The sequence below is a fragment of the Schistocerca americana genome, chromosome X (genome assembly GCF_021461395.2).
Source record: "Schistocerca americana isolate TAMUIC-IGC-003095 chromosome X, iqSchAmer2.1, whole genome shotgun sequence".
Taxonomy (NCBI): Eukaryota; Metazoa; Arthropoda; class Insecta; order Orthoptera; family Acrididae; genus Schistocerca; species Schistocerca americana.
In genome coordinates, this window is record NC_060130.1 from 297,819,432 (window position 1) to 298,972,864 (window position 1,153,433).

The following is a 1,153,433-nucleotide window of genomic DNA, read 5'->3' on the forward strand; positions in this document are numbered from 1 at the left end:
GGGCGTAATATTACAGCAGCGTTTCAACGCCAAGGGAGAATGTCTTTTTTCAGTTTCAGTTTCGTTACTATGTTGTGTACGTATCTGTGTAATCCATTACCATGTATTCATGTCACATATGTCGTGTCCTCACTGTCGTCTGCTAGTAGGAATGTGTGGTTTGTATGTAGATGGAACTTCGGGTTTTCTTAGTCGCCAGGAGGTTTCCTTGAGTGTTAAGGGTATTTCAGCCAATTTTTGAATACGGCTACATTCGATCAGAGAGGCATTAGTGACCACTGGTCAGCGAGCCCTGGCGGGTTTCTGTGTAGACACCGCCGCCGGAACATGTTAGTTTTATTCTTCTCTAGGACGCCGGTGAGTAAGGATGCTCTCAATAATATCTCTAGGTGCTAAGTTTAAATGTGTAAGAGTTACCTTTGTTTGAGTTTTCGGCGGTCACTCCGGGTGTGACACTCATAAACATACCGCACCATGTATTTCAGTTAGAGAACGATGTTAAATTCATTAGTGTTCAGTTTATTCGATGAGATATTTTGTGCGACTGGAACTTGGCGTAGACGAGTGGTTCCGCCACGCGATGTAAGGCTTTAACTACTTTCGTGTATCATGTACGAATGTGTCATGTACTTTGTGGAGGGCTTGCGATAAATCTTATTTAATTTACCTTCTAATATGTGTTTGATTCCCACGGAATTAGTAGCCCGTACCCTGCTACACCACGTGCGATTTTTTGCAAACCGTGAGGCTCCAATTCGACATAAACACCTCTCGTTTTCGAATTGAATACTCAGTTTCATCGCGGAATAGATGTTCTCATGTTTGGTAAATTATTTACAAAGTTACTGAGTTGGACGGAATTTCGGACATGGGCTTTGTTCTCTGAAACTGATCATTAAAGCCAGTCACACTCTGACCCAGCGAGGATACATGTGGAGTATGGAAGGTTTCTTCTAAATTGTCTCTTATGTGGTGTGATCAATATGAAAGTGGTATGTGTCATCTTGATAATTTGAAACCAGTAATTTAGCAGACTTGACCCACTACGTATCGCTTCAGTTGTTGCTTTATATAATGTATCATGTGTTGAGATTCAGGCATCAGCATTCCAAGTAACTGTGTCTGAACTTAACATCTGTGTTTTTAATGAGGAAATAAATGTTAATTATTTCTAAATACATTGCTATTACATCTCACAGCGCCATTCCACTTCCTAGTCAGGATCCTTAAAATAAGTTAGTTTGCACCTCTCCTTAATAATGTTTCATTGAAATTTATCATGGTTATTGTATATCCAATGTGTGGATTGGTATTTTATTGAATCATAAAAAGATATGTGTGGTGGCGCCTTTTTATCACTTTAATTAATTTATACTTAAATAAATTTGGACCACTAATCAGAAATTTTGTGTTTGGTGCTTGTTCGAGGAAAGCGCTGGTAGGTATTTCGTTCTTGGAAATCAGGAAAGAGATATTTCTCGAACCTGATACTACCAGTACCTTGCAGTAGTACAAGGCGACGGGTATCATTCACAATGGCGACCCTCTGTTACAATATCGGTTACGCTGAATGGGGATGCGGCGCTTTTGTTTCAGGCGGAAGAAGGAATTTGTTTCCACCTTGAAAATGGTTCAAATGGCTCTGAGCACTATGGGACTTAACATCTGTGGTCATCAGTCCCCTAGAACTTAGAACTACTTAAACCTAACTAACCTAAGGACATCACACACATCCAAGCCCGAGGCAGGATTCGAACCTGCGACCGTAGTGGTCACGCGGTTGCAGACTGAAGCGCCTAGAACCGCACGGCCACACCGGCCGGCTTCCACCTTGAGAACTATATCATTTGCTAGTCGTGTTCTATCTCGCACTGAGATAAACTAGTCTGTGACGGAACTCGAATGTCATGCGATAGTCTGGGAATTTACCAGAATCAGTTACTGCATGTATGATCGCAATACTAAGGTATTCATGATCGACCGTGTTCTGCAGTTTTTTACGTCGACGAAGCTAAGTCTTGGGAGACTGGCTTGCAGGGATCTATATTTACAAGAATATCAAAGTACGATCCAGTATATTCCGGATGAAAAGAACACAATTTCCGATGCACTTTGACGGGCATTTGTAGTGCTGCTGCACGGGGAAGATGATCTGGGGGGGGGGGGGGGGGGCAGGGGGGGGAGGGGCGAAACTTCAGCATGCTCTATCTTAAGAACGTAGCTTTCGAGAATTTTATTATCATGTCCTTGTGAAATGTTAGTGGGGAACAAGAGAAGGACCCGATACTGAGAGGGGTGAAGGAAAGGTGGAGATAGGAACCAAGCGGTTATTCTACAATGTCATTTGGTGAAAGACAATATTATTTTCAGAAGGCGGAGTCTAGAGGACTGGAGGTGGTTATTGGTGATACCAGACGAACTAGTGAATAAGTTAGTTTGGTATACTCACGTAAGTTACGGTCACTTTGGAGCGAGAAAGTGGTTCCAAAACCTGCGTGACACATCCTATTCCAAAAACTCGTTGAAGAGGATACGGCGTATGTTAGTGTGTGCTAACCTTATCAAAAGATCAAACAACCCAGTGTGTCATCTGCCGCCTTGTCCAGTCATTCCGAGTAAATTGCGAGACTTCGCTGCGGTTGACCTATTCGGGCCAATAACGCGTACCAAGTCTGATTACTCATATACTTCTGTGGCAGTGGAACTGACGTCAGAATTTGTATGTCTCACTCCATTGCGAAGGACAACAGGGAAATCTCCTGCTGCGGCACCCGCTAAGAACTTCTTGCATGAGGTCGGTCCGGTGAAGCAAGTTATCTCCGATAATGGGCTGCAGTAACGGTCACAACGTTGGTTTAGAAAGCTGAGAAGGAGAAGGATAAAATCGACCTTCATCTAATTGTGGGTACGCTATGTAGGTTGTACTGCCTTCGAAAACAACACGTGGGATGTGTATCTCCAGTCTTTCTAAAAATCGTGAATGAAATGCGAATGCGTCTACGATGTTACTTCCTGTCTTCATATCGAAAAATGAGGGGCCAGCCAGTAGGATAAAAGAGGCTGTACCTTGTCCAACAGAACGAAGACTCTGGCACAAGGCTGTCATTGAAGTGGTGGAGCCTTGGTGATGTGTGGTCGACATGAGCCACATCCAGATGGAGGACAGACGGCAGATTTAAGAATGTATCTTACGTTGCAGATGAACAGCCAACAGTCGCTGACAACTGCACATAGTGTCCTCGCACTGTCTCCCAAGCATCTCACATGGAAGTCAACCCACATACCCCCCATCCCATCAGTTTTCCAAAGTGCTATGATCATAGAATGAATCTCGTGTTTTTTCTTTCAACATGAGTGAAAATTGTCTAATGAAATTTTGTATAGTGTTTTTTTTTATCATGTGATGAATTAACTTTAATCTACATTATTAACTGAGATGTAAAGTTCGTAGAACGCTCTCCTTAAAAATTCTGTGTGCATGACAGCACGACTAATCAAAGATCGTCAGTGATTTACTTGTCTAATGTTCCGCTTTTAAAACTCACGAACTTCAATCTATTTGGCCAATTCACGTGACCACATTTTTAGCACTATTAACCCATAACTAGATGTCCCATTCTGAAAATATTAATTCATCTCAGACTGAATGAGTTAAGGTTCTGGGGTAACTCAAAGACAGCACTTTAATAAACATAACTCCCGGAATGTGAGGAAAGATGTACTTTATGTCCTGCACACAAATATGTTATGACATAATGTGATGAGGGGATACATCGGCGTCTCATTAAAAATATCAATCATAATGAAAATATTTACCAAATGAGTGGTTACTAGATATCTGAAGAGGCACAAGTTCGTGCTTTAGACAGTAATCCTGATACAGATACAATCAGTAAAAGCCACACACTAGGATTAAATAACAGTTCTCTGAACAGCTTGTCGTTTAGAGATTACCAGTTACACATCGGACGGCAGCAGTCGCTTTACGCTAATGCAGCTTTCATGGGATTATTGTACCATGATTAATAGTAGCATGATAGGGAACAATCGGTACACATCAAACGGTGGAAGCCAATTCACGTTAATGCAAAGTTCGTGGGATTACAGTAATGCGATTAATATATAATGTTTTTGGAAGGTGATTTCCAACAGCCGTTAAGAAATGTACAAAATGTATATTTGAACCATCAGCTGTTTTTATTTTAAAACCAAAGTCTACCAGTTTCGGTCCTGGGCCATATTCACGGATGAAGGGTTAAAATGGTTTAAGCCATCATATTGCATTAGTCATCACTTAAAATGTGTAGTGCATGCCATGAATGTAAATATATGACTCAGGACTCTTAAAGTAAAATGTGTCACACATTTATTCGCATGAAAGTACTGCTCTGTATACGTTTAGTATTCCGAAGTTCGTTTTTTAAGTCCTCTGTCATATATTTACATTCATCACATGCACTATACAGTTCAAGTAATGATTAATGCAATATGGTGGCTTAAACCATTTTAACCCTTTATCCGTGAAGATGGTCTAAGACCGAAACCGGTAGAATTTGGGTTTAAAACAAAAACAGCTGATGGTTCAAAAATGCATTTTATTACTACAATACAATACTTCGGTGTTAAGTATCTCGAGAACTGACTGAAGACAAACTTAACAGTGACAAATCGACTTACAGACACTAAAAGACACGCTTGCCAAATGCATTCGTGGCTCACTAAGTAGAATAAGCAACTTTAAACATATAAGTCTTACATCTTAAGCACAATTTAGATAACGCCTCAAAACGACAGGCAATAATTACATATGCAAAGATTCTTTTTAAGTTTGAAAACCTAGGACCAGTAAACAACACTTATCTTATAAATATATCTGAGCTCCAGGCGCCAGGTACAGACACGAACGTCGTACACAGCAGGCAGTATGGACAACAGCCAGATATACCGCTCCATCATCAACTGTCGGTCCGACCCATAGTGCGAGGTATATAAGTCTCAGATCGACTTTGTCTCGCATACATTCCTTCAAAGAGTATTAACTTTAAAACAGACAACTGTTATTTGGTGTACCTGGAGAATAAACGGAACATTTGAGTCAGTAGTAGGGAGTTGGTGGCAAGGGTACAATTTTGATATTAAATTGATATGTAAATTAATTAAATTGATAAATTAATCACCGCCATCCCCGCCCCCAACCACGCCCACCCCCGCCCCCCTGATGATATCACGTCTTTTTTTCAGCCTGCACGTGGGGCCCAGCCCCATACCCTCCACCACCCCTCCCCAAATCTACCCTATTCGCAGATATTTCGAGTTTTGGCGACAATTCGGAATTTTCGCTGCACAAATCAATTGTCAGTTCAGAGGACATAATATTAATGGAAACTGTTGATGGAAATTGTTTATAAAACGGGAATAAGTGGTAGTAATCGGAAAAAAAGAACAATTCAGAGAACGAAAGGTCGGAGAATTATGCTCTGAGAAGGACATAATTTGCGTTTTGGAGGACAGCGATACTCCTGTTTAGCTTCCGATTGCTTCATTGCTTCGTATATTGCGCTCGCAAAGTCATTAAGACGCGCTGAGGTGCTCTGCAGGTCTCGAGTGCAATACTGGCGTGGGTGGCTCTGTGCAGCCGCCAGACACCCCACCCCCGCACCGCGCATCGGGTAGCTCTTCCTGGCTGGTCCGTGAGGCGGCCTCTGACGCCCGAACCCAGCCCAGCTGTGGGCCTTTTGACATGAATGGCGCCACGCCACGTGAGCTCGTAACTCTCAGGCGGCCTAAAGACACAACGGCGGCACATGCACCGCTCGGCCACCATGTCCGGCTGCCTACTGATGACCACTTGTCTGCCTCCGCCAGGGAGGCAGCAGCCAGCAGTTGGAATCGGTGTACAATGCTTTACCACCAGCGACAGAGTTGTTTTCGAAGGTTAGCGTCTTCCCCTACAGCTCTGTTCTAAGGAAAACAGCAACATATATTTCAACGGATGAAACTGGTATTGGGTATGTCAGACTATCCACCGGTCTCAGACTGAACAAAGAGTGTTTCTCTAAAGCTAGCAGCTGCATCCCATTTTCCATCCACTTACTGGCAAACACAGGATGTTTTCAGAAAGGGACCTCTGCTTGTTTCACAGATTTTTTTTTGTCTCCTACAGCAACTGCCTGCACCAAGAAGAAAAAGAATGCAAGGTTAGTGTCTTCCCCCACAGCTCTGTTCTGAGGAAAACAGGAACATATCTTTCGAGGGAGGCACCTGGCATTGGGCATGTCAGATTATACATCTGTCAGAGAATGAACAAAGAATGTTTTTCTAAAGCTTGCAGCTGCATCCAATATTACAGCCATTTGCCGGAAAATACAGCTTGTTTGTTTCAGATCTTTCTTCCCTCCCCCCCCCCCCCCCCCCCCCCACACACACAGATCTAATATTGTCGAAATAAATCTCGGGTGAACAGCCTGGTATGAGGGAACGGTGATGGACCTTAGGTACAGAAGAGACTGGAACAGCACATTACGTCCACATGCTAACACCTTTTTATTGGTCTTTTTCACTGACGCACATGTACATTACCATTAGGGGTGAGGTACACGTACACACGTGGTTTCCGCTTTCAATTACGGAGTGGAATAGAGTGTGTCCCGACATGTCAGGCCAATAGATGTTCAATATGGTGGCCATCATTTGCTGCACACAATTGCAATCTCTGGCGTAATGAATGTCGTACACGCCGCACTACATCTGGTGTAATGTCGCCGCAGGATGCCACAATACGTTGTGTCATATCCTCTGGGGTTGTAGGCACATCACGGTACACATTCTCTTTTAACGTACCCCACAGAAAGAAGTCCAGATGTGTAAGATGAGGAGAATGAGCTGGCCAATTTATGCGTCCTCCACGTCCTATGAAACGCCCGTCGAACATCCTGTCAAGGGTCAGCCTAGTGTTAATTGCGGAATGTGCAGGTGCACCATCATGCTGATACCACATACGTCGACGCGTTTCCAGTGGGACATTTTCGAGCAACGTTGGCAGATCATTCTGTAGAAATGCGATGTATGTTGCAGTGCTCTCAGATACACACGATCGAACAGCGGAGGAGTGGTACTCAAGCGTCAACTTTAGGTTACAATATCTCCGGATGTAATTAACATTTTACAATGCAACAAACGGCTCTGATTACGTATTTGTTTATATGTTCAGATGTGCTAACAAAACTACCGTGGTTCCATTTTAAAAAAAACTTAGGTTTGTCTTAAAAAACATACTTCCGTGAATTTTTGTATGGTTTGTACTAAACTATTACACTAGCCCCTCTCCTCACGTTCGGTCTGTGGAATCGATTCGTCAGTATTTGATGTGGTTTACGAAATATATCCAGCGGTAAGGTTAGGTGACTCACCCTGCATAAAGCCCAACCGCCGGCCATTGTGGCCGATCGGTTCGAGGCGCTTCAGTCTGGAACCGCGCGACCGCTCCGGTCGCAGGTTCGAATCCTGCCTCGGGCATGGACGTGTGTGATGTCCTTAGGGTTAGTTAGATTTAAGTAGTTCTAAGTTCTAGGGGACTGATGACCTCAGATGTTAAGTCCCATAGTGCTCAGAGCCATTTGAACCATTTTAAAGCCCAACCCCCACCACAATCATGATCACTCTTTGACAGTGCATACTTATAGCAGTGTGATTCCAGCCAGCAGTAACGCCAGGCGCAGTGGGGGTGGGAAATGGCTAAACTTGCCTCAATCGCCATTTAAGTGCTTATCAAGAAATTTATGAGTTCAAATTGCGACAGTTATAAAATTTATTAGCGAAGTATTCAAAATTTTTCGAGATTGTGATACAAGTTCGTAACAAGTGGTTATAAAAGTTCTTTTTTGTTACTTTTACAGCATTCATTTCCGAAATGTTGATGGAATTAGAACGCCAGATGATAGCTGAAAGTCTCCAGCAAGCAGAAGAGGTGTGCTACCATCATATAAGTACATCTCAAAATTCTGTGTGTGATGGTGATATGTTCAGAAAACGTCTCTTAAAGTGTTCAAATAGTAACAAGTGCTTGCAACATTTCTACTGTTGTTCTAGCATTACGGCAGCAGCAGCGGGAAGCTGAAAGTCCCCATCAAGTGGAAGACCTTGTGCTACCATCAGAAACATCTCCAAATTCTGTGTGGTAGTTTACATGTTCAGAAAACATCTCTTGATGCATTCAGATCGTAAAAAGTGTTTATAAAATTTTTGATCTCGCTGTTGCAGCATCAGAGCAGCAGCTGATGGACTTAGAGCTGTTGCTGCTGGAATCTGAAATGCAGCAAGAAAGTAAGTACAGTTCTAATCTATTGACGACAGACTTTGTTTTCGTCATATACAGTTGCGTGAGGTATATAATTCATTGTTGTTCATGTTGCTACTGCTCAAGAGGAAAACGAGATTTTGGTAGGGGTATGCGGCAAGAATGATGACCAGGAGTCACCACTGCCATCTGGTATGAACTTTTTTACTTACTTATTTAACTTTTTTGTAGCTATAATCAACATTTCGCTGTAGTCAAATCCAAAAAAAAAATTGTTGTTGTTGTTTCTAATAATCAATATCTTGTTGTAGACGACTTACGTGAGATGGATCGATGACGATGGCGATGGTGATATGCTGCAGTGGGAACGTGAGATGGTGGCTACTGAAAGGCTGTGCGATCTCTCCCTTCTCGAACAGGGGATGGAGATATTTGGTTGGGTGGGAGAACTACCAAAAAGATCGACTGATCTGCTCAATCCTGGGGCCCAGAATGTAAAAGGTGATTATAATGTGACCGTCATCGTTAAAGCATGTACCTATTATTCAGGGATGGTGATTTGCTTAATTGTCGTTGTAGGTTTACAGCATGTCTTAAAAATTCTTGAGCATTTTGCTTAATTTTTTCCCATTTTTTTGCATGTTACAGAGGTGACACCAACACTGCCATGACAAGAGCTTGCTGTGCCAAGTTCACCTAGAGTGATGGTTGTGGGGGGGTCAAACATACACCCAAGTGGTGTGCACCACCGTGCAAGGCGCCGCTCTTTGCCGCGCGGGACTGGGCTGCGGCTGCTGCAGTGTCCGTCCCTGAACCAGTGCATATCATCTGGTATCCGTGGGTGGTTCAGTCAGAGCAACGATCTCCCACCACCCAGGCTGGCGACGATGAAGGCTCAAATATGCAAGAGCATCAAGGAGTGCCCTGGCCGCAGCCTGCGTGCTCCCACAGTAAGTCACCGCCTCCCACTACTCACTTTTGGCTGCCCCCCCTCACCGGCGCCCTCATCCAGCAGCTGGACACAGTCGTCACATAGCTGTAGTATTAATGATAATGAACCTGTGGCTAGCAGTAGGCCTTTATCCCATCCTGATAGTGAAGGGCATCAGATTAGCGGCGTCATGACCCCTTTAGAATACCCGTCGGTTGGAAGGGCCTTTGAGGGATGTATCTCATTTATTACAATTGAGAATCCGGCTGGGGGGTATCGTGACCCAGGCAGGTTTCTAGAAGCGTGTCCCTGGTGTTAGAGGCGGAGCTCCTGAAGGCCCTAGAGAATTCTAGATACACTCCTGGAAATGGAAAAAAGAACACATTGACACCGGTGTGTCAGACCCACCATACTTGCTCCGGACACTGCGAGAGGGCTGTACAAGCAATGATCACACGCACAGCACAGCGGACACACCAGGAACCGCGGTGTTGGGCGTCGAATGGCGCTAGCTGCGCAGCATTTGTGCACCGCCGCCGTCAGTGTCAGCCAGTTTGCCGTGGCATACGGAGCTCCATCGCAATCTTTAACACTGGTAGCATGCCGCGACAGCGTGGACGTGAACCGTATGTGCAGTTGACGGACTTTGAGCGAGGGCGTATAGTGGGCATGCGGGAGGCCGGGTGGACGTACCGCCGAATTGCTCAACACGTGGGGCGTGAGGTCTCCACAGCACATCGATGTTGTCGCCAGTGGTCGGCGGAAGGTGCACGTGCCCGTCGACCTGGGACCGGACCGCAGCGACGCACGGATGCACGCCAAGACCGTAGGATCCTACGCAGTGCCGTAGGGGACCGCACCGCCACTTCCCAGCAAATTAGGGACACTGTTGCTCCTGGGGTATCGGCGAGGACCATTCGCAACCGTCTCCATGAAGCTGGGCTACGGTCCCGCACACCGTTAGGCAGTCTTCCGCTCACGCCCCAACATCGTGCAGCCCGCCTCCAGTGGTGTCGCGACAGGCGTGAATGGAGGGACGAATGGAGACGTGTCGTCTTCAGCGATGAGAGTCGCTTCTGCCTTGGTGCCAATGATGGTCGTATGCGTGTTTGGCGCCGTGCAGGTGAGCGCCACAATCAGGACTGCATACGACCGAGGCACACAGGGCCAACACCCGGCATCATGGTGTGGGGAGCGATCTCCTACACTGGCCGTACACCACTGGTGATCGTCGAGGGGACACTGAATAGTGCACGGTACATCCAAACCGTCATCGAACCCATCGTTCTACCATTCCTAGACCGGCAAGGGAACTTGCTGTTCCAACAGGACAATGCATGTCCGCATGTATCCCGTGCCACCCAACGTGCTCTAGAAGGTGTAAGTCAACTACCCTGTCCAGCAAGATCTCCGGATCTGTCCCCCATTGAGCATGTTTGGGACTGGATGTAGCGTCGTCTCACGCGGTCTGCACGTCCAGCACGAACGCTGGTCCAACTGAGGCGCCAGGTGGAAATGGCATGGCAAGCCGTTCCACAGGACTACATCCAGCATCTCTACGATCGTCTCCGTGGGAGAATAGCAGCCTGCATTGCTGCGAAAGGTGGATATACACTGTACTAGTGCCGACATTGTGCATGCTCTGTTGCCTGTGTCTATGTGCCTGTGGTTCTGTCAGTGTGATCATGTGATGTATCTGACCCCAGGAATGTGTCAATAAAGTTTCTCCTTCCTGGGGCAATGAATTCACGGTGTTCTTATTTCCAGGAGTGTATATTGCGATGAAATGTAATACAGTGTTCTGGTTCGAGCTGACTCACCCGCCCAAACAGCAGGGTGCTGAGGAGAAAACCTTGCACTACATCTGAGGTGATAATGGCGTTGTACCTCAGCGTACATCAATCGCCGTGAGGTATCGTGAATCCTCCTTGGGTGCTATACTGGCCCGATTTTCTGAGACGGAAGCACGAGGTTGACTGAAAAGTAATGCGTCCACCTTCGTAACTCTTCAACAGTTGGCAGCATTGGTATGCGGCAGGTACTGGCTTGTTCCGTAGCCTCTTCTCTACAGCTCCAGTTGGCGGGAAGCCTTAGCATTGAACGGTTGTGTTGTTATAGTGTAAAGTTTGGAAACCTGTGCAGACAGTCGGCCAGTGCGCTTTAATCAATGTGCAGTCTTTTAATTCTAGACAGCAGAAGGTGTCACCCCAAAGGACATTCATCAGAGAATGAAAGCAGTTTATGGTGATTGTGTTGATGTGAAAAGAAAAGTGAAATGTTTACCTGCAGCATGACAATGCCAAACCACACACTTCATGTGCCACCACAGCGAACTTCAGAGACTGAATGTCACCACTGTACGGCATCCTCCATACAATCCAGATTTGGCACCGTTTGACTTCCATCTGTTCCCGATAATGAAAAACGATCTGTGTGGACATCGTTATGCTTCTGATGAAGGCGTTGGGAGAACTGTGAGACTTTGGTTGCCGAAACAGAGTGTCGACCTCTCCCGTGACGGCTTCAGAAAACTTGTTCCTCTTTGGCAGAGATGTGTCCAATTGGCTGGTGATTATGTGGAAAAGTGGTTATTGGTAATTAGAGATCACATTCTAAGGATTATTTTTACCTTTTATGTACCAAAATATTCCTATCCAAACCCAATTAACGAAGGTGGAGGCATTAATTTTCATTCAACCCTCGTAAGAGGGTCAGCTAATGCACTCAGCCAAATATCACACCTCGACATTTATATTCATGTCTGTGATCCGTTAAATGGGGGGTCCAGTTATATTAAACTCCCTGAGGATGTTAAGAAGAAGCAGGCTCGCATTAACGTTAAAAATGTAGAAGATAACACTTGTTTTGCGTGGTCAATGCTGGTTTGTGAAAAAAAATTAAACAAAAACCAGAGCGCACATCTCGATCTGGAATAGGTCTTAACATTTGTGGATGTTATAACTTTGAAGGTATCGAGTTCCCTGTAAAGATTCAGGACATACCAAAATCTGAGACACAAAATACCAGAATATCGGTTCATGTTTGTGGCCTGAAGAAGAAGCAAGAAAGCAAGCCAGATGACAAGCATTCTATAGTAGCACCATTCCATTTTTCGAAATATGAAGTTGAGCGTGATCTTCATTTAAACCTGCTGCTATTCTCTGAAGGTGTTAATCAGCATTACGTGTGGCTCAAAGACATGTCCCACCTCCTTCACAGCCAATTGTCGAAATATGAACATAAAAAACACATTTGCTTTAGGTGTATAAATACCGTTTCAGGAGAAAAGTATTTAAAAGACACCTGACGGACTGTGAATCCAAGAACCGGTACGTGTTGTTATGCCTACAGAAAAAAAAAACAAGTTCATCAAAATCAAGAACGCTCACCACCTGGAACGATGTCCGTTTGCTGTATATGCTGACTTTGAATATCTCCTTGCCCCTCTCACCCACTGTGAATGGAACCCCCTAGCCTCACATACCACCTTCATGCAAAAGCACATGTCGTATATGGCGGCGTACCAAATTTCATGTTCATATGATTCAATTCTTAACCGCTATGAATCTTATGTCGTGGATAATCCTGCAGTTTGGTTGCTCACTGAACTTGAAAAACTCTCATTGGATATTGATAGGAGCTGGCCGGTGTGGTCGTGCGGTTCTAGGCGATTTAGTCTGGAACCGCGTGACCGCTACGGTCGCAGGTTCGAATCCTGCCTCGGGCATGGATGTGTGTGATGCCTTTAGGTTAGTTAGGTTTAAGTAGTTAAGTTCTAGGGGACTGATGACCTCAGATGTTAAGTCCCACAGTGCTCAGAGCCATTTGAACCACTTTTTTTTATATTGATAGGCTTTACGGAACCAACATCCCCATGACCGAGTTGGAGGAGGATAAAAAATTATTCAATGATGTGGTCTACTGCCATATTTGTAGGCTTCCGTTTGTTTAATTTCGGTAGTGAGAAAAATCAGGTCAGTGTTCTACCTGAGAGTGTTGAGAAGTACGTATATTTCATTCTCCAAAGAATGACGCCAAAAATTACGCTCTGCTTCCTTGACATGCTACGTTTTACGTAGGCGCCACTCCAGAAACTCGTTGGAACTCTACCTTGAGAGAGTATCACCCGATCTGCTTACCCTGACGAGGAAAAGTTTCAGCTTGTGACTAGGAAAGGAGTTTACCCTTATGAGTATCTAGATAGTAAGGCGAAACCAGGCTACCCGACATACCTGCAATTAGCAGTACTCTCACAAGAAATGCCATAACGAGTGCAGATTGTGAGAATCCCGAGAATGTCTGGAGGGAATACAACATTACAAATTTGGGTGAATACGCAACACTATACATGGACACTGTTGTACGCTTACTTGTGGACACTTTTGAAAAGTTCTGGAGTGTATGTATGGCCACACACTCTGTGGACCCCGCCTTTTATTACAGGGCACCTTCTAACATTCTGCGTGGTGTCTGTTTGTTCTAAGTCATGTCTCCCTACCACTTTCGCGCAACGACGCTCTGAGCGTGTTTTTTTAGGAAATTGAATAGTTTGAACCTGGGACCTGTTGCTGGCAAGGAGACGCCAGACCACACATGACATGTAGAGTTCAGAAGAGTTCAGTGAGACTAGCGATGATATAACCAAATACTTAATGATTTCAGCGTCAGCTCCACTGCACTCCCTGTAAAAGAACCTTAACACTAACTAAATTTAGTGGAAAGGGTTCAAGGCTTTCCTAGTTTTAGTTAGCTGGTAAAATAACGTCGAAAAAGCAGTTAAGTTTACCATTGGAAATTTTATTCTACTCACAAAACATTGTTTATAAATTGCACTATTGATAAAAGGAAATGTTTTAATACAGGATGGTAAAAACCAACTGCGTTCAACAAAAATGTGAACGAATATTCCCTGAATGGGTTTCCAAGTTCTACAATGGATCGAAGGATGACCTATGCCATATCACATCTATAATCTAGATTTATGTTAAGTTTCATAAAAGAGAAAACTATCAAAATTGTTTACAGTGACCCTCAATTATCTTTAATTATTTATCTAACTTGTCGTAAATTACAGTGGCTGATGTGGCTTCTCAATAACTACGTATATAACAGAAAAACCATCGCGTTTCAGATTTTTACTTCAAGTGGCAAATGTGAACACCATGAGCTTTAATTGACGATCTACACCAGTATTACGCACAAAGGGGGTGTAACAGATGAGACTTCTGCAGTTCTGAGTGAAGCTTTATGCGCTGTTATGCGGCATCACGTGCGTTCATTACCTTGTCGGTGTTCGTCAGGGGGCGACGGGCAGCACAGCTCCGCTCACCTCGCCGTCTCGGAAGCAACTCTCTCCTAACTTCTCCTTACTACAATTTACCGAAGTTGGTTTAACAAAACTGTCTGGCTGTGTTTTCATCTGACTAATCAGGGTCTCTATGTTAACCATAAGCTCTGCCTACAAAAATTCTTCCTATCCAATGAGAAACGTTATACTTTTCATGGTGGGGCAATGTTTTTAAAGTTTGCAACCTAACAGAGACGTGAAAAAGTCTCACGCTAAAACTTGCAGCTGGTGTGGTCCTTTTAGTGTTATCATAAGATCTATACTGTTCTTTTAACATGGGCTGGGGGGGTGGTCCTGACGTAACACAGACGCGAAAAAGTCTCCCGCTAAAACTTGCACCTGGTGTGGTCCTTATAGTGTTATCGTAAGATCTATACTATTCTTCTGGAGAGCTCTAGCTTTTAACATGGGCTGGGGGTGGTCCTAGCGGTTAGCTGGCTACGTGGGTGTCCGTCCCTTATCGTAGGGCCTTCTCGCTTAACACGGTTCTGCTCTCGGCTTCTGTTCTCGTTTCTCCCCTCGGAACTGCGTCTGTCTCACGGTATGGAAATGGAAATGAGCGTTTGGCGTCAGTGGCCGGGAGGCCCCTCGCGGGGCAGGTCCGGCCGCCATATCGCAGGTCTTATTACATTCGGCGCCACATTGGGCGACCTGCACGCCGGATGGGGATGAAATGATGATGAACACAACACAACACCCAGTCCCTGAGCGGAGAAAATCTCCGACCCAGCCGGGAATCGAACCCGGGCCCAGAGGACGGCAATCCGTCACGCTGACCACTCAGCTACTGGGGCGGACTGTCTCACGGTGGGAAGGTATGACATGCATTAAGGCATTCTTGTGTTAGTCTGTGGTATTCCATTTGCTCACTCGTTACTCGTATTACTTTGGTTAATTTAATGTCACGATTTATTCGGAGCTATGTGACATACTACTGGATTTGCTTATCATGTCAGGGTTTTCATGGAAGGTGTTGGATTTGCCTGACACCTTACATATCACCACCTTTCGAACTTAATTTTTGTAGTGAAGTTAGGCACTGATTGAATCGTTGTCTAAGCCAGTCAAAAATTATTCTATTATTTAAATTTTGTTGCCTACTGTTCAGCCACGTTATTCTGTTCTATGCTAGTTTGTATTACTAATTTATATTTTTATATTCTTCCACATTATTATCAAAAATATGTTTATATTGACAATGGAAGAATATTTGTATTCTATTATAATTATTATTTTTTAATTATTTTCTTTCTTTACTTAATTGTGAAGTTTGTTTTTTAAGAAGTTTGTTATCGAAAGTGAGGAGTTTTTCACATCGATTTTCTTACAAAATATCATGTGCAATTAAAATGATTTTGTTTCTTGACACTCATTTCAACATTGTTACACTAACAAATAAGAACTATTTCCAAGAATTGCTTTGACAAAGAAATATACATACACAAGTATTGAGATATTATTCTAACAAATGGTACAAATGTTTAAAAAAAAAAAAAAAAAAAAGAAAACATCCAACAAGATAATTTCTTATTCTTTGTTTTTATAAGGAGTAAAATATAGTTATTCTTTTATTTTTATGAGGAGAAAATAAGTGGTATATAGTTTCAGTGTTTATTATGCCTTACTTTTGTTCTTTATATACTGTCCATTTCAGAACTAATGACTTATTTTTATCGATAGTCTATTTTTTAATTAAGTCCATAGTCAATGATTGTTATTTTGTAGTTTATTAGCTGTCTGGTGTGCTGAACTTATTTAGTTTTTCACATGTTTCTTTTGCACAATTCCTACATCACATAATTTGATTTCACACATTCACACAATCCTATAAATGTTTAAGCATGAGGTTGGCGAATGTTTTTTTGCACGAAGGTGATGGACTTGACCAAGATGGATGTGGGCAAGTATTTGATGTACAGCTTCGTTTGTCATTCCTTGTTGGCTTTGCAAGTGTGTGTTGCTGTTGTGGAGGTCCCATAATGGAATGGAGCTGTGAATGCAGAATCTCGTAGTTTACTGGCTTTGTATGCGTGAAAGTCATCGTTAAGTGTCGCTGAAAGCGGTCGTTTTTCATAGTAATACTTCGAAGACGACTAGTTTACAATAGGATAGGGATTTGGGAAGGTATGTCGTCTATTCTTCACCCTTGTTATTTCTTCGTCTCAATCTTGCGAATCTTCAACTTCTGTTCTTCCTGCTTTTTCTCTGCTTCTTACTTGCTTCTTTGTTCGTCTCTGGGCAGGATATGGAAATATTTATTGATAACTAGTCGCTTTGAAGTTCTCCTCTTAGTAACAGTTCGATAAATTGTTTGAGCATGTCATTTTTACTTTGTGGAAGTTTTCTTCAGTTTCGTGCATCAGCGTGCTGTTTAATAGCAGTAGTGTGACTTTTACACATATTTTTTGCCAGTGGTGGTTTGCCCAAGCCGTCTTCTCGTCGGGCCGTTTTTTGCTCGCTCCGCTGAGTCGGGGCGTCCCAGGGTTTACGAGCGGTGAAAGTCCAGTGTTTGCTTGTCAGTCCCTGTACTGGTCCCTTCGGCAGTAGATTTACAAGTGGCCTTTGTTGATCCCACTGTCCTTTCCCTTCTCTTGACACTTCTGCCTTGTAGGAATCGTGTCTTGCTAATTACGTCCTTTTCTTTCTTGATACTTCTCTCATTGCAACTTGTGGGTCGTTGCATCTCGCCCTTGCTGGAGATTTTTGCAATGGTTCTTACAAAAAGTTTTACTTATAATCATCTAACATATGTCTAGTACCTACATTAGTGAGTACCGGGTGTGAGACGTGCTTCGGTAGCTCAGATGGTAGAGCACTTGCCCTCGAAAGGCAAAGGTCCCGAGTACGAGTCTCGACAGGCACACAGTTTTAATCTGCCAGGAAGTTTCATAGTACCTACATTGTTTTCCGCCTTCTTAAAAAGCTTTACAAATTTCGGCGCCCTTTCCATGTTACAATTCTAAGATATTTTGAGTTTTAACTTCTAGAAGAATCCTCAAATTCGTTTTATATTTTTGTGTAGTGTTGTGGTGTATAGCATTTTAGTATTTCATGCTGTTAGACTATCTACGCTTTATCAAAAAAATGGTTCAAATGGCTCTGAGCACTATGGGACTCAACTGCTGTGGTCATAAGTCCCCTAGAACTGAGAACTACTTAAACCTAACTAACCTAAGGACAGCACACAACACCCAGCCACCACGAGGCAGAGAAAATCCCTGACCCCGCCAGGAATCAAACCCGGGAACCCGGGCGTGGGAAGCGAGAACGCTACCGCACGACCACGAGATGCGGGCTACGCTTTATCCCCTCACCTTAATCTTTGGTGCTATTGGTGTTATTTTTGTTTTTGTTTTTATTGAAACTACTTTCTTTTTCCCACCTTCCTCTCTCTTCATTCTTCTTTCTCCTGACGATCTTATCTGCAACATAATCTTGAAATATTGTGCTGATTATTTACCAGTAATAAAAATTAATCTTCAAACTTGTACTGAAAGTGTTTAATACTGCCAGTCTTAGGTAAAAATACCTCTGCTTTATCTCGTAAAATACCCTCTAATTCTCTTTTACTGTGTTCTGAAATACCTTGAACTTCTTGCAACTTTTCGTCGATTTCTTTATGGACTTCTAACATGAGTTGAGGCGATTCCCCCCTTTTGTGCATACCATTCTAACTCTTCATCATCTTTATCTCACGTCATTCTTAATTGTTTGTTTATAACTGGTATTTCTTCTAATTTGGCTTTTGCTCAAGGAGAAGTGTGACATTCTCGAATGTTACGCTACCTTTCCCCATATCTATTATCGCTCGTCTCTCATTTAAAAAATCTGCACCTATAATCAAATCTACAGTTAGTTTAGGTATAATCACGAAGTTGGCTTCGATCTTTTGACCTTGACACGAAAGAGTTAACCTTGTTTGTCTCGTAACTTCCGCAGCATTGTTTCTAATAGGACCTCTTACTTTAATCTTACGCGTTTTCAGAACTGGCAATTCCTCATTGGCATTACACTGCATGAATAAATTTTCTGAGATCGCAGTCAGTTCACTTCTGCTATCAATTACAATATTGACTGGGATATGCTTTACCATGGCCTTCACAATTGGTTGAATTTGAAAGGGTTGGTTGTGTTCTTCTTCTTCTTGCATCAACGAATCCTCCACTGAATCATACATGAGTCGTTTTAGGAATTTCCCTTGTGAATTCGAACTTTCTGTAGGATAAGCTTCGAGTGCTACTTCTCTCTGTTTTATTTCCTCTTCTCTATTTCTTCCTTCATTTACGCTTCCTTCAACATCCTCTACTGTTTCCTCATCCTCGTCTATCTTCTCCTTCTTCGTCGCTACTTCCACATAATCGTATCTAAATGCTCTAATTATCGCTTCATAACTTTCTTCATTATATACGTTGGGTTGTGTGCCCCCTCGTAACTTATTTTCAACTTCTGTCGACTGCGCATTATCCTCATTGAATTCGCTTTCCCTGGTTTCCATCTCAAATACCTCTGCAACACTGATTACTTCGTCCTTTCCTCCTACATTCGTTGTGCATGCCTCTGGTAATTCATCTTCCTCGTCAGTATTCTCCCAATTAATTTCATCCCAACACGATATTGTAATTTTCTTGTCTTCGTTTTCATCTGGTTCCTGCGGATTTGTTTCTTCCTTCCTCTCTTCTCGTGATAAGATTTTTACTTCTCTGTTCAAGGTGCTGCAATTGTCCTGGGTCGGTGCGTCATTCTCTTTGGCATGGGCGCTTAGCTATCAATTCGAACGTTTATCGGGGTTTGGTGGTCTTACCTCCACCTCTTCTATCTGTATTTTCTTTTCTTGTTCAGCTTGTTGATAGTGATTTGTTTGTTGATAATTTGTCGGTCTATTGGTTCTCCAGTACCCGTTCCGGTTTTCGTTATTCCCTCTGTAATAGTTGTTGCCGTTCCTGGGTGAATTATAGTTATTGCCATATTCTCTTCTAAATCCATAACCGGTTCTTTGTTGAAAATGTGGTGTCACCGCCAGACACCACACTTGCTAGGTGGTAGCTTTAAATCGGCCGCGGTCCATTAGTACATGTCGGACCCGCTTGTCGCCACTGTTAGTGATCGCAGACCGAGCGCCACCACACGGCAGGTCTCGAGAGACGGACTAGCACTCGCCCCAGTTGTACGGACGACGTAGCTAGCGATGCACACTGACGAAGCCTCGCTCATTTGCAGAGCAGATAGTTAGAATAGCCTTCAGCTAAGTCAATGGCTACGACCTAGCAAGGCGCCATTAGTAGTTTATTGCCTGAATCTACAGAGTCTCACTTGTATCGTCAATAGCGATGTACAACAAGGATGGATTAAAGTTAAGTATTCCAGCAGCTACGTACTTTTCTTTATAGCATTCATTACGTATCCTGTTTCAGACCTATCTCTAGCCTGCGTGAGTTAACGCGTGCCGTTCGGCTACTTCCGAGTGGCGTAGCTGTTAACCTACGCCACAACAGAAATCTATTGTCGTTTCTTGGTGCGAAGTTATCACATGGTTCGTAATTACTGTTTCTTCGTACTGTGTCTTGTGGATTCCACTGATTTTTGCTTTCGTTTTCACATGCGCTTCGTCTTTTTCTTGCGTCATCTTCCGAAAATATGAACTCAGGTTCCCTTAGAATACCTTTAAATGCTTCGACGTCATTGCCTCCGCGACCTACTAATGATTGCTGGTATTTCAATGGTAGCTTCATTGCGCATAATTTAATCAACTCTCCATCACTGTATGGTACATCTAAGCATTGATTTTTCTTTGCCATTAATTCGAAAAATTTCACGGGCCTCTTCTCTCCTTTTTCAAAATATGGGTTCTGTAATAATTCGTACTTTACTCTGTTCTGTGCTTCGCTGGACCAATATCGTGAGAGAAACGTCTCTCTGAAATATACCTACGATCGGCATGTCGCTGCAACATTATGCACGGCTTCTGCGACTGTTCCTGACATGTGTGCGCATATAAAGTCTAATTTGTGTGCTAGCGTCTCGGAGCTATGTGACATACTACTGGATTTGCTTATCATGTCAGGGTTTTCATGGAAGGTGTTCGATTTGCCTGACACCTTACAACCTGGGTTGTCCTGCGACACAATGCTCAAGAAAACGAGGCGCAGCATCGAACTTTTGCCTGATGCCGATATGCTTCTTTTCTTTAAGTGTGCGATCCGTGGAGGACTTTGCCATTTTGTCCATAGACATGCCAAGGCAAATAATCCACATATGGGTGCAGGGTTCAATGCATTCCTCGATTCAAGTTATATTCTGCATTTGGATGTGAATAACTTATACAGGCATGCCGTGGTGCAGCCACTGCCAGTTGGTGGGTTTCAATGGGTGCCTGAAAACGAATTAGAGGGATTAGGTGGAAAAATATTGGATCTGGCGGCTGATTCTGATGTTGTGTATGTGGTGGAGGTAGACCTCATGTACCATGTTAGTTTACATGAAATGACAAGCGACTTGCCGTTATGTCCAGAGCAACAATTTCCACGAGGAAGCACAATCCCTAAACTGATGACCACTGTTGGAACAAGCAGAGGTAGGTAATTCATTATCGTAATCTCCAGCAGTGTCTCAGCTTCAGGATGGTGCTAGGTAGAATCACCCAGGCTATCTCCTCCAATCAGTTCCCCTGGATGAAGGAGTAGATTGAATTAAATACCGAAAAGAGGGCGGGCGCGACTAGTGATTTCGACAAACAATTTTACAAATTGATGAATAATTCCATTTTCGGTAAAACCATGCAGAATGTGAATGTGATAATTTGATTAAGACCGAATGGGATGGGCCGTGGTTCATAAGGAAGTGCATTGCCAGACGAAATTTTAAACAGGTCACAATTTTCAATGAGAACTTTGCTGCTGTGGGGATGCTGAAGGTTTCAGTAGAGTTTACGAAACCATTCTGTTTGTGTATGTGTATACTGGACACCTCCAGACTCCACATGCACCATTTCCACTATGAGTTTGCTAAAACTCATTTCGCGGAACCAAAGTTACTTTGCATGGGTGCAGATAGATTCATCTGTTGGGTGAAGAACTGCGAAGTAATTAGGTGTCACGGTAATGAATTCGACACATCGAGATACGCAGCCGATAATCCTCATGGTATTGTTCCTCATAACAAGAAGGTTGTCAGCTTAATGAAAGATGAGGTGGGTGAATTGCCAATTGTGGAGTTTGTGGGTCTAAGATCCAAAATGTATGCGTATCGTACAATAGTTGGAGCCACCCAGAGGGGGCTAAGGTTGTGTGGCGTACGTCACCACGCGTCCTCACGGTCGAAGAGTACTAGCAATGACTTTATGATGGTGTTCGTGGTACTTCGCCACAACCGCCGCATTTGGTACAGCAAGCAAGTATTCGATCGCGAGGTCACGAGGTGTACACTGTGCTGCAATCTAAAGTCGGATTGTCACCTCATGAAGACGTAAGAGCCATTTGCGATGACAAGATCGAAACCCTCCCGTACTCCTACTATTTACTTGAAGTGCGAGAGTGGGTGGAGGGCTCCGACAGTCAGTGTGAATAGAGCGAGTGAGTGAGTGAGTGAGTGAGTTAGTGACTGGCTGAGTGAGGGTTCAAATGGTTCAAACGGCTCTGAGCACTATGGGACTTAACTTCTGAGGTCAACAGTCCCCTAGAACTTAGAACTACTTAAACCTAAGTAACCTAAGTACATCACACACATCCATGCCCAAGGCAGGGTTCGAACCTGCGACCGTATCGGTGTCGCGGTTCCAGACGCCGAGTGAGATCTTGTACCTAATAGTATGGCTGTTTTATGATAGTTTAAATATTGTGTGTATGATATATGGTGTGCCTGCATGTGTAAGCGCTTACGTACGTCTGTGTGTATGCTTGTGAGTGCATTTGAATGTGGATGTCCATGTCAATATGTATGCCTATGAGTAAATATATTCTGTTATCTCTTAAATAAGTACCATAATATTTAGGCACGACTATATAAGTAGTATCTGCTGGGGAAAACATTACAAAAATTATTACAAAATAAATAAGTATTTGTAATGTATATATGTACATAAAAGATTAAAAACTGAACCAAAATCATCAAAAAAAAGTTGAAAAAATGTAAATGAAGGAAAAAAATAATTTACCACATTTCTCCCTTTTGCACTTCATATGCTTGTGTGAGTGTATAAGTGCATGTGTGAGTAGATTAGTTTTTAAGTTTCACCTACCACTAGTTATCCAAGTCATACATTTTAATACAGTTATTTGGGATGAACATTTTAGGACCATCTGCTTCATTGTATTATTGAATTATTTCAGCTGTTTGAGGTGGAAAATGTTTATAGCCACCCAGTTCAAAGTATAAATAAAGTCTTCTGTTTGGCTGGAATTTCACTAGAAATAGCATTAGTGTAAGAGGAGCTATACTTCTGAAATATCTGTAAACAGTAGTGCAATGTGAAGAACAAATTTTTTCAGTCATTAATATTATTTTTAAAAACTATGAAGTGTAAATAACAAAATTTCAAACAGTTACAAGAACTGTGAATTTAAAAGCAGTATTACCTCGTGGATTACAAAAAAATAAGATTTGTGGAGGCGGTGCGTGATAGTGTCTGCTTCCAAAGACATATAGCAAACATGGCTGAAATTATATCTCCTGTGGTTGAACAAATCCACACACATAGGATTTGGGCAAAGATACGTACTATCTAAGTAGAAGCTTCTTAGAAACAAAGAAAAAAACAGAATGTAAGGTAAAAAATTCAATTATTTTCATTAATCCAACTTAAAAGTAATATTACATTTCTATAAGCAGATGCAACACTATTTTCACACATCTTCTTCTTCTTGAGCTGATGGATAGCAGGACACCCATAGAATTCCAGGTCTTGAATAGATGCAAACTTGAAGATCCGCTGCATCCATGTGATCTTCTCCTCGTCTTTGACATAGATGGTGGTCTCAGGATGATCAAATGTTGGAAGTGACGTCATTATTTCTTTATAAGGTATGCCACGATCATCCCAGTGGAGTCCATGAAAGAAACGTGTCAGCCACTTTGCACCCCTCCGTGTTTTAGCACAGTTCACATCCTTGAAAGGCCTCAGTGATGCAATCCTTTCTGAGAATGTCTCTATTATACTAACATCTTCTGTGTGTGCTATGAGTGCAACATCTTTAAGTACGAATTGTCTGCACTCATCATCATAGAAACCTTGAATTTCGGCAACGACGCTCACCTTTTAAGCCGCGCGGTGTGGCCGCGTGGTTAGAGGCGCCATGTCATGGATTGCGCGGCCCCTCCGGCTGGAAGTTCGAGTCCTCCCTCGGGCATGGATGTGTGGGTTGTTCTTAGCATTAGTTAGTTTAAGTTAGTCTGAGTAGTGTGCAAGCAGTTTGGTCCCTTAGGAATTCACATACATCACACTGCAAGTTGTCACTGTGAAATGTTCTGTGCATGCGACAGCACTTGGTCATTTATACAGCACGCTGCACAACACTAGTAAGTGGGCAACAGATAATCACACTGTACTGTAGAACTAGAGCATACGCTGGAGTGTGTCCTGGGGAATTTGATGAAGATTCAAATTCGATTCGAACATCTGTTGAGTCTGATTTAATTATCTCACTCTGCTTAGAAACAGTCTATCACTATGATTGGTGACTGAGTAGGCATCCTTCCTCTTCAACACCTTCGTAGTAAGAAGGACGGAACCTCGTATACACGCCAAATGCTAGACTGTATACATTCTATATAGAATTCGGAATTCAAGTAGACTTTGGCATTAGTTAAATTGCAGTTGAATTATAGTTGTCAAATACTGTGGAATCATTTGCTAAATTCCCCTTCTATTAGCCTAGAATGCAAGTATGATGAATCTTGGTGTTTCCGGCTACACTGAGGTCTTAATAACCCATGTTTGTCTGCACACTGTCGGTAGCACCGCGTACCCAAAAATCTCCCATGAGCGGAAAGTTAATGGCAGATATGTACCGGTATTCAGAACTTTTAAAAGCTTCAAACGCTCGTCGTCTGCCACAGTGATCTGCGGTATTTTCCATGCAATTTTACTGATGAGGATTTGAGTCTCCTTTTGATCTCGTTGAATGTATGAGTTGCTATCTGTAGCGCTCCGTACCAGAATAAGCTCCTGTTTAAAATTCGTAATAATTCGCTGTATGTCCTCAAAGTACCTCATAAGCATTTTAAGAGGTATGCATGGAGTAAATTGGCGGTAGTCTTCTGCTGTTTTGCCCACAGGCTCGTTTATGAATCATCCCGCATTTTCTAAGCCTTTCAAATCAAAGGGTGATAATGAGACATAAGTTTTAAGGGTTGACGCTATGCCAACATTACGTGTACAACCAATCTCTACCCCATTAAGGTCATAACGTATTTCCTGGAACAGGAATGCCAAAACATTACGTGTAAGACTTGATCCGACTGTATGAATTCCATCCTTTTTCTTAAAGGATCCATCCCAATATATGAAACGCCTGCATGGAAGAGTTGAAGTTTCTTGATGCTGGATGACAATCCTAATTTCATGGTTCTTGTTAACTGTCGTTGAAGCATAAGGTTTATGCGTGAAGTATTCATGAGGTATGATTCGCTCATCATATTCTGATGCGATATACTGAGCGATGACGTCATTACGAGGTTTCAAGCCTACTGATTTAAGAAAGTCGTAGTTCGCACGTGTTATCACCTTGCGGTTCTGCTGCAAAGTGCTATGCTGTGGGCTGTGCGCGCTGGTTTTATACCTCACGCCCATCATGTCTGAACTGTCCCTGGAAGGTATATAGCGGTGGTAGGAGTTGATGCCAATCTTATACCCTGTTCCAACTAATGGGAAGAATCCGTAAATTGAATGAACCAATCTTCGTTGACGTATGAGTTCGTTGCAATTATACACTCAACACAGATTGTACCGACAGGAAGAATATCCACTGTCTGTTCAGATTTGTAAAATTTATTGGGATCCGCATTCAAAACCTGTCCCTTTGTGAAAGTCTGTAGTGGTCCTGTTGAAACTTTCTGCTTAAAATCGATCGAAGCATTCACCGTCCTTATTTCAGATTTAAACACGGTGCTCAATCCATTTTCCAGACTGTTTTAAAACTTCGTTTAAATCGGCAATATCGTATGCAGCAGGTTGTTTCTACAGTTTCTTCTTTACCATTAATTTCCAGATGCAGCTTATTGTTAGCATCTGTGGTATTTGGGATGGTGTTGTATGTCTCCAGCCCAATCAGCGCGATGGTCCAATTTTCAACGCTTAAATCAATTGGTGGGAAGTAATTCACACGTAGTAAAGACGATCGTTCTTTTAATATCAGAGTGTACGACATTGCATCTATAACATCGACAGGTGAATGGGTATTGTATACTATTCGTAACAACCAGGAGAACATGACGCATAGAGGACTTCACAGTAATGTACTAAAGTCTTGGTAGCGTCGACAGTTGTAGAACACATGCCTTCTGCCTGTGATCTGTCGTAATTCTTCTGGGGGGTTGCAGGTCGCCGAATGAGTCGAATTAGTAGACATTATTTGTATTTCCTCTTTTTAACATATGCTACCCACTGAGTTCCAGGTCCTCCTTCTATATCCAAATTCACAATTCCGTATTCTCCTCATTTACACATAGTCTTCGGTAATGTATTCCGCATAAACACACCTCGGAATCTCGGAATGTTGAATTTCTTCGTAACAACCTTAAGCAGATCTGTATTTCTAATCGCCTTATGTGGTAGATCTGCTAAGGTGCTTTTTCTCTTTGTTTATGAAGAGACCTAGTCCTCTCTTGTATGGTTTCAAGCACAGATACTTTCCGATGGCTGCTGCCTTCATCATACGGTAATGTCTTCTTGCCTCCTGCAGTTGCTGCTGAGAGCTTTGTGCATTCTTTACTGTCCTGGCAATAACTGCAGCTACCCCAGCCAGTGAACCCACCGCTGAGAGACCGGTTAAGGCAGGAATGAGGAAGGGAATCATTCCACCCGACGTCTTGGGTATTGGTAGAACCCTGGGCAGCCGGTCTATTAGCTCATTGGGGTCGTCGTAATATATATACTGCTAGAGTCAATTGGCTCTGAGCACTATGGGGCTTAACATCTGAGGACATCAGTCCCCCAGAACTTAGAACTACTTAAACCTAACTAACCTAAGGACATCACACACATCCATGCCGGAGGCAGGATTCGAACCTGCGACCGTAGCGGTCGCGCGGTTCCAGACTGTAGCGCCTAGAACCGCTCGGCCACATCGGCCGGCTGGAGTCAATTGCTCACTCTTTTACGCGGAATGCCAATACCATCACCACCGCTTTTTTTTCACGATCGAAAACAGGTTTTATAATGGATTTATATATCACATTGCCTGGAATTTTTGAATTCTTATGCAGATCAGCTGAAAGCAATATTTTACGACACATTATCAGGTCTTTAGGCGAATAATTATCAGTTTTTGTGGGTCTCAGGAAAATAAGGTGCAATAGACCAGGTGTTCTTTGAAATTGTTTACCCCCGATCGGTATTGCTTTTTCATTTAAAGTTACAGGCTGTGTGCCCAACGTATATGGTTTCTTACCACTGACACCGAATGTTTTGTCTATCCTAGCGTCGCTGTGACGGTTAATGAAATCTTCAATATCGTCATCAGCGTCTTGCGGAATTTCGCTGAGAGTTCATTGAGTGATTCAGTAACTTTTTTAAATATCCCTCTCAGTGTCTGCTTCCGCTTAAAATGCCCTAACCTCATCAACCTTAACTTCTCGCGAACGGCCTTCCGTGCGTCGATGACTTTGTACTTAGTCGACATCTCGGTGTATACTAATCGGACTTCTGTGCAGCGTGGTATTTTCCCTTCAGTTAAGTTGCATGTTTTCTTTTCAATTACGTTAACCCGCTCGTACAATGTCCCGTTCTCAATGACAGCTATTCCCCCTTCAGTGAAGCCGTTTACGTTCTTCTCTATTGCATTAACCCGATCATTCAGTGTATTGTTAAGTCTCAGAAGGATTTGACCACACGTCACTAGTTCCTTGCTTATGCCACAAACTTTATGCTCGGGAGTTTAAATTTTCGCGTCCACAAACAAGCGAATGTTTCGTTTATGCACACCCATCCTCTCAAACTGAGCTCCCTGCATGCATGCGAATTTATCCATGGTGACGCGTATACTGATGTACTCACCTCTTTGCATCGCTATATATATATATATATATATATATATATATATATATATATATATATATATATATATATATATAGGAACTCCTGGAAGTCCCGTCTGTACCTGCCATTTCCATATCTTTACAAAATCATTGAACGACATGTCAGTTCCTACATGAGCCCAGCAAACGAATTTTAAGTTCTGATTGTCCTGTTTGAATGCTGTAATTAGGTTTGCTTTATCCCTCACCAGCTGTTTTGGGATACTGGAATATGTCTGACTCTGATAAAATACATCAACATCCATATGACGACCGAAACAGAAATATCGCCTAATTTCATCTTGATTTTCCACAGGAACATCGTCAAATATGAACACTGTGTATGGCTTTACTTTTTCCGGTGGAGGGATATCATTCCTCTCACTGAATGTCGTGTATGTCACACCATCTACACCCTGCAGAATCTCCTGTAATAGTTGGTATTTGGGCTGAAACAGTGTTTTTGAAAATACACATACATGCTCAAAGCGGAATCCATCCCGATGTGTTAGCAGCAACATGAGAACATTTGCCTTGCCGCAGTTGGATGGACGTACAATTACTGCACGTATGTTGTCGGGAAGGAGTACGCCATTCTTCTTCTTATGATCTTCTTGAGCACTGTCACAGCCCCAGTAGCTTACAACAAAGTCTTGATGCTTCACCTACCTTGCCATGATAAGCACTACGTCAGGTACTGGTGCGCAATGGGTTTTTATAGAAAATAATGAACACTATGCCCTTTCCATGATACCGACCATTTGAGGTACTGACGTGCAATGGGATTTTACGGAGAATTTATATAAATGACATAATTTTCTGCTGTCGCGTGTTTCCTGTGCAAATACTGGGGCAGCAGCTTTAGTACTTGCAATATAATAAGAGGTAAGAAATACAAAACACTTACATGCTTATATACATTTTTTCTTCAATAATCATATACAGGATGCAGTACATCAACCGGTTCTTTCTTTATATTAACGCCAGTACAGACTATAGAAAATAAAGCCTTCTTGTAAGCACAGAATTCAGTATGTATTTCTCTCAAACTTATTGGTAGTACATTAGTTTTCGCCGGCACCATACTGGCCCACTGTTAGAAGTCGTCTACATGTATACTGTCCCTACTTAGATAATTTGCAATGTCTCTATACACAGCTTTAATACAAGGCAGCCATCCGTTCTGTCTTTCCAACACAATAGACAGCACAATCTGTAGCTCGAAAAAGGTTTGAACGGTGGAGTGCCGTAGATAAATGGGTGTGTTACCTGATTTCACACGGAGTGCAGAGTCATTGTACACTGTTGTAACGGATAGAATTGGAGCAGCAAGGTAAATGTCCGGACTATGACGGCTCGGATGATACTCGGCTGTCAACAGCTGCTTGATATACGCTTTTGCACGACAAAGTTCATCCCATTCCACCTTCGTAAATCGCACTTTAATTAGCTGCATTCTCGATCTCTATCACAATACGCCACTATGTGCATGTGGTTGCTTCTACACCAATATGTAAACGTTTAGAACCACTAGCGGTTAAATTATACACTGAAGAGTAGTGGTGCACAGGGCTTAACTGGTATCTTCTCATCCACTACATCCTCACTTTGCCCATGCAGTATCACTGGAATATTCTGCGATGGCGCGTACGATGGAGGCCAGTACCGACCTGCGTCATGCTGATTAGGAGCCCCGGTCCACTTCAGCGAGTCAGGAACTGGCTGGGTATCTTAAACCGACAATAACAGCTGATTGTCCTGCTCCATCAAGCTGACCAGATGCGCGACAGGATCCCAGGATACTACCGCTGCTGCGGTTCCCGACAGGCTGGTTCACGTCGCTGTTGCAGACCCCAACAGGCTGGAGGACATCGCATCCGCTGATGAGCGAAGAAGAAAAACCGGTACAAGAGATGATAGAGGCACAAAGACCCTCACACGGCAGTAAAGTCCGGCCCCGTTAGCTGAGTGGTCAGCGCTACAGAATGTCAACCTTCAGGGCCCGGGTTCGATTCCCGGCTGGGTCGGAGATTTTCTCGCCTCAGGGACAGGATGTTGTGTTGTACAATTATCATCATTTCATCCACATCGACGGGCAAGTCGCCGAAGTTTCGTCTAATCGAAACGCTTGCACCCGACGAACGGTCTACCAAACAGGAGGCCCTAGTCACACGACATTTACATTTACGACAGTAAACACAGACAATAAGCAGGGGCCACTTACTTTTCCGCGGCTTTTTCGTATTCTATTATTCTGTTACTGCTGTGGCTGGACGGTGCTGGACGATCTCAACTGGCGCTTCATTCTAGGTGAATGCAACTGAGGCTGCAGCTCTCATTTGCTATTCTCGCCTTATTTCCACGTTGTGACCGGATGCTGCATTCCTATTGGCTTCTACCAATTTCAAGCGCCTCTGGTGGTGTAGTTGTGTTATGGGGGGTGCACTTGGGCAAGTCAGGGTTCGAGTCCCGGAAACGGCACCACCATTTTTAATTTCCCGTCAATTCCAAGTGGTTTAATTGTCTTATGGGGGAGCATGTGGGCTTTCCGTCCAGAAGGACCAGGGTTCGAGTCCCGGAAAGGGTACCGCCAATTTTAATTTCCCGCCAATTTCTTGGTGGGGTGGGACAAAGAACTTCCCCCAAAAATTCGAAATTACCTCCAATTGGGTTAGTCCAGTGAAACTGTCAGAAAAAAGCCTGTACTTTGCAAAAGGTGGGTTAGAAGATTTTATTTTTTTAACTCGTTCGTATTGTTGGAAAGGTTAGAAAACCAAGTTTTGCCAACAAAATTTCTCTTGGGAAAACTTTCTGCAGTCAAAAAACTTCGAAAATTTCGGACTTTTTTCAGTTTTTTCAAAATATCTCAGTTTCATTTGCACCTATCGCTTTGACGTCTATTTTCTTTTTTAAAGAGCACAAAGTTCTCTACAAATTTGACTTTTACCATTTTTTCTACTCCCAATATCTAAGGCGCTACAGCGCGTCAAAAAATACCAATTTTTCAAATTTCGAGCAAAGTGGCAAATTACCTAATTTTGGAACACTGTTAGTTCAGTTTCTGTTAGTGTGGTATAAACATATTACTCTTCATGTTATTCATTGGAATTTACCATCTCACTCTGCTGCAGGGCCAGTACAAACAGCATCATATTCAGTAACTACGAACACATTCACGTCGGCTTGCGTGAAGTTTATTTGTGTTACAATATGTAATACGATTGGATGCAGGTGCAGTACATTTTCTACAGTTGATTGACGTTAATGATCAGTTATAAGAAAAAGTATGTAGGAATTGTTCTTTAGCGGACAAAAGCGAATTTATTCTTTGGCGGGCGGAAGGCAATTATCTCTAGTGATTGTTCTCAGCGCGCTGACAGCTATTAGCACACAACAATAAGGGTCTTACAGTTTGGAGTCGCTTCCATTCAGTATATATTGTGGTGCTGAAAATGAGTATGTCTGACATGAATTTGTGTTTCATTTGCGAAAAAACTGTGGTGAGTGGTGGATGCAATGTGAAAATGAAAGGACTGAGCACACTTATCGATTGTAGTACTAAACGCAGGGAGTCTGCTCACTCCCGTTTGTTGGAAACGCTCGGTGAAGTGATGGTGCATGAAGCATGCTACAAGAAGTACATTAATGAGAGAATGATAGCAGCTAGCCTTCGACATCCTCAGGAACCAAGAGGCGTGCTACGTCGGTCGCAGGAAAATGTCAGTTCAAGTTCAAAGAGAAATGCTTCTTATGTGCAAAAGGGAATTCTGATGACTTTTTAACCAAGCAGTTAGGACTGCCAAATGCCAAACGAAATTTTGATGGAGGGTACCTTATCCACAAAGTGACTTGGACACGAAATGTTTGCTTCAAGTCAATAGCCCAAAGCTATGTTTCTTACCTGCAACATCAATTTGGATCTCAATTTGCTATTGTATTTGATGAGTATCCATGTGAGGGAGCCAACTGTAGCACAAAGAGTGCTGAGAGGATTCGTAGGTCCGAAAAACATTCTTCGGTTGACGTTGTGGTTGAATAAGAGATGGTGAACCAAGTCCCTCAGGACAAGTTCTTGTACAACGAACGAAACAAGATGCGTTTGATCACACTTCTTAAAAAGGAATTTCTGGAGTGTAGCGTTGAAGTGCACCAGCCACAAGAAGATGCTGACGTTATGATTGTAACATCTGTCATTTCAAGAACAAAAGATTTTGGAAGTGTTGTCATTGTAGGAGAAGATGTTGACCTGCTTGTGCTGATGACCGGTTTGGGGCAAGGCATTGAAAACTTATTTTTCTTTAAGCCAGGAAGAGGAAATGCAGAAGACAAGTGGTTTTCCACTGCATCTTACAAGTTTGACAGTGAATATATTCTGTTCACTCACGCCTTTAGCGAATGTGATACAACATCCGCTTTTTTTGGTCAAGGAAAAATTAAGTGCTGCAATATTGTTGCGATAAATGAACACCTAACCTCAGCGCTTTGCACGTTCAATAAACCACATGCTACCCGTGAAGAAATAATAACAGCAACAAAACAGATTACTATCGAATTGTATAGTGGAGGTGTCAGCAGTTCCCATACACTAGATCATTTGCGGTACCAGCTATTCGCCAAGTCTGCCACAAAGAGCAAACTGAATCTTGCACGGTTGCCACCTACACTAGATGCTGCACAACATCATTCGTTGCGGATTTACCAACAAGTCCAAAGTTGGATGGGAAACTGGAAACCTCCTGATAAATGGGGCTGGAATCACAGTGACCACGGTCCAATACCCGTTATAATGAGCCAAGATCCAGCACCTGAAGCACTTCTTCACATTGTTTCATGCTCATGCAAGCTGAACTGTGGCGGAGCGTGCTCCTGCAGAAAAGCGGGTTTGAAATGTTCTTCAATTTGCAAGAAATGTATTGGGGTCAACTGTGAAAACGTGCCAAAATTTTTATATGAAGACAGTGAGGAAGATTTTATGGAGGATGTTGAGGAAACCGCTGACGAAATCAACGAACTTGCTGCGGCTGACTCGCTGTTTAAAGAAGAGGTCAATCTGGGATCGATTCTAGGTACAGACCCTGAATCCGTAACTCAAGGTATTTCTGGTGACACTGAGGAACCTGGCCCATCAAAACGTTGGAAGTGATGCTCATATCTGTCTCAAGTTCACTAATGTGCGATATTACAAGTATTACACACCCAGAACTGTCAACATTTTTTAGTAACTGACAATGCATTTTAATTGTAATAAAGCTACTTATTTTTAATGTCAACTGTGTGGCTTTTATACACAAGAATAATTACCTACCTAATTAGGTTGCCTGTTGCAGCTAATAATAGTTCAGTTTCCTGAGACAACTTATTTTTTTTTGTGTGTGTGTGTGTGTGTGTGTGTGTGTGTGTGTGTGTGTGTGTGTGTGTCTGTCTATTAATGATGTATTTTTATATTTATAGTTTTACAAATACCAGGGCTGAGGTGGCCAATAGTGAACTTCAGGTAGTGATGTAAGTTTCACAATAGTTGGTTGCCCAGCAATCCTCATGTTGCATACAGAGAAATTGAATACTTGAAAGTGAGGTGGTAAATTCCAACATATAATATGATGTATAATGTATTTATACTACACAAACAGAAACTGAAAAAATAGTGTTCAAAAATAAGGTATCTTGCCACTTTGCTCAAAATTTGAAAAATTGGTATTTTTTGAGGTGCTATAGCGCCTTAGATATTGGGAGTAGAAAAAAATGGCAAGAATCAAATTTGTAGAGAATTTTGTGCTCTTTAAAAAAGAATATAGACGTTAAAGCGATAGGAGCAAACGAAACTGAGATATTTTGAAAAAACGGAAAAAAGGCCGAAATTTTCCAAGTTTTTTGACTGCAGAAAGTTTTCCCAAGCGAAATTTTGTTGGCAAAACTCGGTTTTCTAATATTTCCAACCATATGAACGAGTTGAAAGAAATAAACTCTTCTACCCCACCTTTTGCAAGGTATTTCAGCAATTTGACTGGACTAGGTAGGTTGGGGGAGGAGGAAGGTGGGAACGGGGCGCAAAAAGGACGGAAGGGTGCACGTGCAGGCTGAGAAAAACACGTGGCCTTATCTGGGTGTCGGGGGTGGGTGTGGTCGGGGTCGGGGTGGGGGAGGGGGTAATTAATTGATCAGTTTAATTAATTTGCTTATAAGTTTGATGCCAACGGCCTTGCCGCAATGGTAACACCGGTTCCCGTCATATCTCCGATGTTAAGCGCTGTCGGGCTGGGCTAGCACTTGTATGGGTGACCATCCGGTCTGCCGAGCGCTGTTGGCAAGCGGGGTGCACTCTGCCCTTGTGAGGCAAACTGAGGAGCTACTTGATTGAGAAGTAGCGGCTCCGGTCTCGGAAACTGACATACAGCCGGGAGAGCGGTATGCTGACCACATGCCCCTTCATATCCGCATCCAGCGACGCCTGTGGGCTGAGCATGACACGGCGGCCTGTCGGTACCGTTGAGTCTTCATGGCCTGTTCGGTAGGAGTTTAGTTTATAAGTTTGATATCAAAATCGCACCCGTGCTGCCAGCTCTCCACTACTAGTGTATACTAGATAATAAAGATACGCAAGGTTCCGAAGGCGTAGATATAACCCCCAACCCAGGCTCGGATACACAATAAGTCGTAAGAAATTATGATCCAATAAATCGCGCGCCCCAATACAACGAACACGCTACAACTTAAACACCTCAAACAAGCAGTTCAAATCACAGTAGCATAGGATTACCTCAACAAAAGCCGTAAAAATATAGATTAGCCTTACAATAATTACACGTCCTAGATGGGTCCAAACATTCAAGACTCCGCAGAAAGATCTGGCGGAATTACCATACTTTGGTGCATGGGTTTGTTCAATGATACACAATGCTTTATGAAACAGACTGAACACTAAGATTAACAAATAATACACAGTAGGCACCAAGGTTTAAATAGTAAACTAGAATATCGTCCTAATCAGACGCCTACACGAATTACTAGTCAGAGAGGCACAAAAAGTTCGTAGCGGCGAACCACAAGTCAATTGTACACAGAGTTTCGTGACTGAGAATCAACTAGTAATCTGTCTCAGGTTCATTATACTTTAAACAGGGAAGGCAGAAACTCTGTCTTCAGTTAATGACGTAAATATAGTGGTATTACCTTATTAAGTCGGTTAATGTCCGTGTCCAACAGCATCGGAAAGATGGGTCACGAATCAGGACCCGCAACCAACATATAATCGGCTAACGACCGCCAAACTTCTTCGTTACGCAGTCCATCCCAAAAAGCGCCCAATTCAGCCGGCGCCGACCCGAATGGCAGTTTTCATAGCGACAGTATTCGCCGCCAAGGTTGCCTCTCGTGTCCACTACCACCCACACGTCGTTACTAACTGCCCCTCACTCCGCACGTTCGCTCGATCGATTATCTCTCCCCGTGCGTGCCACTTTGCGACCGTATCACGAGCGCCGAAAGAGTACGATCTCTACCGAAGAATCGATAGGTTCAAAGCCGGAACGGCTCATCATGGTTGTCCTTGTTTTATCTGTTGGTTTCATGGTACTTCATCTTGTCAACTTCGTATATTTATTTCCCTGTAAGTTGGATTTTATCGTTATTTTCTGTCTATGATGATTTTGTACATTTCAGTGTTCTTTGGCTTGTACTTGTTTCTAGATGAGACTTATTTTTTATTGATGCCCTTAAGTGACTTTGTCTTGTAATTTTATACATTTGACTCATTTGCTTTTTAGCAAAGACTGAGTGCTCTATGATAACTTTGCAAATGGTTATGGACATGAGTTCACTGAAAGTCTACATTTTGCACTCACTTGTCTTACAGTCTGCATAAGACAAAATGTTTAGTTTATCATAAGATTCACACTGAGACGCTTGGCACAAAAATTGGTTTCTGATTGACACATGTCATTCTTATCTCTATATTGTGAAAATTTTCATTTTCACAAAAGAATGAATAGAAATTCCCTACTATATAAGGTCACTCCCTGTTCATATTTTTTCCTCCAGAAGGATAAGGTTACGGAACGTCTCCATGTAAGCTGTTCCACTGACTTGGAAAGCATCCTTCGGTTTTGTTACAGTTCTTAACGACTCAAATGTTCAGGATGACTATGCCTGGAGAGAAAATGGACGAGAGAGAGCGTGTTATTACTGCAGCATTTCTCAGCGGCCAAAGGAGAATACCTGTCTCAATTTCTAATTCGTAACTGTGTTCTGGATGTATCAGCTGCACCACGCGCGTTTCTTTGTAAACCATGGGGCTCCAATTCAACGTAAACATCTCTCGTTTTCGAACTGAATTCTCAGTTTGATGGTAGAATACATGTGCTCACGTTTGCTAAATTATTTACAAATTTACGGAATTTCGGACGTAGGCTTTCTTCTCTGAAATTGACCGTTAAAGCCAGTCGCGCTCTGACCCAGTGAGTTTACATATGGAGTATCGAAGCGTTCTTCTAAATTCTATCTTACGCTGTGCGAGTGATCAGTGCGGACGTCGTGCATGTCATCTTGATCAATTGCAACGAGTAATTTAGCAGACTTGTTTCCACACGTGTCGGTTCAGTTGTACCACGTGTCGAGATTCACGCTCCAGCGTACCAAGCAACTGTGTTTTAACTTAACATCTGTGTGTATGTCACTTTTAATGAAGAAATAACCGTTGATTATAGCTAACTTCATTGCTATTACATCCCACAGGGCCGTTCTACTTTTTAGTCTGGATCCTTAAAATCAGTCGCTTTGCACTTCCCCTTAATGTTTAAGTCAAACTTATCATGATTATTCTATGTCCAATATGTGGATTAGTATTTTATTAAATCATCAAATGATCTATGAGGTGGTGTTTTTTTATAAGTTTAATTAATTAATATTTAAATAAATGTGTGTCACTAATCAGAAATTTTGTGTTTGGTACTTGTCTGAGGCAAGCGAATGTAGGCTTTAGTTACTCCTACATGGTCATTGTTGGAATTTAGGAAATCAGAAAAGAGATACTTCTCGAAGATCATCCTACCAGTACCTTGCAATAGTAAAAGGTATCACTCAGTAGTTCAAGAAAAAAAGTAAAAATGGACGTAGTTTGCACTAAACGATACACACTCACAGCACAGTCTCTCTCTAGTAGCTAACTTAGTTTTCACTCAGACCTGATAAAGAAATAACCTCACTTTTCATGAGTTGTTGAATGATACGTAAAGACACACGTTGTTTAAGGGGTAACATCACTGTAGAATTTTCAGATCATCATTTGATTTTGTTGGCTTAAAAGATGCTTTGAACCATCTGGAACATGAGGCAATAAATCTAATCCTTGAAAAAAAAAATGTTTATTCTATTGAATTCCGAGCTCCTCATCGAATTATCTGAAACGGCCTCCCTGCACCAACTCGATATCCCTTCTAGCGTCTGGATATAGGTAGAAGCATTTCAAAACAATAATACTTTAACCTGGCGCCAGAAAACGTCAGTATGCATCCGAAAAAGATAATTCTTTCGCTTCGAATCTTGATTTTTTGTGTCCAGTTCTTTTTCATAATTTTTTTTCCCATCAACTTTTGATGGTTTATTTGAGATCTTATAGTATACAATTTTGTCTGTCAAGTAAGAATGAGCGGTAAGGAAGTGTACTCGTGCAGAAAAGGTACGAAAAATTCGTATTCAGCGCAGCTTCGAAGCAGTGTGTCATCAAAGCACCCAAAGAGTAGATACGAGAGGCTGAGAGCTGTTCTGGAGGAGTCAGTGCCCCTGGTAAGTAATTCAATATCATTGACCAGGATTTTCATGTGAATTACGGTTTCACCTATGGGATTATAAATGTCCTCTTCGTTTTCTCTGTTATTTCTCAACCGTGAAATGCGAAACGTGCAACGCAGACGTCATGTTGCATGAAGTAAATCCTGGAGGCTTAGGCTTCACAATACTTATTGCTTGTAGAAACTGCCCAGAAGTTGTTATACGAGTTGTGTAACACAGAACGGGTATGAAATTAATAGTCGAATCGTCCTAGAAATGCGCCTGCTTGGAGTAGGGCTAAGCGGAACAGTAAGGCATTGCCACGACCCATATTTCAGCCATTCTGTTATAAACCAGTGTATATGATTTCGATCGAAACGGCGATAGTACGAAAGGCCAGTATTGGGATCGCAGCTTAATGGTAAGAGTTTTCTAAAAGTAGGATATTTTCATTTGTCCATGTCTGTGATACATTCCAAAACTTCGAACGCGTTTTTCTTGGAATATAATTTTTCTAAACGACAGGCAGCAGAGCTCTAACAATTTTCAGTCTTTCTATTTGAAAATATAACATCTTTCAAATGACATTTCAAAGTGAACCACAGGAGATTTTCGATTAGTTACTCAAAAAAATATTTATTAAAGGAAGACTGTCCTTTTGTTTGGTAAAAATTAAACGACTTCACTCAAACAATCAACAGTTACACAAAAATCAAGATTTCTAAGATATCGTACGTGTTTCACTAGCTACACTCATCAACACAGTTTTTTTTCTTTTTTCCAGACTCAAATTGGCACCTTTTATGTGCCCCCCGCTGATGCCCACAAATTCAACATGCCTTGGGAGAATTCCTGCAGTTTCACCATTTTGTAATATTTTCCGACAAAAGTTTTCTGTAATGCATTTAAATATGTACTAAATAACAACCCAAAGTATTATTCCTATCATTTTCCATCCACCCAAAGAAATTGTCAATGAAACTGAAACATGTAAGTTTGAAATAAGTGAAAAATCTACGTTTGAAACACAACAGAAATTACGTAACTGGCAGTAGTCTGAAACACAACTGTTAGAACGGGAATGGCATGTGAACGAGTATTTTATCTCGTCGCTTATGCGCTTTGCCCTGCACTGTAATGTTCTGACTGTGAGAATGTTAATTTAACTTAGCTGCGAGAATATAAACTGTCAATAACTTTAAACCAAACCAAAACTGCATGAATTTACGTAATACAAAAACTGAGTGAGCTCCCTGCCACCGTTGGATAAGCAGCTGCCAGCAGCAAGTCATATACTCTTAGCTCACTTATTTGTTACATAGTTTAATTCTTAATTTCTTTGCGTGTTTTTGGGTACTTGCGTTGTTTAATTCATAAATTTCGGGCGTATTATAGCATTTGAGAGTTGTAGCATCGCGTTTTAGTACCTGAATAGTGTAAAATCGCGTAGTCTCCTTCCGCCGCCGAGCAGTGTGTCAGCAGTGCGCAAGTAGCAGCATTATTGCATTTACTAGGCAATCTTGTATTTTAATAACCGTTTAAATTTTGTGTCGAATTGTTTGTGCTCTCTGTAGATTAGTTCAGACGTTCTTTGCACAACAGATTTTAGGATGGATAGGGACTGCAACTGCTGTGTTCGGATGCGGGATGAGTTGGCATCCCTTCGCTCCCAGCTTCAGGCAGTGTTGGCTTCGGTCACACAGCTTGAGGCTGTTGCCAATGGGCATCACTGTGGGGGTTTGTTGGGGACGGCCAGCTCGTCCCACGCATCCCCCGATCGGACTAAGGCTGTGGCTGCCCGGGATACTGCCCACATTGAGGCTGACTCCTCATCCGTGGTAGAGTGGGAGGTCGTCTCGAGGTGCGGCAGGGGGCGAAAGACATTCTGGAGGGACGAACGGAAGGCCTCTCCAGTTTGTATGACCAACCGGTTTCAGGCTCTGTCTCTGGCTGATACTGATCTTCGGCCGGACATGGCTGCTTGTCCTGTTCCAAAGGTTGCCCCTCAGTCTGCAAGATCCGGGAGGTCGCAGAGGGTGGGCTTTCTGGTAGTTGGGAGCTCCAACGTCAGGCGCGTAATGGGGTCCCTTAGGGATATGGCTGCAACGGAAGGAGGGGGGGGGAGGGGAAGAAAACCAATGTGCACTCCGTGTGCATACCGTGGGAGTCATTCCAGGTGTGGAAAGGGTCCTTCCGGATGCCATGAAGGGTACAGGGTGCACCCATCTGCAGGTGGTCGCTCATGTCGGCATCAATGATGTGTGTCCCTATGGATCGGAAGAAATCCTCTCTGGCTTCCGGCGGCTATCTGATTTGGTGAAGACTGCCAGTCTCGCTAGCAGGATGAAAGCAGAGCTCACCATCTGCAGCATCGTCGACAGGACTGACTGCGGACCTTTGGTACAGAGCTGAGTGGAGGGTCTGAATCAGAGGCTGAGACGGTTCTGAGACCGTGTGGGCTGCAGATTCCTCGACTTGCGCCCGAGCGTGGTGGGGTTGCGGGTTCTGCTGGATAGGTCAGGAGTCCACTACACGCAGCAGGCGGCTACACGGGTAGCAGGGGTTGTGTGGCGTGGAGTGGGCGGTTTTTTAGGTTAGATGGCCTCGGGCAAGTACAGAAAGGGCAACAGCCTCAAAGGGTGCGGGGAAAAGTCAGGACATGCGGGGACCAAGCAGCAATCGGTATTGTAATTGTAAACTGTCGAAGCTGCGTTGGTAAAGTACCGGAACTTCAAGCGCTGATAGAAAGCACCGAAGTTGAAATCGTTATAGGTACGGAAAGCTGGCTGAAGCCAGAGATAAATTCTGTAGAAATTTTTACAAAGGCACAGAAGGTGTTTAGAAGGATAGGATGCAACCGGTGGTGGCGTGTTTGTCGCTTTTAGTAGTAGTTTATCCTGTAGTGAAGTAGAAGTGGATAGTACATGTGAATTATTATGGATGGAGGTTACACTCAACAACCGAGCTACGTTAATAATTGGTTCCTTTTACCGACCTCCCGGCTCAGCAGCATTAGTGGCAGAACAACTGAGAGAAAATCTGGAATACATTTCACATACGTTTTCTCAGCATGTTATAGTCTTAGGTGGAGATTTAAGTTTACCAGGTATAGATTGGGACACTCAGATGTTTAGGACGGGTGGTAGGGACGGTGCATCGAGTGACATTATACTAAGTGCACTATCCGAAAATTACCTCGAGCAATTAAACAGAGAACCGGCTCGTGGAGATAACATCTTGCACCTACTGATAACAAACAGACCCGAACTTTTCGACTCTGTAAGCGCAGAACAGGGAATCAGTGATCATAAGGCCGTTGCAGCATCCCTAAATATGGAAGTAAATAGGAATATAAAAAAAGGGAGGAAGGTCTATCTGTTTAGCAAGAGTAATAGAAGGCAGATTTCAGACTACCTAACAGATCAAAACGAAAATTTCTGTCCCGACACTGACAATGTTGAGTGTTTGTGGAAAAAGTTCAAGGCAATCGTAAAATGCGTTTTAGACAGGTACGTGCCGAGTAAAACTGTGAGGGACGGGAAAAACCCACCGTGGTTCAACAACAAAGTTAGGAAACTACAGCGAAAGCAAATAGAGCTTCACTGCAAGTTTAAACGCAGGCAAAACCTCTCAGACAAACAGAAGCTAAACGATATCAAAGTTAGCGTAAGGAGGGGTATGCGTGAAGCGTTCAGTGAATTCGAAAGTAAAATTCAATGTACCGACTTGACAGAAAATCTAGGAAGTTCTGGTCTTACGTTAAATCAGTAAGTGGCTCGAAACAGCATATCCAGACACTCCAGGATGATGATGGCATTGGAACAGAGGATGACACGCGTAAAGCTGAAATACTAAACACCTTTTTCCAAAGCTGTTTCACAGAGGAAGACCGCGCTCCAGTTCCTTCTCTAAATCCTCGCACAAACGAAAAAATGGCTGACATCGAAATAAGTGTCCAAGGAATAGAAAAGCAAGTGGAATTACTCAACAGAGGAAAGTCCACTAGACCTGACGGGATACCAGTTCGATTCTACACAGAGTACGCGAAAGAACTTGCCCCCCTTCTAACAGGACGTGTACCGCAAGTCTCTAGAGGAACGGAGGGTTCCAAATGATTGGAAAAGAGCACAGGTAGTCCCAGTCTTCAAGTAGGGTCGTCGAGCAGATGCGCAAAACTGTAGCCCCATATCTCTGACGTCGATCTGTTGTAGAATTTTAGAACATGTTTTTTGCTCGAGTATCATGTCGTTTCTGGAAACCCAGAATCTACTCTGTAGGAGTCAACATGGATTCCGGAAACAGCGATCGTGTGAGACCCAACTCGCTTTATTTGTTCATGAGACCAGAAAATATTAGATATAGGCTCCCAGGTAGCTGCTGTTTTCCTTGACTTCCGGAAGGCGTTCGATACAGTTCCGCACTGTCGCCTGATATACAGAGTAAGAGCCTACGGAATATCAGACCAGCTGTGTGGCTGGATTGAAGAGTTTTTAGCAAACAGAACACAGCATGTTGTTCTCAATGGAGAGACGTCTACAGACGTTAAAGTAGCCTCTGGCGTGCCACAGGGTAGTGTTGTGGGACCATTGCTTTTCACGATATATATAAATGGCCTAGTAGATAGTGTCGGAAGTTCCATGCGGCTTTTCGCGGATGATGCTGTAGTATACAGAGAAGTTGCAGCATTAGAAAATTGTAGCGAAATGCAGGAAGATCTTCAGCGGATAGGCACTTGGTGCAGGGAGTGGACACTGACCCTTAATATAGACAAATGTAACGTATTGCGAATACGTAGAAAGAAGGATCCTCTATTGTATGATTATATGATAGCTGAACAAACACTGGTAGCAGTTACTTCCGTAAAATATCTGGAAGTATGCGTGCGCGACGATTTGAAGTGGAATCATCATATAAAATTAATTGTTGGTAACGCGGGTACCAGGTTGAGATTCATTGGGAGAGTCCTTAGAAAATGTAGTTCATCAACAAAGGAGGTGGCTTACAAAACACTCGTTCGACCTATACTTGAGTATTGCTCATCAGTGTGGGATCCGTACCACATCGGTTTGAAGCCGGCCGGTGTGGGCGTGCGGTTAAAGGCGCTTCAGTCTGGAACCGCGCGAGCGCTACGGTCGCAGGTTGGAATCCTGCCTCGGGAATGGATGTGTGTGATGTCCTTAGGTTAGTTAGGTTTAAGTAGTTCTAAGTTCTAGGGGACTGATGACCACAGAAGTTGAGTCCCATGGTGCTAGGAGCCATTTGATCCAAGATCGGGTTGACGGAGGAGATAGAGAAGATCCAAAGAAGAGCCGCGCGTTTCGTCACAGGGTTATTTGGTAAGCGTGATAGCGTTACGGAGATGTTTAGCAAACTCAAGTGGCAGACTCTGCAAGAGAGGCGCTCTGCATCAAAAAAATGGTTCAAATGGCTCTGAGCACTATGGGACTTAACATCTGTGGTCATCAGTCCCCTAGAACTTAGAACTACTTAAACCTCACTAACCTAAGGACATGACACACATCCATGCCCGAGGCAGGATTCGAACCTGCGACCGTAGCAGTCGCGCGGTTCCGGCCTGAGCGCCTAGAACCGCTAGACCACCGCGGCCGGCGCTCTGCATCGCGGTGTAGCTGGCTGTCCAGGTTTCGAGAGGGTGCGTTTCTGGATGAGGTATCGAATATATTGCTTCACCCTACTTATACCTCCCGAGGAGGTCACGAATGTAAAATTAGAGAGATTCGAGCGCGCATGGAGGCTTTCCGGCAGTCGTTCATCCCGCGAACCGTACGCGACTGGAACAGGAAAGGGAGGTAATGACAGTAGCACATGAAGTGCCCTCGGCCACACACCGTTGGGTGGCTTGCAGAGTATAAATGTAGATGTAGATGTAGATGTAGAATATGATGCAACACTATTGATCTGAAATTGGCCCTGGTAATAAACAAAACTGGATTAGTTTGAGAATAATGGTCCCTGTGCTTAATGAATCCTATCCCTGAAATAATAAAATTTCTTACCTTTATCTGCACAATGGTAACGCTCTTTGCACTGCTTTCTGATAGTACTTTAAATTGCACAGTTAACAAACAGTTATTCTGAAAGGCTGTTGGTTAGCATACATTTTAATTAAATCGAATATGACTGAGACAATGATTTCTTGAGCAAAATATTTAATAAAAACGACATCGATCTGGTAAGCTGTATCGACTTGGGGTAAGCCACAGAATGGCACCAATTTTAGAACTTGTATTTTGACTCTTTGAAAATTAATAATGCTCACATTAACACACTCAGTAAATCGATTATCCAATAACAATTAGCTTTATAGAATCATTCGATGTTAGTGCTATACATTGTCTCAGTATGAATACGCGTCTTGCATTGGTAACAAAACAGATCTCTTTACCTTAATTATTTCCAACTTTCGTTGAGATTGCTTTTACAGTTAGCAAACGTCATTGTATCTTGCAAATAAAAAAATCATTACTGCTCGTAGCTAGTAAGTATATATCCAGCACATATGAGATACAACACATCTTTACACTTGCGAGTCCTCCATATATCTCTCGATCTAAAGTTATTCTAACCATTACCCATACCACCTTGAATCAGCGATCGCTGTTGAGCACCGACGCTACTGCACAATCGAAACTACATTTGACCATCTCTGGTTCAATATAATATTTTATTACAAAAATTTAATTAATTTACCCTGTGTATATAACTTTCAAACGCTTTCTATTGGGACATTACAGTGGTGTTACCGCTTAACATTGTTTATGAATGCTCCATCAAACATTATGCAAATCATCTCTTTTCGACCACAAAGTTCACAGTTGCGACTGCACAGCACGCCACACGGTATTTTTGCACTCTGGAAGAAAGTTTCAGTTCTTACAGAAAAATTTCGATATTTCCGCGAACTGAATGTACGTTTGGCCTTAAACATGTTCCGTTAAATCACAATCTCCCAAAATTCCCTATTGCTTGTCCTTAACAAAATTGTGTTGAACTCGGGGCTACGTCACAACAACTGGCCACTGACCTTTTTCTACTCACATACAAAATCCCTCTCTCAGTAGTAAAGCGCGAAAGACCTCTTCTCTGCCGAATATCACAGTAACCAATCATATTCCTACTTCCATTCATATGACCTAATAATTCTCCCTCGTAAGACTAATCCCCGTTCCGAAATGAATTTCGATCCAAATACATAATAGTAAATTCACAAATCCGAATAAATATAAATTAATCCCATATTTAATTGACTGAAGGACTAACTGAAATTTTATGTTTCTATAAGCCAAACACTGACTGCTTTACGCGTTTCATGTCCCTCAGGCAAGTTCCTCACATCAGAGCCGCACAGTCAGACACCAACATTCACTCAAATTTACTTATTCACAATTTCAGCGATTCACACTTCATTCCCTCATTCGTTCCCTTATTCCTTCAGGAAACAAAACAGATGCGTACATGTATGTCTGAAGGACACTGCATTGTAGACCATTAAAAACAGACACTGTCCGTTTTATAATTGAAACTAATTTTTCCCTGTGGACCCATGTGAAAACTCTAGCTCTTGCTTAATGTGCATTTCAATGTACGCTTTTGAGAAGAATGTCTAACACAGTATCTCTGAGTTTGTATCACGCCGTTGCAAACTGTCTTCGGCCAGCGCCTTATAGTGGTCATACCCCCCTTTTTTTTAAGTTGAGTCTCTGAGGGGAGTAATTCTCTCACCCCAGCCAGGAATCGAATCAGGACCCACGTGCTTTATATATATATATATATATATATATATATATATATATATATATATATATATATATATATATATGAGACGATGACCTTCATAAAATAAGTATTTATGGGAAACGTAAATAAGTAAACTTTTCTCTTTACATAATGGTGTAACAATTTAAAAAAAACATAAACTGCTTCTGTCAGTACAAAACAATAACGGATCATGTCCCTCTTCTTGGGCACGTTCCTCGCTAATCCAGTTGTACCTCGGGTTGGGGCCGGGTACGTCTTCAGGTGTGGTGGTGGATCCTCTCCACTGTCCTGGTCCTTTCTTGTTCTCAATACTTATAGGCAATCGTTACATTCTCCTACCCGGGACACACCAACTGGGTGGGAGATCAAGCAAGGCACTCCCTAAACAATTAGCGTCATATCTTCGATATCTCGGATGTCTCATAAGCTGTGAGTGATGTTCTTGAAGTAAGGCCCAAAAGTCAAGCACATTCTTACTGCCGTCTCGGAAAAGGTAAAGAACAGTCAAACCCCGAATCCAAGTCACTGCGTTTGTCTTTGTTCGGGGATAATACGTGATATCTGGGATAAGTAGTATCCGTGGTTGTATTGCTTGCGGCAACACCCGAAGGAGGAAGGCGATCATTTTTTGGACCAAACACCACACGTCCGCCGAATGCCCGCATTTCAGGCGATGTTCCTCTGTGTCTATAACATTGCACTGCGGACAGAGTGGCTCATCCGCCATATGAATTGTACGCAACCTGGAACAGGTGACGTACTTCCCATTTACCACTTGATAGCACAGTGCGCGCGTCACCGTATCAAGATGTGGGTGGTGCACTGTACGCCATACCACTGACCACGTAACCGTTGGTTGTCAGCGCTCGACGGCATTATTCGGCCGTCGTCGAGTCAAGACGCGATACATATTACGTGCCGTTGCCGTCCTGGTAGTCGGTAGTTCCATATGTTCATAACTGTGTTCCACAAAAAAGGTTCGCATATGTGTAAGCGATGGAGAGATATGAGCCACCGCTACCGGTGCCAAGCGAGAAGGTGGAGCTAGTTCGTCTATCAAGGTGCCCGTCAGGCTTGTCCGTTGTCGTGTTCACATCTTTATCATCGTGCTTACGTAAATAGCCACTGCTCGGTCGCGTACGTGGAATAGTCCAAGACCTCCGACCTCCACGACTACTAGGAAGGGTGAGGGTTTCGTATCCGACCTTAGAAAGCAGACCTGTGCTCACAAAATATTCTAAAGCCGCCAGTATTCGACGCGCCAACACCACCGGCATAGGAAGAACTTGTGCCAGGTGAGGGATGCGAGAAGCTAGATAAGTGTTGGCAAAGGTGACCCGTTGTATCATGTCCAGGGTCCTTAACCTATGACTTCGGACACTCGCACGAATTGTTTGCGGAAGATGTCTGTAGCTCAAGCCGTCGTGCGTCGAACGTCCGTAGTGAAGATAATTCCGACGCATTTCATCTTGTTGAACGGTTGTAATGGTACTACACTTCCCGCCGGGAGTCCTCCCCCGATGTTCATCGCTCCCGACTTTGCCATGTTCATACGACTTCCCGTAGTCATACCATACAAATTAATCCAATGCAAGGCTGCTCTTGCCTCGTCGCCCGACCGTGCTAAAAACACTAGGGCATCCGTGTATGTTCTGCATATAAACTTGTTGTGCCTTACCGTCATTCCTTGGATTCGATTCCGGAGCCCGCAGAGCAGCGGCTCGACAGCGATGGCATACAATATCGTCGACAGCGGGCACCCTTGCCTGACCGATCGTGAGATGGTGATGGGCCCCACCAAGCGTCTGTTAATGAGCACTCTGGATGAGGAGCCCTGGTGTAGTCTTACAACGACGGTGACAAAACTTTCTGGAAACTTCATTTGCGCCCGCATCTCGTGGTCGTGCGGTAGCGTTCTCGCTTCCCACGCCCGGGTTCCCGGGTTCGATTCCCGGCGGGGTCAGGGATTTTCTCTGCCTCGTGATGGCTGGGTGTTGTGTGCTGTCCTTAGGTTAGTTAGGTTTAAGTAGTTCTAAGTTCTAGGGGACTTATGACCACGGCAGTTGAGTCCCATAGTGCTCAGAGCCATTTATTAGCCACTTCATTTGCGTCATCACTTCCGTGAGATAGGCATGGCTCACCCCGTCAAAGGCGCGATCGAAGTCTATCGATACCAGTGCACCCCAGAGACGACATATTGTTGCCAGCGCGATAACATCGTGATAGTCGCTGAGTGGCGTTTGTATATTGCTACCCTCTCCTAGCTGGGTTTGGTCGAGTGATATCACTTGGCGTAGTACGCGTTTGAAGCGTGCTGCAAGTATCATGGTGTAGATCTTGCAATTAAGAATAACCAGTGGCTGGTAGTCCTGTATCCCTGTGCCGCCAGATGGTTTGTGGATAGGGATGATCATTCCTTCCACGAAGGAGGGTGGAAGAGGCACATTGGGAGACATCAATTCGCAGTACATGGCAGTCCATCGCGGAGTCATGAGATCTTTAAATGTACGATAAAACTCTAACGGAAACCCGTCGGGCCCCGGCGATTTGTGCGACGCTCCCTTATCAAGCGCTTCCATTACGTCATCAACTGTGACTTCCCCTGTTTACTTCCGCTTGACCCTCTCGTCGAGGCGCTCGGATAGCGTTCGTCGGACCTCATGAAAGGCTGCCTGATCGTGTTCCGCTTCTTCATACAGTTGACCATATTGTTCCACAAAGGCGTTGGCAATGTCTTTTCGCGTTGTCATACCGCGACCATCCGGCAGTATGACCGTCTGTATTAAGGTTCTGCAGCTACGTTGGTTTTCTCTGACAACGTGATACATCGACGGTGATTCTCCACGGACTTGGCCCTTGAGCGGATTGCGACACGCTCCAGATGGCGGGGCGTTATGGAAATTGTTTGGGCGTGAGCTCGGTTTATGGCAGCAATCCGATCCTGTGAATGCGCTTGTACAGAAAGTTGACGGAGCATCGGGAAATAAAATTCCGTCGTGTGGCGCCTCCACATCATCTGCTCTCTTCCGTATGCAATTAATGCTCAACGTAATGAAGGCTTAACGCATTCCAGCCACCACTTCAACGTCGTCGGATATTTCGGGAGGCGTCGTTCACACATGTGCCAAGTGTCTTCGATTAAGCGTCTGCACTCAGGTTCCATGAGGTGTGCTGTATTCACTTTTCAAACACTGCGACTCCTCCACACTCGTTGACGTCTTAGGGAGACCGTGCATATATATATGCTATGTGATCTGAAAAGGCGACGGACTACAGTTCCGCATCGAGGATCGCAGATTCGAGACGACGTGTTACGTAAATTCGATCGAGGCGACTTGCTGAGTGACTTGTGACGTAGGTATATCCACGTCTGTCGCCATGTATCGTCTCCCATGTATCGATGAGATTCATGTCCTGTATCAGTTGCCGCAGCTCTGGGCATGAATTATAGCGTGGCTGTTGATCTTTTAGTGCGAGTACGCAGCTGAAGTCACCTCCAAGTAAGACATGTTCATACCGGCCTGGGAATAGTGGCGCAATCTCTTCCGCGCATAATCGGGATCGATCGCACCGTCTGTCAGACCCTGCAGAAGGACGATGTCGACGTCTGACGCATGCAGCATGTCTCGTAATAATTGTAATTTGACCAGCGCTCTAATTGTATTAATGTTAATTGAGACTTTTCGATACGCCTCTCGCTGTTCCTCAGTGCGTAAAGCCCACATGGACACTTATGTTAACTTGTGTGCTGTTGCTCGTCGACATGCTGTCTGTGCGGCAGTCTTCTGCGTGGTTAACATCCGGTGGACGCCGTACTCGCCATTGCGAATGCATCGTCGGTCTGTGGATCAGTATCGGATTCATCGGGCCAGTTCCTGTGCTGGAGGTCCATCTCTCGTCCGGTTTCTCCAGCCGGGCTGACCGAAGGCGGAGGTGTTGCTGCGGTTGGTGGAGGGACTTCTTCCCCCTGTCTCCTGTGATTCTCGTCGCACTGCTGTGTGGGAGGTAGAACCTCCCCTTGCGCATACGGATTCACTGTATCGTCGTTACACGGAAGTCCGTCTGGCATGGAATGCATTAAGCAGATGTCCGACGGCGCTAGCCGACATTTCTTGTGGCACTTCGGCGATCGTTGTTTGCGCGTGTGCGCCTCCGTGTCCAAGTACGGAAGTGATTCCCGGTGCTCAGGGACGAAAGCAGCTGTCGGCACAACCGTAGGATCAGTTTCGATACCCCCTACCGATCCTTTCAGGTCGGTTAACGGCGTCGTCGGTGCCGGAATGGCAGAAGTGTACGTCGTTTCGTCACAGGTGGCGGTCTCTGCTGCAGTCGGTTGCCGTAAACTGTCAGGATGTTGGACCTGGTCATTCTTCCGGATGGGATCTGTTCGAAACGCGCCCGCATACGTTAGTGTCAGCGGCGTCAACGTGGACGTAGGCACAGGTTCGCCAATTGGAACTTTCTCTACCTCTGCATACATTCGGAACGGACGTGACCCTCTTTTCTGCATCCAGAGCATGTTTTGGGTTGTCCATCGTAAATAGCTATTGCTCTGCATTCGCTGATGAACAAGTATGATGGTACATGTTGTGTCAGTTCTATTCTGATTTGACGCACCCTATTGAGAATGTGGTAGGTCGTGAAGTTGGACCATTTTTCCTCAACGTGGCTAAGCACTCTTCCATATGGGCGTAGGGCGTCAATCACCAAGTCAGACGGAACGTCTAAGGGAAGTTCGAAAATCCGTATGCTGCTTAAGCCCAGTCCTGCGTGATCAATAGTTACTTCTTCAACATGTCCATCAGAGTGACGAAATGTGAGTCCATGTTTAATATCTCGAATGATTCAGTTACACACTGCATCGTTAATCAGTTTGACATAAACGACACTGCTCACTATGGAGAGGTGTATTCAAATAAGTTCGTTGTAGTCAAGTTTAGCTTCGTCTCGTAGGAACCATTCAATTTCATAGGCTTCCGGTCTCGCATATTCATTCGAAAAACTAATCTAGAGAGTCGACTTTCGGTATGCATGTGCCATACTATATGGAGTCGTCGAAACGTGCGAGTACGCCAAATAGGTAAACAACCGCTTGCGCCCCGAGCTTCCATGGCAGGGACTTAAACAGACGTCCGTACCGCAGCACCGGCAAAGGCAGACTGCCTCAGCTGTTCATACTGGAGTTGTAAGCCTGCGACAACCCGACATTGCGGGTCATAAGTCTTTATCATTTTAATGCGATTTTACTAAATGTGACGGTGCTATTCGTTTGCTTATTCTGTTAACTCCATGAAGACAGGTATGTTTACTAACCTTTAATCCGAAGAAATAGAATCGAAAGCAATGGAGAGATTTATATAACGTGAATTAATGGTAGACTGAACAGACCCCTTGCCACCCGTCCCCCTCCCTCTAACCTGTGGCACAAAAAACAAGTCGAAGCACTTTGCGGAGCATGCGCTTTCAGCTTTAGTGCGAACTTCAATGCTGGTTGCCTTCAATAGCTTCCACAACGAAATTCTGTCTCAAAATTAACCAGAAAATACGAAGAGAATCTGGTCGCATGTCAAGTACGTACCACCAGCACGACATAAGCAGTATCTTGACTACGTGATAGTGGAGGTAATGTTACTGATGGCAGCGATATTAAAGTGGTCGTCCGGTGTGGCCGAACGGTTCTAGGCGCTTCAGTCTGGAACTGCGTGATCGCTACGGTCGTAGGTTCGAATTCTGCCTTGGGCATGGATGTGTATGATGTCCTTAGGTTAGTTAGGTTTCAAAATGGTTTAGTAGTGTTTACATATAATGCTATTGCATCGAAAGCTAACGCATTGGCACATGACTCAAACTGCAGTAAGCGAGAATTTTGTAGTAAAATTTTACCTGGTCGATTCTGCAGTACGTTCAACGTTCGAAATTTGGGAAAAACTACAAGTGTGGAACGAGCAGCGACAGATGAGTTTCTAACATGAGAATAACATTGTTTTCCCCTATCGACAAATGCAATTTTATCTGCATCTTTGATCATCAATAGCACTCTTGTATGTTTTGTAGTGCACCATGTGTATTATAGTGCGCCGACTCGATGTCAGCAAGTCAGAAGTGTTGGAACAAGCAAAACGCTCAACCGATGAGTTCCATCTTGCCAACGTCTGCCTTTCTGCTTTATGGCACATGATACCCATCATACGAGGGAGTGTAAGAATTTAATGCCTCCAAATTTCTTACGTGAATACTATTAAAGCTTCTTAAATAAAACTAACCTCATTAACATTCTAGATCTTTATTCTTAATTTCTGCATATTTATTTCTCAACATAGTGACCCTTGCCACGAATACATTTCTACCTACGAGAGACCAGTTTGTTGGTACCGTCACTGTAAAATGTTTGACTTTGTTGACGGCGCCACAACCTCATCTCTGTTTGCACCTTTTCATCACTATCAAAGTGAGGTCCTCAAAAGTGTTCTTCAAGTTTTGGAAAAATTTGAAAATCTGATGTGACCAAGCCGGGACTTAATGGAAGATGATCGATGACAACGAACTAAAAGCGTCAGATTATTGCAAATCTCGCAGCGCACGTGTATGGTCTGTTGTTACCATGCAGAAGGAGACATTCGAAACTCGTGGGCGGCACTTTTTTTCTCGCACACCAACACAGTTACACTACACTCCACCATATTAGATGTCCTCTAGCAGCAGAAGGTTGCAACTTACTCACGTGACCAAACTGTTGTCAGAGATCACTAGAAACAATTTTTACTCTCTTATTAAGATTTTGTTTCACGTCGTCAAAATTTGGTACACTTCACGATGACTGTTTTTCGTGGTACGAGCACTGCGGCCTAGCATACATTTTCTGCGTGCTTTGTAGTTTACTTTTTCCATAAGCTATTTCATGTTTTTTCCCCTGAACAGGAAGCAGACTAAATGTGGCATATGCGTTAATTTTTTACCGTTCGTTCACTTTCTAATGGATATGTACTAATTTACCATTTAACTCCAAGAAGTTTCTTTAAATTTCCTTTTATATTTTCATAAATTTATTTAATTTTTGCTTAATTTATTTCATGTAATTTTCAAATAACATCCAATGGTTCAGCGTTTTTTCTGTATTAACAGAAATAGTTTGCCAGTATGTCAAAGAATATAATACTGTCAAAAGTGATGAGTGTATGAGACAGGCGAAATACCCTCAGACTTCAAGAAGAATATAATAATTTCAATTCCAAAGAAAGCAGGCGTTGCCAGATGTGAAAATTACCGAACTATCAGTTTAATAAGTCACGGCTGCAAAATACTAACACTAATTTTTATAGACGAATGGAAAAACTGAAAGAAGCCGACCTCGGAGAAGATCAGTTTGGATTCCGTAGAAATATGGGAACACGTGAGGCAATACTGACCCTACGACTAATTTTAGAAGCTAGATTAAGAAAAGGTAAACCTACGTATCTAGCATTTGTAGATTTAGAGAAAGCTTTTGACAATGTTGACTGGAATACTCTCTTTCAAATTCTGAAGGTGGCAGGGGTAAAATACAGGGAGCGAAAGGCTATTTACAATTTGTACAGAAACCAGATAGCAGTTATACGAGTCGAGGGACATGAAAGGGAAGCAGTGGTTGGGAAGGGAGCGAGACGGGGTTGTAGCCTTTCCCCGATGTTATTCAATCTGTATATTGAGCAAGGAGTAAAGGAAACAAAAGAAAAATTCGGAGTAGGTATTAAAATCCATGAAGAGTAAATAAAAACTTTAAGGCTCGCCGATGACATTGTAATTCTGTCAGAGACAGCAAAGGACTTGGAAGAACAGTTGAACGGAATGGATATAAGATGAACATCAACAAAAGCAGAACGAGGATAATGGAATGTAGTCGAATTAAGTCGGGTGATGCTGAGGGAATTAGATTAGGAAATGAGACACCTAAAGTAGTAAAGGAGTTTTGCTATTTGGGGAGAAAAATGACTGATGATGGTCGAAGTGGAGAGGATATAAAATGTAGACTGGCAATGGCAAGGAAAGCGTTTCTGAAGAAGAGAAATTTGTTAACATCGAGTATAGATTTAAGTGCCAGGAAGTCGTTACTGAAAGTATTGTATGGAGTGTAGCCATGTATGGAAGTGAAACATGGATGATAAATAGTTTGGACAAGAAGAGAATAGAAGCTTTCGAAATATGGTGCTGCAGAAGAATGCTGAAGATTAGATGGATAGATCACATAACTAATGAGGAGGTACTGAATAGGATTGGGGAGGAGTTTGTGGCACAACCTGACTAGAAGAAGGGATCGGTTGGTAGGACGTGTTCTGAGGCATCAAGGGATCACCAGTTTAGTATTGGAGGGCAGAGTGGAGGGTAAAAATCGTAGAGGGAGACCAAGAGATAAATACACTAAGTAGATTCAGAAGGATGTAGGCTGTAGTACGTACTGGGAGATGAAGAAGCTTGCACAGGATAGAGTAGCATGGAGAGCTGCATCAAACGAGTCTCAGGACTGAAGACCACAACAACAACAACTTCACCCTGAATGATACCCAGTATGATGAGTCTCTGACGTAGGAAAGCACTCAGGCAGTGGAAAGCGTGAAAACGTAGTGCACGCGCCAGAGCTTACAGAGACAGAGACAAAGTGAAAGTCTGTAGTGTACCGTCACTGAGGTAACATCTAATGAGTAGTCGTAACACAAAATTAGAACTGTGAGCAGTCTCACCGCAGTTAATGTAATATGCAGTATCTCAGTAAGAGACTGAGCTGTGCTCTGTGAATTTATTTTCTGCATAAGGCTAACTTTTACTGGAGAAATGTACTGTGGCGTGTCCTGTCGCAAAAAGTGGCAAGTCTCCAATACGAGGCAAGAAGAATATTACAGCGGAGGCGTTATGGCGGGTTTTCTGCTTTAAATATCAATTACCAGCATCCAACATATGGTTTACGCAGGGTGTCCAGCGAAGGAGTCATCGTAAAATATCTCAAAAACTAATATCGATAGACGAATGCAACAACAGGGTTTGTTTACTGGGAGAGCTGCAAGAATTTTATACAAATGATTCGAAACAATTCCATAAGCTGCTAACGGATGGCGCTGTAATCGTAACACGTAGCGCTTATAAATAGTCGCCCGCAGCTGATCCCACCCCTGCCCTGGCGTACGGGACTACAAGTCCCACCGCCACACCTTCACCTGCCCATGTTAGGCAAAATTTTTCTGCCTGACTCATGTAGTACTATCACCGTCAGAGGGTGGTACGGGACTACAAGTCCCACCGCCACACCTCCAAAGCGAATTGCCCTGTGGAAATTTACTGCCTCACCAACACAGTTAGACCGCAATAGACCGGTGACGCTGTATTGTAACATATCACCCCGGACTACAAGTCCATTTAAAAAAAAAAAAAAAAGAAAAAGAAAAAAAAAAAAGAGCTATAAGAGAATGCGAAGCGCCCTACTACAATGTGGACGCCCTCCGTGACACTTTAAACTGCTTGCAGTACACTGGCACCGCCACACTATTCTTCTTACCACCCTCGAAGACTCGGATTCGGACCATGGACAACGATAACCCAGGAGCGGCCATTCATAATGTGACAGTTTTTGATGCGGCCACTCACTATGTGCAAGCGTTGCTACGGCCACCGCTGTAACTACCAATGTAGTTGTGTCTCGTCTTACCGACAGGACTGATTTCCCTCCGTGAACTACAATGATGTCATTGTAACGATGTGATTGTAAGGTAGGAAGACTGTACTCCCGCACCAAAACAGTTAGTCCGCTCTTGAGCAGTGACAGTGTACTGCAAACTACCATAAAAAAGTACGATCAGTCCCACCATTGAAACGTAAGAGGAGGTTAGCGTAGCTAAGGAAGAGGTTGAAATCATGTATTTCATTGAACATCGTGTGTTTTCTGTACTGGAATGCCACAGGCGACTACGCGCAGTTTTCAGACATGATTTAATGTTCCAAAAGAGTCGATGCGTAAACCATTCGCAAACTCTCCGGCAAATTCCAGCGTGTATGTTGATCAAGCTGTGAATGTTGGGCCCAGAACTGTAGTTTCTCCTGAAAATTCACCAATGTTTCTAGAATTATTAAACAAAATCTAAGGAAACCCGTCCACCAAGGAACTGCAGCAAAGACTAGTCTGAACCGTTGCAGCACACAGAAAATACTGATGAACCACTCTTCCACTTGAATGTAATCGTGAATAAACATAAAGCGGTTTTTGGGTCCCGAAAATAGCAGTTTCAGTGAGCGAAAGCACCGTATTTTATCAAAGTTAATGTTTGGGCTGCGATGTGCAGGAGAGTCATCATTGTCCCATTTTTCATGCCACAAACGATTTCTAGTAAACGTTACATTGCAATTTTGGAACAATTTGTCGCCACACAGCTAGCTTTGTAGGACCGACCAGACAGGAAGCGGTTCGTGCAAGATGGGTCCAAATCACATCCCGCTAAACAGGTGTCTCGCTTTCTTGATAATACTTAGGGAACTGATTCATTGTGCTGCATCACTGCAAATTCATTGGTGCAAGGATGGATTGGCCTACATAGTCGCCGGACCTGACATATTGTGACTACTTTTTGTGGTGCACAATGAAAGACACAGTCTACTGGAGCCATTCCACCTCGCTGGATGAGCTTGAACCGACTATCTGTGTGGTATCTGAACCAATTTCCGCTGAGACACTGTAGGATATGATGGCAAATTTCATTGTTCATTTTCGCAGCCTCCATAAAGCCCTGGATGAGGTTGAACCGACGATCTGTGCGGTATCTAAATCCATTTCCGCTGAGACACTGTAGGATGTGATGGAAAATTTCGTTGTTCATTTGCGGAGCCTCCATACAGCGAGCGGCGGACATTTCGAAAAGGCTGTGATGTGATTGCAAAGACTGCTAGCAATGGACGTATTTAACTGTGCACGCTGATGCTGTACGAGTTGCATGACGAGCAGTGTCATCTGTTAGCTGCTTTTCGAACTATTTCGAAACTTATGTGTAAACATACCTTTTGTTGCAGTCGTGCAGCTATCTCAGTTTTCTAGATATTTAATTTCGAAATCAGGGACTCCTTCGTTGGACACCGTGTGTGACTTACATTAAGAGAAATTTGAAGCGCGTATTAGTACTTCAAAAAGATAATGTGATCCATGTCAAATGGATCAATTTGATTACTCAACTAGTCGGTAATGACCATCGCAAGGAAAGATGTATGTCTAGTAATGTTACAGGATGAATTCAAGAGATTATGAGCATATTCGAACAATGTAATACTTAATCCCTGGAGTTTGCCTTTTAATGGAAACAATCTTGTTAAGCCTTTCAAGTCAAGTAACCTCTATTTACGTTAATAACGAAGTAAATTTCTGAGTGATTATCAGTGTATACTTATACAACTGATTCAAACCCCAAAGTTCTTCAGTCATTCAGCATAATAACACCTATTAAAGTTCATTAAAATAAATAGTAATTAGTTTTACACAACTACTTTCTCAGGGTTCGATTCCCGGCGGGGTCAGGGATTTTCTCTGCCTCGTGATGGCTGGGTGTTGTGTGCTGTCCTTAGGTTAGTTAAGTTTAAGTGGTTCTAAGTTCTAGGGGACTGATGACCATAGATGTTAAGTACCATAGTGCTCAGAGCCATTTGAACCATTTTTTACTTTCTCAGGCCGCAAGTCAAGTAGTAACTATTTTGCTGAAAGTATCTTCCTGAAAAAAAATTTTCAAATGCATCACTGCTTTTATGGTACAGTACAGTGCAGGACAGTGCCTTAGTATACATTCTAGAAGATGGGAATTAAGATAGATACACAGTTAACTAAATAACATGCAATATCTGCTACGTTTGAAAGTGCACACCACACAGAGGGAATCGATTGGTTTTCAGCTATCCTATATAGGTTAACAGTTAATATGAATATACATTTCAAAGTTAGCGTACATACCCATATTACAGTAAATATGGGACTGTAGCTGAGATTACAGTTGACAAATTACAGTAAATCTCTGTCAGACTACAAAGTTTAAATGTTTTTCTACTTTCGTATTGTTCACATAGCCAATAACAGCATAGTGTAAGTGGTTTATTAAATTAATGCTGAAAAACAACTGTAAAGTATGCACACTGTTTCGTTTGACATATTGTTGAACTTCATGTAAACAACAGCAACACGGGTTTAACACGTTATAAGTAAACATGGCAGTTCTCGAAAGTTGTCAAAGCATATGCTTGTTTACACAAGCTTCTGGAACAATTACTCCTTTCAAATCAGGAAATTTCACAGTATCTTTAGTTTAATCGAGCTTCCATGTGTGGGGATGCGGGTTAATAATAAGAAAGAAGAGATATTGTTCGACATCTTCTACGAGCTCCTGAAAACTGTTTTTTTGGTCAGCCAGAAAGCGATGGAGAACATACTGACCATAGTTCCAATCTGCAAGTTCACATTCTTCTTTTGTTAACTGAAGGAAATGTTTCTACTTTCTATTTACACAGCGGGATCAGGAACTATAATTATACACAAAAATTTTGAGTTCTAACTGATTCAATAATATTTAAGAAAATTTCACCTGCACAACACAGTAATATTCCTGTTAATAATAGTAATAATAATAATAATAATAATAATAATAATAATAATAATCGGCTGGTCCCGGCGGAGGTTCGAGTCCTCCCTCGGGCATGGATGTGCGTGTTTGCCCATAGGATAATTTATGTTAAGAGGTGTGTAAGCTTAGGGACTGATGACCTTAGCAGTTAAGGCCCATAAGATTTCACACACATAATAATAATATCTCTATCATAAACAGCGCTATGAGCAGTTCACAGGCGACCTCTACGGTAAGTTCCGAATAAATGGTCTTTCGCCCTGACTTCTAATAATCTAAGTTAACTGCACGCCACAAAAGTGGAAAATAATCTCACTACTTGCCACATGGTTTTGTTAACATTACGGGCGGCACACCAACAGTTACTTCCGCGAAATCTAAGCGATCCTGGACTGTGTACAGTTTTCACGATTTCGCTTCATATTTGTGTCAAAAACATACGTTTAGTTGTAGCCTGGCTGTGACGTTACAAGAGGCAGCGCGTAAGCCGGCGTTTGATTGACGCAGACCGTCCTCTCAGGCCGTATTTATACACTCCTGGAAATTGAAATAAGAACACCGTGAATTCATTGTCCCAGGAAGGGGAAACTTTATTGACACATTCCTGGGGTCAGATACATCACATGATCACATTGACAGAACCACAGGCACATAGACACAGGCAACAGAGCATGCACAATGTCGGCACTAGTACAGTGTATATCCACCTTTCGCAGCAATGCAGGCTGCTATTCTCCCATGGAGACGATCGTAGAGCTGCTGGATGCAGTCCTGTGGAACGGCTTGCCATGCCATTTCCACCTGGCGCCTCAGTTGGACCAGCGTTCGTGCTGGACGTGCAGACCGCGTGAGACGACGCTTCATCCAGTCCCAAACATGCTCAATGGGGGACAGATCCGGAGATCTTGCTGGCCAGGGTAGTTGACTTAACCTTCTAGAGCACGTTGGGTGGCACGGGATACATGCGGACGTGCATTGTCCTGTTGGAACAGCAAGTTCCCTTGCCGGTCTAGGAATGGTAGAACGATGGGTTCGATGACGGTTTGGATGTACCGTGCACTATTCAGTGTCCCCTCGACGATCACCAGTGGTGTACGGCCAGTGTAGGAGATCGCTCCCCACACCATGATGCCGGGTGTTGGCCCTGTGTGCCCCGGTCGTATGCAGTCCTGATTGTGGCGCTCACCTGCACGGCGCCAAACACGCATACGACCATCATTGGCACCAAGGCAGAAGCGACTCTCATCGCTGAAGACGACACGTCTCCATTCGTCCCTCCATTCACGCCTGTCGCGACACCACTGGAGGCGGGCTGCACGATGTTGGGGCGTGAGCGGAAGACGGCCTAACGGTGTGCGGGACCGTAGCCCAGCTTCATGGAGACGGTTGCGAATGGTCCTCGCCGATACCCCAGGAGCAACAGTGTCCCTAATTTGCTGGGAAGTGGCGGTGCGGTCCCCTACGGCACTGTGTAGGGTCCTACGGTCTTGGCGTGCATCCGTGCGTCGCTGCGGTCCGGTCCCAGGTCGACGGGCACGTGCACCTTCCGCCGACCACTGGCGACAACATCGATGTACTGTGGAGACCTCACGCCCCACGTGTTGAGCAATTCGGCGGTACGTCCACCCGGCCTCCAGCATGCCCACTATACGCCCTCGCTCAAAGTCCGTCAACTGCACATACGGTTCACGTCCACGCTGTCGCGCCATGCTACCAGTGTTAAAGACTGCGATGGAGCTCCGTATGCCACGGCAAACTGGCTGACACTGACGGCGGCGGTGCACAAATGCTGCGCAGCTAGCGCCATTCGACGGCCAATACCGCGGTTCCTGGTGTGTCCGCTGTGCCGTGCGTGTGATCATTGCTTGTACAGCCCTCTCGCAGTGTCCGGAGCAAGTATGGTGGGTCTGACACACCGGTGTCAATGTGTTCTTTTTTCCATTTCCAGGAGTGTATATGGACGCAGCGAACGGCCGAAGGGAACAACTGCCGTCAACCGCTCTATCCCCAAGTAGCAGCATCTAAATAGCCGCTTTCTCGGACACATATCATTTTATAACACTGATGTGTACCAATTCACAATCTTCGTAATTTTTGTATGAATGGAGTTAAGTTGGCTTTTATTACAGAAATAGTTTTACCTCGACTGCATTCAAATTTTGCCGTCTAGATTTTTTTGAACAGAACTCACAACGGAACTAGAACTTTAAGAGACCTTGTACTGATTGTTATTTAAATCAAGGCCTTCAAACTTGGTATAGCTTAATTATCATCAGGTGCTGTAATCAAAACTTTCTATCATTAATATAAATGAAACTTAACGTACTACAAACAACGACTTAGTGTTCGAAATTTAGTTCTCAGTAAAAAACTCGAAACCTATTACAAGCAGCTAAATAGAGTCCCATAGTTAATGTTTTACTATCGAACTGAAGTTCCATACGAATTTTCATCCTTCTAAGTCTAATTTTTGTTGTTGTATGCCGTGCGGTTCTAGGCGCTACAGTCTGGAGCCGAGCGACCGCTACGGTCGCAGGTTCGAATCCTGCCTCGGGCATGGATGTGTGTGATGTCCTTAGGTTAGTTAGGTTTAATTAGTTCTAAGTTATAGGCGACTGATGACCTCAGAAGTTAAGTCGCATAGTGCTCAGAGCCATTTGTTGTTGCAAAAGGGCTATTTTTAACAAAGTAATTTTCCGATCAAGTTGAAACTTGTAACAGTTAATGTCGACGTACATTTGCGCATTCTGACCTATTTTTGGCTTCCTAGCTTTATTATTTAGCGCCATTTAATTTTTCTTAAAACAATATAATTAGAGAAACATATTCATCTGCTCACTCTGAGAGTTAACAATTTGAACATTAATATATTGAAACATACGTTGACAAAGTTTGGAAAAGCTACTATAATTTTTAGTCTCATCCTTGAATCATGGTGCAATACTTGTATGCTACGCACAGACGCGTTATGATGACGTAGCGTTGTAGCAGTGAACTGGATTAACTTCCGGCACACTCGCTCGCCTCTGTATCTCTCAAACGATACAGCGCTTGTTTCGCCACACAGGTAGTAGTTTTAGTGGTAAATACTGGCTTCTGGCGTAACACTGTGTACTGCACTGCCACAATTTGTTATACAGAAGAAGAAAGTAAGGTACGTAGGAAGTGATGATTTTTAATAATAGCCATTTTGAAGCGTGTTTGATGTCCTTGGAAACTGATTGCCTACGCTTTAACTAGATCACGCTCTAGGCACAGTGTAATTATTTCCATAGTTATCTTGTTAGCTATTGTGTACCGAAAGAGCAACTCTCATCCGTTATTCATTTCGTAACCAGAGATAATTAATTACGTTACATGTCTATTACCAACAAAGTGTTTGTACCATACTACTTCGTAAAGGAGACCGCGTATTTAAAATAAATGAAGTAATTAATTAAGTACACAAGATAATTAGTTAACTGCAGCGATGAAACATTAAAGTCAGTTCCATGATTAACATAAAGGAGTGAGTAAGGGCTGTTATACTCGTCTTCTGAGTAGCGAAGCTTATCATAGTTCACATAAAACTTTTCAATTATGAATTTGCATCGTAGTATTGTGAATTAGGAAAGAAAATGTAAGGCTCTCAGAGCTTCGTCTTGATCATTAGAAATCGAATTAAAGTAATTCAAATTATTCAACCGACTACTGTCAAATCTGAAACTACGTCCCTCCTACTGTTGCATTCGTTGTGTAACGCCCCAACGACCACCTTAAAGTCAATTAAGAAAGAACATGAAGTAGGGAAAGTTATCTTGGCAGTTACGACATCTTTGCCGGTAAGCTAACACGAAAGAGTTTTGTCAACAACTACATTGTACACCACTGAGCATATTTGTTAGCGAAAGAGAGAGAAGAAACATCGTATTTCAGCAATGGACAAATATCCATGTGACAAATGCGAAATTAATATCTCAAAAGTTAAGTCCAAAGTAATGTCATCAGAAATAACTTTTATGTGGAAGAGAGTTATAAGCGCAACGAAGAAATTCAATGCGCCTACAATGCTCTTCCACCGAAGAAGTTGCTTGCTAGAATTCATCCAGTGCAGACGTACGAGAGCAGTTCTGATCTGAATTATTGAGATTGCGAATCGTGACGAGATTGTTTTCGAGTTTAGAAGTGTTTGTTGCGTGACGGGATTCAAGGCTTAAGAAACTGATTTTATGAACTGAGACAGGAACAGATAGACTCATTTAACCGTGCAACACGGGTTAATTGAAATATATTAACGGAATTAGTGAACATTGGACTTGAATTTAAATTAGTTAGATCTTAAGGAGAAGTGAACATTCTATGAAAGAATACACGCAATTAGTCTTGAGTAGGACCCAAGTACACGACATCATGAAGATAAAACAATTACGCTAAAGTGTTGAGTTGTGGTAATTGCCAAGAAACTATAACTCAATCGGACTGACTTAACTTAAACTATTCCGTGTGCGTGTGTTGCGGGAGTTATAAGTATTTAGTGACAAAATAACAATAAACTGTTCGTTACCAGTTAAATATCCGGTGTGGACTACATAATTAAATAGTTTGATAAATGACTGAATCAACGACTACTCATGAAAGGCTATTTCATCGAAGTGCAAATATTCACGTCATTAGTTGAGAAGTGAACTTTAAAATATTTTCGGATTACGACGCAATCTTACAAAGACTGAATCAAAGAGTTTCTCTGGATCTCGCTGCATACCAGCACAACAATTCCATAGCAACGAGACAACAGCATAATAAAAAACTGTTAACTTAAATGTTTCCTCGCAATTAGTGGAGTGTGCTATGCGAACGAAAGAAGAATTGATAACTACTGCAAATCCGGGCAATTAACAATACAATATTAATAATAAAAAAGCATCAATTAAACGAGTTCGCATAAGTGGAAACGCTGCGGACTTGTAATTGAGATACAACGACTACGCAAGGAACTCCTTTTCGGAAGTTTTTCAGGTTTTTTTCTCCCGTTAATCTACGGGGACTGACGTTATGTCGCATCGTGTCTCTACTCTGCCGCGAGAGCTGTGGCAGTAGCAGCTCTACGGCGTCGACTACATCAGCACTCGGTTGGAGTCCGGGGGCACGCGCCACACAGTTGATGAACTATGTTTTAAGTTTTTCCCCAAAAATCCCTGAGAGTTGCTTTATATTTTGAGTAAGAAACGTGTTGCTTTATATTTTATCTCCCTGTCTTTGTCATGGAATGCTGGCTTGACCTCTACGCAAGCCGAAATATACGACACTACATTCGTTGACTGCCAAAAAATTGTCGCTCGCTTTTGTACCGTCAAGTCTTTCAACGCCAGCAAACAGCAGACGAAATAAATTGAACATTTCCTTCGTTGTCTGTGGCAGACACGCCGTGTTGCCACTGCGGCTCCGAACGGCGCACGCAGCGACAATAGTATCCGATCCGCCTATGCCACCTCTCACGTAAGCTGTCAACTTTCCCTCCAGTCACACGTGCTGATTCGACGTTCCATCCTCCGTCTTGTGACTGAGACCTGACAGCCGCATCACGTCGTTGCGAACAAATTTCACCACGTTGTTATTTTTTTATTGTTATTTGCTCTGTGTACTTTACTCTCATTCGTCGACAAGGCTGTCGCGGCGGCCGCCGTCGTTGTCGTTCCTACGCCCCCATACGTTCTTTGACGTGAGTTTCATCCCTCGGGTCTGACAGGCCCGATCGCATGACATCCTTGACTTTTCAATCATTTCGTGGCACCTGTCGATTGAGCGTTGACCTTCTGAAACCGGTAGTCCAATAAAAAAAAAAAAAAAGGATCCAGCCAAAGCCAAGCATTACAGGCCGATATGTCTGCTGGACGTGTTAGGGAACTGCTTGAAAAATTTCTGGCTGACAGACTGGCAGCACACGAAGTGACATGCGGGAGGAGAGACAGGCAATTAGGTTTTCGGCCGGGACGATAGGGCTGTGACCCAGTATTTGGCTCAGTCCCGCACAGGCACCTAGTTGGCGTTATGGCGGACATTAGTGACGCCTTTGACCACCTCTGGTGGCCTTTGTTCTTTAACTACTTACGGGAGATGGAGTGCCTAGGGACGCTTTATGGTTGTCTCAGGGGCTACTGTCAGGGAAGGGACGTCTAGCTATCATCCCCTAGCGTAAGCATCAGTGAAAGGATTACAAAGGGGTGTCCACAGGGCTCTGTCCTGGAGCCACTGTTTTGAAATCTTGACATGGGCCGTTGCTGAAGAACCTGCAGCATAGTGATACCGTGCTAGCGGTGATAGCTTATTCTGACGACCTCCTGTTGGTCGGCGACCTTAGCCACGAGGATTTTGAGCCTACAGTATAGAGGGGAATGCCCCTAGTAGTTGAATCGGGTCGAAAAACCACATGAACATTAATTCAAATAAGTCGACATACTTGCTAATAAAAGGTCCGCTGGTAAGGAATCCAATGGACAGAATCGAGGGCTCGCCAGTTCTTCTGCGTCATGAGGCCCAATACCTGGGCATCGTTGTTGACGAGCATTGGAACTTTGCAGCCTACATAGACACAGTAACTCAGAGATAGCTCGGGGTATTACGTAATCCGATTGGAATTGGACATAGAGGTTCCATCTACCGCCAGGCTTAATTAAACTATACCGTAACAGACTGAAGTCTGTTGAGGATTACAGTTTTGTCGTCTGGGTACATAGGCTCACGGGTGTCATGCCTGCCATGGCTGTGAGGAGAGTGAAAAGACTGTCTTACACTCTGTGTGGCATACAGAACGTCTCTGGTTGGAGATTTATTAATGCTAATGGGGTTCTACCCCTTATGATCAAAATAAGGGAACAGGCTGCATGATACTGGGACAAGAAGGGAAAAATTCAGTAGACGCCTGAAAATCTGGGGATTCAACTAGGGGATAAGATAACGATTAAGAGGCGGGGGGAAGAGCTTTGGCACGTATCTTGGGCAGCAGAGGAATTTGGGAGGACGACCTTTGATTGCTGCCAAATACTATGGAATGTATGGAATTAAAATACTCCCAACCAAGTAAGGGATTGTTGAAGTTCTGTATAGGACATGGAGCGTACCTGGCATATTTATGCCGATTCGAAAAGCAGGCTACACCTGCCTGTGTTTGATGAGCGATAGAGAGCACTGACGACAATGTGGTCCATGAGTGTCCCTCATATAATGACGTAGCAGCCGAACTTAGACAACGATATCCTGAGCATTACAAGTATCACCTACATAGACGAGAGGTAACTTTTCATATATAAAGATATTGGCTAATGAAACCTCTCAGAAGATCTTGAGGGAATTCCTACGGGAAAACGACCACTAATAGAAGACAGGAGATGTAGCTAGGTCGCACCTGTACGTTGGAGCTTGGACTGGCCGTCATTAATGACGGAATCCGCCACGTCTCGGAAGAGAGGGAGATGCGACGATTCTCATGAATTTGACAATAGCTCTTGGTTTAATAGTAGTGTAGAATTAGATTTAGAGTAAGAAGGACATTTTCTGTAAAGTTATTTTTTCAGACGGCTACAGCGAGTAATAAAGTTTTTAGGGCCAGCCCAGTGCCATGGGCACGTCCACAGGGATTAGCTCGGTGGGCATCGGCCGATAGACTGTGATAGGTTTGTGCACTTACTGGCATAACCTGTAACACTGCAGGCAGTAGATTGTAGATCTTGGTAATAAACAAAATAGTAATATTAGTAGTGGTACTAGTAGCAGAATATTCTGTTTGTTTGTTTGTCAATGTAACTGAGAATTTTGCTGCTTGTAGTATTGCTGAAACTGTATGTATAATAATAGGACCTACCAATTAGTTCACGTAGTGGCTTTATTGTAGGTCTGAACAGTATAGAGATTTAAAAAAATATATTACTAAACGCTGAAGCAGATTTTATTCCATTAGTTCTGGAAGAAAATTTATGTTCTCACAGAAAGATTTCTAAATTTTCGTAAAGGTCATTTGCATTTGATCTTAAGTCTTTATTTTTTTTTTTTTTTTTTTTTTTTTTTTTTTTTTTACTGCCAGAGATGAAATTGTACATGTACAGAATGTGAAACTTATTTGATGTTTCTTATTTGCAATACAGATTAATAATATTGTAGCTTGAAATACTTTTAGACGTAAAAGTAATTGAGAAATGAAAATGATAAATTCATGAAGGAAGACAGATAACAGTTTATGATATATATCTTCATGTCACATTACGAATTTGAAAAAAATTATAAAGTAACAAACTTCTTCAGGAATAAATGATAAACGGAAAGCACATAGTTTTGTATTAGAGATCGCACCATGTAACTATCTTGGGAGTGAGGTCTCAGCAAATCATCGTGGCTGTAACATTCGAAGTAGCGCACAAAATATATCTTTAATATTCATTTGATAAATTTATGTGTATGACGCGTATTTGTATTACTCTTATATTACGTTGTTACGGTCATATCTGCTTTACACGGGGTATAATCTCTACATTATTTGTACATCTTGGACTTCTTATTTCAGCGCGTTGTGTGCAAGGTATCTCTGTTGTCTGTAACATTAAAACTTATCTAAGCTTAACAACCAGTTACAATATTTTCATTACATGTATTGCTGTGCCTAAGCTTAATAAACAGTTATATCATTTAAATTACACGTATTACTCAAAAAAATTTCTACATACATCAAAACAGTTTATAAAGCTGATCCATCTCTGTATCCAAGATATTTTATGACAGCTGATCCATCTCTAGGTCCAAGAATTCAGTCTTATCTTAAACCTAGGTCTGTATAAAAATTTCATTATGTACGTCTACATCTACCTGGACACTCTGCAAATCACATTTAAGTGCCTGGCAGAGGATTCATCGAATCACCTTCAAAATTCTCTATTATTCCAATTTCGTAGAGCACGCGGAAAGAACGAACACCTATATATTTCCGTACGAGATCTGATTTCCCTTATTTTATCATGGTGATCTTATCTCACTATGTAGGTAGGTGCCAACAAAATATTTTCGCATTCGGAGGAGAAAGTTGGTGATTGGAATTTCGTGAGAAGATTCCGTCGCAACGAAAAACGCCTTTCTTTTAATGATGTCCAGCACAAATCCTGTATCATTTCTGTGACACTCTCTCCCATATTTCGCGATAATACAAAACGTGCTGCCCTTCTTTGAAGTTTTTCGATGTTCTCCGTCAGTCCTGTCTGGTAACGATCCCACACCGCGCAGCAGTATTCTAAAAGAGAACGGACAAGCGCAGTGTAGGCAGTCACCATAGTAGATCTGTTACATTTTCCAAGTGTCCTGTCAACAAAACGCAGTCATTGGTTAGCCTTCCCCACAACATTTTCTATCTGTTCCTTCCAATTTAAGTTGTAGGTAATTGTAATACCCAGGTATTTAGTTGAATTCAGGGCTTTTCGATTAGACTGATTTATCGTGTAACCGAAGTTTAACGAATTCCTTTTAGCACTCATGTGGATGACCTCATATTTTTCGTTAGTTTTGGTCAACTGCCAATTTTCACACCATTCAGATATCTTTTCTAAATCGTTTTTCAATTTGTTTTGATCTTCTGATGACTTTATTAGTCGATAAACGACAGCGTCATCTCCAAACAACCTGAGACGGCTGCTCAGATTGTCTCCTAAATCATTTATATAGATAGTGAACATCAGACGGCCTATAACACTACCTTCAGGAATGCTAGAAATCACTCCTGTTTTACTCGATAACTTTCGGTCAGTGATTACGAACTGCGACCTCTCTGACAAGAAATCACGCATGCAGCCACATAATTGAGACGATATTCCGTAAGCACGTAATTTCACTAAAAGCCGCTTGTGTGGTACAGTGGCAAAAGGCTTCCGGAAATCTAGTTATATGGAATCAGTTTGAAATCCCTTTTCAACAGCACTCAGCACTTCGTGTGTGTAAAGAGCTAGTTGTGTTTCACAAGAACGATGTTTCCTAAATCCGTGTTCAGTGTGTGTCAATAGACCGTTCTCTTCAAAGTAATTCGTTCTGTTCGAACACAAAATATGCTCCAAAATCCTGCTGCACATCGACTTTAATGATACGGGCCTGTAATTTAGTGGATTACTCCTACTACCTTTCTTGAATATTGGTGTGGCCTGTGCAACTTTCCAACCTCTAGATACGGATCTTTCGTGGATCGAACGATTGTATATGGAAAATGGAAATGAGCGTTTGGAGTCATTGGAAGTGAGGCCCCTTGGGGGGCAGGTCCGGCCGCCTAGGTGCAGGACTTATTACAATTGACGCTACATTGGGCGAGCTGCGCGCCGAATAGGGATGAAATGATGATGAAGGTAGCACAAGCGGGGAATTTATCCCAGGCCCATAGGACGGCAATCCGTCACGCTGACCACTCAGCTATTGGGCGGACAACGGTTGTATATGGTTGTTAAGTATGGAGCTAATGCATCAGCAGACTCCGAAAGGAACCTAACTGGTATACAGTCTGGACCAGAAGACTTGCTTTATTAAGTGATTTGAGTTGCTTCAGTACTCCGAGGATATTAACTTCTACGTTACTCATGTTGGCAGCTGTTCTCGATTCGAATTCTGGAATATTTACTTCGTCTTCTTTTGTGAAGACATTTCGGAAGGCTGTGTTTAGTAACTCTGTTTTGGCAGCACTGTCTTCCATAGTATCTCCATTGTTATGGCGCAGAGAAGGCATTGATTGTGTCTTACCGCTAGTATACTTCACTTACGACCAGAATCTCTATGGATTTTCTGCCAGGTTCGAGACAAAGTTTCGTTGTGGAAACAGTTACAAGCATCTTGCATTGAAGTCCACGCTAAATTTCGAGCTTATGTAAAAGATCACCAATCTTGGGAATTCTGCGACTGTTTAAATTTAGCATGTTTGTTTCGTTGTTTCTGCAACAGTGCTCTAACCCGTTATGTGTACCAAGGAGGATCAGCTCCGTCGTTTGTTAATTTATTTGGTATAAATCTCTCAATTGCTGCCGATAATATTTCTTTGAATTCAAGCTACATCTGATCTACACTTATATTATTAATTTGGAATGAGTGGAGATTATCTCTCAGGAAGGCGTCAAGTGAATTTTTATCTGCTTTTTTGAACAGGTAAATTTTTCGCTTATTTTTGGATGATTTGCGGATTACAATATTCAATCTCGCTACGACAAAACACTCAGAAGATGGAAATGAAATGATCGTATGCCATTGTTGGCACTGCCGGGAATCGAACCTAGGCCCCCTGCGTGGTAGGCGCTAACGCTACGAAGGTGGAGTCAAAAGAAGAAGGGATTAGTAAGACGAAATGCACACATCATCTTGTTTTCAAGAACTTGGTAAATTTTTTTTTTGTAGAATAAGTTATTGTGGAGTACAATGATGATGATGTTTGCTTTATGGGGCGCTCAACTGCGCGGTTATCAGCGCCCATACAAATTCCCAACCTTTGGTCAGTCCAATCTAGCCACTTTCATGAATGATGGTGAAACGATGAGGACAACACAAACATCCAGTCATCTCGAGGCAGGTGAAAATCCCTGATCCCGCCAGGAATCGAACCTGGGACCACATGCTCGGGAAGCGAGAACGCGACCGCAAGACCGCGAGCTGCGGATGAGACTGTTTGTATCTGTTTCGGCATCTGAATTTCTGTGTGTGTGTGTGTGTGTGTGTGTGTGTGTGTGTGTGTGTGCGTGTGTGCGCGCGACTCATTCCAAGTATCCTGTAGTTATCTGTGTTTGTGTGTCTGCTCTTAATTGTGTGTGTGATTGTTCTTGGTGTATAGCTCGTGTAATGTTGAGAGAAGAAAAGTTAGAGTATGAGAGAGTAACTTTTGCTATCACCTATCTTTTCGTGTACAGAAAATTATGAAAAATTTTGTCACAACCTGACGCACCTTGGACCAGACTCTAGAAAGTTAATGGCTTGAGCAGACGTTGATGGAGCCTGGTAGGGCACTAAGAGTGTAAGGCATTTTTATGATCCTTAGCTCGTAGAAACAGCATGTTGGGAGCTGAAAGCAATTGGTGGCGATCTGATCCCTTTGTAAATCTTGCTGGACAGGTCCACAGCTGTACAGGGCAGACAGGGCAGCCCCTCATTGAGACAGGTCTCCAGTAGAACAATGCTGTGCTACCTGCCATGGCGCCAACAGAAGCTGGGGCTGGGGCGATGGTCTAAAGGAACATGTCTACACAGTGGAGTCATAAATCCGGCATCATGTGCAGTCACATGTAATAAAAATTCACAAATTTTGGTGTTCCTTAAGAGTGCAAATAGGCCAGTGAACCACTTCCCCCAGCCACCTCAGCTATATAAGAAAAATCCGGCGTCTGAGAAACGTTAGGAGACAGAATCATTATTACACTTCATAGCTAGGACTAACAGGCTCCAAGGCACAGGCGATTTAGATAAAGATCTTTGAGATTGTATCTGTTCGCTTGTTGCCACAGGGAGAGACGCCACTTGAGAGAGAAGCATCTCTTCCCCCTCCACGAAAACTTAAAAAAAAGTTATTAATTTGCGGCTTCCTTGTTTTCATAGACCCAAGTATCTTAACTCTTGCCCTGGATTGACATGAGTTTGTGCTGTCACGTAGGAGGGGAGATTTAGCGCCTCTAGAGCCCTATGATTGGCTCAAGATCGTGTGAAGGCAGTGTCATTCGTGCACTTTGTGGGAAAACGAAATTTTTTTCTGGAGAGTTGCGAAGCACTCGGGTGCAGGACTTTGGTTTGGCAAGCACTTCTGGTCGAAGCTCTGGCATGTGTGGTTGGTACTTGGGACCTGTCCTGAGACAGTCTGTGTGGTGTCACCGCCAGTCACCACACTTGCTAGGTGGTAGCCTTCAAATCGGCCGCGGTGCGTTAGTATACGTGTCGCCACTATCAGTGATTGTAGACCGAGCGCCGCCACACGGCAGGTCTAGAGAGACTTCCTAGCACTCGCCCCAGTTGTACAACCAACTTTGCTAGCGATGGTTCACTGACAAAATACGCTCTCATTTGCCGAGACGATAGTTAGTATTGACTTCAGCTACGTCATTTGCTACGACCCAGCAAGGCGCCAGTACCAGTTACTATTGATACTGTAATCACGTACCGTCAAGAGCGACGCTCATCATTAATGGATTAAAGTTAAGTATTCCACCAGCTACGTCCGTTCTTCTAAAGTCTAATTTCCTTGTCCTGTTCCAGATTGGTTCAAATGGCTCTGAGCACTATGGGACTCAACTGCTGAGGTCATTAGTCCCCTAGACCTTAGAACTAGTTAAACCTAACTAACCTAAGGACATCACAAACATCCATGCCCGAGGCAGGATTCGAACCTGCGACCGTAGCGGTCTTGCGGTTCCAGACTGCAGCGCCTTTAACCGCACGGCCACTTCGGCCGGCCCTGTTCCAGACCTCACGCCAGCCTGCGTGAGCTAAAACGCGTGCCTTTCGGCTTCCTGTAGTACCCGGTGTTGACTCTCCTGCCAACCCACAACAGTCTGCACTTGCGAGTAACTTAGAGTGGGGAGACTGTGGTGAAGTTCTTACTGTACCGATAGTGTCTTCAAACGTCTCGGCCTACTTGTTTGCTGAGGGCTCACTTATTCGTTTTTGGTTTACCAGTTTTGACGTTTGGTATCCTTGTGCACTCTGTCGTATTAGTGAGCCAAATTGGTCGTTGGTTTGACCAGTGAATGGGTGTGTCACACTCAAATCTACCATGATTTCAGGGCTCTGGTAGAGAGTAAATTGCGATCCGTCTGCCTGATCGCTCGACGTGAGATTTTTGCATTTCTTTCGTGGCCGCGATCGATTCACGGGTAACGCCTCCATATCTCATCTCCACCGCACACATATCGCCAGCTGCAAGTTACATCGCCGCACAAAGTAAACAGGGTAACGTACTGCCGCTCCGGCATTGTCAGGGCTTACAGATTTCAATCGCCACTTGCTCTCAGCTGCACCTATCTAGAGAAACTTCAGCAGATTTGATCAATAAAAGTCTGCTCAGCGTCACATCAATTGAGCTTGTGTTATCCACATTTTTAGGGCCAGAGTACTTGACTCACTGATCACCTAGTTAAACTGTCTCTGCCACCCAGGATCCTTGTCCAGTGTAGTCTTAAATCACCTGTTAGTTGTTTACGGTATTCAATCAATAACTTGTTTAGCATAAATTATGTCTATTTTGGGAAAATAAATGTTCTTAGTACACTAAATTTTGGCTACATTCTCAGTCAATTATATGGTCCCACCAGGGTTACCTTTCAAAGTACGTGTTGTACTATCGGTTATGCCATTCAGTAAGCATCAATTCTCATGCTGTCATAGAATTCGTCCTATACTAGGGTTACAAAAGTCATCGAATATCTCCTAATATCCTGTCGGATCTCCTTTTGCTTGGGTAGTGCAGCAACTCGAGGTGGGATGTAATCAACAAGTTGCTGTAAGTCCCCTGCAGAATTCCCCTGCTTCTATAACGATCCATAACGCTGAAAGTGTTGCCGTTACAGGATTTTATGCTCGAACCGACCTGTCGATTGTGTCCCATAGATGTTCGATTGGTGGCCAAATCATTCACTCGAACTGTCCACAACATTCATCAAGGCAGTCGCGAGCAGTTGTGGCCCAGAGAAATGACGCGTTGTCATCCACAGAAATTCCATCATTGTTTGGAGACATGAACTCAGTTATTAGCTTCAAATGGTCAGCAAGTAGCCGAACATACGCATTTCTAGTCAATGATCGTTTCAGTGGGACCAGAACATCCAGTCAATTTCATTAAAACACAGCCTACGCCATTATGGAGCCAACATAAGCTTGCACAGTGCCTCGTTGACAGTCTGGGTCCATGGCTTCGTTGGGTTTGCGCCACACTCGAACTCTACCATCAGCTCTCACCAACTCAGATCGGGACTCGTCTGACCAGGCTACGGTTTTCTAGTCGTCTGGGGTCCAGCCGATGTGGTCATGAACCCTGGAGAGGCGTTGCAGGCGATATCGTACTGTTAGCAAAGTCTTTCAGCGTCGGTCGTCTGCTGGTATAGCCCATTAACGTCGAGTTTCTCAGCACTATCCTAACGCATACGTTCGCCGTGTCCCGCATTGCTTTCTACCGCTATTTCACGAAGTGTGTGCTTGTGTGTTAGCACTGACAACTCTATGCAAAGGCCGCTGCTCTCGGTCGTTAAGTGAAGGCCGTCGGCGACTGTGTTGTCTGTGGAGAAAGGTAATGGTTGATGTTTGGCATTCTCGGCACACGACACGGTGAATCTCGGAATATTGAATTCCCTAATAATTTCCGAAACAGAAAGTACCATGCGCCTAGCTCCAACTACCATCCCGTGTTCAAGTCTTTTAATTCCCTTCGTGCGGCCATAATCATGTCGGAAATCATTTCACATGACTCACCTGAGTCCATATGACAGTGCTGCCAATGCACTGCCCTTTCATACCTTGTGTAAGCGATAGTACTCCACCGCCCCTTTGCAACTCGCTTGCGAAATCGCCCTCTCAACACAAAATCGCATTTAAAATCTCTTCTCAGACTGATCGAATACCACACTGGCAATTCAACTTCCTATTTAGTTTCATAAAACCCAGAATTCTCTCATAATTGACCTGTCCCCTTTCCGAAACCAGTTTTGATGAAAGTACATAATAATACATTCTCAAAAAGCAAATAATAACAAATTAACCTTATGTATGATTGCCAAAACTGTGTGATCCCATTTATCAAGTTTGTACGTACTGTCACGTGATTTATATAAATTAATGAGCTGCAGGGGATCGGCACGTGTCTGATTTATACGGTGCTTAACTTTTTTATTTTTAAGCCGGGGAAAAGTATCCGCTTTTCTGGTGTTTGTAGTTGATGTTACCTCTGTAACAGTTGAATTATAACTGGCAATGACCGACTTCGAAGCAAGGTATGACAAGAACTGGGAATCACCTCACGAAACTGACAGATTTCATTGCCGAATGGTAATCACTGCTGTTTTTCTTAGAAGAAAATACAAGATGATTCTCAGAAATAAAACCAGAAGAAGAGTCAGCATGCAGTAATTTATCCGAGAACCCAGACCTGTGAGAACTTTAAAACCGCTAGTACCATCACTCATTTTGCAGCAGATCTGGGAATGATTCTAATTGACCCATGTTTCATCAAGGTAATACACTGTTGAACTACCTCCTTCTCTTGTATCGTGAATCTTTATATGCAAAATATAGTTCATGCTGCACCTATGTCACTTCTGCGAACTAAAAACTCTCTTCCTAACATATTTAGAACCAATGTCTTTTAAAATTCTTTACCTTGATGAAGCACTTACCATTGAAGCCTGCATAACTGTAACAAGTTTTTGTTGCGTAAGGCATTTATCATTCAATGAAGAACTTTAAAACATCGTTGTTAAAACCATACATTTGTGTTACAGGTTCTTGCGATTTCGATACTTTCCAGGCTATACGAAACCAGCTGATTCTACGGTTCCTACATATCTGACACTTTCGTTTACAATTCTGGCTGGTTTGGTTGGTTGGGAAGGAGACCAGACAGCGTGGTCATCGGTCTCATCGGATTAGGAAGGATGGGGAAGGAAGTCGGTCGTGCCCTTTCAGAGGCCCATCCCGGCATTTGCCTGTAGTGATTTAGGGAAATCACGGAAAACCTAAATCAGGATGGCCGGACGCGGGATTGAACCGTCGTCCTCCCGAATGCGAGTCCAGTGTGCTAGCCACTGCGCCACCTCGCTCGGTTATTTACAATTCTGTTTAGAGTTCTCTTGCCGACACCACATGGTTCTGGAGTTCTTTCTTGTATTTTCCAATGTCAACAGTAGAAGACCTGCTTTTAAATTCACGTTTGAAAAAGTTATAAATGCGGCAAATAATCCGCCTAACCTGCTTGTGAAGCACTTCACATTTATTGCCGTCCCCTGAATTTTCTTTGAATCACACTTAAACATTTACAAGATACACATTCACAGCTACACTGCAGCAAAAAAAGAAATGGAAACAAATAAATTGATAGCAGAATTAATAATTCGGTTGTCGCGAAGTACGTAGAAGCGAGATTCTCGCTCTCTCTGCAAGCCGCTCGGACAGAGAATGCTAGTATTATTGGCCACCAGTGGCTAGTGGAAGGGATTGCGCAGAATGGCTGAAAATTGGGCCGCCTTTTCACATGACACGAACTTTTATCTGATGGTAAAGGGTGGAAAATAGAGGCTAAATAAGAAATTTCAAACATATGAACTAATTTAGCTATGGTGCTCTAAATGTATTGCATCTGTGAATATTATCGAAGAGAATGGCTCAAATGGCTCTGAGTACTATGGGACTCAACTGCTGTGGTCATAAGTCCCCTAGAACTTAGAACTACTTAAACCTAACTAACCTAAGGACAGCACACAACACCCAGCCATCACGAGGCAGAGAAAATCCCTGACCCCGCCGGGAATCGAACCCGGGAACCCGGGCGTGGGAAGCGAGAACGCTACCGCACGACCACGAGATGCGGGCGAAGAGAATGAATCACGTACATGTCCTTTTACAAACAAGGTACCAGATAATGGCCTATAGGACGTAATGCAAGCGAATGCCCAATACGTGCCGCAACTGGATTACAACGAAAGAATACGATGTGTGAAAGGATAAGCATTTACGAGAATGAAAAAAAATCTCTTGCGATCAGAGTGTGCACTAGGTGTAGGACTGATTGATGGTTCAGAATGGAGTACACTATGGTTTGAAATTCAAGTTTTTTTTTTTTGCTGACTCTAGTACACTAGGACGATGAGCAAAGACGTTGAAAGACAGCCTAATGGATTTTGTGCACTGTTGGCCATTTAAATTGCAACCACAAACGTAATACACCTTTAGATATGAATATTATAGAATCGCTGAGAGAGAATAAGAAAGAACTGATCAATGTTGAATTAAGTATTTTAATTTGATTAAATAGCAAAGCACAAGATGACAAATTATAATTAGTTTTTAATAGAGAAAAAAATGGTTCAAATGGCTCTGAGCTCTATTGGACAACTGCTGAGGTCATCAGACCTCTATAACTTAGAACTACTTAAACCTAACTAACCTAAGGACGTCACACACATCCATGCCCGAGGCAGGATTCGAACCTGCGACCGTAGCGGTCGTGCGGTTCGAGACCGTAGCGTCTAGAACCGCTCGGCCACCTCGGCCGGCTTTTAATAGACACTGTTGCTCTTTGATAGTAAGACGCGATTGTGACTAATTGTGCCTACTTTTATAACTATTACAGGGTGGCGCATGAAATGTGTAATCATTTTGTTTTTGAATATAAACTTTATTGTCAATACAATCTGGAAGGAACATATACTACAATGAAGAGCCGTCCATATAGAAATGTTCTAACTCAGCACGTGCTCAATATGTCAACCATTTCGTTTCCTAACTTCCTTCCAACGAGCACTGAAGTTAGTGATTACCCTACGGCATATGTCTTCCGTAATTTCACTGCAAGCTTGAAGAATAAGTCTTCTGAGCTCCATTAAATTCCACAGCTTCTTGCTACTGCCTTCCCTTCAACACGCAGTGGTTCATGCAAGATGGAACCAGGCCACATACTGCAAACACTGGGTTGGAGTTTTTACATGAGCATTTCGACATGCGGATCATTTCACTCAGGTTTCCAGGTCCCTTCAATGACGGACAAAATTGGCCCCCCAATAGTCCAGACCTCAATCCATGTGACTTTTTTCTTTGGGGGTACCTAAAGGGAAAAAAATTTCCCGAAACGTCCACGTGATTTAATGGAGCTCAGAAGACTTATTCTTACCTATAACAGAGTTTTAGAATTTTTATCACGTAACTGTAATTGCTCATTGAGGATTAAATGGTCGTTACGGGAAAAATGTTTGAAAATTTCCAAATGTTCAAGAATATCAAGTCCGAAGCCTTTCTTTTCAGTATGTGAGATACTAATATCATGAACATCTTTAGGTTTGTGTCCTGTGATAAGAAGGTGGTCAGCGAATGACGAATTATGTACGTTCGTACCATTTTTTCCTAATACAATTACGTGATAAAAATTTCTTTGATGGTGTAAAGCCCTTGCTTAAAATCACTTAACGCGGAATATTGCTATTATGCTTCCCGTACTGTAGCCTTAAATATTGTTCTCTCTCTCCCTGTTTTACAGTATAATATTTTGTTCAACCTTCGATCTTTTATATACTATCTGACATAATGTAATCAGCACATTACGTGCACTCCTGTTCCAATGCTTCTGACAGGTGTTGTCACTGTAAATTACAAGCATTCAATACTAGATGGCGCGATCCAAGGTGCCGACTTGCTAACATCGACGGCGCGCGCGCCTGTCAGTCTGATGCTGCTTACAGTGCCGGCCGCACACGCAACCCTTAGCGGCGCGTCTTATTCAAGTTGTGCATTCCTAGGAAAATTTTATAATGTACAAATATATTTTGTCTTTAACGTGAGCACTGTTGCTCTAAACCATTTCAAAACTATTTACTCTATGTAAGTATGCTTTCTTTGTCTACTGTACCGTAGCAGTTAGCTATGATGTAATTTTATTACATATGTTTAATTTAATAATTTTTATATTATTCTAAAACTCTGTTTTAGGTAATGTAAAATTTTTTTACTTCTGATGAAGGCTGCCTTAGAGCAGTTGAAACCTAGGTAAAGTTGAAAATTTTTTACCTGTGCAACCGAAGAGCTGTATTTTCAAGTAATATTATAAATGTTTTTTCTCCTGTTTAATGAGCGACGCAGAAAGGTGCTGGAGATAACGGCAGCCTCGGCCTCCCAGTCAGCCATACCAGCTATTGGACATGTTCGCCTCATCGTCGACGGCCATAGGACAAAGAAGATTGAAGGGAGCATCGCCGGCCGGGGTGGCCGAGCGGTTCTAGGCGCTACAGTCTGGAACCGCGCGACCGCTACGGTCGCAGGTTCGAATCCTGCCTCAGGCATGGATGTGTGTGATGTCCTTGGGTTAGTTAGGTTTAAGTAGTTCTAAGCTCTAGAGGACTGATGACCACAGCAGCTAAGTCCCATAGTGCTCAGAGCCATTTGAACCATTTTTGAAGGGAGCATCAAATTCTCGCTGTGCCGATTTTTGGGAAACAAAAAATGAAATAATACATTTGGAACTTGCTTTTTATTCAATCAGTCTCGTTGATTCTGTATCACGAACTGGAACTGTACAGTCGGATAGCGTGTATGATGTACTTATACGCTGCATGGCATTATCTCGAAGTTACGTGAGAAATATTTGTACAGCAAGATGTAAATAAAATGTTGTGAAGTGTTTTAAAATATATCTAACGATTTTCACTTGCGTTTGTAGGAAGTGTGTGAACTGAATACCTGTCTGAATTTTCTGGGAGCGTCTTATTATCTTCGAGCTTGGATGTTTGACTGAAAAGTTTACTATGTTTCAAGCAGCTGGTAAAAATTCTCCTAAGTTTAATTTCACGCAATGAGGCAACTCAGGCGCCCCCCCCCCCTTCTCCCCCATCAGGAGATTGATTTTGTGTGACTTAACTTCTACTAGTAAGGAATTACTAACTTCAAATACGTTTCTGAACTAAGCTTGAAATGTGCACTTATTTTAATATCTTGAAGTGAATAATTTAATTTCGAAGCAGATTCTAATATACTCGGTGAGGTCCAGCATTGTGACTCAGAGATGCAATCACACTGAGTTACAGATCAGTTGTAGACTCTCTGGTGAGTTATTACTACTTTAATTTACCCGCAAGCCGGGATTAAAATATTTCATATAGTTCTCAGGATCCAAACTGACGTCAGTGCTTACAAATTAAAAGAGGGAGTGATATATTTCTTCGTTTCCATCTAGAGACAACTTGACACGAGAAGGTATTAAGTTTTGTAGTGAATGTGGCACATTAAGATACGGAAGTTAAGAGCTTGCAGACAGCAATGGTAACACCGATAAACAATATTACTAAGATAGGGAAATGAACTGAAATTGAACACTGATTTACCTTTTTGGTCCCACAGACTACTGATGGCCCACGTCCGCTCCCGGTAGCTGAATGGTCAGCGTGCCGCATTGTCAATCTTCTGGGTCCGGGTTCGATTCCCGGCTGGGTCGGGGAATTTTCTCCGCCCAGGGACTGGGTGCTGTTCTGTCCTCATCATCATCCTATCATCCTCATCGACTACAGGTCGCCGAAGTGGCGTCAAATTGAAAGAACGGCACCCGGCGAACGGCCCGCCCGACGGGGGGCCCTAGCCATAAATAAAATAAACTAACTGCCCACAATTAAATTGCGAAGCAATAAGAACCTATATACATTGATGGATATCTTCAGATGCAAGTGTCTTACAATCTACGTAGGTGTATCAAATGACTATTACGAGAGGCAGCACGCTACATGAATTCGTGATACTGGTCTGACAACGCAGTTATCATAACGAGTAAGATCGTATCACTCCGTACATGGTGACCGTTGAGAAGGGACATACAGCGTTGGAAAAGTGAGGACCAAAATACAAAATTTAAAACGTAAAGTAAAATTTTTCATTCAGAAGGAATAGTTTGAGGAGAATGCGGTACAATCGGCCGAGGTGGCCGAGCGGCTCTAGGCGCTTCAGTCTGGAACCGCGCGACCGCTACGGTCGCAGGTTCGAGTCCTGCCTCTGGCATGGATGTGTGTAATGTCCTTAGGTTAGTTACGTTTAAGTAGTTCTAAGTTCTAGGGGACTGATGAACTCAGATGTTAAGTCCCATAGTGCTCAGAGCCATTTGAGCCAGAAGGAAGATGACGACCGGAAGAGACAGGAGGCAACAGAGGGGCTGAAACATAAGACTTACTCGAAGACTTGAGAACGGGGGAAGAGGCCTTGGGTGATGAACCAGAGTATTAAATTTGTACAGATAAAGATTCGATAGCTCCTGGGGGTTGGTTCGAGTTGGCAAGTATCTGTCAACGCTAGGAGTCAGCGCAGTAGTAGTTCGCGGATCCTTATTCATTGGATCGAGCAGCTAACTGAAACAGTGGCAGTCATCAGAGAACACACTACAAATTATTAACAGTCCAGATGAGATCGAGGTGTTGCTGGGCAATGAGTTTCCATGACCGTTTAAAGTGTCTATATGAGGATAGATAAACACACTAACTATCTGATACATACACTAAATCTGCAATCACTTATTGGAATGAGACAGTAGTTTTCGTATGGGTTGAATGTAGCTGGTAATCATGGCAACTAAAGGGCAAACGACGGAGTATGTTTGCGTTATGAATGACTAAAGGACATGCTTGAAACGTGTCTGACACTAATGAATGACATCCTGGTTATCAATAATGGTAAACTGGATACTGGTTTAAAAGAACTTAATGGTACATTTAACTCTTAATAATAATAGGATGGGTACTGATTTGAAAGAACATAGTGACAGTTTAGCTCTTAGTAACGCTAAAATGGAAAGCGGATTAAAAGATGTGATAGACAACTGAAGCAGAGGACAGGATATTAAGGAACAATTTACCAAAAACCTAACCAACACACACCAGCAATCAGACGTGCATATTCAGAAAAAGAGGCAATGAATCTGAAAATCGATAAATTAATTGTAAAGCTTAGCGATTTCAAACTCAATTCTAAGAGCGATCTGCAGATGAAGATTACAGAAATATTAAGAATGAAGTCCAAAATATAAGTACGATATCAGCACGGGTTTGGAGACTTTTAAGACTGAGAAGTTTCAGTTACAGCTGGATAACTTAGAGAAATTAAGTGAAACATTAGAGACATAACAGGAACATTTAAAATAATATAAAGTTGCCAAAAGTAAGTGGTCGAATCAATTCTAAGTGCGTTAGAAATTAAATGAAGGGATAATATTTGTCTGTATCGGACGGAAACTGTCACCTGGAGGAGCAAAGTCATATCCACTGAAGTGCCAAAGAAACTGATATAAGCATGCGTATTTGAATACAGAGATATGTGAACATGCATAATACGGCGATACGGCCGGCAATGCCTATGTAAGACAACAAGTGTCTGACGCAGTTGTTAGATCGGTTACTGCTGCTGCAGTGGCAGATTATCAAGATTTAAGTGAGTTTGAACGTGGTGTTACAGTCAGCGAACGAGCGATTGTACACAGCATCTCCGAGGTAGCAACGTAGTGGGTATTTTCCCGTGCGACCATTACACGAGTGTACCGTGAATATCAGGAATCTTGTAAAACATCAAATCTCCGACATCACTGCCGCCGGAAAAGGACCCTGCAAGAACGGGACTAACGACGACTGAAGAGAGTAGTCCAATGTCGCAGAAGTGCATCCCTTCTGCAAATTTCTGCAGGTTTCAATGCTGGACCATCAATAAGTGTCGGCGTGCGAACCATTCAACAAAACATCATCGATATGGGCTTCCGGAGCCGAAAGCCCACTCGTGTACCCTTGATGACTGCACGACACAAATATTTACGCCTCGCACCGACATTGGACTGTTGATGACTGGGAACGTGTTGCTTGGTTGTACGAGTCTCTTTCCAAATTGTATCAAGCGGATAGACATGTACGGGTATGGAGACGACCTCATGAATCCATGGACCCTGCATGTTGGCAAGTGACGTTTCAAGCTGGAGGAGGCTCTGTGATGTCGAGGGGCGTGTGAAGTTGGAGTGATATAGGACCCCTGACACGTCTAAATACGACTCTGGTAGGTGACACGCACGTAAGAATCCTGTCTGGTCACCTGCAGCCATTCATGTCCATTGTGCATTCCAATGGTCTTGGACAATTATAGCCTGACACTGAGACACTCCACACGTCCAGAATTGCTACAGAGTGGCTCCAGTAACGCTCTTCTGAGTTGAAACACTTCCGCTGGCCACCAAACTCCCCAGACATGAACATTATTGAGCATATCTTGGATGCCTTGCAGCACACTGTTCAGAAGAGATCTACACCTACTCGTACTTTTACGGATTATTAGACAGCCCAGCAGAATTCATGGTGTCAAGTCCCTCCAGCATTACTTCAGGCATTAGTTAAGTCCATGCCACGTTGTGTTGCTGCACTTCTGCGTGCCTTCGGGGCCCTACACAATATCAGGCGGGTGTACCAGTACCATTGGCTCTTCAGTATAGAAAGAAGGGGAACTTTGTTGCAGCAGTCCAAGTCACAAATAAATAGGTCGCTGGTACAGGGGTCAGATGAAAATATCAAAAATAGCAATTAAAGTACTATAAGTAGCTTCAAGGAGATGTTCCAAAAGGATGATGTGTTGTTGTTGTTGTTGTTGTTGTGGTCTTCAGTCCAGAGACTGGTTTGATGCAGCTCTCCATCCTACTCTATCCTGTGCAAGCTTCTTCATCTCCCAGTGCCTACTGCAACCTACATCCTTCTGAATCTGTTTAGTGTATTTATCTCTTGGTCTCCCTCTACGATTTTTACCCTCCGCGCTGCCCTCCAATACTAAATTGGTGATCCCTTGATGCCTCAGAATATGTCCATCAAGCGATCCCTTCTTCTAGTCAAGTTGTGCCACAAATTTCTTTTCTCCCCAATTCTATTCAATACCTCCTCATTAGTTATGTGATCTACCCATCTAACTTTCAGAATTCTTCTGTAACACCACATTTCGAAAGCTTCTATTCTCTGCTTGTCCAAACCATTTATCGTCCAGTTTTCACTTCCATGCATCGATACAAGAAGAAAAGAAAAACCGGTTGGGTGAGTGAAGCAAGTTATGGAAGTGTGGGAATTTGACAGTGGAACTGGCTGGCCGTAGAAGAGCCCTTATTTTAAACCGATAGGGTACATTCAGTTCTATTCGTAAAATTTTTCGTAGGGGGATTACCTTCCTAGTAGAGTGACATTAACATGATCGACTTTGCTATTGGTAAATCAGAAGATGAAGCCCCAGAGTGAGAAATCTTAAATAGGAATAAGTTTAGAAGTCCGAGATCAAAGAGGCATGCTGAAACACTGGGGATCAGGAGAAGCATGCCGTGAAATTTTCAGATCCTAAACAGTATTGCAAAAATGGGAAGGTTATAAAGATTACTTTCAATGACATTTAGACAGGTCTAAATTTTTAGATAAAGACATGGATGAACAACAGCTGATTCCTTTACTAACTAATCGTCTACCTTTTACGATAGAATCAATGTTACTTGTCAAGTTGTGCAATAAAATAACCGAATTATTGCATTATCTTAGGCAACTAAATACTGTACATGAGAAGCAAGAGTAAGAATGGGCGAGGAGAAATCGAAAATGCTGCTCCAATTAACAGAAGAAATTCAAACAACAATGCAGATACTGTAAAAGCCAGTTCCGTGAAACAAAATGAACTAAACTTAATAATAATCGTGGAACTAGGAATCACAATAATTACTACTACCAAGGGCAACCAGCTATTAGTTCATCTAATAATCAACAGCGTGTAATAACCTGAGTGGACGAAATCGTGGGAAACGAAGTAGATACTACAGTAGAGGACATGTTGTATGACCAAGAATAATGAATTATCGTCCCAGGGGCTGGGTTTACAATCTTAGAGACGGGAATGACAGCTAAGAGAGGAATTTTTGGAAGAATGGGTAAGTGGCAATGAAAAAGAAAATACGAAACTTTCAACGGTCAGAATAGAGTGGGAACATGCAGTAAGTATGACTCTGGACTCAGGAACTGATTACAACGTTTTGATTAAAGAATTTGTTGAACTAACTTGGTGTAACAGAAAATAACTGACCTATCATATAATAGATGTCCACATTGTTCCAGTCACTGAAGTTCGAGGGGAACCGACAGAGAAGAGGTATTATTACCAATATCAATAGGTCCTTTGAAGTGTGACTGTATCTTCCTAGTAGTGCCACAATTAAACGTGGCAGTATTGTTCTGACTAGATTGACTCGAAAAGTATGATGCTATTTTGGATTTTTCAGGTGAGCAGTTGATTTTCCAAACGGAAGGGCGTAAATAAGCTTGTGGACCATCATACTGAGGAAGGAGAAAAAGAAAAACAATTTATATTTCCTTGTACTCTTGTGAGGGTAACTAATAAAAAGTAATTATGAATATGAAATCAGAGATACTAGTGACATTGAACTTCAAAGGAAGTTAGTGGAGAAGGTAAAAAGCACTAATGTTTGAAGTACCCTGCAAAAGGATGACCTGTTAAAATTATTAAGAAGGTGTAAAATTGTGTTTTCAGATCAACTGGGCAGTATAAAAGGTTACAAATGTCAATTACAGTTTAAAGAAGGGAAGCCTTTCCTTGTGAAGCTGAATTCAATACTGATGGCATTAAAAGAACCTGCTAGCAAAGAAATTAATAGAAGCATATGTAATTGAGCAATCGAATAGTTCTTGCAATAATGTGCTTCTTGTGGTGAGGAAACTGCGTGGAAACATCAGAGACGTTCACAATGTTCGGACACTTAATTAATATGTAAAAATGCAAAGGGACAGACCATTTGTTTCGAAGAAATGTTAGTAAGATTATATGGGGTGAAATACGTTAGCTGTATGGATCTGACCTGGAGCTGTTGGCAAATTAGGTTATACAACAGATCTAGGCCATTCACTGCTTTTTTGTTCAGAGGATGGTCATATCAGTTTACAGTTTTACTGTTATGACTAAATGTCTCAGTAAGTATCTTCATGCAGACGATGGACCAGGTTGCGGGTACATTTTTATTGCTAAGCATTGTGGTGTATGTAGATGATGTGTTCATTATTGCAAGTTCTTGGGTAGAAGATAATGAAGCATCGGAAGAGGTATTGGAAAAGTTTTTGGAAAAGGGTATCACAATAAAACCAATTAAATCGTTGTTTGCAGTCCAAGAAGTGAAATATTTATGTTATATCGTCAGAAGGAATGGAATAAGGCCTGACTGACAAACAATTGAGTGAATTGCTAGTTGTCTGTATCCTTCATGAAAAAAGCAATTAAAATAATTCATTGGAATTATCCATTTTTATAGAAGCTATATATCTGACTTTAGTGTGGTGAGCCCAGATAGCTTAAATTTATTAAAGGAAAATCATAAGTGGATGTGGGGTCCAAAGAAGAAATATTTTTATTAATCTAAAAAATGCGTCAGTATACACTAATCTATTGCGCTATGTTAGATTTAATTAGGTGTTTAAGATGGCTTTTGATGCATCGGAAGTTCTGAATCTCTTGTGAAACCTTTCAAGGAGATTTTGATAAGCCTGAAAACCATACCAGTATTGCATATTCAAGGAGAGAATTTAAATAAACATAAGCTGAATTATTCAGTAACAAAGAAGGAAGCTCATGGTGTTATTCGGAATTTTCAATGGTTCCGGTGTTTCCTAGAGGGAAAGAGGGCTATTATCTGTACAGATCATAAAGCTTTGTCATTGTTAATGAACAGTATGTTGATGCAATAAAGATTGAAGCGCTTGGTATTATTTATTCAAGAATCTGAATGTGGAAGGAGAACGGAATGTTATTGCTGACACATTATCACATCGACCTATAGGAGTGAACAGTGTACAACGAAGGAAGGCTATTCCACATATACACTCCTGGAAATGGAAAAAAGAACACATTGACACCGGTGTGTCAGACCCACCATACTTGCTCCGGACACTGCGAGAGGGCTGTACAAGCAATGATCACACGCACGGAAGAGCGGACACACCAGGAACCGCGGTGTTGGCCGCCGAATGGCGCTAGCTGCGCAGCATTTGTGCACCGCCGCCGTCAGTGTCAGCCAGTTTGCCGTGGCATACGGAGCTCCATCGCAGTCTTTAACACTGGTAGCATGCCGCGACAGCGTGGACGTGAACCGTATGTGCAGTTGACGGACTTTGAGCGAGGGCGTATAGTGGGCATGCGGGAGGCCGGGTGGACGTACCGCCGAATTGCTCAACAGGTGGGGCGTGAGGTCTCCACAGTACATCGATGTTGTCGCCAGTGGTCGGCGGAAGGTGCACGTGCCCGTCGACCTGGGACCGGACCGCAGCGACGCACGGATGCACGCCAAGACCGTAGGATCCTACGCAGTGCCGTAGGGGACCGCACCGCCACTTCCCAGCAAATTAGGGACACTGTTGCTCCTGGGGTATCGGCGAGGACCATTCGCAACCGTCTCCATGAAGCTGGGCTACGGTCCCGCACACCGTTAGGCCGTCTTCCGCTCACGCCCCAACATCGTGCAGCCCGCCTCCAGTGGTGTCGCGACAGGCGTGAATGGAGGGACGAATGGGGACGTGTCGTCTTCAGCGATGAGAGTCGCTTCTACTTTGGTGCCAATGATGGTCGTATGCGTGTTTGGCGCCGTGCAGGTGAGCGCCACAATCAGGACTGCATACGACCGAGGCACACAGGGCCAACACCCGGCATCATGGTGTGGGGAGCGATTTCCTACACTGGCCGTACACCACTGGTGATCGTCGAGGGGACTCTGAAAAGTGCATGGTACATCCAAACCGTCATCGAACCCATCGTTCTACCATTCATAGACCGGCAAGGGAACTTGCTGTTCCAACAGGACAATGCACGTCCGCATGTATCCCGTGCCACCCAACGTGCTCTAGACGGTGTAAGTCAACTACCCTGTCCAGCAAGATCTCCGGATCTGTCCCCCATTGAGCATGTTTGGGACTGGATGAAGCGTCGTCTCACGCGGTCTGCACGTCCAGCACGAACGCTGGTCCAACTGAGGCGCCAGGTGGAAAAAGCATGGCAAGCCGTTCCACAGGACTACATCCAGCATCTCTACGATCGTCTCCATGGGAGAATAGCAGCCTGCATTGCTGCGAAAGGTGGATATACACTGTACTAGTGCCGACATTGTGCATGCTCTGTTGCCTGTGTCTATGTGCCTGTGGTTCTGTCAGTGTGATCATGTGATGTATCTGACCCCAGGAATGTGTCAATAAAGTTTCCCCTTCCTGGGACAATGAATTCACGGTGTTCTTATTTCAATTTCCAGGAGTGTATTTCATAAAACACAGTGTGAAAGAGAGTAATGGAAGAACATGAGTGCAAGCTATAATGCAGGAGCAGCGATTGGATAACTATTTAAGCCGAATATGGGCCTCCACTGGTTAGTGTTTCAGGATGTTTTGTACAGCAGAAACGTTGTAGATGAACTGATTTAGTGTTTCAGGATGTTGCAAGCAATACTGCGAGAGCAACGGTTGGATAATTATTTTTTAAAAGCCAAGTATGGCTGTCTGTGGAGAATGATAGTACATCAACTGAGAAAAGAGCCCACTGGTTAGTATTTCAGGATGTTTTGCACTGCAGAAACGTTGTAGATGAACTGATCTCATATATATACTTGTGGTGTGGTCATTTTGGCATTAAAATGTTTAGCTCACATTAATAATTTCTATTGTTGGAAAGCTACGGCAGACTAGTAAAGAAAAACTTTCGGCAATGTGTTACGTCTCAAGAAGCCTAAGTCATAAAGCAACGTGGTAAAATAAGTTTTCATCCCATAATCAACAAGGGATTTGTGTGCAATAGATTTTTTGAACAACTACCAATAGGACGAGGTGGCGTTAAATACGCATTAATTGTACCAGAATGCTGCTCAAAGAGTAGTATGTCTGTGTGATTTAAAAACAGCCACAGCATCGATTGTGAGCAAATGTTTGAGAGATGATTATTTCGTACAACACTGCAACAGGTTGATTTTGTGTGAATTAAATTGCACTAGTAAGAAGTGCCGAACATTTAAATACGTTTGTGAACTAAGGTTGAATTGTTCACCCATTAAATATCTTGAAATGAATAATTAAATTTTGAAGCAGACTTTAATATACTGTGTGAAGTCCAACACTGCGACTCAGAGACGCAACTACAATGACTTACCGTTCGGCGAAATTCTTGTTATTTGAATTTAACGCAAGCTGGGTTTAAAATATTGCATATAGATCTCAGGATCCAAACTCATGTTAGTACCTACGAATTAAAAGAGGGAGTGAGTTATTTTTTCAGTTGCATCTAGAGATAACTTGTGACATTCAAAGGTGTTAAGTTTTCTCGTGAAGGCTATATATTACGATATGGAAGTTAAAAGTGATCGCAGGTAGTGACGCCAACAAGGATAATCGTTATTACTATGACAGCGAACTGAGCTGAAATGGAAGTCTTATTTATCTCTCTGGTCCTCATATACTATTGCTGCCCATAATTCAATTGCGAAGCACCAAGAACCCGGTTACACCTCTAAATATTCTCGGATGCAAGTGTCTTAGCTACCTACGTAGCTGTATCGAGTGTATATTACGAGAAATAGTCACGTTACCGGAATCACTACTACCGATCTCACAACGCAATTATCTTAGTGAGAAAGCTCATACCACTGCAGACTGAATATAAAATCATGAATATTGAAGAATAATACGTGGCAATTATCTTTTTAAACACACGAGTTTTATTGTTCTAGATACGAGTCACATTTCCCTACATCTGTTTGTAATACATATACACAATCTTGTCCACAGTTCGGACAATAAGTTCAGAATTACGAAGTTGCTCTAATGGCGTCTCTTAAAAAATTCAAATCATCTGTACAGACCACTATCCCAACAGAACCTCCCAGAAGAATCCTTTTTTCCCGTTAACTTTCCAGGATTGAAGCCTCATTGCAATGCATATAGCTTCAATACTACTGTTTCTCACTGGTGGTGGTGGATAAATACAACCTCTGGCGCGCAGCTTTTGTGCACTCGTAAATTATTCAAACTGTACATTATCTTTACACGATATACTACAAGATGACTAGCGGCCGAGAGGACAGACATACAGCCGGCCGCGGTGGTCTCGCGGTTCTAGGCGCGCAGTCCGGAACCGTGCGACTGCTACGGTCGCAGGTTCGAATCCTGCCTCGGGCATGGATGTTTGTGATGTCCTTAGGTTAGTTAGGTTTAAGTAGTTCTAAGTTCTAGGGGACTAATGACCACAGCAGTTGAGTCCCATAGTGCTCAGAGCCATTTGAACCATTTTTTGACAGACATACAATGATCAGCCAGAATATTATGACCACCTGTTTAATAATCCGTCTGTCCACCTTTGGCACGCACAACAGCGGGGAAGCATCGTGGAATGAAAGCAATGAGGCCTTGTTAGGTTGCTGGAGGGATCGTCACCACATCTGCACAAAATTTCGGGGACGGGGAGATGAGGTGTCGAGGCACGTTCAATCGCATCCCAAATGTGTTAGATCTGGTTCAGATCTGGGCACTTGAGAGGTCAGCACGTCAACTGGAACTCGCCATTGTGTTCCTCGAACCACTCCATCACACTCGAGGCCTTGTGACATAGTGAATTATCTTTATGAAAAATGCCACTGCCGTCGTGAAGCATGATCATCATGAACGGGTGTACGTGATCCGCAATCGGTGTACGATACTCCTTTGACGTCATGGTGCCTTGTACGAGCTCCACTGGACCCGTGGATGTCCACGTCGATTTTCCCCAGAGCGAAACCGCCACCAGCTTCTCTCAATCCCGCAGTACGGGCGTCATGGAGCTGTTTCCCTGGAAGACGATTTTTTGGGCCCTCCCATCGGTATGATGAAGAAGATGTCTGGATTCATCACACAATTCAACGCTCTGCCACTGCGCCAAAGTCCAGTGCTTACGATCACGTGCCCATTAAGGTCATAGTTTCGACGTCGCGGTGTTAACATTGGCACACGCCTGCGTAGTCGACTGCGGAGGTTCATCGTTAGGATTGTTTGGTGCATTGTGTGTTCAGACACACTTGTACTCCGACCAGCATTAAAGTCTGATTTTGGTTCCGCCAGAGTTCGCCGCCTGTCCTGTTTTACCAGTCTGCCCAACCTACGACGTCCGATATCTGTAATGAGGGGTGGTCGGTTAACCCCACGACATCTGGACATGGTTTCACTCTGATTTCGCCACGTCCTGAAGACACTTACCACAGCGCTCGTCGAAGACCCAACAAGTCGTGCAGTTTCCGAAATGATCGTGCCAAGGCCCTGGTCCATAACAATTTGTCCTCGGATCAAACTTAGGTAGATCGCGCACCATCCACATTCTACATGCGGACAGGACGCTCACTGATACTGCATACACCATGTGTGTGTGTGTGTGTGTGTCTGACTAGCAGTCGTTCCTCGCCACGTGACGCTGCTATCACCTGGACGGGTTTATATCGACAGTAGGTCGCTGATTACAATTTTGTGGGTTATCTGCATATTGTTCGCTGGATTGTACATCTACGCCGGCCGTTGTGACCGAGCGGTTCTAGGAGCTTCAGTCCGGAACCGCGCTGTTACTATGGTCGCAGGTTCGAATCCTGCCTCGGGCATGGATTTGTGTGATGTCCTTAGGTTAGTTAGGTTTAAGTAGTTGTAAGTCTAGGGGACTGATGATCTCAGATGTTAAGTCTCATAGTGCTCAGAGCCATTTGAACCATTTTTTTTTTTTGTATATCTACGTTATGTACCTTCAGTCAGGAAATGGACTTCTTTACGGCAAGGCAAGTGTGTCGACGTGTGGAACACCACTGATTCTCTGCACGACAACCATTGTAGCAGCTCTACTTCACGCGACAGCAAAGATAGGTACAACAACCGTGCTGCGCCCAGCAACAACAGTAGCCACAGGAGTGACCCCACGTCGTCTTTTCGGATGTGTCGTGTTTCGACCTGCAGTATGGCAGTAGACGTACACGGTCGTCACATTAATATGACCCCCATCTATGTTCGACTTCAACGTACAATATCAACTCATAGACAGTTGGTGGCAGCATTAGCAGTTTAGGCTATATAAAACGTGTCCATTATAATTATTCGGGCTGTTAGGCCGTGGTCGGTTGATGAAGTCTGTGTCGATTCCCAACGTTTCGTCTCCGACTGCGGGAGACATCTTCAAGGGGGTCCGTAGTTCAATGGAAGGTCCAACACACCCACTGGCTCGCAGTCAGTAGCGAGCCAGTGGGTGTGTTGGACCTTCCATTGAGCTACGGACCCCCTTGAAGATGTCTCCCGCAGTCGGAGACGAATCGTTGGGAATCGACACAGAATTCATCAACCGACCACAGCATAACAGCCCGGTTCAAATGGCTCTGAGCACTATGTGACTCAACCGCTGTGGTCATTAGTCCCCTAGAACTTAGAACTACTTAAACCTAACTAACCTAAGGACATCACACACATCCATGCCCGAGGCAGGATTCGAACCTGCGACCGTAGCAGTCGCACGGTTCCGGACTGCGCGCCTAGAACCGCAAGACCACCGCGGCCGGCATATAACAGCCCGGATAATTATAATGGACATGATATTTCCGGCCGTGAAAGTCTACATTGTAGTATATAAAACGTGTCGGGGAGACGTGAAAAACAGTGCAGTCGCTGTCGTAATGCAGAAACAGAGCGATTTACCTGACGTCCGAAAGGGCATGATCATTGACTTTCAGGCAATGGCTGAGACTGTAAACTGTTCGCGTGTCGTCGTGGGCAAAATTGCGCTATTCAAAATCGGCGCCCAATTAACTGGGGCGCACCACGGTCCATAGGTGAGAGGGCTGCATGACATTGGGGAGATGTGTGTGGCGAATATATGTGCAACTGTTGAGCAATTTCCCATCCAGATGAATCAAGAGAATACCAACAGTGTCTCCTAAACGACCGTTACGCGAAAGTTGCTGTGTACGGGCCTCTGCAGCAGATGCCTGCTTCTTGCAGCCCTGCTGACTAGTGTTCATTGGTGACGACGGCTGGAAATTGCAGGCCCGTACTTCACCTGGACGTCCACTGAGTGGCGACAGGTGGCCTTCTCTGATGCATCACGTTCTATGGTCCATCGGACAGATGGCTTTTGTCGTGCACTGCCCTGAAACAAACACCGTAATGGTTCTGGCAAGAGGGAGCGTTATGGTCTGTGGAAACTAATCGTGGCAATCCCCTGGGTGATCTCATCATACCGGAAGGAACAATGGATCAACATAAATACGCACCTATCATTTTGGGCCATGTCCACACCTACTGCAGTTTGTTGTTTCCTCGGCACTATGGCATCTGCGAGCAGGACATTGCAACGGGTCACACAGCCCCCAGTGTGGCTGCTTGTTTCAAAGAGCATCAGGATGAGTTTACCGTACTCACCCGGCCACCCAACTTCCCGGATTGAAATCCAGTCGAGAATTTGTGGGTAAACTCTCATCGGGTTATTGGTGCTATAGATCCTCAACCGAGAGACAGCGCAGCTGTCTATGGCACTGGTGTCGACATAGCCCTTGTCAGTACCTTCCGGAATCTCACTCTTCTTGAACGCCCACATTACAAACGGTGGTTATTCAGGCTTTTGACAGGTGATCACGTTAATGTGACTGAGTGTATCAATCCGTGGAGGCTTCGAGGAGAACGAACGTTGCCGAATTTCTCTTGTCAGCGTCATATGGGCCCTCCACCTGGCGGGATAGAGAAGGGATAGAGAAGATCCAACGGAGAGCAGTGCGCTTCGTTACAGGATCATTTAGTAATCGCGAAAGCGTTACGGGGATGATAGATAAACTCCACTGGAAGACTGCAGGAGAGACGCTCAGTAGCTCGGTACGGGCTTTTGTTGACGTTTCGAGAACATACTTTCACCGAGGAGTCAAGCAGTATAGTGCTCCCTCCTACGTATATCTCGCGAAGAGACCATGAGGATAAAATCAGAGAGATTAGAGCCCACACAGAGGCATACCGACAATCCTTTCCACGAACAATGCGAGACTGGAATAGGAGGGAGAACCGATAGAGGTACTCAAGGTACCCTCTGCCACACACCGTCAGGTGGCTTGCGGAGTATGGATGTAGATGTAGATGTAGATAGTATGGAGTGCCATTTGGTACATCACACGGTCAGCAGTAGTTCAAACAAACATGTAATTTGTACAGCAGCTGTTACATTTCTGATTTGGTAACGTCGGTGGCTATATTCTCTTTCGAGATCTCAGTCAACAAGATGACGCAAGACAGAATGTTGACTATGCTGGCCTGATGTATATTGATACAAAGGGTGTTCGACTTTTCCCCTAGTCAGTACATTGTCCACATATCTCGCCCACTGAAAATATCTGGTCATCGTTTATCGAGAGACTGGCACACGACGACTCGCCAGCCACTACGATTCAAGAACTCTGGCACAGAGCTGAGACAGCTTGAGGTGACGTAATTGTCGTGGAAGCTCAGTTCGATTCGATGCCCAGCCGGATTTTAATAATTTTTGCTGCCAGATATGGCAGCTCTGTGTACTAAATTTTACATTGTTAGTACCCCCAAATATACCTCAATTTAATGATGTTTTCTTCCTGTATACTGACTTAGCAAATGCCATGAGATAGTGAGGCACGGGAGACACATGTGTGTTGTATGCCCACCATATGCCTCTGCGTCAGCTGCAATTGTATGGGAGACCTTCTGGGGGGTGGTTGTGCTAGTGATTTATGCTCCGACGTAACGTCAAGCGCCGGCACGACGATCAAGAACAGAAGAGCAGAAAAGGCTGCGAGACGACGTCAGCCCATACTACGCTGACAGACCCCTCTCTAGGGTGACACCGAGACAGGAGTGGCAGCTAGGCCAACAGAATATAAGCGCCGCTCCGCCTGACCCTGGCCCAAGTTGAAGACGAGCCGTCCTACGAACGCTACAGCAGTGACTTACAAACTTTATTCTTTTGCTTGTATTGGAACTGTATTACTGAAAGACATTGATTATTTGCATGTCGCCATTTGCTTCAATCACACCTTTGTGAGTACGCAAAGTTAAGTATTGTCATTTATCTTACTGTAATAAACTTCATTAAAGCGATTTGCTTGAATTGTTGTCTAGCGTTCCAAAAATGTAAATTTGTGGTCATCGGTCCATAGGCTTACACCCTACTTGATCTAACTTAAACTAACTTATGCTAAGGACAACACACACACCTATGCCCAAGGGAGGACTCGAACCTCCTACTGGGCCAGCTGCGCGAACCGTGGCAAGGCGCCCAAGACCGCACGGCTATCTAGCGTTCCGAGAAAGCAGGTTTCCAAGGCACCCAGTAGTAGACGAGTGGACAAAATGCTACAATTCGTGTGACATGAAACGTCGGCGTGAGCTGACGCCGATCGAATGGGGTATGGTGCACGGTGCCCGACGGTTGGGAATTGCGATTTTGGCAATCGTACAGGAATTCGGCTTTACATGTTCAACCGTGTCTAGGGCGTATCGTGAAAGTTTGAATGAGGGTGTCTCAGACCACAATAGACCAGGCGTCCAGTCAACCTCAAAGACTGTGATCGGGAACATTTGAGACGTATCTTCAACAGTGACAGAAAGGCAACAGTGCAAAAATTTACGGCTCAGTTCAACACAGAACGTGCTAGACCAGTCTCCCATGGACAATCCGTAGGAACATGGGTTCCATTGCGAGTATGAGGCGACGCCGCACGCGTGTGCCACAGTTAACCCAATGACATCGGGTACAACGGCTTCCATTTATCGTCAGTCACCAGGGACGGACAGTGGAACAATGGCGTAACGTGATATGATCTGACGAATCACGATTTCAACTGCACCATACCGATGGGAAGCGTCGTGTGTGTGCATCCCACAAGAATCTGTGGATCCCGCCTGCCAAGGAGGTTTGGCCGTATGTGGTGGACCTTTGTTTGGTGTGGGTTGCATTTTCCTGGCATCGAATAGGTTCTCTAATCGTTCTGGGGCGGACTTAGAATGTTTCGTGGTATGTTGAGCTTTTCAGGGACCTTCTTCACCCATTTCTGGTCTTCCAAGGCCCTGACGGGTCTGAGGAGCCTCAAGATGATAACGCACCTCCACATCGCTCCCGCGTCATTCCGGAATGGTGTTAGGAACATACAGAGAAAGTCCAAAGACTGAGCTGGCCACCTAGCCCCATCGAGCATACTTGGAATGTTGTAGAACGCAGGCTTCGTGCCATGTATGTTTCACCCACGAAGAGACCAAAATTGGCTGCTTTTCTGCAAACATTTTGGCGTCAGTTGCTTCCAGAGGAGTACCGGAGACTTCCACGGAACCTCACTGCAGTCTACAGGGCTAGGGGAGGCCCCACGTGATATTAGGTGCCTATCCAATGGCATATGCTAAGTCAGTTTATACACAAAAAAGTAAAATTGCGTTTTTTGCTGTCTTTCTTGATGTTGCTATTTTAATGGCAAGCAGTGTAGCATATTACCTTCAGGTCGTTCATTGATTGCAATCTATTGAATGAAGAACATATGGACATTTTTTGACGTTATGGCTCTCCAATCGATATTTACGGGTCAACTGTAAGGACGATGAACATTTCAAAAATGGTTCAAATGGCTCTGAGCACTATGGGACTTAACTACTGTGGTCATCAGTCCCCTAGAACTTAGAACTACTTAAACCTAACTAACCTAAGGACGTCACACACATCCATGCCCGAGGCAGGATTCGAACCTGCGACCGTAGCAGTCGCGCGGTTCCGGACTGCGCGCCTAGAACCGCTAGACCACCGCGGTCGGCGATGAACATTTCCTCTGAAGAGAATTTTTGTTGTTGTAAGATTTGGTTTAAAGGCCTTTTGATGAGCATTTGTTTTCCTTCATTTGGTTTGAATTTCGGAATCTGAAAATACTGGAAACGCTAAATAATTTTCCGCTATGCTGGCCTTCTCATTCAACAACATGATAGGCCGAGAGGTGCGCGGAACTGAAGTGAATGAAAGAATGGCGTTCCATATTAAAAGACACTTTATTTGTTACCATAACTCACGGTGCACCATTTGACTCATTATTACTCTTGCAGGTATGTACTACGTCGGTCTAACATAGCTGGCAGGATGATCAAAAGTGTAAACCCTGCACACTACAGTCCATTTTCCCAACTGCTGTCATTACGTGAGCGGACAATATGGAGTGTGATCATCAAGGAAGGATGGTGTAAACACGACCGATACTCATAGGCGACTGGTGACAATGTGTGGAAAGAAGACAACGTCGCGAAAACGGCTCTTGCAACACGACAACGCTCGTGCCCATATGAATCGGAAAACAACAGCTGTCGTCGCTGAAATTGGGTTCCAGGTGTTGGCACGTCCATAGTACTCTCCTTGGCGCCTTCCGATTACCACCTGTTTGTTGCTATGAAGCAACTGCGCAGACGTCATTTAGCAGACTTCCAGGAAGTGCGAGCAGCTGTCCTACGGTGGGTGCGACAGCCTCCAAAAAAGTGGTTCCAGTGCCTAAGTAAAAGGGACCGAGTCAGTAGAATAGGCAGGTGTGGCAGTACCTCGAACCACAGTTCAACGATGCAGCCATCGTTTTCCGACTCTTACAGGCACGAGCGTTGTCGTGTTACAACAGCACGTTTTGTGACAGTGCACACTCCCTATACACTGCCACCAAGCGCCTGTTACGTCACGGTATTTACGCTCTTCTTCTACAGAGATCGTGTTGTCTAGTGTTCTCCTTGATGATCACTCTCCATGTTGTCTGCTCACGTAATGACAGCAGTTGGTAAAATGGGCTGTACTGTGCAGGGATTACACTTCTAGCGACCGTCTTGCCAACTACGGTAATATGAAATATGATGGGTCAAATGGCGCACCAAGACTGATTGGAACAAATAAAATGTGAATCAGTATGGGACGCTCCTCCTAATTTAATGTCCAGTTGCATTCATGTGTTCTTAGTCGAGCGTGTCTGTGATCACTAGGCCAGTTGGCAATCAGTCCAGGTTTCCCCAAGCGTGTCTTCACAAACGTTCTCCACTGCCTATGTCCGAAGAAAGTAATTTAGATACACAGCAAGTTAGTGCTATGTTATTTCTACGGTAACGTACGTTGAAACAGCAATAGCCGGTGGACATGAACTATACCGAAACGGTGACTTCTCATGAAAAAAATACTACATATGTCTGGTCATAAATGGCAACATAGAAAGTTGGCTTCGACCTACAAAGACAGCATGAGTTAATCTGAGATTACCTTGATCTATATGGGTGAGAAACTTTATAAATGGTATTAAGTTCTACGAACAGGATAATACTCACATGTACTGTTCTCTGCAGGTAACAGTGTTTCAAAATCTTTCTGAGAACGATACCACGGACCAGTAGCAATTTCTTTTCCGTAAGATCGACAATAACGTATGAAGCCTGAATAGGGCACTGCTCGATTTGTACCGTAAGCACCAAACTTTCTTGAAAGTGTAATGTTTCTTGCTTTTAATTTGGCTGCTTTGTACTGCAGAGAATCAATTTAGTATAATTCCATGAGTATAAGGGAGCACTGCTGTAAGACGCAATAAGAGAAACTCTAAAGGACGAAGCTGAGTTGTCATACTCTTATTATCAATTACTTCCCAGTCTATACACGAATAATACAACGTATCACTGAAAATGTGAAGGCTACTGAGTAATTAAAGGTGAGATGGGTGTTGGGATTGTGAGAAATTAGAAGGAAGAATGTATCATGGAAGAAACTGAAGAGTAAGACGCAATTATGATACTAAATAAAAAGACATCGAGATGGGCAGAGCATGTAGCCATGCGAACGGCTGGTAGCGAACCAAAGAATTTCAATGTTAGATACCGAGGGATGAGAAAAGACCAATGCGATTGACACATGGAAGGAAAGCAGATCAAAGTAATGCATGAGTCAACTCCATATGTAATTAATTGATAAATGTGATCATGAGACGATACTCTCTTCGTCATTCCACTGCTCGTCGTGTATGGCAGCTCCTCACAGGCAAGGGTTCACCGCCTGCCCTCGAAGGTCTCCAGTCCTGACTATTATCTACACTACTGGCCATTAAAATTTCTACACCGAGAAGAAATACAGATGAAAAAGGGTATTCATTGGACAAATATATTATACTAGAACTGACATGAGATTACATTTTCACGCAATTTGGGTGCATAGATCCTGAGAAATCAGTACCCAGAACAACCACCTCTGGCCCTAATAACGGCCTTGATACGCCTTGGCATTGAGTCAAACAGAGCGTGGATGGAGTGTACAGGTACAGCTGCCCATTCAGATTCAACACGATACCACAGTTCATCAAGAGTAGTGACTGGCGTATTGTGAAGAGCCAGTTGCTCGGCCACCATTGACCAAACGATTTCAATTGGTGAGAGATCTGAAGAATGTGCTGGCCAGGGCAGCAGTCGAACATTTACTGTATCCAGAAAGGCCCGTAGAGGACCTGCAACATGCGGTCGTGCATTATCCTGCTGAAATGTAGGGTTTCGCAGGGATCGAATGAAGGGTAGAGCCACGGATCGTAACACGTCTGAAATGTAACGTCCACTGTTCAAAGTACCGTCAATGCGAACAAGAGGTAACAGAGACGTGTAACCAGTGGCACCCCATACCATCACGCTGGGTGATACGCCAGTATGGCGATGACGAATACACGCTTCCAACTTGCGTTCACCGCGATGTCGCCAAACAAGGATGCGACCATCATGATGCTGTAAACAGAACCTGGATTCACATCCGAAAAAAGGACGTTTTGCCGTTCGTGCACCTACGTTCATCGTTGAGTACACCATCGCAGACGCTCTAGCCTGTGATGCAGCCTCAAGGGTAACCGTAGCCATGGTCTCATAGCTGATAGTCCATGCTGCTGCAAACGTCGTCGAACTGTTCGTGAAGATGGTTGTTGTCTTGGAAACGTCCCCATCTGTTGACTCAGGGATAGAGACGTGGCTGCACGATCCGTTACAGCTATGCAGATAAGATGCCTCTCATCTCGACTGCTAGTGATACGAGGCCGTTGGGATCCAGCACGGCGTTCCGTATTACCCTCCTGAACCCACCGATTCCATATTCTGCTAACAGTCATTGGATCTCGACCAACGCGAGCAGCAATGTCGCGATACGATAAACCGCAATCCCGATAGTCTAAAATCCGACCTTTATCAAAGCCGGAAACGTGATGGTACGAATTTCTCCTCCTTACACGAGGCATCACAACAACGTTTCACCAGTAAACGCCGGTCAACTGCTGTTTGTATATGAGAAATCGGTTGGAAACTTTCCTCGTGTCAGCACGTTATAGGTGTCGCCACCGGCGCCAACCTTGTGTGAATGCTCAGAAAAGCTAATCATTTGCATATCACAGCATCTTCTTGCTGTCGGTTAAATTTCGGGTCTGTAGCACGCCATCTTCGTGGTGTGGCAATTTTAATGGCCAGTAGTGTATGTTACATTACACATTCCATGGTCTCAAAAAAAAAAAAAAATTCCGACCTGTGATTGACGGGCCACAAACTGCGTGAAACTACGATCCGTGCTTCTGGTGTGTGATATTGCTTTCGTGTTTTTATGTGTTATTATACGATGGGGCTTCTAGAAACAAGTTACTCATTTTTATGGTAGATCAAGTGTAACTGTTATTGAATGTTTCACTGCGCTTGAAAACGACAGACGTACGTTGTAATATTTTCCAGCATATTCAAGCCTCTGTCAACAGTGGTAGGAATGTTATACTAATTGTTTAATTCCTCAACTGTAGAAATCCGTTATTTGGTCATGGAGCCATTCGACAGCCGTTGTGAAAAAGTCCCCAGCTTGTAAAGTCGGCGATTGCTGCGAATCAGTTAGTCGACTGCCTGGACGTTGCCATCTATGCTCGATGTCGATGGGCTTCCTAACCGATAGGAACAGCCCACGTCTATGCGGCCTCGGACAAATTGTTGATACCACTTCACTCTGGCTGTATGCGAAATTTCATTTGGTCCGCATACCCCTGACATTTCACGGTTAATCTGTGTACGTTTTCGACGTTTCACCGACAGTAATCATATTGCCCCACGTGCATCAGCTTTGGAGTACATTTATAGATGCCGCGCCATTTCACTCACACACTGTGACGCATCTGTTAACCGTATTGCAGCAGAACTATGTCTGCGGGACACATGGAACATTCATTCTCTTCTGAAAAATCACCACTCTTGTTGCGCAATGTTTTTAACGTGAGATAACATGTGTAACTAACTTTTTGAAGTCCACTCGTAGAAAAATAACTGCTGGAGATCTGGGTGAAGCAATAGGGATCACGTCGTGCACCCAAGTTAACATAGGGAATATTTCATGTTGTCACATCGCAAGCCAATAAGAAAGAGCTTACGAAACCAGTTCATGACTCTTGCACACTATCCGACGATCTGTTCTCCGTCAAATTTTTGTAGATGGTAACCGCCTGCGGGGTTGATCATTAATTACTCTCATCAATAAGAATTTATTGTTTTAGAAGCATCAGATGTGAGTCTGGCCTCACTCAACATTATTTTGCCGGCCGCTGGTGGCCGAGCGGTTCTGGCGCTACAGTCTGGAACCGCGCGACCGCTACGGTCGCAGGTTCGAATCCTGCCTCGGGCATGGATGTGTGTGTTGTCCTAGGTTAGTTAGGTTTAAATAGTTCTACGTTCTAGGGGACTTATGACCTCAGCAGTTGAGTCCCATAGTGTTCAGAGCCATTTGAACCATTTTTTTTTTTGAACATTATTTTAGCAAATGTAGGATTCCAGCAACGGTGTGTTCCGGAAGACATTTTTTGGCTTGTTACCCCGTATTAGAGCCAGAGTAACCAACTTCATGATTTTAATAATGAAAAAAACTGCACCAGTTGCTTATTTTTTCGTCCTTAGCGTAACAAGTTTCAAAGATTTATTCTAATTTTCCAGTGTATATGTTTAAATAAATATCTTTTGTAACATTTGCATGCGTGAATTTCTGCATCACTTACGTTAGAACAGGCTTTTTGAGATTATACTGCAGTCGGAAAATCGGAGAGAATGATTGTTGGCATGTTTTTATATGCTACTATTAGAGACGCTATTTTAGTTTGTCTGCTTATAAGCATTGTGCCTCCTCCATTACACATACTGTTACACACAGGCAAATCGTCACACACACTGTTTTTGAAATCAAAACACGAGACAGAGGCATCACAATACTACGGTTCCACAAAAAGTTTGTACACATTCAGAAAAAAAACGAGCAAACACCACCCATACAGGCCTAGATGGTCCAACGGTACAGACTGGCCTCCATGTCATGCTCAGCCATTAGGTGCCACTGAAACTTCCTGGCAGGTTAAAACTGTGTGCCGGACCGAGACTCGAACTCGGGACCTCTGCCTTTCGCGGGCAAGTGCTCTACCAACTGAGCTACCCAAGCACGACTCACGCCCCGTCCCCACAGCTTTACTTCTGTCAGTACCTCGTCTCCTACCTTTCAGACTTTACAGAAGCTCTCCTGCGAAACTTGCAGAACTAGCACTCCTGAAAGAAAGGATGTTGCGGAGACATGGCTTAGCCACAGCCTGGGGGATGTTTCCAGAAAGAGATTTTCACTCTGTAGCGGAGTGTGCGCTGATATGAAACTTCCTGGCAGATTAAAACTGTGTGCCGGACCGAGACTCGAAATCGGGACCTTTGCCTTTCGCGGGCAAGTGCTCTTAACGCGGCGGGTCATATACCTTTTCATTGGTTTATATGCAGGAAAGCTGTTGCTTTCACATTTTCCATTTTGATATCTCCTGTCAATTTCTTTGCTTCCGATGGTGAAACACGCTAGATGAGGGACCATATCTGAACACAGAGTAGTATTCGAATTCACGTACCGACAGACAGAAGGACAAGAAGGCTCCACGAAAATACTGTTAACTGTTTTGATGGATCCTTAAAAATCTGACCGTTTATTGATACGTTATATACTTTAAAATAATTTCATTGAACCTGTACTTTGCTGATGAAAGATATCATTGTTTGTACCTCCCTTTCAACTGTGTGTAGCTTTTCAAATTCTTGATTTATATGATTCATTAAGAGAAATCTTATCGTTGAAGTTCAATTTTGTTTCCTTCAAGAAAGGATGAGCTCCATGCTGACAAGTTTGTTTCGACTTGTCGGCATGTCGCTTAAAATACTCACTGTAAAAAAGTTGCTACAAATTCGTGTACACACAATAACGTTGGCTTTATAAGCGTAGCGGAATATCAAGACTGAATGAGTGAACGACACGCAGTTGTTTCAATCGGCAGAGCAGGGTACTCCCTGAATGAAATCTGACATCTGCGCGGCACTTATTTAATGATGCAAAAGTCGACGTAAGATTTTCATTGCCTCCCACCTTCCCTCTAAACGAGAGTGGGTTAGTTTTTGCGAGATCCTCTCTCCCCTCGTTCTGAGCGCATGGGTGTCCTGTTTCTTATGTGCGGTGGACGCCATGTGTCCTCGCGCCACAAGTCGTAGCCTCTGGACCTCCCATCGCGATGCTGGCAGCCTTCGAAAATGTTGTAGTCGTCTATTGTACCACCGTAGCACTCGTACACAGCGCCGTTTGCGTAGGTGGGACGCTAATACCTGGCCGTGGGCAGCAGCATATGGGGCGCATTCATCAATATCCACCCGCTGGCCGCCAACCCTCATCGCTCCCCACGCGCCGAACACTCCACTGATTGAGAAGAGACGTTACCGCCACATCGCGACGTCACTGTTTAGCTCCATCGGTTGTAATAAAGTGATTGAATTGTTAATCATGTTTTATCAAGTTGCCAAAGTGCATCCTCACCTCGACCCTCCGCTGCTCTGTAGTCATGGGAAGAAGTGGCCCGTCGCCTCTGGGTCGATATACACTACTGGCCATTAAAATTGCTACACCAAGAAGAAATGTAGATGATAAACGGGTATTCATTGGACAAATATATTATACTAGAACTGACATGTGGTTACATTTTCACGCAATTTGGGTGCATAGATCCTGAGAAACCAATACCCAGAACAACCACCTCTGGCCGTAATAACGGCCTTGATGAGCCTGGCCATTGAGTCAAACAGAGCTTGGATGGCGTGTACAGGTACAGCTGCCCATGCAGCATCAACACGATACCACAGTTCATCAAGAGTAGTGACTGGCGTATTGTGACGAGCCAGCTGCTCGGCCACCATTGACCAGACATTTTCAGTTGGTGAGAGATCTGGAGAATATGCTGGCCAGGGCAGCAGTCGAACATTTTCTGTACCCAGAAAGATCCGTCCAGGACCTGCAACATGCGGTCGTGCATTTTTCTGCAGACATGTAGGGTTTCGCAGTGATCGAATGAAGGGTAGAGCCACGGATCGCAACACATCTGAAATGTAACGTCCATTGTTCAAAGTGCAGTCGTAACATTCAGCGTGGTGTCTGTTGTTCTAAGTCGTGTCTCCCTACCACTTTCGCGCAACGACGCTCTGAGGATGTTTTTTAGGGAATTGACTAGTTTGAACCTGGGACCTGTTGCTGGTAAGGAGACGCCAGACCACATATAACATGCAGAGTTCAGAAGAGTTCAGTGAGACTAGCGATGATATAATCAAATACTTAATGATTTCAGCGTCAGCTCCACTGCACTCCCTGTAAAAGAATCTTAATACTAACTAAATTTTGTGGAAGCGGTTCAAGGCTTTCCTATTTTTAGTTAGCTGGTAAAATAACGTCGAAAAAGCAGTTAAGTTTACCATTGGAAATTTTATTCTACTCACAAAGCATTTTTTATAAATTGCACTATTGATAAAAGGAAATATTTTAATACAGGATGATAAAAACCAACTGCGTTGAACAAAAATGTGAACGAATATTCCCTGAATGGGTTTCCAAGTTCTATAATGGATTGAAGGATGACCTATGCCATATCATATCTATAATCTAGATTTATGTTAAGTTTCATAAAAGAGAAAACTATCAAAATGGTCTACAGTGACCCTCAATTATCTTTAATTACTTATTTAACTTGTCGTAAATTACAGTGGCTGATGTGGCTTCTCAATAATTATATAACAGAAAAATCATGGCGTTTAAGATTTTAACTTACATAGCAAATGTGAATACCATGAGCTTTAATTGACGATCGACACTAGTATTACGCAAAAAAGGGGGTGTAACAGATGAGACTTCTGCAGTTCTGAGTGAAGCTTTATGCGCTGTTACGCAGCATCGCGTGCGTTCATTACCTTGTCGTTGGTTAGGCAGTGTCAGGGGGCGGCGGGCAGCACAGCTCCGCTCACCTCGCCGTCTCGGAAGCAACTCTTTCCTAACTTCTCCTTACTACAATTTACCGAAGTTGGTTTAAAAAAAAAAACTATCTGGCTGTGTTTACATCTGACCAATCAGGGTCTCAATGTTAACCTTAAGCTCCGCCTACAAAAATTCTGTCCATCCAATGAGAAATGTCATACTTTTCGTGGTGGGGCAATGTTTTTAACGTTTGCAAAGTAACAGACACGCGAAAAAGTCTCACGCTAAAACTTGCAGCTGGTGTGGCCCTTTTAGTGTTATCGTAAGATCTGTACTGTTCTTCTGGAGGGCTCTATCTTTTACCATGGGCTGGGGGGGGGTGATACTGGTGGTCGGCAGGCGACGTGGGTGTCTGTCCCTTCTAGCTTAACACGGTTCTGCTCTCGGCTTCTGTTCTCCTTTCTTCCCTCGGAACTGGTTCTGTTTCACGGTGGGAAGGTATGACATGCATTTAGGCATTCTTGTGTTAGTCTTTGGTATTCCATTTGATCACTAGTTACTCGTATTACTTTGGTTAATTTAATGTCACGATTTATTCGGAGCTATGTGACATAGTGCTGGATTTGCTTATCATGTCAGGGTTTTCATGGAAGGTGTTGGATTTGACTGACACCTTACACCGTCAATGCCAACAAGAGGAGACCGAGACGTGTAACCAATGGCACCCCATACCACCACGCCGGTTGTTCTCTTGCAAACGTCCCCATCTGTTGACTCAGGGATCGAGACATGGCTGCACGATCCGTTACAGCTATGCGGATAAGATGCCTGTAATCTCGACTGTTAGTGATACGGGGTCGTTGGGATCCAGCATGGCGTTCCGTATTACCCTTCTGAACCCACCGATTCCATATTCTGCTAACAGTCATTGGATCTCGACCAACGCGAGCAACAATGTCGCGATACGGTAAACCGCAATCGCGCTAGGCTTCAATCCGACCTTTATCAAAGTCGCAAACGTGATGGTACGCATTTCTCCACCTTACACGAGGCATCACAGCAACGTTTCACCAGGAAACGCCGGTCAACTGCTGCTTGTGTATGAGAAATCGGTTGGCAACTTTCCTCATGTCAGCACGTTTTAGGTGTCGCCACCGGCGCCAACCTTGTGTGAATGCTCTGAAAAGCTGATCATTTGCACATCACAGCATCTTCTTCCTGTCGGTTAAATATCGTGTCTGTAGCACATCATCTTCGTGGTGTAGAAATTTTAATGGCCAGTGCTGTAAATAACGAGAACGCATCATAATGCTATGCTAACTACAATCGTGGGCTATTCACCAACATCCACATCTACATCTGCCCCGCCGGCGGTTCTAGGCGCTACAGTCTGGGACCGAGCAACCGCTAAGGTCGCAGGTTCGAATCCTGCCTCTGCCATGGATGTGTGTGATGTCCTTAGATTAGTTAGGTTTAATTAGTTCTAAGTTCTAGGTGGCTGATGACCTCAGAAGTTAAGTCGCATAGTGCTCAGAGCCATTTGAACCATTTACATCTGCCCCTACATGATTATATTGCAATTCACAGTTAAGTGTCTCTCAGAGGTTTTATCGAACCACCTTCAACCTATCTCTACCGTTCTGCTCTCGCACAGTGTGCTGGAAAAACGAGCACTTAAATCTTTCTGTGCGGGCTGTGATTTCTTCCTAGGTAGGTGGAAGTCAACAAAATATTTTCGTAATCATATGAGAAAGTTGGTGATTGAAATTTTCCTACAAGATCCTGCCTCAATGAAAAAAAACGCATTTGTTATAATTATTTCCACCCCAGCTCACGAATCATTTCTGTTACACGCTTTCCTCTAGGTCGAGATAATCTAAAACGAGTTGCACTTCTTTGAACTTTCGCGATGTCCCCCGTCATTCCTTTGCAGCCTTATCGTGGTGGTAACAGAAGTTTGTGTCTGATCACAGAAGTTAGGTGCTGTCGGGCTGGGCTAGCACTTGGCTGGGTGATCATCCGGTCTGCCGAGCGCTGTTCCCAAGCTAGGTGCACTCAGCACTTGTGAGGCAAAATGAGGAGCTGGGGCTGCTTGAATCAGAGGTAGCGGTTCCGGTCTCGTAATCTGACATATGGCCGGGAGAGCGGTGTGCTGACCACATGCCCCTCCATATCCGCATACAGTGACGCTTGTGGGCTGAGGGTGACACGGCGACCGGCCGGTACCGTTGGGCCTTCATGGCCCGTTAGGCCAGAATTAGTTATTCCCATCAGTACCATCTGATGCGTACCCCACACCGCACAGCAATACTGCAGAAGAGGGCGGACAGTCGTGGTGTAAGCAGTCTCTTTATATGCCTGTTGTACTTCGTAAGTGTTCTGCCAATAAACCGCAATCGTTTGTTTTACACACAACATTATCTACGTGACCGTTACAGTTCAAGTTATTCGTTACTGCAATCCCTAAATATTAATTTCACTTCATAGCCTTTAGATATGTGCCATTTTTCGTATATCCGAAATTTAGCAGATTTCTTTTAGTGCTCATGTAGATGACTTCATACATTTTATTATCTAGAGTCAATCGACACTTATCACACAGATATCGTATCTAAATCATTTTGAAATTGATTTTGATTACAAGACGGTAAATGACTGCATCATCTGCAAACAATCTAAGAGGGCTTCTCAGATTGTCTTCCATGTCGTTTATGTAGGTCAGGAACACCAGATGGTCTATAATACTTCCTACGGGAACGCCAAATATTACTGCTTTTTTACTCGATAACTTTCCGTCAGTTACTACAAACTGTGGTCTTCCTGACAGGAAATCACGAGTCCAGTCATACAACTGAGGCGATACTTCATAGGCAAGCAATTTCATTAGAAGTCACTTTTGAGGAACGGTGTCAAAAGCGTTCTGGAAATCTAAAATTGTGTAATGAATTCTACATGTCCTGTCGATATCACTCATTACTTCGATAGAATAAAAAGCTAGTTGCGTTCAGCAAGAGCAATATTTTCTGAATCCGATGGTGACTGTTCGTCAGTGCTTCCTTTTCTCATAATGTTCGAACACCGTTTATATTCCAAAATCCAACTGCAAATCGACCTTAGTGATATGGGTCTGTATTTCAGCGGATTAATCCAGTTTCCTTTCTTACAAGGGAACCTCCCCATCGCACCCCCCTCAGATTTAGTTATAAGTTGGCACAGTGGATAGACCTTGAAAAACTGAACACAGATCAATCGAGAAAACAGGAAGAAGTTATATGAAATTATGAAAAAAATTGGTAAAATATACAAACTGAGTAGTCCATGCGAAGGTAGGCAACATCAAGGACATTTGGAGTCTAGGTGCGTCGTGGTCCCGTGGTTAGCGAGAGCAGTTACAAAAGTAGAGGTCCTAGGTTCAGGTCTTTCTCTCAGTGAAAAATTTAATTTTTTATTTTCAGTTTATGTGACAAACTCTTATGTTTTCATCACTATTTTGGGAGTGATTATCACATCCACAAGAAAACCTAAATCGGGCGAGGTAGAAGAATCTTTTTACCCATTCGCTAAGTGTACAAGTTAGGTGGGTCGACAACATTTTCCTGTCATGTGACGCACATGCCGTCACCAGTGTCGTATAGAATATGTCAGACGTGTTTTCCCGTGGAGGAATCGGTTGACCTACGACCTTGCGATCAAATGTTTTCGGTTCCCATTGGAGAGGCACGTCTTTTCGTCTACTAATCGCACGGTTTTGCGGTGCGGTCGCAAAACACAGACACTAAACTTATTGCAGTGAACAGAAACGTCAATGAACGAACGGACAGATCATAACTTTGCGAAAATAAAGAAAGTAAAATTTTCAGTCGAGTGGAGACCTGAACCAAGGACCTCTCGTTCTACGGCTACTCACGCTAACCACGGGACCACGGCGCTGCTGAGCTCGCATCTTCCTTGATGTTGCTTATCTTGCGTATGGACTACTCAGTTTGTATATTTCACTAATTTTTTTCACGGTACCACACAACTTCTTCCTGTTTTCTCGATTGATCTGTGTTCAGTTTTTCAAGGCCTATCCACTGCGCCAACTTATAACTACATCTGAGGGGGGTGCGATGGGGAGGTTCCCTTGTTAGGTATTGGTGTGATGGGAACAACTTTCCTGTCTTTACGTACGGATCTTTCAAATAACGAGAGGTTGTATATCACTGCTACATACTGAGCTATTTTCATCAGCATACTCTGAAAGGAACCTGACTAGTATACGGTATGGACCAGAGGACTTGCCTTTATTAAGAGATTTAAGCTGCTTTGCGACACCGAGGAGATCTACTTCCATATTTCTCATCTTTGCAGTTGTTCTTCATTGGAATTCAGGAATATTTACTTCGTCTTCTTTGGTGAAGGAGTTTCGGAAAGTCTTTTTAGCAACTCTGCTCTAGTGGCACTGTCATCAGTGACATCACCAGTGCTATCGCGCTGTGAGAGTATTGACTGAGTCTTGCCGCTGGTGTGCTTTACGTATGACGAGAATCTCTTTGAGTTTTTGGCGAGATTTCGAGAAACTATTAAAAGCATCTCGCATTGAAATTCGATCTAAATTTCGAGCTTCTGTAAAACTTCGCCAGTCTTGGGGATTTTGCGTTCTGTTTTAATTTGTCCTTATTTTTCGTTACTTCAGCAACTGTTTTTTGACACGTTTTGTGCACTACGGGGGATCAGCACTATCTCTTCTCAATTTGTGTGGCATATATCTCTCAACTGCTGTCGATACTATTTCTCTGAATTCAAACCATAGCTCGACTAAGTTTACATAGTCATATCGGAAGGAATGGAAGCTTTCTCTTAGAAAGGCATCAAGCGAATTTTTACCTACTTTTTAAATAGATGCCGGCCGCGGTGGTCTAGCGGTTCTAGGCGCTCAGTCCGGAGCCGCGCGGCTGCTACCGTTGCAGGTTCGAATCCTGCCTCGGGCCTGGATGTGTGTGATGTCCTTAGGTTAGTTAGGTTTAAGTAGTTCTAAGTTCTAGGGGACTGATGACCACAGATGTTAAGTCCCATAGTGCTCAGAGCCATTTGAACCATTTTTTTAAATAGATGTATTTCATGTTTATTTTTGGTGGGTTTGGATCTCATGCTATTTAGTCTGACTCCAACTGCCTTGTGGTCACTAATCCCTGTAGCCCTCATGATGCTCCTATTTGCTCAGGATTACATGTTGGTAAGAGGTCAAGCATGTTTCCGCAACTAACCATTCGAAATAATTTTTTGAGAAAACATGCAATACAATTTCGGATGGCGTTTAATGCCTGCCTCCAGCCTTAAACATGTATTTTTGTCAGCATATCGAGAGCAGATTAAAGTCACCACCAACTATAATCCCACGAGTGGGATACTTACAGGGTGTTTCAAAAATGACCGGTATATTTGAAACGGCAATAAAAACTAAACGAGCAGCGATAGAAATACACCGTTTGTTGCAATATGCTTGGGACAACAGTACATTTTCAGGCAGACAAACTTTCGAAATTACAGTAGTTACAATTTTCAACAACAGATGGCGCTGCGGTCTGGGAAACTCTATAGTACGATATTTTCCACATATCCACCATGCGTAGCAATAATATGGCGCAGTCTCTGAATGAAATTACCCGAAACCTTTGACAACGTGTCTGGCGGAATGGCTTCACATGCAGATGAGATGTACTGCTTCAGCTGTTCAATTGTTTCTGGATTCTGGCGGTACACCTGGTCTTTCAAGTGTCCCCACAGAAAGAAGTCACAGGGGTTCATATCTGGTGAATAGGGAGGCCAATCCACGCCGCCTCCTGTATGTTTCGGATAGCCCAAAGCAATCACACGATCATCGAAATATTCATTCAGGAAATTAAAGACGTCGGCCGTGCGATGTCGCCGGGCACCATCTTGCATAAACCACGAGGTGTTCGCAGTGTCGTCTAAGGCAGTTTGTACCGCCACAAATTCACGAAGAATGTCCAGATAGCTTGATGCAATAATCGTTTCGGATCTGATAAATGGGCCAATGATCCCTTTGGAAGAAATGGCGGCCCAGACCAGTACTTTTTGAGGATGCAGGGACGATGGGACTGCAACATGGGGCTTTTCGGTTCCCCATATGCGCCAGTTCTGTTTATTGACGAAGCCGTCCAGGTAAAAATAAGCTTCGTCAGTAAACCAAATGCTGCCCACATGCATATCGCCGTCATCAATCCTGTGCACTATATCGTTAGCGAATGTCTCTCGTGCAGCAATGGTAGCGGCGCTGAGGGGTTGCCACGTTTGAATTTTGTATGGATAGAGGTGTAATCTCTGGCGCATGAGACGATACGTGGACGTTGGCGTCATTTGGACCGCAGCTGCAACACGTCGAACGGAAACCCGAGGCCGCTGTTGGATCACCTGCTGCACTAGCTGCGCGTTGCCCTCTGTGGTTGCCGTACGCGGTCGCCCTACCTTTCCAGCACGTTCATCCGTCACGTTCCCAGTCCGTTGAAATTTTTCAAACAGATCCTTTATTGTATCGCTTTTCGGTCCTTTGGTTACATTAAACCTCCGTTGAAAACTTCGTCTTGTTGCAACAACACTGTGTTCTGGGCGGTGGAATTCCAACACCAGACAAATCCTCTGTTCTAAGGAATAAACCGTGTTGTCTACAGCACACTTGCACGTTGTGAACAGCACACGCTTACAGCAGAAAGACGACGTACAGAATGGCGCACCCACAGACTGCGTTGTCTTCTATATCTTTCACATCACTTGCAGCGCCATCTGTTGTTGAAAATTGTAACTACTGTAATTTCGAAAGTTTGTCCGCCTGAAAATGTACTGTTGTCCCAAGCATATTGCAACAAACGGTGTATTTCTATCGCTGCTCTTTTAGTTTTTATTGCCGTTTCAAATATACCGGTCATTTTTGAAACACCCTGTATTTAAATAAGACTCAAGTTTTCTTTGAACTGTTTAGCAGCTGTATTACTTGAATAATTTACTAATGTATTCTGTATGTCAAGTATGATCTCTTCCCATACTAACTCCAGGAACTAACGACTCAGATTTCACTACAATGTAAACTAAATATGGTTCAAATGGCTCTGAGCACTATGGGACTCAACTGCTGTGGTAATTAGTCCCCTAGAACTTAGAACTAGTTAGACCTAACTAACCTAAGGACATCACACACATCCATGCCAGAGGCAGGATTCGAACCTGCGACCGTAGCGGTCTCGCGGTTCCAGACTGCAGCGCCAGAACCGCGCGGCCACTTCGGCCGGCAATGTAAACTACTCCACCACCAACTGCATTTAATCTATCCTTTTCGACCAAAGTTAGGTCCTTTGAAAATATTTCGGCTGAACTTATTTCCGGCTTTAGCCATCTTTCTGTACCTATAACGATTTGAGCTTCAGTACTTTCTATTATGGGTTGGACCTCTGGTTCTTTCCCATCGAAGCTACGACATTTTACAACTACAGTACAGATTGTTGCTCGGTTTACTTACCTGTGATTGCCATGAAGCCTTTTAGACTGACGCACTTCCTGTAGTTTCCCGATATCCTCTAACCTAAAAAACCTCCCAGCCATTCCACACAGCCCTCGCTACAAGTGCAGCAGCTTCCTGCTTGTAGTGGCCCCCTGACCTATAAAGTGGAATCCGGAAACCCACCACCCGATGGCGCAAGTCCAGGAAACTGCAGCCTACACGGTAGCAGAATCACATTAGCCTCTGATTCAGACTTTGCACTCGGCTATGTACCAAAGGACCACAGTTAGTTCTCTCTGCGATGCTACAGATACTGAGCTCCGCCTTCATCTCACAAGCAAGACTGGCAGTCTTTACTAGCTAGCTGCCTGGCACCGGAGAGAATCTCTTCCGACCCGAAATGGCACATATCGTTGGTACTGACATGACCACCAGTTGCCGTTGGCTGCACCCGGTGCTCTTCATAGCATCCTGAAGCACCCTTTCCACACCTGGAATGAATCATCCCGGTATGCGCACAGAAAGCGCATTGGTTTATTTCCCTGCTTGGCAGCAATTTCCCTAAGGAGCCCCATTACGCGCCTCATGTTGGAGCTCTCAACCCCGCCTTGGCGATTGCTTTGGATTACAGACTTGTGCTAATAACACCGGCACTGGCAGTTAACAGGGTGCAACGTGGACTACATATGCGGTTGACGGGAGCTTATGGCAGTGTGTTAGATGAGGTATTGCTAGTAATATTTGAAATATATCCACTCGATCTGCAGATGCGAAAAAAAACCGGAGACGTATTTGCTGAAATAAGAACTACATCATGAGATGGAGAATTTAATAGGAATACAGGCCACAATCCGGCAACAAATTCACAGCCAGATCCTCCACTTTAGGCAGAAACGACGTGATGTCGCCCAAATAGCGAGGTGCATCTATGCTTTACTCTCAAATATAAAAGAGAGACTGAGAATGGGGTACCTGAATGCTTCAAACAGCCTGACACACTTCTTGATGGGTCACGGGCCTTATGCCATCTACTGGCATTGAATTGATCGAAGACAAACGTGTGAATGTGGCTGTGGTGAAGAAGGCACGTACTACCTCGGAATGTCTGTCGTATGTCGATGTTGCTGATACTGATCGGCAGCAGCTGAATCTGCATGCAAGACCCGCTCTCAAGGAGATACTGCGTTGTGAAACTGAATGGCATTTTCTGGACAAAACTGCTGACCCTACTTCAAGAAAGGCTTCGGTGGCATGTTACCTTATCAGCCAACTCCCGTCTTCTGCACTACAGGATGTTGCGAAAGAAGTTCGAGAAGAAACTGAGCGAAGACAGCCGAGGCCAACATTTGCGGCAGACGAACAGCCAACTCGGCGTGTATGGCTATCGTAACATCAGAATGGAAAAGCATTTGTGATCCATGTCTCGCCACACAAGTAATATATCAGGAGTGACGTGAGGAGCATGTGGCTGCACTTCCCACCGGCAGCAACGATGCCCCTAACACCTGTGAAGCCCTCGTTTCCAACCAGGGAGCCGACAGACAATGGAAGAGGCAGATAAACCAAAACGCCGTCCGCAGTTCCCAAGGAACCGGCACGTTATGCCTACGGACACGGGAACGATGGAGTGCATCGTGGAATGTGCTAGACAAAAACTGAGCCATTGACAGCTTTAGCTGTGGGTAATAAAGATCATCTTTCGCTGAAGTGTTGTAGTTACGGACATTATCTTTCCTCTCAAATTGTGATGGATTATTTATGACGAATATCGTTATCAAATATGTGTATTCTGACGACGCAGTTAAAATGCCTGGATCCTCGAAGAAGTACCCACATGACGTCCGTGGGTGAACACCACATATTAGTCTTACTGCACGCTTTTGAGAAACAATACTTTCTTTCTAAGTGATGAGTTACCCCAGAAAATTATTCCTTACGACATTACTGAGTGGAAATGTGACAAATATGTCAGGCGTTGATAGGTTTGTTTCCAAGATTAGCAATTGTACGGAGAGAAAAAGTAGCTGAACTTAACTGTTGGAGAATCTCAGTAATATGGTCCTTCCAGTTCAACTTGTCATCAATATGTGCACCCAAAAATTTGGACAATTCTATCCTGCTTGCCGACTACTATTCGTGTGTTACGTCAGTTGTTGGTACCACTCTATTTGTTGTACATAACTGAATGTTGGAGTTCTTTCTAGATTTAGGGAGAGTCAATTTTCAAAGAGGCACTTAATAATTCTATGAAAATGTCATTTACCAATTCTTTTGTTGCTTTCTCTCTAATGTGTTTTATTACAAGGCTAGTATTGTCCCAAAAAACTACACGTTTTGCTTGTTAAATCTTAAGTGGAAGGTCATTCACTGAAGAGCAAAAGAAATTTGGTATAGGCATGTGTATTCAAATACAGAGATACACTGTGTGACCAAAGGTATCCTGACAGTAGGCTGAAAATGACTTACAAGTTCGTGGCGCCCTCCATCGGTAATGCTGGATTCAATACGGTGTTGGCCCACTCTTAGCCTTGATGACAGCTTCCACTCTCGCAGGCATACGTTCTATCAGGTGCTGGAAGGTTTCTTGGGTAATGGCAGCCCATTCTTCACGGAGTGGTGCACTGAGGAGAGGTATCGATGTCGGTCGGTGAGGCCTGGCACCAAGTCGGCGTTCCAAAACAACCCAAAGGTATTTTACCGGATTCAGGTCAAGACTCTGTGCAGGCCAGTCCTTTACAGGGATGTAATTGTCTTGTAACCTCTCCACCAGAGGCCGTGCGTTGATCGTGTTGAAAGATGCAATCGCCATCCCCGAATTGCTCTTCAACAGTGGGAAGCAAGAAGGTGCTTAAAACATCAATGTAGGCCTGTGATGTAATAGTATCACGCAAAACAACAAGGGGTGCAAGCCCCCTCCATGAAAAACTCGACCACACCTAACACCACCGCCTCCGAATTTTACTGTTGGCACTACACTCGTTGGCAGATGACGTTCACCAGTCATTCGCCATACCCACACACTGTCAACGGATCGCCACGTTGTATACCGTGATTCGTCATTCCACACAATGTTTTTCCACTGTTCAATCGTCCAATGCTTACGCTCCTTACTCAAAAACGAGGCGTCGATTGGCATTTACCGGCGTGATGTGTGTCTTACGAGCAACCGCTCGACCATGAATTCCATGTTTTCTCACCTCCCGCCTAACTATCATAATACTTGCAGTGGATCCTGAAGCAATTTAGAATACCTGTGTGATGGTCTGGCGGCGGTCTGTCAGTCAACAGACGAGGTCGGCCTGTACGCTTTCGTTCTGTACGTGTTCCTTCACGTTTGCACTTCACAATCGCATCGGAAACAGTGGATCTAGGAATGTTTAGTAGTTTGAAAATCTCGCGTACAGACGTATGACACAAGTGACACCCAATCACGTGACCACGTTCGAAGTCCGTGAGTTCGGCGGAGCGCCCCATTCTGCTCTCTCACGATGTGTAATGACTACTGGGGTCTCTGATATGGAGTACCTGGCAGCAGGAGGCAGCACAATGCACCCTTAAGAAAAACGTATGTTTTTGTGGGTGTCCGGATACTTTTGATCACACAGTGTATGTCAACAGCGCTGCGGTCGGAAACGCCCATATAAGACAAGTATCTGGCGCAGTTGTTTGATCGGTTACTCCTGCTACAATGGCAGGTTATCAAGATTAAAAATTTTTGTTTTCATTGTAGTGGTACAGCCAAGCTAATGTTCTTTGAAAGCTAGTAATCTTGTTCAATTATGATTTAAATTTGTAAGGAGTTCAGATACATATTCTGTTTGTATCATTATGTGACATAACTGTATTTGATAAAATGAACTTTGCCTGAAATCAGTAAAAGAACAGAAAGAAAATAACTTATGGCACGTCTTTAGACGCGTACACAGCAAAGCAGCGCAACGCAAGCGGGTGCAACACTGTCCAGTCACATTAACGTGACCACATGTCAAAAGCCTAAATAACACCTTTCGCAGCGTGGATCTCTGCAATACGTGACGGACGAGAGTCAACGAGATTCTAGTAGATACTGACAGGGATGTGGAGCCATGCCAACTACCACCTCCGCGGACAGTTGTGCTAGATTTCACCATTATCCGAATAACCGGATTGGGATGGTCCCACAGATTCTCGATTGAGTTTAAATCTTGGGTGTTTAGTGGTCAGGGGAGTACGGTAAACTCATCCTGGCGATCTTCAAACCACGCACACACTCTGCACCCTGTCTGATACGTTTCGTTGTTCTGCTGGTAGATGCCATCGTGCAGCGGAAAAATAACCTGCATGTAGGGGTGGAGATAGTCCCCAAGGAGATATGCACACTAGTGTTGATCCATCGTGACTTCCAGAATGACGGGATCACCCAAAAAAGGACACGATAACATTCCCTATACCGTAGCGCTCTCCCCTTCGGCCTGAACCCTCCGAACGATTGTTGCAGGGTGTTTGCTTCCAGACGTTTCACACCGATAGCATACACTGTATTCAAACATTATGAACCACCTCGAAGGGAACGATCTATTGATACGTAATCAGCATGGTTTCAGAAAACATCGTTCTTGTGCAACGCATCTAGCTCTTTATTCGCACGATGTAATGGCCGCAATCGACAGGGGATCTCAAGTTGATTCCGTATTTCTAGATTTCCGGAAAGCTTTTGACACCGTTCCTCACAAGCGACTTCTAATCAAGCTGCGGGCCTATGGGGTATCGTCTCAGTTGTGCGACTGGATTCGTGATTTCCTGTCAGGAAGGTCGCAATTCGTAGTAATAGACGGCAAATCATCGAGTAAAACCGAAGTGATATCAGGTGTTCCCCAGGCAAGCGTCCTGGGACCTCTGCTGTTCCTGATCTATATAAATGACCTGGGTGACAATCTGAGCAGTTCTCTTAGGTTGTTCGCAGATGATGCTGTAATTTACCGTCTAGTAAGGTCATCCGAAGACCAGCATCAGTTGCAAAGCGATATAGAAAAGATTGCTGTGTGGTGTGGCAGGTGGCAGTTGACGCTAAATAACGAAAAGTGTGAGGTGATCCACATGAGTTCCAAAAGAAATCCGTTGGAATTCGATTACTCGATAAATAATACAATTCTCAAGGCTGTCATTTCAACTAAGTACCTGGGTGTTAAAATTACGAACAACTTCAGTTGGAAAGACCACATAGATAATATTGTGGGGAAGGCGAGGCAAAGGTTGCGTTTCATTGGCAGGACACTTAGAAGATGCAACAAGTCCACTAAAGAGACAGCTTACACTACACTCGTTCGTCCTCCGTTAGAATATTGCTGCACGGTGTGGGATCCTTACCAGGTGGGATTGACGGAGGACATCGAAAGGGTGCAAAAAAGGGCAGCTCGTTTTGTATTATCACGTAATAGGGGAGACAGTGTGGCAGATATGATACGCGAGTTGGGATGGAAGTCATTAAAGCAATTTCGTCGCGGCGAGATCTATTTACGAAATTTCAGTCACTAACTTTCTCTTCCGAATGCGAAAATATTTTGTTGAGCCCCACCTACATAGGTAACAATGATCGTCAAAATAAAATAAGAGAAATCAGAGCTCTAACAGAAAGGTTTAGGTGTTCGTTTTTCCCGCGCGCTGTTCGGGAGTGGAATGGCAGGGAGATAGTATGATTGTGGTTCGACGAACCCTCTGCCAAGCACTTAAATGTGAATTGCAGAGTAATCATGTAGATGTAGATGTAGATGTAGATAGGACGTAAAACGTGCTTCCTCTGGAGAGGCCATATGTCGCCACTCAGTGGACGTCAAGTTGCAGTACTGGCGTACTAATTCCAGCCACCGTTGATGATGAACAGCAGTCGTCATGGGCGTGTGAACAAGGCGCCTGCTGAGGAGGCCCATATTCATCAACGTTGGCTGATCAGTCGTTCGAGTTACTCTGTTGGTAGCCTCTTGGTTCAAATGGCTCTGAGCACTATGGGACTTAACATCATTGGTCATCAGTCACCTAGAACTTAGAACTACTTAAACCTAACTAACATAAGGACATCACACAACACCCAGTCATCACGAGGCAGAGAAAATCCCTGACCCCGCCGGGAATCGAACCCGGGAACCCGGGCGCGGGAAGCGGGAAGCGAGAACGCTACCGCACGACCACGAGCTGCGGACCCTCTGGGCGTTCAGTTGCTCAACAGTTGCACGTGTATTCGCCGTTACACATCTCCGCATCCGTCGTGCAGACCTGTCATATAGCCCATGGTGCATCACAGTTACTTCGGGCCGGTTTTGGATAGCGCCATTTTACCCAGACGCCACGCGATTTATTCATTCCAGAAATGATTCCACCTTTGCCCTGAAATCCAATGGTCATGCTCTTCCGGACGTAAGATAAATCGCTCTTTTTCTGCATTACGACAACGACTGCATTTTTTTACGCGTCTCTCTGACACGTTTTGTATATCCTCCACTGCTAATGCTGCCACTTAATGTCTGTGCGTTGTTATTGTACTTTGACGTCGAACATAGGCGGTGGCTTCATTAATGTGACTGGACCGTGTAGTACATCAAGTTGAGAGTATTATGTGTTCGTTTACGTTTCGTGAAGCACACCTTTTTCGGAAGTACCGATACTGTTAGTTTGCTGTATAGTAATTCCAAGTGCCACATATCGATAGATGGAACAGATACGAAAAAAATTTTGTTGCAGCTTTACTGGCATGCATCGTGCAACAACACGCGTCATGTGTTAACTAGCCATGCGGGATAGTTTTGGGTATACGAGATTTTAAAGAAGTCATACTTCACGTGTTTCTTTGAAACAGCCGAACTGCAGTATAGAGCGTTTGTCACCAACGGCGCTTTTTTTAAAATTTATACCAGACACAACAAAATCATTATACATCACAATTAACTATCTGAGCTAATTAGTGGGACTTATAATTGATGCATCAGCAGTTACAGCTACACACTTTCATAAGTGGCTGTTACTATGGACAAGGTTAGTAAGTTTACTATTCTACTGTACAAGTATACAAAACGTTGAAGTTTCTGCGGCGTTACAGGTGCGCCAGAAGATGTTATGAACCTACTGTTACTGGCCTGCCCACCGAGCTAATCGCAGTGGGCGTGCCCCTGGCACCGGACTGGCCCAAATTACTTGAACTCGATGCAGTCCCTATCGTGTTAGTGGTTGCTAACTGGTTGTTGTTGTGGTCTTCAGTCCTGAGACAGGTTTGATGCAGCTCTCCATGCTACTCTATCCTGTGCAAGCTTCTTCAGCTCCCAGTACCTACTGCAGCCTACATCCTTCTGAATCTGTTTAGTGTATTCATCTCTTGGTCTCCCTCTACGATTTTTACCCTCCACGCTGCCCTCCAACACTAAATTGGTGATCCCTTGATGCCTCAGAACATGTCCTACCAACCGATCCCTTCTTCTAGTTAAGTTGTGCCACAAACTTCTCTTCTCCCCAATCCTATTCAATAGCTCCTCATTAGTTATATGATCTACCCATCTAATCCTCAGCATTCTTCTTTAGAATCACATTTCGAAAGCTTCTGTTCTCTTCTTATCCAAACTAGTTGTCGTCCATGTTTCTCTTCCATATGTGGCTACACTCCATACAAATACTTTCAGAAACGACTTACTGACACTTAAATCAATACTCGATGTTAACAAATTCCTCTTCTTCAGAAACGCTTTCCTTGCCATTGCCAGTCTACATTTTATATCCTCTCTACTTCGACCATCATCAGTTATTTTGCTCCCCAAATAGTAAAACTCCTTTACTACTTTAAGTGTCTCATTTCCTAATCTAATTGGTATCTACATTGTATTCTAAAATTACTAGTACCTAATAACTACTATATAAGCACTGTTGTCAGATCGATGTTGGTGACACACCTGCCTCCCTAATCCAGGAGCGAGTCGGATATCCACCGAAACGGTGATTGGCCATTCCACAGCCGGCGGTACTGGGAAGGTGCATTTCAGTCTTAGTTGGTTCTTTCATTCAGGTATCATTGTGGTCCCTTATAAACTCCCTGAGATTCTTTCGTGATACCTCGTTTGCCAATGGTGTTAAGTATCTGAAAGATACCGTCGTGTCTTAGTAAGGAAAAGGTGTCACTGTTGGGTAGTTGTCGTAATCCGGTTGCAACATCGTTGTATATCAGGCACTCATAGATCACGTGATAAGGGGTGCCTTCTTCAGCGCCACAGTGAGACGCGGCTGTAGCCCGTTTTTCAAAACGACATAAATATTTCCAATATGGTCCTTGCCCCGTAAGGAAGTGCAGCAGGCCCCTACTCGACTTAAACTGATCCATCTGTAGCCTTTCCATAAAGTCAGGTGACAGTTGAATAACCCTCCACCCAGTTTTCTCATTTTCCTTTGACTCTTGCCATAACTCCTACCCTCTTCTTCTAATTGCAAATTTATCTCCCTGCCGTATCCACATAATCTTCATAGTCTTTTCGATTTTTGCCTTGGTTACCCAATACCATGCTGCCTGTTCGCGGATTCTAATGTCTGGGACTACATAGCCCCTTTAACACCAGAAAAGCCTCCCCCCCTCCCCCCAGGGGTTCGTATGTACGCCCCAACGGAGCGCGTAACACCATACTCCACTACACCCTCCTCACAGCGAGGGCATGCATCACCCTCATGGCCTGTGCGCCCAAACTCCTAAAGTCTGATTGGGTCGGGTGGCAAATGGAATCTTTTACTCCCAATGTTAATTATATTATTTAAAACTTCTAAAGATCGTTGGGGTACGGCATCTATATGGGCTGTATAGTTACATTTTTCGTCGATTATTACCTCTAAACATCGAGCCTCGCGGTGCACTGGTTTTCCCTCTATCCTCACAGTGGGATTCCTAACTAGGCTATCTTTCAGCAGCAAATATGTTGACTTACTTTGCGCAATCTTGATTTTGGATTTGTGGCACCATTCAGCAAATGATGTCAAGGCCCTTTTCACTTTAGGTTCTAAGTCCTCGGGGCTACAGCCACTGACCAGCAGGAGGAGGTCGTCTCGTAGGCTATCACATCTAGCATGTCCTCACTATTCTGTAGTTTTTCCAGTAAGCGCTCCATATTTATATCCCAAAAGAGTGGCCCCAATACAGAGCCCTATGGGCACCCCTTGGTGATCGTTTTAAATATTTTTCCGCTAGTCTATGAAAACCAGACCTCCCTTTCGTCACAATAGCTCCTCAGACAGCCATAGAGCGGCCCTGGAACTCCTTCTCCCGCAAGTAGGAGAAGAGCGAAAGCCACCACGGGTTGTCAAAGGAGCCACTGATATCCACCATGATACCCACCACATGCGCATGCGGTGCTGAGCTGCAGACCTCGGCTGCCAGGGCGATTGCGTCATACGCCGATCGCCCCGGGCGCAAGCCAAACCACCTGTCGCTCATTCCACACAACATCCTGTGTGCCGCCAGTCTGTCAGCTAATAGCCTCTTAAACAGTTTCCCCAAAACATCTAGAAGACATATTGACCTATACGACTTGGCTTCCATTGGATCTTTATCTTTTACCTTCTTTATGATGACTATATTTGCCTTATTACGGATCTTTGGAAACTTGCCAAGTCTAAGGCATTCATTATAGAGCCTAGTAAGACGTGCAATTAGATGAGGGGCGAGGAACTGCAGCACCTCCGCTACAATGCTGTCTGGCACGGTATCCTTCCCCCTTTTTATGGGTTTAACGTGTGCTACCACTCCTTCCCCAAAGAAGGGGTTCACCATGGTGTTGTTGGTGTACACAGCAAAATCATCCCTGCTGATCTGACGCTGCATTTCCGTGTCCTCACGCTTTTCATCATCTGGCAGCAGAGTCCGACGGAGGACCTCAGCAGTCTCCTACCAGGACTCAGTCACCCAGCCGCCATCCCTGATGTTCGACACAACCGTCGGAGATACACTCCTGGAAATTGAAATAAGAACACCATGAATTCATTGTCCCAGGAAGGGGAAACTTTATTGACACACTCCTGGGGTCAGATACATCACATGATCACACTGACAGAACCACAGGCACATAGCCACAGGCAACAGTGCATGCACAATGTCGGCGCTAGTACAGTGTATATCCACCTTTCGCAGCAATGCAGGCTGCTATTCTCCCATGGAGACGATCGTAGAGATGCTGGATGTAGTCCTGTGGAACGGCTTGCCATTCCATTTCCACCTGGCGCCTCAGTTGGACCAGCGTTCGTGCTGGACGTGCAGACCGCGTGAGACGACGCTTCATCCAGTCCCAAACATGCTCAATGGGGGACAGATCCGGAGATCTTGCTGGCCAGGGTAGTTGACTTACACCTTCTAGAGCACGTTGGGTGGCACGGGATACATGCGGACGTGCATTGTCCTGTTGGAACAGCAAGTTCCCTTGCCGGTCTAGGAATGGTAGAACGATGGGTTCGATGACGGTTTGGATGTACCGTGCACTATTCAGTGTCCCCTCGACGATCACCAGTGGTGTACGGCCAGTGTAGGAGATCGCTCCCCACACCATGACGCCGGGTGTTGGCCCTGTGTGCCTCGGTCGTATGCAGTCCTGATTGTGGCGCTCACCTGCACGGCGCCAAACACGCATACGACCATCATTAGCACCGAGGCAGAAGCGACTCTCATCGCTGAAGAAGTGTCTCCATTCGTCCCTCCATTCACGCCTGTCGCGACACCACTGGAGGCGGGCTGCACGATGTTGGGGCGTGAGCGGAAGACGGCCTAACGGTGTGCGGGACCGTAGCCCAGCTTCATGGAGACGGTTGCGAATGGTCCTCGCCGATACCCCAGGAGCAACAGTGTCCCTAATTTGCTGGGAAGTGGCGGTGCGGTCCCCTACTTCACTGCGTAGGATCCTACGGTCTTGGCGTGCATCCGTGCGTCGCTGCGGTCCGGTCCCAGGTCGACGGGCACGTGCACCTTCCGCCGACCACTGGCGACAACATCGATGTACTGTGGAGACCTCACGCCCCACGTGTTGAGCAATTCGGCGGTACGTCCACCCGGCCTCCCGCATGCCCACTATACGCCCTCGCTCAAAGTCCGTCAACTGCACATACGGTTCACGTCCACGCTGTCGCGGCATGCTACCAGTGTTAAAGACTGCGATGGAGCTCCGTATGCCACGGCAAACTGGCTGACACTGACGGCGACGGTGCACAAATGCTGCGCAGCTAGCGCCATTCGACGGCCAACACCGCGGTTCCTGGTGTGTCCGCTGTGCCGTGCGTGTGATCATTGCTTGTACAGCCCTCTCGCAGTGTCCGGAGCAAGTATGGTGGGTCTGACACACCGGTGTCAATGTGTTCTTTTTTCCATTTCCAGGAGTGTATTTTTTTCCCTGACCAGCTGTTAGGAGACTCCCTAAGGGTCAGTAGCAAACTGGTGCGGCACATATCTTTCCCAGCACTTGATTCTTATTTCCTTTGGTTCATTCTGGAACAACTCTTTGGCGTCACGATACCTTTGTAGCCTGAACTGCATTTCCTGACAGACGACACTCCGCTAGTAGTACGTCCTCGCTCTTCTTACAGACTGACGCATGCGTCCAAGGTCGGCAGACCATGGGGATTTGGATGCTGCAATGGCTCTCCTCCTGGTTGGTACAACAGCGTTCACGGCGCTAACTACTGATCCCACCAGCACCTCGGCGTATCTATCCACATTTTCGTAACCTTCTGGCAATGAAAGAACTTCACACTCCCGAGCTAGGAGTTCCCAATCGGTTTTATTTAATTCAAATTGAACCTCCTACCCAATGTCCCAGCAGCACTCCTCATCACTTACGGTGAACACAATCTGGTTCTGTTCGCTTGTTGTAACCTGATCAAGGACTATCCACTTCCTAATATTGTCAATGACACTAGGCGTCGATGGAGTTACATCTATGTTGGTTTCAGCTCCACCTCCACCCCTATAGATTGCGGGATTCCCGGTTCTATTTGCTACAACTAGTTGTGAGGCCATTATTAGTTCTTTAACTCTCACCATTTGCATCTTGAATGCCACTGAACCGTAAGGGGGGATTCAGCAGACATATCAGATGTTATAATAAACTTGCGCTCCCGCAACGTCGTGCTGACTTGTGTGAGGGATCTAGGTGATCTTCAAAATTACCTCCACATTGGAAGTACGTATTTACGATGTAGACGAGTGAGGCAGGTGACTTAAGATCCACGACGTTGCAGTGGCTATCTGACAACTGCGACAGGACTGTGGCACGTAATGCCTTATTAACTACAATTAGCGCTGCTTTTGGCTCATCCCTGATGCTTATTACCTGCCTAGTAGCAGCCATAAAGGAAATTTGCCAACTTGGGAGTATGGCTCCTGCAGGAAGATTGCATCCGCCTCCACTCCTCCACCACCCATCGCTGCTCCTACAGATCAAATGGCTATTGTAAGTTTTCATTTGTCAAGTGTTCATTACGGGATGCATTATGGGGAATAAGTGTGTATATTGCACTCAGGCCGGTTCTATTTCCAGTCTAGCGTTAATGCGCCCATTACCCAATAGGGACTGTATATAAATTTTGTCTAAGTCGTATCTTTTGCCTCTTCTTTCAAAACTTTTTTTAACAAGGTCACATAGAGCTCCGAAGTAAGTGGGGAGATTCATCGACTTTAACTGTATTCTGTCCACAGCTTCCATTGTCGAGGAGATGACTTTTCTTCCGTACTTATGTCCTACGCCAACGACATGTCTTAAGGCAGTTGTCAGGACGGCCGGCTGCTCCAAACGCGACAACTGCATGGCATGCTCTAAGTTGAGGTATACCCTTCTTGGGTCTGCACCTGCAGCTCTCCCTTCAATCACTTCCTGCATTTGCATCGTGCTGGTTACAGTGCTATCATGAATTCGTTGCTGTGGATGTTCCATGTGTGCAGGTAAGGTACTGTTGATTGTACCTGCTCGCGATCGCTTGTCTAATATTTCACTGCCCTGAATTACCACAGGCCGTCCAACTACCACTGACCGCCCCCACATGTCTCTCATCTTCCTCTGCCTGTTTGTGCCCCCGGTTGAGGGAGGAGGAGACTCCAGGAGGAGCCTGAGCCACTGAATGCAAGCATCCACCATTATTGCTCTTAGAGCTCTCTCTTCTGACAGTAACTTCAGAAAATCTTTAAACTTGCGTGCCCTCTCAGCATCTCTCCTAGTTTTACTCAGGGACTTCCTCTTCTTTACTGTCCTGTTCTTGATGATGGTCTCAGCCATAATCAATTGGGGATATTAGGCGTTGTTCCAGCATTTTATATGTAGCGCAGGTTCTTCCAGTGGCACCGCAGGCCTTTTTGCCCCTGCACGTACATGGATTGCAGATACTGTACTTGATATCTTGCACTCCTTTCTTATTTGATCCTCAGCGCCGCACGTGGAACAAGCCGACCACCTATTGCAGTGCTTATGAACGTGGTCAACGTCCCAACAGTTGTGGCAACGAGGTATCATAAGGTGCTCTCTCAAGTTTATTGCATGGAAGCCACAGTCGTAAGTTTTTTCCACAGAGTACTCGAACCTCAGCATCGTGACGAACAACATGGGCCCAGTTCTGAACCCTTCTCGATAGTGTCAGTTTCCATATCACCTAAGTTCTGTTGATACAAAGTCTCATACAAATTCTCTCCCTTTCAAAACGTTGGGACGTCATACAGTATTACTAATGGGTTACTCTTTTGAGGGGGGGGGGGGTCACATTTGACGACCTTACACAATTTATTTTTGATTACTTGTCATCTTCAAAAAATTGTTCAAATGGCTCTGAGCACTATGGGGCCTAACTGCTGTGGACATCAGTCCCCTATAACTTAGAACTACTTAAACCTAACTAGCATAAAGACATCACACTCATCCATGGCCGAGGCAGTATTCGAACCTGCGACCGTAGCGGTCACGCGGTTCTAGACTGTAGCGTCTAGAACCGCACCGCCATCCCCGCCGGCACTTGTCATCTTTGGTGGCAACATCAACTATGACCACATTCTTAGTTGCCTTTACTATGTTAAGTTTAATCGTTTCTCGCGCAGGGTTGATTGTGGTTGGAAATATTTCCTGAACCTTTTGATGTCTTGGCCGGGCATGGGACTCAGAAAGACACTCGTGTCAGGCCGTTTAGAAACCTTAGCTATCGTTTCTCTACTTGTTTGGGCCTTTGGTGCCGCTTGTGCTGCCACGCCAGCTTTATGCTAAGTTGACCAAATCTTTCTATTCAGGCCACTCCTTCATTTTCAACAGTTAAGAAATGAATGGCAGAATTCCTAAACAGTCGTGGAACTTTTGGAGATGATCCACGTTAACAACGCCAAAAACAGAAAACTACAGACAAAAGCATCGATAAAATAAATACAATATAGTATAGAACAATTGGCGGTTAAAGACGTCCGAAATAGACACATATGTCTGAATAAAGAGTGTGGCTCCTTTTACATGAAGATTTAACTGAGATGGTATCTTCAGTGTCGCATAGTAGCCAAAAAATGGGGAAAGGGCTTTCTCAGTAATGTTGGGACTATTAAAAAATTATTGCTTGTCTTATTTGGCGATGTGTTACTGTGTATTTTCATGGGTTCAGCACTTCACACCAACAACGAAACAGCAGTAAAATCGATGTGTGAAAGCCAGCTTGGTACAAAAAGTTTCATCGGCCGGAAAATGAATGACTATTGCTTTCTAGGACGTCAAATGAAATCTTAATGAAAGTGGTTCGTTATTTTCGCACACTCTTCCACAACGTTTCCTTTCCGTGACTTACTTCTGCTATTCAATATTTCCGTCAGGTACATTTTTCTCTGTCACATGTCGACGTCTGGAGAATGATATTCTGTTGGACATTTGATTGTATTTTATTTGTTCTATTTTGTTATGGAAATCAGCAGCTCCTGTTCATATGTCAGGTGCCAGTGTAGTGACCCGCATGAGGTGATAACATGGCGACGTATTTTCAAGTTAGAAGCAGTTGCTTTCCTTCTTGCTTCTGAGGAACCAGAGGAAAGTTCGTTGGTTTCCTTTATGCCTGCCTGGCGGGAAGAATTCACAACCACAGAAGCCAGCCGTCCCGCCGTTTTAAACATCAGGTCCTTTGATTGGCCCTGTCGCATCCCACGCAATTCCTTCTAGAACATTCTGGAACTTTTCTCTGTGTAGAAAGAGCCTGGGGGTAACGATCATCCGTGCTTTTACAGCCTCCCTCCTCCCCCCCCCCTCCCCCATAATTAGCCTAGCAGTCCACGCTTTTCAACAGGCACTGGGGATTGGTCAGTTGTCGCTCCTCCATAAACAACTAGCTCTAGACACTGCGTCCGAGCACAATGCGGAATTTTTTATCAAGAGGCACTCGGATACAGGCAGATGGTGAGTACGCATGTTTCTGTTGGAATTTGATTGTTGGTATGAAGTCGAGTCGAAATTTTATAAGTTAGGTAGTGTTTAAACATGGTCGTATCAGCACTCTGCGGTGTAGGGAATGATTCATTTTACTTGTTTCTACTTTATGTGTGAATTTTAATTCTTTAGTGTGAAATATGAAATGATGAATTCGAGTTGTTGCGTGGTCTTGCAATAAGTGGTCGTTATGCAGCCAGTGCTTAAGATGGCACTAGTTTTCTTTCGCGATCGTCAGATGCTGTTAGGGGGCCATAGTACAAACTGTTTGCTCTGAATTTAGTGCTGAGCGAATTTTATGATTTTCCTCTCGCCATTGTGCCGGACCATCCGCTATTCCAACATTGACTGTAATCTCCATAGCTGGAAGAATATCAGGTCTGCGAGTTTATCGATCCCCAGCGCTCATAGTATCCGCGGCTCCCTAGAATTTATTGTAGTTTGGGACGATGAGCCGCTCTCCGTCGTTAATTTCTTTCTCTCTGAAATCCCCGTTTGAGTGTATGATTATAGATTCATTCCAAATTAAATCATTGCCCGAAAGGTATGAAGAGGCTATTGGTGCTGAATTATGCTAATTTGACGTGATCAGGCCTTCCTTTTTGTGTATGTAAGGGACTAAAGTAGGATAATTTTCAATATCAATAAAATTTGCTAAGGACTATATACTTTAAGATATTTTATTTTATTCTCAAAGCAACCAGTTTCGGCATTTCATTTTGCCATCTTCAGGAGTCATACGCTCCTATCAAAATAAACGAACTTGACGTATCGCATCATAAATCACTGGATATCATGAATTCCAATCGTTGTACAATTCTTCAGCAATTGTATAGGAAATATTTCATGGAACTTAAGATAGGCAACCTAAATTACATCATCCACCCCATGGAGCAGATAATGTAAGCTAGGTTGCCTATCTTAAGGCTCATGAAATACGTAGGAACTTCAGGTCGAAAGCTACACATATTGTCTCACATAAGAGCACTGCGCTACAGGAGTGGCACGTTGTCAGACAAGAATTTATGTTTTGGGTTTCCTGCAGACACAGTATGCTGATGACTACTACCAGGTGTATTACAATGTGGGAGTGAAATGGCATGGCAACTGGAGACCTACTCCAAAGATTTACATTTAAACTCTGATGGTGTGTGGACCAACTCCAATGTTGCATTCAACTATAGTGAAATGTTGGCAGCGAAAATTTCACCAAGGCTACGTAGACTTGCGTGATGTCTATCCGCCATACTGACCAGATGTTACACATGTGATTTCCACCTTTTCGGCAAGTAGAAACAACATTTGGGGCAAGGGATTTTTCAACACTGAGGACATCAGTGGCGGGAACATGAAGAGAACGAGCAAGAACTTCGGTGACATCAGCATCGTCACTCCTGGAATTGGTGCAATCAGCATCAGCATTCCCGAAATCGCCGAAGCCAGCATCAGCATTCGCTTCCCTTCAACGTCGTCACCACCCCTGTGGCCAATGACGTTACACATTGAAAAACGCTGAGGCCTCAGAGCGCCAATGACGTGTAAGCTTGGCCCCCACCCTCCGATCAGTTTTAATTTTTATAATTCCATTGCGCAAGTGCTTTTATTTCTTCATTGTCTGTATGTTCGTCTACGCCGCACGTGTTCAACTGACGAGATGATTGCACTAAGAAAAGAAGTCTTCAGAGTCTCTTTGTTGTAAACACATGTCCAAGAAATGTGTTCTCAGCTTTCTGCATCATGAATGAAAAATGATGGTAAGGGAAGAGCGTATGACTGGAGAAAAGAGGAATATTGTTCGACAATTAATGGCAATGCAACAGAATGGCATGAAGGTGCGTTACCCAATTGGGTCCATGTTGCATTCACTGGAATTGTCTACCTTTCTTAAAATGTATATCCAGTCTCCCTCTATGAAAGACGCGGCTGGGAGATGTGCTCGAAATACACACATCAAAAGAAGTTTAGCACGACCTCGGTTCCAAGGGTTCCGGAACCTGTACAGAAAATTGGAATAGAGATCAACATAAACATCATTTCCGACCTTTTTATTACTCATGAAAACCACACATTGCGTGTTGTACCACCATACAGCAAAACCTTTAGAGTTTAGAGATTCGGAGTACATCCCTCAGAGTGGTTGGTGGGTCATGTCGTTCATAAACAGCCCTTTTCAATCTATCACAGGCATGTCCGATAGGGTTCATGTCAAGTGAACAAGCTGGCCACTCTAGTCGAGCATGTCGTTATTCTGAAGGAAGTCACTCACAAGATGTGTTCGATGGGGACGCGAATTGTCGTCCATGAAGACGAGTGCCTCGCCAGTATGTTGCAAATATGGTAGCACTATCGGTCGGAGGATGGAATTCAAGTAACGTACAGCTGTTATGGCGCCTTCCATGACCACCAGCGGCGTATGCCGGCCCCTCATAATGCCACCCCAAAACACCAGGGAAACTCCACCTTGCTGCACTCGCTGGACAGTGTGTCTACGTCGTTCAGCCTGACCAGGTTGCCTCCAAACACGTCTCCAACGATTGTCTGGTTGAAGGCATATGCGACACTCATAGGGGAAGAAAAGTGATGCCAATCCTGAGCGCCAGCCGGTGTGGCCGAGTGGTTCTAGGAGCTTCAGTCTGGAACCGCACGACTGCTGTGGTCGCAGGTTCGAATCCTGCCTGCGGCATGGATGCGTGTGATGTCCTTAGGTTAGTTAGGTTTAAGTAGTTCTAAGTTCTAGGGGACTGACGACCTCAGTCCCATAGTGCTCAGAGCCATTAGAATCATTTTTTAACCAATCCTGAGCGGTCCATTCGGCATGTTGTTGGGCCCATCTCTATCACGCTGCATTGTACCGTAGCTACAAAGATGGACTTCGCCATGGACGTCGGGTGTGAAGTTGCGGATCATGCAGGTTATTGTGCACATTTTGAGTCGTAATATGACGTCATGTGGCTGCACGAAAAGCATTATTCAACATGGTGGTGCCGCTGTCAGAGTTCCTTTGAGCCATAATCCGTAGGTAGCGGTCATCCACTGCAGTAGTAGCCCTTGTGCGGTGTGAGCGAGACATACCATCGACAGCTTTTGTCTCTCTGTATGTCCTACATGTCCGAACAACATCGTTTTGGTTCACTCCGAGACGCCTGGACACTTTCCTTGTTGAAAGCCCTTCATAGCACAAAGTAACAATGCGGACGCGATCGAACAGCGGTATTGACCGTCTAGGCATTGTTGAACTACAGACAACATGAGCCGTGTACCTCCTTCCTGGTGCAATGACTGGAACTGATCGGTTGTCGGACCCCTCCGTCTAATATGCACTGCTCATGCATGTTTGTTTACATCTTTGGGCGGGTTTGGCCGATGTGACCGAGAGGTTCTAGGCCCTTTAGTACGGAACCGCGCTGCTGCTATGGTTGCAGATTCGAATCCTACCTCAGGCATGGATGTGTGTGATGTCCTTAGGTTAGTTAGGTTTAAATAGTTCTAAGTCGAGGGTACTGATGACCTTTGATGTTAAGTCCCATAGTGCTTAGAGCCATGTGAACAATTTTTTTGGAGCGGGTTTAGTGACATCTCTGAACAGTCAGAGGGACTGTGTCTGTGATACAATATCCACAGTCAACGTTATTGCAGCATATATGCTGCAGTAATACCAACATTATTCAGGCATAACATGTTATGCTCTCTTATATACCCCAATTACGCCTCAGTTATGCTGTTGCTCACAGTACTGACTGAGTAAAAATGCAATCCCCATGTTGTGTGGACTTTGTATCTATTTGTCGAATTGGATCATAGATCTTGTGGAAAAGAACAAATGTATCAAACGCAAACTATGATCTACCTGTCGATAGTTTTAATTATTTAATGAGCAAGTCGAGACATTTTTGTGTAACGTCTTTCGGCGTGTGGTTGATCTATTTTGTATGTTAAACCTTGATGTGTAATTACAGTATAATGCACATGTACACTGTTGGTGCACCAAAAAATAAAAGATGTTAGCATCTCTACACACAGCCCTTGTCAGGTGCGACGAGTTCTAAAGAGAGAGAAACTAGACCAAAATGTAGGCTGAAAGAAATTGATAGAATTAGTTGCCCTAACCTTGAGCCAACACACATACCTTTAGGCAATTGCATGGCTGTCTTTAATACGAGGGTTGGTACTTTAATAGTGGGAACTATTTATTTACAGCTCTTACAAAATAGATACGTGTTTCAAAGATTTACTGACCTTCAAAGTAGTCACAAGCATTGCGTAGAACCCGTTGCCAGCGATGTGGAAGTCGTAGGATACTCTTAGCAGTGCCAGTTGTGTTGACAGTTCGAGTGGCGCGGTCTATTGCCCGAATAATTTGTTGCAGTTCTGAAGCGAATGCCGTGAAATGTTTCCTTCAGTTTAGAAATCGAGTTGAGCTCACGAGGGCTTAAGTCAGGGGAGTGCAGTAGGTGGGGAGTGCAGCCCCATCAGTCAAACAAATCAGTAACAGCTTGCGCTATACTGTTCATTTTCGGAACGCAGCCTACGACCAGCTTAGAGACAGAAGTGATGACACTTTCTGCGGGACCTGATCATAATTTTGCAGGACAATGCTCGAGCACATACAGTGCAAGCTGTTACTGATTTGTTTGACTGATGGGGTTGCTAAGTGCTATACTACCTACTGAACTTCTAAAGTGACAGAAACATGGCATTCACTTCAGAACTGCTACAGTCTCGTCGGCCAACAGACCACACCGCTCGACCTGTCAACACAACTGGCACTGCTAAGTGTATCCTACAACTTCCACATCGCTGGCAACGGGTTAAACACAATGCTGGTGACTACGCTGAAGGTCAGTAAAACTTTGATATATGTATCTATTTTGTATGAGCTGTAAATAAATAGTTGCCGCTATCAAAGTTACAAACCTTGTATAAATGCCAGTCCAGGTATGCATAGATTAAAAGATACAAAAGAAATTTTTTGTGAGCCAGAACTACAGATAACAAAATTTCTGGATATGTATCTTGTAGAAAAAGTTATAAAAACGCAGGTTAATAATGTTTACGCTAAATAGCATGGTTTTAATAATTCTGGTCAAAAAGTAATGTTATAATAAAATAATAATTCAAATTGATTTTAGAAAGTGAATAGTAGTAAAATTAAACGTTTTGAAACTGAATAATATTAGAATTAAGGGTGAATATAATAAAGGAATCGTTTTACAGTATCATGAATAAGCTGTTCTGTTGTATGGAGGTATTACAATAATTCTGATGATATTCAGTTCTTAATTTTCTATAAATCTCTCATATAAATGAGTTAAATTGGGATAATAAGCAAATCTTCATATTTCTTCACTATTAGAGTGCTTATTTGTAATTTCCATTATTGTATTTCTAGTCATTTTGTTGGTATTACAGTAACACAGTAATTACATCTATAGTTATCATGATACAAGATTAAAAATACGAATCTTGTTATTAATTCTTTATCATTTGTTTGGGAAATTGTGTGAGACAATATTCTATTTATGTGATCATCTTTTTCATCAATTATTCCTTAACAATATTGACTGTTTCTCTTAGAAATTCTATTTCCTTCTCACCCAAAAATTGCAGATCTGAAAAAGTGATTTGTAATTTTACTTCGCAGAAATCTACAAAAGATGGATATGAGCAATGTGCACAGCTTCTTATGGGTGTGAAAAATATCTTTCCAAATATTATTAAAAAGAAAGTATTCAACATATTCTGATTGACAAACACTCAAATATATTATTTTCTATTAAAAATGCTGTAAACATACATTCAAAAACAGAAGAAAATATAATTTAAAAATGTATAAATTTTCAAGGAATTAAAGATTAAAATTTTTTTTATAAGAAGCCTATATCTAATAACATATGCTCATTCAAATGTAAAAAAGTATTCTATAATATAACGAAAGTAACAAAATTTGTAATAATTCTTAGTTCTACCTCTCATTAAAAATTTAAATATGAATTTTTGTCAGTGACTAATTACTAATTATATGACGAAAATTCTGAAATGTATCCATTATATTACCTAAAACATTTCTTTTATTATAATAAGGATGCATAGATTTTTTATTAATACACAGGTATTAACTTTCATGTTGAATGCTTCTATTGAATTCATCATCCTATATCGATCTTTGTTGTTAAACAAACAATCTTTTCCTACTGTAGCTCATATAAATTTTTTGGTGCTTTATATTTCCTTCCAAAATATAGCCTATTTTAGAAGTGAGTGAAATTTCTCTTTTTTTTTATCAAAGGAATTTGGTTCAACCCTTTTGAAAACTCCATTCAGAAAATACTCACTCGTAGCATAACCATATAAATCATTTGCAGCTGAATATACTAAAAGTTAGATATCATACTTGTATCATTATGTTTCATAAATTTATTATTTTCTTTAACATATCGTTTGCAACATTCTGAAATACCACATTTTATACATTTTTCAAATATTAAAATCATTTCATGTAATAATTCAAGTAATCAACATGCACTTCCAACATCAAATCAAAGACGAACCTGCTGAAGTAAGATACCTAGAATGATTTACACCATAAGATGTAGCAAAAGTTTTTCTTATATTTTCAGAAACAAAAAATATTAATAAAAGTTTATTTGAGTAAAAGGAGTTTATTGTGTAAACTTACAATTTTTATTGCTTATAAATAAGAATTTTTCTGGTAGTTTGACTTTTAATAGTTTATTAATTCAACAAGTTATTCAGTGATTATCTAATTTTTCGTTATTATAAAGATGTAATGAACACAAATGACAAATAAATTTTGCTTCTTTATGTTTCATTATTGGAGTTGAAACAAATCTAGATATATCACTTTTCCAACAGTAGTGTGAACTAATTTTTTCTTTAAAACACAATAGTTAATATGTTTCTCCTTTTTAGATTTTGTTACTTTTGATGAAAAGTATTGATACTTTTCATCAACAGAGTAAACATTACTAGATATATTAGTTATAGACTCAAGTTCTGAAATATTATGAACTATAATTGGGTGTTCAAAATTTTCAGTTTTTTTTCACTCCTGAGACCACTATTTTAAGGTTTACTGTTTGTTGATGTTTATTTACATGATAGAATGCTGATTTCATTGACCTCAAAAAAAGTTAGCCCATTTCTTAACTTTAATGCAAGCTTGTTCTTAAATTTTTTTCTAGTATTCAGTACATGATGATCCTCTTAATAGATTATATTTATTGATTGCCAACTGTATTCCAATAATTCTATTTATTGTCCATCCTGATCCATGTCTTTGAAAATTAGACAATTGAATTTTTTTTTCGAAGTAATACTGAGTGGGTTGGCACAGTAGTTAGCACACTGGACTCAGTGTTCAGCTATCCTCATTTAGGTTTTCTACAGTTTCCCTAAACTGCTTAAGGGAAATGCTGTGATGGTTCCCTCGAAAGGGCATGGCTACTTTCCCTCTCCATCCTTCAGTAATCCAAGTTAGTGTTATGACTCTAATGACCTTATTGTCAATGGGTCCTTAAAAACTAATCTCCTCCTTTAGATATATATTTTTTTCTGAAGTAATCATATAATTTTGAGTTTTCTTCAAAAGTCCATAACTTTTTTAGCGATCTGCTATCTGTACTCGGAATAAAATATGACATTTGTTTCCAAGTCAATATATAATATTAAATTTTCTTTAACTATTTTCATAATTTTTGGTTTTGATGTATTCAAGAAATGCAGTCCCTGCAGGCACACTATCCTCTGTGCCCTCCGTGGCTCACATGGATTCAGCATCTGCCATGGAAGCAGGAGATCCCAGGTTTGTGTCCTGGATGGAGTACACATTTTCATTATGTTCCCAATGATATATAATAACGCCTGTTTGCAGCTAGGATGTCGATTTAATTATCATGTTATTAAAAAAATGATTAGGCTCAACTCAGTTTATATTATTTTCCAAAATTGTAGTCCATTATCATTTATAAATCCGTTATTAACAAAGTAATGATTAAATATTCTCCAATTCCTTTTGTTTTCTGAAACACATATTAGTAGAAAAAGTAATATTTATTGTAATTCCTTAGCTTCATCACATTTAAATACTTCATCACTATTTTCAGATTTTTTCTTTTAATTCTTCTCTGATTTATGATGATATGATTCATTATAAAATTAAGTAATTTGTCTTTCTTTATTTTATAATATACCTTAAATTATTTCTTTTACAATAGTCATGATCTAGAGCTAGAGTGAAATTGTTCTATTGCTCACTCTTTAGAATTGAAAAAGAATCAATATATTTTTTTTTAAAATGAAGAATCTAGCCACTTCCATGAGGATGATGAAATGATGAGGACAACACAAACACTCAGTCCCCAGGCAGAGAAAAGCCCCAACCTGGCTGGGAATTGAACCTGGGACCCCATTTTCTAGAGACAGCAACACTAGCTACTAGACCATGATCTGTGGACAGATGGCACAGACCATTGTCATAAAGGAAGGATATTAGTCGCAAATGGGGAAAGAGTAAGATACTGCAAATGTATGGTTCAGGTTTACATATTGCTTTAAACATAAGAGAGTATTCGGATTCACTGTAAATAGCGATCATGAGCACATTGGAACACAGGTCTGAAAATGTGCCTGAATCAAACCCATTTAGAGTGTCAAGGGACACACGAAAAAATATGTGTTTATAAAGCTTCAGTCACATCTGGATATGCTAATATGTTGTGTATCTTGCACTGTAGCAATCATTGGCAGAGTGTAAAACAGATGGAATAACAGCTTTTAATGGTAATTCGTTTGAAACAGAAATTGCCAACTTTAAGCTCAACGCAGCTATATGACATTGTAACATAAGCATTCCACAGCAGCCTGCTGTCATATTACTCCGTGTATACAGGGTTGTGTTTAGCCATGTCGTGCAGTTTGTGTGCTAGGCCAATAAGCCAGCAAGCTTGTTTAATGTGCTATGTATCCGAAAAAAGGAAACCATGAATGGTGGCAGGCTGGTTGTTTCCATACCACAAAGTACCATGATAAAGCAATTCTTCTCTTTTTTTTTCCCTTGTGGATCCAGCCTGCCACTGTGGCAGTTGGGCGTAATGTCAGAAACTCGATCACATTACGCAGTTCTCAGAAACCTCAATCTGCATTCTCACAACTTTAGCACTGTCACGCATGGAAGTGTGGGCCTGGGGCACGTTCTACCATCATCGTACATGCTAACCACATCACATGTGCACGAACCCACCAGCACAGAGCATCTTCTGCATTATGGTATTCTTTAAACGGTCTCCAACTGCCTGGATATAGCCTACTGGATCTTCTATTCCATATTATTGCAGAATTTTTGTTAATAACTTAGGTTAATGAGTTTTGTAAGCGAATTATAATAATAGGTTTTCTTGCATCAGTTTTAAACTCTGCAAAAACGGTTGTTATAATATTAAGAATACAACATATAGTCCATGAGATTTACAAACATATGTATGTGTGTATCCATTAACGCAGTAGACGGTCTCAATACTAGCATTTTTAGCCAGTTCTCCCCCATATGCGTACTAACCATTCCTATTCATAGTAGATGTAGTTACACATCTCTATGCTGTCGTGGCAGCAAAAGTGTAGATACTTAAAGAGTCGATATGCTGAGCACAGGTAAAGTATCACCTATTAAGACATAGAGCTCTAATGCTGCAACACATATATTTATTCGTGTAAATCTTCTACTGCTATGACAAGCTGCACTAATGTAAATATGTATTCATAAAGATTCCCATGATTACCTGTCATTTTCAATCCAATCTGTAATTATTTGTTTATGAACTGCATAACATTTTCAGATTTTTATTGTGAATTATGAGCGAAATACGGGATTTGTTCATCAGCCTGGGTCTCTTACCAGATTTAATTAATAGGTGTGCGGTATAATCTTCGTGTTTTAAGTGGATTATGAGGCGATACCATCACAAAGAACATACTAGGAACTGCTGTCTTGCGCATTGGATGTGTACTGAGAGTTTTCTAATTTGAGCATTAAATTTAGTTGTCATATACATGGCGTGACGCTTATAGTTTACGTCCTTTATGAATCACTAATTTAGAATGAGAGTACACTACGTCAGTAAGTATGCCAGCTACACATGGGAACTGATACTCATTGTTGAGACTAGTGATGCCTCTGTGTGAGTCTGGCAAGTTGCGAGACATGTGGAAGTTGCAGCACCTCTCAAAAGCATTCATTGTAAAGCTGGCTGACTGCGAGACATCCTTATGCCATGCACTCTCGGTCTATGTTAATTTTGTGGGTATGCATTAAGAACCGATGCTGCTGTGGTATCACTTCACTGTGCGAGAATGTAAAAATGGTTGGTGGTTCAACTCTTTGACAGGTGGTAAAGTTTGTCTTCCTTTCTTTTGGATGTAGTGTCTCTAATCATGTTAAAGGCAGCCACGCAATTACTCAAAAATAGATGTGATGCGTTGTGACTGACAATTCGCAATTTTTCACAGACACAACTTTTATTGATGTAAGTTCACAAAGTTGATGACTGAACAAAAAACTAAAGGTGACAGTAACGATGCCAGTAAAAGTCTCCTAATTGAGGCAAACAAAAGTTCACTTCTAATTTTCCACAAAGGTTCGCGGTAACACACACACACACACACACTAGTAACAGTCCAATTCAGAGACAAAGACATAATCTTCAACGGTAGCAGTACGCGAAGTCGGCACCTGGCGTGAACTGAACTTGGGGGCTGGTTGTAGCCCCTAAATAGCTGTCTCCAGCCAATCAGGTTTTGGTGTAGTGATACTTCCTGCAGACCGTGGCTCGAGCTCCCCCTGCAGGAAGTAGTGCTCGAATGTCTGTTTCCACTATCTTGTATGTAAATAGCTGGTGTTTACCATGGTTTTTTGGTACGCCTTGGGCATAGACAACCTCGTCCTCTGTGGTGTAATATGGGTTGCCGGCCCTCAGGGGCTACCTTTGCTCCGGTATAACATGATGTCTTAACTTCAGGTAGCTAATTATACCTTCGTTTTATGCTTGCATGTTGGACGTTTTCCCTCACTTTTTACAGCTGGATACACATGAAAAATGTGACATGTGCACCTGCTAACATCGTTTTCAGCTCCTCCAAAGGGGAATATTATAATATCTTCTTTGTTGTATGTGTTGTATCCCGCCTTGTGGCATATAGTTGACCTATTGTGTGTGTTACGCCTCGGTTTATAACTACTACGGTGTGGCTGCAACGAAATAAAATGACATTATCATGTCAACATGTCGGCCTTTTGAAATGTGTACAGTAGTTATGCATCAAATTTGAGCCACAAAATAGATCAACCAGATGCAGCAAGATGAGAGACATCCCATCCACTCTTTGGTAGGTTGTAAAAATTGATTCATCTCTACATTGCAGGCAGTGCCAATAATCTTGTTAAAGACAGCCATGCAGTTACTCAAAAGGATATGTGTTATCTTAATGTCAAGCAGCTAAATACACCAATATTTTGCGCCTCACTTTGGTCTATTCCCGTCTTTTTATGGCTGGTCGCACTTGACAAGAAGACATGCTACAGTCATTTCTTCTGCATGCACCCACATTGCAGTTGTACAACATATTGTAGTTATAAATCAAGGTTAAACACACACAACATGTCAGCAATATACCATAAGGTGTGATATAACAGTGTCTCGATCTTCTCATTAAATTATTGAAACTATGGACAGCTGGATAACATTTTGCGTCTAATACATTGGTTATTTTCATGAAATTCTACAATCTGATTCGACCAACAGATGAACTTCCTGGCAAGCTGCAGCTTGCAAAAGTACGTAGTCAATACGACTTGGTAGAACCGCATATGCTTGGCGACGTGCTGAAATATGCAGAAATGTACTCTAGTGCAAGATGTGTTTCCTTCTAGCAATGGTTTTGATCTCGTACTTAGAATGATTATTTATTTAAGAAAGGAACAGGTAAAATTACAGTGAATTACAGAATACAGCCAATACTGTTGTTAATTGTGTAGAACGAGATATAAACCTGAAGGCAGCCATTATCTATTGTAGTATTGGCCAGAATTTCTAGGTGGGATACAGCCATGTCACACACAGTTCACCTAGAAAACAAATATTTTTGTAGAGATTACCATGATGCCATACACAATGATGTAAAATCAACCTACGTCAATATTTACCAGTATTTTTTAGAATACGAGTATGCAATGGCATCATACGCACTATAGTGTTCAAGTATTTCACATTACCATTTTTTAACTGTGCTGCTTATGGTCTTCTCACAAGACTGAATGACAAAAATGCATGTTTCTGGGATAATAATAAAACAATAATTTCTTGTAACACACACCCTAATTCTCTCACTGCAGCTTACAAACATAGAGCTGAGAGAAAATTCAATAACAGCAGTGAAGCCCTACAGTTATCGACTGAAAACGACAGTCATGATTTCCGGAAGGTGGATGATAGTTTGCGCCTGATACAATGTGTTTTTCCCCCTTAAGAACTACGAGACAACATTGCTTGACAGTAGTATGGTGCAATTTAGTCAATAATTTTACCAATGGTGTACTTGAGGCATAATTTTGATGTATTGGCTGGCATAACATGTTACATCAGTGTAATACTGGTGTTACTCCAGTGTATAAGCCACAATTACATCAAGTGTGTGTGTGTGTGTGTGTGTGTGTGTGTGTGTGTGTGTGTGCTGATGCTGTTATTGTTTGACAGGGATGAAAATAAAGTAGTTTTTTGTAAGACATGTTCACTTATAAGCAGCAGTTACAGTAATAAGCAGTCTTTGCCTTGCTATGTATTTCTCCTGGTTGCTTGATTATACAAATAAACTTGATGTACAAGGCAGATGTGATGTTTGGGGGAGTAGTAGTCCTGCCATAATAATAATAATAACAATAATAACGAAGTCCTAAATACACTGAAACATGCACATAATAATAATAATAATATTTAGAAAAGATACTTAATGTTATGTATTTCCAGCCCAATTCACAACAGTTTTTTGCATGATGGGAGACAAAATATGCAGTGCATTTGAAAATGGGTGTATGAATTTTAGCAAATGACCCAGTCAGTTAATGCATCTTCTTGCCTTTCTGTTTCATCTCCATTATTTGTTGAACAATACTCCTATTGTCTACAGTCATATACTCCTCATTTATTAAGCCTTTCCATTCTTGATGTGAAAGCTGTGAGCACATTCTTCTGATAGATGTTTACAACAGAAAGAATTGTTAAAGTCTTCTTTGGTCAGTGCAAGTGTCTCTTCCATTGAACACATGAGGCCTAGTCAGTGAAGTAAGGATCGTACTCGCACAGTCGAATTAGAAAAATTACAGTGCTTGCACGCCATTGGCGCCCCGGGGCTCTAGACGTTTTGCAAACTTTTAACCCCATTGGCCACAGGGCAAGGAGAGGAGTGTGAAGGAGAGGGGATGCTGATGCTGTCGTCGGCGATTATGGGAATGCTGATGCTGATGTCATCAAGTCCAGGAATATTGATACTTATGTCAGCGAAATTCTAGTTCGTTCGCTCTTTTATCACCTGCTGATGCCCACAGTCGAGTTCTTCAATAGCTCCACCTCCAAGGAGTTTACTTCTATTGTAGAGGAACTGATCCATTTTTGGAGCATCATGGCAGTTGTTAATACATTTTGTGTCATGTACATGCGCCACTTTGAAGCATGCTTCACTTTGAAGCAGAGGGTAACGTTCAGTAAAAGTTACTTGGCGTAACTCAATAGTGTGTAGCTTACTTTTGAAGTCCCCTTGCAATTTTATGTCCATTTTTGTCTAACCCTACTCTGTGTTTATTATGTTGACTCCTTATTGGGAGTTGTGTGAGCCGTACTGTGCGTCAACAGCTGAGCTTCCTACTTTGTCTCTAACTATACCTCTGAAGCTGGCATAGTGCATGGGTAGCCAAAGAATTACGTGGTAGACAATATTCTGCCAGGATATTATATATAGAAGATTCAAAAACAATTTATGGGAAATTTATTGTACTAAAATTTTTAGTTATTTAATCGATGACCAGTGTTAAGTGCTACACATTGCGTATGTTCGGCGACGTGGACTGCTCAATTTGCAATATCGTTGATTCAAGCGTGCAGTATTATTATTTTGTCAAACATGTCTACGGCGCATAAGGAATGATTGCAGTTGGGTTTCCAATTTTATACAAGATGACAGCTTGGCCAGAAGCTCACTTTCGTTTGAACGTACTTTCCGCATCGAATTTGTGTTGAACTTCCTCTTGGCGAACTTACCCAGTACTGGAGATCTCGTTTTAACATCAAGCATAATGCCCACTCAATTCCCCCGTACGTTACTTTAAAACACCCCATATACAAAGATTCGAAATGGGTAGTCACTAATGTATATCCTGTCTTGGATTTGAATTAATGTGGTATACCAGTCCCAGCGATAGTTTCGTATTGATTAGCTGGTGTATTTATGTACTATGTCCTACCTATATGACTTACGTGTAATTTTGTTATTTCTGTTTCATCATATAAATACTATTAACAAACAATTAAAATTAGGATAACACTACAATGACAGCAAATTAGTTTCCTGTAAACGCACCATTAGAGGGACGTTAGAACAGTTCATTGTGTTTATCACTTAGTTAAATTAACGATTTCCAATGAATAATTTATTTATTAACACTTTTTACGCCACTGTCCGGCAAGTAAACTGGCCACTAGCGTACGAAATGGTCTTCAAGTAGCTGAAAATAACCATTTCCAGTCAATGATTGGTTCATGTGGACGATAGGACCCAGTAAACTCCACATAAACACAGCCCACTTCATTAAGGTGTCACCACTAGTTCGTACAGGGCCTTGTTGACAAATGGTTCAAATGGCTCTGAGCACTGTGGGACTTAACATCTGAGGTCATCAGTCCCCTAGAACTTAGAACTACTTAAACCTAACTAACCTAAGAACATCGCACACATCCATGCCCGAGGCAGGATTCGAACCTGCGACCGTAGCGGTCGCGCGGTTCCAGACTGAAGCGCCTAGAACCGCTCGGCCACAACGGCCGGCCCTTGTTGACAACTGGGGTCCTTGGCTTCATGGGGTCTGACCCACACTCGAACCTTACCATCAGCTCTTACCAACTGAAATCCAGACTCATCTGACCAGGCGACTGAATTCCGGTATTCTATGGTCTAACTGATATGGTCACGAGCGCAGGAGGCGAGCTACAGTCAATGACGTGCTGTTAGCAAGACCACTCGCATCGGTCGTTTGCTGCCATGGCACGTTAACGCCACAGTTCGCACCACTGTCCTGATGGTTACGTTCGTCGTACGTCCCACATTGATTTCTGTGGCTATTTCATGCAGTATTGGTTGCCTGTTGGCACTGACAACTCTATGCAAACGCCGAGACTCTCAGTCGTTAAATGAAGACTGTCGCCCAATTGGTTCTCCTTGGTGAGAGGTAATACCTTAAATTAGGTATTCTCGGCAGAGTCTTGACACTGCAGATCTCGGGATATTCAGTTCACTAATGATTTCCGAAATGGAATATCCCTTGCGTATAGCTCCAATCACCATTCCGCGTTCAGAATCTGTTAATTCCCGAAGTGTGGCTGTAATCGTTTCGCAAACCTTTTCACATGAATCACCTGAGTGCAAATGACAGCTCCGACAATGCATAGCCCTTTTATACCTTCTGTACGCGATTCGACCGCCATCTATATATGTGCATGTTGCTATCCCATGACGTTTGTCACCTCAGTGCATAGCGTTACATTACGATGAGCCCGACAGAGATATTACAACTGTCGCACGCTGATGCGCGTTGAAGAACGTAACAGCTACGTAAAGATTAACATTAATTGACTGATGACTACGACTGTACTGAACTTTTGACTTCAGACGTGTCTGTGTACATGCTTAACGCTGTAGCTTCGTGACAAGTCTCCCGTTTAGCCTGGATATGAAAATATAAATAAGTTACTGAATCTGGTAATCCAGTGTTGGAGGCAGAAATCGATACTAACTTGTAAAGTATTAATAAATCTGAAAGTTCCCATTTTCCTTTTAGGAAAGAACATTGCAAAATATTATTCTACATGTCAATACTCTTCGACGCGAAGGAAAAATAGCGTGCATATCAGAAGCTGTACCCCATACTGATGTCGCTAGACGCAACATAATTTCGTATCTGAACATCAACAGAGGTTGGAAAACCGATGGGAAAGCTCTTAGTGCAGTAAAGAATAATGGACACTGTGTGTAGTTGCGATGGAAACAAGCCACTTTGGAAAATATGTGGTGTAGTTCACGCGAGATTACAATGAAGTTTTGAGTAGAATAAAATAAGGTGTAGCTTCAATTTAGGCGAGACTAATCATGTAGTCTCAGAGAATAAATAGTATAGTTTGACCATATTCTTGCTGTCTACGGTACATTATGTTCCCCGCAATAACTGATGATAAAAGATATTGTGGCAATCTGATTAATAGCGAGCTGATACACCCCTTGCACGCAGTACAGCGGCATCTCCGAAATTATGGGGCATCAGATGTCTACGTACAAGTCACGCGATTCCTGTCAATTATGAGCCGATGGATTGTGGTCCTGGGGCTAGCGCTCGATAGTGTCACAGACGCCCTCTGACGGTTTCAGATAAACCGAATTTGATAGCCAAGTTATCAATTTTAGATCATTATCATGCTCCGAAAGCCACATTATCGCGTTTCTAGATGTGTGACGGTCATGTTTTTGTCTTAATGTGGTACACAGCACAGAATACGAGAAGAGATGGCTTCTACTTGAGCTTTTATTGTCAATAACCTATTCTTAGTCTAGCAGTCAGTGTAACGCAGGGCGAGAGAAAAGCTGCGATATCAAACACAGTCCCTTTCCTTTCTGTTGTAAGCCATAAATCATTTGTCTCAAAATCATCAGACTGACAGAAGGACAAAGGCAGTTTCGTTCATTTTATAACCAGCCAGTAATAGAAGAGTCTTGCAGCAATTTGAAGTACCGTATGGCTACTTCATAAGGAGGAAATAGTTGGTAAGCCATAACAAACATTATCTCAAACAATGGCCTCTATACGTCCAAAACATATTTTGTTATTGATATACATATGCTGGCACAAAGAAGGTGTCTTGTGCTACGAACTGTTCAAGGAGCATGAGTCCTTCGTAGATATCAGCAAATGTGATTACTTGCCGTTGCAAAGTAATAAATGCAACCTGGAAGGCAGCACAAGGGAACTTGGTTGGCAAGCAAACTTACCGCTCGTCTTCTAATCTGGCACTCACATGTGTTTTTGTTTCTCGCCATTTATCGATCAACCACCAACCAAGTTTTTTTTTCTTCTGTTTTTTTTTTGGCTGTTATACTTTAAATGTCGCTTAACTCAGAATCAGCAAGTGGCTTCATACGTGGGATCGAAAAACTACCGGCACGTCTCAAACGGTTTTCGATAACGACGTGGAATATACTGTTGACAGTTTCTGTGATATGTGAGTCTATTTCGTTCAATAATCTACTGAGAAACGCTGTTGATGTGTACTGCACTAATATATCTGGTGCCCCATCATAGTACATTTCAATGATTGGGTATCTTAATTAAACGTGAAGACTTTTGTCATATTCAAGTAGCTTTACCGGACTACAACGCAAACACGACAATGTGGCTGCCAGAGTAGCTGCTGAATGAAACACATTTAACAGAGCATTCAGTGATATGATTTCATTAACAGATTTCTGTTTTTTCAGCGGGAGTATTTTATCGTTCATACCTCTAGATCTACTGGTTGCTGAAATTAGTGAGACATCTTTCGATGGCAAAGTTTCTAAAGATGTTGCTCTGAGTTCACTACACTGCTGTTTGTAGCTGTGTCTCCTAGGAAGTAGAATGTTACTCTTGCGGCAATTTGGAACTGAGAACTACTGCCTCTTATTCCTTAGAATGGGTCGACATTTTCATGGAGCAAGCGACCAGCTGCGGTGTTCATCGCCTCCTCATTGCCCTTGTGATGGTTGATAGAGACAATTTACAATTTAGACAACGAGACTACTTGTGGTTCCCGCTTGAATGTAATCTCCCCTGTCTGCAAACATATATTTGATAAGTCGATGACACACCATAGTGGAATTCATTGAAAATCTTTGATTGGTGTGCCACGAATATATCAAGTGAATCTTGCAATATAAGCCCCTGTCATTCCAGGGAGTAACGAAACTATGACATCGTCACCAGATATGTTCCACTAAGTTGTTATGACCCTATCATAGTCGTTGCAGGACGATTGTGTTTCTACAGGCCATGTCTTCCCTGAGTGGGCTAACAATTTAGGAGTCGATCTTGTGTATCAACGATGGAGCGGCTTAATTAATTATCCTACGTCGTCATGAGGGGAATTCTAGTATTTATAGTGAGGGAGACGAAAGGAAAGTTCCAGAGACCACCGCAACACACGCACTAAAGAAAATAAACGTAATCCATTGAGTTACAGATCCATCTCATTGACATCGACGTGTGGCAGAACGTGTGAATAAACACTTTGTTCCAATGTTGTAAAATACCTCAAATATATTACGCATTGACATCAAGTTAGCATAGATCTGGGAAGCATCACTCTTGCACAACTTTTTGCGTACAGGTGCTGTGCAATTGATTCCGTACTTATACAGTTCCCAAAAATGCTTCTGATATCTTTCGTCATAAGCGGCTTCCAACCACATTGACTTCCTGTGGACACTTGTGCTACTGGGTTCGTGATTTCCTGCGTGAGAGGTCACAGTTCGCAGTAACTGTCGGGACGTCATGTAGTGAACGGGAAGTGATGAATGTGATTCTGCAACTAAAATAATGTGGACCTTCTGCTGTTTGTAATATATATAAACTATTTAGCCGATAATCAGAGAGTTTCTTTTAGATTTGTGGCACGTAATGCTCTTGTCTAGTAACTTCTTCAGAAGAGCAATGCGAACTACAAAACTATACTGAAAATTTATCTTTGCGGTACTAAAGATGAGAATTGACCCTAAACAATAAATGTATGAGGTTCTCCACACGTTTGATAAGAAGGTTTGATCAAGCTTCCAGAAATCCAAAAGCAAAAGAAAATTGGGAGTATAGATCAAACGGAGGCTCTATGGGTTAGAAATATAAACAACGTAACTGGGAAACGTTGCACGTTGTGGCGAAGATGCAAATGCTGCATTATTGACGCAATCCTTAGAGACCCAAGAAGTCTGCTAAGAAGACTGCTAGCACTACAGCTGTTTTCCTCTTCTGGAATATTGCTAAGCACTGTGCGATCATTATCTGATGGGATCGATGGAGGACTCGAAAAACAGGCTACTGAAAGAAGGCAACTAATTTTGTAGTATATCAAATTAGGGGAGAGAGTCTCGTGGATGTTTTTGTTATTTTTTATTGGGGTTAGAACGGGGAGGAGGCAGGGGGACGAGTTGGGACACGGTATTAAAACCAACGCTGTTTCACTGCAGCATGTTTATTTCCACAACATTTCAACCAACATGTTTCTCCTCCGAATGCAAGCAATTTTGGTTGCCACCATGTACAAACGATGATGTTTCAACTGTAATAACATAAGACAAATTAGAACTGTCACATAAAGATTTTGGTGTTTGTTTTTCTCGAGCTTCATATGTGAGCATAACGGTTGAGAACTTGAATCGATTCTGTGAACCCTTGACGAAACACTTAACTGTGAATTGCAGAGTAATCTTGTGTCATTGCGATGTAAATGAAGTGCCTCAGCAGAATGTAATTTCCGTCTTGCAGCATTTAATGTTTCAGAAACATTGAATACACTTTGTAAGCTCTTAAAATATGAATGATATACTATGTATACACTATTATTTTGCAAGGTTGCCCCTAAAAATATTTACTTTTAAAATCCGAACAGTTAACTTGGCAGAATATACATTTCCCTAAGGCGATATCTATCGCAGAGCGCTTGCAAGAAAGAATAGTTCCCTGCTCTGTGCGATTGTCAGCTAGAGAAATATTTTGTGGTAGCTGCGTGTGTCATTAGTGAATTCTTTAGCTCATTTTTCCTTAAGTATTTGAATGAAACGTGAAAAGTAGAGGTGTCTGCTCATGTTATAGCAAAATAGCTCTAACTGCATTATTTTACACTACAGGTTTGGTTGGGGTAGATGAAATGTTTTATCCTACAAAGGTGAGCATGGCTTTGCTGCCTGGATCTGTACTAGCAGCGGCTCGTTAAGTTACGACGAGCTTGGCTGGGTGGCTGAGGGGCTGGCTGGCCAGCTACAGCGTGGTGCCGAGACGAGACCAAAGCGAGCGAGGCGGCAGGTGGGCCAACTCCCGCCTGATACGAGCCAACACGGCCGCACCGCAGGGCTTTACCTTCGCCACTCCTTTTGACGTACATATGTTAACTTCGTCTCCTGGCATCAGTATAAGAGCCGCAAGCAGAAATACATATCAGGTCGTCTGTTGAAATGGCTCACTGGGAGAGATCAACTCGAGATAGAGTAGTCGCTCTTACTGAAGACGGTGAATGGTCCACCAGAGAAGCTGGCAGTTGGCAGCTGCAGCGAGATGGTTGAGGCACTACCTTGGAAGAGGCACTACCAACAGACATCCTGGCTGAGAAACGAAGACAGTGAGCTCACAGCAGGAGGAAAGGGAGCCTGTGTCTGAAAGCAGAGAACATCCCTTTCCGAATGTGAAGCAGTTGCGGTGAGAGAGCGACTTCCCCAGCTCCAGTGACATGATTCACCGAAGGCTGAGGGACGTTGTGAAAGAAGAGCTCAGCGAAGACACTGTTTTATACCGCCTGGAATTTGCAGAGCTCCATGTGAATGCGTCGTGGATGAACGTCATTTTCACTGACAAGAAGGTATTTTCCACCAGTAACGACGGTCCAAGAGCCGTTTACAGGCCACAAGGGACTCCTCATCGACGCGCGTATGTAACCACGACGAGAAGAAGTTGGCAGCTATCAGTTTGCTGCTGGAGATGGATTTCTGTGAGAGGAGCGTAAATTCTTCACACGGTAGAAGGAACTGTCGACAGCGAGCAGTATGCCTACATATTTGGATGTGAGATGCTTCTGTCAGTGCGGATGCTGTACGGTGAAGTGGACTTCACATTGCAGAAGGACAGTTCTCCCATTCCCTCAGCATTCCTTCAGCAGCTGCTCTCCACCACTGGCATCAACGTGTGCACTGGCTACCAAGAGCTGGTGATATGAATCCTATGGATAATATGGAATATGTGATGCTTCTGCCAGTGCGAATGCTGAGGTCGCCAGAACGTTAACAAAGAGCTGGTCACGAAATCAACCAGCTACAGCTGGCTCTCTTCGGGACTCACAAAAAGTAAATCCTTTTTGGCAAATACTGCAAGTTTCTGAATTTTCATAACTGATTGCATCTTCTTTAGTCATTTTCATTGGAATATTTTGTTCATTTACTATAGCAATTTCTCTGGACTCTTCTTTTAAGATTTCAACGAATCTTTTGCTGCATCTTCACCTCGATATGTGACAGGTTCAAATGGCTCTGAGCACTATGGGAATCAACTGCTGAGGTCATTAGTCCCCTAGAACTTAGAACTAGTTAAACCTAACTAACCTAAGGACATCGCAAACATCCATGCCCGAGGCAGGATTCGAACCAGCGACCGTAGCGGTCGTGCGGTTCCAGACTGCAGCGCCTTTAACCGCACAGTCACTTCGGCCGGCTATGTAACAGGGATTTTGTAATTTCTATTACAATATTTAACACAATATCGAAATGAAATTGGTACATGGTTTACATATTTGTTAATATAAGATTTATCAGGATTTGGTTGACAAGTTTGAATACATTTTAATAAACTTTCAAAATCTGCATAAATTTCAAAAGGAACTATGAGGAATTATTATAATTTTTAAATTCAATTTCTTGACCTTAAGAAGGTACGTGTATTTTTGCGTCTTTATGTTCTTTAGAATTGTTTTCATGAACAGTTAATTTTACTTGTGAAACAAAATATCATAAACATCTGTCACAAAGATATATTTTTCCATTCTGTTTGGTTGTTTGCATGCTGTTTAATCTAGAAAGATTTTTTGCAACAAGAATGTGAATTATTTTCATATTGAATTAGAAAAAGATTAACATGATTTTCTTGTTTATGTTCTTTGTGGTAAAGGGCATATTCAATATATCTTTTCTTCTTCTTTGATTTCATATGAATAAAAATTAAATGAATATTTGATTTCTTTTCAAATTTAGCATATCTGTTAACTGAACAAGAAAATTAATTTTCTCTTTTTCAAAAATTTCATAAAAATTCTATTCTAATATTTTCATATTAACTAACTCTTTCTGCATCACATTCTACAGGATATAATGCTGATTTTATTGGAAAAAGAAAACATTCTTACCCTAATTTTACTTTAATTATTGTTTTTTAATCTTTTATTACTTTTAATAACTCGATAAAAGAAGAACCAAACTTGGATTGTCTTTACTAATATTAAATTCTAAACTATCTGTAGAAAATTGAGACCTATCAGATTCTTTTCCTTTGCATTTCTTCCATTTCAGTTAATAATTTATTCATTGATTTTTGATAATAATCTTGTAAATCAGTTTTTCTTAATTAAACTTGGTTAGTTGTTTTAAAATTAAATTCATGTATTACATCTTGTCTTTTGCAATTACAATAAAATTTCATAAATTAAATTCTTGTAATACATCTTCTCTTTTGTAATTACAATAAAATTTCATATTAATTTTCATTTCTCCTCTGTGAAAGAATATATTCTTTATTTGGATATTATTTCTTCTTTAATTTGATTAAAAATTGCTTGTGGTTAAACAATATTACCATTTTAGTTAATTCCATAAGTTATTATTCTTGATTTAAAAGCAGAAACTGTTCCATAGATTCGTTTACGTGATTTGTGAAAATTCTCATCATGTAGTAAATTGAAACCTGGTAAATTTTTTTTAATTTATTGATATTTATCTACTAGAAGATTTTGAAAATAATTCTCTGTATCATTCTTTAAATGTTACTCTCACCATCGTTATTATTAATACTGTTCTCACATCTATTGATAATATTGATTAACTGCTGTTTATTAAATGTAGAACAATTTTTGAAATTTTTCATTTTACAAATTTTATGAAGATCACTTAAAGATTTTTTACTTAAATGTTTTTATTCCATTAGATATCATTATAATTGATACTAATACTGTCAATAGGATTTATAATAAGATTGATTAATTTTTTATTTTGTTGGGAATAATTATTGAAATGTTCAGTTTTAGCAATTGGTCGACGGACTTTCAAAGTTTTACATTTTTGTTCTATCTTCTTTACTTCTTCATTCATTTACTATAATATAATGAATAAATTTCAGCAGATCTTCTCTAGTTACATTTGAATAACGATTTTCTTTACAATAATTTTCTAAATGTGTATTAATCAATCCATACATTCCTTTACTATAATGTTCTAAGTTTTCAAATAATTCAGGTTTGTTGATCATTTTTGTTTTCATTATGTTTACATGGAATGTTATTTGATTTTCTCTTTATTAAAACCTTTTCTGGCAAAATATACCTTTGAGGTTTTATGTTTGATAATTCTTTTTTAAAAAAATAAAATTTGTTAAATTTGAGAATTTTTAAAGAGAAAATGAGAATTTTTTTTTCAACATATTCAACTGAGTTTTCACGGTTCTTATTTATAACGAAAAAATTTCTTAGACTTTTAGTGAGAAAATGAGATTTTTTTTCAGTATAGGAAAATGAGTTTTGACAGTTCTTAATTATAACGAAAAAATTTCTTAGATTTGCAAAATACTTAAGTGAGAAAATGAGAATTTTTGCTTGGACGAGGGAAATGAGACTATTTTGGTTGGTGATAGCTGTGAAATTAGAATCTTGGTTTGCAGCCCAGAATTTTTACTCGAAAATGCTCTTTGCCTCAGAATTCTCATATATATACTACTGTTGTTCATCTTACTTCTTCTAGTTTGGGGGCTTATGTCGGTGATTATTGGAGGATAATGGGACTTTGTCGACTGACACCATGTACAGTAAATCTTTCGGATAGTTTTTCTTTCACGGCTTTGCGAGTTTCATTTTGGCACGCATTTATTAATTCATGTAAGCCTCTCGTCTGTTTATATGGTTCACGGTCAGATTTTACGAAACAAAATCAGGTTTGCACACTGTTTAACATGAAGCGTTAAACACAAGGAATAATGATTCCGTTTTGTCTCTATCGTTAACACTTACGCAGCTACAAAAGCAACTGAAAATTATTGCGGATATTAAATGAGTTGGAAATTTGAGTGAACGATAACTGTGCATAATTGTTTCAGAGAAACTACCAGCGAAAACTGATTCGCTTTACCAATTACGATCGCGCTGAGTAATGTTATCTGTTTATCAGTGCCACGTCAACCAAGAACGTTGCGCGTGTGCAGTCTGCTACAGCTCCGATAGGGGTGTAGAACAGTTCAGCAGCCCAAAGAGCTACAAATTTGGCAGTTTTCAGCATATGTTCTTAAATACTTGCAGTGCGTCTCAGCAGCAAAAATTTTTACGCCGTGTATTCTTGTTGTATAAAAAGTTTCAGTGCGTGTTTTGTCATGTCGGATTGGCCCATTCGTTTGTTAGTTACACTGATAGGCGAAAACGTTATGTAGGACAGTGGAACTACCACTAGGCGCCAAATGGTTGAACTCCACGACTCTTCACAGCACATGGGGATCGGAGGCCTGTCTCCTCTGCAAAGTAGGATAGAAGGTTATCTGCGGCATCTCTACCGAAAGAGCACAATGCTGGCGCACGCATAAGTGTTTCAGAACACATCATTCATCGTACGTTGTTGAAAATGGAGGTCTGCAACATATCTCCTTTACGTGTTCACATGTTGTCCCAACAGCATTGTCAATTTCGACAGCAGTGGGTACGGTACCATCGGGATTCAACCGTCGGGCAATGGAAACGTGTCGGCTCTTCGGGTGAATCACATTTTGCTACAAAAGATCGATGGTCGTCTCCATAAACATCGTCATCGAGGTGAACGACGGCTCGAAATGTGCAACACCCCACGGATGCGGACTGGTTAGAGCAGTACTATGCTATGGGAGACATTCTCCTGCACCTGAATTTGACCTGTGGTATTAATCAAAGGCACGCTTGGCTGCTGCAAACCATCGGCATCCCTTCGTGCAGGATGTCTTCCCCGTCGGCGATGTCATTTTTCAGCAGTGTGATGGACCATACCTCTGAGCCAGAACCATAATACAGTGATTTGAGGAGCATTATAGTGAACTCACGTTGACGTCTCGAGGATCAAATGCGTCTAATGTAAATGCTATGGAACACATCTGGGTCGCTATCGGGCACCATCTCCGCATACGCAAATCAGCGGCCCATTATCTACGCGGATTACATGATGACCTGTTCTTAGGCGTCTAATGCCACATAACGCCACAAACCTACCAACGAATTGTCAGATCAACGATACCCAGAATCAGTGATGTATTTCGTTCCTAAGACAGACAAACAAGCTGTTAAACAGATGGTCGTAATGTTTCGGTTCATCAGCGTTTGTAGTGCAGGGGTTCACAAAGATTTTCCGTCGCGTCTCGATTCTGAAACTTAAATAATCTATCTCTGTCTTTTCTCTGAACTTCTCATACTTGGTATAAAAACGGCCCACAATATCCACAATGGCACTTCGTTGTCAGGCCACAGGTGGCCCATCGGGACCATCCGACCGCCGTGTCATCCTCAGGTGAGGATGCGGATAGGAGGGACGTGTGGTCAGCACACCGCTCTCCAGGTCGTTACGATGGTTTTCTTTGACCGGAGCAGCTACTATTCGGCCGAGTAGCTCCTCAATTGGCATCACGAGGCACGATATCCACAAAGTTCTGTCTAATTATTGTAACGATTAGTTACAACAGTAAAAATGATTAGAAAGTGTCCTTAGGTCATACCAGAGCTATTTTTTATCATCATACATTTCCATTATTCGAAGGTGTTGAAAGTTAACAATTACAACTAGTATATGAATAACCAGCTGCGTGTGCAGTTGTTGCAACTCAGCAAATATGTATATTTCATTACACAGTTTTTTCATAAATTATTTCCATTTATATCGCTTTTAACTGGGCTGTAATGTTTTAATACGTGAAATATCACGACCCACAAATGACGATAGGACAGTAGTCAAGATTTAAATGTTTAAAAACTGTTGCCTTCAAAATGATCTTCCAAGAAAAAGTAAGCAACAGCAAAAAGGCACACGATTAACAATTCTGAAAATTTCTGACATTTGAATCTGAGAAGAAAGCAAATCCAATCTTGAATGGATATTGAAATGGTGACGCCGGCTGGTGTGGCCGAGCGGTTCTAGGCGCTACAGTCTGGAACCGCGTGACCGCTACGGTCGCGGGATCGAATCCTGCCTCGGGCATAGATGTGTGTGATGTCCTTAGGTTTAAGTAGTTCTAAGTTCTAGGGGACTGATGACCTCAGAAGTTAAGTCCCATAGTGCTCAGAGTCATTTGAACCATTTTTTGAAATGGTGACTTGTAGATCCCTTTCCAGTTATAGTCAAGACAGACTTCACTAAGTGTCATTAATGGACGTTAAATATTTGGTAAGTAGTTTACACTGCTGGAGGTCGGTGACAGGAGCTGTGTGATGAAGTATTACTCGCGACTTCTCTCAGCATTCCGGCTGGCAGAATCTGTGGTCACTTCTTGTGGAATAAGGCAGCAAATTAACGATGGGGGAACTTCCTAAATTGCTTCATGGAAATCTGTGTCTGACGTTAGCAATTTGTTCATCGGAAATTCTTTCCTTACACTATATGAAACATACATCTTTCAGTGTAAGTCCGCGCCCCCTCTGTTACCGGCGGTGTTTCCCTCCCCAGGAGATCGCGCGTCCCACTTTGAGGACGGCTGATGTAGTGAAACGTCAGCGCAATTAAATGAATGTATAACATGAAACGACAGAGTTTGTTTGCCGTTAGGACTGCTGTCTGGGGGCGATTGACAATTACACTGTATCGTAACAATTCGTATCGGTGAGTATGCCAGGGAAATGCTTCTACCGCACACTGCGAAGGGTCGCACGGCTGAGGTGAAATCTAAGAAGGCATACGAATAGCACTTTCTCGGAACGTATATCCGCCTCACCCGGGATTTCACTATGGGCACAGTAGGTGTCCATAGTGTTTAATGTTTGACCGGCTGATGCCTTGGGAGCGCAGGTACGCGGCCGAGAGGCGCAGGGCGTCGTCCTGAGCCTTGTGTTGAGATGCAGGACGTATTGTGCGGCACGGTCGACGCTTGCTATTTGCGAGATTAGGGTGTCGTATGCGACACGCTGGCACCTATTTAGGGGAGAAGAGCGTTGTCTGTCGCGTGGAGATATTGGTTTAGAACTCACTGGCGCCAGGCTAGCGTTGGAGCCCTAAACACGAAGACGAATGTCATGAGTGACGATATCTAAGCGCGGAGTAAAATATTGCAACACAATAGGAGGACCGCCGTTGATGTAAGACCACGTTTTGTGGGGTGTCATAGTTTTTGGTGGCAAGAGAGAGAAATGGATTATGTTTGGTCAAGGAGCTAGCTACTAAGAATAAGCAGAAGAACAAGAAAGAGAACTCAAGATGGTAGAAAATGAGATATAAACACAAACTCACACAAAATCACCAACATTTTCAAAAGATATGGTATAAACATAGCAAACACAACAGACAGTTCTATACAAAAATACACCCCAAAGCTGAAGAAAAACAGAAACATATACCACATAGCAGATACATATCAACTACCGTATAGCTGATACATAGGACAAACAGGCATTTGATGTACATTTGATGTCAGATACAAAGAACACATGAGAGCCTGGAAGTATGGGACAAATCACTCCACATTTGCAGAACACCTAAAAGAACATAATCACAAACCAACCGCTAGAGAAGAAGACACGAAAATATTAGAATTAACAATAAAATGCACCTCCTAACCCTACAAGAAAAGAGAAGAGAAAATCTTGTTGAATTATGAAGCACACATTTCAAATAATCCATTGTTTACACTAATAGATAATATAATACAATTACACTCCAGAAAAGGATTATTATTATAATAATAATAATACCACGGAACACCTTTTCACTCACTTGTCCATGAACCCTTCCACAATAAACTAAAACTAAAAACAGTTCATCACCAAAGCTCTTAACCACTATCTAACGGCTATTACATTCACATTCAACACACTTTAACTCAAACCACCAACACCCTTCCCCCACACAGAACACACACACACACACACACACACACACACACACACACACACACGCAAGTATAATGAACTCACATTCTTTACGTCTTTCAAAGCGCAGTTTTCGAAGAAATATCCATATCCCTGGCAAAAGAGTAATAGTGCACCACAAAAATAAAGGTAAACATCGTGAAAAACGTGAAGAAAAGTTCGGAATATAAAAATGTGCTTATGTTTCGGAAATGAAGTGGTAGTTCGACCTTCAAGCCAGATGAGAGGAAACACTGATGCCATAAAACTATAAGTAATAACTTCTTTACCTAAAAAACGCGACGTGAACTGTTCAATCATCTAAAAATAACTCATATCAAAACAAAACTGTATCGTTCTAGACCCCACGGAAGATGCCTTAGAGTAATAAAGGCGAAACACGTTTGTGAGAAATAAATTAGAGTGGAGCAAGAAAGGACGGTTTTATTTGCAAAACAAATATTTCTTTGCTTGCTGCGAAGGATGGCCACGCAAACAAACTTGCATGTTGATTGTAGTTTCCGTCCTGTTCTGAGACGCTCGTCTGACATCTGAATTTTAACAGGAAGTAGGTTGAGAGTTGCTAAGGCAAAACGTGAAATTATGAGCTCTGTTAACGTGGGGAGAGATAACATTACACTCTGACGCCTCAAAGAAACTGGTACATGCATGTGTATTTAAATACAGAGAAGTGTGAACAGGCAGAGTACGACGCTGTTGTCTGCAACGCCTATATAAGACGACAGGCGTCGGGCGCAGTTGTTAGATCGGTTACTGCTACTACAATGGTAGGTTATCAAAATTTAAGTGAATTTGAACGTGACGTGATATTTTGAATGACACACTAAAGAGGGTGTGGAGACTGTTAAGGATTGGTAGGGTGTAGACCTCCCGTTACCATCCCCAGTGGAACGGAACATTGGAAAGATCTCACCGAAATAGAAAAGAATTCTTGTGACACTATACAAACAGGGCTCAATCAAATTGGGACGAATGCCTTCCATTCGTGATATTCGTGTACAATACCACGCCCCATAGAGCCACGAATTTTACACCACATGAGTTATTATTCGCTAGAGCATGCAACAAGCTAGGTATATTGTAGAGGGATCCCGTAAGTGTGACTTATAATTACGAAAACTATGTACTCGAATTAAAAGAGAAAATGAGACAGATGCACCAGTGTGTCCGAGAATATAGTAAAGTGTAAGGAGAAGAACAAAGAGTACTATGATAGAGTCAGGATCCGAAAGATTTTAAAACAGGTGATGAAGTCCTGTTGTACGACTAGAACGTTAGAAGGGGCACAAGCCGTAAGCTAGACACACAGTGGCGTGGTCCATATACTGTAGTAAGGACAAAGGGTCAAATTTTGTCACTCATTTAAATAGAAAAAAAATTGACGGTGCATGCTAATATGTTAAAGGAGTGTTACAGAAATAGAACTTTGCACATCGGAAACGAGGTGCCTTAAATTTTGTTGGTGATATTAGTAAAACATTGTTTGGGACGCTGGATGAACAGGATGCCTTTTATTTCAAAACAAAGGTTAATTTAATTGAAAATGAACATAGGAAATTGTTTAAGTTGACTAAAGAGCAAGTAACAGTAGTAAAAGCAACATTGATGAGTTTCAATCATACAGTAGCTGGCCTTGCACGAAACGAAGAAATGATTCTTAAAAAGAAGTGCATGAAGGCTTATGCTAACAGTACTTATCAAAAGATACAGCATTTAGCTGTGATCCCTACTGTTAATGAACAGTTAATCAGTTGGTATCGATTTACACTGAGTTAGAAAGAGAATATGAGATGCTAATTTCTGCCGTAGTAAATGCTCAGAAACTAACACTTAATTAATCCATTACAAATAGTGAGGACGATAGATATCCCTACCTAACCACCAGGAGTAGGGAAGGAATCTAAGCGTGGTTGGCCACAGGCTCCCAGGAACTGCAGAATGACTCGCCAGATAGGGCGAGGGTTGTTAAGTGCCGCAAAATTTGTGGGTCGACTACAAGAAGAGAGAAACGGAGCGCCGCCACCTTTCCTTAAAAACCCGCGGTTCTGTATTCAGAGGAAGTTATCAGTTAGATCGCTGGGGCGCCGACCCCGTGTCACTCGTGGCCAATCTCGGTAAGCTCCGATATGTCTGTTCCTCTCACTTGGAATGCTGCTCTCAAGTTTGTACTTAACGTGCAGCTAGTGTTCACTACATCTGTTAGCACCTGCCCCCGTGGCTTCAGGTGCTGACTTCCGTTGTGCAACCAAATGCCTCCTTTTCTTTTTCTAATGTTTAAGGTTAGCCTACTGTGTAGTAGTTAGTCTTGTCTCAAATAAACAGTGTTAACCAGACCCCTGAATTCCATGAGTCTGCTTCTGCAAGTATCCTGTCGAGTCCGAAAATCCCCGTCTCTCGCAGATGCACTGTGACAGTGTTTGGCGCAGCTCCAAGTCGTCAACCTGCCGTCATGGGAATTTGTCTTCCTGCATTTACTCCTCACCGCTCGGAAATTACAGATAGACCTTAAAACCCCTGTCTTCTCTATGCCCTGTGTTTGAACACGACAGATTGCAGGATGAAGACTACTTACAGTAACATCTGTAGTTTATTGTTCCATAACCCTACTCCTAAGGCATACAGTGATAGGAATTACTATGGAAACAGTTAAGTACCACAGGCAAACTGAGAGTCATCAAGGCCGGCCGGAGTGGCCGAGCGGTTCTAGGCGCTACAGTCTGGAACCGCGCGACCGCTACGGTGGCAGGTTCGATTCCTGCCTCGGGCATGGATGTGTGTGATGTCCTTAGGTTAGTTAGGTTTAAGTAGTTCTAACTTCTAGGAGACTGATGACCTCAGAAGTTAAGTGCCATAGTGCTCAGAACCATTTCAACCAAGAGTCATCATGGAGGAACTGGAAAACGCCTTTGTTTGGTAGCAGACTTGCTAGGCAAGATAGAGCTCCAAGAATACTGACGATTCCTTGTCGACCCACTCGGCAACCCCATGTGATTGTTTCTCTCGTTTGTCGGTTGCGTGTATTTTCGTGCCCGTCTCCGTGTCAGCAGTACCGGCAATAGTGTCCCGTTAGCGGTACCAACGTGAGGAGCTCCGTACATCATTTGTGCCTAGTTGTTACGTAAACTGTAACATTCGGTGTTGTACCAGCTCTAGCCTAGCTACTGTTCTGTAGCAGGGAGCTGCACTTTAATACACTCCTGGAAATTGAAATAAGAACACCGTGAATTCATTGTCCCAGGAAGGGGAAACTTTATTGACACATTCCTGGGGTCAGATACATCACATTATCACACTGACAGAACCACAGGCACATAGACACAGGCAACAGAGCATGCACAATGTCGGCACTAGTACAGTGTATATCCACCTTTCGCAGCAATGCAGGCTGCTATTCTCCCATGGAGACGATCGTAGAGATGCTGGATGTAGTCCTGTGGAACGGCTTGCCATGCCATTTCCACCTGGCGCCTCAGTTGGACCAGCGTTCGTGCTGGACGTGCAGACCGCGTGAGACGACGCTTCATCCTGTCCCAAACATGCTCAATGGGGAACAGATCCGGAGATCTTGCTGGCCAGGGTAGTTGACTTACACCTTCTAGAGCACGTTGGGTGGCACGGGATACATACGGACGTGCATTGTCCTGTTGGAACAGCAAGTTCCCTTGCCGGTCTAGGAATGGTAGAACGATGGGTTCGATGACGGTTTGGATGTACCGTGCACTATTCAGTGTCCCCTCGACGATCACCAGTGGTGTACGGCCAGTGTAGGAGATCGCTCCCCACACCATGATGCCGGGTGTTGGCCCTGTGTGCCTCGGTCGTATGCAGTCCTGATTGTGGCGCTCACCTGCACGGCGCCAAACACGCATACGACCATCATTGGCACCAAGGCAGAAGCGACTCTCATCGCTGAAGACGACACGTCTCCATTCGTCCCTCCATTCACGCCTGTCGCGACACCATTGGAGGCGGGCTGCACGATGTTGGGGCGTGAGCGGAAGACGGCCTAACGGTGTGCGGGACCGTAGCCCAGCTTCATGGAGACGGTTGCGAATGGTCCTCGCCGATACCCCAGGAGCAACAGTGTCCCTAATTTGCTGGGAAGTGGCGGTGCGGTCCCCCATGGCACTGCGTAGGATCCTACGGTCTTGGCGTGCATCCGTGCGTCGCTGCGGTCCGGTCCCAGGTGGACGGGCACGTGCACCTTCCGCCGACCACTGGCGACAACATCGATGTACTGTGGAGACCTGACGCCCCACGTGTTGAGCAATTCGGCGGTACGTCCACCCGGCCTCCCGCATGCCCACTATACGCCCTCGCTCAAAGTCCGTCAACTGCACATACGGTTCACGTCCACGCTGTCGCGGCATGCTACCAGTGTTAAAGACTGCGATGGAGCTCCGTATGCCACGGCAATCTGGCTGACACTGACGGCGGCGGTGCACAAATGCTGCGCAGCTAGCGCCATTCGACGGCCAACACCGCGGTTCCTGGTGTGTCCGCTGTGCCGTGCGCGTGATCATTGCTTGTACAGCCCTCTCGCAGTGTCCGGAGCAAGTATGGTGGGTCTGACACACCGGTGTCAATGTGTTCTTTTTTCCATTTCCAGGAGTGTACATTCGAACAAATTAAGAAACAGAAAGTCGGGATAAAAGTTTGAAAAAGTAACTCTCTACCCTCTCAATTTTAACTGTTAACCACGCACGTCCCCTCTCCCCTCAGTTGGAGCCGTTTTACGGATCTTTGATTGATAACTGTTTACCATTTACAGAAAGTAGGATAAGTGACTTTCCAGGAAGGTCTTGGTGACATTTAAAAGAATATAGGGGTCTGAATCGATTGAAGGATGAAAATAAAACTGAAAGAATCATTTTTTCACACAAGTTAGGGGGTTTAGTTGCAATATTTATCAGTAATTTTTTTCATAAAGCATTAATAAGTGAATTTCATACCAAAATACACTCACGCTCATGAATTAGGGATGATTACAGAATGTGGCGCCACACAACGTGACACTAAACAAAACTGGCGCTAATAGCATAGGCACATAGGGAACACACACGGCACAAATCTGTAAGTCCACAGTATTGGTGATATGTTTAGGAAACAATCCCAAAACACATGTGTTACAAAACGCCACTGTTCCCTGTGCATGTACCCCGACATTAATATGGGATATGATCACCATGCACACGAACACAGGCTGCACAGCGGGTTGGCATACTCTGGATCAGGTGGTCAAGCAGCTCCTGGGGTATAACCTCCCATTCTTGCACCAGTGCCCGTCGGAGCTCCTGAAGTGTCGTAGGTGTTTGAAGACGTGCAGCGATACGTCGACAGAGATCATCCCAGACGTGCTCGATAGGGTTTAGATCTGGAGAACAGGAAGGCCACTCCACTCGCCTGGTATCTTCTGTTTCAAGGTACTCCTCCACGATGACAGCTCGGTGGGGCCGTTCGTTATCATCAATCAGGAGGATGGTGGGACCCACTGCACCACTGAAAAGGTGAACATACTGGTGCAAAACTTCCCCCTATGAAGGGTCTTGCCGTTGGTGAGGAGGCTTGCGTGCCTCAACGATACAGATAGCCGTACCGTAGGTGCAACCACAACGGAGGGGTAGCTGTTGAGAGGCAAGACAAACCTGTGGTTCCTGAAGAGGGGCAGCAGCCTTTTCAGTAGTTGCAGGGGCAACAGTCTGGATAATTGACTGATCTGGCCTTGTAACGCTAACCAAAACGGCCTTGCTGTGCTGGTACTGCGAACGGCTGAAAGCAAGGGAAAACTACAGGTGCAATTTTTCCCGAGGGCATGCAGCTTTACTGTATGATTAATTGATGATGGCGTCCTCTTGGGTAAAATATTCCGGAGGTAAAATAGTCCCCCATACGGATCTCCGGGTGGGGACTACTCAAGAGGACGTCGTTATGAGGAGAAAGAAAACTGGCGTTCTACGGATAGGAGCGTGGAATGTCAGATCCCTTAATCGGGCACGTAGGTTAGAAAATTTAAAAAGGTAAATGAATAGCTTAAAGTTAGATATAGTGGGAATTAGTGAAGCTCGGTGGCAGGAGGAACAAGACTTTTGGTCAGGTGAATACAGGGTTATAAATACAAAATCAAATATGGGTAATGCAGGAGTAGGTTTAATAATGAATAAAAAAATAGGAGTGCGGGTAAGCTACTACAAACAGCATAGTGAACGCACTATTTTGGACAAGATACACATGAAACCCACGCCTACTACAGTAGTACAAGTTCATATGCCAACTAACTCTGCAGATAATGAAGAAATTAATGAAATGTATGATGAGATAAAAGAAATTATTCAGGTAGTGAAGGGAGACGAAAATTTAATAGTCACGGGTGACTAGAATTCGAGAGTAGGAAAAGGAAGAGAGAGAACCGTAGTAGGTGAATATGGATTAGGGCTAAGGAATGAAAGAGGAAGTCGCCTGGTAGAATTTTGCACAGAGCATAACTTAATCATAGTTAACACTTGGTTCAAGAATCATGAAAGAAGGTTGTATACATGGAAGAACCCTGGAGATACTAAAAGGTTTCAGAGAGATTATATAATGGTAAGACAGACATTTAGGAACCAGGTTTTAAATTGTAAGACATTTCCAGGGCCAGATGTGGACTCTGACCACAATCTATTGGTTATGAACTATAGATTAAAACTGAAGAAACTGCAAAAAGGTGGGAATTTAAGAAAATGGAACCTGGATAAACTGACTAAACAAGAGGTCGTAGAGTGTTTCAGGGAGAGCGTAAGGGAACAATTGACAGGAATGGGGGAAAGAAATACAGTAGAAGAAGAATGGGTAGCTTTGAGGGAGGACATAGTGAAGGTAGCAGAGGATCAGGTATGTAAAAAGACGAGGGCTAGTAGAAATCCTTGGGTAACAGAAGAGATACTGAATATAATTTATGAAAGCAGACAATTAAAAAATGCAGTAAACGGAATACAAACGTCTCAAAAATGAGATCGACAGGAAGTGCAAAATGGCTAAGCAGGGATGGCTAGAGGACAAATGCAAGAGGGTAGAGGCTTATCTCATGAGGGGTAAGATAGATACTGCCCGCCGGAAAATTACAGGGACCTTTGGAGAAAAGAGAAGCACTTGTATGAATATCAAGAACTCATATGGAAACCCAGTTCTAAGCAAAGGAGGGAAAGCAGAAAGGTGGAAGGAGTATATAGAGTGTCTATACAAGGGCGATGTACTTGAGGACAATATTATGGAAACGGAAGAGGATGTAGATGAAGATGAAATAGGACATATGATACTGCGTGAGGAGTTTGACAGAGCACTGAAAGACCTGAGTCGAAACAAGGCCCCGGGAATAGACAACATTCCATCAGAACTACTGACGGCCTTGGGAGAGCCATTCCTGACAAAACTATACCATCTGGTGAGCAAGATGTATGAGACAGACAAAATTCTCTCAGACTTCAAGAAGAATATAATAATTCCAATCTCAAAGAAAGCAGGTGTTGACAGATGTGAAAATTACCGAACTATCAGTTGAATACGTCACAACTGCAAAATACTAACGCGAATTCTTTACAGGCGAATAGAAAAACTGGTAGAAGCCGACCTCGGGGAAGATCAATTTGGATTCCGCAGAAATGTTGGAACACGTGAGGCAATACTGACCCTACGACTTATCTTAGAAGCTAGGTTAAGGAAAGGCAAACCTACGTTTCTAGCATTTGTAGACTTAGAGAAAGCTTTTGACAATGTTGACTGGAATAGTCTATTTCAAATTCTGAAGGTGGCAGGGGTAAAATACAGGGAGCGAAAGGCTATTTACAATTTCTATAGAAAGCAGATGACAGTTATAAGAGTCGAGGGACATGAAAGGGGAGCAGTGGTTGGGGAGGGAGTGAGACAGGGTTGTAGCCTCTCCTCGATGCTATTCAATCTGTATATTGAGCAAGCAGTAAAGGACCAAGTACAAGACGGGAAAAAGTGGCGTGATTTGGTTCATGGGGTCACGAAGAGTCGGAACCGACTAAACGAGTAGAGAGAGAGAGAAAAGGAAACAAAAGAAAAGTTCGGAGTAGGCATTAAAATCCATGGAGACGAAATAAAAACTTTGAGGTTCGCCGATGACAATGTAATTCTGTCAGAGACTTCAAAGGACTTGGAAGAGCAGTTGAACGGATTGGACAGTGTCTTGAAAGGAGGGTATAAGATGAACATCATCAACAGCAAAACGAGGATAATGGAATGTAGTAGAACTAAATCGGGCGATGCTGAGGGAATTAGATTAGGAAATGAGACACTTAAAGTAGTAAATGAGTTTTTCTATTTGGAGAGCAAAATAACTGATGATGGTCGAAGTAGAGAGGATATCAAATGTAAACTGGCAATGGCAAGGAAAGCGTTTCTGAAGAAGAGGAACTTGTTAACATCGAGTATTGATTTAAGTGTCAGGAAGTCGTTTCTGAAAGTATTTGTATGGTGTGTAGCCATATATGGAAGTGAAACGTGGACAATTAAGTTTAGACAAGAAGAGAATAGAAGCTTTCGAAATGTGGTGCTACAGAAGAATGCTGAAGATTAGATGGGTAGATCACATAACTAATTAGGAGGTATTGAATGGAATTGGGGAGAAGAGGAATTTGTGGCACAACTAGACTAGAGGAAGGGATCGGTTGGTATGAAATATTCTGAGGCATCAAGGTATCACCAATTTAGTACTGGAGGGCAGCGTGGAGGGTAAAAATCGTAGAGGGAGACCAAGAGATGAATACACTAAGCAGATTCAGAAGGCTGTAGGCTGCAGTAGGTGCTGGGAGATAAAGAAGCTTGCACAGGATAGAGAAGCATGGAGAGCTGCATCAAACCAGTCTCAGGACTGAAGACCGGAACAACAACAACAACTGGTGCAAAATGACGTCCCGATACACCTGACCTGTTATAGTTCCTCTGTCAAAGACATGCAGAGAAGTACATGCACCAATCTTAATCCCAACACACACCATCAAACCACGATCTCCATACAGGTCCCTTTCAAGGACATTAAGGGGTTGGTATCTGGTTCCTGGTTCACGCCAGATAACAACCCTGAGAGAATCACTGTTCAGACCATACCTGGACTCGTTGCCAACATAACCTGGGACCACTGTTCAATGACCATGTACTGTTTTCTTGACACCAGGCTTAACGGGCTCTCCTGTGACCAGGGGTCAGTGGATCTTGTGACCAGGGGTCAGTGGAAGAATGCATCTTGCAGGTCTCCAAGCGAATAAATCATGTCTATTCAGTCGTATGTAGATTGTGTGTCTGGAGACAACTGTTCCAGTGGTTGCGGTAAGGTCGCGAGCAAGGCTACTTGCAGTACTCCGTGTTCGTCTGCGGGCACTGATGGTGAGATATCGGTCTTCTTGTGATGCTGTACACTGTGGACGTCCCGTACTGTAGCGCCTGGTCACGTTTCCTGTCTGCTGCAATCATTGCCTTAATCTTGAGATCACACTTTGTGGCACACCTGCTGTGTTTGACCAGCCTCCAGTCGCACTAGTATTCTACCCCTCATTACAGCATGAATATGCGTTTTTTGGGCCATTTTCAACACACAGTCACCATAAGCACGTTTGAAAACGTCTGCACACTTACTCGCTGCACCGTACCCTGACATGCACCAACACACCTCTGCGTATGTGGACTGCTGCCAGCGTCATCGCGCAACACCCGCAGGTCAAATGCACCGCATGAACATCCCCGAGGTGATTTAAACGCGCAAACGGCCCACCAGAGCGTTGTTTCACCCTGTATCAGCATTATCCTTATTTTATGAGCGTAACTCTAGTTTGGCCACATGAATTCAATAAAATGGAAAGGGAGTGGTCGTTTTGTTTTGTTATGTTGTGTGTCCACTGATGTGATGTCTTTAAAGTGGAGATGACGTCAGGGCGGCGCTGTGGTAGGAGCCGGTGGGGGCAACACGATGGTGACCGGATGTTATCAGTCGGGCTACGTGGCAAGACCCGTTCGCAGCCACAGTGATCTTCGGTCTAAACCGGCAAAACTGTTTCTGAAGAAGAGGTGTCGTCAGGGGAGTTGAGAAGGTTCAAAATGGTTCAAATGGCTCTGAGCACTATGGGACTTAACTTCTGAGGTCATCAGTCTCCTAGAACTTAGAACTACTTAAACCTAAGTAACCTAAAGATATCACACACATCCATGCCCGGGGCAGGATTCGAACCTGCGACCGTTGCGGTCGCGCGCTTCCAGACTAGCGCCTAGAACCGCTCGGCGCTGAGCAGGCCTTGAGGACTATATGGGGCAGCAACAGTCAAATACGGGGTGCGCATCAGACTAGGTTTGAGGGGGCGTGTGAGTACAGCGTGGGATTATAAGTAATACTAACAGTGACACAGACACTTGAGTTAGTACTATCAAATAAACTTCGTGTAATAAGTACGAAATGTGAAAATTAATTGTGACTCATTTTTATTGATTGTGTAACAATCTATATTTTCTCTTAGTACCTCAGTAGTATAAATTATTGGAATTAATAATTAACTCTTTACTCCTGATCGACAGAGTTACTCAGTCAGAAAGTTAGTGAATACACAAGTAGCATTCTACATAGTGAACTCATTACAATAGGTTAAACATTCCTGTAATACAAATTACAAAAATCTGAATACTCCTAGTAGAAGGACACAATGAACTGTTGCAAACACCTAATTCCTAAATCTTATTTTGTAAAGGAAGAACCATGCATGAATTACACTATTTACAGAATATCTTAAGCATGAACTGTCCCAGAAACAACAGTGAATAAAAAATTGTTCAAATGGCTCTGAGCACTATGGGACTTAATATCTGACGTCATCAGTCCCCTAGAACTTAGAACTGCTTTATCCTAACTAACCTAACGACATCACACACATCCATGCCCGAGGCAGGATTCGAACCTGCGACCGTAGCAGTTGCGCGTTTCCGGACTGAAGCACCTAGAACCGCTCGGCCACCGTGGCTGGCTAACAGTGAATGTCATTTGTACTTACATTATATACGCATCGTACACGAGCATATACCTGACTGCGTGGCGATTACATCACAACAAAAATGCTAAAGTGTCGCAAACGTAGCAAATGTGAATCCGTAAAGAAATAGACAATATGAAAACGGTTTAGTTAAGAGTACACGTTATCTAGCTCTAGGTACTTTATCGACTGAAAGACAAGGTGTTCCACTGTAGCTCCCGAGGTAAGTAATGTGCTTAAGTTGGCATAGGCTGTACTTTCTTGGCTACCCCCTAAAGGAAATTCTAAATTTTATTTTTAAGAGGAATAACAATTTGTCAAGAGTATTGCTCAGCAAAAATTCTAAGTATCAGCCGCATAAGAAATGGTGCGTGCATCTCGTATACCATTATCCTATACTTTTCCATTTAACAACTATCGTGATCGTCAGAGAATATTATTTCCTAAGCTTTGTAGCTATCTTCTTCATACCTCATGACCACCATGAGCTTACCTTACTACATCTTAGTAGCTTCAACCGAACTTTAAACTCTCATCCATTCCTCTTTTGTGAGTTTCAATGGTACTACTACTCCTAACTTACTATGTTGGTTTAGCAGATAGAAAAGAACTGTTCGCGCTTTTGTCCAATACACACACAATCCAGTACAGGGAAGGCATCACGTGAACACAGCAAATAGCAATCAATCATACAGAAATGGAAATGGAGGACCTCGGCAATTCTTAAACCAACAATGTAAAATACATAAACATTATATAATATACATTTTCAATAGCCAGAGCAGCATTGGGATTGTTATTCCATCATTATTAAAGTCGGATTAATCACGTATTCATCTCTTACCTTTCTAACGGAGAGAAGGTAGCGCAAGCATTTTACTCTCGCGTACGGTGACTTGTGGTTCAGTGTCACGTAAATTGGTGTGGAAATTAACACTACTACTCGCATCTTACTTTTCAGAAGCTTTTATAAGTTTTAGTGAGTCTCTCAATTCCTTTGCAACGCTCAAATCTCTCTTACTCATAACCGATGGAGTTTCTGGTGTTACAGAAGTAGTGTGTAACTGTTATGGATTGGCAAGAGAGCCAACCCACTATGAGAGGAAGCCGAAAGGCACGTGTTTTAGCTCACGCAGGCTGGCGTGAGGTCTGGAACAGGTCAAGGAAATTAAACTAGCAAAAAAAAGACGTAGCTGGGGAATACTTAACTTTAATCCATAAATGGTGAACATCGCTCTTGACAGTACATGTTTTACAGCATCAATAGTAACTGGTAATGGCGCCTTGCTAGGTCGTAGCAAATGACGTAGCTGAAGGCTATGCTAACTATCGTCTCGGCAAATGATAGCGTAATTTGTCAGTGAACCATCGCTAGCAAAGTCGGCTGTACAACTGGGCGAGTGCTAGGAAGTCTCTCTAGACCTGCCGTGTGGCGGCGCTCGGTCTGCAATCACTGATAGTGGCGACATGCGGGTCCGACGTATACTACGGACCGCGGCCGATTTAAAGGCTACCACCTAGCAAGTGTGGTGTCTGGCGGTGACACCACAGTAACCAATCTCTCCTTTAAATAGTTTACGTCTTGCGTGTCAGTCCTTAATTGTGTACTTTATTGACTGTCTGCTCATGTGCTTTTGATCGACGATCTCTGGGTATACAGTGACAATCTTCTAGCGGTGAACTCATCTCGATTGTTCGTTTCCATGTGTGATATCTCACATGAAAACTTAAGAAAGCATATTTCGTGGTAAATTATCTTAGCAAAAATGTAAATCATTTTATGTTCAGTATTTGGTAAAAGGTGTGAAGCAGTTTTATTTTGTCGTAGAATGTGTAATTGTTTTCAGTGACCATATAACTGAATGGAAAGGTTTTCTCAAATGCCTGGGTCTGTTCATGTTGGTGTTAACTACGCCTGTTAGTATGTTGTGCAAGCAAGAGGCGACGCCTCTCCTGCGCGTTTTGCTAGGTCATCGGGACAAAACCACAGCATAGACGGCTACACCCTGAGACCGGAGCAGTTCGGCTTCAGGAATCACCACTTCACAACATAAAAACTCCTCGGCGTAGTTGAATACATAACAGACGGATACAATTCAAGCAGAGTTACAGGGGCTGCGTATCTAGACTTCGCAATAGCCTTCGATAGTCTCTGGCACATCTGCCAGCTGAACTCATAAGGCCAATCACATGGCTAAAACGGGAAGTGGTACACACAAGACACAAACGAACCCCGCAAAAATCCATTCAACAAAAAGCCAATTTTTTAACCAAACTCACCATTCAGATGACGACATGATATCTTACGCCGCGCTGAGTAGTCACTTGGTTAGAGGCGCCATGTCATGGACTGCGCGGCCCCTCCCGCCGGAGATTCGAGTCCTCCCTCAGCAACAGGTGTGTGTGTGTGTTGTTCTTAGGATAAGTTAGTTTAAGTAGTGTGTAAGTCTAGCGACCGATGACTTCAGCAGTTTGGTCCCTTAGAAATTCACACAAATTTGAACATTTTGATATGTTACAAGTACGGTGACGTTACAGCTGGCCTCGGAAATTTCGTCGCAGTCCAACTACAATGGTAATATCTTTCCACTAACATATCCTAAGACCCAAGCATGAACTGTCGCAACTGGTACAAATCCGCCAGGAGCCTTATTACCCACCCGCACTACCACAGAGGTTTTTTCTCCCATGGCCTTTATCATAGGTCTTTTTTCTCCCCACCCTTAAAACCACTACCCTTCAAACGCCTTCTGTCAACTACCTCCTAGACGGGTCCTTATTAGTGGGTGATTGCTCCCAGATGTATGGGCGACACCGTAGAACCGCATCCTGCAGAGGTGGCAGTATAACGTTTCGTGATGGTCACCATGATAGTGCGGACGTGGAGAGCTCCAGTTCCCGGTTAGAAATAGAGGAACAAAGTACGCTACCAACACTGCCAGGTCGAGGTGTACCAGCGGCAGCGAGCACACGTGTGTCGCGTGCGTGGATAAACAGTGTTCCGTTCAGGGGTACCCGTAGGTGTTTATGTCAGTAGGCGCAAAACATGTTCCCCACACATGTGACTTAGGACATTTTTATCTGCTCATCATTTTCTCTCGTTATATTATAAACAAGATAATATTGTAAATATAAACAAGCTAACACTACAATATTATAATAAAATCAATTTTACGGCCTCAGCCTTCGCGCCATTTACGCTGTTTTCTATTGCTCTTTTCGTAAGTCCTACTCCTCTATTAGGTTTTTCAAGCATTACATATTTTATGTGAACAACATTTGTTACATTTTTCCGTTTTGAACCATTACTACAAACATAGAGACCGATTTATGTGGAAACAATATTTTGTTCACGTTCATATACAACATGTAGGGTACTGCATAACATAGAACTCTACAGTTTATTTCAGAATCCATATCATTTTACCTTCTATGGGAAATAAAGCTGGAATTCTTAGGGGCGCCTTCAAAATGATTCTGCAAGTTCTCTCACCTGACTCTGCTGAAAACTGAGATGAGTCATCCAAAACTTCGCTAGAATTTTCTTTTATCTTTAAGGTCAAGTCTTGTAACGCATCATGCAATACGTAAGAACGATCTGCTTCAAGTCAGTACGAATAGGTTATATGAGTTTTGCAAATTCTCACTGATGTGTTGTTTGGCATTCTTAGGTTTGTTTGTCATACTTTTAAAAAAAAATTATTGGCTTTTCAGCTGCACCTGTAAGCCATTTGGAATTCGTATACATTGTTGCAAATTCGTGAAACTTTTGGGAATTGGTGGATACAACTTTTTTAATATTCGTCGTATAAAAAATATTGTTATTTCTTAGGTAAAGAGGATGTAAAATCAATACTCGATTATTACTGTCATGTTTTATACTGAGTGTTTCACAATTCATTTTTCACAATTCAAGAGGCTGTAGAAAGGAGTTCGTAAATAAAGTTTTACCTAGGAGTCCATGTCCGGAAACGTCATCCAACGACGCTTCAGAGCGTCAAAGTTCCAGGCGATAACGCCTCTAAATGTATGTATCTACAGAGTGATTCTGTAACGATGCTACAAACTTTCAACGATAAATATATTAATTTGAGAAAGGTTCTTTCTACCGGCAACGAACGAGCAGAAAGTTATAAGCGAAAACTGTTCTGATACCTCAGACAGTGGAATACATGTATCAATACTGTTATTACTAGGATTGTAGAGTAGGCAACTTTCAGAGGTGGTAGTATGGACCAAAACAAGGAAAATGTCTAGCAAGCATGGGCTCTAAAAGGCATACCTTAAGAGCTATGAGAATTTGTTCAATACAGCACGTGTATTTCACACTAGCGAAGATGAAGAAGTTCTCATAACTCTTCAGGTATGCCTTTTAGAGGCCATGTTTACTATATATGTCTTCTTGTCTTCGTCCCATGGAAGTTGTATACCACCACTTTACGCAACAACGGTACTGGTACACGTATTCCACTGTCGGAAGTATCAGAATGATTTTCGCGTGTAACTTTCGACTCGCTCATTTCTCGTACATTGACTCTTAACTCAAATTGATATATTTATCCTTCTCCACCATTGGTGAAAGTTAGTAACATCATCACCGGATCGCCATGCACATACATACATTTACAGGCGCTGGCGCCCATAACTGTGACGTTCCGTAGCGTCGTTGGACGACATTCGGGACATGGGTTCCAATGTAAAACTTGATCTACAAAGTCCCCTCAACAATTCCGTAAAGGAAACACTCTGTACATGACCAGGAGAGCAAACACTACTTGTAAAACACCCTTAACTGATTTAGAATAAATCAACCATAGATATAATGAAAGCTATTCCAATGAAAATGTTTTGCTTATGCCATGTAAGTTATTTTTAATAGCATTTCTTGTCATTTTACAGTCGATTCAACGGTATCTTATAGTTTATTTAATTTATTTTTATTCGAATATTTATTTAACCTGGTTGAATTAGGACGTTCCGGCCCTTTCTGAAATCGGACCAGGATTTTACACATGCAGTATGTCACAGTCGCCAAATAAATAACAATAAGTTTTGTATGACGAACTGTAATAAAATATAATTAATATAATTATAAATAACTGGAATTTATGGAGACGCAATGTGAAAAAATGATAATGTCGACGAACTAATGAAATTAACACTGGCAGTACTTCTACTACACCTACTACTACTACTACTACTACAGCAGCTGTCACTAATAATAATAATAGTGACAGATACGGAAAATATTAATTACTGCTTTTTAAAGTGACGTTTCTGATATATCGCGTTCTGAGGAAGATAAATAGAGCGTACCAGAATGAGATTTTCACTCTGCAGCCGAGTGTGCGCTGATATGAAATTTCCTGGCAGATTAAAACTATGTGCCGGACCGAGACTCGAACTCGGGACCTTTGCCTTTCGCGGGCAAGTGCTCTACCAACTGAGCTACCCAAGCAAGACTCACGCTCCGTCCTTACAGCACTTGCCCGTGAGAGGCAAAGGTCCCGAGTTCGAGTCTCGGTCCGGCACACAGTTTTAATCTGCCAGGAAGTTTCTAGAGTGTATCAGTTAACAGTACTGGGAAATGAGGAAGAAACTGTGATAAAGCAAACATTAAAGGGGTAACCATTGCGTACAAAGAGAGAAGTAGACATTATTGTTGCTTTGGCAGGTATATCATTTATAGTTTTTTGACACCGTAGGTACTGTTCAGTACACGAATGTAATCATCTTCTTTATCTTCTGCCTTTGGCATGCATCGGCACAGTGTAGGCACGGTTATTAACGGATTGAAGGAGTGGCCGGTTGACCTACGTATCGCCACCCCGTTACCCCCCTTTCCATCGCCCCTAGAAGGAATATACACTGACGGGAAAAAATCACAACACCAATAAGGAGATGTGCGACATAAACAAACTTTGGTAGGCGTACTACATCTGAAAGATGATGTCTGGTCAGATTTCCCGCCGGTCACATATGAGTGACTCTACCAACGCCACTATGAGGATGAAAAGAAGGTTTGCTTTAAATACGTGTTGTAACGTTTGTGAGCATTTTCTACCTTTGAGACGGGACATGGTGAGTTGATGTTAGTGAAAATTGCCTTTAAGGCCTCAACGACAGCATTACCATCACCTCAGTGAGTTTGAATGAGATCGTGCAATTGGACTACGAGAAGCTGGACATGTGCGAAGTTGCTGAAAGACTTGGCAGAAATATAGCGCTATGCGTACTTGCTGGCAGCGGTGCTTAGGAGAGTGTACAGTCGCAAGAAGACCGGGCTCCGGATAGCCACGTGGTGCAGCCGAGAGGGAAGTCCATCGTTTTCGGCGTATGCCTCTGGCGAATCGCATTGCATCTGCAGCAGCAATTAGAGCAGCAGTTCCCACCACCGACCATTACAAATCAGTTAACTCAAGCACAGCTCCGCGCCAGAAGCTCTGTATCGTTCATTGCATTCACAGCAAACCACCACCATTTTGCGACTTCGGCGGTGGCAAGTGAGAACTCATTGGAGTTCATGGTGCAGGTCTGTTGTGTTTGCTAATGAAAACCAGTTCTTCCTCTGTGCCAGCGATGGCCGTGTGTCGGTTAGAAGGAGGCCAGTTGAGGGTCTGCAACCAACCTGTCTGTGTCCTGCATCTACATCTACATCTATATAGTTACTCTGCAAATCATACTTAAGTGTTTGGTAGAGGGCTCATTGAACCACTTTCACACTTATTTTCCATTATTCCACTGTGAAACAGGGTGTGGAAAAAACGAAAAACTGTATCTTTCCGCGCGAGCTGTAATTTCCCTTACGTTTCTCCATATGTGGGTCGGCGTCAGCTAAATATTTTCGCATTTGGAGATAGTTGGTGATTTAAATTTCATGAGAAGATCCCACCACTACATAAACGCCTTTGTTTTAACCATTTTGCACCCCAAATGCCGTACGATGTCTGTGACACTCTCTCCCGTATTTCTCGTTAACGCAAAACGTGCTGCCCTTTTTTTGAATTTCCTGTATGTATTCCTTTAACCCTATCTGGTAAGGATCCTGCACCTTGCAACAGCACTCCAAGAGAGGACGGATATGCGTAGTGGTGGCGGTCTCTTTAGTAGATGTGTTTCATCTTCTAAGTGTTAAGCCAACAAAACTCAATCTTTGGTTCACCTTCCACATATCATTTCCAATTTAAAATGTTTGTAATTGTAATTCTAGTTATTTAGTTGAATTTACGGCCTTTAGATTTGATTGATTTATTGTGTAATTGAAGTATAACGGCATCTTTTTAGCGCTCATGTGGATGACCTCACACTTTTCATAATTTAGGGCCAACTACAAATATTCACACCATACACATACCTTATATAAATAATTCAGCTACTGGTTTTGAACGTCTTTTGACTTTGCTAGAGGATAAACGACACAATCACTCTAGACACACTGGACAGACACCTGGATTTACGGTCAGGGCCAGCAGCACTATAGAGGCAATCCCACGCTCCCGGACTGCAAAATTGTACTGACGACATGTTGCCTTGGCCTGCTCGATCACCAAATCTTTCCCCAATCGAGCACATATGCTACATTACTGGATGACAACTCTAGCATCGTCCACAAACAGCATTACACGTCTGTTTATTGACCGACCAAGTGCAAGAGGCATGGCACTGTATTCCAAAAATTGACATCCGGCACCTTCTAATGTTACTCATTTTAATATGTTACCTAGTCAAATGTGTTCCCGAAATTTCATCACTCTTCATTAATTATTTTTAACGTTAAGTTTTTCTTCCCGTCAGTGTATGTATCCGAACTGTGCACCTTTAGTCGTATGAAAGTAAGCGTAAGTCTTCTAAATGTTTGCGAGTCGTGTAACAGAAGTGCGACTTGGGTACCAGCCCGTTATTCACGTCGTGGGATGTGGGAAATCGGCTAAAAATCACACCCAGGCCAGCCAGGCTGGCCATGTCTGCGTCCCGAAAGTGGCGTTTTAACACGCACCGCTATCCGGGCGGGTATTAAGTTTTCTGATGTAGTGGGGAAGATTATTGTAGACTCTGGTTCCTGCTACTTAAAAGGGCTTCCAGAGTGATGGAGTGGGACAGAAATAACTGTGCTCCGACTGGTACGAGTGTTTCTACATACTGTTCACACAAGAGAGTATGGTCGAGGAGGATCAAAGATATATCGAACACGGGTGTTTGTAACCAGTTCAAGGCGCCGCACAGTGGGCAAACTCGCTTCAAAACCTGGAGGGAATTAAAAACAAAAAACAAAGGAAATTACGCACTATTTGACTTTCGTCACGTGAAATGATGTAGGATTGTACCAGTGCATGCTTGCCCATTGCTATTGCATCATTCCAGTCTCAATTCGACACGAAACTTAAACTCATTTTGAAAGTTGACTGTAAACTACAAATCGGGAAACGACGTATTTTGCAGATAGTGTGTATGGGGCCCGTTTAATATATCACAGCGATCCCTCCCAGCTTTTCAGGATAAAATAAATTGGTTAGCACTCCAGAAGATGTTTTTGATATTTTTGACGTTTTAACCCGTGTAATGACGTATAGCGACTAAAAACTAAACTACTACTGATATTATCTGAAGTCAATGGCTACAGAATTTCGTTCGTGTGGCTCCACTTTCTAAACGACTCTGCTACTATTTTAATAGTATAGTTAATCAGTTCGTATGTATTTGCTTGCAAATCTTCTCACGTTTCTAGTGGCCGGTCATATTTCTACTGCATGGCAGTGTCCCACAATTAAAATGGTTCATTCATTATTGCAGTTATCTCACAAACCTTTATCTTCACAAAAAAGTCGTAAGGATTTTCTATAAAGGTCTTGAGGGGGTATTCGACATTGTGATCATAATCATTTTCCTAAATAGGTAAACAATTTATTTACAAGATTAAAATTTCCCTGAGTAATAGTTTTTGTTACTCTATGCTGCAACATGGACGATAAATAGTTTGGACAAGAAGAGAATACACTCCTGAGCAATACTCAAGTATAAGTCGAACGAGTGTTTTGTAAGCCACCTCCTTTGTTGATGGACTACATTTTCTAAGGACTCTCCCAATGAATCTCAACCTGGCACCCGCCTTACCAACAATTAATTTTATATGATCATTCCACTTCAAATCGTTCCGCACGCATACTCCCAGATATTTTACAGAAGTAACTGCTACCAGTGTTTTTTCCGCTATCATATAGTCATACAATAAAGGAGCATTCTTTCTATGTATTCGCAATACATTACATTTGTCTATGTTGAGGGTCAGTTGGCACTCCCTGCACCAAGTGCCTATCCGCTGCAGATCTTCCTGCATTTCGCTACAATTTTCTAATGCTGCAACATTTCTGTAAACTACAGCATCATCCGCGAAATGCCGCATGGAACCTCCGACGCTATCTACTAGGTCATTTATATATATGTTGTGAAAAGAAATGGTCCCATAACACTCCCCTGTGGCACGCCACAGGTTACTTTAACGTCTGTATACGTCTCTCCATTGAGAACAACATGCTGTGTTCTGTTTGCTAAAAACTCTTCAATCCAGCCACACAGCTGGTCTGATATTCTGTAGGCTCTTACTTTGGTTATCAGGCGACAGTGCGGAACTGTATCGAACGCCTTCCGGAAGTCATGGAAAATAGCATCTACCTGAGATCCTGTATCTAATATTTTCTGGGTCTCATGAACAAATAAAGCGAGTTGGGTCTCACACGATCGCTGTTTCCGGAATTCATGTTGATTCCTACAGAGTAGGTTCTGGGTTTCCAGAAATGACATGATACGCGAGCAAAAAACATGTTCTAAAATTCTACAACAGATCGACGTCAACTGCGCATCTGCTCGACGACCCTTCTTGAAGACTGGGACTACCTGTGCTCTTTTCCAATCATTTGGAACCTTCCTTTCCTCTAGAGACTTGCGGTACACGGCTGTTAGAAGGTGGGCAAGTTCTTTCGCGTATTCTGTGTGGAATCGAATTGGTATCCCGTCAGGTCCAGTGGACTTTCCTCTGCTGAGTGATTCCAGTTGCTTTTCTATTCCTTGGACACTTATTTCGATGTCAGCAATTTTTTCGTTTGTGCGAGAATTTAGAGAAGGAATTGGAGTGCGGTCTTCCTCTGTGAAACAGCTTTGGAAAAAGGTGTTTAGTATTTCAGCTTTACGCGTGTCATCCTCTGTTTCAATGCCATCATCATCCTGGAGTGTCTGGATATGCTGATTCGAGCCACTTACTGATTTAACGTAAGACCAGAACTTCCTAGGATTTTCTGTCAATTCGGTACATGGAATTGTACTTTCGAATTCACTGAACGCTTCACGCATAGCCCTCCTTACGCTAACTTTGACATCGTTTAGCTTCTGTTTGTCTGAGAGGTTTTGCCTGCGTTTAAACTTGCAGTGAAGCTCTCTTTGCTTTCGCAGTGGTTTCCGAACTTTGTTGTTGAACCACGGTGGGTTTTTCCCGTCCCTCACAGTTTTACTCGGCACGTATCTGTCTAAAACGCATTTTACGATTGCCTTGAACTTTTTCCAAAAACACTCAACATTGTCAGTGTCGGAACATAAATTTTCGTTTTGATCTGTTAGGTAGTCTGAAATCTGCCTTCTATTACTCTTGCTAAACAGATAAACCTTCCTCCCTTTTTTTATATTCCTATTTACTTCCATATTCAGGGATGCTGCAACGACCTTATGATCACTGATTCCCTGTTCTGCGCTTACAGAGTCGAAAAGTGCGGGTCTGTTTGTTATCAGTTGGTCCAAGAGTCGGTTCTCTGTTTAATTGCTCGAGGTAATTTTCGGATAGTGCACTCAGTATCTTGTCACTCGATGCTCTGTCCCTACCACCCGTCCTAAACATCTGAGTGTCCCAATCTATATCTGGTAAATTGAAATCTCCACCTAAGACTATAACATGCTGAGAAAATTTATGTGAAATGCATTCCAGATTTTCTCTCAGTTGTTCTGCCACTAATGCTGCTGAGTAGGGAGGTCGGTAAAAGGAGCCAATTATTAACCTAGCTCGGTTGTTGATTGTAACCTCCACCCATAATAATTCACAGGAACTATCCACTTCTACTTCACTACACGATAAAATACTACTAACAGCGACAAACATGCCACCACCGGTTGCGTGCAATCTATCCTTTCTAAACACTGTCTGTGCCTATGTAAAAAGTTCGGCAGAATTTATCTGTGTCTTCAGCCAGCTTTCCGTACCTATAACGATTTCAGCTGCGGTGCTTTCTATCAGCGCTTGAAGTTCCGGTACTTTACCAATGCAGCTTGGACAGTTTACAATTACAATATCGATTGCTGCTTGGTCCCCGCATGTCCTGACTTTGCCCCGCACCCTTTGAGGCTGTTGCCCTTTCTGTACTTGCCCGAGGCCATCTAACCTAAAAAACCGCCCAGTCCACGCCACACAACCCCTAATACCCGTGTAGCCGCCTGCTGCGTGTAGTGGACTCCTGTCCTATCCAGCGGAACCCGAAACCTCACCACCCTATGGCGCAAGTCGAGGAATCTGCAGCTATAATTCTTTTCCGCGTCAACAAGGAAAAGTTTTTTATATTTTAACAGGATATGAGGAGATTCTGATGCTCTTTTGCAAAACTAACCTAAGGACATCACACACACACATCCATGCCCGAGGCAGGATTCGAACCCGCGACCGTTGCGGGCTCGCGGTTCAAGTCTGTAGCGCCTAGAACCGCACGGCCACACCGGCCGGCGCCCTTTTGCTAACTGCAGCTATGCTCTCATATTGTCATCTACTATTACTCCGAGGCTCTTTGCAAACGGATAGGTTGGTTGGTTGTTCTGGGGAAGGAGACCAGACAGCGAGGTCATCGGTCTCATTGGATTAGGGAAGGACGGGGAAGGAAGTCGGCCGTGCCCTTTGAAAGGAACCATCCCGGCATTTGCCTGGAGCGATTTAGGGAAATCACGGAAAACCTAAATCAGGATTGCCGGACGCGGGATTGAACCGTCGTCCTCTCGAATGCGAGTCCAGCTAACGGATAGAATTTGACATACAGTATGTGATCAAAAGTATCCGGACACCTATCTGAGGAGGACTTACAAGTTCGCGGCGCCCTCCATCGGTAATACTGCAATTCATTATGGTGTTGGGCCACCCTTAGCTTCCACTCTCGCAGGCATACGTTCAATCAGGAGCTGGAAGGTTTATTGGGGAATAGCAACCCATTCTTCACGGAGTGCTGCGCTGAGGAGAGGTATCGATGTAGGTGCGTGAGGCCTGGTATGAAGTCGGCGTTCCTAAACATCCCAAAGGTGTTCCATAGGATTCAGATCAGAACTATGTGCAGGCCAGTCCATTACAAGGATGTTATTGTCGTGTAACCACTCCGCCATAGGCCATGCATGTTGATCGTGTCGGAAGATGTGCCCGAATTGCAATTCAACAGTGGCAAGCAAGAAGGTGCTTAAAACATCAATGTAAGCCTGTGCAGTGATTGTACCACGCAAAACAACAAGGGGCGCAACACCCTCCTCGAAAAACAAGACCACACCATAACACCGTCGCTTCAGAATTTTACTGTTGGCGCTACACACTCAGGCAGATGACTTTCACCGGGCATTCACCATACCCACACCCAGCCATCGGATCGCCACATTGTGTACCGTTTTTTGTCACCCCACACGACGTTCTTCCACTGTTTAATCGTCCAGTGTTAACGCTTCTTACACCAAGCGAGGCGTCGTTTAGCATTTACTGGCTTTATGTGTGGCTTACGATCAGCCGCTCGACCTTGATACCCAAGTTTATTACCTCCCGCCTAACTCTCATAGTACTTGCAGTGGATCCTGATGCATTGTGGAATTCCTGTGTGATGGTCTGGATAGATGTCTGCCTATTACACATTACGATCCTCTTTGTCAGTCAACAGACGAGGCCGACCTGTACACATTTGTGATGTACGTGTCCCTTCAGTTTTCCACTTCACTATCACATCGGAAACAGTTGACCTAGGGAATTTTAGGAGTGTGAAAATCTCTGGTACAGACGTATGACGCAAGTGATACCCAATCACCTGAAGTCCGTGTGTTCCGCGGAACGCCGCATTCTGCTCTGTCTCGATGTCTAATGACTATTGATGTCGCTGATATGGAGTAACTGGCAGTAGATGGCAGCACAGTGCACGTAATATGAGAAACTTATGTTTTTGGGGGTGTCCGGGTACTTTTGAACACATAGTGTATGTCTTACGAATTTTCTATACAAGGGTCCAGACACCTGCTGCTGGTCCACACTCAAAACGACGTAAAGCTATATCTTCGACATTGCACTTGAGGCACAGGGGTGAGTCCACCAGCGCGACGCGATGTAGTTTCTGTCTTGTAGTTTATTAGCTGTCGACGAGAAGGTACCACGTCGTGGTGATGTCAGTGGTGTCGTATGGTTGTTGGATTGTTTTCCAAACTGAAGGCCATGAAACCTGGGGGGGGGGGGGGGGGGGGGTGACGTACTTCGACGAGGTTTCGGGTTGGCGACTTTCGGAGATGGCAGTATATATCACGGGTGCTTGTCTTCCTGGTCCTGGGAAGCTCGGTGCACATGTAACTACACTCCTGGAAATTGAAATAAGAACACCGTGAATTCATTGTCCCAGGAAGGGGAAACTTTATTGACACATTCCTGGGGTCAGATACATCACATGATCACACTGACAGAACCATAGGCACATAGACACAGGCAACAGAGCATGCACAATGTCGGCACTAGTACAGTGTATATCCACCTTTCGCAGCAATGCAGGCTGCTATTCTCCCATGGAGACGATCGTAGAGATGCTGGATGTAGTCCTGTGGAACGGCTTGCCATGCCATTTCCACCTGGCGCCTCAGTTGGACCAGCGTTCGTGCTGGACGTGCAGACCGCGTGAGACGACGCTTCATCCAGTCCCAAACATGCTCAATGGGGGACAGATCCGGAGATCTTGCTGGCCAGGGTAGTTGACTTACACCTTCTAGAGCACGTTGGGTGGCACGGGATACATGCGGACGTGCATTGTCCTGTTGGAACAGCAAGTTCCCTTGCCGGTCTAGGAATGGTAGAACGATGGGTTCGATGACGGTTTGGATATACCGTCCACTATTCAGTGTCCCCTCGACGATCACCAGTGGTGTACGGCCAGTGTAGGAGATCGCTCCCCACACCATGATGCCGGGTGTTGGCCCTGTGTGCCTCGGTCGTATGCAGTCCTGATTGTGGCGCTCACCTGCACGGCGCCAAACACGCATACGACCATCATTGGCACCAAGGCAGAAGCGACTCTCATCGCTGAAGACGACACGTCTCCATTCGTCCCTCCATTCACGCCTGTCGCGACACCACTGGAGGCGGGCTGCACGATGTTGGGGCGTGAGCGGAAGACGGCCTAACGGTGTGCGGGACCGTAGCCCAGCTTCATGGAGACGGTTGCGAATGGTCCTCGCCGATACCCCAGGAGCAACAGTGTCCCTAATTTGCTGGGAAGTGGCGGTGCGGTCCCCTACGGCACTGCGTAGGATCCTACGGTCTTGGCGTGCATCCGTGCGTCGCTGCGGTCCGGTCCCAGGTCGACGGGCACGTGCACCTTCCGCCGACCACTGGCGACAACATCGATGTACTGTGGAGACCTGACGCCCCACGTGTTGAGCAATTCGGCGGTACGTCCACCTGGCCTCCCGCATGCCTACTAGACGCCCTCGCTCAAAGTCCGTCAACTGCACATACGGTTCACGTCCACGCTGTCGCGGCATGCTACCAGTGTTAAAGACTGCGATGGAGCTCCGTATGCCACGGCAAACTGGCTGACACTGACGGCGGCGGTGCACAAATGCTGCGCAGCTAGCGCCATTCGACGGCCAACACCGCGGTTCCTGGTGTGTCCGCTGTGCCGTGCGTGTGATCATTGCTTGTACAGCCCTCTCGCAGTGTCCGGAGCAAGTATGGTGGGTCTGACACACCGGTGTCAATGTGTTCTTTTTTCCATTTCCAGGAGTGTATATTCCAAAAAGAAACGGCCGATGTGCGTCATCGTAGGTTGGATGTGTGCCAAAGACGTCGGTGGGCGTCTCGAAACAGGTGCGAGCTCGATGATCAACTTTCCAGTAAAACTATCATTTTGGCTTTTCCACAATCGGAGCGTAGTATTGGTGTAAAGTGCCGTAGTCCTGACTTTCACATTAACCAGATCGAGGCCGCCATACCGCTTCGTTAAGGTGAGAGCTTCATGTTGGACTTTGAAGATATGTCCAGAACATATAAAATACCCGAAAGGCGCCTGTAGTCTGGCTGCCATTGCCGCAGTGATAGGCAGAATCTGCGCGATGTGGGGTATCCGGGCTGCCAGATGGGTACTGACGAAGGTGACTCTCTGGAACATATTCACCGGGCGTAGTAGGTGATTTTGCATGTTGGCCCGGATGTGTTGCAGTAGCGCCCGAAAATTGATCGCCGAGTCGCGGCCAATCTCGCGTGTACACCAACCTGAGACAGCAAAAGGTGTCCACCTGTTGAAAGGAGACTGCGTTGTCTGCGGGAATGCCGCGGCCGATCTTCATGGCGCATAATTTTGCGACGTTCATAGCACTCCCTGCCCCAGCACTGTAGCGGGTAATCCACTGCATCGCAGCTTGCACGTCAGCCGCTGAACGTACGGCGAGGGCCAAGACGTCCGCGTGGGCTCGGCAGCGGAACACATGATCCCGGAGTGGAATACCTGTCAAACGTCTCCGTAATCCGCAAATAAGTGGTTCCATCGCAATGGCATAAAGCACAGTCGACAGTGGGCAATCCTGCCGTACTGAACGTTCAATCCGTATAGCTTCTGTAAGTCTGCCGCTGACGAGAAGCCAGGAAGTTGCCCCACGAAGGAGCCCCGTAATCACTTGCGTGAATGTCGGAGGAATCGCCACCCGATCCATCACTGCGATGAGGAATGCATGATTGACGCGGTCAAACGCTTGTTTGATTTCGATGAAGATTAAAGCGCCTAGCAGTCGCGAGTGTGTTGCCACGGCGATCACATCTCGATATTCGCTGAGGACTATCTGTATATTACGATCGCCGAATATAGTTGTATGTTTGTGGGAAACAATGTCTTATAAGACATGTTTGAGTCTGGAGTGAGATCGGCCGTTTGACGATGCGGTTGGTGGGCCCTGTCCGTTGGCGGCGCGCCGTAAGGCACGGAGGCTCGCACTAGGGCGTATCGCTTCTAGTCGAGCGTGCCGCGACAGTCCTCACAAGGGGAAGTGATACGTCTCCTATAGCCTCTCCTTCCAAAGTGGCTCTTTCCGCCTTCCCGTTGTGCCAGACGTCAAGTTCGGCATTTCTCGGGTTCGCCCGAACGCTGCCTTGCGACAGAAGGGAGAGCTGCGACCCAACACGATGCGAAAGCGAAGGGTGCGTGGCACAGGGGGAGCTGTGTCTGAAGGACCGACGATCTGTCGCTCTCTCTTTTCGCGGGGCACAGACCAGCAAATGCTCTGCATGCCGGCGACCTCGTTTGTCGGCGTGGGATCACGGCGCGAGTAGGCAAGGACGCTTCGCCGCGCCCCTGGGTAACCGGGGCGTGTTCTGCCAAACCCAGGAGGTGGTGACATCGCCTGGGTCAGGTTAGCTGGGTCCAGACTGCTGAACGACTGGGTGACCGGCCCACCACCTGAGTAGGAGTGGGTCCTTGGCCGAGAGGTGGAAGCTCGGGCTAGTAAGCGGCGAAGGGCGAGAGGTGCATCCGCCTCTCCAGAGTGCGGAGTGCACCTGCCAAGGAGCGTCGGGTGAAATCGGAGCCACCGATGGGGACCAGTGCGCTGGCGACAGCGCGTTTGAATCCTGTAGCTCGAGAGTGCCCTTGGCCTTGGGGCGAGGCCGGTGGGTGAGCTGCGTTCTTTGTCCCCCCCCCCCACCCCCCACCCCTCCATGCCAGAGGAGCCGGTCTGGGGCAAGAGACAGGCTCCCACCTTTTTATCACTCGTAATTAAAGATGGCTGGAACTGAGACAAGTGATACGAGTGCGCCCAAGCGTGCATCCATGATGCTTGATCCCTCTCCACAGGACGAGCTGGGACAGGCAGACAACGAAACCGTGACTCAGAAGCATGCGCGAATTACGTTGCTCTTGGACCAAGCATCAAAAACGGGAAAATTAGTCGGGCGGCACTGTCAATCATCAAAAACGAGTTAGCTGTATGGGCTATTGCCAACGCCAAACTCGGAGGCCACGTAGAAGAATCAGAAAAGGAGAATGACAGACTAAGGAGGCAACTGACCAAGACCTGGGCGGGAGTGGTTGCGCAAGCGTCTCCACAAAAGATACGATCGCCAAGGTTACCAAGCGGCCAGACACGGCGGTCTTTCTCAGGACCCTGCCTGGCCAAGACACTAGTGTAAAAAAGATTCAAGAATTACTGACTACAAACACTGACTCAGTAAAAGACAAGATCAAAATAAACAAAGTCAAACCAAGTAGGAACTTGGTGATTGTTGAGGTTGCCACCGAGGAAGATAAGGAAAAATTATTAAACAACCCCAAGCTGAACTCTGTGGTCAAGTGTGAACCAACAAGAAAAAGAAACCCCCTGATCATACTATACGATGTTCCCACAACAATGACAAATGAGGAACTCTATGAAACAATTAAAGAACAGAACTTTTAGCAAATGAATGATGAGGAATTCAAAAACTCCTTGAAGTTGAGATTTAAAACGGGGACTCGGGATCGTGATGTTGTATATCACGTTGCCGAGGTTACCGCGCTCATGTGGAGAAAGGTGATGACAATAGGCAGACTATATGTTGGCTTTCATGCGGTCAACGCCAGGGACTATCTCGTGGTACCTCGCTGCCACAATTGCGGAGACTTGTACCACATTCTAAGGCACTGCACCAGGGAGTCGGCGTGCTCCAAGTGCGGTGAAGGCGGTCACACCCGAAAAGATTGTAGGGCTGTGGGTGTCTGTATCCCGTGCAAGAGACGTGGTAAAAGATCTTGTGGAGCCACAGGTCGGAACTCCCCTACCTACCGGATGTTGGAACAAAGATTGATTTCCAGGATCGATTATGGTTGAGTACGTTAAACAGAACAGGATGCCAAAGCGGAAATCCCAGAGCAAAAGGAGGAGGGAGTTTAAAGAATTCTTGGGGTTTCTTTCGAGCGACTCGAAAATTGAGACAGTCGATAAAGGTGTTCAAACTGAGCTCCCAACGATGAACAAAGACATTCAGACTGAGCCCACCCTCATGGTCACAACTCTCTCCTCTCAGAGACGGGGAACGAGGCCAATTAAAGACCAGCAGCGGCAAGGGCATCCTGTGGTAGTGGCAATCCCGAAAGATTAAATGAGTCAAAAAGAACAGAAACTAGTCCAAGAAAGTACAGTAACGAGCTCACAAGATACCCCTGTAGTAAGGCTACCGCCAGTGGACCCGATCAGAGTATATCCTAACACTGAATATATAATGCAGTTGGCGAGGATGGAGCGGCCGGCTACACTGACCACTGCCTTACGACATGTGGTTCGTGTGGGACACGTAAACGGCAGAAAAGTCACCTTCGCGGTAACCGAGGCTGTGGACAAAATGCAGCTAAAGTCAGTGAATCTCCCCACCAACTTCGGAGCTCTGCGCGACCTACTAAAGAAAGTTTTTGAAAGACGAGGAGAGAAATTCGACTTCAGTGACATCTTTGAACAATCTGTGTTGGCAAATGGACGAATTACGTATGACTGGACTAAGACATGGCCTAACGATCACATATATACATACTTTCCTTAAAGACCAAAAGTACCATTGGCCAACTTAACACTCATAACAACAGACTAGTGATGCAGGAGCTGCGTAAGGAGATGGAAGAGAGGAGGTGGGATGTGCTCTGTCTACGGGAGCCGTACTCCCAAGCTGGAAAACTAGCATTTACAGCCGCGACATGGCACTTTATCAGCCGAGGTGAGGACCCGAAAGCGGCGATAATAATTACAAACAAAGCCCTGAGAGCTACGATACTCTCACAATACACGACTAATCACTACAATAATTAACATGTATTTTCAATACGGTGACAACATTGAAAGACATCTTGACCACCTGACCACAGTAACCACGGCATCGCAGGGACGAAAAGTCATAATTACTGCTAACATCAATGCAAAATCCCCCCTATGGTACAGCGGTACAAGGGACACAAACGGATAAGAGGTTGCAGATTGCATCATGGCCTCCCAAGTAGTGGTGGCAAACAAGCCCGGCAACCCTCCAACCTACGCTGCGGGATGAGGACCAGGCACAAGCATTGATGTGACCCTAGTAACACCAAACGTAGTTAACATCATCCGATAATGGAATGTTGAAGAAAATGCCACTACTAGCGGCCAAGATCTTATAACTATCACTCTAGGTGATAGGGAGTGCCACTGGGCCATGGGGTGAGAGGTGCAATTAAACTATAAAAGAGCTGACTGGGAACGCCTAGCGAGGGAGTGCGACATTCCTGCCTTGCCAGAGGGTGACACACACTTGGACATAGACGTAAACGAGAGAGCAAGGGACTGGTGAGCGCAATAACTAGAGCAGTGAAAGCAACCGTACCAACTAGAAGGAAGGCCATGGATGTCTCTCCGTCACCATGGTCGGCCGAACTCGAGGACATGCGCCGGTCTGTCAGAAGGTTGAGGAGGCATTACCAGCGCAGTGTCGCCTGGCTGGAACGGCAAAGGTGGCTGCTGCAGTATTGGGAGGCCAAACTCAGGTTCCAAAATGAACTAAAAGCCATAAGGACGAAAAGCTGGGAGAGATTTGTTCACAATCAATTAGCATTAGACCCCTGGGGCATACCATATAAATTAGTCAGAGAAAATATCCGCTCTCCTATGGAATTGTCAACAGTCAGGTATGGGGACAGGATGATGGAATCCTGGCAGGAGCCTGCTGAGGTCCTCCTCTAGTTCCTGCTGCCTGACGATAGCGCGGATGGGGAATCTGAAGGACAGAGGCAGCTACGACATGATGACCTCGAAGAATACAACAATAACACAGCAGTCTTCCCTTTCTCAGAAGACGAGGTGGCTGCCCACATAAGATCACTAAAGAGTAGTAAAGCTCCCAGGCCAGAAGGCATTGTCGTAGAGGTGGTGCAGTTCTTAGCTCCCCAGCTAACTGCACCACTCACTCACCTGTATAACGAATGCCTCAGACATTGGAAATTCCCCAAGGTCTGGAAGACAGCGAATGTTGTGATCATCAGAAAAGGACCCGATAAAGACCCAACAGAAACATAATCATATAGACCCCTATGTTTACTGGACATACTTGGGAAGATATTAGAAAAACCACTGGCTGACAGACTGGCTGCACACCGAGTGCTGTGTAGGATGAGCAGCAGGCAGTTTGGCTTCAGGCCTGGGCAATCGGCATCTGATGCAATCGCCCTGGCGGCTGAGGTCTGTGGCTCTACCCCACATAAGTACGTAGTTGGCATCATGGTAGACATCAGTGGCGCCTTCGACAACCTGTGGTGGCCTTCGCTCTTCTACTTACGGGAGAAAGAGTGTCCAGGGCCGCTATATGGCTGCCTGAGGAGTTATTGTGAGGATCGGGAGGTCTGGCTATCATCACCCAGCGGGAGAGTTGGAAGATCAATAACAAAGGGATGGCCCCATGGTTCCATATTACGACCTCTGTTTTGGGACATCCTCATGGAGCCGCTATTAGATACTTACTTTACAACAAAGTGAAGAGATGCTAGAGGTGACAGCCTACGCAGATGACCTCCTGTTGGTTGGCGGCTGTAGCCGTGAGGACATAGAGCCCAAAATAGAAAGGGCCATGAATGTATTACATCTATGGTGCCAAAACACCAAAATGAAAATATCACCAAGTAAGTTAACATACCTATTACTAAAAGGACAGTTTATTAGAAACCCAATTGTAAGAATCGAGGGCTCACCAGTTCTTCGGCGACGTGAGACACGATACTTGGCAATCATCATTGACGATAGGTGGAACTTCGGGAAACACATTGACACCGTAACCCAGAAAGCCCTCCAAACATTAAACAATCTCCTCTCCATTGGACATAAATGATTTCATCTTCCCCCTCATCTCATAAAACTATATCACAATAGTATCCTAACATCAATAGTGGGTTACGGCTCGGGAGTCTGGGCGCACAGGCTCACGAGGGTTGTGCCCGCCATGACAGTGAGAAGGGTTCAGAGAAACATGATACTGAGATCTGTGGGGGCCTACATAACATCCCCAGGGGGAGCCCTATTAGTCATAATAGGGCTCTGCCCCTGGACATCAAAATTCGAGAACAGGCTGCGTAGTTCCGGGCTACAAAATGGAATACTGCGAAGATAGAAGAGATATTAGGCATTGGGGTTGAGGATAAGGATGAGATAAGGCGAAGAAGTGAGCTATTGTGGCAAGAATTATGGGAAGCAGAAGAAACAGGTCGCAGAACATTTGAACTTCTTCCTAACGTCAAGGAACGACAGGGCATGAGATACTTTGAATCTACCCGAGGATCTCACTGGTCATGGGCCATACCCGACATATTTATGTCGGTTCGGGAAAAGGGCCACACCCGCGTGTGAATGTGGTGCAGCAGAGGGTACTCCAGATCATGTGGTCTACGAGTGCCCCCTTTTCAATGATGTAGCATCCACGTTACGTGACCAATTACCTGACCATGACACATACCACCTACTTAGACAAGAAGACACTTTTCAAACTCTTAACCAATTGGCGGACGAGATATCACGAAAAGCGTTAAAAGAATACCTGAGGGACATAAAGTAATTACAATTTGAGACACACCAAACACTGAATCTAGCGCCCTATTCCCATACCGCCTGTGCGTGGACAGGCCGACTTTCCTCATAGTCTAGAATCCGCCGCGTACAGGACTAGGGGGAGTGGGTACGACACAACCGATACAGGACAAAGCACCGGACTTGACGTAGATTAGAACTAGTTAGTAGGACTTAGATTAGGAAATTAGCTATTTTAGGAACCTGCAGCGAATAACATCCTTGGCCTGCCCAGTGTCAGGGGCGCGCTCATTGGGATTAGCTCGGTGAATAAGACTCTAAAAAGTAGGTTTATAAATTAATGACACAACTGTGACGCTGCAGGCAGTAGGGTTTAGTTAAGCGGAGGTCATATAAAGTTAATATTTATAATAATAACAAATTAGCTGCTCATTGTTATCTAGTTATAGCTGTAACTCACTAATAAATTAAAATTGCATCTAGCTGCAATTATTGATGGATAAAATCGGGACCCACTACTCATTTAAGGAATGGGTTAAAATTGTATAATTATTATAAATTTGTAATAAAGAATTTTTTTTTAAAAAAAGAAGAAGACATGTTTGAGTCGCACTGCTAGAAGGCGTGTGAAAATCTTGAAGTCGGAATTGAGTAACGTGATCGGATGATAACTTTCGAGTCATGTTCCTCCTGCAGGTTTCGGGACTGGTACGAGGAAACTTTCTATGAACACTGGCGGCGGGATCGCCGCACCGGACAAAAGTTCCCAGTAATGTCTCTCCATCGTGGCAACATCAAATCTTGGAAGGTTCTGTAAAAATCGAGAGGTAAGCCATCCGGGCCGGGGGAGCGATTCAGTGATCCTTTGGCCAAAGCGCCATGGACGTCGTCGGTAGTCACTTGCGCAATCAGGAGGGTTGTAGCCGCGGCAACCTCAGAAATTGCCTCTGCACCGGCAGGTACTTCTTGACAGAAAAGTCTATAGTGCGCTGTGAAGGCATCCGCAATTGTAGCTAGTGAAGTCAGCCGTCGTCCATCAGGTACGCCTAAAGTTGTCAGTGAAGGCTGTCGGCGTCGACGAACATTTTGAACAACATGATGCATAGAAGGTTCTTCACCGTTAATCCTATCTTGGTGCGTGCTCGTACAATGGCTGCATCTAGACGGCACCTGGTCAAGGTTAAAATCTTTGACTTGATGCGTTGACCTTCTTTTAGACGATCCGGGGATGGAGGGTGATCCATGAGCTCGCGTAGAGCGCTATAGTAGACATTTGTTGTTTGGTGATTCCACCTGGCTTTGGCTCTGCCATAGTGTGTCAAGGTGCTTCGGGTGGCTGGTTTGCTGCACATTAACCACCATTGCAGTCTGGTCTCGTAACGCACACAAGTGTGCCACGTGTCGGTGACCTGCTGTCGACATTCAGGGTCCCGCAGTAGCGTGACGTTGAGTTTCCAAGGTCCCGCTCTGCACCATATAGATTGCCTACGTAGGTTCATGGTACAGATGTAGATGTCATGAGCCGAAAAGGCAGACGGCCAACATTCTGCGTCGAGGAGAATGGATTTAGAGCGTCAGAGATGTTATACTATCGAGTCGGCTGGCGGAGTGGCTCGTGGTGTGTGCATACCCCGGGCGGTCGCCGTGTACTACTCTCCAATTGACGAAGAGACGAAGGCAGCGGACGAGGAAGCTAAGTTCCGGACATGTGGTGAAATGAGAACACAGTTGAAATCTCCACCTACGATGAGATGATCGTATCTGCCGAGGAATAAAGGCGTGATATCTTCTGCACAGAACTGGGAGCGATCCCTCTGTTTATCAGTGCCCGGTGGGGCGTAGAGATTTATGATTTTGATTCCTTCAACTGCTATGGCCACCCCTCGCACCGTTGGGAGGTATGCGACATCGGAAACTGCAATCCCTTCTCGGAGGAGGATGGCTGCGCCTGTGTGTTCCATAGCTGCCGGGGCGGCGTACGTCTCGTATCCATAGCACTGTCCTCAGTTTTTGTAACAGGGCGATGTCGATGTCCGCTGCTCTTAGCGAGTCACGGAGCAGTTGAACTTTAACGTAGGAGCCGATATTAATAGTACTGATAGTAGCTATTCGGCATGCCTGATGGGGGATCCGTGCTGTCGATAGGTTCGTAGCTGGTGAAGATTGTCGTGGTGGTTTCAGGAAGTCCTTAGAAGTCGTAGGAGTCCTCGTAGAAACATCCCCCATTTTAGTGTTGGTCTAACTGTGGAACAGATCTCATTTCTGCATCAGATGGAGGTGGTAAATCCGTGTAATCCGCCCATGAAAAATCTCCGTCAGTTCTAACATCGGTGAGAGGTGGCAGCGCTGGCCGAGTCGGCTCAATTGCGTCGGTGACGACGGGCGTGCTATGTTCCATGGCTTCTGGACGCGGGGCTTGCTCACGATCTCTGTTGGACGGCTCACCGTCTTGTGGCTGACGCGTTTCCGTGACAGAGGAGAAAGAGTTATCGTGTACTCCGTCAGAGTTATGTGCCATCTTTTCGTCCTGCAGAGGGGGCTCAGTGGTCGATTCTGATGTCTTGCGGCGTTTTTTCGTCGTTTGGGCGACTTTTGCTTCCGGTACAAACGCCGCGGATGCTGTGATGCGGTCTCCATAAAACTGTCGCTGGTATCCTTGTGATCTTCTAGCGTGGGTGTGTCCGGCTGTAAGTCATGTACGCGGGCGGCACTGCCGGAGGCAACGTGCTGGGACGCCTCCGGGTATATCGGTCCAGAGAGACGCTCATGAGCTGCGTCTTCTGAGGGCTGGGCGTGCAGTATTGCCGCATAGGCTATTGGAAGGGCGGTTGTGGTTCGGTCGGTGTTCGTATCGTCGTACCGTAATGGTGTGATGCGGCGTTGCCGGTATTCATTACGAACAAGGCCTTCTTTGCCACAACCGGAACATGTTCGAGGTTGTCCGTTGTAAATGACCACCGCACGGCAGCCGCCGATAGAAATGTACGACGGGACGTGCCGTTTGAGATCTATTCGGACTTGTCTCACACCATTAAGCACCGGATACGTCCAAAACTGTGCCCATGTCTCGGCTACGTGACTCTGGACTTTTCCGTACGGGCTTAGCGCCGCGATGACTTCATCTAGATTCACCTCGAAAGGCAGTTCGAATACACTGATCGTTCGAGGGCCAAGTCCTGCATGGTCGGCATCCACAGGCCTGACGTTAGCGTCGGAGTGTCGAAATTTTAGTCCATGTCGCGTCCGTTGAATAATCTCGTTGCAGGCAGAGCTGGAAGTCATCTTAATATAAACGACGCAGCTAATGATCGCTAGGTGTATTCCGATGAGACCATCACGGGCATCTTCACATCTTCGGGTAGGAAGCGTTCGACGGCCAGTGCTTTAGGTCGTGCGTATTCATTTGAGAAAGTGAACTTAAGAGTGTTCTTCCTGTAAGAGTTGGCCATTATAGCTTGTTCGACTGAGAAGCGCGGTGACGGGGCAGTAAACAAACACTTCGCGCGCCCAGCAGCGTGGATGGCCGAGCGCGGTTCGCACTGCTGCCCTGCCGAAGGCAGACTGCAACTGGGCTACCCATGCGTAACTAACGAGCTGTCTTCACAGCCTTAGTCCCTCCAGTAGCTCCTCTCCTACCTTCCAAACTTCACAGAAGCTCTCCTGCGAAACGTTACAAAACTAACACTCCTGGCGGAAGTAAAACTGTGAAGATACGTCACGAGTCATGCATGGGTAGTTCAGTTAGCAGAGCACTAGCCCGCGAAAGGCAAAGGTCCCGAGTTCGAGTCTCAGTCTGGCACACAGTTTTAATCTGCCAGGAAGTTTCATAACAGCACACACTCCGCTGTAGGGTGAAAATTTCCTTCTGGAAACATCCCCTGGGCTGTGGCTAGGCCATGCCACCGAAATATCCTTCCTTCCTGTAGTGTTAGTTCTGCAAGGTTTCGGAGGAGAGCTTCTGTGAAGTTTGGAAGGTAGGATACGAGGTACTGGTGGAAGTAAAGGTGTGAGGATAGGTCCCGAGTCATGCATCGGTAGCTCAGTTAGTAGAGCACTAGCCCGCGAAAGGCAAAGGTCCCGAGTTCGAGTCTCAGTCTGGCACACGGTTTCAGTCTGCCAGGAAGTTTCATATCAGCGCACAATCCGCTGAAGTGTGAAAATTCCGTTCTGGAGGCGTAGCAGGCGTAATTAGTGGAGAGCTATATACACTCCTGGAAATGGAAAAAAGAACACATTGACACCGGTGTGCTAGACCCACCATACTTGCTCCGGACACTGCGAGAGGGCTGTACAAGCAATGATCACACGCACGGCACAGCGGACACACCAGGAACCGCGGTGTTGGCCGTCTAATGGCGCTAGCTGCGCAGCATTTGTGCACCGCCGCCGTCAGTGTCAGCCAGTTTGCCGTGGCATACGGAGCTCCATCGCAGTCTTTAACACTGGTAGCATGCCGCGACAGCGTGGACGTGAACCGTATGTGCAGTTGACGGACTTTGAGCGAGGGCGTATAGTGGGCATGCGGGAGGCCGGGTGGACGTACCGCCGAATTGCTCAACACGTGGGGCGTGAGGTCTCCACAGTACATCGATGTTGTCGCCAGTGGTCGGCGGAAGGTGCACGTGCCCGTCGACCTGGGACCGGACCGCAGCGACGCACGGATGCACGCCAAGACCGTAGGATCCTACGCAGTGCCGTAGGGGACCGCACCGCCACTTCCCAGCAAATTAGGGACACTGTTGCTCCTGGGGTATCGGCGAGGACCATTCGCAACCGTCTCCATGAAGCTGGGCTACGGTCCCGCACACCGTTAGGCCGTCTTCCGCTCACGCCCCAACATCGTGCAGCCCGCCTCCAGTGGTGTCGCGACAGGCGTGAATGGAGGGACGAATGGAGACGTGTCGTCTTCAGCGATGAGAGTCGCTTCTGCCTTGGTGCCAATGATGGTCGTATGCGTGTTTGGCGCCGTGCAGGTGAGCGCCACAATCAGGACTGCATACGACCGAGGCACACAGGGCCAACACCCGGCATCATGGTGTGGGGAGCGATCTCCTACACTGGCCGTACACCACTGGTGATCGTCGAGGGGACACTGAATAGTGCACGGTACATCCAAACCGTCATCGAACCCATCGTTCTACCATTCCTAGACCGGCAAGGGAACTTGCTGTTCCAACAGGACAATGCACGTCCGCATGTATCCCGTGCCACCCAACGTGCTCTAGAAGGTGTAAGTCAACTACCCTGGCCAGCAAGATCTCCGGATCTGTCCTCCATTGAGCATGTTTGGGACTGGATGAAGCGTCGTCTCACGCGGTCTGCACGTCCAGCACGAACGCTGGTCCAACTGAGGCGCCAGGTGGAAATGGCATGGCAAGCCGTTCCACAGGACTACATCCAGCATCTCTACGATCGTCTCCATGGGAGAATAGCAGCCTGAATTGCTACGAAAGGTGGATATACACTGTACTAGTGCCGACATTGTGCATGCTCTGTTGCCTGTGTCTATGTGCCTGTGGTTCTGTCAGTGTGATCATGTGATGTATCTGACCCCAGGAATGTGTCAATAAAGTTTCCCCTTCCTGGGACAATGAATTCACGGTGTTCTTATTTCAATTTCCAGGAGTGTATTAGGGAAGCAGGCTGCTACTGTATATCTCTTCACGAATATTTACCTCTTATTCATGAAGAAAGACCAACTTCTGGATTTTAAGGGGAGATGTCGACGCTAGCGAATTTGATAAATAAAATATGTGATTGTACCTAAATTCTTTCCGTGTCTACAGTTGTACTGAATCTCATATTGTACTTGCAGTCGAATACTATTCGGTAATTTGCATCTGATTTTTTAATTTAGAGAAAGGCCATGGTAAGGTGTGTCGCTTACCTCTCATCCTCAAATTAAACATCCGGGATTTCGATAGAAGTATTTCAGCAAGTGAACACTATGAATTTAAACTACTTGTTTTAGATATCACCTTAATGAGCATTGGAAAAACAGAACAAAATTTCGATAAGCCCTACCCTGATTCCCTGTTGGTTGTTATCTGTTACTTCCTTGCTGTTAACTAATGTTGATTTCGTACGCTTGTACAACTGTGTATGAAAATTCGGTAATCGATTTTTGCCTGTTATCACGCGCCAGTGTGATTCCTGATAACACAGAAACGAGTGCAGAATTATTCGATATCTACGTGGTTATAAACATTTTAGTTAGGTTAGGTTAGTGGTGTTCAACGTCCCTTCGACAACGAGGTCATTAGAGACGGAGCACAAGCTCGGGTTAGGGAAGGATGGGGAAGGAAATCGTCCGTGCCCTTTCAGAGGAACCATCCCGACATTTGCCTGAAACGATTTAGGGAAATCACGTAAAACCTAAATCAGGATGGCTGGAGACGGGATTGAACCGTCGTCCTCCCGAATGCGAGTCCAGTGTGTAAACATTTTAGTGGGAGTCAGTGAACAGCAGACACGGCTGCTTGACGTGAGTTTATCGTCAGTAGTCATCTGAGCTAAGCTGGCGTGGCGTCTTGTTACGCCTGTCTCCGTACCGACAACATTCACTCTTAGCCCAGATGCACTGTATGTGACTACAAAGACCAATGGCGCCCGCAGGAGTTCCGACGCCATTTATAAACCTCAAATGGTTAGTAATGTAATATGGCTTAGTTATTCATGTAGCGCCACTCTACATATCTTATTAAAATTTTTATGATCTAATAGTACTACACAGTTATATTAACATAATTTCATAATTCGTATTACTACTTGCAGAATGGATATGTAATGCCACATGTTACCTACGGGCAAGGTAGGAAATGAATTAGTTGTTCACTTCGATTTGCAGGAAGCTGCATTTTTCCTCTCCTAGCTGAAAGGGACGGGGGAGGGATGCAAGAATTCGAGCATCGCCACAGCCGTAAACGTGTAGCTGTTAGAGGCCTTCAGTGCCGGCCGATGCAACCTCCACCCTGGTGCTTCCGCTGACTCATGGCTGGCCATGTGAACGTGATGAGAAGTAATGCGCCAGGCGGCTAGAAAGCGCTCGTGCTAGGGTGCGTGACGCCTACATCTAGGAATGTCTCCCTTACATAAAGAAAGTGGCGGTTGGAAGTTTTCCTCGGGATTCGCAAGACACAGCTTCTCAACGGCTTCTGTGGAATGTGGCTAGAAAAACGATTAGCTTCGGCCGGGGCCCCAGCTCACAAAATAAACAAAAGTCCCATCCTTACTGGCTCTCTGATGAAATGATGAAATATGATTGGGGTGGTGGTCGCAATCACGGTAAAACTTAGGTAGTGATTGGATGGCGCTTGCAATCATTACCGTCATTGGTGGATGACTTGGAGCGTTTCCAAAAGTGGAGACAGGAGTTAGAGTTTCATTTTGGACACACTCTGCCTTCCGTCTCCACGAATGACGGTCTTGCTGGTAGCCTCGCGGTCTGCACACCCAAAGACGGGCCGAGTACGATATTAACTGCTACTCATAGCCGGCGCATACAGCCGAGTACTGGAAGTTATTTGGTGAGATTCGGCCAGCAATACTTTTCCACAGAATAATTCAGGGGGCACGGCATTTGTTAACTTTCAGAGTTAGTCGTTTCGGTAACTGATGGCTAGACTAAGTTGTTTGATTTACAGGCTGCACTTTCCATCTGTGAATGGTTTCTGTCCTTCCGAGTTCAGTTTCCTTTGGCAGTTTCTGATATGCTCTTCACTTGATCATTGGCAATATTCGTTATGCTATACTACAATTGGTACCAAGATCAGAATTAGACATAAACTTCTCTTTAACTTTTCATTCACTGTTATCCTGTAGGAGTTTTTCCTATTTGAACACACGTTAAGGGAAATAAATAGCATCTTTTATAAATGTGCATATTTATTCAAAAATTAGATGTCTCCATTACGTGCAATGTGGTGTCGTGTGGTGGTTGACTTGTGTATTTCATGCATGACTATTGACTTTTAACGTTGGACAATGGATAAGACATTATCCATTGCGCGATTTCTTTCAGTTACCTTTTGAAGGTAAATTCGCATGTTTGCATAGGTAGCTTCACTCCGTTTTTCGATAACGAGGACTTTATTTCTGCATCTCAGCGGTATGCACTACTACAGCCACCACCAACCCACCACACAATGGACAAAAAACAGGTGCACGACGAAACGAACTCCAAAGAACCTCATTTTTTCAAAATTCTAATAATGGTCCACAACTGTCAGGCCCTGATTTAAAGCTGCACATTGCGTTATACTTCTTTTCGTCTGCTGGAGAGGCGTTCATTGTACCGCGTGGCCGCTGATCGGTGCTCGTCGGTAGAAGTACAAAGTTATCGTCACTGAACTACTATCAAACTATGTGAGGTAACAGAGGGTACTCAAATTGAGTAACTGCTCGACAACACCTTTCGTTTAATTAGTTTTATAATTAGTAATGCAAATAAGCATCAAATTCAAACATGAACGTCATTATAATCCGCTGTCATGAAACTTAGCTGATCGGCAGGATGTGAAAGTTGTATGAATGTTGTTAACTTAGAATTTGGTGCATTGTAAGGTGATAAATGATAGTGAAAACTAAAGCGTATTGATTGAAAATCCCAGTAATTGTACTAATGGAGGAAATATAGATATAGCCAGTACCTCTACTGGCGTCAAATACTTTGATGAAAAGGATAATACTCTCTCGATTATTATCTCCGAAATCGGAAATTACGTTGGAGAAAAGCAAACGAAACAGGCTCTTATTGATTACTTGATGTAGATAAACGACAGCAGCGACAAAAAATTCAGTCTAAAGCATGTTACATGCATTACGATCAAAAAACGAATATACATACGAGACCAGAACTCAGTGGACAGGATGTTATCACTATCGAAATGATGAAGATTATTAGTAACCCACTCCTGCCCACTACAACTAATGAACTCAACCACCCTTAATCACGAATGTTTTAGTGAGGTTCGGAAATAGAAACTAGTTAAGCCACTACCTAAAAAGTACGTTGACACAGCACCATATAACTAGGGCCTATATTAATTCTTCCGACACTGCCCGAGACTTTATAATATACAGTCCAGATCCAACTAACAAAATAGAAAAATGTCTGTCAGGTTTCCGTAAACATCGCTGCACATCATCTGCCATAGCAAAGGTAACATATGACCTGAATCTTGCTGTTGATAGACAAGAGGTGATTATCATGAGTTCATTAGACTACAGCAAAACCTTTCACACTGTCGACTTTCACATTTTACGTACCATACATAGCAGCCCCATTTCCACGCCAGATGTAGTGAAGTGGTTTCAGTCATACTTGATGTCTCCCCAGCAATGCGTCATGTCCTGCACCGTATCACTATGTGATCAAAAGTATCCGGACAACGCCAAAAACATACGTTTTTCATATTAGGTGCATTATGTTGCCATCTATTGCTAGTTACTTTGTATCAGCGACCTCAGTAACCATTAGACAACGTGGGAAAGCAGAATGGGGCGCTCCGCCGAACTCACGGACTTCGAACGTGGTCAGGTGATTGGGTGTCACACGTCTGAACGTGAGATTTTCGCATTCCTAAACATCCTTAGGTCCACTGTTTCCGATATGATTGTGAAGTGGAAACGTGAAGGGACACGTACAGCACAGAAGTGTACAGCTGGCCTCGTCTGTTGATTGACAGAGACCGCCGACAGTTGAAGGGGGTCATAGTGTGTAATAGGCACACATCTATCCAGACCATCACACAGGAATTCCAAACAGCATCAGGATCCACTGAAAGTACTATGACAGTTACGCGAGACTGGATAAAACGTGGATATCATGGTCCAGCGGCTGCTCATACGCCACACATCACGCCAGTAAATGATAAACGACGCCTCGCTTGGTGTAAGGAAGGTAAACACTGGACGATTGAAGAGTGGAAAAACCTTGCGTGGTGTGACGACTTACTGTACGCAGTGTGGCGATCCCATGACAGGGGGTGGGTGTGGCGATTGTCTGGTGAACGTCATCTGGCAGAGTGTGTAGCGCCAACAGTAAAACTCGGAGGCGGTGGTGTGATGGTGTGGTCGTGTTTTTCGTGGAGGGGGCTTGCAACCCTTGTTGTTTTGTGTGGCGCTATTACATTACAGGCCTATATTGATGTTTCAAGCACCTTCTTGCTTCCCTCAGTTGAAGAGCAATTCGGGTATGGCGATTCCATCTTTCGACACGATCGAGCTCCTGTTCGTAATGGTCTGAATCCCATGGAACATCTTCAGGATGTTTCGGAACTCCGACTTGGTGCCAGGCCTCACCGACTGACATAGATACCTCTTCTCAGTGCAGCACTCCGTAAAGAATGGGCTGCCATTCCCCAAGAAACCTTCCAGCACCTGACTGAACGTATGCCTGCGAGAGTGGAAGCTGTCATCAAGGCTAAGTTTGGCGTAACACCATATTGATTTCCAGCATTACCGCTGGAGGGCGCCACGAACTTGTAAGTCGTTTTCATCCAGGTGTCGGGATACTCCTATCACATAATGAATGTCAAATTCTCTCCCTTAACAAATAGCGTACGAGTAATAATAGATGAAAATATGAGAGCATAGTTGCAGTGTGCAAGTGGGCATCGGCATCTTCCCATGTCGTACTAAAATACAAAAAACCTTTCCTTGTTACCGCGGAAAAGAAACTTGCGTGAACGCTTATATTTGAAATTTATTACAGCGATATTAAAATGTAAAAAACCTTTCCTTGTTGAAGAGGAAAAGAAACTTGTATAAACGCTTGCACTTGCAATTAATTACTGCTATATTATCCTGGTGGGTTTTTCACAGAAAGCTCGCGGCTTATAGTGGCTCAACTCGCTTCAAAATCTGAACATAACAGTAAAAGGGATATAAAACATTACAAAACTGTGTTCTTGAAGTTTCTTTGGGTCACTGATTAGGAGTTCGATGCCAGAATCACACAACTGAAAATGGTGGCTCCAATATGTGTGACACTGCCATGAGGGAGAAAAATGACGGTCCACTAAAAACGTGAGAAAATTTGCACTCAGTTACGTATGAACTCGTTAACTATACTATTAAAAAGGTAGCAGAGCCGTTTAGAAAGTGGAGCCACACGAACGAAATTCTGTAGCCATTGACTTCAGATAATATGAGTAGTAGTTGGATGTTTAGTCTCTACACGTCACTACACGGATTAAAATGTCAAAAATATATAAACCATATCCTCTGGGGTGCTATCAAACTTATTTTATCCTGAACAGCTGGGTAGCACTGCTGTGATACATTAAACAGGCCCCACAGACAATATGTGCAAAATAGGACGTTGCACGATTTAAAGTTAACTATCACAACACGTTTCGTATCAATTTGAGACTGGAATGATGCAATAGCACTGGGAAAGCATGAAAAATTACAATCCTACATGATTTCACGTTATGAAAGTCAAAAAGTGAGTCTTTTTTTTTAATTCTCTCCATGTTTTGAAGCGAGTTGGCCCACTGTGCGACGCCTGGAAATGGTTACGTTTCCTGTATAATGATATTCGACTATCACATGCACAACTATCCTGGCTGCGTGAAGACAAATAGAGATATTTCCATAACTCCGTTTCCTCTCCTGTCTTATCAACGTACGCTTTCGCTGGCAATTCTCCTCGACCATACTCTCTTGTGTGAACAGTATGTAGAAACACTCTACCCTTTACAGCAAAATCATTTCTGTCCCACTCCATCACACAGCCACTTTCTCGAAGCCCTTTTAAGCAGCAGAAACCCGACTCTAGAATAATCTTCACAACTACACCAGAAAACTTAATACCCGCCCGAATAGCCGTGTGTATTAAAACGCCACTTCCGGGACGCAGACATGACCAGCCCGGGTAGCCTGGGTGTGATTTTTAGCCATTTCCCACATCCCACGACGTGAATAACGGCCTGGTACCCAAATCGCACTTCTGTTACGCCATTCGCAAACACTTAGAAGACTTACGTCTACTTTCATATGACTGAAGGTACACATTTCGGATACATACACTGAAAGGAAAAAAACTTAACATTAAAAAATAATTAGTGTAGAGTAATCACATTTCGGGAATACATTTGAGTGGCTAACATATTAAAATCAGTAAAATTGCAAGGTGTCGGATGTCAGTTTTAGGTATGGAGTACCATGCCTGTTGCACTTGGTCGGTCAATAAAGGGACGGTTAATGGTGTTTGTGGACGATGATGGAGTTGTCGTAAAATGATGTATCACATAAGAATTTATTTCATCTGCAGACAAGTAATTATAGCTTGGTTGTAGAAAGATTTGGTGATCGAGCAGGCCAAGGCATGTTAGGTTACAACATCTGTATCTGGAATGTTGTTCATTAATGACAATACCAAAAGTCCAATCACCAACCAACATACAATTTACCAGTCAGGGAGCGTCGGATAACCACGAGAGTGCTGCTGGCCCTGTCAGTAAATCCAGGTGTCTGTCCAGAGCGTCTGAAGTGTTTGCAGATGATGCTGTCGTTTATCGTCTAGCAAAGTCAAACGAAGTTGCTGAATTATTTATATGAGGTATGTGTATGGTGAAAATTTGTAGTTGGCCCTAAATTTTGAAAAGTATGAGGTCGTCCACATGAGCGCTAAAAGGAAGCCTTTATACTTCAGTTACACAATAAATCAAATTTAAAGGCCGTAAATTCAACCAAATAACTAGAAATTACAGTTACAAAGAACTTAAATTGGAAATGATATGGGAAAGGTGAACCAAAGACAGCGTATTATTGGTAGGACACTTAGAAGATGCAACACATCTACTAAAGAGGCTGCCACCACAACTCTTATGCGACCTCTTTTGGAGTAATTCTGGCATTGTGAGACCCTAACCGGATAAGGGTAACGGAATACATACAGGAAGTTCAAGAAAGGGGAGCACGTTTTGTATTAACGGGAAATAGGGGAGAGTGTGTCAGAGACACGGTATGGGATTCGGGGTGACAATCATTAAAACAAAGGCGTGTTTCGTTGTGGCGGGATCTTCTCACGAAATTTAAATCACCAACTTTCTTCTTCAAATGCGAAAATATTTGGTTGATGCCGACGTTCATATGGAGAAACGATCACCATAATAATATAAGGGAAATCACAGCTCGTGCGGAAAGATATAGTTTTTCGTTTTTCCCGCACGCTGTTCTAGAGTGGAATAATGGAGAATAAGTGTGAAGGTGGTTCAATGAACCCTCTACCAAACACTTAAGTATGATTTGCAGAGTAACTATGTAGATGTAGATGTAGATGCAGGACACAAACAGGTTGGTTGCAGGCCCTCAATTGGCTTCGTTCTAACCAACACAAAGCCATCACTGGCACCGAGACAGAACCAGCTTTCTTCAGAAAACCCAACAGACCTGCATGATGCAGTCCAATGAGCTCTCACGTGCCACCGCCGAAGTCGCGAAATGGCGTGAGTTTGCTGTGAGTGCAATGAACGATACATGGCGTCTGGCGCGGAGCTGTGCTTGAAGTTGCCGATTTGTAATGGTTCGGTGGTGAGAACTGCTGCTCTAATTGCTGCTGCGTAATGCGATTCGCCAGCGACACACGCCGAACACGATGGACTTCCCTCTCGGCTATCCGGAGCCCGGTCTTCTTGCGACTATACAATCTCGTAACCACCGCTGCCATCAAGTATGAACAGCGCTATATTTCTGCCAAGTCTTTCTGCAATATCGCAGAAGAATGTCTAGCTCCTCGTAACCCAATTGCACCATCTAATTCAAACTCACTGAGTTGTTGATAATGGCGTCGTTGGGGCCTTAATGGCATTCTTCACTAACATCAACTCACAACGTCCAGTCTCAAACGTAGCAAACGCTCACAACCGTAACAAGACTTATTTAAAGTAAACCTCCTTTGTATCTTCATATTGCGCTGGCAGCGTTACTCATATGCGACTGACGGCAAATCGGAACAAACATCATCTTTCAGATGTGGAGGTACGCCTACCAGAGTTTGTTTATGTTGCACACCTCCTTCTTGGTTTTGTGATTTTTATCCTTCAAAGGCTATTCCTTCTAAGGGGGATGGGGAGGGGGAAACAGGGCGGCGATAAAAATGACATCCAGCCACCCCCTGAATCCGTTATTAACCGTGCTGACACTGCGCCGATACAGGGCGAAGGCAGAAGAGAAAGAAAATGATTACATTCGAGTACTGAACAGCACCTCCGGTTCCAAAAAACTGTTAATGATATACCTACCAAAGCAACAATAATGTGTACGCCTGTCCTATACACAATCATTACCCCTTTACAGTTTGCTTTCTAACAATATCTTCATCATTTACCAATGCTGTTAACTGGTGCTCTTTACTTATCTCCCTCAGAAAGCGATATATCAGAAAGCATCACTTTCATAAACCTATAACTAATATTTTCGGTATCTGTCACTATTATTATTATGTCTTTCCTTTCTCAGACGTTATGTCTGGTTAAAAATGGAAAGTGACACGGACCTTGATCAAGCGTGACTTCCTTTTAACTGTACGGTATATGTTACATTGCATTTAGGAACTTTCGGGTAATTAAACATGTATCAATAATTACAGATTTCTGTAGTTGTATATATATGTTTGAATGCAGCTGTATTGCGTAGATGTACTGGTGGATATTGTGTGGTATGACTCCTGAAGTTGATAGTATAATTGGTATAATGTCAACTTTATCCTGATGCCACATGTCCTTGACTTCCTAAGCCAGATAGATGTATTTTTCAATTTTTTCTCCTGTTTTCTTCTGTATATTTGTTGTATTGGGTATGGATATTTCGATTAGTTGTGTTAATTTCTTCTTTTTATTGGTGAGTATGATGTCAGGTTTGATATGTGGTGTTGTTTTATCTGTTATAATGGATCTGTTCCAGTATTATTTGTATTCATCATTCTCCAGTACATTTTGTGGTGCGTACTTGTATGTGGGAACGTGTTGTTTTATTAGTTTATGTTGTATGGCAAGTTGTTGATGTATTATTTTTGCTACATTGTCATGGCTTCTGGGGTATTCTGTTATTACTAGTATTGTACATCCGCTTGTGATGTGATCTGCTGTTTCTATTTGTTGTTTGCAAAGTCTGCATTTATCTGTTGTGGTATTGGGATCTTTAATAATATGCTTGCTGTAATATCTGGTGTTTATTGTTTGATCCTGTATTGCAATCATGAATCCTTCCGTCTCACTGTATATATTGCGTTTTCTTAGCCATGTGTTGGATGCGTCTTGATCGATGTGTGGCTGTGTTAGATGATACGGGTGCTTGCCATGTAGTGTTTTCTTTTTCCAATTTACTTTCTTCGTATCTGTTGATGTTAAGTTATCTAAAGGGTTGTAGAAGTGGTTATGAAATAGCAATGGTGTAGCCGATGTATTTACATGAGTGATTGCTTTGTGTATTTTGCTACTTTCTGCTCGTTCTATAAAGAATTTTCTTAAATTGTCTACCTGTCCATAATGTAGGTTTTTTATGTCGATAAATCCCCTTCCTCCTTCCTTTCTGCTTAATGTCAATCTTTCTGTAGCTGAATGTATGTGATGTATTCTATATTTGTGGCATTGTGATCGTGTAAGTGTATTGAGTGCTTCTAGGTCTGTGTTACTCCATTTCACTACTCCAAATGAGTAGGTCAATATTGGTATAGCATAAGTATTTATAGCTTTTGTCTTGTTTCTTGCTGTCAATTCTGTTTTCAGTATTTTTGTTAGTCTTTGTCTGTATTTTTCTTTTATTTTTTCTTTAATATTTGTATTATCTATTCCTATTTTTTGTCTGTATCCTAGATATTTATAGGCATCTGTTTTTTCCATCGCTTCTATGCAGTCGTTGTGGTTATCCAATATGTAATCTTCTTGTTTAGTGTGTTTTCCCTTGACTATGCTATTTTTCTTACATTTGTCTGTTCCAAAAGTCATATTTATATCATAGCTGAATACTTCTGTTATCTTTAGTAATTGGTTGTGTTGTTGATTTGTTGCTGCCAGTAGTTTTAGATCATCCATGTATAGCAAATGTGTTATTTTGTGTGGGTATGTTCCAGTAATATTATATCCATAATTTGTATTATTTAGCATGTTGGATAGTGGGTTCAGAGCAAGGCAGAACCAGAAAGGACTTAGTCAGGCTCCTTGGTATATTCAACGTTTAATCTGTATTGGCTGTGATGTGATATTATTTGAATTTGTTTGGATATTAAGTGTGGTTTTCCAATTTTTCATTACTATGTTTAAGAACTGTATTAATTTAGGATCTACTTTGTATATTTCCAATATCTGTAGTAACCATGAGTGGGGTACACTACCAGAAGCTTTTTGGTAATCAATGCATGCGTAGTGCATCGACCTTTGTTTAGTTTTAGCTTGATATGTCACCTCTGTATCTATTACCAGTTGCTCTTTACATCCTCGTGCTCCTTTGCAGCAGCCTTTTTGTTCTTCATTTATAATTTTGTTCTGTGTTGTATGTGTCATTAATTTATGTGTAATGACTGAAGTTAATATTTTGTATATTGTTGGTAGGCATGTTATGGGGCGATATTTTGCTGGGTTTGCTGTGTCTGCTTGATCTTTAGGTTTCAGATAAGTTATTCCCTGTGTAAGTGTATCAGGGACTGTGTATGGGTCTGCAATGTAATTGTTAAATAATTTAGTTAGATGTGAATGTGCTGAGGTGAACTTCTTTAGCCAGAAATTTGCTCTTTTATCATTTTCAGGGGCTTTCCAATTGTGCGTAGAATTAATTGCTCGGGTGACTTCATGTTGCAAAATTATCACTTCAGGCATTTGTGGTATCATCTTGTATGAGTCTGTTTCTGCTTGTATCCACCGTGTGTGTCTGTTATGTTGTACCGGGTTTGACCATATGTTGCTCCAGAAGTGTTCCATGTCTGTTATATTTGGTGGATTTTCTATTTTAATGTGTGTGTTATGTATTGTCTGGCAAAATTTCTTTTGGTTTGTGTTGAATGTTTGGTTTTGTTTCCTTCTATTTTCACTTTTTTTGTATCTTCTAAGTCGTTTGGCCAATGCTTGTAATTTCTGCTTCTTTTCATCTAATTGCTCTATCACTTCTTGTTGTGAGATTTTACCTAACCTTTTTCGTTTTTTGTCTGTTATCTCATTTCTTATAAATTGTGTTGGCTGTCCGATGTCTTTTCTCAGTTTTTCTATTCTGATCTGGAGCCTGTGTTGCCATGCTGGTTTTGTGGGTTTCTTTTGTGCGTTGGTTGGTTCTGATCTCTGCCTAGTGTTTATATTTAGTGTAGTGAGTGCTCCTATATAAACCAGTAGTTGTAACTCTTCCATAGTTGTATTTTCATTTATTTTGTTGTGTATGATTGTGTTGATAGTTGTTGTTCGACTTGTGGGTTATTTGGTGGTCTATGCAAGAATGGTCTAATGTCTGTATTTGCGTCTTTGTATTCTATACATGTCAACCGAAATTTTTCTTCTATATCTAACATGTGTGTGACTTCATGTTCTATTTGTGCTTGTTCTGGTGGCTGTCTTAAAATTTCGTTTTCCCCTGATTGTTTAATTGATGCGTGTTGTTCTTTGTTTGTTTGCTCTGGGATGTTTGAGTCCATTACTGTATTTTCTTCTTCTTCTGATTGCACATTATTTTGTTCCAGTATTTGTTGTACTTGTTGTTTGATGTTTTCTAATTCTGACTGGGGTACCCTGTTATTTTTGATTATTACACGAATCTGATCAGCTAGTCGTTGTTCTGTTAAAAATTTTAATTCTGGGTATCTGGTAATAAATGTTGTGTATACTTGTGATCTGTATCCAGTTGTGTTGGTTCCTAAGTTTGTTGCTTGGTAATAACAGAACATGAGGTATCGGTTAACTTCATCTGACCATCTCATCCTCTGTATTTGTTTTCCTTCTAGAGTGGTTGGAGGAAGCATGTCCTGCAAAACACCTCTATTTGGATTTAAATCCTTTTCCATGTGGCCAGCAGTGTCGTTACCATTGTGGACGGGTATAGGGTTCAAGCGTCGTTCCCGACCATGACAGCGCTTGTCCGAGGCTTTATTAGTTCTGTCCTGAATCAACTAACCACACTAAAAGGGGGGTTAGCCCTATTAGTGGTTTGTTCTTTTCGTCGCCTTTTACAACTGGAAGAACATACCGAAGGCCTATTCTTTTCCCGAGCCGCCAGGGGTTATATTATTATTATTATTATTACTATTATTATTATTATTACTGACAGCTGCAGTAGTAGTAGCAATAGTAGAAGTACTGCCAGTATTAGCTTCATTAGTTCATCGACATTATCATGTCTTCACATTACGTCTACATACATTCAAATAATTTATAATTATATTAATGCTATTTTATTAAAATTCGTCGTACAAAAATTAATGGTATTTTTGAGGCAACTGTGATGTAAAATACAAAAAAAAAAACGTATTGCACGTGTGAAAACCTTGTCCGATTTCAGAAAGGGCCTGAATGTACTAATTTAAGCAGGTTAAATAAATATTCAGATAAAAAAAATAAAAGAAATCTAAGATGCCGTTGAATAACCTGACTAAAAATATTTTCAAAAAATAACGTACATAGCATAAGCAAACGTTTTCATTGGTCTGACTATCATTATGTTGATGGTTGATTTTTTCTAAATCAGTTAAGGGTGTTTTACAAGTTGTGTTTGCTTTCCTGGCCATGTACAGGGTGTTTCATTTAGAAAGATTGTAGAGGGGACTTTGTAGATCAAGTTTCACATTTGAACCCATGTACTGAAACGTCGTCCAACGACGCTACGGAACGTCAAAGTTATAGGCGTCGGCGCCTGTAAACGTATGTATGTGCATGGCGATCCGGTGGTGATGTTACGAAATTTCACGAATGGCGGAGAAGAATAAATGTATCAATTGGAGCTAAGGAGCCCTGCTCGAGAAATGAGTGAGTCGAAAGTTACGCGCGAAAATCATTTTGATTCTTCTGACAGTGGAATAAATGTACCCGTACCGTTGTTGTTGAGAGTGTATGGTATCCAACTTTGAGAGGTGGGACCAGGACAAGAAGGCATATCTAGTAAACATGGGCTGTAAAATGCATACCTGAGGAGTTGTGAGCACTTCTTCACCTTCGCTAGGGTCAAATACACGTGCTCTTTTGAACAACTTCTCATAGATCTTAAGTTATGCATTTTAGAGCCCATGCTTGCTAGACATGTATTCTTGCTTTGGTCGATATTACCACCTCTGAAAGTTGGCTACCCTAAAATTCTAGCAATAACAGTACTGATACATGGATTCCACTTTCAGAGATATCAGAACGGTTTTCGCTTATAACTTTCGACTCGTTCATTTCCTGTAGAAGCAACCTTTCTCAAATTGATACATTTATTCTTGAAAATTTGTAGTGTCGTCACAGAATCACACAGTAGATGCATACATTTAGAGGAGTAGGCGACTGGAATTTTGACGCTCTGAATCGTCGTTGGATGACGTTTCTCGTCATTGACTCCTAGCTAAAACTTTATTTACGAACTCCCTTCTACAGCCTCTGGAAGTGTGTGAGATGAATTGTGAAACACCCAATATAAAACATGGCAGTAATCATCGAGTATTCATTTTACATCCTCTTTACCTAAGAAATAACAATAATTTTTATACGACGAATATTGAAAGAGTAGTATCTAAAAATTCCCAAAAGTTTCATGAATCTGCAACCATGCATATCAGTTCCAAATGGCTTAAAGGTGCAGCTGAAAAGCCGAGAAATTTATTCAGTAGTATGACAAACAAACCTAAGAATGTCAAATAACACATCAGTGAGAATTCGCAAAATTCATACAACCTAATCGTGCTGACTCGAAGCAGATGTTTCTTACGTATTGTATCGTGCGTTACATAACCTTCCTTTAAAAATAAAAGCTAATTTTAGTCCATTTTTGGATGATTCATCGCAGTTTTGAGTAGTCAGGTGACAGAACATGAGGAAACATTTAGAAGGCGCCCCTAGGAATTTCACCTATATTTCCCATAGAAGCGAAAATAATATAGATTCTGAAATAAACTATATAGTTCTATGTTATGCATCACCCTTCATATTGTATAGGAGCGTGAACACGATGTTATTTCCACATAAATCAGTTTGAAAATAGGTGATGAAGTTTGTAGCAATGATTCAAAAGGGAAAAATGTGGCAAATGTTGTTCACCTGTAATGTGTGGAAAAACTAATAGAGGATCATGGCATACGAAAGGAACAATAGAAAACAGCGTGAATGGCGCGAAGCCGTCTAATCTGAGACTGTAAGGATAGATTTTACTATAATATCAAACTATTAGCTTGTTTATGTTTATAACATTATCTTGTTCATAATATAAGAGGAGATAATGATGAGCAGATAAAAAGTCCTCAAAATTTATGTCATGAGTGTGGGGAAAATGTTTTGCCCCTACTGACGTAAAAACCTGACGGGAACCCCTGAATGGGACACTTTATCCACTCACGCGACACACGTGTGCTCGATGCCGCTGGTACACCTAGGCCTAGCAGTATTGGTAGAGTACTTCGTTCCTCTCTTTTTAACCGAGAACTGGAGCCCTCCACGTCCGCACTGTCATGGTGACAATCACAAAAGGTTATACTGCCACCTCTGCAGAATGCGGTTCTATGATGTCGTCCATACATCTGGGAGCAATCACCCACTGATACCAGCCCGTCTAGGAGATAGACGGCTGAAAGTGTTTGAAGCGTAGCGGTTTTGCGGTTTTAAGGGAAGGGGGGGGGGTTGCTATGATAAAGGCCATGAGGAAAAAGAACCTCTGAGATAGTGCGGGTAGGATTTGTACCAGTTGCGACAGTTCGAGCTTGGGTCTTAGGATATGTTAGTGGAAAGATATTACCACTGTGACGATATTTCCGGGGTCAGCTGTACCGTCACCGTACTCGTAACAAATCGTGTCGTCAACTGAGTGGTCCGTAGATTATGAAATTGGCCTTTCGTTGTGTGGACTTTGCGGGGTTCGTTTGTGTCTTGCGTGTACCACATCCATTTTGAAGCCATGTCATTGGCCTTACGAGTTCAGCTGGCAGTTGTGCCAGAGACGATCGAAGGCTTTTGCGAAGTCTAGATACGCAGCCCCTGTAACTGTGCTCGAATTTTATCCGTCTGTTATCTATTCAACTACGCCGAGGAATGTTTATGTTGTGAAGTTGTGATTCCTGAATCCGGACTGCTCCGGTCTCAGGGTGAAACTGTCTATGCAGTTCGAAAATGGTTCAAATGACTCTGAGCACTATGGAACTTATCATCTCAGGTCATCAGTCCCCTAGACATAGAACTACTTAAACCTAACTAACCTAAAGACATCACAAACATCCATGCCCGAGGCAGGATTTTAGCCTGAAGCGCCTAGAACCGCTCGGCCACGTCTTTGCAGTTATTTTGACCCAATGACCTAGCAAAACCCGCAGGAGAGGCGTCGTCTCTTGTTTGCAGGACACATTAACAGGTGTAGTTATCTCCAACCTAAACACACCCAGGCATTTGAGACAACATTTCCATTCCCTTATATGGTCACTGAAAATACCACACATTCTACGACAAAATAAAGCAGCTACATCACTTTTAGCAGAAACTGAAAAGAACATGACTTACATCTTTGCGAGGAAAATTTTGGAAAAAGTATGCTTTATAAGTTTTCATTTGAGATATCACACGCGAATGAGAACAATTAAGATACGTTCACCGCTAGAAGATTTTCATTGTATACCCAGAGATCGTCGATGCATTGCGACTGAAAATGGAACCAGAAGTTATGTCAAAAACACATGAGCAGACAGTCAAGAAATTACACAGTTAAGGAGTGACACACATGAGGTAAACTATATTCAGAAGAGATCAGTTACAAGCTACTTAGGTTACACCAGAAACTCCGTCAGTTATTATGAAGAGAGATTTGAGCGTTGCAAAAGAACTGAATCACTGAAACTTATAAAAAGCTGAAAACAGCTTCTGAAAAGTAAGATGCGAGGAGCAGCGTTGATTTCCGCACCAGTTTACGTGACACTGAACCACAAGTCATAGGTCGCGAGAGTAAAATGTTTGCGGTACCGTAACTCTGTTAGAAAGGTAAGAGGCAAATACGTGATTAATCTGACGTTAATAATGGTGGAATAACCATCCCAATGCTTCTCTGGCTATCGACTGTGTATATTACATTATGTTTAAGTATCGCACTGTGTTGGTCTAAGAATTGCTGAGCTCGTACTTTTCCATTTTTGTATTATTGATCGTTATTTGGTGTGTTCATGTGATGTATTCGCTGTACTGGATTGTGTGTGTATTGGACAAAAGAACAGACAGTTCTTTCCCATATGCTAAACTAACTTAGTAAGTTAGGAGTAGTGGTACTACTGAAACTTACAAATGAGGGATTGGTGAGAGTTTGAAGTTCTGTAGAAGCTACTAAGATGTAGCAAGATAAGCTCATGGTGGTCATGAGGTATGAAGAAGATAGCTAAAAAAGTTTAGGAAAAAAATATTCTCTGACGTCCATGATAGTTGTTAAATTGAAAAGTATAGGATAATGATATACGAGTTGCACGCTCCATTTCTTATGCGGTTGATATTGAGAATTTTTGCTGAGCAATACTCTTGTCGAAACGTTATTCCTCTTAGAAATAAAATTTAGGTTTTTCTTTAGTGGGTAGCCAAGAAAGTACAGCCTATACCTACTTAAGCACATTACTTACCTGCAAGTATCCAACATAACAGAAAACAAAATTACCAGTCCACACAATTTTAGGAATATACAAAAGAAATGTTAAAATCGCGATATATTTTACACAAGACAAACAGAAAGAAACTTACGAATTAGGTATCGGGAAAACAGCAGATATAGCGATACATATATATCCACTTTCAATCGTCACATGACAACAGAAAATAGCAAAGTAGACCAGACAGAACGAGCAGTGGTAATATTACACATAATAAGAAAGGGCATAATCATGATTATCATGGAAACGGAAATTAGTGTGCATGCATGTAACTACCCTCAAAGCATGTTAAATGAACAAACTGATACTAAATACAAACACTACCCTATAATGAAAATTTTATTGACAACCTAATCGTTCATAACGGATGATCACACGCAGGTAAAACATTTTACAAGCAATGGTAAAATTAACAACAAAGTTCAAAACAGTAATACACAAAAACTCATAGATTAATAATCTAAAACAATATTCTAGCCTTGTGACATATCCGGGGTCCTATCAAAGCTATGAAAAGTAAAAAAAAAAAAAAACTAATAAACAGAACATAAACGCCACAGAAAGCAAAAAATCTCACAATAACAATAATGACGGAGATTGGCCTTGTATCCGCCATAATCATACAATCACGCCCACTGTAAGATGTTGTTGTTGAGTGGTCTTCAGTCCAGAGACTTGTTTGATGCAGTCCTCCTTGCTACTCTATCCTGTGGAGGCTTCTTCATCTCCGAGTTACTACTGCAACCTACATATTTCTGAATCTGTTTAGTGTATTCATGCCTTGGTCTCCCTCTAGGAATTTTACCCACCTCGCTTCCCTCCAATACTAAATTGATGAGCCCTTGATGCCTCAGAACGTGTCCTAGCAACCGATCCCTTCTTCTAGTCAAGTTGTGCCACAAACTCCTCTTCTCCCCAATTCTATTCAATACCTCCTCATTAGTTATGTGATCTACTCAACTAATCCTCAGCATTCTTCTGTAGAATCACATTTCGAAAGCTTCTGTTCGCTTCTTGTCCAAACTATTCATCGTCCACGTTTCACTTCCATACATGGCTACACTCCATACAAATACTTTCAGAAACGACTTCCTGACACTTAAATCTATACTCGATGTTAACAAATTCCTCTTCTTCAGAAACGCTTTCCTTGCCATTACCAGTCTACATTTGATATCCTCTCTACTTCGACCATCATCAGTTATGTTGCTCCCCAAATAGAAAAACTCATTTACTACTTTAAGTGTCTCATTTCCTAATCTAATTCCCTCAGCATCGCCCGTATTAGTTCTACTACATTCCATTATCCTCGTTTTGCTTTTGTTGATGTTCACCTTATATCCTCCTTTCAAGACACTGTCCATTCCGTTGTCTGTCTCTGACAGAATTACGATGTCATCGGCGAACCTCAAAGTTTTTATTTCTTCTCCATGGATTTTAATACCTACTCCGAATTTTTCTTTTGTTTTCTTCACTGCTTGCTCAATATACATATACAATAACATCGGGGAGAGGCTACATCCCCGTCTCACTCTCTTCCCAATAACTCCTTCTCTTTCATGTCCCTCGACTCTTATAACTGCCATCTGGTTTCTGTACAAATTGTAAATAGCCTTTCGCTCCCTGTGCTTTACCTCTTCCACCTTCAGAATTTGATAGAGAGTATCCCAGTCAGCATTGTTAAAAGCTTTATCGAAATCTACAAATGCTAAAAACGTAGGTTTGCCTTTCCTTAATCTATTTTAAAGATAAGTCGTAGGGTCAGTACTGCTTCACGTGTTCCAACATTTCTGCGGAATCCAAACTGATCTTCCCCGAGGTTGGCTTCTACCAGTTTTTCCATTCGTCTGTAAAGAATTCGTGTTAGTATTTTGCAGCCTCGGCTTATTAAACTGATAGTTAGGTAATTTTCACATCTGTCAACACCTGCTTTCTTTGGGTTTGGAATTATTACATTCTTCTTGAAATCTGAGGGTATTTTGCCTGTCTCATACATCTTCCACACCAGATGGTAGAGCTTTGTCAGAGCTGGCTCTCCCAAGGCTATCAGTAGTTCTAATGGAATGTTGTCTATTCCCGGGGATTGTTTCGGCTTAGGTCTTTCAGTGCTTTGTCAAACTCTTCACGCAGTATCATATATCCTATTTCATCTTCATCTACATCCTCTTCCGTTTCCATAATATTGTCCTCAAGTACATCGCCCTTGTATAGACACTCTACATACTCCTTCCACCTACCTTTCTGCTTTCCCTCCTTTGCTTAGAACTGGGTTTCCATCTGAGTTCTTGATATTCATACAAGTGGTTCTCTTTTCTCCAAAGGTCCCTTTAATTTTCCTGTGGGCAGTATCTATCTTACCCCTAGTGAGATAAGCCTCTATATCCTAACATTTGTCCTCTAGCCATCCCTGCTTAGCCATTTTGCACTTCCTGTCGATCTCATTTTTGAGACGTTTGTATTCCTTTTTGCCTTCCTCATTTACTGCATTTTTATATTTTCTCCTTTCATCAATTAAATTGAATATTTCTTCTGTTACCCAAGGATTTCTACTAGCCCTCGTCTTTTTACCTACTTGATCCTCCGCTGCCTTTACTACTTCATCCCTGAAAGCTATCCATTCTTCTTCTGCTGTATTTATTTCCCCCATTCCTGTCATTTGTTCCCTTATTCTCGTTCTGAAATTCTGTACAATCTCTGGTTTAGTCAGATTATCCAGGTCCCATCTCTATAAATTCCCACCTTTTTGCAGTTTCTTCAGTTTTAATCTACAGTTCATAACCAATAGATTGTGGTCAGAGTCAACATCTGCCTCTGGAAATGTCTTACTATTTAAAATCTGGTTCCTAAATCTCTGTCTTACCATTATATAATCTATCTGAGACCTTCCAGTATCTCCAGGCTTCTTCCATGTATACAACCTTCTTTTATGATTCTTGAACCAATTGTTAGCCATGATTAAGATATGCCCTATGCAAAATTCTACCAGGCTGCTTCCTCTTTCATTCCTTACTCCCATTCCATACTCACCTACTACGTTTCCTTCTCTTCCTTTTCCTGCTACCGAATACCAGTCACCAATGACTATCAAATTTTCGTCTCCCTTCACTATCTGTATAATTTCTTTTATCTCATCATACATTTCATCAACCTCTTCATCATCTGCGTAGGTAGCTGGCACGTAAAGTTCTACTGCTGTGGTAGGCGTGAGCTTCGTGTCTATCTTGGCCAAAATAATGTGTTCACTACGGTGTTTGTAGTAGCTTACCCGCACTCCTGTATTTTTTATTCATTATTAAACATACTTCTGCATTATCCCTATTTGATTTTGTGTTTACAACCATGTATTCACCTGACCAAAGGTCTTGTTTCTCCTGCTACCGATCTTCACTAATTCCCACTATATCTAACTTTAACCTATCCATTTCCCTTTTTAAATTTTCTAACCTACCTGCCGGATTAAGGGATCTGACATTCCACGCTCCGATCAGTAGAACGCCAGTTTTCTTTCTCCTTAAAACGACGTCCTCTTGAGTAGTCCCCGCCCGGAGATCCGAATGGGGGAATATATTACCTCCGGAATATTTTACCCAAAAATGGTTGAAATGGCTCTGAGCACTATGGGACTCAACTGCTGAGGTCATTAGTCCCCTAGAACTTAGAACTAGTTAAACCTAACTAACCTAAGGACATCATACACATCCATGCCCGAGGCAGGATTCGAACCTGCGACCGTAGCGGTCTCGCGGTTCCAGACTGCAGCGCCAGAACCGCGCGGCCACTTCGGCCGGCAATGTTTTACCCAAGAAGACGCCATCATCATTTAACCATACCGTAAATCAGAGTGCCCTCGGCAGAAATGACGGCTGTAGTTTCCCTTTGCTTTCAGCCGTTAGCAGTACCAGCACGGCAAGGCCGTTTTGTTAGTGTTACAAGGCCAGATCAGTCAATCATCCAGACTTTAGCCCCTGCAACTACTGAAAAGGCTGCTGCCCCTCTTCAGAAACCACACGTTTGTCTGGCCTCTCAACACATACCCCTCCGTTGTGGTTGCACCTACGGTACGGCTATCTGTATCGCTGAGGCGCGCAGGCCTCCCCACCAACGGCAAGGTCCATGGTTCATGTGGGAGCCACTGTAAGATATAACAACCTAACTGTTACACAATGTCAGCACCAATCGACGTTTTATGGACGTCAGAAACAGCTAGACCCAAGTACTATTGTACAATCACCAAATAATGTCAACATAAGAATAGAAACAAAGGTTGACGAAATCATGGATTATTTGCAGTCACCTAAAAAAGGCACTGCAGCCAAAAAGTATGTATCACAAACGATGCAATAGAGCACTAAATAAACAAATTCCTTAAGATCGAGTGTGGCCATGTAAAATGAGTGTGTCATAATAGTGACACAGGTACTTTGATGCACAACAATTAGCAATAATTTACATCAAACAGAAAAAAACCTAGGCAAAATACCAACAGATTATAATGTAACTGTCATGAAATTATGAACAAGATTCGCAAAAGAAAGAACATGGTTCCATAATAATTAATACACCCTTTCCTAAAACATAAACAAGCCAATGACAATTGTGTCATAAACAGTAGTCAGATCATGGCCCTATGTATCAAGAATCAAAGTTGCTCTCAACCAAGTTTATATTACTCATTCACGTGTCACTTTTGCACTTCAGTCCTTTCAATTTCTCTGGAGAAGTTGTGTCAGAGTTTGGTGTCTCGTGTAGAGTGCGGGTCTCATGGGCAGAAGCACAGATTATCAGCGGTTATATCTCAGACTATGATACAGGCGTAACAGGTACCTGACATCCTTCAATTTGTCGTGGTAGGTGGCTAGACGGGATCGGGTGGTTCTCGTCGTCGACTTAGCAGTACATGACGTCAGTGAGAAGCGAGGCTACAATTGGGAAGGTAACATGCAAGGCTCAGTGTATGGGCTCATTGACTACATATCACATGACTAAGGGCTCGTTAAGACAAGGAAATAGGTGTTTCTGTCAGCTGTCATATGACAGTGAGAAAAATATCTCTTGTATGAGCAAATAGGAAGCGTATGGATGGAATAGACCAGAAGGTGTTAGGATGCTGTCCATATATTTTGATGGGTGAGTAGATACTGTTGATCAAAACAACCATTTTCGGTGATAGCAAAAAGTTGTTCAACCAAGGACCAAAAAATGCTTTATATGGAAATTATGTCCCTTAGTACAGATCAGCATAACATGCACAGACTGGCTGAATGATCAACTGCAACAACTCGAAGTGCAGTACGGTTTAGTTGTGGGTTTCTTTGCCTCATTCTAGCTGCTGTTCCTGCAGTGGTCCCTTAGTGGAAATACATACCTCATTAGCCCTAAGCCTTGCCGCTGCTTCCAGCTCGTTTCCGTGGAGAAAGGGGTGGCGCTTAACACGTGAACCTAGCAGTCTCCCGACATCTCTCTTGCACATTAATATCGTCCAGAAAGCCGGTTCAGAACACGTTCTTGTGGCGTCTCTCAGGAAGCCCAGCCAGGAAGCACAGAGGTGCGTGCTCAGTCGCCTGATACCTCTTGTTCTGGAGGCCGACATCATTCGCCTCGACTGTTGATCACCAACCCTGTCTCAGCTGGCTAGTACGTGGAACCTGACCCACTGTCGCTGAGATGCACAACCTACTCCACTCTCGAGTAATTCGGATGGGTGTTGAGTTCTCGTGGCACCAATCTCCAGGGCTCTGTCTGAACAAATCTTTCGCATACCACATAAGCAATTGGCCTGTACAGTTCATATGGATGTCCTATGTAATACTCGTAAGAAGTAAACGTTACACACTAAGTTATAATGAACAGTCTCCTGATGGGAGAAATGAAATACGTACTCCTATGATCTTTTCTAATATTCATAAATACATATTACTGAGCAAATCTGGTATAAAAGATGTTTCACACATCATAGAAATAAACTTATTATGCGGAAGTAATTGCATGTGGTGTTAGAGTCCGTTAGTAGGTTAGTCCTAACTATTTTATCTTCAAGCCGAATCTGAGACAAAATGATTCCTTCCTTACATATCATTAGCATACCAATCAACACTGAAGCATTAGTACCATCACCATAAGCGAAAGAAAATTAATCTTTTTCTCTGAGTATTACACAACAGCTTAGCCTATCATACACGAAACTAATGCAAGCGTTATTGAGGCAGATTACCAAGTTTAGGTTTGGTAGCCTGCTTATGATCGTCCCTCGTACTAACTCATCGTTCCTAGCAGTGGATATCCTTGTATGATTTATCTGGTCGACATGCAAACAATACAGAGTACACAACCGCAGAATGATATATCAAGCAGAGAAGTACAAATACTGGATGATCGGAATTATGCGAATTCTCGTGCCGTAACAGGCCTCAATGTGTATTCAACATTCTACCCTTAGTATTTATGATGCAGTGCATAGTTACCAAATAATGTGGAAGTATAACGAGCCGTGTGGTTTGACTGACTTGTGGCTACATCGTAGATGTGTCCATTAGTAACGTTAGGTCTCCCTCTCTCATTTCTTCAGATTATCTCTCCCCCTCTCTCTTCTTTCTTCGTACATAAGGCGAAATCAGAGCTTATCACGTCGTACACCGAGTGTGCAATAAATCACATCTACACATCTATAGCAAGAGGGAGAGAAAGTGAGCGTTCGCCTCGCACACTTACTGAAGTGTAGGGGTTCCACAAATGTACTGCACGTCAGCAAAAGTACAGCTCGACTGCTATCCTTGCCTGGACACAACCCTTTTGGCTCAATGAAAATAGTACATGCATCCAAAATATCCTCGAAATTGAAAGGCGCAGTACCTCAGTGGCATGGTCAAACACAGCGATAAAAAAAAGAACACAAACATATCTCCCCTCGAACAAAACTCCCTTCATTAACAATTAATACTAGTGGATATTTGCTTGTTTCTAGTCTTTACACTTTCGTTCCATTCTGAGCAACACAGGGACTCTGTCCTGCTCCATCATAATAGATTCCACGTTATTGATTACATGGTTCACAAATGCATCTTTCCACAAATAGGATAGGCTACAATGGCCTCCCTCTACGTCATCACTGACATTTTCGACATGGATAACACATGAACGAGGGAGAACATACGAAATTAAGGTGCTATTGCTGGGTACACGTGAAATCATGACACCCAAATCGTGCATCTGGCGAACATTCCATGAGTCAGTTCTGCATTAAGGATAAATTTCACCACCTTTTTATCGGTGTTTATTATGGTTTTTCTGCCAAATGAAAGAAATCTAAATTACTGAAAACCCCATACAATGGCTAGCACTTTCAGTTCAGTAACCGAGCAGTTCTGCTCTGCTTTGGTCAAAATTCTGCTACCAAATAAAATCGTTTTCTGTACAACAGTCTGTTCTGTTATTCGAATATCGTTACTCCTACAACGGTGCAGCTACTACCCGTGGCCATATTGAGTTCACAGGAAAACTCATGGTGTGCAAGAATTGGTGCATTATCTAGTGTTACTTCGAGTGACCAAAACTCTCCTTGCATGTCATTATCTGAGATCCAAGTGGTTTTCTAGCCCATGGGTTCATACAAGGGGTGAGACGCTAAAGTGTAATTACTGATGAACTATTATACAAATTTATAGTTCCTATAAATCGTCTTAACTGATTCTTGGTGGAGATGGGTTCAAATTCAGCAATGTCCTCAGTTTTCTCCTGATTTGGCTCCAAAACAGCTCTATTTTTGCCATCACATCGTGCTTTTGGCTAGTTTGCAAAACATGCTGAAAGACATTGTTGTGTCCCCCCCCCCCAAAAAAAAAATCTTTCAGCTATTAATACATCAATCTCATTTGATTCTTTGATAAAATCCATCAGTCAGAAGACCAAATAAACCATGAGTGCAATGAGTCACTGGAGATGAAGATACATTTAATCCAAATGGGAAAGGCTTAAACTGGTAACAACGTCCAAATGCTATAAAAACGGTGTACTGGCTGCTCTCACGTTTAAGTTAGATCTGCCAAAAGCTGGACCATAAGTCTACTGATGAAAAAACTGGCACTCGATGGAAATTTTGCAATAACTCCTGCAGTTTCTCACGCCCAGTTGCCTCTGGTTGAATGACTGTATTTATTTGATTGGAGTCCAATACCAGTTGAATGGTGCCAGTCTTCTTTTCAACAAAGGGCTTATGTGCTGACCTTGCAGGCCCTATAAGTCCATCTCCCAATATTCTCTTAATACTTAAAAATGCCTATTATCTGTTTGCAGGCCATACAGTGTACAGAATCTCACTCCATGAGCATCTTTCAAATGTCGATTGCAATAATGTGCTAATAGTGCTTCCACTGTCCAAAAGCCCTGAAGCAATTTTTCCCCAATTGCAACATCAAGTAATGGATGTACATCTCACTCTATGATCTCTTTCTGCTACAACAACAATCTTCCTATAAACTCATATCCTAGCAAGTTAATCTTGCTCAGGCCAATCTTTTGCATGGATAAATTTTGAGCCATACCAATGCTTCATCAGTCATCACATGTATTATCACTTTGGTCCCCGTTCCGTTGATTTGGAGTCCTAGTTTCGACAACCACTGCTGGAGTGTTAATCCCGTTCTGCTCATGCCAGTTTCTAACATTGTTTTTGTTACTGTTATTATGCCCACCACTAAAATCGTAGCATTTTGCCTGTCTTTCTGGTGCAGACCCAAAGTGACTTTTTCGACCAGATGGGCCATTTCAAATGCCTCTGCAGTCATCGTTTCTCCTTGAAGACTCTCCCATTCTACTTTCCATAACGCACCTTTCCTCACTTACATAACAGGAGTTGCAGGTATTCTGCAGCTCTCAGAGTGCAATTTTAAATGCTTTGATGACGCTGCTCCATACACCCCTTGGAACTTGTTGGTAATGGATGGGAAATTTCATGTCACTTGAGGTCCATTGTGAATCCAGTGACTAACTCTTTTTAACGTTTGATTCAAAATTTTTCGCCTTAATTTGGAATACCAATTACTCTAACCCCTCTCACATCATTATCTCTTCCTCAATCCTATCCTGCGTCTGTTTTGAGCAGTATATTTCTAGGAATGTCTCTCTGAATTCGTCAGGTGAGCGACCGGTGATCGTAATATTTTGCATACTCACTGCCACAGAACTCTCTGTGTGTCTGCAAATAATCTCCAGTTTGTAACGTAATGAAGCAAGAGTCAAGGATTTGTCAAGTGAAGCTGTCTCAGCCTTGGGATGTAGAGTGTTTCGACCAGACCAAGAGTTTCAAAAATATTTCGACGAAATGGAAAGTTTACTGTCTAAACCAAAGTCTACAGCTGCATGTTCACTGATTCCTGTGACTCTTATGTGTTCGTTATTGTATGGAACTACGTCCCCCGACTATTATAGTGGTGCTACACACAGCTCCCGTCATTCATTTTTGTCGAATCTTCTAATCGGTTTCCAATTATGAGATGGTTCCGCTCCTGTGTCATACCTTGCTCCTTGATGTGTGCACACTCATGGTGGACAAACTTAAGTAGATCTCTGCTGTGGGGATTCGACGACGTTTACTGGCTCACTACTATCTGGGCGAGTGCCAGTATTGCTCGTTTCTTGTTATGTTAAAAAAAAATGGTTCAAATGGCTCTGAGCACTATGGGACTCAACTGCTGTGGTCATAAGTCCCCTAGAACTTAGAACTACTTAAACCTAACTAACCTAAGGACATCACACACATCCATGCCCGAGGCAGGATTCGAACCTGCGACCGTAGCGGTCGTGCGGTTCCAGACTGTAGCGCCTTTAACCGCTCGGCCACTCCCGCCGGCTGTTATGTTCACGTTCGATGTTCCTCGTCCCACAGTTGTCTATTAGCAAACTGAACCTCCACTTTTTTACGCATTTGTTGCTGTAAGCAACTTCCTTCTGAATCTCAACTTGCTGCCTGGGGACCCGGTATAGATTTAGCTCCACGTGTGACAAATTTGTCTGTTGTTCTTCCAGTTTCTTAGTTTTCGTGGTGTGCTCCAAAATCTTTTCTTGAGTTTCCTGTGATATCTCGCATCACTGTACCCGAATTGTGGTAAGAACTTTCCAAGTTTTATAGACGACACCTTTGGATGTCCTAGCATACATTTTGGTGACCTATATGTACTTCTGGCCAACAGTTGCCATCTCTATTATCACTAGCCTCTTTTTGTTTTGCTTCTGATGCAATCTCCTTCGCTTCGTCTGCAAGCACCTGCCAGTAGCTTCATCCCGTAATACATCCCAGGTACTTTGCATAAACTTATGTTCTAATTCTGCAGACGCTCTTCTTCTTTCTTCTGTATCCGTTTCCTAAATCCATTCTGCTGTGTGTAGTCACCAGTTAAAAGTTGGAGGCTAGAGAATTTCTTTTTCCAAATTTTTACCCAAACTTTCTGTTTCTCAATTTCTTTGTATGAATTTTGTTGCCGTTCACTGCTATGGAAAAGTGGCTGGGCCAGAGCTGATACAACGCAGAATGTTATAATTTATGTAGCAACAACGAATAGTTCACGCAAGCAGCTTCTCATGTCGGTATCCCTCACGAGAGATGCTACTGTCAGTACTGCTGACATGGAGATATGCTTCAGTATACACGCAACCCATCAACAAGAGAACAAGGAACGGTCACGTGGGGGTTGCCCAGCGGGCCAACTAGGAAACACCAGTACGCTGGCCACTCTTTCTTGCCTACCAGATCTGCTACCAAATAGGTGTGTGCGAAAGTTCCTCTGCTACTAGGCGCGATGCCTCTCAGTTTGGCTGCAGCAGCCTGCTTTTTCCACAACAATTCCTACCACAGTATCCCTCAAGAATAGGGATCTGGAGAAATAAACTCCAGATGTGACTGTAAGCAGTATTTCGTTTACATTTGCAAATTCATGATAACAAGCCCGTACGCCCACTCCCTGTCCCACTGTTTCAAAGCCAAACCATGCAAGCTGGCCGAAGTGGCCGTGCGGTTAAATGCGCTGCAGTCTGGAACCGCAAGACAGCTACGGTCGCAGGTTCGAATCCTGCCTCGGGAATGGATGTTTGTGATGTCCTTAGGTTAGTTAGGTTTAACTAGTTCTAAGTTCTAGGGGACTAATGACCTCAGCAGTTGAGTCCCATGGTGCTCAGAGCCATTTGAACCATTTGAACCAAACCATGCAAATAAAACGGGTATAAGAAGCGGGACTAAAGCCGCCATTAGGACCAGTCTGGCCACGAGGAAATGCATGCGGAGCGTACCACCATTGAACCAAGCCACAGTGGGTTCCACTTGCTGCGTAAGCGTGCTCTCTACTTCGCCACGTGCTGAGCTGCCTTCACGGGCGCAGCGCGCTCCAGTCTGACATACGCAGCCGGTTTCTCGCCGCCCTGAGGCCGCGACTGAGTAGTTCCTGCGCCGTGCCGTCGAGCGCCCACGCCGGCTCTCCCACCACATCTGCCTCCTCCCCCGCGGCCGTACCATAACGCTGCCACCTCCGACGTCGCGACGCCACGCGCCGAGCTGCTGAGGCACCAACGCCGCCCCTGCCTGATCTCTCCAGCCAACGCTGGAAAGACTGCAAGATTTTCGTATGTTTTCTACCTTTGTAAATAATTCACCTTTAGTGTACTGGCACAAGGATGAACGAGCGCGCTGCACGAGTAGTGAATACAGGATGTGGCGCTTAAATCCGGAAAAACGAAACGTCTTTTAAAATGCAAATTTATTAAAACACTATATGTAACTCCCTTCAGCAGCAGCGACCGCCTAGAATAATATTCTGAAGCGAACGCTCGCACTCTTTAAAACAGCGCTGTCCTTATTCGCGAATGCTGCTTCGATAGCTGTGCTTGGAGATGCGACATTAGGGTGCCACGTCTTATTGGTAACATTTTCGACTACGCTCTTAACATCGTAGTCGAGGGGATCAGAACTTCTTTGACCAGAACATGTCAGCGTTATCCGAGAGACAGATTTGCACTAAATTGGACGTAGGAGGTCATCCTCTGCCATGCAACACATTGTTCCCTCGGCGATATTTCTTCTGCGATTGTTCCGAGTCTTCCGAAATCAGCACCTGAGCCTCTTTCCTGATAGTCGCAGTTCACGGCAAATGTTTCCTCGAATGAGGTTTCCTTACTACGTTAGCGGAATCTTTCCCAGACCTTTCCAAAGCGTTATACTGGGCCACAATATCGTAACGATTTCATCTCGGGTACAGGGAGAATCGAACTGTTCCAGTTACAGGTTGACAAATGCTTCAAATGGCTCTGAGCACTATGCGACTTAACTTATAAGGTCATCAGTCGCCTAGAACTTAGAACTAATTAAACCTAACTAACCTAAGGACATCACACATATCCATGCCCGAAACAGGATTCGAACCTGCGACCGTAGCGGCCGCTCGGTTCCAGACTGTAGCGCCTAGAACCGTACGGCCACTCCGGCTGGCACAGGTCACAGATTGAGAGCCATTAACCACAGGGTAGAAGAAAGGGTTAGAAGAATTTTGGAAGAAAACAGAAAACTTGAAATTAAAGAAATAAATGTGACATTTGACGAATTTGAGATTGTAAGTAGAGAACTACAAAAGAAACTTTAGCAACTGCAGCAGCAGTTATCGACTCCGGAAAGCGTACATACCAGAGTACGGACCCTGTCTAAAGTGGAATTTACTAACACTCCCGATATGGACACCAGTCTAAGAGACTTACTAGATAAGATAACTGAGTTTGTGAGGGATAGAAGGAAGTAGAGTGACAGTTGCCCCCGCCTGCCCTGCATGTTGTCAGCACTCTGCCTGCAATGGATCCCTCTGTGTCTGTACCAAATCTTAAAAGCAATGGCTGCCCTCAAAAACAAAAGCGTAGCTATTCACAACGCAATGGTTCGTAAGGTGGTAGGCGAAATGAGAGGTTGCTGAATAAAGAAAAAAACCGATGGCCAGGGGCAGCTGCATCCGATTCACTTCAGGAAACGCCTCGTCAAGGTGCGGGTAAAAGGTGGGATAACTGTACAGAAAATGAAACTGCAACCCTCCCCACCCCCTGACCTCCGCATGTCAAACGACAATCTAAAGGGTTACAAGAGAAACGCCTCACCATCACTTGCATGGTGTACGAATCCATGGAATAGTCCAAGACCATAAAGAAAAGCAAATGTCTTCCCACCGTCCGCTGAGAAAGGAAATGGTAAAACAGGAAATCAACCTCGTTACTGTCTACCTTAGAAACGAGGGGTAATATGGCGCAGGAGAAAGAAGATGAAATAAAAATTATAGAATCCAATTATGGTTGTACAAAGTAGAGATTTAAGGTTTAGTCAATCGGGTGATACGAGGATGAGAAACGCCCTAACATTAAGTCAAACGAGAAATGGAACTTACACCCATAGCGCACTAGGTGCTGTGCATATACCTATGTAAATGAGAGGAAATGTGTCTGTTGCGTGTGACGTAAAGTCAACTGTAAACATTTAAATGCCCCCACCGTTCCCTCCTTGCCTCTCCACAGTGATGTCAAAACCCGCGTCTCACCTGCTGACGTTCCGGATTATCCAGAGTGACCAGCGATAGTTCTTTTTATATAAGAAAAAGGTGCTGACTTAGTTGTCACGACGAAGCTCATCACAAAATGGTACAAATGGATCTGAGCACTATGGGACTTAACATCTTAGGTCATCAGTGCCCTGGAACTTAGAACTACTTAAATCTAAGTAAGCTACGGACATCACACATCCATGCCCGAGGCAGTATTCAAACCTGCGACCGTAGCGGTCGCGTGGTTCCCGACTGAAGCGCCTAGAACCGCTCGGCCACCATCGGCCGGCCCGAAAGCCTCTGCCAAGGGTTATAAGGACATCAACCGTGGGATTGTGTGCTAGCCTCTAAACCACTCTTGATCTACGTGCAGTTTGTAAGTATGGTAATCGGGATATCCGACAGCTTCCAGAGCAGGAGGTTCAAAATAACAGAGTAATTCAGTTTACACTTGTGTGCTACAGTGTGTTAGGGTCCACTCCGTCGAGTCATGTAATTGAGCAATACTTGTGTATTTGTATTTCCAAACAATCGATAACTACTGTCAGTAGTTGGGTCGCTATTTTACTTAGCGAGGCTATAAACGAAGGCAGACACAATGCCTTTAAGGCAACAAAGACATCGTTATCAACACCTCACTGGGTTTGAACGTGGCTACGTAAGATGGTTACGAGAAGCTAAATGTTCCTTCTTAGATACTGTCATCGGGTGACAACGCCAGTATTATCAGCAACCAGCAATAACCGTCCCTGTATTGACTGACCAAGTGCAACAGTCACGGAACTTTGTTCCACAAACTGACATCCGTCACCTGTACAACACAATGCATGCACGTATGCATGCTTCCATTCAACATTCTGACGAGCCAGTTGCTCGGCCACCATTGACAAGACGTTTTCAGCTGGTGAGAAACCTGGAGAATGTGGTGGCCGGGGCAGCAGTCGAACATTTTCTGTATCCAGAAAGGCCCCTACAGGACCTGCAACATGCGGTCGTGCATTATCCTGCTGAAATGTAGGGTTTCGCAGGGATCGAAAGAAGGATGGAGCCACGGGTCGTATCAAATCTGAAATGTAACGTCCACTGTTCAAAATGCCGTTAATGCGAACAAGAGGTGACCGAGACGTGTAACCAATGGCACCCAATACCATCACGCCGGGTCATACGCCAGTATGGCGATGACGAATACACGCTTCCAGTGTGAGTTCACCGCGATGTCGCCAGACACGGATGAGACCATCATGATGCTCTAAACAGAAGCTGGATTCATCCAAAAAAAATGACGTTTTGCCATTCGTGCTCCCAGGTTCGTCGTTGAGTACACCATCGCAGGCGCTCCTGTCTGTGATTCAGCGTCAAGGGTAACCGCAGCCATGGTCCCCGAGCTGATAGTCATGCTGCTCCAAACGTCGGCGAACTGTTCGTGCAGATGGTTGTTGTCTTGCAAACTTCCCCATCTGTTGACTCAGGGATCGAGACGTGGCTGGACGATCCGTTACAGCCATGCGAATGAGATGCCTGTCATCTCGACTGCTAGTGATACGAGGCCGTTGGGATCCAGCACGGCGTTCCGTATTACCCTCCTGAACCCACCGATTCCTTATTCTGGTAACAGTCATTGGATCAAGACCAACGCGAGCAGCAGTGTCGCGATACGGTAAACCGCAATCGTGATAGGCTACAATCCAACTTTTATCAAAGTCGGAAACGTGATGGTAACCCTTTCTCCTCCTCACACGACGCAGCACAACAACGTTTCACCAGGCAACGCCGGTCAACTGCTGTTTGTGTATGAGAAATCGGTTGGAAACTTTCCTCATGTCAGCACGTTGTAGGTGTCGCCACCGGCGCCAGCCTTGTGTGAATGCTCTGAAAAGCTAATCATTTGCATATCATAGCATCTTCTTCCTGTCGGTAAAATTTCGCGTCTGTAGCACGTCATCTTCGTGGTGTAGCAATTTTAATGGCCAGTAGTGTACATAACGACATAACGGAGGCAGCTACCTACTGAACATAAATACGGACTGAGACAGCGGCTGATTTTCAAGACTTATATTTAGTGAACTTATGTGGATAGGACGTCAGTTTTTAAATAACTTTCTGAAGACGGTGTGAAAAAGGACACTATTCGTCATGCAAGCCGAAATTTAGCAATTTATCCAGCTTACCGTGTCATACTTCCTGCACCAGTTGTTAGTTCGAAATCAATCGTAACAGGTGATTTCACGGTTATCCAGCGTCAAAATCGCATCTGTTAGTAACTAACGTTCACAGTCGTGTGGATGTTAGCATCTGTGTCTGCCAAGTGTGTAACTGCAAACCCTAAGCCGTCAGCGGGGCTGTCTTTTTCGCGAGCTAATGGACAAAATAAATAGCAACACCAAAAATTATTAATGTAGTGAAATGAAATTTCGGGAATTCATTTGTCAAGGTAACACATTTAAGTGGTTAGCATGGTAACATAACAAGTTAGGCGCGAGGTAAACCATCGCAATTGTGAAATGCTGGTATATTCATAACCGGTGTGTTCACCAGAGTGTTGAATGTAAGCACGCAAACGTACGTGCATCGTGTCGTACAGGTGCCGGATGTCAGTTTGTGGAACAAAGTTCCGTGAATGTTGCATTTGGTTAGTCAATACAAGGACGGTTATTGCTGGTTGCTGATAACGCTGGAGTTGTCATCCGATGACAGTATCTAAGAAGGAACATTTAGCTTCTCGTAGCCCTTACATAGCCACGTTCAAACCCAGTGAGGTGTTGATAATGATGTCTTTGTCGCCTTAAAGGCATTCTTCGGTAACATCAACTCACCACGTACTATCTCAAAGATAACTAATGTTCACTACCGTTACATGGTGTATTTATATCAAACCTGACTTGCATCCTTATAGTGGCGCTGCTACCGCCACTCTTATGTGGCTGGCGGGAAATTTGAATAGACATTATGTTTCAGATGTAGAAACACGCCTACCATCTTCAGTTTATCTATTTATGTCGCACAACTCGTTCTTGGTGTTTCGATTTCTTTTTACGTCGGTGTATTTCAGCAGGTGTATTTGCAAAATGTGTCTGCCTTAATTTATAGCCTCGCGAAGTTCACATGGTTCAATTGGCTCTGAGCACTATGGGACGTAACTTCTGAGGTCATCAGTCACCTAGAACTTAGAAATACTTAAACCTAACCAACCTAACGACATCACACACACCCATGCCCGAGGCAGGATTCGGACATCGCGAAGTAAAATAGCGACCCAACTGCTGACAGTAGTTAGCGATGTTTGAAAACAACAAACTGGTATTGCTCCATTACATGACTCGATGGTGTGGACATTATCACACTTAAGCACACGAGTGTAAACTGAATTACTCTGTTATTTTGAACCTCCTGCTCTGGAAGCTGTCGGACATCCCTTATACCATACCTACGAACTGCACGTAGATCAGGAGTGGTTTAGTGGTTAACACACTGTCCCGTAGTTGATTTCCTAATAATCCGTGGCAGAGACTTTCGGGGCTAGCGATGAACTTCGTCTCGACAGCTAAGTCAGTGCCTTTTTCTTATATATAAAGAAATATCGCTGGTCACTCTGGATAACACGGAACGTTAACAGGTGAGACGCGCGGTTTGACATCACTGCGGCTCACCTGGAGAGGCAAGGAGGGAACGGTGAGGGCATTTTAATGTTTACAGTTGAGTTTATGTCACACGCAACAGACACTTTTCCTCTCATATACATAGGCATATGAACAGCATCTAGTGCGATATGGGTGTAAGTTCCATTTCCGGTTTGACTTAATGTTAGGGGGTTATTCATCCGCATATGACCCGATTAACTAAACCTTAAATCTGTACCTTGCACAACCATCAATAGATTCTATAATTTCTATCGTCTTCTTTCTCCAGCTCCCTATTACCCCCCTTTTCTAGGATAGACAGTAACGGGGTTGATTTCCTGTTTTACCAATTCCTTGCTCAGCGGACGGTGGGAAGACATTTGCCTTTCTTTATGGTCTTGGACTATTCCATGGATTCGTACACCAAGCAAATGATGGTGAGGCGTTTCTCTTGTAACCCTTTAGATTGTCGTTTGACGCTCGGAGGGCAGGGAGTGGGGAGGGTTGCAGTTTCATTTTCTGTGCGGTTACCCGCACCCTGACGAGGCTTTTCCTGAAGTGAATCGGATGCAACTGCGCCTTGCCATCGGTTTTTTTTCTTTATTTAGCAATCTCTCATATTGTCTACCACCTTACGAACCATTCAGTTGTGAATAACTACGCTTTTGTTTTTGAGTACAGCCACTGCTTCCAACATTTGGTACATACACAGAAGGATCCATTGCAGACAGAGTGCTGAGAAAGTGTAGTGCTGGCGGCGGCAATTCTGACTCTGCTGTCTTCTATCCTACCACAAGCTCAGTTATCTTTTCTAGCAATTCTCCTAGGCCGGCTGAAGTGGCCGTGCGGTTAAAGGCGCTGCAGTCTGGAACCGCAAGACCGCTACGGTCGCAGGTTCGAATCCTGCCTCGGGCATGGCTGTTTGTGATGTTCTTAGGTTAGTTAGGTTTAACTAGTCCTAAGTTCTAGGGGACTAATGACCTCAGCAGTTGAGTCCCATAGTGCTCAGAGCCATTTGAACCATTTGAATTCTCCTAGACTGATGTCCATATCGGAAGTGTTAGTAATTTCCACTATGGAGTGGGTTTGTACTCCAGTATCTTCCCTTTCAGGTGCCGATAACTGCGACTGCAGTTGCTCAAATTTTTTTTGTATTTTCCTACTTATAATCTCAAATTCATCAAATGTTACATTTATTTCACTAATTTCAAGTTTTCTGTTTTCTTCCAACATTATTCTAACCATTTCTTTAGTCCTGTGGATCTTGGTTCTCAGTCTATCAACCTGTGACTGAAACAGTTCGGTTCTTCATTTACCCGAGGTCAATTCGTTACGATATTGTGGGCAAGTATAACGCTATGGAGAGGTCTGGGAAAGGTTCCGCTAACCCGGCGAGGAAACTTCATTCGAGGAACCGTTTGTCGCGAACTGCGACAGTCAACAAAGAGGCTCAGGCGCTGATTTCGGGGGTCCCGGGGCAATAGCTGCAGAAATGTCGCCAAGGGAACACTGCGTTGGATGGCATTTAGTGCAAAATTGCCTCTCGGATAACGCTGAGATGTTCTGGTCAAAGAAGTTCTCGCCGCTTCGACTACGATGTTTGGAGCGTAATCGAGAGTGTTACCAACAAGACGAGGCACACCAATCTCCCATCACCACGCACCGCCATCGAAGCAGCTTTCGCAAATATGGACGGCGCTGTTTTAGACAGTGCGTGCGATCTCTTCAGGACAATATTGCAGGCGGTCACTGCTGCTGAAGGGAGTTACATATAGTGTTGTAATAAATTTGCGTTTATAAAAAAAGTTGTCTTTTTTCGGATTTAAGCACCGCTCCCTGTGTTGAATACTCGTGAAGCGCGCTCATTCGTCCTTGTCCCAGTACACTAAAGGTGAATTATTTACAAAGGCAGAAAACATACGAAAATCTTAGTCTTTCCAGCGGTGGCTGGAGAGATGAGGCGGGGGCGGCGTTGGTGGGTCAGCAGCACGGCGCGTGGCTTCGCGACGACGGAGACGGCAGCATTGAGGTTTCGTCGTGGTGGAGGAGGCGGTGGTGGGGGGAGGGCTGGCGTGGGCGCTCGACGGCACGACGCAGGACCTGCTCCGCCGCGGCTGCAGTGCGGCGGAGACAGGCTCCGTATGTCAGACTGGAGCGCGCCTCACCCAGGAAGGAAGCTCAGCACGTGGCGAAGTAAAGAGCGAGCTTACGCAGCAAGTGCAAACAGCTGTGGCCTGGTTCAGTGGTGGCACGCTCCGCACGTATTTCCGCGTGGCCACACTGAACCCAATGGTGGTTTTAGTCCCGCTTCTGATACATCTACATCTACATCTACATGACTACTCTGCAATTCACATTTAAGTGCTTGGCAGAGGGTTCGTCGAACCACAATCATACTATCTCTCTACCATTCCACTCCCGAACAGCGCGCGGGAAAAACAAACACCTAAACCTTTCTCTTCGAGCTCTGATTTCTCTTATTTTATTTTTATGATCATTCCTACCTATGTAGGTTGGGCTCAACAAAATATTTTCGCATTCGGAAGAGAAAGTCGGTGACTGAAATTTCGTAAATACTGTAGATCTCGCCGCGACGAAAAACGTCTTTGCTGTAATGACTTGCATCCCAATTCGCGTATCATATCTGCCACACTCTCTCTCCTACTACGTGATAATACAGAACGAGCTGCCCTTTTTTGCACGCTTTCGATGTCCTTTTTATGTGGATGGTTTGGCTTTGAAAGAGTGGGACCGGGAAGTGGGCGATCGGGATTGTTGTCATGAATTTGTAAATATAAACGAAAGACTGCTTACAGTCACATCTGGAGTTTATTTATCCAGATTCCTATTCTTGAGGGATACAGTGGTAGGAATTACTGTTGGAGAAGCAGTCTGCTCCAACCAAACTGAGAGGCATCGCGCCTAGTAGCAGAGGAACTTTTGCACACACGTATTTGGTAGTAGATCTGGTAGGCAAGAAAGAGTGGCCAGCGTACCGGAGTTTCTCAGCTGACCCGCTGGGCAACCCCAACGCGACCGTTACTTGTTCTCTCGTTGATGGGTTGCATGTGTACTAAAGCACATCTTCATATCAGCAGTACTGACAATAGCATCTCTAGTGAGGGATACCGACATGAGAAGATGCTTGCGTGAACTATTCGATGTTACTAAATAAAATTATGCGTTGTTTCTGCTCAGCGCCAGCCGCTATTCCATAACAGGAAACGGTAACATATTTCATACGAGCAAATTGAAAACAGTTGGGGTAAAAAATTTGGTAAAAAAAAATTCTCTAGTCTCCAACTTTTAACTGCTGACCCCGCACAGCAGAAAGGAAGGAGGAAGCGGATACATAAGGAAGAAGAAGAGCTACTTCAGAATTAGAAGATAAGGTTATGCACGGTACCAGGGATGTATTACAGGATGAAGCTACAGGCAAGGTGCTATCAGACGAAGCGAAGGAGACTGCATCAGAAGCAAAACAAAAAGAGGCTCATGATGATAGAGAGATGGCAATCGTTGGCCAGAAGTACATACAGGTCACCAAAATGTATGCTAGGACATCCAAAGTGTGGTAATTGACAACAGTAGGACGAGGAGCGTCGAACGTAAACCAAACAAGAAAAGAGCAATACTGGCACTCGCTCTGATACTACTGAACATCGCTGAATCCCCACAGCAGAGATCTACTTAAGTTTGTCCACCATGAGTGTGCACACATCAAGCAGCAGGGCATGACACAGCAGTGGAAAAATCTCATAATTGCATACCGATTAGAAGATTCGACACACAAATGTATGACCGGGGCTGTGTGGAGCAGTACTATAATGATCGGTTGACGAAGTTCCATAGTTCCATAGGATGTCGAACACATAAGGGTCACAGGAATCAGTGAACATGCAGCTGTAGACTTTCGTTTCGACAGTGAACATTCCATTTCCTTGAAAATTTTTCGAAATTGTTAAATGGAGGAAACACGGTTTGTCCCAAGGCTCAGACAGCTAGATTTGACAAATCCTTGACTCCTACTTCATTACGTTATAAACTGGAGTTTACTTACACACACTGAGAGTTGTGTGGCAGTGAATATGAGAAATATTACGCTCACCTGTCGCTCACATGATGAATTCAGAGACACAATCATAGCAACAAACCGGTCAATAAAGATGCAGGATAGGATTGAAGAAGAGATAATGATGTTTGGGGCCCTCTAGAGTCATGGAAATTCCTAATTCCGGCGAAAAATTTTGAATCAAACGTTGAAAAGTGTTAGTCACTGGATTCACCATGGACCTCAAGTGACACGAAATTACCCACCCTTTACCAACAAGTTCCAAGCGTTGTATGTAACAGCGTCATTAAAGCATTTAAAAATATACTCTGAGAGCTGCAGAATACATACAACTCCTTTTATGTAAGTGAGTAAAGGTGCGTCATTGAAAGTAGTACCGGAGAGTCTTCAAGGAGGAACGATGACTGCCGAGACGTTTGAAATAGTCCATCTGGTCGACTAAGTCACTTTGGACCTGCACCAGAAAGACAGGAAAAATGCAACGATTTTAGTGGTGGACATAATAACAATAAAAAAAGCAATGTTAGAAACTGGCATGAGCAGAACAGGAGTAACTCTCCAGCAGTGGTTGACGAAACTAGACCTCCAAATCCATGGAACGAGGACCAAAGTGATAATACATGTGATGACTGCCTAAGTATTGGAGTGGGTAGGGCTAAAAAATTATATATGCAAAACATTGGCCTGAGCAAGGTTAACTTGCTTGGATATGACTTTATAGGAAGATTGTTGTTGTAGGAGAAAGAGGAGATAATAGAGAGAGATATACATCCATTAATTGGTTTTGCAAATGGAAAAAATCTGCTTAAGGGCATTTTTGACAGCAGAAGCCATATTAGCACATTATTGCAATCGACATTTGAAAGACGCTCATGCAATGAGCCCCTGTACACTTTCTGACCTGCACACAGATAACAGATACTTTTAAATATTAAGAGAATATTGGGAGATGGACTCATAGGGCCTGTAAGGTCAACATATAAGCCCTCTGCATGTTGTTCAAAAGAAGATTGGCTTCATTCAACCGGTACTGGACCCCCATGAAATCAATACAGTCATTCACCCAGAGACATATGGGCATGAGAAACTGTAGGAGTTATTGCAAATTTTCCATTGAGTGTCCGTTTTTTCATCAATAGACTTATGCTCCAGCTTCTGGCAGACCTAACCTCATCCTAGGAGCAGGCAGTACACCGCCTTTCTAGCACATGGATGTTGTTACCAGTTTCAGCCTTTCCCATTTCGGTTAAATGTATCTTCATCTCCAGTGATCCATGGCTTAGATGGTGTCTTCTAAGTGACGCACTTTATCGAAGAATCACTAGCTATGTGGCTGATGTATTAATAGCTGAAATATTTTGGGGAGGGGGGACACAACTGTGTCTTTCAGGATGTTTTGCAAACTATCCAAAATCATGGTGTGATGGCGAAAATAGAGAAGAGCTGTTTTGGAGCCAGTAAGTGCGGTTTTTCAGGAACAGCTTTTCCACAGAAGAAAATGTTCCAAATCTGGAAAAAATTGAGGACATTGCTCAATTTGCACCGATCTCCACCAAGAACCAGATCAGACGATTTCTAGGAACTATAAATTTGTATAAAAGTTCATCAAAATTTACACTCTAGCGCTTCACCCCCTGTATCAACCCATGGGGAAAAAAACCACTTCGATCCCAGATAATGATATGGAAGGAGAGTTTTGGTCACTGGAAGTAACACTAAGTAATGCACCAATTCTTGCTCACCCTGAACTTTCCAGTGAATTTAATATGGCCACAGGTAGCAGGTGCACCGTTATATAAGTAGCGATATTCGAAAAATATGCAGAATAGACTGTTTACAGAAAACGATTGCATTCGCTAGTAGAATTTTGACCAAAGCAGAACACAACTGCTCGGTTACTGAACTGAAAGTGCTAGCCATTGTATGGGGATTTCAGAAATTTAGATATCTTTCATTTGGCAGAAACATAATAATAAACACCAATAAAAACGAGGTGGAATTTATCCTCAATACAGAACTGACTCATGGAAAGTTCGCCAGATGGATATCCGTCCTCCAGGAATTCGATATCATGATTACACGTGTACCCAGCAATAGCAACTTAAGTTTTTACGTGCTATCTCTTTCACGTGTTATCCTTGTCGAAAATGTCAGTGTTGATGTTGAAGGAGACAAGTTTATTCTATACTATTCATGGAAAGGTGTATTTCAGAACCATGTATTCAATAGCGCGGAATCTATTGAGAAGGAGCAGGACAGAGACCCTGTGTTGCTCACAATGGATCGAAAGTATAAAGTAACTATCCAATAGCATTAACTGTTAAGGAAGGGAGTTTTGTTCCGGGGGAGATACGTTTGTGTTCTTTTTGGTATCGCTGTGTTTGACCATGACGCTGAGCTACTGCGCCTTTCATTTTCGAGGATATTCTGGATTGTGTCCACGCCCTGGATGCATGTACTATTTCCATTGAGCCTAAAGGGTTGTATCCACGCAAGGATAGCAGTCGAGCTGTACTTTTGCTGATGTGCAATAGATTTGCGGATGCCTTACACTTCAGTATGTGTACGAGCCGAAGGCTCCCTCTCTCTCTCCCTCTCGCTATAGATGACATTTATTGCACACTCAGTGTACAACGTGATGAGCTCTGATTTCGCCTAATGAACGAAGAAAGAAGAGAGAGAGAGAGGGAGAAAAATTCTGAGGATATGAAACAGGGATATCTTACGTTACTTATGGACATTTCTACGATGTAGCCACAAGACAGTCAAACCACAGGACTGATGATACTTCCACATTATTTGGTAACTGTATACTGCATCGTAAATCGTAAGGGTAGAATGTTGATTACACCTATTGAGACCTGTTATGGCACGAGAATTCGCATAATTCCGATCATCCAGTAGTTGTACTTGACTTCTTGATAAATGATTCTGCGGTTGTGTACTCTGTACTCTTTGCCTGTCGAGCAGATAAATCATACGAGAATATCCACTGTCAGAAACGATGAGTGTGTAAGAGAAACGTTCATAAGCAGGCTACCAACCTAAACTTGGTAATCTGCCTTAATAACGCTTACATTAGTTTCGTGTACAATAGGCTAAGCTGTTCTGTAATACTTAAAGGAAAAGATTAATTTTCTGTAGCTTATGGTGATGGTACTAATGCTTCAGTCTTGATTGGTATGCTAATGACATGTAAGGATGGAGTCATTTTGTCTCATATTGGACTATAAGATACAGTAGGACTAACCTGCTAACGAACTCTGACACCACACGCAATTACTTCCACGCTATGATGTGTGAAACATTTTTTATACCTGCTTAGTTCAGTAACATGTATTTATGAATATTAGAAAAGATCATAGGAGTACGAATTTCATTTCTCCCATCGGGGGACTATTCATTACAGTTCAGTGTGTAACGTTTACTGCTTTCGAGTATTACATATGACATTCATATGAACTGTACACAGCAGTTGCTTATGTGGCATGCGAAAGATTTGTTCAGACAGAGCCCTGGAGATTGGTGCCACGAGAACTCAACACCCATCCGTATTACTCGAGAGTGGAAAAGGTTGTGTATCTCAGCGACAGTGGGTCAGGTGCCACGCAGTTGCCAGCTGAGACAGGGTTGGTGATCAACAGTCGAGGTGAATGATGACAGCCTCCACAACAAGAGGCATCAGGGGACTGAGCACACACCTCTGTGCTTCCTGAATGGGCTTCCTGAGAGACACCACATGAACGTGTTATTAACCGGCTTTCTGGACTATATTTATTTGCGAGCTAGATGGTTGACTGCTAGGTTCACGTGCCATGCGCCACCCCTTTCTCCACAGAAACGAGCTGGAAGCAGCCGCAGGGCTTGGCGCTAATTAGGCTTGTAGTACCACTAAGGGGCCACTGCATGAAGAGCAGCTAGAATGAGGCAAAGAAACCCACAATAAAAACCCTACTGCGCTTCGAGTTTTTGCAGTTGATCGTTCAGCCAGTCTGTGCATGTTATGTTGATTTGTACTAAGGGACATAAGTCCCATTTAAAGCAATTTTTTGCTTCTTGGTTGAACCACGTATTGCTATCAGCCAAAATGCTGATTTTGATCAACATTATCTACTCATCCATCAAAATATATGAACAGCATCCTAACACCTTCTGGTCTATTCCATCCATCCGCTCCTTATTTGCTCATACAAGAGATATTTTTCTCTCTGTCATATGACAGCTGACAGAAACACTTGTTTCCTTGTCTTAATGAGCCCTTAGTCATATGATATGTAGTCAATGAACCCATAAACTGAGCCTTCCCTGTTACCATCCCAATTGTTGCCTCGCTTCTCAAAAAATGTTCAAATGTATGTGAAATCTAATGAGACTTAACTGCTAAGGTCATCAGTCCCTATGCTTACACACCACTTAACCTAAATTATCCTAAGGACAAAGACACACACCCATGCCTGAGGGAGGACTCGAACCTCCGCCGGGACCAGCCGCACAGTTCATGACTGCAGCGCCTGAGACCGCTCGGCTAATCCCACGCGGCCCTCGCTTCTCACTGACGTCATGTACTGCCACGTCGACGACGAGAACAAGTCGGTCCTGTCTAGCCACCTTCCACGTACCTCTTACGCGTGTATCATAGTCTGAGATATAACCGCTGATAATCTGTGCTTCTGTCATGAGACCCGAACTCTGTACGAGACACCGAACTCTGACAACTTCTCCAGAGAAATGAAAAGGATAAAAGTGCAGAAGTGACACGTGTCGTGTGAGTGAGTAATACAAACTTAGTTGAGGGTTACTTTGATTCTTGATACCTAGGGCCATGATATTTCTGCTGTTTATGCCACAATTGTCACTGGCTCGTTTACGTTCTAGGAAAGGGTGCGTTAATTATTATGCATTCATGTTGTTTTGTTTTGAAAATCTTGTTTATAATTTCATATCAGTTACATTATAATCTGTTGGTATGTTTCCTATGTTTTTTCTGCTTGTTGTTAATTATTGTTAATTGCTGTACATTATGATACCTCTGTCACTAATGTGACACACATATTTTACATGGCCACACTCGATCTTAAGGAATTTGTTTATTTACTGCTCTGTTGTATCCTTTGTGATACGTACATTTCGGCTACAATGGCGTTTTCTACCTGACTGCAAATAATACGTGAATTTGTGTGGACTGGTAATTTTGTTTTCTGTTATGTTGGATACTTGCAGTATTATTGATTTCTGGTGCCTTATTAGCAATTCCGCTTTATCAATTGCTATTGTTATTGTTGGTATGAGGCTTTTTATTGTTATGGTATGTGGTTTAGACTGTATATTATATTTTATGCCTGTCTAATAGTTTTCATTCGTTACCTGTGAATATAGCGTTCGTTAACTTCTTTGTTCTCATACAGAACTTAAATAGGGGAGTGTATTCTTCTACTGGTTTCATTGTGGAGTGTTATCTTATGATATCGGGTTTGGTAGTCTCATGTTAGTCCTGTGTTTTTCAGTAATGCATGTAATTTATCAGATGTATTTCCTACATGTGTTGAAGGCATGTATAAGATTTTGTTGAACTTGTGATTCTTTAAGTAGTTTTATGTCCTGCTGTATGTTACCGTGTGCTGATTTGGTATGTTTTTTATAGAGTTGAGTGATTATGTTTCGGTTCTGGCCATTTTTTGTACTGTTGATTGTACAATTCCTAGTTTCTTTTGTATTGTGTGTTCTTCTAGTAGATTCTCTGAATATTTCTAAGTTGCATGTGTTGTTAAGATTTTTCATTAATATGTCAGGGAAATTTATTGCTTTCTTAGTATTTATTTTTTCAGATGTAGTCTGATCAATGCTTTCTTTATTTGTTGAATTTCTGTGGTGATTGAGTCTGTTAAGAGCAAAGTAACCTGAACGTTTCTACAGTGGTATACAATTATTTTGTCTAACGGGCTGGTGGGTCTGAAAAACATTTCTTATAAGGCGTTTAAAATTATGTATGCTATAGTGCTCTGTAACCCATGGCCATCCCATTCTCCTCTGTATAGTTTTCATTACCGAAGATGAAATAACTTTGTGTTAATATTAATTTTAGCAAATCGAAGCGGTCGTATACACCGGTAATAGACCTTTTCTTGCATTGGGGTATGTTGTACTCTATAGTTCTTATGGCTTCCAGGACCGGTATATTTATGTAGAGGTTGGTGATGTCAAATTAAACAAATTTCACATTTTTGTATTTTTTATTTTGTTCTCCAGCTTTCGTGAACTTACGTTATGTATTTTTGATTATATCTGTAATACTTAGTATCCAAGTTGTTCAACTTATTACTAATGAGGTAGGTGGGACTGTCTAGTTTTGGACATACAGGAATATTTTATTGTTGGGTCTTGGGTTGGACATATACTTTCGATGTATTTGGCTTCTTAACTATATTTGTTCTTTTCCCATAAAATGTAAGTATTGTGTTGCAAGAATTTGTGACATTTATAGTCTGTGCTGAAAAATTTATTTTAGGTTGCCTATTGGTTTTTGTGATACTGTTAGCTGTAACGAAGTTGTTTACTTCGGTTATGTAATCATTCTCGTTTATTACAACCAAACTATTACTTTTATCTGCCTTTATGACTATAGCATTGTTGGTGATGAGTTCGTGGATTATGCGATTTAGTACAATGTTGCCTGTTTTCTCTTGTTTGACTTACATATAGATGTATTTTCCTGTCATGTTGGATGCTTGCACTGTTACTGAATTATGATGCCGTCTTGGCAATTCCGCTGTATCAACTGCTACTTATAATGTTGCTATGAGGTTTTTCTTGTTACAATGTGTGGTTCAAATGCCTCTAAGCACTATGGGACTTAACATCTGAAGTCATCAGTCCCCTAGACTTAGAACTACTTAAACCTAACTAACCTGAGGACATCACAAACATCCATGCCCAAGGCAGGATTCGAACCTGCGACGGTAGCAGTAGCGCGGTTCCGGACAGAAGCGCCTAGAACCGCTCAGCCACAGCGGCCGGCATAATGTGTGGTTCCGGTGTATATAATATTTTACGCCTTTGTCTAATAGTTTATGCTCGTGTTGCAAGCAGTTGCTGGGCGTTATAAACTACATATTGGTCTGTGAATCTAGCTAAGTAGCCCTACATTTACTGCTAAATTTTAACTGAACTACATACTTACTTCGCTTTAGCTGTTTATTGTGATAAGATTTGTCCTAGATTTCTTCCTGCATCCGTAATATTGGTTCAAAATTCTTAATTCTTGTCACAAGTATTGAGGCCACTTTGATTTTGATGTATACGTAGGTTCAAATGACTTTTTGATGCATAAATTATTTGCTGAATTGTACACTTCGTTAGTTTAGCCATTTTCACTTTCATGTGTGTGAAACACGGGATCGTCCCCTTGGTGTGGTCTGACGTGAACATCAATAATTAGTGTTCTTGAGGGCCCGGAGCACGGTATGTCTGTTACAGAGAAATTATAAGTAGAGAAACCCAAATCGCTGATATTTTAAAATATCTATATTTCCACTGTCTGGTTTGCGATAGGCCTATTTATGCTAAAGTGTCATTTTATTTCTGCTTGCAAATAGTACATGAATTCGTTAACGTTCGTTTCTATTCTTATGTATAACTGTTAACAATATTTGGTGAGTAGATAATAGTGCTTCCGTGTAGTAGCCTTTGACGTCCATAGAACTCTGCCGGTGCTGTCACCGTCTAACGATTTGGCTGTTATACTTTACAGGGGGCGTGATTATATGATTTTGGCAGCGATGCTGCGATACTGCCATATATCGAACAGCAATGTTGTTGTGGACGAGATTCTTTTTTTTTTTTAAACTGTGCCCGTTTTGTTCTGTTTACTGTGTTTTGTACTTTTCGTAGTTTTATATGACAGAACACCAGCGACGTTATATGACTACAATTTTGCTTTAATTTATTGATCTTTGAGTTGCTAGGTATTAGTGAGTAAACTTCTGTTGTTAATTTTGTCATTGCTCCTATAATGTTTTGGTTATGAATATTTACCCCTTATTTAAATTTATAATGTCAATAAAAGTTTAAGAATACGGTATGTTTTTGTTTATGATCAGTTTCTTCGTTTAATGTACTTTTTTGGTAGTTATGTGAATGCGTATAAATTTCTGTTGTCCAAGATATTCACGGTTAATGTCTTCGTAATTATGTATGATATTTGCATTGGTCATTCCGTCTGGTCTTTGTGGTTTTCTATTTTCATGTGTTTGAGGAATGTGGATGAATCTGTAATAGCGTTTCTGGTGTGTTTTCGGTATCTAATTCCGAAATTTCTTTCTGTTTATCCTGTATAAGGTTTATCGCAATCTCGATGCTTATTTTGCATATGCCTGAATTGTGTGGACTAGCAATTTTGTCTTCCGTGAGTGAACTTGTGTTATTATATTTTATTTTGTTTGGTAGGTTAATCTTACTCCTGTAGCTTTTGGTAACGCATTTAATTTGGGCTATAGTAATTTTCTGTGCTATATATTGCAGAACTGCTAGATCCTTTTGTGTTACGCATTCTTCTAGCGATAGGTTGGTCAGACTGTTGATCATTGTATGGAATTATTCGTGTTTATGTGCTTTGGGATGACGTGATTTTGTACGTATGATGTCTATCATTGTGTATGGTTGTAACAGCACTACTAAATGGACTGTGTCTGTCAGTACAGCCTAACGGTCTTGCATCCACACCGTGAATTTGTAGATTTAATGGTTGGCAAAGATTTCTCCCATTTTCCCCTGATTAGTCAGAACGATCAAGGATGATGATACGTCATTTATTTTTTTTCATGTCACACTGCTGTAACCTAAGTGTAAAAAAATGTCTGCCAGTTGGGGAGGGGGATGGAAGGTACTGAAACTTACCTAAGGCTTTGGGTTCGTTTCCTTTCATTTTTCTTATTTAAATAATGTGTATGGAAGTATTATCGCCTCAGTAATGTAGTGAACCATCAGTGCAATTAAATGAATGGGTGACATAGAATGACAGTGTTTGTTTGTGACTAGTTTTATAGTTGGGTGCAAATAATAATTTCAATGTAAATCTTTATTCATATAACCGAGTATGCGTGGGAGATGTTTACATTAGACTGCGCGAAAGGACGTACGTCCGAGATGAAAGCGGAGGGGCCCGTGACAGTATTTTCTCGGAGGGTACGTCCAGCTCGACCCGTGAGTCACAGAAGCACACGGCGGCGTCCGGCGCCTTTCATGTTTGACTGACTGAAATCTTGGGAGACCAGGTTAGCGGCCGGCTGGCCACAGGGTATCGTCTTGAGCCTTTCGTCAAACTGCGGGAAGTATTGCACGGCTCGGGCGGTGCCGGCCATTTACGAGTTCAAGATGTCGCGTTCGACTCTGTGGCGTCCACTTAATATATCGTGCTGGGGAGAAGAGCATTGTCTGTTTCGTGGAGAATTTTTTGCCAGACATGCTGGCGTCGGACTAGCGTGGAGAATAAAGCTTCCCAAAACATTTCTGACACGGGACGATCTCCTCGAGCACGACAAAATATTGCAGCACAACAGGTGGACCGCCATTGACACCAGAGCACGTTGTGTGGGTGTGCATAGTTTTTGGGGGCAAGCTTCCTTATTTGGAGATATCTGGTGTGGTGTTATAATTACGCCATTGACGTGATTTAGGCGCTTCACTTGACAACTGGAGACTATAATTTTTTTGCGACGCTCCTCGTGTAGCGATGGCCTTGAGAAGAGAAGCAGGAGAGGATATTTCTTGGCATTGGGGAATATCCGTGCGAGAGTACGGTCTTGCTTATCAGCGGACGCCAGCTGGGATTCTCACCTCAAGTGATTGGAAGAGTACACGGTAGCAGTTTTAACACTTACAAATGTACGAGCAGGCTTCTTATCACACATTCAACAATACATTGATAACTATATCTGCTGTAAACGCACATTAGGGGATGTTCCTTGAGAAGTTATGCTTCACTTAACCATGTACATCCGATCTGAAGTACTTATATTTCAGGCAGGATATGTCGTACCGAATTGTCATCTAGAGATTCACATTTACCGTCAGTTCAAGGTATTACCGTCAGGTAGCGTTTACGTTACGATTAATTTGTGGGAGGCGTCGTGTTAACTTGACCGGCCACTGCCAATAACTTTTCCAGCGGCCCGTTTCCATCCGCGACAGTCAATTTTGATTTGTTTTATATATCATTTTAACCAGTTTCAGTTCTGTGTTTTCATGTTTCATATCGTGATAAAGTAGGTCTGACGAGAGAAATTACTCATTTCAGTACCTAATTCTACCTGATCATTTATGAATTTATTAATTTTCTTGTGAGCTGAGGAGACTTTAAGAGAGCAGTTACACTGAAATTCCCAACTTAAGGCCACTCCTGGGTGCCATAGTTTGATCATTAGCGATGTGAAGTGTGTTAAGCGAATTTTATTAGTGATAAACCTTAAGGATTGTTCCCTCATGAGAAGGAGATTCTGAGAGAGGTATTCCAGTAATGTAAATTGAACTTTACCTTTCACTACTTTCAAACTACCATGGGGATTTTGTAGGGTACCTGTCACTTGCATTAGCTTTGATTCGTTGAGACAGGTAGCACTTACGGACTGCCTTCTCCAACTCTGCATGGGCCTCATTGGACACTGATTTAAATGTAAAACAGTAAATTTCTCAGGAACTGCAGCGGCCAGAAAGGATCTCTCAATCTCGCTGGGTGTACACAACAGTGTACCAGTCATAGCTTCGTAAAATCATAGGGAGAAGGAACCCACATACGGTATGTGGCCTTGCATCTGGCTGAAATGATCAGTTACGCCAAGATGAGCTTGTGAAATGTGTCAAATGAAGAGGAAATATGAAAATATGAAAAAAAGTGGCAGCACTTCTCTTCGACGCCAAATAGTGCATTATCAGTACTAAGTGACTTCCATTGTCAAATAATGATCGAAGAGCAGGTAACTTCGTTTGTCATAACGTGACATTTCACTTCGTACAGAGCATGTAGCTATGAAAGAAATGTGTATGTACGTGTGCGAGTGTGTTAAATCTGTGGGTAGAAGTCGGTCATATGCAGCCCAGAAGCTGTTACTGGGCATAACGAGGTAGTGTTGATTCGAAGCTGGAACACTGCAGTCGGTGTTGAACTGTCTTTGTAGAGCGTTCGATGATATCTTCTGTGGATTGCACTGATTGTACATATTTCATTGCATCGACTAAACACCAAAATCTGCAATCGATACGTTGAACGCTGTCATCAGCTTGCTGTGAAGAAAAGGTATGCTTTTCGGAGGAATCCTGCTTCAACGTGATGTGTAGTGATGCATGCAGACGAGTTAGACCCTATTCCTATGACCACTATCCGGCAGCCTGCAACATAGCGCGCAAACTCCAAAGTAATGGTTTGGAGTGACACTGGTCTCGTCATGAGATGTAAATTCATCTGAACATCAGTAGCTACATCAGATTGGTGTAGGAGATGGAGATACTGCCCCTCCTTCAAACAAACAGCAGCAAAAAACTTTTGACATAAAACAGAGTAGACTATATAAATGTCAGACGAATTTAATATTTAATATGTCTTTATACTTTAAGCTTGATTTCCTGTATCTTCCGTAATGAAGTGAGAGATGTACTTCTAAATCTCTTGGGTTCTCGCCTATTTTTTGGCGTACCTACAACTGGGATATCATTCTGGAAATCGAAAGTTATAATTTTACTACAGTGACATAGCGGACGAATGCTATAATTAACCCACTTTCTGAGATGTCATAAAAAACAACGAATGGCCAGTGGCACCTGCATTCCGCTGAACAATTTGTTTAAAGGTCACCTGTTATATACATTCCCATGTGGAACTTCGAACTTCGTACTTCCATCAAGTTTTTATCATTTTCGAACCAACAGTCCTCTAGAACGATATTAGAAAGATTTATGTGCAAATTTGTGTCTCAGTTTAAACGCACAGCTATCAGGTTCGAGACTAAAGTGTGACTCGTCAGAGAGCCAGTATAACTCCATTCAGTGTGATCACATTGACCTTACTCGGACGACGCAAAGTTAAGGGGATGCACAAAATGTGTTTAGGTAGAAGCTTAAAGATAGCCTCCACGAAACAATTTATGATTGTTCTGGTTGACATAAGTCGCCTTAGTACTGTATGCGATGCTCACTGTCGTGAAATTCCATTCTACCATCGACCCTAATTGATTGTACTTGTTTATAAGAATTCTCTCCTTATCTTCTTCGAATACTATCCATTGACTCAATACAATTGGCGTCACTCAGATTTAAGTTTTAGGACCATCCAACAGAAATTCATGGCCCATACTGCGAGTGAGGAGCTTCTACCTTACGAATGACCAGCCATATCACAGATATAGTGGATTGTATTGCTGAGCCATTGAACCAGCTCCACCTTTATGCTCCACTCCTATGGAATTATTCACTAGCACCAAAGAATCTGGGAACCCCAATAATTCATCATTTCACCCTATTCTTAGTCGTGTTTCAGGGAAATCAACTGCCTTTTTACTTCTCTTGTAGTAATATTGAATTATTTCTCTTTAACTAGTCCCAGTAAAAATATTTTCTTCTGCATGTATCAGGATGTGGTGACTGAGGTGATAATTAATTAAACAAAAATACGTAGTTAATACTCGGAATGTCTTCTGTCATACGTGATGAACACAAGAAAGAATACAGACACATAGAATATGTGATATTGTTTTCTTGTAGGAAATGGGTGTTGATTTAAAAATAGACATTTAAGCAGAAGTTACTGTTCAGGGTAAAACATACACCACTTACTAATCAATGACTGATTGCAGAGTGTAAAATTGTCACTTCGTAAAACTGATTTATTGCTACTGAAAAATACGCTTACAGCTTTTACAAAACTGATATAGAAACATTTTGTACTAATGTGTATGCCATATGTAATAAGTTTCAGTGTGTAATTCGACTCTTTTGTGAAGGAATAAACAGAATGTGCTACACAGGGAATCAAAGCACGTCTGTTGCTGATTGTAACTGCTGACATTTATTCTACACCTGCCATACTTATAAATTGAGTGGTATGATATGAATAAGCCGCTGTCAGAGCTACAGAGAGAATAAAGGAAATAAGTTGCTTTAAAATTGAAATGAAGCATAGAAATTTAAAGCTCTTTATTCAGATTTCACGACATACATACATACATATATTCTGCTGGCTAAAATACATTATACAACGTTTACATATACCCATTTAATTAAAAGGTAACATCTCTATGATTCTCAAATATTATATAAGTGTCACATATAATTCTTTCTTTTGAAGATAACATCTATATATTTTTGAAACAATGACATTCATAACATGCAAATATTACACATAGATAATAATTATTACATAGCGATGCCTTCAGAACACCTGAAATCATTACAATGGTGATTTTACTCACAAAAAACAAAGAAAATAATAATAAAGGATGAAATACCGGTAGGCCTCGTTTAAATTCTGTTTAGAACGTAGCGTTCGTTTACAGATAGGACATTTTAGTTAACTTTATAATATCCTTTTTAATATCCTGCAATAGGAGAGATGAGTGTTTTCATATAGAAAGCTGTAACAGAATAGATGAGTAGATATTATCTGCTTCGCCGACATGCTTCGTATTAATGCATTCAAATAATTCTAAAAATGTACAAATATATACCGATATTTATAACAGACAATAAAAATAAGACATTTATAATTAACGAAAAGTATTTATGCTTGCAAAACTACTCAATGTTCTTACTGAATTATTGTATCAAAAAAATGACATGAGTGAAGACGGTGTAAGTCAGTTCTTTTTTGTATATGACTTATAAATAATCTGTCATAGATTCGTTAATTACATAATACGGGATCAGATGTTTGTAATTAGGCTTCAGCAAAAATTAGCATCCAGAAATAAATATTTGCATGGCATTATCTGACGAAATACAGTAGTTTTTCTTAGTTCTCTTGAAACATTCCATCTGAATTATACATGTACAAAAATAAAAAGTGGATTAATACTGTATGCTCTTTCTCAATCCTACACTTCTTCTCGCTATTCAATTTGCGCTACATTTCTCATAGAATTCTTTCATTGTGCGTTAGGACAAGGTCATGGTCCTTCCTCTGAGGTAATAACTTCACAATCCTGGAGGAAACTGTACTCATATCCAAACATGGCATACAGATCGATCTTATTTCTACAAAGATATTGTCGTTTGCACCAAATATACGCCTACAGTATAATTACTGCAAAATTCCTCATGATAATATATATATACATATACATATGTTAGTTTTATGCACCATTGTTACAGGATTAAATGGCATCTTCGCACATTTATATTGCGAGTCACATCTACAGATATACATAAATAGAATATTTAATACTATTTTAAAAGCATTACAAAATATTTCAGAACCGCAAGCCAATAACTTAATTCAGTCATCTACGACATATACGAAATTTTTTTTCAATTCTAGTCTACGTCTAAATATCTTTATTACTATGAGACTATCATAATATATGTATTTTTCTTACACATAAAATCTATATGCATATGTAAACAGAATATTAAATCCTGTATGATATATATGTATATTTGGATAACAAACCATAAAATATTTCAAACATAATTTCCATTTATGGAATCCCATCAGTTAATAAATAGATTTATTCAGAGAACTTTTCTACTTCTACACATTCATTTTGTTTTTATTTATTTATTTGTTTCTGGGATTGTCCATAATAATATATAGATTAATATGCATGACACCTTAGCTATACATGGGTTCTGGGACATATAAATAGAACATTCAGCTATGTGATATACTTTTCTACTGTGTGGCTTTACCACATCATAAACATTTCCTAACTTTAACCACTTACAATAATAGATCAGTTAAACAGATATCTTTGTGTAATATTTTTGTTATGTACATATGTACGTTATGTAGCAGCTCTCTTAACGAATAAAAGAAACGTAACTTGCGTTACGATACAAATAGCTTCAGTGAGAATCAGGTTATCACTGAAGAACACAGAGAAAAAGAAAATTTCAAAAGTTCAGTATTTACTTTCAATGGGTGACACTAATGTTATCTGCGCATGACACTGGAAATGGGAAAAAAATGATGTGTTATGTGTCGACCACATATTAACTTGTAGAATACGTGGAAACAGCAAATGGAGGTGATGTCGATTGGCACTTAAGGATGATAGTGCCATCACATTCGGTTACTTTCTCTTGGTTTAAAGTTGTTCACTGTTATATTTACAGTACTTTGATGCAAACATTTACTTGAAAGGTCATGATTCTGAGAGGCGTACAAAAGGTGTAAGAGGCCGCCTTTTATTCTTGATAGGACAAATCTTAGTCGGTAGACGCCGCTGGCTACAGCCACCTTACGGATGAGAGGACAGCATGCCCACGTTCGAAGGTGACCGGTGGCATTCACTGAAACAGATAATGCCAGAGGTTAGGTTCGCAGTTATTCACAAAAATTCACTATAAAATTAGCCCAGAAAATATTCCGTGTCCTCAAAGACAGACAATTCAACTTACATCATTCAAAACTGCGACAGATGAAATTGTTGCTACTGTTAAGGTGCTTGAAATACTTTCCAGGCCAATTTTATTTTGTCCATTCTATATAAAGACTTACGAACGTAACATCAGACTTAATATAAAATATCGTACAATTCGTAATGCCTTTTACCGTGGGCTGGATCGTCTTGTAACCACTGAATAGGTAATGCTTCGAATGTACACACAAATTAACAAATAAACTGTGCAGGATGATTTCGTGATGATGGTACAAATTGTCATGGATGGTAGATTAGGGTAAATGTATCAATTTGGGGCAAGAGATCCTGGTCCGGAAATGACCGAGTCTGAAGTTGTAAGCGAAAATCGTTCTGTTGCCTCCGACAGTGGATCTCTTCTACTGCAAGCTTACTGCTTTCCATATTTTTGGAGAGGGCAGTACGGACTAGAACAATAAAACCTGTCTACAAAAACAGGCTATAAAACAGACATCTTAAGAGCCATGAGCACTTCTTTAGTAAAAGAGATGTGTTTCACAATAGCAAAGGTGAACGAGTGTTCATAGCTTTTCTGGTCATGTTTACTGGACTTTTTCGCTTGTTTTGATGCGTACCACCACCTCCAAAATATGTAAGCAAAGGGCTTCCAGCGGAGTATGTCCACACTCGGATGTAGCGGAACGATTTTCGCTTATAACGTTCGACTCGATCGTTTCCTGAGCAGGGTCCCAGACCTCAGATTGATACATTTACTCTACAAGTTTTTAACATCGTAACTGAATCCTTACGCAAAATTTGCAATCAAATAAGTCTAAAAATGCATAAATACGTATCGATATTTATAACAGGCAATAAAAATAAGTCATGTATAATTAATGAAAAGTATTTATGCCTGAAAAACTACTCAATGTTCGCTACTTTAAAGTTATAAAAGAACTGAGTGGGAGAGTACTTTGGTGACCAACAAAAGTGCTTCAGACATGGTGCTTGGCGTCTATATTTTTCGGGTGAAGATAAGCAGTCGGTGCCCACACAACTACCGAGATCTGAGCATTGAGCATCTTAAAAGACTATAAGATAGCTACTATGGACTCGCTGATAAAACAAAGTAAGCATCATACGTGATGGAGCTAATTCCGACTGATGTTATTCAACGTCGCAGATATGGTAAACATGAAACTTCAGATAAAATCAGGCGTCAGGGCAGTGGACACTATCGTTTGCCTGACGGAAAGGGTAAGCACTTAAAGGTATGTAGAGGAAATTTATACAATAGCTTTCCACATTTCTCACAAAGCGGTTAAAGTTCTCACTGAGTAAAGAAAATAGCAGACATGACCCATGTTGTAGCACGAGGAGGTAACAAACCTTTTAAACTGAGTGAAGAATTAAGGTTATCTAGTAAAGAGAACATCGAATTATTTCCATTGGTAGGAGTTCATCACAGCCGAAAAAGGTGCAGTAAGAAGTTTTTGAGCCCTAATTTGAGCATAAACAGAATGTTGATGGTTACAAGGAGAAAAACGTTGGTACTGGCATCACCTGCAGGGATTACTAGAGCATATTCACAAAAGAATATTCTCATCTACGCCTTGGGAGGCCAAGAACAAATATTTGTTCACGTTGTGAGCAGTTAAGCTCTCAGATGAAAACTACTTCAAATTCCGACAAAGGAATATTTAAAACACAACTGATACTTCATCATCGTCGAGAATAACAGGCACAAGAACACATGAGAAACGACATACTTGAATGTTAGATACCGTGAAATAACAAACTTGTTATTGCAGTGAACATACAGCAAATAATATTTCTACAACAATGACGCATTCACAGACGTTTTATTCTAGGCAGCTGTCCATCTATAACATTTGCCTCCATGAGTGTAGTACAGTCAATAGCTACATTTGTCTTTGGACTGAGACTACTGTTGGTAGAGAAGGAAATGAAATGGGTTCGGTATTGTTACCATTATTAAGCAACTACTTTGGAGAACAGACTCATTTGAAGCTTTGGCGCGACAACTGCGTCGGTCAAAATAAGAGTCTGACGACCCTAATGACAACTATATTTCTCGTAGCAACTCACAAAATTCAGACTCTTTAGTTCGTTTGGGTTTGCTGTTTTGGAGAAAATGAAGGCAGTCATGAAGACTTACGTACCAGAAGACGTCAAGAAGATGACAGAAATTTCAACGTCATAAACATATTGAGACTGCAACAATCGACAGGACTGATATCAAGGACATCCCTTCAGTGAGTCCACAGATGCTCAGTATCACTAAAATGAAGATCAGTGATATACCCCAGATCTATGTTGAGGATGGACTTCAAGAACGTAACTTGATAAAATTAAAGGAATCTCACAATCACCTCAGACCTTGGGAAGACGTTCGTGTTTTTGTAAAGGTGTTAAATGTACATATTACTGCAGCAATGGTATATCTGAAATTCAGAGAAGCAGGGAAAATAATCTTGAAAAACTGGAAAAACTTGAAAATATTGTATGCCCCCATACATTCCAGAAGAAGCATAAGGCTTTTCTCTGGACGTTATTAATAACGCAAGCTAATGCTAAAGACTATTGTTTAAGTAGAATATGATCAAAAGTATCCGGAGACCCCCAAAAACATACGTTTTTCATATTAGGTGCAATATGCTGCCTCCTGCTGCCAGGTACTCCATATCAGAGACCCCAGTAGTCATTAGACATCGTGAAAGAGCAGAATGGGGCGCTCCACAGAACTCACGGATTTCGAACTTGGTCAGGTGATTGGATGTCACTTGTGTCATATGTCTGCACGCGAGATTTTCACACTCCTAAACATCCCTAGGTTCCCTGTTTCCGATGTGGTAGTGAAGTGAAAACATGAAGGGACACGTACAGCACAGAAGCGTACATGCCGACCTCGTCTGTTGACTGACACAGACCGCCAACAGTTGACGAGGGTCGTAATGTGCAATAGGCAGACATGTACAAAGGATTTCCACACTGCATCAGGATCGACTGCAAGTATTATGACAGTTAGGTGGGAGATGAGAAAACTTGGATTTCATGGTCGAGCGTCTGCTCATAAGCCACACATCACGCCAGTAAATGCTAAACGACGTCTTGCTTGGTGTAAGGAGCGTAAACATTGGACGATTGAACAGTGTAAAAACCTTGTGTGGAGTGACGAAGTACAGTACACAATGTGGCGATCTGATGGCAGGGTGTGGGTATGGCGAATGCCAGGTGAACGTCATCTTCCAGCATATGTAGTGCCAACAGTAAAATTCGGAGGCGGTGGTGTTAGGTGTGGTCGTGTTTTTCATGGATGGGGCTTGCACACTTTGTTGTTTTGCGTGGTACAATCACTGCACAGGCTTACATTGATGTTTTAAGCATCTTCTTGCTTCTCCCTGTTGAAGAGCAATTCGGGGATGGTGATTGCATCTTTAAACACGATCGAGCACCTGTTCATAATGCACGGCCTGTGGTGGAGTGGTTATACGACAATAACATCCCTGTAATGGACTGACCTGTACAAAGTCCTGACCTGAATCCTATAGAACACCTTCGGGATGTTTAGGAACGCTGAATTTGTGCCAGGCCTCACCGACCGACATCGATACCTTTCCTCAGTGCAGCACTCCGTAAAGAATGGGCTGCCATTTCCCAAGAAACCTTCCAGCACCTGATTGAACATATGCCTACGAGATTGGAGGCTGTCATCAAGGTTAAGGGTGCGCCAAGACCATGTTGAATTCCAGCATTACTGAGCGAGGGCACCACAAACTTGTAAGTCGTTTTCAGCCAGGTGTCCGAATACTTTTGATCAGGCAGTGTACGTTGAAACACAGAATATGAGTGGAAGGGGGTACAGTACACGAAACTGAAGAGAAATTAAATAATACTGTCACAACTTCAGAACCTTATGCTCACCACACATATGATATACAAATCTGGCATATCCTGCTGGTGCGTGAATGGTGTTATCACTTCACAATCCGGTTGGAAAAACTTATCCACAAAATTCAACCGTATTTAGTCATTAGCATTAATAGTCAGTTCTGGATACACCACAAGTTTGGCAATATTGTGACTCTCATTCAACAAAACTTCCCAAACATCATATATGTGACAGTAAAAGAAAGAGTACTGCGGAGCTCTAATAGGAAAGAAATCCACAGACATCTCCAGAATCCCATAGTCACGAAGCACGTCACTGCTGGTTAGTATACATGTGAATAGTCATAAGACGCCTGAAGGGAACTAATCTTGGTAGCAGTTAACCAACTAAACGCGAGAATGATAAGAATTCACATACAATAAATCAAAATTTCCGGTGAAGCTACGTAATACACATACGAAGTCTCCGGATTTGGCTAAATGGTGTAGATTCCTGCAAGGGTAAGTACTCTAAAGGCTACAGATATCTTAAAAATTGAGTCTAGATGATCAGTTACAAACAAGCGTTACCCTATCAGTCAATTTTCAGGAAAGATTTTCTGATAACAAAACTGTCTCAGAAATTTCAGTGAGAACAATAGTGCTTTAGCAAACGTAATGGGATATTCACCAAAAATTTTCTCAATGAAACGGAGAATAAGTTTTAACCTCGAATAAGTTTGTGTTAATGAATATGCCTGTAATCAGCCTCATCTATTAGACGGAGCTCGTGCAAGACAACTTTACTTGGAAGTCGCTTGACCAGTGTCGGCGAATAAATACGGTATTCCAGTGCCTGTGTTGTTCCGAGTTACGATGCAGTGTTCCCTCGGACACGCATTATAAATAACACAGGCCCTGTAATACCGTATTTTTGGGATATAATGTTATATTGATGATCTTCAGACCCGTTTGTAACTTTCAGAAGTGGTATTTTAATAATATACCCTACATGAATGTCTCACATCTACTTTTCAGTACCTTTTTCTTATTTTCTACAAATCATGATTTGGGCACTTGGACCCGTATAAAACTAAAAGCATCATTTATTAAATGCCATAGACAGTTGAAAGAATTCAACACATAAATAAATACCGGAGGAGAGAGATCTTCAGACCCGTTTGTAACTTTCAGAAGTGGTATTTTAATAATATACCCTACATGAATGTCTCTCATCTACTTTTCAGTACCTTTTTCTTATTTTCTACAAATCATGATTTGGGCACTTGGACCCGTATAAAACTAAAAGCATCATTTATTAAATGCCATAGACAGTTGAAAGAATTCAACACATAAATAAATACCGGAGGAGAGAGAAATATGTCTACTTTTATTTGATGATACTTCAACTCTCTCTGAGCAAAAACCAGAAAATGTGCAATTATATAATCATACACGTTTCGTCTTTTTAGTAAAAATAGTCGCCGGTGCTGGTACTCTGTTTTCGATTTCAGGAAGTGTCGTCTGCTTGCACGTTGCTGAGGTATTCCTCCATTTTGCACTGACGTTTTCCGCCGAGTCTCATATTGGTTTAAGCCCTACACATTTCTTTATGTGAAACTGACGCAGCAGGGAACCACAACTATTTTTTGCGACCTCCGGACATCATCATAGTGATCCTGGTCAATCGTGTGACAAATTTAGTTAACTAAAAGTACACGACCTCAGAGTTTGCCAGTAACTACTGTTACTGCTGTAGTCAGTCACGCGTATTATCAAGAAATGTGTAACGCTGCAAAACAACGTGAGAGTAGGCAAGAAACGTCAGTGCCAAAATTGTGCAAATATGAAATACGACACAATACAGCACAAATGATGTTCGTTTGCATACTCCTGACTAAACGTGTCTCTGAACAACAGAATGGCTCTATATTTTGTCGTATTTCACGTCAAGAAATGTGTAGTGCTGCGAACAAACCTGAGCGTGGTCAAAACACATCAGTTCCAAACGAAGGAGTGCCCCAAAAATATGCAAACAAACAACATTTCCTGATGCAACTCAAAATCTGTTTTAAAATACCACCATTGGCCTTGTTTTACAAAGCGCACATTTTATTGTTGTTGCAAAGATGGAATTTAAATACCAGTAATAACCGTAAATGCAACTACGGAGGCTATTTACACTTTTCATTACAGAGACTTACACAAAGTGAAACAGAAATATGAAGATAATGTCAGGGGAATTGTGGATATCGATAAAAGAAAAAATTCTTAGTCAAACAGCCTATATATTCTGGAGCTACGAGCATGTGTGTCTTATGCATCATGTTAGATAAGCTACATTATGCTACAAATAAATACAGTTATTTATTTCAGTAAGCCAAACAAATAGACTGCTGCTAATTTGTACACCATGGGTCTCCAGATAAATTTTTGCTACATTCATAATGACGTCGATGATGACGAAACGCTAAATTCAAAAGTTACATCCTGCTCTTTAAAGGACAGCTTAGAAACTGTTCAAAGTGTCTACCTCGACTCTAATTACGTTCATTATATCATCACGTTTGTGACATCACATAGAGGTATGCATTTAATTTACTCTAAAGTAACGATTATTAGCATGACCTTTATCTCTGAGTAATGAACAGGGATGGAACGTATTGCTCGCTATACTCCTCATCGTGTGAACAAAATCAGGAATCACCGTAACAGATGCTTGCTCGAAACGGCCTCTGCAAGCTCAATGTACTACCGTTGTTTCTCGTTTATATGCACAGATAGGGCAGACGGAAAGGCATCGCCACTTTTCTCAGATACGTAAACAAAAAAAAGTCAGATTTAAGGTGTGTTATGAAAGTTACTGATGTACTGCCTGTCTACAATATCTTTACAGGCGACACACACTAGAACTAACTGCGTGTGATCTGAAGTGTCCGGTGTGGCCGAGCGGTTCTAGACGCTACAGTCTGGAATCGCGCGACCGCTACCGTCACAGGTTCGAATCCTGCTTCGGGCATGGATGTGTGTGATGTCCTTGGGTTAGTTAGGTTTTAGTAGTTCTTGTATCTCTTTGATATACATTGAAGCGCCAAAGAAACTGGTATAAGCATGCGTATTCAAATACAGAGATAAGTAAACAGGTAGAATACGGCGTTGCGGTCGGCAACCCCTGTATAACACAGCAAATGTCTGATGCAGTTGTTGGATCGGTTACTGCTGCTACAATGGCAGGTTATCAAGCTTTATGTGACTTTGAACGTGGTGTTATAGTCGGAACACTAGCGATAGGACACAGCATCTCCGAGGTAGCGATGAAGTGGCGATTTTCCCGTACGACCATTTGACGAGTGTACCGTGAATATCAGGAATCCGGTAAAACATCAGATCTCCTACATCGCTGCGGCAGGAAAAAGGTCCTGCAAGAACGGGACCAACGACGACCTAAGAGAATCGTTTAACGTGACAGAAGGGCAACCCTTCTGCACATTGCTCCAGATTTCAATAATGAGCCATCAGCAAGTGTCAGCATGCGAACCATTTATCGATATGAGTTTCGGAGCCGAAGGCCCACTCGTGTACCCTTCATGACTGCACGACACAAAGTTTTACACCCCGCCTAGGCCCGTCAACACTGACATTGGACTGTTGATGACTGGAAAAATGTGGCCTGGTCGGACGAGTTTTATTTCAAATTGTATCGAGCGGACGGACGTGTACGGGTATAGAGACAACCTCATGAATCCATCGATCCTGCTTGCAAGCAAGGGACTGTTCAAGCTGGTGGAGGCTCTGTGATGGTGTGGGTCGTGTGCAATTGGAGAGATATGGGACCCCTGATACGTCTAGATACGACTCTGACAGGTGGCACAGACGAAAGCAACCTGTCTGATCACCTGCATCCATTCATGTCCATTGTGTATTCCGACTGACTTGGGCAATTCCGGCAGGACAATGAGACACCGCACACGCCCAAAATCGCTACAGAGTGGCTCCAGTCACACTCTTCTGAGTTTAGACGCTTCCACTGGTCACCAGACTTCTCAGACGTGAACATTATTGAGCATATCTGGGATGCCTTACAACGTGCTGTTCAGAAGACATCTCTACCCCTTCGTAAACTTACGGATTTAAGGACAGCCGTGCAGGATTTTTGGTGTCAGATCCCTCCAGCGCTATTTCAGACATTAGTCGAGTGCATGCCACGCCGTGTTGCGACACTTCTGCGTGGTCGCGGGGGTCCTGCACGATATCAGGCAAGTGTACCAGCTTTTTGGCTCCTCAGTGTAACTTGGTAATCTAACGTGATACAGACCCAACACGCCTTATAGTTATATTAGTAGACTGTCAGTTTCGTGAATCCGAACTGAATTTATTCAAAGAACTGCATTACGGAAGCCCCCAAAGCAGTTGTCATTACAACAGCTCCTAGGTTTTCTGTAATATCGTTCTTCAGATAGATTGAAACTTGGCAGCACTGACTGCTGAAAATGAATTTATATCATTAGGATTTATTTTAGCCTCCAACATTTTTAAATGTTTCAAATGGCTCTGATCACTGTGAAACTTAACTTCTGAGGTCATAAGTCCCGTAGAACTTAGAACTACTTAAACCTAACTAACTTAAGGACATGACACACATCCATGCCCGAGACAGGTTTCGAACCTGCGACCGTAGTGGTAGCGCGGTTCCAGACTGTAGCGCCTATAACAGCTCGGCCACCCCAGCCGGCCAACATTTTTACTTCCATATGTTTGAGATAACGGACTCCACATATGATCATCAATACTACTGTCACAGCTAAGTCATTAGGCTATTGTTGTAAAATACACCTTTGAACCTCCTCATAAAGCGAGTTTCTTATCTTTAAAATTAATTGAAATGTTTGCGTTTTTGCCAAATATTTGCGTATTTTTCAACTACACCTTGTCAAAGGTAATAGCGTAGTCTTTGAACAGTTATAGGTTAGTGTTAATATAACCACCAAGCAATCAATATACCGAATAGCATGAGCAGTATTGGTAATATCACGCTTTCTTACATGGTAAATTGATGGTTCTGTGCCCTCTTCTTTCGTCGCACCCTTATTTGATAGCCAGGCGTTCTTTATTGGCTTGGAATTCTATGTCATTTCTGGCTGCCAGCATATCACGTGGAAGATCTCTTGATTGCTTCATTTATTACTTACAATGATGTATGGTGTTAGGGAATGCCTTCGTGTCGGGGAAGGTGGAGACTGCGTTGTGTGACAGTGCTGCGCCTAGCAGAAATGTTCGTCAAACTGTGATAGAGAAGAATCTACTAGCTTATTGGCTTCATCGAGGAATTCCGGAAGTTTCTCAGTGACTGTGATGGTTGAGAATGTGAGTATGTCTGCATGTGCCTTGAACGTATCAGTTCGTTGCACTTAAATTGAATTCATCGTGTTTTTACCACAGTCAGATCAATATAAATAAAGATTTTTTACGTTCGTTTCGTCAGTGATGCAGACCATAAAGTAGTTAATAAATTCCATTAATTTCTTCCGTGACTGTCGAAAGAAATAACTAGATTAGTAAACAAAATCTCAGAGGCATTGGCCCTAATATCAATAGCACATATAACTTACGATCTTCCCGGTGGTCACCGAATCGAAAGCCTGTCATAGATTTTAGTACTGAAATAGAAACTCGAACTGTGTAGCACAGAGTATTTCCATTTTGGTCTTTTAGTGCATCATCTTGCTTTAGCGATACAATTACAGACGCCCGTGTTCATATTAGTCATTTTTAACGATACTTTAAAATCCAAATTACTCGTACTTATGTTACCTTATTACATGAGTACAAAAGCTGGTATTTTGCTTGCATTTCGCAGGTAGATTCTTCAGTAATATGAGGTCAAACAAAACCTTGCGCCACCTTTCATACATGGTTATAAAAGACTTTTCCAGACTTCGGGGCGTATCACAATATTCAGCATGAAGCATCCAAGTTTGCTCCTTCTGATCTTCTGCCTACCTTATAATACACAGGACATTTCTTTCTTTAATGCGTCTGCCTCTCCTCCCCCCTATACCACCCTTGAAAACTTTAGTCAAATTCAGTAAGAGTGACTGTGACAGAATCTGTTCGTGTCTTCTCTTTTGGCCGCCTATTTGTCTTACTGTTTCTTTTCTTTACTCACAGCATGCTTCACTCTGTATCATGAAACTTTTAATTTATCGTGTATGAAACGTTAATTCTTTACTGCTGCACAATGCAATTAGCAGGGTATTCGTATTGCAGGCTTACTGTTGTATTCGTATCGCGAATTAATTTTTTAACGACATTAATTTTTGCAAAATAAATCAAACAATTCTTACTGTATTATTTTTGGCTTCCATGGTCGTCGTTTCCTGCCACATTTAATAGATTTACAAAAGGATTGTAAATTATTTTCTGTAAATTTTGTCACTTTTAAGTTACGTACTATTACTACACCTAATATCCGCCTCAAGAGCCAAGATCGCTAACGTATGCCTGTGCTCTGGCGCTCGACTCAGAAGTAAGCTGGTTCGAATACTGGAGTGCATGAAATTTTCTACGCCAGTATTTGGCCAGCAATGGGAGGAGAGGTGGTGGCATAAGATTCCCGACCACCAGTATTTGCACCATTGTCCTGGATTAAAGTCCTACCTCTCCGCAGTGCCTCATGAAGTGAGAGCATGTGACACAGTTGATGGTCTCTCGTGATTGGGATGGGGACTTTAAGCTCGGGGCCCCTTTGGTGCTATTCGAGAAAAGTAGGCAATGTGCTGGCATCGGGTTTCATCTTCTCAGTTCTCATATCATCATCATCGCGTGACACTACAGTACACACGCATCGATTGCATTCTTCTACACTCAATAAATACACATACAAAGTAATTCTCATATATTCAAGAGACCAATGTGCAAGGAGGAAGAATAGCATTTCAGACAGGCAGTTGAACCACGGCCTGGGATATCCTAGCCAGCAATGTCATGCAACATTTACACTTTTACTTCATCTAATGAAGTTTTATGTTCTTTGCTTGATTTCTTCTCCACTTGTAAAAAAAATAAATAAGAAGCCCTCATCAAAAGGAGCTTGGTTCAGATTACATCCTTTGATGCACATTCCTTGCAGGGCTACAGAAAATACAAATATGAAAACCCGACGTGCCAAGAAGAAATTATCCGAACGGAATGGAAATCGGTAGCTATAATGTACATATACAGACAAACAAATTATTACTATTTTACACAAAATGGTTAATTTATTCAAGACAAAGATCTTCACAAATTGAGCAAGTCAATAAGGCATTGGTCCACATCTGGCCCTTAGGTCTTGGCATTAAGTGACAGAGTTACTGGATAACCTCCTGAGGGATATCGTGGAAAGTTCTGTCCAATTGAAGCGTTATATCTTCAAAATCCCGAACTGGTTGAAGGGCCCTGCTATAACGCTGCAAACGTTCTCAATTAGAGAGCGACACGGGGAGAATGATCATCAAGGTAGGGATTGGCAAGCACGACGACAAGCGTCAGAAACTCTCGCTCTGTGCGGGTGAACATTATCACGCTGGCCAGGATGGCATGCCAAGAAGGAAAGCAAAACAGGGCGTAAAATATCGTCGAAGTACCGATGTGCCGTAAGAGTGCCGCGCATGACAGCCACCGGAGGCCTGCCATAAAAAGAAATAGCACCCTCTGCCAAGCACTTAAATGTGAATTGCAGAGTAATCATGTAGATGTAGATCATTCTTGGTTGTTAGGCCGTGTGGCGGATGACAGTCATCTGGTATCTCACCGCTGTTCGGGGCGTCTCCAGACACGTCTACGGTCTGGAATTCCATTGACTTCAGCGATGACTCTCATTTCAAACTGGGCCCCGGAGAACCAGCTAATGCGTTGTAAATTAGGAAAATGAAACTGGGTTTTGAAACCCGCATCTCCAGAATACATTCCCACAAGTAAACTAAACGCATGTATTAGCCTAACAGTAAGACCATTGTCCTCTTTGTAGTCAAAGGATTGCACTAAAGAAAAGAAGAATTGCCTTGGAAAATCAGAAATTGTATATAAATCTCGCTGTTGCCATTTGTTCTTATTACACAGCTGGGCAGTATTATAGCAGTTCCATGTACGAGTCACAATAGAACATGAAAACAGTGCCACTGATAGTGATATAAGAAAACTATAAAAGTTTCAGATCAGTACGATTAAATAACGTAGTTGTCATATTCTGCTCCAGCTGCAATACTATACTTTCAGCGACCAGTTTTGGCTGTCGACTAATCGATGATCACTTTGTATGAAAATCCTTTCCTCCATGAGGGATACAGTAATCACAATTTCTGTTAATATTTAACAAAAAGTTTAACAGAATGTATATGAAGAACACACTTTATACATAAGGTCTCCAAATAATGACTGGTTTGACGCTGTTGCGAAAACCATTACATGTTGCTGTGAATAGACAAAACTGTTCACAATAGGAGTGACGATTACTTACATTACTCCAAAACCACTGATGGTTCTGTGGAATAGAAGGGGTAGGAAGTGATGCCCATTCACTTGTCATAAAGTAAAAGTATTTTTCTTCATTTATGTGGCCATAGTGGCTTAGTTGCTTTATAATTCTTGAAGGTGTTTTTGGTTCTGTCGATGCAAAACCACTAATGATTTTGTGGAACAGAATGCGTAGCAGGTGTTGTCCATTCACTTGTCATAAAGTAAAGTATTTTTCTTCATTTGTGTGGCAATGGTGGCGTAGTTGCTTTATAATTCTTGAAGGTACTTTTGGTTCTGTCGATGCAACTACAAAAATGTGTGATTTTTTTCACCAGGTGAGTTTCGCGATTGTTGACGTAAAGCATCATCAATGGTGGTGATTTTCGGTTGTTTTCTGGCTTACATCTGGAAATTCCGTCTGCTAGCACATCGTTGTTTTTATGCGTTAGACACTCATAATTTTGATTTTTAGTTGTTCTGCAGCACTATGTATTTTTGTGTTTTTTCACAACATACTTTTATGCGGACCACTGTATTCTGTTTCTTTTTGTGCTTCTAAGAAGCTTGTGCTTAGAAACACAAAAACAAAGAGATGTGCTATCAGACGGCATTCCCGATGTAAGTGAGAAATCAACCGAAAATCACCACCACTGATGATGCTTTATCTCAATAAAGCGAAACGCGTCTGGTGAAAAAAAAATCACGCATTTTTGTAGTTTCAACGACAGAACAAAAATACCCTCAAGAAAAACATTTTTAGCTACAAATAATAAAGAAACAGATGTTACCTTAACTGAGTCATTGCAGAAACAGTAGTTCTTTTGAACAATTCTGTGTCGGCGTATGAGTACCTAAGAATGTACCAGTGGGTAACGTTGAATTTATAACAGATACTCCGAGTTATTGGATCATGGAAGAAATATTTATGTAAAACAAATCTCAATACGTGCCGGGTCATTCAGGAAGAGGTGAGAAGGTAACGAGACTGGCTGGTCCAAACAGGTTGTGGAAATGAATGAAAATGCAACTGCAGGAGGAGGGGGGAGGAGAAGATTAGTATTTAAACCTCCCGTCGACAACGAGGTCATTAGTGACGGAGCACAAGCTCGGATTGGGGAAGGATGGGGAGGTAAATCGGCCGTGCCCTTTCAAAGGAACCATCTCGCCATTGGCCTGAAGCGATTTAGGGGAATCGTGGAAAATCTAAGTCAGGTTGGTCGGATGTGGATTTGAAAATGTAATTGGAGTCGCTGTTTGATTATAATACACTTATGCAGTTCGCTACGGTCGCAGGTTCGAATACTGCCTCGGGCATGGATGTGTGTGATGTTCTTAGGTTAGTTATGTTTAAGTAGTTCTAAGTTCTAGGGGACTGATGACCAGAGATGTTAAGTCCCATAGTGCTCAGAGCCATTTTTTTTAACTTATGCAGTTGCTGCACACCGCTGAGTATTACAATAAACGTAGACGAAAGAAATTAGAGTATTTCATTAGTAGGATATCGAAGTAGACAGGTTTGTTAGATAATTTTGTATTACCTGCGAGACTACGTCTATCCAAGTAGATAGTTGTTTGGTGCGTAACACCGGACTCAAAACAAACTTCAAAGATGCTGACAGGATTATAAAACGTATTCACATAGCATGCAGTGTCATGCTAGGTGGCAGAAGCAAATAGATATTGTTAACTTCACGACTGGAGTGTTATCTTGTTGGATAGTAATATTAGGAATGAGCGGAACGTATGCTATGGTTTAGGTCTGTACGTCATCCTTGTGCTACTGAAAACCCCTGAACTTCGTAAAAGACTTGATCACCTGTCATCAGCCAAGGTGACCACATGAAATCACGAGCAAGAAAGTTGAAACAGTGGACACTGGAATTTTAAAAACGAGGGCAGGTTTCATGTTCCTGTTTAGGTTTCCGTGGTTTTCTTGTTTTAAATTCTTGCAACGAAGACACGGTCGGTTCTTTCCCATGTTTGTTTAATCCGAGCTTATGATTGATCTCCAGTGACCTAGACGATGACAATACGTTAGCTTCTAAATGCATATGTAAACCCAGATGCGTATTTCGTACAGAATTTTTTCGAAATTACTCAATTAGCTTGTTGTAACATAATAAAGGCACGCGCATTAGGTGTACACTATGCTCCAGCATACATTTGGGTTTGTAGTACCGGACACAACGCTCTGCCTAAGCAAAATAATAATTAAGTAAAAATTACTGAAATCCAGTAATAGCAACAATAACTGTAATTCTAAATATTGAAGTAATATGTGCCTGTGTTGGTAAAGATTAGCAGTGCACGTAACAGAAACTTTCGCATAGAAACAGATGAAACCTGAATGGATTTCCCCTAATAAATAGCACATGAAGCAAGAAACGAAGCTCGGAAACGGAAGGAAGACACGCTTAATAAATTATTCCGGAATTGTAGAAATTGTATACAATTGTAGAATTGTGGAAATTGTAGAAAACTTTTAGGAAAAACAGATACCATGCAACAGCCTTTTGCGCCACAGAAGATAAGAAGGAAAAGAGAATATAAGTAAAAACGCAACAAAGCGAAAGTCTTATAGGGTACAGATATCTCTATAAAGAATGTAGAGAATGTGTGAGTTCGAAATGTTACTGGAAGAAGCCAGTGTGAAGGGCAAAACAAAACCTATAGACTGACGCAAAACAAAAGATGTGGCACCTTAATATAACATGCAGTTATAATGCTTAGTACTGGGAGGGACGACACGGCCTTCTGGACTACAGTGAAAGTTCTATCTCTTGCAGGTAAAAGCATGGTTACTTTTGAGAGCTTATGGTGGCCAATGGTATAATCTTTCTTCAGTGGAAACGACAGCACCACATCACTTCTGCGTGGAAACAAACTGAAGTCTTCTTTCTAGCAAAGAGCTGGCCATCGAGCTGGCGTTGTACGTTTCAGATTAATAACTCGACACTGGAGTACCAAAATCGCTGAACATGAACAAATTATTTGCGGAAGGTGACATCTGAGAAACAAAGCGTTCCTATGACTACCCTGCTGCCTTCACGTTAAGAACTCTTTTTTCAGTTGAGGTGGCAATACTAAGTGCCATATTTTTGTGGTTACACGAGACTGAAACTTCAATCATTTGTGAGAAATAGTTGTGAAAACTTCAACATAAAAAGAATTGCTCGAATGAATCCGATAGCAGAGGATGCATAGAGAAATGATTAAGATGGTAAAGAAACGGAGTACCGATAAGACTAGCTGTAATCGTACTTGTGTGACACGAAAAGTCATCGTTTACCCAATCACAATCAATAAATATCCATTAAACAAAAAGAAGAACGAAATGATGTGCCACTGTGATTTGTCGACGTCGAATAAATGCGTTTGTCACCTTTCGGCTTTTACAGCGCATGCTGATAAGACAGCGAGCATGGTCAGAAACGAGAATTGTTTTTGGCTTATCTCAGTGTACTGTTATGAGGGCACTAATGTTTCCGATGTATCTAAATTATTTGTTGGATAACATTTATAGCTCTATGAAGCTGTTCGCGGACGACTTACTTTATTTGGTCTAAAGTGGACGAAAATTGGAGTACGAATTGAAGTTCAGGGAAAACAAATGAAAACTTCGAGGCTTGGCTGACAAGAGAAATTTGTTAACATCGAATATAGATTTTAGTGTTATTAAGTCTTTTCTGAAAGTATTTGCATGGAGTATAGCTATGCATGGAAGTGAAAAACGGACGATAAACAGTTTAGAGAAGAAGATAATAGAAGATTTTGAAATGTGGTGCTACAAGATAGTGCTAAAGATCTGATGGGTAGATCACGTAATGAATGAGGAGGTACCGAATAGAACTGGGGAGAAAAGAAGTTTGTGGCACAGCCTGACTAGAAGAAAGGATCGGTTGACAGGACACAATCTCAGACACCGGGGGAACACCAATTTAGAATAGGAGGGAAGTGCGGGGGGTAAAAATCGTAGAATGAGACCGAGAGATGAATGCAGTACACAAATTCAGAACGATGTAAGTTCGAGTTGTTATTCGGAGATGAAGAGGCTTGCGCAGGGTAGAGTAGCATGGAGAACTGCATCAGACTACTCTTCGGACTGAATACCACAACGACAGTGTAGTTGTGTTCGAACCTTCGTACGAAGTCCTGAGAGACTTGCAGACAATGATCACGTGGTGCAGCGATTGACAGCCGAATTTGCATGTAAATAAAAGCATTGTAATGTGTGTAAATAGATGAATAGATCCGTTTTCGTTGGATTACGCGATCCGTAATCAGTCAAAACCTTAAATTATCTAGGATTTCTTTCCTGATTAATTTAAATGAATTTATCTATGAGAAATTGAGATGCTAAGCTCAGATTTTTCGGAAGATTCCCGAGGACGTATAGTCCAAGTAAGAAAAGATCACCCACAAGACCCTAACACATTCAACTATTGAGTATTGATCGGCAGTCTAGGCACCTTACCAAGATTTGTTTTGTCAGCTAGCGACTGTCTAGGGAATGATCAATGCAGCCATCGCAGATTTTGCAAGAGAGAAGAGGCATCGCAGAGAGCTATATTCACAACATTGCAACAGGCCACGTTCCAAAATAAGTGGAGACACATATTGATTCCTACAACATACACTTTCGTAATAAACACGACCATCTAATAAAACAGCCTATACAGAGGGATATCCACAGTATTTCTCCCCGTTACCACTCTTGAATGAGACTGAGAAAGAGAAAACTTTTAGTAGTACTGGGTATAGTTTCCAGAGTGTACACTGGGTGGTGGCTTGGAGCGTACAGATGTAGATTTACACTGTAGGCCATCAGAACTGCAACACCATGAAGGTGGCATACAACAAAAGTTAAAGTGATGTAAAGTGTACCACATGTTTGGCTATGCATATGATCAACATTTCAGTGAAACCGTACTAACGCCATATACACTTCGTACGTAATGAAAGATTACGGGGGGGTTTCTCATTCAGAAATGGCATTTAAATGTTGTTAGTTTGTGAGAAAATGGTGTTATGCCTAGTACAACAAAGAAATCGTCGAACAGCAGGTGACTGAATTTTACAAAATCGTGGTCTGTCGAGAGTGCAGTTTATTGTTCGGAGGTTCGGTGTGATACGACCGTTATTTTCTATATACATAAATGATCTGGCTGACATGGTAAACAGCAGTCTGTGGCTGTTTGATCATGATGCTGGATCACAACGTTGCAAAGCGATATGAAATGGAAAGAACATGTGAGGACTGTGGTAAGAAAGGTCAATGGTCGACTTCGGTTTATTGAGACAATTTTGGAAAAATGTGGTTCACCTGTAAAGGAGACCGCATATAGGACGGTAGATCGAGTTATTCTTGAGTACTGCTCGAGTGTTTGGGATCCGTACCAGTTCAGGTTAAACGAAAACAGTGAAGCAATTCAGAGACGTACCGTCAGGTTTGTTACTGGTAGGTTCGAACAACACAGGAACGCTATTGAGAAAATTTAGGGAATCGGCTTTTGAAGCTGACTTCAAAGTGATCCTACTGCCGCCACCATACATTTCGTGTAAGGACCACGAATATAAGAGATAAGAAATAGGGCTGAAACGGAGGCATATAGACAGTCTTTCCCCTCACTCTGTTTGCGAATGATACTGGAGAGGAAATGACTAGTAACGGTAGAGAGCACCCTCCGCCACGCACTGTATGTTATCTTGCGGAGTACGCATGTAGATGTAGGCGTAGAGTAGGTCATTTGATGCAGTATGGAAGGGTGTGGTGTCAGCAAACCACTCTCCCGGTCGTTAACAGTTTGCGTGACATAGACTAGCTACTTCTCGGCCAAGTAGCTCGTCAGCTGGCATTGGGAGACTAAGTGTACCTCGTTCCTGTCCTCCTAGCAACGAAAAATCCCCAGCTATTCCGGGAACCGAACCCGGGTCCTCCGCATGGCAGTCAGCAGCGCTGACCACTTAGCCACGGAGGCGTTCTCATCCAGACCATCCTCGACTCCATGCCTCGACTACAGGCACTCACTACAGCACGTTGAGGCCTCAAGTGCATTCTCATACTAAACCTTGTTTTAACTATAGCGATGTACACAATCTGTGCTGCAATTTTTACTAACCTTTCTGCGCATTACCCAAATATTTCACGAACTTTGTACTTTTTGAGACTTATTTTGACTGTTGCAACTTCATCCGTGAAGGTTTCCTCAGGATTATCACATAACCTAGATAGTATGCCAGTTTTTTTCCTTATTTCAATTTTTGCATACGACAGCAAAAACTTTGGGAATTTTGACATGTATAACATATGCTCGACGAAAGAAATGTTTTCTGATTTTGACTTATGATAGCGAAAGTGCACTAACACCGCGAACTACAAACATTAAAATGAAAACAGAATAGTAGTGTTTAGTCTCAATGCGCCCCTCTCAAGCGAAATTCGCTCGGCGTCTGAGAATGACCACAATCTCCTAGTTAATACTCGTGAGCTGTTGCGCACGTCAGCGAAAGTGGTTGTTAGCTTGTTTTTATCGGCTATTAACGTCCCATCGACAGCGAGGTCGTTAGAGGGTCGAGTGCTGAATCAGATTTAACAAGGTCGCTGCGCCAGCCGCCTCGTAGAATCTACTGAGCCACGTCACTTCGATTACAGTCCACTACACGCTGTGACAGAATATCAAAATGTTATTGTATTTTTCTCATTATACTTGTCACACTGTAATTCGTACGCCAAAGTTTTCTCTATATACTTTACACGCGCTGCTCTCTTAGTCGGTAACTGCTACACTTCGCTACTTAGACAGTTTACAACAGTGCACAGCATGATTACTTTCATCAGAGCTACGTTTGTTCATTTGAAATGTGCAGAACTTGCTACATCAACGTAAAAGTGTACCATCCATGATAGGTTTTGGTTAATGGGGTCTTAGTCGTAAGTAGGTCCACGACACTGTTACTCTCAGTATCCGAACCACACAAATTCTAGTGAAAGACTTTTCTGAGGTGAGAGCAGGATGTTAAAACAGTTCACCATTAATTAAGTTGTGATAAGCGCTCTCAGTGTTTCATCATAATAGAGAAAACATTAGCCGCCATATACAAGAATATCTAAGTATGTTATTTTTCTTTGAAATCAAACACAGGGAGTAAATGGCGCTTAACTATTCCGTTAATGAAGGAAACAACGTCTCAAATATAATCGGAGAAAGTGTATGTAATCATACGGTTCAAAAATGGTTCAAATGCGTCTGAGCCCTATGGGACTTAACTGCTGAGGTCATCAGTCCCCTAGAACTTAGAACTACTTAAACATAACTAACCTAAGGACATCACACTCATCCATGCCCGAGGCAGGATTCGAACCTGCGACCGTAGCGGTCGCGCGGTTCCAGACTGTAGCGACTAGAACGGCATGGCCAACAAGGCCGGCGTAATCATACGGTCTTCATTGATATGCTTCGATGATTTTCCCATTGAACGTTGAAAATATAACACTCTGTTCAGTGGTTGTTAGGATAATATCGACATGTCTCAGGAACTACTGTCAGTAACATAAAAATGACTTATGTTATGACAGTTTGACAAAAAGGTGGAGGACTGTCTCGTGAGGAACTCATTTGGCCAGAAAAGTCTGATAATGGTCCAGAACTTGTATCAGATCGATTCAAAGCATGTTTGGAGAATACAAGAATTCGACACATAAAAATCTCGGCGTATTTTCCTCAAGAAAATATGAGCGACAGGATTATGCGTGAATCAGATGGATTATGTCAACCCTATTTTGCAAGAAAGCGTCCTACATCGGCCGATTATATCGAAAACTTTTAATATTTCATCAACAGCCTCAAGCATGGAGCAACAGAGTTAGCTCCTTGCAAACCGATGTTCAGTCAGGAACAACATAATTTTGTTTCAAGTGTGGTTGATTTTTCATTTCTGACTAAAATCTCCCTAGATTATAAAAAAAAAAAATACAGGACAGAAAAAGACGTCGTCATGGTGGTGGCAAGTTCCTATTGAACCAAACTGAAGAGGACTTCGGTCCCTAGGCTGACATACTACTCAATCTAACTTAACGCTAAGGGCAACACACACAACCATGCCCGAGGGAGGACTCGAACCTCCGACGGGGGGAGCCGCGCGAAAGGGGCAAGGCGCTACCCCGAGCCGCGACGCCGTCATGCAAATGCTGATGAGGACGTACAAATACATTCTGGAAAATAGACGCTAAGATACAGCCGATTGAACAAACTTCCTGTAAGCAAAAGGCAGAACCAAGAGCAGTGTTAACCAAACATTTCAGTATTCAAGAAAGGTAGTAGGAGTAATCCACTTAATTACAGGCCCATATCATTAACGTCGATATGCTTCAGGATTCTAGAACATATATTGTGTTCGAACATTATGAATTACCTCGAAGAAAACGCACTATTGAAACACAGTAAACATGGGTTTACAAAACATCGTTCTTGTGATACACAACTATCTCTTGATTCGCAAGAAGTGTTGAGTGCTACTGACAAGAGATTTCAGATCGATTCTGGATTTCCAGAAGCCTTTTGACACTGTACGGCACAAACGGCTTATAGTAACATTTCGTGCTTATGGAATATCATCTTTGTTATGTGACTGGATTTGTGACTTCCTGTCAGTGAGATCATAGTTCGTAGTAATGGACGAAAGGTCATTGAATAAAACAGAAGTGATTTCTGCCGTTCCCAAGGGTAGTGTTATAGGCACTTTGCTGTTCCTTATCTACATAAACGATTTGGGAGACAATCCGAGTAGCCGTCTTAGGTTGTTTGCAGATGACACAGTCGTTTATCGACTAATATAGTCATCAGAAGATCAAAACAAGTTGCAAAATGATTTAGAAAAGATATGTGAATGGTGTGAAAATTGGTAGTTGATCCTAAATAATGAAAAGTGTGAGGTCATCCACATGAGCGCTAAAAGGAATCCGTTAAACATGGGTTACACGATAAATCAGTCAAATATAAATGCCGTTAATTCAACTAAATATCTAGGAATTACAATTACGAACAACTTAAATTGGAAGGAACACATAGAAAATGTTGTGGGGAAGGCTAACCAAAGACTGCGTTTTATTGGCAGGACACTTAGAAAATGTAACAGACCTACTAAGGAGACTGCGTACACTACGCTTGTCCGTCCTCTTTTAGAATACTGCTGCGCGGTGTGGAATCCTTACCAGATAGGACTAACGGAGTACATCGAAAAAGTTCAAAAGTTCAGCACGTTTTGTATTATTGCAAAATATGGGAGAGAGTGTCACAGAAATGATACAGGATTTGGGCTGGACATCATAAAAAGAAAGGCGTTTTTCGTTGCGACGGAATCTTCTCACGAAATTCCAATCACCAACTAGTATCTCCTCCGAATGCGGAAATATTTTGTTGACTCCGACCTACATTGGGAGAAACGATCACCACGATAAAATAAGGGACATCGGAGATCGTAGGGAAAGATACAGGCGGTCGTTCTTTCCGCGCGCTATACGAGACTGGAGTAATAGATAATTGTGGAGGTAGTTAGATGAACCCTCTGTCAGTCACGCAAATGTGATTTGCAGAGTATCCATGTAGATAAAGAATGTATTTTACAGTAAGCCAGGTACCGTAAAAAGTTATGAGTGTCATTTAAGTGTAAGACTTGGGCAAGTCTTGTTCAAAATACCTTACCATGCACATGTTGCTAGGAAGGAAATAGTCAAGAAAGAAGTTCAACTTATGTTGCATTGGGAATTACTGAACAAGCATTTAGTGAATTTATTAATCCCTTTGTTCTGGTACGGAAGTGTCACATTAGTGATGGACGCCCACTGGTAAAATGAAACAGTAGTGCGAGAGAGTGACCGCCCCAAAATATGCCCGAGTTACTGAGAAAATTCCGAGGCAGCAACTATCCTCACCTGATATAACGTGTGGATACTGGAATTTGCCTCTGGCAAAATAATCTCGTAAATATACGGAATTTTTATACGTGGGGGTATTCTATCAATACACAGTAGACCCATTTGGATTAAATAATTCTATATGTGCTTTTGTAAGAGTAATGGCTCATTTATTGGGGAAAGAAATGTTAGAGCAGATGACAGTTTAGGTAGACGATACACTGTTGGCCAATCCCACATTAGAAGAAAAGGTTAGTCTATGAAAGAAAGTGTTGTAAGAAATAGAAAAATGACTCATGAAGTTTAAGTTAGAGCATACCGAATGCGTTAAAGGTAAATTAAATTTCTTGGGCCATGAAATTTGCAGAGAGGGAATTTTACTTGATCCTTCCAAAGACTGCAGATTGAAGTACCTAAGAAAAAAAAGAAACTCATATCTATCTTTGTATTATTCTGTTCTACCGACATTTTGAGGGTGGTCAATCATTTGACGCACTGTGCCTACGTCTATTACTGAAAAATGATACGTGTTGGGTTTAGACAAAAGAATGCCAGTCCGTCTCTGGAGAACTGAAAACAGGCCAATAGATCATCTTCCACAGATTGGGAAGCCCATTTCTGTGTTTGTTGCCCGTATATGGAAGTCATTCGTTGCAATGAGCAGGGCATAATTATAGTATCTTGAAATTAGGGATCTAGCTATCGTATTTATTGTATAGAAGTTTGATCATTACCTGTTAGGTCACTAGCTATAATATACAAGCTTGCAAATGAAGTGGTGCAAAACTCATCAGGTGGGCGCTATATTTTCAGCTGCACAACCTTGGAATTAAACATATACAAGATAAGAACAGTCTTTTAAGACATGGGTTATCCATAAGTGACGAATTGCGCAAAGACTCAAGAATTCCTTTAACAAAGAGGGATGAAATACGTAATACTGCAATGCATGTAGTCAAAGAGGAAAGCTCCTTGAAGGAAGTCTGTAAGAATTCAAGGAGATAATACAATGATAGTAGAAAGCCATTTAGAGAAACCCAGTTAATCTAAGGTAGCCAAGTACTGTACACAACGGAATTTCATTCTGAAGGCAAAAGTTGAATTCACAAGGATGGAAGCTATGCTTCTCATCTCAGCATGTGGACTTGCTGATAGATTATGTGCAATTACGATATAGTCAATACCGAGATAAAAAATGCATCGCCAAGTTAAGTCAAAAAGTTGTTTTCAGGAATATGCATCGTAGAATAGCAAAGAGGCTGATTTCCCGTGTTGTATATAAGAAGATACATGCAGTAAATATATTGCAGGGGAATATGCATATTGCAGAACGAAGTGAACCCTTAGAGTTCCTGATCCCTTTTCCCCTCTAGAAGAGGGTGACTCATATTTTTATGTTAGTTGGTGCTTTTAATAAACAGTTTCAATCAACATACAAAATTTTGCCCAATAGAAAGTTCAAATGCCAAAGATATGGCAGACAACTGAAAGCAGACTAAAATGAGATTTTCACTCTGCAGCGGAGTGTGCGCTGATATGAAACTTCCTGGCAGATTAAAACTGTGGCGTGGCTCTACAACGCGGTGCGAACACTCACCAGCGCCAGTCACCCGCCCTGCACCGCGCTTCTGCAGTAGGCGACACCCGTCACCATCGCAGCCGCTGTAGCTGCACTGCTGCCCGCATTACCATGCGACGCGTCGCAGTGTGATTCTTGTTACACCCGCTGGCAACACTCGTCGAGTTTAAGAGTACTTAAAATATTTGTTAACTGCTGCTAACCAATTGTCAAAGATGGAGCTTACTGGAAAGGGACGTGTAAAAAAGTGAAACAGAAGCACTGCCTGATGACAATGGGGCAGAAGCAGATATTAAATGTAAGTTAGAATCTATTTTGGGTGATGAGTTATCGGAAAAAGAGAGGCAAGTTACCGTAATGATCGAAACCACTTCTGATGACGATATACTTGAAGCTCAAGTTCAGAAATATGTAGCAGAGTAGATGAAAGTGTCAGACAGTGACACAGAGTTACAGCCAAGTCAGATAATGCGAGAGAGTCCTTAGAAACCAGTTGTAACGCAAAGTTGAAAGTTAGGAAAGCCAGACTGAATCCCTTCGCTGTTTGCTAAAATAGAGTCCCAACAAATTGCAAAGTACAATTGATTCCGGCACTGTTGGTTTGAAAAATAAAAAGGAATCTACTCATAACGCACTAAGTGATGAATTAAAAATTAAATTTAAACACGGATTCTAGGATTTGAAAATAAAAGTTAGGCAACAGGTAACAAAATTGCTTAATGTTTATAAAAACGATGTTGATGAAGTTCGCAGTGGATTCAGAAGAGAGAATAAACAGCTAGAAAACACTATTTTTATAGGCAAGAAATCAGAACTTTGCTCTAGTCATTTGAAGAAATAGATACTAAAGTAAGCATTTCTCAAACAGAGTTCAGGTAAGTAAAATCTGATTTTCTTAATATATGTGACTAAACTGTAGGAAAGGTTTCTAAAAAAAGTATAAACAATAGATCTTCAAGGAGAGGATTTAAAGTAGAATAATGTCTGTACAACATTTTGCTTCTGTTGACGCAGCTTTTATCGGACGCCGACAATTTCTACGTTTAGGTCCAAATAAGCAAATACACCCATCACAGCTCTAGAATTATTCTGAAGGTGTGTTGTGAAATGTGTGGTTCAAACAAGAGAAAATCTCTCGAGTTGGAAGTCATTTGTCTGGAAATGTTTTGCGTTGATCAGCTGATGTCAGGATAAGATGCAAAAAACTATCTGAATTCAGATATGCTTTCCTGAGTGGGTACTGGTCACACAATAAAAGAAACGATGTACTGAGGGAATTTTGGTGTGGTAAAAAGTACATTCCAAGTAATGAAACTATTAAAGAATTCTCTACAAATTTGGTTTCTCTTCTGTCACAACTGACAGAAAAGATGAAACCGGAAATGATAATTATGGAGTCAGCAGGTAAACTGCCTTGCTATTCGAAGAAAAGGGTCATTCTTGCATCTATGGACAGTGTAGATAGACCCACTGAATTCTAGGAACGAGTAAAGAGAATGACAGCTAATGAAGAACAGGTACACACTAATAAAAGAGTTGCTGACACCAGTGTAAAAACAGAAATGGTCACGGGGGAAACGTAAACATATGGACCATACATGTTCGAAATATGAACTCAGACCCAAATTATCATGTCCGAGACAGAGGAAGAGAAGGAAGACGGACTCCACATTTTCACAGTTTTGACGAAAACAGAGAGAAAATGTACTGTTGAGACAAAATGGAAAGCAAAGTGCTTTCCTATCTGAAAACGTAAGTAATGAGGAAACCTAATTCCCGTCTATGAGGAAACTGGCTTTCACCAGGTGGAGACACTAGCACAGCTAGTATTTGACGAACAGACCAAAGTAAATCTGTATACACAAACTGATGACAGGGATGATGATTTAGTAGCAAATAACAGTGATGATAATTTGTTCAAACGTACTGTTTATCTAATAGAAAGCGTTTTGGACACACTAGAAAAGTGGGATACGCTTGAAAAGTCAAACAGTACCAATGAGAAGGAGCAGCAAATTAATTCATTCGCAGGAGGAAGTAACGAGGATGAGGTTAGACTTTATTTTTATGACAATGGTGGAAATCGGCAGGCTAAAATTCCTCTGAAGGAAGTAGATTGGAGTAGTTATTAGATGAAGGGCGTAGCAATTATAATGAGGTCGAGGTACCTATGAGCCGTGATAACTTGCAAAAGAATTAGAAGCAGACGATGATATATAAAAAAAATATGTGCAGGAATGCATTTGCTCAAAACTTTTAACTGACGTGCAGCAAACGTAAGTAGAAGAGATCATCAAGTGGTTTGATTTGAAACTGGTGGTTAGGCTAGAATCAGCAGCTAAAAATGTGTTTTGTGATGAACCTGTTAATCTTAGGGTAAATGTAATTGCAATTGGAGGTTATTTTAGCTGGAGGCAAATTATAAGAGATTTGCTTGCAAATGTCATGAGACACCTGTCCAAAGGGAAATACGTCACCCTATTATAGAATTAAATATATGAGCAATAATAGTGTGCTGTCTACTGGACAGTGGTAGTGAATCTACTGCATTCGCGCAAGCTTTCTTTGATTCAGTTCCCAACAGGAATAAGTTAACAGTAATAAGAGTATCTGACTTAGTAATAGTGGATGCCAGTAGAAAAATATCAGGTTAGTGAAGCAAAAGGCACTGATATCAATCGGTATAAGAGAAGTTGTTATAGACCATAGCTGTTCTATTGTATTGGGTTTAAGTATGGTTATGTTGAATGGCACTGATTTCCTATTAAAGTTCCGGGGAAAGATTGAGTTTGATGAAAGCCAAGCAGGAATGACTTTGCCAAATTATGTTTTAATTACTGTGTCATTCCTTGGAAAGCACGATATCAATAATAATGAGATGTGGGCGCTGCGAATTAGAATAACGAAATATAAGAGGTACTTAGAAAAAGATACTGGACGCAGTGAAAATATGCAGAATGCTGTACAGGACCTAAAACTATGTCCTGGAAGAAACACAGGCTAAGATACAGTCGACTGAGCGAATTTCCTTTGAGCGAAGGGCAGCATTAAGAAATGTATTTTTCTATAAGCCAGGTGTTGCAACAGGTTATGGGTGTCATTTAAATGTAAAAAATAGGGAAGTCTAGTTCAAAAAGCCTTAACAGATACATGTTGCTAGGAAGGAAGCAGTCAAGAAGGAAATTCAGCGTGTATTTATTTGGTGTCCGCCAGCTTAGCTGGGTAGTAACGTGCTCGCCTCCCATGCAAGCGGGCCCGGGTTCGATTCCCGGCCGGGTTGGAAATTTTCTCAGCTCGGGGACTGGGTGTTGTGTTATCTTCATCATCATTTCATCCTTATCACCGGCGCGGAAGCCGCGAAATGTGATGTCGACTGAAATAAGACTTGCGCTTGACGGCCGAAATTCCCTGTATGGGGCCTACCGGCCAAAGATACCATACGCTCATTTCCATTTTTTTTCTTTGGTGGGGTTTTATTGTACAAGCAGTTAGTGAATTTAATTACCCCTTTGTTATGGTACTTAAAAATTATGGAAATATCTTATTGGTGCTGGACACTCATTGGTTAAATGAAATAGAAAAGATAGGGAGTTTTCGCCCCAAAATATGGTCGATTTACTACAAAAATTCCGAGGTGATAAATATTTTACTTTAATGGATATAATGTCTGGATACTGTACTTCGCCTCTGGCAAAATAATCTCGTAAATATACGACCTCCTTATAGTGGGAGTATGCTATCAATATACAGTATTGCGGTTTAGATTAAATATTTATCAGTGTGTTTTTGTAAGACTAACTGCTCATGTGCTGAGGAAAGAATTGTTAGCGCTGGTGACAGTTTATATAGACGATATACTCTTGGCCAGTCCCACATGGTAAGAGCACATTAGTCTATTAGACACGTTGTTTTAAGCAATAGGAAAAGGATGCATGAAGATAAAGTTAGGGAAGACCAGAAGTGTAAAAGGTAAATTAAATTCCCTGGTATATGAAATTAGCACAGAAGATGTTTGCCAGATGCTTCAAAACCTGCAGTCAGTGAGAAGGTTGAGGCACCTAAGACCAAAAAGCCACACTTATGAGTGGTCAGTCATGTAATACACCGTGCCTGCACCAATTGTTGTGAAAGATGCCACTTGGGTTTGGATAAACAATGCTAGATCGCTTTTGAAGAACTGAAAAACTACGGATTAAGAAGTCCAATATTCCATTATCAATATTCTGTAAAGTCGTATCGTATGTGAGTTGATCCAAGTGAGTACATAATAGCAGATGGATACAGGAGGTGTTGAAGTGTATAAAATTTTCGCACTGAAGGTGAAGCTTTGTTATCTGTTTCTCAGGCACATGGAGGCACCCTGTATTAGCAGCCTTGTATCTGCATGGAGAGAGTGGCGAAAAAGACGCCAACGAAAATCACTCCTCCCGTTTCTCTTGCATAGAAACGGAGCGGCGAGAATTCCCTCTTCTACTGAAAGTGTGTAGTAATTGGTTAATCTATAGTGCACCGACCATTGTGTCTACGATCTGTAAATTGATGAATGAATATCCATATTTCGTGTTTGTAGTGTTTACTGATTCTTTTCCTTCATGTGAATTAAACAACAGAGTAAAAAATTTTCAAATCTGATATCTTCTGAACGCAAAGAATTACTAAACAGTAAAAGTACCTACAATTTTCTCACAAGTGTCTGTACATGTACGTAATGATACGTTGTTTTGTGTCTTGATATGTACATGTAACTTCCTTTTGGTATGTATACTATCATATAAGAAAATTCCTGGTAAAAAGTTTCCATAGGGATACAAGGTCTTTAGTATGTTCTTGATTCCAATATTTGATTTTGTTCCAAAGACGTATTTTCACGAAATTACGTTCGGGATGATATGGGAAAGGAAGAAAACCACAGAGAGGACATGAAGACCTGATTTTTCCTCAACACTCGGCCAAGGTCGAGACATCATAGCCTAGCATAATGTTATGAGCCAATAACGAAGAAGTAACACCACAAACGTATACAAAATTAAATGTTTAAATATGGTTTCAATACTTGGACAGATTATGTAAGACTGTAGGAAGGTTAAATGTTTAGAATTCAATATGGCTAGTTAAATAGTTACTCCGAAAATTCACCTTTCGTAAAATTTTAGCAGGCACATAATCATAAAGCTATGAAGTTCCACTTTTGGAATTGGTATCAATTTGTGATTAGAAAAAAAAAAACTTGGCAAAAGTTTTCAGGAAGCTATCTCTTTCACTTTTTCAATCACTCTGCTTTTTTCGAAATTTTGGAAGCACATAAAATCAAAGTTAGAGAGTTCTATTGCAGGAATCTGGCTTACTTAATCATAAAAACGTATGTTAGAGGTTCCCATGAAGATATATTTTGAATTATTAAGAAAATTAATTGTTTTAGCTAAAAAGATGAGCTATCCTTTGTTATTAAGCTACAAAGCCAAAATGAGAGTGCTATATTTAGTATATGTAATATCAAGCTGTACCATGTGTCAAGTTAGTATAGTGACTTTACATAGGACAGAAATTACAACAGAGACAATTCAGAGGCCACAATCTAGCATCAATTCCGTTGGAAAAATTGCAGAGTTGAAAATGTAAGTCTCAAATGCGCATGCATCCACAGCTAACTTGAACTTGACTAGAGGAAGAAAGACCTCGCTGTGCACAGCCACAAGTGGCGCTGAGTACGGAGAGAGGTGTTGCATTATCGCGGGACAAGGCGCTGCGTGCACTCACCGGTGCCAGGCTCCCATAGCGCTGCTGCAGTAGGCCTCACACACCGCCATCACAATGCTGCTACGTGCGTTACATCGCTACGTGTCCCAACACGATGGCTAGTACACCGTGCTGGCGTCGCTCATTGAGTGCAAGCAGCTACCTTAAGTCAAGAGTACTTAAAATATTTATTAACTGCTGCTAACCAAAGATGGTGGCTACTGAATAGGGAGATGTAAACATTTAAACGGAACCACTTTCAGATGATGATGAGGTAGAAACAGATAGTAAATCAAAGATAGAACCTAATGTTGAGGGAAATCTTAAAGTAAAATTAGAACCGAATTCAGGTGATGAGTTATCGAAATAAGTTACAGTGAAGATACAACAGACATCAGATAATGATACAATAGGAGCTGAAGTCAAGAAAGAAGTAGAGTTTTTGGAAGTGTCAGACAGTGAGTCGGAGTTTAACATGTGTGAAATTCAGCCAAGTCAGATAATGCGAGTGACTCCTTTGAAACCTGCTGTATTGCAGGGTGGAAAGATGGGAATTCCAGAATGGATCCAGCTGCTGTTTGCTAAGAGTCTGGTAATAATGAATGAAACAGTAGCTTAAGGCAGTAACTGGAATCTAGTTAGAATAAACTGCAGATTAAAATTGTTTCTGGTACTGTCGACTTGAAAATCAAATGAAATCCATAACGTAATGATGGATGGATTAAAATCTAACACACAGAGATTAAATTTTAAAACTGACTCTAATCATAATGATGTGAAAATAAAAGTAAGGCAACAGGTAACAAAATTGTGTAATATTTTAAAACCGACGTCGGTGAAGTTTGCAGTGGTTTCAGAAGAGAGTAAAGGGCTAGAAAAGAGTTTAACAAAAAAAAAAAGGTAAGGAATCCGAACTTTGCTCTAGTCATTTGAAGAAATACATATCAAAGTAAGCAATTCACAAACAGAGTTCAGATAAGTAAAATGCGATTTTGATAATATATGTGATCAGACTCACAGACAGACATCTAAATACACAGAACAGTGTAACTCCAAGTAGAGAATTTAAGTTCTAGTGCTGTAACATAGAAAGTAGAGTAATCTCCGGTAGTTTGTGTAACACCACTGTACAAAATATTGCTTCTGTTGACTCAGCTTTCATCTGGTGCCGAAAGTTTCTGCATTTTGGTCCACATAAGCAAATAGACCCATTACAGTTCTGGAATAATTTTGATGATATGTTACGAAATGGGTTGTCTGAATGCGAGAAAATATCTCTTATTATCGTGGAGGGAGACCAAGATAAGATATGAGTACAGTGAGCCGATTCAGAAGGATGTAGGTTACAGTAGTTATTCAGTGATGAAGAAACCCAGCAATGGATAGAGTAGCATGGAGAGCTGCGTCAAACCAGTCTTCGGACTGAAGACCACAACAACAACAATATCGTACGCTTCGATCTATATTAATTTTCGCTGTTCATTATGGTAGTCCACTGATACTCAGTCAGAAGAAAATAACTTTCTTCTAGTAGTTTGCCGGAGCGTCTTTCTGAAGCAACAACCCTACGAGAAATTTAGTACAGGTTGTTTAGATATTTGTTGTGTACTGAGACAGCACACAAGAAAAGTTTGCGACAGTTGGTACCAGAAGTACAGTGGACGTCCGTTCGCAGCAGGAACGTCGCTGCGCTCAAACCGATCACATTGACCGCGAGAAAGACGCCTCCGAAGCGGAAGCGCCACCAGGAAGAGAGACGGACGCTCAAGAAACAGCGCACCAGCAGAAGATTTCAGTTGCGAGTTGTAAGTCAATCTGAATCTTGCTAGGAAGTTCCTGCAGAACGTTCGTCAAGTAATCAAGTCGTCGAGTGAGACGGAAACTGTGGCCGACAGACAGACCGTGGTTAGTCTTCAGTAGAAGCAGAACAGTGACTAGAATTTGCGCATATGGACCGCCTGCCAAGACGTCTAATTTAATGCTGTTAGTTTGAAACTGTTCTCCGAATAGTACATCAAGACAGAAGATTACCTTTCTTTCATAGAACATTATGTAGTTTGTGTTCATGGAACAGTAGTCAACGCAGGACAGATAGGCTAAACCTGCGTTCTACGACTGGTGTAACGAGCGTTACCGAAGTTGAATAACATATTTACTATTCCCTACTCTGCTTTACTTGTGTGTGTGCTGCCCTGGAACCGACGCATCCGTCCTCTCAGGACGCCTGTATTAATCTTTTTCAGCGGCAGCGAGATTTTCATCAAAGTGGACACCCCCAGTCCACAATAATATTTAGCATGATGCACGTTCACTCCTCAAATTAACAGAGAGAAGCTTCTAATCTCAGTCAACAACGTAGTGGTAGCAATCAGTTTTCGTTGTTAATTACATACCCTATAAATGTATCTTCTCGATCAGCTGAATTTCTGCTACTTTTTGCAGTAATCTCAGTGTATACCTGTCCTACAGCAAACGGTTTTGCAGCAATACTCTGCTTAGAGTAAACGGGTTAATTACCAGCAGAAAACTTGATCCTGTGGGTAAGTCAAATTTCCCGCTATGTTCTCATTTTCTGAGGTGCTTGTTTCACTCATTCGGTTTCGGCAGTCGTACCTGCGTGATAATGACTCCAAATGTTGGAACAGTACACCAGAATAGGTCCAACTAAAGTTTACTTAACGGTTATCTGCACAAGTGCGCTGGGCTTCAACAGATGTGTTCCACTCGCCTTCCTTACATATGGTTTTGCGTATTTCTTCTATTCCAAACCGGTTTCAGTATTTTCCCTAAGTATTTAACGCAGCGCTGTGCTCCAGAAAGTTGCCACTAATCTTGTAATGGGCGAGGTTCTTTCTCTCTATTATATCTATTTCCTTCCATTTATTTACACTTTCCGCAACAGAATTACAGACTCACTTTCTAGAAACGCCGTAATTGTCTGCCATTGCAAAGGCATGAGTTTGAAATTTCGCTCAAAGGCGCCTAAAACCCTCCTCTGTAATGGTGCAAAAGCGTGGCGCCCTGCGACGTCACCCCGAGGCTAGACGACGCTTGAAACAGCACGGTGTCGACACATAAGAAAAGAAAGGCCACAGCTCAGAAGGTCATGTGATGTGTGTTACGCCTGCCACAGACGGCCCCAGCTATGCAGACTACACTCAAGACACTCCTGTGTACCATATAACATACGCAAGCACTTGCAGGCGCAACCAAGATGAAAACTATTCTTCAAAACAGACAGAACTCGATAGAGACTAATGCGAACCTTTTTCTGCAGAGGTCACCTCACAGATACAGGGAATGTTGGAGTACTCCGCCGGCTTTATAAGGCCAGCGCAGCAGCAGTACAGCCAGTTCCTTGCCGAGCTAGGACCAGTTCCGACGGACGTCACCGACGCTCTTGATGAATGTGTAAGGCGAATGATGTGACATTGGCGCCAAATTTCATCACAATTTTGTCCAGTCCCACCGTTGACCTATCACACGATGGTACGCTCGTCACACCACCTCTTAGCCACATTTCACCCTCTTCGGTAGAGATCAAAACCGCGACGCCCAGCGTTGAAATCACGCTGTTTTCTTATGGTTGTCCTAGGAAACCACGTCAGAATAGGCACGAAAAGGCTTCAGGAGGTGGCATGAAGGGCGACAATGAAATTGTCCCTTTTCTTGAGGCATTAATTCCTACACTTCTCACGGTTCAAAACAACGATTCGCGTTGTGATGAACAGCAGAACGACTTTTTAGACAACCTCTGACACTGCTGATACCCTTGAACGTTACAGACGTTCTCTGAGAACATTGTGGGGCTGCATTCCCACTGAACGAGATCGCACGCATTAGGATTGCAACGCGACCCAATTTTTTCTCTGATGTACAGTATAGAACCATTAGGGGTCGGTGAGAACCAATTGACCAAACGCGATTCAAAGCAGCAAAAGGTGGTTATGCATTTTTAGTCGTCCTGCTTCGCGCCCTACAGTGTTGTGATCACGGATGTGTTGGATGTGGGTGCGACATTGATGCATGTCAATAAAAGTGCAAAGGGTCCCTCTAAGACCCCTCATTTCGTCAAAAGCCTCGCTGACATCCATCCACATATACTGATAAGAAAAGAACTCAACACGTCGCTATGAACGGAACTAAATCGACAGATGTGAGGGTAATATCCAGAGTACCACAGGGAAGTGTGACAGGATCGTTGTTGCTTACAATATATATAAATGATCTAGTAGAAAGCGCCGGATGCTCTTTAAGGCTATTCACAGATGATGCAGTTATCTATACCAAAGTAGCAACGCCAGAAGGTGGTAAGAATTTGCAGAACGAGCTGCAAAGAATCGGTGAATGGTGCAGGCTCTGGCAGTTTACCCTAAACGTAAATAAGTGTAACATATTTCGCATACATAGGAAAAGAAATCCACCACTGTACAGCTACACTATTGATGACAAACAGCTGGAGACAGTGTCTGCCGTAAAATATCTAGGCGTAACTATCCAGAGAGACCTTAAGTGGAATGACCACATAAAACAGATAGTGAGAAAAGCAGACACCATGCTCAGACTCGTCGGAAGAATCTTAAGGACATGTAACTCATCCACAAAAGAAGTGGCTTATAAGGCGCTTGTTCGCCCGATTCTTGAGTGTTGTTTATCTATCTGTGACCTCTATAAGGTAGGACTTATAGAAGAGATAGAGAAGATCCAACGAAGAGCGACGCGTTTCGTCACGGGATCGTTTAGCTAGCGAGAGAGCGTTACGAAGATGCTAAACAAACTCCACTGCCAGACATTACAAGAGAGGCGTTGTGCAGGAGAGATATACGATTGAAATTTCGGGACAGCACTTTTCAGGAAGAGTCGGATTACATATTACTTCCCCTACATACATCTCGCCTTTTGACCACGAGGAGAAATTTCGAGAAATTACAGCCAACACAGAGGCTTACCGACAATCATTCTTCCCACGCGCTATTCGCAAGTGGAACCGGGTTGAAGGGATCAGATAGTGGTACCGAAGTACCCTCCGCCACGTGAGATAATTTTAAAAATCTGCTTTTACAGAGAAAATTTGCGAAGTAACCCTACACGTCTGCAGGTACGCAACCACTTGACACCCATCCGATGGCTAGGACTACTTCGCAGATGTGCTCTATAAAGGCACATTTTAAAATTCCCTATGAATGTGGACGGGTGCCACCGAATTCCCTATGAATGTGGACGGGTGCCACCGAGGCTGTTATCGAAATGAGGGTCTTAGAGCACCTATCTGTGGTCACACCACAGGAGAGCATGAAACAGGAATGCTAAATACCCTAAGCACCTTTGCTGCTTCGGATCGTGTTCAGATTTCGTCGAATGGTTTTGAAAGGTCCTTAGTGGTCCCACATTGTACAACAGAGCAGAAGTTGCGGCCGCATTGAACTCCAAAGAGGTGCGATCACGTTCAGTGGGGCTGCAGGGCCACAAAGTCCTTAGCCACTGGTTGGCGTGTCAGTATGGAGTGATAAGTGTCAAAGATTGTCAAGAACGTCGTCCTGTTACGTACTGCCGTCTTCGACCGCGAAATGTGTCAGAATCGACGCCTCAAGGGAAAGTGTAGTTTCATTGACTCCCCTGAGGCCTTTTCGTATCGATACTGAGCGGTGGTGTATCTCAAATGTTTTCGTCGTCCACTAATAAAGAAATCGCACAATTTCAGCGCCGATAATCGAGTTTCTGGCCTCTATCGCAGAGGCGTCAAAATAAGGGGGTGACATGTGGATAAGATGGGGTGTGACCACCTTCCCATCGTGACATGCCCACGGCGGCCTTGGACAGAATTGTGTGTAATTTAGCGTCAATGTGACATCATTAACACACGGTAAACAGCACACGAACTTCTGACCTGTGGCCTTAATTTAGCATGTGTCGACACCTTGCTGTTTGCAGAGGCGTCGATCCCGGGGTTGACGTCGCTGGGCACCACGTTTGTACTCCATTACAAAAAAAAAATGGCTCTGAGCACTATGGGACTTAACTTTTGAGGTCATCAGTCCCATAGAACTTAGAACTACTTAAACCTAACTAACCTAAGGACATCACACACACCCATGCCCGAGGCAGGATTCGAACCTGCGACCGTAGCGGTTGCGCGGTTCCAGACTGTAGCGCCTAGCACCGCTCGGCCACTCCGGCCGGCGTATTCCATTACAGAAGAAGGTTTTAGGCACCTTTGAGCCATATTACAAAGTTATGCGTTGCAATGGGGCACAGTTACTGCGCTTCGAAAAACTGATCCTTTAACTGTACTGCGCAGAGTGTTTCTACAGCGCTGTCTTCATTACACCACTACAGATATTGCCTTTGTAACTTCTAGCCGATGTCAGATTTGATTGATTTACAGCTTCGCACCTACATGCTTATCCCAGTGCAAAGTTAGGTATTCACATTGTGTATTCAAGTTAATATTGTTGTGATATAGTAAAACCATTTCTAAGAGCAGTACCGAGAGATTTTTACCTCCCCTGCTGCTACTCGCTTCCTACATTCGGCCTACCCTTCAGTTTACAGGAGCAGAGCCACACGCCGCCTACCAGGCGGGATACAAAACTAGCATAGCATTAAATGTTTCCTTATATGAAATGTTTAAAAAACCCTCTTCGTTACGCCTGGATATACTGTACAATAAGTTGTAAATCTTGGGTTCACGCCAGTGTTTATTGTTTCACTGGAACGAAGATAATGTTGACATGTGACTCACTTCACTGCTTGTGTTAACATGTGACTAACTTCATTGCTCTACTAACATCAATCATGTAGCATCAACCATCTCATCTCAATGTTAATGTTCGTAGGCTTATAAATAACAGATTCTGTGTCGGATGGATAAGGAGAGGTGAACAACTTGCTTGGTCTTCACACTCTCCGGCCCTAAGCCCAAAAGACTTTTATTTCTGGACGCGTTTGAAAGCTGTTGTTTACGGAACCCCGGTACAAGACGTACGGAGTCTTCGTGAGCGTGTCGTGGAAGGCTGTGAAGCAAAACACAACTCTGCAGGTATATTTCAGTGCATCAGAGATTCAATGCGACGGCGGGTTCATGCATTTATCCTTGCTAAGGGAGGTTTTCGGAACATTTAATTTAGAAAAGTGTTTCATACCGTACTGATACGTTCTATTTCTATGTTTCTCATGGTTACTATGCTTATGAAGATAAGTAGAAAATGAGCTCTAACGATATTCGGACCCGTGTCCAAATAACATACAATGACAGAAAACAAAAACAAACACCAAGAAGGAGTTATGTTAGATAAACGAAATTTGGTAGGGTTGTTTCTACATCTGAAAAATGACGTCTATTCAGATTTCGCACTAGTCGCTTAAGAGTGGCGCTAGTAGCTCCTTTGTAAATATACAAATCGGGTTTGGCTTAAATACGCGCTGTAACAGTTGTGAGCGTTAGTTTCTTTGAGATTAGTCGTAGAAGATTGATGTTGGTCTGACATGCCTTTAAGACGACGAAGGTGCCATTACCAACAGCTCACTTAGTTTGAAAATGGTCGTGTAACAGGGCTACGAGATGCTGGACGTTCTTTCTACGATATTGTAGGAAGACTTCGCAGGAATGTAGCCAGCGTACATGACGGTTGGCAGCGGTGGTCACGGGAATGTACGGAAGCAGGAAGACGTGTGTGGCGTACGACTGTTGCAAGTCTACTGCGTCAGCAGCAGCAATTTGAACAACAGATGCACCACATCGACACAACGAACTGTTACCAATCGGATACTTCAAGGACAGCTCCGAGCCAGACGTCCCGTAGAATGCACTCAATTGACCTCAAACCACCGCAGTTTTGTATTTCATTTGTGTCAAGTGAGAGCTCACTGAAGATCTAAAAGGAGAAGATCTGTTGTGTTTCCAGATGAAACCCGGTTTTGCCTCGGTGGCAGTGATGGTGGTGTGTTGGTTCGGAAGAGGCCAGATGAGATCCTGGGACCATCCTGTCTGTGGTCTAGACACACTAGAGCTACACCGGGAGTTATGGTCTGGGGTGCGATTTCGTATGATAGCGTGAGTGCTGTCGTGGTTATCCCATGCACCCTGAATGCAAATTTGTACTTCAGTCTGGTGATTCAACCTGTTGTGCTGCCATTATGAATATTATTTGAGAGATGGGAGGGATTTCCAACAGGATAACGCTCGCCCACATACCGTTATTGTAGCGTAACGTGGTGTACAAAGGGTTGACGTGTTGCCTTAGCCTGCTCGATCACCAGATCTGTTTACAGTCTTGCACGTATGGGAAATAATCACTTCAACGTCATCCAAACCCAACATTTACCACCCCTGTAAAGACGAAACAAATGCCACAGGCATGGAGCTCCGTTCCACGAGCGAACATCGGGCACCTTTATGACACAATGCATGTACATTAGCATGCTTGCATTCCATATCCTGGCGGTTACACCGATTATTAATATACCATCATTTCACATTTGCAATCGATTTTCTCAGGCCTAAATTTAACGTGTGAACTTGCAATGTTAATCACTTAAATACGTTACCTAGAAAAATGTATTCCCCAAATTTCATTACTCTACGTTAATTATTTCTTGATGTTAAGATTTTTTTCCGTCATTGCATTTTCTTCCTCTACGTGTGAGGAATGTTTCATGGAAGTTTGGCCATACATTTTTGTCACACCCATTATACTGTGAATATTAGCTGTTGCTTTTATTGGGAAAATTATAAGACCAAATACTTGTGTATGGGACAATCTCTGTGTTACTTTTGTCTCTTTTGAACATTCGGTGTGCAGTATAGCGTACTGAGTGCTATGAATCAAAACTCAATTGTGCCAGCTACACACTGCGTGGCTCAGAGAAAAAGCGAAACATGAAGTTGACTTTGACAGCCCTGCAGTGGTAGCAGAAGTATGAAAATCGTTTGGAACTGTGTATCTGTAGCGGACATTTAGTTACCAAGGAGCAGTGGAGCGATTCACGACCGTCGGTTGTTGTAAGTGCGTTTTACCGACATGGTAACCGTTCGACGAGAGTTTCGGAGTGACTCTCAGACCTTCAGGGTCGACTTCCATCGCTACACGCTATAAACGTTGGTCTGGTATTGTGGAGAGACTGGCTAAGATTTGAAGCAAAATCCTAGTGAGCTGAATGGTCTGTACGTACCTCACATTGATGCCATGTGAGCTGCCATCGAAAGGAGTCCTCGTCGTCTGGTGGAGAAATGTGCCTCATCATTGGACCTCGGACTTCGAAGCATTCAATGAATGATCCACCAGCTTCAGTTTCATCCATAGAAACTACTGGTTGTGCAACAACTGAACCCTAAAGACTATCCTACGCCTGAAAATCTGTGAACTACAGCTGGTTAACGTCGGTGACGATACAAACTTAATTCAAAATCTTCGGATGTCCGATGAGGCCCATCTTCACTTAAATGGTTACACGAATAAGCAGAAATTCCGTACTATGCTCAACCTGCTCGACCTCACAAGCGTCGATTAAACAGTTCCAAAGTTACAGAGTGGTGTGAACTTTTCTGTAATGGAATGATAGAACCTTTTCTTTTAATTCCGAGTTTTGTATTACATATTTTGAGTTTCAAATAATTTTTTGTAACATTCATTCATTTCTTCCTAGTTATTTAAAATTTTCCGTTTCTCTGCGCCACTCCTTGTGGTATCACGTATCGATACCACCCCACAGATGTCCTAAACTTGGCAATGAAATAGCAAGTTTCTATTTCTTTTTTCCTTTTTTCAAGATGAACAAGGCGCTGCTGTCATGGTAACATCTGAACGTTTCTTCAATATGATAGAGACGTTTCTGACTCAAAGACTATATACATTTCCAAATACTGACGTACAACACACGTAATTTCAACATTGTGCAGTCACTTCGCACACGGCCAGATAGTCTAAGAATGCTTGCGTCACTTGACAGTCCCAGTCTCCAGACATTTCAGTCTGTGACTTCTATTCATGAGGATTTCTGAGGAGCGTCATGTACTGGACTATACCAAGAACTCTAGCTCAGCTATAGACGCCGATTGTGGAGGGAATCGTCAACATACCAGATGACAAGTTGCGCCATGCTATGCCAAACTCATAGCAATGACTTACTGAATGCGTGCATTTAAATGGGCCTAACGTAATTTTTTTAAAAACAGTTTGCATAATGCAATTTCGAGTTTTGTATAACATATTTTGATCTTCAAATGAGCTTTTGTAACGTTCTTCCATTTTTTCCTAATTATTCCAAATTTTCCAGTTTTTCTGCGCCACTCCTTGTTGTATCATGTATCGATAGTACCCCACAGACGTCATAAACTTGGCAATGGAACTGAAAGTTTCTATCAGATGACGTTAGCGGTCGTGCAGGATCCGACGGACCCAATGGTGTACGCGTGCTGAGCCACTTCTCCAGTGGCTGTGACCTATGAGCGCCCTTCGCCGCCGCAATAGAGGACGGCCTGCGGCAGCCACACAGCCCAGTTGTGCTCGGAGCCACCTCCCTAAGTGGCGCTATGCAGACGCTACCTAGTCACGGCTCTGACACCGTCGTTCATGCTTTAGTTCAGAGAGCCTCATCCTTGTTGCTATTGTATCAGTTGAACTCTATTTCTTGCTGCATTATTTGTAATGAGTCTTCGTATGCTTGGAGAAATGCAAGTCAATTAAAACTCCTGTTCACTAAGTTAACTTGTTCGCTAATCATTTCTGCTCCTGTCCACCTTTCCTATAACGACAGTTATCACACCACTCTGTAACCCAACTCCCGTTAACATTGTGTACGAAATCGTACACAATACTCCCTGCTTGCGAAAATACAGTACTTTGCTTGTGAGCCGAAAATGTGATACAATATACAATATCTTTATGATGCTTAGGAAGACGAATCTAGTTCTTAGCATGTTTCTTCCTTTTCCAACTTATCGTGTATCAATAAAGACAATTGTATTTCAAAAGACTGAATTTTCTCGGATCAATATTATTTCTTTGGGAGAAGCTTCTCTTCCTTCAAGAACATCATAACGCTCGAGGTAAGAATACACTTTAGGATACTGAAACAGACGTACGTATGCGATATTGCTGTGAAATTCTGTGCATCCGATCTTCTGTCATGTTGTGAACAGAAGAACACGCAAACTTTTCCAGTAATTCGTATTATTCGCTGTATGAGATGGTTTGAGCAAAGAAATGATTTAATTATACAGAACTTTCTTTCTAAAATATGACTAGTTTACCTTCAGGGCATGGTGTAAGACTCACACTGAATAGTCTTAATTGTTTCCAACTTCGAATTTCTTATTTCCGTAACTGTCACTTGTGAGTGTGTGTAACGCTCGAACTCAAATACCGTATTACGAACATAAGTGAATACATTTTTAGTTATGGAATACTGTATCTCCACTTTCTTTGGTCTGTCTTTCCGTTCATCTGATCAAAATGAGTTCTTATCTGATCGTTAACAGTATAAGGAATCAAATCTTCTTAGTGCTTTCTGATTGGTTTTCCACTCAAATCTGGCAGAAAACTGCTCTAGGCTTCACGTATTGGCCTTCTTAGAGATGCAAGAATTTCTATTAAGTTTTGTCTAAAATTACCATTCTTTTCTTACTTTGCTGCGATCTACGAGTCCTATAGAAAAATAAACACTCTCCTTATTTCTTAATGCATTTCGCGGTTTCGGGGAACATTATTCCTGTAATATTAAGATGATTTCCTTTTTCCTTGAAGGCAGTACAAAAAGAGTTTTTATAGCCACGAAGTATAAACTATTTCCTTAGAGTGAAGACTACTTGTTCGATGCAGTTATCTGATAATATGTTCGATATTACAGTACAAGATTGTTTTGTATTTACCACCGAACGTATGCGAAATTTTTGCAATCGATGCGCCGAAAATTACAGTTAGTCCATGCTACTACCATATGCTCGTGGTATTAATAGCTTATCGAATATATATTATATTCGAAAGACTCTGTCAACGATATCTGTGAATGTGGTAGCCGACAGAAACATCGAAGTCCAACGACACTGGACATTCTTTTTAGCCTGTTCCTATGAGCAATGGACAAGAATAAGTATTTCCATCGACTGTACTTCTCATGAACAACTTTGGCGGTATCTTGTAATACTTTCCGCTGATTGAAAGTGAGTTCTCAGTCGTGATGTATCAGTTATAGATCCCACAATAATATTTTCTGTATCAAGCTTTCATTGACCAGCGTCTGTCTACCAATGCATTGCCAAATTTCTTGGTAAAATTCATTCCTGGGACATCGAACGATCTTTACTCACATCGAAGTTAACACTATGGCCAAACCACGATGGCATTTGCAGCTTCTATAATTTATTAATACTCCCTTACCAGGACCGTGTATAGGTAAACGGGGTGAAACGTTTCTTCTTACTATAGCAGTTATGTTTCCTGTGTATTTGTTATCATAGCAATTACGTTTCCAGAGTAATCAAATAGTCATTTTGAACTCTATATTTAAGCCAAAAGAAAAATTTATCTGCCCCAGGGATTTGGAAAAGTTCATTCTTGAAAATTATCTGGAGAAGTCACCACATCCACTTCAGCTCTTTTACCGACACGGATTTTTATCCTGTTCAAATATCATTTTTAGCAGCCTAATCATTATTTAGAACGCAGTGGACAGGTACACCATTTCATTACTTCTACACAGAACATTTATCGAAGCCTCTGTTATCATCACAACAATTTCTTCTCAGTCGAGCATATCACTGCAACTACAGTAAAATGAAACAAGTAATTAGCGCTCGAAATTCATAACTTTGGCCTCCGCAATATTTAGGTTCCTAAAATTTCGTCTGCAATGCAGTGGACATCCTCAAAGTCAACCGGTGACCTCCGAAATAACCTCTTCGGATGCAAATAGGAAACTACGATCATTAGGCTTGATTACAGCGCATCTATCTAGTGGCTCACGTTGACTATTACCATCGAACTGCCATGCATCGGCTTTGATGTCCGTACTTTGTCTAGTGCTTCTCATTTTTCTTTCACGTCATAATTTCTGGAGATCAGAAATAAGATTTGTTTTACTCACGGTAACCAGATGGCTTCAGCTCTTACCCTGATATTTATCTTTACCTCTTGATTACCCTAGCTTAGATGGATACTTCTTGGCTTTAAGATAACTGTTAGAGCTCTCATTAAAATCTGTATGGAAGTATTCTAACCATTTAGCTCAATCGTAATACATCCAGTTTGCTGAAAGCACTCTTGAATAAGAGAGGAAGGGGCGGTGTGGAGATGTGTGTAGCTCTCCGTATACACCTGGTTTTCGTAAGCTAGATGTGAAACGTGGTTGAAACAAATAGAGAGCAAATCCGGCCACTTAGTCAACACTGTCTTCAAGAAGGCGTTTATAAGTCTGCAAATCCTGTCCTCTGCACAACAGGGTCTCTGAGTGTTTCAGTGAGCAACATCGGGCTATATTACTCTTACATTTAAGTGCAGTCGATGACAGAATTTGCGAGACCCCTCACCTTATCGTTATGCTGAAATGCACAGATTTACTGTCTGTTAAAACAGCGTAACATGCAACGATACGAAGTTCTATCACCGTATTAGCTATAGACTCGTAGTTGAAAAACCATCCGAACACTGTCAGACTCTTTCAGATAATGAGGGGGACTACACCGTTCACAATTTATTTATTTCATATGTTTATCTGTTGTGTTCAGTCTAGTAACGAAATAATGCTATTTAGTATGGGCTGCACTGATACAAATGAATTGTAACTAACAAAACAAGTCTTTTTTAATAAAAAAGTGTCCCAATTTGTCATGAATTAGGAGGATTATACGCACTTTCGGCTTCGAAACGGTCTGTCTCTAAGTTCTGTCCACAGTCATACTGATTGTCGATCTGCCTGATAGTGGCAGAAGAAGTAAAAATATTGTCTCTGTGGAGATTATAACCAAAAATTAACATACTATTGGGCTTGAAAGGCGAACACTTTACCGCTAAGATAGCATAGAACTGCGTCAGAGAGCACTGCCTTGTTGTCCCAAGGATGGCCACGACTGAGACTTCGCAATGTGAACGGCGAAGTAAGCTACAGGTTCTCTTGCAGCGAGATTCCTGGAAGCCAAACCATAAATTTACTACCTCTGTGTCATCTCTTAAGTGAGAATAGTTCAGAAAATATGATGTAAATGACAACAAAATATTGAGTGAATTTAACGGGATCTTTCTGAAGCGACACAGGATGTAAATCGATGGTCACAGATTTGCCAAACGTATCCTACAATGTTGGAAATTCTCCATTAGGTTAACGACAGGCAGGCTACGTTAGCTCGGGCAATGTGAATCTTAAGCTGGTGAAGCCCGCACTTCATAGACGCGATGTTGCTAGCTGCCACTGCATTGAGTGGGAGGAGAAGTACCCAGTATAGACCAATGAGTTTGAATCGCATTTCTGTAACCATGATTTGAGTGTAAAGCGTAGTTACGCAAAATATTCAGATGCACCTGATGTAACTCGAACATCGTAAATAAAGAGCAGGGAACACTATTTCTGCGGTTCTACTCTTCGATGGTGTCGTAGGTATATTTGTTTTTCAGCCTTAAGTGAATTGCAAACTAAAGATCTTATTCACTGGAAGCGATTAGCTTTTTAGCACCACCAGATGCTATTAACAATATCAGTAAGTAACATTCATGTTAATATTATATACTTCAAAACAGTTTTTCTTATGAATGCTAGCACTGGTTCCAATTCTAATAAATAATAACACAAATGAGAAGACAACATCACACTTTTTATGGATGTTCGCGTTTTGTAATCAAATTTCATATGCTGCGAAAAACATATACTCATAGTTACGAATCACAAAAGTAAATCACGCAAGCGAATTTTTCACAATGACCGACAAACGGGACCCAATAGCCCCGAAGATAATTCAACAAGAGAATCCTTCCTGTCCAAGTTCGACTCCAACTTCTGATAACATGAAAGGCGGAGCAGTAGTGATAATAGTGCGAGCGAAGGAACAAAAAATTCGAACAGTGAAGTGTCAAATACAGGATGGGTGTACTTATAGTTCCACTACTTCAGAGGTCAATGATCAATGGACAATGAAGCTTTGTGGAGATATTTGTAGGAACACGCGGAAGCGAAATAGCGAATGAACCAGTTTAAGAAACACATTTTAATTTCCACATGCGAGGGTAACATATGGTGATTTTATACCATGTTTGCGTTCCAGGTTACAAACGTTGCACAATCTGACAACCATCAGAACCCAGGACAGCCTGGAACTGCACTAGAGATTGCTTTACTGCTACTCGAAACATCTCAAGTGCGACTGTTCTCTACATCCCTCGCTATGCTCATCTTCACTTCCAACGTTTGTTACCATCCTGTTGATAAATACCGTCCTTCAGGCCACCCCACAGCCAAACATGAGTTCAAATCTGGTGATCTAGATGGCCCCGCTGTTTGGAACGATCGGCCAAATGATTCGGTTCTCTCCAAATGTGTTACGGAGAAACAGAATGGTCTCACGAGCAGTATGAGGGTGAGCTCCAACATGCATCAAAAGCACTTTTCTGCCATTCAGTAGGTAGCACATGTTCGCGAAGCACTCAGAGCGCATCTGAGTGACATTTGCTGCTCACACTGCACGTCCTTCGTCCTCGGGGATCAGAAATTTCTTCCCGGTACTGGCGTCTAACGGCAAGTCTTGATACTAACACTGCTAACAACGCGAATACTGCTGCACACAGTCCGCACTTCATACCTATAACAGTGGGCACCCCAATACAGCAAAAAATTTTCTGTTTACAAAGGCTCAAGTAGGGAAAGGGGAATTTTTACCACTCTGTACGCCATTCTTAAGCAAAACCATGGTTCATTCCATAAAAACCAGAGAGACATAAAATGTCGTCTAACAGTAATGATTACAATATAACAGCTGGTGATGCTTCGTGAATAACAGCGATAAGCCCCTAATGAAAGAGCTTTTCAGTTTTGAGACAGTTTAAGACAGAGAGCAGACAAAGTAAAAAGAAGAGGTTTCTCTAGGTAGGCGTGGGACGGAGTTACTGTGCAGTATCTCGCAGTTTGCTCGTAGTATATTTCTCCTTTGTTTCATATTGACAACACCTATAACCTGCCACAACGCTCATATGTTATTTATAGAGATGTAATTGTTAAAACGGAATGCTTTAAAATATTACAGCACTTATGGCCCGATCTGACTCAGTGGCTAACGTTAATTGTAATTTCATCTCAGATTACAGACTATTCAAAATGTTCAAATGTATGAGAAATCTTATGGGACTTATCTGCTAAGGTCATCAGTCCCTAAGCTTACACACTACTTAACCTAAATTATCCTAAGGACAAACACACACACACCCATGCCCGAAGGAGGACTCGAACCTCCGCCGGGACCAGCCGCACAGTCCATGACTGCAGCGCCTTAGACCGCTCGACTAATCCTGCGTGGCTGCAGACTATTGGAATGGCGTAATAATGCCTTCAATATACTCATTGTGCACAACAACCTGTCTCCTGAGACAGTTACACATCGACTCTTGTTTTATGAAAAAGTTGAGGGTTACATAAATACGGTAAAATCAGGAGGACAAATAGGCGTAGAGACTAGACACCCCACTCCTTTCATCACTGTGGAATAACTTTAAGAAGTTTAAGTAGTGATAAGGCAACGAATTTAGGAGAATGAAATAAATTAAACATTTCGAGATGATACCAAAATTATTTCTTCCGTAAGTATTTCCGTTTTGAAATCGTCCCTATACATCCAACGAACGCAAAATACGTGAAACTGAAGATCTCTTGGAGTCGTTTTAACACTTCGGTAATTTCAGGTCACAGCTCAGCAACGATGTAGTTTCAGGAAGAGAGTCTAAAGGACGGCCGGCCGTGGTGGCCGAGCGGTTCTAGGCGCTACGGTCTGGAACCGCGCAACCGCCACGGTCGCAGGTTCGAATCCTGCCTCGGGCATGGATGTGTGTGATGTCCTTAGGTTAGTTAGGTTTAAGTAGTTCTAAGTTATATGGGACTGATGACCTTAAAAGCTAAGTCCCATAGTGCTCAGAGCCACTTGGACCATTTTTTTCAAAAGGAGGGATTAAAACAACTCCATAAATTGCAGGAAATGAAACATTAGCTTGCACGGAATCATTACTGTTTGACCTGGTGATTAATTTCGATAGTGTCTTAGTTTCTCAAACACACATGGCCCAGCTATGTTTCCGGTACTGAAATGTTCTAAGAACTCAATGCTCCCAGCTTGGGCATGGAGTTACATAAGCAATTTTCCGAAACGGTGTTCTACAAGGATGAACAGCAACGGGTCTCTCTCTGATATAATCGCAACTTCGCTTGGTGGTGGAACGGCGTAGTTAAATGGACATTTATTTCGTTTTAGACAGACAGACGATGACACAACTGGAGGTGATGTTCATATGTGTCCGTTGATCCTCTACCTTGGTACCGGTGCCTCATCACAAATTTTTCCTTGGTGACTTGATACCACGCGGTGGTGGGCAGGAAGTGTTGGTGTACCATTTTCGACGCTTGTGTCCAACGGGTAGTTGGGTACTTGGTTTCTACCACTGGTACACGGAACAACCACCAGTGGGGTAGTGTAAAAATATTTTACCTTCAGTGGGCATGTTACGTGGAGGTAGGAAACACGTACCTGTATTCGAGAATTAATGTCGATATGTGTGGGAATTGTTTCGTGACTTGGGCCACCGACATTGGCGGGATGCGGGAGACCGGCATCAAAACCTCCAATAAACGACCTGTGACTGAGACATGTTGAATGGTCCATCGTTTCCACATACTGTCCATATAGAGGACAGCTATCCGCCCCTGAACGTTAACAAGTGTCAGCCCTCCATCATGTGGGGGGATGGAGAAAGTATTGTAACGTACTTTGAGTATGTGTCCTGTGGGCCAGTAATAACAGGAGGCTACTTGAAGTCTGAGACCTATCACCTCTGTTAAGAGGACGATCTGTGCCACGTGACTGAGTTTTGACGCCATTTGGACGTTCAGGTATACCACTGCATCGCTCGATCCAGTGTAGTACTCTGCGAACATCATCAGTGGCACGAACCAGTTGTAGGACGACATTGGCGTACACCCTATAGCGCAAGGTGATATCCCGCAGGGTGATGCCAGATAACCAGCGGTTGAGACCACCGAGGAGTGGCTCAAGTGCGACTGCATAAAGGTAAGTAGAAAAGGGGCAACCCTATCGTAGAGACCTCTTAATGAGTATTGGGCTTACTGTCCGTCCGTCGACACATGACTGCTGCCGAAAGGTGCCGCAGTGTGCCGATGAGGCTCGAGGAAATTCAAAATGGTCCATCACTTGAGGCCATTATGGTGCACGCTATTGAATGTTCGATCGAAATCGATGGAGACGATAGCCACTCTCAGATGTAACGCTCAGGTGATCGCTGTTATGCCATACAGTCGCCCGTGACCATTTGTATCTTGGAATCACCCCCCTACGACATATGTTCTGGGGCGAGAATCATCGGTAGTGTCGTCTTAATGCCCTAATGCGACATGCCAAAAGCCTGGCGAGTTTTTTACAGTCGGAATTCAACATCGAAGTGATCGATAGTCGTTGAACGCACTCCCACTGGGTTCTGTACTGGTGCAAGAAGTCCTTCGACAAATGCACGCATTACAGTGCAGTCTGGGGACATGGGTTCATGGAACACTGAACCCAGTATGGCATTATGAAATCATGGAAGTTCTGGTAAAAATCGATTGGTAACCCGTAGGGTCCTGGTGACTTATTCTATATCTGTATCTACATCCACATCCACATCTACATCTACATACATACTCCGAAAGCCAACATACGGTGTGTGGCGGGGGTATCCTGTACAACAATTAGTCGTTTCCTTTCCTGTTCAAACCACAGATAGAGCGAGGGAAAAAACAGTCTATATGCCTCCGTATGGGCGCTAATTTCGCTTATATCACCTTTGGGCTGCCTACACGAAATGTATGTTGGCGGCAGTGGGATCGTTCTGCAGTCAGCTTCAGATGCCGATTCTCTAAACTTTCTCAGTAGTCTTCCTCCAAATGAATGTTTTCTTCCCTCCAGAGACGCCCACTTGAGCTCCTGAAGTATATCCGTAACACTTGCAGGGTGATCGAACCTACCGGAAACATATCTAGTACCTCGCTTCTGGACTGTTTCGATGTCTTTTTTGCAATCCGATCTGGTGTGGATCCGAAACACTCTAACAGTATTCAAGAATATGTCGCACTACCGTCCTATATAGTATCTTCTTTACAGTTGAACTACACTTTCTTTAAATTCTCACAATAAACAGAAGTCGACCATTCGCCTTCCCTACTACAGTCCTCCACTCCCATGAACCATGGAGCTTGCCGTTGGTGGGGAGGCTTGCGTGCCTCAGCGATACAGATAGCCCTACCCTTCCCTATCACAGTCCTCCCCTCCCATGAACACATTGCCGTACCGTAGGTGCAGCCACAACGGAGGGGTATCTGTTGAGAGGCCAGACAAACGTGTGGTTCCTGAAGAGGGGCAGCAGCCTTTTCAGTAGTTGCAGGGGCAACAGTCTGGATAATTGACTAATCTGGCCTTGTAACACTAACCAAAACGGCCTTGCTGTGCTGGTACTGCGAAAGGCTGAAGGCAAGGGGAAACTACAGCAGTAATTTTTCCCGAGGGCATGCAGCTTTACTGTATGGTTAAATGATGATGGCGTCCTCGTGGGTAAAATAACGGAGGTAAAATAGTCCCCCATTAGGATCTCTGGGCGGGGACTACTCAGGAGGACGTTGTTACCAGGAGAAAGAAAACTGGTGTACTACGGATCGGAACGCGGAATGACAGATCCCTTAATCGGGCAGGTAAGTTCGACAATTTAAAAAGGGAAATTGATAGGTTAAAGTTAGATATAGTGGGAATTAGTGAAGTTCGGTGGCAGGAGAAACAAGACTTCTGGTCAGGTGAATACATGGTTATAAATACAATATCAAATAGGGGTAATGCAGGAGTATGTTTAATAATAAATAGGAAAATAGGAATGCGGGTAAGCTACTACAAGCATTATTTTGGCCAAGATAGACACGAAGCCCACGCCTACCACAGCAGTAGAACTTTGCATGCCAACTACCTACGCAGATGACGAAGAGTTTGATGATATGTATGATGGGATAAAAGAAAGTATTCAGATAGTGAAGGGAGACGAAAATTTAATAGTCCTGGGTGACTGGATTTCGGTAGCAGGAAAGGGAAGAGAAGGAAACGCAGTAGGTGAGTATGGAATGGGAGTAAGGAATGAAAGAGGAAGCAGCCTGGTAGAATTTTGCATAGAGCATATCTTAATCATGGCTAACACTTGGTTCAAGAATCATAAAAGAAGTTTTAATATAATCCATTATGGATTCGAGGTAGCAGTTGTCGTTATACTAGTTATCACTGTTAGCATTCAACCGCGATTTTTATACATATATTTTAACAACGCGTTTCAAGAGACAATGCTCTCATCATCAGGTTGTAAAGTCTATGTCATGAAATTAAACGGACTAAAAAGACAAAATACCATCAAAAATAGTTGGGAAGTCCTTAGAGTAAAACAGAATTAAAAGTATATTCGACTGTGGGTCCTCGTCTTACATTGAAGTTGTTGACACAAATCGATGGCCGTCCCATAGCTACCAAATATGGTGTCGCAGTGTGCCGGCTCGGGAGCTATTGTGGACTGACGTGCCTAGGTGTTGTGGCGTGGTTACAGCCGTGTGCTTGACGGTAACGCTATGCTATTGGGCTCCTTATTTCCTTATTGCATTGGTCTGCCATCGTTAGCCTCTCATAACTCCGTCAGTGACATGCTACAAGTTTAAAGTCGCATACCTACCCTAAAAATCAGCTGTTGCGAACCATACGTATGAAACAGGCCATCCCCTTAATAGCATAGAAGACAACGTAGAAATATTGCATGTAGAAAGGAAAGGGAGGAAACTTGATTTACTAGAGGAATTCGAGATAGGTATCCATGAAAAGAAACAAAGCAATATTCTAAATGCACAAGATAATTTTAAAGAAATGAGATTTTTTAGCGGGTTTTTAGAATTATTTTAGGGTAGGTATGCGACTTTAAACTTGTAGCATGTCACTGACGGAGTTGCGAGAGGCTAACGATGGCAGACCAATGCAATAAGGAAATAAGGAGCCCAATAGCATAGCGTTACCGTCAAGCACACGGCTGTAACCACGCCACAACACCTAGGCACGTCAGTCCACAACAGCCCCCGAGCCGGCACAGTGCGACTGCATATTTGGTAGCTATGGGACGGCCATCGACTTGTGTCAACAACTTCAATGTAAGACGAGGACCCACAGTCCAATATACTTTTAATTCTGTTTTACTCTATGGACTTCCCAACAATTTGTGATGGTATTTTGTCTTTTTAGTCCGTTTAATTTCATGACATAGACTTTACAACCTGATGATGAGAGCATTGTCTCTTGAAACGCGTTGTTAAAATATATGTATGAGAATCGCGGTTGAATGTTAACAGTGATAACTAAACTCATAAAAGAAGGTTGTATACATGGAAGAAGCCTGGAGATACTGGAGGGTCTCACACAGATTATATAATGGTAAGACAGAGATTCAGGAACCAGATTTTACATTGTAAGACATTTCCAAGGGCAGATGTGGACTCTGACCACAATCTACTGGTTATGAACTGTAGATTAAAACTGAAGAAACTGCAAAAAGGTGGGAATTTGAGGAGATGGGACCTGGATAAACTGAAAGAACCAGAGGTTGTAGAGAGCTTCAGGGAACGATTGACAAGAATGGGGGAAAGAAATACGATAGAAGAAGAATGGGTAGCTTTGAGAGATGAAATAGTGAAGGTAGCAGAGGATCCAGTATGTAAAAAGACGAGGGCTAACAGAAATCCTCGGGTAACAGAAGAGATATTGAATTTAAATGATGAAACGAGAAAATATAAAAATGCAGTAACTGAAGCAGGCAAAAAGGAATACAAACGTCTCAAAAATGAGATCGACAGGAAGTGAAAAATGGCTAAGGGGTGAGGGCCATAGAACAAATGTAAAGATGTAGAGTCGCATATCACTTGGGGTAAGATAGATATTTCCCAGAGGAAAATTAAAGAGACCTTTGAAGAAAAGAGAACCACTTGCATGAATATCAAGAAAAGAAGGGAAAGCAGAAAGGGGGAAGGAGTATATAGAAGGTCTATACAAGGTCGATGTTCTTGAGGTCAATATTATGGAAATGGAGAAGAATGTAGATGAAATAGGAAATATAATACTGCGTGAAGAGTTTCACAGAGCACTGAAAGACCTAAGTCGAAACAAGGCCCCGGGAGTAGGCAAGATTCCATTAGAACCACTGACAGCCTTGGGAGAGCCAGGCCTAACAAAACTCTACCATCTAGTGCGCAAGATATATGATACAGGCGAAATATCCTCAGACTTCAAGAAGAATATAATAATTCCAATCCCAAAGAAAGCAGGTGTTGACAGATGTGAAAATTACCGAACTATCAGTTTAATAAGCCCCGGCTGCAAAATACTAACACGAATTCTTTACAGACGAATGGAAAAATTGGTAGTAACCGACCTCGGGGAAGATCAGTTTGGATTCCGTAGAAATGTTGGAACACGTGGGGCAATACTGACCCTACGACTTAACTTAGATAATAGATTAAGGAAAGGCAAACCTACTTTTCTCGCATTTGTAGACTTAGAGAAAGCTTTTGACAATGTTGACTGGAATACTCTCTTTCAAATTCTGAAGGTGGCAGGTGTAAAATACAGGAAGCGAAAGGCTATTTACAGTTTGTACAGAAACCAGATGGGAGTTATAAGAGTCGAGGGGCGTGAAAGGGAAGCAGTGGTTGGGAAGGGAGTGAGACAGGGTTGTAGCCTATCCCTGATGTTATTCTATCTGTATATTGAGCAAGCAATAAAGGAAACAAAAGAAAAAATCGGAGTAGGAATTAAAATCCATGGAGAATAAATAAAAACTTTGAGGTTTTCCGATGACGTTGTAATTCTGTCAGGGACAGCAAAGGACTTGGAAGAGCAGCTGAACGGAATGGACAGTGTCTTGAAAGGAAGATATAAGATGAACATCAACAAAAGCAAAACGAGGATAATGGAATGTAGTCGAATTAAATCGGGTGATGCTGCAGGAACTAGATTAGGAAATGAGACGCTTAAAGTAGTAAATGAGTTTTGCTCTTTGGGGAGCAAACTAACTTATGATGGTCGAAGTAGAGAGGATATAAAATGTAGACGGGCAATGGCAAGGAAAGCGTTTCTGAAGAAGAGAAATTTGTCAACATCGAGTATAGCTGTAAGTGTCAGGAAGTCGTTTCTGAAAGTATTTGTATGCGGTGTAGCCATGTATGGAAGTGAAACGTGGACGATAAAGTTTAGACAAGAAGAGAACAGAAGCTTTCGAAATGTGGTGCTACAGAAGAATGCTGAAGATTAGATGGGTAGATCACATAACTAATGAGGAGGTATTGAATAGAACTGGATAGAAGAGAAAACTGTGGCACAACTTGATTAGAAGAAGGGATCGGTTGGTAGGGAATATTCTGAGGCATCAAGGGATCACCAATTTAGTATTGGAGGGCAGCGTGGAGGGTATAAATCGTAGAGGTAGACCAAGAGATGCATACACTAAACAGATTCAGAAGGATGTAGGTCGCAGTAGGTACTGGGAGATAAAGAAGCTTGTGCAGGATAGAGTAACATGGAGAGCTGCATCAAACCAATCTCTGTACTGATGACCACAACAACAACAACCACAGTCCTCACATTCTCATTCTGTTTAATATTTCTCGAAGGTACGCTACCATATTTAAACGATGTGACTGTGTCAAGCAGGACACTACTAATGCTGTACTCGAAAATTACGAGTTTGTTTTTCCTGTTCGTCCACATTAACTTAAATGTTTGCATATTAAGAGCCAGCTGCCATTCGTCACACCAACTAGAAATTTTGTCTAGGAGATCTTTTATCAATCTACAGTCACTTATCTTCGACACATTCCTGTGCACCACAACATCATCAGCGAACAACTGCAGTGTGCTGCACACCCTGTCTGCCAGATCATTTACGTAAATAGCAAATAGCAACGGCACTATCACATTCGTCGTCTCTTCGGTGAACACTCGCCGTCGAGGACAACATAATCGATTCTATTGCTTAAGAAATCTTCGAGTCACTCACATGTCTATGAACTTATTCCATATGCTCATACCTTCGTTAACACCCTGCAATGGGCAATGTGTAAAATGCTTTTTGAAAATCTATAAATATGGAACCTGCCTGTTGCCATTCATCCACAGTTCGCAGTATATCAAGTGAGAAAAGAGCAAGCTGGGTTTCGGAAGAGCGATGCTTTCTAAACCTGTGCTGATTAGCGGACATGAGTTTTCCATCTCTGTGAAATTTATTGTATTCGAACTCAGAATATGCTCTAGAATTCTACAGAAAACCGATGGTAAGGATGTTAGTCTGTACTTTTGCGGGTCCGTTCTTTTACGTTTCTTATACACGCTAGTACAAGAGTCACCTGAGCTTTCTTCCAGTCCCTTGGAACTTTGCGGTGGTCGAGAGGTTCGTGATAAATGTAAATAAATGTAAACTAAGTAAGGGGCCGACGACGTAGAGTACTCTTTGTAAAACCGAATTCGGATTCCATCCGGACCTGGTGACTTATTTGCTTCAACTCTTTCAGTTGTTTCTCTACGCCAGCAATGCTTATTACTATGTCATCCATACGTGACTCTGTGCGATGGTTAAAATACGTTACGTTTGTATGACTCTCCTGCGTGAAAGATTAATTTAAAACTTTGGACATTCTTTTGCTGTCTTCTACTTCCAAACCAGACTGGTCAAAGACTGACTGGATGGAAGCCTTAGACCCGCTCAGCGATTATAAAAAGGACCAGAATATTTTTGGCTTCTCCACCAGATCTTTAGCTAACGTATGACGGTGGTAGCTGTTGTATGCTTCAGCATGGATCTTTTCATCGACGCACAAATCCCTACTAATGTCTGCCTGCCGTCATTTGGGCTTCCTCTTTTGAACCGAGGGTGCAGCAGCCTTTGCTTCCTCAGCGTTTTCCGAATTTTGTTATTAAACCATGGTGGGTCTTTTCTGTCCTCAATCCCCTTACCAAGTACATAATTTTCCAGAGCACGATTTGCAGTCTCTTTCTGTGTCCATCATTCTGGAGCTAAATAATTGCAGATCATTGTCTAAGTGAGATGCTACCAACTGCTTATCTGCTCTTCCTCGCAGGAACACTCTCCTAGCCTTATGGACTGGCCACATCGTTATCCTAAGAGTGCCCCACATCTTCAGGCAAGACATCCTCCATTAATGTCATCAATGATGTCATGTCGATAGCGTGCATCATCTATTGTAATGCTTCCCCAGTGGCTTCGTGATATACGGTTCTGTTCTGGTACAGGTAACGAAAATGATCCTCCGTGGCTGTCAGTATGGTTGCTTGGGTTGAGTAGGCAGACTGTCTCTCATCATAAAGCCAGTGGTTTACCATCAGCGATATCGTCACATGCCCGTCACAACGTGGTGCATGGCGGGTACATCTGCTGCCGTTCGGTAATGTCGTGAGCGGACTATGGTACTTTCTAATCGGTGCTTCGTCAGTGATAGTGTATGAGCGTTGGTTTTGTGTTGTTCTCGTTATCTGTCTGGCGATGGGGGTTGAGAATCGAGGTCCCTGATTGCTGCGCAATAAAATTCCAGGGTCTGCCAGTGACACGCATCTGCGTCCCTGCGAAACTACTTAAGTGTGTTGTGGAGTGCCGGTTTAGCGTAGAACAGCCACCATGCTAAAGTGAGGGGTTACAGGAGTGATGTTGTGCTCAGCTGGTCCATTTTGGAGTGACTTGTTGAGGATGTTCCGAGCCCTGGGGGTGAGTTACGTTCGTATTCAAAAAGCAGTTACTGCACGAGACTTGTTCGGGTGGAGATCCATCATGCAAATGTAGACGGTATGATTGCAGAAGGCCAGAGGCCATCGTTTAGCGGCCACCACTTCCTGTGTAAGACCTTGTGACACACGCAAGCGATCCAGTCAGCTCGCCGACTGACTGGTAAGAAGCACGCGTCCAGATCTGTCGCCGTGTACATTTCTCCATGTGCCGCGCAAGTAAAGATCTTGAATCACCATACCCAGAGCTGGACAAGGCATGTATTGGGGGATTTGGCCCTTGGAATGAAGTATGCAACTAAAGTTGCTGACAAAAATGCTGCTTTATTACCGTCCTAAAAAAGAGAGGCATTGTCCCAAGAGTAGAACCTGGCCCAGTGATGTTTGGCAGTGCCCAATGGTGCATAAACATTAATGAATCTAATCCTTGATGAGAGTGTCACGAGCTTCAATAGCGTCACACACTAAAATAGCCACATGAGTGACTACAGGACCACAAGGCGTCACATGCGCTACGTAACCATAAAAGCCTGGGAGTACATTCGTTCACACTTCTTTCAGGAATGCAAATTCGACACCTGTGATTCCCATTGTTTCTCTCAGGAGTTCGATCTTGGTGAGGGAGTTAACCGTGTTGATATTAATCGTGGCCATGGTCAAGCATGGCTATGCAGTGGTTGGGCTGGCTTATCCATAGTGATGGTGGACCGAAGAAGACATGGCAAATGACGTCACACCTTGCCGACCGCGGCCCTCGAGGGCCGTTTGAAAAGTCTTTGCAAGGTCCGAGAGATGGCACCACCGGTGCGTATCAAGGTCATATTTAGTTAGCAGCATCTTTGGAAAGAATGCACACTAAGTTTCAGCCATATTGGTGTATTTATTTGTGTCTGGCATTCGTGTGAATGAAGGAAGTCGAGTGACTGCCAAGAAATGGACGAAAAAGAATATCGTGTGGTGATTAAACACTACTTTATGAAAGGCAAAACGCCTCAGGAGACTAAAGAGAAGCTTGATAAACATGCCGGTGACTCTGGACCTTCGATTAGAACAGTTTATTAGTGGTTTCAAAATTTTAGGAGTGGCCAGATGGGCACAATTGATGCTGAACGTTCTGGACGCCCTGTGGAGGTTACGACTCCAGAAATCATTGATAAAATCCATGATATGGTGATGGATGACAGAAGAGGTAAGGTGCGTGAGATTGCTAGTGCTGTGGGCATCTCGAATGAACGGGTACATAGTATTTTGCATACACAATTGGACATGAGAAAGCTATCCGCAAGATGGGTTCCGCGATTGCTCACGCTTGACCAAAAACGGAATCGTGTGAAGTGTTGCAAGGATGGTTTGCAGCTGCTCAGGAATAATCTGCAGGAATTTAAGTGTAGTTTTGTCACTGTGGATGAAATATAGATACATTACTATACTGCTGAGACCATAGAAAATATGAACAATGGGTTACCAAGGGAGAATCTTCACCAAAAAAGGCGAAGACCATTCCTTCGGCCGGAAAGGTTATGACGACTGTCTTTTGAGATTCGCAAGGGATAATCCTCATCGACTATCTGGAAAAGGGTAAAACTATTGCAGGTGCATATTATTCATCGTTATTGGACAGTTTGAAAACCGAGCTGCAAGAAAAACGCCGGCGATTGGACCGCAAAAAGCTCCTTTTCCATCACGACAGTGCTCCAGCACACACTTCAGCAGTTGTGATTGCAAAATTAATAGAAATAGGATTCCAACTCATTTCACATCCCCCCCAACCTCCAGACTTGGCTCCCTCGGACTGCTATTTGTTCCCAAATTTGAAGAAATGGCTGGTGGGACAAATATTTTATTCAAACGAGGAGGTGATTGCAGCAACTAATAGCTATTTTTCAGACTTGGACAATTCCTATTATTCGGGAGGGATCAACAAATTAGAAAAGAGTTGGACCAAGTGTATAAGTCTAAAAGGAGACTATGTCAAAAAATTGCACGGACTTATTAAACGCCGCTCGTACTAGACACCGTTCTCCACAAAGGTTCTACAGGTATGAAGTTGACGGCAATGGTGTCACCCTTATCCTTATGGAGGGTGGGGGGAGGGATCAGTTCTTCTTTCTCAAGCGAAAGGGGGAGCTGCTAGGTTCCAACACGATCGACGCTTTCGACGTTTTGGTGAACGCTGCTTCGTGCGTGGTCTTCCATGTCACATGGTGGTGCCTCTCTGTACATTACAGACTTGTTTGGTGTGAAAAGCTATACCTCCTCATGCGATGGTCTAGTTGTCAATGAACCCGGAATATAGACGCGATCATTAAAGCAAATTCTCCACAGTGTACGCCGTTCTGTCAAATTTACGACGTATACTCACAGGTAAAACTTAGATTCACCCGTTACAAAACCGTTCTATTCTCATGGCACAGCAAACAGAAATCACAACCAGAAAATTTGGTTTCCCGCGAATTTATCACCAAATCGCGAGGCATTTAGAACGATAATGAAGGTGTTTTTGCTAATGATATTCACATTAAAGAATGTGACTCCGGACATTGCTGGTGGTGCTTTGTACGCTTTTATGATATACACTCCTGGAAATGGAAAAAAGAACACATTGACACCGGTGTGTCAGACCCACCATACTTGCTCCGGACACTGCGAGAGGGCTGTACAAGCAATGATCACACGCACGGCACAGCGGACACACCAGGAACCGCGGTGTTGGCCGTCGAATAGCGCTAGCTGCGCAGCATTTGTGCACCGCCACCGTCAGTGTCAGCCAGTTTGCCGTGGCATACGGAGCTCCATCGCAGTCTTTAACACTGGTAGCATGCCGCGACAGCGTGGACGTGAACCGTATGTGCAGTTGACGGACTTTGAGCGAGGGCGTATAGTGTGCATGCGGGAGGCCGGGTGGACGTACCGCCGAATTGCTCAACACGTGGGGCGTGAGGTCTCCACAGTACATCGATGTTGTCGCCAGTGGTCGGCGGAAGGTGCACGTGCCCGTCGACCTGGGACCGGACCGCAGCGACGCACGGATGCACGCCAAGACCGTAGGATCCTACGCAGTGCCGTAGGGGGCCGCACCGCCACTTCCCAGCAAATTAGGGACACTGTTGCTCCTGGGGTATCGGCGAGGACCATTCGCAACCGTCTCCATGAAGCTGGGCTACGGTCCCGCACACCGTTAGGCCGTCTTCCGCTCACGCCCCAACATCGTGCAGCCCGCCTCCAGTGGTGTCGCGACAGGCGTGAATGGAGGGACGAATGGAGACGTGTCGTCTTCAGGGATGAGAGTCGCTTCTGTCTTGGTGCCAATGATGGTCGTATGCGTGTTTGGCGCCGTGCAGGTGAGCGCCACAATCAGGACTGCATACGACCGAGGCACACAGGGCCAACACCCGGCATCATGGTGTGGGGAGCGATCTCCTACACTGGCCGTACACCACTGGTGATCGTCGAGGGGACACTGAATAGTGCACGGTACATCCAAACCGTCATCGAACCCATCGTTCTACCATTCCTAGACCGGCAAGGGAACTTGCTGTTCCAACAGGACAATGCACGTCCGCATGTATCCCGTGCCACCCAACGTGCTCTAGAAGGTGTAAGTCAACTACCCTGGCCAGCAAGATCTCCGGATCTGTCCCCCATTGAGCATGTTTGGGACTGGATGAAGCGTCGTCTCACGCGGTCTGCACGTCCAGCACGAACGCTGGTCCAACTGAGGCGCCAGGTGGAAATGGCATGGCAAGCCGTTCCACAGGACTACATCCAGCATCTCTACGATCGTCTCCATGGGAGAATAGCAGCCTGCATTGCTGCGAAAGGTGGATATACACTGTACTAGTGCCAACATTGTGCATGCTCTGTTGCCTGTGTCTATGTGCCTGTGGTTCTGTCAGTGTGATCATGTGATGTATCTGACCCCAGGAATGTGTCAATAAAGTTTCCCCTTCCTGGGACAATGAATTCACGGTGTTCTTATTTCAATTTCCAGGAGTGTATATCAGCCTTCGAAATAAACTCGTTCTCTTGTTGTATAAAAGCAAACGTAAAAGCAAATATTGATATATCAGAATTGATATGTTTTCATTTTCGGTTACTGTTAGTAACGCAAGTATATAAAGATTTGTGATGGTAAACCTAATTTAAATAAGGTTTGAAATACTTATTTCGTAAGTAATTCCACTGTATTTATCGATATCATAAAAATACATATGTCACTGATCTCACATACTATGAGACAGCAGAATGAAAAAATAATATCATAAGGCTGAATTTGAACATGGAGCAAGAATTTTCGAAATTGTGCTTCTAGCCACTACGCTACCAATTCGCTTGGTATAACACCATGTGTGTGCAATAGCATCAAAACTTAGTCACTTTTTCCGAAACCATTGAGTATTGGCTCTCAACACAAAGTAAGTGTTCATTTATTTTCGACCTTCTTCCACAAAGCGAGGCTGCGACTGTGTCAGAGAGCTATCTATTGTAGCTCCACCTGGGAAGATATAGTTTCAGAAAACTGCAGAAGTAACTCCACGTCTGCGCTGGGAGCTTTGAATTCTTGGAGCATTTCAGCCCCATAAACATAGCTCGGCCGTGTCAGTTTGAGAAACTAATATATTATCGAAATTAATCACCAGGTTCTCCATCCCTCAGGAATACTACAGTCTTATTTGGCATCTTAAAGTAAGATTAAGCCATAATGATTCCGTGGAAGCTGTCGTATCATTTCCTCATTTCCTGCAAGTCGTTGAGTTTTTTTAATCTGTTTTTTTATTCTTTTCCTGAAACTATATCATTGTTGAGGTGTCCGATAAAACTGTCGGATGATAGTTGAGGTTGCATTGTCGCACTAGGACTAGCATGACGAAATTGTTGGGTGGCACATATGCCCTGCTCCGACCTCGGATTACCAAATTGTTTAAAACCACTCGAAGAGATCTTCAATTACACGTATCTGGCGTTCGTTACCAGTGTAGGGCGATTTCAAGACGGAAATTCTTACAGAAGAAATGATTTTGGTGTCATCTGAGCAAGTTTAATTAATTTCATTTCACCTACATCCGTTGTCTTATAGATGCTTAACATGTTAAACTTATTCCACATTGATGTAAAGGATGGGATGTCTAGTCTCCACGCATATTTGTCCTTTTCGTTTTACCGTATTTATGAGTCACCCAATTTTTTCGTAAAACAGGAGCCAATGAGCAATTGTCACAGGAGATAAGCTGTTGTGCCCAGTGAGTATCTTGATAGTATTATTACGCCATTCCAATAGTCATCAGGACCAGATGAAATTTCAGTTTCCGTTGCCGGCTGAGTCATACCCGCTTTAACAATTACACCTCACTAAATAATATATGAATGTTGTGATAACCTACAGGGGCCGTTAGTGTGAAAGAAAAGAGAAATAAACTTCCAGCAAACTGCGAGATACGACATAGAAATTATGTTCCACGTCTAACACTGCTTTTTACTTTATCAGTCCTCTGTCTTAAGCTGTCTGAAAATTAAAAAGTTCTTCCAATAGGCTCATTTCTCTGTTACTGACAAAGCATCACTAGCAGTTATATCGTAATCATTGCGGCTAGACGGCACTCTTTGGTTTTTGTGAAATGAACGAAAGCTTTGCTTGAGAATGACATATTTGACACATTACTGTCGGCACGGTTTGTTCCTTGTCTCATATTTTCATCCCAACTGCTCCTGTTTTCATGTTATGGAAATCTGGGTTCGAACTTTCCCTGCAGTTATTCACTTCTTTAATTGTCTTCGTAGCTCTTGAGTCCAGTTTTTCGTTCACTGCGAAAAATTCCCTTGCACAGTTGGTTTTTGTGATCTGAAAATATGAGCAAATGTTTCTCGCAGCATATGAAATTTGATTACAAAACGGGTACAACCACAAACAGTGCTTTTTTTTTTACTTGTGTTATTACGTATCAGAAGTGGTGCCAGTGCAAGTATTTATAAGAAAAACTCTTTTGAAGTATATAATATAAACATGAATTTAATTTACTGTTAATGTAGATAGCAAGTGGTGATGCCAAAACGCGAATCTCTCTCAGTGAATGAGATTTTTAGTTCACAGTTTGCTTAAAGTTGGAAAAAAGTATTTCCACGACACCCATCGAAGAGGAGAACCGCAGAAACAATTTTCTTTGCCCTTTATTTATGATGTTTGAATTACAGCACGTGCATCCGAATATTTTTCGTAACTGCGCTTTAGTCTCAAGTCATCAAATGCGAATGAAACTCATTGGCCTATACTGGGCATTTCTCCTCCCACTCAATGCAGTGGCACCAGCGACACTGTCTTCGAAGTGCGGGTTTCACCAGCTGAAGATTCACATCACCCGAACAAACTTAGTCTGCCTGTCGTTAATCTACCGGAGAATTTCCAACATTGTAGAATACTTTTGGCAAATCTGCGACCATCGATTTATATCCTGTGTCGCTTCAGAATGATCCCGTTAAATTCACTCAGTATGTTGTTGTCGTTTACATCATATTTTCTGAACTATTCTTACTTAAGGGATGACATAGAGGTAGCAAATTTATGGTTCGGCCTCCAGGAAGCTCGTTCCTAGAGAAACTGTAGCTGACTTCACCGTTTACGTTACGTCACGAATTCTCAGTCCTGGCTATGATTGGGACAACAAAGAAGCGCTGCTTGACGCAGTTCTATATTATTTTTGCGCCAAAGTGTTCGCCTTCCAACCCGAAGAGTGGGTTAATTTTTGGTCTCATCTCCGCGGAGACAATATTTTTACCTCTTCTGCGAAAGAGCCACTATCAGGCAGATCGACAATCAGTAAAGAAATCCTAAGACTTCTTCTCTCCCATAAGTTTTGTCGCTACATTGATTCTGTATCTTGTGGATCTAAAGGAGGAAATGTGCTTAACTCCACACTTGTCACTGCTTGTTTTTTCTGCCTCTGTCAGTTGAACTGTCACCACTGTCGCACTGAATAATTTGTTAACTGGATTCCATTATGTATCTTCCCCTACTGGTACGTTTGCATGCCTTCGTTGTAGTCGGGTAACTGAACTTGAGTACGAGTGTGGACCGAACGTAGAGACAGACCGTTTCGAAGCCGAAAGTACGTATAATCATGCTAATTCTTGACTGCTTGGGAGACTTTGTTTTATTAGAAAAGACTAGCTTCGTAGCGTTATCATTATAAGTAGCAGTCCATTTTTATTAGTACAGCGTTATTATCTTAGTTTATTAAGCACAGCAGATAAACATAAGAGATAAATGAATCGGGAACAGTAAAGTCTCCCAAATTATCGAAAACTCTGGCAGTGCTCGCATAGTTTTCCGACTTCACATCTATAGGCAGTATGTTGGTTGCCCTTCATCTCCTTGCATCTTAGGCTGTGTTAAAAGACAGTATAGCTGAGCAGTTGAGCATAATGATGAGACGAGGGGTCCCACACATTCTTTCACCGACTGTACGTATACTTTCTGTTCAATATACTACATGTGAAGAAACATCCCAGAATACAGAAAATATCATAAAGCCACAATTCAAAATACTTATTTTGAAAAAGCCTTATGTTAATATTGCTTCTACAGGCCCTAAATGAAATACTGGTCATAGATGTGAAAAAACGTAAAACATATGTTTATTTTGGCACGTTATGCGTTGCGGAGAGCGGTTGGCTTCTTTGCATGCACGTCAAGAGAAAATTTATAGCATGCGTAAGATAAAGACATTCACGTATCATGTATCGGAAGTGAAGTTCGAAGACAGTAATGACCACTCTGTATATGTCTTCAGAAGGCAATTTTTTACTTCTTATTAATTCCACAGAAACAATATTTAAGAAACGCATTTGTGTGTCTACAATGCATACATACCCCTCTTCGCCAATGTGCCAAATCTCAACACTTCGAGGTGTCACTGTTGGAGTTAAAACATTACTACCCACAAGTATGTGCTATGGGTATCTGCCACTGATTCCTTAGACAGTCAAGCTCTCTCCACAGTTGCCCAGCCATTCGATCTTTTACGTAAAATATTTGAATAGAAAACTATCTGATTTGATTAGGTACAGGGTATTTGCATTCCTACTGCAATATGGTCAATGGATTAACATTCTGAAAAATCTTTATCACTTCACTTCGTTGTTTAAGCGAAGAGTGCATTCCTTCTTTAGAATGGATCTCGTCATTAAATAATTTACTTATAACGTTGGTACTGTGTCTTTATTCTCAGCGAAGAGTATGGTGCACAAGTGAAATGTTATTCATAGCAGTTTTGAATGCAGCTGGAATACTCTCTGAGTAGTTTTTAACAACATTTAGTCTAGATTTGAACGGTATAGCCATATCAATATCCATTCTGACGTAGTATCCACCTAATATTTGCTACTTTAAAAATACTAATAGGATTGTATTGCACAGTACTGTTGAGTTTACATGCACTTCGAAGTGAATGTCGTTAGTTTAACAACTGAACGCAGCTGAACCGCAATTTCAGCACGAGTATGTAACTGATGCGCAGTATCCTATATGGCTACAGTAAAAATACTTTATAGAACCGAATCAATTTTCTACATTGATGATTTCCACTAGGCAAGACATTATGTTTAATGAAGGGACATTTACAGAGAAATCTCTTCCAGTCACTGCGTCTAGGCGATTCCAGACTGTCTGCGCATTCGAATAACTGTGTTTTACAGAAACGGAGCCAATAGTCTGAGAGTTTTCGTACATTAATGACATTCTGCCGAGCAGAATTAATCTACTCAGAGAGTGAGCTTCGTAGTTACAGATTAGTTACACCACTATCCTTGCCTGATCCGCCAACGTCATTCAAACATCTCTGCACAGTAAGGAATTTTTGAACAGTCGAGTTATATCACTCAGCCAGGTTGCATCATCGGTTCAAGCTAATACATTCATTGCAACTACTCTGTTCGAAGTTTAATGTTCTAATTTTTGTATGCGAAGAGTCAAACTTAGTACGTCCTCAGCGTCACATATACCAATAGCCTTTACAAAATATTCTGAACAGCTGTGCTCCAGTGACCGCTTGAGCTGCAACATACACCAGAGGAAATTCTATAAGATCTCGATGCACTTAGTTTTCCGTGGGTGTCTGCCAATAAATTCCAAGCAGTGTTAACGCAATATCTCAATGCGACGTACGTGGACAGACACTACAAATCCTTCCATTCAAATGCCTTTACACACTCGACCTTTTTCACATTGAAACGTATTGTCCAGCACTATTGCAGTGTTCATAAAATCTGCTGCGTTGTCTTGACACACACTTCCTGATCTCAGCAGTCGAATTTCTGGGTTATTACTTCCGATAATCTATGCTTGTAATGCTTCACATTAATATTACTTACATGTGGTATATTTTTTAAGAAAAAATTCACTAAATCTTGATTTACAAATTATATGCACAGTTTCCTGGACGAGATGTAAGTTGAATTGCAGTAATTACTATCGTTCAGGATCACATTGCTATCAGTATAAAGATCTGTTTTACTCACAGTTGTTCCCAGAATTTTTCTTGTCTATGATACGTTTCAGTTACTTTTGAAGACTCTAAGATGTTAAGTAATTAAGATACTCGACTGGAATTTGAGAGGAGAGCAGCTCAACGCTCCATCTAACCATCCAGATGAATGTTTCCTATGCCTTCCGTGAATCAGCTGAGGCCCGTACCAGGTTGGTTGCTTTGAACAGGCCACAGAGGAATTTATTCCCCGTCATTGTTTAACTCAGGAATTGTTATGTTTCTACTGGCCACACTACTAACTGACCGGTAAACGCTAAAACTGCTTGTTTTCTTTTTGCCATAAAACTCACTTTGGTCGTGGTATTTTGATGACTGAGTTTTGTCAAGTACTATGATGAGTCAGAAACAGTGTCTTGCATTTAGAAGATGCGACGTTCATGCCATAGGTTTTCTTTGTAAGATAAGAAAGTTCGCAGAACACGTCACCGAATTAAACAAAAATTGGTATTAACATGAGATAAATATTTTATGCTCTCATAAATTTCACACCTCATCCACAGTTAGAATGATGTACTCATTTTCTTGTTAACAGTTTTCGTCATCTGGGTATTGCTCATTGCATAAACGAAAAGAACTTTGGAAGGCACCGCAATTGTACAGTTGGTCGCACTCTCTTACTGTTGCACTTCGTTGGATATGGCGAGCTCTGTGAATTTATACATTTTGTTGTTTTGTAGTAGGTTCGTAATGAAACACCAAGACTTGTCACACGTGACAATTTTTTTCAGGAAATATTTTTCCGCGTTTTATAATTCAGTCAAGTCGCCTCAGACGTCCACGTGTCGTTGCTTTTGTTCTTGAGTCAAGATGTACGGTACAAACTTTGCACACTCTTCTTTCCTTCAAAACTTTCTGGAGAATGTCTTCAACATTTAAGTTAGAGATTTTGTTCCATTGCGATCTGTGGCACAACAACGTTGACACACTACGGTCTCACGTCCATTACTTGACACTGCCTGCTCACAACTGAGACGTGGAATGCACATCTGTAGTTTACAGTTTTTAGTTCAAGCTGCAATTGTAGTTACTGCGCCGACGTCGCTTATATGCCAGCAATAAAACACTCATAGAACACTTCGGACGGAGGTGTGTCAGCCTAGAAAGACGGTGTGAGAGGACAGAATGAAACAACATAAACGGAAATTCTGTCAGCTCGGCGTTATTTTAACTGTTTGGAACTGTTGTCCTTATAGATCAAAAAATCACTGTTAAGGCCACCGCTATTGTAAAGTTCACAAAATGTTTATTCTATGTCTTAATGTTCTGAGATTGAAACAAATAAAGAAATGCTAAATTTAATGTCCGATTGATCACATAATCATTAGAGATTGGCCAAAAGCTCGAGAGCATAAGAATGGTTGAGGGATTTCCCCACGTCGCCTGATTGAATTTCAGATACCAGGACGCCCTGTCATGGATTTAATCCAATTTCATTTTGAATGCATCATTCATCCTCGTTCAGTCTTGATGTACAACCCAGCAAAGGTGGCTAATGATTATTATGAATCTTCCGTGCAAATTCGATAGTCAGTTTGCTTCTGTGCTTCAGTGTCCATAAATTGACGGCAACACGTGGACCGTACTTTACTGCGCAAAGAAACGCTAGTTGGATTTTATATACTGTGTTCAATGATGCAGCTATGGTCGCAGAAATCTACGACAATCATTGACATTCCTTTCTCTTGAGCCACAAGATATTAACATTACTGAGCTTTCTCTTTTTGTGAATTCGTGCTTGACAGATGGAACGTAAGGGTGCAGATTGCATCTTAGACCACTTCCCTGCGATCCTCTATTATTTCATTTTATTTTTCTGTTATTTGTACATATAACATAGTAAAATATGACGGCATACTGCGTGGGAGTTAAATTAATAACAGATGTAATTTAATATTCATGTTCCGTTTACTTGATAAGCTTGATTTGGCCATGAAACATGGGAACTATAATCGTTCTTCATATTCGAAGATTAATTCACTGAAGTGGTGTAACAGATGTTATTTACAATACTTTGGATTTCATTGCTTCTTTTGGTTGAATTAGGTAAAATAATTTAGCCATACATTAATACATTCATTAAAAATGCTTCTCTTTCTCCATTTTAGAGACGAACGCTACATGCGAAATGATATCTTCTCAAGATATTGATCACAAATTCATTGGCACTTGTTGCTAGTAAAAAGATAGATGCTGAGTTCCACAATATTTACTCGTGGCCACGAGTGCTCCTTATGTATCCTGTCGCCATTGTCACTGTGGAGGTTAAATTCCCAGACGAGTATATCTTGCGAAACATGTCATCTAGAATATGTGCAGTGCTTAGTACTTGCCACATATAACAAGACGATAGTAGAACGCCTGTTGAAGAATATTTTTTGTCTACTTGTGCTTCTGCAGGTACGACCTCTCTGAATATTGGAGTTTTTCAGTCATTTCTGTTTCACTTAGGCTTTGATTCCGTGAATGTTTGATCTGGTAATTTGAAACTCTGAAAGTTAATTCTAAGATGAAGAGAGGAATTTGAGTTACTCATGATAATGTGCATCGAGGCGACTTTTAGTCACGAAAACCAGTCCTGGATTTTCGACTATAAGTCTCATGTGAATTCCTTTAAGATCGGTGTTTTCATTTTTCTTTTGGAAAGAAAGTTTTTTTAGTTCGTGGAATGAAAATTAACAAATCTCAGTTTCACCTGGGCTGATATTTTCTAGCAGTCAGTAAGAAGATCGTAAGCGATGGCGTTATTCATCCAACACTTGCGGCACTGAAATCCTCTCTTCATTTTTCAGATTATTCACAAACGTCTCTGTGGAAAGTAAGGATGGCTTGTTTTCTAATTGTTTCGAGTTTGACATCAGCTGGCAGCAAAATCATTTCAAACATGTTATCTCAACTTAAAGAACAGACGTTTCTGAGAGTTACCCTCTTTAAGCACTTAATAAATTACTGATTCTTCGTCATGGCACGTACTTTAGGGTTGCAGTAATTCTTGTCAACATCTTCTGACAATGATTATCACTCTGTAAGATTTCTTTTCGCGCTTAAATACACTACTGGAGAGCAGAACTCCGACACCAGGATCGACAGTCGTTAACGCAGTTTTCCTTTTTCTTATTCTTCTTAATACACTTTATAAGGTTGTTTATAAGTACCAGCGGGGTTTCAGAAGATATATGCGTGAAAACTGCAAGACATACAGCAAAATGACATTTAGCCTATAGGACTCAACTTTCGATTCGTTATACACGCCGTGACTAGGAAAAAGGCATTTCAGGGCGTGTATTATCCACACTGTATTGTCGCATCCGATTAGTTCGCGCCTGCAGACAGGCAACCCAGCGAACATATTTCCTAAGCGGGCTGCTGCTATTGCACCTTCCTGTGCAGCTGTGGCAGCGTGAATGGCAGGCACGGTTTTAATTTTGCTGCATCACGAGCGGTGCCCATATTGTCAACCTGTAATATGAGAACTGCTGTATCCACAGACATGTGTGTTTTCAGTACGCCTTGTAGTTTTCATGCAGTTATCTCCTGAAAACACGGAAGAAGCATGATATATACAGGCATATTATTCCATTCTGTTTCAACTCTATGCCAGTGTTAGTAGTAGTAGATTGCGATTGGTGTCTTCCCATGCTCTTGGCAACACGTGACCAGATGTTTTCAATGGGAGAAAGATCTGTAGAACTTGCTGACCAGAACACGATTTCAACTCCTACATCCGTGTGGTTCAGGACAGTACTGGCAACCTGCGGTCCTGCTTTATCTTGTTGAAAGATAACATGACAGTGACCTCGAAGATACGGAATCGTCACTGGACTTGACACGTCAGTAACGTATCGCCTCTTGCCCAAGTCATCGACTGTGCGAGATGTAGGTGATCGTTTTGTGTACCGTATGGCAACCCAAACCATCACACTTTGTGCTGGGTCCGCATGAGGATGACGCAGGCTATCTGGTAACGTCTGTCCTCCACTAACACTTCACATGTGAACACTTCCATCGTGATATTGTGTGCTGAACCTGGACTCGCAAGATAATGCGTCGTGGAGACCGTCCTGCGTTCAGTGTTGTCTATGGTCGCAACACTGTCATTGTGACTACCTGCTGCTACGTCAAAGGGTGCAGTAACAATAGCTGCTGTGCTGCCTGTTTGTGGTGTCTCAAGCGCTGTCGCATTGTCCATGCTTATACTTGTCTTGCTTCAAACTATTTCATTTTCTGACACATAGTTCTTAATGTGACTAAGTGTTCCTACGCGGCTGAGCGAACAATATATATGTCCTCTCGAGTGCTACTCCCGTGGGGCCATGGAGAACTTGCATGGCACCGAGCATGAATCCTCTGAAACTATCGATTCCATATTCGTATGACATTGCGTGATCCCGACGAATGCGTGCAGAAATACCGTGGAACGATAAATCACAGTCTTAATAAGCCACGGTCCTGCCACTGTCGAGCTCTGCCATGTGCTGGTAGACGTTTCTGCTACATACCAGGGACATAACATGATCTGTTCACAAACAACCAACATCCAAATGCGAGTTCTGAATGAGAAAACCGCAGCGTAATCTTTGCTGATATACGGAATGTGAATAGCGTTATTCCTACCAATATTTCTGTAGTTGCGCTGAAATGCTGATCATTTGAATACTCAAGCACTGAGTACACTTACTGCAAATTTACCACTTCATTCATACTGCCTTCGTGGTGTTACAATTTTATTCCTTACAGGCGATGGCTATCTGCGCCAAATTCTTTCATATGTGCCCAAGCGCTGCACTTGCCAACTTTGCGTTAGCTTCCAAAATATAGTAGTTCTGAAGACTGTACTGCTTGACTGTGTGTGCCATTTAATTCTGTGTAACCGCAAATAGGGTGTCTTTTGGCGCTCAGGGACTTTCGACTGCAGGAGCCAAACAAGTGCTTGCCTCGAAAGTTTCTGCTTTATACAATGTGGTCACAACAGGAAGCCACTCTGCGCTCGGCTTTTGAGTTATATGGATACTCTCATTCTAGTTTTTGGAGTGAAAACTTCAACTTCTACATGCTTTCTCATAAAATTGGGTGAGGTCGCGATATGCTCTTGACTTAATCTATGTATTCCACATATTTCTTTTTATTGTAAATTGTGTTGTTTTGCAGTCATGTTTGTAAATAATAAATGCTCATGTCAAATATTTGCACAAATTATAATGAAAATCAGCATTTCGCTATGATCAGCTCGCATCCATGTTCCCAAGTCGAAGGCAATACTTAGCTGTGAATAAATAACCGTGAATGCCATTCGAACTTTCTCTTCCCTTCAATCTCTCTCTCTCTCTCTCTCTCTCTCTCTCTCTCTCTCTCTCTCTCTCTCGCCCTCCCTTTCTCTCTCTTTCTCTACTAAATATTCGGAGAACAGCTATTTTTTATTTTTTAGTCTTGTTAAATAACTATAGTGATGATCATTATTTTGCAGTATTTGAGACGAATCGTAATCCTCTACATGGGGTTGTCTGCCGCCTAAATAGCGTATCGGAATATTACAATATCTTTCTACAATAATTTTGGTTGGGTTTTTTCGTTGCATCAGGATGTATGCTTTGATTGAACCTAAAAACACATGGCATTTTATCTGTGCAACGTCACTAAATTTCCTTATGCTACCTGGGCTTCTTTAACAGTTTTGTTTCAATAACAAAAGCACCTGTTTTATTTCACGGCACAGTTTCCGCTGTCCTTTATATTAGTTACAGTTATCAGGTGAGTCAACGTCTTGCTGTCTCCTGATGCAAGCAGCTCTGAGCAGCGACGTCTTAAGATCAGTCTTCTCAACATAAATTTCGTCATTATCGTTAGGACTGGAAAACTTCTTTGCTGGGTGCTTAGTTTCACATTCTAAAGATGGGAAGTAAGTTGTCTTGCACGAGTTCTGTCTAATAAATGAGGCTGGTTACACATATATTCATTTATTCGAGATTAAAACTTGTTACTCTGTTTGACTGAGAAAATTTTTAGTGAATTTCCCACTACGCTTGCTAAAGCACAACTGTTCACATTGAAATTTGTGACATAGTTTGTGTTATCACAAAATCTTACCTGAAAATTGACTGAAAGTCTGGGTAACACTTGTTTCGGAATTTTAACTGAGCATGTAGCATAAATTTTTAAGATATCTGTAGGCTTTAAATTACTTACCCTTCCAGGATTCTACACCATTTAGCCACATTCGGATACTTCATATGTATATTACGTATCTTCACGGGAAATTTTGATTTATTGTATGTGAAATCTTATCATTCTCGCTTTTAGTTGGTGAACAGCTGCCAAGGCTAGTTCCTTTCAGGCGTCTTCTGACTATTTACATGTATACTAACCATGAGAAATATGCTAGGTGACTATGGGGTTCTGGAGCTGTCTGTGGATTTCTTTTCTCTTAGTGTTCTGCAGTTCTCTTTCTTTTACTGTTATATACCGGATGGTCCATTGATCGTGACCGGGCCAAATATCTCACGAAATAAGCGTCAAACGAAAAAACAACAAAGAACGAAACTTGTCTAGCTTGAAGGGGGAAACCAGATGGCGCTGTCGTTGGCCCGCTAGATGGCGCTGCTATAGGTCAAACAGATATCAACTGCGTTTTTTTAAATAGGAACCCCCATTTTTTATTACATATTCGTGTATTACGTAAAGAAATATGAATGTTTTAGTTGGACCACTTTTTTCGCTTTGTGACAGATGGCGCTGTAATAGTCACAAACATATGGCTCACAATTTTAGACGAACAGATGGTTGCAGGTAGGTTTTTTAAATTAAAATACAGAACGTAGGTACGTCTGAACATTTTATTTTGGTTGTTCCAATGCGATACGTGTACCTTTATGAACTTATCATTTCTGAGAACGCATGCTGTTACAGCGTGATTACCTGTAAATACTACATTAATGCAATAAATGCTTAAAATGATGTCCGTCAACCTCAATGCATTTGGCATTCCTCTCAACAGCGAGTAGTTCGCCTTCCGTAATGTTCGCACATGCATTGACAATGCGCTGACGCATGTTGTCAGGCGTTGTCGGTGGATCACGATAGCAAATATCCTTCAACTTTCCCCACAGAAAGAAATCCGGGGACATCAGATCCGGTGAACGTGCGGGCCATGGTATGGTGCTTCGACGACCAATCTTCCTGTCATGAAATATGCTATTTCAGTACTACCAGTACTACTTAAACTGCACGCGAGCTATATGCCGGACATCCATCATGTTGGAAGTACATTGCCAGTCTGTCATGCAGTGAAACATCTTGTAGTAACATCGGTAGAACATTACGTAGGAAATCAGCATACATTGCACCATTTAGATTGCCATCGACAAAATGGGGGCCAATTATACTCCCTCCCATAATGCCGCACCATACATTAACCCGCCAAGGTCGCTGATGTTCCACTTGTCGCAGCCATCGTGATTTTCCGTTGCCCAGTAGTGCATATTAGGCTGGTTTAGGTTACTGCTGTTGGTGAATGACGCTTCGTTACTAAATAGAACAAGTGCAAAAAATCTGCCATCGTCCCGTAATTTCTCTTGTACCCAGTGTCAGAACTGAACACGACGTTCAAACTCGTCGCCATGCAATTACTGGTGCATATAAATATGGCACGGGTGCAATCGATGTTGATGTAGCATTCTCAACAGCGACGTTTTTGAGAGTCCCGATTTTCGCGCAATTTGTCTGCTACTGATGTGCGAATTAGCCCCGACAGCAGCTAAAACACCACCTGCTTGGGCATCATCATTTGTTGCAGGTCGTGGTCGACGTTTCACATGTGGCTGAACACTTTCCGTTTCCTTAAATAACGTAGCTATACGGCGAATGGTCCGGACACTTGGATGATGTCGTCCAGGATACCGAGCAGCATACATAGCACACGCCCGTTGGACATTTTGATCACAATAGCCATACATCAACACGATATCGACTTTTTCTGCAATTGGTAAACGGTCCATTTTAACACGGGTAATGTATCATGAAGCAAATACCGCCCGCACTGACGGAATGTTACGTGATACCACGTACTTATACGTTTGTGACTATTGCAGCGCCATCTATCACAAAGCGAAAATAGTGATCCAACTAAAACAATCATATTTCTTTACGTAATACACGAATATGTCATAAAAATGGGGGTTCCTGTTTAAAAAAACGCAGTTGGTGTCCGTTTGACCTATGGCAGCGCCATCTAGCGGGCCAACGATAGCGCCATCCGGTTTCCCCCTTCAAGCTAGACCAGTTTCGTTCTTTGTAGTTTTTTCGTTTGATGCTTATTTCGTGAGATATTTGGCCCGGTCACTATCAATGGACTACCCTGTGTATGATGTCTGGGAAGTTTTGTTGAAGGAGAGTCACAGTCTTGTCTAATTTGTTGTGAAACCAGTACTGGCTATTAATGCTAATGATTAAACGTGATTAAATTTTGTGGATGAATTTTTGCAACCGGATTCTGAGGTGATAATGCCATTTAAGCACCAGGAGGATTTACCGAATTTGTATATCACGTGTGTGGTGAGCTTAAGGTTCTCAAGTTGTGACTGTATTATTTCATTTTTCTTCAATTTTCTGTACTGTACCCCCTCTACACCTATTTTTAGTCTCAGCGTAGGTGTTTTACTGCCGTATCTTTTAACTGAAAAAATTGGAAATTTTAGGTCTTTTGGGAAAATTTGGTATGTCAAAGATAAGCTTAAAATGATGAAGAAAGTTGATTATGATTCACGTTGTTCAGCCTGTTTGATAAATATCAATATATCCTCTGATGCAGGTCTCCAGTGAAGTTTTTTGTGTGGTTCTTTTTGTGAGTAAATTTTCCAGCATGTGGTTCTATTGAGTAGCATTTACTTGTGAAATGGTCAGTGGTAAACTGTGTGGTTTGTTAGTTCCCTCTAGGTGGAGGCAGTGGCTCTGTTTTTGCTAGTTTATTGAGTAATATTTTGCTGTAGGTTGATAGCAAACGAGTCTGTGAAAAGAGTGGTTCTGTTTTTGTTACTGTGTTGAGTAATATTTTGCTGTACATTGATAAGAAACAAATTGCGTCTTATTGGTTCCCTCCAGGCGGAGGCTGCTGCAGGGTGAGTTTGCTTGTTATGGATGTTTCGGATAGAGTGGGGCACTAGTCAGAGATATTATGCAGTGCTTAAACTTATTCCAGAAGTTATTGTGGGTAAAGAGTAACGACCTTAGTGACACGGGGGACTGCTAAACTTTGTTAGAGGAATTTGGTACTTTTACAGCGACCTGAAAGAATGGATTTACACCAATTGTTGACATGTGTTTTGCTGATGTGATGAAGCTTGTATCCGATTAGTGGTAAAAGCGCGAAGTAAGGAAAACACTGTTAACCTAGTAAAGATAAAGCAATCCTTCTTTTCACGTTGCTCTTGACGAAACTTTTAACTCATGTGCCCTCTTGTAGATGGAAGGACATTCATCCAAGTTTTACAGGAACAATACAAGATACCTCGCCATGATTACGATTTTGTGATCTATTGGAATGGAAAGGCTGAGAAATTCAGCCAACCAGTTGCAAAACAAAGGTTCATTAGCCCTTGTCCAAGGTTTCGATATTTCTAAAAATATCTTCTGCAGAAGGAGTGGGCGTTGTTACATCACATGATGGTACATTAGATTAGCCGAAGCCAAGCGGCTCTTTTCATATATGAAATTGACAAAAAACAAGAATTATACTTTATTATTATGATTTAGATAGCAGCCATATTACTTTTAGCGTACTTCAGAATGAATGCCCACTGGTAAATGCTCACTAATAGGGGCTCTTGTCGACATAAACTTATAACAGGAGTCACAAGATAATATAATTTTATGTTGACAAGAGCCTCTACCAGGGGGCATTTACCAGTGGGCATTCATTCTGAAGTACGTCAAATGTGAATTGGCTGCTATCTAAGCCCGTGGCTTGGTATAATTTATGCTTTTGTCAATGTTATGTACGACGAGAGCCGCTCTGCTCCAGGTAATCTAATGTACCATCATGTTATGTACTAAGGCCCACTCCTTCTGAAGAAGATATTTTCAGAAATATCGAAAGCTAGGCCAGGGCTAATAAACCTTTGTTTTGCAACTGGTTGGCTGATATTTTCAATCTCTTCAGGTTTCAACAGTTGCTGATTTGCAGCCATGTTTAAGAGTTTGATATTGAAATGGATGTATTAGCGGTTGGTTCAAATGGCTCTGAGCATTATGGGACTTAACTTCTGAGGTCATCAGTCCCCCTAGAACTTAGAACTACTTAAACCTAACTAACCTAAGGACATCACACATACCCATGCCCGAGGCAGGATTCGAACCTGCGACCGTAGCGGTAGCGCGGTTCCAGACTGTAGTGCCCACAACCGCTCAAACACACCGGAAAGAAGCGGAAAAGAAGTGGTGACCGCTGAGTACATTATGATTAAAGTACAGTTTGCAGACAATAAAATAGATGAACCGAGAACGTGAATAAAAGGTATAGAGGTATTAAGATTCCCACTTCCCTGCGATTGATAAGTTATCAAATCAAAGCGAACAACCATTTTAAAGCAACAGGGTATGGAGAAACGAAAAGATGAACCTGGGTATACAGTTCTGTGATGAGCACTAGGATATATTAACCTGATGACAGGCTTCCTTCTATGTTTTTGATGAGTATTATATTCTGTTAAGTGATTCCATATTTTGTATGATTCTTAGTTTTTGGTGTTAGTCTCCTCCAATACACCAGTGGATTCATGGACCATCTAGTGGTACAACACGTCAGAATGGGTCTTTCTGTTTTTACACCCTTCCAGGAGTGGAAATGTGTTAAAATTTTGTTTAATTGGTTACCGTGATTCCCAAATCATGGAGACAACATGTGTGAAATAAGTTATGATTTGTACAAAATGTTGATTCTTTTTCTGTAAGAAGAGGTAGTGCTCTTACGTTGGATCTTAATGATGCTTATTTTCCGTGTGTGATATTTTAGTGTAAACTGCTTATTCCTGATGCTTATATGGTTCAAATGGCTCTGAACACTATGGGACTTAACATCTGAGGTCATCAGTCTCCGAGAACTTAGAACTACTTAAACCTAACTAACCTAAGGACATCACACACATCCATGCCCGAGGCAGGATTCGAACCTGCGACCGCAGCAGTCTCGCGGTTCCGGACTGAAGCGCCTAGAACCGCACGGCCACCGCGGCCGGCTATGCTTGTATGTTTATTCACTTTGTGTCTGATGTACTGTGAAGAGTTATTGATAGTGGTTATTTTTATAGGCTGGTATCTGGCTGGTGACCCCTGAAAGAGTGACGAGATTTTTTAGTATTTCCTACTTGTGCCAATTTCTCCTACGGACAGGTAGTGGAATGATTTTTTACTTCTGCTGCTTATGTAATGTTAGATACATATTTATATATAGGCCCTGATTATGACGATGACAAAGTTTTATAATGAGTAAGAAAAGTGCCAACATGACCACTGAAGTGTTTTTGTAAATATTCAAATCTTTAGACGGTACAGAATTAGAGTAATTGAAGAATCTTAGAGCACTTGAATTAAAACCCAGTGTGTGAACTGGATCCATTAATGTATATTTTCAAGTAATGAAACTCATGCATGTCTGTTGTAGATGAAAAATATTTTAAAGTCGATGTACTTATGGTTATAAAGTATTCTGTCACTGTCATTGCAAATGGGGCAATAAATTAAGTAAATAACGTGTGGAAAACAAAAGTTTTCTCCCAGGGTACGGGTGTGTGCGCCTAACTACCACACCATCTGTTGCCCTACTTTGGTTTGTACCTAAGAATATCTGATTTGCATTGTTACTTCAGATTCAGGTCTTAGTGTTAGGAATTTATTCTACGGCTACATTATGAACTGTTGTACAGTCCCTAAAACAATGGCATCTTATATCTCTGTATTAGTAGTATCTGCGCTATACCAAATTAAGCATTTTACTTATTTTATTTTGTCCTTTTACCTAGAGTACTTCTAGAAGAGGAGAAAGAATGGTAATCCCATATATTGTGGGAAGCACAGGTAACAAGACAATACGTTGACCCTAACAAGTTGGATGTAATAAATAGCTCAGACAGGCACTTCTTGGGAATACTTCTATACAAGAAAAAGACCGATATCAAACAGATAGGTTCCTAGAGAGATAACAAAAGAGTAGTGTACTCTCTCTTTGGTACCGACGTCATTCACTATTGCGGTGTGTCATAGGAAGGCGAGCTACTCCTGTTCATAGTGGGGATGACGCCATGTCTTGTCATACAAATCTTCCAAAGCCCGTCTTCTGTGTGTGTACCAGAGTCTGTGAAATATAAAAATGCTCTTCCTTGTTTCTCAATAAAAAAGTCTATTCTATTAGACTTCCATACGTCTACCTAACAGACACATGTCGTCTAATATTATAATGTCTTTCAGCAATCCATATTTTCTGAACTGTGCGGAATATGTTGTTCAATCTTGTCTGCTTAACAGACGCAAGTATTTAAAGGTTAATATTTATTTCAATTATTATTTAGCCGGAACTGGACGGAACACGTTATTCCATCTTGTTCACATAAAAGATACAAATTTTAATATTTGTATAATTACAGTTGTATCAATGAATAGCATATAGACAGAAGAAGTCTGTAGCTACATTTGTCTGCTGAACCGACACAAGTATTTTCAAGATACAATTTATTTTGTATCAATTAATATCTTTCTCAACTATACATACCATTTTATTCCATTGTGTTTGTATAACAAACAGGATTATTTTAACGTTGTGATCCTTTTTTGTTACTATCTTACAGTCACATTTACTTCTGCCTTACAGATGTTAAATTCCATTTCATGTTTTGTATATAAGATGATCACAACTGATTGTTTTTGTTGTTAGTCTATATACGAGGCATTGATGTAACTGCCTATGTACTTATTTTAACCAACAGTTTTGTAATGTAAGAAGAGGAGTTATTAATAAAAAAGTTGCTGAAATATCTCCTATCAAATATAAAATGGGAAATATTCTCCGCAATTATTTAAAACTAACTGCACAGACTTCTTACTTAAGTGCAAAAGCGTGATGCCTGCCAGTCGTCTGTTCCCTTCCAAAGTATACTTTTTCAGACAGGCTGCATTGCCTGGTCGTGTGTCAGAGGTTCATTACATATACTTTCATTAACACAGCCGTATTTGAGGTTGAATCTTATTACTGAAAAACTTTTTGACGAATTTCCCATTGTGCTAGCAAAAGCGCTACCATTCTCAATGAAATTTATGAGTCAGTTTTTGTACTGAAGCCAGTATACTTCTATACTATTTCTCAATGTAGGTCTTTTACTCCCATAACTTTTAAGTGAATAAATTTGGGAGATATAGGTCACCTGAGAAAGTTTAGTATGTCAATAATAAGCTTAAAATGATAAAGTACAATTATTATGATTCACTTTGTTTAATATGTTTGATAAATATTAAAGAACAAATAGCCTGTCAATAAGGTCTTGTGATGCAGGTTTCCAGTGAAGTTTATCATCTCCTTGTATCGTTACACGGGTTTCCAGCAGTTGTGTCAGCCCAGTCTGCACATGGAGCCAACAGCATATATTATTGTGATACTGTCATATAGCTTTCGTAACCCGTTACGTGACCCACAGGACATGTGCACGTTTAAAATGAAGGAAGACAGTTACAATTAAAGTAACATTCAAATATACCCCAGGCAAATTAGTAAAAAAAAAAAAAAAAAAAAAAAAAAAAAAAAAAAAAAAAAAAAAAAACGAAACAGCAAATATGGGACATAATCTATAAAGTTCTGAAACTTCGGGAAATTGCCCATATAAGTTATTGTAGTAAGAAACAGAAATTTCTTTTAGTCCCCTCCCCTCCCCACCACCTCCGCAAGGATGGTGCACCCGTCCATTTTTCCCCTGCTCATTTTCTTCATTTTTTTTTAAATTTTAGCACAAAATAGTTCATTTTTAGAAGAACTGTTATCAACAAAAGTATGAGTCTTGAAACTGTACGCAAGGAAGGTCAGACGAATAGTTTCACAGATATAAGGATTGGGAGGATATTCTGCAATGGCATAACTTTTGCAGAATTTGTTGCTTATCAGTTATATAAATGAAAAAGCAATTAAGTAGATGGACATATTTCGTTTCTTCACAACTTGGTGGAATTTCACCTGTGCTCAGTGCTGTTGATATAAGGATTTTGTGCCCACGAATGAAAACAGGAGGTTCTCCATCCCATTCACTCACCATTCCCCTACCATTGTCACTACCGGTTTTCCCTACACGTGACCAGTGTAGCTGAGTTTATGCCGTGAACGTATTAAAGGTGTGCGGGACAGTTTAGTTTGTTGTGTTATGTACTGTTTCTTCTTAATCGCTTTCCTTTTCTGTGGGATGAGAGAAGAATAACGGTGTACTTGTGATAAATCTGTTCAGGAAGTAGAGACGTCAGAAATGACGTCAACATTGGAAACTTTGATACGTGTCAGCATGAAACGGAAGGATGAGGCACATTCTCTTCTTTAAAACGTTTAAATGATTGAAGGGCATAAAGTATATCGACGAGACCACACTAAAGAACGTAACGTGAAGAAACTATTTAACTAGAAGGTTGCACAACTGGACAATAGATCATTAAATCGTCTTCGTCCTACCCATTCAACTAAAAGAAAAAGGGTTTTCTGATTTGTGCTGAAAAACGTGCCGTAAGGCTGAAAAAGAAAAAAACAATCCATAAACGGCATGCAATGTTGAAGTTCGTTCTTTAGCTCTGAAACACGCATTGCTTGAGAAAGCAGAGAAACGTGATCATCATTTCCGTAGAAAGGTAGCCAAATACATCAACAATGTTTCGTGTTTAGTAGACGCAAAAGCCCGTCATCGTCAAGACTGGTATGCCAAATTAGCGTCGAACCTCTCGCCTGTTCGAAAAAGAGGCAACCCTCTCTCGTCTGATCGAAAAAAGATGCAGCCCTCGTTAAAAAAGACTTTGATGCTGCTTCCCAAGAAGTATGCAATTTAGTGGATTCTTCAGAGGAATGTCTATTTTCAGTGCACAATTTATTGTAGATTCTCAATTAATATCTTCCAGAAGGTGATACAACGACCATTTAAACTCAAAAAAGCAGGCTGGCTGAATATTAGGATGATGGAGATCTGTTTGCCACAGAGCCAAAACCTCACCGTTGTTCATTTTCATGGCTGCAACCACAAACTGTTGAACCAGTGGTGGAATAAACGAGATGTCAATGAAAAAAAACTGAGCGAACAAGAGTCGTGGAGGCAGCTGCAGACGTATCCGTGAAGATGTTAGGATGACAATTTACGATATTGCTGAATGTCCAGGTATCAATCACTTCACTGAGAATGCTGAAATTATGGTTCCTGGACTGTAAAAAAAATTGTAATTGTGTGGTTGTGTCAAAGAAGGGAAGTCGAAAACAATTCCGTCGTCAATTACGAGGCCTCGTTCATTCCACCCCCCATTGCCTTTGGTCTTGCTGAAACTGTATCGAAAATTGTTTTCTGCAATTTCTACAAAACTACAGAACTGTGGCTTTATTCGAAGCCTCTACTGCAAATTATTATATATAACAACATATATGTTCGACAGTTATTCTGGTATTTTAGTTGTTTAGGTGTCGTACATGTGACGATTGTAAATGTATTATACAGACAGTAAGCGTTGTTAAATTCTACAGTAACTCTCAATCCTCATGAAAAATGATTCTGATGACAATATAAATATTGAGTTGCATAACAATGAGAAAAAAACTGTATAATAGAATTGTTCTACATCAATAAATGTCGGTTTTAGAAGGACTTTCTCTCTCTCTGTCTCTCTCTGACTCTTTCTCTCTGCCTTATTTTTTTTACCTTCAGATTTTAGTATTAACATTTATGCTCTACATACTTATTTCTTTATAAAAGGCAGTTAGGAGGACCTGCTAAAATGTAATGCTTCCGAATTTTGTTTTTGAAAAATCTTAAAGCTTTCTAAGTAGAACAAACTTCTTTGACATCCTCTGTCTTTATTCTTCATGTCTACATATTTGTTTCTGTATATAGTCACCATGAAGACGAATATGTATCGCCCAACGAGAGATCAGTTTGCATGTACCCTCACTGAAGAACGTTTGATTTTGTTTACGGAGTCACAACCTCACCTCTGCTTCCATCGCTTAATCATTATCAAATGAAATCCTCGAATGTGTTCTTTAAGGTTTGAAAAGAGATGAAAATCAGAGGGGGCAAAGTCTGTACCGTATGGAGGGTGTGTGCGTGTGGTCTGGCATGTCATTGTTGTTTGTTGTTGTTGTGGTCCTCATTCTAGAGACTGGTTTGATGCAGCTCTCCATTCTACCCTGTTCTGTGCACCCTTCTTCATCTCCAACTACCTACTGCAACTGAAAGCCTTCTGAGTCTGCTTAGTGTATTCATCTCTTAGTTTCCCTCTACGATTTTTATTCTCCACGCTGCCCTCAAGTACTAAATTGGTGATCCCTTGATGCCTCAGAAAATGTTCTACTAACCGATCCCTTCTTCTAGTCTAGTTCTGCCACAAATACATCTTCACCCCAATTCTATTCAGTACCTTCACATTAGTTACGTGATATATCCATCTAATCTTCAGCATTCTTCTATAGCGCCACATTTCGAAAGCCTCTATTCTCTTCTTGTCCAAATTATTTACCGTCCATGTTTCACTTCCAAACATGGCTACTTTCCATACAGATTCTTTCAGAAGAGAATTATCACACTTAAATCTATACTCGATGATAACAAATTTCTCTTCTTCAGGAACGCTTTCCTTTCCATTCCAAATCTACATTTTGCATCCTCTCTACTTCGACCATCATCAGTTATTTTGCTCCCCAAATAGCAAAACTGATCTACTAATTTAAATGTCTCATTTCCTAATATAATTCTCTCAGCATCACCTGATTTAATTAGACTACAATCCATTATCCTCGTTTTGCTTTTATTGATGTTCATCTTATATTTCCATTTCAAGAAGCTGTCTAATCCGTTCAGCTGCTGTTCCAGGTCCTCTGCTATCCCTGACAGAATTAAAATGTCGTCGGCAAGCCTCAACGTTTTTATTTCTCCTCCATCGGTTTTAATTCCTACTCCAAATTTTTCTTTTGTTTCCTTTATTGCTTGCTCAGATTTAATAGCATCGTGGATAGGCTACAACCTTCCCAACCACTGCTTCCCTTTCATGTCCCTCGACTCTTGTAACTGCCATCTCATTTCTGTACAAATTCTAAATAGCCTTTCGTTCCCTGTATTTGACCCCCAACACGTTCAGAATTTGAAAGAGTATTCCAGGCAACATTGTCAAAAGCTTTCTCTAAGTCTACAAATGCTAGAAGCGTAGGTTTGCCTTTCGTTAATCTATCTTCTAAGATAAGTCGTAGGGCAAAGAATTCGTGTTAGTATCTTGCAGGGTGATTTATTAAACTGATGGTTCGGTAATTTTCACTCCTGTCAACACCTGCTTTCTTTCGGATTGGACTAATTACATTCTTCTTTATGTCGCAGAGTATTTTGCTTGTCTCATACATCTTGCTCACCAGATGATAGAGTTTTGTCAGGGCTGGCTCCCCCAAGTAGTTCTAATGGAATTTTGTCCACTCCCGGGGCTTTCTTTCGACTCAGGTCTTTCAGCGTTCTGCCAAACTCTTCACGCAGTACTGTATCCCCCATTTCATATTCATCTACGTCCTCTTCCATTTCCACAATATTGCCCTCAAATACATCGCCCTTGTATAGACCCTCTATATACTCCTTCCACCTTTTCTGCTTTCCCTTCTTTGATTAGAACGGATTTTCCATCTGACTTCTTGATATTCATGCAAGTGCTTCTCCTTTCTCCGAAGGTCTCTTTAATTTTCCTGTAGGCAGTATCTATCTTACCCCTAGTGATATATGCATCTACATCCTTACGTTTGTCCTCTAGCCATCCCTGCTTAGCCATTTTGCATTTCCTATCGATCTCATTTTTGAGACAATTGTATTCCTTTTTGCTTGCTTCATTTACTGCTTTTTTTATATTTTCTCCTTTCATCAATGAAATTAAATTTCTCTTCTGTTACCCAAGGATTTTTATTAGCCCTCGTCTTTTTACCTATTTGATCCACAGCTGCCTTCACTATTTCATCTCTCAAAGCTACCCACTGTATTTCTTTCCCCTGCATTTGTCAGTCGTTCCCTAGTCCCCTCTCTCTGAAACTCTCTGCGACCTCTGGTTCTTTCAGTTTATCCAGTTTCCATCTCCTTAAATTCCTACCCTCTTGCAGTTTCTTCGGTTTTAGTCTACAGTTCATAACCAATAAATTGAGGTCAGAGTCCACATCTGCCCCTGGAGATGTCTTACAATTTAAAACTAGCTTTCTAAATCTCTGTCTTACCATTATATAATCAATCTGAAACCTTCCAATGTCTCCAGGCCTCTTCTACGTATACAACCTTCTATCATGATTCTTAAACCAAGTGTTAGCTGTGATTAAGTTATGCTCTGTACAAAATTCTACCACGCTGCTTCCTCTTTCATTTCTTACCCCATTCGATATTCACCCATTAATTCTTCTTCTCTTCCTTTTCCTACTATCGAATTACAGTCCTCCATGACTATTAAACTTTCGTCTCCCCTCACTATCTGAATGATTTCTTTTATCTCATCATAAATTTCTTCAATCTCTTCGTTATCTACGGAGCTAGTTGTCGTATAAACTTGTGCTACTGTGGTAGGCGTGGGCTTCGAGTCTATCATGGCTACAATAATGCGTTCACTCTGCTGTTCGTAGTAGCTTACCCTCACTCCTATTTTTTTTATTCACTATTAAACCTTCTCCCGCACTACCCCTATTTGATTTTGTATTTATAACCCTGTATTCAACTGACCAGAAGTTTTTTTCCTCCTGTCACCGAACTTCACTAATTCCCATTACATCTAACTTTAACCTATCCATCTCCCTTTTTAAATTTTCTAACCTAACTGCCCGATTAAGGGATCTGACAGTCCACGCTCCGATCCGTAGAACGTCAGTTTTGTTTCTCGTGATAACGACGTCCTCCTAGACAGTCCGTGCCCGGAGTTTGGAGTGGGGGACTATTTCACCTTCGGAATATTTTATCCAAGAAAACGCCATCATCATTTAACCATACAGTAAAGCTGCATGCTGTCGGGAAAAATTGCGGCTGTAGTTTCCGCTTGCTTTCAGCCGGTCGCAGTATCAGCACAGGAAGGCCGTTTTGGTTAATGTTGCAAGGTCACACCAGTCAATCATCCAGACTGTCACCCCTGCAACTACTGAAAAGACTGCTGTCTTCAGGAACCACACGTTCGTCTGGCCTCTCGACAGATACGCCCCCGTTTTGGTTGGACCTACAGTACGGCTATCTTATGTATCGCTGGGGCATGCAAGCGCCCCCTCCCTCCCCCCCCTCCCCCCCCCCCCCCCGCCCCACCAACGGCAAGGTTCATGGTTCATTGTTATCTGACGGTTTTCCCTGATGACTTCATCAGTCCGATTCCAATGATTCTCGTCAGTTGCCGTACACGGTCGTCCACTCGAGATCTGTCACACATGTTGAATTCAGCACCAACGTTTCCTTTGTTACGAGCAAGAACAGCCGAACGTTCAATATCACTGATGTCGATAGAATCATCACCGTACGCATCTTTCGTTCTTCTATGGAATTCAATTGGAGACGCGCTTTTCGCGATTAGAAATTCTATTACAGCGGGCTGTTTCAAATGCACCGACATAGTTACGATGCACACCTCATGTCAAACTCTACAATTCGGAGTCACCTAGCTGCAGAGGGTTGTAGCTTGCGTCAGCGAAGCGAAAAAGTCAACCGAGTAACATGCATGGCATGTAATAACTCAACCAGTATTGAGAACAGTATAAAAGATTCGAAGGTCTTACATTTCAGCACACTGTCGTAGTTGTGGCGAAACAGAAGAAAAATTAAACTGAATTAAAATCAAAGTTAAAATATGTCTCCAATTCATACGCTAAAGGGTATTTAATGTTCCAGATGAAATGCCTCGAAAACTGGTTATTTTGGCGAAAACATGCATATGACCTTCTTTACGTAGAATTTAAGTAGAAATATTTTTTTCGTAATAGATGTCTTCGAAAAACAAAACGTTCTTCGTAATAAGTGAAGAAAAGATAAAAAAAGTGAAAAGTATTCAAGTAAGGATTGGTGGAGTGGGATGGTCATCTACTATAGCAGGGAACTTCTCTGTTTCTTACTACTACATCCCCTATGGTTATTTTGGTGAAAACATGCATATGACCTCCTTTAAGTAGAATTACAGTAGAAATATGTTTTTCATAATAGATGTCTTCGAAAAATAAGAAGTTCTTCGTAATAATTGAAGAAAAGATAAAAAAGTATTGAAGCAAGGATTGGTGGAGGGGGATGGTCATCCACTATAGCAGGGAATTTCTCTATTTCTTACTGCTACATCCCCTATGGGCGTTCCCCTAAAGTTGCAAAACTTTAAACACACATCAAACAAAGTTCTGTATCACCTCAGTTCCAAGAGTTGCGGAACCTGTACAGAAAACTGGAATAGAGATCAACATAAACACCATTTCCGCCCTTTTTATTGCTCATGAAAACCACACATTGCATCTTGTTCCACCATACAGTGAGACCTTCAGGTGTGGTGGTCCAGATTGCTGTACACACCGGTACCTCTAATACCCAGTAGCACGTCCTCTTGCATGGATGCATGCCTGTCTTCGTCGTCGCATACTATCCACAAGTTCATCAAGGCACTGTTGGTCCAGATTGTCCCACTCCTCAACAGCGATTAGGTGCACATCCCTCAGAGTGGTTAGTGAGTCAACGTCGTCCATAAACAGGCCTTTTCAGTCTAGCCCAGGCATGTTCGATAAGGTTCGTGTCTGAAGAATATGCTGGCCACTCTAGTCGAGCGATGTCGTTATCCTGAAGGAAGCTATTTACAAGATGAGCACGGTGGGGGCGCGAATTGTCGTACATGAAGACGAATGCCTCGCCGACATGCTGCCGATAAGCTTGCACTACCGGTCGCGGGAAGCAGCGCGGTGTAGCCAGCCGGCCTTAGGCGCCATGACACGGTTCGCGCGGCTGCCCCCGTTAGAGGTTCGAGTCCTCCCTCCGGAATGGGTGCGTGTGTTGTCCTTAGCGTAAGTTAGTTTAAGTTAGATCAAGTGTCTGTCCTGTGGCTGCAAGAAAACCATTATTCAACACGGTGGCCTTGCTGTCAGGTTTCCTCCTAGCCATGTGTGACCGATGAGCTCAGCAGTTTGGTCCCATAGGAACTTGCCATAAATTTCCAAAAATTTCATTCGAAGAATGGCATTCACGTATCGCACAGCCGTTAGGTCGCCTTCCGTGACCTCCAGCGTCGTACGTTGGCCCCACATAATGCCACCCCAGAACACCAGGGAACCTCCATCTTGCTGCGCTCGCTGCACAGTGTGTCTAAGGCGATCAGCCTGACCGGGTTGCCTGCAAGCACGTTTCCGACGATTGTCTGGTTGGAGGCATATGCGACACTCATCGGTGAAGAGAACGTGATGCCAATCCTGAGTGGTCTATTCGGCATGTTGTTGGGCCCATCTGTAAAGCGCTGTGTGGTGTCGTGGTTGCAAAGATGGGCCTCGCCGTGGACGTCCGGAATGAAGTTGCACATCATGCAGCCTACTGCGCACAGTTTGAGTCGTAACACGACGTCCTATAGCTGCAAGAAAAGCATTATTCAACATGGTGGCGTTGCTGTCAGGTTTCTTCCAAGCCATAATCCGTAGGTAGCGGTCATCCACTGCAGTAGTAGCCCTTGGGCGGCGTGAGCGAGGCATGTCAGATACAGTTCCTGTCTCTCTGTATCTCCTCCATGTCCGAACAACATCTTTTTGGTTCACTCCGAGACAGCCTGGACACTTCCCTTGTTAAGAGCTCTTCCTGACGCAAAGTAACAAGGAGGACGCGGTCGAACCGCGGTATTGACCGTCTAGGCATGATTGAACTACAGACAAAACGAGCCATGTACCTCCTTCCTGGTGGAATGATTGGAAATGATCGGTTCCATCTAATAGGCGTTGTTCATTCATGGTTGTTTACATCTTTGGGCGGGTTTAGTGACGTCTCTAAGGAGTCAAAGGGACTGTGTCTGTGATACAATATCCACAGTCAACGTCTGTCTTCAGAACTTCTGAGAACTGGGGTGATGCAAAACTTTTTTTGATGTGTGAGGTACTAGTCGTGTTTTTCAACGCAAAACAAGCTTGTCTGGACGAGGACGAAGAATGAAGAGGTCGCTACCTAATCAAATAAATTTCCCAGCATTTGTTTACAGACTTTTAGGGAACTTAAAAGGAAATTAAATGTGAATGGCCACTCCGACCGATTTTGAATCCAATGCGTTACCCATTGTTATACATCTTGTACTTTTTTAATGCTTCTGATCACTGATATCTTCACCATGTATGAACTATGTATCCACGACCAGTATGGGTATTATGATCAAAATCGCATATTTATACAATTAAATCCAGTTTACAGATTGAAGGAGATACCTTGAGGTCACTAGATTCTGCTGACGGCCTCTGATTGACGAGAAGTGAGCGCGGAAGTGGTTATAAATTCGTTCAAGAAAGAATCCAGTTTTTACCTAAATGACTTATGGAGACCAGGTAAACATATCTGAACATCATTATTCTTTGCTTTTCGATGCTCTTTCAGCAGTCGTGTTTGCAGACTGAGTTATGGGAATTGGGTTCCTCCTTTTTATGCAACCCACAAAATCTTCTAATTCCCGAAATATGTTTCGGAACATTAGGACCATAATCGATAGGTCATATTTTACGAATACTTTCTTTGTGAAAAAGTTGACTTAAAAACATCTTCAGAAATTGGTGTTTTTATCTCAGTCCGTAGGGGATTACGTTTTGTAGGACGTACATTGGATGATCATGTAGCTTATCATCTGTATCAACACGATGCATCTGTGACGTTATTTGGCAAGTTAACAAAATCACCTCTTCCTTCACCGTGTCTAAAGAGATTAGATAAAAGTGTTTTTATACCTAAGGTTTCGATGAATAGTTACTCCGCAAAACATATATTATGAAATCTCCATAAATTATAACCCACTGATGATGGCAAAAATGTGATGAAATATGTTTGCACAATAACAAATCTTGTGGTTTGCATAAACAAGCGAAACACAATCGTCATAGTATCTTCAGACGGGTGATCGTGTGACTAAACCAAATCCTTCCGAGTTCATTTTATTAATCACTGCCACGATTCCGTCCTGCGATATTGTAATTCCGTGTGCCAACATAAATTACTGACTGAAAATACACTTCTCTGAATTTCCAACATGATTGAATGCCATACTTTTAGCCAGATATCGATCACTAATAATTGCCGCGTAACACAAAAAGACTCGACGACGTCCCCTCAACCATTCCAACTTTGTAGACTGATATTTCAAGTGATTTAGAATTCATTTGGTGTATATGACTGCCTATGTATTTTGTCGCAGTAATCTTTTAGTGGCACTAATCATTTAGTGCTCGACTTTTGCGTATATTCAATAAGAACGCACGTTTTTGTTGTGCCTTTGGGCGTTCTATGTGATCGGAAGATGAGAGTGAAAATTGGGCTGAGATACGTTGTTGGACTTTAAACTATGTTTCAGATTTCACAGAGATTCCTCTGACAGGTGCATATACTGAGACACGTAGAAACAATGGCCAAAAATTGAAGGTTGCTAGAAATTATCTGTAAGCACGGAATGCTTATTCTAATTTTGCTTTTGAATTAAAAAGTGAGAAAAAGAGGTACGAATCATTTACTCTAGTAATTTTTCTGTGATAATTTATAAATGTCGTCAACAGTAGACAGTAGAATAGTGCCTTCTTCTTCAGGTGATTTGATCACAAACAGCGATTACGTACGCAGAGAATATATGAATTTCCATTTGACGTTTATTCCAATAAGAAATGCAAATTTTATTTTTCGTCCCAACAGTAGTATGGGTTTGTATGGTTATCTTTTATTCTGTGAAGCTCTCCAGATGGAGAGACGGATAATCATTTGTGATATTTATTTACCAAAGATCAAAATCTCCAATGATCCTCCTCGGGACAGCGCTAGATGCTTCTGGACCAGAATGTCCCCTGTATCGCGCAATTTCTTCCGGGCGCCTGGCACGGTATCTATTGCTTCGGACCACTTGAGGTCTTGGAGTGCCATTCTGGGCCGTTCCTGATCCTACGGACTGCGTCTGCGGGTTCAGGCCTTGTATAATATACAGGAGTGGGTCTGGCTTTTCAGGCTCCACACATTCTTCTCCACCTGCGGTCTTCTTATCTGGTGTAAGAGCTTTTGTCTTATCCCCCTGTTTCGATAAGCGTCTGATATTTTTAGTCACAACCGATGATTCAGGCTGAATTTTCTGTTTTTGGTCACAAGTGATATTTCCAGCCTCTACTGCAGTTTCACGTGGCACGTGAATTTCTGAGGCGATATGCGTAATTTCGTCCAGTTGTGCTGCATCGAGTTGGGTCGTTTGTCTGCGGGCGTGTCTGTTGCTTTGGTTAGATTCCGAAGTATCGCGTCGTCTCTGCGTCGCTGGACCACTTCTGCTGGTACTAGGAACAGGTACAACCTCGGCCTGCACCTGGAAAGTAGTGCTGTTTGGTCCATTTTGTGGTGATTCTGGTGATTCAGGCCGCTTCGGTACTTTTATATCAACTGTAAGTTTTCGTGGCTCCACAGACGCTTTTTGTGGTGATTCTTGCGATTCAGGCCGCTTCTTTATTTTTGGATCAATTGTAAGTTTCCGTGGCTCCACAGAAGTTTTTTCTGGTGATTCTGGCGAATCAGGCCGCTTCTTATCTTTTGGATCATTTATAAGTTTTCGTAGCTCCACAGAAGTTTGGGGCTTCCCGCGACGGTTCTGACTGCCTCTACAGCATCGGGTCGCTTTTAGTACTCGCGACCCGGTCAGATGATCTGAACTCCTCTTGGCATTTCGCTTCGTAAGCGATGTTTCACATTGTGTTTGGTCCTGTGAGTCACATCTTGTGTTCTGGGCGCCACGAGTAGTAGATGGACTTGTGTATTCAGTATGGCCGCCCCTGATGTTTCGGTGTGCCCGTGAAGACTCAGGCGACGGCCACGAGCAACGTCGAGCTTCCGGGGAGTCCGGCGGTGACTCAGGAATTCGCTGGTGTCCACAGTTGGGTAGGAATCTGCTGCACCTGATATAGATGGCAAAGGAAAGCCGCATATTGGTATGACATAAACATACTGCTTTCGATTCACAACATTGTGAAAAATGTGACTTCATTTTGTCTGTAGAAGTGTGGAAGAAGCGCCATGAGGAGAAGTATCACAGCAAAAGAGAAGAAATTCTAGTAGACACGTGGAGAACACGTTTTTAGCAGTCGTGAGAAAGTCGACTGAAGAAATTGCGAACAAAGGTCAGGATTAACAAAACAAAGGAGGTCTCGAGTTCTCCATGTGTGAAAATGGGGTATTTATGAGATTGTTAGAGGCAGGAAAAGAAGAAGACAATAACGTTGTATTATGGGAAACACAGAGAAGGTCTATCTGAAGCAGAGTAAAACTGCTCCCGTGTATTTCGCTGTCCAGAAAATGTAGTTCAGTATACACTCTAAGACATAAAAAAGACGACGCACCACGAAGGAATAATCCGAATGCAGCGAATCGGTATATGTGACGTACATGTACATACAAATAAATTATTACAGTTTCAGAAAAATTGGATGATTTGTTCAAGAGAAAGAGCTTCACAGATTGAGCAAGTCAATAACGCGTTGGTCCACCTCTGGCCCTTATGCAAGCAGGTATTCGGCTTGGCACTTATTGTTAGAGTTGTTAGATGTCCTCCTGAGGGATATCATGCCAGATTCTGTCCAGTTGGCGCGTTAGATCGTCAACGTCTTGTGATGGTTGGACAGCCCCGCCTATTGTGCTCCAAACGTTCTCAATTGTGGAGTGATCCTGTGACCTTGCTGGCCAAGCACGAAGACGCGCGGTAGAAACTCTGGCCGTATGAGGACGGGCATTGTCTTACTGAAATGTAAGGCCAGGATGACTTGCCATGAAGGGCAGCAAAACCGGGCGTAGAACATCGTCGACGTATTGTTGTGCTGTAAATACACCACAGGTGACAACCAAAGGGGTCTATTATGAAAAGAAATGACATCCCAGACCGCCATTGCTGGTTGTCTTGCCGTATCGCGGGTGACAGTCAAGCTGGTATTCCATCTCTGTCCTGGGTGTCATCAGACACGTCTTTGTTGGTCATCGGAGCTTAGATCCAAGCGGGAATCATCACTGAAAACAATTCTACTCCATTCAGTGAGATTCTAGACCGAAGACTTGTAGCTGCGTCTTTTTTTTTGTCTTAGAGTGTACACTAACCATGAGTAGTGGCAAAATAGCAGACATATACATCGCTGATCAACGGCAGTAATAGTTTTCGTTTTGTCGTGTGTAGGGGAATAGTAATATAGTAATTATATTGCTAGAGATAACAATATTACTAGAACAAACACATGTTCTACACTAAGATAACCTAGAATCATTGTATTACATACAATTTAGAAGTGAAGAAGTAATTACTCAGAAACAGTTTGGGTTTACAGCGGAGAATGTTAACTTGCGTATTTGAAAATAGTCTTTGCTCCTATAGCACATGGGAACAATGACTTATGTCATACAAAAGTGGAATAAAAGGGGAGATATCAGTAGGCTAGGGGCGAAGCCTAAAAAATAAATGACTGCTGGTGGTTACTGAGATCCGCGTAACAAACAATACAACCAGTTTCCAGAAAACTTAAGCTTATAGAATTTACCTTGTCTGATGTGAGATGTCAACTACATACTAACATAAAATGGGTGACACAGACAAACAATAATTTTTTTTTACCTAGAGCTACGTTGACTGTTGGATCCTGATATATCTTCCTGGAGAGCCTTGACACAGAACATCAAGACGTGAAATTCTCTCCTTCTGTCATAAAGTCTTTGCATGTTTTCGAAGTGTATTCAGACACAAGACAAAAAAATTGAATATTGTTGTCCGAATACTAGGCTGTGGCCGGCCGCTGTGGCCGAGCGGCTTTAGGGGCTTCAGTCTGGAACCGCGCGACCGCTACGGTCGCAGGTTCGAATCCTGCCTCAGGCATGGATGTGTGTGATGTCCTTAGGTTAGTTAGATTTAAGTAGTTCTAAGTTCTAGGGGACTGATGACCACATATGTTAAGTCCCATAGTGTTCAGAGCCATTTGAACCATTTCAACAATGCTGTGTTTGTGATAGGATTAACTTTGCATTATATTTAGGGATAATGAAAGTATATTACAGTTAAAGCTGAAACAGGAATCGTGGCAGAAAATATGAAAAATTGAAATGAAGGTCATGAAGTGTAGCTCTTTGTATGCAACAGTAAGTTAATTATTATGCTACATAGTTGTCGTTTGTAGAGAAAGCATTAACGAAAAGTCAAATGAGATGTCAGCGTTAGTGACAGATGTACTGCAAATACAATGCGTAAATTAGTGTTTCCCTTTGTCTTTCGTTTGGAGAAAGCAAACTCTGTTCAGTAGCTCCTCTTTAGTTACGTGATGTACCCATTTAATCTTCAGCATTCTTCTGTCGCATCACATTTCAAAAGCTTCTATTCTATTTTCGTCTATACCGTTTATTGTTCATGTTTCACTTCCATACATGGCTAAACTCCATACACACACTTTCAGAAGAGACTCGACGTTAACGAACTTCACTTCTACAGAAACGCTTTTCTTGCCATTGCCAGTCATCTTTTTTTTTTTTTTTTTGTACATACTTCCGCGTGGTCAGCGCGTACACAACTTTCCCAGTAGAGCGCGCCCCGCTAAGCACAACAGCGCAGGAGCAGCGCTCGTCCGTCTCCGCACTACGAGATGGCCCTGTCTTACAGACGGACCAAATTCTTCTTCCACCGATCCGCGTATTAATATGTCGCGCAGCCAATGAGATTGCTGCTAACGTAGAATCTTTTCTCCTCGCGGATCACACTCGCGCCGTGATACCTGAACGCTCGAGGTATTATAACGAGTGTACAGACCTCCGATTAGTCAGTCTGCATTAGTCTGCCTCAGTCTGCATTAGTCTGTAGTCAAGTTTCAGTCTGCGCCTAATAAGATTATCATATTCCTGTACATAGCCATGAAGATAAATGTATAGACACTTTGTCAAGTATCAGAGATATGTGCGAATAAAATTAACGTACCAAGACCAAAGGAACTTCAGAGTGTCAATTTTAAATAGCATCCAGAATCAAGTTAAGTAAGGTTTATGATTTTTATTATTTTAATAAATGTGTGTGAAAATTAATCAAGTTCTGTTTAAAGCTGGTCACCATCAATCTGCTACTCTAAGCGTACAAGTGGCATTTCTATCGTCCAACCTAACGGCAGAACATAAACACGCCATGATAAGACCACGAGACATATTGCTGACACTCACCTACTTCGTTAGTGGGACAAGTCAAATAATCTGATGGTGTGTGTACCGAAGGTGTTACAGTACGCACACCACAAAGTATCAGAACTCATTTACTACTATAAGTGCCTCATTTCCTAATCTAAATCTCTCAGAAATAGATGATTTGATTCGGCTATATTCCATTATTCCCATTTTGATTTTGTTGATGTTCATCTTGTATGCTCCTTTCGAGACACTGTCTATTCCGTTCAACTGGGCTTCCAAGTCCTTTGCTCTCTCCGATAGAATAACAATATCAATAAATAACAATATTCGTGTAAGACATGTTGAAGTACCACAAAGTATTGGTTACTGTGAAAACATTACCACATCAGACTGTTCCCGATGTTAACCACCGTTCTGTTCTTGTGTACACATATTGGCAATGTACTGCGTTAGGCATTGGCATAATAAATCCTACACAGCAACTGAAACGGACACGTTCAACATTTCAATAAATAGAAACAACGCCAAATGAAACAGATAACAAAGTAGGACAGTGTTCTTTGTGATATCTCCGCTGGTGTACACTTTCGCCGACTTGCAGAGCCAACGGTCCAGCATTAGACGGAAGTCGGAGACACGCAGTGTGTGCGTAGCGGATGCCCTAGCCGCACTTAACCTTTGCAGTTCCAACGGGGGAGAATCTCCTCAGATACTTTACATTTTAAAATTTTGTAAAAAATATTTATTGGTTTTAACGAAGTCTTATATTTCGTTTAAGCTTAATCGGAAAATTTAAGTTTAAGGGAGGTGGTCATAAAGTCTTCCACCCCCCCCCCCCCTTTGTAGTAGATGCGACTTCCCACAATAGTTGTCTTACTCCACAAATAATAGCATTATGTGACCTTAGAACACATGGACATTACATTTCTTTGGCATGACAGCAAAAATGGTCTCAACAATAATTCATTTCCCTGTGGTTCTTTATTGTTTCCTGTTAAGTGGCACTTAGTTCAGTGTTAAATACAAATTTAGTTGAAAATGTATCGACAGTCAATTATTGCCAGAGACATAGAGATTTTGGAAGAATCTAAAGGTTTAATATTGAATTTGATGAAACTGACGATGTAGTGACTGAATCTGAAGAGGAATGTGTTGTGCGCGAGGATGTGGACAGTGATAGAGTGCCTAACGATTTTGATGATGAACTCAAGGTACCTGAAACTGATGAAGACGCAGCTTGCGAGATTAGTGACAAGTATATTACAGGCACTGGAAAAATTTATAGCTTCAAACCTCCTCACATTAGCAGACGAGTAGCACAAAACATAATGACAAAAAGAGAAGGCATAAGAGACGAAGGTAAAGCAGGACCAATAAGAGAAGCATCTGAAAAGTTTGTGTCTCCAGAAAGTGTCAACATGATAATAAAGCATACCAATGAAGAGGCATTGAGACAGAAAATACCCAAGACCGACTTGAATTCATGGCTTACATAGAGCTACGTATTATTATGGGGAAGAAAAGCGACAGTAAGTCATCTGTTACAGGTTTATTGTTCTAAAATTCAGGATAGTTTGTTTATATTGCTACCATGAGCCGAACCAGATTCCAGAGGCTTAATAAAATAGTAAAACTTGATGACAGAGAGCCGCGAAGCGATCGCAGGAAATGTGATAAGTCTGCTCCAATACGAGACGTTTTTGATAAAATTAATGAATAGCTGCCAAAAACTATTCTGTAGGAATGCACACTGTTATTGATGAAATGATGTCATCGATCCGTGGCAGGTACCCCTTCAAGCTCTTCAGGAAGGAAATAAGGTTAATAAGGTATATTTGTACACTACTGGCCATTAAAATTGCTACACCAAGAAGAAATGCAGATGATAAACGGGTATTCATTGGACAAATATATTATACTAGAACTGACATGTGATTACATTTTCACGCAATTTGGGTGCATAGATCCTGAGAAATCAGTACCCAGAACAACCACCTCTGGCCGCCATAACAGCCTTGATACGCCTGGCCATTGAGTCAAACACAGCTTGGATGGCGTGTACAGGTACAGCTGCCCATGCAGCTTCAACACGATACCACAGTTCATCAAGAGTAGTGACTGGCGTATTGTGACGAGCCAGTTGCTCGGCCACTATTGACCAGACGTTTTCAATTAGCGAGAGATCTGGAGAATGTGTTGGCCATGGCAGCAGTCGAACATTTCCTGTATCCAGAAAGGCCCGTACAGTACCTCCAAAATGCGGTCGTGCATTATCTTGCTGAAATGTAGGGTTTCGCAGAGATCGAATGAAGGGTAGAGCCACTGGTCGTAACAAATCTGAAATGTAACGTCCACTGTTCAAAGTGCCGTCAATGCGAACGAGAGGTGACCGAGACTTGTAACCAATGGCACCCGATACCATCACGCCGGGTGATACGCCAGTATGGCAATGACGAATACACGCTTCCAATGTGCGTTCACACGGATGTCGCCAAACACGGATGCGACCATCATGATGCTGTAAACAGAACCTGGATTCATCCGAAAAAATGACGTCTTGCCATTTTTGCACCCAGGTTCGTCGCTGAGTACACCATCCTATCTGTGATGCAGCGTCAAGCGTAACCGCAGCCATGGTCTCCGAGCTGATAGTCCATGCTGCTGAAAACGTCGTCGAACTGTTCGTGCAGATGGTTGTTGTCTTGCAAACGTCCTCATGTGTTGACTGAGGGATCGAGACGTGGCTGCACGATCCGTTACAGCCATGCGGATAAGATGCCTATCATCTTGACTGCTAGTGATACGAGGCCGTTGGGATCCAGCACGGCGTTCCGTATCACCCTCCTGAACCACCGATTCCATATTCTGCTAACAGTCATTGGATCTCGACCAACGTGAGCAGCAATGTTGCGATACGATAAACCGCAATCGCGATAGGCTACAATCCGACCTTTATCAAAGTCGGAAACGTGATGGTACGCACTTCTCCTCCTTACACGAGGCATCACAACAAAGTTTCACCAGGCAACGCCGGTCAACTGCTGTTTGTGTATGAGAAATCGGTTGGAAACTTTCCTCGAGTCAGCACGTTGTAGGTGTCGCCACCGGCGCCAAACTTGTGTGAATGCTCTGAAAAGCTAACCATTTGCATATCACAGCATCTACTTCCTGACGGTTAAATTTCGCGTGGTGTAGCAATTTTAATGGCCATACATATGCTCACAGATGCTAAAACCAGGTATGTTATCAACATGAAGCTTTATCCTGGGAAAATAAATGACGATACACAACGATCAAATTCCGCTGCAGCTGTGGTCAAACGCCTGGTGGTTCCTTTACATAATTCAGGGAAAAATGTCACCACACACAGATATTACACTTCAATTGATATGGCCGAAGATCTATGGAGGCATCAAAAGCTAACTCTCCTGAGAACATTAAAAGCTAATGGGAAACATATTCCTCAAGAACTGAAAGATATCTGAAGACGAGAATTATGTTCTGATAAATTGGTTTCAGTCATACTAGTAGTGGAAATACTCCAATCACAATTGTCTCTTATATCCCCCGTGAAGAACTCATAACAAATCAGCTATTTCTATCATCTCAACATTATGACGCTGCAATTGGTTCACCTACTGACACTAAGAAGAAAACAATTGTAAATTTATGTTATAACGAGAGTAAAGGTAGTGTTGACATGATAGATCAAATGGTGAGGAAATATTCAACCAAGAGGGCTACAAGAAGGCGGCTGCTGTCAGTTTTCTATACTCTTGTGGACATAGCAGCGGTAAATAGTTACACACTATTTTTGTTGAACTTCCTGGACTGGAATAAGAAAAAACCTAATAAGCGACGACTTTTTCTTGTATAACTGGGACTACAGCTCACGAAAACATACATTGAAGAAAGGGCTACAAATGCTAAGGACTGCCAAAGCCTGTAGTTTCAAGTATGGAAGGTATTCTTGGACGGAAAATCAAGTAGAACTTCGATGCAAAGAAAGCTCATGGAGGTAAAGGTAGGTGTCATTTGTGTGTTAGCGAAAGCCGTTCAAAAGTAAAAAAGTACAACGAAGTGAACAAAACAACAAAAATCTGTGGAAAGAGATACACCTGTTGCAAACATAGCAAAAAGTCTGTTATCTGTTATATGTTCCAAGTGTGACGTAGATTCCGAAGAAAGTTGTGAATAACTCTTCTCACAAAACTATGTTATGTACCTAAGCTATTTGTATATTGCCTCTAGTTTTTGTAATACTTTTTATTTATAGTAAAGTGCACTTCAGTAGTACTAGGACGACATTTACTACTAATTTTTCTCATGATAATTAGACTTAAAAAAATTAAATGACGAAGTAAGTGAAAGATATGAAATGCATTTTTGAAAACAGTTTCGAAAGAAGTATTCAGGTTCTGGATCATGATTAAGCATCAATAAATCTTTCAAAAGATTGTTATTAATGTAACTGAAGAACATTTAATGAATTTTATATGTTTTTTAAATTTTTTATAGATGGCACAAAGTACAACCCCCCCCCCCCCTTGGTGATACACGTTACTGAAAATGGCTTGGTTTTGCGAGGGTTAAGAAAGAACACCTTGCGAAGAGCCTGACGGACAATGAGGAGCATGCCCCTACTGCCACTGGGATGGAGCATAGACACAAAAGCGTTAAGAATGCATACGTGGGGGCTTCTGAACCTTTTGTCTCGCAACAACCATTTTTACCTGCTTTAGAAAGTATGAACGTATCGATAATTCCAGCACCCCACAGGCTCTGGGAAGGAGCGTAGACAAAGCGCTAAGTACTCGCACAAGTAGGCGTGTGAGACTAAAGAATTACGGAAGAAATTAGCCAGCTTAAAAGAAAAATAAAAAGTTTGCTGGACAGGAAGAGGGTTGCTTATAAATCGTCAACGCCGGCAGATTCTTCGATGAAGCGTGAACGTGAGACTGCCCAGGCCTCACGCAGGGATAGCCATTACAAAGAAGTGTTGTGTGGCCGCTTCCACAGCAACTTAGAAGTGTAGAAACACATCGAAACGATGTGCGTACAACGCTGGTAACATCCTTGACAATGAAAAATGAGAAAGTCGCTAGTTGACGGGTCACATACCAGGTAGAAAATTCCAGCCAGCGCTGGGAGGTGTGGTCACGAAATGTTGATCAGTCATTGGGTGGCATTGTAAATTTAGTCCACCAATGACAACGCCAAGCGGAGGAAAATTTCGAGGAGTCATTGAGCTTAGGTGATGAGAAGGGACTAAGTGAGGTGTGAGACAGTGCGGAAGTAAGAGGACATAGAGGCTCTTCCACCCATCGCCACCACCTGCCTCCCGACATCGCGAAACCGCTGCTTCGGCTGCGGCAGCACACGGCAACCTGACACCGCTCCGGGGTCTCTCTGGACAGCCAGGTGCAGCCAAGGAGAGCAGCCGACTCGACACAACTCCGAGACAACGCTCCGCCCCGACCCGGCGCCTGCCGCCGTCATGACCACAATATAAATGACTATGAAGAATGGTGAGATGATCCATGGCCTCTCAGTCCCCTTAATAACTGAATCGTGTCCATGCCCAGTTAAATCGCCCCTGAGATTTGTAGCTTTTGTGTGTGTGTGTGTGTGTGTGTGTGTGTGTGTGTGTGTGTGTGTGTGTGTGTGTGAGTGTGTAAAAGGTATTGAAATAAACGCAGTCACTTAATATTTCATTCATCTAAATCATCTGTTCGATTCGCTTGTCAATCCCTTAATTTCATAACCTTTTACCCTTATACTTCCTGATTTCACTTAATTATTGATGTCAATTTATGCAAGAGATCAAAGTATTTTCAGTTCACTGCATTTTGGGGCCCAGCATGGGACGATCTCATTATTCATCTACATGTCATTTAACGTCACAGAGGAGAATTTCTCTATTTACTACATCTTATAGTCAATAAGTAACTGTAAAACAGAAAATTCCGTTGATGTCAAGGAGCAGGTAGAGTGCTGGACAAATTATCTAGACACCTTGCTGGGCGTTCAGCTGCCCCTACCGATATTGTTTCATGAAATCCACCATGTTGTATCTGACCTTCAAAATCACGCACGAGATTTTCATGTTCTCTCGTTCGCTATCGCAAACTGTTATACCTACAGAAAAAATGAACAGGGCCTTTCTGTAGGAAATTTAATGTATTTCAATCTTGTAGTCGTAGATGCTTTTGCCGAAGGCTGTAGTTGTCTAATAATTCAAGAAAAACGTAGAAAAGTGACCTTCAGATGCACCTCCACTCCCTCACTCAGGTCCACTGATCAGGATTCCTCGTATGTTAAACTTCCTGGCAGATTAGAATGTGTGTCGGACCGAGACTCGAACACAGGACCTTTGCCTTCCGCCGGCAAATGCTCTACCAACTGAGCTACCCAAACACGACTCACGCTCCGTCCCCACAACTTTACTTCTGCCAGTACCTCGTCTCCTACTTTCCAAACCTTACAAAAGCTCTCCTGCGAACCAAGCAGAACTAGCACTCCTGAAAGAAAGGATATTGCGGAGATATGGCTTAGCCACAGCCTGGGGGGTGTTTCCAGAATGAGATTTTCACTCTGCAGTGGAGTGTGCGCTGATATGAAACTTCCTGGCAGATTAAAACTGTGTGCCTTTGCCTTGGTAGAGCATTTGCCCGCGAAAGGCAAAGGTCCCGAGTTCGAGTCTCGGTCCGGCACACAGTTTTAATCTGCCAGGAAGTTTCATATCAGCGCACACTCCCTTGCAGAGTGAAAATCTCAACCTCGTATGTTGTTCATAGCATTCCCTCCTACCACTGTACAAAATTTTGGGACTGCACGAATTATTTCCCACATTCGAACTCTTTTGGTCTTCATTTTCTGACCTTATTACGCCACCGCCTTAGTCAGCACTTTGAAATAGTAAAATTAACGTTTGTGTAAATTTTACTTAACAGTTCTGTGAATTTTGACAGCATAAAATAAACAATTACGTACTTGTAATCGTCAGGAATTCTGACTATGAAACTACTGTGCTTGTAAGGGTTAAGTTTGGATCGAATTGTCAACGTAATTAATTTTAGCGTAGCGTTTACAAAAGTCGTTTTTCTTTCATTAACTTCACAGGCTCGTCTAAATTAACAATGTTAACGAAATAGCCGACTATACCGGTGATGTAACAGCTCAATCAGTAGCGACCAAAAAAGATCCATTATCGGGAATAGTTTGCGAAGTCGGAAATTTTTGTACAGTGGTAGGAGGGAGTGCCACGAACAGGATACTATAAATCCTGACTAGTGGTAGGTGTGTGTAGGAGTGGAGGTGCGTTTGGTCAGTTTTGTAATTTTTCTTGAATGACTTGAAAACGTGGCTTCCATCTAAAACATATTCCAGTACAAAATTTAAATACACTGAATGTCCTATAAAAGGGCCCTGTTCGTTTTTTCCGAAGGACAGATAGTTAAATAGTTTTCGCGTAGCAAGCGAGAGAATATGAAACTCTCGCCCGTGGATTTTGGTGGGCAGATACATCATTGCGGACTGCATAAAACGACATCGGTATGGGCAGCTGAATCACCTACTGTAGTGAACTAACAGAACTAAGTCCCATTTTCAGTTTCCTAGTAGTTTCGCTTCGGAGAGAGTACTCAAAGGAGCCACGCAGCGTTAAAATTACCAAGGATCAGCGACGCTGGTAATAAAACGAAAAGTCAGGCTTCTTAAGAATATTTGGTTGAAATTTTGGGTTACAGTAAAAAGAAAGAAGGTGTACGTGGATGATTCAGAGTAGCTACGAAGTGTAGCACAGCTATTTTAGTCATATTCCCTGTCGTTTGCTGAGTCCTTAAACTTCGCCTGTCATTAATCAGCTTACCCTCGTGCAGATAATGCGCGTCTACAAGTAGAAATAATTATTGTATGATAGCATAGAGAAATTTCGGAGGTCTAGCACATACATGACGTTGATATAAGTGATTTCTCTGTTGCAGTTTTACACCTTTTGGACACAAGTCAGTTAAGTTTCATCTAATCTGCGGTGTCGTGGTTGTAACGTTTGCTAAAGTACATTTTTCAATATGAGTTTCGCTCAAATGGATTAAATGGGACACCGTCGCCAAAAATATGAACTGCTTTGAATGATTTATTGAAAGTTTAAACGCAAAGAAGTTTATATGAAAGCCACTCATTCATTTTCAACACTTACGAAATGGCGGTATTCAAACAAGAGAGTAATTGAAGATAGCCAACGGGTAGGACGTCCAACATGAGCAAACACATATAAAGAAGTCCTTTGGAGCGCATTGATCAGCCATTCAAGGTGCTTGGAATAACTGACGTCACTGGGGTCATACGAAAAAGTTCAGTATGTCTTACACAGCACCGTAACATATCGCTATAGGTGCCATAACAAATTGGCACAGCCCATTGATAAAGCAGAGTGTTGTGAATCACTTCATTTTCTGAAGGGGAGAAACGCTGCACCAGTCGATGCTCTTATAGATGGAAGTATGCAGTGACAATGCACGATCCTACAACACGATTGTTAGTTGGCACATACATTTCCAGCGGGGCTTCAGTCACAAAGAACGAAGTGGCTGACCATCTGTCTGCGAAGAAGAGGAGAGTGAAGGTCCTAGTGTTCGAAGACTGGACTATGACGAACGAGGCGATAGTGGAAAGAGTGGAAAACTGTCATGTGTCAGATTTCAAAATCTTGTACGATACTTTGAAAGAGACGAAGCTCTCCCCGCTGATTTCTGCGACTGCTCACACGCTTTCAAAATAGCTACCAAATCGAGAAAGCAGCGGAAACGTTGCATCTGTGTCACGTCAATTCAGATGACTTCTTTGACATCCTAATCGCCATGGAGGAGTGGTGGTTGTATCGCAATGACACCGAGGCAAGGGAGCAAAGCTAACAGCGAAAATTTTCGGATTCAACACCGCCGAAAACGGCGAAGAACCAGCCGTCATAAGGCAAGGCAATCTTGAGTATTGTTTGAGACTGTCCTGGCGTCCTGCTAGCAGATCATGCTCGAAAGAGTAAAATCGTGCGGGACCATATTACCGTACCTCCCGATGAGATTGCAAGAAATAAATTAGGCGAAGCGTCGAGGAAAGATGTCCAAGGGGATGGTTTCGCTCAGCGATAACACCCCGGTTGATTCTGCACAGTGCTGATATCCGATTTTCGTGGTAATAACTAAAACTTTGAAAATGACCCTCATAAATGAAAGATGACTGATAAAAAACATTTGTGTGAGATTCATGTGCCATTTGCTGAGCACTGGCCAGAAGCAAATATGAAAACCAATTCCTCAATGACGTTCGGTCTATTTCAAGGGACTTTCTGCCGCAACAAGAAAAAGGCACATTAATTTTTAAACTAGTATTTATGAACTTCCTGCACATAATGGCAACACCGTCGAATGTGTTAGGCTATTATCGATTTTGTGTGGGTCATTTCTTGTTGCCGATGAGACATGAGTGCCCAGCTTCAAATCAGAAACCAAACCATAATCAGAGCAGGGGTGAAAGCATTTCATTCGCCGGTAAAGTTGGGGCAGAATTGATCCGGCTGAAAAAAGATTCTTCTCACTGGTTACCTTGCAACGAATAGAACATTAACTGGCGAATACAACGCAAGACTATTAGACCAGTACGATGAGAAATAAACGGGTTGAGACGTAGGTTTCAACATATCAATTCATCTTTTGTAATAACAGTGCACCTCCTCCAGTAACTGCGTTAGAAGATGTCCATGTCACAAAATATGGAGAAAATCACATGTGGTATCCATAATAAAGGCACGTAAACCATCAACAGATGCTAAAATCTATATGCCAATGCAACCTTTGTGTCGTTTACTTAAGATTTTTGGAGGAATGTTGCTGAATCGCTTATAGAGAGTGATGAAGCAGGCATTAATTCATCAACAAGCAGGTTTCAGTACAAGAAGGAATCGCAGATCTCATATTCTTTATCTACCCAGTATATAGAGGAAGGAATGAAACACACTTGTTACAGGTGTATCTTCCATCTAAATGACATCTTTTAATGATACTGCAAATGATCGTATATTGATAAAAAGGAGCTATGAACATACCAAGCTCTACGGTTTTACTAAACGTATTGAATAGTTATTCCTAAAGAGAACGTTGTCTGTAGACTTTCTTGGAAAGATCAGGAGATAGAGAGATGCGAAAAACGGACTATCACAGGGAAGCTTATTGTTTTCTGCGCTGGCCGTGGTAGCCGACCGGTTCTAGGCGCTTCAGTCCGGAACCGCGTGACTGCTACGGTCGCTGGTTCGAATCCTGCCTCGGGCATGGATGTGTGTGTGATGTTCTTGGGCTGGTTGGGTTTAAGTAGTTCTAAGTTCTAGAGGACTGATGACCTCAGATGTTAAGTCCCATAGTGCTCCGAGCCATTTGAACCATTCGTTTTCTGCTGTTTTAAGCCATTAGAGTGATAACCAGTCACTTCCACAACACACCAGGACGTTTCTTTATGCAGGTTATACGACTTTGGCACTCATGCTTAGGACTTTGAAGAAGTGAAAGCTCACCTGACATTCTTCGAGGAAAATGAGTATTTATGACAATAACAATCCACTTCGATCAGGCCCAGTTAAAAAAGGCATATCGTAAACTCATATCTCGTGGCAAGGAATACAGTTAGATGCTACATCGTATTCAAAGTATTTAGGTGTCGCAGTTGATCGCAGCATGACCTACAACAGTTTTACACAATGCCTAGCTTAGTGCAGTGGATAGAGTTATGCATTAGAACAATCGTGTTCGCGAGTTCGATTCTGGGTCCAACTGAATTCTTTTTTTTTTTTTTTTTTTTTTCTTTTCAGTGCCTAATTTTTGACTGTGTAATACATCATCTTGCTTCTTAATCGTAATAAGTCAATTATAGCAGGTATTATACAAAACGCATATATTACTTACAAGGGAACATCCCCATCGCACCCCCCTCAGATTTAGTTGTAAGTTGCCACAGTGTATAGACCGTGAACACAGATGAATCGAGAAAACAGGAAGAAGTTGTATGGAACTATAAAAAAATTAGTAAAATATACAAACGGAGTAGTCCATGTGCAAGATAAGAAACATCAAGGGCAACCTGAGCTCAGGAGCGCCGTGGTCCCGTGGTTAGCGTGAGCAGCTGCGGAACGACATGTCTTTGGTTCAAGTCTTCCCTCGAGTGAACAGTTTAATTTTTATTTTAAGACAATTATTATCTGTCCGTCCGTCTGTCCGATGCGAGGTAACTGCGCCGTAGTATGGCTACGCTACACCTAAACAAGCATCGAAACACACGACGTCAGTCGAATACAGTACAAGTTAGGTGGGTCGACAACATATTCCTGTCATGTGACGCACAAGCTGTCACCAGTGTCGTATAGAATATATCAGACGTGTTTTCCTGTGGAGGAATCGGTTGACCTATGACCTTGCGATCAAATGTGTTTGGTTCGTCTACTAATCGCACGGTTTTGCGGTGCGGTCGCAAAACACAGACACTAAACTTATTACAGTGAACAGAGACGTCAATGAACGAACGGACAAATCATAACTTTACGACAATAAAGAAAGTAAACTTTTCACTCGAGGGAAGACTTGAGCCAAGGACCTCTCGGTCCACAGTTGCACACGCTAACCACGGGACCACGGCGCTCCTGAGTTCGCATCATCCTTTATGTTGCTTATCTAGCGCATGGGCTCAGTTTGTATATTTTGCTCATTTTTTCCATAGTTCCACACAACTTCTTCCTGTTTTCTCGATTGATCTGTGTTCAGTTTTTCAAAGCCTACCCACTGTGCCAACTTATAACTAAATCTGACGGGGTGCGATGGGGAGGTTCCCTTGTTAGTACCAGCACAGAAATGACAATGCTATCTTTTTAATTGGTTCAAATGGCTCTGAGCACTATGGGACTTAACTTCTAAAGTCATCAGTCCCGTAGAGCTTAGAACTACTTAAACCTAACTAACCTAAGGACATCACACACATCCATGCCCGAGGCAGGATTCGAACCTGCTACCGTAGCGGTCACGCGGTTCTAGACTGTAGCGCCTAAAACCGCTCGGCCACACCGGCCGGCTCTTTTTAATTACTCCATATTTAATGGCTTATTTTGGTTTTAAACGAATACCTTGTTCTATCCCATTTAACACAACGCTTCGACTGCTGTGAATGTCGGTACACTGTATCCGAATGATTGGTCTGTGTCTATTCACAATGCACCTCTCTGTATCCAGCAGAAAGTGGCGATGAATTAGGAAACGCTGTCGTTAACACATTGACCTCAATCCCCGTGCTTCTGACTGATCAAATCGGATGTCACCGGGGGACGCAGAAATTACGGTCTACCGGTGGGAAGTCTGCACTCTAGAGACTTGTCCGCTGAGGTAAACACAAAGATCCGGTGTTTGCTTTGGCCCGTGGGGCAGCGCGATGTAGCGCGGATGTGAGGCACTAGCAGAACCGTGAGGGGTGGGCTGTGTTGGCGGTGGTGGGGGAAGTGCAGGGGAGGGACGGGTGGCACAAGCACTTCATTAGCGGGCGGCGGAGAGCCACCCTCCCGCTGCTAATAAAAGACTGGCCTCAGCGCTAGCGTTATCCGCGATAGCCACCGCGGGTTACGTCTCGCTCGCCGGCTCTGTCCACACCTATTCGCACTTTACTGGTGGAATTCAATACGCTCCTACCTCTGAGGTATAACGCGACAACAAATAAGAGTAGCGCAGGAGATTTTGTAAATAAAATACAACGGAGATAAAAGAGACTTTGTGACTAACTGTAGGACTATAGCAATGTTTCGGAAATACATACGTAGGGAGCGTCGAGGTGTTACAGAGATCTACAATATAGACAAACCTACAGGGGTTGGACCAAAATATGGAAACACCGCGAGAAGTGGATGATTGAACGTAAACGCAGATGCTTGCCGAGGGTGCAGCTAGCACTGTTGTGTTTGACCACCAACGGCACCTCTTCAGTATCCACAATACGTTGCAAGTACCGGCAGTGATCGGAAGAGTGTTCTGTGTAGTAGTGAGTGCATTATACCGGAACTAAAGAACTGAAACGTGGGAACGTTTTTAGTGCTCGTATGGTGGGTGCTTCAGTAATAAAGGGAGACGTTTTGTTTGGTGTTTCAAGAGGCACTGAATTGAAGATTTATACAACATAGAGGGAAAAATGGAAAAACATCATCCGCTAAAATACAACGCGGGCGGAAGTGTGTGTTCAGTGACTGTGACAAACGGTCATCATAAAGCGGTTATTGCATCGATGAATTCAGCCGTAAATAGAAATATTTAAAAAGGTACGAAGATTTTTCTGTTTAGCAAAAGTGACAAAAAGCAGATTTCAGAGTACCTGACGGCTCAACACAAAAGTTTTGTGTCAAGTACAGATAGTGTTGAGGATCAGTGGACAGAGTTCAAAACCATCGTACAATATGCGTTAGATGAGTATGTGCCAAGCAAGATCGTAAGAGATGGAAAAGAACCACCGTGGTACAACAACCGAGTTAGAAAACTGCTGCTGAAGCAAAGGGAACTTCACAGCAAACATAAACATAGCCAAAGCCTTGCAGACAAACAAAAATTACGCGAAGCGAAATGTAGTGTGAGGAGGGCTATGCGAGAGGCGTTCAATGAATTCGAAAGTAAAGTTCTTGGCAGCAAATCCTAAGAAATTTTGGTCTTATGTCAAAGCGGTAGGTGGATCAAAACAAAATGTCCAGACACTCTGTGACCAAAACAGTACTGAAACAGAGGATGACAGACTAAAGGCCGAAATACTAAATGTCTTTTTCCAAAGCTGTTTCACAGAGGAAGACTGCACTGTAGTTCCTTCTCTAGATTGTCGCACAGACGAAAAAATGGTAGATATCAAAATAGACGACAGAGGGATAGAGAAACAATTAAAATCGCTCAAAAGAGGAAAGGCCGCTGGACCTGATGGGATACCAGTTCGATTTTACACAGAGTAAGCGAAGGAACTTGCCCCCCTTCTTGCAGCGGTGTACCGTAGGTCTCTAGAAGAGCGTAACGTTCCAAAAGATTGGAAAAGGGCAGTGTTCATCCCCGTTTTCAAGAAGGGACGTCGAACAGATGTGCAGAACTATAGACCTATATCTCTAACGTCGATCAGTTGTAGAATTTTGGAACACGTATTATGTTCGAGTAAGATGACTTTTCTGGAGACTAGAAATCTACTCTGTAGGAATCAGCATGGGTTTCAAAAAAGACGATCGTGTGAAACTCATCTCGCGCTATTCGTCCACGAGACTCAGAGGGCCATAGACACGGGTTCCCAGGTAGATGCCGTGTTTCTTGACTTCCGCAAGACGTTCGATACAGTTCCCCACAGTCGTTTAATGAACGAAGTAAGAGCATATGGACTATCAGACCAATTGTGTGATTGGATTGAAGAGTTCCTATATAACAGAACGCAGCATGTCATCCTCAAAGGAGAGAAGTCATCCGAAGTAAGAGTGATTTCAGGTGTGCCGCAGGGGAGTATCGCAGGACCGTTGCTATTCACAATATACATAAATGACCTTGTGGATGACATCGAAAGTTCACTGAGGCTTTTTGTGGATGATGCTTTGGTATATCGAGAGGTTGTAACAATGGAAAATTGTACTGAAATGTAGGGAGATCTGCAGCGAATTGACGCATGGTGCAGGGAATTGCAATTGAATCTCAATGTAGACAAGTGTAATGTGCTGCGAATACATAGAAAGAAAGAACCCTTATCATTTAGCTAAACTATAGCAGGTCAACAACTGGAAGCAGTTAATTCCATAAATTATCTGGGAGTACGCATTAGGAGTGATTTAAAATGGAATGACCATATAAAGTTGATGGTCGGTAAGGCAGATGCCAGACTGAGATTCATTGGAAGCATCCTAAGGAAATGCAATCCGATAACAAAGGAAGTAGGATACAGTACGCTTGTTCGCCCACTGCTTGAATACTGCTCAGCAGTGTGGGATCCGTACCAGATAGGGTTGATAGAAGAGATAGAGAAGCTCCAACGGACAGCAGCGCGCTTCTTTAGAGGATCATTTAGTAATCGCGGAAAGCGTTACGGAGATGATAGATAAACTCCAATGGAAGACTCTGCAGGAGAGACGCTCAGTAGCTCGGTACGGGCTCTTTTGAAGTTTCGAGAACATACCTTCACCGAGGAGTCAAGCAGCATATTGCTCCCTCCTACGTATATCTCGCGAAGGGATCACGAGGATAAAATCAGAGAGGTTAGAGCCCACACAGAGGCATACCGACAATCCTTCTTTCCACGAACAATGCAAGACTGGAATAGAAGGGAGAACCGATAGAGGTACTCAAAGTACCCTCCGCCACACACCGTCAGGTGGCTTGCGGAGTATGGATGTAGATGTAGATGTAGAAGAGAGTTGTGACGAAAGATAAGCAGACTACAGCTGTGAAAGTCACTGCAGAACTAAATGTCGCACTCGATAACCCAGTGAGCACAACATGGAAGGAGCTCCATAAGCTGGGAATAGCAGGGTGAGCTGGAATCCCAAAACCACTCATAGTGATGTAAATACCAGTAACAGGAAAACGTGATGCCGAAACCACAGAACCTGGAAAATGAGCAATGGAAGAATGTCATCTTGCGAGTCAGCCTTGTTTCATACTTTTTCGAACTTCTGGCCGAGTTTACAGTGAAATACGACGGGGCATCGGTAATGATTTGGACAGGTATATCCTTGTATTCCATGGGCCCCATGGTTACTTACTAAGTCGCATTACTGCCTAGTATTATGTGACCATTGTAGCTCATCAAATCCATCCCATGGCAGTGCCTTCCTTACGCAATGGAAATGCTGTGTTACAAGACGGCAGGGCCGCTACTCACACAGGTCGCATCGTCCAGGAGTAGTTTTGTGAGCCCGAGGATGAATTATCGCATCTCTCCTGGTCACCACAGTCACCAGGTTTTAATCCTATTAAGCTTGGTTGTAGCCTCTCCCCGATGTCATTCAATCTGTATATTGAGCAAGCAATAAAGGAAACAAAAGAAAAATCCGGAGTAGGTATTAAAATTCATGGAGAAGAAATAAAAACTTTAAGGTCCGCCGATGACATTGCAATTCTGTCAGAGACCGCAAAAGACTTGGAAGAGCAGTTGAACGGAATGGACAGTGTCTTGAAAGGAGGATATAAGATGAACATCAACAAAAGCAAAACGAGGATAATGGAATGTTGTCGAATTAAGTCGGGTGATGCTGAGGGAATTAGATCAGGAAATGAGACACTTAAGGTAGTAAAAGAGTTTTGCTATTTGGGGAGCAAAATAACTGATGATGGTGTAAGTAGAGAGGATATAAAATGAAGACTGACAATGGCAAGGAAAGCGTTTCTGAAGAAGAGAAATTTGTTAACATCGAGTATAGATCTAAGTGTCAGGGAGTCGTTTCTGAAAGTATTTGTATGCAGTGTAGCCATGTATGGAAGTGAAACATGGACGATAAATAGTTTGGACAAGAAGAGAATAGAGGCTTTCGAAATGTTGTGCTACAGAAGAATGCTGAAGATTAGATGGGTAGATCATATACGTAATGAGGAAGTGTTGAATAGAATTGGGGAGAAGAGGAGTTTGTGGCACAACTTGACTAGAAGAAGGGACCGGTTGGTAGGACATGTTCTGAGGCATCAAGGGATCACAAATTTAGCATTGGAGGGCAGAGTGGAGGGTAAAAATTGTAGAGGGAGACCAAGAGATGAATACACTAAGCAGATTCAGAATATTGTAGGTAGCAGTAAGTACTGAGAGATGAAGAAGCTTGCACAGGATAGAGTAGCATGGAGAGCTGCATCAAACCAGTCTCAGGACTGAAGACCACAACAACAACAACAAGCTTTTGTGGTACTTTTACAGAGATGAGTGCGTGACCGCTATTCACCTCCATCATCTTTGCTTAAATTTGCCACTATTTTGTATATGATGCCCTTGAAAACTATACGGAACCTCTATTTATCCAGTACGAGACGAGTGAAAAGATGTTTTGAATGTCAATGGATTTCCTACACCGTTCTAGGGATGCTAATGTGCTGTCTTTATTATGTTTACATATTTTTGTCCAACCCCTGTATATGAAAACTTCAAAGGTCGAAGACATATGTACTGAAATGATCTTTACACTTCATATTCGGTATACTGTAATACGCAAATTTTTATGATTACAGAACTGAACATTATCTTGGACCAAGAATATTTAATATGCTGAATGTCCATATGTGCAAGAATCAAAGCCTCTAAACTTCGTGACATGCAATCAAAGGTACAAGCGGATCTCCCTGCATTCAGTTTGGCAACAAATTCACAAAGCATTAACAGTGATGGCAAGAGAACTCTGATAGACAAGTTATCGATCAACCAGTTTCCAGACGTGTTTGACAGGTGACATGTGAGACCAGGGTAGCAGTAGTACTTGTAGTTCTTCAAAGAGGGCTTTTAAATTGCTGCCGGCCGGAGTGACCGAGCGGTTCTAGGCGCTACAGTCTGGAACCGCGCGACCGCTACGGCCGCAGATTCTATTCCTGCCTCGGGCATGGATGTGTGTGATGTTCTTAGGTTACTTAGGTTTAAGTAGTTCTAAGTTCTAGGGGACTGATGACCACGGCAGTTAAGTCCCATAGTGCTCAGAGTCATTTGAACCCTTTTTAAATTGCTCATCATGAAAGCCCAGGCTTTGTTCTTCTGGAATTCCGCATGCATAGTTGCCTCAAGATGGGGTACGCCTCGGTAGCTTCACGTTCAGTGCGGGACATTGCCAACCAAATGAGCCCGGTCGGAGATTTTCTCCGTTCGGAGACTGGGTGGGACTGGGTGTTGTGTTGTCCTAACGTTCGTATCGTCATGACTGACATTACGCTACTGAGATGGCTGTGTGTTTACGTTTCGAAAGCCAATAAATAAACAAAAAAGGCATTGTTCAAATTCGCTACAGTGAATCACATCTCTTCGACTGAAGAAGTATTCATAGCTCTTAAGGTATACAATGTAGATCCCATGTTTACTCGACCTTTTTGCTTCGAATGATCATTCCTGTCAAGATCCTGCATATTGACAACTCCTCCCGGGACACTGTGTACTATTATTATTATTATTATTATTATTATTATTATTACTTCCTAAAACTTAGAACATTGTACAAGCCCACCCAGCCAACATCACGTCGGTGACTTCCATGTTAGGTGCTTAAGTGTGACTGTATTAGTGTAAATAACCCAGACGCCTGTGCAGAGCGTAATATATCAAACACAATGACATAATGTCCTATCTGTATTAAACCGACAGCCCTCATGGCATGTTTTTCTAACAGTTATCGTATAGAACCAAAGTGGCATTCTTTACATTTGATTTTATAAAAGACATGTATCGCGGTAAATAGATTATTTTGCATTTCTAGACTTTAACAAAGAGGTGGAAAAATGGCTGCTAAAACAATACATATAAATTTAATCCCTAGCCACTTTCGCGACTACAACGAGAACGTCGTCATTGACAAAATGCTGCAAGTTTTCCTGACTGGAGAAAGATCTTCCTATGGTTTATCTTTCAGGTATATGAGCTAAGAGAGTAATTATAATGTTTTAATTATCGTCTCGTATAAATAATGCTACGTAACTAATTTTTTTCAGGTATATTTCTGGAGTCCTTATTCAGATGCAAATTCCTGCGCCACAACACGGTAGCACGCCGGGAGAGCTACCAAAGAAAACTGTACAACCCTTCCTCGAAGTGGAGCATCAGACTTTAATCTATGTTTTGCATTTGAAGGAGAACAGAGCTGCAATCGATGCTGAGTAGGTGGATGTGTACCATATAATTGAACCTCCATATGACACAGTGGTCAGATTGCGCAGACGCTTCCAAAAGGGTAAAAAAGTATGAATAATAAAGAATAAAGTGGCAGAACATGTCTGTGAAGCACCTTGAGATGGAAGAGAAGAGGAGACGCCAGAGTTCTAACACCGGCGTATCACAAGCGAGGCTATAATGAGAAAAGTGACATTCTATCAAGGATCAGTTTTCAATAATTTGCACGACGTTCTGAACATGACAGATTTCGCTGGCCACAGGGTTCCGCGGCTTATGATCTGCTCAAAAAGTCTGCCGCAGTGAGACAGCAGTGAAAGTGTTGTAGCTCTGTCAAGCCAATCCAGATGACCTTCTGAGCCGTCTAATTACAGTGGACAACTGACGGGTGGACGAAGGAACAAAGCAAGTAACGAAAACGTGTGGATCCACCCTTGCCCAAAAAGACGAAAATCCTGCCACCAGTGGTCAAATTGATGCTGATCGTCTTTTGGGATACACTGGTGTGGTGCTATCAGATTATACTCGGAAAAGGCAATCAATCAGAGGAGCACAATACTGAAATTTTCTGAAGAGATTATGAGAATCTGCCAAGGCGAAGCTGTCTGAGGGTGTGTTTTTGTTCTGTAACTTCTTCTCCACTTGCTGCTTCTTTGCTGCCCCTGTTTCTCCTGGACTGGCGCCCACTGACTTCTTCCTCTTTCCTCAGATGAAGAAATTTGCATGGCAGGTAATTCCAGACGAATGACTTCGCGATTACCGAGCTGTAACGTCTCCTGAAGAGCCCAAAAGGGGAAAATGTTTCGCACTCAAGTACAAATATGTCGAGAAGGATGACTACAATCACCAATTTCCGCGATCGCACCTTCATTTTTTCGAGGTGATCACTGAAACTCTCGATTACCTCTCGTAATGCTGAAACATGACTAACAAGGGTAACGTGCACAGGCAAAGGGTGATAACACGAATGGTCACAGGATTTCTTCTCTGGTGGAAGAGTGCAGCAGAAATACTGACAGAAGATGCCTGAGTAATCTACGAACTGTCTCAGCACCTCTTACGTAGCGCAAACGTGAAAACTCTGGGGGTAAGCTAACACTAGAAATAGCTCGGACAAAGGCTTATTAGCCATCACTCTTAACACGACGCGCCCGAAAGTGAAGCAAGAGCAAATATGAACGCATAGAACGATGAAATCTATTACCTTGCACTCACTATATGCTGATCTACAGATTATTAATGTAGGATGTAAATATAAAGAGTAGGAAGTGTTTCTTTGAATTTTCCTGCGTTGCAAGTAACGGTAAACAGCTGAAGTGTTGCTATCTCACATGAAAATTTCATTTCCTTCTCCTCTGGTGTTACGTATTCCTTCGGTGGTCATTCACCTTTTTAACCTGTCGCTTTTTTTCTAATTTTTATATTTAGTTTATAAGCTACTGACCTTTTTCTGTAACCTTGCTTAAGGTAGTACAGGATGTCCCAAACACTCAAGGACAACACTGTACAGACAGCAAAGGATCTATACCTGAGTGTATTGAGATAAGTGCCAAGTAGTCGGAAATGAATATTTTAGGCTGTACGGAGACTTAAGTGACAATATTTGACAGCCACGTGTTCGTAAAATTTATTTTTCTGCATGAGTGACGATGGCACTACCTTGAAAACAATACACAATCAGCTGAGTTGTTTCAACGGTAGGTTTGTTTCGCTATGAAGTTACATTTTGCTGTTGGTGTATGAAACCCAGCAGAATCCGGAAACAAAGAGGCCAGGTGACGCAGTCGTTAAGACACTCGACTTGGATTCCACAGAACGTCGATACAATTCCCATTCGTCCATTCGTATTTCCCTAAATCCTTTCAGGTTTATGTTGACAGTTCTCAGCGGATACGTACAACAAAAAGCTAGACAACGCTGGGCAAGTAGCTCTGCCATCCACGCCCAAAACGAGATTGGGGTTTCCAGAGTTACGTTACTCCTTTGCTTGGTTCACAACTGAAACTTTTCAATCATTTTGCGACCGAAGTGCTTTATTTAGAATAAGTAGTTCGGTAAAAAACATTATAATGATATGACTGTAGATATGAATCGGTTAGCATTGCATTGAGGTGACAAAAATCATGGGATAGCGATATGCACATACAGGACGCGTCATAATTAATGGCGTAAACGCATACAGTTGAAAGTACACGTTACTAGAATCAAAAAAGTCTCAGTAAACATAGGGTCGAAAATGCATACCTTAAGAGCTACAAGCAATTTTGCATCTTCGATTCTGTGAAGCAAATCTCTTCTACTGCAACCTCTTTGCTTTCCATATTTTGGGAAATGGTAATGTGGACCAAAACAAGAAAAAATGTCCAGTAAACATGTGCTCTAAAACGCACACCTGCTCATCTTCGCTTCTAGAAAACACAACTCTTCTAATGAACAATTGCTCATAACTTTTAAGCTATGCATTTTAGAGCAAATGTTTACTGGACATTCTTCTTGTTTTGGTCCATACTACTACTACTTCCCAAAATGTGGAAAGCAAAGAGCTTGCAGTAAAGAGATTTGCTTCACAGTATCGAAGATTAAAAATTGCTCGTAGCTCTTAAGGTATGCATTTTTGACCCTATGCTTACTGAGACTTTTTTTTTAACCCGCCAGGGTACCCGAGAGCGCTAATGTGCTGCTTCCTGGACTCGGGTAGGCGCGCCGGCCCCGGATTGAATCCGTCCGGCGGATTAACGAGGGCCGCTATGTCGGCCAGCCTGAATGTGGTTTTTAGGCGGTTTTCCACATCCCGCTAGGTGAATACTGGGCTGGTCCCCAAGTTACGCCTCAGTTACACGACTCACAGACATTTGAAAACGCTCGCACTATTTCATGACCTACACTAGACGCAGACAGTTGGGATACACTACTTCCGTCCTGGGGAGTTCGGGGTGGCGGCATGAAGGGCATCCGGCCACTCTCTGCACTTAACACTGCCAAATCCGTCATAACAAAGCCGACACCGCCTTGGACCGGAACAAAGGCCCGAGAAAGAAAGAAAGAAAGTTTACTGAGACTTTTTTGCTTCTAGTATCGTATACTTTCAGTTGTATGCGTTTACGGCATAAACTATGATACACCCTGTATACACATGGCGTTATAGTTGGAGTCACGAACGATGGCGGTCGAGTTCAGTGTTGTTCTGCGCACATACGTCATGCTTCCTCCGACAGCCAATGAGCGTTCGGTAGCACTCTGAGCGCTCTGCTGTTAATGCCGTAGCTAACGCGAGCATTAAACGTGGTCGTAGCGAGTTGTTTAGTGAATTTCTATTCTATTTGTTGTTAGTTGTCGTCGCTGATAGAGGTGGTAAGTGATAAATTCTGCAGAAGCAAGAGAGAGACGTAATTTGCAGAACGTACGCTTTCGTCAAGTGGAATGCAGGCGCATGCGCGTACCGCAACTGTCTTTTGAAATCATCAGTAGTGGAATCCTCGTCTGTGCCGCGATATGCGCGAACCGCCATCGTTCGTGGATCGGCCTGTAGTGTGGCATACACAAGGTATAAAAGGTCAGTGCAATGGCGGAGCAGTCATTTGTGCTCAGGTGAGTCATGTGAAAAGGCTTACGACATCACTATGACCGCACCACGCGAATTAACAGATTTTGAAGGCGGAATAGTAGCTGGAGCTAGACGCAGTGGACATTCCATTTTCGAATTCGTGATTAATTCAATGTTCCGAGAACCACAACGTCAAGAGGTATTACCTCTCACTACGGAGAACCCAGTGATCGACGGCCTTCACGCAACGACCGAGAGCAGCGCCGTTTTCATAGAGCTGTCAGTACTAAAGGACAAGCAACACTGCGGGAAATAACAGCAGAAATAAATGTGGCACATGCGACAATCGTATCCATTAGGACAGTGCGGTGAAATTTGACGTTAGTGGACTGTGGCAGCAGTCGACCGACGCGATTGCCTTTTCTAACAGCACGACATCGCCTGCAGCGCCTCTCCTGGGCTCGTGACCATATCGGTAGGACCCTAAACGAAAGGAAAACCGTGACCTGGTCTATAGGTAAGAGCTGATGGTACGGTTCGCTTGCGGTGCAGACGCCACGAAGGCATGGACCCAAATTGTGAACAAGGCCCTGCTGTGCAAGCTGGTAATGACTCCGTATTGGTGTGGAGGTTAATATCGAATGGACTGCGTCCTCTGGTCGAACTGAACCGATCGTTGACAGGAAACAGTTACGGGCGGCTACTTGTAGACCATATGAAGTCATTCATGGACTTCATGTTCCCAAACAATGATAGACTTTTTATGGACGACAATGCTCCTTGCCAGTGGGCCACAAGTGTTCGCGATCTGTTTGAAGAATATCCTGGACAATTTGACCGAAAGATTTGGCGACACTGATAGCCCTACGTACACTACTGGTTTTTAAATTGCTACCCCAAGAAGATCACGTGCTACAGACGCGAAATTTAGCCAACAGGAGAAGATGCTGTGATATGCAAATGATTAGCTATTCAGAGCATTCCCCCAAGGTTGGCGACACCAACAATGTGCTGACATGAGGAAAGTTTCCAACCGATTTCTCATACACAAACAGCAGTTGACTGGCGTTTCCTGGTGAAACGTTGTTGTGATGCCTCGTGTAGGGAGGAGAAATGGGTTTTGATAAAGGTCGGGTTGTAGCCTATCGCTGTTGCGAATTATCGTATCGCGACATTGCTGCTCGCGTTGGTCGAGATCCAATGGCTGTTAGCAGAATATGGAATCGGTGGGTCCAGGAGGCCGTGCTGGATCCCAACGGCCTCGTATCACTAGCAGTCGAGATGACAGGCATGTTATCCGCATGGCTGTAACGGATCGTGCAGCCACGTCTCGATCCCTCAGTCAACAGATGGGGACGTTTGCAAGACAACAACCATCTGCACGAACACGTTTTCAGCAGCGTGGACTGTCAGCTCGGAGACCATGGCTGCGGTTACCCTTGACGCTGCATCACAGACTGGAGCTCCTGCGATGGTGTACTCAACGACGAACCTGGGTGCACGAATGGCAAAACGTCATTTTTTCGGATGAATCCAGGTTCTGGACATCCTGGCGACATCCGGGTGAACGCACATTGGAAGCGTGTATTCGTCATCGCCATACTGGCTTATCACCCGGCGTGATGGTATCTGGTACCATTGGTTACACGTCTCGGTCACCTCTTGTTCACACTGACGGCACTTTGAACAGTGGACGTTACATTTCAGATGTGTTACGACCCGTGGCTCTAGCTTCATTCGATCCCTACGAAACCTTAGATTTCAGCAGGATAATGCACGACCGCATGTTGCAGGTCCTGTACGGGCCTTTCTGGATACAGAAAATGTTCCACTGCTGCCCTGGCCAGCACATTCTCCAGATATCTCACCAGCTGAAAATGACTGGTCAATGGTGGCCGAGCAACTGGCTCGTCACAATACGCCAGTCACTACTCATGATGAACTGTGGTATCGTGTTGAACCTGCATGGGCAGCTGTACCTATACACGCCATCCAATGACCAAGCGCATCAAGACCGTTATTACAGCCAGACGTGGTTGTTCTGGGTACTGATTTCTCAGGATTTATGCACCCAAATTGCGTGGAAATGTAACCACATGGCAGTTCTAGTATAATATATTTGTCCAACGAATACTCGTTTATCATCTGCATTTCTTCTTGGTGTAGCAGTTTTAATGGCCAGTAGTCTAAATCCCATCGAAAATTTATGGGACATTATCGAAAGGTCAGTTCGTGCACAAAATCCTGCGCCAGCAACGCTTTCGTAATTATGGATGGCAGTATGGCTCAATATTGCTGCAGGAGACTTCCCACGAGATGTAGAGTCCAAGTCACAGCGAGTTGCTGCGCTACGCCGTGCAAAAGGAGGTCCGACACGATGTTAGGAGGTATCCCAAGACTTTTGTCACTTCAGTGTGTGTGCATCCGACTTGTCGTTTGTGAGCTACAGAAGAATACCGATAGCTCTGTAAACGTTGTTTTGCTTTGAAAATGGGGCGTAACATCTCAGTTTCATTCAGTGCTAGCAGTGCGTCATTAATTTTCCGTACACAGCAAGAATTTATAGTGTATGAGTTAAACATTAAAAATTTAGGACAACCTGTACATTAAGTGCGTATTTTTATCGTCTGGGTGACTATAACGAGTGGTTCACCAGTGCAGTGTCGTGACTCTACTTTTCTGGATGATTATGGAAATGAAAGAAAGGGAGTGGGTGAAACATAGTAGGGTCAGATTTCGTTTTCATAGGAATGTAGCGAAGGTATCCACGAACTTAGATTGTGTCAACATGAGCAGTGTCTGAAGTTCTTACCCAGTGAAATGCCGTAGACAGGCTTAGAACTTAATTACGAATATCAACACCCGGATCAGGAGTCAGAGTCTGTAAGCCACCCTATCTCCTCAACTCACTGGCGAACTTCTTATAGTAAATATTTTCTCCATCATCAACGTTCAGACAGCCTTCCTCTACACTACAGAGCGCCAGAGCACTTGGTCGTTTAAGTAACTCGGCTACTGAGCTTCCATTGACGTGGAATGGTGCTCAAATCCCTTGCAGCCAAGCGTATTTATGTTTACCGGAATGGTTTTCTTGAAAGGGCACGACCGACTTATTACCAATCGCAGCCATGAAGTGAAAAATCTGGTGGAGCTGTGTTGGACCTTTTCAAGCATATCGTAACATCGACCTATTTCCTATGTGGAGGCCAATTTTATGAACAGACTGAAGGAGTGGCGATGGGTAGTCCCTTATCTCCGGTAGTGGCAAATCTGTTTATGGAGAGATTCGAGGATGAGGCACTTATGACCGCTGCCTACAAGCCGACCTGTTTCTTTAGGTGCGTTGATGACACGTTTGTCATCTGGCCACATGGTCGGGAAAAACTGCACGAGTTTCTTGACCATCTGAACTCGATACACCCCAGCATTAAGTTCACAACGGAACTAGAAAATAATGGTCAGCTTCCTTTTATGGATGTACTGGTGAAAAGAAAGACAGACGGCACATTAGGCCATAGTGTGTATAGAAAACCGACATACACCGACTTATACCTACAGGCTGACAGCTGCCACCATCCGGCACAGAAGAATGGGATGATGAGAACACTTGTTCACCGAGCCAAAACACTGTCCGACTGCTTGGCAGCAGAGTTAGGACCGCAGACAACGGATACTCAATACGGGACATCAGCAAGGCGCTACATCCCTCCAGACTACCTGATACTGAGCGAGAAGAACAAGAAGAAGAGACCAGGAGGTTAGCCTTTCTTCCGTATGCAGGACCTATATTTGATATGATCAGCAAAATACTGAAAAAGTACAATATCAAGAGTGTGTTCTGCCCACCAAACAAGGTCAGGGAGCTTCTTGGAACGGTTGAGGACGATCTGGGATTGAGAAAACCTGGCATCTACCATATTCCTTGCGAATGCGGTATGTCTAACATTGGCCACACAACCAGGACCGTTGAAGTTGTTGTTGTGGTCTTCAGTCCTGAGACTGGTTTGATGCAGCTCTCCATGCTACTCTATCCTGTGCTAGCTTCTTCATCTCCCAGTACCTACTGCAACCTACATCCTTCTGAATCTGCTTAGTGTATTCATCTCTTGGTCTCCCCCTACGATTTTTACCCTCCACGCTGCCCTCCAATACTAAATTGGTGATCCCTTGATGCCTCAGAACATGTCCTACCAACCGATCCCTTCTTCTGGTCAAGTTGTGCCACAAACTTCTCTTCTCCCCAATTCTATTCAATACTTCCTCATTAGTTATGTGATCTACCCATCTAATCTTCAGCATTCTTCTGTAGCATCACATTTCGATAGCTTCTATTCTTTTCATGTCCAAACTATTTATCGTCCATGTTTCACTTCCATACATGGCTACACCCCATACAAATACTTTCAGAAATGACTTCCTGACACTTAAATCTATACTCGATGTTAACAAATTTCTCTTCTTCAGAAACGCTTTCCTTGCCATTGCCAGTCTACATTTTATATCCTCTCTACTTCGACCATCAACAGTTATTTTGCTCCCCAAATAGCAAAACTCCTTTACTACTTTAAGTGTCTCATTTCCTAATCTAATACCCTCAACATCACCCAACTTAATTCGACTACATTCCATTATCCTCGTTTTGCTTTTGTTGATGTTCATCTTATATCCTCCCTTCAAGACACCATCCATTTCGTTCAACTGCTCTTCCAAGTCCTTTGCTGTCTCTGACAGAATTACAATGTCATCGGCGAACCTCAAAGTTTTTATTTCTTCTCCATGGATTTTAATACCTACTCCGAATTTTTCTTTTGTTTCCTTCACTGCTTGCTCAATATACAGATTGAATAACATCGGGGAGAGACTACAACCGTGTCTCACTCCCTTCCCAACCACTGCTTCCCTTTCATGTCCCTCGACTCTTATAACTGCCATCTGGTTTCTGTACAGATTGTAAATAGCCTTTCGCTCCCTGTATTTTACCCCTGCCACCTTTAGAATTTGAAAGAGAGTATGCCAGTCAACATTGTCAAAAGCTTTCTCTAAGTCTACAAAAGCTAGAAACATAGGTTTGCCTTTCCTTAATCTTTCTTCTAAGATAAGTCGTAAGGGCAGTATTGCCTCACGTGTGCCAGTATTTCTACGGAATCGAAACTGATCTTCCCCGCGGTCGGCTTCTACTAGTTTTTCCATTCGTCTGTAAAGAATTCGTGTTAGTATTTTGCAGCTGTGGCTTATTAAACTGATTTTTCGGTAATTTTCACATCTGTCAACACCTGCTTTCTTTGGGATTGGAATTATTATATTCTTCTTGAAGTCTGAGGGTATTTCGCCTGTTTCATACATCTTGCTCACCAGATGGTAGAGTTTTGTCAGGACTGGCTCTCCCAAGGCCGTCAGTAGTTCCAGTGGAATGTTGTCTACTCCGGGGGCCTTGTTTCGACTCAGGTCTTTCAGTGCTCTGTCAAACTCTTCACGCAGTATCGTATCTCCCATTTCATCTTCATCTACATCCTCTTCCATTTCCATAATATTGTCCTCAAGTACATCGCCCTTGTATAGACCCTCTGTATACTCCTTCTGCCTTTCTGCTTTCCCTTCTTTGCTTAGAACTGGGTTTCCATCTGAGCTCTTGATGTTCATACAAGCGGTTCTCTTATCTCCAAAGGTCTCTTTAATTTTCCTGTAGGCAGTATCTATCTTACCCCTAGTGAGATAAGCCTCTACATCCTTACATTTGTCCTCTAGCCCGCATCTCGTGGTCGTGCGGTAGCGTTCTCGCTTCCCACGCCCGGGTTCCCGGGTTCGATTCCCGGCGGGGTCAGGGATTTTCTCTGCCTCGTGATGGCTGGGTGTTGTGTGATGTCCTTAGGTTAGTTAGGTTTAAGTAGTTCTAAGTTCTAGGGGACTGATGACCATAGATGTTAAGTCCCATAGTGCTCAGAGCCATTTGAACCATTTTTGTCCTCTAGCCATCCCTGTTTAGCCATTTTGCACTTCCTGTCGATCTCATTTTTGAGACGTTTGTATTCCTTTTTGCCTGCTTCATTTACTGCATTTTTTATATTTTCTCCTTTCATCAATTAAATTCAATATTTCTTCTGTTACCCAAGGATTTCTACTAGCCCTCGTCTTTTTACCTACTTGATCCTCTGCTGCCTTCACTACTTCATCCCTCAAGGCTACCCATTCTTCTTCTACTGTATTTCTTTCCCCCATTCCTGTCAATTGTTCCCTTATGCTCTCTCTGAAACTCTGTACAACCTCTGGTTCTTTCAGTTTATCCAGGTCCCATCTCCTTAAATTCCCACCTTTTTGCAGTTTCTTCTGTTTTAATCTACAGGTCATAACCAATAGACTGTGGTCAGAGTCCACATCTGCCCCTGGAAATGTCTTACAATTTAAAACCTGGTTCCTAAATCTCTGTCTTACCATTATATAATCTATCTGATACCTTTTAGTATCTCCAGGGCTCTTCCATGTATACAACCTTCTATCATATAAAGATATAAGATGTAAAGAGCACCAAAGGCATACCAGGCTACGACAAGCCTCTAAATCGGCAATAGCAGAACATTGCTTGGAACTTGAGCACACCATGAATTATGATAAAACCGGGATCTTATTTCAGACCCCCAAATTTTGGGACAGCGTCGTCAATGATTAGATCGAAATCAAGATGACAGAGAACTTGATAAACCGGGAAGCAGGATACCAACTCAGTACGGCGTGGAACCCGGCTTTGGACCTATTACAAAAGCAACGGAAGAAAACACAAGACCAGGAGAATGGCGGAGGCGCTGGAGAAAGTCGGAACGGTCACCAACAGCAAACGCAGCCTGTCGACAGTGCTAGGAACGCGCCTGGCGGGCGCGGAACTAGTACGGTACGCTTTGAAACGGCCACCACCGGGGAAAACAGCGGAAGCGGGCGCGGATGGAAGATGGAACTTCTGGCGACCAACCGATACGGTCGCAGCGGGAGCGGACGGCATAGGGAACACCAGATACCGTCCAGACATAAATACGGGACACGGTCAGCCTGTCGTTCAGTCACAGGAAACACCTGATGAAGACGCCGAGGTACGACGTCGAAATATTGTGTTAGATAAACGCAGACCACCGGCAGTACACCCAGTTCAACGAGATGTCACAAAATCACCGGGAAAGTCTAAGAAATTAAATCGCAGCCTTATTCGAGCAATTGCTCCGTCCTTAATGACCCAGTCATCGAAAATGCGTTAATGCCCAATCATCCTTTCGCTGCAGCCGTGAAAACGAATCATGGGCAGTTTATACTCACTATCATATTCATTATAATTTCAAATCCTTGTGCTTTTTAACAACGAAAGGATATTTGGCGAATGGACTGTCCTGCTCTTTCCCCCCGTCCTAAATCCCATAACAACGTGTGGGATGCGCTAGGCAGACGTATTGCCGCACTGCCACATGCAGCAACGACCATACATCAATTGTCAACCGCGCCGGTGGAGAATGCAGTGCTGTACCACAAGAACTGCTGACCAACATTGTGGGCAGCATGGGAGCATGTTTCAGTCTATGACGTGCATTGGCGACCGTGGTGATCACTCACTCTTTTAAGAACTATGTCCATCTTTTTTCAATGTCCAGGACACCATAATAAATACCAGTGACTTCAGTGTAATTATTGGCTTTGAATAAATGTGTCATTTCCGATAGTTTCATTACGCATTGTTTTCAGTTCCATTTTGTAGTACATGGTAGCACTTATTTCAAAGTATGGTCCAAGTTTCAAGATACTACATCTACATCTACATACATACTCCGCAAGCCACCATACGGTGCGTGGCGAAGGGTACCTCGTACCACAACTAGCATCTTCTCTCCCTGTTCCACTCCCAAACAGGGGAGGGAAAAATGACTGCCTATAGGCCTCCGTAAGAGCCCCAATCTCTCTTATCTTATCTTTGTGGTCCTTCCCCGAAATATAAGTTGACGGCAGTAAAATTGTATTGCAGTCAGCCTCAAATACTGGTTCTCTAAATTTCCTCAGTAGCGATTCACGAAAAGAACGCCTTTCCTCCAGAGACTCCCACCCGAGTTCCTGAAGAATTTCCCTAGCACTCGCGTGATGATCAAACCTACCAGTAACAAATCTAGCAGCCCGCCTCTGAATTGCTTCTATGTCCTCCCTCCAACCGTCCTGATAGGGATCCCAAACGCTCGAGCAGTACTCAAGAATAGGTCGTATTAGTGATTTATAAGCGGTCTCCTTTACAGATGAACCACATCTTCACAAAATTCTACCAATGAACCAAAGACGACTATCCACCTTCCCCACAACTGCCATTACATGCTTGTCCCACTTCATATCGCTCTGCAGTGTTACGCCCAAATATTTAATCGACGTGACTGTGCCAAGCGCTACACTATAATGGAGTATTCAAACATTACGGGATTCGTTTTCCTATTCATCTGCATTAATTTACATTTATCTGTATTTAGAGTTAACTGCCATTCTTTACACCAATCACAAATCCTGTCCAAGTCATCTTGTATCCTCCTACAGTCCCTCAACGACGACACCTTCCCGTATACCACAGCATCATCAGCAAATAGCCACACATTGCTATTCACCCTATCCAAAAGCTCATTTATGTAGATAGAAAACAACAGCGGACCTACCACACTTCTCTGGGGCACTGTAGATGATACCCCCACCTCCGATGAACACTCACCATCGAGGACAACGTACTGGGTTCTATTACTTAAGATGTCTTCGAGCCACTCACATATTTGGGAAACACTCTCATATGCTCGTACCTTAGTTAGGAGTCTGCAGTGGGGCACCGAGTGTTACTCGGCAGTGACAAATGATGAGTAAGTTATTTTCGTCTCTAAATTTGCATATTCTTGTTATTATAAACTTCCCTGGATAGCAAAAGCACCGAAACTCCCTGGCAGATTAAAATTGTGTGCCGGGCAGGGAGTCGAAAAAGGAATCCCTGTCTTCCTCGGGCAAGTGCTCCACCGACTGAGCTACCAATGTACAACTCAAGGCTCGCCCCAACAGCCGTGCATCCCTCACGCACTCTCGGATGCTCCAAAAACTTGACAGAAGTTTTTCTCCTACCTTGCAGGTCAGGCACACAGTTTTAATCCACCACAAAGTCTTAAATCAGGGCACACTCCGTTTCAGACTGAAATTCATTCTCGACCTATAGTATCATTTACGTATAGCGCAAACTGCAACTAATATTGCCCGCTCAACTTCTCTGACACGCGCAACGAGCCGAGGGAACAGAGAAGCAGCACTAGAGAATCTGCGATTTCAGGACCGGTAGTGGTCCAATACAAGTTAGCAGCCACATCGTCTGTAACGCAGCCTCCAGCGACGTCCGACGGGACAGTGTAATCGATAGCGCGTGGTGCGGTCTGGCCGGCTGATTTCTCCTGGGGCGGCTGACACGTGCTCGCCTCGCCGTCTACTAACCCACTCCACACGTCGCCAGCAAAACAAAGTTAATTTAGCTTCAATGACACTAGTTGAGCTGAAAAGCGGTTCCACGAATTTCCCCTGCACGTGCCGAAAACCCGTCACCGAATCTAATAACGAGTAACTCAGTTTCCTGAGACCGTCTCCAATAACAGATGAATTCTACAACTCAGTAAAGTTTGTAATACGTGGTAGGGAACTAGTTTGGTAATATACATGGCGAGTCATCTAACAATGGCAAACTTTGTTTCAACTATAGAGACGATGTTTTCGTGAAACGTCAGAAGCCAAATGACCACGTAATTTTGTTGTACGGATAATACTCTTTAACTTTTGTACACAGTGAGACTGTGAAACAAGTATGGTTTTCTTTCTTTTTAATGATAACATATATTTTTAACGGCATTCAAAGTCTCTTGATAAGAGGTGTACAACAACATAAGCTCTTTAATACTGATATAGAAACGTTTCACAAAAGTATCCGAGAAATGCGCTAAAGTCGAGAGGCAGGTAGTTATATGCAGAAAGAAAACGTATTTCCTACTCTTAGAATATAGATATAAGGCCAGCTACTACTGCTGTGAACGGAGATATCTGCTAACTTCTAGTTTATCAGAAGGGGCATAGGAAAACTATTTGGGGTGTGTGCGAGTATATAGTCATGTTTAGGAAAAAACATCATCATTTCACGTTTCTGAACTAGTGCAATTTAAGTTTCTTATCTTGTTACTGAGACCTACCATATAAATATTCGAATGCTATAATCTTACATGTCACGTATAGCCGACCGTGGTGACCGAGCGGTTCTAGGCGCTTCAGTCTGGAACCGCGCGCCCGTACGTGACGCAGGTTCGAATCCTGCCTCGGGCATGGATGTGTGTGATGTCCCTAGGTTAGTTAGGTTTAAGTAGTTTTAAGTTCTAGGGGACTAATGACCTCAGATGTTAAGTGCTCAAAGCCATTTGAGCCATTTTTTGTCACGTATAAATACTGATAATTTTGAGTAAAAAATGTTACAGTTTGGTGGGAGTACCTTCCTTCTACGGTGTATCATTCAAAATTTAAATATGCAAAGAAGCTAACACAATTACATTAATATATCAGCGTGAATATTAATGTCAATAGGAACTTTGGTGTGGGAGTGAATTCCTCTCTCACTTTCATTGTAGGTGACCAGAAAATTTTCAGCAGATTGTTTCTCTAGTGGCATTTACTAATTTCTTCCACATTTGTATGCAGGAGGCTCTTCAGATAGAAAAGTAATCCCTCTCCACTAAAAGAGACACACACACACACACATCTATATATATATATATATATATATATATATATATATATATATATATATATACTACAGCAATACTTTCAAGAATGAAGAATACAGATAGGAATGTGAAATAAATTCCCCGTGAGATATAACATTAGTGCCAGTTTAGAAGACAAGAACGGATGAGAGAGTCGGCAGGCACTGATTATACCAGAGGTCGGTGATTTCTAGGACATAGCGGTATTCGTGGTCCATCGTCTAAAGTTATAATTGACAGCGATACATAAGTGAAGAAAAGCCGTGATGGTTTGGAAAGATAACTGCATTTATACTCCATTTCAGAAGATCGTATTGTGCTAAGGCGAGACTGATAGCACCGATATATGTGCAACGAATAGCAGGGATGAGAAGCAAGGGTATGACCGGAGATTTACAGCCGTAACTTATCCTGACCTTGGAACGGACGCGTTCTTTACAAGAAAAGCTGGTCAGAGAATGACGAATTATTCAGTGTTTTATAGAAAAGAGTGGGCTGCTGACCACTTCTGCAGTCAACACATTTGCCGAATCATTTCACTGGCTGAGTGACGCGGTGATGAGCCATAGACAACAACCCGCTCGCTGACCACAGCACCTTCTCATTGAACGTGAACGTCTTACGCTTTGGTTCAAATGGCTCTGAGCACTATGGGACTTAACATCTATGGTCATCAGTCCCCTAGTACTTAGAACTACTTAAACGTAACTAACCTAAGGACATCACACAACACCCAGTCATCACGAGGCAGAGAAATCTTACGCTTTGGGGTATTGGCTTGTCCGCGCATATTCGTGACTGTCGTAGTTTTTGAGCAATAAATGAATGTTTTTGTTTTGTTTTCGTGACCTCGGAGCACATCCAAGCATCCACTCTCTGCTGCACCGCTACCCTATACATCGTGGTGTACTGACGTCTTCACCTCTGACAACCTAGTACCACCACCCACCATAGAAGCTAGTCGCCGACGGCCTCTACAAGACTGCCGGGCTGAGTGACTGTGTCCTCATTGAAAACCACAAACTATTCACCATAGAACGAAAAAAAAAAATACAGAAGTTTTTCCATTTGTGCGTTGTGCCGTATACGGTTTAAAATGTTGAAGCGCCAAATGCATTTGGGTTATCAGCATAAAGGAAGTTAGCACCTTTCTGTCCACTCTGTATACAAAAGCGCCATCCATAAGAAAAGCCAAGTTTGTCGAAAGCAGAATATGGAGTGAAAGCCAATAACGAGAATAAGGAAGTCTAGGTAAAATGTAGAATCGAAATCCAATAAGCAGAATGGCATGACTGACAGCAGCTCATGCAATGGACTGTTCTAGAATGAATTATGGTTGTCTGCCAGGATGCCCCATTTCTGCGAGTGGCTCGGCCAAAGTGACTTGTCGCACGCGCTCCTCGTGGTAATCGTCCCCCGGACTCTATACAGTACCGCCTCTGAGCCTCGATCAGTACTGGCTGTTGATGGGGAAATTAAAAGTGCCATCATTCGATAAACCTGATGACGTATATTTTAACCTAGTACCATATTACATATACAAATGTCTCGGGTTCGATCGCTGCTCAGTCGTAGGGTTATCACCTGTCACTTATTACTTCTTTTACCTACGACACTGCTTCTTGAAGCGAAAAATGCCGAGTTGCACAGCTGTTCGGTGTCCATTTTAAGCCGTAGGTTCTAATGCAACTACCTCTGTAGGTCAGTTCAAAGGTCGGAGGAAGGCGTTGGCATACCCCCTCAAACAGGACCATGCCTTACAAAGCACTGTAGTGTTCAAACCAACCTTTGGGCTTATTACAGGTTTATCTTGTTTGGTGACATGGTCGCGTATTTAGCGAAGAGGAAATCATTTCACGTTGTTATGAAACAGCACTACATTTGATAGTAACTCTTAATTTTATTTCAGGCCGGCCGCGGTGGCCGAGCGGTTCTAGGCACTTCAGTCCGGAACCGCGCGACTGCTACGGTCGCAGGTTCGAATCCTGCCCCGGGCATGGATGTATGTGATGTCCTTAGGTTAGTTAGGTTTAAGTAGTTCTACGTTCTAGGGGACTGATGACCTCAGATGTTAAGTCGCATAGTGCTCAGAGCCAATAATTTTATTTAAGCCAGGATCGCCATTTTGAGGGCGACTGGTGGATAGGTACCAGATGTGGGAAGAAGAGTCGCCGATCTGCATCTCCATTCCAGGCCAGCCATATGAACTTATTTTCCCCGCCGTCATGATCTCCAAACTATTTACAGGCTACGAGAGGTTTTCTGACTACTGACATCGATTTCGGTATGGATTAGAAATGCACACTGGTATTTCGGACGAAGAAAACGTATGTAAGTCTTTATCGGTAGAAGGAAAAGGACAGAATCTGGAATTTTATTTCAACAGATCTTTGCTATTTGTTAATAAACATCTGACGAATGCTTTTTGTATATTATTACGACGGCTATTCGGAAAGTAAAGTCCAATCGGTCGTGAAATGGAGATCACCGAGAAAACCAAAAATGTTTCATTTGCAAAAGTTAGCTACATCTTCGAGCTACATAGTCGTCGCTCCGACAGAGGCATTTGTATTAGCATCGTACCAACGCTCCAATACCCTCGTCGTAGAAGGCAGACGCCTGTGCTTTCTACCAATTCTCTAGACCGATCTGCAGCTTACTGTCTGTGCCAAAGTGTAGTCTTCATAGCTAGCGGTTCATATGAGAAGAGATGAAAATCAGGAGGAGGCAAGACTGAGCTGTATGGTTGGTGACCAAACACTTCCATCGAAAATTCTGAAGATGCTGAAGAAGTATCCTCATTGCCCCTGCGGTATGCGGCCTATAATTGTCATGAAGAACGAAATGCTTTGCAGTTACGTTGTGTGTTGCATGAAATCAGGCGAAATCTCTCACACGCACTCATACTTGACGGAGACAATATTTTCTAGGCAACTGTACGTGCTCATTGTGCGCTCAGATTTGAAATCAGCGGCGTGACGCGATCGACGGGCATACTAGAGGCACTGTCCAACACGTCTATGGAAAGCTCCATCGGATTTTCAGAATGGTTTCCATTTCGTAACTGATCGGACCTTACTTTCCGAATAGCCGTCGTATAATTGGTATTCTATAAAACGTGACGAACGTGGAGAATTCTGTGCTGATATGGCGTCAAAGTAGTATATCCTAACACTTTATTTTTGAATTACCGTGTGGAAGCAATATTTTTACAGGCGTTGGACAAGGGAGTACGTGAGGTTCCCCCGTGTGGTTAATTTTCCACGGGTTACGCGAGTCCTCAGGGAGTACGTGAGACGATTACTCTATGTAAGTTCCTCCCACGAACGTTGCTTGGATTCTGCTGTTGAGCACATGTTATCTCGAGTCAGATGTGAAAACTGTGTATACCAACTTAATTGGAGAACTCTGGGCCTCAAGAATAAAGTCTGATTTTACCAGACTAGTTGGCTACTTATTACGCGGCCTAACAAACCTCTTCTTTGCGTAAACATTTGTGCCAGCATAAAGTGCACGGTGTCGAATGATCTCGTCCAGTAACAGGTGAGCTCGTCAAGTAACAGGCGATGTTACCTACGGATGCTTAACATACATTGATCATTCAGACTCGACAGTGGAGGAGATCTATTGAGAATAGGGTGCACACTGGCCATGACGCACCATTAAGACACGACATGAGCCCCGGATGTGTCACATATTTCGGGATGGGAGTTTTTTACCGATAGTACCAGCAATTTCTGTGGGTAGAAAAATTACAAGATGAAGGCAGGAAATGAAATGTGTCCACTGAATCATGGGAGGCGTGTAGTGACCCACCTACTTAAGATTGGAAGTAATGGTTCAGGATAGCAGAGGATGGAGAAGAAAACCAATCTTTGTGGCGATGATCGTAGACTGAGAAAGTTACTGAAACTGCGATTCTGAACAAACTACTTGTTTATATCACTGCTCATCAAAGTCTATTTTCTTATGTGAGGGTTCATACTGTTTAACAATTGCTTGATAGTAAACGTCGACTATCTGTAAAAGAGTATTTACGTTTCTCAACGCTCTCGGTCCCGTGGGTACTAGTGTTTTTTCTGGGGCGTTATCTGACATAGATATCGGATAGTGAAAAACAGTGTGTGAAATCGTTAAGTAGCAGGACGCATTTGGCAGATTTACGTCGCATTGTAATATCTCTAACAGCGGAGACTTCCATTTATCGGTGATTGGGGTTTATTTTAAGATAAGGGGCAGTGTGTATGCGGCAACATAGATAAGAAGTCGGGCGAGTAAAAGAGGGGGAGGACATATGACAGGTAAAAGAGAAATGCATGGTAACTTCAGGTAACAAAGAAAAATGTACATTACGTTTGTACGAGCGACTGACGAATGATTCACTACTGGTGAAGACAAGAGACAGTCAATAGGGTGTTCATAACGGAAGGTAAGGCGGAATTATATTTCGCAGACTACACCAGATACACTATGTGATCAAAAGCATCCGGAAACCCCCAAAAACATACGTTTTCCATATTAGGTGCATTGTGCTGTCACCTACTGCCAGCTACTCCATATAAGCGACCTCAGTATTCATTGCACATCGAGAGAGAACAGAATGGGGTGCTCCGAGGAACTCAAAATGGTTCAAATGGCTCTGAGCACTATGGGACTTAACATCTGTGGTCATCAGTCCCCTAGAACTTAGAACTACTTAAACCTAACTAACCTAAGGACATTACACACATACATGCCCAAGGCAGGATTCGAACCTGCGACCGTAGCAGTCGCGCGGTTCCGGACTGAGCGCCTAGAACCGCGAGACCACCGCGGCCGGCCCGAGGAACTCACGGACTTCGAACGTGATCAAGTGATTTGGCGTCACTTGAGTCATACGTCTGCAAGCGAGATTTCCACACTCCTAAACATCCCTAGGTCCACGATTTCTAATGTGATAGTGAAGTGGAAACATGAAGGGAGACGTACACCACAAAAGTGTGCAGGCCGACCTCGCTGACAGAAACCGCCGACAGTTGAAGAGGGTCGTAATGTGTAACAGGCAGACATCTATCCAAACCATCACATAAGAATTCCAAACTGCATCAGGATCCACTGCAAATACTATGACAGTTAGGTGGGAGGTGAAAAAACTTGGGTTTCATGGCCGAGCGGCTGTTCATAAGTCACACATCACAACGACGCCTCGCTTCGTGTAAGGAGCGTAAACATTCAACGATTGAACAGTGGAGAAACGTTGTGTGGAGTGAATCCGATGTCAGGGTGTGAGTATGGCGAATTTCCTGTGAACGTCATCTGCCAGTGTGTGTACTACCAACAGTAAAATTCGGAGGCGGTAGTGCTATGATGTGGTCGTGTTTTTTATGGTGCGGGCTTGCACCCCTTGTTGTTTTGCGTGGCACTATGACATCACCGGCCTACATTGATGTTTTAAGCCCTTCTTGCTTCTCACTGTTGAAGAGAAATTCGGGAATGGTGACTGCATCTTTCAGCACTATCGAGCAACTGTTCATAATGCACTGCATGTGGCGGAGTGGTTACACGACAATAACACCCCTGTAACGGACTGGCCTGTACAGAGTCCTGACCTGAATCATATAGATTACCTTTGGAATGTTTCGGAACACCGATTTCGTGTCAGCTGCTTCAGCCCGGAACCGCGCTGCTGCTACGGTCGCTGGTTCGAATCCTGCCTCGGGCATGGATGTGTGTGATGTCCTTAGATTTGTTAGGTTTAAGTAGTTCTAATTCTAGGGGACTGATGATCTCAGATGTTAAGTCCCATAGTGCTCAGAGCCATTTGAACCATTTGAACTTCGTGTCAGGCCTCACCGACCAACATCGATACCTCTCCTCAGTGCAGCACTCCGTGGAAAATCGGCTGCCATTCCCCAAGGAACCTTCCAGCACCTGACTGAACGTATACCTGTGAGAGTGGAAGCTGTCATCGAGGGTAAAGGTGGGCCAACACCATACTGCATTCCAACATTACAGATGGAGGGCACCACGAACTTCTAAGTCATTTTCAGTCAGGTGTTCGGATAGTTTTGATCACATATTGTATCAGGCTGAGAAAGTTGTACGCTAACAGAAAACGGAGTCTCAGAGGATACTACTGGTCTCGAAATAAATCTAAACCTATCTTTGTCGGGAAAACCTCATTACCGTCAAATTACACTAAAATTTATGAGAACTTTAGAACCCAGAGAGAATGGTTCTAATTAGCCCAATGCAGGAGGATATGTACAGTATTTCATTAGCACTAACTAAGCGAGACGTGTGAAAAACACATGCTCCCTGCCATATGAAAGTAATATAAACATTAATTGTCGTTTAAATTGAAGATGTCCTTATCCTGAACGTTGATTTGAACACCGTATCGCCTAGCAAGGCGTGGTCGTATCGGGGGTGCAGTGCGCTTGCTTTCTTGCGACCTCTGAATTGACTTTCTCAACCAGTTACGTAGTGATTTACGGTTGAACGTTGATTTCAACGCACGGCGCAACTTCGCATTTTTCACATACACATAACATTGCCAGAGCTGAAAGAAGTTGTAGGACAGACTACGTATTGAACTCCAACCTATCGATTTCTACGCTGAAACTTATTTGTTAAATCACTATGTATGTCACTTACAATTTACCTATAACAATTTACTATCTTTTTAACATTTATGTAGATCTGAATCGACTGTTATTCGTCAAAAATAGTACCCGCCCGTAAAGTGGTGCGTGTAAAAGAGGAGGTGCGTCGGCCCCGGATCGAATCAACTACCCAAGTCCCGCCTCAGTTACACCACTCGCAAAAATTTGGAAAACTTTCACTCACTTCCACATGAATAACAACTCTACAGGCAGACAATTGAGGTACATGCGTTCACTCAAGATGATGACAAGGAGGGCATCCAGGGACCCCTTCAGTTAACAATGCCACATTCCGTTAGTAACCATGCAGACTCTGCTCCGATGCGAGACGAAGGCACAAGAAAATGATGATGGTGTTTTTTATGAAGAATATTAATGTTTAAAATTTTATAATCAAGTGCAGTTGCATAGACAACATTTCCAATCATAAGATTTCGATAGCACACTCACGGCATTGCACATAGTAAAAAACAATTATCAGAAATTGATCTTCGTAGAAGCGACTAGCTAATTCCACATGCAGTAATTTATTTAGATGTGAAAGTACTCAGGTCAGTGACGAAACTAGATGTCGGCAATCAGAGAATAGCTACGAAAGACCTCCATTTTCATTGTACACATTTTATACGACAAAATTTTTCAGTGTTAACTAAAATATACTACTTTGATTACACACTGCTGCCATTGGTTCTCTTCTCACACCTAAAGGAGCAGTGTTGGATACACAGAAGGATATGAATCATACTCTTTAAGCTCTCCTATCGCAGTTGCCAAGAACAATGTCTGACAATGAAATATATAAAACTAAAGATGAGTGGCGGTAGTAGTGACTTGCAGTTCTTCCTTAAGAAATTAGAGATACTGACTAATGTGATGTATTTAGGGGTTGTTGACATTCAAGAATTAGGAAAATGTACGTTTTTTAAGTTGATGAAGATTTCTCTTTCTGCACCAAATCTACGCTGTTTGTGAGAGCGTTTTCAGTAAAATGTATTTAATAAAACACAGATACACATTATGCACCAGCAAGAATACTTGAAACTGTGGTGGCTTCAATTCGATCGTGATAGCTAAGAAACGTGACGAAAAGCACCTGGACAGCGCCGAAGGAAGAAAACGTCACTGCTTTTCACTAATAGTGAAGGCGAAACCATACGTTGGAATAATGAACTGAGGTATACGAAGAGAATATTCTACTGAAACGTAGTACATGAGTGATAGACATGAAATTTAACACTGACTGGGCATACGGTTCAAGCGGTACACTTAGAAGGAAAATTCTTTTATAGCATTTTTTCAGCCTCGGGCCTCAAAAATGGTATGATGGTTTTCTAAGGATTCAAAACCTGTTACGATACCTTGCAATAACAAAAACTGTGTTCAAATTAAGTTATGTTGTAGTTGCGTTAAGGACTAATCACATCGTGATCATTGGTGAACGAAAATAGCGTTTTGTCTTACTCGTTGCTACTAAGGTCATTTTATAATGACAATAGACTCTCTACTTAAAAATTAATTTCGGATTTACTACTGTTTTGTGTTTGGTGAAATAAGGTTGTTTTGTGTTATCGTGGAGTTTTGAAGATTCCACAAGGTGGCAACACTGCGCGCAGCGAACAGCGAGGATTCTGCCAGTTGCTCGTCTCTCCCCGGAACTTACTCTCTAGGATTTCAACAGTAAACCTCTCTGTGACGCAAAATGCCTCTCTTATAGCGTCTGCCACGGGAATTTATTGAGCACCTCCGATACGCTTTCGCGCCGACTAAATGGGCCCACGACGAAGCGCACCTCTCGTCATTGAATCTTCTGGGCCTCTTTCGTTAATCTAACCTGGTAGCAGTCCCATGCTGATGGGCAATACTGAAGAATTTTTTCGTGGATAAATTACTTTTCCTTAAGATTTTTTTCAATAAATTTCAGCCTGGCATATAGTTTTTCCACAATTTGTTTTTTGTGGTCATTCCACTTCAGGTCGCTTCGGTCTGTAACTCCTAGGCATTTTACGGTAGTTACCGGTTCCATCGACTTGTCACCAACAGTGTAATCGCATTGTAGTGGAGTTCAGCACGTATTTGTGTCTAATACGTTGCATTGATATACGTCCAGGCTCAAGTGCCAGTTCCTGAAACAATAATTAATCCTCATTAGGTCTTCCTCCGATCCGCTACCCTCTTCTAACGTTGCTATCTTTTCTCAAGCAACTTAATCCGCGAAGAGAGTTATGGAGCTTCCGACGTTATGTACCACATGATTTAAGTATATTGTTAACAGGAGCTGTCCCAACATAAATCCTTGAGGTACTCCTGAAATAACTGATGACGGCCGACGTGGAGAGGATATAAAAGCCGGCCGGTGTGGCCGTGCGGTTCTAGGCGCTTCAGTCTGGAACCGCGTGACCGCCACGGTCGCAGGTTCGAATCCTGCCTCGGGCATGGATGTGTGTGGTGTCTTTAGGTTAGTTAGGTTTAAGTAGTTCTAAGTTCTAGGGGACTGATGACCACAGATGTTAAGTCCCACAGTGCTCAGAGCCATTTGAACCATTTTTAAGGATATAAAATGTAGACTGGCAATGGCAAGAAATGCGTTTCTCCAGAAGAGACATTTGCTAAGATCGAATGTAGATCTAATTGTTAGGAAGTCTTTTCTGAAAGTATTTGTATGGAGTGTAGTCTTGTGTGGAAGTGAAACATGGACGATAAACAGTTTAGACAAGAAGAGAATACAAGCTTTTGAAATTTGGTGCTACAAAAGAATACTGATGATTGGATGGATAGATTACGTAACAAATGAGGTTTTGAATAGAAATGGAGACAAAAAGAAATTCGTGGTGCAACCTGTCGAGAAAAAGGGCTCGGTTGATAGGACACATTCTGATACATCAAACGATCACCAGTATACTAATGGAGGGAAGTGTCGGGGCTAAAAATCGTGGAGACTAAGGAACGAATACAATAAGCAGATTCAGAAGGATGTAGGCTGTAGTAGTTATTCGAAGAGGAAGAGGCTTGCACATGATAGAGTAGCACGGAGGGCTACATCAAACCAGTCTTCGGACTAAAGATCACAACAGCAACACACGAGCATAAATTAAAACACGGCCTCCAGAGCGCAGTATTAATAATATTGCGGTTTTCGATGCCTCCTGCCGAGTATTTTTTGTTTTTTTTTGTTTCTTTAGTTTCACTCGTTAATTTACTCCTAACAAATTCTAATGGCTAATGATAATATACCCAGTTAAAATCAGTGAATGATTTCCATTACGTAATTAGCCTTGGTCAACTTTGGCTGTTCAGCTTAAATAAATTACCTCCGACAATTTAACCAGTATCGGTGCTCTTTTGCCTGAAAATAATTCCAGATTGGCTGTAGATTTGTGGCTGTAGCTTCACGATAGATGCTTTCTATATTTTCACGTTTCATTTACGCTGTTAGTTATTTGTTTCTAGTTTCATCACGTTTGTTTTCAGTTTCCTGATTTGAAAACAAGCGTAATGTGAAATAATAATTCTGGAATAAATAAAACCTCAAGGAAAGTGCCTAAGAACAGGCACGACTCAAGCGGCATGAATCTTAAAGGCGTTGCTGAAGCGTGCAGCAACGTGGATCCGGGGTTAGGGCAGTAAGCTGGAGGCCTTTTGTGTGTTTCAATGCCTATGCTCCGGAGGTGAAACAATGCAGCCTGCAGCCGGGAGGGTGAGTTTTGTGACACTTCGGGACAAAGCGCGCAACAGACAACAGCCACCACAAAGCGCCGCTTAGTGGTTCCACCGGAGCAGCCAGCTGATCGCGTCATGCATCAAACAGTATCGCCACAGTCTACTGGCACACAGGGCGCGCTGTCGCGTCTGTCAGCTTCAGGGTTTCTGAACCATGTAGAAAGCGACTCTGATTGCGGTTTTAAGTTACAAGTCGTATAATCGAGAAGGGGTGCGTTAGATAGTCTCAAGTGAGCATGTGCATAGTACGAACTGCTACGATAAAGGAATATTTTACATCTACAGCTCTACTTCTCACCCCACCTTGCAGTGTATGGTGGAGGGTACTTCTCGTACGACAGTGATTTCCCCCTTTTTTGTTCCAGTATCGAATGACGCGGGGCAAGAGCGACTGTTGGTAACTCTCCATGCGAGCTCGAACCTATTTAATCTTGCCTTCGAGGCCTTTTCTCGAAATATGCAGAGGAAGGAGTGATACATTGGCTGACTCTTCTACGAACGTACTCCTTTCGAACTCTGACTGGAAACCACGTCGTGCTATGCAGCGACTCTCTTGTAGCGTCTGCGACTCTCTTGTAGCGTCGCACGGAAAGATTTATGCGTTCGTCTTTCCCACGTGCTATTCGAGAGTGGCACGGTAGAGAAATAGTCTCAAAGGGGTTCGATGAACCCTCTGCCAAAAGTTAAAGCTAGAATTTTAGAGTAGTCATGTAAACGTATATGTAGATTATTCACAACATTTCTACAATTAAAACTAAGGTAAAACCTTTCCTGCAAAAGGAATGACTGAGATCAAATATCTGTATCGACGGAAAACCATTGGAAGACGTGTCCAATTGGAACTACCTGGGCTGCTATATAACTTATGAAAAGACAAGATAAAAAAATAAAAATGCTATCATAAAATGTGCGAGCCACTTACAAGAACCCTCAAAGGAAAAGCAAGGAACGAGACGCAAATTAGGTTTCAAAGAGTAATGGTAGTCTCCAGAGCAGAATGTTGAGCTCTAAGAAAGAACAGTCTTAGGCAGTTGAAAACATCAGAAATGAAGTTTTTCAAATCCGTAGAAGATTCAAAAATGGAATATAAAATCAGGAGCGTCTACACAAAGACGAAACTGGGTGCAAAATCTATAAAAGAACTAGCACACAGACTCCAGTCCTTCCGAACGGACTATTAAGCGTGGAACAAATGTGTTTTGAATTCAAAGAAATAGTATGGTGGCAGTTGAGAGATGTATGCCACATAAGTTAATAAGAGGTCAGAACAACGAGAAAGCATGCAAAATTTAAAAGGACGAAAAACCCCCAAGACTGGTGAAGTCTTACAGAAGTTCGAAATTTACCCTGAAGTTCAATGCGAGGTGCTTTTAATAGCTTCCACAATGAAACTCTGTCTCGAAATCTGGTAGAAAAACCGAAGAAATTCTGTTAATGTGTAATGTACACCAGCGGCGGTACACAATCAGTACCTTCACTGTGCGATAACAATGGTGATGTCACCGATGACAGAGCCTGTAAAGCGGAGTTACTAAACGCAGTTTTCCGAAACTCTGCAACGAAAGGAAACGAAGCAAATATTCCAGAATTCGAACCTAGAGCTCCTGCCAACATGAGCAACTTAGAAGTAGATATCTTCGGTATAGGGAGTCAGCTTGAATTAATTCATAACGGCAAGGCCTTTGGTCCAGAGTCTATACCAGTCAGTTTTATTTCAGAGTATGCTGATAGAACAGATCCATACTTAGCAATAATATACAGCAGCTCGCTCGTCGAAATATCGATATCTATAGAGAGGAAAGTTGCACAAGTCACACCAATAACCAAGAAAGGAAATAGGAGTAATTCGCTGAATGACACACCCAAATCACTATCGTAGATTTGCAGGGGGATTTTGGAACATATATATTGTTCGTGCATTACGAATTACCTCGCAGAAAACGATTTATTGACAAATTGTCAACCTGTATTCAGGAAATATCGTTCTTGTGAAACACAGTTAGGCCCTTCTTCTCACGAAGTAGTGGATGCTATAGACAAGGGATGTCAAATTGATTCCATAATTTTAGATTTCCCGAAGACTTGTGACACTTTCCTCACAAGCGAATTCTAATTAAATTAAGTGCCTACGGAGTGTCGCCTCAGTTGTGCAACTGCATTCGTAGGTTCCCGTCAGAAAAGTCAGAGTTCGTAGTAACTGACGGAAAGTCATCGAATAAGACAAAAGTAATATCCGGCGTTCCCCAGTGCAGTGTTATAGGCCCTCTGCTATTCCTGATATAGATGAACGACGTAGGAGACAACCTCACCTGCCTTCTTAGATATTTGCAGATGATACTATCATTTACCGTAGTCATCAGTTGGTCAAAGCAAATTGCAAAATGATTTAGACAAGATATCTGTACGGTACGAAGAGTGGCAATTCACTCTGAATAATGAAAAGTGTTATGTCATCCCCATGAGAATTAAAAGAAATCTTCTCAATTTCGACTGCACGATAAATCACACAACTCTACAGGCTGTAAAGTCAACTAAATATTTAGGGATTACAATTTCGAATAACTTAAACTGGAAAGATCACACAGAAAATGTTGTGAAGGAAACAAACCAAATACTGATTTATCGGCAGAACACTTACAAAATGTAACCGGCCTGCTAAAGAGACTGCTTACACCACGCCTGTGCGCCCTCTTCTGGAGTATAGCTGTGCAGTCTGGGATTCACGTCAGAAGGGAGTGACGGAGGACATCATAAAAGTTCAAAGAAGGGCAGTTCGTTTTGTATTTTCACGAAGTAGAGGGGAAAGTTGTCACAGAGATGGTACTTAAATTCGGGTGGTAATCATTGAAACAAAGGCATATTTCTTGCGGCAGAATCTTCTCATGAAATTATCTCATGAAATTTCTATCAGCAACTTTGTTATACGATTGTGAAAATATTTTGTTGGCGCCCACCTACATAGGAAGAAACTATCATCAGAATAAAGTAAGAGAAATCATAGCCAGCATGGAAAGATTTAAGTGCTCGATCTACCCGCACATGTAAATATAGATGTATTTCTTCAATACCGTATTGTGCTGTACAATCTGTACACTATATAAAATTTAGAGAACTGACTGCAGAATATTCTACTGCTACCAACACACATTTCGCGTAAGGACCACGAAGATAAATCAGGGATCCCATGGAGGCATATAAACAGTCGTTTTTCTCTGATTCTGTTTGCGAGTGGAACAGGAAAAGAAATGACTAGTAGCAGTACAAAGTACCCTCCACCGAGCGCTGTACGATGGCTTGCAGAGTATGTAGATGTACATGTAGCTGCGGACAGTTTCATCGGCAGGAACTGCAAATATACCTCACTTGTGAGGCGTTGTAGATAGATGCCACTAGGGGGTCGCCAGTAATTCCCGACTACACAATGACGCTGTATCATGTCATCCGCATTTTCCGCAGCGCGGAGATGGGTGTTGCGAAGGTTGTAAATACGAATCCTCGTAGCCACATCTGTAAATAAGATGGCGGACAGAAAATCCAACACTTTAGTGACCTCTGCGACGAGCCATCGAAGAAACCGTCGTCTTGGACGGTAGTCTGTAGGTAGTAAGCTGTCACGCGTTGTAACTGATACGGATAGTGCCCGTTGTGAAGACTATTACACACGGTCGTTTGGCTGACTCTACGCTGGCGGGCCGCCTACCTGACGGTGAAAACGGGGTGGCTGTAAAGATCGTTTATCCCCACCTTCAAATGGGAAAACCTTCCTTGGAACGCATTTACAACCATACATCTAGATGACCTCATCCTCTTAGGGGTCGTTTCCTTCAGTTAGTCCCCATTTATCAACATCACCCGGTGTACCAAACGGAATATAAGACTAAACTGCTGTTGATTTATGGTTTTAACCTGCGTTATGTTCCTAATATTATATCAGTTTTATGACCGACATCAAATTTGTCCTAAAAAGTTACTAGTGAAAGCGGAATGATAACGGTATTAAAAAATTGTGACTTAGTTGTTGACTGCACCAATATTCTACCTCTATTTGCTACCAACATATGGATCGTTTTAGAATGGAAAACCTATATTCCACTGTGCCTAATGGTGAACTTCAGAGTTACTCTTAAATTGTCAAGTTATTCAGTATAATAAGCCAGAGTAATCGACATGTTATAGGACAGACATTCGACTTCCTTCGGGAGCGTGGGACAATCATCATTTTTGAAATAATATGTTTTACGCTCATATGCAAGATGTCTTATAATTAAAACCAAACATTTGATTTGTAATGATCTCAATGTATAATGTCTGTTTGAACGGCTGTAAAAAATAGCAGTACTCCACTGGAGTTACTTAACAATTATTTTTGACCAATAATGAAAAGTAATTTATACTTCAAGCTCAGTGTAATCAGTTATCCATCAAGAAAGTGGAAGAGACCTTGAAGGAATTATTCTAATCTACACTTACAGTAATTTTGGCAAACCCAGAATAATTAATCAGTACAACTGGAACCAGTTTAGAATAACTGTCAACTTTCATGTCATAAGGGTCCGAGTCTGTATGCCAGTCAGGAAAAATCAACGTGAACATTGAGGCAATCATGCCACCGACGTGCCAGTTCGACAATTCCCGTTTGGTAAAACACCCTGACCTGCTACGGGAAGAAGTCCGTAATACGAGTACCTACTGCACATCGTCGTCCGACAGGAATCATCGACCCTTCAAGGCTCGAGGGCTTCAAGAGGAGAGATCTACACTACAGGGTCTGTTCTTGAGTGTCTCCCACTTGAGTCGGCTTAACGTTCGCTTTACGACTGGTATGGGCTATGGTTTTGGTTCTGGGGCCGCATTGTGGAAACGGGGCCACACATTTAAATGATTGCATTCATTATTTAACGTTGCACTTCCGAAAACGTATAAATTTTACCATGAAAATTAATAAATATAAATTAAATAATGGCACTTTTAATCAATTTATTTATTGTGCTGATTTCATATCATCTATAGCTGCAAGCACATTTAATTTTAGAAGCAATAAAATGAGACTCATGTATCCTATTACCCATTTCTATAATTTTTTTGAAACCAATAGTGAGATTACTTGTTGAGATTCCCATCACAGCCTGCAATATATGTCTGTCAAAGAGCATCTAGGGATCTATATATTTTCTCTTTTTGTTCGTCAAGCAAGAGTAACTTCGTTCACAAATATAAGTACACCCAAAACATAGACGACATTTTCCCAGGAAATTTCTTCATACTCAGAAATTTTTCGGCAAACAGAGATTTGTAAGTCTACTAATGTCACTGCATTAAATATGTCGTTCACAGAGTGATCAGAATGCAAGCCAATAAGTAAATTGAAAATACTTTTATGGTCGCTCCCGTGAGCCACCGACGCCGAGTTTCAACGTCATTTGTGCGTTTAGTATCTACACAGCGCAGTGCGCATGCGCATTGACGCGGCCGTCCTAGTGGATATTCTGGGTCGCGCACGGGAAGGAAATTTCGGCTCAAGGCTGATTTTTCTGACTGTCTAGGCGGACTTCAGAAAAACCCTTAGCGGGCCGCATATGGCCGGATGGTCGCTATTTGCCCACCTCATCGTTACGACTTTTTCGATATGGGGACGTGCGTTATTACAAAGCAGGAGCACCCCTTAGTGCACCATTCCACAACGATGGTATTCGACAGACATGCTGCGCCATACACAGTCTTCGTTCCCCGATGGATGTCTACCGGTGTTTGTCTTTCGGTGGCCAAGGAAAGAACAATAGCACGTTGGTCCTGTTTAGACGGATTTGGTAACAACGTCGGAAAGACGCGAATACCACACTGATCCCTTGCCTACATCTTAGAGCTTATATATCCGCACCGGAGTTGCGCTACGTTGCATTTACGCTGCAGCAACGCCCTCAGACGGATACTTTTGGGTCTACTACCCTGACGCTTACACTCTCGACGCGTTGTACGTCACTTAGCAGCTACATTCGCTGTTCCGCAGTTCATGTTGTACACTTCTAGAGGATGTAGAGGGGACTTAGTAGATCAAGTTTTACATAGGACCCGCCGGCCCTGGTGGCCAAGCGGTTCTAGGCGCTCAGTCCGGAACCGCGCAACTGCTACGGTCGCAGGTTCGAATCCTGCCTCGGGCATGGATGTGTGTGATGTCCTTAGGTTAGTTAGGTTTAAGTAGTTCTAAGTTCTAGGGAACTCATCACTTCAGATGTTAAGTCCCTTAGTGCTCAGAGTCCATGTCCGGGAACGGTTCGCTTCCATGCTACAAGGAAAATAAAGAGCTACTCAGTTGCGCACTAGATGTTTCTGAAGCAGGTTGCTTCGAATGGTTCAAATGGCTCTGAGCACTATGCGACTTAACGTCTGAGGTCATCAGTCGCCTAGAATTTAGAACTAATTAAACCTAACTAACCTAAGGACATCACACACATCCATGCTCGAGGCAGGATTCGAACCTGCGACCGTAGCGGTCGCTCGGCTCCAGACTGTAGCGCCTAGAACCGCATGGCCACTGCGACCGGCTAAGCAGGTTGTCTGTTATGGTACGCTACCCACATTCATGAATAGTACCATGACGAGATGTCACATAACGTCCTCTGGTTCCATCAGCCTTCTTTTCACGCCTCCTGCTGATGATTCAGTTAACATTACGGTACTTCAGTGACCGGATGCCTGAGTGCATGTCCGCAGAGTACATCGATATGTTATTAATTTTCGATGAAGCTCGCCACAATGGAAGAGAAGCTCAACAACTGTACCACGAGTACTTCCCAAACCGTGTGATCCATCTCATGCCATATAGAACAGCGGCTGCAGGAAAGTGGGAAATTCACAAGCGATAGAGGAAACTGTAGCTCCAAGAAGTCGGCGCACTGCCTTACTAGAAGAGGAAGTGCTTCAGGAAGTTGAAGAGAACCCATCGACGAGTACTCGAGCCATTGCACATGACTAGCATATATCTCACTTGTCTGTCTGGCGTGTCCTGCATGAAAAGCAGCTCCACCCGTATCACCCTCAAAAGGTACGCACCATGTTCCAGGCGGATCTCGTGCTACGTAGCAATTGCTGTACTTGGTGTTCACAGCATTGTGTGGATTTTTCTCATATTCCAGGACAAACTATGTTCATCGAATAAGTGCGTTTCAACAGGGAAGGCGATCAGAGCGGTCAAAAACGCTGCATTTGGGATCAAGAAAACCCCAAAAGCACGTGTACACGAAGAATTCAGCACACCTTCGCCGTCAGTGTCTAGACAGGTATCTTCGATGGTCGTGTGATTGAGTCGTACATATTTCCTCCCCACCTAACGGGTGCCAGGTACTTGATATTCCTGCAGCAGGTGCTGGTGGAGTCTTTGGAAGATTGGACATTCCAACAAGATTGGACATTCCAACATGATGTTCCGGCAGTATACTTTGCAGTTCCCATCAGTCACCATCTGCACGTAGTATACAGCGACAGTTCGATCTTTTCCTTGTGGGGCCACCTGAAGAGTCTAGATTACGAGACCCTTGTCAGGTCGGAGGAAGATCATGGCCATGGCAGAAGTAATTAACCATAGACCACCCATGTTGGACAGAATTTATGCGAACGTACTGTACAGATAATCTGTGTGGTCCTCACATCGAACATGTGTTGTAATATCACAGTACATCTACATCTATTTCCACATTTATAATCCGCAAGCCACCCAACGGTATGTGGTGGAGGGCACTTCACGTGCCACTGTCATTACCTCCCTTTCCTGTTCCAGTCGCGTATGGTTCGCGGGAAGAACAACTGCCGGAAAGCCTCCGTGCGCGCTTGAAACTCTCTAATTTTACATTCGTGATCTCCTTGGGAGGTATAAGTAGGGGGAAGCAATATATTCGATACCTCATCCAGAAACGCACCCTCTCGAAAGCTGGACAGCAAGCTACACCGCGATGCAGAGCGCCTCTCTTGCAGAGTCTGCCACTTGAGTTTGCCAAACATCTCCGTAACGCTATCATGCTTACCAAATAACCCTGCGACGAAACGCGCCGCTCTTCTTTCTATCTTCTGTATCTCCTCTGTCAAGCCGACGGATCTCACACTGATGAGCAATACTCAAGTATAGGTCGAACGAGTGTTTTGTAAGCCACCTCCTATGTTGATGGACTACATTTTCTAAGGACTCTCCCAATGAATCTCAACCTGGCACCCGCCTTACCAACAATAAATTTTATATGATCATTCCACTTCAAATCGTTCCGTATGCATACTCCCAGATATTTTACAGAAGTAACTGCTACCAGTGTTTGTTCCGCTGTCATGTAATCATACAATAAAGGATCCTACTTTCTAGCTATTCGCAACACATTACATCTGCCTATGTTAAGGGTCAGTTGCCACTCCCTGCACCAAGTGCCTATGCGCTGCAGATCTTCCTGCATTTCGTTGAAATTTTCTAACGCTGCAACTTCTCTGTATACTACAGCATCACCCGCGAAAAGCCGAATGGAACTTCCGAAATCTGTACATTTTCTTTTCCTTGTAGCATAAAAACAAACCAAAGTATCCACGGGTGTACTGCCGGTCTACAGTGTCCAACGGGCACAATATTTCGGCGATCATACATGTCGCCATCATCAGGTGAACTGACGGACTGAGCTCCTGTGAACGTGCCGGCACGGAGATCCGTACACTATGGCTGCTCAGAGGGAACTGGGTTCGGTCGCGGCGGCGGCCGATTTAAATACCCTCCGCCCGCGGCGCGATCCCTCCGCTGTCCGCGCCCCACGCCACGGTCGCGCGGTGGAACAGATTGCGACGGCGTCTGAGATGACGTCGGTGTGATGGCTCTGTCCGCCGTGGTCGTCACAACTATACGTTTGTTCGATTTACTCTTGATTAACCCAATCGCTGGTTCCCAAGCCTTGCTAAGATTATAGCCACAGTCACGGTTTATGAAGTCGTCATTGGTGCGAATTTCGATGGCCTCTCTAACAACGCTGTCCCAGTATCTCGACGTCTGTACTAGAATCCTCGTGCGTTCATACTCCATAGCGTGATTTTCCGACAAACAATGTTCAGCGACCGCCGACTTGCTCGGATACATCAGTCGAGTGTGCCTCTGGTGTTCACAGCATCGATCCTCGACAGTACGCATCATCTGACCAATATACGACTTGCCACGCTGACACGGAATCTGGTACACGCCGGTCTTCCTCAAACCGAGGTCATCTTTGGCGCTCCCCACCAGTGCACGAGTTTTATTCGGAGGACAAAACACAGTTCCTACCCGGTGTTTCTTCAAAATGCGGGCGATTTTCCCCGAGAGTGCGCCTGTATATGGAATAAACGCAGTGCCTACCTCCTCCCTCGTGATTTCATCCATCTCCACAGGTTGTGCTGTAGTGGTTGGGCGGAGAGCACGTTGAATCTGCCACTCTGAGTACCCATTTTTTCGAAATACAATTCTCAGATGTTCCAATTCCTGGGGTAGACTCTCTGCGACAGAGATAGTGCGCGCCCTATGTACTAGAGTTTTAAGTACTCCATTCCTCTGTGAAGGGTGGTGGCAGCTGTCTGAGTGCAAATACAGATCAGTGTGCGTTGTCTTCCGATACACCCCATGACCTAGGGTGCCGTCAGCCCTTCTCTTGACCAAGACGTCAAGGAAAGGTAATTTACCCTCCGTTTCAGTCTCCATAGTGAATTTGATATCGGGGTGTATGGAGTTTAGATGTGTAAGGAAGTCAAGGAGTTTATCCATACCATGTGGCCAGATGACGAACATGTCGTCCACGTAACGGAAAAAGCAAGTAGGTTTCCATTCGGATGACGACAGGGCTTCCTCCTCGATATTTTGATTATCAAATACGCCGGGAGAAACTCAAGAAGCACATAAAAACAAACCGTTTCCGGACATGGATTCCTATGTAAAACTTAATCTACTAAGTTCCCTCTGTAAGCTCTAGAGGTGTGTAACATGAAATGTAAAATACCCTGTACATCAATTTGCTGTAATAAGTATCTAGGTACTGCACATTGTATCACGCTCTTTCACCAACGAATCGCACTAAAGGGGAATTAAACGATAGTGTGTCTACACACTGTTTCCCCGGTGGTTCTGTCACCGGCGGAATGCGGACGCAGGCGCAGGACGTCATGAGGAAGGCGAGGCATTACGGGTAATGAGGCAAAGTAGGGTGGGCCGCCGTCTGAGGGAGCGGTGAGGAACCGCAGTAGGCGTAACGAGGCGAAGCCGAGGGAGCGGGGAGCGGCCAGCGGCGTCCGGCAGCGGCTGACGGCGGCCGCCCGCCCGGGATAGAATCGATACTCGCCAGCGGCAGCGGCAGCGGCCTTCCTCGCAGCTGTATGCACTGCTGGTGGCCCATGTCAGCGCTTCGCGCCACCTCGGGCTGCCCCGACAGCTGACTGTCAGGCGCGCACGCGACGCCCCGGAAGCACGGGAACTCAGCAACGCCCTACCTAATTCTATAAGCGGTCCACTCCCGAAGGCCCGAAACCACAGTTGTCGGCGCAGAATTACAGAAGTCAGCATTCGTTGAGCTAATCACTCATTGTAGTATCAACTAGAGAAGTTACCTCTTCTGAATGTCACTGTTGCCCCTCGTACCGTGGCTTATGCCCAAGTAAGATGTTACCTATAGTAAAGAAGGATCCAGATAGCATCTGGTTGCAAGACTAGTAGTGGAAATCTTGAGCACACTACGCTATATAAGTATTTGGGGGTAATACCAAGAGGTGATATGAAATGGGACGCTCGCATACAATATTAGGGAAAGGGAATGGAAGACTTCGATTTGTTGGAAATGTTCTCCAAAAATTGGGGCGTCTGTAGAGTAAATCACATATAAGATGTTAGTGCAAACAATTATAGAGTATCGTTCCAGTGTTTTGGAATCCTTTCCAGGTAGGCATAACAAAAGGCATCGAACAAATTCCGAGATTGCTGCTAGGATTTTAAGGACGTCGGTACACTTTAGACTTTAAGTTCGGCTAACTTAAATGAAAATCCTTGGAAAGACGACGCAGTTCTCGCAAAACGATGTTGGGTGAATTTCGAGTAAGTGTACTACTGGCCATTAACATTGCTACACCACGAAGATGACGTGCCACGGACGCGAAATTTAACCGACAGGAAGAAGATGCTGTGATATGCAAAGGATTAGCTTTTCAGAGCACTCACACAAGGTTGGCGCCGGTGGCGACACCAACAACGTGCTGACATGAGGAAAGTTTCCAACCGATTTCTCATACACAAACAGCAGTTGACCGGCGTTGCCTGGTGAAACGTTGTTGTAATGCCTCGTGTGAGGACGGGAAATGCGTACCTTCACGTTTCCGACTTTGATAAAGGTCGGATTGTAGCCTATCGCGATTCCGGTTTACCCAGCGCGACATTGCTTCTCGCGTTGGTCGAGATCCAATGACTGTTAGCAGAATATGGAATCGGTGGGTTCAGGAGGTTAATACCAAACGCCGTGCAGGATCCCAACGGCCTCGTATCACTAGCAGTCGAGATGACAGGCATCTTATCCTCATGGATGTAACGGATCGTGCAGCCACGTCTCGATCCCTGAGTCAACAGATGGGGACGTTTGCAAGACAACAACCATCTGTACGAACAGTTCGATGACGTTTGCAGCAGCATGGACTATCAGCTCGGAGACCATGGCTGCGGCTACCCTTGACGCTGCATCACAGACAGAAGCCCCTGCGATGGTGTACTCGACGACGAACCTGGGTGCACGAATGGCAAAGCATCATTTTTTCGGATGAATATAGGTTCTGCTTACAGCATCATGATGGTCGCATCCGCGTTTGGCGACATCGCGGTGAACGCACATTGGAAGCGTGTATTCGTCATCACCATACTGGCGTATCACCGGGCGTGGTGGTATGGGGAGCCATTGGTTACACGTCACGGTCACCTCTTGTTCGCATTGACGGCACTTTGAACAGTGAACGTTACATTTCAGATAAGTTACGACCCGTGGCTCTACCCTTCATTCGATCCCTGCGAAACCCTACATTTCAGCAGGATAATGTACGACCGCATGTTGCAACTCCCGTACGGACCTTTCTGGATACAGAAAATGTTCGACTGCTGCCCTGGCCAGTACATTCTCCAGATCTCTCACCAATTGAAAACGTCTGGTCAATGGTGGCCGAGCAACTGACTCGTCACTACTCATGATGAATTGTGGTATCGTGTTGAAGCTGCTTGGGCAGCTGTACCTGTACACGCCATCCAAGCTGTGTTTGACTCAATGGCCAGGCGTATCAAGGCTGTTACGGCGGCCAGAGGTGGTTGTTTTGGCTACTGATTTCTCAGGATCTATGCACCCAAACTGCGTGAAAATGCAATCACATGTCAGGTCTAGTATAACATATTTGTCCAATGAATACCCGTTTATCATCTGCATTTCTTTTTGGTGTAGCAATTTTAATGGCGTGTAGTGTATATTCGCAGAAAGCTAATGGCCTTGCCTCGTGAGTACACCGGTTCTCGTTAGATCACCGAAGTTAAGCAACTTCTGGCGTGGCCAGTACAGTAATGGGCCACAGACTGGATGCACCACACCCTATTGGCAGGTTGGTGGCGTAAAGGTCCTGATCACCAGACTTTCCACCAGTCCTAGCTTCAATTCGAAACCTCTCCGCAGACTCTCACGGAGTGAGGGCATGTGACCCTGTTCACGGTGATCCGCGTGACGGATAGAGTCCTTAAGCTCGGCGGTCCCACTGGTTCCGGCACCGTGTTTCACACCCTCCCTTCTCTCATAATGATACATCATGCACACGTATGTTGTCAGGCGCATTTTCTCTGGTGTTTCGGCAGATATTTCCCATTTCGTGTTCGAAACGTGTACCTAGAGTCATCCGAAGCAAATACAGTTCATCACGTCTTTCATGCGACACCCAGTGTCTACAGAAAGCGTCAGTTTGTTTCCCGTCACAAATAAAATGATGGTTTAAGCATAATTTCCCGTACCCATTAGATAATGATCAGGTCCCATACTTCGAGGAGCGTAGGAGACGATGCGGGAGACCCGCACCGCCGACTAGGCAAGGTCCTAGCGGAGGCGGTTTGCCATTGCCTTCCTCCGACCGTAATGAGGATGATTGATGATGCTGATGAAGACGACATAACAACACCCAGTCACTTCGAGGCAGGGAAAATCCCTGATCCCGCAGGGAATCGAGCCCACGACCCCGTGCGCGGGAAGCGAGAACGCTACCGCAAGACCACGAGCTGCGGACCCATTAGATAAAGTGGTCCAAAATTAGTCTGTTCTGGTAGTCGTTCTGTCATTACATATTATCAGGAACAGTAAAACTCGAAGAATAACCGGTACTCCAGCAGAGACAGAACTGACCTGGTCCCACTCTGACTACTACTAATATGTAGCATATGGACTATCAGACCAATTGTGTAATTGGATTAAAGAGTTCCCAGATAACAGAATGCAGCATGTCATTCTCAATGGAGAGAAGTCTTCCGAAGTAAGAGTGATTTCAGGTCTGCCGCAGGGAAGTGTCGTACGACTGTTGCTATGCACAATATACATAAATGACCTTGTGGATAACATCGGAAGTTCACTGAGGCTTTTTACGGATGATGCTGTGGTACATCGAGAGATTGTAACAATGGAAAATTGTACTGAAATTCAGGAGAATCTGCAACAAATTGACGCATGGTGCAGGGAATGGCAATTGAAACTCAATGTAGACAAGTGTAATGTGCTGCGAATACATAGAAAGAAAGATCCTTTATCATGTAGCTACAATATAGCAGGTCAGCAACTGGAAGCAGTTAATTCCATTAATTATCTGGGAGTACGCATTAGGAGTGGTTTAAAATGGAATGATCATGTAAAGTTGATCGTCGGTAAAGCAGATGCCAGACTGAGATTCATTGGAAGAATCCTAAGGAAATGCAATCCGAAAACAAAGGAAGTAGGTTACAGTACACTTGTCCGCCCACTGCTTGAATATTGCTCACCAGTGTGGGATCCGTACCAGATAGGGTTGATTGAAGAGATAGAGAAGCTCCAACGGAGAGCAGCGCGCTTCGTTACAGGATCATTTAGTAAACACGAAAGCGTTACGGAGATGATAGATAAAGACTCTGCAGGAGAGACGCTCAGTAGCTCGGTACGGGCTTTTTTGAAGTTTCGAGAACATACCTTCACCGAGGAGTGAAGCAGTATATTGCTCCCTCCTACGTATATCTCGCGAAGAGATCATGAGGATAACATCAGAGAGATTAGAGCCCATACAGAGGCATACCGAGAATCTTTCTTTCCACGAACAATACGAGACTGGAATAGAAGGGAGAACCGATAGAGGTACTCAAAGTACCCTCCGCCACACACCGTGAGGTGGCTTCCGGAGTATGGATGTAGATGTAGCAAAGCTGCTAGGTCTCTGCTGGCATATTGGCTATTCTTCCTGTTTCGCTGTCCCCCTGAGCACATATCGATAAAACGAATATCGGACTAGAATAATCTGGGATCGCTCTGTCAACTGGGCACGTAAAATTCGGCATTAATCCTTGAACACTACAGGGGATAAAATTTTACATTTTTACTAAATAATCGTAAATCTTACTACTCCATATTTTGTTCAAAGAAAGCCATTATTTATATGTTATGCATTACTTAATTAACATAATTAGAGCTACAAGTGAATGTTACATACGAAATTAAGTACAAAATATTCTGTTTTATACTGTATTGCAATCGAAAAATTTACGAGTGTTTAGTAAACTAGTGTTAAAATCATTTTCTTCGTAACTAGAAAAAAACCAACGAGTTACGTTGACACTGAGCGTCACACAAAAGGCGTGATGAGTATTATTTGCGACAACGAAATTTCACATATCTGCTGGAACACCAGACAAAATGTACCCGACGACTCTTAGCAGGAACACCGTGTATATAGGAAAAAGGAAACCCAACGATCAGGTCCTGAAGACCACCCGATAGTCGATGGATTGCCACGTTTTTCTCAGTCACTTACAATCGGAGTCTGCCCCTTAGCTGAGCGATCAGCGCGTCTGACTGCCATGCAGCAGGCCCGGGTTCATTTCTCATCCAGGTTGGCGATTTTCTCTGCTCGGGAAGTGGATTTTGTATAGCCCTCATCATCATTTCGTCATCATCAACACGCAAGGCGCCCAATCTCGTGTCCACTGAAAAGACTTGCAACTAGGTGACCGAACATCCTGAGGTGGGGACTCCTGGCCATCAATGCCATACGATCGTTTTCATTCATAATCAGACGCGGTGTGTAGGGGCATGGGGTCAGCTCACCGTACTCCCGATCGTTGTCGACGTTTCGACCTTAGAGGTGCTACGTCTCAATCAGATAGCTCCTCAATTGACATCACGAGACTGCCAATTCGGAAATCACATAAATATGTTATGGTTCAAATGGCTCTGAGCACTATGGGACTTAACTTCTGAGGTCATCAGTCCCCTAGAACTTAGAACTACTTAAACTCAAGTAACCTAAGGACATCACACACATCCATGTCCGAGGAAATACGTTATGAATAACGTGACAACCATGTATCACGGTAACGACAAGTGGATGAGGCTGAGACAGACCTTAACACGGGAAGTAAAAAGTCGCCAATGGCTTGAGCAGAGCGTTTATTTCGTTGCGGACACAGTTTCTTTAACTCCACCTACTCGAACATCAGTTAATACAATCATGTGATAACCAGTCCTGTCTGCAAAGTCTACGACTTGCAATTAGAATTCCATTACTTGATTTTTCCCTTTCTTAGTTCTTGTGATATAGATGGCCAACAACATTTTAACAACGTTGAAGTCTCTGCGTTGGTTATGTGGCTGCGATTAGTTCTTTCTGGATTCACTTTCAGTTTAGGTTTCCCAAACCCCTCTTAAAACATTTTCTCTCTGTTTTATCTGACAATGGTTTTTTAAACGTCATCTACTACCCAACCATTCGTTTACAATAATCGTAAGTTGCAGGAATGTAGTGAGCTGCACTTGTATGAATATGTAGTTCCTACGATAAAACATGAAGGGCAACACTTTGTTCGCCTGTATATTAAATACGCTTTACCATCGCATAGCAAATAACACGTTTCCAGAACGTATCGTTATATTATTAGTGGACGGTTCTGTGGTGTCACCGCCAGACACCACACTTGCTAGGTGGTAGCCTTTAAATCGGCCGCGGTCCGTTAGTATACGTCGGACCCGCGTGTCGCCACTATCAGTGATTGCAGACCGAGCGCCGCCACACGGCAGGTCTAGTCTAGAGAGACTTCCTAGCACTCGCCCCAGTTGTACAGCCGACTTTGGTAGCAATGGTTCATTGTCTGCATACGCTCTCATTTGCAGAGACGACAGTTTAGCATAGCCTTCAGCTACGTCATTTGCTACGACCTAGCAAGGCGCCACATTCAGTAATTAGAATGAATTCTGAACAGATAATATTGTGAATCATGTACCGTCAAGAGCGACGTTCATCATTAATGGATTAAAGTTAAGTATCAAACTAATTACGTCCGCCGTCTGCATTCTAATTCCTTGTCATGTTCCAGACCTCACGTCAGTATAGTTTTTCCCTCCTCAAGCCAGCCTGCGTGAGCTAAAACGCGTGCATTTCGGCCTCCACTAGTAACACGGTGTTGGGTCTTCAGCCAACACAACAGGTTCACCGTTATGAGACTGCATACCGGATTAAAACTGTGTACTGGCAAGGATTCGGAACTGGATGCTTGTGTCTCGCCGGTGATTCTCTTAGGTACTACACGCCGAATATGGGCGTTCTGTTGAAGCATAGGTTTTTATAGTGTCACTAAACCTTGGTTTGCAAATTCTAAGTTTAGATCTGATAATGGTAGTAGACGAAACGTAACAGTAATTAAAGAAATATAGCGGGTGGTTGCAATTAAAGTGTACCTACACACGGAGATCCAGTGTGGGCTATAGTTATTGTATGGCATCGGAACTTCGTAGATAAGCCAATGCGTTAATGCGGAATAACTCTACGATGGGGGGAAAAACTTCCGAATTTTGGCTGCTAGGTGCAAATCTGGCGCTGTACAGCATATCATCGACGTCTCCGGTGCTCATATTGAACAACTTGCGTAAGCGGTGGTTAGTAATAAAATTATGACTTCCTCACTAGTTTGACAATTTCTACCCACGACCCGTTCCTAATCCATTATACACGGAAACATTTCTATACGTCTTCCTTGCATTCAGTGCGCCAGCCGGCTACGGTAGCCGAGCGGCTCTAGACGCCTCAGTTCGGAACCGTGCTGCTGCTACGGTCGCAAGTTCGTATCCTGCCTCGGGCATGGATGTGTATGATATCCTTAGCTTAGTAGGTTTAAGTAGTTCTAAGTTTAGGGGACTGATGACCGCAGCTGTTAAGTCCCATAGTGCTTAGAGCCAATCAGCGCGCCAGATTTGCACGTGGTGGCCAAAATTGGAACTAATCTTATTTCAGCCTAAACCTGTTCCGCAATATAGCATTACAATATCAACTAAGCTTCCCTGCCACACGAAAATTGTAGTCCACTCTTGACCTCTGTGAGTAGCTGCATTTTATGCATAACCATCCGGTATTAAGCGATCTAGACGGTTTTACTCACAAAATATTCACAAAGAGCGCGGACTCATATAGGAAATTTATTTGCTTTACCACTTAGTATGAGCGCAACCTGCGGAATGCAAGGAATCGGCTTCTACTGACGCTTCGACATACCGTTGCAATCGGTCAGAAAGTTTCATTGGACGTTGCTTGTTTTGGCATGTAACAACGCTGCAGCCGACAAGTCGTCGTCTGACCCAACTATTGTACAGATTTCCTGTACGATGTGCTGGTTGGTGAAAAATTCAAAACAAAATTTTGAGCAGTTAATGCGAATATAGCCGCGCGGGGTAGCCGCGAGGACTTATGCATCTTGTCACGGTCCACGCGGCTCCCTCCCGTCGGAGGTTCGAGTCCTCCCTCGGGCATGGGTGTGTGTGTTGTCCTTAGCATAAGTCAGTTTAAGTTAGATTAAGTAGTGTGTAATCTTAGCACCGATGACCTCAGCAGTTTGGTCCCGTAGGATATTACCACAAATTTCCAAATTTAATACGAATGTAAGTGAACCTATAGTAACTATAGAACAATACATAAGAAAGTAATATCAGAAAGTGCAAGCGAACAATGAAAGAGAAAGGAGAAATCTAGTGGCAGCGGTAGGTGTGAAAGAACTCAAGAGGACGCTTTGTATTCAGAGTGCAGCAACAGGCTTGCTTGCGTGACAGTCCCCCCGTGCGTTGTTCTTTAGCTGCCACCGGAGCGACGGTATCAGTGAGACGGCGAAGGCGTGCTGAGCATTCCTCAGACCCTCTACTCTCCCGACCTCATTTTCTATTCCTGTTCATGTTTCCCATGTGGACTACCTCCATGACGTGTACAACATATGATAAATCGCATACCTTGAAATTTAAGCACCACGGTCTTTAACGAGAGTCAGTGAGTTTCTTTATTCGTAGCACGATTTGTATCTCAGTTTCCTGAAGTAAGTCAACAACCTTTTAACTCGTCAAATTGTTTGCATTCCATTTATGTTACAAACATTTGTGAGCTAGTTACGCTATCAAACCTACTGTATCTAGATGAGCTTGTGTGGGACGAACCATCATTAATAGTAAAATATCTCCCTCTTCGGCAGATGTAATCTTTTCCGTGTCGGAAAGGAGTAAATATTGTTCACAGTCAGGTCTTATTAAGAGCTTTCTAATAGCCGTGCGCTAGTATTTTTCGTTCTACTGTCACCTCTATTATCAAAGACCAAGATTTCGAGCAGTTTAAACAATTACGGGAGAAGTAATCAGCCGTCACCATGCTGCAGGAACGGTTCCCCTGCACAAGAGTGGTACTGCCAGAAATGTTCCATATACGAGAATTGTTAGTGTTATTGGTACTTCACAATTTATGATTAACAGCTTTAAATTTCCAAGTATGTCCTAGCTGTTTCCCCATCTCACCTGGCTATCACTCATTAGGCTGTTGTCTAGATCATTTATTTATCCTAAAGCTAGAGAATAGTTTTCCTTGCCTCATTTTCCGTCACTTGTTCTTTCTGCTTGACACGCCCGTATCCATTTCAGTCTCATAATAGTCGCTGTAGCATCCGAGCACCTCCTGTCCCTTCTCGTTATTACCAACATATTTCATTCCTTTTCATGCTAGGTAAATCTTAGAGTGATGATACCTGCTTTGAAGTACAATATCGCACGATGTTCATAGAAATTTCGTTTCAAGCACATTGGCAACAGATTTTTGAATTGTGTTAATTACTGTCAATTACCAGCAACTTATGCCTATAGTCCCGTTGATATATTTCAGTCGCCCTAAGTGCTCCTATACGCTAAGCGATGATTATCGTGATTGTTAATCTTCACTGTATTTCTCCCAGCATTCTGGTTATAAGGCTAAATCTTTTGGACGGGGTACACGATAAAATTTCAGTTTTAAGAGTTTAACTGTAATATAAATGCGACTTGTATGCTATTACTCTCACTATTACTATTACTATTGTTATTATTATTATTATTATTATTATTATTATTATCATTTGGGTTTCCTTTATAAGAGAACTCAGGAGACAAAATTCAGGTTGAAAATTTTCTAATCCCCGGTACACTTTCTTCGGTGCTTCACTCACTTATGTCGTCTTCCTTTGGCGCTACTGTTATTAACTGAAACACATTTGGCAACAAGTACAGAAATGCAGGAAACACTGACGAAATTCTGTTGCTAGCTCTCATCCAAAACCGTAAGAAATTTTGTCGTGTACTACGGATGCTAGTGGCATAAAGGCTATTATGAAGATACAGTTTGATAATTTTGCGGGATGAAATCGACAACTGATATGTCGCTGCTCACAGATATCGAACGACCAGTTCGGGCACAGCTTCGAGGGTAGCGCAGTGTTGTTCTTTCCCGGAAGGCGACACCTGGAAATAGGCGTCACACGTGAGCGGCTACGCCTCCTGGGGCCCCAGATAAATAGCACTGTCCTGCCAGAGACCGGAATTTCATCTCGGTTCACAGATACTACCACGGCTACGTGCGTATCTTTTACGCGTTAAGGACCAATAATCCCGCACTAATCGCGTATACTCCAATGCCTCTGAAATGCAACCTGCTTCAGGCAGTGGGTATTCTCAGCGGCCCAATAATGCATATTTCTTACTTTCGGCTTCCCGTGATTTGTGAAGATAGTTTCGTCGGTAAAGAGAATTCTTTGGCTGAAGGATCTATTATCCCGATGTCGCATCAGAACTGTGTGACAGGCTTCCGTACGTCTTACGTAATGTACCCAGTTAATCTAATGGTGGCCGGCCGTGTGGCCGTGCGGTTCTAGGCGCTTCAATCTGGAGCCGCGTGACCGCCACGGTCGCAGGTTCGAATCCTGCCTCGGGCATGGTTGTGTGTGATGTCTTTAGGTTAGTTAGGTTTAAGTAGTTCTAAGTTCTAGGGGACTGATGACCACAGATGTTAAGTCCCATAGTGCTCAGAGCCATTTGACCCAATTTAATCTAATGGGGAAGTGACACACGATACGGTCGGAAGCAGTTAGCGCGTAAACAGCTAATAACGCGCCTTTTTGACTCCGGAGGCAATCGCATTTTCTACATCTACGTCTGCGTATATATTTCGTAAGCCACCGTATGGTTTGTGGCGTAGGGTACCTTTTACCACCACTACTAGTTTATTTTACTGTTCCATTAGCAAATATAGCGAGGCAAAAACTACTGTCTATATGTTTCCGTACGTTCTATAATTTCTCTTATCTTATCCTCGTGGTCCTTAGGCGAAATATGTGTTGGTGGCAGTAGAATATTCTGCAGTCAGCTTCAGATGTCAGTTCTCTAAACTTTCGCTATAATGTTCCGCGATGAGAACGTTGTGTTCCCACCAGAGATTCACATTTGGGTTCACAAAGTATCTCTGTAATACTAGTGTGTTCATCGACACTACCAGTAATAAATCTGACAGGACGCCTCTGAATGGTTTCGACCTTTTCCTTTAATCCGATCCAGTGCGGATCCCAAACATCCGAGCACTACTCAAGAATGGGTCGCACTAGTGTTCTATACGCGGTCTCCTTTACAGATAAGCTAAAACTTCCTAAAATTCTCCCAACAAATCAAAGCAGACCATTCGCCTTCCCTACTACCATTGCCTTTTCCATTTCATATCGCTTTGCAGCGCTACTCCTAGATATATCATCGACGTGACCATGTCAAGGAGTAAAATATCTTCCATGCCATTAGGCTGTCTGGTACCGCAACTTCATGGAGAATACTTGAATTAAGGAACAGACTTTATTCTTTTATTAAGGAAATTAAAAGGATAAATAGCAATCAAGACTCTTTTGAAATCAGTTATATGTCAAGGAGGACGTTAATTTTTCTGTATTCGAACATCACGGGACTTATTTTTCCTATTCATCTGAATTAACTTATTCTTATCTCTGGAGGTAACATGTGGAATACAAGCAACGTCTATATCTTTCACTACTCTCGTGCCACGGTTTTTCCTTACTTTCTGCCTGTCCATTAACAATTTTGAACACTCGTTGAATCTTTAGTCTTAACGTTGATTGCAGGTATAACATGAATGAGTACATTACTTAGTTTGGTTTATATAGATAAACGTTGTAATTTGCGAGGACTGGAACTTAAATAGTGGCAACTATTTATTCACAACCGATAGAAAAGAGTTACGTGTTTGCACCTGTTACTGTCCTTCAAAGTAGTCACCAGAGTTGTGGAGAACCCGTTGCCAGCGATGTGGAAGGCGTAGTATACAGTTAGCAGAGCCTGTTCTGTTGATGGTTCGAATGGAGCGGTCTAAAGTTACGGTGATTCTCGTGTGCTACTGTGGTGGTGTTATCCTAATGCATTACGTTCCTCCACGGCAGACCGTCAATGCTCAGTATTATTCCAGAATGAGATTTTCACTCTGCAGCGGAGTGTGCGCTGTATGAAACTTCCTGGCAAATTAAAACTGTGTGCCGGACCGAGACTCGAACTCGGGACCTTTCCCTTTCGCGGGCAAGTGCTCTACCAACTGAGCTACCCAAGCACGACTCATGCCCCGTCCCCACAGCTTTACTTCTGCCAGTACAGCGTCTCCTACCTTCCAAACATTACAGAAGCTCTCCTGTGAACCTTGCAGAACTAGCACTCCTGAAAGAAAGGATATTGCGGCGACATGGCTTAGCCACAGCCTGGGGGATGTTTCCAGAATGAGATTTTCACTCTACAGCGGAGTGTGCGCTGATATGAAACTTCCTGGCAGATTAAAACTGTGTGCCGGACCGAAACTCGAACTCGGGACCTATTTGGAACATCACTTGCGAGCAGCTTTGCGAAACAAGCGGATACACGTTCTGCACAACCCACCCATCATTTTGCACGACAATGCGCGGGCGCATATAGCGCAAGCTGTGGCTGCTCTGTTCGGTCGATGGGACTGGGAAGTACTGTACCATCCACCATACTCCCCGGACTTAAGTCCTTGTGAGTTTGATTTGATTCCGAAGATGAAGGAACCACTTCGTGGCATTTGCTTCAGAGCTATCTCAGAGATTCGACAGGCAGTAGACCGCTCCATTCACACCATCAACAGAACAGGCTCTGCTGACGGTATACTACGCCTTCCACATCGCTGGCAACAGGTTCTATACAACGCTGGTGACTACTCTGAAGGACAGTAACAGGTGCAAACACGTAACTTTTTTGTATCGGTTGTGAATAAATAGCCGACACGTATATTGCGATATAATAACAGTGTCTAACTCATGGTTTTATCATTTAAGGAAAACGATTTTCTATTTCGCCTACCATGAAGCTGTGAATACTTTTATGAATGTGATATGGTCAGTCGACCGAAACTGCCTATGTAAGTAAATAATTTTACTAAGAGAGTAAAGCGGCATTACGTCATTTTTAAACAAAAGATTATTGCTGCGCCTTTATTATAATTCTCTATATTTTCCATGAACAAAAAAGAGTACCTTGCGTCTGCGTTTTAATAGAGCAAGTGCTCATTTGTCATCTGGATGCACGTAGTGGAGACCGCATCATCACAGGCCCGACTAGGACCTCAGCGAACTTCCTCACGCCGTTTTAGAGGATGCGCTGCGAAGTTTGAACTTGGTCGTAGCTGCCAAAAGTTTGAAGCCGTCTGCAGCCCTGGGGCTGTCGTAAGCTTTCGTGACGCCGCTGAACTCAACCATCCCAAGGATCAATACGTTCTGTGATCGCTTCACAACTGACAGGCATTGTATGATCACATTGTTGTTTTCCTGTCAAAAACTCGTTGATATTTATCCTTTTACAGCAATTTTGAAACTACCTCACGTAGCCGCGATAATAAGAAAACATATTCTGCAAGACCGAGTATTTAATAACAGTGACTGAAGCCTTAAAGACAGAGGTACCGTATTAAGGACTGTTCCTATGTAAGTATGAAGCAAACAAAATTAAAACTGCTTACAGTCGACTCGTATATAATAATCTCGTCGCTAACAGAACGTTAGAACCTAGTCTTCCTTTCTTCCCATATAAAGTCGAAGATACGAGAGCAAGGAGTTTCATCTTAACCACTTGACGAAAGATCTGTTCCTAATGACTGGAAAGTAGCACAGGTCACACAAATTTTCAAGAAAGGAGATAGGAGTAACCCACTGAATTACAGACCCATGTCACTGACCTCAATTTGCAGTAGGATTTTGGAGCATATACTGTACTCGAACATTATGAATCACCTTGAAGAAAATGACTTATTGATACATAACCAACGCGGATTCAGAAAATATCCTTCCTGTGCAACGCAGCTACCTCTTTATTCCCATGAAGTAATGAGTGCTGTCGGCAAGGGATCTCAGATCTATTCCATATTCCTAGATTTCCAGAAGGCTTTTGATACCTGTTCCTCACCAGCGACTATTAATCAAATTGCGTGCATATGGAGTATCGACTCAATTGTGAAACTGGATTCGTGATTTCCTCTCAGAGAGGTCACAGTTCGTAGTGATAGATGGTAAATCATCGAGTAGAACAGAAGTGATATCTGGCGTTCCGCAAGGTAGTGTCATAGGACCTCTGCTGTTCCTGATTTACGTAAATGATCTAGGTGATAATCTGAGCAGCCTCCTTAGATTGTTTGCAGATGACGCTGTAATTTACCGTCTAGTAAAATTATCAGACGATCACTTCCAATTTCAAAATGATCTAGAGATAATTTCTGTATGGTTAGAAAAGTGGCAATTGGCACTAAACAAGCAAATTACGCGGTCAGGGGTACTAAAAGACATACAATAAATTTTGCGTATACGATAAATCGCACAAATATAAGGGCTGTCAATTCGACTAAGTACCTAGGAATTACAATTACGAGCAACTTAAAATGAAAAGATCACATAGATAATATTGCGAAGAAAGCGAAAAAAAGACCGCGCTTTGTTGGCAGAACACTTAGAGGATACGACAAACCCACTAAAAAGAGACAGCCTACATTACATTTGTCCGTCCTCTGCTGGAATATTGCTGCGCGGTATAGGATCCTTACCAGGTAGGATTGACGGAGGAAATCGAAAAAGTGCAAAGAAGGGCAGCTCGTTTCGTGTTATCGCATAATAGGGGTGAGAGTGTCACTGATATGATACACAAGTTGGGGTGGCAGTCAGTGAAACAAAGGCGGTTTTCTTTGCGGCGAGATCTATTTACGAAATTTCAATTATCAACTTTCTCTTCCGAATGAGAAAATATTTTTTTAACACCCATTTACGTAGGGGACCATCCGACCGCCGTGTCGTCCTCAGCTGAGGATGCGGATAGGAGGGGCGTGTGGTCAGCACACCACTCTTCCAGTCGTTATGGTGGTTTTCTTTGACCGGAGCCGCTAATAATCGGTCGAGTAGCTCCTCAGTTGGCATCACGAGGCTGAGTGCACCACGAAAAATGGCAACAGCACATGGCGGCCCGGATGGTCACCCATCCAAGTAAAGACTACGCCCAAGAGCGCTTAACGTCGGTGATCGGACGGGAACCGGTGTGTCCACTGCGCAAGGCCGTTGCCATCAGCATATTAAAATAAGAGAAATCAGAGCTCAAACGGAAAGATTTAGGTGTTCTTTTTTCCCACGCGCCATTCGAGAGTGGAATGGTAGAGAAGTAGTATGAAAATAGTTCGATGAACCCTCTGCCAGGCATTTAAGTGTGAACTGCACAGTAACCATGTAGATGTAGATGTAGATGAAGATGTAGATGTAGAACCAGACACTGAGATTGTGGTGATATTAGTGAAATATTCTTTTAGTCGTGTTGGTAAATCCTACAAACTAACATAACTACCATCTTGATCTGATGAATAGTTTCATGTAAATGACGTTTTAAATTAGTCGTGTCATCCTTGTTCTTCTAAATCGATTAACTGTAATATTGTTCATAATAAATTTGATTGTGTTGGACAGTTTTAAACAAAGATTTATGAAGATTGTTCCCTTCCACTAAATAAAAAAAATCAGAAATTGCACAGCTGAATTCAGACTCTGAAGGTGTTAACTAGAAGATCCACGCGAAACACATTCCAAAACTGCAGACGCAAGATAACACGCATAATATATCATTGCACGATCCCCGATGAAAGTCATCAAGCGTATGACGCCATTGGCATATCAGAAAGAAGAATATTCATTATCAAGTGGTTTTGAGAGAGTTTTGTGGCCAAAGATATGTGCGTCGAGAAATATTGAAGAAAGCTAGAATGATCTCCATGTCCAAATTCCGCAACTTATCCGCCGTAAATGCCGACGGCTCTCACGTTGTGATTTGATGGATAATAACTGTTGGTGAGGACTAGAAATGATCTAACATAAATTGCAATGCCAAATTTTTTACAATCGAAAGTTGTAATTTATCGTCCCTCTCTTTCGCGGGGTTCATAATCTTATGTATTTCAAAGCGAGCGTCATCCGGAGCTCCGCACTGATGATCGTTTGAGTTAAATACCTTATAATATTTAGTCTTAAGCCCTCGTCTGCAATAAGCCGATTTCTGTTTTGAACATCTCCAAATCACAGTCCGTTTGCCACGGTTCCCTTTATGATACACGGGTAACCTCTATAATGGCCACGTGACTTACCATGATTGGGCATTGCCATTTCCATATCAAGTCTATAAACAGACAAGCACACAAGGGGTACGAACAGAACACTATGGAAGTTGGAGTTGTAATGCGGGTCATTGTATAAGCGGTCATCCACCGGGATGGACGAGGACTTTGGGAGTGCAGCTAGACCAAGGCTATTAGGGAGTGTTTCTTGGACACTCTCAGGTTCTAGGTAGACCGTGACTTGCTGAGCAGGTAGTTTCCAGGATGGCTGGACGCAAATTTCACACAATTTTGTTTGGGTGCAAATTACGCTGGCCGCAATTTTCATACATTACCTGAACTCAGTAGATAAGGATTATTTCAAGTAGAATCGAAGTGTTTTTGTGTATTTCTTTGTTACTCTGATATGAGACGTTGTTCTGCCACTTCACATCAGAAATAAAACAGCATCTAGAGCAGCTGTTGGAAGTCGGTGGTCTTGAATCAGAAAAATTTGAACTCGATTTCATCTTCTGGACCGCTTATTGCCAGTGCTTATTAGAACGCAAGAAGAATACATCTTACTGAATCCCTAGAAAAAGGAGACCCACAAATAGGTCAAAATTGCAAAAGTTTTCTAGGCCACCCAGATTAAACCTTCCGTGAGAAGATATTTGCATTTCCAACTGAAAACAAGATCTACAGAAACGTCTTTGCCAATGGTAAGACTGAGGTATATAAACCACTAATTGTTGAAGTACTCATTTCGCCTGACAAGCAATCATTTCGACATCTAAAGAAACTTTGTTCCTTAGCCGAAAACGTGGTGATGCCACCCATGACTGATTCTGTATAGACTTTCTAAATAGTAGTTTCCGAATGAAATATACAGAATGCATAATAAAATACGCTGGACAAATGATATTGACCTAAAGTGGGACTATTTCTAAAAGTAAGCCCATTTTAGGTGAAAGGAAGACTATTTCATTGCCATACCAAGATACGCCTCCCAGCTCTCATAGCAATTAATAGCGTAGGACAGTCTAAGCATATGGAGGGAAGAAAGTAACAACATCAATTGAAACTGTGTTAACGAGCACCTAATTATTACGGAATGCACACGGGTTCAGTGACATGAATGACATTTTTATCAGCATATGTAAACAAAACATTGTTCTGAAAAGTTTCAACCACAAATACACAACAAAAAGTGTTTTCTTTTATTTAGGTCTCAAGGAGATAACAAAACGAAACACATCCTTTCTATGTGACTGAAGACAAGACACCAGCTCTTGGCCCTGGCTCACCAGACCGGAGAGAGAACACCTAAAAACGTTTCTATCGGAAGGGAACTGCAGGGAGAACATCTGGAACCGCAGCGGACCGAAAACATAACGCTAGCCCACAGACAAAAACTCAACACAAGCACACACACACGTTGACATCAGGTCTCTGGATCTTGTTTTGCGTAGTTTGAGCATACTTGATGTCTAGCCTACATATATATTATGGACTGAAGAGGTAAAGCTAAAGGCGCTGCTAGCGGGAAAGGACCGCAGACGAAACGCCTGGAAGTGACGATTTTTTTTTTTTTTGGGGGGGGGGGGGTGAGGAAGAGCATAGGTACAAATACTCGACACGTTTCACTTGGCTAGCAGTCTCAGGTAGCACTTGATGAATATAACGAGTCACAGTGTCGAAATATCACGCAAGAACGCCGCTGATATATGGCAGAATACCCGACGCCTTAAGATGTCAACATAATACTGAGGAAGTCTGAAGAACTACATCAAGAGACTGTGCGGTGAGAAATGTACCGCAAAACCTGGACAAGTTCGACAGAGGAAAGGGAAGGAGTTAAGTTATCTCAATTTCGTGTTGAGATGTCGAGATGGAGACTTTTACGGGTTTTCGCGAAGATTGAGCATCACATCAACTCCAGAGCAGCGATCAAGATAAAACGTCGGTCGACTATGGCACTTGTGAAAGAGATATGCGTCACAGGCTAGACGCGGTATTCAGAGAGTCTTTACACCTTCACCTGTACATTGCAGCCTCCTTAGCAGCTGAAGATTGTGACAGGGTAGACAGTGTCTCTTAGTCTCTAGCAGAGTGCACTAAGAACAATGCCCCAGCATGCCAGTCTGCGAAAATCGCCTTCATGAGTAAGAAAACACAGCAGATGGAGAACACCCGTACGGTTTTAAGCAGTTTGATGACTCAACGTTCAAGGTACTTTGTAGGAATCTCAATTGTGCAACGTCTACTAAGAACGTGCCCCTTCCAGAGTTCATCAATGCAGTGGAACAAGTAGCCAACACATTTCCACCAAGTGTGGCAGAAGTTCGCCAAAGCCTCCAAAATCGAGCATCTCAAGTGATGACAGGTTTGCACTCAAGGAGCTCTGGGATGACAACAGCATCATGGTGTTTCCAGCAGGCAGGGGAAACTCTACAGTTGTTTTGCAGCTTTATGATTATGATAATAAAGTGCATCAACATCTGGAGGACACTGCATATAAACTTTTTAAATATGACCCTATGGACACAGTGGACAAGACGGCCAGGGTCTCCTGAAGGAAATCGATATGACTAACAAGGTCATTAAACAATTACAAATGACTGTGCCAGTTCCACCTAGACCACATGGACTCCAAAAAGCACAGAAACGGGGTATAACACTGCTCCCAGTTATAGGCACCTTTGGCACATCAATGTATTCAACAACTTAGTACCTGAAGCTGCTGTTCCCAAATGTGAGGAAGTATATTCACCACATCCACGACTCAGAGAACTACTTACAATATCTCACGCAACTACGTACCACAGATTTGATGTAATGGTCAGTTTTTAAATGATATCTCTGTTCACTAGATTGCCACTGAATGACTCGTTAGAAATGACTGCCGAGAAATTTGACGATGTTTTTCTGGAATTGTTTAGACATATACTGACCTCAACTTATTTTCTGTATGTGGTACAATATTACGAGCAGCAAGAAGGTGTATCCATGGGCGTCCTTCTGTCTCCAATGGTTGCCCATATGTTCGTAGAGATACTTGAAGAGGAGGCGCCAGAGACAGCTAGATGGAAACCCACACACTTCTTCAGGTGTGTGAATTACACCTTTGTGATCCGGCTTTACGGTAAGGATAGGCTCAATGAGTCTCTAGAACACTTGAACTCAAATCAGCCAGATATAAAGTTCACCAAGAAACTGGAAAAGGATGGCCTGTTGCCGTTTCTGGAAATACTTATCAAGAGTAGAGCACACGGCTCGCTTAGCCACAGAATGTATTGCAAACCTAAACACTGATTTATACCTGCAAGCCATCAGCTGTCACCACTCAGTGCAGAAGAACTGAGTTCTGAAGACGTTGGCCCAGAGATGACATTTCGTCGGACCTACATAGCTTCACTGTAGAAATGGAACACCTGCTATCATTGTTATGCAAGATTGCATAGAAGACCAAACAGACTAAAGAGGTCCTTCAACCAGCCACTCCTTCACACGATGTACGATAAGTGCATGATGAGGCAAAGATTGTGGCATACTTGCCCTGTGCAGCAACTATTTCTATCAAATTCAGCAGGATTCTCTGGAAGCAGAACGTCAAGCGTGTGTTCCATGTGCCTACCAAAATGAGAGAGGTACTGGAAAATCTGGAAGATGACCTGGCACCAGGAAAATAATGAATTTGGGATATGCCTATCCCGAGCGACATGCCGTACATTGGTCTAACAACTAGGACAGTGGACGTCAGAGGGAAAGAACATCAGACGCATATTCGACTATGACAGGCAACTGAATCAGCCATTGAAGACTATGTCTGGGCCGTGGGGGATTAGCCGAGCGGTCTAAGGCGCTGCAGTCATAGACTGTGCGGCTGGTCCCGGCGGAGGTTCGAGTCCTCCCTCGGGCATGGGTGTGTGTGTTTGTCCTTAGGATAATTTAGGTTAAGTAGTGTGTAAGCTTTGGGACTAATGACTGTAGCAGTTAAGCCCCATAAGATTTCACACACATTTGACCAACTACTTCTGGAACTCAATAATTTCATGAAATTTGATGAAACGAAGGTCCTGGCACAGATCCTCTGATATGGAGATAATGTTTAATGGCGTGTATAGAGACGAAGATGACGAATTACTTGCTGAATTGTGACGCTGGGTACCAACTCAGTAACAACGTCAGTTGCTTCCGTCGCCGCGGTTAGTTTACTTCTGGGCCATCTGAACTTGTCATTTCCTTGCCGTGCTGTCCAGATTGACAGTATCGCTGCTGGTCCTATTCACCCATGCGTTTGTTTGATGTGCGTTTGATACCCCATGACTGAATAGCCTGACAACCACACATTCATACGAGGGCTATCCACAAAGTACATTACGTTTTGGAATTAAAAATAAATAAAGTATTGGAAAATTTTTGTACTATATACAGATCAAAGCCACACTTAAATACTACTTTTCTACATAGTTGCCATATAAATTAAGGCACTTATCGTAGCGATGGACGAGCTTGGAAATTCGTTCGTCGTAAAATTCGGCCGCCTGCGCCTCCAACCACGTGGTTAACTCTTCTTGAAGCTGTGCGTCGTCATCAAAACGCTGCATAGCCAACCACTTCTTCATTGCTGGGAATAAGTGGAAGTCGTTCAGTGCCAGGTCGGGACTGTACTCCCACTTACAAGATTCGAGAACTTATCGAGTGGCATTTGCTGTGTGGGCCCGGGCGTTGTCGTGAATCAGCAAGATCTTTGAGCCCAACTTTCCCCTGTGCTTGTTTTGTATTGCTCTTCTGAGGTTGTGCAGAGTTTGGCAATACCTTTGAGAGTTTATTGTACTGCCTCTTTCCAGGAAATCCACAAAAATCACACCTTTTCTGTCCCAAAAGACAGTCGCCATCACCTTCCTTGCCGACATTGTCTGCATGCATTTCTTGGGTTTTTGGGGGGAATTTGTGTACCCCCACTGCGTTGACTGCAATTTTGTCTCGTAGTTCACATGCTTAACCCATGTTTCGTCACCAGTAACGATGCGATCGAGTAATGAGTCGCCATCTTTCTCGTAAGCGCCCAAAAACGTTAACGCTGCAGCCATTCGATGATTTTTGTGAATCTCTGTCAAGATTTTTGGTATCCATCTTGCACAAAACTTGTGGTAACCAAGCTTTTCGGTAATGACTTCGTGCAACAAACTTCGTGAAATTTGTGGAAAACTCATAGAGAGTTCCGTTATTGTGAAATTACGGTTTTCACGGACCGCGGCATCGACGTTTTCGACAAGTTCAGCAGTCACTATGCTGGGTCATCCACTTCGCTCTTCTTCGTGAACGTTAGTACGGCCATTTTAAAATTTTATGACCCATTGACGCACTCCACCTTCAGTGATTATGTTGTCCCCATACACTTCACAAAGCTGCCGATAGATTTCTATCGATGTACAGTTTTTTGCAGTCAGAAACCTTATTACAGCACGCACTTCACACTTCGCAGCATTTTCAATTAACGCTGACATTTCAAACTGTCACAGTAACTCAACGGAGTACAGCACGAACCTCTCACTAGCACGGCAGAATGCCGACTGAGCGGCGGAATGCCATGACACCAAGATGGCCGCGCTAGCCCCGCCCCTAACGGACACAAACGAAAACGTAATGTACTTTGTGGACAGCCCTCGTATTATCATAATTATTTGGAGGCACCTGAAGATGAATCTTTAAGCTTCGAAACCAGGCGTGGAATAAATTTAAAAAATTACTGGCATCTGAAGTAGATTTTTATTCTATAAACAACGAAATAGAGCCTGGAATCATGCACTGGAGTTGGTTAAAACGTAGAAGAACGGGCAGCAGCAAAAATCCACTGAAAGAACTGAGTCTGTGATCATCGGGATAGGACCCCAGATACAGTACCAGGTTCGCTTCTAGTGGACATCGATCGCAAAGGGAACACTTGGAACTGAATCGGACCGATAACGGAACGCTAGCCCACACACAGGCGCTCCGGCCCGAAGAACAGCTTCTAAGGACGCTGCTAGTGAGAACGGACCCCAGACGCAACGCCTGGAACTGACGATGTAGGGGGAACAGCCCAGGTATCAACACTGGACATATTCCACTCGACGAGCAGTTTCACGTCGTCGAAATATCGAGCGAGAATGAGGCTGACAGCCGGCACAATACTTGACACATAAGATGTCAACAGATCGCCAGGAAAGTCTGCGGAATTACACCAAGAGACTCTATGGAGAGGGGACGTACCAAATGTCAAGAAGCTAGACAGGCTTAGGCAGAGGAAAGGGAGGATTATGAGTTATCTCAGTTTCTTGTTGAGATGTCGAGATGGAGATGTAGTACTAGTATTCGCTAGTGTGAATCATCACATCAGCTACAGAACGGCGATCAAGATAAATCATCAGGTGCGCATGGCACCTGTGGGAGAGAGCAACTGTAAAACGCACTTTAAATTTACTCAACAGCGCTTCAGAAGAACTATGACATTTTTGTCCAAGGTTTTCCATTTAAGTTCTCCAAGCAGCTCTGTTAAACTTTCACAATGACTTTACCGCCCTGTTTAGAAGTCATCAGTACGTTTCTGATTTCGATCAATGTCTATTGTCATATCTACTTCATAAGGACTCCAAACACTGGAACAATACTCTCTAACTGGTTGCACTAACGTGTTGTACGCGATTTCGTTTATAGGTGCATCGCTCTTCTGCAGAACCCGTCCAAAAGTTTTAAATTCACCGTTGACTTTCCCCAGTACTGAGTTAACGTGATTCCATTGCAGACCGCTCCTTACTACACTCCTGGAAATGGAAAAAAGAACACATTGACACCGGTGTGTCAGACCCACCATACTTGCTCCGGACACTGCGAGAGGGCTGTACAAGCAATGATCACACGCACGGCACAGCGGACACACCAGGAACCGCGGTGTTGGCCGTCGAATGGCGCTAGCTGCGCAGCATTTGTGCACCGCCGCCGTCAGTGTCAGCCAGTTTGCCGTGGCATACGGAGCTCCATCGCAGTCTTTAACACTGGTAGCATGCCGCGACAGCGTGGACGTGAACCGTATGTGCAGTTGACGGACTTTGAGCGAGGGCGTATAGTGGGCATGCGGGAGGCCGGGTGGACGTACCGCCGAATTGCTCAACACGTGGGGCGTGAGGTCTCCACAGTACATCGATGTTGTCGCCAGTGGTCGGCGGAAGGTGCACGTGCCCGTCGACCTGGGACCGGACCGCAGCGACGCACGGATGCACGCCAAGACCGTAGGATCCTACGCAGTGCCGTAGGGGACCGCACCGCCACTTCCCAGCAAATTAGGGACACTGTTGCTCCTGGGGTATCGGCGAGGACCATTCGCAACCGTCTCCATGAAGCTGGGCTACGATCCCGCACACCGTTAGGCCGTCTTCCGCTCACGCCCCAACATCGTGCAGCCCGCCTCCAGTGGTGTCACGACAGGCGTGAATGGAGGGACGAATGGAGACGTGTCGTCTTCAGCGATGAGAGTCGCTTCTGCCTTGGTGCCAATGATGGTCGTATGCGTGTTTGGCGCCGTGCAGGTGAGCGCCAAAAATCAGGACTGCATACGACCGAGGCACACAGGGCCAACACCCGGCATCGTGGTGTGGGTAGCGATCTCCTACACTGGCCGTACACCACTGGTGATCGTCGAGGGGACACTGAATAGTGCACGGTACATCCAAACCGTCATCGAACCCATCGTTCTACCATTCCTAGACCGGCAAGGGAACTTGCTGTTCCAACAGGACAATGCACGTCCGCATGTATCCCGTGCCACCCAACGTGCTCTAGAAGGTGTAAGTCAACTACCCTGGCCAGCAAGATCTCCGGATCTGTCCCCCATTGAGCATGTTTGGGACTGGATGAAGCGTCGTCTCACGCGGTCTGCACGTCCAGCACGAACGCTGGTCCAACTGAGGCGCCAGGTGGAAATGGCATGGCAAGCCGTTCCACAGGACTACATGCAGCATCTCTACGATCGTCTCCAAGGGAGAATAGCAGCCTGCATTGCTGCGAAAGGTGGATATGCACTGTACTAGTGCCGACATTGTGCATGCTCTGTTGCCTGTGTCTATGTGCCTGTGGTTCTGTCAGTGTGATCATGTGATGTATCTGACCCCAGGAATGTGTCAATAAAGTTTCCCCTTCCTGGGACAATGAATTCACGGTGTTCTTATTTCAATTTCCAGGAGTGTATTACTGCCTCTAAATATTTATAGGATATGACCTGCTCAAGATGTTCACCAATAATATTCTAAAGGATGCTATCGGATTCTCTCTCTTTGTTTGAAGAGAAAGAGAAAAGAACTGTGAGATATAATTACGATGATTATGTATATCAGCAGCAGTAGAGATAGAGAAGCGAAGTACATCAGTAAAAGCACTATGACAACATGGAGAATTCAAGAATATTTGGAAAAGAAAACAAGGTTCTTCTACGTCATGAGGCGGTTACGAGAAGTCGTTCTAACAAACTAGATGAACAGTTCCGACGACCACATGGAGTGATTACAGTAGACCTGCCCAATGAGGCAACTAAAGCACCCAGAAATAAGCACATGGGAGTACGTGCAAATCGGTTGAAGCCTTATTATTAGCGGCAAGAAAAGTCGGGAGGAAAGAGTAGCATGAGGAAAAGTTATACAGCAGCCATGGTCCAAGTGAAACTAATCTCATGGGGACTGTTTCTGCTAAGTGGATGGCTGCGCACAAAATCATGTGGAGAAGCAGTGGAGATTCAAAATACAGAAGACGCATCTGAGATTTAATGCCACTTTAAGGCAAGGTAGGTTCAAATTGTTCAAATGGCTCTGAGCACTATGGGACAACTGCTGAGGTCATCAGTCCCCTAGAACTTAGAACTACTTAAACCTAACTAACCTAAGGACATCACACACATCCATGCCCGAGGCAGGATTCGAACCTGCGACCGTAGCGGTCACGCGGCTCCAGACTGAGCGCCTAGAACCGCTCGGCCAGTCCGGCCGGCGGCAAGGTAGGGACTACAAATACAGCATGCAGAGTTGTGACGTATGTGTACCTAAGAAAGTTTGACGAGAAATTCTATATAATGGCGAGTCATAAACAAGACCATCCAATAGTGCAGAGGAAGATTAATGAAATTAAATATTAGTAGAGCACCATGTAACCTTCCAAACAATTAGGCTGGTAGTAATATAGCCTCATTGTGACAAACTAACGGCTTAGTTCAGCAATTAACCAAACATAGTTCCAGACCCAAGAGGGAAGTTTTTAGTTTCGTAGCCTTATAGGTAACATACTATTCCAAACGAAAATCACATCGACGAAACGGAAGCAAGATCGGAGAGTTTGCTGAGACTGTCAAAGGAACAAGTTGCCATAGTCCGAGCACGAGTGTCTGTGCTGATTCCAGTGGTAGATTATAATGGACTTTGATAACTTCGTGACGGGTAACGTATTGGAACGTGTCATTAGCATTTGATTAGTAGAAAGTAAAGAGTTCAATTTATAGAGAATGCTACCACTCCCAAATGAAACAGGGAGATTTATTTACACACACCTAAGATAAGAGTGTTCATTATTAGACAATTGTAGTAAGTTGCATGTTCAACTATCAGTAGATCAATTAGAATGCAAAGAAACTGTTAAGGGAGCAAAGATATGTAAATAAACTTTTATACTGTTATACATGTCTGAACAGCAAGAGTGTGAAGTCCAGTTGCTGGGAAGCAGGTTTTTTCCAAAGAATTGCGGGTGGGAGATAATTAACTTAGAGAAAAGTCTGTGGACACATCTTAGTGATAATGAATGGCTATACATAAGCTTTGAACGAAGAAAGGAACAAGTCCGCAGGCATATTCATCTACAAGAAGTAGAATCGTTAACGTTCAATGCAAACTGCAGATGTTATAGCTCGCAGGTGTACTTCCAGTTCAATAGAATAATACAGACCAATATCACTGGAAGGGATATCTTCCCAACTATTACAATGAAAATTAGAGAAAAAGCTGAACATATCGGAAATACTATAAGAATTACAACTAAACTCGTAGTGATTAGACTGGACAACCTATGGGAACTTGGAAGAAAAGAAACTGGAGGATGTTGAGCAGCTAATTGATAAGCAGCAAAGTGAGGTTAAGAAGGACAGATGATGTGGTAATCATCCTGAAAAGAAATAATAGAAGGTAGAAAATGAATATGAACAAAGTGGAACTAGTTTAAAAGAAGAAATATGTAGAAACAAATGTATCATATACGTCCTGACAGCACCACACATGCCACACCTTCATCGAAATTAGGTGGCAGGACCAGTGCCAGGACGATCACATTCTGCAGCATTTCTCTCTATGTATGGTCCATGTTCCTTCAAGATATGTTACTTGCAAGCGACACATCATGCGAAAATTGTTTTCGTCGTTAAGTTTAGCACATCAGTGTATCTTCAGTTTTCGTAGACATGTAAATATTAACAGTTGGGTAAATGGGTAAATAACAGCATCTAAACAAGCTGTTAAAATAAAACTGACATTAATTTAACATCTAGGCACTGATTCTAAAATAAATTCTGGAGATGGCACAGGGAACGACATAAGAAGACCTAATGGAACGAAGAAAGACGCACATGTTAAACTTTTGCCGTTGAGCTAGCCGAAGATAACTGAGGGGTAGTAGTCAATTAAAAATGCAGTAGCTATGGAAGTGTGCCTGAAGGGATAACGGAAGTGGAAAGATGAACTGTTGACACGTAATCAAGATGGGTAAACTTTGTTGGGGTGCATATTAACACACGCCCGGGTTCCCGGGTTCGATTCCCGGCGGGGTCAGGGATTTTCTCTGCCTCGTGATGACTGGGTGTTGTGTGATGTCCTTAGGTTAGTTAGGTTTAAGTAGTTCTAAGTTCTAGGGGACTGATTACCATAGCTGTTATGTCCCATAGTGCTCAGAGCCATTTGAACCATTTTGCAAATTAACAGAAGCAGTTTCCTAATGCCTTACAGGGTTGTGACAGAAGTAATGTATGTTGCAATCACGACGGAAAGCGAGTTACAATGACAAAGAAACAGATGAACTCATGGAGGAACACACAGACGAAAACCCGTCATGTACGAAAATATTTATTAAAATCGATCACATATCAAATATGGACTGTGATGTATAAAAGTACTAGTTGTTAAGGGCCGAAACACTTGCAGTAAAGTCACTGAAAGTTCTCTGTGTGAGATCAGTTCCCTTCAAATAAAACATAGAGCTAATAACTTTGTTGAAACTACTTAGACTATGAAGAAAACTCCAACAGATGAAACATATATTGGAAAGACAGAACATAGTCCTAAGGATATGAAGTATTTATAACACGTATATATTCTGACACGTCAGCCATAGAGTCATTTAATGATACTTTAATTCTACTACACAGTCCGCAGCTCGTGTTCCAGTACACAGCATCACTGCCTTTAGATCGCGCGGTCGCGGGTTCGATTTCCGGCCGGGTTGAAGATTTTTCTTTTTCTCAGCGACTAGCTGTTTTTGTTGTCCTAATTATTTCCTCTCGTCTTCATCTCAAAAACGCCTAAACGCTGAAGTGACGTAAAACAGAAATATTTTTACTAGGCAGCAGAATGACTCTCGACGGGATCTCCAGCCAGTGACGCCATGTGATCATTTCACTTTTGCAACACAGTAATAGACCAAGCACTGGGTATTGGTGATGCTAGTAGTAGTCTACATCTACATCTACATGGTTACTCTGCAATTCAGACTTAAGTGCCTGGCAGAGGGTCCGCCGAACCATTTTCATGCTACTTCTCTCCCATACCACTCTCGAATGGCGCGTAGGAAAAAGGAACACCTAAATCTTTCCGTTCGAGCTCTGATTTCTGACATTTTATTATGATGATCATTTCCCCCTACGGTGGAGGGTGTCAACGAAATATTTTCGCATTCGGAAGACAAAATTGGTGATTGAAATTTCGTAAATATATCTCGCTGCGAAGAAAACCTCCTTTGTTTCAGTGATTCCCACCCCAACTCGAGTATCATATCAGTGACACTCTCACCCCTATTGCGCGATAACACGACACGAGCTGCCCTTCTTTGCACTTTTTCGATGTCCTCCGTCAATCCTACCAGGTAAGGATCCCATACCGCGCAGCAATATTCCAGCACAGGACTGACAAGTGTAATGTAGGCTGTCTCTTTAGTGGGTTTGTCGCATCTTCTAATTGTTCTGCCAACAAAACGCAGTCTTTGTTTCGTTTTCCCCACAATACTATCTATGTGGTCTTTCCAATTGAAGTTGCGCGTAATTGTAATTCCTAGGTATGTAGTCGAATTGACAGCCCTTAGATTTGTGCGATTTATCGTATACCCAAAATTTATTGGATTTCTTTTAGTACCCATGTGGATGACCTCGTAATTTGCTTGTTTAGTGCCAATTGCCACTTTTCGAACCATACAGAAATTGTCTCTAGATCATGTCGTAATTGGAATTGATCGTCTGATAATTTTACTAGACGGTAAATTACAGCGTCATCTGCAAACAATCTAAGGGGGCTGTTCAGATTATCACCTAGATCATTTATGTAAATCAGAAACAGCAGAGGGCCTATGACACTACCTTGCGGAACGCCAGATATCACTTTTGTTCTACTCGATGATTTACCGTCTATCACTACGAACTGCGACCTCTCTGAGAGGAAATCACGAATCCAGTCACACAACTGAGACGATAATCCATATGCACGCAATTTGATTAATAGTCGCTGGTGAGGAACGGTATCAAAAGCCTTCTGGACGTCTAGGAATATGGAATGGATCTGAGATCCCTTGTCGACAGCACTCATTACATCATGGGAATAAAGAGCTAGCTGCGTTGTAACTTTAACTGGACTGATGTCTCCTGGAAAATCTACGTAGTGAGGAAATGCGTCTTGCCGAATGCATTACTAAACAACTGATTCCGACAAAAAATGTGACAGTACACACACGGCAGTTATATTTTAGACGTTGTGGTTCAAACAGATTCGAAATTTATGAAGGTGTTATCAAAGAGACGGGTATAAGCTGCGAAGCTGCTATTACAGCGATGGTGGTTATGAAGGTAAGAGTTCATCAAGAGAACTAGGACCGTTGTGCATTTTGTAGAATTTAGAAGTGAGAGAAGTGTTATGATAGGTTTCAAGATTTGTTACACCTCAATGGGCATCACCGCAGTCACTCACACCCGCTTCGCAGATATTTATTTGTAACTGCAACAGACTCTGTCTAAGCAGTTAGATGGTTTAGCAGTAAAGTCAACCCGTAATCTAGTTCTGGCATAGATTTCCGTTACCATTTTGAATTTTTTTCCTAAACATATGACTTATTGAGTATTGTGATTAGTTCAATTAAAGACACGAAACATATAGCGAGAACTATGAAAACACTATAAACTTCCTAAACCATGTGGTTCATAATTTCTAGTCCGTTCAAACGTCTAAAGACAATTTTCAAACCGAGATGGTCCACGTGAAACTTATTGCCTTCATCCATGCCTTATACTGTGACAAAGAAACAAAAACTGAAGTTTAAACCTATGTAGAGCGTGTACAGTTTCTTTTATTGGCAGTAAAAAGAGATGTTCCTGCCATACATAGGATTAGAGTCCCAGAATTGTGTCAAAATACCGAAAACACTTAACCAAAGACTGTAACTGTGTGTAAGACATAGTGCATCCTATGAGGTTTTCAACAGCCGAGGTAAGACAAGATTCTTGTATAACAGGAAACTACAGGAAATTATTTGTATATACAACGAAAAGCTTTAAAATGGTCATCAGGAGGAATTATAGCAGTCCGGCGTATTGAGCAACAGTGTAGTTAGACATTGCTGATACAAGAATCTGTATTTGATAAGTGTGTTCATTACGGCAGTGTTATCTCCTGTGAGTTTATGAGACGTAAACCAATTGACAGGAAAAGTAAATACAGTCCGCTACTAAGAGTTTGTGTTTATTGTTCATTTAGAATATTTTCGTGTTGTCTGCTTGTCTTGTGGTGCAGCTTATGTTGAATAAAAATACAACGGTTGATGAAATTAATTTAAGAAAGAAGGTAACTTCCTAATCGTTGTATTCTGCAGCTACAGGGACTGAGAATACTTGCTTAAAACTGTTTTCTTCTTACGTTATTCGCAAGGGGACTGCATATCGATGTCTTACGCAACAGGCGTTTCTGCACTTGTTACGTAACAACTGCTGGTGAAGTCTATAACGCGAACCGGGAGTAGTGGAGGATAGGTAACTTAGAGTTCTTAAATTTGTCTGAAAAATTGATTCCTATCAGAAGAAACTCTATAACAGTTTCCTGTCACATAATACATTCTACCAGACGGAACTATTATACCGCCGACATCCTAAAAGTACACTCGAAGTAAAAAAAGGCGTTGCGCCACTTACCATTTATCCGAATGGGACGAATATTTGTAGATGTCGCGTACAGGTATAGACAAACAAATAATTCAAATTTCAGAAAAAATGGATGATTTACTCAAGAGAAAGAGTTTCACAAACTATGCAAGTCAGTAAGACGTTGATCCACCTCTGGTCCTAAGCAAGCAGTTATTCGTCTTGGCACTGATTGATATAATCGTTGGATGTCTTCCTGAGGTATATCGTGCCAAATTCTGTCCAACTGGCTCGTTAGATCGTCAAAATCCAGAGCCGGTTGGAGGGCCCTTCCCATAATTCTTCAAACGTTCTCGATTAGGAAGAGATCCGATGACCTCGCTGGTCAAAGTAGAGTTTGACAAGCACGGAGAGAAGTAGTACAAACACTCGCAGTATGCGGCTGAGCATTGTTTTGATGGAATGTAAGCCCGGGATCGCTTGCCATAAAGAGCAACAAAATGGGGAGTAGAATATCGTCAAAGTACTGCTGTGCTCTAAGGCTGCCACGGATGGTAACCAAGGGGTTCTGCTTTGAAAGAAATGTCAATCCGTACTATGACTCATTGTTGTCGGTCTGTATGACGGGAGACAGTCAGGTTGGTATCATACCGCTGTCTGGGGCGTCTCCAGACACTTCTTCGGCCAGGAATTTCATTGACTGAAATAGAATTGTCGAAACGACTTACGGGTGAACTGCCGGATGTCAGTGTCCAACGGGCACAATATATCGCCAAACGACCACATTACCATCATCAGGTGCGATGATAAACTGACTGATGGATGACCGGCGCTGCGATAGTTATCTCCTCCCCTCCATCTCTGATGGGCTGCTCCATCGGCCATCCGTGCCCATCATCCCTAACCCAACTCCTTACACCGACACAGTGTTCCATCCTAGGTTCGCGGCTAGGTGGACGTGCTGACGCACCTCTGCTGTTCCTCCACCCGAAGTCATTCATTGTCTGGCACCTATTTTCTCTTCCTGGCCATTCTAATACTGGGATCCCATGCTTTACTAAGGCAGTACAGGGTTCTTTGAAGACACCGTCCCAGATGCTGGACGTCTGTACAAGAACCTTGGTGTGGTCATAATCAGTTCCATGCAATCCCGTCAGGGAATGTTTTGTGACTGCTAACTTGTTAGGCTGCTGCAATTTGGTGTGACATTCGTGTCCTCGGCAGTGATCTTCGACAGGACTCACCGTCTGACTTACGCGTGTCATACCACAATGACACGGTATCTGATAGACCCCGGATTTCCGAGGTCGTCTTTCACGGAACCAAGCAGCGCCCGTTTTTTGGATGGTGGGCAGAAGACCGTCTTCACTTAGTGTTCCGGAGAATTTGTCCTATCTTCTAGGATAAGGCGCCACAGAAAGGAATAAATGCAATGGCTGTGTCCTCCTGAGAACCCTCTTCTGGTTCAGCCGGATGTACAGAAGGTATAAGACTTAGAGCCCGCCGAATTTGCCAATTCTTGCAGCCATTCTTCCGGAAAACCGCTCTAAGATGTTCAAGTTCTTCGTTGATACTCTTGTCGTCAGAGAGGGTGCCAGCCCTACATAACTTCCATGGTAACACTGACGTTCTGCTGCATGGATCAGAGGTGTATATGAAAATCATTCGGCTTGTCTATTTCTTGTAGACATATGCCAAATGCGTCACCTACATAAAGGAAGAAACAGGTAGGTTTTCATTGGGCTGATTCCAGGATTTGTTGCTGGAAATATTCCATATACATATTGGGGGCAACTGGTGAAAGTAAGCTCCCCACGGCTAATCCGTCTGTCTGCTCGTAGTAGCCACCGTCGAAACGAAAATACGTCGCGTCAAGACGTGCCTAAAATGGTTGGTCACCTCAACATCAAATTTCTGGCCAAAAAGTTCTATGGACACTTGTAAAGGCACTCTGGTAAAAAGAGAGACAACGTCGAAACTTACAAGGATGTTTGTCTCTTTAAGCTTAAAGTTGTGAAGGCGTCCCACAAAATCCATAGAGTTGCGAATGAGACGTGAGTGCTTCCTGACATAAGGGCTAAGAAAATCCTTCAGGTACTTAGCGAGTGACTATGTTGTAGCATCAATTTTTGCTGATGGTGGGGCGTAAACGAACCTTGGGGGCGTAAAGGATCCCCATCCTTGTGAACCTTCGGCAGTCGATAAAGACTTGGTGGAAATGGTGCTCTTTATCTTAGCTTCTTAACAACATCGTGTGGAAAGCCGGATTCCTCAAGAAATGCCATGGCTTTCTTCACCACCCTCTTCGATGGCTCAGTGTCCGGAATGCATTGTCTTGTAACAGGTCCCGTATTTTCTCAATGTAATCCTGGTGACATAGGTTCACAACTGCGTTGCCCTTGTCGGTTGATGAAACCACAATATCACGATTTTTTCTTTTTCCCTTAAGGCTGTCCTCTCCCTGCTGTTCGGTTTCATAAGTTTTGTTTGCATGAGAGCGCTAGAGGTTTCACGATGTACTTCTTCAGCTGCTTCAAGGGGAAGTCATGCAGCTACCTGTTCCACTGAGCTAGTAATGTCCACGACAGGTGCGGATTTAGGAGTCCTATCTTAAAAACTGACACCGCCTCCTAGCCAGTTGCCTGGCCGTGAGACTGATAATAGTCTTGCAGGGAGAATCATAAGGTTTCTTCTCTGATATACGCTCGAATTTCGTTGTTTGATATCCGGTGGTCTCCTTTTGGTGGAGTCAGTTGTGGCCCATGTGACACTATGAAACCAGTCCTACGTCCAGAAAATGAACTGGTTAGCCAGCTGTAGATGTAATCTGAAAAGTTCTTTGTTACTCGAGTCCAGCCACCATCGAGTAAAGCTGACTCTCTCCCGTACCAGGGCTAGACTAGCACGTATCTTGATTCTTCTGACTGCCGCTGGGTCGATGTGATACGTTACTTTGCCGAAGTTCGGTACTACACGTTCTTCAGGGCATCTCACAAGTAATGCAAATGTACCCAGCAAACGACTTCTCCGGTGCGCAGCTTGACAAGTCTTTTCATGCTGTGATACATCTCCTCCCTGTTGTGGCATGTGATGTTATTTTTCAGCTTCTCCCCACGTACTTCACGTCGAAATAGTTCACGGGTGAACTGACGATGTCATTGGCCAACGGGAACAATATTTCTGCAAACGACCACGTCGCCAAAGTCAGGTGCGCTGATGAACTGACAGATGTCGGTAAAACTGTCTGGGTTTCTACCAATTTGTCTTAGGAGAATCAGCGCTCTGTGGCGCTCTGTCTTCTGCTTATTTTTGGTATTGTCTGGGTGAGCTTTTCATTCCATGATGTTTGATGGTGGTGGTGGTGGTGGTTGTGATTTATGTGACGGTAATGAAATGTGTAAGCCTTAGCTTACGCTGTTTAAGGTCTGAACTGACGACGGATGGTGGTGACGGGGCTTGGTGATGGGATGTTCCTCTCCACCAAGTGAGTTGATGAAGTGAGATGAGGGTTTGTGTCATGATTCGTATAGTGCAGTGGACTTCTGCTTATTAAATGAGATGATAGATGGTTGTGTGAACTAGCATGACTTTAATTTCCTCATTGCTGCAGAACTTTCGTGCATCAGTTATCATGGGAAGTTCTTTATTTTGCACCCTTTCTATTCTGGTTAAATTCATGTTTGCCGCCATGCTCCATATTTCTGAACCACAGAGTATGGCTAGCAGTAAGACGGCTTTCCAGGTTCTAATCTTAGCTGCTGTTGAGAGCCCCCTGCCTTTCAGTAGTGGGTACATCTGAAAAATTCTTGCACAGCATTTGTTACAAGCTTCCCTTACATTCTGGGTGAATATTAGCCGTTTACCGACCTTTATGACGAGGTGGGTAATCGAGCCTCTCCAGGGAATACCTTGGTTGTTAACTTGAATATTTAGCAATAGGACTTAGCTTTGGTAGTAAATATGGTGGCTTGATACTTTTCTGCGTTGATTTTTGTTTTCCGTAACTTGTGCCATTCTGTGACGTGATTCATGTGGGTTGAGATTTCTACCCCTGTGGTACAGCGCAGAGTCGTCTGCGTAAAGGACTATTTGTTCCCCCGCTCTCCTGACTCATCATTTGTATCTAATTGGTATAGGAGATGATCTGGCACAGATCCTTGGGGCACGACTGTTTCTATATTCCTGATGTGACTGTCCGCTCTGTCTCAAGACGAGTAGGAATTTCTGCTTGTCAGGATAGAGTTGACAATTTTTAGTATCTGAAGTGGACAGTTTACTAGGGACATCTTGTACAATAGGCCGCCACGCCAGACATGGTCGAACTCTTTCTTTTTATCTAGGAAGAAGGCTCCGGTACTGTTTCACTACTGTTTCTCCGAGCATATGTGATCTACCTGGCGAATTGCTCGCTGTATTGCGCTGTGTCCAGCATGAAAATAGTATTGTTCAGGAGTAAGCACATTGTTGGTGATAAGGAACTGTTTCAGTGGGATTAGTATTAGAGCCTCTAGGAATTTGGAAAAGTGGTTAAGAAGGGAGACGGGTCTGTTGCTTTGTGAAAACAGGTATTTTTATTTGGTTTGGGGATCGAAATGACTTCTTCAACATTCCAGGCTGTAGGAGAATAGTTTAGTTTTCGGCAGTTGTTAAGGATGGTGGTGAGGTGAGAGATGGAGGTTTGGGGATGGTTCTTTAGGTAAGACGATTTGATACGGTCGGGATCTGGGACTTTAGTATTGCCGAATCGCCTCGAAAGAGCACCTAGATTTCGCTCGCCGACTTCTGCGAACTAGGTGTCCGGTCATTGCTGCACTTTCGTGCTAGATGTCGCTTCACTTTGCATTCATTCCCCTCGATTTCTTTCTCGCTTCATCGGTGAAGTTTCCTTGGAATTGACGTTCGACCGTGAGTGATATGGCGTCTGCCTTTTCTTGCGGTGGATAAACTATTCCGTTTTCGCCCCGCAGGTGCGCGTCCTGGTGCACAACTGCTACTCTTCCACCTGCCGCCGGAGTCAGTTCTACGTCTGGAATCTCTTTTCTCTTCATGACCATTCTAATAGCAGGGTCCCATACCTTATTAAGGATGTACCCGCTATCACGGTTTATCATAAGTTCCCTTACTTGATCTCAATACGAGACTCCTTAATGACATACTGCCAGAAGTTGGGGCAACCGCGCGCGGTAGTCGCACCGTCTAGGGCACCTTGCCACGGTTCGCGCGGCTCCCCCCATGGGAGGTTCGAGTCCTCCCTCGGGCATGGGTGTCTGTGTTGTCCGTAGCGTAAGTTTAAGTTAGATTAAGTAGTGTGTAAGGCTACGGACCGCTGAACGCAGCAGTTTGGTCTCATAGGAACTTACCACCACCACCAGAAGTTGGACGTCAGTGTTGATTCCTCCAGGCAATATTCGGTGACTGCCGACTTCTTAGACTGCTACAATCTGTTGTGCCGTTCGTATTCTAGGCAAAGAGCGTCGACAGTACCCACCGTCTGACCTATGTATGTCTTACTACATTGGCAGGGTACCTGATAGACCGCGGATTTCTGCAGTACAAGGTCCTCTTTCACACTACCAGAGGTGGAACAATGATCGGCGGACTTACTCGATCTGTGACACTCTTTCTCTTGAATAGATAATTCAATTTTTCTGAAATTATATTCGTTTGTTTTTCTGTACATGTACATCACGCATACTGATTCCGTCCCATTTAGATAATTCCTTTGTGGTGCACCTTTTTTTTCCCCTTAGAGTGTATTCTACAAATTGCTTTCTGATTCTTCTGGTTTTCAGGGGAATGTCTCACGGAAATTCACAACGAATGATTACAGTGAGTCCTGCACGTCATTGGTGGTTACTTTACCTGTCAAGACGAGAGAGAAATCGGTGATTTCTGTCAGATCCAGTTGGAATACATTACCTGTCCTTGTTCATGATGCCATCTCTGATGTACCACTGACTGTCGTATTTCTCTAATAAGTTATGCTAAAAACAAATATTACAGACATGCTGGATTCGTAAGGGAAAAAAAGTGGTTTTTCATGCCACTACACAACCCAATGAAGACGACGTCTCCTCAGAGGACGTGGGTAAAAATAATCACTTACCTTAATCTAACTTATGGAGTTGTACTTCTTACCAATGGCTGCTGACTTTGTTGATCAGCTAAGTATTTAATTGGACTGTGCAAACTGTCTTATTGTCAAATTATCTTAAGCTACGCTAGAACTTACAAACTAAAATTATATATCTATACAAACACATGTCAGTCAGACTGTATCACACCAGTAGCGTACTGGTATTTGCAGCCAATAAAAGGCAAAGCGTAGGGTGCATGGAGGCAGTGCAGCGTGAAGGTTCGGCATCGTGGCACAAAACACAGGAGCACTGCAACGGCCAACCCCTTCGTGGTGGTTTTCTCGGACTGAGTTGTGTACACTAAATCCTTTAGAACCATCCCTTGCAAAGTACTGGGCGCCACATCGTGAATGATGGTAAATACAATTTTGGACCTGCACAGACTTCATATACAGGGTGAGGAACATAAAACATGCCTGGAAAATACACTGCGAAAAAAAATTAAACGATCATTTTTCGAAACTCCATAATTGCCTTCCATCGCAACGCAAAACTTTGAAACTTGGTTCAAAGATGCCTACAACCTTCCTCTGTGAACGTACAAAAGCGTGGCTCCCTGCGACATCACCCTTGGGCACGAAGACGCTTCTAACAGCAGGGCGTCGACACATGCGAAAGAAACGTCAAATTTCAGAAGTCCATGTGCTGTATGAGGTGAGCTGATGATGTCACAGTGGCACAAATTTCACGGCAGTTCTGGCCAACATCACGGTGGACGTGTTACACAACGGAGAGGTCGCCATAACCCCTCTTACCCAAATTTCACCCGTTCTTCTGACGCTTCTTCTATGAAGGTCAGAACTGCGACGCGCAGCGTTCAAATCACGCTGTTTTCTTATGTGTGGTCGAACAAAATATTTCATTCACACTGCCAATCAGAACAGCCAAGAGACGGCCTGAAGGGGTGGCCTAAGGGGCGTCAATCAAACCACCCCATTCCTCGGGGCGTTCATTCCCCCACATTTCGCGGTTGAAAACGACAGTTCCTAGTGCGATGAGCAAAAGGACGATGTTCTTGACAACCTTTGACGGTGCTGACTCCCCTGAGGCATTAAATCATTTCTAAGGACATTGTGAGAGTGAATCCAACTGAACATGATTCCACCCCTTTCGAGTGCAGCTCAGCCACAAGTTTTCTTCTCGTGCACAGATTGGAAGCGCTAAGGATCGCCGAAAACAGTTCGACGAAATGTGAATGTGATCGGAAGCTGCGAAGGATGTTTATGCTTTCTCAGCCCCCAGTTTCATGGCTTCCTGTGGCGTGATCACCGAGGGCTGCGACACTGACACATGGATCAATACAATGACAAAAAGACCCTATGTGGCACCCCTTTTCGACGATACCCTCTATGGCACCCGTCCACAATTATTGAGAATTTAAAAATGTGCCTTTACTGAGAAAACAGGGGAAATAGCCTTATGTGCCTACAGGCAGGTGTAATTGGACACCCTCCTCTAACATTATCTTTTTTTATTTACAGAAGTAGTCGACAACAGGATTAATCCCGGATCTGGTATAGGTGAACATTCTCGGCTGCTTTACTAAAAGAATTTCATTTTGTGGTGTCACCGCCAGACACCACACTTGCTAGGTGGTAGCTTTAAACCGGCCGCGGTCCATTAGTACATGTCGGACCCGCGTGTCGCCACTGTCAGTGATCGCAGACCGAGCGCCACCACATGGCAGGTCTCGAGAGACTTACTAGCACTCGCCCCAGTTGCACGGACGACTTAGCTAGCGATGCAACACTGACGAAGCCTCGTTTATTTGCAGAGAAGATGGTTAGAATAGCCTTCAGCTAAGTCAATGGCTACGACCTAGCAAGGCGCCATAGCAATTGATAGTTATCGTATGAAGCATGTCTCATCAAGAACGATGTATACAAATGATGGATTAAAGTTAAGTATTCCAGCAGCTACGTACTTTTCTTTATAGCATTCATTACGTATCCTGTTTCAGACCTCACGCCATCCTGCGTGAGCTTATAGCGTGCATTTCGGCTTCCTCTCATTGTGTCTAGGCTGTCTTGTCTAGACACAACACATTTGATTTTGTATGCAATGTATTATGTTTCAGACTAGAATTTACTTATAAAAACAGGCTAAGTTGTTGCAGTCGATATAGCTAAAATTATTTTTCTTTCAGAAATATCTGGAATGCTTAAAATTCATATTATTGATTGCACAATCTAGCGCTGAATATTAAATTTATTTCTGGATTCATTTATAAAATAATGTTATATCTTGGTGATGATTCTTCTTTTGTCAAGAAAGTTTGTAAACTCTTTTGCTTTGTAGACTCTTTGGAGTATTGTGAGTACCGCAGAATGTAGTAGTGGTGGGCATTCCTCTGATGAAGATGGGCGTATTTATATGATCGACACTAACAATGTAATTTTGAATATTAAGTGGAAATTGTAAAAACGGCGTGATATTTAATAATGTGACAAAGAATGAAATTCAAGAAATATAAGGCAAATCTTCATCAGTTATTTAGTCATCAGGAACCCACAACGTTAAACAAAAATTTCAGTCGCAGGAATGTACCACTAAACGTAAGACTTGGTGTCAATAACAACAAGAGATAATGAAGACAAGTAAAAAGTTTTTCTTTTGTACATCTTACTAGTCTCGAAGCCTGTGAAACTAATGAAGACACTAAGAAAAATTTAATAGTGATGTGCGGGAGTGTAAGATTACACTGGCAACTACTTTACAGCCCTCCGAGGGCAGTTGCTTGCATCCAGGTGTCCAGGGATACTTCTCAGGTTTTCTCTGCCAAGTCACATTTTTATAAATGTGGCAGGGTGCCACCGAGGATAGTTCCAAACTTGTGATCATGTCACTGGAGGGCGTAAAACAGTAGGAATGCAAGAGCATAAGCACCCTCTGCTACACACAGTCATCTTCAAATTTTGTCAAATAATTTTCAACGGTCGCTTGTGGTTCCAACTATTACATGAGAGAAAAAATTTCGGTCTCGCTGCCCTCCAAAAGGGTGCGATCACGTTTAATGGGGATGCAGCCCCACAACGTCCTTAGAGAAGAGTTGAATCGTCCGGGGTAGTCAGCAGTATCAACGGATGTCAAGAACGTCGTCTTGTTGCTCATCGCACTGACAACTGTCGTTTTCAACCGCGAAATGTGGGGGAATCAAGGCCCCAAGGAAAGAAATGGTTTCGTCGACGCGGCTTATGCGACACCCAGGGACCGTTTCGCGTCGATTTTGAGCGGCAGACTGTCTGGAATACTTTCCTCGGCCAATCATGGGAAAATTGCGTGATTTCCATGCTGGGTGTCGCCGTTCTCACATCCATCGCAGGGGCGTCAGAAGAAGGGTTGAAATGTGTGTAAGACGACGACCTTTTCATCGTGTTACACGTCCAAGGTGGCGTTGGGCAGAACTGAACTTAAATTACTTTTAAGTTGGCATCATTGAGACACCTTACACGTCAAATGGGTTTCTAAGCTCTGGCCTTGTATTCGCATACGTCGACACCTTGGTGTTTGTAACGTCGCCGAGTCCGATGGTGAAGTTGCAGTGCGACATGCTTTTACACCGTTACAGAGAAAGGTGCTAATCACCTTTGTAGCAGACTTCAAACTTGGGCCTCACAATGGGAGGCAATTACGAAGTTTCGAAAAAGTGATACTTTAATTCTGTTTTGCATTGTATTCGACGTACCGTAAGATAGGCATCCAAACTCACATCATCCACAGCCAGGGCAGGCGACATATTTTCCAGGTCAGTTTTAGTTTCCTCACCGGATATATAAATATTAAATTTGTCCAGGTATGTTTTTTAATAACGGTAGGAGCGTGTTCATAAATGTTTAAAATTTTGTGTGATGTAAAGCAACATAGGGGCTATGTACTTAATGGATACGTGCTGCAAATTGAAATTCTGTGCCAGACCGGGACTCAGTTCTCGATTTCCCATTTATAGTGATGGTTGCTTCAACCATTATGCTTTCAGAACACACTTGCAGGCCCGTCTTAAGCTTTTATACCGCCACTGAAGTTTCGTCCTGTGATTCTCAAATATTAATAACAGAGACTGTGTTACGAGGTTCAAATGGTTCAAATGGCTCTGAGCACTGTGGGACTTAACTTCTGAGATCATCAGTCCCCTAGAACTTAGAACTACTTAAACCTAACCAACCTAAGGACATCGTACACATCCACGCGCGAGGCAGGATTCGAACATGCGACCGTAGCGGTCTCGCTGCTCCAGACTGTAGCGCCTAGAACTGCACGGCCACTCCGGCCGGCTGTCGGAACGTATCTTCCTACAATTTTTCATGCAGACTCTGGACGTAGGCAAAAGTAGATCATAAAATATTCTATGTTATTTCATCCATGTTGGATCTTGCGAACTTCCTGGCCGTTAATAATATAAGGTGAATGAAGATATCAGCCAAGAATAATTATCAACTTGTGACTCTTCAGTTTCTCCTGGCGTATTTGTTGATCAAACAGTCCAAGGGTGTACTGCCGGTCCATAATGTCCTATGGGCACAATATTTCGGCTATCAGACATGTCACTATTGTCAGGTGCACTACCGTGCTGAGGCCTGAGGCACGCAGTCGACTTACATCGCTCCCACCGTAAGTCGTTCCCTCCGCTGTCGACAGTCGAGAGTGCGCGTCAGCAGTCGCAGCGACGCTTGCGTCGGCGTCTGTAGTAGCGTCGACACAGGTGCTCTATTCGTCCTGGACGCCAGATCGTTGTGTCTGCTGAGCGTCTTCTTAATTAGAATATCGTGTAATATCAGAGATTTGACGATTTTATTACGTTTTAGCACCCAGTGTGAGGCTTCGACTTGGTTTATTTCTCAAGTTATTGCCAGTGTGAAGACTTTTAAAGTTTCAGATACGACTCAGGAAGGATTATTAATTTCCCATAACTGTATGGAATATGTTAAAATCTTTGTGAGTGATGTGAGGCGCACGGAAGATGTATTTTTGTGTAACGAGTGTGTTGCAAATGAGCAGTATGAGGCAGACATAGCAGTAGCTGGTGTACTGTGTACTTTGATTTGGTTTACAGAGCATCCTCCGTAACTTGTAAAGTAGTTGTAGATTGTGTAGTTCGTTTCTGTGAACATTGTTTCGTGTTTCCATTGTGCTTTTTCTGCTACTATTGTTGATGTTAACGTTTATCTTTTATGTCAATTCGTTCTGAGCAGTACTTTTGGTTTGCGGTCACATTTTTCATGTGAGTTATGCCTGGGAGATTGATAAATATGGAAACCTACAGTTCGGTTGAGGAACGTTCGGGGTGAGTGAGGAAACATAAATCACATCTTTGAGGGGTGCACCAAATCAGAGAACTCTGTAAACCGACAGACGAACTTCGGACAGTTTGGAGGTGAGTGACGAAATAAAAGGCACGTCTGTGGAGTGCCTGCAAAGTAGGACTCCATATGATCGTATTTCGTTATATTGGAAAGAAATATATCTCAGTTAAACACCACTATGGAGCAACTAGCTCGGATGAAGGAGGAGAATCAAGAATGGACGTCGAACTAAAACTTTGCAGTCAAAAGATTGATGGCAAGGCTGCAGACGTTAAGCGAGAATTGGGAACTGATTCTGCAAACATACGAACCGAGGTCGCCAGCATTCTGGGCAAAGTGAGAAAAGCGTGTGAAGCGAAGCCTGGCAACCTAGAATCGCGGGAAAACACGAAGATGGCAGATGTCGCCGCCCGCGAGGATGTTAAAAATCAATCGTCCATGCAGACACGAGCGAGAGTGTTAGTTCTCGTGTCAGAGATGCCTGCAATACGACAAGGAAATGTTCTCGCAACGCAGGTCACGCCAAAGAATTTGCAGGCTGTATTCTACAGTAGACGCACGGTGTGAGCTTAGCACCGCTTAAGTTCGGTCGAACGTGCAGTATTCACCCGAAGGCATACCTAAAGAATTTCGACGTGTATCTGCGTACGAAAGGAGAAGGATATGAGATACTTCATTTGTTTCACGGCAGACGCTCGACCTGGAGGAAGCTGCTGGTTTGGCGTAACAGTGTGTGAGAACAGTAGTTATAAGGATTTCTGCACCAAACTTCCGGTGAATTACTGGAACCTGGACGAAGATGGAGAAAATGGGAACAGTGAGCGCCACAGTCTCGGCATTCCATAGCAACTTACACGACTCACATTGTTGTCCTGGCAGGATTCTTGGATGACAAAATGGCGGATGTGGAACGATGCAGCCGGATGAGCTCACAGTTTCCTGTTCATGTACAAGGTGTACTCATCGGGACACTGTCATGCTAACAGTTCCACGATATTTCAAGATCTTTGGATGGCACTGACCAGCAGAAGAAACAGAGGACGGCACACGCTAGCAAAATGAGGATGGAAAATAGGGCTCCATAAATGGTTTGGCTGCGTATTGACAGGCTGAACTGGCACAATAACGGGCGAAGGAGAAAAGAAAGAAGTGGGCAAGAGTGTGGCAAAGCAGGATCGAGGTGCCGGACTACGAACGCCGCTTCAGTTGTGTGCAAGCGTCACGTAATGAGAGAGGGCGAGAGAGTAATGGAGATACACCACCACTGGCCCCACCTGTGAGGTCGTACAACTGAATGAGCAACGACTATGAAGAATCGCAGAGGACCCATCAATAGAGAATGGACACCACGTACACAGTGTGCGGTACTGACAACCACAAGAGCAAAACGACATCAGTGACCAATACTGTGATGGCTCAGAGTTGCCTGGAAAGGCAGACAATCGGTGTACCCTCACTGAAATAAATGTGGAAGGAATTCAGATTGTAGCATGTCTGGATTCTGTATCGGAAGTGACAGCACTTTCAGCATCTTTTTACGGTAAAATGGTGAAGAGTGATAGTAATTAGCTGATATACCCATAGAAAGAATCACACTGGTTCCCGAGTTTGAGAAGAAAAGGCAGATGGTAGAAAAGTATGTTTTGGTGTCACCAAGCGACGGAAGATGTGGTGTCCAGGTGAATGCAACAGTTATCGGTGGGTTGTAGCTAGATTTTATAATCAGTAATAACTTACTCTCGAACAGAGTTGCTAAAATGCGCTGCCCCTTAAACTTTAGTTAATTTTTTAAAGATCCTGTAGCATAGGGTGCAGAGTGCTCTAATGGCACAATTAATTTATTAAAATGTAAGGAGGACAAGGAAATTTTCATAGATGATCACAGGAGCTGAAATATGATTTCTTAAACTGAACAAGGGTTGCAGATGAAGTCAGTTTGCTCTCCTGTGATTATAATTCCACGAACCTAGCCAACAAAGCAGAAACTGATAGGCATTATACGTGGGCCAGAGTCTCTCACGACAACCTACGTCGTCCATACGAGTACGGAAGACACGTTTCAAAAGGAACATAATAGTACGCAGTGAGATACCACACTCAAAGTCAAGACGACAAGCACCCTTGGACAATGACAAAGACTGAAGAGGAAGCTCCCACAGGCACAGGGAAGCTCATGTGGAGCGGAGAATGTGAAAGAGCTTGCGTAGTGGCTGAAAACTACTGTGAGGCATGCCACTCGCCACTGATAGTAGACAATGTTGTTAACTCCACAGCAGAAAAATGTGCAAAACCTGGACAGTTTCTGGAGGACAACAGTTAGTTTCATCCGTCGATGTGGCGAGAAAAATTGGTTACGCCTTACTCAGAAGCAAGGAACACGGCAGATGGCGCCCAGTGCACAAACGATCAGCCAGAAGCAGATGTGGAGAACACAGAGGCAGGATAATTTGGAAGAGCATCCAAGATAACTCATTGTTCAGCGGGGAGCAGAGATAGGAGTTGGTGGAAACGATCATGGAATTTAGGGACACATTCTCGTTCCTACCGGGAAGAATTCGGGTAGCGGTTCACAAGTTTAGAGTAATATGTAATCAGCCGCAAACAATGAGAGCGCACTCAGTCGCCTGGAAGCACCGAAAAGCTACCAGGGATGTGATACAGGCGAAGAAGGCAGACGGAATCAGATCGCGGGCCGCGTCAGAATATGTGAATCCACTCACAGCTGTGTCTAGAAAAGACGGATCGGTCTCTTGTTGCCTCGACGCAAGGGTTTTAAACGAGAGCATTGAGACAGACAGAGCAAGGCCGGAACGGATCCAAGACGTACTGTGCCAGTTGTCAGGAAAAATTTTGCTTCCAACGCTTGATATTATAGCCAGCTTCAATCACATTGCGCTACACGCATCCTGCCGAATGTACAAGCCATTCTATTCGTGGGAGAATAGTACAGGTACGACAGAGTACAATTCAGGCGTAAGGACTCGACTTCAGTAATTGCGAGAGCCATGAATATCATAATCACAGCAGAGATGGTGTAGTTTAGTATTATCTACACCGGTGACATAATTGTCGCATCTGCAGTATTTCAGGTACAGATGTGGCACGTAAATCAGCTGCTGGCATCACTCAGGAGATCCGGGATGACGTTCGGGCCTGACAAAGACAACCTGAGCGCAAATAAGCTGACGTATCTCGGGTTCGGTGTGTCGACAGAAGATAACAGAGTAAATTGCAGAGGTAATGTAATTGAAAAGGTCAGCGTACAAGAATTAAGAGAGTTCTTGGGCGTGGCTTCAATATACAGAGAGGACACTTCTCGCAGGTCTTGAGTCCTTCATATGTGCTACTGAAGAAGGACAAGAAGTGAAGCTGAGAAGGTAAGGAGGAATATGCTTTCGAGAAGGTACAGACTGGATTCTATGGCAGTATTTGTATAGCGCACCATGACTTCATGGCACCTTTCCAGCTGTTCACAGATGGAAGTGTGGAAGGTATTGGGGGATGTTCACAACAGGAAAGCAAAGATGGGAACATGCACATTGTAGCTATGTATAGTTGGAAACTACTAGATACAGAGGAACGGTATGTCACTACCGAACTAGAAATGCTGGCCACTGTCAGTGCAACAAAACGGTTTAAGGGTTACATGCTCAGCTGGAAAACTTGTTTGTGTGCAGATCACCATGCTCTAAAGTTCCTAAGAATTGTTAGGCACACGATTAACAGTTTGATGTGGTGGGCCCTGGCGATTCAAGAAAATGATCTTGAGATCGCTTATATTATCGGAATAAGCATAACAAATTTCTTGACTCGTTAAGCCAAAATCCTTAGCGGGGGCAGTGAGAAAATAATGAAGTAATAATGGCGGTGTTACAACACTGAGACATGGCGTGCATTCGACAGCATAGATGGAAGTTAGCCGCAACAGGAGACCAAAAGCCACTTTCTGCAGTATGACATTGGTTGAGAGGATGCACATACGAGAAATACTGGTTTATTGTGCATGTTCGAAGGGGGGGGGGGTATATTTCCACTGGCGTATGAAAGAGTGATGATAGAAAATTTGGCTCCCTGGCGCACTTTTGGAGAATTTAATTCAGTACAATGATTAGATTCTTGGTCATTGCAGAGCGACGAAGTTGTGTGCGACAATCGCCAAGCAGTGACAACATACTGTACTCAGATGGAAGGTTTGAGAGACGTTTAGGAAGTGTGATATGTGCCAGTATGTGAAACACCTGTACACGATGTAAGAGGTGAAATGCATGCCATCACATCGGAAGTGTCAAGCGACCACATGTGTGTGGATTATTACAGACCGTTCCCCAAGGGGTAGTTTGGGGTGGCAGTTCATTCTTATTGTCATGGACACATTTACGAAGCACGTCAGGTTTTATGCCACAAACAGCACCACAATGAGAGGCCGAGTAAAAGTTGTGATGGAAGATTATGGCTGCACATGTGTGAGTGTGGTCTCAGACCATATGAAGAACTTCATGACCCAAACGTTGAAGGCGGGATAAGAAAGGAAAGGGATTATGGTGACCTTTCAATTAGAAACCCTAAGGCTAATCCTACGACCTGATGTATGTGCGAACTGGGGGTGTTCTTTAGGATATTGGTTTCTAACAGACACAATGCCTTGGTCCGTACCTACGAGAAATAGGTATTTCAATGAAGCTCTGTATTGCAGTACAGTATACCGAACAATAAACCTAAAGTTGCAGAAACCCGAGAAGTCTGTGGCTGATAGGACTGTCAGACCTCTGATGAGAGGAGAAGCAGATACACACCAGTAACATGCGAATGAGGCCTGGGAGTTCATGATGGAAAAGGGAAAAATAATAGAAAAGTGGGAGGGAAAAAGGATAAAGACTAACGAAGTCGAGGATCAAGTCCTTGTAAGAATTCATAGATCGTTGGATAGTTATTTTGTGTGTGCGTGTAGTGTGGGACTCATGGCGTGAACGTGGAGAGGTAACATGATGGTCACATATGTATAAGCATGGGTTCAATGTAGCGTGAGGCAGCGAGGAGCAACCTACATTTAATAGCATGACACTTCTCATTGTGCCAGTTTAGAACAGAGCTCATGCTAGTGCATTACTATCTCAAAATTTGTTATTTTTGTTGTAAATACTTAATTTTAATTTGATGCGAACTTGTGTTATTGTACTGGCATACGATGTGTCGAGTTGAAGACAGTAGTATGTAAGCAACACTTATCCACGAAAATTTGATGAGGTTTCTGTTGCATTTTACAGAGATGCAGCAGAAGTACCATGCTGTTAGCCGAGAAGACATTTCGGTTTCTGCAAAGCAACGCATGGAAAGTAGTTTTAGGCATGGTAGGATTATTTTACTTGTTGGAAGTTAAGGGTAGGTTAAGATCGCTTAAGTATACATAGCTTTGTGCATTCATGATTTTTTTATTGGTGACATTCCTGTAACTGAAGTTACGGGGATTTATCATATTTTATACAGCGCCGTGATTACTAGAGGCGTCTACCCGACACAGTAGTGGATAGTCGCGCCTGCCGCTCCATATCAGCACGTAGCAGCGGTCAGTGGCTGTTACATCTCTGGTATTATCGTCTGTTTCCCTCAGCCAATTAGTATCAAAACTCTGCACATCGTTTCCTTGGCAACCAACTGTGTCTCTCTAGATTATCTTTTCTGTGGATATACTGGATATACCGACACAATTTCAAAATGGTTCAAATGGCTCTGAGCACTATGGGACTCAACTGCTGTGGTCATAAGTCCCCTAGAACTTAGAACTACTTAAACCTAACTAACCTAAGGACAGCACACAACACCCAGCCATCACGAGGCAGAGAAAATCCCTGACCCCGCCGGGAATCGAACCCGAGAACACAATTTCACGAACTGTCTATAGAGGGCAGTCTTCTTTCTCAGAACCGACTGATATTGGTCCGTTACCACATAGTGTTTCCTGATAAACTGTTTGCTCTAGCAGTTAACTTTAGTTGTCATTTACCTTAAAATTCAATGTTTGTACTTTATTTTATGATAACACTTTGTCTGTACTTTACTTTTCTAACGTCTCACTGGCTGCTAATGACCTCATGTGGGGCCACACTATCGGGCAGTTGACGTTCGTCTTTCAACATATGGTACCTGTTCCGTTCACCACCTCCACCTGCCACCACTGGGTATATTCCTTTTAATCATTTCTTACGTTTATTTGTTTTAACTTGTCATTAGATGTCTCTCTAAGTCCGTAAATGCACTTATATTTTAGAGAATGATCTGGAGATAGTCTGCAAATAGACTTAAGGGGATACGGAATCGGATTTTGGGTTAAAAAATCGAATTTTTTTTTATTGGCGTATTATATTCTGCCATGTTTCCTCTTTAAAATGACGTATCATACATAGCTCTACTACAATTATAACTATTTTATTTTTATATATTTGTGAGATCGGGTATTGCGCTTTAGTTATACACGTCTCTCGTGGCTGACCATGAACTTTTTGGCAGTACCTTTAAAGTGACATGAATTCAAATATCCCGGTTTCCAGCGACTATTTATACACTAGTTGCCCGAAAATGTTTCTCTCTGGTTTCCTCAAGTTACTCTTTGACTTTGTGGCGGGACTGTTTTGTAAACAGTGTGATATAAGAAAGTAGTTGTTGTTGAGTTATTTCGTATTTAGTGCTTCATTTTTCGCAGTGAAAATGCCTAGAGCTAAAGCAAAAGTATTTAAAAAGCGTGTGAACTGGCAAAAGAAAAGAAATAATGATTCATTAGCAAAGCAAAGCAGTTCATCATCATCACTGTTGGAAAATGTGAATCCACTTATTACTGATTTGCCGAACGAACTTACACCAAATGAAAACAGTGCTTCTCATAAAAAAACTAAGAGATTTGGAAGAGAAATATAATTTACTTGATAGAGGGAATGAAGTTTTTGAACTCATTGATACGAATATATTGTGTGAAGCTCTTGAAAACAGTTTGTGCTGCAAAAAATGTCATGGAAACGTTTCTCTGAAAGTAGAATCCCATGTTGGCCTGGCTGCCCAGTTTAATTTAATATGCAGTGTTTGTAAATACAGCTGTAAGTTTCCAAGTTCGGTTTCAGTAACTGTAAATAATGGATACAAGAAAACTGAACTTTATAGTGTAAATATTAGGTTAGTTTATGGATTGCGAGCAATTGGTAAGGGCAAAGCAGCTGGTGATATGCTATGTGGTGTTCTAAATCTTCCAAGTGCACCTTCAAAGTTTGAAGCTTACAATTATGTACTAGGATCTGCAGTTGAAGATGTAGCACAGAAGTCAATGCAGGTTGCTGTGGAAGAAGCAGTGGAAGAAAATGACGGCAGTCGTGACCTCACAGTGGCGTTTGATGGCACGTGGCAGAAAAGGGGCCACACCTCCAACAATGGTGTTGTAACAGCAACTAGTGTTGATACTGGCAAGGTTATTGATGTTGCAATAATGTCTAAATACTGTAGGTGCACAGGCAGGCTGAAAAATGAACACAGTGATGACTGTATTGCTAATTATTATGGTAGTAGTGGTGGCATGGAGGTTGCTGGGGTGAAGAAAATTTTTCATCGCTCTTCACAGTGGTATAATGTTCGCTATGTCAAATATCTGGGAGATGGTGACTCTAAAGCATTCAAAGAAGTTTTGGAAAGCAAACCATATGGGAACAGTGTAAATATAAGCAAACTTGAATGTATAGGACATGTGCAGAAGAGAATGGGTGCCAGGCTGAGAAGGTTAAAATCAGTTATGAAAGGGAAAAAACTAGATGATGGGAAAACCTTGGATGGCAGAGGAAGATTGACTGATTCCATAATAGACCACATTCAGAACTGCTATGGCCTTGCAATCAGGCAAAATACAGGCAATCTTGAAGAAATGAGGAGAGCTGTATGGGCTTTATATTTCCACACCGCATCCACGGATGAGCATCCACAACATGGTTTGTGCCCCAAAGGTGAAAACAGCTGGTGTAAATACAATAGGGGACTAACAACAGGAGAGAAATACATTCACCACCACAGTCTACCATCAGCCATCATGGCAGAAATAAAGCCCATTTTCAGAGATCTGGCTGACAGAAGTCTTCTGATGAAATGTCTTCACGGAAAAACGCAGAACCCCAACGAGTGCTTGAATAGTGTGATATGGCATCGTCTCCCAAAAACAGTGTTTGTCGGAATTAATACACTACATTTTGGTGTGTATGATGCTGTGGCAACCTTCAATCTTGGAAATATAACTAAATGCCAGGTCCTTCAAAAGTTGGGTATGTGTGTTGGTTCCCGTACGGTACGTGCTATGTTCTTTTTAGATCAGCACAGACTAAGGCATGCTGATAATATAATCAAGACATTAGTGAAAAAAGCAAGACAGGTGCAGAGGGGTGCCAAAAGAAGACTTGAAGATGATTATGAAGACTGTGAAGGGGGTATTAGCTACGGATCAGGAATGTTTTAATCTTCTTTCTCCGTTTCCCGTAAGTTTACTTTTTACTTCATCTAGGAACATTATCTCAGGTACTGGTCAACCTAGAAGTCTGAAATTTTTATGACGTAGTGACATAGGTCCCTATTACATACTGAAACAACGATTTTTTAATTACTTGATTTACAAAAGACTTAGGGGTGATAGTCTAGTAAAAAGCGATGGAAAAAATTTACTTAAAAATAAATGTACAGTATCTCTGTAAGAAAATACTTTGACAATAAACTGTTGTTTCAGTATTGTTGTAACATATGAATGCACATTCAGTAAAATTTTTACCTCTCTGTCTCCAGTAGTTTGTGAGAAAATGTTCCCTATAGTAGGCATATATTAACATTGCGGGGATAGGTGATTCCGTATCCCCTTAAACCGATCACCGCTGAAACAAATATTTTTATGCGACCAAGCCTGCTGTAATTTTTAAATTTAAAATGTATCTGTTGACTATATTGTCCAAAAAATGTATTTTAGGTGCACGTATTTCACTGCCAGAGTTACCCAACATCACTATGGTTTGTAGCTTTCGACTCTGTAGCTTCTACAGCGGGGTAATTGTCTCGTACAGATACAGTTGCCCTTTCCCAGCATCCGTGAGACTTTGTGTAACTATCACAAAACGCCATATATACGTAACAAAGACCTGTAATTCCTTTATCAGAGTTTGCTAATTTAGTGTGGTCTACTATGTTACACTAATCAGCTGTTTGTATGTTGAATTCGATTTACTTTTTACAAGTAATTACATACTAAGATGGCAATTTTGGTTTAATGTGTGCACAAAATAGAGAATTAGAAATTACTTACGCCCAAATTAAACATTTTAATTAATGCACCAGCTACAAATACCTCTGTTAACAACATTTAAATCTTCCTGCACCCCATTCCAGCATGTTTCACTCAGCCGACCCTAACTACCAAAACAAATCGACCCGAGATAGCTATTTTCTTCCCATTCCTTCAGGCATAAGAAATGGCAGAAATACTTAAAAGATTATTTGTTTTCGGACAAGGTTTACACAAAAAATGATGCAGGAAGACAGTTAATTCTTTTCTCGATTCAGAGACAGCAGCATCTCGCTGAATGCCTGAGGAACCAGTCTCGCTGCAACATCTGGCGGGAAGCTTTAATACTTCCCGTCTTCAGAACTGTGACAACCGGTTCATTATTTCCACCGCAATAAAGCGGAACTAAACGACTTGGAAGAATGCCAGAGCAGTTTTCAAGCGTGACTACGGCGCAGCGACAGTAATTTCTGATAGACGCTCTCACCATCGGAACCGAAATTATTATTACGTCGCAGATCTCGAGGAACAGCTCACAAGCGTGTACACCCTGTTTGCAAAATTTATACAATACATTGTCAAATCTGATTACATAGTTCCCTAAATAATCTTTCTTCATTATCATAAATACTCTTGGTTTCGGCTTCTTTAAATATAGGCCTGTGAAATTTACAGTTTACGTACTACAGATTGCAACAAACACTATTGTACTGTGTATATAATAGTTGGTGAAATCGCTGCTCCACATTATAGGTATCTTTTGGCTTGGTGCGATACACTAACTCATCTGCCGAACCGCAGAAGATGAAGATTGGGGGTGAGGTTTCTATCTTTGCTATTCAAGATGAGATCGACCTTACAACCGGCATTCTGGAAAATGTGCGTCGAATGACTCGCAGGTAGGGAGTGAGGAAACAGACTGGGCCCTACCTTGCGTAAAGAACACATCGCATGGATTGTCCCACTGGTTATCAATTATAGATATGTCATTCAGAGTTTTTGGCGACTAGAGTACAGTAAGATTACGAAAAATGAATCGAACGTCATGTAGGTCATATTTCCGCTGCCATCTGGATAAATATGTGTAATACACTGGAAGGTCGGGTACTATTGGACACGCAAGCTTTCCTGAAATTACAATATTTTCTACAGGCTGTATTGGAATGTTTTTCACACTAAACAATACAATGGTACTTTATTTACCAGATTTAAAGATCTCGCCGTCATACGAAAATATGTTACGTAGTTTTCCATCTTTTGCTTTTTCATCGCTTGTATTTTTGGAGGGCTGCATCGAACTTGAATTTGTAATTTGCGAAAAAGTTATTTTTGTTGCAAAAAGGTTTGAATTTGATTTTAAATGGTTATAAACTGGAACTTGTCCTTCAGTTTATCTAGTCTGTGAAAGAAGCTGTCAGCTTGTTCCTTGCTTAAACCTTCTGCCCGCTGCAAGCTGTTGCATTAAGCTGATCCCAGACGGAACTCTTCATGTTTTTCATAAAATCGTAGTAAAAATTTCTACTTGCTTTCATTTTTGTCTTACTGATCTTATCATTCATTTTTACTTGCTCTGCGTAATTGTGCACTAGGCTGTAGAATCCATCTTTACTTAAAAGCATAAGTAGGCTATCTAAATTGTTAATATGATCATACAATACTGTTCACTGTTCATCACTGAATGTTATCGAAAAACTTAGTATTTCCTAAGACAGATTTCATGGCTACCTCTTTCTTTTCCCGTAAAACTTTAAGTCTATCACTCAACGAGCTGAAAATTTCTCACTCGCTTCCATTACTGTAATTTCAAGAACTGTAACTTTTTCTGTGGCTTCCCCGATGTTATTTTCATACAATTTATGTCTTACTTCCTCATAATTGTCTGTTAAAAAATTCGAAACTGCTTTGATCGACACAACCCGAATCTATCGCTGTGGCAGTTGAACATTCCTATTGTTATTACTTGGGACACTGCAGCTTCGTGACAGGCACTATCACTAGCGCTACAGTTTAGAAAAGTATTACCCGATACAAGCCGCTGTCCGATACTACCCGACCTTCTTCTAATACATTCTTGTTGGACCGAAAATTGAAAATTGAATCGTTGGTACGTATTTAGGGTAGCGCTCGTACTGTCTTGATCCCGTTTCTAAAGGCACAGGGACACATGCACGTTTCTTTAAAGCAACGCTGGAGACAAAGAATCGTCACCTCAACTCAGCGTGAGGAGTAACTAGTCTGCCTGCACATCATATACAACACTTGTAGCATCTTTCTGTTATTTATTGGTGTGTGTGTGTGTGTGTGTGTGTGTGTGTGTGTGTGACTGTGACTGTGTTTATTTATCCCTTCACGACGGTAACCACGTATACATACGCCAAACTGTAACTATGGAAAGAACACAAGGATCCTGCTAGAAATAAATACATTAATTTTTATACGTCTTCCGTTGGAATACATCAGGATAGTGAGAATTTCAGAATCCAAGGAAGAGTGATAAGACATTTGGTACCACCTATGTTATTCACTGAAGCCAGTGTTTTCAGACCCTCGGACAGGCAAAAAGTAAATAGAATACGTTTTACTAATACATCAGAATCATTATGCCAATGACGAAACTCTGACTAGCTCTAGAACAGATGAATACCAACGAAGAATAGAACAAATGAACAGAGCTAGTTTGAAAGTAAGCTTGTATATTTTTTGAGTGCTTGGGATCCATACACGAAATGAACTTTACCCCACTTAACGATCAGGAGAAATGCTTACAGGAGACGCAGAAAAAAATTTTAGTTTCAACGATTTATAATAAGGTCTTTGTTGATTGGATTACGTTGTAATGAGAAGTTGAAAACTTGTTTCGGTCCAGTTTTAATTTGGCCAATCTGTATTGGCCTAGGGTACAGTTAGAAGTACCCTCTTCCACATATTTCGTGGAGTATAGATGTAGATGTAGGCGTAGACAGAAGGCCATAATTCATGGATGTCAAGTGGCCGATGAGCGTGACGGTATTCATCACTAGAAGGTTGTTTGACATCCAGGGAAGTCATGCTACCAATTTTCCACTACTTGCACATCATATGCTGGTGGTAAATTTTCTTCCCATCACTAACATTCGAGTGAACTAGGTCCTCTCTGGCAGACAGCGCACATTCGTGTGTTAGTGGCCTCAGATATGGATATGGGAACACAGCGGTTTTGATCCTCGTTAATGAGAAAAGCGGGAAGGAAGAGTGTAAAACGATGTGTCTTCGGTTTGTTCATCACGCAGTATTTATTCTGTGTTTATCTGAAGTTTAAATATTTGTGTAGCAAGCGATTCCTAAAAATTCAATGCCCAATGAGCTGTACTAAAACACCTTTCGTTACTGAGATCATCAGATCCAGCGCACTCACACTTTCTTAGATAAATTACGCATTTCATGAAATCTCTGTGTCTAGGTTCCGTATCTTCTGTTGGAATATCTAAAGCTTCTCAAAACAAGGTCTCTTTCAACTGCAGTTTAATGACTATCAGTTTCACAGTAATAATTACAAGTTGCGTGAAGGTCAAATACCCCGTCTCTAACAGAAGCTCTGAAGACTTCAGTAATGAAGTAAAAATTTACAGTAGGTGTCATGGTTGACCGTGAAACAGCAGTAAAGCGAATTTCACTACAAGACTATTAAAATGAAGAACATGAAAATCCCGAGATATATTGTACAGCGTGAATATGCACTTGGCTTTAAAAGGCGAGACAACTAACTCGTCAGTATCTCGCCGCTTTCAGTTATCTTGAAATTCACTACAGCTGGGTTCAGAACTGTCAGATGCACATTATCCAGGATGCAGACGTTTCATATCCATTGACAAGCCATGCCAATAATATAATCTGTCTGCGATGACGGATACGCGTTGGTAAAAGCTCCACGTGAAATAAATTCCGTTATCGTCAGGAATGCAGTGTGGAGGGCCAGTGAACATAAACTGGGTCCGCCAGGTCGGAAAAGGAATTTACAGCTTAGCTCGGCGCCCCATCGACCGGTAAGAATAGAAGATTAATTTCCCCCCTTTTTTTTCAACACTGCTGGAATCTGAGCCCCGCTATCTAGATGAAAGGAAGGCTTTTTTATTGACTGAACGCCACAGCAGTTATTTTACGCGGGTCGTAAACCGAACTAAAAAGTAGGTCATACTTTGCATTCGGTAGCCTCCCGTTGCGAATTAGGACGCAGGTATAAGCATCGAGAAGCTGTGGAGCAAAATGCACATTAATTTTAGCGTTGTTAAACTGCATAGCGTACTTACGCATCTGATCAGTTACAGACTAATTGCATTTCGACTCATTTCTTATCCTCATTTATCTTTTGCCCGTTTTGCACTAAAAATAACTGCTCAACTGAGCAGATTTCGACGGTATGCGCTGTGTATCTTGTTTGGAAACAAACTTGTTACACTATATGATCAAAAGTATCCGGACATCCAGAAGAACATACGTTATTCATAATAGGTGCATTGTGCTGCCACTTACTGCCATGTACTCCATATTAGCAACCTCAGTAGTCATTACACATCGTGAGGGAGCAGAATGTGGAGCTCCGCGGAACTCACGGACTTTGAACGCGGTGAGGTGATTGGGTGTTACTTGCATCATAGGTCTGTACGCGAGATTTTCACATTCCTAAACATTCCTAGGTCCACTGTTTCCGATGTGATAGTGAAGTAGAAACGTGAGGGACACGTACAGCACAGAAGCGCACAGGTCGACCTCGTCTGTTGACTGACAGAGAACGCCGACCGTTGAAGAGGGTTGTAATGTTTAATCTATCCAGACCATCATACAGGAATACCAGATTGCATCAGGATCCACTGCAAGTACTATGACAGTTAGGCGGGAAGTAAGAAAACTTGGATTTCATGATCGAGCGGCTGCTCATAAGCCACACATCACGCCGGTAAATGCAGACGACGCCTCGCTTGGTGTAAGGAGCGTAAACATTGGACAATTGAACAGTGGAAAAATGTTGTGTGGGGTGACGAATCACGGTACACAATGTGGCGATCTGATGGCAGGATGTGGGTAAGGCGAATGACCGGTGAACGTCATCTGCCAGAGTGTGTAGTGCCAACAGTAAAATTCGGAAGCGGTGGTTTTATGGTGTGGTCGTGTTTTTCATGGAGAGGGCTAACACCCCTTGTCGTTTTGCGTGGCACTAGTAAAGTTCAGGCCTAAATTCATGTTTTATGCACTTCTTGCTTCCCACTGCTGAAGAACAATTTGGGGATGGCGATTGGATCTTTCAACACGATCGAGCACCTGTTCATAATGCACGGCCTGTGACGGTGTGGTTACACGACAACAACATTCCTGTAATGGACTGGCCTGCACAGAGTCCTGAGTTGAATTCTATAGAACTCCTCTGGAATGTTTTGCAACGCCGACTTGGTGCCAGGCCTCACCGACCGACATCGATACCTCTTCTCAGTGAAGCACTCGGTGAGGAATGGGCTGCCATTCCCCAAGAAACCTTCCAGCACCTGACTTAACGTATGGCTGCGAGAGTGGAAGCTGTCATCAAGCCAAAGGATGAGTCAACACCATATTGAATTCCAGAATTACCTATTGAAGGCGCCACGAATTTGTGAGTAATTTTCAGCTGGGTGTCCGGATACTTTTGATCATATAGTGTATGTTCAGACTCGGTGCTTGCTGTTGACAACACTAAAGCCCAGGTTATACTTCGGCTTCAAGCCTGCGCTCGGTTCTGCTCAGTTCTGTCTCAGGTTCGGTCTTCCAGCAGTTTTAGCTGTACTGGTATGTTAACAGTGTTACATATCAGTATGGATAGTTTAATTAATGGAGATTTGGTACCTTTGCACCTCATGTAAGGGTTGTTTGAATGTTATGGAAGAGTGCCACAACGAAACTATGCCGAACTGTTTTTGCAACGACGGCAACGACAACATAGTACGTCTGCAACTGTCTAAGGCTTATTGCATTTATCTGCGTTTCATGTCGTACGATTTGGTGATTTCGTATTAAAGGCTTTTTCGCCGGCCGCGGTGGTCTAGCAGTTCTGGCTCTGCAGTCCGGAACCGCGGGACTGCTACGGTCGCAGGTTCGAATCCTGCCTCGGGCATGGGTGTGTGTGATGTCTTTAGGTTAGTTAGGTTTAAGTAGTTCTAAGTTCTAGGGGACTTATGACCTAAGATGTTGAGTCCCATAGTGCTCAGAGCCATTTGAACCATTAAAGGCTTTTTCACTGTAAAAGATTACAGCTGCAATTCTCTGTGAAACACAGAGCAGCCAGAAGGCGTTAGTGCTGTTCGTGGTTAGCGTTGTTACAAGGACTAGTATGGAATATAAGGGGCATAAACAGCATCAGATTTTGAGTGATCACTGCGAAAGATACAGTGACGCGTGAGAGAGCGTTATCAGCACCTGATAAAGCTTGTATAGGGCCTCATTCTGGGTCTCCATTTGATCGCCGGGTCGAATCGTTCAGTATACAGATTTGTAGGATATTCGGATGCGACAGTGGTCCGATGTTGGACTGAACAGAAACGTGAAGGCCACATACGGTGTGGTCTTCAAGATTTTGCGAATAACTGGGGCAAAGGAATGGTAAGGAAACGGGACGCGATAGAGATGGGAAAGAAATATGACTTCCAGCCGCACAGGATATTGCGGCAACGAAAACTGAGAGTGTTGACAACTTGTGCCGGGCCAGCACTCGAAACCGGATACTTCGCTTCTCTAAAACGGTTGTCTTAACGACCCAATCTAAAGAAAGCAATGATCTGCATCACTCTCCAAGCAACACATGCTGATGCATCATAAATCTTGTTTCCAGGTGGATAAACAAGCAGTCCCGTAATTCGAGTAGTATCCCTATTTTCGGTGCCGACTATTTACAGGAACATTACGTGAGTCGTTGTAGCCGTCTCCCATCGTTAGCAGGATTCAAATCACTTCATGTGCCAACAGGAAGCGGCCAGTTGTCTTCTCAATGTGCAATATGTCCGCATGCATAAGCCGAGTACATTATCGCCTTTACACGTTCGGTCACACGAATCGTCTCATTCTTGAGAAACCCCAGTTGTCGGGCGGATTGTGAAATAGACTTCCTAAATAGTTGACAAAGTAGGTTCTGTATTTAGTATGACAACGTATGAGTTCATGTTGTTCCTGTAGGTATATCCAATATACAGTCACAGAAAATGCACCACGCGTAAACATGTACTGCGTCGCACGTCCAGCTATTCAATCGACCACATAGGTTCCATGTTTGGGAAAGAACGTCGTGTACGTGCATCCGATGTGATCTCTGCATCGGTGGTGCGTCGAAGGAAGGCCAATATTTGACGCTTCATCATCCAGACATCCCTCGCCAGGCCGCACACTAAACCATGTCTTCCGTGTCCTACAGTCCACAGGTTATGTAAAGGGGAGAATCAACCATATCAACGAAGACGTACAACCGGTCCGTGCGAGAGTTTTATCGTTGACGACGATATTCCGCGTCGATTGTGCAGCTATTGACAGTAGTGGAATATGCACTCCACCACAGTTATGATGCCAACCTCTCGTTGGATGTTTGAATTCCATCACGTTGCGGTCGTGCTGTCGTACTGACTCATCAAGCAGCGACAGATCTTTTGATTCGTGGGTGTTCTCATGGAAGATACTTCCGGACGAACATAAACTAAAGATGAGGCTACATTTGCAAGAGAATCTAAGATGTTGTCCTCCGTTATCGGTCGTTCGATCTACGTCGGAAGAAGTTCTTCTGTCAGAGATAATGGTTTCGCTGTTGCCAATTCCGAACCGCCGTTCGCAGATAAAGTGCCAAAGCTTTAATGCGCACGTTGTTAGAGTTCAGGCCGCCGTTCCGGAACGGTAGGGTTAACGCCTCATTCGTAATCTTAAATAACATCACAGTACTAACGACATACCCAAAGGTAACCATAAGGATATACGTGCTATCATTTGGTACCGGTAGGATCTGCGCTAAATCTGAGAGTCGTGACGCAAGTAGAACTTTGTTGTACGCTACATGTTATACTATGTCGAGGGCTCTCTGCGACTTAATGCGTATGGAAAATCAAGCATTCTGAAGCAGAAGCCGGTAACTCGCTGCTACTGACCACCGCAAAGAACGAGTAAATCTGATCCCTAAACGGTCATGCCACGTCTTCTAGACCTTCTCCAGTGTGTAGTATACTAGAATTCGTCATGTTGACGACACTATCTGCCACCATTCCGTAAGTGTTGAGATGTTGGACAGCCTGAGAAACGTCATTTTTTCAGGGACTCAGAAGTATCTGGTTGTCCGCATGGCCATGACAGATTCTAGAGAGAGAGAGAGTGTCACACAACATGCATCAGCGGCTCGAGTGCTGTCGCAAAAAGCACCACTGAAAGCGGGCACCCTTTCGGATCGAGCTGTTAATGTGAAATGTGTCCGCTCCTGACTATTTACCATCACCTTTGATGTAGCCTCACTGATCAGTCCGTAACTATGGAGATAAAGACCGATGGAACCGCCATTTGGCTCACAGCTGACGATAAAGAATCATGGTTTACTCTGTCGATGGCACGATCCAAGTCTACCAACATTAGAGCTGCTCGCATTCCACTTGTTTCCCCAAGGACCCAACGTCACGGTATTCACTTATAACCGAGTGGATGTTGCTTCTGACCCTAGGAAAGCCTAATCAGGGTTGATAGTCACCGAGATCGCCAATTTAAGACGTTAGCAGTCGTGGAAAGATTTTGTAGTCGTTGTTTAGCATAGTAAGCGGCCGATATTGATTTACACTGCGACTCTCCTCCGACTTTCAAATGCGAGGATTAAAATCCATCACGAAATCCGGCAGCACGCGCTTTGCAGCACGCATCAGCTCATTGTTGCATCAGCATCCATTGTGGCATCATCGTTTCGGTGCATTCCCGATAAAATTCAAACATTATCCCATTTGGTCCCGGGGATTCACGTGCTCATCATTTCTGCAGTTCACCTTCTATGAGTGGCTCCATTAGTGCAGCCTTATCCATCTGTGTCAGTCTCGTGGGCAACTGTTGCAATATGTCCTCCCCCACTCGGTGGTCTGTCGGTGTACTGGAAAAGAGGTGGCAGAAGTGCTCCAAAACTCCAGCCTCAATGTCCTTTTGTGTCATCAGCTGACGACCCTCTGAGCTTTGGAAGGCTGTGACCACTGATAGGCGGTAACATTTGTGTTCTTCTGACACATGATGTATCGAGGTGCGTCCACCAGCGATGTTGTCTAGATATCTTGCCCGGGTCGGGATGCCTCACAGTAGACGTCGCGTGATCGATAGAATGTGTGTCTTGACGCGATGACTTCTGCGTGATGCTCTGGAGACGGATCCCGGAAGGACAACTCACGAAACATCGTCTAATGACAGTGAAAATGTTCCGTTATCCATCTCTTCTTATCCTGACAGAATTGTACAGGAGTTCTCCGTGTTATTGGTTCAGCACATGTACTAATCACCAGTGAAGCACCAAGGCGTAAGCTGGAATCCAGGGTTGACACGTCGTCCAAACCTCCTCGACTCGCTGCTCGCTGACGACATTCGGAGTCTTCCAACAGCGATGAATTGAGCTTTCATGTGCCTCGGCTTCTCCACACATTTTTTGAAGGACGGATGTGGTACACAGATAAGCTACATGGTCAGTAAAGGCAGTGGGCTATCGTTCAGCATTGACCATCTTATCCTGTAGGCCAACAGAAACATATAGCCGACAGAGTCGGATCGCCGAGTGACTTGTCAAAAATGTATATCGCTCTCCATGTGTTACATAATTCCATTTCCCGACATATCGCTTCCAGTTCACGACAGGTATTGTAATGTGGAGTTTGATCCTTTAGGGCTAATACACCGTTGAAGTTTCCAGCCATCAGCATATGATCGAATTCTTCGGTAAACAAAGGCCCACTCTCACAGGCGACCTAACAGTATTAACTTTAACTGTCCCTATTTTGTATGCCTGGGTCAGAGTATGCGCCATCCTCGTACGATGGTGAACTGGCGGAAATCTACGAAGTCGGAGGTCCCATTACACGTCCTCAGAACGTTGTCCTTCCGATGTCTCCCGCGGCATTAGTTGTCCTGAGTTGTGGAAGAGGGACGCGAGTCTCCATCAAGTGGAAAAGTCACATCAGTGATATCTTCGCCCTGCTGAGATTAGTCGGTGTCAACGAGGGTCTCTTCTACACTTGGAGATGAACTAGTATGTAGTGTTCGTGAACTATCTGCAGTATCACTCTCTCCTGCTGAAGGGTCGATGGACGACATAGGGGGTGGATTATCGGAGCGACACGACTTCCTTTCACTCCAGTGGCTGTTAATCCATGTCAGATAGGTACTTATTGCTAAAGTCATCAGGCGTCTTAGGATGATGTGGGAGCGATTGTCCATAGTCGAGGCGGCGCTTCTAGCCACTCTTCAGGGAGCGTTGTTCACGCACGCTGATGTCGACGTCTGGTACTGTCGTATCCTGTAGTTCCTGTTGGACCACCGTTGCCACAGCAATCGTTGACCCCTCCACTTCAATTTCCATGCCTTAAATTGTGTGGTCGTCCTCGTGATCCATCACCTGCAACATCTGAGGCTGGAGTGGAGTAGGAGCCATCTCATCGTCCCTATGACCTTCTGGCCACTCCGTCACTTGCGGTGTTGTTTCGAGTATACGCTCCAACCATGGCATCACCTCCCGGCGAAGGGCGCCACGTATGTCAGCGGTAGTGAGGTGGGGTGGCATGAGTCGGTATGTTCAAATGGCTCTGAGCACTATGGGACTTAACATCTATGGTCATCAGTCCCCTAGAACTTAGAACTACTTAAACCTAACTAACCTAAGGACAGCACACAACACCCAGTCATCACGAGGCAGAGAAAATCCCTGACCCCGCTGGGAATCGAACCCGGGAACCCGAGCGTGGGAAGCGCGAACGCTACCGCACGACCACGAGCTGCGGACTGAGTCGGTAAGTCTCCGTTAGGTAGTTGCACGAGTCTCCTCTTCATACACTCAGATCGAAGATGTCGCTCCTTATATGAAGATGTAAGTGACGTAACGACAATGCAGGCGGGAAGACAGTGTCAGAGAACCAGTGTAAAGATGACTTTTTATACCAAGCTAGGACAGTTGTAAAAAACATTTTCCTTGAAAGATATAAAATGAAGCAGGGGCTTCACCACGGACAAGTATTTGCCAGAGCAGGAAGTGTTGGGATGGAGAAGGCAGTTCATGAATCGTTTGACCTCAGTAACACAATTCGTCGTTCACATTAGGGAATTAGAAGTATGAGTCCACAATGCATAGCAGATGTAGAAACTGCGTTGATGGATGATTGTCGAATGGTACGATACTAAACTGTAGTAATTCTTTATTCATTACACCATATACATCATGATCTGCTGTACTGCTATAACGTGCCCGTAACGCCAACAGACTTTTAATCTCGCAGACTCACGTATATTACTAGGAACCAGAACGTGGTGGTTTCCTTGAAATGTCCATTGCTGGGGACGGAATCTCAGTCCTTTAATAACAAAAAGAAACAATGAGAGCGGTTACGGAGCTGTGGCTATGATTCAAATCAGAACCATTAGAAGGGAAATATGTTAGCTTTTTGACAAAATAGTAGTATTTTTGCAGCATTAGACTCCTAGAAGGAAATACAATATTCCGATCTGAAATTTATGTGTGGTAAGCAATGAAATCAAAGTGAATCGGATTTTCCCTCTGAGGATGTCATTTCAGTGCATGGTAATGCCGCCGCCATGCATTATCCTCGATGAAGGGGTTTCCAGGTTGATTGGTATTCGATTTATTCAGCAGAACATGTCTTAATACCTTTCATTTGTTTCATCTGTTTGTAATAGTGATTGCAAGAAAGTTGATTGTTATGATGAAGATTTAAGCTAGGTGGTGCATGGCAGTTGAACAGAAAATCAAAGCCGGCCGCGGCGGCCGAGCGGTTGTAGGCGTTTCAGTCCGGAAGCGCGCCACTGCTACGGTCGCAGGTTCGAATCCTGCCTCGGGCATGGATGCGTGATGTCCTTAGGTTAGTTAGGTTTAAGTAGTTTTAAGTTCTAGGGGACTGATGACCTCAGATGTTAAGTCCCATAGTGCTCAGAACCATTTTTTTGAGAAAATCAAAGCATTTTTCTTTTCCGTCCTTGAGCAGTTTTATTGGAATAGGACATGTAGTATGCGTGGGAGGAACAAAAATGATAAAGCTTTGTCTCGCTTTCGGTCGATGCAAGTAATTTAAGTTTCTATTTGTGTCAAACTCCGAAGTATTAATCTAAAAGTTCTTTAGTTAGGGTCTCTGGAAAAAGCAATCGTCAAGATTATGTTCTGCGACATGTGTCAAAGTCAGCTGTTTTTTCCAGAACACAGCTCGCGTACCATTAATTACATATTGAGCCCTGCTATTAGACGAAACTCAGTGGCATGAAATACGGCAAACATTCGTTTGCTGTGCACGTCGAGCTGAAATGCAAATAATTGTACTGCAGTACGGTTAGAATTTTTGTTGCTCCGTGGTTGCTGTGGCTTGCAGATTCTGCGAACACGCGAGGCGCTCTCCCAACACAGAACAGAGAGCTCTGTGCTGTGTACGGCTTCAGAGCTACCTCACATTTAATCGCGTGGACTACGAACCCTCAACGTATGCTCCAGTACGTATTCCTAACCAGTAACGAATGAAACGAAAGGGAATGCAGCAAATGAAAAGGACTGAATGCCGGCATAGCTCATGAAATTACACACCTCTTCCTGCACCGACGGAAATGGATTAGCTGCAGATACGTAAGCATTACAGTGTCAGTAGTTCCCTGCAAGACTCTGCATTACAGAGGATACAAGAAATAAAAGAAGTATGAGAGCTCAGTATCCATTGGGATGCGACTGATAGTAGTTTTCACTGATACAGATGGAATAATGTAACGTACACATTCAGACGGAAATGCGATCTATTGTTTCTGTATTAGTCGTTTTCTTTAATCAGAATACTGGTCTAATGCAGATTTTTACGTTCGTCTATCCAGTGCGACTTTTCATATCTACATTACCACTGCCGGCCGAAGTGGCCGAGCGGTTAAAGGCGCTACAGTCTGGAAACGCACGACCGCGACGGTCGCAGGTTAGAATCCTGCCTTAGGCATGGATGTGTGTGATGTCCTTAGGTTAGTTCGGTTTAAGTAGTTCTAAGTTCTAGGGGACTTATGACCACAGCAGTTGAGTCCCATAGTGCTCAGAGCCATTTGAACCATTTTTTTGCATTACCACTACTGCAGCTCACATATACGTATTCAAACTTGCTCGCTGCATACACACACACACACACACACACACACACACACACACACACACACACACACACACACACACTTACCTCCCTATTCCTTGATGTCACGCATTTTGTCCTACTAATACGTCCTGTTCTGTTTGCATCGTAAACCTGATTTCTCCCCGATTCCATTCAATACATCTTCGTTGTACATTCGATTTACCCAACAAATTTTCAGCATTCTGCTGCAACGCATTCAGTTCTTCTATTCTGTTTTTGTCTGAACTGTTTATAGTCCACATTTCACTTTTCTATAAAGCTACACTCCAGATAAATAGTTTCAAAAAGGACATGGAAACGCTAAGATTCATTACTCGTCGACAATAAAAGCGGCAGTCGAATGGAACTAGACAGATGGAAAAAAGTAAGTCAGTAAACTGTTTATTATTTGAAAAGATATCGCTGTAACTGATGAAAGATTTATCCCAATGTAAGACAAGACTGTCAGTACCTTCATGGAACCCTGATCGAACCCAGGCGTGCTCCCATTCGTCTAGAGCAAATCGATTGCCACGAGTCTTTCTTCACGGCTCCAATAGTATGGAAATCGCATGGGGAGAGATCGGGACTGTATCGACGATATTTAAATGCTTCCCAGCGACGGTGCAGTCGAAAAAATTTCGGGTCCAGGTTTTGGCAGGGTTGTTTCGAGTGCGCTGCAGAAGTTTCCCTGAGAAGCCCTGACACAACTTCCATACAGAAAAGAAGGGAGAAGACAGTGTTACAGAAAGTGCAAATATCGTAAGTTATTGAAGCGTAAACTTCCCTTGAGAAGTACTTCCTGTTATCAAGATTTCCTAGATGAGTCAAAATACCTTATGGTTAGTAATAAGGTGGTTAACAGAGAGACTGGTGTTCCTACGTCAAACGTTGGCCATGTCCTGCTTTTCTTGAAAGCAATTACATGTCTCTTCCGTTCGTCGTCTGTCTGTTCCTCGCATCTAAGCGCGCCGAGTGAAGTAATCGGTTCAAATCTATCCAGTTCGCGCAGATGGTCGCCTAGCAAGCCTAAATTACTGTTAAATGCAATTACGTGACGGAACTAGAAGAGTAGAACAAGACCTCCACTCGGAGAATTCTAGGAGTAGTAGAAGGAAAGACACGTTTCTTCCAAGCCGTCGTCTCTTCATTTAACGGTAGAGAGATTACATGATTTTATTACGATGTTATTAAACCCCAGTTGAATTACTGTGATGACGGGCTGCCTCATTACCAGCTTTTTAAACGTACTGTCAACATCTTGAAAATTTTTCACAGTGCTGAGTTACTGAAACGGTTCTGTGTTTTCCATGTATTTTTCAGCGATATGGTTCGTGCGCTTCATGAGAGGATGCAGCTTTGTAAAATTGAGTTGGTTTCCTAATATTCGGCTGAAATCGCGGAAAGCGGCAAAAATCAGTTGGAACTGTACAGAAACTGTAGATGACACTATAGATCCGTGTGATATGAAAGATTACCTTGCAGTGTTGTCGTAGGTGTACTACTACAATTTTGTATGCACTGTACTGTGGCCAAGGGCAGAGGTCGGATAATTGTCTGGTGAGATTATTGAAAAGTCAGACGTCACCTGATTATGATTTTACATTCCTCATTCTGTGAACCGAGCAATAATCAGTACTCGTTGTCCAGAAAACTGAATTAAAGTAAGGTTTGTGAAAATTTCTGCACCATGTGACTGAAATTTTTATATCGCTGATTAGGATGGTTGCTTTGCTCCATTCAGGTTTTTTTCAAAATATGATGTGCCTGTTTAACACAATAGAGAAAGGAGCCTTCGTCCACAGGAGACACGCCACAGGTTACCCGAAGGTAGTAACACAACTCATATGTGTTCTATTATTCCACATAAAACCACCTGATGATGGAGATTTAAACATTCGAAATCCGTTGTGAAAGTAAATAAGTTATGCCTTGTAACAACGAACTTTTGCTTCATTCGATATTTATAAGTCATGTGAAAGCCTAACAAAAAATGTTCGGATTGTTGCTGTACATTGTGTTAATACAGAACTTGAACTGAAGATTGTTGACTTTATGACTGGTCCGCATTTTCCTTGAGTTTCCATTTCATTACTGTCAGTTCCAGTGGAGGAGTTACGTTACTCAACGGACCTGCACTGTCTGCTATTACAGGAGGGTCAATGTCAAATTTATGTCACTCTTTTAGTAACGTCATTTTTACGTCATTTATAAACTGTGAAACGACTATGAACAGATTTTGAGAAGATAAAGCGGGATACAGAATGAAAAATGTAGGGTAATATATAAAATAAGAAATCAAAAATGGCTCAAATGGCTCTGAGCACTATGGGACTCAACATCTTAGGTCATAAGTCCCCTAGAACTTAGAACTACTTAAACCTAACCAACCTAAGGACATCACACACACCCATGCCCGAGGCAGGATTCGAACCTGCGACCGTAGCAGTCCCGCGGTTCCGGACTGCAGCGCCAGAACCGCACGGCCACCGCGGCCGGCAAAATAAGAACTACTGCTGCTCATATATTCGTAGCGAAAAAGTTACCAGAAAGGCGATTAAGCTGGTTAATGTCCCTCTGGTAACCAGACAACAATTTTCTTGATTTATTTGTTATTTTGCTTCTGAACAAAAAGTTATTTCAGCTGTTCCAGATACACAGGAAACCTTATATGTATCATAAACAGAAACAGTCCACGCATCCAAAACACAGCTGAACTGCAGAGCCGAGTACTAATAGTTACTACGAGGTGACGCATGGTTAGCTGAAGCTCCTGTTAGTGATATACATTATTTGTGGTGCATACCTCTTGACACAATCGGATTTGGGATTATGCTGCCCAGTGCAAATGGTTGTTTATCGACGTAAATCGGACGAAGCTGTCTGGGAGTTATAACAGGGACGAGCTCCTAGTTAGACACTGCATTTTCATCCGCGGTACACGTGCAGCTTTAGAAAAATCGCCAGCGCCAAGGGGATTACCACTCCCCACTCCCATCCCAGCATTTCCATTCCCGCTATCTTTCTTCCATTCTCCCACTAAAGATCAAAAAAGTGTTTCATAACATTAATATAAACTGCAGTACCTCATGTTTCCGAATAAGCAGAAGTCAAATTCTGATTATCTGTGACATAATAGAGCAACGTAATCGATTACGCTCATTCTGAGGTTGTATAACAAAGAAATAAAAATCTCCCGTGTCATTTTTCTTTATTATGATACTCACATTTCTGTAGGTAAAAGTAGTCCTATTTTGAATTTTTTTTTCTGTAAGCTGTTTTGAAGCTTCTAAAAGTTGTTTGTAAAGCATTTTTAGATATGTATTCCGTCAGGGGTACATTTTTTTCCTTTTTTATATTTTTTTCCTCTACCAGTTTCGAGCATGGGGCACGCTCAACCGGTGCCTGTATAAACTCAAGTGGTCAAGTGTGCGACAACATCTGTGACATAGAAGACCATCGCTCCACTGAAGAACTTAGCACTGGACAGGAACAACATTATCTCGGGACACCAGTGACACCACTACTACATGGCCTCCCGAAAATCGAATAGCAGAAATGATGACGTTCTTGATGCATTATCAACGTCGTAGCAAGGTGCTCATCGACCACATTGTTACAAAGAACAAAATTTGTGTTTCGTGCAGTATACCGTACAGAAAAGTATAAAAAATATTCAAGTATATCACGCAGCTAGACGTCGTCATCTGATGAAGTCGAAGCACAACGGAAAGGAAGCTACTAATATAAGTTTTAAGGTTTCGTCGGCAACGACGGCATGCTGAACTAGTTCGGAGTAGACAAGGATGGGACAAGATGCGAGTCAACCAATTTTTACAAGAATGATCCAAGAATTCTCTTTAAGGGGAAGCATAGCCGGACAAAGAGCTCGTAAGGTTTGGTTCATGACAGACGTGAGAGCCTGGAGATGCAGAATTAAGTGACTTGTGGTCGTAATTTGTTAAAGGGGAGAAGAGAATCACTTATGGAACAGCTACAATAAAAAACAGCAACTTCTGACTCTTCAGAGCCCACTGTTAAATTCAAAGCACAAACAAATTCTGTGCTCAGAACACCTTTTCATTTTATTTTTAAATAATATATGGCAAGGTCGAACAGGTGGAACTTGTATGCAGCTTAATTTTTATAACATTTTTCTTTACACTCTACAGGTGAATATTCGAAGGAGACGCAAAGATAATGTTGGTTTCTCAAATGATCGAATCGATGAAGTCTAAAATTTAGTCATCATCGTGCTGTGAATATCCCAATATATTATCTTTACTGGGGTTTCTCAGAGAATTTCATGATAAATACCCTTCACGTTATGGATCAATCCATAAATGTGTTACTTAGAAAGAGTTGACATGACGCTCTAGCAACGAAGTTGCCAAATATTCGAGACTAAATTACTTTCACGCCACAAATTTATGCCATTGAGGTGATTAGGACCGAAGCAAGAACTCAACTTGCATTGGATGCAGGAGAAATTCGGCCATTGCACAATTGAAACAGTGACGCCAATAATCAGTTGAGAGAAACCACGAGTAACTGGCATCAGAATTCTCATGAATAAGAAATCAGTGTCGCAATACCTATGCAAACTTAAACAATCTTCCCGCTATCTTGTTCTCCTAACTAATTTGCCCCTAAGTACGATTCTATTATTACGGCAGATGTCAAGGGCTTTCATTCACAGTTTTCAACGCTGATATTCAGAGTACAGCTTCCTCAGAGGAATTTGCTTCGTAGTACTTGATATTTGAAATCCACGTGATATACTATTTTGCCTGAAAGTAAGTTAATTTGTGCTTGCTATTACTGATACCAGTTTGTTACGCCGTGTTCGATCCTATCTCATCTCCATTAGAGGCTGTGTTGCGTTAAAGCACTAATTCTCGTTGCCAGCTCATTTAAACATTTTCAATGTTATCGGATTTACTGACTAATAATCTGTGTAAATGTATTAATTACTCATTTAGACGGTTTTTACTCTTTAGAGAACTTCACATGTCATTAGTTCCCTGTTTTAGAGCCGCCGGGTGCAGATTTAGCAGGTATTTAGCATTCACATTTTTTTGATAGCTGTGCAGCATCTGATGTTGCAGATCGCTGTTGATCTCTTTACATTTATACATGCAAATTTATACCTGTTATTATTTGTATGCAATTTGTATGCAATATTTGCATACTGTTTTAATAAGTAAACAGTGCACTGTCTGTATATGTTGCCATTACAAATTCTTCTGCAGCCTCTCTTGTGGTTTTTCCTGTTTATTCATTTCTACATTGCTGCGTCGGTGAGTAAAGCACGCACACAAACACACACACACACACACACACACACACACACACATACACACACTGCAGTGAATAATACGATGATGATGCGAAGTGGTAACATGAATATATGAGTTTGGTAGAATGCTGGTGATGACGGGAAGGGATATTTCCAATCGTAAAAAAATGTACTATCTTGCGTGAAGAATGCACTACTCGTATACATCTTGAAATGTATATTTGAAAATTATTCCGTGTGATCAGAGGACATAGTCGTTGCCTGTATACCGTATTCAGCTAGGTTTCTAAAAGTACAAAATGTTGTTATGGTCTTCAACCGAGAGACTGGTTTGATGCAGCTCTCCATGCTACTCTATCCTGTGCAAGCTTCTGCATCTTCGAGTAACTACAGCAACCTACGTCCCTCTGCATCTGCTTACTGTATTCATCTCTTGGTCTCCCTCCACGATTTTTATCCCACCCACTTACCTCTAGTATTAAACTGGTGACCCCTTGATGACTCAAAATGTGTCCTACTAAATGATCCCTTCTTTTAGTCCGGTTGTGCCGCAAATTTCTCTTCTCCCAAATGCTATTAGTTCAAATGGCTCTGCGCGCTATGGGACTTAACATCTGAGGTCATCAGTCCCCTAGAAATTAGAACTACTTAAACCTAACTAACCTAAGGACATCACACACATCCATGCCCGAGGCAGGATTCGAACATGCGACCGTAGCGGTCGCGGGGTTCCGGACTGAAGCGCCTAGAACCTTTCGGTCACCGCAGCCGGCTCCCAATGCTATCCAGTACCTCCTCATTAGTTATCTTATCTACCCATCTAATCTTCAACATTCTTCTGTAGCACCACATTTCAAAATCTTCTATTCTCTTCTTGTCTAATCTGTTTATCGTTCATGTTTCTCTTCCATACACGGCTAACTCCATACAAATACTTTCAGTTATTTCTATGTGTGGTACAAGTTTCATCGAGTTGTAGTACTTGGCAGTGACATATCATGTGGAAATTTCTTTTATTCTTAAGTTTTACACACCAGGGCAGTAGTTTGAGTTACATTAATATATGGAAAAAAGTGAGGAAAAAACTAATAAAAGTATACGTGCACTGTCATGAAGATATCAACTGGTGAGTGCACCTGTCTTATTTTCTCAGCTTTATGATGAGTGATATAATGAAAATTTCATCATTTTCACTTTTTATAACATGCATGCGCCTTTCACAGTAATGACGTGTACGGCCAGACATCTTTGTCCTCTAGATCTACTACTATTAATTTTCAAAGACAGTGCGTCCTCCTTCTTTATGTAATATTTTATTCCAATTTGTTCCCCTGTCTTTATAAACGGAGCATAAGCTGGGATCGCTCAAATGTAATGAAGGAAGCTAGCAGTCTCCATTTCACGGGAATCGTCACAGCGTTCGACTTAATCGTCTTAACAATGTAAAATCTAAATATAGATGACAGGGCGGGAATTTGAAACCTGGTTCTCTCGAATGCTAGTGTCTTAAGCACTGTTACACCCTCTGCGTAAAATTATTTCAGACGCAGGGAATCTGAATCTCGTAAATATGTAAGCGTGGAATCATAACGAGTGTTATGAGGGAGCTAGGCAGAGAAACGTATACACGTAAGCAGAAGACACAAGATTTTTGAAATTTTTTGACGGATTTTATTAATACAGAGTCATTTAGTGTGTCTCTCATGACGTTTTAAGAATTGCACAGTGTATGAAACTTTGTGTCTGTGTGAATCTACATTTGACAGCAACGGTGACAGCAATAACATTAGAGGATTTATACCAGTATAAACTCTGTAGAACAATACGATACTGCAGTGCCTTTATTTTTAGAAGTACGATGCGAGTTTCCTTCGTACAAGAATGCATGTCCGAACTAACTTTGCATCGTACTTCTGAACAACACAAGCACTACAGTATCGTATTTATCGTCTAAAGCAGGCAAGTTACTATGAATTGAAATGTTTCCCCTGCACAAGAATATACGCAATGGATGTACGAGGGCGGTTTATAGACACATGGTTGCCGACATATGGAAGTTTGGGTCTGGCCGCGAGTTGTACTCAGATAACCTAATGCTGAGGCGATCGCTCGCGATAAGCGGGAAATAGGATTCAGGTTCCGGTCCGGCACAAATTTTCATTTTAGTCATTCCGTTATACAGTTGATGGTTGTGAATATTCGCAAGTGCGAATACACTTCATATATCCGTAAAACAATGTGATTACAAACTCATCGTAGGGCCGTGAAAGTGTTTTCCTCTACTGATGCAAAATATGTTAAAGGCCGTCATAATGCAGAGAGGCGGCAATGTGTGGCAAGGAGAAAACGGTGGTCTTGATTTATGATTTAACAGTGTAGATACTGTCCACCTGCTTAGCTGAGTGGTAACGTGTTTGCTTACTGTGCCGCGGGCCCGGGTTCGGTTTCTGACCAGGTTGGAGATTTTGTCCGCTCGTGGATGTTGTGTTGTCCTCATCATCACAACATCATCACCGCCTGCAAGTCGCCCAATGCAGCGTCACCTGAAATAACACTTGCGACCCGGCGCCCGAATTTTCCCGCTTGGTAGCTCCCAACTATCAATATCATAAGATCATTTCATTTCAGTGTAGGTACAGGGACGAGGCAAAATATTGCGACCATCTGATTAATAGCGTGTTGTAACGCAATACAGCAGCCACTCTGCGTGGAATGGATTTAGTTAGTCTATGGTAGGCTTCTGGAGCTATGTGGTATCAGATGCCTACGCACTGGTCACGTAATTCCCGTCAGTTGCGGGCCAGTGGTTTGTGGTTTGATACCATCCAAGATGTGGTTCAGGTCAAGGATATATGGTGACCCACACATCAACATGAGTTCACTATCGTGCTTCTCAAGCCACTGTAGCACGAGTTTGGTCTCCTGACACGGCCACTTATCCAACTGGAAGATGGCAACGTCGTCGGGGAAGGCACAAAGGATTAAGGGATGCAATTGTCTCGTAGTTATGTTAACGTATTCCACAGGTATCGTGGTACATTCGATTGCTACCGGAAAGCCAGATGAATGTCCCTCAAAGCATAATGCTGCCACTTCGGCCAGCGTCTGTGGCGCGGAGCATGTTTCGAGCAGTCAGTCGCATGTATGAAATAGTATCCGGACACTACGTTAGACTTGGTGTAAGAATATACGTGATTCATCAGCCTGAAAGAAACATTTCTATTGATCATCGGTGCCACCTCGATGAGACCGAGCCCACAGAAACTGTAACTCACTATGTCGTGTCAGCACGGGAACCGGTTAATATTTCTGACGGCATTGATAACCTCGCAGTTCAGCACCCATAACACACATACGCACACATCCACACACCCACCCTCCCACCCACCTACCCCCCCCCCCCCCCCCCTCCCCACACACACACTAACATTTCTGAGCACACTCGAGTTTAGTCGTAGTCTTTATCAGTCATCAGGGCTTGGCGCATTAATGCATAGAAATATTGCAGAAAATGCAAATTATGATACTATCAACGAGTATCAATCATTTGAGTGATACTGCTCACTGGTAAATTGATTTAACGGCCCATCGACAACTTGGTATTTAGCGATGGAGCACGAATTCAGTTTGGAGAAGGATGAGAAAGACAGTCGGCTGTGCCCTTTCTATGGAACCAACCCGAAATTCGTCCTATTGAATGTATTGAAATCACGGAAGTTTTAAATATGGATTCCTGGAGTGCAATTTGAGCCGTCGACTTCCCGAATATGAGGCCAGTGTCTTACCAGTGCTTCACCTTGCTCGGTTGCTCACGGATTTACTGCTTTCCTGCTGTTTATAGGATATCCCAGAATTCAGGGGCGAAATTATGCAGATAAAAATTATACAGGTGGTAGAGGACCATAAACTAGTTACCTACTTTGAGGTAAGGAACCAATAGTCAGAATGAATATTTGACGTGGTACGACATCTTGAGTAAGTTTTTCACGTGCAGCACTTTTTTGAAAAAAACGTTTAGAATATCTAAGAAGCGAAGTATGGGATGAAGGAAGACTGCTCTGGTAAACCAGCGTTTTCCTAAATGCGGAATGAGGAAGCTGGTGTTCCGTTTCTGTCCTCTTTCCGAAGAAGCTGAGAACGTATTTTGATATGTCTATACGATTTGCAATATTTCTTTCACACAGCGTTCAATCAGAGCACTCTTCGAGTTGTATCGATAGGATACCTCAAGTCAAATTGCAGAAATAAAACCACTACAACAAAAGTAACTAACACAAGTCATACTCATGTATAAAGGGTGTCCCCAAAAATATCGACAAACTTTATCGCAGGTTCCTTAAACCAAAACAAGAAAAAATTATCCAAAACATAATGGTTCTAGAGTGCAAACCTTAAGAAATATGACCACTTGTTTACCTTCGATACTATGAAACACATCTCTTCTACTGCAAGCTCTTTGCTTTTCACATTTTGGGAAGAGATACTATGTACCAAAACAAAAAAAGCCTCGTAAACATAGGCTCTAAAATGCAGACATTCCTGCAAGCTCTTTGCTTTTCACATTTTGGGAGGAGATACTATGTACCAAAACAAAAAAAGCCTCGTAAACATAGGCTCTAAAATGCAGACATTCAGAGCTATCAGGTCGTGTTCAGTAGAAGAGATGTGTTTCACACTAGTAAACGTGAACAAGTGCTCATAGCTCTTAGAGCATGCATTTTAAACCCATGTTTACCAGTCACTTTTTTCTTTGTTTGGTCAATACTTCCTCCTTCCAAAATATGGAATCCAAAGACTTTGCAGTAGAACAGATCTGTTCCATGGTATGGAAGATGAACAAATGCTCATACCTGTAAAAGTATGCATTTTGGAGCCTATGTATACTAGACGTTTTTTACTTATCTCTGTATATGATACTTGTCCTTAAAGTTTGTCGGTGTTCTTTAGGACATCTGGTATAAAAGAAAGTACTGCTTGAAGGAGTCCACTTACGAATTAAATGTGATTCTTTTACACTCCAGACTATAATCAGAAAGACTGGTATACCAGTAAACGATGTAATCCGCATTGTTTATCAAAAAAAAGTTACACCAGAAACTAATGTTTGGTGCTACTAATATGGCGGACGCAGGTTCTAAGTTTGTGACGTCATGAGGACGCCCGGCGAGGCCCACGAGAAAGACAAGCCGTGGCGCGGACGTCACAGCACGTAATACTACAGGTCTTTCGAGCGCCAGCAGCCGTCTCCGGCGGAGAGCGACTAACTACTTCAAACGAGTTTAATAATTCTTGACTGCGTATTTAAATGCACCCAAGTTCTCGATAGCTCACGACAAAATTAAAACCTTTAGAGGGTACATTTCCAATTAAATATTGATTTCTCGTGGGCCCTGTAGGCAGCCGAGCGTTCGCGAAGTGTGGCGGACAAGCCGACTAGCGTAGCGTCACAAGTTCGTTGCAGCGCCCGTATAACTCGCTGGCCACGAATGCCTAGTAGTATACCTCCATGTACGCTATCGATAGCCGGCCGCGGTGGTCTCGCGGTTCTAGGCGCGCAGTCCGGAACCGTGCAACTGCTACGGTCACAGGTTCGAATCCTGCCTCGGGCATGGATGTGTGTGATGTCCTTAGGTTAGTTAGGTTTAAGTAGTTCTAAGTTCTAGGGGACTAATGTTCTCAGCAGTTGAGTCCCATAGTGCTCAGAGCCATTTTTTGAACCATTTTTGAACGCTATAGATAAGCATGGTACAGCTGTATGGCGTTGGTTCACACACACATGGCTCTGAGCACTATGGGACTTAACTTCTGAGGTCATCAGTCCCCTAGAACTTAAAACTACTTAAACCTAACCAACCTAAGGACATCACACACATCCACGCCCGAGGCAGGATTAGAACCTGCGACCGTAGCGGTCTCGCGGCTCCTGACTGTAGCACCTAGAACCGCTCGGCCACTCCAGCCGGCGAATGGCGATGGAACCTGAACAAAGCAGCACCACTAGCGGACAGTCAACAAACTTCAGACAGCTGCTCATTTAAGTGCGGCCGCGTCTAACACCAAATCAGCTGTCGGGAACATGTCTCGTAGTGAGTCACTGCACGGTACACATGTAACACTGACTTACGCCTGCCTATAATCTTGGATACGGAAGGGATTATTCTGCCAGATGACGCCTCATTCCTTCCTGGTATTTTTCGTATGCACTCTGACAGTGAATTGCCTCATTCTCCACTATTGACGGCCTGGTTAGCTTACGTCTTATGCTTGTATTCCGTTCTGTGAAGATTTCTTCCAAAACGTACTTGTATGTGTGCATGTCAGTTATACACGATCCAATCACATTCATCTGACCACCGCCTATGTTCCACGTCAACGTACAATAATCACTCACGGACGGCAGATGCCAGGTGTAGAAAACAACTCTGGAGGGTGTGTGTGTGTGTGTGTGGGGGGGGGGGGGGGGGGGGAGGAGGAGGGGGGAACAGTGCTGTCCTTGAAACTTCCTGGCAGATTAAAACTGTGTGCCCGACCGAGACTCGATCTCGGGACCTTTGCCTTTCGCGGGCAAGTGCTCTACCATCTGAGCTACCCAAGAACGACTCACGACCTGTCCTCACAGCTTCGATTGTCCAAGTACCTCATCTCCTACTTTCCAAACGTCACAGAAGCTCTTCTGCGAACCTTGCAGAACTAGCACTCCCTTAAGAAAGGTTACAGCACAGAATCGTGGATATTGTATTTGACAAATTTACGTTTCCTCCAGTCTGCATGTGTGAACATCATGCAGTGGTCCTAGCCAATATAGTAGAATTTGGATTATTTGTGTGGCCACATAAGACTGGCAACCTACGAAGGTCGAAGCCCTGGGTAGAACGAAACGAGAAGTACCTTTGAAGCCCACTGTATCCTCCATAGCACCATCTGTAGAAGATGAACTAGCGGCCATCCGTGTTTTTATCATCACATTTACAAATAATAAGGCGTGGTGGTATATGCAGGTTCCGTGATATAATAGATAAAATAAAAGAGATAATAGGAAATAAGAACAAGCTAAATAACTAGGTGGACAACGAAGAGCATCGAGTGTGGGATACGGCAAATCTAGGAGCATAGTTAATCACTTCTTTCCATACAACGAAGAACGGAGGATAATGAAGCAACCTTGATCATTTTCTTGATGACGAGCACGGACCACGTGCTAAATGCCTACACAGATTTGCCCGTGAGAGGTGGCTCAATTATTAAAACACTAGCCTTCTGGAGAAGAGGGATTCACATTCACTTACGACCACTCAGTTTCAGATTTACATCTATTTTCCTAAATCATTTGAGGTTAATAACCCCTGAAAACGGAAACAACCAATCACATTGCTCTGTACTGGTCCAGTTGGAGCTCTTCCTCCTTCTGTTAAGTCTTCGACGTCAAGGGGACCTTAAAACCTGCTCTTGCTTCTTTTCTACACAATTTAAACTGAAAGGAGATAACAAGTCTTACTGTGGTAATGCAGTTGGTCTTGAGCATGTAATTTGAGAGTGCTGTGAACAACACATTAACGACGAAGTGTGAGACAATTTCTAAGAGTAAACGTGTGTAATGTATCTAAATAACAAGAGCTCTAGAAATTTTACAGGAAAAAACATAGGTATTCATTGACTGAATTGTAAAAAAATTCATGAGTGAGCAGAAGATGGGAAATGTAAAGTGTAAATGAATATCAGTCGGTAAAATTTATGTAAATGTAGTTGTAAATTACTCATTAGGACTAAATGTGAAAACCCTAATTTATTCTTTCTTCTCTCTGTGTCTCTCCCCTTGCTCCCTGTCTCTCTACACAAGTATTAACTTAAGTTCCAGCAAGAAAGAAGTAGACAAACGGATTCTGCAGCGAGATGTGTGGAAGAAGAGAGTCATTGAGGATCTGGAAGGTACCGGGAGCAATGTGGAACCATGCTGACAACAGAGCAGTGGTTCCTCGGTTGAAGATCCAAGGCGCGTACAGTCCAATCGCTGTGGTCCCACAGTTTCTTGGCTGCGCTTAAACACTGGGAGTTTAGTGGCCAGGAGCGTACAGTAAAATCACCCTGGTGCTCTTCGAACCATCCACGTACACTACGAGCAGTGTGACACGTTGAGTTGTCCTGCTTTTACAGAGCATCGAGCTGAGGAAATCTAATGGCATGTAGGGGTGTACATGGTCCCCAAAGATAGATGCATACTTGTGTTGTTCCTGTGTGCCTTCCAGAACGACGAGATTACCCAGGGAATGGCAAGAGCCGGCCGGGATGGCCGAGCAGTTCTATGCGCTACAGTCTGGAACCGCGTACCGCTACGGTCGCAGGTTCGAATCCCGCTTCGGGCATGGATGTGTGTGATGTCCTTAGGTTAGTTAGGTTTAAGAAATTCTAAGTTCTAGGGGACTGATGACCTCAGATATTAAGTCCCATAGTGCTCAGAGCCATTTGAATCATTTTGAATGCCAAGAAAATATTCCTCATATCAAAACGCTTCCTCCTGGATCCAGGGTGTCTGCCTTTAGATATGTCGTGCCGTACGCGCCATTTGACATCTCTCCGATGGAGCATGAAACGTGATCTGAAAACGCCACCTGTCGCCACTTATCGGACGTCCAGTTGCGCCACTGACGTGCAGATGTCAACCTTCGTCGCCGATGAGCAGCACTCAGCGTCGATGCATGAACCAGGCACCCGCTGAGGAGGACCATACGCAGCAACGTTCGCTGAACGATCCTTGGGGAGACACTATTGGTAGCACCTTGGTTCATCTGGGTGGTCAGTTGCTCAACAATTGCACGGCCATTCGCCCGTAAACATTGCCGCAGCCGTCGTTCACCGATTTAATCTATGGCTCTCGGCGCACCGCAGTTGCCACGGCGCCACTATTGTGTAACGCCATTTTGCCATGTGCAGTATACTTTAACCACGATGGTACACGAGCAGTTTACAAACTTATCCGTTTGGGAAATGCTTCCTACCGGCCGGAGTGGCCGTGCGGTTCTAGGCGCTGCAGTGTGTGATGTCCTTAGGTTAGTTAGGTTTAATTAGTTCTAAGTTCTAGGCGACTGATGACCTCAGACGTTAAGTCACATAGTGCTCAGAGCCATTTTTGAAATGCTTCCACATTTAGTCCTAAAACCATCAATGTTCATGCCCTTTTTACGTTAAATAAATCACTTCATTTCTGCAGTAAGTCAATGAACGCACTGCTTTCAGCGTCCCTGCAACACGTTTTATCTACCCTGCACTGCTAGTGTTACAACCTTCCGTCAGTGAGTGGTTATTTCACATCGACGTGGAATGTAAGCAGAGGTCATATTAATTTGACTGTACCGATTATAATTACATTTTCCATTTTGCTGTCTATCTTTGTATTTCTCCCTCAAACTGTTGAAATCAGTGGCTAGCGTAGGTATCGCAAAATAATTTAACTGTAATAAAAACAATAGTTACACTACTGGCCATTAATATTGCTACACCAAAAAGAAATGCAAATGATAAACGGGTATTCATTGGACAAATATGTTATACTAGACCAGACATGTGATTACATTTTCACGCAGTTTGGGTGCATAGATCCTGAGAAATCAGTACCCAGAAGAACCACCTCTGGCCGTAATAACGGCCTTGATACGCCTGGGCATTGAGTCAAACAGAGCTTGGATGGGGTATACAGGTACAGCTACCCATGCAACTTCAACACGATACCACAGTTCATCAAGAGTGGTGACTGGCGTATTGTGACGAGCCAGTTGCTCGGCCACCATTGAGCAGACGTTTTCAATTGGTGAGAGATCTGGAGAATGTGCTGGGCAGGGCAGCAGTCGAACATTTTCTGTATCCAGAAAGGCCCGTACACGACCTGCAACATACGGTCGTACATTATCCTGCTGAAATGTAGGGTTTCGCAGGGATCGAATGAAGGGTAGAGCCACGGGTCGTAACACATCTGAAATGTAGCGTCCACTGTTCAAAGTGCCGTCAATGCGAACAAGAGGTGACCGAGACGTGCAACCAATGGCACCCCATACCATCACGCCGGGTGATACGCCAGTATGGCGATGACGAATACACGCTTCCAAGGTACGTTCACCGCGATGTCGCCAAACACAGACGCTACCATCTTGATGCCATAAACATACCCTCGATTCATCCGAAAAAATGATGTTTTCTCATTCGTGCACCCAGGTTCGTCGTTGAGTACACCATCGCAGGCGCTCCTGTCTGTGATGCAGCGTAAAGGGTAGCCGCAGTCACGGTCTCCGAGCTGATAGTCCATGCTGCTGCAAACGTCGTCGAACTGTTCGTGCAGATGGTTGTTGTCTTGCAAACGTCCCCATCTGTTGACTCAGGGATCGAGACGTGGCTTCACGATCCGTTGCAGCCATGCGGATAAGATGCCTGTTATCTCGACTGCTAGTGATACGACTCCGTTGGGATCCAGCACGGCGTTCCGTATTACCCTCCTGAACGCACCGATTCCATATTCTGCCAACAGTCGTTGGATCTCGACCAACGCGAGCAGCAATGTCGCTACACGATAAACCGCAATCGTGATAGGCTACAATCCGGCCTTTATCAAAGTCGGAAACGTGATGGTACGCATTTGTCCTCCTTATACGAGGCATCACAACAACGTTTCACCAGGCAACGCCGGTCAACTGCTGTTTGTGTATGAGAAATCGGTTCGAAACTTTCCTCATGTCAGCACGTTCTAGGTGTCGCCACCGGCGCCAACCTTGTGTGAATGCTCTGAAAAGCTATTCATTTGCGTATCAGAGCATCTTCTTCCTGTCGGTTAAATTTCGCGTCTGTAGCACGTCATCTCCGTGGTGTATCAATTTTAATGGCCAGTAGTGTACACGTATTTTAAGTGTGGAACGTTATAAGGTGAATTATTATTGACAACATTTATTGTAAAACCGGATATTTACTTGCCTCCAGGCTGCAAGATACAAAATGAAAGAAAGAATCAACAAAAATTATTGTAAGACATGCATGGCTGCTATTGTTAATGGTGTGGTAAACTACTGGAATAACCCACGTACACTCTCTTACTCCAACTGCTGCGATCAGCAGAGTACAGATTCAGATGTCGATCTGTATGTTCAACTGAGTACTTCAAACAAATTACACAAAAGCTTATGGTTTGAAACCTATCACTCTCCTTCACGTTCTTGATTGACAAGTGATGATGTAAATAATTATCAGCTCTTCTCTACGTAACGCTGCTTCCTTGGTGTGAATGCGCGTGATAGCAGAGGGAGAAGAACAGCAAGTGGAATTAACCGTTAATTTGAAGGTTATAAGAGCAGCGTTTGAGATATAAGGGCACTGGGACGGAGGGCGTCGGTAATTGCGAAGGCACAACGCAGCTGCATTCAGCGGCTGTGAATTAGTGCGCTTTGCCTTTCGGCTGCTCGCTTTGACACCGGTGCACCACCTGCGGCTCTTATATTTCTTTTCCCGCCCGAGCCTCACTGGAAATTCGAGGCGACAGCTCTTCATAGGGAAAAAAGGCCTCATTGTCCCGCCCGCTCGCCAAGTGTTTGACGTTCAGAGGCGCGTCATTGCCTCTGTGGAAGCAAATGTGCAATCCTTCCGACGCTCTAACACCGCCAGGAGACACTACCATTCATAAACACTTGACGCACCGCGAAGGAGAGGCGGCACGCTACTGCTTCACAGAGAATATCCAAGGCGTTTCAACAAAACGTTTAACACGTTTAACCATACATAATTCTTTTCAAGTAGCTTAGAGAGTTGGCTGAGACCTTACTTCCTACACTAAGCTCCAAAGACATGAATAGATTACCCTTTCAAGTCTAACGAGACGTATTTAGGCAAGCTGGTGAATGACAGACAGAACGCAACCTGTTAGCACGAATAGTCATATACCATAATCTACAATTGTCTGTTATCGCAGTAGATAAAAATGGTTTCCGTTACTGATCATACGGCAACATATTCGCTCTCTGCAATCTATAAATGGCCTAAACTCTCCTTTGCATACCTTGAAACGATTGTGAAACGCCGCGCGGGATTAGCCGAGCGGTCTTAGGCGTTACAGTCATGGACTGTGCGGCTGGTCCCGGCGGAGGTTCGAGTCCTCCCTCGGGTATGGGTGCGTGTATTTGTCCTTAGGATAATTTAGGTTAAGTAGTGTGTAAGCTTAGGGACTGATGACCTTAGCAGTTAAGTCCCATAAGATTTGACACACTTTTTTTTTTTTTTTTTTGTGAAACATTTCAGGCATTAAGGCTTAGATAATTCACACTGTATTCAGTGTGTCCCAAGAGGAATTGTCAGTATTCAGGGATATGACAGCAATGGTCATTCGAAGCAAATGAGTCTAGTAAACATGGACTGTAAAATGTAAATCTTAATAGCTGTCAACCTTTCTCCATCTTGTATACTGTGAGACAAATCTCTTGCGCTAAAAGCTCCTTGATTTCCATATTTTGGTGGAAGGAAGTATGGACCGAAAGTAGAAATCGTTGTCTATTAAATATCGACTCTAAAATGCATACGTTAAGAGCTATGAACACTCATTTAGTAAAAGAGATGTATTTCACACTAGCGAAGCACACATAGTTTCTTAATGTATGCATTTTAGAGCTCATGTTTACTATACGTTTTTGCTTCCATCCATCGTTCCTGTAATATCCGTGAATACTGGATATTCCTCCTGGCACACTTGTATTAATAACTAAGTATTCGTTGCTATTTCCGATCTTTAAGCAGCTGATATTGTTTCCTACGAGTAAGTGTCAAAAAAAAAAAATGGCTCTGAGCACTGTGGGACTTAACTGCTGTGGTCATCAGTTCCCTAGAACTTAGAACTACTTAAACATAACTAACCTAAGGACATCACACATATCCTTTCCCGAGGCAGGATTCGAATCTGCGACCGTAGCGCTCACGCGGTTCCAGACTGTAGTGCCTAGAACCGCACGGTCACTCCGGCCAGCAGTAAGTGTCACCTTTACACACAATTGTAGTAATATCTATGAAGATTTGAACAAACTATCAATATAGTTCAAAGCTGGCAACTAGCTTTTAAACAATAGAAGTAATTACTTGTGCGCCTCTCGAAACATAAAAACTTAGCGCTCTGTATGGAGTCATACATGTAATCAATAAGGACATGTAAATATCTGTGAGTAACAATGCCGGGGTATAGTACACCTCGTCTTCGAAGTACACTGGTTAAAAATAGCATCCTATACGGCTCATCGTGGAATACTGATCTAATGTGTGTAAGTACATCAGTTCTAAGTAAACCGGAACATTAGGAGTGTGCAAACAAGGGGAACACATGTAACAACAAATTCACTTACTTCGAGTAAGTGTTTAACGGAAATTTTAAGAAATATCCACTAGTCATCGACTGAGCATAGACGACTAACGTCTTGTTAGAAACCTGTTTACAGAATTTAAGATCAGGTTTTCAGAGCAGAATCCAGCATATTGCTACATTCTGTCGCGGATTGTTCACAATCGAGATGTTAAAAACGAGTGCGCATTTCTCTGTTTCCCCGTCTGTACAGACTCTACAGAAAACTTCAAGATAAAAGTTATAACTGCTAGTACAGATGCATATAAGCTTTCATTATCCGCACGCTTCATCTGCGTGTGGAACGGAAAGAATCGTGATTGCATTTTACGATTCACATATTGTATATATGAACTGTATTTTTTGCCCGTAGTAATAACTCACCCCTTATACTTCTGCCCTCAATATGTTTTTCGAGTATCCATTAACAACCGAGTATGTTTTTCATCTTCGCGTTTTGCTGTAGCAAACCTTGGGAGTTTCAACAACCTACAGCTTCGGAACTGTCTTGCATTGCGTTAAGTCTGACAATAAACTATTCAAATATTTGATGAAGTGGTAACTCCAGTTATTTCTGCATAAAATTAAATTTCACATACCACACGTCAATAGGAAGCGTGCTGGACAAAACAACGATATTAAAGTCCTACTGATGTAACACAAGAAATACACTGAAGCGCCAAGGAAAGTGGTTTAGGCACGTGTATTCAAATGCAGAGATATGTAAACAGGCAGGATATGGCGCTGCAGCTTCTGCTACTGTGGCAGGTTATCAAGATTTAAGCGAGTTTGAACATGATGTTATAGTCGGCGCACGATCGATGCGACGCAGCATCTCCGAGGTAGCGATGAAGTGGGGATTTTCCGGTACCACAATTTAACAAGTGCACGGGGAATCAGGAATCCGGTGAAACATAAAATCTCCAACATCGTCGAGGCCGGAAAAGAATCCTGCAAGAACGAGACCAAAGACGACTGAAGAGAATTCTTCAACGTGACAAAAGAGCAACAATTCCGCAGATTGCTGCAGATTTCAATGCTGGGCTATCAATAAGTGTCAGCGTGTGAACCATTCAACGAAACACCATCGACATGGGATTCCGGAGCCGAAGGCTCACTCATGTACCCTTGATGACTGCAGGACACAAAGCTTTACGCCCACCTGGGCCCGTCAACATCGATATTGGACTGTTGATGACTGGAGACATGTTGCCTAGTCTGACAAGTTCAAATGGTTCAAATGGCTCTGAGCACTATGGGACTCAACATCTTAGGTCATAAGTCCCCTAGAACTTAGAATTACTTAAACCTAACTAACCTAAGGACATCACACACACCCATGCCAGAGGCAAGATTCGAACCTGCGACCGCAGCAGCCTCGCGGCTCCGGACTGCAGCGCCAGAACCGCACGGCCGCCGCGGCCGGCAGTCTGACGAGTCTCGTTTGAAAATTGTATCGAGCATATGGGCGTGTATGAAGACAACCTCATGAATACATGGAGCTTGCATGTCAGCAGGGGACTGTTCAAGCTGGTGGAGGCTCTGTAATGGTGTGGGTCGTGTGCAGTTGAAGTGATATGGGACCCCTGATACGTCCAGATACGACTCTAACAGGTGACACGTACGTAAGCAAACTGTCTTGGTTCAATTGGCTCTGAGCACTATGCGACTTAACTTCTAAGGTCATCAGTCGCCTAGAACTTAGAACTAATTAAACCTAACTAACCTAAGGACATCACACACATCCATGCCCGAGGCAGGATTCGAACCTGCGTCCCGTACGGGCGCGCGTTTCCAGACTGAAGCGCCTAGAACCGAACGGCCACTCAGGCCGGCAGCAAACTGTCAGATCACCTGCATCCATTCATGTTCATTGCGCATTCCGACGGACTTGGGATATTCCACCACGACAATGTGACACCCCATACGTCCAGAATTGTTACAGAGTGGCTCTAGGAACACTCTTCTGAGTTTAAACACTTCCGCTGGTCACCAAACTCCCCAGACATGAACACTGTTGAGCATATCTGGGATGATTTGCAACGTGCTCTTCAGAAGAGATCTCGACCCCCCCCCCCCCCCCCCCCCATACTCTTACGGATTTATGGACAGCCCTGCAGGATTCATGGCGTCAGTTCCCTCCAGCACTACTTCAGACATAAGTCGAATCCATGACACGTCGTGCTGCGGCACTTCTGCTTGCTCGCGGGGGCCCCACACGATATTAGGCAGGTGTACCAGTTTCTTTGGTGTTTCGGTGTAGGTGTGTCATCAAGGGTGTTTCAGGACTGAAGAGGAAAGAAAAAACAAAGTATAGTTTCAAATAACACTAGACAGCTGTTGAAGAAGAGAAAAGAATTAATAGTAAATAACAGAAACTTGATAGAATTAACTGAACTAAACAAAAAATTTCTGATACGTACAAGAGAAGATATCAAAAATTGTAATGATACGATTACAAGGGAGACAATGTAGAAAAGCTAAACAATAAAGAAAACGAAACTGATACTTCTGCTGGGTAGAGACCATATCATGCTAGTCAGAATCTCATATTGCACTGTTAAGGCCATCTGGAAGACCACTGGAGGTGTTTGAACATTTCTTGTAAAATATATGTACTGCATTTAAGGAAACCAGTACCCGGGTAATAAACTGCAAGAGCGAGTACACTCCGTTAGCACGTTCAGAATAAGTAGAGAAAACCACTGTAATAACAACAGAAATGATAAAAGTAGGGGGAGAGACGATTAAAGAAAAGTTTACTCACCTACTCTCGCAATGTTTTTGTAGGAGGACGACACCGAATAGTTGTAACAATGCTGTCGTTGTTGTACTTCACAGGGAGCAGCAAGAAAGACGTGAAAAGCTATAGGCTCATTAGTCCCTTGTCTTGATATACAAGATTTTTACTAAAATATTTACTAATCACCTTGAAAAATCTTTAGACTATAAGCAGGGCAAAGAGCAGGCTGGCTTTACAAGTGAATGCATAACAGTTAACCATCTACAGGTTGTCAACATATTTAGAGAAAGTAGCAACGAATATCAACTATCGCTTGTGTGGGGTTTATAGACTACGAGAAAGCGTTTAATTCTGTCACAGTATGAGATGCGCTGTCAGCACTTACAATCAGGGAATAAAACCTACCAACAGGAATTTGTTGGAGAGTATATACAAAAGGCTTCAGCTTCTATTCGATTACATCAACAGAGCGAAAAGTTTAGAATTGACATAACGCTTAGCCAAGGGGACACCATTTCCACAAATTATGTTTAGCCTTGGAAGAGGTCTCCAAATAATTAAACTGCTATTGAAACGAAATACTCGTAAGCGGACCTTGTTTGAACCAGCTTCACTTTACAGACGAGAGCGGTTTGTTTGTTTCGAATCCAGAAAGAATTAAGCAAAGGATGGTGGAAAATCTGAATGACGAAGTTATGCGAACAGTTGATGAGTGTGAATACATAGGCCGACTGAAAGCAATAAAAGGATTTGCAATTGAAGAAATAGACAGGATGGTAAAACATGGCCTAGCTTTTATCTGGGAAACTGAATGCTATACTTAGAAGGAAAGTGTCCTTGTGCCATAAAAGTGAAACAACCATGCATGAGCAGCAGACGGAGGGGTCTGACAGCCGATCAGTTCCAGTCATTTCTTCAGGAAGGAGGTACACGGCTCGTTTTGTGTGTAGTTCAACCATGCGTAGACGGTCAATACCGCAGTTCGATCGCGTCCACAGTGTTCCTTTGCACCAGGAAGGCCTTTCAAAATGGGAAGTGTCCAGGCGTCTCGGAGTGAAGCAAAGCGATGTTGTTCGGACATGGAGAAGATACAGGGAGACAGGAACTGTTGATCAAACGCCTCGCTCAGGCCGCCCAAGGGCTACTACTGCAGTTGATGACCGCTACCTACGGATTATGTCTCGGAGGAACCCTGACAGCAACGCCACCATGTTGAATTTGCTTAACGTGCAGCCACAGGACGTCGTGTTACGACTCAGACTGTATGCAGTAGGCTGCATGATGGGCAACTTCACTTCCGACGCCCATGGCGAGGTACATCTTTGCAACCACGACACCATGCAGCGCGGTACAGATGGGCCCAACAACATGCCGAATGGACCGCTCAGGACTGACATCACGTTCTCTTCACCGATGAGTGTCGCATATGCCTTCAACCAGACAATCGTCGGAGGCGTGTTTGAAGGCAACCCAGTCAGGCTGAACGTCTTAGACACACTCTACAGCGAGTGCAGCAAGGTGGAGGTTCCCTGCTATTTTGGGGTGGCTTTATGTGGGTACGATGTACGCCGGGGGGTGGTCATGGAAGGTGCAGTAACGGCTGCACGATACGTGAATGCCATCCTCCGACCGATAGTGCAACCTGATCGGGAGCATGTCGGCGAGGCATTCGTCTTCATGTACGACAATTCGCGCCCCCACCGTGCACATCTTGTGAATGGCTTCCTTCAGGATAACGACATCACTCGACTAGAGTGGCCAGCATGTTCTCCAGAAATTAACCTTATCGAACATACCTGGGATAGATTGAAACGGGCTGTTTAAGGACGACGTGACCTACCAATCACTCTAAGGGATCTACCCCGAATCGCTGTTGAGGAGTGGAACAATCTGGTCCAACAGTGACTTGATGAACTTTTGGATAGTATGCCACGACGAATACAGGCATACAGCAATGCAATAGAACGTGCAACTGGGTATTAGAGGTACCGGTGTGTACAGCAATCTGGACCACCACCTCTGAACATCGCGCTGTATAGTGGTACAACATGCAATGTGTGGTTTTCATGAGCAGTAAAAAGTGCAGAAATGATTTTTATGTTGATCTCTATTCCAATTTTCTGTACAGGTTCCGGAACTCTCGAAACCGAGGTAATGCAAAACTTTTTTTGAAGTGTGTAGATGTTAAATACTCAGAGGGTTCAAAACTAGACAGTTACCCACTTAGTAATGGAAAGATGCATTTTGGACAGAAAAACAAACAAATTAATAAAAGAAGGGACAGGAGTCGATAACATGATAGTGACTGTTACGAAACTGAAGTGGAGACTGGCTGGTCAGACAGTGCAAAGAAATTAAGGAAGATGAAGTAAGGAGATTTTGTGGTGGCTCTGAGCACTATCGGACTTAACATCTGAGGTCATCAGTCCCCGCGGTCGCGCGGTTCCAGACTGTAGCAACTAGAACTACTCGGCCACTCCAGCCGGCCTGTTGGATTCCTAAAAACGACCAAGAGGACGACCTATCGAAAACTGATTGATGGAGTGGCTGAGGATTGAAGTCGCATGAAGACATTTGTTATATCAAGTGGTGAATGATAAATGGGAACTAGAAACATTTAAAACCCCTTGAGTACGCGGAATGAAATCTCCACATTTTCCTCTATAGCTCGGCGAAAACGCCCCAACATATATTTACATGTTCTGAATGCGTTTAAGGTGGCCTGCCTTAGCTGAATCTGACGATCCTTCATCAGAATGTTCCATGCCATCACCTCTAAACGAATGTCTCTCTTCCCCAGAAACACACTGTACGCTACCAACCCTGCTGTACTCTTGAAGTACAGAAGTATCGTAATTCATCATATCCCACTTCCTTTAGGCAACGCTGAATAGTCAGTAACGTATACTGTGGATGGAGCGAAGAAAATAAATGTTTAATGTCCAGGTAGATCACAAGCTGGCTTAGGACAGGGATGAAGAAAATAACTGATCGTGTCCTTTCCAAGGAAGTCATCATGGCAATTGGGCTTAATCGGTTTACGGAAACCACACAGAAATAATCTGCTTGACCTTCGAACCTCGCTCTTCCGGAATACATGTGCAGTACCTTAACCGCTGCGCCACCTTCCTTGGTGCAGATATAAAGAGGCGCGGTTAAAACTTAATTAACAGTGAAATGTGTTACCCACTTGTGTGGTTACCTTTCGCTTCACGAATTAGGACTGCGCACAAATAAGTCCTTTGGATGCTAGGCGAGACGAAACTGCAGGTAAGTTCTGATTAGCGAAGACGATTGTTTCGGCGACTATCCGTCACAGCAGACGGTGCTCGAGTTACGTAATCTGCCACGTGTTCCGCACTACACTGAAGGCACGTACTTATGTTCAAAAGCCGCTTACGATAGGACGTCCACTCGCAACAATAACACCCCCCACTGTGGGCTAAATTAATCCCATACTTGCTGTGAGCGACAGCCTCTGACAGGAAAGCGGCTTACAGAACTCTGACGCCCAGAGAGCACTGCTTTTATCGTTTACATGCGGTTTCAGCAGGTTATTCTCAAACGCGCGGCAAACGGTATTCAGAAGTAGTATTTGCATTAGGTATTTTACCAATGAACGCGAGTAGGAGGATGTATACAGCAGTATTTATGCTTTCCAGATTTTCCGTTGCGCTCTTCTTTGAAAAAATTTCAGTTGACTGTGGCGTAAGTACTAAGGTAGTACCTAGAGGCAATGCTGATGGTCTGTACATCACATTGCGCTACGGTTCCTGAACTCCTTGCCTCTTTTGGCCCTTAGCAATCGGTGCAATGTGTGCAACATGAGTATGAACAGGTATTGAAGTGCTTCTGAATTCTAATCCACCGACCATCAATTTACGAACAGAACATGGACTGCAGTGCTTTCATCATTTATTTGGCTCTTCAATTGTACAGAAGATTACCGAAGAGAACATGCAATGGAGTAATTTCGTGATTTATTTTGCTCTTCAGATAGGTGGAATATTATCTTTTTGCCAGCATATTTAGAGCCCTCATTGGAGGCCGAAGTATTTTCAGCCAGACACGTAACGTCGTTAACGATTTCTGTTGCAAAAAGGGTAATTACCTATCTTAAACAACCAAGAAACAATGCTAAAATGAATGAGCCATAACTCAAATCAAAACTGATACCGTGTAAAGTGCATACCCACATACAGAAAATATTTCGAAAGAGTAAAATTGTAGCTCACAGAGAAGGAGAACCACACTAAAACGAACTGAAACCGCGCCTAAAAATAAGTAATTCCATAGTTTTTTAAGAACAAAATTACTCCCACCAAGTTCCACTAAGCAAACCCACTAAAACATAAATTACGCTGTAGCATAGTCAGGTAACTAAAAATGTCACGTAAAAGAACTTAAAGAATAATTTAGATTATCCGCCTGCGAGGCACAACAGTGCAAGTTCAGGAACATCGGTTTGTGAGGCGGCTGAATATTTGCTCAACCTGGAACATCCGCCTGGGAGACGGTGTGGGTCTGGAATGGAAGCAAGTTTTGTTGGGTAAATCGGCACAAGGTGCTACGTGACGCTCACTGCGTTACGACTAAAAACCAAACGGGACCCTCGTAGCTGGCTAGAACCTTAGGGTGATTTTCAGCACCTCTAGTAACACAAACATAAATCATATATGGCTGTCAGATATATATTTCATTCTAAGTGTTAACCGATTAGTTGGTATCAGCGGGTAGTCGTCTTCGGTTCATTAGAAGAATTTTGCTAAGATGTGGTTCATCTGTAAAGGAGACCGCTTATAAAACACTAATACGAGCTATTCTTGAGTACTGCTCGAGCGTTTGGGGTCCCTATGAGGTCGGATTGAGGGATGACATAGAAGCAATTCAGAGGCGGACTGCTAGATTTGTTACTGGTAGGTTTGATCATCACGCGAGTGTTATGGAAATTCTTCAGGAACTCGGGTGGGAGTCTCATGAGGAAAGGAGACGTTCTTTTCGTGAGTCGCTACTGAGGAAGTTTAGAGAACCAGCATCTGAGGCTGATTGCAGTACAATTTTGCTGCCGCCAACTTACATTTGGCGGAAAGACCACAAAGATAAGATAGGAGAGATTAGGGCTCGTACAGAGGCACATAGGCAGTCATTTTTCCCTCGTTCTGTTTGGGAGTGGAACAGGTAGAGAAGATGCTAGTTGTGGTACGAGGTACCCTCCGCCACGCACTGTATGGTGGATTGCAGAGTATGTATGTAGATGTAGATGTGTATGTAGATCATCATTCGTGAAGGTGGCTAGACTGGATTGTGTAAAAATTGGAGCTTTTTACGGGTGCTGATGACCGCGCAGTTGAGCGCCGCACAAACCAAACATCAACATCACAATCCGGCAGCCTTCAAAATATTCATTGAGTAGTTCCAAACCAATAACAGTACCTTGCTCGAAACAGTTACGGTAGACAGAAAGTTGGAGAGAAGAGTAATTCAAACTCCAGACTCTAATTTCAAGAAACATAAAAGAGAAAAGGAGGACAATGAAATCGCGCCAATCTCTGTGTCACATGCCAAGGCATTCCATGAGCTGCAAGAGAAGACTGGCGACATAATATTTTATCCAGGGCAGACGAACTACCCGACCCACCGGATGAAGCCTAACTTGGACAGTGCAATAGAGAATAATGATACTATGACGCCGAATCATATGTGTAATATCGGGATGACTTGTTTTGTAAACCGAGAGACATTGAACTTTACTGAATGTGCGAAATACGGGCACACTTTTCTATTTAATGTGACTACTTCAATGATGAATGTAAGTGCGGATGGTGAACTGTTCATTTTCATTCTAAAAGGAAACGTCCTCTGGTCCATATTTTCTTTAGTAACAGTGTATAACTAATGATACCCCAATTTGAAACTGCACTTACGGACAATGGAACGAACATTTAAAGAATAAAAAGCACTCCGTCATCAGACCACAAGTGGCCCATCGGGACCATCCGACCGCCGTGTCATCCTCAGTTGAGGATGTGGATAGGAGGGGCATGTGGTTAACACACCGCTCTCCCGGTCGTTATGATGGTTTTCTTTGACTGGAGCCGCTACTATTCGGTCGAGTAGCTCCTCAATTGGCATCACGAGGCTGAGTGCACCCCGAAAATGGCAACAGCGCATGGTGGCTGGATGGTCAAGTGCCGGCCACGCCCGACAGTACTTAACTTCGATGATCTCACGGGAACCGTTGTATCCACTGCGGCAAGGCCGTTGCCGTTTAAAGAATAATATATGCTATTAATAACTTTGCTTAAAATATTTATTTTCATTGTGGCCAAACAGAAATTTTGCTTGATGCTAAAATGTTTGATCATAACTTTGGTACATTTTAGTGGTTCTGATTCCATAAGAGGCCTAAATGTAAGCACATTACCTATGGCTGCATGTTTTTCTTACGTATGTAAACGTTGTATGAAATAATAGCTGCATGTCTATCTTAAAGTGTAAATGTTTTTAATATCTTAAAAAACAGAAGACGAATGAAATGGATTAAGTACCAATGAAAAAGTATCTCACGGACAAAGCGCCTGGTCGTAATTTATTGAACCAGAGTTCACTTCCGCCATCTAGTCAATATTCTTTTTTTATATTCACGTCTTGGTAGATGCCAGTGGCCGTTCTGTGGTAGGTTCCCTTGTCTTGATGAGTACTACACTGTGCCTATTATTTGTAGTCTTTATAAGAACCGTTGTAGTGCGAGCTCAAAAATCTATATCAAAAAACTCAAAATTTTAGACAAAATTCATCCAAGTTATTTTAAGGGCAGTCGTTTTATAGAAGTGAGAGAATATTATTATGTTGATGAATAACTGATTTTTAGATCTGCCAAACTTCTAACAAAATTTTAATCTTTGATTCCATTCCATAACGTTTAGCCGCTCTGATTGCTGAACACGAGGGCTTCATGCCACAGCGAATTTTCACAGACGAAATGAGGTACGTAACTGCCATATTAATTAATTGTGCGTTATTATTTACCTAACCACTGGTATGTAGTTCATTTCATAATATTAGCTAATTATTAAGCCATAAAACACTGAGAAACTAAATTTCAAAATGGTGCAAATGGCTCTGAGCACTATGGGACTTAACAGCTGTGGTCATCAGTCCCCTAGAACTTAGAACTACTTAAACCTAACTAACCTAAGGACATCACACACATCCATGCCCGAGGCAGGATTCGAACCTGCGACCGTAGCAGTCGCACGGTTCCGGACTGCGCGCCTAGAACCGCGAGACCACCGCGGCCGGCAGCTAAATTTCAAAGAATAAATGTGAGGAGCCGGTTTTCAAACGCTGATAGTTGACCTTTTCGCTCGCAACGCACGTGGTAATACAGTCATGTCAGTCCAGCGCTTCCACAGCTCTTTTTCCTCAATAACCTGACTCCACATTTTTGTTTAGACAATCGGTGACAGAAGAGCGTAGAGAATTTTTGACCTTCAATTACTGATTATGCCAAGGAGCCTAGCTATAGTGACTTCCCAGTATATTAGAGACCTACACAATGTTCACCAATCATGTTTTACATTTGACATAGTTTCTCCTACGTAATACATCAGACAGAGTTGCTCCACAAACATGAAAGTTATATTCTGTTTTCATAAGATGTGTGGTGTGAGGTGAATAAGCACGTTAATAGCGAAAGAAGAATCTTGTAATTGCGTTTTTAAAGCGATAATCTCGGCATTACCTGTAACTACTTTTTAAAGAAAAACAGAAAACAAAACGACCTGAATGGATAAGAATTGTAAAGAATAGTTTCCCCATTCATGGTTTCACTGTCAATGGACAACCACAGTGTCAAAGTAAACACGGATGTACTATTAGTTCATATACAAGCAAATTTGGTCTTAGTTTCTCGTTACATTTTTCCACTTCCGCTCAGGTGATTCGCTCTACAAGCGAAACAGGGAAACTACATAGTTACTCTCTGCTTTCGCCCGAATTTATTACTTTCTCTACACTTTTTTTTCGTCATTAGAATAGTCCTTGTTTCCTCAAAACCCCTTCCAAAATAAAATGGACAGGCACACTTTTTGTGTTCAGCTAAATTTAAAACATGCAGGTATTAATTTCTGACGAACGAATAAGAAAGTTTCAATTCTAGATGAGGTTGCTGCAAATGGAAACTACAGTTACCGTACTCTAAAGCAGAGAGGCAGCTCACACGAAGCCACTAGTGCTGGCAGACAGTACTGCAGAGCTTAGAGTCTCAGCGACAATGAGATAATTAGAGACATATTAGCCTACTCCGGGTCGCACCTACGCTCTACAGTGCTAAGCTGTAGCGTTATGTTACGGTGGGAGCGTGTACAGACTCTAGCACATTTATGGAGTGCCAGAGATTCTCCACTACGATCCTGCTGAATCATTAATGCGGGGTCGCCATTCTATGGCCATCAGAGTAATGACTTCAAATCTACTGCGGTCACCGAGACATAGTATATTGATAGTATAAGTTTTGAAACATGTATCATTAGTTACTGTAACTACGAGCAACCAGAGACAAAGGCTATAAATTAGGTAAAGAGGCACTTTTTTTATCTAAATGTAGATCATTCTAACAGGAATCGCCTATATATCAACTATATACTATGTTTAAATTAAATTTTTGTATCTTCGTTAATTTAAATAAACGTTAACGGAGGCAAACTTCCCTTCTTCAATAAATGCCTTTAGCGTTGTCGGAAATACAAAAAAAGAGCATCTTTTATTGGATTACCCTGAAGAGATCTAGATCCTTTTGCTACGTAAAATAGTCTCGATGAACGTTTAGCATGTAACTGACATAAAAATCCTTATCTATCTACAATATAATCTTTGCTATTTTCATCCGTCCAACATCGAAAGATACGTGTGTCCGACGCAATGTATGTCCTCGGAATGCCCCACGTACATCTTCATCTTGATGAAGTGCGTTGAAGGCTACATAGAGCACTATCATTATCTCATCGCCATCTTTTCCCATTCGTGAATGATCAGTAGTGTCGATACACCCCGCCAGATGGAAGAGGCTTAAAATTAACGTCAAATAAATTGTGACTTACATGACCACATGCAGTAAGTTTCTGTGGCGTCTACGGATTTCTTGTAACGCCTCTTAAACCGTTCAATAGGCTAATCATGCAGATCGTGTCTGAACACTCTCTAACAATACGTGGTTACAATCTCAGACTAACACAAAAGAGTTAATTGGATGAGACCTTCCTTCTTATCGCTCCAATAAACCTCACACTGGCATTTTTCCCCACAACTAATTTTATGTGGCCTTTCCACCTTTAACCGCTTCTAACTGATGCCTTTTCATATTTTACGATTGAGAGGTAACTGATTGCCAATGGTATAGCTGTACCGTATCACTTTTTCTTCTCCTTAATAGCATTACTGTACATCTGTATTCATCGACAAACAACTGATCTGTCACTCCAATAAGCGTCAATTACCTAAAGGACTTTCTCCATTTACAAACAAAATTTTAGTGATTCGAGATCCCTATATACAACTAGGTCGTCCCCGGAGGGACCCATTCCATGGTACACTTTATTTTTACAGTTTCTTCCCAATCCCAATAACGTCGTAATTTCTCCTTCCCTTTGATAAGAATTTTCAAGTTAATCTTTTATCTGTTCATAAATATTGTAGTAGCCCGCCATGTTAGCCGAGCGTTGTAACACATAGCTTTCCGGAGCGGGAAGGAGCGCCTGGTTCAAAATGGTTCAAATGGCTGTGAGCACTATGGGACTTAACTTGTGAGGTCACCAGTCCCTAGAACTTAGACCTACTTAAACCTAACTAACCTAAGGACATCACACACATCCATGCCCGAGGCAAGATTCGAACCTGCGACCGTAGCGGTCGCGCGGTTCCAGACTGTAGCGCCTAGAACCGCTTGGCCACCCTGGGCGGCGGAATGCCTGGTCTCCGGCACGACTTGTGTCGATGTCCGGTGAGCCGGCCAGTCTGTGGATGGTTTTTAGGCGGTTTTCGAACTGCCTCTGCAAATGCTGGCTGGTTCCCCTTATTCCTCTTCAGCTACACTATGTCGAAGGTTGGTGCGCAAACAATTCCTCCACGTACACGTACACCACCATTACTCTACCACGCAGACATAGGGGTTACATTTGTCTGGTGTGAGACGTTCCCTGGGGGGATCCACCGGGGGCCGAACCGCACAATAACCCTAGGTTCGGTGTGGAGCGGCGGAGCCGTGAAGTGGACTGCGGTAGTCGTCGTGGGGTTGTGGACCACTGCTGCTGCGGCTGCGGCGGAGACGGAGCCTCTCCGTCGTTTCTAGGTCCCCGATTAACATTCATACATACAACATACAAATATTGTAGTCACTTCTTCTGTCTATTAGGCGGCGGGTGATCAAGTTTACTAAAGGCCTCCCGAAAGTCAAGAAACACAACACCACTCTCTCTCTCTACGGCTTGTGTCAGTGCTTGAGCAATCCGCTGAATACTTACAGAAAAGTTGTTCTGGTAGCAAATATTTATTCCCTTGTAGGACTCGCTCATAATCAGCATATTTAAGACATTTTGTAGCATAAATCAGCCGATTATTTGTAGTCACTCGTTTGAGGATTCCTTTGTAGAATAATGTACAGTATAATCAGAATAATCTTTAAATTGCCTGAGTAGAGTATTGTGGGCAGAACAACGTTACCTACCACAAGACGATAATAACTGGTTGCTTTGTGGCGTTGAAAACCTTCTACATTGGCCACAACAATAAGATAAGACCCGTGAAACAATTCTTAACATCACATCTTCGACTTACGTAATGGAATCGGTAAGCGATGCAAAGTCTACCAACGAAAAAATCATTCTCATCAACAAGAAACATTTCAATTCCAATTTTACTCAGAAACACAGCAGATAATCTCCTTATTTGCTGGTTCTAGTAAGATTTTTCTTCATGTGTAATGGGTCATTATGTGACCAATGTGTTCACTTCAGTGTGTCTTATTACACTCAATTCAAAGAACTTACGCTATTTAGACAGCTTAACAAAACATCGAGCTATATTTACTCGCATTAAGTGAGATAACTCAATATTTACATTCAACTAATAAGGAAAGAACAGTAACTATAACTCTAATATTCCAACATAACCTGTTAAGCTATGAATGCGTAAACCCGTTGTTACCCTTAGTATGAAGAGAATACATTGTTACAATTCTATTTTTGAAGCCGTGAGCTAATTTTAGGACTGGTTTTACAAACGAAGCTGTGGAACACTAGGAATTGAGTTGGTAACTGTTGGGAATACAACGAACCGATAGTGCTATACGTAGTAGACTCGGAGGGTACATCTATCTCGGCCACCTTCCGAGCTTCTGCGTTTCCTCGCAGAACGGAACTATTGGAAACCAATACCGGAAGCTCCTCCGGGCGTCCGCACTCAGTGCCTCTCTCTGGAGGAGAGAAACGTTGTGCTGCTCCACTACCTTATTGCTACAGTCGGTAAATAAGAGTTATCATCATTCATCATTACCAGTTTATTATTCTGTTGTAAAATGTCGTCTCATTACATTTAATCATAGTGGTTTATGCAAGGAGGGATGTCTCGTTGTGTTAAAATATGGTAAGATGCTCAAGGACTTCGAAAAGTAAGTTACACATGTCGTCCCATGCTAAAGCCATTGCACAACAGGAGCAGTGCATTCTCAGAGGAGATTACATATTCCGGGTTCCCTGCAGGCAAAGTTCTGCTGCGATACAGATAACCTGTGCCTCACCAGCGTGCGAGTGAAATGGCATGGAAACTGGAGACGCGCTCCAAAGCTGAGGTACGCGGGGAAGTACGGTTATTTCGGACAAAACGTCTAATAACACACAGATTCACCTTAAAATTCTGATGGAATATGGACCGAATGAAATGTCGCGTCCAGCTTTAGAGAACTGGTGTCGAAAATTTGACCAGCGCCGCACGGAGGTGGGTGGTGCTGATCGAGAAGTATGTCCATCGACTTCGACCAAAGACGACAATGACCAGGCTATCGAGGAACTCATTCGCAGAAACAGCAGAGTGACCATCGCGGACATTGATTGCTCAGCAGATGCGTATCCAATAAGTAGTCCTTATTCCGTCAGCCGAGATCGTATGCGGTATCGGAAACTGCGCACACGTTGCTTTCTGCGATCACTGTCACCTCCACGCGAAGACGCAACATCTACCGCATTTCTCAACCTCCTTGAGCCTTACTCAGTGGATGGCAATGATTTCCTAAGCCGCATCATTACGGTCGATGTGACAGAGGTCAATAATTTCACTCCTGCAACAAAGAGTGCGTGTATGTAATGGAGACACACCAACTCGCCTCCATGGAAGTAATACAAAATTGCGCCGTCGACAGGGAAGGTCGTTTTCTTTGACAGCAAGGGAGTTGTTTGCACATAGTTTATGGCAAAGGGAAAATAATTAGCGCCGATTCGCGCTAAGCAACACTGTCATCATTGCGCAACGCCATAAAGAGGAAAAGGAGTAAAATATTAAGCAAAGGCATTATTTTGTTGCATGACAATGCAACACCTCCTTGGAGGTTAGCTTCTTCGTCTTCAATGGGAGGTTTGTAACCATTCGCTATACTGTTCAGACCTTGCGCCATGCGATTTCCATCTTTTTTCGCAAGCTGATAGAGCGTAAACAGATTTTCCAAAGATGAGGAAGTTCACACAACGCTTCCCGAATGGCTCCTTGACCGAGGAGCGGATTTCTATCTTCGAGGAACTGAACGACTAGTAGAAAGTTCCGACGGTTGTTTACAGAGAACTGGTGACTACGTTGAAAAATAGTGTCTCGCATCTGCGTCACTTTGGGATGTAGTGCAACATTCAGTATAATAATAACGTGTAGTTTACTTTTTTAAGTCTCCTCGTACTTTCGTCGCGTAGAAAATACTGCACAGAGAAATTCATTGTAGCTCGTCAGGCAGATTCCGATTATTTTTCGGTATCGGATTTCTCATATTTACTGATATATAAATCAAATGGTTCAAATGGATCTGAGCACTATGGGACTTAACTTCTGAGGTCATTAGTCCTCTAGAACTCAGAACTACTCAATACTTACTAAGCTAAGGACATCACACACATCCATGCCCGAGGCAGGATTTGAACCTGCAACCGTAGCGGTCCCGCGGTTCCAGATTGTAGCGCCTAGAACCGCTCACCGATATATAAATCACTATATATACTTTTCGGAAACTTTGAACGTTACTAGGGTCGAAACCACCATGGACACGTCACGGAGAATCGGTGCTCCTGCTTGTCACATAAAGAATGTTTCTTTTTATCTCCTATAAATATTCTAAAATTCACGCCAGCGCCGATGGCACCTCCTACTGCAACGGCAGCATACGAATGACACGACAACCTCCATCAAGTGTTAGGAGAGGCCATGGCACCGTGTGCAATCACTGACGAGTCTAACGCTCTGCCTTTCCTTCATATACAATAGAGTATTTCGATTCGTAAAGGACTAACAGGGTGACCAGACAAAAACATCAGGCTTTACGGATCAGTTGATACCGACCTGCACCATTTAACGCTCCACAACTGTATGTAAATATGGGACGCGTTAATACATTCTGAGTGCGATGTTTAATATAGTTTTATTTTGCATAGTATACGTGGGCTATGTTTTGGCCCTGAACGTAGACATACATGATGGTCTACGTACATGAAACGCGCTCCGTAGCCGCAGATCAAAATGGAGCTACGACCGGCTGATAACCTGCTAATGAGCGACACAATGGCACTCGTCGTCCCGCGCAACACGCAAATTATCAGTCGCGCCGGAACAGACCATTGACAGTCAAAATAGCGCTGACGACCGCACTCTCTTCACTATGGTTACAACGCAGGTACGCTAATGACCTTACCCATGTGGCTCCATTTACCGACTGTGTCAATTGTGTTTCATTTCATATGAAATGGTTAGTCAGAATTTAACCTGCAGGTCACATTTATATTTACAATAGGGAGTAAAGCACAGTCGGTTGCCAGAAAGCTAGTCTTCCCAACGGAACGAAGGTCAGCATTAGCAGTTTGTGAATGTTGTAGCAGAGTATCAGTTAATAACAGTACATTCTTCAGTCCTGAAGTATTATCATGTCTCATCGTTTCAATTAATACGGAAATAGTAGCTCTACCTACTATAATTTCAGTCATCGGGATTTCTTTTTAGAGTGTTTTGAAACAACTAAAGTCGTTTAAGCGTTTAATCATTCCAGTAGAAGGCTAATCTACCTGTAACTTTGAAATTCGCCAAATCCTTGCATTTTTCCTTCTATCAGGAGGTCTGGTGACGATGGGGAGAAAAAAGGAAATCGTAGTAGAAAATGTACAAACTTTATCTAACTGAAAGTGATAACGTCAGTTATTAGTGAAGTTTTCGGTTTTATGCATTCGTACATGTTCCATAGTAACGTAAATCATACGTAAAGGAACCGCACTGTTTGTGATTCATTAAAACGTAAAAAGTCAAATACCACGCTATCATAATGTTCTTTGATTTGGAGTGTTTATCGCTAACCAGAATTCATAAATTTTTCGTAAACGTTTATAAGGGGGGTGCTCTATTTTATTCGGGTGGTAAGTAATGAGGAATTTTATTATCCTAATCTCTTAATACGTAACTTAGCTTAGAACTTCTAGGACCTGTAGAAGGGACTGAGCAGACAATATTTCGAATTGGAAACCATTTCCGGAAACGTATTGTTTCCGTGCTACAACCGTTTGAAAACGTCTTTGGTAGGGTAATCATGGCCGCGCGGGATTAGCCGAGCGGTCTAGGGCGGAGGGAGGAGTCCTCCCTCGGGCATGGGTGTGTGTGTTGGTCTTTAGGATAATTTATGTTAAGTAAAGTGTAAGCTTAGGGACTGATGACCTTAGCAGTTAAGTCCCATAAGATTTCACACACATTTGAACATTTGGTAATCATGGTGAGGGGGGGGGGGTGCTTACGTCTGATTGGCTGATGTCATGTGACGCCTATCGTACTTCTCTGATCTGGTTAGAGTTACGTGCCTGTGTGTGTTAGAGCAACATAGTTCAGTACGCTATTGCAGAATATACCGAAATGATCTTTGTGTATGCCCAAGCTCACTGTAATGAAACACCTGCTCGTCGCCTTCATCAAAATCTTTATCCACAACGTTCGTCTCCGTCGTACGCCCTTTTCGCCAAAAGTACGCAACGGTATGGTTTATGAGACTCCCGTAGAGACAAGAAGGCGTTGTAGCACGAGTTATGGTCTCTGCAGGACAGACTGCAGAGACACCAGGTGTGACAGAGCGTGTGTGCCACATCATTCTTAGGTGCAATGGTTGCACCGAACTTGGTGGTTGCCACATCGAAAATTACTTGTAGTGGATCAGAACGCTAACACTCCTTTGAAAAGGACAGAAACGGTTTAAGTTTAATTGTAAATAGCACTGTTTGTGAAAACTCATTAAGTTTCCTTTTAGTTTGTTTTTTATTGTGTGGAAGTTTGTAAGGGGGAATTCTGTATATATTCTGCTAGAAGGGGACCTGTAGTCTCAGCACGTAAATATATTTGTATTTATGAATAACGCACTTGCCTAATAATAGGTGACGACGATTAGGTTATGTCCATAGCATTCTGGAAATTTCTTAGCAGTGCACTTGGATCCTCATTGTACTGCACTTCCGCCAGAAAAGAAGCGAATTACATCTGCACTTTCCTGGCTGACGTCAATTATTTTAAACTGTTCTGATATTTTTCTTAGTAGATTCTTAATTCCAGATCAGACTAGCATCCAAGGAGACTAGGAAACGCTGCTGGCATTGGAATTATTTCTTCATACGCATGCATTATAAGGTTGGCTCTGAGCACTATGGGACTTAACATCTGACGTCATCAGTACCTTAGAACTTAGAACTACTTAAAGCTAACTAACCTAAGGACATCACACACATCCATGCCCTAGGCAGGATTTGAACCCGCGACCGTAGCAGTCGCGCGCATAATAAGGTCTATTATACAAATAAAGCGTCAGGAAACAGAAATCAGATGGCAACCTTCGTAAGGAACGGAAAAAATACTCTTCAGTTTAAAGCACACCGTCTCTTACTTCAAGCAAGTCAGATTACACGAAAAGAGTTATTAATCAGAAGCTGTTTCATAATAGATGCATGCATTCGACTAGTCACTCCGAAGGTGCTCAGTTAATTTTATGAGCCTCGCTCCCATCATTCTTTTTAGCTATAAAAATTCAGCTGAACTACTCATCAGTGACAGCATTCAGCTCATATATATCTACATCTACATCCACATTTACACTCGCGAGCCTTCTTAAGGACTGCTGCGAATAGTACTTTATGTAACACTGTCATGTCACTCCCTTTCTTGTTCCAGAGGTGGGAACACATGATGCACCTATGAACATTGTCCAAAATGATCGTTTTGGTCATTCAGGTGTTGTGGTGTGGGAGGCATAATGTTGCATGGGCGTAATGATCTCGAAATCTTTGAACCCGCTGCACTCACCAGTCAATGTTCAAAAAATGGTTCAAATGGCTCTGAGCACTATGGGACTTAACATCTGAGGTCATCAGTCCCCTAAAACGTAGAACTACTTAAACCTAACTAACCTAAGGACAGCCCGCCCGGTTAGACATGCGGTCTAACGTACGGCTTTCCGGGTGGGAAGGAGCGCCTGGTCCCCGCCACGAATCCGCCCAGCGGCTTTGTATCGAGGCCCGGTGAACCGACCAGTCTGTGGATGGTTTTTAGGCGGTTTTCCATCTGCCTCGGCGAATGTGGGCTGGTTCCCCTTATTCCACCTCAGTTACACTATGCCGCCGATTGGTGCACAAACAAGTTCTCCACGTACGCGTACACCAACATTACTCTACCACGCAAACATAGGGGTTACACTCGTCTGGTGTGAGACGTTCGGGGTCCACCGGGGGCGAACCGCACAATAACCCTGGGTTTGGTGTGGGGCGACGGAGGCGTGAAGTGGACTGCGGTAGTAGTCGTGGGGTTGTGGACCACTGCGGCTGCGGCGTGGACGGACCCTCTCCGTCGTTTCTAGGTCCCCGGTTAACATACAAGACAATACAATACAACTAAAGGACATCACACACATCAATGCCCGAGGCAGGATTCGAACCGGCGACCGTAGCGGTCACGCGGTTCCAGACTGAAGGGCCTAGAACCGCTTGGCCACAACGGTCAATGTTACTGCGACATTCTGCTCCTACCTCATTTTCGTTTTTTCCGGGTTCGGCCCTGACTTCATTTTGATGGGTGACAATCGAACTGTGCAGGTGGAAAACTCTTGAAATGATAAGATATTCGGCGATTAGACTGGCCTGCCCTCTGCCCCGTCTTAAATCACATTGAGCACGTGTGAGATCGTTAGGCAGACGTATTGCAGAACGTTCACATGCACCAACGACAGCAGTTGTCAACCGCGCCTGGGGAGGAATGGAAAGTCCTACCGCAATAACTCCTAAGGAAACCTGTGGCCAGCATGGGAGCACGTCGCATTTACTGTGGTCCGTGGTCATCACACATCCCATTTAACACAATGTCCTGCCTTTTATGGCTCTGAGCACTATGCGACTTAACTTCCAAGGTCATCAGTTGCCTAGAACTTAGAACTAATTAAACCTAACTAACCTAAGGACATCACACACATCCATGCCCGAGGCAGGATTCGAACCTGCGACCGTAGCGGCCACTCGGCTCCAGACTGTAGCACCTAGAACCGCACGGCCACTTCGGCCGGCCTGCCTTTTATAATGTCCAGGGTACCTTCATAGATCGCTGTGGCTTCAGTACAGTTATTGTCTTTGAATAAAAGCGTTATCTCGGTTTGTTTCATTAAGTATTTCTTTTAGCTACCTTCTGTACTATACTATAATCTACTATACTATATCACACTACACTGCAGCAGTTCTTTCTATGTATTGTCCACATTTCATCGAGCTATGTTGCTTGTCAGTGACACATTGTGAGAAAGTTAATTTAGTCCTTAAGTTTTCCACACCAGTGTATTTGCTACGTAATGGTCAAGGATCCCAAAGGTTTCAAGGTAAATACCGCCCTTTACACAACACTGCCGCCACCGATTTATCAACGACGCGCCCTGTACGAAGGCCACAATCTTAGTCTGTGAGACTACATAACACGAAAAAATAATGAGTCTATGTGAATCATCTTTCCACTCACTTCAATCATGTAAGTCTGCAAATGCTCAGTCATTTGGGATTTTTATTTTCAACACGGTGCAATTGACGGTATCAGGCCAAGCACTCTACCTTCGCCGGATTTTGCTGTCGTAACTTTTGTGTAACAGATTGCGTCATAATCTGCTTTATAGAAAAGCCATGCCTAAATCACGCATGGAAGTGTATCAGCAGTTTCATAATGATTCGCTCCTTTCAGGCAGTTACTACTAACGTCAGAATGTGAGCAACCAACTAACTTTGTATGTCCTTTGATACTCGGTCCCGTCTGATGGACTGTCACACTCTATAAGTTTTGGAGGCAAAGGTCCAGAGTTCGAGTCTCGGTCCGGCACACAGTTTTAATCTGCCAGGAAGTTTCATTTCAGCGCACACTCCGTTACAGAATGAAAATCTCATTCTGGAAACATCCCCCAGGCTGTGGCTAAGCCATGTCTCCGCAATATCCTTTCCTCCAGGAGTGCTAGTTCTGCAACGTTCGCAGGAGAGCTTCTGTGAAGTTTGGAAAGGAGGAGACGAGGTACTTGCGGAAGTAAAGCTGTGAGGACGGAGCGTGAGTCGTGCTTGGGTAGCTTAGTTTATAGCACTTGCCCGCGAGGCTAAGGTCCCGAGCTCGAGTCTCGGCCCGGCAGACAATTTTAATCTGCCAGGAAGTTTCATTCATCGCCATTATTTGGCATCGAAGGTAAGGAGTGTGGTGAATTTATGCTACTATCTCCAGACTCTGCACCACTGCCCTCGGTTAAATATTAGACGTCACTTCCGCATTTTACATAGTAAATCTCACAGAGCGAGGTCACGTGCCACTGTTGATAGCGATCTGTCTGCCGGAGACGGACGTACGCTCAGTTCCTCAATTACAAGCCGGCCGGGTGGCCGTGCGGTTCTAGGCGCTTCAGTCTGGAACCGCGTGACCGCTACGGTTGGAGGTTCGAATCCTGCCTCGGGCATTGATGTGTGTGATGTCCTTCGGTTAGTTAGGTTTAAGTAGTTCTAAGTTCTATGGGATTGATGACCACAGATGTTAAGTCCCATAGTGCTCAGAGCCATTTTTTTTTCAATTACAAAATGGTTAAATGGCTCTGTGCACTATGGGAATTAACTTCTGAGGTCATCAGTCCCCTAGAACGTAGAACTACTTAAACCTAACTAACCTAAGAACATCACACACATTCATGCCCAAGGCAGGATTCGAACCTGCGACCGTAGCGGTCGCGCGGTTCCAGACTGAAGCGCCTAGAACCGCACGGCCACACCGGCCGGCTCCTCAATTACAGTTTTCAAGAATGGTCTGTGTGTTCGCACCGGCTCGCACCCTTCCCCTCCTTGATCCCGTAATACTTAACAACACCACACTCTTCATCATGCAACATTATTACTTATACGATCAAACTGCATTTAAAACGTAACAAAGAAAAGTGTACAACTGGAGTGAATGTCAGCTGATCTCCTCTGATGTTTTCAGCACTACTACACGTTTTTATAACAGGGGATGCCCAGCACATGATCCACTAATGGTGTAATAAAAATATTCGGTTAGATAACTGTCTGTCTCCAGATGTAGCCCTAATGATATACTATTAACAGAATTGCAATTCTCTTCATTTTTTCGGCAACTTTCGTTTATATTTAAGATAGTAAGTTGAATTATCTGTGGTCATTGTCAGGCTTTTGTTTCATATTTTCCTCACATTTCTTACAATGTTAATTTTTGCAACTGGCAATTTAGCTTTGAGAAATATAAGTTGTACTTTCTTCGACGCCGTTGTAAGTATAACGCATGACATATGGTGAAATCATGGTAGTGTTGCATTCGTGTAGCAAGAATGATGATGAGGTACGTTGCGGCCTTAAGCCATGCGCCGGCACGCTAGTCGGGAACGAGAGAACAGAGGGGGCTGTGAATAACACGTCAGCCAATTGCACACTGAGCGACCCCTCTCCAGGACGACAACGCGACAGAAATGCGAAGATAACATAAGCGCCGCTCCCGGCTGGCCGCGACCCAGTCGAAGAGAAGCCTCAAGACAAGCGACCTGAATAGAAGGTCAGCTGTGTTATTTCCCATGTATTGGAATTGTTATACTGAAGAAGCTTGATTATTTCGGATGTCACCCTTTGCTTGCGACACATCTATGTAATTCTCAAAGTTAAATATTGTCATTTACTTTCCGTAATAAATCTCATTAATACGATTTGTTTGAATTGTTTGTCTAGTGATCCGAGAAAGCAGGTTTCCTAGACACCCCACATTTGACGACTAGGCAGCATTCAACAAGGTACGCAGTAGTGACACAGTTCTCGTTTCACATTGATTCCGTTACAAGCATTCCTGGATCACAAAACGTAATCCATCTCTCTGAATTGAGATTTAGCGATACTGCTTTAACTTGGTTTACTGCACTGAATACCACAAGTATAATAGCTAGCCTTCCTATCACTGGAACAGTCTACATGTCGCTAACTGTTGGGGACTTTCTCCACTCCTTCCTCTAAATCGTTTATATAAATTATAGTAATTTTATAATTATATTCATTAGAAATACTGGATTGATTCTCTTACAGATGATTCTTGCAAATCGTATTCATTTCTATTTCCTGCATTATGGTATTACCTAAGTCCTGTATAGAGAAAGTGACATCTTGTCCATCGAAGAACAATTACGAAAAAACCTTCATACTTAGAAACTTAATCAAATCAGAATTTTGGTAACACGTATTGGATTGCTTACTAGATAAATTGTTGTGGCAGTGTCTTTACAAGCACCACTGCACAATGGTTTCCCACTCCCGCGAACATTTATACATCTCACTTTCACCAAAGTTACAATACAATATTTTTAAACAAAGAATGCATGAAATATAATTGAGTTGATTTGTGGAAATTGCATTTTCGTGTACAGACATCACTGCACATGCGTTTTCGATTACGTGGAAAGGCCTGTGTAGCCTATGTGTAGCTAATTGGATAAAGTTGAACCAATACGTTTCTCTGAAGGTGGTTTTGATGTCATGGTTGACGAATGGAACTGGCTTTCGCAGGTATGTTATGCAACTTGTCATGCAGTTACGTCGTGCGTATATTACAATTACGCAGACAGTATCTGCATTTACTTTAGCGACGGGAGTTCTTCGAACTCCTGAAAATGAGTCACCTTCCAGTCTGAACAGCTTTTTAAGGGTGCTGCAGCTTAAGTTGTGCGGAGATATAGCTGCCAAGAAAAAAATTGATACTTTGCGCTGTTTCCGAGTTAATTAGCGTTGAAGCTAGCCAATCATGCCGTTGCCCGCGAAAAGTCAAGCGACTCACCAGATAATATTTGTGTCAATTGTTCTCATAGCGTAGATGATAGCGCACGAGACTGCTCAGCCTTTGGCTGAGGTTTGATGCCTCCCACGTCGAATTTTTGTATCGCTTTCTTGTTCGGTTTTACGAAACTAAACGAAGAACATCTTTGGCCACATCCTCTCCGGCGGGTCGCTTGAATTTGCACGCATAGCGGCCTGATATGCTAACTTCAATGCTTGTTAACTCACAAACGTCTCCGGCCAGAACTACACCCTTCACACACTACGAATTAAACGTCTCATTGTTTGTCACTGCACGCGCTGACTTGCATTATTTCAAAAGAGGCAGAACCACGATTGGTCGGACCACACTACAAGTTCAAATGTTCAAATGTGTGTGAAATCTGATGGGACTTAACTGCTAAGGTCATCAGTCCCTAAGCTTTGTACTACTTAACCTAGGACAAACACACACACCCATGCCCGAGAGAGGACTCGAACCTCCGCCGGGACCAGCCGCACAGTCCATGACTGTAGCGCCTTAGACCGCACGGCTAATCCCGCGCGGCCACTACAAGTCTCTGGTCAGCTATTGTAAGGTTTATGTGTTGTGTGGACCATTAAAGACAGATAGCTCTAGGTGCTGCTATAATTAATATTCTTTTGCGAGGTATCGGACTCAAGTGTCCGTAGCATGCAGTTCCCTATTCAATTTTCTCTTTGAAACTGGTTGAGATGGATCTGTATTCATTAACAGTAGCAGTTATTGTCCGTTTTGTAACAGATTGGCTCTGACATGGCATGACACTCGTCTCCGTATCTTGTTGGTTACTATCTTTCTACGTCCACTGTTTTCATTCCGTCTTACACGGCTGCATGTCGTACACCATTCCCCGTACACAGATTGGACATTCCACTTTGATACACCTGAGAATTGGGAAACTTTCTTCACTTTGTGGTAATGGCCACTATAGCTGCTTTCTGTCATGTCAGCGCTGATTCCAAGTAACTGACTGACACGTACGCCTAACTTCATTGCCATGACTTACGTCAGGATTTTAGGGTCTGACGTCTGCCTTGTACCAGTTCTGTAGCGCTCCAAAGCGACTAATGTCATCTATTAAGTGGGTGGCTCACTGTTTATCCCGTGAGCTTATATAGTACAAAGGGCTGAACGACCATGCTGGAAATAGTGCGTTTTTCTGTGGCCCAGATATGCTACCATACGTCTTCCTGCTAGAGTGCGCCACCAAGTGCTGCCTCGAAATCCCCGTGTCAGTGACTCTTAATGTAACTAACGTCGACAGCTTTGTTAAACTAGCCCAATTAATCTGTTATGTTTTGCTTCCTTGAAAGTTATAAGCACTACAAGGGTATTCCTCTCTTCTGTTACCGAAATGTGTACTCTTTTCTTTTCTTTTGTAATCTTAGCTTCTGACAAGAAGAAAAAAAATGTCATTTCGGTAAATGCGGACAAACAGTAGCTGAGAAGATAAGGAGCAAAACTGATCATGTGCACACATACCGGGAAACGTTCCAGGGGATATACACTCAGCTGAAGGTGGAGATAAAACAACTTTGATACTACCCTGATATCAGCACCAAGCAGGTGGCCCGCTAGCGTATGGTATGCCATGCGACTACGTAGAACACTCCCCACGAAAACTGTCATTATCCAGATCACTTACAACGCATACAAGCCTTATTACGAAGAGTGCTAAAAAGTAGCGTCTTCGAATTTTTTACGTGAAAACTTTAATGTTTCGCATTTTTATGGATCGCTTTGCTAAATCACACAATTAAAATTCATTTGCATAATGTCGTTTTCCTAAAGTAACAAGTTTATATTTTTTTATTCAAATAACAAGTATTAACTTTAACTGACTTTTGTAAAGCATAAAAAACTAACTTCAGTAGCTGTTTCAAGTTGATGTCCAGATTTAACTTTAAAAAACAGAAGCGTCAAATTTCAGAATCTACTAAACGGTTCGGAAGAAGTTTGACAATTACATTAAATGTCAGTTAGGTACACACGTGGTCAAGATCAATTAAAGAGTGCATTGTACTTAATTTCAGTGTTTAGCTAACATGGCTGTTGTTTGGATTCTTGATTATGCTTTTAGACGCTACGTCAGTCAGACAAAGTCGTATCAAGGTCGCACTGCTTCACAGTCCCGAAAAACAAACTCAGAGAGAACACTTTATTTTAGTATAGGAAAGAAAAGTATAGAGTCGTTATAACTGGACTCACATTCTGGAGGTTGCCGGTTCAGATACCCGTCCGGCCATCGGTATTTAGCATTTCCGTGATTTCCCTAAATCTCTCCAGGCAAATGCCAGTATGTTTCCTTTGAAAAGGGCAAGGCCTATTTCCTTCCTTACTTTTTCGCACTCCGACCTTGAGCTCCGACTCTAAGAGCTCACTGTAAGCAGGACGTCTTTCTTCTTTTCCTTCTGTTTTCTAGTGGCAGACGCTACTAGAGAGGCGTTCTGCATTACGGTGTGGTTTTCTGTATAAATTCCGAGAGCGTATGTTCCTAAAAGAGGAAACCAATATATTGCCTCCTTCAACATATATCTCGCGAAAAGACCACGAGCATAAAATTAGAAAGATTCAGGTTCATACGTAGGAGTACTAACAATCGTTCTTGTCCCGGACCATTCGCGATTGGAACAGGAAAGCGGGGAAATTACAGTGGTTAATAAAGTACCCTCCGCCAAGCACCCGAAGTGGGTTACGGAGTACAGATTTAGGTGTAGATGCACTGAATAGTTTACAGAACGTGCCATTTTGTATGCCAACACCTTTTGTAGTGTATGAAGTAACAATGGCTACTGCAATACATCCATCTCAGAAAAGCAATTAGGTTTTAGTGATGCAGCGTGACCTACATGGGATGGGCGCGGAAGGAAACGTGGCGAGGCGTCGGCTGACATTCTCGGCCGGGCTGGGGAACTTCCTCTCCTCTGCTCTCCACCCCTCGCCGGAAAGGTCGATAAAAGAACGCCTCATAACTGCCTCGACACCTAATATCGGAATCCGAGGACCACAGCTGTTTCTCCAGCACCTATTAACGCGGCGTCACGCGCTTCTCATTGTAGCAACTTTATGCACTCAATTTTGTGAAGTGTCAGCCTTCAGATAAACCGAGTTGCCCACACCCATCGTACGCGTCCTTTTTCTCCTAAAGGGCGTGTCCCAGTAGTTCCAGGTCAAATGCGTCCGTGACAAACATTTAAGGACGGGTCCGTCGGCGAACATAGCATTGCCTGACTCTCTTGGAAACAGGAGAAAGGGACGCTAACTTCAGAGTTTCATACGAAAAGATGTCACAAAATTAGCAACTCTGACGAATGACGTTTTGAAACCTTTACAGTAGCTTTGGTAGTTTTAAATGTCATGCTTCAATTTCATTAATGCTGTCGAGCACAGCATATAGATATAATTACCAATTTTAGTATAATAGACTTCAGTCCACAAAACTGTCTATTTTCTTGTATAAAGATTTTATAAACTGTTGGGCCAGTTCGCCGGCCGCGGTGGTCTCGCGGTTCTAGGCCCGCAGTCCGGAGCCGTGCGACTGCTACGGTCGCAGGTTCGAATCCTGCCTCGGGCATGGATGTGTGTGATGTCCTTAGGTTAGTTAGATTTAAGTAGTTCTAAGTTCTAGGGGACTGATAACCACAGCAGTTGAGTCCCATAGTGCTCAGAGCCATTTGAACCATTTTGTTGGGCCAGTTCGATAAAGTCATCAAAAACTTTTCTTATTGCTGACGAGTTGAACTTAGCTTAAAGGAAGAAAACGAAACTTGTAGCGTTATGGTACACTTTTCACGTTCCAATCTGGAAATACCTTTCAACTACAGGCACATTTTGCCGCTTTAATATAGGAGCTATTTATTTCTATATAGTTACCGAAGTAAACATTTAATTCTTTGAAACTTCCTAGCAGATTAAAACTGTGTGCCCGACCGAGACTCGAACTCGGGACCTTTGCCTTTCGCGGGCAAGTGCTCTACCAACTGAGCTACCGAAGCACGACTCACGCCCGGTACTCACAGCTTTACTTCTGCCAGTACCTCGTCTCCTACCTTCCAAACTTTACAGAAGCTCTCCTGCCTCGGGCATGGATGTGTGTGATGTCCTTAGGTTAGTTAGGTTTCAGTAGTTTTAAGTTCTAGGGGACTGATGACCTCAGACGTTAAGTCCCGTAGTGCTCAGAACCATTTTTGAGAACGCGGAATTGAATTTTGCTTGAAAAGTTTTCACAATTGTTTAAAAAGGTAGCGACTGGAACAGTTTTTTTTTTTTTTTTTTTTTTTTTTTTTTTTTTTTTTGTCAGCCCTCTATTTAATCTGACTTCAAATCATAGTATGTACTGTCTATTGGATGGTAAAATAAATTTTGTGTATAGGTTTAGGGAATTAGCTTTATAATCATAAGTATTTTTTAAATATATCTTCAGATTTTGCACGTGTCGTCCGTTTAATTCCTTACATTCGCGAAGGATATGTCAGCCATTTTCGTTTGTCAGCAGAATACGTGCATTTATCACCATATAGCGGTACGGTGCGGCTAAGATGCTTCACATTATATCAATGAAGCGTCCGTGATTTCGCAGTCAGTTACATATTTTCCTACGAGGAAGTCATTAGAAAGGAAAATTTATACTATTTTTCACTGAAATGTGACGAAAGTATGCGAAACAACTGTTTGCTGTCTGAGCGATCTAGTATCAGACCAAACACAGCAGCTAATTTTTTTCTTTACTCGTTTAATTAACCTCTTTTAGTTGTAAATACCACATCTTAATGTTATTGAAGGGTTGATACTAAAAAGACATCCATTTTTTCATCAAGCCTATTCGATTTCAATAGGATCATGCTATAGAAACGTTGTCCAACGTATTCAGTTACAGTGTCATTGACATGAAGCATGTAACAGGAACTTGGACTGCAGGAAATTTGTAGGGGGGTTTTCACCCCGGAAGGATTGTCAACAGTGAACAAAGAGCACTGTATCACGTCTGTGGGAGGAGGGAGCTTCTGGAGAAAGATCCAACAAAAGATGAAACTGATACTCCCTTCACACCAGTCACCTGAATGCAGCTATTTCTATCTAACAATTACGGACCGTCGCATCGAGGCATCGTCCGCTCTTTGTTGCGATTTTATGGTCAGGAGAGAAATTCATTAATCTGTATTAACCGATATCTGAAATGCAATCGTCGAAAGCCCATAAATCTCGAGATATGTACTAGTGTGTTTCTTGCTGTTCACATGTTAATATCTTCCTTCAGTGGCGGTACGCCGGAAATAAATTTTATCCATAATGTACAAATTACATGAAGAAATTTCACAAACCGAAGACTAACGTTAGTTTCACGTGTTTTACCTAGCTTACAGGGAGTTGAACGAATAGTTTATTAAGTGGTTCATACCAAATGGTCGATTTTGAAATTTCGTTGTTAAAATCCAAACACGATTTTCAAATCCCTATGGTAAGGAATACTTGTTAATGGTAATATGTACTAGTGGATTCTAAGTGTTTCTTCGATCTATATACTACTACATTAAGATCTGCATAGGGAGTGAACGAAACAATTCGAACAGTATGATACAAGTCTCATTCCTCGAGTTTTTGACTCATTGGCATCGCACTACCATTGTACTGCAAAAGCTCTGGAAACGTTCTGAGTCATTACTATGTTTGTTATCATTGTTATATTGAGATCTGCTGCCGTGTCGGACATTACAGACATTCACAGTAAGAAATCATCGATTCCTGATAATTTTGTCCGTAACTACAGTCGCTATGCCATGAGAGCGTCTAGAAAGAGTATTAAAGCGATATTGTACCCTTACTAAGTAGACCACTGCAGAAAAATGACTGCTGGGCTGATGTTAAGTCCAGAGAACCCTATATCATCGGAAACAACTGCACGGGGACTGCATAAAAAATTCTTGTAAAGCATGTGTATCTACAAGGAAGATGCATTAGTGGCGTAGGAGAAACAAACCTTTCACTGCCTGACAATAGACACATATACTGCCATCCGACGACTACACATCTGTAATAATAGAATTACAGGAGAAATCTATAAGCCTGAATACTTAGAAATGGGGACTCACAGTGGAAGCTATACAATTGGTTGGCCAGTTATATCGAAGCTTCCGACTGTTTTGTGTTTATATAGAAATTAATCATAACTGGTAAAGTCCATGAAACCATTTTAGATGACCATCCTTGTGGTATCACTTATCGATACCACACCCCAGGCGTTGTAACGTTCGTAAAACAATTGCAAGTTTCCATTCGACGCCGTTAGTAATAGCATGGTATCTGGGGGATCCAGTGGTGCATGTCCCCTGAGCCACTGCTCCAGTAGCTCCGTACCACGAGCGCCATTTGCCACTGCAGTATAGGACGGCTGGTGGCAACGACTCAGCCCACTTGTGCTTGGAGTGACTACACTTCACCTTCGTCCATGCTTCATTCCTGTTGACATCAAAAGCTGGACTCTGTTCCTTGTTGCATCATATGTAATGACTCTTCGTACATTTGCAGAGACAAAAGTTGAATAAATATTCTCTTTGTTGTATAAACTCGTTCACTAATCAGTTCTGCTCTTGTCCAACTTTCCTACGACGACAGCTGACGCACAGGTGACTCAATCTTTGAACAGAATAGTGGCCATACTCACAGTGCAGGAAATGACTATGATCAATTTAAAGTGCATGAAGTTGAAATAACACGTCTTCCCTACTGGCCATATTCTTCCAATTTAAATAGCATGAAGGCATTATATTTGTATCCCCCAGAGAAATTAATGGTATGTCACGCTCTTTGACTAACTCTCGAAGAATTATAATAGTAATGTTGTAAAATCTCGTCGACCAACATTCAGTATCATGTGCACCGACTCTCAGGCAACCTTGAATGTACGAGAATATGCCCCCACAATCCCTCCCTCATGCCATCACCTAAAATCCATGTCAGTAGGCTGTCTTCCTCTCTATCCGTTGTTAAGGATTTTCGACACAAATCACAGAGCGTGATGTCCAGTTGCGACATCTCTGGGCCTTATATGGTTGCTAACGTTTTCCGAAATGAATCTTCTTTTGTCTGTGTAAGAATGTTAGCATGATGATACATGTTCATGGGTTATTATTGCAACATCGCGACGTCGAGCACTGTGTGCATGAGTTTATGGTACCTCTTCTGTGCTTTCGGACATCAAATTGGGTATTAATTCTCAACTCACACGGTTAAGTTCGTGGAATTATCAACAATTTTTCTTGACGGTTCTTGGGATTGAGCCCTCCTTCTAGCCATAAAGACTTGAAGAACTGAAAGTTAGTTTCCATCGACTCACTCACGCCACTTAACGTACTGTAGAGCACCATAAACTTCAGCGGTTATGTTATCCCGAGATAAGGTAAGATTCTTCCTGAGTACTGTCGTCATCTTCCTCTAGTTAACCGTGTCTCTCGTTTATCATCAATATCCCGTCATTCAACAAGTTAGAGTGAATGCCATAGTCTACAGATGGTGGATGTATTATTCGCCTTGAACAGTACAACTACCGTATCCAACAACAGTGGCACAGGTGTATATATTTTTATTTTTGAGAATTGTAACATGGTCCAAGTGTTGTGTTTTATAAATATTTATAGTTAATTCTTGTACACGTGACAAGACAGTCGTCGTGACGTATAGAGTCGTAACTAGATTCAATTTTAATGTCAGAATCCATCGGTAACGAGAACAGGGACACGACGTATCGCATCCATAGCCGATCGTGACTTCCATTTATCACATCAGTAAGCTGGGTACTTTAACCGATTCTTGAAATATTTCTTGAAATTATTGTAGTTCATGTTGCCGTCAGTTGTTCCGAATACCTGCAGTATTTGCCAGCATTACTGTCATTTAATGATAACGCAATATTATTACACGATTCTGTAACTCCTTTTCTTATGAAATGCACTGGTCTTCCAAAATTATATATTCATCTTACAAACGACCGAATGTTTCGTGCATTGACCTCCAGCGTCAATGTCGGATGTGTAGTGTCTTCCTAACATTCCTGTACTAACATTGCACATGATACAAAGTTTCTAATATAGCGTTTGCCATCAACAGTAATTGCAGTATAAATTGAAATGTAATGCCAAGACATGAGCTGCTCTAATGTTACTGTTTCGCAATGAAACATTTGTGGGCTTATACGTTAAAGGAATACATACAGAAAGTACTGACGATTTTAATTAGGAGAATGAAGACGGTAGTGCAGGTACACTGAGTTAAGACGAAATTTTTTTTTCCACAGGAAGTGCAGAGCCACCTGTCGCTTTAATTATGAATTACGAAATTTTGTTTCCCCGGGAAGTGCAGAGCCTGCGGTAGCTTTCATTACGAACTACGCAGCTAACCCTACACTGTGCTCTTCCCACCTATAACTTCACAGAAAGGCAACCCGCCACAAGCCTTTGTTTCGCAGTTTTCCGAGTCAGCCAGGCGTTCAAATCACTTCCCACGAAACTGTTGCATTCGTCATCTCATTTGCGTCTTCAACCGAGAGCATCTCTATACACGCAACTTCCAAAATAAAAATAATGTCTACTGGTACCTTGTCACTTCTTTACTTTCAGCAGAAAAAAACTTTCTAATTTATTGAACTGATTCAGTTCGTATTGCCACGAACATTTTTTCATTCTGCTCTGTTATTAAAGATGGAATCAAATGTTGTGCTGGTAGCACCATGCACGAAGTCATGTCTACGAAAGATAATCACGTGGACGACTTCCGTCACTCAGAACTGAGCCTAAAGATGAGGCCATCTGGGTGGCCCAGTCACTTAATAAGCTTCGTAGGCTGGTTGCCTTCAGAGTGCTCCGGGAATGGTCTCTAAAACTGACTTCGCATGTCTGAACCTGATGTCGACACATTAGATATCTGCATATAATATTCTCGGAGTTCTTGCCTCGACAATTTTGGGCAAAACCTCGAACTTCCGGCGGTTACCACAAATCATCTTTGTCGTGAATATCTGGCTGATTTGGCTGCTGCTGTGATAGTCTCATATAGATCATGGACGCCCCCTAATGGTCGTACATTACTCATGCTGCCACAGATGGTGTCAACATCTGCGCTTGTTGTGCCACTGCCCCCGTAGGTGTGTAAACAATGGTGTGAAATTCTCTGCTTCTTCTCAGCGTCAAGAGCTCGCTTCCACGCACAACTAAAATTATTTAGGAGACAATCTGAGCAGCCCTCTTAAAGATGATACTTTCATTTGCCTTATAATAAAGTCATAAGAAGGTCAAACTAATTGCAAGATGTGTTAAACACAATATATGTATGGTGCAAAATGTGGCAGTTGTCGCTGAATAATAAAAAGTATAGGGTCACGCACATAACTACGAAAATAAATCCGTTAAATTTCAGGTAGACGAAAAATAAGACAAATTCAAAGCCTCTCAATTAAACTAAATAGCTAACAATTACAATTACGAAGAATTTAAACTGGAACGATCACATAGATGATGTTGTTAGGAAGGCACACCAAAGACTCCATTTTATTGGCAGAACACTAAAAAGATGCAACAGGTCTGTTAAAGAGACTGCGTAGACTTGGCTTGCCTGATCCCTGCCAGAGTATTGCTACGCGGTATGGAATTCTTACTGTATGGGATTGACGAAGGAGATTGAAAAAATCCAAAGAAGCGTAGGTCATTTAGTATTACCGCGATATAGGGGACAGAGTGCGACGGATAGATAAGCGAGTTGGAGGTGTCAGTCATTAAAACGAAAGCGTTTTTCGTTGCAGCAAGAATTTTTCACGTAATTTCAATCATCAACTTTCTCCTTTGAGTGTGAAAGTATTTTATTATTGCTAACATACATAAATACAAATGATCGTCGTAATAAAATAAGAGAAGTCAGAGCTCTTAGCGGAAGATTTATGTTAAAATGATTCAAATGGCTCTGAGCGCTATGGGACTTAACATCTGAGGTCATCAGTCCCCTGCTTAAACATAACCAACCTAAGGACATCACACACATTCATGCCCGAGGCGGGATTCGAACCTGTGACCGTAGCAGTCACGCGGTTGCAGAATGAAGCGCCTAGAACCGCTTGGCCACCGCGGCCGGCTGAAGATTTAAGTGTTCGTTTCCACCATTTGCAGTAAGAGATGGGAATGGTAGAGAAATAGTCTGATGATCGTTCGAAGAACCTCTGACAGCACTTAAGTGTGAATTGCATAGTAGTCATGTAGATGTGTATCCCGGAGCTGGCGTGCTTGTTATTTGGACAACGCTGCAGAAGTTTCACTGAGAAGCCCTTACGCATATTCCATAAAATACCAGTTTCTCCACTCACGTATTCATTGTTTTTGGAGCCCTGAAAAAAGGAATTCGTAGCCGTCGATTTGCTTCGTACGAAGAGGTACACGCTTGGATACAATACCGGTTCCGCAGGCAACCACAAACATTTTTCCACGGAGGCACTGACCGTCTTGCCTCACACTGGGATAAATGTATTGCCAGTTATGGCTTTTACGAGGTGCATTCAAGTTCTAAGGCCTCCGATTTTTTTTTCTCCAGACTGGAAAGAGATAGAAACATGCGCATTGTTTTAAAATGAGGCCGCGTTCATTGTCAATACGTCCCAGAGATGGCAGCACCGTACAGCAGATGGAATTCTACCGCCAGCGGCGAGAATGAGAACTGTTTTAAATACTTAAAATTGCGACGTTTTCCTTACTTGAACAGCGTGCAATCATTCGTTTTCTGAATTTGCGTGGTGTGAAACCAATTGAAATTCATCGACAGTTGAAGGAGACATGTGGTGATGGAGTTATGGATGTGTCGAAAGTGCGTTCGTGGGTGCGACAGTTTAATGAAGGCAGCACATCGTGTGACAACAAACCGAAACAACTTCGGGCTCGCACAAGCCAGTCTGATGACATGATCGAGAAAGTGGAGAGAATTGTTTTGGGGGATCGCTGAATGACTGTTGAACAGATCGCCTCCAGAGTTGGCATTTCTGTGGGTTCTGTGCGCACAATCCTGCATGACGACTTGAAAATGCGAAAAGTGCCATCCAGGTGGGTGCCACGAATGCTGACGGACGACCACATGGCTGCCCGTGTGGCATGTTGCCAAGCAATGTTGACGCTCAACGACAGCATGAATGGGACTTTCTTTTCGTCGTTTGTGACAATGGATGAGACGTGGATGCCATTTTTCAATCCAAAAACAAAGCGCCAGTCAGCTCAATGGAAGCACACAGATTCACCGCCACCAAAAAAATTTCGGGTAACCGCCAGTGCTGAAAAAATGATGGTGTCCATGTTCTGGGACTGCGAGGGCGTAATCCTTACCCATTGCGTTCCAAAGGGCACTACGGTAACAGGTGCACCCTACGAAAATGTTTTGAAGAACTAATTCCTCCCTGCACTGCAACAAAAACGTCCGGGAAGGGCTGCGCGTGTGCTGTTTCACCAAGACAACGCACCCGCACATCGAGCTCGCGTTACGCAACAGTTTCTTCGTGATAACAACTTTGAAGTGATTCCTCATGCTCCCTACTCACCTGACCTGGCTCCTAGTGAGTTTTGGCTTTTTCCAACAATGAAAGACACTCTCCGTGGCCGCACATTCACCAGCCGTGCTGCTATTGCCTCAGCGATTTTCCACTGGTCAAAACAGACTCCTAAAGAAGCCTTCGCCGCTGCCATGAAATCATGACGTCAGCGTTGTGAAAAATGTGTACGTCTGCAGGGCGATTACGTCGAGAAGTAACGCCAGTTTCATCGATTTCAGGTGAGTAGTTAATTAGAAAAAAATCGGAGGCCTTAGAAGTTGAATGCACCTCGTAGTTTTGAAATAATAAACAGATTACTTACTTTTTTCCCATCTGCCTCGTTTTCATTTGATTACCCCGTATATATGAGGGGAACAGCGACGAATAGCGAACCATTATAGTCAGGATACGGGGCGCAAATGGAGAAATTCACTGACATCAGTGGCTTTCACAAGGGCAGTTTGTTATGACCCCGCACGTGAATATGAGCATCTCGGAAACGGTGATGCTGATCAGCTACTTGCGCGTCTCTGTCGTGAACATCTATAGGAACTGGTTGAAGGACGGTGAAAGACTAGGTAACAATTCGTTAGACGTTGACATCTCATCACAGAACGTGGAAGTCGGAGGCTTTCTCGCTGTATAAAGCAAGGCAAGTGGCGGTCTGCGCGAATCTGACGACAAAGTACAAGGTTGGTGGAATCACAGGAGTTTAGGAGCACACCATTCAGCGCACGTTGTTGGAAATGGGTCTCGGCAGTAGACACACACTACGTGTTCTTATGTTGGCCCAAAGGCAGCGACAATTACGATTGTAGTGGACATGGGACCACCGAAACCATCAGTAGTGTAACCGTCCGTGTCACAAGATCAGAATCGTGCTATAGTGGTTTGAGAACCATGATGGTGAACTCATGTTATTGTGTTGGCCACCAAATCCGCTTTATTTGAACCGAATTGGGACCCACTTAGGACTCCATAGGGCGCCAGCTTGCCGACTGCAAACCAGCTGCCGATAATTTACGGGAACTGAGTGACCTGTGGGCAGACATTTGGAGCTACATACCTTCGGAATTCTATCAAGGACTCTTTGAATCCATGCCAAGCAGAATAACTTCTATATTGCGTTCCAAAGGTGGGCTAACACAATATTAAGCAAATGGTCATGTATCGAATAATGAACGATCCAGATCCTGATCTAGGCTTCAGATGGCGGAGACTGTGGAATGAGAGAAGCTTCAAGTCTCATTTATCTAGTTCCAGTAAGTGGTAAGTCTAGGATTATGGATGCATTGGAGTGACAATCCTACTAACGACAGGTGACAACAAAGAACGAGGGATGGCAACAAATACAGACCACTGGTGGATATTCGAGCAAGCAGGGTACCAGAATAAGTTTTTAATGAACTTAAATTCCCTTCCTGCTAAGACGAGGTGAGCCCTGAAATTCTTTAACGAATTAGTCATTTCGAGATTGTTATCGTATTTAAACCAAAAGAAGAAAGATGTTTCCCTTTGAGTTCCATCTATGCAGTACATATGCTCCAAATAATCGCCAGCGCTTGCTCGTTTCAGCAAAGAGAGGCATAGCGCTTCATAGTCACTCAAGTCCTGGAATTATTGATAAGAACGCTGTAAATCATACAGCACACAATGAGGAATGCAGTTTACATCTCACATTTGTAATAATTAAGTTGTATCACGAAAGTCCACTTGTATCAAAGGTGGAGTATAGTTCCACAGTGTGGGTTCACAGGCTGAGTCTTGTAAAAGATTCTACGGCAGTGAAAAGACTTCAAAGAAACATAACACTACGCAGCTGTTATGGTTTTGGTGAGTGTCCCACAGATGCCTTGCTGTTGAAATTAGGACTAACCCTTTGGAGAATACAATTAGACAGTGAGCTGCTATCTCCTGCCTAAGAAACAGGAACACTCAGAATATCAGACCAACTACCATTCGAAAAATTGAAAATGAGGAATATAATCTTTAATAAGTGGCAGGCACAACGAAAAATCTCTGAAACAACTTTGACAATGATTGTAGTATTTCCAAATGTGTGAGACAGATTAAAATTAAGACACTTTGAACCAACTGAAGAAATTATACATTGTTCAGTTACTTATGCTCCCTAAAATTAAGACACTTTGAACCAACTGAAGAAATTATACATTGTTCAGTTACTTATGCTCCCTATTAGATATGTTTGACTCGAATGGGAAGAAGACCCACATGGGGTTGTGAATGTGGCCTGCCTGAGCCAACGCCAGATCATATAATAATCGAATATTGGAAGTGCACACAAGTAGCCTCTGATCGGCAGCAGGTATTATAACTTCTTGTTTTAGCACAAGACATGAAACGAAATGTTCGTGAGGCATAGTTGGCCGGCAACCTGGTGCCAGTCTTTTATTTGACGCCACTTTGACTACTTGATCGTCAATGATGATGAAATAAGGAGGACAACATACACACACAGACACACCAGGTCCTGAGCGCAAAATATCCCCGACCAGGCCGGGACTCGAATCCAGGGCCTTGTGATTTACAGTAAACAACGCCGACCAAAAGACCGAGATCTACTGACAGTACAACACGTCGGTAGCTCGAAGACTTTAAACAGCTTAGCAGGAACAAATTTCAAAAATAGCTTATGAATATTTCATTTGAGAGGTAGATGACTTACAAATATGTGGTCAGAATGAAACAGCCATGGTGGTCGTCTTGTACGATAGTTAGAAACCGGTAGCAATGGACTGGACCCGGCTAAAAGGATGGATAGCTGCCTGCAGTGGTCAGTTATTACCAGACGATATCAAGTAGGTTGAGGGTGAGATGAACTTGATGTAAAAGAGGGGCGCTGTGTGTCTGGATAGACAGAATATGCGTTGTCTATGAATGGGCAAAATTATGGTTACAACCTCACCACTCCCACCACAAATCGTAACGTTTTATATAACACTTTATGGAAGTCTTGTGCACTCACAAAGATTGCAGAGTGTTAATCGCTTGATAGTGAGGTCATGCATACTTTGGAAATTGGTTTTTTTATGATTTCGGTTTTAATGATTAGAAAATGGTGGCGGGAAGTTTTGGGGGTATAGTAGTAGACTGAATAGAACTCGGTGGTGTTACCAGCAGAGGATACTGTGGTGGCAGACATGCAAACCCTGCTTCTAAAAGGCCATGTGTCCAGAAGAAAGTTGTACGTATAAATTAGTTAATGAAGCAACAACGACAGAACTAATATTCAGTATTGTGTATAAGTATACCACCAGCGCAACCCGTTTTCTGCAATTAGATAACGGACTGTATTGTAATACTAAAAGAATAAATGAAGTAGACAATGGACGGCAACAAGTGTTGCCTCGGCAGCATTCCAAGTACTGCTATCTCTGCTTCCCATCTTTTTTCTTCCGCCCACAAATCCTCGACAATTCCAGAGAAAGCTGCGTTGAAAAAGCAAATCTACAAAGAAGGAGATACTTAAATCATGGCTAGAATATGATACCCTCCTCAAGAAGTTTGTCTTCGTTTGAGCAGGCTGGAATTTCTTACACGTCCGAACCCGAGGGTTGAGGGCGTCTGGCAGTGCCCCAGGAAGTTTACAATACATCAGACAGCTACAGCAGTGGGCCTACGGTCGTACATGTTGATAGTAAGAAACAGCTGTGTCAACCAATAACAGCATTCCGACACGGGAACACGAGAAAGCCAGAAAGAATCAAATACAAATCACAAGAAGTGGCAGAAAAAAATTGTGTTGAATATTATTTGAATAGATAAATTATAAGGCCCAATGTATGTCCTATGCACAGTATGAAAACGCAATTTCATATGATGAATTTATGATTTGCGGCTACTTTGCAGTACGGCACTTCACAGCAGCATTTCTGTCTAATTCCAATTCGCGTACTGAGTGAGATAAAATGAGTCTAAACACTGTTATACGCTACTTAATCGGTCTTGTCTTGTTCTCAAGATCCCTGAATCAAATATATGATGGTGGCAACAGGAGTGTCACATAATCGTCTTTTAAAGTCGGTTTTCTGAATCGAACCAACGAGGTTTCGCGAGAACAACGTCACCTTAAGCCAGAGTTTACCAATTCACGTCCCCGAGAATCTCTATACCTTCGTACTCTTTATAGCATCCTGCTACAATACTAGTAGCGCATCTCTCACATCGTTATATGGTGTTGTTGTACATGCTTTGATAAGGACTCTAACTGCTGGAATTGGTCGCAGAGGCATTGTGAATGTTCTGTCCCTTCCAGATCGACTATACGTTCCCGCAACCCTTCTGACATAAATAAGCCTTCCATTAGCCTTCCCTACTACTGGTTTTACGTAATCGTCATATTTCATATTGCTTCTTAGTATTACTTCTCAGTATTTATGTGATGTGACACTGTCCAGAAGTTCACTACTAATCTTGTAATCGATACTATTCTACTTTTCATGGCCATTATCTTACGTTTAACCTAATTTAAAGAGCGCTACCATTCATTACTTTAAGTGCAAATCTTGTCCAGGTCTTTCGGTATTCCCTACCTGTCATCCATCCGTGACATTTTTCCTGTAGGCAGGAGCATCTGCAGCGAAGAGTCTCATGTGTGTTGGAACTTCGAATTTATTTAAAAAGTAAGTAACGGATCATTCAGCAGCTTTAGTACAGAGTATGATTACCTCTACCAGCACTATCTTTCACTACTTCTTCCTTGCATTTTCCCGTTGCTCTGCTCCATCGTCATTGTTGTTATATGGGCTATGGCGATGTTAGTGATAGTAGGTGCAAGATAACCTTCCTGACGCATCCCGCCCCCCCCCCCCTCTCCCCCAACCACCCTTCCAGTAATGCTTTGTTCACCAAGATTCGAAAACAAATGTTTTTGTCCTATCACATACAGTTTTTTTATACTTTTACTATTTGCTATTAAAATGCAACAAGCACAATGCAACAGAAGTACAAATGCTTATTCAAAGGTAAACGACCAATTCGCAGTAATTAATTTTATATGACTTTGTCTTTGCTGGTGAAAGTATATGTAGGACATAGCAACAGACGGCAGCATTTACTGTTGGTATAATGGTGGGAATGAGACACAAGTTACTCAGCTAGTGCTGAGCAAGACTATCTAGAAGAGTGTTTCAGTGGTCTGTTATGTTTTGGTTTATATTTGGAGCTGTAACCGTGAACATAAGAGAGTGTTTGAAGAGAACAAATATACTTTATTATTTTTGTGGGCATTTTATTATCACCACACAGAGACAGAACATAGCCTCATTTGATAGAAGTTTTTATTTTACTTATTGTGGAGTGAAACTGGGGAATCGGGATAAATCATGGGCCTCCTCACAGAAGGTATAGCGTTTGTGCTGCAGGGTGAACGAAAACGTCCATGGAAAAATTAACGTCCCTTAGTTTTTGAGTTCAAATGATGTGGCGCTCAACAAAGAAACACCTAGATGACAGTTTCCTCTGCATTTGCAAAGTGAAAAGGTTAAATAAGAGAAACAAAAAAGGAGTGATTAATCGTGATTTGGAGAGTTATAGAAGACCTGGACCATAGGGTCCAGGTGTCACTGTACCTGTTCCTCCTAAGTAGCTTCAGATACTAAATTTTGGATCAAGCTGTACAACAGATGTGCTTGCGAAAGATTTTGATTGGGCAGGTGTAAAAGACATGCCCCAATCCTTCACCCAAATAGAGCTAAACGATTTGTTCAGAGATTTAAATTTCCAAAAAGATACTTCAGAGCTCCTCGCCTCAAGACTGTAAGAAAACAAGTTATTTGCTCCAGGAAAAAGTGTAACATTTTAGCGACACAGAGAGAGAAATACTTGGTACAATAATTTACGTAGGAAGACTCTTAATATACTGTATTGACATTCCAAGCCTCATTATCAGATCAGGAGCAGAGAACGAGACAGATGATTCAAGGCTCTTCGTTAACTCAAGTAAGAGAATTATAAAGGTGGTGTTATTACATAGTGACTATATTCTAGCATCGGTCCTAGTCGATCATTCTGTTTACGTCAAGGAGACATATGAGAACCTCGAGCTCCTACTCGAGAAAGTAAATTACAATGAACATCAGTTGACGGTCTGCACTGATTGAACATTTTGTGTAAGTTGTTAAGACAACAACAGGGTTATAACAAGTGCTCATGCAACATTCGTGAATGAGAAGTCGAGATGGAAAGAATCATTGGTAAACACGATAATAGCGTCGAACAAATACACTGATTCAAGGATCGATGAACGTCGTCAGGAAAAGCTGAGTAGATACACAGAAATTTCTGCTACCGTCCTTGCATATTAAATTTGGACTGATAAAGCGACTTTTAAAGGCATTAAGAAAAATGGCAGTTGTTATAAATATCAAACCAATAAGTTTCCTCCACCGTCAGAGGCAAAAGTCAAAGGGGGTATGGTTTTAAAGAGGTGATTCAGAAGTTCTTGGGAAATAATAAAGATTTCAACTATGTGAAACAGATGAACAACATGCAGCCAAAATCTAAAGCTTCAGAATCCAATATGAGCCTGAGCAAAAACTGAAAAACAAGGCGAGTGGTATCACCAAGATATTAAGGAAATGGAAACGAGGTTTCAGTGGCAATGGAGTACATGTATGATGGCCGACTATTGTTGCTTGCTGCAATCGGATGATCTTGCACACCACAAGAGAGCACGTGGAACAAGCGGGTTTTCATCTAAATGAGAGCGGCATTCTTGACTTGCTTATGTAAGTGCACAAAATTACTGAATCTGGTCTTTTTCTTTGAATTTTGTGTGTTAATTGCGTTCTACGGGATTTTATCGAGATATAGGACAAGGGAAGATATCAGAGTCATGAGAAAATTCAGAAATCATTTTTCTCTTCAGTAAAGGTGACAACATGATACTCGAGAATTACAGACCAATTTGGCTTCTATTTATTTCCTACAAGCTCTGTCAAAGATCCATACAGGAAATAATGCTTGCAGTGAATCTGAGAGATAGGCACACGAACGAGGAGATAAGGAGCAGAACGGGTATATATGACGTCGTCGAGAGGTTAGCGAGGCTGAAGAGGCGGTGGACTAGAACCACTTCAAATGGACCAAAAACTGATGCAATGGCGTTCGAGAGAATCGAAGGGAAGTGTCGGGCGTGCTCTGACGAGATGGAGAGAGGGCATCCAACGAAATGTGGGAGAAAATTGCTTCCACATGGCACAGCAAAGATCGCCATAGAAATCTTTCAACGATGCCTACGCCCAGCACCGGATATCTATAGTTGAGCATTAACAGGATTCGTTCCTTCACGAAACGAATTTTTTGTTGTTTGTTGTCCAAGAAATTCATCTTATATCGCTGTACGAGTTCGCTGGCTACCCTACTACTGGTCATGGTAATCACATTCCATACCGGCGTTATATCTGCTGTGCCGGATCGGCACATTCATGCATTCGTCAACTTCAAAATGGTCATGAATCCATAAAGGGGGTACTTTTTGGTAACAAATACTTTTGAGTTTGTAGGTATCGTTTCTGTGAAAAGCAATTGTGTGTAAAATTTGTCGATTTATACTACTTTCCCACTTATGATAAGGTCAACTCCAAAATATCTGCTTCTAAAGCGAGAAATCCTTTCCACACATTTCATAAATATCCTTATATTAAAAATAAAGCGTCTGCGTATAGTTTATGTTCATCACCTATCTGAGCTACTACGTCCTGTGTGATGTGCCATGGCTAAAAGTCATCTCATTCACCAAACACTTTCCTAACTTATTGTTAATCTTGTAATTTTTACCTGAATTACAAAACTCAGTAGAGTTTAAGATGTGCTCTAGATTGAAAGCTGCTGGTAGTTTGAGCGTAATGAGTTTATGCGCTCTAGATTGAAAGCTGCTGGTAGTTTGAGCGTAATGAGTCTACTTTCCTAATTTATTGTTAATCTTGTAATTTTTACCTTAATTATAAAACTCAGTAGAGTTTAAGATGTTCTCTAGATTGAAAGCTGCTGGTAGTTTGAGCGTAATGAGTCTAGGACTTCACGCTAGCTTCGCTTCAGTGCCGCAGCGGGGCGTGGGCGGTGTGCGACCGCAAGCCTATCTGTGAGTAATCAATGTGGTTGTAGCGCGTGTGTTACGCCCACGCAAGTGATTGCTCGGCGGAAGCAGGTACAGAATTGCTTGTTGGGGATCTAGAGACTCCCTGAGTACAGGCTGAACCGCGTATCCGCGGCTTCAGAGGGTTGAAATATCTACTGGGAGCCCGTTCGCCGTTACTGCCTCGTGCGCTGTAAGTACTTCCACATCCACATTATTTGTGGCGCTGTTAGCTTCTGTTACCTATTCTTCGTTTCTGTAGAAAAACAGGAGGGGAGTGATAGAGGTTAACGTCTCGCCCACACATGGTATACTGCCATACTGGAGCAATTGGTGTCAGGATATCGTGAGTTCGTTTTGATAAATATTTGATAAATATCTGAAAAAAAAATATTTGATAAATATTTGACCAACCGCTGTCACGGGTCCACAATGAAGCAACGGAGATTGAATCATTGTCGAGGCGTGGCTGCTTTCGTTCTTCCAGTAACGTATGACGTAGTGACTATACTAACAGAGACGTCAGACTTCCATCGTTTTCAACAGGCATAGAAGGCTACCCTCTTTTGAGAGAGTTTAGTTGCTTCTCAGTTCTGCGCTCACTTTCTTATACATCTGTGCTGAACGTAGGAAATTCGTTGTGGCTTTCCTCAGTAAAACAATTTCGAAAGTGAGAAACTAGTATTTCAGCTTTCTTCTGATCATCATCTGTTTAGGGGCCATCGTGATCTGCACAGATTAATTTGAGGTTTTTACGTAGATCTAAAACGTCTGAAAAACGAATTCATTAAATTATTCTCGCATTGATTTGAATTTATTCAACTAACAAAGCACGCAAAATAATTGAAAGCTCTCAAACTGCCGTATGTTACCTGAGAATCAGAAGAATTGGTAGACATTCTGGTACTGTCTACGGATAGTCACAAAAAAGGGCTAATTATAAAGATATGAAGGCGCTGTCTATCTGGTTGTGAAAACGTGAAGCGTAAAACCTTAGCTGTAGAAGACAAACAACCATCTAACTTACTTTAATTTCTCGCTACATCTGCTCTACAAAACAAGCGTACCTAAACTGCGTGCAGAGAATATATACAGATATCAATAATAAATTACAGATTAACAATGAACATATTCAAAAGCCAGCAGCAGTTAATTATCATACGTTAGCAAGTAGTAAAATAACTACACTAAATGCTCTACGCAGATGAAATTCTAGGGCTGCTATAGACTGCATTCGACTAAAAATGATCAAAAACAACAAAAAAAGATAGAATAGAAAAAAGACTAAACAATATCAGTTTTTCGCATTAGTGAAGCAGCCTATAAGTGGCATGAAATGGAACGAACACATGAAATTTCTAGACAGGAAAATGAAATGTCTTCCTTTCCCTAAGGTCTATTCCGTATATTATGGGGGTATAATTTTTGAAGATTTGGCGCAGTTTACTTTATTATTTAACTTTGTAGGCAGATGACATTTCTGACGCCCAAGTCATCAAAGTAACAATGAAGTCCCGTGCGCCGTGTCTCTGTGAAACGTGGGAACTTTGACCTGCGTGTGAAGTTACCAGAACCATTAGTACATCGTGTTCTCTGAGGTGAAAACTGGAGACCAGCCCAACATTTTCCTGAACGAGCGTGGGAAAACGCCCAAATATCGTATTCCGGCTGGTCGAAGTACCAGGTCAAGGTCGTTAATGGGCCCCGAAAATTTGATGTAGGCTTAGCCCACATCCCTGTCTCGCAAGCTAGCGCGCTGTGTGTTAATGCTATACGAGCAGGTCAATAGGCAAAATGAGTGGAATAACAAAATATCTTGGCATCATCCGGGAAATTTCAGTGCTCTTGTTACAAGAGAAAATGAAAAGACTATAATTATTCTAGACTATTAGTCGAATTTTTCAGACTGAATGACTGGTGTGCGTTTTTCTTGTGTTTCCATTTCTTTATTGTCAACTCCTGCAATGGACGAGTGGTAGTGTAGGAGAGTCATAGACAATTCTGTGTTTCGTTTGTAAGAGCGTCATGTTTATTACGCGAATGGTGCACTGTCATACGTTTCTAAACTGTTTTAAGTGGAAGAAGTGGATTACAGTATAAAAAATATGGGGCAGAATATGAAAAAGCGTACTGCTTTTCATATCGACGTAACGAACAAAGTTACAAGAAAGACAATGATGCCAGTTAATGTCTCGCTGGTAGCTAAACAAAATTTGCTTGATAGCTCTTCTATTTTGCCTCCGAAAATTAAGTACATTAGGGTGGTCAAGATAAATCTGATACGCCGTATAAGTAACAGTAGACGTAGACCTCTGACTCTCTACTGAAGAATTTGGTAAATGCATTAGGAATTTCATTTTGTACAGTTGCCGAAATTTTGTTCCGTTATAATACACTGCTCGACAGAAAAATTCATCAGCACAAAGAGGTCATGATACCGATTTCACTTCATAATACTTTGTGATTGAGATTGTATGAACACCCAGCTAAACTGAAATATTTTTGCTATCAAAAATGGCTAACAGTAACATGTGGATCAAAGTATGAGGTTTATAAATTGTAGCCAATTGCTTTTGTACGATTTCTCGTCAGGCAATTCAATTTTTGTGAGAGACAGAGCAGGAGAGAAACGAATTCTTCACTTTTTTTCTAATACTGACTGCATTTGCTCGCTAACACTAGAATCGACGATCATGGAGGCCAGGAAAGACGCGCTATTGTATCCTCATGTTGCTCATGTTCATAAAAGGAACCCATTTTTGTGTCGGACAGGAAGAAGCTGTGGGGAGAGGGGGCATTACCGTATTAGGAATTGTAGTAGTTTGCTGGGAACACTTCATGCTCCCCCAAATGCAATTTGTCACCAAAAATGATTTCATAGACATTAAAAGCTGCTTGTTTTACAGCATGGCCATAGAATATATTTAAAAGCGTGGTATGATCACGCAAAGCACTTGCGAGTGAGGCAACTCAGTCGTTAGCATACTGGACTCACTTCGGGAGGACCTCCATTCAAATTCCCACCCCGATTCAGATTTAGATACTTCGTCGTTACCCTAAATCGTTCCGGGTGAATTCCGAGACGGTTCCGTTGTAAAGGATATAGCCTATTTCCTTCCCCATCCCTCCACACCGCCGTCCGGTGTGTCCGAGCGGTTCTAGGCGCTTTAGTCTGGAACCGCGCGACCGCTACGGTCGCAGGTTCGAATCCTGCCTCGGCCGTGGATGTGTGTGATGTCCTTAGGTTAGTTAGGTTTAAGTAGTTCTAAGTTCTAGGGGACTGATGACCTCACATGTTAAGTCCCATAGTGCTCAGAGCCATTTGTTAAGTCCCATAGTGCTCAGAGCCATTTGAATCATTTTGAACCCTCCACACCATGATCTTCGTGATCCTTCTGTAAATAATCCAGTAGGTAGTGGAACATTAGACTTAGAATCTTCCCAAATCATTACACAATCGCCCCCATATTTTACAGATGGTACTCGCTGGGAAGTCCTTACACAACCTGCACGCTTCGAAACGCTCATGGATCGGTAGGCAACTGCAAAAGTTTTCCATGAAGGCATTGACCGTCTTTTCTCGTAGTGGGATAAATGTATTAACAATTATGGTGATTACATTAGAAATAATAAGTAATTTACTTACTACTTTTGCCGCTCTGAGAGGACGCGCGGTTTGAGGCTCCATGTCACGGATTGCGCGGCCCCTCCCGCCGGAGGTTCGAGTCCTCCCTCGGGCATGGGTGTGTGTGTTGTTCTTAGCATCAGTTAGGGTAAGTGAGTTTAAGTAGTGTGAAGTCTAGGGACCGATGACCTCTGCTATTTGGTCCCTTACGAATTCACACACATTTGAACATTTACTATTTTTTCTTCTGTCTCGTTTACATTTGTCTCCTCCTTATAAGTTGTTATTTTACATCGAATCAGACCCTCAACGAACTGATACCGAATTCTAGCATACCGTTCTGTGTGATCGCTAGACATATCCTAACTCACAGTAAGGATGAAAAAAGAACGGCTGAAGGAAAATCGGTTTCAAGTTGTCTTGTGAACAAGATGAGCAAATTCTAGCATCATATACTTCGAGGAACTCTTGCTGATTTACAACAAGTGGTCAGAAGATAGAACGTTATGTCGCTTTTGAAACTTCACTGTCTCGGAGTTATACTCATGAATAGTCCACGTGTCAGGCTAAAGTACTCGCAATAATATAAGAAATTTTGTGCGAATTGATGAAAGATCACGTAGTCGTACAAGTTTTAACCAGTTTAAATGAAAGTGATACCCACAAGTAGGATAGCAAGGTTCCTACAGGCCCACCTTGAGCCTGAATATCAGGTTACACTGATAAGGACATCAGGTTACCAACTTGGGGTCCTTTGTACCTAGCAATCCCATTCCCCCCACCCCCCTCCAGGGAACCACCAGGAAATGATCAAGTTCACCTAGGGGTATTACCAGCCAGCTCCTCCCTCCCTTCTCCTCTCCTACAGCACTCCCCTCCACACTAGACTAATGAGTACCAAGCACCTGCTACAAGGCCATTTTTGTAACTGAGGCATTTGAGTGGGAAGCTGGACATCTTTGCAAAAGGTCGTAGGCTGTGTGTATCTATTCATAAAAAATTATGTTACGTTACATCACATGAGTTCATTTGTTAATAACAATTTAATACTACATCATACGAGGCAACAGGGAAGGCCACATCCAGACAGATATGGAAGTACTCTCATCATTTGTACATAATATTCGATAATTCTTCATATTCTCCACAATTTTACGTATGTTTCACCCATTTTAGCGTATTTCCTTAAGGTGCAAAAATCTACGTTTTTTCCGATATTTTTAATATTCACGACTACTTTATACGTATTTTTACAAAATTTTACGTATTTTATACAATCACGCGACTTCGATAAACTACTCCGCACGTTGCATCGACGTCATGATGCTCTCAGTCAATCACAATGTACTACGCACCCGAATCAATTATCAGTGATATCGAAGCACTCCTCCCCAACTCCATCTTTTATACCTAGGACACTCTGGAGCTGGGCATCATATGGAGAGGTTATAGGCTGTCTCTATTTATTAATAACAAAATACGTTACGTCTCATAAACCAAGGTACGTTTCTACTAACAATTTGGTATTGCGATATGTAGGTACTAAAAGGGGTTCCCTACACTTTCAGCTACCCAGTTTAAACTACTTTTCGAAGTCATACAACAATGCACATCCGCTACACATAGATCATCGTAAGTAGTAGATTTTACAGGATTTTCGGCAGAACAGTGAATAAGAAAGCGTAATATATTCTCGTATACAAAATTTGTTAATTTTTAAAAATAGATGTGCACACAGATTCTCACTCTTTCTTAATTTTTAATGGTGTAGTTTAAGCAATATGTAAGCCTTGTCGTACATTTTCAATAGCTACCTCTTTTTCTAATTGCAGTTCATATTCATCCTTCTTTTGGCGGCTGTGTTCGGCATATACTTCAGTTTTAGTTTCTTGGCTTCGATCTCTTCCATTTCCAGTTTTCTTTTTCGTACACGCAACACATTAACTGCACGTCAAGGTGTAATTTCTTTTACGGGGATTGGCTGAAGTCTATGCTATACATTTACTTTTTTTCTTAGGTCTTGTAGGATAACATTGTTTGTGGGTACCAGTCCTAATACGGCGATGTCCTTAGCTGACGGTATGTGGAGAACAGAGTCCTGTATTAGGAGAAATATGTTTCACATGCTTTAATACAGCACTTCCGTGTGACCTCCACGTAAAACGGCCTATTCCTACGGTTTTATCGTTTTCCACAATCGCATTGCTGTTTCCCTGGTGGCTTCCTTCCATGAAGAAGTTTTGGTTTGATATTAGCTAGACGCACACCTCGATTTTATTACAAGTCGAAGCGAAACATTGTGTTATGTCCAAATCCAAATGATAATAGTCATCTACACGTAACTTGCTATATTTCAGGCATCTCTTCCAGTAGAACATTCATTTTAACGTCAGCTAATTCCACTTTATATGATATAGTCACAGGGCTTTTATATTTCTCCGAAACGGTTTCCAGTGCTTCCTTGCCAATTTTATCCAATATTCCTCTTTCTGTCACGCTGTTGCTCCCGTGTAGGAGAAATGGTAGCTTTTCCTTGACACTATGTCTCGCAGTGACGAAACTGGAGAATTTACTACGTAGGTTTTAAACGATCCATAGATCCATAGATTTTATAAAGAGTCCCGACATGCGACTGCGGGGAATTTCTCCGTCTTTCTTGGCTAAAGAATATGGTATTACCTGGTTTGAGACTACAATATACAACTACAGAATGGATCGTGGGTTTGACCCTGTGCAAGACAGCTTAAGTGTTTAAAACTCTAACAAACAGCATTTACAATGTGTTCCAATGTACCCTGTGCCAATCACAGCCATGTGCTGTCAGATAACGATTAACTTACAGAACAGCTGCTGTGTGGAATTTAACAATATTCTGCAGTTTGTCTAATGGGCTAGCAAGAATACTCGAAAACTGACTGCTGTACGCATAATTCCTCCTGAAACTCACGACCGTGAAAAGCTTATAAATTATGTTCTGTCTGCATGCAGTTTTAATTATCTACCTGAAAACTACATTGAAGATCTTAACACTGACCCCAACAACGACGACGTAAGTATATCACAGAAGTGCTGTATTAAAGCAGGAGAAACATTTCTTCCTAATACAGGACTATGTTCTCCAAATACCGTCAGGTAAGGGCTAAGAGAAAAAGGACTAAGAAGAAAAGTAAATGTATCGCATAGACTTCAGCCACTCCCGTTTAAAGAAATGGCACCTTTAAGTGCAGTTAATGTGTTGTGTGGATGAAAAAGATAACCGGAAATGGAAGAGATCGAAGCCAAGAAAGGGAAACTGCAGCATACGGCGAAGATAGTTGCCAAAAAGCACAAATATAAACTGCACTTGGAGAAAGAGATAGCTATTGTAAATGTGCGACAAGGTTTACATATTACTTTTAAAACAGTGTGTAGCGAAATCTGGCTACTACTGGGGACTATAAAATACCTACATTACAGTAAACATCAACGGAAATTGGTCACATGTTGAAGTAGTGGCCAAATTCATTGGAAAGGAGAATGTTTACAACATTAAAGTATAGATGAAAAAACTTTTTATAACCCTTTATTAACTTTTTGATCTGCTTAAAAACAATGCTTCTAATCTATCCAACTGCTATGTCCTGGATGTTGCGCACCTAGCAACAGACCAGCCATTTGAGGAATTTAAACAGAAGAGAAACAACATTTAATGGATACTCATTTGAAAGACTTGTAAACTTTAAAATCCGTACAGAAATTTCGAAAGAATATGGAGGAGGAGATTTGCAACGTACATCCAGGAACATGTGAAGGGTTTTAACAATAATTTTATTCAAGAGATAAAAGGCAAAATTAAAATGCGTAAATGATCGGGCCTAAAGAACAGCGCGAAGGACAGAGCTAAATGTTAAAACCATGAAACGGACATTTTACAGAAAACAAAATATGTACACCAAGTGAAGAATATGATACTTTGCATTTTTAAAATTAGTGTCTGGAGAAGGAAATGGCTCAAACATCTGTATATATAAATTGTAAGTTGGATGTTATTAAAACCACACCAAATTAAAACTAAGAAAGAGTTGTTTTCTGCGGGTAAATGTAATGCAAGAATTATCAAATTTGATGTACGAGAATATATTATACTTGCTTATTCCGTGCCCTGACAAAAATCCTAAAAAGTCTTCTATTTGAGATGATCTCAATGTGTCGGACGTCCGTAGTTGTATGACCTTGAAAAGCAGTTGAAACTAAGTAGCTGAAATCGTAGTGACTCTATTTCGTACCTATATGACGTAATATTATTATTATAAATAGACCCTGGGAGACGTGACTTCACGTATTTTGTTATTAAAAAATTGAGACAGCCTACAACCACTCCCTATACTGCCAAATTCCAGAATGTCTCAGTTATAAAAGATGAAAATGGGGAGAGTGTGCTTCAATAGCAACGACAACTTTTCGGCTTCATATTGCAATGTGGTGGGCTGACAACATCATGACGTAGCCACGAAAAGATGCGACCTGCAACATGACGCTAAGGGCAGTGGATCAGTGTCCGTATAATCGGGTAAAATGCGTAAAAATTCGCAAAACGGGTGAAAATACGTAACATTTGGGAAGACCGAGAGTATTTACATATTTGTGTGGATGGAGCCTGTGATGGTGCCTCGAACGATGTAATAGTAAAATGTTGTTAACAATTATACATCGACTGAAGTGACTTACCGTAATTTTTTATTCACAAATAGACACAGCCTCCAACCTCTCCCTGTGCTCCTCAACTGCAGAGTGAATTCCTCCCACTGAAGAAAACGTGACAAGCGTTTCCTGAGGTCGACTGTGGAGCGGGTTGAGCCCTTGATGCGCTATTCCTGCGGTACTCCTTGTTCATTGTTATTTTGTGCTTCTCTTTAAGGATTTTCCTATGGTGTATCTGGGGTCTATGTCATCCTCAGTCTGCTGCATGGTGTGCTTATTCCCGCAACAGGTCAGGCCAACGCACGTTCGACCTGTAGTGTACTGGGTGGCCCAAGACTTTGATGAGCCTGTTGCTGGAATGTTCCGCCTTCTCGTAGAACTGATGCGCCGTCTGCTTGAATCTCTCCCACATCAGAGGGATGACGGTGTCCTGGCAGAGCAATTTAGTACTGTAGCATCTTGGTAGGTGCAGGGCGAGCTTCAGCGCTCCGTTCTGCACCCTCTGTGCCGTTCCGAGATGAGTGTGGATCGCATTGCTCCACGTCACCGCTGCCTGTTCTACCACTGGTCTAGTCATTGTTAAGTACAGTGTGATGCCGTGGCGAGAAGGCAAAGAGGACAGGGTACAAGGTGCGGAGTCGACCTGCTGCTTTGCTCTTGACATCTTTGATGTGTGGCAGCCATGTCAGCCGTTGGTCCAGGTTAGCCCCGAGGTAGAGGCCGGCCTTGATATATGGGATGGGGCCTCCCGTTATAGTGATTCTTTGTGAATACTATCACCTGGCTCTTGGCGGAGTTGTACTTCAGCAGCCGTTTGGTTGACCACGCGACAAGAGATTCGTAGACAAGTTGAAGGAGTCTCCTTATTTCTGCAGCGTTCATGTTGCGCGCAAGCAGTAGTCATCGGTATAGAGTGCCAACCTCAAGCGCCCCACTAGCGGAGCATCAGAAGTGTAGAGGGAGTATAGCAAGGCACTGGACACTGACCCCTGCGGCATTCTCCCCCGTGCACAAAGAGTTTGTACACGAGGTCGTCATGCCACACTGAGTCAAAACCCCTGAAGATATCGAGCAACACTTCTCCAACAAACTATCGCATCTCCAAGGAGCACATGGCTTCATTTACCAGTTTTAGAAACTGTTGGGTAGTAGAATCTCCCCTCCTGAGCCGAACTGCTCGTCAGGGTTGATGGGACTTCTTCCACGTGACGCAGCAGCCTCTTGATGTACAGCTCGAACACCTTCGAGATGGGCAGAAACAGGATGATTGGTCTGTAGCTGGTTGGTTTTCGGTACAGCCACCACTTCCGTGTGTTTTCATATGGAAGGGTAGATTGCTGATCATAGGTCTCCGTTGAATATGATCGCCAGAGGCCGGTGGACTTCTTCCGTCAGGTTGCGGAGTAGGAGGTTGTCGACGCCAACCCTCTCAGCGGCCCGCATCTCGTGGTCGTGCGGTAGCGTTCTCGCTTCCCACGCCCGGGTTCCCGGGTTCGATTCCCGGCGGGGTCAGGGATTTTCTCTGCCTCGTGATGGCTGGGTGTTGTCTGCTGTCCTTAGGTTAGTTAGGTTTAATTAGTTCTAAGTTCTAGGCGACTGATGACCTCAGCAGTTGAGTCGCATAGTGCTCAGAGCCATTTGAACCATTTTGAACCCTCTCAGCGACAGCAGCTGTTTCGCCACGTCTTCTTCAGCGATGGGAATGATTACATTATCTTCTTCTCTTGCTGCCAGGCACGTGGGCCGGTCCTCTTCCACTTGTCCGGATGGGCTCCAGGTTGACGACGTTATCTACAGCTCCGAATTTTTCCACGAAGATGTCTACAAGTAGACTGGCCTTCTCATCTGGGTTGCAGACGACGTTCTGGCTGACCTGAAGTGACGGGATGCACTGCCAATGGTGAAGAAGACTCTTCACGACTCGCCAGGCCCTGCCATTTTGGGGGCTGAACGTGGCCACAGGCCAGCCCAATCACGATTTCTATAGGCCACGACCTCCATCTTGATGACTCGCCTCATACGGTTTAGACGGTGTGTGGTGCCTGGTTAGCATGTGATCTGCCACTCTGGTAAATTCCTATTCTTCTCTCTGATGCCGATGTGGACGTACTGGGAAGGCTGCTTCAGCAGCTGGTAGTAGTTGGCGATTCAGGAATTCCAGTGTAGCGTCAGCCCCCACTGCGTCAGCGAGTCTTCCAGCAGGTCGAGAACTTCGGTTTGGAAGCGCTCTCTGTTCATTTTCCTGTAGCTACGGTGGCCTACAGTATTCATCTCATATATCACGGAAGGACAAAGAGTTTTGTGGCGGACGTGTGTTGCTCGACGCCTTTGAGGATGGTGATGTCAAGCACGTCCGGCTATCCTCGGGAAGGGTAGATCATCGGATGGTACGGCCCCAATATGTGGAGCCATTTTGCTGGGTGGGGCGCGGGAGGTGACGGCCGCTGATATTTGTGAGGCGGGAGTTTCGCTGCTTGTGTTTTACATTGAAATCACCCGCAATGGAAGGCTGTCCCCTCGTTGCCAGCAGTGCGTCGATGTCGGCTGCTTCCAGGTTCTCTCTGTGCGGCCGGTAGGCTGCGACGAATGTGATCTGCCAAACAGTAGTGCTGACAGCCACTCCTGTGCCTTTCATAATAGCTAACGCGGGCAGGTATACCACGTGGCACCGCAGCTATTTCTTATTGTAAATGGTGGAGCCGCCTCCAGCTGTCAGCTTGTCGTTGCTGTAACAGGAATAGTTTGCAGCCCGAAAGTTGAGCCCCCTCGTCCTGAGGGAATTAACAAAACTCGCCCTTCTGAGGGCATAGACTGTTTGCGTTAGAACTGTGATTCCATGAGTGTAGTGATTCCCCATGATGATTCTTTGTGGTAACCGTGCTGACCTGAGGGTAGCCTGACTGCTGCCTTCAGGACAGGTAGCTGCTGCAGGAGGTCGTCCAGCAATCACATCGGAGCTCTGCAGCTTCATCTCTCGGCGTAGGAGCACCATTTGGGCGGCTTCCGCAGTTGGGGAAGCATGCTGCAACTGGGCAACGACTGTTCGCTGTATGCTGCACGTTCAGTGCGCGGTATAGTGGGGAATGAAGACGCTCTGTACGTCCCCTTCGCCCTCGAGGTACTGCTTGTGGAGTGGCTGGTACTCCATCTTAGTCAGCTGACTCATTCTTGTCCGCTGTCTTCTTTTGCTGATATCGTCCTGTTGTTTTCCTGTTGCCGTCGGGGGCAGGGGGAGGGTGAATGCTTCCTCCATGACAGCTTCAACGAAACTGGTGCCTATTGCACCTTCCTTGACGATGCTGCTCTTCGTCTCTGGTTGTTGTTGCGCTTCTTGAACACCTTGCAGCCTCTGTAGCTCACCAAGTGTGCTTCGCTACAGTTGCAGACTGTGGTGTGTCTTTTCAGGGTACATTCCTTAGTTTGATGCGAGGCCGCGCAATTTACGCAGCGGGGCGGCACTATTAACACTGAGCCCGACTCCACTTTTCTCGGAGTGGCTCAACAGTCGCGCGTACCTGGTTGACATGCTGCAACTGACAGGTCTTTCGGTTTTCGATGTTATCGACCAGAACAACGCGGAATAGGGGCATGTTCCTGGGCGTTCTGGGTGACGTCATCAAACTTGTGGATCGGACGCCGTAGCCTAGAGCCTCCACTTCTTCTTTAAGGTGGCTGGGTTCTATCGTCATTGGAAGGCTGTGAATCACTGCCTTGAGGAATTTGAGGAGATCCGCATTGCCGTTGTATCAATGAAGACTCTCTTTCCTTATCAGTTCCATCAGTTTCCGGTGGTCGTCGATATTGCTGAGTTTCACCTTGAGAAGGTCGTTTCCGGCAGTGGCAAATGTTGCCGACTCGATCAGCAATCGGCATTCCATCGAATCCGTTTGACGCGTGCAGCGGTTACACCGGTTCGAGCACTTTGGCCCTATCAGTGTGTCTCTTGTTGGGGACGGCGAAGTCCTGTTGGTCCTTGTCCAGGTTTGGATCGGGTGCACCGGCCGGTGTGGCCGAGCGGTTCTAGGCGCTACAGTCTGGAGCCGTGCGACCGCTACGGTCGCAGGTTCGAGTCCTGCCTCGGGCATGGATGTGTGTGATGTCCTTAGGTTAGTTAGGTTTAAGTAGTTCTAAGTTCTAAGGGACTGATGACCCCAGCAGTTAAGTCCCATAGTGCTCCGAACCATTTAAAGCTTTTTTTTTTTTTTTAATCGGGCGCAGCGGTTTACTTCTACACCTTTTTCTTTGGTCGTAACCTGGTAGAGGCGGCCTGAGGTGTGGGGTCATCCTCATCACGAACAGCTCGGGATTTCCTTGATGACTTCAAGGTCTCCATTCGTTCTTCTTATGTGGCGCTCATAGGGAGAATTCCCTTTAAGTACGCCAGTGCGGCTGTAGCTTCCTGGGTCGCTATGTCTGGCTCTGCGGCAACCCGCGAGGCAGGCGTGTTCTGTGCGGCTGCGAGCAACACAGGCGTTTCTATCTGCGCGGCGGCGGCTTGCTCCGTCTTCCAAGCGGTTACGATGATCTTTGCGTTTGCCTGTTGGCGGTAGAGGTGGCTGCCCGTGCCCATGCGATGCATGGCACTATTTTCACTTCAAGTAAGTGTTACGATTTTGCGATTCAAGTGCGTTCACAGGTGAGTCTGTGTCCGCTTTTCGTGCCCGCGATCTTTCTGCAACATAGTGTGAGTGCCAGTAAATTGTAGGTCGCAGGCAGGATGGGGCCACCGGCAGAGCACACTCTGTCGGACGACGATCCGCCGAACCACTCCCTTCTATAGCTGAGGCTGTGTCCGCATAACGACTATTACGTCGTCTGGTAGCATTGTACTATTCGTCCACAGGTGACGGTGATGGGTAGGATGAGGCCGGTGGCAGAGCAAGCTGTGTCGAGTGGTGATCCGCCACATCACTCGCTCCCACATCTGCATAACACCATCTCAACCTTCTTTCAGTGACCGTCTCGGTGTCCGGGTACATGTGCTGATCCGTTGTACGTGGATGGGGCCGCCAACAGAGCAGGCTCTGCAGGGGGACGATCCGCCACTCTCTTCGGTCCATCACAGCGTACCTCTCTGCTTGCCATCGCGGTAATGACTGAGACGCGATTGAATCCCGCCCACTTACGTTTCCCAGTTATAAATATTAAGGTGTGGAGGGGGTTCTTGATCCTCATTGATCCTGTGGGGTGGGTAGCAACTGTTGAGGGGGGAGAAGGGGATTCGCTGGTTTTTCCCTTGGGTGGCCTCCATCATTTTTCGGTGTTAACTAGGGGAGAGGAAGTGAGGGCAGCAAGGACCATGACACCAGATCTGATAACATCGTTATCTGTTCCTGAATGCCTACCACTATCGTACTTTCGCATACGCAACAACATCGACTATATTGCTGCGTAATTTCTGGCCTATTGTATTACAGAATGGCACGTGTGGTGTCACTTTTTGCCTTAGGCATTACAGCTCCACTAGATACATGGTAGTTGAGCATTTTCCGGTCGCAGTGGCCGAGTGGTTCTAGGCGCTTCAGTCTGGAACCGCATGACCGCTACGGTCGCAGGTTTGTATCCTGCCTCGGGCATGGCTGTGAGTGGTGTCCTTAGGTTAGTTAGGTTTAAGTAGTTCTAAGTTCTAGGCGACTGATGACCTCAGATGTTACGTCCCATAGTGCTCAGAGTCATTTGAACCATTTTTTTAGTTAAGCATTTACCAATAGCAATACGTGCATCTGAGCGAAGAAAAAAATGCATTTGCACCTTTCTTTGACATCGAGCGAGATTGTACGAGGCTTAAGACACTTTTCTGTTGTATTTTACGGATACTGTCTATGTCTACTCGCAGAGCACGTTTCCCGTGAATCAGGGTCTGGTGGTCTTCGGGCGCTAAGCTGGGGCCCAACAGCCTGATACATAGGCATCAGATCAGGTGACTTTGGTGACCAAGATATCATCATAAGTCAGCAATATGCGGCTCAATCCACTTTAGCACGATTTTGGTCTGGTGATATGAACATCGCTGCTGTACTGCATTCCAGATGCGGATTCACACACTATTAAGCAGATGGTCGTATTGCGAGGGGTCGCAAGTTTATATTAGGCTGTAGAGTTTGTAGCATAGACTGAAGGCCTGGCAGATACGTCCACCAAAACTCTCCTCAGGCAGTTCCGTGAGATATTCCTATGATTGCTGTAACTGTAGTAGCGTATGCGGTAGTTTATGGATGAGCCCATCAATGTACAATGATAATTAAGTTTTTACAATCCTGGTAACAGCCTCAAAACAAAAATTTAAAATATGCGATGTACACTTCATTAGTAGGTTTAACAGGTTTTGCGTTTCGAACCTCAGCTCATCGTCGGGTGACAATTTACAACTTATTCGTATACTACTTCGTCTTAATCTTTGTATTGGTCCTGGAATAACTGTTTATGTAGAAGACACAGCTCAAGGCAAAACCTTTGAGGAAGTGTAATTGGAGTCGTCAGCAGCTTCTCGGCAAGTATTTTGTTGATGACCATATAAGTCAATAGCCCGGAAAGGTGCAGGTGTGTGCCTTTCATCTGAGGAACAGGAAAGTAAGAAGGAGGAAGTATTATCTGGAGAGAGCAACAGTTATGCCTATACCATACTCCAAAATACCTGTAAATGAAGTTTGATCGTAGTCTCACATTCATAGCTCATTGCCAAGAGACACAGAAAAAAGTATCTCCCCTTAACAACATCATCCGCAAACTTATTAGCACCACCTGGGGTTCACAGCCGAATATCCTCCGCACATCTGCCTTGGCAATATGGACCTCTGCAGTGGGATGCGCAGCAGCAGCTTAGCGAAATTCCACACATGCGTAACAAGTGGATACGGCGTTAAATGAGACAGAACTCATTGTGACTTGCTGACTACGACTAATCAATTTCTCTCAAGAAAATTTATCAAATTGTGGGTATAGAGCCACCTGATATCGACAGAAGAACTATTGCAGAAAAGGAGAAACAGAAGTAGATAATCGATGCCAGACATCTCCCGTTTGGATATTAACCACAATATCCTATGTTGAGGTTAAGGAAGAGCTTTATACGCACGACTTCAGCAACCGCATTAACACTTGGAACCCGCCGAGGGGAGCTATGGCGAAATTCAGTAACCGAAGCGTTGGGGAAAGCATGAAAGAGGAACCTGCTGCGGGGTTTCATCTCCCGTATGTGACATGGAAGGCACTAAACTGACTTATCAAAAGAGTGTCACGATTCAAGGCGAATCTCAGGAAGCTTGACTTCATGACTGAAGATGATTTCTGTAATTATGGTAATTTGTAGGACCCACAAGATCGCCTTATCTGCAGAAACCCGCCCGATCCTTGTACCACAGAGGATCTATATGGCGCAAATCTTAAATCCAACAAGACGACGGAATTCTGGAGCTTGCGGTCCATCTAACAGAAAGTCAGCAGTGCCTGGCAGATCTTTGTTATTATTTTTATTATTGTGTATTATCTAAATCCTAGACACACATTTCTACTCTAAAAGTAATAAAGCAATGAGGCATAAGATTTAAGATTTAGTCGGTAACTAGGTCATCAGAGACGGAACACATGCTGTATTGGGAGAAGAATAGCGAATAAAATCGGCCATGCCCTATTGAAAGGAATCAGCCTGTTGCTTACGTTAATAGATTGAGGGAGACCATATGAAGCTTAAACTGGACTGTGGAACGGTGATTTAAGCCGTCGTCCTCTAAGAGTATTTTAACTTGAGTAGCGTCTCTGGTCTGACAGTTTCATTTGCCTAATTAATTCCACCTCTGCCTACAGATCCTAACGTCGCGTCTTCATCCTCTGCCACTGCCCTCATTTGATGTAGTAAGGAAGGGAGATCGGGTAAGTGGAAAGGATACCTTGAAGGCCTCCACGAAGAGGAGGAACTGTCTGATGGCGTGATGGAAGAAGAAATGGAAGTCGATATGTAAGACGTAAGTGATCCAGTACTAGAGTTATAGTTTAATAGGGCTTTGGGAGACTTGCGCTTAAGTAAGGTGGAAAACATAGATAACATTCCATTGGAATAATTAAAATTGTTGGGGGAAGTTAAGAAAAGCCTGTGCAGATTGGTTTATAGAGCGTATATATCTGGAGATATAAAAGCAGACCTTCTGCAAAATTTCAGGTACACAATGCCGAAGACAGTAAGGGCAGGTAAGTGCGAGATTCCACAAGCAGCTTTACAGCACGGGCAACAGTAATACACAGCATAACTGAAAATAATTGAAGATCTGATAGTCGACTATCAGTTCGACTTTAGGAACTCCAAAGGCATCAGAGACGCAATTCAGATGTTGCACTTGTTAATGGAAGCAAAACTTAAAAACAATCAAGAAATTTCATTAGATTTTTCGACCTAGAAAAATTGTTTGACAATGTAAAATGGTGCAACAAGCTCGAAACTCTGGACAAGTGATGTAAGTTACAGGGAGTAAGACTTAATGTATCACATGTAGAAGAACCAAAAGGGGACCAATAACAATTGATTACTAAAAACGAATTGCTCAGGTTAGAAAGGGTACAAGACAGGGATGTAGGATTATGCACCTACTATTCAGTCTCAATTATGCAAATAAAAGAGAGATCCAGCAGTGCGAATTAAATTCATGATGAAAAGATATTAACTGCAAAACTGGCTGATGGCATTGTGTTGTCGCACCACTGCTTCGCTAGAGTGATTTACTGTTCCTGCGCTAATCATCGAAAAGACGTCGTAAAGAGCGAAACGGTCTTCAGCCTGAAGTCCTGATGCCACTGAGCAAAAAGGAGCAGTGAGAGATCAAGAGTACCCATTCAGGACGCCGACAAAGCGGAAGACGCAAGACAGTGCCACTGAGACCCAACGCTGCGAATTCTTATGGGCTCGGCAGGGCTTCTGAAAGAGATGACTGAGCACGAAAATGGAGCAAATGCAGTCATCATTGCCCAATGGCCACTCAAACTTGCTATATGTTCTGAGGCGGAAGTGCTGCTATTTGGAGAAATAGTAAGTAGCCAGTTCACATATAACACCACCCCCCACCCCTAAATCACATCCCCATTTTCAGATGTTTCTTACACCCAGAAGTATCCAGGTTCATAATGTATGCCATGTGATCCAGTCTGTGCCTTCTGATCATTATGAGAAGGAATCCATTTGCAGGACAACATAACACAGCCATCCACTATCCAGTGCTTTTGCCGCCAATAGTTTCAGGCTCCAGGCTGATCTGATGTATGCATGCGGCGAATTTGCTCTTTGTTCTGCTGGGTCACCTACTAGGTGAGTACCTATTGTTATCGGCAATCTCCTTGGTGTGCCATGAGTTCGAGCCTGGGACGGTTTGTTGCTCAGCTACACTGTCGATAATAGCTGGCATTTGTGGGCGTACACTGCTGTGACCATTTCCCAGGGTAGTGTACATCTTCATCTTTGGTCAGGCTGGACAACACAGTTTAAACGCTAACTATCCCCCGGTGTGTTGTTGTTGTGGCCGTGGAGCAGTCGAGGCATGATGAGATGCGATGGTCGTCCATCACCAACAGTGCGGTGCTTCTCTGACCATGCAGACGTCACCAGCTGCGGCTTTCCACATGCATCGCCTCCGCGGACACCTACGTCACTGAGGCCAATCACTTTTTCTCTGATTAAGTTCCGTCCTTGCAATTGACATAAATAAAGAACCATCATAACTTGAGCTAGTTTACTGACGGTTCGCCATGTGATTCCAGTCACCACCACACCTGCTGCCTACTTTCGGTGGGGATTCAATGCTCCATCCTTATTTGCCACCATAGGAGTCACGTCTCGATCTCTACATTTTGGCATCAGAAGTGGAGGCTGCAACATCGACAGCTGCCATCTGTGGAGGAAGTATTGTGTCCTGACACTTATACAATTTTGTGTTGGAAATTTTTCATCATCATCAGTTGTCATTCGTCGAGAGGATGTTGTGTCTCCGACATCATTGCCAGCTCCGCTATGTAGCTTTTACGGCACAAGCGTGGTGAGTGAACTTCCTACTTTGCTAAGCTCCTGTGTTCCTATACATGCACATGGTAGGTAGGGAGAACTGACTGCCCTAGAAATCTGCACGTGTGGGTTGTGAAAGGAAAAGCCAACGCATTTTGTCTCAATTCAAAGGTAACTATAGAGAATACTATTTTACGGCCAGTGAGATTCAAGCAGTGTACTGTGTCCTGCTACGAGTTACCCTGTACTCAGTCAGTATCTGTGACATGTAGTATTTGGATATGAGGGGCGCCAATGTACAGAGTCGAGAGGGCTGAGGGTTCGTCAGAAAAACTGAGAGCATGTTGTGTTGTGACGTAAGAGTGCCTTTAGTGGTTATTCGTTTTCTCTTGTGTGTTCCATGTTGTACCATATATTTTGGTGCGAGGTCTTTTATTGTGTTTGTATGTTCAGTGCGAGGAAAGCGAATTCAGACGTTGTTCCAACAATGTTTAACGTGTGTGTTAGCTTATGCCATTTGGAATGGGCAGTCTCTCTTGTTGTGGGTAAGGAGTATGGCTGACTGTTGTGAAACATGTAAAATAGCAGACACGATCAGCATTCAGGCAAAAGGTTTATATTCTAATACGAATTATTATATTAATGGTATATTTAAGGGTTCTCCTCTTCGTTCTCTTTTTTCTCTTCTTGTTTGTTATTTTTTGTATAATTCATAGAGGGTCAACAATGTCTTTTGCGGTACCACAGGGGACTATCCTGGAGGAAATGTTGCAGATTTTAGCATTCCAAGGATCCCAGCTGCCAGAAGACAATACAAACACTTCTAAGAAAGTAGAGGCTGTGTGAGTAGACCATGCAGATATGGCAGAGAAAATAGAGGCTGATGAAGACAAGCAGAGAAGAGGCAACAAGAATTTGACAATTGGTGGGTTAAAAACATTCATCTCTTTGGTCATCTGACGGTAAGTTTGACTACTTTTGTGCGAAGTAGGTTAAAAGAGAGTAGTGTCTGCAAGGCAGTAGAAAATACCGAGACAGAAAATGATCGTGAAAGTTTAGTTGGTATGCAAAATACACTCCTGGAAATGGAAAAAAGAACACATTGACACCGGTGTGTCAGACCCACCATACTTGCTCCTGACACTGCGAGAGGGCTGTACAAGCAATGATCACACGCACGGCACAGCGGACACACCAGGAACCGCGGTGTTGGCCGTCGAATGGCGCTAGCTGCGCAGCATTTGTGCACCGCCACCGTCAGTGTCAGCCAGTTTGCCGTGGCATACGGAGCTCCATCGCAGTCTTTAACACTGGTAGCATGCCGCGACAGCGTGGACGTGAACCGTATGTGCAGTTGACGGACTTTGAGCGAGGGCATATAGTGGGCATGCGGGAGGCCGGGTGGACGTACCGCCGAATTGCTCAACACTTGGGGCGTGAGGTCTCCACAGTACATCGATGTTGTCGCCAGTGGTCGGCGGAAGGTGCACGTGCCGGTCGACCTGGGACCGGACCGCAGCGACGCACGGATGCACGCCAAGACCGTAGGATCCTACGCAGTGCCGTAGGGGACCGCACTGCCACTTCCCAGCAAATTAGGGACACTGTTGCTCCTGGGGTATCGGCGAGGACCATTCGCAACCGTCTCCATGAAGCTGGGCTACGGTCCCGCACACCGTTAGGCCGTCTTCCGCTCACGCCCCAACATCGTGCAGCCCGCCTCCAGTGGTGTCGCGACAGGCGTGAATGGAGGGACGAATGGAGACGTGTCGTCTTCAGCGATGAGAGTCGCTTCTGCCTTGGTGCCAATGATGGTCGTATGCGTGTTTGGCGCCGTGCACGTGAGCGCCACAATCAGGACTGCATACGACCGAGGCACACAGGGCCAACACCCGGCATCATGGTGTGGGGAGCAATCTCCTACACTGGCCGTACACCACTGGTGATCGTCGAGGGGACACTGAATAGTGCACGGTACATCCAAACCGTCATCGAACCCATCGTTCTACCATTCCTAGACCGGCAAGGGAACTTGCTGTTCCAACAGGACAATGCACGTCCGCATGTATCCCGTGCCACCCAACGTGCTCTAGAAGGTGTAAGTCAACTACCCTGGCCAGCAAGATCTCCGGATCTGTCCCCCATTGAGCATGTTTGGGACTGGACAAAGCGTCGTCTCACGCGGTCTGCACGTCCAGCACGAACGCTGGTCCAACTGAGGCGCCAGGTGGAAATGGCATGGCAAGCCGTTCCACAGGACTACATCCAGCATCTCTACGATCGTCTCCATGGGAGAATAGCAGCCTGCATTGCTGCGAAAGGTGGATATACACTGTACTAGTGCCGACATTGTGCATGCTCTGTTGCCTGTGTCCATGTGCCTGTGGTTCTGTCAGTGTGATCATGTGATGTATCTGACCCCAGGAATGTGTCAATAAAGTTTCCCCTTCCTGGGACAATGAATTCACGGTGTTCTTATTTCAATTTCCAGGAGTGTATTAAGGTTGTGTAAGTTAAGGGAGTGATCTTGAATAATCATCTCCAATATTTCGTGAAAACGTGGAGTCTGAATGATTTCTACTGCCAGATAAGGTAAATGAGGACTGCACTGAAAAAGACGAGATGCGAATAGCACCTTGGTTGATACTGACTTAGCTGCAGTAATATCTAACCTATTGCGTGACAATGGGTGTTATACAGGGTGTTTCAAAAATGACCGGTATATTTGAAACGGCAATAAAAACTAAACGAGCAGCGATAGAAATACACCGTTTGTTGCAATATGCTTGGGACAACGGTACATTTTCAGGCGGACAAACTTTCGAAATTACAGTAGTTACAATTTTCAACAACAGATGGCGCTGCATGTGACGTGAAAGATATAGAAGACAACGCAGTCTGTGGGTGCGCCATTCTGTACGTCGTCTTTCTGCTGTAAGCGTGTGCTGTTCACAACGTGCAAGTGTGCTGTAGACAACATGGTTTATTCCTTAGAACAGAGGATTTTTCTGGTGTTGGAATTCCACCGCCTACAACACAGTGTTGTCGCAACAAGACGAAGTTTTGAACGGAGGTTTAATGTAACCAAAGGACCGAAAAGCGATACAATAAAGGATCTGTTTGAAAAATTTCAACGGACTGGGAACGTGACGGATGAACGTGCTGGAAAGGTAGGGCGACCGCGTACGGCAACCACAGAGGGCAACGCGCAGCTAGTGCAGCAGGTGATCCAACAGCGGCCTCGGCTTTCCGTTCGCCGTGTTGCAGCTGCGGTGCAAATGACGCCAGCGTCCACGTATCGTCTCATGCGCCAGAGTTTACACCTCTATCCATACAAAATTCAAACGCGGCAACCCCTCAGCGCCGCTACCATTGCTGCACGAGAGACATTCGCTAACAATATAGTGCACAGGATTGATGACGGCGATATGCATGTGGGCAGCATTTGGTTTACTGACGAAGCTTATTTTTACCTGGACGGCTTCGTCAATAAACAGAACTGGCGCATTTGGGGAACCGAAAAGCCCCATGTTGCAGTCCCATCGTCCCTGCATCCTCAAAAAGTACTGGTCTGGGCCGCCATTTCTTCCAAAGAAACCATTGGCCCATTTTTCAGATCCGAAACGATTACTGCATCACGCTATCTGGACATTCTTCGTGAATTTGTGGCGGTACAAACTGCCTTAGACGACACTGCGAACACTTCGTGGTTTATGCAAGATGGTGCCCGGCCACATCGCACGGCCGACGTCTTTAATTTCCTGAATGAATATTTCGATGATCGTGTGATTGCTTTGGGCTATCCGAAACATACAGGAGGCGGCGTGGATTGGCCTCCCTATTCGCCAGACATGAACCCCTGTGACTTCTTTCTGTGGGGACACTTGAAAGACCAGGTGTACCGCCAGAATCCAGAAACAATTGAACAGCTGAAGCAGTACATCTCATCTGCATGTGAAGCCATTCCGCCAGACACGCTGTCAAAGGTTTCGGGTAATTTCATTCAGAGACTACGCCATATTATTGCTACGCATGGTGGATATGTGGAAAATATCGTACTATAGAGTTTCCCAGACCGCAGCGCCATCTGTTGTTGAAAATTGTAACAACTGTAATTTCGAAAGTTTGTCCGCCTGAAAATGTACTGTTGTCCCAAGCATACTGCAACAAACGGTGTATTTCTATCGCTGCTCGTTTAGATTTTATTGCCGTTTCAAATATACCGGTCATTTTTGAAACACCCTGTATTAATGCTGTGGAGCGTAAACCAGATGTTCAAGGAAGAATATGTGCCACTGACTTTTGCGTCGTGCAAGAGTGCAAGAGCGTTCATCCGTCCGGGTAACCACGCGATTTAGCATGACTGCTTCCATTACGGAGAAGTATACTGGCCTGAATCGAATCTTGTCTTCGAAAGAGACCGTAAGATGAATCACAGCTAAAGGAAAACATTGGTGTCTTAATGCAGTCGAATCATATCAGGGGATGCTGAGGGAATTAGGTTATGAAATAGGCATTAAAAGTAGATGAGTTTTGCTATTTGGGCAGCAAAACAACTAACGATGTCTAAAGTGTTGAGGATATACCATACGGACTGGGAGAAGGAAGAGAAGTTTATCTGAAAAAGAGAAATTTGTTAGCACTGAATATAAACTTTAAGTATTTCAAGCGTTTTCTGAAAATATTCTTTTGGAGCGTAGACTTCTATGGAAGTGAAACGTGAACAGCAGAAAGTTCAGACAATGAAGAGAATAGAAACATTCGGAATGTTGTGATACAGAAGAATGCTGAAAATTACATTGGTAGGTTGGATAACTACTGAGAATATACGGAATCGAATTGAGGAGAAAAAGAGTATGGCACAACTTGACTAAAATAAGGGGCTCTTTGACAGAACACATTCTGAGGTATGGAGGAATGATAAGTTTGGCAATGGAGGGACATGCTTGGTTGTGTGGTGTGTGTGTGTGTGTTTGTGTGTGCGTGTGTGAGTGTCTGCCTGTGTGTCTCTGTGTGGGTTCGCGGGGATGGGGAGGCTAGTAACCTTTCTGCATGTCCATAGCTCCTCTCAAGCAGTCTAGAATTTCATCGATGTTCTGTAATGGGTATACATCTTCTTTCGTGATTTAGTTCAGTCGTTGGTAGCTGACGTACAACCTTCACCTTCATCAAGACCTCAGGAGAGGATCAAGGACTCTCTGAATGTTCAACGATGTCACCTTGCAGCATCTTCTCCGCTTCATCCCGTATTTCCTGTCGTTCAGCCGGCGACACGTTGAACAAGTGCTGACTAATTGGAGAGTGATGGAATTTTGATACAGCGTTTTAGCACGAGCCGCTTGGTCTGTCTTTCTTCCATTCTGGATTTGAAAGCATTGTAAAATTGGTATGGAATGGCTACCACTCGTCGACGAGTGGACTACCAGATCCTGTTGGCAGTTCGATTGCAGGTTTCTCACCTGCGTTGGCAGTTATGGTAGCAGCGCATGTTACTTTGCTGCCACTGATAGTTACTCTTGCACTGCATGTTCCTGTCGGTGGGACACCTCATTTTCGACTTTCGGCATAACCTTTTTTGTATCAACAACATAGTCGACGATGAATATCCGACGTTAAAGAAGTAAGCTCCTGAGTTGACTCGTGGCCCTACAGGTTGTCCGTCGATGATGACATCAGTGAGATTCCCTGGCGTCTTTGTGACTTTCTTTCGTGGGGGGTTTCCATCTGCAAAAGCCTCACCTATTTAGATGTTCGCCTAACTTAGTTTTTCTGAATTCGTTGGGTAAAAGAGTGGGCAGGTAGGCAGCGACATGTAGGGGAGTGACCTCGTCCAGGGTACGGTGACGGGCTGCGTCCCAAAGGTCCACTGTATCGTCTGCTGTTGTCTGGAATGAGTAGGACTCTTGTGACGGTTGACGTTTGGCGTTGTAGAAGTCGGCAAAAACTCGTCTTCTTTCTCTGCAATAGCGTACATCGTCCTTTGTCTTCCAAACATCTGTTCTGTGGGGCGTTATGCTTGACGGGGGAGTTGGTTTTACCTTCGTTGGCCGGGTACTGGGTTGTAGTTTGATGGTTGCGGCATAGGTCCAAGTTGGCGGAGTCCATTCTTCCTGGCGCATTTGGATGCTGGTGGAGATTGGTACCAAAGATAGACACTGCTCTTCTTCATCATTATCTATTGCCACCTGACGTATCTGCTGTCTGTTGCTTACTCTGTCCGAGAGTTCTGTCTGCAATAAAATACTGTATCTCTTCTCTCACTGCCTGGGCGTATGATACACGCAAGGTCGATGCTCTGGCAACACTTCAAGAATACCTCTGTTGTGACATACATTCCCACAGCAGCTTGATACATGTGTTCTGCAACTCCAGCATCAAGTGTGGGATTTTCTCAGACTCTATCATATTTGGATTTACAACACGGCATAGGGCCACAAAATGTAGGACTGTGCCATTTCCCTAGGAGTTTGGGCTGTGATCTTCGACTGTTCTTCCACTCTGTAGACTTGTCAATGATTGTTGCCAAACGTTTCCTTCAGATCGGTCTAAAATTTATCCCATTTACTGATCTCCTGTCTGTTGTTCTCGATCCACGCCTCAGCTATGCTGTCCAAGTAAAAGTACACATTTGCCACACACGTTATATCATTCTACCCGTTGTATCTGGCGACTCGGTCGAAATAGTCAGCCATTTCGTCGGGTCCTGGTCAGAGTCTCGGGAAAACACTGATGGATGGGAGACGTGCAGCTGACTTGCTGCTGTTTTGGGATCCATTGCTCTCCTGATTAAACGGAACGTGAGAACGATGAAAGATCATATTTCAGTTCCCGTCCGTGCAAGCGACAGCTCTTACGTTGTCTAATTCGAGGCACGGTGATGTAGCTGTTCTGAAGTACCCGTGTGTCCACCAATTAATCAGTGTCACGTCGTAGCCAGACTAAAGTCCAAATCCGGAAAAAGGTTCGTCAGTAAAGTAGGTTTACTACGAACACCAATGTATAGACAGAACTTAACTGTCCTCTTGGATAGAGAGTGCTGCTGTTTATACAAATATCCAATGATCCATAATATACGAACATTATAAACACAAAAAATTACGATAACTTTCCAGAAATAATAAATATTTAGTAAAAAATAATTTGTGGTGGTCGGGTTTGAACTGAAGACAGGCAACACGGCAGCCTGCAAAGCTAACATCTGTGACACAGTGGATGTAGCACATCTCGCGGAAATATAAACCACGAGATAAGGAAAAGGTGATGAAATCTGAGTTTGGATCACAGATCTGTGTGGGTGAAAATGGAGACAACAGACATGAAAGTCCCTGAAATGTGGTATTACAGGATTCTGTGCAGTATGAAGTGGATCGATCAAGTAAGTAATGAAGACGTACTGCAGTGAATCATCGAGAAAAAATTTATGTGGAAGAAAATAATTGCAAGAAGAAATAGAAACGTTGGGCTCATATTAGGAGACGAGTCGCTGCCAAAAGCAGGAGCTGATGGGGTTGTAGAGGGAAAGAATAGCAGGAGTAGATGTGCAGGAGACAGATTATCGATGAGAAGTCAAAGCAGCTTCACTTCCCTTTCCTTTACCTGAAGAAGGCTTTTGATCGAGTATCATGTGATACCATACGGACTGCCCTCCAACAGCATGAATTACCTGAGGAACTAACTGAAGGAGTCCGGCTGCTCTATCACAACCGTAAAAGTGGAGTTCATTCTGTTATTATAGTATAAGGTAACTTTTCCGTAGCTATGGGTGTCCACCAGTGATCTGCTCTTTCTCCCCTCTTCTTTAACTATAATAATGAACACGATCACCAGAGATCTTCAGAAATTAGCACTTTGGACAATACTGTATGGTGATGACGATCTACTGGTTGCTGAAGATTGTACTGACCTTCGAAGACAACTTCAAGCATGGAAGAACCGCCTTCAACGTACCACACTACTCCTAAGTACAAAGAAGGCTGAATACCTGTCAGCAGATGCAAATGATATTGGTACTATAAAGACCGACGCTATATATAAGCGAATGACTAAAATCTTCAAGTAGCTTTGCTCAAAAGTAACTGATGACTGCAAATCCATTCCCTAAATCACAAATTATGTTATCACTGGATAGCCTGAATGGTGGCCAATAACTGGTGGGCTTTGTGATAAAAGAAATTCTGGACCAACACACATCGAAAATATACCACTCTTGAATTCGGCTAGTTACTTGTACTATGCAGAATGTTGACTCGCAACAAAATAACAGAGCAACGACTAGCTGTAATGGAAACTTAAATGTTTTGGTGAACCTATGGCCTGTCGCTTTATGGCCATGGGACCAATGACGGCCGATGTGTCACCTATCGTTGAGATGACGAGTGAAAGCCGTCCTCGGTGGCATGTGTGGTAATGTCAACAATCGACACTCGCAGCAAGAGGTGTGTGCCTCGGGAGCTATTAGTAAGTTACCGTCGTTCAGTGAGTTCAGAGTACTGTTGTCATAATGGCGGGTCGAATAGTTTTTGTTGTGCACCAGGCCTACAGCTCATGACAGTGTTCGCTGTACTTACTTAAGGTATAGTACTGTCTTCGAAATTTAATGATTGTAAACATTGCAGTTATTCATACACTTCTGTGGGGTGGACTTGTCAGACCACTGTTACCTCGCAGCACAGTTGTTATTTGTGTGATATGTACTTGAAACAAATTTTCCACCACGTATGAAACAACCACACACAATTGTAAACTACCACAGAAGGGGCGATCCATGAAAGTTAAGCTGTTCTTTTAATTAATAAAATGTTCGTGCTTCAATTGTGTACGCTATTGCGTGAGAGAGGCGAAATAGCTTCAGATTTCAAGAAGAATGAAGTAATTCCAACGCCATAGAAAGAAGTTGCTGACAGGTCTGAAAATTAACGCACTATCAGTTAAATAAGTCATGGATGCAAAATACCAGCAAGAATTCTTTAAAAAGAAAGGCAAAATTGGTAGAAGCTAACCGCGGGGAACATCAGTGTGCATTCCCGAGAAATGCAGGAACACGTGACGCAATAATGATCCTATCACTTCTCTTAGAAGATAGGTTAAGGAAAGACAAACCTATGTTTATAACATTCGTAGCCTCAGAGAAAGCTCCTGACTATGTTGACTGGAATACTGTCTTTGAAATTTTTAAGGTAGCAGGGTGAAACACAAGGGGCGAAAACCTATTTACAACTTGTGCAGAAATCACACTGCACTTATGAGAAGCGCCACACGGCAGTTGTGAGAATCGAGGAATATGAAAAGGAAGCAGTGGTTGAGAAGTGGGTGAGATAGGATTGTAGCTATCCCCGCTGTTACTCAATCTGTACATTGAACAAGCAGTAAAGGAAACCAAAAAAAAACTTGGAGTATTAATTAAAGTTCCATGAGAAGAAATAAAGACGTTGAGATTTGCCGATGACATTGTATTTGTGTGAGAAACAGCAAACGAGCAGTTGAAGGGAGCGCATAGTGTCTTGAAAGGAAGATGCTAAAGGAATTAGATTAGGAAACGAGACACTTAAAGTAGTAGCTGAGTTTTGCTATTTGGGCAGCAAAATAACTGATGATGAACGAAGCAGAGAAGATATAAATGTAGTTTGGCATCGGGAAGATAAGCATTTCTGAATAAGAGAAACTTGTAAACATTGAATAAATAAATTTAAGTGTTAGGAAGTAATTTTTAAGGTATTTATATGGAGTGGAAATATGTATGTAAGTGAAACGTGGACGATAAGCAGTTTAGACAAATAGAGAATAGAAGATTTAGAAATTTGGTGCTACAGAAGAATGTTGAAGATTAGATGAGTTGAGCATTTAACTAATGATGAGGTATTGAATAAAACGATGAGACAAGAAATTTGTGGCACAACTAGACCAAAAGAAGTGATCGGTTGATAAGACACATTCTGAGACATTAAGGGGTCTCTAGTTTAGTAATGGAGGGAAGTATTGGCTGTAAAAAATTGTAGAGGGAGACCAGGAGATGAATACATTAAGCAGATTCAGAAGTATGTATTTTGGAATAGACATTCAGAGATGAAGAGGTACACACAGGATAGATGGCATGGAGAGCTACATGAAACTAGTCTTCCGAGTGAAGGCCACAACAACAACGCATTTTTCGATCCATAGCTGGTACAAAACTGTATGGACACGTACTCCGAGCAGATCAAGACACGATAGAAAACTGGGAGGTGGTAAAAGAACGAGGCAATGTTGGCTGGATACCCTCCATGTAGACATCAAGACAGTGGGTCTTCGCCTTGACCAAGCACAAAACCTCCACAAGTGGAGACAGATAGCCAAAAGCAGCGAACTCCGATACATCGCAGAATAAGTGCCGAGGAAGAGGATGAGGAAGGAGACGAGGAAGAAGAAGAAGGCTAGTTTACAAGCAACAGAAATGAGATGCTGCTTATAATCAACAGTAGCTGCTCTTCCTTCACCGCTTAGGCTACAAATATTCTAGGAATACCGGGAATTATAAGTCGTCTATAGCCCGATATACTTACTATCACTGAAGATTATAAATTTTGAATACTCGTAATAGAGAAATGTGTTAATAAATCCATATTGTCAAACTATGGTGGGCTGAGGTTGAAAATGCGTTGAAGCATGCTAAACCTACTGATGAAATGCTCATTGCATACATTAATCTACCAGTGATGTGAAACTTGCTTTTTATACTAGTCTCGGTTTTGTGCCAGAGACCGTGCGCATATTCTGCAGCTGCACATGTGTGGGTGTTTGCGTGAACGCTCTTCGGATGATACATGCTGACTGACACGGTGTTTGATTCTAGTACTAAGCTTAGGCTAGCTATGAGTACTTCTAATTCTAACTATTGTAGCCGCTACTAGATCAGGCAAGATCCAGGCGGATGGCACAGATAGTTACCTGAAGTCACGCATTGTGGCCCGAGACTTGAAGCGACGCAAGCGCTCAGTGGCGGAGCAGTCGCAGTGCATGGCGCACAGAACCAGCGACGACGCAATCGTGATGATCAGTGGTATGGCCAGGTAGTTGATAATGATGGACACATGGTGCTCGCGCTCGTACAGCGGGATGACCTGTGACTTGTTGACCCTGGAGAAGTAGCAGGGGTAGGTGGCGCCCTCGGTGCCGTAGCTTGCGGTGAAGTTGTCACACACCACCTCCGGCGGATAGCCGCAGCCCTTGATGTTGACGAGCAGCACAGCCTCCCGCTCGCACACGACGGGCCCGGCCGCAAGCACGGCGGCAGCCTCGCTCTCATTCTCTCCCTTGTACTCGTACAGGGGTCGCTTGTAGTTCACATACAGGTGAGTGCAGGAGTACACATCGCTGGTGCACCCCTCGCGGCATGAGCTCCAAGTGCAGTTGTACAGCCCAGTCAGGTCCTCCCGCCTGCAGACAAACAATACACCCCGTCTTCAGTACAAACAGTAGTTTTTAATTTTATTTATACACATTGGCAAAGAAATCCACTACTGTGAAAGTACACTATTGATGGCAAATTGCTGTAAACAGTATCGCAGAATTTTGTACATGGCTGCACGTTCAGAGACCGTGAATAGTTATAATTGAATAAAACAGCCCTCGGTCACTATTTTTGACAAATTAACCGGGTTTCGACACTGCTAGGAGTGTCTTCCTCAGAATGGAAATCAATGAATGGTCTACAGGGTGGTACAAAAAGGTACGGCCAAACTTTCAGGAAACATTCCTCACACACAAAGAAAGAAACGATGTTATGTGGACATGTGTCCGGAAACGCGTAATTTCCATGTTATAGCTCATTTTAGTTTCGTCAGTATCTACTGTACTTCCTCGATTCACCGCCAGTTGGCCCAATTGAAGGAAGGTAATGTTGACTTCGGTGCTTGTGTTGACATGCGACTCATTGCTCTACAGTACTAGCATCAAGGACATCAGTACGTAGCATCAACAGGTTAGTGTTCATCACGAACGTGGTTTGCAGTCAGTGCAATATTTACAAATGCGGGGTTGGCAGATGCCCATTTGATGTATGGATTAGCACGGGGCAATAGCCGTGGCGCTGTACATTTGTATCGAGACAGATTTCCAGATCGAAGGTGTCCCGACAGGAAGACGTTCGAAGCAATTGATCGGCGTCTTAGGGAGCACGCAACATTCCAGCCTATGACTCGCGACTGGGGAAGACCTATAACGACGAGGACACCTCCAATGGACGAGGCAATTCTTCGTGCAGTTGACGATAACCCTAATGTCAGCGTCAGAGAAGTTGCTGCTGTACAAGGTAACGTTGACCACGTCATTGTATGGAGAGTGCTACGGGAGAACCAGTTGTTTCCGTACCATGTACAGCGTGTGCAGGCGCTATCAGCAGCTGATTGGCCTCCACGGGTACACTTCTGCGAATGGTTCATCCAACAATGTGTCAATCCTCATTTCAGTGCAAATGTTCTCTTTACGGATGAGGCTTCATTCCAACGTGATCAAATTGTAAATTTTCAGAATCAACATGTGTGGGCTGACGAGAATCCGCATGCAATTTTGCAATCACGTCATCAACACAGATTTTCTGTGAACGTTTGGGCAGGCATTGTTGGTGATGTCTTGATTGGGCCCCATGTTCTTCCACCTACGCTCAATGGAGCACGTTATCATGATTTCATATGGAATACCCTACCTGCGCTGCTAGAACCTGTGCCTTTACAAGTACGACACAACATGTGGTTCACGCACGATGGAGCTCCTGCACATTTCAGTCGAAGTGTTCGTACGCTTCTCAACAACAGATTCGGTGACCGATGGATTGGTAGAGGCGGACCAATTCCATGGCCTCCACGCTCTCCTGACCTCAACCCTCTTGACTTTCATTTATGGGGGCATTTGAAAGCTCTTGTCTTCGCAACCCCGGTACCAAATGTAGAGACTCATCGTGCTCGTATTGTGGACGGCTGTGATACAATACGCCATTCTCCAGGGCTGCATCAGCGCATCAGGGATTCCGTGCGACGGAGGGTGGATGCATGTATCCTCGCTAACGGAGGACATTTTGAACATTTCCTGTAAAAAAGTGTTTGAAGTCACGCTGGTACGTTCTGATGCTGTGTGTTTCCATTCCATGATTAATGTGATTTGCAGAGAAGTAATAAAATGAGCTCTAACATGGAAAGTAAGCGTTTCCGGACACATGTCCGCATAACATATTTTCTTTCTTTGTGTGTGAGGAATGTGTCCTGAAAGTTTGGCCGTACCGTTTGTAACACAGAATTATGACTAAAAATTTATGGTACAGAGTATAAGTACAGAATCGTAGTGGAAGATTGGCAGTACTTATATGTCATTTATAAAATGCCCTTCGGGAATATTTATTATTTTACAAATGACATATAAGTACTGCCAATCTTTCACGATGATTCTGTACTTATACTCTGTATCACACGTATTTAATCATAATTCTGTGACCATGTTATAGACCATTCTTTGATTTAAATTCTGAGGAAGACACTGCTAGCAGTGTCGAAAACCGGTTAATTCGTTAAAAATAGTGACCGAGGGCTGTTTTCTTTCAATTATAAACAGTATCTACCATAAAATATGCAGAGAGACCTGAAGTGGAATGACTGCATGAAACTGATAGCAAGAAAACCAGATGCCAGACAGATTCATACTAAGAATCCTAAGGGAATGTAATCCATCCACGAAAGAAATGGATTACAAGGTACTTGTTATACCGATTCTTGAGTATTGTTAATTAATGTGGGACCGTTATCAGACATTACTAATAAGAGGTAGAGAAGATCCGTGAAGGGCACTGCATTTCATCGCGGGAGTGTTTGCTCGGCACGACAGCGTTACTGACAAGCTCAACAAACTCCAGTGGCAGACGATCAAGAGAGGCGTTATGCATCACGGAGAGGTTTTCTATTGAAATTTCGGGAGAATACTTTCCGGAAGAGCCGGACAGCACATTACTCCCTCCTACATATATCTCGCGAAATGAACACGACGAGAAAATTAGAAAAATTAAAGTTAATACGTAAGTTTACCGACTATCACTCTTCTCACGCGCCATTCGCGAGTGGAACAGGGAATGGAGAATCAGTTAGTCGTACCAGAGGTACCCTCCACCGCCCCACACACTGTCAGGTAACTTGCGGAGTACAGATATTGATGTGCATGTACGTGTGGACTACTCGTGGTGTGGGTGCACGTCATCGTACCTGCGTGTAAAAAGGAAATGTGCATTTGGCAGTATTGGCCAAGAGACTGCATCTGGGCCGCGTGAGATTGGCCGAGCGGTCTACGGCGCTGCAGTCATGGACTGTGCGGCTGGTCCCGGCGGAGGTTCGAGTCCTCCCTCGAGCATTGGTGTGTGTGTTTGCCCTTAGGATAATTTAGGTTAAATAGTGTGTAAGCTTAGCGACTGATGATATTAGCAGTTAAGCCCCATAAGATTTCACACACATTTGAACAACTTTTAGACTGCATCTGGGATGTTCGACCACCTAGCGCGTGCATTTTTATTTGACGGCACTTCGGCGACTTACGCGTCGATGATGATGAAATGATAATGACAACACACACACTGAGTCCAGAGCGGAGAAAGTGCCCAACGCGGCCAGGAAACGAACCCATGGCGCTATGATCGAGAGCCAGCAACGTGAACTACAAGACCTCGAACTGCTGATGTGCCTGAGTCTAAATAAGCCGCCAACTGTCACAAGTGGGCCAGTTGACTACGTCAAATGTACAGCTCTAAAATCCTACAAGGCATGGATGCGTAGAGACAAGTGAATGAAGCGTCGTCTGCCAACATCGGAATTTACGTGGGGACTTCGGAAAGTAACACATTGCTATGATTAGTCAAGCAACTTCTATTGGATGCTGCACAACTTCTCAAAGTGACACAGATACATGACACCATATATCAGTTTGGTCACCAAGTGTCCGTGAACAACCGTAATAATGGATTATTTATGACGAATTTCGTTAGAGAACATACACTCCTGGAAATGGAAAAAAGAACACATTGACACCGGTGTGTCAGACCCACCATACTTGCTCCGGACACTGCGAGAGGGCTGTACAAGCAATGATCACACGCACGGCACAGCGGACACACCAGGAACCGCGGTGTTGGCCGTCGAATGGCGCTAGCTGCGCAGCATTTGTGCACCGCCGCCGTCAGTGTCAGCCAGTTTGCCGTGGCATACGGAGCTCTATCGCAGTCTTTAACACTGGTAGCATGCCGCGACAGCGTGGACGTGAACCGTATGTGCAGTTGACGGACTTTGAGCGAGGGCGTATAGTGGGCATGCGGGAGGCCGGGTGGACGTACCGCCGAATTGCTCAACACGTGGGGCGTGAGGTCTCCACAGTACATCGATGTTGTCGCCAGTGGTCGGCGGAAGGTGCACGTGCCCGTCGACCTGGGACCGGACCGCAGCGACGCACGGATGCACGCCAAAACCGTAGGATCCTACGCAGTGCCGTAGGGGACCGCACCGTCACTTCCCAGCAAATTAGGGACACTGTTGCTCCTGGGGTATCTGCGAGGACCATTCGCAACCGTCTCCATGAAGCTGGGCTACGGTCCCGCACACCGTTAGGCCGTCTTCCGCTCACGCCCCAACATCGTGCAGCCCGCCTCCAGTGGTGTCGCGACAGGCGTGAATGGAGGGACGAATGGAGACGTATCGTCTTCAGCGATGAGAGTCGCTTCTGCCTTGGTGCCAATGATGGTCGTATGCGTGTTTGGCGCCGTGCAGGTGAGCGCCACAATCAGGACTGCATACGACCGAGGCACACAGGGCCAACACCCGGCATCATGGTGTGGGGAACGATCTCCTACACTGGCCGTACACCACTGGTGATCGTCGAGGGGACACTGAATAGTGCACGGTACATCCAAACCGTCATCGAACCCATCGTTCTACCATTCCTAGACCGGCAAGGGAACTTGCTGTTCCAACAGGACAATGCGCGTCCGCATGTATCCCGTGCCACCCAACGTGCTCTAGAAGGTGTAAGTCAACTACCCTGGCCAGCAAGATCTCCGGATCTGTCCCCCATTGAGCATGTTTGGGACTGGATGAAGCGTGGTCTCACGCGGTCTGCACGTCCAGCATGAACGTTGGTCCAACTGAGGCGCCAGGTGGAAATGGCATGGCAAGCCGTTCCACAGGACTGCATCCAGCATCTCTACGATCGTCTCCATGGGAGAATAGCAGCCTGCATTGATGCGAAAGGTGGATATACACTGTACTAGTGCCGACATTGTGCATGCTCTGTTGCCTGTGTCTATGTGCCTGTGGTTCTGTCAGCGTGATCATGTGATGTATCTGACCCCAGGAATGTGGCAATAAAGTTTCCCCTTCCTGGGACAATGAATTCACGATGTTCTTATTTCAATTTCCAGGAGTGTATGTATTTTGATGGTTCAGTTAAAATTCCTAAGTCCTTGAAGAGGAACATGACAGCCGAGGGTGATCACCACATATTATTCTTACTGCTCGCTTTTGAGCAATCAATACTTCCTGTTCAAATGATGAGGAGATTCAGAAAATTATTCTTAATAAAGTGCTACTGAGCGTAAATGTGCAAGATAAGCCAGAAGGTAGATAAATCTTTCCAGTACTAGCAATTATACGAAGAGCAAAATTAGCTGAACTTATTTGTTTGAAAAGCTTAGTAATACGTTTCTTCCACTTCAAGTTCTCATCAACACATATATTCAAACTTTTGGATATTCTGCCCTATTTTCTGTCTCCTGTTCATGTGCTTCATTAATTTTTGGTATTACTATTTATAGAACAGAATTTGGCCTAATGTATTTTCTGAAAATTTAGAAGTACGTCTGCAGGAAACCCGAAACATTCCCTCGCTTCTTTCAATGCGCCACTCTTTTTGCGCAGTGATCTTAGTGTGGGACGACATGTGTAACTTACTTTTTGAAGTCAGTACATGATTTACTCTCGCAACGCTCACTCATGTTAGGGTAATGGCTTTTGTTGGTTTTGAGCTGATGCTGACATTATGTAGCGATTATGTTTCACTTAGGATGTAATGAACCTTTTTTAAAAAATTTGTTTTCATGGCAAATAATTGTGGCACATAGACCACTCTTTGTTATAATGTCAGTGGGATGCCCAAATGGGGGAATGTTTCGGGAGCCCGCTTGCAGTGGGGGCAGTGAGTAAGACAATTTGAAATCTGGAAGTAAACGTGTAAAGAGATTATAAAAACTGCTTAGAAGAATCGAAGTAAGAAGCAAATTAAAAAGAGACTTAAAGTATGCGTATTATATGTATTTAAAGAGGATTACAATAATATTGAAAAATGCCTGTTGAAAGTCAAAGTGTAGAAGCAATCCAGGGTCGGTGGAAGGAACAGTCATCAGCCGAAGGGCCTTATTGCACAATATACGGAAGCGTGAGCAGGGTGTCTCGAGAGAAGGGGCTGGACCGTGGTGACTGTGAGACGTGTCACCTCGTCTGAGGGTGATATAGCGTCGTGGCATAAACTTTAGTAGTTGTATAGACAATTGATGTGTAATTCACGAAAGTGCGAGTAAAAAAAAAAGGTTTATAAAACTGGTGGGAATTGGTAAACGATGGAGAAAGATCAACAAGTTGGGTATGTATGCTCTGACGTGGTGTGGCAAACGACAGAACAGAGACATATTACGTAGCATCTAAAACCGATATTCTAAAACTGAAGTGTTACGCTTTTACGAGTACAGGAGAATAATGCTGAATTCGTGCATCGACGGAAATATCCTATCGAGGACAGGGCTTATGTCTTTATTACTGTAACCATGTACCTGAACGCAGCCGTGTTACTTCGCAAAAAATTACACCAAGGCATTTGATGGAAACAAGCCACTTCGTTTGTCACATCGATCGACAGATGTTGTTTCCGTATTGGTGGTGAACTGTACAAGAGAAGCAATGTACACTGCCGTGAAAAACATTAGTACAACTTCTTAGAGCTTTCCATTTCACTCAAAATCTATCGTTGCAACAGTGCATATGAAGTATATGAAATAGTTACATTCACAGATCAATAGCACAAGCGATTCTGTGGTACCAGGTATCGACCCATGATGATACACCCATATCAGTATGTAGAGAAGACTCCACAGGCGGCAATGCAGGTGCTGTCTCATCCAATCGATCGTACAGATATCGAATACTGTCCTGGGATCGTGCTGGCCAGGGAAGTTGCTGCACGTCTTGAAGAGCACTTTGTGTTTCACGGGCAACGTGTAGGTGAGCGTTATACTACACTACTTGCCATTAAAATTGCTACACCACGAAGATGACGTGCTACAGACTGGAAGAAGATGCTGTGATATGCAAATGATTAGCTTTTCAGAGCATTCACATAAGGTTGGAGCCGGTGGTGACATCTACAACGTGCTGACATGAGGAAAGTTTCCAACCGATTTCTCATACACAAACAGCAGTTGACCGGGGTTGCCTGGTAGAATGTTGTTGTGATGCCTCGTGTAAGGACGAGATGTGCGCTACCATCACGTTTCCCGCTTTGATAAAGGTCGGATTGTAGCCTATCGCGATTGCGGTTTATCGTATCGAGACATTGCTGCTCGCGTTGGTCGAGATCCAATGACTGTTAGCAGAATATGGAATCGGTGGGTTCAGGAGGGTAATATGGAACGCCGCACTGGATCCCAACGGCCTCGTATCAATAGCAGTCGACATTACAGGCATCTTATCCGCGTGGCTGTAACGGATCGCGCAGCCACGTCTCGATCCCTGATTAAGCAGATGGGGACGTTTGCAAGACAAAAACCATCTGCACGAACAGTTCGACGACGTTTGCAGCACCATGGGCTATCAGCTCAGAGACCACGGCTGCGGTTACCCTTGACGCTGCATCACAAACAGGAGCGCCTGCGATGGTGTACTCAGCGACGAACCTGGGTGCACGAATCGCAAAACGTCATTTATTCGGATGAATCCAGGTTCAGTTTACAGCATCATGATGGTAGCATCCGTGTTTGGCGACATCGCGGTGAACGCGCATTAGAAGCGTGTATTCGTCATCGCCATACTGGCGTATCACCCGGCGTGATGGTATGGGGTGCCATCTGGTTACACGTCTCGGTCACCTCTTGTTCGCACTGGCAGCACTTTGAACACTGGACGTTACATTTCGGATGTGTTACGACCCGTGGCTCTACCCTTCATTCGATACCTGCGAAACCCTACATTTCAGCAGGATAATGCACGACCTCATTTGCAGGTCCTGTACGGGCCTTTCTGGATACAGAAAATGTTCGACTGCTGGCCTGGCCAGCACATTCCCCAGATCTCTCACCAATGGAAAACGTCTGGTCAATGGTGGCCGAGCAACTGGCTCGTCACAATATGCCAGTCACTACTCTTGATGAACTGTGGTAACGTGTTGAAGCTGCATGGGCAGCTGTACCTGTACACGCCATCCAAGCTCTGTTTGACTCAATGCCCAGGCGTATCAAGGCCGTTATTACGGCCAGAGGTGGTTGTTCTGGGTAATGATTTCGCAGGATCTATGCACCCAAATCGCGTGAAAATGTAATCACATGTCAGTTCTAGTATAATATATTTGTCCAATGAATACCCGTGGACGAATGCACTCTACAATACAGCAAGCACAAGTAACCACCATTTGCCTCCAGGCAGGATCTGCTTTCATCGCTGAAGACTACGGCGCGCCATTCCATATTCCAAGTGATCCGCTGACAACACCAGTCGGGTCGTACACGTCGATATTGTGGCATGAGTAGAAGACGGGCTGGAAGTGTGCGTGCCTGTAGTCTCATTGCTAACAATCGGTTCATAATTCCTCCTGTTGACACGTCTGCGATGACAAGCCCTTTTATCTAAGGTGTAGTAGCTGTAGGATCCGCCACTGCTGCCATTACAATACGACGATCCTGGCGAGCGTCTGCGCTGCATGGACGTCCAGAACATCGTCTACAGGTGTGAGAAGGTTCACGTGACTACTGATACCAGCATCGTTACACAACTGACGCAACACGTCCAACTCGTGCGGCAGTTCTCCAAAAGAATTATCCTGCCACTCGTAAGTCCACAATTCGATCCCTTTCAAACTTGTTCAGTTGGCTGTAGGACGCACGAGTGCCTCTCCGTGGCATGGTTGCCTGCATGCTTCACATATCTGCACCACACTAATCCTTCTAGCTGTGAGCATTACCTAGTAAAGGTCAGACGCAGTGGCACTCTGCCAGCTATGCCACTATGCCATCTGTTGGCGGACGACGTTGAAACCGCCGTCGTCGAATCAAAATCGACGTCCTCTTTCCAGGTGTACTATATTCTTCCGGCAGTGTACTAAAGTTAAGACGCTCAATCCATTCTTTACTTGCCACAAACTTTGCTCCCGCGTCACTGAGAATAGCCAGCTGTTGAAGTCAGATTCTGATTTATGCCACCATGCGCAACTATCGATACCGACAAGACGTCATCTACGAGACCATGTAGAAGTGAGTAGCATCCAAATGACGGTCCAGCGCCTAGTGAAATGGCTCAAATGGCTCTCAGCACTCTGCGACTTAACTTCTGCGGTCATCAGTCGCCTAGAACTTAGAACTAATTAAACCTAACTAACCCTAAGGACATCACAAACATCCATGGCCGAAACAGGATTCGAACCTGCGACCGTAGCGGTCAGGCGGTTCCAGACTGAAGCGCCTAGAACCGCAAGACCAAACCGGCCGGTGCGCCTAGTGAGCTCATACCTAATATATCGGTTCCTTACCAATGAAACATGTATTTTAATAGACTGGAATAACAACAAATTCCATTCCAAAACATTAAATATAATAGACCGTAATTTGAAAACAGTAATTCAGGTTTCATTCTAAAAGATAACAATCGCTTTGAAATTTTTTTTGGAACCTTCTGAACAGTGGAGCACTTTGTACTTTACTGTGGCACAGCAGTCGCAGTATAAATGCACGTATATGGGCTCGAAGTACCAGAGGTTAGAGTCAATCTTTCAGCGGTGTTACTCCTCTGGTTAACGCACACAATTGACAGAGTGTTGTGATAATACTATTCCATCCAGGTACGAGGGATTATTAACTTTTGATAGTCAAACGCTTAGCGATTAAGGAGTGACCGGAAACTGTGAAGAAGTCCCGAGCCTCGGAAGAAAAATACGACGTAGGCCAGCGGCGCGTGTGGGGAGGCAGTGAAGTGAAAGTAAGAGCTCGCTATAAAACTAAACCGAGCGACACATCTGCAATGGAACAGCCAGGCAGTCGGTCGGAAGCAAAAGCGCTGACGCCTAACACTGCGTCGTATAATCCTGCAAAATAAAATTAGCTTACGAACACAAATCGAACACTCAATCAATACCGTTCGTATTATAACATACGCCAGTTAGTTAGCAACACGGTCCAAGCTGATTACACGCTAATGTTAAGTGTGCCGCCCTCTCAAGCTAATAATTATTTGTAAAAAATAAAGTCCGATTAGCTAAAATAAAAAGCATAAGCTGAGAGCGCCACCGCAATCAGTTTCAAATGGAATGAATGCTTAATCTTTTAATACCGGTTATGTGACGGACATCGTCACAGAGTTGATAAATACCGAAATTGTGCTTTATGATGTAACACTTCACATTTCCACGAGTGGCTGGTCGTAGCTATGTGTATTCATATTTGATTTTATATTCTATCACACAACAAATTAATGAGGACTTTCAGCTGGAAAAAAATTTATGCTTTCGCAGTACCGGAGGAACTATCGCAACAGTGTCTGTCAGCGGATATAATACAGTATCTTTTGATGTAAAAGAAGTGCTACTGCTTGACTTCGTTCATAGGTGAATAACAGTATGCCTTATATTTGTAGATGTTTCACGCTCAACTGCTTGCAGATTTAGTAGAATTCATTTACTTCTGTTTTATGGATTTCACGAGCAGATACGACTTTACGTACATCCGCAGCTGCATACACACATTGCAGGCCACCGTGTGGCTCCTATCAATACTATCCCTTTACTCTCCCGTTCCCCTCCCAGATGGAGCGAGGGAAAAACAGCCATAATTTCTCTTAACTTGTTTCCGCACTTCCTACGCGAATATTACGTTGGTGGCAGTAGAACTGTTCTGCAGTCAGCTTCAAATTCCGGTTTTCTAAATTTTCTCAATAGTGTCTAACGAAATTAACGTCGTCTTCTCTCCAGGGATTCCCACTTCGGTTCATGAAGCATCTATGACATACATGCATCCTGATCAAATCTATCGGTAACAAATCTAACACGACTCCTTTGAATTGCCTTGATGCCCTTTAATCCAATCTGATGTACTCGACAATGGGTCGCACTAGTGAACTATTCCTTGACTCCTTTGTAGATGAGTTACACTTTTCTAAAATTCTCGCTATCAACCGAAGTTGACCATTCGCTTTCCCTACTAGCGTCTTTACATGCTCGTTCCATTTCATATCGCTCCCTTAACGTTACCTCTAGGTATTAAACAGATACGACTGTGTCAAGCAGCAAACTACTAACGCTGTATTCGGATATTACAGGATTGCTTCCCCTATTCGTCTTCATTAGCGTATGTTTCTCCACATTTAGAGTACGCTTTCCGTGCACTACAGCATCTTCAGAAACAGCCGCAGATTGCTGTTCACCCTGTCCGTCATATTATTTATGTATATAGGGAATAAGAGCAGTCCTACCACACTTCGCTTGGGAACTCCTCACGATACCATTGTCTCTGATGAGCACTCACCGTCGAGAACAACTTACTTGGTTCTATAACGTAAGAAGTCTTTGAGCCACTCTTATATCTGGAAACCTATTCCACATGCTTGTACCTACGTTAATACTCTGCAGTATGGTACCGTGTCAAACGCTTTCCGGAATCCTAGGAAAATGGGATCTTCATGTTGCTTTCATCCATGGTTCGTAGGATTTCATACGAGAAAAGGGCAAACTGAGTTGGATAAGCAGCTGCAGCAGCAAGTCGTATACTCCTAGCTCACTCATTTGTTACATAGTTTAATTCTTAATTTCTTTGCGTGTTTTTGGTACTTGCATTGTTTAATTCATAAATTTCGGGCGTATTATAGTATTTGAGAGTTGTAGCATCGCGTTTTAGTACCTGAATAGTGTAAATTCGCGTAGTCGTTTGTCTTCTGTTTTTGTTTTGAACGGCCAGTGTCGGTTGGTCACAGTCAGTGTGCTCCCTGCCGCCGTTGGATAAGCAGCTGCAGCAGCAAGTCGTATACTCCTAGCTCACTCATTTGTTACATAGTTTAATTCTTAATTTCTTTGCGTGTTTTTGGTACTTGCATTGTTTAATTCATAAATTTCGGGCGTATTATAGTATTTGAGAGTTGTAGCATCGCGTTTTAGTACCTGAATAGTGTAAATTCGCGTAGTCGTTTGTCTTCTGTTTTTGTTTTGAACGGCCAGTGTCGGTTGGTCACAGTCAGTGTGCTCCCTGCCGCCGTTGGATAAGCAGCTGCAGCAGCAAGTCGTATACTCCTAGCTCACTCATTTGTTACATAGTTTAATTCTTAATTTCTTTGCGTGTTTTTGGTACTTGCATTGTTTAATTCATAAATTTCGGGCGTATTATAGTATTTGAGAGTTGTAGCATCGCGTTTTAGTACCTGAATAGTGTAAATTCGCGTAGTCGTTTGTCTTCTGTTTTTGTTTTGAACGGCCAGTGTCGGTTGGTCACAGTCAGTGTGCTCCCTGCCGCCGTTGGATAAGCAGCTGCAGCAGCAAGTCGTATACTCCTAGCTCACTCATTTGTTACATAGTTTAATTCTTAATTTCTTTGCGTGTTTTTGGTACTTGCATTGTTTAATTCATAAATTTCGGGCGTATTATAGTATTTGAGAGTTGTAGCATCGCGTTTTAGTACCTGAATAGTGTAAATTCGCGTAGTCGTTTGTCTTCTGTTTTTGTTTTGAACGGCCAGTGTCGGTTGGTCACAGTCAGTGTGCTCCCTGCCGCCGTTGGATAAGCAGCTGCAGCAGCAAGTCGTATACTCCTAGCTCACTCATTTGTTACATAGTTTAATTCTTAATTTCTTTGCGTGTTTTTGGTACTTGCATTGTTTAATTCATAAATTTCGGGCGTATTATAGTATTTGAGAGTTGTAGCATCGCGTTTTAGTACCTGAATAGTGTAAATTCGCGTAGTCGTTTGTCTTCTGTTTTTGTTTTGAACGGCCAGTGTCGGTTGGTCACAGTCAGTGTGCTCCCTGCCGCCGTTGGATAAGCAGCTGCAGCAGCAAGTCGTATACTCCTAGCTCACTCATTTGTTACATAGTTTAATTCTTAATTTCTTTGCGTGTTTTTGGTACTTGCATTGTTTAATTCATAAATTTCGGGCGTATTATAGTATTTGAGAGTTGTAGCATCGCGTTTTAGTACCTGAATAGTGTAAATTCGCGTAGTCGTTTGTCTTCTGTTTTTGTTTTGAACGGCCAGTGTCGGTTGGTCAGTCAGTGTGCTCCCTGCCGCCGTTGGATAAGCAGCTGCAGCAGCAAGTCGTATACTCCTAGCTCACTCATTTGTTACATAGTTTAATTCTTAATTTCTTTGCGTGTTTTTGGTACTTGCATTGTTTAATTCATAAATTTCGGGCGTATTATAGTATTTGAGAGTTGTAGCATCGCGTTTTAGTACCTGAATAGTGTAAATTCGCGTAGTCGTTTGTCTTCTGTTTTTGTTTTGAACGGCCAGTGTCGGTTGGTCACAGTCAGTGTGCTCCCTGCCGCCGTTGGATAAGCAGCTGCAGCAGCAAGTCGTATACTCCTAGCTCACTCATTTGTTACATAGTTTAATTCTTAATTTCTTTGCGTGTTTTTGGTACTTGCATTGTTTAATTCATAAATTTCGGGCGTATTATAGTATTTGAGAGTTGTAGCATCGCGTTTTAGTACCTGATTAGTGTAAATTCGCGTAGTCTCCTTCCGCCGCCGAGCAGTGTCAGCAGTGCGCAAGTAGTAGCATTACTGCACTTACTAGGCAATCTTGTATTTTAATAACCGTTTAAATTTTGTTGATTTGTTTGCGCTCTCTGTAGATTAGTTCAGACGTCCTTTGCAAAACAGTTTTTAGCATGGATAGGGACTGCAACTGCTGTTTTCGGATGCAGGCTGAGTTGGCATCCCTTCGCTCCCAGCTTCAGGCAGTGTTGGCTTCGGTCACACAGCTTGAGGCTGTTGCCAATGGGCATCACTGTGGGGGTCCGGATGGGGGTTTGTCGGGGACGGCCAGCTCGTCCCACGCATCCCCTGATCGGACTACGACTGTGGTTGCCCGGGATACTGCCCACATTGAGGGTGATCCCTCACCTGTGGTAGAGTGGGAGGTCGTCTCAAGGTGTGGCAGGGGGCGAAAGACATTCCGGAGGGCTGAACGGAAAGCCTCTCCAGTTTGTCTGACGAACCGGTTTCAGGCTCTGTCTCAGGCTGATACTGATCTTCGGCCTGACATGGCTGCTTGTCCTGTTCCAGAGGTTGCCCCTCAGTCTGCAAGATCCGGGCAGTCGCAGAGGGTGGGCTTACTGGTAGTTGGGACCTCCAACGTCAGGCGCGTAATGGGGCCCCTTAGGGAAATGGCAGCAAGAGAGGGGAAGAAAACCAATGTGCACTCCGTGTGCATACCGGGGGGAGTCATTCCAGATGTGGAAAGGGTCCTTCCGGATGCCATGAAGGGTACAGGGTGCACCCATCTGCAGGTGGTCGCTCATGTCGGAACCAATGATGTGTGTCGCTATGGAACGGAGGAAATCCTCTCTGGCTTCCGGCGGCTATCTGATCTGGTGAAGACTGCCAGTCTCGCTAGCGGGATGAAAGCAGAGCTCACCATCTGCAGCATCGTCGACAGGACTGACTGCGGACCTTTGGTACAGAGCCGAGTGGAGGGTCTGAATCAGAGGCTGAGACGGTTCTGCGACCGTGTGGGCTGCAGATTCCTCGACTTGCGCCATAGGGTGGTGGGGTTTCGGGTTCCGCTGGATAGGTCAGGAGTCCACTACACGCAACAAGCGGCTACACGGGTAGCAGGGGTTGTGTGGCGTGGGCTGGGCGGTTTTTTAGGTTAGATGGCCTTGGGCAAGTACAGAAAGGGCAACAGCCTCATCGGGTGCGGGGCAAAGTCAGGACATGCGGGGAACAAGCAGCAATCGGTATTGTAATTGTCAACTGTCGAAGCTGCGTTGGTAAAGTACCAGAACTTCAAGCGCTGATAGAAAGCACCGAAGCTGAAATCGTTATAGGTACAGAAAGCTGGCTTAAGCCAGAGATAAATTCTGCCGAAATTTTTACAAAGGTACAGACGGTGTTTAGAAAGGATAGATTGCATGCAACCGGTGGTGGAGTGTTCGTCGCTGTTAGTAGTAGTTTATCCTGTAGTGAAGTAGAAGTGGATAGTTCCTGTGAATTATTATGGGTGGAGGTTACACTCAACAACCGAACTAGGTTAATAATTGACTCCTTTTACCGACCTCCCGACTCAGCAGAATTAGTGGCAGAACAACTGAGAGAAAATTTGGAATACATTTCACATAAATTTTCTCAGCATGTTATAGTCTTAGGTGGAGATTTCAATTTACCAGATATAGACTGGGACACTCAGATGGTTAGGACGGGTGGTAGGGACAGAGCATCGAGTGACATTATACTGAGTGCACTATCCGAAAATTACCTCGAGCAATTAAATAGAGAACCGACTCGTGGAGATAACATCTTGGACCTACTGATAACAAACAGACCCGAACTTTTCGACTCTGTATGTACAGAACAGGGAATCAGTGATCATGAGGCCGCTGCAGCATCCCTGAATATGGAAGTTAATAGGAATATAAAAAAAGGGAGGAAGGTTTATCTGTTTAGCAAGAGTAATAGAAGGAAGATTTCAGACTACCTAACAGATCAAAACGAAAATTTCTGTTCCGACACTGACAATGTTGAGTGTTTATGGAAAAAGTTTAAGGCAATCGTAAAATGCGTTTTAGACAGGTACGTGCCGAGTAAAACTGTGAGGGACGGGAAAAACCCACCGTGGTACAACAACAAAGTTAGGAAACTACTGCGAAAGCAAAGAGAGCTCCACTCCAAGTTTAAACGCAGCCAAAACCTCTGACAAACAGAAGCTAAACGATGTCAAAGTTAGCGTAAGGAGGGCTATGCGTGAAGCATTCAGTGAATTCGAAAGTAAAATTCTATGTACCGACTTGACAGAAAATCCTAGGAAGTTCTGGTCTTACGTTAAATCAGTAAGTGGCTCGAAACAGCATATCCAGACACTCCGGGATGATGATGGCATTGAAACAGAGGATGACACGCGTAAAGCTGAAATACTAAACACCTTTTTCCAAAGCTGTTTCACAGAGGAAGACAGCACTGCAGTTCCTTCTCTAAATCCTCGCACAAACGAAAAAATGGCTGACATCGGAATAAGTGTCCAAGGAATAGAAAACAACTGGAATCACTCAATAGAGGAAAGTCCACTGGACCTGACGGGATACCAATTCGATTCTACACAGAGTACGCGAAAGAACTTGCCCCCCTTCTAACAGCCGTGTACCGCAAGTCTCTAGAGGAACGGAGGGTTCCAAATGATTGGAAAAGAGCACAGATAGCCCCAGTCTTCAAGAAGGGTCGTCGAGCAGATGCGCAAAACTATAGACCTAAATCTCTGACGTCGATCTGTTGTAGAATTTTAGAACATGTTTTTTGCTCGAGTATCATGTCGTTTTTGGAAACCCAGAATCTACTATGTAGGAATCAACATGGATTCCGGAAACAGCGATCGAGTGAGACCCAACTCGCTTTATTTGTTCATGAGACCCAGAAAATATTAGATACAGGCTCCCAGGTAGATGCTATATTTCTTGACTTCCGGAAGGCGTTCGATACAGTTCCGCACTGTCGCCTGATAAACAAAGTAAGAGCCTACGGAATATCAGACCAGCTGTGTGGCTGGGTTGAAGAGTTTTTAGCAAACAGAACACAGCATGTTGTTATCAATGGAGAGACGTCTACAGACGTTAAAGTAACCTCTGGCGTGCCACAGGGGAGTGTTATGGGACCATTGCTTTTCACAATATATATAAATGACCTAGTAGATAGTGTCGGAAGTTCCATGCGGCTTTTCGCGGATGATGCTGTAGTATACAGAGAAGTTGCAGCATTAGAAAATTGTAGCGAAATGCAGGAAGATCTGCAGCGGATAGGCACTTGTTGCAGGGAGTGGCAACTGACCCTTAACATAGACAAATGTAATGTATTGCGAATACATAGAAAGAAGGATCCTTTATTGTATGATTATATGATAGCGGAACAAACACTGGTAGCAGTTACTTCTGTAAGATATCTGGGAGTATGCGTGCGGAACGATTTGAAGTGGAATGATCATATAAAATTTATAGTTGGTAAGGCGGGTACCAGGTTGAGATTCATTGGGAGAGTGCTTAGAAAATGTAGTCCATCAACAAAGGAGGTGGCTTACAAAACACTCGTTCGACCTATACTTGAGTATTGCTCATCAGTGTGGGATCCGTACCAGATCGGTCTGACGGAGGAGATAGAGAAGATCCAAAGAAGAGCGGCGCGTTTCGTCACAGGGTTATTTGGTAACCGTGATAGCGTTACGGAGATGTTTAATAAACTCAAGTGGCAGACTCTGCAAGAGAGGCGCTCTGCATCGCGGTGTAGCTTGCTGTCCAGGTTTCGAGAGGGTGCGTTTCTGGATGAGGTATCGAATATATTGCTTCCCCCTACTTATACCTCCCGAGGAGATCACGAATGTAAAATTAGAGAGATTCGAGCGCGCACGGAGGCTTTCAGACAGTTGTTCTTCCCCCGAACCATACGCTACTGGAACAGGAAAGGGAGGTAATGACAGTGGCACGTAAAGTGCCCTCCGCCACACACCGTTGGGTGGCTTGCGGAGTATAAATGTAGATGTAGATGCTTTCTAAATCCGCGCTGATTTGTGGACAGAAGCTTTTCCATCTCAAGATTATTTATTATACTCTGACTCATAATATTTTCAGGAATCCTGCAGCAAACCGATGTTAAGGATATGGGTCTGTAATTATTCGGATCCGTTCTTTTACCGTTTTTATATAAGGGAGTCATCTGTACTTTTTTCCAGTCGCTTGGGACTTTTCACTGGAGGAGAGATTCGCGATAAATGAAAACTACGTAAGTGGCGAATGCTGCTGCGTATTCTCTGCAAAACCGAGCTGGTCATCCATCCACATATGGCGACTTACTTGTTTTCAGCTCTTTCAGGGAGCCTATCACTATCTCCTCCGTATGGGAGTCCATGCGACCGTCAAACGAAGGTTTGCTTGTAAAATATTCCTGCTTAAATATTTATTAAACATAAAATTTAACTATTCACCTTTCCACAGGCCACAGGTAAGCGTTTCATCTCCAGTGTTATACAGTAAGAAGCACTAACTTATGTGGTGTACTATATATTTCTTGAAAATAGCACATTTCCGATTCCCTGCTTCATTGTAATTAACTGAATCATTGTACGATCAAAGAAAGCTGAAACCAGCAAATAAAATTAAAAATGTATCATTAAGTGTTTCTTTTGTTAAAAAAATGCAAACAATCGCTTAATTTTCGCATCTGTTTAATTACGGATTAGTTCAGCGTTTATCGTCAAAACTGTACATGGATTTTATGGTTTGTTTTATATGAGTAAGCCAGAATCTCTTTTGTCAAAGTTCTATTACTCATTCGAAAATAGTGAAGGAAGGAAGGAATTTAGTGTTTAACATACATCAAAGTCGTGGTAATTAAAGATGGAGCGGAAGCATGGGTTTGAGAATGGAGAAGGAAATAAGTCATCTTATTTTCGAAGGCACCGTCCCGACATTCACCACTGTAGATTTAGGGAAATACTGGACAATGTAGGTGATAGGACGAGGATTTTAGCCCCTATCCTCCTCAGCTCGTATCCAATGCTTCCTGTTGCAGTACTCTTGTACTCCGCAAGAAACCGTACAGTGTCTGAGAGAAGGTACTGATTGTGCTATTGTACGCCTCTGAATTTATCAAATTTTACTGCGGCTCTCAAATTTTTGTGAATAAGATTCTCTGCGCTCAACTACATATTTCTTATAATGTCTCCCTCTGCACTTTGTTAAGCACTTTTGTGACACTTCTATGTTGACGAAACAAACCCATGACGAATTGTGTAGCTCTTTATGCAATCTATCTTCCGTTAATCAAATTGAGTAATGAGGCCAGACTAATGAAACAGTACTAAAGAATTGGTTAGACGAGCATTTTCTAAGTGGTCTCCGTCGTTCCCGAATTGAATTTTCTTATGACTGTTCCATTAAAACTGAGTTTGTCATATGCCTTCCCCACTGCTAGATTTATGTCGTTGGTCAACTGCAGGATGTGCAAAATAAAAGTGGCCCTTACAATATTTCATGCAACTCAGGACAGGAAACCTGTCTAACACCATCTGCCCCAGCTGCGGATAATATATAATAAGTTGAGATGTACGGTGAATTTTAACGTCCAGTTTATTGTGTCCACACAGTATAATTCTTTCAAAATACTTGAATGTTGAGTCTGGTTCCAGTGATCCTCGAGATGTGACAGCAAACGGCAATTCCTGATGCAGGCGAAACAGCAAACAGATATTACCGTCAGTAAAAACCAACAAATTGTTAACGAATTGTTTTTCTATTTTAAAAATAAATCAGATTGTGAATATCTTTAATTAGAGACCACAGCTGACGCTTTACTCCGATAAAGCGAAACTCGTCTGGCTAGGAAAACACGTATTTTGCCCGAAAATAACCTCAGAAAACGTTTCCTCGTTGTCCAAACTCGCAAAATGATTAAAGAAAATGTTTATCGCTTACTATATTTTCGCTGCGAATGGAGTAAACTGCCGCATCAGGCATGACGTTATAATTTACTACTTCTTTACTGCTAACATTAACCGTAACACATTTTGCGGACAGTATCCAAATACACAATTGTACCGGGTGAGAATTACTGAACTATATAAAAAATAAACGTAAATTAGTTACAAACTGCGGTGTGCACACACTTCATTCAAAATGTAAGCGTCACTACAGATATTTGGATTTAGGTTATGACATGTTCGATATGCCTGCCATCCTTGGCGATGATGTGGGGAAGACAAATAGCGAAATTCTGCATGACACACTGAAGTGTCGGAGCATCGATGCTGTCGATAAGCCCCTGAATGGCTCTTTTCAGCTCAGCAACGGTTTTGGGATTACTGCTGTACACCTTGTCTTTAATATAGCCCCACAAAAATAGGAGTCGCATGTGTTCAGATCTGGAGAATATGGCAGCCAATCTAGGCTCATACCAGTGGCCTCTGGGTACCCCAGAGCCAGAATGCGAACCCCACAGTGCTCATCCAGCACATCAAACATTCTCAGTTCAAACGTTATGACGATTTTATTTCATATAGTTCAATAACTGTCACCCTGTAGCTGAAAAATTGTATAAATTTACGACGCAATGTACAGAAGAGATGACATTATGATGATTGAACTGTGTGATAACAAATGTGCAAGGTGGAATTAGCTTCAGATACAGGTGAAATATGCGTACAAATATGTGTGAAATACGTTAAATGTATGTGAAATATATGTGACATGTGCGTACTCTGGCAATGCTATGTGTAAAAAGTTCCTCCTAAACCCCTGGACTGATTCCAACCAAGCTTGGTACACACATTACTTACTATCTGGAAAGAAATACTGTGAGGGTGAGAACCATCAGCCTCCTATTTAGGGTGGGGATGACAACTTAGTAATGGTAAGAGAAACTGGGGAGGAGGGAAGCTAGAGGTGGACGTAGAGAGGGGGAGGAGGAAATGGACTGAGAGGGGGAAAGGGGAGATGGTCAGCGAGAGGGAAGTGAGGATTTTGTATTAGAAGGCATGAGGAGATGAACGTAGTGGAGAGAAGAGGGAGGAGATGGATTTAGAGGGGGAAGAGGAGATGGACTTAAAGGGTGGAAGGAAGTGATGTACAGGGATATGGGGAGGAGCAGATGGACAGAGAGAGGGGGAGATGGGAGATGGACAGACAGGGGGAGGGTGAGATAGACAGAGGGGGATGGAGTAACAGAAGATAGGAATAAATATATACGCGGTAAATGCTGGATACTCTAACTAGTGACATAAAATTTAATTATGTTTCGAGTCAACTGGCAATCTTTGCACCAGACAAAGCCGTTTTGCAACTTTTTTTGCGTTTACTAACAAATTTCTTACAGTGCACCTCCCTGTGCACCACTGTGTCATCAGCGAAGAGCCTCATTTGGCTACATACGTTATTCTCCAGGCAAACAGATCTTATGCTCAGCTCGTTCTGTTCAGCCATTATATCCAGGCGCCACAGACTTCGGCGACCAGGTCGGTGCCGTGTTTCTTGACTGCGACTGGATTCAGGATTTCCTTGCAGATAGAACAGAATAGTTCACTTTTAAGAGAAAGAAATGAGTAGATGTTATGGTAATTTCACGGAGGTGTGACTGGACCGTTAGTGTTTACAATTTACAGGCCGAACCAAAATTTGCGCACACAGATGTCACAGCATGATCTCTTGCATGTTATTAGCAAAAAATGTCTCTTAAAAACCTTCTTCTCCGTGCATATTTTACCATAATGATCTTCCAGTGGTATCGATTTATTTCTGAAAAAATGCTACATTGTTTGTCTAGTTGTTTGTTGTTAATTAAGTTTTGGGTGTTGGTCATATATAATCTTTGTGGGCCTAACAGATAACGATGTCTTTCTACAAGACCAAAACTACGCTCGGCCACACGAGGCCAGATATCTTCACCAAATATATTTCAGCACACTGAGTGGCTATCTGGGTCTTACGACCTGAATCTCAAGGAGAATGTTTGAGATATTCTAAGAAAGCGTGCTGCTGTTCGTTGTCCTGCTTCCCACACTCTTGGGAATAAGAATGGCATTCACTTAATAGACATAATTAACTCTATTATGCAATGCAGTAAGGGCTTCAGTCCTATTGTAGTATCGTAACCTAGAATTAGATTACTCATTCTAACTGATGCTTCCATTTTATAGATTTCAAACACGTTAACCTCTGAACTACTAGTTCTTCTTCTGTAACTATGTTTCTATATTTTTGGGCTGCTTCATATGTTATACATTTTGCATGTATTTCGTCTAATAGATCTCTAATTCTTCTGAACTAACGTTAGTCAGTGCTTTTCTTGGTTTGTGGCAACTACTGCGTATGACTCGGTGTATATGGACATTCCGATGCTGATACTGATGCCATTGTCTACAATGATTACAGCGACGAAGAAAATACAGGGTCATCCTGAAAGATTTCAACCGATTTCAAAGGTTGACACTTGTGACCAAATGTAGAGGAAAATGACCGTTTACATTTCAGTAAAAGTGGAAATGTAATAGGGATTGGGGACGAGACGGGCGACGCCCGACAAAAGTCAGTGATGAGGAACCTGAGAATAATAATAATAAATAATTAGTTATAATAATAATGCCGGAGAACTGTGATTCTCGAACAAGTGCTACACAAATGATGAACGAAACTACTGTGATAATTACATGAACCATTTTTCTGTGATGCAGGTAGGAATATCCTCTATTTCCTGGTTTACTATTCACAAATTGTTAGTGAAGGTATAATTAAAGTAATTACACCTTGCATGGCTGCGTATAATTAGCCTTTCTTCATATGCTGCAGCTCAGAGTATACAGGAAATAAACTGTAATATAGATGGTATAATAAGAAACTTCATTCTTTTAGTTTAGTGTGACTTCAGTGTACAAGGCATTATTCAATATCCATTGGTGTCTCAGACATGTTACCTTTTGCACGATACCATTATTTCGAGCGTATCTCGCAGTAAACTATACACAATGTTTTTCCGAACAGAAGGTCCAATCACTGGGGGCTATTTCGACTGTAAGACGTATAAAGTGTTTGTTGCACAATGCTTAGAACTATACCTAACATAAAAACAGAGAACAATGATTTTCATGAATCGTCAAATGTTCATGCACTATGAAACCCGCGGTATTTAGTTTATCTTGAGCTAAAGTGACAGAGTGGAATTAAAAGCGAATGCGTCTGTCTAAGAATAATAGAAATGGCTTCAGAAAGCATTAAAGTCTTGCGATACCTCCATTAGTCGATGACCTGAAGCCCTTTGGATCCCGCTTTTACGAGATCAAAGTGGCGTCGAAGGCTGGAAAGCTTAACACTCCAGAAGTTGCAGGCAACTAGACATGGGCTTTCATCTCACAACGGCTACAAGGTCGTCGATTTTTTTTTTATCAGCATCACGTTACGTTCATATTTAAGATAGTAAATAGCTTTTTCGAGCTCTTTGAAGTTTGAAGCATAAGGCATCCACAAAACTTAATATCTCGGCGAAGAGGAAAAAAAAATAGTTTGCGAATATTGTCCAAGGTACAATAAATATGATAATCATTCTTTTGGCGATTAGAGCTAAACAATTTGTGCGTAGTAACATTACTGCTGGCCACCGTATGAATTATTATCGAAAGAGTGTGGCTTCAGATACAAGTACGAAGTGTACAAAATAGCCACCCGCAGTGGTCGAGCGATTCTAGGTGCATCAGTCTGGAACCGCGCGACCGCTACGGTCGCAGGTTCGAATCCTGCCTCGGGCATGGATGTGTGTGATGTCCTTAGGTTAGTTAGTTTTAAGTAGTTCCAAGTTCTAGGGGACTGATGACCTCAGATGTTAAAGTCCCATAGTGCTCAGAGTTATTTGTACAAAGCAAGGTGTACAAAATAACTAATATTCTTCAAACTCAAATTTTTCTTCAGAAGTTAAGAGGAATTTGAGCTGTGATTTTCGTTCATCCAATTTTCTGAAAGAAATCAATCTGGCTTTTTTAAGGCCCAGTTTCCATGGTATTCTGTCTGGGACACAGAAAAACATAGAAAAACCTACTGCCTTTAAAATGTTGCTTATCCTGTTTTTAACATCACCTGTAAAAGGTAAACTACACCTGTTACTTTTCAGTCTGTCTTCGTTGTTCGCTGGGTTCAGCATGGATCGCGCATGGAACAGGAGAGGGCTGGAATGTTAGTGGTATTCGAAACACCGTCCTCCACATTTGATAGTGTGGCTTCCCTAGCGTAAAATGAAGATGTTTTACGCAACACTGAATGTGCGATCTGCGGTGTGGATGCATGTTGCGGCCTCGCATTTAGCATACGTCCCACCCATTTTGTGAAAGTTTTAACAGAACAAATTGACCTCCGGTATACTGTTGCACTTCTCTTTTCCAGAGCTAGCGGATGCTCGTAATGATGTATATAGGTCATAAAACAAGCGTAAGCTGCATCCATTTCTCGTTACATAATGATATTACCGCCATTGGCTACAAAAAATGTAGCCGCGCGCGATTAGCCGAGCGGTCTAGGGCGCTGCAGTCATAGACTGTGCGGCTGGTCCCGGCGGAGGTTCGAGTCCTCCCTCGGGCATGGGTGTGTGTGTTATCCTTAGGATAATTTAGGTTAAGTAGTGTGTAAGCTTAGGGACTGATGACCTTAGCAGTTAAGTCCCATAAGATTTCACACACATTTGAACATTTTTTTTACAAGAAATGTACTAGTCTCTTCACGCATTATCACTGGTCATAAATGTGGTACGATATACTGAATGGATTATGAAACAGTTTGTCCCTCTATTCTATCATGGACACCCTGTAAATGGTACCCTTGCGAGTCATATAGATCTTTTCTAGCCATAAACGAGACATTTATATAAGTATCAAAATTTTCTTCGAAGGGCTACGTTTCTGTGTGAGGAATGTATTTTTCATCCACAGCCTAATAACTGATGCATTGCATTTACATTACAGTACGAAAATGGTTCAAATGGCTCTGAGCACTATGGGACTTAACTGCTGAGGTCATCAGTCCCCTAGAACTTAGAACTACTTAAACCTAACTAACGTAAGGACATCACACACATCCATGCCCGTGGTAGGATTCGAACCTGCGACCGTAGCAGTCGCTCAGTTCCAGACTGTAGCGCCTAGAACCGCATTACAGTACGGCTCAAGAACAAGACTCCAGAGAATAATATCCAGAAATATATGCGTCAGTATACCAGCAAACAAGATATCCAGGTACGACGTAGAAAAATAATCAAACAAACAGTACACAGTATGCTACATTTGCCTGACAGTGGGGTATCAAATAAGCAGCGTGTACGCAGCTAATGTGAATGACGTAAACGGCTACAAATAGTTGGGAAGAAGAGGGGTGGACGGTGTTTCAGAAGACGTGGCGTTAATATTGCAATCGGACGGGCTGCATCGATCTGTTTTGCCTGCAACGTGACACCGCACAGGCCGAAGTCTCGCCGGGTAGTCTAGGTCAGGGTTCTCCGAGCGCACGGCAGCTGGCCAGGAAGCTCGAGGCGCATGCGCGTGTTCTGATCCAATGACCGACTCGCGGCCGTGGGGATAGGGCGCCCGTGGCGGCATGCCAGCCAGTCTACAGGCGGAACGCACCGCAGCGAAAGAGGAAGTAGCAGTGGCTTGTAGTGCCTGCTATGGTTATGTCTGTGCGCTAACCATTACAGAACGGCGTCTATTAACAAAAGACATAAGACCATGCTACACTATTTGCTCCTCAGAAGCATCAGTTCATATCTAAAAAGCAGAGAGTGCGCAGATTGGCCATTGTTAACCAAATCGAGTTTGAGATGTTATCTAATTTAGTCTGTTGAAGTTCCATACTTTCCTTTCGTTTTTGTTAACATATGTTTTTTGTTCTACCGTGCCCACCAGAAACATGCACATCCCCATTTTTAATTATTTCTACTTTTACTTTATCTATTGAAAGAACACCCACTTCCTCATCTGAACTGCTGACAAAAGATGATAATTGTAGAGACAGGTGATTTTCGGGTATATCTCGAGAAAGTGATCCTGTTGGTGAAACACGTTTGTTATTACACACAGTTGATTATTCACTAACACTGTTCACACAGCCTTCAGATTCTGTAAATCATGATACATCTGCCAACTCTCCTACGGGGAATATTGATTCTTTCTCGTTTTCTGCGATCTTTTAGATTTGCCCTCTTAATGGCATGTTTATTCCTCTATGCTATAGATAAACTGCGAATTTCTTCGTTGCTGTGCACTGAACTATGACTTGGGTTAGAATTCATATGGATCCATCGGGAGTCATGTTTTTGTATCCAGTGAGAAGCAAGTGCACCATATGTCTTGCAAAATGGTTCAAATGGCTCTGAGCACTATGGGACTTAACTTCTGAGGTCATCAGTCCCCTAGAACGTAGAACTACTTAAACCTAACTAACCTAAGGACATCACACACATCCATGCCCGAGGCAGGATTCGAACCTGCGACTGTAGCGGTCACGCAGTTCCAAACTGAAGCGCTTAGAACCGCACGGCCACGCTGGCCGGCATATGTCTTGCAAGTATGACGGCATTCGGGACACATTCATTTTGAAGCACCATGTTCTTCATAAATGTGTTCCCTTAGTACAGTCTTAAGTGTGAATGACTTATGAAAAATGCTGCATATATATGGCTTGGCACCATGCTGAGTAAGATGCCATTTATCTCTGCAGGCCGGCTATAGCAGCCGAGCGGTTCTAGGCGCTTCAGTCTGGAACCGTGCGATCGCTTCGGCCGCAGGCTCGAATCCTGCCTCGGGCATGGATGTGTGTCATGTCCCTAGGTTAGTTAGGTTTAAGTAGTTCTAAGTTCTAGGGGACTGATGACCTCAGATGTTAAGTCCCATAGTGCTCAGAGCCATTTATCTCTGCAGGCTGCAACACAATGTCCACACCTGAATGGACGTGCTTTAATGTGTACTTTCTGGTGACTCAGCAAAGATGATTTCTGTGCAAAGGCCTGCTTACACGTGATACAAATATGTGGAAATTTTTGTGAGTAGTAGCAAGATGTCGACTGAGGCCTGCTGCTAATATACAACTTTATCACAGTCAAGGCATTTCAAAAGCACCTGATTAGAAGCAGAACTTCACTTAGGCGATTTAGATCTGACATGAATTTCTCTTTGAATTTGGGTTCCGTCATTATGTATTCTATGCCAATGCAATGCAACGTTCTTTTCCTATAGAATATTCTACCACATTCATAAGCTGGTGGTAGATGAGTTTTCATGTGATGATACAGTCCTCCAACTACTCCACTACTGCTGCAGTTTTTGCCAGATTCCTCAAAAACAAGGCTACGAATTGGACGGTGTACTTTTCTAATGTGTCGAGTAAGAAGGCGTGTTTGTGAAATTATTTTGGCACAGTCTCCACAAACCAAAGTGCGACACTTAGTTTCTTCTGGCACATTTGATCTAGAGGAATTATCTTCACCAGAGAGCTTACTTTCACAATACTGCGGGACGTACATCTGTTCTCTTTCAATTTGTGCAGGCTTCCTATCACAATGCTCATTGACGTGAGGTTCAGGTTCACACACAGCCTTTGCCGTATCCTGGTTTATCCTGTGTGACCTCCCGGATCTTTGCATAACTCTCGATGGAATCTCGGGAGGCGTTTAATTATCCAATTAAGACATTACAATACTTCAGACGAAGACAATTCGGCTGTCCGAGCATGCTTTCCGTGCGACCCAAATTCTCAACATATCGCACAGTAAGAAGTAACGTCTCTGTCCATTCACCTCATTTGCTTACAGCGTTTCCTGTATTCCCGCAAGAGGTTCGCACCGTATTGAGTATCCGACTGAAGATATAACAGTCAAGCTTATACATATATAGTAAGTCAGTCGCTGAGTTCAACAGCGAACGCGAGGATTAGAGTCCGTATGCAGCACGTCTGTGCCATCATCGCAACGGCGGCGAACATAACTGACACCGCCTGACACTAGCACTTCGTCAAATGGCGCGGACCGGAAGTGCTTGAAATGAAACACAAGAGTGTCCCCTAGCAGGAGCCCTCTGCCTTTAACCTGCATGAGCTCATGGATAAACTAGCCCAGTACTATCATCGCATGGGGCATGTGGTATCAGAATGATTGCGTTTCTTCCAGTGTGCTAAACAACCAGGACAGAAGTACAGTATCTGACCAAAAGTATCTGTAAATCGCTATGTAATGCGAAATTGGTCACTAGATGTCACGAGAGATGGACCCGCCAGTATAAAATAAATTGGGGAGCGTTGTATTGTCAGTACAAAAGAAGTACAATAGAATGAGTATGTTGGAAGAGCACATTGGATGTAACCTGAATAACAGAGCAAACAGGGACATTTCAAATCTTCTAAAGTTGCAAAAATCAACTGTTGGTGACGTGCCTGTGAAGTGGAACCTCGAAGGAATAACCACAGCTAAACCAAGGCCAGGAAGATTTCATCGTCGAGCAATGCGGAGGGTGGTTGCAAAACATTCCATGAAATCAGCGGAAGTGATCGTCTGTAAGTTCCAAAGTGCTACCAACAGTCCAGCTACGACAATGACTGTGTACAGGGAGTTAAAAAGAATTGGGTACAGTGTTCGAGTAGCTCCTCATAAGTCACATATTTCTGTCGTCTACACTAAGCGATGCATGATGTTGTGTAAAGACCGACGGCACTGGACAGTGGATGACTGGAAACGAGTGATTCGTACTGTTGAATCACGCTATAACTCGTGGCAATTCGATGGAAGGGTTTCGGTTTGGCTAATGCCCGGAGAACGTACTGTTGAATCACGCTATAACTCGTGGCAATCCGATGGAAGGGTTTGGGTTTGGCTAATGCCTGGAGAACGTTACCCGTCATCGTGTGTAGCACCGTCCGCCGCTAGTAACTCGATGGTCAGCGTGACGGGTTGTCAATCCTCGGGGCCCGGGTTCGATTCTCGGCTGCGTCGGGGATTTTTCTCCTCCCAGGGACTGGGTGTTGTACTGTCCTCAACCTCATCCCATCATCCTCAGCGACCGCAGGTCGCCGAAGTGGCGTCAAATTGAAAGACCAGCACCCTGCGAACGGCCTGCCCGACGGGGGGCCCCAGCCATACGATTAAATAAATAAATGTGTAGCACCAACTGTGAAGTTCGGATGAGGTGGTGTTTTTCGGTGGCTAGGTTGTGGCACCCTTACTGTGCTTAAGAAAACTCAAACAGCGGAAAGATATGAACACATTTTGTAGCACTGAACACTGGGTACAGTAGATGAACAGTTCAGAGACAATAATCGTTACGAAATCGCTTCGCAAGTTGCGACTATACATTGACATCACCTGTCTACGACAAACGAAAAGCCGGCCGGTGTGACCGAGCGGTCCTAGGCGCTTCAGTCTGGAACCGCCTGACCGCTACGGTTGCCGGTTCGAATCCTGCCTCGGTCATGGATGTGTGTGATGTCCTTAGGTTGGTTAGGTTTAAGTAGTTCTAAGTTCTAGGGGACTGATGACCTCAGATGTTAAGTCCCATAGTGCTCAGATCCATTTGAACCGTTTTCAACAAACGAAAATTTGTGCCAGACTGGGACTCGAACCCAGATTTCTTGCTTATTGCAAGCGGTCGCCTTAACCACTTTGTCTACCCGAGAACGCTTGCAGGACCGCTCCTCACTTCCATATATCCCTTATTCTCGCATAGGGAGACAGATATTATATCGTTGTATTAGCCTATCGAGGCATAGATACATCGTTGATGGATACAATGTCTGTGTTAATAATGTATCTGTACCTTTTCAATACAGTGTTTTAGTCATGCATTTTGTTTCGCGTCCCGTTCCGACATAAACTATCGTGTGCAGCTGAGAGCTGACGTCAGTGTATAGTCGTAACATGAGATTCTACCACATCTGTAATCACCAGTGACAGTCTACGTTCCTTCAGATATGCATGCATGTCTGAAGGATATTATACTGTGGAAGATACTGACAATATATAAATTCTTCATTTGTGTGGCCATAGTGTCCGTAGTTGCGTTATAATTCACTCACGAAAGGACAATGTATAAAGACGGACATTGTAACTATCAAATATAATTGTATGTATCTGTATGACAACGCATTCTGTGATAAAGCAGAATCTGTAAGACAATGATTTCTGGAGTTTGTCCGCATGCAAGGACAATGCATAAAGACGGACATTGTAACCGTGAACTATAATTGTTTGTAACAGTATGACAACGCATTCTGTGAGAAAGCAGAACCTGTGAGGCAATGATTTGTGGACAACGGCGTGCCTGTAACGAAATGGCCTGCCCAGAGTCTCGTCTGAAGCCAATTGGGTACCTTTGGGGTGAGGTACAACGTCAACTTCGTTTAAGGCTCCAACATCATTACCTTCCATGGTTTTGGCTCTTGAGGAATAATGGGCTGCCGTTCCTGCACAGACTTTCAGATAAATGGTTCAAATGGTTCTCAGCACTATGCGACTCAACTTCTGAGGTCATCAGTCGCCTAGAACTTAGAACTAATTAAACCTAACTAACCTACGGACATCACACACATACATGCCCGAGGCAGGATTCGAACCTGCGACCGTAGCGGTCATGCAGTTCCAAACTGAAGCGCCTAGACTTTCAGACACCTCACTAAATGTGTCCCTAGCAGAGATTAAGCCGTCCTAATGCCGAAGGGTGGACACACACCACTTTAATGTCGACTAATATGTGTCCCGATACTTTTGGTCCGATAGTGCATTTGCAATATACCAGTTAACTCCAACGCATTAGTCGACGCTGTAAATTCGCTTTTATAGCAGATGTTTCGTCTAACTCTCATGCTAACAGCCTAATACGACACAGAATGGTTCAAGACGCACCAGACCATCTAGCCCGGAATGACACCCTCAGGTTACCAAATTCTAGCCTGGAAAAAGTTCTAGTCATGGGACCATCATTTGAAATAATAGATAGCCTTGTATCGAACGTCTCATCTGAGAAATGACGCCTTCACAGTGCCAACCTGTGGCCTACTTCGCTAGCGTGAAGGCATCTTCCATACTACATCCAGAACTTCCACCACCACAGTCGCGAAGCCTGCCCCCGCCACACTTGTGTTTGTAGAGCTTGCGGTCGGATAAGCCACATCACCGCGTCCTGTCACAGCAGCAGAGGACGGACTGCAAAAGCCTCTGCCTACAGCCGCCCGAGCCGTCCACCAAGGGCCAGCTCCATTCGCTTGCGTCGAAGGCAGCTTCCCTCCTTCCCCTAGAGCTTCCGTCGCCACACCCGCGAAGCCTACCCCCGCCGCACTGCTGTTTGTAGAGCTTGCGGTCGGACGGGCTACATCGCCGCCGCCAGTCACACCACCAGAGGAAGGGCAGCATAGCCCTCGCCACTAACGGAGATCGACATTGTCCATACGATGCGGAGTCTTAACACCTACGGATACACGTTTACAGTGCCAGTCACTGGGAGCATTTCAATTGTCTATTGGTCTACAGCATATGTTGTTGTCCATAGGGACGTATAGACAACTACCATATGTCCATTTTCTGTCATATACCACACCTCTGCTTCCGTATGGCCAAGCACCCATTCCTTTTATAATAGGACTGAGCACTTTCACAGCGTTTAACCGCCGTCTTCAGTTAGTAATAGTCATTCATAAGAATGTCTCTAACACATTTCACTTACCGTCTTTTAATGGCTTTAGTTTCATAATTGGATACTTAACTGTAGAAAGGTGCAAAGTGACAAATTTATGAACAGAAGTTATTACAAACAACTTGTCTGTAGTGCAGTGTTTTAATTATTTATTCCTCAAACGTTTCCATGTTACAAATGAGAGTATCTTATCATATATAGTGGTGGTTTTATGACACAGTTGGAGTTCTTTGGTGCTGAAGGCAATTCAGACAGAAACATTTATGACATGTGCTAAATCCCATCAAATTATTGTACGTGGTATGTTCTTAGTCACTCTCCACAGATCTGCATATAATATCCATTATGTTCATTCTTTTCCAGCCAAGGTATCATAGCCTTTAAATCTTTCTTCTTTTTATCTGTAACTGAATGTATTGCGGAAATAGATTCAAAGGTAGCAGATTGAATGTTTACTGCTTTTTTTTCCTTTTTTAGCGCATTCACCTTGCGGATCCTTCCCATGTCGGTGTAACATACTTTTATTGCTACATGTGCTACATCCTTTGAATCACGTATGATACTCATAGCATTTGGAATGTTCAGATTTTTTGTAGAGAATATCTCGTCTGCTACAGCTGTAATATTAAAAAAAAAATTGGAAGCATTCATAGACATTACTCTGCAAGGTCTAACAACCTTTGCTTCATCAACCATTTTGCGTAGGTCGCTGAGTACTAATGCCTTCGTCACTGACTTCCTTCTCTCTGTCAAGGCAAAGGGGAGGAAGCTGTGCCCACTAACAAGAAACCGTTGTTCTATTCGCGCGAACAACCCGCTTGCCACCAGAAAAAGTAAAAGAAATACCATCATTCCATTCTTTTTTTGTGAAGCACAGTTGTGACTCCAAACAATGTTTCCCTTCGTTGTTATGCTGTTTTTCAACACCTTCAGAATGCATGATGCAATTTCATTTCCGTCCCTACAGAGATATTCTCATCCCACATGCTCATGTATGGCTGAAGGGTGTCACGTACAGATACCGCCAAGTTGTAACAAGATAACTGGCGGCGATAAAACATCTCCGAGTGCGTTAGTGTTGGCACAAACATAACCTGCTGCACATCAATCGATATGCAGCGAATGTCACTATCAGGGAATTGAGAAGAACTGATGTCGCTCTTCAGAAGGCTCTGTGCCATCTCGGTCTTCCTACGGTGAATCTCTAAACGCACCTGTGACTTTGGTGAACCAGCTTTTGCTTCAATGTTCAGTAGGTCACATGTTTTCCAGGCATCTTTCCTAGGTCTGTGGAAGGAAAGATTGGGAAATTCCTTCAGAAAGACTCTGCGATAAAAACTGGAACTTATGGTCAATGCCAGTCCAGGCTTAAGGCCTTCATGGTAAGCAATCCGGGCTTACATTCAGCAAGATAATGGCCACCCGCTCAGGGCGAGACTTTTAACTGCTTATCTTCGTGCCTGAAAAACCGCAACTTGGCCAGAAAGGTGGCCGGATGTCTCCCCAATAGAGAACGTTTGGAACATTATGGCCAGGGCCCTCAACGAGCTCGGGATTTTGACGATATAACAGAATTTGCCACGATAACCCTTCAAAGGACATTTTTAATATGAGTCAACATTTTGGGGAACTATCTCAGATTGTGTAAAAGTAGGTCGCTATGTAAACCATCTGTCATCAAGCAGTATAAAATAGAAAATGGACGCAACAGTATACGCAGTCCAGTTACTGTTCCGTCCATTTTCTACTTTATACGGATTTATGACGGATGGGTTGCATTTCGAGCTACTTTTACACAATCTGATGATATCCCAAAAGAGCGAAACGCGCCTTTGATATTAAATAATTTCCCAACAAGACTGCTTTTATTCTTGAACAATTCGAAGCTGCTTGCTGTAGCACATTGGCAAAATGAAATGCAATATTTTTTGTTACCATTTTGCTAATTAGGAGTTCTACTCTCAATCAATGCCAAGCCGAAGAACTGCTTGCATAAGAGCCAGAGGTAGACCAACGCTTTATTGACTTGCTCAATTCGTGAAGGGCTTTCTCTTGAATAAATCATCCAATTTTTATGAACCTGAAGCAAATTGTTTGGCTGTACATGTAGATCACATCTACGTATTTTCATCCCATTCGGATAATTCCTTACCAATGCATCTTCCTATTCTTTTTTCATAGGGTACAATTCTGAATTTCGCGTGGAATGAATCAAACAGCTCCTTGCCCTAAAGGGTAATCTAAGCTTTCAGTATCTGCCACCCGGAAGCGCTAAGCTCTACGACCTGCTGACCATAGGTCAGCCGAAAGCAACCGATCGGCTCACCCGATTGGCACCAAGATTAGCTATCCATAGACACAAGTGTCGCGCACAGCTGTACCAGAAGAGGACGCTTGAGCTCGGCCAAGCCCGAGTGTCAACAGGGCTCGGTACAACAGGGAAACAGACAGCGCTGAGGACGGCGGAACGCAGCCCTATCAAAGACACAGAAGTAATTAGCTGCTGTTTTTGTTTTCTTCATAGTGTTTTTGGTGTGTCATAAATTATTACATCTGAAATAGGTGACAGTTATTGAACTATATGAAATAAAATAGTCATAACTTCTGAACGGTCTACGTTAGGACGTTCAAACTGCACGGTTGGCTGCGGGGCATGATGGGAATTAGAATGCGCTGTATATTTTATTTTAGCGACGAGGACCACTTTCATTTGGATGGGTTCGTCTAATTGGCGAGTTTGGGGAACTCAGAACCCGCATATCACGATGGAGAAGTCTCTTCACCCTCAACGGATGACTGTGTGGTGTGCAGTGCCCAGTCACGGAATATTTGGTGCGATAGTCCTTGATGCCACGGTGACTAACGAACGGTACGTGAATGTTTTGGATGATGATTTAATCCCCATTGTCCAAAGTGACCCTATTTCGACAAGTTGTGGTTAATGCAAGACGGAGCTTGACCCCAACGAAGCAGGAGGGTATTTGATATTCAAGAGGAGCACTTTTGGGGACCGCATTCTGTTTCTGGGCTACCCAGAAGCCTATGGCGTGGGCTTCGATTGGCCGCCATATTCTCCGGATCTGAACACATGCGACTCCTTCTTGTAGGGCTATATTAAAGAGAAGGTTTACAGCAATAACCCCAAAACTATTGCTGAGCTGAAATCAGCTAATCAGGAGGTCATGGACAGCATCGATATTCCGACACTTCAGCGGGTCATGCAGAATTTCGCTATTCGTCTCCCCCACAACATCGCCAATGACGACAGGCATATCTAACATGTCATACCCTACATCCGAATATCTGTAGTGAGGTTTACATGTTGAATAAAGTGTGTGCATGCCGTAGTTTGTAACTAATTTACGTTTTTTCTTATAGTTCAGTAATTTTCACCCTGTAGATATCGAACTTCAAACGCCCTCTCCACGTTCAGAGATTATAAACTGTGATGGGGAGAAAATAGTTTACCTGAAACTGGAGGAGGGTACCTACTCTCGTCTGAAGATATCAGGAGACATGGCAAAATTTTACACAGGTTGTAGATAATGAAGAGAAGCCTTTTGTAGAGTGTAGCGACTGTCGAAGTTATCAGCTTTCCTCCATGGCAGCAGCAGCAGTACCATGCTGTAACGCTTGAATATCTGCAAAGCTTTTATTAACAGTCATATCAATAGTATTAGCAACCTTCCGGTGTCATAAAAATCCATTGTCCTAGAGAAGTATGTAAGAACGTGTGCAGAAGATCTGCGTTTATTCAGCGCAGTTCCAGAGGAAGGCTTTCAGGATGTTGTATAGACACTGCTAGCAATCGGAGCATAGTAGCCCACTGCAAGTGCAAGAGATGTGCTTCTTCGGCCTTCAATAATATCTAAAAATGCTATAAAACTAAATAAATAAATAAATAAAACTGAAGATGAATACCGCGTCGCTATGGTCACCCAAGTATGGCAAGGTTATGGAGGATGGTGTGTGCGCAAGTACAACTGACACCTGAACGGAAGTACACGCTACAATTCATTATTTCACTCTTACTACGCACTGATTCTCGTAAGAGCTGCATTAGAAAATTCGAGTCCTGTTTCCTGCAAAGTTCCCGTCTAATATAGAAAAGTGCTACAAATATACGCGAGAAAATTGAAACTAACATGAGCAAGTTGAGGCTATTTAAAAGCAAACTGTCGAGGGTTACGTTAGTTATTAATCGGGAGGTACATGTGAAAATGCAGTTGAAAATTGTCACCGTCCATACAACATCCACTCTGTTAGCACTTTTCCACGCCACTGGTTTGAGAGTAAACCGTTGAAGGAATATTGTCCTAACGTTTGCACATTCTGAAGCAACGAAAAATATGGAAACTTATTTCGAAAGGAGTAGCCACAAGAAAGACTTGCGGTTGCGTTTTGCTCTAAAACAGTACGTTGATGAACGATGGAATACTTTGTGTATCATACTAAAATCCGTGTTTACGTAGCACGAACAAATTGTTGAAATATTACATGGTTTAGAGAAAATACACGTGTCTGAAAGCTGACAGTACCAGGTCGTTGACATAATTAATCTAGTTTTACGAACTATTTCAAAAGACTACCAAGCCTATGGAAGCTGACATTTGTCCGACGTCGCAATTGCTCGCGCAATGGGTGTACCAGTTACAGGAACACTGTGCCAAATGCAGCTACGGGTCATAACATATTTATCCTTCCTGTGGGCATGTATTATTTGCAGAATATCATTCAGAGGACGACACTCAACAACAACGTCTTCAACACGCACAAAGACTGTCTTTGCATCGTGGGCAGGGGATGCGGAAACTGTCGATGACACTTCCATGTACATGGCGATAGTAGAACTAGATGAGGGACAGTGTCTTCTGGAGTGGTGAAAATCAAGGGTAACTAATTATCGAGACGGTCGCAAGTGGAACGGCAAGTTTCACGCGCACCTTCCTCTACTGCCTCTACAGAGACGGTAATTAGTAGAGCTGGGTTTGTAATTACCGATAGTTGTAATGGAATATCTACGGAAAACGTGAATGACCAGCTTATGACGCCCTGCACTGCCACTCTACGTTTCAGATTCGTTTCCTTAACATCCTAATTTAGCTATCATAAATCTCTTAATAAGCGTCTTAATTGCGAGAAGAACAATATTTCTTTATTAACTTGAAGCAAGATATATTTCAATAAACTTCATATGCCTTTCTTCTCTGCAGTATATGTTCCTTCATTAATTTAGCTTTTAATGTTAACAAATATATTTGCAAGCAACAGATAATTTAGTAGCCTTATCGTACAACTATGATGTCATGTAGACATCTTTGCAGATACCTAAGAGCAGTGGTTTATAAACTTTTTCGAACTATTATCCCTCTTTCACAAAATTCTGATAGGTGTGAACCCCCACATTACAAAAAGAGTACTTACTGTAACATTCAAGTAGCTGAATTCCATCGAATGGCACAATAAGCGCACTGTTACCAGTCATTATTCATTTATATCCACAACGGGTCCAAATGTTTAAACCTCCATCATCAAGTGGATTTATACGTGATAATACGACATAGTGTGTTGTGTTACGACTTTGGGGTAGCCTATGGCACTGTCTAGTGGAAAAAATAGCTCTTCTTCAGAAAATGGCTCTGTAGAGATCTCTGACTAAAACCCAAATGTGATGTATATGTGAAAATAAAACTAAAATAGAATACCTCCAGTGGTCACAGGCTCTTCCTCTGTTCTAATACGTCGCATACAGTCACACATTGTAAACAAAGATGGTGCCTAGAAACTAGCTGGAAAAGAACATATAGCAAAAACAGGAACAATATTTCAAACTACAAAGAATATGTAGCAAAACAAAACCGTGATTTCAAAGTAAATTCTACCATCGTGGAGGTTGAAAACGTTAAGTGCAATAAATATGTAGCAATTAGTGGCGAAATTATACGTAAATGAGAATTTAGTCTGGGATTAAGAGATAGAGGATGAAAAGAGTGAAAGAACGAGAACAAAGTTTAATTTATGCAAGAAGTATGAGTTTGTTAAACTTGCATCTGTTACGCGTTATAGCTAAGTAAATGTTGAATGAAAATACTGATACGGAACTAAATATATACAGATCGAGAAAAATTGAACAGTATAAACAAATGTATGTAATATCAGGCTGACATGGGTTGCTTTGTTGCACTCGTGACTAAGACTACACCATTGTTAATTTGGGAAATACCATGGTAAAATAAGTAATTATTGATGATAGATGTGAAGGGGAAGCTACAGGCTGTGTATATTCCAAATTTAATGTTCAGTTGGAGTGTTCCCAGGATGTCTACTTTCTTGCCTTTAGGTTGTACATGTAGGATGCTGATACTGGTAGTGTTAACATGATGTTTTGTTTCATGCAGGTGAGTGGCTATTGCTGATGTGTGGTCTTTTTTTTTCTTTAGTGCTGCCATCTGTTCTTTGAATCGAATCTCAAACAATCAAATGAGCTACCTGTCTGTCCTATGTAGAAATATTCACAGTGGCAACACTCAGTTTCTACACACCCACATGCTGCGTGGATTTCTTGTGATGCTGCTATAACTTCTGCCCAGTCTTGTTGTCGGTGGTGAAAATCATGTATATACCTTTTCGTTTGAAGACATTGGCAATGTGATACTACCCAGAAATGGGGTTTCATGGCAGATCTTATACTCTGTTTATTTTTTGTGCTGTGATTATTTTGCCATTATTAAGTGTTTTAGGGTGTCTGCTTTGGAACAGTTATAGCCCTTTGCAATGACTGTTCGTTTTATTGGTTCAACGTTCTGTTTACATCCATCTTCACTGAGTGCTAGTTGGATTACTATATTTACTAAATGCCGGAATACTGCCATTTTGTGGGCTTGGGTCGACAAGAGTAGCTGTGGATGGTAGTGTGTGTTGCAGTAATTTTACGATAAATTTCGAATCGGTTTCCGTTATTCATAATTCTGATGATCTGGTCTAGAAAGTTTATGCTGTCATCTATTTGATGCTCAACTGTGAAATTCATATTTTTCATGGGAGCTTTTGAATAATTGGTTTAACTCATTGATATCATTTACATATCTGTAGTCGTAGATGATGTTTCGAGGACAGTGCCACACGTTAGCTCAACACACACGTCATATTGACACTTATAAATCCACCTGACGATGAAGGCTTAAAATTTTGAAACTCGTTGTGGATATACGTAAGCAGTGACTGTTTACCGTGAACTTGTTATTTCATCCGATATCTCGTTAAAGCCTGACCTAAAATCTTCGCATTTACAGCCCTAATGTTTCTATATAACTACATTTCAAATGTATCACATCAAAAGCGCTGAGGAAGATTTTAGCACAATGGGTAGGTCTTATGTGTAATATTAAAGTATTTTACACTTTTCTGTTAACCTCCAAGATTTCGTTGTGGAAATATTGGTCTAAGCTACTCCTGGGAATTCAGTGGAAAGGATCCGCCTGATTTTCATGGCACATAAGTCTGAAGTCTGGGACCACAGATGTTAAATACAGTCTCCAGTTACTTTCGGCCAGATGTTTGTTTGTGTATTTATGAGTGTAAGAAGGAAAAGCCTTTTCGCAGAAATATATGGACCGGGCGATAATGAAACTGTTGCCACTTTATCTGATATCATTGGAAATTCCGCCTTTAAGGTTAAACAGAAACTTATCCGTGACTATGAATTTGTAATGTTGTTGTATCTTCCAGTCACTGGAAATTTTCAGAAATTGCTCGTTTTAATTTGCAACTCACGTGGATTCCAAAATTAATGTATGTTATAAGAGATTGCGAATCCAGTTGTTATTACTACACATAGCAGGGAAATACTCTGAAAGTTTTCACAAGTCTCTTCAAATTTTCTATAATTATGTTCTTCACATTTTCGTCCGAAGAATGATGTAGTTCTACAAAGAAATTATGAAGGGTATCGAAACATTCAATCTGATTGGAACTGAAACAGATTTCCCAAACTGTAAGCTTTTTGTGAACGGTTCGTATGGTCTTACACAATACAAAAGTTTATCTTTGGCCAGTGAAGTAATATATTTGGACTGCTGATTTTCAAGAAAACGTGTGCCACATAAGCCACGGTCTGAAGCCAGCCTTTGCTTTGGGTAAGATGCAGCTGATGTGAGAAAGACAAACTTCATACAACACGAGAACAGTTCTACTACGCGATAACCACCTAATTTTCAGGTGTGCCAATAAAAAAGTTTTTTAAGTACACGTGTTTTCCATTTCCTCGTACAGTATTGCAAAAATACCATAATTAGTAAGGTATGGAGATTTTTCACATGCACGTAACAGTACATTGATTTCACAATTACAAGCAGCGGAGATTTGAGAAATCATCTTGTTTCTGTTGTTGCAGCCATCAGTAAATTTAAAATAGTACCGGAAGTGAAATACTGTATCGGTAAATAATATGCGAAGTAAGAAACTGATTTCAGTACCACTGAGATTTCGTTTCGCGTCTGTAACAGTGTGGTACCTGGAGGACGCGGCACCGCACGAGTCGAGGCTCGCCCAGCAGTAATGGTTACGGTCCCGCCTCTGAATACGACAGTGAGTTTATACAAGGAAACACTTTGCTGCATGCGCAGACTTTCTAGTACAAAGTTCTTTCTCGTCTTCCTGAAAAGTTGTGTCTCACCGCCAAAAAGCTATAACTTGATAAACAAGTTGAGTTGATAGACTACATTCCCAGGAAGAATGTTGATGAGGGCTATCCCAGTTCCTGGTGGTGACCTCGATAAGAGTGTTAGTGAGCACGTCTGTTGTACGGGCTAAAACTATGGGTCGAAACCCGTACAAATCCCGAGAGAAAATACACGAAAATACGGCTACACGGTATTCTGAAGCAACAGCTAAGAAATATATTCATTTGTCTTCGTCGTCTTGCATAATTTATTGCCAAATTGCAGTACTGGTTATTATCTTAGTCTGTTAGCATGACAATAAAATTAGCTTCCTGTGTAAGAAAGTAACTGATTTGTGATATGTTTTCTTCTTCTTCATTTTCACTTCATGTATTAGGCAAACTACCTGTTACGATACCTATCTCTTGTATGGTCCTCCTACGTTTCCTCTTCCAGTGCAAATATATTTTGAAGCCCTTACCAGGGATCTTTCTTCACCCATACAGTCTACATGGTCCTTCCATTCTCTCCTATTTAACTTATTTTTTTCGTTTTAGTTACATATTCCTAAATCTTTCCTTACATCTTCCTCACTTCATGAGACACAGTGAAGAAGTCTGAAATTTGATTCAGGACACTAGCGCATGGAGTGGTTATTAGGAAATTTACATCACCCCTCTCCTCCACTTTCCGACTACTGACAGCGAAAATTTCATCCACCACCAGGATTCGAACCAGTTTACCTACGCGTCGAGGGCCACCGCACCGGCGCGCGTCACCAACGTTTGCTATTGAGCAGTATAATAGGCACTTTATTTCGTAATTTTGTAAGTAGCCAGTTTCTTCCCCGTGGGCATTTCAGCTGTGAAGTCCTCGTGAAAAACAGAAAAAACTCAACCTTTGTGCGAATTTAGTCATTTTTGCTCTTAAGTTCGGTGACATGTATTCAATCTGAATTTGAGGCGCTGACTGTATCGAGAAAGGGGGTGAAATTAGCTAATTGCTAATTTATGAAAAAAATTGTTTATTTCAAAACAAAACAACAGCTCACATGGGAACATGACTTATCTCGAGAAATTCACATTCGCTGTGGACCCATACACAGGATCTTTGCCTTCTTAACAATTTCCTTATATTCTGTCCTTTAGTCTTCTTTCCTTCTACCTCCTCTGATTCCTAGGACTATGATGTTCCGTCTCACGTCATCTAATCATCGCTTACGTGTTCTCCCTTGTAATCTTATTCCTGTTTGTTTCCACTGAAAGGCCTGCCTTGCAGTTCTTGTGTCCCTCGACATTAGCACAGCCTATTCTTTTACTTTTAATTAGTCTTACGATATCAGCTCGTTGTATGAGATAATCTGTACTGTCTGCCACCGGGTTCCCCCAAATGTCAGGCAGCACCGCATAACAGTCACGCTATGAGGGAAACAAACCAACAGCCAAACAGGCGAAGACATCAGGTAAACACGCCGAAGATTCCAGTCGATTAATAGGAACCTTTCCTTGCAGAGGTCGCCGCGACATATCCGGCCACAGATTCCTACGCCGCGTTTCTATTGGCTCCAGCTCGCTATATACGTCCGGCCGATCGAAGGCAGGCCAGTCTTCGTCCACTGCTAATGGCAACCTCTATAGCAGAGTCTCCTGGAAGATATCACCAAAGCCCCTGTACTGCACCGCCGATTGAAGTACCAGCCGACCGAGAGGAAGCATATCTCCGGCTAGATCGACGGACGTCCACATCTATTGTACAAAATGGCTCTGAGCACTATGGGACTTAATATCTTAGGTCATCAGTCCCCTAGAACTTAGAACTACTTAAACCTAACTAACCTAAGGACAGCACACAACACCCAGTCATCACGAGGCAGAGAAAATCCCTGACCCCGCCGGGAATCGAACCATATATTGTACAGCCAGCCATTGTATTGTAGAAGAAGTTACGTTCAATAAACAGTTGGAGAATACAACATAATCCAACTCATAATTTCAAATACTACTGACACAATAGTTTTATAATTAATGTAAAGGATGAATAGAGGCAAGAGAGGGAAAGGAATACGTAGACTGAAATTCGCCAGTCAGGTTGGATATGATCTAAAAGCACGCTCAAATAAGGAAATGAAGAGACTGACAGGAAACAGAAAAAAGTGCAGGGCAGTCCCAACAGGGTACTTTTAAGTGGGGCTTTCCCCAAGGGTCGGTGCTGGGGCCACTGCTGTTGCTTATTTATATAAATGATATGCCTTCTAGTATTACAAGTGATTTAAAAATATTTTTGTTTGCTGATGACACCAGCTTGGTAGTGAAGGATCTTGTGTGTATTATTGAAACAGTATCAAATAATGCAGTTCATGAAATAAGTTCGTGGCTTGTGGAAAATAATTTGATGCTAAATCACAATAAGACTCAGTTTTTACAGTTTCTAACTCACAATTCAACAAGAACCGATATTTTGATAAGACAGAATGGGCTATTATAAGCGAGACGGAACAGTTCAAGTTCCTAGGCGTTCGGATAGATAGTAAGCTGTTGTGGAAAGCCCACGTCCAGGATCTTGTCCAGAAACTAAATGCTGCTTTATTTACCATTAGAAGAGTATCTGAAATAAGTGACAGTTCAACAGGAAAAATAGTCTACTTTGCATATTTTCATACGCTTATGTCGCATGGTATTATTTTTTGTGGTAATTCTTCTGAATCAAAAAAGGGTATTATTGGCTCAAAAACGGGCTGTTCGAGCTATATGTGGTGTAAGTTAGAGAACCTCTTGTCGATCCCTATTCAATAGTCTGGGAATTCTGACATTGCCCTCACAGTATGTATTTTCTTTAATGTCGTTTGTTGTTAGCAATATTAGCCTATTCCCAAGAGTTAGCAGCTTTCACTCAGTTAATACTAGGCAGAAATCAAATCTGCATGTGGAATGCACGTCCTTGACTCTTGTGCAGAAAGGAGTGCAATATTCTGCTGCATCCATTTTCAATAAGTTACCACAAGAACTCAAAAATCTTAGCAGTAGCCCAGACTCTTTTAAGTCTAAGCTGAAGAGTTTCCTCATGGCTCTCTCCTTCTATTCTGTCGAGGATCTCCTGGAAGAACTAAAAAATTAAGCAAATTACAGTGTTACATTGTTGATTTTCTTTATTTAAACTTAAGACTTATCGCCCGAATATGTTTTTTATATTTCATTTTATCTGTTTCTACTATCGTGTTATAATTCCATGTATTGACTCGTTCCATGACCATGGAGACTTGTCCTTAATTTGGTCCCACGGAACAATAAATAAATAAATAAAATAAAAAAGAATTACAGGCGACCAATCTTCAGATTGAGAATTAGAAAGTTGTGCAGGTCACGATCACAGAACTAGATGTCGTATGACTTATGTGCCCGACGGTTACCTGGTCGGAACGCGTACATCTGAGTCTCTGATAGGTTTGTCTGCACGGAGTTCTCGATGTAATAACTCGACAGCTGTCGTCAACTCGTGTCTATATGAAAATGAGCAGCACCGTGGCGCGTCTACCTGACGAGGTACACGCGCTCGCTGGGGAACGTGTTTGCCTTATAAATAAAAATGAAGGGAAGCGGGAGAGAAATGTGCGTAGGATGTAGGTCGGCCGGAGCGGAGTGTGTTGTCAGTCCGGAGGGAGGCTGCGACCTGGTCACACACGTGCGGCCCGAGCGGGTCGGGTGAACGCCTCGGGAGCGGGCCAAGGCCCACAGAGGCCGCGCTGCCGGCTGGCTGTCGGCTCCTCCGCCCTTATTGACAGCCGCCGGCGAGGCCCAGGGGGCTCCTCTCCCGCTCCTATCTCCGCACCCAACACACAACCGACTGACGGATTTCAGATTCGCTATCTGACTTACTGCAGAGAGGCTTCGGAAAGATTCGTCGCAGCTGACAGTACATCTTCTACATCAACGGCAATAGCAACACGGGATGAATTTTAACGCACGTGTCGAATGAATACTGTTTTGTATATGTAGGTCAACACCGCTTGTAAAATTCGTGAGGAAGTCATTTTCCAGCGTAGGCTATTTTATTTTGGATTAACCACTACATTTCATGATTTAGAAGTTAGCCGATTTAGTCCACTTGGAAACTATCAAGCTACATCTGTTACTTGCGTGAGAGACTCTTTTACTGTGATTCGAGTAACAGAAATCGTTTGTTAAAGGGGGTAGGACGTCAAACGGGCCGACTTGGAGCAGGAGAGGCATCACAGGACATTTTAATTTCCACTATCTATACTTTTACAAATAAATTCATAAAACTTTGTCAGAATGACCAGGAAGGATTCAGAATTTACACTCACAGCAGTGGAAGTTCCAAAACATAACAAAATAATTTTTTTTTTTTACATATGAAATTTCATCATTTTTTTCACTTACTAATGGCTGCATTTGTTGCTATAGGTACACTTTTCTTCATAAGTAAGAGAGATTCTTCGATGAATTTTGCACAGCATACAAACCATACTCAAAGGTGTATGAAACTCTAGAATTTTACAAATCTATTAAAAACTGTGGTAAAAATTGAGGTAATTAACCAGAAAATTTGTGTTTTTTCTAAACATGAAGTTTAAAATATAACAGCCCATTCGTTTTTTCATAAATTAAATAAATTCTAGAGTTTCATACACCTGTAAGTATGGTTTGTATGCTGTGCAAAATTCATCGACGAATCTCTCTAACGTATGAAGAAAAGTGTACCTATAGCAACAAATGCAGCCATTACTAAGTGAAAAAATGATGAAATTTCGCACGTAAAAAAAATTATTTTGTTGTGTTTTCGAACTTCCACTGCAATGGGAGTGAATCCTGAATCCTTCCTGGTGATACTGACAAAGTGTTATGAATTTACACTCCTGGAAATTGAAATAAGAACACCGTGAATTCATTGTCCCAGGAAGGGGAAACTTTATTGACACATTCCTGGGGTCAGATACATCACATCATCACACTGACAGAACCACAGGCACATAGACACAGGCAACAGAGCATGCACAATGTCGGCACTAGTACAGTGTATATCCACCTTTCGCAGCAATGCAGGCTGCTATTCTCCCATGGAGACGATCGTAGAGATGCTGGATGTAGTCCTGTGGAACGGCTTGCCATGCCATTTCCACCTGGCGCCTCAGTTGGACCAGCGTTCGTGCTGGACGTGCAGACCGCGTGAGACGACGCTTCATCCAGTCCCAAACATGCTCAATGGGGGACAGATCCGGAGATCTTGCTGGCCAGGGTAGTTGACTTACACCTTCTAGAGCACGTTGGGTGGCACGGGATACATGCGGACGTGCATTGTCCTGTTGGAACAGCAAGTTCCCTTGCCGGTCTAGGAATGGTAGAACGATGGGTTCGATGACGGTTTGGATGTACCGTGCACTATTCAGTGTCCCCTCGACGATCACCAGTGGTGTACGGCCAGTGTAGGAGATCGCTCCCCACACCATGACGCCGGGTGTTGGCCCTGTGTGCCTCGGTCGTATGCAGTCCTGATTGTGTCGCTCACCTGCACGGCGCCAAACACAAATACGACCATCATTGGCACCAAGGCAGAAGCGACTCTCATTGCTGAAGACGACACTTCTCCATTCGTCCCTCCATTCACGCCTGTCGCGACACCACTGGAGGCGGGCTGCACGATGTTGGGGCGTGAGCGAAAGACGGCCTAACGGTGTGCGGGACCGTAGCCCAGCTTCATGGAGACGGTTGCGAATGGTCCTCGCAGATACCCCAGGAGCAACAGTGTCCCTGATTTGCTGGGAAGTGGCGGTACGGTCCCCTACGGCACTGCGTAGGATCCTAGGGTCTTGGCGTGCATCCGTGCGTCGCTGCGGTCCGGTCCCAGGTCGACGGGCACGTGCACCTTCCGCCGACCACTGGCGACAACATCGATGTACTGTGGAGACCTCACGCCCCACGTGTTGAGCAATTCGGCGGTACGTCCACCCAGCCTCCCGCATGCCCAATATACGCCCTCGCTCAAAGTCCGTCAACTGCACATACGGTTCACGTCCACGCTGTCGCGGCATGCTACCAGTGTTAAAGACTGCGATGGAGCTCCGTATGCCACGGCAAACTGGCTGACACTGACGGTGGCGGTGCACAAATGCTGCGCAGCTAGCGCCATTCGACGGCCAACACCGCGGTTCCTGGTGTGTCCGCTGTGCCGTGCGTGTGATCATTGCTTGTACAGCCCTCTCCCAGTGTCCGGAGCAAGTATGGTGGGTCTGACACACCGGTGTCAATGTGTTCTTTTTTCCATTTCCAGGAGTGTATTTGTAAAAGTGTACACACTGGAAATTAAAATGTCCTGAGATGCCTCTCCTGCTCCAAGTCAGCCCATTTGACGTCCTACCCCCCTTAATACCCAAGTGGGTGAAATTAGCTAACCGCTAAAGCAAGAGATAAAGTGGTTATTTCAAACCAAAACAGCACAATGTAGGATAAAAACTTCCCTGAAGATACGCATCAAAACTAAATCTTTACGAGAAGCATTTTTCATTCGCGTATTCCTTGAAGCTGCAATTTATTGTTTATAATTTGTTTTACCTCTACTACTTTCGAGTATGGGTCAGTTTCAAGCTGAACGTTTTTGGGGTCTTTAACATTATTTGTGAATTATGAACTTGTTTTACTTAGTTACATTTATGATGTAACTGCCTAATCATCATATTATCGATCAACTTCGACGTAACAGTAGAGTGATAACGTCATAAATGCGTGTTTACTTTATAAATGTACTCGTAACAAAGTAAAATAATGTAATATTTCACAAATAACGTTCAATACCCCATAAATGAATGCTTGAAAATGAGCCACGCTTGAAAGTAGTAGCGGACAAGTTATACAAAAAGAATAAATAGCATGGCGGCCGGTGTGGCCGAGCGGTTCTAGGCGCTTCAGTCTGGTACCGCGCGACCGCTACGGTCGCAGGTTCGAATCCTGCCTCGGGCATGGGTGTGTGTGATGTCCTTAGGTTAGTTAGGTTTAGGTAGTTCTAAGTTCTAGGGGACTGATGACCTCAGATGTTAAGTCCCATAGTACTCAGTGCCATTTGAACCATTTTTAAATAGCATGTCTGGTTGATTACGCCTGCAGATATAGTAATATAATTCAAAAATTTTTACGGAAGAACAGCATACACAGAAGTTTTACCTTAGTGCCTATTATAAGTCACCAGTTTGTACGGATGCCAACGGCCTAGCAACAGTGGTAGCACCGGTTCGCGTGTGATGACCGAAGTTTCGCGTTGCCAGGCATGCCTAACATTCGGATGGGTAACCGTCTGGGTGTGCCGAGCACTATTGGAAAGCGGGGTGTACTCAGCTCTTCTGAGGCAAACTGAGGAAGGAGCTGCTTGAACAGTAGCGGCTCAGGTCACCAAAAAGGGACAACGGCCAGAGCGGTGTGCTGATTACCTCCCTCCAAATGCGCATGCAGTGACGCCTATCGGCGAAGGGTGACATTGCCGTCGTCGGTACCGTTGACCATCCGAAGCCTGTTCGGACGGAGTTTTGGAAATTTTTAGCTCATACGTATGCCGGCAGCTAGCCTGCTCGCTCGTTCACTAACCGATGTGCATCAGGTCGAGACGGCGGAAAAAGAAATTTCATTTCATTTTTTTTTTGTTTATGTTGCGTTGTTAAATATGTTGCATTAAAGTTAGTCTGTTGTCTGTTTGAAATCCGGAATTATATTGTTTATTCAGATGTTGTGATGTGTAAATTTCTGTCAAATTCATAAACTGAAGCATTCTTTATTTTAGATCGGGTGTGTCAAACCTGCGGTCAGAAGCAAGTATCAGTGACGCCAAAAAAGTGAGCATCTTTCACAGGGTCGGTAAAAAACATTGCGTATACTGTTATTGTGTACTATATTATGTACAGCCCAAAAATACTCGTCTTCTTGCAACGTGAACCAGGTAAGCTAAAAGGTCTGACACCACAGTTTTAGGTGTTACATCATCATTGGCAATTAAACTGAAAGTTGAACAAAAGGAAATGAAAGTGAAAATTTCCCAGAGGTTTTCACAAAGCCTTTAAAAATGCAAGGAACTTTGTGTGTTCACTTGTTACTGTATGTGAGATGTTGGCATATGCGCACACGCCAAATACGAAATAGCGAAGCAGTCTGGGGATGCCGGTGGCCAAAATATGCTAAGTCGATTTCTTCTGTTAGAATGTTATGAGCACTGTTTCCTGGGATGTGAAAGTAATTCAGTAACTTGCCAACATAAAGAAGTCATTTTTCACCAGGACAGTGCATATGCTCACAATGTCCCTGGCACTGGAATAACAGAGGGATTCGATATACGATTTGTGATGACACCTCATTCCTCGGCTTTGGAGATTTGGTGCCACTGTACACGTATTCAAACATTTGATGGAAGACTTATTAAGTCTAGCAAGGGGGTTATAATAGCTAGAAATCAGTACTTTTCAAAACTCCAGGAATCGAATTTCATTAGTGGAGACAGAGGATTTTTTATAACTGCGATGTACACATGTCAATGGTATCCATTGTAAAGTTAAAACGACAGCGTTCCTGAATGGACATTAAATTAAATCGTATGCTTCTACCAGCTCTTAATAGAATATTACCTGCGAGCTGTGATGGTCACAATTTGTGTGTTAAAGCAAATGAATAAAAGTGAACGCTGCTAATTGGTTACGCTTCCTGCCTGAAGCATCCGGTTTTGATTACTCATCAGACCGCCATCTACTCTATAAAGTGTCTTTCACTCTTCGGCTTCGGGATGTCTGAATTTGGCAGAATTACTCAGATGTTTTAACATTACTTCTGTGTTAACTTTCTCTGCTCATGACTGGGTGGAGGGTGGGAGTGTCTGTAGGTCAGGGACGCGGAAAAACTTGACCCAGATACAGCCGACAGAAGCGGGCCCGAAGGCGGGACGAAATGCGGGCACGTGCCGCGAAGAGCTGTGGCCTGCCCCTGTCCGAGGCAGCGATAAGATTCCCGCGGGAGCCGCCTCTGGGAGTGCGATTGGAGGGACGCACCATTTGCGCGGAAGCGTGTGGCCGCGATGTCAGCGACAGGCGACGCCTGCGAGCGGCAGCGCGTGGGCCGAATCGATGCTCTTGTTGCCGCCGAAAGGCTGCACGACCCGAGCACCCTTCCCCTCCTTTCCACACATAATGTAATCAAGTGGCGACTCTTCCACTCTGATTCGGCAAGTGGTCGTCGCTTTATCGTACTGATGCAGATCGCTACCGTTTCTGGCTGAACAAGGTGGCGCACTGGTTATCACACTGACGCATATTCGTAAGGAGTGGTATTCGAAACAGAATAGCGCCATCCAAGTATAAGTATTCAGTGGTTTCGATAAATCGTTTCGGTCAAATGACGAAACGGTTCATTCGAAAAGGACACTAATAATTGTATCTCCAGTATTGTCAAATACGAATTTTTCTCCCGTTTTCATGACCTCGTTAACGGAAACTTAAATTATAACATTGTCGTCAAAGAAACAATGTCGGTCAGGCGGCATACCTGACCTATTGAAACTGCTGTTACGGCAGAAAAGATGAATTTTCAAATTTTTTTTTTTCATTTGAAACGATATTACACCTTTGCGACATATGATCGGTAGTAGATGACGATACAGTTGTGTTAAATGGACCTATCGATATTATTCTTTTTCTGGCGTGGTGTCTTTGAAATTTGCATACCTTATGCTCTAAAAGGAAGTTTCCTGGACCATAATCATATTTCGCGACTATTAATCATAATTTCATTAATCAAATTTTATGTTTTCCATTATATTTGAAAATCCGTTTCTTTACATGTTCACTTTATCTCAGATAAGTTAGTTACCCTTTGAAATCAGACTTCTTAATTCTACCCTATTTTATGTAATACAAAAATTATTAAAAATCCATTGCAGAAATCATACTTATTATTTCGAAATCATTTATTCTTTACGAAAAATGTTTGTATTTCGAGTAATATTTCTCACATGAAAGTTACCAAGGTCTGACTGCATTGACATCCACGAAACTCTTTCTGTGTACTATGGAAATATTTTCTTCTTTTTGAAGGAGTTGGAGTGAGGGAGCCTGTAAGAAGGTGGAGAGTTAAGTGAGGGACTTGGTTCCGACGCAGCTATGCTCAAATGGTTCAAATGGCTCTGAACACTATGGCACTTATCTTCTGAGGTCATCAGTCCCCTAGAACTTAGAACTACTTAAACCTAACTAACCTAAGGACATCACACACATCCATTCCCTAGGCAGGATTCGAACCTGCGACCGTAGCGGTCGCGCGGTTCCAAACTGTAGCGCCTGGAACCGCTCGACAACTCCGGCCGGCGCAGCTGTGTTATCTACACTTGTAAAGTTTCGACTATAAATGTAAAAGGTTTATATTCAAGAGTGATTTGATTTTGATTATGGTAAAACTTGATTATGGTGAGACACAGAAAAGTGGTTCTAAGAAGGAGTGTTTAATTTAAAAATTTATCCAGTTGCATTTTTACGAAAGTTAACTCAACCTAATTAGTACCATGAGTGTTGCATGAATGCATTACGACGAATAATGGCGATCAGGGAAGACATTTTGTTCTTAAAGGGATCAAGACCTCGGCCTCCGCAGAGAACACACACTGTTTTCTTTTACAGGACCACGATCTGACCCATTACCTATGACATGAAGAATTCAAGATGAGTATAATTTTCTACCAACTCTCTACTGCTACAGTCAACGTAGGCGGTGCTCATCTATAATCACTGTTCCCATCGTTAATTGCACACGTTAATAAGTCTGTTGCCTCTGACAGAAACGACATAAAAACTTTAATTTCTACTCTTCTAATTATTACCGTGATTATTAATCTGTGGAGACGGGGTTGTTAGATAATCAGAATTATGTTGAAAAAATACCGCGTAAGTCGATCGAGATAAAATAATGTATAAATACAACTGAATTTCATAAGAATGAAATACGAGTAGCTGCAGGTTGGCATCTCAGTGAGGCTGTTCACGGACGATGCTGCAACACGAGGTGGCAACACCAAATACTCATGCGAAATGCAGAGGGTAGAAGGTTGGCGCCCGTGGCTTGAAGCTGGTAACCACACTGAGACTCAAATTTCCACTTTTACGCCATTATTTCAAGTGGGAAACTATTTCTTCATGATGAATTTTCAGTCTTCAGCCGAGTGTGCGCTGATTTGAAACCTCCTGGAAAACTGAAACTAAGTGCCGGACTGGGACTCGAATCCAGGACCTTTACCTTTCTCGGGCAAGTTCACTGCTGACTAAGCAATCCGATCACGACTCACGACGCACCCTCACAGCTTTACTTTGGCCAATATAGCATCTCCTACATCCCAAATTTCACAGAAGTTCTCCTGCATACTTTGCTGGAACAAAGGCAAAAGATAATTCTTTCTTGGTAAAAACATTGTCTTCTAAAACGCTATCCATTTCTATTAACTGAAGCTGTGTAACTACTTAACGACACGGAGATATACATAACAAGTGTTCAAATGGTTCGAATGGCTCTGAGCACTATGCGACTTAACTTCTGAGGTCATCAGTCGCCTAGAACTTAGAACTAATTAAACCTAACTAACCTAAGGACATCACACACATCCATGCCCGAGGCAGGATTCGAACCTGCGACCGTAGCTGTCGCCCGGCTCCAGACTGCAGCGCCTAGTACCGCATGGCCACTCCGGCCGGCAGAACAAGTGTTTAAAAATGTAGTGTCACTGCACATACTTCCGCATTTACGAGGCAAATCGAAACATTTACACGGTATTGTTTCTTCAATGATGATATTCATTCTTTCTGGGAGTAGAAGTAGCAGAAGACAGTAGTGCGTTAATCTGCACGGAAATAAAAATGAGACCTATCGTAGACATTACTTACTTGGGACTGACTGGGTAATTTCACAGCACTTTACTGAGTTCGCAGTAGATGTGGTTTACAACTCAATTTCTCCAGGTGAGGATATGTGTTGCAATGGTAAAAACATTGGATTCACTTGGAGAAGAAGCGGCGTTAGTAATTTTGTCCGTACATCCACATGTGGGTTTACCAATGATTCCTCAAATTAGGCAACCAGACAACATCTGGAATAGTTTATTCTAAAAGGCTCTTGTCAGTTTTTTATCGTACTAATCTCAATGGTCTAGTCATATGCGAGACACTAACCTCCACTCTTCCTTCCACTACCCTTGCCTCTCTTCTACCTGTCAATGATATATACGTGTAAATGTATCAAATGAGTGAGAGTACTCAGTGCTTATTAAAAGTTTCATTGCTTTTCTGTTAATAAGAACATACGTGGAATAAAGGAAAGGTCATTAAAATCTGCCTCTAACACATAGGCTATGCAGCTCTAAAAGCTTGAAGGTGGCTGTCGTGCTTAACGTCCCCATCCATCATACCGATCACTATCGGCAATGTCATATACCCTCACTCCACGAGACACTGAGGAGATATCGGAAATTCCTAATACAGGGATGGCGTACGCTTTTTAATCTTGTACTGAATGTCATTCAGACCACTGTCAGCGCCGATGTAGCCGCCGATTTCTAAAACATCATAATAATTTGAATTCCCGCCCGGGAATCGATAACGCGACCCCGTGATCCAGAGACAGCAACGCTATCCATTAGACCACGAACTGCGGACGCAAAATGACTTAGAAAAGATACATGTATGGAGCGAAAATTGGCAATTGACCCTGAATAACGAAAAGTATGAGGTCATCCAGATGAGTGCTAAAAGAAATCCGTTAAACTTCGGTAACACTGTAAATCAGTCAAATCTAAAGGCCGTAAATTCAAATAAATACTTAGGAATTACAATTACGAACAACTTAAATTGGAAGGAACACACAGAAAATGTTGTGGGGATGGCTAACCAAACACTGTGTTTTATTGAGAGGACACATAGGAAATGTAACAGAGCTACTAAGGAGAACGTCTACACTACGCATGTCCGTCCTCTTTTAGAATACTGCTGCTGGGTGTAGGATCCTTATCTGTTAGGATTGACGGAGTACATCGAAAAAGTTCAAAGTAGGGCAGCAGGTTTTGTATTAGCGCGAAATAAGGGAAAGAGTGTCAGTGAAATGATACAGGATTTGGGATGGACATCATCAAAACAGAGGCATTTTTCGCTGCGGAGGAATCTTCTCACGAAATTAAAATCACCAACTTTCTCCCCAGAATGCGAAAATATTTTGTTGACGCCGACCTACATAGGGAGACACGATCACCATGATAAAATAAGGGAAATCAGAGCTCGTACGGAAAGATATATGTGTTCGTTCTTTCCGCGCTCTATACGGGATTGGAAAAATAGAGAATTGTGAAGGTGGTTGCCAGGCACTTAGATGTGATTCGCAAAGTATCCATACAGATGTAGAGGCACATTGACAGTCGTTATCCCTCATTCTCTATGCGTGTGGAACATTATGGGGTGGGGGGGGGGGGGAGGGGGGAATGATAGTGGTATAGGGTACTCTCTGACACGCACAGTATGGTAGCTTGTGGAGTATCTGTGTAGATGTAGGTGTACAATCTAGTCCATAGACTAGCTGATAGTGCCAATGTTAGGGCACATAAGAGACGAGGGTGCTCTGAATAGTTCACGGCCTCATAGTGAAAACGCCAATTTATGCTTTCAAAGAAGTTTTATTTTTCAAAATAATCTCCTCTGATATCAGTTTATTTTATACAGCGGTGTACCAGTGCCATTATCTCCTCCCTGTAGTGTTCCTCTTGAAATGCTGTAAAATACTCATGTATCGCCACAATAGCTTCTTGCTTGAACGAAAAGTGCTGACCTGGTAGGAATCGCTTTAGTTTAGAGAACAGACGGAATCCTGAGGTAGCCAAATCTGGGGAATAAGGTGGCTGATCCAGCACTTCATAGAGCAAATCCCTCAATTTTCCCGTTGCCAACAAACTTTTGTGTGTAGGTGCATTGTCGTAATAGAAGATGATTCAAAATGGTTCAAATGGCTCTGAGAACTAGGGGACTTAACATCTGAGGTCATCAGTCGCCTAGAACTTAGAACTACTTAAACCTAACTAACCTAAGGACATTACACACATCCATGTCCGAGGCAGGATTCGAACCTGCGACCATAGCAGTTGCGCGGTTCCGGACTGAAGCGCCTAGAGCCGCTCGGCCACAACGTCCGGCAATAGAAGATGACTTTTCTGCTTTAAGCAGGGTCTGTTTTCCGGAACGTTCAAATGTTCAAATGTGTGTGAAATCTTATGGGACTTAACTAAAAAATGGTTCAAATGGCTCTGAGCACTATGGGACTTAACTTCAGAGGTCATCAGTCGCCTAGAACTTAGAACTACTTAAACCTAACTAACCTAAGGACATCACACACATCCATGCCCGAGGCAGGATTCGAACCTGCGACCGTAGCAGTCGCGCGGTCCCAGACTGAGCGCCTAGAGCCGCGAGACCACCGCGGACGGCTGGGACTTAACTGCTAAGGTCATCAGTCCCTAAGCTTACACACTACTTAACCTAAATTGTCTTAAGGACTAACACACACACCCATGCCCGAGGGAGGACTCGAACCTCCGCTGGGACCAGCCGCACAGTCCATGACTGCAGCGCCTGAGACCGCTCGGCTAATCCCGCACGGCTTTCCGGAACGTTTACGTGCAGTTTCTGTAGAAGTTAGGAGTAGTATTCTCCAGTAATGGTTTTATCTTCGAAACATAGTTGATCAGCAAAATGCTTTTCCCATTCCAACACACTCACCCCATGACCTTTGCCGCCGACGCCACTGTCCTTGCCTTCTTAGGAGTTAAAGAACCAACTCTGTCAGTTGCATAGACTGCTGTTTGAATTCGGGTATATAGGGATGAATCCATGTTCCATCCTCTGTCACGTATTGATGCAAAAAATCACCTTTGTTTTTCTTAAAATGCACCAAGCCATTTTGCGAAAAACCTTTCCATGTTCAATTCCTGGGGCAAGATATGACCAACACGTTCCTTTGGTATCCCAAGAGCATTAGCAAATTCAGGCGTCTTTATTGGCCGATATTCCAAAATCATATCACGCGCTTTGTCGATGATTTCCGGTGCGCTTGGACTCTTGGGAAATCCTTCGCGTAGATCATCCTGAAAGTTTTCAAGATCACGTTTAATCTCGGCCGCCCATTTCTTCACGGGGGAAATTGAAGGTGAAGAGCAGCCGTACACATTTAAAAGTTAAATCGAATTATTTAGATCGCTGTTAAATCTTCGATTACTAAAAATTTAATCACTGCACGATACTCGATTTTTTTCCATTGTCACCACCAAGCGCATCACAACTGCTTCATACCACTTCCTGCAGTCAACTGCTACCTAGAATGACTTCCAGTTTTACATGGCGTCTTCTGGCACGTGTACTAACATGAAGGGGGAAAATGACGCGGGCAGTGCTGCGATCTCTGGACTAGGCCTAGGTCTTTTCAATCACCCCTCCTAAGTTCTAATCTGAATTACACTAGAAGTAACTAATGTTGTGCTATGCAACAAAGCATACTTCGTTACCTTTCTGCTGTCTAGTGGTGAAATATGGGCACAATGCCATTACTATTATAATTATATGGAAGGCGGTACAGTGTAGAAATAGCCTGTAAGTGCTTTGGCATCACTAATGTGAGTACAAAGGCTGAGATGTGGAAATCCTTCTACGATTAAGCACATTTCAATGGTTCAAATGGCTCTGAGCACTATGGGACTCAACTGCTGAGGTCATTAGTCCCCTAGAACTTAGAACTAGTTAAACCTAACTAACCTAAGGACATCACAAACATCCATGCCCGAGGCAGGATTCGAACCTGCGACCGTAGCGGTCTTGCGGTTCCAGACTGCAGCGCCTTTAACCGCACGGCCACTTCGGCCGGCTGCACATTTCAATGTATCATTAACGTTGACTGAGTAGAAAATTCTAATTTTGAAAGCAACTGCATTCTTTTCCTGGAGGATGTTTTGAATACAGTCTAATATATCAAAATGATGAGGTGTTTCACCAGTCTAACTCGTAGCGAAAATAAATTTATTGTGGAAATGTAGTACTTGAGTAAGGCTCTCTACTAATTACATACTTATTACCGACATCATTACGTACATATCGAGATATATGAAAGAGCTTCCTTTTCGTATATTAATGCTAAGCTATTGTACTACACTGTGAAAAGGTTTCACAGTAATATCCCGGTTGATCCTCCAACTACCGAGTGAGATGGGACAGTTGTTAGCAAACTGCTCTCGTATTTGGAAGGACGGCCATTCAGATCTCTGTTATGCCACTTAGATTTATATTTTGTGTAATTTCCCTCAGTCATTTAAGGTAAATGTCGGGATGGTTCCTTCGAAACGAACACGGCTGAGTTAACTATATCAATAATAATTCGGGCACATTCAATTATTAACCCATATCATCGAATTCCACCGATCAGAAGATAATCGGATCCACGTGACTTCAGATAACGAAAATCATATAAAACATAGATATCATAATTAATGAACGATCCACATAAAAAGGCATACTTAAAAATGTAAAGAAGATATAAGCATGAAATTACTAACTCATGGTTATTAATTTAAATGAGAGATCAAAGCGGCAAGAAAAGCTAAGATTCTTAAAGTTAAGTTTGATCTGTCAGATACTGACTAAGAAATGGGCTCTGAACTGTTAGACATTTTAAATTCATTTCATGTTTTCAGGTCCACTAGCGGTGGTTAAGAGAACGTTTGTCTATGTCAGCCTTCAGATATGCAACTGTTTGCGATACCAGCGTTTATGGGAAGCTTTTGTTTCCTCTGCCCCATTTATCCGTTCTGTTTGTAATGAGACCGGTCAGTTTCGCGTTCCCAAAGCCGAATTGTGCACGTAATACACCCGTAGGTATGAGTCAACCCAGAGAATGGTTCTATTGTTTCTTTGTTTTCACGATAATTGCTTTTCGTAATGACAAGAGTGATGGTTTAACTCACACGGGATTTGTAAAGCACATACATACCCCATTTATATTCTAAGAAGTGAGACATATACAGTACGTTAATATAGTAAAAGCGTATTAAGTTCAATCGATATATTTGTTATACTGTCAAGATGTTTCTCTGTAAGTGAAAGCGTATGTGACTAGTATTTCTGATGCTGTAAAATTTTAAAATATTTTACCGTTGTCATATTTTAGTCTTTCTAACGCTGTTCCGAAAACATGCATTTCTGTATTACAGACTGAATCTTTTGTAGGTTGGTGTATTCGGTTAAGAACTTCGTGACATCTAAATTGGTGAGTTTTGTTTTCATTTGGTTTGATTCGACGATACGGTCAATGACATCTAAGTATACGAGATATAATAAACTCCCTAAACGCTTAGTATGTTGTGCACAGTGGTAAACTCGTAATTTTCCAAGAGGGAACTCCTCATGGAATGGACGTTATTTAGACGGTAGTCTCGTGCATTCGACATGGACACATTCGATCGACAGCTATCACGAATATGGCGAGATCTCAGCAATGACGTATTTACAGGTTGTATTTACGTTGTTGACATTTACGTGTATTTTAAGGCTATGCATAATTGTGTTTCTTTTCGTATTGTATTTTGCATAAGAACTAGCTGTTCTCTTTTTTTAACTCATCAGAACATGTGACCATCAGCACAAGTTTCTACTTTAACCGTCTGCGAATTTAAGTGACGTACAAACAATTTCTTTCACTCATAACATCTTGTTCCAGAAGCCTGTAATATTCTTTTGAAGATTCTTTGTGCTATGATATCTGGGAGGTGGGGGGTGGGGGGAGGGGGGATGTTGAACGGTTTAAACTGTTACTTTTTTCTTCACTCACGACACGTACGTTTATGTATGTTGTCTGTTTTAAAAATTTTTCGTACGTTTGGCCTTCGCGAATTTACTATCTTGAAACTCGATAGGTGTTTCTGTTTAGCTTCAACTGTACGCAACGGAAACACCGTCACAGGAAGATCAGCTTCCGTATACAACAGGTTATATTTGTTATTTGTGAGTCGCCTTGTAATTGAAAAAACTGTAGGACAGTTACAGGACCTTGAAATCTAAGACAAATAAGAGTATAATATATATTTGTTTGCTATTTATGAAGGTCAGATTCACAAAAAATTTGACAGAAAAGTTCTCAATATAAATTACGCAAAATAATTCTTAGACTGTGGGTGGTTGCGAAATAATATGGAAAACTGTGTGGAAAAAACGAAGAAAGATTTCCTTATCGCCGGCCGTTGACGCCGAGCGGTTCTAGGCGCTTCAGTCTGGAACTGCGCGACCGCTACGGTCGCAGGCTCGAATCCTGCCTCGGGCACGGATGTGTGTGATGCCCTTAGGTTAATTAGGTTTAAGTAGTTATGAGTTCTAGGGGACTGATGACCTCAGATGTTAAGTCCCATAGTGTTCAGAGCCACTTGGGTCATTTCCTTACCTACGCAGCTTACGAATTCGAAGTTAACGAGACAAAAAGTCTCGAAAAATTAGAATCAAATAGGCAATACAAGTTGCATGGAAGCACAAGTAAGTTGCGAGCTGCTCAGAATATGGATTGCATTACCACAATTGCGACGCATATATTTCCAAAAAGTCAGCTGATGGCGGCCGAAGAGGAATAGCCCAGAAACCTCCTTCTCCACCCTCAACTCCCAACTAATGTGAAGATCCAAAAATCGCTTACTTCACAAAAAACAGAGGAACGTACAAGAAACTCCCCACACGTGGCGTAAAATACGCTCGTTAACAAACAAGACGTTGGTACTGGAGATTGGGCACATCAAAAATATGGAGTGAAAGCAACCGGCTTCCCCATGTTGTTTACGTGGCACCATGGCGTTCTTTCCTTTGATGTCTGTGCAGATAAGGCGAAAATAACATGCTCATTTGCCTCTTGGGACGGTGAGGATAGGCACCGGCTCTGGCCAAAAAAAGCACAAAGCAGACCGCGGCACCACTTACGTGAAACTGCTCACGTAAATCCTCAGGGATGCTGATCCCTCCTAATGAGGTTCACTGACTGCCTTCTGCCGACATATATGAACAAGAGACTACATTGGGAGCGCATCCTCCCAGAAGGAAAAATGCAAATGTTTCCTTCCAAGGAAACATGCCCAGTACTCTCAATAAAATAATGACTAAATAGTGGCAGAAAAATGAAACAGTATTGCACAGCGACATGTGACAATCACGTCACACTCTTGCTACCTTCCTTTGATCATGAGTTCAAGTATGTGTCCCAAATCTGTGAATGTGTATGCTTGAGATAAGCTTCATACACTTTTTTGATATAGTGTAGTTCAGGGGCAATGAAGCATAAATACACAAACTTACAACTATCGTACGAAAGAATTTTATAGCACCACAGGCAAGTCTGAGTAATGCAGTGCTTTCAGCGCTTTGAGACACGTAGTGGCAAAGATGGTGTCATTCAAACCTATTTCTTCCTCCACATCGGCTCATAGATGTACAAGTTTTTAAACAACATAGGTCACAACCGGCGAACATATACACATATAATATTGTGAGACCGAAGACACTGCTGTGTTATTTTATATTATTTATTACAATAGGTTCATTTAGGAGTGATTGTCATCTTGAGGTTATCTGTGAAAAGTACATAGTTTGATACAATATATCAAAATTTTAAGTATATAGTTTAACCTATTATAGAAGTATGGTTTGCTACATACGTCAGTTGGTCTTGATATCTATATAACGTTGATGTTTCAGTTGCTGTCACACTATTTCCAAGTGTGCTCCTTCGATGCTATTGAAGCAACAGTAGAGGTTAAATTTTTGTTGGTATAGTTACTTATATAGTGCTCGGATTATGAATGTTTTATTTCATAATGATGGTTTGTGACAGCTACATCGACAGTCAGCAATGTTACATCTTTACAGGCAGTTTGCGTCTTTGGTATTCTCCAGGTCATATCTTTTTTCTTAGTAGCTATATTATATTGCCTATATGATTTGAATTTGTGTAGTTCTATAACCATATGTCATTTAATCCTAGTGTTTTTCATGGAATCTTCTGTGCGACGTGTGAGGTCTGCAACCATTTTCTGATGATGCTTACGTACATGTGTGTTTTACAGTGGTTACTTTTACTTTCATTGTAACATGCTTTCCGATATTTTTGTAGAACAGAGAATACCAAGGAAGTAAACCGCCTGTAAAAATGTAACATCGCTGACTCAACTGTCTGTCACGGAACATCATTAGGAAATCAACTTTCATAATCCGGCAATTATCCAGCTGAATTTGTTTGTCGAAATATTACTCGAGGTGAGCTAGTGCCTAAATCCCACTCAATGAACGCTTTAACGTCATAGCAGATAGTCTAATCTGGTGTACCTGCACAAGAAACGGCAAATTTGATTGCATCTTACGTAAAATTTATGTACAGTGTGCTCTATGATGTTAATTGCAATAGAGAAACCAATAACTGACGTATATAAAGTATATATTCTGAGCCAAATATACGGACGAATATGTGATCATCTTTCACGATGATAATGAAACTCCTGAAAACAAGATTCTACGGCAATGGGATGACTGAGGGTATCGAAACAGATATTATGTTCTAACATCAGTCCTACTCACCACGTTTCTCTGCTTCTGACTTACCGCACATTAAAAGAAATTTTGAAAACTGAAATAGTTTAAGTTGAATGAAGAGGTTATAGAAACGGTAGTTTGGTATTTAGCAGACATACTAGGGTCGCAGTTCACTTATGGAATGTACTCGGTGGAATAACGTTGAAGAAAGTACATTGACGTAAAAGAAGTTTACGTCGAAATATCAATTGATTTTTTATGTAAAAGTTTTCTGTTCTAATCTCGTAAAGTTTTTATCCTTTCCCTCTAGGTTCTAAAGTTATTTGAAGTTAACAGCTCAGGTAAATGGAAATGAGCGTTTGGCGTCATTGGCCGGGAGGCCCCTTGCGGGGCAGGTCTGGCCGCCTTGGTGCAGGTCTTATTACATTCGGCACCACATTTGGCGACCTGCGCCCCGGATGGGGTTGAAATGAAAATGAAGACAGCACAACACCCAGTCCCTGAGCGGAGAAAAATCACCGACCCAGCCGGGAATCGAACCCTGGCCCGTAGGACGGCAATCGGTCACGTTGACCACTCAGTTATCTGGTCAGTCGACAGCTCAGCTGCGTGATATAGTATAAATTTTTTTTAGATCGTATCGGTGGCAAGGTAGGCATAGTTTGCATTTACTTTTCTCTGTATGTTAATAACGACTTAATCCACTAGACAGGGTGAACATTAATAAAACCGACAAACCGAATTTGTGGCTGAAAATGGAGGAAAAAATGTCCTGTGAACATGTGTCTGGAAATGCACCGTTATCACGGTAGATGGCGCTGACGAATGAGAGTTCCTCTGGCCACGTACCGTGTCTGTATCCCACAGAGGACGATTATGCAGTTTGATGATTTAAGTTCAGGTAAAGTTGCTTCGTCGGTACAGAGGACTGATGACAGAAATCCCATAACAGTGATAGTTTGGTGCAAAAACTATCAAAAGAAACCTTCCCGTAGAGAGAAATCCGCTTCTGACAATCCTTGCACTCATTACAGTAGCGGCTATGATTTGGCTTACACTATGTTGGCAGGTCGCTTGCTTGGAGCTTGTACTAGGATTCGTCTCATTATGCTTAGAACCCGGTTCTCCAAATCTGGTGTATGCACAGTCCGCTGTCTCTCTGCACGTTCGTCTATCTGAAAGGACTGATGATCACACAAAAGGCCCACAAGCGCTTGAAATGTTGTGTGATGTGGTTGTGTCTGTGAGGGTATAGACGTGCTGCCTCTCGACCGTTTCAATCTGTTTGGCAGTACACAAACGCCATCTCGCTTTGTTCGCCCGCCTCTGTGACCGAGCGGTTCTAGGCGCTTCAGTCCGGAACCGCGCTGCTGCTACGGTCGCAGGTTCGAATCCTGCCTCGGGCGTGGATGTGTGTGGTGTCGTTAGGCTTAAGTTGTTCTAGGGGACTGATGACCTCAGATGTTATGTCCCATAGTGCTCAGAGCCATTTGGACCTCGCTTTTTTCAGGACGATTCGGCTGCTTACAGCCTGCAACACACAACGAACACATGGCTCGTGGTCAGGTGAACTTTCATTCGTCGGTGCCATCTATCGTAGCAACAATTCATTTCTGGACACCTACTCATAGGATTTCTTTTTTTCCATTTCCAGTCAGGAATCCGTCCCTGCAGTTTGTCGGTTTCATTAATTTTCACCCTATATTTCATACTGTGGAGCAACTATGATTACTGAAGGAAAAAATCTAAAACTGTTACAAAAGAAACTATGGTTTATGTAGCTGACCTGAATTAAATTTATTCTGGCGCGGATAATGTCCAGAGCAAGCCCGCCATAGAGCGGTAACTATCCTGCGGTTTATTGAGTATTCCGTGCTAAATTAATAGGACGCGGCGACGTGCTGCTCCACCGTAGCTGCGGAACTACCGCCTCCATACGCCAGCCCCATGCTCATAAACTCAGTACCGCTTGCTCGTTCCAGCATTCTGCGCATAAGCGTCCACAAACTCCTGCTCACGAGCTTTTCTCGACCACCCGCCTCGGTGAATCCACTAATAAGCGAACTCGGCAGTACGCTATTGTAACTTCGCAGTCCCGGTGTCCAACATTCGTCAATAGCGGCGATAATAAGCCGTTGCCTAGTTAGGGTACTCGCACTAGCAACAATGGAAACGTTTGAAAGGTTTTCATATCACATGCTGCGGCGTGAAGGTGTGAACAAAAATTTCAGTACTTTTAAAAATGTTAGAAACTTCAAATACGAGTTTATGCTGAAACTAAATAATGAGCTAAGGAAAAGATAAGAGTCTTGCTTTCGCTGCTGGCACACGTCTAGGGGGAAATGCGAAAAGTTTTCGACCTGGGAAGAAAATTGTGGCTAAATAAATTATTTTCTGTTTTTGTTATATTGATATGTGTTGCACATTAACGTAAACAAAGTATCGGTTTGAATCACGTAAGAGTTTAGTTTACACTGGCTTTAAAGTTCGCTGAGTTGCGTAAGTTCCGTTGAAATGGATAAACTGGAATGCCACGTTCCACTCGAACGCTTTGTTTTTGCCAACAGTAATTCATAGGAAATTGGTGAAGGTTTACAAACAGTCTGTTACTTCGATTCTAACAGTTAAGAAACGGGCGAGGGAATACAAATATGGCCGTGCTTACGGTGAAGAAACAAAACTGGTATTTTATAGTAGACTTTCAATGGGTAAAATAATGTTGTAGTTGTTGTTGTTGTTGTGGTCTTCAGTCCTGAGACTGGTTTGATGCAGCTCTCCATGCTACTCTATCCCGTGCAAGCTTCTTCATCTCCCAGTACCTACCGCAACCTACATCCTTCTGAATCTGCTTAGTGCATTCCTCTCTTGGTCTCCCTCTACGATTTTTACTCTCCACGCTGCCCTCCAATACTAAATTGGTGATCCCTTGATGCCTCAGAACATGTCCTACCAACTGATCCCTTCTTCTAGTCAAGTTGTGCCACAAACTTCTCTTCTCCCCAATACTATTCAATATTTCCTCATTAGTTATGTGATGTACCCATCTAATCTTTAGCACTCTTCTGTAGCACCACATTTCAAAAGCTTCTATTCTCTTCTTGTCCAAACTATTTATCGTCCATGTTTCACTTCCATACATGGCTACACTCCATACAAATACTTTCAAAAATGACTTCCTGACACCTAAATCTATACTCGATGTTAACAAATTTCTCTTCTTCAGAAACGATTTCCTTGCCATTGCCAATCTACATTTTATATCCTCTCTGCTTCGACCATCATCAGTTATTTTGCTCCCCAAATAGCAAAACTCCTTTACTACTTTAAGTGTCTCATTTCCTAATCTAATTCCCTCAGCATCACCCGACTTTATTCGTCTACATTCCATTATCCTCGTTTTGCTTTTGTTGATGTTCATCTTATATCCTCCTTTCAAGACCATGTCCATTCCGTTCAACTGCTCTTCCAAGTCCTTTGCTGTGTCTGACAGAATTACAGTGTCATCGGCGAACCTCAAAGTTTTTATTTCTTCTCCATGGATTTTAATACCTACTCCGAATTTTTCTTTTGTTTCCTTCACTGCTTGCTCAATATACAGATTGAATAACATCGGGGAGAGACTACAACCCTGTCTCACTCCCTTCCCAACCACTGCTTCCTTTTCATACTCCGCGACCCTTATAACTGCCATCTGGTTTCTGTACAAATTGTAAATAGCCTTCCGCTCCCTGTATTTTACCCCTGCCACCGTCAGAAGTTGAAAAAGAGTATTCTAGTCAACATTGTCAAAAGCTTTCTCTAAGCCTACAAATGCTAGAAACGTAGGTTTGCCCTTCCTTAATCTAGCTTCTAAGATAAGTCGTAGGATCAGTATTACCTCATGTGTTCCATCATTTCGACGGAATCCAAACTGATCTTTCCCGAGGTCGGCTTCTACTAGTTTTTCCATTCGTCTGTAAAGAATTCGCGTTAGTATTTTGCAGCTGTGACTTATTAAACTGATAGTTCGGTAATTTTCACATCTGTCAACACCTGCTTTCTTTGGGATTGGAATTATTATATTCTTCTTGAAGTATGAGGGTATTTCGCCTGTCTCATACACCTTGCTCACCAGATGGTAGAGTTTTGTCAGGACTGGCTCCCCCAAGGCCGTCAGTAGTGCCAATGGAATGTTGTTTACTCCCGGGGACTTGTTTCGACTCAGGTCTTTCAGTGCTCTGTCAAACTCCTCTCGCAGTATTGTATCTCCCATTTCATCATCATCTACATCCTCTTCCATTTCCATAATATTGTCCTCAAGTACATCGCCCTTGTATAGACCCTCTATATACTCCTTCCACCTTTCTGCTTTCCCTTCTTTGCTTAGAACTGGGTTTCCATCTGAGCTCTTGATATTCATGCAAGTGGTTCTCTTATCTCCAAAGGTCTCTTTAATTTTCCTGTAGGCAGTATCTATCTTACCCCTAGTGATACTCGCTTATACATCCTTACATTTGTCCTCTAGCCATCCCTGCTTAGCAATTTTGCACTTCCTGTCGATCTCATTTTTGAGACGTTTGTATTCCTTTTTGCCTGCTTCATTTACTGCATTTTTATATTTTCTCCTTTCATCAATTAAATTCAATATATCTTCTGTTACCCAAGGATTTCTACTAGCCCTCATCTTTTTACCTACTTGATCCTCTGCTGCCTTCACTACTTCATCCCTCAGAGCTACCCATTCTTCTTCTACTGCATTTCTGTCCCCCATTCCTGTCAATTGTTCCCTTATGCTCTCCCTGAAACTCTGTACAACCTCTGGTTTAGTCAGTTTATCCAGGTCCCATCTCCTTAAATTCCCACCTTCTTGCAGTTTCCTCAGTTTTAATCTACAGATCATAAACAATAGATTGTGGTCAGGGTTCACATCTGCTCCTGGAAATGTCTTACAATTTAAAACCTGGTTCCAAAATCTCTGTCTTACCATTATATAATCTATCTGATACCTTTTAGTATCCCCAGGATTCTTCCATGTATACAACCTTCTTTTATGTTTCTTGGACCAAGTGTTAGCTATGATTAACTTATGCTCTGTGCAAAATTCTACCAGGCGGCTTCCTCTTTCATTTCTTAGCCCCAATCCATATTCACCTACTACATTTCCTTCTCTCCCTTTTCCTACTACCGAATTCCAGTCACCCATGACTATTAAATTTTCGTCACCCTTCACTATCTGAATAATTTCCTTTATTTCATCATACATTTCTTCAATTTCTTCGTCATCTGCAGAGCTAGTTGGCATATAAATTTGTACTACTGTAGTAGGCGTGGGCTTCGTGTCTATCTTTGCCACAATAATGCGTTCACTATGCTGTTTGTAGTAGCTTACTCAAATGGTTCAAATGGCTCTGAGCACTATGGGACTTAACAGCTGTGGTCATCAGTCCCCTAGAACTTAGAACTACTTAAACCTAACTAACCTAAGGACATCACACACATCCATGCCCGAGGCAGGATTCGAACCTGCGACCGTAGCAGCCGCGCGGTTCCGGACTGCGCGCCTAGAACCGCGAGACCACCGCGGCCGGCGTAGCTTACTCGCATTCCTATTTTCCTATTCACTATGAAACCAACTCCTGCATTACCCCTATTTGATTTTGTGTTTATAACCCTGTAGTCACCACCGAGCGAGGTGGCGCAGTGGTTAGACACTGGACTCGCATTCGGGAGGACGACGGTTCAATCCCGCGTCCAGGCATATGCCGGGATGGTTCCTCTGAAAGGGCACGGCCGACTTCCTTCCCCATTCTTCCCTAATTCGATGAGACCGCTGACCACGATGTCTGGTCTCCTTCCCCAAACAACCAACCAACCTGTAGTCACCTGACCAGAATTCTTGTCCCTCCTGCCACCGAACTTCACTAATTCCCACTATATCTAACTTTAACCTATCCATTTCCCCTTAGTCCACAGTTCGTGGTCGTGCGGTAGCGTTCTCGCTTCCCACGCCCGGGTTCCCGGGTTCGATTCCCGGCGGGTCAGGGATTTGCTCTGCCTCGTGGTGACTGGGTGTTGTGTGCTGTCCTTAGGTTAGTTAGGTTTAAGTAATTCTAAGGGACTGATGACCATAGCTGTTAAGTTCCATAGTGCTCAGAGCCATTTGAACCATTTTCCTTTTTAAATTTTCTAACCTACCTGCCCGATTAAGGGATCTGACATTCCACGCTCCGATCCGTAGAACGCCAGTTTTCTTTCTCCTGATAACGAGTAATTAGCAGATTCTATATAAGTCTTCCACTTCAAGTGGTTGAAATATTTCTGGGAAGAAGCTTGGCTTATAAAAGAAAAACCATGGCGGCTGAGAGGCTGCAAGGATTAACACACCTGTTCCAAAATGTACTTTGACGATGGGAAAATTGGGGGATTTGAAATGAAAATTTATGGAATATCGACCGTGTTCACCAAATTCAATACCTACTGACACATCGAAAGGATTTGTGACTGGAATACGTTATGGAACCATTCAAGAAGATGAGTACTTCGTAGAGAATTAACAACCCTATTCGTGTATCGAATGTACTCACAAAGAAGATGTTGTACACAGTCCATTCACTTAAACGGAGAATACGCTGCAGACAAGGCGTATGCCGGCCGCTGTGGCCGAGCGGTTCTAGGCGCTTCAGCCCGGGCGGGGGTGTGTGATGTCCTTAGGTTAGTTAAGTTTAAGTAGTTCTAAGTCTAGGGGACTGATGACCTCATATGTCAAGTTACATAGTGCTAAGAGCCATTTGAACCATTTGGCCATGTAAACTTGAATCAAGAAGTAAATTTTTGAGTACATTTATTTGCTAGGTATTACTATTTGGGTACGTAATGAAAGAAGATTAAGGTTAGCATCACGTCGATGATTATGGTATTAGAGGCATAGAACAAGCTCGCACTGGAAAACCTAACTGTGGACAGTCAGGTTGAGATACGAACTACCGTTCTCCCGAATGTGAGTCCAGGTTTCACTGAATATGCTATCTGCAAATACCATCAAACAAAAAAACAAAACAAACAATCTCACAAGGTACCGGATAACTCAGAACGTAGGCTTTCTGGCGAATTCCACTATTGAAGTTTTCTTAGGTTGTCAGCCATATGACAGCGACATCTTGAAGCAGCATTTCGAGTCACCTTCGGACTAAATACTGTAATTATATTGGAAATTATATTTCATAGCCTCTGGATCGCATCTCTCGCCTGCCGTATGAGTCACATGCCTTTGGATGAGTGTCCGAGCTGGCGCTGAAGAATGGGACACTTCGGAGAATTGCACGTCGTAGCCTGGTGTTGCAAATTCATCCATGCGCTTACCTACGTCGCTTTAAGACGGTGGCGATTTTGCCAGTTCTGTGACAATGCAGCACCATATGTCAAACTTACGGGGAAACCGCTATCCTAAATAGCAATATAGTCATTAGATCCTTGTTGCCAGGAGCACTTTGATAAGGATACCTTAATCCACCAATTTGTTATTCAAAGACGGACGTGTCTCCTCCGTTGATTACGCTCCCTGCCACAGTAGTTTTATCTAACTGAAGACAGAGGCTAAGATTTGTTACGTGCGCCACACCACGGTAAGAGATACAGCGATGACTATGGTCGATGTAATTCGTGCCGCACTCGTGACCTAAATTGTTAGCCACAGTTAAATGAATGCAGCATTTTAGTCTACGTTTCTTTAATTTTCTTCTTCATGCCAGGGTTAGTTTGGGAGTTTTAAGTCACTATCAAGTGTTTGATTTAAAATAGTGCTATACGAATGAAAGTGGTAGCGTATTCACTCTAGGTGCTGGCATTTTTATACGTATCGCTAAAAATAGGATAATGGTTTTAAAGGCCGTAACTGGTATCGAACGGAGCAATAATTTAAATAAATGCAGTCTAAGTGGGAAAACGCTGCATTGATTTAACAAATGTACGGCTGGGGTAGCCGCTACTTCTGTTCCCGTATCTGTTCAGGTCACAACGTTACGTGGAGATCGGCTTCACGTCGTAGGTGGAATTAAGTAAAAAGTTTTATTTGTGCATCATGAAACCGCTGTTCAGTGGCCTAGGTTATTCCGTGCTTTAGCCGTGTTGCTGAAGTAGAAATGAAAATCAGCCTGAAAACGACGCAAACAGGTTTGAAAAACCGCCTGCAGCCAGTATTATGCAACGCAGAACCGAGTGGTCGCCACACTAGACAGCAATTCGTTGCTGGACTTTGCGCTATTTGATAGCTTCCTCGTTCGTACGCCAAGTAGTACGGATTTCATAGACTAGCCTTTGGTGGCTGGTGCACCAGAACTACGGTCTTCAACGTAGGAATGAATTCAATGAACGTCCGATTCATCTCTTACAATCAGTCTCAATAGCTAATATCTGTTGCACTACACATTCATGTTTAAATTATAAATTGATATAATTTATTAATCTTTTTATCTTGTCAGATTCTTTTATCTAATAGAACCATATTCTGAACGTTTCCTTTTGAATGACAGCCAATGACGTTTCATTCAGACTATTGGCTGTTTCTGTGCTGAATACTGAAACATTAATTCATTTCATAAGCAGATTGCCTGTTGCCTTTAATCATCGGTGTGTAATAATGTACTTGTTTTTTGCACCAAAAGAATAAATATCTATTATCTGCTTAATTCACCTGTACATGGTGAGAATTAAAAGGCGCATATTATCACGATAAACAGCACTGACTATATTTAGGTGACTTCCTCTTGCGTTGTAGCCTTCTTAGGATACGGCACAGCAGAAGGGAGAAGTACAGTACTACGCCAGTGGTTAGCATATGAGCCTGAAATCGGGATTCCATAAAAGATATTTGTACAAGAATGTTCACAAAATGGTTCAAATGGCTATGAGCACTTTGGGACTTAACTTCTGAGGCCATCAGTCCCCTAGAACTTAGAACTACTTACACCTAACTAACCTGAGGACATCACACACATCCATGCACGATGCAGGATTCGAATCCGCGAACGCAGCGGTCGCGCGGTTCCTGACTGTAGCGCCTAGAACCGCTCGGCTACTCAGGCCGGCCAAGAATGTTTACAAGGCGAAGTATGTCCGTGTTGCGCGTTGGCCAGACTGTCTTCTAAGATTGTCGAATTTTTTCGCCTCGATGAGGATGCCCTCCACGTAACTAGGCCTTCCCGTTGCGTAGAGTATCACGAAGAGTTAGCTCTCAAAGTTCCTTCTTTAACTAGCTCTGTTTTTCTAATTGATCATTCTTTTTTCATTCGTTCATCGATATTGCTTCCTATGTGTCATCTGTCGATAGTGGCTTCAGAAATCTTCCGTACAGGTCTTCACGTTGTTCGCCTAGCCCCGTTCATTGCAGAGGTTTACACTGAGATGAAAAAAAAAAACCATGGGGTGCGTCCTAATACCGTCTCCGAAGGCCTTTTTACCGGTGTAATGCATCAGCTCGACGTGACATAGACACACAAAGTCACTGGAAGTACCTTGCAGAAATACTGAATCATGCTGCCTCTATAGCCGTTCATAATTGTGAAAATGTTTCCGGTGAAGGATTTTGTGAACGAACTGACCTCCTGGCTATGCCTCATAAATGTTCTATGGGATTCATGCCGGGCGATTCGTTTTTGAATCTAATCGCGACAATTGTGACCCGATGACATGGTGCACTGTCATCCATAAAAATTTCATCATTGTTTGAGAACGTGGAATCCATGAATGGCTGCAAACGGTCTCCAAGTAGCCGAACTTACCCATTTCCCGTCAATGATCGGTTCATTTGTGCCAGAGAATCCAGTCCATTCGATGTAAACACAGCTCACACAATTATGGAGCACCGAGCGAGGTGGCGCAATGGTTAGCACACTGGACTCGCATTCGGGAGGACGACGGTTCAAACCCGTGCCCGTACATCTTGATTTAGGTTTTCCGTGACTTCCCGAAACCGCTCCAAGAAAATTCCGGGATGGTTCCTTTCAAATGGCACGGCCGACTTCCTTCCCCATCCTTCCCTAACCCTACGGGACCGATCACCTCGCACTTTGGTCCCCTCCTCCAAATCAACCACCCAACCATTATGGAGCCACCACCAAACTGCACAGTGCCTTGACGACATGGGTCCATGCCTTCGTGGAGTCTTTGGCACTCTTGAACCCTACTAGCACCTTTTACCAACCGAAATCGGGACTCATCTGACCAGACGATGACTTTCCAGTCGTCTAGGGTCCAATCGATGTGGTCACGAGCCCAGTAGAGGCGTTGCAGACGATGTTGTATTAGCAAAGGCACTCGCGTCGGTCATTTGCTGCTAGAGCCCATTAAAGTCAAATTTCATCTCACTGTCCTAAGGGATATATTCGTCATACGTCCCACATTCATTTCTGTCGTTATTTCAAGCAGTGTTGCTTGTATGTTAACGATGACAACTCTACGCAAACGCCGCTGCTATTTGTCGTTAAGTAAAGGCCACTGCGTTGCCCATGGTGACAGCTAAACCCTGAAATTTGATATTCTGGACACACTCTTGACAATGTGGAACTCCGAATATTTAACTCCCTAACGATTTTGTAAATGGAATGTCCCATTCGTCCAGGTCCAGCTACCATTCTCCGTTCAAAAGTCTGTTAATTCCCGTCGTGGAGCCATAACTACGTCAGACACGCTTTCAGATGACGGCTCTGCCAATGCGCTGCCATTTTATACCTTGTGTACGCAATACTAGGGCCATCTCTATATGTGCATATAACTGTCCCATGACTTTGATCAAGTCAGTGTACAGCACGATGCAGTGAACGGAGGCAGCAAGGCACTAAAATTGCCAATTACTTATTAGGTGCCGGCCGGTGTGGCCGAGCGGTTATAGGCGCTTCAGTCTGGAACCACGCCACCGCTACGGTCGCAGGTTCGAATCCTGCCTCGGGCATGGATGTGTGTGATGTCCGTAGGTTAGTTACGTTTAAGTAGTTCTAAGTTCTAGGGGACTGATGACCTCAGATGTTAAGTCCCATAGTGCTCAGAGCCATTTGAACCATTTTTTGAACTTATTAGGTGATGCTTAGTGGCTTGTTTCGGACATAGCGTATTTTATATTTCTACATAATCTTGCGTCGTTTCGCGTCGTTTGTCTACTTTGTTCATCTGTCCGCCTACTTAGATGAGTAGAGGGTTAGCTGCCCTCTGTCATGAAAAAACTTAGTTATTGGATCTACGATTAACTTGAGCAACAATCATGGGATGTCCGCCCGGAACAAATTCAACGACCAACAACGAACAAAACGAGATAAAAAAAATTTGGTAACATGTTTGCCTCCCATGGAGCGGGACCGGGTTAGATTCCCGCCCAGGTTGGAGATTTTCTCCGCTCATGGACAGAGTGTTGTGCTGTCCTCATCACCATCATCATCACCGAATCGCGAGTCGCCCAATGTGGCGTCACCTGCAATAGCACTTGCAGAAATGGTTCAAATGGCTCTGAGCTCTATGGGATTTAACATCTGAGGTCATCAGTCACCTAGAACTTAGAAATACTTAAACCTAACTAACCTAAGGACATCACAAATATCCATGCGCGAGGCAGGATTCGAACCTGCGACCGTAGCGGTCGCGCGGTTCCAGGTTGAAGCGCCTAAAACCACTCGGCCACACCGGCCGGCTAAAATGTGCAACTCGGCGGCCGAACTCCCTCGGCCATTAATGTCATACGATCATTTCATTTCATTTTGTTCATCTGTTACGTTGTGAATGACGAGGTTATCCCTCTAGAATTTTTAGGAGGACAGCGCACTGTGCTATAAAAAAACACTTCACTTGGCGAGACAGTGCGCACACGTAATCTTGAAGATGCTGAGAGTTGGTTCTCACAAGAAACGAAGAATGAAAGATTAGGGTTTAAAGTGCCGTCACCGATTAAGTCATTAGAAGCGGAGCACTACTATGCAAGAATGGCATCGTGTCATTTTCAAAGGAATAATCTCGGAATTTGCCTTAAGCGATCTAGGAAAGCTACTGGAAACCTAAACCAGGAAGGCCTGAAGGTGAACTGATAGGCTACACAGTGCTCTGATACGCGAGTCTTAACCAGTGCGCGACCCGCTCAGTTTGGTTCATATACTAAAAAGCGACTTCGTAAAACCTTAAACACAACTTCAGTACCCAGAGACAGCAAAAAAGCGATATAATCTATTTTTGACCATTCTTTAGGTTACCGATCTAACTTGGAGATGAAATGAAATGGTCATACATCAATATTTACCGGGGTTGTTTGGCTATCTGTTGCAAGTTTCTTATTCGAAGTCACTTCGCTGACTTGAGTGTCTCGGTATGGAGTATGTAAGTATTTCAGTGGATTGTCTAGAAATGTTAATGAATCTTTCCGCTGAAAGTAAATTGACATGGTACGCCTAAAGATTTACTTTGTTTAAAGACTGATAGAAATGGAAGTTTGTGTATATTTAAAAAATTTGTCTGGACTGTATATTCAAAGTTATTCGGAGGAATTAATCGTCAGTGAAAATAATTAAATATCCTGTTATCAGATAGCGTGACTCATCGTATGTGGCTTTCGGCGTATTTGCAGGCTGCCATGGGCGAGTACCAACGCATGCGGAAACTCATTACAAAGAGGGAGAAATAGTTCTGATACAACTTCCATCAGTCAGATAACAAATGTAGAACGCATTATCACGCTTATAGTTAGGCTGCAGAAACGGTGGTTTACTGAGCTCTCAGGCGACCCGGCGGCTATGACCTGGATTGACCTTAAGTACACAGACGTGTGGCAGCCAATCACAGGCCGCCGACGCTGACAGTCCCTCAAAGCGGAGAAAATGCGCCTGCCGTCATACACCAGTCACCGATGCCGTCCAGCGACAATCAATCACCTCCATATACGCTTCGACAAAGCCCTAGGAATCCAAACGCGCCTTTGCAACTCCACAGGTCACTGGTCAATTATCGGCTCGGTGACACTGACAACGAGTTTCATTTAAGTTACACTACTGTGATTACTTTCCGATCACATCAGAACGGAATGTCATATTTCGATGTTTTTATTCCGTAACTTACTGACGTTATTGTTTTATCCACGATCAGAACTCTTGCTGTTCTTTTGGCCCAATACGGAGGTACAGTGCGTAGCACTGGACTTAGAAATGTTAAATCTTGCTAAGGAAGAAGTTTTTCGGAAGAGTTAGGAATATACGGCCAAAATCATAAAAGATCTGACTGTATTTTGAATGGATAACCAGAAATTTCTTCAGTTCCTTCAATTTTTAATTATTAATATTGCCATAAAATTTTCTAAAACAAAAACTAAACATTGTACTGTGAACAACAAAAAGTTCTTCATTGGACATTTCTATCTATCTTTAAAAGTTAAACGTTTCACTTTCATCACGATCTCGGGTAGGAAAAGCAAATGTTGCAGGAATGGATGTCAGCCGTAAAAGTATTCCATCACCGTCCACCCTGTTCTTTGGTACATACGATCCAATCTCTCAGTTGATTTGACGTCAGATGTAAACATCTTGTCCTTAATCTAGTTTATGATTTAGCATGTCACCCATCGATGAAGCAGACCTTTGTGTTGTAATGTATAAAGTAAGACCTTCCTCAATTTGCATAACTATCATATATAGACCTTCAATATAACGCAAAAGCTTTCGTAAACTACAAGCTCACGAATTTTGTGTTATTGTAGGATAAAAATGTGAAATTTGTACGGGAGTTACTTGCTGCCGACGCACGATAAACCTAGGCTTGAGACTGGTTACGGTGATATAGGCCTAAATCACTCTTTCAAAAAGTGTGGCTAATTGATTTTTTTCCATCAGAGACTATGCCTGTACTTAGATGGAACTTATGAATATGCCAGGGATCTGAATAAAACTCGTCAGTAGCCAATTTTATCACATTTTTATGGCTTTTAGAATCTTTTGGAACATGAAGAGATGCTGTGTGTTATTTCTGTACTCTTCCTGCTTATATTTCCTCGTACACGTTTCAATGTTCGTCTCTTCTATTGCACCAGTCCCTGTGTCAGTTGTCCCAGTAGATTTCTTTTGGTGATACACGCATTTCTTCTGTTGCTTTTTCTGTAATGTTTTGGGGGTAGTCTGCTCATTACGACCAATCGCAAAATTTAGATTAGCACTTGCTTTTCCCTAATTTTTGTTAATGTCGCTCCATTCGTCAATTGTCCGAAGAGGATATGAAGCCATGTGTGCCATCTGTCCGTGAGTCTTCCGAACTTTAAGGTTCCAGCACTAAGAACAAATGGCTCAATTGCATAGGACCTCAGAGGGTGCCGTTGGGGGAAGCAATTGAGGCTTTCTCCCAGCCGTCACACAGCCGACAGGTCTTTCACCTCTCCGTGCCGAGAACATAGCCTTGACATCGTGCACTCATTTTAGAGGCGCTAAAGAAAGGTTATGTTGTAAATATAATGTCGTCTATGCATGGAACGTACCAGGGAAGTGTGTTTTACAGTGTTTCTTCAAAATTAAAAATGTACTCGTCCTTTTGGATATTCTGACCTTTTTCGATGTTTTCTGTCCGCTAGGAAATGGCGTTATAGAGCTGTAATTCAACAGTATCGTTTATTTCCTTCAAAGCAAGTATTCCCTGTACCCATTCAGAAACATCTTTCCATTCAGTCAAGTTATTCTCAAATCAATGATTTCACTAAATATGGAAAAACATCTTCAGATTAACTACCTTTCGTTTTAAGTCCTCAGTGAACATATTTACATTTATTGTACGTTATATAAATTTGTAAGGATGTGTGGTTTTGGAAGAGTATAAAGTTATTAGTACACCCACACCACGTCTTTATTAAGTCACTCCGCTTTTGTTTTTCAAACTAGGGTAATATTTTGGGCTGATCTGCACTCAGAAAAAGTATCCGGAAGATAAAAAATTATAAAGCCATGGTAGATACCCAAATGAGGACGCTATGATTGATTTATCCGGTCTGATGGACCATATTTTGCTAGGGGAGAAAGAAGCCACTGTACCCTTCACCGTAAGCTCCTCCAGGTTAAAGCTACTCCCCTCACCGGCCACTGTTTCTCCTGTAATGTCATAATATTCTACTGAGTGGCGAGTGGATTCTTTTCGTATTAACGAACTTTAATTGAACCTTATGTTTTAAAGAATACACTTTACGGCGAGCTATTAAATGATTTTTCTGACATAAATTGCAACTTCTCCGTCAGTTTATAAGGCTATGGGGTAGTGTGCACTGTGAACGTCACTGTGAACGTTAGCAGTGAGAGGAGAATTCTGTTGTATTGTTGCCTGAACTGTTGTTGAAAGAGAATTGATTGCGTTGCTTTTTTTCTGCTCTCTGTGGACTGGTGTGAAAGCAAGAGCATAAATGCCTCTTTGATTTAAAACTTCACAATATCGGCATATGAATGAGCCAAAAAGGAGCAGAATGATCAGTCTCCAGGAGGAAGATTCCCCATACCGTGATTTTTAGGTCAGTTTAGCGCTTGCTACTGTTGTAGAAGCAATCTGAACTGAAACTGATACATAAAGGAAGCCTTTGAGCACGTGGTTCTGCAGTTCCTTTGAGTAATACCACATGTGATATTTCAGCAGCGCAGCTAACGACCACAAGTGGCGAGGAATTTGTGAGCGACCGATTCCCACTGATTCCCTTACCTGCACATTTACCTAAGATGTCGCCCACCGGAAATATCTGTGAATTTCTCGGTCGGTATTCGTTTGCCATTTCCCAAAAGTAAGCACAGCTGCTGATTTTTGGATTCAAATTCTAATTTTACACAGGAAAAATCCTCCACTTACATACCTACGCCTACTTTATTCCATCCCTCGACTTTTAAATGCTCTGTTTGAAGGTCGTGGGGTTTCATACGACTATGAATTCTCAAAAAAGGGGGACATGTACAGTTCAGTAATCCTACTCATTTTTGTACAGTCATGTATATAACCGATTCTTTCGAGTTTTAGTCGTTCTAATTAAATTATTTTAGAAACCGATTTTAAGTATTATTCCTAAGATACATTCTACAAAGCAACTGGTGATACACCTTTCACGAAAACGACTTGGGGCGATGATGTATCGCTATCATTTGCGCTTGTCTCCTGATACATGCGCTTAGTGTGGTTCGTAAAGAACTCATGCGTTTAGTTTGAACTTGGATTTTCGCAATATAGCACTAAAAGCAGAACTAGTATAATTATTGTTGCATCAAACAAATGATTATTGAAGTCAGGCCAATATAAATTCACCCTGGAAAAGGCTACGTTAAACTGCATATAAAACGACTGTTGAACTGTCAAGAAACAAATATTTCTTCATTGATTACAGTGAGACAACCTTGCGAACATAAATCTGAATCGCTACCTGCTTAACCAAACGAATTTCTTAGTTCACAGTTCAGTACAGAATTTTCTTGAATTCATGTAGATAACAACGTATTCGTTTCTTATTTCTCGAATTATATCGGTTTCACCAAGCGAAACGTTTTTCCCCAAACATCTTTCTGGACAAATCTGCCTCTTGCTCATTTCTGACCGTATCATTCTCCTTCACACTTGCGTGAACCATGAACGCATCTCTATTTTCCGGTAAGTATTTTTGCTTTAACATGCTTACCGAATTCGTATAGTTTTTTTCTTAATAAATACATGACATAAATTTTTTCTTTTAATAGTTTAAAACTGCTCTTTTGGGTCATTGTTTTCTGGTCAATAAATCTCCATGCACCTACTACAGAAATTTCTACGTTCCTGACTAATAAACGTCGACTGCTGCTGCTACTAAGGAAGACGTTGCTGGTATTTCGCATCAGTTATACTGCACACTGCACGTGGGATTTTTTCCCCATAGAAGTTATAAATGTAGCGAGATTTTTATATCATGTTTTTGTCTTTAGTTAATTGGATGCATTCGAATCGTATGCATTTATATGTGTGTGTGCGTGTGTGTGTGTGTGTGTGTGTGTGTGTGTGTTTGTTTGTTTGTGTGTTTCCTGACAGTTAAGTATTTGTAGTGCTTCCCTCTTAGGTTCGCACCTTGATTCTTTTGTATGTCAGTCACGAATATACTATATTGTACGAATAGGTAATTAAGAATCATATAATGGCTTTATTGAGTTTTTTCCAATATTTATACTACATTTAGCATGTACACATAAAATGAAAGAACGGAATTTAATAAGCTGAATCTTCAAATTCACGAGAAATAAAGACAGATTTTTAGCAAGTTTATCTCTGCTTGTTAAACAGAATTATAATTTCAACGCCACTAATTCGTAATCTTTCAATCATTGGCATAAAAATTTAAGACCGCACAAAGACGATAAAAACAGAGGATACGATTTTCAAACCCACTGCAATTTGCTGAAAACGTGTGGTTTGAAACAAGGCAGTTTAATTAAGTAGTAAAGCAAATATTGTTATGGAAAGTATTTTTAATGCTCAGCTACTTATAGAATTTGGTAGTATGTATACGTAGAGAGAAATTCGTAAGCTACGAAGAGTGTGTACGATTTTAGGTCAGGATAACATTTTGATGGCGCTGTAAAAGAATGTCTTGTGTGCCTTTTTGTGACCTACTGTCTGATTTATCGGCGAGTTCATGACAGGTGAGGAGGAGAACTCTGTTGTTTACAGGTCACGTTTGACTTTACTGCAATCTACCTAGCGTGGGAAAATCTGTTTCTCGAAGGCTGTTTTCTGTCTGCCTGGATGAATAATTCTGTGATAATACATATGTTGATTTTTTCAATACATTCCTGTAAAAAGCTCTAGAATAATTTCAAAGGTCTTCTAGCAGTCTGAATGTCTCCAGTTGCAATATGAGGCAAAAAATATCACTCGATTTCCTTGTCAGCAAAATCTAGACATACTGAATTTACTTAAATTCATTGTACCTAATGTGTAGACTGCACGCACTGTCACTGCAGTATTAGCAAGTTAAAACTCTTCTGTGGAGCATTAGAAGAAAGTGAATGATTTTTGGCTATTTTAATGATTTTAAAACAATTTTAGTTTCCTATCGACAAAAAAGTTTAAAGATACAGACTAAGTAGCTGACAATGGAAGTAATCTTTCGTCACAATGATAGGCTTATGAATATCACTGTTGTTTTGAGACTGAGACTGCTCGTTAATCAACAGCTTTATAAGTGATGCGAGGATACATTACGACACTGCTTTCAATGCGTCCATGTACCAAAATTTTTCCATATGAGAGGATTCTAGTGCATACATCAAATGTTGTTATTTGCTCTGTGCAATCAATATCACCGAGACAGAACGATATGTTTAATGATGGAAGATAATAAAAACATATAATGTGTCTCGAATGGGAGAAAACACCACAGCGCGTAACGATTTTCCGTTCTTGATACTTACACATACGAGCCGAAATATGAGATATTGGTCTGGAGATGAATTCTTCGAAACGAAACATGATTAATATTTACAACGTCTACTGATTATACAAAATTCTTGTCGCTTTAACAAATTATTTTAAACCAAACAAAAGTATAAAAATACTTAACGCAGAATTCCTTACACATCATCATATATTGTCGTTATTACTACTAATACTTGCATTGTTTTTACAATAAACCAGAATGTACCTGTTATTTTCTACTAAACGATTACTCCTTTAAAAAGAACAGTATCATATATTAACTCTGCTATTAAGGCATCATTGGTTATTTTAGCTGCATTACTTGCATCATCACGAAAATGAATAATTTTTTCCATGCTCTATAAGCTACGAAGTCACTTAGACGTCACAATATCGATATCGGTAGAGTGTTGGTAATGATTTTCCAGCCGTTCGTGTGGACTGATCCCTTACAAAGAGTGAAGGATCTGTCAAATACGACTTTATGCATCCTGTTGGCTAATAAATGAATAAGCCAGTTACCAGGTTGTAACTTTGATTGCATAATATTTTAGGTTTTCCTCAGTTCTGTTTTCATTTACCGAATTACTTTTGACCAATCACAGAAAAGCATTATGGAGTTGCATATATTGCACAAATCGAATGGATTAGGCGACACCATAGATCAGGTGAGGCATTTTCAATGTTACCTTTCTTAATGTTTTCCGGATATGTGTCACTTATCACACACTACATTATAGTGAAAATGATCAACATTATGTTAATTATTCGTAGTGCCTGCATGTCTCGTGAAATTCCTGTAATATCCTGCTATCATGACACTTCACTAATCATGTGGGATGGCGATTTGTGCCTGAAAACGACAAAAAACAGTTATTTCTTTAAAGGGTCGGGTTTTGGAGGAGAGTTCGTTTAGTACCAATGAAAAATGACTACGACTGGGGACGCTCTGAATTTGATTCAGAACTGCCATATATCATCAATTCAGATTTTGGATCTTCCGGAAACAACGCTTTATTCCACAGAACACTCCGAATTTTTGGGAGAAAATTAGTGCCAATAAATTAGAACAACGACTGTAGTCGATGCTGTACAACCCCTATGTTTCTCCATATTCTGAGTTATGCCTTAAACCTGAAAGCGTTCTGCGTTTCAGGAGTGATTTATTACCGCATTATGTAAATAACGTCGTATGAAAGTTTTTACATATCAAGTCATTGCACGACGTTTAAAAGCTGAAACATCTTTAACTGATTTCCCTTGGTCCAAGCATAAAAATATCGTCTTCACAGCGCGCCGTTTACTGAATGTAAATAAATTTTGCGATCCGTATGGTACTCCGACATCAAACGGCCTGAATAACTCTGCGCCTCTCTACATATTCATGGCCCGCTAAGCCCTTCCTCTGTCGCGAACATCGATCGCGTTCAACGCAGCTGGTTCTTTTTACGCGTGTTATTATTCAAGCTGTAGAGTGCGACGTGGAATAATAGACGTTTCTCAGTTTTTATGGCGGCTTTGTTTCGTTCTTTAATTTTCACCCCGTAATCATGGAATGGAACCCTATCAAAATGGACGGATTATAAGAGGATTTGTTACCAGCTCATAGAAATCCGTGTACAGTGCGATCTATGATTCGGTCACTAGGAGTTTAGTATGAAGTTCCTTGAAACTGTGTGAAGCACGAATACATGGGAACAATTTCATCCTCACGCTAGTTCCCTTACATAATCATCAATAGGAAAAATGCTCTATCATTAGCATAATAGCTTGCGTAAGGGAAACCAACAAAGCTCTCGAGAATTGTGTTTACTTGAAATGTGAATTTTAGCATTTGCCAGTATTTTTTATTTAATTTACAGAACAGTACAGTAGAACCAAAAATTTTCTCGGCCTAACGTAGTGATACTGTTTATATCAAAGAAATTTCGTTTATGTTATGTTCGTAAATGTTGCGGAATAAAGTTAGCCTAGTTTAAACTGAATCTGCGTAAAAGTTTCGATTATGAAGCTTTATAAACTATTCTTATGTTTTCACTTCGAATAGAAGAACTAGATTTTCCCAATTTCTCAGTTCAGTTTACTCTCTACGACCTATGCCAATCAAACTAGTCCAGTTTTATAACGAGTCTCTTATCTCGGTTTCAACAGTGAACAAATCAGCGGCTAAATTAAAACGTGGCTAAAAATTTCTTGATTATTATGCACATGAAATGTCTGAAAACAACAATTGTTCGTGGAAATGTTCACAGTTTGGTTCTGGGCGGTCAACAGTATCTGACACCATAGGTACATCAGAAGAAAAAGTAAGCTACTTTATGCATGAAAAAGTAAATATAAGAAAGATGAGCGTAGTATCGGTGCCATATTTACTGTGCGATAACTAATGGTATAAGTGGAAACGATTATTTGAATCCTGTTAGGAGCATTCTGAAAATAATACAACTGATTTTGTGATTCATTTTTCTAACTACGGATAAGAAGGGCGTTGTCCCTCAACTTTACATTTGAAACGAATGAAAGTAACATACTATGTTAAAAGCATTTTCATTAGTGCGCAGGTTTTCTCATAGCCCTAAAATTGCACAGATAAGAGGGGGAACGAACCAAATAAGCTACACGTCACTGTGGATCACTGGGTACTTACATCAAAACATTGACTCCTAACACAATCGGCCGGCCGGTGTGGCTGAGCGGTTCTAGGCGCTTCAGTCTGGAACCGCGCGACCGCTACGTCCAGGTTCGAATCCTGCCTAGGGCATGGATGTGTGTGATGTCCTTAGGTTAGTTAGGTTTAAGTAGTTCTAAGTCTAGGGGACTGATGACCTCAGATGTTAAGTCCCATAGTGCTTAGAGCCATTTGAACCTAACACAAGCATCAGAATGTGGACTCACATGCACAGTTTTGTTTCAGTAAGGCTACATTGATCTATGACAAAGTAGAGCCGATTGACTTGAAAAATAAATACTCCGTACTGATACCTTGCGAAAGGGATGATGGCATTTGGTTTGTGGGACCTCACCTGCGCGGTCATCAGCGCCCGTTCGAAGTCCCAATTTTTACACCGTCCACTCTACCCACTGTCACGAATTGTGATGATGATTATGATAAAATGATGAGGGAAACACAAACATCCAATCTCCAGGCAGAGGAAATCCCCAACCCGGCCGGGAATCGAACCCGCAACCCCGTGATCGATAGGTAGCAACGCTACCTACAAGACCACGAGCTGTTGACCCTTGACAAGGGAAAAATAATAACTAGAAAGTACTAAGAAAGACATGAAAGCCCGTGTGCTAAAAGGTAAAATCTTTATCATATCATATCACCTGCCCACAAAGATGCTTTGCCAGTGGGAAAACTGATGTATCTGAGGAACGACGTCCTGTAGCATAGACTCTTTTCAACAGATTTGACGCCATATGGCTTATACCTATTTGCACACAGAAAGCAGCAGAGCGCTGCAAACAATTTATTGATCAAAAGGAGACCATGTTGAAAACACGTGAATTCTAGACATTTAAAATACAGATTTTTTTTTAATTTATTGACTTTCAATACGTGCCCATGCATTCACCTCAGCAGTGGAATGCTCCCGAAACCACTGTAGCACGATTCTGGCCTTGCAACAAGGACTGTTATCTGATGGAGTATCCCACCGCTGTCGGTTCAAAAACGTTCAAATGTGTGTGAAATCTTATAGGACTTAACTGCTAAGGTCTTCAGTCCATAAGCTTACACACTACTTAACCTAAATTGTCCTAAGGACAAACACACACACCCATGCTCGAGGGAGGACTCGAACCTCCGCCGGGACCAGCCGCACAGTCCATGACCGCCGTCGGTAAAGACATCAAGAATGGAAGGATACAGGTGGCCGACAATAATGGTGAAGTAGTCCAAAGCCGTTATGGCGGTTTTATTAATCCCGTGCCCACTGCAGTAGTAATTGACGATGTCGTCAACGTTGGACCCACTTGGAAAAATGTAGCAGTCGTCTGCTGAAAACTGGCATATTCGACAACGTATGTCCAAGAGGAACATTTTTACCTGCACTATCATTATACTCTGTCGGCGTATCTACCACAGATCGTCGCTCAAGGTGCTTTCCAAAGGGGACAAGTCTCCGACCTCCACGGTCTGTGGTGAGACATGGACGTCGAACATCTTGCAAGCTACTCCTCGTATCAGGTCGTTCAATCAATTCCCACAGATGATCACGACAGCGGCACACAACAGCCTGCCATCTTCGCCGTTTCCAAAATGCTCGTACCAAGGTGACGGGCCTAAACAGTCTGCGTTTTCTCGAAGTCGCTAATGTCACCGTATTCCTCCGTTTGTGCCCCGTACTGTTACTAGAATGGCCTACATATTTTCCTTGCCGCGACCCGTGCGTGCAACGCCACCAGGCGCCTCTTAACCCTGCTGTTCTGTTCGGGTCTATATGACCCGAAACGAATATGAACGTTATTTTACATTATGTAAATACCAATATATATTTATGAAACTTTGTGACTTTGTCTGAAAATGGATGAGCAGCATGTGTTTTAAAAGGTTTTAAAAAAGTTTAAGAAGTTTGGGCTTCAACTGTAATAGTTGCATATGTAATGTTCGGGTCATAATGACCCGACACAAATATGTTTAGTGTAACTCGTATTTATTTCTAAAATCTGGAAATGGCGAAAATTATTTTTGTTGTGTTGTGTGGGAATAGTGACTGCATCATTCCAACTTACTCTCAACAATCACCTAAAGCTCCATGCGTTCACAACAATGGGCTTGTTTGTTGCTTTCCCCAGGAAATAATAATTGGCAGTTCTCAATAATTGGAATGCTTTGTTTCTGCCCAGTTTGACTTGTGACACCATGGCGATGAGACCATTGAATGATCGTGAGTTGGAAGAAATAGTAAATGCCTCACCAGATGAAGGATCACTTTCTGAGTTTGAAGATCACATCAGCAATGCATCTGAAAGCGAGTGTTCCGATGACAGTTACGACAGTCCACAGCCCATACAAAATAGTGTAGAGACTTTTCTTTCTAAAAATGGGAATATAGAATGGCAGTTGCATCCACCAGCACAACATGGTCGCCTACCAGCTTCGAACATCATCAAGAGTACCCCAGGAGTTACCAGGTATGCAGTCAGCAGAATATCTGATGTAAAATGTTCATTTGAAGCAGTATTTCACACAGCGCTTCAAAATGAAATAATAGAGATGACAAATATTGAAGGGCAGCGAGTTTATGGTGAACAGTGGACAGATATTGATGGTTCTGTTTTCCATGCATACTTAGGACTCTTACTCCTAGCGGGTGTATATCGATCTCATGGGGAGTCTACAAAAAGTTTGTGGGATAAAGATACTGGGCGAAACATATTTCGAGCAACCATGTCTCATGAAACATTCTGTAAGATATCACGTGTCCTGCGATTTGACAAGAAATCTACTAGAGAGGAAAGACGACGTACTGACAAACTTGCCGCAATTCGTAGTATTTGGGAGAAGTGGGTAGAGGTCCTTCCTAAACTGTATAATCCAGGAGAAAATGTTACTGTTGACGAGCAGTTAGTAGCATTTAGAGGTCGCTGTCCATTCAAGCAGTATATCCCAAGTAAACCGGCAAAATATGGGATCAAAATATGGACCATGTGTGACAGCAAAACTTCATACGTACTGAAAGCCCAAATTTATACAGGAAAGGTGAGTGGAGCGGCACCAGAAAGAAATCAGGGAATGAGGGTGGTATCTGATCTCACTTCTGAGTTACGTGGTCAGAATATCACGTGTGACAACTTTTTTACGTCGTACAATTTGGGGCAGCTGCTTCTGAAAAGGAAATTGACTATGTTGGGAACTATACGGAAAAATAAGCCGGAGCTTCCACACAAAATGACCAACAAGGAGGTACACAGCTCTTCATTTTACTTCACAAATGACACTACTGTGGTTAATTATATTCCTAAGAGACACAAGAATGTTGTACTTATGAGCACTCTCCACCATGATGCGGAAATCAGTGACAGGGCTGATAAGAAGCCAAAAATGATTTTGGACTATAATTCAACCAAAGGTGCTGTAGACACGCTTGATCAGTTATTAGGTACATATACATGCAAACGAAAAAGTAATAGGTGGCCAATGATAGTTTTCTACAATATTCTTGATGTTTCTGCTTATAATGCATACGTTTTGTGGATTTCGGTTGACCCTAATTGGAATGCAAGCAAATTGACTAGAAGGAGAATATTCTTGGAGGAACTTGGAAAGTCACTGATAAAAGAACATATTGCATCAAGAACGCATTTCCCAAGAACAGAAGATTCTTTGAGAATGGTCACAAGCATCCAAAACCCGAATGATGTGGGTGGTGTGTCAGAATCGGTAACAACAAGAAAATCTACAAAACGTGCACGCTGTAAGTTCTGTCCATCAAGTAATGACAATAAAACAAACATGGTGTGTGGAAAATGTAGTAAACATATTTGCAAGAAACATGTAACCTACTTGTGTCCACAGTGCAAGCAGTAAGAAAAGAACTGTAGTATTTTATAAGATGATTGTATTGAAAATTCTGTTGTTTCAAATTTATGTGAATACTTGTGCCTAAACTACAATCAGTAAGAAGAGAGGATTCTAAAGTTGTAGTGCTTTCTATGTTGGAATGTAATAAAAAAACTGTAGTGTGTTCTGTACTGTAGTGTGCTCTAAGATGAATATCTGTAATGACAACTGTCTGTTGTTAGAAAATGTCAATACTTACGTCTAAACTGTCAACAATAAGAATAGAAGTATGGAAAAACTGTAGTGCTTTCTAAGTTGAATGCCTGTAATGGAAACTGTCTGTTGTTTCAAATTTATGTGCATATTTAAATGAAAAATATCCCTCAATAAAGTTGTATGCATTGTTATTATTATTATTATTACCATTATTATTATTATTATTATTATTATTATTATTACTAACAAGGTACTGGAATAGAACAACAATGTCGATAGCTAAAACTGTACCAAAATTTATGTTTCTAAAGCATTTTGATATGTCGGGTCATATTGACCCGAACAGTATATATGTCAAGTAAAAGTGAACAGAACAGCAGGGTTAATCTCTCAGTGGGCAGTGCTCATATTTTGCCTCATATGTTTATTTCAACGCACCAAGCGCGAATTGTCGCCACAGTAAGTCGCTTTACAGCAAGAATGATTGTATTTTAGTGGCGTGCTAAGAACGTTAAGTTCTTACATTTCACTACATCACTTGCAAAATCCGGTAGGAGCTGAAGGGATGGAAGCGACAGCGAAGCTTAAAATGTGAAATTCCGAGAAAGAGGGCGTTAAACGATAGGTTTGGTTCGTAGTTTCAAGGTAAGTTGTAAGAATGTTACGATACCATTAAAAGTAAGTAAACAAAATTACGTCGAACTTAATTTTTTAAATAATGTTTTGGTTTTCTTATGTCGATTGATATTATTTGCTCGTGAAAACGTTGGTAACTTTCCTCCAAATACATCAATTACTTCTCTACTTCCTCTGTCATAAGGGAAAATGAAGTGCTATAAACGTGATAGAGAAATCATTAAACAGAGTGCAATGATGAATTCTATGTCTGTAACTTGACTCACAAGCGGCAGATATGCTCCAAGTCTAATTACAATGAATCAGTGCAGTAACAAAAGCGATGCTTCAAATGCCTGAAACTGGACAAGAAAGGAGAAATCGAAAGGAAAATAACTTGAATTGGAGTAAATATAAGATCGTTCAAAGGAGGTACTTGAATACTTAAAAAGAATGAATTGAAAATTTTGTAATTGAACTGAGAAACTTAAAGTAACTATTCCTATCAACTAGTGGTACAGGCTGTAGTCCGACACGCGCCCTACGGTGTCTTGCGGGATGTGTATGTAGACGTAGATGTAGAACTACGAAAAAATTCAAAGGTATGTTTTGTGGTCATATAGCCTAAATGAATAAGAGAAAACTATGCTAGGTGATAGACGGTGTAATCCTCGCACCAATAAATACAAAAAAATTCAAGTGGTCAGAGAGGTAAGGATTGTGGGCAGTAAATATAGCTTTGGAAACTCATCACACAATGTATTCAAGTGGAGTGTAAAACAAAGTATGTTGTTTACGCCAGTGTATATTTAATATGTATAAATTAAGTTTACATTAAATAAATGAGAGCTGTGAGAATTGGGTTGTGACAAAGTAACCGTTGCGGCATATCACTCTCGGCTATACCGTGCTTACCGTAACTGTTCCTGCCTAGTACAGTATGATAGTAAGTTTAGTGACCATACAAGATAATTTCAAAAGAAAGTTTAATCTTTTATAATACATTTACAGAGTGAGTGAAGGCCGATTAACGAAACAGACACTCCAGGTTAAAAAATATCGAATCGACAGTGGCATGTGTTAGAGAAAAAATCTGTAGAAAAATAATGTCCAAAATTAGAAATAGTAGAAAAACCCTTTTTAGTAACAAAGTACTAAATTTAGAATAATAAATACAAAGAAAAGTAAAACAGGAGCGAAAGGAAGAAAACCAAACTATTGGCAGACGATGAAAGTCAGTTAGAAACGTGATAAAATACAAGGATGACTATGAACTGACATATGAAAGAGATCTACATTGGACACTGCGGGAAAAAAAAACTTCTATAGGTATCATAATTTCGCGACTATGTTTTCCAGAGGGAACAATTACAAAACGTATTATGTTGCCTGATTCATTTATTTACCCTTTAGACCTGACAATATCCTGAGATAATCCCAAGAATATACATCTACCAGCGATAATATTTGTAAGAAGTACCGTACTCACTATTTGACATTATTGTGTGTCAGTGTGGCTTATAGAAGCACGTAAATATTCGTAATTAGTCCAAACTGCTACATGGCGACAAAACAGGGTAAAAATTTGCCTCTGAATTTCCGTCGTTTCTGTGTTTCTCCGTGATATTTAATATATGCCATGTGTAACATTTGTAATCTCATTTGGCACAGTGTAAACGAAACAGAATAATAATTATTTGCAACTGCACTCTTTATACACCGACTGTAATTTGTGTTGACGGGTGAAATAAATTAGTAAAACCTGCCCAGCTTCCGTAACGCTCTTCAGTAGACGTGTTAAGTTTTAAAGCCGAAAAACCGTATAGAGTTTAAGATATTGGGCTCTTATTCTGATCGTCTGCACTGGTCACCAGTACATATGTCGCAGCTGGTGAGATAATAGAATCTTTCACACCCTACCTGAACGGTGCGACTAATTTCAACTGATCTTCTTCGAGCTCACTACAATACTAAATAGAATTCCGTTTCATTCCCCACTCTAGTGACTTCAAAGTTAAATGTGTCCTGATGGTGACGGAGATCGGGCCCACCAGGTTAGTCGAGAGCGGTAATACGCTGCCTCCTGGACTCGGGTAGGCGCGCCGGACCCGTATCGAACCCGCCCGCCGGATTAAAGACGAGGGCCGGAGTGCCGGCCAGCCTGAATGTGGTTTTTAGGCGGTTTTCCACATCCCTCTAGGTGAATACCGGGCTGGCCACCACGTCCTGCCTCAGTTACATGACTCACAGACATTTGAAACACATCCGCACTTTTCCATGATTTACACTAGACGCAGACAGATGGGGTACTCTGATTCCATCCCGGGGGGTACGGGGTGGCGGCAGGAAGGGCATCCGGCCACCCCTTCAACTTAACATGCCAAATCCGATTTAACCACGCCAACCCCAAGTACAATGCGGGACAAAGGCGCAAGCGATAGATAGATAGGTGACGGAGATGAGTATTTATACAATATACGCAATGTATATACATTCAGCAAGCCACTGAACTGTGTATGACAGATTAATGTTATGTGACCATTCTTATTTTTGTTTATAAATATGAAAGGGACGTGGGGATGGTGGCTGAGAGTCACTGCCGACATCCACATCCACTCCACAGACCACCTAAAACAGAACTACTTGCTCTCAGAGGCGTTCCAGTGGGTTACAAATTTAGCCGAGGATCTTTGCGCACTGCCTGCTGAGCAGGATCTGCACACTAAACCTCACTTTACCTTTTCTTTACCTCATCAGCCGAGTTCTGGCGTTTGTGGCTAGAGTACTGTTTTACTTCTTGTTTTGTGTTCCTCCAAATGTTTAATCCCTATTAAAACAATAATCGAATGGAATACTGTTGTTGTTATAAGTTGGAAAGGACAGTAGCTGTCGGGGCCAACAGGGAACATAGCAAGCTGTCAAAATAGCTGATTAGCTGTCCAGTGAACGCCACAAGCTTTCTTCTGTTGGCAATGCTTTTCTTCACCCACAATAAAACCCAAATGTAGTATATCATCTTGGTTCAAATGGTTCAAATGGCTCTGAGCACTATGGGACTTAACTTCTAAGGTCATCAGTCCCCTAGAACTTAGAACTACTTAAACCTAACTAACCTAAGGACATCACACACATCCATGCCCGAGGCAGGATTCGAACCTGCGACCGTAGCGGCCACGCGGTTCCAGACTGTACGCCTTTAACCGCTTGGCCACACCGGCCGGCATATCATCTTGTTCATTACTGAAACGTGCACGATAAATAGTTAAGCTAAGAGGAGATAAGAACCTTCTGAAATATGTTGCTGTATGAGAATGATGAATGTTAGATAGGTAGAGCGAACAACTAATGGCAAGGTTGTCACTCGAAACAAGGAGAATAGAGGTTTATTGCACAATGTGACTACAAGGAAGAAACGCTAAATAGGACACATCCTGAGTCTTCAAATAATCGTCAGTAAATTATTGGAAACAAGTGGGAGAGGTGGGAAGACGGGTTTGAGATTGTTCACGAGATAGAAGTGTGAAAACAGTAAACAGATCCCAATGGATGTAGGTTGCGGTATTTATCACGAATGAAGAGACTTGCACAGAATAGATACGCATAGAGAGCACAGTGAACTTGCTTTCGGACTACAACAGCAACAACTACTTTACAGCTAATAATTATTGTATAACACGCATATGCCAGGAATGCTCTTCATCTGTCATTGTTTTATGGGGATGGGTAACGCTAGACTCGCACAGATTGCATTAGCAAATAAAACTTTGATTCTCAAAATTCTTGATTAAGGCGCAAACTCTTTTATGTAACGTCTCCCCGTACAGTTGGTTGAGTACTTCACACGTTTGCTAAACGAACGCGTGACGAGTTGTGCAGCTGTTGTTGGAAAAATTTCTCTCTCTTTCATTAATGCAACTTGATAGGGGTCCCAGGAAACATTCTCGAAATAGTAGAACGAGGGTTTTCCAAACGACCGTTCCGTGCAGGAATTATACCTTCTTAAGATTCTTCCAATAATTCTGAGTCTAAGTTTTCCACAGTCAGACTGCTGGGTTGATCTATTTTAAGTTGCTCCAGTCAAATACTCCTACATGCCTGAAAACTGACACACGCTAATGACCTTTCACCCTATTTACGAGCCTTTCATTACATTTAGTGCGAAGGAAAATGATCCACAACTTACAGAAGTTTATAGAACCATGTAAATAGTTTATTCTGTTGATTTTAAAAGTATATTTCGTTGATCAGCTGCCGAGAAGGAGAAGTAATACGCCCTTTTTTTTCACAATCGAATTATGCCTATCGCCCGCACATAGTGTCATTCTTAGCAGATATCTTACTGTGAATTTAATTAACAAGACTCAACTAGCAAGGATATAGCTAGAAGGAAATATTTCACGCTGGCCTCGACTTAGATTAAAACGATATTATACGTATAATACAATCTCGAACACAATGAACTCCCTTCCAATGGTAGGAAACTACGAATGTGGGCGATATTAGAAAGAGATCGTCTGCATAAGCATAGTTTTTGTAAACGTTTTTGTTGTGTTGTGTCTGTTGAATAAAAACAGAAGCTGATTCACATCTGATTTTTCGTTGCTCAGAGACATGTTGGAGATTCCGTGAATCCCATTGGAAGCAGCTGGGTTAGCAATTTTAAATGATTGAAATGCAAGTGTTTAACTGTTACGTGTCGCCTGCTTCTGGTAGATGCATCTATTAACTTCTAACAGATGGCGAGAAATGTTTACGTTGTTATCTGGTGGTTCATGTACATTACAGGTTACATCTTCATAATTTAAATGTAAGTTCCAACGTTACACGCGTGTATGTGGTAAAATAAGTAGCGTTGAACTAGTGATTTCATGTATGACTTCGATGCAAAGAAACTTTGCGCGAGTTGTAAAGCTGTAATGCAACACATTCTAAAAGTGAATGCAATACTTTTATTAAGCAGGTAGGAACTCATAGAAGACGTTTCAGCATACACCGGCTGTAGAACAATTTCCAATACAGCAAGAACGAGAGAATCTCATCAGTGAAACCACGAAACTGAGCCGGCCGCGGTGGTCTCGCGGTTCTAGGCGCGCAGTCCGGAACCGTGCGACTGCTACGGTCGCAGGTTCGAATCCTGCCTCGGGCACGGATGTGTGTGATGTCTTTAGGTTAGTTAGGTTTAAGTAGTTCTAAGTTCTAGGGGACTGATAACCACAGCAGTTGAGTCCCATAGTGCTCAGAGCCATTTGAACCACGAAACTGAAAAAGTCAAAAAGCCCGCTGCGTCCACTTCAACACTAAAAAGCAAACAATGTAAACCTCGGAATGAGATAACGCAGCTCTTATCCAATCGGACGAGGATACAGTTCCACAGAGAAGACTTTTCCAAGTTATCGCAGAAAGTGAACGTGGTTGGTGGACTCGGGATCCGAGTGGTCATTCCGGAACACACTTTCGTCGAAGTCTACGGGGACCTACAGCCGGTGATTCGGGGAGAAATCAACTGACACGTGCGGAGGAAGTCTCCAGGAAACTGGGAAGAGCGGGTGTGAGGCTCAAGTTCCGGCCGAGGTCAACGCCCGATGCCCGATGGTCTGCTACAGCCCCACCGAGAAAACAACAGCCGACACGGCAGAGTTCAAAAACCTACAGAACTGAGCTCCCCAGGATGTAAAATAACTGCAAATGACATCGTTTATGCTTTGACGTAGGTAGGTATACAACAGGGAGGCACTTTCAATTTTAACGTTAATAGTCAACATAATATTAGTATTAGTAATAATTACGGCTCAGAAAATTCTGTTTTCCCAAGGAAGAGTTGTGTGGAGTGAGGCACATGTGTGACGCTCTGCCTGGCGTTGGGAATATAGTGAAGTGTGTCACAGTGATTTCTTTAAAATACATGTGCTGCTAGCAACGCAGCATCGTATACATCGCCTCGGATAACCATAAGGACAACAATGAAACCAATCGCCTCCCACTGGAACACCTGTAATTGTATATCACTATTTCACCTTATATCTAAATAAATTCAGCAACATTAGCATGTTTCTATTGACGAAACAACATACGAAGTGGCTCTTAATATCCAAATATTATTTTGCAGTGCAGGAGCAGATTACATACTACTGCCAAAAACATCAGTATATCTGGAAATGTTAATCATCTGGAGGTGGGCTTGGTAGCCCGAACCTGATTATGGTACTAAAATATAGCTTTTCAAAAGTATTTGTGGTTTGTTGCGTTATTCACCAACAAATCATTAACCACCACGGAGTTCACAAGTCCAACAGGGCCAGAAAGACACGTAAATATTTATTACTATATGCCAGTGTCTGTGTTATTCTAAATTACGTCACAGTGTTCCTTCGGACAAACATGCATGTGGGGGAGAACATTACATCATAATTTGGAATAACACAGCACTGGAATATCTATTTACCGCCGACACCTGGCAAGCGACTTTCAAGTAAAAACATCTCACCTGTACGAGTACAGGTTGTAGATACATAGTTGAAGACATAAGGAAATTTGGGTGTGGCCGTGAGTCGTGTCGGATAGCCTAATGGAGCCGGCACGGTAGCTCAGCGTGTTCGGTCATAGGGGTAGCTGCCCTATGTAACAAAAAACTGAGATGATACGGTCAAAAAAATGGTTCAAATGGCTCTGAGAACTATGGGACTTAACATCTATGGGCATCAGTCCCCTAGAACTTAGAACTACTTAAACCTAACTAACCGAAGGACAGCACACAACACCCAGTCATCACCAGGCAGAGAAATGATACGGTCAGCGATGAACTTGAACAAGAGTCATGGGACGTCCGCCAGAACAAATAGAACGAACAATAACGAACAAAATAGGATCAAACAAAAAAGTAAGGCGACTGCTCGCTTAACCGGGAAATCTGGGTTCGCGTCCCGGTCAGGCACAAATTTTCGCTGTCGTCATTTCATTATACAGCTGACGGTTGTCCATATTCACAACTGTGAGTACATTTCATGTGTAAATATTTATATGTCGAATGTTACTAAGCCTAGCCAAAGTTATACAGCTCAATTAAAACATGAAATCTCCGTTACATCCACTAAACATACGTTGAAAATTGAAACATAATTATTCTGCAGCAAATCATTAACGGCCGTGGAGTTCACAATGTCCAACATGGGCAAAATAATTGGTAAATTTTACTAAGCCTAGCCAAAGTTGCAGAAGGCAATAAAATACTAAATCTCAATCACATCCAATTAACATATGTTCAAAACTGAAAATTTTTAGGGAATGTGAGTTATTACTCCTACCGTCAACACCGTTCTTAAAGAAATGCACAAACTCGTTAACTATAGTATTAGCGACCTCTCCAGGAACTATTTTTCTTTTAAGTCCTTTCATACAGCTGCAAAATATTGGGCGTATGGCCTCTGGGGAGCTGCACTTCAAATGCTCATCTTGGGAAAACAGTGTGGGCAAGCCAAACACTGAATCGTTTGCTGTTGAAAATATTTTTGTTTCGGAAACGAATCTTTTGTGGATCATAATTATCCTCTCCAAATAGCAAATTACAATGTGGTGCAGCGATGCAGTTTTGTTAATTTTTTTATTTTTCAACTCGCGTCCGGTCATCCTGATTTAGGTTATCCGTGATTTCCCTAAATCTCTCTAAATCAAAGTATTACTATTATTATTATAAAGAACATGGAATCATACGTGATTAGAAAATCCTCCTCTTGCTTACCAAATCCGAGCTTGTGTTTCGTCTCAAATAATCTCACCGTCCACGCGACGTTAAATTCTAATCTTCCTTCCTTCAATTGACCTGCATTCCGATGTACTTGTAGATGTGCTAGTATATATGCAAAAGTAGATATATTTCATTGTTGGGCGGGTTCAGCTGCCTAGCTGGATGATAACAATACGATATTACAGTGTCTCCCCTGTATGGAAATATGCATAACGAATAAACGAATGCAGGTTGAAGACACATGGATGTTTCGATCGGCCCGTGAGTTCTGCTCGGATAGCCTAAAGGTAAGGCGACCGCTCGCTATAGCCGGGAAATCTGGTTCGAGTCCCAGTCCAGCACAAATTTCCATTGTTGTCATTCCTTTATTTAGCTAAATGTTGTTCACAACTGCGAATACATTACATATATAGCCGAAAGGGCATTGCTAGTCCGTGTCCATAGCCGCTATCCCTTACGGATTTGTGTGAGGTTTGCAGTATGCGTATCTGTGAATAGCAGGTGACAGTAATGCATGCGTGTATAGTGTGGTGTTGTACTTGTGTTGCATGGTGATGATGAGAGAAGGGAGAGGACGAAAACGCGTAGCCTACTCCTACTGTACAGCACCATGGGGGCCTATGAGCTTAACGTCCTCATCCGACGCACGGTACACCATCAACAACTTCACACGGTTTCATTTTATTAGAAACTGCGGAGAGGTTTGGAATTTAATTCAGAATTTTGACAAAAAGTCTGTTGATCAAGAACTTCACGTCACCACTTCCCCTCCGCTTGCCGACCAAATACTGACAGTGTAGAGTTTCGAGCCAGTTTACCTCCGAGCCCAGAACCAAAGCACAGGCGGGCGCCATAATAAATGATCCCATATGAGACGCGCTGTGAGTATTACGCGCATTGCTGATTTCCTCCTCTTAAACATAATATCAGGAGATTGCACTAAGATAAGACTGTGTGAGTGCTCAGTGAGACGGCGTTCTCTCATTGCTTCGACTGCATAAAAGCATATATATTGTAGGATATATTTTAGGTCATCGGAGTGTACTGTATTGTAGCAGTCCGTCGTCAGTGTCTGAAGTACCTAGGTGCAGAGTCCACAGTCAAGCAACTTTACCACTGTAATGAAAAGTAGTATACTGGTTTTATCGATTTACACACCTCTACACGTACTTCGACTAGTAAATAATGCCTCGAATCTATTCGAACAAAATAGCTATGCTAGTCGGCTTCTGCCTCTAAAACAGGAAATAGCATGTAAGAGAATTTACAATCTTCTCGTTTTTTTTTCCCCGCTTGCTGAGCAATTTCTATTACTGATGGCCATAGTAACTCACCAGCAGCCCTCATAAATTAGTGTGAAGTCCGGCGAAAGGAAATCATAAGCAAAATATTTGCCGTTGAGTTTCTTCGGCTTATAAATCAGTTTTCTCATTTCACCAAGGTAGCACTTGAATTTCGAAGCGGAGATAGTAAAGATTGCGGCTCGTCAAAGATGAATTAATTGGCCATGGAAGAGGATAGAGAAGAGAAACGGCTGTGCCCTTACGTAGGAACCATCGTGCTGTTTACCTTTTTCGATTTAGGGGAAGCTCGGAGAACTTATGTCTGGTTATCCGGACAGGATTCTGAGTACCTCTACTCTCGTATGGAGGTCCAGTGACCTAACACTGCGCTACTTCGCTCGGTGACTTGAGTGGAGACCGCTCAGACCCCTGTCTGGCCTTTCAGCGTTAGACTTCCTGTAGTCTCCATCGATCACCGGTTGCAAATGCTACGATGATTCATTTATAAGGCTGCTGCCTCTTTCCTTTCCCTTCACTGTCCATTGCACTCAGTAATCCTTCTGTAACTACTGCGTGTCCATCTGCCAGTCTGTTGTTTACATTAAGAAACAAATTAACAGCTCTATCCATGATCATGGAATAAATCCTGGACTTACTTTACGTTCGGAAAAGCTCAAAGTTTCTACCCTCATGCAGGCCAGTCCGTCACTGATACTAAAATCTTTATTATTTATTCAGTGGTACAACATACAAAATGTTAACAGTTTCGGTCGTCATCGTTATCTTCAGATCATAGAGAAAAAGCACTCACTGAAAACGGTGATTAAATCACACTGTCAAAGAAGATAGCCGATGACAGATGAATCGAATAATTCCTTTTTAAATTTTGTGTGACCCTGACAAACATAATTTTTTAACTGCCAAGATTGCTAAAATCATTCATTCATATATATGATCTGTTTCGACAATTCTGTGTTGTCCTGTCCGGATCTGCAAATGATGTTACAGAAAATGCAGGGATAGAGCAACTAACATAAAAGCACACATAATTATATCCAAGATGTGCAACGCATGGAACAGCAACATACCTATGTTTACATCATTATACAAAAAAAAAAAAGTTCTAATGGCTCTGAGCACTATGCGACTTAACTTCTGAGGTCATCAGTCGCCTAGAACTTAGAACTAATTAAACCTAACTAACCTAAGGACATCACACACATCCATTCCCGAGGCAGGATTCGAACCTGCGTCCGGAGCGGCCGCTCGGCTCCAGACTGTAGCGCCTAGAACCGCACGGCCACTCCGGCCGGAACATCATTATACACTCTTCTCCTTTAGTACTGTAAGCGGTGCTATACAACGTATGACCATTTTGGGGTCGTGAGCTGTACTAGAAGTCGGCATATCAGTTTTAAAATAAAAGCTATGTACACACATGTTCTTGCGCCCATTACCAGTGCTCATATTTATCACCACTCGTAATCGATTCAATAACATGTATGCTCATTGCTGTAATTTCAAAACTGACACGCCGATTTCTATTATAGATCACGATACCGACATTGGCATACATTGTATAGTACCACCTACTGTAATAAGAAAAATAGTTGGAACTAACGTATTTAAACAGGCTCTTAAATCATATCTCTTAAGTAATGCACACTATGCCATCAAGGACACAACAGAAACAGTTATCAGAGTGATCCTTGCTTAGAATTTTCTTACTCCGACTTCTCCATTAACGGGATGTTGCGGCAGGAACTTTGTTCCTCGAGCAGCGAAATGACGAAGTTTCCACTGAGCACCTGGACTGATGGTTCATCGATTATGCCCTTGAAAATGTCAGTGAGGTTCGGGAAGAGCAGGGAAACCAGGGCACCGTGGAAAGAGTCTTCGTTGCAGATGACACACATCTCGCTGCATCCGGCCAGGCAACAGCAGGTCAGCAACAGATCCGAATGGGGCAATGACAAACTTCCATTAAGACTTCACTGGGACTGCGTGGTCCGTGGTCAACAAATGAGGAAGGAAGGGGGAAGAGTGACGAAGAGGAGAGAGAGAAAAGAGCGGAAGAGAAAGGGGGAGTGTAATCTGTGGCACAGCAGAGAAACGCAATATCGGCCGCTCGGGAGGGCGGTGCGCGGGTGGCGCGTTATGCGCCGCCCTTGCGAGATCGATAGGCGAAGCCGCCGCCACCGCCGGCCGTTGCTCCCGCGCATTGTTGGCCCTGAAATTAGATTCCTCGGCGCGCCCGCAACCTCTTCCTCCTGGCTAGGGAATTGCAGACCTCACACATCGCAATGATGCCGTGGCCTGCGGCCAAATATTTTGAGAATCCTCGTTACCGACTGACTTACGGGTCTCGGTGGCAACTTCAACCAGGTCGAAGAGAGCTCCTTGCGAAAGACATCGCCAGCAGGACTTCCTGAATCGATGCTTACTACTCTGCGATGCATAAGTGAACGAATCTCCACCAGAAGCACACGTGACATTAATGTCTTCAAACAACAATGTCTGCCCTTGCCGAATAGCCATCCTGTGGATGTTAGCAGCATCCCGGTGGGGGTGTCAGGCCTGGAGCGGTCACGCATGTTCAGCCACTGTTACGACTGGGTTGTGATTCGGCCACTCTGGACACTTGACGTCCCCATACAAAAGGTTCTATCATTTAAAAAAATAATTCTTAGTAAACAATTTTTTGTTTACACTGAGGTAAGCCGGTCGGTGTGGCCAGGCGGTTCTAGGCGCTTCAGTCTGGAACCGCGCGACCGCTACGGTCGCAGGTTCGAATCCTGCCTCGGACATGGATGTGTGTGACATCTTAGGTTAGTTAGGTTTGAGTAGTTCTAAGTTCAAGGGGACTGATGACCTCAGATGTTAAGTCCCATAGTGCTCAGAGCCATTTGAGCCATACACTGAGGTAAGACATGGGATAGCGATATGCACATATACAGGTGGTTCTAGTATCACGTAAACAAGGTATAAAAGGGCAGCGCATTGGTAGAGCTGTCATTTTGTCATTTGTACTCAAGCGAATCATGTGAAAGGGTTTCCAAAGTAATTATGGCTGCACGATGGGAATGATCAGACTCTGAACGCGGAATGGTAATTGGGTCTGTACGCATGAGACAGTCCATTTCCGAAATCGTTAGGGATCTCAGTATTCCGAGAGCCACAGCGTTAATTGTTCCCCGAGTTTACCTAATTTCAGGCATTACCTCTCACCACAGACAACGCAGTGGGTGACGGCCTTCACTTAACGACCGAGAGCAGCGGCGTTTGCGTAGAGTGGTCAGTGGTATCAGGCAAGCAACAATCCGTGAAGTAACGACAGAAATCAATGTGAGACGTACGACGAACATATCGGTTAGAACAGTAAAGCGAAATTTGATTTTAGTGGGCTATGCCAGCAGACCATTGACGTCGCGCGGGATTAACGGAGCGGTCTGAAGCGCTACAGTCACGGACTGTGCGGCTGGTCCCGGCAGAGGTTCGAGTCCTCCCTCGGGCATGGGTATGTGTGTTTGTCCTTAGGATAATTTAGGTTAAGTAGTGTGTAAGCTTAGGGACTGATGACCTTAGCAGTTAAGTCCCATAAGATTTCACACACATTTGAACACTTTCGGACCATTGACGCCAGTGCCTTTGGTAATAGCACGACATCGCCTGCAGTGCCTCTCCTGGGCTCGTCACAATGTCATTTCGACCCTATAAGACTGGAAAACCATGACCTGGTCAACTGCGCCCCGATTTACGTTGGTAATAGCTGATGGTAGGGTTCGAGTGTGGTGCAGACCGCACGAGGTCATTGAACCAAGCTGTCAACAAGGCTTCGTGCAAGCTGGTGGCAACTCCACTGGGTCCTCTGGTCCAACTAAATCGATCATTGACTGGAACTGATTACGTTCGGCTACTTGGAGATCATTTGTAACCAAACAACGATGGCATTTTTATGGATGACAGAGCGCAACGTCAAAAAGCCACAGTTGTTTGCGATTGGTTTGAAGATCATTCTGGACGATTCATGCGAATGATTTGGCTACCCACATAGCCAGACATGGATCCCATCGAACATTTATGGGGCTAATCGAGAGGTAGAATCGTGCACAAAATCTTGCGCCGCCAACACTTTTCCAGTTGTGAACAGCTATGGAGGCAGCATGGTTCAGGCTTTCTGCAAGAGTCTTCCAGCAGCTTGTTGAGTCCACGCCACGTAGAGTTGGTGCACTACGCCAGGCAAAAGGTGGTCCGACACTATACTAGGAGGTATACCATAACTTTTGCCACCTGAGTTTACATTACATTGCTTTGTTCGGCGTCAGTGTTCGCAATTGTTGTCGACTGGCAGTCTCCCTTCATTTTGGAACAATTCTCAACACGTCGTATCGACATTATTCATCTGTTGATATAGTTAGAACAAGGGACAGTCAAGTGAAATCGAGCCACATGGGAAAAAAGACCTAAGTAAACTTTTTATTATTTCAAAAGTAATCGCCATCATTTTAATACATTTATCTCATTGTCAAAGCCGTCAATGCCTTCGTTGACAAATGCCCGTGATTAGGTACGAAACCATGACTGTTCCCAGGAATGCACCTCGTCGCCCGAGGCATATTGATGGCTACGAATCCTTTCTTCGGGACTCCAAACATACGTAAATCACGTGGGAAGGGGAAAAGATCAGGACTGCATAAATCATGAGTGAGGACTAGCCAGCCAATCATTTGCGGCGTAGTCGAAACAAACTTAACATCATGTGGGCCAGCCGAGGTTATTTCGGGTATGTTGCTGACGTTCCTCTGTGCTGCTCTTACAATCTTCCACACGGCCCCGATGTATCACCATGAGATTTCCATATTTTTGGAACTCAGAATGAAGACTTCCGCGGCCGTCGATTAGCCTCGGTCGAAGAGGTGCACTCCTACACTACTGGCCATTAAAATTGCTACACCGAGAAGAAATACAGTTGTTAAACGGGTATTCATTGGACAAATATATTATACTAGAACTGACATGTGATTACATTTTCACGCGATTTGGGTCCATAGATCCTGAGAAATCAGTACCCAGAACAACCATTTCTGGCCGTAATAACGGCCTTGATACGCCTAGGCATTGAGTCAAACGGAGCATGGATGGCGTGTACAGGTACAGCTGCCCATGCAGCTTCAACACGATACCATAGTTCATCAAGAGTAGTGACTGGGGTATTGTGACGAGCCAGTTACTCGGCCACCATTGACCAGACGTTTTCAATTGGTGAGAGATCTGGAGAATGTGCTGGCCAGGGCAGCAGTCGAACATTTTCTATATCCAGAAAGGCCCGTACATTACCTGCAACATGCGGCCGTGCATTATCCTGCTGAAATGTAGGGTTTCGCAGGGATCGAATGGAGGGTAGAGCCACGGGACGTAACACATCTGAAATGTAACGTCCACTGTTCAAAGTTCCGTCATTGCCAACAAGAGATGACCGAGACGTGTAACCAATGGCACCCCATACCATCACCCCGGGTGATACGCCAGTATGGCGATGACGAATACACGCTTCCAATGTGCGTTCACCGCCATGTTGCCAAACACGGATGCGACCATCATGATGCTGTAAACAGAAACTGGATTCATCCGAAAAAATGACGTTTTGCCATTCGTGCACCCAGGTTCGTCGTTGAGTACACCATCGCAGGCGCTCCTATCTGTGATACAGCGTCAAGGTTAACCGCAGCCATGGTATCCGAGCTGATAGTCCATGCTGCTGCAAACGTCGTCGAACTGTTCGTGCAGATGGTTGTTGTCTTGCAAACGTCCCCATCTGTTGACTCAGGGACAGAGACGTGGCTGCACGATCCGTTACAGCCATGCGGATAAGATGCCTGTCATCTCGACTGCTAGTGATACGAAGCCGTTGGGATCCAGCACGGCGTTCCGTATTACCCTCCTGAACCCACCGATTCCATATTCTGCTAACAGTCATTGGATCTCGACCAACGCGAGCAGCAATGTCGCGATACGATAAACCGCAATCGCCATAGGCTACAATCCGACCTTTATCAAACGTGATGGTACGCATTTCTGCTCCTTACACGCGGCATCACAACAACGTTTCACCAGGAAACGCCGGTAAACTGCTGTTTGTGTATGAGAAATCGGTTGGAAACGTTCCTCATGTCAGCACGTTGTAGGTGTCGCCGCCGGCGCAAAACTTGTGTGAATTCTCTGAAAAGCTAATCATTTGCATATCACAGCATCTGTCGGTTAAATTTCGTGTCTGTAGCACGTCATCTTCGTGGTGTAGCAATTTTAATGGCCAGTAGTGTAGGTACAGTCATGGTTCCGTAGGCAATCCTAAACATTTTTCCATGAAGGAATTGGCTCATAGTGGAATAAACGTCTTAACAGTTATGGCAACTACTTTTGAAATAATGAACAGCTTAGTTACTTTTTCATGCGCCTCGTCTTCATTGCACTGCCGCTTACTGTAACGGTTCTATCACACTCTCTTACTCTATGCTGGGTACTGTTTTCATTTCTGACGATAGCTCGAACTAAGATATCTTTCTGTTATGAGCTCTTCGGTCCAGCTAAATTATATTCCGATATTTCTTAGCACGTATTTTGTTTTCTACGTAAATATGTGGAACTGTAAACAAAAGTTCAGAATGGTTCAAATGGCTCTGAGTTCTACGGGATTTAACATCTGAGCTCATCAGTCCTCTAGAACTTAGAACTACTTAAACCTAACTAACCTAAGGACATCACACACATCCATGCCTGAGGCAGGATTCGAACCTGCGACCGTAGCAGTCACGCAGTTCCGGACTGAAGCGCCTAGAACCGCTCGGCCACAGCCGCCGGCTTTAAAAATAAGGATTCAGGGACGTAAGAAGTGTGGTTTTCAGCTGTGTGCCACTGTCCTATTGACAAATGAACTGAGCAAGCAGTCTTCTGGTGAAAGTAGTTGTGGCGTGTAGGCGCGATTACGAAGTGTTTATATGCCATCTTCTACGATCACCTGTTAACTGCTGTCAGTAAACTGAGATCATTTCGCCTGTTTTGTCTTAAGGTGTATACATGTTTTAGCTATGCCACTCAATTTTTTTAAAAAAGAGTTGCAAGTGGAGGACAAGGTTTCGGTGTTTTGCAATGGTCATAATGGCGTTCATGTATGCTACCCTACGTCAACGCGATATTCACTCAACACAGTTACATTTTAGGCGTCACCAATTATTTTCGAGCCAACTGATTAATTTCATTGGTTGAGCGTAAGAGAGAGCATAATAAAAACATTGTTTTCCCAGATCGCGTTTTACTTATACTGCAATAAAAGATGTTGAAGAATATTCAATTTCTCTCGATCTTCCAGGGATAATGACAGCCAAGACCAGGAGTTAAAATCAGTTGCACTGCTCCGTCAGGAGGAAAAGGAGAAAAAACAATTTCTTATTTGACGGCCTCTCGTAAAGCGAGTTTACACGAGTTTTACGGCAGTGGTTCCCCCCGTGAGCTTCCACGTCAGCCCCAAAATAAGCGAGTAGCAGTTTTACGAACGCCCAGGGACTGCCACGGTGGCAATTACGTGAAATGTTAAGCACAGATTTTGTGTCTCTACTCCAAGGGAGCACGATCCCTCCTGACGATGACATGCTATCGCCATCTTCAAATTTCGGGCAATAATGAGCGACGTTGATAGTGAACAATGATTGCAGCACACTTTCAAACCAACTTTGGGGTCTTAACATGTTGCGTTCACACTTACGAAAAGCAAAGGAACGAAGATAAGTGCTTAACATCCCGCTGACAGCCACCTCACCAGAGAAGGAGCAGATGACTAGATGGTGGAATGATGGGGTAGGAAACTCGTCGCATCCTTTTGAGAGGAATCATCCCTTATCAGCGAATTGGACCGCCGTTTCCGTGAATGCGAGTCGACTGTCGCTCAAAACAAAAACTTATGAGAGAGGGTGATGAACCATACCCGGATCGAATTACTAGTGCGAATGGGTAGTCTGAACGTCAAACAGAGGACAAGTAAGAAGACCGCAATTGACAGAGCACTCAGACAATTTCTTCTGGATACAGCCTTGGCAGTCAGCATGGTAGAATGAAACAAATGTAATATCAGCCAGATGAGTGTCATTCATAGCTTTCATCGACTTAAATTCCATTCCTTTCAACTGCCATTAAATCAGACAATCGTAGACCTTATATATAATGACGAACAGAATTTTGTCAGTTTACCCTTCAAAGCCTGGGCGACTGGACAATGTTTTGAAACGTGCCCTCTTTACCAATAAAGTAACACTTACTAACAGGACAACGTAAATTTACTGAACATGCTATACAGGGCAGAAGAAAACGCACCTCGTTCTAAGTTGCAACAACAATGACTGTGCAGCGTAAACGTCAGTTGTGGGCCCTTACTTCATCCCCAGCGTGTTAAATAGAAATATATATACACGCACTTTCTTACGATCTCTCAACCTGTAGTTCCAGCAGAGATATCAGTACATAAGCGACAGTGACATAATTCTAACACAACAGCTCCCTCTATGGGCTCTTCCACTCTTGCTATGCAAACATTGAATGAAAATTTCCTGACCATTCGACAGGATGGAATGCTGCAGTAAAATGACGTGTCAGGTCCCTCAAGTTGCCTCCTTTTGAATTTGTTCTGAGAGTAGCGCTGAAACGGGCCGTCTAACGTGAAGCCCCAACCACATCGGATGATATGTGCCGACGAATCGCCACAGCATGCAACGCCGTATCATCCACTGATCTCTCTTACATGCATTTATCTCTCGAACTGCGATTTCAGATGTGTCTTGCAGTCAATGGGAAACAGTTTGAGTACATGGTTAAGTCATGTTTAAAGCTGTGTTCTGTTGAGAGAAGTACACTACCTCCCAAAGTAAGTCAAGTACCCATAAGGGGAGGAGGAGACGAAATGAAACTTTACGGGTTGAAAGGGTGTTTGGTCAATTCACTTTAACGATGAACATGTCAGTACGAGCCCACCTATGTAGAGTGGAAATCAATAACGGGCTATGTGCCAAACAGCCAAACAGCTGATTGCGAGTTATCCAGCTATTTTTGTTTTAACAAAAATATTTTAACGAAAAACATCAAGAATATTTTTTATTTGCAGTCTACAGTAAGAGTCACACAACTATTGCAAATTTTTTTAAGTTCCCTTCCTTTTGTCAATGAAAATAAATATTTTATTCTGAAAAGCGCAGAATGTGCTAAATGCGACACATATTACAGACAAAGAACGAGGTAAGTGCCAATGAAAGAAATCTCAGCCATCATCAGTTTTTTAATAATAAATATTTTACAGATATATTTTACAGGAACACTATCCCCTGATTATTTTTAATCCTTCTTTTAATTTTGTAGAGGACAAAATCATTTTAATTGATTAACTGTTCTAAAAATGGTCTATTAACTACTATCAAACACGGCAGCATCTGTTGGAGATACTTTTTCTTTTCAACTAGCAATTTGTTTTTAAACTGTTGCGACGGTAAAACAAAATTATTCATGATGTTAGTGGTAACCCCTTTCTTGAAAATTTGTGAGTACTCCAGTTCTCAAGTTTGTTAAACACTGTTCTCGTCTTGACGCCACCAGGGCATTTTTTTTTTCACTTCAACGCAACTACGTTTGAAAATATTTATTTTCGTTGTGTTAATTTTTGTATCGGCTGCTTATTTACAATAAGAGTCCTCTGGCTAAAGCACTGTAACCACAAATGGATTGTTAGGGCCGGCTGCTGTGGCCGAGAGGTTCTAGGCGCTTCAGTCCGGAACCGCAGGTTCGAATCCAGCCTCGGGTATGGATGTGTGTGATGCTCTTAGGTTACTTAGGTTTAAGTAGTTGTAAGTCTAGGGGACTCATGACCACAGATGTTAAGTCCCATAGTGCTTGGAGCCATTTTATTTTACTGTTAGATGTTGTATTTTCCGTAAGTGTTACTAGGTCCTTAGGTATTTGATACTCTGACGTTCATTGAACCTCTTACGTTTCTCAGTCTGGGTAAAATGTCTGTCACACGCTGCAAATAGTTACCAAACTTTGTGGGAATTACCCGCTTTAGCCTCACCGGTGGTCCGTTACATACCTCTCATGCTATCTTTCAAGCCTTATATCCTCTACTAGAAATGATCATCGTGCTTAGCCCGCATTTCAGGTTATTCGCAACGGCACGTAGCTTAGTTTTCCGGGTCTCGCTAAAAAAAAGTACTTAACCAGTTATTGATTTCCACTCTCCATACTACTGCGACGCTGCATCGCAGTTCGCCTGGATGCATGTTCCGATTCTGTTTGGAAATGTGTAATAAAGCCCCTGTACCCTCTCCTGAGGCAGGCCGGCCCACAGATGTTGTAACTGATCCCTGTTATCCTGGACATTGGCAATGGGACGGAGTTGTGGTGCGAGCTGGTCGCACACATGCTCTGTCTGGGATAGATGTGGGGTTTTCGCTGGCCACGGGAGGACCTCAACACCACGCAGACGGTTCACTGAGACATGTGCCATATGTGGACGAGTATTTTCCTGTTGAAATGATACTGTCATATGAGAAGTAACAGTTGAGGACACGGGTTGTCCTCGACGTACCAGTGAGCCGTCAGAGTTCCCTCAGTCAGTCCCACCTGTGACCTGATGTCATACTTGATGGCTCCGCACGCCATGACGTCATGAGTAACATCGTTGTGCCTCTCCCAGGTCGCGGCATCTCCGAATCATACAGGGACCACTCAACAATTGACGCTATTCACGCTCCTTATATTTCCTACCAGGCCTGATAACAAAACTAAACACGAACAATGCTGATGCGCTCTTTTGTCCATACTACAAGTGACATAAATTTCAGCTTTAATTATTTTTCGTAGCCGCTGATGGAGAGTACGTCTAGGAAGTAACAGTACGTTCACATCCGAACATGTCGTATGGGTACTTAACGCTTTTTTTCTCTTTTGTTTGTAACGTGTGATCACCAAATCATTTAGAGCAATGGGTTCAGTTCATTGAAGTGTGCATTGCATTGAGCTGCAATTTCAAGTACACTGAAAAATTTGTTATTGGCGATTACTCGAGACGTATTGCAAAGATGTGTGATCATCTGTTTAATATAAAGCACTCCGTCTTCAGGCCACGAGTGGTCTACCGGGACCATCCGACCGCCGTGTCATCCTCATGGAGTATGCGGTTAGGAGGGGCGTGGGGTCAGCACACTGCTCTCCCGGTCGTTATGATGGTATTCTTGACCGAAGCCGCTACTATTCGCTTGAGTAGTTCCTCAATTGGCATCACGAGGCTTAGGGCACCCCGGAAAATGGCAACAGCGCATGAAGGCCTAGATGGTCACCCATCCAAGTGCCGACCACGCCCGACAGCGCTTAACTTCGGTGATCTCACGGGAACCGGTGTAAACCACTGCGGCAAGGCCGTTGCCGATATGCACTTGCTAATGTTGACCACACACTATTCACTCCTGTTGCTGATCAACTAAAGGTGATCGAATCAGTTTGATAAAAGCTCATCAGAACATATTTTTGAAATACGTAGGCAGTCAGGTGTAGTGCCTGTAGTTGACACTAGCAGCTGACGATGGTACACGACCACAACTGCATTGAAAAGCTATATAAAGGAAATTATTCTGCCGATCAAGCGAACCATGGCCAATTCTATGCAAAGTAAATGTCAACGGACTCCCCCTCTTTGAGCCAAACATCCGTCTTGAGCACTGAACAAGCAACAGCCCTAGATTCTGTATCCATCCTTTGGTCAAGGCTCCGATACCTCTCCCAGCCTCCTGGTCCGCCCTCGCTCTTTCCTCTCACAGCCCAACAACATCAGCCTCGTCCACTCTCCCACACATACCGATCCATCTATCTGCATTACTCTGTTACCTCATATTCTTCTAATCCTCCCTCCAACCGTCACAGCATTTACTCGTTGTTTCCCTCGAAGGACTTACAAGGCGGCCGGTCAAAGTGGTCGAGCGGTTCTAGGCGCTTCAGTCGGGCATGGATGTGTGTGATGTCCTCAGGTTAGTTATGATTAAGTAGTTCTAAGTTCTAGGGGACTGATGACCTCAGAAGTTAAGTCCTATAGTGCTCAGAGCCATTTGAACCAACTTACAAGGCGCACCATCGTCATCATCTAATTAACACTATCCGGCATCACCTTATGTGCTTCTATAGAAAATCACCGAAATACATAATCTTTATTGGCTTTTAACACCCTTTAATCATTCTAATTATAAAAAGACTAAGTTTGTATTTTTAACATCATTTTACTGATGAACAGCCCGTCTATGTGGAGCGAATGAAATGATCAGTGAAGGCGAATAATTGTGGACGGGAACAAATTCCGTTTCCAAGTAACACTATTTCATTTTAAGTATGATTAAACACACGCCGTCGTTATGTATCTGCAGTTTGAAGAGGCCACAGACGAAACTGGCTAGTTATGCAAAATCAGTTTTGACTTGAAAGTTCAACTTGTTTCAATGAATTAAACTGGATATGGTGGACAACATGATTTATAATTCCAGAAATAGTAGGCAGTACTCAGTGAGACTGTTCGAAAGAGGTATTGGCAGTCAGTGCCACTCCTGAGAAAGCGTTGTGCAGAGATCCGGAAGAGTCGGCTGTTAAGCCTAAATCTCAGGCCTGTTGAGTATTTTCTCTTCATCGGCCACGTACTGACCTACGAAGCAGGAAATACCCGTTTTCCCAACAGAATCATTTCAATTTTTTGGGAAATCTTAAGCGACATTTATAACGACTGCTCACTTTTATCTTTCCATTTACATCTTTTGCCGACTATGCACAACTTGTGCACAGTTGTGCACTTTTTACTACTGAAGCGTTTACAAAAGTTATGAACTTTTAATAACTTCAACTAACTCCGATCGCAACTTCCCGTAAACAATATGAAGGCTACCAACTTCCACAAACCGTTACACATTACAACAACCGTTTGACATTCCTAACAAACGCTAACATGCTGGTTCACATCAACTGTTTCAATGACATAATGTGAAAAATTACCCGCAGTGAGGGAACAGATTCCGTAGTACCTTATAGATATCAAAGAAGCCCATGAACAGTAAAAAATAGAGTAAATTATTTGACAATCGGAGTGCTTGCAATAAAGTTCGCATTGCGGAAGGATCTAGTAATAAATAAAATTCCGATATCGCGCGCTTTCGTTAAGGTGGCATCTGAACGAGGCTACGCCCAATTTACGAATGTTAAACCAGGAACAATGCACAGAAACTCTTAAAAACGAGTGAAAGTCAAACTGAAATACACGTAAGTAATTTGGTTGTTCGTATGGAATTAAGTGAACGCCAACTTCAAGTTCCACACAATACAGGCGCAGTGGTAGCACACTGGACTCGCATTCGGGAGGACGACGGTTCATTCCCGCGTCCGGCCATCCTGATTTAGGATTTTTTGTGATTTCCCTAAATCGCTCCAGGCAAATTCTGGGATGGTTCCTTTGAAAGGGCACGGCCGACTTCCTTCCCCATCCTTCCCTAATTCGATGAGACCGATGACCTCGCTGTTTGGTCTCTTCCTCCCAAGCAACCCAACCCCACACAATACAGCCAGAATTACTTAAACTAGAATCCAGGGAATGAATGAATAACGTGACAAGAAATTGTCCTCAAACTGATAGTGACCTCACAATCAGACCTGGTTGGGGAGACTGTAAGTTCAAGGCAAGTTCATGACCTTGGGGCGTAGACCAGTCTCTCAGGTAGAAGTGTTATCATTAATGCAAGGCATTGGGATGTGGAAAGGAATGAAAAGCATTATAACTAATAAATATGTTCTCTTCAAATGTAGTTTCTTAAATTAATGTTACCTTCTTCTGTACGTAATTCCGACAAAAAGTATTCCCTCAGACTTTCAAGCGCGCAGCGTCAGGTTAACTTTCATCTAATGATGATATGACGTACCGAAAATTAAAGCCATTATAAATTTTATGAAAGCATGGAAGTAACTACACTGTTATGAACAATGCAACAATAGAGTTATTTTCCGGTCAACACAGATTATCACCCAAGGAGTTGACATCTCAACCTTAAGCACAAAAGGTAGTGAAATAGAGCCAAAACACGAATGAGTTAATACGTGACATTATATTAAAGCTAGTTCAAAATTGACAGTGATGAGGGACTAACACTACTTCGTAAGGGGAAAAATAAGGATTAAATATTTCCAAATGTGTCAAAGGAACTGAAATAAATTATGAGAAGATTTCATGGAATTCTGAAGTTCGTTATTGCAAGTAATAGAGAACATAGTTTTCTAAAATCCCAAAACGATGTGGTCTAGTGACAAGAGGCCTGAGGCTACAGGAAATTATAGTGATAAGTGCATCAGGATTAAACTGCGTTGTACATATCACATACTTGATTACAAAGCAAATCTCTTTGCTGTTAATGAAACCTATTATACAGTGACAATGAAAAATATATCGACTCTTTAGAAAGAACCGGCACGCTGAAATAAAAAGTGACGGTATTGGCTCGAAATTCTAACTATGTAATAAGCGAGCTATGCGTGGAACAAGCGTCATTATAAGACGGACAGAGTAAAAACAGAGGAAGATTAATTACGCTGCTGTTAACTGAGCGAATAACACGTGGAAGCAACGAGGTTTACAGTGCATGTGTGTGTCACTAAGATCATACAATTCATTCATCTTAATTGTTAATTAAATTTGATCTTTATTTCCAATCAGCATTCAGATAACATTGTTGGAAGAGCTGCTGCGAAGCAGTTTGACTTGTGCATATGATTTAACGTAGTGAAGCTCCTAAGAGTCACCTCTCTCTTCTACGCCACTGAACATTGTGCCCCAGTTTGGCGAAACAGCCCATATGCGCAAAAGAAATACGTCCATCTAAATACCCGTATCACCATGAGTATGACTGCTAGTGTTATCATATCAACACTATGGAATGACTGCCAGTATTAAGCCAAATTCCATCCTCTCAACTATGACGCATACATGCTCTCTCGAAAGAGTACAAAAAGACCATGGATAATAGAAATCTTCCAATAAATCTAGATATCTATGACGCAAACCATAATGGACTCTGCGATAGACGACCACGCAGAATAACAACAAGAGTTCAAGCTTTCTAATGCATGGACTCAAGAATGGACTGGACAACAAAATAACAATATGCCATGTATCACTCCAAAACCACCGGGATTTGAATTTACACGGAAAACGTGGTCATTACTAAGCATAATGAGGACTCAACATGGACACATTACAGTAGAATGCCATACGAGGTCATGCAATGCTAGACCAGAAGACTTCCTGCTATCAATTCCAAAGTCGAAAATTTACATAAAATGCTCAAGATGCTTGCTTGTAAGATTTTATATTGTATATGTCATGTTCTACACACTATTTTTTCCAATGTGTCAAAAAACCATACGATATATGAATAATAAACTTACTACAAGTATGCTTTAATAAGTAATACCCCATGGTGTCACTATCATCGTAGTATTAACAACTGCTTATTTCCTCTTTATTAAAGCCGACTGCGAATGACACAGACTGCTTTCTTCGATCTCATAACGTAGACCCGCTTTTATGAATGAAATAATTCATTCCAGCATTTCTACCCTACATACCAACAGCAACGTGAAGCTATGTGGTGCACAGAGCGCCACTCAACTCCGTCGCAAGAACTCTCATTACATTCTGCCATTGTCTTTATAGACGAGTAACTTCACTTGCCTTGGGCACCAAACACTTCACTGCCGTGGCCTAATAAGGTATTAATAGGGCGAAATGTAAACAGTCCTTTTACAAGAACGTCGATTAATTGCTGCAAGACAGAGCAAGTATTTCAAATTAATCTACGTTACAAATTCTGACACTGTCTTTTCGAGTTCTGTTGACAAAATTATGCACCAATAACATGTTTGAAAACTGATGACGTTGATTAATAATGCCGTGGGTTGTTACCAAGAGGCGACGGACACCACACAATCTTGGTAGAATCTTAAATCGGTTAGAATATGCCCGAGTATTTTTCCTACAATTGTGACAGAATTGGTCCCTAGCCACGTTGGCGAAAGTCGTGGATCTCAGAATAATAATTCTTTCAATAATACTCGATTACTGAATTTCAGTTGAAATAATACTGCTTTTTAATTTTAAAACTTTATTGGTTGGGGGAAACGATAGATATTAGGTATGAGTCAGTGGCCTCAATTTCTTGTAAAATTATGGAAGCATTGAACTCTGTTTCAAGATGACGTTTTTAGAGGTCGAATAACTCAATTCACTTCACTCACTCACTCCATTCAGGGCGCCGCATTTAACACGTGCATACGAAATATCTCACCGTATCAGTGATGAAGATAGGATGTCTTAATTTCTTCACTGTGATGTGATGCCGCATGAAAAGGTTCCATAGCTGACAAGACTTCTGTTGTTTTGAATTTAGTAATTATGAATATGGTCAGATGTCCATCCTCACCTAATTCTCAGACGAGGAATTTTGTTCGTACTATCAGTGGATCTAATAAATTCTGTTCTACATGTTTTCGTGTTTTAAATGTTTAGCTGTCGCGTTGTTGGGCAGTGTGAGGAACCAACGTGGTACTGGCTTGAATAGGTGTGGGAATCTGCCTAAAGTCTCAGCTACCCCAGGCAGCTTAGCAGAACAATTATCGTTAACAGGGTATCCCTCCCAATCTTACAAACGATCTCTATACGTGCTACGAGTTCGTGCATCACAACAGGGAGTAAGGTAACTTGCGTAGAAATGCTGCCCGCTGTGACGAGATAAGAGTGCAGTGTAAGAACCCAGAAATGGCGCCCTGTTGAGCTGAATAACTTCCAGCGTGATCAGAATGCTGGCTGTGAACCGCACAGATAAGGTGTAGATGAGTCCTTCAAAATATACGCTAGAGGATATTTTAGATTTCACTATAACGTTTGAACATTACATGTAACCACTTGCGTGGACTTCCGTAGACCATTAATCAATCAGTGCCTCGCTCAGAGCTATCGATTATCTTCCATCGTCTCTCTAGCGTAGTGGCACCAAAAAGCAATTATTGCTGATGAGAGTAGTCTATTTCATCTTCCCACGTGTCATTAACGCTTCCACCCTTCCATTAAAGCGCCATTAATTTCTACCTTTCTAAGCCTGTGGCAACTAACGCACTGATGCATTAAGTTCTTTCATGGGAGAGTGCTGCGCTGTAATAAGATTATCTTTGACTATTGCTGCAACGGTCAGCTATAAAGGAACACGTGGCGTGTCATATTGGTTTCCGGAGTTCGGTGGGGTCGCATTAGCCATCGTGCTATGGACTGGAAGCTACTGCACAAAAAGCTAATTCATTTCGTTCGTTTTGCAGTTTTCAGTCCGCCAAATTATAATGTAATCTCTAATCTGTCGAATTTTCTATAATTTGTTAAATCGAATTTGATTTGTTAAATTTTGGGAATATCTGACGTACAGTGTGAGACAGCGAAAAAAGCATGTGCGTCGACGTGCGTTGGTCTTGCTTACTCTTCTATTCAAGTCACATGATTTACTTTGGACGTACGTAGGCGCTTTATGCCACACTTTTCTTTGTTGGTACTTATTATTATTGGATCAGCCCTTGTGTTGGTAAAAATTACAATTTTTTGCGTGTTTTAGTGCTCCAATATGGATCTTTCATAAATGAGACTTTTCTTGACCTTTTTCCGAGTCTTGTTGTTGTCGTGTGGACCTCATTATTAACTTGAAAATTGTCTAATAAATGTCTACGTTTAACGTTTGGCAGCATGTTTTGAAAACATTTAATATCGTTCAAGTGTGCTATAACTTGCCACTGTAAACATCGACTAGACTTCATCCCACCTTTACCACATGGGTTTAAACTCAGCACAGGAAAGGACATACTTAGGCCTAAAGCTCTAAGCCCCACAGAGCTATAATAGCAGCACGTAAAACGACAAAATAGCTGCAATGGTACGTACTACGTTCACTGTCATCACTACTATATAAATAATGTCTTGTGCCTCACAGCCCTGTGCAGTGGTCACTGAATCATCGATATCGGGCATAGGATCAACGAAAACTAGATAACTGGTTGAATTAATCACATTCGTAGTCACTTTAGATCGATGGTCACGTCGGGATACCCTGTTATCTAGGCGAACGGCTCATTGAAACATGTATCGCGCTGCGGACGCAGGTCGTTTGGGGGAAGTATTATGCTACGGAAGACACTCACCTGGGCATCCACGGGACCTGTGGTAGAATCGAAGTAGACATTATTATTGGCTACTAGCATCTCTTCACGGTTGATGTCTTCTTCGAGGTTGATGGCATAATCCACAAGGACAATTGTCAGTGTTACAGTGCCAGAATCTTGCCAAAGTCGTTAGAGGAGCGTGATAGTGGACTCACATTAATGATCTGGCCATGAAATTCGTTTGATCTGAACCTGACGGAACTCATACAGGACTCTGTCGGTCACTAGATCCACGCCCACAAACTTACGGGAATTGCGTGATCAGTGCTTAGACATCTGGTGACAGAAACCTTCGGAAACCTACCAAAAAGTTGTCAAATCCATGCCACACAGAATCGCTGCTTTATTGCGTTCCAAAGATGGACCCAACGGTATTAAGCAGGTAGCCATCGTGATTTGGCACATTAATGTATACATCTCAAAATTACGTTACTTGATGCAAAAACCGTCCATATTACTATTTTTACTGTATGTTAGTGTACTGTGTGCTGAATCAAACAATATGGTTAGAAGCGTCTGTGAGATGTTTGATCATTTTCCGTGTCAATCTGAATAGTTAAGAAATAAATAATTTGCATTTCAGATTTTTTTTTGGGGGGTGGGGAAAGCACCCTCTCCTCAGATAAAACTTTCTAATAAAACATGCATATATTATCAGAAAATGGTCGTCTTAGACACGAGGCAAAAGTAATACAGTGATAGAAGCCGTGAATTTGCATTCCAAATGCCGGTATGGTGCAAACGTGTCGCATCCTTGTTTGTAATGTGACGACCGCAATAAAGCGACATGCGTTGGGATGACCAGTCGACGCTCTGTATGCGTGTGTGTGTGTGTGTGTGTGTGTGTGTGTGTGTGTGTATGTGTGTGTGTGTGTGTGTGTGGCGCTCACGCGAAACAGGACAGCAGTCAGCAAACGTCCCGCAGGGGATAATTCTCTCACGTTCCGAGTATCGCATTATGTGAAATCAATTACGTGCTCACCTAATGGCATCAATGTCTGTAGTGGCTGGCCTCTGCACATGCACGCACCGGAATCTGGAATCTATATATATATCAAATATGTGGTGCATCAAATTAAACCAAAACACGAAAGCAGCATTTCCATAGCAATTTAAATTTTTCTTTTTGTGTTCTACCTGTGCATCGAACCACAAACGAAAATAACTATTTTTTGTCAATTTAAAATTAATATTTGTGTGTTATTCCTGCTGCTTCCTGTGCTACTCATTTGATTACAAATAATGATGAATAACCAACCCTGCGAGTACATGTATATGAATATTAGCGTCATTTTTTAAAATACTGAAGTATGTTAAACGAAAATTTGTTCTTCTTATTTTTTCGAATAACCCATTTGGAGGGTACGATGAATCAACTTTGGCTACTCTTCATTGAATTAGATTTCCTTAGTTTCCAAATTTCCTTCATCGTTTTAGAGCGTTGTTCCCTTTCTTCTTGAGTCCACTTTCGTCTAGTTATTTTCTTTCTCTCCGGAAATTCTGCCTTTTGAACTGCCTTTCTGAAATGTGTTCTGTTTTCTATTGTGTCTATTGTAATTCCAGCGTTTTTCATGTCCTTTTCAGTCTCTATGAACCATGCGGGCTTGGTTATGTAGCGATTGAGTAACGTGATTATCCGCTTGGTTAGTCTGTTGTTATCCATTCTGAATATATGTCAGCTGGCCATATTGGCCGTGCGGTTCTAGGCGCTACAGTCTGGAGCCGAGCGACCGCTACGATCGCAGATTCGAATCCTGCCTCGGGCATGGATGTGTGTGATGTCCTTAGGTTAGTTAGGTTTAATTAGTTCTAAGTTCCAGGCGACTGATGACCTCAGAAGTTAAGTTGCATAGTGCTCAGAGCCATTTGAACCATTTGAATATATGTCGAAAACAGTGTAGTCTTCTCTTCCTTATTACACCTGTTAGATTTTCAGTTTTCAAGTATAGATCTCTGTTTGGTCTTAACCTGTATTCAGCATTATCGTTTCTTTTAGCTCCCAGTATTTTCTTTAAAATTCTTCTTTCGACCTTCTCTAGTTTCTCAAGATCTCCATTTCTTGTTAGTTTAAGTGTTTTTGTCGCATACAGAGTTTCAGGTCTGGCCAATGTTTGACAGTGTCTTAATTTCGTGTTTCAGGACAAGCATTTTTGTTATAAACATTTTTGGTCTTATGAAACATTCTTTCCATTTTGTGAACTCTAGTTTCAACAGCTGTCTTTTCTTTTGCATTGTATGTAATCCACTCTCCTAGGTATTTAAGGGAATCTTCACTGTAGTCCGAACAAGTAGCACTTACAAAGTACTATCACCGGGCCAGGTGAACATGGGTTTTTTAACGAGGTTGTTGCTCCTCCCCCTCCTCCTTCCTCACGTCTTGTATGGTGAGGCCCCGGGATTGGGACCGGCGCAGGGGAAAATTTGTTCAATATCAATATGAGGCAAGGGTATAATATAAACCACAAACAACGTCATGCGAGTGTCCTGTAATAAAAGTGAAAAGTAAATGACAAACGTGACAACCACAACTTAGTATCGAAGGAAGTCAAGTGCATAGGTAAACTGATTCGGAATCAAATCTTTCAGCCATGTAAATGAAAGTATAGAGGACTACTAGCTATTACCCTGCTATTAAAAAACTGTAATTATCGGAATTTTCCGCAAAGAGAAAGGAAGGTAAATATTCTTATCACTAGAGCGGGAACCAGTGTTCTAGACGGGATGTCAAGATTCCACGCAATGTGTCATTAAGTGAACTCTATCGAGACGGTAGATGATGGGACATTGGACGAATTGCCATTATAGTAATGTCTTGTCATTTCCTTGAGTTCAACATCTTGCTCGACATGGGGAATTCTGACTCAACTTTTCAAGTGGAAGCAGGGGAGGGAATGAAGGCGGAAACGGGGAATAGTAGCATGTTTACCTGTCTCGAGTCGGTTTTGTGAACGAACAGAAGTCTGGTTACTGAACGCGTGAAATTATGTTTATATCAAAGAATATTTTGAAACAGGGTCCAACCGTATAAAGTAGTATTTTAAGACGCTGACTTCATATTTAGGGGAGGATGGAGCTTTCCTGTCCGGCCATCCTGATGTAGTTTTTCCGTGCTTTCCCCAGGTCACTTCAGGCAAATGTCGGGATAGTTCCTTCATCAACGCCACGGCCGCCCACCTATCCCAGCCGCTCAATGCATTCTCGTATATTCTCTGTGTATGTATATTTTGAGCTATTTATTTCCGTTGTATTATGATAACCAATTTCGCCCCCGGTAGCTGAATGGTCAGCGTGACGGATTGTCAAACTTCTGGGCCCCGATTAGATTCCCGGCGCGGTCGGGGAATTTTCTCCACCCACGGACTGGGTGTTGTGCTGTCCTCATCATCATCCTATCATTCTCATCGACTACAGGTCGCCGAAGTGGGGTCAAACTGATAGACCGGGACCCGGCGAACGGTTTGCCCGACGGGGGACCCTAGCCATACGAATAAGTAAAAAAATTATGACAAATCCTATATCATTATAAGACGATTCCCAGATTAATCAATAAATAAATAAACATGGGTGTCAGTTCTTTGTTTTCAGTAATTTAGACGAATTGCCATCACCGAGTTGAAATTTCTGCCTGCGAACTCTGTTGTCTTCATAAACGTTAAGAGGAAAAATACTAGGCTTTAGATGCCCTGATCTGAGTTGTATAGTCTTAAGATTTTCCGTTAACAAATGTCTTTTGTAACTCTCGAAAGAAAAACGACAAGTTATCGTCGTCGTTGTCATTGTGGTTCGGCGCCAACTAACATTGCGTGTCTCCACAACGAACATCACAGAAATGGCTCTGAGCACTATGGGACTCAACATCTTAGGTCATAAGTCCCCTAGAACTTAGAACTACTTAAACCTAACGAACCTAAGGACATCACACACACCCATGCCCGAGCAGGATTCGAACCTGCGACCGTAGCAGTCCCGCGGTTCCGGACTGCAGCGCCAGAACCGCTAGACCACCGCGGCCGGCGAACATCACAGAAAGCTTTACTTTTGATGACAAGTGAAGTAAGATATTTTTGATTTCGATGATGACTAACATGACGTGTCTCCAAGAGAAACGTTTTGCAAAATTTTACTTTAGATGGGAGGGACAAATGCGACACGCCCGGGTTCCCGGGTTCGATTCCCGGCGGGGTCAGGGATTTTCTCTGCCTCGTGATGGCTGGGTGTTGTGTGCTGTCCTTAGGTTAGTTAGGTTTAAGTAGTTCTAAGTTCTAGGGGACTGATGACCATAGATGTTAAGTCCCATAGTGCTCAGAGCCATTTGAACCATTTTTGACAAATGCGATCGATGTCATTATATTAATGTATAATGTCCCAACTAACTGTGTATAATGATTTATACGTAAGAATACATCCGCATTGGGGACATACTGGATAATTTTAAAAGTAACTTTGAATCTATATCATCTGTATACTCCCCATAATTCATTTAGGGAATCCACTGAAACTGTGTTTGAACTCTGGTCCTCCCTAATTCGAGCTCAGAGTTTTAATCACGACACAAGCTCTCCCGATCAGTTTCTAGACAGTCCGCAATCAGTAAAACATAATATTCATTATACAACAGCGCTCCACCTCAGTACTGTCATAAATCCAAGATAATGATGAATTTCAGACAGAAATACATTTTTAATAGTTATTCGCATTGAGTATTTTTGTAATACGCAGTGAAATTTGAGCGTCGATGTATGTGAGATTTGGCTGCCTGGGCGACAGCTCACTCCGCAGTAATTCAAACACAGTGTCACGCGAGGCATGGGAAAGCTGCGCAGTCGATACCACCCGGCGTTATGTTTCATTAGTAACTAGCACGCTGTTCACTGATTTACACAAATTCTAAAGTTAACCGACCGTTTTGACAACCACATGTTTATTTTATTACGTCCCACTTATTTAAAATGAATAGTCAGACTTGATTCCGCGTGATCTCTGTAACGCTTTCGTACCTTCGAACCAACTTCCATAACCTTAAAAATCATCTCATTTAACTTTAATACTGAAATCAGAACGAAAGTACTGTACATATAATTTACGCGAATGCGGCAGAGTAACGTCATCGACATTCGCCGATAATTCGACGGATAACCATCCCGTCAATTCCAAGCCAAAAATGAAACGAGATATCGTTTCATTGGCGCCTTCTAATTCATAGGGTATTTATTCGTCGAATTAACGAATATTTTCAACGAAATTAGCTAGTTGCATTCCCGTAAGTTATTTGAACGCTTGATAAGCCGGGAGATGCTCCAGTTTCACAGTAGAATTTTATTCAGAAGTGTAACATTACGTGGCCACTACCAGCATGTGCGAGCCTTTTATTTGTTAGGTCGACGCATAAATTAGAATCCTTTTTCCATGAGATTAATAAACACAACAAATACACACAACAGAGACTTTTGTCATCAATAATACAATCTCCTTCACCATCTACAACAGTTTACCAATGCTGGGACAACTTTTCGTTTCTGCGACTCCAGAAATCACGCGGTTTTGAGGCGACGAACTCGTCGAGGCATGTTCGGTACGTATTTTCATCCGGAAACGAAGTCGCTTGAAGGATGTTCGATAGAGAGGGAGAAAGGTGAAAATCTGAGGGCGTAACATCATGTGAATAATGTGGGTGTGGAATGACTTCCCAACCCAACTCCTGTATAGTGTTTTTTTCTGAGTCTAATGGAGTGCGGGCAGTTGTTATCCTGGAGTAGCATCATTCCACGCAGTCTTCCTAGTCGCTATTCTTGAACTGCATCTGCGAGACATCTCAGTTGACAATTCTCGAGTACACTGTCATTTCTTATATATTTTTATTTACACGTCAAGTTCCGTAGGACCAAATTGAGGAGCAAATCTCCAAGGCCATGGAAAGTGTAAGTACATGAAATTACAAAAAAATGGTTCAAATGGCTTTGAGCACTATGGGACTTAACTTCTGAGGTCATCAGTCCCCTAGAACTTAGAACTACTTAAACCTAACTAACCTAAGGACACCACACACATCCATGCCTGAGGCAGGATTCGAACCTGCGACCGTAGCGGTCGCGCGGTTCCAAACTGTAGCGCCTAGAACCGCACGGCCACCCCGGCCGGCCATGAAATTACAACATAAAAGAAATAACAGATAAAAATAAATGTTTATGAACCCGAAAAAAGTCAGTGCATAAGTTTAAGTAAACGCAGTCAACAATACAACGAGCATCAGGTTCATTTTTCAAGGAACTCCTCGACAGAATAGAAGGAGTGACCCATGAGGAAACTCTTCAGCTTCGATTTGAAAGCGCAAGAATTACTGCTAAGATTTTTGAATTCGAGTGGTAGCTTTTTAAAAATGAATGCTGCAGTATACTGCACGCCTTTCTGCACAAGAGTTAAAGAAGTCCAATCCAAATTCAGGTTTGATTTCTGGCGAGTATTATCTGAGTGAAAGCTGCTTATCGTTCGGAATAAGCTAATAATATTGTTAACAAGAAATGACAGTAAGGAATATATACATTGAGAGGCCAGTGTCAAAATAACCAGAGACATGAACAGGGGTTGACAAGAGGTTCGTGAACCTACACCACCAGTTTCTGAGCCAAATATATCCTGTTTAGAATGGGAAGAGTTACCTCAAAATATAATTCCATACGACATAAGGGAATGAAAATAAGCAAAGTGTCGAACGATCACTCACTTCAGATACCGTTAGAATAGTAAAAGTGGCAGTATTAAGTCTTTGAACAAGATCCTGGACGTGGGCTTTCCACGACAGCTATCTATTTATGTGAACACCTAGAAATCTGAACTGTTCAGTTTCACTAATCATATGCCCATTCTGTGAAATTAAAAAGTCAGTTTCTGTTGAATTGTGTGTCAGAAACTGTAAAAACTGAGTCTCACTGTGATTTAGCGTTAGTTTATCTTCTACAAGTCATGAACTTAGGTCATGAAATGCACTATTTGAAACCGAGCCAATGTTGCACACAACATCCTTTACAACCAAGCCAGTGTCATCAGCAAACAGAAATATTTTAGAGTTACCCGTAATACTAGTGGGCATATCATTTACATAAATAAGAAACAGGAGTGGCCTAGTTCCTACATAGTTGCTAATTAAATGTGACATTTGTTTGAGTACTAAAGCCCTTTAGTGTTAAAATTTGTGCATGATGGTCTGAAAGGCCATTCACCCTTTTACGAATAAAATGCCCATCTAGTAATGAAGAATGTATAAAAATCTTTTCTATGGCTATGCTACTGTCCCTCTGCACTCTAGCTGGAAAAATCAGTCTGCATCGGATCATATGAATTTAGGAGATCTACCAACATCCTTTTTCTTGCACCATCATATACAAAACTTAAATAGAAGACACCACATATAACTAATTTCTGGTATTTCCCACAAAGTGCATGAAGAACCCTTTCAAGTTTGGACAGAAATGCTTTGAAGTGAGAGTTAGGGTCCTATAAACAACAACAATTACAAGTTTAATTTCACTAAATTCAACTGCTCCTGCACAACATTCAGATATTTGTTCAGTACTGTGCTGTGATACATGTATGTTCTGAAGTAGCCACTCCCCCATCCCGCAAGGAACTCCTTGAAAAACAGCCAGCTAATCTCTATCCTGGTAAAGGAAGCCACTGAACTGTAAAATTATTTAAGTGGTGCTCCGATATATCAATAATTTCAGAGTCAACATCTATAAGCAGTTCACTAACTTTATCTCTAATACCTCTTATATTCTGATGAAATATTCTAATTCCTTCTCTACTTGGAAACGTTAAATCCTCTGAAGGTGAGCCCTTAGTTAGAGGGACTACCTATAAGCAGGTATGTCGTGAGTCATTGTGGATTAATGCATTTAAACGATCTTCATCAAACCCCCAAAGCCTTCCTGATCGTGGATAGTCACTAATGTCAACCCTCCTTAAAACGAGAAAATCATTTCCTTGCCGTGTTTTGCCCAATAGCATTATTGGCATCACCATGCTGGAAGTTGATTAAACGGCTGAATTTCTTCGATCTGTGGTGGCAAGAACTTCTCGAGTATGTCCAGGTAAACATTTCAGGTTGTGGCTTTCACCATATCGTGCATTACGCCACACAAAACATTTAGCTTCATGCTACCACGGATGTGTTCACACGTGTTGTGAGGCCCCAGATTATAATATTGCTACGTTTCACATGTCTGGAAATGTAGGACGTTGGCTCATCTTTCAGGTAGTCATTGTCAGCATCTATGGAGCAAGCATGGACACGCGAACGCATGCCGCAGGGGACGATCGCTTGGCTGCAGAGCTTCGAACATTTGCACTTTGTCCACGAAAATGAGTAATCGATTATCTAACACTTCATGGATAGTTGACATTGCTGTCTGCAGTTTCCGTGATGCACCACGAGTTGACTTCTGGGAGTTGCGTTGAAACGCAGTTTGCACTCTGTCAACATGTGCTCGAGACACAAGGTACGTTCACGTAGAAGAAGGTCTTTGACACTGCCTGTCTCTTAAGGATTTTCATCCAGTTCATGATGCTTGTTTTTGCCGGTGGCGGCCTCACGTATCTGCTTCTACAATTGCACAGAGTCGTTGTATTCGTGCTAAACATTTACCAAAACGTTGGATGAGCCAATTACCCCAATTTAATACTAAAAACGCCTACCTAATGAACCATAATTGTACAAATGACCAATTTAAAAAGCGGGTGCGGGGGCAGACTGAAGTTTAGGGCTAGGAAAAGTCTCAGTGATCAAAAAGATGAGGCTGCCCAAGGCAATGAATATCGCCGCGTGAGATACACTAAAAACAATATTCTCTGGGCACACAGTCATAAAGACTGCATCAAACTAATCGTGAAGACTGTCGACTGAAATAAATGTGCCTAAGAGCAATGCAGTGCTAGATAAGTGCTGTGGTGGGGTGAGAGGAGCGAGAGAATGAGGGAGGGATAGAGAGAGGGGAGGGAGAGAGAGAGAAAAAATAGTTTAGCGTGTCATGTGACAGGAATGTCTTCAGGCGATGGAAAAATGAGCAAGGCATTTGGTACGATAAAGTCTGATCACCGTCACTTCTTGGGTATGCGATGCATAATGTATGCACTCGTGGGACTGTGGCCAGGGTTTACAGGCAGTATGTCGACTGAGGAGAAACAGCAGCCGCCAAAGTCAACTGGTGACACAACACTGGGTTGACGGAAGGAGATTGTAGCAACGAATAGATGGATCATAGCGCCACAAATCATTCACAAAATCAGTGGTGGATTACACAACAGAGAAACAACCGGCAACCACACCTGCTTTATGGGCTACAGATGTAACTCTTCCCGCTGTATGGCATATATCAAAGGAATTAGATCTGGACGCACAAAAATAGTCATAGTTGACTCGAAGCATAGGATAATGTAGCGTGGACTGATGAATCACGGTGCGTGCCCAAGGCACTCTGAGATATCCGTCCAACTCCGGCTGTATGCAGACGCAGTGCTGCGGCAGCGCAGCGGCCGCGTGTTTCCCCATGGTCACCTTATAACACAACAACGTAGTGCCTCATAAATTTTCAGTTTATTAATTCCTTAATATTAAAGTAATTTCATGTATATTTATGTATTTTGTTAATTTTATCAGTCTTCAGAAAAATGGTTCAAATGGCTCTGAGCACTATGGGGTCCGCATCTCGTGGTCGTGCGGTAGCGTTCTCGCTTCCCACGCCCGGGTTCCCGGGTTCGATTCCCGGCTGGGTCAGGGATTTTCTCTGCCTCGTGATGACTGGGTGTTGTGTGATGTCCTTAGGTTAGTTAGGTTTAAGTAGTTCTAAGTTCTAGGGGACTGATGACCATGGATGTTAAGTCCCATAGTGCTCAGAGCCATTTGAGCCATTTGAACACTATGGGACTTAACTGCTGTGGTTATCAGTCCCCTAGAACTTAGAACCACTAAAACCTAACTAACCTAAGGAGATCACACACATCCATGCCTGTGGCAGGATTCGAACCTGCGACCGTAGCGGTCGCGTGGTTCCAGATTCTAGCGCCTAGAACCGCTCGGCCACTCCGACCGGCTATCAGTCTTCACTATTTAAAAACTGTAATATAATTTTGAAAAAAGTACTGAAAAATAATACTTTAAACTTCGTAGTAGAAACGCTGGCGACGTCAGAGAAGTTCATATAGTATAGAATCTAGAAAATCTACTTCAAAGTTGACAATAATATGATTGGGCGCGAGCTCACGCAAGAGGAGTAAGTGAGAGAATCGTTTCAATTCTGTGGTGAGCTCTGGACTCAAGATGGCGGTGTTCAACTGTTTAATGCAGCGTACTTTGGAGACGCTGTTTAAAGTACGGCTAGGCGTTATGAATCGATGAGCAAGCACATATCTGGATACAGCTCGAAGCATGTAAGAATAATTGGTGTTTGAAGAACAGAACTGTGTGGCTAAAATTATTAGAAGTTGGACATTGGTAAAGAAGAGGCCATTGCCAATAAAGACCATTAAAAATGTATTACGTCACACCATCCGCAACCGACGCCTACGAGAAAGGCAGGCCGCGACGCATACGTCGCGAAGGTAGTCCTGCGCTCGCTCGCTCAAATCCGCAGACAAACTACGTTTCTACACCAGTTAACTAGGCGTGTCCATACAAACGAAAACTGAATCTTCTACTGGAATCCGCTACTATGGAATCTTACTGTTATCGGTCCTATAATGATGGAAAGTCCATGGGCCTACTTACAATTTATGGCTGTACTGGAGTACAATAAAATAAAACCATGCTAAAATTATTATCAGCTGCATAAGGCACCACTTCCAGCATGTAATGAGTACTGTTAAGCAGAAGAGACTAAATGCTATTAAGAAGCCGTTCTACCATTTATATCGAGTATTGACCTTAAATTAAATTTTGCAGTAGTACTGTTAATCAGTAAGTCTTCATAATAGCAGATTCCAGTGGAAAATGCAAGTCTCGTTAGTACTTACACGCTCAGCTGCGAGTTAACGGGTTTACAAACGCATTTTGTCTGGTGAGCCGAGCGAGCGAGCGAGTTCAGGACTACCTTTGTGACGTACGAGCCGCGGCCTGTCTTTCTCGTCGTCCTCAATCCGCAACTCACCACAAAGTAAGATCAATCCAATCATATTTTCGTTATCTACACGGCTTTCCAGCGTAGTACTTTCTGCACTTTGAACATTGTAGTGCTTTTTAGTTGAACTATAAATATTGTGAGCGCTACTGCTTATCTCAGCATCTGCAGGGCCCTATCCATTCATCATTATAACCGAGGAAGTCACTACTGGAACAGATAAAGTTATTACAAAAGAGAGAAAATTAATTATATTTGGAGTTAACTTCAATTAAGTAGTTCATGAAACTAGATGAGTAATATCTAATGTTCTCTGTGCATTTTGAACACACCTCATATGATTTTGACTTTTGTAACACTGACATTGCAATGGTGTTTGTTATTAGTTAACGGAGTCCTTAGGAACTTTTCTGTGGTAACATTGACTACAAAACAGTGAAGAGCAGGGAGTACTTTCGCTTTACAAAGCTTGGCGACAGAGAGCAGTACAGTGAGTGACGTCATTCAGTACAACTCGCCTGACGCGTTGCTAGCTAGCTACCATTACTGGTTTTCGTTAATTGCGGGTAATGTCAGTGTATTTGTGATTAACTTAAAATCACTTTGTCATACATGTCTTTTACATTGAAACTAGCGCATGTGTATCTTTGCCCATCTACAGTCTCTCTCTCTCTCTCTCTCTCTCTCTCTCTCTTTTTTACGTCCGAATAGGCCTTGGAGTATCCAACGGTACCGACCGACCACGTGTCATCCTCGGCTGCTACACATCACTGGATGCGGATGTGGAAGGACACGTGGTCAGCGTATCGTTCTCTCGGTCAGTTTTCGTGACCGGAGCTGCTACTTCTCAGTCATGTAGCTCCTTAGTTAGCTTCACAAGGGCTGAGTGGACACCACTTGCCAACAGCGCTCGGCAGTCCCTAACGATCGCCGATCTCAGTGCTAGCCGAGCCATATGCTTAACTTCGGTGATCTGACGGGAACCGGTGTTACCACAGCGGCAAGGCCGTTGACCGTACTGCCTATCTAAAACTTGTAATTGTTACGTGATATCATTTTCAATTCAGTCATTAACAGTTCTTATCTTTTACTCACGTTTGACATGGCCACCGTACTTTATTAATCTGATTTCGAAATTTCTTATTATTTCAGTTACTTATTGAAAATCATTGCTGACTTCAGAGAATCACAAAATTCCTTATAATATTTATTTTCCGATCGTTGCCGTACATGCTCGATAGCTGTACGATAAAGTTCGGTTATAATCACGTTTCCGTTATTTCGCTTAGCGTTATTCTTCGGAATCGATACCATTTCCTGTTAAAAAAGGAACATTAGGTAACACGTTTCATTGAAATCATTAAGATGCCGAAGAATGTAGTCACGTTATAGCATGCTGGCAGTTTCTCCCTCAGGGTGAAGATGTTTAGATTTAAAAAAATGGTTCAAATGGCTCTGAGCGCTATGGGACTTACCGTCTGAGGTCATCAGTCCCCTAGAACTTGTAACTACTTAAACCTATCTAACCTAAGGACATCACACACATCCATGCCCGAGGCAGGATTCGTACCTGCGACCGTATGGGTCGCGCGGTTCCAGACTGTAGCGACTAGAACCGCTCGGCCACCCCGGCCGGCGTTTTGATTTAAGCAGTATTTGCAGGCAATGGATTCAGTGTTTACGTGCGCCTGATTTTCACTCCTACAGCGTGTCTGGGATTCACTGTGAAGACGCATAGTTTCATAGCAGCCTCCAGTGAACCACAATCATGAACCGACACGCCATGTGTTTCAAGCATGGCAATAAATTCCTCAAACTGACAACATTCAGACGCTTTTGGCTCCCAAGTCTCAAGAGTGTATTTTTGCCCGTGGGTGTCATTTCTCAAACTGATTTTTGTAATTGACACTAGTTTCGATTGTCATGGGAGTTTAATGACTCAATACCCATTATGTGAAGAGCATATCTGCTAATTTTGATAAATATCGGCATACTGCTGATGGAATAACACTTCCCGTTTATGTCAGCGTACTAGGCAAAATTTAATATTATTACTTTAGTCGAGTCCTCAGGCACTCACATGAATATTTCTTGATTGAACGTCATGTTTCAAAGATAATCAACGATTTTCCAGATCAAAGACTAGCTGTCGAAGGACAAATTTGGGTTTTGTGAGACTTTACAACTAACCGTATGCAGTGGTAAAGTTAACGTCGATTATGCCAAATATGGTTATATTCGCGCAGTCGGTCTGATAATGGGATACTTGGCAGCTCTGTGAGACAAAGCTTAGCAAGCCATTAAGATAACAGCAGTTTAATGCAAGACATAGTCATACAGAATATGTGAAAAGTAAAGAAAACTGTGACGCGATAAAGCTACAACAAGATACCTCTGAAATATTTACGTAATTCGATAACATCCTTTGCGCTGCTAATTCCACACAGTTTTTGAACAGTTGGACTGCAAAACGCCTATATTACCTTTGTTTGGTATAGTATCCTCTTTGTAACGGAAAAAAGGAAACAGTTCAAAGTATATGTAATGTTTTATTAATCCAGTAGCGACTGAAGGCTAATATCCGTGTGGAAATGCATTAACCGTATAAACCCGAATAATCGAGCTCAGTACCGTCCGCGCCCCTCTGACCCTTCCATTAACGACTTTGGCTTTCGGTTTCACATGTGTTGGTTCATTTATTAATTACATGACAGCAGTACGACGCTGAATTTGCATGACGTGTTAGCAAACACGCACATCGTGAGCTGCCCATTATTTGTATGATTGTGCGTAATTTGATACCTGTAGCACAGTATTTCAACAAAATGCACGTAAGTGTATGCTGTGCGGAATATGCATATGCAAATAACGCATGGCTGCGCAGTACCGTGAATGTTACGCGTTGAAGGCTCACCTCAACATAACTTATGCTTCATCATATTAAACTTTTTTCTCTCATGTAATCTCTTTCACATTCTCTGTAGTTAGTAATCTTACTAAAATTCAATTAGCGTGAAGGTAAGGTACACTTTCTTCCTTTGTATGCTGACCGATAAATGATATTTTTACTCAACATTTTTTCCACGTCTTTAGCTTATCTCGTTACACACTGTCTTGATCGCATTTAAGTTGCTTATTTTTAAATGACAGGGCATTTAAATAAAGAACAATTATATATGTACAAACGTAACGACATAACAAGCAGGTAATTTACGTAAAATATGCATTACATAAATGTATTTCAACAGCTGAAGATCATGTTCGCATACGACAGTACTCATCGATTCCTCATCGTTTCCGTGGTTACTAGTTGGCGTAATTCATAACATCTTTGACTCATGGTGGAACGTATATCGTCTCATTAGCTATAAAGCTGGCATCCTACCGACCATCTTTAGTACGTTTACGTTTACGAAAAGCCCCTGCAGAGGGCAGCCCATGTTTTATGAGCACTCTCATTGGAAGGTCACTATCTTTCTATTTCGTCTCTTTTTATAGCATACGTTCTTCTTTATAATACAAATATCCTTTGCTGTTTTTCAAGGACCAAACTCCTCGTAACTTTACATCTATGTTCTTTGTGCATTTTAATCGAGTCTCACGGCCATTGGCTGCCAATGGCGTTATGCCACAGACAATGGGTGGGGCCTCCGCTAGTTAGGCAGTTGAGCCGTATTTGGCAGTGTTCTCCACGTCTACACAGAGGGACCTGCTCCATACCAGCGCTTCCTACTGTCATCAAGGGTACATCAGCTGCGCTTTTGTACTACATTATTTTATTTTAGTGTCCGTTTCGATTCTAACGGTAGCATTGTGTTCTATTCCTCTTCCCAGAATGTAACATCTGAAGATGATCCCTTAGAAGATCGAAACCGGTCTTCTAAATCTAAAAATTAGCGCCTTAAATGCGATCACGACTGTGTGTATTGGAATAAGTTGTAATATTGTAAAGGTCACTGTTTTTCCTACAACAATGCTCCAAAAGATTTTCCATGCTTATTTCAGCTGCTGAATCCAGTCTATCCAAGTCCTGACTTAGCTTTGCCGCGGTTCCTCTAAATGATATCTGGTGAATGTCACCATGATCTTGAACTCCATCTCTGATCTTATAGGTGTTGACTGGACTCTGAACTTTCACCTTCTTTCGTTTCCTTCATTCAATGTCCGTTCATTCGATGTCTTCCCGTTGAGACTGCATTATAACATCCATTCTCCTATAAATACAGTTGTTGATACGTATCTCTACAAAACTATTTACCATAAAATTATCGGACACACTGGTTTAAGCCGGCCGGTGTGGCCGTGCGGTTCTAAGCGCTTCAGTTTGGAGCCGCGTGACCGCTACGGTCGCAGGTTCGAATCGTGTCTCGGGCATGGATCTGTGTGATGTCCTTAGGTTAGTTAGGTTTAAGTAGTTCTAAGTTCTAGGGGACTGATGACCTTAGATGTCAAGTCCCATAGTGCTCAGAGCCATTTTGAACACTGGTTTAAAAATGTCTACACACTGCCGCAGGAAAATATTACATAGAGAAACAAATGTCGTGCTTAGTTATTGAGACCTCTGTTTCACGAAGGTAAGACCTGCAGCAAAAGTGATATTTAATTTTTACGTAAGATTTCATTTAGACCGATATTTTGCTGTAGACTTTCCTTTGATTAACTGTAGTATCTGTGCTTATTTCGTTGAGTTTATAACCCGTATTGAGTATGTTTAGTACATATTCATTTCTCCTGTGAGGACTACCAAATTATCCGCAGCTCGTGGTCGTGCGGTAGCGTTCTCGTTTCTCACGCCCGGGGAGGAGGAGGAGGATATTAGTGTTTAACGTCCCGTCGACAACGAGGTCATTAGAGACGGAGCGCAAGCTCGGGTGAGGGAAGGATGGGGAAGGAAATCGGCCGTGCCCTTTCAAAGGAACCATCCCGGCATTTGCCTGAAGCGATTTAGGGAAATCACGGAAAACCTAAATCAGGATGGCCGAAGACGGGATTGAACCGTCGTCCTCCCGAATACGAGCTCACGCCCGGGATCCCGGGTTCGATTCCCGGCGGGGTTAGGGATTTTCTCTGCCTCGTGATGGCTGGGTGTTGATTGATGTCCTTAGGTTAGTTAGGTTTAAGTAGTTCTAAGTTCTAGGGGACTGATGACCATAGATGTTAAGTCCCATAGTGCTCAGAGCCATTTGAACCATTTTGAACTACCAAATCCTTTTTACTTTCATCAACGATCAAAGAGAAAATTAAGCATGGATTGCATTCATTTCAAAATATATATGGTGTTTCACAGTTCATGTTACACGCTTCTGGAGGATGTAGAGGAGACTTAGAAGATTAAGTATTACGTAGGAATCCATGCCTGGAAACGTCATCCAACGACGCTACAGAGGGTGAAAGTTCATGGAGCCAGTACCTGTAAAGGTTTATATACACAGGGTGATTTTGTGATGATGTTACAAACTTTCAAGGCTGATGGAGATGGATAAATGTATCAATTTGAGTTCAGCGTCTCTGTACCGGAAATGAATGAGTCGAAATGCCGGTATGGTGCCTCTGACAGTGGAATACGTGTGCCAGTGCTGTTGTTGCTAAGATTGTAGGGCAGACAACTTTCAGAGGTTGTAGTGAAGACCAAAACAAGAAAAATGTCTACTAAACACGGGTTATAAAATGCGTACCTTAAGAGCTGTGAGCACTTGTCCCATAGAAGAGGTTTGTCTTACACAAGCGAAGATAAACAAATGCTCATAGCTCCGCAGGTATGCATTTTGGAGCAAACGTTTACTAAACTTTTATTCTCCGGTGTTGCCGAGCGGTTCTAGGTGCTTCAGTCTGGAACCGCTTGACCGCTACGGTAGCAGGTTCGAATCCTGCCTCGGGCATGGATGTGTGTGATGTCCTTAGGTTAGTTAGGTTTAATTAGTTCTACGTTCTAGGGGACTGATGACCTCAGATGTTAAGTCCCATAGTGATCAGAGCCATTTGAACCATTTGAGCCATTTTGTCAGAGGTATCAGAATGATTTTCGCTTGTCACGTCAGACTTGTCCTTTTCCGAGCCCGGAACTCTTACCTCAAACTGATATATTTACCCGTCTCCATCATCCTTGAACGCTTGTAACATCATCACGGAATCACCCTGCATATACATACATTTACAGGCGTCGTCGCCTACAACTTCGGCGCTCTGTAGCGTTGTTGGATGACATTTCCGGACATGGGATTCTATGTTAAACTTGATCTAGTCCCCCGTACAACCTCTAGAAGCGTGCAACACGAATTGTGAGGACCCTGTATAAGGGACCTGTGGCATGTTTAAGATCCGTGACCAAGGTGCAAAGGTGACATTAACACGTCTTTCATTTGAGTTATTATTAAAATATTCACACGTGAATCGAGACCTGATGACGTTGTGTTAATCGTACAGAACTGTGTGAGGAGTGGATGTGGTTTCCTTTGCTCCAGTCTGCAACAATATTCTAGACAGCTAGCTGTATAAATCAGATTGTCAGCTCTCGGATTAGGAGAGTACTAGCTTAATATCAGCACAGTTTTTCTCTATAATGTTCCTTAAACTTCAAAGACCAGAAAGCACGAGGCCATTCTCAAAGTCCCTGTTTCATCGGGGGATCACCGAGCCCTTAGCCCGTACGATACCATCGAGAAACACTAAGTACTGACACATGGCTTGGTAACTGACTACTGTAAGTCAGAGATATTTTCCTCTAGCCTTCCTAATAGGAAACTTTATTCTGACACACTACGTTGTAACGGAGAGTCACGGTTTAACAAACTAGGACGTGCGCCGAGAAACGAGGTGATGTATTGTTCATGATGTTGAACTTGTATTCGGAAGTACCGTGGTTGAAATTTCCACCTCACTATTCTTATTTAGATTTATAGTTGTATCCATAAACCCCTCATGAATGACGGGAAGAGTATTTCAAACAGGATTCGATTTGTTTCACCATGCTATTACGACTGAGGGCGCTGTCTGTAGTGACAGGACATTTATTTTTGTTTACTTCCATGGGTAACAGCTTTAGCAATGTGACATCTTTCGGAATGAAACCGGGTAAGATAACTTCTTCTCGAGTTTGGAGGGATTGTGTGTGTGTTTGTGTGTGTGTGTGTGTGTGTGTGTGTGTGTGTGTGTGTGTGTGTGTGTGTGTGTGTGTGTTCGTGTCTGTGTCTTTAGAATGAGAGTCCCAATAAGGAACCGATACAGGAAGCTGTATAGAGCAGTGTAGAAAAGTGTACTAACAATAGTTGATCGAGATTGCAGAGTGATGGTTTGGATGTAGGACGAGCAACGGAATGGTCAGTTTTGCATCAGTCTCACACGGGGACCACGCCTCATCATCATCAATGATGTCCAGATTTGTGGCATGTGTAGTGCATGGGCCGAAATGAAAGTGGCAGGAGTAGGACCTCCAGGTGGCTACGTGTTTAGAAAAATGACTTTTTGACGTGGGTCGGGCTACGCATGAGCCATTTATGTTAGTATGGTTTCCAGGTACCGATTGACGAAGCGGAAATATTACGGAACGTTAATCTGAGAGGATCTTGGGCCGTGGAGTCCTTAAGAGGAAAATTTAACCTTTTTTTATTATCAGTTTTCACGTTACTTACACTATATACAAACATAAATAATGTCAGTATGTTGTATTTCTTAATATTTCCAAAATAAATTTCCAAGAATGGCTTTTACTTAGAGCATCCACGAAGACTCTGAGAATAACAGTTCAAGAAGAATTTAATTAAGCGTGCAGGACATTGTATTCCGTTAGTTTCATTTTCATCTTGTAGAAGCCTCCATCAGAGTACATTCCATTGTACATCACCAGATATTTTCGCCAATTTTTGACTATATGATGCGTTGTGCGTGGTATGCTGCCGAACTGTGCGATGAGAGAGAAACTTTTACGAATTTAAATTAGGTTTGTTTTTCTATAGAAATTTTAAAACAACCGCGTAGTCGTAAAAATGCGGTGTTTACAACGGGCAAGAGATGTCGAAGAAATTACTGCTTTTCCTGTTTCTGTGATGAATATAACCACAGCACGCGTAATTCGTCAACTGTAAAAACAATAAAAGTTCCTATATTTTTGACGAGGTTCTTGTATACGCACTATAATCTCATCCTGGAAATTTATTTTCAACTGCAAATTTTCATTTGCCTTTTGTTTTCATGCTTTTTATGGAAATATTAATAAATACATTATATAATGAGCATTATTTCGGTTTATTTGTAGTGTAAGCGACATAAAAATTGAAAATATAAAACAAGCAAAGTTTCCTCTTAAGGACTCGATGCCACGACCCTCGAATTACCGGTATATTATCTTTCCTCTGCTCCAATCACTGCCTAGAAACTACATTAAGATAAATATCTGACGCTTCGACCGACCAGCTCCAAAAATGCTAGTTTTATTCTAAACCTTTGGCCATCTAGAGCTCCTACTCTTTAACACTTCAATTTCTGGCAAAACCCTGCATGTGCAATAAAGTTGGTGGAGGTCGGTGATGACGAGTAGACACAGTCCTCTTGTCAGTTAATGAAACGCCGACGAACGAATAGGAGACGTGCAAATAACTAGCAGTAAGTTTCGTCGACGTAAAGTGAGCAATATCAGCACGTGAGTGAATTAGAGAAAGGAATTTCGTTTGTCACACCGTAACATTTCGGTGCCCTATTGGTGTGACAGTTATGCTTGTGTGGAACCAGTGGATTGAACAGGACTGTAGGCAGCTGTAGGTCGGTATTCTGCCACCCACTTCCCGTCGACATGGCTGTAACGGACCGCAAAACGTCGTCTGTACAACTGAATAGACGTCGCAGCACAGTAGTAGGTAGTGACCTCTGCGATGTCATTTCAACACTGATAGACGTGTCTGGACTTAGAGTTCCCATGACATTACGACGACTTCCACTGTATAATCTTCATAAGTGCCACACACAGCGAAGGACATACGAACACCATAAAAATGGCAAAATGTATCATCTCCAAAAGCAATCAGGCAGGCGGCGATGGCCATGTGCGAGTTATCTGTGTTGGTAACTGCAATCTGGAAGCCCTGTGTGCAAGCCTTACTTTCATTGTTTCGGAATATCACTGCATGGAACACGTAAGCTATGCTTCAGGATGCGAGGGCAAATTAAACAGTAGCTGATTCATCGGGAATAGTTTACAGTCTGAAAAACCCACTGCTTTCAATGAACTCCATTTCAAGGCGGATATCTAGCCACATGAAGTGAGTCATGTGCAACCACTATACGTTCTTCTGAAAAATCGCCAATTTAACATATCTGCATTATCGTTAGCCAACCGCTTTTTTGTCACGATCTTCCATCAACCATCCTTAATATTTTCCGGACTGACACACTAATTTTGGTAAGGAGGTATCCCCAGGAACATAGCCAGAGATTATTTCTTTTTTGCTACGACGTTTACAAGCTGCACTTGAGCAAATGAATGAGGACATTATCCTCGACAACACAAACTGACATACTTAAGTGCCGTACTGGACCGATCACTGACGTGCAAAAATCACTGCAGGGAGACCCGTGACAAAGCTACAGCAAGAAATAACTGACTGCGAAAATTAGCAAACAGCAGCTGGGAAGTTAGACCAAAGATGTTGAGTACCACAGCGGAGGCACTATGCTTCTCCACGGGAGAATATGCTTACCGGTGTGGTCAAGATCTGCACGTGCCAAAAAAGTCAATGTTAGCTTATATGAAACAGTCTGACTATAACCGGTTGTATGAAACTCACGCCGTTCTAGTAACTATATGAAGTGGTTAGATTTACGCACCTCAGCTCCAGAACATTCGGTCATGAACATACTGAGAAGCTTGAGCATACTATTGATAAACGACGCTCCTTATTTGGAGCATCCCGTTATAATGGAACCGGTAAATGAAACTACTTTCGCCATGTATTGAGCACGCAGTACATAATTACATTTACAGCACAACCCAGGAGTAGAGATATTGTAACTATTCATTTAGTGTAATTTTGGTAACCTAATTAAAATAGTCTTATATATTTATAAACAGAAAGCATGAATTTAACATAAAACCATTATTCTTCAGATAACGTAATTATTTTTACATTTTCGAGTATGTCAAGATTTTAATTAGGTATGAAGTCATTGAGATCTAAAAAATGGCTCTGAGCACTGTGGAACTTAACATCTGAAGTCATCAGTTCCCTAGAACTTAGAACTACTTAAACCTAACTAACCTAAGGATATCACAGACATCCATTCCCGAGGCAGGATTCGAAGCTGCGACCGTAGCAGTCGCTCGGTTCCAAACTGAAGCGCCTAGAACCGCTTGGCCACCGCGGCCGGCTGACATTTAAAATTATTATGATTTCATTCACTGTTACCGTAATTGTTTTAAATATAATTTAAACACGTTTTTTATACTTTTGTTTGAACAATTATTTATGAGTAAGATTCTCTGGTTGTAAAGAATTGATATATGTAATTGTAGCATGTCTGAGTAACTACGCGTTAGTTCTATCGCTGGTCACTTTGCTATGAAGTGCTGAGTAGTAATGTTGTTGAGTTATGGCACTAACAACTGGGCAGATTATATCTTTGAAATTTGGTAAATTATGACGTTTGGAAGAAATGTAATTTATTATCTTTATTAAAATTTGATGTGAAGACAAAGTTGTGGCCTCTAATACTACATTATTTTGTCGTACATATTTCCTCTCACAAAAAGATGAAATTTACCTCTAGACAGTCAGCCAAAATGAATTCATCAATCTGCTAATGAGTGCTACAAGTTTGTCATTCTACTTGTGTTTTATCATCCTAATATGCGTCTTTTACGCATATATAATCAAAGCAAAATTTTGCGAAGTTTGTAAAGTTTTCACACTACGAATGTTGTATTCAACAGAGCAAGGGGGCTGGTTGGTCTGTGGATGTGGAAGACTTAAATTCCGCGACAGACCGCTGGACAAAGAAATCACCGAGTCTGCACACGACTGCCCTCTAATACAGGAGATGTCTAGTGGTAAGAACTCTAAGATGGAATATTTATAGGAGCCCGAACCGCATAGCAAAGACTGTAGCACCAGTGAAGGCAAACCATATTAAATGGGGCCTTACAGATGAATATGATGACAGTTGCGACCGTGGCGAATATCAGGATATGGAACGTCACCTGACTTGTCCTAGCTGTCCAAGTAGATGTATGCTCAATGAATTGCGGCAAGGAAGCATTGGATATAGCCCAACTTCAGGCTGAAAAACTGTGACCTTTGGACGCAAAAAATGTGAAATAAAATAAGTTCACTTCATTGGCGTATATCGTCACTGGTGCTATAATTTTCACAAGTGTTATGTTAATTATTAAATTACTTGATGTTTCTTGTGAGATGTATCCTAGCTAAATCGAAACAGTGGTGTAGTCACTGGCGTATAAAATCGACTGCCGAGCACTAGGGACGTGTGCTTCGAGCAGCTAGGCCCTTCAGCCCTGCCATCTCCCCGTTTTAAGTTAGAATCGACCCATTGGCAGCGTGACCTATTGATGGAGCAGTACGGCGTTGCGTGGTAGTGTTGCTACCTACCGGTTGTGCGCGAGGAAAGTAGCGGCTCCATCACTTGTAATATTTATCCTCTGTTACTCCTATCTAGCAGTTATTGCTGTACACGTAGCGGACTGAATGCACAAGTTTCGTATCTGCATGCGCTAGTTTCAGAGCTGAAAAGAACGAGCTTGGTGCTGTCCGTGCAAGTGTCGTTAAAAGTTTGCTGGCGATATAATGCGTAAAGTATAACAAGTCAGTAGCAGATAAGTTATGGTGAAACTGCTGAGGCGTATTACGCTGCCTAGCACTTGTCTGCCGTTTTACCTCGAGAAAAACCTTCATCGAGTTTACTCAGTACTTTACTGTACATCTCCTAGAATATTTACAAGCTATATGGATGTACAATAGTATGCAAAGATTAAGGACGAACGTACCTTTCGCATGATGTGTTACTGACAAGTAACATAGCTTCATGAAACTTGCACCATACAGAGAAATAAATCCTACGATTCATTATAGAAGTTGACTGAAAGAAAAACACAATGAGACGAAAAGCAATTACACTTTTAGTGAAAGAAAATGATTCCACCATAATGTCCACGATTTACGATTGGCTCCTGCTTCGGACATTACAAAAGGCGGCACATGGTTCTTAATAGAGTGTGTGATCACCACTGATAGCACTGCATTCTTTACAATGTGCTCCCATGTTAGGGACATGTAACCAATGGCACCCATACCATCACGCCGGGTGATACGCCAGTATTGCGATGACGAATTCACGCTTCCAATGTGCGTTCACAGCGATGTCGCCAAACATGGATGCGACCATCATGATGCTGTAAACAAAACCTGGATTCATCCGAAAAAATGACGTTTTGCCATTCGTGCACCCAGGTTCGTCGTCGAGTACACTATCGCAGGCGCTCCTATCTGTGATGCAGCGTCAAGGGTAACCGCAGCCATGGTCTCCGAGCTGATAGTCCATGCTGCTGCAAACGTCGTCGAACTGTTCCTGCAGATGGTTGTTGCCTTGCAAACGACCCCATCTGTTGACTCAGGGATCGAGACGTGGCTGCACGATCCGTTACAGCCATGCGGATAAGATGCCTGTCATCTCGAGTGCTAGTGAGACGAGGCCGTTGGGATCCAGCACGGCGTTCCGTATTACCTTCCTGAACCCACCGATTCCATATTCTGCTAACAGTCATTGGAACTCGACCAACGCGTGCAACAATGTCATGATACGATAAACCGCAATCACGATAGGCTACAATCCGACCTTTATCTAAGTCGGAAACGTGATGGTACGCATTTCTCCTCCTTACATGAGGCATCACAACAACGTTTCACCAGGCAACGCCGGTCAACTGCTGCTTGTGTACGAGAAATCGGTTGGAAACTTTCCTCATGTCAGCACGTTGTAGGTGTCGCCACCGGCGCCAACCTTGTGTGAATGCTCTAAAAAGCTAATCGTTTGTAAATCACAGAATCTCCTTCCTGTCGGTTAAATTTCGCATCTGTAGCACGTCATCTTCGTGGTGTAGCAAATTTAATGGCCAGCAGTGTATTTCTGCTGTTCCAGAGTGCAAATAAGTAAGTGCATAAAAGCAAGTACAGTGAGCGTCAGCACTTCTTTACTGCCTCATGGTAGATAAAAATAGCTTTGGGAACGAGAAGGAAAACTGGCAGTGCCGCGTTTGGGAGATGGCTCCCGCGGCTACCGGATCGAAGATCCTTGGACGGGCCGGCCGCCGCCGGCCGTCACCTTGCCCGCTGCCACCCATGTAACACTTTGCGTCATCGCGCCAGCCTACACACTCGATTGTTCCCACATTAAAGAAATGTTGCTTCTCTGACGTGCTAGCAAGTATCAACACGTCGCGCGTATTTCCGGAAATACAGATTTTTCAAACTTGCTCACTTAAAAAATCGTAGTGTTCTTCACAGGGAATATGGGACTGCAAAGTGCTTGCAGATACACTCATATCTGGTAACACGAGTCCACTGATAAAAGGTTGTCGTCGAATTTAATAAAGCAAAAATCGATAAATCGCTTCTGCCAAAGAACACATTAAAAAAAAACTTTTTTGGGATTCTGGGATTACAGTATTATTTTGTCCAGCATGCTCCTCGTCTTGGATATGGGGAATGCGCAGTTGTTTGTATCAGTCTGACTAAATCGTAGTTTTAGTTGAATAAAAACATACCTATTATTCGAAAAAGCATCCATTTTGCCTTGCAAGCTAAACTGGTCGTTATCCGCGCAGGACAAAATAACAAAAAAATGCCTGTATAAGCAAGAATGTTATTTTTTATAAGAACAGATAAGTTTCATGTACTCGGAGCTGATATTTAATAAAATTAATAACAGCAGTGACACATGTTCTACGTTGAAAATGAAGAGCATGTTGAACAGAATATCGCACCATTCCTACAACAACAAAAACGTTTTAAAACAACTGGAGCTGTTGTTTTACAGACTAATGGAAGAAGGAACGGTACATATTTCAGAAAGTTACTGTATTGTCGATGAACAATTGTAAGTCGCCGTCAGTTCCATTAAAACTGCTGTCTGTCGAGGTACTTTATTACGTGGTAGTGTTAGCTGCACCGTGTGATGTAAAACCACATACCATTGGAAAGACACGTGTTCAGCATCGCTTCGTTGTACATGTGTGGTGCAGTGCAACTCCTCAGTTCCGCTTGTTGTCTTTCCGAAGAGTCTTGCAGAACGCGCTTGTTGAAACCGTCTGCAAAATTAGTTGCGACTCTTATTAAAGGTGCTGTGTTTGACAAGTCTAAACATCTTCTTTCAGCATGACAGAGTAAGTGTGGACTCTACTTCTCATATAATATCATTCTGTGGACTGGACATAATCATTGGCCATCAAAAACAAAAGACTCGACATTATTAGAGCTTAGTCTGGGAGTTGGGTGAAAAGCAAAGTCCGCACAGAAACTTCAACAAAATAGATTAATAAGTCGCGTGCGTTAAGAACTATGCTATCCTCCTAAAATTACACCAAAACGTCCTCAGAACAGCATCTCACTTTTTTGCGAAAGAACTGATAAAGTATGTTGAAACTGCTAGCGGAAGTTAAGGAATTTTACTTTCAGGTGGTGTAAATTTCTTATGGGTTCGGATACCGAAAAAGTGCTTTCAACAAATTATTTGTTTGTTTATGCTCAATTGTCATTTTTCTCTATTCAAAACTTTTGACCCGTAATAATGCTTCTTTATTATTTCATTTAGATGTCTGTACGGCTGATAGCGGATCTCCAACTCAAGAACGGGCACACACAAACAATTACACACAACTACAACTAACATGATTCATATACAGAAAGTGTACACAACATCTGTTCTTTAGTTTAAAGTGGTTAGTGGCGTCAGGAGGTGCCTATGGCCATTGAGTTGAATACCACCCTTACAGTGAACAAAGACTCGATAAGTGTGAAGAAGTAAGTAAGCACGTCTAATGATATGCCCATAGAAAAGCAAATGTCTATTATTATTAGTTAAACACACGCTTAAATAAACTATTCAAATTAAAACGAACGTACAATATGTCAGAGTGCGCGTTTCGAGGATAACTAATCAAGTAATTAAGAAAGAGGAAACTGACAATTTTGAATATAAGTTTTCCCTCCTTAAGAGAAGATTTCTGATAACAGACGAGAGTTTATATCTACAATGAAATTTTTCTCGTCATTCGTTGTAGTATTATTTTGTTGGGGTTGCTCTGACATTTATGATATGGTCATAAAATAGAACACGTTCTGTTAAGATATGGTTTTATAAACTTTGTGTGCTACAGTCATAGGGTGACTGAAATTATTGACTCGTACCACTTGAGAGTCTGTAACTTTGTCAAGATTGATTCATCCTGCCTTATGCATGGGGGGAAGTATATGAACTTAAGAATTTGCAAGGATGTGAAATTAAACAAATTTCAGCAGTCTATTTTCCAAACTTATTTTATTTGGCTACCACTTGCAGAATTTTACTACGCCATCTGCAGGCCCTGACCGACGTGTAGGAGGATTTTGCCTCGGTTCTGATCAAAACAGGGGCCAGCAATACTGCTGTTAGTAGAGTTTTGCTATAGAAATCACTATGTAGGGAAGCAGCATATTCACACCTTATAAAATTCACATCAGTCTTTCCATTGTGTGCAATACTTTAAAATGAAGTAAATAACCTGAAACGTTTCTAGCATGTCAGGAGTAATACAACATCAATATGTGTTGGATATCAGTTCAATAGCTTTAACCATTTTCGAAATTTGGATGTTTTTCTGTAAAAATCATTGGCGCAACAGAAAAGAGCTAGAAACTTAAAAATTTGTATTTAGATTTCTTTTGCATAATAATTTAGTAGAAACAGTATTCTGGATCTCACAAATTAAAATTTTAGTTGAAATTCATGATTTTCTGGTTTTTGTCTTAGAAATTAAGGAAGCAAGATAGATTAAGTAGGCGAATAAATAAAGCTAGGATGTTTAAATTTAAGTAGAAGGGAGATCCGCTACAATTATAAAAATGTGAGAAGTTTCAACAGAATAACTATAAAACTATAGCTATAGCATATCTCCAAAGAGCAAGTTCAGAGCTCGTCTACTGCGTTTAGTGTAATTAAATTAATTCTCTCGCCCAAAATATTTGACTTAGCCACGTCAGACTTTTATTATGATTACTTACTTGTGTGCTGATTGCACATTAAAATTGAAAGCTTCATCGGCCATTACCAAAGGAAGCAATGATTTATTCGATAACTTAAAGTGGTGCATTATTAGCCCAGCGGCTAGTCAGGAGAGCATATTTGATCAGGCGTTCCCTTAGCCGTCCGCCCCGCGGCTTTATATGTAAGAACGCTGCGCAAGAAGAGGAAGGCCCCAGTTCTCTCCAGACGCTGATTAGCGCACCACCTGTGCCGGGAGTCGCGTCGCGTCGGTATCGTTGATATAAACAGCCTCAGATGCAGTAATAAGTTACTCGGGATACGCGTAACCATGAAATCGTTTTCGAGTGAAGTGTTAATTTTGGGATGACATTAATGATTAATCTTTAGTTTGCGTATGTCGTATTTTCACGTGCCGCCGCAGGACAGACATTCTACCATTATTAGCCTGGATTTGATGAACATTATCATCAAATTATGGCGAGCATTCACTTAAACATTTAATTTGAACAGTTATAGTTGCATCGGCGCATTAGACTCTGAACTGCTCTGGTAGTTGGATTGTGTGGATTCTTTTTGGTCTGTGACTTTCAGAATATAGTGAACATTTTAGAGAGAATGGTTTTTGATTTGAATCCCAGACAATACCCTAATTCCTCAGAGCTATAAGCTGTAGCTATAAATGTATTTCTCAGATGAAGTGGGCACAGGCTTCACGTTTTGCTAATCAGTTTATGGTTGCCAATATTGTAGTTAGAGAACTAGTGTTGAGAACAGCAAACAACAGCATTAAATAAATAATAGGAACATTAACAATTATTCCACCTGCCGCCCCACAACTTCACCCATAATCTTGATATAAATTTAGCTGCCAGTGTGGAAGCCCATGTCAGCTGATCTCAATGGCATCGATTTCATCAGCAATGCTATCGATAGACATGTTAGCGGCTTGTGCTCAACGCTTACTAGCCACTACTGTGGGCCAGCATGGAGCGGTAGCGAACCAGAATGGTCCTACAATGTTGTTGGTGTCTCCTGGTCTCCTTGCCACGACGTCATCAGTCGCTTCAAGATAGTTGCCTTGATGTCAATTGTTCGCGAGTAACTAATTATTACCTGAGTGCTCTCTGAGGGTGACATTTGGAAAGTAGTATGAAATAGTATTTTTGTTACATTTACCAGAGAAATATGATAATAAATCCCACAGATTGCTACTCATATCTTCGCAGAACTTGTAAAATATAATTAAATTCAATATTCACAAACACAGTATCTGCCTTCGAATGTTTTTGAAGATATTTCTGTCGCAATTTCAAAGTTTGCGGCTCACCTGTCCTAATGTGTCTCAACTGTGCTGTCCTGCCGCTGACTGCAGAACAGCAACTAACGCTCAACCCAAAAACCGTTATCTGGATTCTGATCAGTAGCGGGTCATTTGTGAGATCCTTCTAATCTGTTTATGTTAGAACAAAGGGCTAGGATTAGAGACAGAACCGCTGACTGTGTGAAAGATGGTTTATATGCTCTGTGTTCTGAAGACATAGTTTTCCTGATAGAACAATTCGGAGACAGAGCTGTTTCGCGTACATTAGACCCTACAAAGCAAAAGAGCAAAGCGTAGTTTTATAATGTGGTTAATGAGTATCTGTTGGTACGTTTCAGTATTTTAATAGATTATTACCTCGTTTACATTGTGTATCTCAGCAGCAACATATTGCAGGACAGGTACTGCGATGACTACACTATCAACTCACGCTGCGTTCTTTAACCACTGACGTCGCAGATAAATCAGATGCCATGGCAGTGACGTTGCTGATTTAAAATGCGCTTCTTATCGCCTCGCAGGATGGATAAGTTGGGAATGTGACAGTTCCAACCCTTTCCGGTCAACCAGATTTCTCTTCTCTATGGTTTCCCCGAGTCGCGTCAGCCAATCTCCTGGGTGGTTTGTTTGGAAAGGACACCGTCGTCTTCCCTCCTTATCCGTAGCAGATCCGCATCTGTTCTCGACGGGACGTTAAACCCTAATTCTTTTATTCTGAACACGTTTATCGTGTGGCTCAGAGCCCTGCGCAAGCCTTTCGGTTCAACGGCATTTCGGCGGCTTGCGTGCTCTGTTCGCTACTTATTTATTCACGTAGCATCTCATTTGGCCTCGCGAGGCTGAGCGTATCCAATTGCAGACTTTCCCACTCCAGAAAAACCGGAGGTCGTCGCCAAAACTCAGTCCTTCATCGACATCTGTAGCCAAAGACACGTGTGGAGATTTTTCGAAATTATGGATTGTTATTCAAGAACTGCGAGATAAGTTGTCTGAAGTATTAACTTCTATGTGGTTTCTTTAAACATTTACAGGTGAAAACTCGGATGGTACTTAGAATAAGGCCACAGTCATCCTATACATCACGAAGCCGCCTACTGCTTCGTCTCCAGTGTGCCTGCTGTCGATGGTGCATAAGACTCTTACTCAATTCCTACTCCTTGTTCTCATAGCAGTCACATAATTCTACCGATCGAGGTGAATCATATCACTCACATAATTCTACCGATCGAGGTAGATTGCATAAGACTCTTACTCAATTCCTACTTCTTGTTCTCATTGCACTCACATAATTCTACCGATTGAGGTGACGCAGTGGTAAGACATAGAATGCTGATTCGGAAAAACCAGTTTTCAGATCATGTACGGTCAACCACATTTAGGTTTCCCATAGTCGCATAATACCTTATAAGGGGAATTGCAGGACGATATATTTGAAACGGCGAACGTACTTGGCCCAACGCTTACGGTTCAGGACGGACTGGAAATTGCTCATCTGCACCTGGAAGAATCTCTCTGTTGTACCCAAAATGTTTTCCATCCGCACGTTTCTTCAGGGAGTGCCAAATATGGTCAATAGAATAGATTTTCCAACAATCTGTGTTTCGTATCACTCAGTTTTACCATTCTCAACACCTTTGTAGGTAATTGCATTGATACGACAATAAATTCTTTTCTTTATTTTGACATTCAGGGCTCTTCTTAAGTAGTCTACTGTCAAAGGTGAACATTCGGTCAGATGTTAGCTTACCCTTTGCAAGATAACAAATAACTCAATTTTTCTGGGACTGGTAATTGAACCTACCCTACAACAATTGGACGATGACAGTGAAACAGATGAGGGCGGTTATGTAGTCACTGATTATTGCCAGTAATATTGGAGAGTTCTAGCGTTCATCTGTCTTTCATGCTGTCGTTCTGCACGTTCAGTAAGAGTAGGATGCTGCTGGTGCAGCTATTAAGCATGCTACCAGGAGAAATTGTCATACGTCAGGAATGCAGAAATCCGGCTAGGTGCCACCTCACTTCGTAGAAATATCGCTTGCAGATGCTTAGGAGTAAGTTTAGCTGCAAATATCTTAAAAATACTAAATATTGGTGCTTTAATTATGAATTATTACATAAAAATGTCGTGGAATAAGAAATTGGGTAAAGGTACCGTTATTGTACAACAATTTAGGAACATTACAGTAATAATTGGTAGCATTCGACCGTAATTTTTGTCCTGCACATAACTCAATACCGCGTTTCTAGAGACAGTGCTCTCATGATGAAGTTGTAAAACTTAGTTCATGGGGCTAAAATACTAAGAAGTGTACCAACATAAGTGCGGCATTCACAAAATGTAATTAAATAAAAACACAGTGAACAATAGGTTCTCGTCTTACATTAAAATTCAGGATCTCTGTCAGTGATCATCCCATGTCACACCGCACACTTCATTATGCCGGGTCCCGGTGATCTGCTGTGGGATCTAATGCCGTCGATTTGATCCTTCAAATGGCTCTGAGCACTATGGGACTTAACATCTGTGGTCATCAGTCCCCTAGACTTAGAACTACTGAAACCTAACTAACCTAAGGACATCACACACATCCATGCCCGAGGCAGGATTCGAACCTGTGACCATAGTACCACCGTGGTTCTGGGCTGAAGCGCCTAGAACAGCTCAATCACAGCGGCCGGCCTAATTTTATCCTTATGCAGAGCTCCGGGTGCTGTTGTGAAGTGATATGTTCGCGGTGTCACTGCGTAAGCACAGCTCTTGGCTCAACCACACTGCTGTATTATTGGTCGCCTACATTTTCTTAAGTCTACAGTCGTCAGCTTCTGGCTACTTTGTCAAAGAGGGATTGCAGATTTATAATTATGCATCTGCCTTAAAACTATTCTAGAGAGGCATTAAAAAATCTCATTCCGTTGTTGTCACCTTGCAGATTCACAACATTGCCAGGTTTCTTTCCATGAATGGCGATCTCCAATTCTTCCAGCAATTCGAGTTTCTCCCCTCTCTTTGCTACGTGTAAGATTTCCAAGTCTTTGTCTACTCATTAAGGGAATAAAGGAAAACTTGGAAATCTTTAGTGTCCTTTTCAGCACGCTCTCGTTTGCCGTACGAGCTTCATTGTGTTCCAGCTGTTACAAGCATTACGACAGTAGCTTGCGACCATGAGTTCGGAATATTACCTCAGACTCAGGCTTATGCTGGTTTCTTTCAGTATTTAACTGGACCTGGTCGAAGAAAAGAATCGTAGAGTTATTCTGCTCACCATTCCATCCAGTGAACAAAGAAAACAGAATCTCAGCTAAACGCCAATACAAACCTGCTAGAAATCCATGATGGTGGACTGTGATTAACTGCTGCAGTAGACTGGAGTATTTAGTGCACTAGAACAATAAAGTTGGTGTAGAGCTAAGTAGAATGTAAAAAAACACGTGGTTGTAAATATAGAACAAAAATGCAATCTAGTTAGTGAGTACAAGGTGGGCAGAATAGAGCTGGCCCGTGCCAGGTTAATTTTCTAACCTCTTACAAATAAGATATGAAGTCAATAAGCGAAACTAAATATCAGATATGAGTTATAACAAGTGGCGAAACTGAGCAGTGCAAACATTGGCCCTCCACCCACTAACGGAAACTGCAGGGATCTTGAGAGTAGGTGGCACAGTGGCAATGCCGGCTCTTGATATTGCCCGCTAGGAGGAAATGAAATACCTTCCGCGGAGCAATAAGAAATTGTAACAGAGCGTTGCCGGACACGTGGCTGTAATAGAAATCCGAGCAAACTATTGGACACGGGTGAGTGCTGCCCTCCAGATGAAAACGTCATACAACAGGAGCGCAATTAAGGTCTGAGTAATATGAGGGGCAGTCAAACGAAAACCGAACTCCCATAACAACGGGGCCAAGGAATGGATCCATTCAAAAGTAATCACTACATTCGTTAAGACAATTATCCCACTGGGAGACGAGATGATCACTTCCGTAGAGCGCGGTCGGCCACTGACTGACCTACAACCGTACCCATTCTTGCACTCCCTCATCCAAATGAAACCGACGTCCACGAATGTCTTTCTTTAGGTCGCCAAAGACGTGAAAAACACACGGCAAAACAGTCGGGCTGTATGGAGAATGTTGCAGTGCTTCCCAAATAAATCGCTGAAGCGTAGCCTTTGTGCGATTGGCAGTGTAGGGACGGGCGTTCTACATCTACATCTACATTTATACTCCGCAAGCCACCCAACGGTGTGTGGCGGAGGGCACTTTACGTGCCACTCTCATTACCTCCCTTTTCCGTTCCAGTCGCGTATGGTTCGCGGGAAGAACGACTGCTGGAAAGCCTCCGTGCGTGCTCGAATCTCTCTAATTTTACGTTCGTGATCTCCTCGGGAGGTATAAGTAGGGGGAAGAAATATATTCGATACCTCATCCAGAAACGCACCCTCTCGAAACCTGGACAGCAAGCTACACCGCAATGCAGAGCGCCTCTCTTGGAGAGTCTGCCACTTGAGTTTGCTAAACATCTCCGTAACGCTATCACGCTTACCAAATAACCCTGTGACGAAACGCTCCGCTCTTCTTTGGATCTTCTCTATCTCCTTCGTCAACATGATCTGGTACGGATCCCACATTGATGAGCAATACTCAAGTACAGGTCGAACGAGTGTTTTGTAAGCCACCTCCTTTGTTGATGGACTACATTTTCTAAGGACTCTCCCAATGAATCTCAACCTGGTACCCGCCTTACCAACAATTAATTTTATATGATCATTCCACTTCAAATCGTTCCGCACGCATACTCCCAGATATTTTACAGAAGTAACTGCTACCAGTGTTTGTTCCGCTATCATATAATCATATAATAAAAGATTCTTCTTTCTATGTATTCGCAATACATTACATTTGTCTATGTTAAGGGACAGTTGCCACTCCCTGCACCAAGTGCCTGTCCGCTGCAGATCTTCCTGCATTTCGCTACAGTTTTCTAATGTTGCAACTTCTCTCTATACTACAACATCATCCGCGAAAAGCCGCATGGAACTTCCGACATTATCTACTAGGTCATTTATATATATTGTGAAAGCGTTATCGTCTAACAGGATGATCCCATCCGATAGCGTACCTGGGCGTTTTGACCTTGCACGTCGCATTTCCAGCAAAGTGTCTACATAGCGCTGCGCATTGTCTGTGGTTCCACACTCGAGAAACTCGACGAGCACAGGACTACTGCACTCAAAGAAGGTCATCATGGCCTTTACCCGCACTTTTGTGAACAGTTTTGGTTTTCTGTCGCGTGGGAGATGTGGGATGTTTCCACTGATGGCATTGCCGTTTGACCTCGGACTGTCGGAAGGCTGTTAGATGGAATCATCTTGTTGCACTATAGCTCCCGCCCCCTCATTGAAGGCTACTCTTCAGCGGTTTGGTTGGGAAACACTGCAACATCCTCTGCACAGCCGGAAATTGCACTTTGTGCTCTTCACATCGTTGGCCATCTGAAAAAAGATATGTGAGGCATAAATGATAATTAATTTAAACCCTCAGCTGCCGACAGGTGTTGTTGACATACCTTGATGGGGACAGCATAAAATGTGTGCCCCGACCGCGACTCGAACCCGGGATCTCCTGGTTACATGGCAGACGCTCTATCCATCTGAGCCACCGAGGACATAGATGAATAGCGCGACTGCAGGGACTTCTTCCTTGCACGCTTCCCGTGAGGCGCACATTCCCAACTGCTCACAATCTACATCAGCTGTCCCCATCAAGGTATGTCAACAACACCTTTCGGCAGTTGAGGGTTTCAATTAATTATCATTTATTCTAGAGAAGCTGCACGGTCATCAATGGTATCTGTTCTTTCTAGAACAGTTACTATCTTCATAGATATGTGAGGACGTCTTTTTCCGTAGGACGAAGAAGTGTAGAATGGGTGCAGTTGTGGAACCCAGTCCACAGGGTTCTGCGAAACAGGCAATGAGCGTTTTGTCTCCCAGTAGGGTAAATGTCTTACCGCCTGTGGTGACTACTTTTCAAAAGACCCTTTCCATGCTCCCGTTGTGAATGGTGTTCGGTTTTAATTTGATTATCCCTTTTAATTTTGAGAAATATTTTCAAAGCTAAAAATCGAAATTTACTCTTCCTAGAACGTCTCAACCAAGCCGCAGCTTTCAATGAGAAACTAAATTCGCAGCATTTTCTACTGCTTTTGTGTTTCTGCAGGGGTATTTGCGTGATACGATCTTCATAAACATCGCTTCATGATTCATTCTACTGAAACTGTACAGTGAAAGCCAGCACAGCGATAAAATTGCTAATGACAACATAATCATGAGGATGTGAGGTTTCAGATCCCTAAAAGTCGAGTTTGTGGGCGTTTTTAAATAGCTTCTTGGTTTTTTTCTTTCATTTACATAACTGATCAGTGATATATCTCTGACTAGCAATAATAGAGAGCGGCACGATTGTGTTGCACACGGCTGGCAAGGGAGTGGCAGCGTCTCTCAGCTGTTCAATACGGAGCGGTTCGCAGAGGTGATACGGTTCAGCTTGGAATAAAATAACGCTGATTCTGACAATTCGAGTGAGCGTTATAAAAATGTTATAACTAGTTACAGTCACTTTAAGTTTTTGAAAAGCCCTGTTTATGTCTGATCCTGTATAGAATGAGTCTCAATAATGATTTGAAAACTGAATCACAGTCGTTGACTGTGACAGGGATATAGTTAATATAGTGCTATTTGGCTTGTAATAGAGGTCAGCAGTGTAATAAGCAGTTTAATTATAGGCAGCTACTTGACAATGCAGAATATGCCACCATAGTTAGCATGGAGGAGCCACTTGCTTAATGACCGCTGAACCGCCTGCGTCTAAAGTGTCCCACATGTTCCCAGTGCTAGCGAGAGAAGGTGAACAAGTATGTCCACTGAAGTACCTCCTTCCCAGAATGAGTTTCTCACTCTGCAGCGGAGCAAGCGCTGATATGAAACTTCCTAGCAGGTTAAAACCTTGTGCTGGACAGGAACTGACGCGGGTAAGTGCTCTACCAATTGCGCTACCCAAATGAGAGTGACGACCCCTCTTCAAATCTTTACATCTTCCAGTACCTCATCTGATACCTTCCAGAATTCACAGAAGTGATTCTGCGAACTTGCCAGCGAAAGGCAAAAGTCCCGAGTTCGAAACCCGGTCCAGCACACAGTTTTAATATGGCAGGAAGTTTGAAGTACGGTGTTCCTAAAACCATTCCGACTCAGTCTGAGAGTAGGAGGATGACGCGCCGTCTTGCTGAATGTACATTTCGCCTTGTGGAGTGTTGTAGGCGAAGGAATAGACCCACAAGATAGAACACCTGTTATCCATATGGTTCGCGTTGAATAAAAAATGGAAGGCGTATCAGGAGTCCATTTCATCGCGTGTAAGCATTCCGCCGATTATAATGCCTCCACTACCTGCCTGATCGGTATCCTGTTTGCCATTGACTTAGTACGCACTTATAGTTTTATAGCGGGCTGAGTTTTACTCCATGGCAATACTGGCGCTAGAAATTTTCTAATTTTCAGGTACGAGACAACAGTTCATCACAGAGAGAATGGATGCTACTCTGGTATTCAAAGTAGCACAATTCTACTAGAACATGACTTCTGTTTTGAAATGTTACTTCATTTGGATGCATAGTTCACATTCTAAAATAAAATACACATTATAATGTCTCTCACAGCTGTATCGCACAAGTCTAGTGACTCATTTCTCGTGAGCATAACGATATTTCCTCCTTCGCGATAACCACTCAGTTCAGCTTCGGATATCACAATAAGATGTTCGCAATCAGCATATATCGCACAACGTAATACTTTCGCGCTTAATCCTTGTGGTTGAGGTCACAGCTTGATGCGCGTAGTGATGTCAGCCCGGCTCGCCAGGAGCTCACGAATGTAAATCACTTCCCTTGCAAACTATTTTCAGATAAATATGGAACTGCATTGACCGTCCCGTTCCGTGTCATATTCATATACGCACTGACAACTAATTACTGACTATCGGCAATTACGCTGCTCAATTTAGTTAAAGGATCACTGCCCTGAAACAGCATAATAGTCTCCCACTGCGAGACAGAAGTTTGGAATTTGGCTCAATACAACCGTCCTCTGCAATGATGAAAAAGTGCATATTACATCCTTGTTTCACCAATGATATGATACTACGTACTATGTATCCCACGTGACTGCTGACAGCCAGTGTACTTCCCGTTATGCTGGCGACCCCTGTAGGTCTGTAGGACACTCTAGTTGCTGACAGACTCGCTCCCCTTGGCGCGTAGGCTGCCCGCGCAACCTGCCATGCTAGAGGGAAGGCTAGTCTGTAGTGAAGTAGCCACAACGCGAATCGCGGTCCCAACAGAGGCGGCCACTTTTCGAAATCCTGTAACTGTCTCCCATTGCGACGCACGAGTTTGAAATTTGTGTCAAAGGTACCTGAAACCTCCCTCTGTAGCAGTGCAAAAGAATGACGCCATTGCGACATCACTCTCTGGATCGGCAATTACCAGTCGTCCAAATGGAGATCTGCAGGGGTGGAAACCCAATAGCACATTACCAGTCCTTATACGGCGTGTGAAAGATTTTGGCATTCAAAACAGCTTCCAGTCGTCTCAGAATGGATAAATTCAGACCCTGTGTGGTTTACAAGAAAATCTTATACCAAATACTGACACGTTATGATGGAGCTGGATAGCGACCACGCACCCATCTCTCTAGCTCAGAGCACAAAAAAAAGCACTCCGTCTTCAGTCCACAAGTGGCCCATCGGGACCATCCAACCTCCGTATCATCCTCAGCTGAGGACGCGAATAGGAGTGGTGTGTGGTCAGCACGCTACTCTCCCGGTCATTATGATGGTTTTCTTTGACCGGAGCCGTTACTATTCGGTCGAGTAGCTACTCAGTTGGTATCACGAGGCTGAGTGCACCCCGAAAAATGGCAACAGCCCATGGCGGCCCGGGTGGTCACCCATCCAAGTTCCGTCCACGCCCGACAGCTCTTAACTTCGGTGATCTGACGGGAACCGGTGTATCCACTGTGGCAAGACCGTTGCCTCAGAGCACAAAGGCTCACTAATATTGAGATCTTGTGATTGTGGTGTTCAGGGGACACGGGACAATTCATCCTCGAGTTCAAAAAACCAGTCCTGGATGCGAGCTGTGTGAACAAGGGTCCTTGTTGTCTTCACCGTCGAGGCACAAACATTATACCATGGGCTGGACCCCATCAGCCAAAAATGTCACTTAATCTTTGGTAATAATGCGGCCTTGGGGACTAACCATGGGGCTCAATAAGTACCACGATATGCCTGCCGAAATTATCAGCAAACCGCCGCCATGTTTCACTCTTGGGACGCAAACTCAGCCAGAACTTGTAATTAGTGTACAACAAGACACATCTGACCAAATGACATATTTCCATTATCCACAGTCCAAATTTCATGGCTTAGTAACTACGTTTTCTTGTTACGGGCATTTGCGTAACTGATGTGTGGTTTTGAAAGTCCAGCATATGGAGCTCTCTTCGCGTTCTTTCGGTGCTGACAGGGTTTACGACTGCGATATTCAATAATTCAGTGAGTTCTGCAGCTGTCGTCCTCTGATTTTCCTCACAATCCTCTTCGGTGACCGTCTGTAACGATTACTCGACACACACTTTCGTCCGCATTGTGACTTAGCGGATGATGCTTCTCCGCTTTCAATGTATGTTGTACAAATACAGTTCCTTCTGAGACACCAAACACTTCGACCACCTTAGCTACAGAAGAAGCTACCATACGAACACGAAGAATTTGCCTTCGTTCGAAGCCACTTAGCACTGAAATAATGCAAAACCACGCAGAAAACTGCTCTGACCACGACGGACACTTGTAACGTATTGAGGACACTGCACAGTTGCCGTTCGGGGTTAAATACTGCAGAGCAGCCTTATGGCTCCGGTAACATCTGCATTTATGTTCAAGCACTCACTTCTTGCGTCGTTTCTATATTTGTGTCCGACACCTGTAGAATGAGATCCTTTTACAACTCTGTCAGTTGCTGCTTACGCTGTCTCACACGAGTACGCAGAATCTGCATGTCCTTCACAGTCTGATGCGGTTCACGCCTTTTACATATGCTACCCGGCTTGGTAATAACACTGTACAGGAACAACAAGTGCTTCAATTGGCTCTAAGCACTATGGGACTCAACATCTAAGGTCATCAGTCCCCTAGACTTAGAACTACTTAAACCTAACTAACCTAAGGACATCACACACATCCATGCCCGAGGCAGGATTCGAACCTGCGACCGTAGCAGCCGTGTAGTTCCGGACTGACGTTCCTAGAACCGCTCGGTCACAGCGGCCGGCCCAGGAACAACACTAGTGCACACTGGTTGCTGTTCTGTCTGTCACAGACGATTGCAACTCTGTTCATTTACATACGTGCTGATGGTGTGTGTGTGCATGAAATTACATTGATATCCCACCGTATAATCAGGGCGCTTTATCGGTTTACGTTTTTTGTCAGCCAGCGTGTGTGGTATCTATCATATTGCTGGTGTTGGCAGATGACTTCCGTGTGCACTGAAGGCTATAAAAGCAATAGCGAAATACATCAAATCGATCCCTTTTATATGCTTCAATTTGTTTGGAGTGAGAGATGTGAAAAAAAATAATCGGATTAAAAATACGACAAGGCTGGAGTTATAAGTGCTTGAGGTTGTGGCGGTGGCTTTCAGGGGAATTACTCCTAGAACTAACCAGCTGCGTCCTCTTGTCCCTCCACTCCGCTCCACGTGAATGTAAAAACATCTCGTCATAATAGCGCCAGTATTTATACGTCTCGTTTTGCCGAATTTTTGCATGATATCAGTTCTCAGTGCTACGTTGCTTCTGCAAATCCGTCAAAAGTATACATTAAGCTTGTGGAATAGTGCGAATTCCGATTCTTAAATTAATATATTCTTCTGTTTGTGATGTTACGTCATTATATCGCTTTCAGTACGCCTACGTATTTACTTTGCACACTCCTCAAAATATTAGGTTAAATGCGAATTGTGTGTGTCAGTCGCTATCCCAAACGGCAACACAAGATTCCATGTATTCTCTATGGAATAACGAGACGATACTTCAGTTTTACGCAGCTACTCGCTGCTGGTTGTGTGGTTACAGTTTCTAAAAAACTGCTAAGGCTGCTATTTCACTGATGATTTTTGTGACAGTATGCTTACGTGGACAGTGTTAATTATTTAAAAGTCTATTTTTATTTCGCCTGCCCACTTTATAAAACATACATGTTCATTGCCCTCGGTGCAGATCAAGGATTGTGTACAAGAAGAAAGATTGCTTAGACAATACAAGTTCTGCACTTGTCATAATTTTTGTTTCATCTCTTTATCAAATTTTTGCTTCATCTCTTAATCTACTCCCATTAAGGGACTGAGACTGAATAAGCTGTTATTTATAAATGCATTGATCATCGGTACAATATCGTGTTGATGATACTAAAGAAACAGTGTTGAAGATTCATTAGTGATATAACCCGTGAGCAAGACTTTTTCGATTTGCTTCGGAGCTCTTAGTACCTACAAGGGCGACAGACAACTGTGAAGTCTGTATCATGTCAGTAAGGATCTGCACAGCAATTTAAAATAACAACATATTGTGAGAGATCTAGTAAGACATTGGTATGAAAATAAACATTTATGTCTTCCTGTATTGGCTTTCAATCGGCCGAATGCTGCTACTAGGTTTCCACTGCATTACACAGAACCCTTCGCAAGATAAGCGGTGATTTAAAATGGAAAAAGGAAACTAACTGATCCCTTCATAACAGCGATCTCTTGCAAGAGCTCTTGAAAATGAGAATGCTTTTACTACTGACGTTGCTATTTTCCCTCAACATCTCTGTTTGTACAAAGTTACATTAAAGAATAGATAATCAGTGACTTCTGAAGTTCATGTTATTGGGTTTCTTTATTACAACAAGTTAGAGATAAATATTTTGATATTAGGTTATATAACGTCGTAAGGAATAAGAGAAGACAGCTGCATGCTCTGGAAACGCGTATTAGTCAAGATTTCAGGTTCGCTAATTTGTGATACACCTCGAAGTTCGTTACTGTTTTCGTGCTTGTTTTCAGTCTTCAGTGAGATGAGTATCGACGCAACATTAAACAAACTCTAGCTTTACATTCCACAATAACTACAAGACAATATTTAGTGGGGAAATAATGGACGTAGCTGATACTTCTCTCAGCATAATGTACAGTTTGACAACTAAAAAAAAATTTAGTATTAAGAAAACAGTCTTAATCGCGTTTTTTATTTATTTAGTGCCGACCGGTTTCAGCCCATCGCAGGTGCCATCTTCAGGGCAAACTTATGGTCGACTGCTGGTGAAGTTACGTCTACAAAGGTGTGGCACACCTTGGTAGACATGACGCCACCTGCAGTCGACCATAAGTTTGCCCTGAAGATGGCACCTCCGATGGGCTGAAACCGGTCGGCACTAAATAAATAAAATACGCGATTAAGACTGTTTTCTTAATACTAAGTTAATAACTGTAATGTCTGACTGTGAATGAAAGATGCATTACTAACTTCCATTTTTCCATATGGTCTTCTCTGTTAACATCTTTGCGTGTTACATGAACTGTTTATATGAATGTTTTTGAGTAATATACTTACATTATCCTTCACTGTTACTGCTTGTGGAACCCTCATCAATAATATTTAGGTTGAACAAGTCAGTCGCTACACTGAATGTAAATTAATAAGAATAGAATATACACAGCCTTGGGCAACGAACAAAGTGCCACTTCTCTCGACATCCCCCACCGTCGGGGGAGGTGTCTTCCTTTGTTGTTTCACGACGCCACTTCTAGACACTTCAAGGCTTTATTCAGCGCAGGGAGAGCTCTCGTCAGAAGCTGATTCTTCCTGGTCGGTATTGTCGCTGACCCAGTTCACTCTCTCCTTCAGCCGTTCGTGCACTGAGAGTCCTTGTGTGCTATCATCCATACCGCAAATATTCCGTCAGCCTTTGCTTGGGCTGCACTATCTATCATACATTTGCGACAAAATACGAGACTATGAAAGCAGGAGTGGACGGTCTCACAATGTCTTCTAAATCCTTTCTTTCTTTCTCTCCATTCGTGACATAACCTACCGGAACGAATAGTTTGCACCCTTGTAATCTAATAACAAAAATGAACATTTCTAGAAGGGTTGAAATGTCCCTGATGGATTTGTCGCTCAGGTGACATCCAATGACTAGTCCTTTAGGGGTCAACGAGCTCTCCTGGCCGATCAATTCTGCTCCGTGGCTGCTTTAATACAGGCTGTTCAGCGTCTCGTGGCATCTAGGCCTTTACTTAGCATTACGTAGTAATTTCCGGATACTTTTGATCAGATAGTGTATTTCAAAATAGATTATTGTGAAACAACTCTCAGTCACTCAGTTGGTGAGATATTTCAATCAGTTTATTATTCAGTGCCATTACTAGTTCCAAATACTCAGTCAAGCATCTACTTGAGGTAGCACTGATCGTCTCCTACATATTGTTATTCGCGTTACGGTGGTCTAAAGTAAAGGAATAAATTAAAAAGCCCGGAAGAGACTCTGAAGCACATTTATACACTCAAGGCGAAAGCACAGATCCACCTCCTCCATGCACATGTATCGTCTTCAAAGCACTCCATTACGAGTCATCCACTGTGCCCCCTGTCCTGATCTCAGTCCCTAGAATTACGCGTCAACATATCGTCACACTATGGACCGATACCTTCACATGACCCAGAGGAAGCACATTTCGCATTACGTGGTATGGCACTACCTAGGTGAGACTCGCATTGTCTATGCCTCAAATGGACCGTTTCTCAACGTCTTTGAGGCAACAGGAGTGAAGCTTGCAGTGGGAGCTGGCAGCAAATATCATCTTAGGGCGGCTAGCTGCGAGCACTGGTGCCTGACAACAGCAAAAAGTCGCCTGCTAGCCCAGGTCGTCGATTTCTCGTATGCAGACCCGAGAGCGGCGTTCCGATGGCAGGAGGAGATTGCCGTATCCTTCAGTGAGTGTCAGCTGCAACACTAGCCCGCTGCTGACGTCCCATCACCTGGTGTGTTCTGTGGCTGTAAAGGGTGTTTATGTCTCACAAGTACAGGGGGTAGACATTTATAACGAAACAACGAAACCATATCACTTATCATGCCTAATACGATGTAGGAAAACCGTTGGAATTCAAAATATCTTGGATTAGTCTCTAAATGGATAAATACAGGTTCTGTATGGTTTTCAAGGGAGTCTTATATAATTCTTCTTAAAAAATAGTTGAAAATGCAGGTGACGATGATGGAGGCGGCTAACGATCGCGCTCCCTCCTCTTGAATGTAAACCACGAGTGTTCAATAATATTATGATCTAGTGACGCGTCTCCAGGGGAGATGCGACAATTCATCCTCGTGCTCACAAAACTAGTCCTGGACGATGTGAGTTGTGTGAACAAGGGGCCCTGTCGTCTTGGAACAGAGCATCTCCACTGGAGGACCAACAGTAAGCCATGGGGTGGACATGATTAGCCAAAATGATCATATGAACGTTGGCACTTATGCGACCTTGCTGAGTAACCATGAGACCAATGGAATAGCACAATACGGCACTCTTGGGACGTAAAGCCGGCCAGGAGCTTTAACCGGTGTGAAATAAGAGTCATCCGACTTCGTGCATTTCTTCCAATGTTCCACAGTCCAGATTTTGTGGTTTCGGCACAATTTTTTAAATTATTTATGACTATATGGGAGCGAACCGTAGTACGTAAAGCTGCCACCCTGGCAGTCACAACGGCTCTAACTCGAATGGATGCCGAGAGAACTAGGCTTGGATGACGTACCTGTACGTCATTCTATGGTGCCTCAGTTCTAAGATAGAATCCATCAGTCGTCGTATCTACTGACTGGTGTTGTGCGAGTCTCATAGTAGCCCATCATCAGATATTTTCAATGAGTGCGAGATCGAGAGAATGTGACGGCCAGAGCAACATTATAGAGATCGGTCATGACACAACGGGTAACATGCAGTCTTTTGTTATCTTGTTGAATGATAATTTCATGGAGACTTGCAAGATAGAGTACGGCTACCCGTCTTAACACATCTGAAATGTAACTTCCGCTGTCTCAACTACTGACTACGCGATCGAGAGGTATTATGTACCCATTGACGCCGCATAGCATGTGGGGAAGTGCTGGAGCCGTATGACATTGACGAATGCAGTCAGCCAACGTTCGTTCTCCTCGGAGTCTCCATACATGGATGTGTCCATTATGGTGCTGTACACAGGACCGGGGCTCATCTGAAAAGACGACGTAGTGTCATTCCCGTCGGCACTGGGCATACCACTGGCGGTGCAATTCTCTCTGCTGCCACATCAAGGGAACTCACAAAAATGGTCGCCATGCTCACAGTCCATGGTGGTCCAGACAATGTCAGAATGTCCGTGTGGATACCTTTCTTGGTGCAAACAAGCCCATTTCCTGACACAAAGTATCTGACGTGACTGTATTATCCTGCGCGGCCGAGCGAACAATATGTCTATCCTTTCTGGCGCTAGTCGCGTGGACTAGCTGAGATCATACACAGCTTTGGGTATGGTTCTCCTGAAGCCATCGATTGCACATTCTCATGATAGTAATGGGATCCGGACAAACGCGAGCAGAAATATTGCTGATCGAAGGGAAGATCGAGACAAATCTTTGCGGAGAGCTCCTTAAAAAACTTTACAACACTTATAATTGTATCTTGTTAATATTTGTGTGTTGGCTTCAGATGTTCATTCTGACAAACTACAGTATTGATAAGAATTCGTACTAACTTCAATGGGAGAACCTCTTTTGTGATGCCAACGTTAACACGTACATAGCTCGTCCGTCTGTGTGTTGCTTACAGCATGCACTGCATGTCTGATGTTAGCCACGATCTGCCTTTTTTTCTGTATATCTTATCAACGGGAGCTCGACCCTAGTTCTCTAAAGGCACTAATGAAACTGGTCTGTAACTAAAATAGCTACTGGGGGCACAGAAGATCATTTAGCTACTAGGCGATTTAGTTTGTGTCTATTTCACATCACAGTGTGCTTGTCACCTGGAATAATTCCATTATCATAGCGTTATTCATGGAAAAACTAAAAAAAAGAAAGTTAGTCGTTTCTTTCCTTAACGAAAAATGATATGACATCAGGCCACTCCACCCACACACTTTAATAAATTATCGGATTGTTACTACGCTATTCATTAAGGGGATGCCTGTTTTATTGAGTTTAAACAAACGGAAAATTTTACGAGGATGTAATAGGACAGCTTACCTGCTTTTTAAGTCAGATTGGACTATGAAGCATACTCTAGGTGCAATATCGTGAATTTCTCAAACATTTTTAATTCTTCACGAGCCAGTAAGTATCGTACAGAAGAAGGATTGGCGTGAAGAGATAAGTGTCCTACAACTGTCCTGGATTCCTCTCGTCAATATTACAATCAATAATCGTTAGGACAACACTCACTGTATCCCCCATTTTTTTCATTGTTTCTCTCAGTGTTTCCAGCTGCTCTAAACACATCGAATGACGCCTTTTATGCAGATTTGAGATGAAACAGCATATGCGTGACTACCGGGTTGACAGAATGAAATGGTCACGAAGCTCCCAGGCTTTCCGTGAATCCGCTCGATTTAAAGGGTCAGTTTCACCCGACGCGATACAAACTGCAAGCATTAAGAAAAAAAAAAAATACTGGCGCTAATTGCCATGTATGAAACAAATAACCTTCTCTAGTTTCTGTGGCAGTCATAGGTTACAGATTCTATAATCAGCTTAACGGGCATGTTTCACTCATTTCGAACTGTTAGTATATATAAAAACCATAAAGTGATAAAACCTTACTGTGTCTTGTTTACTAAACCTGCGAGCATGGCTATGATAAAATACGTTGCTAAAAATAACATTACATTGGATCTTACGCTAAGAAACAATTTATGTAGACATGTCCTGACCCCTTTGGAGTGGAGCGCGACCGCAGTTTTTGTTCTTGTATTCAAGGTGGAGCCACTAGGGCCCGCTAAAAACCGTTCACGAAATCTAAACGTGATCCGAAGCAGTAGTGGGTGTTCATTCGTTTTCGACCGTCCTGTTTCGTGCCTTCCTGTGGCATGGTCACGGAGCAGTGCAACGTTCACTGGCACATAAGCAAAAGAGCAAATGGTCCCACTTACGCAACATTGACAGACATTTGATAAATGTCCCTGTATAGAGATATGCATTCACCGACGATTATGTGCCAGGGGGATAGTGAGACCTATCGACACAACCTCGGCTGAGTGTCGCTATATCGCTGCGTTTCCGGCTGCTGGCTGGATGTAAACTCTGAGATGTCAAAAGTGTTGCATATCCCGGCGGCAAGTAGTCGTCGCTGAGTTCATATGTCTGTACAGGGACTTTTTAAAGCGCTAATCGAAGGTGAGCGGGTGGCGCCATGGGTACTGCCAAGCTGAGGAGGGTTTTAGAAGGATCCTTTGCAATTTTATTGATGAACGTGTCGATATAATACCATAGGAAGGCGCGAAATAGGTGGCCTGAAAAACCGTATACACACTTTGCTCCTTCAGCTTTGAACGGTTCCTAGTAGTTCCACTCTGTATATCAGAAAAGAATTGCGGTCGCTCTACTCTCCAAATTAGTCACATCTCGTTCGAGGGGGTTGCAACTCCATGATGTCCTTAGTGATGGATTGAATCTTCTGGAGGATGTCATCAATGTCAAAGGATGTCAAGACCAATGTTCTGTTGCACATGGCACTGAAAACTGTCGTTTTCTAACGTGAAATGTGTTTTAATGGACGCCCTAAAGAAAGGGGTGGATTATTTGGCGCCTTCTGTGTCACCTCTTGAGGCCTTTTCGTGTCGAATCTGAACGAAAGTGTGTCTGAAATGTTTTGTTCCGCCAGTTCTGTACGATTTACGTGGCAGGTCGTCAAAATCCCAATCTGGTTTGAGGGTCCTGCCTATGATGCTCCACACCGTGGGACACTAGCGCTGAGTGACATTTATTGGTTTCTATACATATGGCTGAGATCCAGTGTATAGGATCAAGTTTGGCAGATGGATTGAATGGGCGCAACGTGGACGCTTGGAGGAAGGATTCTGATGGTCTGTTTCATTAGAAAGCTTGAGTTTTGTATCACCGATCGATTGCGTTACATAATGACGCTATGTATTCCTGTAACGCAGCTGGTATTTTTAATAAAGCTTCTAAAGCTTCTTTCCCTACTAAATTTTATTACATAACATATAAGCACAGTAATCCGCGTTTTCTGATTTATATGCACTAAATTATGTGGGAAATATTTGGTAATATTAATTAAATGGAGTATTTATTTGAAGTAATGTGAACTGACGTGTGGCAGCGACATGTAGCGTGTCATAGTGAAAGCACGTCACTCTTCGCTGCACGGCAGTATAGCACACTTTAAACTGTCGATATAACTGCCGTAATGGTTGCCCTGGTTTTCGGAAAATTTTTTACATTTTGTGACGAAGAGTGGAAGATTAATGTGACTGTACCATCTGTGTCTTCAATGACACGGATTATGTAATGTACTATATTCACTCAGGTACGGAAATGCTGTCATACAATGATTTCTAATTCTATATTTTATGTAATTTGGCGACATTTTACATCAAGCTATCATCTTATTTTTTAGGTCTGCTGGTGATCATAGCTGACAGAAATTAATTACCAGGTTGGAAAGATTTTTGTGAAGCATGACTGGATTTAGAACAAAACAAAAATTCGTAATGAAATCGGATTATAAATCGTTTGAGCTTTGGCCACAGTTCTTTTTCATTGTCAAATTTGAACTGAATGACCTCAGTTTTGTCTTCTGGAGGGAACTGATCACTTTACCACTTTACCAAACTATCAGTTTACAATTAGCAAGGAGTAAACCGCCGCTCACCAACATTTTGATCGTACTCGTGTGCATACAAGCTTCATGTGACATCAGAAACCACAAGCTGCTGCTGAGTAAGAATGAATAAAGAATCTCAATCACGCGATATGAATTTTATAGCGTATCAGACAGACTGGTTATTATGCGCCTTTCTACTGATGTCTCCCGCCGACTGTCGGCTCTGAGCAATGAACTTACTGATAGTAGGAATAACATACTTTCATTGTGGTGTCATCTGACACAAATTGCTTACACACTTAGTGACTATAAAAAGATCAGAGGTATTATGCGGATAACTTTCAAGCCGGTAGCTGTCCACTTCCTGTCGGAGACCATTTATTATGGACACCACTTGTGTTGCGCTTCCTGCTGCTCATAAGATGATAGCACGAAATGTGGATGTTCATATAACTATCTCTATGTTGATGCTTAATAGTACCATGAATCGAAGCCGGATAATTTTGAAATCATTGTAAGATATGCTCATTCGTAAGTTTGTTCCACACTGTGCATTTCTCTTAACTAGCAAAAACACTATTTAGTCTTGTTCTGGGTGAAGGACCCTACCATGATTCTCAGAGATTCGTTTTGATTGTCACGTTGTATTTTGTTAGATCTCATCGAGTGAAGTGACGCAATCGTTAGCATACTGGACTACGTATGGTTATTTCTCACCATAGTCACCTTGACGATGAACACATTTCTGTCAACGAGAGACCATTTTGATGATACCGTCACTGACGCATGTTAGACTTTATTAATAGAGCCACACCCACAAATATGTTTGTAACGCTTCATCATTATTAAAGTGAAGTTCTCGAATGCGTTCTATAAGTTCTGGAAAAACATGAAAATTAGATGGGACCCAGTCGGGACTGTATCGAGGATGATTGATGGCAGTCAACCCAAAACGTCGAATTGTTGCAGATGTCGCAGCGTTCATGTGTAGTCTGACATTGTCACGCTGAAGGATGGCTTGCTCCATGCGTGGACGAACTCTCGGAATTCGAAACTCGACACGCAACGACGCAGTTATGTTACACACCGCCATGTTACACGCGGCAGAGGGCTGCAAATACATAGATATGAATAATAAAGATTCAGAATGCTACTAACGTTTGTATGTAAAATTTTTCTCATAAAAATTAGGAGGCATTACTTTTCAGCAAGCCCTCGTATATTTTTGGCGAAATAACCGAAGAACCACTGACAGCTTAAGGCTGGAGTAATTGAGGTAATTCTTTCTTCACGTCTTGTAGCTGCGAAACTTGTCATTATTTTCAAATTTTGATGCATTAATTACGATAACTTTCATTAGCATAGAAACATCGGGTGTCCCAGGAGGAATGGTCGGTATTCAGGGTTATGACAGGAATGATTATTCGAAGCAAAAATATCTGGTAAACATGGACTTTCAAATGATTACCTTAAGAGCTATAAGCACTTGATCATCTACACTAATGGGAAATATATCTTTTCTGCCGAAGTCGTGGTCATAGCTCTTAAGGTACGCGTTTTAGAGCCCATGGTTACTTGACTTTTTTGCTTCGAATGATAGTTTGTATCATATCCCTGAATACTGACTATTCCTACTGGGACTTCCTGCTTTCCGCGCGGAGCAGCCGTGCGGTTTATGGCGCCACATCACGGACTGCACGTTCGCCCCCGGTAGCTGAGTGGTCAGCGCGACAGAATGTCAATTCCAAGGGCCCGGGTTCGATTCCCGGCTGGGTCGGTGATTTTTTTCCGCTCAGGGACTGAGTGTTGTGATGTCCTCATCATCATCATTTCATCCCCGCCGACGCGCAAGTCACCTAAGTGGCGTCAAATCGAAAGACTTGCATTTTTTTTTTTTTTTTTTTACGGACTTCGCGTTCCCTCTCGACAGAGGTTTGAGTCCTCCCTCGGGCATGGGTATGTGTTTTGTTCTTAAGTTAGTTTAAGTAGTGTGTAAGTCTAGGGACCGATGATCACAGCAGTTTGGTCCCTTAGGAATCCACACACATTTGAACATTTGTTTGAGCTTCCCGAAATTCATGGGCAATTGAAACTTTCTTTCATTTGTTAAGCGTTTGTGGCGTATAATACGGGGTCCCCTTTTTCCGGATTTAGCAGTTATTTAAGTTATTATTTTTATGTAACAGTTTGGCCAGATGCTCTTCCTGACTCCACAGTTGTCAATGTTACTTGAGCGAGGAAAGTTCTTGCGCCATCGGTTTGTCAATCGTAAACATTTTTCTGTATGGCATCGTATTTTAAATGATTGCGTATCGTATCCTTTGTGGTGAAAGTTTGGGACCAGCCCAGCACTTGCCTAAATGAAGGTGGAAAACTGTCTAAAAATCACACTCATGCTGGACGGTGTACGAGCCTCTGTACGTTAATACGCCTCGTGGTTCCGATACAGGACTTACTCACTTCCCTGACTCGCACATTAGCGTGCTGCGCGTTACGCTACACAACAGGTAATACTAATGAGCAGCCCGCATCTCGTGGTCGTGCGGTAGCGTTCTCGCATCCCACACCCGGGTTCCCGGGTTCGATTCCCGGCGGGGTCAGGGATTTTCTCTGCCTCGTGATGGCTGGGTGTTGTGTGATGTCCTTAGGTTAGTTAGGTTTAAGTAGTTCTAAGTTCTAGGGGACTGATGACCATAGATGTTAAGTCCCATAGTGCTCAGAGCCACTAATGAGCAGTTTAATGAGCAGTATTTAATCGTTTACTTGTATATCAAATACTCATATCATCTCTCAATTCTAAATAATTTAGCATCAGATCTACTACTCGAAACATCTGCTTTAAGGAGAAAACATAATGAATAAAAGTTTGGACAGATGTACCTTGTTTCAGGTACACAGTGAGAATATAATTTTGATTATAAGGCTTGGTCGCGCTCACTCACTCAAAAAATTTTATTACTAGTCTACTCAATTAGCTAATCTAGCTGTCTTTAACCAGGAAAAAAAGTCACGAAGTTTCTAGATTCTGGTCTATGATCTTAACGGGCCACATCAGTGGCCGCTGGTAAAACCGTCTTGATTGTAGTGAAGCGTTCAAGGAATGAAGAAAGAAATTTTTATGACTCATACCGTTATGAAAATAGTAGAATTGGTTCTCCTTGAGAAGTTGCAGCCTTTAAACGAGGAAGTAGTTCTCACAGTAGCGTAAGAAATCGCCCTATTGACTTCTGGTGTATTCATTCTTCTCGCCATTCATACACAATTCTTCACGCCAGACGACCATAAAATTATTTGTGTGGAAGCTTCAGATTTAGCTGTAACTGATTAGTTATTCAGAAGAAAATGTCCGAAACAGTTGCACTTTTCTGTTTATTCAAAATCACGATCGGTTTCATCCGCCAAGGCCTTTATCTGTTATCATCGACATAGTATCAAACAACAGAGTACAACAGAATTGGTCAAATGGTAGGCTTCGTCAACAACAATTAAAATCATAATTGCTTTATTGCTTTTATAAATGTTCACGACAGTTCGTCCGCATACTTCATAAAACAAATAAATATAATGTAGTGTGAACTCCTGTGTTATTAAAATGGATGTAAGTTGAAAGACAACTTGTCTACATCATAAAAACACTATAACAACATAATGATTGTAAGCAATCGGTTACGATCTAGGAAATCAACATACGTGTCTTGAAATTAATTGTCAGGTGTCCTGAGAGGGCAGAGGACAAGTGCTGAGCCGTGCCAGTCCTGGAGTTTAAATAGAGGAGAGGCAAGTTACAAGTAGCGCTCAGAGGGGCAGGTAGGTAAGTAGGCAGAAGCAAGTCCTGAGATTAAAGCTGATAAAATGCTTTCACAGTTAAATAAAATACAAAACAAATTTGAATTAAATGACTGACATGGATACATAACAAAAAAGTTGGCAAAAAGTATTACTATGAAACGAGAAAGCAAAGCAGACGACGATCAGAAACCCTATGATGAACGAAAAGTCGATTTGTGAACCAACGATAGTAAACGAAAGGAATCAGCAAAAGATATCTTTGCATGCAAACACGATGTTCAAAACGGCTCTGAGCACTATGGGACTAAACTTCTGAGGTCATCAGTCCTCTAGAACTTAGAACTACTTAAACCTAACTAACCTAAGGACGTCACACACATCCATGCCCGAGGCAGGATTCGAACCTGCGACCGTAGCGGTCGTGCGGTTCCAGACTGTAGCGCCTAGAACCGCTCGGCCACCCTGGCCGGCAAACACGATGTTAATTTGACATGTAGCCATAGGGAACTGAGCATGGTCTGCTGTTTAGAATAACTGAGCCTAGTGTACTAAACGGAGCAGCGTTAAAATTAATTACATTTCAATACATCAAACACATTATGAAAGGCATCTAAGCAAACAATGTTTTTCAAGCGTTTTTTTTTTCGCCAAGAACATCACTTATATTGTGGTGCACGTGACTGTACACTTCACCTTTCTCAAAAAAGGCCATATGGGTACCTTTCTCTGCTATATGTAAAATTGTGAAGTTATGGCAGTAGTAGTGACACTGTGTCGTTTTGAAATTAGTCCGGAACCGTACTGCTGCTACGGTTGCAGCTTAGAACCCTGTCTCGGGCATGGATGTGTGTGATGTCCTTAGGTTAGTTAGGCTTAAGTAGTTTTTAGTCTAGGGGACTGATGACCTCAGATGTTAAGTCCCGTAGTGCTTAGAGCCATTTGAAGCATTTTTGAAATTAATTGAGAAACAAATATAGATCTGGCTTCTGCATTATTCCTCCTCACTTCTGTTTGCTCTTTGAACCTATTTTAAAGCTTCTGCCTATTTGGTCAGTATAGAGGGCGTCGCAGTCAGTGTTGCAGATTTTATAAATGCCTGCACTAGTATGTTTGTTGATTCTAGTTTTGATGTTGTGTGCAAGTAGCTAACCTAGTATGTTACCGTGTTTGAAGGCAATTCTAAGTCAGTCTGCAAAGCAATGAACTGAGTTTATAAGAAACGTTTCCATAAAAGGGAAACAGGATTAACTTTATCTTTTCTGCCACATCGTCGCTAGCTACGTTGCCTCTGTTTTGAAGAAATTCAAGTTTAGAATTATATATCTTGTCAACTGTATAGGCATGACAGCCGTTTTTGGAGGCAATTTGGCACACTATATTCAGTTCTTTATTAGTTTCTGTATCAAATGGTTCAAGTGGCTCTGAGCACCATGGGACTTAACATCTGAGGTCATCAGTCCCAGAGACTTAGAACTACTTAAACTTAACTAACCTAAGGACATCACACACATCCATGCCCGAGGCAGGATTATAACCTGCGACCATGGCAGCAGCGCGGTTCCGGACTGAAGCACCGAGAACCGCTTCGGCCACAACGGCCGGTTTCTGTATCATTAAAAAGTAATTTACGTAATCCGCTGATCATTGCTTGAAAAAAAAAAAAAAAAAAAAAAAAAGCATTCTTTTGCTGCTCAGGGTGGCAAGAGTCCTGAGAAATGCCAAATGCATGTCTTTGATTGGTGTTAGAAACGCCTAAATCCAGAATATTAATTGACATGTTTTGCTGATGTCCAGCATTAAAAATATTTCTTTCAAATCCATTACCACATCTCTGGAATTAAGACCGAGATGTTCCATCTGCTGGACAAGAAATTATGCATTATTTATTGCTTCCTGTGACAGTTCATCAAGCTTTTCATTGCAAGTTATTCCAGGATGACTTTTAACAGAAGCGAATTATTGCATTGTTGGACATTCTACATTTTGTAAGGTCTTATACTGAATTTCTAACGAAAAAGTTTACTCTCTTCCTCCATTTCTTGGTATCATGACGTCTGATACCGGCATCGTGTTGCTCAAAATCGTTGCTGTAGTAGCAGCTTTAATTATATTTCATTCCTCTATTGTAACACAACTTTCGGTTATAAAGAATGTCGAATAGTTGAAAATTAACTATAGTAATGAGGAAATACAATACTACGCGTGCAAGAACAAATTGGTTTATGATACCTGGTTTTGGGGAACTGGATATCGTAAACTGAATTGGTCATGTAAAAGCTCCACTATCGATTCTGGAAATGAGTTTCAAGATGACGGACTTCCTCTTCTACAATCTATTTTCACTCCCATATAAAGGCGCAACCGATTTTGAAAGGTGCTTCGGTTGTAAGGTTGCTTCTCGTTCTTTAATTTTTCCGGCTAATTAGACGGCGTGGCTTTTCATGCAGAGAAAGGGAAGTAGAAATATTGGACTGAGCATTAAGTTGTTTGTCTCCGATATTTGACTGAAGAGAAGCTGCCATAGTGCTAACTAAATTAGAAATCGGAAACGAAAGGCTATTTGTGGAAAACAACTGACGATAGGAAAACCCATATTTGAGCCGTCTCATTCAGGTCTTAACATGTAAACACGACAGCGAATAAGAATATCATCCCCTTCTAGAAATTCTCTCTCATGCAGACGCTGGAATTGTGAGAAGGAAGGACGTAAAGACGATGCTCGTGCCTTTGTGCACTGATTCGCAGAAGTCATCAAAGCAAGACATCCTCCTGACCCGATGGCGCACCCGGAAAAACACATCCTCGCATTGACCAGGCTGCTTGTTTGTCAAATACGATTTCATAACAAACATGTTTTCCAGCGAATGTCGCTGCCGTGTAAACGGCATTGTTTGCCTTTCCAGCTCCCAATTTGCTTTTAAAATTAAATTTTTTGACATTGCAGGTGTACGCAAGCGCATTCTCCTTCAAATATTTTCAATATTACGTGATTGCCTCTTGATATTAGATTCGTATCGATGTTCCTGCGTAGAAAATACACGCAGCGAAGACTGTAAAAGGGACTGAGGTGTTTAAAAAATTTGATGGTTACAGTGTTACTCGCAAGACTTAGAAAAGTATACGACTTCAATATTTGGCCATTCTCTGACGTGACGTTTTCCTTAGAGCATTTCAGAATATAAATGCCTAAGGTCGAAATTGGCTTAAAGGGAGAGGATTTACAGGATTAACAGAGATATTTTCAGCCGTTTATGTTCCAATTCTAACTTTCCTCATCTGAGAATGAGGGATTATATTCTGAATTTTAAATAAACGTCGGATATTGTGGGCTTCACATTCGAGTCTAAGCCTATCTGGTTGCCACACCTTAGAGACTTGAAAGCACGGTCTTTAAATGCACTGAATACCTTAAAATTAATTAGTGATAGGACATGGAGATGTGTCCCAGCCTCTCTGCTCTAGTTTAACAACAGGTTCGTTCTAGATTGTGGATGCATGGTTTAGCGGTCTGCTAGACCATATTATTTAAAATATAACACGTGTTGCACCTCGAGAGAATTACAATCGCCACAGGTACCTTTAGAATCTGCCTTTTTCCCAGCCTGTGTTCTGTGGCTGGTGAATAGTTACCTAACATCAAATGACGCCTTCTTATCGTGCGGATAGTTTATGTAACGCTATACACTCCAAAGAAACCCGCGTACCGTACCGTTACTCGCCTACCGTTGAAACGACATTTTATTAATCGTCCGCGATCAATGAGGTCTTTAAGGTTTGCACGTTAAGAATTTCCATTTAGGGACAGATGTGTTTCCTATCTATATTCTAGCCCAAGATTAGAATAGATAACCCTTACGGTTACATATAACTAAGATTTTTCTTAATAACAAAAGCATCACGATTGACGCTTCAAAACCATGTTCAGTCATAGCTTAATGATTTTCTTTCCCTGCAAGTATACCGTGTACAGCACAGAATCACATGCAGTGCTGAACACAGACGAAACGCCATTACAGTAAGAATTGTCTCAATTGCTCAGATTCACTTAGTGCATTTGAAGCAGTACAACAAATGTTCTCAGAAGAGAAAATAGTTCAAAAGATACATAACTCCCTCATGTTGCCACAGAAACAGGGAAAATATGATTCATATTGTTGGCTATAGGACACATGCGAAACAGGGGAACGAGCAGTAAGGAAGATCCTCACAGTACAATGTATCATTCCCTTTCAGGTTTTCAGTTCACTGATGGTTCAAAGAGCCACGTAAGTCTGGGAGAAGAAGAGACTGGTGAGTTAGTAAAACCGTGATCTTCCTCATGCCGGTCAGTACGAAAGTACCACTCACTCTGAGCCATCTCCGAAAGGGAATGTGTCCTTTCACACATGGATTCATACTGCAGGAAGAAGGCCGCCCCTAGTATGTGGAGCTTGTAGTATACGTATCACTACACATCACATATTAACGAAGGGAATTTTACACTTTGAGAAGAGGGTATACGCAAAGGTAAGTGGTGACCTCTTCTATAGTGGCCGAGCGGTTCTAGGCGCTTCAGTCTGGAACCACGCGACCGCTACGGTCGGTCGTAGGTTTGAATCCTACCTCGGGCATGGATGTGTGTGATGTTCTTGGGTTAGTTAGGTTTAAGTAGTTCTAAGTTCTAGGGGACTGATGACCTCAGCAGCTCAGTCCCATAGTGCTCAGAGCCATTTGAACCACTTTTTTAACAATTAATGGACTCCATGGAACATTCTGTGCCATCCCAGATCGTTAGTCGGAGACTAGCAGAACCCGGTCTAAGGAATTACCGTCCCATGAGCAGGTTCTCGTTAACACCACAACATAAACGGTCGCTTTTGGAATGGTGTCGTGACCGGGAGGCATAGCCTGCTGATGAATGGGGACACATTGGGTTCAGCGATGAATTATGGTTCAGCACTTGCCCGGTTGACCATAGTCGGCGAGTATGGCGAACACCGGGCGAGAATCACACCCTTCGAATGACTTGAACAGGCATAGCAGCGTTACTTGTGGCATAATGGTTTGTGGAGCCATCGGATGTGACTGCAGCTCAAGACCGGTAGTGACAGAGAGAGAAAACTCTGACGGTACAACGCTACGTCTTGGACATCGTAAGTTCTCATGTGTAACCTCTGAAGCGACAGTATCTTTGTGCCATTTTTCAATAGGACAATACACGTCCATACATGTTACTTCTGTCTGCGAACTGTCTTCGTGATGTCGAGGTACTACCGTGGCCCGCAGCCGTGCGGGATTAGCCGAGCGGTCTTGGGCGCTGCAGTCATGGACTGTGCGGCTGGTACCGGCGGAGGTTCGAGTCCTCCCTCGGGCATGGTTGTGTGTGTTTGTCCTTAGGATAATTTAGGTTAATTAGTGTGTAAGCTTAGGGACTGATGACCTTAGCAGTTAAGTCCCATAAGATTTCACACACCGTGGCCTGCAAGATCCCTTGTTCTGGACGTGATAGATCACGTGCGGGATCAGCTCTGACGTCACCTCCGTCCCAGTGCAAGTATCAAGTATCCCGGATATCAAGGAACAGTTACAATAGTTGCAGACCATCTTCCCTCAGATGAAAATAAAACAATTTTATGACACTCTTCACAACCGAATAACTGCATGCATCCTGCGCAGAGGGAGTTCAACGTCGTATTAAAGTTGAATCATACTGCCAAGTTCCCTGTACATTTCACTTGATGATGCAATCACCGAAACAGTATCACATTCTCTCTCAAACCGTGTAGCTTCTTTGCGCTATCTTCTCGACTCCTGAGTTCTTCATATTTTTGTCAAGCATTATTATTCCATGTCAATCGACGGTGCGCCCTCATACTTCTTTAATTCCCAAACTTTCCCACGGATTCTCATAAGTAAGTCGTGTGATGCTGTTAAGGGATATCTGTTATTCGGATTGCGATTATATACTTGGAGATCACTATGGAGCTAGTACGTGCCGACACCTTTTACCTGCCTTCCACTTCAAAAACATGTTCAAATGTGTATGAAATCTTATGGGACTTAACTGCTAAGGTCATCAGTCCCTAGGCGTACACACTACTTAACCTAAATTATCCTAAGGACAAACACACACACCCATGCCCGAGGGAGGACTCAAACCTCTGCCTTCCACTTATATGGTCATCCACAACACAACGAAAACAATACTACACACCACGTGCTCTCGTCATAGACACAAATCTATTAGGAATCGTTTGTTTTCTGGTGAGTGTCAATAGTTATTCGTATGGTGCCGAATAATTCGCTAACACGACATCAGGGGGCCTGCCGTTCGAAGGCTGCGTGCAAACATTTGCGGGAGATTCCTTTGACGCTGAGAACACCGACGGTCCCGGCTGCACAGGGTGCATAAGCATAAATCGTTGTATGTGTACTGGCAACAGGTCGTGTTTACGTACGAGTTCGGCTTTGACGTAGGAGACAATGGTAATCCGTTGCGTATTAAACGGAACTGCGGTAGCCACCATGCTACGGAACGCGTTCTGCAGCGTCATACGCGATGAGCGGGGTGCGAAATATTGTGGAACGCCTTTGGATACCGACGGGTAGTGTTCATTGATATTCACATAAACGAAAAGCTGCTACTCATTGAAACTGTTAACAGAAATGTCACAGTCATCCTTCATCACGTTCCTGTCGATGTGTTCCAACAAAATAATCTGCTCTGTAGCATAATATGTTGAACATAATTTGACATAAAATGACAGTTTGCAGAGCAATCATGTGATGTTCATAATATTTTATTTAACTTTCTCGATCGCAAAAGTGTGATAAGGTTCCTGTAAAACAAAGTTTAGAAGTACATTTAGAAATTAATAATAGTTGAAAGAAAGGTGAATAATTCACGCATATTTCTTATAATGTAGCATCTACAGCGAGAAAATGGCGGTCCAAACAGACGTAGACACGAATATCTCGCGATTTTTCAATCCGTTTCGGAGGATTTTCCGATCTTCATCAGTTTACGTGAATCTGTCTGATTACATATCTAGAGTGAATCTCTACAACAAAAGTGACTCATTATATATGTTTATGTATTTTGAATAACAAAATGAAGATTACAGAGCGGTTCTGGCGCTACAGTCTGGAACCGCGCGACCACTACGGTCGCAGGTTCGAATCCTGCCTCCGGCATGGATGTGTGTGTTGTCCTTAGGTTAGTTAGGTTTAAGTAGTTCTAAGTTCTAGGGGACTTATGACCTCAGCAGTTGAGTCCCATAGTGCTCAGAGCCATTAGAACCATATTTTTGAAGATTGCAGGACAGACAGCTATTTAGCACTAGGAGTCATTGCGGTAATTCCATGATAGTCCATCTTTTATTTTGACAATGCCTCAATCTGACAAGCAATAGAATCCATAACTTCTTCCTGGTATTCTAAAGCCAGCTGAAGTCACTCATGCATAACTATGTTCCGTGGAGCTACCAAGTTACGGATATGTTCATGCTACATTTCGCCCGCTGTTCGAAATTGTCCCAGACATTTTCAGAGGAACTGAGATCGGCTGATTTAACCGACAAGTAAAGGTGTGATACTGCCCGCCCGGTCAGCCGAGCGTTCTAACGCACGGCTTTCCGGAGTCGGAAGGAGGATCTGGTCCCCGGCACGAATCCGCCCGACGGACTTGTGTGGATAGTTTTCACGCGGTTTTCTATCTGCCTTGGCGAATGCGGACTGGTTCCCCTTATTCCGCCGCAACTACACTATGTCGGCGATTACTGCGCAAACAAGTTCTCCACGTACGTTACACCACCATTACTCTACCACGCAAACATAGGGGTTACACTCGTCTGCTGTGAGACGTTCCCTGGAGGGAAGGAAAGGGGGGTCCACCGGGGCCCGAACCGCACGATAATCCTGGGTTCGGTGTGGAGCGGCTGAGAGGTGAAGTGGACTGCGGTAGTCGTCGTGGGGTTGTGGACCATTACGGTTGCGGCGGGGACGGGCCATCTCCGTCGTTTCTACGTCCCCGGTTATCATACAAAGGTGTGATAGGATGCTCGAAACGGGAACGTATAAGTGCAGCCCTGTGAACAGAGCTGTTGTCATCTTGGAAGACAGGAACGTTGACAGCATACTCATCACGAAGATGTAGACTAAAGGGCAAGACTTTGTCACCGAGAATGTTGACATAAACGTTCTGGTGACCTCAGTGAGTTATCTCAAGCTATGGTACGAAAGACGCTCCCAGAGTATCATACGCTCTCCACTCATATTAATGTGATCCCTTGTCAGAAGCTTAGGCAACGGCCTCGCCACCGTAGATACACCGGTTCCCGTCAGATCACCGAAGTTAAGCACTCTCGGGTGTGGCCGGCACTTGGATGGGTGACCATCGGGGCTGCCCTGCGCTGTTGCTGTTTTTCGGGGTGCACTCAGCCTCGTGATGCCAATTGAGGAGCTACTCGACCGAATAGTAGCGGCTCCGGTCACAGAAAACCATCATAACGACCGGGAGAGCGGTGTGCTGACCACACGCCCCTCCTCTCTGCGTCCTCATCTGGGGATGACACGGCGGTCGGAAGGTCCCGATGGGCCACTTGTGGCCTGAAGACGGAGGGCTTTTTTGTCAGAAGGTTGGATAACCACCTTTTGCAGCCCGGACCTCTATGATACGTGCAGGAAGAGCGCCAGTATGATCCTGGAAGGTACCGACAGGGATGTGAACCCATACCGACTCCACTGCCGTGGCCAGCTAAACTAGATTCCTCGATTGACAATCCATGGCACGAACACCTTCGATCGCAGTGATCCCAAGGATTCTAGATTAGATTTAATCGGGGTAGTTTGGTGGCCAGGAGAGTACGGTAAACTTATCCCTGGTGCTCTTCGAACCACTCACGTACACTGAGAGCTGTGGGGCACGATGCATTGTCCTGCTGGCAGATGCCATCGTGCCCAGAAGAAACAAATTGCATGTGGGGGGGGGGGGGGGAGACATGGTCCCCAATGATAGATGTATATTTGAATCTGTCGGTGGAGAAACGAACTATATCACTTTTCTTATATTTCAGGACAGACAAGAAACTCGATTATTGTTAAAGTATTTGACAGAATGCATTGAAATTTTCGACATACTGTGAATGAAAATAATTTTCATGTATATAAATAATATCTTCTGAAAAAAATTGAAGATGTATAGCCGGCCGGAGTGGCCGAGCGGTTCTAGGCGCTTCAGTCTGGAGCCGCGCTGCTGCTACTGTCGCAGGTTCGAATCCTGCCTCGGGCATGGTTGTGTGTGATGTCCTTAGGTTGGTTGGGTTTAAGTAGTTCTAAGTTCTAGGGGGCTGGTGACCTTAGAAGTCCCATAGTGCTCTGAGCAATTTGAACCATTTTTTGAAGATTTGTAACATATGCTCGAAGCCGACGAAATGAATTAAAATTTATGCTGCGGTCAGGACTCGAACCCGGGTCTTCTTGCTTGCTAGGCATAAATGCTAACCATTACACCACCGCAGTACGATGGTCAACATTGCTGCACGAACTACCTAAGCAGAGTGCCCTCCCCAACACAAACTCCAATTCATTTGTCCCTTACATATTGTCAATACTGTCAATATTGCCAGTGTTTTCCGATATTGGCAAGCACCCCAGCATTGGACGTAATGGGACGTCCTTATACCCAGAAAAACATTCCCCAGACCGCAGCGTCCCTCCTCCAGCCTGAAAGCCTCCGACATTCCATCTGTACGATGGAGCACAAAATGTGATTTTCTAAATAGGCCACCTGTCGCCATTCAAAGGAGGTACAGTTGCATTATTGGCTTGCAAATTCCAGCCCTCGTCGCCGATGAGCGACAGTCAGCATGGGTGCATGAAGCGGGCACTTGCTACAGAGTCCCGTGCGGAGCAACGTTCGCTAGACGGTGGTTGAGGATACACTGTCGGTAGCCCCATAGTTAATCTTTAACCACGGCGGCACGTGAACAGTTTACAAACTTAGGAATCTCGGAAATACTTCCACCCTTGGCCAGAAAACCAATGATCGTGCCCTGTTGGACATCAGATAAACGTCTCCGTTTCCGCATTGCGACAACGGTTGCACTGTTTTCCACGTCCACTGACACACTTTACATAACCTTCACTGCTATTGCTGCCACCTTCCGTCTGTGAATGGTTACTGCAAGTTGACGCAGAACATAGGCAGTGGTCACATTAATGTGTAAAACATCCTCCTGCCTTAACTACACCTTCGCACACTATGGGTTAAACGTTTCTTTTGGCCATTGGTGTACTCGATTCCTTGTATCGTTTGAAAAAATAAAAATAAAAAAGAATAAACAAACATATGAATAAATGAAAAAATATTTAAAATCTCAACTGCAGGGTCCACTCTACACGAAACCAATCACCTACTGTCCCGTTTGTGTGCACCAAACGTCTACTGTATGCAGTTTGCTTCTCAACGTTCCCTCGAAAACTGGTTGCCATCAGTCTGCGTTAACTGACAGTTGCAATACCTGTAGGCTAGAGAATCAAGGAGGCTAGAGTTCACGGGTTGCCATATAATGACTACAGTGGGAAAGCAGTTCCTGCAAAATCTGTCAGTGCTGGTTGCAGGTAAGGTATCAGTACTGACATTTACCCAATCAACAACTTCAGTGTAATATAAATCCATAGCACGTGCTACATGCTTTGCGATTACATAATAAATTCCAGACGCCGAATGGAATGTTTCCGACGTATCAGAGGGGATGAAAGCGATTTGCGTTAACAAAGTGTGTGTCCAAATAAGATAGCTCCTTTGTGCCTCTCTGTCACGTCGACCCATCTTACTGCGCTGATTCCTAACAACCGACCTCAATGCCATGACTTACGTCATCAGTGAGGCTTATATAACGGCTTGGTACTAGTTGCAAACCATCTAGAGTTCTCCGAACGACCATTCAGCTCTGTTAAGAGGATTATTACTATTTCGTGTGGTGACCTGTTAGATTTTTATCCCATTGACAAGTAAATCGTTAGGCACGATTCCGCTTGCGACGGAAGAAGAAACTGTCCTCACTTTGCTGAATACAACGCCCTAAGTAGTCACATACAATAATCTTCGAGAATCAAGAAAACTGTAACCCGATCTGGAATGTGGCTCGTAATTTGTTTCATATATCTTTATCCCTTCACGTGGTTTTCGAATTCTGTAGTTAAGCGAATCAAGAGAGGGAAGAACTCACATCCGTTCCTGGTTAGTCTTTTCAGCCTATCTCTTTTATACTGAAGTTTGCGTGTCAGAAGGTAGTGACGTCACAATGAGAGTGAAGTGTTGCTCCAGCGCGCCGAAAGATAGGATCTGATTTGTACTGCAGTGCCTTTTGCGAGCTGCGTTTACAGCTTATCATTCATGTCGTTTGTTTCCAGTAAGAAGCAACCAGCGTTTAGATTTCGCTTATTCTGTTTGTAACTCTTAGTCGCTCCTTGATAATATTTATGTTTCAGACCACTGTTTACTTCTACTTTCTTAATTTTTTTTTTTAATGTAAGAAATGACCAAAACCACACCTAGGCACCTTGGTTTCTTTAGGGCGCTACAGTCATGGACTGCGCGGCTGGGGCCGACCGCGGTGGTCTAGCGGTTCTAGGCGCTCAGTCCGGATCCGCGCGACTGCTACGGTCGTAGGTTCGAATCCTGTCTCGGGCATGGACGAGTGTGATGTCCTTAGGTTAGTTAGGTTTAAGTAGTTCTAAGTTCTAGGGGACCGATGACCACAGATGTTAAGTCCCATAGTACTCAGAGCCATTTGAACTGCGCGGCTGGTCCCGGCGGAGGTTCGAGTCCTCCTTCGGGCATGGGTGTGTGTGTTTCTCCTTAGGATAATTTAGGATAAGTAGTGTGTAAGCTTAGCGACTGATGACCTTCGCAGTTAAGTCCCATAAGATTTCACACACATTTGAACATTTTTTTTTAGGTTTCTTTACTATACCGTAACGAACTTTACCAAATACGTGTTTAAAACAGCTGGTGGGAGAGGATATGGGCTAGATGCAGGAGCCGGTCATCACAGGTGAAATTGAGCGAGAGGACGCACTGGTTAACGGGGAAGAGGTACTGTTTGTTCAAGTAATACTAAGGTGAGGCAGATGCGGCAGTAGGAGGTTTTTGTCGTTTGAGGAAATGTAGGATTTTGTAGGTTTTCAGTAGTTGAGAACAGTAAAGGGTGTGCAATATAGTGGCGTAAAAGGGTACAAGAGTGAGTAGAAAGTAGAGGGCGCATTCTTTCAGGTGTCGATAAGTAATGTAGTCCTGACTGGGGAAAGTGTCCCGTTTTCTGTGGAGTACCTATTTTATGCCGTGCACTGTCATTAGTATATTTAAACCTGTTCGTGGTATGTTGTCCAAGTACTGGAAGTTGGGAGCTACGGGAGGGAAAGTGATGCTTATATGTTTGTGGATAGTAGGGAACAGCGAGTGATTAAAATGAGGGTTGTCAGGGATGGAGAAGATGTCAGAGACATAGGCTGCAAAGGTTGTCAGGTAAGGGATGGTTCTTATGGAGGAGCAGGTATTATGTATGGAATTGTTTCCAGTACTTGGAAGAGTTAATGGGGAATGTAGTGTTGAGTCTGGTGCATGTGTGGGGCCTTTCTCGGCGTTTTTGGCATTTAATAAATTCCTTATGTGTATTTGTATTTTCTCGTGATGTGTGTGGGTTTATCCCAGTCAAGAGCACAATGACTAGTGGTAGAAGTGACAGAATTCTTGGAGGAGGAGTTGGGCTTGTTGGGGGAGGGTGGGATGGTGAGGGTATGTGGTCCTGGTCGGAATATGGATAGATATAGCATCTGCCAAGATCTGTTGCAGGAGGTATGTAGCATGAGGGATATTCTCAGGTTACTGTAAAGTGAGGGACTGGCTGCCAGTCTGGGTTTCTATGGAGTCCCAGTAGGCATTCCAGTTGTTGTGGTTGTAATGTTGGATAACTCTTGGCTGGATATTGAGATGGGATGTACAGGGATGAGGTTGTTTGTAGGAGATGCTGAGGAGTACAAGTATGTAGTCACTTTCAATTGGATCGAGGACTTCGGCAGTGATGTGTCCAAAAGAGGTTAGAATATGGGAGGAAAAATCTGGGGTAGTGTTCCTTTTATGATCGGCGTGGAGTTGGATGGGAACAATGTAACCTTGCAGGGAGTCGATAACCTGATGCCACCGCTGGAATTCCGTGGGGGATCTACAATGGACGTGGTGAGCAGCAATAGTATAGATCGAAAAGGTACAGTCTATGTGGGTAAGGAAGTCATAGAGGCGTTAGATCAGATGTAGATGGTGGCACAAGTAATGTTTATTGTTTAGAAAAGAGGGTAAGAATAAGGTGTTTTTTGGAAGTATTGTATAAGGGCTGTGGCTAAACAGTGATTTTCTTGACGTGGCCGCCTCTGGACGGGGAAGGGGATTATATGTGTGGCAGAGAATATAAGGAGAGGTTCAGATTGTATGATAGGGCTGGAGGAACGTTTTATTAACTATGAATGTCTGGACATTGTGATGGGATGGGGTATGCATTAAAGGAAGTTTGTTGGTGGGAATGGAATGGTGTTTGTGGTATAGGATTTTAAAGTGCTATCACATCAGTATAAAGGATAAGAGCTGTTTGTGTGGGTAGGACTAGAGGAGGTTTAGACAAGGATGTCGAGGTGGGTGAAGGTGAAGTGAACCTGGTTGTTGCAGTAGGTAGTTTGGGTGTTGAGATTTAAAATGGAGTAGGCAGCAAGGGAGATTTAGTGGAGGGTATGTGAACATTGGAATGGATGGATGTTTTGGAGGCGACTGCCTCGAATTTGATAATGTCTTCAGCAGTGGCTATAGAATTTCCACACAAATGCATCTCTTCTGTTTTCGCGTAAACTATATCACCTTTCCGGAGTGAGATTTTCAATTTGCAGCGGAATGTGCGCTGATACGAAACTTACTGGCAGATTAAAAACTGTGTGCCGGACCAAGACTCGAACTCGGGACCTTTGCCTTTCGCGGACAAATGCTCTACCAACTGAACTATCGAAGCACGACTCATGAGACATCCTCACAGTTTCAATTCTGCCAGTACCTCGTTTCCTACTTTCCAAACTTCACAGAAGCTCTTCTACAAACCTTGCAGAACTGACGGTCCTGGAAGAAAGGATATTGCGGAGACATGCCTTAGCCACAGCCTGGGAGATGTTTCCAGATTGAGATTTTCACTCTGCAGCGGAGTGTACGCTGATATGAAACTTCCTGGCAGATTAAAACTGTGTGCCGGAACGTGACTCGCTCTTCGAGCACAAGTGCTCTAACAACCTTTTTTTTGTTAAATCTCATTTTGTTCTATATTGTTCGTTGAATTTGTTCGGGGCGGACGTCCGATGACACCCGTTCAAGTTCTTCGTTGATCCGTTCACTCAGTTTTTTTGTTATTACAGAGGGTAGCTGACCCTCTGACCGAACACGCTGAGCTACCGTGCCGGCGAACCAACTGAGCTACTTAAGCAAGATTCACGACCTCAGAAGAGCTTCTGTGAAGTTTGGAAGGTAGGAGACGAGGTACTAGCAGAATTGAAACTTTGAGGACAGGTCGTGAGTCGCGCTTGGGTAGCTCAGTTGGTAGAGCACTTGCCCGTGAAAGGCAAAAATGCCGAGTTCGAGTCTCGGCCCGCCACACACTTTTAATCTACCAGGAAGTCTTATATCACCTTTCTTCCAAGAAGTACTATTTAGGTTCCACGAGCGCCTATGTTACACTTTCCTACGGGCTATACCTACCTGTTACGATCCTCATCGTGTCTCTATATTCGTTCGATGTCTGTAACCGTGCCTAGTTGAAAATGCTCCAAACGCCTTGAAAATACTCTTGTACTGATGGCACTATATAGTCTTGTATGGTTCAAATGGCTCTGAGCACTATGGGACTTAACATCTTAGGTCATCAGTCCCCTAGAACTTAGAACTACTTAAACCTAACTAACCTAAGGACATCACACAACACCCAGCCATCACGAGGCAGAGAAAATCCCTGACCCCGCCGGGAATCGAACCCGGGAACCCGGGCGTGGGAAGCGAGAACGCTACCGCACGACCACGAGATGCGGGCATAGTCTTGTATGCAATTTCCCTTAGGATGCATTGCACTTTCCCAGAATCCGTCCAACGAATCTAGCTCTTCCTTTCGACTTCCCTAATACTCTTTTAGCCCGCATCTCGTGGTCGTGCGGTAGCGTTCTCGCTTCCCACGCCCGGGTTCCCGGGTTCGATTCCCGGCGGGGTCAGGGATTTTCTCTGCCTCGTGATGGCTGGGTGTTGTGTGCTGTCCTTAGGTTAGTTAGGTTTAAGTAGTTCTAAGTTGTAGGGGACTGATGACCAGAGATGTTAAGTCCCATAGTGCTCAGAGCCATTTGAACCAGCCATACTCTTTTAACTGATCGTCCCATTTCATAAAGTTTTTAAATATTACCCCCAAAATATTTACACTACACTTATAATGTGTTCAAGGTGGCTTCTTCCTCTTTGCTATCGTCTAAACACTGTTTTCGAACACACACCATTGTCGTTGCAGTACGTGATCTACCAGCCGAAGTCACAGATGTAAAACCCAATCCTGGACTACCAAATGACGACATTGAACATTTAGACGTCAATTCTCCCAAGTCTTACTGTCCCAGTTTCCTCTACGGCTCTTTATTGAATCAATTACGGATAACACTGAACTTCCCGGCTACGGCAGAAAGGATCTCCCGCCTGTGCAGCTGAGCGATCAGTGTAGATTGCTACCAAGCGGAGGACCCGTGTTCGATAATATGGACTTTTCTTTAGTCAGAGGACTGGTACGGGGTACTCTCAGTCTCGTGATACCTCCTAAGGAGCTACTTGAATGTGAAGTAGCGGCCCCACCGTCTGGTATGTCGGAAAAGCAGCCTGGAGAGCGATGCACTAACCACATGACCCTCCATACCGCATCCGCACAACGCCGCAAGGCAGAAGATGATACGAAGGTCGGTACATATCCCTTCAGTCTTCAGGGCCTGAGCCAGCAGTCCTTTAAGTAGAGAAGGCCGACGTTCACCTCATATATATCTCATCTTAATCTCTCATTAATAGTACACTACTTAGAACATACTCCGAATTTTGTTTCGTTCTAACCACCCGTTCTCTGTGTTACAGTTTCCACAAACTTTAGTTTACTCTGAGAAATACATTTCTCTGCCGAGGATCTTCAGTATCATGAATGTAGGAACAATAAAATGATGCTCACATACTGATGACGTGTTCAGCAGAGTCGAAAGTGAAACATTACAACTGTTTTCTGTTACGATTTATGACAGGACCAGAGACGGAAAGTACCTCACAGATATGCTAATTTTGTTCATTTCTATTTCGTTGATGATAAGACCTTTCTAGACTCTGAGAAGCTCATCTGCAGAAACCAGCACGGTTTTAGGAAAAAGCGATCATACGAGACACAGCTGGTCCTCTTTGTGCATGATATGCAACAGGCTCTAGATACCTGCTCCCAGGTTGATACCATGTTCCTCGACTTTCGAAAGGCGTTCGACTCAGTTCCACACCGTCGCTTTCTTCAAAATGTGCGCGCTTACGGTCTATCCGATGACATACGTGATTGGTTAGAAAGTTTTCTAACAGACAGAGAGCAGTATGTTGTCCTGAATGGGAAGACTTCAACAGAAAAAAGCGTAATATCAGGTGTGCCCGAGGGCAGCGTAATAGGCCCGCTGCTTTTTACAATTTTTATAAACAATCTGGTTGATGGTATTGAGAGCGGCACTAGACTGTTTACCGATGCTGTAGTCTACAGGAAAGTAGTATCACATGAAAGTTGTGAACAAATCAATGAGGATTTGCAGAAAATAAATGCGTTGTGTAATGACTGACAGTTATCTGTCAATATTAGTAAGCGCAACCTACTGCGTATAACAAAGCGAAAATCCCTCATAATGTACGAGTACAAAATAATTGCCCAGTCTTTGGAAGCAGTAACATCCGTCAGGTATCTGGGTGTGACTATTCGAAATGATCTCAAATGGAACGATCAGATTACACAAGTAACGGCTAAGGTGAACTCTAGATTGCGGTTTATTGGAAGAATCCTGAAGCGATGCAGTCATTCAACAAAGGAAATTGCTTACAATTCTTTAGTTCGTCCAGTCTTAGAGTATTGTCCCTTACCAGTTTGGACTGATTCAAGAAATAGAGATCGTCCAAAGAAGAGCGGCAAGATTCGTGACTGGTACATTGAGCCATCGCGAGAGCGTTATAAATCTCATAGGAAGTTTGAAGTGGGAAACACATGCAGATAGACGACGTACTAAGGCTGCTCACTAAATTCCAAAACCCGATCTTCGCGGAGGATGTAGAGCATATATTATAACCACCAACTTTCATATCGCGCAATGATCACCTTTCAAAGATAAGGGAAATTAGAGCTGTTACTGAGGCGTTCAGACAGTCGTTTTTCCCTCGCGCGATCCGCGAGTGTAACAGAGGATGGGGGGGGGGGGGATATGACTTTGGCGCGAATAGTGCCCTCCGCCACACTCCGCTTAGTGGCTAGAGAAGTATATATGTAGATGTAGAAACGAATAAAAATAGAAAAGAGTGCTGACAGTCTACGATAAAATACATCTCTCGCATCTCCAGAAGCGAATGCTTAGAGAGGAATTCTTGCGTTAAGCCGATGAACGCAATAAGGTCAGTCTTTGGCGTCAACTCCGACATCTTATAATAATACCCTAACTTTTCATACAACACAAAACTATGAAGCTCGACCTTTACAATTATCATATCGTGTCGGAGCCGATGTCTATGCGTATGCATACATTGTTTAGCCTTTTACTATTTTTTCCACACTTACGTGAGAACAACGTTGCAGATTTAATCTCTCAGATGCATCTATTTCGACTAATGTTATCCATCCGGCGAAAATGAGTCAATATTACTGTTCTCGAATCAAGCATATGTTGCTAAACAATATTTCTTCACGATATCAGTGAATAGAAGTGCTAATTTCCAGTGCCTCAAAAGTGTAACTAAAGTATTATTACACCAAAAATCCACCACAGTTCAATCCATTTTTTAAAAAGGTTTAAACGTCACGAATATTTAATAACTACGCATGAAAATAATACACTAAAAATAACTGAGTCGACAAAAGAACAAAGTCCAGTTACGTCTGATTTCAGGAGGTAAATACTAAATCAACATTATTCCTGAAAACTGGTGAGCTTAGTGAGACATTACTATATTAGAATATAACCAAAATGTCATTCAGTCCAAGTATTTCCTCGTTGGGATAACAACTAACCTACGTTTATTAACATTATTTTGCCACATCTATTCGTCCCATAATAAATTACCTACAAAATTAAAAAGCCCAGTAATATCTTCATCTACTTATCATGCGATTTATCTCCAAAAATCTTTTAATAAACGTGATTCTTACTCGTTTCCCTCCAACTAATGTGAAATCTCACCTTCGAGCATCAGCAACCTAAATTCTTAATAATTTTCCCTGTTACCGCTGACGTTTTCTACAGAAGTTTTCCAGCATTGCAGTCATTCAGTGTTTTACAGTTGTTCGATCGCGGAACTGTTTTATTGTATATTTCCTGCTTTTACTCCGTTTGGAATGAAGAAGCACAGCGGCTATGTTAAAAGTCTTATAATCCACCCACCATGCTCCCTTGACCTCAGCAATAAAGTTACTGCGTGAGGAAGAGAACGAACTGTCTGTCTATTACGTGCAAAGTACTGTGGCTCAATACTTCAGTTAATAATTCATCTGCATATACCGCTCAACACCAGAGCGTAGGAAACAACAGATCGTAAAATATTACGTAACCGTTATGGTTTAACTACACCCTATCAACTTTCAATAGCAGCCGGGAGTCTACAACTATGTCGCTAATGGTTTGAATTAAATCAAAAATTGATACTACAATCAACTAATGTGATACGTTTCAGGCTCTGATGCGCATTTCCATTTGCTTTTCATAACGGATTCTTTGAAATGGGTATCGGCACCTCTCACGAAAATAATGTGTAGCTATAAGAGGGAGTTAGTGATGTGATTTAAACCATTAGTGACAATTTAGAAATGTGCAAAATGCTCAGAAAACAGTGAAACAATGACATGAATATCTGAAAAAGAGTTGAAATACTATTTACCGGGCATTATAAGGCGAAATTACTAGTCGGTACAGGAAATCGTTTAAAATTTCGTTTTCCTGGTTAAAGAATTAGTAGCAGAACCGGTTTTTTACTTGGTAGTATATATTTAATACTTTGCGTACTGTTTCCTAATCAGTTGATACTAAAATACTACATAATTTCCAAACAGAAGCATCTTGCTAAGTATTTTCAACATTTCGCGGCCCTGCCAGCAACTGTATAAATATTAATTTTAATTTTAATAATCAACAGCCTCAGTTGCACCGATTACCTAGAATTTACCTAAGTTTCAGTCAGGATAACCCAACCTTCTTCAGAATAACAGTAACTAACGTTTGTCCATAGTGGACATTGTCAAGCTAAAACTATAAATCCAAAAATTATCGTCAGACTGTAAAACTTATCTGGACCTGCCTGGGCCCCATTTCGCGACAGCCACGAGCACTGTACTGGAACTATGGGCTATGAGCGCTTCATCCTCGATACACGTGAAACACGTCTCTTCTACTGGACAAGTGCTCACAGATCTCAAGGTACGAATTTTAGTGCCAGCATGTACTATACAATTTTCTCTTGTTTGGTCCGTACTACCTCCTCCCAAAATATGGACAGCGTAGAGTTTGCAGCAGAGGAGAGTTTTGTTTCACCGTATGGAAGACGAAGTAGTGCTCATAGCTCATAGCCCACTTTACTAGACTATTTTGCTTCGAATGATCGTTCCTACGATGTCGATGAAAATTTACTACTCCTCCTGGCACACCCTGTAAGGAACTGAGCACAATGTGCGCCAATAATTTTATGTCGCTAAGTGTATTAACAAAAGTGCACTCAGAACATGACAATTGTACATTACGTGAGAGAAATGTAAATCATCCATCAGAAAACACGAAACTAGCGTTAGTTTTATTTCCACAGTCTAATAGCCACAGCCGACTGCGTTAAACCAAACATGTAGAATGGTGCTTCAGAAACCACCTATATGCGAAAAGCAATCTCCGTGTTGTTAGAGAACGCCACTAATTTTGTTAACGTAGTTAAGCGCCAGAGTTCACTGGATACTACCTGCAAATGCCGATTTAGAAAAGTGAGAAAGTTTGCTGCTTACTAGTTAATGAAGAACGGCTTCTGACCTAATCTTCTAACGGTTTAGCTTGACGAGGAGAACTACGTAAATGCACATGTAGATGAAGAGAGTAAAGCAGTCATAAAGTCCAAGATCGGTTTGAATACAACAGTGCTCTCCTTACGGGGCATAAGTGTGCGGGAGATCACGTGCACTTTTCTTACATCGACTGTTCAACTGATGTATCCAGCATCTTACAGAAGGACATACATACTAATGTGAACTCCTAATCACAGCATGGCTTCCCATTTTTCCCATTGGTGTTTACGCTGCCACAGTGAAAGAAGTGATAAATGACAGAGGAGATCCCAGAACCGAATAGTGATTCAACTCCAGACCTCTGGATTTGTAGAGTGATACTTAGTCACTTAGCTACCGAGCAACACAATTGCAATATATGTCTAACTTTTCCTTAATGGTGATACGTAGAAGGCTATACGTAGCACACTAAAAAGAAAATGTTAGGATTATTCAAACAAGGTGTCGGCTAAACATAGGCATCAGTTCTCAAGGCCTGCCTGTTTTAGGCCCACCAACTGAAAGTCAGAAAACATGTGAACACACGCATTGTTCGATTTTGTATGCATTCGATGTATCATATTAGTGGACCCTGATTGGAAATTGTGCATTCAACAGAACACCAGAACCGTTCGAAAAGGTGTCTTGTAAGTATTAACAGAATGAACGTTAGTTTGGTGTATCGATATGCATTGACACTTAAGAAGCTGTAAGATTGCTCCAAGTGGCTCCGGGAGTCTGCAGCACGCGTTGCATTACTACGGAGCCGCCGTTTGCCGTCTCTGTGTTCGCTCGCCTGTTGCAGATCTAATCACGCACTTATGGTTTGCAGATCGATTGAATTAGGTACAAGCCTGTTAACTAATTAACTGTTACACGAGTTTCATTTCTATACCTGAAATTAACTAATTAACTGTTACACGAGTTTCATTTCTATACCTGAAATAATTTCGGGGATATTTTAAATTACATCAACGCGTAAGACGTACAAGTTTCCATTAAAAACACCGTTCTAACACTTTGATGTGTTTCTGTAAATACATCAGAGGATGACTGAAAGTTATTATTTTGTCACTAAATTATCAATTATTCAGTATTTTTACAGCAGTAACAGCTACATAATGTTTCAGGTTCCAAGCAATAATTACCCTTTTCGATTTTTTGATGTTATTTTCGCTTGTTACGCCGTCAGAGTTAGAGAATGAATGTTGCATCTATGTGAAGTATGCATATTGAAATCTCTCAAAATTAATGATGAACGAGAACGAGAAACGTGTTGTGTAATCTTCATCTGTTTTTACATCTACATATATACTCTGTAAGAGTGTACCTTCTACCACTACTATTCATCTACTTTCCTGTACCACTCGTAGATAGTGGGAGAACGACTGTTCAAATCCTCGTCCGTCCATCATGATTTAGGTTTTCCGTGACGTCTCTAAATCGTTTGAATATACATACATTCTCCCCAAACCACCATACGGTACGTGGCGGAGGGTAGTTTGTGCCACTAGTAGTCTTTTCCCCTCCTGTTCCACTCGCAAATGGAGTGAGTGAAAAACGACTTCTATATGCTTACGAACGAGCCCTAATATCTCTTATTTTATGTTGGTGATCCTTACGCTAAATGTACTTTGGCAGCAGCAGAATCATTCTGTTGTCAGCCTCAAATACCGCATCTCTAAATTTCCTCAGTACTTCCTCGCGAAAAGAACGTCCTCATTCCTCCGTGGATTCCCATTTGAGTTCACGAAGTTTCTCCGTAATACTTGCGTGCTTATCGACTCTATCGGTAACAAATCCAGCAGCACGCCTCTGAAATGCTTCTATGTTTTCCTTTAACCCGATCTGGTAGGATCCCAAAACAAGAACAGTAGTTACGAATGGGTCGGATTAGTCCTCTATACGCCGCATCATTTACAGATGAGCTACACGCTCCCAAATATCTCCCAATAAAAGAAAGTCGACCATTCGCCTTCCCTGCTACCAAACAGAGGTTCTCGTTCTATTTCATATCGCTTTGCAACGTTACGCCTAGCTGTTTATTAGATGTGAGTGTGTCAAGCTTTATCCTAACTTCAAAGGATTATTATTCCTACTCATCCGCATTAATTTACATTTTGACCATGGTCCCATTCCTCACACCAACTAGAAATTATAAATCATCATGTATCCTCCTACAGTCCCTCAACGTCGACACCTTCCCTCACATCACAGCGTCATCAGCTAACGGCCGTAAATTTCTGATAATCGAGCAATGAGTGACACACACGGTAATATGTGCTTAGTATAAAGTAGATATTTTAATGTGTTACACAAGTAAAGATGGGATTAATTTCAGTTCATTTGCTCTCTGAAGTTTGAAAAATGGTAAAAGTAAATTCGTAGTTGGGGATATGATCAAGGAAAGAAATTTCAAAACGCCATGAAGCTGATTGGCTACAGCTTTAGTCAGTCAGAATCGACAACGTTCGAGAGCTCTGGTAGGGAGAGGTATTTTTGCGTCATCCTCTTGAGAAGTCATAATTCAGCTCTACTATTACTTTCAGACGTACCAGTGATTTTATAAAAAGGTTGTAATCCCCATTCTTTAAGAAGGAGAGTGTTTCGAAAGAATGTTTGAGATCTGTCATAAACAACGATACTGGGAAATTCAAGTATTTTAGAGAATTCTGTCTTTCTTCCGATGGGTTAGAAAATTCCGTGTGGCATGGTGTGCAGTCTTATATCGGAAAACTTCAGATTGCTGAATATTGGTTAATTATTGGTTAACTGTGTAATACTGAACGAGCAATGAAACTGGTAGCCGACGTTGAGATTTACAACTGTTCACAGACTGTTACAAGTTGTAGCTCTTCAGAGAGCAGGTCACCAGCTCTATACTAATGCTGGCTGCTTTTAAGAGAATGTGCTAGTGCGTGAACATATAGTGCAGACTATTTCATAATTTATTTAGCTTGTAACTGGTTTCTGATAATACTTCTGCTTAATTTGATTTCATTTACTGATTATTGGTGTACATTAGAGCAATAACATAACAGATGGATGATTAAATATAATACTGATAAGACTTTCGTTATTGCAACGGTTTTAAAGTTAAACAGAATATTTTTCCAAGGTACCTTAGAACATGTTTTCACTTTTCGAAAATCCTTCACCTTTCAGAGTAATTTTTTTTATTCCTGCAAAAGGCTGCACCACATAAAAAATAAATGCTATAATAAGAAAATATATTAATTTTCTATTACAAGGCGAAAGTCTGAAAAAATGTACCAAAGTACAACATTCTGCCCTACCAACACAACAAAATTCAAATGGCTCTGAGCACTATGGAACTTAACATCTAAGGTCGTCAGTCCCCGAGAACTGAAAACTACTTAAACCTAACTAACCTCAGGACAGCACACACATCCATGCCCGAGGCAGGATTCGAACCTGCGACCGTAGCAGTCGCGCGGTTGAAGCTCCTAGAACCGCTCGGCCACCGCAGCCGGCCCGACACAACAAAAACGTTACTGTGAGCATATGTTATCTTTGTGCCATGATGTGAAACTTTATCCTTTCCTCTTCATGTCTTAAAGTAGCTTCTTCTTTCAAGTAGCTGCTTCTGTCATGTCCCAGAATAATGATTAATCCTCCTGGAACACTCTTTATGTTACGCGTGGGACAGAGTCGGTAAACGTCGGGGGAGTGCGCCGGATGTGCTAATCTTTAGCTGAGAATTGTCCACATCCCTCAGTGAAGGCTCTCTCCGGGCGCTTGTGCTTCTCCGGAACAGAAAATAGCCTCGGCACGTATTTTGTCCCTCGCGATCGGAGCAGCGATATGAAATTACGTTCCCGCAGCGAGAAGTTCTTAAACTGTTTACGCGGTTGATCGCAAAATCCTGTTAGCTAAGTATGTTTCATCACAAAAACCTCAGAAACGTGTTCGTTACTGCTTAACTCAGTAATGTGAGACGCAGAACGTTCTAACTTCGGAACTTGATTTCCAGTCGCACGGGAGGAAGGTCGGAAGCACACATTCCGGCTCTAGTACGTATTTGATATCACTGTAACTTAGTTTTCATAATATTGGTACATGGTGCCCAAAAAGTGTATTGATCTGCGAAATATTTTTTTTATATATAACTCAGTAACGCGAGAACCAGAACGTTCTAACTTCGCAACTTGATTTCCGGTAGCACGGGAGGAAGGTCAGAAGCACATAACCTGGCTCAAGTACGTATTTGATATCACTGTAACCTAGTTTTTATACTGTTGGTAGCCGGCTCTGTCGCCGAGCGGTTCTAGGCGCTTCGGTCTAGAACCGCGCTCCTGCTGCGGTCGCAGGTTCGAATCCTGCCTCGGGTATGGATGTGTGTGGTGTCCTTAGGTTAGTTAAGTTTAAGTAGTTCTAAGTCTAGGGGACTGATGACCTTAGATGTTAAGTCCCATAGTGCTTAGAGACATTTGAACCATTATGTTGGTACATGGTGCGCAGAAAACTATAATGATCTGCCAAATAGTTTTTTATATCGATTTTTAAACTAGAAGTCTTTCGCTTAACTGTACAGATTGGAACACCGTGTCGATGTAAAACTCTTTGTTTGAGTCGTATTATAACGGAAGGAAATTCATGCAAATTTGCTGGAGTTTTGAAAGGCGTCTGCTCCTTAATTTCGAAACGCTATAAATAACATCGCGAAAATCGGCCATAGAGTGTTCATTAGACGATGACTAAAGCTTTATGAAGCATCTGATACCATAAGCAAATCAGAAGAGAAAGTACGAGATACTTGAAGCTAGAAATTTACTATAGAAGCCTCAGAAACGTTTTCGTTACCGCTTAACTCAGTAATGCGAGACTCAGAACGTTCTAAATTCGGAACTTGATTTCACGTCGTACCCGAGGAATATCAGAAGCATACAGTCCGACGATATTAAGCGTTTGATATCACTGTAACTTAGTTCTGTAGTTAGGAATTTACTAGAAAAGCGTTCGTCCAAGGTCACTAACACGTTTTTAATGATGACGTGAGATAAATCTGACACTTTAAATAGCATTTGTCACAGATGTATTGCTGTGGAGGAAATTATGGGTTCACGAATTCACGCCAGAAACGTAGCAGAAATAAAATTATTGAGTAGAAGCAGGTGCTGCACGACCACAAAACGCGATGTTGTTATCATCTTCCTGGACGCACACTCCCGGAGTTTTCTAGGATGCAAACGGGATTATGTCATTGATCAGGCTGTGATGGAAACCACAGCGCACCCATATTCCGCAACTTTGCTCTATCAAATCAGTAAGTGACATTCTTGAGAACATACACTGCGCAACAGAATCAAAACATCAATTCATCAGAACTCCGCAATTGCCTCTCATTGATAAGTTTCAGATTTGGCTCAAAAATCCCTGCAACCTTCCTCTCCATCGGTGCAGAAGAGTGGTACCGTGCGAGGGCACCCTCAGGACCGAATAGAAATCTGGTAATTTTTCTCTGATGAGTTCGATGTCTTCCTTTAAGCAGCACGACCCATGAGTCAGAAGCTTCAAAATTCAAATCAGAAAGTTGATTAGCAGCAACAGGAATCCACTGCTGCATGTTTCTCGTCGTCATCTCCTGGCTGCGTTCTCGAGCTTCTATGATATGATCACAGATCCCCGAATCAATATTTTAAGTGTTTCATTCTTATTTCCATCTTTTTTTATATGTTCTTCCCATCAAATCTTTCATGATTTTGAGGCGTGGCGCTCCCCTTTTACGAAGAGTGGCCGAACTCCATCCTAGATGCTCTCCCGCTAGACTGACAACCCTAACCTTGTAATGTTGCGGCAGGCAATCACTTTTCATTTTCGCCTGTTTCCCTTCGGACTCGTAATCATCTGATGAAGATGAAACGACTCCTTCCGTTTCTTCAAACAGACCTCCCTCGTCAGTTTGTTGGTCGGCAGTTAGTATTATTTCGTCTTGTACTACGAGTTGTTTCTCCGCTAGCATTTCAGAAGCATTGCGAAATATTTCTTCTCAAATTTCCATTTGTTCTTGTGTTATTACTGCAGAAGGATTCGAAGCGATGAGATTGTCCTGGAGGAAGAGCTGTTAGCTATACACAAATTTCGCTTTTAATTGCACTTTTGAAACTTCACTATAAAGCGATTGGGCTACACAATCAGATTCGCTTTATCTTGCTGTCGAGGTACCAGGCACCACACTACATTTACTCGTAAAATCAGACATCTTGCAGCGTTGGCAAGTAGCTGCCTCGGGTGGCTAACAGATAAATGTAGTATTTCCCGGGATTGTAAACGCTGTTCCTTTCTCTCTCCTCCAACCGAGAGTCGTCTGTGCTCGTGCAGCTCTTTCTAATGGATTAATCCTACACTCAGGAATGCCGGGAAAAGGGGTTCATTCGGTGAGCCGTGCCGTTCTTGGACATACGGCCTGTACGGAATAATAGTCTCAGACTGGGTCGAAACGTACCTGCACCCATACCGGAATAAACGTCTTATGGCGAGCTGAAGCGTACCTGCAGGAATACGGATATAATGACAACTCTTTCAAAAATTGTAGAGAAAATAGCGATTTATCAGGGTAAAGTCTACGAAAATAATAAATGATTCTTTATGTGACGTTAATTTGCACAGTTAAAATGCGTCAGTTGTTGGAATTGCGTGCGAATTTAAAAAGAAGTACCTACAACGAGGTTAAACTTGATTTCTCGTGGTTACAAAACTAGGTGCTTAGTTCCTCGGGTCCGGACTCCTCGAATACAAGTAACCATGCAAAGGATATAAGCACTTCCACAATTTCAGACTCGATTTTCTCGGAAACTGATGAAAGTTGCATCTTCCTGTCTAAATAGCTGAAGTGCTAGCCGTGCCCTACACACTTAATCAATATGAATGAAATCGCTGAAGGGGGGAGTTGGTACGGGCCTCTTGTGAATAGCGCTGCCATATGACAGCAGCAATCAGCACAGGCCAGGGCCCCAAGCGAGTCGCTCCTGGTATACTGGCTATTTTTCGTGTTTTAATGTCCGTGTTAATACGTACTGATAAAAAGAATACCCCTTTGGCATACTTTGGAACAGTTTCATCGAACGGACAGGTAAAACTCCGCATTAAAAATAATTTTGTTTGTAGCGGGAAATAAACAGTCGTTTTCTGTCGACAGTGGGTGTCAGCTAAACAGTGTGAAAAATAAATTGTAAATATTGCTGAAACACCCTATACATGTGTACTATATTCGACATCATAGTCGTGCTCCTAAAACAGTTCAAGCAAATTACGATCCTTGTTATTTATTAACATTATTATGTACCTCTGAGCTAAATTTGAAATTTATGCATCACTATAGGAGACAATTACCGTGTTTCAAAAAGTGACCCTTCAGTTTTGTTGCTCAGCGTATCTGAATCACGAAACCTTTAAAGAAGAAAAATCATGGTTCCTTAGGACACTGCACCTACTTACAAAGGTGCTTCAGCAATGGGTAAACTGAAGCACTTATTTCTGGAGCACTAGTCCCAGTCACCAGATTTGGTCATCTCTGATTTCCAACTGTCTCCATATCTACAGAAAGAATTTTCGTGTGACTGGATAGCCAGGACACCAGCAGAGACTCGCTTGCGGACCTTGGCTGCGCTGACTGCTGCAGTCAAACAGCAACCCTATTCACAAGAGAACGGTACAGACTCCCTTCAGCGATTTCAATTCATGCTTACAAGATGTGTATAGCACGACTGCACGACTAGCTCTTCGGTATATATAAACAGGAAGACGCAAATCTCAACAGTTTTCGAGAAATTCGAATTTGAAAATTGTGGGCATGCTTATACACTTTGCACAGTTGCATGTATTCAATGAGTCCGCAGCCGAGCGAGTAAGCACCTAGTTTCGTAGGAACGAGGTCGCAGGATCTAACCTCGTTATCGGTACTTTTTTTACATTTCCACGTAACTGTAACAACAGATTTACTGTAACTTTGGAAATTATCAATATCTAAAGAATCTCGTATTATTTTCGTAATCTTTATCTAGATAAATCGTCATTTTCTCTAAAATTTTTGAAATAGATCTCATTATATCCGCATCCCTGCTGGCGTGTTTCAAGTTGCCTTGAGACGGTTTTCCCGGCGTCGGTGCAGGCACGTTTCGACCCAGCATGACAGTATTTCTCCGTATAGGCCGTATGTCCAAGTGCGGGAGACTAACCGAATGAACCCATTTTCCCGGCATTGCTGAGTGGTATATTTACGCATCACAAACAGTTGCATGCGCACAAACGACTTTCGGTTGGAGGAGGTAGAAAGAGAACAGCGTTTACAGACCTGAGAGTTCTACATTCGTCTGTTAGCCCCCTGAGGCAGCTACTTGCCAACGCTGCAAAATGTCTGATTTTACGAGTAAATGTAGTGATGTGCCTGGTACTTCGCCAGAAAGACGAAGTAAATCTGAATGTAAAGCCCAATCGCTTTATAGTGAAGATTCAAAACTGCGATTAAAAGCGGCATTCGTGTAAGATAACAACTCTCCCTCCAAGACACTCTCATATCTTCGAATCCTTCTGCAGTAATAACACAGGAACCAATGGAAATTTGAGAAGAAATATTTCGTAATGCTTCTGAAATGCTAGCGGAGAAACGACTCGTGGTGTAAGACGAACTATCTACTAACTTCCCACCAAGAAATCGACGAAGAAAGTCTGTTTGAAGAAACCGAAGAAGTCGTTTCATCTTCATCAGACGTTTACGAATCCGAAAAGAATCAGGAGGAAATGAAAAGCAATTATGAACCGCTAGACTACAAGGTTAGGGTTGTCAGTCTAGTGGGAGAGCATCTAGGATGGAGTTGGGCCGCTCTTCGTAAAAGGGGGGCGCACGTTTCAAAATCATGAAAGATTTGAAAACATGGGAAGAATATAGAAAACAACGTAGAACTAATAATGAACAACTAAAACAGTTGATTCATGATCCTATGATCGTTTAATACAAGTTCGATGAGAATCTTGCAGCAATGGGCTCTTGCTATTAACCAATTTTCTGGTTCTAATTTTGAAGCTTCTGACCCGTGGGTCGTGGTCTTTAAAGAAAAACATCGGGTTAGTTAGGGAAAAATCAGCAAATTTGTATTCGAGAGTGAATACTCGTCGCTGTAGAATATACTGGATGCTGCACCGAACTACCGAATACCGACTCGAACCCTCTGGCCAAAGAAGGACAAGGAGTTATTTGAACAGTTATCAAACAGGTATTACAGAGAAATCTACTTTTATTCATTCATAATAGATACAAATGCAATTTTTGAAGACCATATGGTATTAATTTCCAACACCCTTGCCGCAGTGATAACACCGGTTCCCGTCAGATCACTGAAGTTAAGAGTTGTCGGGCTTTGCTAGTACCTGTATGTGTGACCATCCGGTCTGCCGAGCGACGTTGGCAAACGGGGTGCACTCAGCCCTTGTGAAGCAAACTGAGGAGCTACTTGATTAAGAAGTAGTGGCTCCAGTCTCGTAAACTGACATATGACCAGGAGAGCTGTGTGCTGACCACATGCCTTTCCATATACGCATCCAGTGACGCCTGTGGACTGAGGATGACACACGAGGCGGCCGGTCAGTACCGTTGGGCTTCCAAAGGCCTGTTCGGACAGAGTTTAGTTTGGTTTTATAAGATATTAATTTGTGGAATATGTTAGTTGGAAGGTGCCAACCAACTTATGTTGTGAGTTTCACGAACCCAGGTTTCTACGGCGAAAGTTTTCAAGATGGAGACGGTAGACCAACGTGCAGTATTAAAGTAATTCCTGCAGCCTTGGATGTTTACTTTTACAGGCAGTTGGAGAACCATATAAAACAATTAATTTGCGGATAAGCCATCGAACAGAGTAGGGAGAGGCTTTCTAGAGTAGTCTGCATAAAAATTATACCAATAATACACCATCAGTTGTCTAAAGCAACGTTTGGTGATATGCTTCGGTATACGTCGTTCGCCGCTTAATTGTACGATACTCGAGAACCATGTACGAATGTAATGCAGGACTGTTTTCCAGTAGACACCCTGAAAAAGCTGTGCACATGCAAAAACTCAGTGATCATTATATAATCTATATGTCACAGTAATTATTGTTATTGCCAAAATATACTGGGGAGGATAGTTGGTTATGTACACTCTTTGGCATGAAAATCTGTCATGCGGCATGTCACCGCAGTCTCTAAAGCCGCATCTATCGCCACGTGAGTGAAAAATGTTCAGATGTGTGTGAAATATTACGGGACTTAACTGCTAAGGTCATCAGTCCCTAAGCTTACACACTACTTAACCTAAATTATCTTAAGGACAAACACACACACCCATGCCCGAGGGAGGACTCGAACCTCCTCCGGGACCAGCTGCACAGTCCATGACTGCAGCGCCTCAGACCGCTCGGCTAATCCCGCGCGGCGCCACGGTAGTCAAATAACATGGCCACGGTCTTCATTCTACAAGTCCGGCTGTCTGCACAATCAGGCAACACTGTAGGCTGTAGAAGTTCCTGGAGGATGTCTTTTTTTCTATTCCACACGTTAGTCTATGTACACGTCCATGGTCTAGCGGTAAGTAACGCGTCGTCTGATTATAAAGCATCGAACTCAGAAACCGCTGGGTCCAGATTTCTTATGCCTTTCGTCCCAATGCTGAAGTCCTTAGAGTAATGATAGCCCAGCTACAATGTAATATACTTCCTCACACACCGGTAATAGCAGTTCCATCCAACAGCATTATTGTTAAAGACTGATTTGCAGACTGCCTTTGAACGCCGCAAGCGCCAGAGCTCTCCGGGCCCACTTGCAGGCAACTGGCAGCGGCTGCTGCGGCGGTATGGGTCAGTGTCAATGATATAGTTCTTTAACCAATCAGAACTCCAAGCTGAGCTGCTTAATGTTATTATTAATACTTTATATCTCATTTGTTTTCGTTTCAGGAGCGACTTCTCGTGCAATTTTTGTCAGGAAATCGTATTTTTCCGGCAGGTTACAGTGAGTAACTATGGTGTTCTGAGATTTCCTGACGGTTGATTTCTTACGGTAGACGTAACGACAAACTAGATGAATACCTTGCAGTGCATGCTGTATAGCAACGCAGGCACACAACACATTTTGAGTTCCACGCCTTGTTTCCTGGAGAACGTAACGCTGATTGAAAGTAATATCTAAGGTATTCAATTAGATTTAAACCAACAGAATTGCCCATTTTGTAAGCTACCCAGAGTGGAAGGAAACTGGTAACTCCGGTGTAACCAGACGGTTACAGGGTTGAATAATTGCTATTACCCTGACTACGTACAAAGGGACTGTATTCCCTTCACAGCTATTCCCCTGAAATATGAGACCTACATGACGATCAAAAAGCAAATTCATGTCGTTGACGGCCGAATCGAAGACCTTTAGAGACGTTTGTAAAGTGAAGAAGCTTGGTATTTAGTTATTGGACACGTATGACTATCAACACAGATGACTGAGTCGAGCTTGTGAAAAGACGATATGTCCGTACATTTTCTGCAGATTTTGTTAAAGAGTATCTTCTAGCAATCTAAAGCTTCATTAAATAAAAGAAAAAATAAGAATTTAGACTGTACTGGCCTAGTATCTGAGGATTTACGCTGCCCCTGCATCACAAGACATGTGTGGAACCACTGAGGCAACGAGAAAATGCGGGAATCAGGTCGCTCTCATTGAAAAATTGGTTGCTGAGCCTCATAACGAGACGTTAAAAATAAGTACTCATGTTGGTTATGCGAAGTACGTCCCTCCTGGGGTCCAAAAAAGTTTTTTTTTTCGTCCCAGTGTCTCATCTTACATAAGTAATACACAGTGTAAGTCATCGAGGGGAAAAGAGTATGCCAAGTGAATACAGCGGAACAACTCAGGACCCCATACGGAAGTAAATGTTCTGTCACAGGGTTGCCAAATATTTGAAACGATGTTGTTAAGTCATAACTGTGTCAGGGTCAGCTTTCTAGTGAAATGCTTGTCGCGCTCATCTAATACGGGTTCTAAGAGGTGAGACGCTAGGGCGTTTGGATTCTATGCAGTTTTCTCCTGGTGCGTTTTAACGTCACATTTCATGTTATGTATGTTGCAGTTATTCAGTTAGATTTAATACAGAATTCCTCATATTTGAAGCCTTCCGGTGTGAAAGGCGTTTCTTAATGAAGGTAATATACACTCCTGGAAATGGAAAAAAGAACACATTGACACCGGTGTGTCAGACCCACCATACTTGCTCCGGACACTGCGAGAGGGCTGTACAAGCAATGATCACACGCACGGCACAGCGGACACACCAGGAACCGCGGTGTTGGCCGTCGAATGGCGCTAGCTGCGCAGCATTTGTGCACCGCCGCCGTCAGTGTCAGCCAGTTTGCCGTGGCATACGGAGCTCCATCGCAGTCTTTAACACTGGTAGCATGCCGCGACAGCGTGGACGTGAACCGTATGTGCAGTTGACGGACTTTGAGCGAGGGCGTATAGTGGGCATGCGGGAGGCCGGGTGGACGTACCGCCGATTTGCTCAACACGTGGGGCGTGTGGTCTCCGCAGTACACCGATGTTGTCGCCAGTGGTCGGCGGAAGGTGCACGTGCCCGTCGACCTGGGACCGGAGCGCAGCGACGCACGGATGCACGCCAAGACCGTAGGATCCTACGCAGTGCCGTAGGGGACTGCACCGCCACTTCCCAGCAAATTAGGGACACTGTTGCTCCTGGGGTATCGGCGAGGACCATTCGCAACCGTCTCCATGAAGCTGGGGTACGGTCCCGCACACCGTTGGGCCGTCTTCCGCTCACGCCCCAACATCGTGCAGCCCGCCTCCAGTGGTGTCGCGACAGGCGTGAATGAAGGGACGAATGGAGACGTGTTGTCTTCAGCGATGAGAGTCGCTTCTGCCTTGGTGCCAATGATGGTCGTATGCGTGTTTGGCGCCGTGCAGGTGAGCGCCACAATCAGGACTGCATACGACCGAGGCACACAGGGCCAACACCCGGCATCATGGTGTGGGGAGCGATCTCCTACACTGGCCGTACACCACGGGTGATCGTCGAGGGGACACTGAATAGTGCACGGTACATCCAAACCGTCATCGAACCCATCGTTCTACCATTCCTAGACCGGCAAGGGAACTTGCTGTTCCAACAGGACAATGCACGTCCGCATGTATCCCGTGCCACCCAACGTGCTCTAGAAGGTGTAAGTCAACTACCCTGGCCAGCAAGATCTCCGGATCTGTCCCCCATTGAGCATGTTTGGGACTGGATGAAGCGTCGTCTCACGCGGTCTGCACGTCCAGCACGAACACTGGTCCAACTGAGGCGCCAGGTGGAAATGGCATGGCAAGCCGTTCCACAGGACTACATCCAGCATCTCTACGATCGTCTCCATGGGAGAATAGCAGCCTGCATTGCTGCGAAAGGTGGATATACACTGTACTAGTGCCGACATTGTGCATGCTCTGTTACCTGTGTCTATGTGCCTGTGGTTCTGTCAGTGTGATCATGTGATGTATCTGACCCCAGGAATGTGTCAATAAAGTTTCCCCTTCCTGGGACAATGAATTCACGGTGTTCTTATTTCAATTTCCGGGAGTGTATAATTTCATTGCAGGGGCAGAAAAACTAGAGATATCATTGAGGTGTATAATTTTCCATCGCTGCTACTATTTTCCCGAAATACAAATGAATAAAACCGTTACATTTGTAGTTGCAACGTCAACTTCTTTCAGTGGAATAAAGAGTAATTGCAAGTCAATCTTCTCCCATGTGTCATAAAACAGTAACATATCAAACACTTCACAACTCGAAATTGACTGCGTCTACGTGCAGTCGTGTACCACATACGAGTACAAACAGAATTTCACGACTACCACGAGAATGTAGGATGGCGGTGGAACAAGAAGGAACACAGTTAACTAATAATTGGATGTCACGCAGCAACCAGTTCATTTGAGGATTCATATGAGAAGAAACTGAAAATTTAGTTCATTAACAACAAAAAAAAAAACTAAACTTAAATGAGGGCAACGTGTAGTCCTGGGCCTTTATAAGCTCTTCACCCTATACATATATGGCATACTCACTAGCTTACTCACTGCTTCTGTAATGTTCCCTCTGTTAGTCCCTAAATGAGAAAAGAATTCAAATGCATGTCACTGAGAATCATAAAGAGACGTTGTTGTGTGTTGTTGGTTGCTGCGAGAAAAGCAGACTAATATGGCCGCTCCCACGAGATAATGGATGGAGGTTGCCAGAAACCTTAAGAATTGTACTTGAAATCTAATGTCACAATTGAATCAAGCACTTGATTATTCGGAAGTTCCATGTTAGCTTACATTACTCTGCAAATAAACGCACGAAAGAGCACTGACTTATCCATTCCCATAGCTCATTCGAACAGTAGCGGAATAAAATTATCAAACACAGTCACCCCATTATCGAACACAGTCATCGAACACTATGTCCGCCCCAGTAGCTGAGTGGTCAGCGTGACGGATTGCCGTCCTCTGGGCCCGGGTTCGATTCCCGGCTGGGTCGGAGATTTTCTCCGCTCAGGGACTGGGTGTTGTGTTGTGTTCATCATCATTTCATCCCCATCCGGCGTGCAGGTCGCCCAATGTGGCGCCGAATGTAATAAGACCTGCGCTATGGCGGCCGGACCTGCCCCGCGAGGGGCCTCCCGGCCAATGACGCCAAACGCTCATTTCCATTTCCATCGAACACTATTACTGGTAGCTGAGCCAATGGAAAACCATGGCCGTGGTAACAAATTCGTAGCTACTTGCAGCAGTGACGGACTCTATACCGCATATTCGGTTTTTGAGAAATATACTGTAACACGAATTCATCTTCCGTCACTGTTGAATCAACAGAAACTGTTGCGGAGATGCGCCTGCCTGGCTTGTCGTTCTTATTGGAGTTTTTCGTTTTCCTTGGAAACGGGAGGCCGAGACAAATGTGAATATTCTGCGGCTGGAAATATCGTATATGCCATTCTTCCAAATTCACTGTCACGTGCTTTGGTGCAAAATATGGACAAGAAAGTTCTTTCGACTGAACAAACCGAAATAACAGTTGTAACAACAACAAACCAGTAAGATTGGTTGGTTTGGGTTCAAAAATGGTTCAAATGGCTCTGAGCACTATGCGACTTAACTTCTGAGGTCATCAGTCGCATAGAACTTAGAACTAATTAAACCTAACTAACCTAAGGACATCACACACACCCACGCCCGAGGCAGGATTCGAACCTGCGACCGTAGCGGTCACGCGGTTCCAGACTGAAGCGCCTTTAACCGCACGGCCACACCGGCCGGCGTTGGTTTGAGGGGAGGGGACCAAACAGCGAGATCATCGGTCCCATCGGATTAGGGAACGAAGGGGAAGGAAGTCAGCCGTGCCTTTCAAAGCAACCATCCTAACGTTTGCCTGAAGCAATTTAGGGAGATCACGGAAATCCTAAAAAAATGGTTCAAATGGCTCTGAGCACTATGGGACTTAACATCTGTGGTCATGAGTCCCCTAGAACTTAGAACTACTTAAACCTAACTAAGCTAAGGACATCACACACATCCATGCCCGAGGCAGGATTCGAACCTGCGACCGTAGCAGTCCCCTGGTTCCGGACTTAGCGCCTAGAACCGCTAGATCACCGCGGCCGGCACGGAAATCCTAAATCAGGATGGCTGGACGCGGGTTTGAACCGTCGTCCTCCCGAATGCGAGTAGAGTTGCGCTACCCACTTCGCCACCTCGCTCGGTAACCAATAAGGTACGGTATTAAGTTTCTTGCATTACGGAAGAAGGTTGGAGATTAAAAAAAGTAAATATAAATAGACTCATCGTTCAGTTAGCGAGATACAAATGTTTTCTTAGCACACTGTTACTCAAATCCCTTCTGTAATTTGCACAGGGAAAAGAAAGATAGCTGAAGTGATACACATCGGTAGTCCAACGAGGTCTGAACCAGTAATTATTCTTGCCTTACGTCACGCGACGAGGATGGCGCCAAGGAGCAAACGCGACACTGCTTCTCTAGCTCTTGCCACTGCTCTGGTAATAGTTAACGCGGGCAGTTCACAACACTAAGTACGCAATCTTTGAAATTTAAGCGTGGAATTACCTACCTAGAGTCGAAAAATTAAATTTACGATCTAGATCTCATATAAACGCCATGACTATTGAGATTCCTTCGTCAGAACGGAAACAAGATATTACGAGAGTTTAGCAGGACCACACAGCACCAGCGCCAAAAGTGAGTGAGCCTCCACGAGGTGTCGAACATCGCCAGGAATACTGCCAAGTCTCAACAGGACTTGCAATATGCAAAACTTCGTGGACAGCCGCTATACGCATCCTGCCCCAGCCAGCCCTGAGTGGAACTGCGCTACCAGAAGTCGGTCTAACGGACGGCTTTAAACCGACAGCAAATTGTACCACTGAAAAATACAAATCAGAAGCACACTTATGCTGTTGGGCCTGCGGCGAAAGCTTATTTTAAACAAACTAAAACTGTGTGCAAAACCTATTTTTCTAAAACGTCAAGAAAGTGTAAGATTCTACGCACTGTTGACCTCGAACGGATTGCCTCTACCTCAGGTTTTCTGTAACACGCAAACAGAATAAGTGAATGCCCGCAAAATGAGGAGATACTATGGGAAATAAACTTATTCGCTGATTTCACAGAGAAGTAAATCAGATTGTGGACTCGGTGGAAAAGCTGAATGTATGACTACTGAAGCAGATACAAAATAGAAGAAATAGGCAAATGCGCAGTTGTGCACTTTCAAACGGTTTTCACTTCCAGGTCTACGATAGTTCGTGCAGATTAACATGCATGCTCACTGCTGCCGTGTTTTATCACGTCTTATCTGATACTGAGCTGATGAATTAAATACAGTTTGGTATCACTAATAAATGTTTCGAATCTGTTCAGAGACCTTCATTTGTTTTCATTGTGACGTAACTCGATATCTGATATTCGCGAAGCAGACGACAATGGCTACCCCTGCGAGGATGGCAGGAGATATATGAAGTGTAGCGTTAAGATTTGTCAGTTACTTGTGACAGTTAGCAGCTCAATTAAAGTAGTAGATAAAGTAAGTGATAAGTCAAAGCTTTGTAGAAAAAACTGGAAGTGATTTCGAAACCAGCTACCGTTTTAGAAACTGAGCATTTTACGACTATGTAAAGTAGACTGCAGTAAACACTCTCTCACTGACATAATAATAGCTGAGGTAAAGAGCTCGTAGAGTATCAGATAAGGCGTGATAAAGCACGGCAGCAGTGAGCAAGCCTGTTAATAGACACGAACTATCGTAGACCTCAAGGTGAAAATCGTTTGAAAGTGCACAACTGCGCATTTGCCTATTTCTTCTATTTTATGTCTACTTCAATAGTCATACATTCAGTTTTTCCCGCCAAGTCCAAAATTTGATTTACATCTCTTTGGAATCAGTGTATCAGTTTATTTTCCATAGTATCTCCTCATTTTGCTGGTATTCATGATATTCTAATAGAGTGTGACACAACACCTGACGTAGAGACAGTCCATTCGAGGTCAACAGTGCGTAGAATCTTACACTTTATTGACATTTTGTAAAAATAGGTTTTGCGCACAGTTTTAGTTTGTTTGAAATAAGTTTTCGCCCGCGGCCCAACAGGATAAGTGTGCTTCTGATTTGTATTTTTCAGTGGTATAATTTGCTGTCGGTTTAAAGCCGTCCGTTAGACCGACTTCTGGTAGCGCAGTTCCACTCAGGGCTGGACGGGGGAGGATGCGTATAGCAGCTGTCCACGAAGTTTGGCATATTGCTAGTCTTGTGAGACTTGGCAGTATTCCTGGCGATGTTCGACACCACATGAAGGTTCACTTACTTTTGGCACTGGTGCTGAGTGGTTCTCATAAATTCTCGCAATATCTTGTTTCCATACTGACGAAGTAATCTCAATAGTCATAGCGTTTATATGAGATCTAGATCGTAAATTTAATTTTTCGACTCTAGGTAGGTAATTCCACGCTTAAATTTCAAAGATTGCGTACTTAGTGTTGTGAACTGTCTGCGTTATATGCAACCAGAGCAGTGGCAAGAGCTAAGAGAAGCCGTGTCATGTTTTCTCCTTGGTGCCATCCTCGTCTCGTGATGTAAGGTAAGAATAGTCACTGGTTCGGACCTCGTTGGACTACCGATGTGTATCACTTCAGCTTTCTTTCTTTTCCCTGTGCAAATTGCAGAAGGGATTTGAGTAACAGTGTGCTAAGAAAACATTTGTATCTCGCTAACTGAACGATGAGTCTATTTATATTTACGTTCTTTAATCTCCAACCTTCTTCTGTAATGCAAGAGACTTAATACCGTACCTTATTGGCTACCGAGCGAGGTGGCGCAGTGGGTAGCGCACTCTACTCGCATTCGGGAGGTCAATGGTTCAGCCGGCCGTGGTGGTCTAGCGGTTCTAGGCGCTCAGTCCGGAGCCGCGAGACTGCTACGGTAGCAGGTTCGAATCCTGCTTCAGGCATGGATGTGTGTGATGTCCTTAGGTTAGTTAGGTTTAAGTAGTTCTAAGTTCTAGGGGACTGATGACCACAGATGTTAAGTCCCATCGTGCTCAGAGCCATTTGAACCATTTGGTCAATGGTTCAAGCCCGCGTCCGACCATCCTGATTTAGAATTTCCGTGACCTCACTAGATCGCTTCAGGCTAACGCTAGGATGGTTCCGTTGAAAGGGCACGGCTTAATTCCTTACCCATCGTTCCCTAATACGATGGGACCGATGACCTCGCTGTTTGGTCCCGTCCCACCAAACCAACCAACCTTGTTGGTTTGTTATTGTTACTGCTGTTATTTCTGTTCGTTCAGTCGAAAGAGCTTTCCTGTCCCTGTTTTGCAGAATGGCATATACGATATTTCCAGTGGCAGAATATTCCCATTTACCTAGGCGTCCCGTTTCCTATGCAACAGAAAAGCTCCAATAATAAGGACCAGTCAGGCTGGCACACCTCCGCAATAGTCTCTGTTGATTTAACAGTGACGGCAGATTAATTCGTGTCACAGTATATTTCTCAAAAATCGAATATGCGGTATGGGGTCCGCCACTGCTGCAGGTAGCTCCGAATTTGTTACCACGGGCAGGATTTTATATTGGCTCAGTTATTGCTTTTAGTGTTGGATGAATGTGTTCGATAATTGGGTGACTGTGTTTGATCATTTTGTTCCGCTACTATTCGAATGAGCTATGGCAATGGATAAATTACGGTTCGTTCGTGCGTTTATTTGCAGATTAATGTAAGCTAACATACAAATCCCGAATAATGAAGTTCTTATTTCAATTGTGACACTAGATTTCAAATACAATTCGTAAGGTTTCTGGGAACCTCCGTCCATTATCTCGTGGGAGCAGCTATATTGGTCCGCTTTACGCGCAGCAACCAACAGCACACATAAACGTCTCTGGAAAATTCTCAGTGACGTGCTTTTGAATTCTTTTTCTCATTTAGAGACAAACAAAGAGGGAACATTACAGAAGCAGTGAGCAGGCTAGTAAGTATGCCCTACATGTATGGTCCTCAGGGTGAAAAACAAAGGAAAGGTGGAGCTACACGTTGCCATTTAAGTCCAGTGTTTTTGTTAATGAACTAAATTTTCAGTATCTTCTCTTCTGAATCCCCAAATGAATTGATTTGATGCGTGGCCTCTAATAATTAGTTTAGTGCTTTACTTCTTGTGTCCAACCCCACTAACCTTCTTCTATATACTTGTCGTAGTCGTGATTTTCTATCTGTATTCGTATATGGTACACGACTGCACGTAGACACAGTCAATTTCGAGTTGAAAATCGTCTGATATCTTACTGTTTCCTGATGCATGGGAAAAAACTGATTTGCAATTACTTTTTACTTCGCTGAAGGAAGTATACGTTACAACCATAAATGTAACTGTTGTATTCGTTTGTATTTGGGGAAGTAGTAATCTTGATGGAAAATTATGGCCCTCAATATTGCACATACCCTACGCTTTAATAACGGATACTATTATCACCGGCTTTGCTACTTCTGCACTGGAATTACTTATCACCGTCGTTAACAGGCCTCTTCCACGCGGAAGCTTCAAAAATAAGGAAGGCTAGATGAAATATAACTGAATGCGTGAAATGAAGATATCCTAAAATGCGACGTTAGAGAGAACCAGGAGATAATGCTGCATATAAACCAAACGCTCCCGCGCATCTCCTCTTAGAACGCGTATTATACAAGCACGACAAGCATTTCGCTACATAGCTAACCCTAATACAGCTAAGACCTGGCAACATCGTTTCAACTATTTGAAAACCCTGTGGCAGAGGTTTTACTCCCGCATGTGGTCCTGAATTGTTTCGCTACATTCACGTGGAATTCTCCTTCCACTTCGATGAATTATGCTCTGTAGTGCTCATGTAAGATAGAACACTGAGACGGAAAAATTAATTTTTGGACTTCAGGACGGCTGTACTTCACATAAGAAACAACAGTTCTTATCTTCAACGTTTCGGGATGACGCTCAGCGACCAATTTTGCAATGAGAGGGACGTGCTTATAGCATCTTCTCGTTAGCTCAGAGATTCCACACCTGTCGTGCGATGCAGGGGTGGCATGAGTTTTCAGATGTTATCCCAGTGCAGTCCAGTGCACTCTAGGTTCTTAATTTTTTGTTTTATTCAATGGGTCTGCAGACTGATAGAAGAAGTTCTTCAACACAATGTGAAGAAAACCTTTACACATGAAGTCTTCTCAGAATCTGGACTCGGTAAACTGCCTTAACAGACATAGATGTCTCATTTGTGAATACCAAGGTTCTTCACTATACAAACGTCTCTGAAGAACTTCAACTCGACCTTCAACGATACGAGTTTGAGTTCTGTTCGTCACGTAGAACCCATATGTCAGGGGAATATTTGTGAAATGAATATAGTTCCCCTCTGTTTAAACAGAGTAATAGCAAATAGGTACCCATGTAAATGTTTGGTGACACCTGCGTCAGTAGTTTCGTTCCACTCTGGGTAGCTTCCAATATGGGCAATTTTGTTAGTTTAAATCTAACTGCATAACTTAAATATAACTTTCCATCGGTATTAAGTTTCCAGAATGAGATTTTCACTCTGCAGCGGAGTGTGCGCTGATATGAAACTTCCTGGCAGATTAAAACTTTGCGCCGGACCGAGACTCGAACTCGGGTCTTTTGCCTTTCACGGACGAGTGCTCTACCAACTTTTTTTCTTATTTTTCTTTTTTTTTCTTTTTTTTCATTTTGTTCGTTTTCGTTCGTTGATCTGCTCGGGGTGCACGTCGTAAGACACCCGTTTAAGTTCGTTGTTGATCGATTAACTCAGTTTTTTTTATTTTTATTACAGAGGGCAGCTAACCCTCTGACCGAACACGCTGATCTACCGTGCCGGCGACCAACTGAGGTACCCAAGCACGACTCACGCCCCGTCCTCACAGCTTTACTTCTGCCAGTACCTCCTCTCCTAGTTTCCAAACTTTACAGAAGCTCTCTTGCGAACCTTTCAGAACTAGCACTCCTGAAAGAAAGGATATCGCGGAGACATGGCTTAGCCACAGCCTGGGGGATGTTTCCTGAATGAGATTTTCACTCTACAGCGGAGAGTGCGCTGATATGAAACTTCCTGGCAGATTAAAACTGTGCTAGTTCTGCAAGCTTCGCAGGAGAGCTTCTGTAAAGTTTGGAAGGTACTGGCAGAAGTAAAGCTGTGAGGACGCTGCGTGAGTCGTGCTTGGGTAGCTCAGTTGGTAGAGCACTTGCCCGCTAAAGGCAAAGGTCCCGAGTTCGAGTCTCGGTCCGGCGCACAGTTCTAATCTGCCAGGAAGTTTCAGTATTAAGTTCTCCATGAAGCCATTCGTGAGCATCAAAATGTTCTATGTGCCTGCGTCACTAAAGCGCATGCACTGCAAGGTATTCATACATTTTAGCTTTTACATTTACCGTAAGAAATCTAAAACGAGATGAAAACTCATCAGAGCGCAGTTACTCGCTGTGGCTTGACAGGAATATACGAATTCCTGTTTAAAAATTGCTCCAAGCACCGCATCTGAAACAAAATCAAACAGTATGTAAAGCACTAATAATAACAGTGAACACCTTAATAAGATGGTTCAAATGGCTCTGAACACTATGGGACTCAACTGCTGAGGTCATAAGTCCCCTAGAACTTAGAACTACTTAAACGTAACTAACCTAAGGACAACACACAGATCCATGCCCGAGGCAGGATTCGAACCTGCGACCGTAGCGGTCGCGCGGTTCCAGACTGTAGCGCCAGAACCACTCGGCCACCAGCGGCCGGCCCTTAATAAGATATTTTGATTTAATGAAAAAATGTAATTTATTCTCAGCCGTACTCATGTCTTGCATATTAGTGTAATACGACACTCATCACATATTGACGGGTCATTTGCCTCCGTTGCTATCGCGCGTGAAATGCGAATGATAGACATTTTTATGGAGAATCACACAACAACAGTAAAACATTCTATGCTCTTCAAACCGATGATCGCCGGCCGGAGTGGCCGAGCGGTTCTAGGCGCTACAGTCTGGACCCACGCGACCGATACGTTCGAAGGTTCGGATCCTGCCTTGGGCATGGGTGTGTGTGATGTCCTTAGGTTAGTTAGGTTTAAGTAGTTCTTAGTTATAGGGGACTGAGGACCTCAGAAGTTAAGTCCCACAGTGCTCAGAGCCAAGCCGATGATCGGTATCTGACGCTTTCGGCGAAGGTTTATAGAGAGCAGGAGCGCCGCAGCGGCCGCTTCCGGGTGCGAGCAAGTGGCCCCGGAGAGCGCTAGTGCGTGCCGCGTTCGTACGCACACCGTCCGAGAAGAAATCCTTCGTAAAAATGTTATTGGACGCAACCGTCATTACCAGTGTTTCAAAAAGTGGAATCACTATAACTGTGCTACTATTACACTCAGGACTGCAGCATTCAGACAAAGGGCGCTAGAAACATTTTGACAACTATTGGGTTCGAAACCGAGATGTTGCACTCTGAGGACACGCTGTTTACCGCTTTTTGTCTTCTCATTCTCTTTGTTATTGTTCTCGTCATGAGACCTACGTTTACGTCACATGATATCCCTTCAATTTCATCACTAAATACCTTATACAGTTTTTTTATTATTATTACCGAGTACACCTAGTCCTCTGACCATGGGCATGTATATAGCGTAACGTCTCGAATAGTAGACAAGACCTCCTCCGGGAACTGCCGCAGCCTACAGTGTTGCCAGCCGGCCGGGGTGGCCGCGCGGTTCTAGGCGCTACAGTCTGGAACCGCGCGAACGCTACAGTCGCAGGTTCGAATCCTGCCTCGGGCATGGGTCTGTTTGATGTCTTTAGGTTAGTTAGGTTTAAGTAGTTCTAAGTTCTAGGGGACTGATGACCTCAGAAGTTAAGTACGAAAGTGGTTCAAATGGTTCAAATGGCTCTGAGCACTATTCGACTAAGCTTCTGAGGTCATCAGTAGCCAAAACTTAGAACTAATTAAACCTAACTAACCTAAGGACATCACACACATACACGCCCGAGGCAGGATTCGAAACTGCGACCGTAGCGGTCGCTCTGTTCCAGACTGTAGCGCCTAGAACCGCACGGCCACTCCGGCTGGCTAAGTCCCATAGTGCTCAGAGCCATTTTTATAGTGTTGCCATGTTGTTTGTCCCACGTCACGATCGTCGCGGTTTTGGACGCAGCTGCAGCCGGCTGCCGGCCAGGTTTTATGTCAAAGAGTGTATAGAGGAACTAATTTTGATGCGCTCTTCTCCAGATGTGAATTCTTGTTCTCTCTCAACGAGATAAGGATAGTCTTCAACCGTTTTGATCAAATTCTTTAGCTGAGGATGAAACTGGGAACCCTAGGTTTGCACTAGAGGATTGCGTTTGAGGGGGGATCTCTTTAATACTGCACGAAGGCAATCATTCATCATCGTGAAAAATCTCGTCTTATAGTTGTGGATTTGTTTGTAATCCCCACGAGTCAATCAAAGGAAAAAATAATTATCATACTCATAGGGCTTCATCACATCATATACAATATATTGAGATTCATCCTTCTTCCATTGCTCTATAATCTGTTTTACGGCTTTGGCCCAGAATATCCTGTTATTGGCATCTGAATCACTGATATAGGATTTTGAATTCCTACTCCCCTTTAAATTCCTAGCTTAAGGAGCTCCATTCATGTCGATTTCGTGCTTTCGGGATTCGAGTGTAAGTCAATCAGTTCCGCACTGATTTTTTCTGCTGCTGTCCTCTTATTTTTCATCAAAATACGCTTCAGTTACCGTCTGTCAAGATCTCTCATTACTCACTTTCGTACGATTTGTGGTTCAGCGTGTGATGTTTCTCCGCTTCCCCTGTATGATACGATATAACTCTTCGATACGGTGCCTCTTGAAACACCAACAGCCGGCCGAAGTGGCCGTGCGGTTAAAGGCGCTGCAGTCTGGAACCGCAAGACCGCTACGGTCGCAGGTTCGAATCCTGCCTCGGGCATGGATGTTTGTGATGTCCTTAGGTTAGTTAGGTTTAACTAGTTCTAAGTTCTAGGGGACTAATGACCTCAGCAGTTGAGTCCCATAGTGCTCAGAGCCATTTGAACCAAACACCAACAACTTCGGCTACCCTGATTGCAAAGCACCCAACATACGAGCAACATCGATTTTCCCACGTTCGAATTCACTTAACTACGATTTAATGCACACAACTCTACACAGAATTCTGCTGGGTGTGTTCCTCTATCTGTCTTCCTCTACAGTTTTTATCTTCTACAGCTGCGTCTAGTACCACAGAAGTCTTAACGCATTTCCAATGATCCTGTGTCTTCTTCTTGTCAGTGTTTTCCACAATATTCAATTCCTCGTCAATTCCGCGGAGAGTCTCCACATTTCAATTATCTGCTGGGCGTGTTCCTCTATCCTTTCTCTACAGTTCTTATCTTCTACAGCTCCGTCTAGTACCACAGAAGTGTTAACGCATTTCCAACGATCCTGTGTCTTCTTCTTGTCAGAGTTTTCCAAAATATTCAATTCCTCGTCAGTTCCGCGGAGAGTCTCCACATTTCTTATCTTATCAGTCCACCTAATTTCCAACATTCGTCTGTAGCACTACATTTTAAATGATTCGATTCTCTTCTGTTCCGGTTTCCCCACAATCCATGTTTCATTATGTGCTCTAAACGTACATCTCAGAAATTTCTTCCTCAAATTGAGGCCTATGTTCGACGCTAGTAGACTTCTCTCAGCGAGGCATGCCCTATTTACTTGTGCTATTCTGCTTTTTACATCCTTCTAGCCGCGCGGGATTAGCCGAGCGGTCTGAGGGGCTCCAGTCATGGACCGTGCGGCTGGTCCCGGCGGAGGTTCGAGTCCTCCCTCGGGCATGTGTGTGTGTGTTTGTCCTAAGGATAATTTAGATTAAGTAGTGTGTAAGCTTAGGGACTGATGACCTTAGCAGTTAAGTTCCATAAGATTTCTCACACATTTGAACATTATCCGTCTTGCTCCATCCGACATGGGTTATTTTGCAGCCTGGTTAGCAGAATGGCTTAATTTCATTTATTTCGTGATCAACAATTCTGATGTTAAGTTTCTCGCTGTTTTTCTCATATCTGCCAATCTTATTACATTCGTCTTTCTTCGATTTATTCTCAATCCTCATTCGGTACTCATTAGACTGTTCATTGAACTCAACAGATCCTGTAATTCTTCTTCACCTTCGTTGAGGACAACAATGACATGAGGGAATCTTTATCATCGATATTCTGTCACCTTCAATTTCAATCCCTCTCTTGAACCTTTGTTTCACTTACGTGATTTGCTTCTTCGAGTGGCCGAGCGGTTCTACACGCTTCAGTCTGGAACCGAGCAACTTCTACGGTCGCAGTTTCGAATCCTGCCTCGGGCATGAATGTGTATGATGTCCTTAGGTTAGTTAGGTTTAAGTAGTTCTAAGTTCTAAGAGACTGATGACCTCAGATGTTAAGTGCCATAGTGCTCAGAGCCATTTGAACCATTTTTGCTTCTTCGATGTGTAGACTGAACGGTAGTGGCGATGACTGCATCCCTGTCTTATATCTTTTCTAATACGAGCACTTCGTTCTTGGTCTTCCAGTTTTATTGTTCCATCTTGGTTCACGTACATATCGTATATTACCCGTTTTCCCTAAGCTTACCTCTGTTTTTCTCAGAATTTCGAATACGTTGCAGCATTTTGCATTTTCGAGTGCCTTTGCCAGATCTTATTATTCTTCAGTCTTGCTTCCATTATCAACCTCAACGTCAGAACTACCTTTCTAGTGCCTTTACCTTTCTTAAAGCAAAACTGATCGCCATCTAACAGATTTCTCAATTTTCTTTTCCATTCTTCTGTACATTATTCTTGTCAGCAAGTTGGATGCGTGAGCTGTTGAGCTGACTGTACGATAATTCTCGCACTTGTCGGCTTTTGCTGTCTTCAGAATGGCGTGGATGATGTTTCTCCGAAAGTCTGATGGTATACCACCAGTCTCATATATTCTACACACCAACGTGAATAGTCGTTCAGTTTTCGCTTCCCCCGATGATTTTAGAGGTTCCAACGGAATGTTAGCTACCTCTGGTGCCTTATTTGATCTTAAGCGTCAGTCTTTGGTTTTCTTGCTGCAGACATCATACCATCACTTAAAACAGTCTGTGAATATTTTTTTTAAATATATTGAGCTGTGCGTTTCGCATATACTTTTCAATCTAGGCATTTACGTGGTTATAAAAACAGAAATAAAATGCGCAACACAATTAAGGGATCACTTCTTCGGATCCTCGTAATTGTCTCCAGCTGCGACGCATAGGTTTGAAATTTCGCTGAAAGGTGCCTGCAACATTCCTCTGTAGCGACGCAAAAGCGTGGTGCCCCACGACGTAACCCTCGAGGCGGCGACGCTTCAAACACTACCGTATCGATCCGTGCGAGAAGAAGGCCAGAGCTCAGAAGTTTATGAGATTTGTAAGGTGGATTATTAATGTCACACTGGCACCAAATTTCCCCATAATTTTTCGCAATGCCCCCGTGAACTTGTAGCACGATGGGAATGTCGTCACGCCCATTCTTCAGAACATTTCACCCCTTCTTTGACTCCACCGCGACTGGGATCAGAAAAGTAACGCCCTGCGTTGAGATAATTCGGATTTCATACGGGTGACACCCGAAAATATTTCAGGCACACCATCTCTCAGAATCGATACGAAATATTTTCAGGGAGTGGCATAAACGGCGTCAATGAGAACAACTTTGCTTCGGGCGTTGATTCCTGCACATACTGCGGTCGAAAACTTGAGTTCGCAATGCGATGAGTAACAGGACAAAGGTCTTGGCAACTTTTGACTCTGCTGACACCAGCCGGACGATCCAGCTCTTCTCTAGGGACATCGTGGGCCAGCAACCCCATTCAACGTGATCGCACCCATTTGAAATGCAGTGCGACCACATATTTTGCTCTGGTATGCAGGGTGGAAACACTATGGAGCGTTAAAACTATTCGACTAAATTTGAATGTAATCCCAAGCAGCAGCAAAGGATGCTAATGCTTTCACAGCGCTCATATTTCGTGCTCTCCTGCGCTGTTATCATGGGGGGTTGGGGTTGGTACATTCACACATGTGTGAATAAAACGGCGAAGCATCTCTGTAAGACCACCTCGTTCGGCAGCACGTTCAGTGCCACCCGCCCTTCCTTGTAGAGCATTCGAAAAATCTACCTGTACAGAGACAAGCCATGATGTAGTCCTAGGTGCCTGCAGGCAGGCAACGCCCTGCCATCCCTTCGACCCTGCCAGCCCGCTGGCAAGGGCTAGAGTAGTATGATGCAGGCGTCTAGGACTCCGTCACGGCTTGTCTCTGCACAGGCAGATTTCTCAATCGCTCACCAAAAGAGGGCGGGTGGCACCAGGGGTGTTGCCTAACTGGATGGCCTTAGAGGGACAGTTTGACGTTTTATTCACGCATCTGTCAATATTACTTTCCCTCCTCCCCATGATCACGCCAATGGGAGTGAAACAGGAGGGCTGAAAAGCATAAGCATCCTTTGCTGCTTTGGATCAAATTCAAATTTCTTCGAATAGTTTTAGACGGTCCTTAGTGGTTCCACCCTGCACACCAGAGCAAAAATTGCGGTCGCACTGCACTTCAAAGGGCTGCAACCAAGTTCTTTGGGGTTTCTGGCTAACAATGTCCTTAGAAAAGGCTTGAAACGTTCGGCGGGTGCCAGCAGTGTGAAAAGTTGTCAAGAACGTCGTCTTGTTACTCATAGCACAGCGAACTGTCGTTTTCTACCACGATGTGTGTGGGAATTAACGCCCCAAAGACAGGGGTGGTTTCATAGACGCCTTTTAAGTCATCCCCTGAGGTTTATTCATGTTGATTCTGAGCGGCGGTGTTTCTGAAATGTTTTCTTCGGTCACCCGTATGAAATCAGTGTGATTTCAACGCTCGGCATCGCGGTTCTAGCCGACCGCAGAGGAGTCAAAACAGAGGGGTTCACATGTGCAGAAGAAAGAGTGTGTCGACCTCCCCATCGTGTGACACGCCCACGGGGCTTTGGGAAGAATTAATGGTGAAACTTAGTGCCAATGTGACATCATTAACCCACCTTACTACTCACATGAACTTCTGAGCGCTGGACTTCTTTTCGCATGTATCGATACGTTGCTATTTTGAAGCTTCTCCGTCCCGTAGTTGACGTCACAAGGCACCACGCTTTTCCACCACTACAGAGGAATGTTGCAGACCCTTCGAGCCAAATTTCAAACTGACTTTTCGCAGTGGGAGACAGTTAAGGGGTTTCGAAAAGTACTCCTTTAGTTGTGTTGTGCAATTTAGGCCTGTTTTTTAGACTCATGTAAATGACTAGATGAAACAGTATGTGTGAAACGCACAGTTTAATAAATTTAAATAAATTATTCACTCACTGAACTGTTTTAAGTAATGGTATGATGTTTGCAGTAAGAAAAACAATAATCCAACCTCCAAGTGACGCCGATCTTATTTGAGATTAGCTCTAAGTGTAGCTTGGTTCACATATGGTAGAGATTGGTTCCATTCACAGCCTGCTATGCCTTCAGACGTGTTTTATTACAATATCAAAGACATGTGCATCGTAATGTGATATATGGTAATTGAAACAGTTTTTCTGTGTTCGGATTGAAGCATCAAGCAACGGTGATTCTCCGAAAAAAATAAATAGCGATCTTGTGGCACACTTAAAATAACATCCCATTGTATGGAAAGAGTCGACGAAGAAATGCGCGAATCGTTACAGCTTTAAAGGTGCACATGACCACATCCGGTGTTAACTTTAATTGTATCATTTTTGGTGATAGGCTGCGCAGTATTATAGAATTAAATGAAAATTATAAATCAGAAACCGTAGCTTCGATCGACTAGACTCTTTCACTGTCTGATGCGGCCTAATACCGAAATGATTTTATTCAACATTTCATTTCCATTTAGTTACAGCAAGAAGTTACCGAAAACGTTCTACAGATAGGGGTGTGTAACTTCAGCCGTAGCGTACCTTATATACGAAAGAGAAAGACAGAGTCGATCACGGGAAGTAGTTTTTCCTCAGATCTCGAGTATTCAAATTCGAATCTGAGCCTAGGAACGTATTACTTCGTCTCTGGTAAATCTCCCACACTGAAAATGTGTGTGCAACGAGAGAAATGCAGGCAAAAGACCTTGGAATGACATTTATCAACATGATAAAAGTAAATGAAGTGAGACTCTTACAATTACGTGTCGTCTTCCATACGACACACACCGGCATGCGAAGCACAAATGCAAGTGAACCAACTGTTCCACGCTACCTATCCGTAGACAGGACAAATGCGAAAAAGAAGGAAGATTAAAGTTTAATGTTACGTCGATGACGGTGTCATAAGAGACAAGGAATAAGATTGGTCTGGATGAGAATATGGCAGAAAATTTTTCGTGGCCATTTCAAAGGAAGTACATGGCGCTAGTCTTAAGTGATTCAGGGAAACAACATGTAAAAGAAATCTGGAAGACCAGCCGGCTATTTCAGTCCCGTCTATCTCATATGCGAGTCTAGACTTTTAATGGAGTGAAGGGTGAATTCTACGATGAAATAACACATTGAAGTGATAGTTTATGACATTTCCCGCAGCCTTTTGTTTTAAATGCTGAATTCAAGATAATTCTTGGGCGGTTGTCAACAAAAGATGTTTCGATATTTATTACGTCGTATTCTCGTTCAATGATGGCAAAATTTCTTACTTCTTTACACGTCTTGTTGATGGCAAAGTTAACTGATTCATAGTAACTGTGACAGAGCAGTGAATTCGCTACAGATTCTCGGCGGTGGAGTGGAAATCAGAAGGAAAGGAGCACAGCTTTTATTAATGAATAGATTGCAGAGAGGATTGCGCGGTTGAGGACCAAACTCGACCGGCTTGTGTCACTACTTGGCAGATGGTTTGAAGCCCTGAAATGTGATATGCGTTATTCTTAGTTTATCATGAGAGATCGTCTGTGCACCAGCTGTATACGCGGATGAAAAAGTATTTCTGGCTTGGTTTTCCCTCCCGAATTGAACCAACGGTGCAGACTTTTTCTGTTGTTGTCCGTATACTACCTTTTTGTAACTCCCGGTTTTTTTTCTTCAGATACGCTGTATATACAACCTACTTTACATCACGGCACTGCCACATACTCATAAAAATTTTATAGATAGTGACAACGACCGAGAAAGCCACCGCTTATAGAAGTGATAATTTTGACGATCTTTCGGAGCAGAAGTTAGCGTTGATTGATAGTAAATTCCTAAAAACTGGAGCAACAAACGACTTCTCCTGCGCCCCGACGAGGGCTGTCATTCTGCAGACAGTCCCGCCGATCTTAAACATAAATATTACGACTAATGGTCTTTCTTTGTAGTAAAGACAGGTAAACAGCGTGTTCATCAGAGTTACTGGCTGTCATCTGTGCCACACCTCGTTTTCAAATTCTAATCTAATACCTAATTACTGCAAATCGCAGTCCGTAACCGGGCTGGAACTTCAGTTTTAATTGAAGATCATGAACTGTGATTTGTAGTAATTTCATACGTATATCAAGATGATTTATCACTGTGGTCAAAACCGATGATTCGAATAAATGTAGGGAGTGACTCAGAAGCTGCCCGTCTTACTTTATAAATTAAAAGTGGGCACGGCGTCCTCGGACGTTATATCGTCGGTTGTTTGTTTCACCCGTGGGAAAACTTTAATCGTTGATCCTGTAGGTCTGCTGTCCTTACAAGAGCGAACGTTGTACTAAGAACTAGAATTTGTATTGTGGTTCAAATGGCTCTGAGCACTATAGGACTTAACTTCTGAGGTCATCAGTCCCCTAGAACTTAGAACTACTTAAACCTAACTAACCTAAGGACATCACACACAACCATGCCCGAGGCAGGATTCGAACTTGCGCCTGTAGCGGTCGCGCGGTTCCAGACGGTAGCGCCTAGAACCACTCGGCCACCCCTGCCGGCAATTTGTATTGTACTGAAGTGTCAAAGAATATCATAGTTGAATTATTCATAATGTACCACATAAAGATGTTGACTTCAGAAATGCACTGTAAACATTAAAAATGAAACCAACAGTGAGTGGTTATTGTGAGTTGTTCATTTACGGGACGTTATAGTCCCAAGTATTCAAGTTCAATAAAGTCACTGTTTACTCTACAGCTAAAATTTAATCGCCGGGCCAGAAGCCGAAGTCCGTCCGCTTAGGAGGAGGCGCAGCATACTTCCACTGGGCAGCAGTCCTGTAAAAAAATTAAGTGCGTAGGCGGAATCGGCACTTACCGTACGGTGACACATTCAACTGGGAATGGGTAGAAGTCGGCAGCCAAAGTGGAGATGGCAGGATCGACGTAGAGCGGCACCAGGAAGAGCAGGGCGCAGCCAGAGAAGACGAGTGCGGTAGACAGCACCCAGGTGCCGTACCACCATATGTGCTGGCGGCAGGTGCGGGTCGGGGGCGGCAGGGGGGGCCCTGCCAACGGCAGGGCCAATGTTCTGCGCGCCCGTCCCGCCAGCTCGCCGAGAAGCAACTCCGAGCTGCCGCGACTCCTCATGGCTCCGGCGCGCCAGCCCAACTGCCCCACCACCGCGGACCCCCGGCGCCTGCGGCCCAGCGCGCCGAGCTGCGCATGCCTTACGCGCTCCATTCACAAACGCCGGCGCCCCTTCCCGACCCCTGACGCCTACATTCGCTGAAAGCCGAGGAAAAACGCTCGCCGCTTCGCTGAATGGCGTCCTCCGGTGCAATACTGCGCACTCGAGCCAACTCGCGCCGCATAAATGATCTTCGCGGACTCGCGCCGCCGGTGTGACGAGTCGAGGTGCTCTTCTGTCTAGTGTCGCCATTAATGTTAATTTTTAGCGCCTATTTGGCACGGGGAAAAGCAGTTACCGTACTAGGCTGCGACAGTTTCCGTTCGTATTACTCCTTTGAGATAGATGGGCGTACACGAAATCACGTAATGTATTTCAAATCCGTCCTCGCAACTGCTGAAAAATGTGTATTTACCGGGTGATCAAGAAGTCAGTATAAATTTGAAAACTTTATAAACCACGGAATAATTCAGATAGAGAGGTAAAAATTGACACACATGCTTGGAATGGCATGGGGTTTTATTAGAAATTAAAAAAAAATAGTTCACAAAGTGTCCGACAGATTGCGCTGGACAGTAAAACGTCAGTGACTGCGCGTGACAATCGTGTATAAAAGGAGGTGTAATGAGAGAGAGACCTTCTGAAACTCCTGTCTGGCCGAACATGGGGATTGCATCCTTCTACCATCCTCCACACCTACAAATCCCTCATCTGTCCTATCCTCTGTTATGCCAGCGTTGCCTGGATCTCCGCCCCCACCCGCTTTTACAAGGCCCTCCAAATCCTTGAACGCCATGCACTCCGCCTTGCCTTCCATATCCGCCTTCCTTCCCCCACACGGCTCCTGAATGAACTGCTCCCCTTCCCCCACCTCCTCCTGTTCTTCAAACATCTCCGCATCCTTTACATTGTCCACAGGCTTGATCCCCCCCACCCTCTGGTTTCCTCCTTCCTCTCCGCCCCCCATCCGTTGCTCTATCGCTGTATCCCTTCCTCTCTCCACCACCACACACTCCATCTCCTTCATCAGGGCAATTTCCAGCGACTCCCCCTCCTGGATGATGAATTTCACCGTGACATATACCCTTCCTTCCAACTATAACCTGGCCTGGTTCCCCCCCCCCCTCCCCAGGGCCCCCTTTTTCCTCTCCCCTCCTTCTCCCAGAGCGGATATTCCTCCTTCCCTCCCCCCCCCCCCCCCCTTGAGACCCCACACCCCATCCTTGCCTCTTTCCTTCCCACATCCCTCCCTGCCTGGCCCTCTTCAGCACCCCGCCCCCCACCCATTTCCCCCCTCCCTTCGCCTCCCTCCTTTCTTCCGGTCTCCATCATCTCCTTGCTCCTGGCAGATCCTCCGTTTTGATCATCGTCAGTGTGCCACATCAGTGTTGTGTTTAGTGCTGTTTCTTCTGTGCGTGAAGAGGTGTGATTTGAATTGTGTGCTGCCTTGAGGTTCGCTGTCAGTCTGTTGTTATGTGCTACGCCATCTGTCGATATTTTTATCCTCCGGTCATACTGTGCCTTGTGTTCTTTTAATTGTCCCAGTGAGTGGTTTTTTGTGTGCACTACTTTTTTACGGTTTTTATCACCATTTTATAGTTGTCACTTTTTTTCTATTGCCTTCCATTATGTTCCCCCTTTTTTTATATCTGTGTTCACCATATTCTCTCCTTTGTATGTTTTTAACTGTCTTCTATTGTTTGTTCTATGTCTTTCGGCTGAAGAGCAGCGCATATGCTGCTGCCAGCCCACCGCGATGGGGAATTGAAATACAATAAAGAAAAAAAGAGAGAGAGAGAGAGAATCAGATGCGCTAGCAGTCGCAGCATGTAGATGCTACCTGAAAAGGCGCTTTTAGTGAATCTGTATTATCAGAATCGGGAATGTGCTAGTTCAGCGTTGCGATCCTATCGCCATAGGAAGGGGATTCGAACAGGTAAAGGTCCGTTGACAAATGCAGCTGTGGCGAGAATGATTTCGAAGTTCGAAGCCACGGGTCGTTTAGACGATAGACCCCGTAGTGGCCGACCGAGCACAAGGCGTAATGCTGCTGAGACAGTTCAGGAAGAAATGGAGACTGTAGCGAGTTTGTCTATGGACGGGGAAGTCAGCGCTCATGCAGCCGCGCCGGCCGGTGTGGCCAAGCGTTTCTAGGCGCTTCAGTCTGGAACCGCGCGACCGCTGCGGTCGCAGGTTCGAATCCTGCCTCGGGCATGGATGTGCGTGATGTCCTTAGGTTAGTTAGGTTCAAGTAGTTCTCAGTTCTAGGGGACTGATGACCTCAGATGTTAAGTCCCATAGTGCTCAGAGCCATTTTTTCGTGCAGTCGCACGTCGCACCGGCATTCCATACACTACTATTTTGTTGGCACTTAGGCGTACCCTCAGATGCTATCCGTACAAAATCGATCGGCATCATGAACTGTTACCTGGCGATTTAGTGAAGCGGAGGGCATTTGCGGTGTGGGCGTCTCAAATATGGCGGAAGATGACGATTGGTTGAGTAACGTGTTGTGGACCGACGAAGCTCATTTCACGCTCCGAGGGTCTGTCAACGCCCACAACTGCAGAATTTGGGCTACCGAAAATCGTATAACTGTCGTGGAATCTCCACTGCACGACGTGAAAGTCACGGTATGGGTTGGATTTACCACACCTACCGTGATTCTGGTTTTGTAATTGCTACCGTGACGGGTGAGAGGTACGCCAATATGTTACAGAATCATATCATCCCCAGCCTGGCTGATAAACACCTGCTCGAACGTACGATGTTTATGCAGGATGGCGCTCCACCCCATATTGCTAGACGCGTCAAAGATCTCTTGCGCACGTCTTTTGGTAATGATCGTGTGCTCAGCCGCCACTTCCGTCATGCTTAGCCTCCCAGGTCCCCAGACCTCAATCCGTGCGATTATTGGCTTTGGGGTTACCTGAAGTCGCACGTATATCGTGATCGACCGACATCTCTAGCGATGCTGAAAGACAACATCCGACGCCAATGCCTCACCATAACTCCGGACATGCTTTACAGTGCTGTTCACAACATTATTCCTCGACTACAGCTATTGTTGACGAATGATGGTGGACATATTGAGCATTTCCTGTAAAGAACATCATCTTTGCTTTGACTTACTTTGTTATACTAATTATTGCTATTCTGATCAGATGAAGCGCCATCTGTCGGACATTTTTTGAATATTTGTATTTTTTTGGTTCTAATAAAACCCCATGTCATTCCAAGCATGTGTGTCAATTTGTTCCTCTCTATCTATATTATTCCGTGATTTATTCAGTTTTCAAATTTATACTGACTTTTTGATCACCCGGTATATTACTATACGCAAATCGTTTAATTCATCTAAAACATCATCAATGGTCTGGTTGCTGTATCTCGGCATTTTTGACAAAGAACGAACCTACCCATTATAAAACTTTACGAATGCGGGAACTAAACAAAGGTACTTTCAGCTTATAAAGGGAAGGACCTTCAACAATCAGCTGAAAGACAAGTTGGGAAAGTATTGACATACAGTCTGTTTCCGATTGGGTGTTTTTCTCTATAGCTTACAAAACAATAAGTGAATAGATAGATAAACGTCAGAGTCATTACTCTTTCTGCTGAGTTATGAACATAGTTCGGTTATAAATGTCGGGAGAAGATTAGTGTCCAGCCTGCCGGACTGGCTGAGCTGTTCTAGGCGCTACAGTCTGGAACCGCGCGACCGCTACGGTCGCAGGTTCGAATCCTGCCTCGGGCATGGGTGTGTGTGATGTCCTTAGGTTAGTGAGGTTTAAGTAGTTCTAAGTTCTAGGGGACTGATGACCTCAGAAGTTAAGTCCCATAGAACTCAGAGCCATTTGAACCAAGATTAGTGTTCAACGTCCCGTTGACAAAGATTGAGGAGGACTGAGAAGGAAACCGGCCGTGCCTTTTGGAAGGAACCATCCCAGCATTTGCCTTAAGCGATTTGTGGAAATAACGGAAAAACCTAATTCAGGATGGCCTGATGCGGATTTCAGCCATCGTCCTTCCGAAGACGAATCCAGTGTGCTAACCAATGTGCAATTATAAATGATGTCGGTGCTTTTCCAACCCGAGTGCACAGACCAAAGCACCTTCTAAACGATTGCAGACGGGATGCACAGCCGCTGAAGTCACAGATAACTAAACCAAATTCTCTTCATAACCCAGCAAAGAGCGTAATACTGTATTTCTTAGTTTTCGAAGGTAGGCTTTCTCGATCGGATGACATAGCTGCTGGTAAACCTTCTGGGATGTGAGGTCGTGGTCCAAGAAACTCTTCTGTTCCTGACGTTTCGTCCAGGACTGCGCCTCTGAGGATGTCCAGCGCACTTCTGGACGAAACGTCAGGAACAGAAGAGTTTCTTGGACCACGACCTTACCCGGAAAGGTTTACCAGCAGCTATTTCTCAGTAAATACTTATTTCATTTATTATTTTGCAAGCTACAGAGATAAACATCTAAACACCCTGTACAAAACAAATAAGCACTATACACTGATGACCCAGAACATTATGCCCACCCACTTAAAACCGTGTTGGTCCACTTCTGGAACGCGATTTAGCAGTGAGTTTGCGTGCCATGGATTCGACAAGTACACTACTGGCCATTAAAGTTCCTACACCACGAAGATGACGTGCTACAGACGCGTAATTTAACCGACAGGTAGAAGATGCTGTGATATGTAAATCATTAGCTTTTCAGAGCATTCACACATGGTTGGCGCCGGTGGCGACACCTACAGCGTGATGACTTTTAAGTTTCCAACCGATTTCTCATAGATAAACAGCAGTTGACCAGCCTTGCCTGGTGAAACGTTGTTGGTGATTCAAATGGCTCTGAGCACTATGGGACGTAACTTTTGAGGTCATCAGTCCCCTAGAACGTAGAACTACTTAAACCTAACTAACCTAAAGATATCACTCACATCCATGCCCGAGGCAGGATTCGAACCTGCTACCGTATCGGTCTCGCGGTTCCAGACTATCGCGCCTAGAACCGCTCGGCCACCCCAGTCGGCGAAACGTTGTTGTGATGCCTCGTGTAAGGAGGAGAAATGCGTACCATACGTTTCCGACTTTGATAAAGGTCGGATTCTAGCCTATCGCGATTGCGGTTTATCATATCGCAATATTGCTGCTCGAGTTGGTCGAGATCCTATGACCGTTAGCAGAATATGGAGTCGGTGGGTTCAGGACGGTAATTCTGAACACCGTGCTGGATCCCAACGACCTCGTATCACTAGCAGTCGATATGACAGGCATTTTATCCGCATGGCTGTAACGGATCGTGCAGCCACGTCTCGATCCCTGAGTCAACAGATGGGGACGTTAGCAAGACAACAACCATCTGCACGAACAGTTCGACGACGTTTGCAGCAACATGGACTATCAGCTCGGAGACCATGGCTGTGGTTACCCTTGATGCTGCATCACAGACAGGAGCGCCTGCGATGGTGTACTAAACGACGAACCTGGGTGCACGAATGGCAAAACGTCATTTTTTCGGATGAATCCAGGTTCTGTTTAAAGCATCATGATGGTCGCATCCGTGTTTGGCGACATCGCGGTGAACGCACATTGGAAGCGTATATTCGTAGTCGCCATAATGGCGTATCACCCGGCGTGATGGTATGGGGTGCCATTGGTTACACGTCTCGGTCACCTCTTGTTCGCATTGACGACATTTTGAACGGTGGACGTTACATTTCAGATGTGTTACGACCCGTGGCTCTAACCTTCATTCGATCCCTGCGAAACCCTACATTTCAGCAGGATAATGCACGACCGCATGTTGCAGGTCCTGTACGGGCCTTTGTAGATACAGAAAATGTTCGACTGTTGCCCTGGCCAGCACATTCTCCAGATCTCTCACCAAATTAAAACGTCTCGTCAATGGTGGCCGAGAAACTAGCTCGTCACAATACGCCTGTCACTAGTGTTGATGAACTGTGGTATCGTGTTGAAGCTGCGTGGGCAGCTATACCTGTACACGCCATCCAAGCTCCGTTTGACTCAATGTCCAGGCGTATCAAGGCCGTTATTACGACCAGAGGTGGTTATTCTGGGTACTGATTTCTCAGGATCTATGAACCCAAATTGCGTGAAAATGTAATCACATGTCAGTTCTAGTATAATATATTTGTCCAATGAATACCCGTTTATCATCGGCATTTCGTCTTGTTGTAGCAATTTTAATGGCCAGTAGTGTACTTACAGGTTTCCCGAGCTTTATGGCACCAAATTGCTAGACACCTTTCACACATTTCCCCTAATTTACGGGTGGCTGGTTTGTGGGCGCGGAGATGGTGCCCGATAGCGTCCTAGTTGGGTTACAAGGGATTCAGATAAGCCGAATTTGATGGCCAAGACAGCAAAGTGAGTTCACTATCATGCTCCTCAAACCACTTGAGCACAATTCTGGCCTTGTGACACGGATAGTTATCCTACTGGAAGATGCCATCACTGTTGAGCAAGACATAAACATAAGGGGTAAGGTGGTCCCTAATAATGTCCACAGCTGTCATGATGGCTTCGATTATTACCGCAAGTCCCATGGAATCCCGAGTGAAATGTAACGTCCTCTGCTGTCGTGCATTATCCTGCTGAAATGTAGGGTTTCGCAGGGATCGAATGAAGGGTAGAGCCACGGGTCGTAACACATCTGAAACGTAACGTCCAGTGTTGGTTTGTCTCGTTCCCTGCTCCCACCTGCCTGCGTCCGTGTCGCGCTGCATGTTCCGAGGAGCCGTTCCCCTGGATGGCGCCGTATATCAAGACCTAGTTTAACAATAAACGGGTTTCATTCTATCAGGCGACATGATTCCACTGATCCGCCGTCCAATCTCGATGATCCCGCGCCCACAGTAATCATAGTTGACGATTTTGTCGTGTCAACATGGGAACACGTAGGGGTCCTCTGCTGCGGAACATCACTTTCGACACTGTGCGCCGAACGGTGTGTTCCAAAACACTTGAGCCTGTGCCAGCACTGTACTTCGTTGTCAGATGTACCACAGATCCCCCGCCTATCCTGCTCTACAGAGCGGGCAAGCATCTGATTCTTCTTATGTTCTGCGATGAGATATGGACGTCCAACTTCTTGTCGCCTACTGTAGTTTCAGCGTTCTTCAACTACTGTCCATAGATGAGCCCGATGGTAGCGCGCGAACAGCAGACTAGCTTCACCGTTTCTGAAATGCCCACTCCCAGGCACAGGACAATCTGATTTTTGTCAAAGTTGCTTAAGACTATGGATTGCCGCATTAGCGTCACTCGTCGTCGCTAGAATGATTCCCCATTCGTCTCTACTATACTTCTCTTACAGCGTCACGTGCCCTCAGCGCCACGAGGCAGTATATAATTTCGCGATGGGCAGCAGTCATATTGTTCTGGCTCATCAGTGTATTTTGTAGCGTGCACTAGGCAGATAGGTATTCGGATAGAACACCGTAGCCGGCCGGAGTGACCGTGCGGTTCTAGGCACTACAGTATGGAACCGAGCGACGGCTACGGTCACAGGTTCGAATCCTGCCTCGGGGATGGATGTGTGTGATGTCCTTAGGATAGTTAGGCTTAATTAGTTCTAATTTCTAGGCGATTGCTGACCTCAGAAGTTAAGTCGCATAGTGCTCAGAGCCATTTAAACCATTTGAACCAGAACACCGTAAAGCGTAAACACTAACGCTATGCAAATGGAGCCAGACCCTGGGATGATGGGAAATACTGTCACGCGGGCAACGACACGTACTCAGACACACGTACGGAACGTTATCACATGTGCTCGTCGAATAACATCTGCCAAGGTGACTTGCATCCGGGAGGGTGGTGGTTTGTATCCCCGTCATTCAATCCACATTTAGGTTTTCTGTGGTTTCCTTAAATTGCTAAATAAAAATTCGGGGTGGTACCCTTGAAGAGGATACAGCCGAATTGTTTCCCTACCCTTCTTCAATTCGAGCTTCATCTCCGTATCTTAATAACCCTGTTGTCAACAGAACGTGAAACCTTAATCTTTCTTGTCCTATGACGCAGGGCTCAGTCTAAATTCAGAGCTGTTACTGCGGTTCAGCCATTTTCTTCTCTTTGCACCATATTTCTCTGCAGGAATTTGTGAGACTGACCTTGACTACGTGACACGATCTCCGTAACCTACTCTGTAGTAGATTGCTGCTTTTGGTGAGTGTGTGTTGATCTACTGAAGTTGAACATAGCTTCATGTCTGTTGCTTACGCCGACCTTGCAATCATTGATCACTGAGCCATTAAATGGGTGTTCGCGCCTAATATGTCCTCAACCAGTGATGAAAGAAATCTGTGTCCAACACATGCCCAAACATCTTCTTTTGGCACACAAGTTAGTAAAAGACTTTATTCAGAACTCGAATTTCTTTCATTTTGCAAAGCTCCGTTGCAATTGAAATGAATGGAACATTATTTCGGCATTTACCATATTCCTTGTGTTTCAGTTCGTCATTCTATGGCTCTGTTGTCTGTAGCTGCTGCATTATTCCCTATGGATTTTCAAATTCGAGTCTTCAAGTACTGGAAAATGCGTATTTACTCGTATTTTTTCATATGCGTTTCCAATTATTCGTACAAAACATTATCAGTGCTTTCCAATAAATAGTATTTGTCTCTAGATCTAAAGGCAGTTCGTGACAAAAAATACTGAAGTATGGTACTTACTGCATTTACGTTTGATTTTCACCTACATCTGCAAGCATCGACTGCACGTACATTTTGTGATTAGTCCTACGTTTGGTACGTACGTTTTTGACCTCATTTCAATTCGACTGCCGGCCGGCGTGGCCGAGCGAGCGCTTCAGTCTGGAACCGCGCGACCGCTACGGTCGCAGGTTCGGATCCTGCCTCAGGCATGGATGTGTGTGATATCCTTAGGTTAGTTCGGTTTAAGTAGTTCTAAGTTCTAGTGGACTGATGACCTCAGATGTTAAGTCCCATAGTGCTCAGAGCCATTTTAACCATCAATTCGACTCGCATTACTACACCCTCCTGGCGTAAAATACGACCAAATATTGTGTCACAAATGTTTATTCACTTTCTTCTCAGAAGTATTGAGATCCTTCGGAGAATCAGCCACTATGAAATCATTCCACCTGGTGTTCAAGATACAACAGTTAAACAAAATATGGGAGCACTGCGAAAACAGGTTACACTGTTCTATTTGACCGCGAATGGCACCTGTGAAATGTCCTCAGTCAACGTCAGTGGTGATCAGGACAGTGTTCTGTGTAGTTGTGAGTGCATTACGTCGGAGCTAAGTGAATTCGAACATGGGCAAATTATTGATGCTCTATTGTGTGTGATACCATAACCAAGAGAGCCGAAGTGTTTGTCGATGCAGGAGGTTAATTATCTAAGTTCTATGTAGCATACAGGGAAACTGGAGACCGCTGAACCACAACGCTGACGGAAGTATTTGTTGAGTGATACTAACAGACGGTAGCTGAAGAGGATTGTGTCTAAAAACTAGAGGACAGCAGCTACGAAAGTCATCACAGAACTGATTGCCGCAACCGCAAACCCCTTCAGCACCAAAACAATACGAACTACTTTCCGTAAACAGGGGATTCCAGGGTGATCTGGAATTCCAGAACCACACATCAGTGATGCAGACTACTGTCAGCCAACTTATGTTACGTATACATCTAGCAACGCTCGTATTCTGTGATCCTCTGTGAATTTAGATATCAGATGATAGAAGTAAATCCGAAACGCATCGTGAGAGCAGTTTGTGTAATAAAGTCATTTTTTCCGGCTACATGACGTTTTTGAAGCGATATATTCAGCTCCAGTGCGGTACTACATTGTAAGACACGTTTAAGTTGCAGCACTTGCATATTTATATGCACAGCCTCCTCATCACCTTATGAGACTGCAAGGTGTAGTTATTACCAGGAATTTTGAAAAGTTTTCGCTCTTACAACGATGTATCCTGACTTCCAATCATCCGTCTGTCTTCTAGCCCTATATTGTTCATAAGATACATCAGCTTAGTCGATTATTAGTATTTATTACTATCAGTATTAGTCCAAGTTAGACATTTTATCAGTCGGAGAAACAATCTATTTTATTTCATCCATCAGGTTTAAATGACAAAAACTGACATCTATTACCTTAATAATTTCCTGTAATGTAAAAAATTTTCTGTTTTCCCAGATTAGGTTAACTGACGGCGCGTGTAGTGACAATTCACATACTTACAACCGCAAACGTCATACCGCTACCGTATTCTAACGTTTGAATTTTTTATATTTTAATAACTTGGCGGAATCTTGATCTAGACAGCATTGGCGGGTGGCTTTGTTCCCATAAACACTCCATCTTCAGGCACATCGGGACCATCCGACCGCTGTGTCATGCTCAGTTAAAGATGCGGATAGGAGGGGCGTGTGGTCAGCACACAGCTCTCCCGGTCTGTATGATGGTTTTCTTTGACCGGAGCCGCTACTACTCGAACAAGTAGCTCCTCAATTGGCATCACGAGGCTGTTGCACCCGAAAAATGGCAACAGCGCACGGCGGCCGGGATGGTCACCCATCCAAGTGCCAGCCACGCCCGACAGCGCTTAACTTTGGTGATCTGACGGGAACCGGTTTATCCACTGCGGCAAGGCCGTTGCCTTTGTTCCCATGGTACACAATAAAAAAGAGAGAGAGTAAGTTCCACGTGCTTCTTCAAATTCCTGCTCTCATTGCTCCGCAAAACTAAGTCTGTAACAATTACAGGATGATGTGACAGATTACTTGAAATCAGAAGAGTTTTTTCGGGACACTGCATTCATTAATATTTAAGTTCGTAGAAAAAGTCCCTAGGATTTATAAAATTTTTTCGCAGTACATCGGTATTCACACAAATTCACAACTCAACTCCAATTAGCATTTACATTGGCGATTCAGTCTGGTCACCACAGAATATTGTACACTATGTGACCAAAAGTATCCGGACACCTCCAAAACATACATTTTTCATAATAGATGCATTTTGCTGCCACTTGCTGCCAGGTACTCCATATCAGCGGCCTCAGTAGTCACTAGACATCGTGAGAGAGCAGAATGGGGCACTCCGCGGAACTGACGGACTTGGAACGTGGTCAGGTGATTGGGTGTCACTTGTGTCATGCGTCTGTACGCGAGATTTCCACACTCCTAACCATCCCAAGGTCCACTGTTTCCGATGTGATAGTGAAGTGGAAACGTGAAGTGACACGTACAGCACAAAAGAGTACAGACCGACCTCTTCTGTTGACTGACAGAGGCCGCAGGCAGTTGAAGAGGGTCGTAATGTGTAATAGGCAGATATCTATCCAGACCATCACACATGAAATCCAGACTGCATCAAGATCCACTGCAAGTACTAAAATGGTTCAAATGGCTCTGAGCACTATGGGACTCAACTGCTGAGGTCATTAGTCCCCTAGACTTAGAACTAGTTAAACCTAACTAACCTAAGGACATCACAAACATCCATGCCCGAGGCAGGATTCGAACCTGCGACCGTAGCGGTCTTGCGGTTCCAGACTGCAGCGCCTTTAACCGCACGGCCACTTCGACCGGCACTGCAAGTACTATGACAGTAAGGTGGGAGGTGAGAAAACTTTGATTTCATGGGTACGCGGCTGCTCATAAGCCACATATCACGCCGGTAAATGCCAAACGACGCCTCGCTTGGTGTACGGAGCGTAAACATTGCACGATTGAACAGTGAAAAAACTTTGTGTCGAGTGACGAATCACGGTACACAATATGGCGATCCGATGCCAGGGTGTGAGTACGGCGAATGCCCGGTGAACGTCATCTGCCAGCATGTGTAGTGCCAACAGTAAAATTCGGAGGTGGTGATGTTATGGTGTGGCCGTTTTTTCATGGAGCCGGCTTGCACCCCATGTTGTTCTGCGTGGCACTATCACAGAACAGGCCTATATTAGTGTTTTAAGCACCTTATTGCTTCCTATTGTTGATGAGCAATTGGGGGATGATGATCGCATCTTTCAACATGATCGAGCTTCCTGTTCATAATGCACGGCCTATGGTGGAGTGGTTACACGACAATAGCATCCCTGTAATGCACTGGAATGCACAGAGCCCTGTTCTGAATCCTATAGAACACCTTTGGAATGTTTTAGATCGCCGATTTCGTGCAAGGCCTCACCGACCGACATCGACACTTCTCCTCAGTGCAGCACTCCGTGAAGAATTGGCTGCCATTCCCCAAGAAACCTTCTAGCACCTGATGGAACGTATGCCTGCGAGAGTGGAAGCTGTGATCAAGGCTAAGGGTGGGCCAACACCATATTGAATTCCAGCATTACCAATGTAGGGCACCACGAACTTGAAAGCTATTTTCAGCCAGGTGTCCGGATACTTTTGATTACATACTGTATGTTGTCTCATTTCACACAAAAATAACGTGAATAAACAATTATTAATGTTCACGTCTACTTTCCCCACTACGATGGGTGATTGTCTACACCGCAGCAACCTGCGACTCCCTCTCCAGACTTCCTAAGACCAGTTGCCTAGTGTCAAACGGCAGGCGCCAAAATGTTCCTTTACTCTGATGATGCAGTATCCTTGCGCCACCGGTGTACCCCGGTTCGACTGAGACGAATAAGGGAAAGATAAGTGGGAACTGTGTCGATATCTGCACCTTTGCAATTTTGATGAATTCTTTCACCGTGGCTGCATTTTCTGTATTTGAATTGAATTGATTCCGGAGATATGCATAATATCATAGGCCCGTATGTGATTTGCAGTAGTGCTATGAGTAATATTGTCGCGTTTAGATATCGTTTAACCATTTTTTGACGTCTCTTTGTAACATGCATATGTTTGACGTTGATATACTAAAAGTTTGGTAATGGCGGGTGGGGTTATTTGTGAACATGGCTAGACTGTCAATAGTGATGATACGTATCGGACAGCTGTCGGCCCAGCTCAGCAAAACTGTCGTTTGCACAAGCTGGTGTGAGTCCAACGTCGCCTCTTGTTTATATTTTGTCATGGCCATTTCCGAGTCTAACTTACCTGATTTACTCGTTTATTTTGTATGGTAATTTTTCATTCTTTTATTTTGTAATTACTGTTTTATTCTTTGCCGCCATTTTACGTTTGTAGTTATTTTCCCTTTTTTGCCATCTCTTCCTTATCTGTGTGACATTTCGCTCGTACTCTTGCATGTCTTCATCAGACTGAATTGCTGACGATAATTTACGTAGGTGTTCCTCCATTACACTACGTGTGTATGTGATGTTGGATTAAATTCAGTTCTTATACGTCAATATACGCGGCCGTTTATAAAGCCTGTTGTGTCTAGACAAGACAGCCTAGACACAATAGAGGAAGCCGAAAGGCACGCGCTAAGTTAAAGCAGATTGGCGTGAGGTCTGAAACAGGATACGCAATGAATGCTATAAAGAAAAGTACGTAGCTTCTGGAATACTTAACTTTAATCCATCCTTTTGGTACATCTGGAGATTGTGGCGATACAAGTGAGACTCTTTAGATACATGCAATGTTACTAATGGCGCCTTGCTAGGTCGTAGCCATTGACTTAGCTGAAGGCTATTCTAACTATCTGCTCTGCAAATGAGCGATGCTTCGTCCGTGTAGTCGATAGCAAAGTCGTCCGTACAACTGGGGCGAGTGCTAGTCCGTATCTCGAGACCTGCCTTGTGGTGGCGCTCGGTCTGCGATCACACAGTGGCGACACGCGGGTCCGACATGTACTAATGGACCGCGGCCGATTTAAAGCTACCACCTAGCAAGTGTGGTGTCTGGCGGTGACACCACAAAGCCTATATCAGTGTTGTCGTATGCTGATGGGTATTCCACTTAAATGCTTATTTTTGTTGGTGAAATAAGTTTCCTGTAGTATAAAGCTTGACGATTTTGATTTTTCTTTCCGGTACGATGCTTGGCATTCCTGACTGACTCTCCTGTCCTCTATTAGTAGCTGTATTTATATTTTCTCGTTCATCGTTTGGGTGGTTTGTCTCTGTGGCTACGTTTCCCCCTACTAACATCGTTCCATGCGTTTGCCACATACGCGACGGGATCTGTGTACCCCCTGGTGTTAGTTTCATCGCCAGTCTTTCTTATAGGTTCCAGAATTGGGTGCTATTGTTATTGCTGACGCAGGTTCGCGAGAAGGGATCCGTTGGTCATCGAGTGCACGTGATATAGTTTAATGGCATTTGATCACTTGGTTAGAAGGACATTCCACCGGATTGTGTTCATGGCATAGAACAGTGCACAGCTGCACAGTTCTCCGTCGGATATCATGAGAACCCTGTTTAAATTCATTGTTCTGTGGGCTTTAAAACGTCCATTAATATCTGTTTTGACTATGTTGACACCGTTTTTTTTATTTTGTTTTTTTTTATATCATCATTGGCTTTCTGGAGGTGTTCATTAAGCCAGATCAACAACGGAATGTCAATTATGATGGTACGAACATTCGGACGACACAATACCTAGCCCCTTAGCTGAGAAAATCTCCGAGCCGACCGGAATCGAACCCGGGCCGACACCGTTGTTCAATTTATATTGCACGTTTCCTCCCCATATGTCAGTTGATGTGTCATGAACGTATCAATATGTTTTCAAAGATAATTTCACTAATTCTTCACTGATTTCAAAAGATATATTTAAAGTTCTTATGATTCGTATGCTCACTGCTGAGTTTGTGCCGGCTACTTTTGTAACAGTGCTATCCGCTTGGGTGAACTCTATGAAGCCAGAGCAATTTTCTGTAATTATTTTTTTCAGTGCCCCTAATTATTTATTTAAACAGAAACATAAGCCTGGAATGAGTCTATTGGAACTCACTACATTGTCTGATAAGCAGCTGGGCTGTAACGTGTAGCCATTCAGAATCTTCGTAATCTGAGGGCAAAGAAAACTAATTTCACTCTCCTGCTTTCCCTAACTGAGCTTTCCGCCGTTGCAGCACTTACATTTCATTGATATTTTGTTGAGATAGTTTAGCATAGCTACCGAGTGCTCTACCCCAGTGGTCAGTATACTGGAACCGAATTCTCGCAGAATGGCCTCAGTTACAGGTCCGGGCGTTTATATTCAGGTTTCTCCGAACGACTTAAGGCAAATTCCAAAACGATTGTGGCCATTTTCTTTCACATCGTTCCTTAATCCGGACTTGTGCTTCGTCTCTAATGATCTCGTCGTCGACGGTATGTTAAAGTCCTGCCTTCCTCCTGCAGCAGAGTAACAAATCTCTGTCAACAGCAGTCGGCATTAACTGCCGTCCGTTGCAATTGACATTGCACAATACACATCACTTGCTCTTTTGTTGTGAACCATTAGCTTCCGACTTCAGAGCGCAATCACGAATGCACTCTACCAGAGCCGGTATCGAACTGGGAATGAGTTATCCATGCACGTTTCACGATACGCCTTCTCAATTTTAAATCTCATAGTACCTGTCTCCTACATGCAACTCCACCGAAGTTCTTCAACATACCTTGCTGGAATATCTCTTCTACGGAAGGATGTATCAGAAGAAGGTGATAGCCATAGCTTAAGAGTCGTTTTCAGTATTAATCTTTCACTCTGCAGCAGATTATGAGCTGTTTTTGAAACATCCTGATTGATTAAAAGTCTGAGCCGAATACGGATTCGAAGAGTGTGTGAAAGATAACTTTCCGGACAAAATATTAGGCACCCTCACGACACATCCGGTTAATATTATGTAACACCGCATCTAGCCTTGTAATGGCGTAAATTTGGCAAGGAGAAGAGTCCACACGTTTCTTCAGGTATGCATTATCCAGCTGAAGCCACTCATTAATGATAATATGGCTCGCCAAACTGCTGGGGTGTTGATAGCTCTTTCCACACAATTTCCGAATAGTCACAAACATTTTTAAGATCGAGTGATTTAGATGATCAGGTGACATGCGATAAGGTGCCTGACTATTCGTCAAACCAGGAACGGGACTGCTTTCATCTTGGAAGACAGAAGTGTCCACAGTGTACTCTTCATAAAGATGTAGAAGACAGGGCAGCACTTGGTAACCGAGAAGGCTAAAATGAACATCGTGGTTACGTTCACAGTAAACTAAATGAATGGGCACAAACTTCGCGGTTAATGTACACGGTAAGTTGCATTAATGGGCACAATACATCACAGAAGCACCTCCGGCCTGAATTGCACCCTCCATACATGGTGGGTTAAATTTCTCATTGGGCTGTCGATGATCTCGGTGCCTCGCATCCAATACAAAAAGAGGCCAAATCGTGTAATTTCTGACCCCACTACATGCCTCCAGTCAACATTTGCCCAGTTTTCTACATCTACGTCCACATCTACATACATACTCTGCAAGCCACCCAGAATGGTGGGGCAGTGGTTAGCACACTGGACTCGCATTCCCGAGGACAATAGTTGTAACCCACGTCTGGCCATCCTGGTTTAGGTTTTCCGTGATTTCCCTAAATCGCTTCAAGCAAATGCCGGGATAGTTCCTTTGAAAGTGCACAGCTGACTTCCTTCCCTAATCCGATGGGAGCGATGACCTCGCTGTTTGGTCCCCTCCCCCGAATCAATCAACTCGGAAAGCCACAGCAAAGTGCATGGTGGAGGGAACCATCTACCACTACCAGTCATTCCCTTTCCTGTTCCACTCTCAAATAGAGTGAGGGAAAAACAGCTGTCTGTAAGCCTCAAAATGGTTCAAATGGCTCTGAGCACTATGGGACTTAAGATCTGAGGTCAACAGTCCCCTAGACTTAGAACTACTTAAACCTAACTAACCTAAGGACATCACACACATCCATGCGCGAGACAGGATTCGATCCTACGACCGTAGCAGCAGCGCGGTTCCGGGCTGAAGCGCCTAGAACTGCTCTGCCACAACAGCCGGCCTGTAAGCCTCCGTACGAGCCATAATCTCTCTAGTCTTATCCTCGTGGTTCTCACGTGAAATGTACGTTGGTGGCAGTAAAACCTTTCTGCAGATAGCCTCTAATGCCTGTTCTCTAAATTTTCGCAGTGATGCCTCTCGAAAAGTCCGTTGCCTTCGCTCAACGGATTCCAATTTGTGTTCACGAAGCATCTCCGTAATGCTTCCGTCCTGGTCGAACCTGCCAGTAAGAACCAGGCCACAGCCTGGCTAAGCCTCTCAACTGTTTCGATGTCTTCCTTTAATCTCAGTGTCTTCCTTTAAACTGAATCACTCGAGCAGTACTCAAGAATGGGCTGCGGTAGCGTTCCATTCGCCGTCTTCTTTATAGATGAGCTGCACTTTCACAGTGTTCTCTCAATAAAACGATGTCGACCATTCGCCTTCCCTGATGTCAACCTGAGTTGCTCATTCCATTGAATATCACTTTTCCGCCATACACCTAGATATTTAATAGATGTGACTGTGCCAATCATAACACAACTAATGCTGTATTCGAACGTTAGAGGATTGTGTTTCTTGCTCATCCGCATTAACTTACATTTTTATAAAACTTCCTGGTAGATTAAAACTGTGTGCAGGGCCGAGACTCGAACTCGGGACCTTTGCCTTGCGCGGGCAAGTGCTCTACCATCTGAGCTACCCAAGCACGACTCACGCCCCGTCCTCACAGATTAACTTCCGCCAGTACTTCGTCTCCTAACTTCCAAAGGCAAAGGCAAGGCAAAGGTCCCGAGTTCGAGTCTCGGTCCAGCACACAGTTTTAATATGCCAGGAAGTTCCATATCAGCGCACACTCCGCTGCAGAGTGAAAATCTCATACTACATTTTTACAGTTTAGAGCAAGCTGCCACTCATCACATTAACTGGAAGTTCTGTCTAAGTCATCTTGTATCCTCCTACACTCAACGACGACGCCTTCCCATACACCACAGCGTCACTTATGTCTGTGGAGAACAAGAGTGGTCCTATCACATTTTGTTGGGGTACTGTTGACGATAACCCTGCCTCTGAAAAGAATACTCGCCGTCGACAACAACGTACTGGGGTCTATAACTTAAAAAGTTTCGAGCCACTCACATATATGGAAATCTAATACATATGCTCGGACCTTCAACAGTGTGCAGTGGGACACCGTGTTACACTCTTTCCGGAAATCAGTTTTTGTGTTTTTTGTCCCACTGAGGATGTACAACTTTATGTGCCGCTGCGATCATTGTTGTTTTGCAAGGTACCCGACTTCAATCGCAATTTTCTTCGCAGTGTTCATTCTGAAACTAGTTGAGATAGTCCCCCATTCGCCGAAAGGAGTAATAGTTTGGCTTTTGAAACCGACTGCTGTTGTAAGCTACGATTCTCGTCTGCAGTTGCTGATGGATACCATCTTTTTACGACCACTGTTAATAGGCCGTGTTACTTGCTAGCAGCGCACGAGGACTCATACTCGCTCGCCGCCTGGCAGTGAGCGCTCGCGGTAAAATGCGCCGGTCAGACGTCGTTATGTAACGCAAGGGAAGAGCAAAATGTGTGCAGTTTTTTAGAGGAATGGCCGTGTGTTATGTCCGCTGTAGCCTTAGACACAAGTGTATATACTCTTACTTATTGGCGCAGTGCTTAAAGTGGAGAGTAGGTCTTTGTAGATCGACGAGAAGCAGCATTATTGCTTGGCAAGGAAATTCAAAGTGAACGGCAGACAGATCAACACCAGTTACAAGATGTCAGTGCCGGATAGATAGCTACAGTTATAAGTTGCAAACCTACAGAGTGACGGGCAGTTGTGTGATAAATTTCGTAACAAAATAACTCTTACAGACTCATATAAAATTTTCTTCGTCATATATTTCCACGACTTCACAACTCAGCAGCTGCTATTATGTCGGTTCGATCTACGCATACCTGTGACCTGCTTTTTACTGCAGTGAAGGGAATTAAATGTACACACAGAAAGTCACTCACGGACATCAAATAAAATGTAACCACAGAAACGAACTCACGGACAGCAACTTAAAAGTTGTTATTACTTTAGCGGAGTTCGGAAAGCACTAACAGACAACGATGCTTTAATGAAAAGCAAAATAGGTAGAATTCATTGACATCAATTGCTGTGTGTTTAACGCATGAACAGTCACGAAATACAAGTTTATGTCAGTTTAAACTTGTATCGAAAACGGCATTCCTCATAGGGCTGAATCAGTCGTAATGAATAACGTGTTTCGTGCTTAGCTGCCTCATGTTCTTCACCTCATCAGTTACAAGAAATGTAAGTTTCATTCCATTGTCATCTCACATCAGTGCAACAATCTTAGGAAATCGGATTGCCACGAAAGGCACTAATTCGCCGTAGCGTAACGATCCATCTCCGTAGTATTAACATTCGCCATCACAGAATGGATTCGTTGACAATACTTTCTCGTACGGAGCTGCCTTATTCCGATTCCACATCTCATTCCCTCGGCCGGCCGCGGTGGTCTAGCGGCTCTAGGCGCTCAGTCAGGAACCGCGCGACTGCTACGGTCGCAGGTTCGAATCCTGCCTCGGGCATGGATGTGTGTGATGTCCTTAGGTTAGTTAGGTTTAAGTAGTTCTAAGTTCTAGGGGACTTATGACCACAGATGTTGAGTCCCATAGTGCACAGAGCCATTTGAACCATTTTCACTGCCGAGGCGCGATCGCGAGCCAGTTTACACGAGCAGATGGGTTGACGGGCCTGATTTACAGTGTGATCATGGGCACGTCGAAACACATGAGCTCCGTTCGCCCATCCTATCACGAGTCCGCTTCGCTCATCTTACTGTAAGGATTCCATACAACCCACAGACACATGCCCACCTCTTCAATACCACAACGGTATCAGTTTTACGCCATTTAAAGCGCTCCAGTGCCATCAGTTTGCTCTTAAGGGGGGAGGGGCTAATATTTTGTATCGTGAACTTAGATCGCGAAAACAACTTACAGGCTGTCGCTAGCACATTTCTTCGCTATGCACTATCTTTCTGTCTTGGTTCAAAATGGCTCTGAGCACTATGGGACTTAACAGCTGTGGTCATCAGTCCCCTAGAACTTAGAACTACTTAAACCTAACTAACCTAAGGACATCACACACATCCATGCCCGAGGCAGGATTCGAACCTGCAACCGTAGCAGTCGCGCGGTTCCGGACTGCGCGCCTAGAACCGCGAGTCCACCGCGGCCGGCTTCTGTCTTGGAATTAGGTGAACAAATACGCTGTGGAAATCCAGATACATAAAATGTAATGAATCTGGAGGTTTTCAGGTTTCAAGTGCTATGAAATCGCTTTAGATATGTCATCGCTTTACAATTTTGCAGTGCCTGTGTTATTCGGAATTACGACGCAATGTTCCTTCGGACAGACATGCATGCCTGAAGGAACTTTGCACCGTAATTCGGAATAACACAGGCACTGCAATATCATATTTACTAACGGACATCAGGCAAGCAACTTTCAAGTATATCATCTCCCCTTTACAGGATTATACATAATGAATGTATGTGTTGTTGACACATGGTTAACGCCATATGGAAATTTCGGTCTGGCCGTGAGTCATGTTCGGATACGCAAATGGTAAGGCGACCGCTCGCAATAAGCGATAAATCCGGTTTATACTCCCGGTCTGGCAGAAAATTTTCATTGTGGTCATTCCATCATACAACTACTGATTGTCATATTCGCAACTGCGAATACATTTCATGTATGTCATCGTTTTAGCTCCCGTCTACCTCGGCGCCTGCCGACGGATGTGATGCAACCCGCAGCACTCTTGTGTTCTGCGTGAATATAGGCGTTCGCCGTAGCTACATTTTGCTTCGTTTTACCTCTGTCACAAACACAATACGCGAAGCATGCGCGCTAGTCCAACGTTTCACGGAATAATTAATGAAAGCATGCTCAGAACAGGCCGGTATTATCGGTCGACGAATAAAATAATCTCAGGCAGTTTCAGAGCTGCAGGGCCGTTAATATTAATGAAACGTACAAATGATGTCTTTCAAAACCGAGACAGATGTGACCAGTTAAAGCTGCTGACAAGAGACGCCCTGAGACCTCTGCTGTAACTGTTAGCGATTTCACGCCATTGGTTTTGGCCAATAGCGTGCGTGGGATACAGGTCACGCGTGTGGACGCTGGAGTGTTCTGCGGTGCGGAACACAGTTGCCTCTCTCTCTTGTAATCCAGACCTCGAGCAAAACAGAAGTCTTTTCGGAAAGCAGAGCCTCTGGCTCTGCTTTTAGTGACCGACCACCAACGTAAATTAACGTGAACCGCTTCTCCTTCCGTTGCCCATTTCAATTAATTGTTCGACCTCCTAGACTGGTCTAAACCTGGTAACTTCCGACCCTAGGTGCGCCCTTTGTACACCGTACATTGAAATATACCCTCTTTATTGTACCTAATTTCCTGTTTTGTCATTTAACGGCAGCCCTGGATGCCCACTCTCAAATCCTGACCGCTCGACCATCTGCACACCATCGTCACGAGGCATATGTAACACTTTAACCCCCTTCCCTGCCCGTATTCGTAACATTGGTAACCAGAAGTGGGATCGTATACTTTAACAGTAGACAACATCGAGAGCTTTATGAAGCTGTTTAAGAACGATACTGTTGTAGATAGCAATGAGAGAGAATTGTAATGAAATGGCGAAAGTCAAGGCGTTAACCGACGCTTGTTGTTGACATTCGCCAGTTGTTGACATTCGCTTTGAATAGTTGTAACATATTGCTCGTAAGTACACGGGAAGGCCTATTCCTGTAAGATTACCCTACTGGCGATAAATTACTAGAAACATCGACTGTAAAATATCTGGGACTCTAGAGAGACCTAAAGTGGAACGTCCACAAAAATCTAGCAGTTTATTTATTTATTTATACGTGACCAGAACATAACATATTACATATGATGTATCATACATGTATATTACAAGTATGACAGAGAATATGTGCATATTTATATTCCATGTGCTGCCCAGAATTCCTCTGCACAGACTGCCTTATCATTGGCGATAATCAGATCGTCCGTGGACACAGGTTCTGACAGTTTCATGCACTTCAGTAGTTGCTGATGGTCTTGAGGTTCACCACACTCACATAGTTCGTCCCCTGAGATGTATCCCCATTTCTTCATGTTATCCTTACACCGAGATACTCCAGTTCTCAGTCTATTGAGTACCTTCCATATTGTGTATGGGAGATGATGACCTGTGCCAAGTTCTTCCTTGGGGTTGTCCCAATATTTTTCTGATGATGAGCCACGCCACAGTTGTATCCTATGGTCTGCAGGTGATGTCTGGAATGGTTGCGTTGTGCGGAGAAAACTTTTTCTCGACTTGAGTCTTGGTGTTTCATGTTCGCATCCAAACAGGGGGTGTCTCTGATCCGTGTCCTGCTTCTTTCTTTTCACTTCAGCTGCTGTTCTCCTTCGGATGTCTGGAGGTGCTACGCCCATGAGGTGGTAGATTTTGTCAACAGTAGTGAATGCAGCTGACAGGTTGGGGTTCAGTGGAAGCGCCCTAATGAAATTCATCCACGGAGTAACTGGCTTACTAAACACTCATTAGACGAATTCTCGGTTACTGCTCGTCAATCTAGCACTCTTGCCGTACATTATTAATGGAGACGATGGAAGAGATCCAAAGAAGAGCGGCACTTTTCGTAAATGGTGCGTTAGTGAGGGTGAGCTAGTCACTCATCAAACTTCAGTTGTGGACTTTGCAAGAGTGACTTTGTGAATACGAAGAGGTTCACTGGTAAAATACATAAAGTACACGCTCTAAGAAGAGTCCGCAACGTGTTACACCCTTCCACATAGTTCTCGCGAAATGACATCGTTTGGAAAATCAAAAATTACAGGTCATATCGTGACCGACAGTCAGGTGTTGTTCTGTTCCTGTTAGCGAAGGAAACAGCAATGATAAAAATGGATCAAATGGCTCTAGGCACTATGGGGTTTAACATCTCAGGTCATCAGTCCCCTAGACTTAGAACTACTTATATCTAACTAACCTAAGCACATCACACACATCCATGCCCGAGGCAGGATTCGAACCTACGACCGTAGCAGCAGCGCGGTTCCAGACTGAAGCGCCTAGAACCGCTCGGCCACAGCGGCCGGCAAACAGCAAAGAGGAAAATGGTATTAGTACCACACGATTTCGCCGCTGCACGTCTCGAGATGACTTACAGAACGTACAAGTACACTGGTGTGCCAAACTTAAGGATGAAAGTAACTTTCTCATAATGTGTCACAGACCAGTAACATAGCTCTATGAAACTTGGGCCATACATAGAAAGAACTGCTGCAATACAGTACGAAAGGCAACTGAAAGAAATATGTAACGCTGCGAACATAAATGACACTTTTATTTAAAGACGATATTTACACTGAAGTGACTGCGACTCGTGATGGTCCACTAGACATTATTTACAAAAGGCGGGACATGTTTCTTAATGGGGTGCGCCACCACAGTGGACGGCAGTTCATGCTCTGCAACGCGCTCCCATGCCGACCACGTTGTTGGTAAGGAGCTCTTGTGGTAGTGCGTTCCATTCCTCCTCTATCGCGGATGACAACTGGCGGAAGGTCGTTGGTGAACGTGGCCGTGTTACAATACGTCCCCCCAACGCACTTGGGGAAGCAGTATTGTGTCACAAAAACGTTGACCTGTGAGTCTACCGCGTTCGAAGATTTGAAGATCACTACGTCCATGCAACATTATGACTCCCCACACCATAACACCTGAACCACCAAAACGATCACTAACTACAATGTTCATGGGTGCATTACGTATTGGCACCTCTCGCCATATGAGCGTACGTTCAGAATCACAACTTAGACTGAATCCGCCTCATCCGAGGAGAGCACAGGACCCCTCTCACTGCTGGTCCAGGCCCTATGGTCTAGGCACCATCGCTAACGGTACCACCCATCTGAGGGTGTCATCGTAACCCAACTTAATGGTCGTTGGGCAAGAGACCACCCCCATGCAGTAACAGTGTTACTGCGTAGGGGGAGACTGTGTGCCTTGCAGTCCTGTTAAATGTGGTAGCAACTGCAACCGCTGCTTTGACATAAGTCCCTCCTCATTGTTGCACTATATTGTGGTCATTTGTCGCTGTAGTATATCGTAGTCGATCACCTTATCTTCTTCGGACGGTAGTATCTGTGCTTCGGAACGCTCTCCATAAACGTGATGGCTCTGACCTCTATGGGACTTAACATCTGAGGTCATCAGTTCCCCAGACTTAGAACTACTGAAACCTATTTAACCTCAGTACAGCATACACATCCAAGCCCGAGGCAGGATTCGAACCAGCGACAGTAGCAGCAGCGCGGTTCCGGACTGAAGCTCCTAGACCCATAAACGTGAAAGAATCTGGTGAAAAATACCAAATTCCTGGGTTACACTCGTCACACTTCGTCATTCTTCCATTTTCCCGATGATTCTTCTCAACGTGAAATCATCTAAACGCTGTAATGAACACCACCACAGTGCACGATAACGACTTGCTAACTGACATGCACTGCCTTTTCATGTTTCGTCAACTGCTTCGTGTTGTGCGCCAAGCCCCATTTGGCGCCTTAGTTACGCTGACCTCACACCAAGTATGTCCACCTTTTTCTTCTTGAATGAAAGACCTATGACAACATGCTCCCTCTCTTTCACTCGTTTCCATAGAGTAGTTAATATGCTATGTTACTACACTCTTGGGGAAAAAAGAACACATTGACACCGGTGTGTCAGACCCACCATACTTGCTCCGGACACTGCGAGAGGGCTGTACAAGCAATGATCACACGCACGGCACAGCGGACACACCAGGAACCGCGGTGTTGGCCGTCGAATGGCGCTAGCTGCGCAGCATTTGTGCACCGCCGCCGTCAGTGTCAGCCAGTTTGCCGTGGCATACGGAGCTCCATCGCAGTCTTTAACACTGGTAGCATGCCGCGACAGCGTGGACGTGAACCGTATGTGCAGTTGACGGACTTTGAGCGAGGGCGTATAGTGGGCATGCGGGAGGCCGGGTGGACGCACCGCCGAATTGCTCAACACGTGGGGCGTGAGGTCTCCACAGTACATCGATGTTGTCGCCAGTGGTCGGCGGAAGGTGCACGTGCCCGTCGACCTGGGACCGGACCGCAGCGACGCACGGATGCACACCAAGACCGTAGGATCCTACGCAGTGCCGTAGGGGACCGCACCGCCACTTCCCAGCAAATTAGGGACACTGTTGCTCCTGGGGTATCGGCGAGGACCATTCGCAACCGTCTCCATGAAGCTGGGCTACGGTCCCGCACACCATTAGGCCGTCTTCCGCTCACGCCCCAACATCGTGCAGCCCGCCTCCAGTGGTGTCGCGACAGGCGTGAATGGAGGGACGAATGGAGACGTGTCGTCTTCAGCGATGAGAGTCGCTTCTGCCTTGGTGCCAATGATGGTCGTATGCGTGTTTGGCGCCGTGCAGGTGAGCGCCACAATCAGGACTGCATACGACCGAGGCACACAGGGCCAACACCCGCCATCATGGTGTGGGGAGCGATCTCCTACACTGGCCGTACACCACTGGTGATCGTCGAGGGGACACTGAATAGTGCACGGTACATCCAAACCGTCATCGAACCCATCGTTCTACCATTCCTAGACCGGCAAGGGAACTTGCTGTTCCGACAGGACAATGCACGTCCGCATGTATCCCGTGCCACCCAACGTGCTCTAGAAGGTGTAAGTCAACTACCCTGGCCAGCAAGATCTCCGGATCTGTCCCCCATTGACCAGGTTTGTGATTGGATTCAGGATTTCCTAGAAGAAAGAACACAACATGTCATTCTTAACGGTTCAAAATCTGCAGATGTAGAGGTAATTTCGGGAGTACCGCAGGGAAGCGTGATAGGACCTTTATTGTTTACAATATACATAAATGACTTAGTTGACAACATCGGTAGCTCCGTGAGGCTATTTGCAGATGACACGGTTGTCTACAAGAAAGTAGCAACATCAGAAGACTCGTACGTACTCCAGGAGGACCTGCAGAGGATTAATGCATGGTGCGACAGCTGGCAGCTTTCCCTAAACGTAGATAAATGTAATATAATGCGCATACATAGGGGCAGAAATCCATTCCAGTACGATTATGCCATAGGTGGTAAATCATTGGAAGCGGTAACGACCGTAAAATACTTAGGAGTTACTATCCGGAGCGATCTGAAGTGGAATGATCACATAAAACAAATAGTGGGAAAAGCAGGCGCCAGGTTGAGATTCATAGGAAGAATTCTAAGAAAATGTGACTCATCGACGAAAGAAGTAGCTTACAAAACGCTTGTTCGTCCGATTCTTGAGTATTGCTCATCAGTATGGGACCCTTACCAGGTTGGATTAATAGAAGAGATAGACATGATCCAGCGAAAAGCAGCGCGATTCGTCATGGGGACATTTAGTCAGCGCGAGAGCGTTACGGAGATGCTGAACAAGCTCCAGTGGCGGACCCTTCAAGAAAGGCGTTACGCAATACGGAGAGGTTTATTATCGAAATTACGAGAGAGCACATTCCGGGAAGAGATGGGCAACATATTACTACCGCCCACATATATCTCGCGTAATGATCACAACGAAAAGATCCGAGAAATTAGAGCAAATACGGAGACTTACAAGCAGTCGTTCTTCCCACGCACAATTCGTGAATGGAACAGGGAAGGGGGGATCAGATAGTGGTACAATAAGTACCCTCCGCCACACACCGTAAGGTGGCTCGCGGAGTATAGATGTAGATGTAGAGCATGTTTGGGACTGGATGAAGCGTCGTCTCACGCGGTCTGCACGTCCAGCACGAACGCTGGTCCAACTGAGGCGCCAGGTGGAAATGGCATGGCAAGCCGTTCCACAGGACTACATCCAGCATCTCTACGATCGTCTCCATGGGAGAATAGCAGCCTGCATTGCTGCGAAAGGTGGATATACACTGTACTAGTGCCGACATTGTGCATGCTCTGTTGCCTGTGTCTATGTGCCTGTGGTTCTGTCAGTGTGATCATGTGATGTATCTGACCCCAGGAATGTGTCAATAAAGTTTCCTCTTCCTGGGACAATGAATTCACGGTGTTCTTATTTCAATTTCCAGGAGTGTATATCTAACTTATCCTTAAGTTCTGCAGGGCGATATACTCGTATACAGGGTGGTCCATTGAACATTGGTGCGAACATTATGGAAGGCGAACTACTCGCTGTTGAGAGGAATGTCGTTACACGTATTGCCAAATGCATTGAGGTTGACGGACATCATTTTGAGTATTTATTCCATTAATGTGGTATTTACAGGTAATCACGCTGTAATAGCATGCGTTCTCAGAAATGATAAACTCACAAAGGTACATGTATCACATTGGAACAACCTAAATAAAAGGTTCAAACGTACCTACGTTCTGTATTTTAATTTAATGGTTCAAATGGCTCTGAGCACTATGGGACTTAACATCAATGGTCATCAGTCCCATAGAACTTAGAACTACTTAAACCTAACTAACCTAAGGACATCACACAACACCCAGTCATCACGAGGCAGAGAAAATCCCTGACCCCGCCGGGAATCGAACCCGGGAACCCGGGCGCGGGAAGCGAGAACGTTACCGTTTAATTTAATAAACCTACCAGTTACCAACTGTTTTTCTAAAATTGTGAGCCATAGACTTACTACTATTGCATCGCCATCCATCACAAAGCGAAAAAAAGGTCCAATTAAAACATTCATATTTCTTTACGTACTACACGAATATGTAATAAAAAATGGGGGTTCCTACTTTAAAAAAACGCAGTTAATATCAGTTTGACCTATGGCAGCGCCATCTAGCGGGCCAACCATGACGCCATCTGGTTTCCCCCTTCAAGCTAGACGAGTTTCGCTCTTTGTAGTTTTTTCGTTTGATGCTTATTTCACGAGTTATTTGGCCCGGTCACTATCAATGGACCACCCTGTATATACCTAGGTTGACAAAAACAGTGAGGAACGCAGAAGACGAGGAGGAAACGAAATGAAACTTCGCGGGTTGAGACGATATGTGAAGTTACTGCAGTGCTTACAAAATCTAATCAGACGGGCAAAGAACTTGACAGTGTGAACCAATTAACATTATAAAGTTGTACCCTCTTTAATTTCTAAAATCATTGGGGGAAGTGGCAACAAAACGACTATTCACGTTGGTGTGCAGAATATATGAGTCTGGCGATATACCGTCTGACTTTCGGAAAAGCATCATCCACACAATTCCGAAGACGGCAAGAGCTGACAAGTGCGAGAATTATCGCACAATCAGCTTAGCAGCTCATGCATCGAAGCTGCTTACAAGAATAATATACAGAAGAAAGGAAAAGAAAATTGAGAATGCGCTAGGTGGCGATCAGTTTGGCTTTAGGAAAAGTAAAGGGACGAGAGAGGCAATTCTGACGTTACGGCTAATAATGGAAGCAAGGCTAAAGAAAAATCAAGACACTTTCATAGGAGTTGTCGACCTGTAAAAAGCATTCGACAATATAAAATGGTGCAAGCTGCTCGAGATTCTGAAAAAAGTAGGGGTAAGCTATAGGGAGAGACGGATCATATACAATATGTACAACAACCAAGAGGGAATAATAAGAGTGGACGATCAAGAACGTAGTGCTCGTATTAAGAAGGGTATAAGACAAGGCTGTAGCCTTTCGCCCCTACTCTTCAATCTGTACATCAAGGAAGCAATGATGGAAATAAAAGAAAGGTTCAGGAGTGGAATTAAAATACAAGGTGAAAGGATATCAATGATACGATTCGCTGATGACATTGCTATCCTGAGTGAACGTGAAGAAGAATTAAATGATCTGCTGAACGGAATGAACAGTCTAATGAGTACACAGTATGGTTTGAGAGTAAATCGAAGAAAGACGAAGGTAATGAGAAGTAGTAGAAATGAGAACAGCGAGAAACTTTACATCAGGATTGATGGTCACGAAGTCAATGAAGTTAAGGAATTCTGCTGCCTAGGCAGTAAAATAACCAATGACGGACGGAGCAAGGAGGACATCAAAAGCAGACTCGCTATGGCAAAAAAGGCATTTCTGTCCAAGAGAAGTCTACTAATATCAAATACCGGCCTTAATTTGAGGAATAAATTTCTGAGGATGTACGTCTGGAGTACAGCATTGTATGATAGTGAAACATGGACTGTGGGAAAACCGGAAGAGAAGAGAATTGAAGCATTTGAGATGTGGTTCTATAGACGAATGTTGAAAATTAGGTGGACTGATAAGGTAAGGAATGAGGAGGTTCTACGCAGAATCGGAGAAGAAAGGAATATGTGGAAAACACTGATAAGGAGAAGGGACAGGATGATAGGACATCTGCTAAGACATGAGGGAATGACTTCCATGTCACTAGAGGGAGCTGTAGAGGGCAAAAACTGTAGAGGAAGACAGAGATTGGAATACGTCAAGCAAGTAATTGAGGACGTAGGTTGCAAGTGCTACTCTGAGATGAAGAGGTTAGCACAGGAAAGGAATTCGTGGCGGGCCGCATCAAACCAGTCAGTAGACTGATGACCAAAAAAAAACCCTCTTTAACCTGGATGCAAACATCTAATGGATTTGAAAGGGTGTCATAGAGCTTTTGTCTCTTCTCCTGAGGAAAGCTGGCCCACAACTGTTTAACTGGTCCTTCATATCTTCTATAGTAAACCGTGCATAGTGTTGATGTCCGGGACGATACCACACATTTGCCATCGGGGAGAGATCTGGGTATCTTTCTGGGCACGGAAATTAGCGAATATCACGCAGGCATTTCGTAGGCAAACGTTACATGTGTGGAGGAGCATTGTCCTGTTCAAAATGGCACTATGATGGTGTCGCGTGAATAGTAACTCAAGAGGAAGAAGGATGTCCGTGACGTACCGTTGTGCTGTCAAGTTCCCTCAGTCAGTACCAACCTTCGACCAGAAATCACACCTGATGGCTACCCACACCATGATGCCAGGAGCGACACCGCTGTGCTCCCCTAAACATTTGCAAGAATGCGACCTCTCCCCAGGCTACCGTCCTAGTAGTCGATGACACTGCAGAACCACAATTCATCGCTGAACACAGTACAACGCCATTGATCAGCAATCCATCTTCCCGGTCACGGCATCACTCCAAAGGCAGCCATTTGTGTAGTGGTGAAAACGGCAGCCTACGCACGGGATACGAGTTCTTTACTCCGGCTTCTGCTAGTCTCCTACCAAAAGTACTGGATGACAGAATGTTGCAGGGAGTGTATTACTTGTTCTCAGATGGCAAGGGCAGATGTGAAGGGGTCAGACGAGGTCGTTCGGAACCTTAGCGACGAGTATACCTTGCCTCAGACTCCAAAGCAGACCAACTTCGAGCCACTGTCACATCTCAGTGCCCCATAACTCTGGAAACTGCACGGTTCGACCAGTGAGCCAAATTCAGTTCAGCAACCAGACCTTTCACATCTGAATGCTTCCAAAATCTGCATATTGCACGATTCGACCAGTCGGGCATACGGAGTCCCACAATGAGGCCCTTTTAAAATTGTCAGATTTTGATAACGCTGTCTCACGCACGGGCTCGGCATCAACATCTGACGCTGCTCACGCCATTTATATACCTTACCGGGTCTGATAACAGGATCAAACACGAACATCATCACTGCACTCATGACGCCGGTCTATCTGTCACAAAACAATCAAATGGCTCTGAGCACTATGGGACTTAACTTCTGAGGTCATCAGTCCCATAGAACTTAGAACTACTTAAACCTAACTAACCTAAGGACATCACACACATCCATGCCCGAGGCAGGATTCGAACCTGCGACCGTAGCGGTCGGGTGGTTCCAGACTGTAGCCACCCCGGCCGGCTACCTGTCACAGAAAGCTGTACTAGAGAATCATTTACACACCCGCCGTGCTTTGTAAATGTGCGAAGTTTCTTTCACAACCTACTACGTCTTCTGGGTACATCATTTATTTATTTAGTGTATTATTATTTATATAGTACATTTATTTTCTGTCCTTTATCTCGGTATATACATAACAATAACATACTTCGTACGCATTTCTAACACTTATTATTTCTAGGCTTATAACTTCAATCCTGTGAATTTAATGTATTTGAGAAATCTGAATCCCTGCCACCAAAATAACTTTTGCATTTCATTTTTAATATTTTCTAAAATATTTGGTGTATGTTACAACAGCTAAAGTTTGCTGATTCTGGACGAGCCTGTCAGAGTAATCAGGATTCTAAGTAAGAAAAATAATTAACACGAGTTTTTGCGTTGGATTCCGTTTCAAAACGCATGAAAATTCAAAAGTAAAATGTTTTCTACGTGTGGAAATTAATTATTACGACTATATCATTACAGACAATTACCGACAAAAATGCACATGAAGTATAGTGAAACATCATCTACTAATTTCGGAAGACGCGTTTCCTCGTTTCCTACCTTATAGATTGGCCGCGGCAGTCTTATAAGCCGGCCTCCGCCGGTCACTCCATATTAAGCATGTAGACATAGCTTTGCGAGGTTTTTTGAAGAGAGATCTTTTTCAGTCTTGAATGAAGAAAGCCCTGTAGTAAGACATTATACTTCTTACATGCTGCACTATGCGAATACTTAGGACTGTGGAAGGTATGTTCCAACAAGGGTTCAGGATCAAAATTTACGTCAATGGCAATACCTTTGACGTATATTGTGAGATATGCTTAGGTATCTAGCTACTATTACTGCAAATACAACAGTGTAATCAGTTCATTTTATATCCTATTTCATTTCGTAAAAATACGCTGTGACTGGTTCGTAATTTTATAAAAACATAACAGTCGATTGTTATTAGAAACAGGAATCACAGTAATACGGATTTTTTCACTTAGCTTCATCTATATTGTAATTTCGTCCAACATACCACTCGTAACGCTGTCTACTATAAAAAGTAATTAAAGTGAAATAAAAATGTGTTCACAATTTCTGAAATTACTTACGTTAATTATATACTTTAAATGGTAACAGACTCGGACATGTATATGTTAGGACTAGAAAAATGCAGATTACACTGAGAAGCGATTTTCTTCTTTGTTAATATGATGACGTGTATGTGATGGAACGGGACGATGTCTCGTGGTCTCCAAGGAGAACTGGCTGGCTTCTCATTGTCTGGTTCCGCATGCAAACTCGTCGTTATGACTTCCACAACTCCCACATTGCAACGCTGTTCCACATTCCTCGTCCCAGGGTGACAGCAGAACTAACATATTCATATGGAATGAAACTACGGCCACAGTTTGCACTGTTACCTGACAACTAGTGGCAGAAACACAACACGGTGCGGTAGTCGTTAAAACTTTTCGCATTCGGAAATAGTGGATCGCTGCGACATTGCCTCACGACAAGGAACACGTCATTACATCATTTGAGTAAGTAATAACTGAATACTCTAAATGCAGACATGATCATAACAAATATTATTATTGCAATGGGCATCATTGAAAATACTTCGGAGATAAAAGTAACCTTTTCTTTCTAATTTAATGGAGCTGATAATGAATATGACATTAGTTTCGTAAGACTGGTTCGGGCTTCGAATAAATACATTATCGCCGTGTATGTCCACGTGCACAAAATAAGGGTTAATGACAACAATAATTGTCAGATTATTTTATAAGGATCCATTGTTTGGGAGTCAGCTACATAGTTATTGTAATCGTTAGCACTACAACACTGACAAATAAAAATCAACAACCTCATCAGTCTTGCTAATTTAGTAGTTGTGCCGCTAAATCCAATGGATTTAGTATATTATTTAGCGGGAAAAATAGTCCAGGTTTTTATATAGTAGTTTAGCGGGTTTCTAAACCACTGCAAACGGGAAAAATATATTTTTTTACGTTGAAAACATACAAGTAAGCGAATTTTTTCTCGCGTTTAGTGACTTTGCTTCAAATTAATTAGCAACATTGAATATCATGCTTTAGGTTCTATCAAAAACTTTGCCAGGGAAAATGAGTTGTCATGAGTTCTCGCATTACCAGAGGTGATCGTGGTGAGGTATTGGGTTACTGTGTTGTGCTATATCTCGTTTCTTTAACTGAAGTGCCTAATTTAACACACATCGCCTAAATTTGTTAACAGTGTAAAGAAAATTCATGTTTGCGGTGACGCGACGTCTGACCATCAAAGTAATTTCGTGCCCATCATAAGTAAGTAATTTCCAGTGGTCGTAGTGAGAATTTGCACTCGCGAATGTAATCGTGTTGACATACTGGTTGAGTGTGTGGTGTTTATTACCTGTACTGACCAGAAACATGTCGTGTAAATGTGTGAACAGTGCGGACAATTTTTGTTACGTTTGCCGTTAGGAAACATACGCCAATAATGAAAGAACTTTCACACCAGTCATCTAAAAGACTACTAGTTCTATTTTGGTTGTAAAGTGGAAGATATGGACAATCAGTGGGCACCACACATTTGATGTAATACGAGTTCTACAAATTTGCGATACTAGCTACACGGAAAAAGACCAACATGTCGATTGCTATTACCATGGTTTGGAGAGAGCAGTCATATCATTTTACAGACTACTATTTTTACATGATTCCTCCAATTAAGGGAATACACAGAAGGAAATTGACATTCTCTTATCTCAATATCCCTTCAGCTATTTGTTCTGTGTGGAATTCTGAGGAACTACATGTTTCACAACATTCCACATCTTACTCCCGTGGTTCATCCGACGAAGAGCAAGATCTGGACAAATTCGACACAGGTATGCCAGATGCGGTTGTAGATTCGTCGTCCTTCTCTAATCCTGAGTTTACAACCAACATCTCATTATTTAGTCGCCATATGATAACGCAGCATGAATTAAATGATCTTGTGCTGGACCTGTGGTTGCCGAAAAGTAGCGCCAAACTGCTGTCATCTAGACTCCATCAGTGGGGAGCTCTTGCTCGAGATGTTAAGGTATGTGTTATCGGACACGTCAGAAGACTCTGAAAGATTACTTTTCAGTGGCAAATGATTTAGTGTATTGTAAAAATGTAGCTGGTCTTATGAGTAAACTTAGCATAGATTAAAATGCAGATGACTGGAGACTGTGCACAGACGTATCAAAACTAAGTCTGAAAGCTGTGTTAGTGAACAATGGAAATGTGTTGTCATCAATTCCAATCGGTTATGCAGCACACTGGAAGGAAACATATGCCAACATGGAAAAATTGTTGAGAGCTATAAATCGTACTATTTTCTGTGTGTGTGTGTGTGTGTGTGTGTGTGTGTGTGTGTGTGCGATAGCCGAGATATAAGGCTTCCCACAAAAAAAAAAAAGAAAAAAAACTGGCCATTCCGTAATTCCTTGGAACTAGGAAAAAATAACGTTCAACACGTTCCTTTGATAGATTCCAATAGGGTTTTACTTCCTCTTTTACATATTAAACTACGTTTAATCAAGGAACTGGTTAAGTGCATCAACCAAGACAGAGGCGCATTCAAATACATTCTGAGTAAATTTCCACGAATCACTGAAAGTAAAATCAGGCAGCGAATATTTATTGAATCCTAAACTCGAGAACTCCTCAATGATCCTGAATTCAAAGCACTGTTAGAAGATAAGCGTAATATTGCTTGGTACACTTTCTAAAACGTGTCACCAATTTCTGGGTAAACTTTGCGGCTCAGATCTATAAGGACCTAGTGGAGCACTTTATATCATTGTATCAAGCAATTAGGTGGCATATGTAACTAGAAATGCGTATTTTACACTCCCACATAGACTTCTTCTCCGAAAACTGCGGATCATTTACTTTTCGTTTCCGAAGCATGAAAAAATTTCAATTTTGTTATCCAGTATTATTATTATATGACAGAGTAAGATGGTGATTTCTAATTAAGATGGGACAATCGCTTATTTTTGGAATCCATCCCGACATTCTCCCGAAATACTTTATAAATGCCATGAAAACCCAAACTGGGATGTGTCGACTAGGAAACAACATATTATTAGTTTGTTACAGGATCCGTGTAGCCTAAATTTCATTTATTTTAGCAACAATCACGTTCAAGTAGGATTTTAAATACCAGGCTGAATCTTTCACTCTGGAGCAAAGTGAGCAAAGTTTTGAAACTTCTCGATAGGTTAAAGCCGTGCGCTGGGCAGGAAATCACACCCAGAGCTTTGCTTTCGCTGGAGTTTGTGTTGCCAACTGAGCTATCCAGCACAAAACAAATGGTTCAAATGGCTCTGAGCACTATGGGACTTAACATCTATGGTCATCAGTCCCCTAAAACTTAGAACTACTTAAACCTAACTAACCTACGGACATCACACACAGCCATGCCCGAGGCAGGATTCGAACCTGCGACCGTAGCAGTCGCGCGGCTCCGGACTGAGCGCCTAGAACCGCTAGACCACCGCGGCCAGCCTATCCAGGCACATCTGGAACGGTATCGGCAGCCAATTTCATTCCTACTAACCACTGGCTAATAATTTACGGGGACTGAGTGACCTGGGCATAGGCATCAGGAGGCAACTACCTCCAGAATCCCACCAGTCCATGCCACGCACACTAGCTGCTATATCTCATTCCAAAAGTGGACCAAAACGGTAATTGGCAAGTAGTCACAGCGTTTTGGTTCACCAGTGTCGAGACCAACACACAGAGAAAGACATACTTATCGTACACATAGCATTCATCTGCATTGTGCTCTCTGATTGTATGTAGGTTTTCCTTCCATATACAGGATTGTTAGAAACAGTCTGAAAAGCTGATAATGGTGTTGTAGGATAGGCTGTACTGAAAAATAATGGTTAGCAACAGTATTCTATATGTGGCGATGTTTTCCAGTTCATTGGCACCGAAGTTAGCCAATCAGGCCGATGGCGCGCAAGTTTAAGTGATACAATTAGTGTCAGCTGTTGTAGCGTAGATGATAGCGCACAAGAGTGCTAATCCTTTGGTTACGGTTCGATCCTTACTACCTTCTCACTCCCAATGTTTGTATCACTCACTTGTTCGGTTTTAGGAAACCAGACGAAGGACACGTTTGGCGACACTGTCTCCGGCGCGCGCAACGGCCTGATTGACTACCTTCACTGCCAGTTAACTCGGAAGCGGCACGGCGTATAGAATTATTTTTCTTAACATTTATTTCTCAACACAACCTACCCTGCAATATCCTTACATACTTTTCAGACGGTTTCTGACCAGCCTGGATATGAGTGTTGTCAACAATTAAGCTCATTAGAGAATATTCACCTTTTGGACTTGCAGCTCTTGCATGTCTTCCGTGTTTGCAGTTGAAATTATTGGACATAGATTCTGCTTTTTATTCAAAACACTGTTTTTCTCGTTGACCAAACACGTTTCAGCATCTCTGTGCCGCCATCAGTTGGTTTTGTTTATGGGAGGAGGAGGAGGACATTAGTGTTTAACGTCCCGTCGACAACGAGGTCATTAGAGACGGAGCGCACGCTCGGCTGAGGGAAGGATGGGGAAGGAAATCGGCCGTGCCCTTTCAAAGGAACCATCCCGGCATTTGCCTGAAGCGATTTAGGGAAATCACGGAAAACCTAAATCAGGATGGCCGGAGACGGGATTGAACCGTCGTCCTCCCGAATGCGAGTTCAGTGTGCTAACCACTGCGCCACCTCGATCGGTATGTTTATGGGACAACTTGATTTTACATTATATGACTTTGCAGGTACATCTATATGGTGTTCTGCACTCACAGCTTTTGTTTTGTTGTGACTGATCCTTCTTTCTCGTTCCGAGGGCACTACACACATATATTAAATGTACTTTGCGTATTTTCGGTTTTGCAATCTCCTTTTCAATTCGCAAATTAAACGGAAATTGCAAAAGCAAAAATACACCATACATATGGTTCTGCAAAACCATATAATGTAAAATCAAGTTTTCCCACTGATGACGGCACAGAGCTGCTGAAACATGTTTTGGTAACAAGAAAAGCAGTGTTTTGCTCCAAAGGCTGTTTCGAAACACCCATTTTATTCAATGTTGGCCAGGATGAGATTTCTAAACTAACATGACACGAGTGGCATGTTTTGCATCTAAAATTATCCTTTCTGCCGGGACTGAATATCTAAAACAAGGGTGGCCAAGATTTCGACCCGCTGGCCGTGCCTGAGCCTGAATAAAAATGGCTCTGAGCACTATGGGACTTAACGTCTGAGGTTCAGTCCCCTAGAACTTAGAACTACTTAAACCTAACTAACCTAAGGACATGACACACATCCATACCCGAGGCAGGATTCGAACCTGCGACCGTAGCGGTCACGCGGTTCCAGACTGAAGCGCCTAGAACCGCACGGCCACACCGGCCGGCTGAGCCTGAATACCAAAGCTCTCAGCCTCACTATATATTTCCACGTCACGCAGTCTGAAGGCGAGGAGGGGAAAGGGGGAAAACTGAGAACGCGCCACATTTAAATGGCAGAGCAGTCACACTACATATGACTTCGTTTTACATTTCACATTTCTTAACAGCATAGATCACAAACAAATCTTAGTATTATATAATGATTCTTGGTGCGCTGAAGACATAATATAATTTTTATCTGGTACAGACCGCCGGCTCACGGACAGATGCAGACAACTTCACCGATTTTTGAACTCTAGTGTCACATAGTCGTGACTTATTTAGTTTCATACTAGAGAAAGTTATTTCGTACAAATATGTCGATCAAAATATTGTAGCACTTCTGAAACCTCATTGTGGAGACGTGGCAATTCTACCTGAAGAAAACAATGTAGACGCCCTGTACAGTTTTAACGTAAAAGTATTTGTCATTAAGACTGGAACTGCAGGTCAATCAGTTACACCCGCGCATGCACACAGGTGCTTTAAACTGAAATGGCAAGCGGTCTCGAAAACAGGTGTTAAGACTGACAGTGTCCTCAAAACCTTCAGAAAGCATAATTCTTTCAAGGTCACAATGAATTCTTCAAGTCTGGCGTTTTCTTTAACAGCAGTGGGATTGGGGAACAGTTCTGGTGCGGAGTGACCGCGCTGTTTGAGGCGTTATGCCATGGATATTGCAGGGCCCCTCCCGCCGGAGGTTCGAATCCTCCCACGGGTATGGGTGTGTGTGGTGTTCTTAGCATAAGTTAGTTTAAGTAGTGTGTAAGGCTAGGTACCGATGACTTCAGCAGTTTGGTCCCTTAGGAATTCACACACATTTGAACATTTGAGCAGGTCTGCGTTTGTCAGAATGTGTCCCTCCTATAATGCAATTTCTTTAATGAATCCCCATCAAATCAGAAAGGAATTGTTTCTCACTTTGCAGTGTCTTACTGTGGGCAGTATGCAGACACGTCCACTTAAAATGCAAGGTCTGCAGTCCATTCTGGATGTTCTACTTTTTGTCCCTGCACTCCTTTTTCCATTATAAATTCAACAATAGCGGGTCTTCGATCGAAAAACCATCCCAGGCATGCCCCTTCCCTTAAATAAAGTACTTTGCAGTAATTTATAAATGCTCCATACTGTTCGTTTAGTTCCATCGAAAATTGTTGCAAATGACTGTGGAATAATGCAGGCGACGTCATGAATTTTACTGTTCATGATATTAGTTTCTTCACGTGCTACATGCCTGAAAATTTAGCACTAAGTGCTTCTTTATGTACTGAACAACGAATTCCGTCTGCTGATCGGGTTGTTGTAATTTTTTCTCTTTCAGTATCAACTAAACCTTTAAATTTATTCTGCGTGGTATTTTAATATCGTTTCATTACAGATTTGTGGTACCGGACGCTTATTCAGCTGCATAATAGATACTGAGAACTCTCATCCCTCTTGTCTGTCTTCCCTATTCACTTTTAAACGCTTTTGACGATAGATCGCTAGACTGCCGTATTTTGCGCAAACATCCACTGAACCTGTCGTTGTCCGTCATACCACGAACAAGCAGTGAAGCATTAACAGCGTGACACGACTATTCTGCCGAAGTGAAGACAGTTGTGCAGATCAAAAAATGTCATATCGCAATGCTAAATGAAATATCGCACTGTACCAAATACTTCTGCGACGGAACGAGCAACGCTGAGAAGGGCAAAGCCTTCACCCGTACGCGCCCTCACACTCAGCTTCTTGGAGAGCATTTGTATTTATTGAACTTATGCCGCGAAACAACGATCGCACCGGGACACAGCTGTTCGCGATTGGTTTGTAGAACATTCTGGACAATTCGATCGATTGATTTGGCCACCCATATCGCTCGACATTAATGCCATCGACATTTGTTTGACATAATCGAGAGTTCAGTTCGTGTATGAAATCCTGAACCGGCAATTATGGACGGTTGTAGGCACCATACCTCAGTATTTCTGCAGGCTTCCAAAGGCTTGTTGTGTCCATGCCAAGTCGATTTGTTGCACTACAACAGGCAAAAAGAGGTAGGACATAGTATTAGGAGGACATCCCATCAATAGTGTGATAAGGTATGAAAATATTTAAAGTAAACCAAACAAATACTAGTAGTGGACAATAATCCGATCGTGATGATAGCTGCGTTCAACCTCAGCAGGAGGACATGAATACGTGCGCTCCATGAGAAATTCTCATCCAGCCCCCACAAAACTTGTAATCATCCTGTTCACATATGGTAACGCTCGTAGCAGACTTGTGCGTTAGAAGAAAAATTTATTGTGCGCTATTGCAATTCAGATTCAGTCTATTAGATGTCAACCAGGTAATTGTCCCTTCAATAAATTATTGGCGTTATTATTCAGTTATGGCTCTGAATTTTTAAGAAGCATGATTTTCATCAAACGAAAATGAAACAGATTGACAATGCTATGACGTATTCATAACCAAGTATGTCTTTGCGTGAAGCCTACCGTAATTTCCGCAGTCATATGCCGATGAAAGATCTATCAAAACATCCTAGAAAGATCAGATCACATGTCAGTCTCTCGTGGACCCGCCTGGCGTTGAAATTGAAGACAGCAGATAGAAATGAGAAACGTTACATTGCGCATTTAAAAATGGATTGGTGTATAGGGTGATTCCAAGATTATGTTACAAACTTTCAGGGATGATGGAGAAGTGTAAATGTATCAATTTGAGGTAAGGATTCTATTCCGTAACGACCAAGCGAAAATCGTTCTAATAAATTTGACCGTGAAATACATGTACTAGCTTATCGGAGACATACGACTCAGGTTCCTGGAACATATCCCACTTGCTGTTCGTCAACGGATGTGGCTCCAACATGATGGAGCCCACCTCACTTTAGACTGATGGTTCGCGACCACTTTGATCAGACATTCCCCGAAATGTGGATAGGCAGAGGAGGTCCTGTTTCGTGGTAAGTACTTTCACTTGATCTCACCCCACTTCATTTCTTCTGGTGGAGCCATGAGAAAAGTCTTGTATGCGGGACTCCTGTCAAGAATGAAGAAGATCTCCGCGCAAGAAATCTCGATGACTGCGATAATGATCAAACGACACCGGGAATATGAGAGCTGGTACGACAGAACTTTGAGCGATGATGTCATTCTGAACATCTCTTGTAAATGTAGCGCCTAGTGAGACTTGTGCACGTAAATGAAATTCAGTTTTACTGTACTGTAAACTCATGATTTTCGGTTTGTCTGACATCAAATTACCTGCGCCATTACAAATTCATCAACAGGGGACATTATCTGAGGATATTGGGGAGAATTGAGCGTGAATTCTATACGTCATGATCAGGGTTCGTAAGTTGGTCCCTTAGTTTGAGTACTACGTGAGTCTAAGGCAGAGATTGAGTAGAATTTGGCTTATACCCTTAGACTCGCTCGTTCCCGATCTACGGTGTCTTACATCAGACTGATACATTTTTTCTCCTCCAATCGTCTATGACTGTGTGTAACATCACGGAATCACCCTGCATGAGTATACTACCGTATCAATGACTGATCGCCGCACAGGTTCACAATTGAGAGATATTTGTATTAGAACACCCGGTATTGAAAAGCAATTAAGACTACATTAAGCGAACAAGGCACCAGGCCTTCATGGAATTCCAATGAGATTTTAGATTAAATACGTTGCGTAATCAATTACTTTTAAAGCTGTTATTTGTCGAGAATCTCATGCGCAGAGAATAGTGCGACTGGGACAGAGAGCACTGCTGTTTACGAAAAGAATGAGAGATTAGATGTACTGAATTACAGCCCAATATTGAAGAATTTTGCTTCCAGGCTCCAAGAGTGCACTCTAAGACAAAACATAATGTTGTTGGAACAAAGCAAGTTCCTCTCAAAGAATATATTCTAGAAAAACCACTAATGTCAAAGACAACTCTCCTTATTCATACACGATATATCGCAAACAGCAGATGCAGGTGAACAGTTATTTTCCGTATCTTTCCTTTCCCAGGTTTCGAAACTGCGTTCGACACTGCAGCACAACGTCGACTAACAAAGAAACGATTATATGGAGTATCTACAGAAATGCATAATTTAATATTATACTAATAGAATCCACTGTGTTATATTGGAGGCCGAAAGATCAACAGAATCGAATGTATGGTCGATTGTGGCCCAAGTATGCAAACTACGACCTCTGATGTTCCCATTACACAAAAACGATTTATCAGGTACGATCGACAAAGCCGTAAGACTGTTCTCTGTTAGTGCTGTTGTCTACAAGAAAATACCATTATTGGGCTATTATAAGGTTCAAATGGTTCTAATGGCTCTGAGCACTATGGGACTTAACATCTATGGTCATCAGTCCCCTAGAACTTAGAACTACTTAAACCTAACTAACCTAAGGACAGCACACAACACCCAGCCATCACGAGGCAGAGAAAATCCCTGACCCCGCCGGGAATCGAACCCGGGAACCCGGGCGTGGGAAGCGAGAACGCTACCGCACGACCACGACATGCGGGCGGCTATTATAAGGAAATGCAGAAGGACTTGAACAAGGTTTCCGTTTTGTCGAATGAACAGCAGATCTGTTTAAATGTGGATAAAAGCAAGATAATGCCTATAACTAGGAGAAAGAAGCCGATAGTACAAGATTACGAGATCAAAAGTCAACATCGTGAGTACTAAGGTAAAGTGAAATATAGGGTATTTATAATTAAACTTTCCCTATTTTATCTAGTGTAGACAGAAACCTATTCGAATTGAGAGAAACCAATGACGTCGGCTTTGAAATACATGCGATGACGAGAGGTGAAAATTTGTGCCGGAGTAGCACCCGAACTCGGATTTCCTGAGTAACGCGAGTAATCGGCTTGACAGCCTCGGCTAACCTGACACGCTTCCCATTCCTGTCATGTCGTATGTAAGTACCATCCATATCCATTGTCGTCGTGCTGGCACCTCACCCTGATTCCCACAGGCGGCTCAACGCAATATGCATCTGCACTGAAACAAATTGTCAGAGCCGTCTCGCTCATAGCCAATCGCTCCACAAATTATTGAAGAAGCTATTGTCACTATGACTGAAAATGCTGGACGCAATATGCGATCTTTAAGCTATGTACGAGCTGTGTCACGATAGCTGGATATTCTATAGTCCGCCGTTCAAAATTGGGGTGAAAAGTTGTGAAATGGTATCCGTAAAAACAGCCAGGCTGTCGTGACAATCATCACACTGAGCAATGTTTGTAACTTGAAATGTAAACATGGTACGCTGTTAACAAATGATAAGATTAAAATGTGTTTCCTTCAGTGATTTATTATAATTTTCCTTCCACATACGCTTAGAAATATTTCCACAAAGTTTCATTACCCTACGATCACTCATTTTACATGAGGACCTTCTCAAGTAGCGACAGTTTAATAATAGGCGCCCTGTGCTACGAAGAGATATGAAACAGCACCATCACGTTAAATCAGTGTTCTTCTATTCGTGAGCGTTTAATCCACCTAGTTACGGATTCCGCTGCACTCAAATTTTCAAAAAAAATATTTTATTTTAACTCTGCGGCTGTATACGCTTCCTGTTGCCGCAGCTGTCAGTTACCTAAGGGAGGGAAGCCCTGCGCTCCCCATGTCTCTGAATTGTGTAAACTTTATTTGTTCCATCGGGTTTTCACTGTAGTTTTAATGTCCCGCCAAACCAGACTTTGAAAAAAAATTAGCCCTCATATGTGTAACGTACGCACATTGTCCTCAACAACACCCTTCAAGACATCTATGGGAGTGACGTCATGTGACATTGTATGCTAGTCAAGTATACTCGTGACCGTTGAATGTAACACAATTCGGAAAGACAGAATGACGCATTTGACTTGGTGAACGCCTAGATCATCAAGAGGGTGCTACAGTCAAACAATGTATATGACCGGCCAATTTCCCATGTGATGGTATCACCATAATCTTTAAATATACCTTTATGGTAAAAAATATCCACCGCTTCACATGCTTTGCAGCACTTTTATAGCAAATTATCAACCCAACTCATTCTCCAATATCTCCACCACAACACACAGATGCAGCACTCCCCCTGAAGTAGTCAGATTAAATCCTGGTGATATCAGTTTTAATCCTGATAGTGTGAGAAATAGACATGACAATAATTTGGTCTGTGACGAAAAGAGACGGAGTTGCTGCTCACGAACCATAGTATCTCCCAATGTCTACACTTAACCTCAGTATAACAAGGAAACTAGCTGAGTACCCGGAATTTGAAGGCTATGTGCCGGCCGGTGTGGCCGAGCGGTTCTAGGCGCTTTAGTCTGGAACCGCGCGACCGCTACGGTGGCAGGTTCGAATCCTGCCTTGGGCATGGATGTGAGTTATGTTCTTAGGTTTAAGTAGTTCTAAGTTCTATGGGACTGATGACCTCGGATGTTAAGTCCCATAGTGCTCAGAGCCATTTGAACCATTTTAAAGGCTATGTATTTATTCCAGTCTTCTATTAGTTCATCTCCTCCTTCCTCCTACCCATATGCTCTTTCTTTCTCCTTCACCTCCCTCTCCCTGTCCATCTCCTCAAACCTCGACACTTGCCACCTCCACCTCTCCGCACCCTCTGTGCACATCCTCCTCCTACCTTTCTCTATCCACCCCCCCCCCCCCCACTCATTTTTATCGGTAACGTAAATTCGGCTCCGCCTGTCCTCATCACAGTCATCTACACGAAGTAGTTACACCCTCCTTCTTATCGTGTTCAGAATAAATGTTAAAGAGAGAATTTGAAATATTCCATCTCAGTGGTGGCCCTCTTTAGAGAACCAGTATTTGCAGCTGGCTGCAGAACGACACTACTGCTGCCTAGGTACATTTCACGTAAGGACCACTAACATAAAATAAGAGAAATTACGGCTCGTACGTAGGCGAATAGACAGTCACTTTTCCCTCACTCTGTTTGCGACTGAAACAGGAAAGGAAATGACTGGTAATGGCGCAATGTATTCTCCGCCACACATGATACGGTGGTTTACAGAGAAACAAAACTACCAGGCGTTTGCCTTAAACGGTTTAGGAAAATCACGAAAACCATAAATCAAGATTGCCGGACGAGGATTTAAACAGTCGTCCTCCCGAAATAGAGTCCACTGCGCTACCTCGCTCTGTGTGTCGAACGAGCTTGAAATTCTAGAACTGGATGCTTATTGGATGCCAACTGAACAAAGGCGCCGCAGTATCCATTCACCGAATACAAGCGAGCATATCCTCGACAAAAGTGCGCAGCGTTTATTCGCAACGCGTTTGTAAAAGAGTAGAGAGCTGCAGGGTAAAATCGGAGGTTTTAAAACCCAAACTGAAGCTCTTCTGCTGGAAAACATGTTTTATTCGTAACAGAAGTACTCTAACTCAATTTTATTGTGTTGCGGGAATTTAATTCATTGAAATCAGTGGCGCAGTAAATACTGTTAGCCACTAATATGCAGTGATATGTACGACAACTGTTCGTGGGAAGAGGATACAGACTCGTTTGTCCTACCCACGATCCCGATTTGAAATTTTCATGGTTCTCCCGAACCATTCACATCGAATACCAGAATGATTCCTACTATCGGACTAAGGCCATTACCTCATCCTTTACTTTCGTATTGTTCAGGCTTGCAAAGTGAAATAAATTCTTATATTGTATACTTATTATTATTGTCATTATTAATATTGTACTTATAATTACTATTATAAAATACAATATCAAAGACAGACAAGGTGGATACTATGCTGTATTTCGTATGTTATCATAAGTGGGACGCCGGCCGCGGTGGTCTAGCGGGTTCTAGGCGCTCAGTCCGGAACCGCGCGACTGCTTCGGTTGCAGGTTCGAATCCAGCCTCGGGCATGGATGTGTGTGATGTCCTTAGGTTAGTTAGGTTTAAGTAGTTCTAAGTTCTAGGGGACTGATGACCTCAGAGGTTAAGTCCCATAATGCTCATAGCCATTTCAACCATTTTTGGAGTTCATTCCGCTATCGCCTGTAATACTTACATCAACGGTCCACACATTTTATCGATGCTTCTGTTGTTTCACGTCTTGGGTTCCAGTGTTTGATGCGTCGGAGTTTCGAAATCTCACTGTAGTTTGGCTTTTTCATTCCCGAACTTTTTTTCCGGATTATGATACCATAAGTTATAGCTCTGGGATTCATTCGAGTGCATCAATTGCGACAGGACATAATGCCTCTACTGGAATTCGTCTGCGCGATCTTTCTGCAGCAGGCAAGCTAGTGGTCGACTGTCTCTAAGCTTCTGTACAAAGTTTGCACTTCGGGCCTTCTGCAGATATCTCATGCCTGGCTTGGATAGCATTCGATCTAACGGCTTGCTCTAAGGTTGCCAGATTCAGTCCTGCTATTCCTTTTTTCAGCGTTAGATTAGTTAGCCACAAACAGTTCATGTTTTTGCATCCTAGCCTTACATCTTAGTACAAAATACTCTGTGCAGTGATTTAATACAACAGCTATTCGTCCGACTTTGTCTGAGTGTTTTCCGGTATTATAATATTGTCACACTTTCGGCAGCCTCCTGGTGTTGACTTCAACCGCAACTGTTTCCTCAACTTGTTTCACGCAGTCGGCTAGCGCACATAAAACTCTCTGACACCATCTGTTCCGGAAAATGTAACATGTTGCATCACAGCGACGGTGTAATAGCATCTACATTACATACGCGTCTACATCTATACTTCGAAAGCCACTTTACGGTGTGTGGTGCAGGGAACTTCTGGAATCACCCTCCTTCCTCACGCCCACCCCCATCCGCCTCCCCGCAACCCCACCTTTTTCCCTGTTCCATTCAAGAATGGCGCTCGGGAACTCGGAAAGAACGATTGTTGGTAAGACTCTACCTAAGTTATAATTGCTCTTATTTACTCATCGCGGTCATTTCTTGAGGCGTATGTGCGAGAGAGTAACATACCGCCTGACTCTACTTGAAACGTACTCTCTAGAAATTTCTACTGTATACTTCCCCATCGTGCACAATCCCTCTTTTGTAGCATTTGCTTCTGGAATTTGTTGAGCAACTCCTTAAGGTTCTCTCACCGAGTAAACGACCCGCTGACGAAAAGAGTCGCTCTTCAAAAATGGTTGACATGGCTCTGAGCATTATGGGACTTAACATTTGAGGTCATCAGTCCCCTAGACTTAGAACTACTTAAACCTAACTAACCTAAGGACATCACAGACATCCATGCCCGAGGCAGGATTCGAACCTGCGATCGCAGCAGTAGGGCGGTTTCGGACTGAAGCGCCTAGAATCGCTCGGCCACAACGGCCGGCAGTCGCTCTTCGTTGCGTCTTCTCTCTCGCTCTCTCTCTCTCTCTCTCTCTCTCTCTCGCTCTCTCTCTCGCACGCTCTCTCTCTCTCTCTCTCTCTCTCTCTTTTCTTAATGCTACATGGTGAGGGATGACAGCCGGCCGGTGTGGCCGAGCGGTTCTAGGCGCTTTAGTCTGGAACCGCGCGCCCGCTACGGTGGCAGGTTCGAATCCTGCCTCGGGCATGGATGTGTGTGATGTCCTTAGGTTAGTTAGGTTTAAGTAGTTCTAAGTTCTAGGGGACTGATGACCTCAGATGTTCCCATAGTGCTCAGAGCCGTTTGAACCATTTTTGAGGGATGACAGCCGAATAATACTCCAGAATACATCGAACACATACTTGTAAGCCACTTCTTTCGTGCATAAATTAGATTTTGTTGAATTTCTCTCACTGTATCTCAACTTGGCTTTTACTTTTCCTCATATTTGTTTTTTGTTGTCATTCCACTTAAGATCGCTTTGGATGGTTACTTCTGGGTACTGTGCGGTAGGTCGTATTTTCAGAATGATGAATCGTTATGAGTTCTCAGTGGGTGCTTACTGCTAGAAATTTTACGGTAGTTGGTGTTTCAAGAATGGTGAATCGTCATCTATATTCTCCTTTTCGTGTTCCAGTAGTTCAGATCTACTTCAGTCCAGTACAGAGAGCCAATAGCGTAGCTGATGACAGGTGTGTCCCAGGTAATCACAATGTTGACAGTGTTGCCGCCGCTCAGTTTGACGTTCTAAATTTTCTGGCTCTCTAGATGTTCCCTTCCCTGACCACAGTCTTGAAATACCCATATTGAGGACCAACTGCAAAATGCGCTAGACTTAGGCTGGTGGTACGTATTTTTTCGATTTTTCCCTTCTCTACTAGCACTGGGGTACATTTGCTCTGAGACTAATTCCCTTCTACAGTAGTAATAATAATTACATGTGGCTCAACGGCCTAGTACAAGTCTTTCAACTGGACGTCACGTCCGCGACTTTCATGTTCCCAGCCTACACCGGTATTCCTGCCAGGGAAAGTGGGCCTCAAGTTTAGTGTCGAATTCGAACGGTGTATCGTCCATGGCGAATCTTCATATTATTGAGAGGTGAAGGCTAAGTTAAAGGCAAACTGAAATAAACCACGGTCCAATCGGGATTCGATCCTGCTACCTTCGCTTGCCGCAACAAATTCGAATAAAATTCGTCCATCATCTACGCCAGAGGCTAAAACTCAGTCAGTTTTATTTGGCCATGCGGGGTAGCCGCGTGGTCTCGGGCGCCTTGCCACGGTTCGCACGGCTTTCCCCGTCGGAGGTTCGAGCCCTTCCTCGGGCATGGGTGTGTGTGTTGTCCTTAGCGTGAGTTAGTTTAAGTTAGATTAAGTAGTGTGCAAGAATAGGGACCAATGACCTCAGCAGTTTGATCCCATTGGATCTTACCGCCATCCAAAGTTTTATTTCACGTAGCGAGAGAACCGAGAAATTTTTATTCAAGAAATAACTGTATTTTACCCAAAAAATGTTCTGTATTCCAGTAGTGTAGATATTAAACAAAAGACGAGTTTACAGGTAATCTGATCTGCTTTGTAACTGCATTCAGAACTTCCTAGCATACAGAACTCTATGTATCTTTCTCACTGGGGAGAAATTAGCGGACATAAAAGTAATCTGAGGAGCACTCCAAAGACGTATTATAAAGCCGTTACTTAAATTCCCTGGTGGATAACGTGGGAAGCTACGTTAGGCTGTTGCTGACTGTACTTTTGTGTGTAGGAAAGTAGCAACGCCGGGAAACCCTAGAGAAACTCAGAAAAACCTACGGAGGATCGACGCTAAGCGGAGATACTGGCACTTGATTCTGAACAAAGTAAACATAGAACATTATTCGGTTGCAGTATTACTGATACTCACTGTAAAATATGTTGGAGTGCTGATCCAGGGTGAAACAGAACTAGTACTAGCAAAAACAAATGACTGGTAGATACGATGGAAGAATTACCACAGAAACGCAATACAAATGCAGAAGAACTACTTTCAAAATCCCTGTTCGATCGGTTCCTGGTATCTACTCGTCAGGCTGAGGTTTCTACCAGGAAGTATTAACAGAGCAGATCCAAAGAAGAGCGTCGCGTTTTGTCACGGTATGTTCACGCTAGAGAATCAGTAAAATGTTCAACTTTAGTGGCAGACGCTACAAGAGAAGCGAGAGGTTTACTGCAGAAATTTCGAGAGATTACTTTTCGAGGTAAGTCAGGTAGTGTATTACTTTCTCCTACGTACACCTCTTGAAACGACCATGATGTTACAGTCATGTAATTTCGACCTCTCACAAAGGACTACCGGTTGCCGTTGTTTCCTCGCACTACTTGATACTGAAAGAAGAAAATGTGAAAATTACAGGGTTTCCGATACATCCCTAGTCGTGTACTGCTACTTATAGACGTGATGCAGATGTCGCTATGAATTGCATACAAATATATCCAAAGATATATATCCAGACAGTCTTGTAACACGTCGTAGCAGCTTGACACGACATTGAACTTTTAAGCATAAAGAGGTCGAATCTTTGAACTTCTAGCAATTGTTATGCAAACTTCAGTCTTTTACTTTTATCACAGTTATATTGTATTGTAGGTTAACCGGGGCCCTAGAAATGACGGAGAGGCTCCGTCCCCTCCGCAGCCGCAGTGGTTCACAACCCCACGACACCCCTCCGCCGCCTCACACCGAACCACTCTTTCAGAGTTATTGTGAGGTTCGATCCCCGGTGCCCCTCCGCCCCTCCCCCCCCCCCCCCCTCCCCCCAAGGGAGCGTCTCACACCCGACGAGTGCAACCTATGTTTGCGTTATGTTTGCGTGGTAGAATGGAGAACCTGTTTGCGCAGTAATCGCCGACATAGTGTAGCTAAGGCGTACTAAGGGGAACCAGCCCGCATTCGCCGAGGCAGATGGAAAACCGCCTAAAAACCATCCACAGACTGGGCGGCTCACCGGACCTCGACACAAGTCCGCCTGGCGGATTCGTGCTAGGGACCAGGCGCACCTTCCCAATCCGGAAAGCCGTGCGTTAGACCGCACGGCTATCTGTGAGGGCTTTGATCACAGTTAGTAATATGTGGGATCAATTTCCATGCTTTCTCTGTTACGATCTTGCAGGGTTTCACTAATTTCTTTCCTTCTCTGGCACGTTATATTCTGGAGGAACACCGCAATTTCCATTGTACTAAGGCTAAGAAATGTCTTCTATGAGCTTTTTATTTAATAAATCAATATTTACGTGTAACAGATCCAGCAATGTAAATTTTTAATTGAAAAGAATTACTGTGTAGTACAGCTTTAGAATCGTAACCACCACTCATGGGAGTCAAGTGCCTTTTAATTACTTATTACACTAATGTGACAAAAGTCATGGGATGCCTCCTAATATCATGTCGGACCTCCTTTTGCCCGGCGTAGTGCAGCAACTCGACGTGGTATGTAATTGAGAAGCCGTTGGAAACCTTCTGCAGAAATACTAAGTTAGGCTGCCTCTATAGCCGTCCATAATTAAGGAAGTGTTGCCGGTGAAGGATTTTGTCTCAAAAATATTCTGTGGGTCGCAAAATCGTTCGCTCCATATGTCCAGTATACCCTTCAAACCAATCGCGAACAATTATGGCCCGGTGACATGAAGCACTGTCATCCATAAAAATTCCATCGTCGTTTGGGAACCTTAAGTCCATGAATGACTGCAAATAGTTTCCAAATAGCCGAACATAACCATTTCCAGTCAGTGATTGGTTCAGTTGGACCAGAGGACCCAGTCCATTTATCGTAACCACAGCCACACCGTTATGCAACCACCACCAGCTTGCACAGTGCCTCGTTGACAACTTTGGTTCATGGTTTCGTGGGACCTGCGCAACAATCGAAATCCACCATCAGCTCTTACCAACTGAAATCTGGACTCATATGAAAGGCCACGGTTTTCCAGACGTCTAGGGTCCAACCGATGTGGCCACGAGCCCATGGGATGCACTGCAGACGATGCCGTGCTGTTAGCAAAGATACTCGCGTCGGTCGTCTGCTGCCGTAGCCCATTAACGCCATAGTTCGTCGCACTGCCCTAACGGATACGTTCGTTTTAAGTCCCACTTAGATTTCTGAGGTTATTTCACGCAGTGTTACTTATCTGTTAGCTCTGACAACGCGACGCAACGCAAACGCCGCTGCTCTCGGTCGTTAGATGAAGCCATCTGCCACTGCGTTGGCCGTGGTAAGAGGTAATGCCTCAAATTTGATATTCTCGGTACACTCATGACACTATGCATGTCGGAATATTGAATTCCTTAACAGTTTCCGAAATGGAATATCCTAAGGTTCTCGCTCCAACTACTATTCCGCGTTCAAAGTTTGTTAACTCCCGTCGAGCGGCCATAATCACGTCTGAAACCTTTCCACATGAATCGCTTGCGTGCTAATCACAGCTCCAGCAATGCACTGCCCTCTTATACTTTGTGTACGCTATGCTACCGCCATCTGCATATGTGCATATGGCTATTCCAAGACTTTTGTCATCTCAGTGTAGATAGTGAGACAGGTACACAACTTTTGACAGTTATCAAGTTAGCAAGTAGTTCATTTCCTTATTCAAAATGTATTTATGAATAAAACAGAAAAGATGTTATCCGAAATTATTTGTTATTTCACAATCGAACACGTGGCTAGGTGTGATGTTAATTGTTTCCACCGCGAATTATTACAGTCAAGTGTTTAGGATTATAGATGTCCCACGGATTTCAGTTCATTATTTTCGACGTTCTACAAAATTATTAGAAAAAATGTGAGAACGTTATTAGTTCGAAGAAGCAAAGCACCCTACTCAGCAAATTCCAGGAGTCACCTTTCTCATATTTTCAAGTGCGAAGTAATTTACAGACTGTAAGTTCCAGGAAGACTGCCTTTTTTTCAACTTTCCCGTAGAGCTAATTTCCAGACAAAGACAAAGAAAACATGTTGAAAAACGAAGAAAAAGAGACAGTACATTCTGTACCAAAAAGTTTTATAGAGGGAAGAACGGTTGGTTCTACATTGTGACTGGTCAATGGTAGGTTGTTTGTTTCTATCTGTGCTGTGGTAGTAGTACTGGATTCTACTAATTTTTCTTTTGTCCCGTTATTTACTGGTGTCAGATACGAGCTTTAAGATGATGTCTTTCGTTAGATAAGAAAACTCCTATTTGAGAAGATAGGCTCACATACTTTTTACACAACCAATAGAAAAAATAAATGAGGACAATTTTTTCAAATCATAATAATTTTACATTATGAATGAAAACAAAAAGGAAACTGGTGTAGTATTCTACAACATTTATTACGTATTTTACAGATCGGTTTTACACTGTTATGGCATTATCAGGTATAAAGTTAAATATGTGTGGCAGTAATTTTTTTTTTAAATCAAAGATTTTAAAACAGTACATATAAAGAGTATGTCGGTTTTCAAAGACAACAGTTGTTAATGAACGATTTAGGAGTGAAACGATAGAAATTATTTCAGTGGAAATGTGTTATAAGATGGTTTAACTTAGATGAAATAGGTGACACATTAACTAATGAACTCTATGACAAATTACAATTGTTCTGAGAAGAAAATAAATTGAACAAAAAATTTGTGACATCTTCCAAGAGAGTGGCTGAACAAATTAATTTTGGCTTTAACAAGTCCAACTTTACAAACAGATAAAATATGCTAGTAGGATTAAGCAGGTAAGTGAAGTAGATGTGATTGTACGAAATTTAACAGGGAAAGTGAAATTATAGTAACTGAAATAAAGGATAAAAAGGCATGTCGGGTAGGAAGGGTAATTTAGAACATGGTCTGGATGTGGTTATGAGTACTGTCCGCAGTTAAAATCGGCGAGTAAGGGAACTTTGCACCTAACAATGACATAACAGCCGATAACCGGTTTTTAAAATGTATAATAAATATTGCAAATTTTTACACCAGTGTCGTGTGCGTTTTATTTATAATGAATAAACTATTCTACCAAGAACCGATGGAGCAGTCGATCAACGAGGTATATTTTACAGGAAAAGAGAGATATGAATAGAAACCTTGTCTACTATCAGGTAACAACTTACATGTATTTACAAGCAATAATGAACGTAGGTACAGTTAAATTATTAAAGCTCGGAAGAGACAAGACGTAAGTTTATTTTGAAAAGCTGTGTGACGCGGCTGTTAATATCGTTGTCGAGCACTTGCAGTTCCCGAGGGCGTGGCATAGATGCATATGTTGTTGGATATGGTGGAATGGGAAATTCATCTCAGCTGTAGCCGAAGGACCAAGTGTTTCGTAGGTTTAGAGTGGAGATGGGACTGCGTAAGGTACAGAGGTAGAGCTGTGGTGACTTCCATTCAGGGATAAAAGTATATTTCGTGGTAAAGGCACCGCCCTCGTAAATTCCGTTTGGCTACAAATAAAACGTGGCAATAGTTTAAAAAATAATTAGGAAAACCGTAAAACCCCACTTTACATCACTAGATAATTACAATTCAGTGTTCAGCATTTATCATATCTATTGACGAGTTGACAAATTCCCTCTGCGTAAAATTGTGCAGCTTGAGGTCGCAGACAGCAGGCGACAGCATCTTCAAGTTCTTCGTCGGAGTCAAAGGGTTGGGAGCTAAGCTACTATTTCATGTGCATGAAGAGTTGGAAATTATTTGAAACTGTTCTACTTCACCTGATGCAATAATTCTTTTCTTTGTCAATCAGAATGTAGCCGAGTATTGTCGTGCAAAAACACGACAGTTGGCGCGTAGAGCCCACGTCATCTGTTTTGAATAGCTCTTGTCAGTTTTCTTTCTCACACTAAGTTTGAGAACTGTTTGTTCGTCTACGTTCAATAAAATACAGGAAGAATATTTCTTCAGTGTCCCATGAAACGGCAGCCATAATCTTTACGGCTGACAGAGGACTTTGATTTTGCGTTCCAAGTGATCCCACACCTTTGATTACTGATCTGTCTCCATGTTAACATAGAAAATCCATGTGTCATCATCGATAACGATTCCTTTCAGCAGTCGTTTTCATTCCACATCGTAACAAAAAAGAAACTTCCGTGGTTCACAACAGGAGTTTTGGAACCGATTGGGAACGAAACTTGTGATACTCTGCTTAGTCACGATATCAAGTAAAACACTGCGATAAATCTGGTGGAAGTTGCTTTACTGTTGGGGTACTGTACAACGCAGGTTTTCACCACTCGTTTCGTCAATTTTCTGTACCATTTCGTTGCTGACTGCATACGAGTGCTCACTGCTTTCACATTCGTTCTTCCACTCCTAGACAAATGTCATCATTGATGTACATCTTCCATCATCACATTCGGTCCGTATTACGGTATAATTTTATAATCATTTATAATAGTCTGCGAATTCCATCATGACACTTAACAACAAAGTACTTTGAACCTAACCTGAAATGTCATACCATGTGATCTCCATTTTTATACGTAAGATATATTTATGAAGACCGTATAATATTTTTATTGCTTCCTGATTTCACTGATGCGGTACAATCCTTCCTAAATTGTATTTTAGAATTTCTGTAAGCAATGCACATTTAGAATATTGAAACAGGTTTAATTTATTAACTCTCATATTGTTACCATGAAATGACCGATTGCAACTGAAGACCATAATAGGATAATTTGGTTACTCCAAAATTCTATTCGAGTAAAGGATGCGGTTGCATAATATTCACATTCTATGAAATTACTGTTTTAAAAAGAAAATATTCAGGATATGGTGGAGGACCAAAGACCATGAATTACACATAAAACTGGGTAACACAGTGATCTTTCTCAGAACCTTCAAACAGTGAGACGATCGCAAGTGCGGCTGCACGAGGCCACAAACAAAGAAACAGTCAGGTAGCAATTAATAAACAATCAATCAGGTGACAAATTCAGGACCCTTTGATAATGAACAATCTACTGGTATAGCCACACTTCCTCCAGAAATTGTATTTCGAGTCACTTGAAAATTCAGTCGTTATTTGAACCACTAACAAAATTTCTCAGAGAAAAGAAACTTCATGATAATGATTCGTAACGCACTGTGGAACAGAACTCCGGAAACAGATTTCGGACGCAGTCACTATTAAAATGATTTGTTAATTCATTCAAAATTTTGGCAATAATTTAAAATTAGTCACATCTTAAGTGGTCAGCTTCTTCCTCTTGTAGGTGTAATGAGGCAGTGGAAACCACATTCCTGACGGTTCCGACTGTGCCAGTCAAGGACATCACTGTGGGAAAAAGGAGTTGGTTAGCAGGTAGTCTGCAACCACTGCCGTCCTAAGTAGTTTGCAACGGGTCTATTTCTTGATGCCGAAAGACAGTGAGGAATGGTCATCGCCACTTCATTCCCATTCACTTTGAGCATCCAGACGGACTAGCAGCTTTAGCCGTCGTCACCGTCGTGACCACGTCTTGATATAGGCATTTACAGCCATACAATAGTAGCAGTTTAGCTGTTAATTACTTTGAACAAAGCACAGTAATGTCGCTGGCATAAGTACACTATTTCGCTCGTTCACAGTGCTCCAGTACATTGTGCTGTGACTGCGAACCAATAGCGCCAGCAATGTGGCAAGCTTCGCCGAAAACGGCCCCTTTGCCACCTTGGTCTGCTCTTCGTGGTTCAGCACTTTCTCTCCTATTTGACCGTAGTTCTATGTACCTAATTATGGTTTCAATTCGTTTACAGTCTCGTTTTCCAATTTCTACATCTACATCTACATAGGTACTCCGCAATTCAGAATTTAGTGTGTGACAGAGGGTTCACCGAGCCACCTTGAGGCTATTTCTTTACCGTTCCATTCTCGAAAATCGTGCTGAATAAACGAACACTTAAAATTTTCCGTGCGAGCTCTGATTTTTCTTATTGTTTATAACGTTCATTTCTCCCTATGTAGGTGGCAGCCAAAATTTATTTTCACAATCGTAGGAAAAAGTTGGAGATTGGAATTTCGCGGAAAGATCCTGCTGCAATGCACAGTACCTATGGTTTAAAAATTTCCATCCCAACACGCATATCATATCCGTGGCACTCTGCCCTGTTTCGCGATAATGCAAAACGAGCTCCCTTTCTTTGAGCTTTTTCGATGTCCTCCGTCAATCCTATCTCATGTGGATTCCACACCCCATAGCAATGCTCCTGAAGATGGCGCACAAACGTAGTATACGCAGTCTCTTTAGTAGCCATGTTGCATCTTCTAATTATTCGGCCAATAAATTGCAGTCTTTGATTCACTTTCCCACAGCATTATCTGTGTGATCATTCCAAATTAAGTTATTCGTAATTATAACCCCTAAGTATTTAGTTGAATTTATAGCTTTTAGATTTGCGTGATTTTTCGTGTACTGCAAATTTAACGGATTCCTTTTAGTACTGATGTGGATGACTTCACACTTTTCTTTATTTAGAGTCAATTGCCACTTTGCGCACTATACAGATACCTTGCTTAGATCATTTTACAATTGGTTTTGGTCATATGATGACTTTACAAGATAGTAAATGACAGTATCATCTGGAAACAATCGAACAGGGCTCGTAAGTCGTTTACAATATGAGAAACCGCAGAGTGTCTATAACACTCCCTTGGGTATCGCCATAAATCATTTCTCCTTTACTCCATGACTTTCGGCCAATTACTACAAACTACGACCATTCTGACAGCAAATCTCGAATCTGGTAGCAGGACGTTAACGATACGCCGTAGGCACGCAATGTGATTAGAAGATTCTTGTGACGAATGTTGTCTAAAACCTGGAAATATAAAAATGTGGAATAAATCGGAGATCTCTTGTCGATAGATCTTACTACTTCGTGTAATTAGAGAGCGAGTTGCATTTCACACGAACGATATTTTCTGAATCAGTGGAGGGAGTAGGAGAGTATTGTTTAACGTCCTCTCGACAACGAGGTCATTGGAGACGGAAAATAAGCTCGGATTAGGGAAAGATGGGGAAGGAATTCGGCCGTGCCCTTTCAAAGTAACCGTCCCCGCGTTGGCCTGAAGCGATTTAGGAAAATCACGGAAAATATAAATCAGAGTGGCCGGACGTGGACTTGAACCGTCGTCCTCCCGAATGCGAGTTCTATGTGCTAACAACTGGACCAACTCGCTCGGTTTTCTGAATCCGTGTTGGCTATTGGTCTATAAATCGTTTTCTTCTAGGTAATTCATAATGGTCGACCTCAGTATAGGTTCCAAAATCCTACTGCAAATCGATGTTAGTGATATGGGTCTATCATTCAGCGGATTAATCACATTTCCTTTCTTGAGTATTGGTGGGACCAGCGCAGCTTTCCAGTCTTTTGGTGCGAATCTTCGTCGTGCGATTGGTTGTATATAATCGCTATGTATGGAGCTATTGTATCATACTCGGAAAGGAACGTAACTGATATACAATCTGGACTTGAGACCTTGCGTTTATTAAGTGATTTAAGCTGCCTCTCTGCACCGAGAAACCTAGTTCTAAGCTCCTCATGTTGGCAGTTGTTCTTGATAAGAAATTTCGGAAAACTCTGTTTAGTAGCTCCGCTTTAGTAGCACTGTCATCAGTAATATTTACATCGTTATCGTGCAGTGAAGGTATTGTGAGACCTTAGTTTCTCCCGGCGTATGAAATGTTCAAATAACTTACGGGTGTGCAGCCGGTTGACGTCGTCGATAAACGGCGATATTTCGATAGGAACACATCGTGCCATTTTTAAGGCAAATTTGCTATTCTTTTTTCGTTGCTTCTGCAATAGCATTGTGACCTGTTTTTGTGTGCCGTGGGAGTCTGTACTGTCTCTTAGTAATTTATTTAGTACATGTCTCTCAGTCACGTCCGACACTATTTGTTTGAATGTGCTGTACCCTTACATAGTCATCCTGGGAGGAGTGGAAACTGTCGCTTAGGAAGGCATCAAGCGAATTTGTATCTAACTGCCTTGAAAATGGCAGGGTGTGCTCCTGTCGACATACCGGTGGTTGTCGACGACGTCACCCAGCTGCATTCCCCTAAGTTATTTCATTATTGAAGGTATTGATTGTGTCTTTGCCGGCCGGTGTGGCATAGCCGTTCTAGGCGCTTCAGTCTGTAACCGCGTGACCGCTACGGTCGCGAGTTCGAATCCTGCCTCGGGCACGGATGTGTGTGATGTCCTTAGGTTAGTTAGGTTTAAGTACTTCTAAGTTCTAGGGGACTGATGACCTCAGATGTTAAGTCTCATAGTGCTCAGAGCCATTTGAATTTGATTGTGTCTTTCCGCCGATGTTCTTTACATACAACCAAATCCATTTTATATGTTCTGCCAAATTTCAGGGTAGAGTCTCTTTGAGGAAATAATTTAAGGTATCTCTCACTGAAATCCGCACTAAATTTTGGCTTCAGTAAAACATCGAAAATCTTGAAGATTTTGCCTTATTTTAAATTTAGTTAGCTTTTCTCGTTACTTCCGCACCAGTGTTCGCACCTGTTCTGTGATCCATGGGGGATCAGTATCGTCTCTTATTAATTTATTTAGTATACGAGGCCTGTCTAAAATGTACCCGAACTTTGGCCAGAAAAAATATTTCGAATACCTGTCGAGGTTGGTACCCAAATCCCCTTCAGAGTAGGCCCCTTGTGCTTGCACACACTTAGCCCACCGATCCTTCCACTGCTGGAAACACCTCAGGAAGTCTTCTTTTGGGAAGAGGTTCAGCTCCGTCGTCGTGAACCGCATTATCTCTTCTCTACTCTCAAAGCGGGATCCTTTCAGTGGCGCCTTCAGTTTTGGAAACAACCAGAAGCCGCAAGGAGCCATGTCTGGAGAGTAGGAAGGTTGGCGAACGGCAGTAATTCCATGTTTGGATCAACTGGGATGAATGTGCGGGGGCGTTGTCATGATGCAGTTGCCAGTTTTTCGCCTTGAACATGTCAGGTATTTTGCGCCGAACAGCGCCACAGAGTCGTCGGAAAATATCTTGATAGTACTCCTTTGTCACTGTTTGACCTTCCCTGTACGTATTCGTGATGCGCAATTCCACATGCATAAAAGAAGACAGTCAGCATCACCTTGATTTTGCTTCGCACCTGCCGCCTTGGAGACTCGGGATGTTTCCATTGCGACGACTGTCTTTTGTCCTTGGGTCGTAGACGTAAAAATGGTTCAAATGGCTCTGAGCACTATGGGACTTAACATCTATGGTCATCAGTCCCCTATAACTTAGAACTACTTAAACCTAACTAACCGAAGGACATCACACACATCCATGCCCGAGGCAGGATTTGAACCTGCGACCGTAGCAGTCGCGCTGTTCCAGACTGAAGCGTCTAGAACCGCTCGGCCACACCGGCCGGCTTTACACTTAAACTAGCCTTTATCCGAAAGAGGAGACATCATACCTATATAATATACGCTCCATACGGGATATCGATCTTTCATTGCAGACGCACAACATTGTCCTACCTTTCGCGGAATACAGTAGGATTGCTGGCAGAGAGGAATAATGGACAGTGGAGGCCACTCTGCAGTGTGCGACATATGGAGATTTGGTTTGGAAGTGAGACGTGCTCGGGCAGCCGAAGCAACAATTCCACCGTGGGCGCCGAACGAGCAGGTAGTTATTTACTTTCCGCTCCGCCGCAGCGTCGCAAATGTTTGGGGGTTTTATCGCTTCTGTGATATTTGTGCCTCTTTCCGTGCGACAGCATCGTTGTTTCGTCTCGTTCTTCGCTGGGTGCGTGTCTGACAGCGGCCTAGTTTGCTCCTGTTGGTTTCTCATGGCGCCCAAGAGTGTTCCACGTAAAGGTATTGTCAGTTTTTTATTCTATATGTTGACACTTAACGTGTAGCTCGAATCTTTAGTAATCCATTAGTACTTAGCACATACTTTTCATGTAACCTCGGATCAAGGGCATACCACCTATTGCGACACAGCGATTTATGTGTTCTTTGGGAAATTAGTAGATCAGCTGAAAATAGACAAGTTCTTATTTAAACGTGACAATCAGGTTCGCTTCCGAAAACATCACTTTTGTGAAACATAACTAGCTCTATATTCCCACTAAGTACTGAGTCCTATCGACAGGGGATGTCCAATTCATTCGATATTTTTAGATTTGCAGAAGGCTTTTGACACCATTCTTCACACGAGACTTCCAATCAAATTGCTTGCCTATGGAGTATCACCGTGGGTTCCTGTCAGAAAGGTCACAGTTCGTAGTAATTAACGGAAAGTCATCGAGTGAAACAGAAGTAATATATTGTGTTACCCATTCCATATTTTTATGTTTCCAGAAGCCTTTTGACACCATTCCTCACACGAGACTTCTAATCAAATTCCTTGCCTAAGGAGTATCGCCTCATTTGTGTGACTGGATTCGTGAGTGCCTGTCAGAAGGGTCACCGTTCGTAGTAACTGACGGAAATTCATCAAGTAAAACAGAAGTGATATATGGTGTTCCCCATGGAAGTGTTCAAATGGTTCAAATGGCTCTGAGCACTATGGGACTCAACTTCTGAAGTCATCAGTCGCCTAGAACTTAGAACTAATTAAACCTAACTAACCTTAGGACATCACACACATCCATGACCGAGGCAGGATTCGAACCTGCGACCGTAGCGGTCTCCCGGTTCCAGACTGTAGCGCCTAGAACCGCACGGCCACTCCGGCCGGCCATGGAAGTGTTATAGGCTCTCTGTGGTTTCTGCTCTACATATACAACATAGGAGTCAATCTGAGCAGCAATCTTAGATTGTTTGCAGATGATACTGTCATTTACCGTCTTGTAAAGTCATCAGATGATCAAAACCTATTGCAAAATAATTAGGCAAGATATCTGTATGGTGCGAAAAGTGGCAATTGACTCTAAATAATATAAAGTGTGAAGTAGATGAGTACTAAAAGAAGTCTGCTAAAATTCGGTTACACGATAAATCACACAAATATAAAGGCTGTAAATTCAACTAAATACTTAGAGAGTACAGTTCCAAATAATTTAAATTGGAGCTAACATATAGATAATGGTGTTCGGCCGAGCGGTGCTAGGCGCTGCAGTCCGGAACCGCGCTGCTGCTACTGTCGCAGGTTCGAATCCTGCCTCCGGCATGGATGTGTGTGATGTCCTTAGGTTAGTTAGGTTTAAATATTTCTAAGTCTAGGGGACTGATGACCTCAGATGTTAAGACCCATAGTGTTTAGAGCCATTTTTGAATAGATAATGATGTGGAGAAAGCAAACCAAAGACTGCGATTTATTGACAGAACACTTAGAAAGTGCAACAGATCTCCCAAAGAGACTGCCTACACCATGCTTATCCTCCCTCTTAAGCAGTACTGCTGTGCGGTGTCGGATCCTCATCAGATGCGACTGACGGAGGACATCGAAAATGTTCCAAGAAGGGCAGCACGTTTTCTATTATCGCGAAATAGGGGAGAGAGTGCCACAAACATGATACGTGACTTCGCGTTGCTACCATTTAAACAAAGGAGTTTTTCATTGCGGCAGGATCTGCTTATGAAATTTCAATCACTAATTTTGTCCTCCGATTGCAAAGATATATTTTTCGCACCCACCTCCATAGGGAGAAATAATCATCATAATTAAATAGGATAAATCAGAGCTCACAGGGGAAGATTTATGTGCTAGTTTTCCCGTGCGTTGTTCTAGAATGGAACGGTAGAAAAAAGGTCTGAAGGTGATTCGATGAACGCTCTTCCAGGATCTTAGTTGAGAACTGCAGAGTAATCGTGTAGATGTAGAGATGGTTTGGTCAGTATGTTGCTGCTTGCGAATGCGGATACTGAATATACCAGTCTTCGAATATTCAGTCGGCCTCTGGAGGTAGAGGGTATTCATCTTAAGACAGTTCCGCCTCAGTATGGTGAGGTGAGAGGTGTTCGTCGTGTACGTTTTTAAGTCAACACAAGCTATAATATACATCTACATCAACGTGATTACTCTGTTATTCACAATAAAGTGCGTGACAGAGGGTTCAATGAAACACCTTCAAGCTTTCTCTCCACCGTTCCACTCCCGAAATGCTCGCGGGAAAAACGAGATTTTTTTGTGCGGGCCCTGATTTTTATCGTGATGATCATTTCTCCCTATGTAGGTAGGTGCCAACAGAATGTTTTTGCAATCGAAGAGAAAACTGGTGATTCAAATTTCATGAGAAGATCCCATCGCAACGAAAAACGCTTTTGCTTTAATGATTACCACTCCACTTCACGTATCATGTGTGTGGCTCTATCTTCTCTATTTTGCGATAATAGAAGACGAACTGCCCCTCTTCGAACTTTTCCGATGTCATCCGTCAGTCCCACCTGATGCGAATCCCTCGTTGCACAGCAATACTCCAGAATAGAGCGATCAAGCGTGGTGTAAGCAGTCTCTTTAGTAGACCTGTTGCACCTTCTAAGTGTTCTGCCAATGAATCTAAGTCTTTGGTTTGCTCTACCCACGACACTATCTACGTGATATTTTCAAAATAGGTTATTTGTGACTGTAATCCATAAGTATTTAGTTGAAGTTACAGCCTTCAGATGTGTGTGACTTTTCGCATAATCTAAACTTAGCGGATTTCGCTTAGTACTTATGTGAATAACTTCACACTTTTCTTTAGTCAGGGCCAATTGCCACTTTTCGCACATTACATGTGTCTTATCTAAATCACTTTGCAATTCCTTTTAGTCATCTAATAACTTTACAAGACGGTAAATGACAGCATCATCTGGAAACAACCTAACAGAGCTACTCAGATAGTCTCCTGTGTCGTTAATATAGATGAGGAACAATAGCGGGCCTATAACAGTTCCTTGGGAACGCCGGATATTACTTCTGTTTTACTCGATGACTTTCGGTCTGTTACTACGAACTATGACGAACTGACAGGAAATCACGAATCCAGTCGCACAACTGAGGCGATATTCCATAGGCACGCTCTTTGGTTAGAAGACGCTTGTGAGGAACGGTGTCGAAAGCCTTCTGGAAATCTAAAAATATGGAATCAATTCGACATTCCCTGCCCATAGCACTCATTACCTCATGAGTGCAGAGAGCTAGATGTGTTTCACAAGAACGATATTTTCTGAATCCGTGCTGACGATGTGTCAATAAATCGTTTTCTTCGCCGTAATTCATAATGTTCGAACACAGCATATGTTCCAAAACCCTACTGCAAATCGATATTAGTGATATGCGCCTGTAATTCAGCAGATTACTCCTATTTCCCCTTTTGGGTATTGGTGTGACTTGAGCAATTTTCCAGTCTTTAGGTACGGATTTTTCTATGGGCGAGCGGTTGTATATAATTGCTAAACATGGAGCTGTTGTATCAGCACACTTGGAAAAGGCACCTGACTGGTGTACAATCTGGACCGGAGGCCTTTCCTTTATTAAGTGATTTAAACTGCTTTGCTATACCGAGGATATCTACTTCTATGTTTCTCATCTTCGCAGTTGTTGTTGATTGGAATTGTGGAATTTTTGCTACGCCTTCCTTGGTGAAGGAGTTTCGGACAACCGTGTTTAATAACTCCGTTCTAGTGGCACTGTCTTCAGCGACTTCACCGTTGTTATCGCGCAGTGAAGGTTTTGATTGCGTTTTTCCGCTGTGGTGTTATATGTGTGACAAGACTCTCTTTGGGTTTTCTGCCATATTCCGAGACTGAGTTTTGTTGTGGAAATTATTGAAAGCATCTCATATTGAAACACGTTATATTTCGAACTTCTGCAAAACTTTGCCTATCTTGGGGATTTTACGTTCTGTTTTACGTTACTTCTGCGACAGCGATCTGACCCGTTTTGTGAACCATGGAGGATCAGTACCACCACTTATTAATTTATGTGGTACATATCTCTCAATAGCCGTCGATACTATCTTTTTGAATTCATTCCACATCTTTTCTACGCTTACATTATCAGATCGGAAGGAGTGGAGACTGTCTCTTAAAAAGGCGTTCAGAGCATTTTTATCAACTTTTTTAAGTAGCGTTTCTTTTGACGGTTGTGTGTGTTACGGTATTCAGCCCAGCAGCAACTGCCTTGTGGTCGCTAATCCCTGTATCCGTCATGATACTCCCTATTTGTCTACGATTATTTGTTGCTAAGAGGTCAAGTATGTTTTCGCTACCATTTACGCTCAGAGTTGGCTCATGAACTAATTGTTCAAAATAATTTTCTGAGAAAGCATTCAGTAAATTTCGGATGATGTTTTATGCCTGCCACCGGCTTTAAAGTATAATTTTACCAGCATGTCGAGGGCAGATTGAAGTCACCACCGACTATAATTGTTTGAATGGGGTACCTATTTGAAATGAGACTCAAGTTTTCATTGAACTGTTCTGCGTCGGGGGGGGGGGGGGGGGGGCGGTAAAACGATCCGATTAATACAGGGTTATTACAAATGATTGAAGCGATTTCACAGCTCTACAATAACTTTATTATTTGAGATATTTTCACAGTGCTTTTTACACACATACAAAAACTCAAAAAGTTTTTTTAGGCATTCACAAATGTTAGATATGTGCCCCTTTAGCGATTCGGCAGACATCAAGCCGATAATCAAGTTCCTCCCACACTCGGCGCAGCATGTCCCCATCAATGAGTTCGAAAGCATCGTTGATGCGAGCTCGCAGTTCTGGCACGTTTCTTGGTGGAGGAGGTTTAAACACTGAATCTTTCACATAACCCCACAGAAAGAAATCGCATGGTGTTAAGTCGGGAGAGCGTGGAGGCCATGACATGAATTGCTGATCATGATCTCAACCATTACCGATCCATCGGTTTTCCAATCTCCTGTTTAAGAAATGCCGAACATCATGATGGAAGTGCGGTGGAGCACCATCCTGTTGAAAGATGAAGTCGGAGCTGTCGATCTCCAGTTGTGGCATGAGCCAATTTTCCAGCATGTCCGCGGGCTACGCGTGAAACTTGCACGCACGCGTTCAACCGTTTCTTCGGTCACTGCAGACCGACCCGTTGATTTCAGCATCCAGCATCCAGAAGCTTTAAACTGCGCATACCATCGCCGAATGGAGTTATTAGTTGGTGGATCTTTGTTGAACTTCGTCCTGAAGTGTCGTTGCATTTTTGTGACTGACTGATGTGAGTGCATTTCAAGCACGACATACGCTTTCTTGGCTCCTGTCGCCATTCTGTCTCACTGCGCTCTCGAGCGGTCTGGCGGTAGAAACCTGAAGTGCGGCTTCAGCCGAACAAAACTTTATGAGTTTTTCTACATATCTGTAGTGTGTCGTGACCATATGTCAATGAATGGAGCTACAGTGAATTTATGAAATCGCTTCAATCATTTGTAATAGCCCTGTACTTTATTCCGACTATCAAGTATAATCTCCACCACCAACTGGATTTAATCCATCCTTTCTGAAAATGTTAGGTTGTTTGGAAAAATTTCGGTTGAACTTATTTCCGACTTTACTCAGTTTTCCGTGCCTATAACTATTTGAGCTTCAGTTCTTTCTGTTAGGGCTTGGAGCTCTGGTTCTTCCCAACACAGCCACAACAATTTACAACTACAATACCGATTGCTGCTACAGCTACCTTACTATGTTTTACCTGCCCCCTTTCAGCCGGAAGCCATTTCTGTGGCTTCCTGAAACCCTCTAACCTAAAAAACCGCCCAGACCTGAGACCCTCTAACCTACAAAGATGTGGTATCTGAAAGAACAGACACCATCTCGTCTTGCAGCTACTATGAATCAAGACAGAAAAGAATTAAAGACATTAGCTGCCAGTGGGCATTGATTTAAATCAATGGAGAAAGTTGAAAATTTGTGCCCAACGGGGTTTCGAACTTGAGTCTCCTGCTTAGTAGGTACAAGCGCTGACCTCTGCGTCATCCAGACACAGGGTTCATTGCAAATGCACGGACGATCCCAGCACGCCTCCCATCACACCCAAATTCTCAACTATCTACACACTACTGATGTAGTTATTCTCATTACTCGCGGCATTTCACCGATTCCCGTAAGAGCTGGAGCTTGATGTGCATCCCCTCTGAAGGGATCATTGGCTGTCCTATATATGTGGTGTCTATTCTTTGCGACATCCTTAACAACGGACACAACATATATAATTAAGGCGAGGACGGCCAGTGATTCCTGCAGTACAGATCCACACCAAGATCTGACTTCTACAGGAATGTGCGAAAAGCCGCGAGTAATGAGGATAATGGACAATGGGCATTACATCTAGTAGTGCGCGACTGAGAATTTGCGTCTGACGGATGGCGTGGTGTGGTAGTTCGTGCAGTTGCGGTGACCTCTATGTCTGGATGGCGCAGTGGTCAGCGCATCTGCCAGTTAAGCAGGATCACTGGTTCGAATACTAGTGCAGCACAAGTTTTCAACTTCCCCCATTGACTGATATCGATGTCCACTGGCAACCAACGCCTTTAATTCACTTGTGTCGTGACAAGCTACAATGTTATAGTGGCGTACGTTGGGTGGAAATGCAAATCAAAAAGAACATTCCGTCTCAATTGCAAGTTTGAGTCTATCGTGTTCATGTTACGTACAGCGGACGTACGCGATTTCTGTGCAGTGAGAGTGGCCGTCTTCGAACCAACTGCCCGCCGAGAGTGTTTGTTTTTCGGTCTTCCTAGGACCAGAACGTAATTTACGGTTGCTGACGTTGCCATCCCTGGAAACGTACTCAGGGCTATATTTTACCTCGTTTCTGATGATCATCCGGCAGTTCCCACTATCACTGCGAGTGATTTTCCCCCGTTGCAAGCAAAGCCTGATCTGCGGTACTGCTTGGACGGCGGCGTGCGCGGTTCATAAGCAGCGTAGGATGGTGCCGAATTACTTGTGCCTTCGGCTGTCTCACCTTCCTCCGAGCTGTGTTTGTGTATCACTCCTTTCATTATTTCAATACCACAAAGTCCTGGTGAGGTGGAGATCAGGGTGCCAGTCTCTGGCATTCCTGCTGCTGCAGAGATGGCTCCTATTGAGCAGCCCTGGAGGGAGTGTGTGTCGGAGTCGTCTCCTTCACAGCCTCTACCACAAGTACAATTGATAATACCATAATGCCCTCATACTCATCTTCTGCTGTCTATGGTGTGGACTGTGATTTTCCGCCCGTTGTGGAAGTTGTTATCCCATATTGTCTCCCGCTGTCTCTGAGACACACTCTAATTGACCCCCATTTAGAGAGTTGGCATGCCTTGCAATGTGACTATCCTGTCAGGCAAGCCTCTGACCCTGGGAAGTCATAGACTGACATGTAAGTGCTACAAGATCCGCCAACGCCGCCGACTGTAGGGGCTATTGTGCCTCGTAGCTGGGTTAAACAGCGTATACAGCCAGATCCTGCAGCGGGGCGGAAAACAACCAAGGGTAAAGTTTCAGTTGAGGCCGGTACTGTCCCCCCGCTCTCGAATTCGTTATTGGACTGCGCAATGGACTGTGACGTAGACGAGTAACTCGTGGAATATTCATTCTTTCTGCGTTTTTCTTTTGATTGATGACTCATGCATAGACATCTATTATACTACATGTTTACCGAGTGGTATCAGAGCTACACCTAGTTTCGCTGCGTCCGTTTATACAGTATTTCACAATCCGCGTTAAACACTTCTAGAAATTGTAGAGGGGACTTAGTAGATAAAGTTTTACATAGAAATCCATGTCCGGAAACAGTTCGTTTCCATGCTGCAAGAAAAACTAGATGCACAGTTTCCACTTCCACGTAGTGTGATATTACAACTGTTCGATATGACGACCAACATGTTCGATGCACACATTGCATCTGCGCAGTAAGTTCCATAACTTCTGTCCAACATGCATGGTGTATGGTTAATCACGTCTGCCGCAACAATGATCCGTGCAACCATATGTTCCTCCGACTGGACAGAGGTCTCGTCACAAGACTCTTTATGTGCCCCATAAGAAAAAGTTCAAAGGGGCTAAATCTGGGGATCTTGGTGGCCATGCATGTGGTTCATCTTGACCGACGCAACTGTCCCCATAGACTACGTTCAAATAGTTTCGACGTGAACTGAAAAATGTACTGCCTCGCCATCACGCTGGGACCATATTCGTGCTGAATGTCCAATGACACATTTTCCAAAAACTCCGCCAGCACTCGCTGCAGGGATATCAATTACCTGGCACCCGCTAGGTCAGTAAGAAGGAGGCACGGCCCAATCACACGACCATCACAAATAACTGTCCAAACATGATGCTGAAGGTGTGCTGAAATCTTTGTGTATACGCAGCTTTGGTGTGTTATTGATCCCAAATATGGCTATTTCGAAGGTTCAAAACGCCTTCCCTGTGGAAATGCGCTTCGTCGATGAACAAAATTCGTCTTGGAAAGTGAGTAAAATCTACGCAACTGCGTAAAAACCAAGTGCAGAAATTGACACGTGGCACGATATCCGCCGGGAGCACGGAGTGTCCTTCTCGGCGTGATTTGGGTGGAGTTACCGTTCATGCAGAACAATCCAGACAGATGAGTGAGGCACATGCAAGTCACGTACGGTGGCCCGAATGCTCGTTGATCTTTTCTCTTCAACATGACGAACCACTTCCTCTTCCAATACGACAATGCGCCGCCTCCGTGGAGCACCACAGTTTGCTCTGTCGCTTGTGAAATTCCCACTTTTCGCAGCCGTTGTTCCACATGGGATAAGATGGAGTCACACGATTTGGAAAGTACTTGTGGTACACACGTTGATCTTTTCCATCATAGCAAGCTTCACCGTAAATTAACAACATATCGGTGTACTCTGCAAAAGTGTACTCAGGCATCCTGTTAATGCAGTACTATTCGCCGTAATGTTGACTGACGCATCAGCAGGAAGCACGAAAACAAGGCAGATGGAAACAGAGGGCATCACGTGACATCGCGTCATCGTACCATTCATGATGTGGGTAGCCTACTGTAACAGGTGAACAGCGTAATGAACATCTAGTGCGCGACTGAGTAGCTCTTGATTTCCTTGTAATGTGGAAAAGAACCGTTTCCGGACATCAGTTCCTTATTTACTGAGTCCTTCTACAACCTCCAGAAGTGTGTAACATGAATTGTGAAACACCCTGTATATGATTCCTGTGCGTATATAGTGTTGCTGCAAGAAATTCTATTTAGCAGTTTCCTTTTCCCTGGAAGAGCAGTTGAACGGAATGGACACTGTCTTGAAAGGAGGACATAAGATGAACATCAACAAAAGCAAAACGAAGATAATGGAATGTAGTCAAATTAAATCGGGTGATGCTGAGGGAATTAGATTAGGAAATGAGACACTTAAAGTAGTAAAGGAGTTTTGCTATTTAGGGAGTAAAATAACTGATGATGGTCGAAGTAGAGAGGATATAAAATGTAGACTGGCAATGGCAAGGAAATCGTTTCTGAAGAAGAGAAATTTGTTAACATCGAGTATAGGTTTAAGTGTCAGGAAGTCATTTCTGAAAGTATTTGTATGGAGTGTAGCCATGTATGGAAGTGAAACATGGACGATAACTAGTTTGGACAATAAGAGAATAGAAGCTTTCGAAATGTGGTGGTGCTCCAGATTACCATCAATCTGGGATTGCCACAGCAGAGCACACTCTCGATGTCTTTGTTTGTCATATCTCAGGAGCCACTGCTTCCAAAGACTGCGTCAGCTGCAGAATTGGACGCTTTGTGGATCGACCTCGCTGTTCGCCCTTAGAATGATACACTGACGATGTAATCGTTTTACTCCTTCGATGTGCAGATCTGTCTCTACAGAGGGCAGCATTGATGATAACTGCAGTGTCTCGGTATCGAGACTTGGCGAGGAAAAAAGTAAACTTCTGAATTTACTGGGTTTCGATGACACAATCACGTGGCACACTGCTGTGGATCGACGTACGTCACTGGAAGCTTTTGTTGATCGTTGTACGCTCCGAATGACGATACTCAGTTAGGAATCGGTTACTTATAAAATCCAGGAGGAAATACTGGAAGGTACGAATTTTGGAAACGTGTGTTGTGGAAGGCATATTAGGTAGCACAACTTTCTCCGCTTCCCTCCATGATGGCTAATAAACTGAAGCAGTTGTCCGGTCGCTTTTTATGGAAGCGTCTTACCTTCAGGTTGCTATACGAGATTGTGACGAAGCCATTTTTCCTGGGCGGAATGGGCGTTTCTGACATTAACAGGAAGGCGCTTGTCCTACATGTTCGGAGCACCGTTTTGACGATCCATCAGAAATTGTATACCGTTACGTTTCGGCTGTTCAACTTGGTGCATCCAGCGAGTGTTGGTCCCCCTGCTAACTTTGGCCGTCTTAATTTTAAACTAAGACACATTCACCAGTTTTACCAAACTGTTAGCCATGACATATTTAGCAGGCGGTGCTCAAAATTTTGTTGACTGGGAAGGGATTCCCTGCCACAATTCCATTGAACAATTATCACCGCAAATATTTTCGAAAATTGTGTGGACTGACATTAGCCTCCCAGTTCTATCAATGGCAGCGGCTTTCTCGTGGTACAACAATTTGATTTTCATCAACTAGCGTGTTTGTCGTATCGGGATTAGTGACACAACTGTAGTAGGTGCGCGTCCCAGTTAAGTGACAGCACTGGGTTACTTGTCGTGGTCGCCTGTCAAACTGGTCCTGGCTCAGGAAGCAATTGGCTTTCCTCACTCGGTATGTCGAAGCTGCATATTCCTGTGATATAGTTCTGCTAATGGCTACTTCTTTTTTAGAAGACAAAGACTAACACGATCATATCGTTGTTGGTTGGTCTCTTTTGTACATTTTGTCGTTACTGGTGCAAATGGTTCAAATGGCTCTGAGCGCTATGGGACTTAACTTCTGAGGTCATCAGTCCCCTAGAACTTAGAACTACTTAAACCTAAATAACCTAAGGACATCACACACATCCATGCCCGAGGCAGGATTCGAACCTGCGACCGTAGCGGTCACGCGGCTCCAGACTGCAGCGCCTAGAACCGCTCGGCCACTCCGGCCGGCCGTTACTGGTGAAAGTTGGGATGACCATCTGGATTTTCGCCAGTTTATTGTCTACAGCTCTCAGAAACAGGAGCTGATTCCCTCATTGTGCCATTGTTTTCTCTTCTGTGTTTTTCCCTGAATATTCCTTCCTTTTACACTGTTGGTACTGCTTTTAGAAAATTTAAGAGATGGAAACAACCCATGTGAGGCAGCATCTTAGTAATGAGAGAGACGGGGGAGGGAGAGAGGAGGGGGTGGCGTCGTGGCCAGGTTTCGGAATTTGACCCTATCCACCTTGTTGTCTCCACCAGGTCGAGACTGACTGTAACCATTATTGATTACTTTTCGCAATATGTATTTCCTTTTTGCACTAATATTCAGACCCTTCTGTTGTGCTTTTTCTAATTCTATTTTCATACACACTAATAAGGCAAAACATTATGACAACTGCCCACCGCGACATTGGATGCCGCCTGGTGGCGTTGCGGGCGCGTCACACGGTAACAAAAGTATGTAAGCCGAGCAGACACTCCAGCGACGATATGGGATACAAATGAGGAAATTCACTGAGATAAGCGACTTTGACATACATCAGATTATTAGTACGCAGAGCCTGTGAACGATTATCTATCTCGAAAACGGCGAAGCTGGTCGAATGTTCACGTGCTACTGTCGTGAGCATCTACGGAAAGAGGTAGGACAGTGAAACTACCACTAGGTGCCAAATTGTTGGACGTCCACGAGTCTTCACTGAAAGAGGGGTTCAGAGGCTTGTCTGCTCTCTAAAGACACATGTTGTCACATGTTGACCCAACGACATCGTCAATTACGATTGTAGTTTGTACAGGACCATCGACATTCGACCGTCGATCAATCGAAACATGACGGCTCTTCCGCTGAATCACATTTTTGCTACACTAGGTCGATGGTGGTCTCCAAACGCCGTCGTCGAGGTGAACGGCGGCTCGAGACATGCAGCGCGCCACGGACACAGGCTGGTGGAAGCAGTATTCTGCTACGGGACACATTCTCCTGTGCTTGTATGGGACCTGTGGTAGTAATCGTAGACACTCTGATAGCTGCGGACCACCTACATCCCTTCATGTTTGATGTCTTACGCGACTGTGTTGTCACGATCCAGCAGTATAATTGTCCGTGCCTTGGAGCCGGAAACATGCGACAGTGGTTTGAGGAGCATTATAGTGAATTCAAGTTGATGTCCCGGCGACCAAATATGCCTGATAAAATCCTATCGAACCCATGTCGGTCACTGTCAGGCGCCATCAAAGTGTACTCAAATCAGCGGGGCGTTATTTGCGCGAATTACATCTAATGCCACATACCTTCACAAATCTACCAACAAACTGTCTGATACGTGATAACCAGAATCAGTTATGAATTTTATTCCAAAGACTGACAAACAAGGAATGAAGCAGATGGTTATAATGTTTTGGCTCACCGGTGTATGTAAACTGTGTCATGCAAATGCTTATTATCTTTATTTCAGTATGAATTAACTGAACATGTAGACTATTCAATATATCAATGTTATGAAAAAAAGTGGTACCTTAAAAAAATTAGAGAGCTGTTAAGGCGACCGCTCGCGTAAAGCGGGAAATCCGGGTTCGAATCCTGATCGGGTACAAATTTTCGAATGTCGCCACTGAGTTAGTTCAATGCTAGAGTACAGCAAAAGTTGGAAATTTCTTTCGTCAAACATGCATATGTGTCATACATTCCACTCATATCTGCCTGGTCCTTCACCTTTTCCACCATATAACTTCATAGGGGATGTCAAAATTATCAGTGGTATTCAGCAAAGTGTCTTGATTTTAGATCCTGAAATACGACAGCAAAATTATTGACTCGCTGCAGTGCTCATTCTCGTCTCCCAGCTGTCACACAGAGCAGCACAAATGAGAAACAAAATTGCACTTCATGTTTCTAAAAGTTTTGTAAGTCAAATAACTGTAGGTAATATATACCAACAAATTGTTTTCGAATATTTTTATGCCACTCTATCCCATCCACATCCCTACTTCTAGAGGTAGTGGAGAACCTAACTTCTACAGTATTTTTATACAAAAATTAAGTCATGTACTTTTTCGTTAAAATTGTTCCATTTCTTCCTGAGCTATGTTTTAGTGTCATCACTCTTCAGTCCCACTCCTATGAGATGTAGGTGATACTTATCTCCACAGTGCTTTTTTTCAGACAGTAAGTAACCAGTAAGCCGCCGATTCTCTAAAGAGTCGAACACCCTGTATAAAACATCTTCTGGCTGTACGGCGTTCAGGCCAACAGTCAAAAGAAATGAACTGAAAAGACCTTCAAGAAACTTCATTTCTTATTAATGAAATTTTAATACCAATTTCACATCTTTGGAGTGTTCACTCTTACAACCCAAAATTATTGGGCTGTATTTGATTTACAAGTACGTCTAATAAATATATGACATATGGACTGCACAAGGGGCCGTGGCATACTGACAGCTGCGTAAGTGGTCAAGATAATACCTGTCTATCAAAGACTCGCATCTGATGCAATACTGCCAGGATGCGCTAATGGCAAGGTATAAAATGAAAGTTAGCACAGTATTATTTGGTCCACGTGTCCGAAAACAAAATAAAGAGTGGAAAGATCCTCTTGGGAGTTATAGAAGCTGTTTCACAGTTCAGTGTGTGATGTTTAAAGAGTGAAGAAAGTAGGAGTCCTAGCACACCTTCATCACCCTCCCAGAAGATTTCCTAACTGGAGATCAGTGACGGATCAAACAGTTCACAAGATGCTTCCTGGAGAAGGAAAAATTTAAGAAACAGGCTACCTTAGTCTTGAAATTACAAAAAGAAGCGTTAGAGGGCAGGAACAGAAAACGTACGGTGCTGTTGAATTTTAATTGGTATGTGGCTTGCTCTAGTATTAATTTCTTAATAAAATTTTAAAACCGTTTTCCCATAAGCGTTATTTTACGTTCAATGCCAACTTTTTTATCCTAAACATTAATCAGTCTCAATGAAATTCTTTCATGAACTGGTGTTGAGGTATTTGCATAGTTCTATGAATTAATACACTCCTGGAAATGGAAAAAAGAACACATTGACACCGGTGTGTCAGACCCACCATACTTGCTCCGGACACTGCGAGAGGGCTGTACAAGCAATGATCACACGCACGGCACAGCGGACACACCAGGAACCGCGGTGTTGGCCGTCGAATGGCGCTAGCTGCGCAGCATTTGATGCACCGCCGCCGTCAGTGTCAGCCAGTTTGCCGTGGCATACGGAGCTCCATCGCAGTCTTTAACACTGGTAGCATGCCGCGACAGCGTGGACGTGAACCGTATGTGCAGTTGACGGACTTTGAGCGAGGGCGTATAGTGGGCATGCGGGAGGCCGGGTGGACGTACCGCCGAATTACTCAACACGTGAGGCGTGAGGTCTCCACAGTACATCGATGTTGTCGCCAGTGGTCGGCGGAAGGTGCACGTGCCCGTCGACCTGGGACCGGACCGCAGCGACGCACGGATGCACGCCAAGACCGTAGGATCCTACGCAGTGCCGTAGGGGACCGCACCGCCCCTTCCCAGCAAATTAGGGACACTGTTGCTCCTGGGTTATCGGCGAGGACCATTCGCAACCGTCTTCATGAAGCTGGGCTACGGTCCCGCACACCGTTAGGCCGTCTTCCGCTCACGCCCCAACATCGTGCAGCCCGCCTCCAGTGGTGTCGCGACAGGTGTGAATGGAGGGACGAATGGAGACGTGTCGTCTTCAGCGATGAGAGTCGCTTCTGCCTTGGTGCCAATGATGGTCGTATGCGTGTTTGGCGCCGTGCAGGTGAGCGCCACAATCAGGACTGCATACGACCGAGGCACACAGGGCCAACACCCGGCATCATGGTGTGGGGAGCGATCTCCTACACTGGCCGTACACCACTGGTGATCGTCGAGGGGACACTGAATAGTGCACGGTACATCCAAACCGTCATCGAACCCATCGTTCTACCATTCCTAGACCGGCAAGGGAACTTGCTGTTCCAACAGGACAATGCACGTCCGCATGTATCCCGTGCCACCCAACGTGCTCTAGAAGGTGTAAGTCAACTACCCTGGCCAGCAAGATCTCCGGATCTGTCCCCCATTGAGCATGTTTGGGACTGGATGAAGCGTCGTCTCACGCGGTCTGCACGTCCAGCACGAACGCTGGTCCAACTGAGGCGCCAGGTGGAAATGGCATGGCAAGCCGTTCCACAGGACTACATCCAGCATCTCTGCGATCGTCTCCATGGGAGAATAGCAGCCTGCATTGCTGCGAAAGGTGGATATACACTGTACTAGTGCCGACATTGTGCATGCTCTGTTGCCTGTGTCTATGTGCCTGTGGTTCTGTCAGTGTGATCATGTGATGTATCTGACCCCAGGAATGTGTCAATAAAGTTTCCCCTTCCTGGGACAATGAATTCACGGTGTTCTTATTTCAATTTCCAGGAGTGTATTATAGAAAATACAGTTTGTCTATTTTATTATCACGTTTGTTTACAACAAATAAAGAAAATTTAATTTTGAACCCTGAAAAAATTCTGAAAGTGAATTTACGACATCTCATAGAATGAAAGCATAGAACTGTTGAAAAACATCTAGTGAATGTATCTAAAATACCTGGACTGTGACAATTGAGGTCTGAGCACCAAAAGTTGATTTTCGGAAATACCATTAAAATCATATTAAAACTTAAAAATTCAGAACCAATAAAGTTGTGGAATTCAAAGGTTGGGTATTGCTACATATTTACATGATATACCAGATTTTAAAATTTGTTTGAAATCGGCAAAGTAGAAGAAAAGTAAAATTTTTGGTGGAGTCTTCCCTTAGGCATGTAACAAGAAAAAGTTTAGAAATGGTTTTAAATTATCTTCAAAGTTTGTCCAAAGTTGCTAAGTGCTCTGATTATCAAATACTCGACGAGTATAGCGGGGGTAACTTGGGCTTCGTTTTAAGAAAAAGCTAGTTTTCCACGCAAACGTCAAATCTCCTGAACTATGTCTTGTACAATAATAAAATTTTGCAGGTACGTTTAGTATAGTATTTGGATACCGTCTACGAAATTTGTTGCGAATAGAGTTAGTAAAGAAGAAATAAACCGAAATACATCTGATGCGGCAGATTTTCGCATCACTAAATGCTTATGACGCCATATCTCCTGAACTATCCGTTGTACAATGACACAATGCTGCAGGCACAGTTAGTTGTACATGTTAATACTTTCTACAAACGTATCGCAAATACAGGTCGTATTAACGAAGTAATACATTAAAAAGTCAGTCTTGACATTGAGGTTTGACAGCATGAACAACGACAATGTGGAAACGACAAGTTTTTAAGCGTTCATCGATCTGTGGAGAGTATCAGAGAGTAAAAGTTTCTTAAAGATTTGAAACTATGTTTAATGTTTGTTGACAAATTGTCGGCAATTATGGTCCAACAAATCGCGTGTGCTGACGCAGCAACAACACGCTACAACCAAATGTCTCAAACAGTGCTGTGTTAATAAAATTGAAATCAATCACTTAAAACAACTTTTAGAAAATGTTAACAGCAGTATCGCAAGAGTTAAAACAAATTGCGACTGCTAAATTTACTTAACAAGTAACAATTAAACTCATGGTTGAGATATTTTAAGTAACCGGAAGAGCTTACTTCCCCCCTCCCCCCCCCCCCAAAAAAAATCACCAAATGATATTTTTTCTCCTTACGATAATCGAGCCCTTGGTTGATGCTGACATTCAAACCTCCGCACAAGTGTCTCACAAAGTTAGAGTACTTCAGTACATCATATAGTTCAAGATCCACAATATTGTCTGGAATAAACCAAACACTCAGTTTTAAAACATCACAATAAGCCCCACGGCGTGGTTGGTTGGTTTAAAAAGGGGGTAGGGGGACAAACTGCGAGGTCATCAGTCCCTGTTCCCAGTAGAACAAGTACCCAAGGGGAAGAAGAAAACAAAGAAGACATACGGCATAACAACAGGAGAAAGGAAGAATCAGAAGAATGAAACAAGCACAACACACACTACAATGAAAAAAACAGAACAAGAAAACCACAGATAGACGCAAGAAATAGGGAGAAGAGCTTAAAAACAAGAAAGCAGATGACCATGGCTGGCTGACCGTGAGAATAAAAAAGGAGAAGCCAGCCATTCTGCAACACATTACAACCTCCACCCTAAAAGCCATAGGGTGGAGGACACAGAGGGACAAAGGACATGCGCTAAAATTCACATCAATTGATAAAACCCACCCTCACGAATAAAACGTAAGACTAAAGCTGCTGTTGAGGCATTGTCGACCTACACCAAAGGTATGGTGCTGGGACTGTTAAAGGTCCACCGCAGAGTGGCTAAAAGTGGGCAGCCCCGCAAGAGATGGACGACTGTCATTTGGGAGCCACAGCAGTACTGAGGTGGGTCCTCGTGACAGAGGAGGTAACCATGTGGGAGCCACGTATAGCCAATATGGAGTCGACGAAGGACAACTGATTCCCTGTGAGAAGCCCGAAGGGAAGACTTCCACACATTCGAAGTCTCCTTAATGGTACGCAGTTTGTTGTGCATACCGATATGCCACTCCGTATCCCAAAGTCGAAAAACCTTGCGGCGTAAGACAGATCGCAGGTCAGTCTCAGAGATGCCCATCTCCGGGATTCCGACGTGTCCTGGGGTCCACACAAACACCACTGAACGATTTGATCGTTCCAGGGCAGAGATGGACTACTGGATGTTCGCTGTCAAAGGATGGCGAGGGTAGCACTGGTCGATAGCTTGTAAGCTGCTCAGGGAGTCAGAACAGAGAAGAAACGACTCACCAGAAGAGGAACAGGTGTACTGAAGTGCACGAGATATGGCCACAAGCTCTGCAGTGAATACACTGCAGCCAGCAGGCAAGGAATGCTGTCCAATATAGCCTCTGTGGACATATGTGAAGCCAACATTACCATCTGCCATTCAGAAGATCCAGACGAAGCTTAGTCCGAGGTGTACACCATGGACGTGTACGTGAATAGACCTCAAGTAGTGGTGCCTCTCAGCAGTTCCAGTACTGGAGAAGCAATTCGAAATGCAGAAGTCATGCGCATTCAGAGAAGGGGAAACCGACGGCCCTACGGCTGTTGCTAGGCCGTTAATGGCCACTAAAAATAGAGATACACTCAATACGGAGCCCTGTGGAACGCCATTCCCCTGAACCGTGGGAGGCACCAACTTTGACACGGTAAGTACGGAGCGACAGTACGTTTTGGATAAAAATCGGGAGAGGGCCCCGGAGACCCCACTCATACAATGTGGCAAGGATATGATGTCGCCAGGTCGTGTCATATACGTTACGTAAGTCAAAAAAGACGGCAACCAGGTGTTGGCGTCTGGAAAAGGTTGTGCAGATGGCAGACACGAGGGCACAAGGTCATCAGTAGTAGAGTGAACCTGGCTGAAGCCGCCCCGACATTAAGCCAGTCCTCCACGTGACTTCAGGACCCAACCCAACCGGCGACACACCATACGTTCCAGCAGCTTACAGAAAAAGTTGGTGAGCTGATGGGCCGACCTCTGTCAACATCAAGCCGATTTTTACCGGGTTTGAGCACTGGTATGATGGCGCTCCCCCGCCATTGCGATGGCAAGACGCCGTCGCATCAGATCCGGTAGAAGATAACGAGGAGATATCGCTTACAGTCAGACGAGAGATGTTTAATCATCTGTCTGTGGATCCACTCCGTCCCAGGAGCTGTGTCAGGGCATTGTGCAATGGCGCTGAGAAGCTCCCACTCTGTAAATGGGGCGTTATAGGGTTCACTGTGGCGTGTAACGAACGAGAGGACTTTCCATCCGCCGTTTGAGGGTGCAAAAGGTTGGGGATAGTTCTCCGACGCAGAGGCTCCAGCATAGTGCTCGGCAATCGTGTTTGCGTCAGTAAAGAGCACGACATTGTTGTTAACCCCAGGGACACCTGTTGGGGTTGCTTTGTTGGCCTAAAAGAGAGGGTCCAAACTGCTAGGTCATCGGTCCCCTGTTCCGAATAAGACAATGTCACAAGGGTGAGAATAAAACAAGCGCGACTGACAACACAAAACTGAGAGAAAGGAAAACCACAAGAACGACGGAAGGGCAACAAACATTTAAATGGACAAAAGGGGACAAGAAAACCACAAACGCAAGAAACAGGTAGAAGAGATTAAAACGACAAAACAGATTACCATGGCTGCCTGACCATGAGAATGAAAAGGAGAAGCCAGCCACTCTGCAACACATTAACACCTCCACCCTAAAAGCACTGGGGCGGAGGACACAGAGGGACAAAGGAAATGCACTAAAACTTAGATCAAATGATAAAATCCACCCCCGCGAATAAAACGTAAAATTAAATCAGCCGATGAGGAGTTGTCAGATAAAATTAGCGGCAACGAGTCCGGTAACCGAAGATTAAGTCGCAGGGCGGTCAATGTGGGACAGTGCAACAAAATATGGGCCACTGTCAACCAGGCGCCGCACCGACACTGAGGGGGGTCTTCATGATGCAGGAAGCAGCCATGGGTCGCCCAAGTGTGGCCACTGTGGAGCCGGCAGAGAACCACAGTGTCCCTGCGAGAGGCCCGCATGGAGGACTGCCACACATTCGTAGTCTCCTTAATTTCACGCAGTTTGTTGTGCGTGCTGAGACTATGCCATTCCGTCTCCCAAAGCCGAAAAACCTGGAGGCGTGAAAACGAACGCAGGTCAGTTATCGGAATGCCGATCTCCATAAGCGGTTTGCATGTAGCTTGTTTGGCAAGCCTGTCGGCAAGTTCGTTGCCTGGGATTCCGACGTGTCTCCTGGGGTCCACACAAACACCGTTGAACGACCGGACCGTTCCAGGGCATAGATGGACTCCTGGATGGTCACTACCAAAGGATGACGAGGGTAGCACTGGTCGATAGCTTGTAGTCTACTCAAGGACTGTGTACACAGAAGAAACTACTCCCCAGGGCATGAGCGGATGTGCTCAAGAGCACAAGATATAGCCACCAGCTCGCAGTGTAAACACTACAGCCATCGAGCAATGAATGCTGTTCACTGTTCTCCATGGACATACACGAAGTCAACATGACCATCAGCCATCGAGCCATCGGTGTAAACCACTTCATGACCTCGGTCCATGTCAAGAATCGATAGGAAGTGACAGCGGAGAGCTTCGGGGTGAACTGAGTCCTTTGGGACATGTGAAAGGTCCAGACGAAGTCGTGTCCTATGTATACACCATGGAGGTGTACGCGAATGGACCTCGAGTATAGGTGGTATAGGGAAGGACTCCAGTTCAGATAGAAGGGATCGGAAGCGAACTGCAGTTGTAAGCCCTGACTTGGTCCGCTGACGCGGGAGATGTACCACCGTGGGTGGGAAAAGAAGACGGTAATTCGGATGTGAGAGAACTACGAATGTGTGCAACGTAACTAGCGAGGAGTTGTGCACGCCTGACATGCTAACGCAATGAGTAAACGCAATGATGAAGGCGCCGCCGAACCATAAACCAAACTCCCATAGTCAAGACGGGACTGAACAAGGGCTCTGTAGAGTTGCAGCAGCGTAGAACGATCTGCACCCCAGTTGGTATTGTCAGCTGCCAGCACTTCAACTGAAGCTGACGAAGGTGAGGAAGCCAAGTCAATCAGGCGTCAAAAAACAGTCCTAAAAGTCGATACGTCTCCACTATAGTGAGTGGATAGTCGTTAAGGTAAAGTTCTGGTTCCGAATGAACGTTACGACGCGGACAAAAGTGCGTGACACACGACTTTGCGGCTGATAACTGCGCCCTGTAGATGGCTCCCTGAAGGCGCCTCTCAGCAACACCAGTACTGGTGGAGCAGTACGAAATGCAGAAGTCGTCTGCATACAGAGAGGGTGAGACGGAAAGCCCTACAGCTCCTGCTAGACCGTTAATAGCCACTAAAAATAGTAGCACACTCAATACAGATCCGTGCAGGACCCCATTCTTCCGGATGGGGAAGGGGGGGAGGGGGCTAACTATGTGAGGCACCAACTTGGACACGGAAAGTACGAAGCGACAGGAAATTCTGGATAAAAATCGGGAGCGGGCCTCGGAGACCCCACTCGTATAATGTGGCAAGGATATGATGTCGTCAGGTAGTCTCGTACGCTTTTCGTGTGGTTCAAATGACTCTGAACACTATGGGACTTAACATCTGAGGTCATCAGTCCCCTAGAACGTAGAACTGCTTAAACCTAACTAACCTAAGGACATCACACACATCCATGCCCGAGGCAGGATTCGAACCTGCGACCGTAGCGGTCACGCAGTTCCAGACTGCAGCGCCTAGAACCTCTCGGCCACAAAGCCGGCCGCTTTTCGTAAATCAAAAAAAGATGGCAACCAGATTTGGCGTCTGTAAAAGGCTGTTCGGATGGCAGACTCGACGGACACAAGATTATCAGTGGCAGAGCGACCCAGGCGGAAACCGCCCTGGTACAGAGCCACTAGGCCACGTGACTCCAAGATGCTACCCAACGGGCGACACACCATACGTTCCAGCAGCCTACAAAGAACGTTGGTGAGGCTGATAGGCCGATAGCTATCCACATCAAGCGAATTTTTGCAGGATTTGAGCACTCGTAGATGGTGCCCTCCCTCCAGTGCGATGGGAAGACGCCATCGCACCAGATCCGATTGAAGATCACATAGAGATGCCACTTGTCAGACGAGAGATGTTTAATAATCTGACTGTGGATCCGATCTGTCCCAGGAGCTGTGGCGGGGCAATGTGCAAGGGCACTAAGGAACTCCCACTCTGTAAATGGGACGTTATAGGATTCACTGTGGCGTATAGTGAACGAGATGACTTTCCCTTCCATCCGCCGTTTGAGAGTGCGAAAGGAATGGGGGGGGGGGGGGGAGGTAATTCTACGACGCAGAGGCGCGAGCATAGTGCTCAGCAAAGTGGTCGGTAGTTTGGGAATCGCGTTTGCGTCGGTAGATAACACGCCATTTATTTTAACACTGGAAACACCTGATATAGCCTGGTACCTAAAAAAACGTCTGATCTTCGTTCAGCCGCGTGGAATTAGCCGAGCGCTCTAAGGCGCTGCAGTCATGGACTGTGCGGCTGGTCCCGGCGGAGGTTCGAGTCCTCCCTCGGGCATGGGTGTGTGTGTTTGTCCTTAGGATAATTTCGGTTAAGTAGTGTGTAAGCTTAGGGACTGATGACCTTAGCAGTTAAATCCCATAAGATTTCACACACATTTGAACATTTTTTATCTTCGTCCAGACATGGGAAGGTGACGTATGGCAGCCAATGGTCGACGTGTACCTCTTCCAACACTCCTGTTTCCGTCGTTTTATAAGCAGGCGAACGCGGACACGAAGCCACTTAAAGGATATTAGGTGCCCTAGGGCAGAGTGCCGCTTATGTAGCTGTAGAGCTCGCCAACGCTCTTTAATTGCCTCAGTGACTTCCGGCAACCACCAAGGGACTGTCTTTCGTTGGGGCACCCTAAATAACGAGAGATCGTTTTTTACACCGCAGAAAGTACAGTTGTAGTGACCTGCTCAATCACAACATCGATGGCACGACGTGGGAGTGGTTCAACGGTGACAGCAGAGGTGAAGTCTACCCAGTCTGCCTTGTTTAAAACCAATCTTGGTAGGCGTCCGTGGGCGGGACGCCAGGGGAGTGACAGGAAGATGGGGATAGGTCACTACCACACAGGTCGTCATGTGCTTTCCAGTGGACAGCTGAGAGAAGTTCTGGGCTGTAAATTGGTAAATCAGTGGCCGAGTAACTACCATGAGCCACGCTGAAATGTATGGCGGCCCCAGTATTTAAGCAGCAGAGGTCGAGTTGGGACAGTAAGTTTTCGACATCCCTGCCACGCCCAGTAAGCATGGTGCTACCCCATGAGGGGTTATGGGCATTAAAATTTCCCAAAAGTAGGAAAGGTTTAGGGAGTTGATCAGTCAGTGCAGCCAATACGTTCAGGGGTACCGCACTATCTAGAGGGAGATATATGTTGCAGACAGTTATTTCCTGTGTCATCCGTATCCTGACAGCCACAGCTTCAAGAGGAGTTTGAAGTGGCACTAGATACCGAGTTCAGGACATGAACGCAAACTCCACCTGACACACTATTATATTCACTACAGTCCTGTAGCCGTGAAGGGCAGGTTCCGTATCGCCAGAACCAGGTTTCCTGGAGGACAATGCTGAAAGCAGGCGTAAAGCTTAACAGTTGCTGTAGCTCAGGCAGGTGGTGGAAAAAACCGATGCAATTCCAGTGGAAGATGACGTCGTCGTGAGACTGGGAAGGCATGAAACACTCAATGAGGCAGTCTACACCTCAGGGTCACCTGCTGGCGGACGCCAGTATCTCCACCTCATCCTCAGACACAGAGCTTGTAGGTAGTGGTGGTGTGGGTCCCACTGCAATTCCTTGGTCTTGGACGTCTTCTTTCTGGTTTTCTCTTGCTGATTTGTTCATGAGACCCAGAAAATATTAGATACAGGCTCCCAGGTAGATGCTATTTTCCTTGACTTCCGGAAGGCGTTCGATACGCCTGATAAACAAAGTAAGAGCCTACGGAATATCAGACCAGCTGTGTGGCTGGATTGAAGGGTTTTCAGCAAACAGAACACAGCATGTTGTTATCAATGGAGAGACGTCTACAGACGTTAAGGTAACCTCTGGCGTGCCACAGGGGAGTGTTATGGGACCATTGCTTTTCACAATATATATAAATGACCTAGTAGATAGTGTCGGAAGTTGCATGCGGCTTTTCGCGGATGATGTTGTAGTATACAGAGAAGTTGCAGCATTAGAAAATTGTAGCGAAATGCAGGAAGATCTGCAGCGGATAGGCACTTGGTGCAGGGAGTGGCAACTGACCCTTAACGTTGACAAATGTAATGTATTGCGAGTACATAGAAAGAAGGATCCTTTATTGTATTATTATATGATAGCGGAACAAACACTGGTAGCAGTTACTTCTGTAAAATATCTGGGAGTGTGCGTGTGGAACGATTTGAAGTGGAATGATCATTTAAAATTAATTGTTGGTAAGACGGGTACCAGGTTGACATTCATTGGGAGAGTGCTTAGAAAATGTAGTCCATCAACAAAGGAGGTGGCTTACAAGACACTCGTTCGACCTATACTTGAGTGTTGCTCATCAGTGTGGGATCCGTACCAGATCGGGTTGACGGAGGAGATAGAGAAGATCCAAAGAAGAGCGGCGCGTTTCGTCACAGGGTTATTTGGTAACCGTGATAGCGTTACGGAGATGTTTAGAAAACTCAAGTGGCAGACTCTGCAAGAGAGGCGCTCTGCATCGCGGTGTAGCTTGCTGTCCAGGTTTCGAGAGGGTGCGTTTCTGGATGCGTTTCTTCCCCCTACTTATACCTCCAGAGGAGATCACGAATGTAAAATTGGAGAGATTCGAGCACGCACGGAGGCTTTCAGACAGTCGTTCTTCCCGCGAACCATACGCGACTGGAACAGAAAAGGGAGGTAATGACAGTGGCACGTAAAGTGCCCTCCGCCACACACCGTTGGGTGGCTTGCGGAGTATAAATGTAGATGTAGATCCTTGGGTTTCTCTGGGTGGGAGGGCTTCACTGATTCAGTCTCTGGGACTGAGGATGATCGTGAAGGCCTACGACCAGCTGCTTTTGGGCACTTCAGCCACTGGTGGTTGTCATCTTTCCCAACAGCAGAAACCTGGGAAGGGAGTGACCCAAGGGACCCCTTCCTAGCGAGGAGATGAAGAAGACTTACACTTCTCCAGGGAAGTTCTCCCCCCCCCCTCTCCCATGAAGGGGGGCAGGTGTAGTCTCCCGGCTCTGAGAGCTGACTGGAAGTCGTGGAACTTATCAGGCTACAGCTGTTCTTGTAGCAGCAGCATAAGAGGAGTTCATACCACAGGATGTAGGTGCTCAAATTTCCTCTTGGCCTCAGTGTAGGTCAGTCAGTCCAGATCTTGTATTCCACAGATGGAAGGTGGGGCACATTGAGTACTAGGGTGGGATGGACTTCCACAATCTAGACTTGTGATGCTGGAAGTACAGTGGGAAGACATATGCCCAAACTTCCAGCACTTAAAGAACTGGGGGAGAGATATATGGCTTGACATCACAGCAGTAGACCATCACCTTGACCTTCTCAGAAAACGTGTCACCCTCGAAGGCCAAGATGAAGGCACTGGTGGCAACCTAATTATCCCCAGGACCCCGATGGATGCACTAGACGAAATGAACTGTTCGTCGCTCTAAGTTGGCGCGCAGCTCGTCGTCAGACTGCAAAAGAAAGTCCCTGTGGAATGTAATACCCTGGATCATATTTAAGCTCTTATGAGACGTGATGGCAATGGAAACATACCCCAGCTTGTTACAAGCGAGTAATGCCTGTGACTGGGCAGAGGATGCCGTTTTTATCAAAACTGATCGTGACCACTTTTTGCACAAGCCCTCTACATCCCTAAACTTGACCTCTGAATGCTCTACAAAAATCTGTGGCTTCATTGAGACAAAGGAGACCACATCAGCTCTTGTACATATGATGTACCATGGCGAATAAGGTTCACTGCCATCCTTAGCCTGGCGTTCCTCCCATGGTGTGGCCAGGGACGATACTTCCTTGCATTGTACAAGGGACTTGGAACGCTTAGAGAATGCTGGCGTTTGATCGCCAGCAAGTGATGACGTGGTACGCTTCATCTAGCGTCATCTGACTTGATGCCATCCACTCTGACCAGGGGTCCTCCTCAAGGGCGCCACCCAGCCGCAGCAAAGGCCATCTTGCAGGATTGCCATTGCCGAGAGTCCCAATGCCTCAGGGTGATGGGCATCTACACCTTGGCATACGTGGGGAGTTAACAGCGCAGGCATCAGCAGAGCGATCCCTGTGTAGTTAGGGGACCACAACCAACATGGTACATGGCAGCCCCACCACAACGGACTGGCTACCGGGCTGGAAATGAAGTGCAAAGAATTCTATGGACATCGTCGGCGCAGAAAAACACATCCAGAGGAAAACACATCCAGAAAGGTGTCTTCGCTCAAGAGTTGGAGGATGAATGGGACTGCAATGCCACGACGTGAAAGTGGGCAAAAGATCTCTATGCACGACGGACATGATGCACCATGTAAGGCGCCCTTCCCCAATTGGCTCGCTCTTCGGGAAAATTTTGAAAAATGGAGGTCAGACCCTACAGGGTACCATCACATAAAGGCTGAAAGGTGTGAGACTCCTTTTAGTCGCCTCATACGACAGGCAGGAATACCTCAGGCTTATTCTAACCCCCTGGCCCACAGGGGGGCCCACAGCTTGGATGGTAAGGCAGAATGCCGACGCTTCTGGACACCAAGCAACAGCATTTCGATCAGAATGGTGCAACATATTGCGTGGCGTCCGGCCACAACATGGATTACTAACGGATTTTGTTAATTGAGCACTCGCTAATAGTTTGTCTCAGGTGAGGTACACTTGCAGTACGGAAGGAAGAAAGTGCATGGCCAGTGAAAGACAAACAGAATGGTTTCACCTTATCAGGTCAGCGAAATAATCGCCCAACAGCATCAGAGAAGTAGGTCGCCAGTACGATCTCCCAATTAAATGCAATCGGTTAACGGTCACCAAGTACTTGACTGCAAAGCCGGCATCGCTCAACCTCCCCCACCAAAGCCACTCGCTGGCCAGGAGAAGCTAAAAAACCAAACTTAGCCACCTTCCTTAACCTGTCTAAGATGCACCCTGGATGTTTACCCGGTGGCCAGGTTACGTACTAGAATATTCGCAGGACTCATGAATGTAATCACTCTACAGGTCCCCAGAAATCGGGGACTTATTTTCCCGGAAGGAAGGTCCTCTTGCTTTGACCCGGTACCAAAATTCCGCAACAAAACACAATCACCCATTTGACTCCTAAAGGGGCGCCAACCATGATTATAGCGACCAGTCTGCCTTCTATGCGCTAGCTCGATATTACGTTTCACCCGTTTCCAGTTACGCTGTATAATGTTGGGACTGATCTTGTCAGGCAGAATTTCGTCCAATGACCACAAACTAGCCACCAGGTAGTTAAGCGAATACACGAACATTAAAGACGCTGGCCTAGCCTTGATGGCTTCATGCCGAGCTGAGTTAAATGCGGAATTTAGCCAGGGCACCGAAGCATCACCCCTTTTTTGGTCTTTTGCATGATAAATGATCCATGTGGATTTGAGGTTTCGGTTGACTCTTTCAGCAAATGAGGGCTGCGGATAATACGGGGTGGTGGTTATATGGTGCGCGGCGTTTCCAAAGCCAAACTTCTTTGATTACCTGGAAGTAAACGTCGGGGCATTGTCGCTGACCAACGAGTTAGGAGGACTAAATACCGAAAATATCCTCGTGAGATGTTTAATCGACAAGGCAGTGGTAACCTCATGGTTGGGAGTCAACTAAGTAAAAACGGGAAAATTCATCGATTACCACCAGAATATAACAGTTACCGTTTTTGGTCCGAGGAAGAACTCTCAGAGTGACCGCGCGTTTTGAGTCGTCATTTCACGGATTGTGCGGCCCCTCCCGCCGGAGGTTCGAGTCCTCCCTCGGGCATGGCTGTGTGTGTGTTGTTCTTAGCATAGTTCAAGTTAGTTTATGTAGTGTGTAAGTCTAGGGACCGATGACCTCGGCAGTTTGGTCCCACAGGAATTCACACACATTTGAATATTTGAATTTGGTCCGAGGAAGGCGTCCGATATAATCAGTGTACAATTTATGCATAGGGTGTTCCTCACGAGTGGAATTCAGGAATCCTTTTGGCGAACTCTGATTGGGTTTCACCATCTTACATTTTTCGCACTCCCCACCAAATGTCTAGCATCTCGATACAAGGAAGGCCATATAACCTGTTGTTTGATCTTGGTGATAGTTTTGTACACCCTTAAATGTCCACCCACCACGAAAATGTGGAAATAGCAAAAGACGGCAGGTATCAGCTCCTTCGGTAAACAAATCTTAAGGTCTTTACCTTTCTTTTCCTCACGGCACACGAGCCCCTTGTGCAACAAGTATCCCTCAACCTGCCTGCCCCCCCCCCCCCCCCCCCCAAGCAATTCGCGCTTAATTAGGTCATATACCGTTTCAAGGTCTTGTGACTGCTTGAGATCGGCAAATAAAGACGGTATCTCATTCAGAACGGTACCAACGGCATCTACAGACCGTGCTTCAAAACACCTGTAACCGGAAGTATCCTCCTCAAACATGCGACTTAGGACGTAGACAGTTTGGTTCTCGGTACCCCTTATATGCTTGACAGCAAACTGAAAGGCGGAAATACGGACAGCCCAACGTGCGAACCTTCCCGTCGTCCGCAAACGCCCCAACACCCAGCTCAAGGCCTGGTTGTCCGTCTCAAGTAGAAACTCTCTACGTCCAAGATAAAACTTAAATTTGTCCAACGTGAAGAGGACAGCAAGTGCCTCCCACTCATAAACAGAGTATTTGAGTTCTGCCGCCGACAGTCTCTTAGAGGCATAAGCTATCGGGCGCCGCTGCCCATCAAATTCTCGTTGAAGTACCGCCGCAACTCGAGAATTGGAAGCATCCGTCTGCACAATAAATAGCAACTCAAAATTAGGAATGGCCAAGACGGATGGATTACTTAATGCTTCTTTAATCGCTTCAAACGCGGCTTGGTCGCTTTCACCCCAAATGAAAGCTTCTCCCTTCTTACGTAAGTTATTAAGAAGGGCCGCCAACTGAGCGAAATTGGGTATAACTTTACGAAAGAAATTAGCCATGCTTACGAAACGGGGTACCCCTTTTCCGATTCTGGGAGGAGGAAACCTGCGCAAATCGCGCGTACGCTCCTGAAAAATCGTAATACCAGGGACAGAAATCAAGTGCCTTAAGAAGGAAATTTGAGAGCGAGCTAGACTAACTTTAGGTGGTTTGTGAGCAGAGCTTCCCTCATACGACACAAAACTTGTTAAAGGTGCTCTAAGAGGTTATCAAATGTGGCACTATAAACGACCACATCATCCAAATAATTATAAACACATTTTAACTTGAGATTTTCCAAAACGTTATCTAAAAGACGAGACAAGATAGCGGCTCCCGAAAGGAACTATTAAATTCGCATTAATTCCAGTCAGTGCAGAAAGCAGTGACATGCTTGGAATCTTCAGTTAATGCTCTCTGGTAATATGCTTGGCTCAAATTTTAAACAGTAAAGAAAGGCGTACCGGAAAACCATGTAAGACAATTGTAGAGATCTGGTGAAGGGACAGACTCCAAGATAGCTTTCTCATTCAAAAACCTATAATCCACACAACAGGAGGGTAATCTCCCCCTTGCTTTTTAGGTACCAAAAAAACTGGAGAGGTATACAGAGACGTAGAGGTCCTAATTACCCCATCTCGCATCATACCATGAATTAACAGCCTTAAAATTTTCATTCTGGGAGTCGAGAGCCTATACGGAGATTGCCTCACCGGGACATCATCTTTCAAACGGATTTTATACTCTACCTTGTTAGTGACACCCAGTTTGTTAATCAAAACAGCAGGAAAACGCTAGAGAAGGCTCAGCAATTTTCTTCCCTCGGCAGACACCAGATGACGGACATCAAACTCTGAAGTTTGGCCTTACACGGCGTTAACTGTAGCACGTTTTTGGCAGCAACATAACGCTATCCTGACACTAGAATTAAATTTAAAGGAAATACTGTCACCAGCGCAATCCAAAACAAGTCCGGTTTGTCATATGAAATCACAACCTAACAACAAAGTGACTTATAGATCCCTGACCACCAAAACATTAACCGGCCACGACAATCCCAAAATGCTTAATTTCCCCCGCATTTCACCTACCAGAGGTAACATCTGGCCGTTAACAGCTCGACATCTGTTAGACGACGCACGCAAGGGAGGCATTCGACAAATCCCCTAAATTCAAGATACCATTGATAGTCTAATAACTAAACACTACTACCAGAGTCTAGCAAGGCACACACAGGCTCCTGGTTTAGTTGCGCACAAACATAAGGTAGCCTCTGTCCTATAACTGCCCTAATATGGCCACAATGTTTAGGCGGACTTGGCTGGCGAGCTACTATGTGTTTCTCATGGCGTCAACTGTTCGGGCGAGGCCCCCTCTTTACCGGACAATCTCACACTAAATGCTGAGGACAACCACATCGGTAACATGACCTAATTTTAAACTGATTGGACAAAGGGCTGCCACACCCTTCGGAGCTCCCTCTAGCGCCAGGTTCCGGCTCAGTGAGCTTATTACGACATACGTCAGCAAACCGCAACCCTTCAGTAGCAGCCACCAGGTCATCTAGTTCCGCAAGGGACATGGTTGTACTAGAAAACATGACCCTGGACCTATCTTCCGGTCTCATTCCCTCTAAGATATTATGCACGAAACCGTTTTCAGTGACCTGAAGTTCTAAGGCGCTAACTGCTTCTCGAACTCTTTCAGTGTAATCAGCTAAATTTTCCTGATACGATTGCACACGCTAGAATTGTTTGTTCTAGCTCCCTTTTAACCCGCGGTGGCAATTTAAGCTGCATCACTCGGTTCCTCAAATCCCACAGCGAACCTTGGTTTTCCAAGTCTTACGAAAAAACTCTACTCAATCTTCCTTGACTTAAGGGTTCAATAAGTGGATACCAAACCGCTGCGAAACACCTTAGGAATCTTCGTGATTCTGAAAACGAACGGTAGACCACAGGAAAAATTCAACTTGAGCAAGATTTTCTATAGAAAGTACGTTAATTCCTTGCAGTACATGAACAATGGGATTAGGCAACCTGTTAAAGTGTTCAACTAGCCCACGGCTCTCTCCCAGTGCAGCTACAGAATTAACGTTCTCCGTTATCTGACTAACAGAGGCAACGGGTACTTCACCGCTTGCCTCATCTTGAGCTAACCCGAGAATAGTCACGATCACCTGTAACTCTTCGACCTGATTAATAAGACGGTCCACTACATTAATCTGCTCTGCATTTACTTTTAAATGCTTAAAGTCCTTAAAACGATTACTCCAGTGCGTAAGTTGAGCCTGCACACGGTTTAATAGTTTACGGGTAGGTTGACTATCCTGAAGGAAATCCACGGATTGACCCAGCTCAAGAATACTAGAAGAATAAAACTGAATCGTAGGACCTACCTCACCAATGCTGTCAGACGTGAGACAAAGCGGTTGATCAAGAACAAGACGCAAGCAAGCTGCCAAACCAGCCACGCTTCCTTCACTCGACTGCTGTCGAACATTGAGATTTTACAGTAAATGTTCTCGCCGCAAGAAAGATATTCCCGGACACGTTCTGGCCGCAATAATAGCAAGATATGTACCTGAAGCAGCGTACAAATTAGTAAATCTGTATTTATACCAAAAGACAATTCAGGAAACAATAAAGTATGAATGACATTAATTACTAGGGGAACGAAATACCCGCCGATCCGCTAAACCAATTGTTACCGGTACTACCTCGGCATATTATAAAACGCCCAGAGAACTAACAGGAAGGTCTGGACCTTATGGCGGGGGAGCATTCACCTTTTATTGTTCACAAGATTTATTGAAGTCAATCAACAGAAGTAACAATTGTCATGAACTTCAAATGAGAGAACATTATAAAATGAAGCCCATTAGTTGGTTTTCAATACCAAAGAAAGTACAACAAATTTTCAAATGAGAAAGATAAAACCTGAAACTTCCTGACAGATTACAATTGTGTGCCGAACCGAGACTCGAACCCGGGACCTTTGCCTTTGCCGGTCAAGTGCTCAACCATCTGAACTACCCAAGCACGACTCACGCCTCGTCCTCACAGCTTCACTTCGCCAGTATATCGTCTCCTACCTTCCTGCAAACCTAGCAGAACTAGCAGTCCTGGAAGAAAGGATATTGGGGAGACATGGGTTAGCCACAGACTAGATGATGTTTCCAGAATGGGATTTTGACTCTGCAGCGGAGTGTGCGCTGAATTGAAACTTTCTGGCAGATTAAAACTGTGTGCCGGACCGAGTCTCGAACGCGGGACCTCTGCCTTTCGCGGACAAGTGCTCTACCATCTTTTTTTAAATTAATCTCCGAAAATAAAAGAAACTAAACCAAATAAACTCCTACGTGGCACCGCCACGTTATCTCTGCCATAAAAAAAGAAATGAACTGATTCTGTTCAGGCATTGTCCCTAACTATTCCCTCACTTTTTTATTTTTATTTTTTTATTTATGTATTTATATTTTTTTTTATTTTTACATGATCGCATTTAGGAAACGTGTAAAAATGAGAATTCTAGTAACTGGGTGTTACAACAACAAAGGTGGCATTTAAAGAATAAACAAAATAAATAAAAATGTTAATCACTGATGCAATTCCAGCTAAAAGGTTCTTCAATAAACGTAACTGGTTTCAGTTGGTGCTACGCCATCGTTATCTGATATCTCCAACAGCGCCTTTGAAGGGTATCTGCAACGGAGGCATTCTGCTTCGTTAGTGCCTCAAGGAAAACAGCATCCTTGCAGTAGCCTGTCTCTTCTTTCTCTCATGGTTGACAAGGCAGGAGGTTCAGCCGTTAGTGTGATGCGGCACAGAACATTAAGCGCAGCTCGGCACTCCCCAGCTGAGTCGGGGGTTAACGAAAACGCTGCGTAAATAATTTGCGAAGAGCGTACGTTATCTCGATGTGCGTTCGAGGGCATTGTGAGCATTTCGTAGGAACCACCAGTAATCAAGCTGCTCTTTCTCTTCGTCGCTAAAGCTATAGGCGACCGTAATTCCTTTGAACCATGTAAGCGCATGATATTTTGCGGCAGGAAAGTAAGATTCATCTGGACAGAGTAGGGTCTGAGGGTCAATCATATCAGGCGTGACCCGGAGGTAACAAGCCAATATCTAATGTGTTAGTCGCCAAACTCCGGACGACGATGCACATGTAAAACGATGTTCATCGATATCCAAGAGGTGACAATCTGGGCAATAAGGCGAGTCTGCCAGTCCAATAGCGTGAAGTCGCTGTCGTGTGGCGTATTTTTTGTTGGCGATCTGGTACCACGTCGAACGCACCGTGGACGACAGGAAGTTGTGGTGTATCGTTTTCCACACTCTTGACCAGTGAACCGTAGGGTTAGATTCCCGGCGGGGTCAGGGATTTTCGCTGCCTCGTGATGACTGGGTGTTGTGTGATTTCCTTAGGTTAGTTAGGTTTAAGTAGTTCTAAGTTCTAGGGGACTGATGACCATCGATGTTAAGTCCCATAGCGCTCAGAGCCATTTTTTGAACCGTAGGGTACTTGTTTTCCACCAAGTTATGGAGAATAGCCCGCTGAAGGATGGTATAAAAATCTTTCACCTTTGGTGGGCGTGTGGCGGAGAGGTTCGAGCTGACGTAGCTGTAATCAAGAATGAAGGTCGACTCATGGGAGAGCTGTGGTGCGACGTGCGCAACCGACACCGGCGGGACTCTAGAGACTGGCATCAGAACCTACAGTAAACGACCCGTGAGAGAGGTATGTTGACTTTTCCATCGTTTCCTCATGTTGCTCATGTAAAGGGCAGCTGCTCTCGCCCTGACGTTGACCAATCCCAGCCCCCATTTGTGCACTGGGAGGGTAAGAGTGTCGTATCGTACTTTAAATATATGACCTGCGGAAACGTAGTAACTGAAGCCGGCGACCTATCTGCAGCTGTAGTGGGAAGACTTGTGCCACGTGGTTGAGTTTTGATGCCACGTAGAGGTTCAAGTATTCAACACGTTGTAGCCGATTCAATTCCCGGAGCAGGTTCTGTCGCACCATTGCGCGTATGATCTGTAGCAACCGTCAGTAGTTTGCTGCAGTTGTTTTAGGTACGAGGGTTGTTTTTTAAGTAAGGGCCGTTCGCGCGTATAGCCCCGTAGTTCGCACGGACGCCGCAACAAGCCACCGCGCCACTTGCCGGCATCCTTCCCGTTCACAATTATGCAAGTTGCAGCTCTGTAGCTGACGTGTACGCATCGCTATGCTACTTTATAATGTTTACGATTATTGAATCGCCCGCCGCGTGTGAGATACGGTCAGTGATACGTTTTTTGACCGCGAGAAGCCTATCAGCTGCAGAAATTCATCGTCAGTTAACAGATGTTTATGGCTTGAATGCAGTGAGTGAAGGTAAAGTGCGTCAGTGGGTTGGAGAGTATAAAAATGGCCGTCAAAACGTCCATGACGAAGAACGCTCAGGCCGGCCCTCTGTGATCACTGATGGTTTGGTGGCTGCAGTCGAAACAAAGATTCGTGAGGACAGAAGATTCACAATTTCCACTCTTTCTTTGGAATTTCCATAAGTTTCAAGATCAGTTTTGTACAAAATTGTGTCTGAAAACCTAAACTTTAAGAAACTGTGTTCTCAGTGGGTACCCAGACTCCTCACAGAGGACCACAAAGGGAAGAGATTTGTCACTTCATTGGACTTTTTGATTCGTTATGAGGAAGAAGGGGATGACATGTTGAGTCAAATTGTCACTGGAGATGAAACATGGGTATCCATATCACTCCCAAAAGCAAGCGACAATTGATGGAATGGCGACACACAACCTCACCCGTCAAGGTCAAAGCCAAACAGATGCTGTCAAAGCGCAAGGTTATGGCAACTGTGTTCTGGGACCGGCGCGGTGTTTTGCTAGTGGACTTTATGCCACGAGGAACGACAATCGACTCAGATGCTTACTGTGCAACTCTAAAGGAGCTCCGCAGAGCAATTCAAAACAAAAGGCGCGGCATACTGACAAAAGGAGTTTTGCTCCTGCACGATAACGCTAGGCCTCACACCTCTCAAAAGACTCGGGATTTGATTGATTCCTTTGGGTGGGAAGTTTTGGACCATGCATCATACAGCCCCGACCTTGCTCCTAGCGATTTTCACCTTTTCCGGTACCTGAAACACCATCTTGGCGGGCAGCGCTTCAATGACGACGATGAAGTGAAAGCGGCCGTGAACTCTTGGCTATCGGAGCAGGCGGCCGAATTCTTTGAAGAGGGAATTAAAAACTTAGTTGTACGGTATGACAAGTGCTTAAATAAACAAGGCAACTATGTAGAAAAATAGGTAAAAGTGTGTAGAATCAGAAAATAAAAGTATTTTTACAAAAGTATTTGTATCTTTTTAAAAAAATAAAAACGGCCTTACTTAAAAAACAACCCTCGTACTTCCTTCGTGAACGTGATTCCCAAATATCGCAGATCAGAAACTGGTGGGAAGGGAGCGAGTGCTTCCGGTCCGAGACCACGCCCAATATCCAACGTCGCCGACTTGTTGATGTTCAGAAGACTGACTGCGGACTCTCCGTATCGCTCGATCCAGGTTAGTACGCTTTGAACTTCGTCATTGGAACGAATCAGCAGTAGCAGGTCGTCAGCGTATGTGCTATAGCGAAAGGTGACGTCCCGCAGCGTGATGCCAGATAGGCGGTGGTTAAGGCCCCCTAGGAGTGGCTCGAGTGCGATTGCATAAACGTAGGTAGAAAGGGGACAACCCTGTCGTAGAGACCTCTTAATGGGTACTGATCCTACCGTCCTTCCATTGACCTTGGCGTGTGAGTTGGCTGCGGTCCAAAGACGCCGTAGGGTGTCGATGAAGCCTGGATGGAATCCCATACGGTCCATCACTCGTAGGAGGAAGTTGTGGGGCACTCTGTCAAAGGCGTGGTTGAAATCGATGGAGACGATCGACTCTCTCAGACGGCACGCAGAGGCGATCGCTATTAAGTACCTGGAGTCACCGGTGGCCATGTGTATGTTGGCTTCTCCCCCCTGTGACGTCTGTTCTGGAGCGAGAAACATCGGCAAAGTCGTCTTAATACGGCCCGCCATAAGCCTGGCGAAAATCTTGTAATCGACGTTCATCATTGTAAGCGGTCAATAGCCGTTAATCGATCGGCCTCCACCTGGCTTGTGTACCGGTATGAGAAGTCCTGTTCGCGGAACATTATAACCCAGCGAGGCATCATGATGTCACGGAAGGTCCGGTAGAATTCGATGGGCAGTCCATCAGGCAGGACCTTTGTCCACGGTGTCTTCGACTTCTTCGAGTGAGACTTCCTCTGTTAGTGCATTCACGGTAGCCTCGTCGATAGTACGTGTTAGCTGCTTTAACACTTCAGTAGTGACCTCGTCATCTACGGTTCTTTCCTGTTAAAGATGACGAAATTGATCTTCCACCGCCTTTACTATGGTTGCTTGGGTCGAACAGAATCGATCGTCTTGTGTCCTGAGTTGTGTGATTAACCATCTGAGATACCAAAGCATCCTCACTGCTTTACTTCTGCCAGAAGCAGTGCTTGGGTAGCTCAGATGGTAAGGCACTTGACCACCAAAGGCAAAGGTCCCGAGCTCGAGTCTCGGTCCGACACACAGTTTTAATCTGCCAGTAAGTTTCGTATCAGTGCACACTTCACTGTGGAGTGAAAATCTCATTTAAGATAATACCTTTTTATAAAAAATAGAATAAACTGAACGCCTAAAGGGCTACCTTAAGTTCACTAACAGACAGTTTCAAAACTTTGCCCAAATATATTCGTTTAAAAGAAACAGCAACCTTACATACGGACTCCCAACTAGACATGCAATAATATACATCAGTCACTTATCTTACAAATACACTCCTGGAAATGGAAAAAAGAACACATTGACACCGGTGTGTCAGACCCACCATACTTGCTCCGGACACTGCGAGAGGGCTGTACAAGCAATGATCACACGCACGGCACAGCGGACACACCAGGAACCGCGGTGTTGGCCGTCGAATGGCGCTAGCTGCGCAGCATTTGTGCACCGCCGCCGTCAGTGTCAGCCAGTTTGCCGTGGCATACGGAGCTCCATCGCAGTCTTTAACACTGGTAGCATGCCGCGACAGCGTGGACGTGAACCGTATGTGCAGTTGACGGACTTTGAGCGAGGGCGTATAGTGGGCATGCGGGAGGCCAGGTGGACGTACCGCCGAATTGCTCAACACGTGGGGCGTGAGGTCTCCACAGTACATCGATGTTGTCGCCAGTGGTCGGTGGAAGGTGCACGTGCCCGTCGACCTGGGACCGGACCGCAGCGACGCACGGATGCACGCCAAGACCGTAGGATCCTACGCAGTGCCGTAGGGGACCGCACCGCCACTTCCCAGCAAATTAGGGACACTGTTGCTCCTGGGGTATCGGCGAGGACCATTCGCAACCGTCTCCATGAAGCTGGGCTACGGTCCCGCACACCGTTAGGCCGTCTTCCGCTCACGCCCCAACATCGTGCAGCCCGCCTCCAGTGGTGTCGCGACAGGCGTGAATGGAGGGACGAATGGAGACGTGTCGTCTTCAGCGATGAGAGTCGCTTCTGCCTTGGTGCCAATGATGGTCGTATGCGTGTTTGGCGCCGTGCAGGTGAGCGCCACAATCAGGACTGCATACGACCGAGGCACACAGGGCCAACACCCGGCATCATGGTGTGGGGAGCGATCTCCTACACTGGCCGTACACCACTGGTGATCGTCGAGGGGACACTGAATAGTGCACGGTACATCCAAACCGTCATCGAACCCATCGTTCTACCATTCCTAGACCGGCAAGGGAACTTGCTGTTCCAACAGGACAATGCACGTCCGCATGTATCCCGTGCCACCCAACGTGCTCTAGAAGGTGTAAGTCAACTACCCTGGCCAGCAAGATCTCCGGATCTGTCCCACATTGAGCATGTTTGGGACTGGATGAAGCGTCATCTCACACGGTCTGCACGTCCAGCACGAACGCTGGTCCAACTGAGGCGCCAGGTGGAAATGGCATGGCAAGCCGTTCCACAGGACTACATCCAGCATCTCTACGATCGTCTCCATGGGAGAATAGCAGCCTGCATTGCTGCGAAAGGTGGATATACACTGTACTAGTGCCGACATTGTGCATGCTCTGTTGCCTGTGTCTATGTGCCTGTGGTTCTGTCAGTGTGATCATGTGATGTATCTGACCCCAGGAATGTGTCAATAAAGTTTCCCCTTCCTGGGACAATGAATTCACGGTGTTCTTATTTCAATTTCCAGGAGTGTAGTTCCCAGCTCAAGGCATCGGCCAAGTGCGGACATGAACGTCCTGCGCAGCGGCCAACACGGGCCACACCTGTTTGTGCCGCTCGGGTCCGATTTATCGGCCCGACCGATGGCGCGAAGTACAGAAGGTGCGCCCGATTTCACTTCCCGGATGCCCCACCCCGAAACGGTTAACGCAGAGGGCTGTCATTGGGTGTACCTGGGCCTTAGCGGAACGTCCAATTTCGTCAGATGCAATAACAAGCGAGAATTCGAAACTGTAGCACAGACCCACCACCTAGGCACAGATGTAGGACAAACTATCGACAATTATGGTCCAACACATCTCGTGTGCTGACGCAGCAACAACAAGCTACAACCAGATGTCTCAAACAGTGCTGTGTTAATAAAACCAAAATCCATCACTTAAAATAACTTTAAATAATAAGGCTAGCAGCAGTATCGCAAGAGCTAAAACAAATTGCGACTGCTAAATTTATTTTACAAGTAACAATTAAACTCAGGGTTGAGATATTTTAAGTAACCGATAGAGCTCACTTCCACACATAATTACACTGAATTCACAGCGATTCATGATGGTCCCCTGGACATTACAAAAGGCGAGATGCAGGCAGCTGTCGCCGAGCGGTGCTAGGCGCTTCAGTCCGGAACCGCGCTGCTGCTACGGTCGCAAAAAAATGGTTCAAATGGCTCTGAGCACTATGGGACTTAACTGCTGTGGTCATCAGTCCCCTAGAACTTAGAACTACTTAAACCTAACTAACCTAAGGACATCACACACATCCATGACCGAGGCAGGATTCGAGCCTGCGACCGTAGCAGTCGCGCGGTTCCGGAATGAGCGCCTAGAACCGCTAGACCACCGCGGCCGGCGCTACGGTCGCAGATTCGATTCCTGCCATGGGCATGGGTGTGTGTGCTGTCCTTAGGTAAGTTAGGTTTAAGTAGTTCTAAGTCTAGGGGACTGATGACCTCAGATGTTAAGTCCCATAGTACTTAGAGCCATTTGAACCAATTGAAAAGGCGAGACGTGGTTCCTAATAGTGTGTGTGATCACCACGGATGGCAACGCATCCTTTGCAACGTGCTGTCATCCTGACCACCTGGCCAAAAAGTAGGTAATGAGTTCTTGTGGTAGATCTTTCCATTTCAATGCCAGCTCTGTAGATAACTGCTGAATGATCGTTGATGCATGTGGACTTGCTGGAGTACGTGACCTCAACGCATCGCATGATGGGATATCGGCTGCGGAAACGGGCGAGCCACTTCATTCGCCGAAGATCCTCTCGTTCCAAGAGCCCATTGAAATCTATGCCATATCTATACCAAATCGAGATCTGTTCATCTTGATGTCGTTCGTATATAGGTGACTATCCAAGAAAAACTCATTCTTCTTATTTTATACAATGGAATTAATTGCAACCGTAAGCACTATTTCAGTGTTTTATTGACGTTTGTAATTGGTTTCTACTTTAGAATGTATTACTCCTGTATTGTTTTACACTAAATTGACGTATGCATTTTACTGTCAATATGCAGACATCGTCGATAATAAGGAACACTATCACAAATTTAATTCCTTAAATTAATTGTCTCGTTTGTATATCTGCAGGTAGTGGGTAAGCGATAGCCCTGCATATCTGAATAGCTACTCTACTCACACCTGCGATATTGTGGCACTGAAAGGTGAGTACGTGGATGATATACACTTCTTGCCAATAAAGTTGCAAAATCTGGAAGCAAGGTGTTGCAAAGACTGGCCACTTGCTTTAAATGTTCAGATATCTGAAATTACGCACTTCACAAAACGAAAAAAAACACAATAATGTAATCTTTCTGATTCAAATCGTTCAGGATCCAGCTCAGCACATTAAAGAGACCACTCAAATGTTTTTAATTTGAACGGAATGGACAGTGTCTTAAAAGGATAGTATAATGAAACGTAGATAAATTAAATCAGGTTATATTGATGGAATTAGATTAGGTAACGAGACTCTGGAAGTAACAGGTGAGTTTTGCTGTTTGGGTAGTAAAATAACTGATGATGGCCGAAATAGTAGATAAGATATAAAATTTAGACTGGCAATGGCAAGAAGAGCGTTTCTAAAGAAGGGAGATTTGTTAACATCGAATATAAACTTATGTTTAGCAAGCCTTTCGTGAAGATATTTCTCTGGAGTGTAGCCATGTATGGATGTGAAACATTAATAACTTATGAGGAGGTGCTGAACAGAATTGGAGAGACAAGAAATCTGTGACACAACTTGACTAAAACACGGGATCCTTGATAGGACACATTCTGGGCTATCAAGTGATCACCAGGTTAGTATTGAATGGAAGTGTGGGGGTTGAAATCATAGAGGGAGACCAAAGAAGGTTTCACAGGATTGTGCAGCAGGGAGAACTGCATCAAACCAGTCTTCCGACTGGTGAATGGATCGACGTGAAGCTCTATCAGCAGCGATTAGTCAATGAAGGTAGGGGGTTGAAAATAATTGTTTATCCATCAATTGATAACTTAAGTATTATTAATCATTTATAAAAATATACATTCGTTTATACTTACTATGTTTTTTTTATTTGTTGCAGCAGCATGGCGAGCCAAGCGAAAGTGCCGGACAAGGATAATCTAGTGTTCAGTATACCATCGTCAGCGCTGGCACAGCACCAGCAGTCCACAGGCGACCTTCCAGATTTATCGGACCTACTGTCATTCAACTATTCTGCACCAACACCGGAGCCCCGTCGACTCGTCGAGACTCAGCTAAATTCCACCAGCAAAGAAAATGTGGTAGTGGTTATAAACGTCTGAATGTAGGCCTAGCACCTAACAGTGGCTTTGGTGTAGTTATACAAGTAGAAAATATTCAACGCTTTTGTGCTAAACTGTAATATTCAAGGTATGAAGGGAGTATAAAGGGAGGTAAATGACGACCGAATATGATCCATCTGATACTCCTCTTGAAATTCATGTTTTTGGACATACGATTTCAGTTGTTGATATGTACTGTGAATCAGTGCTTCACTTAACTTCAGGGAACACACGCATTTACCTAAAGCGTTCAAGTGTTCTGAATTTGGATGATTTATGCTGTGCAGTGGCAGCTGCAGTATATAAGATAAAACGCTGGTGCCGATAGCTGTATGAGAGCTGCACACTGCGATTTTGTAGTGTATTAGCGCGTAAATAGTGTAAATATAATGCAGTTTGAATAGTACATAAACTCATGGATTCAATTACATTGAAACAATGTAAGATTTTACCTGAAACTGTAAAACTTGGGGAGACAGATTTTACTTAAGGAACGCCTAACTATGTAATTGCACCTACAGGTTTGTACACGACTCAGGCTAGATTCCAAACATTTAGAAAACAATTATTTGGACAATACTGTAAAAATCTGAATGATTTATCCGACCTATTGTCAGTCAACTATTACATATACACTCCTGGAAATTGAAATAAGAACACCGTGAACTCATTGTCCCAGGAAGGGGAAACTTTATTGACACATTCCTGGGGTCAGATACATCACATGATCACACTGACAGAACCACAGGCACATAGACACAGGCAACAGAGCATGCACAATGTCGGCACTAGTACAGTGTATATCCACCTTTCGCAGCAATGCAGGCTGCTATTCTCCCATGGAGACGATCGTAGAGATGCTGGATGTAGTCCTGTGAAACGGCTTGCCATGCCATTTCCACCTGGCGCCTCAGTTGGACCAGCGTTCGTGCTGGACGTGCAGACCGCGTGAGACGACGCTTCATCCAGTCCCAAACATGCTCAATGGGGGACAGATCCGGAGATCTTGCTGGCCAGGGTAGTTGACTTACACCTTCTAGAGCACGTTGGATGGCACGGGATACATGCGGACGTGCATTGTCCTGTTGGAACAGCAAGTTCCCTTGCCGGTCTAGGAATGGTAGAACGATGGGTTCGATGACGGTTTGGATGTACCGTGCACTATTCAGTGTCCCCTCGACGATCACCAGTGGTGTACGGCCAGTGTAGGAGATCGCTCCCCACACCATGATGCCGGGTGTTGGCCCTGTGTGCCTCGGTCGTATGCAGTCCTGATTGTGGCGCTCACCTGCACGGCGCCAAGCACGCATACGACCATCATTGGCACCAAGGCAGAAGCGACTCTCATCGCTGAAGACGACACGTCTCCATTCGTCCCTCCATTCACGCCTGTCGCAACACCACTGGAGGCGGGCTGCACGATGTTGGGGCGTGAGCGGAAGACGGCCTAACGGTGTGCGGGACCGTAGCCCAGCTTCATGGAGGCGGTTGCGAATGGTCCTCGCCGATACCCCAGGAGCAACAGTGTCCCTAATTTGCTGGGAAGTGGCGGTGCGGACCCCTACGGCACTGCGTAGGATGCTACGGTATTGGCGTGCATCCGTGCGTCGCTGCGGTCCGGTCCCAGGTCGACGGGCACGTGCACCTTCCGCCGACCACTGGCGACAACATCGATGTACTGTGGAGACCTCACGCCCCACGTGTTGAGCAATTCGGTGGTACGTCCACCCGGCCTCCCGCATGCCCACTATACGCCCACGCTCAAAGTCCGTCAACTGCACATACGGTTCACGTCCACGCTGTCGCCGCATGCTACCAGTGTTAAAGACTGCGATGGAGCTCCGTATGCCACGGCAAACTGGCTGACACTGACGGCGGCGGTGCACAAATGCTGCGCAGCTAGCGCCATTCGACGGCCAACACCGCGGTTCCTGGTGTGTCCGCTGTGCCGTGCGTGTGATCATTGCTTGTACAGCCCTCTCGCAGTGTCTGGAGCAAGTATGGTGGGTCTGACACACCGGTGTCAATGTGTTCTTTTTTCCATTTCCAGGAGTGTATATATAGGGTGTCTCAACTAACTCGTCCACCTCAAAACGGTTTTCATCAGCATGAATGTACGGCAGGTGTTTGGGAAACCAAATACTATGCGAAATTTTAAAATGTAAACAAATACTGTTTTGAACACTAACTTAAGTATTTTGAAATGCACACCCCCTATTATTTCGTATGCAGTCAGTAGCATGAAAAATCACAAAAATAATGGCGTTGGGTCCATCGCAATACCTCAGTTACATCACGAGAAATTGCAAAGCTAAGTTGACGCTTGAAATAAATGAAGCTCACAGCTATCGCACGTCCTCAGACTCAAGTATGCACCTCACGCTGCCTGTGTCAGGGGCTCACACTATGGGAAGGTATGGACAATTAACAAAAATTAACAAGTAACATGTCCAACACAAGATTACGTATTTCAAATTGTAAATGTATTTTTATTCTAGCGAAATGACAACTAGAGCTACAATTAAACACATTTACTAGTGCCCTTCGCCCACAGAAACTGTATTGTTGTACATTACATCCAGCATAGAAAATACACCAATGAAACTGTGTCACGTCAACATATGTTCGAAGTGCCCTCCGTTTGCATCAATACACGTGAATTGATATGGGTCCCATAAGACCTTACCACAAATTTCCAATTCTTTTCGGAGACTTGGCTGCTCTGTAAAGTAGGGTAGGTGGCGATCTGTGGCATCTCTGGTGAAAGAGCACAGTGCCGGTGGACGCACACGCGTTTCGGAACACACCATTCAGAGCTCATTGTTGAACAAGGAGCTCCGGAGCAGACGACCCTTGCATGTTCATATGTTGGCCCAACGAAGTCACCAATTACGATCGTAGTGGGCTCGGCATTATCGAGATTGGGCTGTGCGTCATTGGAAACTTGTCGGCTCGTCGGATGAATCACGTTTTTGCTACACCAGGTCTATTGTCGTCACTATAAACTTCATCATCCAGGCGAATGGCTGCTTGAAACGTACACCACTCCACGGACACCGACTGTTGGGAGCAGTATTATGCTATGGCAGACGTTCTCCTGCGCTTGCATGCCACCTGTGGTAGTAATCGGAGAAACACTGACAGTTACGCACCACCTGCATCCCCTCATGCTTGATGTCTTTCCCGACGGCAAGATCACCTTTCAGCAGTATAATTGACTGTATACCGGAGCCAGTACCGTGCTACAGTGGTTTGAAGAGCGTTATAGTGATCTCACGTTGATAACGCGGCGACCAGATTCGCCTGGTTCCCATCGGGGTAGCTATCGAGCACCATCACCACGTACTCAAATCAGGGGCCAGCTATTTTCGGGAATTACGTGAGTTGTGCGTAGACACCTGTTGCCACTTAGCCCCACAAATCTACCAACGAACTGTAGAACTGGCTGGCTCTGAGCACTATGCGACTTAACTTCTGAGGTCATCAGTCGCCTAGAACTTAGAACTAATTAAACCTAACTATCCTAAGGACATCACACACATCCATGCCCGAGGCAGGATTCGAACCTGCGACCGTAGCGGTCGCTCGGTTCCAGACTGTAGCGCCTAGAAACGCACGGCCACTCCGGCCGAAACTGTAGAACTGATGATACGCATAATCGGTGATGTATTACGTTACAATGATGGCCCAGCAAGTTACACACATCAGAAAAAGTTTTGCATCACTTCCGTTCCGAGAGTTACTGAACCTGTACAGAGAATTGGAATAGAGATCAACATAAACATCATTTCCGCCCTTTTTATTGCTCATGAAAACCACACATTACGTGCTGAACCACCATACAGCGATAACTTGAGAGGTGGTGGTCCCAGTAGCACATCCACTTGCATTGATGCATGCCTGTATTTGTCGTAGCCTACTATCCCCAAGTTCATCGCCGGCCGGAGTGGCCTTGCGGTTCTAGGCGCTACAGTCTGGAACCGAGCGACCGCTACGGTCGCAGGTTCGAATCCTGCCTCGGGATATGGATGTGTGTGATGTCCTTAGGTTAGTTAGGTTTAATTAGTTCTAAGTTCTAGGCGACTGATCACCTCAGAAGTTAAGTCGCATAGTGCTCAGAGCCATTTGAACCATTTTTAGCCCAAGTTCATCAAGGCACTGTTGATCCAGATTGTCCCACTACTCAACGGCGATTCGGCGTAGTTCCCTCACAGTGGTTGGTGAGCCACGTTGACCATAAACCGACCTTTACAATCTATCCCAGACATGTTCGACAGGGTTCATGTCTGGAGATCATGTTTGGCCACTTTAGTTGAGCGATGTCGTTATCCTGAAGGAAGTCATTCACAAGATGTGCACGATGTGGGCGCAAATTGTAGCCAATATGCTGCCGACATGGTTGCACTGTTGGTCGGAGGATGGCATTCACGTATCGTACAGCCGTTACAACGCCTTCCATTAACACCAGCGGCCCATGTGGGCCCCATATAATGCCACCCCAAAACAGGAGGGAACCTCAACCTTGCTGCACTCACTAGACAGTGTGTCAAAGGCGTTCAGCCTGACCAGGTTGCCTCCAAACACGTCTCCGACGATTGTCTGGTTGAAGGCATATGCGAAACTCATCGGTGAAGAGAACATGATACCAATCCTGAGCGGTCTATTCGGCTTGTTGTTGGGCCAATCTTTACCGGGCTGCATGGTGTCGTGGTTGCAAAAATGGACTTCGCCATGGACGTCGGGAGAGAAGTTGAGCATCATGCAGCCTGTTGCGCAAAGTCTGAGTGCTAACAAGAAGTCCTGTGGCTGCACGAAAAGAATTATTCAACATGGTGGTGTTGCTTCAGGGTTTCCTTAGGGCCACAATCCGTAGGTAGCGGTCATCCACTGCAGTAGTAGCCCTTCGCCGGCCTGAGCGAGGTATGTCATCGACAGTTCCTGTCTCTCTGTATCTCCTCCATGTCTGAGCAACATCGCTCCGGTTTCTCGCCGAGACGCCCCGACACTTCCCTTGTTGAGATCCCTTCCTGACACAAAGTAAAAATGCGGACACTCTCGAACCGTGGTATTAGCCGTCTAGGCATGGTTTGAACTGCAGACAACATGAACCCCCCCATCCCCGTCTAATAGGTGCTGCTCATGCATGGTTGTTTACATCGTTGGCCAGCATTGTGACATCTCTGAACAGTCAAAGGGACTGTGTCTGTGATACAGTATCCACAGTCAACGTCTATCTTCAGGAGTTCTGGAAACTGCGGTGATACAAAACTTTTTTTGATATGTGTATTAAGTAGGTGGTCATAATGTTTTGTCTCATCAGTGTATACAATAACTTGCTGAGTATACAGAGTTGTTAAGGTATATATTTATCCCAATTCTATAAGTCCATCACATCCTTCCCTCTTTCTCTGTCTATTTCCTCCGTCCCTCTCTCTTTCAATGTCTTACGCCTCCCTCTTTTCATCTGTTCCTTCCTCTTTCTCCATCTCCTTCTCCTTCCTCCTCACAACTTCATTTCCTCCTCCCCCTTTCTATGTCTGCCTCTTTCTCCCCTTTCTCCGTGTCAGTCTCCTCCTCCCCTTCTCTCAATTCATCTCCTTCTCCCTCTCTCTCCGTCCCTTTTTCTGTCCATTTTATCCTCTCCCTCGTTCTCCATCTCCTTCTCCTTCTCCGCCCTCTCTCAGCCCACTCCTTGCTCGACCTTCTCTCCATCCGTCTCCTCTTTTCTTCCTCTGTCTATATCCTCCTCCCGCATATCTGTGGCCATATAACACAGGGCCGGCCACGGCATGCCAGACTTCAGAAGTGCAGCACGTGCGAACCACGGGCGGCCAAGGCGCGAACTGTCACTTGGCTTCTCTCCGTCCCTCACGGAAGTACCCAGAACAGCGCTACATTTCATTTGGCAATGCGATGCTGAATCTTGCGATTGGCACAACTCTCTGAGTTCGGCAGACTCGTGGTGTCAGCGCTGTTTATTTTTCGCTATCTGTCCCTGGTATGAAAGACGTTCACAGGTCCAGTGGTTGTTTGCCCAAAAAGAGAATAGCGATCTATCGACCCAATCCTTTAAAATGAACGGGACTGAGTGAAGAGAAGAATGAGAATTCCCAATTCGCAAGGGGGGTTGGTACTTCTTATTTGCTAAGAAACAGCATTATAGTAACAGGCAGAGAGAATTTAAATTTTCAGATGACAATGAAAGAGCAAAAGATTACAACAATCGACAGACGGGATTAATTTTTCAGTACATCACGAAGCACTGTGTGCTAATGGATCACTTGAAGAAACTGATGGTGCGAAAAATAAAATTTCTGACGTTGCACCCAATATTCCATTTTCAGGTGCAACAGTTTTCAGCGGAAATGAACAGAGAGTATAGATACTCTTACTTCATATATTATTGCCAAGTATGTTGGTTAAGTAAAGGGGCATGCTGAAAATGATTTTTCGATTTAAATATTCCTGTTGTTGAATTTGTGAAGGAAAGTAGAGTGCAGGATCTAAAATTAGAATATCAGGAATGGTTTGCAGATTTCACATTTTTGAGTGGCCTTGACTACACACTTTCCCCAGTAAGACACTGCATGGTAACTTCTTTCCGGTTTGATGGAGACGCATTTAAAAAGAAAATCTGAAAAAGACAATCCAGTTCCTTTAGCTCACTGGCGTTAAAGAAAGCGCGAGGTTTGAAAAATTCATTGTGGCCATGAATGAATTACAACAATAGTTTTATAAAGGTTTTGAGGACACTGTCAGTCTTAAATCTGTTTTCGAGACCGTCTGTCGTTTCAGTTGAAAGCGCTCCTGTGAATGGGCAGACGTAACTGATTAACCTGCAAGATAATTCCGGTTTTAATTACAAATATTTTTACATTATAACTGTCCAGGGCGTCTACATTGCTTTTCTCAGGTAGATTTTCAAAGTCTTTATAATGAGGTTGATTAAGGGCTAGAATATTTCGATCGATATATTTGTGTTTCTGAAAGACTTTTTACGATTATGAAACTAAATAAGTCACGATTACGTGCAGTTTGAGAGCGAAACTCGGTAAAATTGTCTGTGTATGCTGACAGTTTCTATGCTGACAGTTCGTAGTAGACAAAAATTATATTGTGTCCTCAGCGCGCCAAAAATAATTAATTAATACTGAAACTTATATTGTCTGTGAACTATGTTGTTGAGAAATGTGAAATATAAAACAAAGTCCTATGCAGTGTGACTACATTGCAATTTAAAAGCGGCACGTTCGCTGTTTTTCCCTCTTCCCTCTCCTCGTGCTCAGATAGCACGGCATGGCGATGGGGAAAATGTGAAGCGAGGCTGAGCACTTTGCCACTCGGGCCCAGGCATGGCCTACGTGCCGAAATTTTGGCCATCCCTGAGATAATCCTCCCCTATCTCTGTCTATCTGTCTCTTCTTCTACCCATTCTCTTTTCGCGTTATCACCCCCACCCGAATAGGAGGTTGCTGATCCTTATCCTCACTGTATTTCTTTCCTGATAGTAAGTAATATATGTGTCAAGTTTGGTTGAAATCTGTGGGGCTTAAGAGAAGCGTTTTATCCGTTTCTTCGCCTGTGTACTCACATGTCGCGTATTTTTCACGTATGTTTAACATATTTCTCACATATTTGTAGATATATTTTACCTAAACCGCTAGCGAATTTCGCCCTGTAATTTATTTTTCAAATGGTTCAAATGGCTCTGATCGCTATGGGACTTAACATCTGAGGTCATCAGTCCCCTAGAACTTATAACTACTTAAACCTAACTAACCTAAGGACATCACACACATCCATGCCCGAGGCAGGACTCGAACCTGCGACCGTAGTGGTCGCGCGGTTCCAGACTGTAGTGCCTAGAACCACTCGGCCACCCCGGCCGGCCTGAAATAGGTGTAGTGGTTTAGGAAGAGATGTGAAATGCATACACACACACCCATATATATATTGTTACAATATGTGTAGATGCAGAGGTACATTTTTGCTTTGTTTTTTTGCACTAATAGTACTGTGGGTTTTTCTGCATTGTTTATAAACACAGCAGTGAAGATGGGAACATAGTCTATATACAGGGTGTCCAGAAAAGGGCTCCCTGATTTCAAAATTAAATATCTCGAAAACAAAGATCGATAGAGGAATGCAGTAAACGGTATGTTTATTGTGAAAGCTGTAAGAAGTTTATAGAGCAGTTTGAAATAATAGTTACAAAAGTTGCAAACAGATGGCGCTGTACGCTGTACAGCTCATATCAGCATACGTAAGTGAAATAATCGTATGAAAACAATCGTTGCAAACAATCACATCAAAATGTTTTCAAAATGTTCACCATTGGCACTACAGAGGTGGCGCAAACGAAGGATGAAATTCGCCATCACATTTCGTAGTGTCTCAACCGAAATGGATTCACATGCCACAGAGATCGCCGATTCAAGCTCGTCCAGCGTGGCAGGATGCTTCGGGTAGACCATGTCTTTCACTGTGCCCCACAAAACAAGTCACAGGGAGTCAAATCCGGTGAGTATGGAGGCCAATCCATGCCTTCACCAGTTAATTTGGGATATTACAAAGCAATGACTCGATTCCCGAAGTATTCCTCAAGAAAGCGAAACACTTGTTCGGTCCGATGTGATCGGGCTCCATCTTGCATAAACCATTCAGTACCTGGTCAATCCTCTAACGCTTGCTGTGTGGCGACAAATTGTTCCAAAATTGCAACGTAACGTGCACCACTGACCGTTTCTCGAATGAAAAAAGGGCCAATAATGCCTCTATTGCATACTGCAGCCCACACAGTAACTTTAGGAAAATACAGGGGTTTCGCTTCACACCAATATGGCTTTTCGAAACCCCAAAATCGCCAGTTCTGCTTATTCACCTATCCATTCAGGTGGAAGTGTGCTTCATCTGTAAACCAGATGCAGCCAACATCAAATCCTTCACTATCAATCATTGTGAGCATCTGATTAGCAAAGGCAACCCTTTGTTGCACAGCTCGTACGGGTATGGCCTGGTGCGTTTGAATTTTGAATGGAAACATGTGTAGGCTCTTTCTCAGTATTTTCTGCGTGCTGGAACGCTTCAAACCAGTCTCAGATGCAATTCTACGGACGGATGACACTGGATTTCGCTGAATAATTCCAGAAACTGTGGCGATATTTTCAGGCGTAACTGCGGTTTGCTTGCGGCCAACATGCCCCACTAGATCATCAGTTACGCTGCCTGTTCGTTGAAATTTTGCGAAGAGCGTACGAATGGTTTTCGCATCGGGTCTTTTTGGAACGTTAAATCGTGCTTGAAAACTTCGCCTTGTTGCCGCAGGACTCTCTTCTAACCTGTGGTACTCTAGCACCAGAAAAACGCGATGTTCAATGGAGTACATGGTTTTAATCTCTTCCTTCGGTACGCTAACCTCCTTTCACGTTTCAGTAGTGGAACTGATCGCTCTGGGGTTCGGATCACTATTTATACTAGGCATTATGTATGGCGATTACAGCGCCATCTGTTAGCAGCGTTTGTAACTATTATTTCAAACTGCTGTATAAACTTCTTACAGCTTTCACAATAAACATACCGTTTACTGCATTCCTCTATCAATCTTTGTTTTCGAGATATTTAATTTTGAAATCAGGGAGTCCTTTTCCGGACACCCAGTACATTACTATGGATTTTTTCTGCTGACTCATAGATACAGCAGTGAAAATAATTTTTCAAGCAGATAATGTATTCATACAAGGCAGGGGATATTCAGAGCAGGCCGGTGTGGCCGAGCGGTTCTTAGCGCTTCAGTTTGCAACCGCGCGACCGCTACGGTCGCAGGTTCTAATCCTGCCTCGGGCATGGATGTGTGTGATGTCTTTAGGTTAGTTAGGTTTAAGTAGTTCTAAGTTCTAGGGGACTGATGACCTCAGATATTAAGTCCCATAGTCCTCAGAGACATTTGAACCATTTTTGGATATTCGGATACTCCTTTGCAAATAAAATCAAAAATGCTTTGAACCGACGATGAATGAACCCGCAAGAACGAGTATAGTTCATGATATGCACCATTACGTTCATCACGTCTTGAATACCGATAATTTTGGTACAAAGAGACTATTTGTGTGCAACACAATGAACGGAAGGTAAGTTCGGCATGTTAAGCTTTTTCCGCAGTAGGCCAGTAAACTCTTGTATTTTACCGCTTGTTACTCGCGTCCCGTCTGTGATTACGGAACAAAGCTTTTCCAAAATGAGTCCTAGTCCTTCGGCTGCCTTTTCGACCGCTTCTAAAATATCCCCCTATGTAGCATTGCCCTTAATCGAACTCATATGGAGAAGATTTTCCGTTACATGTAGGCAGTCGTCTACGCCACGCAAAGAATGGCTAACTGAGTTTTGTCGCTAATATCGGTGGACTCAGGTGCGCTTGGATGTTAACGATTCTGGCTGCCAATTGTTCATGCAAATCGCTGACAATGTTGCTGATTCGCCTAGAGATGGTCATACTGGGAAGTTGTATTCTGTTGTATACGGGCACTAATGTGGGATTCATTCTCTCCACAGCATCCTACAAAATATTCTTTAATAATGCCCCGCCCATAAACGTATCCCAGCTCTTGCTCTGGAGTAACTTTATATAGCTCTAAGAGTCCTTTCGCAGCATCCTTCATCTTCTTCGCCCAAAATATTAAAAAAAAGATTGTCTTAGGGATAATGCAATCGTAAATGAAAACTAATACACATTTGAGAGGAATGCAAACAAACTTCATTTAGTTTCACAGAACCTTTAACCAAAATAAACATGCTAAAGTACTGGCACAAACTTCGTTTGTGGTTACAGAACTCTCCCCTGTAAGGCTTTATGACTTCCTTAATTCTTCCTCTCTGCCGTGCCCTATGGTTTCACTATACTTTTCTGAATGCAGTTTGCTGCAGTGCCTTTCAAAGGTGATTTTCTTACATGCGTAATGACTGTATTGCCGATTAGACATTTGGTGTTATCGTCACAACTAACTCGGAACTCTTTGCTTTCTTTGGAGCATGTTATTCCATTATTCTATTATCTTATCTGTTTCAGTGTTGATTAAGCAGTCCATTAATGGACTCGGCAGGGCACTACGGGGGCTTCACTATGCAAGCCGAGTTGAGGTGAATTAACTCCTGTTGGACCGATCCACCCTGCAAACACTCTCGGCACATCGCCTTGCACGAGCGCTATTTTTCGTGTGTGTGTGTGTGTGTGTGTGTGTGTGTGTGTGTGTGTGTGTGTGTGTGTGTGTGAGAGAGAGAGAGAGAGAGAGAGAGAGAGAGAGAGAGAGAGAGAGAGAGATCGAGAGAGAGCGAGAGGTCCTGCACTAAGCGAATAAGGGGTCGGCCTGCTAAGCTTAACAACATTGCCCTGAGCCTCGAGCGTACCAGAGAAAAACCGCGTACGAGTGTAAAGAAGAACGCCCTTGATTCAATGTTGTGCTTCATTCCCCCTATTTGCCACGATTTTTAGAAGAGTTTATCGACTGCCGCTCAGAATGTTAAAATTCCAGTGATGAAGGAATGTCAGTAGATTAATATGAATTCTTCAAATTTTGTTTAAAACATTGTATCTTAATTGTGTACAACATAGACCTTAGTTGAATGAAACGGAACTGTTGTATGATTAACACCTGTCACAGTATAGTTCAGGTTTAATTGCACTTATTTGTAATGACTATAGTTTTTTCAGTCCTGTAATGTGAGTTATTTGTTTGGAAAACAAATCAATAACGCTGAACTTTGTAGAACGTTTTTTGAATATCAGTTACTATTTTCAGTATCCCAACTGATTTTTTTCTGTTGTTGAGATTAGAGAGGAATATCTCGAAACAATCAGTTTGTTGTTGGTTCAATCTGGCGTGACTGAAACAAAAAAGTAACAATGAGCACAAAAGAACAGAATGATTATACAATATGATCTATATCACTGTGAAGACTACGATGAGGAATTACAATACTGACTGACAATAAATGGAAAAACAAAATTCAGTCTTATAGTTATGTGAATGAAAGAACAGTAACAGTACAGCTAAGATTAGATAGAGGATATTTGACAATAATATGTGCATATGCTTCTGAAGAACAGAAGAAAGAAGAGACGGTGTTGATTAACGAAGACTTACAAAACCAAATAGACAAAATTAAATACGACCATTTGATAGTAAGTGGAGACTTCAATGCACATGTTGAAAACATACCATTACCTGGAGCTATAGAAACATAGGACAATACACAACAAAAAGCGATAACCAAGAATTCAGACATTTTGCAGCATTCAGTAACATGAAAATAAAGCTGTATTAATTGTACATGCGACATGAACTCAGACGACCATCATGTTATAGCAAAGAGAAACCAGTTGTCTAGGTGAAAAAACCAAATAAATGACTTACACGATACCAAAGAAGAAGTATTTAAAGTATATCTATTACAAGTAAACAGGATTCAAACAAGCACCAACAACGACTTGCACAATATCCACAGCACTAAATCACACAGAACAATGTAAACACAGAATGGAAAAACATAAAGCCGTGCATTAACAGAGCAGCAGCGTTCGGGATAACGACGGTTCAAACCCGTCTCCGATCATCCTGATTCAGGTTGTCCGTGATTTCCCTAAATCGTTTCAGGGAAATGCCGAGATCGTTCCTTTGAAAGGGCACGGCCGATTTCCTTCCCAATCCTTCCCTAATCCGAGCTTGTGCTCCGTCTCTAATGACTTCGTTGTCGACGGGACGTTAAACACTAATCTCCTCCTCCAACACAGCAGCAATGGCCGCCGTGGGGAAAGAGAAAAGATTCAGAAAGGAGAATGGTCTCAGAATATGGACTGAAGAAACAGAGAATCCAGTTAAAGAGAAACAATGAGGTTACCATATAAATATACGTGTTGGTACAGAGGATACGAGACTGATATACGAAGAAATGCGCAACTTGGCAAAAACGGTAATAAGGAGAGGTACATGGTAGGCAAGGGATTGCCTAAAAAACTCATGACACAACAAGCAAGAAATAAATGTCGCAAGAGTAAATGTCGTAATACGACTTGGATAAAAATTGCCAAAATTGTGTACTGAAGAACATGAGAAGGAGGAAGAAATAGCAACTACAAAGGATGAAGGGGAAGAGCTTGTGTACGAAGGAGATGACATCAGACTTGATGAGAAAACTGTTCAAATGGCTCTGAGCACTATGGGACTTAACATCTATGGTCATCAGTCCCCTAGAACTTAGAACTACTTAAACCTAACTAACCTAAGGACATCACACAATCACACAACACCCAGTCATCACGAGGCAGAGAAAATTCCTGACCCCGCCGGAAATCGAACCCGGGAACCAGGCGCGGGAAGCGAGAACGCTACCGCACGACCACGAGCTGCGGACAGACTTGATGAGATACAGGAGGCCATAAAATAGATTAAAAGCAGGAAAACTGCAGGGCCTGATGGAATCGACGTAGAACTCCTTAAATACGGGCGATTAATGTTATAACTAAGCCTCTTTCACCTTCTAAATGAACCGTGGAGTGCGAGGTTGGCACCTAAATCGTGAAAGACCGTGGAGATGGTACCACTCTACAAAAAAGGAGGCAGAACCATAGAGGAAGAAGCCTACTACATGCTTCTTACAAAAACTATGCAAGAATTATTAACAACAAAACGAAAAAGATGGCTGATGTCCTCTTAATGGAAGGACAAAATAAGACGAACTAGTATAAACGAAGAAACAGAGCAAGGATGCATCAAATGGAAACAGCATACCAAAAGAAGGGGCAAGACAGAGTATTCAAAACAAGTAATCAATAATTATAAATGAAAGGAAAGAGAAATGTAGTACAGCAGAAAGACGTATTGCTTCAGTCAAGATGGAACAGGCTGCAAACCTACTCCTTGAAGTGGTGAAGATCTAGTAGTCCGGGAAGAACTGAGAATTTACAGGATATAAAAGTGTTTCGCACTCTCCTTCTTTCTTCTCGTTCTTCGGTAACTCATTTATTGAGTAAGCTATCTTCCCAGGCAGACTTCATTAGTCAATGGTGCGAATGCTACATAAGAAAGGAAGGAAACTTCTATATCGTCGTTACTTGTCGTTTCAAGAGCTTTCATAACGACTGTGTGTGGCTTTACAGTTATTAAATATTTGTCCAACATTGTACACAGAGCTCAAATATTTTTATGTAGGTTGGTAGAGTTCAATGTGGCACCGTCTGTAGCTCGACAAATATCTAAACCGTACTCCTCTTAACATACGCATGACATGTGTTACGCCTCTACTGTGGCGTAGAGCCGTTGTCTCAAATCTACCATATCTCGCATCTTTGTTCTGTAAACAATGTCCTTGATAAACTCCCCATGCATTTCAATCTAGCGGAGTCACATCAGGAGACCAAGGAGACCAGGCAACCGGACCCTACCTTCTCATTCAGCGCTCAGGAACCGTCTAATGGATAAATGTGGTAACATGCCCACGATAGTGGTGTTGGTACCATCCTGCTGGAAAATAACGTCAGGAGGCGTCTGTGGGACTGCACAGGTCGCCAGCATATCCAGACGGAAGTGCCCTGTCACTGTAGACTCCTTTAAAATAATGGACGAATCACACCTTGTTTATGTAACCCCAACCACATATTAACTTACCATGTGTCTCTTTGGTACTCACAAGGGAAACTCCCCATTGCACACACCCCCCACCCCCCACCCCAGACCGCCCACAAGAATTAAAGAATAGCCCGTCATAAACTGAACACAGACCAAGCATGAAAACAGGAAGAAGGTAGAAGTGTACTGAACTGTGAAAAAAGAAGCAAAATAGAAACAGTGAACGGTCCCGGCTCAATAGCGAATCGCTAGAAACAAGGCGTCGTGGTTGTGTTGTCACAGTACTGGACCAGGAAGTTGGAGATCCTTGTTCAAATCTCCCTCCTGCCCCATTTTTAATACAAAAATATGAACTTCTCGTACGGTCATATACGTGTCTGTTCTCCTTCTATAGTCTCGCCCATTGTCGTGGTTATAGAAGATGAATCACGTGGTAAGAATATATCACCGTCACAAGTAAATGTGATGAGTAGTGAGAGCAGCCGAGATTTCGCATATACCTCTCATAGAAATGAAACAACAAATAAACGGGTGTGAACTATGTTACAACAAAGGATTTCAAGAGTCAGAACCTCCAAAATGAAACACAGGAGTTATAACATGTGGAACTTCCGTAGAACAAATAGGAGGTACGTACGTCTGCAGGTCCCTTCCTTACACCTAGCTGTTGGAAACGGACGTTACACCACGGCACAGACATAAATTTGGATACACCGAACAGACACGTCAATAACCGGGCAGGCAGTTCATAATTTTGGGAACAGAAGAGGTCACGAGGGAGATGTGAACACGGATCTCCCCCTTCGCAGTCCAATACCGTGAGCAGACAACCACGACGCCGCAGTTCGTGCAAGTTGCTCGATGTTGCACCTCTTGATCCTGGAGCGTTCACTGTTTCTATTTTGCTTCTTTTTCACAATTCATTACACCTTATGCCAATTTTCATGTTTGACCAGTGTTCAGTTTTTGATGGGCTATCCGTGCGATGGGGAGTTTCCCTTGTCAGTCACTTCTCCTGGAGTCACTTCCCCACTTTCGACAGTTACGTCGGTTAACTTTGCATAGACGTGGAGGCTGGTTCGTCACTGAACACCACTGCAATAAATTAATCGTTGTTTTTGTCTATATGATGCTTCATTTCAACAGCAAAATCCCATCGAATGTGGTGATTCTCAGGCTTAATGTGATGCTAAAGTTGCAGTTTGTAATCAAGCAACCGGAGATGTTTGTACAGAATGTCTTGCATTGTGAAACGGAGGACGGGTAGTCTACGAGCTTATCTAATGGATTTACGTGGACTTCATTCCCATGCGTTCTAGGATGTTTACCAGCTTTTAAAATCAAACTTCCCGTTTCTCGAAGAGTTCAGTCCACTGATAAATGGATTTACGTGTGTGAGGATCCACGATACAGTCTCTTCTTGCACGTCACTCAACACGTATTGCACGTTTTAACTTTGCTGCCCATGGCACACACCACACCTTTCGTTGTGACGTCCACATATCAGGAGTGCGTCTGCCTGCTCCACAGGAAACATCTATGTGCATGCGCGATACGATTCAGCGCCGTTCGTGAAACGATGAGGGTCACATCTTCGTTTTTATCCAACATCAAAAAATGTCGAGTTCTTTCGTCGTAAGCATTTCTTTACGTATACCTGTAGTGCGGACACCCTGTAAAACATCGTCAGTGGTGAAACGAGGCCGAAGGAACTTCTAGAGGAGGATGGTCACCTTTTCATTGGATTATATTGTATTAGTCAATATCCTTCTCACACATTATTTCATTAAAACGGACTACCGGTTTCGGCTTGCCAACCACCATCAGATCTTAAAGTTACAGTAGTGACAAACAGGTGCGTCGCACATGTAACTTTTATATCAGATGGTTGTAAATCATATTTAATGATATAAGATTTCACCAAGAGATAGACTTTTAAAATCCAATCGTCAATGGTATTATTTTTCCCTGAATTCGGCTTACAACTAGAAATATGGTCTGCTTGTATATTGCTTGGCTATTCGTGTGTAGGGCACTGATAATTTTGGCTTCATTTCGTGATGTTAAATACAACGAATTATGCATACTAACATGAAAGTAAGTCAAAACATCTGCGACCTACACAAAAATTCCTCCGAAATCCCCAAGCAGACGATACTTCCGTACGTAAGCAGAAAAGGGAACAGGGCCACTGACATTGCTTTATATCAACAAAAAGAAACACGTATGGATTTAAATGCCCATTTTAGTGGTTGGAAAGATGGATTTTAAATACTTTGCATACACACATCAAAAAAAGTTTCGCATCACCCCGGTTCCCAGAACTCCTGAAGATAAACGTTGACTGTGGATATTTTGTATCACAGGCACAGTGCCTTTGACTGTTCAGAGATGTCACTAAACCCACCCAAACGTGTAACCAACCATACATGATCAGCGCCTATTAGACGGAGGGGGTCCGACAGCCGATCAGTTCCAGTCATGCAACTCATACTACTTTATCCTGGGCAAACCTCTTCATCTCCGAGTAGCGATTGCAACCTATATCCTTCGGGTATTCTCCTTACTGTATTCATCTATTGGTCTCCCTCTACGAGTTTTACCTCCCACGTTTCCCTCCAGTATTAAACTAGTGATCCCTTTATGCCTCTTAAGGTGCCCTACCAACCTATTCCTTCTTCTGGTCATGTTGTGCAACAAATTTCTCTTCTCGCCAATTTTATTCAGTGCTTCCTCATGAATTACATAATCTACCCATCTGATCTTCAGAATTCTTCTGTACCACCACATTTCCAAGGCTTCTGTTCTCTTCTTACCTAAACGATGTATTGTCCATGTTTCATTTCCATACATGGCTACACTCCATACAAATACTTTCAGAAAAGACTTCCTGACACTTAAATATATACCCGATGTTAACAAATTTCTCTTCTTCAGAAAACGTTTTCTTGCGATTGCCACCCTATATTTTGTACCATCTCTGCTTCGACCGTCGTCAGTTATTTTGCTGATTAAATAGCAAAACTCATCTACTACTTTAAGTGTCTCATTTCCTAATCTAATTCCCTCAGCATCACCTGATTTAATTCGACTACATTCCATTATCTTCGTTTTGCTTTTGTTGATATTCTTCTTATATCGTTTCAATATACTATCCATTCCGTTCAACTACTCTTCCAAGTACTTTTCTGTCTCTAACAGGATTACAATGTCATCGGGAAACTTGGAAATTTTCATTGCTTCTACCTGGACTTTAATTCCCACTCCCAATTTTTCTTTGGTTTTCTTTATTACTTGCACAGTGTACCGATTGAATAACATCGGGGACAGGCTACATCACTTCTTTCTCAGCCACTGCTTCTCTTTCGTGCCCTTAGAGTCTTGTAACTGCCTTCTGGTTTCTGTAAAAATTGTAAATTGCCTTTTGCTCCCTGTATTTGACTTCTGCCACCTTCATAATTTGAAAGTATTTCAGTCAACTCTATCAAATGCTTTCTCTACGTCTACACATGATACAAACGTAGGTTTGCCTTTCTTTAACCTATCTTCTATGAGAAGTCGTAGGGTCAGTGTTGCCTAGTGTGTTCTTACATTTCTCCGGAACCCAAACTGATCTTCCTCGAGGTTGGCTTCTACCAGTTTTTCCATTCTTCAGTAAGGAATTCGGGTTTCCATTTTGTAACCATGGCTTATTAAACTGTTAGTTCGGTAATTTTCACACCTGTCAGCACCAGCTTTCTTTGAGATTGGAGTTAATGCATTCTTCTTGAGGTCTGAGATTATTTCGGCCGTTTCATACGTCTTGCTCACCAGTCGAAAGAGTTTTGTCACGGCTGGCTCTCCCGATGCTATCAGTGGTCTCACCGGAATGTTGTCTACTATCGGCGCTTTCTTTTGACTTAGGTCTTTGAGTACTCTGTCAAATTCTTCATACAGTATCATATCTCCCATCTCGTCTTCATCTACGTCCTCTTCCATTTCCATAATATTGCTCTCAAGTTCATCTTACTTGCGTAGACCCTCTATATACTACTTCCACCTTTCTGCTTCGCCGTCTTTGCTTGGGACTGGTTTTCCATCTGAACTCGTCATATACACTCCTGGAAATTGAAATAAGAACACCGTGAATTCATTGTCCCAGGAAGGGGAAACTTTATTGACACATTCCTGGGGTCAGATACATCACATGATCACACTGACAGAACCACAGGCACATAGACACAGGCAACAGAGCATGCACAATGTCGGCAATAGTACAGTGTATATCCACCTTTCGCAGCAATGCAGGCTGCTATTCTCCCATGGAGACGATCGTAGAGATGCTGGATGTAGTCCTGTGGAACGGCTTGCCATGCCATTTCCACCTGGCGCCTCAGTTGGACCAGCGTTCGTGCTGGACGTGCAGACCGCGTGCGACGACGCTTCATCCAGTCCCAAACATGCTCAATGGGGGACAGATCCGGAGATCTTGCTGGCCAGGGTAGTTGACTTACACCTTCTAGAGCACGTTGGGTGGCACGGGATACATGCGGACGTGCATTGTCCTGTTGGAACAGCAAGTTCCCTTGCCGGTCTAGGAATGGTAGAACGATGGGTTCGATGACGGTTTGGATGTACCGTGCACTATTCAGTGTCCCCTCGACGATCACCAGTGGTGTACGGCCAGTGTAGGAGATCGCTCCCCACACCATGATGCCGGGTGTTGGCCCTGTGTGCCTCGGTCGTATGCAGTCCTGATTGTGGCGCTCACCTGCACGGCGCCAAACACGCATACGACCATCATTGGCACCAAGGCAGAAGCGACTCTCATCGCTGAAGACGACACGTCTCCATTCGTCCCTCCATTCACGCCTGTCGCGACACCACTGGAGGCGGGCTGCACGATGTTGGGGCGTGAGCGGAAGACGGCCTAACGGTGTGCGTGACCGTAGCCCAGCTTCATGGAGACGGTTGCGAATGGTCCTCGCCGATACCCCAGGAGCAACAGTGTCCCTAATTTGCTGGGAAGTGGCGGTGTGGTCCCCTACGGCACTGCGTAGGATCCTACGGTCTTGGCGTGCATCCGTGCGTCGCTGCGGTCCGGTACCAGGTCGACGGGCACGTGCACCTTCCGCCGACCACTGGCGACAACATCGATGTACTGTGGAGACCTCACGCCCCACGTGTTGAGCAATTCGGCGGTACGTCCACCCGGCCTCCCGCATGCCCACTATACGCCCTCGCTCAAAGTCCGTCAACTGCACATACGGTTCACGTCCACGCTGTCGCGGCATGCCACCAGTGTTAAAGACTGCGATGGAGCTCCGTATGCCACGGCAAACTGGCTGACACTGACGGCGGCGGTGCACAAATGCTGCGCAGCTAGCGCCATTCGACGGCCAACACCGCGGTTCCTGGTGTGTCCGCTGTGCCGTGCGTGTGATCATTGCTTGTACAGCCCTCTCGCAGTGTCCGGAGCAAGTATGGTGGGTCTGACACACCGGTGTCAATGTGTTCTTTTTTCCATTTCCAGGAGTGTATATACAAGTGGTTGTCTTTTCTCTAAAGTTCTCTTTAATTTTTCTGTAGGCTACATCTGTCTTACCCCTAGTGATATTAACTTTTTGTTGTGGCGTAACAAGACAGCTACGCCACACTGAAGTAGCCGAAAGGCACGCGTTAATCTCACGTAGTCTAGTGAGAGGTCTGAAACAAGATACGTAATGAATGGTAGCAAGAAAAGTACGTAGCTGCTATAATACTTATCTTTTAATCATCCTTGTTGTATACATCGTTCTTGATGAGACATTTCATACGATAACTATCTAACTATGTAAGGCTAATGGCGCCTTGCTAGGTCGTAGCCATTGACTTAGCTGAAGGCTATTCTAACTGTCTCTCGGCAAATGAGAGAAAGGCTTCGTCAGTATAGTCGCTAGCAAAGTCGTCGTACAACTGGGGCGAGTGCTATCCCGTATCTCGAGACCTGCCTTGTGGTGGCGCTCGGTCTGCGATCACACAGTGGCGACACGCGGGTCCGACATGTACTAAATGGACCGCGGCCGATTTAAAGCTACCACCTAGCAAGTGTGGTGTCTGGCGGTGACACCACACTTTTACATTCTTACATTTGTACTCTAGAAATTCCTGCATAGCGATTTTGCACTTCCTGTCGATCTCATTGTTTAAACGTTAGTAGACCCTTTCGCCTGCTTCGTTGACTGCATTTTTATGTTTTCTTCTTTCATCAATTAAATTCAATATGTCTTGTGCTATCCCCTGGTTTCTATTAGCCCTCTTCTTTTTACGTATTTCATCCTCTGCTGCCTTCACGATTTCATGTCTCAAAGCTACCCATTCTTCTTCTACAGTATCCTTTTCCCCTATTCTTGTTAATCTGTCCCTAATGATCAAATGGTTCAAAAAGCTCTGAGCACTATGGGACTCAACTGCTGTGGTCATCAGTCCCCTAGAACTTAGAACTACTTAAACCTAACTAACCTAAGGACATCACATACACCCATGCCCGAGGCAGGATTCGAACCTGCGACCGTAGCAACAGCGCGGCTCCAGACTGGAGCGCCTAGAACCGCACGGCCACGGCGGCCGGCCCTAATGATCCCTCGGGAACCCTCTACAACCTCTGGTTCTTTCAGTTTATCCAGGTCCCATCTCCTTAAATTCCTACCTTTTTGCAGTTTCTTCAGTTTTAATCTACAGTGCATAACGAATAAATTGTGGTCAGAGTCGACATCTGCCCAGCAAACGTCTTACAATTTAAAACCTTGTTCAGAAATATCTGTCTTACCATTACATAATCAATCTGAAATCTTCCAGTGTCTCCAGCTCTCTTCCACGTATACAACCGTCTTTCATGATGTGTAAACCAAGCGTTAGCTACGATTAAATTATGTTCTGTGCAGAATTCTACTAGGTGGCTTCCTCTTTCATTTCTTTCCTTCAGTCCATATTCAGCTGCTACTTTTTCTTCTCTTCCTTTACCAATATCGAATTCCAGTCCCCCATGCCATGACTATTACATTTTCGTCTACCTTAACAATCTGAATAATTTCTTTTATCCCATGCTTCATTTCTTCAATCTCTTCATCATCTGTGGAACTGTTGGCGAACGCACTTGTACTACTGTGGTGTCTATCTTGACTACAATATGCTGTCCTTCGTAACTTACCAGTGCCCCTACTTTTTATTAATAATTAAACCTACTCCTGCATTATCCCTATTAGATTTTATATTTATAACCCTGTATTCACCTGGTCAGAAATCCTGTTCCTCCTCCCACCGCCGAGTGGTTAAAGGCGCTACAGTCTGGAACCGCACGACCGCTACGGTCGCAGGTTCGAATCCTGCCTCGGGCATGGATGTGTGTGATGTCCTTAGGTTAGTTAGGTTTAAGTAGTTCTAAGTTCTAGGGGACTTATGACCACAGCAGTTGGGTCCCATAGTGCTCAGAGCCATTTGAACCATTTTTGAACCTCCTCCCACCTAACTTCACTAATTCTCACTATATCCAACTTTAACCTATCTATCTCACTTTTTAAATTTTCTAACCTACCTGCCCGATTAAGGGATCGGACATTCCACGCTCCGATCCGTAGAACGCCAGTTGTGTTTCTCCTGGTAGTGACGTCCTCCCGAGTAGTTTCGCCCCCCGGAGATCCGAATGAGGGACTATTTTACTTCCGGAATATTTTACCCAATACGATATTATCATCATTTAACCATACAGTAAAGCTGCATGCCCACGGGAAAGATTACGACTGTAGTTTCCCCTTGCTTCCAGCCGTTCGCAGTACCAACATAGGAAGGCCGTTTTGGTTGATGTTCAGTAGTTGCCCCTGCAACTACTGAAAAAACTGCTATCCCTCTTCAGGAATAATATACCATAATCACAAGATCTGACAAAGGCAGTTCGAGTGTACTCATGAAAGAAAAAGAATATACGACAAAACATTAGAATTGATCCAAAGCAGCAACATCACAGAATTAATAAGTGATTCAACAAACCGATACGAAGGAAAGTTACAGAAAATCCTGAAAAACATAGAAACAGTTTCTGGAGACACATAGATTAAAAGAATGAAGCAGAAAAATCCCAAGGCGCCCACTCTAAAGTCATTAGAAAAGAGTCACAAACCATGTACCTCTATACGCCAACTGACCGACTTTAGCTAAGCGCCAACATATTACCAAGCCAAACAATGTCCATTTTCACACCATGGCCTACAAAAGATTTTGTGGTGTTGACAAAGGTAAAAATTACAATGAACTTCCATAATTGTTCATATAAGTTGAACGTTTCATAAACCACTACAAAATATACCCTCTGCGCAACACATATTTTGCATAACTTAGATGTGTCATTATTCAGTCCCACCAATATACATATGAGTTACCAAACATTCATTGGGAAATTTGATTTATTTTTAGTCCGTCTCAGTTCCATTGATATAAAATTCATCTGTAGTGGTTACAGGTTTCGAGTTGACACACCAATTTTGGAAAGTCAGATCTTGCTATTAACCGTAATTATTCATACAACGTGGTACCAAAAGGCACAGCAATGTATTCAGTGGTCAACAAGTACCCTCATTGATCTTGGCCTATGTGCAGTTACAGGAGATGCATAGGATAAGATCAGGGTGTGGGGTTTGAAAATGAGTGTGTAAGCATGAAACCAGCAACCACTGCAGCTGTATTTTATATCAACGCAATTGAGATAGTCTAAATGCAACAAAAAAAAATCAATAAAAAAATAGAAGATAATTATCCAATTTCCTCAGTAGTGAACATTTGCGGATCTACTATCCCGTGGTAGCATGGCTCGAAGTAGCAAGCGTTCATTATTCCTCTCTATGAATCGTTACATAAACAGAAAATGACAAACTTCTTATGAGTATACAATTTGATTTATTTCCAATCGAACACAGCCAACTGAAATGCTGGGCTACCCTAGTCGCGTCGTAACGTCAAGAGGTCGCTAATAGTTATATGTGACATCCTCGTATGAAACTGAAAATTAATTGCACTCATAAGAGCACAAACCTTCGTTAAAATTGTTACTGTTAATTATAACCATTTACATATCTGTTAAAAATACAACTGAGATACATCATGCATTATAATAAAACCAAACCAGCCTCACAATACGGTGTGCCCAAAACTAACATCTGTCAGTCATGACCAACATAACCAGTTGCAGTTGTATTTATCTTTCCATTCGATCATCACCGTTCTGTATCATTGAACCATACCGTGTGCTATGGTCACCTGATATCGTAAAATTTTTAAATCTTAAAATCCTATCACATGCTGTATTCAGCTGACGTCGTAAAATATTACAACTTTTAAAGCCCTTTCATGACTGGAATAGGTAAGTGCTCTACTGGCAGAAGTAAAGCTGTGAGACCGCGCGCGAGTCGTGCTTCCGTAGCTCAGATGGGTAGTTGGCCTTTGGCTGTGCTGCGGTGAGGACGCGCTGTTTGTGTTCCAGCCGCGGAGCGAGCGCTTGTGTTGTTTACATCGTACTCGGTTCGCGCGTGCCGTACTCAGCATATAGATCACTGTGGCGCACCAATACAGAAAATCGACGCTCAAATTTACGTTCCGCAACGTATTTGCACGGCCCAAAGCACTCGAAGTCGAACGATTTCTACGAGAAGAAGTTAAAATCCCGGCGACCGACATTCTCGGCATTCACTTGTCTATTGTGAGTAGTATCGTATATGTCAAGATCACCAAGACGCAACATGTGAACGGATCCTTCGGGACACCAAACAGGGCCTCCGTTTCTGCCATGCTGATGGCAATGTGGGGACTGTACACGTCGATTATTCTGGCATGGGACTTCGCACGATCAGAATTTTCGAACTTCCTTTCGAACTACCGGCGGAGGACGTCGTGGTAGCGCTGCGCCCCTACGCCACAGTCCATGATCATATTGCGGAAAAATGGACGCAATTCCAGACATATCCTGTGCTGAACGGAGTCCGCCAGGTCCGAATAGAACTTAAAAGACATGTGCCTTCATATCTGAATATCGGTGGCTGCCGTGCCATCGTCGTCTACGATGGGCAACCAAAGACCTGCTCTGGTTGTGGGAAGGAGGGACACCTCAGATCAGAATGTCTCCAACGTCGAATCACTCAACTGCCGCCGGCTGACGCAGACCCGCCGTCGCAGCCGACGCTGCTTCCCGTGACTTATGCAGCAGCCCTCACGACAGCTACCACTTCACCACGACAGCCGACATCCACTGTTGGGTCGCGGCTCCATCCTCTCATACAGGGCGATGACGACACACCCGTTCCACAAACCACGGATTCAATTCCAATGCCGCCGCCCCCGTCGACGGATAACAACATACATGACGATAGCATGGCCGTAGACTCGCTTATTGTGCCTACAGCTGCCTTTGTGCCGGAACGTCGGGAATCTTTGCCGTCGTCTGAAACATAAGGACACACCAGGAAGCAACGCTCTCCGAAGCGACGGAAGCGGAGGCGTAGAGCAACTTTCGAACGGGATGCGACACAGACTCCAGAGGACGACGACTCCACCTTCAATGACGACGTTACCACAGAGGCAGCCGCCATTTGCTGCAGTGTGGCACCACCGAACGGAACTGAGAACAAACCACATATACCTACAGTGGCAACATCGGATGCCGATATGCAGGACAGATGCTGCCCAACACCTTCTGGAGTTCAAGCACCCATGCCATGTCCTCAGGAAGCTAGGGAAGCCGATCTTGCTTTGAGTTCACCGACGTGGGCGGATGACCACGACGACGAAGGAACCATGCAAGTTACGCCAACAGGTCCCACGCCATTGGCGCCCGCTCTCTAGAAAGGACGGCAGGTGAGGTTTGGGGGGATGCGGAGATGTCAATACAGTCAGAAGCGTCATAGGTAATTCCAGTCTTAATGGATAACTTAACACCTGCGGTTCAGCAACAAGCTTATCGTATCGGCATGCTTAACCTCAACACGATACGAATGGCAGTGAAGATACAGTTGCTGCGTGAGATGCTTCGTTCTTCGGATGTTGACATTGCCCTGTTGCAAGAAGTGTATATAGCGGCCCTCCCCGTTTTCTGCGGTTATGTGACATATATGTCACCGGCGGACCGGAATGGCAGCGGTACGGCAATACTAGTGCGCGACGGAATTGCCATCGAAGAAGTGACTTACCTTCCGTCAGGAAGGGGGCTGGCGATCACAGCACTGGGCACACGCATCATTAACATTTACGCTCCATCAGGAACTGACCAACGCCGCGGACGATCGCTGTTCTACTCGGACGATATCGCCCCCCTCTTTATCAGCCGCTTCGATCAATATATCTTCGGCGGCCACTTTAACTGTGTGCTCCACCCCAAAGACCAAGTCCCACACTTCTCGACTTGTCAAGAACTTCGGCTCCTGGTTCGAGATCTGCTTCTCACCGACACGTGGGAGACAGTGCACGGTGACCGTCCCGGGCCGACATACCTTACTAGTCACTCAGCCAGTCGCCTAGACCGCATTTATGTCTCACGAGCTCAAGCGCCGGGAGTATTGGACGCCGAACGCTGGCCGCTTGCCTTCTCCGATCATAGCGCTTTCATATGCACACTCACTCTACAACAGCAGCGGATACGGCGCAGCCGAGGACCCTGGAAGCTGAATGTGGCACATCTTCAAGCCCCGGAATGCCGTCGGATTATCGCCAACACATGGCTGGACTGCGAACGTCGTCTTCCCCGATACCCTTCGACTCTAGCATGGTGGGTGGACTGTGCCAAACCAGCGTTTCGGCGTGTGCTAACTCAATTCGGTAAAGATATCGCAGCTTGGCATCGTCACATATTGGACTTTTATTACACGATGCTTCGCGAACTCGACAGCCAACCACCATCTCCAAACCGACAAATGGAAAGCCGCCGAATTAAAGGTCAAATATTGTCTCTTACGAGGAAACGTTTGGAGGGGGTCGTCTTGCGATCGCAACGTCACGACCGAGTGGAAGGAGAAAACCCGTCTATGCATCACATCGTGCTCGACAGCCGCCGACGCCGGCAGCAACTGATCACGGACCTCGTATTGCCAGGTGGTAGGGTCGTAATGACTCAGGCGGCGGTTACAGAAGCCTTTGCAGATCACTATCGCCGGTTTTACGACGAGGTGAATACAGAGGAAGAGGAAGCGGACGAGCACGACATACTGCAGCACGTGTCGCACACTCTCGACAATGCAGCAACGGCGACGCTGTTAGGTGGAATTACGCGGGACGACATCGAGGACGCGCTTAACAAGGGAGCACTCAACAAATCTCCCGGGCCAGACGGACTGTCGCTCGAGTTTTATCGGACTTTCCGCGATCTAATGATGCCCCGATGGATCATCATGTACCAAGAACTGATGACCCCCGGTTCCCAAATGCCACCTGCATTCGTGGATGGTCTCCTTATACCGATACACAAGCCTTCCAGAGGTCGGACGGTCGAGGACTACAGGCCAATTACGATGCTCAACTCGGACTATAAAATCTTCGCCCGACTACTCGCCAGCCGCATAAATAAGGTTCTGCCCCTACTCCTCTCAATGGAGCAAACGACACAGGGCGGAGTGACCAACATGCAAACGGCAACCAGCGAATGCAGGGATTTAATAGCCATCGCCTTCGACAGAGTTCACCAAAAGTTCCTTCAGTCCGTTATGGCCCGCATGGGCTTCCCGTCTGACTTTCTCGACATCTTTCAGCGCCTTTTCCGTGGAGCTGCATCCCGTGTACTGGTGAATGGACGGATTGCGGGTCCCTTTCCGATCCGACGGTCAGTTCGCCAAGGATGCCCACTCTCCATGATCCTTTACGCGTTCGCACTCGAACCACTTGTCGGAGGGTTGAAAAACAGGCTCTCGGGCATGTCATTGCGGGATCACACCTTTCACTGCAGGATATATGCTGATGACCTTCTATTACTTGTCCGATCTGGTGACGAGGTACGCTCGGTGATACAATGGATCAATCGCTATGGATTGGCAGCGGACAGCCTCATGAATGTGGCCAAGTCGGCAGCGATGCCGATTGGAAGAGGTCTACAGGAGGACGCTTTAGCCCCACTCCCACTAGTTAACAAGATCCGGTTCTTGGGCATAACATTTACACAGGATGTGCGCCGCACGGCTGCCATGAACTATGCACGATTACTACAGGCCATACGCACAGAAGTTCGCCGGAACTTACTTCGACGGTTGGACCTCCTACAGCGTGTGGAATACCTCAACCTTCACGTGGCGACTAAGATGATCCACATGGCCCAGGTCCCACCGATATCGACAGCGATGGCACACAGACTGCAAGCAGCGTTTGGATATTACCTTACCGCCGGACACCTATTCAAAGTCCGCTACGAAACACTCACCCTCCCTCCGCTTGATGGCGGACTGGGACTTATAAATGTACGAGCGAGGGCTGCAGCATTATACTTGTGCACAATGATGAAATTGTGGACCCACAAAGATGCTTCCCTTACGGGTCGTCTGTTAGAGGAATTGCTGCCGGCGTCTCTTCTGCCACCTGTCACGGTTGCGCACATTACACCTTCACTCTCGCACCTCTCGGCATTTATTCTTGAGTATAGTTACATGCACCCAGACCTTTCCAACACTCGCACTCCCAAGGCGAGATACGTTTACAGACTGCTGCTAAGGTCCATCCCTCGGAATGTGATTGAGAGGAAGAGCCCTACGACCCTATGGCCTGCAGTGTGGAGAGCGGCCCATAAGCCGTTCCTCCCCACGCGGGTACGAGCCGCGTGGTACCAGGTGGTGAACGGGAAGGTTGTAACACGACAAAGGCTGCACGCTATTGGGATAGCGGATTCCCCCCTTTGTCCACATTGCCACCTCGTGGATACTGACGAACACCGCTTAACATGTGGATCGGCGTTAGAGGTATGGCTGCTAGTGCAGAAGATCCTCGCCTGCTACCTACGTATAGCGCCTCGCACAATTGAGCCACGGCTCCTCCTTTGTCCAGAGGATACTTATTTCCCACCTGCGAAAACTCACGCTCTCACATGGTTTAAAGGCATGTCCATATACTACCTCTTTCGAGATAATGAGAAGATGGTGCTTGATTACTGGCAATTTCTCCAGGACAGTCATAGCACACTTGAGTGTACACCCAGATACCGACAACTATTTGCCCAGTGTCTTCGATAACCCCCCTCACAGTTGAGGAGTACCGGGCAGAGGTTGACCGCCTTCATGGGGCTCCAGACGCTGCGAAATGTTGTACCAATCTGGAACATGGAATCTGTACGCAGATGGGCCACGCACATGGAATGGCGTGCGGGATTTGGTTACATTTTTCTTTCTTTATTACCTATCATCACACTATTAGTTTCAATTTCTTTTTCATAGTTTAGAAGGAACTCTTGTTCTGTTGTTGCTACGGATGTTCAAAAATGGCTCTGAGCACTATGGGACTTAACTACAGTGGTCATCAGTCCCCTAGAACTTAGAACTACTTAAACCTAACTAACCTAAGGACATCACACACATCCATGCCCGAGGCAGGATTCGAACCTGCGACCGTAGCAGTTGCGCGGTTTCGGACTGCGCGCCTAGAACCGCTAGACCACCGCGGCCGGCGCTACGGATGTAATTTTCTAATTTTGTTTGTCATAACTGAAAGACGCCTTTTCCATATACAAAAAAGGTTGGCAGCGACAATAATTTCCAATTTAAAAAATTAAAAGAAAAACAAAAAATAAAATAAAATAAAAAAACAAATTAAAAAACAAATTAAAAAAACACAAAAAGAGAAAAAAATTAAAAAAAGTGGTCAGCGTGACAGGATGTCAGTCCTAGGTCCGCGGGTTCGATTCCCGGCTGTTTATTTACAAAAAAAAAAGTAAGCGTCACGCACTGTTGATAAGACGTCGCGAGTTTGGGTACATTCACTGCTACAGTTTTTAAAACGCCATACTAAAAACAAAAATAAAAAAGAAGATGGTAGAGCACTCGCTCGTGAAAAAAAAAAGAATGGTAGAGCACTTGCCCGCGAAAGGCAAAGGTCCCGAGTTCGAGTCTCGGTCGGGCACACAGTTTTAATCTGCCAGGAAGTTTCATATCAGCGCACACTCCGCTGCAGAGTGAAAATCTCATTCTGGAAACATCCCCCAGGCTGTGGCTAAGCCATGTCTCCGCAGTATCCTTTCTTTCAGGAGTGCTAAAGTGCGCATCATTTATGTTGGCGGCCAAGTTTAGGTTCGTTCTGCGCATCTAACGTCACAAAACACAGTCAGCCAATGAACAGTGTACGACGTTGCCAGATCTCGAATGTAGTGCAGAGCGCGGACGAGTGTCCTGTTTTAGAAACGTTCAGCCATAAATAAAGTAATAGAACAAAAGCAATGTCTCGCTAGCAGACTTTCTTTTATAGAATGTTTGGAAAAAGTATTCTTTATACCAATTGCTTCATATTCTATTAATTAATTGAAACCAAACAAGCAACAAGACTCCTAATTCAGGCGATAACATGGAAAGGCGTTTGTATCAATCTCGCGAACCGCTTTTTCGCAATAAAGAACAGCGGTAATTGTTTATTTCCTATTGTACTTCGACGAAGCATGAGTAATTCATAGTTATACCAACAGTGTTTGTCAGTATTTTGCGTGACGTGTTACAATCCTCATGGAGTTTTGTTTTCAGACGAGTTGCGTTAGCGTAACGATTAAGGTGTTGGGCTGTCAAGCGCAAGGTTGTGAGTTTCAAACCTTGAACGGCGCAGTCTGCTTTCCGCAGCGCTGCGGCGAGGACGTCTTGTTTACGTCCCGTCCGCGCGGTCGCGAGTGTCCGTAGTTGTTTATTACTGCGTTGTCGCTAGTTTAGAGTCCATCACTACCGACGCACCATGGCACATTCATACAGACAAACCACCATCAAGATCAGTTTTCAACCCGATCATGCACGACCGCGAGCTTTTGAAGTGGAACGTTTTCTACGTGACGACGTTAAAAATTGAACCGCGAGACATAATTGGTATCCATCTCTCTATCACGAGCAGTGTTGTCTACGTCAAGTTAGTAAGTGACGAGGTGTGCAACAGAAACGTGCGCGCACATGCGAACGATCTTAAATTCAAACATTCTGATGGCCATATTGGGGCGGTCTCTATCGATCACGCGGGGCTTGGCCTCCGTACGATACGCGTCTTCGAAATCCCTTTCGAAGTTCCACCGGACGTAGTCACCGCGGCTTTCCAGCCCTACGGCAGAGTGATCAGCCATATGGCCGAAAAATGGACCACCTTTACAACGTACCCCGTTCTTAATGGGGTACGACAGATCAAAATTGAACTGATCAAACACGTACCGTCATATCTTGTCATCGGCGGATGTAGGGCGATCATTATGTAAGACGGCCAGCCACGCACTTGCTCTGGTTGTGGCCAAGAAGGGCAGGTCCGGTCGGATTGTCTCCGACGACGGCTTATTCAAATCCCGACAGGTGAATGTATGACTCCTTCTACAGTGACGACCCTTCCTCTCAATTAAGCCGAAGTTGCACGAGCAGCAACCCTTTCCGATGCTGACCACACTAGTCCGATAGCCGCCCCCGATAGCGAGACCATGATGGATTCTGCAGTACGGGATCCGGCCTCTACAACAGTGCCCCCACCTGAAGATACTCACCGACCGACCTTGCAAGAAGGCGTGGATGCCAGGATGGACATTGATCCACGGGTTGTGCCGACAGCGGCTTTTCTACCAGACACCGGACCAGCTGAAGAAATCCACCCACGTTCAGATACTGAACACACGTCCGTAAACAGCGTTCCCCGCGAAAACACAAGAGACGGCGGCGTGCTCCATCGGGCGAGTGTTTGCAGCGATCGTCTGACATGGACTGTGGACACTCTGACGACGGTACTGGAGGTACAGAGGCCGCTGCACCATCAAACTCAACAGATCGCCGTGGTGACGGCTTCAGCCCCTCCGACCCCACAGAACAGCAGGATCACAACCAGACAGCCGCTGCCGATTCCCAGCCAGTAGAGCCGATGGAGTCAGCGCCGAGTGCCGCAGCAGGCACAGCCACCAGCAGCCGATGGTATTTCATGGCGACTGGGCGGACGACAGTGAGGAGAATTCCTTATCCATCGTGTCGGACGACATGCGGGGAAATTTACCCCACCAGTGTTGATCCTTTTCCGCCATCAGATACAGTGACGAGACAGCCTTACAAGGGTATTGATGGCCAACACGGGTGCTATGGATAGACCTCAAACTTATCGCGTTGCAACTATAAACATCAACACTATACGGACGCGTGCTAAGTTATCCTTGCTTCAGGATATGTTAAACTCTGCTTCCATCGATATAGCCCTTCTCCAGGAAGTGTATGTCGACGACTCTCCAGGCATGTACGGTTACGATGCTTGCGTCTCTCCAGCTTCCCCTATAGGCAGCGGTGTCGCTGTACTTCTTCGGGAAGGGATAGTGGCGGACGATATCCTGTTTCTGCCTGGGGCAAGAGGAATGGCACTCACAGTACTGGGTGTCCGCCTTATCAATATCTACGCACCTTCCGGGACGGACAAACGTCGCGAACGTTCACGATTCTTTGCGGAAGACGTAACCCCGCTCTTCCAAGGCCGCTACGACCATCTGGTGTTTGGAGGTGACTACAATTGCGTACTGGCGCCCAGAGACCAACTCCCACGACATAATCCGTGCCCGGAACTCGAGACGCTAATTAGAGACCTACAAATGGTGGACACTTGGGAACATCTTCACGGCCACCGGCCGGGATTCACACACTTCACAAATCACTCTTCCAGTCGTATCGAACGGATTTATGTCTCACGCTCTCTCGCCGCTGGAACACAGGATGCGGAACTGTGGCCTGCAGCCTTATCGGACCTCTCAGCTTACATTTGTGCGGTCACCTTGCAGCGGCAACAAGTTTGAAGAAGCCGCTGCCCGTGGAAATTAAACATCGCTCACCTGTCGTACCCGGATTGCCGCCAAGCCGTTGAGGATACGTGGCATTCGTGTGAAAATCGCCTCCGTGCATATCCCACAACGATCCGCTGGTGGTTGGACTGCGCCAAACCGGCACTGAGGCGAACGTTGATAACCTACGATCGCGACCAAGCCACTTGGCGTAGACATACACTCGACTTTTACTTCAGGGTACTGCGCGACTGCGATGCTATGGCGCCGTCTCCCGAACGGCAAACGGCAGTCCACCGTGCTAAGGCTCAGATCATCGCTCATATGCGACGCCACCTAGAGGGGGTAGTCATCCGCTCGAGGACGCAGGATCGGATACCGAGCGAACGCCCGTCAATGTTCCACGTCCTTCGTGAACGTAAACGACGCCAACGAGCACTGATACGCTTCATCGACACGGAGTACGGTCGTCGCCTCACCACGCAACAAGACATAAACACAGCGTTCTACAATCGTTATTCCCAGCTCTATTCCGCTCAGACCCCTGATCCGACAGCACTGGAGGACGTCTCTCAGACGATTTACGGCACCGTCACCCCGGCAATGGAAGCGGCCTTGATGGAAGAAATTACAGAAGAAGAAATGATCGACGCCATTCGAAAAGGAGCTGTCAACAAGTCTCCGGGTCCTCATGGCCTCCCATTGTAATTTTACCGGACTTTTCAATATTTATTAGCCTCCCGATGGTCGGACATCTGTCGCGAACTACTATCCCCGGAAGTGCCGCTCCCTGCGGCCCTTGTGGAAGGGATGATTATTCCTATTCACAAACCGTCCGGTGGCTCACGACTGCAGGACTATCGCCCGTTGACGCTATTGAACTGCGACTTTAAGATCTTTTCTCGATTGTTGGCGGCGCGGATACGCCAGACCTTACGAAATATTATCTCACCCGATCAAACGTCATTAGGAGGCGACAATAATATTCAAACAGCACTCAGTGAATATCGTGACTTGATCTCACTGGCGATGGCATGTCGTCTGAAGGGTGCACTGGCGGCAATCGATTTTAGTCAGGCTTTCGACCGAGTGGACCACGACTATTTGGAAGCGCTCCTCCGCCATATGCGGTACCCACAGCCATTCGTCACTGTCGTCATGCGACTACTCCGTGGGGCGACGTCCAAGGTGATCGTCAACGGCCGACCTACGCAGCCCCTCACCATTTCTCGATCGATACGCCAAGGCTGCCCTCTGTCCACTTTACTTTACGCTGTGGCCATGGAACCACTTCTCTGCGGCCTGCGTCAACGGCTAACGGGTATGACGTTACGAGGCCACGCTTTCCGATGTAAAGCGTACGCTGACGACCTGGTGATTGTCATCCGCAACGGTGACGACACCGCTAACGCATTGAATTGGATAGCGAAATATAGCATGGCCACTGGTAGTCGTATCAACGTCGCAAAATCAGTGGCGATGAACATCGGGGTCGGATTGTCTGAGAACAGTGACACCCCCTTACAGCTCAGAGATAGTTTGAAATGTCTCGGCATTGATTTCACAGACGATATACGACGGACCGCTGCTCACAACTTTCGACGGCTTTTACGAAATGTTCGGACTGGAATTGCCAACAACCGCCTACGAGCCCTGGATATCGTCCAAAGGACCCAGTATGTTAACACACATTTAGCGTCACGCATTCCGCACATCGCCCAAATATTACCTATACCGGTGATGTTAGCTCGCCGTATACTTGCGGCTTTTGGGTCCTTCGTGACTTCAGGAATGCTTTTCAAGATCAAATATGAGACTCTCACCCTTCCCCCGGATCTGGGAGGGCTTGGCCTTTATCACGTTCATGACAGGGCGGTTGCCCTATTTGTGAGCACATTACTCAAACTATGGCACCGCCGTCCGGACAGTCTGACGAGTTTGTTAATAGAAGAACTAGCACCGCCCTCCCTGTTGCCACCTGTGCCGATACACCACGTCCCCTCCTCGCTCTTCTACATCGGTGTCTTTTACCTCGAACTCAGTTACGTTCGACTTGCCTTACCAGCGACTCAACTGGCGACGGCAAAGACGATTTATCGGGTCCTGCAACGTGAACGACCCGATAACGTCGTGGAGAGGAAGCACCCGACCGTCAACTGGCGAGTAGTGTGGAGGACAATTCACCACGTAACACTGGACACTGACGTCACGGCGATGTGGTATATCACTGTCAACGGTAAGCAGGTGACCAGATCAAGGCTACATGCGATCCACGTGGTAAACTCACCCACGTGCACGAGCTGTGGCGTTCAAGACAACGATGAACACTGTCTTAGCTGTGGCGTGTCTGCAGCAGTGTGGCACTTAGTGACGCAAATGTCAGCATACTTCCTTCGAGTAACGCCGACTCATATCGACCCCAAGACTATCTTATTCCCGGATGAGACGCATTACCCACGCACTACAACTAATGCAATGACGTGGCTTCGTAAACATGCAGTGCATTATTTGTTTCAAGACGGCACTAAGGACACTTTAGACTTTTGGAACTATTTGCAGGAACGACATTGCAAGATCCTCCGTAACCCAAAGTATCGACAATATTTTTCCAATTATTTGTGGAATGCGTTCCACGACCCTCCATGTAGCTGGAACATCACGGGTAAGAGAAGCTAAAAATTACAAGACGACGATAGAACACTACACGTTACAATGTGGGATCTACCTTGGTCATTACGAGAGGTCATACCTGGATGATACAGCAGACGGAGAGTTTCGTCGTGAGCCCTCACTCTCTGTAGCAGTATTTCCCCCATTTCTTCTTTTTGTCCCCGGTGAGAAAAAGTCTTCGCAGTTTTTGTTTCCCATCCGGTGCAAGATGTAGCACTGGTTAATGGTGGTATGGATTCCACCCTTCAGTTCTGTTTCATGGTTTCCTTAGCCCCGCACTTTTCTCTCTTTCTTTCTGCCTTTTTCTACAACTATTAGCATGTTTTTAGTTATGTGCGTCCCCAACTCGACGCAACGAGTGCACTTACTACTTTTCAGTTCCTTACCGTTAAAAAAAATTAATTAATTAAAAAAAATTTAAAAATAAATGAATAAATAAAATAAAAAAATTCACAATAATATACCAACCGCATCCTTTGTACCACATCCCCAGGATGGGAGGGAGAAAACATCGGGGCCAGGCCTCGGATTGCGAGACCGAGCGAGGTGGCGCAGTGGTTAGCACACTGGACTCGCATTCGGGAGGACGACGGTTCAATCCCGTCTCCGGCCATCCTGATTTAGGTTTTCCGTGATTTCCCTAGATCGTTTCGGGCAAATGCCGGGATGGTTCCTTTGAAAGGGCACGGCCGATTTCCTTCCCAGTCCTTCCCTCACCCGAGCTTGCGCTCCGTCTCTAATGACCTCGTTGTCGACGGGACGTTAAACACTAACCACCACCATCGGATTGCGACCCGCGCTCGGCCACCTCGGCCGGCCATAGGAAGATCCTGCCGCAACGAAAATCGCCGTGGTTACAAAGTTTGCCACCTCAGTTCGTGTATCATATCCGTAGTACTCTCTCCCCTATTTCGCTATAACATAAAGTGAGCTACCTTCTTTGAATTTTCTCAGTGTCCTCCGTCAGTCCTATATGATGCGGGTCCTACACCGCGTAGCAATACTCCAGATAAGGCCGGACGAACGTAGTGTAGGCACTCTGTTTAGTAGACCTGACGCATTTTCTAAGCGTTCTGCCAATAAATTGTTGTCTTTGATCTGCTTTGCCCACAATTTTACCTATCTGATGGTTCCAAATTGAGTTATTCGTAATTGTAATCCCCAAGCATTTACTTGAATTCGTGATTTATCGTGTAACCCAAATTTAGCGGATTCCTTTTATTAGTCATGTGAATAAAATCACACTTTTCCATATTTAGAGTCAGTTTCCACTTTCCGCGCCATAATCATTTTGTAAATGGTTAAGATAATTTGATAACTTTACAAGATGGTGAATGACAACATCATCTGCAAACAATCTAAGGGGACTGCTCAGATTGTGTCCTATGTCGTTTATATACATTCTAACAATAAAAAAAATAAAAAAACGGTGCTTAATATTTTCTTTATTTAAAAACAATATTGAAGTGCCTTACTTCACGAATGTTATTCGTTTGAATGCAATTTTTTGAAATTTCTAGTGCTTTGTCTCTTCATTAACCCTTTCGCTGCTGCCGACACGTGCTCCCCGCATTCCACGTTGTGCGCGATTTTGTCATCATTGCACTGCTCGCCTGTGCAGACACATGGTGTTCCCACTGCTTTGACACACTTATCATTCGATTTCACAAAAACTATTTGGCCCAAAAATTAAATTTTAACACGTCTTCTTGACTGATACCTTCCCCCCATAAATGACTTAATTTTGTTTCGATGTTCAACGCAGTTATTGTGCAGCATTAAATGTAGTAAACCATTGCACGAAATTTTAAAGAGTTTGCAGCTGAAAGTCCATAGCGTATACTTTCCGTATGGTCGATTTTAGTTGCCACAATGTTGAGAATGAAATGTGGACAAGATACGTAAATTTCATATAAAATTTACTGTATAACAATATCTCATTTAATTTCAGTAACACATAGGTGTCGTATGTGATATTGAGAAATATTCTGTCTTTCGCGACTGTAATAAAAGTTTTATTTACACCAGGCGCGTTTGGCTTTATTTTAAAGCACTTCAATCAATGAAAGGTATGGCACATACACAATGGTACTCATATTCCCTTTCTTGTTTTTGTTCCACAGTCGCAGTTTTACCAATGGTACTGAAATATATTCCTCTTCTGCAACTGTAATAAGCGACTTATTTAGACCAGACGCTTTTCTCTCTTTTGAAGCATCATCAGTGGACAGTATTTTGTCCCCTCCATTGCCAAGTCACCTTTCGTAGTTTTGTGCTGCGGTAACACAATATTCAACGTTTGTGTTGGCTGATCAGTGTTTTAGCAAATAAATGCTGTTTGTGTGTGTCGCACACAAAAATTATATTTGACATAGCTCAGAGCACTTCACTGATAGACGGTATGTTCAAGTCCTAATGTTTTTGTAAGTCCACAGTTTTGTTTAATGTATTTTGTCTACTTCCTTTTGATTGATTGAAGTGCTTTAAAATAAAGTCAAACGTGCCCGGTGTAAATAAAACTTTTGTTACAGTCGCGAAAGAGCGAATATTTCTCAATATTACATACGACACCTATGTGGTATTTAAATTAAATGAGATATTGTTATACAGTAAATTTTATATGAAATTTACGTATCTTGTCCACATTTCATTCTCAACATTGTGGCAACTAAAATCGACCATACGGAAAGTATACGCTATGGACTTTTACCTCCGCAGACTCTTCAAAATTTCGTGCAATGGTTTACTATATTTAATGCTGCATAATAACTGCGTTGAACATCGAAACAAAATTAAATCATTTATGGGGGGGGGGGGGGGGGGGAAGGTACCAGTCAAGAAGATGTGTGAAAATCTAATTTTTGGGCCAAATAGCTTTTGTGGAATCGAATGATAAGAGTGTCAAAGCAGTCGGAACACCATGTGTCTGCACTGGCGAACAGGGCAGTGACAAAATCGCGCACAGCGCGGAATGCGGGGAGCACGTCTGAGTAGCAGCGAAAGGGTTAATGCGGCCGTGGTGGCCTGACTTCATAAACTGCGCGCTCCCCCCTAAACGTAAGCTTGCGAACTATGCTATACTATGGCACTGCTTCTCTTGGCGCGTGCGTCGTGTGCAACTGGCAACGCAGCGATCTCCCGCGTCTGGGCGGGTATGCGTAAGCCGCCAAGATAAAAGAATTGAACTATAGTTCTGCAAGGTTCGCAGGAGATCTTCTGTAAAGTTTGGAAGGTAAGAGACGAGATACTGGCAGAATTGAAGCTGTGAGACCGGGCGTGAGTCTTGCTTCGGTAGCTCAGATGGTAGAGCACTTGCCCGCGAAAGGCAAATGTCCCGAGTTCGAATCTCGATTGGGCACACAGTTTTAATCTGCCAGGAAGTTTCATATCAGCACACACTCCGCTGCAGAGTGAAAATCTCATTGCCGGCCGCGGTGGTCTCGCAGTTAAGGCGCTCAGTCCGGAACCGCGTGACTGCTACGGTCGCAGGTTCGAATCCTGCTTCGGGCATGGATGTGTGTGATGTCCTTAGGTTAGTTAGGTTTAAGTAGTTCGAAGTTCTAGGGGACTGATGACCACAGAAGTTAAGTCCCATAGTGCTCAGAGCCATTTGAACCATTTATTTTTGAAAATCTCATTCTGGATACATTAGAGATGTCTGCCGTGAATTAAGACTTTTTCTACAGCACCCCATTGCACATTGTAGAGAATGGTTATTTATTTATGTAAGAGGATAAATGTATTCAGTGCATAGGTTTCATGTATATAGCACAGATACTAATAATTACTGTGCGCTTTTATCCTTAGCCTTTGAGTTGTGCATTTTAAAGATGTCTTCCACTCGGAACAGTTTAATGACGTAGTCATAAGATCACAGCTGCCTCTCTTTTATTTCTTGTTTTAATTTTTTCCATTGCTATCGTTATGTTAACAGGAATGATTGTGTTGGCTCCTTGTATGTTCATGAATGCTGCACTACTTTTGTGTTCAATTTTATTTGTTGTTTTTTGATATTGTATGTAGCTTATGATGTGTAATTAGATTTTAATGCCTTGTGTATACCGACAGCTCTTGTGTCCTTAGTCGTAGGCACCAGCTGATAGATCTCCCACACTATAGTCTTCTCACACACCAGCTTACAGCAGTAAATATTAACTTTGTATATTCTTCTTGTTTACAACACTGACTATGGTTCAAATGGCTCTGAGCACTATGGGACTCAACTGCTGTGGTCATAAGTCCCCTAGAACTTAGAACTACTTAAACCTAACTAACCTAAGGACATCACACACATCCATGCCCGAGGCAGGATTCGAACCTGCGACTGTAGCGGTCGTGCGGCTCCAGACTGTAGCGCCTTTAACCGCTCGGCCACTCCGGCCGGCAACAACACTGACTATCTTTGATCATATTTATATCTGTACATCCTTTACTATCCATTTTTTGTACGAATATTATGTATGATATTTAATCGAATAAATTTCATAACTGAATTTCTTAAATGCTGTATTCACTAACAGTGTAGACATCATTATACTCTGGTACCATCTAGTTTGAAACATGTACACCAAATTCCTCGAAAAAGGAATATTCCTTCTGCTTTGCTTTAATATTCTGTTAAGTTGATATTATGGAAAAATTTTATACGAGGTCATTCGTTGGTCCATACTGTATGTTCATAAAATGCAAATTACTTCTGCAATGCCAAAGTATGATATATCATAACCGCCATGCATCACCCCAAGCGCCATGAGATGTCTTCTCTTCTCAACCCTCCCAATACTAACGCTATTTCAATAATTTGTGTGTTACCAAGGGGGGTGGAGGGGAGGGTTCTTTATGCCCACCTGTAAAAGTTAAAAAATGAAATTTGTTAATTATTGTTGATTTACACCAACAACATAATTTTTAAGAGATACTTATGTGTAAGTAGAGTCCTGAACCTGTAAATACTGAAAATGGCATTTGTTGTGAAAAGTGAAATCCACTACTGTGAGTTAAATTTATGGGTTAAGTTCAACTGAAAATTTTTAATATTTATGTTATCTGGCAGAATACTTCATCAAAAACAGTATAATTTTTAAAAATGTTGAAATATAAATGACTTGAGTAGATTACAGTACTATCAAGACGTCAGTACAAAGTACCCCCAGCCCTCTTGGTATAGCGAGGGTTAAGGCTTCTGTGAGTGCAGTACAGTCAGTTTGTACTTACTGTTATGACATTAAAGTTGTTGAGGAACTGTGTAGCTATATTGAACAGATTCGTTCGACATCCTGTTACCATAAAACATTGTCTTATGTTTTATGGAAAAGTGTTTCACACACATGTAGTGGTGTACTTACTGTTTCGTATTTTATGTCGCAGATCCTTTGAAATTGTATAACACACAAACGTGTAAGCTTTAATAAAGTCAATAAATACTTTGGTGGGGACTAGTAATGTATTATGTCCAACTATATGGTCAGAACACATTACATAACATTAATGCAGCATATATCTGACACACAGTAGTCAACACCCACTACCCATACACACTCTCAGCTACTCATGGTACAATAAACTTTTCAGATGCAGCGGCTGACACTCGCTGTACATAGCACAGTCGGTTTCTTGTGTTACAATTTTGTTTTTAGATACGACAGCTGACATCAAATATCCAATTATCGTGTTAGAAAACCATTATCAGTTCTGCATTTGTTTGTTTCAACTGTCATACCTTGCCTGATCATCATATTGTTATGTTTCAGTTTTCCAACTGTAACCTGAGACAGGAAGAGAAAAGAAAAAGAAAATTCTTATTTATGAAGTATCTCTGATGCTTCAAGCTTTGGAAGGTATAAAAAATAGGATACCCACAGCAAGTGCTAGTAACTGTACAGTGTTCCCAGAAGAACTCTAATGCATAAATATTATGGAGAATATTCACTTCAAATACACATGGGCCCCTCATGTATACATACTGAAGAATATGAAGCTTTTGTAATTAAGCGTATCTCAGAGAGTTACAACAATGTATTCGCTATCAATAGAAGTCAACCAATGGAAGCTGTCTACAAACTAAATGTAGAGTTGGAGGAGCATACTCCAGTCAATGATGGGAATCCCGGAAAGAAATGGATATTATTATTTTTGCAAAGACATCCATGCATTACAAAATGAATTCCTGATTCCATCAATATGCATTGCTACTGATTAAGACCAAGGAAGAAGAAAGCGCCATTTGTTGTAACACCAAGATCTTACTGAAAGTATGAAAAGACGGAAATACGACTATAAGTGGTAGCGTGTTTGGAGAAACAAAGGTAGAACGAACAAAAAAGTTAAAAATAAATACTGTTGTTTTTTTGTTTGTGAAAATGTATATGCATAAATCAGTAAACCATTTTACAGGAAACCTCGCTTTTAGATGATCGAAGACGTGCGAGTAACATTGTTTACTTTTTGTAAATATTAAACTATTCATGTTGATAAGTGTATTTTAAATTGTAGTTACATCATTAGTGGTACCGATCTGTATTTCTTAATGTTATGGAACCAATATTCATGTCTTTCGACTTTTTTAATGCTTGGTAAACAGATCGAAATATGCTCATTGACTAACTCGTAAATTACATCAGTAGTGCCAATAAGTGACCTACAAGTGATTTAATAATACAGATAACGTAGATGTGGAAAGACTTAATTTGAGGTTAGATTGTGCTTTGCAAAGTGTGGTACAGATACCAACCTTAGGTCATGAACAAGTGCTGCTTAACCTGTAAGGTTTTTAGTGACACTGAGTCAAGTCAGGGCCTGTTGCCAAACTTCACGAACCTGCCAACACCGCAAGATTAGCACTTATGCCTTGTAGCGACTCTGCAGCTACGCGCAGTGTGCTGAGGCAATATCAGCCAGTTAGAAACATTCCGATGGCTCTTGGTACGCTACGTACATGACCTCCGCCACAACAAATCCTGACTTGACATGTATGAAGCTGGCCATCTGGCCGAGATAAGCACTGCCCACCACTAGGCAATGCGGATGCGCCAAGCCTGCATCGTAGCCGTAACTATGATGTAGCCACTAACATCGCCCCATGCTCTGAACCAACGGCTGCTGCCTGACTTCCCACCCTGTGACAGCCAACACTCCGTCGCCACTTCTACGGCACCATTCGCTGATGTTCCTGCCGCCGTCTTCTGCTCTGAGACATCAGTGGAGGGACAGCTCTTCCATCCCTTTGTAGCGGCCATTGCATCCCCGACCCACTACACTTTGGGCCCAACGTTACATTTTGACGACTTACGGGGAAAATGACCGTCCATCTTACTGTACCGCTACATTCTGGAGTCCAAAGCGGGATGGTTCGGAGACGAGGAGGAAGATACTTTTCACTGTGGTGACAGAAACCCCCAAAGGGGATTCAACAGGGGCAGTGACATATCTGAGTAAAAGCACAGACTTGCTTTTCGACTCGTGGGCTCCATACAGACTGACTGACCGAGCGAGGTGGCGCAGTGGTTAGCACACTGGACTCGCTTTCGGGAGGACGACGGTTCAATCCCGCGTCCGGCCATCCTGATTTAGGTTTTCCGTGATTTCCCTAGATCACTCCAGGCAAATACCGGGATGGTTACTTTGAAAGAGCACGGCCGCCTTCCTTCCCCATCCTTCCCTAATCCGAGCTTGTGTTCCGTCTCTAATGACCTCGTTGTCGACGAGACGCTAAACACCAATATCCTCCTCCTCCATCATACAGACTGGTATCTTTATATGCTTTGTATCTTTGTTTTCTTACATTCTTATACGTCTATAGCCTTGTATTTCATTATGTACAGTTTAGACTTCTTCGTATTTTGTAAAGGCCCAAAGGCCCAAACACAATCTCTGGTAACACAATATGATCCACCAAGTCACTAAGGCCCGTGTTCCAAGCACGGAATATAATTTGTTGTATATGCCACCAGAAATTTCATTACGCAAGCTTTTGTCAGAAGCGGGAATGGCTTAGACGTGGAAACCCATGGACACCAAGAAGACTAAGAAACAAACCAAAACAGCCGTACTTTTTTCATGCAAATAGGAATTTGTAAAGTAGAATAAGTACTTTAAATAGTAAAGTTTAGGTAACAAATTAGATTAGACGTAATACACGGAATATGTGAATATTTGGCACTTAGTGTGTTTAGCAATAAAGTAGCTGTAATCCGTCGTAGTTAAGCACTAGCCAAGTAGACCATGCTATTGAAGATTTAAGGAATCCGATGGCTCAGATTTCCTTGTCTTTACATTATGTGACACTGATCCAGAGTACCAATATTCTGAAGCGCCACACAAACGCTAACCTAGTCACTAGCCCTGACGACGTCTGTTAAACAGCTCCAAGTCTGTCGGGACACGTTTCACATGCTTTCAGAGAATCAGCTAAAAATATCTGTAGGGTTTTGATATTATAGGTATTGGGTACTAGAGAAAGCTTTATGAAGTTTTGCGAAGGTGTATTGTGGACACAGAAAGGTAGTTGTGATCCAGAAAGTAAGTCCGTGGTTTGGTGACCTAATGGAATGGGGCCATTGGCTTACTTATAGACTGTTGTGATGAGAGGTAACGTCGAGTGTAGTTAATGAGGTTTAATATGAAGTGCTGAAGATCTATTGAGAAGGCAAATAAATGTCGTGTGACCAGGGCCTCCCGTCCGGTAGACCGTTTGCCGGGTACAAGTCTTTCGATTTGATGCCACTTCGGCGACTTGCACGTCGATGGGGATGAAATGATGGTGATTAGGACAACACAACAGCCAGTCCCTGAACGGAGGAAATCTCCGACCCAGCCGGGAATCGAATCCGGGCACTTAGGATTGACATTCAGACGCGCTGATCACTCAGCTACCGGAGGCGGACTATTGTCAAGGTGATTGTGTATTATGTGCGTTTATCGATGTAGTGCGAGGATGAAGTATATGTTGGGAAGATGCAATATTACATGTCCATCGAGTCATAGAAGTTTTCAACTCAATATGACTGAGAACGTGACTACAGTAATGCTGCCGCTGAGCCCTTCCGCCGCGCGGGATTAGCCGAGCAGTCTAGGGCGCTACAGTCACGGACTGTGCGGCTGGTCCCGGCGGAGGTTCGAGTCCTCCCTCGGGCATGGGTGTGTGTGTTTGTCCTTAGCATAATTTAGGTTCAGTAGTGTGTAAGCTTAGGGACTGATGACCTCAGCAGTTTACATCCCGTAAGATTTCAGACACATTTGAACGTTTTTTGAGCCCTTCCTGTTTGGTCTGGCCTTTTGAACAGTGTAGCTTCGTAAGTGTATCATTCCCTATTTCAGCCAAACTTAACCTGTGAGAAAATCCGTGGGCCAAATTATGCCATGAAGAGGGGAGTGTGCTATGTGGGATCGAGCCAGGGCCTGTTGCCGAAATCCAGACCATAGAACAGCATTGCAACTACGGGCCATATGTTGAGGCAATAACAGCCATTTGGAGACAGGTCCACTGTTGTTGGCAGGCCACGCACATAACCTCCACTGCGACAAGACTGGTCTGGGCATGTATAAAACTGGTCATCTGGCCGGGCTGAGCATAGTCGACAAGATGTGCAATGCTGCTTGGGCCCAATCTGTGTCGGTCGCAGTCTTGGGGTTTACGCCGTAACTATGACACAGTCACCAATCCCGCACCAGGGCTCTGAACCAACTACCACTGTCAGACTGTCCAGGGACGTGGCAACCATCATTCTGCAACATCCTCTATAGAATCTCTCGCCTACATATGAAGAGCTTATTTCAATAGTGGCACAAGTCCATCTTTGTTCATATTGAAATACAGAGTCCGAAAGTTAAATGAGCGCTGAAAAATCTGCAGTTGAGATACCAGAAATATTCAAGCATATGGCTTCTTGCTAGAGATGAAACTTTGTTTCAGTTTGTTTGGCCCATTAACTTCAGAAGCATTATAGACGGAAAAGTGGAGGTAATGGACTTGTACCACTATTGAAATAAGCCCTTCATATCTGCTGCACATTCTGTCCTGAGGAATGAACGGACAAGCACCCAGCTCTGTCCTTCACCTACCGCAAAGTTAAAACACGCCGCTGGCTGCATCGTGTCCACAGCAAAGTCGCAAACAGTGCCCCGGATGTCGCCGATGAGTCATCGCACTCCTGTGTGGGCAGTTTGGCTATGAGCACAGATGGCAGCCTGCATCATCCAGAGTGCCGAGTCGAGTATTACGAGGCAACGCCAAACCGTGTCGGAGACAAGGTCACACCCAAATGACTGTTCAGGCTTGGTGGATTAATAAAGAACTGTTTACCTTTATCAGTTGTGTATCTGCAGCTTAATACAACGTCACTCCAGCCTCCAAGCCACAAAAGAACCCACAGCGCTCTAGGTGGGAGAGCCCCGCATCATGACAACTGGAAGAACTGCTCTTCTATCCGTATGTAGCGGTCACTGCACCTCCAACGCGCTACAAATTTATCATTAGTCCCAGTATGCAACCACTACGTATTTTTTAAAATCTCACAGAACAATTAAGTTACGACACTAGAGCCACGTGTGTTTTGCACTCGAAATCTCACATTTTCTGAGAAATAACGCATTTCTATTTTGGTTCAAAGTTCGAATTTTCGTTCGCAATCAGATTGTACTTAATTATTTCAATAAGCAATCACCATGTTATTTATACTCTAAATCAGAACTTTTTTTTATACATAACCTTATTTTGGTGCACAGACCATATTTTTCAGTAATCGAACTTTCCTACCTCCCTGTGTGTGGAAACTTGTCTACCATTTTCTTCGCTCATTTTATATTTCTTATTTAGAGCATTATGAATTTATATTTGTGTATAACGGAAATATGTAGTTTAAATTATACAACACACCCTTAAACTGACGTTGGGATAGATTTTTTTTAAATCTTATGGGACTTAACTGCTAAGGTCATCAGTCCCTAAGCGTACACACTACTTAAGCTAAATTATACTAAGGACAAACACACACACCCATGCCCGAGGGAGGACTCGAACCTCCGCCGTGATCAGCCGCACAGTCCATGACTGCAGGGCCCTAGACCGCTCGGCTAATCCCACGCGGCTTGGGATGGTTCCTTTGTCTTTAGCTATGTTGTGTGTTTTGACATTTCATGTTTTGGCGCATTAAGATTAGAAATTGGTAGTGTTAATTTTATTATGGAATGGATATGAAACATTTTAGAGGACTGTGGCTCCATATTTTCGATCGGTATGTGGCGCACAAGCCGGCTGGGGTGGACGAGCGATTCTAGGCGCTACATTCTGTAACCGCGGGACTGCTACGGTCGCAGGTTCGAATCCTGCTTCGGGCATGGATGTGTTTGATGTCCTTAGGTTAGTTAGGTTTCAGTAGTTCTAAGTTCTAGGAGACTGATGACCTCAGAAGTTAAGTCCCATAGTGTTCAGAGCCATTTTTGCAGCGCAGAAATTCTTGATACTTCGTTCTGTACATAACCTCAAGAAAGCCTGGATCGAATGGAATTAAAAGCAATATTAGCCAGTAAATTTCGTCGATTATATTTTTCCAATGTAGGACATGAAGCATTATCTTTTTCCCTGTAAATTGGTACTTGATTAGATGATGCATAACAGAGAAACTTGTAAAATGTCAGTTTTTTATAGTTCGCTCTTTGAGTCATGAGTAACATAGTCTGAAGTAACTCTGAACTCGAAATGACAGTATTAAACATCTCAGCAAACGCATCATTATTATAGTTTGTTTTTGAAAGTGTCATCAAAAGTGATGTCGGTGTATAGAACACCAGTGGAACATAATCGCATGTAAGTCTCAGATCAAAAAGTAATTAAACAAGATATATTAGCAAGTTCATAAAAATCTATTATATTTTTCGAGAGTAGGAACAATGGTGCGTGTTCAGGTTTGTTTTTGTTCATAGACTCATTTAGGGCTGGAAGAGGAAGGCTTTAGATGCGTCTAAGCAATTCAGTTCGTATTTGGAATGTCGCACGGGTACAACCTAAATGAAAGGCACTAAAATATAAGACTCAACATCCATCCGTTTTTGAGACGACCAGCACCAATATTCGTAAGGGTAGGGCAGCTCAAAATGGATGGGATCGATGGATAACTAAAAATTGAACATTTTTCATCATCACACATGGGGTCTACAAACGCATATATTCATAGAAGTCGAGGAAAGAAACTTTTTCTACTGCAGTTTATTTATCCATAAGGTAAACGCCGTTGAGCAAAGGCGCCTCTGGCGTAGCGACCAAGGCATTTGGATGAGAAGTAGAGAACCTGTGTTCGATTCGCAGGTGACTTCTGCAGTTTTCCTTTTTTCGTTTGTATTTTTTTCCACAGCGAGTGTGTCTGGAATAAAGTGTTAATAAGTTAAGTAAATCAATAAGGAATAATAACAAGGTAGGCAAATAAATTTCTCAAACAATGTATAGTACATAAAATAACGTATTCGCACACAGTGCAATATACCATCACAGCTTCTGAAAAACTGATGCCTAAAGCTTATCTGTGCTTTTTAGAAACAATTGTTTAATTTGGTCCTCAGGGTGCAGTAGAGGTCAGTCACTTAACTGAGTCCTTAAAAGCGTTTACGTCACTTGCTTCAAATCCGGGAAATTGACACATTCACTTTACAAAACATGTACTACGCTGATAACAAGTTTTGTCTGGTAAAGAATTCATGGAGTGTATAAACTAATGCCGTCCTGTATGATATTATGTTTATAGATGACGAGGATCAACTGATTTGCAAGGTAGAAATAATACCACCAAACTGCCCACCTATGTGCCAGCAATTTGATGTTCATTTCGATCGCCAAGATAAAAACTTTATTTCGACGTAAAATCTAAAACCTGCTTCTGGAAACCCACCGCAAACTGCATAACCACGTGGATAAAAAATGTCGTATGACTAGGGCCTCCCGTCGGGTAGACCATTCGCCTTGTGCAAGTCTTTCGATTTGACGCCACTTCGGCGACTTGCGCATCGATGGGGATGAGATAATGATGATTAGGACAACACAACACCCAGTCCCTCAGCGGAGAAAATCTTCTGCCCAGTCGGGAATCGTACCCGGACTCTGAGGATTCACATTCTGTCGCGCTGCGTTTGGTCTGGGCGGACGTCACATGACATCCTTTACTCAGTTTGACCGAACACGCTGAGCTACCGTGCCAGCATTACACATTCATGGTTTTAGCTTTATAACCATTCTCAAGAACATGTATGACCTGTCTATGACAAGTCCTACCACTCAGCTTCCGGGGGCGAACACCACGTCGATGCAATAACGATTTAGTCACAGCACAGATATTACAGGTATACGCGCGGTATGCATCAAACGTAATACCAGAATAAGAAATATTTTGAAATATAAAACAGGTCTGTTTTCCACCGAAACTCCGGAAGGAACGATTTAGTTGTGTGAAATTTGTAGTTATTAGATGTTGCTGGTGCTGTAAGTCATTTTTTTTTAATGTTCGCATGACAAGTGCCACCCATCTAGTTGTTCGAAGGAAATTGAGAACATATGATAGAGTGAGTGAAAGAGCCATTGCAAGGCGGCCAGAATTAAATTCTTCATCCTGTATTCAGGTCGTTTGAGAATCTGATTTGCTGCCTTGTTATTATTCCTTATGTATTACCCTGCCCACTCGTCTAATATAGGTGCCCAGGAAGCTGTTTTCTCGGATCGCTAAACAACAATTCAAGCAACTAGTATTAGTGGAGTTTATTACAGTAAGGTAAAATGACAATACTTAATTCGGCGTATTCACAGCGATGTGTCGCAGGCTATTGGCGACAGGGAAATAATCAGTGTTCTTCGATATATACAATTTCAATGCAAGCAAAACAAAACAGTTCATAAGTCACTGCTGTAGCGTTTGCATGACAGCTCTTCCTCCACACCGATGCGGCTAGGGGGAGCGGCGCTTATATTCTCTTCGTGGCTCCTGTTTTGGCGTCGTCTAGTCAGCGTACTACTGGCTGACGTTGTCTCACAGCCCTCTCTGCTCTTCTGTTCTTCAGCGTCGTGCCGGCGCTTTTCATACTCCGGAACACATTATTGATTTACTTACGTTATGAAATTTCTTATTCCTACCAATTTGAAAAAGGGGAAAAGCTAGAAATGAAAACAATCTGCTGTACGTGTTAGGGAAACAAAAACTTGTTTCCTGCTCCGCAGCCACATCTTTTTTCTGGGCCCCTATCCTCCTCTTCTACCCCGTCCTTCCGCTCGCCAAAATTGCCCTCAGTGGCCTGGCTACTCCGCTATTCACATATTTCTCTTCAGAAACTTTTGGTTTCCATTTATGAAAGGAAGTAGCTTTTGGTCCTCATTTTTTACGTTTTTACACTTTTTAATTAAATTATGATTTATTCTGTTAACTGAATCTTCCGTTGGTTCTTTGTAGAACAACATTATAATAAATGCTTTGGTTCTGCAGCATTCTTTTTATTGTGTTAACCGGTTATCGGTTTACAAGGCCATCTTCAGGCATTTACTGAGTATTGTCACCAAAGAACTTACAATGTTTGTAAACAACATTGGAAGAGAAGATACACGTCTACATTGAAACAGAAACATACGGTAAGTAGTGTCTTTGACAAAGTGGTGGTAATGCAATGCATAAAAACTTAACAGTAAATAAATAAAATAAAAATGGAGTGGGCAGGAAAAACCTTTAATACAAAATAGGAAAAGCATGCCTACATAACAGTTTCTATTAATAAACAAAACTAATAAAAGAAAATAAAAATAGTACTTCACAAGGCTTCTTCAGGAGGTATAGATCATGGAGAGTGGTACACAAACCAATTAAAAGTAGAAAGAATTATCAATGTACCTACTGAATATACAGGGTGTAAATTTTAAGTTGACAAACCAGAATAACTCGAAAAATAAGCTTCACACAAAAAAATGTGTAGAATCCAAAGCTGACCATTTTCAAGAGGGACATCTGCTAGTGCTAAAATTAGCCCGTCACCCCAGCCCCCTGGGGGTGGGGCGAGAGGCAACTTTAAAATTTCAAATGGGAGCCCCCATTTTTTTTATTGTAGAATCAGATTCTACGTAAAAAAACTACGTCCATTTTGTCTTATACATTTGTTTTGATTCTTGGTAGTTGGCGCTGTAATTCAAGAAACCCATGTTCTGGCCGGCCGAAGTGGCCCTGCGGTTAAAGGCGCTGCAGTCTGGAACCGCAAGACCGCTACGGTCGCAGGTTCGAATCCTGCCTCGGGCATGGATGTTTGTGATGTCCTTAGGTTAGTTAGGTTTAACTAGTTCTAAGTTCTAGGGGACTAATGACCTCAGCAGTTGAGTCCCATAGTGCTCAGAGCCATTTGAACCATTAACTCACAGAGTAAACACAGTAAAAGGTTCAAATGGCTCTGAGCACTATGGGACTTAACTTCTGAGGCCATCAGTCCCCTAGAACTTAGAACTACTTAAACCTAACTAACCTAAGGACATCACACACATCCATGCCCGAGACAGGATTCGAACCTGCGACCGTAGCGGTCGCGCGGTTCCAAACTGTAGCGCCTAGCATCGCTCGGCCACCCTGGCCGGCCAAAGTATAAGGCTAACTGACAAAAAGACTAACCCACTTCTAACTAAAGATGGTCGTATTCCCGTTTAACATTTGGTGTTCTGAAAAGGAACGATTGTTTTCGTTTTATTGTTGATTATCTGCAAATACAAGCAAATGAATTTCGGGGTGCTTGTTTCCAGTGAGTCGCCTCTCACTTTCGGGCCGTAATTCCCTTGCATCTCACCGTTTCATGAAATCAAACGTTCAAAGTGATGATCTCCAACTTCAATGCATTTATGGACTCGTGCTGTAAATCCCTGCACACATCTTGAGAACATGTCTGTTGTAATTGCAGCGCAAGCATCTCTTATTCTCTGCAGCGTGTTTTCGCGAGTGGTAGGCGTTTCCTGATAAACGATATCTTTTAGATAACCTCATAAGAAAAACTCTGGCGAAGTAATGTCAAGCGATCTGGCAGGCCAATTCACAGGACCTCCCCTGCCGATCCAGCGACCATCTTAAAGTCGATCTAGTACATCGCGCGCTACTAATGAATAATGCGCTGGACTACCATCATGTTGAAGCCCCATGTTTTGTCGAAGTTCGATGCTCAGGTCTTCAAGTAGATCTGGCATTTCATTTTAAAGTATGTTTCGATAATTGTTGCCATTCAAATTACAGTCGATAAAATATGGACCGATCAGTTTATTGCCAATTATACCACACCAAACATTAACTGACCAAGGTCGTTGATAGTTGACTTCTCGAATCCAGTATGGGTTCTGTTCACTCCAGCAATGCATGTTATGGCGATTAATTTCGCCGTGGTTTGTGAATGTTGCCTCGTCAGAGAAAATTACCCTGGTAAAAAAGTTTTGGTTTGTTTGCATCAGCTGAACTGCCCAGTGACAACACGTTACACAATTTTGGAAGTCATCGCCATGTAGTTCCTGATGCATAGATATCTACATCTACATGGATACTCTGAAAATTAAATTTAAGTGCCTGGCAGAGGGTTCGTAGACCCACGTCCACAATTCTCTATTATTCCAATCTCGTATAGCGCGTGTAAAGAACGAACACCTATATCTTTACGTACGAGGTCTGATTTCCCTTATTTTATCGCGATTATCGTTTCTCCCTATGTAGGTCGCTCTCAACAAAATATTTCCGCATTCGGAGGAGAAAGTCATCTGCAAACAACCTAAGATGGCTGCTCAGATTGTCTCCCAAGTCGTTTATATAGATAAGGAACAGCATAGGGCCTATAACACTACCTTGGGGAACACCAGAAATCGCTTCTGTTTTACTCGATGACTTTCCGTCAGTGACTACAAACTGTGATCTCTCTGACAGGAAATCACAAATACAGTCACATAACTGAGACGATATTCCATAAGCACGCAATTTCGCTACAGACTGCTTGTGCGGTACAGTGTCAGAATCCTTCCGGAGATCCAGAAATACCGAATCGATCTGAAATCCTTTGTCTATAGCACTCAACACTTCATGTGAATAAAGAGCTAGTTGTGTTTCACAGGAACGATGTTTTCTAAACCCATGTTGACTGTGTGTCAATAGACTGTTTTCTTCGAGGTAATTCATAATGTTTGAACACAATATATGTTCCAAAATCCCGCTGCATATTGACGTTAACGATATGGGCCTGTAATTTAGCAGATTACTGCTACTACTTTTCTTGAATATTGGTGTGACCTGTGCAACTTTCCAGTCTTTTGGTACGGATCTTTCGTCGAGCGAATGGTTGTATACGATTGTTAAGTATGGAACTAATGTATCAGCATACTCCGAAAGGAACCTAATTGGTATACAGTCTGGACCAGAAGACTTGCTTTCATTAAGTGATTTAAGTTGCTTCACTACTCCGAGGATATTTACTTCTACGTTACTCATGTTGACAGCTGTTCTCGATTCGAATTCTAGAATATTTACTTCGTCTTCTTTTTCTGAAGGCTTTTCGGAAGGCTGTATTTAGTAACTCTGCTTTGGCAGCACTATCTTCAATAGTATCTCCATTGCTATCGCGCAGAGAAGGCATTAATTGTTTCTTGCCGCTAACATACTTCTCATGCGACAAGAATCTCTTTGGATTTTCTGCCAGGTTTCGAGACAAAGTTTCGTTGTGGAAACTGTTATAAGCATCTCGCATTGAAGTCCGCGCTAAATTTAAAGGTTCTGCAAAAGATCGCCAGTCCTGGGGATTTTGCGTCTGTTTAAATTTGGCATGTTGTTTCGTTGTTTCTGCAACAGTGTTCTAACCCGTTTTGTGTACCAAGGAGGATCAGCTCCGAAATTTGTTAATTTATTTGGTATAAATCTCTCAACTGCTGCCGAGACTATTTCTTTGAATTCAAGCCACATCTGGTCTGCACTTATATTATTATTTTTGAATGAGTGGGGATTGTCTCTCAGGAAAACGTCAAGTGGATTCTTATCTGCTTTTTTGAATAGATATATTTTTCGCTTATTTTTGGAGGATTTGGGGATTGCAATATTCAATCTCGCTACGACAACCCTGTGTTCACTAATCCCTGTGTCGGTTTTGATGCTCGTTATTAGTAGGGACTATTTGTTGCTAAGAGGTCAAGTGTGTTTTCACAACTATTTTCTATTCGCGTGGGCTCATGAACTAACTGCTCGAAATAATTTTCAGAGGATGCGTTTAGTACAATTTCGGATGGTATTTTATGTGTACCTCCTGAATTAACCATGTATTTTCCCGAAAATATCGAGGGCAAATTAAAGTCACCACCAACTACTACCGTAGGAGTCGGCTACGTGTTTTAAATCAAACTCAAGTTTTCCTTGAACCTTCCAGCTACTGTACCATCTGAATTGGGAGGTCGGTAAAAGAATCCTATTATTATTTTATTCCGGTTGCCAACAATGACCTCTGCCCATACTAACTCACAGGAAGTATCTACTTCAATTTCGCGACAAGTTAAACTACTTCTAACAGTAACAAACACTCCACCGTCAACCTTGTTTAGCCTATCTTTTCGGAACACCGTTAGGTTCTTCGCAAAAATTTCTGCTGAGCTAATATCCGGCTTTAGCCAGCTTTCAGTGTCTATAACGATCTGAGCATCAGTGCTTTCTATCAGCGATTGGACCTCTGGTACTTTCCCAACACAGCTACGACTCTTTACAACTGTTATACCAAAGGTTCCTGTATCGACGTTCTTCCTGTGTTGAGCCTGCACCCTTTGTGACTGAAGGTCCTATTGTGTTTTCCCAAGACCATCGAATATAAAAAACTGCCCAGTCCACGCCACACAGCCCCTGTTACCCGTGTAGCCTCCTCCTGTGTATAGTGGACACCTGACCCATTTAGCGGAACCTGAAACCCAACCACCCTGTGGCGCAAGTCGCAGAATCGTGTGAGCCTCTGATTCAGACCCTTCACTCGGCTCTGTACAAAAGGTCCGCAATCGGTCCTGTCGACTATGCTGCAAATGTTCAGCTCTGTTTTCATTTTGCAAGCACGACTGGTAGCCTTTACCACTTCTGTTAGCCGCTCGAAACTAGAGAGAATCTCTTCTCATCCAAAGCGACACACATCATTGGTACCGACGTGAGCAACCATCTGCAGCTGGCTGCACCTTGTGCTCTTCGTGGCATCCAGAAAGACTCTTTCCACATCTGAAATGATTCCAGTCCGTATGCATGGTATGGAGCTTCAGGATTTTCCAAACACTCATGTGCGAACTTCCTGATTGCCTTGATATTTCTCTTGTGCTCATATTTCGATTATGAGCCACAGCAGCTAGGACTGCCACTTGATTGTTTTCTCCACAAACAGTAGCTGCACGGGTTCTTTTTTTCTGGTTCACACTACCTTCATCAGTAATTTGTTTAATAACTCGATCAAAAGAGGACCGTGATCGTACTAGGCCACGAAAATGCTGCGCATAAAGCGCAACGACATCGTCAAAATGTCTTCCATTTTCTCCATAAATGTACACCATCTCAATTTTTTCTTCCACAGAAAGATAATCCATTATGGCATATGCCACCTATTAATTTCAAGAGAGGAAAGATAAGGGGCGTCGAGAATTCAGGGTTAGAATTTGTATGAGCGAGAGGCGGCCCGCTCGGCGTAATTCCGCCTAGAAATACTAACTCAGCGTCAAACGCGGCTGGCAGCGAGCAAAAGCCGCGAACTCAGTCACACAAGGTTCAAAATGGTTCAAACCGCTCTGAGCACTATGGGACTTAACTGCTGTGGTCGTCAGTCCCATTGAACTTAGAACTACTTAAACCTAAGGACACCACACACATCCATGCCCGAGGCAGGATTCCAACCTGCGACCGTAGCGGTCGCGTGGTTCCAGACTTTAGCGCCTAGAACCGCTCGGCCAGTCCGGCCTGCTCACACAAGTTCATCAAACTTCAGTCGCCTAAAAGACAATCGTTATAAACAATGTATTGCTGTCTGAATGCTAAGAGGGGTAAAAGATACATTGCATTTATTACATTAATACTTATAATTTCTAAAGCCCAGTCATATTACGAGAAGGGGCGAATTTCTCGTCCCTGCGCTACCTATCGGTGGCACTCCGAAACATTACGCCGCTCATCAGCAAGGTCTGGATAAGAGCATCGATTATCGGTCAGGATCGAGTGGGAAATCGATTATAGTACATATTTCTAAAACTGTAAACGACGTAACAGGTGCGATATTCCGAAATAAAATAAAGGTGTGATATAAGTCAATAAATTTATGAATGCCGTTTTCTACGTTTTTCCACCCGAAACCAAGCGACTCAAATTAAGCAAGCACCTCAGTTGTGAGACTTCTCGACAAACAAGAGTGATTACTCCGAATCTAATAAAAAATTAGGTTCGGGAGTCAGTTAGTTTTTTAGTTAGTGAGTTCATTCGTTATTAGGTAGGATGTTTGGTTAGTTAGTTAGCTAGTCAGCTGATTTGTTTGGTAATTAAAAGTTGCGTGGCCTTATGACCACGAAACAAACAAAAATTATCCGAATCTGTGGAAAAGATTAATATTTGAGTCAACATTTGTAAAACTCTAATTCCTTAAACCCCACCCTATGGGGAGAGAGGGAGAGTTTTAGTTTTAGCGAATCAAAACTTACGTAGTAAATAAATATTCTTTAATTATCCGTAACCACTTTTCCATGCAAAAATGAGAACATGGATTTTCTTGAATTACAGCGCCAACAACCAAGAATCAAAACAAACGTTTAAGACAAAATGTATGTAGTTTTTTTATGTGGAATCTGATTCTGCAATAAAATAATGGGGGTTCCCATTTGAAATTTTAAAGTTGCCTCCTGACCCACCCTCAGGGAGATGTGGTGGCGGGCTAATTTTAACACCAGCACATTTTTTCGTGTGAAGCTTATTTTTCGAGTTATTTGGCTTGTCAACATAAAATTTTCACCCTTTATAAGGAAGGTAAGCAATGTCAATAAGATAAACAGAAATGGATAAATGCAGGAAAATGGAGGAGTGTGAGGGAACATGCTGTAAATGCAATATTTGAGAGTGTGGTGGTACTGCATTTTAAAAGGTAAAAAAGGCTGAACAGTACATAAATACAAAAGGAGCAAACAGGAAAAACGTTAACATTATACTCAAAAGTGTGACTATGTAACAGTTTGCATTAAACAAACATTTATTATACATGTATAAATATGTACATTATATTCGGCAGTCATCTGCGGTTATTAGACCCCTACATTCGAATGTATTCTGACGGATGTTTCTGCCTTTGCCTACACATGTTTATTACGGACCATTAATGGAGTTCTTCTTGATAATACGTGGGCCATTATCTTTTAATCGCTGTTGAGTAATGTGACTGTGCCACGGTTTTCAATTCCTTTGCGGCTGAGTTTTAGGAATTTTACCTATTACTACTTCCGAAAATGATTTAGGAACGTCGACGTTTCCGTTCATAGTTCGTTGAACATTCATAGCAATTTGCTTGTCATTTGTGGCCAGAACACGGGAATGCCATCAGGTCTTGGAGATTTATTTTTAGAACCGCGTGCTATTGCATCTTTCAGTCTGTCCTCCTCTGTCTCAGTAGTAGGATTTTCCGCTTCCACTGCGCTAGTTCTGCCTGGTACGTTCCTAGTAAGATCTTGTCGCGGGTTGTCGTCGGTAGGTTCGTTGGACATTATTTCTGAGCTATATCATTGATTTCAGTCTGTTTTGTCAGAGTTGTTCCATCACTTAACTTCTGTAAATATTTTTTTCTGCTTCCTTTGTCTTTCTCAAGTATGACATGGCACAAAGCTGTTTCTTCCCCCTCTATGTTGTTTTGTATCCTCGCCCATATTGGAAAACCTTCCGTTCGCCACCGCTTCAGTCTAGGAGTTTTTCTTTGATTTTCTGAACCCGTGATCAATTCTCCAATAGTCTTTTGTCCTAGTACACAGATCCCTAATTCAACTAAAATAAAATTCAGTCGTCGTTTAAAACTTGAAGCTATTTCGTCGTGAGTGTTCGATCAGCATTCTTCTTCTTCTAGCCTTAGCATACTGCAACGACTAAGCTACGGTAGAATTATACAATGGGAATCTGTTTTCACATTCTTTCTATATGTTAGTAAACGCAGAATAACATTCCACATCCTTCAGATGTGTGAAGTTGAGTTTGCACAAGTCTCTCGCTCGGTAAGTCTCTTGCTTTTTTCAAATGTATTGTGTTCATATATCCAGCGTCATCAGAGAAGATGGTGGGGTGGACATCAGACTGGAGCACATGGATCTTTAAATTGGACGACACGTATCCTGCCTAACAGCTTGCTGATTGGCAGGTTAAATATGTAAAGCCAGGCTCCGCAGCCGTCCGGAGTGTCCGAGCGGTTCTAGGCACTGCAGTCTGGAACCGCACGACCGCTACGGTCGCAGGTTCGAATCCTGCCTCGGGCATGGATGTGTGTGATGTCTTTAGGTTAGTTAGGTTTAAGTAGTTCTATGTTCTAGGGGACTGATGGCCTCAGAAGTTAAGTCCCATAGTGCTCAGAGCCATTTTGAACCAGGCTCCGCACCATTGATATGTTCCCACGAGTCGCTTTATTGTAATTGGTGGATTTTCACTCCATTTCTGTAGACTCGTTGCAGTGCGATGTCTGGTGTTTTGGGCTGAGGACAGAATTAAAGTCATCCCATAAGGTAATCTTGATTACTGAGTAGAGGAACGATTTCACATTTTAAAAATTCCACTTTAGTATGGATGTTATTGTTGCTACACTTCGATTTAAATTTCTTTGTGATTGACAGAAGGCAGTGGTTGGGAGCAGAGTTGCCGTTATTGATGGCAACAACTGAATGAAAACAATGGATTCAGTCGGTCGATGCAAAACAGTCGACTCATTCGGTTGTTATTTTACATGTCAGTTGAATTATTCAGACATTTTCTTGAGCGAATTCAGTCTACATGAACAACTTCATGAAAACAATCTATTAATTCAGTAGCTGTTTTACACATCGGTACGATTATTACCCTCTCATTTCTTCTGAGTGAAACCAGCTTGTGGGAGCAAACGAATGAAAACAGTCGACACAGTTTGTTTTGGATATTGACTGTGTTATTCCTTCTTTCTTCGTAACAACCAGTTTGTTGTTTCTCTGTCGGTTGAAACGCATATTTTATTCTTTCTTTCAACTGAGACCACTCTTTGGCATTTGAGTGAGCTATCCATTCAGTCTTCTTCTGAGCGGGTAGCACTACGCACAGGATTATGTGAAGACACCGCAGGGGTTCACAAAGCACTCTTTTGATAACTGAAAACTGATTAATATATTTCTGTGGAGTAAGGTGTTCCACATGCAATTAATGTGTTGTGAGATTTTCATATGTTGTCTGCCACTGTAAATAATTCACATTTGCTGTGCTAGGACCAAGACGTAAGAGTGCGCTGTATGAGTAATGGATAAGATCTTTGGCTCTGTGTTCAGTGGAATCTGTGGTGCGCTTGCTTCCCAGTCAGTTGCGCAGTGCTGGGGCATTGCTGTTGGAGGCAGATTAGCGATCAGTTGCGTTTTACATTAGGAGATCTGATACATGTGAGTCTAGGAGAAATTATATGGAAAACTTTATCATGGAGATGACAACTTGTTTATAAAGCTATTTTATCGATGGATTTCAAGGTAGCACATGCACGCTGTAACATAACAGGTCAAACAGTGTACCTAAAACGGAGTTATCCATGAATACGTAAAGCTATTAGCGTCTGAGTGGATGATTTGTACAGATATTTAATTTTCTGTGTTTATTACATTATAAATCAATGTATTAATATTTGTGGAGGAATTTGAATACCATAATACAAAACGGGGAAGAAAGAGTAACGTAGTTGTTTTCACGAGCGATTGTCTTTCCGGTACGTGCAGTATGTTAAAACAAAAATAATTGTGACAAGAAAAAAAGTAGTATATGGTAGGAATAATTCTGCGCCAAACTGTGTAATGTATTTTGTTGGAGTATTTGAATATTGCTACACCAAAAAGAAATGCAGATGATAAACGGGTATTCATTGGTCAAATATATTATACTAGAACTGACATGTGATTACATTTACACGCAATTTGGGTGCATAGATCCTGAGAAATCAGTACCCAGAACAACCACCTCTGGCCGTAATAACGGCCTTGATACGCCTGGGCATTGAGTCGAACAGAGCTTCGATGGCATGTACAGGTACAGCTGCCCATGCAGCTTCAACACGATACCACAATTCATCAAGAGTAGTGACTGGCGTATTGTGACGAGCCAGTTGCTCGGTCACCATTGACCAGACGTTTTCAATCGTTGAGTGATCTGGAGAATGTGTTGGCCAGGGCAGCAGTCGAACATTTTCTGTATCCAGAAAGGGCCGTGCAGGACCTGCGACATGCGGTCGTGCATTATCCTGCCGAAATGTAGGGTTTCGCACGGATCGAATGAAGGGTAGAGCCTCGAGTCGTAATACATCTGAAATGTAACGTCTACTGTTCAAAGTGTCGTCAATGCGAACAATAGGTGACCGAGACGTGTAACCAATGGCATCCCATACCATCACGCAGGATGATACGCCAGTATGGCGATGACGAATACACGCTTCCAATGTGCGTTCACCACGATGTCGCCAAACACGGATGCGACCATCATGATGCTGTGAACAGAACCTGGATTCATCCGAAAAAATGACGTTTTGCCATTCGTGCACCTAGGTTCGTCATTGAGTACACCATCGCAGGCGCTCATGTCTGTGATGCAGCGTTAAGGGTAACCGCAGCCATGGTCTCCGAGCTGATAGTCCATGCTGCTGCAAACGTCGTCGAACTGTTCGTGCAGATGGTTGTTGTCCTGCAAACGTCCCCATCTCTTGTCTCAGGGATCGAGACGTGGCTGCACGATCCGTTACAGCCATGCGGATAAGATGCCTGTCATCTCGACTGCTAGTGATACGAGGCCGTTGGGATCCAGCCCGGTGTTCCGTATTACCCTCCTGAACCCACCGATTCCATATTCTGCTACCAGTCATTGGATCTCGACCAACGCAAGCAGCAATGTCACGATAGGATAAAGATGTAGGACTCTAGTAGAGTTAACTGTAAGTGTGGTAAAGATGAGGATTGCAACTGGGGCCTGTAGTAAGCAGATCAGAAAGGAAATCATTTTACAGTTTATGATAAGTAATAATTACTTTAGTGTGTAGTGTTTCATCATTTCAGGATTTTCTATGAACATTGTTTTGGGTATGGATATTCTGTATAAATATGATTGTAATATTGGGGTTAAAAACAGAATTTTAGATTCGACAAAGAGGTGCCAGCCGCAGTGGCCGAGCGGTTCTAGGCGCCTCAGTCTGGAATCGCGCGACCGCTACGGTCGCAGGTTCGAATCCTGCCTCGGGCATGGATGTGTGTGATGTCCTTAGGTTAATTAGGTTTAAGTAGTTCTGAGTTCTAGGGGACTGATGACCTCAGCTGCTAAGTCCCATAGTGCCCAGAGCAATTTCTTTAGATTTTGACGCCGGAGGGTACAGAAACGGAAAAAAGTTTAAAAAAGGATTATAGGGAGATAACATGATGTCACAGTTGCAGAAGGAAAACGAAAGATTTGAGGAATCAAGTGCAGGTAAGCAAATAGATAATAAGGTAAAGGAGATCCAGTGCTTACCAGAAGAGAGATGGTTTCACCTGGGTAAACTTTTGAATAAATATACATCTACATCTACATGCATACTCCGCAAGCCACCGAACGGTGTGTGGCGGAGGGCACTTTACGTGCCACTGTCATTACCTCCCTTTTCTGTTCCAGTCGCGTATGGTTCGCGGGAAGAGCGACTGTCTGAAAGCCTCCGTGCGTGCTCGAATCTCTCCAATTTTACATTCGTGATCTCCTCTGGAGGTATAAGTAGGGGGAAGAAATATATTCGATACCTCATCCAGAAACGCACCCTCTCGAAACCTGGACAGCAAGCTACACCGCGATGCAGAGCGCCTCTCTTGCAGAGTCTGCCACTTGAGTTTGCTAAACATCTCCGCAACGCTATCACGGTTACCAAATAACCCTGTGACGAAACGCACCGTTCTTCTTTGGATCTTCTCTATCTCTTCCGTCAACCCGGTCTGGTACGGATCCCACACTGATGAGCAATACTCAAGTATAGGTCGAACGAGTGTCTTGTAAGCCACCTCCTTTGTTGATGGACTACATTTTCTAAGGACTCTCAAAACGAATCTCAACCTGGTACCCGTCTTACCAACAATTAATTTTATATGATCATTCCACTTCAAATTGTTCCGCACGCATACTCCCAGATATTTTACAGAAGTAACTGCTACCAGTGTTTGTTCCGCTATCATGTAATCGTACAATAAAGGATCCTTCATTCTATGTATTCGCAATACATTACATTTGTCTATGTTAAGGGTCAGTTGCCACTCCCTGCACCAAGTGCCTATCCGCTGCAGATCTTCTGCATTTCGCTACAATTTTCTAATGCTGCAACTTCTCTGTACATGTGTGTTTTCAGGTAAGCCAGGGTAGGTCTTGGGTTTTGAGTATTCATTGAAGGTGACACCTCATAATGTCATTAACGTAAAGCACTTCTTTATCGCTGTGAAGGACAAAGAAGCAGTCAGAGATAGGATTCAAACAATGTGGTAATGGAAAGTACTGTAACAGCGAGGGAGTGAATACCGTCATCCAGTTGTAGTTGTTAGGAAGAAGAATGGAACTGTATGGATTGTGCTAGGCTCTAGAAGATTGAATGAAATAACAGTAAGAGAAAATGACCAGCCAAAAAAGATGAATGAGTTTTTGCTGAAATTTAATAGTGTAATGCTAATGTCAAACGTGGATCTGACCTCTAGGTTCTAGCAGTTGCCATTAGCCAAGGAGAGCAGAAATATACAGGTTTCCTATTTGAGGGAAGGATGTACATGTTTAGGGTTGTTCCGTTTTGTCCATCCATATAACTTTTCTCCATCAGGTTGCCTTCCATTCGGAAAGTGGGTGCACTCAGCGACTGTTATGTGACTTATAAATTACACAGTGCAGCAATCATTCGTCCTTTTTTGGCTTTTATTACGCAAATTCAGATTTCGGCTAGTAGCTAGCCATTTTCAATGAACTATTTTCTGTTCTCAATGTATGTAAGTCCCTATTGTTCTTTGGTATTCAAATAACTGTGACTGGCGCCCGAACAACAGGGACTTACATGCACTGAGAACAGAAAATAGTGCACAGAAAATGGCTAGCTACTAGCCGAAACCTGAATTTGCGTAAAAAATCTAAAAAAGGACGACTGATTACTGCACTCTATAATTTATAAATATAATCTGCTATTGCCCGCATCTCGTGGTCGTGCGGTAGCGTTCTTGCTTCCCACGCCCGGGTTCCCGGGTTCGATTCCCGGCGGGGTCAGGGATTTTCTCTGCCTCGTGATGGCTGGGTGTTGTGTGCTGTCCTTAGATTAGTTAGGTTTACGTAGTTCTAAGTTCTAGGGGACTGATGACCATAGATGTTAAGTCCCATAGTGCTCAGAGCCATTTGAACCATAATCTGCTATTTTTATTAAAGCATTAAGTCATGCACTTGGGTGTGAATTTGTTGGTTAGTTGATTCGGTTGAGGGGACCAAACAGTGAGGTCATCAGTCCCATCAGATTAGGGAAAGACCAGGAAGGAAGTCGGTCGTGCTCTTTCAAAGGAACTATCCCGTCATTTGCCTGAAGCGATGTGGGGAAATAACGGAAAACCTAAATCAGAATGGCCGGACGCGGATTTGAACCGTCGTCCTCCCGAATGCGTGTTCAGTGAGCTAACCATTGCGCCACATCGTTCGGTGCTGTAAACCTATGAAGAAAGGAAACCTAAATCAGAATGGCTGGACGCGGATTTGAACCGTCGTCCTCCCGAATGCGTGTCCAGTGAGCTAACCATTGCGCCACATCAAAATGGTTCAAATGGCTCTGAGCACTATGGGACTTAACATCTATGGTCATCAGTCCCCTAGAACTTAGAACTACTTAAACCTAACTAACCTAAGGACTTCACACAACACCCAGTCATCACGAGGCAGAGAAAATCCCTTACCCCGCCGGGAATCGAACCCGGGAACCCGGGCGCGGGAAGCGAGAACTCTACCGCACGACCTGCCCAACTTTACACCAACTTACAACTTCATTAGCAGCCCTTCTATGTATGTAACTTCGTTCGGTGCTGTAAACCTATGAGGAGGCTTACAGTATATGTAGATGATATACTGATCACTAGCAGCTCCGAGATCAGAAACTAGTCTTCGGTTTATCAGTTTGCTATCTGAGAATTTGAACTGTGAATGTGGTGCAACTTACAGTGACTATAATGTAGTGAACTGTTTATTTACCTACAACTGCTCTGCTACAAGTATTTCAGATACCGATTGGACCATTGTGTGTCGTATGTGTAGGACTATCATTAAAAGCAAAGTAATTTTCTATGACAAAAGCGACAGTGTAAGTCAATCGTATGTTAAACGTACATTAATGCCCCAAGGGACTATAGCCTGATTCCCGATTTCATTACTTTATTTTCTCTTATCTTACACATCAGTACTTCACTGACTGATCTCTTATGTCACCTTAATAATAGTTATTCGTTTGTGTTAAGGGCATAATATAACGATATCCAACGAAAACCTTGTGGAGGCAAGCCATTTAACAGGCTTTGCACTCGCCCTCTGCGGTATTGCTAGCAGCAGTATTTACCGCTAACCATAGGTAACGTATCAACCTGCGAGAATGAAAGTCTGTTTGTCGGCACTATTAAGTGAAGGAAATCTTTGTCCTACAGATAATTAATAATATTGATGGTTTGTGTTAACTTGATTCCTTCGTTTTCATTATGTCACAAATGACGCAACCGGTTGAAATGTCTGTCATTTTTGTAATGAGAGAGTTTCGTAATTGTTATTGTCTTCATATGTTGTACAGTGCTTTTTGACAATAATCAGAGTTTAATTTTCTAGAACGCTTTTCATTAAAGTAAAACCCTCCTCTGTTAGTAAAGTTCAACGTATGTTGTCGTGTGTGCGCTGCACCTTACGCCTACACACAGCCGCAGATTGTTTCTGACAAGCAAAGAAAGATTTAGAGTAGATCATTTTTGTTTAGCTGCAGCATTTGCTGATTTCAGTTCCCTTTGAAAACGCCAGTCAGTACACCATACACATAACAAAAGCATGAGTAAACAGTACGTAGTCATAATTTCCAGGTGTTGCGCTAAGTAAGCAGATTAGATTGCAGTGAACAGTGTAGATTATCTTAAACAGTTATTTTCTACCGTCTTCAACAGTATTTTAATTTTTGGGTATTTCAAGTCAGACACATTTCAAGCTGCGTAAATTTCATAACGTACTTCAGTACTGAGTTTCACTTAAACAGTTTTCACCGAGGACATATTTAGTTTCTTTTGGGATTTAATTAGATTCATTTTCATTCTTTCAAATTCAGCATTTCACTAAGATTAAAGTTTAGTTTAACGTCACTGTTCACATGCGCAAAACAGGGCCAAACAACAGTCAGTTTTGCTCATTAGTTGAATACAATATCTAAATCACACGTTACACGACGAGAAAAAGTTTCTGAAAAAAAAAATCAGTATTTCTTTCACATATTAAAAAATTACATACATAGAAGGGCTGCTAATGAAGTTGTAGGTTGGTGTAAAGTTGGGCATAAAATTTTTCTGAGCTGTACGTGAAGAATAAAAGGAACATTGCTCAATTTTAGCGACTGTTTGTTTACATTCCGCTTAACTGAAAAAGATTATTAATTAATTAAAAACACCGTTTGGAATCAGCTTGCTGCGTCCGGCTTCGTTCTGCCACCAGGGTTACATCCGGCGCTAGGAGGTGGTCAGCTAGCAGCATCAGACTGGCGGCCACGCCACCTCCTTGCGCCGGATGGATTCCTGGGTGCCATAGGCTGCCGGTGGCGGAACCACACTCCCGGTCGCTCCGTACCGCACTGGAAAAAATGGCTTGAAAAACGAAGTGAATGAAACCACTGAAACTCAGAGACCGAGTGAAAGCAGTCATACAAGAGACCTGTATTGAGTCGCTTGTCTCACAGTAAGTGATAGTACTCAAATCCGGAGAACGAGTGAAAAAAATTCATTTAACTGACAGGACCGCATAGAACCTTATCTAGGTTTCAATAGGTTGTTGTTTCATTCGACTGAAAAACTGACTGAACGAAAAATTGATGAACTGGACAATCTGTTATTAAATCAGTCTGTTTTTCCATTACTAGTTGCAGGCTTTTCAAAATATACCACGTGCTCCTGCGATCGATAGCTGCGCGTGCACCAAAAACAAACAAGTCAGTTCCACCCGCTGTAGCCTCGTCTTCGTAGGTAGAAAAGGGGAAGGTGGCAGTGGCGAGTGCCGACGCTGCTGTAGGTGCTACGACGCGTAAGATACAGTAATCACACGCTATAGGCGAATAACGGCAATAATACCATTGTTCAATCACACACATGTAGTAGCAAAGTAACAGTTTATCTAAATAAGCGAAGAAATTTGTAAGGGGTGAACACAAAGGAATTTTTGGTATCGTAACACACTATACCACTAACGGATGCACATCAGATATATGCGGATCACTTTCACTATCGTCTGTATAGTCACAAAGACTGCTGTCAGAATTTAATGAACTAATAAGTTGTTCTATGTTGTTTTCTACCACATATTTATTCTGTCATGCTTTTATTATTACATCCTACTTGTGTCTTACTACATTATGCCAATCTGACGATGAAGCTTGGTTCATAGTGTGCATTGCCAATCTCCCACTTCTCCCAGAGTGCATCTTTTGTTGTTTCTAGCCACATAACCCTTACCTTGAGCCCATGTGAGTCGAATAGAATTGAAATGTCAGTGATATGATGGCAGTCTTCCTACCATTTCATATGCAACATATAGAGGTAAAGATAGTTTATTCTGAATAACTAGCTCCAGTAATTCACAATTTCCACAGTCGCCTGGTATGAAAACGTTTGCCGGCCGGAGTGGCCGTGCGGTTCTAGGCGCTACAGTGTGGAACCGCGAGACCGCTACGGTCGCAGGTTCGAATCCTGCCTCGGGCATGGATGTATGTGATGTCCTTAGGTTAGTTAGGTTTAAGTAGTTCTAAGTTCTAGGGGACTGATGACCTCAGAAGTTGAGTCGCATAGTGCTCAGAGCCATTTTTTTGAAAACGTTTTTTGTTTATAATCAGTTTTCAGAAAGTTACTCATACCATTCGACTATCCTTTCAAAATATCATTATAACTACGACCACTATAGGTAAACAATGATGCAAAAGATTCGAAGCTTTTAATGGTACGAGACACTGTTCATAACTATTAGTGAAGGTTTGTTCAAATTTTTAATGGCTCTTTGATATCAACAAAAGCCACAGAACGATTCACAGAGTTCAGTTCTTATCTCTTTAGCTGAGGTAAATCTCCGTTGCATTTTAATTCGTCGATCAATAACTAAGACCAAGGAATAATGAATTTATACAAAGTCTCAACTTTTTTCGTTCATGGATGTAGAGCTAAAAAAACAGAAAAGTATCTCAAAACTGAAATGAAAGCTATTAATTTAATGACAGTGTTAGTACGAGAACACAGTTTTCCTACAGAAAAATAATAAGCTTAGAAGAAAGATGAATGTGTATTTAAACTCACAACATTTCCATTAATAGACCAGCGCTTTGCTTTTACGCTGATGTTTCAATCAGACAATTTCGTTTCATTTAATCTTTTCACATTACGCTGTAACTGTAATGCCAACTTAGATTGCGGATGTGACTGATATGGTGAATTGCGTACGAAACAGAAATACGAAATATGGATTCTGCATAGTGCACGGGGACAACTTTGACTCTGTCACGCAGTGGCGTACTGCGAGTATATAATTGTAAACTGTATTTACTACACATTGTAGTGAGATATGACTCTCCTTTCAGCCTTCAAAACAATTTCGCTATGGTGGCTTCATTTCGTGTACATGTATGTAACATATGACCTTAAGTCCACTGAATATAAAGCGACTACATTATTCACTACAAGCTCTCCAAATTAATAGCTATAGCTTTCTTAATTTCAAAATATCATTATAACTACGACCACTAAACGTAAACTATGATGTAAAAGATTCGAAGCTTTTAATCAAATAGTTTTTTTTAAGATCATGTGATAAAGATCGCGAATCTGTGACTTTTCTTTTCAATATTTTTGCGCAGAAAGGAAAACGTATACAAAGGCTAACTTCAGCAGCATATATACTTGCACCTTATTTGGAAAACAATGTTTTTATTGCAGCAAAACACAAAAATCATTGCGTATCGGTCGCTCATCCCCCACCTCTTCCGCCCTTGCGGGCAGCCACCCCTTGCCTCCTGTAACCTTTGCAACCGCGTACGTACAACGAGGCAACGATTTTGCCCACAGAACGGGCAATACGGTGAGCACGTGGAGCCTGAGAAACAGCTACGACTGATTGACGCCGGGCCCTATTCCTCCACTCACTGAAACATTAATCACAAAGTAATTTTGGTTGGAGTATAGATCTTAATGACTCAGATGTTATTGACAGTTGCTCCAAATCCCTACTTTTGCAAATTTTTCTATTTGTGGTACTTACACAACTGGCCATTAAAACTGCTACACCAAGACGAAATGCAGATGATAAACGGGTATTCATTGGACAAATATATTATACTAGAACTGACATGTGATTACATTTTCACGCAATTTGGGTGCATAGATCCTGAGAAATCAGTACCCAGAACAACCACCACTGGTCATAATAACGGTCTTGATACGCCTGGGCATTGAGTCAAACAGAGCTTGGATGGCGTATACCGGTACAGCTGCCCATTAAGCTTCAACACGATTCCACAGTTCATCAAGAGTAGTTTCTGGTCTATTGTGACGAGCCAGTTGCCCGGCCACCATTGACCAGACGTTTTCAATTGTTGAGAGATCTGGAGAATGTCCTGGCCAGGGTAACAGTCGAACATTTTCTGTATCCAGAAAGGCCCGTGCAGGACCTGCAACATGCGGTCGTGCATTATCCTGCTGAAATGTAGGGTTTCGCAGGGATCGAATGAAGGGTAGAGCCACGGGTCGTAACACATCTGAAATGTAGCGTCCACTGTTCAAAGTGCCGTCAATGCGAACAAGAGGTGGCTGAGACGTGTAACCAATGGCACCCGATACCTTCACGCCGGGTGATACGACAGTATGGCGATGACGAATACACGCTTCCAATGTGCGTTCACCACGATGTCGCCAAACACCGATGCGACCATCATGATGCTGTAAACAGAACCTGGATTCATCCGAAAAAATGACGTTTTGCCATTCGTGCACCCAGGTTCGTCGTTGAGTACACCATCGCAGGCGCTCCTATTTGTGATGCAGCGTCAAGGGTAACCGCAGCCATGGTGTCCGAGCTAATAGTCCATGCTGCTGCAAACGTCGTCGAACTGTTCGTGCAGATAGTTGTTGTCTTGCAAACGTCCCCATCTGTTGACTCAGGGATCGAGACGTGGCTGCACGATCCATTACAGCCATGCAGATAAGATGCCTGTCACCTCGACTGCTAGTGATACGAGGCCGTTGGGATCCAGCACGGCGTTCCGTATGACCTTCCTGAACCCACCGATTCCATATTCTGCTCACAGTCATTGGATCTCGACCAACGCGAGCAGCAATGTCGTGATACGATAAACCGCAATCGCGATAGGCCACGATCCGACCTTTATCAAAGTCGGAAACGTGATGGTACGCATTTCCCCTCCTTACATGAGGCATCACAACAACGTTTCACCAGGCAACGCCGGTCAACTGCTGTTTGTGTATGAGAAATCGGTTGTAAACTTTCCTCACGTCAGCACGTCGTAGGTGTCGCCACCGGCGCCAACCTTATGTGAATGTTCTGAAAAGCTAATCATTTGCGTATCACAGCATCTTCATCCTGTCGGTTAAATTTCGCGTCTGTAGCACTTCATCTTCGTGGTGCAGCAATTTTAATGGCCAGTAGTGTAGATGCCTTCTTTCGGGAGAATGGCGGTTCCCATCTCTTCAGCGATAACAGAGTTGGTTAAGGCGTTGTACCGACGTTTGTAATAGCTGATACTGTAGTACATCAACATTAGCTGCATATAATAAATCTTGCAGATGTTGTAGATGCGGCGAGGAACGAATCTTACTGATGTTCAACATGACGATTTTGTGGGCTTGTGTTTGGGTCATATCTTATTCGTTATCTCTGTCAACATTAGTCACAAAAAGTGCTCTCAGAAACATGCCAGTTTCCACACGTCTGTCCCAGCTAAAATATTTGCATCTTGTTCGATTTATCTTCTTGTTGGAGAAGGATTTGATCCGTTCCTGCCATTTCAGCCATTTCTGCATCTGGATTAATTTCGTGCAACTGATCTCCCAGCTTTTCTGTTGGTTAATTTTAGATGTGTCGTTGTCTGCATGTTTAGTTTCAGGGAGAACTCTCCTTGTGTCGTTATTGGCTCTCAGCTGCAATCTTTTGTGTGACAAATGGTCCGATGATGGCACAGGGCATGGTGTACTTGTTTTGGCTTGCATTGGGTCAGATGCATGCAGACTCAAATCCGGATTTCTGAATGATTCCTCATGTAGTTTGTTGCACACGCTTCTGTTTATTGGTAAATGGAGACTCGGTTTCTTTGTTGTCTTCTGGAGTCTGTTCAGTCTGAAGAACTATAGTCGTTTCTCGAGTTTGTTCCATCTGAACAATTACATAAGGCTCCTATTCTTGGAGCTTCGGTTGTGTTGTCACTGACCAGCCGCTAACATCCGTTATTAACTCATTCTCGTCAGCAAAGTATTGCTGGGTATCTTCAGGAGCATGAGGCATGTGGCTTTGTCCGGTGGCTGTTGCTCGTAAGTGAAAGGCACCGTTGACATATTCCTAAGGGGGGGGGGGGGGGGGAGGGGGTCCCAGAACTTCGCCGGCCGATAGATGGGCCACGCAGCGTTGTATACATTACGAGCAGGAATAGCCTGTAGTAATGCACAATTCTCAGATTCTTGGCTCCTCATCATATTACACGCCGGAAAGAACAGTGACAAAACTCAGAAATGCAGTGATCGAGAAAACTCAACTTAAAGTATTAATTCTATAAAACTTATAGAGAAATAGTATAAGCTTCCCTTAAATTTTTAAGTAAATATTGTTGGCAGTAATTTCCACTATATTTTTCGTGCACGTTGGGGCACGATACACGTATTTTTCAGTAACACACTAAAAATTGCCGTTTCTCGAAGGTGTCACACTTCTTGCCGGTGCGCGATGTATAACAATCGCACGATATCCACGAACAATGACGTATGAGGTTAAATGGTTGTGTAAATCTACTCGCTGTTGTCTAATCCCATTCAGGACGGGGAACATGTAAGCAAGAAATTACTTTTCTGCAAAATTACTAATTGCTCTTCCATAAGGAGCTATCAGTGAATTGATCTGCATAGCATTGACTTTCGGAGATACCTCAAATATACGGACAGTCCTCATTGTAAATCCTGCATGCGTAACAGAAACTTCACTAATATTGCCATCATGATGCTTGTACTTAAATGTTCCACCACTGAGCTGCACAATTTTCTCACACAGTTCCGTGTTTTTAAGCTCTACCTACCCAATGTTGTTCACAATTGAAAGACGAATACCTATTATATCTTCAAGAGAAATTTTCAATTCTTCCTCTAGTCTTCCCTCAATTTCAGACGTATTCGGGGTCTGCACGTTTTGCAAACACCAATTTTAATGTGTCTCTTCTATTAGGCTGAGTCATCTCTGCTCCTAATATGAATCCATCAAGAGTCTTAAATAATAGCTAACTACAGCAACAGGCGGTTTGAGTTACCGAGCGGAGCAGCAGCATACCGCAGCCCACAAAACACACCGGAGGTCCGCTCACCACTACTACCACAGGCCGACTGGTGCATTGATCGCTACGCAAGCGGCGCTCTGGTCGAGCGGCGTTTACCTGGAAGTCGAAAAAGTTTCTTTCCTCGATTTTTAGAAAAATATGCATTTGTCGGTCCCATACATGAAAATCAATAACGTTAAATTTTCAGTTATCTATCGATTCCCTCAATTCTGAGTCGATTGTGCGTCATTAATTATACGGGTGGTTTTCTCAGAAACGGAGGATTGTTGAGCAAAAACATCTTAGAGTCTCGTTTCATATTGCACATAAGCGACCTGCCAAGTAAGAGCTGAATCGCTTAGCCGCGTCGAAGTCCTTCCACTTGTGGGGGATATACACTGAGGTGGCAAAACTCATCGGACATTTCCTAATATCTTGTCAGTCCTCCATTCGCCCGCCGTAGTGCAGCAACTCGACGTGACATTGACTCAACAAGTCGTTGGAAGTTCCTTACGGAAATGATTACCCATGATCCCTCTATAGCCGTCCAAACTTGCGAAAGTGTTAACTGGTGCACGATTATGTGTCCGCTAAATGTTCTATGGGAGTCACTTTGGGCGATCTGGTTGACCAAATCATTCGCTCGAGTAGTTCATAATGTTCTTCAAACCAGTCGTGAGCAGTTGTGGCCGGTGACATGGCACATTGTCATTGATAAGAATTTCATCGTTGTTTGGGAACATGAAGTCCATGGCTGCAAATGGTCTCCAAGTAACCGAACATAACCATTCCCAGTCAAATTATCGGTTCAGTTGAACCAGAGGACCCAGTCAATGTCATGTAAACACAGCGCACACCATTATGGAGCCACCACCAGGTTGTACAGTGCCCTGTTGACAACCTGGATCCATGGCTTAGTGGAGACCGCGCCACACTCGAGCCCTTCCATCAGCTCTTACCAACTGAAATCGGGACTTATCTGAGCAGGTCACGGTTTTCGAAACGTCTAGGGTCCAACCCATATGGTCACGAGTACAGGAGAGGTGCTGCAGGCAATGTCGCCCTGTCAGCAGACACTTGCGTCGGCCGTCTACTGCCACATGCATTTAACGTCAGTCTTCACCACAGTGGCCCAATGAATACGTTCGTTGTATGTCCCACATTGATTTCTGCGGCTACTTCACCCAGTGTTGCTTGTCTGTTAGCACTGACAACTCTACGCAAACGCGGCTGCTCTCGGCCGTTAAGTGAAAACCGTCTGCCACCGCGTAGTCCGTTGTGAGAGATTACGGCGGGACGGAGTTGGCGTGACTCGTTTTGTGATTTATTTAATGTCCATCTACCTCAGTACAGTGTCCATTCACCACCCGTTTCTCTGCATTCGTAAGCACTATATACACGATGAGAAAAGCAGCGTGGAAGAAAACCACCATCCATACTTACGATTACAAAATCCGCGAGCTCCAGTAACAAGATAAACCTGTAAATCTCTATTAATAAAGGACAAAGTGGGTGCTTCCTCCCTTCATTGAAAATGTTTGTTTGTAGATACTGATGTTTTATTACGGTACTTTTCATTTATTGTGTCACCAAGCCCACATTTACGTTGGTATTACATCTACTCCTAGTTCGTGCAACTTATATCACACGTAAGACCGCCAGAAATTGCTTAGTCCAGCCCGAAATATTACGAGATTCACACAGGCAACACACTGTTACAAAACGAGTTCACACTCGGTCCTTTTCAGTGAATTCTTCGAAAGAAGACGCTCGCCAAAATGTTCTGTACATGCATACGGAACACGACACGCTGAAAATTCACAAAGGCCGATAGTTTCACACGAGGTTTATTCTGCAGCCAACATTCCAAAACCTCTCAAAACTTCACCGAAATGTCCGTAATCGCATCTGCTAGCACGCCGATATAAAGCGAGCGCAATTTAACCGTCATTTCTTCATCCTACAGATAATTTTTTCGGACACATTTAACATGACCTTCTCGTCCGACAGCGAGTCCACGACTGACTGAATGCCGTCGCTCACAGAGCATATAACTCATTTAATTACGCGGGAAAGACTTCTCTCTCATTGGTTGATCAAAATGATCATCCAATCATATTAACCTTTCATGATCAATTTCGCGCGAAAACCGCTTTACTCCAATCAGCATTCGCAGATGCATCTATGTCACTTCATACTGCAAAATTTCACAAAATGTTCCACAAAACCAAACGGAACGAAAATCAAAAGAAAACTGTGCTTGAAATATACTTTAGAACTAAGGATCCTCTTACTATCTTTTTGGCTGCCTTATTACAAAAGCAAACGCTCCTAGACATACGTCATCCACCGGTTAGGGGGATCCACCGTTTTCAGCACATCCTGGTTACATAACACTTGCTAGTTACAGATGGTGTAATACATTATAAAATTGAAATTTGACGATGTCCCCACATACACACTCACATTCACTCTCAAATACTCCCACCCTAACACAAAATATAAATATCAACCTTTAGACTATTATTTTCCTTACGAAAGCAAAATTATTAAAAGTTTAGAATTAAAATTCTTTAAAAATAACTTGTGCGCACTGAGAGTGCTGTTAGTATTTTCAAACGACAAAGAAACTTAAACTGTCACGATTCCTATCTGAATTTACTTTACTGACTGTCGGTTAACTACTTTGTTAATAGGTTTTTTATATTTTCAAAACTATTGAAGTTATCCGTATGGAACTTTTACACACTGTTCCTCCAAATTATAAAAGTTCCTATACCAAATTTGAAAACAAACAGATCATATTTAACATAGTTATTTAGTTTCTTAGATGAGATGAATAAGTGTTCTTAGTACCCTCCACACAGAGCAGTTCTCACAGTCCGCACACCACGACAGATCGCATTATGAGCCAGCAGCCGACTACATAACGGCCGGGGCTGGAGGCTTCATTGCCAGCCTCCAATACAGCTTCACCTAACGGAATAAAACTTACTGGAAAACTCTCCAGCCGTGTAAATAGCTGCAGCGTTACAAGATGACGCCTGAAATTCGTTATTTTCGGAACACTCTTGACTCTGTGGATCTCGGAATTTGAATTCCCTAACTATCTCCGAAAGGGGATGTCCTACGCGTCTAACTCCAATTACTATTCGGCGTTCGAAGTCTGTTAAGTCCCGTCGGGCTTCCATAATAACGTCCAACACCTTTTGGCCTGAATTACCTGATCTTCACCAAGGCACTGAACTTTTATACCTTGTATATGCGAGGCTACCGCCATTTGTATACGTGCATATCGCTAACCCACGACTTTTGTATTTCACCATAACGTCTGTTGTCTTCTTAGCACGCTAAATGTGTTTTGCAAGTGTGTAGAACAATTTAGATAAGCATTGCGGCAATCAATTTGATAGTTCACAGTCCCGCTTTAGTCACCAAATGTAAGTCTGAAAGGTGGATGTATGAATTAATATTATTATACGAGGTGCATTCAAGTTCTAAGGCCTCCGATTTTTTTCTAATTAACTACTCACCCGAAATCGATGAAACTGGCGTTACTTCTCGACGTAATCGCACTGCAGACGTACACATTTTTCACAACGCTGACGCAATGATTTCATGGCAGCGGCGAAGGCTTCTTTAGGAGTCTGTTTTGACCACTGGAAAATCGCTGAGGCAATAGCAGCACGGCTGGTGAATGTGCGGCCACGGAGAGTGTCTTTCATTGATGGAAAAAGCCAAAAGTCACTAGGAGCCAGGTCAGGTGAGCAGGGAGCATGAGGAATCACTTCAAAGTTGTTATCACGAAGAAACTGTTGCGTAACGTGAGCTCGATGTGCGGGTGCGTTGTCTTGGTGAAACAGCACACGCGCAGCCCTTCCCAGACGTTTTTGTTGCAGTGCAGGAAGGAATTTGTTCTTATAAACATTTTCGTAGGGTGCACCTGTTACCGTAGTGCCCTTTGGAACGCAATGGGTAAGGATTACGCCCTCGCTGTCCCAGAACATGGACACCATCATTTTTTCAACACTGGCGGTTACCCGAAATTTTTTTGGTGGCGGTGAATCTGTGTGCTTCCATTGAGCTGACTGGCGCTTTGTTTTTGGATTGAAAAATGGCATCCACGTCTCATCCATTGTCACAACCGACGAAAAGAAAGTCCCATTCATGCTGTCGTTGGGCGTCAACATTGCTTGGCAACATGCCACACGGGCAGCCATGTGGTCGTCCGTCAGCATTCATGGCACCCACCTGGATGACACTTTTCGCATTTTCAAGTCGTCATGCTGGATTGTGCGCACAGAACCCACAGAAATGCCAACTCTGGAGGCGATCTGTTCAACAGTCATTCGGCGATCCCCCAAAACAGTTCTCTCCACTTTCTCGATCATGTCATCGGACTGGCTTGTGCGAGCCCGAGGTTGTTTCGGTTTGTTGTCACACGATGTTCTGCCTTCATTAAACTGTCGCACCCACGAACGCACTTTCGACACATCCATAACTCCATCACTACATGTCTCCTTCAACTGTCGATGAATTTCATTTGGTTTCACACCACGCAAATTCAGAAAACGAATGATTGCACGCTGTTCAAGTAAGGAAAACGTCGCCATTTTAAGTATTTAAAACAGTTCTCATTCTCGCCGCTGGCAGTAAAATTCCATCAGCCGTACGGTGCTGCCTTCTCTGGGACGTATTGACAATGAACGCTGCCTCATTTTAAAACAATGCGCATGTTTCTATCTCTTTCCAGTCCGGAGAAAAAAAATCGGAGGCGTTAGAACTTGAATGCACCTCGTACATCGTGAATATGAAGTGGGTGCCACATGACGACGGACAGATAATAGTGGGCCAAACTAAAGGCATCGTGAATATGAAGTGGGCGCCACATGACGACGGACAGATAACAGTGGGCCAAACTAAAGGCCTTCATACCCATATAGCGTAATACAGGATAAATAATTATCTCATGAACATGAACAAGATTTGTTCACATTACTCAGGTTACATTCATATCCTACTGGGCTTGTGTGAAATATCACAATCTCTGCAATTGAATGGGCTTTGTAAAGCCATTAATATTGATGATATGCGCAATGCGTAACATAGGTAACACATGAGCTCGGTAGCACTTAGCAACGCATTGACTGGCACAATATGCATACGATAAATCAATTTATGTCCCTAACTAAACAATGCATCACTACACCGTTGGAGATGGAATGTAATGGAAAGGCTCAATTTGGATTCAAACGTGATGTCAATAAAAGATTGGGGTTGATAATTACAGATAATGGCAGTTTATTTACTCTTAAAACAGGAGATTGCCATGAATTTTAACGAAGTAACGACGAAAATGTCTTAGACATATGAACACACTGTTAACAAGGGTACTAACGCAATATTAACTAAATAGTCCCTTAACGCAGTTAATGAAACAAGATAATGGACATTTGATACGACTGCAGAAAGTATAAGCCTCATTTAAGTGCCAGACGTAAAGGATTGTTTGGAACAAAAACCATAGGAATATATCACACAATCTGTCATAAATGGACATGCTACGACATTGCAGGTCCTAAACTATTATAATCAACCTTGCTGGAGGGTAAAGAGAGATAAAAGAAGCATGATACCTGCCATATATCGTAATCATAAACATTACATTAAAGTCTATAAATAGAAGATGAGAAAGAATCCTTTATTCGAGTTGCTACTCAAAAAAAAAAAAAAAAAATGGTTCAAATGGCTCTGAGCACTACGGGACTTAACATCTATGGTCATCAGTCCCCTAGAACTTAGAACTACTTAAACCTAACTAACCTAAGGACATCACACAACACCCAGCCATCACGAGGCAGAGAAAATCCCTAACCCCGCCGGGAACCGAACCCGGGAACCCGGACGTGGGAAGCGAGAACGCTACCGCACGACCACGAGATGCGGGCGAGTTGCTACTCATTCTGTGCGTAATTTCACATATTAAAATATGGAAAATGGTGTTACTAGCTGTATACAAATTAACGGATACGTAGTACGATCTTGTCACCACGACCACATTTTACGTTAAAAGGAATTTTCTTAATCCACATAAAATACTAAAAAGAAGAGGGGAGCGAAATAATTGTAATACGTCGCTGAATGAGCTAACCTTTCCATTTAATTAGTTCAGAATGAACTCACAGTGAGTGTGGACCACGTAGCATGACCAAGTTCATAGCACCAAGATCAAATATACTGATTAACATGTTCAAAATTTCACGATTTTCGAAAGAAAAATCTCGAAAACCTTTTTGAATAATTGTTGGTATAGCTGAGGCACACGGTGGTCAGCTCTCTGCTTCACTGCAGAACTTTTGAAACAGAAATCCGCTAAATTTCGATTACGCGGTAAGTCACACAAAGCTTAAGGCTATAAATTCAACTAAATGCTTAGGAATTACAATTACGAATAACATAAACTGCAACAATCACATAGATAATGTTGTGGGTAGAGCAAACCAAAGACTGCGATTCACAGGCAGAACACTTGGAAGATGTAACAGGTCTTCTAAAGAGACTGCTTACACCACGCTTGTCCGCCCTAATCTGGAGTACTGCTGCCCGGTATGGGATCCGCATCAGGTGGCATTGACGGATGACGTCGAAAAAGTTCAGAGAAGGGCATCTCGTTTTGTGCTATGGCGAAATACAGAAGATAGTGCCACAGACATGTTATGTGAATTGAAACGGCAATCATTAAAACAAAGGCGTTTTTCGTTGCAACGGGATCTTCTCATGAAATTTCAGTCACCAGTTTTTCCTCCGATTGCGAAAACATTCTGCTGGCACCCACCTACATAGGAAGAAATGATCATCACGATAAAATATGAGAAATCAGGACTCGCACAGAAAAATATAAGTGCTCGTTTTTCCCGTGTGCCGTTGGAGAGTGGAACGGAAGAGAAACAGCTTGAAGGCGGCTCATTGAAACCTCTGCCAGGCACTTTATTGTGAATAGCAGAATAATCACGTAGATGTAGATCCATTCGTCCAGTCACTCAGACGGGTACACAGGTAGAGATATGCGTCAAATGAGTAACATTACATAAAGAATAAACACATTTTCACAAGTATCGTTCCTTAAGGGCCTCATCACCATAGTAAAACTGAGAGATTCAATGTGATTCAAATGTTGACAACACACTCAAAAATTCGAAGCGATAAATCATATGAATCGGAACAGTACCATTTCAAGCCGTGCATTAATCGCATTCTTCCAGCAGCTGACAGTAATTTAGATTGTCTCTTTGTTTGCGTAAGCTATCACTACTCGTCTGTAAACCCACCAAATCTTCAAACCTAAAGTTTTACATTGGTGTCCAAAATGTATGCAAGCTTTTAAAACACAATCCACGTTCTTCTCGCCTTCACATGGAATAGAGGACATACCGCCACTTCAGGTAACTGTTGCTCTCACGTGTTAATATAAAACACTCTCGGTTAAAATGTAGTGTCTTGAAATGCATTCACCATAGTCTCTAAAAACTGGTGAGGCTGGAGTAGAAAGACAGGTAAAAGGACAATGATCTCCACTGTACTCCTTAGGGACAAACTCGGAACATTGACAGACAGATCTGTGTTCAAGTAGTTTTGGAGGTATCACCACCTTGCGATGGGCAGCGATAGCAACTGTGCAGCCGACTATATCGGTCTCTGCCTAGCCACTACAGGAGATATGGATGGGCCTTGCGGCTGTCAAGGTGCAGTGATAAGAACCTTCTGTTACGAAGTTGTTACCACCCTTACGATCTCACTTTCCTGACTACTGAAGATTTTAGTTCTCTCAACGCAGGTACATTATCACTTCCTTCCGGCGAAACTGTGGCCACAACATCTTATTTCCTTTGCGATAATAAATAAGAAAATGTTCAATTAGAATGTTGCGTGTTAGTGACGCAGTTGACTGCGTTGCTATGTTAACCATACATAGCCTATGAGTGCAGTTTGCAGCGTTCAGCGATCTCTAAACAGCGAAATAATTATTTTCAATCTGCTATTGATTGGTATTTTAAAATTCATTTCTCTATGATAAGTTTAGGGACAGTTAATTAGGGTATTTTTCACTTATAGACAATGTCTTGCTCCTGTCCCTTCATAAACATGAAAATATTCAACGTTACGTTCAAGTAGTCGTACCGTTTAATGAGAACAAGTACCCACAGAGTGTCACATTAACGTCGTATCAGCCTTTCATTTTTAAATCAGTTCGTTGAAGTTCCTCCTAAGCAGACAAGTTTCAAAAATATTTTCGTAACTGTAACATCAGATAAAATCATTACACTAAGAAATTTTTTGTAGGTTAAGACAAATCTCTACATTAGATTTTTTTTGTTCAACATGTCAGACATGCTCCTCCCACGTTATGAAACCTTAACGTAGGCAAAAGGAATTGTTGCAAGGTCAGAACTAAACATATTCCATCATATGAAGTATTTTCTTTTATTTTTAAGTGCAGTTTCAGGCATCTTCTTCCTCTGCGCGGTCGTTGACTCCGGGTAGCTTACATCTGGCGTCGGAAGAGGTGAAAACTGCCGTCCTCGCCCAATTTTCTGCTGTGACATCCGTGTAACAAAGAAAGAAACACGTAAAAATGTTTTGTAGTCTTTTTTAATGCATTGTTCTGCTAGTATTATGCCAGTATTCATTAACGAGCACTAAGATAAAATGGTAATACGACTCACCATAGCCGGCAGCTGTGACCGAGCGGTTCTAGGCGCTTCAGTCCGGAACCGCGCTGCTGGTATGGTCGCAGGTTAGAATCCTGCCTCGGACATGGATGTGTGTGATGTCTTTAGGTTAGTTAGGTTTAAGTAGTTCTAGGTCTAGGGGACTGATGACCTCAGATGTTAAGTCCCATAGTGCTTAGAGCCATTTGTACCAGCCCACCATATGCCGTTGAGGTGGCACGATTAGGGAGTGATACACCCAATGATATACCATTACATTATCCGACCGCTAACCTAACGTACATGGTTACATCAACTTCAAACCAGTTATATATTGAAAATTATGTTTGCTATACATTATCAAACGCCAAATCATGTAATAATTCCTTATCAGCATCATAATATTTGAATAAATGAATAATAAGAATAGTATTTACTTACTGTTTTGCTCTATACATGTTTTGGCAGTGTTTTTAAATTTTTATGTTTCCCTTAGACTGGTCCATAGTTGACCTGTTTTGATACAAGGCGTGAGTATTTACTTCACTTTTGAAATCTCAAGCAATTTGCCGTATAAAATTTGGTTGAGTACGTAATGCTAAATACGCATGGAGATAAAAAATTTTGCTCTATTATGATCCAATAAAATTCAAGTAACGATCTCACTCATATAGCGGATGTCCCTACTAAAAGTCTTTAGGCGCATTTCCTCTGGTGTTTCGGAAGATATTTGCAATTTTCTTTTTGCAACGTGCAGCTAGTGTCAGCTCAGACAAACATCGCTCATCGCATGTTTCATGCCACGCCCACCGTCGACGGCATCCGTCGGTTTGTTTCCTGTTTCAAATTCAAATGGTTCAAATGGCTCTGAGCACTATGGGACTTATCTTCTGTGGTCATCAGTCCCCTAGAACTTACAAGGGAACCTCCCCATCGCACCCCCCTCAGATTTAGTTATAAGTTGGCACAGTGGATAGGCCTTGAAAAACTGAACACAGATCAATTGTGAAAACAGGAAGAAGTTGTGTAGAACTGTGAAAAAATAAGCAAAATATACAAACTGAGTAGTTCAAGGGAAGATAAGCAACAATAAGGACAATGGTAACGTAGGAGCGCCGTGGTCTCGTGGTAACATCAGCAGCTGCGGAACGAAAGGTCCTAGGTTCAAATCTTCCATCAAATGAAAATTTTATTTTTTTATTTTCAGTTTATGTGACAAACTCTTATGTTTTCATCACTGTTTTGGGAGTGATTATCACATCCACAAGAAAACCTAAATCGGGCAAGGTAGAAGAATCTTTTTACCCATTCGCCAAGTGTACAAGTTAGGTGGGTCGACAACATATTCCTGTCATGTGACGCACATGCCGTCACCAGTGTCGTATAGAATATATCAGATGTGTTTTCCTGTGGAGGAATCGGTTGACCTATGACCCTACGATCAAATGTTTTCTGTTCCCATTGGAGAGGCACGTCCTTTCGTCTACTAATCGCACGGTTTTGCAGTGCGGTCGCAAAACACAGACACTAAACTTATTACAGCGAACAGAGATGTCAATGAACGAACGGACAGATAATAACTATGCAAAAATAAAGAAAGTAAAATTTTCAGTCGAGGGAAGACTTGAACCAAGGATTTCTCGCTCAGCAGCTGCTCACGCTACCACGGGACCACGGCGCTTCTAAGCACAGTGCGTCCATGACGTTGCTTATGTCACCCATGGCTACTCAGTTTGTATATTTTGCTTATTTTTTCACAGTTCCACACAACTTCTTCCTGTTTTCTCAATTGATCTGTGTTCAGTTTATCAAGGCCTATCCACTGTGCCAACTTATAACTAAATCTGAGGGGGGTGCGATGGGGAGGTTCCCTTGTTAGAACTACTTAAACCTAACTAACCTAAGGACATCACACACATCCATACCCGAGGCAGGATTCGAACCTGCGACCGTAGCGTTCGCGCGGTTCCAGACTGTAGCGCCTAGAACCGCTCGGCCAACCCGGCCGGCCCTGTTTCAAGCAAACTGATTTTTAAATCGGAATTTTACTTGCCCATTCGTAAGAGCGCTACCAAATCAGTCCAGTGCGATATTATTTTTACCGACATGTATTAACAGCAGCAGAAAAATAAGAAGAATAACCGTTAGTCCATCAGCAACTGAGCAGCGCGCTTCTGCACGGCGTTAGCAGTCAGCGCGGGCAAGAGTGGTGCTGTCACTCCTGAAGTACTCGTTATTCCTCGTGTTTCACAGTCCTTTTAATACATATTGGTGAAAAGAATATCGTACTAGACTAATCTGGGTCCTCTACGTCGATTGGGAATGTAAAATTCCACTTAAAAACCCGATTTGTTTGTAACAGGAAACAAACCAACGCTTTCCATCGACGATGACCGTCATATTAAATGCATGATAAGCAGCATTTGTTTGGTCTGACTCAAGTTACACTTTGCAAAAACAAAATTAGACGTATCTACTGAAACACCAGAGGAAGATATGTTGTTCTTGCAACGTTTGTCCGCAGCTCGTGGTCGTGCGGTAGCGTTCTCGCTTCCCACGCCCAGGTTCCCGGGTTCGATTCCCGGCGGCGTCAGGAATTTTCTCTGCCTCGTGATGACTGCGTGTTGTGTGATGTTGTTAGGTTACAAATGGTTCAAATGGCTCTGAGCGCTATGGGACTCAACATCTTAGGTCATATGTCCCCTAGAACTTAGAACTACTTAAACCTAACTAACCTAAGGACATCACACACACCCATGCCCGAGGCAGGATTCGAACCTGCGACCGTAGCAGTCCCGCGGATCCGAACTGCAGCGCCAGAACCGCTAGACCACCGCGGCCGGCTGTTGTTAGGTTTAAGTAGTTCTAAATTCTAGGGGCTGATGACCACAGATGTTAAGTCCCATAGTGCTCACAGCCATTTTTGCAACGTTTGGAGTCAGCCCAAACAAATACTGCTCGTCACGTCTTTCATGCAACGCGCAGCGTCGACGGAAGGCGTCGATTTGTAACCCGTTATAAAGAAAATGCTTTTTAAAATGGAATTGTACCTAGCCATTCTACAGAGCGGTACCAAATTAATCTATTGCGATCTTTGTTTTATCGATATGTATCAACAGTGACGGCAAAACACGAGGAATAACCAATAGTCCGGCAGCGACAACTCCGCGCTGGCCTGCGCTGACCGCAACAATCATGAAACAGCATTGCTCTGTCGCTGCTGGATTTTGCTGTCCCTCTTAATACATATCGATAAACCAAATCTCGCTCTAGACTAATCTGGGACAGGCTGTCGAATAGGCATGTAAAATTCCGATTTAAAAATCATTCTTTTTGCAACGAGAAACAAATCGACGCTTTACGTCGAATCTGGGGCCAGTATGAGAGACCTAAGGAGCATTATTTGTTTGGGCTGACTCCAGCTACACGCTGCAAGAACGAAATTGTAAATATTTGCTGAAACGTCAGAGAAAATACGCCTGACGACCCACATGAGAGAGAGCCGATATATAGGCATATGTTTTCTCTCCATCAACTTACATTGCATTCTTTGTAGGAACATAAACGTTTTAACAAACGGTAAGAAATGTAATTTATCCTTAATTTATGTCTACTACATGTAAGGTATTTATGCTTAAGACCTAGCTTTTCTTCTAATTTTTAACTATAATTATGTCATTTGCACACACATTCAAAATTATAGGCTTGAAATATGGCCGGATTAACAGTAGAACTGACTCCTATCATAATTGTCAGTTATAGACGATGTGCGACGCCGGTTAATCGACAGTTACTGGTGATCGACGTTACATTCGTGTGCGTAACTTTCGCTTAATTATTTATTAGCAATTTGTCACTGATTAATTATACAGTTCCATAAATTCATTCCCATTAGATACACGGCTAATCCACATCAGTCAGAAGTACACGAATACTTTTAAAATCCTGTATTTTACAAAAACTCTCTTAGCATACCAACAATTATTAATTACTAACTATATAACCTTGCTTAGGAAATGATTCACCGATATAAGTTTTTTCTGGGTTAGCATGTGTGTGAGTTGGTTCTTTCCTATTCCTTAATTACAATATAAGCATCACTGATGCACGGTATACATCATAATTAAACTAACCACTCTTACAGAATTACATAAAAATAATTTTTGTAATTATATCCTCAAAATAACATACAATCCATCTTTTGACAAACATCAAAAATGGCTTGGTTCAAATGGCTCTGAGCACTATGCGACTTAACTTCTGAGGTCATCAAAAATGGTTCAAATAGCTCTAAGCACTATGGCACTTAACATCTGAGGTCATCAGTCCCCTAAACTTGGAACTACTGCAGCCTAACTAACCTAAGGACATCACACACATCCATGCCCGAGGCAGGATTCGAACCTGCGACCGTAGCAGCAGCGCGGTTCCGAACTGAAACGCCTTGAACCTCTCGGCCACAACGGCCGGCTCACAAACATCAGTACCATGTACTTGACACAGCAATTCCACAGCTTCTGCCATAAACAAGCACTTTTCTGATCATTAAGATTTGATTACCATTGACATACTGTGCGGTTAAGTCATCCTCATTAGTCTCCCCTATTAGCAACAGTGTGTCTCATTGTTATAGCATGAGATCCATTTATGCCAACTAACAGCACTACCCGGGAGGTTAATTTCCAGCCACTGTCATTCTTATTTAATAATATTGGTTCCTTCAGCCAACAGTTTAATGAACAATGCATACACTGATTTAACAGAGTACTCGGATGGATAATCTTATGTTGCAAGTCTACGGTGAACTTCAAAGAAAAGAAGAACTAATCTGTTAGCACCGCCACTGGACTACTTCACGGACCCAGTGGCCCAAAGGGTGTCTAGCTCCTTTAAGAAACTCCAAGGGATTCGTTCCCATGCGAAACCCCAACATTAGTCATAATATGTATATAGATGAGACCTTCCTCCACCTATCCTAAAATATATTCATTAAAAGCCATGTCCCACTCACTAAAAATTGGAGCAGTAACTCTAACTTAATGCTAAGTAGTCAATCACTTTAACTTATCAGCAACACAGTCACCAGTACTTGGTAGTCAGCTACCACATACGTGTTATTCATTTTTAGTTAAGCATAGTTTAGACACTATACACATTCATAACCAATTTAACACATTGTTTATTGATACGTTCTGCTGCATGGATAGGCAGTTGGACGTTTTTCTTCTTGCATATGTGGAACACAAGAAAGCACGTTACCGATTCCCTCTTTTTTCTTACGTGAAATACATGACGCCATCTCAATTTTTTTTGTGTGTTATACCTATGTTCCTGCTCCTATACTGAAACTATGATTTGTATCTTTGAGCATCTGAAGGTGCATTCTTTGAACGATTTTGTAACTCATCCCTTTTTCCTCTCCTCACCCTGAAATATTCTGCTAAGCCTAAACGGAATAATATATGACCTGAAACCTATCTCTCACAGATACTTTGTTTTCTAATATTCATAGAGCCGACATCGTTACGTATCCGTGATAAGCTCTCCCATTATTTTTGTACCGAAAATTTCCAACGGGGCTAAACCCGTATTTACATGTGGTACCTCATGTAGTAATGCCTCGAAATCTCTTACGTATTTTTAGCCGTGTACTAGGACATCATTTCGTACAATACATCCTACATCATCTACCCAATTATTTCATCACACATTCGACAGTGATTCCTTGAGTTCTTACGTTCTCTAAATCGATCCTATCACTTTCTCGTTGTATTTTAATATTTTTTATTTGTCCCTGCAGGTTTTCTACTGTTTTTCCTGTTTTTTAAAGGTTCTGCTTGTGTAGTTTCGAAATATTAGATCTAAGTCCATGAAGAGACAAGGGAAGAGCTGATGGTTTTGCTTCATCATAACCACTTTGTTGGATCTCCCTAAGTGTTACCTCTGAAGATTCATCAGACATAACTTTAGTAGTAGAGAGAACGATGATAGTTTCGACAGCTGAATGATTTATGACCTTAATCTATTGTCTTTATAATTGAATTATGACCACTTGGGGGTTGATTTTAGACACCCTAGGGATGTCCTTTCCCCATCCTGCAGTGAAAACAGATGCCGATCATTGGACAGTTTTTTTGTCAGCCTGTCCGCAGGTCAGTTCTGCGCCATTTTTACCCCTACCCCTTCCCGTCAGGGAAATTCTCAGATCTCCCCATCCTCGATCTCTTCCCCCACTTCGCCTCTCCTCTACTTCCCCTCCCCTCCCCCACTTGTGAATTGACGGCAAATGACTCAATCTGCGTTGAGCTGGCAGGACTGGGAGGATAAGATGACATGAAATGGGTGGAAAATTCGAGCAATATATTATTTATTTACTTAAACATTAATTAAATTGGTGGGCTGTGGTTCTCTTTATTTGAGCAGGAAAAATATCGTACTCTTGTGACATCACACCTGTAATATCAGAAATCATGGGAAACAGTCCATTTACTCTACCCTCTCAAACTAATTGTTTAACACTTTACCTGAGATAAGGGAGAGAAAAAATCTCTGGAACGTTTAAGTCAAATAGATCAGTTAAAACACACAACATCACCTTAAAATGATTCTCCTCTCTAGTAAAACATATTTCCAACGTTTGAGAATCACACACATACATTTTTCAAGTCAAGTAATTAAATTTCTGCCATTAAAATTGCTACGCCACGAAGATGACGTGCTACAGACGCGAAATTTAACCGACAGGAAGAAGACGCTGTGATATGCAAATGATTAGCTTTTAAGAGCATTCACACCTACAACGTGCTGACACGAGGAAAGTTTCCAACTGATTTCTCATACACAAACAGCAGTTGACCAGCGTTGCCTGGTGAAACGTTGTTCTGATGCCTCGTGTAAAGAGGAGAAATGCGTACCATCAAGTTTCCGACTTTGATAAGAGTCTGAGTGTAGCCTATCGCGATTGCAGTTTATTGTATCGCGACATTGCTGCTCGCGTTGGTCGAGATCCAATGACTGTTAGCAGAATATGGAGTCGGTGGGTTCAGGATGGTAATATGGAACGCCGTGCTGGCTCCCAACGGCCTCGTATCACTAGCAGCCGAGATGACAGGCATCTTATCCGCATGGCTGTAACGGATCGTGCGGCCACGTCTCGATCCTTGAGTCAACTGATGGGGACGTTTGCAAGACAACAACCATCTACACGAACAGTTCGACGACGTTTGCAGCAGCATGGACTATCAGCTCGGAGACCATGGCTGCGGTTACCCTTGACACTGCATCACAGACAGGATGGTGTACTCAACGACGAACCTGGGTGCACGAATGGCAAAACGTCATTTTTTCGAATGAATCAAGGTTCTGTTCAGAGCATCATGATGGTCGCATCCGTGTTTGGCGACATTGCACATTGGAAGCGTGTATTCGTCATCGCCATACTGGCGTATCACCCGGGGTGATGGTATGGGGTGCCATTGGTTACACGTCTCGGTCACCTCTTGTTCACATTGACGGCACTTTGAACAGTGGACGTTACATTTCATATGTGTTAGGACCCATGGCTCTACCCTTCATGCGATCCCTGCGAAACCCTACATTTCAGCAGGATAATGCACGACCGCATATTGCAGGTCCCGTACGGACCTTTCTGGATACAGAAAATGTTCGACTGCTGCCCTGGCCAGCACATTCTCAAATGTCTCACCAATTGAAAACGTCTGGTCAATGGTGGCCGAGCAACTGGCTCGTCGCAATACGCCAGTCACTATTCTTGATGAACCGTGGTATCGTGTTGAAGCTGCATGGGCAGCTGTACCGGTACACGCTATCCAAGCTCTGTTTGATTCAATGCCCAGGCGTATCAAGGCCGTTATTACGGCCAGAGGTGGTTGTTCTGGGTACTGATTTCTGATTATCTATGCAGCCAAATTGCGTGAAAATGTCATCACATGTCAGTTCTAGTATAATATATTTGTCCAATGAATACCTGTTTATCATCTGCATTTCTTCTTGGTGTAGCAATTTTAATGGCCAGCAGTGTATGCATCTGAGGTCTTGCACGCACCGACGTTTGAGAACACATGCACCCTGCCCCAACCGCTGCCCTACTCACCACCACAGTAATGTGTCCACATTACACTAAATATATCTGTTGAAAAAAACCTTCCGATCGCACACACTCACGATGGCGAAGCGCGCGCCACCCGCCGACTGCAGGACTGCCGGGAACCGCTGTAGTGCCGGCGAGAGAAGCCTAGAGACTCGCACGCGCGCCGGGCGTGACAGCAGTTGTGCGCCCATATCCTGGTATCTACACACCAGCCGTACTATCAGACGGTCAGAAGCCGGAGAGACTGTCACCCCGACCGCTCAGCTGTAAAATGATCAATTTGCATTGGGGAGAATAATCATAGAGTGCAAACAATCGCTGTATTGAATCTTCTCAAATTTCCACGTAAAAATCAGAGAATATACACAACACACACATCCACTTCTGCCGCCACTCATCCAGCATACTGGTTAGTTCACTATTCAGCCATTCAGAGGGCGCAGCGAGCATCGCCGACGGGAGTTGTCCCTGCAACTGTGGGCAAGAGCCGACTAGCTGGAGACTTTCTTTGTATCGAATCAGTCAGCACAGGCTAAGCTGCTGCTTCCGGTCTGGGAAGCCCCTGCAACCAACCCTAGCGCTAACCGCAGATGGGTCTCACTAATCCCTAGCACACAACGAGACAAGCAGATGCGACGTGGGCATAGAGTTCTAACTGCAAATCCACTAATGTCATAGATTCTGCTTGGTTTAAAAAATCCGTCTTACCTAATCAGAGACCGGGATATAATTGTCCATACACCTCGAATTTCACAAGCAAAATGTAGATTCCTCCCCTTTATATGAGCTATTTTTGGAGACAGAAGAAATTGGAGCTTACACTCGTTTTCACACCGCAAAATTATAGTTACTTACTGTGAAAATCCTCCACAACAGTATGGCATAGAGTATATTTCCTCCAAGTAACTTTTCTCATCAGCTTAACATCTGTTATGCCCTCCATCAGACGACTAGAACATTAAACTCATTTTTGTCTGATGACGGAGTGCTAAGAGCATGATTTACCTCTGCCACAGGATGCCTCCTCACTTTCGAACTTCTTTGAGGTAGCCATATACCTCGTCACCTAGGAAGCCTCTTAAGGTAGCCAAATATAGGCACAGAACAGTTGTAAATATCAAAATTCAAATGGTTCAAATGGCTCTGAGCACTATGGGACTTAACATCTGTGGTCATCAGTCCCCTAGAACTTAGAACTACTTAAACCTAACTAACCTAAGGACATCACACACATCCATGCCCGAGGCAGGATTCGAGTCGCGCGGCTCCGGACTGAGCGCCTAGAACCGCTAGACCACCGCGGCCGGCGTGTAAATATCAGGTTAATACTACGAATCGCCTTATAAATTCGATAATATTGCTGATTTTGTTACGATGGCGTGTGTAGATGGGAGATATAAACTTCGTTAAAAGATCTCGCCGCAACGAGAATAGGTCTGATTACCGCTCCAGCTCAAGAATCACTTCTCTGGTACTCTCGCCCTCGCTTCCACCTGCCGGCCGTTGTGGCCGTGCGGTTCTAGGCGCTTCAGTCTGGAACCACGTGACCGCTACGCTCGCAGGTTGGAATCCTGCCTCGGGCATGGATGTGTGTGATGCCCTTAGGTTAGTTAGGTTTAAGTAGTTCTAAGTTCTAGGGGACTAATGACCACAGATGTTGTCCCCTTGTACTCAGAGCCATTTGGAACATTTTTTTTTAAGCTTCCACCTGCCCGGCGTCACGTGACTGATATCAAAATGATTAAATTGATCATCAGCCTCCCTTTGCATGGTGAGTAATTTCTTTCCGGCGCGCGGATTGCACTCGCTATGCAACCGATACAGACGCTTCTGTGGCGTCTTTTGGGGCTTCCCACACACTAGGTAGTCACGTACCTGACACTAAAATCGGTGGTAACCAACGTAAAATAACAGAAGGTATCCACCAATAACTACGTTCTGCCGGTTGCCTTGTCATGCTGGTGGAAGTAAGTCACTTAGCATTTCGGTATACTGTTCCTGAACTAATTCTGCTGAGCCCTGTCGGTCTATGGGGGCTTCTCCATCCGCCGCGCCGTCTCCGCTTCATACTCCACTGTCTTCAGTGGGTTGAATAAGAACAGATGCAATGATTGCCACTGGGTCACGAACCTCCACCCGTATGTCGGGGCCGCACTACTCCAAGCTGACAAGCTTCCACGCACCATGCTGGACAGCTGTTAATGATTCCCGACTCCCAAAAGTTGTCCGATACTTCTCAGAAGGATTGGGCGCTTAAACGTCGCTGAGGTCAATACCAAGATGTTGATCAATATGCTTCCACTCCTGCGACCAGCAGACCGAAACGTTCTGAGATGTGTTCTCGAAACATGCCGCAAAGGCTGATCCAGTGAACAATAACAAAATATCTGTCTACTGAGCATGCCATCACAAACTTGTCTAAGCCTGCAGACCTGGGTTTCCTTCAGAATACAGCCCTGTAGAAGCGATCCCAATGGCTCCCGCAAAATTAGTAGGTTTCGAGGACTCAAACACCGGCCGTTGTGGCCGAGCGGTTCTAAGTGCTTCAGTCCGGAACCGCGCTGCTGCTACGATCGCAGTTTCGAATCCTCCCTCTGGCATGGATGTGTGTGCTCTCCTTAGGTTATTTAGGTTTAAGTAGTTCTAAGTCTAGGGGACTGATGGGCTTAGATGTTAAGTCCCATAGTGCTCAGAGGCATCTGAACCATTTGAGAACTCAAATGAGAATCTCTGGAGGGAATACAAAATATTCTTTTCGAGAAACACTATTGAGAAGCGACATTTGAAGATGACTGCAGGAGGATTCTACTGCCGCCAACATACGTTTCGGATAAGCACAACTGACATGAGAGACGAGAAATTAACGCTCATCCGGAAACATATAGATAACCTTTTTTCACCTTGCTGTATTTGCAAATGGAAATTGGAAAAAGCAACTAGTACTAGTTTGAGGTACCCTCCACCAGGTACCATACAATGGCTTCCGAAGTATGCGTATAAACGTAGATGTAAATTTAGCCTGTGTCAGTCCTTCTGTTTATAGCCAAACAAAAGTGACAGAAGAATATGGCTCTTATTTATCGAGAAAACAAAGGACGGGCTTCTGCTGCAGATTGCCTCTTGGTAAAAATCTTCGTATTTGCTAATCATTTTCTCTCTACAGTCACTTCACGAGACACATGGGATACTTTGTAATATATTTGCCCACAACACTTAGAAGAAGCGGTATAGAGCTCACCTCTCAACTCCGCTTTCGTCAGAGTATCGTTTACCTGCCACATTCTCAAAAATCTTCAAGTCTTCGATATAGAGCGCTGGAGTCCACTTGATTTCGACGGGTATGATATCTCCCCCGCCAAGTCACAGATCCCTGCTAATTCTCTCGAAATCCCATGACGTTCCGACAGCACAATTCCATTATTTGAAGGCTGTCTAGTCCTCCACCCGTCAATGACTAGGTAGAGAGCTATCACAACGAGAAAAATAGCACACTAAGGCACAGGATGAAGGTCACAACGTGGACTACAGAAAGAAATTCAGAAGCATAACATCAAAAATTTACCGATATCGAACGATTTTATGTAAATATCACCTGTACGTGCCATTATCTCGTTTATCGTATTCCTATGTGTACTACGACAGAAATACCACACTGTAGTAGTGTCAGAGTCTTCGTTGATAGCCGCGCGGGACTAGCCGAGCAGTGTCAGGCGCTGCAGTCATGGACTGTGCGGCTGGTCCCGGCGGAGGTTCGAATCCTCCCTCGGGCATGGGTGTGTGTGTTTGTCCATAGGATAATTTAGGTTAAGTAGTGTGTAAGCTAATGGACTGATGACCTTAGCAGTTAAATCCCATAAGATTTCACACACATTTGAACACTTTCTTCGTTGATAGCACAGCGTTTCGTGAGAAATACATCGCCTTCTTCATGTGGGGTATTCCTCCATGATACTAATGTAACTGTATCACAGAGCTTCCAATACAGTAGAGCATATCGAAATGGGTAGTACTCATACTCGCATGGGTAGTGCTAGTTATTTATGTAGAAGCAAACCCAGTAATTAGATGGTTATCCAACTATCCTACATCTTGAGGCACTTAACCAACATTTACATGTGAGACCAAATCAATCCGTGTTTCCACCAGCAACAGCAGTCATCTTAGTACCTCTTACACCTCGATCCGAATTGTAGCGCAACAGTATCTAGGTGACATACCGACGGGATTTGCAGTAACTCACCGCCTACACTGTCACGCCTTAGTGCGAGAATCACACTCCCCTTACCAATCCACGCAGATGAATTTGAGAATGGCATATTCTTCTATTTTAGCTGACCGACTTGTCAGTTTTTCGTATGTGGTTGCCTCCCTTTACATCCCTGCAAATTATTGCGAACCCGACAAATGCTTTTTACTTCATCTCATTCACTTCAGGCACTTTACTGAAGTTAATGCTTCCGATGAAAGTGTTCTTAAGGGGCTCCGGAACGCCCTATACTTGCAATGTTAAAATAACGCTTATAAATTACATCTTTCCTCACAAAGTATTTGAGGTAGGAAGTTGAACTTTTTACAGATTATTTATTGGAATATGGGCTACAACTTAACACAGGGATTTTACAAAATTTTAGTTCAGTTATTAAAGATGATTTTTTTTCAATTGTAATGAAAATTCACATTTTTTTGCAATTTTTTATTTATATATTCAAAAATATACAGTTTTTTTTAAAAAAAGGCTGTGTTAAATTATGCAGAAGGTACTGTGTAACATTTACTGAAAGTTTGAAACAAATATGTTTGGAAGATCCTTAGAAAACATGTAATTAGTATGAGAAAATAAAAGTTTTGGGAATCGAGCGACAAAGATTGGATTAACTTTTTAGTGCATTCCAGGTCCATAGGATGGATTATCTTCATCCTCTGCAAACTCCTCCTCCAGCTTCCTCTTGTTCCTCCTCCTGTTTACTCTTGCTTGTATTTCTAGACTCTTTACAGCCCTGTCTGCAGCCCGAAGGCGTTCCTTGTCTAAAGCAAGCATCGCTCGTACCATGTTAGAACCTATCTTCATTCCCATATTTCTAAATACCTTGCACCTTACAATGTTGCCATCATTGAAAGTCGCAACAGCATCATACACACCAAAGTGAAGTGTTTCTATTCCAACAAATACAGTCTTGGGGATACTCGACCATATAACACTATTTACACTTTCATTGGGGTTTTGAGTTTTTCCGTGAATACACTTTTTCAACAGTTCAGGTGCTGCTAAGTCTCTGAAAATAGGTTAGTCACAACACATACTTTATCTCACATCACTAAAATGTACCTGATGAACACGGACGTTAATAATAACACCATTTGACAGCAGTTTAACAGCGCCACAGTGGGTCACGCCCATGTAGAACACATTTTAAAAAAAATTTAAAAATAGTTGTAGTCTTCGGAATTGAATAAATTATATATCTATTAAAAGGTAATAATCTGCGGATTCAGAAAACGCAAAAAAGTAAAAATTGAACTTTTCATGATTTTGAGCCTTTCCGGAGCCCCTTAATTTCCAGTCCTATTAATGTGCAATATATTTAGTTACGTTCAGGTCAACTAGCAACTGCACCACATGTCTTCCCGCCTGCTTGCAGACAGCTCCATCACCTACGATCATCCCACGTCTAAGACAAATACTGTAAGCGGCTGTACAGTGCATGGTGCAGGGTGTATCTCACCAGTATTATCACTTACCCATCTCTCCCAATCTCAGACGTTGATCGGGTGAGATAAGGCTTACTACTTCTATACATGTTCTAATCCACCTCATTGTTTCCGAGAAAAATTGTTTTTTTGGAAATTTGTGGGTAGATCCTATGGGACCAAACTGCTAATGTCATCGGTTCCTAAGCTTACATACTACTTAATCTAACTTAAACAACAACAACTAACTTACGCTAAGGACAACACACACACCCATGCCCGAGGGAGGACTCGAACCTCCGAAGGGGGGGGGGGGGGGGGGGGCTTTTGTGCGGACTGTGACAAGGCGCCCTAGACCATGCGGCTACCCCGCGCGGCTGTTTCCGAGAGAATTACGTCGTCTGTCCCAGAGATACTTTTTCCGGCGCTTATTCGAATGGCGTATGTTCACCTATACGCACCTAGCAGCATACAAATTATGCTTTTGTTTCGTAGATCTGTCACGCAACACGAACATATGTGGGCTCACAGGATTGGTAGACGGCTACTACGTAGTGTCGAACTGTCGAATTGATGTTACTGTTCACCAGTACACATCATTTAACGACAAAGGTGTCTACACGTGTTAACGGCGGGAGGGCAGCTGACAGTGACCCTTAACTAATAGTGGAAACTGAGAGTGCATAGTAAGGTACGAAGGTGAGGATCGTTCAAATAGAATGAGGGTAGCTGTGCGGCAAAACTTGTATACATATTTGGAACAGAAGTTGACAGCTAAGTACAACTCATTATAGTCCGCCCCAATAACTGAACCGTCAGCGCTTTGGAATGCGGCGCAAGGGGGTCCGGGTTCGATTCCCGGCTGGTGTGAAGGATCTCCTTTGCCGGCCGGAGTGGCCGTGCGGTTCTAGGCGCTACAGTCTGGAGCCGAGCGATCGCTACGGTCGCAGGTTCGAATCCTGCCTCGGACATGGATGTGTATGACGTCCTTAGGTTAGTTAGGTTTAATTAGTTCTAAGTTCTAGGCGACTGATGACCTCAGAAGTTAAGTCGCATAGTGCTCAGACCCATTTGAACCATTTTTTGAGGATTTTCTCCCCGCAGGGACTGGGTGTTATGCTGTCCTTATCATCGTTTCATCTCCATTGTCAACACACAAGTTGCCCAATGTGGCGTCGCACTCAAAAAGACTTGCACTTGGCGACCGAACTTCGCGCGTGGGAACTCCCAGCCACTGACCCCATACGATTATTTTTTCCAACAGATTATACTAAATAAAATTTACATATGGAACAGCAGCTGACATTAAGTACAACACATTAGAATGAATAAAATTTTTCTGGTTTAGTGACCGTAGTGTCAATATGTAAAAACTACCGACGTTTCGCTCACTGTTGCGAGTGAACTTCTTCAGGGTATCCCTTTTTTTCGCAGAATGCCTCACTCTCATCTGTTGCTTTCCCCTCCTTGGGAAAGTGTGTTGGGGAATTTGTAGCCTTTTAGCTTTTACTCCACGTGTTTGCTTGTGTGAGTGTTTATTTTCTATGATTTTTGGATGGTTGCATAATGTGATGTATGTTCTGTGTGTGCCTGGTACTTGCTTGAGGTTGGCGAGATGATTGATTTAATAGAATAGGGAACAGGATTAGGGATTGGAGATAGGGATTTTCCCTTCGACTTAGTCGTCGAAGATCGTCATTGGGCGTTTGTGCTTGCCGCGGGACATGTCATACCGAACTAGGGAGCGGATTAGGTCATTTCCAGATCTCGAAGAGCTGTCATAGAATGCCCTTGCCAGTACTTGGAAACGCTCTTTCACGAAGGGGAATTCAGCTGCAGCCTACAGATCGTCAGTGGGGAATCCCAGAGGTAGATGCAGTGCCCTTCTGAGGGCGCAGTTTTGCAGCCTCTGGAGTTTGTCTAGATGCTGCTTCGCTGCGTATCCCCAGAAAGGGCATGCATACTCCATTACCAGCCTGCCTGACACACATTCGCTCCTACAGAGCAGGGAAGGGAGCTGGTTGTGTTGTGGATTGGGTATAGGATGGACATTCTGGCACAGACCTTCCTGTTGGTCTCATCTATGTGGGGCTTCCACATAAGACGAGAGTCCAAGGTTACACCAAGATAGATGGCGGTTCTGCGCCAGGGGAGTTAGATTCCGCTTAGGTGAGGGTGGAGGGGGGCGGGGGGACGTTGAGGAGGTCCACGCCTTCGAAGCCTCCAGGTAATAAGCATAGCCTTTGTCTTCTCAAGGTTGATGGTGATGAGCCAGCGACGGGCCCAAGTTTCTGTGTCATCTAAAATCATTTGTAGTCTACGGATGACCAGGTCCTTGTTCGCATTACATGTGTAGAAGGCTGTGTCGTCTGCATGTTGTGCGGTGTACACCAGGGTGGCCATTGGTGCGTCTGCAGTGTACAGACTGTACAATACGGGCCCCAGAACCGATCTCTGCGGCACCATAGCACGAATAAGCCTTTTGGTGGAGATGGCTGCTTCTACTTTAACAGAGAAATTTCTATCCGTGAGATAGCTTTTAATTTGCTTAATTATGCTCCTGGGGAACCCTTGTGTGTATAACTTGTAGAGTAGCCCTCTATGCCATACTGAGTCGAAGGTTTTGGCTGCGTATAGTAGCACTATCCGGCAGTAGCGTCTGTGGTTGAAGCCCTCTGTGGCTGCTTCAACCACTCTCATGATTGTGGGGGATTGGTTCTGTCGGAATCCGAATTGGAAATCCGGCAGAAGTTGTTCTCTGGTGATATGTTCCTGTATGGCTATTAGCAAGAGACGCTCATAGATCTTGCTGACAGTTGTCAAGATGCTAATCGGCCTGTAGTGCTGCGGGAATAGAGGGTCTTTCCCTGGTTTGTGTATCACGACCACTTCCGCGTGTTTCCAGCAAGCTGGGTTCAAATGGCTCTGAGCACTATGGGACTTAACTTCTAAGGTCATCAGTCCCCTAGAACTTAGAACTACTTAAACCTAACTAACCTAAGGACATCACACACATCGATGCCCGAGGCTGGATTGGAACCTGCGACCATAGCGGTCGCGCGGTTCCAGACTGTAGCGCCTAGAACCGCCCGGCCACCCCGGACGGCAGCAAGCTGGGAACTCGCAGGAACGAGAAATGTCGTTGAAGACGTTCGCGAGCAGAGTGATCACCGAGGACGGGAGGTTTTTAACTAACTGATTGCTGACACCGGCGCCTTTTTTGTTGGAAGGGACCTAATTACTTTTGCCACGCCTTCGGAGGCGAAAAGTGGGAGTTGGTCTTCTTGGTCTTCCTCAGCGATGAGAAGGACAGCCAATTGACGGTGAACTACATCTTGATGCTCATCGCCTTGGGGTTCTGCTGCCTGGAATTGCTTCTCAAAAGTATTGGTGAGGGCGTTAGCCTTATCAGCATGGCTGTAGACCATCCCCCACTCGCCGTGCAGTGGCAGCATCCTGGCGAATTGTCTGGTAGCTTGCCACTGTGTGTGATCGTCTGTTTTGAGGGCTGAGAGGCGATTTTGCCATTGCTGGTTTCTGTGCTCATTGAGCGCTGCCTTCAGCTCTCTCTGTAGACGATTGAGCAGCCTCCTGGTGGCCTGATCTCTTGTGACCTTCCACTGCTTTGCTACTCTGTTTTTGTGTCGAATTTGAGATAGCAAATGTTCCGGAAGTTGTATTTTCGGGGGCGGCCCGTCCCTTTGTGGGGAGGGTGGGCTCTTCCGCTGCCTGCAAGATGGTGCCTGTTAGGTCTTGTGGCGCTTGTTCTACTGTTTTGGCAGTAAGAGGCGGAGCGCGAACGATAACTGACGTGACAGTTTCACGGTATCGCTCCCAGTCTGAGCGTTTGTGGGACGACTGGTACAACGGGAGTGCTACCCATTCTCCCACATCGACCTCCAAGATGACAGGATTGTGGTCGGAGGACATTCTGTTGACTGTCCTCGCAGCCACAAACCCTGTGATCCTCCTACTGAGAGCTATATCTAATACGTCGGGCCTACATCCATATTTAGGAAAGTGAGTGGGCACAACTGGACTCCATGTTTAAAAGTGGTGGTTACGCGCTAGTTGTTGCAGTTTGGCGCCTGCTCTGAAGGTTGGTTATTCTAGAGTTCCAGTCTGGGTGCTTGGCATTGAAGACGCCTTCGATTACGAGTTTGCCCTCAATTTGACCTAAAGCTGCTATGTCTCCCTCATCGATCTCGTCATTTGGGGGCCGGTACTTTGCAAATACTGTTAGGGTCCGTTGGCTGTTGTTACTTCTGCTGCCATTGCTTCGATTTTATTGGTAGCTGGTATATATACTTGATGGTGGGGGATCCCTCTTTTTATCTATACGGCCAGTCCTCCGCCTTGTGTTGGTCTATCTACACGGTAACTATTGTAATTGGGAACTGTCACTTTGATTCCCGGCTTGAGGTCGGTTACTGCCATCACGCATATGTCTATTGAGAACCCCTCCATGCAGTCCCTGAATTCGACCACCTCATTATCAATGCCGTCTGTGTTAAATTTGGAAAATTTGTGGTAAGGTTTTATGGGACCAAACCGCTTACACACTACTTAATCTAACTGAAACTATCTTACGCTAAGGACAACACACATACCCATGCCCGAGGGAGGACTCGAACCTCCGACGGGGATAGCCACGCGGACCATGACAAGACGCCCTAGACCGCGCGGCTCGTCTGTGTTAAAGGCGCACATTGTCAGGCCTTGGATATTTGGTCGTCTACGCATGGTGGGGTTTTGCTGCTACTGATGAGGTCGCAGAGAGAAGCGACTGCTGGCCTGCTGCCTGAAGGGCGATGAGGACTGTGTGTTCCGCTTCTGTGCCTCCCTGAATTCCTTCATCATCTCCATGACGAGGTTGAGGTTCATGGTCTGGATCATAATGTCCAATAGCTCATCTGAGGGGAGGGGGGGGGGGGGGAGAGAGAGATTGGGGGACTGCTGCTGCAGCTTGTGTTTAGGGTTCCCTACAGCTTTCTCTGTTCTGGGGGACCTGGTCGTTGATGTTGTGTCTTCCCCGGTGTTGTTCTTGGGTCTGTGTCTGGTGTTGAGGTGATTGGGCTACTTTTTCATGGCTTCTTGAAGGAGGAACCACTTCTGCGTATGTTGCCCTATGGATATCGCGAATGGGAAACAAGGCGGCAGTTGTGACGTGACGTTGTTTTCCTGTTTTCTAGCGCCGGCTTCGTAACTACGGCCGATGCGATCTCCCTCGTGCTCGGGTGTGAGCTGTTGTCCCGTAACGCTGCTATTGCTGGCAGCCAAGAAGTCGGAAGTCGGTACCCGTCTTCTCTGTTCATGTTGACGGGTCGCTTGGCTATTTCTATTGTCTCTCTAATCTTCCTCCCGAAAATTAGACGCTGTTTCGCCAGTACGCGAGCTTCGCCGAAATCAATCTGTTTGTCGCACTCATCCTCGTGTTCTGCCACCGCTGACTTGGTGTGTTGTCTTAGTCGGGTATATCTTTCGTGTTCAGATACCCGTGTATTGATGGGTCGCCCTGTCTTACCTACATAAAAAAATGGCTCTGAGCACTATGGGACTCAACTGCTGTGGTTATCAGTCCCCTAGAACTTAGAACTACTTAAACCTAACTAACCTAAGGACATCACACACATCCATGCCCGAGGCAGGATTCGAACCTGCGACCGTAGCAGTCGCACGGGTCCGGACTGCGCGCCTAGAACCGCGAGACCACCGCGGCCGGCTGTCTTACCTACATACACTAATCCACATTCGCACCAGATTTCGTAAATTCCAGCAAATTGTAGTCTGTCAGCTGCATGTTTCGTTGTGCGAAGAACATCTTTTATTCTTTTGCTGCTTCGGAAAATCGGTTTGATGCCTGGTCGGCGGAGAATTTTGCCCACCCGTTCAGTGACACCTTCAACACATGGTAATGCAACGATGTTTTGTGCTTCCTTCTGCTCTCCTCTATTGTCTTCATTCTTGTCGCCTTAGTTTTATCTAGTAGTTTCATCCCGTAGTCATTAGCACCAAAAATGAACTTGAGGTTTTGTAGTTCATCCTTTAGATGTTCATTATCACTGATCCTGTGAGCCCTCTTGGGTGATGTGTGCAGGGCAGATTTATTCTGCGCAGGGTGAAGATCAGAGGAGGCATGTAGGTATCTGTCAGTACTGGTTGGCTTCCTATATACTCCATGGCCCAATTTATCATCAGGCCTTCTGTAAACTTCCACAACGAGGAAAGGCATCACCCCACTCTTTTGTATCTCCATATGAATTGGATTCTGCTGTGCTGCTGTTTGAGGCGTTAGTGGAAATTTCGTAGCTCTTCCTCTCCATGTGTCCAGATAACGAATGTGACGAAGCCGGCCGCTCTGGCCGAGCGGTTCTGTTCGCTTCATTCCAGAACCGCGCTGCTGCTACGATCGCAGGTTCGAATCCTGTGCGAAGTAGTTCTAAGTCTAGGGGACTGATGACCTCAGATGTTAAGTCCCATAGTGCTTAGAGCTATTTGATCCGTTTGAAGGTATCTGAGTCAACATTCTGGGCGTAATGATAAGAACTGGAGCGCTGTTTCTTCAATGCTTCCATGGAGATGTCTGCTGCAATAGGCGATAGAGGCGAGCCCATAGCTACACCATCTATCTGTCTGTTCATAGAATTCTCCTTTGCACCTGAAATAGGTGAATGTTAAATAGTGGCGCACTAGCTCGCAGATATCGGGTGCCATACGTTCCTGTAAGATGTTCATGGTGTCTTGTACTGGTACATTCGTGAATAAAGACTTCACGTCGAAGCTATCCATCAAGTCTCTACAAAATGGGTGGAGTCCTTCACTTACGAATTTGTGTGGCTCACCAAATGTCGGAGCTTTGGAGCCAGTTCCTTTACTAGACTGAATGTCGGTAAATTAACGTTACTCAAAGTACGTCGTAAAGGAAAGGGCTCTTTATGGACGTTTGGTACACTACATATTCTTGGTGCCTGTGGAACTTGTGGGATGAGTTTTCTGGCCGTGTCGAAATGCATTCTAGTTTGCTGTAGCAGTGCTTGCGTCGATGTGATTATCTTGGCTGTCGGATCTCCAAAAAAATGGTTCAAATGGCTCTGAGCACTATGGGACTCAACTGCTGAGGTCATTAGTCCCCTAGAACTTAGAACTAGTTAAACCTAACTAACCTAAGGACATCACAAACATCCATGCCCGAGGCAGGATTCGAACCTGCGACCGTAGCGGTCTTGCGGTTCCAGACTGCAGCGCCTTTAACCGCACGGCCACTTCGGCCGGCTGTCGGATCTCCCTTAAGCTTCTTATGAATGGGTTCACGCAGAGAAGATCCTCCATTCGTTTGTTATAATCTTCCGTTCCCAAAACAACGGTCGCATTTCCCTTGTCGGCTAGAGTTATTACTAAATGAGAGCTATTCTTCAGTTCCGCGATAGCATGAGGTTCAACGTGGCTGATATTCACTGTAACATTGGCCGCGGAAGCCTATGTTTGTTTATACGACCCATTATGTCTCGGCATACCCGTCTTCGACAGCAGCAGTGTTAGTGCATCAATACTGATTGTGTTTCGTGTTGCCACGTTAAAATTAAAAGATCGAGAGTCATTATAGGACGTATTTCTAAAGTGACGAGGTGTCGTCAACACACATCGTCTGCAGGAAGCAATATGCGGTGCAGTGAAGAGAGAGTAAATCTGCAGTATTGTTTGCCGGCCGAAGTGGCCGTGCGATTAAAGGCGCTGCAGTCTGGAACCGCAAGACCGCTACGGTCGCAGGTTCGAATCCTGCCTCGGGCATGGATGTTTGTGATGTCCTTAGGTTAGTTAGGTTTAACTAGTTCTAAGTTCTAGGGGACTAATGACCTCAGCAGTTGAGTCCCATAGTGCTCAGAGCCATTTGAACCATTTTGTAGTATTGTTTTGGCTGAGATAGTGAGAGCATTGAAATGGATATGAGCTGTGCGTGATTTCGGTCACTCAGTCATTCCAAGATCTACGAAAGTTGACTGCAAGATGGTATATCTACTCCAACAGGTTTTGCATGCAATGAATGTGGAATTCAAAACGTACAAAGATACAGTTCACATAGTTTCCGAACCTCCGTCAGTGCTATTTAAGTACAGTTATGCTGCGCACAACACCTCCTTCCACCATTAACAGGTATTCCATTAAAGCTAAGGTCTTCCATTCCACATATTGCATATAGACTCCATCCTGATTTCGAAATGTAATCTGCTGACGATAAAAATACAGACCATCTAGCTAAGCAGTGGTATCAGATGTCTGTAATATGGCTACCAAACGTTTGTCAGGGCTAATAGGCGGGAGAAGGGAGCCCATAGCTACACCATCTATCTGTCTGTTCATAGAATTTTCCTTTCCACCTGAAATTGGTGGTCGTTAAACAGTGGCGCACTAGCTCGCAGATACCGAGTGCCATACGTTCCTGTATGATGTTCATGGTATCTTGTACTGGAACATTCGTCAATAAAGACTTCACGTCGAAACTAACCATGAACTCCGTGCCCGAGATACACTTTTCTTTTAAAAGTTCTACAAAATGGGTTAAGTTCTTCATGTACGAATTAGTGTTGCTCACCAAATGTCGGAGCCTTGGAGCCAGTTCCTTTGCTAGACTGTACGTCGGTGAACTAATGGCACTCAAAATAGGTCGTAAAGGAAAGGGCTCTTTACGGACCTTCGGTACACCATACATTCTTGGTACCTGTGGAACTTGAGGAATGAGTCTTCTGATCGTGTCGAAATTCATTCATAGTTCGCTTTAGCAATGCTTGCGTCAATGTGATTATCTTGGCTGTCGGATCTCCCTTAAGCTTCTTACAAATGGGTTCACTCAGAAGATGCTCCATTCGTTTGTTACAATCTTCCATCTCCAACACATCGGTCGGATTTCCCTTGTCTGCTACTGTTATTACTAAATGAGAGCTGTTCATCAGTTCCGCGATAGCATGTGGTTCCTCCTGGCTGATATTCACTGCGACATTGGCCGCGGAAGCCTGTGTATGTACGACATGTTACGTCTCGGGATTCCTGTCTTCGACAGCAGCAGTGTTAGTGCATCAATACTGATTGTGTTTCGTGTTGCCACGTTAAAATTAACAGATCGAGAGTCATCATAGGACGTATTTCTAAAGCGGCAAAGTGTTGTGAACACACATCGTCTGCAGGAAGCAATATGCGGTGCAGTGGAGCGAGAGTAAATCTGTGGTATTGTTTTGCTTGAGATAGTGGGAGCATTGAAATGGATATGAGCTGTGCGTGATTTCGGTCACTCAGTCATTCCAAGATCTACGAAAGTTGACTGCAAGATGGTATATCTACTCCAACAGGTTTTGCATGCAATAAATGTGGAATTCAAAGCGTACGAAGAAACAATTCGCATAGTTTCCAAACTTCAGTCAGTGCTATTTAAGTACTGTTATGCTGCGCATAGCACCCCCTTCCACCATTAACAAGTATTCCATTAAAGCTAAGGTCTTCCATTCCACATATTGCATATAGATTCCATCCTGATTTCGAAATGTAATCTGCTGATGATGAAAATACAGCCCATCCAGCTAATCAGTGGTATCAGATGCCTGTTATACAGCTACCAAACGTTTGTCAGGGCTAATAGGCGAGAGAAGGCAGCCCATAGCTACACCATCTATTTGTCTGTTCATAGAATTCTCCTTTCCACCTGAGATAGGTGAACGTTAAACAGTGGCGCACTAGCTCTCCCTCCGTTAACAAATGTGCCATTAAAGCTACAGTCTTCCATGCCATATACGTCCATGTAGTTTGCTGAGGAAGAAAAATAAACGCAGTAATCCAGTGGTGCAAACTGACAAACACTTTCAAATGTGACTGGCTGCTTTACAGCGATCTACATGGTAAATTTGTCATGTTTATCTCTGTCGGTGCTGAGAACCAAGTTTCCTGCATGGGGATGACAATGTGATGGCAGTAGGAATACTAGGTAAAAACAGCAAGAAGGCAGCTACAGAAACGTGATTAAACCATATAAGCTGTACATGGCTGACGTTAAAAATTGCTATTCTGACGGAGCAACTGTGTGGAATATCGCAGCGTCTGCTAGTTCTTTATTATTCTTTTTCCTATAGCTTATCCTTACTCAATAGGAGTTTCAAGCGTCTCTTCACCATCTCATCGGAAATCTACCTTCCTGGCACTGACTACGTCGTAGGCTCTTCCCGCTTCTGTAGGTATGCAATAGGAAGATCCTTCCGCTCTTCCGCTAAAGAACCTGGTTCTTAAGCTCTGATTTATAACTATGGTAATGGACTGTTCCAGTTTGATCCTGTCTAAATGCTAGCTATACGAAAACACATTTCAAAGTTCAGTATGGGATGCATATGAAGTGTAAGACTGTAGTTTTAATGGAATATCCCTTAATTAAGGAAGGGAGTACCCTACACAGCATCATTGTACTTACATAGTCCTGACTATCGTTTGCGACCTATGTTACACGCATCTGATTCAAATGCACCGTAGGATTACAGGGTACTATTTTCGTCGTAGACAAATTACACTTCGAAATTAGAATGGATTCTATATGCAAGAATATGACATGGAAAACTCTAGTTTTAATGGAACATTTGTTAACGGCGGGACAGAGTACAACACGTAGCATTACTGTAATTAAATAGCCCTGACAGAAGTGTGGAGATTAAGTCACACACATGCCACTCAGTGGCTGCGCTGGATGCTGTTATTTTCCTTCGTAAGCAGATTACATTTAAAAATCAGAAGGGGATCTATATGCAGGTATACGGCGTGGAACATTGTAGTTTTAATAGTATATTTATTAGCAGTGTGAGGAAGCACCACACGCAGCATCACTTTATTTAAATAGCCCTGACTGATGCTCGGAAACTACACTACTGGTAATTAAAATTGCTACACCAAGAAGACGACGCGCTACAGACGCGAAATTTAACAGACAGGAAGAAGATGCTGTGATATGCAAATGATTAGCTTTTCAGAACATTTACGCAAGGTTGGCGCCGGTGGCGACACATTCAACGTGCTGACATGAGCAAAGCTTCCAACTGATTTCTCATACACAAACAGCAGTTGACCGGCGTTGCCTGGTGAAACGTTTTTGTGATGCCTCGTGTAAGGAGGGGAAATGCGTACCATCACGTTTCCGACTTTGATAAAGGTCGGATTGTAGCCTATCGCGATTGCAGTTTATCGTATCGCGACATTGCTTCTCGCGTTGGTCAAGATCCAATGACTGTTAGCAGAATATGGAATCGGTGGGTTCAGGAGAGTAATACGGAACGCCGTTCTGGATCCCAACGGCCTCGTATCACTAGCAGTCGAGATGACAGGCATCTTATCCGCATGGCTGTAACGGATCGTGCAGCCACGTCTCGATCCCTGAATCAACAGATGGGGACTTTTGCAAGACAACAACCATCTGCACGAACAGTTCAAAAATGGTTCAAATGGCTCTCAGCACTATGAGACTTAACTTCTGAGGTCATCAGTCCCCTAGAACTTAGCACTACTTAAACCTAACTAACCAAAGAACATCACACACATCCATGCCCGAGGCAGGATTCGAACCTGTGACCGTAGCAGCAGCGCGGTTCCGGCCTGAAGCGCCTAGAACCGCTCGGCCACTCCTGCCGCCCACCAACAGTTCGACGACGTTTGCAGCAGCATGGACTATCAGCTCGGAGACTATGGCTGCAGTTACCCTTGACGCTGCATCACAGACAGGAGCGCCTGCGATGGTGTACTCAACGACGAACTTGAGGGTGCACGAATGGCGAAACGTAATTTTTTCGGATGAATCCAGGTCCTGTTTACAGCATCATGATGCTCGCATCCGTGTTTGGCGACATCGCGGTGAACGTACATTGGAAGCGTGTACTCGTCGTCGCCATACTGGCGTATCATCCTGCGTGATGGTATGGGATGCCATTGGTTACACGTCTCGGTCACCTATTGTTCGCATTGACGACACTTTGAACAGTAGACGTTACATTTCAGATGTATTACGACTCGAGGCTCTACCCTTCATTCGATCCCTGCGAAACCCTACATTTCGGCAGGATAATGCACGACCGCATGTTGCAGGTCCTGCACGGGCCTTTCTGGATACACAAAATGTTCGACTGCTGCCCTGGCCAACACATTCTCCAGATCTCTCAACGATTGAAAACGTTTGGTCAATGGTGACCGAGCAACTGGCTAGTCACAATACGCCAGTCACTACTCTTGATGAACTGTGGTATCCTGTTGAAGCTGCGTGGGGAGTTGTACCTGTACACGCCATCCAAGCTCTGTTTGACTCAATGCCCAGGCGTATCGCCCGCATCTCGTGGTCGTGCGGTAGCGTTCTCGCTTCCCACGCCCAGGTTCCCGGGTTCGATTCCCGGCGGAGTCAGGGATTTTCTCTGCCTCGTGATGGCTGGGTGTTGTGTGCTGTCCTTAGGTTAGTTAGGTTTAAGTAGTTCTAAGTTCTAGGGGACTGATGACCATAGATGTTAAGTCCCATAGTGCTCAGAGCCAGCCAGGTGTATCAAGGCCATTATTACGGCCAGAGGTGGTTGTTCTGGATATTGATTTCTCAGGATCTATGCACCCAAACGGCGTGAAAATGTAATCACATGTCATTTCTAGTATAATATATTTGTCCAATGTATACCCGTTCATCATCTGCATTTCTTCTTGGTGTAGTAATTTTAATGGCCAGTGGTGCGTGCGGCAGTATTTCGCAAATAACTGTTTTCTTGTATGCCTTGAATTCCGCATTTATTCCATGCAAAACCTGTTGAAGTAGGTATACCATCTTGCAGTGAACTTTCATTGATCGTAGAATGAAGGAGTGACCGAAATCACGACCAGCACATGTCCATCACTGTGCTCCCACGGTCTTAAGCAAAACAATACCATAGATCTACTCTCGTTCCACTGCAGAACACAGTACTTCCTGCATACTATGTATGCTCCCGGTACCTTGTTGCTTTAGAAATATATCCTGTAATGACTCTCGAGCTGTTAATTTTAATATGGCAACACCAAGCACAATCAGTATTGATGCACCAGCACTGCTGCTGACGAATACGGGAATGCCGAGACCTAAGGCGTCGTACATAGCTGTCAACTGCTCCTCGAGATATATATGTATCAGTTTTGCCGCTCACCTTCCCCCGCTCTATTTGAACGATCCTCACCTTCGTACCTTACTATACATTCTCAGTTTCCGCTATAATTTTAGGATCATTGTCAGCTGCTCTCCCCACATCAACATGCATAGACACCTTTGTCGTTAAAATATATGTACTGGCTAACAGTCACATCAATTCGACAACTCGGCACTACATAGTCGCTGTCTACCAATCATGTGAACCCAAAACTGTTCGTGTAACATGACTGATCTGCGAAGCAAATGCATCATTGGGTTGCTGCTAGGATCCTATAGGTGGGTATACTCCGTTCGAAAATATGGCGAAAAAATATCTCTGGGACAGACGACGTAATTCTCTCGGAAACATAGAGGTGAATTAGAATATGTACAGACGTAGTAGGCCGTATCTTCCTCAATCAGCGTCTGAGATTAGGATACTTGGGTAACTGATAGTACTGGTGCGATGTACCCTCCACCATGCACCGTACAGCCACCTGTTTTACACTGAAGCGTGGAAGATAATGATACAGGCGTAAGTATTCAAATACAGAGATATGTAAACAGGCAGAATACGGCGCTATCGTCGCCAACGGGTGTATAATACAAGTGTCTGGTGCAGTTGTTAGATCGGTAACTGCTGCTGCAATGGTAGGTTATCAAGATATAAGTGAGTTTGAACGTGGTTTTACAGTCGGCGCACGAGCGACGGGACATAGAATCTTTGCGGTAGCGATGAAGTGGGCATTTTCCCGTACGACCATCTCACGAGTGTACCTTGAATATCAGGAATCCGGTAAAACATCAAATCTCCGACATTGCTGCGCCCGAAAAAAGATCTTACAAGAACGCGACAAACGACGAATGAAGAAAATCAGTCAACGTGACAGAAGTGCAACCCTTTCGACAATTGTTGCAGTTTTCGATGTTGGGCCATCAACAAGCGCCAGCGTGACAATCATTCAAAGAAACATCATGGACATAGGCATTCGAAGCCGAAGGCCCACTCCTATACCCTTTATGACCGCACGACACAAAGCTTTACGCCTAGCCTGGTCCTGTCAACATCGACATGGGACTGTTGATGACTGGGACCATGTTGTCCGATCGGACGGGTCTCGTTTCAAATTGTATCCAGTGGATGGACGTGTACAGATATGGAGACAACATCATGAATCCAGAGACCCTACATCTCAGCAGGGGACTGTTCAAGCTGGTGGAGGCTCTGTAATGGTGTGGGGCGTGTGCAGTTGGATTGATACGGGATCCCTGATACTTCTAGATATGACTCTGTCTGGTCACCTGCATCCATTCATGTTCATTGTGCATTCCGATGGACTTGGGCAATTCCAACAGGACAATGTGACACCCCACAATTCCATAATTGCTACAGAGTGGCTCCAGGAACACTCTTCTGACTTTAAACACTTCCGCTGGCCACCAAGCTCCACAAACATGAACATTATTGAGCATATCTGGGATGCCTTCCAACGTGCTGTTCAGAAGAAAACTCCACCCCCTCTCACTCTTATGCATATATGGACAGCCCTGCAGGGTTCATGGTGTCAGTTCCCTCCAACACCACTTCACACATTAGTCGAGTCTATGCCACGTCGTGTTGCGGCACTGTTGCGTGATCGCCGGGCATCTTCACGATATTAGGCAGCTGTACCAGTTTCTTTGGCTCTTCAGTATTGATGCGGAATGTTCGACGTGATGGAGCTGCCTACAAGCAGGCGGAAAGACATGTGGTGCAGTTGGTAGTTGACCTGAACGTAGCTAAAGATACTGCACATTAATAGGACTAGAAATCCAGTACACCGTCATCGGAAGCATTAAATTCCGTGAAGTTTCTAGCAGTAAGCATCTGGAGCGAGTTGACGTAGAATGCAATTGTCGGGTTCGGATTCATTTTCTGTAATCTAAAAGGAATTAATCCAGACACAAAAAACTGACAGTTCGGTAAGCTAAAGCAGAAGAATAAGTCAGGCTTAAATTCATCTGCGTGGATTTTTAAGGGGGTTGTTCAAATGGCTCTGAGCACTATGGGACTTAACATCTGTGGTCATCAGTCCCCTAGAACTTAGAACTACTTAAACCTAACTAACCTAAGGACATCACACACATCCATGCCCGAGGCAGGATTCGAACCTGCGACCGTAGTAGTCGCGCGGTTCCGGACTGAGCGCCTGAACCGCTAGACCACCGCGGCCGGCGGTAAGGGGGTTGTGGTCCGCCCACTAAGGCATGAAGGTGTAGGCGGCGAGAAACCGCAAATCCCGTCGGTACGTCACCTAGAGAGTGTTGCGCTACAGGTCGGATCGATGTGTAAGAGGTACCAAGATGACTGTTGTTGCTGGAGGAAACATTGACATTTATTTGGTCTCCCTTGTACTTGTTTTTTAAATGCCTCTCCATGTAGGAAAGCAAGTAACCACAGAGTCTGCTTCTGAAAAATAACTGGCACTACGCATATGACAGGCAGTCAGCAGTAGGAGTCCGTCCTTAGTTTTCTCGATAAATAAGAGCGACATTCCTCCGTGAGTCTTGTTTGCCTATAGACAGAAAGACTGTTATCTTAATAGGTATACGGATACATTCTGCTCTAGGCGGAATACATTATGACGGTCGGTCCACTATCGAATAGCACGTGGGGGTAAAAAATGAGAAATACTGTGATTAAGACTCGAATCTCCCCCTCCTCTTGCAGTAGCTGTCAATTATGCGTGGTGGTGTAAGGCTACTGCACCGATATAAATGATTTAATGGATAGTGTATTAGAAGCTCTATGATACTGTTGGATTCATGTTATGGAGAAATGCTCCACATCAAGATACGTGATGTATTTCTCATGAAACGTAGTACTATCAACACTATCAACGAAGACTCTGGCACTACTATAGTGTCGTATTTCTAGCGTAGTAGAAATAGGAATGCGATAAACGAGATTAGCACACGTACAGGAGATAATTATAGACAATCATTCGATATCGATGAATTGTAGGTGTTATGCTTCTGAAGCCGGCCGGTGTGACCGAGCGGTTCTAGGCGCTTCAGTGTGGAACCGCGCGCCCGCTACGGTCGCAGGTTCGAATCCTGCCTCGGGTATGGATGTATGTGATGTCCTTAGGTTAGTTAGGTTTAAGTAATTCTAAGTTCTAGGGGACTGATGACCTCAGATGTTAAGTCCCATAGTGCTCAGAGCCATTTGAACCATTTTTTATGCTTCTGAATTTCTTTCTGTAGTCCACGTTGTGACTTTCTTCCTGTGTCTTAGTATGTTATTTTTCTCGTTGTGATAGCTGTCTACGTAGTCAGTGACTGTCGGAGGACTAGACAGCCTTAAACTAATGGAATTGTGCTATCGGAACGTCATGGGATTTCAAGAAAAATAGCAGGTATCTGTGACTTGGCGGGGGAGATATCATACCGGTCGAAATCAAGTAGATCGAAGTGCTATATATCGAAGACTTGAAGATTTTTGAGAATGTGGTAGGTAAGCGATACTCTGACGAGAGCGGAGTTGAGAGGTGAGCTGTATACCGCTTCTTCTAAGTGGTGTGGGCAAACTTATTACAAAGTCTCACATACATCTCGTGAAGTGACTGCAGTGAGAAAATTATTAGCAAATACGAAGATTTTTACCGAGAGGCAATTTGGAGTAGAAGTCCGTCCTTTGCTTTTCGATAAATAAGAGCCACGTTCTCCTGTAAGTTTTGTTTGCCTGTAAACAGAAGGACTGTCATCTTAATAGATAGACTATATTTATATTTACATCCATAAGCATACCTGCAAGCCACTGTATGGTGGGTGGTTGAGGGTAGCCTGTACTACTACTAGCCATTACCTTTCCTATGCAACTCGCAAACAGAGCGAGAGGAAAAAATCTTAGCTAAACCATAGAGCGAAAGAAACATGTACTCCTGCTTAATATCATGTAGGGCCCCCGCGAGCACGCAGAAGTGCCGCGACACGATGTGACATGGACTCGACTAATGTCTGAAGCAGTGCTGGAGGGAATTGACACCACTAATCCTACAGGGCTGTACATAAATCCGTAAGATTACGAGGCAGTGGAGATCTCTTCTGAACAGCACGTTCCAAGGCATCTCCGATATGCTCAATAATGTTCAAGTTTGGGGAGTCTGGTGGCCAGCGGAAATGTTTAAACTCAGGAGAGTGTTCCTGGAGCCTCTCTGTAGCAATTATGAACGGGTGGCGTGTTGCATTATCCTGTTGGAATTGCCCAAGTCCATCGGAATGCACAATGGACACGAATGGATGCAGGTGATCAGACAGGATGCTTACGTACATGTCACCTGTCAGAGTCGTATCTAGACGTATCAGGGGTTACGTATCATTCCAACTAAACACACCCCACACCATTACAGAGGCTCCACCAGATTCAACAGTTCCCTGCTGACTTCCAAGGTCTATGGATTCATGAGGTTGTCCTCGTATCTGTACACGTCCATCCGCTCGATACAGTTTGAAACGAGACCCGTCCGACCAGGCAACATGTTCCCAATCATCAACAGTCCAATGTCGGTGTTGATGGGCCCAAGCGAGTCGTAAGGCCGTGTTTTGTGCAATCATTAAGGGTTCACGATTGGGGCGTCGGCTCCTAAAGCCCATATCGACGATGTTTCGTTGAATGGTTATCACGCTGACATTTGTTGATGGCTTAGCATTGAAATCTGCTGCAATTTTAGGAAGAGTTGTACTTTCGTCACCTTGAATGATTCTCTTTAGTCGTCGTTGGTCACGTTATTGCATAATGTTTTTTCGCGTGCAGTGATGTCGGAGATCTGATGTCTTACCGGATTCCTCATATTCACGGTACACTCGTGAAATGATCGTATGTGAAAATCGTTATCTCGAAGATCCTGTGTCCCATCGCTCTTGCCCCGGCTATAACATCACGTTCAAACTCACTTAAATCTTGATAAACTACCATTGCAGCAGTAACCGATCTAACAACTGTGCCATGCACTTATTGTCTTATATACGCGTTGCCGACCGCAGCGCTGCATTCTGCCTGATAAAATGTCTCTGCATTGGAATATGTATGCCTATACCAGTTTTTCTGTCGCTTCCGTTTATATGCCTCCTTATGAGCATTACTTTCTCGACTGTCATATCAGTTGTCCTTATCCGAACCGTATGTTGGTGGTAGTAAAGTCCTCTTGCAGTCAGCTTCAAATGTCACTTCTCAATATTGTTTCTCGAAAACAACAAGGATTCCCATTTGAGTTCTCGAAGCATCCACCCACTAATTTGGAACGCTTCTACAGAGATATATTCTGAGGGAAACCCAGGTCTGCAGGCTCATAAACGTTTGGGATGGGGTGGTCAGTGGGTGTTTCTAGTCCTCTCCCGGCGGGCTCGGCGGCGGCTCCTGGCAATCCTGCATTCGGCGGACGTCGCGCTCTTTGTAATTTCCAATGTGTACAATCGGAAGGACTTTTTGCGCCAGATATATTAAATGTAAGATGGTAGTATTGTGGTGGTTGTGGACATGGCACCATGTGGAGATGGATGCTTGTGTTCTCAAATGTCGGTGCATAGAAGACATCGGAAATATTTTGTGTTATACTCTACTTGTAGCGAAATTTACTTACTTGAGTTGCAAAACGTATGGGTGTGATACTCAAATGTTGAAAATATGTTTTATTATGAAGGCGGTGGTTTTTAAGCGATCTTCTTGACTTACACCTTCCAGAGATTTTTCTGTATCTTGTCTCCTGTAAATTGTTAAACAATTATTTTGATAGGGTAGTATTAATATAATATTTACCACCATTTCTTATATCTCGGTTGTGATGTGATAAGAGTGGGCTATTTTCCCCACCCAAATGAAGAGAATCATAGACCAGGTTTTCCCACCAATTTAATAAATTAATTTAATTAATGTTTAAGTAAATAAATAACAAATTATTTGAAGATACTGCCAAGTTTGTGTCATGAGATCCTCCCAGTCCATCCATGTCAACATACAGTGAGTCTTTTTCCTGCCAATTCATATGCAAGAGTGGGAAGTGGCACTGGGGGAGGAGAGAGGAAGTGGGGGAGGAGAGAGGAAGTGGGGGAGGGAAGAAGGGAAGTGGATGAAGGGTGTGGAGGGCTGAGGATTTCCATGAGGGAAGATGGGGAGGGAAATGTGGTTCAGAACTGAACTGGGAAGGGGGTGACAAAAAAAGTGTCTAAGGATCGACATCACTTTTCCCTGTATGGTAAGCGCTTTAGTCTGGAACCGCGCTGCTGCTATGGTCGCAGGTTCGAGTCCTGCCTTGGTCACGGATGTGTGTGATGTAATTTTGTTAGTTAGGTTTCAGTAGTTCTAAGTCTAGGGGACTGATGACCTCATATGTTAAGTCCCGTAGTGCTTAGAGCCATTTGAACCTGTATGGTGGGGGAGGAGGAGGGGAGGGGTGGGATGGAGGGTTTCTCAGAAGGACAGATTATTCCCAGAATGTCATAAATCAACTCCCAGGGGTCATAAATCAAATGGCATACCAATACGCTAAAGTTATGAAATAAATATTTTCCTCATTCCTTCTTTGTCCCGCTACTGACTTTAAAATTAATGTGCTCTTCTGCTATGTATCTTTTGGTTCATTAGCCCTTTTTCTACTTTTTAATTCTGAAATGTGTGCATCGAACATTAAATGTGACTGCCTATCTTTTCTTTTAAATTGTTACTAGCTAAACTATCCCTCTTCTCAGTTTTTATTTCATTATTACTGATAGCTAAAACTTGCTTCATATTATCACTCTGCTTATTTGCTACTTCTTCCACTTTACATATCATTTTTGTTCTTATTTCGGCACCGGTAGCCAGTAAACTATCAATAATTCCTTGCATTGCATTTTCTTGCATATTAGCTTTATCTGACCGTTCTTTGATAGGACGATAAAGATCACCATGTTTCTATTTTGGATAATTATAACTATAACTTTAAAAAGTAAAGATCGTTTCAAGACAATATAAATTACTGTAATTTATCTGAGCAATTACCCTAACTGAGCAATTACCCTTCTCAGATTATTTGAATCAAAAAATAATTATTCAATAATTTATGATGGTTACTTTACAGTTACTCCATATTTAGCTAGGGATACACCAATTAATGTGGATCATAACGTCATCTATGACCTAACGAGTTTGTAGCAACTGCGAGTGTGGTTAGAAGTAGCAGGAACATGCTGGCGAGAAGCGGCAGCTGCCTCGTTACGGAGTGCTAGCTGGAGTTTAGTTCAGCACCGCGAACTGCGACGGCATGACTCGAAGCTCTGGTGAGGGCTTTTCTTCCTTGTGTACCTCCCCTCGTCCGGGTGCATCTTCTCTTTCCCACCGTTTCTTCTTTTTCAAGTAAATTTTATTAGTTCATAAATTTTGCCCACAATTCAGGTCCTCTGAAAGGCCGCCACACTGAAGTAGTGCGATCCTTCTACTGCGAGATAACAGCGTACTGATTATGCGCGACCAGTATCTCGTTTTAATATAGGAGATGCTACCAGCCTTAGCATCGCACTTCATTGTCTACCGAAGATGTTAATTGTGGGAAAAAATTTCCGTCTTATGCGCTAACAAATTTCAAAATTCTCCTCTAGAATGTTGTGCATAAGTGGCGCAACTGATTACGTTGCTGTGTCAACCAGGGACAGCCTATGAGTGTGGTGTCGCAGCGTTCAACGGGTCTCTAACAAGCGAAATATTTATTTTCAGTCTACTATTAATCGGTATTTTAAAAATGGCTTAGTATGATCATTTCTGAGACAGCTAATTACTATATTTTTCACTTATAAATAATGTCTTGTTCATATTCCTTCACAAACATCAAAGTATTCAACGTTACGTTCAAGTAGTCGTAATGTTCAACGACCATAAACAATCATCGAGTATCATTTTGACGTCGTAATGACCTTTCAGTGTAAAATCAGTATTATCAGTTCGTTCAATTACCTCCCCATAAGATAAGTTTCAAAAATACACTCCTGGAAATTGAAATAAGAACACCGTGAATTCATTGTCCCAGGAAGGGGAAACTTTATTGACACATTCCTGGGGTCAGATACATCACATGATCACACTGACAGAACCACAGGCACATAGACACAGGCAACAGAGCATGCACAATGTCGGCACTAGTGCAGTGTATATCCACCTTTCGCAGCAATGCAGGCTGCTATACTCCCATGGAGACGATCGTAGAGATGCTGGATGTAGTCCTGTGGAACGGCTTGCCATGCCATTTCCACCTGGCGCCTCAGTTGGACCAGCGTTCGTGCTGGACGTGCAGACCGCGTGAGACGACGCTTCATCCAGTCCCAAACATGCTCAATGGGGGACAGATCCGGAGATCTTGCTGGCCAGGGTAGTTGACTTACACCTTCTAGAGCACGTTGGGTGGCACGGGATACATGCGGACGTGCATTGTCCTGTTGGAACAGCAAGTTCCCTTGCCGGTCTAGGAATGGTAGAACGACGGGTTCGACGACGGTTTGGATGTACCGTGCACTATTCAGTGTCCCCTCGACGATCACCAGTGGTGTACGGCCAGTGTAGGAGATCGCTCCCCACACCATGATGCCGGGTGTTGGCCCTGTGTGCCTCGGTCGTATGCAGTCCTGATTGTGACGCTCACCTGCACGGCGCCAAACACGCATACGTTCATCATTGGCACCAAGGCAGAAGCGACTCTCATCGCTGAAGACGACACGTCTCCATTCGTCCCTCCATTCACGCCTGTCGCGACACCACCGGAGGCGGGCTGCACGATGTTGGGGCGTGAGCGGAAGACGGCCTAACGGTGTGCGGGACCGTAGCCCAGCTTCATAGAGACGGTTGCGAATGGTCCTCGCCGATACCCCAGGAGCAACAGTGTCCCTAATTTGCTGGGAAGTGGCGGGTGCGGTCCCCTACGGCACTGCGTAGGATCCTACGGTCTTGGCGTGCATCCGTGCGTCGCTGCAGTCCGGTCCCAGGTCGACGGGCACGTGCTCCTTCCGCCGACCACTGGCGACAACATCGATGTACTGTGGAGACCTCACGCCCCACGTGTTGAGCAATTCGGCGGTACGTCCACCCGGCCTCCCGCATGCCCACTATACGCCCTCGCTCAAAGTCCGTCAACTGCACATACGGTTCACGTCCACGCTGTCGCGGCATGCTACCAGTGTTAAAGACTGCGATGGAGCTCCGTATGCCACGGCAAACTGGCTGACACTGACGGCGGCGGTGCACAATTGCTGCGCAGCTAGCGCCATTCGACGGCCAACACCGCGGTTCCTGGTGTGTCCGCTGTGCCGTGCGTGTGATCATTGCTTGTACAGCCCTCTCGCAGTGTCCGGAGCAAGTATGGTGGGTCTGACACACCGGTGTCAATGTGTTCTTTTTTCCATTTCCAGGAGTGTATTTTCGTTAGGGTAATATCGGACAATCACTACTCTAAGACAGTTTTGTCTTCAGCATATCAAACATCCTACTGCCACATATTGAAACTATTGTGGTTGGCAGGAGAGCCAACACCGTTTTACTAAAGGAGGCCGAAATGCACGCGTTTTAGCTCACGCAGGCTGGCGTGAGGTCTGGAACATGACAAGGAAATTAGAATTTAGAAAAATGGACGTAGCTGGTGGAATACTTAACTTTAATCCATTAATGATGAACGTCGTTCTTGACGGTACATGATTCACAATATCAATGGTAATTGAATATGGCACCTTGCTAGGTCGTAGCAAATGACGTAGCTGAAGGCTATGCTAAACTATCGTCTCGGCAAATGAGAGCGTATTTTGTCAGTGAACCATCGCTAGCAAAGTCGGTTGTACAACTGGGGCGAGTGCTAGGAAGTCTCTCTAGCCCCGCCGTGTGGCGGCGCTCGGTCTGCAATCACTGATAGTGGCGACACGCGGGTCCGACGTATACTACCGGACCGCGGCCGATTTAAAGGCTCACACCTAGCAAGTGTGGTGTCTCGCGGTGACACCACGGAAACTTTATGTTAATCATCATGTCTGAAAAATCAGTCGTCGTTAGATCAGATCTGAACGTATTCCATCACGTACCGTACTTTCTTTTATTTTGTTTCATGTGGGCGCAATAAGTCACACAGAAATTAAGCACCTTCAGGCACCTTCTTACTCTGCATGGCCGCTGACTCCGGGAAGATTATATATGTCGACGCAAACTCCTCGTGCAGAAGTGAAAATTACCGTGTGCTTTCACTTATTTGCTGCGTCGCTCACTAAGAAAAGAAACAAACATATACATATGTTTTGTAGTCTTTTCTTCGATTTAAATTTCTACTAATATGAGTTAATCATTCAGCACTAAGAAAAATAATGATGTGACTCACAGTGTATCGTAGAGGCGGAACGACTATAGAATGATACAATGTAATACGATGTATTAGCACAACCGTAGCTTAGTACGAGCTCCTCGTCCCGGTCGTGAAGGCCTAAGGTATTTCTATCGTGTCATCCTCTTCCCTGTGGCGTCATGAGGATGCCGTGTGGTTCCAAGCTCACCGCTCCCTCGACTGTTCCGTGACTTCCCAGGCCCTCCGTCCACTAATGTTAGACCAAGTAACTCCTCAACTGGCATCACGAGGCTGAGTACACCCCGTACACCCCCCCCCCCCCCCCCCGTCCCTTCCAAGGAAAAATTCTTGGCAGTGCCGTTGCCGTGAATGGAACCCAGGTCGTCCGAATGGCCGACGTCTACGCTGATCCGCGGGTGGGAAAAACCGATACCGGTATTTTAATTCTGAATAATCGGTATTTTTCAGTCTTTGTTTGGTCTTGGTTATAACACGTGGTTTTTCTTTATTTTTTACTAATAACTGAGTAAAAATGCCGAAATAACAATTAGCACTTGCACTACTGCTAAAATTTTTCGTTCTTAAATAAACCTTTCTTAAAAAGGTGTAATCTTTATTCATAAAATTTGCGTTGGTTTGCCGGCCGCTGGTAGCCGAGCGGTTCTAGGCGCTTCAGTCTGGAACCGCGCGACCGCTACGGTCGCAGGTTCGAATCCTGCCTCGGGCATGGATATGTGTGATGTCCTTAGGTTAGTTAGGTTTAAGTAGTTCTAAGTTCTAGGGGACTGATGACCTGAGATGTTAGGTCCCATAGTGCTCAGAGCCATTTGAACCTTTTTTGCGTTGGTTTAGAATATTGCGTTACTATAGAAAATGGAAAAAGCGATCAAGTCCTGTTTTAATAAAAATGCTGACAGAACAAGGAACAAACACACGGCTTAAGAACTGGTACAGCGTTGCTGCACTAATGCACCTGTTATCATGTGGAGTGGGTTATTGCATGGAACGCGTGTACATGCAGTGCGTGAGACTTGCCCTATCTGGTCTGTATCGTAGTTTCTCGCTGTTGACAAACATTAGTTGTATTACAGCATGACACCATCCCTAGTCCGAAAGTTTAATATGAATTACGGTATCAGTGGAGTACAATGCTCGATTTGTTCCACTTACGACACCATATAAGGTATTAAAATTTAACAATTCATTCATAGTTTACCATAAAAATAGAAAGTCGCTGATCTGTTATCTGTATCTACATAGTATGCTATTATCTGCTTTGCAGCCCTTGAAAACGGACAACTTATGACGTAAAATTAAGTTCTACAACCTCACTTGGAGTTTTAGCACTGACTATTCGTAATGGTTAAATAGTTGTAGGATCCTCGATTACAATATGATGTTTGAGCAGAGATTCAAAAAATTTGAATCAATAGGAGAATACTGGTGATTTTTTTGTATTATTCAACTACTTATCAATTTTCGAGAGAAGCAGCAAACGGTGGACTAAGTATTCTTTTACACACATCAAAAAAAGTTTTGCATCACCTCGGTCCTGACATTTAAGGAAACTGTACAGAAAATTGGAATAGAGATCAACATAAACACCATTTCCGCCCTTTTTATTGCTCATAAAAACCACACATTGCATGTTGTACCACCATCCATACAGCGAGACCTTCAGAGGTAGTGGTCCAGGTTACTGCACACACCTGTACCTCTAATACCCAGTAGCAAGTACTCTTGCACTGATGCATGCCTCTATTCGTCGTGGCATACTATCCACAAGTTCATCAAGGCACTGCTGGTCCAGATTGTCCCACTCCTCAATGGCGATTCGGCGTAGATCCCTCTGAGTAGTTGATGGGTCGCGTCGTCCATAAACAGCCCTTTTCAATCTATGCCAGGCATGTTCGATAGGGTTCATGTCCGGAGAACATGCTGGTCACTCTAGTCGAGCGATGTCGTTATCCTGAAGGAAGTCATTCACAAGATGTGCACGATGTGGGCGCGAATTGTTGTCCACGAAGACGAATACCCCACCAATATGCTGCCGATATGGTTGCACCATTCTGTCGGAGGATGACATTCACGTATCGTATAGCCGTGTCGGCGGCTTCCATGACCACCAGCAGCGTACGTCGGCCCCACATAATGCCATCCCAAAACAGCAGGGAACCTCCACACGCTAAGGCGTTCAGCCTGACCGGGTTGCCCCCAGACGCGTCTCCGACGATTGTCTGGTTGAAGGCATATGCGACACTCATCGGTGAAGAGAACTTGATGCCAATCCCGAGCGGTTCATTCGACATGCTGTTGGGCCCATCTATACCACGCTGAATGGCGTCGTGGTTGCAAAGCTGGACCTCGCCATGGGCGCATCATGCATCTTATTGCGCACAGTTTGAGCCCTGTGGCTGCACGAAAAGCATTATTCAACGTGGTGGCGTTTCTGTCAGGGTTCATCCCAGCCATAATCCGTAGGTAGCTGTCATCCACTGCAGTAGTAGCCTTTGGGTGGCCTGAGCGAGGCATGTCATCGACAGTTCCTGTCTCTCTGTATCTCCTCCATGTCCGAACAACATAGCTTTGGTTCACTCCGAGACACCTGAACACTTCCTTTGTTGAGAGCCCTGGCCAAAGTAACAATGCAGACGCGATCGAACCGCGGTATTGACCGTCTAGGCATGGTTGAACTACTGACAACACGAGCCGTGTACCTCTTTCCTGGTGGAATGTCTGGAACTGATCGGCTGTTTGACCCCCTCCGTCTAACAGGCGCTGCTCATGCATGATTGTTTACATCGTTTGGCGGGTTCAGTGACACATCTGAACAGTCAAAGGGACTGTGTCTGTGATACAATATCCACAGTCAACGTCTACCTTCAGGGGTTCTGGGAACTGGGGTGATGCAAAATTATTTTTGATTTGTGTGTTTTACTACTCAGGGTATTATTTTGATTCTATGTATCCTGAAATTGCGGGGGTCAAATTTTTTCAATCTTTGTTCGATTTCCACATTTATTAGAGGAAATAATAGCAATAAAAACAGAGAATCTGTTATTTCAGAAACCGGTTAAGGTAAGCGGTTTTAACACGTAAGTTAAATTGAAGAAAAAATATATATAACCGAAAACCGATTGTTGCAGCGATAACCGCCATCCCTACGCTGATAACTCAGCGATGAAGGTGCAATACCGTAGCCTAATAGCTGTCTCATTAGACCTCACCTGTTAAGTCTTGAGGTAAGGTCCAAGTAGAAGAACACGATGTGTAATACGGAATTAGTGTTTCACCGTCTTATTTCACAGCCTAATCAAACGCTGCACAAAGCGTGATTTGGCAAGCCCTTACTTTCAGTCGAATTATATTTCAAAATAGCCATCACGTTAGGCAATTCTCTTCTTCTTACTCCGCACTTGTTTCAAAAATTTTTTCTCTGCTGGCTTCGTGCCGTGAAAATCCATTGCCTCAAAGCCTTTTACCGAGATCTACACACATGGACAAGGACTCAGATCTAGAGTCATAAAATTTACGATCTGCTTTTAACGACCACAGCAGACCTCTCCCTCAGGTACTCTTAGGGCTATTAAGGCAATGGGATGTAATTTGCCGAGATGCACTCACTCCTATCTCCTGAATGATCTCCTGCACAGGGTCATCGAAGATTGACAAAACATTTTAACAACTGGGTATCTGTCATGACTAAATAAAAGCTTTTTACCGCCTATACCACGGTATGTTGCTAAATAAATTAGAATACTATTGAATTATGTGTAATGTATTCAGTTGGTTTCTACCATACCAGAGTACAAAGAAGCGGGTGGTTGGTTTACGCTATCACATAACACGGAGTGCGTACCATCCAAATACTCTGTACGCTAACGAGGGTTATTTCGCTGGCTTCCATACAAGAGTTGCTTCTTTTCTCTCTTCAAGCTGCATTTTTTGGGTATGATATAATTCTTGTCGCTTCAGAAACTGAATAATCATGTCGAGGAGGGGCAAGTTTTAGTTCACAGTTAACAGGAAGATTCTTGATTGACTGAAATACTGCGCTACCAATTTTTTACAAACAGCTCTATTGCACTGGAACTCAGTTGACCTTCAATACTGCGAAAATTAGTAATGCTGAAGACACCAAGATTCGTGTCACTTAAACAAGAATCATATATTTTCCACCTCCTTCGGAAACTTAATGCAGCAACCTTCACATTCATAGCATTGTCCACATACTGTGAGACTAATACAATCATAAGTTTTTTTTTTTTTTGCATTTTCTCATGGAGTAGTATTTTGGAATAACTCTGTTCAGACAGCACGAGTATTTTCAACGGTAAAGGAAGCCACTGTTACGATATACGGTTCCAAGTCACTAAGCTTATGCAGGGCACTTTAGACGACCCGTGAATTTTTTCATTGACGTCGCAGTGCATATTGTAAGGTGTTTGTGTGGGGGGGGGGGGGGAGAGACTAAAAACTGAATACTACCACGAGCACTTTCTTAAAGACCTAAGTTATTAATCTTTGCGATGAAATACACTGTCTGACTACGAATGTTTAATACAGTTGTCACAAACACACAGGCTTACATAAAGTAATCGCAACTGAAAATGAATTTTGCATACCTACCGTTCAAATATTAAATAAAAATTAATTATTCATCAATAAGCTGTCGAAAAACTGGATACTGTGTTGCTTTAGACTTACAACTCAAAGCAGTGTCGAAGAGAATGTTCCCTTAGGAATGTAATCATTTACTCTGCATTAAAACAATACTTTCTTGAACCGTTAAGATCAAACCTCAGACTCAGAATGAAATTTGTACTTAATAGTGTAATTAGAAAGCCCTTTTCTGTCAAGTATTCCAGAATATATCTCACTAACATGCCAGATCACTCTGCAGTGCATTTAGAAAATAGTGTTCGCGTACAACGGCAGCCGCCAACCAATCCTTCTCTATCTAAAATCTAATTTCACACAAAGAAATAATGTCTATTGATAGTGGTTTGCAATTGCAGAATGTAATTAATTCAGTTGACCGTTTGCGCCATCTTGAATCATTTACATGCCGCATTCGAAGGCGAAAAAATAACTCTTGTCACACTGGAGCTATATAAAATAACGTATTCGTACATGGCGAAATAGCCCGTTGTAGTGTCTGGAAATTTGTTTCCTAAAGTTTTCCTCTGATTAAAATAAACTAATGATAAATTTGATCCTAGGGTTACAGAAGAGGTCAATCGTTTAACAGACTAGAAGAAGATGTTTACGTCACTTGCTCCAACTCGAGGAACTTGAAAAACTCGGTTTACGAAACATGTCTAGAGATCATATTAAAATCATACGTTGCTGATAAAAATTTTGGTTGATACTGGATTCCTGGGGTTTGCAGACTAATACTCTAGCGTATGATACCATGTTCATAGCTGACAACAGTCACCTACTTGTGCAGTGAAAGCAAGACTGGTTAACTCCATAGCTATGTGCCAGGCGCGTGATGTCCATTTTTATCATCAACTTAAAAATTTTATTTCGGGACTTATAATTTGTAACACCGCTTTGGGAACCGAGCGGGAACTCCACAACCGCACGGATGCAATACTGATTCGTAGTATAGTCCATTATCAGCTTTCAGCACCGATTTCCAAGTTATGTCTTTTTATGCGCAGTACGCATCAAAATTAATTTCCGAAAAAGAGATATTTTAATGTACACCAAGTCTATTTTCTGCGGAATCTTAGGAAGGAACTACGTAACTGCACGAAGATTGCATTCACTAGATGTTCTTGGTGCTGCGGGTATATTTACTTCGAATATTTATACGACAAGTACCATTCATCTAAATCTTCAAAGGAAAGTGAGGTCATATGAGAATTCCACAGAGTTTGTTAAGCCACTCAAGGAGTGGCGTCTTGACAAAAATGATATTATGGTCAGTTTTGACGTCACATCCCTCTCCACGAGGGTACCGCTAGAGGACTCCTTGAAGCAATTTGCGAACCATTTCGACGAAACACAGTGAAATTATAACGCCATGCGCTCACAATCACGTACACAACTGGCCATTAAAATTGTTACATCACGAAATTTAATCGACAGGAAGAAGATGCTGTGATATGCAAATGATTAGCTTCTCAGAGCATTCACACAAGGTTGGCGCAGGTGGCGACACCTACGACGTGCTGACATGAGGAAGGTTTCCAACCGATTTCTCATACACAAACAGCAGTTGACCGGCATTGCCTGGTGAAACGTTGTTGTGATGCCTCGTGTAAGGAGGAGAAATGCGTACCATCACGTTTCCGACTTTGATAAAGGTCGTATTGTAATCTATCGCGATTGCGATTTATTGTATCACGACAGTGCTGCTCACGTTGGTCGAGATCCAATGACTGTCAGCAGAATATGGAATCGGTGGGTTCAGGAGGGTCATACGGAACGCCGTGCTGGATCCCAACGGCCTCGTATCACTAGCAGTCGAGATGACAGGCATCTTATCCGCATGGCTGTAACGGATCGTGCAGCCACGTCTCGATCCCTGAGTCAACAGATCGGGACGTTTGCAGGACAACAACCATATGCACGAACAGTTCGACGACGTTTGCTGCAGCATGGGCTATCAGCTCGGAGACCATTGCTGCGGTTACCCTTGACGCTGCATCACAGACAGGAGCGCCTGCGATGGTGAGTTGTAAGTTATTAGCTATGGTGTACTCAACGGCGGACCTGGGTGCATGAATGATAAAAGATCGTTTTTTCGGATGTATCCAGGTTCTGTTTACAGCATCCGTGTTTGGCGACATCGCGGTGAATGCACACTGGAAGTGTGTATCCGTCATTGCCATACTGGCGTATCACCCGGCACAATGGTATGGGGTGCCATTGGTTACACGTTTCGGCCACCTCTTGTTCGTATTAACGGCACTTTGAACAGTGGACGCTACATTTCAGATGTGTTACGACCCGTGACTCAACCCTTCATTCGATCTCTGCGAAACCCTACATTTCAGCAGGATAATGCACGACCGCATGTTGCAGGTCCTGTACGGGCTTTTCTGGATACAGAAAATGTTCGACTGCTGCCCTGGTCAGCAAATTCTCCAGATCTCTCACCAATTGAAAACGTCTGGTCAATGGTGGCCGCGCAACTGGCTCATCACAATACGCCAGTCACTACTCTTGATGAACTGTGATATCGTGTTGAAGGAGCATGGGCAGCTGTACCTGTACATGCCGTCCAAGCTCTGTTTGATTCAATGCCCAGGCGTATCAAGGCCGTTATTACGGCCAGAGGTGGTTGTTCTGGGTACTGATTTCTCAGGATCTATGCTCCCAAATTGATTGAAAATGTAATCACATGTCGGTTCTAGTATAATATATTTGTCCAATGAATACCTGTTTATCATCTGCAATTCTTCTTGGTGTAGCAATTTTAATGGCCAGTAGTGTATTTTCCGACTGGGTGCAGGTTTTATCAGCAGGTGGATCGGGTCGCTGTGGGATCCCCACTGGCAACATGTATCGCCAAACTGTACACGGAATACTTCGAGGATACCGTCTTAGAAACAGCACGCCTTAAAACCATGGTCTTTTATCCGTACGTGGACGATAGTTTCGCGATCTGGCCGCACGGCGAGGACACCCTAAAAGAATTTCTCAGCCATCTGGACAGCATACACGAGAACATCAAGTTGAGAATAGAATTTAGAGAAACAAGGATACGGACTGCACAATGAGACACTCGGCCTATCGAAAGAAAACACACACTGATCTGTATCTCAACGTCAACAGCTGCCAGCACCCAGCACAACGGAAAACCGTGCTCATTAACCTTGCCGAAGAGCGCATGACATATACGACAAGGGCAGTCTACGTACTGAGATGCAGCACCTGAAGAAGACCTTCCAGAAATATGGCTACACTGAAGCGCAGATTAGATGTCCTCTTAAGACGAGCAAGAAGACGAAGGAGGACCTTCAGGAAGAAGACGACAACAAGAGCTTGGTGTTCCTCCCGTACGTTGAGCCCCCCATGGCAGATTGCCAGAATACTGGAGGAGAACAAGATCAAAACCACCTTCCATCCTCCAGCAAAAATCAGTAATGTGCTGGCCTCAGTGAAGGACAACTTGGATTTATGAACACTAGGTGTCTACAGCATTTCCTGTGAATGTGGAAAACAACATGTCGGACAGACGCACCGAAGCATCATACAACGCCTCTCTGAACAGTTGAGAAGCGTTCGCCTCGGAGAAAAGGAAAAATCCGTGGAAGCACAGCACAGTCTCGGTGAAGAACACACGTTCAGTTTGAACAAATAAAGTTGTGATGTAGAGCGAACGGTTTCTGGGACTATATTATTAAAGTGGCAGTGGAGATACGAGTCAAATGATAACCTGGTCAACTGGGATAGCGACTTCAACCGACTGAGCACCGCGTGGGACACAACATTAGCAAGAATAGGACGAGACCGCACCTATGGAAGCAGGACGGTGCTCTCTCTCTCACCTTTTACATTCCCCTCCTTGGGGAAGTGTATGGAGGAGTTTGTAGCCTCTTGGCTTCTACTCCACAATGTATGATGTGTGTGTGTGTGTGTGTGATTATCTTGGATAGATTTGGCTGTCTGTGTATTGTGGTGGTGTTCTGGTTGTGTCTTGTACTTCCCTGAGGTTGGCGAGATGTTGCGTATTTTAAGGATTAAGGATTGTTATTAGGACTTGGAGATTTTGGGATTTTTCTCTCCGACTTAGTCGTCGACGGTGGATGAGGGAATAAACTGGCCGCACCGAGACGAGACACCGGGATCCACCGCCTGCGACCCTCCCCCCCCCCCCCCCTCCTTCCCCCTTCCACCGTGCCGATTCCGCTCGCTGCTTATTGGTTCGACAGGCACCGAGGATGAAGAGAAGCCCGTGGTGCAGCGGCTATAAAGGCCAGGACGAGACGTGAACCCGACGCTTCGCCTGAACATGTCATGTAAGAAACTTGCTGAAATGTTGCTGGAGAACGGCGCATTGACTCGACTGTCAACCCTAGAAGATTTTATCATCAAACTGAAGTCATATCACAGAGTGAGTGGAAGATATACTGTACGACAGCTAGGCCTCAAATTTTCATACGCTGCTAATTCAAGTCGTTTGGGAAATTTATTTGCTTACGTTTTTATTATTTCTCACTGATTTACATAACTTATTAACCCTCCTATTGCTAGGAATTTCGATCTCCAAAAAATACAAATAAAAAAACTGCAGAATGCATTTGGAAACCGGATACAGATTCTCCGCTCCCTAGAGAGATGCCTTAGCCGCTGGCCCTTTCGTTGAACAGTGTTTATCCTATCGTTATGGAAGCGACAATCATAAAAGTTTTTTCCTTTGATTTCTAGGCAATGGCGAGTTTGCGGACCCTGTAGATAATGATGAAAAATGCTCAGTTTTCAATTCTCTATGGTTCCCGCCAATTTCGAGTCGAATGCGCGTCATGAATTTTAGGAATGCTTTTCAAAAAAGTGAAGGGAACTAGGCCAAAATAGAGCCATCTTGACTATAATGAAAACTTATCGGCAGCTGTGGCTTTCAAAGTCAAAAGTAAGTGTATCTGGCCCAAGCCACTGTTCTTTTACAATGTTAGTCGTGTCAGATCGAGGAACTAACAGTTAGTCGGAGGACGTATTAGTCGAAGAAACGAATTTGGTGCTGTTTATTAGCACGAAAATAAACTGAATTGTGCATGTGTAGGCTGAATTGTTTGATTCTGGTGCAATTTTTGTGACCTTCATATTTTGGAGTTCTCATTCCGAGACTTTTTAGGTTCTGAGAATGTCAGACACTTTGCAAGGAGCATAGTTTGAGACTAAACAAAGACTGTTAGAGGTGAATATTTTCAGACCAACGTTCGAATCTTAGGCTGTATTTGAGAGCAATCCGACTGCAACAGGTCAGGGATCGGCAATGTCAGAGCTGTGCCTTTTTAACCTCGCTTATTTATTTGGTTGCTCAAAGCATTGTCTCTTATGTGTCTAAAGCAAATAGTAAAATACAGGGTGCGGCAAATATAAGTTGAGAGTTCCACATACAAAGAAACACAGCAGAGGAAAGGAACTGACTAAAGCAGATGTAGAAAGTGACCACCAATCATCTCTTGGCACTTCTGGGCCCTGGTAAGCAAGTTGCTGGACTACTGGAATCGCTGCAGACTCATCCGAAATATTCTGCTACAGTGCTTGAAGACTGGATTGTTGCAATACACCTTAGGCTTAAGGGCTTCCCACACAAAGTAATTGCACACTAACAGATCAGGTGGTATGGGTGACCAGCTAAGTCCGCAATAAAACTGATCTCCGCTAACAATGTAAATGTGCTCCAAGGTTCGATAGGCTGTATGGGTAGTTGCTCCACCATGTTGGCAGTAGTGTGCGCGCCATAGCGTGTAGTTATATGCATTCAAAAATGGTTGCAATGGCCCTGAGCACTATAGGACTTAACATCTGAGATCGTCGGTCCCCTACAGCTTAGGACTACTAAAATCTAACTAACCTAAGGACATCACACACATCCATGCCCGAGGCAGGCTTCGAACCTGCGACTGTAGCGGTCACGCGGTTCCAGACTGAAGCGCTTAGAACCGCTCGGCCACACCAGCCGGCTATATACATTCAATACGTACAATTGTAGCCACTCATCCGGGCCACACTTGTTTGCCCCAGCCTGTACATTGATTATAATGAATATCGGCTGATAGTGGTGTTTTTTTTATTCTAGCTTTAACGATGTAATCAACTTAACAATAAGTGTGAAAAAACTAAATTACAGCAAACTAGGAATAAGTTAAAGTGATAATATTTAATTGATGAAACGAAAAAGAACCAAAATACAAAGAAATGGAAGTAATAAACTTGTTTTAGAATGTTCACCTCTATGCATTTCTATTGCTGCTTTCCGTTTTCGACCTAGTCAGAATGTCTCCGGGTGGGAAAATATTTTACATGAACAGCTTTACTTTTCATGCAGATTTTATAAATAAATTACTAATGTTATTGTAATGTGTGAATCCTTTGTGTTAGTGTGTGCTTCGGTAGCGCTCTAGCCGTCACAACTCAAAACTCCTTGCGGGTTTCTACATATCACCCTATTTCTATCTACATCTACATCTACATCTATACTCCGCGAGCCACCTTACGGTGTGTGGCGGAGGGTACTTATTGTACCACTATCTGATCCCCCCTTCCCTGTTCCATTCACGAATTGTGCGTGGGAAGAACGACTGCTTGTAAGTCTCCGTATTTGCTCTAATTTCTCGGATCTTTTCGTTGTGATCATTACGCGAGATATATGTGGGCGGTAGTAATATGTTGCCCATCTCTTCCCGGAATGTGCTCTCTCGTAATTTCGATAATAAACCTCTCCGTATTGCGTAACGCCTTTCTTGAAGCGTCCGCCACTGGAGCTTGTTCAGCATCTCCGTAACGCTCTCGCGCTGACTAAATGTCCCCATGACGAATCGCGCTGCTTTTCGCTGGATCACGTCTATCTCTTCTATTAATCCAACCTGGTAAGGGTCCCATACTGATGAGCAATACTCAAGAATCGGACGAACAAGCGTTTTGTAAGCTACTTCTTTCGTCGATGAGTCACATTTTCTTAGAATTCTTCCTATGAATCTCAACCTGGCGCCTGCTTTTCCCACTATTTGTTTTATGTGATCATTCCACTTCAGATCGCTCCGGATAGTAACTCCTAAGTATTTTACGGTCGTTACCGCTTCCAATGATTTACCACCTATGGCATAATCGTACTGGAATGGATTTCTGCCCCTATGTATGCGCATTATATTACATTTATCTACGTTTAGGGAAAGCTGCCAGCTGTCGCACCATGCATTAATCCTCTGCAGGTCCTCCTGGAGTACGTACGAGTCTTCTGATGTTGCTACTTTCTTGTAGACAACGGTGTCATCTGCAAATAGCCTCACGGAGCTACCGATGTTGTCAACTAAGTCATTTATGTATATTGTAAACAATAAAGGTCCGATATTCCGTAAGCTCGTATTTTTTTCACTAAACGTAAGTGCGGAACCGTATCAAATGCCTTCCTGAAGTCCAGGAATACGGCATCAATCTGCTCGCCAGTGTCTACGGCACTGTGAATTTCTTGGGCAAATAGGGCGAGCTGAGTTTCACATGATCTCTGCTTGCGGAATCCATGTTGGTTATGATGAAGGAGATTTGTATTATCTAAGAACGTCATAATACGAGAACACAAAACATGTTCCATTATTCTACAACAGATTGACGTAAGCGAAATAGGCCTATAATTATTCGCATCTGATTTATGACCCTTCTTGAAAATGGGAACGACCTGCGCTTTCTTCCAGTCGCTAGGTACTTTACGTTCTTCCAGCGATCTACGATAAATTGCTGATAGAAAGGGGGCAAGTTCTTTAGCATAATCACTGTAGAATCTTAAGGGTATCTCGTCTGGTCCGGATGCTTTTCCGCTACTAAGTGATAGCAGTTGTTTTTCAATTCCGATATCGTTTATTTCAATATTTTCCATTTTGGCGTCCGTGCGACGGCTGAAGTCAGGGACCGTGTTACGATTTTCCGCAGTGAAACAGTTTCGGAACACTGAATTCAGTATTTCTGCCTTTCTTCGGTCGTCCTCTGTTTCGGTGCCATCGTGGTCAACGAGTGACTGAATAGGGGATTTAGATCCGCTTACCGATTTTACATATGACCAAAACTTTTTAGGGTTCTTGTTTAGATTGTTTGCCAATGTTTTATGTTCGAATTCGTTGAATGCTTCTCTCATTGCTCTCTTTACGCTCTTTTTCGTTTCTTTCAGCATTTCCTTATCAGCTATGATTCGACTACTCTTAAACCTATGATGAAGCTTTCTTTGTTTCCGTAGTACCTTTCGTACATGATTGTTATACCACGGTGGATCTTTCCCCTCGCTTTGGACCTTAGTCGGTACGAACTTATCTAAGGCGTACTGGACGATGTTTCTGAATTTTTTCCATTTTTGTTCCACATCCTCTTCCTCAGAAATGAACGTTTGATGGTGGTCACTCAGATATTCTGCGATTTGTGCCCTATCACTCTTGTTAAGCAAATATATTTTCCTTCCTTTCTTGGCATTTCTTATTACACTTGTAGTCATTGATGCAACCACTGACTTATGATCACTGATACCCTCTTCTACTTTCACGGAGTCGAAAAGTTCCGGTCTATTTGTTGCTATGAGGTCTAAAACGTTAGCTTCACGAGTTGGTTCTCTAACTATCTGCTCGAAGTAATTCTCGGACAAGGCAGTCAGGATAATGTCACAAGAGTCTCTGTCCCTGGCTCCAGTTCTGATTGTGTGACTATCCCATTCTATACCTGGTAGATTGAAGTCTCCCCCTATTACAATAGTATGATCACGAAACTTCTTCACGACGTTCAGCAGGTTCTCTCTGAGGCGCTCAACTACTACGGTTGCTGATGCAGGTGGTCTATAGAAGCATCCGACTATCATATCTGTCCCACCTTTGATACTTAACTTAACCCAGATTATTTCACATTCGCATTCGCTAATAACTTCACTGGATATTATTGAATTCTTTACTGCTATAAATACTCCTCCACCATTGGCGTTTATCCTATCCTTGCGGTATATATTCCATTCTGTGTCTAGGATTTCGTTACTGTTCACTTCCGGTTTTAGCCAACTTTCCGTTCCTAATACTATATGCGCACTATTTCCTTCAATAAGAGATACTAATTCAGGAACCTTGCCCTGGATACTCCTGCAGTTTACCAATATTACGTTAACTTTTCCTGTTTTTGGTCTCTGAGGACGGACGTTCTTTATCAACGATGATAATGTCCTCTCTGGTAAGCCGTCAGGTATTTTATCGTTTCGCCCAAGGGGGGGGGGGGGGGGTCCCTCTAACCTAAAACACCCCCGTGTGCACGCCACACGTACTCTGCTACCCTAGTAGCTGCTTCCGGTGTGTAGTGCACGCCTGACCTGTCTAGGGGGGCCCTACAGTTCTCCACCCAATAACGGAGGTCGATGAATTTGCAACCATTATAGTCGCAGAGTCGTCTGAGCCTCTGGTTTAGACCCTCCACACGGCTCCAAACCAGAGGACCGCGATCGACTCTGGGCACTATGCTGCAGATATTAAGCTCAGCTTGCACTCCGCGTGCGATGCTGGTTGTCTTCACCAAATCAGCCAGCCGCCGGAAGGAACCAAGGATGGCCTCAGAACCCAAGCGGCAGGCGTCATTCGTTCCGACATGTGCTACTATCTGCAGCCGGTCACACCCAGTGCGTTCAATAGCTGCCGGAAGGGCCTCCTCCACATTACGGACGAGACCCCCCGGCAAGCACACCGAGTGCACACTGGCATTCTTCCCCGACCTACCCGCTATTTTCCTGAGGGGCTCCATAACCCGCCTAACGTTGGAGCTCCCTATAACTAATAGGCCCGCCCTCTGTGACTTTCGGGACCTTGCCGGAGAATCGGCCACTGGCCCAACAGGCGAGGCCTCCTGTGGTGGCTCGGAAACGATGTCATCACCACTAGGAAGCACCCCGTACCTGTTGGAAGGGGGTAAGGCAGCTGCCACGCGGCCAGATCCCACCTTTGCCTTTCGGCCAGGCACGCGCGAGCCCACCACTGTCCGCCATTCACCCTGGAGTGATGGCTGACCGGTAAGATGCTCACTGCCGGAAGACGCAGCGACATCAGGGGTTCCATGTGATTCCAAGGCCACCGAAGTAGGCATAGGTCTCACCACAGTTGCCCCAACGCCACTACGAGCCGACGCCTGCGCCTCGAGCTCGATGAGCCTAACAGACAAAGCCTCCACCTGCCCCCGAAGAGTGGCCAATTCTCCTTGCGTCCGCTCACAACAACCACAGTCCCTACACATGACTATGTTTACCCTACTCTATACGGTGACAAATTCCCAAGATAATCTTCTGATGAGCTACTCTGATAATCAAGAAACACTCACTGAAATACGAGACGCGAAAACTACGCTAGGTTTTCCCAGAAAAACTATTTAAAAGCTAAGCGCAGCAAATAAGTACAAAAACGCTTTATACAAACAGTACTCGCTGCTGCTGGTGCTCTCGCTCTGGCTGTCACAAGACAACTGCTGATTCAAGTGACTAGTGGCTAACGGCCGCGAAACAAACAAAAGACGGTTTTAGGGCGCTTTCTGCTATAAACGATCAAGAAAACACTAAGAAATCTAACACGAAAACTACGTAAAGTTTTATCAAGAACTGTTAGTTACTATGCAGAGCAGATAAACACAAATAGAATCCCTTCCTTAGTGGATGGTCGTAAACAAAATGCAAAACAAACGCTTTATACAAACATATTTACGTCACACATAATGTTATACTGGCTGTTGTACTGCTCGGATAAATATCTAGTCATTATAACTTCGTAGAAGTTAAATCTGCATTCTTACTTATATTTATTCATACTCCTATATTAAGCCAAACTACCATTGCACATTCTACTTTCTTAGAAATTGATTAAAGTAATTTGTAATCATCTCTAATACATTTGCGTATAATTCAACATTATGAAAATGTGACCTGTATTAGCCACTCAATGCATAATAATATGCAAATGGCAGAAAATAAGGAAATAAAAACGTAGTGATATACAGTAACTCGTGTTTTAGCTCATAAAATGCGATGTTTTTCAGCTATTTTTTGTTTTTGTTCGAAACAAAAAGGTTTTCCTCCTACACAGAAGGGATAGGTATCATAGGCTCTAGACAATTTCTTCATAATACTGATGTTCTGTCCAGTAATGTATAAGGGACCACGAAAAAGATTCCGTTCGAAGGTTGTACGGTCCAGAATCGGAATGTCAATCAGTCACAATCGCCTTGAGCACTGAGGCAATCACATTACCAGCACTCCAAGTTGAAGATACCAGTTTGGTAAAGCACCGTGTCCTGCTGCGTGAAGAAGACGTTAACAATCTGCTGCACATCTTCGTCCGACAGGAACTGTCGACTCTTCAAGGCCTTTTTTCGTAGACCAAAGGCGTGTTAATCCCGTGGGGAGAGAGATTAGGAACGGCTGCTTGAGAGTCTCCTACTCACTTGAGTTGGTGTAAATTCTGCGCTACGACATTTGCGATGTGGGGACGTGCGTTATCATGAAGCAGCAGAAATCCTAGTCGCAGTTTTCGCGGACAGTTTGCCTTAATTACACGCAGTCTTCATTTTCCGATGGATGCCTACTAGTGTTCGTCCTTCGGCAATCAAGAAAAAACTGTTTAGACGCATTTGGTAATAACGTCACCACCGCACACACGTCGAAAAAACACGAATTCCACACTAATCTCTTGCGTGCATACCGGTGCTTGTATACTTACGTACACTGAAGTCGCACTGCTTTGCAAAAATGCTGCAACAGCGTCCTCAAACGAAAACTTTTTTGTCGCCTCTTATACTTGTATTTACTACATCAAAATTTAAGATAATTAAATAAGGCAAAGAACTGCCGAAAGAAAGGGAACTGCCTGTGGAATTTACAATAAGCAGAAGTGTATCAGAAAATCAGGCTAGTGAAAAAAATTGTAACATTTAAAAAAAGAAGAAAACAAAGCAACGTTACTCTAGTGAACATAGAATTTCTTGTTGCCGAAGGTTCGTGTCGCAGTGAGTTGAAAGTCAGTGAGCCGCTAGAGCCCTTTATGTGGCTATGAAACATGTCCAGGCGTAACACAGAACGGGCCGTCATGCTAGGTGAGGCAAGAGCTTCATTAGCGAAATGGAAGCAGTGGTGACGTAATGGCAACGTTCTCGAGGACACACCACGTAACGAATAGACGAGAGCGCACTCTAAAAGTCATATGTGCCGGTTGACCAACACGTCATTCAAAGTCGGTAATCAGTTACCTGTCGGCGTTAATAGCTCTAGAGATTGAAATAAAACGCTGTTGTTTTTGAACAGCCGGCCGGGGTGGTCTAGTGGTTCTAGACGCGCAGTCCGGAACCGCGCGACTGCTACGGTCGCAGGTTCGAATCCTGCCTCGGGCATGGATGTGTGTGATGTCCTTAGGTTAGTTAGGTTTAAGTAGTTCTAAGTTCTAGGGGACTGATGACCTCAGATGTTAAGTCCCATAGTGCTCAGAGCTATTTGAACCATTTTTTGTTTTTGAACAGCAATGGCAGTATGAAAGGTTTATACATTAAATGAAATAGTTGAAAATAACAGCTAGTTTGGTGTATTGCCACTTGGTGCATCTTTGAATGCATGTGTATTGAAACTTATCTGTTCACTCGGAACATTGCCACTTTAAATACCTTTGTATGCTGAACACGTGAGCGCTACACAGTCTCTGGTTTCCGGAGGTCGCACTATTGAGAAAATTTAGGGCAGGCTAGTATAAATAGCCGAGCAGTCGCAGCTTTGCATAGTGGTTGTTGAGGAATCTTGGAAAGAGGGTGCTGGATCATGGCGAAATGAACAGCTTGGATAGAGGCGGTGTTGCACAGAGATTTCTATTTGAGATGTTCCACGATGTGTAACATCAGGATGAAGGATGATTTTTAAGATGATTGTATAAAGACACAGGACTTTAGAAGAACGTAACTTATTTTGAGTATACTAGCTGCAAGCGAGAGTTCAGTAATGATTGCTGTGCAAGGATTTCACTGTGTAAAAGAATATCTACGAATTGGTAATCTTGGAGACCTATTAATCATGTGTACAGAATTTTAATTAGCCCTCCCCATATAGATTAGTTAAATAATATTGTATAAGGAATTCAAGAAAACAAATTTTTGCAATAGAAATATTTTTTATAAGTAGACATTATATAATTTGATAATGTGGAAAGACAGAGAATGTTGATTGGAGTCCACTTTTGATCATTAAAAGAATTTCAAAGTACTTCCTTGTGTCATTTACAGACCTTTACAGATATTTCACAAAGCATATTCCCACTGTTCTAAAGAAACATTTTCTGTGAAATCTGCACTGTTACGCTTTGCACTTTGCGTGAACAATAGTTAATAATTTGGAGAAGAGAATCAAAACCTAATTTATTAAAACATCAACTTGAAAGGAGTAACAATAAGAAGGCAGCCCGCTGCGCAGTGATTTACTTCACATCATCATTTGCTGTGCAGCCTTAGAAGAGCCAGGTTATCCGTTGCAAGGGAAGAATTTGCTGTAGGACCTAAATGTACATTTTGGCAGTATATTAGGTACAGTTTTCAATAAATGAAATTTCATGTAAATTCAACTGATGCATTTTTGTTATAAGGCATATCCAAATTGCGAGACAACCAGTCATTCTGGGTGTTCTCCTGCATCTGTCCTTTATGCAACCTAATTTATAGGTAATCAAATGCATTTCAGATTAACTAAAATCACATTCCAAATAAAGTTATTTGCATAAATAAGTTCATGGTCAAAAATAGGATACCTAAGCCGTTTCTAGACCTGAATCTGGAACAGGACTTTGGAAATCAGCCAGTTTTCAGATTGTTTGTGAGAAATCCTGTTACACACAGTTTCACCATACAACTCCCAACTATACAGGTAATTTTCACGTAGACAAGTGAAATAACAGCACGCAGAGCATTGGCAAATTTAAAAAGTGTTTTGCACTACAGAAATTGCAGCAGGTCCTTAAGTTCATTAATTATATGTATCTCCGTAGAACTTTTTTAAGTCATCCATAACATCCATCTATAGCATTTCACAATGAATACGTGTCAATGTAACAGTCCTGGATAATGAACTAAAAACTACTTACGAACAATTGTGGTTCTGTTCATGATTAGCAGTTGTGTTGTGTCTCTGGAGAGGGTGTCGTGTAAATCAACTAGTACATTCCAGGATGCACTCAACTTCAAAATTCGTAACATCTGATATCGTCGATGCCAGCTTATTATGACAATGAATTTTACGCCTGATGATCAGCAAGTATAGTAGTACAAATTGCATTTTGTAACAGAGAGTTAAATAGTAGCTGTCAGTTTTTCTGTTTAGAAACTGGACACGAGCACAAAATTGTTTGTGAGCTGGAAAGAGGTAGTTTTTGACACCTGTACATTGCCATGAGGTTCGTGTTGCAATACCACTTTGAACATCTTGTTAGAAGAATAAATTAAGTGATGGTGTGGGTACACAGTAGGTAGCCACTGAAGCCATACTCTCCTTCAGCACCTGATTGGACCCAGATTCCAACAAAATAATACACATCAACATGCGTCCATTCTACATAAATTTCCTCTCCTGTTAAATAAACCGCACTTCTGTCGTGATCAGCCTGTTATTCAGAGCCACGTGGTGTGAGGTGGCTTGTCACGGTTCGCGCGGCTTCCCCTGTCGGAGTTCGAGTCCTCCCTCGGACATGGGTGTGTGTGTTGTCCTTAGAGTAAGTTAGTTTAAGTTTGATTAAGCAGTGTGTAAGCCTACGGACCGAAGACCTCTGCAGTTTTGTCCCATAGGAACTTATCACAAATTTTCAATTTCTGTTATTAAGCTCGTTGCCATAAACGTCACCCATTGAAAACCGTCCATCGTCTAAAAAACTTTAAAATATTTAATTTTTATCTAGGAAAAAATTAAAAATCAATAAAAAGTCAAACATATTTTTCAGTATTAAAAAACTGTAAATACCTATGTTAAGAACATCATTCTCTAATCATGCCGACACAGTGGTGAATGGAAGCAGCTTTCACCGCGTTTTCCGTTACAAATAGATGTCGGTTGTCTTGAACAAAGCACGATATTCGGAAAAGGACGTTTCAACATCACATGATGATTCTCTTGCATATTTCATCAAAGGAATGACACTAGCACACACATTTTGAACTGCACTAACGTCTACCTGCGCTTCCAAAACTTGCGCTTCCAAAACCTCGGCAATTTTACGCATAGTACGAAATCTACCATATTCTTTGAACATACTTTTAAACTCCTGTTTAATAGCTTCCACTTTTGGACATTTGAGTGAATTTTTTTTTTTTCAATGGCATGCACTTCATTAACTGTCTCAGATTACAATCTGGTTGATGTTTCTAATTTTTTGACACAGTGAAACAAAAACTCAAGTTTGCAGATATATGAGGCAATTAATTTTAGTGCACTTTCTTTGTGTAAGTCCTGAAGAACTTCAATTGAAGAAGCGTCATCCTTATTTTGTTCAACAATCACAGATTTTAAATTTTCAAAATTGTTTGTATAATACACTGTTGCTTCCAGCCATGTCCTCCAATCAGTAACCATAGGTCTAGCTGGAAATCCAAGATCTGGATTTATTGCTCTGAACAAATCAGTTCCTGCTACCGCTTAAGCACCTTTCTCTCCATCTGAGATCAATTTGTCCACTTTAGGATTCAATGAAGGTATCTATTTGTATACTCCGTGTAAACTGTATACTGTAAAAGTTACGTATATTGCATGTGCGAAGCTTACAAAAAGGCTTTCAGCTATCTTCTACAAAAATATGTAGTAGCATCCATAAATAAAACACTAATGAATATCACCCATAACCACTGTAGAGATTCACTGAATAAGCGAACCACACGTTTCGATGTTGATATTTCTTTACATACTAGTAGAAAATGCCGGTTGAAAACTATTTCATCAATTTATGGCAGACCTCCCACTTCATTTCCCATTTCACAATCGCTGGAGATTCGTGATTCGTAGGAAACCAAACGAAAGGCATATTTGGCGACACCGACTCTGGCGGGACGCTTGAATTTGCACGCTTAATGGCCTGATTGGCTAACTTCAATGCTAATTAACTTGGGAACGGCGGATGTGTCGAAAAGTTTTCTTAACAATTATTTCTCAGCACAGTACCCTTACAAGCTTTTCACACTGTTTCTGAACACGGTGTACGCACATATATATACACGCACGTATACATACACTCGCACACATGAACGCGCGCGGGTGCGCGCACACACACACACACACACACACACACACACACGCATGCACACATCTATATAAATTTATGTATAAATTCAACAATATTCACTGCTGACTAAGCAGTCATTTTACTGGTATGTAATGATCGTCATGCCCAACAGTTGCGTATGTAATGGCAATGTTGTGAGTCCGTAGCTACAATATCACAGCAGACTCTCGTACTCGCTCTCCTTTCTGTGTGGGACGAGTACATTTGCACCCGACAACTTTCTCAAGTGACGAGTTTTCGGTTAAGTGGGCAGCAGCAGAAACTGGTAAGTCGAGTCTGCGAGCACATGGAGACAGCGAGTTCGCATACGACGTCAAAGGACTTGCTGGCGCATTTGAAACACGTCCACGGGGCTGATTTCTGATCTTTAGTCTCAACACGTTATGCCAGGCAGTAGGTTCTGACCGGTGGCTACGGCGTGGCCGGCATAAGGCGCGGGATACTGCGTGTACGGCAAACGGAACTCTGTGGGCCTGAGTAGAGGTTAGCGTTAAGCCCAGAGAACCGTGAACTGTTAATTCCTGATGTCGATTGACTGGAGAGTGGGCAGGAGGCATCCTATAAAGCCAGCCGGCGGAAGAATACCACGCAAGCACGATGGCGGCACGTAACCCACGGAGGCGATATGGTGCCGATCGTAGCAGCGATGGCGCTACCCAAAGTGCGATCTCCAACAATTGTGCAGCTGGCATATAGTTAAGACAGCAACCCGCTTTACACCGGTGTGCGTTTGGTGGCTGCGTTTCAGGCGACAGTCGAGTGTACAGCGCAGAATGACAGTTGATGAGTAAGAGCACATATCTTGGATAGGGAAGTCTCTAAAGAAGCGTGTTTATGTCATCAGACCCACAACCCCAGCTGATTTAAAACAGTGCATGGAGGAAGCTTGTTGCCTCGTGAAGCTGAAACCTTCCCGTCTCCTCTATATCTCTTTTTGTTGTTCCGCAATAACCGTCTCCTCTATATCTCTTTTGTTACGCAACCTTCCCTTCTACAACAACCTATGAAACCTTTCCTTAGGATTTCTATCTCTTGCTTAATAATAGCAAATGAAATCTTCCCTTTGAAATTGATTCTCTTTCTCAATCTTCGCATACAAATTTAATTGCTGCTTATTAAAAGTGATTTTCTGATTATTTCGACGAAACATAGAATGTGTCGTCGACGTGGCCCTCTGTCGTTATCTGCAATAACCCCAAACCGTTCCTTACCGTTTTTACTGTTACTGGATCGCCATCTGACTGCTACATCGAACTGCGACATGAATATACTTACTTTGGTTTACTATACTCTATTAACTGCTGGTGGGCTGTCATAATAAGTGGCTGTATTTATTACCAAAGCTGACGTTATTCTTTAATAGCAAATCTGACGTTATTCTTTAATTAATTTGACTGAAGTTACGTAATTCATAGTTAAACTTTTTCTTGACAACAATAAAATTTTGCAAAGTTTTACGTTGATGGTTTTTGGGATGGATTATAATCAGAAATTCAGTATTGCTGGCAAAAATTAATTATATTCTGAATGAAATGATTTTACAAACGTTCAAATGGGACTTACTTTTTACAATAATCTTACAACTAGCATTGCGCGAACATACCTTCAGTATTCTTGAGTTTCGCAAAGAAAATAATTCAATAACATTAGTTCCTCTTGTGATAATAGTTAGCTGATGTCTCTGTACATCCGCTTATAATCTCTTGTAAATCATAGCTGGTGGCTCGCAGGCACACTGCTCCTCTCAACCTCCCGCTTCAGACCTGCTACCAACTCGCTTCACATCTCGCTTACTACTGACTTCCTACGAAATCTAAAGTGCGGTCTCTCCTGCCAGCAATGCTTTCTGGTGCAGACAATCCCTGCTACCATTACAAAATGTATCAATTCGCGGTCTTTCCCGCTCTTTTCTTAAAATGTAGCCATTCGCAGTCTCTCCCGCCCTTTTTAAAATTATATCGATGTGCGGTCTCTCTTGCCAACAATACTTTGATGCAGATATTCCCTGCTACCACAATTATTTCCAACATGACAAATATTAACTATTCCCCCTTAATCCTATTAATAAAATATAAACATCTTTCATAAATTGTGGTTTGACAATAGACAATAGAAATATACACGTCTTGGAAAGCCAGCAACTTTACCTCTCATGCACAGTTTGTTTGGAGGTTATCTTTCATGAAAATACCATACTGAAATGGACATTCCGTCAGCAGAACATCCATTACACAGAAAAAAGCATGTTGCATCCACCCCTACAACTTTGAAAGGACTTAGCTCTCTATCTAAAATTGACATAAATTTAATGTAAATGGACTTGTACACAGTTGGTTTAAATATATCGTTTACATATCAGAAATAAATAATTAATAAACTATATCTCGTTGCTGTTTCTCTCTGCAAAATAACTATATAAACTATTCTAGCAACACTGTAGAAAGAGTGACGTTCGTTACTTACCAATATAAATGTACGTTTTTTTCATATGGAAGTAAGTTTTTTTATGAATTATTTCCAATATATTGAAAGTAACGTAGATTTACAATGCTTATATAGTTTTTCATCATAGTTAAGAACTTTATTTTAAATAAAATGGTGAATTAGAGGAACTGAAATTACGTTATATGCGAAACCTGTCATCGGCAAATTGGGGAACCGCGTATTATGCTAAATTAAATACTAAGTGAGTGTAGAATTTATATCTGTGGTATACTATTATTTCATGTGATGGGATGTCCACCCCCGGTAGCTGAGTGGTCAGCGCGACAGAATGTCAATCCTCAGGGCTCGGGTTCGCTTCCCGGCTGGGTCGGAGATTTTCTACTCTCAGGGACCGGGTGTTGTGTTGTCCTAATCATCATCATTTCATCCCCATCAACGTGCAAGTCGCTGAGGTGGCGTCAAATCGAAAGACTTTCACCCGGCGAACGGTCTACCCGACGGGAGGCCTACTCACACGACATTTTTTATGTGATGAGATGAGAGAAATAAGATACTCAAGTAATTTAAGAAATAGGAAATCTGACGACATCGAGCATCTTGAATGTCACAGTCCACTATAAGGAGACACAATAATTGACATAAATGCCTGTACAACTGTTTCAGAGAGTAGTAACACGAACATCTTCTGATATGACACTGAAAAGGCATAGCTGTAGGATGGCCGCAGTTTTTTTTTTTTTTTTTCTTTTTCAAATATCGTGTTCTGGGATGTAGTGAATGGGCCACTAGTGTAAATGACTGAGGACTTTCCTGTTGTCTTTAGCGTTTTTGAATACGTATACGACATTTAATCGGAGGAGGAACATACTCACCAGCGAGGACATCAGTTTGAAAATAAGGAAACGTATCATGAAAGCTTTCGTTTGGAGTGTGACCCTATACGGATGTTAAACCTGGACAATGCGAAGAGAAGAGAGAAGACGACTGGAGGCCCTGGACATGTGGAGCTGTAGAAGGATGATGAAGATCAGCTGGAGAGACAAAGTAACAGATGAAGAGATGCTTAGAAGAGTACAGTAAACCAGATCTCTGTGGAGGCACATCCAAACAAGAAGAGACAAACCTGTAGGCCACAACCTACGACACAACATCAGTGGAATAATAGCAGAAGGAGCTATTGAGGGAAGGAATCGGCGTGGGCGACCAAGGATATCATACATGCAACGAGATCATGAATGACGTTGGATGTAACACATACATGGAAATGAAGAGGAAGGCAGACAGAAGAGAGGAATGGCGCTCTGCTGCAAGCCAACCTCAGCGTTGAACACTAAAAGAAGAAGAAGAAGAATACGAAAGAGAATTTGGGTTTAACGTTCAGTCGACAACACGGTCATTAGAGATGGAGGACAAACTCCGAAAGGGAAAATATAGAGAATGGACTCGGCAGTGTCCTTTTTAATACCATCCTTAATCATTTGTGGGAAATCATGACTAATTTAAAGGTGTATGGCCGTACTGGGATCTGAATCCCCATCCTCCTGCATAAAAGTAAAGTGTCTTAACGCTGCGTCATCTCGTTTACGTGAGTCATTGTCCTAAAACAGTAATTGGGATGTCTAGACTTTAGTTGGTGCAAAAGTATAACGTCGTTCTGTTGACAATTCAACGATGATGTGAAACGAACAAACTGGCGACTGCTGTAAACAACTTTGTTTTCATGACGTTCAGTTTCCTGTTGTCAAGAACTAGGAATCATTCCGTTGGAATACACAATGTCCCGTTTAGTGTAAAAGAGAGAAACCGGCATTTATTTACATACTCGAGGAGGTTCAAGTGGTTCAAATGGCTCTGAGCACTATGGGACTTAACATCTGAGGTCATCAGTCCCCTAGAACTTAGAACTACTTAAACGTAACGAACCTAAGGACATCACATACATCCATGCCCGAGGTAGGATTCGAACCTGCGACCGTAGCAGTCGCGCGGTTCCTGACTGAAGCGCCTAGAACCGCATGGCCACCGCGGCCGGCTGTTGAGACACGTCCGCTGCTTAACGCTGCTTGGCTGCAACCGACTCGTCGAAAGCGTATCTATTTTTTTATTTTCATTATTTCAAGCTACCACCGTAGTTACTGCTTTGACATCATTTAATACTCCTGGACGGATGGTGTTCGTCTGCTTGTCAGTTTAGCGCAGGCGTCGAAGTGTGAGCAGGTGACACACATTCAAATGCTATGAAGTGGGGCACAAGTGTTAGATTTCATATGGGGCGTTCTCTGCCACGTCGGTTGAAATAACTACGTGTCAGTGAGTCAGTCTTGGTACTGCTCGGAGTTGGAGCGTTTAAAATATAGTACATATAATCATGCGTTAAAAACACTGTTTAGTATTCTTTCTAAATAAAAGATGCTTTCGTTAAAGTGTTTTAATCAGTGTCTAAAAGAAAATTTCAAAATCTCATTTTTACATATTTTCGTCGAACTATGGGGTCAACCTCACATGGGGAAGGAGGTGAGCGAAATGTTACCAAGGGGAATGGTGTGGTCCTCATTAAAAAAAAAGAAAAAGAAACTCACACGTAATTAATGGACATCAACTAAGCCAACAGGTCTCCGATCGCTCGATTTCCCGAACATCTTTCTTTTGGTAATCACTTGCGCGTTTGTCGTATCTTGATCGCTGAGTTGGGTGTGTGAGAAAACTATAAATGTTGCTTGTCCGTGAATATCGTTCGTTGACTACAATCGTCTGGAAAACTGTGGTGTTGAGCAAATACGGCCTTTTCATCGTAAATCTGGATGACGTAATGCGGATTCCAACACGTTCCTTCTGAATTCGAGAGCATTATCTTGTTGACAGGATCACACCGGTGTTTTGCAGCCAAAACTCCATCACCACGGACAAATGCTCACATCCATAACTCACTTTTCCAGTAATGTGAGAAATGCATGCTTGATCATAAATGCAAATGTTGGCTAAGACGGCAGGTTGCGGTGTTGTGTATGACCAGCAGCGGAACCCGTGCAGTGTCCTCAATACATTGTGTGTGTCAGTCGTGGTCAGAACAATGTTCTGTGTAGTTGTCACTACATTCGAATATGGACAAATTTTTGGTCTTCGTGCGGTTTGTGCTGAAGTTTCTCGTATTTCAAGATTTATACGGCATACAGCTAAACCGGAAAAATATAATCCGATGAGTCACAAAACGGACGAATGCATGGATCGAGTGATCGTAGCGGACGGTCATTGACGGTGAATGTGACGAAAAATAAGAAGAGGACAGCTCCAAATTTCACTGAAGAAATGAATGTCGTACACGTGAACCCCGTCAGCACCAAAACAACACGAAGGGAGCTCAAAAGTAGAAAATGGTAGGGCGAAGTTGAATTCCAAAACCACTAATCAGTGATGCAAATGCCCACAAAGGGAAACGAGGAACCAAAGCTGTAAAACCTGGACAATGGCGCAATCAAAAAGGTCATTTGGTCAGATGACTGTTGTTTCAAAAAAATGGTTCAAATGGCTCTGAGCACTATGGGACTCAACTGCTGTGGTCATAAGTCCCCTAGAACTTAGAACTACTTAAACCTATCTAACCTAAGGACAGCACACAACACCCAGCCATCACGAGGTAGAGAAAATCCCTGACCCCGCCGGGAATCGAACCCGGGAGCCCGGGCGTGGGAAGCGAGAACGCTACCGCACGACCACGAGATGCGGGCACTGTTGTTTCACACTGTTTTCAGTTTCTGATCGAGTTAACTACCCACGAGTGGAACCTGACAGGGTTCTGTGATGATTTCGGCAGCCATATCGTGATATTCCATGAGCCCCATGGTTATTCCATACGTTCGCATTAGTGCCAAGGATTATGCAACGATTTTGACAGGTAAGGTCCATCGCATGCTACAATGGTTCCCCAATGGTGACGCTATGTTCCTATACGGGAAGGAAGGAGAAACATACAGCAATCAGTCGCATTCCCATTATTTTTTATTAATGTTGCATATCTATATTCCGGCTATAAACAGCCATCTTCAGTGGATTTGAGTTACAATCCAGCAAACACGCAGCAGTACATGTCACCATACGATCTTACTGGTGTATAGGCAGAGTCCTCCTTTTGCTGACTGGTTAGTTGGTTTGGACATTAAAAGGACTAAACTAAAAGGTTATCAGTCCTTAGTCTTCCTTCTGCTTATACACCCATAAGATCGTATGGTAGCACGAAATGCCGCAAGTTTGTTGGAATTTAGCTCGAATGCACTGAAAATGGTTATTTATAGCCGAAATCTAGATATGCAAAGTAATAGAAACTAATGGGATTGTGTCTAATTGCTGTGTGCCTCTCCTTCCTTATAGTCTTCGATCGCTGTGCTTAATAGTTTCTTATGGAATTAAAGTTGGTGTTCCAAGACGACAGGACTTCTGTTTACACAGCTCGAATCGTCCTGGACTGGTTTTGTGAGTACGACGGTTAACTGTAGCGTCTCCCCTGGCCACCGCAGTCACCAGACCCCAGTGTTATTCAGCCCTTGTGGTGTACTTTGGAGACAAAGGTGCATGATAGCTATCCACCTCAAACATCGTTACGTTATATTGCCATTATTTTGAAGGAAGAATTTTATAAATTCCCTTCAAATTCGTATAGGACCTGTATTCATTCATTTAGGGCCGACAAGAAAACCTGGACGAAATTCCACCAGAATAGGTCATGATGGACACCGCTGTAAGGGCCGTTTGTCAATCTACGAGACCGAAGCCGATACTTCTCGATCAAGTAGCTCCTGAGTTTGCCTCACAAGGGCTGAGTGCACCCCGCTTGCCAGCAGCGCTCGGCAGACCGGATGGTCACCCATCCAAGTGCTACCCCAGCTCGACAGCGCTTAACTTCGGTAATCTGACGGGAACCGATGTTGCCACTGCGGCAAGGCCGTTGGTGAGACGAGAAGAACCTGTTTTGAATACCAACAGTTTGCTACACCGTATTAGGCATGGTAATGTTTTGTGTTTCCATATTTCTGTCAAGCTCCTGTAGGTGTTACAGCAATCCGTGCTGTAGCTTTAATTTACAGTATGGATAATATGGGGACGAAGTGTGCTTCTTGTAGTGGCATGCGAGGCCAACTCGCCCTCTGTCGACGTTCTCGGTGGCGTCGGCGGCGGGGCAGTGGAGGAAACACAGTGAACACGGTATACCTCGTATCCGTAGCAGTCACAGAGATAGCTGGTGCAGTCGCGTTCAGCAGGACGGTAATTCAAATCCCCGTCCAGTCATGTATATTTAGGTTTTCTGTGGGGTCCCTAGCTCGTTTAAAGGAACTATTGGTTGATTTCTTTGAAAATGGCTCGACCGATATCCTTTCCATGCCCGAACTTGTTCTCCGACTCTAATAATTTCGTTGTCGATTGGATGTAAAGCGCTTAATTGCTTCTTTCAGCCTTATTGGTCTGTCATGTGTCACAATTTTGCCAGAGTTTTTATGATTGCATATATTCTCGCGATGCCTCATCTCATAGCTTCGTGGATCTCGAAGACGCCTCAGCTTATGAGCCTCACTGTATCTTTCTCGTACCCGTCCTGACATTCGCAAGTGTTAGCACTCCGCATCGGGTATTCGTGCAGGCGCATAGGCCTCGTATCCAATCCGCCCGGCGTATTGACGAGAATCGGTGTGCCGGCCAGCTTGGATGTGATTTGTTGGAGGTTTCCCACATCCGACTATGTAAATATCAGGCTGCTACCGACGTTCCGCCTCAGTTACACGATTCGCAAGCATCTATAAAACGTTAGCAAACTTTCACATGGGTAACACTACATGCAGACAGTTTGGATATACAAATTCCGTTCCGGCGCATAAGGAGGTGGCGACAGGAGGGGCATCCGGACATCATCTAACGTTAACAATGCCACATCTGATAATCACCATGCCAAAATATTGTAGGTACTGGTTACAGAAAAATTAAACAGAAGAAAACATTATCTTCTTGTTTTGCCTTCTCCAGTTTCTTATACGGGGTCGACATTGTTATCTGGATTTTGGCTGCGTTTGTGATAGGTGGTGGCGAGATGCCCCTCCTGATACCAGCCACTCACCCTCGGACGGACTCTGTGTTCCCCATCTGTCTGTATCTGGAGTAAATCCCACGTTAAGGTGTGAGAAAGATTCCTAAATGTTTTAATAGCTTGTATCTTAGGTTGAGATGCGGGTACCAGCCTGGTATTGACCTAGTAGAATGTGGGAAACGGCCTAAATATGACATCTAATCTGGCCAGATCACTAGCCTTCGTCGTTAAACCGCGAGGCGGGTACGGTCCAGGGCAGGCTCATCTTCCCGTCACCCGGAAGCGGCACTTTAACACGCTAGGCCGTCAGGTGGGTCGTTGTCCGCACTGCGTATTTCTATAATTATTTTCTTCGGAATAAACATTTGTGTTTGACATTAAAATGGAAATAGTTCTATGCTCCCACAGGCGGTGTATAGAGTGCATACGTAATCGCAGGATACGAGGTTACGTTCTGTATTGTTTGGGGACTTTGTTGTAAATAAATTTACTCTTTCGTTGTTATTTTTAACAGTTATAATGGCGTTTCCGTTTCTAAATTGTAATTAACCCCATAAATTTACTTTAGACTGAGCATGTATTTAACTCATCGTCCATTCACTTAATTTGCACACTTAATCTGCAACTGCTGCACGTTGCTTCATAACCCATGTACCTTTAGCTTTCTGTCACCTCTTCAGCCCGAAGTGACAACCCCTTTTTGACAAAATCAAATCTCTACTAGTAGCTCTTTGCCACTGCATTTATTTATTTATTTATTTAGCCTGATCTAATTAGGACGATCAGGCCCTCTCTTCCATTGGTCCAGGTTTTCACACGTACAATATGTATTACATCGTCGTTTCCTAAAAAATAACAATTTTAATATGACAAATACACTCCTGGAAATGGAAAAAAGAACACATTGACACCGGTGTGTCAGACCCACCATACTTGCTCCGGACACTGCGAGAGGGCTGTACAAGCAATGATCACACGCACGGCACAGCGGACACACCAGGAACCGTGGTGTTGGCCGTCGAATGGCGCTAGCTGCGCAGCATTTGTGCACCGCCGCCGTCAGTGTCAGCCAGTTTGCCGTGGCATACGGAGCTCCATCGCAGTCTTTAACACTGGTAGCATGCCGCGACAGCGTGAACGTGAACCGTATGTGCAGTTGACGGACTTTGAGCGAGGGCGTATAGTGGGCATGCGGGAGGCCGGGTGGACGTACCGCCGAATTGCTCAACACGTGGGGCGTGAGGTCTCCACAGTACATCGATGTTGTCGCCAGTGGTCGGCGGAAGGTGCACGTGCCCGTCGACCTGGGACCGGACCGCAGCGACGCACGGATGCACGCCAAGACCGTAGGATCCTACGCAGTGCCGTAGGGGACCGCACCGCCACTTCCCAGCAAATTAGGGACACTGTTGCTCCTGGGGTATCGGCGAGGACCATTTGCAACCGTCTCCATGAAGCTGGGCTACGGTCCCGCACACCGTTAGGCCGTCTTCCGCTCACGCCCTAACATCGTGCAGCCCGCCTCCAGTGGTGTCGCGACAGGCGTGAATGGAGGGACGAATGGAGACGTGTCGTCTTCAGCGATGAGAGTCGCTTCTGCCTTGGTGCCAATGATGGTCGTATGCGTGTTTGGCGCCGTGCAGGTGAGCGCCACAATCAGGACTGCATACGACCGAGGCACACAGGGCCAACACCCGGCATCATGGTGTGGGGAGCGATCTCCTACACTGGCCGTACACCACTGGTGATCGTCAAGGGGACGCTGAATAGTGCACGGTACATCCAAACCGTCATCGAACCCATCGTTCTACCATTCCTAGACCGGCAAGGGAACTTGCTGTTCCAACAGGACAATGCACGTCCGCATGTATCCCGTGCCACCCAACGTGCTCTAGAAGGTGTAAGTCAACTACCCTGGCCAGCAAGATCTCCGGATCTGTCCCCCATTGAGCATGTTTGGGACTGGATGAAGCGTCGTCTCACGCGGTCTGCACGTCCAGCACGAACGCTGGTCCAACTGAGGCGCCAGGTGGAAATGGCATGGCAAGCCGTTCCACAGGACTACATCCAGCATCTCTACGATCGTCTCCATGGGGGAATAGCAGCCTGCATTGCTGCGAAAGGTGGATATACACTGTACTAGTGCCGACATTGTGCATGCTCTGTTGCCTGTGTCTATGTGCCTGTGGTGCTGTCAGTGTGATCATGTGATGTATCTGACCCCAGGAATGTGTCAATAAAGTTTCCCCTTCCTGGGACAATGAATTCACGGTGTTCTTATTTCAATTTCCAGGAGTGTAGTATTAAAATGATCTGAGTGTCTCAAGTGGCAGTGTGATTAACTTATACAGCCAGTGAACTAACAAACTGGGATTACTTGTATTACTGCAGCTACTGCTATTAATATATTGTAAAGTAGCGTTGAAGGAATTTTTCTTGTTTCATACAAAATGGCAACTTTTCTTAGCGAAGTGTGAGAGCTGCGCCGTAAGTGTATCTACTGAGTGTGATATTATGTTGATGATGGTGGGAGAGAGCAGACGGTGAACCCCGTGCTGCCGGCCGGTGTGGCCGAGCGGTTCTAGGCGCTTCAGTCTGGAACTGCGCGACCGCTACGGTCGCAGGTTCGAATCCTGCCTCGGGCATGGATGTATGTGATGTCCTTAGATTAGTTAGGTTTAAGTAGTTCTAAGTTCTAGGGGACTGATGACCTCAGAAGTTAAGTCCCATGGAGCTCAGAGCCATTTGAACCATTTGAACCCGGTGCTGGAACATACTGAACTCCTTTCCAAAAGCACCACGGGGGCACCGGGGCTCAACTTTTCCATCGTACGGACGAATCACGAACAAGTGTCACATGCTCTCATTCGGTGAGGCACTGCAGAGAAGTTTGAAATTTAATCCAGGACTCTGGCTCAAAATCTAGAGATCAGGAACTATACGCCACAAGCTTTCCTTCTTTTTTTCGGCTAAATACTGGTCGCGACAATTTCTACCATCACCTTGATTCGATTCGGCTACCTATGAGCGCCACCGCACGGGCGTGCGTTAGCCACCTACCACTGTAGTGTGTAGCTATTCCTCTCTGACGAAGGGAGACCTCCGATACGTCATCGCGACGCAGCCAACCTAATCGTACACCCGCAGGGTGTAAGCCGGAGCATTGCTAAGATCCTAGAGCGGAAACGGGTCTCTTCAAAGGTCAGGGCTTCACTCTCTCCCTCTCGGACACAATTCTACGCTACATTCTATGAGCCGATGAGGAGAGATGAGGTTCTAGCTAGAGTAGCAGGATCGTCATCTTTATGTCGCACTATGAGAGAGGCGGAAACAGCGATACACTACTCTCCGGTACTCTCACACACGGATTAGCCAAAGTATTATGACGGCCTGCGCAGTACCGTATTGGGTCACACTGAAACACAATACAACATTGACTCTGCGTACAATACTTTTCACAAGTCCTTTGCAGGTTTCCGGAGGTATGTGGCACCAGATACCTATGCACAGTTCTCGAAATTTCCGTAAATTACGCGCCGGTGTTTTTCGAGGGCGGAGCTGTGACCCGACAGTGTCCCAGATGTCTTCCATCGGGTAAAAAAAAGGTTCAAATGGCTCTAAGCACTATAGGACTTAACATGTGCGGTAATCAGTCCCCTATAACTTAGAACTACTTAAACCTAACTAACCTAAGGACATCACACACATCCATGCCCAAGGCAGGATTCGAAACTGCGACCGTAGCGGTCGCGCGGTTCCAGACTGAAGCGCCTAGAACCGCTCGGCCACACCGGCCGGCTATCGGGTTCAGATGACGCGAATTGGGATGCCGAGAGATCAACGTGATATCACTATCTTACTTCTCAAACGAGTGTAGTACGATTGTGTCCTTGGCTACATCTACATCATACTCCACAAGCTAACTAAAGATAAGTGACGGAGGGTACTTTGGTACCACTAACAGATTCTCCTTCCCTGTTCCACTCTCGAATGGCGCGTGGGAAGAATGATTGCCGATAAACTTCAGTTTTAGCTCTAATGTCTCGAATTCTCTCGTCGAGGTTGTTCCGCGAGATGTATGTAGAACGAAGTAATATGTTGTCCGACTCTTCTCGGAAAATGCTCTCTCAAAATTTCAATAGCAAACCGCTTCGTCGTGCACAATCCCTCTTGTAGAGCCTGCGACTGGAGTTTGTTGAGCATCTCTGTAACGCTTTCGAGCGAACTAAACTACACTCCTGGAAATTGAAATAAGAACACCGTGAATTCATTGTCCCAGGAAGGGGAAACTTTATTGACACATTCCTGGGGTCAGATACATCACATGATCACACTGACAGACCCACAGGCACATAGACACAGGCAACAGAGCATGCACAATGTCGGCACTAGTACAGTCTATATCCACCTTTCGCAGCAATGCAGGCTGCTATTCTCCCATGGAGACGATCGTAGAGATGCTGGATGTAGTCCTGTGGAACGGCTTGCCATGCCATTTCCACCTGGCGCCTCAGTTGGACCAGCGTTCGTGCTGGACGTGCAGACCGCGTGAGACGTCGCTTCATCCAGTCCCAAACATGCTCAATGGGGGACAGATCCGGAGATCTTGCTGGCCAGGGTAGTTGACTTACACCTTCTAGAGCACGTTGGGTGGCACGGGATACATGCGGACGTGCATTGTCCTGTTGGAACAGCAAGTTCCCTTGCCGGTCTAGGAATGGTAGAACGATGGGTTCGATGACGGTTTGGATGTACCGTGCACTATTCAGTGTCCCCTCGACGATCACCAGTGGTGTACGGCCAGTGTAGGAGATCGCTCCCCACACCATGATGCCGGGTGTTGGCCCTGTGTGCCTCGGTCGTATGCAGTCCTGATTGTGGCGCTCACCTGCACGGCGCCAAACACGCATACGACCATCATTGGCACCAAGGCAGAAGCGACTCTCATCGCTGAAGACGACACGTCTCCATTCGTCCCTCCATTCACGCCTGTCGCGACACCACTGGAGGCGGGCTGCACGATGTTGGGGCGTGAGCGGAAGACGGCCTAACGGTGTGCGGGACCGTAGCCCAGCTTCATGGAGACGGTTGCGAATGGTCCTCGCCGATACCCCAGGAGCAACAGTGTCCCTAATTTGCTGGGAAGTGGCGGTGCGGTCCCCTACGGCACTGCGTAGGATCCTACGATCTTGGCGTGCATCCGTGCGTCGCTGCGGTCCGGTCCCAGGTCGACGGGCACGTGCACCTTCCGCCGACCACTGGCGACAACATCGATGTACTGTGGAGACCTCACGCCCCACGTGTTGAGCAATTCGGCGGTACGTCCACCCGGCCTCCCGCATGCCCACTATACGCCCTCGCTCAAAGTCCGTCAACTGCACATACGGTTCACGTCCACGCTGTCGCGGCATGCTACCAGTGTTAAAGACTGCGATGGAGCTCCGTATGCCACGGCAAACTGGCTGACACTGACGGCGGCGGTGCACAAATGCTGCGCAGCTAGCGCCATTCGACGGCCAACACCGCGGTTCCTGGTGTGTCCGCTGTGCCGTGCGTGTGATCATTGCTTGTACAGCCCTCTCGCAGTGTCCGGAGCAAGTATGGTGGGTCTGATACACCGGTGTCAATGTGTTCTTTTTTCCATTTCCAGGAGTGTATCTTGTAACGAAGCGCGCCGCTCTTCGTTGAATCTTCATCTCTTCTTTCAGTCTTACCTGGTAAGGATGCCACATTGATCAGCAATACTCAAGCACCTTGTAAGCCACTTCCTTTGTGGATGAGTTACATGTTTTTAGATTCCTGCTATGAATCCCAGTCTGGCATATGGATTTCCTATTATTTGTTTTGTACGGTCTTATGCTTAAGATCGCTCTGGATACTTACTCCTAGATACCTTACTGTAGATACTGGTTCCAGCAATTTGTCACTAGCAGCGTTGTTGTACGGCAGTGGATTTATTCTCCTACGTACGCTCAATACGCTAGAGATATTTACTTTCCGGGTCCATTGTTAGAGCCTGCACAATTCATCAATCCTCTGCAGGTCATTCTGCAAATCGATACTGTTTTGTGGCGTTGCTACTCTCTTAGGAGACAACCATATCATCTGTGAACAGTTTTAAAGAGCTTCCAACGCTTTCTACCACGTCATTTATATACTTTGTCAATAGTAACGGTCCTGTCACCCTTCCTTGGAATACTCCGGAAATTACTTTTACATTGTCGATTTCGCTCCGTTAAGAACGACTTGTTGAGTTCTATCCACATGTAAGCCTTGAATACAGTCGTGAATCTGGTACGACACTGGGTAATCTCTTATTTTTTTCAATAAACAGTAGTGCGAGATGGGGTCGAATGCCTTCCTGAAATGGAAGGAACATGGCACAGACCCGAGCGCCGTTGTCTTCAGCGCTGTGCCTCTCATGGGGGAACAGAGTAAGCTGAGTTCTGCAAGATCTCTGTTTGCGGAACCCATGCTGATTTTTACAGAGTACATCAGTTTGGATTCCGTAGAAATGTCGGAACACGTGAGGCAATACTAACCTTACGACTTATCTTAGAAGAAAGATTAAGAAAAGGCAAACCTACGTTTCTAGCATTTGTAGACTTAGAGAAAGCTTTTGACAACGTTAACTGGAATACTCTCTTTCAAATTCTGAATGTAGCAGGGGTAAAATACAGGGAGCGAAAGGCTATTTACAATTTGTACAGAAACCAGATGGCAGTCATAAGAGTGGAGGGGCATGAAAGGGAAGCAGTGGTTGGGAAAGGAGTGAGACAGGGTTGTAGCCTCTCCCCGATGTTATTCAATCTGTATATTGAGCAAGCAGTAAAGTAAACAAAAGAAAAATTCGGAGTAGGTATTAAAATTCATGGAGAAGAAGTAAAAACTTTGAGGTTCGCCGATGACATTGTAATTCTGTCAGAGTCAGCAAAGGACTTGGAAGAGCAGTTGAACGGAATGGACAGTGTCTTGAAAGGAGGATATAAGATGAACATCAACAAAAGCAAAACGAGGATAATGAATTGTAGTCAAATTAAATCGGGTGATGCTGAGGGGATTAGATTAGGAAATGAGACACTTAAAGTAGTAAAGGAGTTTTGCTATTTAGGGAGTAAAATAACTGATGATGGCCGAAGTAGAGAGGATATAAAATGTAGACTGGCAATGGCAAGGAAATCGTTTCTGAAGAAGAGAAATTTGTTAACATCGAGTATAGATTTAAGTGTCAAGAAGTCGTTTCTGAAAGTATTTGTATGGAGTGTAGCCATGTATGGAAGTGAAACATGGACGATAACCAGTTTGGACAAGAAGAGAATAGAAGCTTTCGAAATGTGGTGCTACAGAAGAATGCTAAAGATAAGGTGGGTAGATCACGTAACTAATGAGGAGGTATTGAATGGGATTGGGGAGAAGAGAAGTTTGTGGCACAACTTGACTAGAAGAAGGGATCGGTTGGTAGGACATGTTTTGAGGCATCAAGGGATCACAAATTTAGCATTGGAGGGCAGCGTGGAGGGTAAAAATCGTAGAGGGAGACCAAGAGATCAATACATTAAGCAGATTCAGAAGGATGTAGGTTGCAGTAGGTACTGGGAGATGAAGAAGCTTGCACAGGACAGAGTAGCATGGAGAGCTGCATCAAACCAGTCTCAGGACTGAAGACCACAACAACAACATTTTGACTCTCTAAAAACGTCATAATACTTAAGAAAAATAATAAAAAGGTTGCATAATTATACAACAGATTGACGTCAGCGACATAGGCCTATAATCATGTGCACCTGTCCTACGACCCTTCTAGAAAATAGGAATCATCTCACTTTTTCCAGTCGCTAGATACCCTTCATTGCTTCAGTGCCCTATGACATACTGCTGCTAGAAGGGGAGCAAGTTCTTTCCCATAATCTTTGTGGAATCTCATAGGTATCTCATCTGGTCCTGATGGCTTTCCACTACTAATCGATTGTAGATGCTTTTCTGTTCCGCTATCAGTTATCTCAATATCTGCCAACTCTACGTTCGTATGGCGACTGAAAGGAGGGACGGCGTAACGGTCTTCTACGTTGAAACAATTTCGGAAGACTGAATTTACTATTTCGACCTTGTGTGTGTTATCTTCCGTTTCATTGGCAGTATGGCCACTCACAGAATCAATGAATAGAGGGTTTCAAATTGCTTACTGGTATCACGTAAGACCAAAATCTCTTAGGGATTTGACTCATATAGGCTGACAAAATTTTACTTTCAAAGTCATTGAACACTCCTCTCATTCCTCTCCTTACTCTTATTTTCGCTTCGTTGAGATTTCGTTTGTCACCTATGTTTTGACTTTTCTTCCATCTGTGATGGTCTCTTTATCTACTTAGCTGTTTACTAATGCTGCTGTCAAACCAGGGTTTTCAAGCTCTCAAGACCGTGCTCGGACATAATTGTTTAAGACATATTGAACGATGCTTTTGAATTTTTCCCGTTTGTGCTCCACGTTTTCGTCCTCAGCACTGAATATTTGATTCTGACTATTCAGATAATTTGTAGTATATGTCTTGTCACTCTTGCTAAGCAAAAGTATTTTCCTATCTTTCTTAACATTCGTTTTAAAATGCGCAGATGCAATTGGTATCGCAGCCTTATTATCATTGATACCTTCCTCTGCGTTAACTGAAACTGTAAGTTCAGCTCTGTTTGTTGCTAGGAGGTCTAAGACGTTGCTATCACGAGCTGGTTCTTTAATATCTGTTCGATGCAATTTTCTGACGAGACATTCACAGTAATGTTACATAAATTCCTACCTCTGGCATCAGTTTTGATAGCATGACTCTTCCATCTATACCCGACATGTTGAAGTCACCCGCTACTAGAACGGAATAATCCAGAAAATTACTGAGGATACTCTGTAAGTTCTCTCGCAAGTTCTCTACCACTACACCTTCTGACCCAGGCAGTACATAAAAGCACCCCCATTACCATTTTTGACCGATATTTGATGCTTAACTTCACCCACATTACTGCACATTCGGAATCCGTGATAACCTCGCTAGCTATTATTGAATTTCTTCGCTGCAATTAATAATCCGTAATCACTGAAGACCAATCTATCCTTAGTATAAATATAACACTCTGAAATCGGGATTTCGTTGCTATATACTCTTGGTTTCAACCAACTTTCTGTTCCTAATACTATTCAAGTCTTTAACCTTAAATGTCCCTCCTCCCCGGTAGCTGAGTGATACCGACGAGGTGGCGCAGTGAGTGCTTTCTGTCATGTCAGCGCTGATTCCAAGTAACTGACTGACACGTACGCATAACTTCATTGCCATGACTTACGTCAGGATTTTAGGGTCTCAAGTCTGCCTTGTACCAGTTTTATAGCGCTCCAAAGCGAGTAATGTCATCTATTAAGTGGGTGGCTCACAGTTTATCCCGTGAGCTTATATAGTACAAAGGGCTGAACGACCATGCTGGACCGAGCGAGGTGGCGCAGTGGCTAGCACACTGGACTCACATTCTGGAGGACGACGGTTCAATCCCGCGTCCGGCCACCCTGATTTAGGTTTTCCGTGGTTTCCCTAAAACGGGATGATTCCTTTGAAAGGGCACGGCCGATTTCCTTCCCCCTCCTTCCCTAATCCGATGAGACCGATGACTCGCTGTTTGGTCTCCTTCCCCAAACAACCCAACCCAACGAGTATGATCAAGTTCAAAGTCAGAGAGTAAATATTGCCGGCACGGATAGCTTATCGTATTCGGTCAGAGGGCTGCGTGCTCTCTGTAACAAAAAAACTGAGTCAAGTAATCAACGATCAACTTGAACGGATGTCTTGTGACGTCCGCCCAGACCAAGCGCAACGAACTATATCGAACAAAATGAATTGCCGGCACGGTAGCTCAGCGTGTTCGGTGAGAGAGCTGGTTGGCCTCTGTAACAAAAAACTGAGTGGAAGGATCAACAAAACGAACTTGAACGGATCTCAAGGGACGTCCGCAACGACCAAACACAACGATCAACAACAAACAAAATGAAAAAAAAGTGGTCAGCGCGACAAAAAATGTCAATCCTAAGGGCCTGGGTTCGATTCCCAGCTGGGTCGGAGATTTTCTCCGCTCAGGGACTGGGTGTTGTGTTGTCCTAATCATCATCATTTCATCCCCATCGGCGCGCAAGTCGCCGAAGTGGCGTCAAATCGAAAGACTTGCACCCGGCGAACGGTCTACCCGACGGGAGACCCTAGTCACAAATGGTTCAAATGGCTCTGAGCACTATGGGACTTAATTTCTGAGGTCATCAGTCCCCTAGAACTTAGAACTACTTACACCTAACTAACCTAAGGACATCACACACATCCATGCCCGAGGCAGGATTCGAACTTGCGACCGTAGCGGTCGCACGGTTCCAGACTGAGGCGCCTAGAACCGCTCGGACACACCGGCCAGCTACATCATATTAACCTTTTCTATATCCAATACACGACACATGTAGGCCGTCCTCTGTGGCCGAGAGGTTCTAGGCGCTTCAGTCTGGAACCGCGCAGCTGCTACGCTCGCAGGTTCGAATCCTGCCTCGGGCTTGGATGTGTGCGATGTCCTTAGGTTAGTTCGGTTTAAGTAGTTCTAAGTCTAGGGGACTGATGACCTCATAGTGGTTAGAGTCCTTTGAGCGACACATGTACTCCGCTAGCCCAGTAGCCGCTTCCTGCATGTAGTGCACGCCTGATCTGTTAAGGGGTATCCAATAATTGTGTACCCGATAGCAGACATCGAGAAATTCGCAACCAGTACCGCCGCAGAGTCGTCTGAGCCTCAGGCTTACACATTCCATTCTTCTGGAAACCAGAGGATCACGATCGACTATGGGTACAATGTTACATATAATCAGCCTTGCCTGCACATTGCGTGTGATACTAGTTTCCTTCAACAAATCAACCATCTACCGACAGGCAGTAGGCATTATTAGTGCAATATGTGCCACTATTTGCAGCCGGTTGCACTCAGTGATTCGATAACAGCTGGCAGAGCCTTCTTTGCGTCGTGGAGGAGAGACCCCGGCAGATAGACCGAGTGGGGACTGGCGTCCTTTCGCCCCTCGCAGGTTTTCTCTTTGAGGGACTCCATTACCCGCCTAACGTCGGAGCTCCCGATGGCAAGCGTACCCGCCCTTTGCACTTATCCGGACTGTCCAGAGAAATCGACCACTGGCTCATCAGGAGAGGCATCCAGTGTTGGCTCAGAAGAATTATCAACACTGGGCTGTACCACGTACCTGTTGCTATCGCGTAAGGAGTCAACCGTGCGGTCCATTCCCTTTTCCGCCTTCCGTCCACTGATATGCGAACTCACCGATGTCCGCCACTCAATCTCAAGTGAAAACGAACCGTTAGGTGTTGCGTGTCAGAATTCGCAGCGACAAACAGGTCAGCAGGGGATTCTAACGGCACTATATGTATCGTATGTTCGGTTCTATCATATCTACAGTAGCCAAATTGTTTCCTGTTTCAAGAGGCACAGTATCGAAGATGTATACCGTATACAGGGAAAGCGAAAGAACGTCATCCGATAAGTCACAACGTGGACGAAAGTGTGTGTTGAGTGACCGTGGCGGACAGTCATGGACGGGGATTGTGACAAGAAATAAGAGGACGACAGATGAAAAAGTCACTGCAGAACTGATTGCCGCACTCGTGAACCCCATCAGCACCAAAACAATACGAAGTGCATTGCATAAGCATAGAATTGCAGAGCGACCTGAAATTCCAAAATCACACATACACTACTGGCCATTAAAATTGCTACACCACGAAGATGACGTGCCACAGACGCGAAATCTAACCGACAGGATGAAGATGGTGTGATATGTAAATGATTAGCTTCTCAGAGCATTCACACAAGGTTGGCGCCGGTGGCGACACCTACAAAGTGCTGACATGAGAAAAGTTTCCAACCGATTTCTCATACACAAACAGCAGAGTTGACCAGCATTGCCTGGTGAAACGTTGTTGTGATACCTCGTGTAAGGAGGAGAAATGCGTACGATCACGTTTCCGACTTTGATAAAGATCGGATTGTAGCCTATCGCGATTGCGGTTTACCGTATCGCGACATTGCTGCTCGCGTTGGTCGAAATCCTGCAGAATACGGGGGTTCAGGAGGGTAGTACGGAACGCAGTGCTGGATCCCAACGGCCTCGTATCACTAGCACTCTAGATGACAGGCATCTTATCCGCATGGCTGTAGCAGATCTTGCAGCCACGTCTCGATCCCTGAGTCAACAGATGGGGACGTTTGCAAGACAACAATCATTTGCACGAACAGTTCGACGTCGTTTGCAGCAGCATGGACTATCAGCTCGGACACCATGGCTGCGGTTACCCTTGACGCTGCATCACAGACAGGAGTGTGGTGTCACCGTCAGACACCACACTTGCTAGGTGGTAGCTTTTAAATCGGCCGCGGTCCGCTAGTATACGTCGGACCCGCGTGTCGCCACTATCAGTGATAGCAGACCGAGCGCCGCCACACGGCAGGTCTAGAGAGACTGACTAGCATTCGCCCCAGTTGTACGGACGACTTAGCTAGCGATGCAACACTGACGAAGCCTCGCTCATTCGCAGAGAAGATAGTTAGAATAGCCTTCAGCTAAGTCAATGGCTACGACCTAGCAAGGCGCCATTAGCATTATATTGCATGTATCTAAAGAGTCTAACTTGTATCGTCAAGAGCGATATACAAATTGTGGATTAAAGTTAAGTATTCCAGCAGCTACGTACTTTTCTTTATAGCATTCATTACGTATCCTGTTTCAGACCTCACGCCAGCCTGCGTGAGTTTAAGCGCGTGCCTTTCGGTCACCCGTCACTGTGGATTGGCTGTCTTGCCAGTCCACAACAAGGAGCGCCTGCGATGGTGTACTCAACGACGAACTTGGGTGCACGAATGGCAAAACGTCCTTTTTTCGGACGAATCCAGGTTCTGTTTACAGCATCATAATGCTCGCATCCGTGTTTGGCGACATCGCGGTGAACGCACATTGGAAGCGCGTATTCGTCATCGCCATACTGGCGTATCACCCGACGTGATGGTATGGGGTGCCATTGGTTACACGTCTCGGTCGCCTCTTGTTCGCATTGACGGCACTTTGAACAGTGGACGTTGCATTTCAGAAATATTACGACCCGTGGCTCTAACCTTCAGTCGATCCCTGCGAAGCCCTACAGTTCAGCAGGATAATGCACGACCGCATGTTGCAGGTCCTGCACGGGCCTTTCTGGATACAGAAAATGTTCGACTGCTGCCCTGGCCAGCGCATTCTCCACATCTCTCACCAAGTGAAAACGTCTGGTCAATGGTGGCCGAGCGACTGGCTCGTCACAATACGCCAGTCACTACTCTTGATGAATTGTGGTATCGTGTTGAAGCTGCATGGGCAGCCGTACCTGTACACGCCATCCAAGCTCTGTTTTACTCAATGCCCAGGCGTATCAAGGCCGTTATTACGGCCAGACGTGGTTCCTCTGGGTACTTTTTTCTCAGGATCTATGCGCTCAAACTGTTTGAAAATGTAATCACATGTCGGTTCTAGTATAACATATTTTTCCAATGAATACCTGTTTATCATCTGCATTTCTTCTTGGTGTAGCAATTTTAATGACCAATAGTGTATATTATGCACATGCCCCTAAGTGAAAAACGTTGTGCCGATGTCATAAAACGTGGACTACGGAGCAATGGAAGAAAGTCATTTGGTGGAATGAGTCTTGTCTTACACTATTTCCAACTTCCTGTCGAGTTTACGTACCAAGAGTCAACCATGGCAGTGTTCGGTGATGGTTTGGACAGCCATATTGTGGTGTTGCATAAGCCCCATGGTTACTCCATAATGTTGCGTTAGTACCAAGGATTATTTGACCATTTTTGATAGTCAGGTTCATCACACGGTACAATGGATCCCCAATGGTGATGCTATGTTCTAAGACGACAGGGATCCTGTTCACACAGATCGCCTCTTCCAGGACTGCTTTTGTGAGCAGGACGATGAATTGTCGCATCTCCCGTCGCCACACAGTCACCATATCTCACTATTATTGAGTAATTGTTCTCTACTTTGTGGAAAAAGATAAGTGACCGCTATTCACTTCCATCATCGTTACGTGGGCTTGCCAGAAGTTTGCAGGACGAATGGTATAAGATCCCAGTGAAAACCGTGCGTTACCTGTTCTCATCCATCTCGAGATAACTAGAAACTGTTTTCAATGCCAAAATATTTCCTAGACCGTATATGGAATGGTAATGCGTTGTGTTTTTGTGTTTCCGCATTTTTGTCCACTACTTGTGTTTCGTAATCTCGGGCTCTGTTAGCCAAACGACAGTGTGCGACTGTATGAATCGCCTACTGGAAGCAGAGGAACAACGTATTGACCTATACCTTTTGAGTAGAACTTGGCTGTACCTAACTGGCTGATGATGTTAGTTCCCGAAATGGTCAGGACACAGTAAGGTCTCTAGAACAAAACATAGAATTCACGTTACCTTCATAAAACTAATATCATCGTACTTCAAATAGAATAAACACTATTGTGTATTAACTGTGTGAATGTTAAGAAGATACATATATTTCGCAGCCCCATAGGTTCTTCAAACTTGTAACAAGCAGTTTTCTCCTTCTGAATGTGAGTCCTTGGCCATGGTGCTCGCTGGATAACAAGGCTCCCACGTGTCCTCACATACAATGGCGACCAGGAATTGCGCGAGGTCAGACGACGCTATAGCAGCTCTGATTTCTAACTATCGGCCAACTCTGCTCTCCAGGTATCACTGCGCTTCACATCTGCTTCTATTCTCCACAAAGGGACCCTAGATCTCATATCCCGGCTCCCGCCTTTGAGTCTGCCAGGGAATAATGTCTGCCACAGTCCGAAGCTTCGTGAAATTCAGTGGGCGTGGATTCATGCTGCAAGGCACGTGGGCACACGTGCATCTGATCTTTTGCTCCTTTCTTTCTTTTTTTCCTTTGCACTTCTTTCTATTTCTTTCGAACTTCAACGTACCTTCGAGGACGAATCCTTACCATTTGAAAGGAGACTATCGTTTATTGAGAAACGTCTGGTCTCCCTGAAATATGAATCGTATTATGTTCCTTTGCGAACAGAAACTGTCAAAAGAAAAATCACGGGCAGATTAGCCGTCCCTCTGGCGACCAGCATCAAGAACTAGAAAGAAAGCCTCACCGGGCTACGTCTTTTACTTCTGCTTTGCTGGCGCACTATCGCAAAAGCACTGAAAGGAATCTCCTTTTTATCATTAAAGGAAAAACTCCTACCATTCATTAATTCACAACTTGTGGCCGTTTGCAGTTTTTCTTCAGCGATTTTTATGAAAACAGCCGCGATGTTCTCAAACCATTGCTGATAACATAATCTCTTCTTTCACCCTGTTTCTCTTTGGATCCGTAGAATGTTTTACTATATTCTATTGACGTTAATACGAGAAAGCTGTAACGATCATTTTACAGCTGACATTTTGTTTTCTCTTTGCACGCTTTTCCTTCTGTACATGATATTTAATTATATTGTACGGTTAGCTGGTTAATTTCTGCATTTTCATATCTGCGATGTTCTTGGCGTTATTAATCATTCGCTCCTTAGAACACGACGTGGCAAATATTCCTGTTTACATCTCTCATTTCTGTAACTGAAGAACGTCAGAACTAGCCTCGATCTACCCTGCGTTATGCATAGCCATCACTTCAGATTACACCCTTTGGAACCATTTATTTAGGTATTCGTAGGACGTTACAAAACTCTGAGATACGTTGCAGCATCTTTTCCCTCTGTCATCGGTTTATCTCTCTATATGAATAAACTCAAATACTTTGGCGTCACAAAACCCTTGCCTTTGGCTCGTTCATCGTCAGATGAAACTTAACATATGTTTCTAAGGTTTATATTAATCTCTTCCTATAAATTTGAATTACTCGCACAGGAGGAATCTAGAAACGTCACTGTCCAGTGCGGTACATTGGCCCATCATTCCTAGATATCTGTGACGTTAACTAGAAAACATCCTGTATATGAACAGTCACTCTCACTGCACACACATATTGAGCGTAATGAAGACATTAAAATTTTGGGGTTACTCTGTGTTAATTCCAGTACTAATTCAACTAGCATCTTGCAACGAACTACCCCGGGACTCGTGTAAACAAGCAATTAGGCCAAGCCTCTATGACCCAGAAACTGACTTCATGGACTCAGCAGAAGAAAGAAAGTTAGCGACCACTCAGCTTTCTCCACAAAGTAGACAACAGTGACTCAATAATATTGAGATATTGTGAAGCTTCGGCAGAATAAAGAAAAAAAAGAAAAGCACAAGAAAGAAAAAATAAAGAAGAAAAAAATTGTTCAAATGACTCTGAGCACTATGCGACTTACCTTCTGAGGTCATCAGTCGCCTAGAATTTAGAACTAATTAAACCTAACTAACCTAAGGACATCACACACATCCATGCCCGAGGCAGGATTCGAACCTGCGACCGTAGCGGGCGCTCGGTTCCAGACTGTAGCGCCCAGAACCGCATGGCCACTCTGGCCGGCAATAAAAAAAAAAAAAGAAGAAAGGAAGTTTGACGGTGTCATTACACATGAGTCATAAGCATTAATTCGGAATAGATTTGGCAGTAGTTTTAGAGGAGCCATCTCATAATCTTCCTGAACTTATCTAGTGACGCCACAAGAAAATTATATTAGAATGGTTGAGCCTGAAATTCTCTGCTCCTCTATGCAGGTCCACCACAGAACATTAACCACTGGCTTAGTTCGATCTGCAATCGTAATAGAAGTCCAATACTATGCTGTAGCCTGAACGAAGCCACTAACGGTAGTTTATTTTTATCCCATACTAGCGCCCCGGCCCTGCTTCACACTAGCAGCATAAAGTACCTACGGCCAAACGACATGTCTGGCGTAGCGCGTTTTGTTTACGGATCACTGCGAAGAGTTATGAATAAAATACAAAGAACAGTGCTAAGTAAATGAATATCAGAAGCAACGAAAAGGCATGTCAAATCTAAAAGAACACGAAATCCGAAAGATTGGCGACGTTTTATAGAAGCTCGAAATTTAGCGTGAACTTCAACGCGAAATGCTTTTAATAGCTTACACAACGAAACCCTGTCTCTAAATCTGGCAGAAAACCCAAAGAGGTTCTGATAGTATGTAAAGTATGCCAGCGGCAAGAACCAATCAATATCTCCCATGAGCCATAACAATAGAGATGTCACTCATAAGAATGCCACTAAAGCAGAGTTACTTAACACAGTGTACCGAAACTCCTTCACCAAAAAAATTCGAAGTAAATATTCAAGCGAACCAGCTTAAAACACTTAATAAAGGCAAGGCCTTCGTTCCAGGCTGTATACCGGTCAGGTTCCTTTCAGGGTATACTGATGCAATAGCTCCATACTTACCAGTCATATACAACTGCCCGCTCTTTGAAAGATTTGTACCTAAAAACTTGAAAATTACTCAAGTCACACCAATACCTAACGGGGTTAATCTGCTGAAATACAGACTCATATCACTAACGTCGTTTTGTAGAAAGATTTTGGAACATATACTGTGTTCGATGATTATGAAGCACCTCGAAAAAAACGATTTATTGACAAACATCCAGCGCTTCTAGCATTTGTAGACTTAGATAAAGCTTTTGACAATGTTGACTGGAATACTCTCTTTCAAATTCTGAAGGTGGCAGGGGTAAAATACAGGGAGCGAAAGGCTATTTACAATTTGTAAAGACCAGATGGCAGTTATGAGAGTCGAGGGACATCAAAGGGAAGCAGTGGTTGGGAAGGGAGTGAGACAGGGTTGTAGCCTCTCCCAGATGTTGTTCAATCTGTATATTGAGCAAGCAGTAAAGGAAACAAAAGAAAAATTCGGAGTAGGTATTAAAATACATGGAGAAGAAATCAAAACTTTGAGGTTCGATGATGACATAGTAATTCTGTCAGAGACAGCAAAGGACCTGGAAGAGCAGTTGAACGGAATGGACAGTGTCTTGAAAGTATATCAGCAAAAGCAAAACAAGGATAATGGAATGTAGTTGAATTAAGTCGGGTGATGCTGAGGGAATTAGCTTAGGTAATGAGACACTTGAAGCAGTAAATGAGTATTGCTATTTCGGGAGCAAAATACCTGATGATGGTCGATGTAGAGAGGATATAAAATGTAGACTGGCAATGGCAAGGAAAGTGATTCTGAAGAAGAGAAATTTGTTAACATTGAGTATAGATTTAAGTGTCAGGAAGTCGTTTCTGAAAGTATTTGTATGGAGCGTAGCCATGTATGGAAGTGAAACATGGATGATAAATAGTTTGGACAAGAAGAGAATAGTAGCTTTCGAAATGTGGTGCTACAGAAGAATGCTGAAGATTAGATGGGTAGATCACATAACTAATGATGAAGTATTGAATAGAATTGGGGAGAAGAGGAGTATGTGGCATAACTTGACATAAAGGAGGGACCGATTAGTAGGACATGTTCTGAGGTATCAAGAGATCACCAATTTAGTATTGGAGGGCAGCGTGGAGGGTAAAAATCGTAGAGGGAGACCAAGAGATGAATACACTAAGCAGATTCAGAAGGATATAGGTTGCAGTAAGTACTGGGAGATGAAGAACCTTGCACAGGATAGAGTAGCATGGAAAGCCGCATCAAACCAGTCTCTGGACTGAGCACCACAACAACAGCCAGCGTGGGTTCAGAAAATATCGTTCTTGTGAAACACAACTAGTTCTTTATTCTCACGAATTAATGAATGCTGTTGACAAGGGATACCAAACTGAGTCTATATTTTTAGACTTCCAGAAGGCTTTCGACACCACTCCTCATAAGTGCATTCTAGTCAAAATTCTTGCCTATGGAGTATCGCCTCAGTTGTGCAACTGGATTCGTGATTCCCTGGCAGAAAGGTCACAGTTCGTAGTAACTGGCGGAAAGTTATCGAATATATCAGAAGTAATAGATGGCCTTCCCCAAGGAAGTGTTATAGGCCCTCTGCTGTCCTTATCTACATAAACGACATAGAAGACAATCTGAGCAACTCTCTTAGATTGCCTGCCGATGATGCAGTAATTTACCGTCGTGTAAAGTCATTAGATGATCAAAACTAACTGCAGAATGATGTATAAAAGATGTCTGTATGATGCGAAAAGTAGAAATTGTCTCTAAATAAAATAAAATGTTACGTCATACACATGAGTACTAAGAGAAATCCACAAAATTTTGGTCACACGATAAATCAAGACAAATTTAAAGGCTCTAAATTCAACAAAATACTTAGGGATTATCTTAAATCGAGACAGTCACGCAGATAATGTTGTTGGTAAAGGAAACCAAAGACTGCATTTTACTGGTAGAATCCTTAGAAAGTGCAACAAGTGCACTAAAGAGACTGATTACAACAACCTCGTCCACCCTCTTCTCGAGTATTGCAGTGCGGTATGGCACGCACATCAGGTGAGACTTACGGAGGACATCAAAAAAGTTCAAAGAAGGGCAGTCCATTTTGTATTATAACGAGACAGGGAAGAGAATGCAAGGACATAATACATGAATTGGGATGGCAATCATTGGAACAAAGGCGCTTTTTGTTGCAGCAGAGCCGCGCGGGATTAGCCGAGCGGTCTGAGGCGCTGCAGTCATGGACTGTACGGCTGGTCCCGGTGGAGGTTCGAGTCCTCCCTCGGTCATGGGTGTGTGTGTTTGTCCTTAGGATAATTTAGGTTAAGTAGTGTGTAAGCTTAGGGACTGATGACCTTAGCAGTCCAATAACATTTCACACACATTTGAACATTTTCTGTTGCAGCTGAAACTTCTCGTCTGGATTTCAATTACCATTTGTCACCTCCAATTGCGAAAATATTCTGTTGGTACCCATCTACACAGGAATAAATGATCATCATGATAAAATAAGAGAAATCAAAGCCCTCATAGAGTAATTTAAGTGCTTGTTTTTCCCGCGCGCCGTTTCAGAGCGGAAAGGCAGAGAAATAGCTAGTAGGTGGTTCGGTGAACTCTCTGCCACACATATAATTGTGAATTGCAAAGTAATCATGTAGATGTAGGTGAAGATCATCACTTTTGTATAACTTCACGATGTAAGCAGGGCACGCTAGGATAGTTGTCTCGAGGCGTGATTGTTGTTGTTGTTGTGGTCTTTAGTCCAGAGACTGGTTTGATGCAGCTCTCCGCGCTACTCTATCCTGTGCAAGCTTCTTCATCTCTGAGTAACTACTGCAACCTACATCCTTCTGAATCTGCATAGTGTATTCATCTCTTGGTCTCAACTACTGCAACCTACATCCTTCTGAATCTGCATAGTGTATTCATCTCTTGGTCTCCCTCTATGATTTTTACCCTCCACGCTGCCGTCCAATGCTAAACTGGTGATCCCTTGACGCCTCAGAACATGTCCTACCAACCGATCCCTTCTTCTAGTCAATTTGTGCCACAAATTTCTCTTCTCCCCAATTCTGTTCAGTACCTCCTCATTAGCTATGTGATCTACCCATCTAATCTTCAACATTCTCCTGTAGCACCACATTTCGAAAGCTTCTATTCTCTAAATTGGGACCTCTTGATGCCTCAGAATGTTTCCTACCAACTGATCCCTTCTTTTAGTCAGATTGTACCACAGATACCTCTTCTCCCCAATTTTGTTCAGTATCTCCTCATTAGTTACGTGATCTACCCATCTGATCTTCAGAATTCTTCTGTAGCACCGCATTTCGAAAGCTTCTATTCTCTTCTTGTTTAAACTATTTGTCTTCCATGTTTCACTGCCATACATGGCTACGCTCCACACAAATACTTCCAGAAAAGACTTCCCGATACTTAAATCTATACTCAATGTTAACAAATTCCTCTTTTTCTGAAATGCTTCCCTTACCATAGCCAGTCTACATTTTATATCCTCTCTACTTCAATCATCCTCAGTTATTTTGCTCCCCAAATAGCAAAAATCTACGACTGCTTCAAGCGTCTCATTTCCTAATCTAACTCTCTCTGTATCATCTGATTTAATTCGGCTACATTCCATTACACTCGTTTCGCATTTGCTGATGTTCATCTTCCATCCTCCTTTCAAGTCACTGTCCATTCCGTTCAACTGCTCTTCCAGGTCCTTTGCTGTCTCTGACAGAATTACAATGTCATCGGCGAATCTCAAAGTTTTTATTTCTTCTCCATGGATTTTAATTCCTACTCCAGTTTCTTTTCTTTTATTTCCTTTACTGCTTGCTCAATATACAGACTGAATGACATCTATGATAGGCTACAACCATGTCTTACTCGCTTCTCAACCACTGCTTCTCTTTCATGCCCCTCGACTCTTATAACTGCTGTCTGGTGTCTGTACAAATTATAAATAGCCTTTTGCTCCCTGTATTTTTCCCCTGCTACCTCCAGAATTTCAAAGGGAGTATTCCAGCCAACATTGTCAAAAGCTTTCTCTAAGTCTACAAATTATATAAGCCTAGCTTTGCCTTTTCTTAACCTATCTTCTAAGATAATTCGTAGGGTCAGTATTGCCTCGCATGTTCCTACGTTTCTCCGGAATCCAAACTGATCTTCCCCTAGATCGGCTTCTACCAGTTTTCCCATACGTCTGTAGGGAATTTGTGTTAGTATTTTGCATACGTGACTTATTAAACGGATAGTTCGGTAATTTTCACAGCCGTAGCCATCTGCGTTCTTTGGGATTGAAATTATTATATTCTTTCGGAAGTCTGAGAGTATTTCGCCAGTCTCATATATCTTGCTCACTAGATGTTAGAACTTTGTCATGGTTGACTCTCCCAAGGCTATCAGTAGTTTTAATGGAATGCTCCCTACTCCCGGTTCCTTTTTTTGATTTAGGTCTTTCAGTGCTCTGTCAAATTCTTCACACTGTGTCACGTCTCTCATTTTATTTTCATCTGCTTCCTCTTCCATTTCCATAATATTGTCCTCAAGTACATCGCCCTTGTATAGACCCTCTATATACTCCTTCCACCTTTCTGCTTTCTCTTCTTTGCTTAGGACTGGTTTTCCATCTCAGCTCTTGATATTTATACAGGTGGTTCTCTTTTCTCCAAGGGTCTCTTAAATTTTCCTGTAGGCAGTATCTATCTTACCCCTAATGATATATGCCTCTACATCCTAACATTTGTCCTCTAGCCATCCTTGTTTAGCCATTTTGCACTTCCTGTCGATATCATTTTTGAGACGTTTGTATTCCTTTTTGCCTGCTTCATTTACTGCATTTTTATATTTTCTCATTTCATCAATTAAATTCAATATTTTTTCTGTTACCCAAGGATTTCTACTAGCCCTCGTCTTTTTACGTACTTGATCCTCTGCTACCTTCTCTATTTCATCTCTCAAAGCTACCCATTCTCCTTTTACTGTATTTCTTTCCCTTGTATTTGTCAGTCGTTCCCTAATTCTCTCTCTGAAACACTCTACAACCTCTAGTTCTTTCAGTTTATTCAGGTCCCATCTCCTTAAATTCCAACCCTCTTGCAGTTTCTTCAGTTCACAACCAATAAACTGTGGCTAGAGTCTACAACTGCCCTTGGGTATGTCTTACAATTTAAAACCTGGTTCCTAAATCTCTGTCTTACCATTATATAATCTATCGGAAATCTTCTAGCTGAAGCAAACTAATCGCTGTATCATGTGTGAGATACAGAGGCGAGCGAGTGCGCCGGGAGTTACCCCAGTTCATTGCTAGTAGCGTCACGTCACCTTAACGAGTCTGCATGTAGCGAACAAGTATTGCACCACAATTTAGTATGAAATTAAAAATCAAAATTTATGTTTAAAACTGTGTTAAATTATAGTTTAGTGTAATAATGTTCCAAATACCAAGTCTTGATGCTCCAAACTTAATAGCTTATTGAAAAATGCCGTTTTAAGAGAAAAATCAGAGATGCTAAATAATGACGGTAGGAAGCCAGAACTTGGTCAGAAGGTGCAGTTAGAAGTTATAAATAAGTGATGCTGGTTTCCAAAACCATAAAACAAAAATTAACGCCAGAATCCCTTTTTTTTTCGGAAAAATGAGAGGCGCTAAATAATGGACTTAGAAACTTGAAAATTTGTTTTAGGCTTCAGTAAATCCCAAAAATAATAACAGAGTCCACGTTAATCTACCTCTTATAGTTTTTGAGTAATTAAATAAAAACTAATTTTGTAACTAAAATGTACCTAGGTGTTGTAGATTAAGTACTTGAAATTTTAATGATAGAGGGTTTTGGTTAAACCAGATGATCAAATATATCAAATAATAGAGCAACACCAAGTTTAAGACTTGTAACACAAATAGCAACTGATGTAAGTCTTAGCAAAGGTATTGTTCAGAGGTAACAATCTACCGTTATTTCCACTAAATAAATTCTATTAAGAAAAATTTTCATTCTAGCGAGCTGAAACTTTCTATGTGCTTTCAAACTGCTTATCTGCATACCAGCAAAAATTAAGAAGTTTCTGAAGTAATTGGTAACTGTATTATTAAAGATTAAGTGCCCGAGATAGCGATCGTTTGTAGACTGCCGCCATATGCAAATAGACAGAGACAACAGATGTTTTCTCGGCAGTCCGCACCTGCACCTTATTGATACAGCCCCTGAAGCAGTAGGAAGGTTCACTTCGCTCTCAAACACTGTGAGGTCCACGCCAGTTAAACGTCTGGTCGCGCTCTGCCTCGGATGACGTCAGAGCCGAGCTGTGACAAGCGCGTATTTGGCAGTGAAAACGGATAGTGAACTCGCGAGGACTGTGCACCGTCCTGGATCGCTTAGAATTCGATAAAATAACTGTTAGTGTGCCATCCGTGTGAAATTCAATTCCGCGTGGCAAGTGGTGAATTTATTTCCACTTTTATAGCGAGCATTAATTTTTGAACATTTATTGCGAACTTTCAATTGAGTGATGTTAGTCAGTGCGAAAAACAATCTGGTAGGAAGTTACCGTAGAGGTCGCCTCTGAACTGCTAAAGGTGCTGTTAGATTAGAAAGACTTGTTTTCAAATGAACATAACGCAATTTTAAGTGTTGTTTGTGAGAAACTTTAGTTAAATTAAATCTTGATTGGAACTTTAAACTTTTACTGAAGTCATAGACCCGATCCCGCAAAGAAATTGGAAACAGACACTTTTCTTTCAGTGGGCTGGACCGGAATGTGGCCGTGCAGACTGGAAACTGAGGTCAGTATGTTTCCCTTCGCTTTCTGGCTAAACACCAAATTAGTTGCCAGGCTCACGTGATTAAAGACAGCATCAAAACTTTAAACCAGTGAAGTAACTTACTCGCCTCCCCACGCAGTGTCTCCAGGCCTCTTCCACGTATACAGTCTTCTTTCATGATTCTTAAACCAAGTGTTAGCTATGATTAAGTTATGCTCTGCGCAAAATTCTACCAGGCGTCTTCCTCTTTCACTCCTTACCCCCAGTCCATATTCACTTACTACGTTTCCTTCTCTTCCTTACCCTACTATCTAATTCCAGCCCCCACAACTATTAAATTTTCGCCTCTGTTAACTATTTGAATAATTTCTTTTATCGCATTGTACATTTCTTCAGTCTCTTTATCATCTGCGGAGCAAGTTGGCGTATGAACTTGTACTACAGTGGTGGCGTGGGCTTCGTGTCCATCTTGGCTACAATAATGCCTTCACTATTCTGTTCGTAGAAGCTTATCCGCGCTCCTACCTTTTTTATTCACTATTAAACCTACTCCTGCATTATCCCTATCTGATTTTGTATTTATAACCCTGCATTCACCTAACCAGAAGTCTCGTTCCTCCTGCACCGAACTTCCCTAATTCCCAGCATATCTAACTTGAACCTATCCATTTCCCTTTTTAAATTTTCTAACCTATCTGCCCGATTAAGGGATCTGACATTCCCCGATCCGTAGAACGCCAGTTTTCTTTCTCCTGATAACGACGTCCTCCTGAGTAATCTCCGCTCGTAGATACGAATGGGAGAGTATTTTACCTCCGCAACGTTTTACCCAAGAGGACGCCACCATCATTTAATCAAAGAGTAAAGCTACATGCCCTCTGTAAAAATTTCGTCTATTGTTGCACCTTGCTTCAGCCTTTCGCAGTAGCAGCACAGCAAAGATGTTTTGGTTAATGTTACAAGACCAGATCAGTCAATCATCCAGACCGTTGCCCCTGCAACTACTGAAAAGGCCGCTGACCCTCTTCAGGAACCACGCGCTTGTCTGGCCTGTCAACGGCTACCCCTCCGTTGTGGTTGCACCTACGGTACGTCTATCTGTATCGCTGAGGCACGCAAGCCTCCCCACCAAGGGCAAGGTCCATGATTCATAAGGGTGGGGGAGTTGAATGTTGTGAATGTTGTGTGTTCCATATCGAACTGGCGTTTGGAATGACGTCTAATGGCAATAATGGGAGCTCATGGTGACACAAATAATATATTTACAACCAACATAAATATTGTATGCCACTCATGGATTTGTGTATGTGTGAGAGGTTCTATATGTATCGGAGGCTGCCTGAGGTGGCACAAATAGCAGGAAGAATAAATAGAATCACGCATTATCCACAAGTTTGGCTCGTGTTAAAGCTCTTGTGAAGCTTAGTATGCACTGTGATGCATTGTTGAGACTCACTTCTGCAACTCTTTCTCGTGGACTGTTTATGACAGACATCTTCGCCGTGCCTCGCAAAGAATCGTATTCACATCTACGTTAGACTCAAAGAAGGCAAAAAGCTGAAAGCTGAAACATCTGCTGCGCTGCTGAAAGAACTTCTGTATATGAACAAAGCAAATATGACGAAGCTTCTGGTTTTTCGGTAAATGTTTTACTCGTAGCACAAAAATGAAAACATCACATACTTTGGGTTCGCATATTTTTCGCTACGCATTGTTCTCAGAGGATTGCAGGGAAGCCACTGGTTAAAATATTTGTTTTTTTAAAATTGTTAGTCTCATATCACAGGCTAATAATCAGGTGGTTATCTTCCCTTTATTGGTCGTATTTATTGTGATACTTCAGCGGTGAATAACTCACTGCCTGTACTTCGAAGAATTTGCAGTGGATTGAGAGAGAAAATTGCGACTGCCAATCTGAGGGAAGCTGAAATTGGCAGTCTGAACGGTCACCATATTTTAAAATGTATCCCTCAACCATCTGTAGAAATATTTCCAAATCTTGTGTATTCATCCCGAAGAAATTTCTGAATCCCATTCAAGAAGATCGTGCCCATGTATTATATAACCTTTCAAAGGCCTAAATCTCCCCTTGGCAGTGGGGATTGGCTTACGAGTCTTTTACATAATTTGAAAGTGTCCAAACCAATAAATTTTCCGCGCCACCACGCAAAGAATAGACTTCGCATCTACATTTAACTCAAAGGAAGCCGAAAGCTGAAAGTTGGGCCATCTGCCACGCTGCTGAAAAACGTTCTTTATATAAACGAAGCAAAGCTGTATCCCATGCCGAAGTAAATTTTCGAAAACTGTTTTACTTTATGCATAAACAATTTAGAACTAGAGGTTTTGGATTCACAGATTTTTTCGCTATGCGATTGTTATGAAACGATTGCAGTCAATTAGACGTCACTTCGGCGACACGCATGATTCTATCCACTTATCCAATCGGAGAAAGATGAGATACTGCCGTGCCGGCGCCGCTGGACCAACATAAGAGATGCAAATTTATTTACGCGTGCTGCACTCTCGAGTAACTACTGCTGTCTCGAGAGGTGGCAATTGTTCGGTGGTTTGCAGAGGCATCATTTTCACAACGCAACTTTAAATTATCATAATTCAGGCAAATTGTATGAAATATTTATAAACTGTACACACAAATATTTCTCGTGAATCATTGTTTGCATTAGTGAAAACCAGATCAAAATCCCTAAAGCAGTTTCTGCGATTAGCCTGCATATGCCCACGGACGCGAAAAATTGAGTTCATTTTATATATTATGCCAGGCCAAATACCATGAGCTATAACCTACGACTCATTTCTTGCTCAATAAGCTTCCGGTCACTCCAGTCTATTAATTTCTGATATCGTATTAGCGACCGTGGCCTGTTAACTGATACGGAGAGCTTGTACCAGACGTCGTTTGCCACCGTAATTAAATAGCCGCAGTTGCCGATTACGCTGCCTGTGACCTGTCATAATGACTTCACTTCGTTATTTACGCGCCAGAGGCTTAAACGCCAATTACTGCCGCGAACGCAAATAAAATGTCCCATCCACCCGGCAACCACTGCCATTCTCCATTTCGCTCAAATTCAGGAAGGGCAGAACAAGAGTACAGGATTATGTATTCTCTGCCTACGACACCGGCAAACATCGAGACCTTCTTGGAATGTGCTCCAGCAAAAGATAACCATTTGTTGACTGTTGTAAAAATGTTGGTGGCAAACAGAAGACTTTTTTTAATTCCTGGGTAAACTAAAAACAGAAACGGTTCCCAAAATAGTTTGCCTAAAGAAAATGTTCCAGCTCCTGTAGACTACAAAATATGTAAACATTCCAATTGAAAATAAACAAATAAAAAGAAAAAACAATATCTATACAAAGGACGAGACAGAAATTCCTAGTAAAAGATCTTACATACACGACGGTGATCTAGTCGAGAGAGCCTAAGGAAAATGTTTCATGGCCGTTGAAAAGAATCTAACAGCTGCTCTTGAACCGATCTCGATTAACTACCAGGAATTACGGTTTAATTCTAATTTATCGAAGACACTATGTGACGTACAAGCCCGCTTAAAGACCTCTGGTGAACCTTAAGGATCTGTAAGGCTGATGCTGCTTCTCGGAAAAGCAGGAATAGACGCAACATTATATCTATCAAATTCCAACTCCATTCTCAGTTTACTCTTCTGGATTTTCATCACCAGTGGAAGAAGGCGACCGCGACTCCTACTTCTCAAGGGTAGAGTTGTGAAGTTTCGTGAAAGTTGATATACAGGGTGATTATAATTAAAGTTAAGCTTTCTAAACGCTGTAGAAATAACATCACCGGTCAGAATGACTTCAAATTGCAACGGATTGGCGGCCGAAGTGACCGTGCGGTTCTAGGCGCTACGATCTGGAACCGAGCGACCGCTACGGTCGCAGGTTAGAATCCTGCCTCGGGCATGGATGTGTGTGATGTCCTTAGGTTAGTTAGGTTTAATTAGTTCTAAGTTCTAGGTGACTGGTGACCTCAGAAGTTAAGTCGCATAGTGCTCAGAGCCATTTTTTGCAACGGAATATTATCGAAAAAGGAGGAAAACGTATGGCAGAAGGAAAAAAAATAATGTGAAAATTGATCATTAGATGGCGCTGTATGTGTCAGAATACGTAAATGAAAACACCTGTCATGCGCACGACCCACTGAAGTTGCTATAAACGCTCCTGCGACGATCGCCACGACTGCCTCAATACAGGATCGCGCTCTGCTTGTAAAGCTGCATTAGAAGAATGATGACTGTGCGCACGTCGCTCTGCAGAAGTTCCGGACCTGAAGGGTTTGAAGGGTTTGAAACAAGGCGTTGGTACGATGACTGCCGTGAGGTATCTGATGGTTAAGTAATTGTCAATATCAATGAACTTCTCCAACAGCGTGGAACTAAGATGTTATTTTATTTTAAATGCTACCAGTTTCGGCGTTTCACTACGTCATCTTCGGGCCCCATATGCATCTCTCCAAACAACTGATAATGTTTCTCTCTTCCTATTCCCTCTCTCTGTCCATCTCGTCATCCTTCCTCTCTCTGCCCATCTGCTCCTCTTCCCTTTCTCTACCCGTCTCCTCCCCTCCGTCTCTTCTCCTCTTCCCTTTGTGCCCATTTACCCCTTCACCTCTCCATGTCCATCTCCTCCCCCCGCCCCATCTGTGTCCATCTCCTCTTTCTCCCTCTCTGTCTGTCCATCTCTTCCCCCCTTTTTTCTCAGCACATTATCACCCCCAACCCAGCAGGAGGCTGGTGGTTCTTACCCCCACAGTATTTCCTTCCAAACAATAATTCGTATGTGCACCAAGTTTATCTGAAATCGACCTAGGTGTGTAGGATTAGTTTTTTACCATGCGAGTTACCGCCATACATAGGTAAAATTTACTGGGCGAACATTAATAAAACCGTCAAACTGCAGGTACTGATTCCTGACTGGAAATGGAGGAAATATGGTCTTATGAATATGTGTCAGAAAATGGACGGTATGTGAGAAACGACAACAAATCGTCTCGGAACATAGTACAGAGCTGCAGTGCATCCACATCACAACAGACGTTCAAGGTGACTCCATACGATCGCAGGTGCTACGGATTGTAGCCAGCCGCGGTGGCCGAGCGGTTCTAGGGGCTTCAGTCCGGAACCGCGCGACTGCTACGGTCGCAGGTTCGAATCCTACCTCGGGCATGGCTGTGTGTGGTGTCATTAGGTTAGTTAGGTTTAAGTATTATTAAGTTCTAGGGGACTGATGACCTCAGATGTTAAGTCCCATAGTGCTCAGAGCCGATTTTGATACGGATTGTAGCGGTTGTCATTCAGGCTACACATTATCGTACTTTGGCTTAAATCATATTGATGGGGCACTTGATTGAAGTTTGTACTACGGTTCGTATCAATATCCTGTAGAACCCGGACCTCCAAGACTGATGTACGCACGGTTCACCGCCTCTCTGCACGTTCGTCTGTCTGAAAGGACACATCACTCAAATTCCCAAAAAATTTTTGAAATGTTACATGATGTGGTTGGTGTCTGTAAGGGTATTTGTTTTGGTACAGCCGTGCTGCTACTCAACCGTTTCCATTTCCTCGGCTTGTTCCCGATATGAATACTGGACCATTCTGCTGCTTACACTACACTGCGTCAATCACACAGCCTGCAACACACAAGGAACACAGGGCGCGTGCTCAGAGGAACTGTCATTCTTCAACGTCATCTGTCGTGGGAACGATGCATTTTCGGAAACATGTTCATGGACGTTATTTCCTCCATTTCCAGTCAGGAAGTCGTCCCTGCTGTTTATCGGTTTTATTTATGTCCTTCCTGTATTTCACATATACAGGGTGTTCGGAAATTCCCGTTACAAACTTCTAGGACTTGTATAGGGGAATGAATACATAATATCTTGAATAGGATCCAACGTCCGGAAACGTACCATTCCCATTCTACGATGATTTCAATTCAGTTGTTTGACTGATCCACTTCTGCTTGAGGAACTGAATTAGGCATGAAACAGTACAGTCATTAGGCAACATTGCGACAGGAAACGTAACGAAACATTCCTTTTTCACTTAAGCACATTTTTTGTGTTATCACTTAAACATTACGTGTTTGTATTATTCCAAAACAAAAAATTACCCAGCGTACTGTGCATACAGGACAGTACTGATGCATTACAACAGTGGCTCGATGTGGTGTCCACCAACGTTGTTACAGACATTGTACCTACGAAGCGTGTTCTTGTATACATACTCCGTCTCACCTGATTTGTCTTCTATTTCTAGTGTAGCGGCAAGACGTCGTACCAGCAGATCTTTTGGCCCTACAGAAATATCACAACAAGGCAGACGTTGAGTGGCATCAGATGACAGTCTGACGTAGTACACGTCTTCCTGCCTACCCTATTGCACATCTGGACAAGAAAATCAGAGACTTTTCTCTCTCCCTCAGCAGACGTGGACTCGTTACACATCAGAACTGAAGTCCTAAAAGTCTGCAACGAGACTTTCTGAACACCACACATATTTATAGACAAATTTCACCTGTATCTCTAGAGAATTTCGTCCTACAGTTTTGTTTTCACACAGCTCAATGTTTATGACATCTCCTGAACTATATGTCGTACAACGATGTAATTTTGCAGTTTCATTCAGCGGTATATCTGAATACTGTCTCTAAAATGTGTCGCGAATGCATTTAGTTAGCCGGCCGAAGTGGCCGTGCGGTTAAAGGCGCTGCAGTCTGGAACCGCAAGGCCGCTACGGTCGCAGGTTCGAATCCTGCCTCGGGCATGGATGTTTGTGTTGTCCTTAGGTTAGTTAGGTTTAACTAGTTCTAAGTTCTAGGGGACTAATGACCTCAGCAGTTGAGTCCCATAGTGCTCAGAGCCATTTTTTTTGCATTTAGTTGTAAAGAAGTAGTAACATAAAACGTTATCCCTGATGCGGCAGTTTTACTGCATGAGCAGGGAAGATCTAGAAAGTAATGAACATTTTTTCTTTCATCGTTACATGCGAGATTGTCAGCGAGAAAAAGGTTAGTAAAGGTTTTAAATTATGTGTAAGGTTTGTTGCAAGTCGCTAAGTGCTCCCTTCACAAATACTGCTTGAACAAAGTCTGGTTATTCGTGCGTCGTGGGCTACACTTCTTCTTAACCCTCACCTCTGTCCTTTTGATAAGAAGGTGGTTCTTACCCCACAGCGATTCTTTTCAGACAGTAAGTCATATGTGTACTAAGTTTGGTTGAACTCGGTCCACTGATTTAGGAGATGTGGAACATACATACTTAAATACGTTTTTAAAATATGTATCAGTTTAAAGGCCTGCTGCTTAATATTTTTAAAACCTGTGGTACATTTTACAATTTTCGCAATATTGCTGCTCACGTTGGTCGGGATCCACGATTGCCATGCAAATATAAAATTGATGGCTTCAGGAGGTCGATAATGAAGGCCATGCAGGGTCTCACCGTCCCCACGTAAGTGGCGCCAGATAGAACAGACACATTGCTCACTTTATGAAGATGGTATCTCTTCTTTCGGACATGTCCGAAACAACAGATACCATCTTCATGTAGTTAAGGCTAACCGGTCATTGACCTTCTTCTTCTGTACTGGATGCACACGCATTGCCCGAGCTCTTACGGGACTCGGTAAGATTGTCTGCCGCGAGTAATGAGTGTAATGGGCAGGGGCACTACGAATGTAGTGTGTGAACGTTAAGTTGGGAATGTGGGTCTCACGGGGAGCGTGCAAGGGATAAATCCCTGTAGTCGCAATATCATCTGTGCCCTCGGTGGCTCAGATGGATAGGGCGTCTGCCATGTAAGCGAAGGTCCCGGGTTCGAGTCCCGGTCGCGGCGCACATTTTCAATTGTCCCCGTTGATGTATATCAACGCCTGTCGACAGCTTAGGGTATTGATTTAATTATCATTTCCTTGCTCACTTTGTTCTCTACAGCCACGTAACTTGAGTCACGAACTTGGCTTTTTTGCAGCAAGACAGCTATTCACAACGACAATGGGACGACAGTTCGAGCACCACAGACTGTGAGCATGGCGACCACTGTTGCGGTTTCCCTTGACGCAGCAGCAGAGACAGGCGCGCCAATTGTTGTGCGCCCAATGACAACAGTGGACACAAGAGTGGAAGGATGTCGTATTTTCAGATAAGTACCTCTTCTGCGTGTAGTATCACGATGAATATATCTGTGTGCAGAGGCTCCGAAAAGAACTAACGTTGGCAGAATGCATTCGCCATCGTTAATCTGTGATGCTATGAAATGCCACTGGCTACACAATACGATCCCGTCAGGTTTGCATAGCCGATAATTAGCACCGCAGCCGTTACATTTCTGACGTACTAATCCTTTTGTTTTTGAGGGTAGACGTACGTCGCACTAGAGAAATACGTGGTTTTGAGCGTTGGGATGTCTATGTCATATATCTGTCTAGTGATACCTTTTACTGAGAAGATTTCGGAACTTTGAGAAAAACACTATAAATCATGGACTGAAATATAAAAGATTGTGAGTGATGACGTGGGGTGGTGCATCTGTTTTACTAAAATCAAATCAAATCATCGTCTTTTCCGTTCCAACAATGTATAATAGTGCCTCTTTATCCACTGTAGACATTGTACTGAAATACTGCTACATTCTCCAGTAATTAACCTTGTTTGTACTTCATTTGTAATGAGAGGGACGTATATGCCCCGGCATGCTTCATACAACACAAAAACAAACATTTGTATGGGATGTGTCAATGCCATCTTCAAATTTTATGTTGAAACGTTTCACTTAATATTTTATAATTTTCGTTGCCATGAGAGTAAATGTGTTTTGGTACTAATTTATTACACTTTTTCCATATTTACCATCTATATAAAGTTCGTCTACTAACAGAAATTTAACCTGCAGATGCTAGATTCAAATGACAAAATCAACCTCGTTTGGTTTGTCGGACACATGTGACCCACAAGAGCCATCTTTAGAATTGGTCAACTTAAACTTTTTTTGTAAATGAATGTGTAACATACAGGGTGTTTGGAAATTCTCGTTATAAACTTCTTGGACTTGCATAGGGGAGTGTGTACACAATATTCTGAATAGGAACCCACGTCCGGAAACGCACAGTTCCCGTTCTACGACGGTTTCAGTACATATTTGTAACACGCCCACGTCTGCTGAGGGAATAGTCCAGGCAAATTAGGAAAAGTGGGGGAAAAATTTATAAAGTTTCAAAACTTTTGGAAAACACTCTTAGAGGATGAAGAAGTAAAAAACAGGAAAGTTTCCTCCCATATCGGGGGAGCTTCGCCCTCCCCCACCCCTTAATGTAATTTTTTTTCCAAACTTTAAGAAAAACGGTTCATTTAACAAAGTTATCTATATGACAAATAATATTTCTGGTGAAATTATACTCAGAGAAGGTAAAATAAATGTCGTGTGACTTGGGCCTCCCGTCGGGTAGACCGTTCACCGGGTGCAAATCTTCCGGTTTGACGCCACTTCGGCGAATTGCGCGTCGGTGGAGATGAAATGATGGTTAGGACAACGCAATACCCAGTCCCTCTGCGGAGAAAATCTCCAACGCAGTCGTGAATCGAACCCTGGCCCTTAGGATTGACATTCTGTCTCGCTGACCACTCAGCTACCGGGGGCGGACACTCAGAGAAGGTCAAATACATATTAAAACTAGGTAATTACGTTTGTGAGTGATAAACTTTGTAGCTAAAAAAAGCGAAATTTCCTTTAAAACAGACTTTTACTTATATGGAACCATTTTGCTTTATATTTTTTTTACTTTAGATTTATGCAACTTAAATTACTGGAATGAAAATAATTTTTCATGAAAATTAAGAATTACTGTAAAAATAATTAACAATTACTTTTGTTGTAATATATTTACAATCATATGTACAGCATGTAGACAATGAAAATACCACAATATCTATCGAACAAATATTTTTAAAATATTTTTTTACGTAAAACCATCATCCAAATCATCTGTCAAATGACTGCGAGGCACAGTAGTGCAGCTTTGTCCACGGCAGTTGTTGCACATCGTCGTGCAATGTAGGTCAGCATTCACGCATTCGCACTATCTTCCGCAGCCTTTAGCGTGGCCACATGAAATCAGTAGCAGTATTTTCTCTGGAGAAGGTGGTCGTTTCATGTGAATCGGGGAGGGGGATGAGTTTGATTCCCTCCAACCCTAGTTTATGGGATCCAAGTTGTTCCCCAGCCATAGGTGGATGACACACACAGTGGTTACGGTTACTACAAACCACAAGTTGGGAAACGGGGCCAAATTTCTAGTAGTTTACTGTCGAGTTGAGATTTTCACACACAAATGTTTTATTCATATCTCACAGAAGCTAGCAGTACGGCAATAACAGCCTTTCAAAACACGCCGCTAACGGCAATCAAATAATTTATAGCAATACAACAGTTTAAAAAATTTAAAGAACATTAGTAAACAGGCTACTAAAGTAAATACAGAACTTTGTTAATAAGGTACGCCGGCCGCGGTGGTCTCGCGGTTCTAGGCGCGCAGTCCGGAACCGTGCGACTGCTACGGTCGCAGGTTCGAATCCTGCCTCGGGCATGGATGTGTGTGATGTCCTTAGGTTAGTTAGGTTTAAGTAGTTCTAAGTTCTAGGGGACTGATGACCACAGCTGTTAAGTCCCATAGTGCTCAGAGCCATTTGAACGATTTTTTAATAAGGTACGGTGAGGTAGTGAAGCTACCAACACCGCCATTTAAAAAAAAAATCAAAGGTCTCTCAGCAAACACACGATTAATGGCTATAAAGGAATGGAGGAATTAAAAAAGTTTTTAAACAAAAGTGTCCTGGAATATCATTAGAACATAACAGATATGACGGACCCGTGTAAGGCGGCCACAAATCACCCACTCAGGGATGCTCAGGCTAGGCAGAATACTGAGCAATTTAAATACGCCCGTAAACACAATTGCCACTTTCAGGCTGGTCACTGCATCGACTTTTAGCCAGCAAAAACTTGTAATAAGATGGCTTAAATTGCTGGCAGAATTAGAGCTAACCTCGTGCAAGGAAACATTACACCATACAGTCCTGAATGAGCGACCACATGATCAACCAACACGAAGCATGAAATTACTCATAACACACGACAGAATAGCGAAACAATTAAACTGCCAAAACTACATCTCCCATCGGGCAGTAACGAGAGGAGGAGGAAAGATCACTGTCTTCAATTACACCGGTGGCGGGGACAGGAAACCCGATCGCCGGAGGCCACAAGGCAGAAGAGACACTGGTTACGCAAACTTATTGCTTACTGATTAAACCTTCCAATAACTTGCAACTATGCTCGAACAGGCAGTACACGACCTCCGATGGCAAGGATCTACACATCCGACCGCGCACGCGTCGCCAGCGTACCCAACACGCCACGGTCACGCGACAACACGCTCTGTCACCGGAGTGCACGTCTTCTCTGCAACATTGAGGGGTAGTGACCTCTCCTTCATGTTAGGTGTCTCATTTTTAAACTCCAGTGTTGAAACGGGGGACTTAAAGAAGCTTGTTAACGTCCCACCAAGGTGAAATGAGCAGCAACTACTCGTGAGGCGATTGTGTATACGACCAACCCGCAGGGAGCTCTTCCGTCAACTCGACCCGCTCGCTACACACAACCAACATACATCACGTGGCGACTCGGTACAACCGACCACCTCTGGTCCGCGCTGGCGAGCCACAATCTCCTCCCGTGTCCACCAGACTCTCTGAGCGCTTGCCCCTACTTCCGCGCCACCACACGAAGTTACCACCGGTCAAAGATCTCACTTCCTCAAAAAATGGTTCAAATGGCTCTGAGCACTATGGGACTCAACTGCTGAGGTCATCAGTCCCCTAGAACTTAGAACTAGTTAAACCTAACTAACCTAAGGACATCACAAACATCCATGCCCGAGGCAGGATTCGAACCTGCGACCGTAGCGGTCTTGCGGTTCCAGACTGCAGCGCCTTTAACCGCACGGCCACTTCGGCCGGCTCTCACTTCCTCCATAGCAGTTTCCCGGGAGCAAAAACGCAGATATCGATAGCAGGGAAAAGACAACCAAGCAGCCACTTAATGACAGACAACATATCAAACAAACATGTCAGGAGAAGAAAAGGAAAACCAATGCAATTTAAACACAAGGTGTAGCACGAGTCGATACACGGCTCAGTGGACTTGTAGGTAAACTCGGTAAGAGTAGAGACGTCCTGCATCAGTTGTGGGTGGCAAACGAGAGAGTATGACAGCATTGCTTGCCTGACCCGCAAGTATATTAAAACATTTAAATCGAATGGCATTTAAGTTATCGTCAGGACTCTCGACTGTTTTTGTGTAGAGGGAGAGTATAAATTCCTCTCCTGCTTTTGCAATGGTATCAGGAGAGGAAGCTGTATCGTTGAATATCCTGAAATAGTATGAAGTTGGGGATAACGGTTGAACAGTTGGGAAGCTTGCAGCTTTCCTTTCCCAAACAAGGCTGAAGTGCTATCGAAACGCTTCGCGAGGTAGCCGAGCGGTCTTGGGCGCCTTGCCTCAGTTCGCGCGGCTTCCCCCGGTCGGAGGTTCGAATCAGACCTCGGGCATGGTTGCGTGTGTTGTCCTTAGCGTAAGTTAGTTTAAGTTAGATTAAGTAGTGTGCAAGCCTAGGGACCGATGACCTCAACAGTTTGGTCCCATAGGAACTTACCACCAATTTCCAATTTTTTTGCTATCGCAACCATTTACTGCATGAAGAAACAGTACTGAATTCTTGCATTCATGAACAAGTGAGGAGTTATGTATATCTTTAGAACTGTAAAACCTTGTTCCGATGCTACCATTACCGTTCTTCATCAGGATTATGTCTGTCGTCTGCAGCAAGAGCGATAAGTAGCACAAGAAGATCTACATCTTCACCCATTGTAATCACTTGCTGGTAAAATTTTGAGGCATTTATTGCTTTCGCAACAATTTCAACATCTGTATTCTCATCCACAATTCTGGTTTCAGTACCAAAACTGTCTAGTTTTTGCACAAGCTGTGTAATAAACATTTCCTTATTGCTGAGGTTACTAAAAAAAAGGCGTCCTATGATTCAACGCATAACATATCGTCATTAAAGAAAATTTTTCGTGAGGTCCGCTTCATCGTTCGCCTTTGGCGTTCAGTAGTTTCTATGTTCAGAGAGCCTTCTGAAAAGCTGCTGATAAACCTTTTGGAATGTGAGGTCGTGGTTCAAGAAACTCTTCTATTCCTGACGATTCGTCCAAGACTGCGCTGGAGATCTTCAGAGGCGCCTCTGAAGATGTCTAGAGCAGTTATGGACGAAACGTCAGGAACAGAAAAGTTTCTTGGACCACGACCCCACATCCCGGAAGGTTTACCAGCAGCTATGCCATCCGGTCATGAAAAACTTCATGCTATGATCAGCTTTCTGAATATCCTTCAAATACAACAGCAACATCATCTTTATAATTGCTCTGAATATAGCCTATTAAGGTTTTATAAATGTCACCAAACGTTCGATTCTCGGGCAACACGACGTAGTTATGAGAAACCCCCATCTATAACAAAGAACTTTGATTCATTATTGTCAACATTTCTTTCAGGTACTTGATTGAAAATATTGTGCAGCGACGACTATTTTGTTCTTCTCATCAGTCCACTACTGTCAAACAGACACATTCGTACACTCGATAACTCATACGTGAAGCAATCCTTTAAATCATCATGTGAATGAAACGTGCACAGTATTCTCTGAAATAACTGAGTTGTATCTACTTCAGTTACATTTTTTTCAAGCCAAACAGTTGACATGTACAATGTCCTAACCATGCTGGATCGCTTAAGCATCAGAGAACCAAATTTTGGCGCGACATTAACTATTTTTCAAAGAGTTTTTTCACAAACAGACACAGCTTTGTAGCAGTTTACTTCCTGAGAAGCTTCTAATCCAGATCCTAATGAATATAATTGCTCCTTATAGGTAAATGGAGTGTGTTGTTACAACCATAACTGAATCTTCTGCGAATTTTCTTGTCAGTTTCTATCCTCCCACTCCTCAGTTCAACATGCTGATCACTCGAAACCGAATGTAAATTGCAGAAATGTTCCATAGCTTCACATATGTGATGGGCTATTGGTATATCGCAAATCCATCGCTTCAACACACCATCGGTGAAACCTCTTCAGTGTTAAATATCTCCAACACTCTTCAGGTTCTTCATAAGCGTTTGTTCTATCGCTATGTCTACATCTACATCTAAATCCATACTCCACAAGCCACCTGACGGTGTGTGGTGGAGGGTACCTTGAGTGCCTCTATCGGTTCTCCCTTCTATTCCAGTCTCGTATTGTGCGTGGAAAGAAGGATTTTCAGTATGCCTCTGTGTGGGCTCTAATCTCTCTGATTTTATCCTCACGGTCTCCTCGCGATATATACGTAGGAGGAGGCAATATACTGCTTGACTCCTCGGTGAAATTATGTTCTCGAAACTTCAACAAAAGCCCGTACCGAGCTACTGAGCGTCTCTCCTGCAGAGCCTTCCACTGGAGTTTATCTATCATCAAAAAAATGGTTCAAATGGCTCTGAGCACTATGGGACTTAACTTCTGAGGTCATCAGTCCCCTAGAACTTAGAACTACTTAAACCTAACTAACCTAAGGACAGCACACACACATCCATGCCCGAGGCAGGATTCGAACCTGCGACCGTAGCGGTCACGCGGTTCCAGACTGTAGCACCTAGAACCGCACGGCCACCCCAGCCGGCTTATCTGTCATATCCGTAACGCTTTCGCAATTACTAAATGATCCTGTAACGAAGCGCGCTGCTCTCCGTTGGATCTTCTGTATCTCTTCTATCAATCCTAACTGGTACGGATCCCATACTGCTGAACAGTATTCAAGCAGTGGGCGAACAAGCGTACTGTAACCTACTTCCTTTGTTTTCGGATTGCATTTCCTTAGGATTTTTCCAATGAATCTCAGTCTGGGATCTGCTTTACCGACGATCAACTTTATGTGATTATTCCATTTTAAATCACTCCTAATGCGTACTCCCAGATAATTTATGGAATTGACTGCTTCCAGTTGCTGACCTGCTATATTGTAGCTAAATAATAAGAGATCTTTCCTTCTGTGTATAAGCAGCACATTACACTTGTCTACATTGAGATTCAATTGCCATTCCCTGCACCATGCGTCAATTCATTGCAGATCCTCCTGCATTTCAGTACAAAAATATGGTTCAAATGGCTCTGAGCACTATGGGACTTAACATCTGTGGTCATCAGTCCCCTAGATCTATTTTAAAAAAATGGTTCAAATGGCTCTGAGCACTATGGGACTTAACATCTGTGGTCATCAGTCCCCTAGAACTTAGAACTACTTAAACCTAACTAACCTAAGGACATCACACACATCCATGCCCGAGGCAGGATTCGAACCTGCGACCGTAGCAGTCGCGTGGTTCCGGACTGAGCGCCTTAAGAACTATTTAAACCTAACTAACCTAAGGACATCTCACACATCCATGCCCGAGGCAGGATTCGAACCTGCGACCGTAGCGGTCACGCGGTTCCAGACTGAGCGCCTAGAACCGCTCGGCCACCGCGGCCGGCCATCCACAAGGTCACTTATGTATGTTGTGAATAGCAACGGTCCTACAACACTCCCCTGCGGCACACCTGAAATCACTCTTACTTCGGAAGACTTCTCTCCATTGAGAGTGACATGTCGGTCCATACTCCACACCAATACTTATCAGAGTGTCGAACTGTGAAGAAGCTATCCTTGGAGAATTTATCGAAATTTGCGGGTTTCGTGGTTTCTTTCAGTTTTTCCGTGTCCTAGAGGTACGAATGACACGCCTTAGCATAAGGAATGTGTCCAGTCGCATGGAATATTGCGAGCACAGCTCTCACATATTCTATGGAGCTCCCAATTCCCCATACACTCTGCTTGGATGAAATGCAATGCCAAGATGACAAGCTGAATGTATTGTATCCATAACTTGGAAGTTTTCCCTCTTTGCTGATTATCATCCACTGTATTAACAAATTCATTTTTCAGCTTTTAAATCACTTGATCTTTTTCCAAATCGCCAAAAAATGCACCATTTCTACTCATATCTGAAATACAGTCTTTAATATGTTGCTTTTCCTCCTCCATGACTGCCATTTCCTCCAGTATTATGATGGTAATCGAAAGAACGCACATGCCTGCAGAGTGAGCTTGAATTGCCATCGTGTATGCACTAGTATATGGGGAACAGGAGCTGCAGCATATACAGTCTCCAAAAGTTGACAGAGTCCACTGTCTCATTAAGAATCGTATTGATGCTTGAAAAGACATTATCAAGTGATAGCTTCCTAATCGAATAACTACATCATTGAATAGCTCATTCCCTCCATTAGCCTCCACTGCAACTATATCTTTAGCTTTCATGTATAGTGGTTGATCAAACGTGACGATACATGTTAGTTGTGTGGTCTTATTACTCTCCGTGTTGGCATAAGTTACACCAGTTAAAATAGTGCTATAGTCTGTGGGCGGGTTGTTGATGAATGGAAGCGCTAATACATTTGATTGCGTATAAGGTTCTCCAGTTGTGATTTTCTCCATAAAACCTTGCCATGCAGGAATATAAAGCTGTAAAAACTTTCCCATCCTCCAAGTAAAATCGTGATTAGTAGGCACTGTTGTGTAGACACTGCTGCAATATCGAAGTCAGTATTATCGAAAACGAACTGTATGAACGAATCATTTGAAATATTTGGTTTCCAGAGCTGAAAGGCAGAAGCCTCAAATAAAGCCACGGCGCTATATGAAGAGCACAAACCCATATTCGAGACAATTTCAACAATGTATTTTGATCCCACTTTACGAAACAAGTGCACTGCAAGACCAAGTTCCAGTGGGGAGGTAAATTAACGACGCCTAGTAACTGACACAATCGCATGGGATAGTGTACATTTTTTTAAAGGGGACTGTTCACTACCTTTCTTTTTTGACGAAACCACACCCTTCACAAACTCGTGCAAAGTGTCAGGAACCATAACTTCAGCGTTCTCCGTCAAGTCATTGATAGTCTGGAGCCGAGCGACCGCTACGGTCGCAGGTTCGAATCCTGCCTCGGGCATTGATGTGTGTGATGTCCTTAGGTCAGTTAGGTTTAATTAGTTCTAAGTTCTAGGCGACTGATAACCTCAGAAGTTAAGTCGCATAGTGCTCAGAGCCATTTTGAGCCAAGACATTGATATCTGGATAGTTGACAATACCGTAAGGAGTCATTTTTATATCTTCACGGATGATAGCTGCTGCTGTTTCTACTTTTCTCTTTCTCTCATCTTTTTCATTAACAGCTCGTTCACTGTACCATAGATTCAAAAGTTTGTGGCCACTGCCACCAAAACATACAACTGGGGGATTTTTTGGCGTTCTGGCAAACAAAACCCCAACACCGAAGTGTTCAGTCAGTTTATTTTTCAGAGTTTTTATAGCCATTGTCTCTCCTTCTGGGTGACATTCATTAACTTTCTGCAACAAATCGAGCAGTGAAAATTGACATTCCGCTGAATTATCTATAAATCTGCATAATTATTGAAAAGCGGCATCAAAGCTGGTGTCTTGAGGGCGGCCTCTTTTTCGAACAGAGGAGGGGTTCGACACTAATTTAGCATAGCAATCTTGATGCACATCTGAAACAGTCTTTTTTTAAATTAAATGGAATAAGAGGAAGAGGATCTAAAACTTTTATCATCTGCTTGTGCAAAATTCTGATTTATTAGTTTCCTTATATTACTTTCCTTAATACATTCATGTCGACATACGCTATGCACTTCAATCAGTCCAGCGTTCTGCAGAAGATTGTGAGCCCCATCTTTCCGTTCCTTGCTGACGCGTATCAGAGTTTCCAAGCCCTTCGTCACTGTAGATGTCTTTACTACAAATAAAACAGGTAGCAGGGTCCAGCATTATTGTTTCCTCAAATGGTTCAAATGGCTCTGAGCACTATGGGACTTAACTTCTTTGGTCATCAGTCCCCTAGAACTTAGAACTACTTAAACATAACTAACCTAAGGACATCACACACATCCATGCCCGAGGCAGGATTCGAAACTGCGACCTTAGCGGTCGCGCGGCTCCAGACTGTAGCGCCTAGAACCGCTCGGCCACTCCGGCCGGCATTGTTTCCTCAGTCCAGACAAAAGAAATGAGACTAAGAAGAAGCACTTCATAACACCACAGACTGATGAGTACTGTCACAAAAACAGAACTCTCTGGCACTACTTTGACAGTTCACAACATTAACTCAGCTGAACTGGACACTGGGTAAGAAGAAACGGCAGCGACAGTAGTGGTAGGGGAGCGCTGAGTGAATAGGAAGGGGAACTTGACGTTTTCATTTCTGGCACGTACTCCTGATTTCAACAATACTGATCGCAAAAGAAATATCTTCAAGTATAATATATAGGCTACGAAATATTTCCATACACTTAATTACGCTTTTCGTTTAAAAACTTTGCTAAGCAACAATGACTGAAAACTACTACGTTAACAGAATTCTATTCCAATTCTTATACCTCAAATACCATTCGTATAAATGAAAAGATGCACAAGATCTTTTTCGTGTACAATTTTGCGAGGAATATACACTCCTGGAAATGGAAAAAAGAACACATTGACACCGGTGTGTCCGACCCACCATACTTGCTCCGGACACTGCGAGAGGGCTGTACAAGCAATGATCACACGCACGGCACAGCGGACACACCAGGAACCGCGGTGTTGGCCGTCGAATGGCGCTAGCTGCGCAGCATTTGTGCACCGCCGCCGTCAGTGTCAGCCAGTTTGCCGTGGCATACGGAGCTCCATCGCAGTCTTTAACACTGGTAGCATGCCGCGACAGCATGGACGTGAACCGTATGTGCAGTTGACGGACTTTGAGCGAGGGCGTATAGTGGGCATGCGGGAGGCCGGGTGGACGTACCGCCGAATTGCTCAACACGTGGGGCGTGAGGTCTCCACAGTACATCGATGTTGTCGCCAGTGGTCGGCGGAAGGTGCACGTGCCCGTCGACCTGGGACCGGACCGCAGCGACGCACGGATGCACGCCAAGAGCGATCTCCTACACTGGCCGTACACCACTGGTGATCGTCGAGGGGTACTGAATAGTGCACGGTACATCCAAACCGTCATCGAACCAATCGTTCTACCATTCCTAGACCGGCAAGGGAACTTGCTGTTCCAACAGGACAATGCACGTCCGCATGTATCTCGTGCCACCCAACGTGCTCTAGAAGGTGTAAGTCAACTACCCTGGCCAGCAAGATCTCCGGATCTGTCCCCCATTGAGCATGTTTGGAACTGGATGAAGCGTCGTCTCACGCGGTCTGCACGTCCAGCACGAACGCTGGTCCAACTGAGGCGCCAGGTGGAATTGGCATGGCAAGCCGTTCCACGGGACTACATCCAGCATCTCTACGATCGTCTCCATGGGAGAATAGCAGCCTGCATTGCTGCGAAAGGTGGATATACACTGTACTAGTGCCGACATTGTGCATGCTCTATTGCCTGTGTCTATGTGCCTGTGGTTCTGTCAGTGTGATCATGTGATGTATCTGACCCCAGGAATGTGTCAATAAAGTTTCCCCTTCCTGAGACAATGAATTCACGGTGTTCTTATTTCAATTTCCAGGAGTGTATTTACAAATGAGAGCTCTGTTCGAAAAGTGAGCCTTTTTGCGTGTAAATCTAAATATGAATTAAATAGACTTTTGGAGGTGATGAAAGGGGGACTCCGCCCTACCCTCCCGCCCCTACGAAGATGAAGGGGAATTTTTCTGTTTCTTGTTGCTATACCCGATATGAGTATTTTCCCGAAGTTTCAAAACTTTATATATTTTTCCCCCATTTTCTGATTTTCTTACTAATTTGCCTGGGGTAAAAACAGAAAAGTCTATAGTTCCTTGCCTTGCATGCAGTAGGGTAGACAGTATGACGTGTACTACGTCAGACGGTCACCTGACGTCACTTAACGCCTGCCTTGCTGCGAGACCTATATTTTCAGAATACACAGACACACCCGTTGTGTACTGTGAAGCTTAAGGTCACGGAAGAGCTGCTAGTCGGCTGTATCAGAACGTAATGCGCAACGTACCACGCTACCGCACAAACCATTTGCCCAAGTTTCGCAGCGGCTCCGAGGAACAGGTACAGTACCTCCATCGTGACGAGGCAGGACTGTGGTGCTCCATGGCAACGCCGCATGTCAGAATTTCAAGAAGATATACTGCATCACGTTGAAAAGAACCCGTGAACTAGTACACGAAAAGTTGCAATCAGTGTTAGTCACAGTACCGTCTGGGACAGCAGCAGTTACCGTACCACTTAGAATGGGAACACGCTATGAGTCCAGCCGATTTTCCGCAACGCGTTGCCTACTGCACGTGGTTCCTGCACCGCTACATCGATACGCCCTTGTTTCCACGTCGAGTTCTGCTCACAGATGAACATAACTTCACTAGGGAATGTGTTCTGAATTCGCGAAACAGCCATGTCTGGGCACACGAAAACCCTCGTGACACGCATGTTCGGGGATTTAAACACAGGTTTGGTGTTAACGTGTGGGCAGGTATTCTGGGCTGCATGTGATAGTGCCATGCCTCCTTCCACTCAAGCTGCCTGGACCTGCATACTTGATCTACTTACAAAACGTATCCACCCCATTCTTGGAAGCTGCGCAACGGACTGTCCGTCTGGAAATGTGGTTTCAGCGTGATAGTGCACCGCCTCACTTCTCACGTGCGGTTCGGAGACATCTCAACAGTCGACATGGTGGAAGATGGATAAGCCGAGGTGGTCCAGGTACATGGCAGCCACAGTCAACGGATTTAACTCCTATGGACTACTTCTTGATCGGTCGTATGCAAAGTTTAATTTACGAGACTCGTGTAGAGGCAGAAAATCTGCTGGCTCGAGTTCTGGCCGCCACACTAGAAACTGAAGACACACTAGTTGGGATGGCGAGTGCGTACCAGAACCTACTTCGTAGGTACAATGTCTGTAACAACATTAGTGGTCTCTACATCGAGCCGCTGTTGTAATTCATCAGCTCTGTCCTGTATGTACAGTGTGCTGAGTACTTCTTTACTTTCAAATAATCTAAATACATAATTTTTAAGTGTTAATAGAAACATACGTGCTCAAGCTATAAAGGGATGTTTCGTTATGTTTGCTTACGAATTGTTACCTATTAATTGTACTGCTTCACGTATAATTCAGTTCCTCGAGCAGAAGAGGATGAGTTAAACATCTGAACTGAAACCGTCATGGAACGGAAACGGTATGTGAAATCAGTCCCCTCTACAAGTCCTAGGAGTTTGTAACGGGAATTTCCGGGCACCCTTTGTGTCACCAGGGAAGAGTGTTTTTCACCGCTTATTTTCGAAATATGTGTAAAACGAGTTTAAACAACGGAAAGGTTAAGGCCCTAGACTGTGCCATATCTTCCGCATTTAGATCTACATACGTACTCTGCAAGCCACCGTACGGTGCATGATGGACGGTACACTGTACAACTACTAATCATTTCCTTCCCTGTTCCACTCGCAAACTGAGCGAGAGAAAAACGACTATCTATATACCTCCGTATGAGCCCTAATTTTTCCTATCTTTTCCTCGAGTTCTGTACTCGAAATATTTGTTGGCGGAAGTAGAATCGTTCTGCAGTCAGTTTCCAATGCCGATTCTCTAAATTTTCTCCATAGCACCTCGCGAAAAGAACGTTGACTATCCCCCAGGGATTCTCATTTGAGTTCCCGAAGCATCTCTGTAATACTTGGGTGTTGTGCGAAACTACCGGTTGAGTCCTGCGTGACGTTAACTTTCAACTCGATAACGCAAGGCCGCATGTTGTGTGTGCTATCCTGACCTACTTCGGTACAGAAGGTGTTCGATTGTTACCCCGACTAAATGTCTCACCAACTGAAAACATCTCGTCACGGGATGTGAAGCGATCTGCCACACCTCCATTCGCCAGCTACTACTACTGATGAACTCTGCCATCGAGCACGGAATGACATATCGGTATCCGCCATCGAGGCCCAGGCGGATTAGCGCCATTGCTGTTGCAGGAGGTCGCAGTGCAGTGTACTAAATTTCGCAACTTGTATACTCCCAGATAAAGACAAATTTAATCATCTATTCCCCCTACTATACTTTATACAAACAATAAGTAAAATTTCGTAATTCTGTATCCTATATAGTGTTGAAATATTAATGACCAACATTGTAGAAATAATCCGTCTTCGAAGGACAGCCATAAACTACATATGATTGTATACTACTTTTGAAGATAGTGCAACAGTACCGCGAGGCAGGCAGTTGTCTGTAAACGTAATTTAGACTGCATAGGTTTGGGACAGCATAAACTTTTAGTGTAAGAAAACTTTTTAAATCCTCTTTATACACCGCCTAAAAAGCAAGAGCCCATAATGGGAGGAGGAAACTAAATGAATCTTCACGGAGCGAAAAGGCATGCGATATTATTTCTGCAATCACAGAATCGAGCAAAATTTACAAATAACTGGGTACTACAACTCCACTTATTTGTACGACGTTGCGCCTTCTGTAGCTTGGATGCGTACACTGATTCGACTGGAAAGGACGTCATAAAGCCATTGTACCCTCTCCTGAGGCAAGCCCGCAAGCAACTTTTGTAGGTGATCGTTGATATCTTGGGACAGAGTTAAACTCCGAGCTCATTCCACACACGTTGTTTTGTTAATAGATCTGTGGATCTGGCTAGCCACGGTAGGAATTCAAAATGACGCTGACAGACAAAGAGAAACGGCCAGGAATCGAAGGGGTATTGTCCTGTTGAGAAATGGTACCACAATACTGTCGCATTGGTACCACTGTGCCGTCAGAATTCCCTCAGTCAGTACCAGTCATAACACGATGACTCCCCACACCATGACTCCAGTAGTCATACCGCTGTGCCTCTCCAAAACATTGGAAGAATGAGACCTCTCCTCACATCGCTGACATACTCGCCGACACTGCCAACCGGGGTACTGCAGAACCACGATTCATCGGTGAACACAATGCGACGCCATTCTTCAGGAGTCCATGCTTTCCGGTGATGGCAGCAGTTCAAACGCAGCCGTTTGTGCTGTGGTGTTAATGACAGCCTACGCATGGGACTAATGGTACAGGACGTCAGAATGTATTTCTTATAATCGTAGGTAGGCGCAGATGCAGAGGGATTACGATGTGCTGCACGCACAACACGTCGATTCATCCTTTTGGTGGCCAGATGGTGGTCGACCGGAACACTGACTACACGTAATCCTGCCCTCACGTCCCCATGTAGTCCAGCATCGGGCCACTGTCACAAATGAATGTCTCACTTATGCTGATATTTCACGATTCGACCAATCGGCCAAATAGAAACACACATTACGGTCCATTTCAGACTCTGTCCTGTGCTGATAACATTGTCGTATATAAGTATGGTATCCCCGTGGCCTTCACCCTTCCAGGCCTGGTAACAATACCAAACACGAACAACACTGCTGCATTCTGGTGTCCGTCCTACCTCTCCCAGAGAATCGCAATTTTCATGATATACATTCCCGCCCGTAGTACACTATGTGGTCAAAAGTATCCGGACACCCCCAAAAACATACGTTTTTCAAATTAGGTGCGTTGTGCTGCCACCTACTGCCAGGTACTCCATATCAGCGGCCTCAGTAATAATCAGACATGGTGACAGAGTAGAATGGGGCGCTCCGCGGAACTCACGGACTTCGAACGTGATCAGGTGAATGAGTGTCCCTTGTGTCATACGTCTATACGCGAGATTTCCACACTCCTAAACATCCGTAGGTCCACTGTTTTAGGTGTGATAGTGAAATGGAAACGTGAAGGGACACGTACAGTACAAAAGCGTAGACGCCAACCTCGTCTGTTGACTGACAGAGACCGCTTAGAGTTGAAGAGGGTCGTAATGAGATATAGGCAGACATCTATCCCGACCATCACACAAAAATTCCAAACTGCATCAGGATCTACTGCAAGTGCTATCACAGTTAGGCGAGAGGTGAGAAAACTTGGATTTCATGGTCGAGCGGCTGCTCATAAGCCACACATGACGCCGGGAAATTCCAAACAACGCCTAGCTAGGTGTACGGAGCGTAAACATTGGACGATTGAACAGTGGAAAAACGTTATGTGGAGTGACGAATCACGGTGCATAATGTGACGACCCGATGGCAGGAATTGGGTACGGCGAATGCTCGATGAACGTCATGTACTAGCATGTTTAGTGCCAACAGTAAAATTCGGAGGCGGTAGTGTTATGGTGTGGTCGTGTTCTTCACGGAGGGAACTTGCACCCCTTGTTGTTTTGAGTGGCACTATCACAGCACATGCCTACATTGATGTTTTAAGCACCTTCTTGCTTCCTACTCTTGAAGAGCAATTCGGGGATGGCGATTGCATCTTTCAACACGATCGAGCACCTGTTCATAATGCACGGCCTGTGGCGGTGTGGTTACACTACAATAACATCCCTGGAATAGACTGGCCTGCAGAGAGTCCTGACCTGAATCCTATAGAACACCTATAGGATGTTTTGGAACGCCGAATTCTTGCCAGTTCTCACCGACCGACATAGATACCTCTCCTCAGAGCAGCACTCCGTGAAGAATGGGCAGCCATCCTCCAAGAAACCTTACAGCTCCTGATTGAACGTATGCCTGCGAGAATGGAAGCTGTCATCGAGGCTAAGGGTGGGCTAACACCATATTGAAATGGTCCAGATGGCTCTGAGTACTATGGGACTTAACATCTGAGGTCATCAGTCCCCTAGAACTTAGGACTACTTAAACCTAACGAACCTAAGCACATCACACACATCCATGCCCGAGGCAGGAGTCGAACCTGCGACCGTAGCGGTCGTGCAGTTCCAGACTGAAGCGCCTAGAACCGCTCGGCCACAACAGCCGGCACACCATATTGAATTCCAGCATTACCGATGGAAGGCGCCACGAACTTGTAAGTCATTTTCAGCCAGGTGTCTTGATACTTTTGATCGTGTATGTACGTTTACGAGTTTACTTTCACAACCGAAAATGTCTTCTGGGTGCTACACTATTTTCATCAGGATGTGTAGTTGCAGACTGTTTATAATTCACTACTGCGGACTTGCCAACATCTCGTGGCATACCATCGATGCAATATAATATGCAGTAGTAGATTTTGGATAAAAAAACAGCATGGCGTTCTTTCAAAAAAATAGGTTTGCTAAGTACTTTATAAGTATTAGTATTATCTTGTAATAATTAGTAATGTACATCATTAGTAATATACAGCAAATTATCGGATATAATTAATATGGCGTCTTTACAGGAACAATAAGTAAATATTACTTACAAATAAAAGGACATGATAGGTACGTACATTCACAAGCTATATAATGGGGTCTCCAGCTGACAGTGTCAGTTTACCAAATGTACCATGTATCTTTCGTTAACCCATTGGACAGTTGCATTTCATACACTACAAGATTCTTTTTCTATGATTGAAGAATATGCTGCTGAGTTTTCAAACGTGCAAGTCATACTAGAATATTCGTCAATTAATCGTTGGTGTGCTATAGATGTAGCAATTGTTTCTGAGTCATTTCTTAGCCCTACACTGTACTGACACTGGCAGATCTCTCTGCGATATTGAGTTATGGCGTATAGAAGAAAAGTCGCTGACAAACACAATATCTGCTGAAGAGGACAAGTCCCCGACAGTTGCAGGTTTTTCTGTGACAGTAATAGAGAGAGAGAGAGAGAGAGAGAGAGAGAGAGAGAGAGAGAGAGAGCGGACCTTTTCTTTGTGGACTTACAAGAACAGTTTTACAGTCGATCAACAGTAGAAAGGAAGATGAACCGATCAGAGAAAAAGAGCAGCGAGAAAATGCAACTGAATGTCTTGACGGGAACTAAAATTAAAAACAATATGACTACCTGAGGGATCTCAGACGGAATAGCAAAACTTGTTTCAAAAATAAACAAAGATACTGCGTGAAAGTTTTTCAAGTACATGCGCAAACGTAGTCACGTTCTGACGGAGAGGCAGAAAACTTCTACACAGAGTTTATAAATACTGATAACTTACATCAGATGGGATTCTAATGCGAAAGCAGGACAAAAACTAAAGGACAATATACAATGAACTTGAAAAGGAACAAATAAAACTAAAAATTAAATTTACTTTGTTTTATCAAGAAATAGCACAATTTCACAGGATGTGATGATCCTAAATCACTTCAGAATTGCAAGTCATAGAATCATAATTTAAACTGCACCAGTTACTTACGTTTTGATGCTTAGCGTAACACGTTTTGTGAACTTCTCATTTTCAAATGCATTTGTGCATTTGTTTACACGAATATGTTTAGTGATGCTTGCATGTGTGATTTTTCGCATCTCTTGTGTCTTTTTGCTGGTAGACTGCAATCGCAAAATTGGACAAAATTAATGTTTGAGCATTATTAAATGCTAATGTTAGAAATGATATTTTTGTTTAACTGCTTACAGTTATTGTGCCTCCTCCAATATACAGAATGTCACATACACACAAATCATCACTTACACTTTGCTTACAAAACTTGTTACAAAATTAGTACGACAGTATTGTTTACAAAGAGTTTGTACACACGCGTTACAGAGCTTTTGGATTATCAGCTAATTTCCTCAAATGTTTCCTGCATGTGATAATTGTCATAATTCTTATAAATATGTTCATTTCCTCATAAGAAAAAATAAAAAAGTAATCAATAATTTAGTAGTCAACAGTGGTAAAAATAAATTTTGCAGTTCAGGACCTTTTATATATATATATAATGTAATCCAAAAGCACTGGAACACCTCAGACTCTTTGTAAACCTCAGCGTCGTAATATCTCTGTAGCCTGTTCTGTAAACAAACAATGTAAGTGATGAAACTTCCTGGCAGATTAAAACCATGTGCCGGACCGAGACTCGAACTCGGGACCTTTGCCTTTCGCGGGCAAGTGTTCTACCAACTGAGCTACCCAAGCACGACTCAGGCCCCATCCTCACAGCTTTACTTCTGCCAGTACCTCGTCTCCTACCTTCCAAACTTAACAGCTGCAAGGTCTGCAGGAGAGCTTCTGTTAAGTTTGAAAGGTAGGAGACGAGGTACTGGCAGAAGTTAAGCTGTGAGGACAGGGCGCGAATCGTGCTTGGGCAGCTCAGTTGGTAGAGCACTTGCCCACGAAAGGCAAAGGTCCCGAGTTCGAGTCTCGGACCGGCAGACAGTTTTAATCTGCCAGGAAGTTTCATATCAGCGCACATTCCGCTGCAGAGTAAAATTCTCATTCTGGAAATGTAAGTGATGAACTGCGTGTATGTGATATTCTGTGTAACGGAGAGGCACAATACCTGTAAGCACTCAAACAAAAATTATATTTTTAACATTGGCATTTAATAAGATTCAAAGATTCATTTTGTCAGATTTTCCGATTGCAGTCACCACAAAAAGACGCAAGACAGGCAGAAAATCACACATGCAAATATCATCAAACATATTCATGCAAGGCCGGCTGGTGTAGCCGAGCGGTTCTAGGCGCTTCAGTCTGGAACCGCGCGACCGCTACGGTCGCAGGTTCGAATCCTGCCCCGGGCATGGATGTGTGTGATGTCCTTCGGTTTGTTAGGTTTAAGTAGTTCTAAGTTCTAGGGGACTGATGACCTCAGATGTTAAGTCCCATAGTGCTCAGAGCCATTTTGAACCATATTCATGTAAACAAATGCACTTAAGAATGAGAATAAATTCTCGAAACTGGATGTGCTAAGCATCAAAACGTAACTGGTGCAGTTTCCATTATTTAAATCATGAATGACACAATTGCAGACTATCCTCAAACACGTAATATGACGAACGAAATTAATATCATAGATTCGTTAAATTAAGATGAAACATAGATACCAAGCTAGAATTAAAAATCCTCCTACTAGAAATGACAGACCATCTTCCACTCATAAGGCTTACACCGAAAATGCGGAATCTTTGCCCTCTACTAGTGACAGCATTAGACTAATGAGCTTCATCGCAATCAGACAGCTTCATAGTAATTTCATTTTGATATCGCTATGGTACTGTCGATATTCACTATTGCAGTTTTATAAAAAACTGCTTCGGCACAATCAGTTCAGTTTCCATTGCTTACATTAATCTTTTTTTGGCGCACTTTGTGCATACTGACGGCTCTCGATATCAAGAGATTTCAGCAGTAGGGTGTGTATTTCCTGTCCCCAACGAGAAATGTTACTAGAAATTTCGTTTGCGCCAATATTGTTCAATTTTTTCAGGGAAAGCGATAGTTATTGGAGATGCTCTCATATTTGGTTGTCATGCGGGGCTCCATAACTTGAGAATAGTGTCAGACTGAAGACTCAATCTATAGAAAAGCCAAAATGGGAGAACAGAGTGAATTTTCAAATACTGGAAATTATATGAGAATCGTTGTAAAATAAACGAAGAGGTATGAGAATTTCCTTTCTATTGGTGGCAGATCTTTAGGACTGGTTTAAAACGACGAGATCGACCTGTTGGCAAAGATCAGCCATATTTCTGACCCTGTGACGAATGTCAGGCTACCATTTTTCGATTTCAAGTTATGGATGCGGAAACTGGCCGGAGAAGAATATGCCAAGAACTGACGCCTTCCGATCTTCCAGAAAGGGCAATACTATGCTGCGATGCAACCAACGATTAAAAAAGTCACTCTGGTTTCTAAATTTTCAAGCAAATGTAAACCTGAGAACTACCTTGGTGCGAATGTGTAACATAGTTCAGATCCTTCCCGCTTACATCTGATGGGCATCAAGAATAACCCTCTCTGCGACTACGAAGGAAGAAGAAGCAAATGAAAACCATTCCTGCAGTTTCTTCGAAGCGCTGCAACACCGTTTACGGCAGAACCTTATGAAACTGGAGGCGCCCCTGCCAACAAGTTGTCTGTTTTTTTTATTGTAGTATGAAGATTCTCATATACATAAAGGACTTATTTACTTTATACGAGGTAGGAACGAGGGTACATGGAATTTGGTGTACTATCGGTAGTTGCATAAACACTACGCTGTCCAATCTCTGTTGAGTTTGCTTTTCTTTTTATATATTATACTTTGTCTATAGTCTATATCATGTCAAGATTCTTTAGCTATAAGACAATACCTATGTGGACATTTCAAAATAATCCTAAATCATTGTTCAAACTCTTTATATCGTGATTTCTCTGTACATATGATTCTATATTTGTACCAAGCTACTGGCAGTACGGATCAGTAACCCCACGCTAAATAAAAAATATATAAGTGGCTTTGACCACGACCTGTAAGTTTCACTTGCCAGCATTTCCTCAACAAATGTACCGTCTTCGAGTATGTGTATCATTTCTGTAGCACTCTTTTAATAACAGGAGGAGTCTTACACATTTTGAGAACAAATGTCACATTGGAAAAAAGGCTTTTATCAAGATTTCTAGTTGTCTTTTATTTTCTGCGTAAAGTTTTATTATTATTTGTGATGGCTAAAAATGCTACACTGGTTTTAACGAGTAAGTTCTGAAATGGTAGAAGAAGACTACAAACTAATGCCCCGTTGTTGAAATAAAAACACTGTAACAGCTGTAAAACCTGTGGTGCTATTACGTTGTACAAAAACTATTCCACCTCGCTACATCCTTCGACGCACGACTTTGCGGTGTGGTTTCTTTTTGTCCGCTCTGTGGCCAATACAGCTACAATCGGCGTAATCATTTTGGTTTCAAAGTCCGCACTTGTCTGGGAACCGGTCTAGTAGGTTCCATGCCCTTTGTGTACGGCGGAAATGAAGGGGATCTGTCGGACATCGAACTCACAACGATGGAATGCGAAGTACATACAGGCAACCGCAGGTGAACGGAGGGATGAGAGATTTATCTTGGAACTCTTCCATTTGGCCCGTGTTTGCATAGAAAAACAACAATCTCAGAAACTGAGTCCGCCTTGATGCAAAACATCTTGTTATTCGTTTATTTCTTTATTTTCCAAAACTAGTTTCGGCGACAAATATCTCCATCATCAGTGGGTTTTTTAATCTGAAACATTCAGAAAATAGCATGGTTATACAAACACGGTCGTACATTATTACATTTTTACTATTCGCTTTTTGAAATATAGTTTTCTATGGATACTTTCATACTACCTTATTCATTGTATATTACAGCTTGTTTTTGAGAATTACATACATAGGACAAATAAGCAGAAACTTCCGAACGAGATACACAGAGCATATGAAAGCTCTAAAGAGTGACAGCATACATTCAACTTTTGCAGAACATCTAATGAACAAAAACCACAACCCCACCAATATCGAAAACGATCTACATATTCTGAAAAACAGCAACGGTCCACACCGACAACTACCAATAGAAGAAAATTACTACATACTAAAGACTATAGTCGAAGGGAAAAATGTAATAAACGAAAACACAACACTTTGTAATAACACGCACTTTACCCCTCTGAGAGAACTGACCAAGGACACAGAACAGAAAGCACACACACGCAAAAGAACCACTTCCCCATCACACACAGAGACATAAATAAGGAACAGAAGTCGTCGTAATTCGCGCTACAGTTTTCATAGCCTTTCTCGCCACATGTGATACACCTCTCGCGACACACGCGAACAGCAAGATGGCTTAATGTTCTTGATTATAAACAAAGTGTGAAAGTTTTGTTTTTACGTGTATAGAATCAGCTACATACCATCCAACGAACGTGAGTACACGAATAGCTAAGTAACAGCTCAGTACACACCAAATACCTGGATTTCCACAACACTACCGCAACCCCAAGTGTATACTGCTGTCATACGAAGTTCACCATTTAGTATTTTGTTTACTGACAGCCGCTCACACAGATGACAGATGGGTATAAACGGCATTTCCGCGATATTTGCCTCTGGGTTCTAGGTTTCGGACGTCATTCAAGAGACGAATGGCCACATTTGGATTCAGCTGACATTTCTAAAGCGTTAAAAATCAATGAGCAGACTCCCTGTAAACTTTTAGCAACTATGGATGAATTTACATTGGTGAAAAACCATCCAAAAACATTGAAATCAAAAAATGACGGCCTAGTATACTAGTTTATCCATTTCAACGTAGTACAAATAATATTATTACTTCAAGAAACGGTATTATGGAAACTATTCTGCGATTGATACTAACAGTTAAGTTATTCGGTATGAGAACCAACATAAGAAAAAAAAAATCAGTACCAACTTCATCTCTGTAGCTGGACGAGACATGTTCTCTTTTCTTTCCAATTTCCACTAACAGGGAACTTATCTCGTATCATCCATGAGGTGACTTCCTTGGAAAAGCTAACTGGCTTTTTCCTAATTTTTTTTTCATTTTAAAAAGTATTGGCTGGGACCAATATGTTTACGGGTAAGTACTCCAAAACGTTTCGTATCTTTATAGCCGTATCAGTTTATTTCAAATTAATTTTTCTAGTTTATTTTCTGGGCACAGTCCGTCATGACACGACCACGTCTCTAATAAAAGCTCTTCTCTGGAAACCCTACTTCCTCTGACGCGCTACAATTGAGGAGAAAGTACGAAAACAAAAACAATTTAAAAGATTCTATGGAAGAAGGTGAACGGTAAACAAAAATTTATATCATAAAGAGTGTGCTGATTACTGGTAACTACGTTTTGTTTCAAAACTTCTACTTATTTTTGCAATAATTTCTCTTCGGACGACATGTTACTTTCTTAGATTGTGTTCCCCTACTCTGGCATAATTTTTACGAAATCCTTTGCTGTTAGACGCAGTTGGAACCAATGACTTTAGTGGAGAGGGAGAAGGAGCTACATATGAAAAACAGTAGGTGCAGTTGGTTTATTCTGGTAGGGATCGGTTTATTCTAGTAGAAAATACGTAATAATCACTCATTGCAGAATTTAAGACAGTGCAGTGTACATCCATTAGCAGCTCAGTTTGAGAAACCTAACCAGTTGCGTATAGCACGCCTGCGATGAAAGCGACGACGTGAAGAAATAACGATTCCACGTATTGGAGCTATCCTGACCCATACCCGCCTAACCGCTGCCAACAAATCAAGGCTGTTGATCGGAGTTGAGTTCAAGACGCGCCCGTCTTCATCGATGGCGTCCCAGATACGCTCAACGGAATTGAGGTCAAGTGATTTTATGGTCCACCCAAGTGCTCTCATGTCACTGGAGAGATCCTCAGACCATTCTGGCAGAATTAGGGAGAGACAAGGCACTGCATTGTCTTGCTGAAGATACTGAACGTCTACGAGATGCTAATGACGAGCAAATGGACGCCCAGAATCTGAGAGTAACTTCTTGTGAGACAGCAGTCGACGTATCTGCTTCCCCACTTCATTTTCTATCAACTACGCACACTAGAGGAGAATATCACCACCACGTGCCTGAACTCTAACCTGCTGTCAAGTTGGAATCATCGCCTCATGTTGTCCTGACTTACCCTGTTATCAGTATATCCCGAAATTTACTGCGACTTATCAGTCTAGGTGACATTTTCCTGTGCTTCTAATGTGTAAGATCAGTCGTCTTGTAACTATTCCAAACTCTGTGCACTATAACAAATGTTGAACAGAGGTACACGTGTGAGGCAGGGTGTGGTGTTGTGGGTGACGTGGCTCCACTTCTTTTTGTCCAGCGCTGAATTACTAACTATAATCAACGGCAACTGATTTCAACACTCTGTTGCCCATTGCAGTTGACTATGGTGACCCAAAAGGATGTACTCACAGCGCACAATTTATATGGCCGAATCAAATTCGATGATGTCATGCCTCTTCCCTGTTCTGTGCTCGACTGTGCGTTGTCATCAGCATAAGGTGTGACTGTTCTGTGTAACGTTGGAGCATACCACTGGCCGTGAAGACGGGAGCAGTCACTTTCCATTACAGTAGCTACTTTAATTCAACAGCTTAGAGTTAGCTGCCATTCTTTACACCAGTCACAAATCCTGTCCAAGTCATCTTGTATCCTCCTACAGTCACTCAACGACGACACCTTCCCGTACACCACAGCGTCATCAGCAAACAGCCGCACATTGCTATCCACCCTATCCAAAAGATCACTTATGTAGATACAAAACAACAGCGGACCCACCACACTTTCCTGGGGCACTCCAGATGATACCCTCACCTCCGATGAACACTCACCATTGAGGACAACATACTGGGTTCTATTACTTAAGAAGTCTTCGAGCCACTCACATATTTGGGAACCAATCCCATATGCTCGTACCTTAGTTAGGAGTCTGCAGTGGAGCATCGAGTCAAACGCTTTCCGGAAGTCAAGGAATATGGCATCCGTCTGATACCCTTCATCCATGGTTCGCAAGATATCATGTGAAAAAAGGGCGAGTTGCGTTTCGCAGGAGCGATGCTTTCTAAAGCCGTGCTGATGCATGGACAGCAACCTCTCTGTCTCAAGGAAATTCATTATATTCGAACTGAGAATATGTTCGAGAATCCTGCAACAAACCGATGTTAAGGATATTGGTCTGTAATTTTGAGGATCCGTCCTTCTTACCCTTCTTATATACAGGCGTTACCTGCGCTTTTTTGCAGTCGCTCGGGACTTTACGTTGGGCAAGAGATTCGCGATAAATGCAAGCTAAGTAAGGAGCCAATGCAGTAGAGTACTCTCTGTAAAACCGAATTGGAATCCCATCAGGGCCTGGCGATTTATTTATTTTCGACCCATTCAGCTGCTTCACAACCCCAGGGATATCTATCACTATGTCCTCCATATGGGAATCTGTACCAGACTCAAACGGCAGTATGTTTGTACGATCCTCCTGAGTGAAAGATCTCTCAAATGCTAAATTTAAAATCTCAGCTTTCGTTTTGCTGTCTTCCGTTGCCAGGCCAGACTGATCAGAGAGTGACTGGATGGAAGCCTTCGACCCGCTTACCGATCTTACGTAAGACCAGAATTTCCTTGGGTTTTCAGCAAGATCTTTTTTTCTAAGGTATGACGGTGGTAGTGGTTGTATGCTTCGCGCATCGCTCTTTTTACAGGAGCACGAATCTCTACTAACTTTTGCCTGTCCTCATTTACAGTGTATATTAGCGAAATATCGCCCTCGCGCTATTTCCATCACTAATGGTATGTTAAATTTAAAGAACCATTCGACGGCTGGTTATAAAGTTGTAGTTACGAGAGTCGTTGAGTAAACAACGCCTCACATTTTTTTGTAATCTCTTATAAATATAGGGAAATGTCGTCTTATGTGCTTCAAATTTTATGTTCCTTCTACACATAGTGAAATTTCAAACAATTTCGATAGGTGGCAGCGCCGTAGTGGGCCATCAACGTAACGTCTACACAAGACACTGGTTATAAACAACGTGCTGTAATTGAATTCTTGGTTGTAGAAAAAGAAACTGTGGTGAATATCCATACACATATGTGTGCAGTGTACAGTAATGATGTAGTTGTTGGCAGTAATGTTGGACGATGAGTAGAGAGACTTGACAAGTCAGGAAGTGCAGAAACTGAGATGCATGACCGGCCACGTTCGGAACGTCCTGTCACAGCCTCTGCTCCCTGCATGGCGAATCACGCGGATGACAGTGAAATTATTCGTGCAGACCAGTATATCACTACTGACAGTTGACTCTGTAGCCATGGATGAGGATTGGAAGTGCTTAAGCAATAACTGAGATTCTTCGATACTCAATACTGTGTTCAAAATGAGTTTCACAAAAGCTCAGAACATATCATAATACTCACACTAAAGCCACATCATCTGAATTACTGAAGCAGTTCAAAGCCAATGGAGAGCCCTTTCTGTCATGAATCGTTACAGGTGACGAACCTGGGTGCATTACTTTGAGTTTCCACCAATAGGGAATCCCTTATCTTAGACAACGCAGGCGTAAGGCCATAGAAAGTGACGTAGACTACATGTGTAGAAAAATAGAACATCTGAAAGAAATATTGACTGATATTGCAATCAAATTCCAACTCTTAAGAATCCATATGTTCTGAGAAAAAAAATTGAGGGCCATTATTTACAGAACGAGCCTCGTATGTTCAATTTGCCATTGAGCTCCACCATTTTATTCTGGCTTCCCCATTGACATGTTATGGTACTGTGGTGTCGGGATTGCCATGTATACCAGGACTATGAACATGTACTGGTAAACAAACACAAATTAATTGCCTGACTTCATTTCTTCGAGATGACGATTAAAACTTCATGACTACCTCTTGATAAAATGTGGACAACAGTGCACAGTACAAAACAGAACTAGGATAAGTAATATACATACTACTTTTTTTTCATAATATGAAAGTTGCGACCCAGAAACGTGTACAAATACCTGAATACAGACATAAGAAATAGCTTTCAAACAAAATCGAGGGCCGAGTCAAACTGCTATTCTCAAGAGAAATTTGCTAGAGTACATGAGCATCGCCAAAAAACTTGAGAAATGTAATGATGACACAGTAACCTGCAGTTTAGTAAACATTTTGCTTTCCTGTAATGTACAGTACTGCCCACATTTGTATTTGTTCCTTTCTTCTCGTTTATTTTTAACAAAGTTTAGGATGGTCATTATTGGTTAAAATCGATAGTCTGAAGGAAATATTTTGTAATAACTGAATGGAAACCCAGAAATAAATTATCAAGTGATACATTCCCCTGTATTTTAACGTAGTTCGAATAATGTCTAAAAACAAATTTGGGCCTGTAGTCCCCACATTCTCAACGGCTGACTAGTTCTATGTTAACATACGTAAGTATGTTGTCTCCAAAACGATAAGGGCTCATCAGATAAATTGGTTGTTGAATTCAGTTTTTCAGGTGTCTCTACATCACAGATGGCGAATTACGGAATGATTTCTTCAGCAACATGAAAACAAGATCTGTGTCTCGTTATTGTCAACTCCAAGGTAAAGCTCTGTCCCTAACCATGTCAATTATCTTGGTGCTACTTTCTAGCGTGCTTATCTTACAATGATCCAATAATTACTGCAATAACTCTTTCTCTGATGAGTCGCTCTATAGAAATTCTGTGTATCAGGATCTTTATCACTGAAGAACGAAATTATATTTCTGTATTAACTGTCCATCATGACACAAGTTTCAGATGCAGATGTTGAGGATGGAACTACACTGTGACTGGATGCCGAACATCTGCAGTTTCAATCTCGCTCCATATGTTCGTCAATTTCAGAGCATTCGTATTTTATAAATGCACAATTACAGTACCACCGAGCGAGTTGGCGCAGTGGTAGCACACTGGACTCGCATTCGGGAGGACGACGGTTCAATCCCGCGTCCGGCCATCCTGATTTAGGTTTTCCATGATTTCCCTAACTCGCTCCAGGCAAATGCTGGGATGGTTCCTTTGAAAGGGCACGGCCGACTTCCTTCCCCATCCTTCCCTTATCCCATGAGACCGATGACCTCGCTGTTTGGTCTCTTCCCCCAAACAACCCAACCCCCAATTATAGTACCACTAGCAATTCTATTTCTTAAAGAGTAAAGAAAAAGGATCTAAATAGTGTTGATGATGTTCTGATCCATGAAGATTTTTCTAGAAGACCAGATACAGTGATACCTCCACCGGGGGCCACTTCCGCCATCTCACAGCGCCAATGACCCTGGAGGAGGTGGAAGCTGGACTCCATGTGGCGAGCACCCGAGACGCGGATACTGGTGCCATTCTGCAACCACACAGGGAGTAAACGGGAGGGCCCTCGCCTCGCTTAAGAATGGACACCTTGCGAAGAGCTTGACAGATAATGAGAAGCGTGCCAAAAACTGATGGACTCTTACATCCTCTAAGACAGAGCGTCAAAAATGCACACGCGAAGGTATGTTTATCCTTCTAGCCTGGCAGCAGCCGCTTTAGCTACCGTAGAAAGTAAGAACGTGTTGACAGGCACTGGGAGGGGCGTGCACAAAGCGCAAAGAATTCGCACAGGTTAGCATCTGAAAGAAGTCAGCCTGCTTAAAAAAATGTTTTCTGGACAGCATGGATGCTCCTTATAATCCAAGAAGGCCAGCAGGTTCTTAGACGGAACACAGGCTCGAGACTCTCCAGGCCTCATGTAGGTTTCAAATGGTTCAAATGGCTCTGAGTACTATGGGACTTAACATCTGAGGTCCTCAGTCCCCTACAACTTAGAACTACTTAAACCTAACTAACCTAAGGACAACACTCACATCCATGCCCGAGGTAGGATTCGAACCTGCGACCGTAGCGGTCGCGCGGTTCCAGACTGAAGCGCCTAGAACTGCTCGGCCACTTCGGCCGGCCTCATGTAGGGAGATCCGTTATGAAGACTCTTGTGTGTCTGCTTTCACAACAACTTCGAATGCAGAAAAACAACGAAACAGTGGGCGAGCAATGCTGGGAACAGACGTCACGGTGAAATCGTCAGAAAAAAGCCAGTTCCCGAGTAACATACCAGCCCACGCTAGATAGGAAATTTCCCCCTGCACGGAGAGAAGTGGTCATGAAATGGTGATCATTCATTAGGCGGCTTTGCAAAGTTAATTCACCAGTAGCAATGTCGAGAGGAAGAAAATGTAAAGGGAGTTTTTGATCTTAGTGACAGATGAGGAGTGAAATAAGAGAGAGTCGGTGAGATAGAGCGAAAACAAGAGGACGTGTGGGCTCTTCCATCCATCACCAAAGACCGCATTCCAACACTGCGATAAAGCTGCTTCGCCTACGGTAACATACGGCTGGCAGTCACAGCGGAGACCGTGCCTGGACCTAGCCGCAAGCCGCTGCTCGTTAATGAAAGCTGTCGATCTGTCGATTCACCACCGCGGCTACGAGGCGACATGCCGTTCCAACACAGCGACTGCCACCGTCAGCACTACACGACGAATGATCAGGAATAATGGTGAGATGGTTCATTCCCCCTTAATAAATGAGTCTTGTCCACGACCAGTCAATTCGGCCCTAAAGTTTGTAATTTTGTTTTGTTTTTGTAAACGGTACTGGAATAATTACATTTCTTTCATGTATTAATCATCTAGGCAATCTGTTCCATTCACACATCAAACCCTTGGACTCATAATCTTTCGTGTTTCACTTCATTCAATTACTGATGTCACTTAATTATTAGTTCCTTATGTGGGGGCGAACTCATGCTAATTTGTACGCTATGTGATATCACGAACAATTCGGGGCCCAGCGTGTGGCAATCTCATTAGTCATGCACATGTCATTTCATGGCAGAGAGCACAGGAGAATTCTCAGTTCACTACATTTTGGCACCCAGCGTAGAGCGGTCTCATTGGACGTGGGGGGCGGGGGGAGGGGGGGCTCATTGTCCTACCGGAATGCACAATGGACATTAATGGATGCATGTGATCACAGGATGCTTACGTACGTGTCACCTCTCAGAGTCACATCTAGACGTATCAGGGGTCCCACATCACTCCAGCTGCACACCCCCCACACCTTTACAGAACCTCCACCAACTTGAACAGTCCCCTGCTGGCACGTAGGGTCCATGGATTTACGATGTTGTCTCCATATCCGTACACGTCCATCCGCTCGATACAATTTGAAACGAGACTCGTCCGACCAGGCAACATGTTTCTAGTCATCAACAGTCCAATGTCGATGTTGACGGGCTCAGACGAGGCGTAAAGCTTCGTGTCGTGCAGTCATCCAGGGCTCCGAAGGCCCATATCGATGATGTTTCGTTGAATGGTTCGTACGCTGACACTTGTTAATGGCCCAGTATTGAAATCTGCAGCAGTTTGCGGAAGGGTTGCACTTCTATCACGTTGAACGATTCTCTTCAGTCGTCGTTCCTCCCGTTATTGCAGGATCTTTTTCATTCCACAGCGATGTTGGACATTTAATGTTTTACCGGATTCCTACCATTCATGGTACACTCATCAAATGCTCGTACGGGAAAATCCCCACTTCATCGCTACCTCTGAGATGCTGTGTCTCATCACTCGTGCGTCGACTATAACACCATGTCCAAACTCACTTAAATTTTGATAACCTGCCGTTTTAGCAGCAGTAGGCGATCTAACAACTGCACCAGACACGTGTTGTCTTATACAGGCGTTGCCGATCGCAGTGCCATATTCTGCCTCTTTACAAATCTCTGTATTTGAATACGCATGTCTATACTAGTTTCTTTGGCACTTCGGTGTATGTATGGAAGATGGGCGCTGAATTTGTTAAATTCTAACCAAAATCAAATGATGAAACGAATTAAGGATTCGAATAACAGTATCTAGATCTCTTTAAAGTCAATCCAACAGATTTTATGCGTTGATTAATTACTGTGGATCAATCACCTCTTAAACAGAAACGAAATCACAATCAAAAGAGTGTACCTGACCAAGTTTTCTTAGATAACGCCAAGTCGATTTCACCTGCTGTAAAATTTATGCGGATTGTTTTCTAGAAAAGATAGGGTTTTTCTTACTTATTGCCTTTTAGTAATAACTGATGAATGCCATGAAAGTGTTCCGGACTAACGAAGCGAGAAGATACAAGAGGCCCGGGTGTAGAAGATAAAATCATCTTTCGTCAGATTAATGGACCTATTTTTGCACAATGACGACAGAAAGATTTGGAGTCCGTCCTATTCTCCAGGCGTCTAAATAAATTTTTGTGTCGAGTCAAGTAACGTGGTGATGCAAACCCTCCACAATTGCAGTAAAGGGATTTACTCTACTTTCGGGAAAACTTTTGGAGTATGGGCAGTTACCTAAAGGAGAACTACGAAGAAAAACAAATGCTTATTTTACCTAAGGAAACTATCTTTCACTGTTGTTGTTGTGGTCTTCAGTCCTGAGACTCTTTTGATGCAGCTCTCCATGCTACTCTATCCTGTGCAAGCTTCTTCATCTCCCAGTACCTACTGCTGCCTACATCCTTCTGAATCTGCTTAGTGTATTCATCTCTTGGTCTCCCTCTACGATTTTTAACCTCCACGCTGCCCTCCGGCACTAAATTGGTGATCCCTCGATGTCTCAGAACATGTTCTACCAGCCGATCCCTCCTTCTAGTCAAGTTGTGCCACAAGCTCCTCTTCTCCCCAATTCTATTCAATACCTCCTCATTAGTTATGTGATCTACCGATCTAATCTTCAGCACTCTTCTGTAGCACCACATTTCGAAAGCTTCTATTCTCTTCTTGTCTAAACTATTTATCGTCCACGTTTCACTTCCATACATGGCTACACTCCATACAAATACTTTCAGAAACGACTTCCTGACATTTAAATCTATACTCGATGATAACAAATTTTTCTTCCTCAGAAACGCTTTCCTTGCATTGCCAGTCTACATTTTATATCCTCTCTACTTCCACTATCATCAGTTATTTTGCTCCCCAAATAGCAAAACTTCTTTACTTCTTTAAGCATCTCATTTCCTAATCTAATTCCCTCTGCATCACCCGACTTAATTCGACTACATTCCATTATCCTCGTTTTGCTTTTGTTGATGTTCATTTTATACCCTCCTTTCAAGACACTGTCCATTCCGTTCAACTGCTCTTCCAAGTCCTTTGCTGTCTCTGACAGAATTACAATGTCATCGGCAAACCTCAAAGTTTTTATTTCTTCTCCATGGATTTTAATACCTACTCCGAATTTTTCTTTTGTTTCCTTTACTGCTTGCTCAATCTTCAGATTGAATAACATCGGGGAGAGGCTACAACCCTGTCTCACTCCCTTCCCAACCACTGCTTCCCTTTCATACCCCTCGACTCGTATGACTGCCATCTGCTTTCTGTACAAATTGTAAATAGCCTTTCGCTCCCTGTATTTTACCTCTTCCACTTTCAGAATTTGAAAGAGAGTATTCCAATCAACATTGTCGAAAGCTTTCTCTACGTCTACGTCTACGTCTACGTCTATTACCTCACGTGTTCCAACATTTCTACGGAATCCAAACTGATCTTCCCCGAGGTCGGCTTCTATCAGTTTTTCCATTCGTCTGTAAAGAATTCGCGTTAGTATTTTGCAGCTGTGACTTATTAAACTGATAGTTCGGTAATTTTCACATCTGTCAACACCTGCTTTCTTTGGGATTGGAATTATTATATTCTTCTTGAAGTCTGAGGGTATTTCGCCTGTCTCATACATCTTGCTCACCAGATGGTAGAATTTTGTCAGGACTGGCTCTCCTAAGGCTGTCAGTAGTTCTAATGGAATGTTGTCTATTCCCGGGCCTTGTTTCGAATCAGGTCTTTCAGTGCTCTGTCAAACTCTTCACGCAGTATCATATCTCCCATTTCATCTTCATCTACATCCTCTTCCATTTCCATAATATTGTCCTCAAGTACATCGCCCTTGTATAGACCCTCCATATACTCCTTCCACCTTTCTGCTTTCCCTTCTTTGCTTAGATCTGGGTTTCCATCAAAGCTCTTGATATTCATGCAAGTGGTTCTCCTTTCTCCAAAGGTCTCTCTAATTTTCCTGTAGGCAGTATCTATCTTACCCCTCGTGAGATAAGCCTCTACATCCTTACATTTGTCCTCTAGCCATCCCTGCTTAGCCATTTTGCACTTCCTGTCGATATCATTTTTGAGCCGTTTATATTCCATTTTGCCTGCTTCAGTTACTGCGTTTTTATATTTTCTCCTTTCATCAATTAAATTCAATATTTCTTCTGTTACCCAAGGGTTTCTACTAGCCCTCGTCTTTTTACCTATTTGATCCTCTGCTGCCTTCACTATTGCACCCCTCAAAGCTACCCGTTCTGCTTCTACTATATTTCTTTCCCCATTCCTGTCAATTGTTCCCTTATGCTCTCCCTAAATCTCTGTACAACCTCTGGTTCTGGTTTATCCAGGTCCCATCTCTTTAAATTCCCACCTTTTTGCAGTTTCTTCAGTTTTAATCTACAGTTCATAACGAATAGATTGTGGTCAGAGTCCACATCTGGCCCTGGAAATGTCTTACAATTTAAAACCTGGTTCCTAAATCTCTGTCTTACCATTATATAATCTATCTGATACCTTTTAGTATCTCAAGTTTCTTCCATGTATACAACAACCTTCTTTCTAACAGCTACAATAATTTTCATCTTGTCTGTTATACAGGGTGTTCGAGGAGGATCGGTCAATGCTAAAAAATGCATAACTTAAGAGCTATGAGCACTTGTTCAGTAAAAGAGATGTGTTACATAGTCGTGAAGGTGAACAAGTGCTTCAGGTATGCGCTTTACAGCGTATGTTTACCGGGCATTTTTTCTTGTTTTTGGCCGTACTACCACCCCTAGAAATATCGAAAGCAAAGAGCTCGCCGTAGAAGAGATTTGTTTCACAGTATCGAAGATGAAGAAGTGCACATCGCTCTTAAGATATGCATCATAGAACGCATATTTACTAGACTTTTTGCTTCGAATGGTCGTTCCTGTTATATCCCTGGTACCTCCGGACATCCCTGTAGCAAAAAGCTGGTCATTCCACGATAATGCTGTCTCAAAAATCCAGCCGCAGTTATCTGAAATCTACGCTATAACACTGTATACACAAGAACTGAAGTCCTGGACTGAAGCGATACTTCAGGGCTTTTTAATTTTTTATTTATTTAGAAAGATGATCCTCTCATGATTAGGGCTTTTAGACATTCTCTTATATCTAACCACGCATTCTTTATATTTTACATTAGATTCTCTATGACATTTTGTTACAAGAGCTGCAGCAATGAATCCAGCAGTTGTAAACTGTTATAGAAATAGTGAAAATAATAATAGCTATTGCTGAAAGAAAAGAATATATTACAACTATAGTCGACAGTGAGAGAATATGTTGTATTGTGAAGATGCAGACACTGTATAAACACAGACATTGTAACACTCAGTAAACTATATATCTATATTCGTTAATGCAAAATAGTAGGACAATAAAGATAAATTACAGACATGAGGATTTGAGAATGAGATTTTCACTCTGCAGCGAAGTGTGCGCTGATATGAAACTTACTGGCAGATTAAAACTGTGTGCCCGACCGAGACTCGAACTCGGGACCTTTGCCTTTCGCGGGCAAGTGCTCTACCATCTGAGCTACCGAAGCACGACTCTGGCGCGCTACTCACAGCTTTACTTCTGCCAGTACCTCGTCTCCTACCTTCCAAACTTTACAGAAGCTCTTCTGCGAACCTTGCAGAACTAGCACTCCTGAAAGAAAGGATATTGCGGAGACAAGGCTTAGCCAAGTGCAGAGTGAAAATCTCATTCTGGAAACATCCCCCAGGCTGTGGCTAAGCCATGTCTCCGCAATATCCTTTCTTTCAGGAGTGGTAGTTCTGCAAGGTTCGCAGGAGAGCTTCGGTAAAGTTTGGAAAGCAGGAGACGAGGTACTGGCAGAAGTAAAGCTGTGAGTAGCGGGCGTCAGTCGTGCTTCGGTAGCTCAGATGGTAGAGCACTTGCCCGCGAAAGGCAAAGGTCCCGAGTTCGAGTCTCGGTCGAGCACACAGTTTTAATCTGCCAGGAAGTTTCATGAGGATTTAAATTGTGGTCGTTAGTAGCAATAGACTTGTGAGAATAGATGAGAGAGGAGAGGATTAGGCATGTGACAGAATCACAAATAAAGGAGAGAGGATAAAAAGAAGTTGCATGACAAAACGAGAAACGAAGAGATATGGCAACGTAGCTGGTAGAAATTATGAATATTTACTTCGAATTACGACGGAGAGAGCAGGTCATGTATGGTAATTTTTAGGGAAACGTTATGAGATTGAAAAAGGCAAGCGCTCCAGTTTCTTTTAAAACGTATTTGTGTATCAATTGTATGCAAATTGCAGGTAAGCTTGTCACCGAGGCGTACAGCAGCAATGGAGAAGGAGTTTTTGAATGGGTTCGTTATGCGTAAGTGGTAGGTACTTGATGTGTGATTTGTGATGCGTGGTGCTGGAGTGCATACACACCGAGGAATCGTTGAAGTACGAGCACAAACAACGTATTGTTGTCTCTAACTTGTCTGGTCGCAACAATCCTAACAGGGCGTATGAGGCACTGACATGGTCAACTGGATGGACGTTGCAGATCTAAATCACACAAGTACTCGTGGTTAGTTCTAACCGTCTAGAATCTATAGGTTTTCCTACTGTCACACCGCAGTACTAGCGTTTCGAAAGAATGAATGAGTAAACGAGTGATTGCACAAGTTTAACATTCACGTCCTGTGGAAGGGTGTTCTCAAAACTTCTGGAGGTCACAGAAAGTAGTGAAAATCTTTTTGCACTTGGAGACTGTATTTTCCGTGCCGTTGAGATGTTCAACCAAAGCTACAACAAGGTATTTCACCGTTTTCTCTAACAGTGTCGGGATACCATTTAGAAGCATAGAGTTAATTGTTCGCAGCATTGAGGACTGATTAATATCCGATGAGTCATTGAAACTGCTTGGGACTTCTTCTCCTTTAGCTTACGTGACACGTTTGTTTTTGCGATTTCAGCAATGAAGACTGTTATTTATTCACCTGAACGATGGCAGTATTGATAGCTTCAATACAGAAGGACAGAACCGACGAGACGTCATTGACATACAAGGGGGACAATACCGAACCCTGGACTGACCTCCGTCGCATTCCTGAAAGAACTAGTTCCAGACGGATATGTTATTCCCATAGACAGTACGCTACAGTCAATTACTCAATCAGTTTTCAAACTGCGTCAGTACTTCATCCGAACATTTTTGCTGAAGCATTTTTTTTAAGTAGTATGGCACACACAACGGCGTCAAATGCTTTGCTGATATCTAATAGTATCAATATTGTGGTCTCCCGGTTGTCTACGGCATATTTCAGGTCATCAGTTACCCGAATTAGTGCTGTTTTTTGTTATGGTGTTTATGAAAATCGGATTGATATTTGTGAAGTACGTCGAATTTGTGTAAGTTTTTTAGTCTGTCGATTGTGAACAAGTGCTAGGAGACAGTTAGTACAAGGGTGACGGGCTGGTAATCCTAATGTGATTGTTGCTTTCCTCCTCAGGCGGGATCATATCATGCTACTTTTCTATCCAATGGTATAAATCCGTTTCGCGAGAGGAAAATTAATTGTCTCCCCGACGTTCTGTAATGTGGTTATGCTGATGTGATCGTTGTCTATCGCTTCAGGAAAGATTCTCGTTATTACATTCGGTGTTGTTTATATTGTAACACGTTTTAAGTGGAAAGGGACTGTGTTAGGTATGTGTCCTGGTGCTCTTGCTGCCAATAGTTTATTGGCGTATGAGGGATGACTTCCCGCAGTCCAGATACGCTCCCTCATTAAACTTTTAAACTTTAACAACAAATGGGGTTCACAAAACTCAATTGGTTTCCGCGATACTCCATCGGAGACTCTCTCTCTCTCTCTCTCTCTCGTGTTCCGTTTAACTACTGACAATGTAGACCTCATAATCTACAAACTATCGCGCAAAGCTTTTCCGGTGTCACTGTTTCTCGGAATGTTAGCTGCACCGAGTTATCTTCGTAATTAAACTCCAACCAAAAAAGAGCGATGTACACGACTGGCCAACTATGTTGTCCCCATTTCTCTTCAGTTTCTAACGAGGGTCCTATGGTTATGGATTTCTGGTCGTAGTGAGATGCCTTTAGTGAGAAATGTTTCGCCTCTGCTAAGTTGCACACTAGATGTGTTTTTCTCACAAATAATGTCAGTACAATATCTCGTGGGTTCCAATACATTAAATTGTTTCAGTGTTAGACTGAGTTCCATTCTGAGCGTCTTTAGCGAGTTCCAGGTTTTACGGACGCATAAGCAGAAATTGCACCTAGTCAGTATTAATTCCAAATACGAATGATCCCTGTTCCTTGGATATATTTCGAGGGTACTTTGTAACATGGCATCTGAAACTGTAGTGAATTCTCCAGCAAACACTGTATAAAAATCCATTTTGTAGTATATGTGATTTATGTATAGACAATAACGTGCTGATTTTTAGTTACATCGCCTTGTTCGTGTATTTCATTCAACAAAAGTTTTCTTAACATCTTCATAGACAAAACATTAAGTTTTACTATTTTCATAGTAAAATGTAAGATTGTACATTGAGATAAAATTCTGAAATAGTATTTCACCCTCGGCCAGCTCTTGTTCTTTTCCGACCCTGACGCTATTAGGTTTCGAGGGCTAGGGGTCTTTCATTTTCCAACCTATACTTCTCATGCAGCGGCTGACCCGGAGCGGGCGGCTGCAAAAGGCGTCTGTATCCCATGTTAGGGGCGGCCTCCAGAACTGCGGAAGGCAACGGAATACCACCGCAGATTATCTTCCCTGCATAATGCAGTCTCCATTTTATGCACAAAAAATGGCTTCCTCTCATGTTAAATCAGTGTCCGGAGGTAAAATAGTCCCCCATTCGGATCTCCGGGGGGGGGGACAACTTGAAAGGAGGCAAAAAATCAAAACGAGAATTGGTACCTGGAATGTCAAAACTCTGCTACAAGCAGGAAAACTAGAAAACCTTAAAAGAGAGATGGAAAAGAATCATATGGACCTCGTAGGAGTTGCTGAGATAAGATGGAATGGACATGGAGAGTTGCAGTCAGATGAATATGTATTCTACTACTCAGGAGGAGAAGTAAAAGGAATTAATGGAGTAGGAATGATTATGACAAAGGAATTGGCTAAATGTGTGGAATATGTAGACTATGCAAATGACCGGGTTATTGGTGTAAGGCTGAAAGGAGCACAAAAAGATTTACTGATTGTCCAGGTGTATATGCCAACTTCAGAACATGATGACCAAATTGTAGAGGAAACGTACAATGTAATAGAGAGAATAATGGACGAAAATGAAAAATGCTGCAAAATAGTAATGGGAGACTGGAACGCCATTGTGGGAGAAGGGAAAGAGGGAAACATAGTAGGCAGTCATGGTCTTGGAAAGAGAAATGACAGAGGTGAATGGTTAATTGACTTCTGCAGGGAAAGGCAGCTGATAGTGGCAAACACATGGTTCAAGAACCATAAGAGGAGGCTCTACACTTGGAAATCACCAGGGGATAAATATAGAAACCAAATCGATTTTATACTGGTAGAAGAAAGATACAGGAATGGAATCAAGAAGGTGCACACATTACCAGGTGCAGATATTAATAGTGACCACAACTTACTTATGGCAGAAATAGAAATAAGAATGAAAAAACTGAAAAAGGCGACAATGGTGAAGAAATGGGATCTAGAGAAGACAAGGTCCAACAAAGAACATATTACAGAAATGCTGTCTCGGGACTTTCTAAACACATTACGAGACAAAGAAGCACCTGATAATGCCAACGAGTACTGGAATATGCTGAAAGAAGGAATCATTAAAGCAGGACAGCAAAATATAGGATATGTAAAAGGGAAAAGGTCAAAAAAACCATGGGTCACACAAGAAATGATTTCCAAGATGGAGGAGAGAAGAAAATTGAAAAACAAGAACACTGAAGATGCAAGAAAGATATACCGAAGGTTAAATAACGAACTGCGAAGAGAAACAGAGCAGGCTAGGAAAAAATGGCTAAAACAGGAATGTGATGAAATTGAAGAACTGGACAGGAAAGGAAGATACGACTTACTATACAACAGAGTAAAGACTATGACATGGAAACAAAACAGAGCAGGAAGTGCTACTATGGAAATTTTGAGTAAAGACGAAGAGGTAGTGTATAAAGATCGTGACGATGTCCTCCAGAGATGGGAAAAATATATAAAAGAGCTATATGACACAAATAGCAAACCAGAAACTCTGGAACTTGAATCACACAACAGTGTAAGTGATGAAGAGAAAGGACCGATCATCATAATGGAAGAAGTAAAGTCTGCCATTGCTGCAATGAAAAATGGCAAAGCAGTAGGTACAGATAGAATACCGGGAGAAATACCAAAATGCTTGAACCACAATGGAATAAGAGAAATATTGAGGTTATGTAATAAAATATATGACAGTGGTGAATGGCCTGAGGACTTTTTGACAACAATAATGATTCCATTACCGAAAAAACAAGGAACCAAGAAATGCAGCGAGCACAGGACAATCAGCCTCATTTCACATGCAGCCAAAGTGATGTTAAGAATAATTAATAAAAGACTTGAAAAAGTAATAGAGGAGAATCTCGGCGAGCAGCAGTTTGGCTTTAGACGGAATACGGGCACCAGAGATGCAATAGGGCTCCTACGAATCTTGGGAGAAAGGTTTATTGAAAAAGGAAGAGACCTATATATGTGCTTCATCGATTTAGAAAAGGCATTTGACAATGTGGTTTGGGACAAGCTGGCGACTATTATGAGAGAAAAGAGAGTGGACTGGAAAACCAGAAGACTTATAAACTCATTGTACCTTAATCAAAAAGTTTCAGTTAAAGTGAGAGGAGAAAGTACAAACTGGATCAGACTAGGGAAAGGAGTAAGACAAGGATGCTGTTTATCACCTACTCTTTTCGACCTGTACTTGGAAAATATGATTGACCAATGCTCATTAGTTGACAAAGGAGTAGAAATTGGAGGAAGAAGAGTAGGGTGCTTGAGATTTGCTGATGACATGGTCCTTCTAGCCACAGGGGAAAAAGAATTACAGGATTTGGTGGACACCATTGCAACTAACGTAAAAAAATATGGAATGAAAATTAACACAAATAAAACAAAAGTATTGGCAATAGGAGGAAATAAGGAAATAAAAATTGTGCTGAATGGAGAAACACTGGAACAGGTGCAAAATTTTAAGTATCTTGGAAGCAGGATAGACACCGACTGGAAGTGCACCACAGAAATTAAAACAAGGATAGCAATGGCAAAAGAGGCGTTTTATAAGAAAAGGAGAATCTTCTGCAGCGGTATGGACAGAGAACTCAGAAAGAGACTCATAAAATGTCTTGTATGGAGTGTTCTTCTATATGGCGCTGAAACATGGACTATGAGGAAAAAAGACAGAGAAAGGCTGGAGGCTTTTGAGATCTGGACATGGCGGAAGATGGAAAGAATAAGTTGGATGGACAGAGTAAAAAATGAAGAGGTACTGAGAAGAGTGGGAGAGAAAAGGCAGTTACTAGATGTAATAAAGAGAAGAAAAAGAAATTGGATTGGGCATATATTAAGAAAGAATGACGGACTGATAAAAACAGTTTTAGCAGGTTATGTAGAAGGGAAAAGGATGCGAGGAAGGAAGAGATTCCAGATACTGGATGACATGATGGACGGTACAACATACAGCAGCCTTAAGAAGGAAGAAATGGATAACAGAAAATGGAGAGGCAAAGGACCTGCTAATATAGCAGATAACTGATGATGGTGATTCTTCTCAGTACTGTGTAAGTGTAAGATGTTCGTAACAGTAGAAAGGTTCACCGTTGGGTAAAGCGAAACTGGATCGTTTGACGGTAGAGCAGGCAATGAAAACTGTGTTATTACACACAATCCTTACACTTCACTATTAGAACACATATATGTCGGCACTTGAGTTTAGATGAGAAGCTACAATGACCACTAATATACGGGCTGGTGGAGGCACTCGTTACGTCGCCTTACACCACTAATTCAGAAATGATTTTATGTAGTTAGAACAGAAAAAGGGGATCAAGGCGCTGGAAGGACGCTGCCTCAAGGTGTTATCGCAATAAATTACCGACAAATTCTAAATTTTAGAGCAGAAATACACAAGATATAAACAATTGTGTAAGCGCACGATAGCATTTTCCCTGGGATTGTTAGCCTGATATCATTATTCTTTAACCCATCTTAACACTTTTCATTCGGTTACAAATCTAGGTTTTTATACAAGAAGTATGCAATTTTGGAGATAATTAACTGATTATTTATCATTTTCCTGGTATATAAATATAAAAAAATCGAACAGATGTATACCCTCTATTAACATACATATTTGTAAAGAAGCAAATTAAAATTATTGCGACGACGAGCTCACTGGTGCCGAAGGATATGTTCGGGCTGCGGACGTAATAAGGCCGTGACGTTCTAAGGAGCCACCCCAACTTATGCCTTAAGTTATTTATAAAAACTGCAGAAAACGAAGTCAGACAGCCGGAGGAGGTTTTGAATCGCATTTCTCGCCGATGGGTGTCCAGTGTCTTCCCCACAGCGAAACAACAGTCGCTTCCTACACTTCTCCTTATATTTATGGCCACTGTCGCAGACGGGCAACATCTTATGTATGAAATCGTTCACTTAGATAACTATGAAAGCATGCAATTTTCCAAGCTATAAAATAATTATTAATTATTTTACTTGTCTAAAGATATACAGAAACCTAAGAGACACCGGGTGCTTATAATTAAAATGCAGCTACTCACAGAGATCTTGTGTGAAATATAATTATTGTAGGGCAGCGAAACTAGGTAGATATTCTAATGCGTTAACACGGAACCGATTTACGTTGCAAAAAAAAAAGTTCCAATTTTGGCCCCCAGGTGCAAACCTGGCTCTGTTAATCCAAGAAAGACGTACAGAACTGTTTCCATATGTAAAGGATTAGAAAGTGACATGGACAGAGAAGGTCAAACAAATGAGAGAGGCATAATACCGATTTATTATTAACCGCTGCTTACATAATTTGTTCAGTATGAACACTGCAGACGTCAACGAGTTGCTGCTTCCGCAAAGCTATGTGTCAACAGTTGCTCGCAGCAGTTCCGCTTGAATCTGAGCGACGTGTTCCTGTATACTGCCCTTCAGATCAGGTAGAGACCGAACATATCTTTGGTAAACGCGTTCTTTTAGGTATCACCGGAGCCAAAATTCAGATGGATTCAGATCAGACGATCTTGCAGTCTATGCATCTGAAAAAAAAACCGGAAATAACACATTCTTGGAAGGTTGCACTGAGCAGATCTCTCACTGGGCGAGCGACATGAGGTGCTGCCCCATCTTGCATGAAAACCGTGATTTCCATACAGTTGCACTCTTCAAAATGAGGAATCAAATGCTGTACAAGGAGGTCTTTATAACGTGCAGACGTCACGATACACCTGAAGAGCCTCTAGGTGTATTCTCTTCAAAGAATAATGGACAGATAATAAAAGTTCTTGCGAATCCACACCATAGCCACATACGGCGAGTGTAATAACTCTTCGTGCACAGCACGGGGTTTAATAGTACCCCAAATTCGGGAGTTCCATATATTCACGGTTCAAATGGCTCTGAGCACTATGGGACTTAACAGCTATGGTCATCAGTCCCCTAGAGCCACATACGGCGAGTGTAATAACTCTTCGTGCACAGCACGGGGTTTAATAGTACCCCAAATTCGGCAGTTCCATATATTCACAGTTCAAATGGCTCTGAGCACTATGGGACTTAACAGCTATGGTCATCAGTCCCCTTAGAACTTAGAACTACTTAAACCTAACTAACCTAAGGACATCACACAACACACAGCCATCACGAGGCAGAGAAAATCCCTGACCCCGCCGGGAATCGAACCCGGGAACCCGGGCGTGGGAAGCGAGAACGCTACCGCACGACCACAAGATGCGGGCCCATATATTCACTGCACTCCGTAGCGTAAAATGTGCCTCATCGCTGCACGTGCCATCGACTTTGGTCCGTACCAGAAATCTAACAAGGGGCGGCCGCCAATTGTGAAATTCAGATTCGATTCATACTGCGCATAACAAAAGCTCATGGCCAGAGGTGTAATGTGGCAAAGCACCAAGATGCACTTCTCAGCCGTTGTCGAGAAAATCGACAGTTAAAAGAAACCGTTGCGGTGAAATGCTCTCTACGGTTAATAGTTTTATACAGCGTCGTGGCGCAGCGGTAAGCGCTCGGGTTTGTAATCGGAAGGTCGGTCGCCGGATCGAATCTCGCGCCATGCAACATTTTTTTTATTATTAGTTTTTTGTAATTCATATATATATATATATATATATATATATATATATATATATATATATATATATATATATATATACTATTAATGAATTGCTTATGCATTTTGGTGAAGGCGGATCGCTCTCCAATTGTACCGCCTCCGTTTTTCCGTTTGTTTAACAGGGTGTACCAAAGCTCTCACGTCCGCACTGATTTTCGACGATGTTATAAGTTGCGCTAGGGACCGCATCTCCCTTCTTTCGAAGTTAGCAGGCAACTACGCTTTTATGCGGCGGCTCGTTTCGGCCCATTCATCTGTCCTTCAAGTGTAACGAGCGAGTAACGGAGCTTATATTTCATACCTGCCACAGCAAATTTGTGTTCGTAGGGTTTCTATTCTAATTCGAACGTGTGACTTACGCTACACGTATTCGTTTCGGAATATCGTTTCTACCTCTTCCGTTAACTATACGTGGTTAACATTATGAAGACAATTAATAACATTTGTGAAATACAACTTTGTTTGCGGAAAACATAATGATGTTCGAATTCGCCAGTTTTTCCACGACAAACGACCTTCAACAACTTATTATATGCATAATTGTTGCAACTGATTGCCGGGAATTATATATATATATATATATATATATATATATATATGTGTGTGTGTTTGTGTGTGTGTGTGTGTGTGTGTGTGTGTATAGACACATTTGAATAACAAAAAACAAATACTAAAACAAAAAAAAATTGCATGGCGCGAGATTCGATCCGGCGACCTTCGGATTACGAACCCGAGCGCTTACCACTGCGCCACGACGCTGTCGATAATTGTTAATCGTTGAGAGTATTTCACCGCAACGGTTTCTTGTAACTGTCGATTTTCTCGACAACTGCTGAGAAGTGCATCTTGGTGCTTTGCCACATTACACCTCTGGCCATGAGCTTTTGTTATGCGCAGTATGAATTGAATCTGAATTTCACATTTGGCGGCCTCCCCTTGTAAGAGCAAATTCAGAACTCTGCTGCGAATGATAAAGTTCCTGTTGCTGCACAGTCTGGATCTTGCACGGATACCATTCCGTACTGTCGACTGTGGGACGAACAGTTATCGTGACAATGCAAGAGTACTAGCACACCGAGCGAGGTGGCACAGTGGCTAGCACACTGGACTCGCATTCGGGAGGACGACGGTTCAATCCCGTCTCCGGCCATCCTGATTTAGGTTTTCCGTGTTTCCCTAAATCGTTTCAGGCAAATGCCGGGATGGTTCCTTTGAAAGGGCACGGACGATTTTCTTCCCAATCCTTCTCTAACCCGAGCTTGCGCTCCGTCTCTAATGACCTCGTTGTCAACGGGACGTTAAACACTAACCACCACCACCAGTACTAGCACTATCCGGTGCACGTGTTGCATGGCCAGTTACAGCAACAACTTCCACCGGTATAGGACGCCTTCCTCTTCCACGTGACACACTAAGCTCATCTACATTTTCAAATTTCATTATCACCTTCTTTAAGCAATTTAATGACATCGGGCCTCTCCTCATACCTTTCAGTAGGCGATACTCTCCCAATGAAGCACTGTAATTGCTGCCGTTCACGTAAAACAGTTTCACTAACAGCGCAATGTCTCTCTTGTCGATAGCCATACTGTTCACTCAGGTTATGGCTTGTCAAATGACAGCGTCGATGTCACACCTACATACAAACAGTGTATAGCACCAGATTTGCACCTGGTGGCCAAAGCTGGAACTAACTTTTTTCAGCGCAAATCGGCTCCGCTTTAATGCGGTCAGCATATTTATCAAGTTTCGTTTTCATACGATAATTCGATAATTACAGCTCACTCTAGACCTCCATAAGTAGCTGCACTTCTAACCTCCCCGTATGTCATCTCCATATTCTTCAATCATTAAATTTCCACTGCCGTATAAAGGACCACAGTCTAACGTAACTTCGTTACTTCCACATATTTCCTAATGCCGTCTGTTCATCTTCCAGCAGCTCGTCGTCTCGTATTTCCTGAAGTATAGGAATGGACTTTGTTAATCTTTTCACCACACATTCTCCTGGCCACAAGCTCCTCCCATCTCCAACTCATCTGCATTATTAATAGTCTCACCTAGAGATTCAGACTCATTTATTTATCTTTCTCTCTCTCTCTCTCTCTCTCAAGAAGAAAAAAAAGGAAGATTCTACATCTACATCTACATTGATACTCCGCAAGCCACCCAACGGTGTGTGGCGGAGGGCACTTTACGTGCCACTGTCATTACCTCCCTTTCCTGTTCCAGTCGCGTATGGTTCGCGGGAAGAACGACTGTCTGAAAGCCTCCGTGCGCGCTCTAATCTCTCTAATTTTACATTCGTGATTAGATATTAACGTCCCATCGACAACACAATTACATACCGAGCATAAGCTCGGACTCAGGAACGAAACGGACGTTTCCTCTTCACTGGAATCCATCCCTGCATTTGACTTATTTTAAAGAAATCACAGAAAAACTTCATTTTGACTGCTGGACGGAGATTTGTACCCCCGTTCCAGCAACTGACTTACGCGACCTCACTCGGTCACTTTACCCGTCTCTTCAGGTAGTTCTCAACGCGCATCTCTCCGCTGGTCGCTGACCAATCCTGACTTCTCAGCAGTTTTCACATGTAAAGTCAACGTTTCACTACCATAAGTCAAAACTGGTAATACACTGTTAAGCTTTCCTTTTCAGTCATATTGAAAATTTTGCACTGAAAATGCTACTTACTCTGCCAAAAGTCTACAGGCTGCTTTTAATCGTCTATTTACTTCTTTTTCTGCCACCTACTCGTCGTCCCACATCGTCCTACATACAAAAATTCATCAACTGCCTCTGTCATTTAACTGATAATTCCGGCCTACCTTCAGCCTTCCTAGTAACAAATATAAAGCGTGTTTTAAAAAGAACAGTTAATATTTTAGTAGGTGACAGCAGAGACTCGAATAAAACGTACCACATAACATGTGTCTAAATAGCTGCGAAAAACAGCTAGTTACGGAGATAGGTTTTCGTTTCTCGTGTTGGTAGTTCAGTTGCTATTTGTTTATTTGTCGATTTTCATTTTTGTTTTGAAGTTAAAGCTGTGAAATTGTGCTAAACTTAAAAAAATGAATTTTTCAACTGTCGTTCTTGAAACTGAGCCTCCAGCATTGCTGAACAATCATCCTTTGGCCTGAATCATGGGTACGTTCTTTCAGCATGAAGAATCCCCTGCACATTTTAGTAGTCAAGAAACACATCATCTAACCGAACATTCTTCGGAAGATGGCTCAACAGGAATGGTTACGTTTCATGGCCACCTAAGTCGTCGGGCCTTTAGATGTTTGCTTGTACGGATATTTGTAATGCGAATTCTACAAAGAAAAAGTAAACACAAGAGGCGAATTCATCGTTCCGATTTTGAATAGTGTTACCCCATAAAAAACCACGAAGACGCCCTCTTGAGTACAAATAACTGTTTGTTCTTCAGATGTGCAGCGGTTCTGATGAGGCTGTATTTGCCACATAGAAATGTAAATAATTATGAACTTTTATACTTTCATGGTGGCTCGTAACCGAAACCGGCAGTGGTTACTAAAGACGTATAGACAGCTGCGTGTCATAGATTTCATAAACGTCTTAATAGCTTTTAGCGATCACTTTAACAAACTGTTCGGCTCAAGAAGAGTTGCGCGCGTCGGGAGCACTGAATTCGGTTGTGGTATCTAAGGAAATCGACTTTGAACGTGACAATTTGCCTTTGCTGAACACCTTCTGTGAGTATTTGGGATACATTCCAACAGCTGTATCTCTGTAACCAATTAAAACTGGACACGTTATTCGGAATGTTTTATTCGAATTACTCTGTACTATCATCCCACAAAGCATGTACTATTCTTCCTAGACTGCATTGTAGACCTTCTGATAATACGGATTAGCTGGTAAAGTATGAAAAGCTTTCTTTTGATTAATCTAATGCTGGTCAGTCTGCCACTACATGGTGTTGCCCATGCTAACAACTCGCATTGTGTTTTCTGTGACGTCCATTCGTAGCTACTCCTATCCCGTTCCCATGGTGCTATCGGCACCATCACAAGGTGCAAGCATAGATTTTCCAATATTGGCATTGTAGATTGCTGCAGTACCAGTGGTGGTTCTCCCGAACATAGCACAAAGTTCACATAGATATATTCATCCCAGAGAAATTATTACACAAGGGAAACCATGTCGAACTTCGTAAGGATGAGGCTAAAGTTCTAAATCACTTGCAGTGTCTTGGACATTTACATCTACGTCTATACTGGGCAGTCAAATGTACAGCGCGTTTTGGGGTGGAGTACGGGTACCATTAACTTTTTTGTTCTGATCGCGAATGTTGCGGGGGGAGAATGATCCTGCCGACAAACGTTCAATTTCTCTGCTAATGAACTTTGTCATATACACTGGAAACGGTGCGCATTGATTACCACACTTTTACCACTACAGTGCGGGAGGAGCTGGGTTCAAATACCCGTGCAGTCACCTACATTCAGGATTTCCGTAGATATCGCATAAGATGAACTTGATGCGATCATACCTGATTTGTTTCCCCTACTCATGTCCAGTCCGTTTATCGTAGCCTCATTGTCTACGGGACACTAAATCCTATCTTCCTTTTCCTTCTTCGTAAGTCCGCCCCGATAGATAAGCGGTCAGCGCGGCGGTCTGTCACGCCTAGGGTGCCGGATTCGATTCCCGGCTGGGTCGGAGATTTTCTTCGTTCAGGCACTGGGTGTTGTGTTGTCCTCATTACCATTTCATCATCATCATCAGTGGAAGACAAAGGGAAACAACCACTGGAATCACTTCCCTAGACGCTCATGTGGTGGAAGTCCCTGACGAGACTTCCCCATGACAAGACCTGCCGTAAGGCAGAACACAGACTTAAGTTTTTTCTCGTAAGGAACCTTAAAAATGGTTCAAATGGCTCTGAGCACTATGGGACTTAACTTCTGAGGTCATCAGTCCCCTAGAACTTAGAACTACTTAAACCTAACTAACCTAGGGACATCACACACATCCATGCCCGAGGTCGGATTCGAACCTGCGACCGTAGCAGTCGCGCGGTTCCAGACTGTAGCGCCTAGAACCGCTCGGCGACCCCGGCCGGCAAGGAACCTTAATGTGAGTGCCTAAACGAAACAGCTGCCTATGTCAAACACCATCTACATATTTAGCTCTATGAAGAAATAAACATAACAACTAATTAATAAATTAATAAATGATCACTGTCAAAAAATTTTGATGTAAGCTACAGATGTTTTTAAAAATTGCCTCATAGTTTGTGAAGTGATTTGTTAAAAGTCGGAATTACAGATTACAGAAATACTGTCACATCTTTGAATTACACTCGAAAACACGTAATTTTTTTTATCGGGAAAAGTGACTAAGCAAGAACAATGATGATTACAGCACTTGCAAGATAGACGTTACTTCTTGCCCCAGACGCAGTCTCTTTCCTAATACTTAAGAATTCTCTACTAAAAACTTTTTGAAACTTAAAATTTGTTGATATTTTTCTAAATCTCCAGGTATAGATGACAGAAATTTGTCAGGGCCACACAACAGCTGACTGCACGGTCTTCCTAATCAACCAGACAAATATGCTCTAATACTTTTCAAAATTCTAAAGTTAAAAGTTAAATATTGGCTACTCATTTGCTGTACATGATTTCGAGCTTTATTTAAAGGCGAGTCAAATGATTCTCTTAACTAATTTATTTCTTACTTTTATACAAATCATTTCACAAAATCTTTGACCTTTTTATTTTTCAAGATTTGTTCAGAAATTAGGAAATATAGCATATTTAAATATCGATTGGTATTCTATTCTTATTAATCTTACTAGCTATACCCGGCGAACTCCATTCCGCCTCTGACGATCTTTGTATGTTATAGTTGACTAGACAAACGTTGTTTTGCCATATAAATTATGTCTAGGGAATATTTTGGTAGAAAAAAATAACTAACTTATTGTAAGTATGTGATGATTTGGTATATGGGTGGAAGAGGCAGGGAGCTCTGTGAACAATGAAAGAATATAAAAATACGAAACACCAAACATTTATTTTTTTAATTTATTATAATTTATTCTCTGAAAATATATATATTTATATTATGACAATATTACTTAAAAACAATATCAATACCTAATGCAATAGAGTGTACAATATTTTTTGTCATCCCATCTTTAGCTAACACAAACAAACTGGATGGTTTGCCCACTCGAGAGCATGCCACGTATAACTGTCCGTGTGGAAAACACGGTGTGCTCAAATCTAAGCCACTAACAGACATCGTTTGGCCTTGAGACTTATTGACAGTCACTGCAAATATCAATCTAATTGGAAATTGAAACATTTTAAACTGAATTGCATATATGTGTGTATAATAGGAATTCGTGGTAGTAATATACTTTCACCTTGGAATTTGCCATTTAAAATGGTGGCTTCGACAACGTTTATCATTAATTTTTTAATGACTAATCGCGTGCCGTTACACAGCCGTGGTGGATTCAAATTACAAAGCAAAATAACGAGAGATCTAACCTTCAGTTGTAAATTATGCGGTGACATGCCTGGTAAATCTAATGAGTTCAAAAACTCTGTTGGATAATTCACAGCTTCGGTGGCATCGCAAACAGTATCAATAGATTTTTATGACACCACGTCCCCTAGCAACAACTGTTGTATCTTGAGATCCAATTTTTTGCTGCTAAAATTGCTCTTTCTGTCAGCCTCTCATGATTAGTGTATTGTGTGTGTATATCGGGAAATATCTGGTCAATGAGAGTATCTTGCGAATTAATGATTGTGCGGAAATCGGTCGGTAATTTTATGCATCCAGTTTCATCTATAGTAACTTTTCCATCGCCGATATCTAACAGTTGTTTTGAGAATGTTTCGGCAGATGGATCTTGAAGCATTTGAAAGCGCATTTTTACTCTCAGTTGTACTTTTTCAACATTACGCCACAGTGGCGATAATTTTAAGCAAGGATTGATCTCATCAGCGTACGTTGAACGTGGAATAACGGGAAGTGTTTTCTTAAATCACGTGAAAGGAGTAACAGAGTGCCGCCAAGTAGTTTGTCGTTGTTTTTTATATCTTTTAATGTCCTGTTCAACGCCTCAAGGGAATGTTAATGTTCCATAGTGCATTCATCCCAGATGATAATTTTACACTGTTTCAGCACTGTGGCCATGGACGATTGTTTTTTTTATTTTGAACACTGCGTCTGTCGTATTTTGAATATTTAATGGCAACTTAAGTACTGAATGAGCTGTTCTGCCTCCATCCAATAAAGTTGCCGCAATGCAAGATGATGCAACGGCCAATGCGATGCCATTATTTGATCGTATTTCGGCGAGAATTAGCGAAATAAGGAATGTTTTGCCAGTTCTACCTGGTGCATCTAGAAAATAAAAAGAATCCACCTTGTCCTGCTGAAACTGCGAGCATAATGTGGTCGTAAATAGTTCTTTGTTCCTCATTCATCAGTGGGACATTGCGAGTAACAATCGCTGCCATTCCTATAGTATTGTATTGCAGTTCACAATTCATTTCAGTGTTCATTAAATCAGATGCACTTCGATTTGGCGAATGCATACCGAAATGACTGAGTTCTAAGTTGGCAATGACAATGCAAAGATCCTCAATAGCAATCAATGTCTCATTGTACATAGCGTCGGTGAATGCTATCGTTAGATGGTTGCACCGTGTACTATGATGATGCAATATATCCTCGTTCATTGAATCTTTGTGATTATCCCACAATGTCTCTGCTCGAGCCGGGAAACATGTAGTCAACACTATAGCGAATAGTAGACGAATTTGTTTTGCTATACAGTTCAATGCTGCTTCATCAAGCATACATTCCCACTGGTTGTCGTCTTCCAGCAAGCCCAGTGCAAGGCATGCATCTTTATATGTTGGATACTGTTGTCCATTCACTTTACGTATATCTTGAAATGACAATGGACCGGTAACATTAACCAACAACAGTCGAAGATAAAAACACTCAGTCTGCCTTGAATTCACTGTAAATACTCGCCCCAAGGTGTTTGATTTGAACAAACTGGGGCATGCATCAATCGGTGTGCCTTTCTTGCGGTGCATCCATTTTTTTTTAACAATATCAAACAGCAATGGATTAGTGGACGGCTCTGGTATTTCCGCAGAAATTATACTATCGATTCCTTCAGGACGGATTTTGTCGATTAACGAAACAAAAATGTGTGCATGAGGTAATCCCCGCTTTTGCATTCAAACGTGCATCCAGCAACGTGTGGGACCCAATACATGTAATTTTGTAATAAAACTTATTAAAGACTTTAATTTTTGTCTGAACACGTGTGCTGTAATGTCATGACGATGTATTGCATTTTGGCCAGGCAATAGCAAAGATGTAATTTCCGGCCATTTTGGATAGCATGTAAACGTGATAGCCGGCCGAAGTGGCCGTGCGGTTAAAGGCGCTGCAGTCTGGAACCGCAAGACCGCTGCGGTCGCAGGTTCGAATCCTGCCTCGGGCATGGATGTTTGTGATGTCCTTAGGTTAGTTAGGTTTAACTAGTTCTAAGTTCTAGGGGACTAATGACCTCAGCAGTTGAGTCCCATAGTGCTCAGAGCCATTTGAACCATTTTTTTTGTAAACGTGATAAATAAACACGGTCGTCCATATTCGCGCACGGAAGTCAGAGCATCCTGTATATATTCTTGCATATGATGTGGACTGCCTGTGTACGATGATGGTAGAATGACAGAGTTACCGATTTCGGCTGCGTCGGCGTTGTTGACAATAGCGTCTCGCAAGTCAATGTAGTCTTCCGCACGCAGCTTTTGTTGATAAAATCTAAAGTATCGTAGTCGTTCGCTCTCTATCTTCACGTACATGTCGACCATGAATTGCTGACAGAGCTCACGACATCATAGAATGACGTTGTCCTGACCGCGTCTGATCGTCAACCGATACGCATAATAATCCTTCGAACTACCATTCTTATTTGTTTCGGCTCCTGCAATATATATTAATGGATATTAATTAACATTAGTTAAGTTCAATAATAAATTAAGAGTAATAAATGCAGCTTTTTTTTTTCGTCCACAGCTCGTGGTCGTGCGGTAGCGTTCTCGCTTCCCGCGCCCTGGTTCCCGGGTTCGATTCCTGGCGGGGTCAGGCATTTTCTATGCCTCGTGATGACTGGGTGTTGTGTGATGTCCTCAGGTTAGTTAGGTTTAAGTAGTTCTAAGTTCTAGGGGACTGATGACCATAGATGTTAAGTCCCATAGTGCTCAGAGCCATTTGAACCATTTTTTTTTTTTTTTTTGCAGTTTTTGTTAAATGAGTAATTATCAAGTTTATAATGAATAAAGTACCTGTTGCGGGATCTCGGTGTTTAATATTAATGCAATATCCGTATTGTCCCTTCCAGAACATTAGCGGATATTGGAGAGCGTCATATGAACAGTGTGTATCAGCAATGAACTGGAGATTATTATTTCTTCCACGAATCACGATTTCTCGTGTACCTGTACGATCGTCAACCATGATTCCAGCAACGTCGTCAGCAACAGGTGCATTGAATCTACGAATGTGCTCTCCAGCAGGTGTTTATCAGAACTGATGACAATAGCGTGATTATCGCTTTGTAATTTGTGCATGTGTGATTTGAATGTTTTCAACAGTTCATTGTGCTCATTCAATAGAGCGTCCAGCTCGCCGACGATGTGTCTGGCAAAAAGTGAATTGAAGTTATTGTAGCCACAACGTGCTTTCACGCGTGCATCCTCACCGTCCGTAAAGTAGATTTTAAAAAATGTTTGTGGTACCTTTGTCATTGGCAGCAATGAGACTTCTTTGTGATAAATGTGGCCTTTGATTTTGAATGTTGAATGGAAATGTTGACCATTTACAGCATTATTCTTAACTATTTCTGTTGCTCCGAACGATGTCATTTGGAAACATGAATTGAATGTTCGAACTGACTTCAGGAACAGGTCAGAATGTGTTTCCGTACCGATAAGTAAACCGTTCAGTGGTTCAGATGGTGTATCAATTTCCTGACACGCAACACATCCCGACTGGCTCATTTTTAATTTTAAGAGCATTACAGTGCAGGCATTCCTTGTCCATAGCACCAATTACCACTTTTTTAGGAGCATAATATTGAATATCTGGCCGGCCGGGGTGGCCGAGCGATTCTAGGCGCTTCAGTCTGGAACCGCACGACCGCTACGGTCGCAGGTTCGAATCCTGCCTCGGGCATGGATGTGTGTGATGTCGTTAGGTTAGTTAGGTTTAATTAGTTCTAAGTTCTAAGGGACTGATGACCTCAGATGTTAAGTCCCATAGTGCTCAGAGCCATATGAACCTTTTTTTTTAAAAATATCGGGCTCATACTCGAATGCCAGACGCAGTAATGAATCAGATGTAAATGATCGATATACATGTTGGCGTTGTTGTTCATTTGCTCTGTGTCGGTTAACTATGAAACGGTGTGCTTGTCTTTGTTCTAATCTTCTTTGTTCATTCCGTTCAACTCGTGCATCTTCTGACTCTGCTTGACGGAATTGCGCCATGCTCACACGCGCATTAGTATTACCTTGCTGGATATGTTCTTCTGTCCTTTGGGCTCTTGTATTTCGCATGCCTGCAGCTTTACGTGTTTGACGACCAAAGAAGCCCCTTTGCCTCTTCTTGGCATTGTTCACTGTACAAAACACACATTAATAGAACAAATTGAATAACAGTGTAGTAATAATGTATTTATTCTTTGATTGTAGATCGGCCACTATTATTTCTAGCGTTTCTACGGTAGAACGTGCGGATTTAACAATTGCAGCCGGCTCGTCCATGATCATACAAACATAGCGGCAATTTCGTGTCGAAACGTGTTCGCCAGCATTATGAGTAAGGCCAAGCGCACTCGCATCGAATTCTATCGTACATAAGAATATTGTACGATTAAATTCTTTTAGAGGAACAAAGGACAGCATAGAAACTTCTTTCTTCCACTACAAGAATTTGATCGTACGATATATTTCCGTACCATAGAAATCGATGAGTGTGCGCTAGGCCTAAATGTCGGTTTGACGAATGACGCGTGCTACCTAGTTAAACTTCTCGGTCTAGTTACGTCGATTCAAAGAGGGATATTCGAGTCGTTGCTTTTGATACGTTTTCTTCAATTGCCTATCTATCAAATAGTGGAAGACTATCACCGGTAGACACCTGGCGGGGATAACTGATGAAGTGATAATTGATCAGTTATCGACCGGGGTTGAAAATTATGAAATTACTAAAATCGCTATTAGAAAATGAGGATTGGTGTTAGAAGGTTAGGGATGTGTGTATTTTTTAATGCCACATCATTAAAAAATAAAAATAAAAAGTTCTCTCTAAAAAACAAGAAAATTTTTTTAGGGTGGACCAGCCTCATCGCTTAGGGGTATGAAAAATAGATTACGACCGATTCTGAGATCTACCGAATATACATGTAAAATTTCATCAGAATCGATCGAGCCGTTTAGGAGGAGTATGGCAACTAACACTGTGACACGAGAATTTTATGTATGGAAAAAAGATTAATTAACGAGTGAGGTTGGTACCAATTCGCGGTTTCCACCAATATGTTATTGTCAGTATAAGGTGTAAAACAGGATTTATGTATATATTCTGTACATAACATAACACTGGAGACCTTATAATTATGTTTAATTAGTGCATGAAATATAAGTAACGACTTCCTTTGAATAAAATATGGAGCAGTAAAATTTACGATGATTTAGTAACAATATAACATTTTCTCCCCTTTAGTGTTTTAGGGGTAAGACTATATATTAAGAAAAACAGAGCTTTAATTTATGCTATGATTTGATACCCCATTTGTTCATTTCCCATTCTTCGTTTTGCTATAAAAATTCCGACAAAAATTCATTGTGTAATTTCGACAAAGTCTTGCTTCCGCTCCGCTCAAACTTTTGACCTAGTAATATACCAACCCCGTTAACAACTGCACAATTCTTCAATTATGAGCTCTTATTCACATCCTGATTATAAAATATCTTAGAGCAAGTTATTTATCCATCACTTTCGAAGCCTTGTACGGCTTTAACCTCATGCGCTTAGGCACAGTCATCTAAATGGTATACTCCCTCAAGTGTAGCATTTTGCAGCGCCAACGTAGTTGTCAAAAAAATGGTTCAAATGGCTCTGAGCACTATGGGACTTAACATCTGAGGCCATCAGTCCCCTAGAACTTAGAACTACTTAAACCTAACTAACCTAACGGCATCACACACATCCATGCCCGAGGCAGGATTCGAATCTGCGACCGTAGCGGTTGCGCGGTCCCAGACTGAAGCGCCTAGAAACGCTCGGCCACACCGGCCGACCGTAGTTGTCAGCATAAATATTTCTCTGTTTTCTCGCTACGTCAGATTTGTGTGCACACTCAAGCTTTCAACTTCTCTGACGTCAGGAAGTCATTAAAACACTGAGTGTCGAAATAATCTGCTGCACTGAGAAAAGCGGAAACATTCATGTAAAATTGTATAAACGCCACATTAGAGGGTTTATAGTACATCAACAAGATATACTAGCGGGTTTATTCCATTTCGACAGTTGTGTCTAAGTTCTCACTATGAAGCCGTAAATGGCTTCTAAGTCGACCGTAGATAAAGTAAACAAGGCGTACTGCCCAGAGTAAAATTAGTGTGACAGTTGCCTTTACGATCCGTAGCAAAATAATTCACAGCCTAAGTCTCTCATATCCAAGGTCATAGAAGCAACATACGTAGTACAACAGAAGTACCCTCCACCACTCACTTCACAGTGGTTTCAGATTATAGGCATAAACTAAAACATTTGTGAGTCAGTGTGCAGCAGAACAGCGGTTGTTATTTGACGTTAGGAGGTACTCGCGTTAGCTGGGGATGCGGCGTGGCCGTGGCCGAGAGCGGGCCATGGTCTCTGGCGGTCAACTGAGGGCAGGCCGTGCCTCGGCCTTGATGGACCGTTGCACGAAGCGGAAAAGCTACCGGGGCAGGGTGAATGCCCGCTGATGCTATAAGCTGGCGAGCGCCGCGGCGCCGTCGCACTCCGCGATGGGACTACCCGCAGGTAAGTCGTTCTGCCGCCAGGGAGCTCATACACAAACGTTACACTGTATTCAGAGCGTCGCAGAGTGAAATTTGATATGATCATCATATTCAGTGTTTCTACTCGTGGTACAACTTTTAGTGGAAATTGGTGACATTTTTAGCGTATACCCCGAAATATTAAGTGAACTCTGACGTATTATTACAGTTTACGGACTGTGTAACTATTAACGAGCTATTTTGTCCAATATTTTTCTTCCGACACAGGGTGTACGTTACTGTAAGGAATATTTTTATTGAATTGCAGCACGAGCTGCACAAGAATTTCTCCGCGGACGGTTTAGTCTCGTAGTTCGTGTTATATGCTTACAGCTGAACAACGGAAGCCCCTTAATCAGCTGGCGTGCACTCAACGTGACAGGAAAGCTTTTTGTTGTTAATTTGTCACCACTGTAAACAGCCTAACAGCCGAAACCGGTCACGGCGAAATTTTGAGCAACTGGGGCTGAAATTCAAGAAAAATATTCACAAATAATAAGACTTAATTTACGTAGAGGTAGTTAATGGCGTATTTAAAGAATTTTTTCCTAACCTATAGCATAGGTACAAAGTTTACTTTTATCTGATGATTTCAGGTTTTACTATGTTAATACTTGATCAGTTCAATGCAGATATGGTTCAGATAGTAGGTAGTGGAAGTTAATGACTCGTGTGGTCTGACGTATGTAAGCGGCATTTCCTGCCTGCACTGTAAGCCAATGAGTCTTTCAGACTTCATTGTATATTAAAGACAAGTATGGTAAAGCAGTTCAGACGCTTGAAACAGTTTCTGTAATGTGATACTATGAAATGATAAACGATAAATATTGAAGCATATTTATCACAACATTCAGATTAACCAAAGGTCTTTGGCTTAGTCGGCAAAGTGAACGGATTTGAATGGCAAATAAAGATTGTGGTAACAGACTGAACTGTAAAGTAACCTAATGTTTACGTTTGCGCATTATTTAAACTTTGCCGTATTTAATGCAATTTTCATCATAAAAACTAATATTGCAAGGTAACGTCAGAATTGAGTATTTTGGTACAAACTATGTACATATATTGATACATAAATTATGAAAAGTGCAAGGGAATCCAGTACGTAATTTATACTAACCAAAGTGAAAATGTACATCTGTGTATCATAATACTTCAGGAAGGAGAGAGTTGTCTAAATAGTACCTGCAGTAAACGAAGCGATGTGACCCACTTCAGAAGAAAGGTTCAAATAATTATTTTTCTTTGATATCGTTCAGCACCCGGTCGGAGACTTAGTTGAAAAATTGAAAACTTAGCTCTTGTCAGATTGCGGTTATATAGAAGCATACGGTTTTTTTAGTATTAGATATTTCAGAGGAGTCCAAAATCTACGTTCATTTGTTTCTGTAGGGTCGTTGCATCCCCAACCGGGGAACGCAGTGCCGCCTCAGGCACCGTCGAGAGTTTAAATATGCCTTACCTGTGTTACTGTGTTTCGAACGTCCTCGGTAGCTGTTGGAACCTAATCAATGTTATTTCTACTTTTATTACTGGTGCATCTGAGAGGAGGGGGAATTGAGGGGAGCGTTACCGTCCATATAGTTGCGAAGCCGAAGCCAGTTAAAATAGCTCGACTGTCTGAAGCCATGTGAGGCAATGGTCAGACACTGTACTTAGAGTACGGGTGTTCGTGACTTAAATCGCAGTACGGTCATCCAAATTTATGTTTCCCTGCTCTCCCAAAGTCGCATACAGCGAATGCCGAAATGGTTCCTTCCCCACTCAGAGCTTGTACACGGTGTTTAATCACCTTATAGTCGGCGGGACGTAAGACATTCCTTTTCTTCCTTCTGAAATTGGGAAAAAGCACAGAACTCCTACTAGAAAGTAAATGTACACTGTTGGCACTGCAATATTGCTCAGCGAAAATTTTGCACTGATGGTATTTACAGATTGTTTACAGCCCCCGGATATTTAAAATTCACTTCTGTCTGCCGCAGGCTGTTGCGTAACATACTGCCATCAACATACGTCTTAGGCCTCACTCGTTTTGAAGTCGTTACAATTCAATGCAATTTATGTCACTACGTAGCACGCTCGCAGCTGCACGTGCCTATTTAAAAAATGTCCTACGTCAATAGCTACGAAATAAGTGATTCGAGCTAAGGCAATCTGTGAGCTTAACAGTACTGCACCAGACATGTTGTAGCCCTAAATACAGCGCCGTCAGCGTATAGACAATTTCCGAATAAAAAAGGTCGAATTGTGCGGTTGTGACAAGATGTTTTGGGCTACCTTACATAGTTACACATTCGCACGCAGTATGGGAAAAGGGAATACCTTTACAATGCTTCTCACGAAGGAAACAACTCACCAGAAGCAAAATCTAGTGCGGTGTTCAGTCGAATGTTTGACAACAACATTATGTTGGGCAACCGAGTGTCATCACTAGATGGCAGCAAGCTAGCGTATCCACCATAATATTTGGATATAAACTAGTAAAACCAACTGACTGTTGTCACTTCCTGGATTTTTGACTTTGAATTTCTGAAACCTCTCCCAGTTTCTTCCGGTTAATCGTTTTCAGTTACATTGGGTTCCGAACTGAATTCTCGCGATCTCCTGTCTTAAGGAGTAACTTCTGCAGCAGACAATACCGCTTATACAAGCTTCGTAAAGAGCTCCCATTGTAGAGAAATAATCTACGTTGATGAGAAAGCATCGTAGACATTGAGGAGAGGAAATCAGTTTACGTACCAGTGACAACCGTCGCTAGTTCTCATTTTGAAAGCTATAACAAAATTTCTAAACAGTAAACAGAAATCATGCTCTACACTCAACATACCACATCCACGATCAACATTTGTTAGCTCTTCATAAGCCATAGCACAGTTTCTTACTAGATCACTTCAAAATTTTCGTCTTAGTTTTCTACTTATTCTCGACTGCTAGAAAGAAAACTGTAATATTAACGAGAACATAGATTTGAATTTAAATAACAAAATGAAACCTTAACCAAGCAGAGGGTAACAGGTCTACGTGCATTGTTATTGTTAATGAAACATGTGAACAGCCATTAAATTCAGAGATAAAGTACACGTACTTAATACAGAACATCCCATAGTGTAGTTGGTTGCCGTTATGTCACCTGGTATAAAACTGTCTACTGCAACAACAACACTAGTCTGCATCCACCACAAACAGCAGCATTAAGTTGTAAAACTGAAGCACAGGAGGAGCTATGTTGAGGTTCGATGTCTTCACAGTACTTGTTACTGCAACGCCAGCATGTGCGTAGGTCTCTAATCCACAACGCGTGTTTTATCTTGCTACTAATGGCTTCTGGACGGAAGAAGTAGAAGCGTAGCGAGTCCTATTCCCGCTGTATGGAGTTTTCGCCAACAACCTCTGTACGTAAGCAATACTTTGTCTCTCATGGGGGACAAGGATTTATAGTGACTGGTTCGTGCAGCACACTAAGTTTTCATGTCACAACAACGTACATAATGATGGAATTGGACACATCTAACTCCTGTGAAATCTCTTACGAAAGGCATGAGAATTAGGACCATATCCTCTGTTGTTATGGTAGAAATCACACAAATTTATACATGTCATAGTACAGTCGAACGCTCTCTCGGTTACAGCAAAATAAAAGATTTTTGTTGATGCATCAAAATCTTGGGCCCTTTTTGCTCGCTTGGCTAACTCCAGACAGTAGGTAATTTAAAGATTGCAGTAACTACTATGGATACTGCGTGGCAATTTCACACAAATTTCCGATAAAATCAATAGTCAGATGCATGATATATTAACAACTCAATGTCAGAAAAGTAGTGGTCGTTGGGCAGGACGCGGGCAGCAATCTTTATCGCGTAGCAGTGACTCTGAGGAAAGCATGACTCGCGTTCCGCTGTTACAGAGCAGGCATTTACGTTTTTCTCTTCCATAAGGAGACGTTTTCGTTCTGTTTTCCCTCAATTTTGTAATTATTCCATAGCGACTAGGTAATCAACGCTCATTAAAAATACCTCTCAAAACTATTTCCAATCGCACAAATGGTTCAAATGGCTCTGAGCACTATGGGACTTAACATCGTAGGTCATCAGTCCCCTAGAACTTAGAACTACTTAAACCTAACTAACCTAAAGACATCACGCACATCCATGCCCGAGGCAGGATTCGAACCTGCGACCGTAGCAGTCCCGCCGTTCCGGACTGCAGCGCCTAGAACCGCAAGACCACCACGGCTGGCTCCAATCGAACAAATTCAGTGTAGTTACAAAGCTGTTGTGCAGGACATCATTGTAATTATTTCTCTGCCTTAGAACATTCAGTAATTACTGAAGCCCTTGAACATAAGTGTTAGTTTTAGTATTACGATTAGTATTATACAGTAATTACAAAGATGGGATAGGTCGTCGGCACACTCCTTTTGGGTGACAGTTTACAAGCAGATGTCTTGTAATGTGTTACGTGGGTGAAGTATATGTTACTCATTTAAGAATGTTAGTATACGTGTTACAACATGAGCATTTATTTTTGTAGTATGCATGAGATGCTTCCCCTTCAAAACTGATCGGAAAGCTCAGTGTACTTTCGTGGAGTGGAGATAACAATGTGGAGATATAAAAAAGTTGTTACCAGTGCCATATTCAGAGACGTTGTACAAGTTCGTAATAATAATAATTGAGGTGTTTCATAAGATCAGATGTACTTTTCGTCTCGTATCTCCATAGGGAGGAGATGGAGGATGTCAAACTAAGAGCATACAATACGTATTTCCGAAAAAAGAAGAAATAAGCTAATATACCACCCACAATTCCCAGGTGAAATGGTCGTCACGGAAGAATTTTTCTGTTTCTTTTTTTCTATTTCAAAGGTAATAATACTTGTCACAACAGGGAAATGCAAACCTTCTGAGGTGTATATACATTTATTAGGTTATTGTAGCCACGATCATGAAAGAGAAAAACGGTTTACAATACTCATTTACATTACTACCCTGAAGATGTATAGAAGCCATTTTTAACTAACATATTGATGCTATTACAGATATAAGGGTGTCTCTCAATTTCTACTATAGGCTTCTAGAGGTTGTAGAAGTTACTTAGCAGGTAGTTTTGCTAATTTCTGTTTTAGACATTCAGATTCACTTGACAAAGTTGGTTAGTCAAAGATGTTTGACGTACTGCAACAGGAAACCTTTATTAAATGTTGCCTTGCCAGTACTTCCCTTTATCCCTAGATTCTATTCCAAAATAATGTTAGTAGGCTTTCTTTACAATCGGAGAAATCTTCTTATGCCTAGTAACCATGGACTCTACGCAGATGCAGCAGAAACTGTAGGGCGTATTCCTACAGGCACTGACAAGAAGCATTTTCTAGAAGAGAAATACATATTTCAAATTAAAATTTTACCATTGTGCGACAAGGTGGTGGTCTATAGCCTTTTGACTTACAGTGTTAGTGATAGTTACTAAATTTAACATTCATTTTACGTATAAAAATTTAACTGTTTAAACATACTTAAATCTTATTATTAATCGTTTAACATTGGGAGCAATAAAATAAAACTGAAAAACAGGAACCAGCGGGGTTGGAACCAAAGTTGTCGATCTTAGGGTCCGCAGTCTTACCCACCTTTTTAATATTTTATTTTACTTTTTTAGAGCCTCAAAGCTTCTCTTAAACCATTCCTTACTGTCACCAAACGTGTCTTCATAGGCTATATTTCAGTGCCTTTGTTGAATGCGTGCGTGACCTCATAATGAAATAATGTTGATACCACGAAATACAATTTTGTCATTCTTCCGACTTCACAATGCATTAAATTCCTGTTCCAAAGCAAAAAATTAACAAAATTCAGGCACATATTACTCTAGGCTGAATAAAATCTATTTCTTTTCACTTCAGAAGAAAAGGAACGTATTTCCGGACACAATGGAGGAAGGTTTCTATATCTGCTGTAAAAAAAATTCTTCTAATAAAGCAATTTTCTGTTATTGGTTATCATGACATAAGATTCATCTTTCTAGTGGGTAAAAGTCAATTGTCCTTTTTTTCTTTTGAGCACATTTCTATTTATCCGTGTACTTGTTTCTTCTTTGTTGCCGACTTCTCTTTCTACTCACACACATGTGTAACTTACATGTCATAGTCATAGCAGTGTAAGTCTCTTCTATAGTTTGCCTGATCACTGCGTCGGTTATCTATTAACTGGCGCGATTCCTTGATCATCATATACAGCATGTTGCCAAATGTTTTCCGATGATTGACATCCCGTGCAATCCGAAAATATTCCCCTTAAATATAGGACAAATATTTTGAGAAGGTAGTCTTGGTTTTCAGTGTATCTGACTATATGTACGATCAGCCATAGCCGGCCGGTGTGGCCGAGCGGTTCTAGGCGCTGTAGTCTGGAACCGCGCGACCGCTACGGTCGCAGGTTCGAATCCTGCCTCGGGCATGGATGTGTGTGATGTCCTTAGGTTAGTTAGGTTTAACTTGTTCTAAGTTCTAGGGGACTGATGATCTCAGATGTTAAGTCCCATAGTGCTCAGAGCCATTTCAACCATTTCATCCATAGTGCTGCATTTTGTATAGTAATAGGGTATCGCGTGCGGTCAGGCCGCGTCGGTTCTCGAACGTTCAGATACCATGCGTTCGTCTCATCAGTGATGGCTAGTCGGTATCTGAGAAAATCCCACATGTCCTGCGCTGCTCCGCAAACAAATCTGTGTGCGAGCGATTCAACGATTCCGCCTTTGTGGCAGGCAGCTGCTACATTGAGGGAGATTCTGGGCAATTTGTCTGTAGTACGGATTTTGTCAGTGATAGATACCATAGTGAGCGAATCCGTGAAGGCCGTAAGGCTGGTTAATATTTAGCCACAGAACTGTCCAGTTCACCTGCGGTTCCCATTCTTCAATAGTGTTTCCACGTGCGTCCTTTTCCGTGATTGTACACTACTGGCCATTAAAATTGCTACACCACGAAGATGACGTGCTACGGACGCGAAATTTAACCTACAGGAAGAAGATGCTGTATTGTGCAAATGATTAGCTTTTCAGAGCATTCACACAAGGTTGGCGCCGGTGGCGACACCTACAACGTGTTGACATCAGGAAAGTTTCCAACCGATTTCTCATACACAAACAGCAGTTGACCGGCATTGCCTGGTGAAACGTTGTTGTGATGCCTCGTGTAAGGAGGAGAAATGCGTACCATCACGTTTCCGACTTTGATAAAGGTCGGATTGTAGCCTATCGCGACTGCGGTTTATCATATCGCGACATTGCTGCTCGCGTTGGTCGAGATCCAATGACTGTTAGCAGAATATGGAATTGGTGGGTTCAGGAGGACAATACGGAACGCCGTGCTGGATTCCAACGGCCTCGTATCACTAGCAATCGAGATACCAAGCATCTTATCCGCGTAACTGTAACGGATAGTGCAGCCACGTCTCGATCCCAGAGTCAACAGATGGGGATGTTTGCAAGACAACAACCATCTGCATGAACAGTTCGACGACGTTTCCAGCAGCATGGACTATCAGCTCGGAGACCATGGCTGCGGTTACCCTTGACGCTGCATCACAGACAGAAGCGCCTGCGATGGTGTACTCAACGACGAACCTGGGTGCACAAATGGCAAAACGTCATTTTTTCTGTTAACAGCATCATGATGGTCTCATCTGTGTTTGGCGACATCGTGGTGAACGCACATTGGAAGCGTGTATTCGTCATCGCCATACTGGCGTATCACCCGGCGTGATGGTATGGGGTGCCATTGGTTACACGTGTCGTCACCTCTTGTTCGCATTGACTGCACTTTGAACAGTGGACGTTACATTTCAAATGTGTTACGACCCGTGGCTCTACCCTTCATTCGATCCCTGCGGAACCCTACATTTCAGTAGGATAATGCACGACCACATGTTGCAGGTCCTGTATGGGCCTTTCTGGACACAGAAAATGTTCGACTGCTGCCCTGGCCAGCACATTCTCCATATCTCTCACCGATTGAAAACGTTTGGTCAATGGTGACCGAGCAACTGGCTAGTCACAATACGCCAGTCACTACTCCTGATGAATTGTGGTATCGTGTTGAAGCTGCATGGGCAGCTGTCCCTGTAAACGCCATCCAAGCTCTGTTTGACTCAATGCCCAGGCATATCAAGGTCGTTATTACGGCCAGAGGTGGTTCTTCTGGGCACTGATTTGTCAGGATCTGTGCACCCAAATTGCGTGAAAATTTAATCACATGTCAGTTTTAATATAATATATTTGTCTAATGAATACCCGTTTACCATCTGCATTTCTTCTTGGTGTAGCAATTTTAATGGCTAGTAGTGTATACAGGGTGTTAGAAAAATGTACGGCCAAACTTTCAGCAAACATTCCTCACACACAAATAAAGATAAGATGTTATGTGGACATGTGTCCGGAAACGCTCAAAATAATGGCTCTGAGCACTATGGGACTCAACTGCTGAGGTCATTAGTCCCCTAGAACTTAGAACTAGTTAAACCTAACTAACCTAAGGACATCACAAACATCCATGCCCGAGGCAGGATTCGAACCTGCGACCGTAGCGGTCTTGCGGTTCCAGACTGCAGCGCCTTTAACCGCACGGCCACTCCGGCCGGCGGAAACGCTCAATTTCCATGTTAGAGCTCATTTTAGTTTCGTCAGTATGTACTGTACTTCCTCGATTCACCACCAGTTGGCCCAATTGAAAGAAGGCAATGTTGACTTCGGTGCTTGTGTTGACATGCGACTCATTGCTCTACAGTACTAGCATCAAACACATCAGTACGTAGCATCAACAAGTTAGTGTTCATCACGAACGTGGTTTTTCAGTCAGTGCAATGTTTACAAATGCGGACTTTGCAGATGCCCATTTGATGTATGAATTAGCACGTGGCAATAGCCGTGGCGCGATACGTTTGTATCGAGACAGATTTCCAGAACGAAGGTGTCCCGACAGGAAGACGTTCCAATCAATTGATCGGCGTCTTAGGGAGCACGGAACAATCCAGCCTATGACTCGCGACTGGGGAAGACCTAGAACGACGAGGACACCTGCAATGGATGAGGCAATTCTTCGTGCACTTGACGATAACCCTAATGTCAGCGTCAGAGAAGTTGCTGCTGTACAAGGTAACGTTGTCATGTCACTGTATGGAGAGTGCTACGGGAGAACCAGTTGTTTCCGTACCATGTACAGCGTGTGCAGGCGCTATCAGCAGCTGATTGGATTCCGCAGGTACACTTCTGCGAATGGTTCATCCAACAATGTGTCAATACTCATTTCAGTGCAAATGTTCTCTTTACGGATGAGGCTTCATTCCCACATGATCAAATTGTAAATTTTCACAATCAACATGTGTGGGCTGACGAGAATCCGCACGCAATTGTGCGATCACGTCATAAACACAGATTTTCTGTGAACGTTTGGGCAGGCATTGTTGGTGATGTCTTGATTGGGCCCCATGTTCTTCCACCTACGCTCAACGGAGCACGTTATCATGATTTCATACGGGATACTCTACCTGTGCTGCTAGAACATGTGCCTTTACAAGTACGACACAACATGTGGTTCATGCACGATGGAGCTCCTGCACATTTCAGTCGAAGTGTTTGTACGCTTCTCAACAACAGATTCGGTGACCGATGGATTGGTAGAGGCGGACCAGTTCCACGGCCTCCACGCTCTCCTGACCTCAACCCTCTTGACTTTCATTTATGGGGTCATTTGAAAGCTCTTGTCTACGCAACCCCGGTACCAAATGTAGAGACTCTTCGTGCTCGTATTGTGGACGGCTGTGATACAATACGCCATTCTCCAGGGCTGCATCAGCGCATCAGGGATTCCATGCGACGGAGGGTGGATGCATGTGTCCTCGCCAACGGAGGACATTTTTAACATTTCCTGTAACAGTGTTTGAAGTCACGCTGGTACGTTCTGTTGCTAGGTGTTTCCATTCCATGATTAATGTGATTTGAAGAGAAGTAATAAAATGAGCTCTAACATGGAAAGTAAGTGTTTGCGGACACATGTCCACATAACATTTTTTCTTTCTTTGTGTGTGAGGAATGTTTCCTGAAAATTGGGCCGTACCTTTTTGTAACATCCTGTATATCATCTTCTTAAGAATCTGTGCGTTTCTGTGATATTGGCGCGAACGTAACTAAATTCAAGAAAATATATCTGGATGAGTTGGTATTCTGGAGGAATCGTAGCGAGGTAGATCAATGGCACTATGCTCGTTGGTCTCATGTTAGTTAAGAGACTGTGCAGAAGGGATGCGCATTAGGTTGATGAGGAGCGCCGCGAGTTTGTTTCTAATTCTAATGAAACAAGACCACCCCGTGAGCGAGGCAAGATGAGTGCCACGAACTGTGCTTGTTGCCACGGAGAAGAAAACAGCTAAATCCAGCTGAGTATTCGCCGCCAAACCTTAAGAGAGCGGAAGTACTTGGATAGTATCGTAAATGTTGCTTGCGATGGATAATTGAACTTTTGTAGGAATATCAGGTGTCTGCCAGAGTGCAAATTCAGCGTGGCCCTGATGCGATTGAGAAGGTTCACATATTCTTAGTTAACGTGCGGTCATGTATGGTCTCCCAGAAAATGGTAAGAGAACAGTGTGAGCTTTGTTACTCGACCGATGTCACCTCAGGAGTTTTGCCAAAGCCACCAATGAGGAGAAGTATGGTGGTCTTCCTGGTGTTGGTTCGAGCACCAGACGCCTTCAAGTAATTTTTAAATAAGTCTTCCAGGGAGGCCAGGTTTTGTTCGGAAGAGAGACAAACACGTCGTCTGCGTATGTTGTGCAGCAGAGTCACGTGTTCTGTTCCCAATGAAACTTATTAGTGATTCAAAGGCCTTAGCATACAGAGCCTTCGACAGTGGGCGTACTTGTCGGACAGAGAAACAGACCGACCAATACGGGGAAATTTTATGAAGTGACGATTGATTAAAATTTCAGAGGAAGCATTTGGTTACGCGCCGCGGAGGATTGCCGTAATACGAGTGCTGATATCCCGTACTCGTCAACGCTTCTATTAAACTAATGGCTCACACGGTCAATCGCTTTAGAAAAGTTTAAAAATAAAATTGCTCCTTCAGTTCCGGCCGCTGCTGCGGAGAATATCGCATGTGTGTTCCACACACTGCAGTGAGAATGCTTCTACGTGTTGGCACAATATTGGTAGCTGCGTTGTCTTCTCAAAGACTGATTCCATACGAGTCTTGGTCGAGCGCGTAATGAATCTGAAATCTGCATTAAGCAGCGTGATAGGCCGCAGGCTGCATACAGGCCAGTTTCCGTGAAAACAACTACTTTTTTTTTCATGGCGTTGGGTACTTTGGCGCCTCGCCAAACGTCATTAGCAATAGCATGAAGGGATTCTCTGAGCATGTAACAGAACTGGCAAATTTCTGCTCAGAGGCCATCAGAACCTGGCGACCTTCCCTTAACTGCGCGGAAGGTTGCGCTCTCAATTTCGTCAGTTGTGAATTGAGCTTCCAGAGTGATTCTATTCACCTCTTGCAGGTGTTCTTGGATAGTGCTATGCACTGCGTGACAAGGGTCATCGATATTTTGCCTGTCATAGGGGGCACTGTAACACGCACAGGCATAGACTGCCTGTGTACAGAGAGTGTGTCCATAGGTGAAGTTGCCCGTGATTGGTTGATTAGCTTAGGAGCCATTTTTCTGTCAAACGTCTCTCGCGCTTCCTATGTTCGCCATGCTTTTGAGTTGAAGTTCAGAGTACTTTTGGAAACGATTAAAAAGTATTTGAATTATTGAGAGACTTGTTGTGCGTTGTGCATGCATGTTCTATTTATTTGTATATCGTTTTTAGTACGTAATTAGCGTTTGCGATCTTAAATAAGAGTTGAAATAATGAGGCGTTTTGTGATGAAGTCGGTAGGCCCACTTGTGGCCTAGTGGTTCTAGGCGCTTCAGTCTGAAACCGCCCGACCGCTACGGTCGCAGCTTCGAATCCTGCCTCGGGCATGGATGCGTGTGGTGTCCTTAGGTTAGTTAGGTTTAAGTAGTTCTAAGTTCTAGGGGACTGATGACCTCAGAAGTTAAGTCCCATAGTGCTCAGAGCCATGTGAACCGGTATGCCTACATGTTTGAAATAAGCACGTTAGTAATTGTACAGTATTGTTTTTAACATCTGTAATTCGTACTGCAGACGTTCGTAAACGATACCTGGTTGTGCTGCATTTGGTTGTAAACAACTGCTTACGACTTTCATTCGTCGGACGTAACACAGGTACGTTAAATCACTAGCGTTATGCACTTCCGATACAAAACAAATGCTATACACTATTTTTTTTTTATTTACGTTACTTTCATTGCAATAAGTCTAGTAAACGAACTTTAAACGAGATAAATGCAAGTAACGAATAATTTTACAGCAACTGTATCAAATTTTCCTGTGCTGTACGTAGTAGGCTACTATGAGTATATTATAGCTGTAAAGAAAGGCATTTAACGAAAGATTTCGCCATATTGTCCTGTGCTTTTGATTCGGTGAGTGTGTACTCCACTACTGACCATTCAAAAGTCCCGCCAGCAGTTTGGCAGAAAAATGGCCGCCGTATCGTCCGGTTGGCCACTCTCTCCCTATACAGGCTCTCTACATAGGCACAGTTCCTCTCTGGGTAACTTCTTGCTAGCCGGAGCCATTCACAACTTCAGCATTAGTTGAACTTTCCGCCGGCGTGCAAGGCGCAAAAACATGGAACAGCGATACCCTTTTTCTCGGCAGCTACGTCTTCTGGTTGAGCCTGAAGAAATACTCCCGACAGTTGCTTTTTGCAACACGTCGGTAATTTTTAGCTTTAAAAAAACTTGATCTTTGCATATGTTGCAGCGCCTTGGATATTAGATATCTGGTAAAAGTTCCTGATACATTCATAGTAAAATTCTATGCTCGGTTTCACCATAAGTTTCGCCTGATATATTGTTTCACTATTGACAAAAGCCAAGGCTTTTCGTAGCGAATCCACGATGTCAAAGCATCGGAATGACTGTGTCTTTGTAGAAGAGCTTGATCACAATTAGGTCTTAAGTCATTTCTAATCTTGGGATTTGCAGGAGATCAGTATTCGGCTTGCAGTAGCCGAACCCCCCAAGAGACCTGTCGTCTTTGAAGATTTATAAAACAAGAGTAGGCACAGTGGTCAGAAAAACTGATTAGCGCTATGCCATCGCTCGTCACATGCGGTTACAGATCGGGAGAGACATATCTTATTCAGCCTGCTTGCTACACAGTGGGACAGACAGTAAATGAGAAGCGGGGACCACGAAACTGTTCTCATTTGTCAACTAGATGAAGACCGGTGACTAGAGTTTCTAGTTAGACACTTTATAAAGTTGGACGACTGATCCTTGACATAGAGGACGCAGTTGGTCTCCAGCAATGAGTGGCGGATCGCCATTGGTGACGAGAACTCCTGGCAGCTCTCTTTAGAAAACAGGGAACGTTCGTCTTCCTTGAGTGGTGGTGGTTAGTGTTTAACGTCTCGTCGACAACGAAGTCATTAGAGACGGAGCGCAAGCTCGGGTTAGGGAAGGATTGGGAAGGGAACCGGCCGTGCCCTTTCAAAGGAACCATCCCGGCATTTGCCTGAAACGATTTAGGGGAATCACGGAAAACCTAAATCAGGATGGCTGGAGACGGGATTGAACCGTCGTCCTCCCGAATGCGAGTCCAGTGTGCTAACCACTGCGCCACCTCGCTCGGTCTGTCTTCCTTGAGCCTGATGGAGCATAGAGGTTTATTATTTGTATTTCGTTGATCGTACATGACGTACGTCGAGCTTTAAGATGTCGCTGGACATTAGTAAAAGGAATGACGCCACGAATCAGGATTGCAGTCCAGTAGAATTTTTATTACGCACGTTAACAATGGCTATATAACCTGCAATAGTGATATCGGTGGTGGTAACGTCTTGAAGAAGAGCAATATTGGCCACCGTGCCATACAGAAAGTCTGCAAGAGTATAGGTTTCGTGGCCACAAATACTCCGGGTACTACTGCTTGTAGTGATATTACACTGAAGTGACAAGTCATGGCACAGCGTTATGCACATATACAAATGGCGGTGGTAACGCGTACACAAGATATGAGGGCAGTGTGTTGGCGGAGCTGTCATTTGACTCTGATGATCTATGTGAAAAGGTTTCTGATGTAGTTACGGACGAACGATGGGAGCAACAGACTCTGCACGCGGAATGGTGGTTGGCGCTAGGTGAACGCGAAATAACATTTTGGAAAACTTCAGTGAATGCAATATTCCGAAATCCACAGTGTTGAGAATGTGCCGAAAATACCAAATTTTAGGCATTAACTCTTACCACTGCCAACGAAGTGGCCGACGGCCTTCACTTAACACCCGAGAGCAGTGGCGTTGTCATTGCTAGCAGACAAGCAACACTGACAGAAATAACCGCGTAAATCAATGTGGGACGTTAGACGAACGTATCCTTTAGGACAGTGCGGCGAAATTCGGCATTAATGGGCCACGACAGAAGACGATCGACGGGAGTGCCTTTGCTAACAGCACGACATCGCCTGCAGTGCTTCTCTTTGGCGCGTGAGCATATTGGCTGGACCCTAAATTGCAAAACCGTGGCCTAGTCAGGTGAATACCAATTTCAGCTGGTAAGAGCTGATACTAAAGTCGGAGTACGGTGCAGATTCCACGAAGCCGTGGATCAAATTAGCCAACAAGGCACTGGTGGTGGTGTGGTTCCATAATGGTGTGGACCGTGTTTACATGGAATCGCCTGACTCTCCTGCTCCAGCTGAACCGATCATAGACTGGTAATTATGTTCGGCTGCTTGGAGACAATTTGCAGTCAAACCACGATTGAATTTTTGTGGATGACAATGCGCCATGTTACCAGGCCAAAGTTGTTCGTGCTTGATTCGAACAACATTCTGGACAATCCAAGTGACTGATTTAATCACCTAGAATTCCCGACATGAATCCCATCGAACATCTGTAGGACATAATCGAGAGGTCAGTTCATGCAGAAGATCCTGCATCAGCAACACTACCGCAATGATTGACTTTTGTAGAGGCAGTTGGCGCAAAATTTCTGCAGGGGACTTCCAACTACTTGTTAAGTCCATACTACTCCGAGCAAAATGAGATCCGATACGATACTAGGAGATATCTCATGACTTCTGTCGCCTGACTGTATAACTCTGGCGCTGCATCACGGTGTTGTAGTTGCAGTGCAGCATGAGGTGGCATTTCAAAAAATGGTTCAAATGGCTCTGAGCACTATGGGACTCAACTGCTGTGGTCATAAGTCCCCTAGAACTTAGAACTGCTTAAACCTAACTAACCTAAGGACATCACACACATCCATGCCCGAGGCAGGATTCGAACTTGCGACCGTAGCGGTCGTGCGGTTCCAGACTGTAGCGCCTTTAACCGCACGGCCACTCCGGCCGGCGGTGGCATTTCATTCTTGACTTCTGTCCACCAGTGCGATGTTTCGGCCGTTGCGGCTGGGTCTTATTCTATGGCTGTAGTGCCAGAAGTGACACCACGTGTAGAATCCGAAGAGGTTGGAGCTCCCTTTTGTAAAATCTCTTCGCCTGTTTTGTAAAGGCCTCGTCGCTGCTGCTGGAGTTTGTGAAACGGCTTCTGGTGCAGTACCCCGCTAAGACAATTTCTTCCTGCCACTATTACACAGCTATGCCCCAGGATCAGGCAACAGGATCGGAGAACGAAGCTTCTACAACACTCCAACAAGTTAGTAAGTCACACAAATGTGTTATAAAGGTTTGCTTATCTCTGTTACTTGTTGAATGATTAAGTCTGCAACACTGCATGTAACGTAACAAAAAAAGGGCCCTCAATGGCTAAGGGCAAATAATCGTAGGTAGACTTCACAGTTCATAGCTAATGAAATTTACAACTACTGTCTGTTCACTTCTAAGAGTTCACTAAACGACGCTCCCTGTCAGCCCTGGACGATGATCCATAACCAGGTGGGCAAGAGCTGCTCTTCTATCTTCCGAGTAGCCTTCTGTCTTCTGTCTTTGGGAGTCCGGTCAGTGGCGGATTTTTTTTTTTAAATTCTTTATTATCAAAACCATTATAATTATACAAATTAACCCACTACCTTACTACATTAGTGGGTCCTAACATTTATACATTTGTATTGAAATGTTGCAGCTAGTTTAGTATTAGTTGGTGAGCTACAGTTAATATTAATATTAATAACAATGGGCATCTAATATCTACATATACTATTTATTTCCTATTCCTATGACTAATTTAATTTGTATGTGTATTCTACAGCGTCACATGTGTGCCAGTAAAGATATAAACCTACCTGCATTTGCCTTGCTCTTCGAGCTAACCCCGAAGAGCATGCCCCTGGCACTGGGCAGGCCTCGGTGTTAATACGCTGCAGTCCCTATCTTAATTTCCTATAACTAAGTCCTACAAACTAACTTATCCTACGTCAAATCCGGTGTGTGTCACGATCGGTGGTTGTTCCCTACTCCCCCTAGTCCTGCACGTGGCGGATTCCAACTTAGATGTAGTCGGCCAGTCCACGCACAGGCGGCATGGGAATAGGGCTCCTGGACGCAATTGGTGGTTATTGTATCTCGCCTAAATAGTCAATGAGAACTTTTCGAGATACCTCGTTAGCCAAGGTGTTTAAGGTCTGAAATGTTCCCTCTTGTCTGAGTAGTTGGTATGTGTCGCGGTTTGGTAGTCTGGCTCGTAGTGTGTTGGCAACATCATTGAAGAGGGGACATTCGTAAACTATATGCTCGGGTGTACCCTCCGGAACACCACAGTCACACGCTGGTGTTGCCCTCTTCCCAAATCGACATAAATAAGTCGGGTAGGGTCCATGGCCAGTGAGAAAGTGGATCAACCCTCGCGTAGGCTCGAAGTACTTCAGTCAAAGTCGTTCCCTGACATCAGGTAGAAACTGGAAGGTTCTTCGTCCAGTCTCTTGTGCCTCCCAAGTCTCCTGCCAGAGCTCCTCCCCTCTTTTCCTTATCTCTCTCTCTTATCCCCCACTCTAATACCCGTAATATCAGCAATCTTTTCATAATTTCCCTTCTTGGCCCAATACCATGCCGCCTGCTCTCTTATCTTTATGTCTAGGGGGCGGATTGTACTCGGCCGGCAGTTGGCAGAGGCGGAGTCGATATCTTCATCCTCAGCGCCGCCTATGGCGTTGGTGGAACTTGCGCAAGCGGCGAGTGTCTATGGCACTGGCATTTTTGTGCCTGTGGTGCTTTTGCTCTGGTTCTGGCTGCGTCTTTTTCGGACGACACAGCATGTTCAGCTTCCTTTTGCGCCCCGGAGTGCGAGACGCTATTCTTATTCTTATCGGGTGACATATAGGGTTCAAAATGGTTCAAATGACTCTGAGCACTATGGGACTTAACTACTGAGGTCATAGTCCCCTAGAACTTAGAACTACCTAAACCTAACTAACCTAAGGACATCACACACATCGATGCCCGAGGCAGGATTCGAACCTGCGACCGTAGCGGTCACGCGGTTCCAAACTGACGCGCTTAGAACCGCACGGCCACACCGGCCGGCGACATATAGGGTGTCTGCTTTTCCTTTGCCCCTCATGTTCTTGTTACATGTCTCTTTAGGTCGCGTTTCGTCGTCGGAACGCGGTATGGAACCTGTGACAGTAACCACGGTACTGTCAGTAGTTACACTTGATTATTTCGCCGGGAATTTCAACGTCTGAGTGGCAGATGAAACCCTTTGAGCATCGAGCTGCGTTCAGAAGACATGGGGTATCTGATACTCCCTCAGAAACATGTGAGGTCATCTCCGTCACTATAGCTTCCTCCGATGCACGAGTGTGGTCCTCGGTAAGGGTAAGTGCGGCTGCCGGCTGCGACTGTTGAGCGACAGCAGTGAGTTCGCCTCAACGGCCGCGCCGGCCGTGTTAGCTAAAACATTACAAGAGAGCACGGAAGGGTAGCTGTTTACTTGCTGGAGCAGCATCTGGCTACCTTCGCGTGGAAGTTGCACTGGCTTGTGGTTACTACAGTTTACCCGCAAGCGCTCTGTTGACCCGCAGAAAGAGCAGTCCACTATAAGATATGGATGTCCGTATGCCACTAGCAGACAGATACAACGGTATATGCTTAAAGTCAATACGAATATTTTTAACACCGCTGTGAACTTGGTGGATGTAAGCAGGTAACCGCTTCCCATTAGTGACGCTAAATATGGTTCCATAGGGACATAGCCATCTCCAGATATCAATATTCGAAAATTCCAAGCCGGCCGGAGTGGCCGAGCGGTTCTAGGCGCTACAGTCTGGAACCGCGCTGCCGCTACGGTCGCAGGTTCGAATCCTGCCTCGGGCATGGATGTGTGTGACGTCCTTAGGTTAGTTAGGTTTAAGTAGTTCTAAGATCTAGGGGACTGATGACCTCGGCTGTTAAGTCCCATTGTGCTCAGAGCCATTTGAACCATTTGAAAATTCGAACGGAAGTTTGAATACGCGTACATTACGCATCCCATAGCCAGCATGTACGATTACCACGTCGCTTATCGAGCTGTCAGAATGTTTACATTTTCGACTGACGCCAGTGGGACTTAAAATACTTTCACATAATTGAGGAGTTTCCAGTGTCATTAAGAGTTCAAAATCAAACCCAAATACAAATCGATGATATCTTCATGAGCGATCTTAAGTACATATTTCTTTTATTTACAGTGTGTGTGTGTGTGTGTGTGTGTGTGTGTGTGTGTGTGTGTGTGTGTGTGTGTGTGTGTGTGTGATGACGACGAGAAGGTGAGATCCGGTGCCGGCACATAGCCTACTCCCCGTGAATAGCAGTAAGGGGGCCGCCGAGATCAATCTCTGCATCTGACGGACAGATCACCATCAACAGTGTCGCATGGCCTCACGTATCGGATACGGCGGAGAGGTTTGATACTTTAACCGGGACATTGGCGCAAAGTCTAGTGATAAGCAACTTCACGCCACCACCTGTCCTCCCCTTGCCGGCCAAATACTGGCAGTGAAAATATTTGCCACCATCAGAATTCGAACCGGCTTAACCCCGGGTCGAGCGCCCCTGCACAACCGTGCGTTAGCGACCGTGAAAGTACTAATCTGAGAATTTCTAAAGGTTCAGGACGCGGATAATGCCGATGGCAGATGCATTGGATACCAGTTGTTCCATTTAAGTTCGACGTGTTACGTATAGGACGGTGTTACGGCACAAACAAAATCGCGAATCTCACGCGATATGTAAACACACAGCTGCCAACGCGCTGGACGAGAGACCGCTGCCACGGTTGCCACTCGACTCGACTTCCGCACCCTTGCGAGATTTAGTGCTCGAAATTTCCTCATACTCTACGCATAAGTATTTAGAGAGCGCTTCACCTTTTCCTATGGCACACTCAGGCAAAATATTCTAGAAACATGATACGAACATTTACCTGTTTCTGTTCATATAGTTTGCGCCAAAGCGGTGAGTCTCGTTCGTCACCCCCCCCCCCCCCAACCCCCCAACCCTCCTATAAGCTTTACACTTGGAGAAGATTAACCTAACTTTAAAACTTCACGTCCTCCTCCAAAGATCTACTGGAAAAGGGCCTCTTTAGCAGATGACCTACAGCAAACACTTTCATGTAACAATCAGGTGGAATTTTTCACTTTATCTATATTAATTATATTTTTTTCACGACTAGTTTCAGCTTTCTAGGCCATTCTTAAGAAGTGTATACCCTACACACTGAAATGTCAGCGTCTTAAAGAGCTGTATTCTTTTTGGCTTACAAATCCTGTTTGTTGGTTTGATATCATTTGTGAAATAAAATGAACAGAAAACACGTGTTTAAAGACGCTGACATTTTAGTATGTATACTTTTCTATTGCAGAACCACAACATCAATTTAGAACGGCGTAGAAGGTTTAAACTATTTGTCGAGAAAATTAACACAGCAAAAATGGAAAAGTTAACTTTCAAAAAATTCATTACTGTGGTGCCTGATATGGAAAAAAACTGTTGTAAAAAAATTTCAGAACGAAGTTTTCACTCCCCATCGGAGTCTGCGCTGACAGCAAACTCCGTGGCAGATCAAAACCGTTCCGGACCGAGACTCAAACTCGAGACCTTTATCTTTCGCGAGCAAGTGCACTCGATACCGGTTCCTACTGTATTTACCTTTCAAAGAGCGCTGGAAAACAAGTGTTCGTCCATTTCATTTGCATACCAGCACTTATTCGAGAAAAATGTCGTAATTTTAGTGCGATTTCCCGCTCGCATTCAAAGAGAAACGGCATAATTTTAGTGCGATATGTACAGCGGGCTGCAGTATATTACCCTGTGATAACAGGCCGCCTATGGAAACTTTATTTGGATTGTAGAAACAAAGAGCTAGTACTAAATATAAACTGATATAAGCTACTCACATCATTTAACAAAGTCAAGATAACCACAAAATTCCACACGCTCTTTTCGTTAGAATCTGTTTAATCTGAGTCTTTGGTTGAAGATATTTCTTTGGAAGAGAAATATGAACAATGGTACCTTTTTTATATACTGCAGTTATACACGTAATACAGTTAAAATGTCAATATTTACGCACAGAAGAAACGTTTCCTCCAGTTAAATCATAGCTTAAGACTCTGTGTAACAATGACCTGCATATTGAGAAAATTATATTAAAAACATGGATGGAACCCAAACATCTAAAAAATGAAGCCGAAACACAATTACTGCCGACTGCTAAAAAGTAAATTTCAGCAACTTTAGTACCTAAAATGTATCAGATTACACATACATATCCTTGAATAGCTAAAAAACTATCTTATAGCGAATTTCTTGTTTCATATTTGAATTTCTCACGTGAAACCTCTTTGTAAACCATGTCTACAGGAGAAAAATATTCCTTGTAGGTCTTTGTAATAAAAAGGCAACGTGAAACATTCTCTACCTAGAGGAGAAACAGATTTTTGCTCATAAATGGCTCTGAGCGCTATGGGACTTAACATCTATGGTCATCAGTCCCCTACAACTTAGAACTACTTAAACCTAAATAACCTAAGGACATCACACGACACCTAGTCATCACGAGGCAGAGAAAATCCCTGACCCCGCCGGGAATCGAACCCGGGAACCCGGGCGTGGGAAGCGATGAACTCTCATTGCATATCACTGCGCCGCTCCCTAGCTTTATCGAATAAGTAGATTCCATTCCTGAAGTGCAGGTTTGGGAGATGGACAAAATACCCATCACGGGACTTCATACACCTTCACGGACTCAAGCTTTCACGTCCACATTTTTTTTTCATAGTGGAATGAAAGAAGGTTATACGATACAGCATCTGGTCGATACGGTTGATGTTCTGATAATTCATTTCCCAAACGCCCTCAGTTACCCTAATACCAAGGCGCCTTTGTGGGGGAAGGATCATTTTCCTGACAAAAAACTTTTTTTTTCCTTTTGCAATCTAGGCTTCTCCTTGGGTATTTTGTTATCTAATCGGTGCAGAAGACTCAGGTGACCCTCATACGTATTTTGCTCCTTTGCAAGATAAAAAGTAGTAGTTATATCCTTCGTATCCTGGAAAGCCGAATGGCCGAGCGCTTGTAGGCGCTTCAGTCCAGAACCGCGCTGCTGCTACTGTCGCAGGTTCGAATCCTGCCTCGGGCATGGATGTGTGTGATGTCCTTAGGTTAGTTACGATTAAGTATTTCTATGTCTAGGGGACTGATGACCTCATATGTTAGTCCCATTGTGCTTAGAGCCATTTGAACCATTTTGGAAAGCCGAATAGAACGTTTGCCGCCCGCATCTCGTGGTCGTGCGGTAGCGTTCTCGCTTCCCACGCCCGGGTTCCCGGGTTCGATTCCCGGCGGGGTCAGGGATTTTCTCTGCCTCGTGATGGCTGGGTGTTGTGTGCTGTCCTTAGGTTACTTAGGTTTAAGTAGTTCTAAGTTCTAGGGGACTGATGACCATAGCTGTTAAGTCCCATAGTGCTCAGAGCCATTTGAACCATTTAGAACGTTTGCCACATGAAACTGACAACAACTTTCGTGCTGGAGTGCCATCGGCTCCCACAGGTAGCACAAACAGAATATTATGAGAACATTGAAACTTACGTACTAACAGAAAGGGAAGAAATGTCATCGAAATCAGAGGATCTAAGAAGAAAACTTTCCTTAATTGGTAGTCGCCTTTAAATTCTTTCTTTGCATAGATATTTCGAAAAAAAGGTGTGTGTATTTTGAATAAATATTAATGCTCTGTGACAGCTACACTTATGTTTATTTTTTCACGTTAGTATTACAGTTTCATCTGTTACCTATTAGATATTACCGAGGAGCTGTGTGGAGTGAATCTTTCCATGTTCAAAATGGCTCTGAGCACTATGGGACTTAACATCTGAGGTCATCAGTCCCCTAGAACTTAGAACTACTTAAACCTATCTAACCTAATGAAATCACACACATCCATGCCCGAGGCAGGATTCGAACCTGCGACCGTAGCGGTCGCGCGGTTCCAGACTGTAGCGCCGAGAACCGCTCGGCCACTCCGGCCGGCAAATCTTTCCATGTGATCGATTGGCGTCTCTCAGCACCAAACCATCCAGTATTTGGAAACTCTGGGCGGAAAACAGCCTATCTGCGCCTAGGCTAATCAACTAGTTTTATAGCTTCGGACAATACGTAGATTCGGCTGTATTTCGTCGTGCATCACACCGCAGAATTAAGCAGCGGGGAGCAGAGTGAAGCAGAGTCCTGCACCAGCCGCCGCCCCTCCAACTAATGAGCTCTTACCGTTCCATTAAGCGTAACGGCTCCCTTCCAGAGCCACTTTTTTACAGTCACCTCGTTACTCACGAGGGTTACCGTCTTCGTTATGTCATTGCTAAGTCATAATTCCCGTGTCCCTACAAAATCCTTCCAATTAATCTACATTTTTCTCGCCATTTTTTACCAATTTCGGAAGAGGCGCCTGCTCTGTTAAAAATGGTAGCGGTAACAGTCTTGAAATGGGCCCATCTAGTTGACAGCTACTGAATTAAAGATGTTATCTGGACCCTTGCTTCTTTATAACCAAATCTACGTGCACTTTGCCTGCCTTAAAAGGTCCTTGATACAGTTGGCAGCTAAGTTTCACTTTATTAGTCGGATATCCTTTAAAGTCATTTTCTGTCTTATATTTCACGAAAAATTACATAACGATCTGTGTACATGGCATTAAGTTACCGTTTCAACCATCGATGGCGCAAGCGTTCGTTTTTCTTTTTCCTTTTTTTTCCTAGTTGAAATAGCAAGGAACGTTACCTGCGCACGTGACACCTTGCTACGTAGTTCCATACATTTTTTTTTGTTGTTCGTCGGTGGAAAGAAAAGTGGCGAAACGATCCCTCGCGAAAATCTCGATTGGACGGCAGAAATGGAGTTTTCGTTCAAAATATTCAGATCTACATCTACATGGATACTCTACAAATCACATTTAAGTGCCTGGCAGAGCGTCCATCGAACCACCTTCACAATTCTCTATTATTCCAATCTCGTATAGCGCGCGGAAAGAACGAACACCGATATCTTTCCGTACGAGCTCTGATTGCCCTTATTTTATCGTGGTGATCGTTTATCCCTATGTAAGTCGATGTCAACAAAATATTTTTGCATTCAGAGGAGAAAGTTGATGATTGGAAGTTCGTGAGAAAATTCCGTAGCAACGAAAAACGCCTTCCTTTTAATGATGTCCAGTCCAAATCCTGTATTACTTCTGTGACACTCTCTCCCATATTTCACAATAATACAAAACGTGCTGCCCTTCTTTGAACTTCTTCGATGTACTCCGTCAGTCCTGTCCGGTAAGTTTCCCCACACAGCTCAGCATTATTCTAAAAGAGGACGCACAAGCGTAGAGTAGGCTGTCTACTTACTAGGTCTGTTACATTTCCTAAGCGTCCTGCCAATAAAACGCAGTCTTTGGTTAGCCTTCCCCACAACATTTTCTATGTGTTACTTCCAATTTAAGTTGTTCGTAATAGTAATACCTAGGTATTTAGTTGAATTTACGGCTTTTAGGATAGACTGTAACCGAAGTTTAACGAATTCCTTTTAGCACTCATGTGGATGACCTCACACTTTTCGTTATTTAGGGTCAACTGCCAATTTTCACAACATTAAGATATCTTTTCTAAATCGTTTTGCAATTTGTTCTGATCTTCTGATGGCTTTATTAGTCGATAAACGACAGCGTCATCTGCAAACAACCTAAGACGGCTGCTCAGATTGCCTCCCACATCGTTTATATAGATAAGGAACAGTAAAGGGCCTATAACACTGCCTTGGGGAACGCCAGAAATCACTTCTGTTTTACTTTCAGAATCGGTGAGAACCGAGGAGCCGCCAGCACCAGCCATAGGATTCCCAAAAAATCTGTGGATCGCATTAACGTAAGTCGAAACCGATCATGATAAACAAATGTTATGGCGATCTCAACTGTTGTTTTACCCAAAATACTGGCATTTTTTGTGCTCCGACAACAGAATTTTTCCGCTAGTCTACTTCTTTTCCCTGCTAAAACGGGACACGTAACTCTTAAAAAATATATCGGTCAGTAAAATGTACATAGTTCTCTTATGTGAAATTGAAATAACTCGAAATTATATTTACATCTCAGACCTGACTGTATGTGCAAAAAATTTTGCATGTGCTTCAGTACTGAAACATGGGGTTCCCGGATGATAACGGTGAGCCTTCACAGCGTATTTCTCCGTGTCTCGTTAGTTCATAAACCACGTTTTTTCCTCGCACTGGATTTCACATACCAATTTTACGTGCGTATTTTACGTGTAAAAGTAGGGTAACTTTGAACCTCTGTATCTCTGAAACGGGTAAATACATGAAGAAAATTTTCAAGATTGTAACAGAAAAGGATGTCAGGAATACATCGTAAAAATTTCAGCCATTAACTGTGTATAGCCGTCTCGGAAGCCGCGACTATATTTTGGTACCCAAAAAACTAATTTTTGAGGTGTTTTTCTATAATTTATAATGATTTTTGAAATTTGGGAGATGACTCCTCTAAAAAAATGCCTAGCTAATATACAGTTAAAATCTGAGCAATTTGCTGTTGTTATTTATTATTTAGATTTCTCCTCGTACAAGATTTTACTTGTAGAAGTAGAGTAAATTGAATCCTCTGTATTTTGGAAGCGGTTAAAAATATGAGAATTTTCTAGGCTATTCGAGATCAGGACCTTAGGAATACATGGTTGAAATTTCAGACATTGCTGTGCGTAACTGCTTGGAATACTCAACCTATTTGCTCCATTTGCCTAAGCAGGAGAAAGTGTGTAATAGTCACACTTTAACACTGTACTGCAGGACACTGACACTAAGACGATCCTTCTGCTGGGTTTGTAAATGGTCCCAAGCCCAAGGGATATCAAATACACTTCACCTATCTTTTTATCGCCAGTAGAAACAGAGGAGTGAGAACCAGAAAATCCCGTTTTTATGCGCGGCGTTTTGGAACATGTTAGGTACGCATGCTATCGCATGCATACCGACTATATATGTGTGCACTGGCAAGAAGCCAGACATATCGTTCACAGCCAAACTGTCGTGTTCCATCGTTTTTATCTTCGATGGGTTCCTTAACTGTAATATGGTTTCCATGATACCATAAATCTCTATCGACGCTGATCTACAAACTAAAAATACCTGCCCAATTATCGTACTGTGTAAATGAGAGTTACAGTTCACCTTTGAATCCGAATCAACGGTAGTTGCTGGCGCATTTTCAAATGGCTGAGAGGTAAAAACTAGCTTAAAGCCAGACTAAAAAACTTCGGGCTATAATTGGGATTAGATTCCTCGACCTTTAGGTTTCTAGGCAGGCACCTTACCGTCCGATCAGTTTTTTTATTTCGATTTGATTCTTCGTAATTTTTCGCCAGGGGTTCTTTGCCGAAGTCGCTCTACATTTTTCAAATAACCATCGTACAATATGCGTTAGATGAGTATGTGCCAAGCAAGATCGTAAGAGATGGAAAACAGCCACCGTGGTACAACAACCAAGCTAGGAAACTGCTGCGGAGCAAAGAGAACTTCACAGCAACCATAAACATAGCCAAATCCTTGCTGACAAACAAAAATTACGCGAAGCGAAATGTAGTGTGAGGAGGGCTATGCGAGAGGCGTTCAATGAAGTCGAAAGTAAAGTTCTATGTACTGACTTGGCAGGAAATCCTAAGAAATTTTGGTCTTATGTCAAAGCGGTAGGTGGCTCAAAACAAAATGTCCAGACACTCTGTGACCAAAATGGTACTGAAACAGAGGATGACAGACTAAAGGCCGAAGTACTAAATGTCTTTTTCCAAAGCTGTTTCACAGAGGAAGGCTGCACTGTAGTCCCTTCTCTAGATTGTCGCACAGATGACAAAATGGTAGATATCGAAATAGACGATAGAGCGATAGAGAAACAATTAAAATCGCTCAAAAGAGGAAAGGCCGCTGGATATGATGGGATACCAGTTCGATTTTACACAGAGTACGCAAAGGAACTTGCCCCTCTTCTTGCAGCGGTGTACCGTAGGTCTCTAGAAGAGCGCAGCTTGAATACTGCTCAACAGTGTGGGATCCGTACCAGATAGGGTTGATAGAAGAGATAGAGAAGATCCAACGGAGAGCAGCGCGCTTCGTTACAGGATCATTTAGTAACCGCGAAAGCGTTACAGATATGATAGATAAACTCCAGTGGAAGACTCTGCAGGAGAAACGCTCAGTAGCTCGGTACGGGCTTTTGTGAAAGTTTCGAGAACATACCTTCACCGAAGAGTCAAGCTGTATATTCCTCACTCCTACGTATATCTCGCGAAGAGACCATGAGGATAAAATCAGAGAGATTAGAGCCCACACAGAAGCATACCGACAATCCTTCTTTCCACGAACAATACGAAACTGGAATAGAAGGGAGAACCGATAGATGTACTCAGGGTACCCTCCGCCACACACCGTCAGGTGCCTTGCGGAGTATGGATGTAGATGTAGATTCCATCGATAAGAAATTCATGTTTTTTTTAATTTATTGCAGAAGGTGATCAGTCCTCTCACTGAACCATCTTAACTATCGTGCAGGCTACTGACCACCAGGCCTGACATTGAGCTACTAAAAATCTTTGTATTCTCCAACTTACACCAATGCGTCAAATATACAGATACAATTTTGAAAAAAATGCCTATTAAGCTGTGGTATAATTATTTTTATAGCGTCTTCCAGAACTAATAGTCACATAGGTAATGAAATAAATATTCTAACCAAATTTATGTGACCAATAATGATTAGACTTGCTGCCTGCGTACGCCAGGCGCTCCCAGTTCAATGACAGGTCCTTGAAGTGACGTTTGTTTTTTGAAATTTCTAAAATTACTTCCTAACAGTGTACCGTTTCCTCTCGTAATTGGTAATTTTCTTCTGCAGTATTTACTGTTACATTTTCGTGGACAAATAACTGCTGCACTTAAACGATCAAATACCTAAAACAGGAGGTAGTACAGTCTGAGTATCGATAGAGGTACATACACTGTATGAAATATTACGGACAAAAAATAAATGTAATAGACCTCGCTGTTGGGGATACGTAATCACTGCAGGAATTGGTTAAGAGAGAACTTTGTCATAGCCTTTCCGAGGTATTAGAAATTGTCACCTGCATTCCATACCAACGGGAAAAATAACAGTTGACGGTTCAAATGGTTCAAAGCACTACGAGACTTAACATCTGAGGTCATCAGTCCCCAAGACTTACAACTACTTAAACCTAACTAACCTAAGGACATCACACACATCCATGTCCGAGGCAGGATTCGAACCTGCGACTGGAGCAGCAGCGCGGTTCTGGACTGAAGCGCCTAGAACCGCTCGGTCACAACGGCCGGCTCAGGCTGCCGAAAATAAAGTTTAGGGCCATTGCGTGTTGCACTGTTAGGCATGCCAGTTTCTTTCACTGTCATCTACCGGATACTGTTCATTGCTTACTAAGACAGTTGCTGTTGAATACCCAGTTATGTTGGGTTCAGAGACAATACGCGGTAATGTCCGAGCAAAAAGTAGCAGCTTTTGCAACTCTAGGCAGTGAGATTTCAAACGGCAGAGTATAGGTTCCAGAAAGTCACTTTGCTCAATTTCTGTCATGTAACACGCCACAAAACCTAAGGTGTGTGTGAACATGAAATTGCAATGACGCAGTTATGACAGGGAATAATGAGACAGCTGACGGGAACGACGGTCACATGGTAGTAGACAGCAGTTAACTTACTGGTTTAGAGCTTCTTTTTTTACATTGATACGTTGCTCTTCCACAAATATTTTTACTTCGTTCCAGGTTTGATTCTTCTGCTGCTACCCGCCTTTGGCCACTGCCTGCCGAGGCAGAGAACGGGTGCAGTTTCGGACAACTTCGTCGGCGATGGCACACAAGACATTGCTGTCTCCATCCTACAGGTAAATTTTAATGACCTTCTATCGAGATAGGGCTTCTAAAAGTAACGATTAAAACTGCAGGCCTATATTTATGTAGCAAAGGAAATTCATTTCATGTGGGCTAGTAATTCGCTTCGCGACCCAATGAGTTTTGCGCGCGATCGGTCTACCGTTCTACGACTGTATCAGGCGTTGATTCAGTCCCGTCTCGATTATGGGGGCCTGGCTTACGGTTCGGCATCGCCTTCCGCGTTGCGGTTGCTTGACCCCCATACTTCACTGCGGGATCCGACTCGCAACTGGAGCTCTCCGCACAAGCCCTGTAAACAGCCTACTTGTGGAGGCTAGTGACACTCCATTGCGGATCCGGCGCCAACGACTACTGGCCGCTTATGCTGCACATGTTTGTAGCTTGCCCGGGCATCCAAACTACCGTCTCCTGTTCCCCAACTCGGTCGCCCATCTTCCAGAACGGCGGTCCCGGTCAGGATGTACGATCGCGGTTCGCGTCCGGGCTCTTCTCTCTGGGGTTGAGTGTTTCCCTCTCCCACCTCTTTCCCCGGCCCATATACGTATACCACCGTGGTGTGTGCCCCACCCATGCCTTCGGCTGGATTTGGCACAGGGTCCGAAGGACTCAGGGCCTCCGCCGCCGCTTTCTTTCCATCCTTGCCGCGTTTACGGCTCTGACGTGGTCTATACAGACGGTTCGATGGTTGCTGGTCGAGTTGGTTATGGTATTACTCTTGGGGATCATTCTGAACATTCTGAACAACATTCATTGTTGGCTGGCTGCAGTGTTTTCACTGCCGAGCTGGTCACCATCCCTCGCGCCCTAGAGTATATCCACTCCTGCTCAGCTAAGTCCTTCGTTATCTGTAGTGACACCCTGATCGGTTTACGAGCTATCGACCAGTGTTTCCCTCGCTCTCGTCTGGTGATGGCTATCCAGTAGTCCATCCATACTCTTGCCCGTTGCGGTCACTCCGTGGTTTTATATGGACCCCGTGTCATGTCTGCATCCCGGGTGATGAACGTGTTGATACGCTGGCCAAACAGGCTGTCGGTGCACCGGCTTTGGAGATTGGCCTTTCGAAGTGTGATCTCCGTTCAGTTTTGCGGCAGAAGGTCCTTGGTACCTGGGGTGATGAATGGCGCACCCAGTGTTCATCCAACAAACTTCGGATCGTCAAGAAAACTACCGGTGTCTGGCGCTCCTCCTTACAGCCCTCTCGCAAGGACTCTGTTGTACTCTGCCGGCTGCTAATTGGCCACACCTGGATGAGGCACGGTTATTTATTGCGCCGCGAGAACTCACCTCTGTGTCGATGTGGTTCAGCATTGACAGTGGTCCACATTTTGTTGGACTGTCCACTTTTAACTGCGCTCAGGCAGACGTTTGTGCTACATGATACGCTCCCTACAACGTAACGGATGACGCTGCCATGGCAGGCTTAGTTCTGAGTTTTATTCGTGCAGGGGGCTATTATCGCTCGGTCTGAGGGTTTGCCTCTTTCTTTTGTGTTGAGTCTGGCCTTTGGCTTACGGTTTTAGATTGGGCTTTTTAGTGTCAATTATGGTGGTTGGCTTTTCCGTTTTTTGTTTCCATGGTCGGCCAACCACTGTAACACACTGTGTGTTTTTAATTCCTCTTTTCTGGTCTTTGCCTATGTCTTTCTTGTTCTGTGCCATCCCTTGTCATCTCCGTTGCTGATTTTTGTTCCTTGTGGATGTTTCATGTTCGTGGAAAAAGGGACCGATTGCCTTTGTAGTCTGGTCCCTTCAACCCCCACAAACCAACCAGCCAGTTTTGCGCCCATTGATTGGAATTTTTGTACTCATACCCATACGTTCAGGTATCTTAAGGAAGAAAGACGGGAAATCAAGGTGCCGTCGACGACGTAGTCATGAGACGTAGCACAAGCTCAGCGTTGCGAAAGACGGGGAAAGAAATCAGCCACACCCAATTGCACGGGAATCATACTGGCACTTGAATTAAAGGATTCACGGAAACGATGAAAACCTAAATCTGGATAGTCGAATGGCATTTTAAAACGTCTAGCGTCTTAACAAATGGTTACTACACATGTTAAAAATAACAAAAATGCGGGACTGAAATTATTTAAATAAGAAATCAGTAAAAAAGTTGCCGAGCACTAAGAATGCTTTCACACTTAAATGTCTGCTTGTAAAGTGTATTTTCCTCTTCCCTGTCTAGACTATCTTGATCCAGTCTTCCAATGTATTATCTTATGCGAAGTTGGTCAAACGTCACTTCCAGCATGTTGCAAAATTTTGTTACCGAACCTTTTGGTGTCCTGGTAGAATATTTCTGTAGGTAATGAAGTAGGGAAAGTTATCATACCGTCTGATGTTAGTTTCATAATTGATGCAATGTCCCAGTAACCATATTACGGTGTTACGTTTTGTGGTAGGATACAGTTTGGATGCAGGCCGTTGTAGGTTGGTTTCGAAGCTCCATTTCAGCAGGACAAGTCAATCCCCGATAAGCCTCCAGTTGTTAAAATGACCACATCAAGTGAAACTGTGAAAAAAAGGAATCGACTACTTGACGTGAGGAGCATTTATTTATGGCACTAAGTACTATTCTGCAGGACTTTTAGTTTGTTGTAATGGTACTGTAAACAACACTGTACCATATGGATATAACGTCACATGTATGCATTTTGAGGATGGTTTGCTCAGTCTTCCAGTCGGTGGGCTGTTACTTGTATGTTGTTGGACTTGCCCTCCGTTTCAGTTCACGCTGAAAAGGTCTCGTCTGGTGGTTCCTCTTTAGCGCACTAGCGTCTATGTCCCGGGCTTGGAGGTAGAATTCACTAATACGTTGTAGCAGGTGTTAGCTTTGCTTATCTCGATCTGGGTATACATACTTCTCCATCGCACGATTTCGAAAAGATGTGTAGTGATATTGCCGGGACTTCGGTTTAACAGTGTTATCCTCTTGAGAAACAACGCCGTACATTTCTGTTGATATGAAGTAGTTCTAGGCCGTCAGTCTCCATCGATTTGGTTAGCGTATCATACGACAGCTTGAATATGCCTCCCTTTAATATGTATCTGCTAGTTAGTCAAATTATCCTTTGCCTTGCATTTTAGGAATTGGAAAAAAAAACTGCGTGACATATGCGTAGTATTCGTTGCAGAATACGTAAGTTTTTAAGATTCTAACTTTTTAAAGTTATGTTCACGACTCGCCATTTATTCTCCATAATTGCCCCTTTTGTTCGTGACATATTTGCGACTTTTTGCCGCGCGGGATTAGCCGAGCGGTCGAGGGCGCTGCAGTCATGGACAGCACGGATGGTACCGGCGGAGGTTCGAGTCCTTCCTCGGGCATGGGTGTGTTTGTCCTTAGGATGATTTAGGTTAAGTAGTGTGTAAGCTTAGGGACTGATGACCTTAGCAGCTAAGTCCCATAAAATTTCGCACACATTTGAACATTTTTTTGCGTCTTTTTGATGATACCTTCAGCGGACACCTATGTAAAATGACTCCTAGTGTTCTGAGGTTGTCTAGAACTCGTGCCCATGGTATATCTAGGTTGTCGAAATGCCTCACATTTACGATTTTACATTTTGAGTCAGTTACGCCTGCGACGCGACGGTATATTCTTCAGTGGCTCGTTCCATTCCTTAAGACAGCGAAGTCATCAGCATATTCCCTTAGGATTAGCGTTTGATCAGTCATTGAAATACCTGATAAATTTTCGTTGACATGCTACGGTCGCAGGTTCGAATCCTGCTTCGGGCATAGGTGTGTGTGATGTCCTTAGGTTAGTTAGGTTTAAGTAGTTCTAAGTTCTAGGGGACTTATGACCTAAGATGTTGAGTCCCATAGTGCTCAGAACTATTTGACCCATTTTTCGTTGACATTGTAGCAACGGCTCAAATGACAGCACGAAAAGAAGCATAGAGGGCGGACGCCGATGTGGCATACCGCGTTAGATGTTAAAACATTTTGACCGTCGATAAATTTGTACTCTAGTGGATATGCCAGTGATCATATTTAGAATTTTATTACATACTCTTCCAGATAAACTTTCTCCATTCTTCTCGTTACATATTGACGACCGGAAAGATGAAAGGCTTTATGGAAGTAGACGAAAAGAGTCAAACAGCAGCAGCCAGCTGAGAGACACGCAGCAACAGTGAAGTAACCGATTTTGTGACTTTTACGAGTCCCTAACTAGGAGCGAATTTTATATCAACTGAGTGCTTTAATAGTTTCGTAAGTTTAATATCTAATATCCACAGTTCTCACGTTTTCGTTTGCGCTGGAAAGTAAACCGATTTCGTGACACATTACAACTTTCTAATCAGGGGCGAATTATTTAGTTTCGCTGAGTGCTTCGGTGGTTAGATTTTTTGATCTCTGTGCATTAATCTAATTTATTACACACATTTCCTGCGTTTTCGGCAGGGTCTACAGTAATGTTCCGCAGCACATGCCGATAGTCCGTTTATGTGGGTAGTTTAGTTTCCCACAGTCTTCAGTAATGGACAGGGACTGTGACTGTTGTGTGCAGATGTGAGCGTTGTTGGCGACACTTCGCACTCAGCTCCAGGCTGTGATAGCTTCGGTTACACACTTGAGGCTGCAGTGGATGGGCACCACTGTTGTGTGCCAGCCATATGGATCAAACGGACGTCCAACACGTCAGAGTCCTCCGATTAGTCTCGCCCATAACCAGCCCAGTTACTTCTTGCACTGAGGTTGACCTCTCAACTGTGGTCCAGAGGGAGGTCGCCCTAGGCTGTACCAGCTAGCGAAATACTTCCCACATGTAAGGCCTCCCCAGTTAGCCATAAAAATAGGTTCCAGGTGCTGTCTGTGGCTGACACTGTCGCTGAGCCAGATGCCATCGCCTGTCCTGTTTCAGAGGAAACCATTCAGCCTGCAAGACGCAGATAGATGATGGGTTGATTGCTGGTTCAGAGCTCCAACATTAGGCGCATTGTGGGGCCCCTTCGGGACATGGCTTCGTATAAGGGGAAGAAAACCAGTGTTTACTCTGTGTGCATACCTGGTGGAGTCATTCCAGATGTGGAAAGGGTACACCCAGATGCCATGAAGAGCACACAGTGCAGCCAACGGCAGGTGGTGGCTCACGTTGGTACCAATGATATGTCACTTTGGATCAGAAGAGATTCTCACTGGTTTCGAGTGGCTAACAGAACTGATAAAAGCTGCCAGTCTTGCTTGTGAGATGAAAGCAGAGCTAACCAATTGTAGCATAACTGACAGGACCTATTGCAGGCCTCTGGTACAGAGTGGAAGGTCTGAATCAGAGGCTGATGGTTCTGCGACCGTGTAGGCTGCAGATTACTCGACTTGCCCCAAAGGGTGGTTGGGTTTCGGGTTCCGTTGAATAGGTCAGGAGTCCACTACACATGCAGGAGGTGGCTACTTGGGTAGCAGTGGCTGTGCAGCATGGACTGGGTGGTTTTTAGGTTAGAGGCTCTCCGTAAAACACCAAAAGGGCTTCAGTCAAAATGGGTGCAGGCCGAACACAGGAAGAACGTAGTTACAGGAACCATCGGTATAACAGTTGCAAATTGTCATACTATGTTCGAAAAGTACCAGAGCTCCAAGCGCTAATATAAATCACTGATGATGAAATCGTTATAAACACTGGAAGCAGGCTGAAGCCGGAGATAAGCACAGCCGAAATTTTTGCGAAAAACCTAATGGTGTTCCGAAAGGATAGGCTAAACACGGAGGACCGAAGACCTAAGCAGTTTGGTCCCATAAGATCTTGCCGCTAAATACGGTGGGCGGTAGCGTATTTGCTGCTGTTAGAAGTAGTTTATCTCGTCGCGAAATTGGAGTAGCCGGCCGAGGTGGCCGAACGGTTCTAGGCGCTACAGTCTGGAACCGCGCGATTGCTACGGTCGCAGGTTCGAATCCTGCCTCGGGCATGGATGTGTGTGATGTCCTTAGGTTAGTTAGTTTTAAGTAGTTCTAAGTTCTAGGGGACTGATGACCTCAGAAGTTAAGTCCCATAGTGCTCAGAGCCATTTAACCATTTTCTTTTTTTAAATAGGAATAGATAGTTCCTGTGAGTTAGTATGGGCAGAGATCACTGTTGGCAACCGGGATAAAATAATAATTGGATCCTTTTACCGACCTCCCAATTCAGATGATACAGTTGCTGAAAGGTTCGAAAAAACTTGACTTCGATTTCAAACACTACGTGACTCACACGATTATACACTCCTGGAAATGGAAAAAAGAACACATTGACACCGGTGTGTCAGACCCACCATACTTGCTCCGGACACTGCGAGAGGGCTGTACAAGCAATGATCACACGCACGGCACAGCGGACACACCAGGAACCGCGGTGTTGGCCGTCGAATGGCGCTAGCTGCGCAGCATTTGTGCACCGCCGCCGTCAGTGTCAGCCAGTTTGCCGTGGCATACGGAGCTCCATCGCAGTCTTTAACACTGGTAGCATGCCGCGACAGCGTGGACGTGAACCGTATGTGCAGTTGACGGACTTTGAGCGAGGGCGTATAGTGGGCATGCGGGAGGCCGGGTGGACGTACCGCCGAATTGCTCAACACGTGGGGCGTGAGGTCTCCACAGTACATCGATGTTGTCGCCAGTGGTCGGCGGAAGGTGCACGTGCCCGTCGACCTGGGACCGGACCGCAGCGACGCATGGATACACGCCAAGACCGTAGGATCCTACGCAGTGCCGTAGGGGACCGCACCGCCACTTCCCAGCAAATTAGGGACACTGTTGCTCCTGGGGTATCGGCGAGGACCATTCGCAACCGTCTCCATGAAGCTGGGCCACGGTCCCGCACACCGTTAGGCCGTCTTCCGCTCACGCCCCAACATCGTGCAGCCCGCCTCCAGTGGTGTCGCGACAGGCGTGAATGGAGGGACGAATGGAGACGTGTCGTCTTCAGCGATGAGAGTCGCTTCTGCCTTGGTGCCAATGATGGTCGTATGCGTGTTTGGCGCCGTGCAGGTGAGCGCCACAATCAGGACTGCATACGACCGAGGCACACAGGGCCAACACCCGGCATCATGGTGTGGGGAGCGATCTCCTACACTGGCCGTACACCACTGGTGATCGTCGAGGGGACACTGAATAGTGCACGGTACATCCAAACCGTCATCGAACCCATCGTTCTACCATTCCTAGACCGGCAAGGGAACTTGCTGTTCCAACAGGACAATTCACGTCCGCATGTATCCCGTGCCACCCAACGTGCTCTAGAAGGTGTAAGTCAACTACCCTGGCCAGCAAGATCTCCGGATCTGTCCCCCATTGAGCATGTTTGGGACTGGATGAAGCGTCGTCTCACGCGGTCTGCACGTCCAGCACGAACGCTGGTCCAACTGAGGCGCCAGGTGGAAATGGCATGGCAAGCCGTTCCACAGGACTACATCCAGCATCTCTACGATCGTCTCCATGGGAGAATAGCAGCCTGCATTGCTGCGAAAGGTGGATATACACTGTACTAGTGCCGACATTGTGCATGCTCTGTTGCCTGTGTCTATGTGCCTGTGGTTCTGTCAGTGTGACCATGTGATGTATCTGACACCAGGAATGTGTCAATAAAGTTTCCCCTTCCTGGGACAATGAATTCACGGTGTTCTTATTTCAATTTCCAGGAGTGTAGTTAGTGGTGACTTCAATTTACCCTCGTTATGTTCGCGAAAATACATCTTTAATTCTAGAGGTACACATAAAACATCCGAAATTGTGCTAAACGCATTCTCTGAAAATTATTTCGAGCTGTTAGTTCATGAGCGTACGCGAATAGTAAACGGTTGTGAAAACACACTTGACCTCGTAGCAACAAATAATCCTGAGTAAATAACGAGCATCAAAACGGATACAGGTATTAGTGAACACAGGGCAGGCTTAGCGAGATTGAATGTTGTATCCCCTAAATCCTCCAAAAATAAAGGAAAAATATACCTGTTAAAAAAGCCGACAAAAATACAGTTGACGCCTTTCGGAGAGACAATCTGCACTCATTCCAAATCAACAATATAAGTGTAGACCTGATGTGGCTTGAATTCAATGAAATGTTATCAGCAGCAATTGAGAGATAGATACCAAATCAATTAACAAACGACGGAGCTGATCCTCATTGGTCAACAAAACGGGCCAGAACACTGTTGCAGAGACAACGGACAAACATGCAAAATTTAAACAGACGCAAAATCCCAAAGATTGGCGATCTTTTACAGAAGCTCGAAATTTAGTGCAGACTTCAATGCGAGATGCTTACAATGGTTTCCACAACAAAAGATTGTCTGGAGACCTGGAAGAAAATCGTAAGAGATCCTGGTCGTATGTGAAGTATGCCAGCGGCAAGACACAATCAATGCCTTCACTGCGCGATAGCATTGGAGGATACTAACGAAGACAGTGCTGCCAAATCAGAGCTACTAAGCAAAGCCGTCCGAATTGTCTTCACAAAAGAAGACTAAGTAAATATCCCATAATTCCAATCAAGAACAGCTACCAACGTGAGTAACGTAGAAGTAGATATCCTCGGAGTAGTCAAGCACCTTAAATCACTTAACGAAACGAAATCTTCTGGTTCAGACTGTATACCAGTTAGGTTCCTTTCAGAGTATGTTGATGCAATAGCTCCATACTTATCATATACAACTCTTCGCTCGACGAAAGATCCATACTCAAAGGCTGGAAAGTAGCACAGGTCACACAAATATTTAAGAAAGGTAGTAGAGTAATCTACTAAATTTCGGGCCCATATCATTAACGTAGATATGACGCAGGATTTTGGAACGTACATTGTGTTCCTATATTCTGAACTACCTCGAAGAAAACTGTCTATTCTCACACAGTCAACATGGGTTTAGAAAACGTTGTTGTTGTGAAACACAACTAGTTCTTTATTCGCATGAAATGTTGAGTGCTATTGACAAGGTATTTCAGATTTATTACGTATTTCTGGATTTCCGGAAGGCTTTTGACACTGTACAAGAGAATCGGCTTGTAGTGAAATTGCGTGCTTCTGGAATACCGTCTCAGTTACGTGAGTGGATTCGTGACTTCCTGTCAGAGGGGTCACAGTTCATAGTAATTGACGGAAAGTCATCGATTGAAAACAGATGTGATTCCTGGCGTTCCCCAAGGTAGTATTATAGCCCCTTTGCTGTTCCTTATCTATATAAACGATTTGCGGGACAATCTGAGCAGCCGTCTTAGGTTGTTTGCAGATGACGCTGTCGTTTATCGACTAATAAAGTCATCATAAATTGCAAAACGATTTAGAAAATTGTATGGTGCAAAAATTGACAGTTGACCCTAAATAACGAAAAGTGTGAGATCATCCACATGAGTGTTAAAAGGAATCCTTTAAACTTCGGTTAGACGATAAATCAGTTAAATCTAAAGGCCATAAATTCAAATAAATACCTTGGAATTACAATTACGAACAACTTAAATTGTGAGGAACACAGAAAATGTTGTGGAGAAGGCTAACGAAAGACTGCGTTTTATTGGCAGGACACTTAGAAAATGTAACACACTATGCTTGTCCGTCCTCTTTTAGAATGCTGCTGTGCGGTGTGGGATCCTTTCCAGATAGGATTGACGGAGTAATCGAAAAAGTTCAAAGAAGGGCAGCAAATTTTGTATTATCGCGAAATAGGGGGGAGAGTGTCACTGAAATGATACAGGATTTCGGGGGACATCATTAAAACAAAGGCGTTTTTCTTTGCGACGGAATCTTCTCACGAAATTCCGATCACCAACTTTCTCCTCCGAATGCGAAAATATTTTGTTGACACCGACCTACATAGGGAGAAACGATCACCATGATAAAATAAGGGATATCATAGGTCGTAGGGAAAGATACCGTGTTCGTTCTTTCAGCGCGCTATACGAGACTGGAATAATAGAACCCTTTGCCAGGCACTTAAATGTGATTTACAGAGCATCGATGTAGATGTAGAGCCCATTTGATGCTGGACACGTCAGTTATTCAACTGACGTCACTAAATTTCAGAAACAGCTGACATTATAGTCCTTCCAGGGATGCACACCTGATGCCTTTCAAGCACTTTTTAAGCAATAACGTCATCCTGTTGTTAATAGCTCTGGGGACAGTTTTGTGGCCAAAACTCAGCTGTGTAATAGGCCACAGATTTTCGAAGTTTTTCAGTCCGTTTTTATTTGGTGCGAGAACAGTTTTGCACTCTTTAATCTCGTCAGGTACAATTCCGCCACGTTTTATGTCATTTAAAATCGCAATGAAAGTAATTCCGACGATATTCCAGAATTTCATCTGGTCCTGCAGCTTGATGAGCTGGTGATTTAATAACAAATTCAAATACTTCAGCCGCGCTAAAATCAGCTAAAAATTCTGTTTTTAGTGGTTCCTGTTTGCCATTTGTATGGCTTTAGCTATTAATAGCTCATCGGTGCGACTTTGCTCCGTAGAGCTCTGGTAATGCCATTCTATTTTATTCACCATCTCGATTTGGTGGTATATTTCTATCCTATGCTTGTAGTTCGTGTAGAAATGAGTGTCTGCTGTTGGTTCGATTTTAATTTCTTTATCTGTTGCTTGTGTTCGTTTGTGAGCTTGGAGTTTTCGTACAGATATCTATGGATGCTGAAGTATAATTCCATGGTTTTCTTTACTTTGGTTTTATGTCTTCCATGAAATACTAAACATGTTTGTAAGCATCTTTTAGCTGTTGTGGTCCAGCAGTCAGCTTTCGACGTGAAACTATAAAGTGAACGTATGAAGTTGGTCCATGTTCAGACAGCTCAAGTCTGTCTGTTATCTAGATGGGAGACGTTTGACGTCTATCGATCTTGATGCCTTTTTGTGGGTTATTTGTCTAGGTTTAACGTTGACAACGCAGAGTGATCAGGAAATGGAGTGGAGGTGACACCTATATTGAGTACTTGTTGACGAATGTTCTCTTTTTATCACTTTGGATGGCCTAAGTCGACCGTAGGAAAGTGTGTTGCACAAATGTGGGGTATTTTAACACGCGTGTATCCCTGAGCCGCAAATTCTTCACAAATTCGCGCCATTTTTTACAGCATTTCAAATTCTGTCGCTGGCCTTTCCGATGAAGTACACAGACAGTCGCCTCCACTAAGCAGATTAGGCGTGTTTTGTCTGAGAAGGTAAATTGTCATATTTAAACAAGGCTGTTCGTTCCGCCTATGTTTCTGCCTGATTGGACGTAAACTTTTAGAGGGTGTCGTAGTAAAGTTTGCACGTGATTCCTCTCCTGGATTCTGGTTTCTAAATATCTTCACCTGGGATATCTTCATGCAGAATGATGACCGTGCCTCTGTTTGCTTAGACTGCCATATTCACGGTTCTTTGAAAGCCAAGTGCCTTTCTCTCTTCTTTTGCTCTCTTTAAGAGCATAATGTCGGCATCAGTGTCATATTAACTGCTACAGTGCAGCTATTTTTTAATCGGACGTCATTCTGTTAATGTTCAGAGTAAGAACTGTGTGTGCCTGCGAAGTTAGTTATCTTTCTCGTTTTACATTCATTCGGATTACTTCGTCTTCGGATCACTCCATTTGAGGGTCTTTTGCAGTGTTGGATACGTGACATTCACTACCTTTAGCTATGTTTTAATAGTCATTTTTTTTATTACGTTAGCGTTGGGTTGTACTTCCGTACAAATCAGTGTACTAATGCTATCTCGTTCTACAGGTAAAGGTGATGGGAGGGCCATACTGACAGTCTGTTCTTATTCCACGTCTGTGACTTCGTGTGCATGGAAATCGGCTGTATTTTTGCAGCTGGTATGCATTTACGTCATGACTACCACTTCCCTAGTTCTTGTGTACTCCAGCTGCCCTGATGGAAACGTTGGCTATGGTAGGCTGGCAACAGGATTTTTACAGTATCTAGGTTTCGTGAGGTGTTTGTTTTCCTTGCTCGCATTGTCTGCTCCTATTCGCTGGGGCACCTGGTGCTGAGCATTACTATCGGAAGGCGTGGCCATGACTTTATGATGCCGTTCGGGTAACTGATAGAATTCCTGTGTCATGGAATCAGTGGCGAACGTATTGTCTCATATTGTCAGACTCGGGTTTTTTGAACGTCTGTAGACAGGTCACGTTTCGGTAATGCCGTCGTCGGAAACAACCTTTCTACGTTCCTCGTCTCGTGGCAGCTGTCATTGTAACTAGGTTTTTAGGTATAGATTTTTTAGTAACTGGTTTGCTTTCAAACGATATAAAATCTTCTTCACGTCAAGTTCAGTTTTTGCTCTATTCTGGGTGGACTTGGTAGTATATAGTCAGGTGATGGACTTTCAGTTAAGAGATCTGCTAACGTTAATTTCGTTGCTGTAAAATTTTACAAAACAAAAACTCATTAAAGACAGTTCTGATGAAGGTGACCGCTTTCCTTACATGTGAAACACTGGCTTGAGTATGAAACCTGCACATTATTTTCTGCAGACATGATATATGACAGAATATTAAGTTTTATTTCCATTTCTACAGATCACACGCCACTGGTAACTTTGCAACCCATATAGACTGTACTAGCGCTCTCTTGTGTTCTTAACTATAGCAGACTTGAATAGCATTAATCGAGCACAATATTATTGCATCTGGAAGTGTGGGTGCTTCGGTCGGCTTATCGTGATTATTTATCGTGATACTTCACGAGGGCCGGCCGGTGTGGCCGAGCGGTTCTAGGCGCTTCAGTCTGGAACCACGCGATCGCTACGGTCGCCTCGGGCATGGAAGGTTGTGATGTCCTTAGGTTAGTTAGGTTCAAGTAGTTCTAAGTGCTAGGGGACTGATGACCTCAGATGTAAAGTCCCATACTGCTCAGAGCCATGTGAACCACTTCACGAGGACAGGCTGAACCACTTGATAGTATACGCTCAGCAAGTCTTGAAGTCATGCTCAGTGCGACACGTTTTCCTTAATAATCACTCTACTTGTTACCTTGGCCGTCACCACATATTTGTGAAACGACCTTTGGAGGCCCAAGTGCAAATTTCTGTGGTCGGGTACTAACCATTTCAGATGTGTTATCTACTTGATATGGGAGGTTACAGGCACGAAAAATTGCATAATCATCGTCTTTGCTAATAAGATACAGTACTTAAAATTCAGTTCTGCCTCCTTGCTTGGTCAGTAGTCGATCGAATAACACAGGATTCAACAGTTCTAAGAAAACGTTGTACTGTTCCAGGTCGTAATACGCCTCGTGAACTTGATAACATGTGATTCCTTCTACATACACTATCCAGTCGTGTACTTTCAGACAACTTGGTTACACAGAATCTTTAGACTTGTCGAATTTTTCCTTGTAACTTTGACGTTTTTCCAACTAACCTGAGGAGTTACTAGCAAATGAACACTAAACAACGCAGTTGACAGAGCAAGAACATCACACACAGACCAAATGTTAACGTAGATGACACAAAACTAGTCAACTGCACTAGAGACTGGAGTACACAGAATGTCCGCACGCTACTGGGTGCCAGGAGGAACTGACTGCATCACATAGATCTGTAAAGCATTTCATATTTCAGTGTACATTAGATAATTATTTCACAAAGTTGTACAATTCTCAGTATGTTTTCAATCCAATAGGTCAGATTTAATGATGCGAATGGTTACATTATTCATTTAGAGCGCTGTTAGTAGCCTGGATTAGAGACCCAGTTTGGGAGCAAATTTCAGTATATGTCTCGCTCTGCTACACAGTGCGAAACTGATTTTGGAAAAAAATGTTTGTAAATTTTCCCAGAGAAATAAAATTTCAGATGGCGTGTACAAGACTGAATTCACCTTCCATTGAGGCTGGAAAACCTTCACCAGCTGGTAACACAGACTAAACGTCAGACGTGTTAAATACGCATTATTGTAGGTGAATGGACTGAGAGTAATAGTCTTGAATATACGTTTCAAAGCATAAACGGGCATGGTCCTGGTGTGACCCGGATGGAGTAGTGGTGGGCTCTGCGACATGGCTTCTATACCTAACGTTGAATATGACACACAAAACAACAGGAATAGCCAATTCTAATCAGTAGCGCAATTGAATATAGCGTAAAGTTCGGCAGCTATGTCGCTGGACAGTGAATGCATTCTGAGATATGTTGATCTCACACAAATTCATCCATCTCTATAGTGCAAAATAAGGGGAGATGATACAATTCACTGTCGTGTTCACAGAACCAGTCCTGAACGATGCGAGCCGTGTGAGTAGGGGCCCTGTTGGCTTTGAAAACAGCATCACCACTGGGGTACAAACATTGTATCATGGCACGGATCTGATCAGCCATAACTATCACACAATCCTGGGCAGTAATGACACCTCGCAGAGTAGTAATGGAGCCCATGGAATACAACAAAATGGCTGCCCAAATCACCGAATCCCCTAGATATTTCATTCCTGGGACGTATCTTCGGCAGGATGTTGTTAACAACGTAAAACAACTCATTCGACCGAAAGACTTTATTCCATTTTACCATAGTCTAGGTGTTCCGGCACAACGTTTTCTTGTCACGGGAATTGCATCGTTAATGGGTAGTTCGGGAGTTTCAGCTCGCCCTACAGTGCCCTACTTATCGAGCTCTCCTCATGTTTTGGTGCTGGCAGGATTCGTGAGTGCGGCATTTAGTTCTGTAGTGACTTTTGCAGCTGTCGTCCTCTTATTGTTCATCACTCCTCTTCAATGACCTTCCGTCACGATCACTCGACACACTCTTTCATTCGCGCTGTGACTGAGCGGATGACGTTTTTCCGCATTCCCAGTATATATAAAACTTACACATGCTGCCTCCTGAAACACTTAACATTTCGGCTATCTCGGTTACGGAAGCCCTCACCATACGACCACCAACAATTTGCGCAAGTTCAAATTTACGTAGCTCCGACACAACGCACTCAAAACTACATAGAACCTTGTAGTGACCCTGAGTGACATTCACAAGCTACGGAGGGCATTACGCAGATGCTGTTCGTGCCCAAACAGAAAAACGCAAACTACCGGCTTCGCTACCATCTGCTTTTACAGGGTGAGAGTTATTGGACTATACTACTACTACTACTACTACTACTACTACTACTCACACCACGTGATCAGGCCCAGTGGACCGCACGCTTCTACAGGTTTCCTCCTCCACTGTATTCTGTCCATTGCTACTATCCGCCATCCGTCCACATCTACTGACACTTGGTTTAAATCTTGATGGAGGCCATCCCTCCAACGCTTCTTGGGTCTCCCTGGGGTCTCCTTCCTGTAGGTGTGAAATCCAGGAGCTTCCGAGGCCATCTGTGATCCTCCGTCCGGCGCCACATGTCCAGCCCACTGCATTCGTTTGGCTTTGGCCGTTCCTACTATGTGGGGCTGCAGGTATACACGCCTGGAAATTGAAATAAGAACACCGTGAATTCATTGTCCCAGGAAAGGGAAACTTTATTGACACATTCCTGGGGTCAGATACATCACATGATCACACTGACAGAACCACAGGCACATAGACACAGGCAACAGAGCATGCACAATGTCGGCACTAGTACAGTGTATATCCACCTTTCGCACCAATGCAGGCTGCTATTCTCCCATGGAGACGATCGTAGAGATGCTGGATGTAGTCCGTGGAACGGCTTGCCATGCCATTTCCACCTGGCGCCTCAGTTGGACCAGCGTTCGTGCTGGACGTGCAGACCGCGTGAGACGACGCTTCATCCAGTCCCAAACATGCTCAATGGGGGACAGATCCGGAGATCTTGCTGGCCAGGGTAGTTGACTTACACCTTCTAGAGCACGTTGGGTGGCACGGGATACATGCGGACGTGCATTGTCCTGTTGGAACAGCAAGTTCCCTTGCCGGTCTAGGAATGCTAGAACGATGGGTTCGATGACGGTTTGGATGTACCGTGCACTATTCAGTGTCCCCTCGACGATCACCAGTGGTGTACGGCCAGTGTGGGAGATCGCTGCCCACACCATGATGCTGGGTGTTGCCCCTGTGTGCCTCGGTCGTATGCAGTCCTGATTGTGGCGCTCACCTGCACGGCGCCAAACACGCATACGACCATCATTGGCACCAAGGCAGAAGCGACTCTCATCGCTGAAGACGACATGTCTCCATTCGTCCCTCAATTCACGCCTGTCGCGACACCACTGGAGGCGGGCTGCACGATGTTGGGGCGTGAGCGGAAGACGGCCTAACGGTGTGCGGGACCGTAGCCCAGCTTCATGGAGACGGTTGCGAATGGTCCTCGCCGATACCCCAGGAGCAACAGTGTCCCTAATTTGCTGGGAAGTGGCGGTGCGGTCCCCTACGGCACTGCGTAGGATCCTACGGTCTTGGCGTGCATCCGTGCGTCGCTGCGGTCCGGTCCCAGGTCGACGGGCACGTGCACCTTCCGCCGACCACTGGCGACAACATCGATGTACTGTGGAGACCTCACGCCCCACGTGTTGAGCAATTCGGCGGTACGTCCACCCGGCCTCCCGCATGCCCACTAGACGCCCTCGCTCAAAGTCCGTCAACTGCACATACGGTTCACGTCCACGCTGTCGCGGCATGCTACCAGTGTTAAAGACTGCGATGGAGCTCCGTATGCCACGGCAAACTGGCTGACACTGACGGCGGCGGTGCACAAATGCTGCGCAGCTAGCGCCATTCGACGGCCAACACCGCGGTTCCTGGTGTGTCCGCTGTGCCGTGCGTGTGATCATTGCTTGTACAGCCCTCTCGCAGTGTCCGGAGCAAGTATGGTGGGTCTGACACACCGGTGTCAATGTGTTCTTTTTTCCATTTCAAGGAGTGTAGTTCCTCAAGCTCTTGGTTGTATCTGAACCTCCATTCCCCTGTATCTGCATCCAGAACGTGACCGAAGATCTTCCAAAGCACCTTCCTCTCAAAAACGTGGAGCTTATTGAAGTCCTGTTTCCGGATACTCCATGTCTCACAGCCATATAGAACAACAGGCTGGATCAGGGTTTTGTACAGTCGAATCCTGAACTGTCTGGAGAGATATCTGGACCGAAGCAGTTGTGCTAGGCTGTGGTAAGATCGGTTTCCTCCTTGTATTCTGGCATTGGTCTCTGCTTCACATGACGAGTTCTCAGTGAAAAGTGCCCCTAGGTATTTGAATTCATGCACTCTCTTGTAGGACTGGTCTCCAACCTGCAGTGATTGTAGATGACCAGCAGTCTGACAATGACCACGCGTCATAACGAGGTACTCTGTCTCGGCTTCGTTTATGTTTAGGCCAAATTTGCTGTTTGCCTCCTTTAGTGCTTCGGTCATTTGCTCCAACTCCTCTTCAGACCTAGAGAGTAAACAGATGTCGTCTGCATAGGCTAAGTATGCCAGTCTCTTTCCTTCAAATTCAATCCCTTCGTTCTCTTAGAAGGTCTCGCGTACGATCTTTATATTGGACTATATGAAATAAAGTCGTCATAACTTTTGAGTGGCTTACGTTAGGTGGTTCAGACTGCACAGTTGGCTGCGGGCATAATTAGAATTACTATGTGCATGCACACGCGCCTTGTTGTGGTCGGCTATTTGCATGTGAAAATGTCACGGTACAGCGTGCCTGAGCGTATAGCGCTTGTGGAGGCCTACTATGCGAGCAGTAACAGCCCGACTGCGGCTCAAAGGAAGTTTGCGACAGAGTTAAGGCTGAAGGCAACCGTTCAAAGTGTGCTAACAACCAAGAATTTGATTCGCAAGTTTGAGAGAATGGGTACTGTTCGTTATGACAGTGTTGGCAATGTCGGTCTTCCAAAAAGGGTGAAAACGCCTGAAAACGTGGAGAACACACGCGCCGTAGTGTAAACCAATCCCAGAAAATCGATCAGACGTGCTGCACAGCAGGTGGGAAACAACTGGGACACACTGCTACGAATTGTTGTTGGAGACCCGCACCTCTTCTCATACAAAATTCAGACCCATCAGCCATTAAGCCCCAGGGCCATGGAACAGCAGTTGTTTTGCCAACAGAACTGACGAACGGGACTTTGATGTGTGCTTTAGCAAAGAGGCCCACTTTCGTTTGGATGGGTTCGTCAATAAGCAAAATTAGCGCATTTGGGGGACTGAGAAACAGCATTTCGCGATCGAGAAGCCTCTTCACCCTCAACGGGTGACTGTGTTGCGTGCAGTGTCCTGTCACAGAATGGCTCAAATGGCTCTAAGCACTATGGGACTTAACTGCTGAGGTCATCAGTCCCCTAGAACTTACAACTACTTAAACCTAACTAACCTAAGGACATCACACACATCCATGCCCGAGGCAGGATTCGAACCAGCGACCGTAGCGGTCTCGCGGTTCCAGACGGAAGCGCCTAGAACCGCTCTTCCACCCCGGCCGGCTGTCACAGAATAATCGGTGCTATATTGCTTGAAGGCACGGTGACTACCGAACGGTACGTGAAGGTTCTGAAAGATGGTTTCATCCCCATTATCCAAAGTGACCCTGATTTCGATGAGCTGTGGTTCATGGAAGGTGGGGCTCTACTCCATCGAAACAGGAGTGTGTTTGATGTCCTGGAGCAGCACTTTGGGGACTGCATTCTGGCTCTGGGGTCCCCAGAGGTCACTGGCCATGGACCTCGATTGGCTGCCATATTCTCCGTGTCTGAACACAAGCGACTCCTTTTTATGTGGCTATATTAAAGGCAAGGTGTACAGCAATAACCGCCAAAACCATAACTCAGCTGTAAGCAGCCATTCAGGTCACCGACAGCATCGATTTTCCGGCACTACAGCAGGTCATACAGAACTTCATATACGTCT

General features: G+C 43.3%; 2 protein-coding genes and 3 pseudogenes across 2 annotated transcripts in view; 1 reads left to right on the plus strand and 4 right to left on the minus strand.

Annotated features, from left to right (window-relative positions):
• Positions 1 to 246,816: 246,816 nt before the first annotated feature.
• On the minus strand, positions 246,817 to 769,556 carry LOC124555971 (protein tipE). The gene is made up of 3 exons (XM_047130017.1): positions 769,192 to 769,556; positions 551,484 to 551,972; positions 246,817 to 247,620 (listed from the first exon to the last, which is right to left on the minus strand). Exons 1-3 carry the CDS (start codon positions 769,554 to 769,556, stop codon positions 247,569 to 247,571), a joined length of 906 nt encoding a protein of 301 aa, XP_046985973.1. The 3' UTR covers positions 246,817 to 247,568.
• On the minus strand, positions 658,548 to 658,666 carry LOC124557427 (annotated as a pseudogene).
• Positions 703,162 to 703,279, minus strand: LOC124557046 (annotated as a pseudogene).
• A 10,494-nt stretch (positions 769,557 to 780,050) lies between the features above and the next one.
• Positions 780,051 to 780,168, minus strand: LOC124557419 (annotated as a pseudogene).
• Positions 780,169 to 1,106,115: 325,947 nt separating this feature from the next.
• LOC124555972 overlaps positions 1,106,116 to 1,153,433 on the plus strand; it is a 96,649-nt gene continuing 49,331 nt past the window's right edge. The window contains exons 1-2 of the mRNA XM_047130018.1: positions 1,106,116 to 1,106,131; positions 1,134,551 to 1,134,669. Coding sequence (XP_046985974.1) covers positions 1,106,116 to 1,106,131; positions 1,134,551 to 1,134,669 — 135 coding nt within the window. The remainder of the gene's footprint in view (positions 1,106,132 to 1,134,550; positions 1,134,670 to 1,153,433) is intronic.

Excerpts from the sequence above, each read along its gene's own strand:
- LOC124555971 (XM_047130017.1), bottom strand. The coding sequence starts at position 769,556 with ATGGAGCGCGTAAGGCATGCGCAGCTCGGCGCGCTGGGCCGCAGGCGC. Across the intron at positions 551,973-769,191 it reads GTTGAATGTGTCACCGTACG|GCGGGAGGACCTGACTGGGC; the intron begins GTAAGTGCCGAT and ends GTTTGTCTGCAG. Across the intron at positions 247,621-551,483 it reads GCCACAATGCGTGACTTCAG|TGAATGCCACCGGTCACCTT; the intron begins GTAACTATCTGT and ends TATCTGTTTCAG.